A 1,153,433-nucleotide genomic window follows, 5' to 3' on the forward strand; every position below is an offset into this window, starting at 1 on the left:
TTCCCGAGGGACTTAGAAGAATTTTGTGATATTTTTTATTAAAATGGTGTATAAGGGTATATATATAAATATATTTTATGCACTGTATATGAGCTGGCGATTTCTAAGTCTGTGGTTCCGAGAGGGGGTAACCAGGCTCACTAATAAAGGTCAAGCCACTTGGCTGCCAGAATGCCCTGCTTCAGCACAGACCAGAAAGGCATTGTGATAAGCGTATCCCCGGTATAGTCAGGGGTTAATGGGAGTCGTCCCCGTCCCCCCAGTATACGGCCAGAACCATGGACCCGGTACTTGTGGTTCGGACTGTCTCCAACCAGCCATAATGTTGTGAGAGTGAAATTATGTCTAAGTCCAGCTTTGGTACATTAGAAGCAACTCTGAAACTTAACCTAAGCGTTTTTCGAAGCTACTTTTTGGCTAACTACTTATAGGAAGGTCTAGGAGCTCTGAAAATGAACGTGCGCGTCTTTCACTCTTCCCGAGGGACTTAGAAGAATTTTGTGATATTTTTTATTAAAATGGTGTATAAGGGTATATATATATAAATATTTTATGCACTGTATATGAGCTGGCGATTTCTAAGTCTGTGGTTCCGAGAGGGGGTAACCAGGCTCACTAATAAAGGTCAAGCCACTTGGCTGCCAGAATGCCCTGCTTCAGCACAGACCAGAAAGGCATTGTGATAAGCGTATCCCCGGTATAGTCAGGGGTTAATGGGAGTCGTCCCCGTCCCCCCAGTATACGGCCAGAACCATGGACCCGGTACTTGTGGATCGGACTGTCTCCAACCAGCCATAATGTTGTGAGAGTGAAATTATGTCTAAGTCCAGCTTTGGTACATTAGAAGCAACTCTGAAACTTAACCTAAGCGTTTTTCGAAGCTACTTTTTGGCTAACTTCTTATAGGAAGGTCTAGGAGCTCTGAAAATGAACGTGCGCGTCTTTCACTCTTCCCGAGGGACTTAGAAGAATTTTGTGATATTTTTTATTAAAATGGTGTATAAGGGTATATATATAAATATATTTTATGCACTGTATATGAGCTGGCGATTTCTAAGTCTGTGGTTCCGAGAGGGGGTAACCAGGCTCACTAATAAAGGTCAAGCCACTTGGCTGCCAGAATGCCCTGCTTCAGCACAGACCAGAAAGGCATTGTGATAAGCGTATCCCCGGTATAGTCAGGGGTTAATGGGAGTCGTCCCCGTCCCCCCAGTATACGCCCAGAACCATGGACCCGGTACTTGTGGTTCGGACTGTCTCCAACCAGCCATAATGTTGTGAGAGTGAAATTATGTCTAAGTCCAGCTTTGGTACATTAGAAGCAACTCTGAAACTTAACCTAAGCGTTTTTCGAAGCTACTTTTTGGCTAACTTCTTATAGGAAGGTCTAGGAGCTCTGAAAATGAACGTGCGCGTCTTTCACTCTTCCCGAGGGACTTAGAAGAATTTTGTGATATTTTTTATTAAAATGGTGTATAAGGGTATATATATAAATATATTTTATGCACTGTATATGAGCTGGCGATTTCTAAGTCTGTGGTTCCGAGAGGGGTAACCAGGCTCACTAATAAAGGTCAAGCCACTTGGCTGCCAGAATGCCCTGCTTCAGCACAGACCAGAAAGACATTGTGATAAGCGTATCCCCGGTATAGTCAGGGGTTAATGGGAGTCGTCCCCGTCCCCCCAGTATACGGCCAGAACCATGGACCCGGTACTTGTGGTTCGGACTGTCTCCAACCAGCCATAATGTTGTGAGAGTGAAATTATGTCTAAGTCCAGCTTTGGTACATTAGAAGCAACTCTGAAACTTAACCTAAGCGTTTTTCGAAGCTACTTTTTGGCTAACTACTTATAGGAAGGTCTAGGAGCTCTGAAAATGAACGTGCGCGTCTTTCACTCTTCCCGAGGGACTTAGAAGAATTTTGTGATATTTTTTATTAAAATGGTGTATAAGGGTATATATATAAATATATTTTATGCACTGTATATGAGCTGGCGATTTCTAAGTCTGTGGTTCCGAGAGGGGGTAACCAGGCTCACTAATAAAGGTCAAGCCACTTGGCTGCCAGAATGCCCTGCTTCAGCACAGACCAGAAAGGCATTGTGATAAGCGTATCCCTGGTATAGTCAGGTGTTAATTGGAGTCGTCCCCGTCCCCCCAGTATACGGCCAGAACCATGGACCCGGTACTTGTGGTTCGGACTGTCTCCAACCAGCCATAATGTTGTGAGAGTGAAATTATGTCAAAGTCCATCTTTGGTACATTAGAAGCAACTCTGAAACTTAACCTAAGCGTTTTTCGAAGCTACTTTTTGGCTAACTTCTTATAGGAAGGTCTAGGAGCTCTGAAAATGAACGTGCGCGTTTTTCACTCTTCCCGAGGGACTTAGAAGAATTTTGTGATATTTTTTATTAAAATGGTGTATAAGGGTATATATATAAATATATTTTATGCACTGTATATGAGCTGGCGATTTCTAAGTCTGTGGTTCCGAGAGGGGGTAACCAGGCTCACTAATAAAGGTCAAGCCCGTTGGCTGCCAGAATGCCCTGCTTCAGCACAGACCAGAAAGGCATTGTGATAAGCGTATCCCCGGTATAGTCAGGGGTTAATGGGAGTCGTCCCCGTCCCCCCAGTATACGGCCAGAACCATGGACCCGGTACTTGTGGTTCGGACTGTCTCCAACCAGCCATAATGTTGTGAGAGTGAAATTATGTCTAAGTCCAGCTTTGGTACATTAGAAGCAACTCTGAAACTTAACCTAAGCGTTTTTCGAAGCTACTTTTTGGCTAACTTCTTATAGGAAGGTCTAGGAGCTCTGAAAATGAACGTGCGCGTCTTTCACTCTTCCCGAGGGACTTAGAAGAATTTTGTGATATTTTTTATTAAAATGGTGTATAAGGGTATATATATAAATATATTTTATGCACTGTATATGAGCTGGCGATTTCTAAGTCTGTGGTTCCGAGAGGGGGTAACCAGGCTCACTAATAAAGGTCAAGCCACTTGGCTGCCAGAATGCCCTGCTTCAGCACAGACCAGAAAGGCATTGTGATAAGCGTATCCCCGGTATAGTCAGGGGTTAATGGGAGTCGTCCCCGTCCCCCCAGTATACGGCCAGAACCATGGACCCGGTACTTGTGGTTCGGACTGTCTCCAACCAGCCATAATGTTGTGAGAGTGAAATTATGTCTAAGTCCAGCTTTGGTACTGTACATTAGAAGCAACTCTGAAACTTAACCTAAGCGTTTTTCGAAGCTACTTTTTGGCTAACTTCTTATAGGAAGGTCTAGGAGCTCTGAAAATGAACGTGCGCGTCTTTCACTCTTCCCGAGGGACTTAGAAGAATTTTGTGATATTTTTTATTAAAATGGTGTATAAGGGTATATATATAAATATATTTTATGCACTGTATATGAGCTGGCGATTTCTAAGTCTGTGGTTCCGAGAGGGGGTAACCAGGCTCACTAATAAAGGTCAAGCCACTTGGCTGCCAGAATGCCCTGCTTCAGCACAGACCAGAAAGGCATTGTGATAAGCGTATCCCCGGTATAGTCAGGGGTTAATGGGAGTCGTCCCCGTCCCCCCAGTATACGCCCAGAACCATGGACCCGGTACTTGTGGTTCGGACTGTCTCCAACCAGCCATAATGTTGTGAGAGTGAAATTATGTCTAAGTCCAGCTTTGGTACATTAGAAGCAACTCTGAAACTTAACCTAAGCGTTTTTCGAAGCTACTTTTTGGCTAACTTCTTATAGGAAGGTCTAGGAGCTCTGAAAATGAACGTGCGCGTCTTTCACTCTTCCCGAGGGACTTAGAAGAATTTTGTGATATTTTTTATTAAAATGGTGTATAAGGGTATATATATAAATATATTTTATGCACTGTATATGAGCTGGCGATTTCTAAGTCTGTGGTTCCGAGAGGGGGTAACCAGGCTCACTAATAAAGGTCAAGCCACTTGGCTGCCAGAATGCCCTGCTTCAGCACAGACCAGAAAGGCATTGTGATAAGCGTATCCCCGGTATAGTCAGGGGTTAATGGGAGTCGTCCCCGTCCCCCCAGTATACGGCCAGAACCATGGACCCGGTACTTGTGGTTCGGACTGTCTCCAACCAGCCATAATGTTGTGAGAGTGAAATTATGTCTAAGTCCAGCTTTGGTACATTAGAAGCAACTCTGAAACTTAACCTAAGCGTTTTTCGAAGCTACTTTTTGGCTAACTTCTTATAGGAAGGTCTAGGAGCTCTGAAAATGAACGTGCGCGTCTTTCACTCTTCCCGAGGGACTTAGAAGAATTTTGTGATATTTTTTATTAAAATGGTGTATAAGGGTATATATATAAATATATTTTATGCACTGTATATGAGCTGGCGATTTCTAAGTCTGTGGTTCCGAGAGGGGGTAACCAGGCTCACTAATAAAGGTCAAGCCACTTGGCTGCCAGAATGCCCTGCTTCAGCACAGACCAGAAAGGCATTGTGATAAGCGTATCCCCGGTATAGTCAGGGGTTAATGGGAGTCGTCCCCGTCCCCCCAGTATACGGCCAGAACCATGGACCCGGTACTTGTGGTTCGGACTGTCTCCAACCAGCCATAATGTTGTGAGAGTGAAATTATGTCTAAGTCCAGCTTTGGTACTGTACATTAGAAGCAACTCTGAAACTTAACCTAAGCGTTTTTCGAAGCTACTTTTTGGCTAACTTCTTATAGGAAGGTCTAGGAGCTCTGAAAATGAACGTGCGCGTCTTTCACTCTTCCCGAGGGACTTAGAAGAATTTTGTGATATTTTTTATTAAAATGGTGTATAAGGGTATATATATAAATATATTTTATGCACTGTATATGAGCTGGCGATTTCTAAGTCTGTGGTTCCGAGAGGGGGTAACCAGGCTCACTAATAAAGGTCAAGCCACTTGGCTGCCAGAATGCCCTGCTTCAGCACAGACCAGAAAGGCATTGTGATAAGCGTATCCCCGGTATAGTCAGGGGTTAATGGGAGTCGTCCCCGTCCCCCCAGTATACGCCCAGAACCATGGACCCGGTACTTGTGGTTCGGACTGTCTCCAACCAGCCATAATGTTGTGAGAGTGAAATTATGTCTAAGTCCAGCTTTGGTACATTAGAAGCAACTCTGAAACTTAACCTAAGCGTTTTTCGAAGCTACTTTTTGGCTAACTTCTTATAGGAAGGTCTAGGAGCTCTGAAAATGAACGTGCGCGTCTTTCACTCTTCCCGAGGGACTTAGAAGAATTTTGTGATATTTTTTATTAAAATGGTGTATAAGGGTATATATATAAATATATTTTATGCACTGTATATGAGCTGGCGATTTCTAAGTCTGTGGTTCCGAGAGGGGTAACCAGGCTCACTAATAAAGGTCAAGCCACTTGGCTGCCAGAATGCCCTGCTTCAGCACAGACCAGAAAGACATTGTGATAAGCGTATCCCCGGTATAGTCAGGGGTTAATGGGAGTCGTCCCCGTCCCCCCAGTATACGGCCAGAACCATGGACCCGGTACTTGTGGTTCGGACTGTCTCCAACCAGCCATAATGTTGTGAGAGTGAAATTATGTCTAAGTCCAGCTTTGGTACATTAGAAGCAACTCTGAAACTTAACCTAAGCGTTTTTCGAAGCTACTTTTTGGCTAACTACTTATAGGAAGGTCTAGGAGCTCTGAAAATGAACGTGCGCGTCTTTCACTCTTCCCGAGGGACTTAGAAGAATTTTGTGATATTTTTTATTAAAATGGTGTATAAGGGTATATATATAAATATATTTTATGCACTGTATATGAGCTGGCGATTTCTAAGTCTGTGGTTCCGAGAGGGGGTAACCAGGCTCACTAATAAAGGTCAAGCCACTTGGCTGCCAGAATGCCCTGCTTCAGCACAGACCAGAAAGGCATTGTGATAAGCGTATCCCCGGTATAGTCAGGGGTTAATGGGAGTCGTCCCCGTCCCCCCAGTATACGGCCAGAACCATGGACCCGGTACTTGTGGATCGGACTGTCTCCAACCAGCCATAATGTTGTGAGAGTGAAATTATGTCTAAGTCCAGCTTTGGTACATTAGAAGCAACTCTGAAACTTAACCTAAGCGTTTTTCGAAGCTACTTTTTGGCTAACTTCTTATAGGAAGGTCTAGGAGCTCTGAAAATGAACGTGCGCGTCTTTCACTCTTCCCGAGGGACTTAGAAGAATTTTGTGATATTTTTTATTAAAATGGTGTATAAGGGTATATATATAAATATATTTTATGCACTGTATATGAGCTGGCGATTTCTAAGTCTGTGGTTCCGAGAGGGGGTAACCAGGCTCACTAATAAAGGTCAAGCCACTTGGCTGCCAGAATGCCCTGCTTCAGCACAGACCAGAAAGGCATTGTGATAAGCGTATCCCTGGTATAGTCAGGGGTTAATTGGAGTCGTCCCCGTCCCCCCAGTATACGGCCAGAACCATGGACCCGGTACTTGTGGTTCGGACTGTCTCCAACCAGCCATAATGTTGTGAGAGTGAAATTATGTCAAAGTCCATCTTTGGTACATTAGAAGCAACTCTGAAACTTAACCTAAGCGTTTTTCGAAGCTACTTTTTGGCTAACTTCTTATAGGAAGGTCTAGGAGCTCTGAAAATGAACGTGCGCGTTTTTCACTCTTCCCGAGGGACTTAGAAGAATTTTGTGATATTTTTTATTAAAATGGTGTATAAGGGTATATATATAAATATATTTTATGCACTGTATATGAGCTGGCGATTTCTAAGTCTGTGGTTCCGAGAGGGGGTAACCAGGCTCACTAATAAAGGTCAAGCCACTTGGCTGCCAGAATGCCCTGCTTCAGCACAGACCAGAAAGGCATTGTGATAAGCGTATCCCCGGTATAGTCAGGGGTTAATGGGAGTCGTCCCCGTCCCCCCAGTATACGGCCAGAACCATGGACCCGGTACTTGTGGTTCGGACTGTCTCCAACCAGCCATAATGTTGTGAGAGTGAAATTATGTCTAAGTCCAGCTTTGGTACATTAGAAGCAACTCTGAAACTTAACCTAAGCGTTTTTCGAAGCTACTTTTTGGCTAACTTCTTATAGGAAGGTCTAGGAGCTCTGAAAATGAACGTGCGCGTCTTTCACTCTTCCCGAGGGACTTAGAAGAATTTTGTGATATTTTTTATTAAAATGGTGTATAAGGGTATATATATAAATATATTTTATGCACTGTATATGAGCTGGCGATTTCTAAGTCTGTGGTTCCGAGAGGGGGTAACCAGGCTCACTAATAAAGGTCAAGCCACTTGGCTGCCAGAATGCCCTGCTTCAGCACAGACCAGAAAGGCATTGTGATAAGCGTATCCCCGGTATAGTCAGGGGTTAATGGGAGTCGTCCCCGTCCCCCCAGTATACGGCCAGAACCATGGACCCGGTACTTGTGGTTCGGACTGTCTCCAACCAGCCATAATGTTGTGAGAGTGAAATTATGTCTAAGTCCAGCTTTGGTACTGTACATTAGAAGCAACTCTGAAACTTAACCTAAGCGTTTTTCGAAGCTACTTTTTGGCTAACTTCTTATAGGAAGGTCTAGGAGCTCTGAAAATGAACGTGCGCGTCTTTCACTCTTCCCGAGGGACTTAGAAGAATTTTGTGATATTTTTTATTAAAATGGTGTATAAGGGTATATATATAAATATATTTTATGCACTGTATATGAGCTGGCGATTTCTAAGTCTGTGGTTCCGAGAGGGGGTAACCAGGCTCACTAATAAAGGTCAAGCCACTTGGCTGCCAGAATGCCCTGCTTCAGCACAGACCAGAAAGGCATTGTGATAAGCGTATCCCCGGTATAGTCAGGGGTTAATGGGAGTCGTCCCCGTCCCCCCAGTATACGCCCAGAACCATGGACCCGGTACTTGTGGTTCGGACTGTCTCCAACCAGCCATAATGTTGTGAGAGTGAAATTATGTCTAAGTCCAGCTTTGGTACATTAGAAGCAACTCTGAAACTTAACCTAAGCGTTTTTCGAAGCTACTTTTTGGCTAACTTCTTATAGGAAGGTCTAGGAGCTCTGAAAATGAACGTGCGCGTCTTTCACTCTTCCCGAGGGACTTAGAAGAATTTTGTGATATTTTTTATTAAAATGGTGTATAAGGGTATATATATAAATATATTTTATGCACTGTATATGAGCTGGCGATTTCTAAGTCTGTGGTTCCGAGAGGGGGTAACCAGGCTCACTAATAAAGGTCAAGCCACTTGGCTGCCAGAATGCCCTGCTTCAGCACAGACCAGAAAGGCATTGTGATAAGCGTATCCCCGGTATAGTCAGGGGTTAATGGGAGTCGTCCCCGTCCCCCCAGTATACGCCCAGAACCATGGACCCGGTACTTGTGGTTCGGACTGTCTCCAACCAGCCATAATGTTGTGAGAGTGAAATTATGTCTAAGTCCAGCTTTGGTACATTAGAAGCAACTCTGAAACTTAACCTAAGCGTTTTTCGAAGCTACTTTTTGGCTAACTTCTTATAGGAAGGTCTAGGAGCTCTGAAAATGAACGTGCGCGTCTTTCACTCTTCCCGAGGGACTTAGAAGAATTTTGTGATATTTTTTATTAAAATGGTGTATAAGGGTATATATATAAATATATTTTATGCACTGTATATGAGCTGGCGATTTCTAAGTCTGTGGTTCCGAGAGGGGGTAACCAGGCTCACTAATAAAGGTCAAGCCACTTGGCTGCCAGAATGCCCTGCTTCAGCACAGACCAGAAAGGCATTGTGATAAGCGTATCCCCGGTATAGTCAGGGGTTAATGGGAGTCGTCCCCGTCCCCCCAGTATACGGCCAGAACCATGGACCCGGTACTTGTGGTTCGGACTGTCTCCAACCAGCCATAATGTTGTGAGAGTGAAATTATGTCTAAGTCCAGCTTTGGTACATTAGAAGCAACTCTGAAACTTAACCTAAGCGTTTTTCGAAGCTACTTTTTGGCTAACTTCTTATAGGAAGGTCTAGGAGCTCTGAAAATGAACGTGCGCGTCTTTCACTCTTCCCGAGGGACTTAGAAGAATTTTGTGATATTTTTTATTAAAATGGTGTATAAGGGTATATATATAAATATATTTTATGCACTGTATATGAGCTGGCGATTTCTAAGTCTGTGGTTCCGAGAGGGGGTAACCAGGCTCACTAATAAAGGTCAAGCCACTTGGCTGCCAGAATGCCCTGCTTCAGCACAGACCAGAAAGGCATTGTGATAAGCGTATCCCCGGTATAGTCAGGGGTTAATGGGAGTCGTCCCCGTCCCCCCAGTATACGGCCAGAACCATGGACCCGGTACTTGTGGTTCGGACTGTCTCCAACCAGCCATAATGTTGTGAGAGTGAAATTATGTCTAAGTCCAGCTTTGGTACTGTACATTAGAAGCAACTCTGAAACTTAACCTAAGCGTTTTTCGAAGCTACTTTTTGGCTAACTTCTTATAGGAAGGTCTAGGAGCTCTGAAAATGAACGTGCGCGTCTTTCACTCTTCCCGAGGGACTTAGAAGAATTTTGTGATATTTTTTATTAAAATGGTGTATAAGGGTATATATATAAATATATTTTATGCACTGTATATGAGCTGGCGATTTCTAAGTCTGTGGTTCCGAGAGGGGGTAACCAGGCTCACTAATAAAGGTCAAGCCACTTGGCTGCCAGAATGCCCTGCTTCAGCACAGACCAGAAAGGCATTGTGATAAGCGTATCCCCGGTATAGTCAGGGGTTAATGGGAGTCGTCCCCGTCCCCCCAGTATACGCCCAGAACCATGGACCCGGTACTTGTGGTTCGGACTGTCTCCAACCAGCCATAATGTTGTGAGAGTGAAATTATGTCTAAGTCCAGCTTTGGTACATTAGAAGCAACTCTGAAACTTAACCTAAGCGTTTTTCGAAGCTACTTTTTGGCTAACTTCTTATAGGAAGGTCTAGGAGCTCTGAAAATGAACGTGCGCGTCTTTCACTCTTCCCGAGGGACTTAGAAGAATTTTGTGATATTTTTTATTAAAATGGTGTATAAGGGTATATATATAAATATATTTTATGCACTGTATATGAGCTGGCGATTTCTAAGTCTGTGGTTCCGAGAGGGGGTAACCAGGCTCACTAATAAAGGTCAAGCCACTTGGCTGCCAGAATGCCCTGCTTCAGCACAGACCAGAAAGGCATTGTGATAAGCGTATCCCCGGTATAGTCAGGGGTTAATGGGAGTCGTCCCCGTCCCCCCAGTATACGCCCAGAACCATGGACCCGGTACTTGTGGTTCGGACTGTCTCCAACCAGCCATAATGTTGTGAGAGTGAAATTATGTCTAAGTCCAGCTTTGGTACATTAGAAGCAACTCTGAAACTTAACCTAAGCGTTTTTCGAAGCTACTTTTTGGCTAACTTCTTATAGGAAGGTCTAGGAGCTCTGAAAATGAACGTGCGCGTCTTTCACTCTTCCCGAGGGACTTAGAAGAATTTTGTGATATTTTTTATTAAAATGGTGTATAAGGGTATATATATAAATATATTTTATGCACTGTATATGAGCTGGCGATTTCTAAGTCTGTGGTTCCGAGAGGGGTAACCAGGCTCACTAATAAAGGTCAAGCCACTTGGCTGCCAGAATGCCCTGCTTCAGCACAGACCAGAAAGACATTGTGATAAGCGTATCCCCGGTATAGTCAGGGGTTAATGGGAGTCGTCCCCGTCCCCCCAGTATACGGCCAGAACCATGGACCCGGTACTTGTGGTTCGGACTGTCTCCAACCAGCCATAATGTTGTGAGAGTGAAATTATGTCTAAGTCCAGCTTTGGTACATTAGAAGCAACTCTGAAACTTAACCTAAGCGTTTTTCGAAGCTACTTTTTGGCTAACTTCTTATAGGAAGGTCTAGGAGCTCTGAAAATGAACGTGCGCGTCTTTCACTCTTCCCGAGGGACTTAGAAGAATTTTGTGATATTTTTTATTAAAATGGTGTATAAGGGTATATATATAAATATATTTTATGCACTGTATATGAGCTGGCGATTTCTAAGTCTGTGGTTCCGAGAGGGGGTAACCAGGCTCACTAATAAAGGTCAAGCCACTTGGCTGCCAGAATGCCCTGCTTCAGCACAGACCAGAAAGGCATTGTGATAAGCGTATCCCCGGTATAGTCAGGGGTTAATGGGAGTCGTCCCCGTCCCCCCAGTATACGGCCAGAACCATGGACCCGGTACTTGTGGTTCGGACTGTCTCCAACCAGCCATAATGTTGTGAGAGTGAAATTATGTCTAAGTCCAGCTTTGGTACTGTACATTAGAAGCAACTCTGAAACTTAACCTAAGCGTTTTTCGAAGCTACTTTTTGGCTAACTTCTTATAGGAAGGTCTAGGAGCTCTGAAAATGAACGTGCGCGTCTTTCACTCTTCCCGAGGGACTTAGAAGAATTTTGTGATATTTTTTATTAAAATGGTGTATAAGGGTATATATATAAATATATTTTATGCACTGTATATGAGCTGGCGATTTCTAAGTCTGTGGTTCCGAGAGGGGGTAACCAGGCTCACTAATAAAGGTCAAGCCACTTGGCTGCCAGAATGCCCTGCTTCAGCACAGACCAGAAAGGCATTGTGATAAGCGTATCCCCGGTATAGTCAGGGGTTAATGGGAGTCGTCCCCGTCCCCCCAGTATACGCCCAGAACCATGGACCCGGTACTTGTGGTTCGGACTGTCTCCAACCAGCCATAATGTTGTGAGAGTGAAATTATGTCTAAGTCCAGCTTTGGTACATTAGAAGCAACTCTGAAACTTAACCTAAGCGTTTTTCGAAGCTACTTTTTGGCTAACTTCTTATAGGAAGGTCTAGGAGCTCTGAAAATGAACGTGCGCGTCTTTCACTCTTCCCGAGGGACTTAGAAGAATTTTGTGATATTTTTTATTAAAATGGTGTATAAGGGTATATATATAAATATATTTTATGCACTGTATATGAGCTGGCGATTTCTAAGTCTGTGGTTCCGAGAGGGGGTAACCAGGCTCACTAATAAAGGTCAAGCCACTTGGCTGCCAGAATGCCCTGCTTCAGCACAGACCAGAAAGGCATTGTGATAAGCGTATCCCCGGTATAGTCAGGGGTTAATGGGAGTCGTCCCCGTCCCCCCAGTATACGGCCAGAACCATGGACCCGGTACTTGTGGTTCGGACTGTCTCCAACCAGCCATAATGTTGTGAGAGTGAAATTATGTCTAAGTCCAGCTTTGGTACTGTACATTAGAAGCAACTCTGAAACTTAACCTAAGCGTTTTTCGAAGCTACTTTTTGGCTAACTTCTTATAGGAAGGTCTAGGAGCTCTGAAAATGAACGTGCGCGTCTTTCACTCTTCCCGAGGGACTTAGAAGAATTTTGTGATATTTTTTATTAAAATGGTGTATAAGGGTATATATATAAATATATTTTATGCACTGTATATGAGCTGGCGATTTCTAAGTCTGTGGTTCCGAGAGGGGGTAACCAGGCTCACTAATAAAGGTCAAGCCACTTGGCTGCCAGAATGCCCTGCTTCAGCACAGACCAGAAAGGCATTGTGATAAGCGTATCCCCGGTATAGTCAGGGGTTAATGGGAGTCGTCCCCGTCCCCCCAGTATACGCCCAGAACCATGGACCCGGTACTTGTGGTTCGGACTGTCTCCAACCAGCCATAATGTTGTGAGAGTGAAATTATGTCTAAGTCCAGCTTTGGTACATTAGAAGCAACTCTGAAACTTAACCTAAGCGTTTTTCGAAGCTACTTTTTGGCTAACTTCTTATAGGAAGGTCTAGGAGCTCTGAAAATGAACGTGCGCGTCTTTCACTCTTCCCGAGGGACTTAGAAGAATTTTGTGATATTTTTTATTAAAATGGTGTATAAGGGTATATATATAAATATATTTTATGCACTGTATATGAGCTGGCGATTTCTAAGTCTGTGGTTCCGAGAGGGGTAACCAGGCTCACTAATAAAGGTCAAGCCACTTGGCTGCCAGAATGCCCTGCTTCAGCACAGACCAGAAAGACATTGTGATAAGCGTATCCCCGGTATAGTCAGGGGTTAATGGGAGTCGTCCCCGTCCCCCCAGTATACGGCCAGAACCATGGACCCGGTACTTGTGGTTCGGACTGTCTCCAACCAGCCATAATGTTGTGAGAGTGAAATTATGTCTAAGTCCAGCTTTGGTACATTAGAAGCAACTCTGAAACTTAACCTAAGCGTTTTTCGAAGCTACTTTTTGGCTAACTACTTATAGGAAGGTCTAGGAGCTCTGAAAATGAACGTGCGCGTCTTTCACTCTTCCCGAGGGACTTAGAAGAATTTTGTGATATTTTTTATTAAAATGGTGTATAAGGGTATATATATAAATATATTTTATGCACTGTATATGAGCTGGCGATTTCTAAGTCTGTGGTTCCGAGAGGGGGTAACCAGGCTCACTAATAAAGGTCAAGCCACTTGGCTGCCAGAATGCCCTGCTTCAGCACAGACCAGAAAGGCATTGTGATAAGCGTATCCCCGGTATAGTCAGGGGTTAATGGGAGTCGTCCCCGTCCCCCCAGTATACGGCCAGAACCATGGACCCGGTACTTGTGGTTCGGACTGTCTCCAACCAGCCATAATGTTGTGAGAGTGAAATTATGTCTAAGTCCAGCTTTGGTACATTAGAAGCAACTCTGAAACTTAACCTAAGCGTTTTTCGAAGCTACTTTTTGGCTAACTTCTTATAGGAAGGTCTAGGAGCTCTGAAAATGAACGTGCGCGTCTTTCACTCTTCCCGAGGGACTTAGAAGAATTTTGTGATATTTTTTATTAAAATGGTGTATAAGGGTATATATATAAATATATTTTATGCACTGTATATGAGCTGGCGATTTCTAAGTCTGTGGTTCCGAGAGGGGGTAACCAGGCTCACTAATAAAGGTCAAGCCACTTGGCTGCCAGAATGCCCTGCTTCAGCACAGACCAGAAAGGCATTGTGATAAGCGTATCCCTGGTATAGTCAGGGGTTAATTGGAGTCGTCCCCGTCCCCCCAGTATACGGCCAGAACCATGGACCCGGTACTTGTGGTTCGGACTGTCTCCAACCAGCCATAATGTTGTGAGAGTGAAATTATGTCAAAGTCCATCTTTGGTACATTAGAAGCAACTCTGAAACTTAACCTAAGCGTTTTTCGAAGCTACTTTTTGGCTAACTTCTTATAGGAAGGTCTAGGAGCTCTGAAAATGAACGTGCGCGTTTTTCACTCTTCCCGAGGGACTTAGAAGAATTTTGTGATATTTTTTATTAAAATGGTGTATAAGGGTATATATATAAATATATTTTATGCACTGTATATGAGCTGGCGATTTCTAAGTCTGTGGTTCCGAGAGGGGGTAACCAGGCTCACTAATAAAGGTCAAGCCACTTGGCTGCCAGAATGCCCTGCTTCAGCACAGACCAGAAAGGCATTGTGATAAGCGTATCCCCGGTATAGTCAGGGGTTAATGGGAGTCGTCCCCGTCCCCCCAGTATACGGCCAGAACCATGGACCCGGTACTTGTGGTTCGGACTGTCTCCAACCAGCCATAATGTTGTGAGAGTGAAATTATGTCTAAGTCCAGCTTTGGTACATTAGAAGCAACTCTGAAACTTAACCTAAGCGTTTTTCGAAGCTACTTTTTGGCTAACTACTTATAGGAAGGTCTAGGAGCTCTGAAAATGAACGTGCGCGTCTTTCACTCTTCCCGAGGGACTTAGAAGAATTTTGTGATATTTTTTATTAAAATGGTGTATAAGGGTATATATATAAATATATTTTATGCACTGTATATGAGCTGGCGATTTCTAAGTCTGTGGTTCCGAGAGGGGGTAACCAGGCTCACTAATAAAGGTCAAGCCACTTGGCTGCCAGAATGCCCTGCTTCAGCACAGACCAGAAAGGCATTGTGATAAGCGTATCCCCGGTATAGTCAGGGGTTAATGGGAGTCGTCCCCGTCCCCCCAGTATACGGCCAGAACCATGGACCCGGTACTTGTGGTTCGGACTGTCTCCAACCAGCCATAATGTTGTGAGAGTGAAATTATGTCTAAGTCCATCTTTGGTACATTAGAAGTAACTCTGAAACTTAACCTAAGCGTTTTTCGAAGCTACTTTTTGGCTAACTTCTTATAGGAAGGCCTAGGAGCTCTAAAAATGAACGTGCGCGTCTTTCACTCCTCCCGAGGGACTTAGAAGAATTTTGTGATATTTTTTATTAAAATGGTGTATAAGGGTATATATATAAATATATTTTATGCACTGTATATGAGCTGGCGATTTCTAAGTCTGTGGTTCCGAGAGGGGGTAACCAGGCTCACTAATAAAGGTCAAGCCACTTGGCTGCCAGAATGCCCTGCTTCAGCACAGACCAGAAAGGCATTGTGATAAGCGTATCCCTGGTATAGTCAGGGGTTAATTGGAGTCGTCCCCGTCCCCCCAGTATACGGCCAGAACCATGGACCCGGTACTTGTGGTTCGGACTGTCTCCAACCAGCCATAATGTTGTGAGAGTGAAATTATGTCAAAGTCCATCTTTGGTACATTAGAAGCAACTCTGAAACTTAACCTAAGCGTTTTTCGAAGCTACTTTTTGGCTAACTTCTTATAGGAAGGTCTAGGAGCTCTGAAAATGAACGTGCGCGTTTTTCACTCTTCCCGAGGGACTTAGAAGAATTTTGTGATATTTTTTATTAAAATGGTGTATAAGGGTATATATATAAATATATTTTATGCACTGTATATGAGCTGGCGATTTCTAAGTCTGTGGTTCCGAGAGGGGGTAACCAGGCTCACTAATAAAGGTCAAGCCACTTGGCTGCCAGAATGCCCTGCTTCAGCACAGACCAGAAAGGCATTGTGATAAGCGTATCCCCGGTATAGTCAGGGGTTAATGGGAGTCGTCCCCGTCCCCCCAGTATACGGCCAGAACCATGGACCCGGTACTTGTGGTTCGGACTGTCTCCAACCAGCCATAATGTTGTGAGAGTGAAATTATGTCTAAGTCCAGCTTTGGTACATTAGAAGCAACTCTGAAACTTAACCTAAGCGTTTTTCGAAGCTACTTTTTGGCTAACTACTTATAGGAAGGTCTAGGAGCTCTGAAAATGAACGTGCGCGTCTTTCACTCTTCCCGAGGGACTTAGAAGAATTTTGTGATATTTTTTATTAAAATGGTGTATAAGGGTATATATATAAATATATTTTATGCACTGTATATGAGCTGGCGATTTCTAAGTCTGTGGTTCCGAGAGGGGGTAACCAGGCTCACTAATAAAGGTCAAGCCACTTGGCTGCCAGAATGCCCTGCTTCAGCACAGACCAGAAAGGCATTGTGATAAGCGTATCCCCGGTATAGTCAGGGGTTAATGGGAGTCGTCCCCGTCCCCCCAGTATACGGCCAGAACCATGGACCCGGTACTTGTGGTTCGGACTGTCTCCAACCAGCCATAATGTTGTGAGAGTGAAATTATGTCTAAGTCCATCTTTGGTACATTAGAAGTAACTCTGAAACTTAACCTAAGCGTTTTTCGAAGCTACTTTTTGGCTAACTTCTTATAGGAAGGCCTAGGAGCTCTAAAAATGAACGTGCGCGTCTTTCACTCCTCCCGAGGGACTTAGAAGAATTTTGTGATATTTTTTATTAAAATGGTGTATAAGGGTATATATATAAATATATTTTATGCACTGTATATGAGCTGGCGATTTCTAAGTCTGTGGTTCCGAGAGGGGGTAACCAGGCTCACTAATAAAGGTCAAGCCACTTGGCTGCCAGAATGCCCTGCTTCAGCACAGACCAGAAAGGCATTGTGATAAGCGTATCCCCGGTATAGTCAGGGGTTAATGGGAGTCGTCCCCGTCCCCCCAGTATACGGCCAGAACCATGGACCCGGTACTTGTGGTTCGGACTGTCTCCAACCAGCCATAATGTTGTGAGAGTGAAATTATGTCTAAGTCCAGCTTTGGTACATTAGAAGCAACTCTGAAACTTAACCTAAGCGTTTTTCGAAGCTACTTTTTGGCTAACTACTTATAGGAAGGTCTAGGAGCTCTGAAAATGAACGTGCGCGTCTTTCACTCTTCCCGAGGGACTTAGAAGAATTTTGTGATATTTTTTATTAAAATGGTGTATAAGGGTATATATATAAATATATTTTATGCACTGTATATGAGCTGGCGATTTCTAAGTCTGTGGTTCCGAGAGGGGGTAACCAGGCTCACTAATAAAGGTCAAGCCACTTGGCTGCCAGAATGCCCTGCTTCAGCACAGACCAGAAAGGCATTGTGATAAGCGTATCCCCGGTATAGTCAGGGGTTAATGGGAGTCGTCCCCGTCCCCCCAGTATACGGCCAGAACCATGGACCCGGTACTTGTGGTTCGGACTGTCTCCAACCAGCCATAATGTTGTGAGAGTGAAATTATGTCTAAGTCCATCTTTGGTACATTAGAAGTAACTCTGAAACTTAACCTAAGCGTTTTTCGAAGCTACTTTTTGGCTAACTTCTTATAGGAAGGCCTAGGAGCTCTAAAAATGAACGTGCGCGTCTTTCACTCCTCCCGAGGGACTTAGAAGAATTTTGTGATATTTTTTATTAAAATGGTGTATAAGGGTATATATATAAATATATTTTATGCACTGTATATGAGCTGGCGATTTCTAAGTCTGTGGTTCCGAGAGGGGGTAACCAGGCTCACTAATAAAGGTCAAGCCACTTGGCTGCCAGAATGCCCTGCTTCAGCACAGACCAGAAAGGCATTGTGATAAGCGTATCCCCGGTATAGTCAGGGGTTAATGGGAGTCGTCCCCGTCCCCCCAGTATACGGCCAGAACCATGGACCCGGTACTTGTGGTTCGGACTGTCTCCAACCAGCCATAATGTTGTGAGAGTGAAATTATGTCAAAGTCCATCTTTGGTACATTAGAAGCAACTCTGAAACTTAACCTAAGCGTTTTTCGAAGCTACTTTTTGGCTAACTTCTTATAGGAAGGTCTAGGAGCTCTGAAAATGAACGTGCGCGTCTTTCACTCTTCCCGAGGGACTTAGAAGAATTTTGTGATATTTTTTATTAAAATGGTGTATAAGGGTATATATATAAATATATTTTATGCACTGTATATGAGCTGGCGATTTCTAAGTCTGTGGTTCCGAGAGGGGGTAACCAGGCTCACTAATAAAGGTCAAGCCACTTGGCTGCCAGAATGCCCTGCTTCAGCACAGACCAGAAAGGCATTGTGATAAGCGTATCCCCGGTATAGTCAGGGGTTAATGGGAGTCGTCCCCGTCCCCCCAGTATACGGCCAGAACCATGGACCCGGTACTTGTGGTTCGGACTGTCTCCAACCAGCCATAATGTTGTGAGAGTGAAATTATGTCTAAGTCCAGCTTTGGTACATTAGAAGCAACTCTGAAACTTAACCTAAGCGTTTTTCGAAGCTACTTTTTGGCTAACTACTTATAGGAAGGTCTAGGAGCTCTGAAAATGAACGTGCGCGTCTTTCACTCTTCCCGAGGGACTTAGAAGAATTTTGTGATATTTTTTATTAAAATGGTGTATAAGGGTATATATATAAATATATTTTATGCACTGTATATGAGCTGGCGATTTCTAAGTCTGTGGTTCCGAGAGGGGGTAACCAGGCTCACTAATAAAGGTCAAGCCACTTGGCTGCCAGAATGCCCTGCTTCAGCACAGACCAGAAAGGCATTGTGATAAGCGTATCCCCGGTATAGTCAGGGGTTAATGGGAGTCGTCCCCGTCCCCCCAGTATACGGCCAGAACCATGGACCCGGTACTTGTGCTTCGGACTGTCTCCAACCAGCCATAATGTTGTGAGAGTGAAATTATGTCTAAGTCCAGCTTTGGTACTGTACATTAGAAGCAACTCTGAAACTTAACCTAAGCGTTTTTCGAAGCTTCTTTTTGGCTAACTTCTTATAGGAAGGTCTAGGAGCTCTGAAAATGAACGTGCGCGTCTTTCACTCTTCCCGAGGGACTTAGAAGAATTTTGTGATATTTTTTATTAAAATGGTGTATAAGGGTATATATATAAATATATTTTATGCACTGTATATGAGCTGGCGATTTCTAAGTCTGTGGTTCCGAGAGGGGGTAACCAGGCTCACTAATAAAGGTCAAGCCACTTTGCTGCCAGAATGCCCTGCTTCAGCACAGACCAGAAAGGCATTGTGATAAGCGTATCCCCGGTATAGTCAGGGGTTAATGGGAGTCCCCCCCGTCCCCCCAGTATACGGCCAGAACCATGGACCCGGTACTTGTGGTTCGGACTGTCTCCAACCAGCCATATTGTTGTGAGAGTGAAATTATGTCTAAGTCCAGCTTTGGTACTGTACATTAGAAGCAACTCTGAAACTTAACCTAAGCGTTTTTCGAAGCTACTTTTTGGCTAACTTCTTATAGGAAGGTCTAGGAGCTCTGAAAATGAACGTGCGCGTCTTTCACTCTTCCCGAGGGACTTAGAAGAATTTTGTGATATTTTTTATTAAAATGGTGTATAAGGGTATATATATAAATATATTTTATGCACTGTATATGAGCTGGCGATTTCTAAGTCTGTGGTTCCGAGAGGGGGTAACCAGGCTCACTAATAAAGGTCAAGCCACTTGGCTGCCAGAATGCCCTGCTTCAGCACAGACCAGAAAGGCATTGTGATAAGCGTATCCCCGGTATAGTCAGGGGTTAATGGGAGTCGTCCCCGTCCCCCCAGTATACGGCCAGAACCATGGACCCGGTACTTGTGGTTCGGACTGTCTCCAACCAGTCATAATGTTGTGAGAGTGAAATTATGTCTAAGTCCAGCTTTGGTACATTAGAAGCAACTCTGAAACTTAACCTAAGCGTTTTTCGAAACTACTTTTTGGCTAACTTCTTATACTGTAGGAAGGTCTAGGAGCTCTGAAAATGAACGTGCGCGTCTTTCACTCTTCCCGAGGGACTTAGAAGAATTTTGTGATATTTTTTATTAAAATGGTGTATAAGGGTATATATATAAATATATTTTATGCACTGTATATGAGCTGGCGATTTCTAAGTCTGTGATTCCGAGAGGGGGTAACCAGGCTCACTAATAAAGGTCAAGCCACTTGGCTGCCAGAATGCCCTGCTTCAGCACAGACCAGAAAGGCATTGTGATAAGCGTATCCCCGGTATAGTCAGGGGTTAATGGGAGTCGTCCCCGTCCCCCCAGTATACGGCCAGAACCATGGACCCGGTACTTGTGGTTCGGACTGTCTCCAACCAGCCATAATGTTGTGAGAGTGAAATTATGTCAAAGTCCATCTTTGGTACATTAGAAGCAACTCTGAAACTTAACCTAAGCGTTTTTCGAAGCTACTTTTTGGCTAACTTCTTATAGGAAGGTCTAGGAGCTCTGAAAATGAACGTGCGCGTCTTTCACTCTTCCCGAGGGACTTAGAAGAATTTTGTGATATTTTTTATTAAAATGGTGTATAAGGGTATATATATAAATATATTTTATGCACTGTATATGAGCTGGCGATTTCTAAGTCTGTGGTTCCGAGAGGGGGTAACCAGGCTCACTAATAAAGGTCAAGCCACTTGGCTGCCAGAATGCCCTGCTTCAGCACAGACCAGAAAGGCATTGTGATAAGCGTATCCCCGGTATAGTCAGGGGTTAATGGGAGTCGTCCCCGTCCCCCCAGTATACGGCCAGAACCATGGACCCGGTACTTGTGGTTCGGACTGTCTCCAACCAGCCATAATGTTGTGAGAGTGAAATTATGTCTAAGTCCAGCTTTGGTACATTAGAAGCAACTCTGAAACTTAACCAAAGCGTTTTTCGAAGCTACTTTTTGGCTAACTTCTTATAGGAAGGTCTAGGATCTCTGAAAATGAACGTGCGCGTCTTTCACTCTTCCCGAGGGACTTAGAAGAATTTTGTGATATTTTTTATTAAAATGGTGTATAAGGGTATATATATAAATATATTTTATGCACTGTATATGAGCTGGCGATTTCTAAGTCTGTGGTTCCGAGAGGGGGTAACCAGGCTCACTAATAAAGGTCAAGCCACTTGGCTGCCAGAATGCCCTGCTTCAGCACAGACCAGAAAGGCATTGTGATAAGCGTATCCCCGGTATAGTCAGGGGTTAATGGGAGTCGTCCCCGTCCCCCCAGTATACGGCCAGAACCATGGACCCGGTACTTGTGGTTCGGACTGTCTCCAACCAGCCATAATGTTGTGAGAGTGAAATTATGTCTAAGTCCAGCTTTGGTACATTAGAAGCAACTCTGAAACTTAACCTAAGCGTTTTTCGAAACTACTTTTTGGCTAACTTCTTATACTGTAGGAAGGTCTAGGAGCTCTGAAAATGAACGTGCGCGTCTTTCACTCTTCCCGAGGGACTTAGAAGAATTTTGTGATATTTTTTATTAAAATGGTGTATAAGGGTATATATATAAATATATTTTATGCACTGTATATGAGCTGGCGATTTCTAAGTCTGTGGTTCCGAGAGGGGGTAACCAGGCTCACTAATAAAGGTCAAGCCACTTGGCTGCCAGAATGCCCTGCTTCAGCACAGACCAGAAAGGCATTGTGATAAGCGTATCCCCGGTATAGTCAGGGGTTAATGGGAGTCGTCCCCGTCCCCCCAGTATACGGCCAGAACCATGGACCCGGTACTTGTGGTTCGGACTGTCTCCAACCAGCCATAATGTTGTGAGAGTGAAATTATGTCAAAGTCCATCTTTGGTACATTAGAAGCAACTCTGAAACTTAACCTAAGCGTTTTTCGAAGCTACTTTTTGGCTAACTTCTTATAGGAAGGTCTTGGAGCTCTGAAAATGAACGTGCGCGTCTTTCACTCTTCCCGAGGGACTTAGAAGAATTTTGTGATATTTTTTATTAAAATGGTGTATAAGGGTATATATATAAATATATTTTATGCACTGTATATGAGCTGGCGATTTCTAAGTCTGTGGTTCCGAGAGGGGGTAACCAGGCTCACTAATAAAGGTCAAGCCACTTGGCTGCCAGAATGCCCTGCTTCAGCACAGACCAGAAAGGCATTGTGATAAGCGTATCCCCGGTATAGTCAGGGGTTAATGGGAGTCGTCCCCGTCCCCCCAGTATACGGCCAGAACCATGGACCCGGTACTTGTGGTTCGGACTGTCTCCAACCAGCCATAATGTTGTGAGAGTGAAATTATGTCTAAGTCCAGCTTTGGTACATTAGAAGCAACTCTGAAACTTAACCAAAGCGTTTTTCGAAGCTACTTTTTGGCTAACTTCTTATAGGAAGGTCTAAGATCTCTGAAAATGAACGTGCGCGTCTTTCACTCTTCCCGAGGGACTTAGAAGAATTTTGTGATATTTTTTATTAAAATGGTGTATAAGGGTATATATATAAATATATTTTATGCACTGTACATGAGCTGGCGATTTCTAAGTCTGTGGTTCCGAGAGGGGGTAACCAGGCTCACTAATAAAGGTCAAGCCACTTGGCTGCCAGAATGCCCTGCTTCAGCACAGACCAGAAAGGCATTGTGATAAGCGTATCCCCGGTATAGTCAGGGGTTAATGGGAGTCGTCCCCGTCCCCCCAGTATACGGCCAGAACCATGGACCCGGTACTTGTGGTTCGGACTGTCTCCAACCAGCCATAATGTTGTGAGAGTGAAATTATGTCTAAGTCCAGCTTTGGTACATTAGAAGCAACTCTGAAACTTAACCTAAGCGTTTTTCGAAACTACTTTTTGGCTAACTTCTTATACTGTAGGAAGGTCTAGGAGCTCTGAAAATGAACGTGCGCGTCTTTCACTCTTCCCGAGGGACTTAGAAGAATTTTGTGATATTTTTTATTAAAATGGTGTATAAGGGTATATATATAAATATATTTTATGCACTGTATATGAGCTGGCGATTTCTAAGTCTGTGGTTCCGAGAGGGGGTAACCAGGCTCACTAATAAAGGTCAAGCCACTTTGCTGCCAGAATGCCCTGCTTCAGCACAGACCAGAAAGGCATTGTGATAAGCGTATCCCCGGTATAGTCAGGGGTTAATGGGAGTCGTCCCCGTCCCCCCAGTATACGGCCAGAACAATGGACCCGGTACTTGTGGTTCGGACTGTCTCCAACCAGCCATAATGTTGTGAGAGTAAAATTATGTCTAAGTCCATCTTTGGTACATTAGAAGTAACTCTGAAACTTAACCTAAGCGTTTTTCGAAGCTACTTTTTGGCTAACTTCTTATAGGAAGGCCTAGGAGCTCTAAAAATGAACGTGCGCGTCTTTCACTCTTCCCGAGGGACTTAGAAGAATTTTGTGATATTTTTTATTAAAATGGTGTATAAGGGTATATATATAAATATATTTTATGCACTGTATATGAGCTGGCGATTTCTAAGTCTGTGGTTCCGAGAGGGGGTAACCAGGCTCACTAATAAAGGTCAAGCCACTTGGCTGCCAGAATGCCCTGCTTCAGCACAGACCAGAAAGGCATTGTGATAAGCGTATCCCCGGTATAGTCAGGGGTTAATGGGAGTCGTCCCCGTCCCCCCAGTATACGGCCAGAACCATGGACCCGGTACTTGTGGTTCGGACTGTCTCCAACCAGCCATAATGTTGTGAGAGTGAAATTATGTCAAAGTCCATCTTTGGTACATTAGAAGCAACTCTGAAACTTAACCTAAGCGTTTTTCGAAGCTACTTTTTGGCTAACTTCTTATAGGAAGGTCTAGGAGCTCTGAAAATGAACGTGCGCGTCTTTCACTCTTCCCGAGGGACTTAGAAGAATTTTGTGATATTTTTTATTAAAATGGTGTATAAGGGTATATATATAAATATATTTTATGCACTGTATATGAGCTGGCGATTTCTAAGTCTGTGGTTCCGAGAGGGGGTAACCAGGCTCACTAATAAAGGTCAAGCCACTTGGCTGCCAGAATGCCCTGCTTCAGCACAGACCAGAAAGGCATTGTGATAAGCGTATCCCCGGTATAGTCAGGGGTTAATGGGAGTCGTCCCCGTCCCCCCAGTATACGGCCAGAACCATGGACCCGGTACTTGTGGTTCGGACTGTCTCCAACCAGCCATAATGTTGTGAGAGTGAAATTATGTCTAAGTCCAGCTTTGGTACATTAGAAGCAACTCTGAAACTTAACCTAAGCGTTTTTCGAAGCTACTTTTTGGCTAACTACTTATAGGAAGGTCTAGGAGCTCTGAAAATGAACGTGCGCGTCTTTCACTCTTCCCGAGGGACTTAGAAGAATTTTGTGATATTTTTTATTAAAATGGTGTATAAGGGTATATATATAAATATATTTTATGCACTGTATATGAGCTGGCGATTTCTAAGTCTGTGGTTCCGAGAGGGGGTAACCAGGCTCACTAATAAAGGTCAAGCCACTTGGCTGCCAGAATGCCCTGCTTCAGCACAGACCAGAAAGGCATTGTGATAAGCGTATCCCCGGTATAGTCAGGGGTTAATGGGAGTCGTCCCCGTCCCCCCAGTATACGGCCAGAACCATGGACCCGGTACTTGTGCTTCGGACTGTCTCCAACCAGCCATAATGTTGTGAGAGTGAAATTATGTCTAAGTCCAGCTTTGGTACTGTACATTAGAAGCAACTCTGAAACTTAACCTAAGCGTTTTTCGAAGCTTCTTTTTGGCTAACTTCTTATAGGAAGGTCTAGGAGCTCTGAAAATGAACGTGCGCGTCTTTCACTCTTCCCGAGGGACTTAGAAGAATTTTGTGATATTTTTTATTAAAATGGTGTATAAGGGTATATATATAAATATATTTTATGCACTGTATATGAGCTGGCGATTTCTAAGTCTGTGGTTCCGAGAGGGGGTAACCAGGCTCACTAATAAAGGTCAAGCCACTTTGCTGCCAGAATGCCCTGCTTCAGCACAGACCAGAAAGGCATTGTGATAAGCGTATCCCCGGTATAGTCAGGGGTTAATGGGAGTCCCCCCCGTCCCCCCAGTATACGGCCAGAACCATGGACCCGGTACTTGTGGTTCGGACTGTCTCCAACCAGCCATATTGTTGTGAGAGTGAAATTATGTCTAAGTCCAGCTTTGGTACTGTACATTAGAAGCAACTCTGAAACTTAACCTAAGCGTTTTTCGAAGCTACTTTTTGGCTAACTTCTTATAGGAAGGTCTAGGAGCTCTGAAAATGAACGTGCGCGTCTTTCACTCTTCCCGAGGGACTTAGAAGAATTTTGTGATATTTTTTATTAAAATGGTGTATAAGGGTATATATATAAATATATTTTATGCACTGTATATGAGCTGGCGATTTCTAAGTCTGTGGTTCCGAGAGGGGGTAACCAGGCTCACTAATAAAGGTCAAGCCACTTGGCTGCCAGAATGCCCTGCTTCAGCACAGACCAGAAAGGCATTGTGATAAGCGTATCCCCGGTATAGTCAGGGGTTAATGGGAGTCGTCCCCGTCCCCCCAGTATACGGCCAGAACCATGGACCCGGTACTTGTGGTTCGGACTGTCTCCAACCAGTCATAATGTTGTGAGAGTGAAATTATGTCTAAGTCCAGCTTTGGTACATTAGAAGCAACTCTGAAACTTAACCTAAGCGTTTTTCGAAACTACTTTTTGGCTAACTTCTTATACTGTAGGAAGGTCTAGGAGCTCTGAAAATGAACGTGCGCGTCTTTCACTCTTCCCGAGGGACTTAGAAGAATTTTGTGATATTTTTTATTAAAATGGTGTATAAGGGTATATATATAAATATATTTTATGCACTGTATATGAGCTGGCGATTTCTAAGTCTGTGATTCCGAGAGGGGGTAACCAGGCTCACTAATAAAGGTCAAGCCACTTGGCTGCCAGAATGCCCTGCTTCAGCACAGACCAGAAAGGCATTGTGATAAGCGTATCCCCGGTATAGTCAGGGGTTAATGGGAGTCGTCCCCGTCCCCCCAGTATACGGCCAGAACCATGGACCCGGTACTTGTGGTTCGGACTGTCTCCAACCAGCCATAATGTTGTGAGAGTGAAATTATGTCAAAGTCCATCTTTGGTACATTAGAAGCAACTCTGAAACTTAACCTAAGCGTTTTTCGAAGCTACTTTTTGGCTAACTTCTTATAGGAAGGTCTAGGAGCTCTGAAAATGAACGTGCGCGTCTTTCACTCTTCCCGAGGGACTTAGAAGAATTTTGTGATATTTTTTATTAAAATGGTGTATAAGGGTATATATATAAATATATTTTATGCACTGTATATGAGCTGGCGATTTCTAAGTCTGTGGTTCCGAGAGGGGGTAACCAGGCTCACTAATAAAGGTCAAGCCACTTGGCTGCCAGAATGCCCTGCTTCAGCACAGACCAGAAAGGCATTGTGATAAGCGTATCCCCGGTATAGTCAGGGGTTAATGGGAGTCGTCCCCGTCCCCCCAGTATACGGCCAGAACCATGGACCCGGTACTTGTGGTTCGGACTGTCTCCAACCAGCCATAATGTTGTGAGAGTGAAATTATGTCTAAGTCCAGCTTTGGTACATTAGAAGCAACTCTGAAACTTAACCAAAGCGTTTTTCGAAGCTACTTTTTGGCTAACTTCTTATAGGAAGGTCTAGGATCTCTGAAAATGAACGTGCGCGTCTTTCACTCTTCCCGAGGGACTTAGAAGAATTTTGTGATATTTTTTATTAAAATGGTGTATAAGGGTATATATATAAATATATTTTATGCACTGTATATGAGCTGGCGATTTCTAAGTCTGTGGTTCCGAGAGGGGGTAACCAGGCTCACTAATAAAGGTCAAGCCACTTGGCTGCCAGAATGCCCTGCTTCAGCACAGACCAGAAAGGCATTGTGATAAGCGTATCCCCGGTATAGTCAGGGGTTAATGGGAGTCGTCCCCGTCCCCCCAGTATACGGCCAGAACCATGGACCCGGTACTTGTGGTTCGGACTGTCTCCAACCAGCCATAATGTTGTGAGAGTGAAATTATGTCTAAGTCCAGCTTTGGTACATTAGAAGCAACTCTGAAACTTAACCTAAGCGTTTTTCGAAACTACTTTTTGGCTAACTTCTTATACTGTAGGAAGGTCTAGGAGCTCTGAAAATGAACGTGCGCGTCTTTCACTCTTCCCGAGGGACTTAGAAGAATTTTGTGATATTTTTTATTAAAATGGTGTATAAGGGTATATATATAAATATATTTTATGCACTGTATATGAGCTGGCGATTTCTAAGTCTGTGGTTCCGAGAGGGGGTAACCAGGCTCACTAATAAAGGTCAAGCCACTTGGCTGCCAGAATGCCCTGCTTCAGCACAGACCAGAAAGGCATTGTGATAAGCGTATCCCCGGTATAGTCAGGGGTTAATGGGAGTCGTCCCCGTCCCCCCAGTATACGGCCAGAACCATGGACCCGGTACTTGTGGTTCGGACTGTCTCCAACCAGCCATAATGTTGTGAGAGTGAAATTATGTCAAAGTCCATCTTTGGTACATTAGAAGCAACTCTGAAACTTAACCTAAGCGTTTTTCGAAGCTACTTTTTGGCTAACTTCTTATAGGAAGGTCTTGGAGCTCTGAAAATGAACGTGCGCGTCTTTCACTCTTCCCGAGGGACTTAGAAGAATTTTGTGATATTTTTTATTAAAATGGTGTATAAGGGTATATATATAAATATATTTTATGCACTGTATATGAGCTGGCGATTTCTAAGTCTGTGGTTCCGAGAGGGGGTAACCAGGCTCACTAATAAAGGTCAAGCCACTTGGCTGCCAGAATGCCCTGCTTCAGCACAGACCAGAAAGGCATTGTGATAAGCGTATCCCCGGTATAGTCAGGGGTTAATGGGAGTCGTCCCCGTCCCCCCAGTATACGGCCAGAACCATGGACCCGGTACTTGTGGTTCGGACTGTCTCCAACCAGCCATAATGTTGTGAGAGTGAAATTATGTCTAAGTCCAGCTTTGGTACATTAGAAGCAACTCTGAAACTTAACCAAAGCGTTTTTCGAAGCTACTTTTTGGCTAACTTCTTATAGGAAGGTCTAAGATCTCTGAAAATGAACGTGCGCGTCTTTCACTCTTCCCGAGGGACTTAGAAGAATTTTGTGATATTTTTTATTAAAATGGTGTATAAGGGTATATATATAAATATATTTTATGCACTGTACATGAGCTGGCGATTTCTAAGTCTGTGGTTCCGAGAGGGGGTAACCAGGCTCACTAATAAAGGTCAAGCCACTTGGCTGCCAGAATGCCCTGCTTCAGCACAGACCAGAAAGGCATTGTGATAAGCGTATCCCCGGTATAGTCAGGGGTTAATGGGAGTCGTCCCCGTCCCCCCAGTATACGGCCAGAACCATGGACCCGGTACTTGTGGTTCGGACTGTCTCCAACCAGCCATAATGTTGTGAGAGTGAAATTATGTCTAAGTCCAGCTTTGGTACATTAGAAGCAACTCTGAAACTTAACCTAAGCGTTTTTCGAAACTACTTTTTGGCTAACTTCTTATACTGTAGGAAGGTCTAGGAGCTCTGAAAATGAACGTGCGCGTCTTTCACTCTTCCCGAGGGACTTAGAAGAATTTTGTGATATTTTTTATTAAAATGGTGTATAAGGGTATATATATAAATATATTTTATGCACTGTATATGAGCTGGCGATTTCTAAGTCTGTGGTTCCGAGAGGGGGTAACCAGGCTCACTAATAAAGGTCAAGCCACTTTGCTGCCAGAATGCCCTGCTTCAGCACAGACCAGAAAGGCATTGTGATAAGCGTATCCCCGGTATAGTCAGGGGTTAATGGGAGTCGTCCCCGTCCCCCCAGTATACGGCCAGAACAATGGACCCGGTACTTGTGGTTCGGACTGTCTCCAACCAGCCATAATGTTGTGAGAGTAAAATTATGTCTAAGTCCATCTTTGGTACATTAGAAGTAACTCTGAAACTTAACCTAAGCGTTTTTCGAAGCTACTTTTTGGCTAACTTCTTATAGGAAGGCCTAGGAGCTCTAAAAATGAACGTGCGCGTCTTTCACTCTTCCCGAGGGACTTAGAAGAATTTTGTGATATTTTTTATTAAAATGGTGTATAAGGGTATATATATAAATATATTTTATGCACTGTATATGAGCTGGCGATTTCTAAGTCTGTGGTTCCGAGAGGGGGTAACCAGGCTCACTAATAAAGGTCAAGCCACTTGGCTGCCAGAATGCCCTGCTTCAGCACAGACCAGAAAGGCATTGTGATAAGCGTATCCCCGGTATAGTCAGGGGTTAATGGGAGTCGTCCCCGTCCCCCCAGTATACGGCCAGAACCATGGACCCGGTACTTGTGGTTCGGACTGTCTCCAACCAGCCATAATGTTGTGAGAGTGAAATTATGTCTAAGTCCAGCTTTGGTACATTAGAAGCAACTCTGAAACTTAACCAAAGCGTTTTTCGAAGCTACTTTTTGGCTAACTTCTTAAAGGAAGGTCTAGGATCTCTGAAAATGAACGTGCGCGTCTTTCACTCTTCCCGAGGGACTTAGAAGAATTTTGTGATATTTTTTATTAAAATGGTGTATAAGGGTATATATATAAATATATTTTATGCACTGTATATGAGCTGGCGATTTCTAAGTCTGTGGTTCCGAGAGGGGGTAACCAGGCTCACTAATAAAGGTCAAGCCACTTGGCTGCCAGAATGCCCTGCTTCAGCACAGACCAGAAAGGCATTGTGATAAGCGTATCCCCGGTATAGTCAGGGGTTAATGGGAGTCGTCCCCGTCCCCCCAGTATACGGCCAGAACCATGGACCAGGTACTTGTGGTTCGGACTGTCTCCAACCAGCCATAATGTTGTGAGAGTGAAATTATGTCTAAGTCCAGCTTTGGTACATTAGAAGCAACTCTGAAACTTAACCTAAGCGTTTTTCGAAACTACTTTTTGGCTAACTTCTTATACTGTAGGAAGGTCTAGGACCTCTGAAAATGAACGTGCGCGTCTTTCACTCTTCCCGAGGGACTTAGAAGAATTTTGTGATATTTTTTATTAAAATGGTGTATAAGGGTATATATATAAATATATTTTATGCACTGTATATGAGCTGGCGATTTCTAAGTCTGTGGTTCCGAGAGGGGGTAACCAGGCTCACTAATAAATGTCAAGCCACTTGGCTGCCAGAATGCCCTGCTTCAGCACAGACCAGAAAGGCATTGTGATAAGCGTATCCCCGGTATAGTCAGGGGTTAATGGGAGTCGTCCCCGTCCCCCCAGTATACGGCCAGAACCATGGACCCGGTACTTGTGGTTCGGACTGTCTCCAACCAGCCATAATGTTGTGAGAGTGAAATTATGTCTAAGTCCAGCTTTGGTACATTAGAAGCAACTCTGAAACTTAACCTAAGCGTTTTTCGAAGCTACTTTTTGGCTAACTACTTATAGGAAGGTCTAGGAGCTCTGAAAATGAACGTGCGCGTCTTTCACTCTTCCCGAGGGACTTAGAAGAATTTTGTGATATTTTTTATTAAAATGGTGTATAAGGGTATATATATAAATATATTTTATGCACTGTATATGAGCTGGCGATTTCTAAGTCTGTGGTTCCGAGAGGGGGTAACCAGGCTCACTAATAAAGGTCAAGCCACTTTGCTGCCAGAATGCCCTGCTTCAGCACAGACCAGAAAGGCATTGTGATAAGCGTATCCCCGGTATAGTCAGGGGTTAATGGGAGTCGTCCCCGTCCCCCCAGTATACGGCCAGAACCATGGACCCGGTACTTGTGGTTCGGACTGTCTCCAACCAGCCATAATGTTGTGAGAGTGAAATTATGTCTAAGTCCAGCTTTGGTACATTAGAAGTAACTCTGAAACTTAACCTAAGCGTTTTTCGAAGCTACTTTTTGGCTAACTTCTTATAGGAAGGCCTAGGAGCTCTGAAAATGAACGTGCGCGTCTTTCACTCTTCCCGAGGGACTTAGAAGAATTTTGTGATATTTTTTATTAAAATGGTGTATAAGGGTATATATATAAATATATTTTATGCACTGTATATGAGCTGGCGATTTCTAAGTCTGTGGTTCCGAGAGGGGGTAACCAGGCTCACTAATAAAGGTCAAGCCACTTGGCTGCCAGAATGCCCTGCTTCAGCACAGACCAGAAAGGCATTGTGATAAGCGTATCCCCGGTATAGTCAGGGGTTAATGGGAGTCGTCCCCGTCCCCCCAGTATACGGCCAGAACCATGGACCCGGTACTTGTGGTTCGGACTGTCTCCAACCAGCCATAATGTTGTGAGAGTGAAATTATGTCTAAGTCCATCTTTGGTACATTAGAAGTAACTCTGAAACTTAACCTAAGCGTTTTTCGAAGCTACTTTTTGGCTAACTTCTTATAGGAAGGCCTAGGAGCTCTAAAAATGAACGTGCGCGTCTTTCACTCTTCCCGAGGGACTTAGAAGAATTTTGTGATATTTTTTATTAAAATGGTGTATAAGGGTATATATATAAATATATTTTATGCACTGTATATGAGCTGGCGATTTCGAAGTCTGTGGTTCCGAGAGGGGGTAACCAGGCTCACTAATAAAGGTCAAGCCACTTGGCTGCCAGAATGCCCTGCTTCAGCACAGACCAGAAAGGCATTGTGATAAGCGTATCCCCGGTATAGTCAGGGGTTAATGGGAGTCGTCCCCGTCCCCCCAGTATACGGCCAGAACCATGGACCCGGTACTTGTGGTTCGGACTGTCTCCAACCAGCCATAATGTTGTGAGAGTGAAATTATGTCTAAGTCCAGCTTTGGTACATTAGAAGCAACTCTGAAACTTAACCTAAGCGTTTTTCGAAGCTACTTTTTGGCTAACTACTTATAGGAAGGTCTAGGAGCTCTGAAAATGAACGTGCGCGTCTTTCACTCTTCCCGAGGGACTTAGAAGAATTTTGTGATATTTTTTATTAAAATGGTGTATAAGGGTATATATATAAATATATTTTATGCACTGTATATGAGCTGGCGATTTCTAAGTCTGTGGTTCCGAGAGGGGGTAACCAGGCTCACTAATAAAGGTCAAGCCACTTGGCTGCCAGAATGGCCTGCTTCAGCACAGACCAGAAAGGCATTGTGATAAGCGTATCCCCGGTATAGTCAGGGGTTAATGGGAGTCGTCCCCGTCCCCCCAGTATACGGCCAGAACCATGGACCCGGTACTTGTGGTTCGGACTGTCTCCAACCAGCCATAATGTTGTGAGAGTGAAATTATGTCTAAGTCCAGCTTTGGTACATTAGAAGCAACTCTGAAACTTAACCTAAGCGTTTTTCGAAGCTACTTTTTGGCTAACTACTTATAGGAAGGTCTAGGAGCTCTGAAAATGAACGTGCGCGTCTTTCACTCTTCCCGAGGGACTTAGAAGAATTTTGTGATATTTTTTATTAAAATGGTGTATAAGGGTATATATATAAATATATTTTATGCACTGTATATGAGCTGGCGATTTCTAAGTCTGTGGTTCCGAGAGGGGGTAACCAGGCTCACTAATAAAGGTCAAGCCACTTGGCTGCCAGAATGGCCTGCTTCAGCACAGACCAGAAAGGCATTGTGATAAGCGTATCCCCGGTATAGTCAGGGGTTAATGGGAGTCGTCCCCGTCCCCCCAGTATACGGCCAGAACCATGGACCCGGTACTTGTGGTTCGGACTGTCTCCAACCAGCCATAATGTTGTGAGAGTGAAATTATGTCTAAGTCCAGCTTTGGTACATTAGAAGCAACTCTGAAACTTAACCTAAGCGTTTTTCGAAGCTACTTTTTGGCTAACTTCTTATAGGAAGGTCTAGGAGCTCTGAAAATGAACGTGCGCGTCTTTCACTCTTCCCGAGGGACTTAGAAGAATTTTGTGATATTTTTTATTAAAATGGTGTATAAGGGTATATATATAAATATATTTTATGCACTGTATATGAGCTGGCGATTTCTAAGTCTGTGGTTCCGAGAGGGGGTAACCAGGCTCACTAATAAAGGTCAAGCCACTTTGCTGCCAGAATGCCCTGCTTCAGCACAGACCAGAAAGGCATTGTGATAAGCGTATCCCCGGTATAGTCAGGGGTTAATGGGAGTCGTCCCCGTCCCCCCAGTATACGGCCAGAACCATGGACCCGGTACTTGTGGTTCGGACTGTCTCCAACCAGCCATAATGTTGTGAGAGTGAAATTATGTCTAAGTCCAGCTTTGGTACATTAGAAGTAACTCTGAAACTTAACCTAAGCGTTTTTCGAAGCTACTTTTTGGCTAACTTCTTATAGGAAGGCCTAGGAGCTCTGAAAATGAACGTGCGCGTCTTTCACTCTTCCCGAGGGACTTTGAAGAATTTTGTGATATTTTTTATTAAAATGGTGTATAAGGGTATATATATAAATATATTTTATGCACTGTATATGAGCTGGCGATTTCTAAGTCTGTGGTTCCGAGAGGGGGTAACCAGGCTCACTAATAAAGGTCAAGCCACTTGGCTGCCAGAATGCCCTGCTTCAGCACAGACCAGAAAGGCATTGTGATAAGCGTATCCCCGGTATAGTCAGGGGTTAATGGGAGTCGTCCCCGTCCCCCCAGTATACGGCCAGAACCATGGACCCGGTACTTGTGGTTCGGACTGTCTCCAACCAGCCATAATGTTGTGAGAGTGAAATTATGTCTAAGTCCATCTTTGGTACATTAGAAGTAACTCTGAAACTTAACCAAAGCGTTTTTCGAAGCTACTTTTTGGCTAACTTCTTAAAGGAAGGTCTAGGATCTCTGAAAATGAACGTGCGCGTCTTTCACTCTTCCCGAGGGACTTAGAAGAATTTTGTGATATTTTTTATTAAAATGGTGTATAAGGGTATATATATAAATATATTTTATGCACTGTATATGAGCTGGCGATTTCTAAGTCTGTGGTTCCGAGAGGGGGTAACCAGGCTCACTAATAAAGGTCAAGCCACTTGGCTGCCAGAATGCCCTGCTTCAGCACAGACCAGAAAGGCATTGTGATAAGCGTATCCCCGGTATAGTCAGGGGTTAATGGGAGTCGTCCCCGTCCCCCCAGTATACAGCCAGAACCATGGACCCGGTACTTGTGGTTCGGACTGTCTCCAACCAGCCATAATGTTGTGAGAGTGAAATTATGTCTAAGTCCAGCTTTGGTACATTAGAAGCAACTCTGAAACTTAACCTAAGCGTTTTTCGAAACTACTTTTTGGCTAACTTCTTATACTGTAGGAAGGTCTAGGAGCTCTGAAAATGAACGTGCGCGTCTTTCACTCTTCCCGAGGGACTTAGAAGAATTTTGTGATATTTTTTATTAAAATGGTGTATAAGGGTATATATATAAATATATTTTATGCACTGTATATGAGCTGGCGATTTCTAAGTCTGTGGTTCCGAGAGGGGGTAACCAGGCTCACTAATAAAGGTCAAGCCACTTGGCTGCCAGAATGCCCTGCTTCAGCACAGACCAGAAAGGCATTGTGATAAGCGTATCCCCGGTATAGTCAGGGGTTAATGGGAGTCGTCCCCGTCCCCCCAGTATACGGCCAGAACCATGGACCCGGTACTTGTGGTTCGGACTGTCTCCAACCAGCCATAATGTTGTGAGAGTGAAATTATGTCTAAGTCCAGCTTTGGTACATTAGAAGCAACTCTGAAACTTAACCTAAGCGTTTTTCGAAGCTACTTTTTGGCTAACTTCTTATAGGAAGGTCTAGGAGCTCTGAAAATGAACGTGCGCGTCTTTCACTCTTCCCGAGGGACTTAGAAGAATTTTGTGATATTTTTTATTAAAATGGTGTATAAGGGTATATATATAAATATATTTTATGCACTGTATATGAGCTGGCGATTTCTAAGTCTGTGGTTCCGAGAGGGGGTAACCAGGCTCACTAATAAAGGTCAAGCCACTTGGCTGCCAGAATGCCCTGCTTCAGCACAGACCAGAAAGGCATTGTGATAAGCGTATCCCCGGTATAGTCAGGGGTTAATGGGAGTCGTCCCCGTCCCCCCAGTATACGGCCAGAACCATGGACCCGGTACTTGTGGTTCGGACTGTCTCCAACCAGCCATAATGTTGTGAGAGTGAAATTATGTCTAAGTCCAGCTTTGGTACATTAGAAGCAACTCTGAAACTTAACCTAAGCGTTTTTCGAAGCTACTTTTTGGCTAACTACTTATAGGAAGGTCTAGGAGCTCTGAAAATGAACGTGCGCGTCTTTCACTCTTCCCGAGGGACTTAGAAGAATTTTGTGATATTGTTTATTAAAATGGTGTATAAGGGTATATATATAAATATATTTTATGCACTGTATATGAGCTGGCGATTTCTAAGTCTGTGGTTCCGAGAGGGGGTAACCAGGCTCACTAATAAAGGTCAAGCCACTTGGCTGCCAGAATGGCCTGCTTCAGCACAGACCAGAAAGGCATTGTGATAAGCGTATCCCCGGTATAGTCAGGGGTTAATGGGAGTCGTCCCCGTCCCCCCAGTATACGGCCAGAACCATGGACCCGGTACTTGTGGTTCGGACTGTCTCCAACCAGCCATAATGTTGTGAGAGTGAAATTATGTCTAAGTCCAGCTTTGGTACATTAGAAGCAACTCTGAAACTTAACCTAAGCGTTTTTCGAAGCTACTTTTTGGCTAACTTCTTATAGGAAGGTCTAGGAGCTCTGAAAATGAACGTGCGCGTCTTTCACTCTTCCCGAGGGACTTAGAAGAATTTTGTGATATTTTTTATTAAAATGGTGTATAAGGGTATATATATAAATATATTTTATGCACTGTATATGAGCTGGCGATTTCTAAGTCTGTGGTTCCGAGAGGGGGTAACCAGGCTCACTAATAAAGGTCAAGCCACTTGGCTGCCAGAATGCCCTGCTTCAGCACAGACCAGAAAGGCATTGTGATAAGCGTATCCCCGGTATAGTCAGGGGTTAATGGGAGTCGTCCCCGTCCCCCCAGTATACGGCCAGAACCATGGACCCGGTACTTGTGGTTCGGACTGTCTCCAACCAGCCATAATGTTGTGAGAGTGAAATTATGTCTAAGTCCAGCTTTGGTACATTAGAAGCAACTCTGAAACTTAACCTAAGCGTTTTTCGAAGCTACTTTTTGGCTAACTACTTATAGGAAGGTCTAGGAGCTCTGAAAATGAACGTGCGCGTCTTTCACTCTTCCCGAGGGACTTAGAAGAATTTTGTGATATTTTTTATTAAAATGGTGTATAAGGGTATATATATAAATATATTTTATGCACTGTATATGAGCTGGCGATTTCTAAGTCTGTGGTTCCGAGAGGGGGTAACCAGGCTCACTAATAAAGGTCAAGCCACTTGGCTGCCAGAATGGCCTGCTTCAGCACAGACCAGAAAGGCATTGTGATAAGCGTATCCCCGGTATAGTCAGGGGTTAATGGGAGTCGTCCCCGTCCCCCCAGTATACGGCCAGAACCATGGACCCGGTACTTGTGGTTCGGACTGTCTCCAACCAGCCATAATGTTGTGAGAGTGAAATTATGTCTAAGTCCAGCTTTGGTACATTAGAAGCAACTCTGAAACTTAACCTAAGCGTTTTTCGAAGCTACTTTTTGGCTAACTTCTTATAGGAAGGTCTAGGAGCTCTGAAAATGAACGTGCGCGTCTTTCACTCTTCCCGAGGGACTTAGAAGAATTTTGTGATATTTTTTATTAAAATGGTGTATAAGGGTATATATATAAATATATTTTATGCACTGTATATGAGCTGGCGATTTCTAAGTCTGTGGTTCCGAGAGGGGGTAACCAGGCTCACTAATAAAGGTCAAGCCACTTTGCTGCCAGAATGCCCTGCTTCAGCACAGACCAGAAAGGCATTGTGATAAGCGTATCCCCGGTATAGTCAGGGGTTAATGGGAGTTGTCCCCGTCCCCCCAGTATACGGCCAGAACCATGGACCCGGTACTTGTGGTTCGGACTGTCTCCAACCAGCCATAATGTTGTGAGAGTGAAATTATGTCTAAGTCCAGCTTTGGTACATTAGAAGCAACTCTGAAACTTAACCTAAGCGTTTTTCGAAGCTTCTTTTTGGCTAACTTCTTATAGGAAGGTCTAGGAGCTCTGAAAATGAACGTGCGCGTCTTTCACTCTTCCCGAGGGACTTAGAAGAATTTTGTGATATTTTTTATTAAAATGGTGTATAAGGGTATATATATAAATATATTTTATGCACTGTATATGAGCTGGCGATTTCTAAGTCTGTGGTTCCGAGAGGGGGTAACCAGGCTCACTAATAAAGGTCAAGCCACTTTGCTGCCAGAATGCCCTGCTTCAGCACAGACCAGAAAGGCATTGTGATAAGCGTATCCCCGGTATAGTCAGGGGTTAATGGGAGTCGTCCCCGTCCCCCCAGTATACGGCCAGAACCATGGACCCGGTACTTGTGGTTCGGACTGTCTCCAACCAGCCATAATGTTGTGAGAGTGAAATTATGTCTAAGTCCAGCTTTGGTACATTAGAAGTAACTCTGAAACTTAACCTAAGCGTTTTTCGAAGCTACTTTTTGGCTAACTTCTTATAGGAAGGCCTAGGAGCTCTGAAAATGAACGTGCGCGTCTTTCACTCTTCCCGAGGGACTTAGAAGAATTTTGTGATATTTTTTATTAAAATGGTGTATAAGGGTATATATATAAATATATTTTATGCACTGTATATGAGCTGGCGATTTCTAAGTCTGTGGTTCCGAGAGGGGGTAACCAGGCTCACTAATAAAGGTCAAGCCACTTTGCTGCCAGAATGCCCTGCTTCAGCACAGACCAGAAAGGCATTGTGATAAGCGTATCCCCGGTATAGTCAGGGGTTAATGGGAGTCGTCCCCGTCCCCCCAGTATACGGCCAGAACCATGGACCCGGTACTTGTGGTTCGGACTGTCTCCAACCAGCCATAATGTTGTGAGAGTGAAATTATGTCTAAGTCCAGCTTTGGTACATTAGAAGTAACTCTGAAACTTAACCTAAGCGTTTTTCGAAGCTACTTTTTGCCTAACTTCTTATAGGAAGGCCTAGGAGCTCTGAAAATGAACGTGCGCGTCTTTCACTCTTCCCGAGGGACTTAGAAGAATTTTGTGATATTTTTTATTAAAATGGTGTATAAGGGTATATATATAAATATATTTTATGCACTGTATATGAGCTGGCGATTTCTAAGTCTGTGGTTACCGAGAGGGGGTAACCAGGCTCACTAATAAAGGTCAAGCCACTTGGCTGCCAGAATGCCCTGCTTCAGCACAGACCAGAAAGGCATTGTGATAAGCGTATCCCCGGTATAGTCAGGGGTTAATGGGAGTCGTCCCCGTCCCCCCAGTATACGGCCAGAACCATGGACCGGGTACTTGTGGTTCGGACTGTCTCCAACCAGCCATAATGTTGTGAGAGTGAAATTATGTCTAAGTCCAGCTTTGGTACATTAGAAGCAACTCTGAAACTTAACCTAAGCGTTTTTCGAAGCTACTTTTTGGCTAACTTCTTATAGGAAGGTCTAGGAGCTCTGAAAATGAACGTGCGCGTCTTTCACTCTTCCCGAGGGACTTAGAAGAATTTTGTGATATTTTTTATTAAAATGGTGTATAAGGGTATATATATAAATATATTTTATGCACTGTATATGAGCTGGCGATTTCTAAGTCTGTGGTTCCGAGAGGGGGTAACCAGGCTCACTAATAAAGGTCAAGCCACTTTGCTGCCAGAATGCCCTGCTTCAGCACAGACCAGAAAGGCATTGTGATAAGCGTATCCCCGGTATAGTCAGGGGTTAATGGGAGTCGTCCCCGTCCCCCCAGTATACGGCCAGAACCATGGACCCGGTACTTGTGGTTCGGACTGTCTCCAACCAGCCATAATGTTGTGAGAGTGAAATTATGTCTAAGTCCAGCTTTGGTACATTAGAAGCAACTCTGAAACTTAACCTAAGCGTTTTTCGAAGCTTCTTTTTGGCTAACTTCTTATAGGAAGGTCTAGGAGCTCTGAAAATGAACGTGCGCGTCTTTCACTCTTCCCGAGGGACTTAGAAGAATTTTGTGATATTTTTTATTAAAATGGTGTATAAGGGTATATATATAAATATATTTTATGCACTGTATATGAGCTGGCGATTTCTAAGTCTGTGGTTCCGAGAGGGGGTAACCAGGCTCACTAATAAAGGTCAAGCCACTTTGCTGCCAGAATGCCCTGCTTCAGCACAGACCAGAAAGGCATTGTGATAAGCGTATCCCCGGTATAGTCAGGGGTTAATGGGAGTCGTCCCCGTCCCCCCAGTATACGGCCAGAACCATGGACCCGGTACTTGTGGTTCGGACTGTCTCCAACCAGCCATAATGTTGTGAGAGTGAAATTATGTCTAAGTCCAGCTTTGGTACATTAGAAGTAACTCTGAAACTTAACCTAAGCGTTTTTCGAAGCTACTTTTTGGCTAACTTCTTATAGGAAGGCCTAGGAGCTCTGAAAATGAACGTGCGCGTCTTTCACTCTTCCCGAGGGACTTAGAAGAATTTTGTGATATTTTTTATTAAAATGGTGTATAAGGGTATATATATAAATATATTTTATGCACTGTATATGAGCTGGCGATTTCTAAGTCTGTGGTTCCGAGAGGGGGTAACCAGGCTCACTAATAAAGGTCAAGCCACTTTGCTGCCAGAATGCCCTGCTTCAGCACAGACCAGAAAGGCATTGTGATAAGCGTATCCCCGGTATAGTCAGGGGTTAATGGGAGTCGTCCCCGTCCCCCCAGTATACGGCCAGAACCATGGACCCGGTACTTGTGGTTCGGACTGTCTCCAACCAGCCATAATGTTGTGAGAGTGAAATTATGTCTAAGTCCAGCTTTGGTACATTAGAAGTAACTCTGAAACTTAACCTAAGCGTTTTTCGAAGCTACTTTTTGCCTAACTTCTTATAGGAAGGCCTAGGAGCTCTGAAAATGAACGTGCGCGTCTTTCACTCTTCCCGAGGGACTTAGAAGAATTTTGTGATATTTTTTATTAAAATGGTGTATAAGGGTATATATATAAATATATTTTATGCACTGTATATGAGCTGGCGATTTCTAAGTCTGTGGTTACCGAGAGGGGGTAACCAGGCTCACTAATAAAGGTCAAGCCACTTGGCTGCCAGAATGCCCTGCTTCAGCACAGACCAGAAAGGCATTGTGATAAGCGTATCCCCGGTATAGTCAGGGGTTAATGGGAGTCGTCCCCGTCCCCCCAGTATACGGCCAGAACCATGGACCCGGTACTTGTGGTTCGGACTGTCTCCAACCAGCCATAATGTTGTGAGAGTGAAATTATGTCTAAGTCCATCTTTGGTACATTAGAAGTAACTCTGAAACTTAACCTAAGCGTTTTTCGAAGCTACTTTTTGGCTAACTTCTTATAGGAAGGCCTAGGAGCTCTAAAAATGAACGTGCGCGTCTTTCACTCTTCCCGAGGGACTTACAGTAGAAGAATTTTGTGATATTTTTTATTAAAATGGTGTATAAGGGTATATATATAAATATATTTTATGCACTGTATATGAGCTGGCGATTTCTAAGTCTGTGGTTCCGAGAGGGGGTAACCAGGCTCACTAATAAAGGTCAAGCCACTTGGCTGCCAGAATGCCCTGCTTCAGCACAGACCAGAAAGGCATTGTGATAAGCGTATCCCCGGTATAGTCAGGGGTTAATGGGAGTCGTCCCCGTCCCCCCAGTATACGGCCAGAACCATGGACCCGGTACTTGTGGTTCGGACTGTCTCCAACCAGCCATAATGTTGTGAGAGTGAAATTATGTCTAAGTCCATCTTTGGTACATTAGAAGCAACTCTGAAACTTAACCAAAGCGTTTTTCGAAGCTACTTTTTGGCTAACTTCTTAAAGGAAGGTCTAGGATCTCTGAAAATGAACGTGCGCGTCTTTCACTCTTCCCGAGGGACTTAGAAGAATTTTGTGATATTTTTTATTAAAATGGTGTATAAGGGTATATATATAAATATATTTTATGCACTGTATATGAGCTGGCGATTTCTAAGTCTGTGGTTCCGAGAGGGGGTAACCAGGCTCACTAATAAAGGTCAAGCCACTTGGCTGCCAGAATGGCCTGCTTCAGCACAGACCAGAAAGGCATTGTGATAAGCGTATCCCCGGTATAGTCAGGGGTTAATGGGAGTCGTCCCCGTCCCCCCAGTATACGGCCAGAACCATGGACCCGGTACTTGTGGTTCGGACTGTCTCCAACCAGCCATAATGTTGTGAGAGTGAAATTATGTCTAAGTCCAGCTTTGGTACATTAGAAGCAACTCTGAAACTTAACCTAAGCGTTTTTCGAAGCTACTTTTTGGCTAACTTCTTATAGGAAGGCCTAGGAGCTCTGAAAATGAACGTGCGCGTCTTTCACTCTTCCCGAGGGACTTAGAAGAATTTTGTGATATTTTTTATTAAAATGGTGTATAAGGGTATATATATAAATATATTTTATGCACTGTATATGAGCTGGCGATTTCTAAGTCTGTGGTTCCGAGAGGGGGTAACCAGGCTCACTAATAAAGGTCAAGCCACTTTGCTACCAGAATGCCCTGCTTCAGCACAGACCAGAAAGGCATTGTGATAAGCGTATCCCCGGTATAGTCAGGGGTTAATGGGAGTCGTCCCCGTCCCCCCAGTATACGGCCAGAACCATGGACCCGGTACTTGTGGTTCGGACTGTCTCCAACCAGCCATAATGTTGTGAGAGTGAAATTATGTCTAAGTCCAGCTTTGGTACATTAGAAGTAACTCTGAAACTTAACCTAAGCGTTTTTCGAAGCTACTTTTTGCCTAACTTCTTATAGGAAGGCCTAGGAGCTCTGAAAATGAACGTGCGCGTCTTTCACTCTTCCCGAGGGACTTAGAAGAATTTTGTGATATTTTTTATTAAAATGGTGTATAAGGGTATATATATAAATATATTTTATGCACTGTATATGAGCTGGCGATTTCTAAGTCTGTGGTTACCGAGAGGGGGTAACCAGGCTCACTAATAAAGGTCAAGCCACTTGGCTGCCAGAATGCCCTGCTTCAGCACAGACCAGAAAGGCATTGTGATAAGCGTATCCCCGGTATAGTCAGGGGTTAATGGGAGTCGTCCCCGTCCCCCCAGTATACGGCCAGAACCATGGACCCGGTACTTGTGGTTCGGACTGTCTCCAACCAGCCATAATGTTGTGAGAGTGAAATTATGTCTAAGTCCATCTTTGGTACATTAGAAGTAACTCTGAAACTTAACCTAAGCGTTTTTCGAAGCTACTTTTTGGCTAACTTCTTATAGGAAGGCCTAGGAGCTCTAAAAATGAACGTGCGCGTCTTTCACTCTTCCCGAGGGACTTACAGTAGAAGAATTTTGTGATATTTTTTATTAAAATGGTGTATAAGGGTATATATATAAATATATTTTATGCACTGTATATGAGCTGGCGATTTCTAAGTCTGTGGTTCCGAGAGGGGGTAACCAGGCTCACTAATAAAGGTCAAGCCACTTGGCTGCCAGAATGCCCTGCTTCAGCACAGACCAGAAAGGCATTGTGATAAGCGTATCCCCGGTATAGTCAGGGGTTAATGGGAGTCGTCCCCGTCCCCCCAGTATACGGCCAGAACCATGGACCCGGTACTTGTGGTTCGGACTGTCTCCAACCAGCCATAATGTTGTGAGAGTGAAATTATGTCTAAGTCCATCTTTGGTACATTAGAAGCAACTCTGAAACTTAACCAAAGCGTTTTTCGAAGCTACTTTTTGGCTAACTTCTTAAAGGAAGGTCTAGGATCTCTGAAAATGAACGTGCGCGTCTTTCACTCTTCCCGAGGGACTTAGAAGAATTTTGTGATATTTTTTATTAAAATGGTGTATAAGGGTATATATATAAATATATTTTATGCACTGTATATGAGCTGGCGATTTCTAAGTCTGTGGTTCCGAGAGGGGGTAACCAGGCTCACTAATAAAGGTCAAGCCACTTGGCTGCCAGAATGGCCTGCTTCAGCACAGACCAGAAAGGCATTGTGATAAGCGTATCCCCGGTATAGTCAGGGGTTAATGGGAGTCGTCCCCGTCCCCCCAGTATACGGCCAGAACCATGGACCCGGTACTTGTGGTTCGGACTGTCTCCAACCAGCCATAATGTTGTGAGAGTGAAATTATGTCTAAGTCCAGCTTTGGTACATTAGAAGCAACTCTGAAACTTAACCTAAGCGTTTTTCGAAGCTACTTTTTGGCTAACTTCTTATAGGAAGGTCTAGGAGCTCTGAAAATGAACGTGCGCGTCTTTCACTCTTCCCGAGGGACTTAGAAGAATTTTGTGATATTTTTTATTAAAATGGTGTATAAGGGTATATATATAAATATATTTTATGCACTGTATATGAGCTGGCGATTTCTAAGTCTGTGGTTCCGAGAGGGGGTAACCAGGCTCACTAATAAAGGTCAAGCCACTTTGCTGCCAGAATGCCCTGCTTCAGCACAGACCAGAAAGGCATTGTGATAAGCGTATCCCCGGTATAGTCAGGGGTTAATGGGAGTCGTCCCCGTCCCCCCAGTATACGGCCAGAACCATGGACCCGGTACTTGTGGTTCGGACTGTCTCCAACCAGCCATAATGTTGTGAGAGTGAAATTATGTCTAAGTCCAGCTTTGGTACATTAGAAGTAACTCTGAAACTTAACCTAAGCGTTTTTCGAAGCTACTTTTTGGCTAACTTCTTATAGGAAGGCCTAGGAGCTCTGAAAATGAACGTGCGCGTCTTTCACTCTTCCCGAGGGACTTAGAAGAATTTTGTGATATTTTTTATTAAAATGGTGTATAAGGGTATATATATAAATATATTTTATGCACTGTATATGAGCTGGCGATTTCTAAGTCTGTGGTTACCGAGAGGGGGTAACCAGGCTCACTAATAAAGGTCAAGCCACTTGGCTGCCAGAATGCCCTGCTTCAGCACAGACCAGAAAGGCATTGTGATAAGCGTATCCCCGGTATAGTCAGGGGTTAATGGGAGTCGTCCCCGTCCCCCAGTATACGGCCAGAACCATGGACCCGGTACTTGTGGTTCGGACTGTCTCCAACCAGCCATAATGTTGTGAGAGTGAAATTATGTCTAAGTCCATCTTTGGTACATTAGAAGTAACTCTGAAACTTAACCTACAGTAAGCGTTTTTCGAAGCTACTTTTTGGCTAACTTCTTATAGGAAGGCCTAGGAGCTCTAAAAATGAACGTGCGCGTCTTTCACTCTTCCCGAGGGACTTACAGTAGAAGAATTTTGTGATATTTTTTATTAAAATGGTGTATAAGGGTATATATATAAATATATTTTATGCACTGTATATGAGCTGGCGATTTCTAAGTCTGTGGTTCCGAGAGGGGGTAACCAGGCTCACTAATAAAGGTCAAGCCACTTGGCTGCCAGAATGGCCTGCTTCAGCACAGACCAGAAAGGCATTGTGATAAGCGTATCCCCGGTATAGTCAGGGGTTAATGGGAGTCGTCCCCGTCCCCCCAGTATACGGCCAGAACCATGGACCCGGTACTTGTGGTTCGGACTGTCTCCAACCAGCCATAATGTTGTGAGAGTGAAATTATGTCTAAGTCCAGCTTTGGTACATTAGAAGCAACTCTGAAACTTAACCTAAGCGTTTTTCGAAGCTACTTTTTGGCTAACTTCTTATAGGAAGGCCTAGGAGCTCTGAAAATGAACGTGCGCGTCTTTCACTCTTCCCGAGGGACTTAGAAGAATTTTGTGATATTTTTTATTAAAATGGTGTATAAGGGTATATATATAAATATATTTTATGCACTGTATATGAGCTGGCGATTTCTAAGTCTGTGGTTCCGAGAGGGGGTAACCAGGCTCACTAATAAAGGTCAAGCCACTTTGCTGCCAGAATGCCCTGCTTCAGCACAGACCAGAAAGGCATTGTGATAAGCGTATCCCCGGTATAGTCAGGGGTTAATGGGAGTCGTCCCCGTCCCCCCAGTATACGGCCAGAACCATGGACCCGGTACTTGTGGTTCGGACTGTCTCCAACCAGCCATAATGTTGTGAGAGTGAAATTATGTCTAAGTCCAGCTTTGGTACATTAGAAGTAACTCTGAAACTTAACCTAAGCGTTTTTCGAAGCTACTTTTTGCCTAACTTCTTATAGGAAGGCCTAGGAGCTCTGAAAATGAACGTGCGCGTCTTTCACTCTTCCCGAGGGACTTAGAAGAATTTTGTGATATTTTTTATTAAAATGGTGTATAAGGGTATATATATAAATATATTTTATGCACTGTATATGAGCTGGCGATTTCTAAGTCTGTGGTTACCGAGAGGGGGTAACCAGGCTCACTAATAAAGGTCAAGCCACTTGGCTGCCAGAATGCCCTGCTTCAGCACAGACCAGAAAGGCATTGTGATAAGCGTATCCCCGGTATAGTCAGGGGTTAATGGGAGTCGTCCCCGTCCCCCCAGTATACGGCCAGAACCATGGACCCGGTACTTGTGGTTCGGACTGTCTCCAACCAGCCATAATGTTGTGAGAGTGAAATTATGTCTAAGTCCATCTTTGGTACATTAGAAGTAACTCTGAAACTTAACCTAAGCGTTTTTCGAAGCTACTTTTTGGCTAACTTCTTATAGGAAGGCCTAGGAGCTCTAAAAATGAACGTGCGCGTCTTTCACTCTTCCCGAGGGACTTACAGTAGAAGAATTTTGTGATATTTTTTATTAAAATGGTGTATAAGGGTATATATATAAATATATTTTATGCACTGTATATGAGCTGGCGATTTCTAAGTCTGTGGTTCCGAGAGGGGGTAACCAGGCTCACTAATAAAGGTCAAGCCACTTGGCTGCCAGAATGCCCTGCTTCAGCACAGACCAGAAAGGCATTGTGATAAGCGTATCCCCGGTATAGTCAGGGGTTAATGGGAGTCGTCCCCGTCCCCCCAGTATACGGCCAGAACCATGGACCCGGTACTTGTGGTTCGGACTGTCTCCAACCAGCCATAATGTTGTGAGAGTGAAATTATGTCTAAGTCCATCTTTGGTACATTAGAAGCAACTCTGAAACTTAACCAAAGCGTTTTTCGAAGCTACTTTTTGGCTAACTTCTTAAAGGAAGGTCTAGGATCTCTGAAAATGAACGTGCGCGTCTTTCACTCTTCCCGAGGGACTTAGAAGAATTTTGTGATATTTTTTATTAAAATGGTGTATAAGGGTATATATATAAATATATTTTATGCACTGTATATGAGCTGGCGATTTCTAAGTCTGTGGTTCCGAGAGGGGGTAACCAGGCTCACTAATAAAGGTCAAGCCACTTGGCTGCCAGAATGGCCTGCTTCAGCACAGACCAGAAAGGCATTGTGATAAGCGTATCCCCGGTATAGTCAGGGGTTAATGGGAGTCGTCCCCGTCCCCCCAGTATACGGCCAGAACCATGGACCCGGTACTTGTGGTTCGGACTGTCTCCAACCAGCCATAATGTTGTGAGAGTGAAATTATGTCTAAGTCCAGCTTTGGTACATTAGAAGCAACTCTGAAACTTAACCTAAGCGTTTTTCGAAGCTACTTTTTGGCTAACTTCTTATAGGAAGGTCTAGGAGCTCTGAAAATGAACGTGCGCGTCTTTCACTCTTCCCGAGGGACTTAGAAGAATTTTGTGATATTTTTTATTAAAATGGTGTATAAGGGTATATATATAAATATATTTTATGCACTGTATATGAGCTGGCGATTTCTAAGTCTGTGGTTCCGAGAGGGGGTAACCAGGCTCACTAATAAAGGTCAAGCCACTTTGCTGCCAGAATGCCCTGCTTCAGCACAGACCAGAAAGGCATTGTGATAAGCGTATCCCCGGTATAGTCAGGGGTTAATGGGAGTCGTCCCCGTCCCCCCAGTATACGGCCAGAACCATGGACCCGGTACTTGTGGTTCGGACTGTCTCCAACCAGCCATAATGTTGTGAGAGTGAAATTATGTCTAAGTCCAGCTTTGGTACATTAGAAGTAACTCTGAAACTTAACCTAAGCGTTTTTCGAAGCTACTTTTTGGCTAACTTCTTATAGGAAGGCCTAGGAGCTCTAAAAATGAACGTGCGCGTCTTTCACTCTTCCCGAGGGACTTAGAAGAATTTTGTGATATTTTTTATTAAAATGGTGTATAAGGGTATATATATAAATATATTTTATGCACTGTATATGAGCTGGCGATTTCTAAGTCTGTGGTTCCGAGAGGGGGTAACCAGGCTCACTAATAAAGGTCAAGCCACTTGGCTGCCAGAATGCCCTGCTTCAGCACAGACCAGAAAGGCATTGTGATAAGCGTATCCCCGGTATAGTCAGGGGTTAATGGGAGTCGTCCCCGTCCCCCCAGTATACGGCCAGAACCATGGACCCGGTACTTGTGGTTCGGACTGTCTCCAACCAGCCATAATGTTGTGAGAGTGAAATTATGTCTAAGTCCATCTTTGGTACATTAGAAGTAACTCTGAAACTTAACCTAAGCGTTTTTCGAAGCTACTTTTTGGCTAACTTCTTATAGGAAGGCCTAGGAGCTCTAAAAATGAACGTGCGCGTCTTTCACTCTTCCCGAGGGACTTACAGTAGAAGAATTTTGTGATATTTTTTATTAAAATGGTGTATAAGGGTATATATATAAATATATTTTATGCACTGTATATGAGCTGGCGATTTCTAAGTCTGTGGTTCCGAGAGGGGGTAACCAGGCTCACTAATAAAGGTCAAGCCACTTGGCTGCCAGAATGCCCTGCTTCAGCACAGACCAGAAAGGCATTGTGATAAGCGTATCCCCGGTATAGTCAGGGGTTAATGGGAGTCGTCCCCGTCCCCCCAGTATACGGCCAGAACCATGGACCCGGTACTTGTGGTTCGGACTGTCTCCAACCAGCCATAATGTTGTGAGAGTGAAATTATGTCTAAGTCCATCTTTGGTACATTAGAAGCAACTCTGAAACTTAACCAAAGCGTTTTTCGAAGCTACTTTTTGGCTAACTTCTTAAAGGAAGGTCTAGGATCTCTGAAAATGAACGTGCGCGTCTTTCACTCTTCCCGAGGGACTTAGAAGAATTTTGTGATATTTTTTATTAAAATGGTGTATAAGGGTATATATATAAATATATTTTATGCACTGTATATGAGCTGGCGATTTCTAAGTCTGTGGTTCCGAGAGGGGGTAACCAGGCTCACTAATAAAGGTCAAGCCACTTGGCTGCCAGAATGGCCTGCTTCAGCACAGACCAGAAAGGCATTGTGATAAGCGTATCCCCGGTATAGTCAGGGGTTAATGGGAGTCGTCCCCGTCCCCCCAGTATACGGCCAGAACCATGGACCCGGTACTTGTGGTTCGGACTGTCTCCAACCAGCCATAATGTTGTGAGAGTGAAATTATGTCTAAGTCCAGCTTTGGTACATTAGAAGCAACTCTGAAACTTAACCTAAGCGTTTTTCGAAGCTACTTTTTGGCTAACTTCTTATAGGAAGGTCTAGGAGCTCTGAAAATGAACGTGCGCGTCTTTCACTCTTCCCGAGGGACTTAGAAGAATTTTGTGATATTTTTTATTAAAATGGTGTATAAGGGTATATATATAAATATATTTTATGCACTGTATATGAGCTGGCGATTTCTAAGTCTGTGGTTCCGAGAGGGGGTAACCAGGCTCACTAATAAAGGTCAAGCCACTTTGCTGCCAGAATGCCCTGCTTCAGCACAGACCAGAAAGGCATTGTGATAAGCGTATCCCCGGTATAGTCAGGGGTTAATGGGAGTCGTCCCCGTCCCCCCAGTATACGGCCAGAACCATGGACCCGGTACTTGTGGTTCGGACTGTCTCCAACCAGCCATAATGTTGTGAGAGTGAAATTATGTCTAAGTCCAGCTTTGGTACATTAGAAGTAACTCTGAAACTTAACCTAAGCGTTTTTCGAAGCTACTTTTTGGCTAACTTCTTATAGGAAGGCCTAGGAGCTCTGAAAATGAACGTGCGCGTCTTTCACTCTTCCCGAGGGACTTAGAAGAATTTTGTGATATTTTTTATTAAAATGGTGTATAAGGGTATATATATAAATATATTTTATGCACTGTATATGAGCTGGCGATTTCTAAGTCTGTGGTTCCGAGAGGGGGTAACCAGGCTCACTAATAAAGGTCAAGCCACTTTGCTGCCAGAATGCCCTGCTTCAGCACAGACCAGAAAGGCATTGTGATAAGCGTATCCCCGGTATAGTCAGGGGTTAATGGGAGTCGTCCCCGTCCCCCCAGTATACGGCCAGAACCATGGACCCGGTACTTGTGGTTCGGACTGTCTCCAACCAGCCATAATGTTGTGAGAGTGAAATTATGTCTAAGTCCAGCTTTGGTACATTAGAAGTAACTCTGAAACTTAACCTAAGCGTTTTTCGAAGCTACTTTTTGGCTAACTTCTTATAGGAAGGCCTAGGAGCTCTGAAAATGAACGTGCGCGTCTTTCACTCTTCCCGAGGGACTTAGAAGAATTTTGTGATATTTTTTATTAAAATGGTGTATAAGGGTATATATATAAATATATTTTATGCACTGTATATGAGCTGGCGATTTCTAAGTCTGTGGTTACCGAGAGGGGGTAACCAGGCTCACTAATAAAGGTCAAGCCACTTGGCTGCCAGAATGGCCTGCTTCAGCACAGACCAGAAAGGCATTGTGATAAGCGTATCCCCGGTATAGTCAGGGGTTAATGGGAGTCGTCCCCGTCCCCCCAGTATACGGCCAGAACCATGGACCCGGTACTTGTGGTTCGGACTGTCTCCAACCAGCCATAATGTTGTGAGAGTGAAATTATGTCTAAGTCCATCTTTGGTACATTAGAAGTAACTCTGAAACTTAACCTAAGCGTTTTTCGAAGCTACTTTTTGGCTAACTTCTTATAGGAAGGCCTAGGAGCTCTAAAAATGAACGTGCGCGTCTTTCACTCTTCCCGAGGGACTTACAGTAGAAGAATTTTGTGATATTTTTTATTAAAATGGTGTATAAGGGTATATATATAAATATATTTTATGCACTGTATATGAGCTGGCGATTTCTAAGTCTGTGGTTCCGAGAGGGGGTAACCAGGCTCACTAATAAAGGTCAAGCCACTTGGCTGCCAGAATGCCCTGCTTCAGCACAGACCAGAAAGGCATTGTGATAAGCGTATCCCCGGTATAGTCAGGGGTTAATGGGAGTCGTCCCCGTCCCCCCAGTATACGGCCAGAACCATGGACCCGGTACTTGTGGTTCGGACTGTCTCCAACCAGCCATAATGTTGTGAGAGTGAAATTATGTCTAAGTCCATCTTTGGTACATTAGAAGCAACTCTGAAACTTAACCAAAGCGTTTTTCGAAGCTACTTTTTGGCTAACTTCTTAAAGGAAGGTCTAGGATCTCTGAAAATGAACGTGCGCGTCTTTCACTCTTCCCGAGGGACTTAGAAGAATTTTGTGATATTTTTTATTAAAATGGTGTATAAGGGTATATATATAAATATATTTTATGCACTGTATATGAGCTGGCGATTTCTAAGTCTGTGGTTCCGAGAGGGGGTAACCAGGCTCACTAATAAAGGTCAAGCCACTTGGCTGCCAGAATGCCCTGCTTCAGCACAGACCAGAAAGGCATTGTGATAAGCGTATCCCCGGTATAGTCAGGGGTTAATGGGAGTCGTCCCCGTCCCCCCAGTATACGGCCAGAACCATGGACCCGGTACTTGTGGTTCGGACTGTCTCCAACCAGCCATAATGTTGTGAGAGTGAAATTATGTCTAAGTCCAGCTTTGGTACATTAGAAGCAACTCTGAAACTTAACCTAAGCGTTTTTCGAAGCTACTTTTTGGCTAACTTCTTATAGGAAGGTCTAGGAGCTCTGAAAATGAACGTGCGCGTCTTTCACTCTTCCCGAGGGACTTAGAAGAATTTTGTGATATTTTTTATTAAAATGGTGTATAAGGGTATATATATAAATATATTTTATGCACTGTATATGAGCTGGCGATTTCTAAGTCTGTGGTTCCGAGAGGGGGTAACCAGGCTCACTAATAAAGGTCAAGCCACTTTGCTGCCAGAATGCCCTGCTTCAGCACAGACCAGAAAGGCATTGTGATAAGCGTATCCCCGGTATAGTCAGGGGTTAATGGGAGTCGTCCCCGTCCCCCCAGTATACGGCCAGAACCATGGACCCGGTACTTGTGGTTCGGACTGTCTCCAACCAGCCATAATGTTGTGAGAGTGAAATTATGTCTAAGTCCAGCTTTGGTACATTAGAAGTAACTCTGAAACTTAACCTAAGCGTTTTTCGAAGCTACTTTTTGGCTAACTTCTTATAGGAAGGCCTAGGAGCTCTGAAAATGAACGTGCGCGTCTTTCACTCTTCCCGAGGGACTTAGAAGAATTTTGTGATATTTTTTATTAAAATGGTGTATAAGGGTATATATATAAATATATTTTATGCACTGTATATGAGCTGGCGATTTCTAAGTCTGTGGTTCCGAGAGGGGGTAACCAGGCTCACTAATAAAGGTCAAGCCACTTTGCTGCCAGAATGCCCTGCTTCAGCACAGACCAGAAAGGCATTGTGATAAGCGTTTCCCCGGTATAGTCAGGGGTTAATGGGAGTCGTCCCCGTCCCCCCAGTATACGGCCAGAACCATGGACCCGGTACTTGTGGTTCGGACTGTCTCCAACCAGCCATAATGTTGTGAGAGTGAAATTATGTCTAAGTCCAGCTTTGGTACATTAGAAGTAACTCTGAAACTTAACCTAAGCGTTTTTCGAAGCTACTTTTTGGCTAACTTCTTATAGGAAGGCCTAGGAGCTCTGAAAATGAACGTGCGCGTCTTTCACTCTTCCCGAGGGACTTAGAAGAATTTTGTGATATTTTTTATTAAAATGGTGTATAAGGGTATATATATAAATATATTTTATGCACTGTATATGAGCTGGCGATTTCTAAGTCTGTGGTTACCGAGAGGGGGTAACCAGGCTCACTAATAAAGGTCAAGCCACTTGGCTGCCAGAATGCCCTGCTTCAGCACAGACCAGAAAGGCATTGTGATAAGCGTATCCCCGGTATAGTCAGGGGTTAATGGGAGTCGTCCCCGTCCCCCCAGTATACGGCCAGAACCATGGACCCGGTACTTGTGGTTCGGACTGTCTCCAACCAGCCATAATGTTGTGAGAGTGAAATTATGTCTAAGTCCATCTTTGGTACATTAGAAGTAACTCTGAAACTTAACCTACAGTAAGCGTTTTTCGAAGCTACTTTTTGGCTAACTTCTTATAGGAAGGCCTAGGAGCTCTAAAAATGAACGTGCGCGTCTTTCACTCTTCCCGAGGGACTTACAGTAGAAGAATTTTGTGATATTTTTTATTAAAATGGTGTATAAGGGTATATATATAAATATATTTTATGCACTGTATATGAGCTGGCGATTTCTAAGTCTGTGGTTCCGAGAGGGGGTAACCAGGCTCACTAATAAAGGTCAAGCCACTTGGCTGCCAGAATGGCCTGCTTCAGCACAGACCAGAAAGGCATTGTGATAAGCGTATCCCCGGTATAGTCAGGGGTTAATGGGAGTCGTCCCCGTCCCCCCAGTATACGGCCAGAACCATGGACCCGTTACTTGTGGTTCGGACTGTCTCCAACCAGCCATAATGTTGTGAGAGTGAAATTATGTCTAAGTCCAGCTTTGGTACATTAGAAGCAACTCTGAAACTTAACCTAAGCGTTTTTCGAAGCTACTTTTTGGCTAACTTCTTATAGGAAGGCCTAGGAGCTCTGAAAATGAACGTGCGCGTCTTTCACTCTTCCCGAGGGACTTAGAAGAATTTTGTGATATTTTTTATTAAAATGGTGTATAAGGGTATATATATAAATATATTTTATGCACTGTATATGAGCTGGCGATTTCTAAGTCTGTGGTTCCGAGAGGGGGTAACCAGGCTCACTAATAAAGGTCAAGCCACTTTGCTGCCAGAATGCCCTGCTTCAGCACAGACCAGAAAGGCATTGTGATAAGCGTATCCCCGGTATAGTCAGGGGTTAATGGGAGTCGTCCCCGTCCCCCCAGTATACGGCCAGAACCATGGACCCGGTACTTGTGGTTCGGACTGTCTCCAACCAGCCATAATGTTGTGAGAGTGAAATTATGTCTAAGTCCAGCTTTGGTACATTAGAAGTAACTCTGAAACTTAACCTAAGCGTTTTTCGAAGCTACTTTTTGCCTAACTTCTTATAGGAAGGCCTAGGAGCTCTGAAAATGAACGTGCGCGTCTTTCACTCTTCCCGAGGGACTTAGAAGAATTTTGTGATATTTTTTATTAAAATGGTGTATAAGGGTATATATATAAATATATTTTATGCACTGTATATGAGCTGGCGATTTCTAAGTCTGTGGTTACCGAGAGGGGGTAACCAGGCTCACTAATAAAGGTCAAGCCACTTGGCTGCCAGAATGCCCTGCTTCAGCACAGACCAGAAAGGCATTGTGATAAGCGTATCCCCGGTATAGTCAGGGGTTAATGGGAGTCGTCCCCGTCCCCCCAGTATACGGCCAGAACCATGGACCCGGTACTTGTGGTTCGGACTGTCTCCAACCAGCCATAATGTTGTGAGAGTGAAATTATGTCTAAGTCCATCTTTGGTACATTAGAAGTAACTCTGAAACTTAACCTAAGCGTTTTTCGAAGCTACTGTACTTTTTGGCTAACTTCTTATAGGAAGGCCTAGGAGCTCTAAAAATGAACGTGCGCGTCTTTCACTCTTCCCGAGGGACTTACAGTAGAAGAATTTTGTGATATTTTTTATTAAAATGGTGTATAAGGGTATATATATAAATATATTTTATGCACTGTATATGAGCTGGCGATTTCTAAGTCTGTGGTTCCGAGAGGGGGTAACCAGGCTCACTAATAAAGGTCAAGCCACTTGGCTGCCAGAATGCCCTGCTTCAGCACAGACCAGAAAGGCATTGTGATAAGCGTATCCCCGGTATAGTCAGGGGTTAATGGGAGTCGTCCCCGTCCCCCCAGTATACGGCCAGAACCATGGACCCGGTACTTGTGGTTCGGACTGTCTCCAACCAGCCATAATGTTGTGAGAGTGAAATTATGTCTAAGTCCATCTTTGGTACATTAGAAGCAACTCTGAAACTTAACCAAAGCGTTTTTCGAAGCTACTTTTTGGCTAACTTCTTAAAGGAAGGTCTAGGATCTCTGAAAATGAACGTGCGCGTCTTTCACTCTTCCCGAGGGACTTAGAAGAATTTTGTGATATTTTTTATTAAAATGGTGTATAAGGGTATATATATAAATATATTTTATGCACTGTATATGAGCTGGCGATTTCTAAGTCTGTGGTTCCGAGAGGGGGTAACCAGGCTCACTAATAAAGGTCAAGCCACTTGGCTGCCAGAATGGCCTGCTTCAGCACAGACCAGAAAGGCATTGTGATAAGCGTATCCCCGGTATAGTCAGGGGTTAATGGGAGTCGTCCCCGTCCCCCCAGTATACGGCCAGAACCATGGACCCGGTACTTGTGGTTCGGACTGTCTCCAACCAGCCATAATGTTGTGAGAGTGAAATTATGTCTAAGTCCAGCTTTGGTACATTAGAAGCAACTCTGAAACTTAACCTAAGCGTTTTTCGAAGCTACTTTTTGGCTAACTTCTTATAGGAAGGTCTAGGAGCTCTGAAAATGAACGTGCGCGTCTTTCACTCTTCCCGAGGGACTTAGAAGAATTTTGTGATATTTTTTATTAAAATGGTGTATAAGGGTATATATATAAATATATTTTATGCACTGTATATGAGCTGGCGATTTCTAAGTCTGTGGTTCCGAGAGGGGGTAACCAGGCTCACTAATAAAGGTCAAGCCACTTTGCTGCCAGAATGCCCTGCTTCAGCACAGACCAGAAAGGCATTGTGATAAGCGTATCCCCGGTATAGTCAGGGGTTAATGGGAGTCGTCCCCGTCCCCCCAGTATACGGCCAGAACCATGGACCCGGTACTTGTGGTTCGGACTGTCTCCAACCAGCCATAATGTTGTGAGAGTGAAATTATGTCTAAGTCCAGCTTTGGTACATTAGAAGTAACTCTGAAACTTAACCTAAGCGTTTTTCGAAGCTACTTTTTGGCTAACTTCTTATAGGAAGGCCTAGGAGCTCTGAAAATGAACGTGCGCGTCTTTCACTCTTCCCGAGGGACTTAGAAGAATTTTGTGATATTTTTTATTAAAATGGTGTATAAGGGTATATATATAAATATATTTTATGCACTGTATATGAGCTGGCGATTTCTAAGTCTGTGGTTCCGAGAGGGGGTAACCAGGCTCACTAATAAAGGTCAAGCCACTTTGCTGCCAGAATGCCCTGCTTCAGCACAGACCAGAAAGGCATTGTGATAAGCGTATCCCCGGTATAGTCAGGGGTTAATGGGAGTCGTCCCCGTCCCCCCAGTATACGGCCAGAACCATGGACCCGGTACTTGTGGTTCGGACTGTCTCCAACCAGCCATAATGTTGTGAGAGTGAAATTATGTCTAAGTCCAGCTTTGGTACATTAGAAGTAACTCTGAAACTTAACCTAAGCGTTTTTCGAAGCTACTTTTTGGCTAACTTCTTATAGGAAGGCCTAGGAGCTCTGAAAATGAACGTGCGCGTCTTTCACTCTTCCCGAGGGACTTACTGTAGAAGAATTATGTGATATTTTTTATTAAAATGGTGTATAAGGGTATATATATAAATATATTTTATGCACTGTATATGAGCTGGCGATTTCTAAGTCTGTGGTTACCGAGAGGGGGTAACCAGGCTCACTAATAAAGGTCAAGCCACTTGGCTGCCAGAATGCCCTGCTTCAGCACAGACCAGAAAGGCATTGTGATAAGCGTATCCCCGGTATAGTCAGGGGTTAATGGGAGTCGTCCCCGTCCCCCCAGTATACGGCCAGAACCATGGACCCGGTACTTGTGGTTCGGACTGTCTCCAACCAGCCATAATGTTGTGAGAGTGAAATTATGTCTAAGTCCATCTTTGGTACATTAGAAGTAACTCTGAAACTTAACCTACAGTAAGCGTTTTTCGAAGCTACTTTTTGGCTAACTTCTTATAGGAAGGCCTAGGAGCTCTAAAAATGAACGTGCGCGTCTTTCACTCTTCCCGAGGGACTTACAGTAGAAGAATTTTGTGATATTTTTTATTAAAATGGTGAATAAGGGTATATATATAAATATATTTTATGCACTGTATATGAGCTGGCGATTTCTAAGTCTGTGGTTCCGAGAGGGGGTAACCAGGCTCACTAATAAAGGTCAAGCCACTTGGCTGCCAGAATGCCCTGCTTCAGCACAGACCAGAAAGGCATTGTGATAAGCGTATCCCCGGTATAGTCAGGGGTTAATGGGAGTCGTCCCCGTCCCCCCAGTATACGGCCAGAACCATGGACCCGGTACTTGTGGTTCGGACTGTCTCCAACCAGCCATAATGTTGTGAGAGTGAAATTATGTCTAAGTCCATCTTTGGTACATTAGAAGCAACTCTGAAACTTAACCAAAGCGTTTTTCGAAGCTACTTTTTGGCTAACTTCTTAAAGGAAGGTCTAGGATCTCTGAAAATGAACGTGCGCGTCTTTCACTCTTCCCGAGGGACTTAGAAGAATTTTGTGATATTTTTTATTAAAATGGTGTATAAGGGTATATATATAAATATATTTTATGCACTGTATATGAGCTGGCGATTTCTAAGTCTGTGGTTCCGAGAGGGGGTAACCAGGCTCACTAATAAAGGTCAAGCCACTTGGCTGCCAGAATGCCCTGCTTCAGCACAGACCAGAAAGGCATTGTGATAAGCGTATCCCCGGTATAGTCAGGGGTTAATGGGAGTCGTCCCCGTCCCCCCAGTATACGGCCAGAACCATGGACCCGGTACTTGTGGTTCGGACTGTCTCCAACCAGCCATAATGTTGTGAGAGTGAAATTATGTCTAAGTCCAGCTTTGGTACATTAGAAGCAACTCTGAAACTTAACCTAAGCGTTTTTCGAAGCTACTTTTTGGCTAACTTCTTATACTGTAGGAAGGTCTAGGAGCTCTGAAAATGAACGTGCGCGTCTTTCACTCTTCCCGAGGGACTTAGAAGAATTTTGTGATATTTTTTATTAAAATGGTGTATAAGGGTATATATATAAATATATTTTATGCACTGTATATGAGCTGGCGATTTCTAAGTCTGTGGTTCCGAGAGGGGGTAACCAGGCTCACTAATAAAGGTCAAGCCACTTGGCTGCCAGAATGCCCTGCTTCAGCACAGACCAGAAAGGCATTGTGATAAGCGTATCCACGGTATAGTCAGGGGTTAATGGGAGTCGTCCCCGTCCCCCCAGTATACGGCCAGAACCATGGACCCGGTACTTGTGGTTCGGACTGTCTCCAACCAGCCATAATGTTGTGAGAGTGAAATTATGTCTAAGTCCAGCTTTGGTACATTAGAAGCAACTCTGAAACTTAACCTAAGCGTTTTTCGAAGCTACTTTTTGGCTAACTTCTTATAGGAAGGTCTAGGAGCTCTGAAAATGAACGTGCGCGTCTTTCACTCTTCCCGAGGGACTTAGAAGAATTTTGTGATATTTTTTATTAAAATGGTGTATAAGGGTATATATATAAATATATTTTATGCACTGTATATGAGCTGGCGATTTCTAAGTCTGTGGTTCCGAGAGGGGGTAACCAGGCTCACTAATAAAGGTCAAGCCACTTGGCTGCCAGAATGCCCTGCTTCAGCACAGACCAGAAAGGCATTGTGATAAGCGTATCCCCGGTATAGTCAGGGGTTAATGGGAGTCGTCCCCGTCCCCCCAGTATACGGCCAGAACCATGGACCCGGTACTTGTGGTTCGGACTGTCTCCAACCAGCCATAATGTTGTGAGAGTGAAATTATGTCTAAGTCCAGCTTTGGTACATTAGAAGCAACTCTGAAACTTAACCTAAGCGTTTTTCGAAGCTACTTTTTGGCTAACTACTTATAGGAAGGTCTAGGAGCTCTGAAAATGAACGTGCGCGTCTTTCACTCTTCCCGAGGGACTTAGAAGAATTTTGTGATATTTTTTATTAAAATGGTGTATAAGGGTATATATATAAATATATTTTATGCACTGTATATGAGCTGGCGATTTCTAAGTCTGTGGTTCCGAGAGGGGGTAACCAGGCTCACTAATAAAGGTCAAGCCACTTGGCTGCCAGAATGCCCTGCTTCAGCACAGACCAGAAAGGCATTGTGATAAGCGTATCCCCGGTATAGTCAGGGGTTAATGGGAGTCGTCCCCGTCCCCCCAGTATACGGCCAGAACCATGGACCCGGTACTTGTGGTTCGGACTGTCTCCAACCAGCCATAATGTTGTGAGAGTGAAATTATGTCTAAGTCCAGCTTTGGTACATTAGAAGCAACTCTGAAACTTAACCTAAGCGTTTTTCGAAGCTACTTTTTGGCTAACTACTTATAGGAAGGTCTAGGAGCTCTGAAAATGAACGTGCGCGTCTTTCACTCTTCCCGAGGGACTTAGAAGAATTTTGTGATATTTTTTATTAAAATGGTGTATAAGGGTATATATATAAATATATTTTATGCACTGTATATGAGCTGGCGATTTCTAAGTCTGTGGTTCCGAGAGGGGGTAACCAGGCTCACTAATAAAGGTCAAGCCACTTGGCTGCCAGAATGGCCTGCTTCAGCACAGACCAGAAAGGCATTGTGATAAGCGTATCCCCGGTATAGTCAGGGGTTAATGGGAGTCGTCCCCGTCCCCCCAGTATACGGCCAGAACCATGGACCCGGTACTTGTGGTTCGGACTGTCTCCAACCAGCCATAATGTTGTGAGAGTGAAATTATGTCTAAGTCCAGCTTTGGTACATTAGAAGCAACTCTGAAACTTAACCTAAGCGTTTTTCGAAGCTACTTTTTGGCTAACTTCTTATAGGAAGGTCTAGGAGCTCTGAAAATGAACGTGCGCGTCTTTCACTCTTCCCGAGGGACTTAGAAGAATTTTGTGATATTTTTTATTAAAATGGTGTATAAGGGTATATATATAAATATATTTTATGCACTGTATATGAGCTGGCGATTTCTAAGTCTGTGATTCCGAGAGGGGGTAACCAGGCTCACTAATAAAGGTCAAGCCACTTTGCTGCCAGAATGCCCTGCTTCAGCACAGACCAGAAAGGCATTGTGATAAGCGTATCCCCGGTATAGTCAGGGGTTAATGGGAGTCGTCCCCGTCCCCCCAGTATACGGCCAGAACCATGGACCCGGTACTTGTGGTTCGGACTGTCTCCAACCAGCCATAATGTTGTGAGAGTGAAATTATGTCTAAGTCCAGCTTTGGTACATTAGAAGCAACTCTGAAACTTAACCTAAGCGTTTTTCGAAGCTACTTTTTGGCTAACTTCTTATAGGAAGGCCTAGGAGCTCTGAAAATGAACGTGCGCGTCTTTCACTCTTCCCGAGGGACTTAGAAGAATTTTGTGATATTTTTTATTAAAATGGTGTATAAGGGTATATATATAAATATATTTTATGCACTGTATATGAGCTGGCGATTTCTAAGTCTGTGGTTCCGAGAGGGGGTAACCAGGCTCACTAATAAAGGTCAAGCCACTTGGCTGCCAGAATGCCCTGCTTCAGCACAGACCAGAAAGGCATTGTGATAAGCGTATCCCCGGTATAGTCAGGGGTTAATGGGAGTCGTCCCCGTCCCCCCAGTATACGGCCAGAACCATGGACCCGGTACTTGTGGTTCGGACTGTCTCCAACCAGCCATAATGTTGTGAGAGTGAAATTATGTCTAAGTCCATCTTTGGTACATTAGAAGTAACTCTGAAACTTAACCTAAGCGTTTTTCGAAGCTACTTTTTGGCTAACTTCTTATAGGAAGGCCTAGGAGCTCTGAAAATGAACGTGCGCGTCTTTCACTCTTCCCGAGGGACTTAGAAGAATTTTGTGATATTTTTTATTAAAATGGTGTATAAGGGTATATATATAAATATATTTTATGCACTGTATATGAGCTGGCGATTTCTAAGTCTGTGGTTCCGAGAGGGGGTAACCAGGCTCACTAATAAAGGTCAAGCCACTTTGCTGCCAGAATGCCCTGCTTCAGCACAGACCAGAAAGGCATTGTGATAAGCGTATCCCCGGTATAGTCAGGGGTTAATGGGAGTCGTCCCCGTCCCCCCAGTATACGGCCAGAACCATGGACCCGGTACTTGTGGTTCGGACTGTCTCCAACCAGCCATAATGTTGTGAGAGTGAAATTATGTCTAAGTCCAGCTTTGGTACATTAGAAGTAACTCTGAAACTTAACCTAAGCGTTTTTCGAAGCTACTTTTTGGCTAACTTCTTATAGGAAGGCCTAGGAGCTCTGAAAATGAACGTGCGCGTCTTTCACTCTTCCCGAGGGACTTAGAAGAATTTTGTGATATTTTTTATTAAAATGGTGTATAAGGGTATATATATAAATATATTTTATGCACTGTATATGAGCTGGCGATTTCTAAGTCTGTGGTTCCGAGAGGGGGTAACCAGGCTCACAAATAAAGGTCAAGCCACTTGGCTGCCAGAATGCCCTGCTTCAGCACAGACCAGAAAGGCATTGTGATAAGCGTATCCCCGGTATAGTCAGGGGTTAATGGGAGTCGTCCCCGTCCCCCCAGTATACGGCCAGAACAATGGACCCGGTACTTGTGGTTCGGACTGTCTCCAACCAGCCATAATGTTGTGAGAGTGAAATTATGTCTAAGTCCATCTTTGGTACATTAGAAGTAACTCTGAAACTTAACCTAAGCGTTTTTCGAAGCTACTTTTTGGCTAACTTCTTATAGGAAGGCCTAGGAGCTCTAAAAATGAACGTGCGCGTCTTTCACTCTTCCCGAGGGACTTAGAAGAATTTTGTGATATTTTTTATTAAAATGGTGTATAAGGGTATATATATAAATATATTTTATGCACTGTATATGAGCTGGCGATTTCTAAGTCTGTGGTTCCGAGAGGGGGTAACCAGGCTCACTAATAAAGGTCAAGCCACTTGGCTGCCAGAATGCCCTGCTTCAGCACAGACCAGAAAGGCATTGTGATAAGCGTATCCCCGGTATAGTCAGGGGTTAATGGGAGTCGTCCCCGTCCCCCCAGTATACGCCCAGAACCATGGACCCGGTACTTGTGGTTCGGACTGTCTCCAACCAGCCATAATGTTGTGAGAGTGAAATTATGTCTAAGTCCATCTTTGGTACATTAGAAGCAACTCTGAAACTTAACCAAAGCGTTTTTCGAAGCTACTTTTTGGCTAACTTCTTATAGGAAGGTCTAGGATCTCTGAAAATGAACGTGCGCGTCTTTCACTCTTCCCGAGGGACTTAGAAGAATTTTGTGATATTTTTTATTAAAATGGTGTATAAGGGTATATATATAAATATATTTTATGCACTGTATATGAGCTGGCGATTTCTAAGTCTGTGGTTCCGAGAGGGGGTAACCAGGCTCACTAATAAAGGTCAAGCCACTTTGCTGCCAGAATGCCCTGCTTCAGCACAGACCAGAAAGGCATTGTGATAAGCGTATCCCCGGTATAGTCAGGGGTTAATGGGAGTCGTCCCCGTCCCCCCAGTATACGGCCAGAACCATGGACCCGGTACTTGTGGTTCGGACTGTCTCCAACCAGCCATAATGTTGTGAGAGTGAAATTATGTCTAAGTCCAGCTTTGGTACATTAGAAGTAACTCTGAAACTTAACCTAAGCGTTTTTCGAAGCTACTTTTTGGCTAACTTCTTATAGGAAGGCCTAGGAGCTCTGAAAATGAACGTGCGCGTCTTTCACTCTTCCCGAGGGACTTAGAAGAATTTTGTGATATTTTTTATTAAAATGGTGTATAAGGGTATATATATAAATATATTTTATATACTGTATATGAGCTGGCGATTTCTAAGTCTGTGGTTCCGAGAGGGGGTAACCAGGCTCACAAATAAAGGTCAAGCCACTTGGCTGCCAGAATGCCCTGCTTCAGCACAGACCAGAAAGGCATTGTGATAAGCGTATCCCCGGTATAGTCAGGGGTTAATGGGAGTCGTCCCCGTCCCCCCAGTATACGGCCAGAACAATGGACCCGGTACTTGTGGTTCGGACTGTCTCCAACCAGCCATAATGTTGTGAGAGTGAAATTATGTCTAAGTCCATCTTTGGTACATTAGAAGTAACTCTGAAACTTAACCTAAGCGTTTTTCGAAGCTACTTTTTGGCTAACTTCTTATAGGAAGGCCTAGGAGCTCTAAAAATGAACGTGCGCGTCTTTCACTCTTCCCGAGGGACTTAGAAGAATTTTGTGATATTTTTTATTAAAATGGTGTATAAGGGTATATATATAAATATATTTTATGCACTGTATATGAGCTGGCGATTTCTAAGTCTGTGGTTCCGAGAGGGGGTAACCAGGCTCACTAATAAAGGTCAAGCCACTTGGCTGCCAGAATGCCCTGCTTCAGCACAGACCAGAAAGGCATTGTGATAAGCGTATCCCCGGTATAGTCAGGGGTTAATGGGAGTCGTCCCCGTCCCCCCAGTATACGGCCAGAACCATGGACCCGGTACTTGTGGTTCGGACTGTCTCCAACCAGCCATAATGTTGTGAGAGTGAAATTATGTCTAAGTCCAGCTTTGGTACATTAGAAGCAACTCTGAAACTTAACCTAAGCGTTTTTCGAAGCTACTTTTTGGCTAACTTCTTATAGGAAGGTCTAGGAGCTCTGAAAATGAACGTGCGCGTCTTTCACTCTTCCCGAGGGACTTAGAAGAATTTTGTGATATTTTTTATTAAAATGGTGTATAAGGGTATATATATAAATATATTTTATGCACTGTATATGAGCTGGCGATTTCTAAGTCTGTGGTTCCGAGAGGGGGTAACCAGGCTCACTAATAAAGGTCAAGCCACTTGGCTGCCAGAATGCCCTGCTTCAGCACAGACCAGAAAGGCATTGTGATAAGCGTATCCCCGGTATAGTCAGGGGTTAATGGGAGTCGTCCCCGTCCCCCCAGTATACGGCCAGAACCATGGACCCGGTACTTGTGGTTCGGACTGTCTCCAACCAGCCATAATGTTGTGAGAGTGAAATTATGTCTAAGTCCAGCTTTGGTACATTAGAAGCAACTCTGAAACGTAACCTAAGCGTTTTTCGAAGCTTTTTTTTGGCTAACTACTTATAGGAAGGTCTAGGAGCTCTGAAAATGAACGTGCGCGTCTTTCACTCTTCCCGAGGGACTTAGAAGAATTTTGTGATATTTTTTATTAAAATGGTGTATAAGGGTATATACAGTATATAAATATATTTTATGCACTGTATATGAGCTGGCGATTTCTAAGTCTGTGGTTCCGAGAGGGGGTAACCAGGCTCACTAATAAAGGTCAAGCCACTTGGCTGCCAGAATGCCCTGCTTCAGCACAGACCAGAAAGGCATTGTGATAAGCGTATCCCCGGTATAGTCAGGGGTTAATGGGAGTCGTCCCCGTCCCCCCAGTATACGGCCAGAACCATGGACCCGGTACTTGTGGTTCGGACTGTCTCCAACCAGCCATAATGTTGTGAGAGTGAAATTATGTCTAAGTCCAGCTTTGGTACATTAGAAGTAACTCTGAAACTTAACCTAAGCGTTTTTCGAAGCTACTTTTTGGCTAACTTCTTATAGGAAGGCCTAGGAGCTCTGAAAATGAACGTGCGCGTCTTTCACTCTTCCCGAGGGACTTAGAAGAATTTTGTGATATTTTTTATTAAAATGGTGTATAAGGGTATATATATAAATATATTTTATGCACTGTATATGAGCTGGCGATTTCTAAGTCTGTGGTTCCGAGAGGGGGTAACCAGGCTCACTAATAAAGGTCAAGCCACTTGGCTGCCAGAATGCCCTGCTTCAGCACAGACCAGAAAGGCATTGTGATAAGCGTATCCCCGGTATAGTCAGGGGTTAATTTGAGTCGTCCCCGTCCCCCCAGTATACGGCCAGAACCATGGACCCGGTACTTGTGGTTCGGACTGTCTCCAACCAGCCATAATGTTGTGAGAGTGAAATTATGTCTAAGTCCAGCTTTGGTACATTAGAAGCAACTCTGAAACTTAACCTAAGCGTTTTTCGAAACTACTTTTTGGCTAACTTCTTATACTGTAGGAAGGTCTAGGAGCTCTGAAAATGAACGTGCGCGTCTTTCACTCTTCCCGAGGGACTTAGAAGAATTTTGTGATATTTTTTATTAAAATGTTGTATAAGGGTATATATATATAAATATATTTTATGCACTGTATATGAGCTTGCGATTTCTAAGTCTGTGGTTCCGAGAGGGGGTAACCAGGCTCACTAATAAAGGTCAAGCCACTTGGCTGCCAGAATGCCCTGCTTCAACACAGACCAGAAAGGCATTGTGATAAGCGTATCCCCGGTATAGTCAGGGGTTAATGGGAGTCGTCCCCGTCCCCCCAGTATACGGCCAGAACCATGGACCCGGTACTTGTGGTTCGGACTGTCTCCAACCAGCCATAATGTTGTGAGAGTGAAATTATGTCAAAGTCCATCTTTGGTACATTAGAAGCAACTCTGAAACTTAACCTAAGCGTTTTTCGAAGCTACTTTTTGGCTAACTTCTTATAGGAAGGTCTAGGAGCTCTGAAAATGAACGTGCGCGTCTTTCACTCTTCCCGAGGGACTTAGAAGAATTTTGTGATATTTTTTATTAAAATGGTGTATAAGGGTATATATATAAATATATTTTATGCACTGTATATGAGCTGGCGATTTCTAAGTCTGTGGTTCCGAGAGGGGGTAACCAGGCTCACTAATAAAGGTCAAGCCACTTTGCTGCCAGAATGCCCTGCTTCAGCACAGACCAGAAAGGCATTGTGATAAGCGTATCCCCGGTATAGTCAGGGGTTAATGGGAGTCGTCCCCGTCCCCCCAGTATACGGCCAGAACCATGGACCCGGTACTTGTGGTTCGGACTGTCTCCAACCAGCCATAATGTTGTGAGAGTGAAATTATGTCTAAGTCCAGCTTTGGTACATTAGAAGCAACTCTGAAACTTAACCTAAGCGTTTTTCGAAGCTACTTTTTGGCTAACTTCTCATAGGAAGGTCTAGAAGCTCTGAAAATGAACGTGCGCGTCTTTCACTCTTCCCGAGGGACTTAGAAGAATTTTGTGATATTTTTTATTAAAATGGTGTATAAGGGTATATATATAAATATATTTTATGCACTGTATATGAGCTGGCGATTTCTAAGTCTGTGGTTCCGAGAGGGGGTAACCAGGCTCACTAATAAAGGTCAAGCCACTTGGCTGCCAGAATGCCCTGCTTCAGCACAGACCAGAAAGGCATTGTGATAAGCGTATCCCCGGTATAGTCAGGGGTTAATGGGAGTCGTCCCTGTCCCCCCAGTATACGGCCAGAACCATGGACCCGGTACTTGTGGTTCGGACTGTCTCCAACCAGCCATAATGTTGTGAGAGTGAAATTATGTCTAAGTCCATCTTTGGTACATTAGAAGTAACTCTGAAACTTAACCTAAGCGTTTTTCGAAGCTACTTTTTGGCTAACTTCTTATAGGAAGGCCTAGGAGCTCTAAAAATGAACGTGCGCGTCTTTCACTCTTCCCGAGGGACTTAGAAGAATTTTGTGATATTTTTTATTAAAATGGTGTATAAGGGTATATATATAAATATATTTTATGCACTGTATATGAGCTGGCGATTTCTAAGTCTGTGGTTCCGAGAGGGGGTAACCAGGCTCACAAATAAAGGTCAAGCCACTTGGCTGCCAGAATGCCCTGCTTCAGCACAGACCAGAAAGGCATTGTGATAAGCGTATCCCCGGTATAGTCAGGGGTTAATGGGAGTCGTCCCCGTCCCCCCAGTATACGGCCAGAACAATGGACCCGGTACTTGTGGTTCGGACTGTCTCCAACCAGCCATAATGTTGTGAGAGTGAAATTATGTCTAAGTCCATCTTTGGTACATTAGAAGTAACTCTGAAACTTAACCTAAGCGTTTTTCGAAGCTACTTTTTGGCTAACTTCTTATAGGAAGGCCTAGGAGCTCTAAAAATGAACGTGCGCGTCTTTCACTCTTCCCGAGGGACTTAGAAGAATTTTGTGATATTTTTTATTAAAATGGTGTATAAGGGTATATATATAAATATATTTTATGCACTGTATATGAGCTGGCGATTTCTAAGTCTGTGGTTCCGAGAGGGGGTAACCAGGCTCACTAATAAAGGTCAAGCCACTTGGCTGCCAGAATGCCCTGCTTCAGCACAGACCAGAAAGGCATTGTGATAAGCGTATCCCCGGTATAGTCAGGGGTTAATGGGAGTCGTCCCCGTCCCCCCAGTATACGGCCAGAACCATGGACCCGGTACTTGTGGTTCGGACTGTCTCCAACCAGCCATAATGTTGTGAGAGTGAAATTATGTCTAAGTCCAGCTTTGGTACATTAGAAGCAACTCTGAAACTTAACCTAAGCGTTTTTCGAAGCTACTTTTTGGCTAACTTCTTATAGGAAGGTCTAGGAGCTCTGAAAATGAACGTGCGCGTCTTTCACTCTTCCCGAGGGACTTAGAAGAATTTTGTGATATTTTTTATTAAAATGGTGTATAAGGGTATATATATAAATATATTTTATGCACTGTATATGAGCTGGCGATTTCTAAGTCTGTGGTTCCGAGAGGGGGTAACCAGGCTCACTAATAAAGGTCAAGCCACTTGGCTGCCAGAATGCCCTGCTTCAGCACAGACCAGAAAGGCATTGTGATAAGCGTATCCCCGGTATAGTCAGGGGTTAATGGGAGTCGTCCCCGTCCCCCCAGTATACGGCCAGAACCATGGACCCGGTACTTGTGGTTCGGACTGTCTCCAACCAGCCATAATGTTGTGAGAGTGAAATTATGTCTAAGTCCAGCTTTGGTACATTAGAAGCAACTCTGAAACGTAACCTAAGCGTTTTTCGAAGCTTTTTTTTGGCTAACTACTTATAGGAAGGTCTAGGAGCTCTGAAAATGAACGTGCGCGTCTTTCACTCTTCCCGAGGGACTTAGAAGAATTTTGTGATATTTTTTATTAAAATGGTGTATAAGGGTATATATATAAATATATTTTATGCACTGTATATGAGCTGGCGATTTCTAAGTCTGTGGTTCCGAGAGGGGGTAACCAGGCTCACTAATAAAGGTCAAGCCACTTGGCTGCCAGAATGCCCTGCTTCAGCACAGACCAGAAAGGCATTGTGATAAGCGTACCCCGGTATAGTCAGGGGTTAATGGGAGTCGTCCCCGTCCCCCCAGTATACGGCCAGAACCATGGACCCGGTACTTGTGGTTCGGACTGTCTCCAACCAGCCATAATGTTGTGAGAGTGAAATTATGTCTAAGTCCAGCTTTGGTACATTAGAAGTAACTCTGAAACTTAACCTAAGCGTTTTTCGAAGCTACTTTTTGGCTAACTTCTTATAGGAAGGCCTAGGAGCTCTGAAAATGAACGTGCGCGTCTTTCACTCTTCCCGAGGGACTTAGAAGAATTTTGTGATATTTTTTATTAAAATGGTGTATAAGGGTATATATATAAATATATTTTATGCACTGTATATGAGCTGGCGATTTCTAAGTCTGTGGTTCCGAGAGGGGGTAACCAGGCTCACTAATAAAGGTCAAGCCACTTGGCTGCCAGAATGCCCTGCTTCAGCACAGACCAGAAAGGCATTGTGATAAGCGTATCCCCGGTATAGTCAGGGGTTAATGGGAGTCGTCCCCGTCCCCCCAGTATACGGCCAGAACCATGGACCCGGTACTTGTGGTTCGGACTGTCTCCAACCAGCCATAATGTTGTGAGAGTGAAATTATGTCTAAGTCCAGCTTTGGTACATTAGAAGCAACTCTGAAACTTAACCTAAGCGTTTTTCGAAACTACTTTTTGGCTAACTTCTTATACTGTAGGAAGGTCTAGGAGCTCTGAAAATGAACGTGCGCGTCTTTCACTCTTCCCGAGGGACTTAGAAGAATTTTGTGATATTTTTTATTAAAATGTTGTATAAGGGTATATATATAAATATATTTTATGCACTGTATATGAGCTGGCGATTTCTAAGTCTGTGGTTCCGAGAGGGGGTAACCAGGCTCACTAATAAAGGTCAAGCCACTTGGCTGCCAGAATGCCCTGCTTCAACACAGACCAGAAAGGCATTGTGATAAGCGTATCCCCGGTATAGTCAGGGGTTAATGGGAGTCGTCCCCGTCCCCCCAGTATACGGCCAGAACCATGGACCCGGTACTTGTGGTTCGGACTGTCTCCAACCAGCCATAATGTTGTGAGAGTGAAATTATGTCAAAGTCCATCTTTGGTACATTAGAAGCAACTCTGAAACTTAACCTAAGCGTTTTTCGAAGCTACTTTTTGGCTAACTTCTTATAGGAAGGTCTAGGAGCTCTGAAAATGAACGTGCGCGTCTTTCACTCTTCCCGAGGGACTTAGAAGAATTTTGTGATATTTTTTATTAAAATGGTGTATAAGGGTATATATATATATAAATATATTTTATGCACTGTATATGAGCTGGCGATTTCTAAGTCTGTGGTTCCGAGAGGGGGTAACCAGGCTCACTAATAAAGGTCAAGCCACTTTGCTGCCAGAATGCCCTGCTTCAGCACAGACCAGAAAGGCATTGTGATAAGCGTATCCCCGGTATAGTCAGGGGTTAATGGGAGTCGTCCCCGTCCCCCCAGTATACGGCCAGAACCATGGACCCGGTACTTGTGGTTCGGACTGTCTCCAACCAGCCATAATGTTGTGAGAGTGAAATTATGTCTAAGTCCAGCTTTGGTACATTAGAAGCAACTCTGAAACTTAACCTAAGCGTTTTTCGAAGCTACTTTTTGGCTAACTTCTCATAGGAAGGTCTAGAAGCTCTGAAAATGAACGTGCGCGTCTTTCACTCTTCCCGAGGGACTTAGAAGAATTTTGTGATATTTTTTATTAAAATGGTGTATAAGGGTATATATATAAATATATTTTATGCACTGTATATGAGCTGGCGATTTCTAAGTCTGTGGTTCCGAGAGGGGGTAACCAGGCTCACTAATAAAGGTCAAGCCACTTGGCTGCCAGAATGCCCTGCTTCAGCACAGACCAGAAAGGCATTGTGATAAGCGTATCCCCGGTATAGTCAGGGGTTAATGGGAGTCGTCCCCGTCCCCCCAGTATACGGCCAGAACCATGGACCCGGTACTTGTGGTTCGGACTGTCTCCAACCAGCCATAATGTTGTGAGAGTGAAATTATGTCTAAGTCCATCTTTGGTACATTAGAAGTAACTCTGAAACTTAACCTAAGCGTTTTTCGAAGCTACTTTTTGGCTAACTTCTTATAGGAAGGTCTAGGAGCTCTGAAAATGAACGTGCGCGTCTTTCACTCTTCCCGAGGGACTTAGAAGAATTTTGTGATATTTTTTATTAAAATGGTGTATAAGGGTATATATATAAATATATTTTATGCACTGTATATGAGCTGGCGATTTCTAAGTCTGTGGTTCCGAGAGGGGGTAACCAGGCTCACTAATAAAGGTCAAGCCACTTTGCTGCCAGCATGCCCTGCTTCAGCACAGACCAGAAAGGCATTGTGATAAGCGTATCCCCGGTATAGTCAGGGGTTAATGGGAGTCGTCCCCGTCCCCCCAGTATACGGCCAGAACCATGGACCCGGTACTTGTGGTTCGGACTGTCTCCAACCAGCCATAATGTTGTGAGAGTGAAATTATGTCTAAGTCCAGCTTTGGTACATTAGAAGCAACTCTGAAACTTAACCTAAGCGTTTTTCGAAACTACTTTTTGGCTAACTTCTTATACTGTAGGAAGGTCTAGGAGCTCTGAAAATGAACGTGCGCGTCTTTCACTCTTCCCGAGGGACTTAGAAGAATTTTGTGATATTTTTTATTAAAATGTTGTATAAGGGTATATATATAAATATATTTTATGCACTGTATATGAGCTGGCGATTTCTAAGTCTGTGGTTCCGAGAGGGGGTAACCAGGCTCACTAATAAAGGTCAAGCCACTTGGCTGCCAGAATGCCCTGCTTCAACACAGACCAGAAAGGCATTGTGATAAGCGTATCCCCGGTATAGTCAGGGGTTAATGGGAGTCGTCCCCGTCCCCCCAGTATACGGCCAGAACCATGGACCCGGTACTTGTGGTTCGGACTGTCTCCAACCAGCCATAATGTTGTGAGAGTGAAATTATGTCAAAGTCCATCTTTGGTACATTAGAAGCAACTCTGAAACTTAACCTAAGCGTTTTTCGAAGCTACTTTTTGGCTAACTTCTTATAGGAAGGTCTAGGAGCTCTGAAAATGAACGTGCGCGTCTTTCACTCTTCCCGAGGGACTTAGAAGAATTTTGTGATATTTTTTATTAAAATGGTGTATAAGGGTATATATATATATAAATATATTTTATGCACTGTATATGAGCTGGCGATTTCTAAGTCTGTGGTTCCGAGAGGGGGTAACCAGGCTCACTAATAAAGGTCAAGCCACTTTGCTGCCAGAATGCCCTGCTTCAGCACAGACCAGAAAGGCATTGTGATAAGCGTATCCCCGGTATAGTCAGGGGTTAATGGGAGTCGTCCCCGTCCCCCCAGTATACGGCCAGAACCATGGACCCGGTACTTGTGGTTCGGACTGTCTCCAACCAGCCATAATGTTGTGAGAGTGAAATTATGTCTAAGTCCAGCTTTGGTACATTAGAAGCAACTCTGAAACTTAACCTAAGCGTTTTTCGAAGCTACTTTTTGCTAACTTCTCATAGGAAGGTCTAGAAGCTCTGAAAATGAACGTGCGCGTCTTTCACTCTTCCCGAGGGACTTAGAAGAATTTTGTGATATTTTTTATTAAAATGGTGTATAAGGGTATATATATAAATATATTTTATGCACTGTATATGAGCTGGCGATTTCTAAGTCTGTGGTTCCGAGAGGGGGTAACCAGGCTCACTAATAAAGGTCAAGCCACTTGGCTGCCAGAATGCCCTGCTTCAGCACAGACCAGAAAGGCATTGTGATAAGCGTATCCCCGGTATAGTCAGGGGTTAATGGGAGTCGTCCCCGTCCCCCCAGTATACGGCCAGAACCATGGACCCGGTACTTGTGGTTCGGACTGTCTCCAACCAGCCATAATGTTGTGAGAGTGAAATTATGTCTAAGTCCATCTTTGGTACATTAGAAGTAACTCTGAAACTTAACCTAAGCGTTTTTCGAAGCTACTTTTTGGCTAACTTCTTATAGGAAGGTCTAGGAGCTCTGAAAATGAACGTGCGCGTCTTTCACTCTTCCCGAGGGACTTAGAAGAATTTTGTGTTATTTTTTATTAAAATGGTGTATAAGGGTATATATATAAATATATTTTATGCACTGTATATGAGCTGGCGATTTCTAAGTCTGTGGTTCCGAGAGGGGGTAACCAGGCTCACTAATAAAGGTCAAGCCACTTTGCTGCCAGAATGCCCTGCTTCAGCACAGACCAGAAAGGCATTGTGATAAGCGTATCCCCGGTATAGTCAGGGGTTAATGGGAGTCGTCCCCGTCCCCCCAGTATACGGCCAGAACCATGGACCCGGTACTTGTGGTTCGGACTGTCTCCAACCAGCCATAATGTTGTGAGAGTGAAATTATGTCTAAGTCCAGCTTTGGTACATTAGAAGCAACTCTGAAACTTAACCTAAGCGTTTTTCGAAGCTACTTTTTGGCTAACTTCTTATAGGAAGGTCTAGGAGCTCTGAAAATGAACGTGCGCGTCTTTCACTCTTCCCGAGGGACTTAGAAGAATTTTGTGATATTTTTTATTAAAATGGTGTATAAGGGTATATATATAAATATATTTTATGCACTGTATATGAGCTGGCGATTTCTAAGTCTGTGGTTCCGAGAGGGGGTAACCAGGCTCACTAATAAAGGTCAAGCCACTTGGCTGCCAGAATGCCCTGCTTCAGCACAGACCAGAAAGGCATTGTGATAAGCGTATCCCCGGTATAGTCAGGGGTTAATGGGAGTCGTCCCCGTCCCCCCAGTATACGGCCAGAACCATGGACCCGGTACTTGTGGTTCGGACTGTCTCCAACCAGCCATAATGTTGTGAGAGTGAAATTATGTCTAAGTCCAGCTTTGGTACATTAGAAGCAACTCTGAAACGTAACCTAAGCGTTTTTCGAAGCTTTTTTTTGGCTAACTACTTATAGGAAGGTCTAGGAGCTCTGAAAATGAACGTGCGCGTCTTTCACTCTTCCCGAGGGACTTAGAAGAATTTTGTGATATTTTTTATTAAAATGGTGTATAAGGGTATATATATAAATATATTTTATGCACTGTATATGAGCTGGCGATTTCTAAGTCTGTGGTTCCGAGAGGGGGTAACCAGGCTCACTAATAAAGGTCAAGCCACTTGGCTGCCAGAATGCCCTGCTTCAGCACAGACCAGAAAGGCATTGTGATAAGCGTACCCCGGTATAGTCAGGGGTTAATGGGAGTCGTCCCCGTCCCCCCAGTATACGGCCAGAACCATGGACCCGGTACTTGTGGTTCGTACTGTCTCCAACCAGCCATAATGTTGTGAGAGTGAAATTATGTCTAAGTCCAGCTTTGGTAAATTAGAAGTAACTCTGAAACTTAACCTAAGCGTTTTTCGAAGCTACTTTTTGGCTAACTTCTTATAGGAAGGCCTAGGAGCTCTGAAAATGAACGTGCGCGTCTTTCACTCTTCCCGAGGGACTTAGAAGAATTTTGTGATATTTTTTATTAAAATGGTGTATAAGGGTATATATATAAATATATTTTATGCACTGTATATGAGCTGGCGATTTCTAAGTCTGTGGTTCCGAGAGGGGGTAACCAGGCTCACTAATAAAGGTCAAGCCACTTGGCTGCCAGAATGCCCTGCTTCAGCACAGACCAGAAAGGCATTGTGATAAGCGTACCCCGGTATAGTCAGGGGTTAATGGGAGTCGTCCCCGTCCCCCCAGTATACGGCCAGAACCATGGACCCGGTACTTGTGGTTCGGACTGTCTCCAACCAGCCATAATGTTGTGAGAGTGAAATTATGTCTAAGTCCAGCTTTGGTACATTAGAAGTAACTCTGAAACTTAACCTAAGCGTTTTTCGAAGCTACTTTTTGGCTAACTTCTTATAGGAAGGCCTAGGAGCTCTGAAAATGAACGTGCGCGTCTTTCACTCTTCCCGAGGGACTTAGAAGAATTTTGTGATATTTTTTATTAAAATGGTGTATAAGGGTATATATATAAATATATTTAATGCACTGTATATGAGCTGGCGATTTCTAAGTCTGTGGTTCCGAGAGGGGGTAACCAGGCTCACTAATAAAGGTCAAGCCACTTGGCTGCCAGAATGCCCTGCTTCAGCACAGACCAGAAAGGCATTGTGATAAGCGTATCCCCGGTATAGTCAGGGGTTAATGGGAGTCGTCCCCGTCCCCCCAGTATACGGCCAGAACCATGGACCCGGTACTTGTGGTTCGGACTGTCTCCAACCAGCCATAATGTTGTGAGAGTGAAATTATGTCTAAGTCCAGCTTTGGTACATTAGAAGCAACTCTGAAACTTAACCTAAGCGTTTTTCGAAACTACTTTTTGGCTAACTTCTTATACTGTAGGAAGGTCTAGGAGCTCTGAAAATGAACGTGCGCGTCTTTCACTCTTCCCGAGGGACTTAGAAGAATTTTGTGATATTTTTTATTAAAATGTTGTATAAGGGTATATATATAAATATATTTTATGCACTGTATATGAGCTGGCGATTTCTAAGTCTGTGGTTCCGAGAGGGGGTAACCAAGCTCACTAATAAAGGTCAAGCCACTTGGCTGCCAGAATGCCCTGCTTCAACACAGACCAGAAAGGCATTGTGATAAGCGTATCCCCGGTATAGTCAGGGGTTAATGGGAGTCGTCCCCGTCCCCCCAGTATACGGCCAGAACCATGGACCCGGTACTTGTGGTTCGGACTGTCTCCAACCAGCCATAATGTTGTGAGAGTGAAATTATGTCAAAGTCCATCTTTGGTACATTAGAAGCAACTCTGAAACTTAACCTAAGCGTTTTTCGAAGCTACTTTTTGGCTAACTTCTTATAGGAAGGTCTAGGAGCTCTGAAAATGAACGTGCGCGTCTTTCACTCTTCCCGAGGGACTTAGAAGAATTTTGTGATATTTTTTATTAAAATGGTGTATAAGGGTATATATATAAATATATTTTATGCACTGTATATGAGCTGGCGATTTCTAAGTCTGTGGTTCCGAGAGGGGGTAACCAGGCTCACTAATAAAGGTCAAGCCACTTTGCTGCCAGAATGCCCTGCTTCAGCACAGACCAGAAAGGCATTGTGATAAGCGTATCCCCGGTATAGTCAGGGGTTAATGGGAGTCGTCCCCGTCCCCCCAGTATACGGCCAGAACCATGGACCCGGTACTTGTGGTTCGGACTGTCTCCAACCAGCCATAATGTTGTGAGAGTGAAATTATGTCTAAGTCCATCTTTGGTACATTAGAAGTAACTCTGAAACTTAACCTAAGCGTTTTTCGAAGCTACTTTTTGGCTAACTTCTTATAGGAAGGCCTAGGAGCTCTGAAAATGAACGTGCGCGTCTTTCACTCTTCCCGAGGGACTTAGAAGAATTTTGTGATATTTTTTATTAAAATGGTGTATAAGGGTATATATATAAATATATTTTATGCACTGTATATGAGCTGGCGATTTCTAAGTCTGTGGTTACCGAGAGGGGGTAACCAGGCTCACTAATAAAGGTCAAGCCACTTGGCTGCCAGAATGCCCTGCTTCAGCACAGACCAGAAAGGCATTGTGATAAGCGTATCCCCGGTATAGTCAGGGGTTAATGGGAGTCGTCCCCGTCCCCCCAGTATACGGCCAGAACCATGGACCCGGTACTTGTGGTTCGGACTGTCTCCAACCAGCCATAATGTTGTGAGAGTGAAATTATGTCTAAGTCCATCTTTGGTACATTAGAAGTAACTCTGAAACTTAACCTAAGCGTTTTTCGAAGCTACTTTTTGGCTAACTTCTTATAGGAAGGCCTAGGAGCTCTAAAAATGAACGTGCGCGTCTTTCACTCTTCCCGAGGGACTTACAGTAGAAGAATTTTGTGATATTTTTTATTAAAATGGTGTATAAGGGTATATATATAAATATATTTTATGCACTGTATATGAGCTGGCGATTTCTAAGTCTGTGGTTCCGAGAGGGGGTAACCAGGCTCACTAATAAAGGTCAAGCCACTTGGCTGCCAGAATGCCCTGCTTCAGCACAGACCAGAAAGGCATTGTGATAAGCGTATCCCCGGTATAGTCAGGGGTTAATGGGAGTCGTCCCCGTCCCCCCAGTATACGGCCAGAACCATGGACCCGGTACTTGTGGTTCGGACTGTCTCCAACCAGCCATAATGTTGTGAGAGTGAAATTATGTCTAAGTCCATCTTTGGTACATTAGAAGCAACTCTGAAACTTAACCAAAGCGTTTTTCGAAGCTACTTTTTGGCTAACTTCTTAAAGGAAGGTCTAGGATCTCTGAAAATGAACGTGCGCGTCTTTCACTCTTCCCGAGGGACTTAGAAGAATTTTGTGATATTTTTTATTAAAATGGTGTATAAGGGTATATATATAAATATATTTTATGCACTGTATATGAGCTGGCGATTTCTAAGTCTGTGGTTCCGAGAGGGGGTAACCAGGCTCACTAATAAAGGTCAAGCCACTTGGCTGCCAGAATGCCCTGCTTCAGCACAGACCAGAAAGGCATTGTGATAAGCGTATCCCCGGTATAGTCAGGGGTTAATGGGAGTCGTCCCCGTCCCCCCAGTATACGGCCAGAACCATGGACCCGGTACTTGTGGTTCGGACTGTCTCCAACCAGCCATAATGTTGTGAGAGTGAAATTATGTCTAAGTCCATCTTTGGTACATTAGAAGTAACTCTGAAACTTAACCTAAGCGTTTTTCGAAGCTACTTTTTGGCTAACTTCTTATAGGAAGGCCTAGGAGCTCTAAAAATGAACGTGCGCGTCTTTCACTCTTCCCGAGGGACTTACAGTAGAAGAATTTTGTGATATTTTTTATTAAAATGGTGTATAAGGGTATATATATAAATATATTTTATGCACTGTATATGAGCTGGCGATTTCTAAGTCTGTGGTTCCGAGAGGGGGTAACCAGGCTCACTAATAAAGGTCAAGCCACTTGGCTGCCAGAATGCCCTGCTTCAGCACAGACCAGAAAGGCATTGTGATAAGCGTATCCCCGGTATAGTCAGGGGTTAATGGGAGTCGTCCCCGTCCCCCCAGTATACGGCCAGAACCATGGACCCGGTACTTGTGGTTCGGACTGTCTCCAACCAGCCATAATGTTGTGAGAGTGAAATTATGTCTAAGTCCATCTTTGGTACATTAGAAGCAACTCTGAAACTTAACCAAAGCGTTTTTCGAAGCTACTTTTTGGCTAACTTCTTAAAGGAAGGTCTAGGATCTCTGAAAATGAACGTGCGCGTCTTTCACTCTTCCCGAGGGACTTAGAAGAATTTTGTGATATTTTTTATTAAAATGGTGTATAAGGGTATATATATAAATATATTTTATGCACTGTATATGAGCTGGCGATTTCTAAGTCTGTGGTTCCGAGAGGGGGTAACCAGGCTCACTAATAAAGGTCAAGCCACTTGGCTGCCAGAATGCCCTGCTTCAGCACAGACCAGAAAGGCATTGTGATAAGCGTATCCCCGGTATAGTCAGGGGTTAATGGGAGTCGTCCCCGTCCCCCCAGTATACGGCCAGAACCATGGACCCGGTACTTGTGGTTCGGACTGTCTCCAACCAGCCATAATGTTGTGAGAGTGAAATTATGTCTAAGTCCAGCTTTGGTACATTAGAAGCAACTCTGAAACTTAACCTAAGCGTTTTTCGAAGCTACTTTTTGGCTAACTTCTCATAGGAAGGTCTAGAAGCTCTGAAAATGAACGTGCGCGTCTTTCACTCTTCCCGAGGGACTTAGAAGAATTTTGTGATATTTTTTATTAAAATGGTGTATAAGGGTATATATATAAATATATTTTATGCACTGTATATGAGCTGGCGATTTCTAAGTCTGTGGTTCCGAGAGGGGGTAACCAGGCTCACTAATAAAGGTCAAGCCACTTGGCTGCCAGAATGCCCTGCTTCAGCACAGACCAGAAAGGCATTGTGATAAGCGTATACCCGGTATAGTCAGGGGTTAATGGGAGTCGTCCCCGTCCCCCCAGTATACGGCCAGAACCATGGACCCGGTACTTGTGGTTCGGACTGTCTCCAACCAGCCATAATGTTGTGAGAGTGAAATTATGTCTAAGTCCATCTTTGGTACATTAGAAGTAACTCTGAAACTTAACCTAAGCGTTTTTCGAAGCTACTTTTTGACTAACTTCTTATAGGAAGGCCTAGGAGCTCTAAAAATGAACGTGCGCGTCTTTCACTCTTCCCGAGGGACTTAGAAGAATTTTGTGATATTTTTTATTAAAATGGTGTATAAGGGTATATATACTGTATAAATATATTTTATGCACTGTATATGAGCTGGCGATTTCTAAGTCTGTGGTTCCGAGAGGGGGTAACCAGGCTCACTAATAAAGGTCAAGCCACTTGGCTGCCAGAATGCCCTGCTTCAGCACAGACCAGAAAGGCATTGTGATAAGCGTATCCCCGGTATAGTCAGGGGTTAATGGGAGTCGTCCCCATCCCCCCAGTATACGGCCAGAACCATGGACCCGGTACTTGTGGTTCGGACTGTCTCCAACCAGCCATAATGTTGTGAGAGTGAAATTATGTCTAAGTCCATCTTTGGTACAGTACATTAGAAGTAACTCTGAAACTTAACCTAAGCGTTTTTCGAAGCTACTTTTTGGCTAACTTCTTATAGGAAGGCCTAGGAGCTCTAAAAATGAACGTGCGCGTCTTTCACTCTTCCCGAGGGACTTAGAAGAATTTTGTGATATTTTTTATTAAAATGGTGTATAAGGGTATATATATAAATATATTTTATGCACTGTATATGAGCTGGCGATTTCTAAGTCTGTGGTTCCGAGAGGGGGTAACCAGGCTCACTAATAAAGGTCAAGCCACTTGGCTGCCAGAATGCCCTGCTTCAGCACAGACCAGAAAGGCATTGTGATAAGCGTATCCCCGGTATAGTCAGGGGTTAATGGGAGTCGTCCCCGTCCCCCCAGTATACGGCCAGAACCATGGACCCGGTACTTGTGGTTCGGACTGTCTCCAACCAGCCATAATGTTGTGAGAGTGAAATTTTGTCTAAGTCCATCTTTGGTACATTAGAAGCAACTCTGAAACTTAACCAAAGCGTTTTTCGAAGCTACTTTTTGGCTAACTTCTTATAGGAAGGTCTAGGATCTCTGAAAATGAACGTGCGCGTCTTTCACTCTTCCCGAGGGACTTAGAAGAATTTTGTGATATTTTTTATTAAAATGGTGTATAAGGGTATATATATAAATATATTTTATGCACTGTATATGAGCTGGCGATTTCTAAGTCTGTGGTTCCGAGAGGGGGTAACCAGGCTCACTAATAAAGGTCAAGCCACTTTTCTGCCAGAATGCCCTGCTTCAGCACAGACCAGAAAGGCATTGTGATAAGCGTATCCCCGGTATAGTCAGGGGTTAATGGGAGTCGTCCCCGTCCCCCCAGTATACGGCCAGAACCATGGACCCGGTACTTGTGGTTCGGACTGTCTCCAACCAGCCATAATGTTGTGAGAGTGAAATTATGTCTAAGTCCAGCTTTGGTACATTAGAAGCAACTCTGAAACTTAACCTAAGCGTTTTTCATAGCTACTTTTTGGCTAACTACTTATAGGAAGGTCTAGGAGCTCTGAAAATGAACGTGCGCGTCTTTCACTCTTCCCGAGGGACTTAGAAGAATTTTGTGATATTTTTTATTAAAATGGTGTATAAGGGTATATATATAAATATATTTTATGCACTGTATATGAGCTGGCGATTTCTAAGTCTGTGGTTCCGAGAGGGGGTAACCAGGCTCACTAATAAAGGTCAAGCCACTTGGCTGCCAGAATGCCCTGCTTCAGCACAGACCAGAAAGGCATTGTGATAAGCGTATCCCCGGTATAGTCAGGGGTTAATGGGAGTCGTCCCCGTCCCCCCAGTATACGGCCAGAACCATGGACCCGGTACTTGTGGTTCGGACTGTCTCCAACCAGCCATAATGTTGTGAGAGTGAAATTATGTCTAAGTCAATCTTTGGTACATTAGAAGCAACTCTGAAACTTAACCAAAGCGTTTTTCGAAGCTACTTTTTGCTAACTTCTTATAGGAAGGTCTAGGATCTCTGAAAATGAACGTGCGCGTCTTTCACTCTTCCCGAGGGACTTAGAAGAATTTTGTGATATTTTTTATTAAAATGGTGTATAAGGGTATATATATAAATATATTTTATGCACTGTATATGAGCTGGCGATTTCTAAGTCTGTGGTTCCGAGAGGGGGTAACCAGGCTCACTAATAAAGGTCAAGCCACTTGGCTGCCAGAATGCCCTGCTTCAGCACAGACCAGAAAGGCATTGTGATAAGCGTATCCCCGGTATAGTCAGGGGTTAATGGGAGTCGTCCCCATCCCCCCAGTATACGGCCAGAACCATGGACCCGGTACTTGTGGTTCGGACTGTCTCCAACCAGCCATAATGTTGTGAGAGTGAAATTATGTCTAAGTCCATCTTTGGTACATTAGAAGTAACTCTGAAACTTAACCTAAGCGTTTTTCGAAGCTACTTTTTGGCTAACTTCTTATAGGAAGGCCTAGGAGCTCTAAAAATGAACGTGCGCGTCTTTCACTCTTCCCGAGGGACTTAGAAGAATTTTGTGATATTTTTTATTAAAATGGTGTATAAGGGTATATATATAAATATATTTTATGCACTGTATATGAGCTGGCGATTTCTAAGTCTGTGGTTCCGAGAGGGGGTAACCAGGCTCACTAATAAAGGTCAAGCCACTTGGCTGCCAGAATGCCCTGCTTCAGCACAGACCAGAAAGGCATTGTGATAAGCGTATCCCCGGTATAGTCAGGGGTTAATGGGAGTCGTCCCCGTCCCCCCAGTATACGGCCAGAACCATGGACCCGGTACTTGTGGTTCGGACTGTCTCCAACCAGCCATAATGTTGTGAGAGTGAAATTTTGTCTAAGTCCATCTTTGGTACATTAGAAGCAACTCTGAAACTTAACCAAAGCGTTTTTCGAAGCTACTTTTTGGCTAACTTCTTATAGGAAGGTCTAGGATCTCTGAAAATGAACGTGCGCGTCTTTCACTCTTCCCGAGGGACTTAGAAGAATTTTGTGATATTTTTTATTAAAATGGTGTATAAGGGTATATATATAAATATATTTTATGCACTGTATATGAGCTGGCGATTTCTAAGTCTGTGGTTCCGAGAGGGGGTAACCAGGCTCACTAATAAAGGTCAAGCCACTTTTCTGCCAGAATGCCCTGCTTCAGCACAGACCAGAAAGGCATTGTGATAAGCGTATCCCCGGTATAGTCAGGGGTTAATGGGAGTCGTCCCCGTCCCCCCAGTATACGGCCAGAACCATGGACCCGGTACTTGTGGTTCGGACTGTCTCCAACCAGCCATAATGTTGTGAGAGTGAAATTATGTCTAAGTCCAGCTTTGGTACATTAGAAGCAACTCTGAAACTTAACCTAAGCGTTTTTCATAGCTACTTTTTGGCTAACTACTTATCGGAAGGTCTAGGAGCTCTGAAAATGAACGTGCGCGTCTTTCACTCTTCCCGAGGGACTTAGAAGAATTTTGTGATATTTTTTATTAAAATGGTGTATAAGGGTATATATATAAATATATTTTATGCACTGTATATGAGCTGGCGATTTCTAAGTCTGTGGTTCCGAGAGGGGGTAACCAGGCTCACTAATAAAGGTCAAGCCACTTGGCTGCCAGAATGCCCTGCTTCAGCACAGACCAGAAAGGCATTGTGATAAGCGTATCCCCGGTATAGTCAGGGGTTAATGGGAGTCGTCCCCGTCCCCCCAGTATACGGCCAGAACCATGGACCCGGTACTTGTGGTTCGGACTGTCTCCAACCAGCCATAATGTTGTGAGAGTGAAATTATGTCTAAGTCCATCTTTGGTACATTAGAAGTAACTCTGAAACTTAACCTAAGCGTTTTTCGAAGCTACTTTTTGGCTAACTTCTTATAGGAAGGCCTAGGAGCTCTAAAAATGAACGTGCGCGTCTTTCACTCCTCCCGAGGGACTTAGAAGAATTTTGTGATATTTTTTATTAAAATGGTGTATAAGGGTATATATATAAATATATTTTATGCACTGTATATGAGCTGGCGATTTCTAAGTCTGTGGTTCCGAGAGGGGGTAACCAGGCTCACTAATAAAGGTCAAGCCACTTGGCTGCCAGAATGCCCTGCTTCAGCACAGACCAGAAAGGCATTGTGATAAGCGTATACCCGGTATAGTCAGGGGTTAATGGGAGTCGTCCCCGTCCCCCCAGTATACGGCCAGAACCATGGACCCGGTACTTGTGGTTCGGACTGTCTCCAACCAGCCATAATGTTGTGAGAGTGAAATTATGTCTAAGTCCATCTTTGGTACATTAGAAGTAACTCTGAAACTTAACCTAAGCGTTTTTCGAAGCTACTTTTTGACTAACTTCTTATAGGAAGGCCTAGGAGCTCTAAAAATGAACGTGCGCGTCTTTCACTCTTCCCGAGGGACTTAGAAGAATTTTGTGATATTTTTTATTAAAATGGTGTATAAGGGTATATATATAAATATATTTTATGCACTGTATATGAGCTGGCGATTTCTAAGTCTGTGGTTCCGAGAGGGGGTAACCAGGCTCACTAATAAAGGTCAAGCCACTTGGCTGCCAGAATGCCCTGCTTCAGCACAGACCAGAAAGGCATTGTGATAAGCGTATCCCCGGTATAGTCAGGGGTTAATGGGAGTCGTCCCCATCCCCCCAGTATACGGCCAGAACCATGGACCCGGTACTTGTGGTTCGGACTGTCTCCAACCAGCCATAATGTTGTGAGAGTGAAATTATGTCTAAGTCCATCTTTGGTACATTAGAAGTAACTCTGAAACTTAACCTAAGCGTTTTTCGAAGCTACTTTTTGGCTAACTTCTTATAGGAAGGCCTAGGAGCTCTAAAAATGAACGTGCGCGTCTTTCACTCTTCCCGAGGGACTTAGAAGAATTTTGTGATATTTTTTATTAAAATGGTGTATAAGGGTATATATATAAATATATTTTATGCACTGTATATGAGCTGGCGATTTCTAAGTCTGTGGTTCCGAGAGGGGGTAACCAGGCTCACTAATAAAGGTCAAGCCACTTGGCTGCCAGAATGCCCTGCTTCAGCACAGACCAGAAAGGCATTGTGATAAGCGTATCCCTGGTATAGTCAGGGGTTAATGGGAGTCGTCCCCGTCCCCCCAGTATACGGCCAGAACCATGGACCCGGTACTTGTGGTTCGGACTGTCTCCAACCAGCCATAATGTTGTGAGAGTGAAATTATGTCTAAGCCCATCTTTGGTACATTAGAAGCAACTCTGAAACTTAACCAAAGCGTTTTTCGAAGCTACTTTTTGGCTAACTACTTATAGGAAGGTCTAGGATCTCTGAAAATGAACGTGCGCGTCTTTCACTCTTCCCGAGGGACTTAGAAGAATTTTGTGATATTTTTTATTAAAATGGTGTATAAGGGTATATATATAAATATATTTTATGCACTGTATATGAGCTGGCGATTTCTAAGTCTGTGGTTCCGAGAGGGGGTAACCAGGCTCACTAATAAAGGTCAAGCCACTTGGCTGCCAGAATGCCCTGCTTCAGCACAGACCAGAAAGGTATTGTGATAAGCGTATCCCCGGTATAGTCAGGGGTTAATGGGAGTCGTCCCCGTCCCCCCAGTATACGGCCAGAACCATGGACCCGGTACTTGTGGTTCGGACTGTCTCCAACCAGCCATAATGTTGTGAGAGTGAAATTATGTCTAAGTCCAGCTTTGGTACATTAGAAGCAACTCTGAAACTTAACCTAAGCGTTTTTCATACTGTAGCTACTTTTTGGCTAACTACTTATAGGAAGGTCTAGGAGCTCTGAAAATGAACGTGCGCGTCTTTCACTCTTCCCGAGGGACTTAGAAGAATTTTGTGATGTTTTTTATTAAAATGGTGTATAAGGGTATATATATAAATATATTTTATGCACTGTATATGAGCTGGCGATTTCTAAGTCTGTGGTTCCGAGAGGGGGTAACCAGGCTCACTAATAAAGGTCAAGCCACTTGGCTGCCAGAATGCCCTGCTTCAGCACAGACCAGAAAGGCATTGTGATAAGCGTATCCCCGGTATAGTCAGGGGTTAATGGGAGTCGTCCCCGTCCCCCCAGTATACGGCCAGAACCATGGACCCGGTACTTGTGGTTCGGACTGTCTCCAACCAGCCATAATGTTGTGAGAGTGAAATTATGTCTAAGTCCAGCTTTGGTACATTAGAAGCAACTCTGAAACTTAACCTAAGCGTTTTTCGAAGCTACTTTTTGGCTAACTACTTATAGGAAGGTCTAGGAGCTCTGAAAATGAACGTGCGCGTCTTTCACTCTTCCCGAGGGACTTAGAAGAATTTTGTGATATTTTTTATTAAAATGGTGTATAAGGGTATATATATAAATATATTTTATGCACTGTATATGAGCTGGCGATTTCTAAGTCTGTGATTCCGAGAGGGGGTAACCAGGCTCACTAATAAAGGTCAAGCCACTTGGCTGCCAGAATGCCCTGCTTCAGCACAGACCAGAAAGGCATTGTGATAAGCGTATCCCCGGTATAGTCAGGGGTTAATGGGAGTCGTCCCCGTCCCCCCAGTATACGGCCAGAACCATGGACCCGGTACTTGTGGTTCGGACTGTCTCCAACCAGCCATAATGTTGTGAGAGTGAAATTATGTCTAAGTCCAGCTTTGGTACATTAGAAGTAACTCTGAAACTTAACCTAAGCGTTTTTCGAAGCTACTTTTTGAGTAACTTCTTATAGGAAGGCCTAGGAGCTCTAAAAATGAACGTGCGCGTCTTTCACTCTTCCCGAGGGACATAGAAGAATTTTGTGATATTTTTTATTAAAATGGTGTATAAGGGTATATATATAAATATATTTTATGCACTGTATTTGAGCTGGCGATTTCTAAGTCTGTGGTTCCGAGAGGGGGTAACCAGGCTCACTAATAAAGGTCAAGCCACTTGGCTGCCAGAATGCCCTGCTTCAGCACAGACCAGAAAGGCATTGTGATAAGCGTATCCCCGGTATAGTCAGGGGTTAATGGGAGTCGTCCCCGTCCCCCCAGTATACGGCCAGAACCATGGACCCGGTACTTGTGGTTCGGACTGTCTCCAACCAGCCATAATGTTGTGAGAGTGAAATTATGTCTAAGTCCATCTTTGATACATTAGAAGTAACTCTGAAACTTAACCTAAGCGTTTTTCGAAGCTACTTTTTGGCTAACTTCTTATAGGAAGGCCTAGGAGCTCTAAAAATGAACGTGCGCGTCTTTCACTCTTCCCGAGGGACTTAGAAGAATTTTGTGATATTTTTTATTAAAATGGTGTATAAGGGTATACTGTATATATAAATATATTTTATGCACTGTATATGAGCTGGCGATTTCTAAGTCTGTGGTTCCGAGAGGGGGTAACCAGGCTCACTAATAAAGGTCAAGCCACTTGGCTGCCAGAATGCCCTGCTTCAGCACAGACCAGAAAGGCATTGTGATAAGCTTATCCCCGGTATAGTCAGGGGTTAATGGGAGTCGTCCCCGTCCCCCCAGTATACGGCCAGAACCATGGACCCGGTACTTGTGGTTCGGACTGTCTCCAACCAGCCATAATGTTGTGAGAGTGAAATTATGTCTAAGTCCATCTTTGGTACATTAGAAGCAACTCTGAAACTTAACCAAAGCGTTTTTCGAAGCTACTTTTTGGCTAACTTCTTATAGGAAGGTCTAGGATCTCTGAAAATGAACGTGCGCGTCTTTCACTCTTCCCGAGGGACTTAGAAGAATTTTGTGATATTTTTTATTAAAATGGTGTATAAGGGTATATATATAAATATATTTTATGCACTGTATATGAGCTGGCGATTTCTAAGTCTGTGGTTCCGAGAGGGGGTAACCAGGCTCACTAATAAAGGTCAAGCCACTTGGCTGCCAGAATGCCCTGCTTCAGCACAGACCAGAAAGGCATTGTGATAAGCGTATCCCCGGTATAGTCAGGGGTTAATGGGAGTCGTCCCCGTCCCCCCAGTATACGGCCAGAACCATGGACCCGGTACTTGTGGTTCGGACTGTCTCCAACCAGCCATAATGTTGTGAGAGTGAAATTATGTCTAAGTCCAGCTTTGGTACATTAGAAGCAACTCTGAAACTTAACCTAAGCGTTTTTCATAGCTACTTTTTGGCTAACTACTTATAGGAAGGTCTAGGAGCTCTGAAAATGAACGTGCGCGTCTTTCACTCTTCCCGAGGGACTTAGAAGAATTTTGTGATATTTTTTATTAAAATGGTGTATAAGGGTATATATATAAATATATTTTATGCACTGTATATGAGCTGGCGATTTCTAAGTCTGTGGTTCCGAGAGGGGGTAACCAGGCTCACTAATAAAGGTCAAGCCACTTGGCTGCCAGAATGCCCTGCTTCAGCACAGACCAGAAAGGCATTGTGATAAGCGTATCCCCGGTATAGTCAGGGGTTAATGGGAGTCGTCCCTGTCCCCCCAGTATACGGCCAGAACCATGGACCCGGTATTTGTGGTTCGGACTGTCTCCAACCAGCCATAATGTTGTGAGAGTGAAATTATGTCTAAGTCCATCTTTGGTACATTAGAAGCAACTCTGAAACTTAACCAAAGCGTTTTTCGAAGCTACTTTTTGGCTAACTTCTTATAGGAAGGTCTAGGATCTCTGAAAATGAACGTGCGCGTCTTTCACTCTTCCCGAGGGACTTAGAAGAATTTTGTGATATTTTTTATTAAAATGGTGTATAAGGGTATATATATAAATATATTTTATGCACTGTATATGAGCTGGCGATTTCTAAGTCTGTGGTTCCGAGAGGGGGTAACCAGGCTCACTAATAAAGGTCAAGCCACTTGGCTGCCAGAATGCCCTGCTTCAGCACAGACCAGAAAGGCATTGTGATAAGCGTATCCCCGGTATAGTCAGGGGTTAATGGGAGTCGTCCCCATCCCCCCAGTATACGGCCAGAACCATGGACCCGGTACTTGTGGTTCGGACTGTCTCCAACCAGCCATAATGTTGTGAGAGTGAAATTATGTCTAAGTCCATCTTTGGTACATTAGAAGTAACTCTGAAACTTAACCTAAGCGTTTTTCGAAGCTACTTTTTGGCTAACTTCTTATAGGAAGGCCTAGGAGCTCTAAAAATGAACGTGCGCGTCTTTCACTCTTCCCGAGGGACTTAGAAGAATTTTGTGATATTTTTTATTAAAATGGTGTATAAGGGTATATATATAAATATATTTTATGCACTGTATATGAGCTGGCGATTTCTAAGTCTGTGGTTCCGAGAGGGGGTAACCAGGCTCACTAATAAAGGTCAAGCCACTTGGCTGCCAGAATGCCCTGCTTCAGCACAGACCAGAAAGGCATTGTGATAAGCGTATCCCTGGTATAGTCAGGGGTTAATGGGAGTCGTCCCCGTCCCCCCAGTATACGGCCAGAACCATGGACCCGGTACTTGTGGTTCGGACTGTCTCCAACCAGCCATAATGTTGTGAGAGTGAAATTATGTCTAAGCCCATCTTTGGTACATTAGAAGCAACTCTGAAACTTAACCAAAGCGTTTTTCGAAGCTACTTTTTGGCTAACTTCTTATAGGAAGGTCTAGGATCTCTGAAAATGAACGTGCGCGTCTTTCACTCTTCCCGAGGGACTTAGAAGAATTTTGTGATATTTTTTATTAAAATGGTGTATAAGGGTATATATATAAATATATTTTATGCACTGTATATGAGCTGGCGATTTCTAAGTCTGTGGTTCCGAGAGGGGGTAACCAGGCTCACTAATAAAGGTCAAGCCACTTGGCTGCCAGAATGCCCTGCTTCAGCACAGACCAGAAAGGTATTGTGATAAGCGTATCCCCGGTATAGTCAGGGGTTAATGGGAGTCGTCCCCGTCCCCCCAGTATACGGCCAGAACCATGGACCCGGTACTTGTGGTTCGGACTGTCTCCAACCAGCCATAATGTTGTGAGAGTGAAATTATGTCTAAGTCCAGCTTTGGTACATTAGAAGCAACTCTGAAACTTAACCTAAGCGTTTTTCATACTGTAGCTACTTTTTGGCTAACTACTTATAGGAAGGTCTAGGAGCTCTGAAAATGAACGTGCGCGTCTTTCACTCTTCCCGAGGGACTTAGAAGAATTTTGTGATGTTTTTTATTAAAATGGTGTATAAGGGTATATATATAAATATATTTTATGCACTGTATATGAGCTGGCGATTTCTAAGTCTGTGGTTCCGAGAGGGGGTAACCAGGCTCACTAATAAAGGTCAAGCCACTTGGCTGCCAGAATGCCCTGCTTCAGCACAGACCAGAAAGGCATTGTGATAAGCGTATCCCCGGTATAGTCAGGGGTTAATGGGAGTCGTCCCCGTCCCCCCAGTATACGGCCAGAACCATGGACCCGGTACTTGTGGTTCGGACTGTCTCCAACCAGCCATAATGTTGTGAGAGTGAAATTATGTCTAAGTCCAGCTTTGGTACATTAGAAGCAACTCTGAAACTTAACCTAAGCGTTTTTCGAAGCTACTTTTTGGCTAACTACTTATAGGAAGGTCTAGGAGCTCTGAAAATGAACGTGCGCGTCTTTCACTCTTCCCGAGGGACTTAGAAGAATTTTGTGATATTTTTTATTAAAATGGTGTATAAGGGTATATATATAAATATATTTTATGCACTGTATATGAGCTGGCGATTTCTAAGTCTGTGATTCCGAGAGGGGGTAACCAGGCTCACTAATAAAGGTCAAGCCACTTGGCTGCCAGAATGCCCTGCTTCAGCACAGACCAGAAAGGCATTGTGATAAGCGTATCCCCGGTATAGTCAGGGGTTAATGGGAGTCGTCCCCGTCCCCCCAGTATACGGCCAGAACCATGGACCCGGTACTTGTGGTTCGGACTGTCTCCAACCAGCCATAATGTTGTGAGAGTGAAATTATGTCTAAGTCCAGCTTTGGTACATTAGAAGTAACTCTGAAACTTAACCTAAGCGTTTTTCGAAGCTACTTTTTGAGTAACTTCTTATAGGAAGGCCTAGGAGCTCTAAAAATGAACGTGCGCGTCTTTCACTCTTCCCGAGGGACATAGAAGAATTTTGTGATATTTTTTATTAAAATGGTGTATAAGGGTATATATATAAATATATTTTATGCACTGTATTTGAGCTGGCGATTTCTAAGTCTGTGGTTCCGAGAGGGGGTAACCAGGCTCACTAATAAAGGTCAAGCCACTTGGCTGCCAGAATGCCCTGCTTCAGCACAGACCAGAAAGGCATTGTGATAAGCGTATCCCCGGTATAGTCAGGGGTTAATGGGAGTCGTCCCCGTCCCCCCAGTATACGGCCAGAACCATGGACCCGGTACTTGTGGTTCGGACTGTCTCCAACCAGCCATAATGTTGTGAGAGTGAAATTATGTCTAAGTCCATCTTTGATACATTAGAAGTAACTCTGAAACTTAACCTAAGCGTTTTTCGAAGCTACTTTTTGGCTAACTTCTTATAGGAAGGCCTAGGAGCTCTAAAAATGAACGTGCGCGTCTTTCACTCTTCCCGAGGGACTTAGAAGAATTTTGTGATATTTTTTATTAAAATGGTGTATAAGGGTATACTGTATATATAAATATATTTTATGCACTGTATATGAGCTGGCGATTTCTAAGTCTGTGGTTCCGAGAGGGGGTAACCAGGCTCACTAATAAAGGTCAAGCCACTTGGCTGCCAGAATGCCCTGCTTCAGCACAGACCAGAAAGGCATTGTGATAAGCTTATCCCCGGTATAGTCAGGGGTTAATGGGAGTCGTCCCCGTCCCCCCAGTATACGGCCAGAACCATGGACCCGGTACTTGTGGTTCGGACTGTCTCCAACCAGCCATAATGTTGTGAGAGTGAAATTATGTCTAAGTCCATCTTTGGTACATTAGAAGCAACTCTGAAACTTAACCAAAGCGTTTTTCGAAGCTACTTTTTGGCTAACTTCTTATAGGAAGGTCTAGGATCTCTGAAAATGAACGTGCGCGTCTTTCACTCTTCCCGAGGGACTTAGAAGAATTTTGTGATATTTTTTATTAAAATGGTGTATAAGGGTATATATATAAATATATTTTATGCACTGTATATGAGCTGGCGATTTCTAAGTCTGTGGTTCCGAGAGGGGGTAACCAGGCTCACTAATAAAGGTCAAGCCACTTGGCTGCCAGAATGCCCTGCTTCAGCACAGACCAGAAAGGCATTGTGATAAGCGTATCCCCGGTATAGTCAGGGGTTAATGGGAGTCGTCCCCGTCCCCCCAGTATACGGCCAGAACCATGGACCCGGTACTTGTGGTTCGGACTGTCTCCAACCAGCCATAATGTTGTGAGAGTGAAATTATGTCTAAGTCCAGCTTTGGTACATTAGAAGCAACTCTGAAACTTAACCTAAGCGTTTTTCATAGCTACTTTTTGGCTAACTACTTATAGGAAGGTCTAGGAGCTCTGAAAATGAACGTGCGCGTCTTTCACTCTTCCCGAGGGACTTAGAAGAATTTTGTGATATTTTTTATTAAAATGGTGTATAAGGGTATATATATAAATATATTTTATGCACTGTATATGAGCTGGCGATTTCTAAGTCTGTGGTTCCGAGAGGGGGTAACCAGGCTCACTAATAAAGGTCAAGCCACTTGGCTGCCAGAATGCCCTGCTTCAGCACAGACCAGAAAGGCATTGTGATAAGCGTATCCCCGGTATAGTCAGGGGTTAATGGGAGTCGTCCCTGTCCCCCCAGTATACGGCCAGAACCATGGACCCGGTATTTGTGGTTCGGACTGTCTCCAACCAGCCATAATGTTGTGAGAGTGAAATTATGTCTAAGTCCAGCTTTGGTACATTAGAAGCAACTCTGAAACTTAACCTAAGCGTTTTTCGAAGCTACTTTTTGGCTAACTTCTTATAGGAAGGTCTAGGAGCTCTGAAAATGAAGGTGCGCGTCTTTCACTCTTCCCGAGGGACTTAGAAGAATGTTGTGATATTTTTTATTAAAATGGTGTATAAGGGTATATATATAAATATATTTTATGCACTGTATATGAGCTGGCGATTTCTAAGTCTGTGGTTCCGAGAGGGGGTAACCAGGCTCACTAATAAAGGTCAAGCCACTTGGCTGCCAGAATGCCCTGCTTCAGCACAGACCAGAAAGGCATTGTGATAAGCGTATCCCCGGTATAGTCAGGGGTTAATGGGAGTCGTCCCCGTCCCCCCAGTATACGGCCAGAACCATGGACCCGGTACTTGTGGTTCGGACTGTCTCCAACCAGCCATAATGTTGTGAGAGTGAAATTATGTCTAAGTCCAGCTTTGGTACATTAGAAGCAACTCTGAAACTTAACCTAAGCGTTTTTCGAAGCTACTTTTTGGCTAACTTCTTATAGGAAGGTCTAGGAGCTCTGAAAATGAACGTGCGCGTCTTTCACTCTTCCCGAGGGACTTAGAAGAATTTTGTGATATTTTTTATTAAAATGGTGTATAAGGGTATATATATAAATATATTTTATGCACTGTATATGAGCTGGCGATTTCTAAGTCTGTGGTTCCGAGAGGGGGTAACCAGGCTCACTAATAAAGGTCAAGCCACTTGGCTGACAGAATGCCCTGCTTCAGCACAGACCAGAAAGGCATTGTGATAAGCGTATCCCCGGTATAGTCAGGGGTTAATGGGAGTCGTCCCCGTCCCCCCAGTATACGGCCAGAACCATGGACCCGGTACTTGTGGTTCGGACTGTCTCCAACCAGCCATAATGTTGTGAGAGTGAAATTATGTCTAAGTCCAGCTTTGGTACATTAGAAGTAACTCTGAAACTTAACCTAAGCGTTTTTCGAAGCTACTTTTTGAGTAACTTCTTATAGGAAGGCCTAGGAGCTCTGAAAATGAACGTGCGCGTCTTTCACTCTTCCCGAGGGACTTAGAAGAATTTTGTGATATTTTTTATTAAAATGGTGTATAAGGGTATATATATAAATATATTTTATGCACTGTATTTGAGCTGGCGATTTCTAAGTCTGTGGTTCCGAGAGGGGGTAACCAGGCTCACTAATAAAGGTCAAGCCACTTGGCTGCCAGAATGCCCTGCTTCAGCACAGACCAGAAAGGCATTGTGATAAGCGTATCCCCGGTATAGTCAGGGGTTAATGGGAGTCGTCCCCGGCCCCCCAGTATACGGCCAGAACCATGGACCCGGTACTTGTGGTTCGGACTGTCTCCAACCAGCCATAATGTTGTGAGAGTAAAATTATGTCTAAGTCCATCTTTGATACATTAGAAGTAACTCTGAAACTTAACCTAAGCGTTTTTCGAAGCTACTTTTTGGCTAACTTCTTATAGGAAGGCCTAGGAGCTCTAAAAATGAACGTGCGCGTCTTTCACTCTTCCCGAGGGACTTAGAAGAATTTTGTGATATTTTTTATTAAAATGGTGTATAAGGGTATATATATAAATATATTTTATGCACTGTATATGAGCTGGCGATTTCTAAGTCTGTGGTTCCGAGAGGGGGTAACCAGGCTCACTAATAAAGGTCAAGCCACTTGGCTGACAGAATGCCCTGCTTCAGCACAGACCAGAAAGGCATTGTGATAAGCGTATCCCCGGTATAGTCAGGGGTTAATGGGAGTCGTCCCCGTCCCCCCAGTATACGGCCAGAACCATGGACCCGGTACTTGTGGTTCGGACTGTCTCCAACCAGCCATAATGTTGTGAGAGTGAAATTATGTCTAAGTCCAGCTTTGGTACATTAGAAGCAACTCTGAAACTTAACCTAAGCGTTTTTCATAGCTACTTTTTGGCTAACTACTTATAGGAAGGTCTAGGAGCTCTGAAAATGAACGTGCGCGTCTTTCACTCTTCCCGAGGGACTTAGAAGAATTTTGTGATATTTTTTATTAAAATGGTGTATAAGGGTATATATATAAATATATTTTATGCACTGTATATGAGCTGGCGATTTCTAAGTCTGTGGTTCCGAGAGGGGGTAACCAGGCTCACTAATAAAGGTCAAGCCACTTGGCTGCCAGAATGCCCTGCTTCAGCACAGACCAGAAAGGCATTGTGATAAGCGTATCCCCGGTATAGTCAGGGGTTAATGGGAGTCGTCCCTGTCCCCCCAGTATACGGCCAGAACCATGGACCCGGTATTTGTGGTTCGGACTGTCTCCAACCAGCCATAATGTTGTGAGAGTGAAATTATGTCTAAGTCCAGCTTTGGTACATTAGAAGCAACTCTGAAACTTAACCTAAGCGTTTTTCGAAGCTACTTTTTGGCTAACTTCTTATAGGAAGGTCTAGGAGCTCTGAAAATGAAGGTGCGCGTCTTTCACTCTTCCCGAGGGACTTAGAAGAATGTTGTGATATTTTTTATTAAAATGGTGTATAAGGGTATATATATAAATATATTTTATGCACTGTATATGAGCTGGCGATTTCTAAGTCTGTGGTTCCGAGAGGGGGTAACCAGGCTCACTAATAAAGGTCAAGCCACTTGGCTGCCAGAATGCCCTGCTTCAGCACAGACCAGAAAGGCATTGTGATAAGCGTATCCCCGGTATAGTCAGGGGTTAATGGGAGTCGTCCCCGTCCCCCCAGTATACGGCCAGAACCATGGACCCGGTACTTGTGGTTCGGACTGTCTCCAACCAGCCATAATGTTGTGAGAGTGAAATTATGTCTAAGTCCAGCTTTGGTACATTAGAAGCAACTCTGAAACTTAACCTAAGCGTTTTTCGAAGCTACTTTTTGGCTAACTTCTTATAGGAAGGTCTAGGAGCTCTGAAAATGAACGTGCGCGTCTTTCACTCTTCCCGAGGGACTTAGAAGAATTTTGTGATATTTTTTATTAAAATGGTGTATAAGGGTATATATATAAATATATTTTATGCACTGTATATGAGCTGGCGATTTCTAAGTCTGTGGTTCCGAGAGGGGGTAACCAGGCTCACTAATAAAGGTCAAGCCACTTGGCTGACAGAATGCCCTGCTTCAGCACAGACCAGAAAGGCATTGTGATAAGCGTATCCCCGGTATAGTCAGGGGTTAATGGGAGTCGTCCCCGTCCCCCCAGTATACGGCCAGAACCATGGACCCGGTACTTGTGGTTCGGACTGTCTCCAACCAGCCATAATGTTGTGAGAGTGAAATTATGTCTAAGTCCAGCTTTGGTACATTAGAAGTAACTCTGAAACTTAACCTAAGCGTTTTTCGAAGCTACTTTTTGAGTAACTTCTTATAGGAAGGCCTAGGAGCTCTGAAAATGAACGTGCGCGTCTTTCACTCTTCCCGAGGGACTTAGAAGAATTTTGTGATATTTTTTATTAAAATGGTGTATAAGGGTATATATATAAATATATTTTATGCACTGTATTTGAGCTGGCGATTTCTAAGTCTGTGGTTCCGAGAGGGGGTAACCAGGCTCACTAATAAAGGTCAAGCCACTTGGCTGCCAGAATGCCCTGCTTCAGCACAGACCAGAAAGGCATTGTGATAAGCGTATCCCCGGTATAGTCAGGGGTTAATGGGAGTCGTCCCCGGCCCCCCAGTATACGGCCAGAACCATGGACCCGGTACTTGTGGTTCGGACTGTCTCCAACCAGCCATAATGTTGTGAGAGTAAAATTATGTCTAAGTCCATCTTTGATACATTAGAAGTAACTCTGAAACTTAACCTAAGCGTTTTTCGAAGCTACTTTTTGGCTAACTTCTTATAGGAAGGCCTAGGAGCTCTAAAAATGAACGTGCGCGTCTTTCACTCTTCCCGAGGGACTTAGAAGAATTTTGTGATATTTTTTATTAAAATGGTGTATAAGGGTATATATATAAATATATTTTATGCACTGTATATGAGCTGGCGATTTCTAAGTCTGTGGTTCCGAGAGGGGGTAACCAGGCTCACTAATAAAGGTCAAGCCACTTGGCTGACAGAATGCCCTGCTTCAGCACAGACCAGAAAGGCATTGTGATAAGCGTATCCCCGGTATAGTCAGGGGTTAATGGGAGTCGTCCCCGTCCCCCCAGTATACGGCCAGAACCATGGACCCGGTACTTGTGGTTCGGACTGTCTCCAACCAGCCATAATGTTGTGAGAGTGAAATTATGTCTAAGTCCAGCTTTGGTACATTAGAAGCAACTCTGAAACTTAACCTAAGCGTTTTTCATAGCTACTTTTTGGCTAACTACTTATAGGAAGGTCTAGGAGCTCTGAAAATGAACGTGCGCGTCTTTCACTCTTCCCGAGGGACTTAGAAGAATTTTGTGATATTTTTTATTAAAATGGTGTATAAGGGTATATATATAAATATATTTTATGCACTGTATATGAGCTGGCGATTTCTAAGTCTGTGGTTCCGAGAGGGGGTAACCAGGCTCACTAATAAAGGTCAAGCCACTTGGCTGCCAGAATGCCCTGCTTCAGCACAGACCAGAAAGGCATTGTGATAAGCGTATCCCCGGTATAGTCAGGGGTTAATGGGAGTCGTCCCTGTCCCCCCAGTATACGGCCAGAACCATGGACCCGGTATTTGTGGTTCGGACTGTCTCCAACCAGCCATAATGTTGTGAGAGTGAAATTATGTCTAAGTCCAGCTTTGGTACATTAGAAGCAACTCTGAAACTTAACCTAAGCGTTTTTCGAAGCTACTTTTTGGCTAACTTCTTATAGGAAGGTCTAGGAGCTCTGAAAATGAAGGTGCGCGTCTTTCACTCTTCCCGAGGGACTTAGAAGAATGTTGTGATATTTTTTATTAAAATGGTGTATAAGGGTATATATATAAATATATTTTATGCACTGTATATGAGCTGGCGATTTCTAAGTCTGTGGTTCCGAGAGGGGGTAACCAGGCTCACTAATAAAGGTCAAGCCACTTGGCTGCCAGAATGCCCTGCTTCAGCACAGACCAGAAAGGCATTGTGATAAGCGTATCCCCGGTATAGTCAGGGGTTAATGGGAGTCGTCCCCGTCCCCCCAGTATACGGCCAGAACCATGGACCCGGTACTTGTGGTTCGGACTGTCTCCAACCAGCCATAATGTTGTGAGAGTGAAATTATGTCTAAGTCCAGCTTTGGTACATTAGAAGCAACTCTGAAACTTAACCTAAGCGTTTTTCGAAGCTACTTTTTGGCTAAATACTTATAGGAAGGTCTAGGAGCTCAGAAAATGAACGTGCGCGTCTTTCACTCTTCCCGAGGGACTTAGAAGAATTTTGTGATATTTTTTATTAAAATGGTGTATAAGGGTATATATATAAATATATTTTATGCACTGTATATGAGCTGGCGATTTCTAAGTCTGTGGTTCCGAGAGGGGGTAACCAGGCTCACTAATAAAGGTCAAGCCACTTGGCTGCCAGAATGCCCTGCTTCAGCACAGACCAGAAAGGCATTGTGATAAGCGTATCCCCGGTATAGTCAGGGGTTAATGGGAGTCGTCCCCGTCCCCCCAGTATACGGCCAGAACCATGGACCCGGTACTTGTGGTTCGGACTGTCTCCAACCAGCCATAATGTTGTGAGAGTAAAATTATGTCTAAGTCCATCTTTGATACATTAGAAGTAACTCTGAAACTTAACCTAAGCGTTTTTCGAAGCTACTTTTTGGTTAACTTCTTATAGGAAGGCCTAGGAGCTCTAAAAATGAACGTGCGCGTCTTTCACTCTTCCCGAGGGACTTAGAAGAATTTTGTGATATTTTTTATTAAAATGGTGTATAAGGGTATATATATAAATATATTTTATGCACTGTATATGAGCTGGCGATTTCTAAGTCTGTGGTTCCGAGAGGGGGTAACCAGGCTCACTAATAAAGGTCAAGCCACTTGGCTGCCAGAATGCCCTGCTTCAGCACAGACCAGAAAGGCATTGTGATAAGCGTATCCCCGGTATAGTCAGGGGTTAATGGGAGTCGTCCCCGTCCCCCCAGTATACGGCCAGAACCATGGACCCGGTACTTGTGGTTCGGACTGTCTCCAACCAGCCATAATGTTGTGAGAGTGAAATTATGTCTAAGTCCATCTTTGGTACATTAGAAGCAACTCTGAAACTTAACCAAAGCGTTTTTCGAAGCTACTTTTTGGCTAACTTCTTATAGGAAGGTCTAGGATCTCTGAAAATGAACGTGCGCGTCTTTCACTCTTCCCGAGGGACTTAGAAGAATTTTGTGATATTTTTTATTAAAATGGTGTATAAGGGTATATATATAAATATATTTTATGCACTGTATATGAGCTGGCGATTTCTAAGTCTGTGGTTCCGAGAGGGGGTAACCAGGCTCACTAATAAAGGTCAAGCCACTTGGCTGACAGAATGCCCTGCTTCAGCACAGACCAGAAAGGCATTGTGATAAGCGTATCCCCGGTATAGTCAGGGGTTAATGGGAGTCGTCCCCGTCCCCCCAGTATACGGCCAGAACCATGGACCCGGTACTTGTGGTTCGGACTGTCTCCAACCAGCCATAATGTTGTGAGAGTGAAATTATGTCTAAGTCCAGCTTTGGTACATTAGAAGCAACTCTGAAACTTAACCTAAGCGTTTTTCATAGCTACTTTTTGGCTAACTACTTATAGGAAGGTCTAGGAGCTCTGAAAATGAACGTGCGCGTCTTTCACTCTTCCCGAGGGACTTAGAAGAATTTTGTGATATTTTTTATTAAAATGGTGTATAAGGGTATATATATAAATATATTTTATGCACTGTATATGAGCTGGCGATTTCTAAGTCTGTGGTTCCGAGAGGGGGTAACCAGGCTCACTAATAAAGGTCAAGCCACTTGGCTGCCAGAATGCCCTGCTTCAGCACAGACCAGAAAGGCATTGTGATAAGCGTATCCCCGGTATAGTCAGGGGTTAATGGGAGTCGTCCCTGTCCCCCCAGTATACGGCCAGAACCATGGACCCGGTATTTGTGGTTCGGACTGTCTCCAACCAGCCATAATGTTGTGAGAGTGAAATTATGTCTAAGTCCAGCTTTGGTACATTAGAAGCAACTCTGAAACTTAACCTAAGCGTTTTTCGAAGCTACTTTTTGGCTAACTTCTTATAGGAAGGTCTAGGAGCTCTGAAAATGAACGTGCGCGTCTTTCACTCTTCCCGAGGGACTTAGAAGAATTTTGTGATATTTTTTATTAAAATGGTGTATAAGGGTATATATATAAATATATTTTATGCACTGTATATGAGCTGGCGATTTCTAAGTCTGTGGTTCCGAGAGGGGGTAACCAGGCTCACTAATAAAGGTCAAGCCACTTGGCTGACAGAATGCCCTGCTTCAGCACAGACCAGAAAGGCATTGTGATAAGCGTATCCCCGGTATAGTCAGGGGTTAATGGGAGTCGTCCCCGTCCCCCCAGTATACGGCCAGAACCATGGACCCGGTACTTGTGGTTCGGACTGTCTCCAACCAGCCATAATGTTGTGAGAGTGAAATTATGTCTAAGTCCAGCTTTGGTACATTAGAAGTAACTCTGAAACTTAACCTAAGCGTTTTTCGAAGCTACTTTTTGAGTAACTTCTTATAGGAAGGCCTAGGAGCTCTGAAAATGAACGTGCGCGTCTTTCACTCTTCCCGAGGGACTTAGAAGAATTTTGTGATATTTTTTATTAAAATGGTGTATAAGGGTATACAGTATATATAAATATATTTTATGCACTGTATTTGAGCTGGCGATTTCTAAGTCTGTGGTTCCGAGAGGGGGTAACCAGGCTCACTAATAAAGGTCAAGCCACTTGGCTGCCAGAATGCCCTGCTTCAGCACAGACCAGAAAGGCATTGTGATAAGCGTATCCCCGGTATAGTCAGGGGTTAATGGGAGTCGTCCCCGTCCCCCCAGTATACGGCCAGAACCATGGACCCGGTACTTGTGGTTCGGACTGTCTCCAACCAGCCATAATGTTGTGAGAGTAAAATTATGTCTAAGTCCATCTTTGATACATTAGAAGTAACTCTGAAACTTAACCTAAGCGTTTTTCGAAGCTACTTTTTGGCTAACTTCTTATAGGAAGGCCTAGGAGCTCTAAAAATGAACGTGCGCGTCTTTCACTCTTCCCGAGGGACTTAGAAGAATTTTGTGATATTTTTTATTAAAATGGTGTATAAGGGTATATATATAAATATATTTTATGCACTGTATATGAGCTGGCGATTTCTAAGTCTGTGGTTCCGAGAGGGGGTAACCAGGCTCACTAATAAAGGTCAAGCCACTTGGCTGCCAGAATGCCCTGCTTCAGCACAGACCAGAAAGGCATTGTGATAAGCGTATCCCCGGTATAGTCAGGGGTTAATGGGAGTCGTCCCCGTCCCCCCAGTATACGGCCAGAACCATGGACCCGGTACTTGTGGTTCGGACTGTCTCCAACCAGCCATAATGTTGTGAGAGTGAAATTATGTCTAAGTCCATCTTTGGTACATTAGAAACAACTCTGAAACTTAACCAAAGCGTTTTTCGAAGCTACTTTTTGGCTAACTTCTTATAGGAAGGTCTAGGATCTCTGAAAATGAACGTGCGCGTCTTTCACTCTTCCCGAGGGACTTAGAAGAATTTTGTGATATTTTTTATTAAAATGGTGTATAAGGGTATACAGTATATATAAATATATTTTATGCACTGTATTTGAGCTGGCGATTTCTAAGTCTGTGGTTCCGAGAGGGGGTAACCAGGCTCACTAATAAAGGTCAAGCCACTTGGCTGCCAGAATGCCCTGCTTCAGCACAGACCAGAAAGGCATTGTGATAAGCGTATCCCCGGTATAGTCAGGGGTTAATGGGAGTCGTCCCTGTCCCCCCAGTATACGGCCAGAACCATGGACCCGGTATTTGTGGTTCGGACTGTCTCCAACCAGCCATAATGTTGTGAGAGTGAAATTATGTCTAAGTCCAGCTTTGGTACATTAGAAGCAACTCTGAAACTTAACCTAAGCGTTTTTCGAAGCTACTTTTTGGCTAACTTCTTATAGGAAGGTCTAGGAGCTCTGAAAATGAACGTGCGCGTCTTTCACTCTTCCCGAGGGACTTAGAAGAATTTTGTGATATTTTTTATTAAAATGGTGTATAAGGGTATATATATAAATATATTTTATGCACTGTATATGAGCTGGCGATTTCTAAGTCTGTGGTTCCGAGAGGGGGTAACCAGGCTCACTAATAAAGGTCAAGCCACTTGGCTGACAGAATGCCCTGCTTCAGCACAGACCAGAAAGGCATTGTGATAAGCGTATCCCCGGTATAGTCAGGGGTTAATGGGAGTCGTCCCCGTCCCCCCAGTATACGGCCAGAACCATGGACCCGGTACTTGTGGTTCGGACTGTCTCCAACCAGCCATAATGTTGTGAGAGTGAAATTATGTCTAAGTCCAGCTTTGGTACATTAGAAGTAACTCTGAAACTTAACCTAAGCGTTTTTCGAAGCTACTTTTTGAGTAACTTCTTATAGGAAGGCCTAGGAGCTCTGAAAATGAACGTGCGCGTCTTTCACTCTTCCCGAGGGACTTAGAAGAATTTTGTGATATTTTTTATTAAAATGGTGTATAAGGGTATACAGTATATATAAATATATTTTATGCACTGTATTTGAGCTGGCGATTTCTAAGTCTGTGGTTCCGAGAGGGGGTAACCAGGCTCACTAATAAAGGTCAAGCCACTTGGCTGCCAGAATGCCCTGCTTCAGCACAGACCAGAAAGGCATTGTGATAAGCGTATCCCCGGTATAGTCAGGGGTTAATGGGAGTCGTCCCCGTCCCCCCAGTATACGGCCAGAACCATGGACCCGGTACTTGTGGTTCGGACTGTCTCCAACCAGCCATAATGTTGTGAGAGTAAAATTATGTCTAAGTCCATCTTTGATACATTAGAAGTAACTCTGAAACTTAACCTAAGCGTTTTTCGAAGCTACTTTTTGGCTAACTTCTTATAGGAAGGCCTAGGAGCTCTAAAAATGAACGTGCGCGTCTTTCACTCTTCCCGAGGGACTTAGAAGAATTTTGTGATATTTTTTATTAAAATGGTGTATAAGGGTATATATATAAATATATTTTATGCACTGTATATGAGCTGGCGATTTCTAAGTCTGTGGTTCCGAGAGGGGGTAACCAGGCTCACTAATAAAGGTCAAGCCACTTGGCTGCCAGAATGCCCTGCTTCAGCACAGACCAGAAAGGCATTGTGATAAGCGTATCCCCGGTATAGTCAGGGGTTAATGGGAGTCGTCCCCGTCCCCCCAGTATACGGCCAGAACCATGGACCCGGTACTTGTGGTTCGGACTGTCTCCAACCAGCCATAATGTTGTGAGAGTGAAATTATGTCTAAGTCCATCTTTGGTACATTAGAAGCAACTCTGAAACTTAACCAAAGCGTTTTTCGAAGCTACTTTTTGGCTAACTTCTTATAGGAAGGTCTAGGATCTCTGAAAATGAACGTGCGCGTCTTTCACTCTTCCCGAGGGACTTAGAAGAATTTTGTGATATTTTTTATTAAAATGGTGTATAAGGGTATATATATAAATATATTTTATGCACTGTATATGAGCTGGCGATTTCTAAGTCTGTGGTTCCGAGAGGGGGTAACCAGGCTCACTAATAAAGGTCAAGCCACTTGGCTGACAGAATGCCCTGCTTCAGCACAGACCAGAAAGGCATTGTGATAAGCGTATCCCCGGTATAGTCAGGGGTTAATGGGAGTCGTCCCCGTCCCCCCAGTATACGGCCAGAACCATGGACCCGGTACTTGTGGTTCGGACTGTCTCCAACCAGCCATAATGTTGTGAGAGTGAAATTATGTCTAAGTCCAGCTTTGGTACATTAGAAGCAACTCTGAAACTTAACCTAAGCGTTTTTCATAGCTACTTTTTGGCTAACTACTTATAGGAAGATCTAGGAGCTCTGAAAATGAACGTGCGCGTCTTTCACTCTTCCCGAGGGACTTAGAAGAATTTTGTGATATTTTTTATTAAAATGGTGTATAAGGGTATATATATAAATATATTTTATGCACTGTATATGAGCTGGCGATTTCTAAGTCTGTGGTTCCGAGAGGGGGTAACCAGGCTCACTAATAAAGGTCAAGCCACTTGGCTGCCAGAATGCCCTGCTTCAGCACAGACCAGAAAGGCATTGTGATAAGCGTATCCCCGGTATAGTCAGGGGTTAATGGGAGTCGTCCCCGTCCCCCCAGTATACGGCCAGAACCATGGACCCGGTACTTGTGGTTCGGACTGTCTCCAACCAGCCATAATGTTGTGAGAGTGAAATTATGTCTAAGTCCAGCTTTGGTACATTAGAAGCAACTCTGAAACTTAACCTAAGCGTTTTTCGAAGCTACTTTTTGGCTAAATACTTATAGGAAGGTCTAGGAGCTCTGAAAATGAACGTGCGCGTCTTTCACTCTTCCCGAGGGACTTAGAAGAATTTTGTGATATTTTTTATTAAAATGGTGTATAAGGGTATATATATAAATATATTTTATGCACTGTATATGAGCTGGCGATTTCTAAGTCTGTGGTTCCGAGAGGGGGTAACCAGGCTCACTAATAAAGGTCAAGCCACTTGGCTGCCAGAATGCCCTGCTTCAGCACAGACCAGAAAGGCATTGTGATAAGCGTATCCCCGGTATAGTCAGGGGTTAATGGGAGTCGTCCCCGTCCCCCCAGTATACGGCCAGAACCATGGACCCGGTACTTGTGGTTCGGACTGTCTCCAACCAGCCATAATGTTGTGAGAGTGAAATTATGTCTAAGTCCAGCTTTGGTACATTAGAAGCAACTCTGAAACTTAACCTAAGCGTTTTTCGAAGCTACTTTTTGGCTAACTTCTTATACAGTAGGAAGGTCTAGGAGCTCTGAAAATGAACGTGCGCGTCTTTCACTCTTCCCGAGGGACTTAGAAGAATTTTGTGATATTTTTTATTAAAATGGTGTATAAGGGTATATATATAAATATATTTTATGCACTGTATATGAGCTGGCGATTTCTAAGTCTGTGGTTCCGAGAGGGGGTAACCAGGCTCACTAATAAAGGTCAAGCCACTTGGCTGACAGAATGCCCTGCTTCAGCACAGACCAGAAAGGCATTGTGATAAGCGTATCCCCGGTATAGTCAGGGGTTAATGGGAGTCGTCCCCGTCCCCCCAGTATACGGCCAGAACCATGGACCCGGTACTTGTGGTTCGGACTGTCTCCAACCAGCCATAATGTTGTGAGAGTGAAATTATGTCTAAGTCCAGCTTTGGTACATTAGAAGTAACTCTGAAACTTAACCTAAGCGTTTTTCGAAGCTACTTTTTGAGTAACTTCTTATAGGAAGGCCTAGGAGCTCTGAAAATGAACGTGCGCGTCTTTCACTCTTCCCGAGGGACTTAGAAGAATTTTGTGATATTTTTTATTAAAATGGTGTATAAGGGTATATATATAAATATATTTTATGCACTGTATTTGAGCTGGCGATTTCTAAGTCTGTGGTTCCGAGAGGGGGTAACCAGGCTCACTAATAAAGGTCAAGCCACTTGGCTGCCAGAATGCCCTGCTTCAGCACAGACCAGAAAGGCATTGTGATAAGCGTATCCCCGGTATAGTCAGGGGTTAATGGGAGTCGTCCCCGTCCCCCCAGTATACGGCCAGAACCATGGACCCGGTACTTGTGGTTCGGACTGTCTCCAACCAGCCATAATGTTGTGAGAGTAAAATTATGTCTAAGTCCATCTTTGATACATTAGAAGTAACTCTGAAACTTAACCTAAGCGTTTTTCGAAGCTACTTTTTGGCTAACTTCTTATAGGAAGGCCTAGGAGCTCTGAAAATGAACGTGCGCGTCTTTCACTCTTCCCGAGGGACTTAGAAGAATTTTGTGATATTTTTTATTAAAATGGTGTATAAGGGTATATATATAAATATATTTTATGCACTGTATATGAGCTGGCGATTTCTAAGTCTGTGGTTCCGAGAGGGGGTAACCAGGCTCACTAATAAAGGTCAAGCCACTTGGCTGCCAGAATGCCCTGCTTCAGCACAGACCAGAAAGGCATTGTGATAAGCGTATCCCCGGTATAGTCAGGGGTTAATGGGAGTCGTCCCCGTCCCCCCAGTATACGGCCAGAACCATGGACCCGGTACTTGTGGTTCGGACTGTCTCCAACCAGCCATAATGTTGTGAGAGTGAAATTATGTCTAAGTCCATCTTTGGTACATTAGAAGCAACTCTGAAACTTAACCAAAGCGTTTTTCGAAGCTACTTTTTGGCTAACTTCTTATAGGAAGGTCTAGGATCTCTGAAAATGAACGTGCGCGTCTTTCACTCTTCCCGAGGGACTTAGAAGAATTTTGTGATATTTTTTATTAAAATGGTGTATAAGGGTATATATATAAATATATTTTATGCACTGTATATGAGCTGGCGATTTCTAAGTCTGTGGTTCCGAGAGGGGGTAACCAGGCTCACTAATAAAGGTCAAGCCACTTGGCTGACAGAATGCCCTGCTTCAGCACAGACCAGAAAGGCATTGTGATAAGCGTATCCCCGGTATAGTCAGGGGTTAATGGGAGTCGTCCCCGTCCCCCCAGTATACGGCCAGAACCATGGACCCGGTACTTGTGGTTCGGACTGTCTCCAACCAGCCATAATGTTGTGAGAGTGAAATTATGTCTAAGTCCAGCTTTGGTACATTAGAAGCAACTCTGAAACTTAACCTAAGCGTTTTTCGAAGCTACTTTTTGGCTAAATACTTATAGGAAGGTCTAGGAGCTCTGAAAATGAACGTGCGCGTCTTTCACTCTTCCCGAGGGACTTAGAAGAATTTTGTGATATTTTTTATTAAAATGGTGTATAAGGGTATATATATAAATATATTTTATGCACTGTATATGAGCTGGCGATTTCTAAGTCTGTGGTTCCGAGAGGGGGTAACCAGGCTCACTAATAAAGGTCAAGCCACTTGGCTGCCAGAATGCCCTGCTTCAGCACAGACCAGAAAGGCATTGTGATAAGCGTATCCCCGGTATAGTCAGGGGTTAATGGGAGTCGTCCCCGTCCCCCCAGTATACGGCCAGAACCATGGACCCGGTACTTGTGGTTCGGACTGTCTCCAACCAGCCATAATGTTGTGAGAGTGAAATTATGTCTAAGTCCAGCTTTGGTACATTAGAAGCAAGTCTGAAACTTAACCTAAGCGTTTTTCGAAGCTACTTTTTGGCTAACTTCTTATAGGAAGGTCTAGGAGCTCTGAAAATGAACGTGCGCGTCTTTCACTCTTCCCGAGGGACTTAGAAGAATTTTGTGATATTTTTTATTAAAATGGTGTATAAGGGTATATATATAAATATATTTTATGCACTGTATATGAGCTGGCGATTTCTAAGTCTGTGGTTCCGAGAGGGGGTAACCAGGCTCACTAATAAAGGTCAAGCCACTTGGCTGACAGAATGCCCTGCTTCAGCACAGACCAGAAAGGCATTGTGATAAGCGTATCCCCGGTATAGTCAGGGGTTAATGGGAGTCGTCCCCGTCCCCCCAGTATACGGCCAGAACCATGGACCCGGTACTTGTGGTTCGGACTGTCTCCAACCAGCCATAATGTTGTGAGAGTGAAATTATGTCTAAGTCCAGCTTTGGTACATTAGAAGTAACTCTGAAACTTAACCTAAGCGTTTTTCGAAACTACTTTTTGAGTAACTTCTTATAGGAAGGCCTAGGAGCTCTGAAAATGAACGTGCGCGTCTTTCACTCTTCCCGAGGGACTTAGAAGAATTTTGTGATATTTTTTATTAAAATGGTGTATAAGGGTATATATATAAATATATTTTATGCACTGTATTTGAGCTGGCGATTTCTAAGTCTGTGGTTCCGAGAGGGGGTAACCAGGCTCACTAATAAAGGTCAAGCCACTTGGCTGCCAGAATGCCCTGCTTCAGCACAGACCAGAAAGGCATTGTGATAAGCGTATCCCCGGTATAGTCAGGGGTTAATGGGAGTCGTCCCCGTCCCCCCAGTATACGGCCAGAACCATGGACCCGGTACTTGTGGTTCGGACTGTCTCCAACCAGCCATAATGTTGTGAGAGTAAAATTATGTCTAAGTCCATCTTTGATACATTAGAAGTAACTCTGAAACTTAACCTAAGCGTTTTTCGAAGCTACTTTTTGGCTAACTTCTTATAGGAAGGCCTAGGAGCTCTAAAAATGAACGTGCGCGTCTTTCACTCTTCCCGAGGGACTTAGAAGAATTTTGTGATATTTTTTATTAAAATGGTGTATAAGGGTATATATATAAATATATTTTATGCACTGTATATGAGCTGGCGATTTCTAAGTCTGTGGTTCCGAGAGGGGGTAACCAGGCTCACTAATAAAGGTCAAGCCACTTGGCTGCCAGAATGCCCTGCTTCAGCACAGACCAGAAAGGCATTGTGATAAGCGTATCCCCGGTATAGTCAGGGGTTAATGGGAGTCGTCCCCGTCCCCCCAGTATACGGCCAGAACCATGGACCCGGTACTTGTGGTTCGGACTGTCTCCAACCAGCCATAATGTTGTGAGAGTGAAATTATGTCTAAGTCCATCTTTGGTACATTAGAAGCAACTCTGAAACTTAACCAAAGCGTTTTTCGAAGCTACTTTTTGGCTAACTTCTTATAGGAAGGTCTAGGATCTCTGAAAATGAACGTGCGCGTCTTTCACTCTTCCCGAGGGACTTAGAAGAATTTTGTGATATTTTTTATTAAAATGGTGTATAAGGGTATATATATAAATATATTTTATGCACTGTATATGAGCTGGCGATTTCTAAGTCTGTGGTTCCGAGAGGGGGTAACCAGGCTCACTAATAAAGGTCAAGCCACTTGGCTGACAGAATGCCCTGCTTCAGCACAGACCAGAAAGGCATTGTGATAAGCGTATCCCCGGTATAGTCAGGGGTTAATGGGAGTCGTCCCCGTCCCCCCAGTATACGGCCAGAACCATGGACCCGGTACTTGTGGTTCGGACTGTCTCCAACCAGCCATAATGTTGTGAGAGTGAAATTATGTCTAAGTCCAGCTTTGGTACATTAGAAGTAACTCTGAAACTTAACCTAAGCGTTTTTCGAAGCTACTTTTTGAGTAACTTCTTATAGGAAGGCCTAGGAGCTCTGAAAATGAACGTGCGCGTCTTTCACTCTTCCCGAGGGACTTAGAAGAATTTTGTGATATTTTTTATTAAAATGGTGTATAAGGGTATATATATAAATATATTTTATGCACTGTATTTGAGCTGGCGATTTCTAAGTCTGTGGTTCCGAGAGGGGGTAACCAGGCTCACTAATAAAGGTCAAGCCACTTGGCTGCCAGAATGCCCTGCTTCAGCACAGACCAGAAAGGCATTGTGATAAGCGTATCCCCGGTATAGTCAGGGGTTAATGGGAGTCGTCCCCGTCCCCCCAGTATACGGCCAGAACCATGGACCCGGTACTTGTGGTTCGGACTGTCTCCAACCAGCCATAATGTTGTGAGAGTGAAATTATGTCTAAGTCCAGCTTTGGTACATTAGAAGCAACTCTGAAACTTAACCTAAGCGTTTTTCATAGCTACTTTTTGGCTAACTACTTATAGGAAGGTCTAGGAGATCTGAAAATGAACGTGCGCGTCTTTCACTCTTCCCGAGGGACTTAGAAGAATTTTGTGATATTTTTTATTAAAATGGTGTATAAGGGTATATATATAAATATATTTTATGCACTGTATATGAGCTGGCGATTTCTAAGTCTGTGGTTCCGAGAGGGGGTAACCAGGCTCACTAATAAAGGTCAAGCCACTTGGCTGCCAGAATGCCCTGCTTCAGCACAGACCAGAAAGGCATTGTGATAAGCGTATCCCCGGTATAGTCAGGGGTTAATGGGAGTCGTCCCTGTCCCCCCAGTATACGGCCAGAACCATGGACCCGGTACTTGTGGTTCGGACTGTCTCCAACCAGCCATAATGTTGTGAGAGTGAAATTATGTCTAAGTCCAGCTTTGGTACATTAGAAGCAACTCTGAAACTTAACCTAAGCGTTTTTCGAAGCTACTTTTTGGCTAACTTCTTATAGGAAGGTCTAGGAGCTCTGAAAATGAAGGTGCGCGTCTTTCACTCTTCCCGAGGGACTTAGAAGAATGTTGTGATATTTTTTATTAAAATGGTGTATAAGGGTATATATATAAATATATTTTATGCACTGTATATGAGCTGGCGATTTCTAAGTCTGTGGTTCCGAGAGGGGGTAACCAGGCTCACTAATAAAGGTCAAGCCACTTGGCTGCCAGAATGCCCTGCTTCAGCACAGACCAGAAAGGCATTGTGATAAGCGTATCCCCGGTATAGTCAGGGGTTAATGGGAGTCGTCCCCGTCCCCCCAGTATACGGCCAGAACCATGGACCCGGTACTTGTGGTTCGGACTGTCTCCAACCAGCCATAATGTTGTGAGAGTAAAATTATGTCTAAGTCCATCTTTGATACATTAGAAGTAACTCTGAAACTTAACCTAAGCGTTTTTCGAAGCTACTTTTTGGCTAACTTCTTATAGGAAGGCCTAGGAGCTCTAAAAATGAACGTGCGCGTCTTTCACTCTTCCCGAGGGACTTAGAAGAATTTTGTGATATTTTTTATTAAAATGGTGTATAAGGGTATATATATAAATATATTTTATGCACTGTATATGAGCTGGCGATTTCTAAGTCTGTGGTTCCGAGAGGGGGTAACCAGGCTCACTAATAAAGGTCAAGCCACTTGGCTGCCAGAATGCCCTGCTTCAGCACAGACCAGAAAGGCATTGTGATAAGCGTATCCCCGGTATAGTCAGGGGTTAATGGGAGTCGTCCCCGTCCCCCCAGTATACGGCCAGAACCATGGACCCGGTACTTGTGGTTCGGACTGTCTCCAACCAGCCATAATGTTGTGAGAGTGAAATTATGTCTAAGTCCATCTTTGGTACATTAGAAGCAACTCTGAAACTTAACCAAAGCGTTTTTCGAAGCTACTTTTTGGCTAACTTCTTATAGGAAGGTCTAGGATCTCTGAAAATGAACGTGCGCGTCTTTCACTCTTCCCGAGGGACTTAGAAGAATTTTGTGATATTTTTTATTAAAATGGTGTATAAGGGTATATATATAAATATATTTTATGCACTGTATATGAGCTGGCGATTTCTAAGTCTGTGGTTCCGAGAGGGGGTAACCAGGCTCACTAATAAAGGTCAAGCCACTTGGCTGACAGAATGCCCTGCTTCAGCACAGACCAGAAAGGCATTGTGATAAGCGTATCCCCGGTATAGTCAGGGGTTAATGGGAGTCGTCCCCGTCCCCCCAGTATACGGCCAGAACCATGGACCCGGTACTTGTGGTTCGGACTGTCTCCAACCAGCCATAATGTTGTGAGAGTGAAATTATGTCTAAGTCCAGCTTTGGTACATTAGAAGTAACTCTGAAACTTAACCTAAGCGTTTTTCGAAGCTACTTTTTGAGTAACTTCTTATAGGAAGGCCTAGGAGCTCTGAAAATGAACGTGCGCGTCTTTCACTCTTCCCGAGGGACTTAGAAGAATTTTGTGATATTTTTTATTAAAATGGTGTATAAGGGTATATATATAAATATATTTTATGCACTGTATTTGAGCTGGCGATTTCTAAGTCTGTGGTTCCGAGAGGGGGTAACCAGGCTCACTAATAAAGGTCAAGCCACTTGGCTGCCAGAATGCCCTGCTTCAGCACAGACCAGAAAGGCATTGTGATAAGCGTATCCCCGGTATAGTCAGGGGTTAATGGGAGTCGTCCCCGTCCCCCCAGTATACGGCCAGAACCATGGACCCGGTACTTGTGGTTCGGACTGTCTCCAACCAGCCATAATGTTGTGAGAGTGAAATTATGTCTAAGTCCAGCTTTGGTACATTAGAAGCAACTCTGAAACTTAACCTAAGCGTTTTTCATAGCTACTTTTTGGCTAACTACTTATAGGAAGGTCTAGGAGATCTGAAAATGAACGTGCGCGTCTTTCACTCTTCCCGAGGGACTTAGAAGAATTTTGTGATATTTTTTATTAAAATGGTGTATAAGGGTATATATATAAATATATTTTATGCACTGTATATGAGCTGGCGATTTCTAAGTCTGTGGTTCCGAGAGGGGGTAACCAGGCTCACTAATAAAGGTCAAGCCACTTGGCTGCCAGAATGCCCTGCTTCAGCACAGACCAGAAAGGCATTGTGATAAGCGTATCCCCGGTATAGTCAGGGGTTAATGGGAGTCGTCCCTGTCCCCCCAGTATACGGCCAGAACCATGGACCCGGTACTTGTGGTTCGGACTGTCTCCAACCAGCCATAATGTTGTGAGAGTGAAATTATGTCTAAGTCCAGCTTTGGTACATTAGAAGCAACTCTGAAACTTAACCTAAGCGTTTTTCGAAGCTACTTTTTGGCTAACTTCTTATAGGAAGGTCTAGGAGCTCTGAAAATGAAGGTGCGCGTCTTTCACTCTTCCCGAGGGACTTAGAAGAATGTTGTGATATTTTTTATTAAAATGGTGTATAAGGGTATATATATAAATATATTTTATGCACTGTATATGAGCTGGCGATTTCTAAGTCTGTGGTTCCGAGAGGGGGTAACCAGGCTCACTAATAAAGGTCAAGCCACTTGGCTGCCAGAATGCCCTGCTTCAGCACAGACCAGAAAGGCATTGTGATAAGCGTATCCCCGGTATAGTCAGGGGTTAATGGGAGTCGTCCCCGTCCCCCCAGTATACGGCCAGAACCATGGACCCGGTACTTGTGGTTCGGACTGTCTCCAACCAGCCATAATGTTGTGAGAGTGAAATTATGTCTAAGTCCAGCTTTGGTACATTAGAAGCAACTCTGAAACTTAACCTAAGCGTTTTTCGAAGCTACTTTTTGGCTAACTACTTATAGGAAGGTCTAGGAGCTCTGAAAATGAACGTGCGCGTCTTTCACTCTTCCCGAGGGACTTAGAAGAATTTTGTGATATTTTTTATTAAAATGGTGTATAAGGGTATATATATAAATATATTTTATGCACTGTATATGAGCTGGCGATTTCTAAGTCTGTGGTTCCGAGAGGGGGTAACCAGGCTCACTAATAAAGGTCAAGCCACTTGGCTGCCAGAATGCCCTGCTTCAGCACAGACCAGAAAGGCATTGTGATAAGCGTATCCCCGGTATAGTCAGGGGTTAATGGGAGTCGTCCCCGTCCCCCCAGTATACGGCCAGAACCATGGACCCGGTACTTGTGGTTCGGACTGTCTCCAACCAGCCATAATGTTGTGAGAGTGAAATTATGTCTAAGTCCAGCTTTGGTACATTAGAAGCAACTCTGAAACTTAACCTAAGCGTTTTTCGAAGCTACTTTTTGGCTAACTTCTTATAGGAAGGTCTAGGAGCTCTGAAAATGAACGTGCGCGTCTTTCACTCTTCCCGAGGGACTTAGAAGAATTTTGTGATATTTTTTATTAAAATGGTGTATAAGGGTATATATATAAATATATTTTATGCACTGTATATGAGCTGGCGATTTCTAAGTCTGTGGTTCCGAGAGGGGGTAACCAGGCTCACTAATAAAGGTCAAGCCACTTGGCTGACAGAATGCCCTGCTTCAGCACAGACCAGAATGTCATTGTGATAAGCGTATCCCCGGTATAGTCAGGGGTTAATGGGAGTCGTCCCCGTCCCCCCAGTATACGGCCAGAACCATGGACCCGGTACTTGTGGTTCGGACTGTCTCCAACCAGCCATAATGTTGTGAGAGTGAAATTATGTCTAAGTCCAGCTTTGGTACATTAGAAGCAACTCTGAAACTTAACCTAAGCGTTTTTCGAAGCTACTTTTTGGCTAACTTCTTATAGGAAGGTCTAGGAGCTCTGAAAATGAACGTGCGCGTCTTTCACTCTTCCCGAGGGACTTAGAAGAATTTTGTGATATTTTTTATTAAAATGGTGTATAAGGGTATATATATAAATATATTTTATGCACTGTATATGAGCTGGCGATTTCTAAGTCTGTGGTTCCGAGAGGGGGTAACCAGGCTCACTAATAAAGGTCAAGCCACTTGGCTGACAGAATGCCCTGCTTCAGCACAGACCAGAAAGGCATTGTGATAAGCGTATCCCCGGTATAGTCAGGGGTTAATGGGAGTCGTCCCCGTCCCCCCAGTATACGCCCAGAACCATGGACCCGGAACTTGTGGTTCGGACTGTCTCCAACCAGCCATAATGTTGTGAGAGTGAAATTATGTCTAAGTCCAGCTTTGGTACATTAGAAGCAACTCTGAAACTTAACCTAAGCGTTTTTCGAAGCTACTTTTTGGCTAACTTCTTATAGGAAGGTCTAGGAGCTCTGAAAATGAAGGTGCGCGTCTTTCACTCTTCCCGAGGGACTTAGAAGAATGTTGTGATATTTTTTATTAAAATGGTGTATAAGGGTATATATATAAATATATTTTATGCACTGTATATGAGCTGGCGATTTCTAAGTCTGTGGTTCCGAGAGGGGGTAACCAGGCTCACTAATAAAGGTCAAGCCACTTGGCTGCCAGAATGCCCTGCTTCAGCACAGACCAGAAAGGCATTGTGATAAGCGTATCCCCGGTATAGTCAGGGGTTAATGGGAGTCGTCCCCGTCCCCCCAGTATACGGCCAGAACCATGGACCCGGTACTTGTGGTTCGGACTGTCTCCAACCAGCCATAATGTTGTGAGAGTGAAATTATGTCTAAGTCCAGCTTTGGTACATTAGAAGCAACTCTGAAACTTAACCTAAGCGTTTTTCGAAGCTACTTTTTGGCTAACTACTTATAGGAAGGTCTAGGAGCTCTGAAAATGAACGTGCGCGTCTTTCACTCTTCCCGAGGGACTTAGAAGAATTTTGTGATATTTTTTATTAAAATGGTGTATAAGGGTATATATATAAATATATTTTATGCACTGTATATGAGCTGGCGATTTCTAAGTCTGTGGTTCCGAGAGGGGGTAACCAGGCTCACTAATAAAGGTCAAGCCACTTGGCTGCCAGAATGCCCTGCTTCAGCACAGACCAGAAAGGCATTGTGATAAGCGTATCCCCGGTATAGTCAGGGGTTAATGGGAGTCGTCCCCGTCCCCCCAGTATACGGCCAGAACCATGGACCCGGTACTTGTGGTTCGGACTGTCTCCAACCAGCCATAATGTTGTGAGAGTGAAATTATGTCTAAGTCCAGCTTTGGTACATTAGAAGCAACTCTGAAACTTAACCTAAGCGTTTTTCGAAGCTACTTTTTGGCTAACTTCTTATAGGAAGGTCTAGGAGCTCTGAAAATGAACGTGCGCGTCTTTCACTCTTCCCGAGGGACTTAGAAGAATTTTGTGATATTTTTTATTAAAATGGTGTATAAGGGTATATATATAAATATATTTTATGCACTGTATATGAGCTGGCGATTTCTAAGTCTGTGGTTCCGAGAGGGGGTAACCAGGCTCACTAATAAAGGTCAAGCCACTTGGCTGACAGAATGCCCTGCTTCAGCACAGACCAGAAAGTCATTGTGATAAGCGTATCCCCGGTATAGTCAGGGGTTAATGGGAGTCGTCCCCGTCCCCCCAGTATACGGCCAGAACCATGGACCCGGTACTTGTGGTTCGGACTGTCTCCAACCAGCCATAATGTTGTGAGAGTGAAATTATGTCTAAGTCCAGCTTTGGTACATTAGAAGCAACTCTGAAACTTAACCTAAGCGTTTTTCGAAGCTACTTTTTGGCTAACTTCTTATAGGAAGGTCTAGGAGCTCTGAAAATGAACGTGCGCGTCTTTCACTCTTCCCGAGGGACTTAGAAGAATTTTGTGATATTTTTTATTAAAATGGTGTATAAGGGTATATATATAAATATATTTTATGCACTGTATATGAGCTGGCGATTTCTAAGTCTGTGGTTCCGAGAGGGGGTAACCAGGCTCACTAATAAAGGTCAAGCCACTTGGCTGACAGAATGCCCTGCTTCAGCACAGACCAGAAAGGCATTGTGATAAGCGTATCCCCGGTATAGTCAGGGGTTAATGGGAGTCGTCCCCGTCCCCCCAGTATACGCCCAGAACCATGGACCCGGAACTTGTGGTTCGGACTGTCTCCAACCAGCCATAATGTTGTGAGAGTGAAATTATGTCTAAGTCCAGCTTTGGTACATTAGAAGCAACTCTGAAACTTAACCTAAGCGTTTTTCGAAGCTACTTTTTGGCTAACTTCTTATAGGAAGGTCTAGGAGCTCTGAAAATGAAGGTGCGCGTCTTTCACTCTTCCCGAGGGACTTAGAAGAATGTTGTGATATTTTTTATTAAAATGGTGTATAAGGGTATATATATAAATATATTTTATGCACTGTATATGAGCTGGCGATTTCTAAGTCTGTGGTTCCGAGAGGGGGTAACCAGGCTCACTAATAAAGGTCAAGCCACTTGGCTGCCAGAATGCCCTGCTTCAGCACAGACCAGAAAGGCATTGTGATAAGCGTATCCCCGGTATAGTCAGGGGTTAATGGGAGTCGTCCCCGTCCCCCCAGTATACGGCCAGAACCATGGACCCGGTACTTGTGGTTCGGACTGTCTCCAACCAGCCATAATGTTGTGAGAGTGAAATTATGTCTAAGTCCAGCTTTGGTACATTAGAAGCAACTCTGAAACTTAACCTAAGCGTTTTTCGAAGCTACTTTTTGGCTAACTACTTATAGGAAGGTCTAGGAGCTCTGAAAATGAACGTGCGCGTCTTTCACTCTTCCCGAGGGACTTAGAAGAATTTTGTGATATTTTTTATTAAAATGGTGTATAAGGGTATATATATAAATATATTTTATGCACTGTATATGAGCTGGCGATTTCTAAGTCTGTGGTTCCGAGAGGGGGTAACCAGGCTCACTAATAAAGGTCAAGCCACTTGGCTGCCAGAATGCCCTGCTTCAGCACAGACCAGAAAGGCATTGTGATAAGCGTATCCCCGGTATAGTCAGGGGTTAATGGGAGTCGTCCCCGTCCCCCCAGTATACGGCCAGAACCATGGACCCGGTACTTGTGGTTCGGACTGTCTCCAACCAGCCATAATGTTGTGAGAGTGAAATTATGTCTAAGTCCAGCTTTGGTACATTAGAAGCAACTCTGAAACTTAACCTAAGCGTTTTTCGAAGCTACTTTTTGGCTAACTACTTATAGGAAGGTCTAGGAGCTCTGAAAATGAACGTGCGCGTATTTCACTCTTCCCGAGGGACTTAGAAGAATTTTGTGATATTTTTTATTAAAATGGTGTATAAGGGTATATATATAAATATATTTTATGCACTGTATATGAGCTGGCGATTTCTAAGTCTGTGGTTCCGAGAGGGGGTAACCAGGCTCACTAATAAAGGTCAAGCCACTTGGCTGCCAGAATGCCCTGCTTCAGCACAGACCAGAAAGGCATTGTGATAAGCGTATCCCCGGTATAGTCAGGGGTTAATGGGAGTCATCCCCGTCCCCCCAGTATACGGCCAGAACCATGGACCCGGTACTTGTGGTTCGGACTGTCTCCAACCAGCCATAATGTTGTGAGAGTGAAATTATGTCTAAGTCCAGCTTTGGTACATTAGAAGCAACTCTGAAACTTAACCTAAGCGTTTTTCGAAGCTACTTTTTGGCTAACTTCTTATAGGAAGGTCTAGGAGCTCTGAAAATGAACGTGCGCGTCTTTCACTCTTCCAGAGGGACTTAGAAGAATTTTGTGATATTTTTTATTAAAATGGTGTATAAGGGTATATATATAAATATATTTTATGCACTGTATATGAGCTGGCGATTTCTAAGTCTGTGGTTCCGAGAGGGGGTAACCAGGCTCACTAATAAAGGTCAAGCCACTTGGCTGCCAGAATGCCCTGCTTCAGCACAGACCAGAAAGGCATTGTGATAAGCGTATCCCCGGTATAGTCAGGGGTTAATGGGAGTCGTCCCCGTCCCCCCAGTATACGGCCAGAACCATGGACCCGGTACTTGTGGTTCGGACTGTCTCCAACCAGCCATAATGTTGTGAGAGTGAAATTATGTCTAAGTCCAGCTTTGGTACATTAGAAGCAACTCTGAAACTTAACCTAAGCGTTTTTCGAAGCTACTTTTTGGCTAACTACTTATAGGAAGGTCTAGGAGCTCTGAAAATGAACGTGCGCGTATTTCACTCTTCCCGAGGGACTTAGAAGAATTTTGTGATATTTTTTATTAAAATGGTGTATAAGGGTATATATATAAATATATTTTATGCACTGTATATGAGCTGGCGATTTCTAAGTCTGTGGTTCCGAGAGGGGGTAACCAGGCTCACTAATAAAGGTCAAGCCACTTGGCTGCCAGAATGCCCTGCTTCAGCACAGACCAGAAAGGCATTGTGATAAGCGTATCCCCGGTATAGTCAGGGGTTAATGGGAGTCATCCCCGTCCCCCCAGTATACGGCCAGAACCATGGACCCGGTACTTGTGGTTCGGACTGTCTCCAACCAGCCATAATGTTGTGAGAGTGAAATTATGTCTAAGTCCAGCTTTGGTACATTAGAAGCAACTCTGAAACTTAACCTAAGCGTTTTTCGAAGCTACTTTTTGGCTAACTTCTTATAGGAAGGTCTAGGAGCTCTGAAAATGAACGTGCGCGTCTTTCACTCTTCCAGAGGGACTTAGAAGAATTTTGTGATATTTTTTATTAAAATGGTGTATAAGGGTATATATATAAATATATTTTATGCACTGTATATGAGCTGGCGATTTCTAAGTCTGTGGTTCCGAGAGGGGGTAACCAGGCTCACTAATAAAGGTCAAGCCACTTGGCTGCCAGAATGCCCTGCTTCAGCACAGACCAGAAAGGCATTGTGATAAGCGTATCCCCGGTATAGTCAGGGGTTAATGGGAGTCGTCCCCGTCCCCCCAGTATACGGCCAGAACCATGGACCCGGTACTTGTGGTTCGGACTGTCTCCAACCAGCCATAATGTTGTGAGAGTGAAATTATGTCTAAGTCCAGCTTTGGTACATTAGAAGCAACTCTGAAACTTAACCTAAGCGTTTTTCGAAGCTACTTTTTGGCTAACTTCTTATAGGAAGGTCTAGGAGCTCTGAAAATGAACGTGCGCGTCTTTCACTCTTCCAGAGGGACTTAGAAGAATTTTGTGATATTTTTTATTAAAATGGTGTATACGGGTATATATATAAATATATTTTATGCACTGTATATGAGCTGGCGATTTCTAAGTCTGTGGTTCCGAGAGGGGGTAACCAGGCTCACTAATAAAGGTCAAGCCACTTGGCTGCCAGAATGCCCTGCTTCAGCACAGACCAGAAAGGCATTGTGATAAGCGTATCCCCGGTATAGTCAGGGGTTAATGGGAGTCGTCCCCGTCCCCCCAGTATACGGCCAGAACCATGGACCCGGTACTTGTGGTTCGGACTGTCTCCAACCAGCCATAATGTTGTGAGAGTGAAATTATGTCTAAGTCCAGCTTTGGTACATTAGAAGCAACTCTGAAACTTAACCTAAGCGTTTTTCGAAGCTACTTTTTGGCTAACTTCTTATAGGAAGGTCTAGGAGCTCTGAAAATGAACGTGCGCGTCTTTCACTCTTCCCGAGGGACTTAGAAGAATTTTGTGATATTTTTTATTAAAATGGTGTATAAGGGTATATATATAAATATATTTTATGCACTGTATATGAGCTGGCGATTTCTAAGTCTGTGGTTCCGAGAGGGGGTAACCAGGCTCACTAATAAAGGTCAAGCCACTTGGCTGCCAGAATGCCCTGCTTCAGCACAGACCAGAAAGGCATTGTGATAAGCGTATCCCCGGTATAGTCAGGGGTTAATGGGAGTCGTCCCCGTCCCCCCAGTATACGGCCAGAACTATGGACCCGGTACTTGTGGTTCGGACTGTCTCCAACCAGCCATAATGTTGTGAGAGTGAAATTATGTCTAAGTCCAGCTTTGGTACTGTACATTAGAAGCAACTCTGAAACTTAACCTAAGCGTTTTTCGAAGCTACTTTTTGGCTAACTTCTTATAGGAAGGTCTAGGAGCTCTGAAAATGAACGTGCGCGTCTTTCACTCTTCCCGAGGGACTTAGAAGAATTTTGTGATATTTTTTATTAAAATGGTGTATAAGGGTATATATATAAATATATTTTATGCACTGTATATGAGCTGGCGATTTCTAAGTCTGTGGTTCCGAGAGGGGGTAACCAGGCTCACTAATAAAGGTCAAGCCACTTGGCTGCCAGAATGCCCTGCTTCAGCACAGACCAGAAAGGCATTGTGATAAGCGTATCCCCGGTATAGTCAGGGGTTAATGGGAGTCATCCCCGTCCCCCCAGTATACGGCCAGAACCATGGACCCGGTACTTGTGGTTCGGACTGTCTCCAACCAGCCATAATGTTGTGAGAGTGAAATTATGTCTAAGTCCAGCTTTGGTACATTAGAAGCAACTCTGAAACTTAACCTAAGCGTTTTTCGAAGCTACTTTTTGGCTAACTTCTTATAGGAAGGTCTAGGAGCTCTGAAAATGAACGTGCGCGTCTTTCACTCTTCCAGAGGGACTTAGAAGAATTTTGTGATATTTTTTATTAAAATGGTGTATAAGGGTATATATATAAATATATTTTATGCACTGTATATGAGCTGGCGATTTCTAAGTCTGTGGTTCCGAGAGGGGGTAACCAGGCTCACTAATAAAGGTCAAGCCACTTGGCTGCCAGAATGCCCTGCTTCAGCACAGACCAGAAAGGCATTGTGATAAGCGTATCCCCGGTATAGTCAGGGGTTAATGGGAGTCATCCCCGTCCCCCCAGTATACGGCCAGAACCATGGACCCGGTACTTGTGGTTCGGACTGTCTCCAACCAGCCATAATGTTGTGAGAGTGAAATTATGTCTAAGTCCAGCTTTGGTACATTAGAAGCAACTCTGAAACTTAACCTAAGCGTTTTTCGAAGCTACTTTTTGGCTAACTTCTTATAGGAAGGTCTAGGAGCTCTGAAAATGAACGTGCGCGTCTTTCACTCTTCCAGAGGGACTTAGAAGAATTTTGAGATATTTTTTATTAAAATGGTGTATAAGGGTATATATATAAATATATTTTATGCACTGTATATGAGCTGGCGATTTCTAAGTCTGTGGTTCCGAGAGGGGGTAACCAGGCTCGCTAATAAAGGTCAAGCCACTTGGCTGCCAGAATGCCCTGCTTCAGCACAGACCAGAAAGGCATTGTGATAAGCGTATCCCCGGTATAGTCAGGGGTTAATGGGAGTCATCCCCGTCCCCCCAGTATACGGCCAGAACCATGGACCCGGTACTTGTGGTTCGGACTGTCTCCAACCAGCCATAATGTTGTGAGAGTGAAATTATGTCTAAGTCCAGCTTTGGTACATTAGAAGCAACTCTGAAACTTAACCTAAGCGTTTTTCGAAGCTACTTTTTGGCTAACTTCTTATAGGAAGGTCTAGGAGCTCTGAAAATGAACGTGCGCGTCTTTCACTCTTCCAGAGGGACTTAGAAGAATTTTGAGATATTTTTTATTAAAATGGTGTATAAGGGTATATATATAAATATATTTTATGCACTGTATATGAGCTGGCGATTTCTAAGTCTGTGGTTCCGAGAGGGGGTAACCAGGCTCGCTAATAAAGGTCAAGCCACTTGGCTGCCAGAATGCCCTGCTTCAGCACAGACCAGAAAGGCATTGTGATAAGCGTATCCCCGGTATAGTCAGGGGTTAATGGGAGTCGTCCCCGTCCCCCCAGTATACGGCCAGAACCATGGACCCGGTACTTGTGGTTCGGACTGTCTCCAACCAGCCATAATGTTGTGAGAGTGAAATTATGTCTAAGTCCAGCTTTGGTACATTAGAAGCAACTCTGAAACTTAACCTAAGCGTTTTTCGAAGCTACTTTTTGGCTAACTTCTTATAGGAAGGTCTAGGAGCTCTGAAAATGAACGTGCGCGTCTTTCACTCTTCCAGAGGGACTTAGAAGAATTTTGTGATATTTTTTATTAAAATGGTGTATACGGGTATATATATAAATATATTTTATGCACTGTATATGAGCTGGCGATTTCTAAGTCTGTGGTTCCGAGAGGGGGTAACCAGGCTCACTAATAAAAGTCAAGCCACTTGGCTGCCAGAATGCCCTGCTTCAGCACAGACCAGAAAGGCATTGTGATAAGCGTATCCCCGGTATAGTCAGGGGTTAATGGGAGTCATCCCCGTCCCCCCAGTATACGGCCAGAACCATGGACCCGGTACTTGTGGTTCGGACTGTCTCCAACCAGCCATAATGTTGTGAGAGTGAAATTATGTCTAAGTCCAGCTTTGGTACATTAGAAGCAACTCTGAAACTTAACCTAAGCGTTTTTCGAAGCTACTTTTTGGCTAACTTCTTATAGGAAGGTCTAGGAGCTCTGAAAATGAACGTGCGCGTCTTTCACTCTTCCAGAGGGACTTAGAAGAATTTTGTGATATTTTTTATTAAAATGGTGTATAAGGGTATATATATAAATATATTTTATGCACTGTATATGAGCTGGCGATTTCTAAGTCTGTGGTTCCGAGAGGGGGTAACCAGGCTCGCTAATAAAGGTCAAGCCACTTGGCTGCCAGAATGCCCTGCTTCAGCACAGACCAGAAAGGCATTGTGATAAGCGTATCCCCGGTATAGTCAGGGGTTAATGGGAGTCGTCCCCGTCCCCCCAGTATACGGCCAGAACCATGGACCCGGTACTTGTGGTTCGGACTGTCTCCAACCAGCCATAATGTTGTGAGAGTGAAATTATGTCTAAGTCCAGCTTTGGTACATTAGAAGCAACTCTGAAACTTAACCTAAGCGTTTTTCGAAGCTACTTTTTGGCTAACTTCTTATAGGAAGGTCTAGGAGCTCTGAAAATGAACGTGCGCGTCTTTCACTCTTCCAGAGGGACTTAGAAGAATTTTGTGATATTTTTTATTAAAATGGTGTATACGGGTATATATATAAATATATTTTATGCACTGTATATGAGCTGGCGATTTCTAAGTCTGTGGTTCCGAGAGGGGGTAACCAGGCTCACTAATAAAGGTCAAGCCACTTGGCTGCCAGAATGCCCTGCTTCAGCACAGACCAGAAAGGCATTGTGATAAGCGTATCCCCGGTATAGTCAGGGGTTAATGGGAGTCATCCCCGTCCCCCCAGTATACGGCCAGAACCATGGACCCGGTACTTGTGGTTCGGACTGTCTCCAACCAGCCATAATGTTGTGAGAGTGAAATTATGTCTAAGTCCAGCTTTGGTACATTAGAAGCAACTCTGAAACTTAACCTAAGCGTTTTTCGAAGCTACTTTTTGGCTAACTTCTTATAGGAAGGTCTAGGAGCTCTGAAAATTAACGTGCGCGTCTTTCACTCTTCCCGAGGGACTTAGAAGAATGTTGTGATATTTTTTATTAAAATGGTGTATAAGGGTATATATATAAATATATTTTATGCACTGTATATGAGCTGGCGATTTCTAAGTCTGTGGTTCCGAGAGGGGGTAACCAGGCTCACTAATAAAGGTCAAGCCACTTGGCTGCCAGAATGCCCTGCTTCAGCACAGACCAGAAAGGCATTGTGATAAGCGTATCCCCGGTATAGTCAGGGGTTAATGGGAGTCGTCCCCGTCCCCCCAGTATACGCCCAGAACCATGGACCCGGTACTTGTGGTTCGGACTGTCTCCAACCAGCCATAATGTTGTGAGAGTGAAATTATGTCTAAGTCCAGCTTTGGTACATTAGAAGCAACTCTGAAACTTAACCTAAGCGTTTTTCGAAGCTACTTTTTGGCTAACTACTGTACTTATAGGAAGGTCTAGGAGCTCTGAAAATGAACGTGCGCGTATTTCACTCTTCCCGAGGGACTTAGAAGAATTTTGTGATATTTTTTATTAAAATGGTGTATAAGGGTATATATATAAATATATTTTATGCACTGTATATGAGCTGGCGATTTGTAAGTCTGTGGTTCCGAGAGGGGGTAACCAGGCTCACTAATAAAGGTCAAGCCACTTGGCTGCCAGAATGCCCTGCTTCAGCACAGACCAGAAAGGCATTGTGATAAGCGTATCCCCGGTATAGTCAGGGGTTAATGGGAGTCATCCCCGTCCCCCCAGTATACGGCCAGAACCATGGACCCGGTACTTGTGGTTCGGACTGTCTCCAACCAGCCATAATGTTGTGAGAGTGAAATTATGTCTAAGTCCAGCTTTGGTACATTAGAAGCAACTCTGAAACTTAACCTAAGCGCTTTTCGAAGCTACTTTTTGGCTAACTTCTTATAGGAAGGTCTAGGAGCTCTGAAAATGAACGTGCGCGTCTTTCACTCTTCCCGAGGGACTTAGAAGAATTTTGTGATATTTTTTATTAAAATGGTGTATAAGGGTATATATATAAATATATTTTATGCACTGTATATGAGCTGGCGATTTCTAAGTCTGTGGTTCCGAGAGGGGGTAACCAGGCTCGCTAATAAAGGTCAAGCCACTTGGCTGCCAGAATGCCCTGCTTCAGCACAGACCAGAAAGGCATTGTGATAAGCGTATCCCCGGTATAGTCAGGGGTTAATGGGAGTCGTTCCCGTCCCCCCAGTATACGGCCAGAACCATGGACCCGGTACTTGTGGTTCGGACTGTCTCCAACCAGCCATAATGTTGTGAGAGTGAAATTATGTCTAAGTCCAGCTTTGGTACATTAGAAGCAACTCTGAAACTTAACCTAAGCGTTTTTCGAAGCAACTTTTTGGCTAACTTCTTATAGGAAGGTCTAGGAGCTCTGAAAATGAACGTGCGCGTCTTTCACTCTTCCCGAGGGACTTAGAAGAATTTTGTGATATTTTTTATTAAAATGGTGTATAAGGGTATATATATAAATATATTTTATGCACTGTATATGAGCTGGCGATTTCTAAGTCTGTGGTTCCGAGAGGGGGTAACCAGGCTCACTAATAAAGGTCAAGCCACTTGGCTGCCAGAATGCCCTGCTTCAGCACAGACCAGAAAGGCATTGTGATAAGCGTATCCCCGGTATAGTCAGGGGTTAATGGGAGTCGTCCCCGTCCCCCCAGTATACGGCCAGAACCATGGACCCGGTACTTGTGGTTCGGACTGTCTCCAACCAGCCATAATGTTGTGAGAGTGAAATTATGTCTAAGTCCAGCTTTGGTACATTAGAAGCAACTCTGAAACTTAACCTAAGCGTTTTTCGAAGCTACTTTTTGGCTAACTACTTATAGGAAGGTCTAGGAGCTCTGAAAATGAACGTGCGCGTATTTCACTCTTCCCGAGGGACTTAGAAGAATTTTGTGATATTTTTTATTAAAATGGTGTATAAGGGTATATATATAAATATATTTTATGCACTGTATATGAGCTGGCGATTTCTAAGTCTGTGGTTCCGAGAGGGGGTAACCAGGCTCACTAATAAAGGTCAAGCCACTTGGCTGCCAGAATGCCCTGCTTCAGCACAGACCAGAAAGGCATTGTGATAAGCGTATCCCCGGTATAGTCAGGGGTTAATGGGAGTCGTCCCCGTCCCCCCAGTATACGGCCAGAACCATGGACCCGGTACTTGTGGTTCGGACTGTCTCCAACCAGCCATAATGTTGTGAGAGTGAAATTATGTCTAAGTCCAGCTTTGGTACATTAGAAGCAACTCTGAAACTTAACCTAAGCGTTTTTCGAAGCTACTTTTTGGCTAACTACTTATAGGAAGGTCTAGGAGCTCTGAAAATGAACGTGCGCGTCTTTCACTCTTCCCGAGGGACTTAGAAGAATGTTGTGATATTTTTTATTAAAATGGTGTATAAGGGTATATATATAAATATATTTTATGCACTGTATATGAGCTGGCGATTTCTAAGTCTGTGGTTCCGAGACGGGGTAACCAGGCTCACTAATAAAGGTCAAGCCACTTGGCTGCCAGAATGCCCTGCTTCAGCACAGACCAGAAAGGCATTGTGATAAGCGTATCCCCGGTATAGTCAGGGGTTAATGGGAGTCGTCCCCGTCCCCCCAGTATACGGCCAGAACCATGGACCCTGGACTTGTGGTTCGGACTGTCTCCAACCAGCCATAATGTTGTGAGAGTGAAATTATGTCTAAGTCCAGCTTTGGTACATTAGAAGCAACTCTGAAACTTAACCTAAGCGTTTTTCGAAGCTACTTTTTGGCTAACTACTTATAGGAAGGTCTAGGAGCTCTGAAAATGAACGTGCGCGTCTTTCACTCTTCCCGAGGGACTTAGAAGAATTTTGTGATATTTTTTATTAAAATGGTGTATAAGGGTATATATATAAATATATTTTATGCACTGTATATGAGCTGGCGATTTCTAAGTCTGTGGTTCCGAGAGGGGGTAACCAGGCTCACTAATAAAGGTCAAGCCACTTGGCTGCCAGAATGCCCTGCTTCAGCACAGACCAGAAAGGCATTGTGATAAGCGTATCCCCGGTATAGTCAGGGGTTAATGGGAGTCGTTCCCGTCCCCCAAGTATACGGCCAGAATCATGGACCCGGTACTTGTGGTTCGGACTGTCTCCAACCAGCCATAATGTTGTGAGAGTGAAATTATGTCTAAGTCCAGCTTTGGTACATTAGAAGCAACTCTGAAACTTAACCTAAGCGTTTTTCGAAGCTACTTTTTGGCTAACTACTTATAGGAAGGTCTAGGAGCTCTGAAAATGAACGTGCGCGTCTTTCACTCTTCCCGAGGGACTTAGAAGAATTTTGTGATATTTTTTATTAAAATGGTGTATAAGGGTATATATATAAATATATTTTATGCACTGTATATGAGCTGGCGATTTCTAAGTCTGTGGTTCCGAGAGGGGGTAACCAGGCTCACTAATAAAGGTCAAGCCACTTGGCTGCCAGAATGCCCTGCTTCAGCACAGACCAGAAAGGCATTGTGATAAGCGTATCCCCGGTATAGTCAGGGGTTAATGGGAGTCGTCCCCGTCCCCCCAGTATACGGCCAGAACCATGGACCCTGGACTTGTGGTTCGGACTGTCTCCAACCAGCCATAATGTTGTGAGAGTGAAATTATGTCTAAGTCCAGCTTTGGTACATTAGAAGCAACTCTGAAACTTAACCTAAGCGTTTTTCGAAGCTACTTTTTGGCTAACTTCTTATAGGAAGGTCTAGGAGCTCTGAAAATGAACGTGCGCGTCTTTCACTCTTCCCGAGGGACTTAGAAGAATGTTGTGATATTTTTTATTAAAATGGTGTATAAGGGTATATATATAAATATATTTTATGCACTGTATATGAGCTGGCGATTTCTAAGTCTGTGGTTCCGAGAGGGGGTAACCAGGCTCACTAATAAAGGTCAAGCCACTTGGCTGCCAGAATGCCATGCTTTAGCACAGACCATAAAGGCATTGTGATAAGCGTATCCCCGGTATAGTCAGGGGTTAATGGGAGTCATCCCCGTCCCCCCAGTATACGGCCAGAACCATGGACCCGGTACTTGTGGTTCGGACTGTCTCCAACCAGCCATAATGTTGTGAGAGTGAAATTATGTCTAAGTCCAGCTTTGGTACATTAGAAGCAACTCTGAAACTTAACCTAAGCGTTTTTCGAAGCTACTTTTTGGCTAACTACTTATAGGAAGGTCTAGGAGCTCTGAAAATGAAGGTGCGCGTCTTTCACTCTTCCCGAGGGACTTAGAAGAATGTTGTGATATTTTTTATTAAAATGGTGTATAAGGGTATATATATAAATATATTTTATGCACTGTATATGAGCTGGCGATTTCTAAGTCTGTGGTTCCGAGAGGGGGTAACCAGGCTCACTAATAAAGGTCAAGCCACTTGGCTGCCAGAATGCCCTGCTTCAGCACAGACCAGAAAGGCATTGTGATAAGCGTATCCCCGGTATAGTCAGGGGTTAATGGGAGTCGTCCCCGTCCCCCCAGTATACGGCCAGAACCATGGACCCGGTACTTGTGGTTCGGACTGTCTCCAACCAGCCATAATGTTGTGAGAGTGAAATTATGTCTAAGTCCAGCTTTGGTACATTAGAAGCAACTCTGAAACTTAACCTAAGCGTTTTTCGAAGCTACTTTTTGGCTAACTACTTATAGGAAGGTCTAGGAGCTCTGAAAATGAACGTGCGCGTCTTTCACTCTTCCCGAGGGACTTAGAAGAATTTTGTGATATTTTTTATTAAAATGGTGTATAAGGGTATATATATAAATATATTTTATGCACTGTATATGAGCTGGCGATTTCTAAGTCTGTGGTTCCGAGAGGGGGTAACCAGGCTCACTAATAAAGGTCAAGCCACTTGGCTGCCAGAATGCCCTGCTTCAGCACAGACCAGAAAGGCATTGTGATAAGCGTATCCCCGGTATAGTCAGGGGTTAATGGGAGTCGTCCCCGTCCCCCCAGTATACGGCCAGAACCATGGACCCTGGACTTGTGGTTCGGACTGTCTCCAACCAGCCATAATGTTGTGAGAGTGAAATTATGTCTAAGTCCAGCTTTGGTACATTAGAAGCAACTCTGAAACTTAACCTAAGCGTTTTTCGAAGCTACTTTTTGGCTAACTTCTTATAGGAAGGTCTAGGAGCTCTGAAAATGAACGTGCGCGTCTTTCACTCTTCCCGAGGGACTTAGAAGAATGTTGTGATATTTTTTATTAAAATGGTGTATAAGGGTATATATATAAATATATTTTATGCACTGTATATGAGCTGGCGATTTCTAAGTCTGTGGTTCCGAGAGGGGGTAACCAGGCTCACTAATAAAGGTCAAGCCACTTGGCTGCCAGAATGCCCTGCTTCAGCACAGACCAGAAAGGCATTGTGATAAGCGTATCCCCGGTATAGTCAGGGGTTAATGGGAGTCGTCCCCGTCCCCCCAGTATACGGCCAGAACCATGGACCCGGTACTTGTGGTTCGGACTGTCTCCAACCAGCCATAATGTTGTGAGAGTGAAATTATGTCTAAGTCCAGCTTTGGTACATTAGAAGCAACTCTGAAACTTAACCTAAGCGTTTTTCGAAGCTACTTTTTGGCTAACTACTTATAGGAAGGTCTAGGAGCTCTGAAAATGAACGTGCGCGTATTTCACTCTTCCCGAGGGACTTAGAAGAATTTTGTGATATTTTTTATTAAAATGGTGTATAAGGGTATATATATAAATATATTTTATGCACTGTATATGAGCTGGCGATTTCTAAGTCTGTGGTTCCGAGAGGGGGTAACCAGGCTCGCTAATAAAGGTCAAGCCACTTGGCTGCCAGAATGCCCTGCTTCAGCACAGACCAGAAAGGCATTGTGATAAGCGTATCCCCGGTATAGTCAGGGGTTAATGGGAGTCGTCCCCGTCCCCCCAGTATACGGCCAGAACCATGGACCCGGTACTTGTGGTTCGGACTGTCTCCAACCAGCCATAATGTTGTGACAGTGAAATTATGTCTAAGTCCAGCTTTGGTACATTAGAAGCAACTCTGAAACTTAACCTAAGCGTTTTTCGAAGCTACTTTTTGGCTAACTTCTTATAGGAAGGTCTAGGAGCTCTGAAAATGAACGTGCGCGTCTTTCACTCTTCCAGAGGGACTTAGAAGAATTTTGTGATATTTTTTATTAAAATGGTGTATACGGGTATATATATAAATATATTTTATGCACTGTATATGAGCTGGCGATTTCTAAGTCTGTGGTTCCGAGAGGGGGTAACCAGGCTCACTAATAAAGGTCAAGCCACTTGGCTGCCAGAATGCCCTGCTTCAGCACAGACCAGAAAGGCATTGTGATAAGCGTATCCCCGGTATAGTCAGGGGTTAATGGGAGTCGTCCCCGTCCCCCCAGTATACGGCCAGAACCATGGACCCGGTACTTGTGGTTCGGACTGTCTCCAACCAGCCATAATGTTGTGAGAGTGAAATTATGTCTAAGTCCAGCTTTGGTACATTAGAAGCAACTCTGAAACTTAACCTAAGCGTTTTTCGAAGCTACTTTTTGGCTAACTACTTATAGGAAGGTCTAGGAGCTCTGAAAATGAACGTGCGCGTATTTCACTCTTCCCGAGGGACTTAGAAGAATTTTGTGATATTTTTTATTAAAATGGTGTATAAGGGTATATATATAAATATATTTTATGCACTGTATATGAGCTGGCGATTTCTAAGTCTGTGGTTCCGAGAGGGGGTAACCAGGCTCACTAATAAAGGTCAAGCCACTTGGCTGCCAGAATGCCCTGCTTCAGCACAGACCAGAAAGGCATTGTGATAAGCGTATCCCCGGTATAGTCAGGGGTTAATGGGAGTCATCCCCGTCCCCCCAGTATACGGCCAGAACCATGGACCCGGTACTTGTGGTTCGGACTGTCTCCAACCAGCCATAATGTTGTGAGAGTGAAATTATGTCTAAGTCCAGCTTTGGTACATTAGAAGCAACTCTGAAACTTAACCTAAGCGTTTTTCGAAGCTACTTTTTGGCTAACTTCTTATAGGAAGGTCTAGGAGCTCTGAAAATGAACGTGCGCGTCTTTCACTCTTCCAGAGGGACTTAGAAGAATTTTGAGATATTTTTTATTAAAATGGTGTATAAGGGTATATATATAAATATATTTTATGCACTGTATATGAGCTGGCGATTTCTAAGTCTGTGGTTCCGAGAGGGGGTAACCAGGCTCGCTAATAAAGGTCAAGCCACTTGGCTGCCAGAATGCCCTGCTTCAGCACAGACCAGAAAGGCATTGTGATAAGCGTATCCCCGGTATAGTCAGGGGTTAATGGGAGTCGTCCCCGTCCCCCCAGTATACGGCCAGAACCATGGACCCGGTACTTGTGGTTCGGACTGTCTCCAACCAGCCATAATGTTGTGAGAGTGAAATTATGTCTAAGTCCAGCTTTGGTACATTAGAAGCAACTCTGAAACTTAACCTAAGCGTTTTTCGAAGCTACTTTTTGGCTAACTTCTTATAGGAAGGTCTAGGAGCTCTGAAAATGAACGTGCGCGTCTTTCACTCTTCCAGAGGGACTTAGAAGAATTTTGTGATATTTTTTATTAAAATGGTGTATACGGGTATATATATAAATATATTTTATGCACTGTATATGAGCTGGCGATTTCTAAGTCTGTGGTTCCGAGAGGGGGTAACCAGGCTCACTAATAAAGGTCAAGCCACTTGGCTGCCAGAATGCCCTGCTTCAGCACAGACCAGAAAGGCATTGTGATAAGCGTATCCCCGGTATAGTCAGGGGTTAATGGGAGTCGTCCCCGTCCCCCCAGTATACGGCCAGAACCATGGACCCGGTACTTGTGGTTCGGACTGTCTCCAACCAGCCATAATGTTGTGAGAGTGAAATTATGTCTAAGTCCAGCTTTGGTACATTAGAAGCAACTCTGAAACTTAACCTAAGCGTTTTTCGAAGCTACTTTTTGGCTAACTTCTTATAGGAAGGCCTAGGAGCTCTGAAAATGAACGTGCGCGTCTTTCACTCTTCCCGAGGACTTAGAAGAATTTTGTGATATTTTTTATTAAAATGGTGTATACGGGTATATATATAAATATATTTTATGCACTGTATATGAGCTGGCGATTTCTAAGTCTGTGGTTCCGAGAGGGGGTAACCAGGCTCACTAATAAAGGTCAAGCCACTTGGCTGCCAGAATGCCCTGCTTCAGCACAGACCAGAAAGGCATTGTGATAAGCGTATCCCCGGTATAGTCAGGGGTTAATGGGAGTCGTCCCCGTCCCCCCAGTATATGCCCAGAACCATGGACCCGGTACTTGTGGTTCGGACTGTCTCCAACCAGCCATAATGTTGTGAGAGTGAAATTATGTCTAAGTCCAGCTTTGGTACATTAGAAGCAACTCTGAAACTTAACCTAAGCGTTTTTCGAAGCTACTTTTTGGCTAACTTCTTATAGGAAGGTCTAGGAGCTCTGAAAATGAACGTGCGCGTCTTTCACTCTTCCCGAGGGACTTAGAAGAATTTTGTGATATTTTTTATTAAAATGGTGTATAAGGGTATATATATAAATATATTTTATGCACTGTATATGAGCTGGCGATTTCTAAGTCTGTGGTTCCGAGAGGGGGTAACCAGGCTCACTAATAAAGGTCAAGCCACTTTGCTGCCAGAATGCCCTGCTTCAGCACAGACCAGAAAGGCATTGTGATAAGCGTATCCCCGGTATAGTCAGGGGTTAATGGGAGTCGTCCCCGTCCCCCCAGTATACGCCCAGAACCATGGACCCGGTACTTGTGGTTCGGACTGTCTCCAACCAGCCATAATGTTGTGAGAGTGAAATTATGTCAAAGTCCATCTTTGGTACATTAGAAGCAACTCTGAAACTTAACCTAAGCGTTTTTCGAAGCTACTTTTTGGCTAACTTCTTATAGGAAGGCCTAGGAGCTCTGAAAATGAACGTGCGCGTCTTTCACTCTTCCCGAGGGACTTAGAAGAATTTTGTGATATTTTTTATTAAAATGGTGTATAAGGGTATATATATAAATATATTTTATGCACTGTATATGAGCTGGCGATTTCTAAGTCTGTGGTTCCGAGAGGGGGTAACCAGGCTCACTAATAAAGGTCAAGCCACTTGGCTGCCAGAATGCCCTGCTTCAGCACAGACCAGAAAGGCATTGTGATAAGCGTATCCCCGGTATAGTCAGGGGTTAATGGGAGTCGTCCCCGTCCCCCCAGTATACGGCCAGAACCATGGACCCGGTACTTGTGGTTCGGACTGTCTCCAACCAGCCATAATGTTGTGAGAGTGAAATTATGTCTAAGTCCAGCTTTGGTACATTAGAAGCAACACTGAAACTTAACCTAAGCGTTTTTCGAAGCTACTTTTTGGCTAACTTCTTATAGGAAGGTCTAGGAGCTCTGAAAAAGAACGTGCGCGTCTTTCACTCTTCCCGAGGGACTTAGAAGAATTTTGTGATATTTTTTATTAAAATGGTGTATAAGGGTATATATATAAATATATTTTATGCACTGTATATGAGCTGGCGATTTCTAAGTCTGTGGTTCCGAGAGGGGGTAACCAGGCTCACTAATAAAGGTCAAGCCACTTGGCTGCCAGAATGCCCTGCTTCAGCACAGACCAGAAAGGCATTGTGATAAGCGTATCCCCGGTATAGTCAGGGGTTAATGGGAGTCGTCCCCGTCCCCCCAGTATACGGCCAGAACCATGGACCCGGTACTTGTGGTTCGGACTGTCTCCAACCAGCCATAATGTTGTGAGAGTGAAATTATGTCTAAGTCCAGCTTTGGTACATTAGAAGCAACTCTGAAACTTAACCTACTGTAAGCGTTTTTCGAAGCTACTTTTTGGCTAACTTCTTATAGGAAGGTCTAGGAGCTCTGAAAATGAACGTGCGCGTCTTTCACTCTTCCCGAGGGACTTAGAAGAATTTTGTGATATTTTTTATTAAAATGGTGTATAAGGGTATATATATAAATATATTTTATGCACTGTACATGAGCTGGCGATTTCTAAGTCTGTGGTTCCGAGAGGGGGTAACCAGGCTCACTAATAAAGGTCAAGCCACTTGGCTGCCAGAATGCCCTGCTTCAGCACAGACCAGAAAGGCATTGTGATAAGCGTATCCCCGGTATAGTCAGGGGTTAATGGGAGTCGTCCCCGTCCCCCCAGTATACGGCCAGAACCATGGACCAGGTACTTGTGGTTCGGACTGTCTCCAACCAGCCATAATGTTGTGAGAGTGAAATTATGTCTAAGTCCAGCTTTGGTACATTAGAAGCAACTCTGAAACTTAACCTAAGCGTTTTTCGAAACTACTTTTTGGCTAACTTCTTATACTGTAGGAAGGTCTAGGACCTCTGAAAATGAACGTGCGCGTCTTTCACTCTTCCCGAGGGACTTAGAAGAATTTTGTGATATTTTTTATTAAAATGGTGTATAAGGGTATATATATAAATATATTTTATGCACTGTATATGAGCTGGCGATTTCTAAGTCTGTGGTTCCGAGAGGGGGTAACCAGGCTCACTAATAAATGTCAAGCCACTTGGCTGCCAGAATGCCCTGCTTCAGCACAGACCAGAAAGGCATTGTGATAAGCGTATCCCCGGTATAGTCAGGGGTTAATGGGAGTCGTCCCCGTCCCCCCAGTATACGGCCAGAACCATGGACCCGGTACTTGTGGTTCGGACTGTCTCCAACCAGCCATAATGTTGTGAGAGTGAAATTATGTCTAAGTCCAGCTTTGGTACATTAGAAGCAACTCTGAAACTTAACCTAAGCGTTTTTCGAAGCTACTTTTTGGCTAACTACTTATAGGAAGGTCTAGGAGCTCTGAAAATGAACGTGCGCGTCTTTCACTCTTCCCGAGGGACTTAGAAGAATTTTGTGATATTTTTTATTAAAATGGTGTATAAGGGTATATATATAAATATATTTTATGCACTGTATATGAGCTGGCGATTTCTAAGTCTGTGGTTCCGAGAGGGGGTAACCAGGCTCACTAATAAAGGTCAAGCCACTTTGCTGCCAGAATGCCCTGCTTCAGCACAGACCAGAAAGGCATTGTGATAAGCGTATCCCCGGTATAGTCAGGGGTTAATGGGAGTCGTCCCCGTCCCCCCAGTATACGGCCAGAACCATGGACCCGGTACTTGTGGTTCGGACTGTCTCCAACCAGCCATAATGTTGTGAGAGTGAAATTATGTCTAAGTCCAGCTTTGGTACATTAGAAGTAACTCTGAAACTTAACCTAAGCGTTTTTCGAAGCTACTTTTTGGCTAACTTCTTATAGGAAGGCCTAGGAGCTCTGAAAATGAACGTGCGCGTCTTTCACTCTTCCCGAGGGACTTAGAAGAATTTTGTGATATTTTTTATTAAAATGGTGTATAAGGGTATATATATAAATATATTTTATGCACTGTATATGAGCTGGCGATTTCTAAGTCTGTGGTTCCGAGAGGGGGTAACCAGGCTCACTAATAAAGGTCAAGCCACTTGGCTGCCAGAATGCCCTGCTTCAGCACAGACCAGAAAGGCATTGTGATAAGCGTATCCCCGGTATAGTCAGGGGTTAATGGGAGTCGTCCCCGTCCCCCCAGTATACGGCCAGAACCATGGACCCGGTACTTGTGGTTCGGACTGTCTCCAACCAGCCATAATGTTGTGAGAGTGAAATTATGTCTAAGTCCATCTTTGGTACATTAGAAGTAACTCTGAAACTTAACCTAAGCGTTTTTCGAAGCTACTTTTTGGCTAACTTCTTATAGGAAGGCCTAGGAGCTCTAAAAATGAACGTGCGCGTCTTTCACTCTTCCCGAGGGACTTAGAAGAATTTTGTGATATTTTTTATTAAAATGGTGTATAAGGGTATATATATAAATATATTTTATGCACTGTATATGAGCTGGCGATTTCGAAGTCTGTGGTTCCGAGAGGGGGTAACCAGGCTCACTAATAAAGGTCAAGCCACTTGGCTGCCAGAATGCCCTGCTTCAGCACAGACCAGAAAGGCATTGTGATAAGCGTATCCCCGGTATAGTCAGGGGTTAATGGGAGTCGTCCCCGTCCCCCCAGTATACGGCCAGAACCATGGACCCGGTACTTGTGGTTCGGACTGTCTCCAACCAGCCATAATGTTGTGAGAGTGAAATTATGTCTAAGTCCAGCTTTGGTACATTAGAAGCAACTCTGAAACTTAACCTAAGCGTTTTTCGAAGCTACTTTTTGGCTAACTACTTATAGGAAGGTCTAGGAGCTCTGAAAATGAACGTGCGCGTCTTTCACTCTTCCCGAGGGACTTAGAAGAATTTTGTGATATTTTTTATTAAAATGGTGTATAAGGGTATATATATATAAATATATTTTATGCACTGTATATGAGCTGGCGATTTCTAAGTCTGTGGTTCCGAGAGGGGGTAACCAGGCTCACTAATAAAGGTCAAGCCACTTGGCTGCCAGAATGGCCTGCTTCAGCACAGACCAGAAAGGCATTGTGATAAGCGTATCCCCGGTATAGTCAGGGGTTAATGGGAGTCGTCCCCGTCCCCCCAGTATACGGCCAGAACCATGGACCCGGTACTTGTGGTTCGGACTGTCTCCAACCAGCCATAATGTTGTGAGAGTGAAATTATGTCTAAGTCCAGCTTTGGTACATTAGAAGCAACTCTGAAACTTAACCTAAGCGTTTTTCGAAGCTACTTTTTGGCTAACTACTTATAGGAAGGTCTAGGAGCTCTGAAAATGAACGTGCGCGTCTTTCACTCTTCCCGAGGGACTTAGAAGAATTTTGTGATATTTTTTATTAAAATGGTGTATAAGGGTATATATATAAATATATTTTATGCACTGTATATGAGCTGGCGATTTCTAAGTCTGTGGTTCCGAGAGGGGGTAACCAGGCTCACTAATAAAGGTCAAGCCACTTGGCTGCCAGAATGGCCTGCTTCAGCACAGACCAGAAAGGCATTGTGATAAGCGTATCCCCGGTATAGTCAGGGGTTAATGGGAGTCGTCCCCGTCCCCCCAGTATACGGCCAGAACCATGGACCCGGTACTTGTGGTTCGGACTGTCTCCAACCAGCCATAATGTTGTGAGAGTGAAATTATGTCTAAGTCCAGCTTTGGTACATTAGAAGCAACTCTGAAACTTAACCTAAGCGTTTTTCGAAGCTACTTTTTGGCTAACTTCTTATAGGAAGGTCTAGGAGCTCTGAAAATGAACGTGCGCGTCTTTCACTCTTCCCGAGGGACTTAGAAGAATTTTGTGATATTTTTTATTAAAATGGTGTATAAGGGTATATATATAAATATATTTTATGCACTGTATATGAGCTGGCGATTTCTAAGTCTGTGGTTCCGAGAGGGGGTAACCAGGCTCACTAATAAAGGTCAAGCCACTTTGCTGCCAGAATGCCCTGCTTCAGCACAGACCAGAAAGGCATTGTGATAAGCGTATCCCCGGTATAGTCAGGGGTTAATGGGAGTCGTCCCCGTCCCCCCAGTATACGGCCAGAACCATGGACCCGGTACTTGTGGTTCGGACTGTCTCCAACCAGCCATAATGTTGTGAGAGTGAAATTATGTCTAAGTCCAGCTTTGGTACATTAGAAGTAACTCTGAAACTTAACCTAAGCGTTTTTCGAAGCTACTTTTTGGCTAACTTCTTATAGGAAGGCCTAGGAGCTCTGAAAATGAACGTGCGCGTCTTTCACTCTTCCCGAGGGACTTTGAAGAATTTTGTGATATTTTTTATTAAAATGGTGTATAAGGGTATATATATAAATATATTTTATGCACTGTATATGAGCTGGCGATTTCTAAGTCTGTGGTTCCGAGAGGGGGTAACCAGGCTCACTAATAAAGGTCAAGCCACTTGGCTGACAGAATGCCCTGCTTCAGCACAGACCAGAAAGGCATTGTGATAAGCGTATCCCCGGTATAGTCAGGGGTTAATGGGAGTCGTCCCCGTCCCCCCAGTATACGGCCAGAACCATGGACCCGGTACTTGTGGTTCGGACTGTCTCCAACCAGCCATAATGTTGTGAGAGTGAAATTATGTCTAAGTCCATCTTTGGTACATTAGAAGTAACTCTGAAACTTAACCAAAGCGTTTTTCGAAGCTACTTTTTGGCTAACTTCTTAAAGGAAGGTCTAGGATCTCTGAAAATGAACGTGCGCGTCTTTCACTCTTCCCGAGGGACTTAGAAGAATTTTGTGATATTTTTTATTAAAATGGTGTATAAGGGTATATATATAAATATATTTTATGCACTGTATATGAGCTGGCGATTTCTAAGTCTGTGGTTCCGAGAGGGGGTAACCAGGCTCACTAATAAAGGTCAAGCCACTTGGCTGCCAGAATGCCCTGCTTCAGCACAGACCAGAAAGGCATTGTGATAAGCGTATCCCCGGTATAGTCAGGGGTTAATGGGAGTCGTCCCCGTCCCCCCAGTATACAGCCAGAACCATGGACCCGGTACTTGTGGTTCGGACTGTCTCCAACCAGCCATAATGTTGTGAGAGTGAAATTATGTCTAAGTCCAGCTTTGGTACATTAGAAGCAACTCTGAAACTTAACCTAAGCGTTTTTCGAAACTACTTTTTGGCTAACTTCTTATACTGTAGGAAGGTCTAGGAGCTCTGAAAATGAACGTGCGCGTCTTTCACTCTTCCCGAGGGACTTAGAAGAATTTTGTGATATTTTTTATTAAAATGGTGTATAAGGGTATATATATAAATATATTTTATGCACTGTATATGAGCTGGCGATTTCTAAGTCTGTGGTTCCGAGAGGGGGTAACCAGGCTCACTAATAAAGGTCAAGCCACTTGGCTGCCAGAATGCCCTGCTTCAGCACAGACCAGAAAGGCATTGTGATAAGCGTATCCCCGGTATAGTCAGGGGTTAATGGGAGTCGTCCCCGTCCCCCCAGTATACGGCCAGAACCATGGACCCGGTACTTGTGGTTCGGACTGTCTCCAACCAGCCATAATGTTGTGAGAGTGAAATTATGTCTAAGTCCAGCTTTGGTACATTAGAAGCAACTCTGAAACTTAACCTAAGCGTTTTTCGAAGCTACTTTTTGGCTAACTTCTTATAGGAAGGTCTAGGAGCTCTGAAAATGAACGTGCGCGTCTTTCACTCTTCCCGAGGGACTTAGAAGAATTTTGTGATATTTTTTATTAAAATGGTGTATAAGGGTATATATATAAATATATTTTATGCACTGTATATGAGCTGGCGATTTCTAAGTCTGTGGTTCCGAGAGGGGGTAACCAGGCTCACTAATAAAGGTCAAGCCACTTGGCTGCCAGAATGCCCTGCTTCAGCACAGACCAGAAAGGCATTGTGATAAGCGTATCCCCGGTATAGTCAGGGGTTAATGGGAGTCGTCCCCGTCCCCCCAGTATACGGCCAGAACCATGGACCCGGTACTTGTGGTTCGGACTGTCTCCAACCAGCCATAATGTTGTGAGAGTGAAATTATGTCTAAGTCCAGCTTTGGTACATTAGAAGCAACTCTGAAACTTAACCTAAGCGTTTTTCGAAGCTACTTTTTGGCTAACTACTTATAGGAAGGTCTAGGAGCTCTGAAAATGAACGTGCGCGTCTTTCACTCTTCCCGAGGGACTTAGAAGAATTTTGTGATATTGTTTATTAAAATGGTGTATAAGGGTATATATATAAATATATTTTATGCACTGTATATGAGCTGGCGATTTCTAAGTCTGTGGTTCCGAGAGGGGGTAACCAGGCTCACTAATAAAGGTCAAGCCACTTGGCTGCCAGAATGGCCTGCTTCAGCACAGACCAGAAAGGCATTGTGATAAGCGTATCCCCGGTATAGTCAGGGGTTAATGGGAGTCGTCCCCGTCCCCCCAGTATACGGCCAGAACCATGGACCCGGTACTTGTGGTTCGGACTGTCTCCAACCAGCCATAATGTTGTGAGAGTGAAATTATGTCTAAGTCCAGCTTTGGTACATTAGAAGCAACTCTGAAACTTAACCTAAGCGTTTTTCGAAGCTACTTTTTGGCTAACTTCTTATAGGAAGGTCTAGGAGCTCTGAAAATGAACGTGCGCGTCTTTCACTCTTCCCGAGGGACTTAGAAGAATTTTGTGATATTTTTTATTAAAATGGTGTATAAGGGTATATATATAAATATATTTTATGCACTGTATATGAGCTGGCGATTTCTAAGTCTGTGGTTCCGAGAGGGGGTAACCAGGCTCACTAATAAAGGTCAAGCCACTTGGCTGCCAGAATGCCCTGCTTCAGCACAGACCAGAAAGGCATTGTGATAAGCGTATCCCCGGTATAGTCAGGGGTTAATGGGAGTCGTCCCCGTCCCCCCAGTATACGGCCAGAACCATGGACCCGGTACTTGTGGTTCGGACTGTCTCCAACCAGCCATAATGTTGTGAGAGTGAAATTATGTCTAAGTCCAGCTTTGGTACATTAGAAGCAACTCTGAAACTTAACCTAAGCGTTTTTCGAAACTACTTTTTGGCTAACTTCTTATACTGTAGGAAGGTCTAGGAGCTCTGAAAATGAACGTGCGCGTCTTTCACTCTTCCCGAGGGACTTAGAAGAATTTTGTGATATTTTTTATTAAAATGGTGTATAAGGGTATATATATAAATATATTTTATGCACTGTATATGAGCTGGCGATTTCTAAGTCTGTGGTTCCGAGAGGGGGTAACCAGGCTCACTAATAAAGGTCAAGCCACTTGGCTGCCAGAATGCCCTGCTTCAGCACAGACCAGAAAGGCATTGTGATAAGCGTATCCCCGGTATAGTCAGGGGTTAATGGGAGTCGTCCCCGTCCCCCCAGTATACGGCCAGAACCATGGACCCGGTACTTGTGGTTCGGACTGTCTCCAACCAGCCATAATGTTGTGAGAGTGAAATTATGTCTAAGTCCAGCTTTGGTACATTAGAAGCAACTCTGAAACTTAACCTAAGCGTTTTTCGAAGCTACTTTTTGGCTAACTTCTTATAGGAAGGTCTAGGAGCTCTGAAAATGAACGTGCGCGTCTTTCACTCTTCCCGAGGGACTTAGAAGAATTTTGTGATATTTTTTATTAAAATGGTGTATAAGGGTATATATATAAATATATTTTATGCACTGTATATGAGCTGGCGATTTCTAAGTCTGTGGTTCCGAGAGGGGGTAACCAGGCTCACTAATAAAGGTCAAGCCACTTGGCTGCCAGAATGCCCTGCTTCAGCACAGACCAGAAAGGCATTGTGATAAGCGTATCCCCGGTATAGTCAGGGGTTAATGGGAGTCGTCCCCGTCCCCCCAGTATACGGCCAGAACCATGGACCCGGTACTTGTGGTTCGGACTGTCTCCAACCAGCCATAATGTTGTGAGAGTGAAATTATGTCTAAGTCCAGCTTTGGTACATTAGAAGCAACTCTGAAACTTAACCTAAGCGTTTTTCGAAGCTACTTTTTGGCTAACTACTTATAGGAAGGTCTAGGAGCTCTGAAAATGAACGTGCGCGTCTTTCACTCTTCCCGAGGGACTTAGAAGAATTTTGTGATATTGTTTATTAAAATGGTGTATAAGGGTATATATATAAATATATTTTATGCACTGTATATGAGCTGGCGATTTCTAAGTCTGTGGTTCCGAGAGGGGGTAACCAGGCTCACTAATAAAGGTCAAGCCACTTGGCTGCCAGAATGGCCTGCTTCAGCACAGACCAGAAAGGCATTGTGATAAGCGTATCCCCGGTATAGTCAGGGGTTAATGGGAGTCGTCCCCGTCCCCCCAGTATACGGCCAGAACCATGGACCCGGTACTTGTGGTTCGGACTGTCTCCAACCAGCCATAATGTTGTGAGAGTGAAATTATGTCTAAGTCCAGCTTTGGTACATTAGAAGCAACTCTGAAACTTAACCTAAGCGTTTTTCGAAGCTACTTTTTGGCTAACTTCTTATAGGAAGGTCTAGGAGCTCTGAAAATGAACGTGCGCGTCTTTCACTCTTCCCGAGGGACTTAGAAGAATTTTGTGATATTTTTTATTAAAATGGTGTATAAGGGTATATATATAAATATATTTTATGCACTGTATATGAGCTGGCGATTTCTAAGTCTGTGGTTCCGAGAGGGGGTAACCAGGCTCACTAATAAAGGTCAAGCCACTTGGCTGCCAGAATGCCCTGCTTCAGCACAGACCAGAAAGGCATTGTGATAAGCGTATCCCCGGTATAGTCAGGGGTTAATGGGAGTCGTCCCCGTCCCCCCAGTATACGGCCAGAACCATGGACCCGGTACTTGTGGTTCGGACTGTCTCCAACCAGCCATAATGTTGTGAGAGTGAAATTATGTCTAAGTCCAGCTTTGGTACATTAGAAGCAACTCTGAAACTTAACCTAAGCGTTTTTCGAAGCTACTTTTTGGCTAACTACTTATAGGAAGGTCTAGGAGCTCTGAAAATGAACGTGCGCGTCTTTCACTCTTCCCGAGGGACTTAGAAGAATTTTGTGATATTTTTTATTAAAATGGTGTATAAGGGTATATATATAAATATATTTTATGCACTGTATATGAGCTGGCGATTTCTAAGTCTGTGGTTCCGAGAGGGGGTAACCAGGCTCACTAATAAAGGTCAAGCCACTTGGCTGCCAGAATGGCCTGCTTCAGCACAGACCAGAAAGGCATTGTGATAAGCGTATCCCCGGTATAGTCAGGGGTTAATGGGAGTCGTCCCCGTCCCCCCAGTATACGGCCAGAACCATGGACCCGGTACTTGTGGTTCGGACTGTCTCCAACCAGCCATAATGTTGTGAGAGTGAAATTATGTCTAAGTCCAGCTTTGGTACATTAGAAGCAACTCTGAAACTTAACCTAAGCGTTTTTCGAAGCTACTTTTTGGCTAACTTCTTATAGGAAGGTCTAGGAGCTCTGAAAATGAACGTGCGCGTCTTTCACTCTTCCCGAGGGACTTAGAAGAATTTTGTGATATTTTTTATTAAAATGGTGTATAAGGGTATATATATAAATATATTTTATGCACTGTATATGAGCTGGCGATTTCTAAGTCTGTGGTTCCGAGAGGGGGTAACCAGGCTCACTAATAAAGGTCAAGCCACTTTGCTGCCAGAATGCCCTGCTTCAGCACAGACCAGAAAGGCATTGTGATAAGCGTATCCCCGGTATAGTCAGGGGTTAATGGGAGTCGTCCCCGTCCCCCCAGTATACGGCCAGAACCATGGACCCGGTACTTGTGGTTCGGACTGTCTCCAACCAGCCATAATGTTGTGAGAGTGAAATTATGTCTAAGTCCAGCTTTGGTACATTAGAAGCAACTCTGAAACTTAACCTAAGCGTTTTTCGAAGCTTCTTTTTGGCTAACTTCTTATAGGAAGGTCTAGGAGCTCTGAAAATGAACGTGCGCGTCTTTCACTCTTCCCGAAGGACTTAGAAGAATTTTGTGATATTTTTTATTAAAATGGTGTATAAGGGTATATATATAAATATATTTTATGCACTGTATATGAGCTGGCGATTTCTAAGTCTGTGGTTCCGAGAGGGGGTAACCAGGCTCACTAATAAAGGTCAAGCCACTTTGCTGCCAGAATGCCCTGCTTCAGCACAGACCAGAAAGGCATTGTGATAAGCGTATCCCCGGTATAGTCAGGGGTTAATGGGAGTCGTCCCCGTCCCCCCAGTATACGGCCAGAACCATGGACCCGGTACTTGTGGTTCGGACTGTCTCCAACCAGCCATAATGTTGTGAGAGTGAAATTATGTCTAAGTCCAGCTTTGGTACATTAGAAGTAACTCTGAAACTTAACCTAAGCGTTTTTCGAAGCTACTTTTTGGCTAACTTCTTATAGGAAGGCCTAGGAGCTCTGAAAATGAACGTGCGCGTCTTTCACTCTTCCCGAGGGACTTAGAAGAATTTTGTGATATTTTTTATTAAAATGGTGTATAAGGGTATATATATAAATATATTTTATGCACTGTATATGAGCTGGCGATTTCTAAGTCTGTGGTTCCGAGAGGGGGTAACCAGGCTCACTAATAAAGGTCAAGCCACTTTGCTGCCAGAATGCCCTGCTTCAGCACAGACCAGAAAGGCATTGTGATAAGCGTATCCCCGGTATAGTCAGGGGTTAATGGGAGTCGTCCCCGTCCCCCCAGTATACGGCCAGAACCATGGACCCGGTACTTGTGGTTCGGACTGTCTCCAACCAGCCATAATGTTGTGAGAGTGAAATTATGTCTAAGTCCAGCTTTGGTACATTAGAAGTAACTCTGAAACTTAACCTAAGCGTTTTTCGAAGCTACTTTTTGCCTAACTTCTTATAGGAAGGCCTAGGAGCTCTGAAAATGAACGTGCGCGTCTTTCACTCTTCCCGAGGGACTTAGAAGAATTTTGTGATATTTTTTATTAAAATGGTGTATAAGGGTATATATATAAATATATTTTATGCACTGTATATGAGCTGGCGATTTCTAAGTCTGTGGTTACCGAGAGGGGGTAACCAGGCTCACTAATAAAGGTCAAGCCACTTGGCTGCCAGAATGCCCTGCTTCAGCACAGACCAGAAAGGCATTGTGATAAGCGTATCCCCGGTATAGTCAGGGGTTAATGGGAGTCGTCCCCGTCCCCCCAGTATACGGCCAGAACCATGGACCCGGTACTTGTGGTTCGGACTGTCTCCAACCAGCCATAATGTTGTGAGAGTGAAATTATGTCTAAGTCCATCTTTGGTACATTAGAAGTAACTCTGAAACTTAACCTAAGCGTTTTTCGAAGCTACTTTTTGGCTAACTTCTTATAGGAAGGCCTAGGAGCTCTAAAAATGAACGTGCGCGTCTTTCACTCTTCCCGAGGGACTTACAGTAGAAGAATTTTGTGATATTTTTTATTAAAATGGTGTATAAGGGTATATATATAAATATATTTTATGCACTGTATATGAGCTGGCGATTTCTAAGTCTGTGGTTCCGAGAGGGGGTAACCAGGCTCACTAATAAAGGTCAAGCCACTTGGCTGCCAGAATGCCCTGCTTCAGCACAGACCAGAAAGGCATTGTGATAAGCGTATCCCCGGTATAGTCAGGGGTTAATGGGAGTCGTCCCCGTCCCCCCAGTATACGGCCAGAACCATGGACCCGGTACTTGTGGTTCGGACTGTCTCCAACCAGCCATAATGTTGTGAGAGTGAAATTATGTCTAAGTCCATCTTTGGTACATTAGAAGCAACTCTGAAACTTAACCAAAGCGTTTTTCGAAGCTACTTTTTGGCTAACTTCTTAAAGGAAGGTCTAGGATCTCTGAAAATGAACGTGCGCGTCTTTCACTCTTCCCGAGGGACTTAGAAGAATTTTGTGATATTTTTTATTAAAATGGTGTATAAGGGTATATATATAAATATATTTTATGCACTGTATATGAGCTGGCGATTTCTAAGTCTGTGGTTCCGAGAGGGGGTAACCAGGCTCACTAATAAAGGTCAAGCCACTTGGCTGCCAGAATGGCCTGCTTCAGCACAGACCAGAAAGGCATTGTGATAAGCGTATCCCCGGTATAGTCAGGGGTTAATGGGAGTCGTCCCCGTCCCCCCAGTATACGGCCAGAACCATGGACCCGGTACTTGTGGTTCGGACTGTCTCCAACCAGCCATAATGTTGTGAGAGTGAAATTATGTCTAAGTCCAGCTTTGGTACATTAGAAGCAACTCTGAAACTTAACCTAAGCGTTTTTCGAAGCTACTTTTTGGCTAACTTCTTATAGGAAGGCCTAGGAGCTCTGAAAATGAACGTGCGCGTCTTTCACTCTTCCCGAGGGACTTAGAAGAATTTTGTGATATTTTTTATTAAAATGGTGTATAAGGGTATATATATAAATATATTTTATGCACTGTATATGAGCTGGCGATTTCTAAGTCTGTGGTTCCGAGAGGGGGTAACCAGGCTCACTAATAAAGGTCAAGCCACTTTGCTACCAGAATGCCCTGCTTCAGCACAGACCAGAAAGGCATTGTGATAAGCGTATCCCCGGTATAGTCAGGGGTTAATGGGAGTCGTCCCCGTCCCCCCAGTATACGGCCAGAACCATGGACCCGGTACTTGTGGTTCGGACTGTCTCCAACCAGCCATAATGTTGTGAGAGTGAAATTATGTCTAAGTCCAGCTTTGGTACATTAGAAGTAACTCTGAAACTTAACCTAAGCGTTTTTCGAAGCTACTTTTTGCCTAACTTCTTATAGGAAGGCCTAGGAGCTCTGAAAATGAACGTGCGCGTCTTTCACTCTTCCCGAGGGACTTAGAAGAATTTTGTGATATTTTTTATTAAAATGGTGTATAAGGGTATATATATAAATATATTTTATGCACTGTATATGAGCTGGCGATTTCTAAGTCTGTGGTTACCGAGAGGGGGTAACCAGGCTCACTAATAAAGGTCAAGCCACTTGGCTGCCAGAATGCCCTGCTTCAGCACAGACCAGAAAGGCATTGTGATAAGCGTATCCCCGGTATAGTCAGGGGTTAATGGGAGTCGTCCCCGTCCCCCCAGTATACGGCCAGAACCATGGACCCGGTACTTGTGGTTCGGACTGTCTCCAACCAGCCATAATGTTGTGAGAGTGAAATTATGTCTAAGTCCATCTTTGGTACATTAGAAGTAACTCTGAAACTTAACCTAAGCGTTTTTCGAAGCTACTTTTTGGCTAACTTCTTATAGGAAGGCCTAGGAGCTCTAAAAATGAACGTGCGCGTCTTTCACTCTTCCCGAGGGACTTACAGTAGAAGAATTTTGTGATATTTTTTATTAAAATGGTGTATAAGGGTATATATATAAATATATTTTATGCACTGTATATGAGCTGGCGATTTCTAAGTCTGTGGTTCCGAGAGGGGGTAACCAGGCTCACTAATAAAGGTCAAGCCACTTGGCTGCCAGAATGCCCTGCTTCAGCACAGACCAGAAAGGCATTGTGATAAGCGTATCCCCGGTATAGTCAGGGGTTAATGGGAGTCGTCCCCGTCCCCCCAGTATACGGCCAGAACCATGGACCCGGTACTTGTGGTTCGGACTGTCTCCAACCAGCCATAATGTTGTGAGAGTGAAATTATGTCTAAGTCCATCTTTGGTACATTAGAAGCAACTCTGAAACTTAACCAAAGCGTTTTTCGAAGCTACTTTTTGGCTAACTTCTTAAAGGAAGGTCTAGGATCTCTGAAAATGAACGTGCGCGTCTTTCACTCTTCCCGAGGGACTTAGAAGAATTTTGTGATATTTTTTATTAAAATGGTGTATAAGGGTATATATATAAATATATTTTATGCACTGTATATGAGCTGGCGATTTCTAAGTCTGTGGTTCCGAGAGGGGGTAACCAGGCTCACTAATAAAGGTCAAGCCACTTGGCTGCCAGAATGGCCTGCTTCAGCACAGACCAGAAAGGCATTGTGATAAGCGTATCCCCGGTATAGTCAGGGGTTAATGGGAGTCGTCCCCGTCCCCCCAGTATACGGCCAGAACCATGGACCCGGTACTTGTGGTTCGGACTGTCTCCAACCAGCCATAATGTTGTGAGAGTGAAATTATGTCTAAGTCCAGCTTTGGTACATTAGAAGCAACTCTGAAACTTAACCTAAGCGTTTTTCGAAGCTACTTTTTGGCTAACTTCTTATAGGAAGGTCTAGGAGCTCTGAAAATGAACGTGCGCGTCTTTCACTCTTCCCGAGGGACTTAGAAGAATTTTGTGATATTTTTTATTAAAATGGTGTATAAGGGTATATATATAAATATATTTTATGCACTGTATATGAGCTGGCGATTTCTAAGTCTGTGGTTCCGAGAGGGGGTAACCAGGCTCACTAATAAAGGTCAAGCCACTTTGCTGCCAGAATGCCCTGCTTCAGCACAGACCAGAAAGGCATTGTGATAAGCGTATCCCCGGTATAGTCAGGGGTTAATGGGAGTCGTCCCCGTCCCCCCAGTATACGGCCAGAACCATGGACCCGGTACTTGTGGTTCGGACTGTCTCCAACCAGCCATAATGTTGTGAGAGTGAAATTATGTCTAAGTCCAGCTTTGGTACATTAGAAGTAACTCTGAAACTTAACCTAAGCGTTTTTCGAAGCTACTTTTTGGCTAACTTCTTATAGGAAGGCCTAGGAGCTCTGAAAATGAACGTGCGCGTCTTTCACTCTTCCCGAGGGACTTAGAAGAATTTTGTGATATTTTTTATTAAAATGGTGTATAAGGGTATATATATAAATATATTTTATGCACTGTATATGAGCTGGCGATTTCTAAGTCTGTGGTTCCGAGAGGGGGTAACCAGGCTCACTAATAAAGGTCAAGCCACTTGGCTGCCAGAATGCCCTGCTTCAGCACAGACCAGAAAGGCATTGTGATAAGCGTATCCCCGGTATAGTCAGGGGTTAATGGGAGTCGTCCCCGTCCCCCCAGTATACGGCCAGAACCATGGACCCGGTACTTGTGGTTCGGACTGTCTCCAACCAGCCATAATGTTGTGAGAGTGAAATTATGTCTAAGTCCAGCTTTGGTACATTAGAAGTAACTCTGAAACTTAACCTAAGCGTTTTTCGAAGCTACTTTTTGGCTAACTTCTTATAGGAAGGCCTAGGAGCTCTGAAAATGAACGTGCGCGTCTTTCACTCTTCCCGAGGGACTTAGAAGAATTTTGTGATATTTTTTATTAAAATGGTGTATAAGGGTATATATATAAATATATTTTATGCACTGTATATGAGCTGGCGATTTCTAAGTCTGTGGTTACCGAGAGGGGGTAACCAGGCTCACTAATAAAGGTCAAGCCACTTGGCTGCCAGAATGCCCTGCTTCAGCACAGACCAGAAAGGCATTGTGATAAGCGTATCCCCGGTATAGTCAGGGGTTAATGGGAGTCGTCCCCGTCCCCCCAGTATACGGCCAGAACCATGGACCCGGTACTTGTGGTTCGGACTGTCTCCAACCAGCCATAATGTTGTGAGAGTGAAATTATGTCTAAGTCCATCTTTGGTACATTAGAAGTAACTCTGAAACTTAACCTACAGTAAGCGTTTTTCGAAGCTACTTTTTGGCTAACTTCTTATAGGAAGGCCTAGGAGCTCTAAAAATGAACGTGCGCGTCTTTCACTCTTCCCGAGGGACTTACAGTAGAAGAATTTTGTGATATTTTTTATTAAAATGGTGTATAAGGGTATATATATAAATATATTTTATGCACTGTATATGAGCTGGCGATTTCTAAGTCTGTGGTTCCGAGAGGGGGTAACCAGGCTCACTAATAAAGGTCAAGCCACTTGGCTGCCAGAATGGCCTGCTTCAGCACAGACCAGAAAGGCATTGTGATAAGCGTATCCCCGGTATAGTCAGGGGTTAATGGGAGTCGTCCCCGTCCCCCCAGTATACGGCCAGAACCATGGACCCGGTACTTGTGGTTCGGACTGTCTCCAACCAGCCATAATGTTGTGAGAGTGAAATTATGTCTAAGTCCAGCTTTGGTACATTAGAAGCAACTCTGAAACTTAACCTAAGCGTTTTTCGAAGCTACTTTTTGGCTAACTTCTTATAGGAAGGCCTAGGAGCTCTGAAAATGAACGTGCGCGTCTTTCACTCTTCCCGAGGGACTTAGAAGAATTTTGTGATATTTTTTATTAAAATGGTGTATAAGGGTATATATATAAATATATTTTATGCACTGTATATGAGCTGGCGATTTCTAAGTCTGTGGTTCCGAGAGGGGGTAACCAGGCTCACTAATAAAGGTCAAGCCACTTTGCTGCCAGAATGCCCTGCTTCAGCACAGACCAGAAAGGCATTGTGATAAGCGTATCCCCGGTATAGTCAGGGGTTAATGGGAGTCGTCCCCGTCCCCCCAGTATACGGCCAGAACCATGGACCCGGTACTTGTGGTTCGGACTGTCTCCAACCAGCCATAATGTTGTGAGAGTGAAATTATGTCTAAGTCCAGCTTTGGTACATTAGAAGTAACTCTGAAACTTAACCTAAGCGTTTTTCGAAGCTACTTTTTGCCTAACTTCTTATAGGAAGGCCTAGGAGCTCTGAAAATGAACGTGCGCGTCTTTCACTCTTCCCGAGGGACTTAGAAGAATTTTGTGATATTTTTTATTAAAATGGTGTATAAGGGTATATATATAAATATATTTTATGCACTGTATATGAGCTGGCGATTTCTAAGTCTGTGGTTACCGAGAGGGGGTAACCAGGCTCACTAATAAAGGTCAAGCCACTTGGCTGCCAGAATGCCCTGCTTCAGCACAGACCAGAAAGGCATTGTGATAAGCGTATCCCCGGTATAGTCAGGGGTTAATGGGAGTCGTCCCCGTCCCCCCAGTATACGGCCAGAACCATGGACCCGGTACTTGTGGTTCGGACTGTCTCCAACCAGCCATAATGTTGTGAGAGTGAAATTATGTCTAAGTCCATCTTTGGTACATTAGAAGTAACTCTGAAACTTAACCTAAGCGTTTTTCGAAGCTACTTTTTGGCTAACTTCTTATAGGAAGGCCTAGGAGCTCTAAAAATGAACGGGCGCGTCTTTCACTCTTCCCGAGGGACTTACAGTAGAAGAATTTTGTGATATTTTTTATTAAAATGGTGTATAAGGGTATATATATAAATATATTTTATGCACTGTATATGAGCTGGCGATTTCTAAGTCTGTGGTTCCGAGAGGGGGTAACCAGGCTCACTAATAAAGGTCAAGCCACTTGGCTGCCAGAATGCCCTGCTTCAGCACAGACCAGAAAGGCATTGTGATAAGCGTATCCCCGGTATAGTCAGGGGTTAATGGGAGTCGTCCCCGTCCCCCCAGTATACGGCCAGAACCATGGACCCGGTACTTGTGGTTCGGACTGTCTCCAACCAGCCATAATGTTGTGAGAGTGAAATTATGTCTAAGTCCATCTTTGGTACATTAGAAGCAACTCTGAAACTTAACCAAAGCGTTTTTCGAAGCTACTTTTTGGCTAACTTCTTAAAGGAAGGTCTAGGATCTCTGAAAATGAACGTGCGCGTCTTTCACTCTTCCCGAGGGACTTAGAAGAATTTTGTGATATTTTTTATTAAAATGGTGTATAAGGGTATATATATAAATATATTTTATGCACTGTATATGAGCTGGCGATTTCTAAGTCTGTGGTTCCGAGAGGGGGTAACCAGGCTCACTAATAAAGGTCAAGCCACTTGGCTGCCAGAATGGCCTGCTTCAGCACAGACCAGAAAGGCATTGTGATAAGCGTATCCCCGGTATAGTCAGGGGTTAATGGGAGTCGTCCCCGTCCCCCCAGTATACGGCCAGAACCATGGACCCGGTACTTGTGGTTCGGACTGTCTCCAACCAGCCATAATGTTGTGAGAGTGAAATTATGTCTAAGTCCAGCTTTGGTACATTAGAAGCAACTCTGAAACTTAACCTAAGCGTTTTTCGAAGCTACTTTTTGGCTAACTTCTTATAGGAAGGTCTAGGAGCTCTGAAAATGAACGTGCGCGTCTTTCACTCTTCCCGAGGGACTTAGAAGAATTTTGTGATATTTTTTATTAAAATGGTGTATAAGGGTATATATATAAATATATTTTATGCACTGTATATGAGCTGGCGATTTCTAAGTCTGTGGTTCCGAGAGGGGGTAACCAGGCTCACTAATAAAGGTCAAGCCACTTTGCTGCCAGAATGCCCTGCTTCAGCACAGACCAGAAAGGCATTGTGATAAGCGTATCCCCGGTATAGTCAGGGGTTAATGGGAGTCGTCCCCGTCCCCCCAGTATACGGCCAGAACCATGGACCCGGTACTTGTGGTTCGGACTGTCTCCAACCAGCCATAATGTTGTGAGAGTGAAATTATGTCTAAGTCCAGCTTTGGTACATTAGAAGTAACTCTGAAACTTAACCTAAGCGTTTTTCGAAGCTACTTTTTGGCTAACTTCTTATAGGAAGGCCTAGGAGCTCTAAAAATGAACGTGCGCGTCTTTCACTCTTCCCGAGGGACTTAGAAGAATTTTGTGATATTTTTTATTAAAATGGTGTATAAGGGTATATATATAAATATATTTTATGCACTGTATATGAGCTGGCGATTTCTAAGTCTGTGGTTCCGAGAGGGGGTAACCAGGCTCACTAATAAAGGTCAAGCCACTTGGCTGCCAGAATGCCCTGCTTCAGCACAGACCAGAAAGGCATTGTGATAAGCGTATCCCCGGTATAGTCAGGGGTTAATGGGAGTCGTCCCCGTCCCCCCAGTATACGGCCAGAACCATGGACCCGGTACTTGTGGTTCGGACTGTCTCCAACCAGCCATAATGTTGTGAGAGTGAAATTATGTCTAAGTCCATCTTTGGTACATTAGAAGTAACTCTGAAACTTAACCTAAGCGTTTTTCGAAGCTACTTTTTGGCTAACTTCTTATAGGAAGGCCTAGGAGCTCTAAAAATGAACGTGCGCGTCTTTCACTCTTCCCGAGGGACTTACAGTAGAAGAATTTTGTGATATTTTTTATTAAAATGGTGTATAAGGGTATATATATAAATATATTTTATGCACTGTATATGAGCTGGCGATTTCTAAGTCTGTGGTTCCGAGAGGGGGTAACCAGGCTCACTAATAAAGGTCAAGCCACTTGGCTGCCAGAATGCCCTGCTTCAGCACAGACCAGAAAGGCATTGTGATAAGCGTATCCCCGGTATAGTCAGGGGTTAATGGGAGTCGTCCCCGTCCCCCCAGTATACGGCCAGAACCATGGACCCGGTACTTGTGGTTCGGACTGTCTCCAACCAGCCATAATGTTGTGAGAGTGAAATTATGTCTAAGTCCATCTTTGGTACATTAGAAGCAACTCTGAAACTTAACCAAAGCGTTTTTCGAAGCTACTTTTTGGCTAACTTCTTAAAGGAAGGTCTAGGATCTCTGAAAATGAACGTGCGCGTCTTTCACTCTTCCCGAGGGACTTAGAAGAATTTTGTGATATTTTTTATTAAAATGGTGTATAAGGGTATATATATAAATATATTTTATGCACTGTATATGAGCTGGCGATTTCTAAGTCTGTGGTTCCGAGAGGGGGTAACCAGGCTCACTAATAAAGGTCAAGCCACTTGGCTGCCAGAATGGCCTGCTTCAGCACAGACCAGAAAGGCATTGTGATAAGCGTATCCCCGGTATAGTCAGGGGTTAATGGGAGTCGTCCCCGTCCCCCCAGTATACGGCCAGAACCATGGACCCGGTACTTGTGGTTCGGACTGTCTCCAACCAGCCATAATGTTGTGAGAGTGAAATTATGTCTAAGTCCAGCTTTGGTACATTAGAAGCAACTCTGAAACTTAACCTAAGCGTTTTTCGAAGCTACTTTTTGGCTAACTTCTTATAGGAAGGTCTAGGAGCTCTGAAAATGAACGTGCGCGTCTTTCACTCTTCCCGAGGGACTTAGAAGAATTTTGTGATATTTTTTATTAAAATGGTGTATAAGGGTATATATATAAATATATTTTATGCACTGTATATGAGCTGGCGATTTCTAAGTCTGTGGTTCCGAGAGGGGGTAACCAGGCTCACTAATAAAGGTCAAGCCACTTTGCTGCCAGAATGCCCTGCTTCAGCACAGACCAGAAAGGCATTGTGATAAGCGTATCCCCGGTATAGTCAGGGGTTAATGGGAGTCGTCCCCGTCCCCCCAGTATACGGCCAGAACCATGGACCCGGTACTGGTGGTTCGGACTGTCTCCAACCAGCCATAATGTTGTGAGAGTGAAATTATGTCTAAGTCCAGCTTTGGTACATTAGAAGTAACTCTGAAACTTAACCTAAGCGTTTTTCGAAGCTACTTTTTGGCTAACTTCTTATAGGAAGGCCTAGGAGCTCTGAAAATGAACGTGCGCGTCTTTCACTCTTCCCGAGGGACTTAGAAGAATTTTGTGATATTTTTTATTAAAATGGTGTATAAGGGTATATATATAAATATATTTTATGCACTGTATATGAGCTGGCGATTTCTAAGTCTGTGGTTCCGAGAGGGGGTAACCAGGCTCACTAATAAAGGTCAAGCCACTTTGCTGCCAGAATGCCCTGCTTCAGCACAGACCAGAAAGGCATTGTGATAAGCGTATCCCCGGTATAGTCAGGGGTTAATGGGAGTCGTCCCCGTCCCCCCAGTATACGGCCAGAACCATGGACCCGGTACTTGTGGTTCGGACTGTCTCCAACCAGCCATAATGTTGTGAGAGTGAAATTATGTCTAAGTCCAGCTTTGGTACATTAGAAGTAACTCTGAAACTTAACCTAAGCGTTTTTCGAAGCTACTTTTTGGCTAACTTCTTATAGGAAGGCCTAGGAGCTCTGAAAATGAACGTGCGCGTCTTTCACTCTTCCCGAGGGACTTAGAAGAATTTTGTGATATTTTTTATTAAAATGGTGTATAAGGGTATATATATAAATATATTTTATGCACTGTATATGAGCTGGCGATTTCTAAGTCTGTGGTTACCGAGAGGGGGTAACCAGGCTCACTAATAAAGGTCAAGCCACTTGGCTGCCAGAATGCCCTGCTTCAGCACAGACCAGAAAGGCATTGTGATAAGCGTATCCCCGGTATAGTCAGGGGTTAATGGGAGTCGTCCCCGTCCCCCCAGTATACGGCCAGAACCATGGACCCGGTACTTGTGGTTCGGACTGTCTCCAACCAGCCATAATGTTGTGAGAGTGAAATTATGTCTAAGTCCATCTTTGGTACATTAGAAGTAACTCTGAAACTTAACCTAAGCGTTTTTCGAAGCTACTTTTTGGCTAACTTCTTATAGGAAGGCCTAGGAGCTCTAAAAATGAACGTGCGCGTCTTTCACTCTTCCCGAGGGACTTACAGTAGAAGAATTTTGTGATATTTTTTATTAAAATGGTGTATAAGGGTATATATATAAATATATTTTATGCACTGTATATGAGCTGGCGATTTCTAAGTCTGTGGTTCCGAGAGGGGGTAACCAGGCTCACTAATAAAGGTCAAGCCACTTGGCTGCCAGAATGCCCTGCTTCAGCACAGACCAGAAAGGCATTGTGATAAGCGTATCCCCGGTATAGTCAGGGGTTAATGGGAGTCGTCCCCGTCCCCCCAGTATACGGCCAGAACCATGGACCCGGTACTTGTGGTTCGGACTGTCTCCAACCAGCCATAATGTTGTGAGAGTGAAATTATGTCTAAGTCCATCTTTGGTACATTAGAAGCAACTCTGAAACTTAACCAAAGCGTTTTTCGAAGCTACTTTTTGGCTAACTTCTTAAAGGAAGGTCTAGGATCTCTGAAAATGAACGTGCGCGTCTTTCACTCTTCCCGAGGGACTTAGAAGAATTTTGTGATATTTTTTATTAAAATGGTGTATAAGGGTATATATATAAATATATTTTATGCACTGTATATGAGCTGGCGATTTCTAAGTCTGTGGTTCCGAGAGGGGGTAACCAGGCTCACTAATAAAGGTCAAGCCACTTGGCTGCCAGAATGCCCTGCTTCAGCACAGACCAGAAAGGCATTGTGATAAGCGTATCCCCGGTATAGTCAGGGGTTAATGGGAGTCGTCCCCGTCCCCCCAGTATACGGCCAGAACCATGGACCCGGTACTTGTGGTTCGGACTGTCTCCAACCAGCCATAATGTTGTGAGAGTGAAATTATGTCTAAGTCCAGCTTTGGTACATTAGAAGCAACTCTGAAACTTAACCTAAGCGTTTTTCGAAGCTACTTTTTGGCTAACTTCTTATAGGAAGGTCTAGGAGCTCTGAAAATGAACGTGCGCGTCTTTCACTCTTCCCGAGGGACTTAGAAGAATTTTGTGATATTTTTTATTAAAATGGTGTATAAGGGTATATATATAAATATATTTTATGCACTGTATATGAGCTGGCGATTTCTAAGTCTGTGGTTCCGAGAGGGGGTAACCAGGCTCACTAATAAAGGTCAAGCCACTTTGCTGCCAGAATGCCCTGCTTCAGCACAGACCAGAAAGGCATTGTGATAAGCGTATCCCCGGTATAGTCAGGGGTTAATGGGAGTCGTCCCCGTCCCCCCAGTATACGGCCAGAACCATGGACCCGGTACTTGTGGTTCGGACTGTCTCCAACCAGCCATAATGTTGTGAGAGTGAAATTATGTCTAAGTCCAGCTTTGGTACATTAGAAGTAACTCTGAAACTTAACCTAAGCGTTTTTCGAAGCTACTTTTTGGCTAACTTCTTATAGGAAGGCCTAGGAGCTCTGAAAATGAACGTGCGCGTCTTTCACTCTTCCCGAGGGACTTAGAAGAATTTTGTGATATTTTTTATTAAAATGGTGTATAAGGGTATATATATAAATATATTTTATGCACTGTATATGAGCTGGCGATTTCTAAGTCTGTGGTTCCGAGAGGGGGTAACCAGGCTCACTAATAAAGGTCAAGCCACTTTGCTGCCAGAATGCCCTGCTTCAGCACAGACCAGAAAGGCATTGTGATAAGCGTTTCCCCGGTATAGTCAGGGGTTAATGGGAGTCGTCCCCGTCCCCCCAGTATACGGCCAGAACCATGGACCCGGTACTTGTGGTTCGGACTGTCTCCAACCAGCCATAATGTTGTGAGAGTGAAATTATGTCTAAGTCCAGCTTTGGTACATTAGAAGTAACTCTGAAACTTAACCTAAGCGTTTTTCGAAGCTACTTTTTGGCTAACTTCTTATAGGAAGGCCTAGGAGCTCTGAAAATGAACGTGCGCGTCTTTCACTCTTCCCGAGGGACTTAGAAGAATTTTGTGATATTTTTTATTAAAATGGTGTATAAGGGTATATATATAAATATATTTTATGCACTGTATATGAGCTGGCGATTTCTAAGTCTGTGGTTACCGAGAGGGGGTAACCAGGCTCACTAATAAAGGTCAAGCCACTTGGCTGCCAGAATGCCCTGCTTCAGCACAGACCAGAAAGGCATTGTGATAAGCGTATCCCCGGTATAGTCAGGGGTTAATGGGAGTCGTCCCCGTCCCCCCAGTATACGGCCAGAACCATGGACCCGGTACTTGTGGTTCGGACTGTCTCCAACCAGCCATAATGTTGTGAGAGTGAAATTATGTCTAAGTCCATCTTTGGTACATTAGAAGTAACTCTGAAACTTAACCTACAGTAAGCGTTTTTCGAAGCTACTTTTTGGCTAACTTCTTATAGGAAGGCCTAGGAGCTCTAAAAATGAACGTGCGCGTCTTTCACTCTTCCCGAGGGACTTACAGTAGAAGAATTTTGTGATATTTTTTATTAAAATGGTGTATAAGGGTATATATATAAATATATTTTATGCACTGTATATGAGCTGGCGATTTCTAAGTCTGTGGTTCCGAGAGGGGGTAACCAGGCTCACTAATAAAGGTCAAGCCACTTGGCTGCCAGAATGGCCTGCTTCAGCACAGACCAGAAAGGCATTGTGATAAGCGTATCCCCGGTATAGTCAGGGGTTAATGGGAGTCGTCCCCGTCCCCCCAGTATACGGCCAGAACCATGGACCCGTTACTTGTGGTTCGGACTGTCTCCAACCAGCCATAATGTTGTGAGAGTGAAATTATGTCTAAGTCCAGCTTTGGTACATTAGAAGCAACTCTGAAACTTAACCTAAGCGTTTTTCGAAGCTACTTTTTGGCTAACTTCTTATAGGAAGGCCTAGGAGCTCTGAAAATGAACGTGCGCGTCTTTCACTCTTCCCGAGGGACTTAGAAGAATTTTGTGATATTTTTTATTAAAATGGTGTATAAGGGTATATATATAAATATATTTTATGCACTGTATATGAGCTGGCGATTTCTAAGTCTGTGGTTCCGAGAGGGGGTAACCAGGCTCACTAATAAAGGTCAAGCCACTTTGCTGCCAGAATGCCCTGCTTCAGCACAGACCAGAAAGGCATTGTGATAAGCGTATCCCCGGTATAGTCAGGGGTTAATGGGAGTCGTCCCCGTCCCCCCAGTATACGGCCAGAACCATGGACCCGGTACTTGTGGTTCGGACTGTCTCCAACCAGCCATAATGTTGTGAGAGTGAAATTATGTCTAAGTCCAGCTTTGGTACATTAGAAGTAACTCTGAAACTTAACCTAAGCGTTTTTCGAAGCTACTTTTTGCCTAACTTCTTATAGGAAGGCCTAGGAGCTCTGAAAATGAACGTGCGCGTCTTTCACTCTTCCCGAGGGACTTAGAAGAATTTTGTGATATTTTTTATTAAAATGGTGTATAAGGGTATATATATAAATATATTTTATGCACTGTATATGAGCTGGCGATTTCTAAGTCTGTGGTTACCGAGAGGGGGTAACCAGGCTCACTAATAAAGGTCAAGCCACTTGGCTGCCAGAATGCCCTGCTTCAGCACAGACCAGAAAGGCATTGTGATAAGCGTATCCCCGGTATAGTCAGGGGTTAATGGGAGTCGTCCCCGTCCCCCCAGTATACGGCCAGAACCATGGACCCGGTACTTGTGGTTCGGACTGTCTCCAACCAGCCATAATGTTGTGAGAGTGAAATTATGTCTAAGTCCATCTTTGGTACATTAGAAGTAACTCTGAAACTTAACCTAAGCGTTTTTCGAAGCTACTGTACTTTTTGGCTAACTTCTTATAGGAAGGCCTAGGAGCTCTAAAAATGAACGTGCGCGTCTTTCACTCTTCCCGAGGGACTTACAGTAGAAGAATTTTGTGATATTTTTTATTAAAATGGTGTATAAGGGTATATATATAAATATATTTTATGCACTGTATATGAGCTGGCGATTTCTAAGTCTGTGGTTCCGAGAGGGGGTAACCAGGCTCACTAATAAAGGTCAAGCCACTTGGCTGCCAGAATGCCCTGCTTCAGCACAGACCAGAAAGGCATTGTGATAAGCGTATCCCCGGTATAGTCAGGGGTTAATGGGAGTCGTCCCCGTCCCCCCAGTATACGGCCAGAACCATGGACCCGGTACTTGTGGTTCGGACTGTCTCCAACCAGCCATAATGTTGTGAGAGTGAAATTATGTCTAAGTCCATCTTTGGTACATTAGAAGCAACTCTGAAACTTAACCAAAGCGTTTTTCGAAGCTACTTTTTGGCTAACTTCTTAAAGGAAGGTCTAGGATCTCTGAAAATGAACGTGCGCGTCTTTCACTCTTCCCGAGGGACTTAGAAGAATTTTGTGATATTTTTTATTAAAATGGTGTATAAGGGTATATATATAAATATATTTTATGCACTGTATATGAGCTGGCGATTTCTAAGTCTGTGGTTCCGAGAGGGGGTAACCAGGCTCACTAATAAAGGTCAAGCCACTTTGCTGCCAGAATGCCCTGCTTCAGCACAGACCAGAAAGGCATTGTGATAAGCGTATCCCCGGTATAGTCAGGGGTTAATGGGAGTCGTCCCCGTCCCCCCAGTATACGGCCAGAACCATGGACCCGGTACTTGTGGTTCGGACTGTCTCCAACCAGCCATAATGTTGTGAGAGTGAAATTATGTCTAAGTCCAGCTTTGGTACATTAGAAGTAACTCTGAAACTTAACCTAAGCGTTTTTCGAAGCTACTTTTTGGCTAACTTCTTATAGGAAGGCCTAGGAGCTCTGAAAATGAACGTGCGCGTCTTTCACTCTTCCCGAGGGACTTAGAAGAATTTTGTGATATTTTTTATTAAAATGGTGTATAAGGGTATATATATAAATATATTTTATGCACTGTATATGAGCTGGCGATTTCTAAGTCTGTGGTTCCGAGAGGGGGTAACCAGGCTCACTAATAAAGGTCAAGCCACTTTGCTGCCAGAATGCCCTGCTTCAGCACAGACCAGAAAGGCATTGTGATAAGCGTTTCCCCGGTATAGTCAGGGGTTAATGGGAGTCGTCCCCGTCCCCCCAGTATACGGCCAGAACCATGGACCCGGTACTTGTGGTTCGGACTGTCTCCAACCAGCCATAATGTTGTGAGAGTGAAATTATGTCTAAGTCCAGCTTTGGTACATTAGAAGTAACTCTGAAACTTAACCTAAGCGTTTTTCGAAGCTACTTTTTGGCTAACTTCTTATAGGAAGGCCTAGGAGCTCTGAAAATGAACGTGCGCGTCTTTCACTCTTCCCGAGGGACTTAGAAGAATTTTGTGATATTTTTTATTAAAATGGTGTATAAGGGTATATATATAAATATATTTTATGCACTGTATATGAGCTGGCGATTTCTAAGTCTGTGGTTACCGAGAGGGGGTAACCAGGCTCACTAATAAAGGTCAAGCCACTTGGCTGCCAGAATGCCCTGCTTCAGCACAGACCAGAAAGGCATTGTGATAAGCGTATCCCCGGTATAGTCAGGGGTTAATGGGAGTCGTCCCCGTCCCCCCAGTATACGGCCAGAACCATGGACCCGGTACTTGTGGTTCGGACTGTCTCCAACCAGCCATAATGTTGTGAGAGTGAAATTATGTCTAAGTCCATCTTTGGTACATTAGAAGTAACTCTGAAACTTAACCTACAGTAAGCGTTTTTCGAAGCTACTTTTTGGCTAACTTCTTATAGGAAGGCCTAGGAGCTCTAAAAATGAACGTGCGCGTCTTTCACTCTTCCCGAGGGACTTACAGTAGAAGAATTTTGTGATATTTTTTATTAAAATGGTGTATAAGGGTATATATATAAATATATTTTATGCACTGTATATGAGCTGGCGATTTCTAAGTCTGTGGTTCCGAGAGGGGGTAACCAGGCTCACTAATAAAGGTCAAGCCACTTGGCTGCCAGAATGGCCTGCTTCAGCACAGACCAGAAAGGCATTGTGATAAGCGTATCCCCGGTATAGTCAGGGGTTAATGGGAGTCGTCCCCGTCCCCCCAGTATACGGCCAGAACCATGGACCCGTTACTTGTGGTTCGGACTGTCTCCAACCAGCCATAATGTTGTGAGAGTGAAATTATGTCTAAGTCCAGCTTTGGTACATTAGAAGCAACTCTGAAACTTAACCTAAGCGTTTTTCGAAGCTACTTTTTGGCTAACTTCTTATAGGAAGGCCTAGGAGCTCTGAAAATGAACGTGCGCGTCTTTCACTCTTCCCGAGGGACTTAGAAGAATTTTGTGATATTTTTTATTAAAATGGTGTATAAGGGTATATATATAAATATATTTTATGCACTGTATATGAGCTGGCGATTTCTAAGTCTGTGGTTCCGAGAGGGGGTAACCAGGCTCACTAATAAAGGTCAAGCCACTTTGCTGCCAGAATGCCCTGCTTCAGCACAGACCAGAAAGGCATTGTGATAAGCGTATCCCCGGTATAGTCAGGGGTTAATGGGAGTCGTCCCCGTCCCCCCAGTATACGGCCAGAACCATGGACCCGGTACTTGTGGTTCGGACTGTCTCCAACCAGCCATAATGTTGTGAGAGTGAAATTATGTCTAAGTCCAGCTTTGGTACATTAGAAGTAACTCTGAAACTTAACCTAAGCGTTTTTCGAAGCTACTTTTTGCCTAACTTCTTATAGGAAGGCCTAGGAGCTCTGAAAATGAACGTGCGCGTCTTTCACTCTTCCCGAGGGACTTAGAAGAATTTTGTGATATTTTTTATTAAAATGGTGTATAAGGGTATATATATAAATATATTTTATGCACTGTATATGAGCTGGCGATTTCTAAGTCTGTGGTTACCGAGAGGGGGTAACCAGGCTCACTAATAAAGGTCAAGCCACTTGGCTGCCAGAATGCCCTGCTTCAGCACAGACCAGAAAGGCATTGTGATAAGCGTATCCCCGGTATAGTCAGGGGTTAATGGGAGTCGTCCCCGTCCCCCCAGTATACGGCCAGAACCATGGACCCGGTACTTGTGGTTCGGACTGTCTCCAACCAGCCATAATGTTGTGAGAGTGAAATTATGTCTAAGTCCATCTTTGGTACATTAGAAGTAACTCTGAAACTTAACCTAAGCGTTTTTCGAAGCTACTGTACTTTTTGGCTAACTTCTTATAGGAAGGCCTAGGAGCTCTAAAAATGAACGTGCGCGTCTTTCACTCTTCCCGAGGGACTTACAGTAGAAGAATTTTGTGATATTTTTTATTAAAATGGTGTATAAGGGTATATATATAAATATATTTTATGCACTGTATATGAGCTGGCGATTTCTAAGTCTGTGGTTCCGAGAGGGGGTAACCAGGCTCACTAATAAAGGTCAAGCCACTTGGCTGCCAGAATGCCCTGCTTCAGCACAGACCAGAAAGGCATTGTGATAAGCGTATCCCCGGTATAGTCAGGGGTTAATGGGAGTCGTCCCCGTCCCCCCAGTATACGGCCAGAACCATGGACCCGGTACTTGTGGTTCGGACTGTCTCCAACCAGCCATAATGTTGTGAGAGTGAAATTATGTCTAAGTCCAGCTTTGGTACATTAGAAGCAACTCTGAAACTTAACCAAAGCGTTTTTCGAAGCTACTTTTTGGCTAACTTCTTAAAGGAAGGTCTAGGATCTCTGAAAATGAACGTGCGCGTCTTTCACTCTTCCCGAGGGACTTAGAAGAATTTTGTGATATTTTTTATTAAAATGGTGTATAAGGGTATATATATAAATATATTTTATGCACTGTATATGAGCTGGCGATTTCTAAGTCTGTGGTTCCGAGAGGGGGTAACCAGGCTCACTAATAAAGGTCAAGCCACTTGGCTGCCAGAATGGCCTGCTTCAGCACAGACCAGAAAGGCATTGTGATAAGCGTATCCCCGGTATAGTCAGGGGTTAATGGGAGTCGTCCCCGTCCCCCCAGTATACGGCCAGAACCATGGACCCGGTACTTGTGGTTCGGACTGTCTCCAACCAGCCATAATGTTGTGAGAGTGAAATTATGTCTAAGTCCAGCTTTGGTACATTAGAAGCAACTCTGAAACTTAACCTAAGCGTTTTTCGAAGCTACTTTTTGGCTAACTTCTTATAGGAAGGTCTAGGAGCTCTGAAAATGAACGTGCGCGTCTTTCACTCTTCCCGAGGGACTTAGAAGAATTTTGTGATATTTTTTATTAAAATGGTGTATAAGGGTATATATATAAATATATTTTATGCACTGTATATGAGCTGGCGATTTCTAAGTCTGTGGTTCCGAGAGGGGGTAACCAGGCTCACTAATAAAGGTCAAGCCACTTTGCTGCCAGAATGCCCTGCTTCAGCACAGACCAGAAAGGCATTGTGATAAGCGTATCCCCGGTATAGTCAGGGGTTAATGGGAGTCGTCCCCGTCCCCCCAGTATACGGCCAGAACCATGGACCCGGTACTTGTGGTTCGGACTGTCTCCAACCAGCCATAATGTTGTGAGAGTGAAATTATGTCTAAGTCCAGCTTTGGTACATTAGAAGTAACTCTGAAACTTAACCTAAGCGTTTTTCGAAGCTACTTTTTGGCTAACTTCTTATAGGAAGGCCTAGGAGCTCTGAAAATGAACGTGCGCGTCTTTCACTCTTCCCGAGGGACTTACTGTAGAAGAATTTTGTGATATTTTTTATTAAAATGGTGTATAAGGGTATATATATAAATATATTTTATGCACTGTATATGAGCTGGCGATTTCTAAGTCTGTGGTTACCGAGAGGGGGTAACCAGGCTCACTAATAAAGGTCAAGCCACTTGGCTGCCAGAATGCCCTGCTTCAGCACAGACCAGAAAGGCATTGTGATAAGCGTATCCCCGGTATAGTCAGGGGTTAATGGGAGTCGTCCCCGTCCCCCCAGTATACGGCCAGAACCATGGACCCGGTACTTGTGGTTCGGACTGTCTCCAACCAGCCATAATGTTGTGAGAGTGAAATTATGTCTAAGTCCATCTTTGGTACATTAGAAGTAACTCTGAAACTTAACCTACAGTAAGCGTTTTTCGAAGCTACTTTTTGGCTAACTTCTTATAGGAAGGCCTAGGAGCTCTAAAAATGAACGTGCGCGTCTTTCACTCTTCCCGAGGGACTTACAGTAGAAGAATTTTGTGATATTTTTTATTAAAATGGTGTATAAGGGTATATATATAAATATATTTTATGCACTGTATATGAGCTGGCGATTTCTAAGTCTGTGGTTCCGAGAGGGGGTAACCAGGCTCACTAATAAAGGTCAAGCCACTTGGCTGCCAGAATGCCCTGCTTCAGCACAGACCAGAAAGGCATTGTGATAAGCGTATCCCCGGTATAGTCAGGGGTTAATGGGAGTCGTCCCCGTCCCCCCAGTATACGGCCAGAACCATGGACCCGGTACTTGTGGTTCGGACTGTCTCCAACCAGCCATAATGTTGTGAGAGTGAAATTATGTCTAAGTCCATCTTTGGTACATTAGAAGCAACTCTGAAACTTAACCAAAGCGTTTTTCGAAGCTACTTTTTGGCTAACTTCTTAAAGGAAGGTCTAGGATCTCTGAAAATGAACGTGCGCGTCTTTCACTCTTCCCGAGGGACTTAGAAGAATTTTGTGATATTTTTTATTAAAATGGTGTATAAGGGTATATATATAAATATATTTTATGCACTGTATATGAGCTGGCGATTTCTAAGTCTGTGGTTCCGAGAGGGGGTAACCAGGCTCACTAATAAAGGTCAAGCCACTTGGCTGCCAGAATGCCCTGCTTCAGCACAGACCAGAAAGGCATTGTGATAAGCGTATCCCCGGTATAGTCAGGGGTTAATGGGAGTCGTCCCCGTCCCCCCAGTATACGGCCAGAACCATGGACCCGGTACTTGTGGTTCGGACTGTCTCCAACCAGCCATAATGTTGTGAGAGTGAAATTATGTCTAAGTCCAGCTTTGGTACATTAGAAGCAACTCTGAAACTTAACCTAAGCGTTTTTCGAAGCTACTTTTTGGCTAACTTCTTATACTGTAGGAAGGTCTAGGAGCTCTGAAAATGAACGTGCGCGTCTTTCACTCTTCCCGAGGGACTTAGAAGAATTTTGTGATATTTTTTATTAAAATGGTGTATAAGGGTATATATATAAATATATTTTATGCACTGTATATGAGCTGGCGATTTCTAAGTCTGTGGTTCCGAGAGGGGGTAACCAGGCTCACTAATAAAGGTCAAGCCACTTGGCTGCCAGAATGCCCTGCTTCAGCACAGACCAGAAAGGCATTGTGATAAGCGTATCCACGGTATAGTCAGGGGTTAATGGGAGTCGTCCCCGTCCCCCCAGTATACGGCCAGAACCATGGACCCGGTACTTGTGGTTCGGACTGTCTCCAACCAGCCATAATGTTGTGAGAGTGAAATTATGTCTAAGTCCAGCTTTGGTACATTAGAAGCAACTCTGAAACTTAACCTAAGCGTTTTTCGAAGCTACTTTTTGGCTAACTTCTTATAGGAAGGTCTAGGAGCTCTGAAAATGAACGTGCGCGTCTTTCACTCTTCCCGAGGGACTTAGAAGAATTTTGTGATATTTTTTATTAAAATGGTGTATAAGGGTATATATATAAATATATTTTATGCACTGTATATGAGCTGGCGATTTCTAAGTCTGTGGTTCCGAGAGGGGGTAACCAGGCTCACTAATAAAGGTCAAGCCACTTGGCTGCCAGAATGCCCTGCTTCAGCACAGACCAGAAAGGCATTGTGATAAGCGTATCCCCGGTATAGTCAGGGGTTAATGGGAGTCGTCCCCGTCCCCCCAGTATACGGCCAGAACCATGGACCCGGTACTTGTGGTTCGGACTGTCTCCAACCAGCCATAATGTTGTGAGAGTGAAATTATGTCTAAGTCCAGCTTTGGTACATTAGAAGCAACTCTGAAACTTAACCTAAGCGTTTTTCGAAGCTACTTTTTGGCTAACTACTTATAGGAAGGTCTAGGAGCTCTGAAAATGAACGTGCGCGTCTTTCACTCTTCCCGAGGGACTTAGAAGAATTTTGTGATATTTTTTATTAAAATGGTGTATAAGGGTATATATATAAATATATTTTATGCACTGTATATGAGCTGGCGATTTCTAAGTCTGTGGTTCCGAGAGGGGGTAACCAGGCTCACTAATAAAGGTCAAGCCACTTGGCTGCCAGAATGCCCTGCTTCAGCACAGACCAGAAAGGCATTGTGATAAGCGTATCCCCGGTATAGTCAGGGGTTAATGGGAGTCGTCCCCGTCCCCCCAGTATACGGCCAGAACCATGGACCCGGTACTTGTGGTTCGGACTGTCTCCAACCAGCCATAATGTTGTGAGAGTGAAATTATGTCTAAGTCCAGCTTTGGTACATTAGAAGCAACTCTGAAACTTAACCTAAGCGTTTTTCGAAGCTACTTTTTGGCTAACTACTTATAGGAAGGTCTAGGAGCTCTGAAAATGAACGTGCGCGTCTTTCACTCTTCCCGAGGGACTTAGAAGAATTTTGTGATATTTTTTATTAAAATGGTGTATAAGGGTATATATATAAATATATTTTATGCACTGTATATGAGCTGGCGATTTCTAAGTCTGTGGTTCCGAGAGGGGGTAACCAGGCTCACTAATAAAGGTCAAGCCACTTGGCTGCCAGAATGGCCTGCTTCAGCACAGACCAGAAAGGCATTGTGATAAGCGTATCCCCGGTATAGTCAGGGGTTAATGGGAGTCGTCCCCGTCCCCCCAGTATACGGCCAGAACCATGGACCCGGTACTTGTGGTTCGGACTGTCTCCAACCAGCCATAATGTTGTGAGAGTGAAATTATGTCTAAGTCCAGCTTTGGTACATTAGAAGCAACTCTGAAACTTAACCTAAGCGTTTTTCGAAGCTACTTTTTGGCTAACTTCTTATAGGAAGGTCTAGGAGCTCTGAAAATGAACGTGCGCGTCTTTCACTCTTCCCGAGGGACTTAGAAGAATTTTGTGATATTTTTTATTAAAATGGTGTATAAGGGTATATATATAAATATATTTTATGCACTGTATATGAGCTGGCGATTTCTAAGTCTGTGGTTCCGAGAGGGGGTAACCAGGCTCACTAATAAAGGTCAAGCCACTTGGCTGCCAGAATGCCCTGCTTCAGCACAGACCAGAAAGGCATTGTGATAAGCGTATCCCCGGTATAGTCAGGGGTTAATGGGAGTCGTCCCCGTCCCCCCAGTATACGGCCAGAACCATGGACCCGGTACTTGTGGTTCGGACTGTCTCCAACCAGCCATAATGTTGTGAGAGTGAAATTATGTCTAAGTCCAGCTTTGGTACATTAGAAGTAACTCTGAAACTTAACCTAAGCGTTTTTCGAAGCTACTTTTTGGCTAACTTCTTATAGGAAGGCCTAGGAGCTCTGAAAATGAACGTGCGCGTCTTTCACTCTTCCCGAGGGACTTAGAAGAATTTTGTGATATTTTTTATTAAAATGGTGTATAAGGGTATATATATAAATATATTTTATGCACTGTATATGAGCTGGCGATTTCTAAGTCTGTGGTTCCGAGAGGGGGTAACCAGGCTCACTAATAAAGGTCAAGCCACTTGGCTGCCAGAATGCCCTGCTTCAGCACAGACCAGAAAGGCATTGTGATAAGCGTATCCCCGGTATAGTCAGGGGTTAATGGGAGTCGTCCCCGTCCCCCCAGTATACGGCCAGAACCATGGACCCGGTACTTGTGGTTCGGACTGTCTCCAACCAGCCATAATGTTGTGAGAGTGAAATTATGTCTAAGTCCATCTTTGGTACATTAGAAGTAACTCTGAAACTTAACCTAAGCGTTTTTCGAAGCTACTTTTTGGCTAACTTCTTATAGGAAGGCCTAGGAGCTCTGAAAATGAACGTGCGCGTCTTTCACTCTTCCCGAGGGACTTAGAAGAATTTTGTGATATTTTTTATTAAAATGGTGTATAAGGGTATATATATAAATATATTTTATGCACTGTATATGAGCTGGCGATTTCTAAGTCTGTGGTTCCGAGAGGGGGTAACCAGGCTCACTAATAAAGGTCAAGCCACTTTGCTGCCAGAATGCCCTGCTTCAGCACAGACCAGAAAGGCATTGTGATAAGCGTATCCCCGGTATAGTCAGGGGTTAATGGGAGTCGTCCCCGTCCCCCCAGTATACGGCCAGAACCATGGACCCGGTACTTGTGGTTCGGACTGTCTCCAACCAGCCATAATGTTGTGAGAGTGAAATTATGTCTAAGTCCAGCTTTGGTACATTAGAAGTAACTCTGAAACTTAACCTAAGCGTTTTTCGAAGCTACTTTTTGGCTAACTTCTTATAGGAAGGCCTAGGAGCTCTGAAAATGAACGTGCGCGTCTTTCACTCTTCCCGAGGGACTTAGAAGAATTTTGTGATATTTTTTATTAAAATGGTGTATAAGGGTATATATATAAATATATTTTATGCACTGTATATGAGCTGGCGATTTCTAAGTCTGTGGTTCCGAGAGGGGGTAACCAGGCTCACAAATAAAGGTCAAGCCACTTGGCTGCCAGAATGCCCTGCTTCAGCACAGACCAGAAAGGCATTGTGATAAGCGTATCCCCGGTATAGTCAGGGGTTAATGGGAGTCGTCCCCGTCCCCCCAGTATACGGCCAGAACAATGGACCCGGTACTTGTGGTTCGGACTGTCTCCAACCAGCCATAATGTTGTGAGAGTGAAATTATGTCTAAGTCCATCTTTGGTACATTAGAAGTAACTCTGAAACTTAACCTAAGCGTTTTTCGAAGCTACTTTTTGGCTAACTTCTTATAGGAAGGCCTAGGAGCTCTAAAAATGAACGTGCGCGTCTTTCACTCTTCCCGAGGGACTTAGAAGAATTTTGTGATATTTTTTATTAAAATGGTGTATAAGGGTATATATATAAATATATTTTATGCACTGTATATGAGCTGGCGATTTCTAAGTCTGTGGTTCCGAGAGGGGGTAACCAGGCTCACTAATAAAGGTCAAGCCACTTGGCTGCCAGAATGCCCTGCTTCAGCACAGACCAGAAAGGCATTGTGATAAGCGTATCCCCGGTATAGTCAGGGGTTAATGGGAGTCGTCCCCGTCCCCCCAGTATACGGCCAGAACCATGGACCCGGTACTTGTGGTTCGGACTGTCTCCAACCAGCCATAATGTTGTGAGAGTGAAATTATGTCTAAGTCCATCTTTGGTACATTAGAAGCAACTCTGAAACTTAACCAAAGCGTTTTTCGAAGCTACTTTTTGGCTAACTTCTTATAGGAAGGTCTAGGATCTCTGAAAATGAACGTGCGCGTCTTTCACTCTTCCCGAGGGACTTAGAAGAATTTTGTGATATTTTTTATTAAAATGGTGTATAAGGGTATATATATAAATATATTTTATGCACTGTATATGAGCTGGCGATTTCTAAGTCTGTGGTTCCGAGAGGGGGTAACCAGGCTCACTAATAAAGGTCAAGCCACTTTGCTGCCAGAATGCCCTGCTTCAGCACAGACCAGAAAGGCATTGTGATAAGCGTATCCCCGGTATAGTCAGGGGTTAATGGGAGTCGTCCCCGTCCCCCCAGTATACGGCCAGAACCATGGACCCGGTACTTGTGGTTCGGACTGTCTCCAACCAGCCATAATGTTGTGAGAGTGAAATTATGTCTAAGTCCAGCTTTGGTACATTAGAAGTAACTCTGAAACTTAACCTAAGCGTTTTTCGAAGCTACTTTTTGGCTAACTTCTTATAGGAAGGCCTAGGAGCTCTGAAAATGAACGTGCGCGTCTTTCACTCTTCCCGAGGGACTTAGAAGAATTTTGTGATATTTTTTATTAAAATGGTGTATAAGGGTATATATATAAATATATTTTATGCACTGTATATGAGCTGGCGATTTCTAAGTCTGTGGTTCCGAGAGGGGGTAACCAGGCTCACAAATAAAGGTCAAGCCACTTGGCTGCCAGAATGCCCTGCTTCAGCACAGACCAGAAAGGCATTGTGATAAGCGTATCCCCGGTATAGTCAGGGGTTAATGGGAGTCGTCCCCGTCCCCCCAGTATACGGCCAGAACAATGGACCCGGTACTTGTGGTTCGGACTGTCTCCAACCAGCCATAATGTTGTGAGAGTGAAATTATGTCTAAGTCCATCTTTGGTACATTAGAAGTAACTCTGAAACTTAACCTAAGCGTTTTTCGAAGCTACTTTTTGGCTAACTTCTTATAGGAAGGCCTAGGAGCTCTAAAAATGAACGTGCGCGTCTTTCACTCTTCCCGAGGGACTTAGAAGAATTTTGTGATATTTTTTATTAAAATGGTGTATAAGGGTATATATATAAATATATTTTATGCACTGTATATGAGCTGGCGATTTCTAAGTCTGTGGTTCCGAGAGGGGGTAACCAGGCTCACTAATAAAGGTCAAGCCACTTGGCTGCCAGAATGCCCTGCTTCAGCACAGACCAGAAAGGCATTGTGATAAGCGTATCCCCGGTATAGTCAGGGGTTAATGGGAGTCGTCCCCGTCCCCCCAGTATACGGCCAGAACCATGGACCCGGTACTTGTGGTTCGGACTGTCTCCAACCAGCCATAATGTTGTGAGAGTGAAATTATGTCTAAGTCCAGCTTTGGTACATTAGAAGCAACTCTGAAACGTAACCTAAGCGTTTTTCGAAGCTTTTTTTTGGCTAACTACTTATAGGAAGGTCTAGGAGCTCTGAAAATGAACGTGCGCGTCTTTCACTCTTCCCGAGGGACTTAGAAGAATTTTGTGATATTTTTTATTAAAATGGTGTATAAGGGTATATACAGTATATAAATATATTTTATGCACTGTATATGAGCTGGCGATTTCTAAGTCTGTGGTTCCGAGAGGGGGTAACCAGGCTCACTAATAAAGGTCAAGCCACTTGGCTGCCAGAATGCCCTGCTTCAGCACAGACCAGAAAGGCATTGTGATAAGCGTATCCCCGGTATAGTCAGGGGTTAATGGGAGTCGTCCCCGTCCCCCCAGTATACGGCCAGAACCATGGACCCGGTACTTGTGGTTCGGACTGTCTCCAACCAGCCATAATGTTGTGAGAGTGAAATTATGTCTAAGTCCAGCTTTGGTACATTAGAAGTAACTCTGAAACTTAACCTAAGCGTTTTTCGAAGCTACTTTTTGGCTAACTTCTTATAGGAAGGCCTAGGAGATCTGAAAATGAACGTGCGCGTCTTTCACTCTTCCCGAGGGACTTAGAAGAATTTTGTGATATTTTTTATTAAAATGGTGTATAAGGGTATATATATAAATATATTTTATGCACTGTATATGAGCTGGCGATTTCTAAGTCTGTGGTTCCGAGAGGGGGTAACCAGGCTCACTAATAAAGGTCAAGCCACTTGGCTGCCAGAATGCCCTGCTTCAGCACAGACCAGAAAGGCATTGTGATAAGCGTATCCCCGGTATAGTCAGGGGTTAATTTGAGTCGTCCCCGTCCCCCCAGTATACGGCCAGAACCATGGACCCGGTACTTGTGGTTCGGACTGTCTCCAACCAGCCATAATGTTGTGAGAGTGAAATTATGTCTAAGTCCAGCTTTGGTACATTAGAAGCAACTCTGAAACTTAACCTAAGCGTTTTTCGAAACTACTTTTTGGCTAACTTCTTATACTGTAGGAAGGTCTAGGAGCTCTGAAAATGAACGTGCGCGTCTTTCACTCTTCCCGAGGGACTTAGAAGAATTTTGTGATATTTTTTATTAAAATGTTGTATAAGGGTATATATATATAAATATATTTTATGCACTGTATATGAGCTTGCGATTTCTAAGTCTGTGGTTCCGAGAGGGGGTAACCAGGCTCACTAATAAAGGTCAAGCCACTTGGCTGCCAGAATGCCCTGCTTCAACACAGACCAGAAAGGCATTGTGATAAGCGTATCCCCGGTATAGTCAGGGGTTAATGGGAGTCGTCCCCGTCCCCCCAGTATACGGCCAGAACCATGGACCCGGTACTTGTGGTTCGGACTGTCTCCAACCAGCCATAATGTTGTGAGAGTGAAATTATGTCAAAGTCCATCTTTGGTACATTAGAAGCAACTCTGAAACTTAACCTAAGCGTTTTTCGAAGCTACTTTTTGGCTAACTTCTTATAGGAAGGTCTAGGAGCTCTGAAAATGAACGTGCGCGTCTTTCACTCTTCCCGAGGGACTTAGAAGAATTTTGTGATATTTTTTATTAAAATGGTGTATAAGGGTATATATATAAATATATTTTATGCACTGTATATGAGCTGGCGATTTCTAAGTCTGTGGTTCCGAGAGGGGGTAACCAGGCTCACTAATAAAGGTCAAGCCACTTTGCTGCCAGAATGCCCTGCTTCAGCACAGACCAGAAAGGCATTGTGATAAGCGTATCCCCGGTATAGTCAGGGGTTAATGGGAGTCGTCCCCGTCCCCCCAGTATACGGCCAGAACCATGGACCCGGTACTTGTGGTTCGGACTGTCTCCAACCAGCCATAATGTTGTGAGAGTGAAATTATGTCTAAGTCCAGCTTTGGTACATTAGAAGCAACTCTGAAACTTAACCTAAGCGTTTTTCGAAGCTACTTTTTGGCTAACTTCTCATAGGAAGGTCTAGAAGCTCTGAAAATGAACGTGCGCGTCTTTCACTCTTCCCGAGGGACTTAGAAGAATTTTGTGATATTTTTTATTAAAATGGTGTATAAGGGTATATATATAAATATATTTTATGCACTGTATATGAGCTGGCGATTTCTAAGTCTGTGGTTCCGAGAGGGGGTAACCAGGCTCACTAATAAAGGTCAAGCCACTTGGCTGCCAGAATGCCCTGCTTCAGCACAGACCAGAAAGGCATTGTGATAAGCGTATCCCCGGTATAGTCAGGGGTTAATGGGAGTCGTCCCTGTCCCCCCAGTATACGGCCAGAACCATGGACCCGGTACTTGTGGTTCGGACTGTCTCCAACCAGCCATAATGTTGTGAGAGTGAAATTATGTCTAAGTCCATCTTTGGTACATTAGAAGTAACTCTGAAACTTAACCTAAGCGTTTTTCGAAGCTACTTTTTGGCTAACTTCTTATAGGAAGGCCTAGGAGCTCTAAAAATGAACGTGCGCGTCTTTCACTCTTCCCGAGGGACTTAGAAGAATTTTGTGATATTTTTTATTAAAATGGTGTATAAGGGTATATATATAAATATATTTTATGCACTGTATATGAGCTGGCGATTTCTAAGTCTGTGGTTCCGAGAGGGGGTAACCAGGCTCACAAATAAAGGTCAAGCCACTTGGCTGCCAGAATGCCCTGCTTCAGCACAGACCAGAAAGGCATTGTGATAAGCGTATCCCCGGTATAGTCAGGGGTTAATGGGAGTCGTCCCCGTCCCCCCAGTATACGGCCAGAACAATGGACCCGGTACTTGTGGTTCGGACTGTCTCCAACCAGCCATAATGTTGTGAGAGTGAAATTATGTCAAAGTCCATCTTTGGTACATTAGAAGCAACTCTGAAACTTAACCTAAGCGTTTTTCGAAGCTACTTTTTGGCTAACTTCTTATAGGAAGGTCTAGGAGCTCTGAAAATGAACGTGCGCGTTTTTCACTCTTCCCGAGGGACTTAGAAGAATTTTGTGATATTTTTTATTAAAATGGTGTATAAGGGTATATATATAAATATATTTTATGCACTGTATATGAGCTGGCGATTTCTAAGTCTGTGGTTCCGAGAGGGGGTAACCAGGCTCACTAATAAAGGTCAAGCCACTTTGCTGCCAGAATGCCCTGCTTCAGCACAGACCAGAAAGGCATTGTGATAAGCGTATCCCCGGTATAGTCAGGGGTTAATGGGAGTCGTCCCCGTCCCCCCAGTATACGGCCAGAACCATGGACCCGGTACTTGTGGTTCGGACTGTCTCCAACCAGCCATAATGTTGTGAGAGTGAAATTATGTCTAAGTCCAGCTTTGGTACATTAGAAGCAACTCTGAAACTTAACCTAAGCGTTTTTCGAAGCTACTTTTTGGCTAACTTCTCATAGGAAGGTCTAGAAGCTCTGAAAATGAACGTGCGCGTCTTTCACTCTTCCCGAGGGACTTAGAAGAATTTTGTGATATTTTTTATTAAAATGGTGTATAAGGGTATATATATAAATATATTTTATGCACTGTATATGAGCTGGCGATTTCTAAGTCTGTGGTTCCGAGAGGGGGTAACCAGGCTCACTAATAAAGGTCAAGCCACTTGGCTGCCAGAATGCCCTGCTTCAGCACAGACCAGAAAGGCATTGTGATAAGCGTATCCCCGGTATAGTCAGGGGTTAATGGGAGTCGTCCCTGTCCCCCCAGTATACGGCCAGAACCATGGACCCGGTACTTGTGGTTCGGACTGTCTCCAACCAGCCATAATGTTGTGAGAGTGAAATTATGTCTAAGTCCATCTTTGGTACATTAGAAGTAACTCTGAAACTTAACCTAAGCGTTTTTCGAAGCTACTTTTTGGCTAACTTCTTATAGGAAGGCCTAGGAGCTCTAAAAATGAACGTGCGCGTCTTTCACTCTTCCCGAGGGACTTAGAAGAATTTTGTGATATTTTTTATTAAAATGGTGTATAAGGGTATATATATAAATATATTTTATGCACTGTATATGAGCTGGCGATTTCTAAGTCTGTGGTTCCGAGAGGGGGTAACCAGGCTCACAAATAAAGGTCAAGCCACTTGGCTGCCAGAATGCCCTGCTTCAGCACAGACCAGAAAGGCATTGTGATAAGCGTATCCCCGGTATAGTCAGGGGTTAATGGGAGTCGTCCCCGTCCCCCCAGTATACGGCCAGAACAATGGACCCGGTACTTGTGGTTCGGACTGTCTCCAACCAGCCATAATGTTGTGAGAGTGAAATTATGTCTAAGTCCATCTTTGGTACATTAGAAGTAACTCTGAAACTTAACCTAAGCGTTTTTCGAAGCTACTTTTTGGCTAACTTCTTATAGGAAGGCCTAGGAGCTCTAAAAATGAACGTGCGCGTCTTTCACTCTTCCCGAGGGACTTAGAAGAATTTTGTGATATTTTTTATTAAAATGGTGTATAAGGGTATATATATAAATATATTTTATGCACTGTATATGAGCTGGCGATTTCTAAGTCTGTGGTTCCGAGAGGGGGTAACCAGGCTCACTAATAAAGGTCAAGCCACTTGGCTGCCAGAATGCCCTGCTTCAGCACAGACCAGAAAGGCATTGTGATAAGCGTATCCCCGGTATAGTCAGGGGTTAATGGGAGTCGTCCCCGTCCCCCCAGTATACGGCCAGAACCATGGACCCGGTACTTGTGGTTCGGACTGTCTCCAACCAGCCATAATGTTGTGAGAGTGAAATTATGTCTAAGTCCAGCTTTGGTACATTAGAAGCAACTCTGAAACTTAACCTAAGCGTTTTTCGAAGCTACTTTTTGGCTAACTTCTTATAGGAAGGTCTAGGAGCTCTGAAAATGAACGTGCGCGTCTTTCACTCTTCCCGAGGGACTTAGAAGAATTTTGTGATATTTTTTATTAAAATGGTGTATAAGGGTATATATATAAATATATTTTATGCACTGTATATGAGCTGGCGATTTCTAAGTCTGTGGTTCCGAGAGGGGGTAACCAGGCTCACTAATAAAGGTCAAGCCACTTGGCTGCCAGAATGCCCTGCTTCAGCACAGACCAGAAAGGCATTGTGATAAGCGTATCCCCGGTATAGTCAGGGGTTAATGGGAGTCGTCCCCGTCCCCCCAGTATACGGCCAGAACCATGGACCCGGTACTTGTGGTTCGGACTGTCTCCAACCAGCCATAATGTTGTGAGAGTGAAATTATGTCTAAGTCCAGCTTTGGTACATTAGAAGCAACTCTGAAACGTAACCTAAGCGTTTTTCGAAGCTTTTTTTTGGCTAACTACTTATAGGAAGGTCTAGGAGCTCTGAAAATGAACGTGCGCGTCTTTCACTCTTCCCGAGGGACTTAGAAGAATTTTGTGATATTTTTTATTAAAATGGTGTATAAGGGTATATATATAAATATATTTTATGCACTGTATATGAGCTGGCGATTTCTAAGTCTGTGGTTCCGAGAGGGGGTAACCAGGCTCACTAATAAAGGTCAAGCCACTTGGCTGCCAGAATGCCCTGCTTCAGCACAGACCAGAAAGGCATTGTGATAAGCGTACCCCGGTATAGTCAGGGGTTAATGGGAGTCGTCCCCGTCCCCCCAGTATACGGCCAGAACCATGGACCCGGTACTTGTGGTTCGGACTGTCTCCAACCAGCCATAATGTTGTGAGAGTGAAATTATGTCTAAGTCCAGCTTTGGTACATTAGAAGTAACTCTGAAACTTAACCTAAGCGTTTTTCGAAGCTACTTTTTGGCTAACTTCTTATAGGAAGGCCTAGGAGCTCTGAAAATGAACGTGCGCGTCTTTCACTCTTCCCGAGGGACTTAGAAGAATTTTGTGATATTTTTTATTAAAATGGTGTATAAGGGTATATATATAAATATATTTTATGCACTGTATATGAGCTGGCGATTTCTAAGTCTGTGGTTCCGAGAGGGGGTAACCAGGCTCACTAATAAAGGTCAAGCCACTTGGCTGCCAGAATGCCCTGCTTCAGCACAGACCAGAAAGGCATTGTGATAAGCGTATCCCCGGTATAGTCAGGGGTTAATGGGAGTCGTCCCCGTCCCCCCAGTATACGGCCAGAACCATGGACCCGGTACTTGTGGTTCGGACTGTCTCCAACCAGCCATAATGTTGTGAGAGTGAAATTATGTCTAAGTCCAGCTTTGGTACATTAGAAGCAACTCTGAAACTTAACCTAAGCGTTTTTCGAAACTACTTTTTGGCTAACTTCTTATACTGTAGGAAGGTCTAGGAGCTCTGAAAATGAACGTGCGCGTCTTTCACTCTTCCCGAGGGACTTAGAAGAATTTTGTGATATTTTTTATTAAAATGTTGTATAAGGGTATATATATAAATATATTTTATGCACTGTATATGAGCTGGCGATTTCTAAGTCTGTGGTTCCGAGAGGGGGTAACCAGGCTCACTAATAAAGGTCAAGCCACTTGGCTGCCAGAATGCCCTGCTTCAACACAGACCAGAAAGGCATTGTGATAAGCGTATCCCCGGTATAGTCAGGGGTTAATGGGAGTCGTCCCCGTCCCCCCAGTATACGGCCAGAACCATGGACCCGGTACTTGTGGTTCGGACTGTCTCCAACCAGCCATAATGTTGTGAGAGTGAAATTATGTCAAAGTCCATCTTTGGTACATTAGAAGCAACTCTGAAACTTAACCTAAGCGTTTTTCGAAGCTACTTTTTGGCTAACTTCTTATAGGAAGGTCTAGGAGCTCTGAAAATGAACGTGCGCGTCTTTCACTCTTCCCGAGGGACTTAGAAGAATTTTGTGATATTTTTTATTAAAATGGTGTATAAGGGTATATATATATATAAATATATTTTATGCACTGTATATGAGCTGGCGATTTCTAAGTCTGTGGTTCCGAGAGGGGGTAACCAGGCTCACTAATAAAGGTCAAGCCACTTTGCTGCCAGAATGCCCTGCTTCAGCACAGACCAGAAAGGCATTGTGATAAGCGTATCCCCGGTATAGTCAGGGGTTAATGGGAGTCGTCCCCGTCCCCCCAGTATACGGCCAGAACCATGGACCCGGTACTTGTGGTTCGGACTGTCTCCAACCAGCCATAATGTTGTGAGAGTGAAATTATGTCTAAGTCCAGCTTTGGTACATTAGAAGCAACTCTGAAACGTAACCTAAGCGTTTTTCGAAGCTTTTTTTTGGCTAACTACTTATAGGAAGGTCTAGGAGCTCTGAAAATGAACGTGCGCGTCTTTCACTCTTCCCGAGGGACTTAGAAGAATTTTGTGATATTTTTTATTAAAATGGTGTATAAGGGTATATATATAAATATATTTTATGCACTGTATATGAGCTGGCGATTTCTAAGTCTGTGGTTCCGAGAGGGGGTAACCAGGCTCACTAATAAAGGTCAAGCCACTTGGCTGCCAGAATGCCCTGCTTCAGCACAGACCAGAAAGGCATTGTGATAAGCGTACCCCGGTATAGTCAGGGGTTAATGGGAGTCGTCCCCGTCCCCCCAGTATACGGCCAGAACCATGGACCCGGTACTTGTGGTTCGGACTGTCTCCAACCAGCCATAATGTTGTGAGAGTGAAATTATGTCTAAGTCCAGCTTTGGTACATTAGAAGTAACTCTGAAACTTAACCTAAGCGTTTTTCGAAGCTACTTTTTGGCTAACTTCTTATAGGAAGGCCTAGGAGCTCTGAAAATGAACGTGCGCGTCTTTCACTCTTCCCGAGGGACTTAGAAGAATTTTGTGATATTTTTTATTAAAATGGTGTATAAGGGTATATATATAAATATATTTTATGCACTGTATATGAGCTGGCGATTTCTAAGTCTGTGGTTCCGAGAGGGGGTAACCAGGCTCACTAATAAAGGTCAAGCCACTTGGCTGCCAGAATGCCCTGCTTCAGCACAGACCAGAAAGGCATTGTGATAAGCGTATCCCCGGTATAGTCAGGGGTTAATGGGAGTCGTCCCCGTCCCCCCAGTATACGGCCAGAACCATGGACCCGGTACTTGTGGTTCGGACTGTCTCCAACCAGCCATAATGTTGTGAGAGTGAAATTATGTCTAAGTCCAGCTTTGGTACATTAGAAGCAACTCTGAAACTTAACCTAAGCGTTTTTCGAAACTACTTTTTGGCTAACTTCTTATACTGTAGGAAGGTCTAGGAGCTCTGAAAATGAACGTGCGCGTCTTTCACTCTTCCCGAGGGACTTAGAAGAATTTTGTGATATTTTTTATTAAAATGTTGTATAAGGGTATATATATAAATATATTTTATGCACTGTATATGAGCTGGCGATTTCTAAGTCTGTGGTTCCGAGAGGGGGTAACCAGGCTCACTAATAAAGGTCAAGCCACTTGGCTGCCAGAATGCCCTGCTTCAACACAGACCAGAAAGGCATTGTGATAAGCGTATCCCCGGTATAGTCAGGGGTTAATGGGAGTCGTCCCCGTCCCCCCAGTATACGGCCAGAACCATGGACCCGGTACTTGTGGTTCGGACTGTCTCCAACCAGCCATAATGTTGTGAGAGTGAAATTATGTCAAAGTCCATCTTTGGTACATTAGAAGCAACTCTGAAACTTAACCTAAGCGTTTTTCGAAGCTACTTTTTGGCTAACTTCTTATAGGAAGGTTTAGGAGCTCTGAAAATGAACGTGCGCGTCTTTCACTCTTCCCGAGGGACTTAGAAGAATTTTGTGATATTTTTTATTAAAATGGTGTATAAGGGTATATATATATATAAATATATTTTATGCACTGTATATGAGCTGGCGATTTCTAAGTCTGTGGTTCCGAGAGGGGGTAACCAGGCTCACTAATAAAGGTCAAGCCACTTTGCTGCCAGAATGCCCTGCTTCAGCACAGACCAGAAAGGCATTGTGATAAGCGTATCCCCGGTATAGTCAGGGGTTAATGGGAGTCGTCCCCGTCCCCCCAGTATACGGCCAGAACCATGGACCCGGTACTTGTGGTTCGGACTGTCTCCAACCAGCCATAATGTTGTGAGAGTGAAATTATGTCTAAGTCCAGCTTTGGTACATTAGAAGCAACTCTGAAACTTAACCTAAGCGTTTTTCGAAGCTACTTTTTGGCTAACTTCTCATAGGAAGGTCTAGAAGCTCTGAAAATGAACGTGCGCGTCTTTCACTCTTCCCGAGGGACTTAGAAGAATTTTGTGATATTTTTTATTAAAATGGTGTATAAGGGTATATATATAAATATATTTTATGCACTGTATATGAGCTGGCGATTTCTAAGTCTGTGGTTCCGAGAGGGGGTAACCAGGCTCACTAATAAAGGTCAAGCCACTTGGCTGCCAGAATGCCCTGCTTCAGCACAGACCAGAAAGGCATTGTGATAAGCGTATCCCCGGTATAGTCAGGGGTTAATGGGAGTCGTCCCCGTCCCCCCAGTATACGGCCAGAACCATGGACCCGGTACTTGTGGTTCGGACTGTCTCCAACCAGCCATAATGTTGTGAGAGTGAAATTATGTCTAAGTCCATCTTTGGTACATTAGAAGTAACTCTGAAACTTAACCTAAGCGTTTTTCGAAGCTACTTTTTGGCTAACTTCTTATAGGAAGGTCTAGGAGCTCTGAAAATGAACGTGCGCGTCTTTCACTCTTCCCGAGGGACTTAGAAGAATTTTGTGTTATTTTTTATTAAAATGGTGTATAAGGGTATATATATAAATATATTTTATGCACTGTATATGAGCTGGCGATTTCTAAGTCTGTGGTTCCGAGAGGGGGTAACCAGGCTCACTAATAAAGGTCAAGCCACTTTGCTGCCAGAATGCCCTGCTTCAGCACAGACCAGAAAGGCATTGTGATAAGCGTATCCCCGGTATAGTCAGGGGTTAATGGGAGTCGTCCCCGTCCCCCCAGTATACGGCCAGAACCATGGACCCGGTACTTGTGGTTCGGACTGTCTCCAACCAGCCATAATGTTGTGAGAGTGAAATTATGTCTAAGTCCAGCTTTGGTACATTAGAAGCAACTCTGAAACTTAACCTAAGCGTTTTTCGAAGCTACTTTTTGGCTAACTTCTTATAGGAAGGTCTAGGAGCTCTGAAAATGAACGTGCGCGTCTTTCACTCTTCCCGAGGGACTTAGAAGAATTTTGTGATATTTTTTATTAAAATGGTGTATAAGGGTATATATATAAATATATTTTATGCACTGTATATGAGCTGGCGATTTCTAAGTCTGTGGTTCCGAGAGGGGGTAACCAGGCTCACTAATAAAGGTCAAGCCACTTGGCTGCCAGAATGCCCTGCTTCAGCACAGACCAGAAAGGCATTGTGATAAGCGTATCCCCGGTATAGTCAGGGGTTAATGGGAGTCGTCCCCGTCCCCCCAGTATACGGCCAGAACCATGGACCCGGTACTTGTGGTTCGGACTGTCTCCAACCAGCCATAATGTTGTGAGAGTGAAATTATGTCTAAGTCCATCTTTGGTACATTAGAAGTAACTCTGAAACTTAACCTAAGCGTTTTTCGAAGCTACTTTTTGGCTAACTTCTTATAGGAAGGTCTAGGAGCTCTGAAAATGAACGTGCGCGTCTTTCACTCTTCCCGAGGGACTTAGAAGAATTTTGTGTTATTTTTTATTAAAATGGTGTATAAGGGTATATATATAAATATATTTTATGCACTGTATATGAGCTGGCGATTTCTAAGTCTGTGGTTCCGAGAGGGGGTAACCAGGCTCACTAATAAAGGTCAAGCCACTTTGCTGCCAGAATGCCCTGCTTCAGCACAGACCAGAAAGGCATTGTGATAAGCGTATCCCCGGTATAGTCAGGGGTTAATGGGAGTCGTCCCCGTCCCCCCAGTATACGGCCAGAACCATGGACCCGGTACTTGTGGTTCGGACTGTCTCCAACCAGCCATAATGTTGTGAGAGTGAAATTATGTCTAAGTCCAGCTTTGGTACATTAGAAGCAACTCTGAAACTTAACCTAAGCGTTTTTCGAAGCTACTTTTTGGCTAACTTCTTATAGGAAGGTCTAGGAGCTCTGAAAATGAACGTGCGCGTCTTTCACTCTTCCCGAGGGACTTAGAAGAATTTTGTGATATTTTTTATTAAAATGGTGTATAAGGGTATATATATAAATATATTTTATGCACTGTATATGAGCTGGCGATTTCTAAGTCTGTGGTTCCGAGAGGGGGTAACCAGGCTCACTAATAAAGGTCAAGCCACTTGGCTGCCAGAATGCCCTGCTTCAGCACAGACCAGAAAGGCATTGTGATAAGCGTATCCCCGGTATAGTCAGGGGTTAATGGGAGTCGTCCCCGTCCCCCCAGTATACGGCCAGAACCATGGACCCGGTACTTGTGGTTCGGACTGTCTCCAACCAGCCATAATGTTGTGAGAGTGAAATTATGTCTAAGTCCAGCTTTGGTACATTAGAAGCAACTCTGAAACGTAACCTAAGCGTTTTTCGAAGCTTTTTTTTGGCTAACTACTTATAGGAAGGTCTAGGAGCTCTGAAAATGAACGTGCGCGTCTTTCACTCTTCCCGAGGGACTTAGAAGAATTTTGTGATATTTTTTATTAAAATGGTGTATAAGGGTATATATATAAATATATTTTATGCACTGTATATGAGCTGGCGATTTCTAAGTCTGTGGTTCCGAGAGGGGGTAACCAGGCTCACTAATAAAGGTCAAGCCACTTGGCTGCCAGAATGCCCTGCTTCAGCACAGACCAGAAAGGCATTGTGATAAGCGTACCCCGGTATAGTCAGGGGTTAATGGGAGTCGTCCCCGTCCCCCCAGTATACGGCCAGAACCATGGACCCGGTACTTGTGGTTCGTACTGTCTCCAACCAGCCATAATGTTGTGAGAGTGAAATTATGTCTAAGTCCAGCTTTGGTACATTAGAAGTAACTCTGAAACTTAACCTAAGCGTTTTTCGAAGCTACTTTTTGGCTAACTTCTTATAGGAAGGCCTAGGAGCTCTGAAAATGAACGTGCGCGTCTTTCACTCTTCCCGAGGGACTTAGAAGAATTTTGTGATATTTTTTATTAAAATGGTGTATAAGGGTATATATATAAATATATTTTATGCACTGTATATGAGCTGGCGATTTCTAAGTCTGTGGTTCCGAGAGGGGGTAACCAGGCTCACTAATAAAGGTCAAGCCACTTGGCTGCCAGAATGCCCTGCTTCAGCACAGACCAGAAAGGCATTGTGATAAGCGTACCCCGGTATAGTCAGGGGTTAATGGGAGTCGTCCCCGTCCCCCCAGTATACGGCCAGAACCATGGACCCGGTACTTGTGGTTCGGACTGTCTCCAACCAGCCATAATGTTGTGAGAGTGAAATTATGTCTAAGTCCAGCTTTGGTACATTAGAAGTAACTCTGAAACTTAACCTAAGCGTTTTTCGAAGCTACTTTTTGGCTAACTTCTTATAGGAAGGCCTAGGAGCTCTGAAAATGAACGTGCGCGTCTTTCACTCTTCCCGAGGGACTTAGAAGAATTTTGTGATATTTTTTATTAAAATGGTGTATAAGGGTATATATATAAATATATTTTATGCACTGTATATGAGCTGGCGATTTCTAAGTCTGTGGTTCCGAGAGGGGGTAACCAGGCTCACTAATAAAGGTCAAGCCACTTGGCTGCCAGAATGCCCTGCTTCAGCACAGACCAGAATGGCATTGTGATAAGCGTATCCCCGGTATAGTCAGGGGTTAATGGGAGTCGTCCCCGTCCCCCCAGTATACGGCCAGAACCATGGACCCGGTACTTGTGGTTCGGACTGTCTCCAACCAGCCATAATGTTGTGAGAGTGAAATTATGTCTAAGTCCAGCTTTGGTACATTAGAAGCAACTCTGAAACTTAACCTAAGCGTTTTTCGAAACTACTTTTTGGCTAACTTCTTATACTGTAGGAAGGTCTAGGAGCTCTGAAAATGAACGTGCGCGTCTTTCACTCTTCCCGAGGGACTTAGAAGAATTTTGTGATATTTTTTATTAAAATGTTGTATAAGGGTATATATATAAATATATTTTATGCACTGTATATGAGCTGGCGATTTCTAAGTCTGTGGTTCCGAGAGGGGGTAACCAAGCTCACTAATAAAGGTCAAGCCACTTGGCTGCCAGAATGCCCTGCTTCAACACAGACCAGAAAGGCATTGTGATAAGCGTATCCCCGGTATAGTCAGGGGTTAATGGGAGTCGTCCCCGTCCCCCCAGTATACGGCCAGAACCATGGACCCGGTACTTGTGGTTCGGACTGTCTCCAACCAGCCATAATGTTGTGAGAGTGAAATTATGTCAAAGTCCATCTTTGGTACATTAGAAGCAACTCTGAAACTTAACCTAAGCGTTTTTCGAAGCTACTTTTTGGCTAACTTCTTATAGGAAGGTCTAGGAGCTCTGAAAATGAACGTGCGCGTCTTTCACTCTTCCCGAGGGACTTAGAAGAATTTTGTGATATTTTTTATTAAAATGGTGTATAAGGGTATATATATAAATATATTTTATGCACTGTATATGAGCTGGCGATTTCTAAGTCTGTGGTTCCGAGAGGGGGTAACCAGGCTCACTAATAAAGGTCAAGCCACTTTGCTGCCAGAATGCCCTGCTTCAGCACAGACCAGAAAGGCATTGTGATAAGCGTATCCCCGGTATAGTCAGGGGTTAATGGGAGTCGTCCCCGTCCCCCCAGTATACGGCCAGAACCATGGACCCGGTACTTGTGGTTCGGACTGTCTCCAACCAGCCATAATGTTGTGAGAGTGAAATTATGTCTAAGTCCATCTTTGGTACATTAGAAGTAACTCTGAAACTTAACCTAAGCGTTTTTCGAAGCTACTTTTTGGCTAACTTCTTATAGGAAGGCCTAGGAGCTCTGAAAATGAACGTGCGCGTCTTTCACTCTTCCCGAGGGACTTAGAAGAATTTTGTGATATTTTTTATTAAAATGGTGTATAAGGGTATATATATAAATATATTTTATGCACTGTATATGAGCTGGCGATTTCTAAGTCTGTGGTTACCGAGAGGGGGTAACCAGGCTCACTAATAAAGGTCAAGCAACTTGGCTGCCAGAATGCCCTGCTTCAGCACAGACCAGAAAGGCATTGTGATAAGCGTATCCCCGGTATAGTCAGGGGTTAATGGGAGTCGTCCCCGTCCCCCCAGTATACGGCCAGAACCATGGACCCGGTACTTGTGGTTCGGACTGTCTCCAACCAGCCATAATGTTGTGAGAGTGAAATTATGTCTAAGTCCATCTTTGGTACATTAGAAGTAACTCTGAAACTTAACCTAAGCGTTTTTCGAAGCTACTTTTTGGCTAACTTCTTATAGGAAGGCCTAGGAGCTCTAAAAATGAACGTGCGCGTCTTTCACTCTTCCCGAGGGACTTACAGTAGAAGAATTTTGTGATATTTTTTATTAAAATGGTGTATAAGGGTATATATATAAATATATTTTATGCACTGTATATGAGCTGGCGATTTCTAAGTCTGTGGTTCCGAGAGGGGGTAACCAGGCTCACTAATAAAGGTCAAGCCACTTGGCTGCCAGAATGCCCTGCTTCAGCACAGACCAGAAAGGCATTGTGATAAGCGTATCCCCGGTATAGTCAGGGGTTAATGGGAGTCGTCCCCGTCCCCCCAGTATACGGCCAGAACCATGGACCCGGTACTTGTGGTTCGGACTGTCTCCAACCAGCCATAATGTTGTGAGAGTGAAATTATGTCTAAGTCCATCTTTGGTACATTAGAAGCAACTCTGAAACTTAACCAAAGCGTTTTTCGAAGCTACTTTTTGGCTAACTTCTTAAAGGAAGGTCTAGGATCTCTGAAAATGAACGTGCGCGTCTTTCACTCTTCCCGAGGGACTTAGAAGAATTTTGTGATATTTTTTATTAAAATGGTGTATAAGGGTATATATATAAATATATTTTATGCACTGTATATGAGCTGGCGATTTCTAAGTCTGTGGTTCCGAGAGGGGGTAACCAGGCTCACTAATAAAGGTCAAGCCACTTGGCTGCCAGAATGCCCTGCTTCAGCACAGACCAGAAAGGCATTGTGATAAGCGTATCCCCGGTATAGTCAGGGGTTAATGGGAGTCGTCCCCGTCCCCCCAGTATACGGCCAGAACCATGGACCCGGTACTTGTGGTTCGGACTGTCTCCAACCAGCCATAATGTTGTGAGAGTGAAATTATGTCTAAGTCCAGCTTTGGTACATTAGAAGCAACTCTGAAACTTAACCTAAGCGTTTTTCGAAGCTACTTTTTGGCTAACTTCTCATAGGAAGGTCTAGAAGCTCTGAAAATGAACGTGCGCGTCTTTCACTCTTCCCGAGGGACTTAGAAGAATTTTGTGATATTTTTTATTAAAATGGTGTATAAGGGTATATATATAAATATATTTTATGCACTGTATATGAGCTGGCGATTTCTAAGTCTGTGGTTCCGAGAGGGGGTAACCAGGCTCACTAATAAAGGTCAAGCCACTTGGCTGCCAGAATGCCCTGCTTCAGCACAGACCAGAAAGGCATTGTGATAAGCGTATACCCGGTATAGTCAGGGGTTAATGGGAGTCGTCCCCGTCCCCCCAGTATACGGCCAGAACCATGGACCCGGTACTTGTGGTTCGGACTGTCTCCAACCAGCCATAATGTTGTGAGAGTGAAATTATGTCTAAGTCCATCTTTGGTACATTAGAAGTAACTCTGAAACTTAACCTAAGCGTTTTTCGAAGCTACTTTTTGACTAACTTCTTATAGGAAGGCCTAGGAGCTCTAAAAATGAACGTGCGCGTCTTTCACTCTTCCCGAGGGACTTAGAAGAATTTTGTGATATTTTTTATTAAAATGGTGTATAAGGGTATATATACTGTATAAATATATTTTATGCACTGTATATGAGCTGGCGATTTCTAAGTCTGTGGTTCCGAGAGGGGGTAACCAGGCTCACTAATAAAGGTCAAGCCACTTGGCTGCCAGAATGCCCTGCTTCAGCACAGACCAGAAAGGCATTGTGATAAGCGTATCCCCGGTATAGTCAGGGGTTAATGGGAGTCGTCCCCATCCCCCCAGTATACGGCCAGAACCATGGACCCGGTACTTGTGGTTCGGACTGTCTCCAACCAGCCATAATGTTGTGAGAGTGAAATTATGTCTAAGTCCATCTTTGGTACAGTACATTAGAAGTAACTCTGAAACTTAACCTAAGCGTTTTTCGAAGCTACTTTTTGGCTAACTTCTTATAGGAAGGCCTAGGAGCTCTAAAAATGAACGTGCGCGTCTTTCACTCTTCCCGAGGGACTTAGAAGAATTTTGTGATATTTTTTATTAAAATGGTGTATAAGGGTATATATATAAATATATTTTATGCACTGTATATGAGCTGGCGATTTCTAAGTCTGTGGTTCCGAGAGGGGGTAACCAGGCTCACTAATAAAGGTCAAGCCACTTGGCTGCCAGAATGCCCTGCTTCAGCACAGACCAGAAAGGCATTGTGATAAGCGTATCCCCGGTATAGTCAGGGGTTAATGGGAGTCGTCCCCGTCCCCCCAGTATACGGCCAGAACCATGGACCCGGTACTTGTGGTTCGGACTGTCTCCAACCAGCCATAATGTTGTGAGAGTGAAATTTTGTCTAAGTCCATCTTTGGTACATTAGAAGCAACTCTGAAACTTAACCAAAGCGTTTTTCGAAGCTACTTTTTGGCTAACTTCTTATAGGAAGGTCTAGGATCTCTGAAAATGAACGTGCGCGTCTTTCACTCTTCCCGAGGGACTTAGAAGAATTTTGTGATATTTTTTATTAAAATGGTGTATAAGGGTATATATATAAATATATTTTATGCACTGTATATGAGCTGGCGATTTCTAAGTCTGTGGTTCCGAGAGGGGGTAACCAGGCTCACTAATAAAGGTCAAGCCACTTTTCTGCCAGAATGCCCTGCTTCAGCACAGACCAGAAAGGCATTGTGATAAGCGTATCCCCGGTATAGTCAGGGGTTAATGGGAGTCGTCCCCGTCCCCCCAGTATACGGCCAGAACCATGGACCCGGTACTTGTGGTTCGGACTGTCTCCAACCAGCCATAATGTTGTGAGAGTGAAATTATGTCTAAGTCCAGCTTTGGTACATTAGAAGCAACTCTGAAACTTAACCTAAGCGTTTTTCATAGCTACTTTTTGGCTAACTACTTATAGGAAGGTCTAGGAGCTCTGAAAATGAACGTGCGCGTCTTTCACTCTTCCCGAGGGACTTAGAAGAATTTTGTGATATTTTTTATTAAAATGGTGTATAAGGGTATATATATAAATATATTTTATGCACTGTATATGAGCTGGCGATTTCTAAGTCTGTGGTTCCGAGAGGGGGTAACCAGGCTCACTAATAAAGGTCAAGCCACTTGGCTGCCAGAATGCCCTGCTTCAGCACAGACCAGAAAGGCATTGTGATAAGCGTATCCCCGGTATAGTCAGGGGTTAATGGGAGTCGTCCCCATCCCCCCAGTATACGGCCAGAACCATGGACCCGGTACTTGTGGTTCGGACTGTCTCCAACCAGCCATAATGTTGTGAGAGTGAAATTATGTCTAAGTCCATCTTTGGTACATTAGAAGTAACTCTGAAACTTAACCTAAGCGTTTTTCGAAGCTACTTTTTGGCTAACTTCTTATAGGAAGGCCTAGGAGCTCTAAAAATGAACGTGCGCGTCTTTCACTCTTCCCGAGGGACTTAGAAGAATTTTGTGATATTTTTTATTAAAATGGTGTATAAGGGTATATATATATAAATATATTTTATGCACTGTATATGAGCTGGCGATTTCTAAGTCTGTGGTTCCGAGAGGGGGTAACCAGGCTCACTAATAAAGGTCAAGCCACTTGGCTGCCAGAATGCCCTGCTTCAGCACAGACCAGAAAGGCATTGTGATAAGCGTATCCCCGGTATAGTCAGGGGTTAATGGGAGTCGTCCCCGTCCCCCCAGTATACGGCCAGAACCATGGACCCGGTACTTGTGGTTCGGACTGTCTCCAACCAGCCATAATGTTGTGAGAGTGAAATTTTGTCTAAGTCCATCTTTGGTACATTAGAAGCAACTCTGAAACTTAACCAAAGCGTTTTTCGAAGCTACTTTTTGGCTAACTTCTTATAGGAAGGTCTAGGATCTCTGAAAATGAACGTGCGCGTCTTTCACTCTTCCCGAGGGACTTAGAAGAATTTTGTGATATTTTTTATTAAAATGGTGTATAAGGGTATATATATAAATATATTTTATGCACTGTATATGAGCTGGCGATTTCTAAGTCTGTGGTTCCGAGAGGGGGTAACCAGGCTCACTAATAAAGGTCAAGCCACTTTTCTGCCAGAATGCCCTGCTTCAGCACAGACCAGAAAGGCATTGTGATAAGCGTATCCCCGGTATAGTCAGGGGTTAATGGGAGTCGTCCCCGTCCCCCCAGTATACGGCCAGAACCATGGACCCGGTACTTGTGGTTCGGACTGTCTCCAACCAGCCATAATGTTGTGAGAGTGAAATTATGTCTAAGTCCAGCTTTGGTACATTAGAAGCAACTCTGAAACTTAACCTAAGCGTTTTTCATAGCTACTTTTTGGCTAACTACTTATCGGAAGGTCTAGGAGCTCTGAAAATGAACGTGCGCGTCTTTCACTCTTCCCGAGGGACTTAGAAGAATTTTGTGATATTTTTTATTAAAATGGTGTATAAGGGTATATATATAAATATATTTTATGCACTGTATATGAGCTGGCGATTTCTAAGTCTGTGGTTCCGAGAGGGGGTAACCAGGCTCACTAATAAAGGTCAAGCCACTTGGCTGCCAGAATGCCCTGCTTCAGCACAGACCAGAAAGGCATTGTGATAAGCGTATCCCCGGTATAGTCAGGGGTTAATGGGAGTCGTCCCCGTCCCCCCAGTATACGGCCAGAACCATGGACCCGGTACTTGTGGTTCGGACTGTCTCCAACCAGCCATAATGTTGTGAGAGTGAAATTATGTCTAAGTCCATCTTTGGTACATTAGAAGTAACTCTGAAACTTAACCTAAGCGTTTTTCGAAGCTACTTTTTGGCTAACTTCTTATAGGAAGGCCTAGGAGCTCTAAAAATGAACGTGCGCGTCTTTCACTCCTCCCGAGGGACTTAGAAGAATTTTGTGATATTTTTTATTAAAATGGTGTATAAGGGTATATATATAAATATATTTTATGCACTGTATATGAGCTGGCGATTTCTAAGTCTGTGGTTCCGAGAGGGGGTAACCAGGCTCACTAATAAAGGTCAAGCCACTTGGCTGCCAGAATGCCCTGCTTCAGCACAGACCAGAAAGGCATTGTGATAAGCGTATACCCGGTATAGTCAGGGGTTAATGGGAGTCGTCCCCGTCCCCCCAGTATACGGCCAGAACCATGGACCCGGTACTTGTGGTTCGGACTGTCTCCAACCAGCCATAATGTTGTGAGAGTGAAATTATGTCTAAGTCCATCTTTGGTACATTAGAAGTAACTCTGAAACTTAACCTAAGCGTTTTTCGAAGCTACTTTTTGACTAACTTCTTATAGGAAGGCCTAGGAGCTCTAAAAATGAACGTGCGCGTCTTTCACTCTTCCCGAGGGACTTAGAAGAATTTTGTGATATTTTTTATTAAAATGGTGTATAAGGGTATATATATAAATATATTTTATGCACTGTATATGAGCTGGCGATTTCTAAGTCTGTGGTTCCGAAAGGGGGTAACCAGGCTCACTAATAAAGGTCAAGCCACTTGGCTGCCAGAATGCCCTGCTACAGCACAGACCAGAAAGGCATTGTGATAAGCGTATACCCGGTATAGTCAGGGGTTAATGGGAGTCGTCCCCGTCCCCCCAGTATACGGCCAGAACCATGGACCCGGTACTTGTGGTTCGGACTGTCTCCAACCAGCCATAATGTTGTGAGAGTGAAATTATGTCTAAGTCCATCTTTGGTACATTAGAAGCAACTCTGAAACTTAACCAAAGCGTTTTTCGAAGCTACTTTTTGGCTAACTTCTTATAGGAAGGTCTAGGATCTCTGAAAATGAACGTGCGCGTCTTTCACTCTTCCCGAGGGACTTAGAAGAATTTTGTGATATTTTTTATTAAAATGGTGTATAAGGGTATATATATAAATATATTTTATGCACTGTATATGAGCTGGCGATTTCTAAGTCTGTGGTTCCGAGAGGGGGTAACCAGGCTCACTAATAAAGGTCAAGCCACTTGGCTGCCAGAATGCCCTGCTTCAGCACAGACCAGAAAGGCATTGTGATAAGCGTATCCCCGGTATAGTCAGGGGTTAATGGGAGTCGTCCCCATCCCCCCAGTATACGGCCAGAACCATGGACCCGGTACTTGTGGTTCGGACTGTCTCCAACCAGCCATAATGTTGTGAGAGTGAAATTATGTCTAAGTCCATCTTTGGTACATTAGAAGTAACTCTGAAACTTAACCTAAGCGTTTTTCGAAGCTACTTTTTGGCTAACTTCTTATAGGAAGGCCTAGGAGCTCTAAAAATGAACGTGCGCGTCTTTCACTCTTCCCGAGGGACTTAGAAGAATTTTGTGATATTTTTTATTAAAATGGTGTATAAGGGTATATATATAAATATATTTTATGCACTGTATATGAGCTGGCGATTTCTAAGTCTGTGGTTCCGAGAGGGGGTAACCAGGCTCACTAATAAAGGTCAAGCCACTTGGCTGCCAGAATGCCCTGCTTCAGCACAGACCAGAAAGGCATTGTGATAAGCGTATCCCTGGTATAGTCAGGGGTTAATGGGAGTCGTCCCCGTCCCCCCAGTATACGGCCAGAACCATGGACCCGGTACTTGTGGTTCGGACTGTCTCCAACCAGCCATAATGTTGTGAGAGTGAAATTATGTCTAAGCCCATCTTTGGTACATTAGAAGCAACTCTGAAACTTAACCAAAGCGTTTTTCGAAGCTACTTTTTGGCTAACTTCTTATAGGAAGGTCTAGGATCTCTGAAAATGAACGTGCGCGTCTTTCACTCTTCCCGAGGGACTTAGAAGAATTTTGTGATATTTTTTATTAAAATGGTGTATAAGGGTATATATATAAATATATTTTATGCACTGTATATGAGCTGGCGATTTCTAAGTCTGTGGTTCCGAGAGGGGGTAACCAGGCTCACTAATAAAGGTCAAGCCACTTGGCTGCCAGAATGCCCTGCTTCAGCACAGACCAGAAAGGTATTGTGATAAGCGTATCCCCGGTATAGTCAGGGGTTAATGGGAGTCGTCCCCGTCCCCCCAGTATACGGCCAGAACCATGGACCCGGTACTTGTGGTTCGGACTGTCTCCAACCAGCCATAATGTTGTGAGAGTGAAATTATGTCTAAGTCCAGCTTTGGTACATTAGAAGCAACTCTGAAACTTAACCTAAGCGTTTTTCATACTGTAGCTACTTTTTGGCTAACTACTTATAGGAAGGTCTAGGAGCTCTGAAAATGAACGTGCGCGTCTTTCACTCTTCCCGAGGGACTTAGAAGAATTTTGTGATGTTTTTTATTAAAATGGTGTATAAGGGTATATATATAAATATATTTTATGCACTGTATATGAGCTGGCGATTTCTAAGTCTGTGGTTCCGAGAGGGGGTAACCAGGCTCACTAATAAAGGTCAAGCCACTTGGCTGCCAGAATGCCCTGCTTCAGCACAGACCAGAAAGGCATTGTGATAAGCGTATCCCCGGTATAGTCAGGGGTTAATGGGAGTCGTCCCCGTCCCCCCAGTATACGGCCAGAACCATGGACCCGGTACTTGTGGTTCGGACTGTCTCCAACCAGCCATAATGTTGTGAGAGTGAAATTATGTCTAAGTCCAGCTTTGGTACATTAGAAGCAACTCTGAAACTTAACCTAAGCGTTTTTCGAAGCTACTTTTTGGCTAACTACTTATAGGAAGGTCTAGGAGCTCTGAAAATGAACGTGCGCGTCTTTCACTCTTCCCGAGGGACTTAGAAGAATTTTGTGATATTTTTTATTAAAATGGTGTATAAGGGTATATATATAAATATATTTTATGCACTGTATATGAGCTGGCGATTTCTAAGTCTGTGATTCCGAGAGGGGGTAACCAGGCTCACTAATAAAGGTCAAGCCACTTGGCTGCCAGAATGCCCTGCTTCAGCACAGACCAGAAAGGCATTGTGATAAGCGTATCCCCGGTATAGTCAGGGGTTAATGGGAGTCGTCCCCGTCCCCCCAGTATACGGCCAGAACCATGGACCCGGTACTTGTGGTTCGGACTGTCTCCAACCAGCCATAATGTTGTGAGAGTGAAATTATGTCTAAGTCCAGCTTTGGTACATTAGAAGTAACTCTGAAACTTAACCTAAGCGTTTTTCGAAGCTACTTTTTGAGTAACTTCTTATAGGAAGGCCTAGGAGCTCTAAAAATGAACGTGCGCGTCTTTCACTCTTCCCGAGGGACTTAGAAGAATTTTGTGATATTTTTTATTAAAATGGTGTATAAGGGTATATATATAAATATATTTTATGCACTGTATTTGAGCTGGCGATTTCTAAGTCTCTGGTTCCGAGAGGGGGTAACCAGGCTCACTAATAAAGGTCAAGCCACTTGGCTGCCAGAATGCCCTGCTTCAGCACAGACCAGAAAGGCATTGTGATAAGCGTATCCCCGGTATAGTCAGGGGTTAATGGGAGTCGTCCCCGTCCCCCCAGTATACGGCCAGAACCATGGACCCGGTACTTGTGGTTCGGACTGTCTCCAACCAGCCATAATGTTGTGAGAGTGAAATTATGTCTAAGTCCATCTTTGATACATTAGAAGTAACTCTGAAACTTAACCTAAGCGTTTTTCGAAGCTACTTTTTGGCTAACTTCTTATAGGAAGGCCTAGGAGCTCTAAAAATGAACGTGCGCGTCTTTCACTCTTCCCGAGGGACTTAGAAGAATTTTGTGATATTTTTTATTAAAATGGTGTATAAGGGTATACTGTATATATAAATATATTTTATGCACTGTATATGAGCTGGCGATTTCTAAGTCTGTGGTTCCGAGAGGGGGTAACCAGGCTCACTAATAAAGGTCAAGCCACTTGGCTGCCAGAATGCCCTGCTTCAGCACAGACCAGAAAGGCATTGTGATAAGCTTATCCCCGGTATAGTCAGGGGTTAATGGGAGTCGTCCCCGTCCCCCCAGTATACGGCCAGAACCATGGACCCGGTACTTGTGGTTCGGACTGTCTCCAACCAGCCATAATGTTGTGAGAGTGAAATTATGTCTAAGTCCATCTTTGGTACATTAGAAGCAACTCTGAAACTTAACCAAAGCGTTTTTCGAAGCTACTTTTTGGCTAACTTCTTATAGGAAGGTCTAGGATCTCTGAAAATGAACGTGCGCGTCTTTCACTCTTCCCGAGGGACTTAGAAGAATTTTGTGATATTTTTTATTAAAATGGTGTATAAGGGTATATATATAAATATATTTTATGCACTGTATATGAGCTGGCGATTTCTAAGTCTGTGGTTCCGAGAGGGGGTAACCAGGCTCACTAATAAAGGTCAAGCCACTTGGCTGCCAGAATGCCCTGCTTCAGCACAGACCAGAAAGGCATTGTGATAAGCGTATCCCCGGTATAGTCAGGGGTTAATGGGAGTCGTCCCCGTCCCCCCAGTATACGGCCAGAACCATGGACCCGGTACTTGTGGTTCGGACTGTCTCCAACCAGCCATAATGTTGTGAGAGTGAAATTATGTCTAAGTCCAGCTTTGGTACATTAGAAGCAACTCTGAAACTTAACCTAAGCGTTTTTCGAAGCTACTTTTTGGCTAACTTCTTATAGGAAGGTCAAGGAGCTCTGAAAATGAAGGTGCGCGTCTTTCACTCTTCCCGAGGGACTTAGAAGAATGTTGTGATATTTTTTATTAAAATGGTGTATAAGGGTATATATATAAATATATTTTATGCACTGTATATGAGCTGGCGATTTCTAAGTCTGTGGTTCCGAGAGGGGGTAACCAGGCTCACTAATAAAGGTCAAGCCACTTGGCTGCCAGAATGCCCTGCTTCAGCACAGACCAGAAAGGCATTGTGATAAGCGTATCCCCGGTATAGTCAGGGGTTAATGGGAGTCGTCCCCGTCCCCCCAGTATACGGCCAGAACCATGGACCCGGTACTTGTGGTTCGGACTGTCTCCAACCAGCCATAATGTTGTGAGAGTGAAATTATGTCTAAGTCCAGCTTTGGTACATTAGAAGCAACTCTGAAACTTAACCTAAGCGTTTTTCGAAGCTACTTTTTGGCTAAATACTTATAGGAAGGTCTAGGAGCTCTGAAAATGAACGTGCGCGTCTTTCACTCTTCCTGAGGGACTTAGAAGAATTTTGTGATATTTTTTATTAAAATGGTGTATAAGGGTATATATATAAATATATTTTATGCACTGTATATGAGCTGGCGATTTCTAAGTCTGTGGTTCCGAGAGGGGGTAACCAGGCTCACTAATAAAGGTCAAGCCACTTGGCTGACAGAATGCCCTGCTTCAGCACAGACCAGAAAGGCATTGTGATAAGCGTATCCCCGGTATAGTCAGGGGTTAATGGGAGTCGTCCCCGTCCCCCCAGTATACGGCCAGAACCATGGACCCGGTACTTGTGGTTCGGACTGTCTCCAACCAGCCATAATGTTGTGAGAGTGAAATTATGTCTAAGTCCAGCTTTGGTACATTAGAAGTAACTCTGAAACTTAACCTAAGCGTTTTTCGAAGCTACTTTTTGAGTAACTTCTTATAGGAAGGCCTAGGAGCTCTGAAAATGAACGTGCGCGTCTTTCACTCTTCCCGAGGGACTTAGAAGAATTTTGTGATATTTTTTATTAAAATGGTGTATAAGGGTATATATATAAATATATTTTATGCACTGTATTTGAGCTGGCGATTTCTAAGTCTGTGGTTCCGAGAGGGGGTAACCAGGCTCACTAATAAAGGTCAAGCCACTTGGCTGCCAGAATGCCCTGCTTCAGCACAGACCAGAAAGGCATTGTGATAAGCGTATCCCCGGTATAGTCAGGGGTTAATGGGAGTCGTCCCCGGCCCCCCAGTATACGGCCAGAACCATGGACCCGGTACTTGTGGTTCGGACTGTCTCCAACCAGCCATAATGTTGTGAGAGTAAAATTATGTCTAAGTCCATCTTTGATACATTAGAAGTAACTCTGAAACTTAACCTAAGCGTTTTTCGAAGCTACTTTTTGGCTAACTTCTTATAGGAAGGCCTAGGAGCTCTAAAAATGAACGTGCGCGTCTTTCACTCTTCCCGAGGGACTTAGAAGAATTTTGTGATATTTTTTATTAAAATGGTGTATAAGGGTATATATATAAATATATTTTATGCACTGTATATGAGCTGGCGATTTCTAAGTCTGTGGTTCCGAGAGGGGGTAACCAGGCTCACTAATAAAGGTCAAGCCACTTGGCTGCCAGAATGCCCTGCTTCAGCACAGACCAGAAAGGCATTGTGATAAGCGTATCCCCGGTATAGTCAGGGGTTAATGGGAGTCGTCCCCGTCCCCCCAGTATACGGCCAGAACCATGGACCCGGTACTTGTGGTTCGGACTGTCTCCAACCAGCCATAATGTTGTGAGAGTGAAATTATGTCTAAGTCCATCTTTGGTACATTAGAAGCAACTCTGAAACTTAACCAAAGCGTTTTTCGAAGCTACTTTTTGGCTAACTTCTTATAGGAAGGTCTAGGATCTCTGAAAATGAACGTGCGCGTCTTTCACTCTTCCCGAGGGACTTAGAAGAATTTTGTGATATTTTTTATTAAAATGGTGTATAAGGGTATATATATAAATATATTTTATGCACTGTATATGAGCTGGCGATTTCTAAGTCTGTGGTTCCGAGAGGGGGTAACCAGGCTCACTAATAAAGGTCAAGCCACTTGGCTGACAGAATGCCCTGCTTCAGCACAGACCAGAAAGGCATTGTGATAAGCGTATCCCCGGTATAGTCAGGGGTTAATGGGAGTCGTCCCTGTCCCCCCAGTATACGGCCAGAACCATGGACCCGGTATTTGTGGTTCGGACTGTCTCCAACCAGCCATAATGTTGTGAGAGTGAAATTATGTCTAAGTCCAGCTTTGGTACATTAGAAGCAACTCTGAAACTTAACCTAAGCGTTTTTCGAAGCTACTTTTTGGCTAACTTCTTATAGGAAGGTCTAGGAGCTCTGAAAATGAATGTGCGCGTCTTTCACTCTTCCCGAGGGACTTAGAAGAATGTTGTGATATTTTTTATTAAAATGGTGTATAAGGGTATATATATAAATATATTTTATGCACTGTATATGAGCTGGCGATTTCTAAGTCTGTGGTTCCGAGAGGGGGTAACCAGGCTCACTAATAAAGGTCAAGCCACTTGGCTGCCAGAATGCCCTGCTTCAGCACAGACCAGAAAGGCATTGTGATAAGCGTATCCCCGGTATAGTCAGGGGTTAATGGGAGTCGTCCCCGTCCCCCCAGTATACGGCCAGAACCATGGACCCGGTACTTGTGGTTCGGACTGTCTCCAACCAGCCATAATGTTGTGAGAGTGAAATTATGTCTAAGTCCAGCTTTGGTACATTAGAAGCAACTCTGAAACTTAACCTAAGCGTTTTTCGAAGCTACTTTTTGGCTAAATACTTATAGGAAGGTCTAGGAGCTCAGAAAATGAACGTGCGCGTCTTTCACTCTTCCCGAGGGACTTAGAAGAATTTTGTGATATTTTTTATTAAAATGGTGTATAAGGGTATATATATAAATATATTTTATGCACTGTATATGAGCTGGCGATTTCTAAGTCTGTGGTTCCGAGAGGGGGTAACCAGGCTCACTAATAAAGGTCAAGCCACTTGGCTGCCAGAATGCCCTGCTTCAGCACAGACCAGAAAGGCATTGTGATAAGCGTATCCCCGGTATAGTCAGGGGTTAATGGGAGTCGTCCCCGTCCCCCCAGTATACGGCCAGAACCATGGACCCGGTACTTGTGGTTCGGACTGTCTCCAACCAGCCATAATGTTGTGAGAGTAAAATTATGTCTAAGTCCATCTTTGATACATTAGAAGTAACTCTGAAACTTAACCTAAGCGTTTTTCGAAGCTACTTTTTGGTTAACTTCTTATAGGAAGGCCTAGGAGCTCTAAAAATGAACGTGCGCGTCTTTCACTCTTCCCGAGGGACTTAGAAGAATTTTGTGATATTTTTTATTAAAATGGTGTATAAGGGTATATATATAAATATATTTTATGCACTGTATATGAGCTGGCGATTTCTAAGTCTGTGGTTCCGAGAGGGGGTAACCAGGCTCACTAATAAAGGTCAAGCCACTTGGCTGCCAGAATGCCCTGCTTCAGCACAGACCAGAAAGGCATTGTGATAAGCGTATCCCCGGTATAGTCAGGGGTTAATGGGAGTCGTCCCCGTCCCCCCAGTATACGGCCAGAACCATGGACCCGGTACTTGTGGTTCGGACTGTCTCCAACCAGCCATAATGTTGTGAGAGTGAAATTATGTCTAAGTCCATCTTTGGTACATTAGAAGCAACTCTGAAACTTAACCAAAGCGTTTTTCGAAGCTACTTTTTGGCTAACTTCTTATAGGAAGGTCTAGGATCTCTGAAAATGAACGTGCGCGTCTTTCACTCTTCCCGAGGGACTTAGAAGAATTTTGTGATATTTTTTATTAAAATGGTGTATAAGGGTATATATATAAATATATTTTATGCACTGTATATGAGCTGGCGATTTCTAAGTCTGTGGTTCCGAGAGGGGGTAACCAGGCTCACTAATAAAGGTCAAGCCACTTGGCTGACAGAATGCCCTGCTTCAGCACAGACCAGAAAGGCATTGTGATAAGCGTATCCCCGGTATAGTCAGGGGTTAATGGGAGTCGTCCCCGTCCCCCCAGTATACGGCCAGAACCATGGACCCGGTACTTGTGGTTCGGACTGTCTCCAACCAGCCATAATGTTGTGAGAGTGAAATTATGTCTAAGTCCAGCTTTGGTACATTAGAAGCAACTCTGAAACTTAACCTAAGCGTTTTTCATAGCTACTTTTTGGCTAACTACTTATAGGAAGGTCTAGGAGCTCTGAAAATGAACGTGCGCGTCTTTCACTCTTCCCGAGGGACTTAGAAGAATTTTGTGATATTTTTTATTAAAATGGTGTATAAGGGTATATATATAAATATATTTTATGCACTGTATATGAGCTGGCGATTTCTAAGTCTGTGGTTCCGAGAGGGGGTAACCAGGCTCACTAATAAAGGTCAAGCCACTTGGCTGCCAGAATGCCCTGCTTCAGCACAGACCAGAAAGGCATTGTGATAAGCGTATCCCCGGTATAGTCAGGGGTTAATGGGAGTCGTCCCTGTCCCCCCAGTATACGGCCAGAACCATGGACCCGGTATTTGTGGTTCGGACTGTCTCCAACCAGCCATAATGTTGTGAGAGTGAAATTATGTCTAAGTCCAGCTTTGGTACATTAGAAGCAACTCTGAAACTTAACCTAAGCGTTTTTCGAAGCTACTTTTTGGCTAACTTCTTATAGGAAGGTCTAGGAGCTCTGAAAATGAACGTGCGCGTCTTTCACTCTTCCCGAGGGACTTAGAAGAATTTTGTGATATTTTTTATTAAAATGGTGTATAAGGGTATATATATAAATATATTTTATGCACTGTATATGAGCTGGCGATTTCTAAGTCTGTGGTTCCGAGAGGGGGTAACCAGGCTCACTAATAAAGGTCAAGCCACTTGGCTGACAGAATGCCCTGCTTCAGCACAGACCAGAAAGGCATTGTGATAAGCGTATCCCCGGTATAGTCAGGGGTTAATGGGAGTCGTCCCCGTCCCCCCAGTATACGGCCAGAACCATGGACCCGGTACTTGTGGTTCGGACTGTCTCCAACCAGCCATAATGTTGTGAGAGTGAAATTATGTCTAAGTCCAGCTTTGGTACATTAGAAGTAACTCTGAAACTTAACCTAAGCGTTTTTCGAAGCTACTTTTTGAGTAACTTCTTATAGGAAGGCCTAGGAGCTCTGAAAATGAACGTGCGCGTCTTTCACTCTTCCCGAGGGACTTAGAAGAATTTTGTGATATTTTTTATTAAAATGGTGTATAAGGGTATACAGTATATATAAATATATTTTATGCACTGTATTTGAGCTGGCGATTTCTAAGTCTGTGGTTCCGAGAGGGGGTAACCAGGCTCACTAATAAAGGTCAAGCCACTTGGCTGCCAGAATGCCCTGCTTCAGCACAGACCAGAAAGGCATTGTGATAAGCGTATCCCCGGTATAGTCAGGGGTTAATGGGAGTCGTCCCCGTCCCCCCAGTATACGGCCAGAACCATGGACCCGGTACTTGTGGTTCGGACTGTCTCCAACCAGCCATAATGTTGTGAGAGTAAAATTATGTCTAAGTCCATCTTTGATACATTAGAAGTAACTCTGAAACTTAACCTAAGCGTTTTTCGAAGCTACTTTTTGGCTAACTTCTTATAGGAAGGCCTAGGAGCTCTAAAAATGAACGTGCGCGTCTTTCACTCTTCCCGAGGGACTTAGAAGAATTTTGTGATATTTTTTATTAAAATGGTGTATAAGGGTATATATATAAATATATTTTATGCACTGTATATGAGCTGGCGATTTCTAAGTCTGTGGTTCCGAGAGGGGGTAACCAGGCTCACTAATAAAGGTCAAGCCACTTGGCTGCCAGAATGCCCTGCTTCAGCACAGACCAGAAAGGCATTGTGATAAGCGTATCCCCGGTATAGTCAGGGGTTAATGGGAGTCGTCCCCGTCCCCCCAGTATACGGCCAGAACCATGGACCCGGTACTTGTGGTTCGGACTGTCTCCAACCAGCCATAATGTTGTGAGAGTGAAATTATGTCTAAGTCCATCTTTGGTACATTAGAAGCAACTCTGAAACTTAACCAAAGCGTTTTTCGAAGCTACTTTTTGGCTAACTTCTTATAGGAAGGTCTAGGATCTCTGAAAATGAACGTGCGCGTCTTTCACTCTTCCCGAGGGACTTAGAAGAATTTTGTGATATTTTTTATTAAAATGGTGTATAAGGGTATATATATAAATATATTTTATGCACTGTATATGAGCTGGCGATTTCTAAGTCTGTGGTTCCGAGAGGGGGTAACCAGGCTCACTAATAAAGGTCAAGCCACTTGGCTGACAGAATGCCCTGCTTCAGCACAGACCAGAAAGGCATTGTGATAAGCGTATCCCCGGTATAGTCAGGGGTTAATGGGAGTCGTCCCCGTCCCCCCAGTATACGGCCAGAACCATGGACCCGGTACTTGTGGTTCGGACTGTCTCCAACCAGCCATAATGTTGTGAGAGTGAAATTATGTCTAAGTCCAGCTTTGGTACATTAGAAGTAACTCTGAAACTTAACCTAAGCGTTTTTCGAAGCTACTTTTTGAGTAACTTCTTATAGGAAGGCCTAGGAGCTCTGAAAATGAACGTGCGCGTCTTTCACTCTTCCCGAGGGACTTAGAAGAATTTTGTGATATTTTTTATTAAAATGGTGTATAAGGGTATACAGTATATATAAATATATTTTATGCACTGTATTTGAGCTGGCGATTTCTAAGTCTGTGGTTCCGAGAGGGGGTAACCAGGCTCACTAATAAAGGTCAAGCCACTTGGCTGCCAGAATGCCCTGCTTCAGCACAGACCAGAAAGGCATTGTGATAAGCGTATCCCCGGTATAGTCAGGGGTTAATGGGAGTCGTCCCCGTCCCCCCAGTATACGGCCAGAACCATGGACCCGGTACTTGTGGTTCGGACTGTCTCCAACCAGCCATAATGTTGTGAGAGTAAAATTATGTCTAAGTCCATCTTTGATACATTAGAAGTAACTCTGAAACTTAACCTAAGCGTTTTTCGAAGCTACTTTTTGGTTAACTTCTTATAGGAAGGCCTAGGAGCTCTAAAAATGAACGTGCGCGTCTTTCACTCTTCCCGAGGGACTTAGAAGAATTTTGTGATATTTTTTATTAAAATGGTGTATAAGGGTATATATATAAATATATTTTATGCACTGTATATGAGCTGGCGATTTCTAAGTCTGTGGTTCCGAGAGGGGGTAACCAGGCTCACTAATAAAGGTCAAGCCACTTGGCTGCCAGAATGCCCTGCTTCAGCACAGACCAGAAAGGCATTGTGATAAGCGTATCCCCGGTATAGTCAGGGGTTAATGGGAGTCGTCCCCGTCCCCCCAGTATACGGCCAGAACCATGGACCCGGTACTTGTGGTTCGGACTGTCTCCAACCAGCCATAATGTTGTGAGAGTGAAATTATGTCTAAGTCCATCTTTGGTACATTAGAAGCAACTCTGAAACTTAACCAAAGCGTTTTTCGAAGCTACTTTTTGGCTAACTTCTTATAGGAAGGTCTAGGATCTCTGAAAATGAACGTGCGCGTCTTTCACTCTTCCCGAGGGACTTAGAAGAATTTTGTGATATTTTTTATTAAAATGGTGTATAAGGGTATATATATAAATATATTTTATGCACTGTATATGAGCTGGCGATTTCTAAGTCTGTGGTTCCGAGAGGGGGTAACCAGGCTCACTAATAAAGGTCAAGCCACTTGGCTGACAGAATGCCCTGCTTCAGCACAGACCAGAAAGGCATTGTGATAAGCGTATCCCCGGTATAGTCAGGGGTTAATGGGAGTCGTCCCCGTCCCCCCAGTATACGGCCAGAACCATGGACCCGGTACTTGTGGTTCGGACTGTCTCCAACCAGCCATAATGTTGTGAGAGTGAAATTATGTCTAAGTCCAGCTTTGGTACATTAGAAGCAACTCTGAAACTTAACCTAAGCGTTTTTCATAGCTACTTTTTGGCTAACTACTTATAGGAAGGTCTAGGAGCTCTGAAAATGAGCGTGCGCGTCTTTCACTCTTCCCGAGGGACTTAGAAGAATTTTGTGATATTTTTTATTAAAATGGTGTATAAGGGTATATATATAAATATATTTTATGCACTGTATATGAGCTGGCGATTTCTAAGTCTGTGGTTCCGAGAGGGGGTAACCAGGCTCACTAATAAAGGTCAAGCCACTTGGCTGCCAGAATGCCCTGCTTCAGCACAGACCAGAAAGGCATTGTGATAAGCGTATCCCCGGTATAGTCAGGGGTTAATGGGAGTCGTCCCTGTCCCCCCAGTATACGGCCAGAACCATGGACCCGGTATTTGTGGTTCGGACTGTCTCCAACCAGCCATAATGTTGTGAGAGTGAAATTATGTCTAAGTCCAGCTTTGGTACATTAGAAGCAACTCTGAAACTTAACCTAAGCGTTTTTCGAAGCTACTTTTTGGCTAACTTCTTATAGGAAGGTCTAGGAGCTCTGAAAATGAACGTGCGCGTCTTTCACTCTTCCCGAGGGACTTAGAAGAATTTTGTGATATTTTTTATTAAAATGGTGTATAAGGGTATATATATAAATATATTTTATGCACTGTATATGAGCTGGCGATTTCTAAGTCTGTGGTTCCGAGAGGGGGTAACCAGGCTCACTAATAAAGGTCAAGCCACTTGGCTGACAGAATGCCCTGCTTCAGCACAGACCAGAAAGGCATTGTGATAAGCGTATCCCCGGTATAGTCAGGGGTTAATGGGAGTCGTCCCCGTCCCCCCAGTATACGGCCAGAACCATGGACCCGGTACTTGTGGTTCGGACTGTCTCCAACCAGCCATAATGTTGTGAGAGTGAAATTATGTCTAAGTCCAGCTTTGGTACATTAGAAGTAACTCTGAAACTTAACCTAAGCGTTTTTCGAAGCTACTTTTTGAGTAACTTCTTATAGGAAGGCCTAGGAGCTCTGAAAATGAACGTGCGCGTCTTTCACTCTTCCCGAGGGACTTAGAAGAATTTTGTGATATTTTTTATTAAAATGGTGTATAAGGGTATACAGTATATATAAATATATTTTATGCACTGTATTTGAGCTGGCGATTTCTAAGTCTGTGGTTCCGAGAGGGGGTAACCAGGCTCACTAATAAAGGTCAAGCCACTTGGCTGCCAGAATGCCCTGCTTCAGCACAGACCAGAAAGGCATTGTGATAAGCGTATCCCCGGTATAGTCAGGGGTTAATGGGAGTCGTCCCCGTCCCCCCAGTATACGGCCAGAACCATGGACCCGGTACTTGTGGTTCGGACTGTCTCCAACCAGCCATAATGTTGTGAGAGTAAAATTATGTCTAAGTCCATCTTTGATACATTAGAAGTAACTCTGAAACTTAACCTAAGCGTTTTTCGAAGCTACTTTTTGGCTAACTTCTTATAGGAAGGCCTAGGAGCTCTAAAAATGAACGTGCGCGTCTTTCACTCTTCCCGAGGGACTTAGAAGAATTTTGTGATATTTTTTATTAAAATGGTGTATAAGGGTATATATATAAATATATTTTATGCACTGTATATGAGCTGGCGATTTCTAAGTCTGTGGTTCCGAGAGGGGGTAACCAGGCTCACTAATAAAGGTCAAGCCACTTGGCTGCCAGAATGCCCTGCTTCAGCACAGACCAGAAAGGCATTGTGATAAGCGTATCCCCGGTATAGTCAGGGGTTAATGGGAGTCGTCCCCGTCCCCCCAGTATACGGCCAGAACCATGGACCCGGTACTTGTGGTTCGGACTGTCTCCAACCAGCCATAATGTTGTGAGAGTGAAATTATGTCTAAGTCCATCTTTGGTACATTAGAAGCAACTCTGAAACTTAACCAAAGCGTTTTTCGAAGCTACTTTTTGGCTAACTTCTTATAGGAAGGTCTAGGATCTCTGAAAATGAACGTGCGCGTCTTTCACTCTTCCCGAGGGACTTAGAAGAATTTTGTGATATTTTTTATTAAAATGGTGTATAAGGGTATATATATATAAATATATTTTATGCACTGTATATGAGCTGGCGATTTCTAAGTCTGTGGTTCCGAGAGGGGGTAACCAGGCTCACTAATAAAGGTCAAGCCACTTGGCTGACAGAATGCCCTGCTTCAGCACAGACCAGAAAGGCATTGTGATAAGCGTATCCCCGGTATAGTCAGGGGTTAATGGGAGTCGTCCCCGTCCCCCCAGTATACGGCCAGAACCATGGACCCGGTACTTGTGGTTCGGACTGTCTCCAACCAGCCATAATGTTGTGAGAGTGAAATTATGTCTAAGTCCAGCTTTGGTACATTAGAAGCAACTCTGAAACTTAACCTAAGCGTTTTTCATAGCTACTTTTTGGCTAACTACTTATAGGAAGATCTAGGAGCTCTGAAAATGAACGTGCGCGTCTTTCACTCTTCCCGAGGGACTTAGAAGAATTTTGTGATATTTTTTATTAAAATGGTGTATAAGGGTATATATATAAATATATTTTATGCACTGTATATGAGCTGGCGATTTCTAAGTCTGTGGTTCCGAGAGGGGGTAACCAGGCTCACTAATAAAGGTCAAGCCACTTGGCTGCCAGAATGCCCTGCTTCAGCACAGACCAGAAAGGCATTGTGATAAGCGTATCCCCGGTATAGTCAGGGGTTAATGGGAGTCGTCCCTGTCCCCCCAGTATACGGCCAGAACCATGGACCCGGTATTTGTGGTTCGGACTGTCTCCAACCAGCCATAATGTTGTGAGAGTGAAATTATGTCTAAGTCCAGCTTTGGTACATTAGAAGCAACTCTGAAACTTAACCTAAGCGTTTTTCGAAGCTACTTTTTGGCTAACTTCTTATAGGAAGGTCTAGGAGCTCTGAAAATGAAGGTGCGCGTCTTTCACTCTTCCCGAGGGACTTAGAAGAATGTTGTGATATTTTTTATTAAAATGGTGTATAAGGGTATATATATAAATATATTTTATGCACTGTATATGAGCTGGCGATTTCTAAGTCTGTGGTTCCGAGAGGGGGTAACCAGGCTCACTAATAAAGGTCAAGCCACTTGGCTGCCAGAATGCCCTGCTTCAGCACAGACCAGAAAGGCATTGTGATAAGCGTATCCCCGGTATAGTCAGGGGTTAATGGGAGTCGTCCCCGTCCCCCCAGTATACGGCCAGAACCATGGACCCGGTACTTGTGGTTCGGACTGTCTCCAACCAGCCATAATGTTGTGAGAGTGAAATTATGTCTAAGTCCAGCTTTGGTACATTAGAAGCAACTCTGAAACTTAACCTAAGCGTTTTTCGAAGCTACTTTTTGGCTAAATACTTATAGGAAGGTCTAGGAGCTCTGAAAATGAACGTGCGCGTCTTTCACTCTTCCCGAGGGACTTAGAAGAATTTTGTGATATTTTTTATTAAAATGGTGTATAAGGGTATATATATAAATATATTTTATGCACTGTATATGAGCTGGCGATTTCTAAGTCTGTGGTTCCGAGAGGGGGTAACCAGGCTCACTAATAAAGGTCAAGCCACTTGGCTGCCAGAATGCCCTGCTTCAGCACAGACCAGAAAGGCATTGTGATAAGCGTATCCCCGGTATAGTCAGGGGTTAATGGGAGTCGTCCCCGTCCCCCCAGTATACGGCCAGAACCATGGACCCGGTACTTGTGGTTCGGACTGTCTCCAACCAGCCATAATGTTGTGAGAGTGAAATTATGTCTAAGTCCAGCTTTGGTACATTAGAAGCAACTCTGAAACTTAACCTAAGCGTTTTTCGAAGCTACTTTTTGGCTAACTTCTTATACAGTAGGAAGGTCTAGGAGCTCTGAAAATGAACGTGCGCGTCTTTCACTCTTCCCGAGGGACTTAGAAGAATTTTGTGATATTTTTTATTAAAATGGTGTATAAGGGTATATATATAAATATATTTTATGCACTGTATATGAGCTGGCGATTTCTAAGTCTGTGGTTCCGAGAGGGGGTAACCAGGCTCACTAATAAAGGTCAAGCCACTTGGCTGACAGAATGCCCTGCTTCAGCACAGACCAGAAAGGCATTGTGATAAGCGTATCCCCGGTATAGTCAGGGGTTAATGGGAGTCGTCCCCGTCCCCCCAGTATACGGCCAGAACCATGGACCCGGTACTTGTGGTTCGGACTGTCTCCAACCAGCCATAATGTTGTGAGAGTGAAATTATGTCTAAGTCCAGCTTTGGTACATTAGAAGTAACTCTGAAACTTAACCTAAGCGTTTTTCGAAGCTACTTTTTGAGTAACTTCTTATAGGAAGGCCTAGGAGCTCTGAAAATGAACGTGCGCGTCTTTCACTCTTCCCGAGGGACTTAGAAGAATTTTGTGATATTTTTTATTAAAATGGTGTATAAGGGTATACAGTATATATAAATATATTTTATGCACTGTATTTGAGCTGGCGATTTCTAAGTCTGTGGTTCCGAGAGGGGGTAACCAGGCTCACTAATAAAGGTCAAGCCACTTGGCTGCCAGAATGCCCTGCTTCAGCACAGACCAGAAAGGCATTGTGATAAGCGTATCCCCGGTATAGTCAGGGGTTAATGGGAGTCGTCCCCGTCCCCCCAGTATACGGCCAGAACCATGGACCCGGTACTTGTGGTTCGGACTGTCTCCAACCAGCCATAATGTTGTGAGAGTAAAATTATGTCTAAGTCCATCTTTGATACATTAGAAGTAACTCTGAAACTTAACCTAAGCGTTTTTCGAAGCTACTTTTTGGCTAACTTCTTATAGGAAGGCCTAGGAGCTCTAAAAATGAACGTGCGCGTCTTTCACTCTTCCCGAGGGACTTAGAAGAATTTTGTGATATTTTTTATTAAAATGGTGTATAAGGGTATATATATAAATATATTTTATGCACTGTATATGAGCTGGCGATTTCTAAGTCTGTGGTTCCGAGAGGGGGTAACCAGGCTCACTAATAAAGGTCAAGCCACTTGGCTGCCAGAATGCCCTGCTTCAGCACAGACCAGAAAGGCATTGTGATAAGCGTATCCCCGGTATAGTCAGGGGTTAATGGGAGTCGTCCCCGTCCCCCCAGTATACGGCCAGAACCATGGACCCGGTACTTGTGGTTCGGACTGTCTCCAACCAGCCATAATGTTGTGAGAGTGAAATTATGTCTAAGTCCATCTTTGGTACATTAGAAGCAACTCTGAAACTTAACCAAAGCGTTTTTCGAAGCTACTTTTTGGCTAACTTCTTATAGGAAGGTCTAGGATCTCTGAAAATGAACGTGCGCGTCTTTCACTCTTCCCGAGGGACTTAGAAGAATTTTGTGATATTTTTTATTAAAATGGTGTATAAGGGTATATATATATAAATATATTTTATGCACTGTATATGAGCTGGCGATTTCTAAGTCTGTGGTTCCGAGAGGGGGTAACCAGGCTCACTAATAAAGGTCAAGCCACTTGGCTGACAGAATGCCCTGCTTCAGCACAGACCAGAAAGGCATTGTGATAAGCGTATCCCCGGTATAGTCAGGGGTTAATGGGAGTCGTCCCCGTCCCCCCAGTATACGGCCAGAACCATGGACCCGGTACTTGTGGTTCGGACTGTCTCCAACCAGCCATAATGTTGTGAGAGTGAAATTATGTCTAAGTCCAGCTTTGGTACATTAGAAGCAACTCTGAAACTTAACCTAAGCGTTTTTCATAGCTACTTTTTGGCTAACTACTTATAGGAAGATCTAGGAGCTCTGAAAATGAACGTGCGCGTCTTTCACTCTTCCCGAGGGACTTAGAAGAATTTTGTGATATTTTTTATTAAAATGGTGTATAAGGGTATATATATAAATATATTTTATGCACTGTATATGAGCTGGCGATTTCTAAGTCTGTGGTTCCGAGAGGGGGTAACCAGGCTCACTAATAAAGGTCAAGCCACTTGGCTGCCAGAATGCCCTGCTTCAGCACAGACCAGAAAGGCATTGTGATAAGCGTATCCCCGGTATAGTCAGGGGTTAATGGGAGTCGTCCCTGTCCCCCCAGTATACGGCCAGAACCATGGACCCGGTATTTGTGGTTCGGACTGTCTCCAACCAGCCATAATGTTGTGAGAGTGAAATTATGTCTAAGTCCAGCTTTGGTACATTAGAAGCAACTCTGAAACTTAACCTAAGCGTTTTTCGAAGCTACTTTTTGGCTAACTTCTTATAGGAAGGTCTAGGAGCTCTGAAAATGAAGGTGCGCGTCTTTCACTCTTCCCGAGGGACTTAGAAGAATGTTGTGATATTTTTTATTAAAATGGTGTATAAGGGTATATATATAAATATATTTTATGCACTGTATATGAGCTGGCGATTTCTAAGTCTGTGGTTCCGAGAGGGGGTAACCAGGCTCACTAATAAAGGTCAAGCCACTTGGCTGCCAGAATGCCCTGCTTCAGCACAGACCAGAAAGGCATTGTGATAAGCGTATCCCCGGTATAGTCAGGGGTTAATGGGAGTCGTCCCCGTCCCCCCAGTATACGGCCAGAACCATGGACCCGGTACTTGTGGTTCGGACTGTCTCCAACCAGCCATAATGTTGTGAGAGTGAAATTATGTCTAAGTCCAGCTTTGGTACATTAGAAGCAACTCTGAAACTTAACCTAAGCGTTTTTCGAAGCTACTTTTTGGCTAAATACTTATAGGAAGGTCTAGGAGCTCTGAAAATGAACGTGCGCGTCTTTCACTCTTCCCGAGGGACTTAGAAGAATTTTGTGATATTTTTTATTAAAATGGTGTATAAGGGTATATATATAAATATATTTTATGCACTGTATATGAGCTGGCGATTTCTAAGTCTGTGGTTCCGAGAGGGGGTAACCAGGCTCACTAATAAAGGTCAAGCCACTTGGCTGCCAGAATGCCCTGCTTCAGCACAGACCAGAAAGGCATTGTGATAAGCGTATCCCCGGTATAGTCAGGGGTTAATGGGAGTCGTCCCCGTCCCCCCAGTATACGGCCAGAACCATGGACCCGGTACTTGTGGTTCGGACTGTCTCCAACCAGCCATAATGTTGTGAGAGTGAAATTATGTCTAAGTCCAGCTTTGGTACATTAGAAGCAACTCTGAAACTTAACCTAAGCGTTTTTCGAAGCTACTTTTTGGCTAACTTCTTATACAGTAGGAAGGTCTAGGAGCTCTGAAAATGAACGTGCGCGTCTTTCACTCTTCCCGAGGGACTTAGAAGAATTTTGTGATATTTTTTATTAAAATGGTGTATAAGGGTATATATATAAATATATTTTATGCACTGTATATGAGCTGGCGATTTCTAAGTCTGTGGTTCCGAGAGGGGGTAACCAGGCTCACTAATAAAGGTCAAGCCACTTGGCTGACAGAATGCCCTGCTTCAGCACAGACCAGAAAGGCATTGTGATAAGCGTATCCCCGGTATAGTCAGGGGTTAATGGGAGTCGTCCCCGTCCCCCCAGTATACGGCCAGAACCATGGACCCGGTACTTGTGGTTCGGACTGTCTCCAACCAGCCATAATGTTGTGAGAGTGAAATTATGTCTAAGTCCAGCTTTGGTACATTAGAAGTAACTCTGAAACTTAACCTAAGCGTTTTTCGAAGCTACTTTTTGAGTAACTTCTTATAGGAAGGCCTAGGAGCTCTGAAAATGAACGTGCGCGTCTTTCACTCTTCCCGAGGGACTTAGAAGAATTTTGTGATATTTTTTATTAAAATGGTGTATAAGGGTATATATATAAATATATTTTATGCACTGTATTTGAGCTGGCGATTTCTAAGTCTGTGGTTCCGAGAGGGGGTAACCAGGCTCACTAATAAAGGTCAAGCCACTTGGCTGCCAGAATGCCCTGCTTCAGCACAGACCAGAAAGGCATTGTGATAAGCGTATCCCCGGTATAGTCAGGGGTTAATGGGAGTCGTCCCCGTCCCCCCAGTATACGGCCAGAACCATGGACCCGGTACTTGTGGTTCGGACTGTCTCCAACCAGCCATAATGTTGTGAGAGTAAAATTATGTCTAAGTCCATCTTTGATACATTAGAAGTAACTCTGAAACTTAACCTAAGCGTTTTTCGAAGCTACTTTTTGGCTAACTTCTTATAGGAAGGCCTAGGAGCTCTGAAAATGAACGTGCGCGTCTTTCACTCTTCCCGAGGGACTTAGAAGAATTTTGTGATATTTTTTATTAAAATGGTGTATAAGGGTATATATATAAATATATTTTATGCACTGTATATGAGCTGGCGATTTCTAAGTCTGTGGTTCCGAGAGGGGGTAACCAGGCTCACTAATAAAGGTCAAGCCACTTGGCTGCCAGAATGCCCTGCTTCAGCACAGACCAGAAAGGCATTGTGATAAGCGTATCCCCGGTATAGTCAGGGGTTAATGGGAGTCGTCCCCGTCCCCCCAGTATACGGCCAGAACCATGGACCCGGTACTTGTGGTTCGGACTGTCTCCAACCAGCCATAATGTTGTGAGAGTGAAATTATGTCTAAGTCCATCTTTGGTACATTAGAAGCAACTCTGAAACTTAACCAAAGCGTTTTTCGAAGCTACTTTTTGGCTAACTTCTTATAGGAAGGTCTAGGATCTCTGAAAATGAACGTGCGCGTCTTTCACTCTTCCCGAGGGACTTAGAAGAATTTTGTGATATTTTTTATTAAAATGGTGTATAAGGGTATATATATAAATATATTTTATGCACTGTATATGAGCTGGCGATTTCTAAGTCTGTGGTTCCGAGAGGGGGTAACCAGGCTCACTAATAAAGGTCAAGCCACTTGGATGACAGAATGCCCTGCTTCAGCACAGACCAGAAAGGCATTGTGATAAGCGTATCCCCGGTATAGTCAGGGGTTAATGGGAGTCGTCCCCGTCCCCCCAGTATACGGCCAGAACCATGGACCCGGTACTTGTGGTTCGGACTGTCTCCAACCAGCCATAATGTTGTGAGAGTGAAATTATGTCTAAGTCCAGCTTTGGTACATTAGAAGCAACTCTGAAACTTAACCTAAGCGTTTTTCATAGCTACTTTTTGGCTAACTACTTATAGGAAGGTCTAGGAGCTCTGAAAATGAACGTGCGCGTCTTTCACTCTTCCCGAGGGACTTAGAAGAATTTTGTGATATTTTTTATTAAAATGGTGTATAAGGGTATATATATAAATATATTTTATGCACTGTATATGAGCTGGCGATTTCTAAGTCTGTGGTTCCGAGAGGGGGTAACCAGGCTCACTAATAAAGGTCAAGCCACTTGGCTGCCAGAATGCCCTGCTTCAGCACAGACCAGAAAGGCATTGTGATAAGCGTATCCCCGGTATAGTCAGGGGTTAATGGGAGTCGTCCCTGTCCCCCCAGTATACGGCCAGAACCATGGACCCGGTATTTGTGGTTCGGACTGTCTCCAACCAGCCATAATGTTGTGAGAGTGAAATTATGTCTAAGTCCAGCTTTGGTACATTAGAAGCAACTCTGAAACTTAACCTAAGCGTTTTTCGAAGCTACTTTTTGGCTAACTTCTTATAGGAAGGTCTAGGAGCTCTGAAAATGAAGGTGCGCGTCTTTCACTCTTCCCGAGGGACTTAGAAGAATGTTGTGATATTTTTTATTAAAATGGTGTATAAGGGTATATATATAAATATATTTTATGCACTGTATATGAGCTGGCGATTTCTAAGTCTGTGGTTCCGAGAGGGGGTAACCAGGCTCACTAATAAAGGTCAAGCCACTTGGCTGCCAGAATGCCCTGCTTCAGCACAGACCAGAAAGGCATTGTGATAAGCGTATCCCCGGTATAGTCAGGGGTTAATGGGAGTCGTCCCCGTCCCCCCAGTATACGGCCAGAACCATGGACCCGGTACTTGTGGTTCGGACTGTCTCCAACCAGCCATAATGTTGTGAGAGTGAAATTATGTCTAAGTCCAGCTTTGGTACATTAGAAGCAACTCTGAAACTTAACCTAAGCGTTTTTCGAAGCTACTTTTTGGCTAAATACTTATAGGAAGGTCTAGGAGCTCTGAAAATGAACGTGCGCGTCTTTCACTCTTCCCGAGGGACTTAGAAGAATTTTGTGATATTTTTTATTAAAATGGTGTATAAGGGTATATATATAAATATATTTTATGCACTGTATATGAGCTGGCGATTTCTAAGTCTGTGGTTCCGAGAGGGGGTAACCAGGCTCACTAATAAAGGTCAAGCCACTTGGCTGCCAGAATGCCCTGCTTCAGCACAGACCAGAAAGGCATTGTGATAAGCGTATCCCCGGTATAGTCAGGGGTTAATGGGAGTCGTCCCCGTCCCCCCAGTATACGGCCAGAACCATGGACCCGGTACTTGTGGTTCGGACTGTCTCCAACCAGCCATAATGTTGTGAGAGTGAAATTATGTCTAAGTCCAGCTTTGGTACATTAGAAGCAAGTCTGAAACTTAACCTAAGCGTTTTTCGAAGCTACTTTTTGGCTAACTTCTTATAGGAAGGTCTAGGAGCTCTGAAAATGAACGTGCGCGTCTTTCACTCTTCCCGAGGGACTTAGAAGAATTTTGTGATATTTTTTATTAAAATGGTGTATAAGGGTATATATATAAATATATTTTATGCACTGTATATGAGCTGGCGATTTCTAAGTCTGTGGTTCCGAGAGGGGGTAACCAGGCTCACTAATAAAGGTCAAGCCACTTGGCTGACAGAATGCCCTGCTTCAGCACAGACCAGAAAGGCATTGTGATAAGCGTATCCCCGGTATAGTCAGGGGTTAATGGGAGTCGTCCCCGTCCCCCCAGTATACGGCCAGAACCATGGACCCGGTACTTGTGGTTCGGACTGTCTCCAACCAGCCATAATGTTGTGAGAGTGAAATTATGTCTAAGTCCAGCTTTGGTACATTAGAAGTAACTCTGAAACTTAACCTAAGCGTTTTTCGAAACTACTTTTTGAGTAACTTCTTATAGGAAGGCCTAGGAGCTCTGAAAATGAACGTGCGCGTCTTTCACTCTTCCCGAGGGACTTAGAAGAATTTTGTGATATTTTTTATTAAAATGGTGTATAAGGGTATATATATAAATATATTTTATGCACTGTATTTGAGCTGGCGATTTCTAAGTCTGTGGTTCCGAGAGGGGGTAACCAGGCTCACTAATAAAGGTCAAGCCACTTGGCTGCCAGAATGCCCTGCTTCAGCACAGACCAGAAAGGCATTGTGATAAGCGTATCCCCGGTATAGTCAGGGGTTAATGGGAGTCGTCCCCGTCCCCCCAGTATACGGCCAGAACCATGGACCCGGTACTTGTGGTTCGGACTGTCTCCAACCAGCCATAATGTTGTGAGAGTAAAATTATGTCTAAGTCCATCTTTGATACATTAGAAGTAACTCTGAAACTTAACCTAAGCGTTTTTCGAAGCTACTTTTTGGCTAACTTCTTATAGGAAGGCCTAGGAGCTCTAAAAATGAACGTGCGCGTCTTTCACTCTTCCCGAGGGACTTAGAAGAATTTTGTGATATTTTTTATTAAAATGGTGTATAAGGGTATATATATAAATATATTTTATGCACTGTATATGAGCTGGCGATTTCTAAGTCTGTGGTTCCGAGAGGGGGTAACCAGGCTCACTAATAAAGGTCAAGCCACTTGGCTGCCAGAATGCCCTGCTTCAGCACAGACCAGAAAGGCATTGTGATAAGCGTATCCCCGGTATAGTCAGGGGTTAATGGGAGTCGTCCCCGTCCCCCCAGTATACGGCCAGAACCATGGACCCGGTACTTGTGGTTCGGACTGTCTCCAACCAGCCATAATGTTGTGAGAGTGAAATTATGTCTAAGTCCATCTTTGGTACATTAGAAGCAACTCTGAAACTTAACCAAAGCGTTTTTCGAAGCTACTTTTTGGCTAACTTCTTATAGGAAGGTCTAGGATCTCTGAAAATGAACGTGCGCGTCTTTCACTCTTCCCGAGGGACTTAGAAGAATTTTGTGATATTTTTTATTAAAATGGTGTATAAGGGTATATATATAAATATATTTTATGCACTGTATATGAGCTGGCGATTTCTAAGTCTGTGGTTCCGAGAGGGGGTAACCAGGCTCACTAATAAAGGTCAAGCCACTTGGCTGACAGAATGCCCTGCTTCAGCACAGACCAGAAAGGCATTGTGATAAGCGTATCCCCGGTATAGTCAGGGGTTAATGGGAGTCGTCCCCGTCCCCCCAGTATACGGCCAGAACCATGGACCCGGTACTTGTGGTTCGGACTGTCTCCAACCAGCCATAATGTTGTGAGAGTGAAATTATGTCTAAGTCCAGCTTTGGTACATTAGAAGTAACTCTGAAACTTAACCTAAGCGTTTTTCGAAGCTACTTTTTGAGTAACTTCTTATAGGAAGGCCTAGGAGCTCTGAAAATGAACGTGCGCGTCTTTCACTCTTCCCGAGGGACTTAGAAGAATTTTGTGATATTTTTTATTAAAATGGTGTATAAGGGTATATATATAAATATATTTTATGCACTGTATTTGAGCTGGCGATTTCTAAGTCTGTGGTTCCGAGAGGGGGTAACCAGGCTCACTAATAAAGGTCAAGCCACTTGGCTGCCAGAATGCCCTGCTTCAGCACAGACCAGAAAGGCATTGTGATAAGCGTATCCCCGGTATAGTCAGGGGTTAATGGGAGTCGTCCCCGTCCCCCCAGTATACGGCCAGAACCATGGACCCGGTACTTGTGGTTCGGACTGTCTCCAACCAGCCATAATGTTGTGAGAGTGAAATTATGTCTAAGTCCAGCTTTGGTACATTAGAAGCAACTCTGAAACTTAACCTAAGCGTTTTTCATAGCTACTTTTTGGCTAACTACTTATAGGAAGGTCTAGGAGATCTGAAAATGAACGTGCGCGTCTTTCACTCTTCCCGAGGGACTTAGAAGAATTTTGTGATATTTTTTATTAAAATGGTGTATAAGGGTATATATATATAAATATATTTTATGCACTGTATATGAGCTGGCGATTTCTAAGTCTGTGGTTCCGAGAGGGGGTAACCAGGCTCACTAATAAAGGTCAAGCCACTTGGCTGCCAGAATGCCCTGCTTCAGCACAGACCAGAAAGGCATTGTGATAAGCGTATCCCCGGTATAGTCAGGGGTTAATGGGAGTCGTCCCTGTCCCCCCAGTATACGGCCAGAACCATGGACCCGGTACTTGTGGTTCGGACTGTCTCCAACCAGCCATAATGTTGTGAGAGTGAAATTATGTCTAAGTCCAGCTTTGGTACATTAGAAGCAACTCTGAAACTTAACCTAAGCGTTTTTCGAAGCTACTTTTTGGCTAACTTCTTATAGGAAGGTCTAGGAGCTCTGAAAATGAAGGTGCGCGTCTTTCACTCTTCCCGAGGGACTTAGAAGAATGTTGTGATATTTTTTATTAAAATGGTGTATAAGGGTATATATATAAATATATTTTATGCACTGTATATGAGCTGGCGATTTCTAAGTCTGTGGTTCCGAGAGGGGGTAACCAGGCTCACTAATAAAGGTCAAGCCACTTGGCTGCCAGAATGCCCTGCTTCAGCACAGACCAGAAAGGCATTGTGATAAGCGTATCCCCGGTATAGTCAGGGGTTAATGGGAGTCGTCCCCGTCCCCCCAGTATACGGCCAGAACCATGGACCCGGTACTTGTGGTTCGGACTGTCTCCAACCAGCCATAATGTTGTGAGAGTAAAATTATGTCTAAGTCCATCTTTGATACATTAGAAGTAACTCTGAAACTTAACCTAAGCGTTTTTCGAAGCTACTTTTTGGCTAACTTCTTATAGGAAGGCCTAGGAGCTCTAAAAATGAACGTGCGCGTCTTTCACTCTTCCCGAGGGACTTAGAAGAATTTTGTGATATTTTTTATTAAAATGGTGTATAAGGGTATATATATAAATATATTTTATGCACTGTATATGAGCTGGCGATTTCTAAGTCTGTGGTTCCGAGAGGGGGTAACCAGGCTCACTAATAAAGGTCAAGCCACTTGGCTGCCAGAATGCCCTGCTTCAGCACAGACCAGAAAGGCATTGTGATAAGCGTATCCCCGGTATAGTCAGGGGTTAATGGGAGTCGTCCCCGTCCCCCCAGTATACGGCCAGAACCATGGACCCGGTACTTGTGGTTCGGACTGTCTCCAACCAGCCATAATGTTGTGAGAGTGAAATTATGTCTAAGTCCATCTTTGGTACATTAGAAGCAACTCTGAAACTTAACCAAAGCGTTTTTCGAAGCTACTTTTTGGCTAACTTCTTATAGGAAGGCCTAGGAGCTCTAAAAATGAACGTGCGCGTCTTTCACTCTTCCCGAGGGACTTAGAAGAATTTTGTGATATTTTTTATTAAAATGGTGTATAAGGGTATATATATAAATATATTTTATGCACTGTATATGAGCTGGCGATTTCTAAGTCTGTGGTTCCGAGAGGGGGTAACCAGGCTCACTAATAAAGGTCAAGCCACTTGGCTGCCAGAATGCCCTGCTTCAGCACAGACCAGAAAGGCATTGTGATAAGCGTATCCCCGGTATAGTCAGGGGTTAATGGGAGTCGTCCCCGTCCCCCCAGTATACGGCCAGAACCATGGACCCGGTACTTGTGGTTCGGACTGTCTCCAACCAGCCATAATGTTGTGAGAGTGAAATTATGTCTAAGTCCATCTTTGGTACATTAGAAGCAACTCTGAAACTTAACCAAAGCGTTTTTCGAAGCTACTTTTTGGCTAACTTCTTATAGGAAGGTCTAGGATCTCTGAAAATGAACGTGCGCGTCTTTCACTCTTCCCGAGGGACTTAGAAGAATTTTGTGATATTTTTTATTAAAATGGTGTATAAGGGTATATATATAAATATATTTTATGCACTGTATATGAGCTGGCGATTTCTAAGTCTGTGGTTCCGAGAGGGGGTAACCAGGCTCACTAATAAAGGTCAAGCCACTTGGCTGACAGAATGCCCTGCTTCAGCACAGACCAGAAAGGCATTGTGATAAGCGTATCCCCGGTATAGTCAGGGGTTAATGGGAGTCGTCCCCGTCCCCCCAGTATACGGCCAGAACCATGGACCCGGTACTTGTGGTTCGGACTGTCTCCAACCAGCCATAATGTTGTGAGAGTGAAATTATGTCTAAGTCCAGCTTTGGTACATTAGAAGTAACTCTGAAACTTAACCTAAGCGTTTTTCGAAGCTACTTTTTGAGTAACTTCTTATAGGAAGGCCTAGGAGCTCTGAAAATGAACGTGCGCGTCTTTCACTCTTCCCGAGGGACTTAGAAGAATTTTGTGATATTTTTTATTAAAATGGTGTATAAGGGTATATATATAAATATATTTTATGCACTGTATTTGAGCTGGCGATTTCTAAGTCTGTGGTTCCGAGAGGGGGTAACCAGGCTCACTAATAAAGGTCAAGCCACTTGGCTGCCAGAATGCCCTGCTTCAGCACAGACCAGAAAGGCATTGTGATAAGCGTATCCCCGGTATAGTCAGGGGTTAATGGGAGTCGTCCCCGTCCCCCCAGTATACGGCCAGAACCATGGACCCGGTACTTGTGGTTCGGACTGTCTCCAACCAGCCATAATGTTGTGAGAGTGAAATTATGTCTAAGTCCAGCTTTGGTACATTAGAAGCAACTCTGAAACTTAACCTAAGCGTTTTTCATAGCTACTTTTTGGCTAACTACTTATAGGAAGGTCTAGGAGATCTGAAAATGAACGTGCGCGTCTTTCACTCTTCCCGAGGGACTTAGAAGAATTTTGTGATATTTTTTATTAAAATGGTGTATAAGGGTATATATATAAATATATTTTATGCACTGTATATGAGCTGGCGATTTCTAAGTCTGTGGTTCCGAGAGGGGGTAACCAGGCTCACTAATAAAGGTCAAGCCACTTGGCTGCCAGAATGCCCTGCTTCAGCACAGACCAGAAAGGCATTGTGATAAGCGTATCCCCGGTATAGTCAGGGGTTAATGGGAGTCGTCCCTGTCCCCCCAGTATACGGCCAGAACCATGGACCCGGTACTTGTGGTTCGGACTGTCTCCAACCAGCCATAATGTTGTGAGAGTGAAATTATGTCTAAGTCCAGCTTTGGTACATTAGAAGCAACTCTGAAACTTAACCTAAGCGTTTTTCGAAGCTACTTTTTGGCTAACTTCTTATAGGAAGGTCTAGGAGCTCTGAAAATGAAGGTGCGCGTCTTTCACTCTTCCCGAGGGACTTAGAAGAATGTTGTGATATTTTTTATTAAAATGGTGTATAAGGGTATATATATAAATATATTTTATGCACTGTATATGAGCTGGCGATTTCTAAGTCTGTGGTTCCGAGAGGGGGTAACCAGGCTCACTAATAAAGGTCAAGCCACTTGGCTGCCAGAATGCCCTGCTTCAGCACAGACCAGAAAGGCATTGTGATAAGCGTATCCCCGGTATAGTCAGGGGTTAATGGGAGTCGTCCCCGTCCCCCCAGTATACGGCCAGAACCATGGACCCGGTACTTGTGGTTCGGACTGTCTCCAACCAGCCATAATGTTGTGAGAGTAAAATTATGTCTAAGTCCATCTTTGATACATTAGAAGTAACTCTGAAACTTAACCTAAGCGTTTTTCGAAGCTACTTTTTGGCTAACTTCTTATAGGAAGGCCTAGGAGCTCTAAAAATGAACGTGCGCGTCTTTCACTCTTCCCGAGGGACTTAGAAGAATTTTGTGATATTTTTTATTAAAATGGTGTATAAGGGTATATATATAAATATATTTTATGCACTGTATATGAGCTGGCGATTTCTAAGTCTGTGGTTCCGAGAGGGGGTAACCAGGCTCACTAATAAAGGTCAAGCCACTTGGCTGCCAGAATGCCCTGCTTCAGCACAGACCAGAAAGGCATTGTGATAAGCGTATCCCCGGTATAGTCAGGGGTTAATGGGAGTCGTCCCCGTCCCCCCAGTATACGGCCAGAACCATGGACCCGGTACTTGTGGTTCGGACTGTCTCCAACCAGCCATAATGTTGTGAGAGTGAAATTATGTCTAAGTCCATCTTTGGTACATTAGAAGCAACTCTGAAACTTAACCAAAGCGTTTTTCGAAGCTACTTTTTGGCTAACTTCTTATAGGAAGGTCTAGGATCTCTGAAAATGAACGTGCGCGTCTTTCACTCTTCCCGAGGGACTTAGAAGAATTTTGTGATATTTTTTATTAAAATGGTGTATAAGGGTATATATATAAATATATTTTATGCACTGTATATGAGCTGGCGATTTCTAAGTCTGTGGTTCCGAGAGGGGGTAACCAGGCTCACTAATAAAGGTCAAGCCACTTGGCTGACAGAATGCCCTGCTTCAGCACAGACCAGAAAGGCATTGTGATAAGCGTATCCCCGGTATAGTCAGGGGTTAATGGGAGTCGTCCCCGTCCCCCCAGTATACGGCCAGAACCATGGACCCGGTACTTGTGGTTCGGACTGTCTCCAACCAGCCATAATGTTGTGAGAGTGAAATTATGTCTAAGTCCAGCTTTGGTACATTAGAAGTAACTCTGAAACTTAACCTAAGCGTTTTTCGAAGCTACTTTTTGAGTAACTTCTTATAGGAAGGCCTAGGAGCTCTGAAAATGAACGTGCGCGTCTTTCACTCTTCCCGAGGGACTTAGAAGAATTTTGTGATATTTTTTATTAAAATGGTGTATAAGGGTATATATATAAATATATTTTATGCACTGTATTTGAGCTGGCGATTTCTAAGTCTGTGGTTCCGAGAGGGGGTAACCAGGCTCACTAATAAAGGTCAAGCCACTTGGCTGCCAGAATGCCCTGCTTCAGCACAGACCAGAAAGGCATTGTGATAAGCGTATCCCCGGTATAGTCAGGGGTTAATGGGAGTCGTCCCCGTCCCCCCAGTATACGGCCAGAACCATGGACCCGGTACTTGTGGTTCGGACTGTCTCCAACCAGCCATAATGTTGTGAGAGTGAAATTATGTCTAAGTCCAGCTTTGGTACATTAGAAGCAACTCTGAAACTTAACCTAAGCGTTTTTCATAGCTACTTTTTGGCTAACTACTTATAGGAAGGTCTAGGAGATCTGAAAATGAACGTGCGCGTCTTTCACTCTTCCCGAGGGACTTAGAAGAATTTTGTGATATTTTTTATTAAAATGGTGTATAAGGGTATATATATAAATATATTTTATGCACTGTATATGAGCTGGCGATTTCTAAGTCTGTGGTTCCGAGAGGGGGTAACCAGGCTCACTAATAAAGGTCAAGCCACTTGGCTGCCAGAATGCCCTGCTTCAGCACAGACCAGAAAGGCATTGTGATAAGCGTATCCCCGGTATAGTCAGGGGTTAATGGGAGTCGTCCCTGTCCCCCCAGTATACGGCCAGAACCATGGACCCGGTACTTGTGGTTCGGACTGTCTCCAACCAGCCATAATGTTGTGAGAGTGAAATTATGTCTAAGTCCAGCTTTGGTACATTAGAAGCAACTCTGAAACTTAACCTAAGCGTTTTTCGAAGCTACTTTTTGGCTAACTTCTTATAGGAAGGTCTAGGAGCTCTGAAAATGAAGGTGCGCGTCTTTCACTCTTCCCGAGGGACTTAGAAGAATGTTGTGATATTTTTTATTAAAATGGTGTATAAGGGTATATATATAAATATATTTTATGCACTGTATATGAGCTGGCGATTTCTAAGTCTGTGGTTCCGAGAGGGGGTAACCAGGCTCACTAATAAAGGTCAAGCCACTTGGCTGCCAGAATGCCCTGCTTCAGCACAGACCAGAAAGGCATTGTGATAAGCGTATCCCCGGTATAGTCAGGGGTTAATGGGAGTCGTCCCCGTCCCCCCAGTATACGGCCAGAACCATGGACCCGGTACTTGTGGTTCGGACTGTCTCCAACCAGCCATAATGTTGTGAGAGTGAAATTATGTCTAAGTCCAGCTTTGGTACATTAGAAGCAACTCTGAAACTTAACCTAAGCGTTTTTCGAAGCTACTTTTTGGCTAACTACTTATAGGAAGGTCTAGGAGCTCTGAAAATGAACGTGCGCGTCTTTCACTCTTCCCGAGGGACTTAGAAGAATTTTGTGATATTTTTTATTAAAATGGTGTATAAGGGTATATATATAAATATATTTTATGCACTGTATATGAGCTGGCGATTTCTAAGTCTGTGGTTCCGAGAGGGGGTAACCAGGCTCACTAATAAAGGTCAAGCCACTTGGCTGCCAGAATGCCCTGCTTCAGCACAGACCAGAAAGGCATTGTGATAAGCGTATCCCCGGTATAGTCAGGGGTTAATGGGAGTCGTCCCCGTCCCCCCAGTATACGGCCAGAACCATGGACCCGGTACTTGTGGTTCGGACTGTCTCCAACCAGCCATAATGTTGTGAGAGTGAAATTATGTCTAAGTCCAGCTTTGGTACATTAGAAGCAACTCTGAAACTTAACCTAAGCGTTTTTCGAAGCTACTTTTTGGCTAACTTCTTATAGGAAGGTCTAGGAGCTCTGAAAATGAACGTGCGCGTCTTTCACTCTTCCCGAGGGACTTAGAAGAATTTTGTGATATTTTTTATTAAAATGGTGTATAAGGGTATATATATAAATATATTTTATGCACTGTATATGAGCTGGCGATTTCTAAGTCTGTGGTTCCGAGAGGGGGTAACCAGGCTCACTAATAAAGGTCAAGCCACTTGGCTGACAGAATGCCCTGCTTCAGCACAGACCAGAAAGTCATTGTGATAAGCGTATCCCCGGTATAGTCAGGGGTTAATGGGAGTCGTCCCCGTCCCCCCAGTATACGGCCAGAACCATGGACCCGGTACTTGTGGTTCGGACTGTCTCCAACCAGCCATAATGTTGTGAGAGTGAAATTATGTCTAAGTCCAGCTTTGGTACATTAGAAGCAACTCTGAAACTTAACCTAAGCGTTTTTCGAAGCTACTTTTTGGCTAACTTCTTATAGGAAGGTCTAGGAGCTCTGAAAATGAACGTGCGCGTCTTTCACTCTTCCCGAGGGACTTAGAAGAATTTTGTGATATTTTTTATTAAAATGGTGTATAAGGGTATATATATAAATATATTTTATGCACTGTATATGAGCTGGCGATTTCTAAGTCTGTGGTTCCGAGAGGGGGTAACCAGGCTCACTAATAAAGGTCAAGCCACTTGGCTGACAGAATGCCCTGCTTCAGCACAGACCAGAAAGGCATTGTGATAAGCGTATCCCCGGTATAGTCAGGGGTTAATGGGAGTCGTCCCCGTCCCCCCAGTATACGCCCAGAACCATGGACCCGGAACTTGTGGTTCGGACTGTCTCCAACCAGCCATAATGTTGTGAGAGTGAAATTATGTCTAAGTCCAGCTTTGGTACATTAGAAGCAACTCTGAAACTTAACCTAAGCGTTTTTCGAAGCTACTTTTTGGCTAACTTCTTATAGGAAGGTCTAGGAGCTCTGAAAATGAAGGTGCGCGTCTTTCACTCTTCCCGAGGGACTTAGAAGAATGTTGTGATATTTTTTATTAAAATGGTGTATAAGGGTATATATATAAATATATTTTATGCACTGTATATGAGCTGGCGATTTCTAAGTCTGTGGTTCCGAGAGGGGGTAACCAGGCTCACTAATAAAGGTCAAGCCACTTGGCTGCCAGAATGCCCTGCTTCAGCACAGACCAGAAAGGCATTGTGATAAGCGTATCCCCGGTATAGTCAGGGGTTAATGGGAGTCGTCCCCGTCCCCCCAGTATACGGCCAGAACCATGGACCCGGTACTTGTGGTTCGGACTGTCTCCAACCAGCCATAATGTTGTGAGAGTGAAATTATGTCTAAGTCCAGCTTTGGTACATTAGAAGCAACTCTGAAACTTAACCTAAGCGTTTTTCGAAGCTACTTTTTGGCTAACTACTTATAGGAAGGTCTAGGAGCTCTGAAAATGAACGTGCGCGTCTTTCACTCTTCCCGAGGGACTTAGAAGAATTTTGTGATATTTTTTATTAAAATGGTGTATAAGGGTATATATAAAATATATTTTATGCACTGTATATGAGCTGGCGATTTCTAAGTCTGTGGTTCCGAGAGGGGGTAACCAGGCTCACTAATAAAGGTCAAGCCACTTGGCTGCCAGAATGCCCTGCTTCAGCACAGACCAGAAAGGCATTGTGATAAGCGTATCCCCGGTATAGTCAGGGGTTAATGGGAGTCGTCCCCGTCCCCCCAGTATACGGCCAGAACCATGGACCCTGGACTTGTGGTTCGGACTGTCTCCAACCAGCCATAATGTTGTGAGAGTGAAATTATGTCTAAGTCCAGCTTTGGTACATTAGAAGCAACTCTGAAACTTAACCTAAGCGTTTTTCGAAGCTACTTTTTGGCTAACTTCTTATAGGAAGGTCTAGGAGCTCTGAAAATGAACGTGCGCGTCTTTCACTCTTCCCGAGGGACTTAGAAGAATGTTGTGATATTTTTTATTAAAATGGTGTATAAGGGTATATATATAAATATATTTTATGCACTGTATATGAGCTGGCGATTTCTAAGTCTGTGGTTCCGAGAGGGGGTAACCAGGCTCACTAATAAAGGTCAAGCCACTTGGCTGCCAGAATGCCCTGCTTCAGCACAGACCAGAAAGGCATTGTGATAAGCGTATCCCCGGTATAGTCAGGGGTTAATGGGAGTCGTCCCCGTCCCCCCAGTATACGGCCAGAACCATGGACCCGGTACTTGTGGTTCGGACTGTCTCCAACCAGCCATAATGTTGTGAGAATGAAATTATGTCTAAGTCCAGCTTTGGTACATTAGAAGCAACTCTGAAACTTAACCTAAGCGTTTTTCGAAGCTACTTTTTGGCTAACTACTTATAGGAAGGTCTAGGAGCTCTGAAAATGAACGTGCGCGTATTTCACTCTTCCCGAGGGACTTAGAAGAATGTTGTGATATTTTTTATTAAAATGGTGTATAAGGGTATATATATAAATATATTTTATGCACTGTATATGAGCTGGCGATTTCTAAGTCTGTGGTTCCGAGAGGGGGTAACCAGGCTCACTAATAAAGGTCAAGCCACTTGGCTGCCAGAATGCCCTGCTTCAGCACAGACCAGAAAGGCATTGTGATAAGCGTATCCCCGGTATAGTCAGGGGTTAATGGGAGTCGTCCCCGTCCCCCCAGTATACGGCCAGAACCATGGACCCGGTACTTGTGGTTCGGACTGTCTCCAACCAGCCATAATGTTGTGAGAGTGAAATTATGTCTAAGTCCAGCTTTGGTACATTAGAAGCAACTCTGAAACTTAACCTAAGCGTTTTTCGAAGCTACTTTTTGGCTAACTACTTATAGGAAGGTCTAGGAGCTCTGAAAATGAACGTGCGCGCCTTTCACTCTTCCCGAGGGACTTAGAAGAATTTTGTGATATTTTTTATTAAAATGGTGTATAAGGGTATATATATAAATATATTTTATGCACTGTATATGAGCTGGCGATTTCTAAGTCTGTGGTTCCGAGAGGGGGTAACCAGGCTCACTAATAAAGGTCAAGCCACTTGGCTGCCAGAATGCCCTGCTTCAGCACAGACCAGAAAGGCATTGTGATAAGCGTATCCCCGGTATAGTCAGGGGTTAATGGGAGTCGTCCCCGTCCCCCCAGTATACGGCCAGTACCATGGACCCTGGACTTGTGGTTCGGACTGTCTCCAACCAGCCATAATGTTGTGAGAGTGAAATTATGTCTAAGTCCAGCTTTGGTACATTAGAAGCAACTCTGAAACTTAACCTAAGCGTTTTTCGAAGCTACTTTTTGGCTAACTTCTTATAGGAAGGTCTAGGAGCTCTGAAAATGAACGTGCGCGTCTTTCACTCTTCCAGAGGGACTTAGAAGAATTTTGTGATATTTTTTATTAAAATGGTGTATAAGGGTATATATATAAATATATTTTATGCACTGTATATGAGCTGGCGATTTCTAAGTCTGTGGTTCCGAGAGGGGGTAACTAGGCTCACTAATAAAGGTCAAGCCACTTGGCTGCCAGAATGCCCTGCTTCAGCACAGACCAGAAAGGCATTGTGATAAGCGTATCCCCGGTATAGTCAGGGGTTAATGGGAGTCGTCCCCATCCCCCCAGTATACGGCCAGAACCATGGACCCGGTACTTGTGGTTCGGACTGTCTCCAACCAGCCATAATGTTGTGAGAGTGAAATTATGTCTAAGTCCAGCTTTGGTACATTAGAAGCAACTCTGAAACTTAACCTAAGCGTTTTTCGAAGCTACTTTTTGGCTAACTACTTATAGGAAGGTCTAGGAGCTCTGAAAATGAACGTGCGCGTATTTCACTCTTCCCGAGGGACTTAGAAGAATTTTGTGATATTTTTTATTAAAATGGTGTATAAGGGTATATATATAAATATATTTTATGCACTGTATATGAGCTGGCGATTTCTAAGTCTGTGGTTCCGAGAGGGGGTAACCAGGCTCACTAATAAAGGTCAAGCCACTTGGCTGCCAGAATGCCATGCTTTAGCACAGACCATAAAGGCATTGTGATAAGCGTATCCCCGGTATAGTCAGGGGTTAATGGGAGTCATCCCCGTCCCCCCAGTATACGGCCAGAACCATGGACCCGGTACTTGTGGTTCGGACTGTCTCCAACCAGCCATAATGTTGTGAGAGTGAAATTATGTCTAAGTCCAGCTTTGGTACATTAGAAGCAACTCTGAAACTTAACCTAAGCGTTTTTCGAAGCTACTTTTTGGCTAACTACTTATAGGAAGGTCTAGGAGCTCTGAAAATGAAGGTGCGCGTCTTTCACTCTTCCCGAGGGACTTAGAAGAATGTTGTGATATTTTTTATTAAAATGGTGTATAAGGGTATATATATAAATATATTTTATGCACTGTATATGAGCTGGCGATTTCTAAGTCTGTGGTTCCGAGAGGGGGTAACCAGGCTCACTAATAAAGGTCAAGCCACTTGGCTGCCAGAATGCCCTGCTTCAGCACAGACCAGAAAGGCATTGTGATAAGCGTATCCCCGGTATAGTCAGGGGTTAATGGGAGTCGTCCCCGTCCCCCCAGTATACGCCCAGAACCATGGACCCGGTACTTGTGGTTCGGACTGTCTCCAACCAGCCATAATGTTGTGAGAGTGAAATTATGTCTAAGTCCAGCTTTGGTACATTAGAAGCAACTCTGAAACTTAACCTAAGCGTTTTTCGAAGCTACTTTTTGGCTAACTACTTATAGGAAGGTCTAGGAGCTCTGAAAATGAACGTGCGCGTCTTTCACTCTTCCCGAGGGACTTAGAAGAATTTTGTGATATTTTTTATTAAAATGGTGTATAAGGGTATATATATAAATATATTTTATGCACTGTATATGAGCTGGCGATTTCTAAGTCTGTGGTTCCGAGAGGGGGTAACCAGGCTCACTAATAAAGGTCAAGCCACTTGGCTGCCAGAATGCCCTGCTTCAGCACAGACCAGAAAGGCATTGTGATAAGCGTATCCCCGGTATAGTCAGGGGTTAATGGGAGTCGTCCCCGTCCCCCCAGTATACGGCCAGAACCATGGACCCTGGACTTGTGGTTCGGACTGTCTCCAACCAGCCATAATGTTGTGAGAGTGAAATTATGTCTAAGTCCAGCTTTGGTACATTAGAAGCAACTCTGAAACTTAACCTAAGCGTTTTTCGAAGCTACTTTTTGGCTAACTTCTTATAGGAAGGTCTAGGAGCTCTGAAAATTAACGTGCGCGTCTTTCACTCTTCCCGAGGGACTTAGAAGAATGTTGTGATATTTTTTATTAAAATGGTGTATAAGGGTATATATATAAATATATTTTATGCACTGTATATGAGCTGGCGATTTCTAAGTCTGTGGTTCCGAGAGGGGGTAACCAGGCTCACTAATAAAGGTCAAGCCACTTGGCTGCCAGAATGCCCTGCTTCAGCACAGACCAGAAAGGCATTGTGATAAGCGTATCCCCGGTATAGTCAGGGGTTAATGGGAGTCGTCCCCGTCCCCCCAGTATACGGCCAGAACCATGGACCCGGTACTTGTGGTTCGGACTGTCTCCAACCAGCCATAATGTTGTGAGAGTGAAATTATGTCTAAGTCCAGCTTTGGTACATTAGAAGCAACTCTGAAACTTAACCTAAGCGTTTTTCGAAGCTACTTTTTGGCTAACTACTTATAGGAAGGTCTAGGAGCTCTGAAAATGAACGTGCGCGTATTTCACTCTTCCCGAGGGACTTAGAAGAATTTTGTGATATTTTTTATTAAAATGGTGTATAAGGGTATATATATAAATATATTTTATGCACTGTATATGAGCTGGCGATTTGTAAGTCTGTGGTTCCGAGAGGGGGTAACCAGGCTCACTAATAAAGGTCAAGCCACTTGGCTGCCAGAATGCCCTGCTTCAGCACAGACCAGAAAGGCATTGTGATAAGCGTATCCCCGGTATAGTCAGGGGTTAATGGGAGTCGTCCCCGTCCCCCCAGTATACGGCCAGAACCATGGACCCGGTACTTGTGGTTCGGACTGTCTCCAACCAGCCATAATGTTGTGAGAGTGAAATTATGTCTAAGTCCAGCTTTGGTACATTAGAAGCAACTCTGAAACTTAACCTAAGCGTTTTTCGAAGCTACTTTTTGGCTAACTACTTATAGGAAGGTCTAGGAGCTCTGAAAATGAACGTGCGCGTCTTTCACTCTTCCCGAGGGACTTAGAAGAATTTTGTGATATTTTTTATTAAAATGGTGTATAAGGGTATATATATAAATATATTTTATGCACTGTATATGAGCTGGCGATTTCTAAGTCTGTGGTTCCGAGAGGGGGTAACCAGGCTCACTAATAAAGGTCAAGCCACTTGGCTGCCAGAATGCCCTGCTTCAGCACAGACCAGAAAGGCATTGTGATAAGCGTATCCCCGGTATAGTCAGGGGTTAATGGGAGTCGTCCCCGTCCCCCCAGTATACGGCCAGAACCATGGACCCTGGACTTGTGGTTCGGACTGTCTCCAACCAGCCATAATGTTGTGAGAGTGAAATTATGTCTAAGTCCAGCTTTGGTACATTAGAAGCAACTCTGAAACTTAACCTAAGCGTTTTTCGAAGCTACTTTTTGGCTAACTTCTTATAGGAAGGTCTAGGAGCTCTGAAAATTAACGTGCGCGTCTTTCACTCTTCCCGAGGGACTTAGAAGAATGTTGTGATATTTTTTATTAAAATGGTGTATAAGGGTATATATATAAATATATTTTATGCACTGTATATGAGCTGGCGATTTCTAAGTCTGTGGTTCCGAGAGGGGGTAACCAGGCTCACTAATAAAGGTCAAGCCACTTGGCTGCCAGAATGCCCTGCTTCAGCACAGACCAGAAAGGCATTGTGATAAGCGTATCCCCGGTATAGTCAGGGGTTAATGGGAGTCGTCCCCGTCCCCCCAGTATACGCCCAGAACCATGGACCCGGTACTTGTGGTTCGGACTGTCTCCAACCAGCCATAATGTTGTGAGAGTGAAATTATGTCTAAGTCCAGCTTTGGTACATTAGAAGCAACTCTGAAACTTAACCTAAGCGTTTTTCGAAGCTACTTTTTGGCTAACTTCTTATAGGAAGGTCTAGGAGCTCTGAAAATTAACGTGCGCGTCTTTCACTCTTCCCGAGGGACTTAGAAGAATGTTGTGATATTTTTTATTAAAATGGTGTATAAGGGTATATATATAAATATATTTTATGCACTGTATATGAGCTGGCGATTTCTAAGTCTGTGGTTCCGAGAGGGGGTAACCAGGCTCACTAATAAAGGTCAAGCCACTTGGCTGCCAGAATGCCCTGCTTCAGCACAGACCAGAAAGGCATTGTGATAAGCGTATCCCCGGTATAGTCAGGGGTTAATGGGAGTCGTCCCCGTCCCCCCAGTATACGCCCAGAACCATGGACCCGGTACTTGTGGTTCGGACTGTCTCCAACCAGCCATAATGTTGTGAGAGTGAAATTATGTCTAAGTCCAGCTTTGGTACATTAGAAGCAACTCTGAAACTTAACCTAAGCGTTTTTCGAAGCTACTTTTTGGCTAACTACTTATAGGAAGGTCTAGGAGCTCTGAAAATGAACGTGCGCGTATTTCACTCTTCCCGAGGGACTTAGAAGAATTTTGTGATATTTTTTATTAAAATGGTGTATAAGGGTATATATATAAATATATTTTATGCACTGTATATGAGCTGGCGATTTGTAAGTCTGTGGTTCCGAGAGGGGGTAACCAGGCTCACTAATAAAGGTCAAGCCACTTGGCTGCCAGAATGCCCTGCTTCAGCACAGACCAGAAAGGCATTGTGATAAGCGTATCCCCGGTATAGTCAGGGGTTAATGGGAGTCATCCCCGTCCCCCCAGTATACGGCCAGAACCATGGACCCGGTACTTGTGGTTCGGACTGTCTCCAACCAGCCATAATGTTGTGAGAGTGAAATTATGTCTAAGTCCAGCTTTGGTACATTAGAAGCAACTCTGAAACTTAACCTAAGCGTTTTTCGAAGCTACTTTTTGGCTAACTTCTTATAGGAAGGTCTAGGAGCTCTGAAAATGAACGTGCGCGTCTTTCACTCTTCCCGAGGGACTTAGAAGAATTTTGTGATATTTTTTATTAAAATGGTGTATAAGGGTATATATATAAATATATTTTATGCACTGTATATGAGCTGGCGATTTCTAAGTCTGTGGTTCCGAGAGGGGGTAACCAGGCTCGCTAATAAAGGTCAAGCCACTTGGCTGCCAGAATGCCCTGCTTCAGCACAGACCAGAAAGGCATTGTGATAAGCGTATCCCCGGTATAGTCAGGGGTTAATGGGAGTCGTTCCCGTCCCCCCAGTATACGGCCAGAACCATGGACCCGGTACTTGTGGTTCGGACTGTCTCCAACCAGCCATAATGTTGTGAGAGTGAAATTATGTCTAAGTCCAGCTTTGGTACATTAGAAGCAACTCTGAAACTTAACCTAAGCGTTTTTCGAAGCAACTTTTTGGCTAACTTCTTATAGGAAGGTCTAGGAGCTCTGAAAATGAACGTGCGCGTCTTTCACTCTTCCCGAGGGACTTAGAAGAATTTTGTGATATTTTTTATTAAAATGGTGTATAAGGGTATATATATAAATATATTTTATGCACTGTATATGAGCTGGCGATTTCTAAGTCTGTGGTTCCGAGAGGGGGTAACCAGGCTCACTAATAAAGGTCAAGCCACTTGGCTGCCAGAATGCCCTGCTTCAGCACAGACCAGAAAGGCATTGTGATAAGCGTATCCCCGGTATAGTCAGGGGTTAATGGGAGTCGTCCCCGTCCCCCCAGTATACGGCCAGAACCATGGACCCGGTACTTGTGGTTCGGACTGTCTCCAACCAGCCATAATGTTGTGAGAGTGAAATTATGTCTAAGTCCAGCTTTGGTACATTAGAAGCAACTCTGAAACTTAACCTAAGCGTTTTTCGAAGCTACTTTTTGGCTAACTACTTATAGGAAGGTCTAGGAGCTCTGAAAATGAACGTGCGCGTATTTCACTCTTCCCGAGGGACTTAGAAGAATTTTGTGATATTTTTTATTAAAATGGTGTATAAGGGTATATATATAAATATATTTTATGCACTGTATATGAGCTGGCGATTTCTAAGTCTGTGGTTCCGAGAGGGGGTAACCAGGCTCACTAATAAAGGTCAAGCCACTTGGCTGCCAGAATGCCCTGCTTCAGCACAGACCAGAAAGGCATTGTGATAAGCGTATCCCCGGTATAGTCAGGGGTTAATGGGAGTCGTCCCCGTCCCCCCAGTATACGGCCAGAACCATGGACCCGGTACTTGTGGTTCGGACTGTCTCCAACCAGCCATAATGTTGTGAGAGTGAAATTATGTCTAAGTCCAGCTTTGGTACATTAGAAGCAACTCTGAAACTTAACCTAAGCGTTTTTCGAAGCTACTTTTTGGCTAACTACTTATAGGAAGGTCTAGGAGCTCTGAAAATGAACGTGCGCGTCTTTCACTCTTCCCGAGGGACTTAAAAGAATGTTGTGATATTTTTTATTAAAATGGTGTATAAGGGTATATATATAAATATATTTTATGCACTGTATATGAGCTGGCGATTTCTAAGTCTGTGGTTCCGAGACGGGGTAACCAGGCTCACTAATAAAGGTCAAGCCACTTGGCTGCCAGAATGCCCTGCTTCAGCACAGACCAGAAAGGCATTGTGATAAGCGTATCCCCGGTATAGTCAGGGGTTAATGGGAGTCGTCCCCGTCCCCCCAGTATACGGCCAGAACCATGGACCCTGGACTTGTGGTTCGGACTGTCTCCAACCAGCCATAATGTTGTGAGAGTGAAATTATGTCTAAGTCCAGCTTTGGTACATTAGAAGCAACTCTGAAACTTAACCTAAGCGTTTTTCGAAGCTACTTTTTGGCTAACTACTTATAGGAAGGTCTAGGAGCTCTGAAAATGAACGTGCGCGTCTTTCACTCTTCCCGAGGGACTTAGAAGAATTTTGTGATATTTTTTATTAAAATGGTGTATAAGGGTATATATATAAATATATTTTATGCACTGTATATGAGCTGGCGATTTCTAAGTCTGTGGTTCCGAGAGGGGGTAACCAGGCTCACTAATAAAGGTCAAGCCACTTGGCTGCCAGAATGCCCTGCTTCAGCACAGACCAGAAAGGCATTGTGATAAGCGTATCCCCGGTATAGTCAGGGGTTAATGGGAGTCGTTCCCGTCCCCCAAGTATACGGCCAGAATCATGGACCCGGTACTTGTGGTTCGGACTGTCTCCAACCAGCCATAATGTTGTGAGAGTGAAATTATGTCTAAGTCCAGCTTTGGTACATTAGAAGCAACTCTGAAACTTAACCTAAGCGTTTTTCGAAGCTACTTTTTGGCTAACTACTTATAGGAAGGTCTAGGAGCTCTGAAAATGAACGTGCGCGTCTTTCACTCTTCCCGAGGGACTTAGAAGAATTTTGTGATATTTTTTATTAAAATGGTGTATAAGGGTATATATATAAATATATTTTATGCACTGTATATGAGCTGGCGATTTCTAAGTCTGTGGTTCCGAGAGGGGGTAACCAGGCTCACTAATAAAGGTCAAGCCACTTGGCTGCCAGAATGCCCTGCTTCAGCACAGACCAGAAAGGCATTGTGATAAGCGTATCCCCGGTATAGTCAGGGGTTAATGGGAGTCGTCCCCGTCCCCCCAGTATACGGCCAGAACCATGGACCCTGGACTTGTGGTTCGGACTGTCTCCAACCAGCCATAATGTTGTGAGAGTGAAATTATGTCTAAGTCCAGCTTTGGTACATTAGAAGCAACTCTGAAACTTAACCTAAGCGTTTTTCGAAGCTACTTTTTGGCTAACTTCTTATAGGAAGGTCTAGGAGCTCTGAAAATGAACGTGCGCGTCTTTCACTCTTCCCGAGGGACTTAGAAGAATGTTGTGATATTTTTTATTAAAATGGTGTATAAGGGTATATATATAAATATATTTTATGCACTGTATATGAGCTGGCGATTTCTAAGTCTGTGGTTCCGAGAGGGGGTAACCAGGCTCACTAATAAAGGTCAAGCCACTTGGCTGCCAGAATGCCATGCTTTAGCACAGACCATAAAGGCATTGTGATAAGCGTATCCCCGGTATAGTCAGGGGTTAATGGGAGTCATCCCCGTCCCCCCAGTATACGGCCAGAACCATGGACCCGGTACTTGTGGTTCGGACTGTCTCCAACCAGCCATAATGTTGTGAGAGTGAAATTATGTCTAAGTCCAGCTTTGGTACATTAGAAGCAACTCTGAAACTTAACCTAAGCGTTTTTCGAAGCTACTTTTTGGCTAACTACTTATAGGAAGGTCTAGGAGCTCTGAAAATGAACGTGCGCGTCTTTCACTCTTCCCGAGGGACTTAGAAGAATGTTGTGATATTTTTTATTAAAATGGTGTATAAGGGTATATATATAAATATATTTTATGCACTGTATATGAGCTGGCGATTTCTAAGTCTGTGGTTCCGAGAGGGGGTAACCAGGCTCACTAATAAAGGTCAAGCCACTTGGCTGCCAGAATGCCATGCTTTAGCACAGACCATAAAGGCATTGTGATAAGCGTATCCCCGGTATAGTCAGGGGTTAATGGGAGTCATCCCCGTCCCCCCAGTATACGGCCAGAACCATGGACCCGGTACTTGTGGTTCGGACTGTCTCCAACCAGCCATAATGTTGTGAGAGTGAAATTATGTCTAAGTCCAGCTTTGGTACATTAGAAGCAACTCTGAAACTTAACCTAAGCGTTTTTCGAAGCTACTTTTTGGCTAACTACTTATAGGAAGGTCTAGGAGCTCTGAAAATGAAGGTGCGCGTCTTTCACTCTTCCCGAGGGACTTAGAAGAATGTTGTGATATTTTTTATTAAAATGGTGTATAAGGGTATATATATAAATATATTTTATGCACTGTATATGAGCTGGCGATTTCTAAGTCTGTGGTTCCGAGAGGGGGTAACCAGGCTCACTAATAAAGGTCAAGCCACTTGGCTGCCAGAATGCCCTGCTTCAGCACAGACCAGAAAGGCATTGTGATAAGCGTATCCCCGGTATAGTCAGGGGTTAATGGGAGTCGTCCCCGTCCCCCCAGTATACGGCCAGAACCATGGACCCGGTACTTGTGGTTCGGACTGTCTCCAACCAGCCATAATGTTGTGAGAGTGAAATTATGTCTAAGTCCAGCTTTGGTACATTAGAAGCAACTCTGAAACTTAACCTAAGCGTTTTTCGAAGCTACTTTTTGGCTAACTACTTATAGGAAGGTCTAGGAGCTCTGAAAATGAACGTGCGCGTCTTTCACTCTTCCCGAGGGACTTAGAAGAATTTTGTGATATTTTTTATTAAAATGGTGTATAAGGGTATATATATAAATATATTTTATGCACTGTATATGAGCTGGCGATTTCTAAGTCTGTGGTTCCGAGAGGGGGTAACCAGGCTCACTAATAAAGGTCAAGCCACTTGGCTGCCAGAATGCCCTGCTTCAGCACAGACCAGAAAGGCATTGTGATAAGCGTATCCCCGGTATAGTCAGGGGTTAATGGGAGTCGTCCCCGTCCCCCCAGTATACGGCCAGAACCATGGACCCTGGACTTGTGGTTCGGACTGTCTCCAACCAGCCATAATGTTGTGAGAGTGAAATTATGTCTAAGTCCAGCTTTGGTACATTAGAAGCAACTCTGAAACTTAACCTAAGCGTTTTTCGAAGCTACTTTTTGGCTAACTTCTTATAGGAAGGTCTAGGAGCTCTGAAAATGAACGTGCGCGTCTTTCACTCTTCCCGAGGGACTTAGAAGAATGTTGTGATATTTTTTATTAAAATGGTGTATAAGGGTATATATATAAATATATTTTATGCACTGTATATGAGCTGGCGATTTCTAAGTCTGTGGTTCCGAGAGGGGGTAACCAGGCTCACTAATAAAGGTCAAGCCACTTGGCTGCCAGAATGCCCTGCTTCAGCACAGACCAGAAAGGCATTGTGATAAGCGTATCCCCGGTATAGTCAGGGGTTAATGGGAGTCGTCCCCGTCCCCCCAGTATACGGCCAGAACCATGGACCCGGTACTTGTGGTTCGGACTGTCTCCAACCAGCCATAATGTTGTGAGAGTGAAATTATGTCTAAGTCCAGCTTTGGTACATTAGAAGCAACTCTGAAACTTAACCTAAGCGTTTTTCGAAGCTACTTTTTGGCTAACTACTTATAGGAAGGTCTAGGAGCTCTGAAAATGAACGTGCGCGTATTTCACTCTTCCCGAGGGACTTAGAAGAATTTTGTGATATTTTTTATTAAAATGGTGTATAAGGGTATATATATAAATATATTTTATGCACTGTATATGAGCTGGCGATTTCTAAGTCTGTGGTTCCGAGAGGGGGTAACCAGGCTCGCTAATAAAGGTCAAGCCACTTGGCTGCCAGAATGCCCTGCTTCAGCACAGACCAGAAAGGCATTGTGATAAGCGTATCCCCGGTATAGTCAGGGGTTAATGGGAGTCGTCCCCGTCCCCCCAGTATACGGCCAGAACCATGGACCCGGTACTTGTGGTTCGGACTGTCTCCAACCAGCCATAATGTTGTGACAGTGAAATTATGTCTAAGTCCAGCTTTGGTACATTAGAAGCAACTCTGAAACTTAACCTAAGCGTTTTTCGAAGCTACTTTTTGGCTAACTTCTTATAGGAAGGTCTAGGAGCTCTGAAAATGAACGTGCGCGTCTTTCACTCTTCCAGAGGGACTTAGAAGAATTTTGTGATATTTTTTATTAAAATGGTGTATACGGGTATATATATAAATATATTTTATGCACTGTATATGAGCTGGCGATTTCTAAGTCTGTGGTTCCGAGAGGGGGTAACCAGGCTCACTAATAAAGGTCAAGCCACTTGGCTGCCAGAATGCCCTGCTTCAGCACAGACCAGAAAGGCATTGTGATAAGCGTATCCCCGGTATAGTCAGGGGTTAATGGGAGTCGTCCCCGTCCCCCCAGTATACGGCCAGAACCATGGACCCGGTACTTGTGGTTCGGACTGTCTCCAACCAGCCATAATGTTGTGAGAGTGAAATTATGTCTAAGTCCAGCTTTGGTACATTAGAAGCAACTCTGAAACTTAACCTAAGCGTTTTTCGAAGCTACTTTTTGGCTAACTACTTATAGGAAGGTCTAGGAGCTCTGAAAATGAACGTGCGCGTATTTCACTCTTCCCGAGGGACTTAGAAGAATTTTGTGATATTTTTTATTAAAATGGTGTATAAGGGTATATATATAAATATATTTTATGCACTGTATATGAGCTGGCGATTTCTAAGTCTGTGGTTCCGAGAGGGGGTAACCAGGCTCACTAATAAAGGTCAAGCCACTTGGCTGCCAGAATGCCCTGCTTCAGCACAGACCAGAAAGGCATTGTGATAAGCGTATCCCCGGTATAGTCAGGGGTTAATGGGAGTCATCCCCGTCCCCCCAGTATACGGCCAGAACCATGGACCCGGTACTTGTGGTTCGGACTGTCTCCAACCAGCCATAATGTTGTGAGAGTGAAATTATGTCTAAGTCCAGCTTTGGTACATTAGAAGCAACTCTGAAACTTAACCTAAGCGTTTTTCGAAGCTACTTTTTGGCTAACTTCTTATAGGAAGGTCTAGGAGCTCTGAAAATGAACGTGCGCGTCTTTCACTCTTCCAGAGGGACTTAGAAGAATTTTGTGATATTTTTTATTAAAATGGTGTATAAGGGTATATATATAAATATATTTTATGCACTGTATATGAGCTGGCGATTTCTAAGTCTGTGGTTCCGAGAGGGGGTAACCAGGCTCACTAATAAAGGTCAAGCCACTTGGCTGCCAGAATGCCCTGCTTCAGCACAGACCAGAAAGGCATTGTGATAAGCGTATCCCCGGTATAGTCAGGGGTTAATGGGAGTCGTCCCCGTCCCCCCAGTATACGGCCAGAACCATGGACCCTGGACTTGTGGTTCGGACTGTCTCCAACCAGCCATAATGTTGTGAGAGTGAAATTATGTCTAAGTCCAGCTTTGGTACATTAGAAGCAACTCTGAAACTTAACCTAAGCGTTTTTCGAAGCTACTTTTTGGCTAACTTCTTATAGGAAGGTCTAGGAGCTCTGAAAATGAACGTGCGCGTCTTTCACTCTTCCCGAGGGACTTAGAAGAATGTTGTGATATTTTTTATTAAAATGGTGTATAAGGGTATATATATAAATATATTTTATGCACTGTATATGAGCTGGCGATTTCTAAGTCTGTGGTTCCGAGAGGGGGTAACCAGGCTCACTAATAAAGGTCAAGCCACTTGGCTGCCAGAATGCCCTGCTTCAGCACAGACCAGAAAGGCATTGTGATAAGCGTATCCCCGGTATAGTCAGGGGTTAATGGGAGTCGTCCCCGTCCCCCCAGTATACGGCCAGAACCATGGACCCGGTACTTGTGGTTCGGACTGTCTCCAACCAGCCATAATGTTGTGAGAGTGAAATTATGTCTAAGTCCAGCTTTGGTACATTAGAAGCAACTCTGAAACTTAACCTAAGCGTTTTTCGAAGCTACTTTTTGGCTAACTACTTATAGGAAGGTCTAGGAGCTCTGAAAATGAACGTGCGCGTATTTCACTCTTCCCGAGGGACTTAGAAGAATTTTGTGATATTTTTTATTAAAATGGTGTATAAGGGTATATATATAAATATATTTTATGCACTGTATATGAGCTGGCGATTTCTAAGTCTGTGGTTCCGAGAGGGGGTAACCAGGCTCGCTAATAAAGGTCAAGCCACTTGGCTGCCAGAATGCCCTGCTTCAGCACAGACCAGAAAGGCATTGTGATAAGCGTATCCCCGGTATAGTCAGGGGTTAATGGGAGTCGTCCCCGTCCCCCCAGTATACGGCCAGAACCATGGACCCGGTACTTGTGGTTCGGACTGTCTCCAACCAGCCATAATGTTGTGACAGTGAAATTATGTCTAAGTCCAGCTTTGGTACATTAGAAGCAACTCTGAAACTTAACCTAAGCGTTTTTCGAAGCTACTTTTTGGCTAACTTCTTATAGGAAGGTCTAGGAGCTCTGAAAATGAACGTGCGCGTCTTTCACTCTTCCAGAGGGACTTAGAAGAATTTTGTGATATTTTTTATTAAAATGGTGTATACGGGTATATATATAAATATATTTTATGCACTGTATATGAGCTGGCGATTTCTAAGTCTGTGGTTCCGAGAGGGGGTAACCAGGCTCACTAATAAAGGTCAAGCCACTTGGCTGCCAGAATGCCCTGCTTCAGCACAGACCAGAAAGGCATTGTGATAAGCGTATCCCCGGTATAGTCAGGGGTTAATGGGAGTCGTCCCCGTCCCCCCAGTATACGGCCAGAACCATGGACCCGGTACTTGTGGTTCGGACTGTCTCCAACCAGCCATAATGTTGTGAGAGTGAAATTATGTCTAAGTCCAGCTTTGGTACATTAGAAGCAACTCTGAAACTTAACCTAAGCGTTTTTCGAAGCTACTTTTTGGCTAACTTCTTATAGGAAGGTCTAGGAGCTCTGAAAATGAACGTGCGCGTCTTTCACTCTTCCAGAGGGACTTAGAAGAATTTTGTGATATTTTTTATTAAAATGGTGTATAAGGGTATATATATAAATATATTTTATGCACTGTATATGAGCTGGCGATTTCTAAGTCTGTGGTTCCGAGAGGGGGTAACCAGGCTCACTAATAAAGGTCAAGCCACTTGGCTGCCAGAATGCCCTGCTTCAGCACAGACCAGAAAGGCATTGTGATAAGCGTATCCCCGGTATAGTCAGGGGTTAATGGGAGTCGTCCCCGTCCCCCCAGTATACGGCCAGAACCATGGACCCGGTACTTGTGGTTCGGACTGTCTCCAACCAGCCATAATGTTGTGAGAGTGAAATTATGTCTAAGTCCAGCTTTGGTACATTAGAAGCAACTCTGAAACTTAACCTAAGCGTTTTTCGAAGCTACTTTTTGGCTAACTACTTATAGGAAGGTCTAGGAGCTCTGAAAATGAACGTGCGCGTATTTCACTCTTCCCGAGGGACTTAGAAGAATTTTGTGATATTTTTTATTAAAATGGTGTATAAGGGTATATATATAAATATATTTTATGCACTGTATATGAGCTGGCGATTTCTAAGTCTGTGGTTCCGAGAGGGGGTAACCAGGCTCACTAATAAAGGTCAAGCCACTTGGCTGCCAGAATGCCCTGCTTCAGCACAGACCAGAAAGGCATTGTGATAAGCGTATCCCCGGTATAGTCAGGGGTTAATGGGAGTCATCCCCGTCCCCCCAGTATACGGCCAGAACCATGGACCCGGTACTTGTGGTTCGGACTGTCTCCAACCAGCCATAATGTTGTGAGAGTGAAATTATGTCTAAGTCCAGCTTTGGTACATTAGAAGCAACTCTGAAACTTAACCTAAGCGTTTTTCGAAGCTACTTTTTGGCTAACTTCTTATAGGAAGGTCTAGGAGCTCTGAAAATGAACGTGCGCGTCTTTCACTCTTCCAGAGGGACTTAGAAGAATTTTGTGATATTTTTTATTAAAATGGTGTATAAGGGTATATATATAAATATATTTTATGCACTGTATATGAGCTGGCGATTTCTAAGTCTGTGGTTCCGAGAGGGGGTAACCAGGCTCACTAATAAAGGTCAAGCCACTTGGCTGCCAGAATGCCCTGCTTCAGCACAGACCAGAAAGGCATTGTGATAAGCGTATCCCCGGTATAGTCAGGGGTTAATGGGAGTCGTCCCCGTCCCCCCAGTATACGGCCAGAACCATGGACCCGGTACTTGTGGTTCGGACTGTCTCCAACCAGCCATAATGTTGTGAGAGTGAAATTATGTCTAAGTCCAGCTTTGGTACATTAGAAGCAACTCTGAAACTTAACCTAAGCGTTTTTCGAAGCTACTTTTTGGCTAACTACTTATAGGAAGGTCTAGGAGCTCTGAAAATGAACGTGCGCGTATTTCACTCTTCCCGAGGGACTTAGAAGAATTTTGTGATATTTTTTATTAAAATGGTGTATAAGGGTATTTATATAAATATATTTTATGCACTGTATATGAGCTGGCGATTTCTAAGTCTGTGGTTCCGAGAGGGGGTAACCAGGCTCACTAATAAAGGTCAAGCCACTTGGCTGCCAGAATGCCCTGCTTCAGCACAGACCAGAAAGGCATTGTGATAAGCGTATCCCCGGTATAGTCAGGGGTTAATGGGAGTCATCCCCGTCCCCCCAGTATACGGCCAGAACCATGGACCCGGTACTTGTGGTTCGGACTGTCTCCAACCAGCCATAATGTTGTGAGAGTGAAATTATGTCTAAGTCCAGCTTTGGTACATTAGAAGCAACTCTGAAACTTAACCTAAGCGTTTTTCGAAGCTACTTTTTGGCTAACTTCTTATAGGAAGGTCTAGGAGCTCTGAAAATGAACGTGCGCGTCTTTCACTCTTCCAGAGGGACTTAGAAGAATTTTGAGATATTTTTTATTAAAATGGTGTATAAGGGTATATATATAAATATATTTTATGCACTGTATATGAGCTGGCGATTTCTAAGTCTGTGGTTCCGAGAGGGGGTAACCAGGCTCGCTAATAAAGGTCAAGCCACTTGGCTGCCAGAATGCCCTGCTTCAGCACAGACCAGAAAGGCATTGTGATAAGCGTATCCCCGGTATAGTCAGGGGTTAATGGGAGTCGTCCCCGTCCCCCCAGTATACGGCCAGAACCATGGACCCGGTACTTGTGGTTCGGACTGTCTCCAACCAGCCATAATGTTGTGAGAGTGAAATTATGTCTAAGTCCAGCTTTGGTACATTAGAAGCAACTCTGAAACTTAACCTAAGCGTTTTTCGAAGCTACTTTTTGGCTAACTTCTTATAGGAAGGTCTAGGAGCTCTGAAAATGAACGTGCGCGTCTTTCACTCTTCCAGAGGGACTTAGAAGAATTTTGTGATATTTTTTATTAAAATGGTGTATACGGGTATATATATAAATATATTTTATGCACTGTATATGAGCTGGCGATTTCTAAGTCTGTGGTTCCGAGAGGGGGTAACCAGGCTCACTAATAAAAGTCAAGCCACTTGGCTGCCAGAATGCCCTGCTTCAGCACAGACCAGAAAGGCATTGTGATAAGCGTATCCCCGGTATAGTCAGGGGTTAATGGGAGTCATCCCCGTCCCCCCAGTATACGGCCAGAACCATGGACCCGGTACTTGTGGTTCGGACTGTCTCCAACCAGCCATAATGTTGTGAGAGTGAAATTATGTCTAAGTCCAGCTTTGGTACATTAGAAGCAACTCTGAAACTTAACCTAAGCGTTTTTCGAAGCTACTTTTTGGCTAACTTCTTATAGGAAGGTCTAGGAGCTCTGAAAATGAACGTGCGCGTCTTTCACTCTTCCAGAGGGACTTAGAAGAATTTTGTGATATTTTTTATTAAAATGGTGTATAAGGGTATATATATAAATATATTTTATGCACTGTATATGAGCTGGCGATTTCTAAGTCTGTGGTTCCGAGAGGGGGTAACCAGGCTCGCTAATAAAGGTCAAGCCACTTGGCTGCCAGAATGCCCTGCTTCAGCACAGACCAGAAAGGCATTGTGATAAGCGTATCCCCGGTATAGTCAGGGGTTAATGGGAGTCGTCCCCGTCCCCCCAGTATACGGCCAGAACCATGGACCCGGTACTTGTGGTTCGGACTGTCTCCAACCAGCCATAATGTTGTGAGAGTGAAATTATGTCTAAGTCCAGCTTTGGTACATTAGAAGCAACTCTGAAACTTAACCTAAGCGTTTTTCGAAGCTACTTTTTGGCTAACTTCTTATAGGAAGGTCTAGGAGCTCTGAAAATGAACGTGCGCGTCTTTCACTCTTCCAGAGGGACTTAGAAGAATTTTGTGATATTTTTTATTAAAATGGTGTATACGGGTATATATATAAATATATTTTATGCACTGTATATGAGCTGGCGATTTCTAAGTCTGTGGTTCCGAGAGGGGGTAACCAGGCTCACTAATAAAGGTCAAGCCACTTGGCTGCCAGAATGCCCTGCTTCAGCACAGACCAGAAAGGCATTGTGATAAGCGTATCCCCGGTATAGTCAGGGGTTAATGGGAGTCATCCCCGTCCCCCCAGTATACGGCCAGAACCATGGACCCGGTACTTGTGGTTCGGACTGTCTCCAACCAGCCATAATGTTGTGAGAGTGAAATTATGTCTAAGTCCAGCTTTGGTACATTAGAAGCAACTCTGAAACTTAACCTAAGCGTTTTTCGAAGCTACTTTTTGGCTAACTTCTTATAGGAAGGTCTAGGAGCTCTGAAAATGAACGTGCGCGTCTTTCACACTTCCAGAGGGACTTAGAAGAATTTTGTGATATTTTTTATTAAAATGGTGTATAAGGGTATATATATAAATATATTTTATGCACTGTATATGAGCTGGCGATTTCTAAGTCTGTGGTTCCGAGAGGGGGTAACCAGGCTCGCTAATAAAGGTCAAGCCACTTGGCTGCCAGAATGCCCTGCTTCAGCACAGACCAGAAAGGCATTGTGATAAGCGTATCCCCGGTATAGTCAGGGGTTAATTGCAGTCGTCCCCGTCCCCCCAGTATACGGCCAGAACCATGGACCCGGTACTTGTGGTTCGGACTGTCTCCAACCAGCCATAATGTTGTGAGAGTGAAATTATGTCTAAGTCCAGCTTTGGTACATTAGAAGCAACTCTGAAACTTAACCTAAGCGTTTTTCGAAGCTACTTTTTGGCTAACTTCTTATAGGAAGGTCTAGGAGCTCTGAAAATGTAGGTGCGCGTCTTTCACTCTTCCCGAGGGACTTAGAAGAATGTTGTGATATTTTTTATTAAAATGGTGTATAAGGGTATATATATAAATATATTTTATGCACTGTATATGAGCTGGCGATTTCTAAGTCTGTGGTTCCGAGAGGGGGTAACCAGGCTCACTAATAAAGGTCAAGCCACTTGGCTGCCAGAATGCCCTGCTTCAGCACAGACCAGAAAGGCATTGTGATAAGCGTATCCCCGGTATAGTCAGGGGTTAATGGGAGTCGTCCCCGTCCCCCCAGTATACGGCCAGAACCATGGACCCGGTACTTGTGGTTCGGACTGTCTCCAACCAGCCATAATGTTGTGAGAGTGAAATTATGTCTAAGTCCAGCTTTGGTACATTAGAAGCAACTCTGAAACTTAACCTAAGCGTTTTTCGAAGCTACTTTTTGGCTAACTACTTATAGGAAGGTCTAGGAGCTCTGAAAATGAACGTGCGCGTCTTTCACTCTTCCCGAGGGACTTAGAAGAATGTTGTGATATTTTTTATTAAAATGGTGTATAAGGGTATATATATAAATATATTTTATGCACTGTATATGAGCTGGCGATTTCTAAGTCTGTGGTTCCGAGAGGGGGTAACCAGGCTCACTAATAAAGGTCAAGCCACTTGGCTGCCAGAATGCCCTGCTTCAGCACAGACCAGAAAGGCATTGTGATAAGCGTATCCCCGGTATAGTCAGGGGTTAATGGGAGTCGTCCCCGTCCCCCCAGTATACGGCCAGAACCATGGACCCTGGAATTGTGGTTCGGACTGTCTCCAACCAGCCATAATGTTGTGAGAGTGAAATTATGTCTAAGTCCAGCTTTGGTACATTAGAAGCAACTCTGAAACTTAACCTAAGCGTTTTTCGAAGCTACTTTTTGGCTAACTACTTATAGGAAGGTCTAGGAGCTCTGAAAATGAACGTGCGCGTCTTTCACTCTTCCCGAGGGACTTAGAAGAATTTTGTGATATTTTTTATTAAAATGGTGTATAAGGGTATATATATAAATATATTTTATGCACTGTATATGAGCTGGCGATTTCTAAGTCTGTGGTTCCGAGAGGGGGTAACCAGGCTCACTAATAAAGGTCAAGCCACTTGGCTGCCAGAATGCCCTGCTTCAGCACAGACCAGAAAGGCATTGTGATAAGCGTATCCCCGGTATAGTCAGGGGTTAATGGGAGTCGTTCCCGTCCCCCCAGTATACGGCCAGAATCATGGACCCGGTACTTGTGGTTCGGACTGTCTCCAACCAGCCATAATGTTGTGAGAGTGAAATTATGTCTAAGTCCAGCTTTGGTACATTAGAAGCAACTCTGAAACTTAACCTAAGCGTTTTTCGAAGCTACTTTTTGGCTAACTACTTATAGGAAGGTCTAGGAGCTCTGAAAATGAACGTGCGCGTCTTTCACTCTTCCCGAGGGACTTAGAAGAATTTTGTGATATTTTTTATTAAAATGGTGTATAAGGGTATATATATAAATATATTTTATGCACTGTATATGAGCTGGCGATTTCTAAGTCTGTGGTTCCGAGAGGGGGTAACCAGGCTCACTAATAAAGGTCAAGCCACTTGGCTGCCAGAATGCCCTGCTTCAGCACAGACCAGAAAGGCATTGTGATAAGCGTATCCCCGGTATAGTCAGGGGTTAATGGGAGTCGTCCCCGTCCCCCCAGTATACGGCCAGAACCATGGACCCTGGACTTGTGGTTCGGACTGTCTCCAACCAGCCATAATGTTGTGAGAGTGAAATTATGTCTAAGTCCAGCTTTGGTACATTAGAAGCAACTCTGAAACTTAACCTAAGCGTTTTTCGAAGCTACTTTTTGGCTAACTTCTTATAGGAAGGTCTAGGAGCTCTGAAAATGAACGTGCGCGTCTTTCACTCTTCCCGAGGGACTTAGAAGAATGTTGTGATATTTTTTATTAAAATGGTGTATAAGGGTATATATATAAATATATTTTATGCACTGTATATGAGCTGGCGATTTCTAAGTCTGTGGTTCCGAGAGGGGGTAACCAGGCTCACTAATAAAGGTCAAGCCACTTGGCTGCCAGAATGCCCTGCTTCAGCACAGACCAGAAAGGCATTGTGATAAGCGTATCCCCGGTATAGTCAGGGGTTAATGGGAGTCGTCCCCGTCCCCCCAGTATACGGCCAGAACCATGGACCCGGTACTTGTGGTTCGGACTGTCTCCAACCAGCCATAATGTTGTGAGAGTGAAATTATGTCTAAGTCCAGCTTTGGTACATTAGAAGCAACTCTGAAACTTAACCTAAGCGTTTTTCGAAGCTACTTTTTGGCTAACTACTTATAGGAAGGTCTAGGAGCTCTGAAAATGAACGTGCGCGTATTTCACTCTTCCCGAGGGACTTAGAAGAATTTTGTGATATTTTTTATGAAAATGGTGTATAAGGGTATATATATAAATATATTTTATGCACTGTATATGAGCTGGCGATTTCTAAGTCTGTGGTTCCGAGAGGGGGTAACCAGGCTCACTAATAAAGGTCAAGCCACTTGGCTGCCAGAATGCCATGCTTTAGCACAGACCATAAAGGCATTGTGATAAGCGTATCCCCGGTATTGTCAGGGGTTAATGGGAGTCATCCCCGTCCCCCCAGTATACGGCCAGAACCATGGACCCGGTACTTGTGGTTCGGACTGTCTCCAACCAGCCATAATGTTGTGAGAGTGAAATTATGTCTAAGTCCAGCTTTGGTACATTAGAAGCAACTCTGAAACTTAACCTAAGCGTTTTTCGAAGCTACTTTTTGGCTAACTACTTATAGGAAGGTCTAGGAGCTCTGAAAATGAAGGTGCGCGTCTTTCACTCTTCCCGAGGGACTTAGAAGAATGTTGTGATATTTTTTATTAAAATGGTGTATAAGGGTATATATATAAATATATTTTATGCACTGTATATGAGCTGGCGATTTCTAAGTCTGTGGTTCCGAGAGGGGGTAACCAGGCTCACTAATAAAGGTCAAGCCACTTGGCTGCCAGAATGCCCTGCTTCAGCACAGACCAGAAAGGCATTGTGATAAGCGTATCCCCGGTATAGTCAGGGGTTAATGGGAGTCGTCCCCGTCCCCCCAGTATACGGCCAGAACCATGGACCCGGTACTTGTGGTTCGGACTGTCTCCAACCAGCCATAATGTTGTGAGAGTGAAATTATGTCTAAGTCCAGCTTTGGTACATTAGAAGCAACTCTGAAACTTAACCTAAGCGTTTTTCGAAGCTACTTTTTGGCTAACTACTTATAGGAAGGTCTAGGAGCTCTGAAAATGAACGTGCGCGTCTTTCACTCTTCCCGAGGGACTTAGAAGAATTTTGTGATATTTTTTATTAAAATGGTGTATAAGGGTATATATATAAATATATTTTATGCACTGTATATGAGCTGGCGATTTCTAAGTCTGTGGTTCCGAGAGGGGGTAACCAGGCTCACTAATAAAGGTCAAGCCACTTGGCTGCCAGAATGCCCTGCTTCAGCACAGACCAGAAAGGCATTGTGATAAGCGTATCCCCGGTATAGTCAGGGGTTAATGGGAGTCGTCCCCGTCCCCCCAGTATACGGCCAGAACCATGGACCCTGGACTTGTGGTTCGGACTGTCTCCAACCAGCCATAATGTTGTGAGAGTGAAATTATGTCTAAGTCCAGCTTTGGTACATTAGAAGCAACTCTGAAACTTAACCTAAGCGTTTTTCGAAGCTACTTTTTGGCTAACTACTGTACTTATAGGAAGGTCTAGGAGCTCTGAAAATGAAGGTGCGCGTCTTTCACTCTTCCCGAGGGACTTAGAAGAATGTTGTGATATTTTTTATTAAAATGGTGTATAAGGGTATATATATAAATATATTTTATGCACTGTATATGAGCTGGCGATTTCTAAGTCTGTGGTTCCGAGAGGGGGTAACCAGGCTCACTAATAAAGGTCAAGCCACTTGGCTGCCAGAATGCCCTGCTTCAGCACAGACCAGAAAGGCATTGTGATAAGCGTATCCCCGGTATAGTCAGGGGTTAATGGGAGTCGTCCCCGTCCCCCCAGTATACGGCCAGAACCATGGACCCGGTACTTGTGGTTCGGACTGTCTCCAACCAGCCATAATGTTGTGAGAGTGAAATTATGTCTAAGTCCAGCTTTGGTACATTAGAAGCAACTCTGAAACTTAACCTAAGCGTTTTTCGAAGCTACTTTTTGGCTAACTACTTATAGGAAGGTCTAGGAGCTCTGAAAATGAACGTGCGCGTCTTTCACTCTTCCCGAGGGACTTAGAAGAATTTTGTGATATTTTTTATTAAAATGGTGTATAAGGGTATATATATAAATATATTTTATGCACTGTATATGAGCTGGCGATTTCTAAGTCTGTGGTTCCGAGAGGGGGTAACCAGGCTCACTAATAAAGGTCAAGCCACTTGGCTGCCAGAATGCCCTGCTTCAGCACAGACCAGAAAGGCATTGTGATAAGCGTATCCCCGGTATAGTCAGGGGTTAATGGGAGTCGTCCCCGTCCCCCCAGTATACGGCCAGAACCATGGACCCTGGACTTGTGGTTCGGACTGTCTCCAACCAGCCATAATGTTGTGAGAGTGAAATTATGTCTAAGTCCAGCTTTGGTACTTTAGAAGCAACTCTGAAACTTAACCTAAGCGTTTTTCGAAGCTACTTTTTGGCTAACTTCTTATAGGAAGGTCTAGGAGCTCTGAAAATGAACGTGCGCGTCTTTCACTCTTCCCGAGGGACTTAGAAGAATGTTGTGATATTTTTTATTAAAATGGTGTATAAGGGTATATATATAAATATATTTTATGCACTGTATATGAGCTGGCGATTTCTAAGTCTGTGGTTCCGAGAGGGGGTAACCAGGCTCACTAATAAAGGTCAAGCCACTTGGCTGCCAGAATGCCCTGCTTCAGCACAGACCAGAAAGGCATTGTGATAAGCGTATCCCCGGTATAGTCAGGGGTTAATGGGAGTCGTCCCCGTCCCCCCAGTATACGGCCAGAACCATGGACCCGGTACTTGTGGTTCGGACTGTCTCCAACCAGCCATAATGTTGTGAGAGTGAAATTATGTCTAAGTCCAGCTTTGGTACATTAGAAGCAACTCTGAAACTTAACCTAAGCGTTTTTCGAAGCTACTTTTTGGCTAACTACTTATAGGAAGGTCTAGGAGCTCTGAAAATGAACGTGCGCGTCTTTCACTCTTCCCGAGGGACTTAGAAGAATTTTGTGATATTTTTTATTAAAATGGTGTATAAGGGTATATATATAAATATATTTTATGCACTGTATATGAGCTGGCGATTTCTAAGTCTGTGGTTCCGAGAGGGGGTAACCAGGCTCACTAATAAAGGTCAAGCCACTTGGCTGCCAGAATGCCCTGCTTCAGCACAGACCAGAAAGGCATTGTGATAAGCGTATCCCCGGTATAGTCAGGGGTTAATGGGAGTCATCCCCGTCCCCCCAGTATACGGCCAGAACCATGGACCCGGTACTTGTGGTTCGGACTGTCTCCAACCAGCCATAATGTTGTGAGAGTGAAATTATGTCTAAGTCCAGCTTTGGTACATTAGAAGCAACTCTGAAACTTAACCTAAGCGTTTTTCGAAGCTACTTTTTGGCTAACTTCTTATAGGAAGGTCTAGGAGCTCTGAAAATGAACGTGCGCGTCTTTCACTCTTCCCGAGGGACTTAGAAGAATTTTGTGATATTTTTTATTAAAATGGTGTATAAGGGTATATATATAAATATATTTTATGCACTGTATATGAGCTGGCGATTTCTAAGTCTGTGGTTCCGAGAGGGGGTAACCAGGCTCGCTAATAAAGGTCAAGCCACTTGGCTGCCAGAATGCCCTGCTTCAGCACAGACCAGAAAGGCATTGTGATAAGCGTATCCCCGGTATAGTCAGGGGTTAATGGGAGTCGTTCCCGTCCCCCCAGTATACGGCCAGAACCATGGACCCGGTACTTGTGGTTCGGACTGTCTCCAACCAGCCATAATGTTGTGAGAGTGAAATTATGTCTAAGTCCAGCTTTGGTACATTAGAAGCAACTCTGAAACTTAACCTAAGCGTTTTTCGAAGCTACTTTTTGGCTAACTTCTTATAGGAAGGTCTAGGAGCTCTGAAAATGAACGTGCGCGTCTTTCACTCTTCCAGAGGGACTTAGAAGAATTTTGTGATATTTTTTATTAAAATGGTGTATAAGGGTATATATATAAATATATTTTATGCACTGTATATGAGCTGGCGATTTCTAAGTCTGTGGTTCCGAGAGGGGGTAACCAGGCTCGCTAATAAAGGTCAAGCCACTTGGCTGCCAGAATGCCCTGCTTCAGCACAGACCAGAAAGGCATTGTGATAAGCGTATCCCCGGTATAGTCAGGGGTTAATGGGAGTCGTCCCCGTCCCCCCAGTATACGGCCAGAACCATGGACCCGGTACTTGTGGTTCGGACTGTCTCCAACCAGCCATAATGTTGTGAGAGTGAAATTATGTCTAAGTCCAGCTTTGGTACATTAGAAGCAACTCTGAAACTTAACCTAAGCGTTTTTCGAAGCTACTTTTTGGCTAACTACTTATAGGAAGGTCTAGGAGCTCTGAAAATGAACGTGCGCGTCTTTCACTCTTCCCGAGGGACTTAGAAGAATTTTGTGATATTTTTTATTAAAATGGTGTATAAGGGTATATATATAAATATATTTTATGCACTGTATATGAGCTGGCGATTTCTAAGTCTGTGGTTCCGAGAGGGGGTAACCAGGCTCACTAATAAAGGTCAAGCCACTTGGCTGCCAGAATGCCCTGCTTCAGCACAGACCAGAAAGGCATTGTGATAAGCGTATCCCCGGTATAGTCAGGGGTTAATGGGAGTCATCCCCGTCCCCCCAGTATACGGCCAGAACCATGGACCCGGTACTTGTGGTTCGGACTGTCTCCAACCAGCCATAATGTTGTGAGAGTGAAATTATGTCTAAGTCCAGCTTTGGTACATTAGAAGCAACTCTGAAACTTAACCTAAGCGTTTTTCGAAGCTACTTTTTGGCTAACTTCTTATAGGAAGGTCTAGGAGCTCTGAAAATGAACGTGCGCGTCTTTCACTCTTCCAGAGGGACTTAGAAGAATTTTGTGATATTTTTTATTAAAATGGTGTATAAGGGTATATATATAAATATATTTTATGCACTGTATATGAGCTGGCGATTTCTAAGTCTGTGGTTCCGAGAGGGGGTAACCAGGCTCGCTAATAAAGGTCAAGCCACTTGGCTGCCAGAATGCCCTGCTTCAGCACAGACCAGAAAGGCATTGTGATAAGCGTATCCCCGGTATAGTCAGGGGTTAATGGGAGTCGTCCCCGTCCCCCCAGTATACGGCCAGAACCATGGACCCGGTACTTGTGGTTCGGACTGTCTCCAACCAGCCATAATGTTGTGAGAGTGAAATTATGTCTAAGTCCAGCTTTGGTACATTAGAAGCTACTCTGAAACTTAACCTAAGCGTTTTTCGAAGCTACTTTTTGGCTAACTACTTATAGGAAGGTCTAGGAGCTCTGAAAATGAACGTGCGCGTCTTTCACTCTTCCCGAGGGACTTAGAAGAATTTTGTGATATTTTTTATTAAAATGGTGTATAAGGGTATATATATAAATATATTTTATGCACTGTATATGAGCTGGCGATTTCTAAGTCTGTGGTTCCGAGAGGGGGTAACCAGGCTCACTAATAAAGGTCAAGCCACTTGGCTGCCAGAATGCCCTGCTTCAGCACAGACCAGAAAGGCATTGTGATAAGCGTATCCCCGGTATAGTCAGGGGTTAATGGGAGTCGTCCCCGTCCCCCCAGTATACGGCCAGAACCATGGACCCGGTACTTGTGGTTCGGACTGTCTCCAACCAGCCATAATGTTGTGAGAGTGAAATTATGTCTAAGTCCAGCTTTGGTACATTAGAAGCAACTCTGAAACTTAACCTAAGCGTTTTTCGAAGCTACTTTTTGGCTAACTACTTATAGGAAGGTCTAGGAGCTCTGAAAATGAACGTGCGCGTCTTTCACTCTTCCCGAGGGACTTAGAAGAATTTTGTGATATTTTTTATTAAAATGGTGTATAAGGGTATATACAGTATATAAATATATTTTATGCACTGTATATGAGCTGGCGATTTCTAAGTCTGTGGTTCCGAGAGGGGGTAACCAGGCTCACTAATAAAGGTCAAGCCACTTGGCTGCCAGAATGCCCTGCTTCAGCACAGACCAGAAAGGCATTGTGATAAGCGTATCCCCGGTATAGTCAGGGGTTAATGGGAGTCGTCCCCATCCCCACAGTATACGGCCAGAACCATGGACCCGTTACTTGTGGTTCGGACTGTCTCCAACCAGCCATAATGTTGTGAGAGTGAAATTATGTCTAAGTCCAGCTTTGGTACATTAGAAGCAACTCTGAAACTTAACCTAAGCGTTTTTCGAAGCTACTTTTTGGCTAACTTCTTATACAGTAGGAAGGTCTAGGAGCTCTGAAAATGAACGTGCGCGTCTTTCACTCTTCCCGAGGGACTTAGAAGAATTTTGTGATATTTTTTATTAAAATGGTGTATAAGGGTATATATATATAAATATATTTTATGCACTGTATATGAGCTGGCTATTTCTAAGTCTGTGGTTCCGAGAGGGGGTAACCAGGCTCACTAATAAAGGTCAAGCCACTTGGCTGCCAGAATGCCCTGCTTCAGCACAGACCAGAAAGGCATTGTGATAAGCGTATCCCCGGTATAGTCAGGGGTTAATGGGAGTCGTCCCCGTCCCCCCAGTATACGGCCAGAACCATGGACCCGGTACTTGTGGTTCGGACTGTCTCCAACCAGCCATAATGTTGTGAGAGTGAAATTATGTCTAAGTCCAGCTTTGGTACATTAGAAGCAACTCTGAAACTTAACCTAAGCGTTTTTCGAAGCTACTTTTTGGCTAACTTCTTATAGGAAGGTCTAGAAGCTCTGAAAATGAACGTGCGCGTCTTTCACTCTTCCCGAGGGACTTAGAAGAATTTTGTGATATTTTTTATTAAAATGGTGTATAAGGGTATATATATAAATATATTTTATGCACTGTATATGAGCTGGCGATTTCTAAGTCTGTGGTTCCGAGAGGGGGTAACCAGGCTCACTAATAAAGGTCAAGCCACTTGGCTGCCAGAATGCCCTGCTTCAGCACAGACCAGAAAGGCATTGTGATAAGCGTATCCCCGGTATAGTCAGGGGTTAATGGGAGTCGTCCCCGTCCCCCCAGTATACGGCCAGAACCATGGACCCGGTACTTGTGGTTCGGACTGTCTCCAACCAGCCATAATGTTGTGAGAGTGAAATTATGTCTAAGTCCAGCTTTGGTACATTAGAAGCAACTCTGAAACTTAACCTAAGCGTTTTTCGAAGCTACTTTTTGGCTAACTACTTATAGGAAGGTCTAGGAGCTCTGAAAATGAACGTGCGCGTCTTTCACTCTTCCCGAGGGACTTAGAAGAATTTTGTGATATTTTTTATTAAAATGGTGTATAAGGGTATATACAGTATATAAATATATTTTATGCACTGTATATGAGCTGGCGATTTCTAAGTCTGTGGTTCCGAGAGGGGGTAACCAGGCTCACTAATAAAGGTCAAGCCACTTGGCTGCCAGAATGCCCTGCTTCAGCACAGACCAGAAAGGCATTGTGATAAGCGTATCCCCGGTATAGTCAGGGGTTAATGGGAGTCGTCCCCATCCCCACAGTATACGGCCAGAACCATGGACCCGTTACTTGTGGTTCGGACTGTCTCCAACCAGCCATAATGTTGTGAGAGTGAAATTATGTCTAAGTCCAGCTTTGGTACATTAGAAGCAACTCTGAAACTTAACCTAAGCGTTTTTCGAAGCTACTTTTTGGCTAACTTCTTATACAGTAGGAAGGTCTAGGAGCTCTGAAAATGAACGTGCGCGTCTTTCACTCTTCCCGAGGGACTTAGAAGAATTTTGTGATATTTTTTATTAAAATGGTGTATAAGGGTATATATATATAAATATATTTTATGCACTGTATATGAGCTGGCTATTTCTAAGTCTGTGGTTCCGAGAGGGGGTAACCAGGCTCACTAATAAAGGTCAAGCCACTTGGCTGCCAGAATGCCCTGCTTCAGCACAGACCAGAAAGGCATTGTGATAAGCGTATCCCCGGTATAGTCAGGGGTTAATGGGAGTCGTCCCCGTCCCCCCAGTATACGGCCAGAACCATGGACCCGGTACTTGTGGTTCGGACTGTCTCCAACCAGCCATAATGTTGTGAGAGTGAAATTATGTCTAAGTCCAGCTTTGGTACATTAGAAGCAACTCTGAAACTTAACCTAAGCGTTTTTCGAAGCTACTTTTTGGCTAACTTCTTATAGGAAGGTCTAGAAGCTCTGAAAATGAACGTGCGCGTCTTTCACTCTTCCCGAGGGACTTAGAAGAATTTTGTGATATTTTTTATTAAAATGGTGTATAAGGGTATATATATAAATATATTTTATGCACTGTATATGAGCTGGCGATTTCTAAGTCTGTGGTTCCGAGAGGGGGTAACCAGGCTCACTAATAAAGGTCAAGCCACTTGGCTGCCAGAATGCCCTGCTTCAGCACAGACCAGAAAGGCATTGTGATAAGCGTATCCCCGGTATAGTCAGGGGTTAATGGGAGTCGTCCCCGTCCCCCCAGTATACGGCCAGAACCATGGACCCGGTACTTGTGGTTCGGACTGTCTCCAACCAGCCATAATGTTGTGAGAGTGAAATTATGTCTAAGTCCAGCTTTGGTACATTAGAAGCAACTCTGAAACTTAACCTAAGCGTTTTTCGAAGCTACTTTTTGGCTAACTACTTATAGGAAGGTCTAGGAGCTCTGAAAATGAACGTGCGCGTCTTTCACTCTTCCCGAGGGACTTAGAAGAATTTTGTGATATTTTTTATTAAAATGGTGTATAAGGGTATATACAGTATATAAATATATTTTATGCACTGTATATGAGCTGGCGATTTCTAAGTCTGTGGTTCCGAGAGGGGGTAACCAGGCTCACTAATAAAGGTCAAGCCACTTGGCTGCCAGAATGCCCTGCTTCAGCACAGACCAGAAAGGCATTGTGATAAGCGTATCCCCGGTATAGTCAGGGGTTAATGGGAGTCGTCCCCATCCCCACAGTATACGGCCAGAACCATGGACCCGGTACTTGTGGTTCGGACTGTCTCCAACCAGCCATAATGTTGTGAGAGTGAAATTATGTCTAAGTCCAGCTTTGGTACATTAGATGCAACTCTGAAACTTAACCTAAGCGTTTTTCGAAGCTACTTTTTGGCTAACTTCTTATACAGTAGGAAGGTCTAGGAGCTCTGAAAATGAACGTGCGCGTCTTTCACTCTTCCCGAGGGACTTAGAAGAATTTTGTGATATTTTTTATTAAAATGGTGTATAAGGGTATATATATAAATATATTTTATGCACTGTATATGAGCTGGCGATTTCTAAGTCTGTGGTTCCGAGAGGGGGTAACCAGGCTCACTAATAAAGGTCAAGCCACTTGGCTGCCAGAATGCCCTGCTTCAGCACAGACCAGAAAGGCATTGTGATAAGCGTATCCCCGGTATAGTCAGGGGTTAATGGGAGTCGTCCCCGTCCCCCCAGTATACGGCCAGAACCATGGACCCGGTACTTGTGGTTCGGACTGTCTCCAACCAGCCATAATGTTGTGAGAGTGAAATTATGTCTAAGTCCAGCTTTGGTACATTAGAAGCAACTCTGAAACTTAACCTAAGCGTTTTTCGAAGCTACTTTTTGGCTAACTACTTATAGGAAGGTCTAGGAGCTCTGAAAATGAACGTGCGCGTCTTTCACTCTTCCCGAGGGACTTAGAAGAATTTTGTGATATTTTTTATTAAAATGGTGTATAAGGGTATATACAGTATATAAATATATTTTATGCACTGTATATGAGCTGGCGATTTCTAAGTCTGTGGTTCCGAGAGGGGGTAACCAGGCTCACTAATAAAGGTCAAGCCACTTGGCTGCCAGAATGCCCTGCTTCAGCACAGACCAGAAAGGCATTGTGATAAGCGTATCCCCGGTATAGTCAGGGGTTAATGGGAGTCGTCCCCATCCCCACAGTATACGGCCAGAACCATGGACCCGTTACTTGTGGTTCGGACTGTCTCCAACCAGCCATAATGTTGTGAGAGTGAAATTATGTCTAAGTCCAGCTTTGGTACATTAGAAGCAACTCTGAAACTTAACCTAAGCGTTTTTCGAAGCTACTTTTTGGCTAACTTCTTATACAGTAGGAAGGTCTAGGAGCTCTGAAAATGAACGTGCGCGTCTTTCACTCTTCCCGAGGGACTTAGAAGAATTTTGTGATATTTTTTATTAAAATGGTGTATAAGGGTATATATATATAAATATATTTTATGCACTGTATATGAGCTGGCTATTTCTAAGTCTGTGGTTCCGAGAGGGGGTAACCAGGCTCACTAATAAAGGTCAAGCCACTTGGCTGCCAGAATGCCCTGCTTCAGCACAGACCAGAAAGGCATTGTGATAAGCGTATCCCCGGTATAGTCAGGGGTTAATGGGAGTCGTCCCCGTCCCCCCAGTATACGGCCAGAACCATGGACCCGGTACTTGTGGTTCGGACTGTCTCCAACCAGCCATAATGTTGTGAGAGTGAAATTATGTCTAAGTCCAGCTTTGGTACATTAGAAGCAACTCTGAAACTTAACCTAAGCGTTTTTCGAAGCTACTTTTTGGCTAACTTCTTATAGGAAGGTCTAGAAGCTCTGAAAATGAACGTGCGCGTCTTTCACTCTTCCCGAGGGACTTAGAAGAATTTTGTGATATTTTTTATTAAAATGGTGTATAAGGGTATATATATAAATATATTTTATGCACTGTATATGAGCTGGCGATTTCTAAGTCTGTGGTTCCGAGAGGGGGTAACCAGGCTCACTAATAAAGGTCAAGCCACTTGGCTGCCAGAATGCCCTGCTTCAGCACAGACCAGAAAGGCATTGTGATAAGCGTATCCCCGGTATAGTCAGGGGTTAATGGGAGTCGTCCCCGTCCCCCCAGTATACGGCCAGAACCATGGACCCGGTACTTGTGGTTCGGACTGTCTCCAACCAGCCATAATGTTGTGAGAGTGAAATTATGTCTAAGTCCAGCTTTGGTACATTAGAAGCAACTCTGAAACTTAACCTAAGCGTTTTTCGAAGCTACTTTTTGGCTAACTACTTATAGGAAGGTCTAGGAGCTCTGAAAATGAACGTGCGCGTCTTTCACTCTTCCCGAGGGACTTAGAAGAATTTTGTGATATTTTTTATTAAAATGGTGTATAAGGGTATATACAGTATATAAATATATTTTATGCACTGTATATGAGCTGGCGATTTCTAAGTCTGTGGTTCCGAGAGGGGGTAACCAGGCTCACTAATAAAGGTCAAGCCACTTGGCTGCCAGAATGCCCTGCTTCAGCACAGACCAGAAAGGCATTGTGATAAGCGTATCCCCGGTATAGTCAGGGGTTAATGGGAGTCGTCCCCATCCCCACAGTATACGGCCAGAACCATGGACCCGGTACTTGTGGTTCGGACTGTCTCCAACCAGCCATAATGTTGTGAGAGTGAAATTATGTCTAAGTCCAGCTTTGGTACATTAGATGCAACTCTGAAACTTAACCTAAGCGTTTTTCGAAGCTACTTTTTGGCTAACTTCTTATACAGTAGGAAGGTCTAGGAGCTCTGAAAATGAACGTGCGCGTCTTTCACTCTTCCCGAGGGACTTAGAAGAATTTTGTGATATTTTTTATTAAAATGGTGTATAAGGGTATATATATATAAATATATTTTATGCACTGTATATGAGCTGGCTATTTCTAAGTCTGTGGTTCCGAGAGGGGGTAACCAGGCTCACTAATAAAGGTCAAGCCACTTGGCTGCCAGAATGCCCTGCTTCAGCACAGACCAGAAAGGCATTGTGATAAGCGTATCCCCGGTATAGTCAGGGGTTAATGGGAGTCGTCCCCGTCCCCCCAGTATACGGCCAGAACCATGGACCCGGTACTTGTGGTTCGGACTGTCTCCAACCAGCCATAATGTTGTGAGAGTGAAATTATGTCTAAGTCCAGCTTTGGTACATTAGAAGCAACTCTGAAACTTAACCTAAGCGTTTTTCGAAGCTACTTTTTGGCTAACTTCTTATACAGTAGGAAGGTCTAGGAGCTCTGAAAATGAACGTGCGCGTCTTTCACTCTTCCCGAGGGACTTAGAAGAATTTTGTGATATTTTTTATTAAAATGGTGTATAAGGGTATATATATAAATATATTTTATGCACTGTATATGAGCTGGCGATTTCTAAGTCTGTGGTTCCGAGAGGGGGTAACCAGGCTCACTAATAAAGGTCAAGCCACTTGGCTGCCAGAATGCCCTGCTTCAGCACAGACCAGAAAGGCATTGTGATAAGCGTATCCCCGGTATAGTCAGGGGTTAATGGGAGTCGTCCCCGTCCCCCCAGTATACGCCCAGAACCATGGACCCGGTACTTGTGGTTCGGACTGTCTCCAACCAGCCATAATGTTGTGAGAGTGAAATTATGTCTAAGTCCAGCTTTGGTACATTAGAAGCAACTCTGAAACTTAACCTAAGCGTTTTTCGAAGCTACTTTTTGGCTAACTACTTATAGGAAGGTCTAGGAGCTCTGAAAATGAACGTGCGCGTCTTTCACTCTTCCCGAGGGACTTAGAAGAATTTTGTGATATTTTTTATTAAAATGGTGTATAAGGGTATATATATAAATATATTTTATGCACTGTATATGAGCTGGCGATTTCTAAGTCTGTGGTTCCGAGAGGGGGTAACCAGGCTCACTAATAAAGGTCAAGCCACTTGGCTGCCAGAATGCCCTGCTTCAGCACAGACCAGAAAGGCATTGTGATAAGCGTATCCCCGGTATAGTCAGGGGTTAATGGGAGTCGTCCCCGTCCCCCCAGTATACGGCCAGAACCATGGACACGGTACTTGTGGTTCGGACTGTCTCCAACCAGCCATAATGTTGTGAGAGTGAAATTATGTCTAAGTCCAGCTTTGGTACATTAGAAGCAACTCTGAAACTTAACCTAAGCGTTTTTCGAAGCTACTTTTTAGCTAACTACTTATAGGAAGGTCTAGGAGCTCTGAAAATGAACGTGCGCGTCTTTCACTCTTCCCGAAGGACTTAGAAGAATTTTGTGATATTTTTTATTAAAATGGTGTATAAGGGTATATATATAAATATATTTTATGCACTGTATATGAGCTGGCGATTTCTAAGTCTGTGGTTCCGAGAGGGGGTAACCAGGCTCGCTAATAAAGTTCAAGCCACTTGGCTGCCAGAATGCCCTGCTTCAGCACAGACCAGAAAGGCATTGTGATAAGCGTATCCCCGGTATAGTCAGGGGTTAATTGCAGTCGTCCCCGTCCCCCCAGTATACGGCCAGAACCATGGACCCGGTACTTGTGGTTCGGACTGTCTCCAACCAGCCATAATGTTGTGAGAGTGAAATTATGTCTAAGTCCAGCTTTGGTACATTAGAAGCAACTCTGAAACTTAACCTAAGCGTTTTTCGAAGCTACTTTTTGGCTAACTTCTTATAGGAAGGTCTAGAAGCTCTGAAAATGAACGTGCGCGTCTTTCACTCTTCCCGAGGGACTTAGAAGAATTTTGTGATATTTTTTATTAAAATGGTGTATAAGGGTATATATATAAATATATTTTATGCACTGTATATGAGCTGGCGATTTCTAAGTCTGTGGTTCCGAGAGGGGGTAACCAGGCTCACTAATAAAGGTCAAGCCACTTGGCTGCCAGAATGCCCTGCTTCAGCACAGACCAGAAAGGCATTGTGATAAGCGTATCCCCGGTATAGTCAGGGGTTAATGGGAGTCGTCCCCGTCCCCCCAGTATACGCCCAGAACCATGGACCCGGTACTTGTGGTTCGGACTGTCTCCAACCAGCCATAATGTTGTGAGAGTGAAATTATGTCTAAGTCCAGCTTTGGTACATTAGAAGCAACTCTGAAACTTAACCTAAGCGTTTTTCGAAGCTACTTTTTGGCTAACTACTTATAGGAAGGTCTAGGAGCTCTGAAAATGAAGGTGCGCGTCTTTCACTCTTCCCGAGGGACTTAGAAGAATGTTGTGATATTTTTTATTAAAATGGTGTATAAGGGTATATATATAAATATATTTTATGCACTGTATATGAGCTGGCGATTTCTAAGTCTGTGGTTCCGAGAGGGGGTAACCAGGATCGCTAATAAAGGTCAAGCCACTTGGCTGCCAGAATGCCCTGCTTCAGCACAGACCAGAAAGGCATTGTGATAAGCGTATCCCCGGTATAGTCAGGGGTTAATTGCAGTCGTCCCCGTCCCCCCAGTATACGGCCAGAACCATGGACCCGGTACTTGTGGTTCGGACTGTCTCCAACCAGCCATAATGTTGTGAGAGTGAAAATATGTCTAAGTCCAGCTTTGGTACATTAGAAGCAACTCTGAAACTTAACCTAAGCGTTTTTCGAAGCTACTTTTTGGCTAACTTCTTATACAGTAGGAAGGTCTAGGAGCTCTGAAAATGAACGTGCGCGTCTTTCACTCTTCCCGAGGGACTTAGAAGAATTTTGTGATATTTTTTATTAAAATGGTGTATAAGGGTATATATATATAAATATATTTTATGCACTGTATATGAGCTGGCTATTTCTAAGTCTGTGGTTCCGAGAGGGGGTAACCAGGCTCAATAATAAAGGTCAAGCCACTTGGCTGCCAGAATGCCCTGCTTCAGCACAGACCAGAAAGGCATTGTGATAAGCGTATCCCCGGTATAGTCAGGGGTTAATGGGAGTCGTCCCCGTCCCCCCAGTATACGGCCAGAACCATGGACCCGGTACTTGTGGTTCGGACTGTCTCCAACCAGCCATAATGTTGTGAGAGTGAAATTATGTCTAAGTCCAGCTTTGGTACATTAGAAGCAATTCTGAAACTTAACCTAAGCGTTTTTCGAAGCTACTTTTTAGCTAACTACTTATAGGAAGGTCTAGGAGCTCTGAAAATGAACGTGCGCGTCTTTCACTCTTCCCGAGGGACTTAGAAGAATTTTGTGATATTTTTTATTAAAATGGTGTATAAGGGTATATATATAAATATATTTTATGCACTGTATATGAGCTGGCGATTTCTAAGTCTGTGGTTCCGAGAGGGGGTAACCAGGCTCACTAATAAAGGTAAAGCCACTTGGCTGCCAGAATGCCCTGCTTCAGCACAGACCAGAAAGGCATTGTGATAAGCGTATCCCCGGTATAGTCAGGGGTTAATGGGAGTCGTCCCCGTCCCCCCAGTATACGGCCAGAACCATGGACCCGGTACTTGTGGTTCGGACTGTCTCCAACCAGCCATAATGTTGTGAGAGTGAAATTATGTCTAAGTCCAGCTTTGGTACATTAGAAGCAACTCTGAAACTTAACCTAAGCATTTTTCGAAGCTACTTTTTGGCTAACTTCTTATAGGAAGGTCTAGAAGCTCTGAAAATGAACGTGCGCGTCTTTCACTCTTCCCGAGGGACTTAGAAGAATTTTGTGATATTTTTTATTAAAATGGTGTATAAGGGTATATATATAAATATATTTTATGCACTGTATATGAGCTGGCGATTTCTAAGTCTGTGGTTCCGAGAGGGGGTAACCAGGCTCACTAATAAAGGTCAAGCCACTTGGCTGCCAGAATGCCCTGCTTCAGCACAGACCAGAAAGGCATTGTGATAAGCGTATCCCCGGTATAGTCAGGGGTTAATGGGAGTCGTCCCCGTCCCCCCAGTATACGGCCAGAACCATGGACCCGGTACTTGTGGTTCGGACTGTCTCCAACCAGCCATAATGTTGTGAGAGTGAAATTATGTCTAAGTCCAGCTTTGGTACATTAGAAGCAACTCTGAAACTTAACCTAAGCGTTTTTCGAAGCTACTTTTTGGCTAACTACTTATAGGAAGGTCTAGGAGCTCTGAAAATGAACGTGCGCGTCTTTCACTCTTCCCGAGGGACTTAGAAGAATTTTGTGATATTTTTTATTAAAATGGTGTATAAGGGTATATATATAAATATATTTTATGCACTGTATATGAGCTGGCGATTTCTAAGTCTGTGGTTCCGAGAGGGGGTAACCAGGCTCACTAATAAAGGTCAAGCCACTTGGCTGCCAGAATGCCCTGCTTCAGCACAGACCAGAAAGGCATTGTGATAAGCGTATCCCCGGTATAGTCAGGGGTTAATGGGAGTCGTCCACGTCCCCCCAGTATACGCCCAGAACCATGGACCCGGTACTTGTGGTTCGGACTGTCTCCAACCAGCCATAATGTTGTGAGAGTGAAATTATGTCTAAGTCCAGCTTTGGTACATTAGAAGCAACTCTGAAACTTAACCTAAGCGTTTTTCGAAGCTACTTTTTGGCTAACTACTTATAGGAAGGTCTAGGAGCTCTGAAAATGAACGTGCGCGTCTTTCACTCTTCCCGAGGGACTTAGAAGAATTTTGTGATATTTTTTATTAAAATGGTGTATAAGGGTATATATATAAATATATTTTATGCACTGTATATGAGCTGGCGATTTCTAAGTCTGTGGTTCCGAGAGGGGGTAACCAGGCTCACTAATAAAGGTCAAGCCACTTGGCTGCCAGAATGCCCTGCTTCAGCACAGACCAGAAAGGCATTGTGATAAGCGTATCCCCGGTATAGTCAGGGGTTAATGGGAGTCGTCCCCATCCCCCCAGTATACGGCCAGAACCATGGACCCGGTACTTGTGGTTCGGACTGTCTCCAACCAGCCATAATGTTGTGAGAGTGAAATTATGTCTAAGTCCAGCTTTGGTACATTAGAAGCAACTCTGAAACTTAACCTAAGCGTTTTTCGAAGCTACGTTTTGGCTAACTACTTATAGGAAGGTCTAGAAGCTCTGAAAATGAACGTGCGCGTCTTTCACTCTTCCCGAGGGACTTAGAAGAATTTTGTGATATTTTTTATTAAAATGGTGTATAAGGGTATATATATAAATATATTTTATGCACTGTATATGAGCTGGCGATTTCTAAGTCTGTGGTTCCGAGAGGGGGTAACCAGGCTCACTAATAAAGGTCAAGCCACTTGGCTGCCAGAATGCCCTGCTTCAGCACAGACCAGAAAGGCATTGTGATAAGCGTATCCCCGGTATAGTCAGGGGTTAATGGGAGTCGTCCCCGTCCCCCCAGTATACGGCCAGAACCATGGACCCGGTACTTGTGGTTCGGACTGTCTCCAACCAGCCATAATGTTGTGAGAGTGAAATTATGTCTAAGTCCAGCTTTGGTACATTAGAAGCAACTCTGAAACTTAACCTAAGCGTTTTTCGAAGCTACTTTTTGGCTAACTACTTATAGGAAGGTCTAGGAGCTCTGAAAATGAACGTGCGCGTCTTTCACTCTTCCCGAGGGACTTAGAAGAATTTTGTGATATTTTTTATTAAAATGGTGTATAAGGGTATATATATAAATATATTTTATGCACTGTATATGAGCTGGCGATTTCTAAGTCTGTGGTTCCGAGAGGGGGTAACCAGGCTCACTAATAAAGGTCAAGCCACTTGGCTGCCAGAATGCCCTGCTTCAGCACAGACCAGAAAGGCATTGTGATAAGCGTATCCCCGGTATAGTCAGGGGTTAATGGGAGTCGTCCCCGTCCCCCCAGTATACGGCCAGAACCATGGACCCGGTACTTGTGGTTCGGACTGTCTCCAACCAGCCATAATGTTGTGAGAGTGAAATTATGTCTAAGTCCAGCTTTGGTACATTAGAAGCAACTCTGAAACTTAACCTAAGCGTTTTTCGAAGCTACTTTTTGGCTAACTTCTTATAGGAAGGTCTAGAAGCTCTGAAAATGAACGTGCGCGTCTTTCACTCTTCCCGAGGGACTTAGAAGAATTTTGTGATATTTTTTATTAAAATGTTGTATAAGGGTATATATATAAATATATTTTATGCACTGTATATGAGCTGGCGATTTCTAAGTCTGTGGTTCCGAGAGGGGGTAACCAGGCTCACTAATAAAGGTCAAGCCACTTGGCTGCCAGAATGCCCTGCTTCAGCACAGACCAGAAAGGCATTGTGATAAGCGTATCCCCGGTATAGTCAGGGGTTAATGGGAGTCGTCCCCGTCCCCCCAGTATACGGCCAGAACCATGGACCCGGTACTTGTGGTTCGGACTGTCTCCAACCAGCCATAATGTTGTGAGAGTGAAATTATGTCTAAGTCCAGCTTTGGTACATTAGAAGCAACTCTGAAACTTAACCTAAGCGTTTTTCGAAGCTACTTTTTGGCTAACTTCTTATAGGAAGGTCTAGAAGCTCTGAAAATGAACGTGCGCGTCTTTCACTCTTCCCGAGGGACTTAGAAGAATTTTGTGATATTTTTTATTAAAATGTTGTATAAGGGTATATATATAAATATATTTTATGCACTGTATATGAGCTGGCGATTTCTAAGTCTGTGGTTCCGAGAGGGGGTAACCAGGCTCACTAATAAAGGTCAAGCCACTTGGCTGCCAGAATGCCCTGCTTCAGCACAGACCAGAAAGGCATTGTGATAAGCGTATCCCCGGTATAGTCAGGGGTTAATGGGAGTCGTCCCCGTCCCCCCAGTATACGGCCAGAACCATGGACCCGGTACTTGTGGTTCGGACTGTCTCCAACCAGCCATAATGTTGTGAGAGTGAAATTATGTCTAAGTCCAGCTTTGGTACATTAGAAGCAACTCTGAAACTTAACCTAAGCGTTTTTCGAAGCTACTTTTTGGCTAACTACTTATAGGAAGGTCTAGGAGCTCTGAAAATGAACGTGCGCGTCTTTCACTCTTCCCGAGGGACTTAGAAGAATTTTGTGATATTTTTTATTAAAATGGTGTATAAGGGTATATATATAAATATATTTATGCACTGTATATGAGCTGGCGATTTCTAAGTCTGTGGTTCCGAGAGGGGGTAACCAGGCTCACTAATAAAGGTCAAGCCACTTGGCTGCCAGAATGCCCTGCTTCAGCACAGACCAGAAAGGCATTGTGATAAGCGTATCCCCGGTATAGTCAGGGGTTAATGGGAGTCGTCCACGTCCCCCCAGTATACGCCCAGAACCATGGACCCGGTACTTGTGGTTCGGACTGTCTCCAACCAGCCATAATGTTGTGAGAGTGAAATTATGTCTAAGTCCAGCTTTGGTACATTAGAAGCTACTCTGAAACTTAACCTAAGCGTTTTTCGAAGCTACTTTTTGGCTAACTACTTATAGGAAGGTCTAGAAGCTCTGAAAATGAACGTGCGCGTTTTTCACTCTTCCCGAGGGACTTAGAAGAATTTTGTGATATTTTTTATTAAAATGGTGTATAAGGGTATATATATAAATATATTTTATGCACTGTATATGAGCTGGCGATTTCTAAGTCTGTGGTTCCGAGAGGGGGTAACCAGGCTCACTAATAAAGGTCAAGCCACTTGGCTGCCAGAATGCCCTGCTTCAGCACAGACCAGAAAGGCATTGTGATAAGCGTATCCCCGGTATAGTCAGGGGTTAATGGGAGTCGTCCCCGTCCCCCCAGTATACGGCCAGAACCATGGACCCGGTACTTGTGGTTCGGACTGTCTCCAACCAGCCATAATGTTGTGAGAGTGAAATTATGTCTAAGTCCAGCTTTGGTACATTAGAAGCAACTCTGAAACTTAACCTAAGCGTTTTTCGAAGCTACTTTTTGGCTAACTACTTATAGGAAGGTCTAGGAGCTCTGAAAATGAACGTGCGCGTCTTTCACTCTTCCCGAGGGACTTAGAAGAATTTTGTGATATTTTTTATTAAAATGGTGTATAAGGGTATATATATAAATATATTTTATGCACTGTATATGAGCTGGCGATTTCTAAGTCTGTGGTTCCGAGAGGGGGTAACCAGGCTCACTAATAAAGGTCAAGCCACTTGGCTGCCAGAATGCCCTGCTTCAGCACAGACCAGAAAGGCATTGTGATAAGCGTATCCCCGGTATAGTCAGGGGTTAATGGGAGTCGTCCCCGTCCCCCCAGTATACGGCCAGAACCATGGACCCGGTACTTGTGGTTCGGACTGTCTCCAACCAGCCATAATGTTGTGAGAGTGAAATTATGTCTAAGTCCAGCTTTTGTACATTAGAAGCAACTCTGAAACTTAACCTAAGCGTTTTTCGAAGCTACTTTTTGGCTAACTTCTTATAGGAAGGTCTAGGAGCTCTGAAAATGAACGTGCGCGTCTTTCACTCTTCCAGAGGGACTTAGAAGAATTTTGTGATATTTTTTATTAAAATGGAGTATACGGGTATATATATAAATATATTTTATGCACTGTATATGAGCTGGCGATTTCTAAGTCTGTGGTTCCGAGAGGGGGTAACCAGGCTCACTAATAAAGGTCAAGCCACTTGGCTGCCAGAATGCCCTGCTTCAGCACAGACCAGAAAGGCATTGTGATAAGCGTATCCCCGGTATAGTCAGGGGTTAATGGGAGTCGTCCCCGTCCCCCCAGTATACGCCCAGAACCATGGACCCGGTACTTGTGGTTCGGACTGTCTCCAACCAGCCATAATGTTGTGAGAGTGAAATTATGTCTAAGTCCAGCTTTGGTACATTAGAAGCTACTCTGAAACTTAACCTAAGCGTTTTTCGAAGCTACTTTTTGGCTAACTACTTATAGGAAGGTCTAGGAGCTCTGAAAATGAACGTGCGCGTCTTTCACTCTTCCCGAGGGACTTAGAAGAATTTTGTGATATTTTTTATTAAAATGGTGTATAAGGGTATATATATAAATATATTTTATGCACTGTATATGAGCTGGCGATTTCTAAGTCTGTGGTTCCGAGAGGGGGTAACCAGGCTCGCTAATAAAGGTCAAGCCACTTGGCTGCCAGAATGCCCTGCTTCAGCACAGACCAGAAAGGCATTGTGATAAGCGTATCCCCGGTATAGTCAGGGGTTAATGGGAGTCGTCCCCGTCCCCCCAGTATACGGCCAGAACCATGGACCCGGTACTTGTGGTTCGGACTGTCTCCAACCAGCCATAATGTTGTGAGAGTGAAATTATGTCTAAGTCCAGCTTTGGTACATTAGAAGCAACTCTGAAACTTAACCTAAGCGTTTTTCGAAGCTACTTTTTGGCTAACTTCTTATAGGAAGGTCTAGGAGCTCTGAAAATGAACGTGCGCGTCTTTCACTCTTCCAGAGGGACTTAGAAGAATTTTGTGATATTTTTTATTAAAATGGTGTATAAGGGTATATATATAAATATATTTTATGCACTGTATATGAGCTGGCGATTTCTAAGTCTGTGGTTCCGAGAGGGGGTAACCAGGCTTGCTAATAAAGGTCAAGCCACTTGGCTGCCAGAATGCCCTGCTTCAGCACAGACCAGAAAGGCATTGTGATAAGCGTATCCCCAGGATAGTCAGGGGTTAATGGGAGTCGTCCCCGTCCCCCCAGTATACGGCCAGAACCATGGACCCGGTACTTGTGGTTCGGACTGTCTCCAACCAGCCATAATGTTGTGAGAGTGAAATTATGTCTAAGTCCAGCTTTTGTACATTAGAAGCAACTCTGAAACTTAACCTAAGCGTTTTTCGAAGCTACTTTTTGGCTAACTTCTTATAGGAAGGTCTAGGAGCTCTGAAAATGAACGTGCGCGTCTTTCACTCTTCCAGAGGGACTTAGAAGAATTTTGTGATATTTTTTATTAAAATGGAGTATACGGGTATATATATAAATATATTTTATGCACTGTATATGAGCTGGCGATTTCTAAGTCTGTGGTTCCGAGAGGGGGTAACCAGGCTCACTAATAAAGGTCAAGCCACTTGGCTGCCAGAATGCCCTGCTTCAGCACAGACCAGAAAGGCATTGTGATAAGCGTATCCCCGGTATAGTCAGGGGTTAATGGGAGTCGTCCCCGTCCCCCCAGTATACGCCCAGAACCATGGACCCGGTACTTGTGGTTCGGACTGTCTCCAACCAGCCATAATGTTGTGAGAGTGAAATTATGTCTAAGTCCAGCTTTGGTACATTAGAAGCTACTCTGAAACTTAACCTAAGCGTTTTTCGAAGCTACTTTTTGGCTAACTACTTATAGGAAGGTCTAGGAGCTCTGAAAATGAACGTGCGCGTCTTTCACTCTTCCCGAGGGACTTAGAAGAATTTTGTGATATTTTTTATTAAAATGGTGTATAAGGGTATATATATAAATATATTTTATGCACTGTATATGAGCTGGCGATTTCTAAGTCTGTGGTTCCGAGAGGGGGTAACCAGGCTCACTAATAAAGGTCAAGCCACTTGGCTGCCAGAATGCCCTGCTTCAGCACAGACCAGAAAGGCATTGTGATAAGCGTATCCCCGGTATAGTCAGGGGTTAATGGGAGTCGTCCCCGTCCCCCCAGTATACGGCCAGAACCATGGACCCGGTACTTGTGGTTCGGACTGTCTCCAACCAGCCATAATGTTGTGAGAGTGAAATTTTGTCTAAGTCCAGCTTTGGTACATTAGAAGCAACTCTGAAACTTAACCTAAGCGTTTTTCGAAGCTACTTTTTGGCTAACTTCTTATAGGAAGGTCTAGAAGCTCTGAAAATGAACGTGCGCGTCTTTCACTCTTCCCGAGGGACTTAGAAGAATTTTGTGATATTTTTTATTAAAATGGTGTATAAGGGTATATATATAAATATATTTTATGCACTGTATATGAGCTGGCGATTTCTAAGTCTGTGGTTCCGAGAGGGGGTAACCAGGCTCACTAATAAAGGTCAAGCCACTTGGCTGCCAGAATGCCCTGCTTCAGCACAGACCAGAAAGGCATTGTGATAAGCGTATCCCCGGTATAGTCAGGGGTTAATCGGAGTCGTCCCCGTCCCCCCAGTGTACGGCCAGAACCATGGACCCGGTACTTGTGGTTCGGACTGTCTCCAACCAGCCATAATGTTGTGAGAGTGAAATTATGTCTAAGTCCAGCTTTGGTACATTAGAAGCAACTCTGAAACTTAACCTAAGCGTTTTTCGAAGCTACTTTTTGGCTAACTACTTATAGGAAGGTCTAGGAGCTCTGAAAATGAACGTGCGCGTCTTTCACTCTTCCCGAGGGACTTAGAAGAATTTTGTGATATTTTTTATTAAAATGGTGTATAAGGGTATATATATAAATATATTTTATGCACTGTATATGAGCTGGCGATTTCTAAGTCTGTGGTTCCGAGAGGGGGTAACCAGGCTCACTAATAAAGGTCAAGCCACTTGGCTGCCAGAATGCCCTGCTTCAGCACAGACCAGAAAGGCATTGTGATAAGCGTATCCCCGGTATAGTCAGGGGTTAATGGGAGTCGTCCCCGTCCCCCCAGTATACGGCCAGAACCATGGACCCGGTACTTGTGGTTCGGACTGTCTCCAACCAGCCATAATGTTGTGAGAGTGAAATTATGTCTAAGTCCAGCTTTGGTACATTAGAAGCAACTCTGAAACTTAACCTAAGCGTTTTTCGAAGCTACTTTTTAGCTAACTACTTATAGGAAGGTCTAGGAGCTCTGAAAATGAACGTGCGCGTCTTTCACTCTTCCCGAGGGACTTAGAAGAATTTTGTGATATTTTTTATTAAAATGGTGTATAAGGGTATATATATAAATATATTTTATGCACTGTATATGAGCTGGCGATTTCTAAGTCTGTGGTTCCGAGAGGGGGTAACCAGGCTCACTAATAAAGGTCAAGCCACTTGGCTGCCAGAATGCCCTGCTTCAGCACAGACCAGAAAGGCATTGTGATAAGCGTATCCCCGGTATAGTCAGGGGTTAATGGTAGTCGTCCCCGTCCCCCCAGTATACGGCCAGAACCATGGACCTGGTACTTGTGGTTCGGACTGTCTCCAACCAGCCATAATGTTGTGAGAGTGAAATTATGTCTAAGTCCAGCTTTGGTACATTAGAAGCAACTCTGAAACTTAACCTAAGCGTTTTTCGAAGCTACTTTTTAGCTAACTACTTATAGGAAGGTCTAGGAGCTCTGAAAATGAACGTGCGCGTCTTTCACTCTTCCAGAGGGACTTAGAAGAATTTTGTGATATTTTTTATTAAAATGGAGTATACGGGTATATATATAAATATATTTTATGCACTGTATATGAGCTGGCGATTTCTAAGTCTGTGGTTCCGAGAGGGGGTAACCAGGCTCACTAATAAAGGTCAAGCCACTTGGCTGCCAGAATGCCCTGCTTCAGCACAGACCAGAAAGGCATTGTGATAAGCGTATCCCCGGTATAGTCAGGGGTTAATGGGAGTCGTCCCCGTCCCCCCAGTATACGCCCAGAACCATGGACCCGGTACTTGTGGTTCGGACTGTCTCCAACCAGCCATAATGTTGTGAGAGTGAAATTATGTCTAAGTCCAGCTTTGGTACATTAGAAGCTACTCTGAAACTTAACCTAAGCGTTTTTCGAAGCTACTTTTTGGCTAACTACTTATAGGAAGGTCTAGGAGCTCTGAAAATGAACGTGCGCGTCTTTCACTCTTCCCGAGGGACTTAGAAGAATTTTGTGATATTTTTTATTAAAATGGTGTATAAGGGTATATATATAAATATATTTTATGCACTGTATATGAGCTGGCGATTTCTAAGTCTGTGGTTCCGAGAGGTGGTAACCATGCTCACTAATAAAGGTCAAGCCACTTGGCTGCCAGAATGCCCTGCTTCAGCACAGACCAGAAAGGCATTGTGATAAGCGTATCCCCGGTATAGTCAGGGGTTAATGGGAGTCGTCCCCGTCCCCCCAGTATACGGCCAGAACCATGGACCCGGTACTTGTGGTTCGGACTGTCTCCAACCAGCCATAATGTTGTGAGAGTGAAATTATGTCTAAGTCCAGCTTTGGTACATTAGAAGCAACTCTGAAACTTAACCTAAGCGTTTTTCGAAGCTACTTTTTGGCTAACTTCTTATAGGAAGGTCTAGGAGCTCTGAAAATGAACGTGCGCGTCTTTCACTCTTCCCGAGGGACTTAGAAGAATTTTGTGATATTTTTTATTAAAATGGTGTATAAGGGTATATATATATATAAATATATTTTATGCACTGTATATGAGCTGGCGATTTCTAAGTCTGTGGTTCCGAGAGGGGGTAACCAGGCTCACTAATAAAGGTCAAGCCACTTGGCTGCCAGAATGCCCTGCTTCAGCACAGACCAGAAAGGCATTGTGATAAGCGTATCCCCGGTATAGTCAGGGGTTAATGGGAGTCGTCCCCGTCCCCCCAGTATACGCCCAGAACCATGGACCCGGTACTTGTGGTTCGGACTGTCTCCAACCAGCCATAATGTTGTGAGAGTGAAATTATGTCTAAGTCCAGCTTTGGTACATTAGAAGCAACTCTGAAACTTAACCTAAGCGTTTTTCGAAGCTACTTTTTGGCTAACTTCTTATAGGAAGGTCTAGGAGCTCTGAAAATGAACGTGCGCGTCTTTCACTCTTCCCGAGGGACTTAGAAGAATTTTGTGATATTTTTTATTAAAATGGTGTAAAAGGGTATATATATAAATATATTTTATGCACTGTATATGAGCTGGCGATTTCTAAGTCTGTGGTTCCGAGAGGGGGTAACCAGGCTCACTAATAAAGGTCAAGCCACTTGGCTGCCAGAATGCCCTGCTTCAGCACAGACCAGAAAGGCATTGTGATAAGCGTATCCCCGGTATAGTCAGGGGTTAAAAGGGAGTCGTCCCCGTCCCCCCAGTATACGGCCAGAACCATGGACCCGGTACTCGTGGTTCGGACTGTCTCCAACCAGCCATAATGTTGTGAGAGTGAAATTATGTCTAAGTCCAGCTTTGGTACATTAGAAGCAACTCTGAAACTTAACCTAAGCGTTTTTCGAAGCTACTTTTTGGCTAACTTCTTATAGGAAGGTCTAGAAGCTCTGAAAATGAAAGTGCGCGTCTTTCACTCTTCCCGAGGGACTTAGAAGAATTTTGTGATATTTTTTATTAAAATGGTGTATAAGGGTATATATATAAATATATTTTATGCACTGTATATGAGCTGGCGATTTCTAAGTCTGTGGTTCCGAGAGGGGGTAACCATGCTCACTAATAAAGGTCAAGCCACTTGGCTGCCAGAATGCCCTGCTTCAGCACAGACCAGAAAGGCATTGTGATAAGCGTATCCCCGGTATAGTCAGGGGTTAATGGGAGTCGTCCCCGTCCCCCCAGTATACGGCCAGAACCATGGACCCGGTACTTGTGGTTCGGACTGTCTCCAACCAGCCATAATGTTGTGAGAGTGAAATTATGTCTAAGTCCAGCTTTGGTACATTAGAAGCAACTCTGAAACTTAACCTAAGCGTTTTTCGAAGCTACTGTACTTTTTGGCTAACTTCTTATAGGAAGGTCTAGAAGCTCTGAAAATGAACGTGCGCGTCTTTCACTCTTCCAGAGGGACTTAGAAGAATTTTGTGATATTTTTTATTAAAATGGAGTATACGGGTATATATATAAATATATTTTATGCACTGTATATGAGCTGGCGATTTCTAAGTCTGTGGTTCCGAGAGGGGGTAACCAGGCTCACTAATAAAGGTCAAGCCACTTGGCTGCCAGAATGCCCTGCTTCAGCACAGACCAGAAAGGCATTGTGATAAGCGTATCCCCGGTATAGTCAGGGGTTAATGGGAGTCGTCCCCGTCCCCCCAGTATACGCCCAGAACCATGGACCCGGTACTTGTGGTTCGGACTGTCTCCAACCAGCCATAATGTTGTGAGAGTAAAATTATGTCTAAGTCCAGCTTTGGTACATTAGAAGCAACTCTGAAACTTAACCTAAGCGTTTTTCGAAGCTACTTTTTGGCTAACTTCTTATAGGAAGGTCTAGAAGCTCTGAAAATGAACGTGCGCGTCTTTCACTCTTCCCGAGGGACTTAGAAGAATTTTGTGATATTTTTTATTAAAATGGTGTATAAGGGTATATATATAAATATATTTTATGCACTGTATATGAGCTTGCGATTTCTAAGTCTGTGGTTCCGAGAGGGGGTAACCAGGCTCACTAATAAAGGTCAAGCCACTTGGCTGCCAGAATGCCCTGCTTCAGCACAGACCAGAAAGGCATTGTGATAAGCGTATCCCCGGTATAGTCAGGGGTTAATGGGAGTCGTCCCCGTCCCCCCAGTATACGGCCAGAACCATGGACCCGGTACTTGTGGTTCGGACTGTCTCCAACCAGCCATAATGTTGTGAGAGTGAAATTATGTCTAAGTCCAGCTTTGGTACATTAGAAGCAACTCTGAAACTTAACCTAAGCGTTTTTCGAAGCTACTTTTTGGCTAACTTCTTATAGGAAGGTCTAGGAGCTCTGAAAATGAACGTGCGCGTCTTTCACTCTTCCCGAGGGACTTAGAAGAATTTTGTGATATTTTTTATTAAAATGGAGTATACGGGTATATATATAAATATATTTTATGCACTGTATATGAGCTGGCGATTTCTAAGTCTGTGGTTCCGAGAGGGGGTAACCAGGCTCACTAATAAAGGTCAAGCCACTTGGCTGCCAGAATGCCCTGCTTCAGCACAGACCAGAAAGGCATTGTGATAAGCGTATCCCCGGTATAGTCAGGGGTTAATGGGAGTCGTCCCCGTCCCCCCAGTATACGCCCAGAACCATGGACCCGGTACTTGTGGTTCGGACTGTCTCCAACCAGCCATAATGTTGTGAGAGTGAAATTATGTCTAAGTCCAGCTTTGGTACATTAGAAGCAACTCTGAAACTTAACCTAAGCGTTTTTCGAAGCTACTTTTTGGCTAACTTCTTATAGGAAGGTCTAGAAGCTCTGAAAATGAACGTGCGCGTCTTTCACTCTTCCCGAGGGACTTAGAAGAATTTTGTGATATTTTTTATTAAAATGGTGTATAAGGGTACATATATAAATATATTTTATGCACTGTATATGAGCTGGCGATTTCTAAGTCTGTGGTTCCGAGAGGGGGTAACCAGGCTCACTAATAAAGGTCAAGCCACTTGGCTGCCAGAATGCCCTGCTTCAGCACAGACCAGAAAGGCATTGTGATAAGCGTATCCCCGGTATAGTCAGGGGTTAATGGGAGTCGTCCCCGTCCCCCCAGTATACGGCCAGAACCATGGACCCGGTACTTGTGGTTCGGACTGTCTCCAACCAGCCATAATGTTGTGAGAGTGAAATTATGTCTAAGTCCAGCTTTGGTACATTAGAAGCAACTCTGAAACTTAACCTAAGCGTTTTTCGAAGCTACTTTTTGGCTAACTACTTATAGGAAGGTCTAGGAGCTCTGAAAATGAACGTGCGCGTCTTTCACTCTTCCCGAGGGACTTAGAAGAATTTTGTGATATTTTTTATTAAAATGGTGTATAAGGGTATATATATAAATATATTTTATGCACTGTATATGAGCTGGCGATTTCTAAGTCTGTGGTTCCGAGAGGGGGTAACCAGGCTCACTAATAAAGGTCAAGCCACTTGGCTGCCAGAATGCCCTGCTTCAGCACAGACCAGAAAGGCATTGTGATAAGCGTATCCCCGGTATAGTCAGGGGTTAATGGTAGTCGTCCCCGTCCCCCCAGTATACGGCCAGAACCATGGACCTGGTACTTGTGGTTCGGACTGTCTCCAACCAGCCATAATGTTGTGAGAGTGAAATTATGTCTAAGTCCAGCTTTGGTACATTAGAAGCAACTCTGAAACTTAACCTAAGCGTTTTTCGAAGCTACTTTTTAGCTAACTACTTATAGGAAGGTCTAGGAGCTCTGAAAATGAACGTGCGCGTCTTTCACTCTTCCAGAGGGACTTAGAAGAATTTTGTGATATTTTTTATTAAAATGGTGTATAAGGGTATATATATAAATATATTTTATGCACTGTATATGAGCTGGCGATTTCTAAGTCTGTGGTTCCGAGAGGGGGTAACCAGGCTCGCTAATAAAGGTCAAGCCACTTGGCTGCCAGAATGCCCTGCTTCAGCACAGACCAGAAAGGCATTGTGATAAGCGTATCCCCGGTATAGTCAGGGGTTAATGGGAGTCGTCCCCGTCCCCCCAGTATACGGCCAGAACCATGGACCCGGTACTTGTGGTTCGGACTGTCTCCAACCAGCCATAATGTTGTGAGAGTGAAATTATGTCTAAGTCCAGCTTTTGTACATTAGAAGCAACTCTGAAACTTAACCTAAGCGTTTTTCGAAGCTACTTTTTGGCTAACTTCTTATAGGAAGGTCTAGGAGCTCTGAAAATGAACGTGCGCGTCTTTCACTCTTCCAGAGGGACTTAGAAGAATTTTGTGATATTTTTTATTAAAATGGAGTATACGGGTATATATATAAATATATTTTATGCACTGTATATGAGCTGGCGATTTCTAAGTCTGTGGTTCCGAGAGGGGGTAACCAGGCTCACTAATAAAGGTCAAGCCACTTGGCTGCCAGAATGCCCTGCTTCAGCACAGACCAGAAAGGCATTGTGATAAGCGTATCCCCGGTATAGTCAGGGGTTAATGGGAGTCGTCCCCGTCCCCCCAGTATACGCCCAGAACCATGGACCCGGTACTTGTGGTTCGGACTGTCTCCAACCAGCCATAATGTTGTGAGAGTGAAATTATGTCTAAGTCCAGCTTTGGTACATTAGAAGCTACTCTGAAACTTAACCTAAGCGTTTTTCGAAGCTACTTTTTGGCTAACTACTTATAGGAAGGTCTAGGAGCTCTGAAAATGAACGTGCGCGTCTTTCACTCTTCCCGAGGGACTTAGAAGAATTTTGTGATATTTTTTATTAAAATGGTGTATAAGGGTATATATATAAATATATTTTATGCACTGTATATGAGCTGGCGATTTCTAAGTCTGTGGTTCCGAGAGGTGGTAACCATGCTCACTAATAAAGGTCAAGCCACTTGGCTGCCAGAATGCCCTGCTTCAGCACAGACCAGAAAGGCATTGTGATAAGCGTATCCCCGGTATAGTCAGGGGTTAATGGGAGTCGTCCCCGTCCCCCCAGTATACGGCCAGAACCATGGACCCGGTACTTGTGGTTCGGACTGTCTCCAACCAGCCATAATGTTGTGAGAGTGAAATTATGTCTAAGTCCAGCTTTGGTACATTAGAAGCAACTCTGAAACTTAACCTAAGCGTTTTTCGAAGCTACTTTTTGGCTAACTTCTTATAGGAAGGTCTAGGAGCTCTGAAAATGAACGTGCGCGTCTTTCACTCTTCCCGAGGGACTTAGAAGAATTTTGTGATATTTTTTATTAAAATGGTGTATAAGGGTATATATATATATAAATATATTTTATGCACTGTATATGAGCTGGCGATTTCTAAGTCTGTGGTTCCGAGAGGGGGTAACCAGGCTCACTAATAAAGGTCAAGCCACTTGGCTGCCAGAATGCCCTGCTTCAGCACAGACCAGAAAGGCATTGTGATAAGCGTATCCCCGGTATAGTCAGGGGTTAATGGGAGTCGTCCCCGTCCCCCCAGTATACGCCCAGAACCATGGACCCGGTACTTGTGGTTCGGACTGTCTCCAACCAGCCATAATGTTGTGAGAGTGAAATTATGTCTAAGTCCAGCTTTGGTACATTAGAAGCAACTCTGAAACTTAACCTAAGCGTTTTTCGAAGCTACTTTTTAGCTAACTACTTATAGGAAGGTCTAGGAGCTCTGAAAATGAACGTGCGCGTCTTTCACTCTTCCAGAGGGACTTAGAAGAATTTTGTGATATTTTTTATTAAAATGGTGTATAAGGGTATATATATAAATATATTTTATGCACTGTATATGAGCTGGCGATTTCTAAGTCTGTGGTTCCGAGAGGGGGTAACCAGGCTCGCTAATAAAGGTCAAGCCACTTGGCTGCCAGAATGCCCTGCTTCAGCACAGACCAGAAAGGCATTGTGATAAGCGTATCCCCGGTATAGTCAGGGGTTAATGGGAGTCGTCCCCGTCCCCCCAGTATACGGCCAGAACCATGGACCCGGTACTTGTGGTTCGGACTGTCTCCAACCAGCCATAATGTTGTGAGAGTGAAATTATGTCTAAGTCCAGCTTTTGTACATTAGAAGCAACTCTGAAACTTAACCTAAGCGTTTTTCGAAGCTACTTTTTGGCTAACTTCTTATAGGAAGGTCTAGGAGCTCTGAAAATGAACGTGCGCGTCTTTCACTCTTCCAGAGGGACTTAGAAGAATTTTGTGATATTTTTTATTAAAATGGAGTATACGGGTATATATATAAATATATTTTATGCACTGTATATGAGCTGGCGATTTCTAAGTCTGTGGTTCCGAGAGGGGGTAACCAGGCTCACTAATAAAGGTCAAGCCACTTGGCTGCCAGAATGCCCTGCTTCAGCACAGACCAGAAAGGCATTGTGATAAGCGTATCCCCGGTATAGTCAGGGGTTAATGGGAGTCGTCCCCGTCCCCCCAGTATACGCCCAGAACCATGGACCCGGTACTTGTGGTTCGGACTGTCTCCAACCAGCCATAATGTTGTGAGAGTGAAATTATGTCTAAGTCCAGCTTTGGTACATTAGAAGCTACTCTGAAACTTAACCTAAGCGTTTTTCGAAGCTACTTTTTGGCTAACTACTTATAGGAAGGTCTAGGAGCTCTGAAAATGAACGTGCGCGTCTTTCACTCTTCCCGAGGGACTTAGAAGAATTTTGTGATATTTTTTATTAAAATGGTGTATAAGGGTATATATATAAATATATTTTATGCACTGTATATGAGCTGGCGATTTCTAAGTCTGTGGTTCCGAGAGGTGGTAACCATGCTCACTAATAAAGGTCAAGCCACTTGGCTGCCAGAATGCCCTGCTTCAGCACAGACCAGAAAGGCATTGTGATAAGCGTATCCCCGGTATAGTCAGGGGTTAATGGGAGTCGTCCCCGTCCCCCCAGTATACGGCCAGAACCATGGACCCGGTACTTGTGGTTCGGACTGTCTCCAACCAGCCATAATGTTGTGAGAGTGAAATTATGTCTAAGTCCAGCTTTGGTACATTAGAAGCAACTCTGAAACTTAACCTAAGCGTTTTTCGAAGCTACTTTTTGGCTAACTTCTTATAGGAAGGTCTAGGAGCTCTGAAAATGAACGTGCGCGTCTTTCACTCTTCCCGAGGGACTTAGAAGAATTTTGTGATATTTTTTATTAAAATGGTGTATAAGGGTATATATATATATAAATATATTTTATGCACTGTATATGAGCTGGCGATTTCTAAGTCTGTGGTTCCGAGAGGGGGTAACCAGGCTCACTAATAAAGGTCAAGCCACTTGGCTGCCAGAATGCCCTGCTTCAGCACAGACCAGAAAGGCATTGTGATAAGCGTATCCCCGGTATAGTCAGGGGTTAATGGGAGTCGTCCCCGTCCCCCCAGTATACGCCCAGAACCATGGACCCGGTACTTGTGGTTCGGACTGTCTCCAACCAGCCATAATGTTGTGAGAGTGAAATTATGTCTAAGTCCAGCTTTGGTACATTAGAAGCAACTCTGAAACTTAACCTAAGCGTTTTTCGAAGCTACTTTTTGGCTAACTTCTTATAGGAAGGTCTAGGAGCTCTGAAAATGAACGTGCGCGTCTTTCACTCTTCCCGAGGGACTTAGAAGAATTTTGTGATATTTTTTATTAAAATGGAGTATACGGGTATATATATAAATATATTTTATGCACTGTATATGAGCTGGCGATTTCTAAGTCTGTGGTTCCGAGAGGGGGTAACCAGGCTCACTAATAAAGGTCAAGCCACTTGGCTGCCAGAATGCCCTGCTTCAGCACAGACCAGAAAGGCATTGTGATAAGCGTATCCCCGGTATAGTCAGGGGTTAATGGGAGTCGTCCCCGTCCCCCCAGTATACGCCCAGAACCATGGACCCGGTACTTGTGGTTCGGACTGTCTCCAACCAGCCATAATGTTGTGAGAGTGAAATTATGTCTAAGTCCAGCTTTGGTACATTAGAAGCAACTCTGAAACTTAACCTAAGCGTTTTTCGAAGCTACTTTTTGGCTAACTTCTTATAGGAAGGTCTAGAAGCTCTGAAAATGAACGTGCGCGTCTTTCACTCTTCCCGAGGGACTTAGAAGAATTTTGTGATATTTTTTATTAAAATGGTGTATAAGGGTACATATATAAATATATTTTATGCACTGTATATGAGCTGGCGATTTCTAAGTCTGTGGTTCCGAGAGGGGGTAACCAGGCTCACTAATAAAGGTCAAGCCACTTGGCTGCCAGAATGCCCTGCTTCAGCACAGACCAGAAAGGCATTGTGATAAGCGTATCCCCGGTATAGTCAGGGGTTAATGGGAGTCGTCCCCGTCCCCCCAGTATACGGCCAGAACCATGGACCCGGTACTTGTGGTTCGGACTGTCTCCAACCAGCCATAATGTTGTGAGAGTGAAATTATGTCTAAGTCCAGCTTTGGTACATTAGAAGCAACTCTGAAACTTAACCTAAGCGTTTTTCGAAGCTACTTTTTGGCTAACTACTTATAGGAAGGTCTAGGAGCTCTGAAAATGAACGTGCGCGTCTTTCACTCTTCCCGAGGGACTTAGAAGAATTTTGTGATATTTTTTATTAAAATGGTGTATAAGGGTATATATATAAATATATTTTATGCACTGTATATGAGCTGGCGATTTCTAAGTCTGTGGTTCCGAGAGGGGGTAACCAGGCTCACTAATAAAGGTCAAGCCACTTGGCTGCCAGAATGCCCTGCTTCAGCACAGACCAGAAAGGCATTGTGATAAGCGTATCCCCGGTATAGTCAGGGGTTAATGGTAGTCGTCCCCGTCCCCCCAGTATACGGCCAGAACCATGGACCTGGTACTTGTGGTTCGGACTGTCTCCAACCAGCCATAATGTTGTGAGAGTGAAATTATGTCGAAGTCCAGCTTTGGTACATTAGAAGCAACTCTGAAACTTAACCTAAGCGTTTTTCGAAGCTACTTTTTAGCTAACTACTTATAGGAAGGTCTAGGAGCTCTGAAAATGAACGTGCGCGTCTTTCACTCTTCCAGAGGGACTTAGAAGAATTTTGTGATATTTTTTATTAAAATGGTGTATAAGGGTATATATATAAATATATTTTATGCACTGTATATGAGCTGGCGATTTCTAAGTCTGTGGTTCCGAGAGGGGGTAACCAGGCTCGCTAATAAAGGTCAAGCCACTTGGCTGCCAGAATGCCCTGCTTCAGCACAGACCAGAAAGGCATTGTGATAAGCGTATCCCCGGTATAGTCAGGGGTTAATGGGAGTCGTCCCCGTCCCCCCAGTATACGGCCAGAACCATGGACCCGGTACTTGTGGTTCGGACTGTCTCCAACCAGCCATAATGTTGTGAGAGTGAAATTATGTCTAAGTCCAGCTTTTGTACATTAGAAGCAACTCTGAAACTTAACCTAAGCGTTTTTCGAAGCTACTTTTTGGCTAACTTCTTATAGGAAGGTCTAGGAGCTCTGAAAATGAACGTGCGCGTCTTTCACTCTTCCAGAGGGACTTAGAAGAATTTTGTGATATTTTTTATTAAAATGGAGTATACGGGTATATATATAAATATATTTTATGCACTGTATATGAGCTGGCGATTTCTAAGTCTGTGGTTCCGAGAGGGGGTAACCAGGCTCACTAATAAAGGTCAAGCCACTTGGCTGCCAGAATGCCCTGCTTCAGCACAGACCAGAAAGGCATTGTGATAAGCGTATCCCCGGTATAGTCAGGGGTTAATGGGAGTCGTCCCCGTCCCCCCAGTATACGCCCAGAACCATGGACCCGGTACTTGTGGTTCGGACTGTCTCCAACCAGCCATAATGTTGTGAGAGTGAAATTATGTCTAAGTCCAGCTTTGGTACATTAGAAGCTACTCTGAAACTTAACCTAAGCGTTTTTCGAAGCTACTTTTTGGCTAACTACTTATAGGAAGGTCTAGGAGCTCTGAAAATGAACGTGCGCGTCTTTCACTCTTCCCGAGGGACTTAGAAGAATTTTGTGATATTTTTTATTAAAATGGTGTATAAGGGTATATATATAAATATATTTTATGCACTGTATATGAGCTGGCGATTTCTAAGTCTGTGGTTCCGAGAGGTGGTAACCATGCTCACTAATAAAGGTCAAGCCACTTGGCTGCCAGAATGCCCTGCTTCAGCACAGACCAGAAAGGCATTGTGATAAGCGTATCCCCGGTATAGTCAGGGGTTAATGGGAGTCGTCCCCGTCCCCCCAGTATACGCCCAGAACCATGGACCCGGTACTTGTGGTTCGGACTGTCTCCAACCAGCCATAATGTTGTGAGAGTGAAATTATGTCTAAGTCCAGCTTTGGTACATTAGAAGCAACTCTGAAACTTAACCTAAGCGTTTTTCGAAGCTACTTTTTGGCTAACTTCTTATAGGAAGGTCTAGGAGCTCTGAAAATGAACGTGCGCGTCTTTCACTCTTCCCGAGGGACTTAGAAGAATTTTGTGATATTTTTTATTAAAATGGTGTATAAGGGTATATATATAAATATATTTTATGCACTGTATATGAGCTGGCGATTTCTAAGTCTGTGGTTCCGAGAGGGGGTAACCAGGCTCACTAATAAAGGTCAAGCCACTTGGCTGCCAGAATGCCCTGCTTCAGCACAGACCAGAAAGGCATTGTGATAAGCGTATCCCCGGTATAGTCAGGGGTTAATGGGAGTCGTCCCCGTCCCCCCAGTATACGGCCAGAACCATGGACCCGGTACTTGTGGTTCGGACTGTCTCCAACCAGCCATAATGTTGTGAGAGTGAAATTATGTCTAAGTCCAGCTTTGGTACATTAGAAGCAACTCTGAAACTTAACCTAAGCGTTTTTCGAAGCTACTTTTTGGCTAACTACTTATAGGAAGGTCTAGGAGCTCTGAAAATGAACGTGCGCGTCTTTCACTCTTCCCGAGGGACTTAGAAGAATTTTGTGATATTTTTTATTAAAATGGTGTATAAGGGTATATATATAAATATATTTTATGCACTGTATATGAGCTGGCGATTTCTAAGTCTGTGGTTCCGAGAGGGGGTAACCATGCTCACTAATAAAGGTCAAGCCACTTGGCTGCCAGAATGCCCTGCTTCAGCACAGACCAGAAAGGCATTGTGATAAGCGTATCCCCGGTATAGTCAGGGGTTAATGGGAGTCGTCCCCGTCCCCCCAGTATACGGCCAGAACCATGGACCCGGTACTTGTGGTTCGGACTGTCTCCAACCAGCCATAATGTTGTGAGAGTGAAATTATGTCTAAGTCCAGCTTTGGTACATTAGAAGCAACTCTGAAACTTAACCTAAGCGTTTTTCGAAGCTACTTTTTAGCTAACTACTTATAGGAAGGTCTAGGAGCTCTGAAAATGAACGTGCGCGTCTTTCACTCTTCCCGAGGGACTTAGAAGAATTTTGTGATATTTTTTATTAAAATGGTGTATAAGGGTATATATATAAATATATTTTATGCACTGTATATGAGCTGGCGATTTCTAAGTCTGTGGTTCCGAGAGGGGGTAACCAGGCTCGCTAATAAAGGTCAAGCCACTTGGCTGCCAGAATGCCCTGCTTCAGCACAGACCAGAAAGGCATTGTGATAAGCGTATCCCCGGTATAGTCAGGGGTTAATGGGAGTCGTCCCCGTCCCCCCAGTATACGGCCAGAACCATGGACCCGGTACTTGTGGTTCGGACTGTCTCCAACCAGCCATAATGTTGTGAGAGTGAAATTATGTCTAAGTCCAGCTTTGGTACATTAGAAGCAACTCTGAAACTTAACCTAAGCGTTTTTCGAAGCTACTTTTTGGCTAACTTCTTATAGGAAGGTCTAGGAGCTCTGAAAATGAACGTGCGCGTCTTTCACTCTTCCCGAGGGACTTAGAAGAATTTTGTGATATTTTTTATTAAAATGGAGTATACGGGTATATATATAAATATATTTTATGCACTGTATATGAGCTGGCGATTTCTAAGTCTGTGGTTCCGAGAGGGGGTAACCAGGCTCACTAATAAAGGTCAAGCCACTTGGCTGCCAGAATGCCCTGCTTCAGCACAGACCAGAAAGGCATTGTGATAAGCGTATCCCCGGTATAGTCAGGGGTTAATGGGAGTCGTCCCCGTCCCCCCAGTATACGCCCAGAACCATGGACCCGGTACTTGTGGTTCGGACTGTCTCCAACCAGCCATAATGTTGTGAGAGTGAAATTATGTCTAAGTCCAGCTTTGGTACATTAGAAGCAACTCTGAAACTTAACCTAAGCGTTTTTCGAAGCTACTTTTTGGCTAACTTCTTATAGGAAGGTCTAGAAGCTCTGAAAATGAACGTGCGCGTCTTTCACTCTTCCCGAGGGACTTAGAAGAATGTTGTGATATTTTTTATTAAAATGGTGTATAAGGGTATATATATAAATATATTTTATGCACTGTATATGAGCTGGCGATTTCTAAGTCTGTGGTTCCGAGAGGGGGTAACCATGCTCACTAATAAAGGTCAAGCCACTTGGCTGCCAGAATGCCCTGCTTCAGCACAGACCAGAAAGGCATTGTGATAAGCGTATCCCCGGTATAGTCAGGGGTTAATGGGAGTCGTCCCCGTCCCCCCAGTATACGGCCAGAACCATGGACCCGGTACTTGTGGTTCGGGCTGTCTCCAACCAGCCATAATGTTGTGAGAGTGAAATTATGTCTAAGTCCAGCTTTGGTACATTAGAAGCAACTCTGAAACTTAACCTAAGCGTTTTTCGAAGCTACTTTTTAGCTAACTACTTATAGGAAGGTCTAGGAGCTCTGAAAATGAACGTGCGCGTCTTTCACTCTTCCCGAGGGACTTAGAAGAATTTTGTGATATTTTTTATTAAAATGGTGTACAGTATAAGGGTATATATATAAATATATTTTATGCACTGTATATGAGCTGGCGATTTCTAAGTCTGTGGTTCCGAGAGGGGGTAACCAGGCTCGCTAATAAAGGTCAAGCCACTTGGCTGCCAGAATGCCCTGCTTCAGCACAGACCAGAAAGGCATTGTGATAAGCGTATCCCCGGTATAGTCAGGGGTTAATGGGAGTCGTCCCCGTCCCCCCAGTATACGGCCAGAACCATGGACCCGGTACTTGTGGTTCGGACTGTCTCCAACCAGCCATAATGTTGTGAGAGTGAAATTATGTCTAAGTCCAGCTTTTGTACATTAGAAGCAACTCTGAAACTTAACCTAAGCGTTTTTCGAAGCTACTTTTTGGCTAACTTCTTATAGGAAGGTCTAGGAGCTCTGAAAATGAACGTGCGCGTCTTTCACTCTTCCAGAGGGACTTAGAAGAATTTTGTGATATTTTTTATTAAAATGGAGTATACGGGTATATATATAAATATATTTTATGCACTGTATATGAGCTGGCGATTTCTAAGTCTGTGGTTCCGAGAGGGGGTAACCAGGCTCACTAATAAAGGTCAAGCCACTTGGCTGCCAGAATGCCCTGCTTCAGCACAGACCAGAAAGGCATTGTGATAAGCGTATCCCCGGTATAGTCAGGGGTTAATGGGAGTCGTCCCCGTCCCCCCAGTATACGGCCAGAACCATGGACCCGGTACTTGTGGTTCGGACTGTCTCCAACCAGCCATAATGTTGTGAGAGTGAAATTATGTCTAAGTCCAGCTTTGGTACATTAGAAGCAACTCTGAAACTTAACCTAAGCGTTTTTCGAAGCTACTTTTTGGCTAACTTCTTATAGGAAGGTCTAGGAGCTCTGAAAATGAACGTGCGCGTCTTTCACTCTTCCCGAGGGACTTAGAAGAATTTTGTGATATTTTTTATTAAAATGGAGTATACGGGTATATATATAAATATATTTTATGCACTGTATATGAGCTGGCGATTTCTAAGTCTGTGGTTCCGAGAGGGGGTAACCAGGCTCACTAATAAAGGTCAAGCCACTTGGCTGCCAGAATGCCCTGCTTCAGCACAGACCAGAAAGGCATTGTGATAAGCGTATCCCCGGTATAGTCAGGGGTTAATGGGAGTCGTCCCCGTCCCCCCAGTATACGCCCAGAACCATGGACCCGGTACTTGTGGTTCGGACTGTCTCCAACCAGCCATAATGTTGTGAGAGTGAAATTATGTCTAAGTCCAGCTTTGGTACATTAGAAGCAACTCTGAAACTTAACCTAAGCGTTTTTCGAAGCTACTTTTTGGCTAACTTCTTATAGGAAGGTCTAGAAGCTCTGAAAATGAACGTGCGCGTCTTTCACTCTTCCCGAGGGACTTAGAAGAATGTTGTGATATTTTTTATTAAAATGGTGTATAAGGGTATATATATAAATATATTTTATGCACTGTATATGAGCTGGCGATTTCTAAGTCTGTGGTTCCGAGAGGGGGTAACCAGGCTCGCTAATAAAGGTCAAGCCACTTGGCTGCCAGAATGCCCTGCTTCAGCACAGACCAGAAAGGCATTGTGATAAGCGTATCCCCGGTATAGTCAGGGGTTAATGGGAGTCGTCCCCGTCCCCCCAGTATACGGCCAGAACCATGGACCCGGTACTTGTGGTTCGGACTGTCTCCAACCAGCCATAATGTTGTGAGAGTGAAATTATGTCTAAGTCCAGCTTTTGTACATTAGAAGCAACTCTGAAACTTAACCTAAGCGTTTTTCGAAGCTACTTTTTGGCTAACTTCTTATAGGAAGGTCTAGGAGCTCTGAAAATGAACGTGCGCGTCTTTCACTCTTCCAGAGGGACTTAGAAGAATTTTGTGATATTTTTTATTAAAATGGAGTATACGGGTATATATATAAATATATTTTATGCACTGTATATGAGCTGGCGATTTCTAAGTCTGTGGTTCCGAGAGGGGGTAACCAGGCTCACTAATAAAGGTCAAGCCACTTGGCTGCCAGAATGCCCTGCTTCAGCACAGACCAGAAAGGCATTGTGATAAGCGTATCCCCGGTATAGTCAGGGGTTAATGGGAGTCGTCCCCGTCCCCCCAGTATACGGCCAGAACCATGGACCCGGTACTTTTGGTTCGGACTGTCTCCAACCAGCCATAATGTTGTGAGAGTGAAATTATGTCTAAGTCCAGCTTTGGTACATTAGAAGCAACTCTGAAACTTAACCTAAGCGTTTTTCGAAGCTACTTTTTAGCTAACTACTTATAGGAAGGTCTAGGAGCTCTGAAAATGAACGTGCGCGTCTTTCACTCTTCCCGAGGGACTTAGAAGAATTTTGTGATATTTTTTATTAAAATGGAGTATACGGGTATATATATAAATATATTTTATGCACTGTATATGAGCTGGCGATTTCTAAGTCTGTGGTTCCGAGAGGGGGTAACCAGGCTCACTAATAAAGGTCAAGCCACTTGGCTGCCAGAATGCCCTGCTTCAGCACAGACCAGAAAGGCATTGTGATAAGCGTATCCCCGGTATAGTCAGGGGTTAATGGGAGTCGTCCCCGTCCCCCCAGTATACGGCCAGAACCATGGACCCGGTACTTGTGGTTCGGACTGTCTCCAACCAGCCATAATGTTGTGAGAGTGAAATTATGTCTAAGTCCAGCTTTGGTACATTAGAAGCAACTCTGAAACTTAACCTAAGCGTTTTTCGAAGCTACTTTTTGGCTAACTTCTTATAGGAAGGTCTAGGAGCTCTGAAAATGAACGTGCGCGTCTTTCACTCTTCCCGAGGGACTTAGAAGAATTTTGTGATATTTTTTATTAAAATGGAGTATACGGGTATATATATAAATATATTTTATGCACTGTATATGAGCTGGCGATTTCTAAGTCTGTGGTTCCGAGAGGGGGTAACCAGGCTCACTAATAAAGGTCAAGCCACTTGGCTGCCAGAATGCCCTGCTTCAGCACAGACCAGAAAGGCATTGTGATAAGCGTATCCCCGGTATAGTCAGGGGTTAATGGGAGTCGTCCCCGTCCCCCCAGTATACGCCCAGAACCATGGACCCGGTACTTGTGGTTCGGACTGTCTCCAACCAGCCATAATGTTGTGAGAGTGAAATTATGTCTAAGTCCAGCTTTGGTACATTAGAAGCAACTCTGAAACTTAACCTAAGCGTTTTTCGAAGCTACTTTTTGGCTAACTTCTTATAGGAAGGTCTAGAAGCTCTGAAAATGAACGTGCGCGTCTTTCACTCTTCCCGAGGGACTTAGAAGAATGTTGTGATATTTTTTATTAAAATGGTGTATAAGGGTATATATATAAATATATTTTATGCACTGTATATGAGCTGGCGATTTCTAAGTCTGTGGTTCCGAGAGGGGGTAACCAGGCTCGCTAATAAAGGTCAAGCCACTTGGCTGCCAGAATGCCCTGCTTCAGCACAGACCAGAAAGGCATTGTGATAAGCGTATCCCCGGTATAGTCAGGGGTTAATGGGAGTCGTCCCCGTCCCCCCAGTATACGGCCAGAACCATGGACCCGGTACTTGTGGTTCGGACTGTCTCCAACCAGCCATAATGTTGTGAGAGTGAAATTATGTCTAAGTCCAGCTTTTGTACATTAGAAGCAACTCTGAAACTTAACCTAAGCGTTTTTCGAAGCTACTTTTTGGCTAACTTCTTATAGGAAGGTCTAGGAGCTCTGAAAATGAACGTGCGCGTCTTTCACTCTTCCAGAGGGACTTAGAAGAATTTTGTGATATTTTTTATTAAAATGGAGTATACGGGTATATATATAAATATATTTTATGCACTGTATATGAGCTGGCGATTTCTAAGTCTGTGGTTCCGAGAGGGGGTAACCAGGCTCACTAATAAAGGTCAAGCCACTTGGCTGCCAGAATGCCCTGCTTCAGCACAGACCAGAAAGGCATTGTGATAAGCGTATCCCCGGTATAGTCAGGGGTTAATGGGAGTCGTCCCCGTCCCCCCAGTATACGGCCAGAACCATGGACCCGGTACTTTTGGTTCGGACTGTCTCCAACCAGCCATAATGTTGTGAGAGTGAAATTATGTCTAAGTCCAGCTTTGGTACATTAGAAGCAACTCTGAAACTTAACCTAAGCGTTTTTCGAAGCTACTTTTTAGCTAACTACTTATAGGAAGGTCTAGGAGCTCTGAAAATGAACGTGCGCGTCTTTCACTCTTCCCGAGGGACTTAGAAGAATTTTGTGATATTTTTTATTAAAATGGTGTATAAGGGTATATATATAAATATATTTTATGCACTGTATATGAGCTGGCGATTTCTAAGTCTGTGGTTCCGAGAGGGGGTAACCAGGCTCGCTAATAAAGGTCAAGCCACTTGGCTGCCAGAATGCCCTGCTTCAGCACAGACCAGAAAGGCATTGTGATAAGCGTATCCCCGGTATAGTCAGGGGTTAATGGGAGTCGTCCCCGTCCCCCCAGTATACGGCCAGAACCATGGACCCGGTACTTGTGGTTCGGACTGTCTCCAACCAGCCATAATGTTGTGAGAGTGAAATTATGTCTAAGTCCAGCTTTGGTACATTAGAAGCAACTCTGAAACTTAACCTAAGCGTTTTTCGAAGCTACTTTTTGGCTAACTTCTTATAGGAAGGTCTAGGAGCTCTGAAAATGAACGTGCGCGTCTTTCACTCTTCCCGAGGGACTTAGAAGAATTTTGTGATATTTTTTATTAAAATGGAGTATACGGGTATATATATAAATATATTTTATGCACTGTATATGAGCTGGCGATTTCTAAGTCTGTGGTTCCGAGAGGGGGTAACCAGGCTCACTAATAAAGGTCAAGCCACTTGGCTGCCAGAATGCCCTGCTTCAGCACAGACCAGAAAGGCATTGTGATAAGCGTATCCCCGGTATAGTCAGGGGTTAATGGGAGTCGTCCCCGTCCCCCCAGTATACGCCCAGAACCATGGACCCGGTACTTGTGGTTCGGACTGTCTCCAACCAGCCATAATGTTGTGAGAGTGAAATTATGTCTAAGTCCAGCTTTGGTACATTAGAAGCAACTCTGAAACTTAACCTAAGCGTTTTTCGAAGCTACTTTTTGGCTAACTTCTTATAGGAAGGTCTAGAAGCTCTGAAAATGAACGTGCGCGTCTTTCACTCTTCCCGAGGGACTTAGAAGAATGTTGTGATATTTTTTATTAAAATGGTGTATAAGGGTATATATATAAATATATTTTATGCACTGTATATGAGCTGGCGATTTCTAAGTCTGTGGTTCCGAGAGGGGGTAACCAGGCTCACTAATAAAGGTCAAGCCACTTGGCTGCCAGAATGCCCTGCTTCAGCACAGACCAGAAAGGCATTGTGATAAGCGTATCCCCGGTATAGTCAGGGGTTAATGGGAGTCGTCCCCGTCCCCCCAGTATACGGCCAGAACCATGGACCCGATACTTGTGGTTCGGACTGTCTCCAACCAGCCATAATGTTGTGAGAGTGAAATTATGTCTAAGTCCAGATTTGGTACATTAGAAGCAACTCTGAAACTTAACCTAAGCGTTTTTCGAAGCTACTTTTTAGCTAACTACTTATAGGAAGGTCTAGGAGCTCTGAAAATGAACGTGCGCTTCTTTCACTCTTCCAGAGGGACTTAGAAGAATTTTGTGATATTTTTTATTAAAATGGTGTATAAGGGTATATATATAAATATATTTTATGCACTGTATATGAGCTGGCGATTTCTAAGTCTGTGGTTCCGAGAGGGGGTAACCAGGCTCGCTAATAAAGGTCAAGCCACTTGGCTGCCAGAATGCCCTGCTTCAGCACAGACCAGAAAGGCATTGTGATAAGCGTATCCCCGGTATAGTCAGGGGTTAATGGGAGTCGTCCCCGTCCCCCCAGTATACGGCCAGAACCATGGACCCGGTACTTGTGGTTCGGACTGTCTCCAACCAGCCATAATGTTGTGAGAGTGAAATTATGTCTAAGTCCAGCTTTTGTACATTAGAAGCAACTCTGAAACTTAACCTAAGCGTTTTTCGAAGCTACTTTTTGGCTAACTTCTTATAGGAAGGTCTAGGAGCTCTGAAAATGAACGTGCGCGTCTTTCACTCTTCCAGAGGGACTTAGAAGAATTTTGTGATATTTTTTATTAAAATGGAGTATACGGGTATATATATAAATATATTTTATGCACTGTATATGAGCTGGCGATTTCTAAGTCTGTGGTTCCGAGAGGGGGTAACCAGGCTCACTAATAAAGGTCAAGCCACTTGGCTGCCAGAATGCCCTGCTTCAGCACAGACCAGAAAGGCATTGTGATAAGCGTATCCCCGGTATAGTCAGGGGTTAATGGGAGTCGTCCCCGTCCCCCCAGTATACGCCCAGAACCATGGACCCGGTACTTGTGGTTCGGACTGTCTCCAACCAGCCATAATGTTGTGAGAGTGAAATTATGTCTAAGTCCAGCTTTGGTACATTAGAAGCTACTCTGAAACTTAACCTAAGCGTTTTTCGAAGCTACTTTTTGGCTAACTACTTATAGGAAGGTCTAGGAGCTCTGAAAATGAACGTGCGCGTCTTTCACTCTTCCCGAGGGACTTAGAAGAATTTTGTGATATTTTTTATTAAAATGGTGTACAGGTATAAGGGTATATATATATATAAATATATTTTATGCACTGTATATGAGCTGGCGATTTCTAAGTCTGTGGTTCCGAGAGGGGGTAACCAGGCTCACTAATAAAGGTCAAGCCACTTGGCTGCCAGAATGCCCTGCTTCAGCACAGACCAGAAAGGCATTGTGATAAGCGTATCCCCGGTATAGTCAGGGGTTAATGGGAGTCGTCCCCGTCCCCCCAGTATACGCCCAGAACCATGGACCCGGTACTTGTGGTTCGGACTGTCTCCAACCAGCCATAATGTTGTGAGAGTGAAATTATGTCTAAGTCCAGCTTTGGTACATTAGAAGCAATTCTGAAACTTAACCTAAGCGTTTTTCGAAGCTACTTTTTGGCTAACTTCTTATAGGAAGGTCTAGAAGCTCTGAAAATGAACGTGCGCGTCTTTCACTCTTCCCGAGGGACTTAGAAGAATTTTGTGATATTTTTTATTAAAATGGTGTATAAGGGTATATATATAAATATATTTTATGCACTGTATATGAGCTGGCGATTTCTAAGTCTGTGGTTCCGAGAGGGGGTAACCAGGCTCGCTAATAAAGGTCAAGCCACTTGGCTGCCAGAATGCCCTGCTTCAGCACAGACCAGAAAGGCATTGAGATAAGCGTTTCCCCGGTATAGTCAGGGGTTAATGGGAGTCGTCCCCGTCCCCCCAGTATACGGCCAGAACCATGGACCCGGTACTTGTGGTTCGGAATGTCTCCAACCAGCCATAATGTTGTGAGAGTGAAATTATGTCTAAGTCCAGCTTTGGTACATTAGAAGCAACTCTGAAACTTAACCTAAGCGTTTTTCGAAGCTACTTTTTGGCTAACTTCTTATAGGAAGGTCTAGAAGCTCTGAAAATGAACGTGCGCGTCTTTCACTCTTCCCGAGGGACTTAGAAGAATTTTGTGATATTTTTTATTAAAATGGTGTATAAGGGTATATATATAAATATATTTTATGCACTGTATATGATCTGGCGATTTCTAAGTCTGTGGTTCCGAGAGGGGATAACCAGGCTCGCTAATAAAGGTCAAGCCACTTGGCTGCCAGAATGCCCTGCTTCAGCACAGACCAGAAAGGCATTGTGATAAGCGTTTCCCCGGTATAGTCAGGGGTTAATGGGAGTCGTCCCCGTCCCCCCAGTATACGGCCAGAACCATGGACCCGGTACTTGTGGTTCGGACTGTCTCCAACCAGCCATAATGTGGTGAGAGTGAAATTATGTCTAAGTCCAGCTTTGGTACATTAGAAGCAACTCTGAAACTTAACCTAAGCGTTTTTCGAAGCTACTTTTTGGCTAACTTCTTATAGGAAGGTCTAGGAGCTCTGAAAATGAACGTGCGCGTCTTTCACTCTTCCCGAGGGACTTAGAAGAATTTTGTGATATTTTTTATTAAAATGGTGTATAAGGGTATATATATAAATATATTTTATGCACTGTATATGAGCTGGCGATTTCTAAGTCTGTGGTTCCGAGAGGGGGTAACCAGGCTCACTAATAAAGGTCAAGCCACTTGGCTGACAGAATGCCCTGCTTCAGCACAGACCAGAAAGGCATTGTGATAAGCGTATCCCCGGTATAGTCAGGGGTTAATGGGAGTCGTCCCCGTCCCCCCAGTATACGCCCAGAACCATGGACCCGGTACTTGTGGTTCGGACTGTCTCCAACCAGCCATAATGTTGTGAGAGTGAAATTATGTCTAAGTCCAGCTTTGATACATTAGAAGCAACTCTGAAACTTAACCTAAGCGTTTTTCGAAGCTACTTTTTGGCTAACTTCTTATAGGAAGGTCTAGAAGCTCTGAAAATGAACGTGCGCGTCTTTCACTCTTCCCGAGGGACTTAGAAGAATTTTGTGATATTTTTTATTAAAATGGTGTATAAGGGTATATATATAAATATATTTTATGCACTGTATATGAGCTGGCGATTTCTAAGTCTGTGGTTCCGAGAGGGGGTAACCAGGCTCGCTAATAAAGGTCAAGCCACTTGGTTGCCAGAATGCCCTGCTTCAGCACAGACCAGAAAGGCATTGTGATAAGCGTATCCCCGGTATAGTCAGGGGTTAATGGGAGTCGTCCCCGTCCCCCCAGTATACGCCCAGAACCATGGACCCGGTACTTGTGGTTCGGACTGTCTCCAACCAGCCATAATGTTGTGAGAGTGAAATTATGTCTAAGTCCAGCTTTGATACATTAGAAGCAACTCTGAAACTTAACCTAAGCGTTTTTCGAAGCTACTTTTTGGCTAACTTCTTATAGGAAGGTCTAGGAGCTCTGAAAATGAACGTGCGCGTCTTTCACTCTTCCCGAGGGACTTAGAAGAATTTTGTGATATTTTTTATTAAAATGGTGTATAAGGGTATATATATAAATATATTTTATGCACTGTATATGAGCTGGCGATTTCTAAGTCTGTGGTTCCGAGAGGGGGTAACCAGGCTCACTAATAAAGGTCAAGCCACTTGGCTGCCAGAATGCCCTGCTTCAGCACAGACCAGAAAGGCATTGTGATAAGCGTATCCCCGGTATAGTCAGGGGTTAATGGGAGTCGTCCCCGTCCCCCCAGTATACGGCCAGAACCATGGACCCGGTACTTGTGGTTCGGAATGTCTCCAACCAGCCATAATGTTGTGAGAGTGAAATTATGTCTAAGTCCAGCTTTGGTACATTAGAAGCAACTCTGAAACTTAACCTAAGCGTTTTTCGAAGCTACTTTTTGGCTAACTTCTTATAGGAAGGTCTAGGAGCTCTGAAAATGAACGTGCGCGTCTTTCACTCTTTCCGAGGGACTTAGAAGAATTTTGTGATATTTTTTATTAAAATGGTGTATAAGGGTATATATATAAATATATTTTATGCACTGTATATGAGCTGGCGATTTCTAAGTCTGTGGTTCCGAGAGGGGGTAACCAGGCTCACTAATAAAGGTCAAGCCACTTGGCTGCCAGAATGCCCTGCTTCAGCACAGACCAGAAAGGCATTGTGATAAGCGTATCCCCGGTATAGTCAGGGGTTAATGGGAGTCGTCCCCGTCCCCCCAGTATACGCCCAGAACCATGGACCCGGTACTTGTGGTTCGGACTGTCTCCAACCAGCCATAATGTTGTGAGAGTGAAATTATGTCTAAGTCCAGCTTTGGTACATTAGAAGCAACTCTGAAACTTAACCTAAGCGTTTTTCGAAGCTACTTTTTGGCTAACTTCTTATAGGAAGGTCTAGAAGCTCTGAAAATGAACGTGCGCGTCATTCACTCTTCCCGAGGGACTTAGAAGAATTTTGTGATATTTTTTATTAAAATGGTGTATAAGGGTATATATATAAATATATTTTATGCACTGTATATGAGCTGGCGATTTCTAAGTCTGTGGTTCCGAGAGGGGGTAACCAGGCTCGCTAATAAAGGTCAAGCCACTTGGCTGCCAGAATGCCCTGCTTCAGCACAGACCAGAAAGGCATTGTGATAAGCGTATCCCCGGTATAGTCAGGGGTTAATGGGAGTCGTCCCCGTCCCCCCAGTATACGCCCAGAACCATGGACCCGGTACTTGTGGTTCGGACTGTCTCCAACCAGCCATAATGTTGTGAGAGTGAAATTATGTCTAAGTCCAGCTTTGGTACATTAGAAGCAAATCTGAAACTTAACCTAAGCGTTTTTCGAAGCTACTTATTGGCTAACTTCTTATAGGAAGGTCTAGAAGTTCTGAAAATGAACGTGCGCGTCTCTCACTCTTCCCGAGGGACTTAGAAGAATTTTGTGATATTTTTTATTAAAATGGTGTATAAGGGTATATATACTGTATAAATATATTTTATGCACTGTATATGAGCTGGCGATTTCTAAGTCTGTGGTTCCGAGAGGGGGTAACCAGGCTCACTAATAAAGGTCAAGCCACTTGGCTGCCAGAATGCCCTGCTTCAGCACAGACCAGAAAGGCATTGTGATAAGCGTATCCCCGGTATAGTCAGGGGTTAATGGGAGTCGTCCCCGTCCCCCCAGTATACGCCCAGAACCATGGACCCGGTACTTGTGGTTCGGACTGTCTCCAACCAGCCATAATGTGGTGAGAGTGAAATTATGTCTAAGTCCAGCTTTGGTACATTAGAAGCAACTCTGAAACTTAACCTAAGCGTTTTTCGAAGCTACTTTTTGGCTAACTTCTTATAGGAAGGTCTAGAAGCTCTGAAAATGAACGTGCGCGTCTTTCACTCTTCCCGAGGGACTTAGAAGAATTTTGTGATATTTTTTATTAAAATGGTGTATAAGGGTATATATATAAATATATTTTATGCACTGTATATGAGCTGGCGATTTCTAAGTCTGTGGTTCCGAGAGGGGGTAACCAGGCTCGCTAATAAAGGTCAAGCCACTTGGCTGCCAGAATGCCCTGCTTCAGCACAGACCAGAAAGGCATTGTGATAAGCGTATCCCCGGTATAGTCAGGGGTTAATGGGAGTCGTCCCCGTCCCCCCAGTATACGCCCAGAACCATGGACCCGGTACTTGTGGTTCGGACTGTCCCCAACCAGCCATAATGTTGTGAGAGTGAAATTATGTCTAAGTCCAGCTTTGGTACATTAGAAGCAACTCTGAAACTTAACCTAAGCGTTTTTCGAAGCTACTTTTTGGCTAACTTCTTATAGGAAGGTCTAGAAGTTCTGAAAATGAACGTGCGCGTCTGTCACTCTTCCCGAGGGACTTAGAAGAATTTTGTGATATTTTTTATTAAAATGGTGTATAAGGGTATATATATAAATATATTTTATGCACTGTATATGAGCTGGCGATTTCTAAGTCTGTGGTTCCGAGAGGGGGTAACCAGGCTCGCTAATAAAGGTCAAGCCACTTGGCTGCCAGAATGCCCTGCTTCAGCACAGACCAGAAAGGCATTGTGATAAGCGTTTCCCCGGTATAGTCAGGGGTTAATGGGAGTCGTCCCCGTCCCCCCAGTATACGGCCAGAACCATGAACCCGGTACGTGTGGTTCGGACTGTCTCCAACCAGCCATAATGTTGTGAGAGTGAAATTATGTCTAAGTCCAGCTTTGGTACATTAGAAGCAACTCTGAAACTTAACCTAAGCGTTTTTCGAAGCTACTTTTTGGCTAACTTCTTATAGGAAGGTCTAGGAACTCTGAAAATGAACGTACGCGTCTTTCACTCTTCCCAATGGGACTTAGAAGAATTTTGTGATATTTTTTATTAAAATGGTGTATAAGGGTATATATATATAAATATATTTTATGCACTGTATATGAGCTGGCGATTTCTAAGTCTGTGGTTCCGAGAGGGGGTAACCAGGCTCACTAATAAAGGTCAAGCCACTTGGCTGCCAGAATGCCCTGCTTCAGCACAGACCAGAAAGGCATTGTGATAAGCGTATCCCCGGTATAGTCAGGGGTTAATGGGAGTCGTCCCCGTCCCCCCAGTATACGCCCAGAACCATGGACCCGGTACTTGTGGTTCGGACTGTCTCCAACCAGCCATAATGTTGTGAGAGTGAAATTATGTCTAAGTCCAGCTTTGGTACATTAGAAGCAACTCTGAAACTTAACCTAAGCGTTTTTCGAAGATACTTTTTGGCTAACTTCTTATAGGAAGGTCTAGGAGCTCTGAAAATGAACGTGCGCGTCTTTCACTCTTCCCGAGGGACTTAGAAGAATGTTGTGATATTTTTTATTAAAATGGTGTATAAGGGTATATATATAAATATATTTTATGCACTGTATATGAGCTGGCGATTTCTAAGTCTGTGGTTCCGAGAGGGGGTAACCAGGCTCGCTAATAAAGGTCAAGCCACTTGGCTGCCAGAATGCCCTGCTTCAGCAGAGACCAGAAAGGCATTGTGATAAGCGTATCCCCGGTATAGTCAGGGGTTAATGGGAGTCGTCCCCGTCCCCCCAGTATACGCCCAGAACCATGGACCCGGTACTTGTGGTTCGGACTGTCCCCAACCAGCCATAATGTTGTGAGAGTGAAATTATGTCTAAGTCCAGCTTTGGTACATTAGAAGCAACTCTGAAACTTAACCTAAGCGTTTTTCGAAGCTACTTTTTGGCTAACTTCTTATAGGAAGGTCTAGAAGTTCTGAAAATGAACGTGCGCGTCTTTCACTCTTCCCGAGGGACTTAGAAGAATTTTGTGATATTTTTTATTAAAATGGTGTATAAGGGTATATATATATAAATATATTTTATGCACTGTATATGAGCTGGCGATTTCTAAGTCTGTGGTTCCGAGAGGGGGTAACCAGGCTCGCTAATAAAGGTCAAGCCACTTGGCTGCCAGAATGCCCTGCTTCAGCACAGACCAGAAAGGCATTGTGATAAGCGTTTCCCCGGTATAGTCAGGGGTTAATGGGAGTCGTCCCCGTCCCCCCAGTATACGGCCAGAACCATGGACCCGGTACGTGTGGTTCGGACTGTCTCCAACCAGCCATAATGTTGTGAGAGTGAAATTATGTCTAAGTCCAGCTTTGGTACATTAGAAGCAACTCTGAAACTTAACCTAAGCGTTTTTCGAAGCTACTTTTTGGCTAACTTCTTATAGGAAGGTCTAGGAACTCTGAAAATGAACGTACGCGTCTTTCACTCTTCCCAATGGGACTTAGAAGAATTTTGTGATATTTTTTATTAAAATGGTGTATAAGGGTATATATATATAAATATATTTTATGCACTGTATATGAGCTGGCGATTTCTAAGTCTGTGGTACCGAGAGGGGGTAACCAGGCTCACTAATAAAGGTCAAGCCACTTGGCTGCCAGAATGCCCTGCTTCAGCACAGACCAGAAAGGCATTGTGATAAGCGTATCCCCGGTATAGTCAGGGGTTAATGGGAGTCGTCCCTGTCCCCCCAGTATACGCCCAGAACCATGGACCCGGTACTTGTGGTTCGGACTGTCTCCAACCAGCCATAATGTTGTGAGAGTGAAATTATGTCTAAGTCCAGCTTTGGTACATTAGAAGCAACTCTGAAACTTAACCTAAGCGTTTTTCGAAGCTACTTTTTGGCTAACTTCTTATAGGAAGGTCTAGGAGCTCTGAAAATGAACGTGCGCGTCTTTCACTCTTCCCGAGGGACTTAGAAGAATTTTGTGATATTTTTTATTAAAATGGTGTATAAGGGTATATATATAAATATATTTTATGCACTGTATATGAGCTGGCGATTTCTAAGTCTGTGGTTCCGAGAGGGGGTAACCAGGCTCGCTAATAAAGGTCAAGCCACTTGGCTGCCAGAATGCCCTGCTTCAGCACAGACCAGAAAGGCATTGTGATAAGCGTTTCCCCGGTATAGTCAGGGGTTAATGGGAGTCGTCCCCGTCCCCCCAGTATACGGCCAGAACCATGGACCCGGTACGTGTGGTTCGGACTGTCTCCAACCAGCCATAATGTTGTGAGAGTGAAATTATGTCTAAGTCCAGCTTTGGTACATTAGAAGCAACTCTGAAACTTAACCTAAGCGTTTTTCGAAGCTACTTTTTGGCTAACTTCTTATAGGAAGGTCTAGGAACTCTGAAAATGAACGTACGCGTCTTTCACTCTTCCCAATGGGACTTAGAAGAATTTTGTGATATTTTTTATTAAAATGGTGTATAAGGGTATATATATATAAATATATTTTATGCACTGTATATGAGCTGGCGATTTCTAAGTCTGTGGTTCCGAGAGGGGGTAACCAGGCTCACTAATAAAGGTCAAGCCACTTGGCTGCCAGAATGCCCTGCTTCAGCACAGACCAGAAAGGCATTGTGATAAGCGTATCCCCGGTATAGTCAGGGGTTAATGGGAGTCGTCCCCGTCCCCCCAGTATACGCCCAGAACCATGGACCCGGTACTTGTGGTTCGGACTGTCTCCAACCAGCCATAATGTTGTGAGAGTGAAATTATGTCTAAGTCCAGCTTTGGTACATTAGAAGCAACTCTGAAACTTAACCTAAGCGTTTTTCGAAGCTACTTTTTGGCTAACTTCTTATAGGAAGGTCTAGGAGCTCTGAAAATGAACGTGCGCGTCTTTCACTCTTCCCGAGGGACTTAGAAGAATGTTGTGATATTTTTTATTAAAATGGTGTATAAGGGTATATATATAAATATATTTTATGCACTGTATATGAGCTGGCGATTTCTAAGTCTGTGGTTCCGAGAGGGGGTAACCAGGCTCGCTAATAAAGGTCAAGCCACTTGGCTGCCAGAATGCCCTGCTTCAGCAGAGACCAGAAAGGCATTGTGATAAGCGTATCCCCGGTATAGTCAGGGGTTAATGGGAGTCGTCCCCGTCCCCCCAGTATACGCCCAGAACCATGGACCCGGTACTTGTGGTTCGGACTGTCCCCAACCAGCCATAATGTTGTGAGAGTGAAATTATGTCTAAGTCCAGCTTTGGTACATTAGAAGCAACTCTGAAACTTAACCTAAGCGTTTTTCGAAGCTACTTTTTGGCTAACTTCTTATAGGAAGGTCTAGAAGATCTGAAAATGAACGTGCGCGTCTTTCACTCTTCCCGAGGGACTTAGAAGAATTTTGTGATATTTTTTATTAAAATGGTGTATAAGGGTATATATATAAATATATTTTATGCACTGTATATGAGCTGGCGATTTCTAAGTCTGTGGTTCCGAGAGGGGGTAACCAGGCTCGCTAATAAAGGTCAAGCCACTTGGCTGCCAGAATGCCCTGCTTCAGCACAGACCAGAAAGGCATTGTGATAAGCGTTTCCCCGGTATAGTCAGGGGTTAATGGGAGTCGTCCCCGTCCCCCCAGTATACGGCCAGAACCATGGACCCGGTACGTGTGGTTCGGACTGTCTCCAACCAGCCATAATGTTGTGAGAGTGAAATTATGTCTAAGTCCAGCTTTGGTACATTAGAAGCAACTCTGAAACTTAACCTAAGCGTTTTTCGAAGCTACTTTTTGGCTAACTTCTTATAGGAAGGTCTAGGAACTCTGAAAATGAACGTACGCGTCTTTCACTCTTCCCAATGGGACTTAGAAGAATTTTGTGATATTTTTTATTAAAATGGTGTATAAGGGTATATATATATAAATATATTTTATGCACTGTATATGAGCTGGCGATTTCTAAGTCTGTGGTTCCGAGAGGGGGTAACCAGGCTCACTAATAAAGGTCAAGCCACTTGGCTGCCAGAATGCCCTGCTTCAGCACAGACCAGAAAGGCATTGTGATAAGCGTATCCCCGGTATAGTCAGGGGTTAATGGGAGTCGTCCCCGTCCCCCCAGTATACGCCCAGAACCATGGACCCGGTACTTGTGGTTCGGACTGTCTCCAACCAGCCATAATGTTGTGAGAGTGAAATTATGTCTAAGTCCAGCTTTGGTACATTAGAAGCAACTCTGAAACTTAACCTAAGCGTTTTTCGAAGCTACTTTTTGGCTAACTTCTTATAGGAAGGTCTAGGAGCTCTGAAAATGAACGTGCGCGTCTTTCACTCTTCCCGAGGGACTTAGAAGAATTTTGTGATATTTTTTATTAAAATGGTGTATAAGGGTATATATATAAATATATTTTATGCACTGTATATGAGCTGGCGATTTCTAAGTCTGTGGTTCCGAGAGGGGGTAACCAGGCTCGCTAATAAAGGTCAAGCCACTTGGCTGCCAGAATGCCCTGCTTCAGCACAGACCAGAAAGGCATTGTGATAAGCGTATCCCCGGTATAGTCAGGGGTTAATGGGAGTCGTCCCCGTCCCCCCAGTATACGCCCAGAACCATGGACCCGGTACTTGTGGTTCGGACTGTCTCCAACCAGCCATAATGTTGTGAGAGTGAAATTATGTCTAAGTCCAGCTTTGGTACATTAGAAGCAACTCTGAAACTTAACCTAAGCGTTTTTCGAAGCTACTTTTTGGCTAACTTCTTATAGGAAGGTCTAGGAGCTCTGAAAATGAACGTGCGCGTCTTTCACTCTTCCCGAGGGACTTAGAAGAATGTTGTGATATTTTTTATTAAAATGGTGTATAAGGGTATATATATAAATATATTTTATGCACTGTATATGAGCTGGCGATTTCTAAGTCTGTGGTTCCGAGAGGGGGTAACCAGGCTCGCTAATAAAGGTCAAGCCACTTGGCTGCCAGAATGCCCTGCTTCAGCAGAGACCAGAAAGGCATTGTGATAAGCGTATCCCCGGTATAGTCAGGGGTTAATGGGAGTCGTCCCCGTCCCCCCAGTATACGCCCAGAACCATGGACCCGGTACTTGTGGTTCGGACTGTCCCCAACCAGCCATAATGTTGTGAGAGTGAAATTATGTCTAAGTCCAGCTTTGGTACATTAGAAGCAACTCTGAAACTTAACCTAAGCGTTTTTCGAAGCTACTTTTTGGCTAACTTCTTATAGGAAGGTCTAGAAGTTCTGAAAATGAACGTGCGCGTCTTTCACTCTTCCCGAGGGACTTAGAAGAATTTTGTGATATTTTTTATTAAAATGGTGTATAAGGGTATATATATAAATATATTTTATGCACTGTATATGAGCTGGCGATTTCTAAGTCTGTGGTTCCGAGAGGGGGTAACCAGGCTCGCTAATAAAGGTCAAGCCACTTGGCTGCCAGAATGCCCTGCTTCAGCACAGACCAGAAAGGCATTGTGATAAGCGTTTCCCCGGTATAGTCAGGGGTTAATGGGAGTCGTCCCCGTCCCCCCAGTATACGGCCAGAACCATGGACCCGGTACGTGTGGTTCGGACTGTCTCCAACCAGCCATAATGTTGTGAGAGTGAAATTATGTCTAAGTCCAGCTTTGGTACATTAGAAGCAACTCTGAAACTTAACCTAAGCGTTTTTCGAAGCTACTTTTTGGCTAACTTCTTATAGGAAGGTCTAGGAACTCTGAAAATGAACGTACGCGTCTTTCACTCTTCCCAATGGGACTTAGAAGAATTTTGTGATATTTTTTATTAAAATGGTGTATAAGGGTATATATATATAAATATATTTTATGCACTGTATATGAGCTGGCGATTTCTAAGTCTGTGGTTCCGAGAGGGGGTAACCAGGCTCACTAATAAAGGTCAAGCCACTTGGCTGCCAGAATGCCCTGCTTCAGCACAGACCAGAAAGGCATTGTGATAAGCGTATCCCCGGTATAGTCAGGGGTTAATGGGAGTCGTCCCCGTCCCCCCAGTATACGCCCAGAACCATGGACCCGGTACTTGTGGTTCAGACTGTCTCCAACCAGCCATAATGTTGTGAGAGTGAAATTATGTCTAAGTCCAGCTTTGGTACATTAGAAGCAACTCTGAAACTTAACCTAAGCGTTTTTCGAAGCTACTTTTTGGCTAACTTCTTATAGGAAGGTCTAGGAGCTCTGAAAATGAACGTGCGCGTCTTTCACTCTTCCCGAGGGACTTAGAAGAATTTTGTGATATTTTTTATTAAAATGGTGTATAAGGGTATATATATAAATATATTTTATGCACTGTATATGAGCTGGCGATTTCTAAGTCTGTGGTTCCGAGAGGGGGTAACCAGGCTCGCTAATAAAGGTCAAGCCACTTGGCTGCCAGAATGCCCTGCTTCAGCACAGACCAGAAAGGCATTGTGATAAGCGTTTCCCCGGTATAGTCAGGGGTTAATGGGAGTCGTCCCCGTCCCCCCAGTATACGGCCAGAACCATGGACCCGGTACGTGTGGTTCGGACTGTCTCCAACCAGCCATAATGTTGTGAGAGTGAAATTATGTCTAAGTCCAGCTTTGGTACATTAGAAGCAACTCTGAAACTTAACCTAAGCGTTTTTCGAAGCTATTTTTTGGCTAACTTCTTATAGGAAGGTCTAGGAACTCTGAAAATGAACGTACGCGTCTTTCACTCTTCCCAATGGGACTTAGAAGAATTTTGTGATATTTTTTATTAAAATGGTGTATAAGGGTATATATATATAAATATATTTTATGCACTGTATATGAGCTGGCGATTTCTAAGTCTGTGGTTCCGAGAGGGGGTAACCAGGCTCACTAATAAAGGTCAAGCCACTTGGCTGCCAGAATGCCCTGCTTCAGCACAGACCAGAAAGGCATTGTGATAAGCGTATCCCCGGTATAGTCAGGGGATAATGGGAGTCGTCCCCGTCCCCCCAGTATACGCCCAGAACCATGGACCCGGTACTTGTGGTTCGGACTGTCTCCAACCAGCCATAATGTTGTGAGAGTGAAATTATGTCTAAGTCCAGCTTTGGTACATTAGAAGCAACTCTGAAACTTAACCTAAGCGTTTTTCGAAGCTACTTTTTGGCTAACTTCTTATAGGAAGGTCTAGAAGCTCTGAAAATGAACGTGCGCGTCTTTCACTCTTCCCGAGGGACTTAGAAGAATTTTGTGATATTTTTTATTAAAATGGTGTATAAGGGTATATATATAAATATATTTTATGCTCTGTATATGAGCTGGCGATTTCTAAGTCTGTGGTTCCGAGAGGGGGTAACCAGGCTCACTAATAAAGGTCAAGCCACTTGGCTGCCAGAATGCCCTGCTTCAGCACAGACCAGAAAGGCATTGTGATAAGCGTATCCCCGGTATAGTCAGGGGTTAATGGGAGTCGTCCCCGTCCCCCCAGTATACGGCCAGAACCATGGACCCGGTACTTGTGGTTCGGACTGTCTCCAACCAGCCATAATGTTGTGAGAGTGAAATTATGTCTAAGTCCAGCTTTGGTACATTAGAAGCAACTCTGAAACTTAACCTAAGCGTTTTTCGAAGCTACTTTTTGGCTAACTTCTTATAGGAAGGTCTAGGAGCTCTGAAAATGAACGTGCGCGTCTTTCACTCTTCCCGAGGGACTTAGAAGAATTTTGTGATATTTTTTATTAAAATGGTGTATAAGGGTATATATATAAATATATTTTATGCACTGTATATGAGCTGGCGATTTCTAAGTCTGTGGTTCCGAGAGGGGGTAACCAGGCTCACTAATAAAGGTCAAGCCACTTGGCTGCCAGAATGCCCTGCTTCAGCACAGACCAGAAAGGCATTGTGATAAGCGTATCCCCGGTATAGTCAGGGGTTAATGGGAGTCGTCCCCGTCCCCCCAGTATACGCCCAGAACCATGGACCCGGTACTTGTGGTTCGGACTGTCTCCAACCAGCCATAATGTTGTGAGAGTGAAATTATGTCTAAGTCCAGCTTTGATACATTAGAAGCAACTCTGAAACTTAACCTAAGCGTTTTTCGAAGCTACTTTTTGGCTAACTTCTTATAGAAAGGTCTAGAAGCTCTGAAAATGAACGTGCGCGTCTTTCACTCTTCCCGAGGGACTTAGAAGAATTTTGTGATATTTTTTATTAAAATGGTGTATAAGGGTATATATATAAATATATTTTATGCACTGTATATGAGCTGGCGATTTCTAAGTCTGTGGTTCCGAGAGGGGGTAACCAGGCTCGCTAATAAAGGTCAAGCCACTTGGTTGCCAGAATGCCCTGCTTCAGCACAGACCAGAAAGGCATTGTGATAAGCGTTTCCCCGGTATAGTCAGGGGTTAATGGGAGTCGTCCCCGTCCCCCCAGTATACGGCCAGAACCATGGACCCGGTACTTGTGGTTCGGAATGTCTCCAACCAGCCATAATGTTGTGAGAGTGAAATTATGTCTAAGTCCAGCTTTGGTACATTAGAAGCAACTCTGAAACTTAACCTAAGCGTTTTTCGAAGCTACTTTTTGGCTAACTTCTTATAGGAAGGTCTAGGAGCTCTGAAAATGAACGTGCGCGTCTTTCACTCTTACCGAGGGACTTAGAAGAATTTTGTGATATTTTTTATTAAAATGGTGTATAAGGGTATATATATAAATATATTTTATGCACTGTATATGAGCTGGCGATTTCTAAGTCTGTGGTTCCGAGAGGGGGTAACCAGGCTCACTAATAAAGGTCAAGCCACTTGGCTGCCAGAATGCCCTGCTTCAGCACAGACCAGAAAGGCATTGTGATAAGCGTATCCCCGGTATAGTCAGGGGTTAATGGGAGTCGTCCCCGTCCCCCCAGTATACGCCCAGAACCATGGACCCGGTACTTGTGGTTCGGACTGTCTCCAACCAGCCATAATGTTGTGAGAGTGAAATTATGTCTAAGTCCAGCTTTGGTACATTAGAAGCAACTCTGAAACTTAACCTAAGCGTTTTTCGAAGCTACTTTTTGGCTAACTTCTTATAGGAAGGTCTAGAAGCTCTGAAAATGAACGTGCGCGTCATTCACTCTTCCCGAGGGACTTAGAAGAATTTTGTGATATTTTTTATTAAAATGGTGTATAAGGGTATATATATAAATATATTTTATGCACTGTATATGAGCTGGCGATTTCTAAGTCTGTGGTTCCGAGAGGGGGTAACCAGGCTCGCTAATAAAGGTCAAGCCACTTGGCTGCCAGAATGCCCTGCTTCAGCACAGACCAGAAAGGCATTGTGATAAGCGTATCCCCGGTATAGTCAGGGGTTAATGGGAGTCGTCCCCGTCCCCCCAGTATACGCCCAGAACCATGGACCCGGTACTTGTGGTTCGGACTGTCTCCAACCAGCCATAATGTTGTGAGAGTGAAATTATGTCTAAGTCCAGCTTTGTTACATTAGAAGCAAATCTGAAACTTAACCTAAGCGTTTTTCGAAGCTACTTTTTGGCTAACTTCTTATAGGAAGGTCTAGAAGTTCTGAAAATGAACGTGCGCGTCTCTCACTCTTCCCGAGGGACTTAGAAGAATTTTGTGATATTTTTTATTAAAATGGTGTATAAGGGTATATATACTGTATAAATATATTTTATGCACTGTATATGAGCTGGCGATTTCTAAGTCTGTGGTTCCGAGAGGGGGTAACCAGGCTCACTAATAAAGGTCAAGCCACTTGGCTGCCAGAATGCCCTGCTTCAGCACAGACCAGAAAGGCATTGTGATAAGCGTATCCCCGGTATAGTCAGGGGTTAATGGGAGTCGTCTCCGTCCCCCCAGTATACGCCCAGAACCATGGACCCGGTACTTGTGGTTCGGACTGTCTCCAACCAGCCATAATGTGGTGAGAGTGAAATTATGTCTAAGTCCAGCTTTGGTACATTAGAAGCAACTCTGAAACTTAACCTAAGCGTTTTTCGAAGCTACTTTTTGGCTAACTTCTTATAGGAAGGTCTAGAAGCTCTGAAAATGAACGTGCGCGTCTTTCACTCTTCCCGAGGGACTTAGAAGAATTTTGTGATATTTTTTATTAAAATGGTGTATAAGGGTATATATATAAATATATTTTATGCACTGTATATGAGCTGGCGATTTCTAAGTCTGTGGTTCCGAGAGGGGGTAACCAGGCTCGCTAATAAAGGTCAAGCCACTTGGCTGCCAGAATGCCCTGCTTCAGCACAGACCAGAAAGGCATTGTGATAAGCGTATCCCCGGTATAGTCAGGGGTTAATGGGAGTCGTCCCCGTCCCCCCAGTATACGCCCAGAACCATGGACCCGGTACTTGTGGTTCGGACTGTCCCCAACCAGCCATAATGTTGTGAGAGTGAAATTATGTCTAAGTCCAGCTTTGGTACATTAGAAGCAACTCTGAAACTTAACCTAAGCGTTTTTCGAAGCTACTTTTTGGCTAACTTCTTATAGGAAGGTCTAGAAGTTCTGAAAATGAACGTGCGCGTCTTTCACTCTTCCCGAGGGACTTAGAAGAATTTTGTGATATTTTTTATTAAAATGGTGTATAAGGGTATATATATAAATATATTTTATGCACTGTATATGAGCTGGCGATTTCTAAGTCTGTGGTTCCGAGAGGGGGTAACCAGGCTCGCTAATAAAGGTCAAGCCACTTGGCTGCCAGAATGCCCTGCTTCAGCACAGACCAGAAAGGCATTGTGATAAGCGTTTCCCCGGTATAGTCAGGGGTTAATGGGAGTCGTCCCCGTCCCCCCAGTATACGGCCAGAACCATGGACCCGGTACGTGTGGTTCGGACTGTCTCCAACCAGCCATAATGTTGTGAGAGTGAAATTATGTCTAAGTCCAGCTTTGGTACATTAGAAGCAACTCTGAAACTTAACCTAAGCGTTTTTCGAAGCTACTTTTTGGCTAACTTCTTATAGGAAGGTCTAGGAACTCTGAAAATGAACGTACGCGTCTTTCACTCTTCCCAATGGGACTTAGAAGAATTTTGTGATATTTTTTATTAAAATGGTGTATAAGGGTATATATATATAAATATATTTTATGCACTGTATATGAGCTGGCGATTTCTAAGTCTGTGGTTCCGAGAGGGGGTAACCAGGCTCACTAATAAAGGTCAAGCCACTTGGCTGCCAGAATGCCCTGCTTCAGCACAGACCAGAAAGGCATTGTGATAAGCGTATCCCCGGTATAGTCAGGGGTTAATGGGAGTCGTCCCCGTCCCCCCAGTATACGCCCAGAACCATGGACCCGGTACTTGTGGTTCGGACTGTCTCCAACCAGCCATAATGTTGTGAGAGTGAAATTATGTCTAAGTCCAGCTTTGGTACATTAGAAGCAACTCTGAAACTTAACCTAAGCGTTTTTCGAAGCTACTTTTTGGCTAACTTCTTATAGGAAGGTCTAGGAGCTCTGAAAATGAACGTACGCGTCTTTCACTCTTCCCAATGGGACTTAGAAGAATTTTGTGATATTTTTTATTAAAATGGTGTATAAGGGTATATATATATAAATATATTTTATGCACTGTATATGAGCTGGCGATTTCTAAGTCTGTGGTTCCGAGAGGGGGTAACCAGGCTCACTAATAAAGGTCAAGCCACTTGGCTGCCAGAATGCCCTGCTTCAGCACAGACCAGAAAGGCATTGTGATAAGCGTATCCCCGGTATAGTCAGGGGTTAATGGGAGTCGTCCCCGTCCCCCCAGTATACGCCCAGAACCATGGACCCGGTACTTGTGGTTCGGACTGTCTCCAACCAGCCATAATGTTGTGAGAGTGAAATTATGTCTAAGTCCAGCTTTGGTACATTAGAAGCAACTCTGAAACTTAACCTAAGCGTTTTTCGAAGCTACTTTTTGGCTAACTTCTTATAGGAAGGTCTAGGAACTCTGAAAATGAACGTACGCGTCTTTCACTCTTCCCAATGGGACTTAGAAGAATTTTGTGATATTTTTTATTAAAATGGTGTATAAGGGTATATATATATAAATATATTTTATGCACTGTATATGAGCTGGCGATTTCTAAGTCTGTGGTTCCGAGAGGGGGTAACCAGGCTCACTAATAAAGGTCAAGCCACTTGGCTGCCAGAATGCCCTGCTTCAGCACAGACCAGAAAGGCATTGTGATAAGCGTTTCCCCGGTATAGTCAGGGGTTAATGGGAGTCGTCCCCGTCCCCCCAGTATACGCCCAGAACCATGGACCCGGTACTTGTGGTTCGGACTGTCCCCAACCAGCCATAATGTTGTGAGAGTGAAATTATGTCTAAGTCCAGCTTTGGTACATTAGAAGCAACTCTGAAACTTAACCTAAGCGTTTTTCGAAGCTACTTTTTGGCTAACTTCTTATAGGAAGGTCTAGAAGTTCTGAAAATGAACGTGCGCGTCTTTCACTCTTCCCGAGGGACTTAGAAGAATTTTGTGATATTTTTTATTAAAATGGTGTATAAGGGTATATATATAAATATATTTTATGCACTGTATATGAGCTGGCGATTTCTAAGTCTGTGGTTCCGAGAGGGGGTAACCAGGCTCGCTAATAAAGGTCAAGCCACTTGGCTGCCAGAATGCCCTGCTTCAGCACAGACCAGAAAGGCATTGTGATAAGCGTTTCCCCGGTATAGTCAGGGGTTAATGGGAGTCGTCCCCGTCCCCCCAGTATACGGCCAGAACCATGGACCCGGTACGTGTGGTTCGGACTGTCTCCAACCAGCCATAATGTTGTGAGAGTGAAATTATGTCTAAGTCCAGCTTTGGTACATTAGAAGCAACTCTGAAACTTAACCTAAGCGTTTTTCGAAGCTACTTTTTGGCTAACTTCTTATAGGAAGGTCTAGGAACTCTGAAAATGAACGTACGCGTCTTTCACTCTTCCCAATGGGACTTAGAAGAATTTTGTGATATTTTTTATTAAAATGGTGTATAAGGGTATATATATATAAATATATTTTATGCACTGTATATGAGCTGGCGATTTCTAAGTCTGTGGTTCCGAGAGGGGGTAACCAGGCTCACTAATAAAGGTCAAGCCACTTGGCTGCCAGAATGCCCTGCTTCAGCACAGACCAGAAAGGCATTGTGATAAGCGTATCCCCGGTATAGTCAGGGGTTAATGGGAGTCGTCCCCGTCCCCCCAGTATACGCCCAGAACCATGGACCCGGTACTTGTGGTTCGGACTGTCTCCAACCAGCCATAATGTTGTGAGAGTGAAATTATGTCTAAGTCCAGCTTTGGTACATTAGAAGCAACTCTGAAACTTAACCTAAGCGTTTTTCGAAGCTACTTTTTGGCTAACTTCTTATAGGAAGGTCTAGGAGCTCTGAAAATGAACGTGCGCGTCTTTCACTCTTCCCGAGGGACTTAGAAGAATGTTGTGATATTTTTTATTAAAATGGTGTATAAGGGTATATATATAAATATATTTTATGCACTGTATATGAGCTGGCGATTTCTAAGTCTGTGGTTCCGAGAGGGGGTAACCAGGCTCGCTAATAAAGGTCAAGCCACTTGGCTGCCAGAATGCCCTGCTTCAGCACAGACCAGAAAGGCATTGTGATAAGCGTTTCCCCGGTATAGTCAGGGGTTAATGGGAGTCGTCCCCGTCCCCCCAGTATACGGCCAGAACCATGGACCCGGTACGTGTGGTTCGGACTGTCTCCAACCAGCCATAATGTTGTGAGAGTGAAATTATGTCTAAGTCCAGCTTTGGTACATTAGAAGCAACTCTGAAACTTAACCTAAGCGTTTTTCGAAGCTACTTTTTGGCTAACTTCTTATAGGAAGGTCTAGAAGCTCTGAAAATGAACGTGCGCGTCTTTCACTCTTCCCGAGGGACTTAGAAGAATTTTGTGATATTTTTTATTAAAATGGTGTATAAGGGTATATATATAAATATATTTTATGCTCTGTATATGAGCTGGCGATTTCTAAGTCTGTGGTTCCGAGAGGGGGTAACCAGGCTCGCTAATAAAGGTCAAGCCACTTGGCTGCCAGAATGCCCTGCTTCAGCACAGACCAGAAAGGCATTGAGATAAGCGTTTCCCCGGTATAGTCAGGGGTTAATGGGAGTCGTCCCCGTCCCCCCAGTATACGGCCAGAACCATGGACCCGGTACTTGTGGTTCGGAATGTCTCCAACCAGCCATAATGTTGTGAGAGTGAAATTATGTCTAAGTCCAGCTTTGGTACATTAGAAGCAACTCTGAAACTTAACCTAAGCGTTTTTCGAAGCTACTTTTTGGCTAACTTCTTATAGGAAGGTCTAGAAGCTCTGAAAATGAACGTGCGCGTCTTTCACTCTTCCCGAGGGACTTAGAAGAATTTTGTGATATTTTTTATTAAAATGGTGTATAAGGGTATATATATAAATATATTTTATGCTCTGTATATGAGCTGGCGATTTCTAAGTCTGTGGTTCCGAGAGGGGGTAACCAGGCTCACTAATAAAGGTCAAGCCACTTGGCTGCCAGAATGCCCTGCTTCAGCACAGACCAGAAAGGCATTGTGATAAGCGTATCCCCGGTATAGTCAGGGGTTAATGGGAGTCGTCCCCGTCCCCCCAGTATACGGCCAGAACCATGGACCCGGTACTTGTGGTTCGGACTGTCTCCAACCAGCCATAATGTTGTGAGAGTGAAATTATGTCTAAGTCCAGCTTTGGTACATTAGAAGCAACTCTGAAACTTAACCTAAGCGTTTTTCGAAGCTACTTTTTGGCTAACTTCTTATAGGAAGGTCTAGGAGCTCTGAAAATGAACGTGCGCGTCTTTCACTCTTCCCGAGGGACTTAGAAGAATTTTGTGATATTTTTTATTAAAATGGTGTATAAGGGTATACTGTATATATATAAATATATTTTATGCACTGTATATGAGCTGGCGATTTCAAAGTCTGTGGTTCCGAGAGGGGGTAACCAGGCTCACTAATAAAGGTCAAGCCACTTGGCTGCCAGAATGCCCTGCTTCAGCACAGACCAGAAAGGCATTGTGATAAGCGTATCCCCGGTATAGTCAGGGGTTAATGGGAGTCGTCCCCGTCCCCCCAGTATACGCCCAGAACCATGGACCCGGTACTTGTGGTTCGGACTGTCTCCAACCAGCCATAATGTTGTGAGAGTGAAATTATGTCTAAGTCCAGCTTTGGTACATTAGAAGCAACTCTGAAACTTAACCTAAGCGTTTTTCGAAGCTACTTTTTGGCTAACTTCTTATAGGAAGGTCTAGAAGCTCTGAAAATGAACGTGCGCGTCTTTCACTCTTCCCGAGGGACTTAGAAGAATTTTGTGATATTTTTTATTAAAATGGTGTATAAGGGTATATATATAAATATATTTTATGCACTGTATATGAGCTGGCGATTTCTAAGTCTGTGGTTCCGAGAGGGGGTAACCAGGCTCGCTAATAAAGGTCAAGCCACTTGGCTGCCAGAATGCCCTGCTTCAGCACAGACCAGAAAGGCATTGTGATAAGCGTATCCCCGGTATAGTCAGGGGTTAATGGGAGTCGTCCCCGTCCCCCCAGTATACGCCCAGAACCATGGACCCGGTACTTGTGGTTCGGACTGTCTCCAACCAGCCATAATGTTGTGAGAGTGAAATTATGTCTAAGTCCAGCTTTGGTACATTAGAAGCAACTCTGAAACTTAACCTAAGCGTTTTTCGAAGCTACTTTTTGGCTAACTTCTTATAGGAAGGTCTAGAAGTTCTGAAAATGAACGTGCGCGTCTTTCACTCTTCCCGAGGGACTTAGAAGAATTTTGTGATATTTTTTATTAAAATGGTGTATAAGGGTATATATATAAATATATTTTATGCACTGTATATGAGCTGGCGATTTCTAAGTCTGTGGTTCCGAGAGGGGGTAACCAGGCTCACTTATAAAGGTCAAGCCACTTGGCTGCCAGAATGCCCTGCTTCAGCACAGACCAGAAAGGCATTGTGATAAGCGTATCCCCGGTATAGTCAGGGGTTAATGGGAGTCGTCCCCGTCCCCCCAGTATACGGCCAGAACCATGGACCCGGTACTTGTGGTTCGGACTGTCTCCAACCAGCCATAATGTGGTGAGAGTGAAATTATGTCTAAGTCCAGCTTTGGTACATTAGAAGCAACTCTGAAACTTAACCTAAGCGTTTTTCGAAGCTACTTTTTGGCTAACTTCTTATAGGAAGGTCTAGGAGCTCTGAAAATGAACGTGCGCGTCTTTCACTCTTCCCGAGGGACTTAGAAGAATTTTGTAATATTTTTTATTAAAATGGTGTATAAGGGTATACTGTATATATATAAATATATTTTATGCACTGTATATGAGCTGGCGATTTCTAAGTCTGTGGTTCCGAGAGGGGGTAACCAGGCTCACTAATAAAGGTCAAGCCACTTGGCTGCCAGAATGCCCTGCTTCAGCACAGACCAGAAAGGCATTGTGATAAGCGTATCCCCGGTATAGTCAGGGGTTAATGGGAGTCGTCCCCGTCCCCCCAGTATACGCCCAGAACCATGGACCCGGTACTTGTGGTTTGGACTGTCTCCAACCAGCCATAATGTTGTGAGAGTGAAATTATGTCTAAGTCCAGCTTTGGTACATTAGAAGCAACTCTGAAACTTAACCTAAGCGTTTTTCGAAGCTACTTTTTGGCTAACTTCTTATAGGAAGGTCTAGGAGCTCTGAAAATGAACGTGCGCGTCTTTCACTCTTCCCGAGGGACTTAGAAGAATTTTGTGATATTTTTTATTAAAATGGTGTATAAGGGTATATATATAAATATATTTTATGCACTGTATATGAGCTGGCGATTTCTAAGTCTGTGGTTCCGAGAGGGGGTAACCAGGCTCGCTAATAAAGGTCAAGCCACTTGGCTGCCAGAATGCCCTGCTTCAGCACAGACCAGAAAGGCATTGTGATAAGCGTATCCCCGGTATAGTCAGGGGTTAATGGGAGTCGTCCCCGTCCCCCCAGTATACGCCCAGAACCATGGACCCGGTACTTGTGGTTCGGACTGTCTCCAACCAGCCATAATGTTGTGAGAGTGAAATTATGTCTAAGTCCAGCTTTGGTACATTAGAAGCAACTCTGAAACTTAACCTAAGCGTTTTTCGAAGCTACTTTTTGGCTAACTTCTTATAGGAAGGTCTAGAAGTTCTGAAAATGAACGTGCGCGTCTTTCACTCTTCCCGAGGGACTTAGAAGAATTTTGTGATATTTTTTATTAAAATGGTGTATAAGGGTATATATATAAATATATTTTATGCACTGTATATGAGCTGGCGATTTCTAAGTCTGTGGTTCCGAGAGGGGGTAACCAGGCTCGCTAATAAAGGTCAAGCCACTTGGCTGCCAGAATGCCCTGCTTCAGCACAGACCAGAAAGGCATTGTGATAAGCGTTTCCCCGGTATAGTCAGGGGTTAATGGGAGTCGTCCCCGTCCCCCCAGTATACGGCCAGAACCATGGACCCGGTACTTGTGGTTCGGACTGTCTCCAACCAGCCATAATGTGGTGAGAGTGAAATTATGTCTAAGTCCAGCTTTGGTACATTAGAAGCAACTCTGAAACTTAACCTAAGCGTTTTTCGAAGCTACTTTTTGGCTAACTTCTTATAGGAAGGTCTAGGAGCTCTGAAAATGAACGTGCGCGTCTTTCACTCTTCCCGAGGGACTTAGTAGAATTTTGTGATATTTTTTATTAAAATGGTGTATAAGGGTATATATATAAATATATTTTATGCACTGTATATGAGCTGGCGATTTCTAAGTCTGTGGTTCCGAGAGGGGATAAGCAGGCTCGCTAATAAAGGTCAAGCCACTTGGCTGCCAGAATGCCCTGCTTCAGCACAGACCAGAAAGGCATTGTGATAAGCGTTTCCCCGGTATAGTCAGGGGTTAATGGGAGTCGTCCCCGTCCCCCCAGTATACGGCCAGAACCATGGACCCGGTACTTGTGGTTCGGACTGTCTCCAACCAGCCATAATGTGGTGAGAGTGAAATTATGTCTAAGTCCAGCTTTGGTACATTAGAAGCAACTCTGAAACTTAACCTAAGCGTTTTTCGAAGCTACTTTTTGGCTAACTTCTTATAGGAAGGTCTAGGAGCTCTGAAAATGAACGTGCGCGTCTTTCACTCTTCCCGAGGGACTTAGAAGAATTTTGTGATATTTTTTATTAAAATGGTGTATAAGGGTATACTGTATATATATAAATATATTTTATGCACTGTATATGAGCTGGCGATTTCTAAGTCTGTGGTTCCGAGAGGGGGTAACCAGGCTCACTAATAAAGGTCAAGCCACTTGGCTGCCAGAATGCCCTGCTTCAGCACAGACCAGAAAGGCATTGTGATAAGCGTATCCCCGGTATAGTCAGGGGTTAATGGGAGTCGTCCCCGTCCCCCCAGTATACGCCCAGAACCATGGACCCGGTACTTGTGGTTCGGACTGTCTCCAACCAGCCATAATGTTGTGAGAGTGAAATTATGTCTAAGTCCAGCTTTGGTACATTAGAAGCAACTCTGAAACTTAACCTAAGCGTTTTTCGAAGCTACTTTTTGGCTAACTTCTTATAGGAAGGTCTAGGAGCTCTGAAAATGAACGTGCGCGTCTTTCACTCTTCCCGAGGGACTTAGAAGAATTTTGTGATATTTTTTATTAAAATGGTGTATAAGGGTATATATATAAATATATTTTATGCACTGTATATGAGCTGGCGATTTCTAAGTCTGTGGTTCCGAGAGGGGGTAACCAGGCTCGCTAATAAAGGTCAAGCCACTTGGCTGCCAGAATGCCCTGCTTCAGCACAGACCAGAAAGGCATTGTGATAAGCGTTTCCCCGGTATAGTCAGGGGTTAATGGGAGTCGTCCCCGTCCCCCCAGTATACGGCCAGAACCATGGACCCGGTACTTGTGGTTCGGACTGTCTCCAACCAGCCATAATGTGGTGAGAGTGAAATTATGTCTAAGTCCAGCTTTGGTACATTAGAAGCAACTCTGAAACTTAACCTAAGCGTTTTTCGAAGCTACTTTTTGGCTAACTTCTTATAGGAAGGTCTAGGAGCTCTGAAAATGAACGTGCGCGTCTTTCACTCTTCCCGAGGGACTTAGAAGAATTTTGTGATATTTTTTATTAAAATGGTGTATAAGGGTATATATATAAATATATTTTATGCACTGTATATGAGCTGGCGATTTCTAAGTCTGTGGTTCCGAGAGGGGATAACCAGGCTCGCTAATAAAGGTCAAGCCACTTGGCTGCCAGAATGCCCTGCTTCAGCACAGACCAGAAAGGCATTGTGATAAGCGTTTCCCCGGTATAGTCAGGGGTTAATGGGAGTCGTCCCCGTCCCCCCAGTATACGGCCAGAACCATGGACCCGGTACTTGTGGTTCGGACTGTCTCCAACCAGCCATAATGTGGTGAGAGTGAAATTATGTCTAAGTCCAGCTTTGGTACATTAGAAGCAACTCTGAAACTTAACCTAAGCGTTTTTCGAAGCTACTTTTTGGCTAACTTCTTATAGGAAGGTCTAGGAGCTCTGAAAATGAACGTGCGCGTCTTTCACTCTTCCCGAGGGACTTAGAAGAATTTTGTGATATTTTTTATTAAAATGGTGTATAAGGGTATACTGTATATATATAAATATATTTTATGCACTGTATATGAGCTGGCGATTTCTAAGTCTGTGGTTCCGAGAGGGGGTAACCAGGCTCACTAATAAAGGTCAAGCCACTTGGCTGCCAGAATGCCCTGCTTCAGCACAGACCAGAAAGGCATTGTGATAAGCGTATCCCCGGTATAGTCAGGGGTTAATGGGAGTCGTCCCCGTCCCCCCAGTATACGCCCAGAACCATGGACCCGGTACTTGTGGTTTGGACTGTCTCCAACCAGCCATAATGTTGTGAGAGTGAAATTATGTCTAAGTCCAGCTTTGGTACATTAGAAGCAACTCTGAAACTTAACCTAAGCGTTTTTCGAAGCTACTTTTTGGCTAACTTCTTATAGGAAGGTCTAGGAGCTCTGAAAATGAACGTGCGCGTATTTCACTCTTCCCGAGGGACTTAGAAGAATTTTGTGATATTTTTTATTAAAATGGTGTATAAGGGTATATATATAAATATATTTTATGCACTGTATATGAGCTGGCGATTTCTAAGTCTGTGGTTCCGAGAGGGGGTAACCAGGCTCACTAATAAAGGTCAAGCCACTTGGCTGCCAGAATGCCCTGCTTCAGCACAGACCAGAAAGGCATTGTGATAAGCGTATCCCCGGTATAGTCAGGGGTTAATGGGAGTCGTCCCCGTCCCCCCAGTATACGCCCAGAACCATGGACCCGGTACTTGTGGTTCGGACTGTCTCCAACCAGCCATAATGTTGTGAGAGTGAAATTATGTCTAAGTCCAGCTTTGGTACATTAGAAGCAACTCTGAAACTTAACCTAAGCGTTTTTCGAAGCTACTTTTATGGCTAACTTCTTATAGGAAGGTCTAGAAGCTCTGAAAATGAACGTGCGCGTCTTTCACTCTTCCCGAGGGACTTAGAAGAATTTTGTGATATTTTTTATTAAAATGGTGTATAAGGGTATATATATAAATATATTTTATGCACTGTATATGAGCTGGCGATTTCTAAGTCTGTGGTTCCGAGAGGGGGTAACCAGGCTCGCTAATAAAGGTCAAGCCACTTGGCTGCCAGAATGCCCTGCTTCAGCACAGACCAGAAAGGCATTGTGATAAGCGTTTCCCCGGTATAGTCAGGGGTTAATGGGAGTCGTCCCCGTCCCCCCAGTATACGGCCAGAACCATGGACCCGGTACTTGTGGTTCGGACTGTCTCCAACCAGCCATAATGTGGTGAGAGTGAAATTATGTCTAAGTCCAGCTTTGGTACATTAGAAGCAACTCTGAAACTTAACCTAAGCGTTTTTCGAAGCTACTTTTTGGCTAACTTCTTATAGGAAGGCCTAGGAGCTCTGAAAATGAACGTGCGCGTCTTTCACTCTTCCCGAGGGACTTAGAAGAATTTTGTGATATTTTTTATTAAAATGGTGTATAAGGGTATACTGTATATATATAAATATATTTTATGCACTGTATATGAGCTGGCGATTTCTAAGTCTGTGGTTCCGAGAGGGGGTAACCAGGCTCACTAATAAAGGTCAAGCCACTTGGCTGCCAGAATGCCCTGCTTCAGCACAGACCAGAAAGGCATTGTGATAAGCGTATCCCCGGTATAGTCAGGGGTTAATGGGAGTCGTCCCCGTCCCCCCAGTATACGCCCAGAACCATGGACCCGGTACTTGTGGTTTGGACTGTCTCCAACCAGCCATAATGTTGTGAGAGTGAAATTATGTCTAAGTCCAGCTTTGGTACATTAGAAGCAACTCTGAAACTTAACCTAAGCGTTTTTCGAAGCTACTTTTTGGCTAACTTCTTATAGGAAGGTCTAGGAGCTCTGAAAATGAACGTGCGCGTCTTTCACTCTTCCCGAGGGACTTAGAAGAATTTTGTGATATTTTTTATTAAAATGGTGTATAAGGGTATATATATAAATATATTTTATGCACTGTATATGAGCTGGCGATTTCTAAGTCTGTGGTTCCGAGAGGGGGTAACCAGGCTCACTAATAAAGGTCAAGCCACTTGGCTGCCAGAATGCCCTGCTTCAGCACAGACCAGAAAGGCATTGTGATAAGCGTATCCCCGGTATAGTCAGGGGTTAATGGGAGTCGTCCCCGTCCCCCCAGTATACGCCCAGAACCATGGACCCGGTACTTGTGGTTCGGACTGTCTCCAACCAGCCATAATGTTGTGAGAGTGAAATTATGTCTAAGTCCAGCTTTGATACATTAGAAGCAACTCTGAAACTTAACCTAAGCGTTTTTCGAAGCTACTTTTTGGCTAACTTCTTATAGGAAGGTCTAGAAGCTCTGAAAATGAACGTGCGCGTCTTTCACTCTTCCCGAGGGACTTAGAAGAATTTTGTGATATTTTTTATTAAAATGGTGTATAAGGGTATATATATAAATATATTTTATGCACTGTATATGAGCTGGCGATTTCTAAGTCTGTGGTTCCGAGAGGGGGTAACCAGGCTCACTAATAAAGGTCAAGCCACTTGGCTGCCAGAATGCCCTGCTTCAGCACAGACCAGAAAGGCATTGTGATAAGCGTATCCCCGGTATAGTCAGGGGTTAATGGGAGTCGTCCCCGTCCCCCCAGTATACGCCCAGAACCATGGACCCGGTACTTGTGGTTCGGACTGTCTCCAACCAGCCATAATTTGTGAGAGTGAAATTATGTCTAAGTCCAGCTTTGGTACATTAGAAGCAACTCTGAAACTTAACCTAAGCGTTTTTCGAAGCTACTTTTTGGCTAACTTCTTATAGGAAGGTCTAGAAGCTCTGAAAATGAACGTGCGCGTCTTTCACTCTTCCCGAGGGACTTAGAAGAATTTTGTGATATTTTTTATTAAAATGGTGTACTGTATAAGGGTATATATATAAATATATTTTATGCACTGTATATGAGCTGGCGATTTCTAAGTCTGTGGTTCCGAGAGGGGGTAACCAGGCTCGCTAATAAAGGTCAAGCCACTTGGCTGCCAGAATGCCCTGCTTCAGCACAGACCAGAAAGGCATTGTGATAAGCGTATCCCCGGTATAGTCAGGGGTTAATGGGAGTCGTCCCCGTCCCCCCAGTATACGCCCAGAACCATGGACCCGGTACTTGTGGTTCGGACTGTCTCCAACCAGCCATAATGTTGTGAGAGTGAAATTATGTCTAAGTCCAGCTTTGGTACATTAGAAGCAAATCTGAAACTTAACCTAAGCGTTTTTCGAAGCTACTTTTTGGCTAACTTCTTATAGGAAGGTCTAGAAGTTCTGAAAATGAACGTGCGCGTCTTTCACTCTTCCTGAGGGACTTAGAAGAATTTTGTGATATTTTTTATTAAAATGGTGTATAAGGGTATATATATAAATATATTTTATGCACTGTATATGAGCTGGCGATTTCTAAGTCTGTGGTTCCGAGAGGGGGTAACCAGGCTCGCTAATAAAGGTCAAGCCACTTGGCTGCCAGAATGCCCTGCTTCAGCACAGACCAGAAAGGCATTGTGATAAGCGTATCCCCGGTATAGTCAGGGGTTAATGGGAGTCGTCCCCGTCCCCCCAGTATACGCCCAGAACCATGGACCCGGTACTTGTGGTTCGGACTGTCTCCAACCAGCCATAATGTTGTGAGAGTGAAATTATGTCTAAGTCCAGCTTTGGTACATTAGAAGCAACTCTGAAACTTAACCTAAGCGTTTTTCGAAGCTACTTTTTGGCTAACTTCTTATAGGAAGGTCTAGAAGTTCTGAAAATGAACGTGCGCGTCTTTCACTCTTCCCGAGGGACTTAGAAGAATTTTGTGATATTTTTTATTAAAATGGTGTATAAGGGTATATATATAAATATATTTTATGCACTGTATATGAGCTGGCGATTTCTAAGTCTGTGGTTCCGAGAGGGGGTAACCAGGCTCGCTAATAAAGGTCAAGCCACTTGGCTGCCAGAATGCCCTGCTTCAGCACAGACCAGAAAGGCATTGTGATAAGCGTTTCCCCGGTATAGTCAGGGGTTAATGGGAGTCGTCCCCGTCCCCCCAGTATACGGCCAGAACCATGGACCCGGTACTTGTGGTTCGGACTGTCTCCAACCAGCCATAATGTTGTGAGAGTGAAATTATGTCTAAGTCCAGCTTTGGTACATTAGAAGCAACTCTGAAACTTAACCTAAGCGTTTTTCGAAGCTACTTTTTGGCTAACTTCTTATAGGAAGGTCTAGAAGTTCTGAAAATGAACGTGCGCGTCTTTCACTCTTCCCGAGGGACTTAGAAGAATTTTGTGATATTTTTTATTAAAATGGTGTATAAGGGTATATATATAAATATATTTTATGCACTGTATATGAGCTGGCGATTTCTAAGTCTGTGGTTCCGAGAGGGGGTAACCAGGCTCGCTAATAAAGGTCAAGCCACTTGGCTGCCAGAATGCCCTGCTTCAGCACAGACCAGAAAGGCATTGTGATAAGCGTTTCCCCGGTATAGTCAGGGGTTAATGGGAGTCGTCCCCGTCCCCCCAGTATACGGCCAGAACCATGGACCCGGTACTTGTGGTTCGGACTGTCTCCAACCAGCCATAATGTTGTGAGAGTGAAATTATGTCTAAGTCCAGCTTTGGTACATTAGAAGCAACTCTGAAACTTAACCTAAGCGTTTTTCGAAGCTACTTTTTGGCTAACTTCTTATAGGAAGGTCTAGGAACTCTGAAAATGATCGTACGCGTCTTTCACTCTTCCCAATGGGACTTAGAAGAATTTTGTGATATTTTTTATTAAAATGGTGTATAAGGGTATATATATATATAAATATATTTTATGCACTGTATATGAGCTGGCGATTTCTAAGTCTGTGGTTCCGAGAGGGGGTAACCAGGCTCACTAATAAAGGTCAAGCCACTTGGCTGCCAGAATGCCCTGCTTCAGCACAGACCAGAAAGGCATTGTGATAAGCGTTTCCCCGGTATAGTCAGGGGTTAATGGGAGTCGTCCCCGTCCCCCCAGTATACGCCCAGAACCATGGACCCGGTACTTGTGGTTCGGACTGTCTCCAACCAGCCATAATGTTGTGAGAGTGAAATTATGTCTAAGTCCAGCTTTGGTACATTAGAAGCAACTCTGAAACTTAACCTAAGCGTTTTTCGAAGCTACTTTTTGGCTAACTTCTTATAGGAAGGTCTAGAAGTTCTGAAAATGAACGTGCGCGTCTTTCACTCTTCCCGAGGGACTTAGAAGAATTTTGTGATATTTTTTATTAAAATGGTGTATAAGGGTATATATATATAAATATATTTTATGCACTGTATATGAGCTGGCGATTTCTAAGTCTGTGGTTCCGAGAGGGGGTAACCAGGCTCACTAATAAAGGTCAGGCCACTTGGCTGCCAGAATGCCCTGCTTCAGCACAGACCAGAAAGGCATTGTGATAAGCGTTTCCCCGGTATAGTCAGGGGTTAATGGGAGTCGTCCCCGTCCCCCCAGTATACGCCCAGAACCATGGACCCGGTACTTGTGGTTCGGACTGTCTCCAACCAGCCATAATGTTGTGAGAGTGAAATTATGTCTAAGTCCAGCTTTGGTACATTAGAAGCAACTCTGAAACTTAAACTAAGCGTTTTTCGAAGCTACTTTTTGGCTAACTTCTTATAGGAAGGTCTAGGAGCTCTGAAAATGAACGTGCGCGTCTTTCACTCTTCCCGAGGGACTTAGAAGAATTTTGTGATATTTTTTATTAAAATGGTGTATAAGGGTATATATTTAAATATATTTTATGCACTGTATATGAGCTGGCGATTTCTAAGTCTGTGGTTCCGAGAGGGGGTAACCAGGCTCACTAATAAAGGTCAGGCCACTTGGCTGCCAGAATGCCCTGCTTCAGCACAGACCAGAAAGGCATTGTGATAAGCGTATCCCCGGTATAGTCAGGGGTTAATGGGAGTCGTCCCCGTCCCCCCAGTATACGCCCAGAACCATGGACCCGGTACTTGTGGTTCGGACTGTCTCCAACCAGCCATAATGTTGTGAGAGTGAAATTATGTCTAAGTCCAGCTTTGGTACATTAGAAGCAACTCTGAAACTTAACCTAAGCGTTTTTCGAAGCTACTTTTTGGCTAACTTCTTATAGGAAGGTCTAGAAGCTCTGAAAATGAACGTGCGCGTCTTTCACTCTTCCCGAGGGACTTAGAAGAATTTTGTGATATTTTTTATTAAAATGGTGTATAAGGGTATATATATAAATATTTTTTATGCACTGTATATGAGCTGGCGATTTCTAAGTCTGTGGTTCCGAGAGGGGGTAACCAGGCTCGCTAATAAAGGTCAAGCCACTTGGCTGCCAGAATGCCCTGCTTCAGCACAGACCAGAAAGGCATTGTGATAAGCGTTTCCCCGGTATAGTCAGGGGTTAATGGGAGTCGTCCCCGTCCCCCTAGTATACGGCCAGAATCATGGACCCGGTACTTGTGGTTCGGACTGTCTCCAACCAGCCATAATGTTGTGAGAGTGAAATTATGTCTAAGTCCAGCTTTGGTACATTAGAAGCAACTCTGAAACTTAACCTAAGCGTTTTTCGAAGCTACTTTTTGGCTAACTTCTTATAGGAAGGTCTAGGAACTCTGAAAATGAACGTACGCGTCTTTCACTCTTCCCAATGGGACTTAGAAGAATTTTGTGATATTTTTTATTAAAATGGTGTATAAGGGTATATATATAAATATATTTTATGCACTGTATATGAGCTGGCGATTTCTAAGTCTGTGGTTCCGAGAGGGGGTAACCAGGCTCACTAATAAAGGTCAAGCCATTTGGCTGCCAGAATGCCCTGCTTCAGCACAGACCAGAAAGGCATTGTGATAAGCGTATCCCCGGTATAGTCAGGGGTTAATGGGAGTCGTCCCCGTCCCCCCAGTATACGCCCAGAACCATGGACCCGGTACTTGTGGTTCGGACTGTCTCCAACCAGCCATAATGTTGTGAGAGTGAAATTATGTCTAAGTCCAGCTTTGGTACATTAGAAGCAACTCTGAAACTTAACCTAAGCGTTTTTCGAAGCTACTTTTTGGCTAACTTCTTATAGGAAGGTCTAGAAGCTCTGAAAATGAACGTGCGCGTCTTTCACTCTTCCCGAGGGACTTAGAAGAATTTTGTGATATTTTTTATTAAAATGGTGTATAAGGGTATATATATAAATATATTTTATGCACTGTATATGAGCTGGCGATTTCTAAGTCTGTGGTTCCGAGAGGGGGTAACCAGGCTCGCTAATAAAGGTCAAGCCACTTGGCTGCCAGAATGCCCTGCTTCAGCACAGACCAGAAAGGCATTGTGATAAGCGTTTCCCCGGTATAGTCAGGGGTTAATGGGAGTCGTCCCCGTCCCCCCAGTATACGGCCAGAACCATGGACCCGGTACTTGTGGTTCGGAATGTCTCCAACCAGCCATAATGTTGTGAGAGTGAAATTATGTCTAAGTCCAGCTTTGGTACATTAGAAGCAACTCTGAAACTTAACCTAAGCGTTTTTCGAAGCTACTTTTTGGCTAACTTCTTATAGGAAGGTCTAGGAGCTCTGAAAATGAACGTGCGCGTCTTTCACTCTTCCCGAGGGACTTAGAAGAATTTTGTGATATTTTTTATTAAAATGGTGTATAAGGGTATATATATAAATATATTTTATGCACTGTATATGAGCTGGCGATTTCTAAGTCTGTGGTTCCGAGAGGGGGTAACCAGGCTCGCTAATAAAGGTCAAGCCACTTGGCTGCCAGAATGCCCTGCTTCAGCACAGACCAGAAAGGCATTGTGATAAGCGTTTCCCCGGTATAGTCAGGGGTTAATTGGAGTCGTCCCCGTCCCCCCAGTATACGGCCAGAACCATGGACCCGGTTCTTGTGGTTCGGAATGTCTCCAACCAGCCATAATGTTGTGAGAGTGAAATTATGTCTAAGTCCAGCTTTGGTACATTAGAAGCAACTCTGAAACTTAACCTAAGCGTTTTTCGAAGCTACTTTTTGGCTAACTTCTTATAGGAAGGTCTAGGAGCTCTGAAAATGAACGTGCGCGTCTTTCACTCTTCCCAATGGGACTTAGAAGAATTTTGTGATATTTTTTATTAAAATGGTGTATAAGGGTATATATATAAATATATTTTATGCACTGTATATGAGCTGGCGATTTCTAAGTCTGTGGTTCCGAGAGGGGGTAACCAGGCTCACTAATAAAGGTCAAGCCACTTGGCTGCCAGAATGCCCTGCTTCAGCACAGACCAGAAAGGCATTGTGATAAGCGTATCCCCGGTATAGTCAGGGGTTAATGGGAGTCGTCCCCGTCCCCCCAGTATACGCCCAGAACCATGGACCCGGTACTTGTGGTTCGGACTGTCTCCAACCAGCCATAATGTTGTGAGAGTGAAATTATGTCTAAGTCCAGCTTTGGTACATTAGAAGCAACTCTGAAACTTAACCTAAGCGTTTTTCGAAGCTACTTTTTGGCTAACTTCTTATAGGAAGGTCTAGAAGCTCTGAAAATGAACGTGCGCGTCTTTCACTCTTCCCGAGGGACTTAGAAGAATTTTGTGATATTTTTTATTAAAATGGTGTATAAGGGTATATATATAAATATATTTTATGCACTGTATATGAGCTGGCGATTTCTAAGTCTGTGGTTCCGAGAGGGGGTAACCAGGCTCGCTAATAAAGGTCAAGCCACTTGGCTGCCAGAATGCCCTGCTTCAGCACAGACCAGAAAGGCATTGTGACAAGCGTTTCCCCGGTATAGTCAGGGGTTAATGGGAGTCGTCCCCGTCCCCCCAGTATACGGCCAGAACCATGGACCCGGTACTTGTGGTTCGGAATGTCTCCAACCAGCCATAATGTTGTGAGAGTGAAATTATGTCTAAGTCCAGCTTTGGTACATTAGAAGCAACTCTGAAACTTAACCTAAGCGTTTTTCGAAGCTACTTTTTGGCTAACTTCTTATAGGAAGGTCTAGGAGCTCTGAAAATGAACGTGCGCGTCTTTCACTCTTCCCGAGGGACTTAGAAGAATTTTGTGATATTTTTTATTAAAATGGTGTATAAGGGTATATATATAAATATATTTTATGCACTGTATATGAGCTGGCGATTTCTAAGTCTGTGGTTCCGAGAGGGGGTAACCAGGCTCGCTAATAAAGGTCAAGCCACTTGTCTGCCAGAATGCCCTGCTTCAGCACAGACCAGAAAGGCATTGTGATAAGCGTTTCCCCGGTATAGTCAGGGGTTAATTGGAGTCGTCCCCGTCCCCCCAGTATACGGCCAGAACCATGGACCCGGTTCTTGTGGTTCGGAATGTCTCCAACCAGCCATAATGTTGTGAGAGTGAAATTATGTCTAAGTCCAGCTTTGGTACATTAGAAGCAACTCTGAAACTTAACCTAAGCGTTTTTCGAAGCTACTTTTTGGCTAACTTCTTATAGGAAGGTCTAGGAGCTCTGAAAATGAACGTGCGCGTCTTTCACTCTTCCCGAGGGACTTAGAAGAATTTTGTGATATTTTTTATTAAAATGGTGTATAAGGGTATATATATAAATATATTTTATGCACTGTATATGAGCTGGCGATTTCTAAGTCTGTGGTTCCGAGAGGGGGTAACCAGGCTCGCTAATAAAGGTCAAGCCACTTGGCTGCCAGAATGCCCTGCTTCAGCACAGACCAGAAAGGCATTGTGATAAGCGTTTCCCCGGTATAGTCAGGGGTTAATGGGAGTCGTCCCCGTCCCCCCAGTATACGGCCAGAACCATGGACCCGGTACTTGTGGTTCGGACTGTCTCCAACCAGCCATAATGTGGTGAGAGTGAAATTATGTCTAAGTCCAGCTTTGGTACATTAGAAGCAACTCTGAAACTTAACCTAAGCGTTTTTCGAAGCTACTTTTTGGCTAACTTCTTATAGGAAGGTCTAGGAGCTCTGAAAATGAACGTGCGCGTCTTTCACTCTTCCCGAGGGACTTAGAAGAATTTTGTGATATTTTTTATTAAAATGGTGTATAAGGGTATATATATAAATATATTTTATGCACTGTATATGAGCTGGCGATTTCTAAGTCTGTGGTTCCGAGAGGGGGTAACCAGGCTCACTAATAAAGGTCAAGCCACTTGGCTGCCAGAATGCCCTGCTTCAGCACAGACCAGAAAGGCATTGTGATAAGCGTATCCCCGGTATAGTCAGGGGTTAATGGGAGTCGTCCCCGTCCCCCCAGTATACGGCCAGAACCATGGACCCGGTTCTTGTGGTTCGGAATGTCTCCAACCAGCCATAATGTTGTGAGAGTGAAATTATGTCTAAGTCCAGCTTTGGTACATTAGAAGCAACTCTGAAACTTAACCTAAGCGTTTTTCGAAGCTACTTTTTGGCTAACTTCTTATAGGAAGGTCTAGGAGCTCTGAAAATGAACGTGCGCGTCTTTCACTCTTCCCAATGGGACTTAGAAGAATTTTGTGATATTTTTTATTAAAATGGTGTATAAGGGTATATATATAAATATATTTTATGCACTGTATATGAGCTGGCGATTTCTAAGTCTGTGGTTCCGAGAGGGGGTAACCAGGCTCACTAATAAAGGTCAAGCCACTTGGCTGCCAGAATGCCCTGCTTCAGCACAGACCAGAAAGGCATTGTGATAAGCGTATCCCCGGTATAGTCAGGGGTTAATGGGAGTCGTCCCCGTCCCCCCAGTATACGCCCAGAACCATGGACCCGGTACTTGTGGTTCGGACTGTCTCCAACCAGCCATAATGTTGTGAGAGTGAAATTATGTCTAAGTCCAGCTTTGGTACATTAGAAGCAACTCTGAAACTTAACCTAAGCGTTTTTCGAAGCTACTTTTTGGCTAACTTCTTATAGGAAGGTCTAGAAGCTCTGAAAATGAACGTGCGCGTCTTTCACTCTTCCCGAGGGACTTAGAAGAATTTTGTGATATTTTTTATTAAAATGGTGTATAAGGGTATATATATAAATATATTTTATGCACTGTATATGAGCTGGCGATTTCTAAGTCTGTGGTTCCGAGAGGGGGTAACCAGGCTCGCTAATAAAGGTCAAGCCACTTGGCTGCCAGAATGCCCTGCTTCAGCACAGACCAGAAAGGCATTGTGACAAGCGTTTCCCCGGTATAGTCAGGGGTTAATGGGAGTCGTCCCCGTCCCCCCAGTATACGGCCAGAACCATGGACCCGGTACTTGTGGTTCGGAATGTCTCCAACCAGCCATAATGTTGTGAGAGTGAAATTATGTCTAAGTCCAGCTTTGGTACATTAGAAGCAACTCTGAAACTTAACCTAAGCGTTTTTCGAAGCTACTTTTTGGCTAACTTCTTATAGGAAGGTCTAGGAGCTCTGAAAATGAACGTGCGCGTCTTTCACTCTTCCCGAGGGACTTAGAAGAATTTTGTGATATTTTTTATTAAAATGGTGTATAAGGGTATATATATAAATATATTTTATGCACTGTATATGAGCTGGCGATTTCTAAGTCTGTGGTTCCGAGAGGGGGTAACCAGGCTCGCTAATAAAGGTCAAGCCACTTGGCTGCCAGAATGCCCTGCTTCAGCACAGACCAGAAAGGCATTGTGATAAGCGTTTCCCCGGTATAGTCAGGGGTTAATTGGAGTCGTCCCCGTCCCCCCAGTATACGGCCAGAACCATGGACCCGGTTCTTGTGGTTCGGAATGTCTCCAACCAGCCATAATGTTGTGAGAGTGAAATTATGTCTAAGTCCAGCTTTGGTACATTAGAAGCAACTCTGAAACTTAACCTAAGCGTTTTTCGAAGCTACTTTTTGGCTAACTTCTTATAGGAAGGTCTAGGAGCTCTGAAAATGAACGTGCGCGTCTTTCACTCTTCCCGAGGGACTTAGAAGAATTTTGTGATATTTTTTATTAAAATGGTGTATAAGGGTATATATATAAATATATTTTATGCACTGTATATGAGCTGGCGATTTCTAAGTCTGTGGTTCCGAGAGGGGGTAACCAGGCTCGCTAATAAAGGTCAAGCCACTTGGCTGCCAGAATGCCCTGCTTCAGCACAGACCAGAAAGGCATTGTGATAAGCGTTTCCCCGGTATAGTCAGGGGTTAATGGGAGTCGTCCCCGTCCCCCCAGTATACGGCCAGAACCATGGACCCGGTACTTGTGGTTCGGACTGTCTCCAACCAGCCATAATGTGGTGAGAGTGAAATTATGTCTAAGTCCAGCTTTGGTACATTAGAAGCAACTCTGAAACTTAACCTAAGCGTTTTTCGAAGCTACTTTTTGGCTAACTTCTTATAGGAAGGTCTAGGAGCTCTGAAAATGAACGTGCGCGTCTTTCACTCTTCCCGAGGGACTTAGAAGAATTTTGTGATATTTTTTATTAAAATGGTGTATAAGGGTATATATATAAATATATTTTATGCACTGTATATGAGCTGGCGATTTCTAAGTCTGTGGTTCCGAGAGGGGGTAACCAGGCTCACTAATAAAGGTCAATCCACTTGGCTGCCAGAATGCCCTGCTTCAGCACAGACCAGAAAGGCATTGTGATAAGCGAATCCCCGGTATAGTCAGGGGTTAATGGGAGTCGTCCCCGTCCCCCCAGTATACGCCCAGAACCATGGACCCGGAACTTGTGGTTCGGACTGTCTCCAACCAGCCATAATGTTGTGAGAGTGAAATTATGTCTAAGTCCATCTTTGGTACATTAGAAGCAACTCTGAAACTTAACCTAAGCGTTTTTGGAAGCTACTTTTTGGCTAACTTCTTATAGGAAGGTCTAGGAGCTCTGAAAATGAACGTGCGCGTCTTTCACTCTTCCCGAGGGACTTAGAAGAATTTTGTGATATTTTTTATTAAAATGGTGTATAAGGGTATATATATAAATATATTTTATGCACTGTATATGAGCTGGCGATTTCTAAGTCTGTGGTTCCGAGAGGGGGTAACCAGGCTCGCTAATAAAGGTCAAGCCACTTGGCTGCCAGAATGCCCTGCTTCAGCACAGACCAGAAAGGCATTGTGATAAGCGTTTCCCCGGTATAGTCAGGGGTTAATGGGAGTCGTCCCCGTCCCCCCAGTATACGGCCAGAACCATGGACCCGGTACTTGTGGTTCGGAATGTCTCCAACCAGCCATAATGTTGTGAGAGTGAAATTATGTCTAAGTCCAGCTTTGGTACATTAGAAGCAACTCTGAAACTTAACCTAAGCGTTTTTCGAAGCTACTTTTTGGCTAACTTCTTATAGGAAGGTCTAGGAGCTCTGAAAATGAACGTGCGCGTCTTTCACTCTTCCCGAGGGACTTAGAAGAATTTTGTGATATTTTTTATTAAAATGGTGTATAAGGGTATATATATAAATATATTTTATGCACTGTATATGAGCTGGCGATTTCTAAGTCTGTGGTTCCGAGAGGGGGTAACCAGGCTCGCTAATAAAGGTCAAGCCACTTGGCTGCCAGAATGCCCTGCTTCAGCACAGACCAGAAAGGCATTGTGATAAGCGTTTCCCCGGTATAGTCAGGGGTTAATTGGAGTCGTCCCCGTCCCCCCAGTATACGGCCAGAACCATGGACCCGGTTCTTGTGGTTCGGAATGTCTCCAACCAGCCATAATGTTGTGAGAGTGAAATTATGTCTAAGTCCAGCTTTGGTACATTAGAAGCAACTCTGAGACTTAACCTAAGCGTTTTTCGAAGCTACTTTTTGGCTAACTTCTTATAGGAAGGTCTAGGAGCTCTGAAAATGAACGTGCGCGTCTTTCACTCTTCCCGAGGGACTTAGAAGAATTTTGTGATATTTTTTATTAAAATGGTGTATAAGGGTATATATATAAATATATTTTATGCACTGTATATGAGCTGGCGATTTCTAAGTCTGTGGTTCCGAGAGGGGGTAACCAGGCTCGCTAATAAAGGTCAAGCCACTTGGCTGCCAGAATGCCCTGCTTCAGCACAGACCAGAAAGGCATTGTGATAAGCGTTTCCCCGGTATAGTCAGGGGTTAATTGGAGTCGTCCCCGTCCCCCCAGTATACGGCCAGAACCATGGACCCGGTTCTTGTGGTTCGGAATGTCTCCAACCAGCCATAATGTTGTGAGAGTGAAATTATGTCTAAGTCCAGCTTTGGTACATTAGAAGCAACTCTGAAACTTAACCTAAGCGTTTTTCGAAGCTACTTTTTGGCTAACTTCTTATAGGAAGGTCTAGGAGCTCTGAAAATGAACGTGCGCGTCTTTCACTCTTCCCGAGGGACTTAGAAGAATTTTGTGATATTTTTTATTAAAATGGTGTATAAGGGTATATATATAAATATATTTTATGCACTGTATATGAGCTGGCGATTTCTAAGTCTGTGGTTCCGAGAGGGGGTAACCAGGCTCGCTAATAAAGGTCAAGCCACTTGGCTGCCAGAATGCCCTGCTTCAGCACAGACCAGAAAGGCATTGTGATAAGCGTTTCCCCGGTATAGTCAGGGGTTAATGGGAGTCGTCCCCGTCCCCCCAGTATACGGCCAGAACCATGGACCCGGTACTTGTGGTTCGGACTGTCTCCAACCAGCCATAATGTGGTGAGAGTGAAATTATGTCTAAGTCCAGCTTTGGTACATTAGAAGCAACTCTGAAACTTAACCTAAGCGTTTTTCGAAGCTACTTTTTGGCTAACTTCTTATAGGAAGGTCTAGGAGCTCTGAAAATGAACGTGCGCGTCTTTCACTCTTCCCGAGGGACTTAGAAGAATTTTGTGATATTTTTTATTAAAATGGTGTATAAGGGTATATATATAAATATATTTTATGCACTGTATATGAGCTGGCGATTTCTAAGTCTGTGGTTCCGAGAGGGGGTAACCAGGCTCACTAATAAAGGTCAAGCCACTTGGCTGCCAGAATGCCCTGCTTCAGCACAGACCAGAAAGGCATTGTGATAAGCGTATCCCCGGTATAGTCAGGGGTTAATGGGAGTCGTCCCCGTCCCCCCAGTATACGGCCAGAACCATGGACCCGGTACTTGTGGTTCGGACTGTCTCCAACCAGCCATAATGTTGTGAGAGTGAAATTATGTCTAAGTCCATCTTTGGTACATTAGAAGCAACTCTGAAACTTAACCTAAGCGTTTTTGGAAGCTACTTTTTGGCTAACTTCTTATAGGAAGGTCTAGGAGCTCTGAAAATGAACGTGCGCGTCTTTCACTCTTCCCGAGGGACTTAGAAGAATTTTGTGATATTTTTTATTAAAATGGTGTATAAGGGTATATATATAAATATATTTTATGCACTGTATATGAGCTGGCGATTTCTAAGTCTGTGGTTCCGAGAGGGGGTAACCAGGCTCGCTAATAAAGGTCAAGCCACTTGGCTGCCAGAATGCCCTGCTTCAGCACAGACCAGAAAGGCATTGTGATAAGCGTTTCCCCGGTATAGTCAGGGGTTAATGGGAGTCGTCCCCGTCCCCCCAGTATACGGCCAGAACCATGGACCCGGTACTTGTGGTTCGGAATGTCTCCAACCAGCCATAATGTTGTGAGAGTGAAATTATGTCTAAGTCCAGCTTTGGTACATTAGAAGCAACTCTGAAACTTAACCTAAGCGTTTTTCGAAGCTACTTTTTGGCTAACTTCTTATAGGAAGGTCTAGGAGCTCTGAAAATGAACGTGCGCGTCTTTCACTCTTCCCGAGGGACTTAGAAGAATTTTGTGATATTTTTTATTAAAATGGTGTATAAGGGTATATATATAAATATATTTTATGCACTGTATATGAGCTGGCGATTTCTAAGTCTGTGGTTCCGAGAGGGGGTAACCAGGCTCGCTAATAAAGGTCAAGCCACTTGGCTGCCAGAATGCCCTGCTTCAGCACAGACCAGAAAGGCATTGTGATAAGCGTTTCCCCGGTATAGTCAGGGGTTAATTGGAGTCGTCCCCGTCCCCCCAGTATACGGCCAGAACCATGGACCCGGTTCTTGTGGTTCGGAATGTCTCCAACCAGCCATAATGTTGTGAGAGTGAAATTATGTCTAAGTCCAGCTTTGGTACATTAGAAGCAACTCTGAAACTTAACCTAAGCGTTTTTCGAAGCTACTTTTTGGCTAACTTCTTATAGGAAGGTCTAGGAGCTCTGAAAATGAACGTGCGCGTCTTTCACTCTTCCCGAGGGACTTAGAAGAATTTTGTGATATTTTTTATTAAAATGGTGTATAAGGGTATATATATAAATATATTTTATGCACTGTATATGAGCTGGCGATTTCTAAGTCTGTGGTTCCGAGAGGGGGTAACCAGGCTCGCTAATAAAGGTCAAGCCACTTGGCTGCCAGAATGCCCTGCTTCAGCACAGACCAGAAAGGCATTGTGATAAGCGTTTCCCCGGTATAGTCAGGGGTTAATGGGAGTCGTCCCCGTCCCCCCAGTATACGGCCAGAACCATGGACCCGGTACTTGTGGTTCGGACTGTCTCCAACCAGCCATAATGTGGTGAGAGTGAAATTATGTCTAAGTCCAGCTTTGGTACATTAGAAGCAACTCTGAAACTTAACCTAAGCGTTTTTCGAAGCTACTTTTTGGCTAACTTCTTATAGGAAGGTCTAGGAGCTCTGAAAATGAACGTGCGCGTCTTTCACTCTTCCCGAGGGACTTAGAAGAATTTTGTGATATTTTTTATTAAAATGGTGTATAAGGGTATATATATAAATATATTTTATGCACTGTATATGAGCTGGCGATTTCTAAGTCTGTGGTTCCGAGAGGGGGTAACCAGGCTCACTAATAAAGGTCAAGCCACTTGGCTGCCAGAATGCCCTGCTTCAGCACAGACCAGAAAGGCATTGTGATAAGCGTATCCCCGGTATAGTCAGGGGTTAATGGGAGTCGTCCCCGTCCCCCCAGTATACGGCCAGAACCATGGACCCGGTACTTGTGGTTCGGACTGTCTCCAACCAGCCATAATGTTGTGAGAGTGAAATTATGTCTAAGTCCATCTTTGGTACATTAGAAGCAACTCTGAAACTTAACCTAAGCGTTTTTGGAAGCTACTTTTTGGCTAACTTCTTATAGGAAGGTCTAGGAGCTCTGAAAATGAACGTGCGCGTCTTTCACTCTTCCCGAGGGACTTAGAAGAATTTTGTGATATTTTTTATTAAAATGGTGTATAAGGGTATATATATAAATATATTTTATGCACTGTATATGAGCTGGCGATTTCTAAGTCTGTGGTTCCGAGAGGGGGTAACCAGGCTCACTAATAAAGGTCAAGCCACTTGGCTGCAGAATGCCCTGCTTCAGCACAGACCAGAAAGGCATTGTGATAAGCGTATCCCCGGTATAGTCAGGGGTTAATGGGAGTCGTCCCCGTCCCCCCAGTATACGCCCAGAACCATGGACCCGGTACTTGTGGTTCGGACTGTCTCCAACCAGCCATAATGTTGTGAGAGTGAAATTATGTCTAAGTCCAGCTTTGGTACATTTGAAGCAACTCTGAAACTTAACCTAAGCGTTTTTCGAAGCTACTTTTTGGCTAACTTCTTATAGGAAGGTCTAGAAGCTCTGAAAATGAACGTGCGCGTCTTTCACTCTTCCCGAGGGACTTAGAAGAATTTTGTGATATTTTTTATTAAAATGGTGTATAAGGGTATATATATATAAATATATTTTATGCACTGTATATGAGCTGGCTATTTCTAAGTCTGTGGTTCCGAGAGGGGGTAACCAGGCTCAATAATAAAGGTCAAGCCACTTGGCTGCCAGAATGCCCTGCTTCAGCACAGACCAGAAAGGCATTGTGATAAGCGTATCCCCGGTATAGTCAGGGGTTAATGGGAGTCGTCCCCGTCCCCCCAGTATACGCCCAGAACCATGGACCCGGTACTTGTGGTTCGGACTGTCTCCAACCAGCCATAATGTTGTGAGAGTGAAATTATGTCTAAGTCCAGCTTTGGTACATTTGAAGCAACTCTGAAACTTAACCTAAGCGTTTTTCGAAGCTACTTTTTGGCTAACTTCTTATAGGAAGGTCTAGAAGCTCTGAAAATGAACGTGCGCGTCTTTCACTCTTCCCGAGGGACTTAGAAGAATTTTGTGATATTTTTTATTAAAATGGTGTATAAGGGTATATATATAAATATATTTTATGCACTGTATATGAGCTGGCGATTTCTAAGTCTGTGGTTCCGAGAGGGGGTAACCAGGCTCGCTAATAAAGGTCAAGCCACTTGGCTGCCAGAATGCCCTGCTTCAGCACAGACCAGAAAGGCATTGTGATAAGCGTTTCCCCGGTATAGTCAGGGGTTAATGGGAGTCGTCCCCGTCCCCCCAGTATACGGCCAGAACCATGGACCCGGTACTTGTGGTTCGGAATGTCTCCAACCAGCCATAATGTTGTGAGAGTGAAATTATGTCTAAGTCCAGCTTTGGTACATTAGAAGCAACTCTGAAACTTAACCTAAGCGTTTTTCGAAGCTACTTTTTGGCTAACTTCTTATAGGAAGGTCTAGGAGCTCTGAAAATGAACGTGCGCGTCTTTCACTCTTCCCGAGGGACTTAGAAGAATTTTGTGATATTTTTTATTAAAATGGTGTATAAGGGTATATATATAAATATATTTTATGCACTGTATATGAGCTGGCGATTTCTAAGTCTGTGGATCCGAGAGGGGGTAACCAGGCTCGCTAATAAAGGTCAAGCCACTTGGCTGCCAGAATGCCCTGCTTCAGCACAGACCAGAAAGGCATTGTGATAAGCGTTTCCCCGGTATAGTCAGGGGTTAATGGGAGTCGTCCCCGTCCCCCCAGTATACGGCCAGAACCATGGACCCGGTACTTGTGGTTCGGACTGTCTCCAACCAGCCATAATGTGGTGAGAGTGAAATTATGTCTAAGTCCAGCTTTGGTACATTAGAAGCAACTCTGAAACTTAACCTAAGCGTTTTTCGAAGCTACTTTTTGGCTAACTTCTTATAGGAAGGTCTAGGAGCTCTGAAAATGAACGTGCGCGTCTTTCACTCTTCCCGAGGGACTTAGAAGAATTTTGTGATATTTTTTATTAAAATGGTGTATAAGGGTATATATATAAATATATTTTATGCACTGTATATGAGCTGGCGATTTCTAAGTCTGTGGTTCCGAGAGGGGGTAACCAGGCTCACTAATAAAGGTCAAGCCACTTGGCTGCCAGAATGCCCTGCTTCAGCACAGACCAGAAAGGCATTGTGATAAGCGTATCCCCGGTATAGTCAGGGGTTAATGGGAGTCGTCCCCGTCCCCCCAGTATACGGCCAGAACCATGGACCCGGTACTTGTGGTTCGGACTGTCTCCAACCAGCCATAATGTTGTGAGAGTGAAATTATGTCTAAGTCCATCTTTGGTACATTAGAAGCAACTCTGAAACTTAACCTAAGCGTTTTTGGAAGCTACTTTTTGGCTAACTTCTTATAGGAAGGTCTAGGAGCTCTGAAAATGAACGTGCGCGTCTTTCACTCTTCCCGAGGGACTTAGAAGAATTTTGTGATATTTTTTATTAAAATGGTGTATAAGGGTATATATATAAATATATTTTATGCACTGTATATGAGCTGGCGATTTCTAAGTCTGTGGTTCCGAGAGGGGGTAACCAGGCTCACTAATAAAGGTCAAGCCACTTGGCTGCCAGAATGCCCTGCTTCAGCACAGACCAGAAAGGCATTGTGATAAGCGTATCCCCGGTATAGTCAGGGGTTAATGGGAGTCGTCCCCGTCCCCCCAGTATACGCCCAGAACCATGGACCCGGTACTTGTGGTTCGGACTGTCTCCAACCAGCCATAATGTTGTGAGAGTGAAATTATGTCTAAGTCCAGCTTTGGTACATTTGAAGCAACTCTGAAACTTAACCTAAGCGTTTTTCGAAGCTACTTTTTGGCTAACTTCTTATAGGAAGGTCTAGGAGCTCTGAAAATGAACGTGCGCGTCTTTCACTCTTCCCGAGGGACTTAGAAGAATTTTGTGATATTTTTTATTAAAATGGTGTATAAGGGTATATATATAAATATATTTTATGCACTGTATATGAGCTGGCGATTTCTAAGTCTGTGGTTCCGAGAGGGGGTAACCAGGCTCACTAATAAAGGTCAAGCCACTTGGCTGCCAGAATGCCCTGCTTCAGCACAGACCAGAAAGGCATTGTGATAAACGTATCCCCGGTATAGTCAGGGGTTAATGGGAGTCGTCCCCGTCCCCCCAGTATACGCCCAGAACCATGGACCCGGTACTTGTGGTTCGGACTGTCTCCAACCAGCCATAATGTTGTGAGAGTGAAATTATGTCTAAGTCCAGCTTTGGTACATTAGAAGCTACTCTGAAACTTAACCTAAGCGTTTTTCGAAGCTACTTTTTGGCTAACTACTTATAGGAAGGTCTAGGAGCTCTGAAAATGAACGTGCGCGTCTTTCACTCTTCCCGAGGGACTTAGAAGAATTTTGTGATATTTTTTATTAAAATGGTGTATAAGGGTATATATATAAATATATTTTATGCACTGTATATGAGCTGGCGATTTCTAAGTCTGTGGTTCCGAGAGGGGGTAACCAGGCTCACTAATAAAGGTCAAGCCACTTGGCTGCCAGAATGCCCTGCTTCAGCACAGACCAGAAAGGCATTGTGATAAACGTATCCCCGGTATAGTCAGGGGTTAATGGGAGTCGTCCCCGTCCCCCCAGTATACGCCCAGAACCATGGACCCGGTACTTGTGGTTCGGACTGTCTCCAACCAGCCATAATGTTGTGAGAGTGAAATTATGTCTAAGTCCAGCTTTGGTACATTAGAAGCTACTCTGAAACTTAACCTAAGCGTTTTTCGAAGCTACTTTTTGGCTAACTACTTATAGGAAGGTCTAGGAGCTCTGAAAATGAACGTGCGCGTCTTTCACTCTTCCCGAGGGACTTAGAAGAATTTTGTGATATTTTTTATTAAAATGGTGTATAAGGGTATATATATAAATATATTTTATGCACTGTATATGAGCTGGCGATTTCTAAGTCTGTGGTTCCGAGAGGGGGTAACCAGGCTCACTAATAAAGGTCAAGCCACTTGGCTGCCAGAATGCCCTGCTTCAGCACAGACCAGAAAGGCATTGTGATAAGCGTATCCCCGGTATAGTCAGGGGTTAATGGGAGTCGTCCCCGTCCCCCCAGTATACGCCCAGAACCATGGACCCGGTACTTGTGGTTCGGACTGTCTCCAACCAGCCATAATGTTGTGAGAGTGAAATTATGTCTAAGTCCAGCTTTGGTACATTAGAAGCAACTCTGAAACTTAACCTAAGCGTTTTTGGAAGCTACTTTTTGGCTAACTTCTTATAGGAAGGTCTAGGAGCTCTGAAAATGAACGTGCGCGTCTTTCACTCTTCCCGAGGGACTTAGAAGAATTTTGTGATATTTTTTATTAAAATGGTGTATAAGGGTATATATATAAATATATTTTATGCACTGTATATGAGCTGGCGATTTCTAAGTCTGTGGTTCCGAGAGGGGGTAACCAGGCTCGCTAATAAAGGTCAAGCCACTTGGCTGCCAGAATGCCCTGCTTCAGCACAGACCAGAAAGGCATTGTGATAAGCGTTTCCCCGGTATAGTCAGGGGTTAATGGGAGTCGTCCCCGTCCCCCCAGTATACGGCCAGAACCATGGACCCGGTACTTGTGGTTCGGAATGTCTCCAACCAGCCATAATGTTGTGAGAGTGAAATTATGTCTAAGTCCAGCTTTGGTACATTAGAAGCAACTCTGAAACTTAACCTAAGCGTTTTTCGAAGCTACTTTTTGGCTAACTTCTTATAGGAAGGTCTAGGAGCTCTGAAAATGAACGTGCGCGTCTTTCACTCTTCCCGAGGGACTTAGAAGAATTTTGTGATATTTTTTATTAAAATGGTGTATAAGGGTATATATATAAATATATTTTATGCACTGTATATGAGCTGGCGATTTCTAAGTCTGTGGTTCCGAGAGGGGGTAACCAGGCTCGCTAATAAAGGTCAAGCCACTTGGCTGCCAGAATGCCCTGCTTCAGCACAGACCAGAAAGGCATTGTGATAAGCGTTTCCCCGGTATAGTCAGGGGTTAATTGGAGTCGTCCCCGTCCCCCCAGTATACGGCCAGAACCATGGACCCGGTTCTTGTGGTTCGGAATGTCTCCAACCAGCCATAATGTTGTGAGAGTGAAATTATGTCTAAGTCCAGCTTTGGTACATTAGAAGCAACTCTGAAACTTAACCTAAGCGTTTTTCGAAGCTACTTTTTGGCTAACTTCTTATAGGAAGGTCTAGGAGCTCTGAAAATGAACGTGCGCGTCTTTCACTCTTCCCGAGGGACTTAGAAGAATTTTGTGATATTTTTTATTAAAATGGTGTATAAGGGTATATATATAAATATATTTTATGCACTGTATATGAGCTGGCGATTTCTAAGTCTGTGGTTCCGAGAGGGGGTAACCAGGCTCGCTAATAAAGGTCAAGCCACTTGGCTGCCAGAATGCCCTGCTTCAGCACAGACCAGAAAGGCATTGTGATAAGCGTTTCCCCGGTATAGTCAGGGGTTAATGGGAGTCGTCCCCGTCCCCCCAGTATACGGCCAGAACCATGGACCCGGTACTTGTGGTTCGGACTGTCTCCAACCAGCCATAATGTGGTGAGAGTGAAATTATGTCTAAGTCCAGCTTTGGTACATTAGAAGCAACTCTGAAACTTAACCTAAGCGTTTTTCGAAGCTACTTTTTGGCTAACTTCTTATAGGAAGGTCTAGGAGCTCTGAAAATGAACTTGCGCGTCTTTCACTCTTCCCGAGGGACTTAGAAGAATTTTGTGATATTTTTTATTAAAATGGTGTATAAGGGTATATATATAAATATATTTTATGCACTGTATATGAGCTGGCGATTTCTAAGTCTGTGGTTCCGAGAGGGGGTAACCAGGCTCACTAATAAAGGTCAAGCCACTTGGCTGCCAGAATGCCCTGCTTCAGCACAGACCAGAAAGGCATTGTGATAAGCGTATCCCCGGTATAGTCAGGGGTTAATGGGAGTCGTCCCCGTCCCCCCAGTATACGGCCAGAACCATGGACCCGGTACTTGTGGTTCGGACTGTCTCCAACCAGCCATACTGTTGTGAGAGTGAAATTATGTCTAAGTCCATCTTTGGTACATTAGAAGCAACTCTGAAACTTAACCTAAGCGTTTTTGGAAGCTACTTTTTGGCTAACTTCTTATAGGAAGGTCTAGGAGCTCTGAAAATGAACGTGCGCGTCTTTCACTCTTCCCGAGGGACTTAGAAGAATTTTGTGATATTTTTTATTAAAATGGTGTATAAGGGTATATATATAAATATATTTTATGCACTGTATATGAGCTGGCGATTTCTAAGTCTGTGGTTCCGAGAGGGGGTAACCAGGCTCACTAATAAAGGTCAAGCCACTTGGCTGCAGAATGCCCTGCTTCAGCACAGACCAGAAAGGCATTGTGATAAGCGTATCCCCGGTATAGTCAGGGGTTAATGGGAGTCGTCCCCGTCCCCCCAGTATACGCCCAGAACCATGGACCCGGTACTTGTGGTTCGGACTGTCTCCAACCAGCCATAATGTTGTGAGAGTGAAATTATGTCTAAGTCCAGCTTTGGTACATTTGAAGCAACTCTGAAACTTAACCTAAGCGTTTTTCGAAGCTACTTTTTGGCTAACTTCTTATAGGAAGGTCTAGAAGCTCTGAAAATGAACGTGCGCGTCTTTCACTCTTCCCGAGGGACTTAGAAGAATTTTGTGATATTTTTTATTAAAATGGTGTATAAGGGTATATATATATAAATATATTTTATGCACTGTATATGAGCTGGCTATTTCTAAGTCTGTGGTTCCGAGAGGGGGTAACCAGGCTCAATAATAAAGGTCAAGCCACTTGGCTGCCAGAATGCCCTGCTTCAGCACAGACCAGAAAGGCATTGTGATAAGCGTATCCCCGGTATAGTCAGGGGTTAATGGGAGTCGTCCCCGTCCCCCCAGTATACGCCCAGAACCATGGACCCGGTACTTGTGGTTCGGACTGTCTCCAACCAGCCATAATGTTGTGAGAGTGAAATTATGTCTAAGTCCAGCTTTGGTACATTTGAAGCAACTCTGAAACTTAACCTAAGCGTTTTTCGAAGCTACTTTTTGGCTAACTTCTTATAGGAAGGTCTAGAAGCTCTGAAAATGAACGTGCGCGTCTTTCACTCTTCCCGAGGGACTTAGAAGAATTTTGTGATATTTTTTATTAAAATGGTGTATAAGGGTATATATATAAATATATTTTATGCACTGTATATGAGCTGGCGATTTCTAAGTCTGTGGTTCCGAGAGGGGGTAACCAGGCTCGCTAATAAAGGTCAAGCCACTTGGCTGCCAGAATGCCCTGCTTCAGCACAGACCAGAAAGGCATTGTGATAAGCGTTTCCCCGGTATAGTCAGGGGTTAATGGGAGTCGTCCCCGTCCCCCCAGTATACGGCCAGAACCATGGACCCGGTACTTGTGGTTCGGAATGTCTCCAACCAGCCATAATGTTGTGAGAGTGAAATTATGTCTAAGTCCAGCTTTGGTACATTAGAAGCAACTCTGAAACTTAACCTAAGCGTTTTTCGAAGCTACTTTTTGGCTAACTTCTTATAGGAAGGTCTAGGAGCTCTGAAAATGAACGTGCGCGTCTTTCACTCTTCCCGAGGGACTTAGAAGAATTTTGTGATATTTTTTATTAAAATGGTGTATAAGGGTATATATATAAATATATTTTATGCACTGTATATGAGCTGGCGATTTCTAAGTCTGTGGATCCGAGAGGGGGTAACCAGGCTCGCTAATAAAGGTCAAGCCACTTGGCTGCCAGAATGCCCTGCTTCAGCACAGACCAGAAAGGCATTGTGATAAGCGTTTCCCCGGTATAGTCAGGGGTTAATGGGAGTCGTCCCCGTCCCCCCAGTATACGGCCAGAACCATGGACCCGGTACTTGTGGTTCGGACTGTCTCCAACCAGCCATAATGTGGTGAGAGTGAAATTATGTCTAAGTCCAGCTTTGGTACATTAGAAGCAACTCTGAAACTTAACCTAAGCGTTTTTCGAAGCTACTTTTTGGCTAACTTCTTATAGGAAGGTCTAGGAGCTCTGAAAATGAACGTGCGCGTCTTTCACTCTTCCCGAGGGACTTAGAAGAATTTTGTGATATTTTTTATTAAAATGGTGTATAAGGGTATATATATAAATATATTTTATGCACTGTATATGAGCTGGCGATTTCTAAGTCTGTGGTTCCGAGAGGGGGTAACCAGGCTCACTAATAAAGGTCAAGCCACTTGGCTGCCAGAATGCCCTGCTTCAGCACAGACCAGAAAGGCATTGTGATAAGCGTATCCCCGGTATAGTCAGGGGTTAATGGGAGTCGTCCCCGTCCCCCCAGTATACGGCCAGAACCATGGACCCGGTACTTGTGGTTCGGACTGTCTCCAACCAGCCATAATGTTGTGAGAGTGAAATTATGTCTAAGTCCATCTTTGGTACATTAGAAGCAACTCTGAAACTTAACCTAAGCGTTTTTGGAAGCTACTTTTTGGCTAACTTCTTATAGGAAGGTCTAGGAGCTCTGAAAATGAACGTGCGCGTCTTTCACTCTTCCCGAGGGACTTAGAAGAATTTTGTGATATTTTTTATTAAAATGGTGTATAAGGGTATATATATAAATATATTTTATGCACTGTATATGAGCTGGCGATTTCTAAGTCTGTGGTTCCGAGAGGGGGTAACCAGGCTCACTAATAAAGGTCAAGCCACTTGGCTGCCAGAATGCCCTGCTTCAGCACAGACCAGAAAGGCATTGTGATAAGCGTATCCCCGGTATAGTCAGGGGTTAATGGGAGTCGTCCCCGTCCCCCCAGTATACGCCCAGAACCATGGACCCGGTACTTGTGGTTCGGACTGTCTCCAACCAGCCATAATGTTGTGAGAGTGAAATTATGTCTAAGTCCAGCTTTGGTACATTTGAAGCAACTCTGAAACTTAACCTAAGCGTTTTTCGAAGCTACTTTTTGGCTAACTTCTTATAGGAAGGTCTAGGAGCTCTGAAAATGAACGTGCGCGTCTTTCACTCTTCCCGAGGGACTTAGAAGAATTTTGTGATATTTTTTATTAAAATGGTGTATAAGGGTATATATATAAATATATTTTATGCACTGTATATGAGCTGGCGATTTCTAAGTCTGTGGTTCCGAGAGGGGGTAACCAGGCTCACTAATAAAGGTCAAGCCACTTGGCTGCCAGAATGCCCTGCTTCAGCACAGACCAGAAAGGCATTGTGATAAACGTATCCCCGGTATAGTCAGGGGTTAATGGGAGTCGTCCCCGTCCCCCCAGTATACGCCCAGAACCATGGACCCGGTACTTGTGGTTCGGACTGTCTCCAACCAGCCATAATGTTGTGAGAGTGAAATTATGTCTAAGTCCAGCTTTGGTACATTAGAAGCTACTCTGAAACTTAACCTAAGCGTTTTTCGAAGCTACTTTTTGGCTAACTACTTATAGGAAGGTCTAGGAGCTCTGAAAATGAACGTGCGCGTCTTTCACTCTTCCCGAGGGACTTAGAAGAATTTTGTGATATTTTTTATTAAAATGGTGTATAAGGGTATATATATAAATATATTTTATGCACTGTATATGAGCTGGCGATTTCTAAGTCTGTGGTTCCGAGAGGGGGTAACCAGGCTCACTAATAAAGGTCAAGCCACTTGGCTGCCAGAATGCCCTGCTTCAGCACAGACCAGAAAGGCATTGTGATAAACGTATCCCCGGTATAGTCAGGGGTTAATGGGAGTCGTCCCCGTCCCCCCAGTATACGCCCAGAACCATGGACCCGGTACTTGTGGTTCGGACTGTCTCCAACCAGCCATAATGTTGTGAGAGTGAAATTATGTCTAAGTCCAGCTTTGGTACATTAGAAGCAACTCTGAAACTTAACCTAAGCGTTTTTCGAAGCTACTTTTTGGCTAACTTCTTATAGGAAGGTCTAGAAGCTCTGAAAATGAACGTGCGCGTCTTTCACTCTTCCCGAGGGACTTAGAAGAATTTTGTGATATTTTTTATTAAAATGGTGTATAAGGGTATATATATAAATATATTTTATGCACTGTATATGAGCTGGCGATTTCTAAGTCTGTGGTTCCGAGAGGGGGTAACCAGGCTCGCTAATAAAGGTCAAGCCACTTGGCTGCCAGAATGCCCTGCTTCAGCACAGACCAGAAAGGCATTGTGATAAGCGTTTCCCCGGTATAGTCAGGGGTTAATGGGAGTCGTCCCCGTCCCCCCAGTATACGGCCAGAATCATGGACCCGGTACTTGTGGTTCGGACTGTCTCCAACCAGCCATAATGTTGTGAGAGTGAAATTATGTCTAAGTCCAGCTTTGGTACATTAGAAGCAACTCTGAAACTTAACCTAAGCGTTTTTCGAAGCTACTTTTTGGCTAACTTCTTATAGGAAGGTCTAGGAACTCTGAAAATGAACGTACGCGTCTTTCACTCTTCCCAATGGGACTTAGAAGAATTTTGTGATATTTTTTATTAAAATGGTGTATAAGGGTATATATATAAATATATTTTATGCACTGTATATGAGCTGGCGATTTCTAAGTCTGTGGTTCCGAGAGGGGGTAACCAGGCTCACTAATAAAGGTCAAGCCACTTGGCTGCCAGAATGCCCTGCTTCAGCACAGACCAGAAAGGCATTGTGATAAGCGTATCCCCGGTATAGTCAGGGGTTAATGGGAGTCGTCCCCGTCCCCCCAGTATACGCCCAGAACCATGGACCCGGTACTTGTGGTTCGGACTGTCTCCAACCAGCCATAATGTTGTGAGAGTGAAATTATGTCTAAGTCCAGCTTTGGTACATTAGAAGCAACTCTGAAACTTAACCTAAGCGTTTTTCGAAGCTACTTTTTGGCTAACTTCTTATAGGAAGGTCTAGAAGCTCTGAAAATGAACGTGCGCGTCTTTCACTCTTCCCGAGGGACTTAGAAGAATTTTGTGATATTTTTTATTAAAATGGTGTATAAGGGTATATATATAAATATATTTTATGCACTGTATATGAGCTGGCGATTTCTAAGTCTGTGGTTCCGAGAGGGGGTAACCAGGCTCGCTAATAAAGGTCAAGCCACTTGGCTGCCAGAATGCCCTGCTTCAGCACAGACCAGAAAGGCATTGTGATAAGCGTTTCCCCGGTATAGTCAGGGGTTAATGGGAGTCGTCCCCGTCCCCCCAGTATACGGCCAGAATCATGGACCCGGTACTTGTGGTTCGGACTGTCTCCAACCAGCCATAATGTTGTGAGAGTGAAATTATGTCTAAGTCCAGCTTTGGTACATTAGAAGCAACTCTGAAACTTAACCTAAGCGTTTTTCGAAGCTACTTTTTGGCTAACTTCTTATAGGAAGGTCTAGGAACTCTGAAAATGAACGTACGCGTCTTTCACTCTTCCCAATGGGACTTAGAAGAATTTTGTGATATTTTTTATTAAAATGGTGTATAAGGGTATATATATAAATATATTTTATGCACTGTATATGAGCTGGCGATTTCTAAGTCTGTGGTTCCGAGAGGGGGTAACCAGGCTCGCTAATAAAGGTCAAGCCACTTGGCTGCCAGAATGCCCTGCTTCAGCACAGACCAGAAAGGCATTGTGATAAGCGTTTCCCCGGTATAGTCAGGGGTTAATGGGAGTCGTCCCCGTCCCCCCAGTATACGGCCAGAACCATGGACCCGGTACTTGTGGTTCGGACTGTCTCCAACCAGCCATAATGTTGTGAGAGTGAAATTATGTCTAAGTCCAGCTTTGGTACATTAGAAGCAACTCTGAAACTTAACCTAAGCGTTTTTCGAAGCTACTTTTTGGCTAACTTCTTATAGGAAGGTCTAGAAGCTCTGAAAATGAACGTGCGCGTCTTTCACTCTTCCCGAGGGACTTAGAAGAATTTTGTGATATTTTTTATTAAAATGGTGTATAAGGGTATATATATAAATATATTTTATGCACTGTATATGAGCTGGCGATTTCTAAGTCTGTGGTTCCGAGAGGGGGTAACCAGGCTCACTAATAAAGGTCAAGCCACTTGGCTGCCAGAATGCCCTGCTTCAGCACAGACCAGAAAGGCATTGTGATAAGCGTATCCCCGGTATAGTCAGGGGTTAATGGGAGTCGTCCCCGTCCCCCCAGTATACGCCCAGAACCATGGACCCGGTACTTGTGGTTCGGACTGTCTCCAACCAGCCATAATGTTGTGAGAGTGAAATTATGTCTAAGTCCAGCTTTGGTACATTAGAAGCAACTCTGAAACTTAACCTAAGCGTTTTTCGAAGCTACTTTTTGGCTAACTTCTTATAGGAAGGTCTAGAAGCTCTGAAAATGAACGTGCGCGTCTTTCACTCTTCCCGAGGGACTTAGAAGAATTTTGTGATATTTTTTATTAAAATGGTGTATAAGGGTATATATATAAATATATTTTATGCACTGTATATGAGCTGGCGATTTCTAAGTCTGTGGTTCCGAGAGGGATAACCAGGCTCGCTAATAAAGGTCAAGCCACTTGGCTGCCAGAATGCCCTGCTTCAGCACAGACCAGAAAGGCATTGTGATAAGCGTTTCCCCGGTATAGTCAGGGGTTAATGGGAGTCGTCCCCGTCCCCCCAGTATACGGCCAGAGCCATGGACCCGGTACTTGTGGTTCGGAATGTCTCCAACCAGCCATAATGTTGTGAGAGTGAAATTATGTCTAAGTCCAGCTTTGGTACATTAGAAGCAACTCTGAAACTTAACCTAAGCGTTTTTCGAAGCTACTTTTTGGCTAACTTCTTATAGGAAGGTCTAGGAGCTCTGAAAATGAACGTGCGCGTCTTTCACTCTTCCCGAGGGACTTAGAAGAATTTTGTGATATTTTTTATTAAAATGGTGTATAAGGGTATATATATATAAATATATTTTATGCACTGTATATGAGCTGGCGATTTCTAAGTCTGTGGTTCCGAGAGGGGGTAACCAGGCTCACTAATAAAGGTCAAGCCACTTGGCTGCCAGAATGCCCTGCTTCAGCACAGACCAGAAAGGCATTGTGATAAGCGTATCCCCGGTATAGTCAGGGGTTAATGGGAGTCGTCCCCGTCCCCCCAGTATACGCCCAGAACCATGGACCCGGTACTTGTGGTTCGGACTGTCTCCAACCAGCCATAATGTTGTGAGAGTGAAATTATGTCTAAGTCCAGCTTTGGTACATTAGAAGCAACTCTGAAACTTAACCTAAGCGTTTTTCGAAGCTACTTTTTGGCTAACTTCTTATAGGAAGGTCTAGAAGCTCTGAAAATGAACGTGCGCGTCTTTCACTCTTCCCGAGGGACTTAGAAGAATTTTGTGATATTTTTTATTAAAATGGTGTATAAGGGTATATATATAAATATATTTTATGCACTGTATATGAGCTGGCGATTTCTAAGTCTGTGGTTCCGAGAGGGGGTAACCAGGCTCGCTAATAAAGGTCAAGCCACTTGGCTGCCAGAATGCCCTGCTTCAGCACAGACCAGAAAGGCATTGTGATAAGCGTTTCCCCGGTATAGTCAGGGGTTAATGGGAGTCGTCCCCGTCCCCCCAGTATACGGCCAGAGCCATGGACCCGGTACTTGTGGTTCGGAATGTCTCCAACCAGCCATAATGTTGTGAGAGTGAAATTATGTCTAAGTCCAGCTTTGGTACATTAGAAGCAACTCTGAAACTTAACCTAAGCGTTTTTCGAAGCTACTTTTTGGCTAACTTCTTATAGGAAGGTCTAGGAGCTCTGAAAATGAACGTGCGCGTCTTTCACTCTTCCCGAGGGACTTAGAAGAATTTTGTGATATTTTTTATTAAAATGGTGTATAAGGGTATATATATAAATATATTTTATGCACTGTATATGAGCTGGCGATTTCTAAGTCTGTGGTTCCGAGAGGGGGTAACCAGGCTCGCTAATAAAGGTCAAGCCACTTGGCTGCCAGAATGCCCTGCTTCAGCACAGACCAGAAAGGCATTGTGATAAGCGTTTCCCCGGTATAGTCAGGGGTTAATGGGAGTCGTCCCCGTCCCCCCAGTATACGGCCAGAACCATGGACCCGGTACTTGTGGTTCGGACTGTCTCCAACCAGCCATAATGTGGTGAGAGTGAAATTATGTCTAAGTCCAGCTTTGGTACATTAGAAGCAACTCTGAAACTTAACCTAAGCGTTTTTCGAAGCTACTTTTTGGCTAACTTCTTATAGGAAGGTCTAGGAGCTCTGAAAATGAACGTGCGCGTCTTTCACTCTTCCCGAGGGACTTAGAAGAATTTTGTGATATTTTTTATTAAAATGGTGTATAAGGGTATATATATAAATATATTTTATGCACTGTATATGAGCTGGCGATTTCTAAGTCTGTGGTTCCGAGAGGGGGTAACCAGGCTCACTAATAAAGGTCAAGCCACTTGGCTGCCAGAATGCCCTGCTTCAGCACAGACCAGAAAGGCATTGTGATAAGCGTATCCCCGGTATAGTCAGGGGTTAATGGGAGTCGTCCCCGTCCCCCCAGTATACGCCCAGAACCATGGACCCGGTACTTGTGGTTCGGACTGTCTCCAACCAGCCATAATGTTGTGAGAGTGAAATTATGTCTAAGTCCAGCTTTGGTACATTAGAAGCAACTCTGAAACTTAACCTAAGCGTTTTTCGAAGCTACTTTTTGGCTAACTTCTTATAGGAAGGTCTAGGAGCTCTGAAAATGAACGTGCGCGTCTTTCACTCTTCCCGAGGGACTTAGAAGAATTTTGTGATATTTTTTATTAAAATGGTGTATAAGGGTATATATATAAATATATTTTATGCACTGTATATGAGCTGGCGATTTCTAAGTCTGTGGTTCCGAGAGGGGGTAACCAGGCTCACTAATAAAAGTCAAGCCACTTGGCTGCCAGAATGCCCTGCTTCAGCACAGACCAGAAAGGCATTGTGATAAGCGTATCCCCGGTATAGTCAGGGGTTAATGGGAGTCGTCCCCGTCCCCCCAGTATACGCCCAGAACCATGGACCCGGTACTTGTGGTTCGGACTGTCTCCAACCAGCCATAATGTTGTGAGAGTGAAATTATGTCTAAGTCCAGCTTTGGTACATTAGAAGCAACTCTGAAACTTAACCTAAGCGTTTTTCGAAGCTACTTTTTGGCTAACTTCTTATAGGAAGGTCTAGGAGCTCTGAAAATGAACGTGCGCGTCTTTCACTCTTCCCGAGGGACTTAGAAGAATTTTGTGATATTTTTTATTAAAATGGTGTATAAGGGTATATATATATAAATATATTTTATGCACTGTATATGAGCTGGCGATTTCTAAGTCTGTGGTTCCGAGAGGGGGTAACCAGGCTCACTAATAAAGGTCAAGCCACTTGGCTGCCAGAATGCCCTGCTTCAGCACAGACCAGAAAGGCATTGTGATAAGCGTATCCCCGGTATAGTCAGGGGTTAATGGGAGTCGTCCCCGTCCCCCCAGTATACGCCCAGAACCATGGACCCGGTACTTGTGGTTCGGACTGTCTCCAACCAGCCATAATGTTGTGAGAGTGAAATTATGTCTAAGTCCAGCTTTGGTACATTAGAAGCAACTCTGAAACTTAACCTAAGCGTTTTTCGAAGCTACTTTTTGGCTAACTTCTTATAGGAAGGTCTAGAAGCTCTGAAAATGAACGTGCGCGTCTTTCACTCTTCCCGAGGGACTTAGAAGAATTTTGTGATATTTTTTATTAAAATGGTGTATAAGGGTATATATATAAATATATTTTATGCACTGTATATGAGCTGGCGATTTCTAAGTCTGTGGTTCCGAGAGGGGGTAACCAGGCTCGCTAATAAAGGTCAAGCCACTTGGCTGCCAGAATGCCCTGCTTCAGCACAGACCAGAAAGGCATTGTGATAAGCGTTTCCCCGGTATAGTCAGGGGTTAATGGGAGTCGTCCCCGTCCCCCCAGTATACGGCCAGAGCCATGGACCCGGTACTTGTGGTTCGGAATGTCTCCAACCAGCCATAATGTTGTGAGAGTGAAATTATGTCTAAGTCCAGCTTTGGTACATTAGAAGCAACTCTGAAACTTAACCTAAGCGTTTTTCGAAGCTACTTTTTGGCTAACTTCTTATAGGAAGGTCTAGAAGCTCTGAAAATGAACGTGCGCGTCTTTCACTCTTCCCGAGGGACTTAGAAGAATTTTGTGATATTTTTTATTAAAATGGTGTATAAGGGTATATATATAAATATATTTTATGCACTGTATATGAGCTGGCGATTTCTAAGTCTGTGGTTCCGAGAGGGGGTAACCAGGCTCGCTAATAAAGGTCAAGCCACTTGGCTGCCAGAATGCCCTGCTTCAGCACAGACCAGAAAGGCATTGTGATAAGCGTTTCCCCGGTATAGTCAGGGGTTAATGGGAGTCGTTCCCGTCCCCCCAGTATACGGCCAGAGCCATGGACCCGGTACTTGTGGTTCGGAATGTCTCCAACCAGCCATAATGTTGTGAGAGTGAAATTATGTCTAAGTCCAGCTTTGGTACATTAGAAGCAACTCTGAAACTTAACCTAAGCGTTTTTCGAAGCTACTTTTTGGCTAACTTCTTATAGGAAGGTCTAGGAGCTCTGAAAATGAACGTGCGCGTCTTTCACTCTTCCCGAGGGACTTAGAAGAATTTTGTGATATTTTTTATTAAAATGGTGTATAAGGGTATATATATAAATATATTTTATGCACTGTATATGAGCTGGCGATTTCTAAGTCTGTGGTTCCGAGAGGGGGTAACCAGGCTCGCTAACAAAGGTCAAGCCACTTGGCTGCCAGAATGCCCTGCTTCAGCACAGACCAGAAAGGCATTGTGATAAGCGTTTCCCCGGTATAGTCAGGGGTTAATGGGAGTCGTCCCCGTCCCCCCAGTATACGGCCAGAACCATGGACCCGGTACTTGTGGTTCGGACTGTCTCCAACCAGCCATAATGTGGTGAGAGTGAAATTATGTCTAAGTCCAGCTTTGGTACATTAGAAGCAACTCTGAAACTTAACCTAAGCGTTTTTCGAAGCTACTTTTTGGCTAACTTCTTATAGGAAGGTCAAGGAGCTCTGAAAATGAACGTGCGCGTCTTTCACTCTTCCCGAGGGACTTAGAAGAATTTTGTGATATTTTTTATTAAAATGGTGTATAAGGGTATATATATAAATATATTTTATGCACTGTATATGAGCTGGCGATTTCTAAGTCTGTGGTTCCGAGAGGGGGTAACCAGGCTCACTAATAAAGGTCAAGCCACTTGGCTGCCAGAATGCCCTGCTTCAGCACAGACCAGAAAGGCATTGTGATAAGCGTATCCCCGGTATAGTCAGGGGTTAATGGGTGTCGTCCCCGTCCCCCCAGTATACGCCCAGAACCATGGACCCGGTACTTGTGGTTCGGACTGTCTCCAACCAGCCATAATGTTGTGAGAGTGAAATTATGTCTAAGTCCAGCTTTGGTACATTAGAAGCAACTCTGAAACTTAACCTAAGCGTTTTTCGAAGCTACTTTTTGGCTAACTTCTTATAGGAAGGTCTAGGAGCTCTGAAAATGAACGTGCGCGTCTTTCACTCTTCCCGAGGGACTTAGAAGAATTTTGTGATATTTTTTATTAAAATGGTGTATAAGGGTATATATATATAAATATATTTTATGCACTGTATATGAGCTGGCGATTTCTAAGTCTGTGGTTCCGAGAGGGGGTAACCAGGCTCACTAATAAAGGTCAAGCCACTTGGCTGCCAGAATGCCCTGCTTCAGCACAGACCAGAAAGGCATTGTGATAAGCGTATCCCCGGTATAGTCAGGGGTTAATGGGAGTCGTCCCCGTCCCCCCAGTATACGCCCAGAACCATGGACCCGGTACTTGTGGTTCGGACTGTCTCCAACCAGCCATAATGTTGTGAGAGTGAAATTATGTCTAAGTCCAGCTTTGGTACATTAGAAGCAACTCTGAAACTTAACCTAAGCGTTTTTCGAAGCTACTTTTTGGCTAACTTCTTATAGGAAGGTCTAGAAGCTCTGAAAATGAACGTGCGCGTCTTTCACTCTTCCCGAGGGACTTAGAAGAATTTTGTGATATTTTTTATTAAAATGGTGTATAAGGGTATATATATAAATATATTTTATGCACTGTATATGAGCTGGCGATTTCTAAGTCTGTGGTTCCGAGAGGGGGTAACCAGGCTCGCTAATAAAGGTCAAGCCACTTGGCTGCCAGAATGCCCTGCTTCAGCACAGACCAGAAAGGCATTGTGATAAGCGTTTCCCCGGTATAGTCAGGGGTTAATGGGAGTCCCCCCCGTCCCCCCAGTATACGGCCAGAACCATGGACCCGGTACTTGTGGTTCGGACTGTCTCCAACCAGCCATAATGTGGTGAGAGTGAAATTATGTCTAAGTCCAGCTTTGGTACATTAGAAGCAACTCTGAAACTTAACCTAAGCGTTTTTCGAAGCTACTTTTTGGCTAACTTCTTATAGGAAGGTCTAGGAGCTCTGAAAATGAACGTGCGCGTCTTTCACTCTTCCCGAGGGACTTAGAAGAATTTTGTGATATTTTTTATTAAAATGGTGTATAAGGGTATATATATAAATATATTTTATGCACTGTATATGAGCTGGCGATTTCTAAGTCTGTGGTTCCGGGAGGGGGTAACCAGGCTCACTAATAAAAGTCAAGCCACTTGGCTGCCAGAATGCCCTGCTTCAGCACAGACCAGAAAGGCATTGTGATAAGCGTATCCCCGGTATAGTCAGGGGTTAATGGGAGTCGTCCCCGTCCCCCCAGTATACGCCCAGAACCATGGACCCGGTACTTGTGGTTCGGACTGTCTCCAACCAGCCATAATGTTGTGAGAGTGAAATTATGTCTAAGTCCAGCTTTGGTACATTAGAAGCAACTCTGAAACTTAACCTAAGCGTTTTTCGAAGCTACTTTTTGGCTAACTTCTTATAGGAAGGTCTAGGAGCTCTGAAAATGAACGTGCGCGTCTTTCACTCTTCCCGATGGACTTAGAAGAATTTTGTGATATTTTTTATTAAAATGGTGTATAAGGGTATATATATAAATATATTTTATGCACTGTATATGAGCTGGCGATTTCTAAGTCTGTGGTTCCGAGAGGGGGTAACCAGGCTCGCTAATAAAGGTCAAGCCACTTGGCTGCCAGAATGCCCTGCTTCAGCACAGACCAGAAAGGCATTGTGATAAGCGTTTCCCCGGTATAGTCAGGGGTTAATGGGAGTCGTCCCCGTCCCCCCAGTATACGGCCAGAGCCATGGACCCGGTACTTGTGGTTCGGAATGTCTCCAACCAGCCATAATGTTGTGAGAGTGAAATTATGTCTAAGTCCAGCTTTGGTACATTAGAAGCAACTCTGAAACTTAACCTAAGCGTTTTTCGAAGCTACTTTTTGGCTAACTTCTTATAGGAAGGTCTAGGAGCTCTGAAAATGAACGTGCGCGTCTTTCACTCTTCCCGAGGGACTTAGAAGAATTTTGTGATATTTTTTATTAAAATGGTGTATAAGGGTATATATATAAATATATTTTATGCACTGTATATGAGCTGGCGATTTCTAAGTCTGTGGTTCCGAGAGGGGGTAACCAGGCTCGCTAATAAAGGTCAAGCCACTTGGCTGCCAGAATGCCCTGCTTCAGCACAGACCAGAAAGGCATTGTGATAAGCGTTTCCCCGGTATAGTCAGGGGTTAATGGGAGTCGTCCCCGTCCCCCCAGTATACGGCCAGAACCATGGACCCGGTACTTGTGGTTCGGACTGTCTCCAACCAGCCATAATGTGGTGAGAGTGAAATTATGTCTAAGTCCAGCTTTGGTACATTAGAAGCAACTCTGAAACTTAACCTAAGCGTTTTTCGAAGCTACTTTTTGGCTAACTTCTTATAGGAAGGTCTAGGAGCTCTGAAAATGAACGTGCGCGTCTTTCACTCTTCCCGAGGGACTTAGAAGAATTTTGTGATATTTTTTATTAAAATGGTGTATAAGGGTATATATATAAATATATTTTATGCACTGTATATGAGCTGGCGATTTCTAAGTCTGTGGTTCCGAGAGGGGGTAACCAGGCTCACTAATAAAGGTCAAGCCACTTGGCTGCCAGAATGCCCTGCTTCAGCACAGACCAGAAAGGCATTGTGATAAGCGTATCCCCGGTATAGTCAGGGGTTAATGGGAGTCGTCCCCGTCCCCCCAGTATACGCCCAGAACCATGGACCCGGTACTTGTGGTTCGGACTGTCTCCAACCAGCCATAATGTTGTGAGAGTGAAATTATGTCTAAGTCCAGCTTTGGTACATTAGAAGCAACTCTGAAACTTAACCTAAGCGTTTTTCGAAGCTACTTTTTGGCTAACTTCTTATAGGAAGGTCTAGGAGCTCTGAAAATGAACGTGCGCGTCTTTCACTCTTCCCGAGGGACTTAGAAGAATTTTGTGATATTTTTTATTAAAATGGTGTATAAGGGTATATATATATAAATATATTTTATGCACTGTATATGAGCTGGCGATTTCTAAGTCTGTGGTTCCGAGAGGGGGTAACCAGGCTCACTAATAAAGGTCAAGCCACTTGGCTGCCAGAATGCCCTGCTTCAGCACAGACCAGAAAGGCATTGTGATAAGCGTTTCCCCGGTATAGTCAGGGGTTAATGGGAGTCGTCCCCGTCCCCCCAGTATACGGCCAGAGCCATGGACCCGGTACTTGTGGTTCGGAATGTCTCCAACCAGCCATAATGTTGTGAGAGTGAAATTATGTCTAAGTCCAGCTTTGGTACATTAGAAGCAACTCTGAAACTTAACCTAAGCGTTTTTCGAAGCTACTTTTTGGCTAACTTCTTATAGGAAGGTCTAGGAGCTCTGAAAATGAACGTGCGCGTCTTTCACTCTTCCCGAGGGACTTAGAAGAATTTTGTGATATTTTTTATTAAAATGGTGTATAAGGGTATATATATAAATATATTTTATGCACTGTATATGAGCTGGCGATTTCTAAGTCTGTGGTTCCGAGAGGGGGTAACCAGGCTCGCTAATAAAGGTCAAGCCACTTGGCTGCCAGAATGCCCTGCTTCAGCACAGACCAGAAAGGCATTGTGATAAGCGTTTCCCCGGTATAGTCAGGGGTTAATGGGAGTCCCCCCCGTCCCCCCAGTATACGGCCAGAACCATGGACCCGGTACTTGTGGTTCGGACTGTCTCCAACCAGCCATAATGTGGTGAGAGTGAAATTATGTCTAAGTCCAGCTTTGGTACATTAGAAGCAACTCTGAAACTTAACCTAAGCGTTTTTCGAAGCTACTTTTTGGCTAACTTCTTATAGGAAGGTCTAGGAGCTCTGAAAATGAACGTGCGCGTCTTTCACTCTTCCCGAGGGACTTAGAAGAATTTTGTGATATTTTTTATTAAAATGGTGTATAAGGGTATATATATAAATATATTTTATGCACTGTATATGAGCTGGCGATTTCTAAGTCTGTGGTTCCGAGAGGGGGTAACCAGGCTCACTAATAAAGGTCAAGCCACTTGGCTGCCAGAATGCCCTGCTTCAGCACAGACCAGAAAGGCATTGTGATAAGCGTATCCCCGGTATAGTCAGGGGTTAATGGGAGTCGTCCCCGTCCCCCCAGTATACGCCCAGAACCATGGACCCGGTACTTGTGGTTCGGACTGTCTCCAACCAGCCATAATGTTGTGAGAGTGAAATTATGTCTAAGTCCAGCTTTGGTACATTAGAAGCAACTCTGAAACTTAACCTAAGCGTTTTTCGAAGCTACTTTTTGGCTAACTTCTTATAGGAAGGTCTAGGAGCTCTGAAAATGAACGTGCGCGTCTTTCACTCTTCCCGAGGGACTTAGAAGAATTTTGTGATATTTTTTATTAAAATGGTGTATAAGGGTATATATATATATAAATATATTTTATGCACTGTATATGAGCTGGCGATTTCTAAGTCTGTGGTTCCGAGAGGGGGTAACCAGGCTCACTAATAAAGGTCAAGCCACTTGGCTGCCAGAATGCCCTGCTTCAGCACAGACCAGAAAGGCATTGTGATAAGCGTATCCCCGGTATAGTCAGGGGTTAATGGGAGTCGTCCCCGTCCCCCCAGTATACGCCCAGAACCATGGACCCGGTACTTGTGGTTCGGACTGTCTCCAACCAGCCATAATGTTGTGAGAGTGAAATTATGTCTAAGTCCAGCTTTGGTACATTAGAAGCAACTCTGAAACTTAACCTAAGCGTTTTTCGAAGCTACTTTTTGGCTAACTTCTTATAGGAAGTTCTAGAAGCTCTGAAAATGAACGTGCGCGTCTTTCACTCTTCCCGAGGGACTTAGAAGAATTTTGTGATATTTTTTATTAAAATGGTGTATACTGTAAGGGTATATATATAAATATATTTTATGCACTGTATATGAGCTGGCGATTTCTAAGTCTGTGGTTCCGAGAGGGGGTAACCAGGCTCGTTAATAAAGGTCAAGCCACTTGGCTGCCAGAATGCCCTGCTTCAGCACAGACCAGAAAGGCATTGTGATAAGCGTTTCCCCGGTATAGTCAGGGGTTAATGGGAGTCGTCCCCGTCCCCCCAGTATACGGCCAGAGCCATGGACCCGGTACTTGTGGTTCGGAATGTCTCCAACCAGCCATAATGTTGTGAGAGTGAAATTATGTCTAAGTCCAGCTTTGGTACATTAGAAGCAACTCTGAAACTTAACCTAAGCGTTTTTCGAAGCTACTTTTTGGCTAACTTCTTATAGGAAGGTCTAGGAGCTCTGAAAATGAACGTGCGCGTCTTTCACTCTTCCCGAGGGACTTAGAAGAATTTTGTGATATTTTTTATTAAAATGGTGTATAAGGGTATATATATAAATATATTTTATGCACTGTATATGAGCTGGCGATTTCTAAGTCTGTGGTTCCGAGAGGGGGTAACCAGGCTCGCTAATAAAGGTCAAGCCACTTGGCTGCCAGAATGCCCTGCTTCAGCACAGACCAGAAAGGCATTGTGATAAGCGTTTCCCCGGTATAGTCAGGGGTTAATGGGAGTCGTCCCCGTCCCCCCAGTATACGGCCAGAACCATGGACCCGGTACTTGTGGTTCGGACTGTCTCCAACCAGCCATAATGTGGTGAGAGTGAAATTATGTCTAAGTCCAGCTTTGGTACATTAGAAGCAACTCTGAAACTTAACCTAAGCGTTTTTCGAAGCTACTTTTTGGCTAACTTCTTATAGGAAGGTCTAGGAGCTCTGAAAATGAACGTGCGCGTCTTTCACTCTTCCCGAGGGACTTAGAAGAATTTTGTGATATTTTTTATTAAAATGGTGTATAAGGGTATATATATATAAATATATTTTATGCACTGTATATGAGCTGGCGATTTCTAAGTCTGTGGTTCCGAGAGGGGGTAACCAGGCTCACTAATAAAGGTCAAGCCACTTGGCTGCCAGAATGCCCTGCTTCAGCACAGACCAGAAAGGCATTGTGATAAGCGTATCCCCGGTATAGTCAGGGGTTAATGGGAGTCGTCCCCGTCCCCCCAGTATACGCCCAGAACCATGGACCCGGTACTTGTGGTTCGGACTGTCTCCAACCAGCCATAATGTTGTGAGAGTGAAATTATGTCTAAGTCCAGCTTTGGTACATTAGAAGCAACTCTGAAACTTTACCTAAGCGTTTTTCGAAGCTACTTTTTGGCTAACTTCTTATAGGAAGGTCTAGAAGCTCTGAAAATGAACGTGCGCGTCTTTCACTCTTCCCGAGGGACTTAGAAGAATTTTGTGATATTTTTTATTAAAATGGTGTATAAGGGTATATATATAAATATATTTTATGCACTGTATATGAGCTGGCGATTTCTAAGTCTGTGGTTCCGAGAGGGGGTAACCAGGCTCGCTAATAAAGGTCAAGCCACTTGGCTGCCAGAATGCCCTGCTTCAGCACAGACCAGAAAGGCATTGTGATAAGCGTTTCCCCGGTATAGTCAGGGGTTAATGGGAGTCGTCCCCGTCCCCCCAGTATACGGCCAGAGCCATGGACCCGGTACTTGTGGTTCGGAATGTCTCCAACCAGCCATAATGTTGTGAGAGTGAAATTATGTCTAAGTCCAGCTTTGGTACATTAGAAGCAACTCTGAAACTTAACCTAAGCGTTTTTCGAAGCTACTTTTTGGCTAACTTCTTATAGGAAGGTCTAGGAGCTCTGAAAATGAACGTGCGCGTCTTTCACTCTTCCCGAGGGACTTAGAAGAATTTTGTGATATTTTTTATTAAAATGGTGTATAAGGGTATATATATAAATATATTTTATGCACTGTATATGAGCTGGCGATTTCTAAGTCTGTGGTTCCGAGAGGGGGTAACCAGGCTCGCTAATAAAGGTCAAGCCACTTGGCTGCCAGAATGCCCTGCTTCAGCACAGACCAGAAAGGCATTGTGATAAGCGTTTCCCCGGTATAGTCAGGGGTTAATGGGAGTCGTCCCCGTCCCCCCAGTATACGGCCAGAGCCATGGACCCGGTACTTGTGGTTCGGAATGTCTCCAACCAGCCATAATGTTGTGAGAGTGAAATTATGTCTAAGTCCAGCTTTGGTACATTAGAAGCAACTCTGAAACTTAACCTAAGCGTTTTTCGAAGCTACTTTTTGGCTAACTTCTTATAGGAAGGTCTAGGAGCTCTGAAAATGAACGTGCGCGTCTTTCACTCTTCCCGAGGGACTTAGAAGAATTTTGTGATATTTTTTATTAAAATGGTGTATAAGGGTATATATATAAATATATTTTATGCACTGTATATGAGCTGGCGATTTCTAAGTCTGTGGTTCCGAGAGGGGGTAACCAGGCTCGCTAATAAAGGTCAAGCCACTTGGCTGCCAGAATGCCCTGCTTCAGCACAGACCAGAAAGGCATTGTGATAAGCGTTTCCCCGGTATAGTCAGGGGTTAATGGGAGTCGTCCCCGTCCCCCCAGTATACGGCCAGAACCATGGACCCGGTACTTGTGGTTCGGACTGTCTCCAACCAGCCATAATGTTGTGAGAGTGAAATTATGTCTAAGTCCAGCTTTGGTACATTAGAAGCAACTCTGAAACTTAACCTAAGCGTTTTTCGAAGCTACTTTTTGGCTAACTTCTTATAGGAAGGTCTAGGAGCTCTGAAAATGAACGTGCGCGTCTTTCACTCTTCCCGAGGGACTTAGAAGAATTTTGTGATATTTTTTATTAAAATGGTGTATAAGGGTATATATATATATAAATATATTTTATGCACTGTATATGAGCTGGCGATTTCTAAGTCTGTGGTTCCGAGAGGGGGTAACCAGGCTCACTAATAAAGGTCAAGCCACTTGGCTGCCAGAATGCCCTGCTTCAGCACAGACCAGAAAGGCATTGTGATAAGCGTATCCCCGGTATAGTCAGGGGTTAATGGGAGTCGTCCCCGTCCCCCCAGTATACGCCCAGAACCATGGACCCGGTACTTGTGGTTCGGACTGTCTCCAACCAGCCATAATGTTGTGAGAGTGAAATTATGTCTAAGTCCAGCTTTGGTACATTAGAAGCAACTCTGAAACTTAACCTAAGCGTTTTTCGAAGCTACTTTTTGGCTAACTTCTTATAGGAAGTTCTAGAAGCTCTGAAAATGAACGTGCGCGTCTTTCACTCTTCCCGAGGGACTTAGAAGAATTTTGTGATATTTTTTATTAAAATGGTGTATACTGTAAGGGTATATATATAAATATATTTTATGCACTGTATATGAGCTGGCGATTTCTAAGTCTGTGGTTCCGAGAGGGGGTAACCAGGCTCGTTAATAAAGGTCAAGCCACTTGGCTGCCAGAATGCCCTGCTTCAGCACAGACCAGAAAGGCATTGTGATAAGCGTTTCCCCGGTATAGTCAGGGGTTAATGGGAGTCGTCCCCGTCCCCCCAGTATACGGCCAGAGCCATGGACCCGGTACTTGTGGTTCGGACTGTCTCCAACCAGCCATAATGTTGTGAGAGTGAAATTATGTCTAAGTCCAGCTTTGGTACATTAGAAGCAACTCTGAAACTTAACCTAAGCGTTTTTCGAAGCTACTTTTTGGCTAACTTCTTATAGGAAGGTCTAGGAGCTCTGAAAATGAACGTGCGCGTCTTTCACTCTTCCCGAGGGACTTAGAAGAATTTTGTGATATTTTTTATTAAAATGGTGTATAAGGGTATATATATAAATATATTTTATGCACTGTATATGAGCTGGCGATTTCTAAGTCTGTGGTTCCGAGAGGGGGTAACCAGGCTCGCTAATAAAGGTCAAGCCACTTGGCTGCCAGAATGCCCTGCTTCAGCACAGACCAGAAAGGCATTGTGATAAGCGTTTCCCCGGTATAGTCAGGGGTTAATGGGAGTCGTCCCCGTCCCCCCAGTATACGGCCAGAACCATGGACCCGGTACTTGTGGTTCGGACTGTCTCCAACCAGCCATAATGTGGTGAGAGTGAAATTATGTCTAAGTCCAGCTTTGGTACATTAGAAGCAACTCTGAAACTTAACCTAAGCGTTTTTCGAAGCTACTTTTTGGCTAACTTCTTATAGGAAGGTCTAGGAGCTCTGAAAATGAACGTGCGCGTCTTTCACTCTTCCCGAGGGACTTAGAAGAATTTTGTGATATTTTTTATTAAAATGGTGTATAAGGGTATATATATATAAATATATTTTATGCACTGTATATGAGCTGGCGATTTCTAAGTCTGTGGTTCCGAGAGGGGGTAACCAGGCTCACTAATAAAGGTCAAGCCACTTGGCTGCCAGAATGCCCTGCTTCAGCACAGACCAGAAAGGCATTGTGATAAGCGTATCCCCGGTATAGTCAGGGGTTAATGGGAGTCGTCCCCGTCCCCCCAGTATACGCCCAGAACCATGGACCCGGTACTTGTGGTTCGGACTGTCTCCAACCAGCCATAATGTTGTGAGAGTGAAATTATGTCTAAGTCCAGCTTTGGTACATTAGAAGCAACTCTGAAACTTAACCTAAGCGTTTTTCGAAGCTACTTTTTGGCTAACTTCTTATAGGAAGGTCTAGAAGCTCTGAAAATGAACGTGCGCGTCTTTCACTCTTCCCGAGGGACTTAGAAGAATTTTGTGATATTTTTTATTAAAATGGTGTATAAGGGTATATATATAAATATATTTTATGCACTGTATATGAGCTGGCGATTTCTAAGTCTGTGGTTCCGAGAGGGGGTAACCAGGCTCGCTAATAAAGGTCAAGCCACTTGGCTGCCAGAATGCCCTGCTTCAGCACAGACCAGAAAGGCATTGTGATAAGCGTATCCCCGGTATAGTCAGGGGTTAATGGGAGTCGTCCCCGTCCCCCCAGTATACGCCCAGAACCATGGACCCGGTACTTGTGGTTCGGACTGTCTCCAACCAGCCATAATGTTGTGAGAGTGAAATTATGTCTAAGTCCAGCTTTGGTACATTAGAAGCAACTCTGAAACTTAACCTAAGCGTTTTTCGAAGCTACTTTTTGGCTAACTTCTTATAGGAAGTTCTAGAAGCTCTGAAAATGAACGTGCGCGTCTTTCACTCTTCCCGAGGGACTTAGAAGAATTTTGTGATATTTTTTATTAAAATGGTGTATACTGTAAGGGTATATATATAAATATATTTTATGCACTGTATATGAGCTGGCGATTTCTAAGTCTGTGGTTCCGAGAGGGGGTAACCAGGCTCGTTAATAAAGGTCAAGCCACTTGGCTGCCAGAATGCCCTGCTTCAGCACAGACCAGAAAGGCATTGTGATAAGCGTTTCCCCGGTATAGTCAGGGGTTAATGGGAGTCGTCCCCGTCCCCCCAGTATACGGCCAGAGCCATGGACCCGGTACTTGTGGTTCGGACTGTCTCCAACCAGCCATAATGTTGTGAGAGTGAAATTATGTCTAAGTCCAGCTTTGGTACATTAGAAGCAACTCTGAAACTTAACCTAAGCGTTTTTCGAAGCTACTTTTTGGCTAACTTCTTATAGGAAGGTCTAGGAGCTCTGAAAATGAACGTGCGCGTCTTTCACTCTTCCCGAGGGACTTAGAAGAATTTTGTGATATTTTTTATTAAAATGGTGTATAAGGGTATATATATAAATATATTTTATGCACTGTATATGAGCTGGCGATTTCTAAGTCTGTGGTTCCGAGAGGGGGTAACCAGGCTCGCTAATAAAGGTCAAGCCACTTGGCTGCCAGAATGCCCTGCTTCAGCACAGACCAGAAAGGCATTGTGATAAGCGTTTCCCCGGTATAGTCAGGGGTTAATGGGAGTCGTCCCCGTCCCCCCAGTATACGGCCAGAACCATGGACCCGGTACTTGTGGTTCGGACTGTCTCCAACCAGCCATAATGTGGTGAGAGTGAAATTATGTCTAAGTCCAGCTTTGGTACATTAGAAGCAACTCTGAAACTTAACCTAAGCGTTTTTCGAAGCTACTTTTTGGCTAACTTCTTATAGGAAGGTCTAGGAGCTCTGAAAATGAACGTGCGCGTCTTTCACTCTTCCCGAGGGACTTAGAAGAATTTTGTGATATTTTTTATTAAAATGGTGTATAAGGGTATATATATATAAATATATTTTATGCACTGTATATGAGCTGGCGATTTCTAAGTCTGTGGTTCCGAGAGGGGGTAACCAGGCTCACTAATAAAGGTCAAGCCACTTGGCTGCCAGAATGCCCTGCTTCAGCACAGACCAGAAAGGCATTGTGATAAGCGTATCCCCGGTATAGTCAGGGGTTAATGGGAGTCGTCCCCGTCCCCCCAGTATACGCCCAGAACCATGGACCCGGTACTTGTGGTTCGGACTGTCTCCAACCAGCCATAATGTTGTGAGAGTGAAATTATGTCTAAGTCCAGCTTTGGTACATTAGAAGCAACTCTGAAACTTAACCTAAGCGTTTTTCGAAGCTACTTTTTGGCTAACTTCTTATAGGAAGTTCTAGAAGCTCTGAAAATGAACGTGCGCGTCTTTCACTCTTCCCGAGGGACTTAGAAGAATTTTGTGATATTTTTTATTAAAATGGTGTATACTGTAAGGGTATATATATAAATATATTTTATGCACTGTATATGAGCTGGCGATTTCTAAGTCTGTGGTTCCGAGAGGGGGTAACCAGGCTCGTTAATAAAGGTCAAGCCACTTGGCTGCCAGAATGCCCTGCTTCAGCACAGACCAGAAAGGCATTGTGATAAGCGTTTCCCCGGTATAGTCAGGGGTTAATGGGAGTCGTCCCCGTCCCCCCAGTATACGGCCAGAGCCATGGACCCGGTACTTGTGGTTCGGACTGTCTCCAACCAGCCATAATGTTGTGAGAGTGAAATTATGTCTAAGTCCAGCTTTGGTACATTAGAAGCAACTCTGAAACTTAACCTAAGCGTTTTTCGAAGCTACTTTTTGGCTAACTTCTTATAGGAAGGTCTAGGAGCTCTGAAAATGAACGTGCGCGTCTTTCACTCTTCCCGAGGGACTTAGAAGAATTTTGTGATATTTTTTATTAAAATGGTGTATAAGGGTATATATATAAATATATTTTATGCACTGTATATGAGCTGGCGATTTCTAAGTCTGTGGTTCCGAGAGGGGGTAACCAGGCTCGCTAATAAAGGTCAAGCCACTTGGCTGCCAGAATGCCCTGCTTCAGCACAGACCAGAAAGGCATTGTGATAAGCGTTTCCCCGGTATAGTCAGGGGTTAATGGGAGTCGTCCCCGTCCCCCCAGTATACGGCCAGAACCATGGACCCGGTACTTGTGGTTCGGACTGTCTCCAACCAGCCATAATGTGGTGAGAGTGAAATTATGTCTAAGTCCAGCTTTGGTACATTAGAAGCAACTCTGAAACTTAACCTAAGCGTTTTTCGAAGCTACTTTTTGGCTAACTTCTTATAGGAAGGTCTAGGAGCTCTGAAAATGAACGTGCGCGTCTTTCACTCTTCCCGAGGGACTTAGAAGAATTTTGTGATATTTTTTATTAAAATGGTGTATAAGGGTATATATATATAAATATATTTTATGCACTGTATATGAGCTGGCGATTTCTAAGTCTGTGGTTCCGAGAGGGGGTAACCAGGCTCACTAATAAAGGTCAAGCCACTTGGCTGCCAGAATGCCCTGCTTCAGCACAGACCAGAAAGGCATTGTGATAAGCGTATCCCCGGTATAGTCAGGGGTTAATGGGAGTCGTCCCCGTCCCCCCAGTATACGCCCAGAACCATGGACCCGGTACTTGTGGTTCGGACTGTCTCCAACCAGCCATAATGTTGTGAGAGTGAAATTATGTCTAAGTCCAGCTTTGGTACATTAGAAGCAACTCTGAAACTTAACCTAAGCGTTTTTCGAAGCTACTTTTTGGCTAACTTCTTATAGGAAGGTCTAGAAGCTCTGAAAATGAACGTGCGCGTCTTTCACTCTTCCCGAGGGACTTAGAAGAATTTTGTGATATTTTTTATTAAAATGGTGTATAAGGGTATATATATAAATATATTTTATGCACTGTATATGAGCTGGCGATTTCTAAGTCTGTGGTTCCGAGAGGGGGTAACCAGGCTCGCTAATAAAGGTCAAGCCACTTGGCTGCCAGAATGCCCTGCTTCAGCACAGACCAGAAAGGCATTGTGATAAGCGTTTCCCCGGTATAGTCAGGGGTTAATGGGAGTCGTCCCCGTCCCCCCAGTATACGGCCAGAGCCATGGACCCGGTACTTGTGGTTCGGAATGTCTCCAACCAGCCATAATGTTGTGAGAGTGAAATTATGTCTAAGTCCAGCTTTGGTACATTAGAAGCAACTCTGAAACTTAACCTAAGCGTTTTTCGAAGCTACTTTTTGGCTAACTTCTTATAGGAAGGTCTAGGAGCTCTGAAAATGAACGTGCGCGTCTTTCACTCTTCCCGAGGGACTTAGAAGAATTTTGTGATATTTTTTATTAAAATGGTGTATAAGGGTATATATATAAATATATTTTATGCACTGTATATGAGCTGGCGATTTCTAAGTCTGTGGTTCCGAGAGGGGGTAACCAGGCTCGCTAATAAAGGTCAAGCCACTTGGCTGCCAGAATGCCCTGCTTCAGCACAGACCAGAAAGGCATTGTGATAAGCGTTTCCCCGGTATAGTCAGGGGTTAATGGGAGTCGTCCCCGTCCCCCCAGTATACGGCCAGAGCCATGGACCCGGTACTTGTGGTTCGGAATGTCTCCAACCAGCCATAATGTTGTGAGAGTGAAATTATGTCTAAGTCCAGCTTTGGTACATTAGAAGCAACTCTGAAACTTAACCTAAGCGTTTTTCGAAGCTACTTTTTGGCTAACTTCTTATAGGAAGGTCTAGGAGCTCTGAAAATGAACGTGCGCGTCTTTCACTCTTCCCGAGGGACTTAGAAGAATTTTGTGATATTTTTTATTAAAATGGTGTATAAGGGTATATATATAAATATATTTTATGCACTGTATATGAGCTGGCGATTTCTAAGTCTGTGGTTCCGAGAGGGGGTAACCAGGCTCGCTAATAAAGGTCAAGCCACTTGGCTGCCAGAATGCCCTGCTTCAGCACAGACCAGAAAGGCATTGTGATAAGCGTTTCCCCGGTATAGTCAGGGGTTAATGGGAGTCGTCCCCGTCCCCCCAGTATACGGCCAGAACCATGGACCCGGTACTTGTGGTTCGGACTGTCTCCAACCAGCCATAATGTGGTGAGAGTGAAATTATGTCTAAGTCCAGCTTTGGTACATTAGAAGCAACTCTGAAACTTAACCTAAGCGTTTTTCGAAGCTACTTTTTGGCTAACTTCTTATAGGAAGGTCTAGGAGCTCTGAAAATGAACGTGCGCGTCTTTCACTCTTCCCGAGGGACTTAGAAGAATTTTGTGATATTTTTTATTAAAATGGTGTATAAGGGTATATATATATAAATATATTTTATGCACTGTATATGAGCTGGCGATTTCTAAGTCTGTGGTTCCGAGAGGGGGTAACCAGGCTCACTAATAAAGGTCAAGCCACTTGGCTGCCAGAATGCCCTGCTTCAGCACAGACCAGAAAGGCATTGTGATAAGCGTATCCCCGGTATAGTCAGGGGTTAATGGGAGTCGTCCCCGTCCCCCCAGTATACGCCCAGAACCATGGACCCGGTACTTGTGGTTCGGACTGTCTCCAACCAGCCATAATGTTGTGAGAGTGAAATTATGTCTAAGTCCAGCTTTGGTACATTAGAAGCAACTCTGAAACTTAACCTAAGCGTTTTTCGAAGCTACTTTTTGGCTAACTTCTTATAGGAAGGTCTAGAAGCTCTGAAAATGAACGTGCGCGTCTTTCACTCTTCCCGAGGGACTTAGAAAAATTTTGTGATATTTTTTATTAAAATGGTGTATAAGGGTATATATATAAATATATTTTATGCACTGTATATGAGCTGGCGATTTCTAAGTCTGTGGTTCCGAGAGGGGGTAACCAGGCTCGCTAATAAAGGTCAAGCCACTTGGCTGCCAGAATGCCCTGCTTCAGCACAGACCAGAAAGGCATTGTGATAAGCGTTTCCCCGGTATAGTCAGGGGTTAATGGGAGTCGTCCCCGTCCCCCCAGTATACGGCCAGAGCCATGGACCCGGTACTTGTGGTTCGGAATGTCTCCAACCAGCCATAATGTTGTGAGAGTGAAATTATGTCTAAGTCCAGCTTTGGTACATTAGAAGCAACTCTGAAACTTAACCTAAGCGTTTTTCGAAGCTACTTTTTGGCTAACTTCTTATAGGAAGTTCTAGAAGCTCTGAAAATGAACGTGCGCGTCTTTCACTCTTCCCGAGGGACTTAGAAGAATTTTGTGATATTTTTTATTAAAATGGTGTATACTGTAAGGGTATATATATAAATATATTTTATGCACTGTATATGAGCTGGCGATTTCTAAGTCTGTGGTTCCGAGAGGGGGTAACCAGGCTCGCTAATAAAGGTCAAGCCACTTGGCTGCCAGAATGCCCTGCTTCAGCACAGACCAGAAAGGCATTGTGATAAGCGTTTCCCCGGTATAGTCAGGGGTTAATGGGAGTCGTCCCCGTCCCCCCAGTATACGGCCAGAGCCATGGACCCGGTACTTGTGGTTCGGAATGTCTCCAACCAGCCATAATGTTGTGAGAGTGAAATTATGTCTAAGTCCAGCTTTGGTACATTAGAAGCAACTCTGAAACTTAACCTAAGCGTTTTTCGAAGCTACTTTTTGGCTAACTTCTTATAGGAAGGTCTAGGAGCTCTGAAAATGAACGTGCGCGTCTTTCACTCTTCCCGAGGGACTTAGAAGAATTTTGTGATATTTTTTATTAAAATGGTGTATACTGTAAGGGTATATATATAAATATATTTTATGCACTGTATATGAGCTGGCGATTTCTAAGTCTGTGGTTCCGAGAGGGGGTAACCAGGCTCGCTAATAAAGGTCAAGCCACTTGGCTGCCAGAATGCCCTGCTTCAGCACAGACCAGAAAGGCATTGTGATAAGCGTTTCCCCGGTATAGTCAGGGGTTAATGGGAGTCGTCCCCGTCCCCCCAGTATACGGCCAGAGCCATGGACCCGGTACTTGTGGTTCGGAATGTCTCCAACCAGCCATAATGTTGTGAGAGTGAAATTATGTCTAAGTCCAGCTTTGGTACATTAGAAGCAACTCTGAAACTTAACCTAAGCGTTTTTCGAAGCTACTTTTTGGCTAACTTCTTATAGGAAGTTCTAGAAGCTCTGAAAATGAACGTGCGCGTCTTTCACTCTTCCCGAGGGACTTAGAAGAATTTTGTGATATTTTTTATTAAAATGGTGTATACTGTAAGGGTATATATATAAATATATTTTATGCACTGTATATGAGCTGGCGATTTCTAAGTCTGTGGTTCCGAGAGGGGGTAACCAGGCTCGCTAATAAAGGTCAAGCCACTTGGCTGCCAGAATGCCCTGCTTCAGCACAGACCAGAAAGGCATTGTGATAAGCGTTTCCCCGGTATAGTCAGGGGTTAATGGGAGTCGTCCCCGTCCCCCCAGTATACGGCCAGAGCCATGGACCCGGTACTTGTGGTTCGGAATGTCTCCAACCAGCCATAATGTTGTGAGAGTGAAATTATGTCTAAGTCCAGCTTTGGTACATTAGAAGCAACTCTGAAACTTAACCTAAGCGTTTTTCGAAGCTACTTTTTGGCTAACTTCTTATAGGAAGGTCTAGGAGCTCTGAAAATGAACGTGCGCGTCTTTCACTCTTCCCGAGGGACTTAGAAGAATTTTGTGATATTTTTTATTAAAATGGTGTATAAGGGTATATATATAAATATATTTTATGCACTGTATATGAGCTGGCGATTTCTAAGTCTGTGGTTCCGAGAGGGGGTAACCAGGCTCGCTAATAAAGGTCAAGCCACTTGGCTGCCAGAATGCCCTGCTTCAGCACAGACCAGAAAGGCATTGTGATAAGCGTTTCCCCGGTATAGTCAGGGGTTAATGGGAGTCGTCCCCGTCCCCCCAGTATACGGCCAGAACCATGGACCCGGTACTTGTGGTTCGGACTGTCTCCAACCAGCCATAATGTGGTGAGAGTGAAATTATGTCTAAGTCCAGCTTTGGTACATTAGAAGCAACTCTGAAACTTAACCTAAGCGTTTTTCGAAGATACTTTTTGGCTAACTTCTTATAGGAAGGTCTAGGAGCTCTGAAAATGAACGTGCGCGTCTTTCACTCTTCCCGAGGGACTTAGAAGAATTTTGTGATATTTTTTATTAAAATGGTGTATAAGGGTATATATATATAAATATATTTTATGCACTGTATATGAGCTGGCGATTTCTAAGTCTGTGGTTCCGAGAGGGGGTAACCAGGCTCACTAATAAAGGTCAAGCCACTTGGCTGCCAGAATGCCCTGCTTCAGCACAGACCAGAAAGGCATTGTGATAAGCGTATCCCCGGTATAGTCAGGGGTTAATGGGAGTCGTCCCCGTCCCCCCAGTATACGCCCAGAACCATGGACCCGGTACTTGTGGTTCGGACTGTCTCCAACCAGCCATAATGTTGTGAGAGTGAAATTATGTCTAAGTCCAGCTTTGGTACATTAGAAGCAACTCTGAAACTTAACCTAAGCGTTTTTCGAAGCTACTTTTTGGCTAACTTCTTATAGGAAGGTCTAGAAGCTCTGAAAATGAACGTGCGCGTCTTTCACTCTTCCCGAGGGACTTAGAAGAATTTTGTGATATTTTTTATTAAAATGGTGTATAAGGGTATATATATAAATATATTTTATGCACTGTATATGAGCTGGCGATTTCTAAGTCTGTGGTTCCGAGAGGGGGTAACCAGGCTCGCTAATAAAGGTCAAGCCACTTGGCTGCCAGAATGCCCTGCTTCAGCACAGACCAGAAAGGCATTGTGATAAGCGTTTCCCCGGTATAGTCAGGGGTTAATGGGAGTCGTCCCCGTCCCCCCAGTATACGGCCAGAGCCATGGACCCGGTACTTGTGGTTCGGAATGTCTCCAACCAGCCATAATGTTGTGAGAGTGAAATTATGTCTAAGTCCAGCTTTGGTACATTAGAAGCAACTCTGAAACTTAACCTAAGCGTTTTTCGAAGCTACTTTTTGGCTAACTTCTTATAGGAAGGTCTAGGAGCTCTGAAAATGAACGTGCGCGTCTTTCACTCTTCCCGAGGGACTTAGAAGAATTTTGTGATATTTTTTATTAAAATGGTGTATAAGGGTATATATATAAATATATTTTATGCACTGTATATGAGCTGGCGATTTCTAAGTCTGTGGTTCCGAGAGGGGGTAACCAGGCTCGCTAATAAAGGTCAAGCCACTTGGCTGCCAGAATGCCCTGCTTCAGCACAGACCAGAAAGGCATTGTGATAAGCGTTTCCCCGGTATAGTCAGGGGTTAATGGGAGTCGTCCCCGTCCCCCCAGTATACGGCCAGAGCCATGGACCCGGTACTTGTGGTTCGGAATGTCTCCAACCAGCCATAATGTTGTGAGAGTGAAATTATGTCTAAGTCCAGCTTTGGTACATTAGAAGCAACTCTGAAACTTAACCTAAGCGTTTTTCGAAGCTACTTTTTGGCTAACTTCTTATAGGAAGGTCTAGGAGCTCTGAAAATGAACGTGCGCGTCTTTCACTCTTCCCGAGGGACTTAGAAGAATTTTGTGATATTTTTTATTAAAATGGTGTATAAGGGTATATATATAAATATATTTTATGCACTGTATATGAGCTGGCGATTTCTAAGTCTGTGGTTCCGAGAGGGGGTAACCAGGCTCGCTAATAAAGGTCAAGCCACTTGGCTGCCAGAATGCCCTGCTTCAGCACAGACCAGAAAGGCATTGTGATAAGCGTTTCCCCGGTATAGTCAGGGGTTAATGGGAGTCGTCCCCGTCCCCCCAGTATACGGCCAGAACCATGGACCCGGTACTTGTGGTTCGGACTGTCTCCAACCAGCCATAATGTTGTGAGAGTGAAATTATGTCTAAGTCCAGCTTTGGTACATTAGAAGCAACTCTGAAACTTAACCTAAGCGTTTTTCGAAGCTACTTTTTGGCTAACTTCTTATAGGAAGGTCTAGGAGCTCTGAAAATGAACGTGCGCGTCTTTCACTCTTCCCGAGGGACTTAGAAGAATTTTGTGATATTTTTTATTAAAATGGTGTATAAGGGTATATATATATAAATATATTTTATGCACTGTATATGAGCTGGCGATTTCTAAGTCTGTGGTTCCGAGAGGGGGTAACCAGGCTCACTAATAAAGGTCAAGCCACTTGGCTGCCAGAATGCCCTGCTTCAGCACAGACCAGAAAGGCATTGTGATAAGCGTATCCCCGGTATAGTCAGGGGTTAATGGGAGTCGTCCCCGTCCCCCCAGTATACGCCCAGAACCATGGACCCGGTACTTGTGGTTCGGACTGTCTCCAACCAGCCATAATGTTGTGAGAGTGAAATTATGTCTAAGTCCAGCTTTGGTACATTAGAAGCAACTCTGAAACTTAACCTAAGCGTTTTTCGAAGCTACTTTTTGGCTAACTTCTTATAGGAAGGTCTAGAAGCTCTGAAAATGAACGTGCGCGTCTTTCACTCTTCCCGAGGGACTTAGAAAAATTTTGTGATATTTTTTATTAAAATGGTGTATAAGGGTATATATATAAATATATTTTATGCACTGTATATGAGCTGGCGATTTCTAAGTCTGTGGTTCCGAGAGGGGGTAACCAGGCTCGCTAATAAAGGTCAAGCCACTTGGCTGCCAGAATGCCCTGCTTCAGCACAGACCAGAAAGGCATTGTGATAAGCGTTTCCCCGGTATAGTCAGGGGTTAATGGGAGTCGTCCCCGTCCCCCCAGTATACGGCCAGAGCCATGGACCCGGTACTTGTGGTTCGGAATGTCTCCAACCAGCCATAATGTTGTGAGAGTGAAATTATGTCTAAGTCCAGCTTTGGTACATTAGAAGCAACTCTGAAACTTAACCTAAGCGTTTTTCGAAGCTACTTTTTGGCTAACTTCTTATAGGAAGGTCTAGGAGCTCTGAAAATGAACGTGCGCGTCTTTCACTCTTCCCGAGGGACTTAGAAGAATTTTGTGATATTTTTTATTAAAATGGTGTATAAGGGTATATATATAAATATATTTTATGCACTGTATATGAGCTGGCGATTTCTAAGTCTGTGGTTCCGAGAGGGGGTAACCAGGCTCGCTAATAAAGGTCAAGCCACTTGGCTGCCAGAATGCCCTGCTTCAGCACAGACCAGAAAGGCATTGTGATAAGCGTTTCCCCGGTATAGTCAGGGGTTAATGGGAGTCGTCCCCGTCCCCCCAGTATACGGCCAGAACCATGGACCCGGTACTTGTGGTTCGGACTGTCTCCAACCAGCCATAATGTGGTGAGAGTGAAATTATGTCTAAGTCCAGCTTTGGTACATTAGAAGCAACTCTGAAACTTAACCTAAGCGTTTTTCGAAGCTACTTTTTGGCTAACTTCTTATAGGAAGGTCTAGGAGCTCTGAAAATGAACGTGCGCGTCTTTCACTCTTCCCGAGGGACTTAGAAGAATTTTGTGATATTTTTTATTAAAATGGTGTATAAGGGTATATATATATAAATATATTTTATGCACTGTATATGAGCTGGCGATTTCTAAGTCTGTGGTTCCGAGAGGGGGTAACCAGGCTCACTAATAAAGGTCAAGCCACTTGGCTGCCAGAATGCCCTGCTTCAGCACAGACCAGAAAGGCATTGTGATAAGCGTATCCCCGGTATAGTCAGGGGTTAATGGGAGTCGTCCCCGTCCCCCCAGTATACGCCCAGAACCATGGACCCGGTACTTGTGGTTCGGACTGTCTCCAACCAGCCATAATGTTGTGAGAGTGAAATTATGTCTAAGTCCAGCTTTGGTACATTAGAAGCAACTCTGAAACTTAACCTAAGCGTTTTTCGAAGCTACTTTTTGGCTAACTTCTTATAGGAAGGTCTAGAAGCTCTGAAAATGAACGTGCGCGTCTTTCACTCTTCCCGAGGGACTTAGAAGAATTTTGTGATATTTTTTATTAAAATGGTGTATAAGGGTATATATATAAATATATTTTATGCACTGTATATGAGCTGGCGATTTCTAAGTCTGTGGTTCCGAGAGGGGGTAACCAGGCTCGCTAATAAAGGTCAAGCCACTTGGCTGCCAGAATGCCCTGCTTCAGCACAGACCAGAAAGGCATTGTGATAAGCGTTTCCCCGGTATAGTCAGGGGTTAATGGGAGTCGTCCCCGTCCCCCCAGTATACGGCCAGAACCATGGACCCGGTACTTGTGGTTCGGAATGTCTCCAACCAGCCATAATGTTGTGAGAGTGAAATTATGTCTAAGTCCAGCTTTGGTACATTAGAAGCAACTCTGAAACTTAACCTAAGCGTTTTTCGAAGCTACTTTTTGGCTAACTTCTTATAGGAAGGTCTAGGAGCTCTGAAAATGAACGTGCGCGTCTTTCACTCTTCCCGAGGGACTTAGAAGAATTTTGTGATATTTTTTATTAAAATGGTGTATAAGGGTATATATATAAATATATTTTATGCGCTGTATATGAGCTGGCGATTTCTAAGTCTGTGGTTCCGAGAGGGGGTAACCAGGCTCGCTAATAAAGGTCAAGCCACTTGGCTGCCAGAATGCCCTGCTTCAGCACAGACCAGAAAGGCATTGTGATAAGCGTTTCCCCGGTATAGTCAGGGGTTAATGGGAGTCGTCCCCGTCCCCCCAGTATACGGCCAGAACCATGGACCCGGTACTTGTGGTTCGGACTGTCTCCAACCAGCCATAATGTGGTGAGAGTGAAATTATGTCTAAGTCCAGCTTTGGTACATTAGAAGCAACTCTGAAACTTAACCTAAGCGTTTTTCGAAGCTACTTTTTGGCTAACTTCTTATAGGAAGGTCTAGGAGCTCTGAAAATGAACGTGCGCGTCTTTCACTCTTCCCGAGGGACTTAGAAGAATTTTGTGATATTTTTTATTAAAATGGTGTATAAGGGTATATATATAAATATATTTTATGCACTGTATATGAGCTGGCGATTTCTAAGTCTGTGGTTCCGAGAGGGGGTAACCAGGCTCACTAATAAAGGTCAAGCCACTTGGCTGCCAGAATGCCCTGCTTCAGCACAGACCAGAAAGGCATTGTGATAAGCGTATCCCCGGTATAGTCAGGGGTTAATGGGAGTCGTCCCCGTCCCCCCAGTATACGCCCAGAACCATGGACCCGGTACTTGTGGTTCGGACTGTCTCCAACCAGCCATAATGTTGTGAGAGTGAAATTATGTCTAAGTCCAGCTTTGGTACATTAGAAGCAACTCTGAAACTTAACCTAAGCGTTTTTGGAAGCTACTTTTTGGCTAACTTCTTATAGGAAGGTCTAGGAGCTCTGAAAATGAACGTGCGCGTCTTTCACTCTTCCCGAGGGACTTAGAAGAATTTTGTGATATTTTTTATTAAAATGGTGTATAAGGGTATATATATAAATATATTTTATGCACTGTATATGAGCTGGCGATTTCTAAGTCTGTGGTTCCGAGAGGGGGTAACCAGGCTCGCTAATAAAGGTCAAGCCACTTGGCTGCCAGAATGCCCTGCTTCAGCACAGACCAGAAAGGCATTGTGATAAGCGTTTCCCCGGTATAGTCAGGGGTTAATGGGAGTCCCCCCCGTCCCCCCAGTATACGGCCAGAACCATGGACCCGGTACTTGTGGTTCGGACTGTCTCCAACCAGCCATAATGTTGTGAGAGTGAAATTATGTCTAAGTCCAGCTTTGGTACATTAGAAGCAACTCTGAAACTTAACCTAAGCGTTTTTCGAAGCTACTTTTTGGCTAACTTCTTATAGGAAGGTCTAGGAGCTATGAAAATGAACGTGCGCGTCTTTCACTCTTCCCGAGGGACTTAGAAGAATTTTGTGATATTTTTTATTAAAATGGTGTATAAGGGTATATATATATAAATATATTTTATGCACTGTATATGAGCTGGCGATTTCTAAGTCTGTGGTTCCGAGAGGGGGTAACCAGGCTCACTAATAAAGGTCAAGCCACTTGGCTGCCAGAATGCCCTGCTTCAGCACAGACCAGAAAGGCATTGTGATAAGCGTATCCCCGGTATAGTCAGGGGTTAATGGGAGTCGTCCCCGTCCCCCCAGTATACGCCCAGAACCATGGACCCGGTACTTGTGGTTCGGACTGTCTCCAACCAGCCATAATGTTGTGAGAGTGAAATTATGTCTAAGTCCAGCTTTGGTACATTAGAAGCAACTCTGAAACTTAACCTAAGCGTTTTTCGAAGCTACTTTTTGGCTAACTTCTTATAGGAAGTTCTAGAAGCTCTGAAAATGAACGTGCGCGTCTTTCACTCTTCCCGAGGGACTTAGAAGAATTTTGTGATATTTTTTATTAAAATGGTGTATAAGGGTATATATATAAATATATTTTATGCACTGTATATGAGCTGGCGATTTCTAAGTCTGTGGTTCCGAGAGGGGGTAACCAGGCTCGCTAATAAAGGTCAAGCCACTTGGCTGCCAGAATGCCCTGCTTCAGCACAGACCAGAAAGGCATTGTGATAAGCGTTTCCCCGGTATAGTCAGGGGTTAATGGGAGTCGTCCCCGTCCCCCCAGTATACGGCCAGAGCCATGGACCCGGTACTTGTGGTTCGGAATGTCTCCAACCAGCCATAATGTTGTGAGAGTGAAATTATGTCTAAGTCCAGCTTTGGTACATTAGAAGCAACTCTGAAACTTAACCTAAGCGTTTTTCGAAGCTACTTTTTGGCTAACTTCTTATAGGAAGGTCTAGGAGCTCTGAAAATGAACGTGCGCGTCTTTCACTCTTCCCGAGGGACTTAGAAGAATTTTGTGATATTTTTTATTAAAATGGTGTATAAGGGTATATATATAAATATATTTTATGCACTGTATATGAGCTGGCGATTTCTAAGTCTGTGGTTCCGAGAGGGGGTAACCAGGCTCGCTAATAAAGGTCAAGCCACTTGGCTGCCAGAATGCCCTGCTTCAGCACAGACCAGAAAGGCATTGTGATAAGCGTTTCCCCGGTATAGTCAGGGGTTAATGGGAGTCGTCCCCGTCCCCCCAGTATACGGCCAGAACCATGGACCCGGTACTTGTGGTTCGGACTGTCTCCAACCAGCCATAATGTGGTGAGAGTGAAATTATGTCTAAGTCCAGCTTTGGTACATTAGAAGCAACTCTGAAACTTAACCTAAGCGTTTTTCGAAGCTACTTTTTGGCTAACTTCTTATAGGAAGGTCTAGGAGCTCTGAAAATGAACGTGCGCGTCTTTCACTCTTCCCGAGGGACTTAGAAGAATTTTGTGATATTTTTTATTAAAATGGTGTATAAGGGTATATATATATAAATATATTTTATGCACTGTATATGAGCTGGCGATTTCTAAGTCTGTGGTTCCGAGAGGGGGTAACCAGGCTCACTAATAAAGGTCAAGCCACTTGGCTGCCAGAATGCCCTGCTTCAGCACAGACCAGAAAGGCATTGTGATAAGCGTATCCCCGGTATAGTCAGGGGTTAATGGGAGTCGTCCCCGTCCCCCCAGTATACGCCCAGAACCATGGACCCGGTACTTGTGGTTCGGACTGTCTCCAACCAGCCATAATGTTGTGAGAGTGAAATTATGTCTAAGTCCAGCTTTGGTACATTAGAAGCAACTCTGAAACTTAACCTAAGCGTTTTTCGAAGCTACTTTTTGGCTAACTTCTTATAGGAAGGTCTAGAAGCTCTGAAAATGAACGTGCGCGTCTTTCACTCTTCCCGAGGGACTTAGAAGAATTTTGTGATATTTTTTATTAAAATGGTGTATAAGGGTATATATATAAATATATTTTATGCACTGTATATGAGCTGGCGATTTCTAAGTCTGTGGTTCCGAGAGGGGGTAACCAGGCTCGCTAATAAAGGTCAAGCCACTTGGCTGCCAGAATGCCCTGCTTCAGCACAGACCAGAAAGGCATTGTGATAAGCGTTTCCCCGGTATAGTCAGGGGTTAATGGGAGTCGTCCCCGTCCCCCCAGTATACGGCCAGAACCATGGACCCGGTACTTGTGGTTCGGAATGTCTCCAACCAGCCATAATGTTGTGAGAGTGAAATTATGTCTAAGTCCAGCTTTGGTACATTAGAAGCAACTCTGAAACTTAACCTAAGCGTTTTTCGAAGCTACTTTTTGGCTAACTTCTTATAGGAAGGTCTAGGAGCTCTGAAAATGAACGTGCGCGTCTTTCACTCTTCCCGAGGGACTTAGAAGAATTTTGTGATATTTTTTATTAAAATGGTGTATAAGGGTATATATATAAATATATTTTATGCACTGTATATGAGCTGGCGATTTCTAAGTCTGTGGTTCCGAGAGGGGGTAACCAGGCTCGCTAATAAAGGTCAAGCCACTTGGCTGCCAGAATGCCCTGCTTCAGCACAGACCAGAAAGGCATTGTGATAAGCGTTTCCCCGGTATAGTCAGGGGTTAATGGGAGTCGTCCCCGTCCCCCCAGTATACGGCCAGAACCATGGACCCGGTACTTGTGGTTCGGAATGTCTCCAACCAGCCATAATGTTGTGAGAGTGAAATTATGTCTAAGTCCAGCTTTGGTACATTAGAAGCAACTCTGAAACTTAACCTAAGCGTTTTTCGAAGCTACTTTTTGGCTAACTTCTTATAGGAAGGTCTAGGAGCTCTGAAAATGAACGTGCGCGTCTTTCACTCTTCCCGAGGGACTTAGAAGAATTTTGTGATATTTTTTATTAAAATGGTGTATAAGGGTATATATATAAATATATTTTATGCACTGTATATGAGCTGGCGATTTCTAAGTCTGTGGTTCCGAGAGGGGGTAACCAGGCTCGCTAATAAAGGTCAAGCCACTTGGCTGTCAGAATGCCCTGCTTCAGCACAGACCAGAAAGGCATTGTGATAAGCGTTTCCCCGGTATAGTCAGGGGTTAATGGGAGTCCCCCCCGTCCCCCCAGTATACGGCCAGAACCATGGACCCGGTACTTGTGGTTCGGACTGTCTCCAACCAGCCATAATGTGGTGAGAGTGAAATTATGTCTAAGTCCAGCTTTGGTACATTAGAAGCAACTCTGAAACTTAACCTAAGCGTTTTTCGAAGCTACTTTTTGGCTAACTTCTTATAGGAAGGTCTAGGAGCTCTGAAAATGAACGTGCGCGTCTTCCACTCTTCCCGAGGGACTTAGAAGAATTTTGTGATATTTTTTATTAAAATGGTGTATAAGGGTATATATATAAATATATTTTATGCACTGTATATGAGCTGGCGATTTCTAAGTCTGTGGTTCCGAGAGGGGGTAACCAGGCTCGCTAATAAAGGTCAAGCCACTTGGCTGCCAGAATGCCCTGCTTCAGCACAGACCAGAAAGGCATTGTGATAAGCGTTTCCCCGGTATAGTCAGGGGTTAATGGGAGTCGTCCCCGTCCCCCCAGTATACGGCCAGAACCATGGACCCGGTACTTGTGGTTCGGAATGTCTCCAACCAGCCATAATGTTGTGAGAGTGAAATTATGTCTAAGTCCAGCTTTGGTACATTAGAAGCAACTCTGAAACTTAACCTAAGCGTTTTTCGAAGCTACTTTTTGGCTAACTTCTTATAGGAAGGTCTAGGAGCTCTGAAAATGAACGTGCGCGTCTTTCACTCTTCCCGAGGGACTTAGAAGAATTTTGTGATATTTTTTATTAAAATGGTGTATAAGGGTATATATATAAATATATTTTATGCACTGTATATGAGCTGGCGATTTCTAAGTCTGTGGTTCCGAGAGGGGGTAACCAGGCTCGCTAATAAAGGTCAAGCCACTTGGCTGCCAGAATGCCCTGCTTCAGCACAGACCAGAAAGGCATTGTGATAAGCGTTTCCCCGGTATAGTCAGGGGTTAATGGGAGTCCCCCCCGTCCCCCCAGTATACGCCCAGAACCATGGACCCGGTACTTGTGGTTCGGACTGTCTCCAACCAGCCATAATGTGGTGAGAGTGAAATTATGTCTAAGTCCAGCTTTGGTACATTAGAAGCAACTCTGAAACTTAACCTAAGCGTTTTTCGAAGCTACTTTTTAGCTAACTACTTATAGGAAGGTCTAGGAGCTCTGAAAATGAACGTGCGCGTCTTTCACTCTTCCCGAGGGACTTAGAAGAATTTTGTGATATTTTTTATTAAAATGGTGTATAAGGGTATATATATAAATATATTTTATGCACTGTATATGAGCTGGCGATTTCTAAGTCTGTGGTTCCGAGAGGGGGTAACCAGGCTCGCTAATAAAGGTCAAGCCACTTGGCTGCCAGAATGCCCTGCTTCAGCACAGACCAGAAAGGCATTGTGATAAGCGTTTCCCCGGTATAGTCAGGGGTTAATGGGAGTCGTCCCCGTCCCCCCAGTATACGGCCAGAACCATGGACCCGGTACTTGTGGTTCGGACTGTCTCCAACCAGCCATAATGTGGTGAGAGTGAAATTATGTCTAAGTCCAGCTTTGGTACATTAGAAGCAACTCTGAAACTTAACCTAAGCGTTTTTCGAAGCTACTTTTTGGCTAACTTCTTATAGGAAGGTCTAGGAGCTCTGAAAATGAACGTGCGCGTCTTTCACTCTTCCCGAGGGACTTAGAAGAATTTTGTGATATTTTTTATTAAAATGGTGTATAAGGGTATATATATAAATATATTTTATGCACTGTATATGAGCTGGCGATTTCTAAGTCTGTGGTTCCGAGAGGGGGTAACCAGGCTCGCTAATAAAGGTCAAGCCACTTGGCTGCCAGAATGCCCTGCTTCAGCACAGACCAGAAAGGCATTGTGATAAGCGTTTCCCCGGTATAGTCAGGGGTTAATGGGAGTCGTCCCCGTCCCCCCAGTATACGGCCAGAACCATGGACCCGGTACTTGTGGTTCGGACTGTCTCCAACCAGCCATAATGTGGTGAGAGTGAAATTATGTCTAAGTCCAGCTTTGGTACATTAGAAGCAACTCTGAAACTTAACCTAAGCGTTTTTCGAAGCTACTTTTTGGCTAACTTCTTATAGGAAGGTCTAGGAGCTCTGAAAATGAACGTGCGCGTCTTTCACTCTTCCCGAGGGACTTAGAAGAATTTTGTGATATTTTTTATTAAAATGGTGTATAAGGGTATATATATATAAATATATTTTATGCACTGTATATGAGCTGGCGATTTCTAAGTCTGTGGTTCCGAGAGGGGGTAACCAGGCTCACTAATAAAGGTCAAGCCACTTGGCTGCCAGAATGCCCTGCTTCAGCACAGACCAGAAAGGCATTGTGATAAGCGTATCCCCGGTATAGTCAGGGGTTAATGGGAGTCGTCCCCGTCCCCCCAGTATACGCCCAGAACCATGGACCCGGTACTTGTGGTTCGGACTGTCTCCAACCAGCCATAATGTTGTGAGAGTGAAATTATGTCTAAGTCCAGCTTTGGTACATTAGAAGCAACTCTGAAACTTAACCTAAGCGTTTTTCGAAGCTACTTTTTGGCTAACTTCTTATAGGAAGGTCTAGAAGCTCTGAAAATGAACGTGCGCGTCTTTCACTCTTCCCGAGGGACTTAGAAGAATTTTGTGATATTTTTTATTAAAATGGTGTATAAGGGTATATATATAAATATATTTTATGCACTGTATATGAGCTGGCGATTTCTAAGTCTGTGGTTCCGAGAGGGGGTAACCAGGCTCGCTAATAAAGGTCAAGCCACTTGGCTGCCAGAATGCCCTGCTTCAGCACAGACCAGAAAGGCATTGTGATAAGCGTTTCCCCGGTATAGTCAGGGGTTAATGGGAGTCGTCCCCGTCCCCCCAGTATACGGCCAGAACCATGGACCCGGTACTTGTGGTTCGGAATGTCTCCAACCAGCCATAATGTTGTGAGAGTGAAATTATGTCTAAGTCCAGCTTTGGTACATTAGAAGCAACTCTGAAACTTAACCTAAGCGTTTTTCGAAGCTACTTTTTGGCTAACTTCTTATAGGAAGGTCTAGGAGCTCTGAAAATGAACGTGCGCGTCTTTCACTCTTCCCGAGGGACTTAGAAGAATTTTGTGATATTTTTTATTAAAATGGTGTATAAGGGTATATATATAAATATATTTTATGCACTGTATATGAGCTGGCGATTTCTAAGTCTGTGGTTCCGAGAGGGGGTAACCAGGCTCGCTAATAAAGGTCAAGCCACTTGGCTGCCAGAATGCCCTGCTTCAGCACAGACCAGAAAGGCATTGCGATAAGCGTTTCCCCGGTATAGTCAGGGGTTAATGGGAGTCGTCCCCGTCCCCCCAGTATACGGCCAGAACCATGGACCCGGTACTTGTGGTTCGGACTGTCTCCAACCAGCCATAATGTTGTGAGAGTGAAATTATGTCTAAGTCCAGCTTTGGTACATTAGAAGCAACTCTGAAACTTAACCTAAGCGTTTTTCGAAGCTACTTTTTGGCTAACTTCTTATAGGAAGGTCTAGGAGCTCTGAAAATGAACGTGCGCGTCTTTCACTCTTCCCGAGGGACTTAGAAGAATTTTGTGATATTTTTTATTAAAATGGTGTATAAGGGTATATATATAAATATATTTTATGCACTGTATATGAGCTGGCGATTTCTAAGTCTGTGGTTCCGAGAGGGGGTAACCAGGCTCACTAATAAAGGTCAAGCCACTTGGCTGCCAGAATGCCCTGCTTCAGCACAGACCAGAAAGGCATTGTGATAAGCGTATCCCCGGTATAGTCAGGGGTTAATGGGAGTCGTCCCCGTCCCCCCAGTATACGCCCAGAACCATGGACCCGGTACTTGTGGTTCGGACTGTCTCCAACCAGCCATAATGTTGTGAGAGTGAAATTATGTCTAAGTCCAGCTTTGGTACATTAGAAGCAACTCTGAAACTTAACCTAAGCGTTTTTGGAAGCTACTTTTTGGCTAACTTCTTATAGGAAGGTCTAGGAGCTCTGAAAATGAACGTGCGCGTCTTTCACTCTTCCCGAGGGACTTAGAAGAATTTTGTGATATTTTTTATTAAAATGGTGTATAAGGGTATATATATAAATATATTTTATGCACTGTATATGAGCTGGCGATTTCTAAGTCTGTGGTTCCGAGAGGGGGTAACCAGGCTCGCTAATAAAGGTCAAGCCACTTGGCTGCCAGAATGCCCTGCTTCAGCACAGACCAGAAAGGCATTGTGATAAGCGTTTCCCCGGTATAGTCAGGGGTTAATGGGAGTCCCCCCCGTCCCCCCAGTATACGGCCAGAACCATGGACCCGGTACTTGTGGTTCGGACTGTCTCCAACCAGCCATAATGTTGTGAGAGTGAAATTATGTCTAAGTCCAGCTTTGGTACATTAGAAGCAACTCTGAAACTTAACCTAAGCGTTTTTCGAAGCTACTTTTTGGCTAACTTCTTATAGGAAGGTCTAGGAGCTCTGAAAATGAACGTGCGCGTCTTTCACTCTTCCCGAGGGACTTAGAAGAATTTTGTGATATTTTTTATTAAAATGGTGTATAAGGGTATATATATATAAATATATTTTATGCACTGTATATGAGCTGGCGATTTCTAAGTCTGTGGTTCCGAGAGGGGGTAACCAGGCTCGCTAATAAAGGTCAAGCCACTTGGCTGCCAGAATGCCCTGCTTCAGCACAGACCAGAAAGGCATTGTGATAAGCGTTTCCCCGGTATAGTCAGGGGTTAATGGGAGTCGTCCCCGTCCCCCCAGTATACGGCCAGAGCCATGGACCCGGTACTTGTGGTTCGGAATGTCTCCAACCAGCCATAATGTTGTGAGAGTGAAATTATGTCTAAGTCCAGCTTTGGTACATTAGAAGCAACTCTGAAACTTAACCTAAGCGTTTTTCGAAGCTACTTTTTGGCTAACTTCTTATAGGAAGGTCTAGGAGCTCTGAAAATGAACGTGCGCGTCTTTCACTCTTCCCGAGGGACTTAGAAGAATTTTGTGATATTTTTTATTAAAATGGTGTATAAGGGTATATATATAAATATATTTTATGCACTGTATATGAGCTGGCGATTTCTAAGTCTGTGGTTCCGAGAGGGGGTAACCAGGCTCGCTAATAAAGGTCAAGCCACTTGGCTGCCAGAATGCCCTGCTTCAGCACAGACCAGAAAGGCATTGTGATAAGCGTTTCCCCGGTATAGTCAGGGGTTAATGGGAGTCGTCCCCGTCCCCCCAGTATACGGCCAGAACCATGGACCCGGTACTTGTGGTTCGGACTGTCTCCAACCAGCCATAATGTGGTGAGAGTGAAATTATGTCTAAGTCCAGCTTTGGTACATTAGAAGCAACTCTGAAACTTAACCTAAGCGTTTTTCGAAGCTACTTTTTGGCTAACTTCTTATAGGAAGGTCTAGGAGCTCTGAAAATGAACGTGCGCGTCTTTCACTCTTCCCGAGGGACTTAGAAGAATTTTGTGATATTTTTTATTAAAATGGTGTATAAGGGTATATATATATAAATATATTTTATGCACTGTATATGAGCTGGCGATTTCTAAGTCTGTGGTTCCGAGAGGGGGTAACCAGGCTCACTAATAAAGGTCAAGCCACTTGGCTGCCAGAATGCCCTGCTTCAGCACAGACCAGAAAGGCATTGTGATAAGCGTATCCCCGGTATAGTCAGGGGTTAATGGGAGTCGTCCCCGTCCCCCCAGTATACGCCCAGAACCATGGACCCGGTACTTGTGGTTCGGACTGTCTCCAACCAGCCATAATGTTGTGAGAGTGAAATTATGTCTAAGTCCAGCTTTGGTACATTAGAAGCAACTCTGAAACTTAACCTAAGCGTTTTTCGAAGCTACTTTTTGGCTAACTTCTTATAGGAAGGTCTAGAAGCTCTGAAAATGAACGTGCGCGTCTTTCACTCTTCCCGAGGGACTTAGAAGAATTTTGTGATATTTTTTATTAAAATGGTGTATAAGGGTATATATATAAATATATTTTATGCACTGTATATGAGCTGGCGATTTCTAAGTCTGTGGTTCCGAGAGGGGGTAACCAGGCTCGCTAATAAAGGTCAAGCCACTTGGCTGCCAGAATGCCCTGCTTCAGCACAGACCAGAAAGGCATTGTGATAAGCGTTTCCCCGGTATAGTCAGGGGTTAATGGGAGTCGTCCCCGTCCCCCCAGTATACGGCCAGAACCATGGACCCGGTACTTGTGGTTCGGAATGTCTCCAACCAGCCATAATGTTGTGAGAGTGAAATTATGTCTAAGTCCAGCTTTGGTACATTAGAAGCAACTCTGAAACTTAACCTAAGCGTTTTTCGAAGCTACTTTTTGGCTAACTTCTTATAGGAAGGTCTAGGAGCTCTGAAAATGAACGTGCGCGTCTTTCACTCTTCCCGAGGGACTTAGAAGAATTTTGTGATATTTTTTATTAAAATGGTGTATAAGGGTATATATATAAATATATTTTATGCACTGTATATGAGCTGGCGATTTCTAAGTCTGTGGTTCCGAGAGGGGGTAACCAGGCTCGCTAATAAAGGTCAAGCCACTTGGCTGTCAGAATGCCCTGCTTCAGCACAGACCAGAAAGGCATTGTGATAAGCGTTTCCCCGGTATAGTCAGGGGTTAATGGGAGTCCCCCCCGTCCCCCCAGTATACGGCCAGAACCATGGACCCGGTACTTGTGGTTCGGACTGTCTCCAACCAGCCATAATGTGGTGAGAGTGAAATTATGTCTAAGTCCAGCTTTGGTACATTAGAAGCAACTCTGAAACTTAACCTAAGCGTTTTTCGAAGCTACTTTTTGGCTAACTTCTTATAGGAAGGTCTAGGAGCTCTGAAAATGAACGTGCGCGTCTTCCACTCTTCCCGAGGGACTTAGAAGAATTTTGTGATATTTTTTATTAAAATGGTGTATAAGGGTATATATATAAATATATTTTATGCACTGTATATGAGCTGGCGATTTCTAAGTCTGTGGTTCCGAGAGGGGGTAACCAGGCTCGCTAATAAAGGTCAAGCCACTTGGCTGCCAGAATGCCCTGCTTCAGCACAGACCAGAAAGGCATTGTGATAAGCGTTTCCCCGGTATAGTCAGGGGTTAATGGGAGTCGTCCCCGTCCCCCCAGTATACGGCCAGAACCATGGACCCGGTACTTGTGGTTCGGAATGTCTCCAACCAGCCATAATGTTGTGAGAGTGAAATTATGTCTAAGTCCAGCTTTGGTACATTAGAAGCAACTCTGAAACTTAACCTAAGCGTTTTTCGAAGCTACTTTTTGGCTAACTTCTTATAGGAAGGTCTAGGAGCTCTGAAAATGAACGTGCGCGTTTTTCACTCTTCCCGAGGGACTTAGAAGAATTTTGTGATATTTTTTATTAAAATGGTGTATAAGGGTATATATATAAATATATTTTATGCACTGTATATGAGCTGGCGATTTCTAAGTCTGTGGTTCCGAGAGGGGGTAACCAGGCTCGCTAATAAAGGTCAAGCCACTTGGCTGCCAGAATGCCCTGCTTCAGCACAGACCAGAAAGGCATTGTGATAAGCGTTTCCCCGGTATAGTCAGGGGTTAATGGGAGTCCCCCCCGTCCCCCCAGTATACGCCCAGAACCATGGACCCGGTACTTGTGGTTCGGACTGTCTCCAACCAGCCATAATGTGGTGAGAGTGAAATTATGTCTAAGTCCAGCTTTGGTACATTAGAAGCAACTCTGAAACTTAACCTAAGCGTTTTTCGAAGCTACTTTTTGGCTAACTTCTTATAGGAAGGTCTAGGAGCTCTGAAAATGAACGTGCGCGTCTTTCACTCTTTCCGAGGGACTTAGAAGAATTTTGTGATATTTTTTATTAAAATGGTGTATAAGGGTATATATATAAATATATTTTATGCACTGTATATGAGCTGGCGATTTCTAAGTCTGTGGTTCCGAGAGGGGGTAACCAGGCTCGCTAATAAAGGTCAAGCCACTTGGCTGCCAGAATGCCCTGCTTCAGCACAGACCAGAAAGGCATTGTGATAAGCGTTTCCCCGGTATAGTCAGGGGTTAATGGGAGTCGTCCCCGTCCCCCCAGTATACGGCCAGAACCATGGACCCGGTACTTGTGGTTCGGACTGTCTCCAACCAGCCATAATGTTGTGAGAGTGAAATTATGTCTAAGTCCAGCTTTGGTACATTAGAAGCAACTCTGAAACTTAACCTAAGCGTTTTTCGAAGCTACTTTTTGGCTAACTTCTTATAGGAAGGTCTAGAAGCTCTGAAAATGAACGTGCGCGTCTTTCACTCTTCCCGAGGGACTTAGAAGAATTTTGTGATATTTTTTATTAAAATGGTGTATAAGGGTATATATATAAATATATTTTATGCACTGTATATGAGCTGGCGATTTCTAAGTCTGTGGTTCCGAGAGGGGGTAACCAGGCTCGCTAATAAAGGTCAAGCCACTTGGCTGCCAGAATGCCCTGCTTCAGCACAGACCAGAAAGGCATTGTGATAAGCGTTTCCCCGGTATAGTCAGGGGTTAATGGGAGTCGTCCCCGTCCCCCCAGTATACGGCCAGAACCATGGACCCGGTACTTGTGGTTCGGAATGTCTCCAACCAGCCATAATGTTGTGAGAGTGAAATTATGTCTAAGTCCAGCTTTGGTACATTAGAAGCAACTCTGAAACTTAACCTAAGCGTTTTTCGAAGCTACTTTTTGGCTAACTTCTTATAGGAAGGTCTAGGAGCTCTGAAAATGAACGTGCGCGTCTTTCACTCTTCCCGAGGGACTTAGAAGAATTTTGTGATATTTTTTATTAAAATGGTGTATAAGGGTATATATATAAATATATTTTATGCACTGTATATGAGCTGGCGATTTCTAAGTCTGTGGTTCCGAGAGGGGGTAACCAGGCTCGCTAATAAAGGTCAAGCCACTTGGCTGCCAGAATGCCCTGCTTCAGCACAGACCAGAAAGGCATTGTGATAAGCGTTTCCCCGGTATAGTCAGGGGTTAATGGGAGTCCCCCCCGTCCCCCCAGTATACGGCCAGAACCATGGACCCGGTACTTGTGGTTCGGACTGTCTCCAACCAGCCATAATGTGGTGAGAGTGAAATTATGTCTAAGTCCAGCTTTGGTACATTAGAAGCAACTCTGAAACTTAACCTAAGCGTTTTTCGAAGCTACTTTTTGGCTAACTTCTTATAGGAAGGTCTAGGAGCTCTGAAAATGAACGTGCGCGTCTTTCACTCTTCCCGAGGGACTTAGAAGAATTTTGTGATATTTTTTATTAAAATGGTGTATAAGGGTATATATATAAATATATTTTATGCACTGTATATGAGCTGGCGATTTCTAAGTCTGTGGTTCCGAGAGGGGGTAACCAGGCTCGCTAATAAAGGTCAAGCCACTTGGCTGCCAGAATGCCCTGCTTCAGCACAGACCAGAAAGGCATTGTGATAAGCGTTTCCCCGGTATAGTCAGGGGTTAATGGGAGTCGTCCCCGTCCCCCCAGTATACGGCCAGAACCATGGACCCGGTACTTGTGGTTCGGAATGTCTCCAACCAGCCATAATGTTGTGAGAGTGAAATTATGTCTAAGTCCAGCTTTGGTACATTAGAAGCAACTCTGAAACTTAACCTAAGCGTTTTTCGAAGCTACTTTTTGGCTAACTTCTTATAGGAAGGTCTAGGAGCTCTGAAAATGAACGTGCGCGTCTTTCACTCTTCCCGAGGGACTTAGAAGAATTTTGTGATATTTTTTATTAAAATGGTGTATAAGGGTATATATATAAATATATTTTATGCACTGTATATGAGCTGGCGATTTCTAAGTCTGTGGTTCCGAGAGGGGGTAACCAGGCTCGCTAATAAAGGTCAAGCCACTTGGCTGCCAGAATGCCCTGCTTCAGCACAGACCAGAAAGGCATTGTGATAAGCGTTTCCCCGGTATAGTCAGGGGTTAATGGGAGTCCCCCCCGTCCCCCCAGTATACGGCCAGAACCATGGACCCGGTACTTGTGGTTCGGACTGTCTCCAACCAGCCATAATGTGGTGAGAGTGAAATTATGTCTAAGTCCAGCTTTGGTACATTAGAAGCAACTCTGAAACTTAACCTAAGCGTTTTTCGAAGCTACTTTTTGGCTAACTTCTTATAGGAAGGTCTAGGAGCTCTGAAAATGAACGTGCGCGTCTTTCACTCTTCCCGAGGGACTTAGAAGAATTTGGTGATATTTTTTATTAAAATGGTGTATAAGGGTATATATATAAATATATTTTATGCACTGTATATGAGCTGGCGATTTCTAAGTCTGTGGTTCCGAGAGGGGGTAACCAGGCTCGCTAATAAAGGTCAAGCCACTTGGCTGCCAGAATGCCCTGCTTCAGCACAGACCAGAAAGGCATTGTGATAAGCGTTTCCCCGGTATAGTCAGGGGTTAATGGGAGTCGTCCCCGTCCCCCCAGTATACGGCCAGAACCATGGACCCGGTACTTGTGGTTCGGACTGTCTCCAACCAGCCATAATGTGGTGAGAGTGAAATTATGTCTAAGTCCAGCTTTGGTACATTAGAAGCAACTCTGAAACTTAACCTAAGCGTTTTTCGAAGCTACTTTTTGGCTAACTTCTTATAGGAAGGTCTAGGAGCTCTGAAAATGAACGTGCGCGTCTTTCACTCTTCCCGAGGGACTTAGAAGAATTTTGTGATATTTTTTATTAAAATGGTGTATAAGGGTATATATATATAAATATATTTTATGCACTGTATATGAGCTGGCGATTTCTAAGTCTGTGGTTCCGAGAGGGGGTAACCAGGCTCACTAATAAAGGTCAAGCCACTTGGCTGCCAGAATGCCCTGCTTCAGCACAGACCAGAAAGGCATTGTGATAAGCGTATCCCCGGTATAGTCAGGGGTTAATGGGAGTCGTCCCCGTCCCCCCAGTATACGCCCAGAACCATGGACCCGGTACTTGTGGTTCGGACTGTCTCCAACCAGCCATAATGTTGTGAGAGTGAAATTATGTCTAAGTCCAGCTTTGGTACATTAGAAGCAACTCTGAAACTTAACCTAAGCGTTTTTCGAAGCTACTTTTTGGCTAACTTCTTATAGGAAGGTCTAGAAGCTCTGAAATGAACGTGCGCGTCTTTCACTCTTCCCGAGGGACTTAGAAGAATTTTGTGATATTTTTTATTAAAATGGTGTATAAGGGTATATATATAAATATATTTTATGCACTGTATATGAGCTGGCGATTTCTAAGTCTGTGGTTCCGAGAGGGGGTAACCAGGCTCGCTAATAAAGGTCAAGCCACTTGGCTGCCAGAATGCCCTGCTTCAGCACAGACCAGAAAGGCATTGTGATAAGCGTTTCCCCGGTATAGTCAGGGGTTAATGGGAGTCGTCCCCGTCCCCCCAGTATACGGCCAGAACCATGGACCCGGTACTTGTGGTTCGGAATGTCTCCAACCAGCCATAATGTTGTGAGAGTGAAATTATGTCTAAGTCCAGCTTTGGTACATTAGAAGCAACTCTGAAACTTAACCTAAGCGTTTTTCGAAGCTACTTTTTGGCTAACTTCTTATAGGAAGGTCTAGGAGCTCTGAAAATGAACGTGCGCGTCTTTCACTCTTCCCGAGGGACTTAGAAGAATTTTGTGATATTTTTTATTAAAATGGTGTATAAGGGTATATATATAAATATATTTTATGCACTGTATATGAGCTGGCGATTTCTAAGTCTGTGGTTCCGAGAGGGGGTAACCAGGCTCGCTAATAAAGGTCAAGCCACTTGGCTGCCAGAATGCCCTGCTTCAGCACAGACCAGAAAGGCATTGTGATAAGCGTTTCCCCGGTATAGTCAGGGGTTAATGGGAGTCCCCCCCGTCCCCCCAGTATACGGCCAGAACCATGGACCCGGTACTTGTGGTTCGGACTGTCTCCAACCAGCCATAATGTGGTGAGAGTGAAATTATGTCTAAGTCCAGCTTTGGTACATTAGAAGCAACTCTGAAACTTAACCTAAGCGTTTTTCGAAGCTACTTTTTGGCTAACTTCTTATAGGAAGGTCTAGGAGCTCTGAAAATGAACGTGCGCGTCTTTCACTCTTCCCGAGGGACTTAGAAGAATTTTGTGATATTTTTTATTAAAATGGTGTATAAGGGTATATATATATAAATATATTTTATGCACTGTATATGAGCTGGCGATTTCTAAGTCTGTGGTTCCGAGAGGGGGTAACCAGGCTCACTAATAAAGGTCAAGCCACTTGGCTGCCAGAATGCCCTGCTTCAGCACAGACCAGAAAGGCATTGTGATAAGCGTATCCCCGGTATAGTCAGGGGTTAATGGGAGTCGTCCCCGTCCCCCCAGTATACGCCCAGAACCATGGACCCGGTACTTGTGGTTCGGACTGTCTCCAACCAGCCATAATGTTGTGAGAGTGAAATTATGTCTAAGTCCAGCTTTGGTACATTAGAAGCAACTCTGAAACTTAACCTAAGCGTTTTTGGAAGCTACTTTTTGGCTAACTTCTTATAGGAAGGTCTAGGAGCTCTGAAAATGAACGTGCGCGTCTTTCACTCTTCCCGAGGGACTTAGAAGAATTTTGTGATATTTTTTATTAAAATGGTGTATAAGGGTATATATATAAATATATTTTATGCACTGTATATGAGCTGGCGATTTCTAAGTCTGTGGTTCCGAGAGGGGGTAACCAGGCTCGCTAATAAAGGTCAAGCCACTTGGCTGCCAGAATGCCCTGCTTCAGCACAGACCAGAAAGGCATTGTGATAAGCGTTTCCCCGGTATAGTCAGGGGTTAATGGGAGTCCCCCCCGTCCCCCCAGTATACGGCCAGAACCATGGACCCGGTACTTGTGGTTCGGACTGTCTCCAACCAGCCATAATGTTGTGAGAGTGAAATTATGTCTAAGTCCAGCTTTGGTACATTAGAAGCAACTCTGAAACTTAACCTAAGCGTTTTTCGAAGCTACTTTTTGGCTAACTTCTTATAGGAAGGTCTAGGAGCTCTGAAAATGAACGTGCGCGTCTTTCACTCTTCCCGAGGGACTTAGAAGAATTTTGTGATATTTTTTATTAAAATGGTGTATAAGGGTATATATATAAATATATTTTATGCACTGTATATGAGCTGGCGATTTCTAAGTCTGTGGTTCCGAGAGGGGGTAACCAGGCTCACTAATAAAGGTCAAGCCACTTGGCTGCCAGAATGCCCTGCTTCAGCACAGACCAGAAAGGCATTGTGATAAGCGTATCCCCGGTATAGTCAGGGGTTAATGGGAGTCGTCCCCGTCCCCCCAGTATACGCCCAGAACCATGGACCCGGTACTTGTGGTTCGGACTGTCTCCAACCAGCCATAATGTTGTGAGAGTGAAATTATGTCTAAGTCCAGCTTTGGTACATTAGAAGCAACTCTGAAACTTAACCTAAGCGTTTTTCGAAGCTACTTTTTGGCTAACTTCTTATAGGAAGGTCTAGGAGCTCTGAAAATGAACGTGCGCGTCTTTCACTCTTCCCGAGGGACTTAGAAGAATTTTGTGATATTTTTTATTAAAATGGTGTATAAGGGTATATATATATAAATATATTTTATGCACTGTATATGAGCTGGCGATTTCTAAGTCTGTGGTTCCGAGAGGGGGTAACCAGGCTCACTAATAAAGGTCAAGCCACTTGGCTGCCAGAATGCCCTGCTTCAGCACAGACCAGAAAGGCATTGTGATAAGCGTATCCCCGGTATAGTCAGGGGTTAATGGGAGTCGTCCCCGTCCCCCCAGTATACGCCCAGAACCATGGACCCGGTACTTGTGGTTCGGACTGTCTCCAACCAGCCATAATGTTGTGAGAGTGAAATTATGTCTAAGTCCAGCTTTGGTACATTAGAAGCAACTCTGAAACTTAACCTAAGCGTTTTTCGAAGCTACTTTTTGGCTAACTTCTTATAGGAAGTTCTAGAAGCTCTGAAAATGAACGTGCGCGTCTTTCACTCTTCCCGAGGGACTTAGAAGAATTTTGTGATATTTTTTATTAAAATGGTGTATAAGGGTATATATATAAATATATTTTATGCACTGTATATGAGCTGGCGATTTCTAAGTCTGTGGTTCCGAGAGGGGGTAACCAGGCTCGCTAATAAAGGTCAAGCCACTTGGCTGCCAGAATGCCCTGCTTCAGCACAGACCAGAAAGGCATTGTGATAAGCGTTTCCCCGGTATAGTCAGGGGTTAATGGGAGTCGTCCCCGTCCCCCCAGTATACGGCCAGAGCCATGGACCCGGTACTTGTGGTTCGGAATGTCTCCAACCAGCCATAATGTTGTGAGAGTGAAATTATGTCTAAGTCCAGCTTTGGTACATTAGAAGCAACTCTGAAACTTAACCTAAGCGTTTTTCGAAGCTACTTTTTGGCTAACTTCTTATAGGAAGGTCTAGGAGCTCTGAAAATGAACGTGCGCGTCTTTCACTCTTCCCGAGGGACTTAGAAGAATTTTGTGATATTTTTTATTAAAATGGTGTATAAGGGTATATATATAAATATATTTTATGCACTGTATATGAGCTGGCGATTTCTAAGTCTGTAGTTCCGAGAGGGGGTAACCAGGCTCGCTAATAAAGGTCAAGCCACTTGGCTGCCAGAATGCCCTGCTTCAGCACAGACCAGAAAGGCATTGTGATAAGCGTTTCCCCGGTATAGTCAGGGGTTAATGGGAGTCGTCCCCGTCCCCCCAGTATACGGCCAGAACCATGGACCCGGTACTTGTGGTTCGGACTGTCTCCAACCAGCCATAATGTGGTGAGAGTGAAATTATGTCTAAGTCCAGCTTTGGTACATTAGAAGCAACTCTGAAACTTAACCTAAGCGTTTTTCGAAGCTACTTTTTGGCTAACTTCTTATAGGAAGGTCTAGGAGCTCTGAAAATGAACGTGCGCGTCTTTCACTCTTCCCGAGGGACTTAGAAGAATTTTGTGATATTTTTTATTAAAATGGTGTATAAGGGTATATATATATAAATATATTTTATGCACTGTATATGAGCTGGCGATTTCTAAGTCTGTGGTTCCGAGAGGGGGTAACCAGGCTCACTAATAAAGGTCAAGCCACTTGGCTGCCAGAATGCCCTGCTTCAGCACAGACCAGAAAGGCATTGTGATAAGCGTATCCCCGGTATAGTCAGGGGTTAATGGGAGTCGTCCCCGTCCCCCCAGTATACGCCCAGAACCATGGACCCGGTACTTGTGGTTCGGACTGTCTCCAACCAGCCATAATGTTGTGAGAGTGAAATTATGTCTAAGTCCAGCTTTGGTACATTAGAAGCAACTCTGAAACTTAACCTAAGCGTTTTTGGAAGCTACTTTTTGGCTAACTTCTTATAGGAAGGTCTAGGAGCTCTGAAAATGAACGTGCGCGTCTTTCACTCTTCCCGAGGGACTTAGAAGAATTTTGTGATATTTTTTATTAAAATGGTGTATAAGGGTATATATATAAATATATTTTATGCACTGTATATGAGCTGGCGATTTCTAAGTCTGTGGTTCCGAGAGGGGGTAACCAGGCTCGCTAATAAAGGTCAAGCCACTTGGCTGCCAGAATGCCCTGCTTCAGCACAGACCAGAAAGGCATTGTGATAAGCGTTTCCCCGGTATAGTCAGGGGTTAATGGGAGTCGTCCCCGTCCCCCCAGTATACGGCCAGAGCCATGGACCCGGTACTTGTGGTTCGGAATGTCTCCAACCAGCCATAATGTTGTGAGAGTGAAATTATGTCTAAGTCCAGCTTTGGTACATTAGAAGCAACTCTGAAACTTAACCTAAGCGTTTTTCGAAGCTACTTTTTGGCTAACTTCTTATAGGAAGGTCTAGGAGCTCTGAAAATGAACGTGCGCGTCTTTCACTCTTCCCGAGGGACTTAGAAGAATTTTGTGATATTTTTTATTAAAATGGTGTATAAGGGTATATATATAAATATATTTTATGCACTGTATATGAGCTGGCGATTTCTAAGTCTGTAGTTCCGAGAGGGGGTAACCAGGCTCGCTAATAAAGGTCAAGCCACTTGGCTGCCAGAATGCCCTGCTTCAGCACAGACCAGAAAGGCATTGTGATAAGCGTTTCCCCGGTATAGTCAGGGGTTAATGGGAGTCGTCCCCGTCCCCCCAGTATACGGCCAGAACCATGGACCCGGTACTTGTGGTTCGGACTGTCTCCAACCAGCCATAATGTGGTGAGAGTGAAATTATGTCTAAGTCCAGCTTTGGTACATTAGAAGCAACTCTGAAACTTAACCTAAGCGTTTTTCGAAGCTACTTTTTGGCTAACTTCTTATAGGAAGGTCTAGGAGCTCTGAAAATGAACGTGCGCGTCTTTCACTCTTCCCGAGGGACTTAGAAGAATTTTGTGATATTTTTTATTAAAATGGTGTATAAGGGTATATATATATAAATATATTTTATGCACTGTATATGAGCTGGCGATTTCTAAGTCTGTGGTTCCGAGAGGGGGTAACCAGGCTCACTAATAAAGGTCAAGCCACTTGGCTGCCAGAATGCCCTGCTTCAGCACAGACCAGAAAGGCATTGTGATAAGCGTATCCCCGGTATAGTCAGGGGTTAATGGGAGTCGTCCCCGTCCCCCCAGTATACGCCCAGAACCATGGACCCGGTACTTGTGGTTCGGACTGTCTCCAACCAGCCATAATGTTGTGAGAGTGAAATTATGTCTAAGTCCAGCTTTGGTACATTAGAAGCAACTCTGAAACTTAACCTAAGCGTTTTTGGAAGCTACTTTTTGGCTAACTTCTTATAGGAAGGTCTAGGAGCTCTGAAAATGAACGTGCGCGTCTTTCACTCTTCCCGAGGGACTTAGAAGAATTTTGTGATATTTTTTATTAAAATGGTGTATAAGGGTATATATATAAATATATTTTATGCACTGTATATGAGCTGGCGATTTCTAAGTCTGTGGTTCCGAGAGGGGGTAACCAGGCTCGCTAATAAAGGTCAAGCCACTTGGCTGCCAGAATGCCCTGCTTCAGCACAGACCAGAAAGGCATTGTGATAAGCGTTTCCCCGGTATAGTCAGGGGTTAATGGGAGTCGTCCCCGTCCCCCCAGTATACGGCCAGAACCATGGACCCGGTACTTGTGGTTCGGAATGTCTCCAACCAGCCATAATGTTGTGAGAGTGAAATTATGTCTAAGTCCAGCTTTGGTACATTAGAAGCAACTCTGAAACTTAACCTAAGCGTTTTTCGAAGCTACTTTTTGGCTAACTTCTTATAGGAAGGTCTAGGAGCTCTGAAAATGAACGTGCGCGTCTTTCACTCTTCCCGAGGGACTTAGAAGAATTTTGTGATATTTTTTATTAAAATGGTGTATAAGGGTATATATATAAATATATTTTATGCACTGTATATGAGCTGGCGATTTCTAAGTCTGTGGTTCCGAGAGGGGGTAACCAGGCTCGCTAATAAAGGTCAAGCCACTTGGCTGCCAGAATGCCCTGCTTCAGCACAGACCAGAAAGGCATTGTGATAAGCGTTTCCCCGGTATAGTCAGGGGTTAATGGGAGTCCCCCCCGTCCCCCCAGTATACGGCCAGAACCATGGACCCGGTACTTGTGGTTCGGACTGTCTCCAACCAGCCATAATGTGGTGAGAGTGAAATTATGTCTAAGTCCAGCTTTGGTACATTAGAAGCAACTCTGAAACTTAACCTAAGCGTTTTTCGAAGCTACTTTTTGGCTAACTTCTTATAGGAAGGTCTAGGAGCTCTGAAAATGAACGTGCGCGTCTTTCACTCTTCCCGAGGGACTTAGAAGAATTTTGTGATATTTTTTATTAAAATGGTGTATAAGGGTATATATATATAAATATATTTTATGCACTGTATATGAGCTGGCGATTTCTAAGTCTGTGGTTCCGAGAGGGGGTAACCAGGCTCACTAATAAAGGTCAAGCCACTTGGCTGCCAGAATGCCCTGCTTCAGCACAGACCAGAAAGGCATTGTGATAAGCGTATCCCCGGTATAGTCAGGGGTTAATGGGAGTCGTCCCCGTCCCCCCAGTATACGCCCAGAACCATGGACCCGGTACTTGTGGTTCGGACTGTCTCCAACCAGCCATAATGTTGTGAGAGTGAAATTATGTCTAAGTCCAGCTTTGGTACATTAGAAGCAACTCTGAAACTTAACCTAAGCGTTTTTCGAAGCTACTTTTTGGCTAACTTCTTATAGGAAGGTCTAGGAGCTCTGAAAATGAACGTGCGCGTCTTTCACTCTTCCCGAGGGACTTAGAAGAATTTTGTGATATTTTTTATTAAAATGGTGTATAAGGGTATATATATAAATATATTTTATGCACTGTATATGAGCTGGCGATTTCTAAGTCTGTGGTTCCGAGAGGGGGTAACCAGGCTCACTAATAAAGGTCAAGCCACTTGGCTGCCAGAATGCCCTGCTTCAGCACAGACCAGAAAGGCATTGTGATAAGCGTATCCCCGGTATAGTCAGGGGTTAATGGGAGTCGTCCCCGTCCCCCCAGTATACGCCCAGAACCATGGACCCGGTACTTGTGGTTCGGACTGTCTCCAACCAGCCATAATGTTGTGAGAGTGAAATTATGTCTAAGTCCAGCTTTGGTACATTAGAAGCAACTCTGAAACTTAACCTAAGCGTTTTTCGAAGCTACTTTTTGGCTAACTTCTTATAGGAAGGTCTAGGAGCTCTGAAAATGAACGTGCGCGTCTTTCACTCTTCCCGAGGGACTTAGAAGAATTTTGTGATATTTTTTATTAAAATGGTGTATAAGGGTATATATATAAATATATTTTATGCACTGTATATGAGCTGGCGATTTCTAAGTCTGTGGTTCCGAGAGGGGGTAACCAGGCTCGCTAATAAAGGTCAAGCCACTTGGCTGCCAGAATGCCCTGCTTCAGCACAGACCAGAAAGGCATTGTGATAAGCGTTTCCCCGGTATAGTCAGGGGTTAATGGGAGTCGTCCCCGTCCCCCCAGTATACGGCCAGAGCCATGGACCCGGTACTTGTGGTTCGGAATGTCTCCAACCAGCCATAATGTTGTGAGAGTGAAATTATGTCTAAGTCCAGCTTTGGTACATTAGAAGCAACTCTGAAACTTAACCTAAGCGTTTTTCGAAGCTACTTTTTGGCTAACTTCTTATAGGAAGGTCTAGGAGCTCTGAAAATGAACGTGCGCGTCTTTCACTCTTCCCGAGGGACTTAGAAGAATTTTGTGATATTTTTTATTAAAATGGTGTATAAGGGTATATATATAAATATATTTTATGCACTGTATATGAGCTGGCGATTTCTAAGTCTGTAGTTCCGAGAGGGGGTAACCAGGCTCGCTAATAAAGGTCAAGCCACTTGGCTGCCAGAATGCCCTGCTTCAGCACAGACCAGAAAGGCATTGTGATAAGCGTTTCCCCGGTATAGTCAGGGGTTAATGGGAGTCGTCCCCGTCCCCCCAGTATACGGCCAGAACCATGGACCCGGTACTTGTGGTTCGGACTGTCTCCAACCAGCCATAATGTGGTGAGAGTGAAATTATGTCTAAGTCCAGCTTTGGTACATTAGAAGCAACTCTGAAACTTAACCTAAGCGTTTTTCGAAGCTACTTTTTGGCTAACTTCTTATAGGAAGGTCTAGGAGCTCTGAAAATGAACGTGCGCGTCTTTCACTCTTCCCGAGGGACTTAGAAGAATTTTGTGATATTTTTTATTAAAATGGTGTATAAGGGTATATATATATAAATATATTTTATGCACTGTATATGAGCTGGCGATTTCTAAGTCTGTGGTTCCGAGAGGGGGTAACCAGGCTCACTAATAAAGGTCAAGCCACTTGGCTGCCAGAATGCCCTGCTTCAGCACAGACCAGAAAGGCATTGTGATAAGCGTATCCCCGGTATAGTCAGGGGTTAATGGGAGTCGTCCCCGTCCCCCCAGTATACGCCCAGAACCATGGACCCGGTACTTGTGGTTCGGACTGTCTCCAACCAGCCATAATGTTGTGAGAGTGAAATTATGTCTAAGTCCAGCTTTGGTACATTAGAAGCAACTCTGAAACTTAACCTAAGCGTTTTTGGAAGCTACTTTTTGGCTAACTTCTTATAGGAAGGTCTAGGAGCTCTGAAAATGAACGTGCGCGTCTTTCACTCTTCCCGAGGGACTTAGAAGAATTTTGTGATATTTTTTATTAAAATGGTGTATAAGGGTATATATATAAATATATTTTATGCACTGTATATGAGCTGGCGATTTCTAAGTCTGTGGTTCCGAGAGGGGGTAACCAGGCTCGCTAATAAAGGTCAAGCCACTTGGCTGCCAGAATGCCCTGCTTCAGCACAGACCAGAAAGGCATTGTGATAAGCGTTTCCCCGGTATAGTCAGGGGTTAATGGGAGTCGTCCCCGTCCCCCCAGTATACGGCCAGAACCATGGACCCGGTACTTGTGGTTCGGAATGTCTCCAACCAGCCATAATGTTGTGAGAGTGAAATTATGTCTAAGTCCAGCTTTGGTACATTAGAAGCAACTCTGAAACTTAACCTAAGCGTTTTTCGAAGCTACTTTTTGGCTAACTTCTTATAGGAAGGTCTAGGAGCTCTGAAAATGAACGTGCGCGTCTTTCACTCTTCCCGAGGGACTTAGAAGAATTTTGTGATATTTTTTATTAAAATGGTGTATAAGGGTATATATATAAATATATTTTATGCACTGTATATGAGCTGGCGATTTCTAAGTCTGTGGTTCCGAGAGGGGGTAACCAGGCTCGCTAATAAAGGTCAAGCCACTTGGCTGCCAGAATGCCCTGCTTCAGCACAGACCAGAAAGGCATTGTGATAAGCGTTTCCCCGGTATAGTCAGGGGTTAATGGGAGTCCCCCCCGTCCCCCCAGTATACGGCCAGAACCATGGACCCGGTACTTGTGGTTCGGACTGTCTCCAACCAGCCATAATGTGGTGAGAGTGAAATTATGTCTAAGTCCAGCTTTGGTACATTAGAAGCAACTCTGAAACTTAACCTAAGCGTTTTTCGAAGCTACTTTTTGGCTAACTTCTTATAGGAAGGTCTAGGAGCTCTGAAAATGAACGTGCGCGTCTTTCACTCTTCCCGAGGGACTTAGAAGAATTTTGTGATATTTTTTATTAAAATGGTGTATAAGGGTATATATATATAAATATATTTTATGCACTGTATATGAGCTGGCGATTTCTAAGTCTGTGGTTCCGAGAGGGGGTAACCAGGCTCACTAATAAAGGTCAAGCCACTTGGCTGCCAGAATGCCCTGCTTCAGCACAGACCAGAAAGGCATTGTGATAAGCGTATCCCCGGTATAGTCAGGGGTTAATGGGAGTCGTCCCCGTCCCCCCAGTATACGCCCAGAACCATGGACCCGGTACTTGTGGTTCGGACTGTCTCCAACCAGCCATAATGTTGTGAGAGTGAAATTATGTCTAAGTCCAGCTTTGGTACATTAGAAGCAACTCTGAAACTTAACCTAAGCGTTTTTCGAAGCTACTTTTTGGCTAACTTCTTATAGGAAGGTCTAGGAGCTCTGAAAATGAACGTGCGCGTCTTTCACTCTTCCCGAGGGACTTAGAAGAATTTTGTGATATTTTTTATTAAAATGGTGTATAAGGGTATATATATAAATATATTTTATGCACTGTATATGAGCTGGCGATTTCTAAGTCTGTGGTTCCGAGAGGGGGTAACCAGGCTCACTAATAAAGGTCAAGCCACTTGGCTGCCAGAATGCCCTGCTTCAGCACAGACCAGAAAGGCATTGTGATAAGCGTATCCCCGGTATAGTCAGGGGTTAATGGAAGTCGTCCCCGTCCCCCCAGTATACGCCCAGAACCATGGACCCGGTACTTGTGGTTCGGACTGTCTCCAACCAGCCATAATGTTGTGAGAGTGAAATTATGTCTAAGTCCAGCTTTGGTACATTAGAAGCAACTCTGAAACTTAACCTAAGCGTTTTTCGAAGCTACTTTTTGGCTAACTTCTTATAGGAAGGTCTAGGAGCTCTGAAAATGAACGTGCGCGTCTTTCACTCTTCCCGAGGGACTTAGAAGAATTTTGTGATATTTTTTATTAAAATGGTGTATAAGGGTATATATATATAAATATATTTTATGCACTGTATATGAGCTGGCGATTTCTAAGTCTGTGGTTCCGAGAGGGGGTAACCAGGCTCACTAATAAAGGTCAAGCCACTTGGCTGCCAGAATGCCCTGCTTCAGCACAGACCAGAAAGGCATTGTGATAAGCGTATCCCCGGTATAGTCAGGGGTTAATGGGAGTCGTCCCCGTCCCCCCAGTATACGCCCAGAACCATGGACCCGGTACTTGTGGTTCGGACTGTCTCCAACCAGCCATAATGTTGTGAGAGTGAAATTATGTCTAAGTCCAGCTTTGGTACATTAGAAGCAACTCTGAAACTTAACCTAAGCGTTTTTCGAAGCTACTTTTTGGCTAACTTCTTATAGGAAGTTCTAGAAGCTCTGAAAATGAACGTGCGCGTCTTTCACTCTTCCCGAGGGACTTAGAAGAATTTTGTGATATTTTTTATTAAAATGGTGTATAAGGGTATATATATAAATATATTTTATGCACTGTATATGAGCTGGCGATTTCTAAGTCTGTGGTTCCGAGAGGGGGTAACCAGGCTCGCTAATAAAGGTCAAGCCACTTGGCTGCCAGAATGCCCTGCTTCAGCACAGACCAGAAAGGCATTGTGATAAGCGTATCCCCGGTATAGTCAGGGGTTAATGGGAGTCGTCCCCGTCCCCCCAGTATACGCCCAGAACCATGGACCCGGTACTTGTGGTTCGGACTGTCTCCAACCAGCCATAATGTTGTGAGAGTGAAATTATGTCTAAGTCCAGCTTTGGTACATTAGAAGCAACTCTGAAACTTAACCTAAGCGTTTTTCGAAGCTACTTTTTGGCTAACTTCTTATAGGAAGGTCTAGGAGCTCTGAAAATGAACGTGCGCGTCTTTCACTCTTCCCGAGGGACTTAGAAGAATTTTGTGATATTTTTTATTAAAATGGTGTATAAGGGTATATATATATAAATATATTTTATGCACTGTATATGAGCTGGCGATTTCTAAGTCTGTGGTTCCGAGAGGGGGTAACCAGGCTCACTAATAAAGGTCAAGCCACTTGGCTGCCAGAATGCCCTGCTTCAGCACAGACCAGAAAGGCATTGTGATAAGCGTATCCCCGGTATAGTCAGGGGTTAATGGGAGTCGTCCCCGTCCCCCCAGTATACGCCCAGAACCATGGACCCGGTACTTGTGGTTCGGACTGTCTCCAACCAGCCATAATGTTGTGAGAGTGAAATTATGTCTAAGTCCAGCTTTGGTACATTAGAAGCAACTCTGAAACTTAACCTAAGCGTTTTTCGAAGCTACTTTTTGGCTAACTTCTTATAGGAAGTTCTAGAAGCTCTGAAAATGAACGTGCGCGTCTTTCACTCTTCCCGAAGGACTTAGAAGAATTTTGTGATATTTTTTATTAAAATGGTGTATAAGGGTATATATATAAATATATTTTATGCACTGTATATGAGCTGGCGATTTCTAAGTCTGTGGTTCCGAGAGGGGGTAACCAGGCTCGCTAATAAAGGTCAAGCCACTTGGCTGCCAGAATGCCCTGCTTCAGCACAGACCAGAAAGGCATTGTGATAAGCGTTTCCCCGGTATAGTCAGGGGTTAATGGGAGTCGTCCCCGTCCCCCCAGTATACGGCCAGAGCCATGGACCCGGTACTTGTGGTTCGGAATGTCTCCAACCAGCCATAATGTTGTGAGAGTGAAATTATGTCTAAGTCCAGCTTTGGTACATTAGAAGCAACTCTGAAACTTAACCTAAGCGTTTTTCGAAGCTACTTTTTGGCTAACTTCTTATAGGAAGGTCTAGGAGCTCTGAAAATGAACGTGCGCGTCTTTCACTCTTCCCGAGGGACTTAGAAGAATTTTGTGATATTTTTTATTAAAATGGTGTATAAGGGTATATATATAAATATATTTTATGCACTGTATATGAGCTGGCGATTTCTAAGTCTGTAGTTCCGAGAGGGGGTAACCAGGCTCGCTAATAAAGGTCAAGCCACTTGGCTGCCAGAATGCCCTGCTTCAGCACAGACCAGAAAGGCATTGTGATAAGCGTTTCCCCGGTATAGTCAGGGGTTAATGGGAGTCGTCCCCGTCCCCCCAGTATACGGCCAGAACCATGGACCCGGTACTTGTGGTTCGGACTGTCTCCAACCAGCCATAATGTGGTGAGAGTGAAATTATGTCTAAGTCCAGCTTTGGTACATTAGAAGCAACTCTGAAACTTAACCTAAGCGTTTTTCGAAGCTACTTTTTGGCTAACTTCTTATAGGAAGGTCTAGGAGCTCTGAAAATGAACGTGCGCGTCTTTCACTCTTCCCGAGGGACTTAGAAGAATTTTGTGATATTTTTTATTAAAATGGTGTATAAGGGTATATATATATAAATATATTTTATGCACTGTATATGAGCTGGCGATTTCTAAGTCTGTGGTTCCGAGAGGGGGTAACCAGGCTCACTAATAAAGGTCAAGTCACTTGGCTGCCAGAATGCCCTGCTTCAGCACAGACCAGAAAGGCATTGTGATAAGCGTATCCCCGGTATAGTCAGGGGTTAATGGGAGTCGTCCCCGTCCCCCCAGTATACGCCCAGAACCATGGACCCGGTACTTGTGGTTCGGACTGTCTCCAACCAGCCATAATGTTGTGAGAGTGAAATTATGTCTAAGTCCAGCTTTGGTACATTAGAAGCAACTCTGAAACTTAACCTAAGCGTTTTTGGAAGCTACTTTTTGGCTAACTTCTTATAGGAAGGTCTAGGAGCTCTGAAAATGAACGTGCGCGTCTTTCACTCTTCCCGAGGGACTTAGAAGAATTTTGTGATATTTTTTATTAAAATGGTGTATAAGGGTATATATATATAAATATATTTTATGCACTGTATATGAGCTGGCGATTTCTAAGTCTGTGGTTCCGAGAGGGGGTAACCAGGCTCACTAATAAAGGTCAAGCCACTTGGCTGCCAGAATGCCCTGCTTCAGCACAGACCAGAAAGGCATTGTGATAAGCGTATCCCCGGTATAGTCAGGGGTTAATGGGAGTCGTCCCCGTCCCCCCAGTATACGCCCAGAACCATGGACCCGGTACTTGTGGTTCGGACTGTCTCCAACCAGCCATAATGTTGTGAGAGTGAAATTATGTCTAAGTCCAGCTTTGGTACATTAGAAGCAACTCTGAAACTTAACCTAAGCGTTTTTGGAAGCTACTTTTTGGCTAACTTCTTATAGGAAGGTCTAGGAGCTCTGAAAATGAACGTGCGCGTCTTTCACTCTTCCCGAGGGACTTAGAAGAATTTTGTGATATTTTTTATTAAAATGGTGTATAAGGGTATATATATAAATATATTTTATGCACTGTATATGAGCTGGCGATTTCTAAGTCTGTGGTTCCGAGAGGGGGTAACCAGGCTCACTAATAAAGGTCAAGCCACTTGGCTGCCAGAATGCCCTGCTTCAGCACAGACCAGAAAGGCATTGTGATAAGCGTATCCCCGGTATAGTCAGGGGTTAATGGGAGTCGTCCCCGTCCCCCCAGTATACGCCCAGAACCATGGACCCGGTACTTGTGGTTCGGACTGTCTCCAACCAGCCATAATGTTGTGAGAGTGAAATTATGTCTAAGTCCAGCTTTGGTACATTTGAAGCAACTCTGAAACTTAACCTAAGCGTTTTTCGAAGCTACTTTTTGGCTAACTTCTTATAGGAAGGTCTAGGAGCTCTGAAAATGAACGTGCGCGTCTTTCACTCTTCCCGAGGGACTTAGAAGAATTTTGTGATATTTTTTATTAAAATGGTGTATAAGGGTATATATATAAATATATTTTATGCACTGTATATGAGCTGGCGATTTCTAAGTCTGTGGTTCCGAGAGGGGGTAACCAGGCTCACTAATAAAGGTCAAGCCACTTGGCTGCCAGAATGCCCTGCTTCAGCACAGACCAGAAAGGCATTGTGATAAGCGTATCCCCGGTATAGTCAGGGGTTAATGGGAGTCGTCCCCGTCCCCCCAGTGTACGCCCAGAACCATGGACCCGGTACTTGTGGTTCGGACTGTCTCCAACCAGCCATAATGTTGTGAGAGTGAAATTATGTCTAAGTCCAGCTTTGGTACATTAGAAGCTACTCTGAAACTTAACCTAAGCGTTTTTCGAAGCTACTTTTTGGCTAACTACTTATAGGAAGGTCTAGGAGCTCTGAAAATGAACGTGCGCGTCTTTCACTCTTCCCGAGGGACTTAAAAGAATTTTGTGATATTTTTTATTAAAATGGTGTATAAGGGTATATATATAAATATATTTTATGCACTGTATATGAGCTGGCGATTTCTAAGTCTGTGGTTCCGAGAGGGGGTAACCAGGCTCACTAATAAAGGTCAAGCCACTTGGCTGCCAGAATGCCCTGCTTCAGCACAGACCAGAAAGGCATTGTGATAAGCGTATCCCCGGTATAGTCAGGGGTTAATGGGAGTCGTCCCCGTCCCCCCAGTATACGCCCAGAACCATGGACCCGGTACTTGTGGTTCGGACTGTCTCCAACCAGCCATAATGTTGTGAGAGTGAAATTATGTCTAAGTCCAGCTTTGGTACATTAGAAGCAACTCTGAAACTTAACCTAAGCGTTTTTCGAAGCTACTTTTTGGCTAACTTCTTATAGGAAGGTCTAGAAGCTCTGAAAATGAACGTGCGCGTCTTTCACTCTTCCCGAGGGACTTAGAAGAATTTTGTGATATTTTTTATTAAAATGGTGTATAAGGGTATATATATAAATATATTTTATGCACTGTATATGAGCTGGCGATTTCTAAGTCTGTGGTTCCGAGAGGGGATAACCAGGCTCGCTAATAAAGGTCAAGCCACTTGGCTGCCAGAATGCCCTGCTTCAGCACAGACCAGAAAGGCATTGTGATAAGCGTTTCCCCGGTATAGTCAGGGGTTAATGGGAGTCGTCCCCGTCCCCCCAGTATACGGCCAGAACCATGGACCCGGTACTTGTGGTTCGGACTGTCTCCAACCAGCCATAATGTGGTGAGAGTGAAATTATGTCTAAGTCCAGCTTTGGTACATTAGAAGCAACTCTGAAACTTAACCTAAGCGTTTTTCGAAGCTACTTTTTGGCTAACTTCTTATAGGAAGGTCTAGGAGCTCTGAAAATGAACGTGCGCGTCTTTCACTCTTTCCGAGGGACTTAGAAGAATTTTGTGATATTTTTTATTAAAATGGTGTATAAGGGTATATATATATAAATATATTTTATGCACTGTATATGAGCTGGCGATTTCTAAGTCTGTGGTTCCGAGAGGGGGTAACCAGGCTCACTAATAAAGGTCAAGCCACTTGGCTGCCAGAATGCCCTGCTTCAGCACAGACCAGAAAGGCATTGTGATAAGCGTATCCCCGGTATAGTCAGGGGTTAATGGGAGTCGTCCCCGTCCCCCCAGTATACGGCCAGAACCATGGACCCGGTACTTGTGGTTCGGACTGTCTCCAACCAGCCATAATGTTGTGAGAGTGAAATTATGTCTAAGTCCAGCTTTGGTACATTAGAAGCAACTCTGAAACTTAACCTAAGCGTTTTTCGAAGCTACTTTTTGGCTAACTTCTTATAGGAAGGTCTAGGAGCTCTGAAAATGAACGTGCGCGTCTTTCACTCTTCCCGAGGGACTTAGAAGAATTTTGTGATATTTTTTATTAAAATGGTGTATAAGGGTATATATATAAATATATTTTAAACTCTGTATATGAGCTGGCGATTTCTACAGTAAGTCTGTGGTTCCGAGAGGGGGTAACCAGGCTCGCTAATAAAGGTCAAGCCACTTGGCTGCCAGAATGCCCTGCTTCAGCACAGACCAGAAAGGCATTGAGATAAGCGTTTCCCCGGTATAGTCAGGGGTTAATGGGAGTCGTCCCCGTCCCCCCAGTATACGGCCAGAACCATGGACCCGGTACTTGTGGTTCGGAATGTCTCCAACCAGCCATAATGTTGTGAGAGTGAAATTATGTCTAAGTCCAGCTTTGGTACATTAGAAGCAACTCTGAAACTTAACCTAAGCGTTTTTCGAAGCTACTTTTTGGCTAACTTCTTATAGGAAGGTCTAGGAGCTCTGAAAATGAACGTGCGCGTCTTTCACTCTTCCCGAGGGACTTAGAAGAATTTTGTGATATTTTTTATTAAAATGGTGTATAAGGGTATATATATAAATATATTTTATGCACTGTATATGAGCTGGCGATTTCTAAGTCTGTGGTTCCGAGAGGGGATAACCAGGCTCGCTAATAAAGGTCAAGCCACTTGGCTGCCAGAATGCCCTGCTTCAGCACAGACCAGAAAGGCATTGTGATAAGCGTTTCCCCGGTATAGTCAGGGGTTAATGGGAGTCGTCCCCGTCCCCCCAGTATACGGCCAGAACCATGGACCCGGTACTTGTGGTTCGGACTGTCTCCAACCAGCCATAATGTGGTGAGAGTGAAATTATGTCTAAGTCCAGCTTTGGTACATTAGAAGCAACTCTGAAACTTAACCTAAGCGTTTTTCGAAGCTACTTTTTGGCTAACTTCTTATAGGAAGGTCTAGGAGCTCTGTAAATGAACGTGCGCGTCTTTCACTCTTCTCGAGGGACTTAGAAGAATTTTGTGATATTTTTTATTAAAATGGTTTATAAGGGTATATATATATAAATATATTTTATGCACTGTATATGAGCTGGCGATTTCTAAGTCTGTGGTTCCGAGAGGGGGTAACCAGGCTCGCTAATAAAGGTCAAGCCACTTGGCTGCCAGAATGCCCTGCTTCAGCACAGACCAGAAAGGCATTGTGATAAGCGTATCCCCGGTATAGTCAGGGGTTAATGGGAGTCGTCCCCGTCCCCCCAGTATACGCCCAGAACCATGGACCCGGTACTTGTGGTTCGGACTGTCTCCAACCAGCCATAATGTTGTGAGAGTGAAATTATGTCTAAGTCCAGCTTTGGTACATGAGAAGCTACTCTGAAACTTAACCTAAGCGTTTTTCGAAGCTACTTTTTGGCTAACTACTTATAGGAAGGTCTAGGAGCTCTGAAAATGAACGTGCGCGTCTTTCACTCTTCCCGAGGGACTTAGAAGAATTTTGTGATATTTTTTATTAAAATGGTGTATCAGGGTATATATATAAATATATTTTATGCACTGTATATGAGCTGGCGATTTCTAAGTCTGTGGTTCCGAGAGGGGGTAACCAGGCTCACTAATAAAGGTCAAGCCACTTGGCTGCCAGAATGCCCTGCTTCAGCACAGACCAGAAAGGCATTGTGATAAGCGTATCCCCGGTATAGTCAGGGGTTAATGGGAGTCGTCCCCGTCCCCCCAGTATACGGCCAGAACCATGGACCCGGTACTTGTGGTTCGGACTGTCTCCAACCAGCCATAATGTGGTGAGAGTGAAATTATGTCTAAGTCCAGCTTTGGTACATTAGAAGCAACTCTGAAACTTAACCTAAGCGTTTTTCGAAGCTACTTTTTGGCTAACTTCTTATAGGAAGGTCTAGGAGCTCTGTAAATGAACGTGCGCGTCTTTCACTCTTCTCGAGGGACTTAGAAGAATTTTGTGATATTTTTTATTAAAATGGTTTATAAGGGTATATATATATAAATATATTTTATGCACTGTATATGAGCTGGCGATTTCTAAGTCTGTGGTTCCGAGAGGGGGTAACCAGGCTCGCTAATAAAGGTCAAGCCACTTGGCTGCCAGAATGCCCTGCTTCAGCACAGACCAGAAAGGCATTGTGATAAGCGTATCCCCGGTATAGTCAGGGGTTAATGGGAGTCGTCCCCGTCCCCCCAGTATACGCCCAGAACCATGGACCCGGTACTTGTGGTTCGGACTGTCTCCAACCAGCCATAATGTTGTGAGAGTGAAATTATGTCTAAGTCCAGCTTTGGTACATGAGAAGCTACTCTGAAACTTAACCTAAGCGTTTTTCGAAGCTACTTTTTGGCTAACTACTTATAGGAAGGTCTAGGAGCTCTGAAAATGAACGTGCGCGTCTTTCACTCTTCCCGAGGGACTTAGAAGAATTTTGTGATATTTTTTATTAAAATGGTGTATCAGGGTATATATATAAATATATTTTATGCACTGTATATGAGCTGGCGATTTCTAAGTCTGTGGTTCCGAGAGGGGGTAACCAGGCTCACTAATAAAGGTCAAGCCACTTGGCTGCCAGAATGCCCTGCTTCAGCTCAGACCAGAAAGGCATTGTGATAAGCGTATCCCCGGTATAGTCAGGGGTTAATGGGAGTCGTCCCCGTCCCCCCAGTATACGGCCAGAACCATGGACCCGGTACTTGTGGTTCGGACTGTCTCCAACCAGCCATAATGTTGTGAGAGTGAAATTATGTCTAAGTCCAGCTTTGGTACATTAGAAGCAACTCTGAAACTTAACCTAAGCGTTTTTCGAAGCTACTTTTTGGCTAACTTCTTATAGGAAGGTCTAGGAGCTCTGAAAATGAATGTGCGCGTCTTTCACTCTTCCCGAGGGACTTAGAAGAATTTTGTGATATTTTTTATTAAAATGGTGTATAAGGGTATATATATAAATATATTTTAAACTCTGTATATGAGCTGGCGATTTCTAAGTCTGTGGTTCCGAGAGGGGGTAACCCGGCTCGCTAATAAAGGTCAAGCCACTTGGCTGCCAGAATGCCCTGCTTCAGCACAGACCAGAAAGGCATTTAGATAAGCGTTTCCCCGGTATAGTCAGGGGTTAATGGGAGTCGTCCCCGTCCCCCCAGTATACGGCCAGAACCATGGACCCGGTACTTGTGGTTCGGAATGTCTCCAACCAGCCATAATGTTGTGAGAGTGAAATTATGTCTAAGTCCAGCTTTGGTACATTAGAAGCAACTCTGAAACTTAACCTAAGCATTTTTCGAAGCTACTTTTTGGCTAACTTCTTATAGGAAGGTCTAGGAGCTCTGAAAATGAACGTGCGCGTCTTTCACTCTTCCCGAGGGACTTAGAAGAATTTTGTGATATTTTTTATTAAAATGGTGTATAAGGGTATATATATATAAATATATTTTATGCACTGTATATGAGCTGGCGATTTCTAAGTCTGTGGTTCCGAGAGGGGGTAACCAGGCTCACTAATAAAGGTCAAGCCACTTGGCTGCCAGAATGCCCTGCTTCAGCACAGACCAGAAAGGCATTGTGATAAGCGTATCCCCGGTATAGTCAGGGGTTAATGGGAGTCGTCCCCGTCCCCCCAGTATACGCCCAGAACCATGGACCCGGTACTTGTGGTTCGGACTGTCTCCAACCAGCCATAATGTTGTGAGAGTGAAATTATGTCTAAGTCCAGCTTTGGTACATTAGAAGCAACTCTGAAACTTAACCTAAGCGTTTTTCGAAGCTACTTTTTGGCAAACTTCTTATAGGAAGGTCTAGAAGCTCTGAAAATGAACGTGCGCGTCTTTCACTCTTCCCAAGGGACTTAGAAGAATTTTGTGATATTTTTTATTAAAATGGTGTATAAGGGTATATATATAAATATATTTTATGCACTGTATATGAGCTGGCGATTTCTAAGTCTGTGGTTCCGAGAGGGGGTAACCAGGCTCGCTAATAAAGGTCAAGCCACTTGGCTGCCAGAATGCCCTGCTTCAGCACAGACCAGAAAGGCATTGTGATAAGCGTATCCCCGGTATAGTCAGGGGTTAATGGGAGTCGTCCCCGTCCCCCCAGTATACGCCCAAAACCATGGACCCGGTACTTGTGGTTCGGACTGTCTCCAACCAGCCATAATGTTGTGAGAGTGAAATTATGTCTAAGTCCAGCTTTGGTACATTAGAAGCAACTCTGAAACTTAACCTAAGCGTTTTTCGAAGCTACTTTTTGGCTAACTTCTTATAGGAAGGTCTAGAAGCTCTGAAAATGAACGTGCGCGTCTTTCACTCTTCCCGAGGGACTTAGAAGAATTTTGTGATATTTTTTATTAAAATGGTGTATAAGGGTATATATATAAATATATTTTATGCACTGTATATGAGCTGGCGATTTCTAAGTCTGTGGTTCCGAGAGGGGGTAACCAGGCTCGCTAATAAAGGTCAAGCCACTTGGCTGCCAGAATGCCCTGCTTCAGCACAGACCAGAAAGGCATTGTGATAAGCGTATCCCCGGTATAGTCAGGGGTTAATGGGAGTCGTCCCCGTCCCCCCAGTATACGCCCAGAACCATGGACCCGGTACTTGTGGTTCGGACTGTCTCCAACCAGCCATAATGTTGTGAGAGTGAAATTATGTCTAAGTCCAGCTTTGGTACATTAGAAGCAACTCTGAAACTTAACCTAAGCGTTTTTCGAAGCTACTTTTTGGCTAACTTCTTATAGGAAGGTCTAGGAGCTCTGAAAATGAACGTGCGCGTCTTTCACTCTTCCCGAGGGACTTAGAAGAATTTTGTGATATTTTTTATTAAAATGGTGTATAAGGGTATATATATAAATATATTTTATGCACTGTATATGAGCTGGCGATTTCTAAGTCTGTGGTTCCGAGAGGGGGTAACCAGGCTCGCTAATAAAGGTCAAGCCACTTGGCTGCCAGAATGCCCTGCTTCAGCACAGACCAGAAAGGCATTGTGATAAGCGTTTCCCCGGTATAGTCAGGGGTTAATGGGAGTCGTCCCCGTCCCCCCAGTATACGGCCAGAACCATGGACCCGGTACATGTGGTTCGGAATGTCTCCAACCAGCCATAATGTTGTGAGAGTGAAATTATGTCTAAGTCCAGCTTTGGTACATTAGAAGCAACTCTGAAACTTAACCTAAGCGTTTTTCGAAGCTACTTTTTGGCTAACTTCTTATAGGAAGGTCTAGAAGCTCTGAAAATGAACGTGCGCGTCTTTCACTCTTCCCAAGGGACTTAGAAGAATTTTGTGATATTTTTTATTAAAATGGTGTATAAGGGTATATATATAAATATATTTTATGCACTGTATATGAGCTGGCGATTTCTAAGTCTGTGGTTCCGAGAGGGGATAACCAGGCTCGCTAATAAAGGTCAAGCCACTTGGCTGCCAGAATGCCCTGCTTCAGCACAGACCAGAAAGGCATTGTGATAAGCGTTTCCCCGGTATAGTCAGGGGTTAATGGGAGTCGTCCCCGTCCCCCCAGTATACGGCCAGAACCATGGACCCGGTACTTGTGGTTCGGACTGTCTCCAACCAGCCATAATGTGGTGAGAGTGAAATTATGTCTAAGTCCAGCTTTGGTACATTAGAAGCAACTCTGAAACTTAACCTAAGCGTTTTTCGAAGCTACTTTTTGGCTAACTTCTTATAGGAAGGTCTAGGAGATCTGTAAATGAACGTGCGCGTCTTTCACTCTTCCCGAGGGACTTAGAAGAATTTTGTGATATTTTTTATTAAAATGGTGTATAAGGGTATATATATATAAATATATTTTATGCACTGTATATGAGCTGGCGATTTCTAAGTCTGTGGTTCCGAGAGGGGGTAACCAGGCTCGCTAATAAAGGTCAAGCCACTTGGCTGCCAGAATGCCCTGCTTCAGCACAGACCAGAAAGGCATTGTGATAAGCGTATCCCCGGTATAGTCAGGGGTTAATGGGAGTCGTCCCCGTCCCCCCAGTATACGCCCAAAACCATGGACCCGGTACTTGTGGTTCGGACTGTCTCCAACCAGCCATAATGTTGTGAGAGTGAAATTATGTCTAAGTCCAGCTTTGGTACATTAGAAGCAACTCTGAAACTTAACCTAAGCGTTTTTCGAAGCTACTTTTTGGCTAACTTCTTATAGGAAGGTCTAGAAGCTCTGAAAATGAACGTGCGCGTCTTTCACTCTTCCCGAGGGACTTAGAAGAATTTTGTGATATTTTTTATTAAAATGGTGTATAAGGGTATATATATAAATATATTTTATGCACTGTATATGAGCTGGCGATTTCTAAGTCTGTGGTTCCGAGAGGGGGTAACCAGGCTCGCTAATAAAGGTCAAGCCACTTGGCTGCCAGAATGCCCTGCTTCAGCACAGACCAGAAAGGCATTGTGATAAGCGTTTCCCCGGTATAGTCAGGGGTTAATGGGAGTCGTCCCCGTCCCCCCAGTATACGGCCAGAACCATGGACCCGGTACTTGTGGTTCGGACTGTCTCCAACCAGCCATAATGTTGTGAGAGTGAAATTATGTCTAAGTCCAGCTTTGGTACATTAGAAGCAACTCTGAAACTTAACCTAAGCGTTTTTCGAAGCTACTTTTTGGCTAACTTCTTATAGGAAGGTCTAGGAGCTCTGAAAATGAACGTGCGCGTCTTTCACTCTTCCCGAGGGACTTAGAAGAATTTTGTGATATTTTTTATTAAAATGGTGTATAAGGGTATATATATAAATATATTTTAAACTCTGTATATGAGCTGGCGATTTCTAAGTCTGTGGTTCCGAGAGGGGGTAACCAGGCTCGCTAATAAAGGTCAAGCCACTTGGCTGCCAGAATGCCCTGCTTCAGCACAGACCAGAAAGGCATTGAGATAAGCGTTTCCCCGGTATAGTCAGGGGTTAATGGGAGTCGTCCCCGTCCCCCCAGTATACGGCCAGAACCATGGACCCGGTACTTGTGGTTCGGACTGTCTCCAACCAGCCATAATGTGGTGAGAGTGAAATTATGTCTAAGTCCAGCTTTGGTACATTAGAAGCAACTCTGAAACTTAACCTAAGCGTTTTTCGAAGCTACTTTTTGGCTAACTTCTTATAGGAAGGTCTAGGAGCTCTGTAAATGAACGAGCGCGTCTTTCACTCTTCTCGAGGGACTTAGAAGAATTTTGTGATATTTTTTATTAAAATGGTTTATAAGGGTATATATATATAAATATATTTTATGCACTGTATATGAGCTGGCGATTTCTAAGTCTGTGGTTCCGAGAGGGCGTAACCAGGCTCGCTAATAAAGGTCAAGCCACTTGGCTGCCAGAATGCCCTGCTTCAGCACAGACCAGAAAGGCATTGTGATAAGCGTATCCCCGGTATAGTCAGGGGTTAATGGGAGTCGTCCCCGTCCCCCCAGTATACGCAGAAAACCATGGACCCGGTAATTGTGGTTCGGACTGTCTCCAACCAGCCATAATGTTGTGAGAGTGAAATTATGTCTAAGTCCAGCTTTGGTACATTAGAAGCAACTCTGAAACTTAACCTAAGCGTTTTTCGAAGCTACTTTTTGGCTAACTTCTTATAGGAAGGTCTAGGAGCTCTGAAAATGAACGTGCGCGTCTTTCACTCTTCCCGAGGGACTTAGAAGAATTTTGTGATATTTTTTATTAAAATGGTGTATAAGGGTATATATATAAATATATTTTATGCACTGTATATGAGCTGGCGATTTCTAAGTCTGTGGTTCCGAGAGGGGATAACCAGGCTCGCTAATAAAGGTCAAGCCACTTGGCTGCCAGAATGCCCTGCTTCAGCACAGACCAGAAAGGCATTGTGATAAGCGTATCCCCGGTATAGTCAGGGGTTAATGGGAGTCGTCCCCGTCCCCCCAGTATACGCCCAGAACCATGGACCCGGTACTTGTGGTTCGGACTGTCTCCAACCAGCCATAATGTGAGAGTGAAATTATGTCTAAGTCCAGCTTTGGTACATGAGAAGCTACTCTGAAACTTAACCTAAGCGTTTTTCGAAGCTACTTTTTGGCTAACTACTTATAGGAAGGTCTAGGAGCTCTGAAAATGAACGTGCGCGTCTTTCACTCTTCCCGAGGGACTTAGAAGAATTTTGTGATATTTTTTATTAAAATGGTGTATCAGGGTATATATATAAATATATTTTATGCACTGTATATGAGCTGGCGATTTCTAAGTCTGTGGTTCCGAGAGGGGGTAACCAGGCTCACTAATAAAGGTCAAGCCACTTGGCTGCCAGAATGCCCTGCTTCAGCACAGACCAGAAAGGCATTGTGATAAGCGTTTCCCCGGTATAGTCAGGGGTTAATGGGAGTCGTCCCCGTCCCCCCAGTATACGGCCAGAACCATGGACCCGGTACTTGTGGTTCGGACTGTCTCCAACCAGCCATAATGTTGTGAGAGTGAAATTATGTCTAAGTCCAGCTTTGGTACATTAGAAGCAACTCTGAAACTTAACCTAAGCGTTTTTCGAAGCTACTTTTTGGCTAACTTCTTATAGGAAGGTCTAGGAGCTCTGAAAATGAACGTGCGCGTCTTTCACTCTTCCCGAGGGACTTAGAAGAATTTTGTGATATTTTTTATTAAAATGGTGTATAAGGGTATATATATAAATATATTTTAAACTCTGTATATGAGCTGGCGATTTCTAAGTCTGTGGTTCCGAGAGGGGGTAACCAGGCTCGCTAATAAAGGTCAAGCCACTTGGCTGCCAGAATGCCCTGCTTCAGCACAGACCAGAAAGGCATTTAGATAAGCGTTTCCCCGGTATAGTCAGGGGTTAATGGGAGTCGTCCCCGTCCCCCCAGTATACGGCCAGAACCATGGACCCGGTACTTGTGGTTCGGAATGTCTCCAACCAGCCATAATGTTGTGAGAGTGAAATTATGTCTAAGTCCAGCTTTGGTACATTAGAAGCAACTCTGAAACTTAACCTAAGCATTTTTCGAAGCTACTTTTTGGCTAACTTCTTATAGGAAGGTCTAGGAGCTCTGAAAATGAACGTGCGCGTCTTTCACTCTTCCCGAGGGACTTAGAAGAATTTTGTGATATTTTTTATTAAAATGGTGTATAAGGGTATATATATATAAATATATTTTATGCACTGTATATGAGCTGGCGATTTCTAAGTCTGTGGTTCCGAGAGGGGGTAACCAGGCTCACTAATAAAGGTCAAGCCACTTGGCTGCCAGAATGCCCTGCTTCAGCACAGACCAGAAAGGCATTGTGATAAGCGTATCCCCGGTATAGTCAGGGGTTAATGGGAGTCGTCCCCGTCCCCCCAGTATACGCCCAGAACCATGGACCCGGTACTTGTGGTTCGGACTGTCTCCAACCAGCCATAATGTTGTGAGAGTGAAATTATGTCTAAGTCCAGCTTTGGTACATTAGAAGCAACTCTGAAACTTAACCTAAGCGTTTTTCGAAGCTACTTTTTGGCTAACTTCTTATAGGAAGGTCTAGAAGCTCTGAAAATGAACGTGCGCGTCTTTCACTCTTCCCAAGGGACTTAGAAGAATTTTGTGATATTTTTTATTAAAATGGTGTATAAGGGTATATATATAAATATATTTTATGCACTGTATATGAGCTGGCGATTTCTAAGTCTGTGGTTCCGAGAGGGGGTAACCAGGCTCGCTAATAAAGGTCAAGCCACTTGGCTGCCAGAATGCCCTGCTTCAGCACAGACCAGAAAGGCATTGTGATAAGCGTATCCCCGGTATAGTCAGGGGTTAATGGGAGTCGTCCCCGTCCCCCCAGTATACGCCCAAAACCATGGACCCGGTACTTGTGGTTCGGACTGTCTCCAACCAGCCATAATGTTGTGAGAGTGAAATTATGTCTAAGTCCAGCTTTGGTACATTAGAAGCAACTCTGAAACTTAACCTAAGCGTTTTTCGAAGCTACTTTTTGGCTAACTTCTTATAGGAAGGTCTAGGAGCTCTGTAAATGAACGTGCGCGTCTTTCACTCTTCCCGAGGGACTTAGAAGAATTTTGTGATATTTTTTATTAAAATGGTGTATAAGGGTATATATATATAAATATATTTTATGCACTGTATATGAGCTGGCGATTTCTAAGTCTGTGGTTCCGAGAGGGGGTAACCAGGCTCGCTAATAAAGGTCAAGCCACTTGGCTGCCAGAATGCCCTGCTTCAGCACAGACCAGAAAGGCATTGTGATAAGCGTATCCCCGGTATAGTCAGGGGTTAATGGGAGTCGTCCCCGTCCCCCCAGTATACGCCCAAAACCATGGACCCGGTACTTGTGGTTCGGACTGTCTCCAACCAGCCATAATGTTGTGAGAGTGAAATTATGTCTAAGTCCAGCTTTGGTACATTAGAAGCAACTCTGAAACTTAACCTAAGCGTTTTTCGAAGCTACTTTTTGGCTAACTTCTTATAGGAAGGTCTAGGAGCTCTGAAAATGAACGTGCGCGTCTTTCACTCTTCCCGAGGGACTTAGAAGAATTTTGTGATATTTTTTATTAAAATGGTGTATAAGGGTATATATATATAAATATATTTTATGCACTGTATATGAGCTGGCGATTTCTAAGTCTGTGGTTCCGAGAGGGGGTAACCAGGCTCGCTAATAAAGGTCAAGCCACTTGGCTGCCAGAATGCCCTGCTTCAGCACAGACCAGAAAGGCATTGTGATAAGCGTATCCCCGGTATAGTCAGGGGTTAATGGGAGTCGTCCCCGTCCCCCCAGTATACGCCCAGAACCATGGACCCGGTACTTGTGGTTCGGACTGTCTCCAACCAGCCATAATGTTGTGAGAGTGAAATTATGTCTAAGTCCAGCTTTGGTACATTAGAAGCAACTCTGAAACTTAACCTAAGCGTTTTTCTAAGCTACTTTTTGGCTAACTTCTTATAGGAAGGTCTAGAAGCTCTGAAAATGAACGTGCGCGTCTTTCACTCTTCCCGAGGGACTTAGAAGAATTTTGTGATATTTTTTATTAAAATGGTGTATAAGGGTATATATATAAATATATTTTATGCACTGTATATGAGCTGGCGATTTCTAAGTCTGTGGTTCCGAGAGGGGGTAACCAGGCTCGCTAATAAAGGTCAAGCCACTTGGCTGCCAGAATGCCCTGCTTCAGCACAGACCAGAAAGGCATTGTGATAAGCGTTTCCCCGGTATAGTCAGGGGTTAATGGGAGTCGTCCCCGTCCCCCCAGTATACGGCCAGAACCATGGACCCGGTACATGTGGTTCGGAATGTCTCCAACCAGCCATAATGTTGTGAGAGTGAAATTATGTCTAAGTCCAGCTTTGGTACATTAGAAGCAACTCTGAAACTTAACCTAAGCGTTTTTCGAAGCTACTTTTTGGCTAACTTCTTATAGGAAGGTCTAGAAGCTCTGAAAATGAACGTGCGCGTCTTGCACTCTTCCCAAGGGACTTAGAAGAATTTTGTGATATTTTTTATTAAAATGGTGTATAAGGGTATATATATAAATATATTTTATGCACTGTATATGAGCTGGCGATTTCTAAGTCTGTGGTTCCGAGAGGGGATAACCAGGCTCGCTAATAAAGGTCAAGCCACTTGGCTGCCAGAATGCCCTGCTTCAGCACAGACCAGAAAGGCATTGTGATAAGCGTTTCCCCGGTATAGTCAGGGGTTAATGGGAGTCGTCCCCGTCCCCCCAGTATACGGCCAGAACCATGGACCCGGTACTTGTGGTTCGGACTGTCTCCAACCAGCCATAATGTGGTGAGAGTGAAATTATGTCTAAGTCCAGCTTTGGTACATTAGAAGCAACTCTGAAACTTAACCTAAGCGTTTTTCGAAGCTACTTTTTGGCTAACTTCTTATAGGAAGGTCTAGGAGCTCTGTAAATGAACGTGCGCGTCTTTCACTCTTCCCGAGGGACTTAGAAGAATTTTGTGATATTTTTTATTAAAATGGTGTATAAGGGTATATATATATAAATATATTTTATGCACTGTATATGAGCTGGCGATTTCTAAGTCTGTGGTTCCGAGAGGGGGTAACCAGGCTCGCTAATAAAGGTCAAGCCACTTGGCTGCCAGAATGCCCTGCTTCAGCACAGACCAGAAAGGCATTGTGATAAGCGTATCCCCGGTATAGTCAGGGGTTAATGGGAGTCGTCCCCGTCCCCCCAGTATACGCCCAAAACCATGGACCCGGTACTTGTGGTTCGGACTGTCTCCAACCAGCCATAATGTTGTGAGAGTGAAATTATGTCTAAGTCCAGCTTTGGTACATTAGAAGCAACTCTGAAACTTAACCTAAGCGTTTTTCGAAGCTACTTTTTGGCTAACTTCTTATAGGAAGGTCTAGAAGCTCTGAAAATGAACGTGCGCGTCTTTCACTCTTCCCGAGGGACTTAGAAGAATTTTGTGATATTTTTTATTAAAATGGTGTATAAGGGTATATATATAAATATATTTTATGCACTGTATATGAGCTGGCGATTTCTAAGTCTGTGGTTCCGAGAGGGGGTAACCAGGCTCGCTAATAAAGGTCAAGCCACTTGGCTGCCAGAATGCCCTGCTTCAGCACAGACCAGAAAGGCATTGTGATAAGCGTATCCCCGGTATAGTCAGGGGTTAATGGGAGTCGTCCCCGTCCCCCCAGTATACGCCCAGAACCATGGACCCGGTACTTGTGGTTCGGACTGTCTCCAACCAGCCATAATGTTGTGAGAGTGAAATTATGTCTAAGTCCAGCTTTGGTACATTAGAAGCAACTCTGAAACTTAACCTAAGCGTTTTTCGAAGCTACTTTTTGGCTAACTTCTTATAGGAAGGTCTAGGAGCTCTGAAAATGAACGTGCGCGTCTTACACTCTTCCTGAGGGACTTAGAAGAATTTTGTGATATTTTTTATTAAAATGGTGTATAAGGGTATATATATATATAAATATATTTTATGCACTGTATATGAGCTGGCGATTTCTAAGTCTGTGGTTCCGAGAGGGGGTAACCAGGCTCACAAATAAAGGTCAAGCCACTTGGCTGCCAGAATGCCCTGCTTCAGCACAGACCAGAAAGGCATTGTGATAAGCGTATCCCCGGTATAGTCAGGGGTTAATGGGAGTCGTCCCCGTCCCCCCAGTATACGCCCAGAACCATGGACCCGGTACTTGTGGTTCGGACTGTCTCCAACCAGCCATAATGTTGTGAGAGTGAAATTATGTCTAAGTCCAGCTTTGGTACATTAGAAGCAACTCTGAAACTTAACCTAAGCGTTTTTCGAAGCTACTTTTTGGCTAACTTCTTATAGGAAGGTCTAGAAGCTCTGAAAATGAACGTGCGCGTCTTTCACTCTTCCCGAGGGACTTAGAAGAATTTTGTGATATTTTTTATTAAAATGGTGTATAAGGGTATATATATAAATATATTTTATGCACTGTATATGAGCTGGCGATTTCTAAGTCTGTGGTTCCGAGAGGGGGTAACCAGGCTCGCTAATAAAGGTCAAGCCACTTGGCTGCCAGAATGCCCTGCTTCAGCACAGACCAGAAAGGCATTGTGATAAGCATTTCCCCGGTATAGTCAGGGGTTAATGGGAGTCGTCCCCGTCCCCCCAGTATACGGCCAGAACCATGGACCCGGTACTTGTGGTTCGGAATGTCTCCAACCAGCCATAATGTTGTGAGAGTGAAATTATGTCTAAGTCCAGCTTTGGTACATTAGAAGCAACTCTGAAACTTAACCTAAGCGTTTTTCGAAGCTACTTTTTGGCTAACTTCTTATAGGAAGGTCTAAAAGCTCTGAAAATGAACGTGCGCGTCTTTCACTCTTCCCGAGGGACTTAGAAGAATTTTGTGATATTTTTTATTAAAATGGTGTATAAGGGTATATATATAAATATATTTTATGCACTGTATATGAGCTGGCGATTTCTAAGTCTGTGGTTCCGAGAGGGGGTAACCAGGCTCGCTAATAAAGGTCAAGCCACTTGGCTGCCAGAATGCCCTGCTTCAGCACAGACCAGAAAGGCATTGTGATAAGCATTTCCCCGGTATAGTCAGGGGTTAATGGGAGTCGTCCCCGTCCCCCCAGTATACGGCCAGAACCATGGACCCGGTACTTGTGGTTCGGAATGTCTCCAACCAGCCATAATGTTGTGAGAGTGAAATTATGTCTAAGTCCAGCTTTGGTACATTAGAAGCAACTCTGAAACTTAACCTAAGCGTTTTTCGAAGCTACTTTTTGGCTAACTTCTTATAGGAAGGTCTAGGAGCTCTGAAAATGAACGTGCGCGTCTTTCACTCTTCCCGAGGGACTTAGAAGAATTTTGTGATATTTTTTATTAAAATGGTGTATCAGGGTATATATATAAATATATTTTATGCACTGTATATGAGCTGGCGATTTCTAAGTCTGTGGTTCCGAGAGGGGGTAACCAGGCTCACTAATAAAGGTCAAGCCACTTGGCTGCCAGAATGCCCTGCTTCAGCACAGACCAGAAAGGCATTGTGATAAGCGTATCCCCGGTATAGTCAGGGGTTAATGGGAGTCGTCCCCGTCCCCCCAGTATACGGCCAGAACCATGGACCCGGTACTTGTGGTTCGGACTGTCTCCAACCAGCCATAATGTGGTGAGAGTGAAATTATGTCTAAGTCCAGCTTTGGTACATTAGAAGCAACTCTGAAACTTAACCTAAGCGTTTTTCGAAGCTACTTTTTGGCTAACTTCTTATAGGAAGGTCTAGAAGCTCTGAAAATGAACGTGCGCGTCTTTCACTCTTCCCAAGGGACTTAGAAGAATTTTGTGATATTTTTTATTAAAATGGTGTATAAGGGTATATATATAAATATATTTTATGCACTGTATATGAGCTGGCGATTTCTAAGTCTGTGGTTCCGAGAGGGGATAACCAGGCTCGCTAATAAAGGTCAAGCCACTTGGCTGCCAGAATGCCCTGCTTCAGCACAGACCAGAAAGGCATTGTGATAAGCGTTTCCCCGGTATAGTCAGGGGTTAATGGGAGTCGTCCCCGTCCCCCCAGTATACGGCCAGAACCATGGACCCGGTACTTGTGGTTCGGACTGTCTCCAACCAGCCATAATGTGGTGAGAGTGAAATTATGTCTAAGTCCAGCTTTGGTACATTAGAAGCAACTCTGAAACTTAACCTAAGCGTTTTTCGAAGCTACTTTTTGGCTAACTTCTTATAGGAAGGTCTAGGAGCTCTGTAAATGAACGTGCGCGTCTTTCACTCTTCCCGAGGGACTTAGAAGAATTTTGTGATATTTTTTATTAAAATGGTGTATAAGGGTATATATATATAAATATATTTTATGCACTGTATATGAGCTGGCGATTTCTAAGTCTGTGGTTCCGAGAGGGGGTAACCAGGCTCGCTAATAAAGGTCAAGCCACTTGGCTGCCAGAATGCCCTGCTTCAGCACAGACCAGAAAGGCATTGTGATAAGCGTATCCCCGGTATAGTCAGGGGTTAATGGGAGTCGTCCCCGTCCCCCCAGTATACGCCCAAAACCATGGACCCGGTACTTGTGGTTCGGACTGTCTCCAACCAGCCATAATGTTGTGAGAGTGAAATTATGTCTAAGTCCAGCTTTGGTACATTAGAAGCAACTCTGAAACTTAACCTAAGCGTTTTTCGAAGCTACTTTTTGGCTAACTTCTTATAGGAAGGTCTAGAAGCTCTGAAAATGAACGTGCGCGTCTTTCACTCTTCCCGAGGGACTTAGAAGAATTTTGTGATATTTTTTATTAAAATGGTGTATAAGGGTATATATATAAATATATTTTATGCACTGTATATGAGCTGGCGATTTCTAAGTCTGTGGTTCCGAGAGGGGGTAACCAGGCTCGCTAATAAAGGTCAAGCAACTTGGCTGCCAGAATGCCCTGCTTCAGCACAGACCAGAAAGGCATTGTGATAAGCGTTTCCCCGGTATAGTCAGGGGTTAATGGGAGTCGTCCCCGTCCCCCCAGTATACGGCCAGAACCATGGACCCGGTACTTGTGGTTCGGAATGTCTCCAACCAGCCATAATGTTGTGAGAGTGAAATTATGTCTAAGTCCAGCTTTGGTACATTAGAAGCAACTCTGAAACTTAACCTAAGCGTTTTTCGAAGCTACTTTTTGGCTAACTTCTTATAGGAAGGTCTAGGAGCTCTGAAAATGAACGTGCGCGTCTTTCACTCTTCCCGAGGGACTTAGAAGAATTTTGTGATATTTTTTATTAAAATGGTGTATAAGGGTATATATATAAATATATTTTATGCACTGTATATGAGCTGGCGATTTCTAAGTCTGTGGTTCCGAGAGGGGGTAACCAGGCTCACTAATAAAGGTCAAGCCACTTGGCTGCCAGAATGCCCTGCTTCAGCACAGACCAGAAAGGCATTGTGATAAGCGTATCCCCGGTATAGTCAGGGGTTAATGGGAGTCGTCCCCGTCCCCCCAGTATACGCCCAGAACCATGGACCCGGTACTTGTGGTTCGGACTGTCTCCAACCAGCCATAATGTGGTGAGAGTGAAATTATGTCTAAGTCCAGCTTTGGTACATTAGAAGCAACTCTGAAACTTAACCTAAGCGTTTTTCGAAGCTACTTTTTGGCTAACTTCTTATAGGAAGGTCTAGAAGCTCTGAAAATGAACGTGCGCGTCTTTCACTCTTCCCGAGGGACTTAGAAGAATTTTGTGATATTTTTTATTAAAATGGTGTATAAGGGTATATATATAAATATATTTTATGCACTGTATATGAGCTGGCGATTTCTAAGTCTGTGGTTCCGAGAGGGGGTAACCAGGCTCGCTAATAAAGGTCAAGCCACTTGGCTGCCAGAATGCCCTGCTTCAGCACAGACCAGAAAGGCATTGTGATAAGCGTTTCCCCGGTATAGTCAGGGGTTAATGGGAGTCGTCCCCGTCCCCCCAGTATACGGCCAGAACCATGGACCCGGTACTTGTGGTTCGGAATGTCTCCAACCAGCCATAATGTTGTGAGAGTGAAATTATGTCTAAGTCCAGCTTTGGTACATTAGAAGCAACTCTGAAACTTAACCTAAGCGTTTTTCGAAGCTACTTTTTGGCTAACTTCTTATAGGAAGGTCTAGGAGCTCTGTAAATGAACGTGCGCGTCTTTCACTCTTCCCGAGGGACTTAGAAGAATTTTGTGATATTTTTTATTAAAATGGTGTATAAGGGTATATATATATAAATATATTTTATGCACTGTATATGAGCTGGCGATTTCTAAGTCTGTGGTTCCGAGAGGGGGTAACCAGGCTCGCTAATAAAGGTCAAGCCACTTGGCTGCCAGAATGCCCTGCTTCAGCACAGACCAGAAAGGCATTGTGATAAGCGTATCCCCGGTATAGTCAGGGGTTAATGGGAGTCGTCCCCGTCCCCCCAGTATACGCCCAAAACCATGGACCCGGTACTTGTGGTTCGGACTGTCTCCAACCAGCCATAATGTTGTGAGAGTGAAATTATGTCTAAGTCCAGCTTTGGTACATTAGAAGCAACTCTGAAACTTAACCTAAGCGTTTTTCGAAGCTACTTTTTGGCTAACTTCTTATAGGAAGGTCTAGAAGCTCTGAAAATGAACGTGCGCGTCTTTCACTCTTCCCGAGGGACTTAGAAGAATTTTGTGATATTTTTTATTAAAATGGTGTATAAGGGTATATATATAAATATATTTTATGCACTGTATATGAGCTGGCGATTTCTAAGTCTGTGGTTCCGAGAGGGGGTAACCAGGCTCGCTAATAAAGGTCAAGCAACTTGGCTGCCAGAATGCCCTGCTTCAGCACAGACCAGAAAGGCATTGTGATAAGCGTTTCCCCGGTATAGTCAGGGGTTAATGGGAGTCGTCCCCGTCCCCCCAGTATACGGCCAGAACCATGGACCCGGTACTTGTGGTTCGGAATGTCTCCAACCAGCCATAATGTTGTGAGAGTGAAATTATGTCTAAGTCCAGCTTTGGTACATTAGAAGCAACTCTGAAACTTAACCTAAGCGTTTTTCGAAGCTACTTTTTGGCTAACTTCTTATAGGAAGGTCTAGGAGCTCTGAAAATGAACGTGCGCGTCTTTCACTCTTCCCGAGGGACTTAGAAGAATTTTGTGATATTTTTTATTAAAATGGTGTATAAGGGTATATATATAAATATATTTTATGCACTGTATATGAGCTGGCGATTTCTAAGTCTGTGGTTCCGAGAGGGGGTAACCAGGCTCACTAATAAAGGTCAAGCCACTTGGCTGCCAGAATGCCCTGCTTCAGCACAGACCAGAAAGGCATTGTGATAAGCGTATCCCCGGTATAGTCAGGGGTTAATGGGAGTCGTCCCCGTCCCCCCAGTATACGCCCAGAACCATGGACCCGGTACTTGTGGTTCGGACTGTCTCCAACCAGCCATAATGTGGTGAGAGTGAAATTATGTCTAAGTCCAGCTTTGGTACATTAGAAGCAACTCTGAAACTTAACCTAAGCGTTTTTCGAAGCTACTTTTTGGCTAACTTCTTATAGGAAGGTCTAGAAGCTCTGAAAATGAACGTGCGCGTCTTTCACTCTTCCCGAGGGACTTAGAAGAATTTTGTGATATTTTTTATTAAAATGGTGTATAAGGGTATATATATAAATATATTTTATGCACTGTATATGAGCTGGCGATTTCTAAGTCTGTGGTTCCGAGAGGGGGTAACCAGGCTCGCTAATAAAGGTCAAGCCACTTGGCTGCCAGAATGCCCTGCTTCAGCACAGACCAGAAAGGCATTGTGATAAGCGTTTCCCCGGTATAGTCAGGGGTTAATGGGAGTCGTCCCCGTCCCCCCAGTATACGGCCAGAACCATGGACCCGGTACTTGTGGTTCGGAATGTCTCCAACCAGCCATAATGTTGTGAGAGTGAAATTATGTCTAAGTCCAGCTTTGGTACATTAGAAGCAACTCTGAAACTTAACCTAAGCGTTTTTCGAAGCTACTTTTTGGCTAACTTCTTATAGGAAGGTCTAGGAGCTCTGAAAATGAACGTGCGCGTCTTTCACTCTTCCCGAGGGACTTAGAAGAATTTTGTGATATTTTTTATTAAAATGGTGTATAAGGGTATATATATAAATATATTTTATGCACTGTATATGAGCTGGCGATTTCTAAGTCTGTGGTTCCGAGAGGGGGTAACCAGGCTCACTAATAAAGGTCAAGCCACTTGGCTGCCAGAATGCCCTGCTTCAGCACAGACCAGAAAGGCATTGTGATAAGCGTATCCCCGGTATAGTCAGGGGTTAATGGGAGTCGTCCCCGTCCCCCCAGTATACGCCCAGAACCATGGACCCGGTACTTGTGGTTCGGACTGTCTCCAACCAGCCATAATGTGGTGAGAGTGAAATTATGTCTAAGTCCAGCTTTGGTACATTAGAAGCAACTCTGAAACTTAACCTAAGCGTTTTTCGAAGCTACTTTTTGGCTAACTTCTTATAGGAAGGTCTAGGAGCTCTGAAAATGAACGTGCGCGTCTTTCACTCTTCCCGAGGGACTTAGAATAATTTTGTGATATTTTTTATTAAAATGGTGTATAAGGGTATATATATATAAATATATTTTATGCACTGTATATGAGCTGGCGATTTCTAAGTCTGTGGTTCCGAGAGGGGGTAACCAGGCTCACAAATGAAGGTCAAGCCACTTGGCTGCCAGAATGCCCTGCTTCAGCACAGACCAGAAAGGCATTGTGATAAGCGTATCCCCGGTATAGTCAGGGGTTAATGGGAGTCGTCCCCGTCCCCCCAGTATACGCCCAGAACCATGGACCCGGTACTTGTGGTTCGGACTGTCTCCAACCAGCCATAATGTTGTGAGAGTGAAATTATGTCTAAGTCCAGCTTTGGTACATTAGAAGCAACTCTGAAACTTAACCTAAGCGTTTTTCGAAGCTACTTTTTGGCTAACTTCTTATAGGAAGGTCTAGAAGTTCTGAAAATGAACGTGCGCGTCTTTCACTCTTCCCGAGGGACTTAGAAGAATTTTGTGATATTTTTTATTAAAATGGTGTATAAGGGTATATATATAAATATATTTTATGCACTGTATATGAGCTGGCGATTTCTAAGTCTGTGGTTCCGAGAGGGGGTAACCAGGCTCGCTAATAAAGGTCAAGCCACTTGGCTGCCAGAATGCCCTGCTTCAGCACAGACCAGAAAGGCATTGTGATAAGCATTTCCCCGGTATAGTCAGGGGTTAATGGGAGTCGTCCCCGTCCCCCCAGTATACGGCCAGAACCATGGACCCGGTACTTGTGGTTCGGAATGTCTCCAACCAGCCATAATGTTGTGAGAGTGAAATTATGTCTAAGTCCAGCTTTGGTACATTAGAAGCAACTCTGAAACTTAACCTAAGCGTTTTTCGAAGCTACTTTTTGGCTAACTTCTTATAGGAAGGTCTAGGAGCTCTGAAAATGAACGTGCGCGTCTTTCACTCTTCCCGAGGGACTTAGAAGAATTTTGTGATATTTTTTATTAAAATGGTGTATCAGGGTATATATATAAATATATTTTATGCACTGTATATGAGCTGGCGATTTCTAAGTCTGTGGTTCCGAGAGGGGGTAACCAGGCTCACAAATGAAGGTCAAGCCACTTGGCTGCCAGAATGCCCTGCTTCAGCACAGACCAGAAAGGCATTGTGATAAGCGTATCCCCGGTATAGTCAGGGGTTAATGGGAGTCGTCCCCGTCCCCCCAGTATACGCCCAGAACCATGGACCCGGTACTTGTGGTTCGGACTGTCTCCAACCAGCCATAATGTTGTGAGAGTGAAATTATGTCTAAGTCCAGCTTTGGTACATTAGAAGAAACTCTGAAACTTAACCTAAGCGTTTTTCGAAGCTACTTTTTGGCTAACTTCTTATAGGAAGGTCTAGAAGTTCTGAAAATGAACGTGCGCGTCTTTCACTCTTCCCGAGGGACTTAGAAGAATTTTGTGATATTTTTTATTAAAATGGTGTATAAGGGTATATATATAAATATATTTTATGCACTGTATATGAGCTGGCGATTTCTAAGTCTGTGGTTCCGAGAGGGGGTAACCAGGCTCGCTAATAAAGGTCAAGCCACTTGGCTGCCAGAATGCTCTGCTTCAGCACAGACCAGAAAGGCATTGTGATAAGCATTTCCCCGGTATAGTCAGGGGTTAATGGGAGTCGTCCCCGTCCCCCCAGTATACGGCCAGAACCATGGACCCGGTACTTGTGGTTCGGAATGTCTCCAACCAGCCATAATATTGTGAGAGTGAAATTATGTCTAAGTCCAGCTTTGGTACATTAGAAGCAACTCTGAAACTTAACCTAAGCGTTTTTCGAAGCTACTTTTTGGCTAACTTCTTATAGGAAGGTCTAGGAGCTCTGAAAATGAACGTGCGCGTCTTTCACTCTTCCCGAGGGACTTAGAAGAATTTTGTGATATTTTTTATTAAAATGGTGTATCAGGGTATATATATAAATATATTTTATGCACTGTATATGAGCTGGCGATTTCTAAGTCTGTGGTTCCGAGAGGGGGTAACCAGGCTCACTAATAAAGGTCAAGCCACTTGGCTGCCAGAATGCCCTGCTTCAGCACAGACCAGAAAGGCATTGTGATAAGCGTATCCCCGGTATAGTCAGGGGTTAATGGGAGTCGTCCCCGTCCCCCCAGTATACGGCCAGAACCATGGACCCGGTACATGTGGTTCGGACTGTCTCCAACCAGCCATAATGTTGTGAGAGTGAAATTATGTCTAAGTCCAGCTTTGGTACATTAGAAGCAACTCTGAAACTTAACCTAAGCGTTTTTCGAAGCTACTTTTTGGCTAACTTCTTATAGGAAGGTCTAGGAGCTCTGAAAATGAACGTGCGCGTCTTTCACTCTTCCCGAGGGACTTAGAAGAATTTTGTGATATTTTTTATTAAAATGGTGTATAAGGGTATATATATAAATATATTTTAAACTCTGTATATGAGCTGGCGATTTCTAAGTCTGTGGTTCCGAGAGGGGGTAACCAGGCTCGCTAATAAAGGTCAAGCCACTTGGCTGCCAGAATGCCCTGCTTCAGCACAGACCAGAAAGGCATTGAGATAAGCGTTTCCCCGGTATAGTCAGGGGTTAATGGGAGTCGTCCCCGTCCCCCCAGTATACGGCCAGAACCATGGACCCGGTACTTGTGGTTCGGAATGTCTCCAACCAGCCATAATGTTGTGAGAGTGAAATTATGTCTAAGTCCAGCTTTGGTACATTAGAAGCAACTCTGAAACTTAACCTAAGCGTTTTTCGAAGCTACTTTTTGGCTAACTTCTTATAGGAAGGTCTAGGAGCTCTGAAAATGAACGTGCGCGTCTTTCACTCTTCCCGAGGGACTTAGAAGAATTTTGTGATATTTTTTATTAAAATGGTGTATAAGGGTATATATATATAAATATATTTTATGCACTGTATATGAGCTGGCGATTTCTAAGTCTGTGGTTCCGAGAGGGGGTAACCAGGCTCACTAATAAAGGTCAAGTCACTTGGCTGCCAGAATGCCCTGCTTCAGCACAGACCAGAAAGGCATTGTGATAAGCGTATCCCCGGTATAGTCAGGGGTTAATGGGAGTCGTCCCCGTCCCCCCAGTATACGCCCAGAACCATGGACCCGGTACTTGTGGTTCGGACTGTCTCCAACCAGCCATAATGTTGTGAGAGTGAAATTATGTCTAAGTCCAGCTTTGGTACATTAGAAGCAACTCTGAAACTTAACCTAAGCGTTTTTCGAAGCTACTTTTTGGCTAACTTCTTATAGGAAGGTCTTGAAGCTCTGAAAATGAACGTGCGCGTCTTTCACTCTTCCCAAGGGACTTAGAAGAATTTTGTGATATTTTTTATTAAAATGGTGTATAAGGGTATATATATAAATATATTTTATGCACTGTATATGAGCTGGCGATTTCTAAGTCTGTGGTTCCGAGAGGGGGTAACCAGGCTCGCTAATAAAGGTCAAGCCACTTGGCTGCCAGAATGCCCTGCTTCAGCACAGACCAGAAAGGCATTGTGATAAGCGTATCCCCGGTATAGTCAGGGGTTAATGGGAGTCGTCCCCGTCCCCCCAGTATACGCCCAAAACCATGGACCCGGTACTTGTGGTTCGGACTGTCTCCAACCAGCCATAATGTTGTGAGAGTGAAATTATGTCTAAGTCCAGCTTTAGTACATTAGAAGCAACTCTGAAACTTAACCTAAGCGTTTTTCGAAGCTACTTTTTGGCTAACTTCTTATAGGAAGGTCTAGAAGCTCTGAAAATGAACGTGCGCGTCTTTCACTCTTCCCGAGGGACTTAGAAGAATTTTGTGATATTTTTTATTAAAATGGTGTATAAGGGTATATATATAAATATATTTTATGCACTGTATATGAGCTGGCGATTTCTAAGTCTGTGGTTCCGAGAGGGGGTAACCAGGCTCGCTAATAAAGGTCAAGCCACTTGGCTGCCAGAATGCCCTGCTTCAGCACAGACCAGAAAGGCATTGTGATAAGCGTTTCCCCGGTATAGTCAGGGGTTAATGGGAGTCGTCCCCGTCCCCCCAGTATACGCCCAAAACCATGGACCCGGTACTTGTGGTTCGGACTGTCTCCAACCAGCCATAATGTTGTGAGAGTGAAATTATGTCTAAGTCCAGCTTTGGTACATTAGAAGCAACTCTGAAACTTAACCTAAGCGTTTTTCGAAGCTACTTTTTGGCTAACTTCTTATAGGAAGGTCTAGAAGCTCTGAAAATGAACGTGCGCGTCTTTCACTCTTCCCGAGGGACTTAGAAGAATTTTGTGATATTTTTTATTAAAATGGTGTATAAGGGTATATATATAAATATATTTTATGCACTGTATATGAGCTGGCGATTTCTAAGTCTGTGGTTCCGAGAGGGGGTAACCAGGCTCGCTAATAAAGGTCAAGCCACTTGGCTGCCAGAATGCCCTGCTTCAGCACAGACCAGAAAGGCATTGTGATAAGCGTTTCCCCGGTATAGTCAGGGGTTAATGGGAGTCGTCCCCGTCCCCCCAGTATACGGCCAGAACCATGGACCCGGTACTTGTGGTTCGGAATGTCTCCAACCAGCCATAATGTTGTGAGAGTGAAATTATGTCTAAGTCCAGCGTTGGTACATTAGAAGCAACTCTGAAACTTAACCTAAGCGTTTTTCGAAGCTACTTTTTGGCTAACTTCTTATAGGAAGGTCTAGGAGCTCTGAAAATGAACGTGCGCGTCTTTCACTCTTCCCGAGGGACTTAGAAGAATTTTGTGATATTTTTTATTAAAATGGTGTATAAGGGTATATATATAAATATATTTTATGCACTGTATATGAGCTGGCGATTTCTAAGTCTGTGGTTCCGAGAGGGGGTAACCAGGCTCACTAATAAAGGTCAAGCCACTTGGCTGCCAGAATGCCCTGCTTCAGCACAGACCAGAAAGGCATTGTGATAAGCGTATCCCCGGTATAGTCAGGGGTTAATGGGAGTCGTCCCCGTCCCCCCAGTATACGCCCAGAACCATGGACCCGGTACTTGTGGTTCGGACTGTCTCCAACCAGCCATAATGTTGTGAGAGTGAAATTATGTCTAAGTCCAGCTTTGGTACATTAGAAGCAACTCTGAAACTTAACCTAAGCGTTTTTCGAAGCTACTTTTTGGCTAACTTCTTATAGGAAGGTCTAGGAGCTCTGAAAATGAACGTGCGCGTCTTTCACTCTTCCCGAGGGACTTAGAAGAATTTTGTGATATTTTTTATTAAAATGGTGTATAAGGGTATATATATATAAATATATTTTATGCACTGTATATGAGCTGGCGATTTCTAAGTCTGTGGTTCCGAGAGGGGGTAACCAGGCTCACTAATAAAGGTCAAGCCACTTGGCTGCCAGAATGCCCTGCTTCAGCACAGACCAGAAAGGCATTGTGATAAGCGTATCCCCGGTATAGTCTTGGGTTAATGGGAGTCGTCCCCGTCCCCCCAGTATACGCCCAGAACCATGGACCCGGTACTTGTGGTTCGGACTGTCTCCAACCAGCCATAATGTTGTGAGAGTGAAATTATGTCTAAGTCCAGCTTTGGTACATTAGAAGCAACTCTGAAACTTAACCTAAGCGTTTTTCTAAGCTACTTTTTGGCTAACTTCTTATAGGAAGGTCTAGAAGCTCTGAAAATGAACGTGCGCGTCTTTCACTCTTCCCGAGGGACTTAGAAGAATTTTGTGATATTTTTTATTAAAATGGTGTATAAGGGTATATATATAAATATATTTTATGCACTGTATATGAGCTGGCGATTTCTAAGTCTGTGGTTCCGAGAGGGGGTAACCAGGCTCGCTAATAAAGGTCAAGCCACTTGGCTGCCAGAATGCCCTGCTTCAGCACAGACCAGAAAGGCATTGTGATAAGCGTTTCCCCGGTATAGTCAGGGGTTAATGGGAGTCGTCCCCGTCCCACCAGTATACGGCCAGAACCATGGACCCGGTACATGTGGTTCGGAATGTCTCCAACCAGCCATAATGTTGTGAGAGTGAAATTATGTCTAAGTCCAGCTTTGGTACATTAGAAGCAACTCTGAAACTTAACCTAAGCGTTTTTCGAAGCTACTTTTTGGCTAACTTCTTATAGGAAGGTCTAGAAGCTCTGAAAATGAACGTGCGCTTCTTTCACTCTTCCCAAGGGACTTAGAAGAATTTTGTGATATTTTTTATTAAAATGGTGTAAAAGGGTATATATATAAATATATTTTATGCACTGTATATGAGCTGGCGATTTCTAAGTCTGTGGTTCCGAGAGGGGATAACCAGGCTCGCTAATAAAGGTCAAGCCACTTGGCTGCCAGAATGCCCTGCTTCAGCACAGACCAGAAAGGCATTGTGATAAGCGTTTCCCCGGTATAGTCAGGGGTTAATGGGAGTCGTCCCCGTCCCCCCAGTATACGGCCAGAACCATGGACCCGGTACTTGTGGTTCGGACTGTCTCCAACCAGCCATAATGTGGTGAGAGTGAAATTATGTCTAAGTCCAGCTTTGGTACATTAGAAGCAACTCTGAAACTTAACCTAAGCGTTTTTCGAAGCTACTTTTTGGCTAACTTCTTATAGGAAGGTCTAGGAGCTCTGTAAATGAACGTGCGCGTCTTTCACTCTTCCCGAGGGACTTAGAAGAATTTTGTGATATTTTTTATTAAAATGGTGTATAAGGGTATATATATATATAAATATATTTTATGCACTGTATATGAGCTGGCGATTTCTAAGTCTGTGGTTCCGAGAGGGGGTAACCAGGCTCGCTAATAAAGGTCAAGCCACTTGGCTGCCAGAATGCCCTGCTTCAGCACAGACCAGAAAGGCATTGTGATAAGCGTATCCCCGGTATAGTCAGGGGTTAATGGGAGTCGTCCCCGTCCCCCCAGTATACGCCCAAAACCATGGACCCGGTACTTGTGGTTCGGACTGTCTCCAACCAGCCATAATGTTGTGAGAGTGAAATTATGTCTAAGTCCAGCTTTGGTACATTAGAAGCAACTCTGAAACTTAACCTAAGCGTTTTTCGAAGCTACTTTTTGGCTAACTTCTTATAGGAAGGTCTAGAAGCTCTGAAAATGAACGTGCGCGTCTTTCACTCTTCCCGAGGGACTTAGAAGAATTTTGTGATATTTTTTATTAAAATGGTGTATAAGGGTATATATATAAATATATTTTATGCACTGTATATGAGCTGGCGATTTCTAAGTCTGTGGTTCCGAGAGGGGGTAACCAGGCTCGCTAATAAAGGTCAAGCCACTTGGCTGCCAGAATGCCCTGCTTCAGCACAGACCAGAAAGGCATTGTGATAAGCGTTTCCCCGGTATAGTCAGGGGTTAATGGGAGTCGTCCCCGTCCCCCCAGTATACGGCCAGAACCATGGACCCGGTACTTGTGGTTCGGAATGTCTCCAACCAGCCATAATGTTGTGAGAGTGAAATTATGTCTAAGTCCAGCTTTGGTACATTAGAAGCAACTCTGAAACTTAACCTAAGCGTTTTTCGAAGCTACTTTTTGGCTAACTTCTTATAGGAAGGTCTAGGAGCTCTGAAAATGAACCTGCGCGTCTTTCACTCTTCCCGAGGGACTTAGAAGAATTTTGTGATATTTTTTATTAAAATGGTGTATAAGGGTATATATATAAATATATTTTATGCACTGTATATGAGCTGGCGATTTCTAAGTCTGTGGTTCCGAGAGGGGGTAACCAGGCTCACTAATAAAGGTCAAGCCACTTGGCTGCCAGAATGCCCTGCTTCAGCACAGACCAGAAAGGCATTGTGATAAGCGTATCCCCGGTATAGTCAGGGGTTAATGGGAGTCGTCCCCGTCCCCCCAGTATACGGCCAGAACCATGGACCCGGTACTTGTGGTTCGGACTGTCTCCAACCAGCCATAATGTGGTGAGAGTGAAATTATGTCTAAGTCCAGCTTTGGTACATTAGAAGCAACTCTGAAACTTAACCTAAGCGTTTTTCGAAGCTACTTTTTGGCTAACTTCTTATAGGAAGGTCTAGGAGCTCTGAAAATGAACGTGCGCGTCTTTCACTCTTCCCGAGGGACTTAGAATAATTTTGTGATATTTTTTATTAAAATGGTGTATAAGGGTATATATATATAAATATATTTTATGCACTGTATATGAGCTGGCGATTTCTAAGTCTGTGGTTCCGAGAGGGGGTAACCAGGCTCACAAATAAAGGTCAAGCCACTTGGCTGCCAGAATGCCCTGCTTCAGCACAGACCAGAAAGGCATTGTGATAAGCGTATCCCCGGTATAGTCAGGGGTTAATGGGAGTCGTCCCCGTCCCCCCAGTATACGCCCAGAACCATGGACCCGGTACTTGTGGTTCGGACTGTCTCCAACCAGCCATAATGTTGTGAGAGTGAAATTATGTCTAAGTCCAGCTTTGGTACATTAGAAGCAACTCTGAAACTTAACCTAAGCGTTTTTCGAAGCTACTTTTTGGCTAACTTCTTATAGGAAGGTCTAGAAGTTCTGAAAATGAACGTGCGCGTCTTTCACTCTTCCCGAGGGACTTAGAAGAATTTTGTGATATTTTTTATTAAAATGGTGTATAAGGGTATATATATAAATATATTTTATGCACTGTATATGAGCTGGCGATTTCTAAGTCTGTGGTTCCGAGAGGGGGTAACCAGGCTCGCTAATAAAGGTCAAGCCACTTGGCTGCCAGAATGCCCTGCTTCAGCACAGACCAGAAAGGCATTGTGATAAGCATTTCCCCGGTATAGTCAGGGGTTAATGGGAGTCGTCCCCGTCCCCCCAGTATACGGCCAGAACCATGGACCCGGTACTTGTGGTTCGGAATGTCTCCAACCAGCCATAATGTTGTGAGAGTGAAATTATGTCTAAGTCCAGCTTTGGTACATTAGAAGCAACTCTGAAACTTAACCTAAGCGTTTTTCGAAGCTACTTTTTGGCTAACTTCTTATAGGAAGGTCTAGAAGCTCTGAAAATGAACGTGCGCGTCTTTCACTCTTCCCGAGGGACTTAGAAGAATTTTGTGATATTTTTTATTAAAATGGTGTATAAGGGTATATATATAAATATATTTTATGCACTGTATATGAGCTGGCGATTTCTAAGTCTGTGGTTCCGAGAGGGGGTAACCAGGCTCGCTAATAAAGGTCAAGCCACTTGGCTGCCAGAATGCCCTGCTTCAGCACAGACCAGAAAGGCATTGTGATAAGCATTTCCCCGGTATAGTCAGGGGTTAATGGGAGTCGTCCCCGTCCCCCCAGTATACGGCCAGAACCATGGACCCGGTACTTGTGGTTCGGAATGTCTCCAACCAGCCATAATGTTGTGAGAGTGAAATTATGTCTAAGTCCAGCTTTGGTACATTAGAAGCAACTCTGAAACTTAACCTAAGCGTTTTTCGAAGCTACTTTTTGGCTAACTTCTTATAGGAAGGTCTAGGAGCTCTGAAAATGAACGTGCGCGTCTTTCACTCTTCCCGAGGGACTTAGAAGAATTTTGTGATATTTTTTATTAAAATGGTGTATAAGGGTATATATATAAATATATTTTAAACTCTGTATATGAGCTGGCGATTTCTAAGTCTGTGGTTCCGAGAGGGGGTAACCAGGCTCGCTAATAAAGGTCAAGCCACTTGGCTGCCAGAATGCCCTGCTTCAGCACAGACCAGAAAGGCATTGAGATAAGCGTTTCCCCGGTATAGTCAGGGGTTAATGGGAGTCGTCCCCGTCCCCCCAGTATACGCCCAGAACCATGGACCCGGTACTTGTGGTTCGGACTGTCTCCAACCAGCCATAATGTTGTGAGAGTGAAATTATGTCTAAGTCCAGCTTTGGTACATTAGAAGCAACTCTGAAACTTAACCTAAGCGTTTTTCGAAGCTACTTTTTGGCTAACTTCTTATAGGAAGGTCTTGAAGCTCTGAAAATGAACGTGCGCGTCTTTCACTCTTCCCAAGGGACTTAGAAGAATTTTGTGATATTTTTTATTAAAATGGTGTATAAGGGTATATATATAAATATATTTTATGCACTGTATATGAGCTGGCGATTTCTAAGTCTGTGGTTCCGAGAGGGGGTAACCAGGCTCGCTAATAAAGGTCAAGCCACTTGGCTGCCAGAATGCCCTGCTTCAGCACAGACCAGAAAGGCATTGTGATAAGCGTATCCCCGGTATAGTCAGGGGTTAATGGGAGTCGTCCCCGTCCCCCCAGTATACGCCCAAAACCATGGACCCGGTACTTGTGGTTCGGACTGTCTCCAACCAGCCATAATGTTGTGAGAGTGAAATTATGTCTAAGTCCAGCTTTGGTACATTAGAAGCAACTCTGAAACTTAACCTAAGCGTTTTTCGAAGCTACTTTTTGGCTAACTTCTTATAGGAAGGTCTAGAAGCTCTGAAAATGAACGTGCGCGTCTTTCACTCTTCCCGAGGGACTTAGAAGAATTTTGTGATATTTTTTATTAAAATGGTGTATAAGGGTATATATATAAATATATTTTATGCACTGTATATGAGCTGGCGATTTCTAAGTCTGTGGTTCCGAGAGGGGGTAACCAGGCTCGCTAATAAAGGTCAAGCCACTTGGCTGCCAGAATGCCCTGCTTCAGCACAGACCAGAAAGGCATTGTGATAAGCGTTTCCCCGGTATAGTCAGGGGTTAATGGGAGTCGTCCCCGTCCCCCCAGTATACGGCCAGAACCATGGACCCGGTACTTGTGGTTCGGAATGTCTCCAACCAGCCATAATGTTGTGAGAGTGAAATTATGTCTAAGTCCAGCGTTGGTACATTAGAAGCAACTCTGAAACTTAACCTAAGCGTTTTTCGAAGCTACTTTTTGGCTAACTTCTTATAGGAAGGTCTAGGAGCTCTGAAAATGAACGTGCGCGTCTTTCACTCTTCCCGAGGGACTTAGAAGAATTTTGTGATATTTTTTATTAAAATGGTGTATAAGGGTATATATATAAATATATTTTATGCACTGTATATGAGCTGGCGATTTCTAAGTCTGTGGTTCCGAGAGGGGGTAACCAGGCTCACTAATAAAGGTCAAGCCACTTGGCTGCCAGAATGCCCTGCTTCAGCACAGACCAGAAAGGCATTGTGATAAGCGTATCCCCGGTATAGTCAGGGGTTAATGGGAGTCGTCCCCGTCCCCCCAGTATACGCCCAGAACCATGGACCCGGTACTTGTGGTTCGGACTGTCTCCAACCAGCCATAATGTTGTGAGAGTGAAATTATGTCTAAGTCCAGCTTTGGTACATTAGAAGCAACTCTGAAACTTAACCTAAGCGTTTTTCGAAGCTACTTTTTGGCTAACTTCTTATAGGAAGGTCTAGAAGCTCTGAAAATGAACGTGCGCGTCTTTCACTCTTCCCAAGGGACTTAGAAGAATTTTGTGATATTTTTTATTAAAATGGTGTATAAGGGTATATATATAAATATATTTTATGCACTGTATATGAGCTGGCGATTTCTAAGTCTGTGGTTCCGAGAGGGGGTAACCAGGCTCGCTAATAAAGGTCAAGCCACTTGGCTGCCAGAATGCCCTGCTTCAGCACAGACCAGAAAGGCATTGTGATAAGCATTTCCCCGGTATAGTCAGGGGTTAATGGGAGTCGTCCCCGTCCCCCCAGTATACGGCCAGAACCATGGACCCGGTACTTGTGGTTCGGAATGTCTCCAACCAGCCATAATGTTGTGAGAGTGAAATTATGTCTAAGTCCAGCTTTGGTACATTAGAAGCAACTCTGAAACTTAACCTAAGCGTTTTTCGAAGCTACTTTTTGGCTAACTTCTTATAGGAAGGTCTAGGAGCTCTGAAAATGAACGTGCGCGTCTTTCACTCTTCCCGAGGGACTTAGAAGAATTTTGTGATATTTTTTATTAAAATGGTGTATAAGGGTATATATATATAAATATATTTTATGCACTGTATATGAGCTGGCGATTTCTAAGTCTGTGGTTCCGAGAGGGGGTAACCAGGCTCACAAATAAAGGTCAAGCCACTTGGCTGCCAGAATGCCCTGCTTCAGCACAGACCAGAAAGGCATTGTGATAAGCGTATCCCCGGTATAGTCAGGGGTTAATGGGAGTCGTCCCCGTCCCCCCAGTATACGCCCAGAACCATGGACCCGGTACTTGTGGTTCGGACTGTCTCCAACCAGCCATAATGTTGTGAGAGTGAAATTATGTCTAAGTCCAGCTTTGGTACATTAGAAGCAACTCTGAAACTTAACCTAAGCGTTTTTCGAAGCTACTTTTTGGCTAACTTCTTATAGGAAGGTCTAGAAGCTCTGAAAATGAACGTGCGCGTCTTTCACTCTTCCCGAGGGACTTAGAAGAATTTTGTGATATTTTTTATTAAAATGGTGTATAAGGGTATATATATAAATATATTTTATGCACTGTATATGAGCTGGCGATTTCTAAGTCTGTGGTTCCGAGAGGGGGTAACCAGGCTCGCTAATAAAGGTCAAGCCACTTGGCTGCCAGAATGCCCTGCTTCAGCACAGACCAGAAAGGCATTGTGATAAGCATTTCCCCGGTATAGTCAGGGGTTAATGGGAGTCGTCCCCGTCCCCCCAGTATACGGCCAGAACCATGGACCCGGTACTTGTGGTTCGGAATGTCTCCAACCAGCCATAATGTTGTGAGAGTGAAATTATGTCTAAGTCCAGCTTTGGTACATTAGAAGCAACTCTGAAACTTAACCTAAGCGTTTTTCGAAGCTACTTTTTGGCTAACTTCTTATAGGAAGGTCTAGAAGCTCTGAAAATGAACGTGCGCGTCTTTCACTCTTCCCGAGGGACTTAGAAGAATTTTGTGATATTTTTTATTAAAATGGTGTATAAGGGTATATATATAAATATATTTTATGCACTGTATATGAGCTGGCGATTTCTAAGTCTGTGGTTCCGAGAGGGGGTAACCAGGCTCGCTAATAAAGGTCAAGCCACTTGGCTGCCAGAATGCCCTGCTTCAGCACAGACCAGAAAGGCATTGTGATAAGCATTTCCCCGGTATAGTCAGGGGTTAATGGGAGTCGTCCCCGTCCCCCCAGTATACGGCCAGAACCATGGACCCGGTACTTGTGGTTCGGAATGTCTCCAACCAGCCATAATGTTGTGAGAGTGAAATTATGTCTAAGTCCAGCTTTGGTACATTAGAAGCAACTCTGAAACTTAACCTAAGCGTTTTTCGAAGCTACTTTTTGGCTAACTTCTTATAGGAAGGTCTAGGAGCTCTGAAAATGAACGTGCGCGTCTTTCACTCTTCCCGAGGGACTTAGAAGAATTTTGTGATATTTCTTATTAAAATGGTGTATCAGGGTATATATATAAATATATTTTATGCACTGTATATGAGCTGGCGATTTCTAAGTCTGTGGTTCCGAGAGGGGGTAACCAGGCTCACTAATAAAGGTCAAGCCACTTGGCTGCCAGAATGCCCTGCTTCAGCACAGACCAGAAAGGCATTGTGATAAGCGTATCCCCGGTATAGTCAGGGGTTAATGGGAGTCGTCCCCGTCCCCCCAGTATACGGCCAGAACCATGGACCCGGTACTTGTGGTTCGGACTGTCTCCAACCAGCCATAATGTTGTGAGAGTGAAATTATGTCTAAGTCCAGCTTTGGTACATTAGAAGCAACTCTGAAACTTAACCTAAGCGTTTTTCGAAGCTACTTTTTGGCTAACTTCTTATAGGAAGGTCTAGGAGCTCTGAAAATGAACGTGCGCGTCTTTCACTCTTCCCGGGGGACTTAGAAGAATTTTGTGATATTTTTTATTAAAATGGTGTATAAGGGTATATATATAAATATATTTTAAACTCTGTATATGAGCTGGCGATTTCTAAGTCTGTGGTTCCGAGAGGGGGTAACCAGGCTCGCTAATAAAGGTCAAGCCACTTGGCTGCCAGAATGCCCTGCTTCAGCACAGACCAGAAAGGCATTGAGATAAGCGTTTCCCCGGTATAGTCAGGGGTTAATGGGAGTCCCCCCCGTCCCCCCAGTATACGGCCAGAACCATGGACCCGGTACTTGTGGTTCGGAATGTCTCCAACCAGCCATAATGTTGTGAGAGTGAAATTATGTCTAAGTCCAGCTTTGGTACATTAGAAGCAACTCTGAAACTTAACCTAAGCGTTTTTCGAAGCTACTTTTTGGCCAACTTCTTATAGGAAGGTCTAGGAGCTCTGAAAATGAACGTGCGCGTCTTTCACTCTTCCCGAGGGACTTAGAAGAATTTTGTGATATTTTTTATTAAAATGGTGTATAAGGGTATATATATATAAATATATTTTATGCACTGTATATGAGCTGGCGATTTCTAAGTCTGTGGTTCCGAGAGGGGGTAACCAGGCTCACTAATAAAGGTCAAGTCACTTGGCTGCCAGAATGCCCTGCTTCAGCACAGACCAGAAAGGCATTGTGATAAGCGTATCCCCGGTATAGTCAGGGGTTAATGGGAGTCGTCCCCGTCCCCCCAGTATACGCCCAGAACCATGGACCCGGTACTTGTGGTTCGGACTGTCTCCAACCAGCCATAATGTTGTGAGAGTGAAATTATGTCTAAGTCCAGCTTTGGTACATTAGAAGCAACTCTGAAACTTAACCTAAGCGTTTTTCGAAGCTACTTTTTGGCTAACTTCTTATAGGAAGGTCTTGAAGCTCTGAAAATGAACGTGCGCGTCTTTCACTCTTCCCAAGGGACTTAGAAGAATGTTGTGATATTTTTTATTAAAATGGTGTATAAGGGTATATATATAAATATATTTTATGCACTGTATATGAGCTGGCGATTTCTAAGTCTGTGGTTCCGAGAGGGGGTAACCAGGCTCGCTAATAAAGGTCAAGCCACTTGGCTGCCAGAATGCCCTGCTTCAGCACAGACCAGAAAGGCATTGTGATAAGCATTTCCCCGGTATAGTCAGGGGTTAATGGGAGTCGTCCCCGTCCCCCCAGTATACGGCCAGAACCATGGACCCGGTACTTGTGGTTCGGAATGTCTCCAACCAGCCATAATGTTGTGAGAGTGAAATTATGTCTAAGTCCAGCTTTGGTACATTAGAAGCAACTCTGAAACTTAACCTAAGCGTTTTTCGAAGCTACTTTTTGGCTAACTTCTTATAGGAAGGTCTAGGAGCTCTGAAAATGAACGTGCGCGTCTTTCACTCTTCCCGAGGGACTTAGAAGAATTTTGTGATATTTTTTATTAAAATGGTGTATAAGGGTATATATATATAAATATATTTTATGCACTGTATATGAGCTGGCGATTTCTAAGTCTGTGGTTCCGAGAGGGGGTAACCAGGCTCACAAATAAAGGTCAAGCCACTTGGCTGCCAGAATGCCCTGCTTCAGCACAGACCAGAAAGGCATTGTGATAAGCGTATCCCCGGTATAGTCAGGGGTTAATGGGAGTCGTCCCCGTCCCCCCAGTATACGCCCAGAACCATGGACCCGGTACTTGTGGTTCGGACTGTCTCCAACCAGCCATAATGTTGTGAGAGTGAAATTATGTCTAAGTCCAGCTTTGGTACATTAGAAGCAACTCTGAAACTTAACCTAAGCGTTTTTCGAAGCTACTTTTTGGCTAACTTCTTATAGGAAGGTCTAGAAGCTCTGAAAATGAACGTGCGCGTCTTTCACTCTTCCCGAGGGACTTAGAAGAATTTTGTGATATTTTTTATTAAAATGGTGTATAAGGGTATATATATAAATATATTTTATGCACTGTATATGAGCTGGCGATTTCTAAGTCTGTGGTTCCGAGAGGGGGTAACCAGGCTCGCTAATAAAGGTCAAGTCACTTGGCTGCCAGAATGCCCTGCTTCAGCACAGACCAGAAAGGCATTGTGATAAGCATTTCCCCGGTATAGTCAGGGGTTAATGGGAGTCGTCCCCGTCCCCCCAGTATACGGCCAGAACCATGGACCCGGTACTTGTGGTTCGGAATGTCTCCAACCAGCCATAATGTTGTGAGAGTGAAATTATGTCTAAGTCCAGCTTTGGTACATTAGAAGCAACTCTGAAACTTAACCTAAGCGTTTTTCGAAGCTACTTTTTGGCTAACTTCTTATAGGAAGGTCTAGAAGCTCTGAAAATGAACGTGCGCGTCTTTCACTCTTCCCGAGGGACTTAGAAGAATTTTGTGATATTTTTTATTAAAATGGTGTATAAGGGTATATATATAAATATATTTTATGCACTGTATATGAGCTGGCGATTTCTAAGTCTGTGGTTCCGAGAGGGGGTAACCAGGCTCGCTAATAAAGGTCAAGCCACTTGGCTGCCAGAATGCCCTGCTTCAGCACAGACCAGAAAGGCATTGTGATAAGCATTTCCCCGGTATAGTCAGGGGTTAATGGGAGTCGTCCCCGTCCCCCCAGTATACGGCCAGAACCATGGACCCGGTACTTGTGGTTCGGAATGTCTCCAACCAGCCATAATGTTGTGAGAGTGAAATTATGTCTAAGTCCAGCTTTGGTACATTAGAAGCAACTCTGAAACTTAACCTAAGCGTTTTTCGAAGCTACTTTTTGGCTAACTTCTTATAGGAAGGTCTAGGAGCTCTGAAAATGAACGTGCGCGTCTTTCACTCTTCCCGAGGGACTTAGAAGAATTTTGTGATATTTTTTATTAAAATGGTGTATAAGGGTATATATATAAATATATTTTAAACTCTGTATATGAGCTGGCGATTTCTAAGTCTGTGGTTCCGAGAGGGGGTAACCAGGCTCGCTAATAAAGGTCAAGCCACTTGGCTGCCAGAATGCCCTGCTTCAGCACAGACCAGAAAGGCATTGAGATAAGCGTTTCCCCGGTATAGTCAGGGGTTAATGGGAGTCGTCCCCGTCCCCCCAGTATACGGCCAGAACCATGGACCCGGTACTTGTGGTTCGGAATGTCTCCAACCAGCCATAATGTTGTGAGAGTGAAATTATGTCTAAGTCCAGCTTTGGTACATTAGAAGCAACTCTGAAACTTAACCTAAGCGTTTTTCGAAGCTACTTTTTGGCTAACTTCTTATAGGAAGGTCTAGGAGCTCTGAAAATGAACGTGCGCGTCTTTCACTCTTCCCGAGGGACTTAGAAGAATTTTGTGATATTTTTTATTAAAATGGTGTATAAGGGTATATATATATAAATATATTTTATGCACTGTATATGAGCTGGCGATTTCTAAGTCTGTGGTTCCGAGAGGGGGTAACCAGGCTCACTAATAAAGGTCAAGTCACTTGGCTGCCAGAATGCCCTGCTTCAGCACAGACCAGAAAGGCATTGTGATAAGCGTATCCCCGGTATAGTCAGGGGTTAATGGGAGTCGTCCCCGTCCCCCCAGTATACGCCCAGAACCATGGACCCGGTACTTGTGGTTCGGACTGTCTCCAACCAGCCATAATGTTGTGAGAGTGAAATTATGTCTAAGTCCAGCTTTGGTACATTAGAAGCAACTCTGAAACTTAACCTAAGCGTTTTTCGAAGCTACTTTTTGGCTAACTTCTTATAGGAAGGTCTTGAAGCTCTGAAAATGAACGTGCGCGTCTTTCACTCTTCCCAAGGGACTTAGAAGAATTTTGTGATATTTTTTATTAAAATGGTGTATAAGGGTATATATATAAATATATTTTATGCACTGTATATGAGCTGGCGATTTCTAAGTCTGTGGTTCCGAGAGGGGGTAACCAGGCTCGCTAATAAAGGTCAAGCCACTTGGCTGCCAGAATGCCCTGCTTCAGCACAGACCAGAAAGGCATTGTGATAAGCGTATCCCCGGTATAGTCAGGGGTTAATGGGAGTCGTCCCCGTCCCCCCAGTATACGCCCAAAACCATGGACCCGGTACTTGTGGTTCGGACTGTCTCCAACCAGCCATAATGTTGTGAGAGTGAAATTATGTCTAAGTCCAGCTTTGGTACATTAGAAGCAACTCTGAAACTTAACCTAAGCGTTTTTCGAAGCTACTTTTTGGCTAACTTCTTATAGGAAGGTCTAGAAGCTCTGAAAATGAACGTGCGCGTCTTTCACTCTTCCCGAGGGACTTAGAAGAATTTTGTGATATTTTTTATTAAAATGGTGTATAAGGGTATATATATAAATATATTTTATGCACTGTATATGAGCTGGCGATTTCTAAGTCTGTGGTTCCGAGAGGGGGTAACCAGGCTCGCTAATAAAGGTCAAGCCACTTGGCTGCCAGAATGCCCTGCTTCAGCACAGACCAGAAAGGCATTGTGATAAGCGTTTCCCCGGTATAGTCAGGGGTTAATGGGAGTCGTCCCCGTCCCCCCAGTATACGGCCAGAACCATGGACCCGGTACTTGTGGTTCGGAATGTCTCCAACCAGCCATAATGTTGTGAGAGTGAAATTATGTCTAAGTCCAGCGTTGGTACATTAGAAGCAACTCTGAAACTTAACCTAAGCGTTTTTCGAAGCTACTTTTTGGCTAACTTCTTATAGGAAGGTCTAGGAGCTCTGAAAATGAACGTGCGCGTCTTTCACTCTTCCCGAGGGACTTAGAAGAATTTTGTGATATTTTTTATTAAAATGGTGTATAAGGGTATATATATAAATATATTTTATGCACTGTATATGAGCTGGCGATTTCTAAGTCTGTGGTTCCGAGAGGGGGTAACCAGGCTCGCTAATAAAGGTCAAGCCACTTGGCTGCCAGAATGCCCTGCTTCAGCACAGACCAGAAAGGCATTGTGATAAGCGTATCCCCGGTATAGTCAGGGGTTAATGGGAGTCGTCCCCGTCCTCCCAGTATACGCCCAAAACCATGGACCCGGTACTTGTGGTTCGGACTGTCTCCAACCAGCCATAATGTTGTGAGAGTGAAATTATGTCTAAGTCCAGCTTTGGTACATTAGAAGCAACTCTGAAACTTAACCTAAGCGTTTTTCGAAGATACTTTTTGGCTAACTTCTTATAGGAAGGTCTAGAAGCTCTGAAAATGAACGTGCGCGTCTTTCACTCTTCCCGAGGGACTTAGAAGAATTTTGTGATATTTTTTATTAAAATGGTGTATAAGGGTATATATATAAATATATTTTATGCACTGTATATGAGCTGGCGATTTCTAAGTCTGTGGTTCCGAGAGGGGGTAACCAGGCTCGCTAATAAAGGTCAAGCCACTTGGCTGCCAGAATGCCCTGCTTCAGCACAGACCAGAAAGGCATTGTGATAAGCGTTTCCCCGGTATAGTCAGGGGTTAATGGGAGTCGTCCCCGTCCCCCCAGTATACGGCCAGAACCATGGACCCGGTACTTGTGGTTCGGAATGTCTCCAACCAGCCATAATGTTGTGAGAGTGAAATTATGTCTAAGTCCAGCGTTGGTACATTAGAAGCAACTCTGAAACTTAACCTAAGCGTTTTTCGAAGCTACTTTTTGGCTAACTTCTTATAGGAAGGTCTAGGAGCTCTGAAAATGAACGTGCGCGTCTTTCACTCTTCCCGAGGGACTTAGAAGAATTTTGTGATATTTTTTATTAAAATGGTGTATAAGGGTATATATATAAATATATTTTATGCACTGTATATGAGCTGGCGATTTCTAAGTCTGTGGTTCCGAGAGGGGGTAACCAGGCTCACTAATAAAGGTCAAGCCACTTGGCTGCCAGAATGCCCTGCTTCAGCACAGACCAGAAAGGCATTGTGATAAGCATTTCCCCGGTATAGTCAGGGGTTAATGGGAGTCGTCCCCGTCCCCCCAGTATACGGCCAGAACCATGGACCCGGTACTTGTGGTTCGGAATGTCTCCAACCAGCCATAATGTTGTGAGAGTGAAATTATGTCTAAGTCCAGCTTTGGTACATTAGAAGCAACTCTGAAACTTAACCTAAGCGTTTTTCGAAGCTACTTTTTGGCTAACTTCTTATAGGAAGGTCTAGGAGCTCTGAAAATGAACGTGCGCGTCTTTCACTCTTCCCGAGGGACTTAGAAGAATTTTGTGATATTTTTTATTAAAATGGTGTATAAGGGTATATATATATAAATATATTTTATGCACTGTATATGAGCTGGCGATTTCTAAGTCTGTGGTTCCGAGAGGGGGTAACCAGGCTCACAAATAAAGGTCAAGCCACTTGGCTGCCAGAATGCCCTGCTTCAGCACAGACCAGAAAGGCATTGTGATAAGCGTATCCCCGGTATAGTCAGGGGTTAATGGGAGTCGTCCCCGTCCCCCCAGTATACGCCCAGAACCATGGACCCGGTACTTGTGGTTCGGACTGTCTCCAACCAGCCATAATGTTGTGAGAGTGAAATTATGTCTAAGTCCAGCTTTGGTACATTAGAAGCAACTCTGAAACTTAACCTAAGCGTTTTTCGAAGCTACTTTTTGGCTAACTTCTTATAGGAAGGTCTAGAAGCTCTGAAAATGAACGTGCGCGTCTTTCACTCTTCCCGAGGGACTTAGAAGAATTTTGTGATATTTTTTATTAAAATGGTGTATAAGGGTATATATATAAATATATTTTATGCACTGTATATGAGCTGGCGATTTCTAAGTCTGTGGTTCCGAGAGGGGGTAACCAGGCTCGCTAATAAAGGTCAAGCCACTTGGCTGCCAGAATGCCCTGCTTCAGCACAGACCAGAAAGGCATTGTGATAAGCGTATCCCCGGTATAGTCAGGGGTTAATGGGAGTCGTCCCCGTCCTCCCAGTATACGCCCAAAACCATGGACCCGGTACTTGTGGTTCGGACTGTCTCCAACCAGCCATAATGTTGTGAGAGTGAAATTATGTCTAAGTCCAGCTTTGGTACATTAGAAGCAACTCTGAAACTTAACCTAAGCGTTTTTCGAAGATACTTTTTGGCTAACTTCTTATAGGAAGGTCTAGAAGCTCTGAAAATGAACGTGCGCGTCTTTCACTCTTCCCGAGGGACTTAGAAGAATTTTGTGATATTTTTTATTAAAATGGTGTATAAGGGTATATATATAAATATATTTTATGCACTGTATATGAGCTGGCGATTTCTAAGTCTGTGGTTCCGAGAGGGGGTAACCAGGCTCGCTAATAAAGGTCAAGCCACTTGGCTGCCAGAATGCCCTGCTTCAGCACAGACCAGAAAGGCATTGTGATAAGCGTTTCCCCGGTATAGTCAGGGGTTAATGGGAGTCGTCCCCGTCCCCCCAGTATACGGCCAGAACCATGGACCCGGTACTTGTGGTTCGGAATGTCTCCAACCAGCCATAATGTTGTGAGAGTGAAATTATGTCTAAGTCCAGCGTTGGTACATTAGAAGCAACTCTGAAACTTAACCTAAGCGTTTTTCGAAGCTACTTTTTGGCTAACTTCTTATAGGAAGGTCTAGGAGCTCTGAAAATGAACGTGCGCGTCTTTCACTCTTCTCGAGGGACTTAGAAGAATTTTGTGATATTTTTTATTAAAATGGTGTATAAGGGTATATATATAAATATATTTTATGCACTGTATATGAGCTGGCGATTTCTAAGTCTGTGGTTCCGAGAGGGGGTAACCAGGCTCACTAATAAAGGTCAAGCCACTTGGCTGCCAGAATGCCCTGCTTCAGCACAGACCAGAAAGGCATTGTGATAAGCGTATCCCCGGTATAGTCAGGGGTTAATGGGAGTCGTCCCCGTCCCCCCAGTATACGCCCAGAACCATGGACCCGGTACTTGTGGTTCGGACTGTCTCCAACCAGCCATAATGTTGTGAGAGTGAAATTATGTCTAAGTCCAGCTTTGGTACATTAGAAGCAACTCTGAAACTTAACCTAAGCGTTTTTCGAAGCTACTTTTTGGCTAACTTCTTATAGGAAGGTCTAGAAGCTCTGAAAATGAACGTGCGCGTCTTTCACTCTTCCCAAGGGACTTAGAAGAATTTTGTGATATTTTTTATTAAAATGGTGTATAAGGGTATATATATAAATATATTTTATGCACTGTATATGAGCTGGCGATTTCTAAGTCTGTGGTTCCGAGAGGGGGTAACCAGGCTCGCTAATAAAGGTCAAGCCACTTGGCTGCCAGAATGCCCTGCTTCAGCACAGACCAGAAAGGCATTGTGATAAGCATTTCCCCGGTATAGTCAGGGGTTAATGGGAGTCGTCCCCGTCCCCCCAGTATACGGCCAGAACCATGGACCCGGTACTTGTGGTTCGGAATGTCTCCAACCAGCCATAATGTTGTGAGAGTGAAATTATGTCTAAGTCCAGCTTTGGTACATTAGAAGCAACTCTGAAACTTAACCTAAGCGTTTTTCGAAGCTACTTTTTGGCTAACTTCTTATAGGAAGGTCTAGGAGCTCTGAAAATGAACGTGCGCGTCTTTCACTCTTCCCGAGGGACTTAGAAGAATTTTGTGATATTTTTTATTAAAATGGTGTATAAGGGTATATATATATAAATATATTTTATGCACTGTATATGAGCTGGCGATTTCTAAGTCTGTGGTTCCGAGAGGGGGTAACCAGGCTCACAAATAAAGGTCAAGCCACTTGGCTGCCAGAATGCCCTGCTTCAGCACAGACCAGAAAGGCATTGTGATAAGCGTATCCCCGGTATAGTCAGGGGTTAATGGGAGTCGTCCCCGTCCCCCCAGTATACGCCCAGAACCATGGACCCGGTACTTGTGGTTCGGACTGTCTCCAACCAGCCATAATGTTGTGAGAGTGAAATTATGTCTAAGTCCAGCTTTGGTACATTAGAAGCAACTCTGAAACTTAACCTAAGCGTTTTTCGAAGCTACTTTTTGGCTAACTTCTTATAGGAAGGTCTAGAAGCTCTGAAAATGAACGTGCGCGTCTTTCACTCTTCCCGAGGGACTTAGAAGAATTTTGTGATATTTTTTATTAAAATGGTGTATAAGGGTATATATATAAATATATTTTATGCACTGTATATGAGCTGGCGATTTCTAAGTCTGTGGTTCCGAGAGGGGGTAACCAGGCTCGCTAATAAAGGTCAAGCCACTTGGCTGCCAGAATGCCCTGCTTCAGCACAGACCAGAAAGGCATTGTGATAAGCATTTCCCCGGTATAGTCAGGGGTTAATGGGAGTCGTCCCCGTCCCCCCAGTATACGGCCAGAACCATGGACCCGGTACTTGTGGTTCGGAATGTCTCCAACCAGCCATAATGTTGTGAGAGTGAAATTATGTCTAAGTCCAGCTTTGGTACATTAGAAGCAACTCTGAAACTTAACCTAAGCGTTTTTCGAAGCTACTTTTTGGCTAACTTCTTATAGGAAGGTCTAGGAGCTCTGAAAATGAACGTGCGCGTCTTTCACTCTTCCCGAGGGACTTAGAAGAATTTTGTGATATTTTTTATTAAAATGGTGTATCAGGGTATATATATAAATATATTTTATGCACTGTATATGAGCTGGCGATTTCTAAGTCTGTGGTTCCGAGAGGGGGTAACCAGGCTCACTAATAAAGGTCAAGCCACTTGGCTGCCAGAATGCCCTGCTTCAGCACAGACCAGAAAGGCATTGTGATAAGCGTATCCCCGGTATAGTCAGGGGTTAATGGGAGTCGTCCCCGTCCCCCCAGTATACGGCCAGAACCATGGACCGGTACTTGTGGTTCGGACTGTCTCCAACCAGCCATAATGTTGTGAGAGTGAAATTATGTCTAAGTCCAGCTTTGGTACATTAGAAGCAACTCTGAAACTTAACCTAAGCGTTTTTCGAAGCTACTTTTTGGCTAACTTCTTATAGGAAGGTCTAGGAGCTCTGAAAATGAACGTGCGCGTCTTTCACTCTTCCCGAGGGACTTAGAAGAATTTTGTGATATTTTTTATTAAAATGGTGTATAAGGGTATATATATAAATATATTTTAAACTCTGTATATGAGCTGGCGATTTCTAAGTCTGTGGTTCCGAGAGGGGGTAACCAGGCTCGCTAATAAAGGTCAAGCCACTTGGCTGCCAGAATGCCCTGCTTCAGCACAGACCAGAAAGGCATTGAGATAAGCGTTTCCCCGGTATAGTCAGGGGTTAATGGGAGTCCCCCCCGTCCCCCCAGTATACGGCCAGAACCATGGACCCGGTACTTGTGGTTCGGAATGTCTCCAACCAGCCATAATGTTGTGAGAGTGAAATTATGTCTAAGTCCAGCTTTGGTACATTAGAAGCAACTCTGAAACTTAACCTAAGCGTTTTTCGAAGCTACTTTTTGGCTAACTTCTTATAGGAAGGTCTAGGAGCTCTGAAAATGAACGTGCGCGTCTTTCACTCTTCCCGAGGGACTTAGAAGAATTTTGTGATATTTTTTATTAAAATGGTGTATAAGGGTATATATATATAAATATATTTTATGCACTGTATATGAGCTGGCGATTTCTAAGTCTGTGGTTCCGAGAGGGGGTAACCAGGCTCACTAATAAAGGTCAAGTCACTTGGCTGCCAGAATGCCCTGCTTCAGCACAGACCAGAAAGGCATTGTGATAAGCGTATCCCCGGTATAGTCAGGGGTTAATGGGAGTCGTCCCCGTCCCCCCAGTATACGCCCAGAACCATGGACCCGGTACTTGTGGTTCGGACTGTCTCCAACCAGCCATAATGTTGTGAGAGTGAAATTATGTCTAAGTCCAGCTTTGGTACATTAGAAGCAACTCTGAAACTTAACCTAAGCGTTTTTCGAAGCTACTTTTTGGCTAACTTCTTATAGGAAGGTCTTGAAGCTCTGAAAATGAACGTGCGCGTCTGTCACTCTTCCCAAGGGACTTAGAAGAATTTTGTGATATTTTTTATTAAAATGGTGTATAAGGGTATATATATAAATATATTTTATGCACTGTATATGAGCTGGCGATTTCTAAGTCTGTGGTTCCGAGAGGGGGTAACCAGGCTCGCTAATAAAGGTCAAGCCACTTGGCTGCCAGAATGCCCTGCTTCAGCACAGACCAGAAAGGCATTGTGATAAGCGTATCCCCGGTATAGTCAGGGGTTAATGGGAGTCGTCCCCGTCCCCCCAGTATACGCCCAAAACCATGGACCCGGTACTTGTGGTTCGGACTGTCTCCAACCAGCCATAATGTTGTGAGAGTGAAATTATGTCTAAGTCCAGCTTTGGTACATTAGAAGCAACTCTGAAACTTAACCTAAGCGTTTTTCGAAGCTACTTTTTGGCTAACTTCTTATAGGAAGGTCTAGAAGCTCTGAAAATGAACGTGCGCGTCTTTCACTCTTCCCGAGGGACTTAGAAGAATTTTGTGATATTTTTTATTAAAATGGTGTATAAGGGTATATATATAAATATATTTTATGCACTGTATATGAGCTGGCGATTTCTAAGTCTGTGGTTCCGAGAGGGGGTAACCAGGCTCGCTAATAAAGGTCAAGCCACTTGGCTGCCAGAATGCCCTGCTTCAGCACAGACCAGAAAGGCATTGTGATAAGCGTTTCCCCGGTATAGTCAGGGGTTAATGGGAGTCGTCCCCGTCCCCCCAGTATACGGCCAGAACCATGGACCCGGTACTTGTGGTTCGGAATGTCTCCAACCAGCCATAATGTTGTGAGAGTGAAATTATGTCTAAGTCCAGCGTTGGTACATTAGAAGCAACTCTGAAACTTAACCTAAGCGTTTTTCGAAGCTACTTTTTGGCTAACTTCTTATAGGAAGGTCTAGGAGCTCTGAAAATGAACGTGCGCGTCTTTCACTCTTCCCGAGGGACTTAGAAGAATTTTGTGATATTTTTTATTAAAATGGTGTATAAGGGTATATATATAAATATATTTTATGCACTGTATATGAGCTGGCGATTTCTAAGTCTGTGGTTCCGAGAGGGGGTAACCAGGCTCACTAATAAAGGTCAAGCCACTTGGCTGCCAGAATGCCCTGCTTCAGCACAGACCAGAAAGGCATTGTGATAAGCGTATCCCCGGTATAGTCAGGGGTTAATGGGAGTCGTCCCCGTCCCCCCAGTATACGCCCAGAACCATGGACCCGGTACTTGTGGTTCGGACTGTCTCCAACCAGCCATAATGTTGTGAGAGTGAAATTATGTCTAAGTCCAGCTTTGGTACATTAGAAGCAACTCTGAAACTTAACCTAAGCGTTTTTCGAAGCTACTTTTTGGCTAACTTCTTATAGGAAGGTCTAGAAGCTCTGAAAATGAACGTGCGCGTCTTTCACTCTTCCCAAGGGACTTAGAAGAATTTTGTGATATTTTTTATTAAAATGGTGTATAAGGGTATATATATAAATATATTTTATGCACTGTATATGAGCTGGCGATTTCTAAGTCTGTGGTTCCGAGAGGGGGTAACCAGGCTCGCTAATAAAGGTCAAGCCACTTGGCTGCCAGAATGCCCTGCTTCAGCACAGACCAGAAAGGCATTGTGATAAGCATTTCCCCGGTATAGTCAGGGGTTAATGGGAGTCGTCCCCGTCCCCCCAGTATACGGCCAGAACCATGGACCCGGTACTTGTGGTTCGGAATGTCTCCAACCAGCCATAATGTTGTGAGAGTGAAATTATGTCTAAGTCCAGCTTTGGTACATTAGAAGCAACTCTGAAACTTAACCTAAGCGTTTTTCGAAGCTACTTTTTGGCTAACTTCTTATAGGAAGGTCTAGGAGCTCTGAAAATGAACGTGCGCGTCTTTCACTCTTCCCGAGGGACTTAGAAGAATTTTGTGATATTTTTTATTAAAATGGTGTATAAGGGTATATATATATAAATATATTTTATGCACTGTATATGAGCTGGCGATTTCTAAGTCTGTGGTTCCGAGAGGGGGTAACCAGGCTCACAAATAAAGGTCAAGCCACTTGGCTGCCAGAATGCCCTGCTTCAGCACAGACCAGAAAGGCATTGTGATAAGCGTATCCCCGGTATAGTCAGGGGTTAATGGGAGTCGTCCCCGTCCCCCCAGTATACGCCCAGAACCATGGACCCGGTACTTGTGGTTCGGACTGTCTCCAACCAGCCATAATGTTGTGAGAGTGAAATTATGTCTAAGTCCAGCTTTGGTACATTAGAAGCAACTCTGAAACTTAACCTAAGCGTTTTTCGAAGCTACTTTTTGGCTAACTTCTTATAGGAAGGTCTAGAAGCTCTGAAAATGAACGTGCGCGTCTTTCACTCTTCCCGAGGGACTTAGAAGAATTTTGTGATATTTTTTATTAAAATGGTGTATAAGGGTATATATATAAATATATTTTATGCACTGTATATGAGCTGGCGATTTCTAAGTCTGTGGTTCCGAGAGGGGGTAACCAGGCTCGCTAATAAAGGTCAAGCCACTTGGCTGCCAGAATGCCCTGCTTCAGCACAGACCAGAAAGGCATTGTGATAAGCATTTCCCCGGTATAGTCAGGGGTTAATGGGAGTCGTCCCCGTCCCCCCAGTATACGGCCAGAACCATGGACCCGGTACTTGTGGTTCGGAATGTCTCCAACCAGCCATAATGTTGTGAGAGTGAAATTATGTCTAAGTCCAGCTTTGGTACATTAGAAGCAACTCTGAAACTTAACCTAAGCGTTTTTCGAAGCTACTTTTTGGCTAACTTCTTATAGGAAGGTCTAGAAGCTCTGAAAATGAACGTGCGCGTCTTTCACTCTTCCCGAGGGACTTAGAAGAATTTTGTGATATTTTTTATTAAAATGGTGTATACAGTAAGGGTATATATATAAATATATTTTATGCACTGTATATGAGCTGGCGATTTCTAAGTCTGTGGTTCCGAGAGGGGGTAACCAGGCTCGCTAATAAAGGTCAAGCCACTTGGCTGCCAGAATGCCCTGCTTCAGCACAGACCAGAAAGGCATTGTGATAAGCATTTCCCCGGTATAGTCAGGGGTTAATGGGAGTCGTCCCCGTCCCCCCAGTATACGGCCAGAACCATGGACCCGGTACTTGTGGTTCGGAATGTCTCCAACCAGCCATAATGTTGTGAGAGTGAAATTATGTCTAAGTCCAGCTTTGGTACATTAGAAGCAACTCTGAAACTTAACCTAAGCGTTTTTCGAAGCTACTTTTTGGCTAACTTCTTATAGGAAGGTCTAGGAGCTCTGAAAATGAACGTGCGCGTCTTTCACTCTTCCCGAGGGACTTAGAAGAATTTTGTGATATTTTTTATTAAAATGGTGTATCAAGGTATATATATAAATATATTTTATGCACTGTATATGAGCTGGCGATTTCTAAGTCTGTGGTTCCGAGAGGGGGTAACCAGGCTCACTAATAAAGGTCAAGCCACTTGGCTGCCAGAATGCCCTGCTTCAGCACAGACCAGAAAGGCATTGTGATAAGCGTATCCCCGGTATAGTCAGGGGTTAATGGGAGTCGTCCCCGTCCCTCCAGTATACGGCCAGAACCATGGACCCGGTACATGTGGTTCGGACTGTCTCCAACCAGCCATAATGTTGTGAGAGTGAAATTATGTCTAAGTCCAGCTTTGGTACATTAGAAGCAACTCTGAAACTTAACCTAAGCGTTTTTCGAAGCTACTTTTTGGCTAACTTCTTATAGGAAGGTCTAGGAGCTCTGAAAATGAACGTGCGCGTCTTTCACTCTTCCCGAGGGACTTAGAAGAATTTTGTGATATTTTTTATTAAAATGGTGTATAAGGGTATATATATAAATATATTTTAAACTCTGTATATGAGCTGGCGATTTCTAAGTCTGTGGTTCCGAGAGGGGGTAACCAGGCTCGCTAATAAAGGTCAAGCCACTTGGCTGCCAGAATGCCCTGCTTCAGCACAGACCAGAAAGGCATTGAGATAAGCGTTTCCCCGGTATAGTCAGGGGTTAATGGGAGTCCCCCCCGTCCCCCCAGTATACGGCCAGAACCATGGACCCGGTACTTGTGGTTCGGACTGTCTCCAACCAGCCATAATGTTGTGAGAGTGAAATTATGTCTAAGTCCAGCTTTGGTACATTAGAAGCAACTCTGAAACTTAACCTAAGCGTTTTTCGAAGCTACTTTTTGGCTAACTTCTTATAGGAAGGTCTAGGAGCTCTGAAAATGAACGTGCGCGTCTTTCACTCTTCCCGAGGGACTTAGAAGAATTTTGTGATATTTTTTATTAAAATGGTGTATAAGGGTATATATATATAAATATATTTTATGCACTGTATATGAGCTGGCGATTTCTAAGTCTGTGGTTCCGAGAGGGGGTAACCAGGCTCACTAATAAAGGTCAAGTCACTTGGCTGCCAGAATGCCCTGCTTCAGCACAGACCAGAAAGGCATTGTGATAAGCGTATCCCCGGTATAGTCAGGGGTTAATGGGAGTCGTCCCCGTCCCCCCAGTATACGCCCAGAACCATGGACCCGGTACTTGTGGTTCGGACTGTCTCCAACCAGCCATAATGTTGTGAGAGTGAAATTATGTCTAAGTCCAGCTTTGGTACATTAGAAGCAACTCTGAAACTTAACCTAAGCGTTTTTCGAAGCTACTTTTTGGCTAACTTCTTATAGGAAGGTCTTGAAGCTCTGAAAATGAACGTGCGCGTCTTTCACTCTTCCCAAGGGACTTAGAAGAATTTTGTGATATTTTTTATTAAAATGGTGTATAAGGGTATATATATAAATATATTTTATGCACTGTATATGAGCTGGCGATTTCTAAGTCTGTGGTTCCGAGAGGGGGTAACCAGGCTCGCTAATAAAGGTCAAGCCACTTGGCTGCCAGAATGCCCTGCTTCAGCACAGACCAGAAAGGCATTGTGATAAGCGTATCCCCGGTATAGTCAGGGGTTAATGGGAGTCGTCCCCGTCCCCCCAGTATACGCCCAAAACCATGGACCCGGTACTTGTGGTTCGGACTGTCTCCAACCAGCCATAATGTTGTGAGAGTGAAATTATGTCTAAGTCCAGCTTTGGAACATTAGAAGCAACTCTGAAACTTAACCTAAGCGTTTTTCGAAGCTACTTTTTGGCTAACTTCTTATAGGAAGGTCTAGAAGCTCTGAAAATGAACGTGCGCGTCTTTCACTCTTCCCGAGGGACTTAGAAGAATTTTGTGATATTTTTTATTAAAATGGTGTATAAGGGTATATATATAAATATATTTTATGCACTGTATATGAGCTGGCGATTTCTAAGTCTGTGGTTCCGAGAGGGGGTAACCAGGCTCGCTAATAAAGGTCAAGCCACTTGGCTGCCAGAATGCCCTGCTTCAGCACAGACCAGAAAGGCATTGTGATAAGCGTTTCCCCGGTATAGTCAGGGGTTAATGGGAGTCGTCCCCGTCCCCCCAGTATACGGCCAGAACCATGGACCCGGTACTTGTGGTTCGGAATGTCTCCAACCAGCCATAATGTTGTGAGAGTGAAATTATGTCTAAGTCCAGCGTTGGTACATTAGAAGCAACTCTGAAACTTAACCTAAGCGTTTTTCGAAGCTACTTTTTGGCTAACTTCTTATAGGAAGGTCTAGGAGCTCTGAAAATGAACGTGCGCGTCTTTCACTCTTCCCGAGGGACTTAGAAGAATTTTGTGATATTTTTTATTAAAATGGTGTATAAGGGTATATATATAAATATATTTTATGCACTGTATATGAGCTGGCGATTTCTAAGTCTGTGGTTCCGAGAGGGGGTAACCAGGCTCACTAATAAAGGTCAAGCCACTTGGCTGCCAGAATGCCCTGCTTCAGCACAGACCAGAAAGGCATTGTGATAAGCGTATCCCCGGTATAGTCAGGGGTTAATGGGAGTCGTCCCCGTCCCCCCAGTATACGCCCAGAACCATGGACCCGGTACTTGTGGTTCGGACTGTCTCCAACCAGCCATAATGTTGTGAGAGTGAAATTATGTCTAAGTCCAGCTTTGGTACATTAGAAGCAACTCTGAAACTTAACCTAAGCGTTTTTCGAAGCTACTTTTTGGCTAACTTCTTATAGGAAGGTCTAAAAGCTCTGAAAATGAACGTGCGCGTCTTTCACTCTTCCCAAGGGACTTAGAAGAATTTTGTGATATTTTTTATTAAAATGGTGTATAAGGGTATATATATAAATATATTTTATGCACTGTATATGAGCTGGCGATTTCTAAGTCTGTGGTTCCGAGAGGGGGTAACCAGGCTCGCTAATAAAGGTCAAGCCACTTGGCTGCCAGAATGCCCTGCTTCAGCACAGACCAGAAAGGCATTGTGATAAGCATTTCCCCGGTATAGTCAGGGGTTAATGGGAGTCGTCCCCGTCCCCCCAGTATACGGCCAGAACCATGGACCCGGTACTTGTGGTTCGGAATGTCTCCAACCAGCCATAATGTTGTGAGAGTGAAATTATGTCTAAGTCCAGCTTTGGTACATTAGAAGCAACTCTGAAACTTAACCTAAGCGTTTTTCGAAGCTACTTTTTGGCTAACTTCTTATAGGAAGGTCTAGGAGCTCTGAAAATGAACGTGCGCGTCTTTCACTCTTCCCGAGGGACTTAGAAGAATTTTGTGATATTTTTTATTAAAATGGTGTATAAGGGTATATATATATAAATATATTTTATGCACTGTATATGAGCTGGCGATTTCTAAGTCTGTGGTTCCGAGAGGGGGTAACCAGGCTCACAAATAAAGGTCAAGCCACTTGGCTGCCAGAATGCCCTGCTTCAGCACAGACCAGAAAGGCATTGTGATAAGCGTATCCCCGGTATAGTCAGGGGTTAATGGGAGTCGTCCCCGTCCCCCCAGTATACGCCCAGAACCATGGACCCGGTACTTGTAGTTCGGACTGTCTCCAACCAGCCATAATGTTGTGAGAGTGAAATTATGTCTAAGTCCAGCTTTGGTACATTAGAAGCAACTCTGAAACTTAACCTAAGCGTTTTTCGAAGCTACTTTTTGGCTAACTTCTTATAGGAAGGTCTAGAAGCTCTGAAAATGAACGTGCGCGTCTTTCACTCTTCCCGAGGGACTTAGAAGAATTTTGTGATATTTTTTATTAAAATGGTGTATAAGGGTATATATATAAATATATTTTATGCACTGTATATGAGCTGGCGATTTCTAAGTCTGTGGTTCCGAGAGGGGGTAACCAGGCTCGCTAATAAAGGTCAAGCCACTTGGCTGCCAGAATGCCCTGCTTCAGCACAGACCAGAAAGGCATTGTGATAAGCGTATCCCCGGTATAGTCAGGGGTTAATGGGAGTCGTCCCCGTCCCCCCAGTATACGCCCAGAACCATGGACCCGGTACTTGTGGTTCGGACTGTCTCCAACCAGCCATAATGTTGTGAGAGTGAAATTATGTCTAAGTCCAGCTTTGGTACATTAGAAGCAACTCTGAAACTTAACCTAAGCGTTTTTCGAAGCTACTTTTTGGCTAACTTCTTATAGGAAGGTCTAGAAGCTCTGAAAATGAACGTGCGCGTCTTTCACTCTTCCCGAGGGACTTAGAAGAATTTTGTGATATTTTTTATTAAAATGGTGTATAAGGGTATATATATAAATATATTTTATGCACTGTATATGAGCTGGCGATTTCTAAGTCTGTGGTTCCGAGAGGGGGTAACCAGGCTCGCTAATAAAGGTCAAGCCACTTGGCTGCCAGAATGCCCTGCTTCAGCACAGACCAGAAAGGCATTGTGATAAGCATTTCCCCGGTATAGTCAGGGGTTAATGGGAGTCGTCCCCGTCCCCCCAGTATACGGCCAGAACCATGGACCCGGTACTTGTGGTTCGGAATGTCTCCAACCAGCCATAATGTTGTGAGAGTGAAATTATGTCTAAGTCCAGCTTTGGTACATTAGAAGCAACTCTGAAACTTAACCTAAGCGTTTTTCGAAGCTACTTTTTGGCTAACTTCTTATAGGAAGGTCTAGAAGCTCTGAAAATGAACGTGCGCGTCTTTCACTCTTCCCGAGGGACTTAGAAGAATTTTGTGATATTTTTTATTAAAATGGTGTATACAGTAAGGGTATATATATAAATATATTTTATGCACTGTATATGAGCTGGCGATTTCTAAGTCTGTGGTTCCGAGAGGGGGTAACCAGGCTCGCTAATAAAGGTCAAGCCACTTGGCTGCCAGAATGCCCTGCTTCAGCACAGACCAGAAAGGCATTGTGATAAGCATTTCCCCGGTATAGTCAGGGGTTAATGGGAGTCGTCCCCGTCCCCCCAGTATACGGCCAGAACCATGGACCCGGTACTTGTGGTTCGGAATGTCTCCAACCAGCCATAATGTTGTGAGAGTGAAATTATGTCTAAGTCCAGCTTTGGTACATTAGAAGCAACTCTGAAACTTAACCTAAGCGTTTTTCGAAGCTACTTTTTGGCTAACTTCTTATAGGAAGGTCTAGGAGCTCTGAAAATGAACGTGCGCGTCTTTCACTCTTCCCGAGGGACTTAGAAGAATTTTGTGATATTTTTTATTAAAATGGTGTATCAAGGTATATATATAAATATATTTTATGCACTGTATATGAGCTGGCGATTTCTAAGTCTGTGGTTCCGAGAGGGGGTAACCAGGCTCACTAATAAAGGTCAAGCCACTTGGCTGCCAGAATGCCCTGCTTCAGCACAGACCAGAAAGGCATTGTGATAAGCGTATCCCCGGTATAGTCAGGGGTTAATGGGAGTCGTCCCCGTCCCTCCAGTATACGGCCAGAACCATGGACCCGGTACATGTGGTTCGGACTGTCTCCAACCAGCCATAATGTTGTGAGAGTGAAATTATGTCTAAGTCCAGCTTTGGTACATTAGAAGCAACTCTGAAACTTAACCTAAGCGTTTTTCGAAGCTACTTTTTGGCTAACTTCTTATAGGAAGGTCTAGGAGCTCTGAAAATGAACGTGCGCGTCTTTCACTCTTCCCGAGGGACTTAGAAGAATTTTGTGATATTTTTTATTAAAATGGTGTATAAGGGTATATATATAAATATATTTTAAACTCTGTATATGAGCTGGCGATTTCTAAGTCTGTGGTTCCGAGAGGGGGTAACCAGGCTCGCTAATAAAGGTCAAGCCACTTGGCTGCCAGAATGCCCTGCTTCAGCACAGACCAGAAAGGCATTGAGATAAGCGTTTCCCCGGTATAGTCAGGGGTTAATGGGAGTCCCCCCCGTCCCCCCAGTATACGGCCAGAACCATGGACCCGGTACTTGTGGTTCGGACTGTCTCCAACCAGCCATAATGTTGTGAGAGTGAAATTATGTCTAAGTCCAGCTTTGGTACATTAGAAGCAACTCTGAAACTTAACCTAAGCGTTTTTCGAAGCTACTTTTTGGCTAACTTCTTATAGGAAGGTCTAGGAGCTCTGAAAATGAACGTGCGCGTCTTTCACTCTTCCCGAGGGACTTAGAAGAATTTTGTGATATTTTTTATTAAAATGGTGTATAAGGGTATATATATATAAATATATTTTATGCACTGTATATGAGCTGGCGATTTCTAAGTCTGTGGTTCCGAGAGGGGGTAACCAGGCTCACTAATAAAGGTCAAGTCACTTGGCTGCCAGAATGCCCTGCTTCAGCACAGACCAGAAAGGCATTGTGATAAGCGTATCCCCGGTATAGTCAGGGGTTAATGGGAGTCGTCCCCGTCCCCCCAGTATACGCCCAGAACCATGGACCCGGAACTTGTGGTTCGGACTGTCTCCAACCAGCCATAATGTTGTGAGAGTGAAATTATGTCTAAGTCCAGCTTTGGTACATTAGAAGCAACTCTGAAACTTAACCTAAGCGTTTTTCGAAGCTACTTTTTGGCTAACTTCTTATAGGAAGGTCTTGAAGCTCTGAAAATGAACGTGCGCGTCTTTCACTCTTCCCAAGGGACTTAGAAGAATTTTGTGATATTTTTTATTAAAATGGTGTATAAGGGTATATATATAAATATATTTTATGCACTGTATATGAGCTGGCGATTTCTAAGTCTGTGGTTCCGAGAGGGGGTAACCAGGCTCGCTAATAAAGGTCAAGCCACTTGGCTGCCAGAATGCCCTGCTTCAGCACAGACCAGAAAGGCATTGTGATAAGCGTATCCCCGGTATAGTCAGGGGTTAATGGGAGTCGTCCCCGTCCCCCCAGTATACGCCCAAAACCATGGACCCGGTACTTGTGGTTCGGACTGTCTCCAACCAGCCATAATGTTGTGAGAGTGAAATTATGTCTAAGTCCAGCTTTGGAACATTAGAAGCAACTCTGAAACTTAACCTAAGCGTTTTTCGAAGCTACTTTTTGGCTAACTTCTTATAGGAAGGTCTAGAAGCTCTGAAAATGAACGTGCGCGTCTTTCACTCTTCCCGAGGGACTTAGAAGAATTTTGTGATATTTTTTATTAAAATGGTGTATAAGGGTATATATATAAATATATTTTATGCACTGTATATGAGCTGGCGATTTCTAAGTCTGTGGTTCCGAGAGGGGGTAACCAGGCTCGCTAATAAAGGTCAAGCCACTTGGCTGCCAGAATGCCCTGCTTCAGCACAGACCAGAAAGGCATTGTGATAAGCGTTTCCCCGGTATAGTCAGGGGTTAATGGGAGTCGTCCCCGTCCCCCCAGTATACGGCCAGAACCATGGACCCGGTACTTGTGGTTCGGAATGTCTCCAACCAGCCATAATGTTGTGAGAGTGAAATTATGTCTAAGTCCAGCGTTGGTACATTAGAAGCAACTCTGAAACTTAACCTAAGCGTTTTTCGAAGCTACTTTTTGGCTAACTTCTTATAGGAAGGTCTAGGAGCTCTGAAAATGAACGTGCGCGTCTTTCACTCTTCCCGAGGGACTTAGAAGAATTTTGTGATATTTTTTATTAAAATGGTGTATAAGGGTATATATATAAATATATTTTATGCACTGTATATGAGCTGGCGATTTCTAAGTCTGTGGTTCCGAGAGGGGGTAACCAGGCTCACTAATAAAGGTCAAGCCACTTGGCTGCCAGAATGCCCTGCTTCAGCACAGACCAGAAAGGCATTGTGATAAGCGTATCCCCGGTATAGTCAGGGGTTAATGGGAGTCGTCCCCGTCCCCCCAGTATACGCCCAGAACCATGGACCCGGTACTTGTGGTTCGGACTGTCTCCAACCAGCCATAATGTTGTGAGAGTGAAATTATGTCTAAGTCCAGCTTTGGTACATTAGAAGCAACTCTGAAACTTAACCTAAGCGTTTTTCGAAGCTACTTTTTGGCTAACTTCTTATAGGAAGGTCTAAAAGCTCTGAAAATGAACGTGCGCGTCTTTCACTCTTCCCAAGGGACTTAGAAGAATTTTGTGATATTTTTTATTAAAATGGTGTATAAGGGTATATATATAAATATATTTTATGCACTGTATATGAGCTGGCGATTTCTAAGTCTGTGGTTCCGAGAGGGGGTAACCAGGCTCGCTAATAAAGGTCAAGCCACTTGGCTGCCAGAATGCCCTGCTTCAGCACAGACCAGAAAGGCATTGTGATAAGCATTTCCCCGGTATAGTCAGGGGTTAATGGGAGTCGTCCCCGTCCCCCCAGTATACGGCCAGAACCATGGACCCGGTACTTGTGGTTCGGAATGTCTCCAACCAGCCATAATGTTGTGAGAGTGAAATTATGTCTAAGTCCAGCTTTGGTACATTAGAAGCAACTCTGAAACTTAACCTAAGCGTTTTTCGAAGCTACTTTTTGGCTAACTTCTTATAGGAAGGTCTAGGAGCTCTGAAAATGAACGTGCGCGTCTTTCACTCTTCCCGAGGGACTTAGAAGAATTTTGTGATATTTTTTATTAAAATGGTGTATAAGGGTATATATATATAAATATATTTTATGCACTGTATATGAGCTGGCGATTTCTAAGTCTGTGGTTCCGAGAGGGGGTAACCAGGCTCACAAATAAAGGTCAAGCCACTTGGCTGCCAGAATGCCCTGCTTCAGCACAGACCAGAAAGGCATTGTGATAAGCGTATCCCCGGTATAGTCAGGGGTTAATGGGAGTCGTCCCCGTCCCCCCAGTATACGCCCAGAACCATGGACCCGGTACTTGTAGTTCGGACTGTCTCCAACCAGCCATAATGTTGTGAGAGTGAAATTATGTCTAAGTCCAGCTTTGGTACATTAGAAGCAACTCTGAAACTTAACCTAAGCGTTTTTCGAAGCTACTTTTTGGCTAACTTCTTATAGGAAGGTCTAGAAGCTCTGAAAATGAACGTGCGCGTCTTTCACTCTTCCCGAGGGACTTAGAAGAATTTTGTGATATTTTTTATTAAAATGGTGTATAAGGGTATATATATAAATATATTTTATGCACTGTATATGAGCTGGCGATTTCTAAGTCTGTGGTTCCGAGAGGGGGTAACCAGGCTCGCTAATAAAGGTCAAGCCACTTGGCTGCCAGAATGCCCTGCTTCAGCACAGACCAGAAAGGCATTGTGATAAGCATTTCCCCGGTATAGTCAGGGGTTAATGGGAGTCGTCCCCGTCCCCCCAGTATACGGCCAGAACCATGGACCCGGTACTTGTGGTTCGGAATGTCTCCAACCAGCCATAATGTTGTGAGAGTGAAATTATGTCTAAGTCCAGCTTTGGTACATTAGAAGCAACTCTGAAACTTAACCTAAGCGTTTTTCGAAGCTACTTTTTGGCTAACTTCTTATAGGAAGGTCTAGAAGCTCTGAAAATGAACGTGCGCGTCTTTCACTCTTCCCGAGGGACTTAGAAGAATTTTGTGATATTTTTTATTAAAATGGTGTATAAGGGTATATATATAAATATATTTTATGCACTGTATATGAGCTGGCGATTTCTAAGTCTGTGGTTCCGAGAAGGGGTAACCAGGCTCGCTAATAAAGGTCAAGCCACTTGGCTGCCAGAATGCCCTGCTTCAGCACAGACCAGAAAGGCATTGTGATAAGCATTTCCCCGGTATAGTCAGGGGTTAATGGGAGTCGTCCCCGTCCCCCCAGTATACGGCCAGAACCATGGACCCGGTACTTGTGGTTCGGAATGTCTCCAACCAGCCATAATGTTGTGAGAGTGAAATTATGTCTAAGTCCAGCTTTGGTACATTAGAAGCAACTCTGAAACTTAACCTAAGCGTTTTTCGAAGCTACTTTTTGGCTAACTTCTTATAGGAAGGTCTAGGAGCTCTGAAAATGAACGTGCGCGTCTTTCACTCTTCCCGAGGGACTTAGAAGAATTTTGTGATATTTTTTATTAAAATGGTGTATCAGGGTATATATATAAATATATTTTATGCACTGTATATGAGCTGGCGATTTCTAAGTCTGTGGTTCCGAGAGGGGGTAACCAGGCTCACTAATAAAGGTCAAGCCACTTGGCTGCCAGAATGCCCTGCTTCAGCACAGACCAGAAAGGCATTGTGATAAGCGTATCCCCGGTATAGTCAGGGGTTAATGGGAGTCGTCCCCGTCCCCCCAGTATACGGCCAGAACCATGGACCCGGTACTTGTGGTTCGGACTGTCTCCAACCAGCCATAATGTTGTGAGAGTGAAATTATGTCTAAGTCCAGCTTTGGTACATTAGAAGCAACTCTGAAACTTAACCTAAGCGTTTTTCGAAGCTACTTTTTGGCTAACTTCTTATAGGAAGGTCTAGGAGCTCTGAAAATGAACGTGCGCGTCTTTCACTCTTCCCGAGGGACTTAGAAGAATTTTGTGATATTTTTTATTAAAATGGTGTATAAGGGTATATATATAAATATATTGTATGCACTGTATATGAGCTGGCGATTTCTAAGTCTGTGGTTCCGAGAGGGGGTAACCAGGCTCACTAATAAAGGTCAAGCCACTTGGCTGCCAGAATGCCCTGCTTCAGCACAGACCAGAAAGGCATTGAGATAAGCGTTTCCCCGGTATAGTCAGGGGTTAATGGGAGTCGTCCCCGTCCCCCCAGTATACGGCCAGAACCATGGACCCGGTGCTTGTGGTACGGAATGTCTCCAACCAGCCATAATGTTGTGAGAGTGAAATTATGTCTAAGTCCAGCTTTGGTACATTAGAAGCAACTCTGAAACTTAACCTAAGCGTTTTTCGAAGCTACTTTTTGGCTAACTTCTTATAGGAAGGTCTAGGAGCTCTGAAAATGAACGTGCGCGTCTTTCACTCTTCCCGAGGGACTTAGAAGAATTTTGTGATATTTTTTATTAAAATGGTGTATAAGGGTATATATATATAAATATATTTTATGCACTGTATATGAGCTGGCGATTTCTAAGTCTGTGGTTCCGAGAGGGGGTAACCAGGCTCGCTAATAAAGGTCAAGCCACTTGGCTGCCAGAATGCCCTGCTTCAGCACAGACCAGAAAGGCATTGTGATAAGCGTATCCCCGGTATAGTCAGGGGTTAATGGGAGTCGTCCCCGTCCCCCCAGTATACGCCCAAAACCATGGACCCGGTACTTGTGGTTCGGACTGTCTCCAACCAGCCATAATGTTGTGAGAGTGAAATTATGTCTAAGTCCAGCTTTGGTACATTAGAAGCAACTCTGAAACTTAACCTAAGCGTTTTTCGAAGCTACTTTTTGGCTAACTTCTTATAGGAAGGTCTAGAAGCTCTGAAAATGAACGTGCGCGTCTTTCACTCTTCCCGAGGGACTTAGAAGAATTTTGTGATATTTTTTATTAAAATGGTGTATAAGGGTATATATATAAATATATTTTATGCACTGTATATGAGCTGGCGATTTCTAAGTCTGTGGTTCCGAGAGGGGGTAACCAGGCTCGCTAATAAAGGTCAAGCCACTTGGCTGCCAGAATGCCCTGCTTCAGCACAGACCAGAAAGGCATTGTGATAAGCGTTTCCCCGGTATAGTCAGGGGTTAATGGGAGTCGTCCCCGTCCCCCCAGTATACGGCCAGAACCATGGACCCGGTACTTGTGGTTCGGAATGTCTCCAACCAGCCATAATGTTGTGAGAGTGAAATTATGTCTAAGTCCAGCGTTGGTACATTAGAAGCAACTCTGAAACTTAACCTAAGCGTTTTTCGAAGCTACTTTTTGGCTAACTTCTTATAGGAAGGTCTAGGAGCTCTGAAAATGAACGTGCGCGTCTTTCACTCTTCCCGAGGGACTTAGAAGAATTTTGTGATATTTTTTATTAAAATGGTGTATAAGGGTATATATATAAATATATTTTATGCACTGTATATGAGCTGGCGATTTCTAAGTCTGTGGTTCCGAGAGGGGGTAACCAGGCTCACTAATAAAGGTCAAGCCACTTGGCTGCCAGAATGCCCTGCTTCAGCACAGACCAGAAAGGCATTGTGATAAGCGTATCCCCGGTATAGTCAGGGGTTAATGGGAGTCGTCCCCGTCCCCCCAGTATACGCCCAGAACCATGGACCCGGTACTTGTGGTTCGGACTGTCTCCAACCAGCCATAATGTTGTGAGAGTGAAATTATGTCTAAGTCCAGCTTTGGTACATTAGAAGCAACTCTGAAACTTAACCTAAGCGTTTTTCGAAGCTACTTTTTGGCTAACTTCTTATAGGAAGGTCTAGAAGCTCTGAAAATGAACGTGCGCGTCTTTCACTCTTCCCAAGGGACTTAGAAGAATTTTGTGATATTTTTTATTAAAATGGTGTATAAGGGTATATATATAAATATATTTTATGCACTGTATATGAGCTGGCGATTTCTAAGTCTGTGGTTCCGAGAGGGGGTAACCAGGCTCGCTAATAAAGGTCAAGCCACTTGGCTGCCAGAATGCCCTGCTTCAGCACAGACCAGAAAGGCATTGTGATAAGCATTTCCCCGGTATAGTCAGGGGTTAATGGGAGTCGTCCCCGTCCCCCCAGTATACGGCCAGAACCATGGACCCGGTACTTGTGGTTCGGAATGTCTCCAACCAGCCATAATGTTGTGAGAGTGAAATTATGTCTAAGTCCAGCTTTGGTACATTAGAAGCAACTCTGAAACTTAACCTAAGCGTTTTTCGAAGCTACTTTTTGGCTAACTTCTTATAGGAAGGTCTAGGAGCTCTGAAAATGAACGTGCGCGTCTTTCACTCTTCCCGAGGGACTTAGAAGAATTTTGTGATATTTTTTATTAAAATGGTGTATCAGGGTATATATATAAATATATTTTATGCACTGTATATGAGCTGGCGATTTCTAAGTCTGTGGTTCCGAGAGGGGGTAACCAGGCTCACTAATAAAGGTCAAGCCACTTGGCTGCCAGAATGCCCTGCTTCAGCACAGACCAGAAAGGCATTGTGATAAGCGTATCCCCGGTATAGTCAGGGGTTAATGGGAGTCGTCCCCGTCCCCCCAGTATACGGCCAGTACCATGGACCCGGTACTTGTGGTTCGGACTGTCTCCAACCAGCCATAATGTTGTGAGAGTGAAATTATGTCTTAGTCCAGCTTTGGTACATTAGAAGCAACTCTGAAACTTAACCTAAGCGTTTTTCGAAGCTACTTTTTGGCTAACTTCTTATAGGAAGGTCTAGAAGCTCTGAAAATGAACGTGCGCGTCTTTCACTCTTCCCAAGGGACTTAGAAGAATTTTGTGATATTTTTTATTAAAATGGTGTATAAGGGTATATATATAAATATATTTTATGCACTGTATATGAGCTGGCGATTTCTAAGTCTGTGGTTCCGAGAGGGGGTAACCAGGCTCGCTAATAAAGGTCAAGCCACTTGGCTGCCAGAATGCCCTGCTTCAGCACAGACCAGAAAGGCATTGTGATAAGCATTTCCCCGGTATAGTCAGGGGTTAATGGGAGTCGTCCCCGTCCCCCCAGTATACGGCCAGAACCATGGACCCGGTACTTGTGGTTCGGAATGTCTCCAACCAGCCATAATGTTGTGAGAGTGAAATTATGTCTAAGTCCAGCTTTGGTACATTAGAAGCAACTCTGAAACTTAACCTAAGCGTTTTTCGAAGCTACTTTTTGGCTAACTTCTTATAGGAAGGTCTAGGAGCTCTGAAAATGAACGTGCGCGTCTTTCACTCTTCCCGAGGGACTTAGAAGAATTTTGTGATATTTTTTATTAAAATGGTGTATAAGGGTATATATATATAAATATATTTTATGCACTGTATATGAGCTGGCGATTTCTAAGTCTGTGGTTCCGAGAGGGGGTAACCAGGCTCACAAATAAAGGTCAAGCCACTTGGCTGCCAGAATGCCCTGCTTCAGCACAGACCAGAAAGGCATTGTGATAAGCGTATCCCCGGTATAGTCAGGGGTTAATGGGAGTCGTCCCCGTCCCCCCAGTATACGCCCAGAACCATGGACCCGGTACTTGTAGTTCGGACTGTCTCCAACCAGCCATAATGTTGTGAGAGTGAAATTATGTCTAAGTCCAGCTTTGGTACATTAGAAGCAACTCTGAAACTTAACCTAAGCGTTTTTCGAAGCTACTTTTTGGCTAACTTCTTATAGGAAGGTCTAGAAGCTCTGAAAATGAACGTGCGCGTCTTTCACTCTTCCCGAGGGACTTAGAAGAATTTTGTGATATTTTTTATTAAAATGGTGTATAAGGGTATATATATAAATATATTTTATGCACTGTATATGAGCTGGCGATTTCTAAGTCTGTGGTTCCGAGAGGGGGTAACCAGGCTCGCTAATAAAGGTCAAGCCACTTGGCTGCCAGAATGCCCTGCTTCAGCACAGACCAGAAAGGCATTGTGATAAGCATTTCCCCGGTATAGTCAGGGGTTAATGGGAGTCGTCCCCGTCCCCCCAGTATACGGCCAGAACCATGGACCCGGTACTTGTGGTTCGGAATGTCTCCAACCAGCCATAATGTTGTGAGAGTGAAATTATGTCTAAGTCCAGCTTTGGTACATTAGAAGCAACTCTGAAACTTAACCTAAGCGTTTTTCGAAGCTACTTTTTGGCTAACTTCTTATAGGAAGGTCTAGAAGCTCTGAAAATGAACGTGCGCGTCTTTCACTCTTCCCGAGGGACTTAGAAGAATTTTGTGATATTTTTTATTAAAATGGTGTATAAGGGTATATATATAAATATATTTTATGCACTGTATATGAGCTGGCGATTTCTAAGTCTGTGGTTCCGAGAAGGGGTAACCAGGCTCGCTAATAAAGGTCAAGCCACTTGGCTGCCAGAATGCCCTGCTTCAGCACAGACCAGAAAGGCATTGTGATAAGCATTTCCCCGGTATAGTCAGGGGTTAATGGGAGTCGTCCCCGTCCCCCCAGTATACGGCCAGAACCATGGACCCGGTACTTGTGGTTCGGACTGTCTCCAACCAGCCATAATGTTGTGAGAGTGAAATTATGTCTAAGTCCAGCTTTGGTACATTAGAAGCAACTCTGAAACTTAACCTAAGCGTTTTTCGAAGCTACTTTTTGGCTAACTTCTTATAGGAAGGTCTAGGAGCTCTGAAAATGAACGTGCGCGTCTTTCACTCTTCCCGAGGGACTTAGAAGAATTTTGTGATATTTTTTATTAAAATGGTGTATAAGGGTATATATATATAAATATATTTTATGCACTGTATATGAGCTGGCGATTTCTAAGTCTGTGGTTCCGAGAGGGGGTAACCAGGCTCACTAATAAAGGTCAAGCCACTTGGCTGCCAGAATGCCCTGCTTCAGCACAGACCAGAAAGGCATTGTGATAAGCGTATCCCCGGTATAGTCAGGGGTTAATAGGAGTCGTCCCCGTCCCCCCAGTATACGCCCAGAACCATGGACCCGGTACTTGTGGTTCGGACTGTCTCCAACCAGCCATAATGTTGTGAGAGTGAAATTATGTCTAAGTCCAGCTTTGGTACATTAGAAGCAACTCTGAAACTTAACCTAAGCGTTTTTCGAAGCTACTTTTTGGCTAACTTCTTATAGGAAGGTCTTGAAGCTCTGAAAATGAACGTGCGCGTCTTTCACTCTTCCCAAGGGACTTAGAAGAATTTTTTTGATATTTTTTATTAAAATGGTGTATAAGGGTATATATATAAATATATTTATGCACTGTATATGAGCTGGCGATTTCTAAGTCTGTGGTTCCGAGAGGGGGTAACCAGGCTCGCTAATAAAGGTCAAGCCACTTGGCTGCCAGAATGCCCTGCTTCAGCACAGACCAGAAAGGCATTGTGATAAGCGTATCCCCGGTATAGTCAGGGGTTAATGGGAGTCGTCCCCGTCCCCCCAGTATACGCCCAAAACCATGGACCCGGTACTTGTGGTTCGGACTGTCTCCAACCAGCCATAATGTTGTGAGAGTGAAATTATGTCTAAGTCCAGCTTTGGTACATTAGAAGCAACTCTGAAACTTAACCTAAGCGTTTTTCGAAGCTACTTTTTGGCTAACTTCTTATAGGAAGGTCTAGAAGCTCTGAAAATGAACGTGCGCGTCTTTCACTCTTCCCGAGGGACTTAGAAGAATTTTGTGATATTTTTTATTAAAATGGTGTATAAGGGTATATATATAAATATATTTTATGCACTGTATATGAGCTGGCGATTTCTAAGTCTGTGGTTCCGAGAGGGGGTAACCAGGCTCGCTAATAAAGGTCAAGCCACTTGGCTGCCAGAATGCCCTGCTTCAGCACAGACCAGAAAGGCATTGTGATAAGCGTTTCCCCGGTATAGTCAGGGGTTAATGGGAGTCGTCCCCGTCCCCCCAGTATACGGCCAGAACCATGGACCCGGTACTTGTGGTTCGGAATGTCTCCAACCAGCCATAATGTTGTGAGAGTGAAATTATGTCTAAGTCCAGCGTTGGTACATTAGAAGCAACTCTGAAACTTAACCTAAGCGTTTTTCGAAGCTACTTTTTGGCTAACTTCTTATAGGAAGGTCTAGGAGCTCTGAAAATGAACGTGCGCGTCTTTCACTCTTCCCGAGGGACTTAGAAGAATTTTGTGATATTTTTTATTAAAATGGTGTATAAGGGTATATATATAAATATATTTTATGCACTGTATATGAGCTGGCGATTTCTAAGTCTGTGGTTCCGAGAGGGGGTAACCAGGCTCACTAATAAAGGTCAAGCCACTTGGCTGCCAGAATGCCCTGCTTCAGCACAGACCAGAAAGGCATTGTGATAAGCGTATCCCCGGTATAGTCAGGGGTTAATGGGAGTCGTCCCCGTCCCCCCAGTATACGCCCAGAACCATGGACCCGGTACTTGTGGTTCGGACTGTCTCCAACCAGCCATAATGTTGTGAGAGTGAAATTATGTCTAAGTCCAGCTTTGGTACATTAGAAGCAACTCTGAAACTTAACCTAAGCGTTTTTCGAAGCTACTTTTTGGCTAACTTCTTATAGGAAGGTCTAGAAGCTCTGAAAATGAACGTGCGCGTCTTTCACTCTTCCCAAGGGACTTAGAATAATTTTGTGATATTTTTTATTAAAATGGTGTATAAGGGTATATATATAAATATATTTTATGCACTGTATATGAGCTGGCGATTTCTAAGTCTGTGGTTCCGAGAGGGGGTAACCAGGCTCGCTAATAAAGGTCAAGCCACTTGGCTGCCAGAATGCCCTGCTTCAGCACAGACCAGAAAGGCATTGTGATAAGCATTTCCCCGGTATAGTCAGGGGTTAATGGGAGTCGTCCCCGTCCCCCCAGTATACGGCCAGAACCATGGACCCGGTACTTGTGGTTCGGAATGTCTCCAACCAGCCATAATGTTGTGAGAGTGAAATTATGTCTAAGTCCAGCTTTGGTACATTAGAAGCAACTCTGAAACTTAACCTAAGCGTTTTTCGAAGCTACTTTTTGGCTAACTTCTTATAGGAAGGTCTAGGAGCTCTGAAAATGAACGTGCGCGTCTTTCACTCTTCCCGAGGGACTTAGAAGAATTTTGTGATATTTTTTATTAAAATGGTGTATCAGGGTATATATATAAATATATTTTATGCACTGTATATGAGCTGGCGATTTCTAAGTCTGTGGTTCCGAGAGGGGGTAACCAGGCTCACTAATAAAGGTCAAGCCACTTGGCTGCCAGAATGCCCTGCTTCAGCACAGACCAGAAAGGCATTGTGATAAGCGTATCCCCGGTATAGTCAGGGGTTAATGGGAGTCGTCCCCGTCCCCCCAGTATACGGCCAGTACCATGGACCCGGTACTTGTGGTTCGGACTGTCTCCAACCAGCCATAATGTTGTGAGAGTGAAATTATGTCTAAGTCCAGCTTTGGTACATTAGAAGCAACTCTGAAACTTAACCTAAGCGTTTTTCGAAGCTACTTTTTGGCTAACTTCTTATAGGAAGGTCTAGAAGCTCTGAAAATGAACGTGCGCGTCTTTCACTCTTCCCGAGGGACTTAGAAGAATTTTGTGATATTTTTTATTAAAATGGTGTATAAGGGTATATATATAAATATATTTTAAACTCTGTATATGAGCTGGCGATTTCTAAGTCTGTGGTTCCGAGAGGGGGTAACCAGGCTCGCTAATAAAGGTCAAGCCACTTGGCTGCCAGAATGCCCTGCTTCAGCACAGACCAGAAAGGCATTGAGATAAGCGTTTCCCCGGTATAGTCAGGGGTTAATGGGAGTCGTCCCCGTCCCCCCAGTATACGGCCAGAACCATGGACCCGGTACTTGTGGTTCGGAATGTCTCCAACCAGCCATAATGTTGTGAGAGTGAAATTATGTCTAAGTCCAGCTTTGGTACATTAGAAGCAACACTGAAACTTAACCTAAGCGTTTTTCGAAGCTACTTTTTGGCTAACTTCTTATAGGAAGGTCTAGGAGCTCTGAAAATGAACGTGCGCGTCTTTCACTCTTCCCGAGGGACTTAGAAGAATTTTGTGATATTTTTTATTAAAATGGTGTATAAGGGTATATATATATATAAATATATTTTATGCACTGTATATGAGCTGGCGATTTCTAAGTCTGTGGTTCCGAGAGGGGGTAACCAGGCTCACTAATAAAGGTCAAGCCACTTGGCTGCCAGAATGCCCTGCTTCAGCACAGACCAGAAAGGCATTGTGATAAGCGTATCCCCGGTATAGTCAGGGGTTAATGGGAGTCGTCCCCGTCCCCCCAGTATACGCCCAGAACCATGGACCCGGTACTTGTGGTACGGACTGTCTCCAACCAGCCATAATGTTGTGAGAGTGAAATTATGTCTAAGTCCAGCTTTGGTACATTAGAAGCAACTCTGAAACTTAACCTAAGCGTTTTTCGAAGCTACTTTTTGGCTAACTTCTTATAGGAAGGTCTAGAAGCTCTGAAAATGAACGTGCGCGTCTTTCACTCTTCCCAAGGGACTTAGAAGAATTTTGTGATATTTTTTATTAAAATGGTGTATAAGGGTATATATATAAATATATTTTATGCACTGTATATGAGCTGGCGATTTCTAAGTCTGTGGTTCCGAGAGGGGGTAACCAGGCTCGCTAATAAAGGTCAAGCCACTTGGCTGCCAGAATGCCCTGCTTCAGCACAGACCAGAAAGGCATTGTGATAAGCGTATCCCCGGTATAGTCAGGGGTTAATGGGAGTCGTCCCCGTCCCCCCAGTATACGCCCAAAACCATGGACCCGGTACTTGTGGTTCGGACTGTCTCCAACCAGCCATAATGTTGTGAGAGTGAAATTATGTCTAAGTCCATCTTTGGTACATTAGAAGTAACTCTGAAACTTAACCTAAGCGTTTTTCGAAGCTACTTTTTGACTAACTTCTTATAGGAAGGCCTAGGAGCTCTAAAAATGAACGTGCGCGTCTTTCACTCTTCCCGAGGGACTTAGAAGAATTTTGTGATATTTTTTATTAAAATGGTGTATAAGGGTATATATATAAATATATTTTATGCACTGTATATGAGCTGGCGATTTCTAAGTCTGTGGTTCCGAGAGGGGGTAACCAGGCTCACTAATAAAGGTCAAGCCACTTGGCTGCCAGAATGCCCTGCTTCAGCACAGACCAGAAAGGCATTGTGATAAGCGTATCCCCGGTATAGTCAGGGGTTAATGGGAGTCGTCCCCGTCCCCCCAGTATACGGCCAGAACCATGGACCCGGTACTTGTGGTTCGGACTGTCTCCAACCAGCCATAATGTTGTGAGAGTGAAATTATGTCTAAGTCCAGCTTTGGTACATTAGAAGCAACTCTGAAACTTAACCTAAGCGTTTTTCGAAGCTACTTTTTGGCTAACTTCTTATAGGAAGGTCTAGAAGCTCTGAAAATGAACGTGCGCGTCTTTCACTCTTCCCGAGGGACTTAGAAGAATTTTGTGATATTTTTTATTAAAATGGTGTATAAGGGTATATATATAAATATATTTTATGCACTGTATATGAGCTGGCGATTTCTAAGTCTGTGGTTCCGAGAGGGGGTAACCAGGCTCGCTAATAAAGGTCAAGCCACTTGGCTGCCAGAATGCCCTGCTTCAGCACAGACCAGAAAGGCATTGTGATAAGCGTTTCCCCGGTATAGTCAGGGGTTAATGGGAGTCGTCCCCGTCCCCCCAGTATACGGCCAGAACCATGGACCCGGTACTTGTGGTTCGGAATGTCTCCAACCAGCCATAATGTTGTGAGAGTGAAATTATGTCTAAGTCCAGCTTTGGTACATTAGAAGCAACTCTGAAACTTAACCTAAGCGTTTTTCGAAGCTACTTTTTGGCTAACTTCTTATAGGAAGGTCTAGGAGCTCTGAAAATGAACGTGCGCGTCTTTCACTCTTCCCGAGGGACTTAGAAGAATTTTGTGATATTTTTTATTAAAATGGTGTATAAGGGTATATATATAAATATATTTTATGCACTGTATATGAGCTGGCGATTTCTAAGTCTGTGGTTCCGAGAGGGGGTAACCAGGCTCACTAATAAAGGTCAAGCCACTTGGCTGCCAGAATGCCCTGCTTCAGCACAGACCAGAAAGGCATTGTGATAAGCGTATCCCCGGTATAGTCAGGGGTTAATGGGAGTCGTCCCCGTCCCCCCAGTATACGCCCAGAACCATGGACCCGGTACTTGTGGTTCGGACTGTCTCCAACCAGCCATAATGTTGTGAGAGTGAAATTATGTCTAAGTCCAGCTTTGGTACATTAGAAGCAACTCTGAAACTTAACCTAAGCGTTTTTCGAAGCTACTTTTTGGCTAACTTCTTATAGGAAGGTCTAGAAGCTCTGAAAATGAACGTGCGCGTCTTTCACTCTTCCCAAGGGACTTAGAAGAATTTTGTGATATTTTTTATTAAAATGGTGTATAAGGGTATATATATAAATATATTTTATGCACTGTATATGAGCTGGCGATTTCTAAGTCTGTGGTTCCGAGAGGGGGTAACCAGGCTCGCTAATAAAGGTCAAGCCACTTGGCTGCCAGAATGCCCTGCTTCAGCACAGACCAGAAAGGCATTGTGATAAGCGTATCCCCGGTATAGTCAGGGGTTAATGGGAGTCGTCCCCGTCCCCCCAGTATACGGCCAGTACCATGGACCCGGTACTTGTGGTTCGGACTGTCTCCAACCAGCCATAATGTTGTGAGAGTGAAATTATGTCTAAGTCCAGCTTTGGTACATTAGAAGCAACTCTGAAACTTAACCTAAGCGTTTTTCGAAGCTACTTTTTGGCTAACTTCTTATAGGAAGGTCTAGGAGCTCTGAAAATGAACGTGCGCGTCTTTCACTCTTCCCGAGGGACTTAGAAGAATTTTGTGATATTTTTTATTAAAATGGTGTATAAGGGTATATATATAAATATATTTTAAACTCTGTATATGAGCTGGCGATTTCTAAGTCTGTGGTTCCGAGAGGGGGTAACCAGGCTCGCTAATAAAGGTCAAGCCACTTGGCTGCCAGAATGCCCTGCTTCAGCACAGACCAGAAAGGCATTGAGATAAGCGTTTCCCCGGTATAGTCAGGGGTTAATGGGAGTCGTCCCCGTCCCCCCAGTATACGGCCAGAACCATGGACCCGGTACTTGTGGTTCGGAATGTCTCCAACCAGCCATAATGTTGTGAGAGTGAAATTATGTCTAAGTCCAGCTTTGGTACATTAGAAGCAACTCTGAAACTTAACCTAAGCGTTTTTCGAAGCTACTTTTTGGCTAACTTCTTATAGGAAGGTCTAGGAGCTCTGAAAATGAACGTGCGCGTCTTTCACTCTTCCCGAGGGACTTAGAAGAATTTTGTGATATTTTTTATTAAAATGGTGTATAAGGGTATATATATATATAAATATATTTTATGCACTGTATATGAGCTGGCGATTTCTAAGTCTGTGGTTCCGAGAGGGGGTAACCAGGCTCACTAATAAAGGTCAAGCCACTTGGCTGCCAGAATGCCCTGCTTCAGCACAGACCAGAAAGGCATTGTGATAAGCGTATCCCCGGTATAGTCAGGGGTTAATGGGAGTCATCCCCGTCCCCCCAGTATACGCCCAGAACCATGGACCCGGTACTTGTGGTTCGGACTGTCTCCAACCAGCCATAATGTTGTGAGAGTGAAATTATGTCTAAGTCCAGCTTTGGTACATTAGAAGCAACTCTGAAACTTAACCTAAGCGTTTTTCGAAGCTACTTTTTGGCTAACTTCTTATAGGAAGGTCTAGAAGCTCTGAAAATGAACGTGCGCGTCTTTCACTCTTCCCAAGGGACTTAGAAGAATTTTGTGATATTTTTTATTAAAATGGTGTATAAGGGTATATATATAAATATATTTTATGCACTGTATATGAGCTGGCGATTTCTAAGTCTGTGGTTCCGAGAGGGGGTAACCAGGCTCGCTAATAAAGGTCAAGCCACTTGGCTGCCAGAATGCCCTGCTTCAGCACAGACCAGAAAGGCATTGTGATAAGCGTATCCCCGGTATAGTCAGGGGTTAATGGGAGTCGTCCCCGTCCCCCCAGTATACGCCCAAAACCATGGACCCGGTACTTGTGGTTCGGACTGTCTCCAACCAGCCATAATGTTGTGAGAGTGAAATTATGTCTAAGTCCATCTTTGGTACATTAGAAGTAACTCTGAAACTTAACCTAAGCGTTTTTCGAAGCTACTTTTTGACTAACTTCTTATAGGAAGGCCTAGGAGCTCTAAAAATGAACGTGCGCGTCTTTCACTCTTCCCGAGGGACTTAGAAGAATTTTGTGATATTTTTTATTAAAATGGTGTATAAGGGTATATATATAAATATATTTTATGCACTGTATATGAGCTGGCGATTTCTAAGTCTGTGGTTCCGAGAGGGGGTAATCAGGCTCACTAATAAAGGTCAAGCCACTTGGCTGCCAGAATGCCCTGCTTCAGCACAGACCAGAAAGGCATTGTGATAAGCGTATCCCCGGTATAGTCAGGGGTTAATGGGAGTCGTCCCCGTCCCCCCAGTATACGGCCAGAACCATGGACCCGGTACTTGTGGTTCGGACTGTCTCCAACCAGCCATAATGTTGTGAGAGTGAAATTATGTCTAAGTCCAGCTTTGGTACATTAGAAGCAACTCTGAAACTTAACCTAAGCGTTTTTCGAAGCTACTTTTTGGCTAACTTCTTATAGGAAGGTCTAGGAGATCTGAAAATGAACGTGCGCGTCTTTCACTCTTCCCGAGGGACTTAGAAGAATTTTGTGATATTTTTTATTAAAATGGTGTATAAGGGTATATATATAAATATATTTTAAACTCTGTATATGAGCTGGCGATTTCTAAGTCTGTGGTTCCGAGAGGGGGTAACCAGGCTCGCTAATAAAGGTCAAGCCACTTGGCTGCCAGAATGCCCTGCTTCAGCACAGACCAGAAAGGCATTGAGATAAGCGTTTCCCCGGTATAGTCAGGGGTTAATGGGAGTCGTCCCCGTCCCCCCAGTATACGGCCAGAACCATGGACCCGGTACTTGTGGTTCGGAATGTCTCCAACCAGCCATAATGTTGTGAGAGTGAAATTATGTCTAAGTCCAGCTTTGGTACATTAGATGCAACTCTGAAACTTAACCTAAGCGTTTTTCGAAGCTACTTTTTGGCTAACTTCTTATAGGAAGGTCTAGGAGCTCTGAAAATGAACGTGCGCGTCTTTCACTCTTCCCGAGGGACTTAGAAGAATTTTGTGATATTTTTTATTAAAATGGTGTATAAGGGTATATATATATATAAATATATTTTATGCACTGTATATGAGCTGGCGATTTCTAAGTCTGTGGTTACGAGAGGGGGTAACCAGGCTCACTAATAAAGGTCAAGCTACTTGGCTGCCAGAATGCCCTGCTTCAGCACAGACCAGAAAGGCATTGTGATAAGCGTATCCCCGGTATAGTCAGGGGTTAATGGGAGTCGTCCCCGTCCCCCCAGTATACGGCCAGAACCATGGACCCGGTACTTGTGGTTCGGACTGTCTCCAACCAGCCATAATGTTGTGAGAGTGAAATTATGTCTAAGTCCAGCTTTGGTACATTAGAAGCAACTCTGAAACTTAACCTAAGCGTTTTTCGAAGCTACTTTTTGGCTAACTTCTTATAGGAAGGTCTAGGAGATCTGAAAATGAACGTGCGCGTCTTTCACTCTTCCCGAGGGACTTAGAAGAATTTTGTGATATTTTTTATTAAAATGGTGTATAAGGGTATATATATAAATATATTTTAAACTCTGTATATGAGCTGGCGATTTCTAAGTCTGTGGTTCCGAGAGGGGGTAACCAGGCTCGCTAATAAAGGTCAAGCCACTTGGCTGCCAGAATGCCCTGCTTCAGCACAGACCAGAAAGGCATTGAGATAAGCGTTTCCCCGGTATAGTCAGGGGTTAATGGGAGTCGTCCCCGTCCCCCCAGTATACGGCCAGAACCATGGACCCGGTACTTGTGGTTCGGAATGTCTCCAACCAGCCATAATGTTGTGAGAGTGAAATTATGTCTAAGTCCAGCTTTGGTACATTAGAAGCAACTCTGAAACTTAACCTAAGCGTTTTTCGAAGCTACTTTTTGGCTAACTTCTTATAGGAAGGTCTAGGAGCTCTGAAAATGAACGTGCGCGTCTTTCACTCTTCCCGAGGGACTTAGAAGAATTTTGTGATATTTTTTATTAAAATGGTGTATAAGGGTATATATATATATAAATATATTTTATGCACTGTATATGAGCTGGCGATTTCTAAGTCTGTGGTTACGAGAGGGGGTAACCAGGCTCACTAATAAAGGTCAAGCCACTTGGCTGCCAGAATGCCCTGCTTCAGCACAGACCAGAAAGGCATTGTGATAAGCGTATCCCCGGTATAGTCAGGGGTTAATGGGAGTCGTCCCCGTCCCCCCAGTATACGCCCAGAACCATGGACCCGGTACTTGTGGTTCGGACTGTCTCCAACCAGCCATAATGTTGTGAGAGTGAAATTATGTCTAAGTCCAGCTTTGGTACATTAGAAGCAACTCTGAAACTTAACCTAAGCGTTTTTCGAAGCTACTTTTTGGCTAACTTCTTATAGGAAGGTCTAGAAGCTCTGAAAATGAACGTGCGCGTCTTTCACTCTTCCCAAGGGACTTAGAAGAATTTTGTGATATTTTTTATTAAAATGGTGTATAAGGGTATATATATAAATATATTTTATGCACTGTATATGAGCTGGCGATTTCTAAGTCTGTGGTTCCGAGAGGGGGTAACCAGGCTCGCTAATAAAGGTCAAGCCACTTGGCTGCCAGAATGCCCTGCTTCAGCACAGACCAGAAAGGCATTGTGATAAGCGTATCCCCGGTATAGTCAGGGGTTAATGGGAGTCGTCCCCGTCCCCCCAGTATACGCCCAAAACCATGGACCCGGTACTTGTGGTTCGGACTGTCTCCAACCAGCCATAATGTTGTGAGAGTGAAATTATGTCTAAGTCCAGCTTTGGTACATTAGAAGCAACTCTGAAACTTAACCTAAGCGTTTTTCGAAGCTACTTTTTGGCTAACTTCTTATAGGAAGGTCTAGAAGCTCTGAAAATGAACGTGCGCGTCTTTCACTCTTCCCGAGGGACTTAGAAGAATTTTGTGATATTTTTTATTAAAATGGTGTATAAGGGTATATATATAAATATATTTTATGCACTGTATATGAGCTGGCGATTTCTAAGTCTGTGGTTCCGAGAGGGGGTAACCAGGCTCACTAATAAAGGTCAAGCCACTTGGCTGCCAGAATGCCCTGCTTCAGCACAGACCAGAAAGGCATTGTGATAAGCGTATCCCCGGTATAGTCAGGGGTTAATGGGAGTCGTCCCCGTCCCCCCAGTATACGCCCAGAACCATGGACCCGGTACTTGTGGTTCGGAATGTCTCCAACCAGCCATAATGTTGTGAGAGTGAAATTATGTCTAAGTCCAGCGTTGGTACATTAGAAGCAACTCTGAAACTTAACCTAAGCGTTTTTCGAAGCTACTTTTTGGCTAACTTCTTATAGGAAGGTCTAGGAGCTCTGAAAATGAACGTGCGCGTCTTTCACTCTTCCCGAGGGACTTAGAAGAATTTTGTGATATTTTTTATTAAAATGGTGTATAAGGGTATATATATAAATATATTTTAAACTCTGTATATGAGCTGGCGATTTCTAAGTCTGTGGTTCCGAGAGGGGGTAACCAGGCTCGCTAATAAAGGTCAAGCCACTTGGCTGCCAGAATGCCCTGCTTCAGCACAGACCAGAAAGGCATTGAGATAAGCGTTTCCCCGGTATAGTCAGGGGTTAATGGGAGTCGTCCCCGTCCCCCCAGTATACGGCCAGAACCATGGACCCGGTACTTGTGGTTCGGAATGTCTCCAACCAGCCATAATGTTGTGAGAGTGAAATTATGTCTAAGTCCAGCTTTGGTACATTAGATGCAACTCTGAAACTTAACCTAAGCGTTTTTCGAAGCTACTTTTTGGCTAACTTCTTATAGGAAGGTCTAGGAGCTCTGAAAATGAACGTGCGCGTCTTTCACTCTTCCCGAGGGACTTAGAAGAATTTTGTGATATTTTTTATTAAAATGGTGTATAAGGGTATATATATATATATAAATATATTTTATGCACTGTATATGAGCTGGCGATTTCTAAGTCTGTGGTTACGAGAGGGGGTAACCAGGCTCACTAATAAAGGTCAAGCCACTTGGCTGCCAGAATGCCCTGCTTCAGCACAGACCAGAAAGGCATTGTGATAAGCGTATCCCCGGTATAGTCAGGGGTTAATGGGAGTCGTCCCCGTCCCCCCAGTATACGGCCAGAACCATGGACCCGGTACTTGTGGTTCGGACTGTCTCCAACCAGCCATAATGTTGTGAGAGTGAAATTATGTCTAAGTCCAGCTTTGGTACATTAGAAGCAACTCTGAAACTTAACCTAAGCGTTTTTCGAAGCTACTTTTTGGCTAACTTCTTATAGGAAGGTCTAGGAGATCTGAAAATGAACGTGCGCGTCTTTCACTCTTCCCGAGGGACTTAGAAGAATTTTGTGATATTTTTTATTAAAATGGTGTATAAGGGTATATATATAAATATATTTTAAACTCTGTATATGAGCTGGCGATTTCTAAGTCTGTGGTTCCGAGAGGGGGTAACCAGGCTCGCTAATAAAGGTCAAGCCACTTGGCTGCCAGAATGCCCTGCTTCAGCACAGACCAGAAAGGCATTGAGATAAGCGTTTCCCCGGTATAGTCAGGGGTTAATGGGAGTCGTCCCCGTCCCCCCAGTATACGGCCAGAACCATGGACCCGGTACTTGTGGTTCGGAATGTCTCCAACCAGCCATAATGTTGTGAGAGTGAAATTATGTCTAAGTCCAGCTTTGGTACATTAGAAGCAACTCTGAAACTTAACCTAAGCGTTTTTCGAAGCTACTTTTTGGCTAACTTCTTATAGGAAGGTCTAGGAGCTCTGAAAATGAACGTGCGCGTCTTTCACTCTTCCCGAGGGACTTAGAAGAATTTTGTGATATTTTTTATTAAAATGGTGTATAAGGGTATATATATATATAAATATATTTTATGCACTGTATATGAGCTGGCGATTTCTAAGTCTGTGGTTACGAGAGGGGGTAACCAGGCTCACTAATAAAGGTCAAGCCACTTGGCTGCCAGAATGCCCTGCTTCAGCACAGACCAGAAAGGCATTGTGATAAGCGTATCCCCGGTATAGTCAGGGGTTAATGGGAGTCGTCCCCGTCCCCCCAGTATACGCCCAGAACCATGGACCCGGTACTTGTGGTTCGGACTGTCTCCAACCAGCCATAATGTTGTGAGAGTGAAATTATGTCTAAGTCCAGCTTTGGTACATTAGAAGCAACTCTGAAACTTAACCTAAGCGTTTTTCGAAGCTACTTTTTGGCTAACTTCTTATAGGAAGGTCTAGAAGCTCTGAAAATGAACGTGCGCGTCTTTCACTCTTCCCAAGGGACTTAGAAGAATTTTGTGATATTTTTTATTAAAATGGTGTATAAGGGTATATATATAAATATATTTTATGCACTGTATATGAGCTGGCGATTTCTAAGTCTGTGGTTCCGAGAGGGGGTAACCAGGCTCGCTAATAAAGGTCAAGCCACTTGGCTGCCAGAATGCCCTGCTTCAGCACAGACCAGAAAGGCATTGTGATAAGCGTATCCCCGGTATAGTCAGGGGTTAATGGGAGTCGTCCCCGTCCCCCCAGTATACGCCCAAAACCATGGACCCGGTACTTGTGGTTCGGACTGTCTCCAACCAGCCATAATGTTGTGAGAGTGAAATTATGTCTAAGTCCAGCTTTGGTACATTAGAAGCAACTCTGAAACTTAACCTAAGCGTTTTTCGAAGCTACTTTTTGGCTAACTTCTTATAGGAAGGTCTAGAAGCTCTGAAAATGAACGTGCGCGTCTTTCACTCTTCCCGAGGGACTTAGAAGAATTTTGTGATATTTTTTATTAAAATGGTGTATAAGGGTATATATATAAATATATTTTATGCACTGTATATGAGCTGGCGATTTCTAAGTCTGTGGTTCCGAGAGGGGGTAACCAGGCTCGCTAATAAAGGTCAAGCCACTTGGCTGCCAGAATGCCCTGCTTCAGCACAGACCAGAAAGGCATTGTGATAAGCGTTTCCCCGGTATAGTCAGGGGTTAATGGGAGTCGTCCCCGTCCCCCCAGTATACGGCCAGAACCATGGACCCGGTACTTGTGGTTCGGAATGTCTCCAACCAGCCATAATGTTGTGAGAGTGAAATTATGTCTAAGTCCAGCGTTGGTACATTAGAAGCAACTCTGAAACTTAACCTAAGCGTTTTTCGATGCTACTTTTTGGCTAACTTCTTATAGGAAGGTCTAGGAGCTCTGAAAATGAACGTGCGCGTCTTTCACTCTTCCCGAGGGACTTAGAAGAATTTTGTGATATTTTTTATTAAAATGGTGTATAAGGGTATATATATAAATATATTTTATGCACTGTATATGAGCTGGCGATTTCTAAGTCTGTGGTTCCGAGAGGGGGTAACCAGGCTCACTAATAAAGGTCAAGCCACTTGGCTGCCAGAATGCCCTGCTTCAGCACAGACCAGAAAGGCATTGTGATAAGCGTATCCCCGGTATAGTCAGGGGTTAATGGGAGTCGTCCCCGTCCCCCCAGTATACGCCCAGAACCATGGACCCGGTACTTGTGGTTCGGACTGTCTCCAACCAGCCATAATGTTGTGAGAGTGAAATTATGTCTAAGTCCAGCTTTGGTACATTAGAAGCAACTCTGAAACTTAACCTAAGCGTTTTTCGAAGCTACTTTTTGGCTAACTTCTTATAGGAAGGTCTAGGAGCTCTGAAAATGAACGTGCGCGTCTTTCACTCTTCCCGAGGGACTTAGAAGAATTTTGTGATATTTTTTATTAAAATGGTGTATAAGGGTATATATATATAAATATATTTTATGCACTGTATATGAGCTGGCGATTTCTAAGTCTGTGGTTCCGAGAGGGGGTAACCAGGCTCACTAATAAAGGTCAAGCCACTTGGCTGCCAGAATGCCCTGCTTCAGCACAGACCAGAAAGGCATTGTGATAAGCGTATCCCCGGTATAGTCTTGGGTTAATGGGAGTCGTCCCCGTCCCCCCAGTATACGCCCAGAACCATGGACCCGGTACTTGTGGTTCGGACTGTCTCCAACCAGCCATAATGTTGTGAGAGTGAAATTATGTCTAAGTCCAGCTTTGGTACATTAGAAGCAACTCTGAAACTTAACCTAAGCGTTTTTCGAAGCTACTTTTTGGCTAACTTCTTATAGGAAGGTCTAGGAGCTCTGAAAATGAACGTGCGCGTCTTTCACTCTTCCCGAGGGACTTAGAAGAATTTTGTGATATTTTTTATTAAAATGGTGTATAAGGGTATATATATATAAATATATTTTATGCACTGTATATGAGCTGGCGATTTCTAAGTCTGTGGTTCCGAGAGGGGGTAACCAGGCTCACTAATAAAGGTCAAGCCACTTGGCTGCCAGAATGCCCTGCTTCAGCACAGACCAGAAAGGCATTGTGATAAGCGTATCCCCGGTATAGTCTTGGGTTAATGGGAGTCGTCCCCGTCCCCCCAGTATACGCCCAGAACCATGGACCCGGTACTTGTGGTTCGGACTGTCTCCAACCAGCCATAATGTTGTGAGAGTGAAATTATGTCTAAGTCCAGCTTTGGTACATTAGAAGCAACTCTGAAACTTAACCTAAGCGTTTTTCTAAGCTACTTTTTGGCTAACTTCTAATAGGAAGGTCTAGAAGCTCTGAAAATGAACGTGCGCGTCTTTCACTCTTCCCGAGGGACTTAGAAGAATTTTGTGATATTTTTTATTAAAATGGTGTATAAGGGTATATATATAAATATATTTTATGCACTGTATATGAGCTGGCGATTTCTAAGTCTGTGGTTCCGAGAGGGGGTAACCAGGCTCGCTAATAAAGGTCAAGCCACTTGGCTGCCAGAATGCCCTGCTTCAGCACAGACCAGAAAGGCATTGTGATAAGCGTTTCCCCGGTATAGTCAGGGGTTAATGGGAGTCGTCCCCGTCCCCCCAGTATACGGCCAGAACCATGGACCCGGTACATGTGGTTCGGAATGTCTCCAACCAGCCATAATGTTGTGAGAGTGAAATTATGTCTAAGTCCAGCTTTGGTACATTAGAAGCAACTCTGAAACTTAACCTAAGCGTTTTTCGAAGCTACTTTTTGGCTAACTTCTTATAGGAAGGTCTAGAAGCTCTGAAAATGAACGTGCGCGTCTTTCACTCTTCCCGAGGGACTTAGAAGAATTTTGTGATATTTTTTATTAAAATGGTGTATAAGGGTATATATATATAAATATATTTTATGCACTGTATATGAGCTGGCGATTTCTAAGTCTGTGGTTCCGAGAGGGGGTAACCAGGCTCACTAATAAAGGTCAAGCCACTTGGCTGCCAGAATGCCCTGCTTCAGCACAGACCAGAAAGGCATTGTGATAAGCGTATCCCCGGTATAGTCAGGGGTTAATGGGAGTCGTCCCCGTCCCCCCAGTATACGGCCAGAACCATGGACCCGGTACTTGTGGTTCGGACTGTCTCCAACCAGCCATAATGTTGTGAGAGTGAAATTATGTCTAAGTCCAGCTTTGGTACATTTGAAGCAACTCTGAAACTTAACCTAAGCGTTTTTCGAAGCTACTTTTTGGCTAACTTCTTATAGGAAGGTCTAGGAGCTCTGAAAATGAACGTGCGCGTCTTTCACTCTTCCCGAGGGACTTAGAAGAATTTTGTGATATTTTTTATTAAAATGGTGTATAAGGGTATATATATAAATATATTTTATGCACTGTATATGAGCTGGCCATTTCTAAGTCTGTGGTTCCGAGAGGGGGTAACCAGGCTCACTAATAAAGGTCAAGCCACTTGGCTGCCAGAATGCCCTGCTTCAGCACAGACCAGAAAGGCATTGTGATAAGCGTATCCCCGGTATAGTCAGGGGTTAATGGGAGTCGTCCCCGTCCCCCCAGTATACGGCCAGAACCATGGACCCGGTACTTGTGATTCGGACTGTCTCCAACCAGCCATAATGTTGTGAGAGTGAAATTATGTCTAAGTCCAGCTTTGGTACATTAGAAGCAACTCTGAAACTTAACCTAAGCGTTTTTCATAGCTACTTTTTGGCTAACTACTTATAGGAAGGTCTAGGAGCTCTGAAAATGAACGTGCGCGTCTTTCACTCTTCCCGAGGGACTTAGAAGAATTTTGTGATATTTTTTATTAAAATGGTGTATAAGGGTATATATATAAATATATTTTATGCACTGTATATGAGCTGGCGATTTCTAAGTCTGTGGTTCCGAGAGGGGGTAACCAGGCTCACTAATAAAGGTCAAGCCACTTGGCTGCCAGAATGCCCTGCTTCAGCACAGACCAGAAAGGCATTGTGGTAAGCGTATCCCCGGTATAGTCAGGGGTTAATGGGAGTCGTCCCCGTCCCCCCAGTATACGGCCAGAACCATGGACCCGGTACTTGTGGTTCGGACTGTCTCCAACCAGCCATAATGTGGTGAGAGTGAAATTATGTCTAAGTCCAGCTTTGGTACATTAGAAGCAACTCTGAAACTTAACCTAAGCGTTTTTCGAAGCTACTTTTTGGCTAACTTCTTATAGGAAGGTCTAGGAGCTCTGAAAATGAACGTGCGCGTCTTTCACTCTTCCCGAGGGACTTAGAAGAATTTTGTGATATTTTTTATTAAAATGGTGTATAAGGGTATATATATAAATATATTTTATGCACTGTATATGAGCTGGCGATTTCTAAGTCTGTGGTTCCGAGAGGGGGTAACCAGGCTCACTAATAAAGGTCAAGCCACTTGGCTGCCAGAATGCCCTGCTTCAGCACAGACCAGAAAGGCATTGTGATAAGCGTATCCCCGGTATAGTCAGGGGTTAATGGGAGTCGTCCCCGTCCCCCCAGTATACGGCCAGAACCATGGACCCGGTACTTGTGGTTCGGACTGTCTCCAACCAGCCATAATGTGGTGAGAGTGAAATTATGTCTAAGTCCATCTTTGGTACATTAGAAGCAACTCTGAAACTTAACCTAAGCGTTTTTCGAAGCTACTTTTTGGCTAACTTCTTATAGGAAGGTCTAGAAGCTCTGAAAATGAACGTGCGCGTCTTTCACTCTTCCCGAGGGACTTAGAAGAATTTTGTGATATTTTTTATTAAAATGGTGTATAAGGGTATATATATAAATATATTTTATGCACTGTATATGAGCTGGCGATTTCTAAGTCTGTGGTTCCGAGAGGGGGTAACCAGGCTCACTAATAAAGGTCAAGCCACTTGGCTGCCAGAATGCCCTGCTTCAGCACAGACCAGAAAGCCATTGTGATAAGCGTATCCCCGGTATAGTCAGGGGTTAATGGGAGTCGTCCCCGTCCCCCCAGTATACGCCCAGAACCATGGACCCGGTACTTGTGGTTCGGACTGTCTCCAACCAGCCATAATGTTGTGAGAGTGAAATTATGTCTAAGTCCAGCTTTGGTACATTTGAAGCAACTCTGAAACTTAACCTAAGCGTTTTTCGAAGCTACTTTTTGGCTAACTTCTTATAGGAAGGTCTAGGAGATCTGAAAATGAACGTGCGCGTCTTTCACTCTTCCCGAGGGACTTAGAAGAATTTTGTGATATTTTTTATTAAAATGGTGTATAAGGGTATATATATAAATATATTTTATGCACTGTATATGAGCTGGCGATTTCTAAGTCTGTGGTTCCGAGAGGGGGTAACCAGGCTCACTAATAAAGGTCAAGCCACTTGGCTGCCAGAATGCCCTGCTTCAGCACAGACCAGAAAGGCATTGTGATAAGCGTATCCCCGGTATAGTCAGGGGTTAATGGGAGTCGTCCCCGTCCCCCCAGTATACGGCCAGAACCATGGACCCGGTACTTGTGGTTCGGACTGTCTCCAACCAGCCATAATGTTGTGAGAGTGAAATTATGTCTAAGTCCATCTTTGGTACATTAGAAGCAACTCTGAAACTTAACCTAAGCGTTTTTCGAAGCTACTTTTTGGCTAACTTCTTATAGGAAGGTCTAGGAGCTCTGAAAATGAACGTGCGCGTCTTTCACTCTTCCCGAGGGACTTAGAAGAATTTTGTGATATTTTTTATTAAAATGGTGTATAAGGGTATATATATAAATATATTTTATGCACTGTATATGAGCTGGCGATTTCTAAGTCTGTGGTTCCGAGAGGGGGTAACCAGGCTCACTAATAAAGGTCAAGCCACTTGGCTGCCAGAATGCCCTGCTTCAGCACAGACCAGAAAGGCATTGTGATAAGCGTATCCCCGGTATAGTCAGGGGTTAATGGGAGTCGTCCCCGTCCCCCCAGTATACGCCCAGAACCATGGACCCGGTACTTGTGGTTCGGACTGTCTCCAACCAGCCATAATGTTGTGAGAGTGAAATTATGTCTAAGTCCAGCTTTGGTACATTAGAAGCAACTCTGAAACTTAACCTAAGCGTTTTTCGAAGCTACTTTTTGGCTAACTTCTTATAGGAAGGTCTAGGAGCTCTGAAAATGAACGTGCGCGTCTTTCACTCTTCCCGAGGGACTTAGAAGAATTTTGTGATATTTTTTATTAAAATGGTGTATAAGGGTATATATATATAAATATATTTTATGCACTGTATATGAGCTGGCGATTTCTAAGTTTGTGGTTCCGAGAGGGGGTAACCAGGCTCACTAATAAAGGTCAAGCCACTTGGCTGCCAGAATGCCCTGCTTCAGCACAGACCAGAAAGGCATTGTGATAAGCGTATCCCCGGTATAGTCTTGGGTTAATGGGAGTCGTCCCCGTCCCCCCAGTATACGCCCAGAACCATGGACCCGGTACTTGTGGTTCGGACTGTCTCCAACCAGCCATAATGTTGTGAGAGTGAAATTATGTCTAAGTCCAGCTTTGGTACATTAGAAGCAACTCTGAAACTTAACCTAAGCGTTTTTCTAAGCTACTTTTTGGCTAACTTCTTATAGGAAGGTCTAGAAGCTCTGAAAATGAACGTGCGCGTCTTTCACTCTTCCCGAGGGACTTAGAAGAATTTTGTGATATTTTTTATTAAAATGGTGTATAAGGGTATATATATAAATATATTTTATGCACTGTATATGAGCTGGCGATTTCTAAGTCTGTGGTTCCGAGAGGGGGTAACCAGGCTCGCTAATAAAGGTCAAGCCACTTGGCTGCCAGAATGCCCTGCTTCAGCACAGACCAGAAAGGCATTGTGATAAGCGTTTCCCCGGTATAGTCAGGGGTTAATGGGAGTCGTCCCCGTCCCCCCAGTATACGGCCAGAACCATGGACCCGGTACATGTGGTTCGGAATGTCTCCAACCAGCCATAATGTTGTGAGAGTGAAATTATGTCTAAGTCCAGCTTTGGTACATTAGAAGCAACTCTGAAACTTAACCTAAGCGTTTTTCGAAGCTACTTTTTGGCTAACTTCTTATAGGAAGGTCTAGAAGCTCTGAAAATGAACGTGCGCGTCTTTCACTCTTCCCGAGGGACTTAGAAGAATTTTGTGATATTTTTTATTAAAATGGTGTATAAGGGTATATATATATAAATATATTTTATGCACTGTATATGAGCTGGCGATTTCTAAGTCTGTGGTTCCGAGAGGGGGTAACCAGGCTCACTAATAAAGGTCAAGCCACTTGGCTGCCAGAATGCCCTGCTTCAGCACAGACCAGAAAGGCATTGTGATAAGCGTATCCCCGGTATAGTCAGGGGTTAATGGGAGTCGTCCCCGTCCCCCCAGTATACGGCCAGAACCATGGACCCGGTACTTGTGGTTCGGACTGTCTCCAACCAGCCATAATGTTGTGAGAGTGAAATTATGTCTAAGTCCAGCTTTGGTACATTTGAAGCAACTCTGAAACTTAACCTAAGCGTTTTTCGAAGCTACTTTTTGGCTAACTTCTTATAGGAAGGTCTAGGAGCTCTGAAAATGAACGTGCGCGTCTTTCACTCTTCCCGAGGGACTTAGAAGAATTTTGTGATCTTTTTTATTAAAATGGTGTATAAGGGTATATATATAAATATATTTTATGCACTGTATATGAGCTGGCCATTTCTAAGTCTGTGGTTCCGAGAGGGGGTAACCAGGCTCACTAATAAAGGTCAAGCCACTTGGCTGCCAGAATGCCCTGCTTCAGCACAGACCAGAAAGGCATTGTGATAAGCGTATCCCCGGTATAGTCAGGGGTTAATGGGAGTCGTCCCCGTCCCCCCAGTATACGGCCAGAACCATGGACCCGGTACTTGTGATTCGGACTGTCTCCAACCAGCCATAATGTTGTGAGAGTGAAATTATGTCTAAGTCCAGCTTTGGTACATTAGAAGCAACTCTGAAACTTAACCTAAGCGTTTTTCATAGCTACTTTTTGGCTAACTACTTATAGGAAGGTCTAGGAGCTCTGAAAATGAACGTGCGCGTCTTTCACTCTTCCCGAGGGACTTAGAAGAATTTTGTGATATTTTTTATTAAAATGGTGTATAAGGGTATATATATAAATATATTTTATGCACTGTATATGAGCTGGCGATTTCTAAGTCTGTGGTTCCGAGAGGGGGTAACCAGGCTCACTAATAAAGGTCAAGCCACTTGGCTGCCAGAATGCCCTGCTTCAGCACAGACCAGAAAGGCATTGTGGTAAGCGTATCCCCGGTATAGTCAGGGGTTAATGGGAGTCGTCCCCGTCCCCCCAGTATACGGCCAGAACCATGGACCCGGTACTTGTGGTTCGGACTGTCTCCAACCAGCCATAATGTGGTGAGAGTGAAATTATGTCTAAGTCCAGCTTTGGTACATTAGAAGCAACTCTGAAACTTAACCTAAGCGTTTTTCGAAGCTACTTTTTGGCTAACTTCTTATAGGAAGGTCTAGGAGCTCTGAAAATGAACGTGCGCGTCTTTCACTCTTCCCGAGGGACTTAGAAGAATTTTGTGATATTTTTTATTAAAATGGTGTATAAGGGTATATACTGTATATAAATATATTTTATGCACTGTATATGAGCTGGCGATTTCTAAGTCTGTGGTTCCGAGAGGGGGTAACCAGGCTCACTAATAAAGGTCAAGCCACTTGGCTGCCAGAATGCCCTGCTTCAGCACAGACCAGAAAGGCATTGTGATAAGCGTATCCCCGGTATAGTCAGGGGTTAATGGGAGTCGTCCCCGTCCCCCCAGTATACGGCCAGAACCATGGACCCGGTACTTGTGGTTCGGACTGTCTCCAACCAGCCATAATGTGGTGAGAGTGAAATTATGTCTAAGTCCATCTTTGGTACATTAGAAGCAACTCTGAAACTTAACCTAAGCGTTTTTCGAAGCTACTTTTTGGCTAAATTCTTATAGGAAGGTCTAGAAGCTCTGAAAATGAACGTGCGCGTCTTTCACTCTTCCCGAGGGACTTAGAAGAATTTTGTGATATTTTTTATTAAAATGGTGTATAAGGGTATATATATAAATATATTTTATGCACTGTATATGAGCTGGCGATTTCTAAGTCTGTGGTTCCGAGAGGGGGTAACCAGGCTCACTAATAAAGGTCAAGCCACTTGGCTGCCAGAATGCCCTGCTTCAGCACAGACCAGAAAGCCATTGTGATAAGCGTATCCCCGGTATAGTCAGGGGTTAATGGGAGTCGTCCCCGTCCCCCCAGTATACGCCCAGAACCATGGACCCGGTACTTGTGGTTCGGACTGTCTCCAACCAGCCATAATGTTGTGAGAGTGAAATTATGTCTAAGTCCAGCTTTGGTACATTTGAAGCAACTCTGAAACTTAACCTAAGCGTTTTTCGAAGCTACTTTTTGGCTAACTTCTTATAGGAAGGTCTAGGAGATCTGAAAATGAACGTGCGCGTCTTTCACTCTTCCCGAGGGACTTAGAAGAATTTTGTGATATTTTTTATTAAAATGGTGTATAAGGGTATATACTGTATATAAATATATTTTATGCACTGTATATGAGCTGGCGATTTCTAAGTCTGTGGTTCCGAGAGGGGGTAACCAGGCTCACTAATAAAGGTCAAGCCACTTGGCTGCCAGAATGCCCTGCTTCAGCACAGACCAGAAAGGCATTGTGATAAGCGTATCCCCGGTATAGTCAGGGGTTAATGGGAGTCGTCCCCGTCCCCCCAGTATACGGCCAGAACCATGGACCCGGTACTTGTGGTTCGGACTGTCTCCAACCAGCCATAATGTGGTGAGAGTGAAATTATGTCTAAGTCCATCTTTGGTACATTAGAAGCAACTCTGAAACTTAACCTAAGCGTTTTTCGAAGCTACTTTTTGGCTAACTTCTTATAGGAAGGTCTAGAAGCTCTGAAAATGAACGTGCGCGTCTTTCACTCTTCCCGAGGGACTTAGAAGAATTTTGTGATATTTTTTATTAAAATGGTGTATAAGGGTATATATATAAATATATTTTATGCACTGTATATGAGCTGGCGATTTCTAAGTCTGTGGTTCCGAGAGGGGGTAACCAGGCTCACTAATAAAGGTCAAGCCACTTGGCTGCCAGAATGCCCTGCTTCAGCACAGACCAGAAAGCCATTGTGATAAGCGTATCCCCGGTATAGTCAGGGGTTAATGGGAGTCGTCCCCGTCCCCCCAGTATACGCCCAGAACCATGGACCCGGTACTTGTGGTTCGGACTGTCTCCAACCAGCCATAATGTTGTGAGAGTGAAATTATGTCTAAGTCCAGCTTTGGTACATTTGAAGCAACTCTGAAACTTAACCTAAGCGTTTTTCGAAGCTACTTTTTGGCTAACTTCTTATAGGAAGGTCTAGGAGATCTGAAAATGAACGTGCGCGTCTTTCACTCTTCCCGAGGGACTTAGAAGAATTTTGTGATATTTTTTATTAAAATGGTGTATAAGGGTATATATATAAATATATTTTATGCACTGTATATGAGCTGGCGATTTCTAAGTCTGTGGTTCCGAGAGGGGGTAACCAGGCTCACTAATAAAGGTCAAGCCACTTGGCTGCCAGAATGCCCTGCTTCAGCACAGACCAGAAAGGCATTGTGATAAGCGTATCCCCGGTATAGTCAGGGGTTAATGGGAGTCGTCCCCGTCCCCCCAGTATACGGCCAGAACCATGGACCCGGTACTTGTGGTTCGGACTGTCTCCAACCAGCCATAATGTTGTGAGAGTGAAATTATGTCTAAGTCCATCTTTGGTACATTAGAAGCAACTCTGAAACTTAACCTAAGCGTTTTTCGAAGCTACTTTTTGGCTAACTTCTTATAGGAAGGTCTAGGAGCTCTGAAAATGAACGTGCGCGTCTTTCACTCTTCCCGAGGGACTTAGAAGAATTTTGTGATATTTTTTATTAAAATGGTGTATAAGGGTATATATATAAATATATTTTATGCACTGTATATGAGCTGGCGATTTCTAAGTCTGTGGTTCCGAGAGGGGGTAACCAGGCTCACTAATAAAGGTCAAGCCACTTGGCTGCCAGAATGCCCTGCTTCAGCACAGACCAGAAAGGCATTGTGATAAGCGTATCCCCGGTATAGTCAGGGGTTAATGGGAGTCGTCCCCGTCCCCCCAGTATACGCCCAGAACCATGGACCCGGTACTTGTGGTTCGGACTGTCTCCAACCAGCCATAATGTTGTGAGAGTGAAATTATGTCTAAGTCCAGCTTTGGTACATTTGAAGCAACTCTGAAACTTAACCTAAGCGTTTTTCGAAGCTACTTTTTGGCTAACTTCTTATAGGAAGGTCTAGGAGCTCTGAAAATGAACGTGCGCGTCTTTCACTCTTCCCGAGGGACTTAGAAGAATTTTGTGATATTTTTTATTAAAATGGTGTATAAGGGTATATATATAAATATATTTTATGCACTGTATATGAGCTGGCGATTTCTAAGTCTGTGGTTCCGAGAGGGGGTAACCAGGCTCACTAATAAAGGTCAAGCCACTTGGCTGCCAGAATGCCCTGCTTCAGCACAGACCAGAAAGGCATTGTGATAAGCGTATCCCCGGTATAGTCAGGGGTTAATGGGAGTCGTCCCCGTCCCCCCAGTATACGGCCAGAACCATGGACCCGGTACTTGTGATTCGGACTGTCTCCAACCAGCCATAATGTTGTGAGAGTGAAATTATGTCTAAGTCCAGCTTTGGTACATTAGAAGCAACTCTGAAACTTAACCTAAGCGTTTTTCATAGCTACTTTTTGGCTAACTACTTATAGGAAGGTCTAGGAGCTCTGAAAATGAACGTGCGCGTCTTTCACTCTTCCCGAGGGACTTAGAAGAATTTTGTGATATTTTTTATTAAAATGGTGTATAAGGGTATATATATAAATATATTTTATGCACTGTATATGAGCTGGCGATTTCTAAGTCTGTGGTTCCGAGAGGGGGTAACCAGGCTCACTAATAAAGGTCAAGCCACTTGGCTGCCAGAATGCCCTGCTTCAGCACAGACCAGAAAGGCATTGTGATAAGCGTATCCCCGGTATAGTCAGGGGTTAATGGGAGTCGTCCCCGTCCCCCCAGTATACGGCCAGAACCATGGACCCGGTACTTGTGGTTCGGACTGTCTCCAACCAGCCATAATGTTGTGAGAGTGAAATTATGTCTAAGTCCAGCTTTGGTACATTAGAAGCAACTCTGAAACTTAACCTAAGCGTTTTTCGAAGCTACTTTTTGGCTAACTTCTTATAGGAAGGTCTAGGAGCTCTGAAAATGAACGTGCGCGTCTTTCACTCTTCCCGAGGGACTTAGAAGAATTTTGTGATATTTTTTATTAAAATGGTGTATAAGGGTATATATATAAATATATTTTATGCACTGTATATGAGCTGGCGATTTCTAAGTCTGTGGTTCCGAGAGGGGGTAACCAGGCTCGCTAATAAAGGTCAAGCCACTTGGCTGCCAGAATGCCCTGCTTCAGCACAGACCAGAAAGGCATTGTGATAAGCATATCCCCGATATAGTCAGGGGTTAATGGGAGTCGTCCCCGTCCCCCCAGTATACGGCCAGAACCATGTACCCGGTACTTGTGGTTCGGACTGTCTCCAACCAGCCATAATGTTGTGAGAGTGAAATTATGTCTAAGTCCAGCTTTGGTACATTAGAAGCAACTCTGAAACTTAACCTAAGCGTTTTTCGAAGCTACTTTTTGGCTAACTTCTTATAGGAAGGTCTAGGAGCTCTGAAAATGAACGTGCGCGTCTTTCACTCTTGCCGAGGGACTTAGAAGAATTTTGTGATATTTTTTATTAAAATGGTGTATAAGGGTATATATATAAATATATTTTATGCACTGTATATGAGCTGGCGATTTCTAAGTCTGTGGTTCCGAGAGGGGGTAACCAGGCTCACTAATAAAGGTCAAGCCACTTGGCTGCCAGAATGCCCTGCTTCAGCACAGACCAGAAAGGCATTGTGATAAGCGTATCCCCGGTATAGTCAGGGGTTAATGGGAGTCGTCCCCGTCCCCCCAGTATACGGCCAGAACCATGGACCCGGTACTTGTGGTTCGGACTGTCTCCAACCAGCCATAATGTTGTGAGAGTGAAATTATGTCTAAGTCCAGCTTTGGTACATTAGAAGCAACTCTGAAACTTAACCTACTGTAAGCGTTTTTCGAAGCTACTTTTTGGCTAGCTACTTATAGGAAGGTCTAGGAGCTCTGAAAATGAACGTGCGCGTCTTTCACTCTTCCCGAGGGACTTAGAAGAATTTTGTGATATTTTTTATTAAAATGGTGTATAAGGGTATATATATAAATATATTTTATGCACTGTATATGAGCTGGCGATTTCTAAGTCTGTGGTTCCGAGAGGGGGTAACCAGGCTCGCTAATAAACGTCAAGCCACTTGGCTGCCAGAATGCCCTGCTTCAGCACAGACTAGAAAGGCATTGTGATAAGCGTTTCCCCGGTATAGTCAGGGGTTAATGGGAGTCGTCCCCGTCCCCCCAGTATACGGCCAGAACCATGGACCCGGTACTTGTGGTTCGGACTGTCTCCAACCAGCCATAATGTGGTGAGAGTGAAATTATGTCTAAGTCCAGCTTTGGTACATTAGAAGCAACTCTGAAACTTAACCTAAGCGTTTTTCGAAGCTACTTTTTGGCTAACTTCTTATAGGAAGGTCTAGGAGCTCTGAAAATGAACGTGCGCGTCTTTCACTCTTCCCGAGGGACTTAGAAGAATTTTGTGATATTTTTTATTAAAATGGTGTATAAGGGTATATATATAAATATATTTTATGCACTGTATATGAGCTGGCGATTTCTAAGTCTGTGGTTCCGAGAGGGGGTAACCAGGCTCACTAATAAAGGTCAAGCCACTTGGCTGCCAGAATGCCCTGCTTCAGCACAGACCAGAAAGGCATTGTGATAAGCGTATCCCCGGTATAGTCAGGGGTTAATGGGAGTCGTCCCCGTCCCCCCAGTATACGCCCAGAACCATGGACCCGGTACTTGTGGTTCGGACTGTCTCCAACCAGCCATAATGTTGTGAGAGTGAAATTATGTCTAAGTCCAGCTTTGGTACATTAGAAGCAACTCTGAAACTTAACCTAAGCGTTTTTCTAAGCTACTTTTTGGCTAACTTCTTATAGGAAGGTCTAGAAGCTCCGAAAATGAACGTGCGCGTCTTTCACTCTTCCCGAGGGACTTAGAAGAATTTTGTGATATTTTTTATTAAAATGGTGTATAAGGGTATATATATAAATATATTTTATGCACTGTATATGAGCTGGCGATTTCTAAGTCTGTGGTTCCGAGAGGGGGTAACCAGGCTCGCTAATAAAGGTCAAGCCACTTGGCTGCCAGAATGCACTGCTTCAGCACAGACCAGAAAGGCATTGTGATAAGCGTTTCCCCGTTATAGTCAGGGGTTAATGGGAGTCGTCCCTGTCCCCCCAGTATACGGCCAGAACCATGGACCCGGTACTTGTGGTTCGGAATGTCTCCAACCAGCCATAATGTTGTGAGAGTGAAATTATGTCTAAGTCCAGCTTTGGTACATTAGAAGCAACTCTGAAACTTAACCTAAGCGTTTTTCGAAGCTACTTTTTGGCTAACTACTTATAGGAAGGTCTAGGAGCTCTGAAAATGAACGTGCGCGTCTTTCACTCTTCCCGAGGGACTTAGAAGAATTTTGTGATATTTTTTATTAAAATGGTGTATAAGGGTATATATATAAATATATTTTATGCACTGTATATGAGCTGGCGATTTCTAAGTCTGTGGTTCCGAGAGGGGGTAACCAGGCTCACTAATAAAGGTCAAGCCACTTGGCTGCCAGAATGCCCTGCATCAGCACAGACCAGAAAGGCATTGTGATAAGCGTATCCCCGGTATAGTCAGGGGTTAATGGGAGTCGTCCCCGTCCCCCCAGTATACGGCCAGAACCATGGACCCGGTACTTGTGGTTCGGACTGTCTCCAACCAGCCATAATGTTGTGAGAGTGAAATTATGTCTAAGTCCATCTTTGGTACATTAGAAGCAACTCTGAAACTTAACCTAAGCGTTTTTCGAAGCTACTTTTTGGCTAACTTCTTATAGGAAGGTCTAGGAGCTCTGAAAATGAACGTGCGCGTCTTTCACTCTTCCCGAGGGACTTAGAAGAATTTTGTGATATTTTTTATTAAAATGGTGTATAAGGGTATATATATAAATATATTTTATGCACTGTATATGAGCTGGCGATTTCTAAGTCTGTGGTTCCGAGAGGGGGTAACCAGGCTCGCTAATAAAGGTCAAGCCACTTGGCTGCCAGAATGCCCTGCTTCAGCACAGACCAGAAAGGCATTGTGATAAGCGTATCCACGGTATAGTCAGGGGTTAATGGGAGTCGTCCCCGTCCCCCCAGTATACGGCCAGAACCATGGACCCGGTACTTGTGGTTCGGACTGTCTCCAACCAGCCATAATGTTGTGAGAGTGAAATTATGTCTAAGTCCAGCTTTGGTACATTAGAAGCAACTCTGAAACTTAACCTAAGCGTTTTTCGAAGCTACTTTTTGGCTAACTTCTTATAGGAAGGTCTAGGAGCTCTGAAAATGAACGTGCGCGTCTTTCACTCTTCCCGAGGGACTTAGAAGAATTTTGTGATATTTTTTATTAAAATGGTGTATAAGGGTATATATATAAATATATTTTATGCACTGTATATGAGCTGGCGATTTCTAAGTCTGTGGTTCCGAGAGGGGGTAACCAGGCTCACTAATAAAGGTCAAGCCACTTGGCTGCCAGAATGCCCTGCTTCAGCACAGACCAGATAGGCATTGTGATAAGCGTATCCCCGGTATAGTCAGGGGTTAATGGGAGTCGTCCCCGTCCCCCCAGTATACGCCCAGAACCATGGACCCGGTACTTGTGGTTCGGAATGTCTCCAACCAGCCATAATGTTGTGAGAGTGAAATTATGTCTAAGTCCAGCTTTGGTACATTAGAAGCAACTCTGAAACTTAACCTAAGCGTTTTTCGAAGCTACTTTTTGGCTAACTTCTTATAGGAAGGTCTAGGAGCTCTGAAAATGAACGTGCGCGTCTTTCACTCTTCCCGAGGGACTTAGAAGAATTTTGTGATATTTTTTATTAAAATGGTGTATAAGGGTATATATATAAATATATTTTATGCACTGTATATGAGCTGGCGATTTCTAAGTCTGTGGTTCCGAGAGGGGGTAACCAGGCTCACTAATAAAGGTCAAGCCACTTGGCTGCCAGAATGCCCTGCTTCAGCACAGACCAGAAAGGCATTGTGATAAGCGTATCCCCGGTATAGTCAGGGGTTAATGGGAGTCGTCCCCGTCCCCCCAGTATACGGCCAGAACCATGGACCCGGTACTTGTGGTTCGGACTGTCTCCAACCAGCCATAATGTTGTGAGAGTGAAATTATGTCTAAGTCCATCTTTGGTACATTAGAAGCAACTCTGAAACTTAACCTAAGCGTTTTTCGAAGCTACTTTTTGGCTAACTTCTTATAGGAAGGTCTAGGAGCTCTGAAAATGAACGTGCGCGTCTTTCACTCTTCCCGAGGGACTTAGAAGAATTTTGTGATATTTTTTATTAAAATGGTGTATAAGGGTATATATATAAATATATTTTATGCACTGTATATGAGCTGGCGATTTCTAAGTCTGTGGTTCCGAGAGGGGGTAACCAGGCTCACTAATAAAGGTCAAGCCACTTGGCTGCCAGAATGTCCTGCTTCAGCACAGACCAGAAAGGCATTGTGATAAGCGTATCCCCGGTATAGTCAGGGGTTAATGGGAGTCGTCCCTGTCCCCCCAGTATACGCCCAGAACCATGGACCCGGTACTTGTGGTTCGGACTGTCTCCAACCAGCCATAATGTTGTGAGAGTGAAATTATGTCTAAGTCCATCTTTGGTACATTAGAAGCAACTCTGAAACTTAACCTAAGCGTTTTTCGAAGCTACTTTTTGGCTAACTTCTTATATGAAGGTCTAGGAGCTCTGAAAATGAACGTGCGCGTCTTTCACTCTTCCCGAGGGACTTAGAAGAATTTTGTGATATTTTTTATTAAAATGGTGTATAAGGGTATATATATAAATATATTTTATGCACTGTATATGAGCTGGCGATTTCTAAGTCTGTGGTTCCGAGAGGGGGTAACCAGGCTCACTAATAAAGGTCAAGCCACTTGGCTGCCAGAATGCCCTGCTTCAGCACAGACCAGAAAGGCATTGTGATAAGCGTATCCCCGGTATAGTCAGGGGTTAATGGGAGTCGTCCCCGTCCCCCCAGTATACGCCCAGAACCATGGACCCGGTACTTGTGGTTCGGACTGTCTCCAACCAGCCATAATGTTGTGAGAGTGAAATTATGTCTAAGTCCAGCTTTGGTACATTAGAAGCAACTCTGAAACTTAACCTAAGCGTTTTTCGAAGCTACTTTTTGGCTAACTTCTTATAGGAAGGTCTAGGAGCTCTGAAAATGAACGTGCGCGTCTTTCACTCTTCCCGAGGGACTTAGAAGAATTTTGTGATATTTTTTATTAAAATGGTGTATAAGGGTATATATATAAATATATTTTATGCACTGTATATGAGCTGGCGATTTCTAAGTCTGTGGTTCCGAGAGGGGGTAACCAGGCTCACTAATAAAGGTCAAGCCACTTGGCTGCCAGAATGCCCTGCTTCAGCACAGACCAGATAGGCATTGTGATAAGCGTATCCCCGGTATAGTCAGGGGTTAATGGGAGTCGTCCCCGTCCCCCCAGTATACGGCCAGAACCATGGACCCGGTACTTGTGGTTCGGACTGTCTCCAACCAGCCATAATGTTGTGAGAGTGAAATTATGTCTAAGTCCATCTTTGGTACATTAGAAGCAACTCTGAATCTTAACCTAAGCGTTTTTCGAAGCTACTTTTTGGCTAACTTCTTATAGGAAGGTCTAGGAGATCTGAAAATGAACGTGCGCGTCTTTCACTCTTCCCGAGGGACTTAGAAGAATTTTGTGATATTTTTTATTAAAATGGTGTATAAGGGTTTATATATAAATATATTTTATGCACTGTATATGAGCTGGCGATTTCTAAGTCTGTGGTTCCGAGAGGGGGTAACCAGGCTCACTAATAAAGGTCAAGCCACTTGGCTGCCAGAATGTCCTGCTTCAGCACAGACCAGAAAGGCATTGTGATAAGCGTATCCCCGGTATAGTCAGGGGTTAATGGGAGTCGTCCCCGTCCCCCCAGTATACGCCCAGAACCATGGACCCGGTACTTGTGGTTCGGAATGTCTCCAACCAGCCATAATGTTGTGAGAGTGAAATTATGTCTAAGTCCAGCTTTGGTACATTAGAAGCAACTCTGAAACTTAACCTAAGCGTTTTTCGAAGCTACTTTTTGGCTAACTTCTTATAGGAAGGTCTAGGAGCTCTGAAAATGAACGTGCGCGTCTTTCACTCTTCCCGAGGGACTTAGAAGAATTTTGTGATATTTTTTATTAAAATGGTGTATAAGGGTATATATATAAATATATTTTATGCACTGTATATGAGCTGGCGATTTCTAAGTCTGTGGTTCCGAGAGGGGGTAACCAGGCTCGCTAATAAAGGTCAAGCCACTTGGCTGCCAGAATGCCCTGCTTCAGCACAGACCAGAAAGGCATTGTGATAAGCATATCCCCGGTATAGTCAGGGGTTAATGGGAGTCGTCCCCGTCCCCCCAGTATACGGCCAGAACCATGTACCCGGTACTTGTGGTTCGGACTGTCTCCAACCAGCCATAATGTTGTGAGAGTGAAATTATGTCTAAGTCCAGCTTTGGTACATTAGAAGCAACTCTGAAACTTAACCTAAGCGTTTTTCGAAGCTACTTTTTGGCTAACTTCTTATAGGAAGGTCTAGGAGCTCTGAAAATGAACGTGCGCGTCTTTCACTCTTGCCGAGGGACTTAGAAGAATTTTGTGATATTTTTTATTAAAATGGTGTATAAGGGTATATATATAAATATATTTTATGCACTGTATATGAGCTGGCGATTTCTAAGTCTGTGGTTCCGAGAGGGGGTAACCAGGCTCACTAATAAAGGTCAAGCCACTTGGCTGCCAGAATGCCCTGCTTCAGCACAGACCAGAAAGGCATTGTGATAAGCGTATCCCCGGTATAGTCAGGGGTTAATGGGAGTCGTCCCCGTCCCCCCAGTATACGGCCAGAACCATGGACCCGGTACTTGTGGTTCGGACTGTCTCCAACCAGCCATAATGTTGTGAGAGTGAAATTATGTCTAAGTCCAGCTTTGGTACATTAGAAGCAACTCTGAAACTTAACCTAAGCGTTTTTCGAAGCTACTTTTTGGCTAGCTACTTATAGGAAGGTCTAGGAGCTCTGAAAATGAACGTGCGCGTCTTTCACTCTTCCCGAGGGACTTAGAAGAATTTTGTGATATTTTTTATTAAAATGGTGTATAAGGGTATATATATAAATATATTTTATGCACTGTATATGAGCTGGCGATTTCTAAGTCTGTGGTTCCGAGAGGGGGTAACCAGGCTCACTAATAAAGGTCAAGCCAATTGGCTGCCAGAATGCCCTGCTTCAGCACAGACCAGAAAGGCATTGTGATAAGCGTATCCCCGGTATAGTCAGGGGTTAATGGGAGTCGTCCCCGTCCCCCCAGTATACCGCCAGAACCATGGACCCGGTACTTGTGGTTCGGACTGTCTCCAACCAGCCATAATGTTGTGAGAGTGAAATTATGTCTAAGTCCAGCTTTGGTACATTAGAAGCAACTCTGAAACTTAACCTAAGCGTTTTTCGAAGCTACTTTTTGGCTAACTTCTTATAGGAAGGTCTAGGAGCTCTGAAAATGAATGTGCGCGTCTTTCACTCTTCCCGAGGGACTTAGAAGAATTTTGTGATATTTTTTATTAAAATGGTGTATAAGGGTATATATATAAATATATTTTATGCACTGTATATGAGCTGGCGATTTCTAAGTCTGTGGTTCCGAGAGGGGGTAACCAGGCTCACTAATAAAGGTCAAGCCACTTGGCTGCCAGAATGCCCTGCTTCAGCACAGACCAGAAAGGCATTGTGATAAGCGTATCCCCGGTATAGTCAGGGGTTAATGGGAGTCGTCCCCGTCCCCCCAGTATACGGCCAGAACCATGGACACGGTACTTGTGGTTCGGACTGTCTCCAACCAGCCATAATGTTGTGAGAGTGAAATTATGTCTAAGTCCAGCTTTAGTACATTAGAAGCATCTCTGAAACTTAACCTAAGCGTTTTTCGAAGCTACTTTTTGGCTAACTTCTTATAGGAAGGTCTAGGAGCTCTGAAAATGAACGTGCGCGTCTTTCACTCTTCCCGAGGGACTTAGAAGAATTTTGTGATATTTTTTATTAAAATGGTGTATAAGGGTATATATATAAATATATTTTATGCACTGTATATGAGCTGGCGATTTCTAAGTCTGTGGTTCCGAGAGGGGGTAACCAGGCTCACTAATAAAGGTCAAGCCACTTGGCTGCCAGAATGCCCTGCTTCAGCACAGACCAGAAAGGCATTGTGATAAGCGTATCCCCGGTATAGTCAGGGGTTAATGGGAGTCGTCCCCGTCCCCCCAGTATACGCCCAGAACCATGGACCCGGTACTTGTGGTTCGGACTGTCTCCAACCAGCCATAATGTTGTGAGAGTGAAATTATGTCTAAGTCCAGCTTTGGTACATTAGAAGCAACTCTGAAACTTAACCTAAGCGTTTTTCGAAGCTACTTTTTGGCTAACTTCTTATAGGAAGGTCTAGGAGCTCTGAAAATGAACGTGCGCGTCTTTCACTCTTCCCGAGGGACTTAGAAGAATTTTGTGATATTTTTTATTAAAATGGTGTATAAGGGTATATACTGTATATAAATATATTTTATGCACTGTATATGAGCTGGCGATTTCTAAGTCTGTGGTTCCGAGAGGGGGTAACCAGGCTCACTAATAAAGGTCAAGCCACTTGGCTGCCAGAATGCCCTGCTTCAGCACAGACCAGATAGGCATTGTGATAAGCGTATCCCCGGTATAGTCAGGGGTTAATGGGAGTCGTCCCCGTCCCCCCAGTATACGGCCAGAACCATGGACCCGGTACGTGTGGTTCGGACTGTCTCCAACCAGCCATAATGTTGTGAGAGTGAAATTATGTCTAAGTCCATCTTTGGTACATTAGAAGCAACTCTGAATCTTAACCTAAGCGTTTTTCGAAGCTACTTTTTGGCTAACTTCTTATAGGAAGGTCTAGGAGATCTGAAAATGAACGTGCGCGTCTTTCACTCTTCCCGAGGGACTTAGAAGAATTTTGTGATATTTTTTATTAAAATGGTGTATAAGGGTTTATATATAAATATATTTTATGCACTGTATATGAGCTGGCGATTTCTAAGTCTGTGGTTCCGAGAGGGGGTAACCAGGCTCACTAATAAAGGTCAAGCCACTTGGCTGCCAGAATGTCCTGCTTCAGCACAGACCAGAAAGGCATTGTGATAAGCGTATCCCCGGTATAGTCAGGGGTTAATGGGAGTCGTCCCCGTCCCCCCAGTATACGGCCAGAACCATGGACCCGGTACGTGTGGTTCGGACTGTCTCCAACCAGCCATAATGTTGTGAGAGTGAAATTATGTCTAAGTCCATCTTTGGTACATTAGAAGCAACTCTGAATCTTAACCTAAGCGTTTTTCGAAGCTACTTTTTGGCTAACTTCTTATAGGAAGGTCTAGGAGCTCTGAAAATGAACGTGCGCGTCTTTCACTCTTCCCGAGGGACTTAGAAGAATTTTGTGATATTTTTTATTAAAATGGTGTATAAGGGTATATACTGTATATAAATATATTTTATGCACTGTATATGAGCTGGCGATTTCTAAGTCTGTGGTTCCGAGAGGGGGTAACCAGGCTCACTAATAAAGGTCAAGCCACTTGGCTGCCAGAATGCCCTGCTTCAGCACAGACCAGATAGGCATTGTGATAAGCGTATCCCCGGTATAGTCAGGGGTTAATGGGAGTCGTCCCCGTCCCCCCAGTATACGGCCAGAACCATGGACCCGGTACGTGTGGTTCGGACTGTCTCCAACCAGCCATAATGTTGTGAGAGTGAAATTATGTCTAAGTCCATCTTTGGTACATTAGAAGCAACTCTGAATCTTAACCTAAGCGTTTTTCGAAGCTACTTTTTGGCTAACTTCTTATAGGAAGGTCTAGGAGATCTGAAAATGAACGTGCGCGTCTTTCACTCTTCCCGAGGGACTTAGAAGAATTTTGTGATATTTTTTATTAAAATGGTGTATAAGGGTTTATATATAAATATATTTTATGCACTGTATATGAGCTGGCGATTTCTAAGTCTGTGGTTCCGAGAGGGGGTAACCAGGCTCACTAATAAAGGTCAAGCCACTTGGCTGCCAGAATGTCCTGCTTCAGCACAGACCAGAAAGGCATTGTGATAAGCGTATCCCCGGTATAGTCAGGGGTTAATGGGAATCGTCCCCGTCCCCCCAGTATACGCCCAGAACCATGGACCCGGTACTTGTGGTTCGGACTGTCTCCAACCAGCCATAATGTTGTGAGAGTGAAATTATGTCTAAGTCCATCTTTGGTACATTAGAAGCAACTCTGAAACTTAACCTAAGCGTTTTTCGAAGCTACTTTTTGGCTAACTTCTTATAGGAAGGTCTAGGAGCTCTGAAAATGAACGTGCGCGTCTTTCACTCTTCCCGAGGGACTTAGAAGAATTTTGTGATATTTTTTATTAAAATGGTGTATAAGGGTATATATATAAATATATTTTATGCACTGTATATGAGCTGGCGATTTCTAAGTCTGTGGTTCCGAGAGGGGGTAACCAGGCTCACTAATAAAGGTCAAGCCACTTGGCTGCCAGAATGCCCTGCTTCAGCACAGACCAGATAGGCATTGTGATAAGCGTATCCCCGGTATAGTCAGGGGTTAATGGGAGTCGTCCCCGTCCCCCCAGTATACGGCCAGAACCATGGACCCGGTACTTGTGGTTCGGACTGTCTCCAACCAGCCATAATGTTGTGAGAGTGAAATTATGTCTAAGTCCATCTTTGGTACATTAGAAGCAACTCTGAATCTTAACCTAAGCGTTTTTCGAAGCTACTTTTTGGCTAACTTCTTATAGGAAGGTCTAGGAGATCTGAAAATGAACGTGCGCGTCTTTCACTCTTCCCGAGGGACTTAGAAGAATTTTGTGATATTTTTTATTAAAATGGTGTATAAGGGTTTATATATAAATATATTTTATGCACTGTATATGAGCTGGCGATTTCTAAGTCTGTGGTTCCGAGAGGGGGTAACCAGGCTCACTAATAAAGGTCAAGCCACTTGGCTGCCAGAATGTCCTGCTTCAGCACAGACCAGAAAGGCATTGTGATAAGCGTATCCCCGGTATAGTCAGGGGTTAATGGGAGTCGTCCCCGTCCCCCCAGTATACGCCCAGAACCATGGACCCGGTACTTGTGGTTCGGAATGTCTCCAACCAGCCATAATGTTGTGAGAGTGAAATTATGTCTAAGTCCAGCTTTGGTACATTAGAAGCAACTCTGAAACTTAACCTAAGCGTTTTTCGAAGCTACTTTTTGGCTAACTTCTTATAGAAAGGTCTAGGAGCTCTGAAAATGAACGTGCGCGTCTTTCACTCTTCCCGAGGGACTTAGAAGAATTTTGTGATATTTTTTATTAAAATGGTGTATAAGGGTATATATATAAATATATTTTATGCACTGTATATGAGCTGGCGATTTCTAAGTCTGTGGTTCCGAGAGGGGGTAACCAGGCTCGCTAATAAAGGTCAAGCCACTTGGCTGCCAGAATGCCCTGCTTCAGCACAGACCAGAAAGGCATTGTGATAAGCATATCCCCGGTATAGTCAGGGGTTAATGGGAGTCGTCCCCGTCCCCCCAGTATACGGCCAGAACCATGTACCCGGTACTTGTGGTTCGGACTGTCTCCAACCAGCCATAATGTTGTGAGAGTGAAATTATGTCTAAGTCCAGCTTTGGTACATTAGAAGCAACTCTGAAACTTAACCTAAGCGTTTTTCGAAGCTACTTTTTGGCTAACTTCTTATAGGAAGGTCTAGGAGCACTGAAAATGAACGTGCGCGTCTTTCACTCTTGCCGAGGGACTTAGAAGAATTTTGTGATATTTTTTATTAAAATGGTGTATAAGGGTATATATATAAATATATTTTATGCACTGTATATGAGCTGGCGATTTCTAAGTCTGTGGTTCCGAGAGGGGGTAACCAGGCTCACTAATAAAGGTCAAGCCACTTGGCTGCCAGAATGCCCTGCTTCAGCACAGACCAGAAAGGCATTGTGATAAGCGTATCCCCGGTATAGTCAGGGGTTAATGGGAGTCGTCCCCGTCCCCCCAGTATACGGCCAGAACCATGGACCCGGTACTTGTGGTTCGGACTGTCTCCAACCAGCCATAATGTTGTGAGAGTGAAATTATGTCTAAGTCCAGCTTTGGTACATTAGAAGCAACTCTGAAACTTAACCTAAGCGTTTTTCGAAGCTACTTTTTGGCTAGCTACTTATAGGAAGGTCTAGGAGCTCTGAAAATGAACGTGCGCGTCTTTCACTCTTCCCGAGGGACTTAGAAGAATTTTGTGATATTTTTTATTAAAATGGTGTATAAGGGTATATATATAAATATATTTTATGCACTGTATATGAGCTGGCGATTTCTAAGTCTGTGGTTCCGAGAGGGGGTAACCAGGCTCACTAATAAAGGTCAAGCCAATTGGCTGCCAGAATGCCCTGCTTCAGCACAGACCAGAAAGGCATTGTGATAAGCGTATCCCCGGTATAGTCAGGGGTTAATGGGAGTCGTCCCCGTCCCCCCAGTATACCGCCAGAACCATGGACCCGGTACTTGTGGTTCGGACTGTCTCCAACCAGCCATAATGTTGTGAGAGTGAAATTATGTCTAAGTCCAGCTTTGGTACATTAGAAGCAACTCTGAAACTTAACCTAAGCGTTTTTCGAAGCTACTTTTTGGCTAACTTCTTATAGGAAGGTCTAGGAGCTCTGAAAATGAATGTGCGCGTCTTTCACTCTTCCCGAGGGACTTAGAAGAATTTTGTGATATTTTTTATTAAAATGGTGTATAAGGGTATATATATAAATATATTTTATGCACTGTATATGAGCTGGCGATTTCTAAGTCTGTGGTTCCGAGAGGGGGTAACCAGGCTCACTAATAAAGGTCAAGCCACTTGGCTGCCAGAATGCCCTGCTTCAGCACAGACCAGAAAGGCATTGTGATAAGCGTATCCCCGGTATAGTCAGGGGTTAATGGGAGTCGTCCCCGTCCCCCCAGTATACGGCCAGAACCATGGACCCGGTACTTGTGGTTCGGACTGTCTCCAACCAGCCATAATGTTGTGAGAGTGAAATTATGTCTAAGTCCAGCTTTGGTACATTAGAAGCAACTCTGAAACTTAACCTAAGCGTTTTTCATAGCTACTTTTTGGCTAACTACTTATAGGAAGGTCTAGGAGCTCTGAAAATGAACGTGCGCGTCTTTCACTCTTCCCGAGGGACTTAGAAGAATTTTGTGATATTTTTTATTAAAATGGTGTATAAGGGTATATATATAAATATATTTTATGCACTGTATATGAGCTGGCGATTTCTAAGTCTGTGGTTCCGAGAGGGGGTAACCAGGCTCACTAATAAAGGTCAAGCCACTTGGCTGCCAGAATGCCCTGCTTCAGCACAGACCAGAAAGGCATTGTGATAGGATATCCCCGGTATAGTCAGGGGTTAATGGGAGTCGTCCCCGTCCCCCCAGTATACGGCCAGAACCATGGACCCGGTACTTGTGGTTCGGACTGTCTCCAACCAGCCATAATGTTGTGAGAGTGAAATTATGTCTAAGTCCAGCTTTGGTACATTAGAAGCATCTCTGAAACTTAACCTAAGCGTTTTTCGAAGCTACTTTTTGGCTAACTTCTTATAGGAAGGTCTAGGAGCTCTGAAAATGAACGTGCGCGTCTTTCACTCTTCCCGAGGGACTTAGAAGAATTTTGTGATATTTTTTGATTAAAATGGTGTATAAGGGTTTATATATAAATATATTTTATGCACTGTATATGAGCTGGCGATTTCTAAGTCTGTGGTTCCGAGAGGGGGTAACCAGGCTCACTAATAAAGGTCAAGCCACTTGGCTGCCAGAATGTCCTGCTTCAGCACAGACCAGAAAGGCATTGTGATAAGCGTATCCCCGGTATAGTCAGGGGTTAATGGGAGTCGTCCCCGTCCCCCCAGTATACGCCCAGAACCATGGACCCGGTACTTGTGGTTCGGAATGTCTCCAACCAGCCATAATGTTGTGAGAGTGAAATTATGTCTAAGTCCAGCTTTGGTACATTAGAAGCAACTCTGAAACTTAACCTAAGCGTTTTTCGAAGCTACTTTTTGGCTAACTTCTTATAGGAAGGTCTAGGAGCTCTGAAAATGAACGTGCGCGTCTTTCACTCTTCCCGAGGGACTTAGAAGAATTTTGTGATATTTTTTATTAAAATGGTGTATAAGGGTATATATATAAATATATTTTATGCACTGTATATGAGCTGGCGATTTCTAAGTCTGTGGTTCCGAGAGGGGGTAACCAGGCTCGCTAATAAAGGTCAAGCCACTTGGCTGCCAGAATGCCCTGCTTCAGCACAGACCAGAAAGGCATTGTGATAAGCATATCCCCGGTATAGTCAGGGGTTAATGGGAGTCGTCCCCGTCCCCCCAGTATACGGCCAGAACCATGTACCCGGTACTTGTGGTTCGGACTGTCTCCAACCAGCCATAATGTTGTGAGAGTGAAATTATGTCTAAGTCCAGCTTTGGTACATTAGAAGCAACTCTGAAACTTAACCTAAGCGTTTTTCGAAGCTACTTTTTGGCTAACTTCTTATAGGAAGGTCTAGGAGCACTGAAAATGAACGTGCGCGTCTTTCACTCTTGCCGAGGGACTTAGAAGAATTTTGTGATATTTTTTATTAAAATGGTGTATAAGGGTATATATATAAATATATTTTATGCACTGTATATGAGCTGGCGATTTCTAAGTCTGTGGTTCCGAGAGGGGGTAACCAGGCTCACTAATAAAGGTCAAGCCACTTGGCTGCCAGAATGCCCTGCTTCAGCACAGACCAGAAAGGCATTGTGATAAGCGTATCCCCGGTATAGTCAGGGGTTAATGGGAGTCGTCCCCGTCCCCCCAGTATACGGCCAGAACCATGGACCCGGTACTTGTGGTTCGGACTGTCTCCAACCAGCCATAATGTTGTGAGAGTGAAATTATGTCTAAGTCCAGCTTTGGTACATTAGAAGCAACTCTGAAACTTAACCTAAGCGTTTTTCGAAGCTACTTTTTGGCTAGCTACTTATAGGAAGGTCTAGGAGCTCTGAAAATGAACGTGCGCGTCTTTCACTCTTCCCGAGGGACTTAGAAGAATTTTGTGATATTTTTTATTAAAATGGTGTATAAGGGTATATATATAAATATATTTTATGCACTGTATATGAGCTGGCGATTTCTAAGTCTGTGGTTCCGAGAGGGGGTAACCAGGCTCACTAATAAAGGTCAAGCCAATTGGCTGCCAGAATGCCCTGCTTCAGCACAGACCAGAAAGGCATTGTGATAAGCGTATCCCCGGTATAGTCAGGGGTTAATGGGAGTCGTCCCCGTCCCCCCAGTATACCGCCAGAACCATGGACCCGGTACTTGTGGTTCGGACTGTCTCCAACCAGCCATAATGTTGTGAGAGTGAAATTATGTCTAAGTCCAGCTTTGGTACATTAGAAGCAACTCTGAAACTTAACCTAAGCGTTTTTCGAAGCTACTTTTTGGCTAACTTCTTATAGGAAGGTCTAGGAGCTCTGAAAATGAATGTGCGCGTCTTTCACTCTTCCCGAGGGACTTAGAAGAATTTTGTGATATTTTTTATTAAAATGGTGTATAAGGGTATATATATAAATATATTTTATGCACTGTATATGAGCTGGCGATTTCTAAGTCTGTGGTTCCGAGAGGGGGTAACCAGGCTCACTAATAAAGGTCAAGCCACTTGGCTGCCAGAATGCCCTGCTTCAGCACAGACCAGAAAGGCATTGTGATAAGCGTATCCCCGGTATAGTCAGGGGTTAATGGGAGTCGTCCCCGTCCCCCCAGTATACGGCCAGAACCATGGACCCGGTACTTGTGGTTCGGACTGTCTCCAACCAGCCATAATGTTGTGAGAGTGAAATTATGTCTAAGTCCAGCTTTGGTACATTAGAAGCAACTCTGAAACTTAACCTAAGCGTTTTTCATAGCTACTTTTTGGCTAACTACTTATAGGAAGGTCTAGGAGCTCTGAAAATGAACGTGCGCGTCTTTCACTCTTCCCGAGGGACTTAGAAGAATTTTGTGATATTTTTTATTAAAATGGTGTATAAGGGTATATATATAAATATATTTTATGCACTGTATATGAGCTGGCGATTTCTAAGTCTGTGGTTCCGAGAGGGGGTAACCAGGCTCACTAATAAAGGTCAAGCCACTTGGCTGCCAGAATGCCCTGCTTCAGCACAGACCAGAAAGGCATTGTGATAGGATATCCCCGGTATAGTCAGGGGTTAATGGGAGTCGTCCCCGTCCCCCCAGTATACGGCCAGAACCATGGACCCGGTACTTGTGGTTCGGACTGTCTCCAACCAGCCATAATGTTGTGAGAGTGAAATTATGTCTAAGTCCAGCTTTGGTACATTAGAAGCATCTCTGAAACTTAACCTAAGCGTTTTTCGAAGCTACTTTTTGGCTAACTTCTTATAGGAAGGTCTAGGAGCTCTGAAAATGAACGTGCGCGTCTTTCACTCTTCCCGAGGGACTTAGAAGAATTTTGTGATATTTTTTATTAAAATGGTGTATAAGGGTATATACTGTATATAAATATATTTTATGCACTGTATATGAGCTGGCGATTTCTAAGTCTGTGGTTCCGAGAGGGGGTAACCAGGCTCACTAATAAAGGTCAAGCCACTTGGCTGCCAGAATGCCCTGCTTCAGCACAGACCAGATAGGCATTGTGATAAGCGTATCCCCGGTATAGTCAGGGGTTAATGGGAGTCGTCCCCGTCCCCCCAGTATACGGCCAGAACCATGGACCCGGTACGTGTGGTTCGGACTGTCTCCAACCAGCCATAATGTTGTGAGAGTGAAATTATGTCTAAGTCCATCTTTGGTACATTAGAAGCAACTCTGAATCTTAACCTAAGCGTTTTTCGAAGCTACTTTTTGGCTAACTTCTTATAGGAAGGTCTAGGAGATCTGAAAATGAACGTGCGCGTCTTTCACTCTTCCCGAGGGACTTAGAAGAATTTTGTGATATTTTTTATTAAAATGGTGTATAAGGGTTTATATATAAATATATTTTATGCACTGTATATGAGCTGGCGATTTCTAAGTCTGTGGTTCCGAGAGGGGGTAACCAGGCTCACTAATAAAGGTCAAGCCACTTGGCTGCCAGAATGTCCTGCTTCAGCACAGACCAGAAAGGCATTGTGATAAGCGTATCCCCGGTATAGTCAGGGGTTAATGGGAGTCGTCCCCGTCCCCCCAGTATACGGCCAGAACCATGGACCCGGTACGTGTGGTTCGGACTGTCTCCAACCAGCCATAATGTTGTGAGAGTGAAATTATGTCTAAGTCCATCTTTGGTACATTAGAAGCAACTCTGAATCTTAACCTAAGCGTTTTTCGAAGCTACTTTTTGGCTAACTTCTTATAGGAAGGTCTAGGAGCTCTGAAAATGAACGTGCGCGTCTTTCACTCTTCCCGAGGGACTTAGAAGAATTTTGTGATATTTTTTATTAAAATGGTGTATAAGGGTATATACTGTATATAAATATATTTTATGCACTGTATATGAGCTGGCGATTTCTAAGTCTGTGGTTCCGAGAGGGGGTAACCAGGCTCACTAATAAAGGTCAAGCCACTTGGCTGCCAGAATGCCCTGCTTCAGCACAGACCAGATAGGCATTGTGATAAGCGTATCCCCGGTATAGTCAGGGGTTAATGGGAGTCGTCCCCGTCCCCCCAGTATACGGCCAGAACCATGGACCCGGTACTTGTGGTTCGGACTGTCTCCAACCAGCCATAATGTTGTGAGAGTGAAATTATGTCTAAGTCCAGCTTTGGTACATTAGAAGCAACTCTGAAACTTAACATAAGCGTTTTTCATAGCTACTTTTTGGCTAACTACTTATAGGAAGGTCTAGGAGCTCTGAAAATGAACGTGCGCGTCTTTCACTCTTCCCGAGGGACTTAGAAGAATTTTGTGATATTTTTTATTAAAATGGTGTATAAGGGTATATATATAAATATATTTTATGCACTGTATATGAGCTGGCGATTTCTAAGTCTGTGGTTCCGAGAGGGGGTAACCAGGCTCACTAATAAAGGTCAAGCCAATTGGCTGCCAGAATGCCCTGCTTCAGCACAGACCAGAAAGGCATTGTGATAAGCGTATCCCCGGTATAGTCAGGGGTTAATGGGAGTCGTCCCCGTCCCCCCAGTATACCGCCAGAACCATGGACCCGGTACTTGTGGTTCGGACTGTCTCCAACCAGCCATAATGTTGTGAGAGTGAAATTATGTCTAAGTCCAGCTTTGGTACATTAGAAGCAACTCTGAAACTTAACCTAAGCGTTTTTCGAAGCTACTTTTTGGCTAACTTCTTATAGGAAGGTCTAGGAGCTCTGAAAATGAATGTGCGCGTCTTTCACTCTTCCCGAGGGACTTAGAAGAATTTTGTGATATTTTTTATTAAAATGGTGTATAAGGGTATATATATAAATATATTTTATGCACTGTATATGAGCTGGCGATTTCTAAGTCTGTGGTTCCGAGAGGGGGTAACCAGGCTCACTAATAAAGGTCAAGCCACTTGGCTGCCAGAATGCCCTGCTTCAGCACAGACCAGAAAGGCATTGTGATAAGCGTATCCCCGGTATAGTCAGGGGTTAATGGGAGTCGTCCCCGTCCCCCCAGTATACGGCCAGAACCATGGACCCGGTACTTGTGGTTCGGACTGTCTCCAACCAGCCATAATGTTGTGAGAGTGAAATTATGTCTAAGTCCAGCTTTGGTACATTAGAAGCAACTCTGAAACTTAACCTAAGCGTTTTTCATAGCTACTTTTTGGCTAACTACTTATAGGAAGGTCTAGGAGCTCTGAAAATGAACGTGCGCGTCTTTCACTCTTCCCGAGGGACTTAGAAGAATTTTGTGATATTTTTTATTAAAATGGTGTATAAGGGTATATATATAAATATATTTTATGCACTGTATATGAGCTGGCGATTTCTAAGTCTGTGGTTCCGAGAGGGGGTAACCAGGCTCACTAATAAAGGTCAAGCCACTTGGCTGCCAGAATGCCCTGCTTCAGCACAGACCAGAAAGGCATTGTGATAGGATATCCCCGGTATAGTCAGGGGTTAATGGGAGTCGTCCCCGTCCCCCCAGTATACGGCCAGAACCATGGACCCGGTACTTGTGGTTCGGACTGTCTCCAACCAGCCATAATGTTGTGAGAGTGAAATTATGTCTAAGTCCAGCTTTGGTACATTAGAAGCATCTCTGAAACTTAACCTAAGCGTTTTTCGAAGCTACTTTTTGGCTAACTTCTTATAGGAAGGTCTAGGAGCTCTGAAAATGAACGTGCGCGTCTTTCACTCTTCCCGAGGGACTTAGAAGAATTTTGTGATATTTTTTATTAAAATGGTGTATAAGGGTATATACTGTATATAAATATATTTTATGCACTGTATATGAGCTGGCGATTTCTAAGTCTGTGGTTCCGAGAGGGGGTAACCAGGCTCACTAATAAAGGTCAAGCCACTTGGCTGCCAGAATGCCCTGCTTCAGCACAGACCAGATAGGCATTGTGATAAGCGTATCCCCGGTATAGTCAGGGGTTAATGGGAGTCGTCCCCGTCCCCCCAGTATACGGCCAGAACCATGGACCCGGTACGTGTGGTTCGGACTGTCTCCAACCAGCCATAATGTTGTGAGAGTGAAATTATGTCTAAGTCCATCTTTGGTACATTAGAAGCAACTCTGAATCTTAACCTAAGCGTTTTTCGAAGCTACTTTTTGGCTAACTTCTTATAGGAAGGTCTAGGAGATCTGAAAATGAACGTGCGCGTCTTTCACTCTTCCCGAGGGACTTAGAAGAATTTTGTGATATTTTTTATTAAAATGGTGTATAAGGGTTTATATATAAATATATTTTATGCACTGTATATGAGCTGGCGATTTCTAAGTCTGTGGTTCCGAGAGGGGGTAACCAGGCTCACTAATAAAGGTCAAGCCACTTGGCTGCCAGAATGTCCTGCTTCAGCACAGACCAGAAAGGCATTGTGATAAGCGTATCCCCGGTATAGTCAGGGGTTAATGGGAGTCGTCCCCGTCCCCCCAGTATACGGCCAGAACCATGGACCCGGTACGTGTGGTTCGGACTGTCTCCAACCAGCCATAATGTTGTGAGAGTGAAATTATGTCTAAGTCCATCTTTGGTACATTAGAAGCAACTCTGAATCTTAACCTAAGCGTTTTTCGAAGCTACTTTTTGGCTAACTTCTTATAGGAAGGTCTAGGAGCTCTGAAAATGAACGTGCGCGTCTTTCACTCTTCCCGAGGGACTTAGAAGAATTTTGTGATATTTTTTATTAAAATGGTGTATAAGGGTATATACTGTATATAAATATATTTTATGCACTGTATATGAGCTGGCGATTTCTAAGTCTGTGGTTCCGAGAGGGGGTAACCAGGCTCACTAATAAAGGTCAAGCCACTTGGCTGCCAGAATGCCCTGCTTCAGCACAGACCAGATAGGCATTGTGATAAGCGTATCCCCGGTATAGTCAGGGGTTAATGGGAGTCGTCCCCGTCCCCCCAGTATACGGCCAGAACCATGGACCCGGTACGTGTGGTTCGGACTGTCTCCAACCAGCCATAATGTTGTGAGAGTGAAATTATGTCTAAGTCCATCTTTGGTACATTAGAAGCAACTCTGAATCTTAACCTAAGCGTTTTTCGAAGCTACTTTTTGGCTAACTTCTTATAGGAAGGTCTAGGAGATCTGAAAATGAATGTGCGCGTCTTTCACTCTTCCCGAGGGACTTAGAAGAATTTTGTGATATTTTTTATTAAAATGGTGTATAAGGGTTTATATATAAATATATTTTATGCACTGTATATGAGCTGGCGATTTCTAAGTCTGTGGTTCCGAGAGGGGGTAACCAGGCTCACTAATAAAGGTCAAGCCACTTGGCTGCCAGAATGTCCTGCTTCAGCACAGACCAGAAAGGCATTGTGATAAGCGTATCCCCGGTATAGTCAGGGGTTAATGGGAATCGTCCCCGTCCCCCCAGTATACGCCCAGAACCATGGACCCGGTACTTGTGGTTCGGACTGTCTCCAACCAGCCATAATGTTGTGAGAGTGAAATTATGTCTAAGTCCATCTTTGGTACATTAGAAGCAACTCTGAAACTTAACCTAAGCGTTTTTCGAAGCTACTTTTTGGCTAACTTCTTATAGGAAGGTCTAGGAGCTCTGAAAATGAACGTGCGCGTCTTTCACTCTTCCCGAGGGACTTAGAAGAATTTTGTGATATTTTTTATTAAAATGGTGTATAAGGGTATATATATAAATATATTTTATGCACTGTATATGAGCTGGCGATTTCTAAGTCTGTGGTTCCGAGAGGGGGTAACCAGGCTCACTAATAAAGGTCAAGCCACTTGGCTGCCAGAATGCCCTGCTTCAGCACAGACCAGATAGGCATTGTGATAAGCGTATCCCCGGTATAGTCAGGGGTTAATGGGAGTCGTCCCCGTCCCCCCAGTATACGGCCAGAACCATGGACCCGGTACTTGTGGTTCGGACTGTCTCCAACCAGCCATAATGTTGTGAGAGTGAAATTATGTCTAAGTCCATCTTTGGTACATTAGAAGCAACTCTGAATCTTAACCTAAGCGTTTTTCGAAGCTACTTTTTGGCTAACTTCTTATAGGAAGGTCTAGGAGATCTGAAAATGAACGTGCGCGTCTTTCACTCTTCCCGAGGGACTTAGAAGAATTTTGTGATATTTTTTATTAAAATGGTGTATAAGGGTTTATATATAAATATATTTTATGCACTGTATATGAGCTGGCGATTTCTAAGTCTGTGGTTCCGAGAGGGGGTAACCAGGCTCACTAATAAAGGTCAAGCCACTTGGCTGCCAGAATGTCCTGCTTCAGCACAGACCAGAAAGGCATTGTGATAAGCGTATCCCCGGTATAGTCAGGGGTTAATGGGAGTCGTCCCCGTCCCCCCAGTATACGCCCAGAACCATGGACCCGGTACTTGTGGTTCGGAATGTCTCCAACCAGCCATAATGTTGTGAGAGTGAAATTATGTCTAAGTCCAGCTTTGGTACATTAGAAGCAACTCTGAAACTTAACCTAAGCGTTTTTCGAAGCTACTTTTTGGCTAACTTCTTATAGGAAGGTCTAGGAGCTCTGAAAATGAACGTGCGCGTCTTTCACTCTTCCCGAGGGACTTAGAAGAATTTTGTGATATTTTTTATTAAAATGGTGTATAAGGGTATATATATAAATATATTTTATGCACTGTATATGAGCTGGCGATTTCTAAGTCTGTGGTTCCGAGAGGGGGTAACCAGGCTCGCTAATAAAGGTCAAGCCACTTGGCTGCCAGAATGCCCTGCTTCAGCACAGACCAGAAAGGCATTGTGATAAGCATATCCCCGGTATAGTCAGGGGTTAATGGGAGTCGTCCCCGTCCCCCCAGTATACGGCCAGAACCATGTACCCGGTACTTGTGGTTCGGACTGTCTCCAACCAGCCATAATGTTGTGAGAGTGAAATTATGTCTAAGTCCAGCTTTGGTACATTAGAAGCAACTCTGAAACTTAACCTAAGCGTTTTTCGAAGCTACTTTTTGGCTAACTTCTTATAGGAAGGTCTAGGAGCTCTGAAAATGAACGTGCGCGTCTTTCACTCTTGCCGAGGGACTTAGAAGAATTTTGTGATATTTTTTATTAAAATGGTGTATAAGGGTATATATATAAATATATTTTATGCACTGTATATGAGCTGGCGATTTCTAAGTCTGTGGTTCCGAGAGGGGGTAACCAGGCTCACTAATAAAGGTCAAGCCACTTGGCTGCCAGAATGCCCTGCTTCAGCACAGACCAGAAAGGCATTGTGATAAGCGTATCCCCGGTATAGTCAGGGGTTAATGGGAGTCGTCCCCGTCCCCCCAGTATACGGCCAGAACCATGGACCCGGTACTTGTGGTTCGGACTGTCTCCAACCAGCCATAATGTTGTGAGAGTGAAATTATGTCTAAGTCCAGCTTTGGTACATTAGAAGCAACTCTGAAACTTAACCTAAGCGTTTTTCGAAGCTACTTTTTGGCTAGCTACTTATAGGAAGGTCTAGGAGCTCTGAAAATGAACGTGCGCGTCTTTCACTCTTCCCGAGGGACTTAGAAGAATTTTGTGATATTTTTTATTAAAATGGTGTATAAGGGTATATATATAAATATATTTTATGCACTGTATATGAGCTGGCGATTTCTAAGTCTGTGGTTCCGAGAGGGGGTAACCAGGCTCACTAATAAAGGTCAAGCCAATTGGCTGCCAGAATGCCCTGCTTCAGCACAGACCAGAAAGGCATTGTGATAAGCGTATCCCCGGTATAGTCAGGGGTTAATGGGAGTCGTCCCCGTCCCCCCAGTATACCGCCAGAACCATGGACCCGGTACTTGTGGTTCGGACTGTCTCCAACCTGCCATAATGTTGTGAGAGTGAAATTATGTCTAAGTCCAGCTTTGGTACATTAGAAGCAACTCTGAAACTTAACCTAAGCGTTTTTCGAAGCTACTTTTTGGCTAACTTCTTATAGGAAGGTCTAGGAGCTCTGAAAATGAATGTGCGCGTCTTTCACTCTTCCCGAGGGACTTAGAAGAATTTTGTGATATTTTTTATTAAAATGGTGTATAAGGGTATATATATAAATATATTTTATGCACTGTATATGAGCTGGCGATTTCTAAGTCTGTGGTTCCGAGAGGGGGTAACCAGGCTCACTAATAAAGGTCAAGCCACTTGGCTGCCAGAATGCCCTGCTTCAGCACAGACCAGAAAGGCATTGTGATAAGCGTATCCCCGGTATAGTCAGGGGTTAATGGGAGTCGTCCCCGTCCCCCCAGTATACGGCCAGAACCATGGACCCGGTACTTGTGGTTCGGACTGTCTCCAACCAGCCATAATGTTGTGAGAGTGAAATTATGTCTAAGTCCAGCTTTGGTACATTAGAAGCAACTCTGAAACTTAACCTAAGCGTTTTTCATAGCTACTTTTTGGCTAACTACTTATAGGAAGGTCTAGGAGCTCTGAAAATGAACGTGCGCGTCTTTCACTCTTCCCGAGGGACTTAGAAGAATTTTGTGATATTTTTTATTAAAATGGTGTATAAGGGTATATATATAAATATATTTTATGCACTGTATATGAGCTGGCGATTTCTAAGTCTGTGGTTCCGAGAGGGGGTAACCAGGCTCACTAATAAAGGTCAAGCCACTTGGCTGCCAGAATGCCCTGCTTCAGCACAGACCAGAAAGGCATTGTGATAGGATATCCCCGGTATAGTCAGGGGTTAATGGGAGTCGTCCCCGTCCCCCCAGTATACGGCCAGAACCATGGACCCGGTACTTGTGGTTCGGACTGTCTCCAACCAGCCATAATGTTGTGAGAGTGAAATTATGTCTAAGTCCAGCTTTGGTACATTAGAAGCAACTCTGAAACTTAACATAAGCGTTTTTCATAGCTACTTTTTGGCTAACTACTTATAGGAAGGTCTAGGAGCTCTGAAAATGAACGTGCGCGTCTTTCACTCTTCCCGAGGGACTTAGAAGAATTTTGTGATATTTTTTATTAAAATGGTGTATAAGGGTATATATATAAATATATTTTATGCACTGTATATGAGCTGGCGATTTCTAAGTCTGTGGTTCCGAGAGGGGGTAACCAGGCTCACTAATAAAGGTCAAGCCAATTGGCTGCCAGAATGCCCTGCTTCAGCACAGACCAGAAAGGCATTGTGATAAGCGTATCCCCGGTATAGTCAGGGGTTAATGGGAGTCGTCCCCGTCCCCCCAGTATACCGCCAGAACCATGGACCCGGTACTTGTGGTTCGGACTGTCTCCAACCAGCCATAATGTTGTGAGAGTGAAATTATGTCTAAGTCCAGCTTTGGTACATTAGAAGCAACTCTGAAACTTAACCTAAGCGTTTTTCGAAGCTACTTTTTGGCTAACTTCTTATAGGAAGGTCTAGGAGCTCTGAAAATGAATGTGCGCGTCTTTCACTCTTCCCGAGGGACTTAGAAGAATTTTGTGATATTTTTTATTAAAATGGTGTATAAGGGTATATATATAAATATATTTTATGCACTGTATATGAGCTGGCGATTTCTAAGTCTGTGGTTCCGAGAGGGGGTAACCAGGCTCACTAATAAAGGTCAAGCCACTTGGCTGCCAGAATGCCCTGCTTCAGCACAGACCAGAAAGGCATTGTGATAAGCGTATCCCCGGTATAGTCAGGGGTTAATGGGAGTCGTCCCCGTCCCCCCAGTATACGGCCAGAACCATGGACCCGGTACTTGTGGTTCGGACTGTCTCCAACCAGCCATAATGTTGTGAGAGTGAAATTATGTCTAAGTCCAGCTTTGGTACATTAGAAGCAACTCTGAAACTTAACCTAAGCGTTTTTCATAGCTACTTTTTGGCTAACTACTTATAGGAAGGTCTAGGAGCTCTGAAAATGAACGTGCGCGTCTTTCACTCTTCCCGAGGGACTTAGAAGAATTTTGTGATATTTTTTATTAAAATGGTGTATAAGGGTATATATATAAATATATTTTATGCACTGTATATGAGCTGGCGATTTCTAAGTCTGTGGTTCCGAGAGGGGGTAACCAGGCTCACTAATAAAGGTCAAGCCACTTGGCTGCCAGAATGCCCTGCTTCAGCACAGACCAGAAAGGCATTGTGATAAGCGTATCCCCGGTATAGTCAGGGGTTAATGGGAGTCGTCCCCGTCCCCCCAGTATACGGCCAGAACCATGGACCCGGTACTTGTGGTTCGGACTGTCTCCAACCAGCCATAATGTTGTGAGAGTGAAATTATGTCTAAGTCCAGCTTTGGTACATTAGAAGCATCTCTGAAACTTAACCTAAGCGTTTTTCGAAGCTACTTTTTGGCTAACTTCTTATAGGAAGGTCTAGGAGCTCTGAAAATGAACGTGCGCGTCTTTCACTCTTCCCGAGGGACTTAGAAGAATTTTGTGATATTTTTTATTAAAATGGTGTATAAGGGTATATATATAAATATATTTTATGCACTGTATATGAGCTGGCGATTTCTAAGTCTGTGGTTCCGAGAGGGGGTAACCAGGCTCACTAATAAAGGTCAAGCCACTTGGCTGCCAGAATGCCCTGCTTCAGCACAGACCAGAAAGGCATTGTGATAAGCGTATCCCCGGTATAGTCAGGGGTTAATGGGAGTCGTCCCCGTCCCCCCAGTATACGGCCAGAACCATGGACCCGGTACTTGTGGTTCGGACTGTCTCCAACCAGCCATAATGTTGTGAGAGTGAAATTATGTCTAAGTCCAGCTTTGGTACATTAGAAGCAACTCTGAAACTTAACATAAGCGTTTTTCATAGCTACTTTTTGGCTAACTACTTATAGGAAGGTCTAGGAGCTCTGAAAATGAACGTGCGCGTCTTTCACTCTTCCCGAGGGACTTAGAAGAATTTTGTGATATTTTTTATTAAAATGGTGTATAAGGGTATATATATAAATATATTTTATGCACTGTATATGAGCTGGCGATTTCTAAGTCTGTGGTTCCGAGAGGGGGTAACCAGGCTCACTAATAAAGGTCAAGCCACTTGGCTGCCAGAATGCCCTGCTTCAGCACAGACCAGAAAGGCATTGTGATAAGCGTATCCCCGGTATAGTCAGGGGTTAATGGGAGTCGTCCCCGTCCCCCCAGTATACGGCCAGAACCATGGACCCGGTACTTGTGGTTCGGACTGTCTCCAACCAGCCATAATGTTGTGAGAGTGAAATTATGTCTAAGTCCAGCTTTGGTACATTAGAAGCAACTCTGAAACTTAACCTAAGCGTTTTTCGAAACTACTTTTTGGCTAACTTCTTATAGGAAGGTCTAGGAGCTCTGAAAATGAACGTGCGCGTCTTTCACTCTTCCCGAGGGACTTAGAAGAATTTTGTGATATTTTTTATTAAAATGGTGTATAAGGGTATATATATAAATATATTTTATGCACTGTATATGAGCTGGCGATTTCTAAGTCTGTGGTTCCGAGAGGGGGTAACCAGGCTCACTAATAAAGGTCAAGCCACTTGGCTGCCAGAATGCCCTGCTTCAGCACAGACCAGAAAGGCATTGTGATAAGCGTATCCCCGGTATAGTCAGGGGTTAATGGGAGTCGTCCCCGTCCCCCCAGTATACGGCCAGAACCATGGACCCGGTACTTGTGGTTCGGACTGTCTCCAACCAGCCATAATGTTGTGAGAGTGAAATTATGTCTAAGTCCAGCTTTGGTACATTAGAAGCATCTCTGAAACTTAACCTAAGCGTTTTTCGAAGCTACTTTTTGGCTAACTTCTTATAGGAAGGTCTAGGAGCTCTGAAAATGAACGTGCGCGTCTTTCACTCTTCCCGAGGGACTTAGAAGAATTTTGTGATATTTTTTATTAAAATGGTGTATAAGGGTATATATATAAATATATTTTATGCACTGTATATGAGCTGGCGATTTCTAAGTCTGTGGTTCCGAGAGGGGGTAACCAGGCTCACTAATAAAGGTCAAGCCAATTGGCTGCCAGAATGCCCTGCTTCAGCACAGACCAGAAAGGCATTGTGATAAGCGTATCCCCGGTATAGTCAGGGGTTAATGGGAGTCGTCCCCGTCCCCCCAGTATACGGCCAGAACCATGGACCCGGTACTTGTGGTTCGGACTGTCTCCAACCAGCCATAATGTTGTGAGAGTGAAATTATTTCTAAGTCCAGCTTTGGTACATTAGAAACAACTCTGAAACTTAACCTAAGCGTTTTTCGAAGCTACTTTTTGGCTAACTTCTTATAGGAAGGTCTAGGAGCTCTGAAAATGAATGTGCGCGTCTTTCACTCTTCCCGAGGGACTTAGAAGAATTTTGTGATATTTTTTATTAAAATGGTGTATAAGGGTATATATATAAATATATTTTATGCACTGTATATGAGCTGGCGATTTCTAAGTCTGTGGTTCCGAGAGGGGGTAACCAGGCTCACTAATAAAGGTCAAGCCACTTGGCTGCCAGAATGCCCTGCTTCAGCACAGACCAGAAAGGCATTGTGATAAGCGTATCCCGGTATAGTCAGGGGTTAATGGGAGTCGTCCCCGTCCCCCCAGTATACGGCCAGAACCATGGACCCGGTACTTGTGGTTCGGACTGTCTCCAACCAGCCATAATGTTGTGAGAGTGAAATTATGTCTAAGTCCAGCTTTGGTACATTAGAAGCAACTCTGAAACTTAACCTAAGCATTTTTCATAGCTACTTTTTGGCTAACTACTTATAGGAAGGTCTAGGAGCTCTGAAAATGAACGTGCGCGTCTTTCACTCTTCCCGAGGGACTTAGAAGAATTTTGTGATATTTTTTATTAAAATGGTGTATAAGGGTATATATATAAATATATTTTATGCACTGTATATGAGCTGGCGATTTCTAAGTCTGTGGTTCCGAGAGGGGGTAACCAGGCTCACTAATAAAGGTCAAGCCACTTGGCTGCCAGAATGCCCTGCTTCAGCACAGACCAGAAAGGCATTGTGATAAGCGTATCCCCGGTATAGTCAGGGGTTAATGGGAGTCGTCCCCGTCCCCCCAGTATACGGCCAGAACCATGGACCCGGTACTTGTGGTTCGGACTGTCTCCAACCAGCCATAATGTTGTGAGAGTGAAATTATGTCTAAGTCCAGCTTTGGTACATTAGAAGCATCCCTGAAACTTAACCTAAGCGTTTTTCGAAGCTACTTTTTAGCTAACTTCTTATAGGAAGGTCTAGGAGCTCTGAAAATGAACGTGCGCGTCTTTCACTCTTCCCGAGGGACTTAGAAGAATTTTGTGATATTTTTTATTAAAATGGTGTATAAGGGTATATATATAAATATATTTTATGCACTGTATATGAGCTGGCGATTTCTAAGTCTGTGGTTCCGAGAGGGGGTAACCAGGCTCACTAATAAAGGTCAAGCCACTTGGCTGCCAGAATGCCCTGCTTCAGCACAGACCAGAAAGGCATTGTGATAAGCGTATCCCCGGTATAGTCAGGGGTTAATGGGAGTCGTCCCCGTCCCCCCAGTATACGGCCAGAACCATGTACCCGGTACTTGTGGTTCGGACTGTCTCCAACCAGCCATAATGTTGTGAGAGTGAAATTATGTCTAAGTCCAGCTTTGGTACATTAGAAGCAACTCTGAAACTTAACCTAAGCGTTTTTCGAAGCTACTTTTTGGCTAACTTCTTATAGGAAGGTCTAGGAGCTCTGAAAATGAACGTGCGCGTCTTTCACTCTTGCCGAGGGACTTAGAAGAATTTTGTGATATTTTTTATTAAAATGGTGTATAAGGGTATATATATAAATATATTTTATGCACTGTATATGAGCTGGCGATTTCTAATCTGTGGTTCCGAGAGGGGGTAACCAGGCTCACTAATAAAGGTCAAGCCAATTGGCTGCCAGAATGCCCTGCTTCAGCACAGACCAGAAAGGCATTGTGATAAGCGTATCCCCGGTATAGTCAGGGGTTAATGGGAGTCGTCCCCGTCCCCCAGTATACGCCCAGAACCATGGACCCGGTACTTGTGGTTCGGACTGTCTCCAACCAGCCATAATGTTGTGAGAGTGAAATTATGTCTAAGTCCAGCTTTGGTACATTAGAAGCAACTCTGAAACTTAACCTAAGCGTTTTTCGAAGCTACTTTTTGGCTAACTTCTTATAGGAAGGTCTAGGAGCGCTGAAAATGAATGTGCGCGTCTTTCACTCTTCCCGAGGGACTTAGAAGAATTTTGTGATATTTTTTATTAAAATGGTGTATAAGGGTATATATATAAATATATTTTATGCACTGTATATGAGCTGGCGATTTCTAAGTCTGTGGTTCCGAGAGGGGGTAACCAGGCTCACTAATAAAGGTCAAGCCACTTGGCTGCCAGAATGCCCTGCTTCAGCACAGACCAGAAAGGCATTGTGATAAGCGTATCCCCGGTATAGTCAGGGGTTAATGGGAGTCGTCCCCGTCCCCCCAGTATACGGCCAGAACCATGGACCCGGTACTTGTGGTTCGGACTGTCTCCAACCAGCCATAATGTTGTGAGAGTGAAATTATGTCTAAGTCCAGCTTTGGTACATTAGAAGCATCCCTGAAACTTAACCTAAGCGTTTTTCGAAGCTACTTTTTGGCTAACTTCTTATAGGAAGGTCTAGGAGCTCTGAAAATGAACGTGCGCGTCTTTCACTCTTCCCGAGGGACTTAGAAGAATTTTGTGATATTTTTTATTAAAATGGTGTATAAGGGTATATATATAAATATATTTTATGCACTGTATATGAGCTGGCGATTTCTAAGTCTGTGGTTCCGAGAGGGGGTAACCAGGCTCACTAATAAAGGTCAAGCCACTTGGCTGCCAGAATGCCCTGCTTCAGCACAGACCAGAAAGGCATTGTGATAAGCGTATCCCCGGTATAGTCAGGGGTTAATGGGAGTCGTCCCCGTCCCCCCAGTATACGGCCAGAACCATGTACCCGGTACTTGTGGTTCGGACTGTCTCCAACCAGCCATAATGTTGTGAGAGTGAAATTATGTCTAAGTCCAGCTTTGGTACATTAGAAGCAACTCTGAAACTTAACCTAAGCGTTTTTCGAAGCTACTTTTTGGCTAACTTCTTATAGGAAGGTCTAGGAGCTCTGAAAATGAACGTGCGCGTCTTTCACTCTTGCCGAGGGACTTAGAAGAATTTTGTGATATTTTTTATTAAAATGGTGTATAAGGGTATATATATAAATATATTTTATGCACTGTATATGAGCTGGCGATTTCTAATCTGTGGTTCCGAGAGGGGGTAACCAGGCTCACTAATAAAGGTCAAGCCAATTGGCTGCCAGAATGCCCTGCTTCAGCACAGACCAGAAAGGCATTGTGATAAGCGTATCCCCGGTATAGTCAGGGGTTAATGGGAGTCGTCCCCGTCCCCCAGTATACGCCCAGAACCATGGACCCGGTACTTGTGGTTCGGACTGTCTCCAACCAGCCATAATGTTGTGAGAGTGAAATTATGTCTAAGTCCAGCTTTGGTACATTAGAAGCAACTCTGAAACTTAACCTAAGCGTTTTTCGAAGCTACTTTTTGGCTAACTTCTTATAGGAAGGTCTAGGAGCGCTGAAAATGAATGTGCGCGTCTTTCACTCTTCCCGAGGGACTTAGAAGAATTTTGTGATATTTTTTATTAAAATGGTGTATAAGGGTATATATATAAATATATTTTATGCACTGTATATGAGCTGGCGATTTCTAAGTCTGTGGTTCCGAGAGGGGGTAACCAGGCTCACTAATAAAGGTCAAGCCACTTGGCTGCCAGAATGCCCTGCTTCAGCACAGACCAGAAAGGCATTGTGATAAGCGTATCCCCGGTATAGTCAGGGGTTAATGGGAGTCGTCCCCGTCCCCCCAGTATACGGCCAGAACCATGGACCCGGTACTTGTGGTTCGGACTGTCTCCAACCAGCCATAATGTTGTGAGAGTGAAATTATGTCTAAGTCCAGCTTTGGTACATTAGAAGCATCCCTGAAACTTAACCTAAGCGTTTTTCGAAGCTACTTTTTGGCTAACTTCTTATAGGAAGGTCTAGGAGCTCTGAAAATGAACGTGCGCGTCTTTCACTCTTCCCGAGGGACTTAGAAGAATTTTGTGATATTTTTTATTAAAATGGTGTATAAGGGTATATATATAAATATATTTTATGCACTGTATATGAGCTGGCGATTTCTAAGTCTGTGGTTCCGAGAGGGGGTAACCAGGCTCACTAATAAAGGTCAAGCCACTTGGCTGCCAGAATGCCCTGCTTCAGCACAGACCAGAAAGGCATTGTGATAAGCGTATCCCCGGTATAGTCAGGGGTTAATGGGAGTCGTCCCCGTCCCCCCAGTATACGGCCAGAACCATGTACCCGGTACTTGTGGTTCGGACTGTCTCCAACCAGCCATAATGTTGTGAGAGTGAAATTATGTCTAAGTCCAGCTTTGGTACATTAGAAGCAACTCTGAAACTTAACCTAAGCGTTTTTCGAAGCTACTTTTTGGCTAACTTCTTATAGGAAGGTCTAGGAGCTCTGAAAATGAACGTGCGCGTCTTTCACTCTTGCCGAGGGACTTAGAAGAATTTTGTGATATTTTTTATTAAAATGGTGTATAAGGGTATATATATAAATATATTTTATGCACTGTATATGAGCTGGCGATTTCTAAGTCTGTGGTTCCGAGAGGGGGTAACCAGGCTCACTAATAAAGGTCAAGCCAATTGGCTGCCAGAATGCCCTGCTTCAGCACAGACCAGAAAGGCATTGTGATAAGCGTATCCCCGGTATAGTCAGGGGTTAATGGGAGTCGTCCCCGTCCCCCAGTATACGCCCAGAACCATGGACCCGGTACTTGTGGTTCGGACTGTCTCCAACCAGCCATAATGTTGTGAGAGTGAAATTATGTCTAAGTCCAGCTTTGGTACATTAGAAGCAACTCTGAAACTTAACCTAAGCGTTTTTCGAAGCTACTTTTTGGCTAACTTCTTATAGGAAGGTCTAGGAGCGCTGAAAATGAATGTGCGCGTCTTTCACTCTTCCCGAGGGACTTAGAAGAATTTTGTGATATTTTTTATTAAAATGGTGTATAAGGGTATATATATAAATATATTTTATGCACTGTATATGAGCTGGCGATTTCTAAGTCTGTGGTTCCGAGAGGGGGTAACCAGGCTCACTAATAAAGGTCAAGCCACTTGGCTGCCAGAATGCCCTGCTTCAGCACAGACCAGAAAGGCATTGTGATAAGCGTATCCCCGGTATAGTCAGGGGTTAATGGGAGTCGTCCCCGTCCCCCCAGTATACGGCCAGAACCATGGACCCGGTACTTGTGGTTCGGACTGTCTCCAACCAGCCATAATGTTGTGAGAGTGAAATTATGTCTAAGTCCAGCTTTGGTACATTAGAAGCAACTCTGAAACTTAACCTAAGCGTTTTTCGAAGCTACTTTTTGGCTAACTTCTTATAGGAAGGTCTAGGAGCTCTGAAAATGAACGTGCGCGTCTTTCACTCTTCCCGAGGGACTTAGAAGAATTTTGTGATATTTTTTATTAAAATGGTGTATAAGGGTATATATATAAATATATTTTATGCACTGTATATGAGCTGGCGATTTCTAAGTCTGTGGTTCCGAGAGGGGGTAACCAGGCTCACTAATAAAGGTCAAGCCACTTGGCTGCCAGAATGCCCTGCTTCAGCACAGACCAGAAAGGCATTGTGATAAGCGTATCCCCGGTATAGTCAGGGGTTAATGGGAGTCGTCCCCGTCCCCCCAGTATACGGCCAGAACCATGGACCCGGTACTTGTGGTTCGGACTGTCTCCAACCAGCCATAATATTGTGAGAGTGAAATGATGTCTAAGTCCAGCTTTGGTACATTAGAAGCAACTCTGAAACTTAACCTAAGCGTTTTTCGAAGCTACTTTTTGGCTAACTTCTTATAGGAAGGTCTAGGAGCTCTGAAAATGAACGTGCGCGTCTTTCACTCTTCCCGAGGGACTTAGAAGAATTTTGTGATATTTTTTATTAAAATGGTGTATAAGGGTATATATATAAATATATTTTATGCACTGTATATGAGCTGGCGATTTCTAAGTCTGTGGTTCCGAGAGGGGGTAACCAGGCTCACTAATAAAGGTCAAGCCACTTGGCTGCCAGAATGCCCTGCTTCAGCACAGACCAGAAAGGCATTGTGATAAGCGTATCCCCGGTATAGTCAGGGGTTAATGGGAGTCGTCCCCGTCCCCCCAGTATACGGCCAGAACCATGGACCCGGTACTTGTGGTTCGGACTGTCTCCAACCAGCCATAATGTTGTGAGAGTGAAATTATGTCTAAGTCCAGCTTTGGTACATTAGAAGCAACTCTGAAACTTAACCTAAGCGTTTTTCGAAGCTACTTTTTGGCTAACTTCTTATAGGAAGGTCTAGGAGCTCTGAAAATGAATGTGCGCGTCTTTCACTCTTCCCGAGGGACTTAGAAGAATTTTGTGATATTTTTTATTAAAATGGTGTATAAGGGTATATATATAAATATATTTTATGCACTGTATATGAGCTGGCGATTTCTAAGTCTGTGGTTCCGAGAGGGGGTAACCAGGCTCACTAATAAAGGTCAAGCCACTTGGCTGCCAGAATGCCCTGCTTCAGCACAGACCAGAAAGGCATTGTGATAAGCGTATCCCCGGTATAGTCAGGGGTTAATGGGAGTCGTCCCCGTCCCCCCAGTATACGGCCAGAACCATGGACCCGGTACTTGTGGTTCGGACTGTCTCCAACCAGCCATAATGTTGTGAGAGTGAAATTATGTCTAAGTCCAGCTTTGGTACATTAGAAGCAACTCTGAAACTTAACATAAGCGTTTTTCATAGCTACTTTTTGGCTAACTACTTATAGGAAGGTCTAGGAGCTCTGAAAATGAACGTGCGCGTCTTTCACTCTTCCCGAGGGACTTAGAAGAATTTTGTGATATTTTTTATTAAAATGGTGTATAAGGGTATATATATAAATATATTTTATGCACTGTATATGAGCTGGCGATTTCTAAGTCTGTGGTTCCGAGAGGGGGTAACCAGGCTCACTAATAAAGGTCAAGCCACTTGGCTGCCAGAATGCCCTGCTTCAGCACAGACCAGAAAGGCATTGTGATAAGCGTATCCCCGGTATAGTCAGGGGTTAATGGGAGTCGTCCCCGTCCCCCCAGTATACGGCCAGAACCATGGACCCGGTACTTGTGGTTCGGACTGTCTCCAACCAGCCATAATGTTGTGAGAGTGAAATTATGTCTAAGTCCAGCTTTGGTACATTAGAAGCAACTCTGAAACTTAACCTAAGCGTTTTTCGAAGCTACTTTTTGGCTAACTTCTTATAGGAAGGTCTAGGAGCTCTGAAAATGAACGTGCGCGTCTTTCACTCTTCCCGAGGGACTTAGAAGAATTTTGTGATATTTTTTATTAAAATGGTGTATAAGGGTATATATATAAATATATTTTATGCACTGTATATGAGCTGGCGATTTCTAAGTCTGTGGTTCCGAGAGGGGGTAACCAGGCTCACTAATAAAGGTCAAGCCACTTGGCTGCCAGAATGCCCTGCTTCAGCACAGACCAGAAAGGCATTGTGATAAGCGTATCCCCGGTATAGTCAGGGGTTAATGGGAGTCGTCCCCGTCCCCCCAGTATACGGCCAGAACCATGGACCCGGTACTTGTGGTTCGGACTGTCTCCAACCAGCCATAATGTTGTGAGAGTGAAATTATGTCTAAGTCCAGCTTTGGTACATTAGAAGCAACTCTGAAACTTAACCTAAGCGTTTTTCGAAACTACTTTTTGGCTAACTTCTTATAGGAAGGTCTAGGAGCTCTGAAAATGAACGTGCGCGTCTTTCACTCTTCCCGAGGGACTTAGAAGAATTTTGTGATATTTTTTATTAAAATGGTGTATAAGGGTATATATATAAATATATTTTATGCACTGTATATGAGCTGGCGATTTCTAAGTCTGTGGTTCCGAGAGGGGGTAACCAGGCTCACTAATAAAGGTCAAGCCACTTGGCTGCCAGAATGCCCTGCTTCAGCACAGACCAGAAAGGCATTGTGATAAGCGTATCCCCGGTATAGTCAGGGGTTAATGGGAGTCGTCCCCGTCCCCCCAGTATACGGCCAGAACCATGGACCCGGTACTTGTGGTTCGGACTGTCTCCAACCAGCCATAATGTTGTGAGAGTGAAATTATGTCTAAGTCCAGCTTTGGTACATTAGAAGCATCTCTGAAACTTAACCTAAGCGTTTTTCGAAGCTACTTTTTGGCTAACTTCTTATAGGAAGGTCTAGGAGCTCTGAAAATGAACGTGCGCGTCTTTCACTCTTCCCGAGGGACTTAGAAGAATTTTGTGATATTTTTTATTAAAATGGTGTATAAGGGTATATATATAAATATATTTTATGCACTGTATATGAGCTGGCGATTTCTAAGTCTGTGGTTCCGAGAGGGGGTAACCAGGCTCACTAATAAAGGTCAAGCCAATTGGCTGCCAGAATGCCCTGCTTCAGCACAGACCAGAAAGGCATTGTGATAAGCGTATCCCCGGTATAGTCAGGGGTTAATGGGAGTCGTCCCCGTCCCCCCAGTATACGGCCAGAACCATGGACCCGGTACTTGTGGTTCGGACTGTCTCCAACCAGCCATAATGTTGTGAGAGTGAAATTATTTCTAAGTCCAGCTTTGGTACATTAGAAACAACTCTGAAACTTAACCTAAGCGTTTTTCGAAGCTACTTTTTGGCTAACTTCTTATAGGAAGGTCTAGGAGCTCTGAAAATGAATGTGCGCGTCTTTCACTCTTCCCGAGGGACTTAGAAGAATTTTGTGATATTTTTTATTAAAATGGTGTATAAGGGTATATATATAAATATATTTTATGCACTGTATATGAGCTGGCGATTTCTAAGTCTGTGGTTCCGAGAGGGGGTAACCAGGCTCACTAATAAAGGTCAAGCCACTTGGCTGCCAGAATGCCCTGCTTCAGCACAGACCAGAAAGGCATTGTGATAAGCGTATCCCCGGTATAGTCAGGGGTTAATGGGAGTCGTCCCCGTCCCCCCAGTATACGGCCAGAACCATGGACCCGGTACTTGTGGTTCGGACTGTCTCCAACCAGCCATAATGTTGTGAGAGTGAAATTATGTCTAAGTCCAGCTTTGGTACATTAGAAGCAACTCTGAAACTTAACCTAAGCATTTTTCATAGCTACTTTTTGGCTAACTACTTATAGGAAGGTCTAGGAGCTCTGAAAATGAACGTGCGCGTCTTTCACTCTTCCCGAGGGACTTAGAAGAATTTTGTGATATTTTTTATTAAAATGGTGTATAAGGGTATATATATAAATATATTTTATGCACTGTATATGAGCTGGCGATTTCTAAGTCTGTGGTTCCGAGAGGGGGTAACCAGGCTCACTAATAAAGGTCAAGCCACTTGGCTGCCAGAATGCCCTGCTTCAGCACAGACCAGAAAGGCATTGTGATAAGCGTATCCCCGGTATAGTCAGGGGTTAATGGGAGTCGTCCCCGTCCCCCCAGTATACGGCCAGAACCATGGACCCGGTACTTGTGGTTCGGACTGTCTCCAACCAGCCATAATGTTGTGAGAGTGAAATTATGTCTAAGTCCAGCTTTGGTACATTAGAAGCATCCCTGAAACTTAACCTAAGCGTTTTTCGAAGCTACTTTTTGGCTAACTTCTTATAGGAAGGTCTAGGAGCTCTGAAAATGAACGTGCGCGTCTTTCACTCTTCCCGAGGGACTTAGAAGAATTTTGTGATATTTTTTATTAAAATGGTGTATAAGGGTATATATATAAATATATTTTATGCACTGTATATGAGCTGGCGATTTCTAAGTCTGTGGTTCCGAGAGGGGGTAACCAGGCTCACTAATAAAGGTCAAGCCACTTGGCTGCCAGAATGCCCTGCTTCAGCACAGACCAGAAAGGCATTGTGATAAGCGTATCCCCGGTATAGTCAGGGGTTAATGGGAGTCGTCCCCGTCCCCCCAGTATACGGCCAGAACCATGTACCCGGTACTTGTGGTTCGGACTGTCTCCAACCAGCCATAATGTTGTGAGAGTGAAATTATGTCTAAGTCCAGCTTTGGTACATTAGAAGCAACTCTGAAACTTAACCTAAGCGTTTTTCGAAGCTACTTTTTGGCTAACTTCTTATAGGAAGGTCTAGGAGCTCTGAAAATGAACGTGCGCGTCTTTCACTCTTGCCGAGGGACTTAGAAGAATTTTGTGATATTTTTTATTAAAATGGTGTATAAGGGTATATATATAAATATATTTTATGCACTGTATATGAGCTGGCGATTTCTAAGTCTGTGGTTCCGAGAGGGGGTAACCAGGCTCACTAATAAAGGTCAAGCCAATTGGCTGCCAGAATGCCCTGCTTCAGCACAGACCAGAAAGGCATTGTGATAAGCGTATCCCCGGTATAGTCAGGGGTTAATGGGAGTCGTCCCCGTCCCCCAGTATACGCCCAGAACCATGGACCCGGTACTTGTGGTTCGGACTGTCTCCAACCAGCCATAATGTTGTGAGAGTGAAATTATGTCTAAGTCCAGCTTTGGTACATTAGAAGCAACTCTGAAACTTAACCTAAGCGTTTTTCGAAGCTACTTTTTGGCTAACTTCTTATAGGAAGGTCTAGGAGCGCTGAAAATGAATGTGCGCGTCTTTCACTCTTCCCGAGGGACTTAGAAGAATTTTGTGATATTTTTTATTAAAATGGTGTATAAGGGTATATATATAAATATATTTTATGCACTGTATATGAGCTGGCGATTTCTAAGTCTGTGGTTCCGAGAGGGGGTAACCAGGCTCACTAATAAAGGTCAAGCCACTTGGCTGCCAGAATGCCCTGCTTCAGCACAGACCAGAAAGGCATTGTGATAAGCGTATCCCCGGTATAGTCAGGGGTTAATGGGAGTCGTCCCCGTCCCCCCAGTATACGGCCAGAACCATGGACCCGGTACTTGTGGTTCGGACTGTCTCCAACCAGCCATAATGTTGTGAGAGTGAAATTATGTCTAAGTCCAGCTTTGGTACATTAGAAGCAACTCTGAAACTTAACCTAAGCGTTTTTCGAAGCTACTTTTTGGCTAACTTCTTATAGGAAGGTCTAGGAGCTCTGAAAATGAACGTGCGCGTCTTTCACTCTTCCCGAGGGACTTAGAAGAATTTTGTGATATTTTTTATTAAAATGGTGTATAAGGGTATATATATAAATATATTTTATGCACTGTATATGAGCTGGCGATTTCTAAGTCTGTGGTTCCGAGAGGGGGTAACCAGGCTCACTAATAAAGGTCAAGCCACTTGGCTGCCAGAATGCCCTGCTTCAGCACAGACCAGAAAGGCATTGTGATAAGCGTATCCCCGGTATAGTCAGGGGTTAATGGGAGTCGTCCCCGTCCCCCCAGTATACGGCCAGAACCATGGACCCGGTACTTGTGGTTCGGACTGTCTCCAACCAGCCATAATATTGTGAGAGTGAAATGATGTCTAAGTCCAGCTTTGGTACATTAGAAGCAACTCTGAAACTTAACCTAAGCGTTTTTCGAAGCTACTTTTTGGCTAACTTCTTATAGGAAGGTCTAGGAGCTCTGAAAATGAACGTGCGCGTCTTTCACTCTTCCCGAGGGACTTAGAAGAATTTTGTGATATTTTTTATTAAAATGGTGTATAAGGGTATATATATAAATATATTTTATGCACTGTATATGAGCTGGCGATTTCTAAGTCTGTGGTTCCGAGAGGGGGTAACCAGGCTCACTAATAAAGGTCAAGCCACTTGGCTGCCAGAATGCCCTGCTTCAGCACAGACCAGAAAGGCATTGTGATAAGCGTATCCCCGGTATAGTCAGGGGTTAATGGGAGTCGTCCCCGTCCCCCCAGTATACGGCCAGAACCATGGACCCGGTACTTGTGGTTCGGACTGTCTCCAACCAGCCATAATGTTGTGAGAGTGAAATTATGTCTAAGTCCAGCTTTGGTACATTAGAAGCAACTCTGAAACTTAACCTAAGCGTTTTTCGAAGCTACTTTTTGGCTAACTTCTTATAGGAAGGTCTAGGAGCTCTGAAAATGAATGTGCGCGTCTTTCACTCTTCCCGAGGGACTTAGAAGAATTTTGTGATATTTTTTATTAAAATGGTGTATAAGGGTATATATATAAATATATTTTATGCACTGTATATGAGCTGGCGATTTCTAAGTCTGTGGTTCCGAGAGGGGGTAACCAGGCTCACTAATAAAGGTCAAGCCACTTGGCTGCCAGAATGCCCTGCTTCAGCACAGACCAGAAAGGCATTGTGATAAGCGTATCCCCGGTATAGTCAGGGGTTAATGGGAGTCGTCCCCGTCCCCCCAGTATACGGCCAGAACCATGGACCCGGTACTTGTGGTTCGGACTGTCTCCAACCAGCCATAATGTTGTGAGAGTGAAATTATGTCTAAGTCCAGCTTTGGTACATTAGAAGCAACTCTGAAACTTAACCTAAGCGTTTTTCATAGCTACTTTTTGGCTAACTACTTATAGGAAGGTCTAGGAGCTCTGAAAATGAACGTGCGCGTCTTTCACTCTTCCCGAGGGACTTAGAAGAATTTTGTGATATTTTTTATTAAAATGGTGTATAAGGGTATATATATAAATATATTTTATGCACTGTATATGAGCTGGCGATTTCTAAGTCTGTGGTTCCGAGAGGGGGTAACCAGGCTCACTAATAAAGGTCAAGCCACTTGGCTGCCAGAATGCCCTGCTTCAGCACAGACCAGAAAGGCATTGTGATAAGCGTATCCCCGGTATAGTCAGGGGTTAATGGGAGTCGTCCCCGTCCCCCCAGTATACGGCCAGAACCATGGACCCGGTACTTGTGGTTCGGACTGTCTCCAACCAGCCATAATGTTGTGAGAGTGAAATTATGTCTAAGTCCAGCTTTGGTACATTAGAAGCATCTCTGAAACTTAACCTAAGCGTTTTTCGAAGCTACTTTTTGGCTAACTTCTTATAGGAAGGTCTAGGAGCTCTGAAAATGAACGTGCGCGTCTTTCACTCTTCCCGAGGGACTTAGAAGAATTTTGTGATATTTTTTATTAAAATGGTGTATAAGGGTATATATATAAATATATTTTATGCACTGTATATGAGCTGGCGATTTCTAAGTCTGTGGTTCCGAGAGGGGGTAACCAGGCTCACTAATAAAGGTCAAGCCACTTGGCTGCCAGAATGCCCTGCTTCAGCACAGACCAGAAAGGCATTGTGATAAGCGTATCCCCGGTATAGTCAGGGGTTAATGGGAGTCGTCCCCGTCCCCCCAGTATACGGCCAGAACCATGGACCCGGTACTTGTGGTTCGGACTGTCTCCAACCAGCCATAATGTTGTGAGAGTGAAATTATGTCTAAGTCCAGCTTTGGTACATTAGAAGCAACTCTGAAACTTAACATAAGCGTTTTTCATAGCTACTTTTTGGCTAACTACTTATAGGAAGGTCTAGGAGCTCTGAAAATGAACGTGCGCGTCTTTCACTCTTCCCGAGGGACTTAGAAGAATTTTGTGATATTTTTTATTAAAATGGTGTATAAGGGTATATATATAAATATATTTTATGCACTGTATATGAGCTGGCGATTTCTAAGTCTGTGGTTCCGAGAGGGGGTAACCAGGCTCACTAATAAAGGTCAAGCCACTTGGCTGCCAGAATGCCCTGCTTCAGCACAGACCAGAAAGGCATTGTGATAAGCGTATCCCCGGTATAGTCAGGGGTTAATGGGAGTCGTCCCCGTCCCCCCAGTATACGGCCAGAACCATGGACCCGGTACTTGTGGTTCGGACTGTCTCCAACCAGCCATAATGTTGTGAGAGTGAAATTATGTCTAAGTCCAGCTTTGGTACATTAGAAGCAACTCTGAAACTTAACCTAAGCGTTTTTCGAAACTACTTTTTGGCTAACTTCTTATAGGAAGGTCTAGGAGCTCTGAAAATGAACGTGCGCGTCTTTCACTCTTCCCGAGGGACTTAGAAGAATTTTGTGATATTTTTTATTAAAATGGTGTATAAGGGTATATATATAAATATATTTTATGCACTGTATATGAGCTGGCGATTTCTAAGTCTGTGGTTCCGAGAGGGGGTAACCAGGCTCACTAATAAAGGTCAAGCCACTTGGCTGCCAGAATGCCCTGCTTCAGCACAGACCAGAAAGGCATTGTGATAAGCGTATCCCCGGTATAGTCAGGGGTTAATGGGAGTCGTCCCCGTCCCCCCAGTATACGGCCAGAACCATGGACCCGGTACTTGTGGTTCGGACTGTCTCCAACCAGCCATAATGTTGTGAGAGTGAAATTATGTCTAAGTCCAGCTTTGGTACATTAGAAGCATCTCTGAAACTTAACCTAAGCGTTTTTCGAAGCTACTTTTTGGCTAACTTCTTATAGGAAGGTCTAGGAGCTCTGAAAATGAACGTGCGCGTCTTTCACTCTTCCCGAGGGACTTAGAAGAATTTTGTGATATTTTTTATTAAAATGGTGTATAAGGGTATATATATAAATATATTTTATGCACTGTATATGAGCTGGCGATTTCTAAGTCTGTGGTTCCGAGAGGGGGTAACCAGGCTCACTAATAAAGGTCAAGCCAATTGGCTGCCAGAATGCCCTGCTTCAGCACAGACCAGAAAGGCATTGTGATAAGCGTATCCCCGGTATAGTCAGGGGTTAATGGGAGTCGTCCCCGTCCCCCCAGTATACGGCCAGAACCATGGACCCGGTACTTGTGGTTCGGACTGTCTCCAACCAGCCATAATGTTGTGAGAGTGAAATTATGTCTAAGTCCAGCTTTGGTACATTAGAAGCAACTCTGAAACTTAACCTAAGCGTTTTTCGAAACTACTTTTTGGCTAACTTCTTATAGGAAGGTCTAGGAGCTCTGAAAATGAACGTGCGCGTCTTTCACTCTTCCCGAGGGACTTAGAAGAATTTTGTGATATTTTTTATTAAAATGGTGTATAAGGGTATATATATAAATATATTTTATGCACTGTATATGAGCTGGCGATTTCTAAGTCTGTGGTTCCGAGAGGGGGTAACCAGGCTCACTAATAAAGGTCAAGCCACTTGGCTGCCAGAATGCCCTGCTTCAGCACAGACCAGAAAGGCATTGTGATAAGCGTATCCCCGGTATAGTCAGGGGTTAATGGGAGTCGTCCCCGTCCCCCCAGTATACGGCCAGAACCATGGACCCGGTACTTGTGGTTCGGACTGTCTCCAACCAGCCATAATGTTGTGAGAGTGAAATTATGTCTAAGTCCAGCTTTGGTACATTAGAAGCATCTCTGAAACTTAACCTAAGCGTTTTTCGAAGCTACTTTTTGGCTAACTTCTTATAGGAAGGTCTAGGAGCTCTGAAAATGAACGTGCGCGTCTTTCACTCTTCCCGAGGGACTTAGAAGAATTTTGTGATATTTTTTATTAAAATGGTGTAAAAGGGTATATATATAAATATATTTTATGCACTGTATATGAGCTGGCGATTTCTAAGTCTGTGGTTCCGAGAGGGGGTAACCAGGCTCACTAATAAAGGTCAAGCCAATTGGCTGCCAGAATGCCCTGCTTCAGCACAGACCAGAAAGGCATTGTGATAAGCGTATCCCCGGTATAGTCAGGGGTTAATGGGAGTCGTCCCCGTCCCCCCAGTATACGGCCAGAACCATGGACCCGGTACTTGTGGTTCGGACTGTCTCCAACCAGCCATAATGTTGTGAGAGTGAAATTATGTCTAAGTCCAGCTTTGGTACATTAGAAGCAACTCTGAAACTTAACATAAGCGTTTTTCATAGCTACTTTTTGGCTAACTACTTATAGGAAGGTCTAGGAGCTCTGAAAATGAACGTGCGCGTCTTTCACTCTTCCCGAGGGACTTAGAAGAATTTTGTGATATTTTTTATTAAAATGGTGTATAAGGGTATATATATAAATATATTTTATGCACTGTATATGAGCTGGCGATTTCTAAGTCTGTGGTTCCGAGAGGGGGTAACCAGGCTCACTAATAAAGGTCAAGCCACTTGGCTGCCAGAATGCCCTGCTTCAGCACAGACCAGAAAGGCATTGTGATAAGCGTATCCCCGGTATAGTCAGGGGTTAATGGGAGTCGTCCCCGTCCCCCCAGTATACGGCCAGAACCATGGACCCGGTACTTGTGGTTCGGACTGTCTCCAACCAGCCATAATGTTGTGAGAGTGAAATTATGTCTAAGTCCAGCTTTGGTACATTAGAAGCAACTCTGAAACTTAACCTAAGCGTTTTTCGAAACTACTTTTTGGCTAACTTCTTATAGGAAGGTCTAGGAGCTCTGAAAATGAACGTGCGCGTCTTTCACTCTTCCCGAGGGACTTAGAAGAATTTTGTGATATTTTTTATTAAAATGGTGTATAAGGGTATATATATAAATATATTTTATGCACTGTATATGAGCTGGCGATTTCTAAGTCTGTGGTTCCGAGAGGGGGTAACCAGGCTCACTAATAAAGGTCAAGCCACTTGGCTGCCAGAATGCCCTGCTTCAGCACAGACCAGAAAGGCATTGTGATAAGCGTATCCCCGGTATAGTCAGGGGTTAATGGGAGTCGTCCCCGTCCCCCCAGTATACGGCCAGAACCATGGACCCGGTACTTGTGGTTCGGACTGTCTCCAACCAGCCATAATGTTGTGAGAGTGAAATTATGTCTAAGTCCAGCTTTGGTACATTAGAAGCATCTCTGAAACTTAACCTAAGCGTTTTTCGAAGCTACTTTTTGGCTAACTTCTTATAGGAAGGTCTAGGAGCTCTGAAAATGAACGTGCGCGTCTTTCACTCTTCCCGAGGGACTTAGAAGAATTTTGTGATATTTTTTATTAAAATGGTGTATAAGGGTATATATATAAATATATTTTATGCACTGTATATGAGCTGGCGATTTCTAAGTCTGTGGTTCCGAGAGGGGGTAACCAGGCTCACTAATAAAGGTCAAGCCAATTGGCTGCCAGAATGCCCTGCTTCAGCACAGACCAGAAAGGCATTGTGATAAGCGTATCCCCGGTATAGTCAGGGGTTAATGGGAGTCGTCCCCGTCCCCCCAGTATACGGCCAGAACCATGGACCCGGTACTTGTGGTTCGGACTGTCTCCAACCAGCCATAATGTTGTGAGAGTGAAATTATGTCTAAGTCCAGCTTTGGTACATTAGAAGCAACTCTGAAACTTAACCTAAGCGTTTTTCGAAACTACTTTTTGGCTAACTTCTTATAGGAAGGTCTAGGAGCTCTGAAAATGAACGTGCGCGTCTTTCACTCTTCCCGAGGGACTTAGAAGAATTTTGTGATATTTTTTATTAAAATGGTGTATAAGGGTATATATATAAATATATTTTATGCACTGTATATGAGCTGGCGATTTCTAAGTCTGTGGTTCCGAGAGGGGGTAACCAGGCTCACTAATAAAGGTCAAGCCACTTGGCTGCCAGAATGCCCTGCTTCAGCACAGACCAGAAAGGCATTGTGATAAGCGTATCCCCGGTATAGTCAGGGGTTAATGGGAGTCGTCCCCGTCCCCCCAGTATACGGCCAGAACCATGGACCCGGTACTTGTGGTTCGGACTGTCTCCAACCAGCCATAATGTTGTGAGAGTGAAATTATGTCTAAGTCCAGCTTTGGTACATTAGAAGCATCTCTGAAACTTAACCTAAGCGTTTTTCGAAGCTACTTTTTGGCTAACTTCTTATAGGAAGGTCTAGGAGCTCTGAAAATGAACGTGCGCGTCTTTCACTCTTCCCGAGGGACTTAGAAGAATTTTGTGATATTTTTTATTAAAATGGTGTAAAAGGGTATATATATAAATATATTTTATGCACTGTATATGAGCTGGCGATTTCTAAGTCTGTGGTTCCGAGAGGGGGTAACCAGGCTCACTAATAAAGGTCAAGCCAATTGGCTGCCAGAATGCCCTGCTTCAGCACAGACCAGAAAGGCATTGTGATAAGCGTATCCCCGGTATAGTCAGGGGTTAATGGGAGTCGTCCCCGTCCCCCCAGTATACGGCCAGAACCATGGACCCGGTACTTGTGGTTCGGACTGTCTCCAACCAGCCATAATGTTGTGAGAGTGAAATTATGTCTAAGTCCAGCTTTGGTACATTAGAAGCATCTCTGAAACTTAACCTAAGCGTTTTTCGAAGCTACTTTTTGGCTAACTTCTTATAGGAAGGTCTAGGAGCTCTGAAAATGAACGTGCGCGTCTTTCTCTCTTCCCGAGGGACTTAGAAGAATTTTGTGATATTTTTTATTAAAATGGTGTATAAGGGTATATATATAAATATATTTTATGCACTGTATATGAGCTGGCGATTTCTAAGTCTGTGGTTCCGAGAGGGGGTAACCAGGCTCACTAATAAAGGTCAAGCCAATTGGCTGCCAGAATGCCCTGCTTCAGCACAGACCAGAAAGGCATTGTGATAAGCGTATCCCCGGTATAGTCAGGGGTTAATGGGAGTCGTCCCCGTCCCCCCAGTATACGGCCAGAACCATGGACCCGGTACTTGTGGTTCGGACTGTCTCCAACCAGCCATAATGTTGTGAGAGTGAAATTATGTCTAAGTCCAGCTTTGGTACATTAGAAGCAACTCTGAAACTTAACATAAGCGTTTTTCATAGCTACTTTTTGGCTAACTACTTATAGGAAGGTCTAGGAGCTCTGAAAATGAACGTGCGCGTCTTTCACTCTTCCCGAGGGACTTAGAAGAATTTTGTGATATTTTTTATTAAAATGGTGTATAAGGGTATATATATAAATATATTTTATGCACTGTATATGAGCTGGCGATTTCTAAGTCTGTGGTTCCGAGAGGGGGTAACCAGGCTCACTAATAAAGGTCAAGCCACTTGGCTGCCAGAATGCCCTGCTTCAGCACAGACCAGAAAGGCATTGTGATAAGCGTATCCCCGGTATAGTCAGGGGTTAATGGGAGTCGTCCCCGTCCCCCCAGTATACGGCCAGAACCATGGACCCGGTACTTGTGGTTCGGACTGTCTCCAACCAGCCATAATGTTGTGAGAGTGAAATTATGTCTAAGTCCAGCTTTGGTACATTAGAAGCATCTCTGAAACTTAACCTAAGCGTTTTTCGAAGCTACTTTTTGGCTAACTTCTTATAGGAAGGTCTAGGAGCTCTGAAAATGAACGTGCGCGTCTTTCACTCTTCCCGAGGGACTTAGAAGAATTTTGTGATATTTTTTATTAAAATGGTGTATAAGGGTATATATATAAATATATTTTATGCACTGTATATGAGCTGGCGATTTCTAAGTCTGTGGTTCCGAGAGGGGGTAACCAGGCTCACTAATAAAGGTCAAGCCAATTGGCTGCCAGAATGCCCTGCTTCAGCACAGACCAGAAAGGCATTGTGATAAGCGTATCCCCGGTATAGTCAGGGGTTAATGGGAGTCGTCCCCGTCCCCCCAGTATACGGCCAGAACCATGGACCCGGTACTTGTGGTTCGGACTGTCTCCAACCAGCCATAATGTTGTGAGAGTGAAATTATGTCTAAGTCCAGCTTTGGTACATTAGAAGCAACTCTGAAACTTAACCTAAGCGTTTTTCGAAACTACTTTTTGGCTAACTTCTTATAGGAAGGTCTAGGAGCTCTGAAAATGAACGTGCGCGTCTTTCACTCTTCCCGAGGGACTTAGAAGAATTTTGTGATATTTTTTATTAAAATGGTGTATAAGGGTATATATATAAATATATTTTATGCACTGTATATGAGCTGGCGATTTCTAAGTCTGTGGTTCCGAGAGGGGGTAACCAGGCTCACTAATAAAGGTCAAGCCACTTGGCTGCCAGAATGCCCTGCTTCAGCACAGACCAGAAAGGCATTGTGATAAGCGTATCCCCGGTATAGTCAGGGGTTAATGGGAGTCGTCCCCGTCCCCCCAGTATACGGCCAGAACCATGGACCCGGTACTTGTGGTTCGGACTGTCTCCAACCAGCCATAATGTTGTGAGAGTGAAATTATGTCTAAGTCCAGCTTTGGTACATTAGAAGCATCTCTGAAACTTAACCTAAGCGTTTTTCGAAGCTACTTTTTGGCTAACTTCTTATAGGAAGGTCTAGGAGCTCTGAAAATGAACGTGCGCGTCTTTCACTCTTCCCGAGGGACTTAGAAGAATTTTGTGATATTTTTTATTAAAATGGTGTAAAAGGGTATATATATAAATATATTTTATGCACTGTATATGAGCTGGCGATTTCTAAGTCTGTGGTTCCGAGAGGGGGTAACCAGGCTCACTAATAAAGGTCAAGCCAATTGGCTGCCAGAATGCCCTGCTTCAGCACAGACCAGAAAGGCATTGTGATAAGCGTATCCCCGGTATAGTCAGGGGTTAATGGGAGTCGTCCCCGTCCCCCCAGTATACGGCCAGAACCATGGACCCGGTACTTGTGGTTCGGACTGTCTCCAACCAGCCATAATGTTGTGAGAGTGAAATTATGTCTAAGTCCAGCTTTGGTACATTAGAAGCATCTCTGAAACTTAACCTAAGCGTTTTTCGAAGCTACTTTTTGGCTAACTTCTTATAGGAAGGTCTAGGAGCTCTGAAAATGAACGTGCGCGTCTTTCTCTCTTCCCGAGGGACTTAGAAGAATTTTGTGATATTTTTTATTAAAATGGTGTATAAGGGTATATATATAAATATATTTTATGCACTGTATATGAGCTGGCGATTTCTAAGTCTGTGGTTCCGAGAGGGGGTAACCAGGCTCACTAATAAAGGTCAAGCCAATTGGCTGCCAGAATGCCCTGCTTCAGCACAGACCAGAAAGGCATTGTGATAAGCGTATCCCCGGTATAGTCAGGGGTTAATGGGAGTCGTCCCCGTCCCCCCAGTATACGGCCAGAACCATGGACCCGGTACTTGTGGTTCGGACTGTCTCCAACCAGCCATAATGTTGTGAGAGTGAAATTATTTCTAAGTCCAGCTTTGGTACATTAGAAACAACTCTGAAACTTAACCTAAGCGTTTTTCGAAGCTACTTTTTGGCTAACTTCTTATAGGAAGGTCTAGGAGCTCTGAAAATGAATGTGCGCGTCTTTCACTCTTCCCGAGGGACTTAGAAGAATTTTGTGATATTTTTTATTAAAATGGTGTATAAGGGTATATATATATAAATATATTTTATGCACTGTATATGAGCTGGCGATTTCTAAGTCTGTGGTTCCGAGAGGGGGTAACCAGGCTCACTAATAAAGGTCAAGCCACTTGGCTGCCAGAATGCCCTGCTTCAGCACAGACCAGAAAGGCATTGTGATAAGCGTATCCCCGGTATAGTCAGGGGTTAATGGGAGTCGTCCCCGTCCCCCCAGTATACGGCCAGAACCATGGACCCGGTACTTGTGGTTCGGACTGTCTCCAACCAGCCATAATGTTGTGAGAGTGAAATTATGTCTAAGTCCAGCTTTGGTACATTAGAAGCAACTCTGAAACTTAACCTAAGCATTTTTCATAGCTACTTTTTGGCTAACTACTTATAGGAAGGTCTAGGAGCTCTGAAAATGAACGTGCGCGTCTTTCACTCTTCCCGAGGGACTTAGAAGAATTTTGTGATATTTTTTATTAAAATGGTGTATAAGGGTATATATATAAATATATTTTATGCACTGTATATGAGCTGGCGATTTCTAAGTCTGTGGTTCCGAGAGGGGGTAACCAGGCTCACTAATAAAGGTCAAGCCACTTGGCTGCCAGAATGCCCTGCTTCAGCACAGACCAGAAAGGCATTGTGATAAGCGTATCCCCGGTATAGTCAGGGGTTAATGGGAGTCGTCCCCGTCCCCCCAGTATACGGCCAGAACCATGGACCCGGTATTGGGGTTCGGACTGTCTCCAACCAGCCATAATGTTGTGAGAGTGAAATTATGTCTAAGTCCAGCTTTGGTACATTAGAAGCATCCCTGAAACTTAACCTAAGCGTTTTTCGAAGCTACTTTTTGGCTAACTTCTTATAGGAAGGTCTAGGAGCTCTGAAAATGAACGTGCGCGTCTTTCACTCTTCCCGAGGGACTTAGAAGAATTTTGTGATATTTTTTATTAAAATGGTGTATAAGGGTATATATATAAATATATTTTATGCACTGTATATGAGCTGGCGATTTCTAAGTCTGTGGTTCCGAGAGGGGGTAACCAGGCTCACTAATAAAGGTCAAGCCACTTGGCTGCCAGAATGCCCTGCTTCAGCACAGACCAGAAAGGCATTGTGATAAGCGTATCCCCGGTATAGTCAGGGGTTAATGGGAGTTGTCCCCGTCCCCCCAGTATACGGCCAGAACCATGTACCCGGTATTGGGGTTCGGACTGTCTCCAACCAGCCATAATGTTGTGAGAGTGAAATTATGTCTAAGTCCAGCTTTGGTACATTAGAAGCATCCCTGAAACTTAACCTAAGCGTTTTTCGAAGCTACTTTTTGGCTAACTTCTTATAGGAAGGTCTAGGAGCTCTGAAAATGAACGTGCGCGTCTTTCACTCTTCCCGAGGGACTTAGAAGAATTTTGTGATATTTTTTATTAAAATGGTGTATAAGGGTATATATATAAATATATTTTATGCACTGTATATGAGCTGGCGATTTCTAAGTCTGTGGTTCCGAGAGGGGGTAACCAGGCTCACTAATAAAGGTCAAGCCACTTGGCTGCCAGAATGCCCTGCTTCAGCACAGACCAGAAAGGCATTGTGATAAGCGTATCCCCGGTATAGTCAGGGGTTAATGGGAGTCGTCCCCGTCCCCCCAGTATACGGCCAGAACCATGTACCCGGTACTTGTGGTTCGGACTGTCTCCAACCAGCCATAATGTTGTGAGAGTGAAATTATGTCTAAGTCCAGCTTTGGTACATTAGAAGCAACTCTGAAACTTAACCTAAGCGTTTTTCGAAGCTACTTTTTGGCTAACTTCTTATAGGAAGGTCTAGGAGCTCTGAAAATGAACGTGCGCGTCTTTCACTCTTGCCGAGGGACTTAGAAGAATTTTGTGATATTTTTTATTAAAATGGTGTATAAGGGTATATATATAAATATATTTTATGCACTGTATATGAGCTGGCGATTTCTAAGTCTGTGGTTCCGAGAGGGGGTAACCAGGCTCACTAATAAAGGTCAAGCCAATTGGCTGCCAGAATGCCCTGCTTCAGCACAGACCAGAAAGGCATTGTGATAAGCGTATCCCCGGTATAGTCAGGGGTTAATGGGAGTCGTCCCCGTCCCCCAGTATACGCCCAGAACCATGGACCCGGTACTTGTGGTTCGGACTGTCTCCAACCAGCCATAATGTTGTGAGAGTGAAATTATGTCTAAGTCCAGCTTTGGTACATTAGAAGCAACTCTGAAACTTAACCTAAGCGTTTTTCGAAGCTACTTTTTGGCTAACTTCTTATAGGAAGGTCTAGGAGCGCTGAAAATGAATGTGCGCGTCTTTCACTCTTCCCGAGGGACTTAGAAGAATTTTGTGATTTTTTTTATTAAAATGGTGTATAAGGGTATATATATAAATATATTTTATGCACTGTATATGAGCTGGCGATTTCTAAGTCTGTGGTTCCGAGAGGGGGTAACCAGGCTCACTAATAAAGTTCAAGCCACTTGGCTGCCAGAATGCCCTGCTTCAGCACAGACCAGAAAGGCATTGTGATAAGCGTATCCCCGGTATAGTCAGGGGTTAATGGGAGTCGTCCCCGTCCCCCCAGTATACGGCCAGAACCATGGACCCGGTACTTGTGGTTCGGACTGTCTCCAACCAGCCATAATGTTGTGAGAGTGAAATTATGTCTAAGTCCAGCTTTGGTACATTAGAAGCAACTCTGAAACTTAACCTAAGCGTTTTTCATAGCTACTTTTTGGCTAACTACTTATAGGAAGGTCTAGGAGCTCTGAAAATGAACGTGCGCGTCTTTCACTCTTCCCGAGGGACTTAGAAGAATTTTGTGATATTTTTTATTAAAATGGTGTATAAGGGTATATATATAAATATATTTTATGCACTGTATATGAGCTGGCGATTTCTAAGTCTGTGGTTCCGAGAGGGGGTAACCAGGCTCACTAATAAAGGTCAAGCCACTTGGCTGCCAGAATGCCCTGCTTCAGCACAGACCAGAAAGGCATTGTGATAAGCGTATCCCCGGTATAGTCAGGGGTTAATGGGGGTCGTCCCCGTCCCCCCAGTATACGGCCAGAACCATGGACCCGGTACTTGTGGTTCGGACTGTCTCCAACCAGCCATAATGTTGTGAGAGTGAAATTATGTCTAAGTCCAGCTTTGGTACATTAGAAGCATCTCTGAAACTTAACCTAAGCGTTTTTCGAAGCTACTTTTTGGCTAACTTCTTATAGGAAGGTCTAGGAGCTCTGAAAATGAACGTGCGCGTCTTTCACTCTTCCCGAGGGACTTAGAAGAATTTTGTGATATTTTTTATTAAAATGGTGTATAAGGGTATATATATAAATATATTTTATGCACTGTATATGAGCTGGCGATTTCTAAGTCTGTGGTTCCGAGAGGGGGTAACCAGGCTCACTAATAAAGGTCAAGCCACTTGGCTGCCAGAATGCCCTGCTTCAGCACAGACCAGAAAGGCATTGTGATAAGCGTATCCCCGGTATAGTCAGGGGTTAATGGGAGTCGTCCCCGTCCCCCCAGTATACGGCCAGAACCATGGACCCGGTACTTGTGGTTCGGACTGTCTCCAACCAGCCATAATGTTGTGAGAGTGAAATGATGTCTAAGTCCAGCTTTGGTACATTAGAAGCAACTCTGAAACTTAACCTAAGCGTTTTTCGAAGCTACTTTTTGGCTAACTTCTTATAGGAAGGTCTAGGAGCTCTGAAAATGAACGTGCGCGTCTTTCACTCTTCCCGAGGGACTTAGAAGAATTTTGTGATATTTTTTATTAAAATGGTGTATAAGGGTATATATATAAATATATTTTATGCACTGTATATGAGCTGGCGATTTCTAAGTCTGTGGTTCCGAGAGGGGGTAACCAGGCTCACTAATAAAGGTCAAGCCACTTGGCTGCCAGAATGCCCTGCTTCAGCACAGACCAGAAAGGCATTGTGATAAGCGTATCCCCGGTATAGTCAGGGGTTAATGGGAGTCGTCCCCGTCCCCCCAGTATACGGCCAGAACCATGGACCCGGTACTTGTGGTTCGGACTGTCTCCAACCAGCCATAATGTTGTGAGAGTGAAATTATGTCTAAGTCCAGCTTTGGTACATTAGAAGCAACTCTGAAACTTAACCTAAGCGTTTTTCGAAGCTACTTTTTGGCTAACTTCTTATAGGAAGGTCTAGGAGCTCTGAAAATGAACGTGCGCGTCTTTCACTCTTCCCGAGGGACTTAGAAGAATTTTGTGATATTTTTTATTAAAATGGTGTATAAGGGTATATATATAAATATATTTTATGCACTGTATATGAGCTGGCGATTTCTAAGTCTGTGGTTCCGAGAGGGGGTAACCAGGCTCGCTAATAAAGGTCAAGCCACTTGGCTGCCAGAATGCCCTGCTTCAGCACAGACCAGAAAGGCATTGTGATAAGCATATCCCCGGTATAGTCAGGGGTTAATGGGAGTCGTCCCCGTCCCCCCAGTATACGGCCAGAACCATGTACCCGGTACTTGTGGTTCGGACTGTCTCCAACCAGCCATAATGTTGTGAGAGTGAAATTATGTCTAAGTCCAGCTTTGGTACATTAGAAGCAACTCTGAAACTTAACCTAAGCGTTTTTCGAAGCTACTTTTTGGCTAACTTCTTATAGGAAGGTCTAGGAGCTCTGAAAATGAACGTGCGCGTCTTTCACTCTTGCCGAGGGACTTAGAAGAATTTTGTGATATTTTTTATTAAAATGGTGTATAAGGGTATATATATAAATATATTTTATGCACTGTATATGAGCTGGCGATTTCTAAGTCTGTGGTTCCGAGAGGGGGTAACCAGGCTCACTAATAAAGGTCAAGCCACTTGGCTGCCAGAATGCCCTGCTTCAGCACAGACCAGAAAGGCATTGTGATAAGCGTATCCCCGGTATAGTCAGGGGTTAATGGGAGTCGTCCCCGTCCCCCCAGTATACGGCCAGAACCATGGACCCGGTACTTGTGGTTCGGACTGTCTCCAACCAGCCATAATGTTGTGAGAGTGAAATTATGTCTAAGTCCAGCTTTGGTACATTAGAAGCATCTCTGAAACTTAACCTAAGCGTTTTTCGAAGCTACTTTTTGGCTAACTTCTTATAGGAAGGTCTAGGAGCTCTGAAAATGAACGTGCGCGTCTTTCACTCTTCCCGAGGGACTTAGAAGAATTTTGTGATATTTTTTATTAAAATGGTGTATAAGGGTATATATATAAATATATTTTATGCACTGTATATGAGCTGGCGATTTCTAAGTCTGTGGTTCCGAGAGGGGGTAACCAGGCTCACTAATAAAGGTCAAGCCAATTGGCTGCCAGAATGCCCTGCTTCAGCACAGACCAGAAAGGCATTGTGATAAGCGTATCCCCGGTATAGTCAGGGGTTAATGGGAGTCGTCCCCGTCCCCCCAGTATACGGCCAGAACCATGGACCCGGTACTTGTGGTTCGGACTGTCTCCAACCAGCCATAATGTTGTGAGAGTGAAATTATGTCTAAGTCCAGCTTTGGTACATTAGAAGCAACTCTGAAACTTAACCTAAGCGTTTTTCGAAGCTACTTTTTGGCTAACTTCTTATAGGAAGGTCTAGGAGCTCTGAAAATGAATGTGCGCGTCTTTCACTCTTCCCGAGGGACTTAGAAGAATTTTGTGATATTTTTTATTAAAATGGTGTATAAGGGTATATATATAAATATATTTTATGCACTGTATATGAGCTGGCGATTTCTAAGTCTGTGGTTCCGAGAGGGGGTAACCAGGCTCACTAATAAAGGTCAAGCCACTTGGCTGCCAGAATGCCCTGCTTCAGCACAGACCAGAAAGGCATTGTGATAAGCGTATCCCCGGTATAGTCAGGGGTTAATGGGGGTCGTCCCCGTCCCCCCAGTATACGGCCAGAACCATGGACCCGGTACTTGTGGTTCGGACTGTCTCCAACCAGCCATAATGTTGTGAGAGTGAAATTATGTCTAAGTCCAGCTTTGGTACATTAGAAGCATCTCTGAAACTTAACCTAAGCGTTTTTCGAAGCTACTTTTTGGCTAACTTCTTATAGGAAGGTCTAGGAGCTCTGAAAATGAACGTGCGCGTCTTTCACTCTTCCCGAGGGACTTAGAAGAATTTTGTGATATTTTTTATTAAAATGGTGTATAAGGGTATATATATAAATATATTTTATGCACTGTATATGAGCTGGCGATTTCTAAGTCTGTGGTTCCGAGAGGGGGTAACCAGGCTCACTAATAAAGGTCAAGCCACTTGGCTGCCAGAATGCCCTGCTTCAGCACAGACCAGAAAGGCATTGTGATAAGCGTATCCCCGGTATAGTCAGGGGTTAATGGGAGTCGTCCCCGTCCCCCCAGTATACGGCCAGAACCATGGACCCGGTACTTGTGGTTCGGACTGTCTCCAACCAGCCATAATGTTGTGAGAGTGAAATTATGTCTAAGTCCAGCTTTGGTACATTAGAAGCAACTCTGAAACTTAACCTAAGCGTTTTTCGAAGCTACTTTTTGGCTAACTTCTTATAGGAAGGTCTAGGAGCTCTGAAAATGAACGTGCGCGTCTTTCACTCTTGCCGAGGGACTTAGAAGAATTTTGTGATATTTTTTATTAAAATGGTGTATAAGGGTATATATATAAATATATTTTATGCACTGTATATGAGCTGGCGATTTCTAAGTCTGTGGTTCCGAGAGGGGGTAACCAGGCTCACTAATAAAGGTCAAGCCACTTGGCTGCCAGAATGCCCTGCTTCAGCACAGACCAGAAAGGCATTGTGATAAGCGTATCCCCGGTATAGTCAGGGGTTAATGGGAGTCGTCCCCGTCCCCCCAGTATACGGCCAGAACCATGGACCCGGTACTTGTGGTTCGGACTGTCTCCAACCAGCCATAATGTTGTGAGAGTGAAATTATGTCTAAGTCCAGCTTTGGTACATTAGAAGCAACTCTGAAACTTAACCTAAGCGTTTTTCGAAGCTACTTTTTGGCTAACTTCTTATAGGAAGGTCTAGGAGCTCTGAAAATGAATGTGCGCGTCTTTCACTCTTCCCGAGGGACTTAGAAGAATTTTGTGATATTTTTTATTAAAATGGTGTATAAGGGTATATATATAAATATATTTTATGCACTGTATATGAGCTGGCGATTTCTAAGTCTGTGGTTCCGAGAGGGGGTAACCAGGCTCACTAATAAAGGTCAAGCCACTTGGCTGCCAGAATGCCCTGCTTCAGCACAGACCAGAAAGGCATTGTGATAAGCGTATCCCCGGTATAGTCAGGGGTTAATGGGAGTCGTCCCCGTCCCCCCAGTATACGGCCAGAACCATGGACCCGGTACTTGTGGTTCGGACTGTCTCCAACCAGCCATAATGTTGTGAGAGTGAAATTATGTCTAAGTCCAGCTTTGGTACATTAGAAGCAACTCTGAAACTTAACCTAAGCGTTTTTCGAAGCTACTTTTTGGCTAACTTCTTATAGGAAGGTCTAGGAGCTCTAAAAAATGAACGTGCGTGTCTTTCACTCTTCCCGAGGGACTTAGAAGAATTTTGTGATATTTTTTATTAAAATGGTGTATAAGGGTATATATACAGTATAAATATATTTTATGCACTGTATATGAGCTGGCGATTTCTAAGTCTGTGGTTCCGAGAGGGGGTATCCAGGCTCACTAATAAAGGTCAAGTCACTTGGCTGCCAGAATGCCCTGCTTCAGCACAGACCAGAAAGGCATTGTGATAAGCGTATCCCCGGTATAGTCAGGGGTTAATGGGAGTCGTCCCCGTCCCCCCAGTATACGGCCAGAACCATGTACCCGGTACTTGTGGTTCGGACTGTCTCCAACCAGCCATAATGTTGTGAGAGTGAAATTATGTCTAAGTCCAGCTTTGGTACATTAGAAGCAACTCTGAAACTTAACCTAAGCGTTTTTCGAAGCTACTTTTTGGCTAACTTCTTATAGGAAGGTCTAGGAGCTCTGAAAATGAACGTGCGCGTCTTTCACTCTTCCCGAGGGACTTAGAAGAATTTTGTGATATTTTTTATTAAAATGGTGTATAAGGGTATATATACAGTATAAATATATTTTATGCACTGTATATGAGCTGGCGATTTCTAAGTCTGTGGTTCCGAGAGGGGGTAACCAGGCTCACTAATAAAGGTCAAGCCACTTGGCTGCCAGAATGCCCTGCTTCAGCACAGACCAGAAAGGCATTGTGATAAGCGTATCCCCGGTATAGTCAGGGGTTAATGGGAGTCGTCCCCGTCCCCCCAGTATACGGCCAGAACCATGGACCCGGTACTTGTGGTTCGGACTGTCTCCAACCATCCATAATGTTGTGAGAGTGAAATTATGTCTAAGTCCAGCTTTGGTACATTAGAAGCAACTCTGAAACTTAACCTATGCGTTTTTCGAAGCTACTTTTTGGCTAACTACTTATAGGAAGGTCTAGGAGCTCTGAAAATGAACGTGCGCGTCTTTCACTCTTCCCGAGGGACTTAGAAGAATTTTGTGATATTTTTTATTAAAATGGTGTATAAGGGTATATATATAAATATATTTTATGCACTGTATATGAGCTGGCGATTTCTAAGTCTGTGGTTCCGAGAGGGGGTAACCAGGCTCACTAATAAAGGTCAAGCCACTTGGCTGCCAGAATGCCCTGCTTCAGCACAGACCAGAAAGGCATTGTGATAAGCGTATCCCCGGTATAGTCAGGGGTTAATGGGAGTCGTCCCCGTCCCCCCAGTATACGGCCAGAACCATGGACCCGGTACTTGTGGTTCGGACTGTCTCCAACCAGCCATAATGTTGTGAGAGTGAAATTATGTCTAAGTCCAGCTTTGGTACATTAGAAGCAACTCTGAAACTTAACCTAAGCGTTTTTCGAAGCTACTTTTTGGCTAACTTCTTATAGGAAGGTCTAGGAGCTCTGAAAATGAATGTGCGCGTCTTTCACTCTTCCCGAGGGACTTAGAAGAATTTTGTGATATTTTTTATTAAAATGGTGTATAAGGGTATATATATAAATATATTTTATGCACTGTATATGAGCTGGCGATTTCTAAGTCTGTGGTTCCGAGAGGGGGTAACCAGGCTCACTAATAAAGGTCAAGCCACTTGGCTGCCAGAATGCCCTGCTTCAGCACAGACCAGAAAGGCATTGTGATAAGCGTATCCCCGGTATAGTCAGGGGTTAATGGGAGTCGTCCCCGTCCCCCCAGTATACGGCCAGAACCATGGACCCGGTACTTGTGGTTCGGACTGTCTCCAACCAGCCATAATGTTGTGAGAGTGAAATTATGTCTAAGTCCAGCTTTGGTACATTAGAAGCAACTCTGAAACTTAACCTAAGCGTTTTTCGAAGCTACTTTTTGGCTAACTTCTTATAGGAAGGTCTAGGAGCTCTAAAAAATGAACGTGCGTGTCTTTCACTCTTCCCGAGGGACTTAGAAGAATTTTGTGATATTTTTTATTAAAATGGTGTATAAGGGTATATATACAGTATAAATATATTTTATGCACTGTATATGAGCTGGCGATTTCTAAGTCTGTGGTTCCGAGAGGGGGTATCCAGGCTCACTAATAAAGGTCAAGTCACTTGGCTGCCAGAATGCCCTGCTTCAGCACAGACCAGAAAGGCATTGTGATAAGCGTATCCCCGGTATAGTCAGGGGTTAATGGGAGTCGTCCCCGTCCCCCCAGTATACGGCCAGAACCATGTACCCGGTACTTGTGGTTCGGACTGTCTCCAACCAGCCATAATGTTGTGAGAGTGAAATTATGTCTAAGTCCAGCTTTGGTACATTAGAAGCAACTCTGAAACTTAACCTAAGCGTTTTTCGAAGCTACTTTTTGGCTAACTTCTTATAGGAAGGTCTAGGAGCTCTGAAAATGAACGTGCGCGTCTTTCACTCTTCCCGAGGGACTTAGAAGAATTTTGTGATATTTTTTATTAAAATGGTGTATAAGGGTATATATACAGTATAAATATATTTTATGCACTGTATATGAGCTGGCGATTTCTAAGTCTGTGGTTCCGAGAGGGGGTAACCAGGCTCACTAATAAAGGTCAAGCCACTTGGCTGCCAGAATGCCCTGCTTCAGCACAGACCAGAAAGGCATTGTGATAAGCGTATCCCCGGTATAGTCAGGGGTTAATGGGAGTCGTCCCCGTCCCCCCAGTATACGGCCAAAACCATGGACCCGGTACTTGTGGTTCGGACTGTCTCCAACCATCCATAATGTTGTGAGAGTGAAATTATGTCTAAGTCCAGCTTTGGTACATTAGAAGCAACTCTGAAACTTAACCTATGCGTTTTTCGAAGCTACTTTTTGGCTAACTACTTATAGGAAGGTCTAGGAGCTCTGAAAATGAACGTGCGCGTCTTTCACTCTTCCCGAGGGACTTAGAAGAATTTTGTGATATTTTTTATTAAAATGGTGTATAAGGGTATATATATAAATATATTTTATGCACTGTATATGAGCTGGCGATTTCTAAGTCTGTGGTTCCGAGAGGGGGTAACCAGGCTCACTAATAAAGGTCAAGCCACTTGGCTGCCAGAATGCCCTGCTTCAGCACAGACCAGAAAGGCATTGTGATAAGCGTATCCCCGGTATAGTCAGGGGTTAATGGGAGTCGTCCCCGTCCCCCCAGTATACGGCCAGAACCATGGACCCGGTACTTGTGGTTCGGACTGTCTCCAACCAGCCATAATATTGTGAGAGTGAAATGATGTCTAAGTCCAGCTTTGGTACATTAGAAGCAACTCTGAAACTTAACCTAAGCGTTTTTCGAAACTACTTTTTGGCTAACTTCTTATAGGAAGGTCTAGGAGCTCTGAAAATGAACGTGCGCGTCTTTCACTCTTCCCGAGGGACTTAGAAGAATGTTGTGATATTTTTTATTAAAATGGTGTATAAGGGTATATATACAGTATAAATATATTTTATGCACTGTATATGAGCTGGCGATTTCTAAGTCTGTGGTTCCGAGAGGGGGTATCCAGGCTCACTAATAAAGGTCAAGTCACTTGGCTGCCAGAATGCCCTGCTTCAGCACAGACCAGAAAGGCATTGTGATAAGCGTATCCCCGGTATAGTCAGGGGTTAATGGGAGTCGTCCCCGTCCCCCCAGTATACGGCCAGAACCATGTACCCGGTACTTGTGGTTCGGACTGTCTCCAACCAGCCATAATGTTGTGAGAGTGAAATTATGTCTAAGTCCAGCTTTGGTACATTAGAAGCAACTCTGAAACTTAACCTAAGCGTTTTTCGAAGCTACTTTTTGGCTAACTTCTTATAGGAAGGTCTAGGAGCTCTGAAAATGAACGTGCGCGTCTTTCACTCTTCCCGAGGGACTTAGAAGAATTTTGTGATATTTTTTATTAAAATGGTGTATAAGGGTATATATACAGTATAAATATATTTTATGCACTGTATATGAGCTGGCGATTTCTAAGTCTGTGGTTCCGAGAGGGGGTAACCAGGCTCACTAATAAAGGTCAAGCCACTTGGCTGCCAGAATGCCCTGCTTCAGCACAGACCAGAAAGGCATTGTGATAAGCGTATCCCCGGTATAGTCAGGGGTTAATGGGAGTCGTCCCCGTCCCCCCAGTATACGGCCAGAACCATGGACCCGGTACTTGTGGTTCGGACTGTCTCCAACCAGCCATAATGTTGTGAGAGTGAAATTATGTCTAAGTCCAGCTTTGGTACATTAGAAGCAACTCTGAAACTTAACCTAAGCGTTTTTCGAAGCTACTTTTTGGCTAACTACTTATAGGAAGGTCTAGGAGCTCTGAAAATGAACGTGCGCGTCTTTCACTCTTCCCGAGGGACTTAGAAGAATTTTGTGATATTTTTTATTAAAATGGTGTATAAGAGTATATATATATAAATATATTTTATGCACTGTATATGAGCTGGCGATTTCTAAGTCTGTGGTTCCGAGAGGGGGTAACCAGGCTCACTAATAAAGGTCAAGCCACTTGGCTGCCAGAATGCCCTGCTTCAGCACAGACCAGAAAGGCATTGTGATAAGCGTATCCCCGGTATAGTCAGGGGTTAATGGGAGTCGTCCCCGTCCCCCCAGTATACGGCCAGAACCATGGACCCGGTACTTGTGGTTCGGACTGTCTCCAACCAGCCATAATGTTGTGAGAGTGAAATTATGTCTAAGTCCAGCTTTGGTACATTAGAAGCAACTCTGAAACTTAACCTAAGCGTTTTTCGAAGCTACTTTTTGGCTAACTTCTTATAGGAAGGTCTAGGAGCTCTAAAAAATGAACGTGCGCGTCTTTCACTCTTCCCGAGGGACTTAGAAGAATTTTGTGATATTTTTTATTAAAATGGTGTATAAGGGTATATATATAAATATATTTTATGCACTGTATATGAGCTGGCGATTTCTAAGTCTGTGGTTCCGAGAGGGGGTAACCAGGCTCACTAATAAAGGTCAAGCCACTTGGCTGCCAGAATGCCCTGCTTCAGCACAGACCAGAAAGGCATTGTGATAAGCGTGTCCCCGGTATAGTCAGGGGTTAATGGGAGTCGTCCCCGTCCCCCCAGTATACGGCCAGAACCATGGACCCGGTACTTGTGGTTCGGACTGTCTCCAACCAGCCATAATGTTGTGAGAGTGAAATTATGTCTAAGTCCAGCTTTGGTACATTAGAAGCAACTCTGAAACTTAACCTAAGCGTTTTTCGAAGCTACTTTTTGGCTAACTTCTTATAGGAAGGTCTAGGAGCTCTAAAAAATGAACGTGCGCGTCTTTCACTCTTAGCGAGGGACTTAGAAGAATTTTGTGATATTTTTTATTAAAATGGTGTATAAGGGTATATATATAAATATATTTTATGCACTGTATATGAGCTGGCGATTTCTAAGTCTGTGGTTCCGAGAGGGGGTAACAAGGCTCACTAATAAAGGTCAAGCCACTTGGCTGCCAGAATGCCCTGCTTCAGCACAGACCAGAAAGGCATTGTGATAAGCGTATCCCCGGTATAGTCAGGGGTTAATGGGAGTCGTCCCCGTCCCCCCAGTATACGGCCAGAACCATGGACCCGGTACTTGTGGTTCGGACTGTCTCCAACCAGCCATAATATTGTGAGAGTGAAATGATGTCTAAGTCCAGCTTTGGTACATTAGAAGCAACTCTGAAACTTAACCTAAGCGTTTTTCGAAACTACTTTTTGGCTAACTTCTTATAGGAAGGTCTAGGAGCTCTGAAAATGAACGTGCGCGTCTTTCACTCTTCCCGAGGGACTTAGAAGAATGTTGTGATATTTTTTATTAAAATGGTGTATAAGGGTATATATACAGTATAAATATATTTTATGCACTGTATATGAGCTGGCGATTTCTAAGTCTGTGGTTCCGAGAGGGGGTATCCAGGCTCACTAATAAAGGTCAAGTCACTTGGCTGCCAGAATGCCCTGCTTCAGCACAGACCAGAAAGGCATTGTGATAAGCGTATCCCCGGTATAGTCAGGGGTTAATGGGAGTCGTCCCCGTCCCCCCAGTATACGGCCAGAACCATGTACCCGGTACTTGTGGTTCGGACTGTCTCCAACCAGCCATAATGTTGTGAGAGTGAAATTATGTCTAAGTCCAGCTTTGGTACATTAGAAGCAACTCTGAAACTTAACCTAAGCGTTTTTCGAAGCTACTTTTTGGCTAACTTCTTATAGGAAGGTCTAGGAGCTCTGAAAATGAACGTGCGCGTCTTTCACTCTTCCCGAGGGACTTAGAAGAATTTTGTGATATTTTTTATTAAAATGGTGTATAAGGGTATATATACAGTATAAATATATTTTATGCACTGTATATGAGCTGGCGATTTCTAAGTCTGTGGTTCCGAGAGGGGGTAACCAGGCTCACTAATAAAGGTCAAGCCACTTGGCTGCCAGAATGCCCTGCTTCAGCACAGACCAGAAAGGCATTGTGATAAGCGTATCCCCGGTATAGTCAGGGGTTAATGGGAGTCGTCCCCGTCCCCCCAGTATACGGCCAGAACCATGGACCCGGTACTTGTGGTTCGGACTGTCTCCAACCATCCATAATGTTGTGAGAGTGAAATTATGTCTAAGTCCAGCTTTGGTACATTAGAAGCAACTCTGAAACTTAACCTATGCGTTTTTCGAAGCTACTTTTTGGCTAACTACTTATAGGAATGTCTAGGAGCTCTGAAAATGAACGTGCGCGTCTTTCACTCTTCCCGAGGGACTTAGAAGAATTTTGTGATATTTTTTATTAAAATGGTGTATAAGGGTATATATATAAATATATTTTATGCACTGTATATGAGCTGGCGATTTCTAAGTCTGTGGTTCCGAGAGGGGGTAACCAGGCTCACTAATAAAGGTCAAGCCACTTGGCTGCCAGAATGCCCTGCTTCAGCACAGACCAGAAAGGCATTGTGATAAGCGTATCCCCGGTATAGTCAGGGGTTAATGGGAGTCGTCCCCGTCCCCCCAGTATACGGCCAGAACCATGGACCCGGTACTTGTGGTTCGGACTGTCTCCAACCAGCCATAATATTGTGAGAGTGAAATGATGTCTAAGTCCAGCTTTGGTACATTAGAAGCAACTCTGAAACTTAACCTAAGCGTTTTTCGAAACTACTTTTTGGCTAACTTCTTATAGGAAGGTCTAGGAGCTCTGAAAATGAACGTGCGCGTCTTTCACTCTTCCCGAGGGACTTAGAAGAATGTTGTGATATTTTTTATTAAAATGGTGTATAAGGGTATATATACAGTATAAATATATTTTATGCACTGTATATGAGCTGGCGATTTCTAAGTCTGTGGTTCCGAGAGGGGGTATCCAGGCTCACTAATAAAGGTCAAGTCACTTGGCTGCCAGAATGCCCTGCTTCAGCACAGACCAGAAAGGCATTGTGATAAGCGTATCCCCGGTATAGTCAGGGGTTAATGGGAGTCGTCCCCGTCCCCCCAGTATACGGCCAGAACCATGTACCCGGTACTTGTGGTTCGGACTGTCTCCAACCAGCCATAATGTTGTGAGAGTGAAATTATGTCTAAGTCCAGCTTTGGTACATTAGAAGCAACTCTGAAACTTAACCTAAGCGTTTTTCGAAGCTACTTTTTGGCTAACTTCTTATAGGAAGGTCTAGGAGCTCTGAAAATGAACGTGCGCGTCTTTCACTCTTCCCGAGGGACTTAGAAGAATTTTGTGATATTTTTTATTAAAATGGTGTATAAGGGTATATATACAGTATAAATATATTTTATGCACTGTATATGAGCTGGCGATTTCTAAGTCTGTGGTTCCGAGAGGGGGTAACCAGGCTCACTAATAAAGGTCAAGCCACTTGGCTGCCAGAATGCCCTGCTTCAGCACAGACCAGAAAGGCATTGTGATAAGCGTATCCCCGGTATAGTCAGGGGTTAATGGGAGTCGTCCCCGTCCCCCCAGTATACGGCCAGAACCATGGACACGGTACTTGTGGTTCGGACTGTCTCCAACCATCCATAATGTTGTGAGAGTGAAATTATGTCTAAGTCCAGCTTTGGTACATTAGAAGCAACTCTGAAACTTAACCTATGCGTTTTTCGAAGCTACTTTTTGGCTAACTACTTATAGGAAGGTCTAGGAGCTCTGAAAATGAACGTGCGCGTCTTTCACTCTTCCCGAGGGACTTAGAAGAATTTTGTGATATTTTTTATTAAAATGGTGTATAAGGGTATATATATAAATATATTTTATGCACTGTATATGAGCTGGCGATTTCTAAGTCTGTGGTTCCGAGAGGGGGTAACCAGGCTCACTAATAAAGGTCAAGCCACTTGGCTGCCAGAATGCCCTGCTTCAGCACAGACCAGAAAGGCATTGTGATAAGCGTATCCCCGGTATAGTCAGGGGTTAATGGGAGTCGTCCCCGTCCCCCCAGTATACGGCCAGAACCATGGACCCGGTACTTGTGGTTCGGACTGTCTCCAACCAGCCATAATGTTGTGAGAGTGAAATTATGTCTAAGTCCAGCTTTGGTACATTAGAAGCAACTCTGAAACTTAACCTAAGCGTTTTTCGAAGCTACTTTTTGGCTAACTACTTATAGGAAGGTCTAGGAGCTCTGAAAATGAACGTGCGCGTCTTTCACTCTTCCCGAGGGACTTAGAAGAATTTTGTGATATTTTTTATTAAAATGGTGTATAAGAGTATATATATATAAATATATTTTATGCACTGTATATGAGCTGGCGATTTCTAAGTCTGTGGTTCCGAGAGGGGGTAACCAGGCTCACTAATAAAGGTCAAGCCACTTGGCTGCCAGAATGCCCTGCTTCAGCACAGACCAGAAAGGCATTGTGATAAGCGTATCCCCGGTATAGTCAGGGGTTAATGGGAGTCGTCCCCGTCCCCCCAGTATACGGCCAGAACCATGGACCCGGTACTTGTGGTTCGGACTGTCTCCAACCAGCCATAATGTTGTGAGAGTGAAATTATGTCTAAGTCCAGCTTTGGTACATTAGAAGCAACTCTGAAACTTAACCTAAGCGTTTTTCGAAGCTACTTTTTGGCTAACTTCTTATAGGAAGGTCTAGGAGCTCTAAAAAATGAACGTGCGCGTCTTTCACTCTTCCCGAGGGACTTAGAAGAATTTTGTGATATTTTTTATTAAAATGGTGTATAAGGGTATATATATAAATATATTTTATGCACTGTATATGAGCTGGCGATTTCTAAGTCTGTGGTTCCGAGAGGGGGTAACCAGGCTCACTAATAAAGGTCAAGCCACTTGGCTGCCAGAATGCCCTGCTTCAGCACAGACCAGAAAGGCATTGTGATAAGCGTGTCCCCGGTATAGTCAGGGGTTAATGGGAGTCGTCCCCGTCCCCCCAGTATACGGCCAGAACCATGGACCCGGTACTTGTGGTTCGGACTGTCTCCAACCAGCCATAATGTTGTGAGAGTGAAATTATGTCTAAGTCCAGCTTTGGTACATTAGAAGCAACTCTGAAACTTAACCTAAGCGTTTTTCGAAGCTACTTTTTGGCTAACTTCTTATAGGAAGGTCTAGGAGCTCTAAAAAATGAACGTGCGCGTCTTTCACTCTTAGCGAGGGACTTAGAAGAATTTTGTGATATTTTTTATTAAAATGGTGTATAAGGGTATATATATAAATATATTTTATGCACTGTATATGAGCTGGCGATTTCTAAGTCTGTGGTTCCGAGAGGGGGTAACAAGGCTCACTAATAAAGGTCAAGCCACTTGGCTGCCAGAATGCCCTGCTTCAGCACAGACCAGAAAGGCATTGTGATAAGCGTATCCCCGGTATAGTCAGGGGTTAATGGGAGTCGTCCCCGTCCCCCCAGTATACGGCCAGAACCATGGACCCGGTACTTGTGGTTCGGACTCTCTCCAACCAGCCATAATGTTGTGAGAGTGAAATTATGTCTAAGTCCAGCTTTGGTACATTAGAAGCAACTCTGAAACTTAACCTAAGCGATTTTCGAAGCTACTTTTTGGCTAACTACTTATAGGAAGGTCTAGGAGCTCTGAAAATGAACGTGCGCGTCTTTCACTCTTCCCGAGGGACTTAGAAGAATTTTGTGATAATTTTATTAAAATGGTGTATAAGGGTATATATATAAATATATTTTATGCACTGTATATGAGCTGGCGATTTCTAAGTCTGTGGTTCCGAGAGGGGGTAACCAGGCTCACTAATAAAGGTCAAGCCACTTGGCTGACAGAATGCCCTGCTTCAGCACAGACCAGAAAGGCATTGTGATAAGCGTATCCCCGGTATAATCAGGGGTTAATGGGAGTCGTCCCCGTCCCCCCAGTATACGGCCAGAACCATGGACCCGGTACTTGTGGTTCGGACTGTCTCCAACCAGCCATAATGTTGTGAGAGTGAAATTATGTCTAAGTCCAGCTTTGGTACATTAGAAGCAACTCTGAAACTTAACCTAAGCGTTTTTCGAAGCTACTTTTTGGCTAACTTCTTATAGGAAGGTCTAGGAGCTCTGAAAATGAACGTGCGCGTCTTTCACTCTTCCCGAGGGACTTAGAAGAATGTTGTGATATTTTTTATTAAAATGGTGTATAAGGGTATATATATAAATATATTTTATGCACTGTATATGAGCTGGCGATTTCTAAGTCTGTGGTTCCGAGAGGGGGTAACCAGGCTCACTAATAAAGGTCAAGCCACTTGGCTGCCAGAATGCCCTGCTTCAGCACAGACCAGAAAGGCATTGTGATAAGCGTATCCCCGGTATAGTCAGGGGTTAATGGGAGTCGTCCCCGTCCCCCCAGTATACGGCCTGAACCATGGACCCGGTACTTGTGGTTCGGACTGTCTCCAACCAGCCATAATGTTGTAAGAGTGAAATTATGTCTAAGTCCAGCTTTGGTACATTAGAAGCAACTCTGAAACTTAACCTAAGCGTTTTTCGAAGCTACTTTTTGGCTAACTTCTTATAGGAAGGTCTAGGAGCTCTAAAAAATGAACGTGCGCGTCTTTCACTCTTCCCGAGGGACTTAGAAGAATTTTGTGATATTTTTTATTAAAATGGTGTATAAGGGTATATACAGTATATAAATATATTTTATGCACTGTATATGAGCTGGCGATTTCTAAGTCTGTGGTTCCGAGAGGGGGTAACCAGGCTCACTAATAAAGGTCAAGCCACTTGGCTGCCAGAATGCCCTGCTTCAGCACAGACCAGAAAGGCATTGTGATAAGCGTATCCCCGGTATAGTCAGGGGTTAATGGGAGTCGTCCCCGTCCCCCCAGTATACGGCCAGAACCATGGACCCGGTACTTGTGGTTCGGACTGTCTCCAACCAGCCATAATGTTGTGAGAGTGAAATTATGTCTAAGTCCAGCTTTGGTACATTAGAAGCAACTCTGAAACTTAACCTAAGCGTTTTTCGAAGCTACTTTTTGGCTAACTTCTTATAGGAAGGTCTATGAGCTCTGAAAATGAACGTGCGCGTCTTTCACTCTTCCCGAGGGACTTAGAAGAATTTTGTGATATTTTTTATTAAAATGGTGTATAAGGGTATATATATAAATATATTTTATGCACTGTATATGAGCTGGCGATTTCTAAGTCTGTGGTTCCGAGAGGGGGTAACCAGGCTCACTAATAAAGGTCAAGCCACTTGGCTGCCAGAATGCCCTGCTTCAGCACAGACCAGAAAGGCATTGTGATAAGCGTATCCCCGGTATAGTCAGGGGTTAATGGGAGTCGTCCCCGTCCCCCCAGTATACGGCCAGAACCATGGACCCGGTACTTGTGGTTCGGACTGTCTCCAACCAGCCATAATGTTGTGAGAGTGAAATTATGTCTAAGTCCAGCTTTGGTACATTAGAAGCAACTCTGAAACTTAACCTAAGCGTTTTTCGAAGCTACTTTTTGGCTAACTTCTTATAGGAAGGTCTAGGAGCTCTGAAAATGAACGTGCGCGTCTTTCACTCTTCCCGAGGGACTTAGAAGAATGTTGTGATATTTTTTATTAAAATGGTGTATAAGGGTATATATATAAATATATTTTATGCACTGTATATGAGCTGGCGATTTCTAAGTCTGTGGTTCCGAGAGGGGGTAACCAGGCTCACTAATAAAGGTCAAGCCACTTGGCTGCCAGAATGCCCTGCTTCAGCACAGACCAGAAAGGCATTGTGATAAGCGTATCCCCGGTATAGTCAGGGGTTAATGGGAGTCGTCCCCGTCCCCCCAGTATACGGCCAGAACCATGGACCCGGTACTTGTGGTTCGGACTGTCTCCAACCAGCCATAATGTTGTGAGAGTGAAATTATGTCTAAGTCCAGCTTTGGTACATTAGAAGCAACTCTGAAACTTAACCTAAGCGTTTTTCGAAGCTACTTTTTGGCTAACTACTTATAGGAAGGTCTAGGAGCTCTGAAAATGAACGTGCGCGTCTTTCACTCTTCCCGAGGGACTTAGAAGAATTTTGTGATATTTTTTATTAAAATGGTGTATAAGGGTATATATATAAATATATTTTATGCACTGTATATGAGCTGGCGATTTCTAAGTCTGTGGTTCCGAGAGGGGGTAACCAGGCTCACTAATAAAGGTCAAGCCACTTGGCTGCCAGAATGACCTGCTTCAGCACAGACCAGAAAGGCATTGTGATAAGCGTATCCCCGGTATAGTCAGGGGTTAATGGGAGTCGTCCCCGTCCCCCCAGTATACGGCCAGAACCATGGACCCGGTACTTGTGGTTCGGACTGTCTCCAACCAGCCATAATGTTGTGAGAGTGAAATTATGTCTAAGTCCAGCTTTGGTACATTAGAAGCAACTCTGAAACTTAACCTAAGCGTTTTTCGAAGCTACTTTTTGGCTAACTTCTTATAGGAAGGTCTAGGAGCTCTGAAAATGAACGTGCGCGTCTTTCACTCTTCCCGAGGGACTTAGAAGAATTTTGTGATATTTTTTATTAAAATGGTGTATAAGGGTATATATATAAATATATTTTATGCACTGTATATGAGCTGGCGATTTCTAAGTCTGTGGTTCCGAGAGGGGGTAACCAGGCTCACTAATAAAGGTCAAGCCACTTGGCTGCCAGAATGCCCTGCTTCAGCACAGACCAGAAAGGCATTGTGATAAGCGTATCCCCGGTATAGTCAGGGGTTAATGGGAGTCGTCCCCGTCCCCCCAGTATACGGCCAGAACCATGGACCCGGTACTTGTGGTTCGGACTGTCTCCAACCAGCCATAATGTTGTGAGAGTGAAATTATGTCTAAGTCCAGCTTTGGTACATTAGAAGCAACTCTGAAACTTAACCTAAGCGTTTTTCGAAGCTACTTTTTGGCTAACTACTTATAGGAAGGTCTAGGAGCTCTGAAAATGAACGTGCGCGTCTTTCACTCTTCCCGAGGGACTTAGAAGAATTTTGTGATATTTTTTATTAAAATGGTGTATAAGGGTATATATATAAATATATTTTATGCACTGTATATGAGCTGGCGATTTCTAAGTCTGTGGTTCCGAGAGGGGGTAACCAGGCTCACTAATAAAGGTCAAGCCACTTGGCTGCCAGAATGCCCTGCTTCAGCACAGACCAGAAAGGCATTGTGATAAGCGTATCCCCGGTATAGTCAGGGGTTAATGGGAGTCGTCCCCGTCCCCCCAGTATACGGCCAGAACCATGGACCCGGTACTTGTGGTTCGGACTGTCTCCAACCAGCCATAATGTTGTGAGAGTGAAATTATGTCTAAGTCCAGCTTTGGTACATTAGAAGCAACTCTGAAACTTAACCTAAGCGTTTTTCGAAGCTACTTTTTGGCTAACTTCTTATAGGAAGGTCTAAGAGCTCTGAAAATGAACGTGCGCGTCTTTCACTCTTCCCGAGGGACTTAGAAGAATTTTGTGATATTTTTTATTAAAATGGTGTATAAGGGTATATATATAAATATATTTTATGCACTGTATATGAGCTGGCGATTTCTAAGTCTGTGGTTCCGAGAGGGGGTAACCAGGCTCACTAATAAAGGTCAAGCCACTTGGCTGCCAGAATGCCCTGCTTCAGCACAGACCAGAAAGGCATTGTGATAAGCATATCCCCGGTATAGTCAGGGGTTAATGGGAGTCGTCCCCGTCCCCCCAGTATACGGCCAGAACCATGGACCCGGTACTTGTGGTTCGGACTGTCTCCAACCAGCCATAATGTTGTGAGAGTGAAATTATGTCTAAGTCCAGCTTTGGTACATTAGAAGCAACTCTGAAACTTAACCTAAGCGTTTTTCGAAGCTACTTTTTGGCTAACTACTTATAGGAAGGTCTAGGAGCTCTGAAAATGAACGTGCGCGTCTTTCACTCTTCCCGAGGGACTTAGAAGAATTTTGTGATATTTTTATTAAAATGGTGTATAAGGGTATATATATAAATATATTTTATGCACTGTATATGAGCTGGCGATTTCTAAGTCTGTGGTTCCGAGAGGGGGTAACCAGGCTCACTAATAAAGGTCAAGCCACTTGGCTGCCAGAATGCCCTGCTTCAGCACAGACCAGAAAGGCATTGTGATAAGCGTATCCCCGGTATAGTCAGGGGTTAATGGGAGTCGTCCCCGTCCCCCCAGTATACGGCCAGAACCATGGACCCGGTACTTGTGGTTCGGACTGTCTCCAATCAGCCATAATGTTGTGAGAGTGAAATTATGTCTAAGTCCAGCTTTGGTACATTAGAAGCAACTCTGAAACTTAACCTAAGCGTTTTTCGAAGCTACTTTTTGGCTAACTACTTATAGGAAGGTCTAGGAGCTCTGAAAATGAACGTGCGCGTCTTTCACTCTTCCCGAGGGACTTAGAAGAATTTTGTGATATTTTTATTAAAATGGTGTATAAGGGTATATATATAAATATATTTTATGCACTGTATATGAGCTGGCGATTTCTAAGTCTGTGGTTCCGAGAGGGGGTAACCAGGCTCACTAATAAAGGTCAAGCCACTTGGCTGCCAGAATGCCCTGCTTCAGCACAGACCAGAAAGGCATTGTGATAAGCGTATCCCCGGTATAGTCAGGGGTTAATGGGAGTCGTCCCCATCCCCCCAGTATACGGCCTGAACCATGGACCCGGTACTTGTGGTTCGGACTGTCTCCAACCAGCCATAATGTTGTGAGAGTGAAATTATGTCTAAGTCCAGCTTTGGTACATTAGAAGCAACTCTGAAACTTAACCTAAGCGTTTTTCGAAGCTACTTTTTGGCTAACTTCTTATAGGAAGGTCTAGGAGCTCTAAAAAATGAACGTGCGCGTCTTTCACTCTTCCCGAGGGACTTAGAAGAATGTTGTGATATTTTTTATTAAAATGGTGTATAAGGGTATATATATAAATATATTTTATGCACTGTATATGAGCTGGCGATTTCTAAGTCTGTGGTTCCGAGAGGGGGTAACCAGGCTCACTAATAAAGGTCAAGCCACTTGGCTGCCAGAATGCCCTGCTTCAGCACAGACCAGAAAGGCATTGTGATAAGCGTATCCCCGGTATAGTCAGGGGTTAATGGGAGTCGTCCCGGTCCCCCCAGTATACGGCCAGAACCATGGACCCGGTACTTGTGGTTCGGACTGTCTCCAACCAGCCATAATGTTGTGAGAGTGAAATTATGTCTAAGTCCAGCTTTGGTACATTAGAAGCAACTCTGAAACTTAACTTAAGCGTTTTTCGAAGCTACTTTTTGGCTAACTTCTTATAGGAAGGTCTATGAGCTCTGAAAATGAACGTGCGCGTCTTTCACTCTTCCCGAGGGACTTAGAAGAATTTTGTGATATTTTTTATTAAAATGGTGTATAAGGGTATATATATAAATATATTTTATGCACTGTATAGGAGCTGGCGATTTCTAAGTCTGTGGTTCCGAGAGGGGGTAACCAGGCTCACTAATAAAGGTCAAGCCACTTGGCTGCCAGAATGCCCTGCTTCAGCACAGACCAGAAAGGCATTGTGATAAGCGTATCCCCGGTATAGTCAGGGGTTAATGGGAGTCGTCCCCGTCCCCCCAGTATACGGCCAGAACCATGGACCCGGTACTTGTGGTTCGGACTGTCTCCAACCAGCCATAATGTTGTGAGAGTGAAATTATGTCTAAGTCCAGCTTTGGTACATTAGAAGCAACTCTGAAACTTAACCTAAGCGTTTTTCGAAGCTACTTTTTGGCTAACTTCTTATAGGAAGGTCTAGGAGCTCTGAAAATGAACGTGCGCGTCTTTCACTCTTCCCGAGGGACTTAGAAGAATGTTGTGATATTTTTTATTAAAATGGTGTATAAGGGTATATATATAAATATATTTTATGCACTGTATATGAGCTGGCGATTTCTAAGTCTGTGGTTCCGAGAGGGGGTAACCAGGCTCACTAATAAAGGTGAAGCCACTTGGCTGCCAGAATGCCCTGCTTCAGCACAGACCAGAAAGGCATTGTGATAAGCGTATCCCCGGTATAGTCAGGGGTTAATGGGAGTCGTCCCCGTCCCCCCAGTATACGGCCAGAACCATGGACCCGGTACTTGTGGTTCGGACTGTCTCCAACCAGCCATAATGTTGTGAGAGTGAAATTATGTCTAAGTCCAGCTTTGGTACATTAGAAGCAACTCTGAAACTTAACCTAAGCGTTTTTCGAAGCTACTTTTTGGCTAACTACTTATAGGAAGGTCTAGGAGCTCTGAAAATGAACGTGCGCGTCTTTCACTCTTCCCGAGGGACTTAGAAGAATTTTGTGATATTTTTTATTAAAATGGTGTATAAGGGTATATATATAAATATATTTTATGCACTGTATATGAGCTGGCGATTTCTAAGTCTGTGGTTCCGAGAGGGGGTAACCAGGCTCACTAATAAAGGTCAAGCCACTTGGCTGCCAGAATGACCTGCTTCAGCACAGACCAGAAAGGCATTGTGATAAGCGTATCCCCGGTATAGTCAGGGGTTAATGGGAGTCGTCCCCGTCCCCCCAGTATACGGCCAGAACCATGGACCCGGTACTTGTGGTTCGGACTGTCTCCAACCAGCCATAATGTTGTGAGAGTGAAATTATGTCTAAGTCCAGCTTTGGTACATTAGAAGCAACTCTGAAACTTAACCTAAGCGTTTTTCGAAGCTACTTTTTGGCTAACTACTTATAGGAAGGTCTAGGAGCTCTGAAAATTAACGTGCGCGTCTTTCACTCTTCTCGAGGGACTTAGAAGAATTTTGTGATATTTTTTATTAAAATGGTGTATAAGGGTATATATATAAATATATTTTATGCACTGTATATGAGCTGGCGATTTCTAAGTCTGTGGTTCCGAGAGGGGGTAACCAGGCTCACTAATAAAGGTCAAGCCACTTGGCTGCCAGAATGACCTGCATCAGCACAGACCAGAAAGGCATTGTGATAAGCGTATCCCCGGTATAGTCAGGGGTTAATGGGAGTCGTCCCCGTCCCCCCAGTATACGGCCAGAACCATGGACCCGGTACTTGTGGTTCGGACTGTCTCCAACCAGCCATAATGTTGTGAGAGTGAAATTATGTCTAAGTCCAGCTTTGGTACATTAGAAGCAACTCTGAAACTTAACCTAAGCGTTTTTCGAAGCTAATTTTTGGCTAACTACTTATACTGTAGGAAGGTCTAGGAGCTCTGAAAATGAACGTGCGCGTCTTTCACTCTTCCCGAGGGACTTAGAAGAATTTTGTGATATATTTTATTAAAATGGTGTATAAGGGTATATATATAAATATATTTTATGCACTGTATATGAGCTGGCGATTCCTAAGTCTGTGGTTCCGAGAGGGGGTAACCAGGCTCACTAATAAAGGTCAAGCCACTTTGCTGCCAGAATGCCCTGCTTCAGCACAGACCAGAAAGGCATTGTGATAAGCGTATCCCCGGTATAGTCAGGGGTTAATGGGAGTCGTCCCCGTCCCCCCAGTATACGGCCAGAACCATGGACCCGGTACTTGTGGTTCGGACTGTCTCCAACCAGCCATAATGTTGTGAGAGTGAAATTATGTCTAAGTCCAGCTTTGGTACATTAGAAGCAACTCTGAAACTTAACCTAAGCGTTTTTCGAAGCTACTTTTTGGCTAACTTCTTATAGGAAGGTCTAGGAGCTCTGAAAATGAACGTGCGCGTCTTTCACTCTTCCCGAGGGACTTAGAAGAATTTTGTGATATTTTTTATTAAAATGGTGTATAAGGGTATATATATAAATATATTTTATGCACTGTATATGAGCTGGCGATTTCTAAGTCTGTGGTTCCGAGAGGCGGTAACCAGGCTCACTAATAAAGGTCAAGCCACTTGGCTGCCAGAATGCCCTGCTACAGCACAGACCAGAAAGGCATTGTGATAAGCGTATCCCCGGTATAGTCAGGGGTTAATGGGAGTCGTCCCCGTCCCCCCAGTATACGGCCAGTACCATGGACCCGGTACTTGTGGTTCGGACTGTCTCCAACCAGCCATAATGTTGTGAGAGTGAAATTATGTCTAAGTCCAGCTTTGGTACATTAGAAGCAACTCTGAAACTTAACCTAAGCGTTTTTCGAAGCTACTTTTTGGCTAACTTCTTATAGGAAGGTCTAGGAGCTCTGAAAATGAACGTGCGCGTCTTTCACTCTTCCCGAGGGACTTAGAAGAATTTTGTGATATTTTTTATTAAAATGGTGTATAAGGGTATATATATAAATATATTTTATGCACTGTATATGAGCTGGCGATTTCTAAGTCTGTGGTTCCGAGAGGCGGTAACCAGGCTCACTAATAAAGGTCAAGCCACTTGGCTGCCAGAATGCCCTGCTACAGCACAGACCAGAAAGGCATTGTGATAAGCGTATCCCCGGTATAGTCAGGGGTTAATGGGAGTCGTCCCCGTCCCCCCAGTATACGGCCAGTACCATGGACCCGGTACTTGTGATTCGGACTGTCTCCAACCAGCCATAATGTTGTGAGAGTGAAATTATGTCTAAGTCCAGCTTTGGTACATTAGAAGCAACTCTGAAACTTAACCTAAGCGTTTTTCGAAGCTACTTTTTGGCTAACTACTTATAGGAAGGTCTAGGAGCTCTGAAAATGAACGTGCGCGTCTTTCACTCTTCCCGAGGGACTTACAAGAATTTTGTGATATTTTTTATTAAAATGGTGTATAAGGGTATATATATAAATATATTTTATGCACTGTATATGAGCTGGCGATTTCTAAGTCTGTGGTTCCGAGAGGGGGTAACCAGGCTCACTAATAAAGGTCAAGCCACTTGGCTGCCAGAATGCCCTGCTTCAGCACAGACCAGAAAGGCATTGTGATAAGCGTATCCCCGGTATAGTCAGGGGTTAATGGGAGTCGTCCCCGTCCCCCCAGTATACGGCCAGAACCATGGACCCGGTACTTGTGGTTCGGACTGTCTCCAACCAGCCATAATGTTGTGAGAGTGAAATTATGTCTAAGTCCAGCTTTGGTACATTAGAAGCAACTCTGAAACTTAACCTAAGCGTTTTTCGAAGCTACTTTTTGGCTAACTACTTATAGGAAGGTCTAGGAGCACTGAAAATGAACGTGCGCGTCTTTCACTCTTCCCGAGGGACTTAGAAGAATTTTGTGATATTTTTTATTAAAATGGTGTATAAGGGTATATATATAAATATATTTTATGCACTGTATATGAGCTGGCGATTTCTAAGTCTGTGGTTCCGAGAGGGGGTAACCAGGCTCACAAATAAAGGTCAAGCCACTTGGCTGCTAGAATGCCCTGCTACAGCACAGACCAGAAAGGCATTGTGATAAGCGTATCCCCGGTATAGTCAGGGGTTAATGGGAGTCGTCCCCGTCCCCCCAGTATACGGCCAGAACCATGGACCCGGTACTTGTGGTTCGGACTGTCTCCAACCAGCCATAATGTTGTGAGAGTGAAATTATGTCTAAGTCCAGCTTTGGTACATTAGAAGCAACTCTGAAACTTAACCTAAGCGTTTTTCGAAGCTACTTTTTGGCTAACTACTTATAGGAAGGTCTAGGAGCTCTGAAAATGAACGTGCGCGTCTTTCACTCTTCCCGAGGGACTTAGAAGAATTTTGTGATATTTTTTATTAAAATGGTGTATAAGGGTATATATATAAATATATTTTATGCACTGTATATGAGCTGGCGATTTCTAAGTCTGTGGTTCCGAGAGGGGGTAACCAGGCTCACTAATAAAGGTCAAGCCACTTGGCTGCCAGAATGCCCTGCTTCAGCACAGACCAGAAAGGCATTGTGATAAGCGTATCCCCGGTATAGTCAGGGGTTAATGGGAGTCGTCCCCGTCCCCCCAGTATACGGCCAGAACCATGGACCCGGTACTTGTGGTTCGGACTGTCTCCAACCAGCCATAATGTTGTGAGAGTGAAATTATGTCTAAGTCCAGCTTTGGTACATTAGAAGCAACTCTGAAACTTAACCTAAGCGTTTTTCGAAGCTACTTTTTGGCTAACTTCTTATAGGAAGGTCTAGGAGCTCTGAAAATGAACGTGCGCGTCTTTCACTCTTCCCGAGGGACTTAGAAGAATGTTGTGATATTTTTTATTAAAATGGTGTATAAGGGTATATATATAAATATATTTTATGCACTGTATATGAGCTGGCGATTTCTAAGTCTGTGGTTCCGAGAGGGGGTAACCAGGCTCACTAATAAAGGTCAAGCCAATTGGCTGCCAGAATGCCCTGCTTCAGCACAGACCAGAAAGGCATTGTGATAAGCGTATCCCCGGTATAGTCAGGGGTTAATGGGAGTCGTCCCCGTCCCCCCAGTATACGGCCAGAACCATGGACCCGGTACTTGTGGTTCGGACTGTCTCCAACCAGCCATAATGTTGTGAGAGTGAAATTATGTCTAAGTCCAGCTTTGGTACATTAGAAGCAACTCTGAAACTTAACCTAAGCGTTTTTCGAAGCTACTTTTTGGCTAACTTCTTATAGGAAGGTCTAGGAGCTCTGAAAATGAATGTGCGCGTCTTTCACTCTTCCCGAGGGACTTAGAAGAATTTTGTGATATTTTTTATTAAAATGGTGTATAAGGGTATATATATAAATATATTTTATGCACTGTATATGAGCTGGCGATTTCTAAGTCTGTGGTTCCGAGAGGGGGTAACCAGGCTCACTAATAAAGGTCAAGCCACTTGGCTGCCAGAATGCCCTGCTTCAGCACAGACCAGAAAGGCATTGTGATAAGCGTATCCCCGGTATAGTCAGGGGTTAATGGGGGTCGTCCCCGTCCCCCCAGTATACGGCCAGAACCATGGACCCGGTACTTGTGGTTCGGACTGTCTCCAACCAGCCATAATGTTGTGAGAGTGAAATTATGTCTAAGTCCAGCTTTGGTACATTAGAAGCATCTCTGAAACTTAACCTAAGCGTTTTTCGAAGCTACTTTTTGGCTAACTTCTTATAGGAAGGTCTAGGAGCTCTGAAAATGAACGTGCGCGTCTTTCACTCTTCCCGAGGGACTTAGAAGAATTTTGTGATATTTTTTATTAAAATGGTGTATAAGGGTATATATATAAATATATTTTATGCACTGTATATGAGCTGGCGATTTCTAAGTCTGTGGTTCCGAGAGGGGGTAACCAGGCTCACTAATAAAGGTCAAGCCACTTGGCTGCCAGAATGCCCTGCTTCAGCACAGACCAGAAAGGCATTGTGATAAGCGTATCCCCGGTATAGTCAGGGGTTAATGGGAGTCGTCCCCGTCCCCCCAGTATACGGCCAGAACCATGGACCCGGTACTTGTGGTTCGGACTGTCTCCAACCAGCCATAATGTTGTGAGAGTGAAATTATGTCTAAGTCCAGCTTTGGTACATTAGAAGCAACTCTGAAACTTAACCTAAGCGTTTTTCGAAGCTACTTTTTGGCTAACTTCTTATAGGAAGGTCTAGGAGCTCTGAAAATGAACGTGCGCGTCTTTCACTCTTGCCGAGGGACTTAGAAGAATTTTGTGATATTTTTTATTAAAATGGTGTATAAGGGTATATATATAAATATATTTTATGCACTGTATATGAGCTGGCGATTTCTAAGTCTGTGGTTCCGAGAGGGGGTAACCAGGCTCACTAATAAAGGTCAAGCCACTTGGCTGCCAGAATGCCCTGCTTCAGCACAGACCAGAAAGGCATTGTGATAAGCGTATCCCCGGTATAGTCAGGGGTTAATGGGAGTCGTCCCCGTCCCCCCAGTATACGGCCAGAACCATGGACCCGGTACTTGTGGTTCGGACTGTCTCCAACCAGCCATAATATTGTGAGAGTGAAATGATGTCTAAGTCCAGCTTTGGTACATTAGAAGCAACTCTGAAACTTAACCTAAGCGTTTTTCGAAACTACTTTTTGGCTAACTTCTTATAGGAAGGTCTAGGAGCTCTGAAAATGAACGTGCGCGTCTTTCACTCTTCCCGAGGGACTTAGAAGAATGTTGTGATATTTTTTATTAAAATGGTGTATAAGGGTATATATATAAATATATTTTATGCACTGTATATGAGCTGGCGATTTCTAAGTCTGTGGTTCCGAGAGGGGGTATCCAGGCTCACTAATAAAGGTCAAGTCACTTGGCTGCCAGAATGCCCTGCTTCAGCACAGACCAGAAAGGCATTGTGATAAGCGTATCCCCGGTATAGTCAGGGGTTAATGGGAGTCGTCCCCGTCCCCCCAGTATACGGCCAGAACCATGTACCCGGTACTTGTGGTTCGGACTGTCTCCAACCAGCCATAATGTTGTGAGAGTGAAATTATGTCTAAGTCCAGCTTTGGTACATTAGAAGCAACTCTGAAACTTAACCTAAGCGTTTTTCGAAGCTACTTTTTGGCTAACTTCTTATAGGAAGGTCTAGGAGCTCTGAAAATGAACGTGCGCGTCTTTCACTCTTCCCGAGGGAATTAGAAGAATTTTGTGATATTTTTTATTAAAATGGTGTATAAGGGTATATATACAGTATAAATATATTTTATGCACTGTATATGAGCTGGCGATTTCTAAGTCTGTGGTTCCGAGAGGGGGTAACCAGGCTCACTAATAAAGGTCAAGCCACTTGGCTGCCAGAATGCCCTGCTTCAGCACAGACCAGAAAGGCATTGTGATAAGCGTATCCCCGGTATAGTCAGGGGTTAATGGGAGTCGTCCCCGTCCCCCCAGTATACGGCCAGAACCATGGACCCGGTACTTGTGGTTCGGACTGTCTCCAACCAGCCATAATGTTGTGAGAGTGAAATTATGTCTAAGTCCAGCTTTGGTACATTAGAAGCAACTCTGAAACTTAACCTATGCGTTTTTCGAAGCTACTTTTTGGCTAACTACTTATAGGAAGGTCTAGGAGCTCTGAAAATGAACGTGCGCGTCTTTCACTCTTCCCGAGGGACTTAGAAGAATTTTGTGATATTTTTTATTAAAATGGTGTATAAGGGTATATATATAAATATATTTTATGCACTGTATATGAGCTGGCGATTTCTAAGTCTGTGGTTCCGAGAGGGGGTAACCAGGCTCACTAATAAAGGTCAAGCCACTTGGCTGCCAGAATGCCCTGCTTCAGCACAGACCAGAAAGGCATTGTGATAAGCGTATCCCCGGTATAGTCAGGGGTTAATGGGAGTCGTCCCCGTCCCCCCAGTATACGGCCAGAACCATGGACCCGGTACTTGTGGTTCGGACTGTCTCCAACCAGCCATAATGTTGTGAGAGTGAAATTATGTCTAAGTCCAGCTTTGGTACATTAGAAGCAACTCTGAAACTTAACCTAAGCGTTTTTCGAAGCTACTTTTTGGCTAACTACTTATAGGAAGGTCTAGGAGCTCTGAAAATGAACGTGCGCGTCTTTCACTCTTCCCGAGGGACTTAGAAGAATTTTGTGATATTTTTTATTAAAATGGTGTATAAGGGTATATATATATAAATATATTTTATGCACTGTATATGAGCTGGCGATTTCTAAGTCTGTGGTTCCGAGAGGGGGTAACCAGGCTCACTAATAAAGGTCAAGCCACTTGGCTGCCAGAATGCCCTGCTTCAGCACAGACCAGAAAGGCATTGTGATAAGCGTATCCCCGGTATAGTCAGGGGTTAATGGGAGTCGTCCCCGTCCCCCCAGTATACGGCCAGAACCATGGACCCGGTACTTGTGGTTCGGACTGTCTCCAACCAGCCATAATGTTGTGAGAGTGAAATTATGTCTAAGTCCAGCTTTGGTACATTAGAAGCAACTCTGAAACTTAACCTAAGCGTTTTTCGAAGCTACTTTTTGGCTAACTTCTTATAGGAAGGTCTAGGAGCTCTAAAAAATGAACGTGCGTGTCTTTCACTCTTCCCGAGGGACTTAGAAGAATTTTGTGATATTTTTTATTAAAATGGTGTATAAGGGTATATATATAAATATATTTTATGCACTGTATATGAGCTGGCGATTTCTAAGTCTGTGGTTCCGAGAGGGGGTAACCAGGCTCACTAATAAAGGTCAAGCCACTTGGCTGCCAGAATGCCCTGCTTCAGCACAGACCAGAAAGGCATTGTGATAAGCGTGTCCCCGGTATAGTCAGGGGTTAATGGGAGTCGTCCCCGTCCCCCCAGTATACGGCCAGAACCATGGACCCGGTACTTGTGGTTCGGACTGTCTCCAACCAGCCATAATGTTGTGAGAGTGAAATTATGTCTAAGTCCAGCTTTGGTACATTAGAAGCAACTCTGAAACTTAACCTAAGCGTTTTTCGAAGCTACTTTTTGGCTAACTTCTTATAGGAAGGTCTAGGAGCTCTAAAAAATGAACGTGCGCGTCTTTCACTCTTCCCGAGGGACTTAGAAGAATTTTGTGATATTTTTTATTAAAATGGTGTATAAGGGTATATATATAAATATATTTTATGCACTGTATATGAGCTGGCGATTTCTAAGTCTGTGGTTCCGAGAGGGGGTAACAAGGCTCACTAATAAAGGTCAAGCCACTTGGCTGCCAGAATGCCCTGCTTCAGCACAGACCAGAAAGGCATTGTGATAAGCGTATCCCCGGTATAGTCAGGGGTTAATGGGAGTCGTCCCCGTCCCCCCAGTATACGGCCAGAACCATGGACCCGGTACTTGTGGTTCGGACTCTCTCCAACCAGCCATAATGTTGTGAGAGTGAAATTATGTCTAAGTCCAGCTTTGGTACATTAGAAGCAACTCTGAAACTTAACCTAAGCGATTTTCGAAGCTACTTTTTGGCTAACTACTTATAGGAAGGTCTAGGAGCTCTGAAAATGAACGTGCGCGTCTTTCACTCTTCCCGAGGGACTTAGAAGAATTTTGTGATATTTTTTATTAAAATGGTGTATAAGGGTATATATATAAATATATTTTATGCACTGTATATGAGCTGGCGATTTCTAAGTCTGTGGTTCCGAGAGGGGGTAACCAGGCTCACTAATAAATGTCAAGCCACTTGGCTGCCAGAATGCCCTGCTTCAGCACAGACCAGAAAGGCATTGTGATAAGCGTATCCCCGGTATAGTCAGGGGTTAATGGGAGTCGTCCCCGTCCCCCCAGTATACGGCCTGAACCATGGACCCGGTACTTGTGGTTCGGACTGTCTCCAACCAGCCATAATGTTGTGAGAGTGAAATTATGTCTAAGTCCAGCTTTGGTACATTAGAAGCAACTCTGAAACTTAACCTAAGCGTTTTTCGAAGCTACTTTTTGGCTAACTTCTTATAGGAAGGTCTAGGAGCTCTAAAAAATGAACGTGCGCGTCTTTCACTCTTCCCGAGGGACTTAGAAGAATTTTGTGATATTTTTTATTAAAATGGTGTATAAGGGTATATATATAAATATATTTTATGCACTGTATATGAGCTGGCGATTTCTAAGTCTGTGGTTCCGAGAGGGGGTAACAAGGCTCACTAATAAAGGTCAAGCCACTTTGCTGCCAGAATGCCCTGCTTCAGCACAGACCAGAAAGGCATTGTGATAAGCGTATCCCCGGTATAGTCAGGGGTTAATGGGAGTCGTCCCCGTCCCCCCAGTATACGGCCAGAACCATGGACCCGGTACTTGTGGTTCGGACTGTCTCCAACCAGCCATAATGTTGTGAGAGTGAAATTATGTCTAAGTCCAGCTTTGGTACATTAGAAGCAACTCTGAAACTTAACCTAAGCGTTTTTCGAAGCTACTTTTTGGCTAACTACTTATAGGAAGGTCTAGGAGCTCTGAAAATGAACGTGCGCGTCTTTCACTCTTCCCGAGGGACTTAGAAGAATTTTGTGATAATTTTATTAAAATGGTGTATAAGGGTATATATATAAATATATTTTATGCACTGTATATGAGCTGGCGATTTCTAAGTCTGTGGTTCCGAGAGGGGGTAACCAGGCTCACTAATAAAGGTCAAGCCACTTGGCTGACAGAATGCCCTGCTTCAGCACAGACCAGAAAGGCATTGTGATAAGCGTATGCCCGGTATAATCAGGGGTTAATGGGAGTCGTCCCCGTCCCCCCAGTATACGGCCAGAACCATGGACCCGGTACTTGTGGTTCGGACTGTCTCCAACCAGCCATAATGTTGTGAGAGTGAAATTATGTCTAAGTCCAGCTTTGGTACATTAGAAGCAACTCTGAAACTTAACCTAAGCGTTTTTCGAAGCTACTTTTTGGCTAACTTCTTATAGGAAGGTCTAGGAGCTCTGAAAATGAACGTGCGCGTCTTTCACTCTTCCCGAGGGAATTAGAAGAATTTTGTGATATTTTTTATTAAAATGGTGTATAAGGGTATATATACAGTATAAATATATTTTATGCACTGTATATGAGCTGGCGATTTCTAAGTCTGTGGTTCCGAGAGGGGGTAACCAGGCTCACTAATAAAGGTCAAGCCACTTGGCTGCCAGAATGCCCTGCTTCAGCACAGACCAGAAAGGCATTGTGATAAGCGTATCCCCGGTATAGTCAGGGGTTAATGGGAGTCGTCCCCGTCCCCCCAGTATACGGCCAGAACCATGGACCCGGTACTTGTGGTTCGGACTGTCTCCAACCAGCCATAATGTTGTGAGAGTGAAATTATGTCTAAGTCCAGCTTTGGTACATTAGAAGCAACTCTGAAACTTAACCTATGCGTTTTTCGAAGCTACTTTTTGGCTAACTACTTATAGGAAGGTCTAGGAGCTCTGAAAATGAACGTGCGCGTCTTTCACTCTTCCCGAGGGACTTAGAAGAATTTTGTGATATTTTTTATTAAAATGGTGTATAAGGGTATATATATAAATATATTTTATGCACTGTATATGAGCTGGCGATTTCTAAGTCTGTGGTTCCGAGAGGGGGTAACCAGGCTCACTAATAAAGGTCAAGCCACTTGGCTGCCAGAATGCCCTGCTTCAGCACAGACCAGAAAGGCATTGTGATAAGCGTATCCCCGGTATAGTCAGGGGTTAATGGGAGTCGTCCCCGTCCCCCCAGTATACGGCCAGAACCATGGACCCGGTACTTGTGGTTCGGACTGTCTCCAACCAGCCATAATGTTGTGAGAGTGAAATTATGTCTAAGTCCAGCTTTGGTACATTAGAAGCAACTCTGAAACTTAACCTAAGCGTTTTTCGAAGCTACTTTTTGGCTAACTACTTATAGGAAGGTCTAGGAGCTCTGAAAATGAACGTGCGCGTCTTTCACTCTTCCCGAGGGACTTAGAAGAATTTTGTGATATTTTTTATTAAAATGGTGTATAAGAGTATATATATATAAATATATTTTATGCACTGTATATGAGCTGGCGATTTCTAAGTCTGTGGTTCCGAGAGGGGGTAACCAGGCTCACTAATAAAGGTCAAGCCACTTGGCTGCCAGAATGCCCTGCTTCAGCACAGACCAGAAAGGCATTGTGATAAGCGTATCCCCGGTATAGTCAGGGGTTAATGGGAGTCGTCCCCGTCCCCCCAGTATACGCCCAGAACCATGGACCCGGTACTTGTGGTTCGGACTGTCTCCAACCAGCCATAATGTTGTGAGAGTGAAATTATGTCTAAGTCCAGCTTTGGTACATTAGAAGCAACTCTGAAACTTAACCTAAGCGTTTTTCGAAGCTACTTTTTGGCTAACTTCTTATAGGAAGGTCTAGGAGCTCTAAAAAATGAACGTGCGCGTCTTTCACTCTTCCCGAGGGACTTAGAAGAATTTTGTGATATTTTTTATTAAAATGGTGTATAAGGGTATATATATAAATATATTTTATGCACTGTATATGAGCTGGCGATTTCTAAGTCTGTGGTTCCGAGAGGGGGTAACCAGGCTCACTAATAAAGGTCAAGCCACTTGGCTGCCAGAATGCCCTGCTTCAGCACAGACCAGAAAGGCATTGTGATAAGCCTGTCCCCGGTATAGTCAGGGGTTAATGGGAGTCCCCCCCGTCCCCCCAGTATACGGCCAGAACCATGGACCCGGTACTTGTGGTTCGGACTGTCTCCAACCAGCCATAATGTTGAGAGAGTGAAATTATGTCTAAGTCCAGCTTTGGTACATTAGAAGCAACTCTGAAACTTAACCTAAGCGTTTTTCGAAGCTACTTTTTGGCTAACTTCTTATAGGAAGGTCTAGGAGCTCTAAAAAATGAACGTGCGCGTCTTTCACTCTTAGCGAGGGACTTAGAAGAATTTTGTGATATTTTTTATTAAAATGGTGTATAAGGGTATATATATATAAATATATTTTATGCACTGTATATGAGCTGGCGATTTCTAAGTCTGTGGTTCCGAGAGGGGGTAACCAGGCTCACTAATAAAGGTCAAGCCACTTGGCTGCCAGAATGCCCTGCTTCAGCACAGACCAGAAAGGCATTGTGATAAGCGTATCCCCGGTATAGTCAGGGGTTAATGGGAGTCGTCCCCGTCCCCCCAGTATACGGCCAGAACCATGGACCCGGTACTTGTGGTTCGGACTGTCTCCAACCAGCCATAATGTTGTGAGAGTGAAATTATGTCTAAGTCCAGCTTTGGTACATTAGAAGCAACTCTGAAACTTAACCTAAGCGTTTTTCGAAGCTACTTTTTGGCTAACTTCTTATAGGAAGGTCTAGGAGCTCTAAAAAATGAACGTGCGTGTCTTTCACTCTTCCCGAGGGACTTAGAAGAATTTTGTGATATTTTTTATTAAAATGGTGTATAAGGGTATATATATAAATATATTTTATGCACTGTATATGAGCTGGCGATTTCTAAGTCTGTGGTTCCGAGAGGGGGTAACCAGGCTCACTAATAAAGGTCAAGCCACTTGGCTGCCAGAATGCCCTGCTTCAGCACAGACCAGAAAGGCATTGTGATAAGCGTGTCCCCGGTATAGTCAGGGGTTAATGGGAGTCGTCCCCGTCCCCCCAGTATACGGCCAGAACCATGGACCCGGTACTTGTGGTTCGGACTGTCTCCAACCAGCCATAATGTTGTGAGAGTGAAATTATGTCTAAGTCCAGCTTTGGTACATTAGAAGCAACTCTGAAACTTAACCTAAGCGTTTTTCGAAGCTACTTTTTGGCTAACTTCTTATAGGAAGGTCTAGGAGCTCTAAAAAATGAACGTGCGCGTCTTTCACTCTTCCCGAGGGACTTAGAAGAATTTTGTGATATTTTTTATTAAAATGGTGTATAAGGGTATATATATAAATATATTTTATGCACTGTATATGAGCTGGCGATTTCTAAGTCTGTGGTTCCGAGAGGGGGTAACAAGGCTCACTAATAAAGGTCAAGCCACTTGGCTGCCAGAATGCCCTGCTTCAGCACAGACCAGAAAGGCATTGTGATAAGCGTATCCCCGGTATAGTCAGGGGTTAATGGGAGTCGTCCCCGTCCCCCCAGTATACGGCCAGAACCATGGACCCGGTACTTGTGGTTCGGACTCTCTCCAACCAGCCATAATGTTGTGAGAGTGAAATTATGTCTAAGTCCAGCTTTGGTACATTAGAAGCAACTCTGAAACTTAACCTAAGCGATTTTCGAAGCTACTTTTTGGCTAACTACTTATAGGAAGGTCTAGGAGCTCTGAAAATGAACGTGCGCGTCTTTCACTCTTCCCGAGGGACTTAGAAGAATTTTGTGATATTTTTTATTAAAATGGTGTATAAGGGTATATATATAAATATATTTTATGCACTGTATATGAGCTGGCGATTTCTAAGTCTGTGGTTCCGAGAGGGGGTAACCAGGCTCACTAATAAATGTCAAGCCACTTGGCTGCCAGAATGCCCTGCTTCAGCACAGACCAGAAAGGCATTGTGATAAGCGTATCCCCGGTATAGTCAGGGGTTAATGGGAGTCGTCCCCGTCCCCCCAGTATACGGCCTGAACCATGGACCCGGTACTTGTGGTTCGGACTGTCTCCAACCAGCCATAATGTTGTGAGAGTGAAATTATGTCTAAGTCCAGCTTTGGTACATTAGAAGCAACTCTGAAACTTAACCTAAGCGTTTTTCGAAGCTACTTTTTGGCTAACTTCTTATAGGAAGGTCTAGGAGCTCTAAAAAATGAACGTGCGCGTCTTTCACTCTTCCCGAGGGACTTAGAAGAATTTTGTGATATTTTTTATTAAAATGGTGTATAAGGGTATATATATAAATATATTTTATGCACTGTATATGAGCTGGCGATTTCTAAGTCTGTGGTTCCGAGAGGGGGTAACAAGGCTCACTAATAAAGGTCAAGCCACTTTGCTGCCAGAATGCCCTGCTTCAGCACAGACCAGAAAGGCATTGTGATAAGCGTATCCCCGGTATAGTCAGGGGTTAATGGGAGTCGTCCCCGTCCCCCCAGTATACGGCCAGAACCATGGACCCGGTACTTGTGGTTCGGACTGTCTCCAACCAGCCATAATGTTGTGAGAGTGAAATTATGTCTAAGTCCAGCTTTGGTACATTAGAAGCAACTCTGAAACTTAACCTAAGCGTTTTTCGAAGCTACTTTTTGGCTAACTACTTATAGGAAGGTCTAGGAGCTCTGAAAATGAACGTGCGCGTCTTTCACTCTTCCCGAGGGACTTAGAAGAATTTTGTGATAATTTTATTAAAATGGTGTATAAGGGTATATATATAAATATATTTTATGCACTGTATATGAGCTGGCGATTTCTAAGTCTGTGGTTCCGAGAGGGGGTAACCAGGCTCACTAATAAAGGTCAAGCCACTTGGCTGACAGAATGCCCTGCTTCAGCACAGACCAGAAAGGCATTGTGATAAGCGTATGCCCGGTATAATCAGGGGTTAATGGGAGTCGTCCCCGTCCCCCCAGTATACGGCCAGAACCATGGACCCGGTACTTGTGGTTCGGACTGTCTCCAACCAGCCATAATGTTGTGAGAGTGAAATTATGTCTAAGTCCAGCTTTGGTACATTAGAAGCAACTCTGAAACTTAACCTAAGCGTTTTTCGAAGCTACTTTTTGGCTAACTTCTTATAGGAAGGTCTAGGAGCTCTAAAAAATGAACGTGCGCGTCTTTCACTCTTCCCGAGGGACTTAGAAGAATTTTGTGATATTTTTTATTAAAATGGTGTATAAGGGTATATATATAAATATATTTTATGCACTGTATATGAGCTGGCGATTTCTAAGTCTGTGGTTCCGAGAGGGGGTAACAAGGCTCACTAATAAAGGTCAAGCCACTTGGCTGCCAGAATGCCCTGCTTCAGCACAGACCAGAAAGGCATTGTGATAAGCGTATCCCCGGTATAGTCAGGGGTTAATGGGAGTCGTCCCCGTCCCCCCAGTATACGGCCAGAACCATGGACCCGGTACTTGTGGTTCGGACTGTCTCCAACCAGCCATAATGTTGTGAGAGTGAAATTATGTCTAAGTCCAGCTTTGGTACATTAGAAGCAACTCTGAAACTTAACCTAAGCGTTTTTCGAAGCTACTTTTTGGCTAACTTCTTATAGGAAGGTCTAGGAGCTCTAAAAAATGAACGTGCGCGTCTTTCACTCTTCCCGAGGGACTTAGAAGAATTTTGTGATATTTTTTATTAAAATGGTGTATAAGGGTATATATATAAATATATTTTATGCACTGTATATGAGCTGGCGATTTCTAAGTCTGTGGTTCCGAGAGGGGGTAACAAGGCTCACTAATAAAGGTCAAGCCACTTTGCTGCCAGAATGCCCTGCTTCAGCACAGACCAGAAAGGCATTGTGATAAGCGTATCCCCGGTATAGTCAGGGGTTAATGGGAGTCGTCCCCGTCCCCCCAGTATACGGCCAGAACCATGGACCCGGTACTTGTGGTTCGGACTGTCTCCAACCAGCCATAATGTTGTGAGAGTGAAATTATGTCTAAGTCCAGCTTTGGTACATTAGAAGCAACTCTGAAACTTAACCTAAGCGTTTTTCGAAGCTACTTTTTGGCTAACTACTTATAGGAAGGTCTAGGAGCTCTGAAAATGAACGTGCGCGTCTTTCACTCTTCCCGAGGGACTTAGAAGAATTTTGTGATAATTTTATTAAAATGGTGTATAAGGGTATATATATAAATATATTTTATGCACTGTATATGAGCTGGCGATTTCTAAGTCTGTGGTTCCGAGAGGGGGTAACCAGGCTCACTAATAAAGGTCAAGCCACTTGGCTGACAGAATGCCCTGCTTCAGCACAGACCAGAAAGGCATTGTGATAAGCGTATGCCCGGTATAATCAGGGGTTAATGGGAGTCGTCCCCGTCCCCCCAGTATACGGCCAGAACCATGGACCCGGTACTTGTGGTTCGGACTGTCTCCAACCAGCCATAATGTTGTGAGAGTGAAATTATGTCTAAGTCCAGCTTTGGTACATTAGAAGCAACTCTGAAACTTAACCTAAGCGTTTTTCGAAGCTACTTTTTGGCTAACTTCTTATAGGAAGGTCTAGGAGCTCTAAAAAATGAACGTGCGCGTCTTTCACTCTTCCCGAGGGACTTAGAAGAATTTTGTGATATTTTTTATTAAAATGGTGTATAAGGGTATATATATAAATATATTTTATGCACTGTATATGAGCTGGCGATTTCTAAGTCTGTGGTTCCGAGAGGGGGTAACAAGGCTCACTAATAAAGGTCAAGCCACTTGGCTGCCAGAATGCCCTGCTTCAGCACAGACCAGAAAGGCATTGTGATAAGCGTATCCCCGGTATAGTCAGGGGTTAATGGGAGTCGTCCCCGTCCCCCCAGTATACGGCCAGAACCATGGACCCGGTACTTGTGGTTCGGACTGTCTCCAACCAGCCATAATGTTGTGAGAGTGAAATTATGTCTAAGTCCAGCTTTGGTACATTAGAAGCAACTCTGAAACTTAACCTAAGCGTTTTTCGAAGCTACTTTTTGGCTAACTACTTATAGGAAGGTCTAGGAGCTCTGAAAATGAACGTGCGCGTCTTTCACTCTTCCCGAGGGACTTAGAAGAATTTTGTGATAATTTTATTAAAATGGTGTATAAGGGTATATATATAAATATATTTTATGCACTGTATATGAGCTGGCGATTTCTAAGTCTGTGGTTCCGAGAGGGGGTAACCAGGCTCACTAATAAAGGTCAAGCCACTTGGCTGACAGAATGCCCTGCTTCAGCACAGACCAGAAAGGCATTGTGATAAGCGTATGCCCGGTATAATCAGGGGTTAATGGGAGTCGTCCCCGTCCCCCCAGTATACGGCCAGAACCATGGACCCGGTACTTGTGGTTCGGACTGTCTCCAACCAGCCATAATGTTGTGAGAGTGAAATTATGTCTAAGTCCAGCTTTGGTACATTAGAAGCAACTCTGAAACTTAACCTAAGCGTTTTTCGAAGCTACTTTTTGGCTAACTACTTATAGGAAGGTCTAGGAGCTCTGAAAATGAACGTGCGCGTCTTTCACTCTTCCCGAGGGACTTAGAAGAATTTTGTGATAATTTTATTAAAATGGTGTATAAGGGTATATATATAAATATATTTTATGCACTGTATATGAGCTGGCGATTTCTAAGTCTGTGGTTCCGAGAGGGGGTAACCAGGCTCACTAATAAAGGTCAAGCCACTTGGCTGACAGAATGCCCTGCTTCAGCACAGACCAGAAAGGCATTGTGATAAGCGTATGCCCGGTATAATCAGGGGTTAATGGGAGTCGTCCCCGTCCCCCCAGTATACGGCCAGAACCATGGACCCGGTACTTGTGGTTCGGACTGTCTCCAACCAGCCATAATGTTGTGAGAGTGAAATTATGTCTAAGTCCAGCTTTGGTACATTAGAAGCAACTCTGAAACTTAACCTAAGCGTTTTTCGAAGCTACTTTTTGGCTAACTTCTTATAGGAAGGTCTAGGAGCTCTGAAAATGAACGTGCGCGTCTTTCACTCTTCCCGAGGGACTTAGAAGAATGTTGTGATATTTTTTATTAAAATGGTGTATAAGGGTATATATATAAATATATTTTATGCACTGTATATGAGCTGGCGATTTCTAAGTCTGTGGTTCCGAGAGGGGGTAACCAGGCTCACTAATAAAGGTCAAGCCACTTGGCTGCCAGAATGCCCTGCTTCAGCACAGACCAGAAAGGCATTGTGATAAGCGTATCCCCGGTATAGTCAGGGGTTAATGGGAGTCGTCCCCGTCCCCCCAGTATACGGCCTGAACCATGGACCCGGTACTTGTGGTTCGGACTGTCTCCAACCAGCCATAATGTTGTGAGAGTGAAATTATGTCTAAGTCCAGCTTTGGTACATTAGAAGCAACTCTGAAACTTAACCTAAGCGTTTTTCGAAGCTACTTTTTGGCTAACTTCTTATAGGAAGGTCTAGGAGCTCTAAAAAATGAACGTGCGCGTCTTTCACTCTTCCCGAGGGACTTAGAAGAATTTTGTGATATTTTTTATTAAAATGGTGTATAAGGGTATATATATAAATATATTTTATGCACTGTATATGAGCTGGCGATTTCTAAGTCTGTGGTTCCGAGAGGGGGTAACAAGGCTCACTAATAAAGGTCAAGCCACTTTGCTGCCAGAATGCCCTGCTTCAGCACAGACCAGAAAGGCATTGTGATAAGCGTATCCCCGGTATAGTCAGGGGTTAATGGGAGTCGTCCCCGTCCCCCCAGTATACGGCCAGAACCATGGACCCGGTACTTGTGGTTCGGACTGTCTCCAACCAGCCATAATGTTGTGAGAGTGAAATTATGTCTAAGTCCAGCTTTGGTACATTAGAAGCAACTCTGAAACTTAACCTAAGCGTTTTTCGAAGCTACTTTTTGGCTAACTTCTTATAGGAAGGTCTAGGAGCTCTGAAAATGAACGTGCGCGTCTTTCACTCTTCCCGAGGGACTTAGAAGAATTTTGTGATATTTTTTATTAAAATGGTGTATAAGGGTATATATATAAATATATTTTATGCACTGTATATGAGCTGGCGATTTCTAAGTCTGTGGTTCCGAGAGGGGGTAACCAGGCTCACTAATAAAGGTCAAGCCACTTGGCTGCCAGAATGCCCTGCTTCAGCACAGACCAGAAAGGCATTGTGATAAGCGTATCCCCGGTATAGTCAGGGGTTAATGGGAGTCGTCCCCGTCCCCCCAGTATACGGCCTGAACCATGGACCCGGTACTTGTGGTTCGGACTGTCTCCAACCAGCCATAATGTTGTGAGAGTGAAATTATGTCTAAGTCCAGCTTTGGTACATTAGAAGCAACTCTGAAACTTAACCTAAGCGTTTTTCGAAGCTACTTTTTGGCTAACTTCTTATAGGAAGGTCTAGGAGCTCTAAAAAATGAACGTGCGCGTCTTTCACTCTTCCCGAGGGACTTAGAAGAATTTTGTGATATTTTTTATTAAAATGGTATATAAGGGTATATACAGTATATAAATATATTTTATGCACTGTATATGAGCTGGCGATTTCTAAGTCTGTGGTTCCGAGAGGGGGTAACCAGGCTCACTAATAAAGGTCAAGCCACTTGGCTGCCAGAATGCCCTGCTTCAGCACAGACCAGAAAGGCATTGTGATAAGCGTATCCCCGGTATAGTCAGGGGTTAATGGGAGTCGTCCCCGTCCCCCCAGTATACGGCCAGAACCATGGACCCGGTACTTGTGGTTCGGACTGTCTCCAACCAGCCATAATGTTGTGAGAGTGAAATTATGTCTAAGTCCAGCTTTGGTACATTAGAAGCAACTCTGAAACTTAACCTAAGCGTTTTTCGAAGCTACTTTTTGGCTAACTTCTTATAGGAAGGTCTATGAGCTCTGAAAATGAACGTGCGCGTCTTTCACTCTTCCCGAGGGACTTAGAAGAATTTTGTGATATTTTTTATTAAAATGGTGTATAAGGGTATATATATAAATATATTTTATGCACTGTATATGAGCTGGCGATTTCTAAGTCTGTGGTTCCGAGAGGGGGTAACCAGGCTCACTAATAAAGGTCAAGCCACTTGGCTGCCAGAATGCCCTGCTTCAGCACAGACCAGAAAGGCATTGTGATAAGCGTATCCCCGGTATAGTCAGGGGTTAATGGGAGTCGTCCCCGTCCCCCCAGTATACGGCCAGAACCATGGACCCGGTACTTGTGGTTCGGACTGTCTCCAACCAGCCATAATGTTGTGAGAGTGAAATTATGTCTAAGTCCAGCTTTGGTACATTAGAAGCAACTCTGAAACTTAACCTAAGCGTTTTTCGAAGCTACTTTTTGGCTAACTTCTTATAGGAAGGTCTAGGAGCTCTGAAAATGAACGTGCGCGTCTTTCACTCTTCCCGAGGGACTTAGAAGAATGTTGTGATATTTTTTATTAAAATGGTGTATAAGGGTATATATATAAATATATTTTATGCACTGTATATGAGCTGGCGATTTCTAAGTCTGTGGTTCCGAGAGGGGGTAACCAGGCTCACTAATAAAGGTCAAGCCACTTGGCTGCCAGAATGCCCTGCTTCAGCACAGACCAGAAAGGCATTGTGATAAGCGTATCCCCGGTATAGTCAGGGGTTAATGGGAGTCGTCCCCGTCCCCCCAGTATACGGCCAGAACCATGGACCCGGTACTTGTGGTTCGGACTGTCTCCAACCAGCCATAATGTTGTGAGAGTGAAATTATGTCTAAGTCCAGCTTTGGTACATTAGAAGCAACTCTGAAACTTAACCTAAGCGTTTTTCGAAGCTACTTTTTGGCTAACTACTTATAGGAAGGTCTAGGAGCTCTGAAAATGAACGTGCGCGTCTTTCACTCTTCCCGAGGGACTTAGAAGAATTTTGTGATATTTTTTATTAAAATGGTGTATAAGGGTATATATATAAATATATTTTATGCACTGTATATGAGCTGGCGATTTCTAAGTCTGTGGTTCCGAGAGGGGGTAACCAGGCTCACTAATAAAGGTCAAGCCACTTGGCTGCCAGAATGCCCTGCTTCAGCACAGACCAGAAAGGCATTGTGATAAGCGTATCCCCGGTATAGTCAGGGGTTAATGGGAGTCGTCCCCGTCCCCCCAGTATACGGCCAGAACCATGGACCCGGTACTTGTGGTTCGGACTGTCTCCAACCAGCCATAATGTTGTGAGAGTGAAATTATGTCTAAGTCCAGCTTTGGTACATTAGAAGCAACTCTGAAACTTAACCTAAGCGTTTTTCGAAGCTACTTTTTGGCTAACTACTTATAGGAAGGTCTAGGAGCTCTGAAAATGAACGTGCGCGTCTTTCACTCTTCCCGAGGGACTTAGAAGAATTTTGTGATATTTTTTATTAAAATGGTGTATAAGGGTATATATATAAATATATTTTATGCACTGTATATGAGCTGGCGATTTCTAAGTCTGTGGTTCCGAGAGGGGGTAACCAGGCTCACTAATAAAGGTCAAGCCACTTGGCTGCCAGAATGCCCTGCTTCAGCACAGACCAGAAAGGCATTGTGATAAGCGTATCCCCGGTATAGTCAGGGGTTAATGGGAGTCGTCCCCGTCCCCCCAGTATACGGCCAGAACCATGGACCCGGTACTTGTGGTTCGGACTGTCTCCAACCAGCCATAATGTTGTGAGAGTGAAATTATGTCTAAGTCCAGCTTTGGTACATTAGAAGCAACTCTGAAACTTAACCTAAGCGTTTTTCGAAGCTACTTTTTGGCTAACTTCTTATAGGAAGGTCTAAGAGCTCTGAAAATGAACGTGCGCGTCTTTCACTCTTCCCGAGGGACTTAGAAGAATTTTGTGATATTTTTTATTAAAATGGTGTATAAGGGTATATATATAAATATATTTTATGCACTGTATATGAGCTGGCGATTTCTAAGTCTGTGGTTCCGAGAGGGGGTAACCAGGCTCACTAATAAAGGTCAAGCCACTTGGCTGCCAGAATGCCCTGCTTCAGCACAGACCAGAAAGGCATTGTGATAAGCATATCCCCGGTATAGTCAGGGGTTAATGGGAGTCGTCCCCGTCCCCCCAGTATACGGCCAGAACCATGGACCCGGTACTTGTGGTTCGGACTGTCTCCAACCAGCCATAATGTTGTGAGAGTGAAATTATGTCTAAGTCCAGCTTTGGTACATTAGAAGCAACTCTGAAACTTAACCTAAGCGTTTTTCGAAGCTACTTTTTGGCTAACTACTTATAGGAAGGTCTAGGAGCTCTGAAAATGAACGTGCGCGTCTTTCACTCTTCCCGAGGGACTTAGAAGAATTTTGTGATATTTTTATTAAAATGGTGTATAAGGGTATATATATAAATATATTTTATGCACTGTATATGAGCTGGCGATTTCTAAGTCTGTGGTTCCGAGAGGGGGTAACCAGGCTCACTAATAAAGGTCAAGCCACTTGGCTGCCAGAATGCCCTGCTTCAGCACAGACCAGAAAGGCATTGTGATAAGCGTATCCCCGGTATAGTCAGGGGTTAATGGGAGTCGTCCCCGTCCCCCCAGTATACGGCCAGAACCATGGACCCGGTACTTGTGGTTCGGACTGTCTCCAATCAGCCATAATGTTGTGAGAGTGAAATTATGTCTAAGTCCAGCTTTGGTACATTAGAAGCAACTCTGAAACTTAACCTAAGCGTTTTTCGAAGCTACTTTTTGGCTAACTACTTATAGGAAGGTCTAGGAGCTCTGAAAATGAACGTGCGCGTCTTTCACTCTTCCCGAGGGACTTAGAAGAATTTTGTGATATTTTTATTAAAATGGTGTATAAGGGTATATATATAAATATATTTTATGCACTGTATATGAGCTGGCGATTTCTAAGTCTGTGGTTCCGAGAGGGGGTAACCAGGCTCACTAATAAAGGTCAAGCCACTTGGCTGCCAGAATGCCCTGCTTCAGCACAGACCAGAAAGGCATTGTGATAAGCGTATCCCCGGTATAGTCAGGGGTTAATGGGAGTCGTCCCCGTCCCCCCAGTATACGGCCTGAACCATGGACCCGGTACTTGTGGTTCGGACTGTCTCCAACCAGCCATAATGTTGTGAGAGTGAAATTATGTCTAAGTCCAGCTTTGGTACATTAGAAGCAACTCTGAAACTTAACTTAAGCGTTTTTCGAAGCTACTTTTTGGCTAACTTCTTATAGGAAGGTCTATGAGCTCTGAAAATGAACGTGCGCGTCTTTCACTCTTCCCGAGGGACTTAGAAGAATTTTGTGATATTTTTTATTAAAATGGTGTATAAGGGTATATATATAAATATATTTTATGCACTGTATATGAGCTGGCGATTTCTAAGTCTGTGGTTCCGAGAGGGGGTAACCAGGCTCACTAATAAAGGTCAAGCCACTTGGCTGCCAGAATGCCCTGCTTCAGCACAGACCAGAAAGGCATTGTGATAAGCGTATCCCCGGTATAGTCAGGGGTTAATGGGAGTCGTCCCCGTCCCCCCAGTATACGGCCAGAACCATGGACCCGGTACTTGTGGTTCGGACTGTCTCCAACCAGCCATAATGTTGTGAGAGTGAAATTATGTCTAAGTCCAGCTTTGGTACATTAGAAGCAACTCTGAAACTTAACCTAAGCGTTTTTCGAAGCTACTTTTTGGCTAACTTCTTATAGGAAGGTCTAGGAGCTCTGAAAATGAACGTGCGCGTCTTTCACTCTTCCCGAGGGACTTAGAAGAATGTTGTGATATTTTTTATTAAAATGGTGTATAAGGGTATATATATAAATATATTTTATGCACTGTATATGAGCTGGCGATTTCTAAGTCTGTGGTTCCGAGAGGGGGTAACCAGGCTCACTAATAAAGGTCAAGCCACTTGGCTGCCAGAATGCCCTGCTTCAGCACAGACCAGAAAGGCATTGTGATAAGCGTATCCCCGGTATAGTCAGGGGTTAATGGGAGTCGTCCCCGTCCCCCCAGTATACGGCCAGAACCATGGACCCGGTACTTGTGGTTCGGACTGTCTCCAACCAGCCATAATGTTGTGAGAGTGAAATTATGTCTAAGTCCAGCTTTGGTACATTAGAAGCAACTCTGAAACTTAACCTAAGCGTTTTTCGAAGCTACTTTTTGGCTAACTACTTATAGGAAGGTCTAGGAGCTCTGAAAATGAACGTGCGCGTCTTTCACTCTTCCCGAGGGACTTAGAAGAATTTTGTGATATTTTTTATTAAAATGGTGTATAAGGGTATATATATAAATATATTTTATGCACTGTATATGAGCTGGCGATTTCTAAGTCTGTGGTTCCGAGAGGGGGTAACCAGGCTCACTAATAAAGGTCAAGCCACTTGGCTGCCAGAATGACCTGCTTCAGCACAGACCAGAAAGGCATTGTGATAAGCGTATCCCCGGTATAGTCAGGGGTTAATGGGAGTCGTCCCCGTCCCCCCAGTATACGGCCAGAACCATGGACCCGGTACTTGTGGTTCGGACTGTCTCCAACCAGCCATAATGTTGTGAGAGTGAAATTATGTCTAAGTCCAGCTTTGGTACATTAGAAGCAACTCTGAAACTTAACCTAAGCGTTTTTCGAAGCTACTTTTTGGCTAACTTCTTATAGGAAGGTCTAGGAGCTCTGAAAATGAACGTGCGCGTCTTTCACTCTTCCCGAGGGACTTAGAAGAATTTTGTGATATTTTTTATTAAAATGGTGTATAAGGGTATATATATAAATATATTTTATGCACTGTATATGAGCTGGCGATTTCTAAGTCTGTGGTTCCGAGAGGGGGTAACCAGGCTCACTAATAAAGGTCAAGCCACTTGGCTGCCAGAATGCCCTGCTTCAGCACAGACCAGAAAGGCATTGTGATAAGCGTATCCCCGGTATAGTCAGGGGTTAATGGGAGTCGTCCCCGTCCCCCCAGTATACGGCCAGAACCATGGACCCGGTACTTGTGGTTCGGACTGTCTCCAACCAGCCATAATGTTGTGAGAGTGAAATTATGTCTAAGTCCAGCTTTGGTACATTAGAAGCAACTCTGAAACTTAACCTAAGCGTTTTTCGAAGCTACTTTTTGGCTAACTACTTATAGGAAGGTCTAGGAGCTCTGAAAATTAACGTGCGCGTCTTTCACTCTTCTCGAGGGACTTAGAAGAATTTTGTGATATTTTTTATTAAAATGGTGTATAAGGGTATATATATATATATATTTTATGCACTGTATATGAGCTGGCGATTTCTAAGTCTGTGGTTCCGAGAGGGGGTAACCAGGCTCACTAATAAAGGTCAAGCCACTTGGCTGCCAGAATGACCTGCATCAGCACAGACCAGAAAGGCATTGTGATAAGCGTATCCCCGGTATAGTCAGGGGTTAATGGGAGTCGTCCCCGTCCCCCCAGTATACGGCCAGAACCATGGACCCGGTACTTGTGGTTCGGACTGTCTCCAACCAGCCATAATGTTGTGAGAGTGAAATTATGTCTAAGTCCAGCTTTGGTACATTAGAAGCAACTCTGAAACTTAACCTAAGCGTTTTTCGAAGCTAATTTTTGGCTAACTACTTATAGGAAGGTCTAGGAGCTCTGAAAATGAACGTGCGCGTCTTTCACTCTTCCCGAGGGACTTAGAAGAATTTTGTGATATATTTTATTAAAATGGTGTATAAGGGTATATATATAAATATATTTTATGCACTGTATATGAGCTGGCGATTCCTAAGTCTGTGGTTCCGAGAGGGGGTAACCAGGCTCACTAATAAAGGTCAAGCCACTTTGCTGCCAGAATGCCCTGCTTCAGCACAGACCAGAAAGGCATTGTGATAAGCGTATCCCCGGTATAGTCAGGGGTTAATGGGAGTCGTCCCCGTCCCCCCAGTATACGGCCAGAACCATGGACCCGGTACTTGTGGTTCGGACTGTCTCCAACCAGCCATAATGTTGTGAGAGTGAAATTATGTCTAAGTCCAGCTTTGGTACATTAGAAGCAACTCTGAAACTTAACCTAAGCGTTTTTCGAAGCTACTTTTTGGCTAACTTCTTATAGGAAGGTCTAGGAGCTCTGAAAATGAACGTGCGCGTCTTTCACTCTTCCCGAGGGACTTAGAAGAATTTTGTGATATTTTTTATTAAAATGGTGTATAAGGGTATATATATAAATATATTTTATGCACTGTATATGAGCTGGCGATTTCTAAGTCTGTGGTTCCGAGAGGCGGTAACCAGGCTCACTAATAAAGGTCAAGCCACTTGGCTGCCAGAATGCCCTGCTACAGCACAGACCAGAAAGGCATTGTGATAAGCGTATCCCCGGTATAGTCAGGGGTTAATGGGAGTCGTCCCCGTCCCCCCAGTATACGGCCAGTACCATGGACCCGGTACTTGTGGTTCGGACTGTCTCCAACCAGCCATAATGTTGTGAGAGTGAAATTATGTCTAAGTCCAGCTTTGGTACATTAGAAGCAACTCTGAAACTTAACCTAAGCGTTTTTCGAAGCTACTTTTTGGCTAACTACTTATAGGAAGGTCTAGGAGCTCTGAAAATGAACGTGCGCGTCTTTCACTCTTCCCGAGGGACTTACAAGAATTTTGTGATATTTTTTATTAAAATGGTGTATAAGGGTATATATATAAATATATTTTATGCACTGTATATGAGCTGGCGATTTCTAAGTCTGTGGTTCCGAGAGGGGGTAACCAGGCTCACTAATAAAGGTCAAGCCACTTGGCTGCCAGAATGACCTGCTTCAGCACAGACCAGAAAGGCATTGTGATAAGCGTATCCCCGGTATAGTCAGGGGTAAATGGGAGTCGTCCCCGTCCCCCCAGTATACGGCCAGAACCATGGACCCGGTACTTGTGGTTCGGACTGTCTCCAACCAGCCATAATGTGGTGAGAGTGAAATTATGTCTAAGTCCAGCTTTGGTACATTAGAAGCAACTCTGAAACTTAACCTAAGCGTTTTTCGAAGCTACTTTTGGGCTAACTTCTTATAGGAAGGTCTAGGAGCTCTGAAAATGAACGTGCGCGTCTTTCACTCTTCCCGAGGGACTTAGAAGAATTTTGTGATATTTTTTATTAAAATGGTGTATAAGGGTATATATATAAATATATTTTATGCACTGTATATGAGCTGGCGATTTCTAAGTCTGTGGTTCCGAGAGGGGGTAACCAGGCTCACTAATAAAGGTCAAGCCACTTGGCTGCCAGAATGCCCTGCTTCAGCACAGACCAGAAAGGCATTGTGATAAGCGTATCCCCGGTATAGTCAGGGGTTAATGGGAGTCGTCCCCGTCCCCCCAGTATACGGCCAGAACCATGGACCCGGTACTTGTGGTTCGGACTGTCTCCAACCAGCCATAATGTTGTGAGAGTGAAATTATGTCTAAGTCCAGCTTTGGTACATTAGAAGCAACTCTGAAACTTAACCTAAGCGTTTTTCGAAGCTACTTTTTGGCTAACTACTTATAGGAAGGTCTAGGAGCACTGAAAATGAACGTGCGCGTCTTTCACTCTTCCCGAGGGACTTAGAAGAATTTTGTGATATTTTTTATTAAAATGGTGTATAAGGGTATATATATAAATATATTTTATGCACTGTATATGAGCTGGCGATTTCTAAGTCTGTGGTTCCGAGAGGGGGTAACCAGGCTCACAAATAAAGGTCAAGCCACTTGGCTGCTAGAATGCCCTGCTACAGCACAGACCAGAAAGGCATTGTGATAAGCGTATCCCCGGTATAGTCAGGGGTTAATGGGAGTCGTCCCCGTCCCCCCAGTATACGGCCAGAACCATGGACCCGGTACTTGTGGTTCGGACTGTCTCCAACCAGCCATAATGTTGTGAGAGTGAAATTATGTCTAAGTCCAGCTTTGGTACATTAGAAGCAACTCTGAAACTTAACCTAAGCGTTTTTCGAAGCTACTTTTTGGCTAACTACTTATAGGAAGGTCTAGGAGCTCTGAAAATGAACGTGCGCGTCTTTCACTCTTCCCGAGGGACTTAGAAGAATTTTGTGATATTTTTTATTAAAATGGTGTATAAGGGTATATATATAAATATATTTTATGCACTGTATATGAGCTGGCGATTTCTAAGTCTGTGGTTCCGAGAGGGGGTAACCAGGCTCACTAATAAAGGTCAAGCCACTTGGCTGCCAGAATGCCCTGCTTCAGCACAGACCAGAAAGGCATTGTGATAAGCGTATCCCCGGTATAGTCAGGGGTTAATGGGAGTCGTCCCCGTCCCCCCAGTATACGGCCAGAACCATGGACCCGGTACTTGTGGTTCGGACTGTCTCCAACCAGCCATAATGTTGTGAGAGTGAAATGATGTCTAAGTCCAGCTTTGGTACATTAGAAGCAACTCTGAAACTTAACCTAAGCGTTTTTCGAAGCTACTTTTTGGCTAACTACTTATAGGAAGGTCTAGGAGCACTGAAAATGAACGTGCGCGTCTTTCACTCTTCCCGAGGGACTTAGAAGAATTTTGTGATATTTTTTATTAAAATGGTGTATAAGGGTATATATATAAATATATTTTATGCACTGTATATGAGCTGGCGATTTCTAAGTCTGTGGTTCCGAGAGGGGGTAACCAGGCTCACTAATAAAGGTCAAGCCACTTGGCTGCCAGAATGCCCTGCTTCAGCACAGACCAGAAAGGCATTGTGATAAGCGTATCCCCGGTATAGTCAGGGGTTAATGGGAGTCGTCCCCGTCCCCCCAGTATACGGCCAGAACCATGGACCCGGTACTTGTGGTTCGGACTGTCTCCAACCAGCCATAATGTTGTGAGAGTGAAATTATGTCTAAGTCCAGCTTTGGTACATTAGAAGCAACTCTGAAACTTAACCTAAGCGTTTTTCGAAGCTACTTTTTGGCTAACTTCTTATAGGAAGGTCTAGGAGCTCTGAAAATGAACGTGCGCGTCTTTCACTCTTCCCGAGGGACTTAGAAGAATTTTGTGATATTTTTTATTAAAATGGTGTATAAGGGTATATATATAAAAATATTTTATGCACTGTATATGAGCTGGCGATTTCTAAGTCTGTGGTTCCGAGAGGGGGTAACCAGGCTCACTAATAAAGGTCAAGCCACTTGGCTGCCAGAATGCCCTGCTTCAGCACAGACCAGAAAGGCATTGTGATAAGCGTATCCCCGGTATAGTCAGGGGTTAATGGGAGTCGTCCCCGTCCCCCCAGTATACGGCCAGAACCATGGACCCGGTACTTGTGGTTCGGACTGTCTCCAACCAGCCATAATGTTGTGAGAGTGAAATTATGTCTAAGTCCAGCTTTGGTACATTAGAAGCAACTCTGAAACTTAACCTAAGCGTTTTTCGAAGCTACTTTTTGGCTAACTACTTATAGGAAGGTCTAGGAGCTCTGAAAATGAACGTGCGCGTCTTTCACTCTTCCCGAGGGACTTAGAAGAATTTTGTGATATTTTTTATTAAAATGGTGTATAAGGGTATATATATAAATATATTTTATGCACTGTATATGAGCTGGCGATTTCTAAGTCTGTGGTTCCGAGAGGGGGTAACCAGGCTCACTAATAAAGGTCAAGCCACTTGGCTGCCAGAATGCCCTGCTTCAGCACAGACCAGAAAGGCATTGTGATAAGCGTATCCCCGGTATAGTCAGGGGTTAATGGGAGTCGTCCCCGTCCCCCCAGTATACGGCCAGAACCATGGACCCGGTACTTGTGGTTCGGACTGTCTCCAACCAGCCATAATGTTGTGAGAGTGAAATTATGTCTAAGTCCAGCTTTGGTACATTAGAAGCAACTCTGAAACTTAACCTAAGCGTTTTTCGAAGCTACTTTTTGGCTAACTACTTATAGGAAGGTCTAGGAGCTCTGAAAATGAACGTGCGCGTCTTTCACTCTTCCCGAGGGACTTAGAAGAATTTTGTGATATTTTTTATTAAAATGGTGTATAAGGGTATATATATAAATATATTTTATGCACTGTATATGAGCTGGCGATTTCTAAGTCTGTGGTTCCGAGAGGGGGTAACCAGGCTCGCTAATAAAGGTCAAGCCACTTGGCTGCCAGAATGCCCTGCTTCAGCACAGACCAGAAAGGCATTGTGATAAGCGTATCCCCGGTATAGTCAAGGGTTAATGGGAGTCGTCCCCGTCCCCCCAGTATACGGCCAGAACCATGGACCCGGTACTTGTGGTTCGGACTGTCTCCAACCAGCCATAATGTTGTGAGAGTGAAATTATGTCTAAGTCCAGCTTTGGTACATTAGAAGCAACTCTGAAACTTAACCTAAGCGTTTTTCGAAGCTACTTTTTGGCTAACTTCTTATAGGAAGGTCTAGGAGCTCTGAAAATGAACGTGCGCGTCTTTCACTCTTCCCGAGGGACTTAGAAGAATTTTGTGATATTTTTTATTAAAATGGTGTATAAGGGTATATATATAAATATATTTTATGCACTGTATATGAGCTGGCGATTTCTAAATCTGTGGTTCCGAGAGGGGGTAACCAGGCTCACTAATAAAGGTCAAGCCACTTGCTGCCAGAATGCCCTGCTTCAGCACAGACCAGAAAGGCATTGTGATAAGCGTATCCCCGGTATAGTCAGTGGTTAATGGGAGTCGTCCCCGTCCCCACATTATACGGCCAGAACCATGGACCCGGTACTTGTGGTTCGGACTGTCTCCAACCAGCCATAATGTTGTGAGAGTGAAATTATGTCTAAGTCCAGCTTTGGTACATTAGAAGCAACTCTGAAACTTAACCTAAGCGTTTTTCGAAGCTACTTTTTGGCTAACTACTTATAGGAAGGTCTAGGAGCTCTGAAAATGAACGTGCGCGTCTTTCACTCTTCCCGAGGGACTTAGAAGAATTTTGTGATATTTTTTATTAAAATGGTGTATAAGGGTATATATATAAATATATTTTATGCACTGTATATGAGCTGGCGATTTCTAAGTCTGTGGTTCCGAGAGGGGGTAACCAGGCTCACTAATAAAGGTCAAGCCACTTGGCTGCCAGAATGCCCTGCTTCAGCACAGACCAGAAATGCATTGTGATAAGCGTATCCCCGGTATAGTCAGGGGTTAATGGGAGTCGTCCCCGTCCCCACAGTATACGGCCAGAACCATGGACCCGGTACTTGTGGTTCGGACTGTCTCCAACCAGCCATAATGTTGTGAGAGTGAAATTATGTCTAAGTCCAGCTTTGGTACATTAGAAGCAACTCTGAAACTTAACCTAAGCGTTTTTCGAAGCTACTTTTTGGCTAACTTCTTATAGGAAGGTCTAGGAGCTCTGAAAATGAACGTGCGCGTCTTTCACTCTTCCCGAGGGACTTAGAAGAATTTTGTGATATTTTTTATTAAAATGGTGTATAAGGGTATATATATAAATATATTTTATGCACTGTATATGAGCTGGCGATTTCTAAGTCTGTGGTTCCGAGAGGGGGTAACCAGGCTCACTAATAAAGGTCAAGCCACTTGGCTGCCAGAATGCCCTGCTTCAGCACAGACCAGAAAGGCATTGTGATAAGCGTATCCCCGGTATAGTCAGGGGTTAATGGGAGTCGTCCCCGTCCCCCCAGTATACGGCCAGAACCATGGACCCGGTACTTGTGGTTCGGACTGTCTCCAACCAGCCATAATGTTGTGAGAGTGAAATTATGTCTAAGTCCAGCTTTGGTACATTAGAAGCAACTCTGAAACTTAACCTAAGCGTTTTTCGAAGCTACTTTTTGGCTAACTTCTTATAGGAAGGTCTAGGAGCTCTAAAAAATGAACGTGCGCGTCTTTCACTCTTCCCGAGGGACTTAGAAGAATTTTGTGATATTTTTTATTAAAATGGTGTATAAGGGTATATACACTATATAAATATATTTTATGCACTGTATATGAGCTGGCGATTTCTAAGTCTGTGGTTCCGAGAGGGGGTAACCAGGCTCACTAATAAAGGTCAAGCCACTTGGCTGCCAGAATGCCCTGCTTCAGCACAGACCAGAAAGGCATTGTGATAAGCGTATCCCCGGTATAGTCAGGGGTTAATGGGAGTCGTCCCTGTCCCCCCAGTATACGGCCAGAACCATGGACCCGGTACTTGTGGTTCGGACTGTCTCCAACCAGCCATAATGTTGTGAGAGTGAAATTATGTCTAAGTCCAGCTTTGGTACATTAGAAGCAACTCTGAAACTTAACCTAAGCGTTTTTCGAAGCTACTTTTTGGCTAACTACTTATAGGAAGGTCTAGGAGCTCTGAAAATGAACGTGCGCGTCTTTCACTTATCCCGAGGGACTTAGAAGAATTTTGTGATATTTTTTATTAAAATGGTGTATAAGGGTATATATATAAATATATTTTATGCACTGTATATGAGCTGGCGATTTCTAAGTCTGTGGTTCCGAGAGGGGGTAACCAGGCTCACTAATAAAGGTCAAGCCACTTGGCTGCCAGAATGCCCTGCTTCAGCACAGACCAGAAATGCATTGTGATAAGCGTATCCCCGGTATAGTCAGGGGTTAATGGGAGTCGTCCCCGTCCCCACAGTATACGGCCAGAACCATGGACCCGGTACTTGTGGTTCGGACTGTCTCCAACCAGCCATAATGTTGTGAGAGTGAAATTATGTCTAAGTCCAGCTTTGGTACATTAGAAGCAACTCTGAAACTTAACCTAAGCGTTTTTCGAAGCTACTTTTTGGCTAACTTCTTATAGGAAGGTCTAGGAGCTCTGAAAATGAACGTGCGCGTCTTTCACTCTTCCCGAGGGACTTAGAAGAATTTTGTGATATTTTTTATTAAAATGGTGTATAAGGGTATATATATAAATATATTTTATGCACTGTATATGAGCTGGCGATTTCTAAGTCTGTGGTTCCGAGAGGGGGTAACCAGGCTCACTAATAAAGGTCAAGCCACTTGGCTGCCAGAATGCCCTGCTTCAGCACAGACCAGAAAGGCATTGTGATAAGCGTATCCCCGGTATAGTCAGGGGTTAATGGGAGTCGTCCCCGTCCCCCCAGTATACGGCCAGAACCATGGACCCGGTACTTGTGGTTCGGACTGTCTCCAACCAGCCATAATGTTGTGAGAGTGAAATGATGTCTAAGTCCAGCTTTGGTACATTAGAAGCAACTCTGAAACTTAACCTAAGCGTTTTTCGAAGCTACTTTTTGGCTAACTTCTTATAGGAAGGTCTAGGAGCTCTAAAAAATGAACGTGCGCGTCTTTCACTCTTCCCGAGGGACTTAGAAGAATTTTGTGATATTTTTCATTAAAATGGTGTATAAGGGTATATACACTATATAAATATATTTTATGCACTGTATATGAGCTGGCGATTTCTAAGTCTGTGGTTCCGAGAGGGGGTAACCAGGCTCGCTAATAAAGGTCAAGCCACTTGGCTGCCAGAATGCCCTGCTTCAGCACAGACCAGAAAGGCATTGTGATAAGCGTATCCCCGGTATAGTCAAGGGTTAATGGGAGTCGTCCCCGTCCCCCCAGTATACGGCCAGAACCATGGACCCGGTACTTGTGGTTCGGACTGTCTCCAACCAGCCATAATGTTGTGAGAGTGAAATTATGTCTAAGTCCAGCTTTGGTACATTAGAAGCAACTCTGAAACTTAACCTAAGCGTTTTTCGAAGCTACTTTTTGGCTAACTTCTTATAGGAAGGTCTAGGAGCTCTGAAAATGAACGTGCGCGTCTTTCACTCTTCCCGAGGGACTTAGAAGAATTTTGTGATATTTTTTATTAAAATGGTGTATAAGGGTATATATATAAATATATTTTATGCACTGTATATGAGCTGGCGATTTCTAAATCTGTGGTTCCGAGAGGGGGTAACCAGGCTCACTAATAAAGGTCAAGCCACTTGCTGCCAGAATGCCCTGCTTCAGCACAGACCAGAAAGGCATTGTGATAAGCGTATCCCCGGTATAGTCAGTGGTTAATGGGAGTCGTCCCCGTCCCCACATTATACGGCCAGAACCATGGACCCGGTACTTGTGGTTCGGACTGTCTCCAACCAGCCATAATGTTGTGAGAGTGAAATTATGTCTAAGTCCAGCTTTGGTACATTAGAAGCAACTCTGAAACTTAACCTAAGCGTTTTTCGAAGCTACTTTTTGGCTAACTACTTATAGGAAGGTCTAGGAGCTCTGAAAATGAACGTGCGCGTCTTTCACTCTTCCCGAGGGACTTAGAAGAATTTTGTGATATTTTTTATTAAAATGGTGTATAAGGGTATATATATAAATATATTTTATGCACTGTATATGAGCTGGCGATTTCTAAGTCTGTGGTTCCGAGAGGGGGTAACCAGGCTCACTAATAAAGGTCAAGCCACTTGGCTGCCAGAATGCCCTGCTTCAGCACAGACCAGAAATGCATTGTGATAAGCGTATCCCCGGTATAGTCAGGGGTTAATGGGAGTCGTCCCCGTCCCCACAGTATACGGCCAGAACCATGGACCCGGTACTTGTGGTTCGGACTGTCTCCAACCAGCCATAATGTTGTGAGAGTGAAATTATGTCTAAGTCCAGCTTTGGTACATTAGAAGCAACTCTGAAACTTAACCTAAGCGTTTTTCGAAGCTACTTTTTGGCTAACTTCTTATAGGAAGGTCTAGGAGCTCTGAAAATGAACGTGCGCGTCTTTCACTCTTCCCGAGGGACTTAGAAGAATTTTGTGATATTTTTTATTAAAATGGTGTATAAGGGTATATATATAAATATATTTTATGCACTGTATATGAGCTGGCGATTTCTAAGTCTGTGGTTCCGAGAGGGGGTAACCAGGCTCACTAATAAAGGTCAAGCCACTTGGCTGCCAGAATGCCCTGCTTCAGCACAGACCAGAAAGGCATTGTGATAAGCGTATCCCCGGTATAGTCAGGGGTTAATGGGAGTCGTCCCCGTCCCCCCAGTATACGGCCAGAACCATGGACCCGGTACTTGTGGTTCGGACTGTCTCCAACCAGCCATAATGTTGTGAGAGTGAAATTATGTCTAAGTCCAGCTTTGGTACATTAGAAGCAACTCTGAAACTTAACCTAAGCGTTTTTCGAAGCTACTTTTTGGCTAACTTCTTATAGGAAGGTCTAGGAGCTCTAAAAAATGAACGTGCGCGTCTTTCACTCTTCCCGAGGGACTTAGAAGAATTTTGTGATATTTTTTATTAAAATGGTGTATAAGGGTATATACACTATATAAATATATTTTATGCACTGTATATGAGCTGGCGATTTCTAAGTCTGTGGTTCCGAGAGGGGGTAACCAGGCTCACTAATAAAGGTCAAGCCACTTGGCTGCCAGAATGCCCTGCTTCAGCACAGACCAGAAAGGCATTGTGATAAGCGTATCCCCGGTATAGTCAGGGGTTAATGGGAGTCGTCCCTGTCCCCCCAGTATACGGCCAGAACCATGGACCCGGTACTTGTGGTTCGGACTGTCTCCAACCAGCCATAATGTTGTGAGAGTGAAATTATGTCTAAGTCCAGCTTTGGTACATTAGAAGCAACTCTGAAACTTAACCTAAGCGTTTTTCGAAGCTACTTTTTGGCTAACTACTTATAGGAAGGTCTAGGAGCTCTGAAAATGAACGTGCGCGTCTTTCACTTATCCCGAGGGACTTAGAAGAATTTTGTGATATTTTTTATTAAAATGGTGTATAAGGGTATATATATAAATATATTTTATGCACTGTATATGAGCTGGCGATTTCTAAGTCTGTGGTTCCGAGAGGGGGTAACCAGGCTCACTAATAAAGGTCAAGCCACTTGGCTGCCAGAATGCCCTGCTTCAGCACAGACCAGAAATGCATTGTGATAAGCGTATCCCCGGTATAGTCAGGGGTTAATGGGAGTCGTCCCCGTCCCCACAGTATACGGCCAGAACCATGGACCCGGTACTTGTGGTTCGGACTGTCTCCAACCAGCCATAATGTTGTGAGAGTGAAATTATGTCTAAGTCCAGCTTTGGTACATTAGAAGCAACTCTGAAACTTAACCTAAGCGTTTTTCGAAGCTACTTTTTGGCTAACTTCTTATAGGAAGGTCTAGGAGCTCTGAAAATGAACGTGCGCGTCTTTCACTCTTCCCGAGGGACTTAGAAGAATTTTGTGATATTTTTTATTAAAATGGTGTATAAGGGTATATATATAAATATATTTTATGCACTGTATATGAGCTGGCGATTTCTAAGTCTGTGGTTCCGAGAGGGGGTAACCAGGCTCACTAATAAAGGTCAAGCCACTTGGCTGCCAGAATGCCCTGCTTCAGCACAGACCAGAAAGGCATTGTGATAAGCGTATCCCCGGTATAGTCAGGGGTTAATGGGAGTCGTCCCCGTCCCCCCAGTATACGGCCAGAACCATGGACCCGGTACTTGTGGTTCGGACTGTCTCCAACCAGCCATAATGTTGTGAGAGTGAAATGATGTCTAAGTCCAGCTTTGGTACATTAGAAGCAACTCTGAAACTTAACCTAAGCGTTTTTCGAAGCTACTTTTTGGCTAACTTCTTATAGGAAGGTCTAGGAGCTCTAAAAAATGAACGTGCGCGTCTTTCACTCTTCCCGAGGGACTTAGAAGAATTTTGTGATATTTTTCATTAAAATGGTGTATAAGGGTATATACACTATATAAATATATTTTATGCACTGTATATGAGCTGGCGATTTCTAAGTCTGTGGTTCCGAGAGGGGGTAACCAGGCTCACTAATAAAGGTCAAGCCACTTGGCTGCCAAAATGCCCTGCTTCAGCACAGACCAGAAAGGCATTGTGATAAGCGTATCCCCGGTATAGTCAGGGGTTAATGGGAGTCGTCCCCGTCCCCCCAGTATACGGCCAGAACCATGGACCCGGTACTTGTGGTTCGGACTGTCTCCAACCAGCCATAATGTTGTGAGAGTGAAATTATGTCTAAGTCCAGCTTTGGTACATTAGAAGCAACTCTGAAACTTAACCTAAGCGTTTTTCGAAGCTACTTTTTGGCTAACTACTTATAGGAAGGTCTAGGAGCTCTGAAAATGAACGTGCGCGTCTTTCACTCTTCCCGAGGGACTTAGAAGAATTTTGTGATATTTTTTATTAAAATGGTGTATAAGGGTATATACAGTATATATTTATATTTTATGCACTGTATATGAGCTGGCGATTTCTAAGTCTGTGGTTCCGAGAGGGGTTAACCAGGCTCACTAATAAAGGTCAAGCCACTTGCTGCCAGAATGCCCTGCTTCAGCACAGACCAGAAAGGCATTGTGATAAGCGTATCCCCGGTATAGTCAGTGGTTAATGGGAGTCGTCCCCGTCCCCACATTATACGGCCAGAACCATGGACCCGGTACTTGTGGTTCGGACTGTCTCCAACCAGCCATAATGTTGTGAGAGTGAAATTATGTCTAAGTCCAGCTTTGGTACATTAGAAGCAACTCTGAAACTTAACCTAAGCGTTTTTCGAAGCTACTTTTTGGCTAACTACTTATAGGAAGGTCTAGGAGCTCTGAAAATGAACGTGCGCGTCTTTCACTCTTCCCGAGGGACTTAGAAGAATTTTGTGATATTTTTTTATTAAAATGGTGTATAAGGGTATATATATAAATATATTTTATGCACTGTATATGAGCTGGCGATTTCTAAGTCTGTGGTTCCGAGAGGGGGTAACCAGGCTCACTAATAAAGGTCAAGCCACTTGGCTGCCAGAATGCCCTGCTTCAGCACAGACCAGAAATGCATTGTGATAAGCGTATCCCCGGTATAGTCAGGGGTTAATGGGAGTCGTCCCCGTCCCCACAGTGTACGGCCAGAACCATGGACCCGGTACTTGTGGTTCGGACTGTCTCCAACCAGCCATAATGTTGTGAGAGTGAAATTATGTCTAAGTCCAGCTTTGGTACATTAGAAGCAACTCTGAAACTTAACCTAAGCGTTTTTCGAAGCTACTTTTTGGCTAACTTCTTATAGGAAGGTCTAGGAGCTCTGAAAATGAACGTGCGCGTCTTTCACTCTTCCCGAGGGACTTAGAAGAATTTTGTGATATTTTTATTAAAATGGTGTATAAGGGTATATATATAAATATATTTTATGCACTGTATATGAGCTGGCGATTTCTAAGTCTGTGGTTCCGAGAGGGGGTAACCAGGCTCGCTAATAAAGGTCAAGCCACTTGGCTGCCAGAATGCCCTGCTTCAGCACAGACCAGAAAGGCATTGTGATAAGCGTATCCCCGGTATAGTCAGGGGTTAATGGGAGTCGTCCCCGTCCCCCCAGTATACGGCCAGAACCATGGACCCGGTACTTGTGGTTCGGAATGTCTCCAACCAGCCATAATGTTGTGAGAGTGAAATTATGTCTAAGTCCAGCTTTGGTACATTAGAAGCAACTCTGAAACTTAACCTAAGCGTTTTTCGAAGCTACTTTTTGGCTAACTTCTTATAGGTAGGTCTAGGAGCTCTGAAAATGAACGTGCGCGTCTTTCCCTCTTCCCGAGGGACTTAGAAGAATTTTGTGATATTTTTTATTAAAATGGTGTATAAGGGTATATATATAAATATATTTTATGCACTGTATATGAGCTGGCGATTTCTAAGTCTGTGGTTCCGAGAGGGGGTAACCAGGCTCACTAATAAAGGTCAAGCCACTTGGCTGCCAGAATGCCCTGCTTCAGCACAGACCAGAAAGGCATTGTGATAAGCGTATCCCCGGTATAGTCAGGGGTTAATGGGAGTCGTCCCCGTCCCCCCAGTATACGGCCAGAACCATGGACCCGGTACTTGTGGTTCGGACTGTCTCCAACCAGCCATAATGTTGTGAGAGTGAAATTATGTCTAAGTCCAGCTTTGGTACATTAGAAGCAACTCTGAAACTTAACCTAAGCGTTTTTCGAAGCTACTTTTTGGCTAACTTCTTATAGGAAGGTCTAGGAGCTCTGAAAATGAATGTGCGCGTCTTTCACTCTTCCCGAGGGACTTAGAAGAATTTTGTGATATTTTTTATTAAAATGGTGTATAAGGGTATATATACTGTATAAATATATTTTATGCACTGTATATGAGCTGGCGATTTCTAAGTCTGTGGTTCCGAGAGGGGGTAACCAGGCTCGCTAATAAAGGTCAAGCCACTTGGCTGCCAGAATGCCCTGCTTCAGCACAGACCAGAAAGGCATTGTGATAAGCGTATCCCCGGTATAGTCAGGGGTTAATGGGAGTCGTCCCCGTCCCCCCAGTATACGGCCAGAACCATGGACCCGGTACTTGTGGTTCGGACTGTCTCCAACCAGCCATAATGTTGTGAGAGTGAAATTATGTCTAAGTCCAGCTTTGGTACATTAGAAGCAACTCTGAAACTTAACCTAAGCGTTTTTCGAAGCTACTTTTTGGCTAACTACTTATAGGAAGGTCTAGGAGCTCTGAAAATGAACGTGCGCGTCTTTCACTCTTCCCGAGGGACTTAGAAGAATTTTGTGATAGTTTTTATTAAAATGGTGTATAAGGGTATATATATAAATATATTTTATGCACTGTATATGAGCTGGCGATTTCTAAGTCTGTGGTTCCGAGAGGGGGTAACCAGGCTCGCTAATAAAGGTCAAGCCACTTGGCTGCCAGAATGCCCTGCTTCAGCACAGACCAGAAAGGCATTGTGATAAGCGTATCCCCGGTATAGTCAGGGGTTAATGGGAGTCGTCCCCGTCCCCCCAGTATACGGCCAGAACCATGGACCCGGTACTTGTGGTTCGGAATGTCTCCAACCAGCCATAATGTTGTGAGAGTGAAATTATGTCTAAGTCCAGCTTTGGTACATTAGAAGCAACTCTGAAACTTAACCTAAGCGTTTTTCGAAGCTACTTTTTGGCTAACTTCTTATAGGTAGGTCTAGGAGCTCTGAAAATGAACGTGCGCGTCTTTCCCTCTTCCCGAGGGACTTAGAAGAATTTTGTGATATTTTTTATTAAAATGGTGTATAAGGGTATATATATAAATATATTTTATGCACTGTATATGAGCTGGCGATTTCTAAGTCTGTGGTTCCGAGAGGGGGTAACCAGGCTCACTAATAAAGGTCAAGCCACTTGGCTGCCAGAATGCCCTGCTTCAGCACAGACCAGAAAGGCATTGTGATAAGCGTATCCCCGGTATAGTCAGGGGTTAATGGGAGTCGTCCCCGTCCCCCCAGTATACGGCCAGAACCATGGACCCGGTACTTGTGGTTCGGACTGTCTCCAACCAGCCATAATGTTGTGAGAGTGAAATTATGTCTAAGTCCAGCTTTGGTACATTAGAAGCAACTCTGAAACTTAACCTAAGCGTTTTTCGAAGCTACTTTTTGGCTAACTACTTATAGGAAGGTCTAGGAGCTCTGAAAATGAACGTGCGCGTCTTTCACTCTTCCCGAGGGATTTAGAAGAATTTTGTGATATTTTTTATTAAAATGGTGTATAAGGGTATATATATAAATATATTTTATGCACTGTATATGAGCTGGCGATTTCTAAGTCTGTGGTTCCGAGAGGGGGTAACCAGGCTCGCTAATAAAGGTCAAGCCACTTGGCTGCCAGAATGCCCTGCTTCAGCACAGACCAGAAAGGCATTGTGATAAGCGTATCCCCGGTATAGTCAGGGGTTAATGGGAGTCGTCCCCGTCCCCCCAGTATACGGCCAGAACCATGGACCCGGTACTTGTGGTTCGGAATGTCTCCAACCAGCCATAATGTTGTGAGAGTGAAATTATGTCTAAGTCCAGCTTTGGTACATTAGAAGCAACTCTGAAACTTAACCTAAGCGTTTTTCGAAGCTACTTTTTGGCTAACTTCTTATAGGTAGGTCTAGGAGCTCTGAAAATGAACGTGCGCGTCTTTCCCTCTTCCCGAGGGACTTAGAAGAATTTTGTGATATTTTTTATTAAAATGGTGTATAAGGGTATATATATAAATATATTTTATGCACTGTATATGAGCTGGCGATTTCTAAGTCTGTGGTTCCGAGAGGGGGTAACCAGGCTCACTAATAAAGGTCAAGCCACTTGGCTGCCAGAATGCCCTGCTTCAGCACAGACCAGAAAGGCATTGTGATAAGCGTATCCCCGGTATAGTCAGGGGTTAATGGGAGTCGTCCCCGTCCCCCCAGTATACGGCCAGAACCATGGACCCGGTACTTGTGGTTCGGACTGTCTCCAACCAGCCATAATGTTGTGAGAGTGAAATTATGTCTAAGTCCAGCTTTGGTACATTAGAAGCAACTCTGAAACTTAACCTAAGCGTTTTTCGAAGCTACTTTTTGGCTAACTTCTTATAGGAAGGTCTAGGAGCTCTGAAAATGAATGTGCGCGTCTTTCACTCTTCCCGAGGGACTTAGAAGAATTTTGTGATATTTTTTATTAAAATGGTGTATAAGGGTATATATATAAATATATTTTATGCACTGTATATGAGCTGGCGATTTCTAAGTCTGTGGTTCCGAGAGGGGGTAACCAGGCTCGCTAATAAAGGTCAAGCCACTTGGCTGCCAGAATGCCCTGCTACAGCACAGACCAGAAAGGCATTGTGATAAGCGTATCCCCGGTATAGTCAGGGGTTAATGGGAGTCGTCCCCGTCCCCCCAGTATACGGCCAGAACCATGGACCCGGTACTTGTGGTTCGGACTGTCTCCAACCAGCCATAATGTTGTGAGAGTGAAATTATGTCTAAGTCCAGCTTTGGTACATTAGAAGCAACTCTGAAACTTAACCTAAGCGTTTTTCGAAGCTACTTTTTGGCTAACTTCTTATAGGAAGGTCTAGGAGCTCTGAAAATGAACGTGCGCGTCTTTCCCTCTTCCCGAGGGACTTAGAAGAATTTTGTGATATTTTTTATTAAAATGGTGTATAAGGGTATATATATAAATATATTTTATGCACTGTATATGAGCTGGCGATTTCTAAGTCTGTGGTTCCGAGAGGGGGTAACCAGGCTCACTAATAAAGGTCAAGCCACTTGGCTGCCAGAATGCCCTGCTTCAGCACAGACCAGAAAGGCATTGTGATAAGCGTATCCCCGGTATAGTCAGGGGTTAATGGGAGTCGTCCCCGTCCCCCCAGTATACGGCCAGAACCATGGACCCGGTACTTGTGGTTCGGACTGTCTCCAACCAGCCATAATGTTGTGAGAGTGAAATTATGTCTAAGTCCAGCTTTGGTACATTAGAAGCAACTCTGAAACTTAACCTAAGCGTTTTTCGAAGCTACTTTTTGGCTAACTTCTTATAGGAAGGTCTAGGAGCTCTGAAAATGAATGTGCGCGTCTTTCACTCTTCCCGAGGGACTTAGAAGAATTTTGTGATATTTTTTAATAAAATGGTGTATAAGGGTATATATATAAATATATTTTATGCACTGTATATGAGCTGGCGATTTCTAAGTCTGTGGTTCCGAGAGGGGGTAACCAGGCTCACTAATAAAGGTCAAGCCACTTGGCTGCCAGAATGCCCTGCTACAGCACAGACCAGAAAGGCATTGTGATAAGCGTATCCCCGGTATAGTCAGGGGTTAATGGGAGTCGTCCCCGTCCCCCCAGTATACGGCCAGAACCATGGACCCGGTACTTGTGGTTCGGACTGTCTCCAACCAGCCATAATGTTGTGAGAGTGAAATTATGTCTAAGTCCAGCTTTGGTACATTAGAAGCAACTCTGAAACTTAACCTAAGCGTTTTTCGAAGCTACTTTTTGGCTAACTTCTTATAGGAAGGTCTAGGAGCTCTGAAAATGAACGTGCGCGTCTTTCACTCTTCCCGAGGGACTTAGAAGAATTTTGTGATATTTTTTATTAAAATGGTGTATAAGGGTATATATATAAATATATTTTATGCACTGTATATGAGCTGGCGATTTCTAAGTCTGTGGTTCCGAGAGGGGGTAACCAGGCTCACTAATAAAGGTCAAGCCACTTGGCTGCCAGAATGCCCTGCTTCAGCACAGACCAGAAAGGCATTGTGATAAGCGTATCCCCGGTATAGTCAGGGGTTAATGGGAGTCGTCCCCGTCCCCCCAGTATACGGCCAGAACCATGGACCCGGTACTTGTGGTTCGGACTGTCTCCAACCAGCCATAATGTTGTGAGAGTGAAATTATGTCTAAGTCCAGCTTTGGTACATTAGAAGCAACTCTGAAACTTAACCTAAGCGTTTTTCGAAGCTACTTTTTGGCTAACTTCTTATAGGAAGGTCTAGGAGCTCTGAAAATGAATGTGCGCGTCTTTCACTCTTCCCGAGGGACTTAGAAGAATTTTGTGATATTTTTTAATAAAATGGTGTATAAGGGTATATATATAAATATATTTTATGCACTGTATATGAGCTGGCGATTTCTAAGTCTGTGGTTCCGAGAGGGGGTAACCAGGCTCACTAATAAAGGTCAAGCCACTTGGCTGCCAGAATGCCCTGCTACAGCACAGACCAGAAAGGCATTGTGATAAGCGTATCCCCGGTATAGTCAGGGGTTAATGGGAGTCGTCCCCGTCCCCCCAGTATACGGCCAGAACCATGGACCCGGTACTTGTGGTTCGGACTGTCTCCAACCAGCCATAATGTTGTGAGAGTGAAATTATGTCTAAGTCCAGCTTTGGTACATTAGAAGCAACTCTGAAACTTAACCTAAGCGTTTTTCGAAGCTACTTTTTGGCTAACTTCTTATAGGAAGGTCTAGGAGCTCTGAAAATGAACGTGCGCGTCTTTCACTCTTCCCGAGGGACTTAGAAGAATTTTGTGATATTTTTTATTAAAATGGTGTATAAGGGTATATATATAAATATATTTTATGCACTGTATATGAGCTGGCGATTTCTAAGTCTGTGGTTCCGAGAGGGGGTAACCAGGCTCACTAATAAAGGTCAAGCCACTTGGCTGCCAGAATGCCCTGCTTCAGCACAGACCAGAAAGGCATTGTGATAAGCGTATCCCCGGTATAGTCAGGGGTTAATGGGAGTCGTCCCCGTCCCCCCAGTATACGGCCAGAACCATGGACCCGGTACTTGTGGTTCGGACTGTCTCCAACCAGCCATAATGTTGTGAGAGTGAAATTATGTCTAAGTCCAGCTTTGGTACATTAGAAGCAACTCTGAAACTTAACCTAAGCGTTTTTCGAAGCTACTTTTTGGCTAACTTCTTATAGGAAGGTCTAGGAGCTCTGAAAATGAATGTGCGCGTCTTTCACTCTTCCCGAGGGACTTAGAAGAATTTTGTGATATTTTTTAATAAAATGGTGTATAAGGGTATATATATAAATATATTTTATGCACTGTATATGAGCTGGCGATTTCTAAGTCTGTGGTTCCGAGAGGGGGTAACCAGGCTCACTAATAAAGGTCAAGCCACTTGGCTGCCAGAATGCCCTGCTACAGCACAGACCAGAAAGGCATTGTGATAAGCGTATCCCCGGTATAGTCAGGGGTTAATGGGAGTCGTCCCCGTCCCCCCAGTATACGGCCAGAACCATGGACCCGGTACTTGTGGTTCGGACTGTCTCCAACCAGCCATAATGTTGTGAGAGTGAAATTATGTCTAAGTCCAGCTTTGGTACATTAGAAGCAACTCTGAAACTTAACCTAAGCGTTTTTCGAAGCTACTTTTTGGCTAACTTCTTATAGGAAGGTCTAGGAGCTCTGAAAATGAACGTGCGCGTCTTTCACTCTTCCCGAGGGACTTAGAAGAATTTTGTGATATTTTTTATTAAAATGGTGTATAAGGGTATATATATAAATATATTTTATGCACTGTATATGAGCTGGCGATTTCTAAGTCTGTGGTTCCGAGAGGGGGTAACCAGGCTCACTAATAAAGGTCAAGCCACTTGGCTGCCAGAATGCCCTGCTTCAGCACAGACCAGAAAGGCATTGTGATAAGCGTATCCCCGGTATAGTCAGGGGTTAATGGGAGTCGTCCCCGTCCCCCCAGTATACGGCCAGAACCATGGACCCGGTACTTGTGGTTCGGACTGTCTCCAACCAGCCATAATGTTGTGAGAGTGAAATTATGTCTAAGTCCAGCTTTGGTACATTAGAAGCAACTCTGAAACTTAACCTAAGCGTTTTTCGAAGCTACTTTTTGGCTAACTTCTTATAGGAAGGTCTAGGAGCTCTGAAAATGAATGTGCGCGTCTTTCACTCTTCCCGAGGGACTTAGAAGAATTTTGTGATATTTTTTATTAAAATGGTGTATAAGGGTATATATATAAATATATTTTATGCACTGTATATGAGCTGGCGATTTCTAAGTCTGTGGTTCCGAGAGGGGGTAACCAGGCTCACTAATAAAGGTCAAGCCACTTGGCTGCCAGAATGCCCTGCTACAGCACAGACCAGAAAGGCATTGTGATAAGCGTATCCCCGGTATAGTCAGGGGTTAATGGGAGTCGTCCCCGTCCCCCCAGTATACGGCCAGAACCATGGACCCGGTACTTGTGGTTCGGACTGTCTCCAACCAGCCATAATGTTGTGAGAGTGAAATTATGTCTAAGTCCAGCTTTGGTACATTAGAAGCAACTCTGAAACTTAACCTAAGCGTTTTTCGAAGCTACTTTTTGGCTAACTTCTTATAGGAAGGTCTAGGAGCTCTGAAAATGAACGTGCGCGTCTTTCACTCTTCCCGAGGGACTTAGAAGAATTTTGTGATATTTTTTATTAAAATGGTGTATAAGGGTATATATATAAATATATTTTATGCACTGTATATGAGCTGGCGATTTCTAAGTCTGTGGTTCCGAGAGGGGGTAACCAGGCTCACTAATAAAGGTCAAGCCACTTGGCTGCCAGAATGCCCTGCTTCAGCACAGACCAGAAAGGCATTGTGATAAGCGTATCCCCGGTATAGTCAGGGGTTAATGGGAGTCATCCCCGTCCCCCCAGTATACGGCCAGAACCATGGACCCGGTACTTGTGGTTCGGACTGTCTCCAACCAGCCATAATGTTGTGAGAGTGAAATTATGTCTAAGTCCAGCTTTGGTACATTAGAAGCAACTCTGAAACTTAACCTAAGCGTTTTTCGAAGCTACTTTTTGGCTAACTTCTTATAGGAAGGTCTAGGAGCTCTAAAAAATGAACGTGCGCGTCTTTCACTCTTCCCGAGGGACTTAGAAGAATTTTGTGATATTTTTTATTAAAATGGTGTATAAGGGTATATACACTATATAAATATATTTTATGCACTGTATATGAGCTGGCGATTTCTAAGTCTGTGGTTCCGAGAGGGGGTAACCAGGCTCACTAATAAAGGTCAAGCCACTTGGCTGCCAGAATGCCCTGCTTCAGAACAGACCAGAAATGCATTGTGATAAGCGTATCCCCGGTATAGTCAGGGGTTAATGGGAGTCGTCCCCGTCCCCCCAGTATACGGCCAGAACCATGGACCCGGTACTTGTGGTTCGGACTGTCTCCAACCAGCCATAATGTTGTGAGAGTGAAATTATGTCTAAGTCCAGCTTTGGTACATTAGAAGCAACTCTGAAACTTAACCTAAGCGTTTTTCGAAGCTACTTTTTGGCTAACTACTTATAGGAAGGTCTAGGAGCTCTGAAAATGAACGTGCGCGTCTTTCACTCTTCCCGAGGGACTTAGAAGAATTTTGTGATATTTTTTATTAAAATGGTGTATAAGGGTATATATATAAATATATTTTATGCACTGTATATGAGCTGGCGATTTCTAAGTCTGTGGTTCCGAGAGGGGGTAACCAGGCTCGCTAATAAAGGTCAAGCCACTTGGCTGCCAGAATGCCCTGCTTCAGCACAGACCAGAAAGGCATTGTGATAAGCGTATCCCCGGTATAGTCAGGGGTTAATGGGAGTCGTCCCCGTCCCCCCAGTATACGGCCAGAACCATGGACCCGGTACTTGTGGTTCGGACTGTCTCCAACCAGCCATAATGTTGTGAGAGTGAAATTATGTCTAAGTCCAGCTTTGGTACATTAGAAGCAACTCTGAAACTTAACCTAAGCGTTTTTCGAAGCTACTTTTTGGCTAACTACTTATAGGAAGGTCTAGGAGCTCTGAAAATGAACGTGCGCGTCTTTCACTCTTCCTGAGGGACTTAGAAGAATTTTGTGATATTTTTTATTAAAATGGTGTATAAGGGTATATATATAAATATATTTTATGCACTGTATATGAGCTGGCGATTTCTAAGTCTGTGGTTCCGAGAGGGGGTAACCAGGCTCACTAATAAAGGTCAAGCCACTTGCTGCCAGAATGCCCTGCTTCAGCACAGACCAGAAAGGCATTGTGATAAGCGTATCCCCGGTATAGTCAGTGGTTAATGGGAGTCGTCCCCGTCCCCACATTATACGGCCAGAACCATGGACCCGGTACTTGTGGTTCGGACTGTCTCCAACCAGCCATAATGTTGTGAGAGTGAAATTATGTCTAAGTCCAGCTTTGGTACATTAGAAGCAACTCTGAAACTTAACCTAAGCGTTTTTCGAAGCTACTTTTTGGCTAACTTCTTATAGGAAGGTCTAGGAGCTCTGAAAATGAATGTGCGCGTCTTTCACTCTTCCCGAGGGACTTAGAAGAATTTTGTGATATTTTTTATTAAAATGGTGTATAAGGGTATATATATAAATATATTTTATGCACTGTATATGAGCTGGCGATTTCTAAGTCTGTGGTTCCGAGAGGGGGTAACCAGGCTCACTAATAAAGGTCAAGCCACTTGGCTGCCAGAATGCCCTGCTACAGCACAGACCAGAAAGGCATTGTGATAAGCGTATCCCCGGTATAGTCAGGGGTTAATGGGAGTCGTCCCCGTCCCCCCAGTATACGGCCAGAACCATGGACCCGGTACTTGTGGTTCGGACTGTCTCCAACCAGCCATAATGTTGTGAGAGTGAAATTATGTCTAAGTCCAGCTTTGGTACATTAGAAGCAACTCTGAAACTTAACCTAAGCGTTTTTCGAAGCTACTTTTTGGCTAACTTCTTATAGGAAGGTCTAGGAGCTCTGAAAATGAACGTGCGCGTCTTTCACTCTTCCCGAGGGACTTAGAAGAATTTTGTGATATTTTTTATTAAAATGGTGTATAAGGGTATATATATAAATATATTTTATGCACTGTATATGAGCTGGCGATTTCTAAGTCTGTGGTTCCGAGAGGGGGTAACCAGGCTCACTAATAAAGGTCAAGCCACTTGGCTGCCAGAATGCCCTGCTTCAGCACAGACCAGAAAGGCATTGTGATAAGCGTATCCCCGGTATAGTCAGGGGTTAATGGGAGTCATCCCCGTCCCCCCAGTATACGGCCAGAACCATGGACCCGGTACTTGTGGTTCGGACTGTCTCCAACCAGCCATAATGTTGTGAGAGTGAAATTATGTCTAAGTCCAGCTTTGGTACATTAGAAGCAACTCTGAAACTTAACCTAAGCGTTTTTCGAAGCTACTTTTTGGCTAACTTCTTATAGGAAGGTCTAGGAGCTCTAAAAAATGAACGTGCGCGTCTTTCACTCTTCCCGAGGGACTTAGAAGAATTTTGTGATATTTTTTATTAAAATGGTGTATAAGGGTATATACACTATATAAATATATTTTATGCACTGTATATGAGCTGGCGATTTCTAAGTCTGTGGTTCCGAGAGGGGGTAACCAGGCTCACTAATAAAGGTCAAGCCACTTGGCTGCCAGAATGCCCTGCTTCAGAACAGACCAGAAATGCATTGTGATAAGCGTATCCCCGGTATAGTCAGGGGTTAATGGGAGTCGTCCCCGTCCCCCCAGTATACGGCCAGAACCATGGACCCGGTACTTGTGGTTCGGACTGTCTCCAACCAGCCATAATGTTGTGAGAGTGAAATTATGTCTAAGTCCAGCTTTGGTACATTAGAAGCAACTCTGAAACTTAACCTAAGCGTTTTTCGAAGCTACTTTTTGGCTAACTACTTATAGGAAGGTCTAGGAGCTCTGAAAATGAACGTGCGCGTCTTTCACTCTTCCCGAGGGACTTAGAAGAATTTTGTGATATTTTTTATTAAAATGGTGTATAAGGGTATATATATAAATATATTTTATGCACTGTATATGAGCTGGCGATTTCTAAGTCTGTGGTTCCGAGAGGGGGTAACCAGGCTCGCTAATAAAGGTCAAGCCACTTGGCTGCCAGAATGCCCTGCTTCAGCACAGACCAGAAAGGCATTGTGATAAGCGTATCCCCGGTATAGTCAGGGGTTAATGGGAGTCGTCCCCGTCCCCCCAGTTTACGGCCAGAACCATGGACCCGGTACTTGTGGTTCGGACTGTCTCCAACCAGCCATAATGTTGTGAGAGTGAAATTATGTCTAAGTCCAGCTTTGGTACATTAGAAGCAACTCTGAAACTTAACCTAAGCGTTTTTCGAAGCTACTTTTTGGCTAACTACTTATAGGAAGGTCTAGGAGCTCTGAAAATGAACGTGCGCGTCTTTCACTCTTCCTGAGGGACTTAGAAGAATTTTGTGATATTTTTTATTAAAATGGTGTATAAGGGTATATATATAAATATATTTTATGCACTGTATATGAGCTGGCGATTTCTAAGTCTGTGGTTCCGAGAGGGGGTAACCAGGCTCACTAATAAAGGTCAAGCCACTTGCTGCCAGAATGCCCTGCTTCAGCACAGACCAGAAAGGCATTGTGATAAGCGTATCCCCGGTATAGTCAGTGGTTAATGGGAGTCGTCCCCGTCCCCACATTATACGGCCAGAACCATGGACCCGGTACTTGTGGTTCGGACTGTCTCCAACCAGCCATAATGTTGTGAGAGTGAAATTATGTCTAAGTCCAGCTTTGGTACATTAGAAGCAACTCTGAAACTTAACCTAAGCGTTTTTCGAAGATACTTTTTGGCTAACTACTGTACTTATAGGAAGGTCTAGGAGCTCTGAAAATGAACGTGCGCGTCTTTCACTCTTCCCGAGGGACTTAGAAGAATTTTGTGATATTTTTTATTAAAATGGTGTATAAGGGTATATATATAAATATATTTTATGCACTGTATATGAGCTGGCGATTTCTAAGTCTGTGGTTCCGAGAGGGGGTAACCAGGCTCACTAATAAAGGTCAAGCCACTTGGCTGCCAGAATGCCCTGCTTCAGCACAGACCAGAAATGCATTGTGATAAGCGTATCCCCGGTATAGTCAGGGGTTAATGGGAGTCGTCCCCGTCCCCACAGTATACGGCCAGAACCATGGACCCGGTACTTGTGGTTCGGACTGTCTCCAACCAGCCATAATGTTGTGAGAGTGAAATTATGTCTAAGTCCAGCTTTGGTACATTAGAAGCAACTCTGAAACTTAACCTAAGCGTTTTTCGAAGCTACTTTTTGGCTAACTTCTTATAGGAAGGTCTAGGAGCTCTGAAAATGAACGTGCGCGTCTTTCACTCTTCCCGAGGGACTTAGAAGAATTTTGTGATATTTTTATTAAAATGGTGTATAAGGGTATATATATAAATATATTTTATGCACTGTATATGAGCTGGCGATTTCTAAGTCTGTGGTTCCGAGAGGGGGTAACCAGGCTCGCTAATAAAGGTCAAGCCACTTGGCTGCCAGAATGCCCTGCTTCAGCACAGACCAGAAAGGCATTGTGATAAGCGTATCCCCGGTATAGTCAGGGGTTAATGGGAGTCGTCCCCGTCCCCCCAGTATACGGCCAGAACCATGGACCCGGTACTTGTGGTTCGGAATGTCTCCATCCAGCCATAATGTTGTGAGAGTGAAATTATGTCTAAGTCCAGCTTTGGTACATTAGAAGCAACTCTGAAACTTAACCTAAGCGTTTTTCGAAGCTACTTTTTGGCTAACTTCTTATAGGTAGGTCTAGGAGCTCTGAAAATGAACGTGCGCGTCTTTCCCTCTTCCCGAGGGACTTAGAAGAATTTTGTGATATTTTTTATTAAAATGGTGTATAAGGGTATATATATAAATATATTTTATGCACTGTATATGAGCTGGCGATTTCTAAGTCTGTGGTTCCGAGAGGGGGTAACCAGGCTCACTAATAAAGGTCAAGCCACTTGGCTGCCAGAATGCCCTGCTTCAGCACAGACCAGAAAGGCATTGTGATAAGCGTATCCCCGGTATAGTCAGGGGTTAATGGGAGTCGTCCCCGTCCCCCCAGTATACGGCCAGAACCATGGACCCGGTACTTGTGGTTCGGACTGTCTCCAACCAGCCATAATGTTGTGAGAGTGAAATTATGTCTAAGTCCAGCTTTGGTACATTAGAAGCAACTCTGAAACTTAACCTAAGCGTTTTTCGAAGCTACTTTTTGGCTAACTTCTTATAGGAAGGTCTAGGAGCTCTGAAAATGAATGTGCGCGTCTTTCACTCTTCCCGAGGGACTTAGAAGAATTTTGTGATATTTTTTATTAAAATGGTGTATAAGGGTATATACAGTATATAAATATATTTTATGCACTGTATATGAGCTGGCGATTTCTAAGTCTGTGGTTCCGAGAGGGGGTAACCAGGCTCACTAATAAAGGTCAAGCCACTTGGCTGCCAGAATGCCCTGCTACAGCACAGACCAGAAAGGCATTGTGATAAGCGTATCCACGGTATAGTCAGGGGTTAATGGGAGTCGTCCCCGTCCCCCCAGTATACGGCCAGAACCATGGACCCGGTACTTGTGGTTCGGACTGTCTCCAACCAGCCATAATGTTGTGAGAGTGAAATTATGTCTAAGTCCAGCTTTGGTACATTAGAAGCAACTCTGAAACTTAACCTAAGCGTTTTTCGAAGCTACTTTTTGGCTAACTACTTATAGGAAGGTCTAGGAGCTCTGAAAATGAACGTGCGCGTCTTTCACTCTTCCCGAGGGACTTAGAAGAATTTTGTGATATTTTTTATTAAAATGGTGTATAAGGGTATATATATAAATATATTTTATGCACTGTATATGAGCTGGCGATTTCTAAGTCTGTGGTTCCGAGAGGGGGTAACCAGGCTCACTAATAAAGGTCAAGCCACTTGGCTGCCAGAATGCCCTGCTTCAGCACAGACCAGAAAGGCATTGTGATAAGCGTATCCCCGGTATAGTCAGGGGTTAATGGGAGTCGTCCCCGTCCCCCCAGTATACGGCCAGAACCATGGACCCGGTACTTGTGGTTCGGACTGTCTCCAACCAGCCATAATGTTGTGAGAGTGAAATTATGTCTAAGTCCAGCTTTGGTACATTAGAAGCAACTCTGAAACTTAACCTAAGCGTTTTTCGAAGCTACTTTTTGGCTAACTTCTTATAGGAAGGTCTAGGAGCTCTGAAAATGAATGTGCGCGTCTTTCACTCTTCCCGAGGGACTTAGAAGAATTTTGTGATATTTTTTATTAAAATGGTGTATAAGGGTATATATATAAATATATTTTATGCACTGTATATGAGCTGGCGATTTCTAAGTCTGTGGTTCCGAGAGGGGGTAACCAGGCTCGCTAATAAAGGTCAAGCCACTTGGCTGCCAGAATGCCCTGCTTCAGCACAGACCAGAAAGGCATTGTGATAAGCGTATCCCCGGTATAGTCAGGGGTTAATGGGAGTCGTCCCCGTCCCCCCAGTATACGGCCAGAACCATGGACCCGGTACTTGTGGTTCGGACTGTCTCCAACCAGCCATAATGTTGTGAGAGTGAAATTATGTCTAAGTCCAGCTTTGGTACATTAGAAGCAAATCTGAAACTTAACCTAAGCGTTTTTCGAAGCTACTTTTTGGCTAACTACTTATAGGAAGGTCTAGGAGCTCTGAAAATGAACGTGCGCGTCTTTCACTCTTCCCGAGGGACTTAGAAGAATTTTGTGATATTTTTTATTAAAATGGTGTATAAGGGTATATATAAATATATTTTATGCACTGTATATGAGCTGGCGATTTCTAAGTCTGTGGTTCCGAGAGGGGGTAACCAGGCTCACTAATAAAGGTCAAGCCACTTGGCTGCCAGAATGCCCTGCTTCAGCACAGACCAGAAAGGCATTGTGATAAGCGTATCCCCGGTATAGTCAGGGGTTAATGGGAGTCGTCCCCGTCCCCCCAGTAAACGGCCAGAACCATGGACCCGGTACTTGTGGTTCGGACTGTCTCCAACCAGCCATAATGTTGTGAGAGTGAAATTATGTCTAAGTCCAGCTTTGGTACATTAGAAGCAACTCTGAAACTTAACCTAAGCGTTTTTCGAAGCTACTTTTTGGCTAACTTCTTATAGGAAGGTCTAGGAGCTCTGAAAATGAATGTGCGCGTCTTTCACTCTTCCCGAGGGACTTAGAAGAATTTTGTGATATTTTTTATTAAAATGGTGTATAAGGGTATATATATAAATATATTTTATGCACTGTATATGAGCTGGCGATTTCTAAGTCTGTGGTTCCGAGAGGGGGTAACCAGGCTCACTAATAAAGGTCAAGCCACTTGGCTGCCAGAATGCCCTGCTACAGCACAGACCAGAAAGGCATTGTGATAAGCGTATCCCCGGTATAGTCAGGGGTTAATGGGAGTCGTCCCCGTCCCCCCAGTATACGGCCAGAACCATGGACCCGGTACTTGTGGTTCGGACTGTCTCCAACCAGCCATAATGTTGTGAGAGTGAAATTATGTCTAAGTCCAGCTTTGGTACATTAGAAGCAACTCTGAAACTTAACCTAAGCGTTTTTCGAAGCTACTTTTTGGCTAACTACTTATAGGAAGGTCTAGGAGCTCTGAAAATGAACGTGCGCGTCTTTCACTCTTCCCGAGGGACATAGAAGAATTTTGTGATATTTTTATTAAGATGGTGTATAAGGGTATATATATAAATATATTTTATGCACTGTATATGAGCTGGCGATTTCTAAGTCTGTGGTTCCGAGAGGGGGTAACCAGGCTCACTAATAAAGGTCAAGCCACTTGGCTGCCAGAATGCCCTGCTTCAGCACAGACCAGAAAGGCATTGTGATAAGCGTATCCCCGGTATAGTCAGGGGTTAATGGGAGTCGTCCCCGTCCCCCCAGTATACGCCCAGAACCATGGACCCGGTACTTGTGATTCGGACTGTCTCCAACCAGCCATAATGTTGTGAGAGTGAAATTATGTCTAAGTCCAGCTTTGGTACATTAGAAGCAACTCTGAAACTTAACCTAAGCGTTTTTCGAAGCTACTTTTTGGCTAACTACTTATAGGAAGGTCTAGGAGCTCTGAAAATGAACGTGCGCGTCTTTCACTCTTCCCGAGGGATTTAGAAGAATTTTGTGATATTTTTTTATTAAAATGGTGTATAAGGGTATATATATAAATATATTTTATGCACTGTATATGAGCTGGCGATTTCTAAGTCTGTGGTTCCGAGAGGGGGTAACCAGGCTCACTAATAAAGGTCAAGCCACTTGGCTGCCAGAATGCCCTGCTTCAGCACAGACCAGAAATGCATTGTGATAAGCGTATCCCCGGTATAGTCAGGGGTTAATGGGAGTCGTCCCCGTCCCCACAGTATACGGCCAGAACCATGGACCCGGTACTTGTGGTTCGGACTGTCTCCAACCAGCCATAATGTTGTGAGAGTGAAATTATGTCTAAGTCCAGCTTTGGTACATTAGAAGCAACTCTGAAACTTAACCTAAGCGTTTTTCGAAGCTACTTTTTGGCTAACTTCTTATAGGAAGGTCTAGGAGCTCTGAAAATGAATGTGCGCGTCTTTCACTCTTCCCGAGGGACTTAGAAGAATTTTGTGATATTTTTTATTAAAATGGTGTATAAGGGTATATATATAAATATATTTTATGCACTGTATATGAGCTGGCGATTTCTAAGTCTGTGGTTCCGAGAGGGGGTAACCAGGCTCGCTAATAAAGGTCAAGCCACTTGGCTGCCAGAATGCCCTGCTTCAGCACAGACCAGAAAGGCATTGTGATAAGCGTATCCCCGGTATAGTCAGGGGTTAATGGGAGTCGTCCCCGTCCCCCCAGTATACGGCCAGAACCATGGACCCGGTACTTGTGGTTCGGACTGTCTCCAACCAGCCATAATGTTGTGAGAGTGAAATTATGTCTAAGTCCAGCTTTGGTACATTAGAAGCAACTCTGAAACTTAACCTAAGCGTTTTTCGAAGCTACTTTTTGGCTAACTACTTATAGGAAGGTCTAGGAGCTCTGAAAATGAACGTGCGCGTCTTTCACTCTTCCCGAGGGACTTAGAAGAATTTTGTGATATTTTTTATTAAAATGGTGTATAAGGGTATATATATAAATATATTTTATGCACTGTATATGAGCTGGCGATTTCTAAGTCTGTGGTTCCGAGAGGGGGTAACCAGGCTCGCTAATAAAGGTCAAGCCACTTGGCTGCCAGAATGCCCTGCTTCAGCACAGACCAGAAAGGCATTGTGATAAGCGTATCCCAGGTATAGTCAGGGGTTAATGGGAGTCGTCCCCGTCCCCCCAGTATACGGCCAGAACCATGGACCCGGTACTTGTGGTTCGGACTGTCTCCAACCAGCCATGATGTTGTGAGAGTGAAATTATGTCTAAGTCCAGCTTTGGTACATTAGAAGCAACTCTGAAACTTAACCTAAGCGTTTTTCGAAGCTACTTTTTGGCTAACTACTTATAGGAAGGTCTAGGAGCTCTGAAAATGAACGTGCGCGTCTTTCACTCTTCCCGAGGGACTTAGAAGAATTTTGTGATATTTTTTATTAAAATGGTGTATAAGGGTATATATATAAATATATTTTATGCACTGTATATGAGCTGGCGATTTCTAAGTCTGTGGTTCCGAGAGGGGGTAACCAGGCTCACTAATAAAGGTCAAGCCACTTGGCTGCCAGAATGCCCTGCTTCAGCACAGACCAGAAAGGCATTGTGATAAGCTTATCCCCGGTATAGTCAGGGGTTAATGGGAGTCGTCCCCGTCCCCACAGTATACGGCCAGAACCATGGACCCGGTACTTGTGGTTCGGACTGTCTCCAACCAGCCATAATGTTGTGAGAGTGAAATGATGTCTAAGTCCAGCTTTGGTACATTAGAAGCAACTCTGAAACTTAACCTAAGCGTTTTTCGAAGCTACTTTTTGGCTAACTTCTTATAGGAAGGTCTAGGAGCTCTGAAAATGAACGTGCGCGTCTTTCTCTCTTCCCGAGGGACTTAGAAGAATTTTGTGATATTTTTTATTAAAATAGTGTATAAGGGTATATATATAAATATATTTTATGCACTGTATATGAGCTGGCGATTTCTAAGTCTGTGGTTCCGAGAGGGGGTAACCAGGCTCACTAATAAAGGTCAAGCCACTTGGCTGCCAGAATGCCCTGCTTCAGCACAGACCAGAAAGGCATTGTGATAAGCGTATCCCCGGTATAGTCAGGGGTTAATGGGAGTCGTCCCCGTCCCCCCAGTATACGGCCAGAACCATGGACCCGGTACTTGTGGTTCGGACTGTCTCCAACCAGCCATAATGTTGTGAGAGTGAAATTATGTCTAAGTCCAGCTTTGGTACATTAGAAGCAACTCTGAAACTTAACCTAAGCGTTTTTCGAAGCTACTTTTTGGCTAACTACTTATAGGAAGGTCTAGGAGCTCTGAAAATGAACGTGCGCGTCTTTCACTCTTCCCGAGGGACTTAGAAGAATTTTGTGATATTTTTTATTAAAATGGTGTATAAGGGTATATATATAAATATATTTTATGCACTGTATATGAGCTGGCGATTTCTAAGTCTGTGGTTCCGAGAGGGGGTAACCAGGCTCGCTAATAAAGGTCAAGCCACTTGGCTGCCAGAATGCCCTGCTTCAGCACAGACCAGAAAGGCATTGTGATAAGCGTATCCCCGGTATAGTCAGGGGTTAATGGGAGTCGTCCCCGTCCCCCCAGTATACGGCCAGAACCATGGACCCGGTACTTGTGGTTCGGACTGTCTCCAACCAGCCATAATGTTGTGAGAGTGAAATTATGTCTAAGTCCAGCTTTGGTACATTAGAAGCAACTCTGAAACTTAACCTAAGCGTTTTTCGAAGCTACTTTTTGGCTAACTACTTATAGGAAGGTCTAGGAGCTCTGAAAATGAACGTGCGCGTCTTTCACTCTTCCTGAGGGACTTAGAAGAATTTTGTGATATTTTTTATTAAAATGGTGTATAAGGGTATATATATAAATATATTTTATGCACTGTATATGAGCTGGCGATTTCTAAGTCTGTGGTTCCGAGAGGGGGTAACCAGGCTCACTAATAAAGGTCAAGCCACTTGCTGCCAGAATGCCCTGCTTCAGCACAGACCAGAAAGGCATTGTGATAAGCGTATCCCCGGTATAGTCAGTGGTTAATGGGAGTCGTCCCCGTCCCCACATTATACGGCCAGAACCATGGACCCGGTACTTGTGGTTCGGACTGTCTCCAACCAGCCATAATGTTGTGAGAGTGAAATTATGTCTAAGTCCAGCTTTGGTACATTAGAAGCAACTCTGAAACTTAACCTAAGCGTTTTTCGAAGATACTTTTTGGCTAACTACTTATAGGAAGGTCTAGGAGCACTGAAAATGAACGTGCGCGTCTTTCACTCTTCCCGAGGGACTTAGAAGAATTTTGTGATATTTTTTATTAAAATGGTGTATAAGGGTATATATATAAATATATTTTATGCACTGTATATGAGCTGGCGATTTCTAAGTCTGTGGTTCCGAGAGGGGGTAACCAGGCTCACTAATAAAGGTCAAGCCACTTGGCTGCCAGAATGCCCTGCTTCAGCACAGACCAGAAATGCATTGTGATAAGCGTATCCCCGGTATAGTCAGGGGTTAATGGGAGTCGTCCCCGTCCCCACAGTATACGGCCAGAACCATGGACCCGGTACTTGTGGTTCGGACTGTCTCCAACCAGCCATAATGTTGTGAGAGTGAAATTATGTCTAAGTCCAGCTTTGGTACATTAGAAGCAACTCTGAAACTTAACCTAAGCGTTTTTCGAAGCTACTTTTTGGCTAACTTCTTATAGGAAGGTCTAGGAGCTCTGAAAATGAACGTGCGCGTCTTTCACTCTTCCCGAGGGACTTAGAAGAATTTTGTGATATTTTTATTAAAATGGTGTATAAGGGTATATATATAAATATATTTTATGCACTGTATATGAGCTGGCGATTTCTAAGTCTGTGGTTCCGAGAGGGGGTAACCAGGCTCGCTAATAAAGGTCAAGCCACTTGGCTGCCAGAATGCCCTGCTTCAGCACAGACCAGAAAGGCATTGTGATAAGCGTATCCCCGGTATAGTCAGGGGTTAATGGGAGTCGTCCCCGTCCCCCCAGTATACGGCCAGAACCATGGACCCGGTACTTGTGGTTCGGAATGTCTCCAACCAGCCATAATGTTGTGAGAGTGAAATTATGTCTAAGTCCAGCTTTGGTACATTAGAAGCAACTCTGAAACTTAACCTAAGCGTTTTTCGAAGCTACTTTTTGGCTAACTTCTTATAGGTAGGTCTAGGAGCTCTGAAAATGAACGTGCGCGTCTTTCCCTCTTCCCGAGGGACTTAGAAGAATTTTGTGATATTTTTTATTAAAATGGTGTATAAGGGTATATATATAAATATATTTTATGCACTGTATATGAGCTGGCGATTTCTAAGTCTGTGGTTCCGAGAGGGGGTAACCAGGCTCACTAATAAAGGTCAAGCCACTTGGCTGCCAGAATGCCCTGCTTCAGCACAGACCAGAAAGGCATTGTGATAAGCGTATCCCCGGTATAGTCAGGGGTTAATGGGAGTCGTCCCCGTCCCCCCAGTATACGGCCAGAACCATGGACCCGGTACTTGTGGTTCGGACTGTCTCCAACCAGCCATAATGTTGTGAGAGTGAAATTATGTCTAAGTCCAGCTTTGGTACATTAGAAGCAACTCTGAAACTTAACCTAAGCGTTTTTCGAAGCTACTTTTTGGCTAACTTCTTATAGGAAGGTCTAGGAGCTCTGAAAATGAATGTGCGCGTCTTTCACTCTTCCCGAGGGACTTAGAAGAATTTTGTGATATTTTTTATTAAAATGGTGTATAAGGGTATATATATAAATATATTTTATGCACTGTATATGAGCTGGCGATTTCTAAGTCTGTGGTTCCGAGAGGGGGTAACCAGGCTCACTAATAAAGGTCAAGCCACTTGGCTGCCAGAATGCCCTGCTACAGCACAGACCAGAAAGGCATTGTGATAAGCGTATCCCCGGTATAGTCAGGGGTTAATGGGAGTCGTCCCCGTCCCCCCAGTATACGGCCAGAACCATGGACCCGGTACTTGTGGTTCGGACTGTCTCCAACCAGCCATAATGTTGTGAGAGTGAAATTATGTCTAAGTCCAGCTTTGGTACATTAGAAGCAACTCTGAAACTTAACCTAAGCGTTTTTCGAAGCTACTTTTTGGCTAACTACTTATAGGAAGGTCTAGGAGCTCTGAAAATGAACGTGCGCGTCTTTCACTCTTCCCGAGGGACTTAGAAGAATTTTGTGATATTTTTTATTAAAATGGTGTATAAGGGTATATATATAAATATATTTTATGCACTGTATATGAGCTGGCGATTTCTAAGTCTGTGGTTCCGAGAGGGGGTAACCAGGCTCGCTAATAAAGGTCAAGCCACTTGGCTGCCAGAATGCCCTGCTTCAGCACAGACCAGAAAGGCATTGTGATAAGCGTATCCCCGGTATAGTCAGGGGTTAATGGGAGTCGTCCCCGTCCCCCCAGTATACGGCCAGAACCATGGACCCGGTACTTGTGGTTCGGACTGTCTCCAACCAGCCATAATGTTGTGAGAGTGAAATTATGTCTAAGTCCAGCTTTGGTACATTAGAAGCAACTCTGAAACTTAACCTAAGCGTTTTTCGAAGCTACTTTTTGGCTAACTACTTATAGGAAGGTCTAGGAGCTCTGAAAATGAACGTGCGCGTCTTTCACTCTTCCCGAGGGACTTAGAAGAATTTTGTGATATTTTTTATTAAAATGGTGTATAAGGGTATATATATAAATATATTTTATGCACTGTATATGAGCTGGCGATTTCTAAGTCTGTGGTTCCGAGAGGGGGTAACCAGGCTCGCTAATAAAGGTCAAGCCACTTGGCTGCCAGAATGCCCTGCTTCAGCACAGACCAGAAAGGCATTGTGATAAGCGTATCCCCGGTATAGTCAGGGGTTAATGGGAGTCGTCCCCGTCCCCCCAGTATACGGCCAGAACCATGGACCCGGTACTTGTGGTTCGGAATGTCTCCAACCAGCCATAATGTTGTGAGAGTGAAATTATGTCTAAGTCCAGCTTTGGTACATTAGAAGCAACTCTGAAACTTAACCTAAGCGTTTTTCGAAGCTACTTTTTGGCTAACTTCTTATAGGTAGGTCTAGGAGCTCTGAAAATGAACGTGCGCGTCTTTCCCTCTTCCCGAGGGACTTAGAAGAATTTTGTGATATTTTTTATTAAAATGGTGTATAAGGGTATATATATATAAATATATTTTATGCACTGTATATGAGCTGGCGATTTCTAAGTCTGTGGTTCCGAGAGGGGGTAACCAGGCTCACTAATAAAGGTCAAGCCACTTGGCTGCCAGAATGCCCTGCTTCAGCACAGACCAGAAAGGCATTGTGATAAGCGTATCCCCGGTATAGTCAGGGGTTAATGGGAGTCGTCCCCGTCCCCCCAGTATACGGCCAGAACCATGGACCCGGTACTTGTGGTTCGGACTGTCTCCAACCAGCCATAATGTTGTGAGAGTGAAATTATGTCTAAGTCCAGCTTTGGTACATTAGAAGCAACTCTGAAACTTAACCTAAGCGTTTTTCGAAGCTACTTTTTGGCTAACTTCTTATAGGAAGGTCTAGGAGCTCTGAAAATGAATGTGCGCGTCTTTCACTCTTCCCGAGGGACTTAGAAGAATTTTGTGATATTTTTTATTAAAATGGTGTATAAGGGTATATATATAAATATATTTTATGCACTGTATATGAGCTGGCGATTTCTAAGTCTGTGGTTCCGAGAGGGGGTAACCAGGCTCACTAATAAAGGTCAAGCCACTTGGCTGCCAGAATGCCCTGCTACAGCACAGACCAGAAAGGCATTGTGATAAGCGTATCCCCGGTATAGTCAGGGGTTAATGGGAGTCGTCCCCGTCCCTCCAGTATACGGCCAGAACCATGGACCCGGTACTTGTGGTTCGGACTGTCTCCAACCAGCCATAATGTTGTGAGAGTGAAATTATGTCTAAGTCCAGCTTTGGTACATTAGAAGCAACTCTGAAACTTAACCTAAGCGTTTTTCGAAGCTACTTTTTGGCTAACTTCTTATAGGAAGGTCTAGGAGCTCTGAAAATGAACGTGCGCGTCTTTCACTCTTCCCGAGGGACTTAGAAGAATTTTGTGATATTTTTATTAAAATGGTGTATAAGGGTATATATATAAATATATTTTATGCACTGTATATGAGCTGGCGATTTCTAAGTCTGTGGTTCCGAGAGGGGGTAACCAGGCTCGCTAATAAAGGTCAAGCCACTTGGCTGCCAGAATGCCCTGCTTCAGCACAGACCAGAAAGGCATTGTGATAAGCGTATCCCCGGTATAGTCAGGGGTTAATGGGAGTCGTCCCCGTCCCCCCAGTATACGGCCAGAACCATGGACCCGGTACTTGTGGTTCGGAATGTCTCCAACCAGCCATAATGTTGTGAGAGTGAAATTATGTCTAAGTCCAGCTTTGGTACATTAGAAGCAACTCTGAAACTTAACCTAAGCGTTTTTCGAAGCTACTTTTTGGCTAACTTCTTATAGGTAGGTCTAGGAGCTCTGAAAATGAACGTGCGCGTCTTTCCCTCTTCCCGAGGGACTTAGAAGAATTTTGTGATATTTTTTATTAAAATGGTGTATAAGGGTATATATATAAATATATTTTATGCACTGTATATGAGCTGGCGATTTCTAAGTCTGTGGTTCCGAGAGGGGGTAACCAGGCTCACTAATAAAGGTCAAGCCACTTGGCTGCCAGAATGCCCTGCTTCAGCACAGACCAGAAAGGCATTGTGATAAGCGTATCCCCGGTATAGTCAGGGGTTAATGGGAGTCGTCCCCGTCCCCCCAGTATACGGCCAGAACCATGGACCCGGTACTTGTGGTTCGGACTGTCTCCAACCAGCCATAATGTTGTGAGAGTGAAATTATGTCTAAGTCCAGCTTTGGTACATTAGAAGCAACTCTGAAACTTAACCTAAGCGTTTTTCGAAGCTACTTTTTGGCTAACTTCTTATAGGAAGGTCTAGGAGCTCTGAAAATGAATGTGCGCGTCTTTCACTCTTCCCGAGGGACTTAGAAGAATTTTGTGATATTTTTTATTAAAATGGTGTATAAGGGTATATATATAAATATATTTTATGCACTGTATATGAGCTGGCGATTTCTAAGTCTGTGGTTCCGAGAGGGGGTAACCAGGCTCACTAATAAAGGTCAAGCCACTTGGCTGCCAGAATGCCCTGCTACAGCACAGACCAGAAAGGCATTGTGATAAGCGTATCCCCGGTATAGTCAGGGGTTAATGGGAGTCGTCCCCGTCCCCCCAGTATACGGCCAGAACCATGGACCCGGTACTTGTGGTTCGGACTGTCTCCAACCAGCCATAATGTTGTGAGAGTGAAATTATGTCTAAGTCCAGCTTTGGTACATTAGAAGCAACTCTGAAACTTAACCTAAGCGTTTTTCGAAGCTACTTTTTGGCTAACTACTTATAGGAAGGTCTAGGAGCTCTGAAAATGAACGTGCGCGTCTTTCACTCTTCCCGAGGGACTTAGAAGAATTTTGTGATATTTTTTATTAAAATGGTGTATAAGGGTATATATATAAATATATTTTATGCACTGTATATGAGCTGGCGATTTCTAAGTCTGTGGTTCCGAGAGGGGGTAACCAGGCTCGCTAATAAAGGTCAAGCCACTTGGCTGCCAGAATGCCCTGCTTCAGCACAGACCAGAAAGGCATTGTGATAAGCGTATCCCCGGTATAGTCAGGGGTTAATGGGAGTCGTCCCCGTCCCCCCAGTATACGGCCAGAACCATGGACCCGGTACTTGTGGTTCGGACTGTCTCCAACCAGCCATAATGTTGTGAGAGTGAAATGATGTCTAAGTCCAGCTTTGGTACATTAGAAGCAACTCTGAAACTTAACCTAAGCGTTTTTCGAAGCTACTTTTTGGCTAACTACTTATAGGAAGGTCTAGGAGCTCTGAAAATGAACGTGCGCGTCTTTCACTCTTCCCGAGGGACTTAGAAGAATTTTGTGATATTTTTTATTAAAATGGTGTATAAGGGTATATATATAAATATATTTTATGCACTGTATATGAGCTGGCGATTTCTAAGTCTGTGGTTCCGAGAGGGGGTAACCAGGCTCGCTAATAAAGGTCAAGCCACTTGGCTGCCAGAATGCCCTGCTTCAGCACAGACCAGAAAGGCATTGTGATAAGCGTATCCCCGGTATAGTCAGGGGTTAATGGGAGTCGTCCCCGTCCCCCCAGTATACGGCCAGAACCATGGACCCGGTACTTGTGGTTCGGAATGTCTCCAACCAGCCATAATGTTGTGAGAGTGAAATTATGTCTAAGTCCAGCTTTGGTACATTAGAAGCAACTCTGAAACTTAACCTAAGCGTTTTTCGAAGCTACTTTTTGGCTAACTTCTTATAGGTAGGTCTAGGAGCTCTGAAAATGAACGTGCGCGTCTTTCCCTCTTCCCGAGGGACTTAGAAGAATTTTGTGATATTTTTTATTAAAATGGTGTATAAGGGTATATATATAAATATATTTTATGCACTGTATATGAGCTGGCGATTTCTAAGTCTGTGGTTCCGAGAGGGGGTAACCAGGCTCACTAATAAAGGTCAAGCCACTTGGCTGCCAGAATGCCCTGCTTCAGCACAGACCAGAAAGGCATTGTGATAAGCGTATCCCCGGTATAGTCAGGGGTTAATGGGAGTCGTCCCCGTCCCCCCAGTATACGGCCAGAACCATGGACCCGGTACTTGTGGTTCGGACTGTCTCCAACCAGCCATAATGTTGTGAGAGTGAAATTATGTCTAAGTCCAGCTTTGGTACATTAGAAGCAACTCTGAAACTTAACCTAAGCGTTTTTCGAAGCTACTTTTTGGCTAACTTCTTATAGGAAGGTCTAGGAGCTCTGAAAATGAATGTGCGCGTCTTTCACTCTTCCCGAGGGACTTAGAAGAATTTTGTGATATTTTTTATTAAAATGGTGTATAAGGGTATATATATAAATATATTTTATGCACTGTATATGAGCTGGCGATTTCTAAGTCTGTGGTTCCGAGAGGGGGTAACCAGGCTCACTAATAAAGGTCAAGCCACTTGGCTGCCAGAATGCCCTGCTACAGCACAGACCAGAAAGGCATTGTGATAAGCGTATCCCCGGTATAGTCAGGGGTTAATGGGAGTCGTCCCCGTCCCCCCAGTATACGGCCAGAACCATGGACCCGGTACTTGTGGTTCGGACTGTCTCCAACCAGCCATAATGTTGTGAGAGTGAAATTATGTCTAAGTCCAGCTTTGGTACATTAGAAGCAACTCTGAAACTTAACCTAAGCGTTTTTCGAAGCTACTTTTTGGCTAACTACTTATAGGAAGGTCTAGGAGCTCTGAAAATGAATGTGCGCGTCTTTCACTCTTCCCGAGGGACTTAGAAGAATTTTGTGATATTTTTTATTAAAATGGTGTATAAGGGTATATATATAAATATATTTTATGCACTGTATATGAGCTGGCGATTTCTAAGTCTGTGGTTCCGAGAGGGGGTAACCAGGCTCGCTAATAAAGGTCAAGCCACTTGGCTGCCAGAATGCCCTGCTTCAGCACAGACCAGAAAGGCATTGTGATAAGCGTATCCCCGGTATAGTCAGGGGTTAATGGGAGTCGTCCCCGTCCCCCCAGTATACGGCCAGAACCATGGACCCGGTACTTGTGGTTCGGACTGTCTCCAACCAGCCATAATGTTGTGAGAGTGAAATTATGTCTAAGTCCAGCTTTGGTACATTAGAAGCAACTCTGAAACTTAACCTAAGCGTTTTTCGAAGCTACTTTTTGGCTAACTACTTATAGGAAGGTCTAGGAGCTCTGAAAATGAACGTGCGCGTCTTTCACTCTTCCCGAGGGACTTAGAAGAATTTTGTGATATTTTTTATTAAAATGGTGTATAAGGGTATATATATAAATATATTTTATGCACTGTATATGAGCTGGCGATTTCTAAGTCTGTGGTTCCGAGAGGGGGTAACCAGGCTCGCTAATAAAGGTCAAGCCACTTGGCTGCCAGAATGCCCTGCTTCAGCACAGACCAGAAAGGCATTGTGATAAGCGTATCCCCGGTATAGTCAGGGGTTAATGGGAGTCGTCCCCGTCCCCCCAGTATACGGCCAGAACCATGGACCCGGTACTTGTGGTTCGGACTGTCTCCAACCAGCCATGATGTTGTGAGAGTGAAATTATGTCTAAGTCCAGCTTTGGTACATTAGAAGCAACTCTGAAACTTAACCTAAGCGTTTTTCGAAGCTACTTTTTGGCTAACTACTTATAGGAAGGTCTAGGAGCTCTGAAAATGAACGTGCGCGTCTTTCACTCTTCCCGAGGGACTTAGAAGAATTTTGTGATATTTTTTATTAAAATGGTGTATAAGGGTATATATGTAAATATATTTTATGCACTGTATATGAGCTGGCGATTTCTAAGTCTGTGGTTCCGAGAGGGGGTAACCAGGCTCACTAATAAAGGTCAAGCCACTTGGCTGCCAGAATGCCCTGCTTCAGCACAGACCAGAAAGGCATTGTGATAAGCTTATCCCCGGTATAGTCAGGGGTTAATGGGAGTCGTCCCCGTCCCCACAGTATACGGCCAGAACCATGGACCCGGTACTTGTGGTTCGGACTGTCTCCAACCAGCCATAATGTTGTGAGAGTGAAATGATGTCTAAGTCCAGCTTTGGTACATTAGAAGCAACTCTGAAACTTAACCTAAGCGTTTTTCGAAGCTACTTTTTGGCTAACTTCTTATAGGAAGGTCTAGGAGCTCTGAAAATGAACGTGCGCGTCTTTCACTCTTCCAGAGGGACTTAGAAGAATTTTGTGATATTTTTTATTAAAATGGTGTATAAGGGTATATATATAAATATATTTTATGCACTGTATATGAGCTGGCGATTTCTAAGTCTGTGGTTCCGAGAGGGGGTAACCAGGCTCGCTAATAAAGGTCAAGCCACTTGGCTGCCAGAATGCCCTGCTTCAGCACAGAACAGAAAGGCATTGTGATAAGCGTATCCCCGGTATAGTCAGGGGTTAATGGGAGTCGTCCCCGTCCCCCCAGTATACGGCCAGAACCATGGACCCGGTACTTGTGGTTCGGACTGTCTCCAACCAGCCATAATGTTGTGAGAGTGAAATTATGTCTAAGTCCAGCTTTGGTACATTAGAAGCAACTCTGAAACTTAACCTAAGCGTTTTTCGAAGCTACTTTTTGGCTAACTACTTATAGGAAGGTCTAGGAGCTCTGAAAATGAACGTGCGCGTCTTTCACTCTTCCCGAGGGACTTAGAAGAATTTTGTGATATTTTTTATTAAAATGGTGTATAAGGGTATATATATAAATATATTTTATGCACTGTATATGAGCTGGCGATTTCTAAGTCTGTGGTTCCGAGAGGGGGTAACCAGGCTCACTAATAAAGGTCAAGCCACTTGGCTGCCAGAATGCCCTGCTTCAGCACAGACCAGAAAGGCATTGTGATAAGCGTATCCCCGGTATAGTCAGGGGTTAATGGGAGTCGTCCCCGTCCCCACAGTATACGGCCAGAACCATGGACCCGGTACTTGTGGTTCGGACTGTCTCCAACCAGCCATAATGTTGTGAGAGTGAAATTATGTCTAAGTCCAGCTTTGGTACATTAGAAGCAACTCTGAAACTTAACTTAAGCGTTTTTTGAAGCTACTTTTTGGCTAACTTCTTATAGGAAGGTCTATGAGCTCTGAAAATGAACGTGCGCGTCTTTCCCTCTTCCCGAGGGACTTAGAAGAATTTTGTGATATTTTTTATTAAAATGGTGTATAAGGGTATATACAGTATATAAATATATTTTATGCACTGTATATGAGCTGGCGATTTCTAAGTCTGTGGTTCCGAGAGGGGGTAACCAGGCTCACTAATAAAGGTCAAGCCACTTGGCTGCCAGAATGCCCTGCTTCAGCACAGACCAGAAAGGCATTGTGATAAGCGTATCCCCGGTATAGTCAGGGGTTAATGGGAGTCGTCCCCGTCCCCACAGTATACGGCCAGAACCATGGACCCGGTACTTGTGGTTCGGACTGTCTCCAACCAGCCATAATGTTGTGAGAGTGAAATTATGTCTAAGTCCAGCTTTGGTACATTAGAAGCAACTCTGAAACTTAACCTAAGCGTTTTTCGAAGCTACTTTTTGGCTAACTTCTTATAGGAAGGTCTAGGAGCTCTGAAAATGAACGTGCGCGTCTTTCACTCTTCCCGAGGGACTTAGAAGAATTTTGTGATATTTTTTATTAAAATGGTGTATAAGGGTATATATATAAATATATTTTATGCACTGTATATGAGCTGGCGATTTCTAAGTCTGTGGTTCCGAGAGGGGGTAACCAGGCTCACTAATAAAGGTCAAGCCACTTGGCTGCCAGAATGCCCTGCTTCAGCACAGACCAGAAAGGCATTGTGATAAGCGTATCCCCGGTATAGTCAGGGGTTAATGGGAGTCTTCCCCGTCCCCCCAGTATACGGCCAGAACCATGGACCCGGTACTTGTGGTTCGGACTGTCTCCAACCAGCCATAATGTTGTGAGAGTGAAATTATGTCTAAGTCCAGCTTTGGTACATTAGAAGCAACTCTGAAACTTAACCTAAGCGTTTTTCGAAGCTACTTTTTGGCTAACTTCTTATAGGAAGGTCTAGGAGCTCTGAAAATGAACGTGCGCGTCTTTCACTCTTCCCGAGGGACTTAGAAGAATTTTGTGATATTTTTTATTAAAATGGTGTATAAGGGTATATATATAAATATATTTTATGCACTGTATATGAGCTGGCGATTTCTAAGTCTGTGGTTCCGAGAGGGGGTAACCAGGCTCACTAATAAATGTCAAGCCACTTTGCTGTCAGAATGCCCTGCTTCAGCACAGACCAGAAAGGCATTGTGATAAGCGTATCCCCGGTATAGTCAGGGGTTAATGGGAGTCGTCCCCGTCCCCCCAGTATACGGCCAGAACCATTGACCCGGTACTTGTGGTTCGGACTGTCTCCAACCAGCCATAATGTTGTGAGAGTGAAATTATGTCTAAGTCCAGCTTTGGTACATTAGAAGCAACTCTGAAACTTAACCTAAGCGTTTTTCGAAGCTACTTTTTGACTAACTTCTTATAGGAAGGTCTAGGAACTCTGAAAATGAACGTGCGCGTCTTTCACTCTTCCCGAGGGACTTAGAAGAATTTTGTGATATTTTTTATTAAAATGGTGTATAAGGGTATATATATAAATATATTTTATGCACTGTATATGAGCTGGCGATTTATAAGTCTGTGGTTCCGAGAGGGGGTAACCAGGCTCACTAATAAAGGTCAAGCCACTTGGCTGCCAGAATGCCCTGCTTCAGCACAGACCAGAAAGGCATTGTGATAAGCGTATCCCCGGTATAGTCAGGGGTTAATGGGAGTCTTCCCCGTCCCCCCAGTATACGGCCAGAACCATGGACCCGGTACTTGTGGTTCGGACTGTCTCCAACCAGCCATAATGTTGTGAGAGTGAAATTATGTCTAAGTCCAGCTTTGGTACATTAGAAGCAACTCTGAAACTTAACCTAAGCGTTTTTCGAAGCTACTTTTTGGCTAACTTCTTATAGGAAGGTCTAGGAGCTCTGAAAATGAACGTGCGCGTCTTTCACTCTTCCCGAGGGACTTAGAAGAATTTTGTGATATTTTTTTATTAAAATGGTGTATAAGGGTATATATATAAATATATTTTATGCACTGTATATGAGCTGGCGATTTCTAAGTCTGTGGTTCCGAGAGGGGGTAACCAGGCTCGCTAATAAAGGTCAAGCCACTTGGCTGCCAGAATGCCCTGCTTCAGCACAGAACAGAAAGGCATTGTGATAAGCGTATCCCCGGTATAGTCAGGGGTTAATGGGAGTCGTCCCCGTCCCCCCAGTATACGGCCAGAACCATGGACCCGGTACTTGTGGTTCGGACTGTCTCCAACCAGCCATAATGTTGTGAGAGTGAAATTATGTCTAAGTCCAGCTTTGGTACATTAGAAGCAACTCTGAAACTTAACCTAAGCGTTTTTCGAAGCTACTTTTTGGCTAACTTCTTATAGGAAGGTCTAGGAGCTCTGAAAATGAACGTGCGCGTCTTTCACTCTTCCCGAGGGACTTAGAAGAATTTTGTGATATTTTTTATTAAAATGGTGTATAAGGGTATATATATAAATATATTTTATGCACTGTATATGAGCTGGCGATTTCTAAGTCTGTGGTTCCGAGAGGGGTTAACCAGGCTCACTAATAAAGGTCAAGCCACTTGGCTGCCAGAATGCCCTGCTTCAGCACAGACCAGAAAGGCATTGTGATAAGCGTATCCCCGGTATAGTCAGGGGTTAATGGGAGTCGTCCCCGTCCCCCCAGTATACGCCCAGAACCATGGACCCGGTACTTGTGGTTCGGACTGTCTCCAACCAGCCATAATGTTGTGAGAGTGAAATTATGTCTAAGTCCAGCTTTGGTACATTAGAAGCAACTCTGAAACTTAACCTAAGCGTTTTTCGAAGCTACTTTTTGGCTAACTTCTTATAGGAAGGTCTAGGAGCTCTGAAAATGAACGTGCGCGTCTTTCACTCTTCCAGAGGGACTTAGAAGAATTTTGTGATATTTTTTATTAAAATGGTGTATAAGGGTATATATATAAATATATTTTATGCACTGTATATGAGCTGGCGATTTCTAAGTCTGTGGTTCCGAGAGGGGGTAACCAGGCTCACTAATAAATGTCAAGCCACTTTGCTGTCAGAATGCCCTGCTTCAGCACAGACCAGAAAGGCATTGTGATAAGCGTATCCCCGGTATAGTCAGGGGTTAATGGGAGTCGTCCCCGTCCCCCCAGTATACGGCCCGTCCCCCCAGTATACGGCCAGAACCATTGACCCGGTACTTGTGGTTCGGACTGTCTCCAACCAGCCATAATGTTGTGAGAGTGAAATTATGTCTAAGTCCAGCTTTGGTACATTAGAAGCAACTCTGAAACTTAACCTAAGCGTTTTTCGAAGCTACTTTTTGACTAACTTCTTATAGGAAGGTCTAGGAACTCTGAAAATGAACGTGCGCGTCTTTTCCTCTTCCCGAGGGACTTAGAAGAATTTTGTGATATTTTTTATTAAAATGGTGTATAAGGGTATATACAGTATATAAATATATTTTATGCACTGTATATGAGCTGGCGATTTCTAAGTCTGTGGTTCCGAGAGGGGGTAACCAGGCTCACTAATAAAGGTCAAGCCACTTGGCTGCCAGAATGCCCTGCTTCAGCACAGACCAGAAAGGCATTGTCATAAGCGTATCCCCGGTATAGTCAGGGGTTAATGGGAGTCGTCCCCGTACCCCCAGTATACGGCCAGAACCATGGACCCGGTACTTGTGGTTCGGACTGTCTCCAACCAGCCATAATGTTGTGAGAGTGAAATTATGTCTAAGTCCAGCTTTGGTACATTAGAAGCAACTCTGTAACTTAACCTAAGCGTTTTTCGAAGCTACTTTTTGGCTAACTTCTTATAGGAAGGTCTAGGAGCTCTGAAAATGAACGTGCGCGTCTTTCACTCTTCCCGAGGGACTTAGAAGAATTTTGTGATATTTTTTATTAAAATGGTGTATAAGGGTATATATATAAATATATTTTATGCACTGTATATGAGCTGGCGATTTCTAAGTCTGTGGTTCCGAGAGGGGTTAACCAGGCTCACTAATAAAGGTCAAGCCACTTGGCTGCCAGAATGCCCTGCTTCAGCACAGACCAGAAAGGCATTGTCATAAGCGTAACCCCGGTATAGTCAGGGGTTAATGGGAGTCGTCCCCGTACCCCCAGTATACGGCCAGAACCATGGAACCGGTACTTGTGGTTCGGACTGTCTCCAACCAGCCATAATGTTGTGAGAGTGAAATTATGTCTAAGTCCAGCTTTGGTACATTAGAAGCAACTCTGTAACTTAACCTAAGCGTTTTTCGAAGCTACTTTTTGGCTAACTTCTTATAGGAAGGTCTATGAGCTCTGAAAATGAACGTGCGCGTCTTTCACTCTTCCCGAGGGACTTAGAAGAATTTTGTGATATTTTTTATTAAAATGGTGTATAAGGGTATATATATATATAAATATATTTTATGCACTGTATATGAGCTGGCGATTTCTAAGTCTGTGGTTCCGAGAGGGGGTAACCAGGCTCACTAATAAAGGTCAAACCACTTAGCTGCCAGAATGCCCTGCTTCAGCACAGACCAGAAAGGCATTGTGATAAGCGTATCCCCGGTATAGTGAGGGGTTAATGGGAGTCGTCCCCGTCCCCCCAGTATACGGCCAGAACCATGGACCCGGTACTTGTGGTTCGGACTGTCTCCAACCAGCCATAATGTTGTGAGAGTGAAATTATGTCTAAGTCCAGCTTTGGTACATTAGAAGCAACTCTGAAACTTAACCTAAGCGTTTTTCGAAGCTACTTTTTGGCTAACTTCTTATAGGAAGGTCTAGGAGCTCTGAAAATGAACGTGCGCGTCTTTCACTCTTCCCGAGGGACTTAGAAGAATTTTGTGATATTTTTTATTAAAATGGTGTATAAGGGTATATATATAAATATATTTTATGCACTGTATATGAGCTGGCGATTTCTAAGTCTGTGGTTCCGAGAGGGGTTAACCAGGCTCACTAATAAAGGTCAAGCCACTTGGCTGCCAGAATGCCCTGCTTCAGCACAGACCAGAAAGGCATTGTCATAAGCGTATCCCCGGTATAGTCAGGGGTTAATGGGAGTCGTCCCCGTACCCCCAGTATACGGCCAGAAACATGGACCCGGTACTTGTGGTTCGGACTGTCTCCAACCAGCCATAATGTTGTGAGAGTGAAATTATGTCTAAGTCCAGCTTTGGTACATTAGAAGCAACTCTGTAACTTAACCTAAGCGTTTTTCGAAGCTACTTTTTGGCCAACTTCTTATAGGAAGGTCTAGGAGCTCTGAAAATGAACGTGCGCGTCTTTCACTCTTCCCGAGGGACTTAGAAGAATTTTGTGATATTTTTTATTAAAATGGTGTATAAGGGTATATATATATATAAATATATTTTATGCACTGTATATGAGCTGGCGATTTCTAAGTCTGTGGTTCCGAGAGGGGGTAACCAGGCTCACTAATAAAGGTCAAACCACTTGGCTGCCAGAATGCCCTGCTTCAGCACAGACCAGAAAGGCATTGTGATAAGCGTATCCCCGGTATAGTCAGGGGTTAATGGGAGTCGTCCACGTCCCCCCAGTATACGGCCAGAACCATGGACCCGGTACTTGTGGTTCGGACTGTCTCCAACCAGCCATAATGTTGTGAGAGTGAAATTATGTCTAAGTCCAGCTTTGGTACATTAGAAGCAACTCTGAAACTTAACCTAAGCGTTTTTCGAAGCTACTTTTTGGCTAACTTCTTATAGGAAGGTCTAGGAGCTCTGAAAATGAACGTGCGCGTCTTTCACTCTACCCGAGGGACTTAGAAGAATTTTGTGATATTTTTTATTAAAATGGTGTATAAGGGTATATATATAAATATATTTTATGCACTGTATATGAGCTGGCGATTTCTAAGTCTGTGGTTCCGAGAGGGGGTAACCAGGCTCACTGATAAAGGTCAAACCACTTGGCTGCCAGAATGCCCTGCTTCAGCACAGACCAGAAAGGCATTGTGATAAGCGTATCCCCGGTATAGTCAGGGGTTAATGGGAGTCGTCCCCGTCCCCCCAGTATACGGCCAGAACCATGGACCCGGTACTTGTGGTTCGGACTGTCTCCAACCAGCCATAATGTTGTGAGAGTGAAATTATGTCTAAGTCCAGCTTTGGTACATTAGAAGCAACTCTGAAACTTAACCTAAGCGTTTTTCGAAGCTACTTTTTGGCTAACTTCTTATAGGAAGGTCTAGGAGCTCTGAAAATGAACGTGCGCGTCTTTCACTCTTCCCGAGGGACTTAGAAGAATTTTGTGATATTTTTTATTAAAATGGTGTATAAGGGTATATATATAAATATATTTTATGCACTGTATATGAGCTGGCGATTTCTAAGTCTGTGGTTCCGAGAGGGGGTAACCAGGCTCGCTAATAAAGGTCAAGCCACTTGGCTGCCAGAATGCCCTGCTTCAGCACAGACCAGAAAGGCATTGTGATAAGCGTATCCCCGGTATAGTCAGGGGTTAATGGGAGTCGTCCCCGTCCCCCCAGTATACGGCCAGAACCATGGACCCGGTACTTGTGGTTCGGACTGTCTCCAACCAGCCATAATGTTGTGAGAGTGAAATTATGTCTAAGTCCAGCTTTGGTACATTAGAAGCAACTCTGAAACTTAACCTAAGCGTTTTTCGAAGCTACTTTTTGGCTAACTTCTTATAGGAAGGTCTAGGAGCTCTGAAAATGAACGTGCGCGTCTTTCACTCTTCCCGAGGGACTTAGAAGAATTTTGTGATATTTTTTATTAAAATGGTGTATAAGGGTATATATATAAATATATTTTATGCACTGTATATGAGCTGGCGATTTCTAAGTCTGTGGTTCCGAGAGGGGGTAACCAGGCTCACTAATAAAGGTCAAGCCACTTGGCTGCCAGAATGCCCTGCTTCAGCACAGACCAGAAAGGCATTGTGATAAGCGTATCCCCGGTATAGTCAGGGGTTAATGGGAGTCGTCCCCATCCCCACAGTATACGGCCAGAACCATGGACCCGGTACTTGTGGTTCGGACTGTCTCCAACCAGCCATAATGTTGTGAGAGTGAAATTATGTCTAAGTCCAGCTTTGGTACATTAGAAGCAACTCTGAAACTTAACCTAAGCGTTTTTCGAAGCTACTTTTTGGCTAACTTCTTATAGGAAGGTCTAGGAGCTCTGAAAATGAACGTGCGCGTCTTTCACTCTTCCCGAGGGACTTAGAAGAATTTTGTGATATTTTTTATTAAAATGGTGTATAAGGGTATATATATAAATATATTTTATGCACTGTATATGAGCTGGCGATTTCTAAGTCTGTGGTTCCGAGAGGGGGTAACCAGGCTCACTAATAAAGGTCAAGCCACTTGGCTGCCAGAATGCCCTGCTTCAGCACAGACCAGAAAGGCATTGTGATAAGCGTATCCCCGGTATAGTCAGGGGTTAATGGTAGTCTTCCCCGTCCCCCCAGTATACGGCCAGAACCATGGACCCGGTACTTGTGGTTCGGACTGTCTCCAACCAGCCATAATGTTGTGAGAGTGAAATTATGTCTAAGTCCAGCTTTGGTACATTAGAAGCAACTCTGAAACTTAACCTAAGCGTTTTTCGAAGCTACTTTTTGGCTAACTTCTTATAGGAAGGTCTAGGAGCTCTGAAAATGAACGTGCGCGTCTTTCACTCTTCCCGAGGGACTTAGAAGAATTTTGTGATATTTTTTATTAAAATGGTGTATAAGGGTATATATATAAATATATTTTATGCACTGTATATGAGCTGGCGATTTCTAAGTCTGTGGTTCCGAGAGGGGTTAACCAGGCTCACTAATAAAGGTCAAGCCACTTGGCTGCCAGAATGCCCTGCTTCAGCACAGACCAGAAAGGCATTGTGATAAGCGTATCCCCGGTATAGTCAGGGGTTAATGGGAGTCGTCCCCGTCCCCCCAGTATACGCCCAGAACCATGGACCCGGTACTTGTGGTTCGGACTGTCTCCAACCAGCCATAATGTTGTGAGAGTGAAATTATGTCTAAGTCCAGCTTTGGTACATTAGAAGCAACTCTGAAACTTAACCTAAGCGTTTTTCGAAGCTACTTTTTGGCTAACTTCTTATAGGAAGGTCTAGGAGCTCTGAAAATGAACGTGCGCGTCTTTCACTCTACCCGAGGGACTTAGAAGAATTTTGTGATATTTTTTATTAAAATGGTGTATAAGGGTATATATATAAATATATTTTATGCACTGTATATGAGCTGGCGATTTCTAAGTCTGTGGTTGCGAGAGGGGGTAACCAGGCTCACTAATAAAGGTCAAGCCACTTGGCTGCCAGAATGCCCTGCTTCAGCACAGACCTGAAAGGCATTGTGATAAGCGTATCCCCGGTATAGTCAGGGGTTAATGGGAGTCGTCCCCGTCCCCCCAGTATACGGCCAGAACCATGGACCCGGTACTTGTGGTTCGGACTGTCTCCAACCAGCCATAATGTTGTGAGAGTGAAATTATGTCTAAGTCCAGCTTTGGTACATTAGAAGCAACTCTGAAACTTAACCTAAGCGTTTTTCGAAGCTACTTTTTGGCTAACTTCTTATAGGAAGGTCTAGGAGCTCTGAAAATGAACGTGCGCGTCTTTCACTCTTCCCGAGGGACTTAGAAGAATTTTGTGATATTTTTTATTAAAATGGTGTATAAGGGTATATATATAAATATATTTTATGCACTGTATATGAGCTGGCGATTTCTAAGTCTGTGGTTCCGAGAGGGGGTAACCAGGCTCGCTAATAAAGGTCAAGCCACTTGGCTGCCAGAATGCCCTGCTTCAGCACAGACCAGAAAGGCATTGTGATAAGCGTATCCCCGGTATAGTCAGGGGTTAATGGGAGTCGTCCCCGTCCCCCCAGTATACGGCCAGAACCATGGACCCGGTACTTGTGGTTCGGAGTGTCTCCAACCAGCCATAATGTTGTGAGAGTGAAATTATGTCTAAGTCCAGCTTTGGTACATTAGAAGCAACTCTGAAACTTAACCTAAGCGTTTTTCGAAGCTACTTTTTGGCTAACTTCTTATAGGAAGGTCTAGGAGCTCTGAAAATGAACGTGCGCGTCTTTCACTCTTCCCGAGGGACTTAGAAGAATTTTGTGATATTTTTTATTAAAATGGTGTATAAGGGTATATATATAAATATATTTTATGCACTGTATATGAGCTGGCGATTTCTAAGTCTGTGGTTCCGAGAGGGGGTAACCAGGCTCACTAATAAAGGTCAAGCCACTTGGCTGCCAGAATGCCCTGCTTCAGCACAGACCAGAAAGGCATTGTGATAAGCGTATCCCCGGTATAGTCAGGGGTTAATGGTAGTCTTCCCCGTCCCCCCAGTATACGGCCAGAACCATGGACCCGGTACTTGTGGTTCGGACTGTCTCCAACCAGCCATAATGTTGTGAGAGTGAAATTATGTCTAAGTCCAGCTTTGGTACATTAGAAGCAACTCTGAAACTTAACCTAAGCGTTTTTCGAAGCTACTTTTTGGCTAACTTCTTATAGGAAGGTCTAGGAGCTCTGAAAATGAACGTGCGCGTCTTTCACTCTTCCCGAGGGACTTAGAAGAATTTTGTGATATTTTTTATTAAAATGGTGTATAAGGGTATATATATAAATATATTTTATGCACTGTATATGAGCTGGCGATTTCTAAGTCTGTGGTTCCGAGAGGGGTTAACCAGGCTCACTAATAAAGGTCAAGCCACTTGGCTGCCAGAATGCCCTGCTTCAGCACAGACCAGAAAGGCATTGTGATAAGCGTATCCCCGGTATAGTCAGGGGTTAATGGGAGTCGTCCCCGTCCCCCCAGTATACGCCCAGAACCATGGACCCGGTACTTGTGGTTCGGACTGTCTCCAACCAGCCATAATGTTGTGAGAGTGAAATTATGTCTAAGTCCAGCTTTGGTACATTAGAAGCAACTCTGAAACTTAACCTAAGCGTTTTTCGAAGCTACTTTTTGGCTAACTTCTTATAGGAAGGTCTAGGAGCTCTGAAAATGAACGTGCGCGTCTTTCACTCTACCCGAGGGACTTAGAAGAATTTTGTGATATTTTTTATTAAAATGGTGTATAAGGGTATATATATAAATATATTTTATGCACTGTATATGAGCTGGCGATTTCTAAGTCTGTGGTTGCGAGAGGGGGTAACCAGGCTCACTAATAAAGGTCAAGCCACTTGGCTGCCAGAATGCCCTGCTTCAGCACAGACCTGAAAGGCATTGTGATAAGCGTATCCCCGGTATAGTCAGGGGTTAATGGGAGTCGTCCCCGTCCCCCCAGTATACGGCCAGAACCATGGACCCGGTACTTGTGGTTCGGACTGTCTCCAACCAGCCATAATGTTGTGAGAGTGAAATTATGTCTAAGTCCAGCTTTGGTACATTAGAAGCAACTCTGAAACTTAACCTAAGCGTTTTTCGTAGCTACTTTTTGGCTAACTTCTTATAGGAAGGTCTAGGAGCTCTGAAAATGAACGTGCGCGTCTTTCACTCTTCCCGAGGGACTTAGAAGAATTTTGTGATATTTTTTATTAAAATGGTGTATAAGGGTATATATATATAAATATATTTTATGCACTGTATATGAGCTGGCGATTTCTAAGTCTGTGGTTCCGAGAGGGGGTAACCAGGCTCACTGATAAAGGTCAAACCACTTGGCTGCCAGAATGCCCTGCTTCAGCACAGACCAGAAAGGCATTGTGATAAGCGTATCCCCGGTATAGTCAGGGGTTAATGGGAGTCGTCCCCGTCCCCCCAGTATACGGCCAGAACCATGGACCCGGTACTTGTGGTTCGGACTGTCTCCAACCAGCCATAATGTTGTGAGAGTGAAATTATGTCTAAGTCCAGCTTTGGTACATTAGAAGCAACTCTGAAACTTAACCTAAGCGTTTTTCGAAGCTACTTTTTGGCTAACTTCTTATAGGAAGGTCTAGGAGCTCTGAAAATGAACGTGCGCGTCTTTCACTCTTCCCGAGGGACTTAGAAGAATTTTGTGATATTTTTTATTAAAATGGTGTATAAGGGTATATATATAAATATATTTTATGCACTGTATATGAGCTGGCGATTTCTAAGTCTGTGGTTCCGAGAGGGGGTAACCAGGCTCACTAATAAAGGTCAAGCCACTTGGCTGCCAGAATGCCCTGCTTCAGCACAGACCAGAAAGGCATTGTGATAAGCGTATCCCCGGTATAGTCAGGGGTTAATGGGAGTCGTCCCCGTCCCCACAGTATACGGCCAGAACCATGGACCCGGTACTTGTGGTTCGGACTGTCTCCAACCAGCCATAATGTTGTGAGAGTGAAATTATGTCTAAGTCCAGCTTTGGTACATTAGAAGCAACTCTGAAACTTAACCTAAGCGTTTTTCGAAGCTACTTTTTGGCTAACTTCTTATAGGAAGGTCTAGGAGCTCTGAAAATGAACGTGCGCGTCTTTCACTCTTCCCGAGGGACTTAGAAGAATTTTGTGATATTTTTTATTAAAATGGTGTATAAGGGTATATATATAAATATATTTTATGCACTGTATATGAGCTGGCGATTTCTAAGTCTGTGGTTCCGAGAGGGGGTAACCAGGCTCGCTAATAAAGGTCAAGCCACTTGGCTGCCAGAATGCCCTGCTTCAGCACAGACCAGAAAGGCATTGTGATAAGCGTATCCCCGGTATAGTCAGGGGTTAATGGGAGTCGTCCCCGTCCCCCCAGTATACGGCCAGAACCATGGACCCGGTACTTGTGGTTTGGACTGTCTCCAACCAGCCATAATGTTGTGAGAGTGAAATTATGTCTAAGTCCAGCTTTGGTACATTAGAAGCAACTCTGAAACTTAACCTAAGCGTTTTTCGAAGCTACTTTTTGGCTAACTTCTTATAGGAAGGTCTAGGAGCTCTGAAAATGAACGTGCGCGTCTTTCACTCTTCTCGAGGGACTTAGAAGAATTTTGTGATATTTTTTATTAAAATGGTGTATAAGGGTATATATATAAATATATTTTATGCACTGTATATGAGCTGGCGATTTCTAAGTCTGTGGTTCCGAGAGGGGGTAACCAGGCTCACTAATAAAGGTCAAGCCACTTGGCTGCCAGAATGCCCTGCTTCAGCACAGACCAGAAAGGCATTGTGATAAGCGTATCCCCGGTATAGTCAGGGGTTAATGGGAGTCGTCCCCGTCCCCACAGTATACGGCCAGAACCATGGACCCGGTACTTGTGGTTCGGACTGTCTCCAACCAGCCATAATGTTGTGAGAGTGAAATTATGTCTAAGTCCAGCTTTGGTACATTAGAAGCAACTCTGAAACTTAACCTAAGCGTTTTTCGAAGCTACTTTTTGGCTAACTTCTTATAGGAAGGTCTAGGAGCTCTGAAAATGAATGTGCGCGTCTTTCACTCTTCCCGAGGGACATAGAAGAATTTTGTGATATTTTTTATTAAAATGGTGTATAAGGGTATATATATAAATATATTTTATGCACTGTATATGAGCTGGCGATTTCTAAGTCTGTGGTTCCGAGAGGGGGTAACCAGGCTCACTAATAAAGGTCAAGCCACTTGGCTGCCAGAATGCCCTGCTTCAGCACAGACCAGAAAGGCATTGTGATAAGCGTATCCCCGGTATAGTCAGGGGTTAATGGTAGTCTTCCCCGTCCCCCCAGTATACGGCCAGAACCATGGACCCGGTACTTGTGGTTCGGACTGTCTCCAACCAGCCATAATGTTGTGAGAGTGAAATTATGTCTAAGTCCAGCTTTGGTACATTAGAAGCAACTCTGAAACTTAACCTAAGCGTTTTTCGAAGCTACTTTTTGGCTAACTTCTTATAGGAAGGTCTAGGAGCTCTGAAAATGAACGTGCGCGTCTTTCACTCTTCCCGAGGGACTTAGAAGAATTTTGTGATATTTTTTATTAAAATGGTGTATAAGGGTATATATATAAATATATTTTATGCACTGTATATGAGCTGGCGATTTCTAAGTCTGTGGTTCCGAGAGGGGTTAACCAGGCTCACTAATAAAGGTCAAGCCACTTGGCTGCCAGAATGCCCTGCTTCAGCACAGACCAGAAAGGCATTGTGATAAGCGTATCCCCGGTATAGTCAGGGGTTAATGGGAGTCGTCCCCGTCCCCCCAGTATACGCCCAGAACCATGGACCCGGTACTTGTGGTTCGGACTGTCTCCAACCAGCCATAATGTTGTGAGAGTGAAATTATGTCTAAGTCCAGCTTTGGTACATTAGAAGCAACTCTGAAACTTAACCTAAGCGTTTTTCGAAGCTACTTTTTGGCTAACTTCTTATAGGAAGGTCTAGGAGCTCTGAAAATGAACGTGCGCGTCTTTCACTCTTCCCGAGGGACTTAGAAGAATTTTGTGATATTTTTTATTAAAATGGTGTATAAGGGTATATATATAAATATATTTTATGCACTGTATATGAGCTGGCGATTTCTAAGTCTGTGGTTCCGAGAGGGGTTAACCAGGCTCACTAATAAAGGTCAAGCCACTTGGCTGCCAGAATGCCCTGCTTCAGCACAGACCAGAAAGGCATTGTGATAAGCGTATCCCCGGTATAGTCAGGGGTTAATGGGAGTCGTCCCCGTCCCCCCAGTATACGCCCAGAACCATGGACCCGGTACTTGTGGTTCGGACTGTCTCCAACCAGCCATAATGTTGTGAGAGTGAAATTATGTCTAAGTCCAGCTTTGGTACATTAGAAGCAACTCTGAAACTTAACCTAAGCGTTTTTCGAAGCTACTTTTTGGCTAACTTCTTATAGGAAGGTCTAGGAGCTCTGAAAATGAACGTGCGCGTCTTTCACTCTTCCAGAGGGACTTAGAAGAATTTTGTGATATTTTTTATTAAAATGGTGTATAAGGGTATATATATAAATATATTTTATGCACTGTATATGAGCTGGCGATTTCTAAGTCTGTGGTTCCGAGAGGGGGTAACCAGGCTCACTAATAAATGTCAAGCCACTTTGCTGTCAGAATGCCCTGCTTCAGCACAGACCAGAAAGGCATTGTGATAAGCGTATCCCCGGTATAGTCAGGGGTTAATGGGAGTCGTCCCCGTCCCCCCAGTATACGGCCAGAACCATTGACCCGGTACTTGTGGTTCGGACTGTCTCCAACCAGCCATAATGTTGTGAGAGTGAAATTATGTCTAAGTCCAGCTTTGGTACATTAGAAGCAACTCTGAAACTTAACCTAAGCGTTTTTCGAAGCTACTTTTTGACTAACTTCTTATAGGAAGGTCTAGGAACTCTGAAAATGAACGTGCGCGTCTTTCACTCTTCCCGAGGGACTTAGAAGAATTTTGTGATATTTTTTATTAAAATGGTGTATAAGGGTATATATATAAATATATTTTATGCACTGTATATGAGCTGGCGATTTCTAAGTCTGTGGTTCCGAGAGGGGGTAACCAGGCTCACTAATAAAGGTCAAGCCACTTGGCTGCCAGAATGCCCTGCTTCAGCACAGACCAGAAAGGCATTGTCATAAGCGTATCCCCGGTATAGTCAGGGGTTAATGGGAGTCGTCCCCGTCCCCCCAGTATACGCCCAGAACCATGGACCCGGTACTTGTGGTTCGGACTGTCTCCAACCAGCCATAATGTTGTGAGAGTGAAATTATGTCTAAGTCCAGCTTTGGTACATTAGAAGCAACTCTGAAACTTAACCTAAGCGTTTTTCGAAGCTACTTTTTGGCTAACTTCTTATAGGAAGGTCTAGGAGCTCTGAAAATGAACGTGCGCGTCTTTCACTCTTCCCGAGGGACTTAGAAGAATTTTGTGATATTTTTTATTAAAATGGTGTATAAGGGTATATATATAAATATATTTTATGCACTGTATATGAGCTGGCGATTTCTAAGTCTGTGGTTCCGAGAGGGGTTAACCAGGCTCACTAATAAAGGTCAAGCCACTTGGCTGCCAGAATGCCCTGCTTCAGCACAGACCAGAAAGGCATTGTGATAAGCGTATCCCCGGTATAGTCAGGGGTTAATGGGAGTCGTCCCCGTCCCCCCAGTATACGCCCAGAACCATGGACCCGGTACTTGTGGTTCGGACTGTCTCCAACCAGCCATAATGTTGTGAGAGTGAAATTATGTCTAAGTCCAGCTTTGGTACATTAGAAGCAACTCTGAAACTTAACCTAAGCGTTTTTCGAAGCTACTTTTTGGCTAACTTCTTATAGGAAGGTCTAGGAGCTCTGAAAATGAACGTGCGCGTCTTTCACTCTTCCAGAGGGACTTAGAAGAATTTTGTGATATTTTTTATTAAAATGGTGTATAAGGGTATATATATAAATATATTTTATGCACTGTATATGAGCTGGCGATTTCTAAGTCTGTGGTTCCGAGAGGGGGTAACCAGGCTCACTAATAAATGTCAAGCCACTTTGCTGTCAGAATGCCCTGCTTCAGCACAGACCAGAAAGGCATTGTGATAAGCGTATCCCCGGTATAGTCAGGGGTTAATGGGAGTCGTCCCCGTCCCCCCAGTATACGGCCAGAACCATTGACCCGGTACTTGTGGTTCGGACTGTCTCCAACCAGCCATAATGTTGTGAGAGTGAAATTATGTCTAAGTCCAGCTTTGGTACATTAGAAGCAACTCTGAAACTTAACCTAAGCGTTTTTCGAAGCTACTTTTTGACTAACTTCTTATAGGAAGGTCTAGGAACTCTGAAAATGAACGTGCGCGTCTTTCACTCTTCCCGAGGGACTTAGAAGAATTTTGTGATATTTTTTATTAAAATGGTGTATAAGGGTATATATATAAATATATTTTATGCACTGTATATGAGCTGGCGATTTCTAAGTCTGTGGTTCCGAGAGGGGGTAACCAGGCTCACTAATAAAGGTCAAGCCACTTGGCTGCCAGAATGCCCTGCTTCAGCACAGACCAGAAAGGCATTGTCATAAGCGTATCCCCGGTATAGTCAGGGGTTAATGGGAGTCGTCCCCGTCCCCCCAGTATACGCCCAGAACCATGGACCCGGTACTTGTGGTTCGGACTGTCTCCAACCAGCCATAATGTTGTGAGAGTGAAATTATGTCTAAGTCCAGCTTTGGTACATTAGAAGCAACTCTGAAACTTAACCTAAGCGTTTTTCGAAGCTACTTTTTGGCTAACTTCTTATAGGAAGGTCTAGGAGCTCTGAAAATGAACGTGCGCGTCTTTCACTCTTCCCGAGGGACTTAGAAGAATTTTGTGATATTTTTTATTAAAATGGTGTATAAGGGTATATATATAAATATATTTTATGCACTGTATATGAGCTGGCGATTTCTAAGTCTGTGGTTCCGAGAGGGGTTAACCAGGCTCACTAATAAAGGTCAAGCCACTTGGCTGCCAGAATGCCCTGCTTCAGCACAGACCAGAAAGGCATTGTGATAAGCGTATCCCCGGTATAGTCAGGGGTTAATGGGAGTCGTCCCCGTCCCCCCAGTATACGCCCAGAACCATGGACCCGGTACTTGTGGTTCGGACTGTCTCCAACCAGCCATAATGTTGTGAGAGTGAAATTATGTCTAAGTCCAGCTTTGGTACATTAGAAGCAACTCTGAAACTTAACCTAAGCGTTTTTCGAAGCTACTTTTTGGCTAACTTCTTATAGGAAGGTCTAGGAGCTCTGAAAATGAACGTGCGCGTCTTTCACTCTTCCAGAGGGACTTAGAAGAATTTTGTGATATTTTTTATTAAAATGGTGTATAAGGGTATATATATAAATATATTTTATGCACTGTATATGAGCTGGCGATTTCTAAGTCTGTGGTTCCGAGAGGGGGTAACCAGGCTCACTAATAAATGTCAAGCCACTTTGCTGTCAGAATGCCCTGCTTCAGCACAGACCAGAAAGGCATTGTGATAAGCGTATCCCCGGTATAGTCAGGGGTTAATGGGAGTCGTCCCCGTCCCCCCAGTATACGGCCAGAACCATTGACCCGGTACTTGTGGTTCGGACTGTCTCCAACCAGCCATAATGTTGTGAGAGTGAAATTATGTCTAAGTCCAGCTTTGGTACATTAGAAGCAACTCTGAAACTTAACCTAAGCGTTTTTCGAAGCTACTTTTTGACTAACTTCTTATAGGAAGGTCTAGGAACTCTGAAAATGAACGTGCGCGTCTTTCACTCTTCCCGAGGGACTTAGAAGAATTTTGTGATATTTTTTATTAAAATGGTGTATAAGGGTATATATATAAATATATTTTATGCACTGTATATGAGCTGGCGATTTCTAAGTCTGTGGTTCCGAGAGGGGGTAACCAGGCTCACTAATAAAGGTCAAGCCACTTGGCTGCCAGAATGCCCTGCTTCAGCACAGACCAGAAAGGCATTGTCATAAGCGTATCCCCGGTATAGTCAGGGGTTAATGGGAGTCGTCCCCGTCCCCCCAGTATACGCCCAGAACCATGGACCCGGTACTTGTGGTTCGGACTGTCTCCAACCATCCATAATGTTGTGAGAGTGAAATTATGTCTAAGTCCAGCTTTGGTACATTAGAAGCAACTCTGAAACTTAACCTAAGCGTTTTTCGAAGCTACTTTTTGGCTAACTTCTTATAGGAAGGTCTATGAGCTCTGAAAATGAACGTGCGCGTCTTTCCCTCTTCCCGAGGGACTTAGAAGAATTTTGTGATATTTTTTATTAAAATGGTGTATAAGGGTATATACAGTATAAAAATATATTTTATGCACTGTATATGAGCTGGCGATTTCTAAGTCTGTGGTTCCGAGAGGGGGTAACCAGGCTCACTAATAAAGGTCAAGCCACTTGGCTGCCAGAATGCCCTGCTTCAGCACAGACCAGAAAGGCATTGTGATAAGCGTATCCCCGGTATAGTCAGGGGTTAATGGGAGTCGTCCCCGTCCCCACAGTATACGGCCAGAACCATGGACCCGGTACTTGTGGTTCGGACTGTCTCCAACCAGCCATAATGTTGTGAGAGTGAAATTATGTCTAAGTCCAGCTTTGGTACATTAGAAGCAACTCTGAAACTTAACCTAAGCGTTTTTCGAAGCTACTTTTTGGCTAACTTCTTATAGGAAGGTCTAGGAGCTCTGAAAATGAACGTGCGCGTCTTTCACTCTTCCCGAGGGACTTAGAAGAATTTTGTGATATTTTTTATTAAAATGGTGTATAAGGGTATATATATAAATATATTTTATGCACTGTATATGAGCTGGCGATTTCTAAGTCTGTGGTTCCGAGAGGGGGTAACCAGGCTCACTAATAAAGGTCAAGCCACTTGGCTGCCAGAATGCCCTGCTTCAGCACAGACCAGAAAGGCATTGTGATAAGCGTATCCCCGGTATAGTCAGGGGTTAATGGGAGTCTTCCCCGTCCCCCCAGTATACGGCCAGAACCATGGACCCGGTACTTGTGGTTCGGACTGTCTCCAACCAGCCATAATGTTGTGAGAGTGAAATTATGTCTAAGTCCAGCTTTGGTACATTAGAAGCAACTCTGAAACTTAACCTAAGCGTTTTTCGAAGCTACTTTTTGGCTAACTTCTTATAGGAAGGTCTAGGAGCTCTGAAAATGAACGTGCGCGTCTTTCACTCTTCCAGAGGGACTTAGAAGAATTTTGTGATATTTTTTATTAAAATGGTGTATAAGGGTATATATATAAATATATTTTATGCACTGTATATGAGCTGGCGATTTCTAAGTCTGTGGTTCCGAGAGGGGGTAACCAGGCTCACTAATAAATGTCAAGCCACTTTGCTGTCAGAATGCCCTGCTTCAGCACAGACCAGAAAGGCATTGTGATAAGCGTATCCCCGGTATAGTCAGGGGTTAATGGGAGTCGTCCCCGTCCCCCCAGTATACGGCCAGAACCATTGACCCGGTACTTGTGGTTCGGACTGTCTCCAACCAGCCATAATGTTGTGAGAGTGAAATTATGTCTAAGTCCAGCTTTGGTACATTAGAAGCAACTCTGAAACTTAACCTAAGCGTTTTTCGAAGCTACTTTTTGACTAACTTCTTATAGGAAGGTCTAGGAACTCTGAAAATGAACGTGCGCGTCTTTCACTCTTCCCGAGGGACTTAGAAGAATTTTGTGATATTTTTTATTAAAATGGTGTATAAGGGTATATATATAAATATATTTTATGCACTGTATATGAGCTGGCGATTTCTAAGTCTGTGGTTCCGAGAGGGGGTAACCAGGCTCACTAATAAAGGTCAAGCCACTTGGCTGCCAGAATGCCCTGCTTCAGCACAGACCAGAAAGGCATTGTCATAAGCGTATCCCCGGTATAGTCAGGGGTTAATGGGAGTCGTCCCCGTCCCCCCAGTATACGCCCAGAACCATGGACCCGGTACTTGTGGTTCGGACTGTCTCCAACCAGCCATAATGTTGTGAGAGTGAAATTATGTCTAAGTCCAGCTTTGGTACATTAGAAGCAACTCTGAAACTTAACCTAAGCGTTTTTCGAAGCTACTTTTTGGCTAACTTCTTATAGGAAGGTCTAGGAGCTCTGAAAATGAACGTGCGCGTCTTTCACTCTTCCCGAGGGACTTAGAAGAATTTTGTGATATTTTTTATTAAAATGGTGTATAAGGGTATATATATAAATATATTTTATGCACTGTATATGAGCTGGCGATTTCTAAGTCTGTGGTTCCGAGAGGGGTTAACCAGGCTCACTAATAAAGGTCAAGCCACTTGGCTGCCAGAATGCCCTGCTTCAGCACAGACCAGAAAGGCATTGTGATAAGCGTATCCCCGGTATAGTCAGGGGTTAATGGGAGTCGTCCCCGTCCCCCCAGTATACGCCCAGAACCATGGACCCGGTACTTGTGGTTCGGACTGTCTCCAACCAGCCATAATGTTGTGAGAGTGAATTTATGTCTAAGTCCAGCTTTGGTACATTAGAAGCAACTCTGAAACTTAACCTAAGCGTTTTTCGAAGCTACTTTTTGGCTAACTTCTTATAGGAAGGTCTAGGAGCTCTGAAAATGAACGTGCGCGTCTTTCACTCTTCCAGAGGGACTTAGAAGAATTTTGTGATATTTTTTATTAAAATGGTGTATAAGGGTATATATATAAATATATTTTATGCACTGTATATGAGCTGGCGATTTCTAAGTCTGTGGTTCCGAGAGGGGGTAACCAGGCTCACTAATAAATGTCAAGCCACTTTGCTGTCAGAATGCCCTGCTTCAGCACAGACCAGAAAGGCATTGTGATAAGCGTATCCCCGGTATAGTCAGGGGTTAATGGGAGTCGTCCCCGTCCCCCCAGTATACGGCCAGAACCATTGACCCGGTACTTGTGGTTCGGACTGTCTCCAACCAGCCATAATGTTGTGAGAGTGAAATTATGTCTAAGTCCAGCTTTGGTACATTAGAAGCAACTCTGAAACTTAACCTAAGCGTTTTTCGAAGCTACTTTTTGACTAACTTCTTATAGGAAGGTCTAGGAACTCTGAAAATGAACGTGCGCGTCTTTCACTCTTCCCGAGGGACTTAGAAGAATTTTGTGATATTTTTTATTAAAATGGTGTATAAGGGTATATATATAAATATATTTTATGCACTGTATATGAGCTGGCGATTTCTAAGTCTGTGGTTCCGAGAGGGGGTAACCAGGCTCACTAATAAAGGTCAAGCCACTTGGCTGCCAGAATGCCCTGCTTCAGCACAGACCAGAAAGGCATTGTCATAAGCGTATCCCCGGTATAGTCAGGGGTTAATGGGAGTCGTCCCCGTCCCCCCAGTATACGCCCAGAACCATGGACCCGGTACTTGTGGTTCGGACTGTCTCCAACCAGCCATAATGTTGTGAGAGTGAAATTATGTCTAAGTCCAGCTTTGGTACATTAGAAGCAACTCTGAAACTTAACTTAAGCGTTTTTCGAAGCTACTTTTTGGCTAACTTCTTATAGGAAGGTCTATGAGCTCTGAAAATGAACGTGCGCGTCTTTCCCTCTTCCCGAGGGACTTAGAAGAATTTTGTGATATTTTTTATTAAAATGGTGTATAAGGGTATATACAGTATATAAATATATTTTATGCACTGTATATGAGCTGGCGATTTCTAAGTCTGTGGTTCCGAGAGGGGGTAACCAGGCTCACTAATAAAGGTCAAGCCACTTGGCTGCCAGAATGCCCTGCTTCAGCACAGACCAGAAAGGCATTGTGATAAGCGTATCCCCGGTATAGTCAGGGGTTAATGGGAGTCGTCCCCGTCCCCACAATATACGGCCAGAACCATGGACCCGGTACTTGTGGTTCGGACTGTCTCCAACCAGCCATAATGTTGTGAGAGTGAAATTATGTCTAAGTCCAGCTTTGGTACATTAGAAGCAACTCTGAAACTTAACCTAAGCGTTTTTCGAAGCTACTTTTTGGCTAACTTCTTATAGGAAGGTCTAGGAGCTCTGAAAATGAACGTGCGCGTCTTTCACTCTTCCAGAGGGACTTAGAAGAATTTTGTGATATTTTTTATTAAAATGGTGTATAAGGGTATATATATAAATATATTTTATGCACTGTATATGAGCTGGCGATTTCTAAGTCTGTGGTTCCGAGAGGGGGTAACCAGGCTCACTAATAAAGGTCAAGCCACTTGGCTGCCAGAATGCCCTGCTTCAGCACAGACCAGAAAGGCATTGTGATAAGCGTATCCCCGGTATAGTCAGGGGTTAATGGGAGTCTTCCCCGTCCCCCCAGTATACGGCCAGAACCATGGACCCGGTACTTGTGGTTCGGACTGTCTCCAACCAGCCATAATGTTGTGAGAGTGAAATTATGTCTAAGTCCAGCTTTGGTACATTAGAAGCAACTCTGAAACTTAACCTAAGCGTTTTTCGAAGCTACTTTTTGGCTAACTTCTTATAGGAAGGTCTAGGAGCTCTGAAAATGAACGTGCGCGTCTTTCACTCTTCCCGAGGGACTTAGAAGAATTTTGTGATATTTTTTATTAAAATGGTGTATAAGGGTATATATATAAATATATTTTATGCACTGTATATGAGCTGGCGATTTCTAAGTCTGTGGTTCCGAGAGGGGTTAACCAGGCTCACTAATAAAGGTCAAGCCACTTGGCTGCCAGAATGCCCTGCTTCAGCACAGACCAGAAAGGCATTGTGATAAGCGTATCCCCGGTATAGTCAGGGGTTAATGGGAGTCGTCCCCGTCCCCCCAGTATACGCCCAGAACCATGGACCCGGTACTTGTGGTTCGGACTGTCTCCAACCAGCCATAATGTTGTGAGAGTGAAATTATGTCTAAGTCCAGCTTTGGTACATTAGAAGCAACTCTGAAACTTAACCTAAGCGTTTTTCGAAGCTACTTTTTGGCTAACTTCTTATAGGAAGGTCTAGGAGCTCTGAAAATGAACGTGCGCGTCTTTCACTCTTCCAGAGGGACTTAGAAGAATTTTGTGATATTTTTTATTAAAATGGTGTATAAGGGTATATATATAAATATATTTTATGCACTGTATATGAGCTGGCGATTTCTAAGTCTGTGGTTCCGAGAGGGGGTAACCAGGCTCACTAATAAATGTCAAGCCACTTTGCTGTCAGAATGCCCTGCTTCAGCACAGACCAGAAAGGCATTGTGATAAGCGTATCCCCGGTATAGTCAGGGGTTAATGGGAGTCGTCCCCGTCCCCCCAGTATACGGCCAGAACCATTGACCCGGTACTTGTGGTTCGGACTGTCTCCAACCAGCCATAATGTTGTGAGAGTGAAATTATGTCTAAGTCCAGCTTTGGTACATTAGAAGCAACTCTGAAACTTAACCTAAGCGTTTTTCGAAGCTACTTTTTGACTAACTTCTTATAGGAAGGTCTAGGAACTCTGAAAATGAACGTGCGCGTCTTTCACTCTTCCCGAGGGACTTAGAAGAATTTTGTGATATTTTTTATTAAAATGGTGTATAAGGGTATATATATAAATATATTTTATGCACTGTATATGAGCTGGCGATTTCTAAGTCTGTGGTTCCGAGAGGGGTTAACCAGGCTCACTAATAAAGGTCAAGCCACTTGGCTGCCAGAATGCCCTGCTTCAGCACAGACCAGAAAGGCATTGTCATAAGCGTAACCCCGGTATAGTCAGGGGTTAATGGGAGTCGTCCCCGTACCCCCAGTATACGGCCAGAACCATGGAACCGGTACTTGTGGTTCGGACTGTCTCCAACCAGCCATAATGTTGTGAGAGTGAAATTATGTCTAAGTCCAGCTTTGGTACATTAGAAGCAACTCTGTAACTTAACCTAAGCGTTTTTCGAAGCTACTTTTTGGCTAACTTCTTATAGGAAGGTCTAGGAGCTCTGAAAATGAACGTGCGCGTCTTTCACTCTTCCCGAGGGACTTAGAAGAATTTTGTGATATTTTTTATTAAAATGGTGTATAAGGGTATATATATAAATATATTTTATGCACTGTATATGAGCTGGCGATTTCTAAGTCTGTGGTTCCGAGAGGGGTTAACCAGGCTCACTAATAAAGGTCAAGCCACTTGGCTGCCAGAATGCCCTGCTTCAGCACAGACCAGAAAGGCATTGTGATAAGCGTATCCCCGGTATAGTCAGGGGTTAATGGGAGTCGTCCCCGTCCCCCCAGTATACGGCCAGAACCATGGACCCGGTACTTGTGGTTCGGACTGTCTCCAACCAGCCATAATGTTGTGAGAGTGAAATTATGTCTAAGTCCAGTTTTGGTACATTAGAAGCAACTCTGAAACTTAACCTAAGCGTTTTTCGAAGCTACTTTTTGGCTAACTTCTTATAGGAAGGTCTAGGAGCTCTGAAAATGAACGTGCGCGTCTTTCACTCTACCCGAGGGACTTAGAAGAATTTTGTGATATTTTTTATTAAAATGGTGTATAAGGGTATATATATAAATATATTTTATGCACTGTATATGAGCTGGCGATTTCTAAGTCTGTGGTTGCGAGAGGGGGTAACCAGGCTCACTAACAAAGGTCAAGCCACTTGGCTGCCAGAATGCCCTGCTTCAGCACAGACCAGAAAGGCATTGTGATAAGCGTATCCCCGGTATAGTCAGGGGTTAATGGGAGTCGTCCCCGTCCCCCCAGTATACGGCCAGAACCATGGACCCGGTACTTGTGGTTCGGACTGTCTCCAACCAGCCATAATGTTGTGAGAGTGAAATTATGTCTAAGTCCAGCTTTGGTACATTAGAAGCAACTCTGAAACTTAACCTAAGCGTTTTTCGAAGCTACTTTTTGGCTAACTTCTTATAGGAAGGTCTAGGAGCTCTGAAAATGAACGTGCGCGTCTTTCACTCTACCCGAGGGACTTAGAAGAATTTTGTGATATTTTTTATTAAAATGGTGTATAAGGGTATATATATAAATATATTTTATGCACTGTATATGAGCTGGCGATTTCTAAGTCTGTGGTTGCGAGAGGGGGTAACCAGGCTCACTAATAAAGGTCAAGCCACTTGGCTGCCAGAATGCCCTGCTTCAGCACAGACCTGAAAGGCATTGTGATAAGCGTATCCCCGGTATAGTCAGGGGTTAATGGGAGTCGTCCCCGTCCCCCCAGTATACGGCCAGAACCATGGACCCGGTACTTGTGGTTCGGACTGTCTCCAACCAGCCATAATGTTGTGAGAGTGAAATTATGTCTAAGTCCAGCTTTGGTACATTAGAAGCAACTCTGAAACTTAACCTAAGCGTTTTTCGTAGCTACTTTTTGGCTAACTTCTTATAGGAAGGTCTAGGAGCTCTGAAAATGAACGTGCGCGTCTTTCACTCTTCCCGAGGGACTTAGAAGAATTTTGTGATATTTTTTATTAAAATGGTGTATAAGGGTATATATATATAAATATATTTTATGCACTGTATATGAGCTGGCGATTTCTAAGTCTGTGGTTCCGAGAGGGGTTAACCAGGCTCACTAATAAAGGTCAAGCCACTTGGCTGCCAGAATGCCCTGCTTCAGCACAGACCAGAAAGGCATTGTCATAAGCGTATCCCCGGTATAGTCAGGGGTTAATGGGAGTCGTCCCCGTACCCCCAGTATACGGCCAGAACCATGGACCCGGTACTTGTGGTTCGGACTGTCTCCAACCAGCCATAATGTTGTGAGAGTGAAATTATGTCTAAGTCCAGCTTTGGTACATTAGAGGCAACTCTGTAACTTAACCTAAGCGTTTTTCGAAGCTACTTTTTGGCTAACTTCTTATAGGAAGGTCTAGGAGCTCTGAAAATGAACGTGCGCGTCTTTCACTCTTCCCGAGGGACTTAGAAGAATTTTGTGATATTTTTTATTAAAATGGTGTATAAGGGTATATATATATATAAATATATTTTATGCACTGTATATGAGCTGGCGATTTCTAAGTCTGTGGTTCCGAGAGGGGGTAACCAGGCTCACTGATAAAGGTCAAACCACTTGGCTGCCAGAATGCCCTGCTTCAGCACAGACCAGAAAGGCATTGTGATAAGCGTATCCCCGGTATAGTCAGGGGTTAATGGGAGTCGTCCCCGTCCCCCCAGTATACGGCCAGAACCATGGACCCGGTACTTGTGGTTCGGACTGTCTCCAACCAGCCATAATGTTGTGAGAGTGAAATTATGTCTAAGTCCAGCTTTGGTACATTAGAAGCAACTCTGAAACTTAACCTAAGCGTTTTTCGAAGCTACTTTTTGGCTAACTTCTTATAGGAAGGTCTAGGAGCTCTGAAAATGAACGTGCGCGTCTTTCACTCTTCCCGAGGGACTTAGAAGAATTTTGTGATATTTTTTATTAAAATGGTGTATAAGGGTATATATATAAATATATTTTATGCACTGTATATGAGCTGGCGATTTCTAAGTCTGTGGTTCCGAGAGGGGTTAACCAGGCTCACTAATAAAGGTCAAGCCACTTGGCTGCCAGAATGCCCTGCTTCAGCACAGACCAGAAAGGCATTGTCATAAGCGTATCCCCGGTATAGTCAGGGGTTAATGGGAGTCGTCCCCGTACCCCCAGTATACGGCCAGAACCATGGACCCGGTACTTGTGGTTCGGACTGTCTCCAACCAGCCATAATGTTGTGAGAGTGAAATTATGTCTAAGTCCAGTTTTGGTACATTAGAAGCAACTCTGTAACTTAACCTAAGCGTTTTTCGAAGCTACTTTTTGGCTAACTTCTTATAGGAAGGTCTAGGAGCTCTGAAAATGAACGTGCGCGTCTTTCACTCTTCCCGAGGGACTTAGAAGAATTTTGTGATATTTTTTTATTAAAATGGTGTATAAGGGTATATATATATAAATATATTTTATGCACTGTATATGAGCTGGCGATTTCTAAGTCTGTGGTTCCGAGAGGGGTTAACCAGGCTCACTAATAAAGGTCAAGCCACTTGGCTGCCAGAATGCCCTGCTTCAGCACAGACCAGAAAGGCATTGTCATAAGCGTATCCCCGGTATAGTCAGGGGTTAATGGGAGTCGTCCCCGTACCCCCAGTATACGGCCAGAACCATGGACCCGGTACTTGTGGTTCGGACTGTCTCCAACCAGCCATAATGTTGTGAGAGTGAAATTATGTCTAAGTCCAGCTTTGGTACATTAGAGGCAACTCTGTAACTTAACCTAAGCGTTTTTCGAAGCTACTTTTTGGCTAACTTCTTATAGGAAGGTCTAGGAACTCTGAAAATGAACGTGCGCGTCTTTCACTCTTCCCGAGGGACTTAGAAGAATTTTGTGATATTTTTTATTAAAATGGTGTATAAGGGTATATATATAAATATATTTTATGCACTGTATATGAGCTGGCGATTTCTAAGTCTGTGGTTCCGAGAGGGGTTAACCAGGCTCACTAATAAAGGTCAAGCCACTTGGCTGCCAGAATGCCCTGCTTCAGCACAGACCAGAAAGGCATTGTCATAAGCGTAACCCCGGTATAGTCAGGGGTTAATGGGAGTCGTCCCCGTACCCCCAGTATACGGCCAGAACCATGGAACCGGTACTTGTGGTTCGGACTGTCTCCAACCAGCCATAATGTTGTGAGAGTGAAATTATGTCTAAGTCCAGCTTTGGTACATTAGAAGCAACTCTGTAACTTAACCTAAGCGTTTTTCGAAGCTACTTTTTGGCTAACTTCTTATAGGAAGGTCTAGGAGCTCTGAAAATGAACGTGCGCGTCTTTCACTCTTCCCGAGGGACTTAGAAGAATTTTGTGATATTTTTTATTAAAATGGTGTATAAGGGTATATATATAAATATATTTTATGCACTGTATATGAGCTGGCGATTTCTAAGTCTGTGGTTCCGAGAGGGGTTAACCAGGCTCACTAATAAAGGTCAAGCCACTTGGCTGCCAGAATGCCCTGCTTCAGCACAGACCAGAAAGGCATTGTGATAAGCGTATCCCCGGTATAGTCAGGGGTTAATGGGAGTCGTCCCCGTCCCCCCAGTATACGGCCAGAACCATGGACCCGGTACTTGTGGTTCGGACTGTCTCCAACCAGCCATAATGTTGTGAGAGTGAAATTATGTCTAAGTCCAGTTTTGGTACATTAGAAGCAACTCTGAAACTTAACCTAAGCGTTTTTCGAAGCTACTTTTTGGCTAACTTCTTATAGGAAGGTCTAGGAGCTCTGAAAATGAACGTGCGCGTCTTTCACTCTACCCGAGGGACTTAGAAGAATTTTGTGATATTTTTTATTAAAATGGTGTATAAGGGTATATATATAAATATATTTTATGCACTGTATATGAGCTGGCGATTTCTAAGTCTGTGGTTGCGAGAGGGGGTAACCAGGCTCACTAACAAAGGTCAAGCCACTTGGCTGCCAGAATGCCCTGCTTCAGCACAGACCAGAAAGGCATTGTGATAAGCGTATCCCCGGTATAGTCAGGGGTTAATGGGAGTCGTCCCCGTCCCCCCAGTATACGGCCAGAACCATGGACCCGGTACTTGTGGTTCGGACTGTCTCCAACCAGCCATAATGTTGTGAGAGTGAAATTATGTCTAAGTCCAGCTTTGGTACATTAGAAGCAACTCTGAAACTTAACCTAAGCGTTTTTCGAAGCTACTTTTTGGCTAACTTCTTATAGGAAGGTCTAGGAGCTCTGAAAATGAACGTGCGCGTCTTTCACTCTACCCGAGGGACTTAGAAGAATTTTGTGATATTTTTTATTAAAATGGTGTATAAGGGTATATATATAAATATATTTTATGCACTGTATATGAGCTGGCGATTTCTAAGTCTGTGGTTGCGAGAGGGGGTAACCAGGCTCACTAATAAAGGTCAAGCCACTTGGCTGCCAGAATGCCCTGCTTCAGCACAGACCTGAAAGGCATTGTGATAAGCGTATCCCCGGTATAGTCAGGGGTTAATGGGAGTCGTCCCCGTCCCCCCAGTATACGGCCAGAACCATGGACCCGGTACTTGTGGTTCGGACTGTCTCCAACCAGCCATAATGTTGTGAGAGTGAAATTATGTCTAAGTCCAGCTTTGGTACATTAGAAGCAACTCTGAAACTTAACCTAAGCGTTTTTCGTAGCTACTTTTTGGCTAACTTCTTATAGGAAGGTCTAGGAGCTCTGAAAATGAACGTGCGCGTCTTTCACTCTTCCCGAGGGACTTAGAAGAATTTTGTGATATTTTTTATTAAAATGGTGTATAAGGGTATATATATATAAATATATTTTATGCACTGTATATGAGCTGGCGATTTCTAAGTCTGTGGTTCCGAGAGGGGTTAACCAGGCTCACTAATAAAGGTCAAGCCACTTGGCTGCCAGAATGCCCTGCTTCAGCACAGACCAGAAAGGCATTGTCATAAGCGTATCCCCGGTATAGTCAGGGGTTAATGGGAGTCGTCCCCGTACCCCCAGTATACGGCCAGAACCATGGACCCGGTACTTGTGGTTCGGACTGTCTCCAACCAGCCATAATGTTGTGAGAGTGAAATTATGTCTAAGTCCAGCTTTGGTACATTAGAGGCAACTCTGTAACTTAACCTAAGCGTTTTTCGAAGCTACTTTTTGGCTAACTTCTTATAGGAAGGTCTAGGAGCTCTGAAAATGAACGTGCGCGTCTTTCACTCTTCCCGAGGGACTTAGAAGAATTTTGTGATATTTTTTATTAAAATGGTGTATAAGGGTATATATATATATAAATATATTTTATGCACTGTATATGAGCTGGCGATTTCTAAGTCTGTGGTTCCGAGAGGGGGTAACCAGGCTCACTGATAAAGGTCAAACCACTTGGCTGCCAGAATGCCCTGCTTCAGCACAGACCAGAAAGGCATTGTGATAAGCGTATCCCCGGTATAGTCAGGGGTTAATGGGAGTCGTCCCCGTCCCCCCAGTATACGGCCAGAACCATGGACCCGGTACTTGTGGTTCGGACTGTCTCCAACCAGCCATAATGTTGTGAGAGTGAAATTATGTCTAAGTCCAGCTTTGGTACATTAGAAGCAACTCTGAAACTTAACCTAAGCGTTTTTCGAAGCTACTTTTTGGCTAACTTCTTATAGGAAGGTCTAGGAGCTCTGAAAATGAACGTGCGCGTCTTTCACTCTTCCCGAGGGACTTAGAAGAATTTTGTGATATTTTTTATTAAAATGGTGTATAAGGGTATATATATAAATATATTTTATGCACTGTATATGAGCTGGCGATTTCTAAGTCTGTGGTTCCGAGAGGGGTTAACCAGGCTCACTAATAAAGGTCAAGCCACTTGGCTGCCAGAATGCCCTGCTTCAGCACAGACCAGAAAGGCATTGTCATAAGCGTATCCCCGGTATAGTCAGGGGTTAATGGGAGTCGTCCCCGTACCCCCAGTATACGGCCAGAACCATGGACCCGGTACTTGTGGTTCGGACTGTCTCCAACCAGCCATAATGTTGTGAGAGTGAAATTATGTCTAAGTCCAGTTTTGGTACATTAGAAGCAACTCTGTAACTTAACCTAAGCGTTTTTCGAAGCTACTTTTTGGCTAACTTCTTATAGGAAGGTCTAGGAGCTCTGAAAATGAACGTGCGCGTCTTTCACTCTTCCCGAGGGACTTAGAAGAATTTTGTGATATTTTTTTATTAAAATGGTGTATAAGGGTATATATATATAAATATATTTTATGCACTGTATATGAGCTGGCGATTTCTAAGTCTGTGGTTCCGAGAGGGGTTAACCAGGCTCACTAATAAAGGTCAAGCCACTTGGCTGCCAGAATGCCCTGCTTCAGCACAGACCAGAAAGGCATTGTCATAAGCGTATCCCCGGTATAGTCAGGGGTTAATGGGAGTCGTCCCCGTACCCCCAGTATACGGCCAGAACCATGGACCCGGTACTTGTGGTTCGGACTGTCTCCAACCAGCCATAATGTTGTGAGAGTGAAATTATGTCTAAGTCCAGCTTTGGTACATTAGAGGCAACTCTGTAACTTAACCTAAGCGTTTTTCGAAGCTACTTTTTGGCTAACTTCTTATAGGAAGGTCTAGGAGCTCTGAAAATGAACGTGCGCGTCTTTCACTCTTCCCGAGGGACTTAGAAGAATTTTGTGATATTTTTTATTAAAATGGTGTATAAGGGTATATATATATATAAATATATTTTATGCACTGTATATGAGCTGGCGATTTCTAAGTCTGTGGTTCCGAGAGGGGGTAACCAGGCTCACTGATAAAGGTCAAACCACTTGGCTGCCAGAATGCCCTGCTTCAGCACAGACCAGAAAGGCATTGTGATAAGCGTATCCCCGGTATAGTCAGGGGTTAATGGGAGTCGTCCCCGTCCCCCCAGTATACGGCCAGAACCATGGACCCGGTACTTGTGGTTCGGACTGTCTCCAACCAGCCATAATGTTGTGAGAGTGAAATTATGTCTAAGTCCAGTTTTGGTACATTAGAAGCAACTCTGTAACTTAACCTAAGCGTTTTTCGAAGCTACTTTTTGGCTAACTTCTTATAGGAAGGTCTAGGAGCTCTGAAAATGAACGTGCGCGTCTTTCACTCTTCCCGAGGGACTTAGAAGAATTTTGTGATATTTTTTTATTAAAATGGTGTATAAGGGTATATATATATAAATATATTTTATGCACTGTATATGAGCTGGCGATTTCTAAGTCTGTGGTTCCGAGAGGGGTTAACCAGGCTCACTAATAAAGGTCAAGCCACTTGGCTGCCAGAATGCCCTGCTTCAGCACAGACCAGAAAGGCATTGTCATAAGCGTATCCCCGGTATAGTCAGGGGTTAATGGGAGTCGTCCCCGTACCCCCAGTATACGGCCAGAACCATGGACCCGGTACTTGTGGTTCGGACTGTCTCCAACCAGCCATAATGTTGTGAGAGTGAAATTATGTCTAAGTCCAGCTTTGGTACATTAGAGGCAACTCTGTAACTTAACCTAAGCGTTTTTCGAAGCTACTTTTTGGCTAACTTCTTATAGGAAGGTCTAGGAGCTCTGAAAATGAACGTGCGCGTCTTTCACTCTTCCCGAGGGACTTAGAAGAATTTTGTGATATTTTTTATTAAAATGGTGTATAAGGGTATATATATATATAAATATATTTTATGCACTGTATATGAGCTGGCGATTTCTAAGTCTGTGGTTCCGAGAGGGGGTAACCAGGCTCACTGATAAAGGTCAAACCACTTGGCTGCCAGAATGCCCTGCTTCAGCACAGACCAGAAAGGCATTGTGATAAGCGTATCCCCGGTATAGTCAGGGGTTAATGGGAGTCGTCCCCGTCCCCCCAGTATACGGCCAGAACCATGGACCCGGTACTTGTGGTTCGGACTGTCTCCAACCAGCCATAATGTTGTGAGAGTGAAATTATGTCTAAGTCCAGCTTTGGTACATTAGAAGCAACTCTGAAACTTAACCTAAGCGTTTTTCGAAGCTACTTTTTGGCTAACTTCTTATAGGAAGGTCTAGGAGCTCTGAAAATGAACGTGCGCGTCTTTCACTCTTCCCGAGGGACTTAGAAGAATTTTGTGATATTTTTTATTAAAATGGTGTATAAGGGTATATATATAAATATATTTTATGCACTGTATATGAGCTGGCGATTTCTAAGTCTGTGGTTCCGAGAGGGGTTAACCAGGCTCACTAATAAAGGTCAAGCCACTTGGCTGCCAGAATGCCCTGCTTCAGCACAGACCAGAAAGGCATTGTCATAAGCGTATCCCCGGTATAGTCAGGGGTTAATGGGAGTCGTCCCCGTACCCCCAGTATACGGCCAGAACCATGGACCCGGTACTTGTGGTTCGGACTGTCTCCAACCAGCCATAATGTTGTGAGAGTGAAATTATGTCTAAGTCCAGTTTTGGTACATTAGAAGCAACTCTGAAACTTAACCTAAGCGTTTTTCGAAGCTACTTTTTGGCTAACTTCTTATAGGAAGGTCTAGGAGCTCTGAAAATGAACGTGCGCGTCTTTCACTCTTCCCGAGGGACTTAGAAGAATTTTGTGATATTTTTTTATTAAAATGGTGTATAAGGGTATATATATAAATATATTTTATGCACTGTATATGAGCTGGCGATTTCTAAGTCTGTGGTTCCGAGAGGGGGTAACCAGGCTCACTAATAAAGGTCAAGCCACTTGGCTGCCAGAATGCCCTGCTTCAGCACAGACCAGAAAGGCATTGTGATAAGCGTATCCCCGGTTTAGTCAGGGGTTAATGGGAGTCGTCCCCGTCCCCCCAGTATACGCCCAGAACCATGGACCCGGTACTTGTGGTTCGGACTCTCTCCAACCAGCCATAATGTTGTGAGAGTGAAATTATGTCTAAGTCCAGTTTTGGTACATTAGAAGCAACTCTGTAACTTAACCTAAGCGTTTTTCGAAGCTACTTTTTGGCTAACTTCTTATAGGAAGGTCTAGGAGCTCTGAAAATGAACGTGCGCGTCTTTCACTCTTCCCGAGGGACTTAGAAGAATTTTGTGATATTTTTTTATTAAAATGGTGTATAAGGGTATATATATATAAATATATTTTATGCACTGTATATGAGCTGGCGATTTCTAAGTCTGTGGTTCCGAGAGGGGTTAACCAGGCTCACTAATAAAGGTCAAGCCACTTGGCTGCCAGAATGCCCTGCTTCAGCACAGACCAGAAAGGCATTGTGATAAGCGTATCCCCGGTATAGTCAGGGGTTAATGGGAGTCGTCCCCGTACCCCCAGTATACGGCCAGAACCATGGACCCGGTACTTGTGGTTCGGACTGTCTCCAACCAGCCATAATGTTGTGAGAGTGAAATTATGTCTAAGTCCAGCTTTGGTACATTAGAGGCAACTCTGTAACTTAACCTAAGCGTTTTTCGAAGCTACTTTTTGGCTAACTTCTTATAGGAAGGTCTAGGAGCTCTGAAAATGAACGTGCGCGTCTTTCACTCTTCCCGAGGGACTTAGAAGAATTTTGTGATATTTTTTATTAAAATGGTGTATAAGGGTATATATATATATAAATATATTTTATGCACTGTATATGAGCTGGCGATTTCTAAGTCTGTGGTTCCGAGAGGGGGTAACCAGGCTCACTGATAAAGGTCAAACCACTTGGCTGCCAGAATGCCCTGCTTCAGCACAGACCAGAAAGGCATTGTGATAAGCGTATCCCCGGTATAGTCAGGGGTTAATGGGAGTCGTCCCCGTCCCCCCAGTATACGGCCAGAACCATGGACCCGGTACTTGTGGTTCGGACTGTCTCCAACCAGCCATAATGTTGTGAGAGTGAAATTATGTCTAAGTCCAGCTTTGGTACATTAGAAGCAACTCTGAAACTTAACCTAAGCGTTTTTCGAAGCTACTTTTTGGCTAACTTCTTATAGGAAGGTCTAGGAGCTCTGAAAATGAACGTGCGCGTCTTTCACTCTTCCCGAGGGACTTAGAAGAATTTTGTGATATTTTTTATTAAAATGGTGTATAAGGGTATATATATAAATATATTTTATGCACTGTATATGAGCTGGCGATTTCTAAGTCTGTGGTTCCGAGAGGGGTTAACCAGGCTCACTAATAAAGGTCAAGCCACTTGGCTGCCAGAATGCCCTGCTTCAGCACAGACCAGAAAGGCATTGTCATAAGCGTATCCCCGGTATAGTCAGGGGTTAATGGGAGTCGTCCCCGTACCCCCAGTATACGGCCAGAACCATGGACCCGGTACTTGTGGTTCGGACTGTCTCCAACCAGCCATAATGTTGTGAGAGTGAAATTATGTCTAAGTCCAGTTTTGGTACATTAGAAGCAACTCTGTAACTTAACCTAAGCGTTTTTCGAAGCTACTTTTTGGCTAACTTCTTATAGGAAGGTCTAGGAGCTCTGAAAATGAACGTGCGCGTCTTTCACTCTTCCCGAGGGACTTAGAAGAATTTTGTGATATTTTTTTATTAAAATGGTGTATAAGGGTATATATATATAAATATATTTTATGCACTGTATATGAGCTGGCGATTTCTAAGTCTGTGGTTCCGAGAGGGGTTAACCAGGCTCACTGATAAAGGTCAAACCACTTGGCTGCCAGAATGCCCTGCTTCAGCACAGACCAGAAAGGCATTGTGATAAGCGTATCCCCGGTATAGTCAGGGGTTAATGGGAGTCGTCCCCGTCCCCCCAGTATACGGCCAGAACCATGGACCCGGTACTTGTGGTTCGGACTGTCTCCAACCAGCCATAATGTTGTGAGAGTGAAATTATGTCTAAGTCCAGCTTTGGTACATTAGAAGCAACTCTGAAACTTAACCTAAGCGTTTTTCGAAGCTACTTTTTGGCTAACTTCTTATAGGAAGGTCTAGGAGCTCTGAAAATGAACGTGCGCGTCTTTCACTCTTCCCGAGGGACTTAGAAGAATTTTGTGATATTTTTTATTAAAATGGTGTATAAGGGTATATATATAAATATATTTTATGCACTGTATATGAGCTGGCGATTTCTAAGTCTGTGGTTCCGAGAGGGGTTAACCAGGCTCACTAATAAAGGTCAAGCCACTTGGCTGCCAGAATGCCCTGCTTCAGCACAGACCAGAAAGGCATTGTCATAAGCGTATCCCCGGTATAGTCAGGGGTTAATGGGAGTCGTCCCCGTACCCCCAGTATACGGCCAGAACCATGGACCCGGTACTTGTGGTTCGGACTGTCTCCAACCAGCCATAATGTTGTGAGAGTGAAATTATGTCTAAGTCCAGTTTTGGTACATTAGAAGCAACTCTGAAACTTAACCTAAGCGTTTTTCGAAGCTACTTTTTGGCTAACTTCTTATAGGAAGGTCTAGGAGCTCTGAAAATGAACGTGCGCGTCTTTCACTCTTCCCGAGGGACTTAGAAGAATTTTGTGATATTTTTTTATTAAAATGGTGTATAAGGGTATATATATAAATATATTTTATGCACTGTATATGAGCTGGCGATTTCTAAGTCTGTGGTTCCGAGAGGGGGTAACCAGGCTCACTAATAAAGGTCAAGCCACTTGGCTGCCAGAATGCCCTGCTTCAGCACAGACCAGAAAGGCATTGTGATAAGCGTATCCCCGGTTTAGTCAGGGGTTAATGGGAGTCGTCCCCGTCCCCCCAGTATACGCCCAGAACCATGGACCCGGTACTTGTGGTTCGGACTCTCTCCAACCAGCCATAATGTTGTGAGAGTGAAATTATGTCTAAGTCCAGTTTTGGTACATTAGAAGCAACTCTGTAACTTAACCTAAGCGTTTTTCGAAGCTACTTTTTGGCTAACTTCTTATAGGAAGGTCTAGGAGCTCTGAAAATGAACGTGCGCGTCTTTCACTCTTCCCGAGGGACTTAGAAGAATTTTGTGATATTTTTTTATTAAAATGGTGTATAAGGGTATATATATATAAATATATTTTATGCACTGTATATGAGCTGGCGATTTCTAAGTCTGTGGTTCCGAGAGGGGTTAACCAGGCTCACTAATAAAGGTCAAGCCACTTGGCTGCCAGAATGCCCTGCTTCAGCACAGACCAGAAAGGCATTGTGATAAGCGTATCCCCGGTATAGTCAGGGGTTAATGGGAGTCGTCCCCGTACCCCCAGTATACGGCCAGAACCATGGACCCGGTACTTGTGGTTCGGACTGTCTCCAACCAGCCATAATGTTGTGAGAGTGAAATTATGTCTAAGTCCAGCTTTGGTACATTAGAGGCAACTCTGTAACTTAACCTAAGCGTTTTTCGAAGCTACTTTTTGGCTAACTTCTTATAGGAAGGTCTAGGAGCTCTGAAAATGAACGTGCGCGTCTTTCACTCTTCCCGAGGGACTTAGAAGAATTTTGTGATATTTTTTATTAAAATGGTGTATAAGGGTATATATATATATAAATATATTTTATGCACTGTATATGAGCTGGCGATTTCTAAGTCTGTGGTTCCGAGAGGGGGTAACCAGGCTCACTGATAAAGGTCAAACCACTTGGCTGCCAGAATGCCCTGCTTCAGCACAGACCAGAAAGGCATTGTGATAAGCGTATCCCCGGTATAGTCAGGGGTTAATGGGAGTCGTCCCCGTCCCCCCAGTATACGGCCAGAACCATGGACCCGGTACTTGTGGTTCGGACTGTCTCCAACCAGCCATAATGTTGTGAGAGTGAAATTATGTCTAAGTCCAGCTTTGGTACATTAGAAGCAACTCTGAAACTTAACCTAAGCGTTTTTCGAAGCTACTTTTTGGCTAACTTCTTATAGGAAGGTCTAGGAGCTCTGAAAATGAACGTGCGCGTCTTTCACTCTTCCCGAGGGACTTAGAAGAATTTTGTGATATTTTTTATTAAAATGGTGTATAAGGGTATATATATAAATATATTTTATGCACTGTATATGAGCTGGCGATTTCTAAGTCTGTGGTTCCGAGAGGGGTTAACCAGGCTCACTAATAAAGGTCAAGCCACTTGGCTGCCAGAATGCCCTGCTTCAGCACAGACCAGAAAGGCATTGTCATAAGCGTATCCCCGGTATAGTCAGGGGTTAATGGGAGTCGTCCCCGTACCCCCAGTATACGGCCAGAACCATGGACCCGGTACTTGTGGTTCGGACTGTCTCCAACCAGCCATAATGTTGTGAGAGTGAAATTATGTCTAAGTCCAGTTTTGGTACATTAGAAGCAACTCTGAAACTTAACCTAAGCGTTTTTCGAAGCTACTTTTTGGCTAACTTCTTATAGGAAGGTCTAGGAGCTCTGAAAATGAACGTGCGCGTCTTTCACTCTTCCCGAGGGACTTAGAAGAATTTTGTGATATTTTTTTATTAAAATGGTGTATAAGGGTATATATATAAATATATTTTATGCACTGTATATGAGCTGGCGATTTCTAAGTCTGTGGTTCCGAGAGGGGGTAACCAGGCTCACTAATAAAGGTCAAGCCACTTGGCTGCCAGAATGCCCTGCTTCAGCACAGACCAGAAAGGCATTGTGATAAGCGTATCCCCGGTTTAGTCAGGGGTTAATGGGAGTCGTCCCCGTCCCCCCAGTATACGCCCAGAACCATGGACCCGGTACTTGTGGTTCGGACTCTCTCCAACCAGCCATAATGTTGTGAGAGTGAAATTATGTCTAAGTCCAGCTTTGGTACATTAGAAGCAACTCTGAAACTTAACCTAAGCGTTTTTCGAAGCTACTTTTTGGCTAACTTCTTATAGGAAGGTCTAGGAGCTCTGAAAATGAACGTGCGCGTCTTTCACTCTTCCCGAGGGACTTAGAAGAATTTTGTGATATTTTTTATTAAAATGGTGTATAAGGGTATATATATAAATATATTTTATGCACTGTATATGAGCTGGCGATTTCTAAGTCTGTGGTTCCGAGAGGGGTTAACCTGGCTCACTAATAAAGGTCAAGCCACTTGGCTGCCAGAATGCCCTGCTTCAGCACAGACCAGAAAGGCATTGTCATAAGCGTATCCCCGGTATAGTCAGGGGTTAATGGGAGTCGTCCCCGTACCCCCAGTATACGGCCAGAACCATGGACCCGGTACTTGTGGTTCGGACTGTCTCCAACCAGCCATAATGTTGTGAGAGTGAAATTATGTCTAAGTCCAGCTTTGGTACATTAGAAGCAACTCTGTAACTTAACCTAAGCGTTTTTCGAAGCTACTTTTTGGCTAACTTCTTATAGGAAGGTCTAGGAGCTCTGAAAATGAACGTGCGCGTCTTTCTCTCTTCCCGAGGTACTTAGAAGAATTTTGTGATATTTTTTATTAAAATGGTGTATAAGGGTATATACAGTATATAAATATATTTTATGCACTGTATATGAGCTGGCGATTTCTAAGTCTGTGGATCCGAGAGGGGGTAACCAGGCTCACTAATAAAGGTCAAGCCACTTGGCTGCCAGAATGCCCTGCTTCAGCACAGACCAGAAAGGCATTGTCATAAGCGTATCCCCGGTATAGTCAGGGGTTAATGGGAGTCGTCCCCGTCCCCCCAGTATACGCCCAGAACCATGGACCCGGTACTTGTGGTTCGGACTCTCTCCAACCAGCCATAATGTTGTGAGAGTGAAATTATGTCTAAGTCCAGCTTTGGTACATTAGAAGCAACTCTGAAACTTAACCTAAGCGTTTTTCGAAGCTACTTTTTGGCTAACTACTTATAGGAAGGTCTAGGAGCTCTGAAAATGAACGTGCGCGTCTTTCACTCTTCCCGAGGGACTTAGAAGAATTTTGTGATATTTTTTATTAAAATGGTGTATAAGGGTATATATATAAATATATTTTATGCACTGTATATGAGCTGGCGATTTCTAAGTCTGTGGTTCCGAGAGGGGGTAACCAGGCTCACTAATAAAGGTCAAGCCACTTGGCTGCCAGAATGCCCTGCTACAGCACAGACCAGAAAGGAATTGTGATAAGCGTATCCCCGGTATAGTCAGGGGTTAATGGGAGTCGTCCCCGTCCCCCCAGTATACGGCCAGAACCATGGACCCGGTACTTGTGGTTCGGACTGTCTCCAACCAGCCATAATGTTGTGAGAGTGAAATTATGTCTAAGTCCAGCTTTGGTACATTAGAAGCAACTCTGAAACTTAACCTAAGCGTTTTTCGAAGCTACTTTTTGGCTAACTTCTTATAGGAAGGTCTAGGAGCTCTGAAAATGAACGTGCGCGTCTTTCACTCTACCCGAGGGACTTAGAAGAATTTAGTGATATTTTTTATTAAAATGGTGTATAAGGGTATATATATACTGTAAATATATTTTATGCACTGTATATGAGCTGGCGATTTCTAAGTCTGTGGTTCCGAGAGGGGGTAACCAGGCTCACTAATAAAGGTCAAGCCACTTGGCTGCCAGAATGCCCTGCTTCAGCACAGACCAGAAAGGCATTGTGATAAGCGTATCCCCGGTATAGTCAGGGGTTAATGGGAGTCGTCCCCGTCCCCCCAGTATACGGCCAGAACCATGGACCCGGTACTTGTGGTTCGGACTGTCTCCAACCAGCCATAATGTTGTGAGAGTGAAATTATGTCTAAGTCCAGCTTTGGTACATTAGAAGCAACTCTGAAACTTAACCTAAGCGTTTTTCGAAGCTACTTTTTGGCTAACTACTTATAGGAAGGTCTAGGAGCTCTGAAAATGAACGTGCGCGTCTTTCACTCTTCCCGAGGGACTTAGAAGAATTTTGTGATATTTTTTATTAAAATGGTGTATAAGGGTATATATATAAATATATTTTATGCACTGTATATGAGCTGGCGATTTCTAAGTCTGTGGTTCCGAGAGGGGGTAACCAGGCTCACTAATAAAGGTCAAGCCACTTGGCTGCCAGAATGCCCTGCTTCAGCACAGACCAGAAAGGCATTGTGATAAGCGTATCCCCGGTATAGTCAGGGGTTAATGGGAGTCGTCCCCGTCCCCACATTATACGGCCAGAACCATGGACCCGGTACTTGTGGTTCGGACTGTCTCCAACCAGCCATAATGTTGTGAGAGTGAAATTATGTCTAAGTCCAGCTTTGGTACATTAGAAGCAACTCTGAAACTTAACCTAAGCGTTTTTCGAAGCTACTTTTTGGCTAACTACTTATAGGAAGGTCTAGGAGCTCTGAAAATGAACGTGCGCGTCTTTCACTCTTCCCGAGGGACTTAGAAGAATTTTGTGATATTTTTTATTAAAATGGTGTATAAGGGTATATATATAAATATATTTTATGCACTGTATATGAGCTGGCGATTTCTAAGTCTGTGGTTCCGAGAGGGGGTAACCAGGCTCGCTAATAAAGGTCAAGCCACTTGGCTGCCAGAATGCCCTGCTTCAGCACAGACCAGAAAGGCATTGTGATAAGCGTATCCCCGGTATAGTCAGGGGTTAATGGGAGTCGTCCCCGTCCCCCCAGTATACGGCCAGAACCATGGACCCGGTACTTGTTGTTCGGACTGTCTCCAACCAGCCATAATGTTGTGAGAGTGAAATTATGTCTAAGTCCAGCTTTGGTACATTAGAAGCAACTCTGAAACTTAACCTAAGCGTTTTTCGAAGCTACTTTTTGGCTAACTACTTATAGGAAGGTCTAGGAGCTCTGAAAATGAACGTGCGCGTCTTTCACTCTTCCAGAGGTACTTAGAAGAATTTTGTGATATTTTTTATTAAAATGGTGTATAAGGGTATATATATAAATATATTTTATGCACTGTATATGAGCTGGCGATTTCTACTGTAAGTCTGTGGTTCCGAGAGGGGGTAACCAGGCTCGCTAATAAAGGTCAAGCCACTTGGCTGCCAGAATGCCCTGCTTCAGCACAGACCAGAAAGGCATTGTGATAAGCGTATCCCCGGTATAGTCAGGGGTTAATGGGAGTCGTCCCCGTCCCCCCAGTATACGGCCAGAACCATGGACCCGGTACTTGTGGTTCGGACTGTCTCCAACCAGCCATAATGTTGTGAGAGTGAAATTATGTCTAAGTCCAGCTTTGGTACATTAGAAGCAACTCTGAAACTTAACCTAAGCGTTTTTCGAAGCTACTTTTTGGCTAACTACTTATAGGAAGGTCTAGGAGCTCTGAAAATGAACGTGCGCGTCTTTCACTCTTCCCGAGGGACTTAGAAGAATTTTGTGATATTTTTTATTAAAATGGTGTATAAGGGTATATATATAAATATATTTTATGCACTGTATATGAGCTGGCGATTTCTAAGTCTGTGGTTCCGAGAGGGGGTAACCAGGCTCACTAATAAAGGTCAAGCCACTTGGCTGCCAGAATGCACTGCTTCAGCACAGACCAGAAAGGCATTGTGATAAGCGTTTCCCCGGTATAGTCAGGGGTTAATGGGAGTCGTCCCTGTCCCCCCAGTATACGGCCAGAACCATGGACCCGGTACTTGTGGTTCGGAATGTCTCCAACCAGCCATAATGTTGTGAGAGTGAAATTATATCTAAGTCCAGCTTTGGTACATTAGAAGCAACTCTGAAACTTAACCTAAGCGTTTTTCGAAGCTACTTTTTGGCTAACTTCTTATAGGAAGGTCTAGGAGCTCTGAAAATGAATGTGCGCGTCTTTCACTCTTCCCGAGGGACTTAGAAGAATTTTGTGATATTTTTTATTAAAATGGTGTATAAGGGTATATATATAAATATATTTTATGCACTGTATATGAGCTGGCGATTTCTAAGTCTGTGGTTCCGAGAGGGGGTAACCAGGCTCACTAATAAAGGTCAAGCCACTTGGCTGCCAGAATGCCCTGCTACAGCACAGACCAGAAAGGCATTGTGATAAGCGTATCCCCGGTATAGTCAGGGGTTAATGGGAGTCGTCCCCGTCCCCCCAGTATACGGCCAGAACCATGGACCCGGTACTTGTGGTTCGGACTGTCTCCAACCAGCCATAATGTTGTGAGAGTGAAATTATGTCTAAGTCCAGCTTTGGTACATTAGAAGCAACTCTGAAACTTAACCTAAGCGTTTTTCGAAGCTACTTTTTGGCTAACTACTTATAGGAAGGTCTAGGAGCTCTGAAAATGAACGTGCGCGTCTTTCACTCTTCCCGAGGGACTTAGAAGAATTTTGTGATATTTTTTATTAAAATGGTGTATAAGGGTATATATATAAATATATTTTATGCACTGTATATGAGCTGGCGATTTCTAAGTCTGTGGTTCCGAGAGGGGGTAACCAGGCTCACTAATAAAGGTCAAGCCACTTGGCTGCCAGAATGCCCTGCTTCAGCACAGACCAGAAAGGCATTGTGATAAGCGTATCCCCGGTATAGTCAGGGGTTAATGGGAGTCGTCCCCGTCCCCCCAGTATACGGCCAGAACCATGGACCCGGTACTTGTGGTTCGGACTGTCTCCAACCAGCCATAATGTTGTGAGAGTGAAATTATGCCTAAGTCCAGCTTTGGTACATTAGAAGCAACTCTGAAACTTAACCTAAGCGTTTTTCGAAGCTACTTTTTGGCTAACTTCTTATAGGAAGGTCTAGGAGCTCTGAAAATGAATGTGCGCGTCTTTCACTCTTCCCGAGGGACTTAGAAGAATTTTGTGATATTTTTTATTACTGTAAAATGGTGTATAAGGGTATATATATAAATATATTTTATGCACTGTATATGAGCTGGCGATTTCTAAGTCTGTGGTTCCGAGAGGGGGTAACCAGGCTCGCTAATAAAGGTCAAGCCACTTGGCTGCCAGAATGCCCTGCTTCAGCACAGACCAGAAAGGCATTGTGATAAGCGTATCCCCGGTATAGTCAGGGGTTAATGGGAGTCGTCCCCGTCCCCCCAGTATACGGCCAGAACCATGGACCCGGTACTTGTGGTTCGGACTGTCTCCAACCAGCCATGATGTTGTGAGAGTGAAATTATGTCTAAGTCCAGCTTTGGTACATTAGAAGCAACTCTGAAACTTAACCTAAGCGTTTTTCGAAGCTACTTTTTGGCTAACTACTTATAGGAAGGTCTAGGAGCTCTGAAAATGAACGTGCGCGTCTTTCACTCTTCCCGAGGGACTTAGAAGAATTTTGTGATATTTTTTATTAAAATGGTGTATAAGGGTATATATATAAATATATTTTATGCACTGTATATGAGCTGGCGATTTCTAAGTCTGTGGTTCCGAGAGGGGGTAACCAGGCTCACTAATAAAGGTCAAGCCACTTGGCTGCCAGAATGCCCTGCTTCAGCACAGACCAGAAAGGCATTGTGATAAGCTTATCCCCGGTATAGTCAGGGGTTAATGGGAGTCGTCCCCGTCCCCACAGTATACGGCCAGAACCATGGACCCGGTACTTGTGGTTCGGACTGTCTCCAACCAGCCATAATGTTGTGAGAGTGAAATTATGTCTAAGTCCAGCTTTGGTACATTAGAAGCAACTCTGAAACTTAACCTAAGCGTTTTTCGAAGCTACTTTTTGGCTAACTACTTATAGGAAGGTCTAGGAGCTCTGAAAATGAACGTGCGCGTCTTTCACTCTTCCCGAGGGACTTAGAAGAATTTTGTGATATTTTTTATTAAAATGGTGTATAAGGGTATATATATAAATATATTTTATGCACTGTATATGAGCTGGCGATTTCTAAGTCTGTGGTTCCGAGAGGGGGTAACCAGGCTCACTAATAAAGGTCAAGCCACTTGGCTGCCAGAATGCCCTGCTTCAGCACAGACCAGAAAGGCATTGTGATAAGCGTATCCCCGGTATAGTCAGGGGTTAATGGGAGTCGTCCCCGTCCCCCCAGTATACGGCCAGAACCATGGACCCGGTACTTGTGGTTCGGACTGTCTCCAACCAGCCATAATGTTGTGAGAGTGAAATTATGTCTAAGTCCAGCTTTGGTACATTAGAAGCAACTCTGAAACTTAACCTAAGCGTTTTTCGAAGCTACTTTTTGGCTAACTACTTATAGGAAGGTCTAGGAGCTCTGAAAATGAACGTGCGCGTCTTTCACTCTTCCAGAGGGACTTAGAAGAATTTTGTGATATTTTTTATTAAAATGGTGTATAAGGGTATATATATAAATATATTTTATGCACTGTATATGAGCTGGCGATTTATACTGTAAGTCTGTGGTTCCGAGAGGGGGTAACCAGGCTCGCTAATAAAGGTCAAGCCACTTGGCTGCCAGAATGCCCTGCTTCAGCACAGACCAGAAAGGCATTGTGATAAGCGTATCCCCGGTATAGTCAGGGGTTAATGGGAGTCGTCCCCGTCCCCCCAGTATACGGCCAGAACCATGGACCCGGTACTTGTGGTTCGGACTGTCTCCAACCAGCCATAATGTTGTGAGAGTGAAATTATGTCTAAGTCCAGCTTTTGTACATTAGAAGCAACTCTGAAACTTAACCTAAGCGTTTTTCGAAGCTACTTTTTGGCTAACTACTTATAGGAAGGTCTAGGAGCTCTGAAAATGAACGTGCGCGTCTTTCACTCTTCCCGAGGGACTTAGAAGAATTTTGTGATATTTTTTATTAAAATGGTGTATAAGGGTATATATATAAATATATTTTATGCACTGTATATGAGCTGGCGATTTCTAAGTCTGTGGTTCCGAGAGGGGGTAACCAGGCTCGCTAATAAAGGTCAAGCCACTTGGCTGCCAGAATGCCCTGCTTCAGCACAGAACAGAAAGGCATTGTGATAAGCGTATCCCCGGTATAGTCAGGGGTTAATGGGAGTCGTCCCCGTCCCCCCAGTATACGGCCAGAACCATGGACCCGGTACTTGTGGTTCGGACTGTCTCCAACCAGCCATAATGTTGTGAGAGTGAGATTATGTCTAAGTCCAGCTTTGGTACATTAGAAGCAACTCTGAAACTTAACCTAAGCGTTTTTCGAAGCTACTTTTTGGCTAACTACTTATAGGAAGGTCTAGGAGCTCTGAAAATGAACGTGCGCGTCTTTCACTCTTCCCGAGGGACTTAGAAGAATTTTGTGATATTTTTTATTAAAATGGTGTATAAGTGTATATATATAAATATATTTTATGCACTGTATATGAGCTGGCGATTTCTAAGTCTGTGGTTCCGAGAGGGGGTAACCAGGCTCACTAATAAAGGTCAAGCCACTTGGCTGCCAGAATGCCCTGCTTCAGCACAGACCAGAAAGGCATTGTGATAAGCGTATCCCCGGTATAGTCAGGGGTTAATGGGAGTCGTCCCCGTCCCCCCAGTATACGGCCAGAATCATGGACCCGGTACTTGTGGTTCGGACTGTCTCCAACCAGCCATAATGTTGTGAGAGTGAAATTATGTCTAAGTCCAGCTTTGGTACATTAGAAGCAACTCTGAAACTTAACCTAAGCGTTTTTCGAAGCTACTTTTTGGCTAACTTCTTATAGGAAGGTCTAGGAGCTCTGAAAATGAACGTGCGCGTCTTTCACTCTTCCCGAGGGACTTAGAAGAATTTTGTGATATTTTTTATTAAAATGGTGTATAAGGGTATATATATAAATATATTTTATGCACTGTATATGAGCTGGCGATTTCTAAGTCTGTGGTTCCGAGAGGGGGTAACCAGGCTCACTAATAAAGGTCAAGCCACTTGGCTGCCAGAATGCCCTGCTTCAGCACAGACCAGAAAGGCATTGTGATAAGCGTATCCCCGGTATAGTCAGGGGTTAATGGGAGTCGTCCCCGTCCCCCCAGTATACGGCCAGAACCATGGACCCGGTACTTGTGGTTCGGACTGTCTCCAACCAGCCATAATGTTGTGAGAGTGAAATTATGTCTAAGTCCAGCTTTGGTACATTAGAAGCAACTCTGAAACTTAACCTAAGCGTTTTTCGAAGCTACTTTTTGGCTAACTTCTTATAGGAAGGTCTAGGAGCTCTGAAAATGAACGTGCGCGTCTTTCACTCTTCCCGAGGGACTTAGAAGAATTTTGTGATATTTTTTATTAAAATGGTGTATAAGGGTATATATATAAATATATTTTATGCACTGTATATGAGCTGGCGATTTCTAAGTCTGTGGTTCCGAGAGGGGGTAACCAGGCTCGCTAATAAAGGTCAAGCCACTTGGCTGCCAGAATGCCCTGCTTCAGCACAGACCAGAAAGGCATTGTGATAAGCGTATCCCCGGTATAGTCAGGGGTTAATGGGAGTCGTCCCCGTCCCCCCAGTATACGGCCAGAACCATGGACCCGGTACTTGTGGTTCGGACTGTCTCCAACCAGCCATAATGTTGTGAGAGTGAAATTATGTCTAAGTCCAGCTTTGGTACATTAGAAGCAACTCTGAAACTTAACCTAAGCGTTTTTCGAAGCTACTTTTTGGCTAACTACTTATAGGAAGGTCTAGGAGCTCTGAAAATGAACGTGCGCGTCTTTCACTCTTCCCGAGGGACTTAGAAGAATTTTGTGATATTTTTTATTAAAATGGTGTATAAGGGTATATATATAAATATATTTTATGCACTGTATATGAGCTGGCGATTTCTAAGTCTGTGGTTCCGAGAGGGGGTAACCAGGCTCGCTAATAAAGGTCAAGCCACTTGGCTGCCAGAATGCCCTGCTTCAGCACAGACCAGAAAGGCATTGTGATAAGCGTATCCCCGGTATAGTCAGGGGTTAATGGGAGTCGTCCCCGTCCCCCCAGTATACGGCCAGAACCATGGACCCGGTACTTGTGGTTCGGACTGTCTCCAACCAGCCATAATGTTGTGAGAGTGAAATTATGTCTAAGTCCAGCTTTGGTACATTAGAAGCAACTCTGAAACTTAACCTAAGCGTTTTTCGAAGCTACTTTTTGGCTAACTACTTATAGGAAGGTCTAGGAGCTCTGAAAATGAACGTGCGCGTCTTTCACTCTTCCCGAGGGACTTAGAAGAATTTTGTGATATTTTTTATTAAAATGGTGTATAAGGGTATATATATAAATATATTTTATGCACTGTATATGAGCTGGCGATTTCTAAGTCTGTGGTTCCGAGAGGGGGTAACCAGGCTCACTAATAAAGGTCAAGCCACTTGGCTGCCAGAATGCCCTGCTTCAGCACAGACCAGAAAGGCATTGTGATAAGCTTATCCCCGGTATAGTCAGGGGTTAATGGGAGTCGTCCCCGTCCCCACAGTATACGGCCAGAACCATGGACCCGGTACTTGTGGTTCGGACTGTCTCCAACCAGCCATAATGTTGTGAGAGTGAAATTATGTCTAAGTCCAGCTTTGGTACATTAGAAGCAACTCTGAAACTTAACCTAAGCGTTTTTCGAAGCTACTTTTTGGCTAACTACTTATAGGAAGGTCTAGGAGCTCTGAAAATGAACGTGCGCGTCTTTCACTCTTCCCGAGGGACTTAGAAGAATTTTGTGATATTTTTTATTAAAATGGTGTATAAGGGTATATATATAAATATATTTTATGCACTGTATATGAGCTGGCGATTTCTAAGTCTGTGGTTCCGAGAGGGGGTAACCAGGCTCACTAATAAAGGTCAAGCCACTTGGCTGCCAGAATGCCCTGCTTCAGCACAGACCAGAAAGGCATTGTGATAAGCGTATCCCCGGTATAGTCAGGGGTTAATGGGAGTCGTCCCCGTCCCCCCAGTATACGGCCAGAACCATGGACCCGGTACTTGTGGTTCGGACTGTCTCCAACCAGCCATAATGTTGTGAGAGTGAAATTATGTCTAAGTCCAGCTTTGGTACATTAGAAGCAACTCTGAAACTTAACCTAAGCGTTTTTCGAAGCTACTTTTTGGCTAACTACTTATAGGAAGGTCTAGGAGCTCTGAAAATGAACGTGCGCGTCTTTCACTCTTCCAGAGGGACTTAGAAGAATTTTGTGATATTTTTTATTAAAATGGTGTATAAGGGTATATATATAAATATATTTTATGCACTGTATATGAGCTGGCGATTTCTACTGTAAGTCTGTGGTTCCGAGAGGGGGTAACCAGGCTCGCTAATAAAGGTCAAGCCACTTGGCTGCCAGAATGCCCTGCTTCAGCACAGACCAGAAAGGCATTGTGATAAGCGTATCCCCGGTATAGTCAGGGGTTAATGGGAGTCGTCCCCGTCCCCCCAGTATACGGCCAGAACCATGGACCCGGTACTTGTGGTTCGGACTGTCTCCAACCAGCCATAATGTTGTGAGAGTGAAATTATGTCTAAGTCCAGCTTTTGTACATTAGAAGCAACTCTGAAACTTAACCTAAGCGTTTTTCGAAGCTACTTTTTGGCTAACTACTTATAGGAAGGTCTAGGAGCTCTGAAAATGAACGTGCGCGTCTTTCACTCTTCCCGAGGGACTTAGAAGAATTTTGTGATATTTTTTATTAAAATGGTGTATAAGGGTATATATATAAATATATTTTATGCACTGTATATGAGCTGGCGATTTCTAAGTCTGTGGTTCCGAGAGGGGGTAACCAGGCTCGCTAATAAAGGTCAAGCCACTTGGCTGCCAGAATGCCCTGCTTCAGCACAGAACAGAAAGGCATTGTGATAAGCGTATCCCCGGTATAGTCAGGGGTTAATGGGAGTCGTCCCCGTCCCCCCAGTATACGGCCAGAACCATGGACCCGGTACTTGTGGTTCGGACTGTCTCCAACCAGCCATAATGTTGTGAGAGTGAGATTATGTCTAAGTCCAGCTTTGGTACATTAGAAGCAACTCTGAAACTTAACCTAAGCGTTTTTCGAAGCTACTTTTTGGCTAACTACTTATAGGAAGGTCTAGGAGCTCTGAAAATGAACGTGCGCGTCTTTCACTCTTCCCGAGGGACTTAGAAGAATTTTGTGATATTTTTTATTAAAATGGTGTATAAGTGTATATATATAAATATATTTTATGCACTGTATATGAGCTGGCGATTTCTAAGTCTGTGGTTCCGAGAGGGGGTAACCAGGCTCACTAATAAAGGTCAAGCCACTTGGCTGCCAGAATGCCCTGCTTCAGCACAGACCAGAAAGGCATTGTGATAAGCGTATCCCCGGTATAGTCAGGGGTTAATGGGAGTCGTCCCCGTCCCCCCAGTATACGGCCAGAATCATGGACCCGGTACTTGTGGTTCGGACTGTCTCCAACCAGCCATAATGTTGTGAGAGTGAAATTATGTCTAAGTCCAGCTTTGGTACATTAGAAGCAACTCTGAAACTTAACCTAAGCGTTTTTCGAAGCTACTTTTTGGCTAACTTCTTATAGGAAGGTCTAGGAGCTCTGAAAATGAACGTGCGCGTCTTTCACTCTTCCCGAGGGACTTAGAAGAATTTTGTGATATTTTTTATTAAAATGGTGTATAAGGGTATATATATAAATATATTTTATGCACTGTATATGAGCTGGCGATTTCTAAGTCTGTGGTTCCGAGAGGGGGTAACCAGGCTCACTAATAAAGGTCAAGCCACTTGGCTGCCAGAATGCCCTGCTTCAGCACAGACAGAAAGGCATTGTGATAAGCGTATCCCCGGTATAGTCAGGGGTTAATGGGAGTCGTCCCCGTCCCCCCAGTATACGGCCAGAACCATGGACCCGGTACTTGTGGTTCGGACTGTCTCCAACCAGCCATAATGTTGTGAGAGTGAAATTATGTCTAAGTCCAGCTTTGGTACATTAGAAGCAACTCTGAAACTTAACCTAAGCGTTTTTCGAAGCTACTTTTTGGCTAACTTCTTATAGGAAGGTCTAGGAGCTCTGAAAATGAACGTGCGCGTCTTTCACTCTTCCCGAGGGACTTAGAAGAATTTTGTGATATTTTTTATTAAAATGGTGTATAAGGGTATATATATAAATATATTTTATGCACTGTATATGAGCTGGCGATTTCTAAGTCTGTGGTTCCGAGAGGGGGTAACCAGGCTCGCTAATAAAGGTCAAGCCACTTGGCTGCCAGAATGCCCTGCTTCAGCACAGACCAGAAAGGCATTGTGATAAGCGTATCCCCGGTATAGTCAGGGGTTAATGGGAGTCGTCCCCGTCCCCCCAGTATACGGCCAGAACCATGGACCCGGTACTTGTGGTTCGGACTGTCTCCAACCAGCCATAATGTTGTGAGAGTGAAATTATGTCTAAGTCCAGCTTTGGTACATTAGAAGCAACTCTGAAACTTAACCTAAGCGTTTTTCGAAGCTACTTTTTGGCTAACTACTTATAGGAAGGTCTAGGAGCTCTGAAAATGAACGTGCGCGTCTTTCACTCTTCCCGAGGGACTTAGAAGAATTTTGTGATATTTTTTATTAAAATGGTGTATAAGGGTATATATATAAATATATTTTATGCACTGTATATGAGCTGGCGATTTCTAAGTCTGTGGTTCCGAGAGGGGGTAACCAGGCTCACTAATAAAGGTCAAGCCACTTGGCTGCCAGAATGCCCTGCTTCAGCACAGACCAGAAAGGCATTGTGATAAGCGTATCCCCGGTATAGTCAGGGGTTAATGGGAGTCGTCCCCGTCCCCACAGTATACGGCCAGAACCATGGACCCGGTACTTGTGGTTCGGACTGTCTCCAACCAGCCATAATGTTGTGAGAGTGAAATTATGTCTAAGTCCAGCTTTGGTACATTAGAAGCAACTCTGAAACTTAACCTAAGCGTTTTTCGAAGCTACTTTTTGGCTAACTACTTATAGGAAGGTCTAGGAGCTCTGAAAATGAACGTGCGCGTCTTTCATTCTTCCCGAGGGACTTAGAAGAATTTTGTGATATTTTTTATTAAAATGGTGTATAAGGGTATATATATAAATATATTTTATGCACTGTATATGAGCTGGCGATTTCTAAGTCTGTGGTTCCGAGAGGGGGTAACCAGGCTCACTAATAAAGGTCAAGCCACTTGGCTGCCAGAATGCCCAGCTTCAGCACAGACCAGAAAGGCATTGTGATAAGCGTATCCCCGGTATAGTCAGGGGTTAATGGGAGTCGTCCCCGTCCCCACAGTATACGGCCAGAACCATGGACCCGGTACTTGTGGTTCGGACTGTCTCCAACCAGCCATAATGTTGTGAGAGTGAAATTATGTCTAAGTCCAGCTTTGGTACATTAGAAGCAACTCTGAAACTTAACCTAAGCGTTTTTCGAAGCTACTTTTTGGCTAACTTCTTATAGGAAGGTCTAGGAGCTCTGAAAATGAACGTGCGCGTCTTTCACTCTTCCCGAGGGACTTAGAAGAATTTTGTGATATTTTTTATTAAAATGGTGTATACGGGTATATATATAAATATATTTTATGCACTGTATATGAGCTGGCGATTTCTAAGTCTGTGGTTCCGAGAGGGGGTAACCAGGCTCGCTAATAAAGGTCAAGCCACTTGGCTGCCAGAATGCCCTGCTTCAGCACAGAACAGAAAGGCATTGTGATAAGCGTATCCCCGGTATAGTCAGGGGTTAATGGGAGTCGTCCCCGTCCCCCCAGTATACGGCCAGAACCATGGACCCGGTACTTGTGGTTCGGACTGTCTCCAACCAGCCATAATGTTGTGAGAGTGAAATTATGTCTAAGTCCAGCTTTGGTACATTAGAAGCAACTCTGAAACTTAACCTAAGCGTTTTTCGAAGCTACTTTTTGGCTAACTACTTATAGGAAGGTCTAGGAGCTCTGAAAATGAACGTGCGCGTCTTTCACTCTTCCCGAGGGACTTAGAAGAATTTTGTGATATTTTTTATTAAAATGGTGTATAAGGGTATATATATAAATATATTTTATGCACTGTATATGAGCTGGCGATTTCTAAGTCTGTGGTTCCGAGAGGGGGTAACCAGGCTCACTAATAAAGGTCAAGCCACTTGGCTGCCAGAATGCCCTGCTACAGCACAGACCAGAAAGGCATTGTGATAAGCGTATCCCCGGTATAGTCAGGGGTTAATGGGAGTCGTCCCCGTCCCCCCAGTATACGGCCAGAACCATGGACCCGGTACTTGTGGTTCGGACTGTCTCCAACCAGCCATAATGTTGTGAGAGTGAAATTATGTCTAAGTCCAGCTTTGGTACATTAGAAGCAACTCTGAAACTTAACCTAAGCGTTTTTCGAAGCTACTTTTTGGCTAACTTCTTATAGGAAGGTCTAGGAGCTCTGAAAATGAACGTGCGCGTCTTTCACTCTTCCCGAGGGACTTAGAAGAATTTTGTGATATTTTTTATTAAAATGGTGTATAAGGGTATATATATAAATATATTTTATGCACTGTATATGAGCTGGCGATTTCTAAGTCTGTGATTCCGAGAGGGGTTAACCAGGCTCACTAATAAAGGTCAAGCCACTTGGCTGCCAGAATGCCCTGCTTCAGCACAGAACAGAAAGGCATTGTCATAAGCGTATCCCCGGTATAGTCAGGGGTTAATGGGAGTTGTCCCCGTCCCCCCAGTATACGGCCAGAACCATGGACCCGGTACTTGTGGTTCGGAATTTCTCCAACCAGCCATAATGTTGTGAGAGTGAAATTATGTCTAAGTCCAGCTTTGGTACATTAGAAGCAACTCTGAAACTTAACCTAAGCGTTTTTCGAAGCTACTTTTTGGCTAACTTCTTATAGGAAGGTCTAGGAGCTCTGAAAATGAACGTGCGCGTCTTTCACTCTTCCCGAGGGACTTAGAAGAATTTTGTGATATTTTTTATTAAAATGGTGTATAAGGGTATATACAGTATATAAATATATTTTATGCACTGTATATGAGCTGGCGATTTCTAAGTCTGTGGTTCCGAGAGGGGGTAACCAGGCTCACTAATAAAGGTCAAGCCACTTGGCTGCCAGAATGCCCTGCTTCAGCACAGACCAGAAAGGCATTGTGATAAGCGTATCCCCGGTATAGTCAGGGGTTAATGGGAGTCGTCCCCGTCCCCCCAGTATACGGCCAGAACCATGGACCCGGTACTTGTGGTTCGGACTGTCTCCAACCAGCCATAATGTTGTGAGAGTGAAATTATGTCTAAGTCCAGCTTTGGTACATTAGAAGCAACTCTGAAACTTAACCTAAGCGTTTTTCGAAGCTACTTTTTGGCTAACTTCTTATAGGAAGGTCTAGGAGCTCTGAAAATGAACGTGCGCGTCTTTCACTCTTCCCGAGGGACTTAGAAGAATTTTGTGATATTTTTTATTAAAATGGTGTATAAGGGTATATATATAAATATATTTTATGCACTGTATATGAGCTGGCGATTTCTAAGTCTGTGGTTCCGAGAGGGGGTAACCAGGCTCGCTAATAAAGGTCAAGCCACTTGGCTGCCAGAATGCCCTGCTTCAGCACAGACCAGAAAGGCATTGTGATAAGCGTATCCCCGGTATAGTCAGGGGTTAATGGGAGTCGTCCCCGTCCCCCCAGTATACGGCCAGAACCATGGACCCGGTACTTGTGGTTCGGACTGTCTCCAACCAGCCATAATGTTGTGAGAGTGAAATTATGTCTAAGTCCAGCTTTGGTACATTAGAAGCAACTCTGAAACTTAACCTAAGCGTTTTTCGAAGCTACTTTTTGGCTAACTACTTATAGGAAGGTCTAGGAGCTCTGAAAATGAACGTGCGCGTCTTTCACTCTTCCCGAGGGACTTAGAAGAATTTTGTGATATTTTTTATTAAAATGGTGTATAAGGGTATATATATAAATATATTTTATGCACTGTATATGAGCTGGCGATTTCTAAGTCTGTGGTTCCGAGAGGGGGTAACCAGGCTCGCTAATAAAGGTCAAGCCACTTGGCTGCCAGAATGCCCTGCTTCAGCACAGACCAGAAAGGCATTGTGATAAGCGTATCCCCGGTATAGTCAGGGGTTAATGGGAGTCGTCCCCGTCCCCCCAGTATACGGCCAGAACCATGGACCCGGTACTTGTGGTTCGGACTGTCTCCAACCAGCCATAATGTTGTGAGAGTGAAATTATGTCTAAGTCCAGCTTTGGTACATTAGAAGCAACTCTGAAACTTAACCTAAGCGTTTTTCGAAGCTACTTTTTGGCTAACTACTTATAGGAAGGTCTAGGAGCTCTGAAAATGAACGTGCGCGTCTTTCACTCTTCCCGAGGGACTTAGAAGAATTTTGTGATATTTTTTATTAAAATGGTGTATAAGGGTATATATATAAATATATTTTATGCACTGTATATGAGCTGGCGATTTCTAAGTCTGTGGTTCCGAGAGGGGGTAACCAGGCTCACTAATAAAGGTCAAGCCACTTGGCTGCCAGAATGCCCTGCTTCAGCACAGACCAGAAAGGCATTGTGATAAGCGTATCCCCGGTATAGTCAGGGGTTAATGGGAGTCGTCCCCGTCCCCACAGTATACGGCCAGAACCATGGACCCGGTACTTGTGGTTCGGACTGTCTCCAACCAGCCATAATGTTGTGAGAGTGAAATTATGTCTAAGTCCAGCTTTGGTACATTAGAAGCAACTCTGAAACTTAACCTAAGCGTTTTTCGAAGCTACTTTTTGGCTAACTACTTATAGGAAGGTCTAGGAGCTCTGAAAATGAACGTGCGCGTCTTTCATTCTTCCCGAGGGACTTAGAAGAATTTTGTGATATTTTTTATTAAAATGGTGTATAAGGGTATATATATAAATATATTTTATGCACTGTATATGAGCTGGCGATTTCTAAGTCTGTGGTTCCGAGAGGGGGTAACCAGGCTCACTAATAAAGGTCAAGCCACTTGGCTGCCAGAATGCCCAGCTTCAGCACAGACCAGAAAGGCATTGTGATAAGCGTATCCCCGGTATAGTCAGGGGTTAATGGGAGTCGTCCCCGTCCCCACAGTATACGGCCAGAACCATGGACCCGGTACTTGTGGTTCGGACTGTCTCCAACCAGCCATAATGTTGTGAGAGTGAAATTATGTCTAAGTCCAGCTTTGGTACATTAGAAGCAACTCTGAAACTTAACCTAAGCGTTTTTCGAAGCTACTTTTTGGCTAACTTCTTATAGGAAGGTCTAGGAGCTCTGAAAATGAACGTGCGCGTCTTTCACTCTTCCCGAGGGACTTAGAAGAATTTTGTGATATTTTTTATTAAAATGGTGTATAAGGGTATATATATAAATATATTTTATGCACTGTATATGAGCTGGCGATTTCTAAGTCTGTGGTTCCGAGAGGGGGTAACCAGGCTCGCTAATAAAGGTCAAGCCACTTGGCTGCCAGAATGCCCTGCTTCAGCACAGAACAGAAAGGCATTGTGATAAGCGTATCCCCGGTATAGTCAGGGGTTAATGGGAGTCGTCCCCGTCCCCCCAGTATACGGCCAGAACCATGGACCCGGTACTTGTGGTTCGGACTGTCTCCAACCAGCCATAATGTTGTGAGAGTGAAATTATGTCTAAGTCCAGCTTTGGTACATTAGAAGCAACTCTGAAACTTAACCTAAGCGTTTTTCGAAGCTACTTTTTGGCTAACTACTTATAGGAAGGTCTAGGAGCTCTGAAAATGAACGTGCGCGTCTTTCACTCTTCCCGAGGGACTTAGAAGAATTTTGTGATATTTTTTATTAAAATGGTGTATAAGGGTATATATATAAATATATTTTATGCACTGTATATGAGCTGGCGATTTCTAAGTCTGTGGTTCCGAGAGGGGGTAACCAGGCTCACTAATAAAGGTCAAGCCACTTGGCTGCCAGAATGCCCTGCTACAGCACAGACCAGAAAGGCATTGTGATAAGCGTATCCCCGGTATAGTCAGGGGTTAATGGGAGTCGTCCCCGTCCCCCCAGTATACGGCCAGAACCATGGACCCGGTACTTGTGGTACGGACTGTCTCCAACCAGCCATAATGTTGTGAGAGTGAAATTATGTCTAAGTCCAGCTTTGGTACATTAGAAGCAACTCTGAAACTTAACCTAAGCGTTTTTCGAAGCTACTTTTTGGCTAACTTCTTATAGGAAGGTCTAGGAGCTCTGAAAATGAACGTGCGCGTCTTTCACTCTTCCCGAGGGACTTAGAATAATTTTGTGATATTTTTTATTAAAATGGTGTATAAGGGTATATATATAAATATATTTTATGCACTGTATATGAGCTGGCGATTTCTAAGTCTGTGATTCCGAGAGGGGTTAACCAGGCTCACTAATAAAGGTCAAGCCACTTGGCTGCCAGAATGCCCTGCTTCAGCACAGAACAGAAAGGCATTGTCATAAGCGTATCCCCGGTATAGTCAGGGGTTAATGGGAGTTGTCCCCGTCCCCCAAGTATACGGCCAGAACCATGGACCCGGTACTTGTGGTTCGGAATTTCTCCAACCAGCCATAATGTTGTGAGAGTGAAATTATGTCTAAGTCCAGCTTTGGTACATTAGAAGCAACTCTGAAACTTAACCTAAGCGTTTTTCGAAGCTACTTTTTGGCTAACTTCTTATAGGAAGGTCTAGGAGCTCTGAAAATGAACGTGCGCGTCTTTCACTCTTCCCGAGGGACTTAGAAGAATTTTGTGATATTTTTTATTAAAATGGTGTATAAGGGTATATACAGTATATAAATATATTTTATGCACTGTATATGAGCTGGCGATTTCTAAGTCTGTGGTTCCGAGAGGGGGTAACCAGGCTCACTAATAAAGGTCAAGCCACTTGGCTGCCAGAATGCCCTGCTTCAGCACAGACCAGAAAGGCATTGTGATAAGCGTATCCCCGGTATAGTCAGGGGTTAATGGGAGTCGTCCCCGTCCCCCCAGTATACGGCCAGAACCATGGACCCGGTACTTGTGGTTCGGACTGTCTCCAACAAGCCATAATGTTGTGAGAGTGAAATTATGTCTAAGTCCAGCTTTGGTACATTAGAAGCAACTCTGAAACTTAACCTAAGCGTTTTTCGAAGCTACTTTTTGGCTAACTTCTTATAGGAAGGTCTAGGAGCTCTGAAAATGAACGTGCGCGTCTTTCACTCTTCCCGAGGGACTTAGAAGAATTTTGTGATATTTTTTATTAAAATGGTGTATAAGGGTATATATATAAATATATTTTATGCACTGTATATGAGCTGGCGATTTCTAAGTCTGTGGTTCCGAGAGGGGGTAACCAGGCTCACTAATAAAGTCAAGCCACTTGGCTGCCAGAATGCCCTGCTTCAGCACAGACCAGAAAGGCATTGTGATAAGCGTATCCCCGGTATAGTCAGGGGTTAATGGGAGTCGTCCCCGTCCCCCCAGTATACGCCCAGAACCATGGACCCGGTACTTGTGGTTCGGACTCTCTCCAACCAGCCATAATGTTGTGAGAGTGAAATTATGTCTAAGTCCAGCTTTGGTACATTAGAAGCAACTCTGAAACTTAACCTAAGCGTTTTTCGAAGCTACTTTTTGGCTAACTTCTTATAGGAAGGTCTAGGAGCTCTGAAAATGAACGTGCGCGTCTTTCACTCTTCCCGAGGGATTTAGAAGAATTTTGTGATATTTTTTATTAAAATGGTGTATAAGGGTATATATATAAATATATTTTATGCACTGTATATGAGCTGGCGATTTCTAAGTCTGTGGTTCCGAGAGGGGGTAACCAGGCTCACTAATAAAGGTCAAGCCACTTGGCTGCCAGAATGCCCTGCTTCAGCACAGACCAGAAAGGCATTGTGATAAGCGTATCGCCGGTATAGTCAGGGGTTAATGGGAGTCGTCCCCGTCCCCCCAGTATACGCCCAGAACCATGGACCCGGTACTTGTGGTTCGGACTGTCTCCAACCAGCCATAATGTTTTGAGAGTGAAATTATGTCTAAGTCCAGCTTTGGTACATTAGAAGCAACTCTGAAACTTAACCTAAGCGTTTTTCGAAGCTACTTTTTGGCTAACTTCTTATAGGAAGGTCTATGAGCTCTGAAAATGAACGTGCGCGTCTTTAACTCTTCCCGAGGGACTTAGAAGAATTTTGTGATATTTTTTATTAAAATGGTGTATAAGGGTATATATATAAATATATTTTATGCACTGTATATGAGCTGGCGATTTCTAAGTCTGTGGTTCCGAGAGGGGGTAACCAGGCTCACTAATAAAGGTCAAGCCACTTGGCTGCCAGAATGCCCTGCTTCAGCACAGACCAGAAAGGCATTGTGATAAGCGTATCCCCGGTATAGTCAGGGGTTAATGGGAGTCGTCCCCGTCCCCACAGTATACGGCCAGAACCATGGACCCGGTACTTGTGGTTCGGACTGTCTCCAACCAGCCATAATGTTGTGAGAGTGAAATTATGTCTAAGTCCAGCTTTGGTACATTAGAAGCAACTCTGAAACTTAACCTAAGCGTTTTTCGAAGCTACTTTTTGGCTAACTTCTTATAGGAAGGTCTAGGAGCTCTGAAAATGAACGTGCGCGTCTTTCACTCTTCCCGAGGGACTTAGAAGAATTTTGTGATATTTTTTTATTAAAATGGTGTATAAGGGTATATACAGTATATAAATATATTTTATGCACTGTATATGAGCTGGCGATTTCTAAGTCTGTGGTTCCGAGAGGGGGTAACCAGGCTCACTAATAAAGGTCAAGCCACTTGGCTGCCAGAATGCCCTGCTTCAGCACAGACCAGAAAGGCATTGTGATAAGCGTATCCCCGGTATAGTCAGGGGTTAATGGGAGTCGTCCCCGTCCCCACAGTATACGGCCAGAACCATGGACCCGGTACTTGTGGTTCGGACTGTCTCCAACCAGCCATAATGTTGTGAGAGTGAAATTATGTCTAAGTCCAGCTTTGGTACATTAGAAGCAACTCTGAAACTTAACCTAAGCGTTTTTCGAAGCTACTTTTTGGCTAACTTCTTATAGGAAGGTCTAGGAGCTCTGAAAATGAACGTGCGCGTCTTTGACTCTTCCCGAGGGACTTAGAAGAATTTTGTGATATTTTTTATTAAAATGGTGTATAAGGGTATATATATAAATATATTTTATGCACTGTATATGAGCTGGCGATTTCTAAGTCTGTGGTTCCGAGAGGGGGTAACCAGGCTCACTAATAAAGTCAAGCCACTTGGCTGCCAGAATGCCCTGCTTCAGCACAGACCAGAAAGGCATTGTGATAAGCGTATCCCCGGTATAGTCAGGGGTTAATGGGAGTCGTCCCCGTCCCCCCAGTATACGCCCAGAACCATGGACCAGGTACTTGTGGTTCGGACTCTCTCCAACCAGCCATAATGTTGTGAGAGTGAAATTATGTCTAAGTCCAGCTTTGGTACATTAGAAGCAACTCTGAAACTTAACCTAAGCGTTTTTCGAAGCTACTTTTTGGCTAACTTCTTATAGGAAGGTCTAGGAGCTCTGAAAATGAACGTGCGCGTCTTTCACTCTTCCCGAGGGACTTAGAAGAATTTTGTGATATTTTTTATTAAAATGGTGTATAAGGGTATATATATAAATATATTTTATGCACTGTATATGAGCTGGCGATTTCTAAGTCTGTGGTTCCGAGAGGGGGTAACCAGGCTCACTAATAAAGGTCAAGCCACTTGGCTGCCAGAATGCCCTGCTTCAGCACAGACCAGAAAGGCATTGTGATAAGCGTATCGCCGGTATAGTCAGGGGTTAATGGGAGTCGTCCCCGTCCCCCCAGTATACGCCCAGAACCATGGACCCGGTACTTGTGGTTCGGACTGTCTCCAACTAGCCATAATGTTTTGAGAGTGAAATTACAGGTATGTCTAAGTCCAGCTTTGGTACATTAGAAGCAACTCTGAAACTTAACCTACTGTAAGCGTTTTTCGAAGCTACTTTTTGGCTAACTTCTTATAGGAAGGTCTATGAGCTCTGAAAATGAACGTGCGCGTCTTTCCCTCTTCCCGAGGGACTTAGAAGAATTTTGTGATATTTTTTATTAAAATGGTGTATAAGGGTATATATATAAATATATTTTATGCACTGTATATGAGCTGGCGATTTCTAAGTCTGTGGTTCCGAGAGGGGGTAACCAGGCTCGCTAATAAAGGTCAAGCCACTTGGCTGCCAGAATGCCCTGCTTCAGCACAGAACAGAAAGGCATTGTGATAAGCGTATCCCCGGTATAGTCAGGGGTTAATGGGAGTCGTCCCCGTCCCCCCAGTATACGGCCAGAACCATGGACCCGGTACTTGTGGTTCGGACTGTCTACAACCAGCCATAATGTTGTGAGAGTGAAATTATGTCTAAGTCCAGCTTTGGTACATTAGAAGCAACTCTGAAACTTAACCTAAGCGTTTTTCGAAGCTACTTTTTGGCTAACTACTTATAGGAAGGTCTAGGAGCTCTGAAAATGAACGTGCGCGTCTTTCACTCTTCCCGAGGGACTTAGAAGAATTTTGTGATATTTTTTATTAAAATGGTGTATAAGGGTATATATATAAATATATTTTATGCACTGTATATGAGCTGGCGATTTCTAAGTCTGTGGTTCCGAGAGGGGGTAACCAGGCTCACTAATAAAGGTCAAGCCACTTGGCTGCCAGAATGCCCTGCTTCAGCACAGACCAGAAAGGCATTGTGATAAGCGTATCCCCGGTATAGTCAGGGGTTAATGGGATTCGTCCCCGTCCCCACAGTATACGGCCAGAACCATGGACCCGGTACTTGTGGTTCGGACTGTCTCCAACCAGCCATAATGTTGTGAGAGTGAAATTATGTCTAAGTCCAGCTTTGGTACATTAGAAGCAACTCTGAAACTTAACCTAAGCGTTTTTCGAAGCTACTTTTTGGCTAACTTCTTATAGGAAGGTCTAGGAGCTCTGAAAATGAACGTGCGCGTCTTTCACTCTTCCCGAGGGACTTAGAAGAATTTTGTGATATTTTTTATTAAAATGGTGTATAAGGGTATATATATAAATATATTTTATGCACTGTATATGAGCTGGCGATTTCTAAGTCTGTGGTTCCGAGAGGGGGTAACCAGGCTCACTAATAAAGGTCAAGCCACTTGGCTGCCAGAATGCCCTGCTTCAGCACAGACCAGAAAGGCATTGTGATAAGCGTATCCCCGGTATAGTCAGGGGTTAATGGGAGTCGTCCCCGTCCCCCCAGTATACGGCCAGAACCATGGACCCGGTACTTGTGGTTCGGACTGTCTCCAACCAGCCATAATGTTGTGAGAGTGAAATTATGTCTAAGTCCAGCTTTGGTACATTAGAAGCAACTCTGAAACTTAACCTAAGCGTTTTTCGAAGCTACTTTTTGGCTAACTTCTTATAGGAAGGTCTAGGAGCTCTGAAAATGAATGTGCGCGTCTTTCACTCTTTCCGAGGGACTTAGAAGAATTTTGTGATATTTTTTATTAAAATGGTGTATAAGGGTATATATATAAATATATTTTATGCACTGTATATGAGCTGGCGATTTCTAAGTCTGTAGTTACGAGAGGGGGTAACCAGGCTCACTAATAAAGGTCAAGCCACTTGGCTGCCAGAATGCCCTGCTACAGCACAGACCAGAAAGGCATTGTGATAAGCGTATCCCCGGTATAGTCAGGGGTTAATGGGAGTCGTCCCCGTCCCCACAGTATACGGCCAGAACCATGGACCCGGTACTTGTGGTTCGGACTGTCTCCAACCAGCCATAATGTTGTGAGAGTGAAATTATGTCTAAGTCCATCTTTGGTACATTAGAAGTAACTCTGAAACTTAACCTAAGCGTTTTTCGAAGCTACTTTTTGGCTAACTTCTTATAGGAAGGTCTATGAGCTCTGAAAATGAACGTGCGCGTCTTTCCCTCTTCCCGAGGGACTTAGAAGAATTTTGTGATATTTTTTATTAAAATGGTGTATAAGGGTATATATATAAATATATTTTATGCACTGTATATGAGCTGGCGATTTCTAAGTCTGTGGTTCCGAGAGGGGGTAACCAGGCTCGCTAATAAAGGTCAAGCCACTTGGCTGCCAGAATGCCCTGCTTCAGCACAGACCAGAAAGGCATTGTGATAAGCGTATCCCCGGTATAGTCAGGGGTTAATGGGAGTCGTCCCCGTCCCCCCAGTATACGGCCAGAACCATGGACCCGGTACTTGTGGTTCGGACTGTCTCCAACCAGCCATAATGTTGTGAGAGTGAAATTATGTCTAAGTCCAGCTTTGGTACATTAGAAGCAACTCTGAAACTTAACCTAAGCGTTTTTCGAAGCTACTTTTTGGCTAACTACTTATAGGAAGGTCTAGGAGCTCTGAAAATGAACGTGCGCGTCTTTCACTCTTCCCGAGGGACTTAGAAGAATTTTGTGATATTTTTTATTAAAATGGTGTATAAGGGTATATATATAAATATATTTTATGCACTGTATATGAGCTGGCGATTTCTAAGTCTGTGGTTCCGAGAGGGGGTAACCAGGCTCGCTAATAAAGGTCAAGCCACTTGGCTGCCAGAATGCCCTGCTTCAGCACAGACCAGAAAGGCATTGTGATAAGCGTATCCCCGGTATAGTCAGGGGTTAATGGGAGTCGTCCCCGTCCCCCCAGTATACGGCCAGAACCATGGACCCGGTACTTGTGGTTCGGACTGTCTCCAACCAGCCATAATGTTGTGAGAGTGAAATTATGTCTAAGTCCAGCTTTGGTACATTAGAAGCAACTCTGAAACTTAACCTAAGCGTTTTTCGAAGCTACTTTTTGGCTAACTACTTATAGGAAGGTCTAGGAGCTCTGAAAATGAACGTGCGCGTCTTTCACTCTTCCCGAGGGACTTAGAAGAATTTTGTGATATTTTTTATTAAAATGGTGTATAAGGGTATATATATAAATATATTTTATGCACTGTATATGAGCTGGCGATTTCTAAGTCTGTGGTTCCGAGAGGGGGTAACCAGGCTCACTAATAAAGGTCAAGCCACTTGGCTGCCAGAATGCCCTGCTTCAGCACAGACCAGAAAGGCATTGTGATAAGCGTATCCCCGGTATAGTCAGGGGTTAATGGGAGTCGTCCCCGTCCCCACAGTATACGGCCAGAACCATGGACCCGGTACTTGTGGTTCGGACTGTCTCCAACCAGCCATAATGTTGTGAGAGTGAAATTATGTCTAAGTCCAGCTTTGGTACATTAGAAGCAACTCTGAAACTTAACCTAAGCGTTTTTCGAAGCTACTTTTTGGCTAACTTCTTATAGGAAGGTCTAGGAGCTCTGAAAATGAACGTGCGCGTCTTTCACTCTTCCCGAGGGACTTAGAAGAATTTTGTGATATTTTTTATTAAAATGGTGTATAAGGGTATATATATAAATATATTTTATGCACTGTATATGAGCTGGCGATTTCTAAGTCTGTGGTTCCGAGAGGGGGTAACCAGGCTCACGAATAAAGGTCAAGCCACTTGGCTGCCAGAATACCCTGCTTCAGCACAGACCAGAAAGGCATTGTGATAAGCGTATCCCCGGTATAGTCAGGGGTTAATGGGAGTAGTCCCAGTCCCCCCAGTATACGGCCAGAACCATGGACCCGGTACTTGTGGTTAGGACTCTTTCCAACCAGCCATAATGTTGTGAGAGTGAAATTATGTCTAAGTCCAGCTTTGGTACATTAGAAGCAACTCTGAAACTTAACCTAAGCGTTTTTCGAAGCTACTTTTTGGCTAACTTCTTATAGGAAGGTCTAGGAGCTCTGAAAATGAACGTGCGCGTCTTTCACTCTTCCCGAGGGACTTAGAAGAATGTTGTGATATTTTTTATTAAAATGGTGTATAAGGGTATATATATAAATATATTTTATGCACTGTATATGAGCTGGCGATTTCTAAGTCTGTGGTTCCGAGAGGGGGTAACCAGGCTCACTAATAAAGGTCAAGCCACTTGGCTGCCAGAATGCCCTGCTTCAGCACAGACCAGAAAGGCATTGTGATAAGCGTATCCCCGGTATAGTCAGGGGTTAATGGGAGTCGTCCCCGTCCCCCCAGTATACGCCCAGAACCATGGACCCGGTACTTGTGGTTCGGACTGTCTCCAACCAGCCATAATGTTGTGAGAGTGAAATTATGTCTAAGTCCAGCTTTGGTACATTAGAAGCAACTCTGAAACTTAACCTAAGCGTTTTTCGAAGCTACTTTTTGGCTAACTACTTATAGGAAGGTCTAGGAGCTCTGAAAATGAACGTGCGCGTCTTTCACTCTTCCCGAGGGACTTAGAAGAATGTTGTGATATTTTTTATTAAAATGGTGTATAAGGGTATATATATAAATATATTTTATGCACTGTATATGAGCTGGCGATTTCTAAGTCTGTGGTTCCGAGAGGGGGTAACCAGGCTCACTAATAAAGGTCAAGCCACTTGGCTGCCAGAATGCCCTGCTACAGCACAGACCAGAAAGGCATTGTGATAAGCGTATCCCCGGTATAGTCAGGGGTTAATGGGAGTCGTCCCCGTCCCCCCAGTATACGGCCAGAACCATGGACCCGGTACTTGTGGTTCGGACTGTCTCCAACCAGCCATAATGTTGTGAGAGTGAAATTATGTCTAAGTCCAGCTTTGGTACATTAGAAGCAACTCTGAAACTTAACCTAAGCGTTTTTCGAAGCTACTTTTTGGCTAACTTCTTATAGGAAGGTCTAGGAGCTCTGAAAATGAATGTGCGCGTCTTTCACTCTTCCCGAGGGACTTAGAAGAATTTTGTGATATTTTTTATTAAAATGGTGTATAAGGGTATATATATAAATATATTATATGCACTGTATATGAGCTGGCGATTTCTAAGTCTGTGGTTCCGAGAGGGGGTAACCAGGCTCACTAATAAAGGTCAAGCCACTTGGCTGCCAGAATGCCCTGCTTCAGCACAGACCAGAAAGGCATTGTGATAAGCGTATCCCCGGTATAGTCAGGGGTTAATGGGAGTCGTCCCCGTCCCCCCAGTATACGGCCAGAACCATGGACCCGGTACTTGTGGTTCGGACTGTCTCCAACCAGCCATAATGTTGTGAGAGTGAAATTATGTCTAAGTCCAGCTTTGGTACATTAGAAGCAACTCTGAAACTTAACCTAAGCGTTTTTCGAAGCTACTTTTTGGCTAACTACTTATAGGAAGGTCTAGGAGCTCTGAAAATGAACGTGCGCGTCTTTCACTCTTCCCGAGGGACTTAGAAGAATTTTGTGATATTTTTTATTAAAATGGTGTATAAGGGTATATATATAAATATATTTTATGCACTGTATATGAGCTGGCGATTTCTAAGTCTGTGGTTCCGAGAGGGGGTAACCAGGCTCACTAATAAAGGTCAAGCCACTTGGCTGCCAGAATGCCCTTCTACAGCACAGACCAGAAAGGCATTGTGATAAGCGTATCCCCGGTATAGTCAGGGGTTAATGGGAGTCGTCCCCGTCCCCCCAGTATACGGCCAGAACCATGGACCCGGTACTTGTGGTTCGGACTGTCTCCAACCAGCCATAATGTTGTGAGAGTGAAATTATGTCTAAGTCCAGCTTTGGTACATTAGAAGCAACTCTGAAACTTAACCTAAGCGTTTTTCGAAGCTACTTTTTGGCTAACTTCTTATAGGAAGGTCTAGGAGCTCTGAAAATGAATGTGCGCGTCTTTCACTCTTCCCGAGGGACTTAGAAGATTTTTGTGATATTTTTTATTAAAATGGTGTATAAGGGTATATATATAAATATATTTTATGCACTGTATATGAGCTGGCGATTTCTAAGTCTGTAGTTACGAGAGGGGGTAACCAGGCTCACTAATAAAGGTCAAGCCACTTGGCTGCCAGAATGCCCTTCTACAGCACAGACCAGAAAGGCATTGTGATAAGCGTATCCCCGGTATAGTCAGGGGTTAATGGGAGTCGTCCCCGTCCCCCCAGTATACGGCCAGAACCATGGACCCGGTACTTGTGGTTCGGACTGTCTCCAACCAGCCATAATGTTGTGAGAGTGAAATTATGTCTAAGTCCAGCTTTGGTACATTAGAAGCAACTGAAACTTAACCTAAGCGTTTTTCGAAGCTACTTTTTGGCTAACTTCTTATAGGAAGGTCTAGGAGCTCTGAAAATGAACGTGCGCGTCTTTCACTCTTCCCGAGGGACTTAGAAGAATTTTGTGATATTTTTTATTAAAATGGTGTATAAGGGTATATATATAAATATATTTTATGCACTGTATATGAGCTGGCGATTTCTAAGTCTGTGGTTCCGAGAGGGGGTAACCAGGCTCGCTAAAAAAGGTCAAGCCACTTGGCTGCCAGAATGCCCTGCTTCAGCACAGACCAGAAAGGCAATGTGATAAGCGTATCCCCGGTATAGTCAGGGGTTAATGGGAGTCGTCCCCGTCCCCCCAGTATACGGCCAGAACCATGGACCCGGTACTTGTGGTTCGGACTGTCTCCAACCAGCCATAATGTTGTGAGAGTGAAATTATGTCTAAGTCCAGCTTTGGTACATTAGAAGCAACTCTGAAACTTAACCTAAGCGTTTTTCGAAGCTACTTTTTGGCTAACTACTTATAGGAAGGTCTAGGAGCTCTGAAAATGAACGTGCGCGTCTTTCACTCTTCCCGAGGGACTTAGAAGAATTTTGTGATATTTTTTATTAAAATGGTGTATAAGGGTATATATATAAATATATTTTATGCACTGTATATGAATTGGCGATTTCTAAGTCTGTGGTTCCGAGAGGGGGTAACCAGGCTCACTAATAAAGGTCAAGCCACTTGGCTGCCAGAATGCCCTGCTTCAGCACAGACCAGAAAGGCATTGTGATAAGCGTATCCCCGGTATAGTCAGGGGTTAATGGGAGTCGTCCCCGTCCCCACAGTATACGGCCAGAACCATGGACCCGGTACTTGTGGTTCGGACTGTCTCCAACCAGCCATAATGTTGTGAGAGTGAAATTATGTCTAAGTCCAGCTTTGGTACATTAGAAGCAACTCTGAAACTTAACCTAAGCGTTTTTCGAAGCTACTTTTTGGCTAACTACTTATAGGAAGGTCTAGGAGCTCTGAAAATGAACGTGCGCGTCTTTCACTCTTCCCGAGGGACTTAGAAGAATTTTGTGATATTTTTTATTAAAATGGTGTATAAGGGTATATATATAAATATATTTTATGCACTGTATATGAGCTGGCGATTTCTAAGTCTGTGGTTCCGAGAGGGGGTAACCAGGCTCACTAATAAAGGTCAAGCCACTTGGCTGCCAGAATGCCCTGCTTCAGCACAGACCAGAAAGGCATTGTGATAAGCGTATCCCCGGTATAGTCAGGGGTTAATGGGAGTCGTCCCCGTCCCCCCAGTATACGGCCAGAACCATGGACCCGGTACTTGTGGTTCGGACTCTCTCCAACCAGCCATAATGTTGTGAGAGTGAAATTATGTCTAAGTCCAGCTTTGGTACATTAGAAGCAACTCTGAAACTTAACCTAAGCGTTTTTCGAAGCTACTTTTTGGCTAACTTCTTATAGGAAGGTCTATGAGCTCTGAAAATGAACGTGCGCGTCTTTCACTCTTCCCGAGGGACTTAGAAGAATTTTGTGATATTTTTTATTAAAATGGTGTATAAGGGTATATATATAAATATATTTTATGCACTGTATATGAGCTGGCGATTTCTAAGTCTGTGGTTCCGAGAGGGGGTAACCAGGCTCACGAATAAAGGTCAAGCCACTTGGCTGCCAGAATACCCTGCTTCAGCACAGACCAGAAAGGCATTGTGATAAGCGTATCCCCGGTATAGTCAGGGGTTAATGGGAGTCGTCCCCGTCCCCACAGTATACGGCCAGAACCATGGACCCGGTACTTGTGGTTAGGACTCTTTCCAACCAGCCATAATGTTGTGAGAGTGAAATTATGTCTAAGTCCAGCTTTGGTACATTAGAAGCAACTCTGAAACTTAACCTAAGCGTTTTTCGAAGCTACTTTTTGGCTAACTTCTTATAGGAAGGTCTAGGAGCTCTGAAAATGAACGTGCGCGTCTTTCACTCTTCCCGAGGGACTTAGAAGAATGTTGTGATATTTTTTATTAAAATGGTGTATAAGGGTATATATATAAATATATTTTATGCACTGTATATGAGCTGGCGATTTCTAAGTCTGTGGTTCCGAGAGGGGGTAACCAGGCTCACTAATAAAGGTCAAGCCACTTGGCTGCCAGAATGCCCTGCTTCAGCACAGACCAGAAAGGCATTGTGATAAGCGTATCCCCGGTATAGTCAGGGGTTAATGGGAGTCGTCCCCGTCCCCCCAGTATACGCCCAGAACCATGGACCCGGTACTTGTGGTTCGGACTGTCTCCAACCAGCCATAATATTGTGAGAGTGAAATTATGTCTAAGTCCAGCTTTGGTACATTAGAAGCAACTCTGAAACTTAACCTAAGCGTTTTTCGAAGCTACTTTTTGGCTAACTACTTATAGGAAGGTCTAGGAGCTCTGAAAATGAACGTGCGCGTCTTTCACTCTTCCCGAGGGACTTAGAAGAATTTTGTGATATTTTTTATTAAAATGGTGTATAAGGGTATATATATAAATATATTTTATGCACTGTATATGAGCTGGCGATTTCTAAGTTTGTGGTTCCGAGAGGGGGTAACCAGGCTCACTAATAAAGGTCAAGCCACTTGGCTGCCAGAATGCCCTGCTTCAGCACAGACCAGAAAGGCATTGTGATAAGCGTATCCCCGGTATAGTCAGGGGTTAATGGGAGTCGTCCCCGTCCCCCCAGTATACGGCCAGAACCATGGACCCGGTACTTGTGGTTCGGACTGTCTCCAACCAGCCATAATGTTGTGAGAGTGAAATTATGTCTAAGTCCAGCTTTGGTACATTAGAAGCAACTCTGAAACTTAACCTAAGCGTTTTTCGAAGCTACTTTTTGGCTAACTACTTATAGGAAGGTCTAGGAGCTCTGAAAATGAACGTGCGCGTCTTTCACTCTTCCCGAGGGACTTAGAAGAATGTTGTGATATTTTTTATTAAAATGGTGTATAAGGGTATATATATAAATATATTTTATGCACTGTATATGAGCTGGCGATTTCTAAGTCTGTGGTTCCGAGAGGGGGTAACCAGGCTCACTAATAAAGGTCAAGCCACTTGGCTGCCAGAATGCCCTGCTACAGCACAGACCAGAAAGGCATTGTGATAAGCGTATCCCCGGTATAGTCAGGGGTTAATGGGAGTCGTCCCCGTCCCCCCAGTATACGGCCAGAACCATGGACCCGGTACTTGTGGTTCGGACTGTCTCCAACCAGCCATAATGTTGTGAGAGTGAAATTATGTCTAAGTCCAGCTTTGGTACATTAGAAGCAACTCTGAAACTTAACCTAAGCGTTTTTCGAAGCTACTTTTTGGCTAACTTCTTATAGGAAGGTCTAGGAGCTCTGAAAATGAATGTGCGCGTCTTTCACTCTTCCCGAGGGACTTAGAAGATTTTTGTGATATTTTTTATTAAAATGGTGTATAAGGGTATATATATAAATATATTTTATGCACTGTATATGAGCTGGCGATTTCTAAGTCTGTAGTTACGAGAGGGGGTAACCAGGCTCACTAATAAAGGTCAAGCCACTTGGCTGCCAGAATGCCCTTCTACAGCACAGACCAGAAAGGCATTGTGATAAGCGTATCCCCGGTATAGTCAGGGGTTAATGGGAGTCGTCCCCGTCCCCCCAGTATACGGCCAGAACCATGGACCCGGTACTTGTGGTTCGGACTGTCTCCAACCAGCCATAATGTTGTGAGAGTGAAATTATGTCTAAGTCCAGCTTTGGTACATTAGAAGCAACTGAAACTTAACCTAAGCGTTTTTCGAAGCTACTTTTTGGCTAACTTCTTATAGGAAGGTCTAGGAGCTCTGAAAATGAACGTGCGCGTCTTTCACTCTTCCCGAGGGACTTAGAAGAATTTTGTGATATTTTTTATTAAAATGGTGTATAAGGGTATATATATAAATATATTTTATGCACTGTATATGAGCTGGCGATTTCTAAGTCTGTGGTTCCGAGAGGGGGTAACCAGGCTCGCTAAAAAAGGTCAAGCCACTTGGCTGCCAGAATGCCCTGCTTCAGCACAGACCAGAAAGGCAATGTGATAAGCGTATCCCCGGTATAGTCAGGGGTTAATGGGAGTCGTCCCCGTCCCCCCAGTATACGGCCAGAACCATGGACCCGGTACTTGTGGTTCGGACTGTCTCCAACCAGCCATAATGTTGTGAGAGTGAAATTATGTCTAAGTCCAGCTTTGGTACATTAGAAGCAACTCTGAAACTTAACCTAAGCGTTTTTCGAAGCTACTTTTTGGCTAACTACTTATAGGAAGGTCTAGGAGCTCTGAAAATGAACGTGCGCGTCTTTCACTCTTCCCGAGGGACTTAGAAGAATTTTGTGATATTTTTTATTAAAATGGTGTATAAGGGTATATATATAAATATATTTTATGCACTGTATATGAATTGGCGATTTCTAAGTCTGTGGTTCCGAGAGGGGGTAACCAGGCTCACTAATAAAGGTCAAGCCACTTGGCTGCCAGAATGCCCTGCTTCAGCACAGACCAGAAAGGCATTGTGATAAGCGTATCCCCGGTATAGTCAGGGGTTAATGGGAGTCGTCCCCGTCCCCACAGTATACGGCCAGAACCATGGACCCGGTACTTGTGGTTCGGACTGTCTCCAACCAGCCATAATGTTGTGAGAGTGAAATTATGTCTAAGTCCAGCTTTGGTACATTAGAAGCAACTCTGAAACTTAACCTAAGCGTTTTTCGAAGCTACTTTTTGGCTAACTACTTATAGGAAGGTCTAGGAGCTCTGAAAATGAACGTGCGCGTCTTTCACTCTTCCCGAGGGACTTAGAAGAATTTTGTGATATTTTTTATTAAAATGGTGTATAAGGGTATATATATAAATATATTTTATGCACTGTATATGAGCTGGCGATTTCTAAGTCTGTGGTTCCGAGAGGGGGTAACCAGGCTCACTAATAAAGGTCAAGCCACTTGGCTGCCAGAATGCCCTGCTTCAGCACAGACCAGAAAGGCATTGTGATAAGCGTATCCCCGGTATAGTCAGGGGTTAATGGGAGTCGTCCCCGTCCCCCCAGTATACGGCCAGAACCATGGACCCGGTACTTGTGGTTCGGACTCTCTCCAACCAGCCATAATGTTGTGAGAGTGAAATTATGTCTAAGTCCAGCTTTGGTACATTAGAAGCAACTCTGAAACTTAACCTAAGCGTTTTTCGAAGCTACTTTTTGGCTAACTTCTTATAGGAAGGTCTAGGAGCTCTGAAAATGAACGTGCGCGTCTTTCACTCTTCCCGAGGGACTTAGAAGAATTTTGTGATATTTTTTATTAAAATGGTGTATAAGGGTATATATATAAATATATTTTATGCACTGTATATGAGCTGGCGATTTCTAAGTCTGTGGTTCCGAGAGGGGGTAACCAGGCTCACGAATAAAGGTCAAGCCACTTGGCTGCCAGAATACCCTGCTTCAGCACAGACCAGAAAGGCATTGTGATAAGCGTATCCCCGGTATAGTCAGGGGTTAATGGGAGTCGTCCCCGTCCCCACAGTATACGGCCAGAACCATGGACCCGGTACTTGTGGTTAGGACTCTTTCCAACCAGCCATAATGTTGTGAGAGTGAAATTATGTCTAAGTCCAGCTTTGGTACATTAGAAGCAACTCTGAAACTTAACCTAAGCGTTTTTCGAAGCTACTTTTTGGCTAACTTCTTATAGGAAGGTCTAGGAGCTCTGAAAATGAACGTGCGCGTCTTTCACTCTTCCCGAGGGACTTAGAAGAATGTTGTGATATTTTTTATTAAAATGGTGTATAAGGGTATATATATAAATATATTTTATGCACTGTATATGAGCTGGCGATTTCTAAGTCTGTGGTTCCGAGAGGGGGTAACCAGGCTCACTAATAAAGGTCAAGCCACTTGGCTGCCAGAATGCCCTGCTTCAGCACAGACCAGAAAGGCATTGTGATAAGCGTATCCCCGGTATAGTCAGGGGTTAATGGGAGTCGTCCCCGTCCCCCCAGTATACGCCCAGAACCATGGACCCGGTACTTGTGGTTCGGACTGTCTCCAACCAGCCATAATGTTGTGAGAGTGAAATTATGTCTAAGTCCAGCTTTGGTACATTAGAAGCAACTCTGAAACTTAACCTAAGCGTTTTTCGAAGCTACTTTTTGGCTAACTACTTATAGGAAGGTCTAGGAGCTCTGAAAATGAACGTGCGCGTCTTTCACTCTTCCCGAGGGACTTAGAAGAATGTTGTGATATTTTTTATTAAAATGGTGTATAAGGGTATATATATAAATATATTTTATGCACTGTATATGAGCTGGCGATTTCTAAGTCTGTGGTTCCGAGAGGGGGTAACCAGGCTCACTAATAAAGGTCAAGCCACTTGGCTGCCAGAATGCCCTGCTACAGCACAGACCAGAAAGGCATTGTGATAAGCGTATCCCCGGTATAGTCAGGGGTTAATGGGAGTCGTCCCCGTCCCCCCAGTATACGGCCAGAACCATGGACCCGGTACTTGTGGTTCGGACTGTCTCCAAACAGCCATAATGTTGTGAGAGTAAAATTATGTCTAAGTCCAGCTTTGGTACATTAGAAGCAACTCTGAAACTTAACCTAAGCGTTTTTCGAAGCTACTTTTTGGCTAACTTCTTATAGGAAGGTCTAGGAGCTCTGAAAATGAATGTGCGCGTCTTTCACTCTTCCCGAGGGACTTAGAAGAATTTTGTGATATTTTTTATTAAAATGGTGTATAAGGGTATATATATAAATATATTATATGCACTGTATATGAGCTGGCGATTTCTAAGTCTGTGGTTCCGAGAGGGGGTAACCAGGCTCACTAATAAAGGTCAAGCCACTTGGCTGCCAGAATGCCCTGCTTCAGCACAGACCAGAAAGGCATTGTGATAAGCGTATCCCCGGTATAGTCAGGGGTTAATGGGAGTCGTCCCCGTCCCCCCAGTATACGGCCAGAACCATGGACCCGGTACTTGTGGTTCGGACTGTCTCCAACCAGCCATAATGTTGTGAGAGTGAAATTATGTCTAAGTCCAGCTTTGGTACATTAGAAGCAACTCTGAAACTTAACCTAAGCGTTTTTCGAAGCTACTTTTTGGCTAACTACTTATAGGAAGGTCTAGGAGCTCTGAAAATGAACGTGCGCGTCTTTCACTCTTCCCGAGGGACTTAGAAGAATTTTGTGATATTTTTTATTAAAATGGTGTATAAGGGTATATATATAAATATATTTTATGCACTGTATATGAGCTGGCGATTTCTAAGTCTGTGGTTCCGAAAGGGGGTAACCAGGCTCACTAATAAAGGTCAAGCCACTTGGCTGCCAGAATGCCCTTCTACAGCACAGACCAGAAAGGCATTGTGATAAGCGTATCCCCGGTATAGTCAGGGGTTAATGGGAGTCGTCCCCGTCCCCCCAGTATACGGCCAGAACCATGGACCCGGTACTTGTGGTTCGGACTGTCTCCAACCAGCCATAATGTTGTGAGAGTGAAATTATGTCTAAGTCCAGCTTTGGTACATTAGAAGCAACTCTGAAACTTAACCTAAGCGTTTTTCGAAGCTACTTTTTGGCTAACTACTTATAGGAAGGTCTAGGAGCTCTGAAAATGAACGTGCGCGTCTTTCACTCTTCCCGAGGGACTTAGAAGAATGTTGTGATATTTTTTATTAAAATGGTGTATAAGGGTATATATATAAATATATTTTATGCACTGTATATGAGCTGGCGATTTCTAAGTCTGTGGTTCCGAGAGGGGGTAACCAGGCTCACTAATAAAGGTCAAGCCACTTGGCTGCCAGAATGCCCTGCTACAGCACAGACCAGAAAGGCATTGTGATAAGCGTATCCCCGGTATAGTCAGGGGTTAATGGGAGTCGTCCCCGTCCCCCCAGTATACGGCCAGAACCATGGACCCGGTACTTGTGGTTCGGACTGTCTCCAACCAGCCATAATGTTGTGAGAGTGAAATTATGTCTAAGTCCAGCTTTGGTACATTAGAAGCAACTCTGAAACTTAACCTAAGCGTTTTTCGAAGCTACTTTTTGGCTAACTTCTTATAGGAAGGTCTAGGAGCTCTGAAAATGAATGTGCGCGTCTTTCACTCTTCCCGAGGGACTTAGAAGAATTTTGTGATATTTTTTATTAAAATGGTGTATAAGGGTATATATATAAATATATTTTATGCACTGTATATGAGCTGGCGATTTCTAAGTCTGTAGTTACGAGAGGGGGTAACCAGGCTCACTAATAAAGGTCAAGCCACTTGGCTGCCAGAATGCCCTTCTACAGCACAGACCAGAAAGGCATTGTGATAAGCGTATCCCCGGTATAGTCAGGGGTTAATGGGAGTCGTCCCCGTCCCCCCAGTATACGGCCAGAACCATGGACCCGGTACTTGTGGTTCGGACTGTCTCCAACCAGCCATAATGTTGTGAGAGTGAAATTATGTCTAAGTCCAGCTTTGGTACATTAGAAGCAACTGAAACTTAACCTAAGCGTTTTTCGAAGCTACTTTTTGGCTAACTTCTTATAGGAAGGTCTAGGAGCTCTGAAAATGAACGTGCGCGTCTTTCACTCTTCCCGAGGGACTTAGAAGAATTTTGTGATATTTTTTATTAAAATGGTGTATAAGGGTATATATATAAATATATTTTATGCACTGTATATGAGCTGGCGATTTCTAAGTCTGTGGTTCCGAGAGGGGGTAACCAGGCTCGCTAATAAAGGTCAAGCCACTTGGCTGCCAGAATGCCCTGCTTCAGCACAGACCAGAAAGGCAATGTGATAAGCGTATCCCCGGTATAGTCAGGGGTTAATGGGAGTCGTCCCCGTCCCCCCAGTATACGGCCAGAACCATGGACCCGGTACTTGTGGTTCGGACTGTCTCCAACCAGCCATAATGTTGTGAGAGTGAAATTATGTCTAAGTCCAGCTTTGGTACATTAGAAGCAACTCTGAAACTTAACCTAAGCGTTTTTCGAAGCTACTTTTTGGCTAACTACTTATAGGAAGGTCTAGGAGCTCTGAAAATGAACGTGCGCGTCTTTCACTCTTCCCGAGGGACTTAGAAGAATTTTGTGATATTTTTTATTAAAATGGTGTATAAGGGTATATATATAAATATATTTTATGCACTGTATATGAATTGGCGATTTCTAAGTCTGTGGTTCCGAGAGGGGGTAACCAGGCTCACTAATAAAGGTCAAGCCACTTGGCTGCCAGAATGCCCTGCTTCAGCACAGACCAGAAAGGCATTGTGATAAGCGTATCCCCGGTATAGTCAGGGGTTAATGGGAGTCGTCCCCGTCCCCACAGTATACGGCCAGAACCATGGACCCGGTACTTGTGGTTCGGACTGTCTCCAACCAGCCATAATGTTGTGAGAGTGAAATTATGTCTAAGTCCAGCTTTGGTACATTAGAAGCAACTCTGAAACTTAACCTAAGCGTTTTTCGAAGCTACTTTTTGGCTAACTACTTATAGGAAGGTCTAGGAGCTCTGAAAATGAACGTGCGCGTCTTTCACTCTTCCCGAGGGACTTAGAAGAATTTTGTGATATTTTTTATTAAAATGGTGTATAAGGGTATATATATAAATATATTTTATGCACTGTATATGAGCTGGCGATTTCTAAGTCTGTGGTTCCGAGAGGGGGTAACCAGGCTCACTAATAAAGGTCAAGCCACTTGGCTGCCAGAATGCCCTGCTTCAGCACAGACCAGAAAGGCATTGTGATAAGCGTATCCCCGGTATAGTCAGGGGTTAATGGGAGTCGTCCCCGTCCCCACAGTATACGGCCAGAACCATGGACCCGGTACTTGTGGTTCGGACTGTCTCCAACCAGCCATAATGTTGTGAGAGTGAAATTATGTCTAAGTCCAGCTTTGGTACATTAGAAGCAACTCTGAAACTTAACCTAAGCGTTTTTCGAAGCTACTTTTTGGCTAACTTCTTATAGGAAGGTCTAGGAGCTCTGAAAATGAACGTGCGCGTCTTTCACTCTTCCCGAGGGACTTAGAAGAATTTTGTGATATTTTTTATTAAAATGGTGTATAAGGGTATATATATAAATATATTTTATGCACTGTATATGAGCTGGCGATTTCTAAGTCTGTGGTTCCGAGAGGGGGTAACCAGGCTCACTAATAAAGGTCAAGCCACTTGGCTGCCAGAATACCCTGCTTCAGCACAGACCAGAAAGGCATTGTGATAAGCGTATCCCCGGTATAGTCAGGGGTTAATGGGAGTAGTCCCAGTCCCCCCAGTATACGGCCGGAACCATGGACCCGGTACTTGTGGTTAGGACTCTTTCCAACCAGCCATAATGTTGTGAGAGTGAAATTATGTCTAAGTCCAGCTTTGGTACATTAGAAGCAACTCTGAAACTTAACCTAAGCGTTTTTCGAAGCTACTTTTTGGCTAACTTCTTATAGGAAGGTCTAGGAGCTCTGAAAATGAACGTGCGCGTCTTTCACTCTTCCCGAGGGACTTAGAAGAATTTTGTGATATTTTTTATTAAAATGGTGTATAAGGGTATATATATAAATATATTTTATGCACTGTATATGAGCTGGCGATTTCTAAGTCTGTGGTTCCGAGAGGGGGTAACCAGGCTCACTAATAAAGGTCAAGCCACTTGGCTGCCAGAATGCCCTGCTTCAGCACAGACCAGAAAGGCATTGTGATAAGCGTATCCCCGGTATAGTCAGGGGTTAATGGGAGTCCCCCCCGTCCCCCCAGTATACGCCCAGAACCATGGACCCGGTACTTGTGGTTCGGACTGTCTCCAACCAGCCATAATGTTGTGAGAGTGAAATTATGTCTAAGTCCAGCTTTGGTACATTAGAAGCAACTCTGAAACTTAACCTAAGCGTTTTTCGAAGCTACTTTTTGGCTAACTACTTAGAAGGAAGGTCTAGGAGCTCTGAAAATGAACGTGCGCGTCTTTCACTCTTCCCGAGGGACTTAGAAGAATGTTGTGATATTTTTTATTAAAATGGTGTATAAGGGTATATATATAAATATATTTTATGCACTGTATATGAGCTGGCGATTTCTAAGTCTGTGGTTCCGAGAGGGGGTAACCAGGCTCACTAATAAAGGTCAAGCCACTTGGCTGCCAGAATGCCCTGCTACAGCACAGACCAGAAAGGCATTGTGATAAGCGTATCCCCGGTATAGTCAGGGGTTAATGGGAGTCGTCCCCGTCCCCCCAGTATACGGCCAGAACCATGGACCCGGTACTTGTGGTTCGGACTGTCTCCAACCAGCCATAATGTTGTGAGAGTGAAATTATGTCTAAGTCCAGCTTTGGTACATTAATGAAACTTAACCTAAGCGTTTTTCGAAGCTACTTTTTGGCTAACTTCTTATAGGAAGGTCTAGGAGCTCTGAAAATGAATGTGCGCGTCTTTCACTCTTCCCGAGGGACTTAGAAGAATTTTGTGATATTTTTTATTAAAATGGTGTATAAGGGTATATATATAAATATATTATATGCACTGTATATGAGCTGGCGATTTCTAAGTCTGTGGTTCCGAGAGGGGGTAACCAGGCTCACTAATAAAGGTCAAGCCACTTGGCTGCCAGAATGCCCTGCTTCAGCACAGACCAGAAAGGCATTGTGATAAGCGTATCCCCGGTATAGTCAGGGGTTAATGGGAGTCGTCCCCGTCCCCCCAGTATACGGCCAGAACCATGGACCCGGTACTTGTGGTTCGGACTGTCTCCAACCAGCCATAATGTTGTGAGAGTGAAATTATGTCTAAGTCCAGCTTTGGTACATTAGAAGCAACTCTGAAACTTAACCTAAGCGTTTTTCGAAGCTACTTTTTGGCTAACTACTTATAGGAAGGTCTAGGAGCTCTGAAAATGAACGTGCGCGTCTTTCACTCTTCCCGAGGGACTTAGAAGAATTTTGTGATATTTTTTATTAAAATGGTGTATAAGGGTATATATATAAATATATTTTATGCACTGTATATGAGCTGGCGATTTCTAAGTCTGTGGTTCCGAGAGGGGGTAACCAGGCTCGCTAATAAAGGTCAAGCCACTTGGCTGCCAGAATGCCCTGCTTCAGCACAGACCAGAAAGGCATTGTGATAAGCGTATCCCCGGTATAGTCAGGGGTTAATGGGAGTCGTCCCCGTCCCCACAGTATACGGCCAGAACCATGGCCCCGGTACTTGTGGTTCGGACTGTCTCCAACCAGCCATAATGTTGTGAGAGTGAAATTATGTCTAAGTCCAGCTTTGGTACATTAGAAGCAACTCTGAAACTTAACCTAAGCGTTTTTCGAAGCTACTTTTTGGCTAACTACTTATAGGAAGGTCTAGGAGCTCTGAAAATGAACGTGCGCGTCTTTCACTCTTCCCGAGGGACTTAGAAGAATTTTGTGATATTTTTTATTAAAATGGTGTATAAGGGTATATATATAAATATATTTTATGCACTGTATATGAGCTGGCGATTTCTAAGTCTGTGGTTCCGAGAGGGGGTAACCAGTCTCACTAATAAAGGTCAAGCCACTTGGCTGCCAGAATGCCCTGCTTCAGCACAGACCAGAAAGGCATTGTGATAAGCGTATCCCCGGTATAGTCAGGGGTTAATGGGAGTCGTCCCCGTCCCCACAGTATACGGCCAGAACCATGGACCCGGTACTTGTGGTTCGGACTGTCTCCAACCAGCCATAATGTTGTGAGAGTGAAATTATGTCTAAGTCCAGCTTTGGTACATTAGAAGCAACTCTGAAACTTAACCTAAGCGTTTTTCGAAGCTACTTTTTGGCTAACTTCTTATAGGAAGGTCTAGGAGCTCTGAAAATGAACGTGCGCGTCTTTCACTCTTCCCGAGGGACTTAGAAGAATTTTGTGATATTTTTTATTAAAATGGTGTATAAGGGTATATATATAAATATATTTTATGCACTGTATATGAGCTGGCGATTTCTAAGTCTGTGGTTCCGAGAGGGGGTAACCAGGCTCACTAATAAAGGTCAAGCCACTTGGCTGCCAGAATACCCTGCTTCAGCACAGACCAGAAAGGCATTGTGATAAGCGTATCCCCGGTATAGTCAGGGGTTAATGGGAGTAGTCCCAGTCCCCCCAGTATACGGCCAGAACCATGGACCCGGTACTTGTGGTTAGGACTCTTTCCAACCAGCCATAATGTTGTGAGAGTGAAATTATGTCTAAGTCCAGCTTTGGTACATTAGAAGCAACTCTGAAACTTAACCTAAGCGTTTTTCGAAGCTACTTTTTGGCTGACTTCTTATAGGAAGGTCTAGGAGCTCTGAAAATGAACGTGCGCGTCTTTCACTCTTCCCGAGGGACTTAGAAGAATTTTGTGATATTTTTTATTAAAATGGTGTATAAGGGTATATATATAAATATATTTTATGCACTGTATATGAGCTGGCGATTTCTAAGTCTGTGGTTCCGAGAGGGGGTAACCAGGCTCACTAATAAAGGTCAAGCCACTTGGCTGCCAGAATGCCCTGCTTCAGCACAGACCAGAAAGGCATTGTGATAAGCGTATCCCCGGTATAGTCAGGGGTTAATGGGAGTCGTCCCCGTCCCCCCAGTATACGGCCAGAACCATGGACCCGGTACTTGTGGTTCGGACTGTCTCCAACCAGCCATAATGTTGTGAGAGTGAAATTATGTCTAAGTCCAGCTTTGGTACATTAGAAGCAACTCTGAAACTTAACCTAAGCGTTTTTCGAAGCTACTTTTTGGCTAACTTCTTATAGGAAGGTCTAGGAGCTCTGAAAATGAACGTGCGCGTCTTTCACTCTTCCCGAGGGACTTAGAAGAATTTTGTGATATTTTTTATTAAAATGGTGTATAAGGGTATATATATAAATATATTATATGCACTGTATATGAGCTGGCGATTTCTAAGTCTGTGGTTCCGAGAGGGGGTAACCAGGCTCACTAATAAAGGTCAAGCCACTTGGCTGCCAGAATGCCCTGCTTCAGCACAGACCAGAAAGGCATTGTGATAAGCGTATCCCCGGTATAGTCAGGGGTTAATGGGAGTCGTCCCCGTCCCCCCAATATACGGCCAGAACCATGGACCCGGTACTTGTGGTTCGGACTGTCTCCAACCAGCCATAATGTTGTGAGAGTGAAATTATGTCTAAGTCCAGCTTTGGTACATTAGAAGCAACTCTGAAACTTAACCTAAGCGTTTTTCGAAGCTACTTTTTGGCTAACTACTTATAGGAAGGTCTAGGAGCTCTGAAAATGAACGTGCGCGTCTTTCACTCTTCCCGAGGGACTTAGAAGAATTTTGTGATATTTTTTATTAAAATGGTGTATAAGGGTATATATATAAATATATTTTATGCACTGTATATGAGCTGGCGATTTCTAAGTCTGTGGTTCCGAGATGGGGTAACCAGGCTCACTAATAAAGGTCAAGCCACTTGGCTGCCAGAATGCCCTTCTACAGCACAGACCAGAAAGGCATTGTGATAAGCGTATCCCCGGTATAGTCAGGGGTTAATGGGAGTCGTCCCCGTCCCCCCAGTATACGGCCAGAACCATGGACCCGGTACTTGTGGTTCGGACTGTCTCCAACCAGCCATAATGTTGTGAGAGTGAAATTATGTCTAAGTCCAGCTTTGGTACATTAGAAGCAACTCTGAAACTTAACCTAAGCGTTTTTCGAAGCTACTTTTTGGCTAACTTCTTATAGGAAGGTCTAGGAGCTCTGAAAATGAACGTGCGCGTCTTTCACTCTTCCCGAGGGACTTAGAAGAATTTTGTGATATTTTTTATTAAAATGGTGTATAAGGGTATATATATAAATATATTTTATGCACTGTATATGAGCTGGCGATTTCTAAGTCTGTGGTTCCGAGAGGGGGTAACCAGGCTCGCTAATAAAGGTCAAGCCACTTGGCTGCCAGAATGCCCTGCTTCAGCACAGACCAGAAAGGCATTGTGATAAGCGTATCCCCGGTATAGTCAGGGGTTAATGGGAGTCGTCCCCGTCCCCCCAGTATACGCCCAGAACCATGGACCCGGTACTTGTGGTTCGGACTGTCTCCAACCAGCCATAATGTTGTGAGAGTGAAATTATGTCTAAGTCCAGCTTTGGTACATTAGAAGCAACTCTGAAACTTAACCTAAGCGTTTTTCGAAGCTACTTTTTGGCTAACTTCTTATAGGAAGGTCTAGGAGCTCTGAAAATGAACGTGCGCGTCTTTCACTCTTCCCGAGGGACTTAGAAGAATTTTGTGATATTTTTTATTAAAATGGTGTATAAGGGTATATATATAAATATATTATATGCACTGTATATGAGCTGGCGATTTCTAAGTCTGTGGTTCCGAGAGGGGGTAACCAGGCTCACTAATAAAGGTCAAGCCACTTGGCTGCCAGAATGCCCTGCTTCAGCACAGACCAGAAAGGCATTGTGATAAGCGTATCCCCGGTATAGTCAGGGGTTAATGGGAGTCGTCCCGGTCCCCCCAATATACGGCCAGAACCATGGACCCGGTACTTGTGGTTCGGACTGTCTCCAACCAGCCATAATGTTGTGAGAGTGAAATTATGTCTAAGTCCAGCTTTGGTACATTAGAAGCAACTCTGAAACTTAACCTAAGCGTTTTTCGAAGCTACTTTTTGGCTAACTACTTATAGGAAGGTCTAGGAGCTCTGAAAATGAACGTGCGCGTCTTTCACTCTTCCCGAGGGACTTAGAAGAATTTTGTGATATTTTTTATTAAAATGGTGTATAAGGGTATATATATAAATATATTTTATGCACTGTATATGAGCTGGCGATTTCTAAGTCTGTGGTTCCGAGATGGGGTAACCAGGCTCACTAATAAAGGTCAAGCCACTTGGCTGCCAGAATGCCCTTCTACAGCACAGACCAGAAAGGCATTGTGATAAGCGTATCCCCGGTATAGTCAGGGGTTAATGGGAGTCGTCCAAGTCCCCCCAGTATACGGCCAGAACCATGGACCCGGTACTTGTGGTTCGGACTGTCTCCAACCAGCCATAATGTTGTGAGAGTGAAATTATGTCTAAGTCCAGCTTTGGTACATTAGAAGCAACTCTGAAACTTAACCTAAGCGTTTTTCGAAGCTACTTTTTGGCTAACTTCTTATAGGAAGGTCTAGGAGCTCTGAAAATGAACGTGCGCGTCTTTCACTCTTCCCGAGGGACTTAGAAGAATTTTGTGATATTTTTTATTAAAATGGTGTATAAGGGTATATATATAAATATATTTTATGCACTGTATATGAGCTGGCGATTTCTAAGTCTGTGGTTCCGAGAGGGGGTAACCAGGCTCACTAATAAAGGTCAAGCCACTTGGCTGCCAGAATGCCCTTCTACAGCACAGATCAGAAAGGCATTGTGATAAGCGTATCCCCGGTATAGTCAGGGGTTAATGGGAGTCGTCCCCGTCCCCCCAGTATACGGCCAGAACCATGGACCCGGTACTTGTGGTTCGGACTGTCTCCAACCAGCCATAATGTTGTGAGAGTGAAATTATGTCTAAGTCCAGCTTTGGTACATTAGAAGCAACTCTGAAACTTAACCTAAGCGTTTTTCGAAGATACTTTTTGGCTAACTTCTTATAGGAAGGTCTAGGAGCTCTGAAAATGAACGTGCGCGTCTTTCACTCTTCCCGAGGGACTTAGAAGAATTTTGTGATATTTTTTATTAAAATGGTGTATAAGGGTATATATATAAATATATTTTATGCACTGTATATGAGCTGGCGATTTCTAAGTCTGTGGTTCCGAGAGGGGGTAACCAGGCTCGCTAATAAAGGTCAAGCCACTTGGCTGCCAGAATGCCCTGCTTCAGCACAGACCAGAAAGGCATTGTGATAAGCGTATCCCCGGTATAGTCAGGGGTTAATGGGAGTCGTCCCCGTCCCCCCAGTATACGGCCAGAACCATGGACCCGGTACTTGTGGTTCGGACTGTCTCCAACCAGCCATAATGTTGTGAGAGTGAAATTATGTCTAAGTCCAGCTTTGGTACATTAGAAGCAACTCTGAAACTTAACCTAAGCGTTTTTCGAAGCTACTTTTTGGCTAACTACTTATAGGAAGGTCTAGGAGCTCTGAAAATGAACGTGCGCGTCTTTGACTCTTCCCGAGGGACTTAGAAGAATTTTGTGATATTTTTTATTAAAATGGTGTATAAGGGTATATATATAAATATATTTTATGCACTGTATATGAGCTGGCGATTTCTAAGTCTGTGGTTCCGAGAGGGGGTAACCAGGCTCGCTAATAAAGGTCAAGCCACTTGGCTGCCAGAATGCCCTGCTTCAGCACAGACCAGAAAGGCATTGTGATAAGCGTATCCCCGGTATAGTCAGGGGTTAATGGGAGTCGTCCCCGTCCCCCCAGTATACGGCCAGAACCATGGACCCGGTACTTGTGGTTCGGACTGTCTCCAACCAGCCATAATGTTGTGAGAGTGAAATTATGTCTAAGTCCAGCTTTGGTACATTAGAAGCAACTCTGAAACTTAACCTAAGCGTTTTTCGAAGCTACTTTTTGGCTAACTACTTATAGGAAGGTCTAGGAGCTCTGAAAATGAACGTGCGCGTCTTTCACTCTTCCCGATTGACTTAGAAGAATGTTGTGATATTTTTTATTAAAATGGTGTATAAGGGTATATATATAAATATATTTTATGCACTGTATATGAGCTGGCGATTTCTAAGTCTGTGGTTCCGAGAGGGGGTAACCAGGCTCACTAATAAAGTTCAAGCCACTTGGCTGCCAGAATGCCCTGCTACAGCACAGACCAGAAAGGCATTGTGATAAGCGTATCCCCGGTATAGTCAGGGGTTAATGGGAGTCGTCCCCGTCCCCCCAGTATACGGCCAGAACCATGGACCCGGTACTTGTGGTTCGGACTGTCTCCAACCAGCCATAATGTTGTGAGAGTGAAATTATGTCTAAGTCCAGCTTTGGTACATTAGAAGCAACTCTGAAACTTAACCTAAGCGTTTTTCGAAGCTACTTTTTGGCTAACTACTTATAGGAAGGTCTAGGAGCTCTGAAAATGAACGTGCGCGTCTTTCACTCTTCCCGAGGGACTTAGAAGAATGTTGTGATATTTTTTATTAAAATGGTGTATAAGGGTATATATATAAATATATTTTATGCACTGTATATGAGCTGGCGATTTCTAAGTCTGTGGTTCCGAGACGGGGTAACCAGGCTCACTAATAAAGGTCAAGCCACTTGGCTGCCAGAATGCCCTGCTTCAGCACAGACCAGAAAGGCATTGTGATAAGCGTATCCCCGGTATAGTCAGGGGTTAATGGGAGTCGTCCCCGTCCCCCCAGTATACGGCCAGAACCATGGACCCGGTACTTGTGGTTCGGACTGTCTCCAACCAGCCATAATGTTGTGAGAGTGAAATTATGTCTAAGTCCAGCTTTGGTACATTAGAAGCAACTCTGAAACTTAACCTAAGCGTTTTTCGAAGCTACTTTTTGGCTAACTTCTTATAGGAAGGTCTAGGAGCTCTGAAAATGAACGTGCGCGTCTTTCACTCTTCCCGAGGGACTTAGAAGAATTTTGTGATATTTTTTATTAAAATGGTGTATAAGGGTATATATATAAATATATTATATGCACTGTATATGAGCTGGCGATTTCTAAGTCTGTGGTTCCGAGAGGGGGTAACCAGGCTCACTAATAAAGGTCAAGCCACTTGGCTGCCAGAATGCCCTGCTACAGCACAGACCAGAAAGGCATTGTGATAAGCGTATCCCCGGTATAGTCAGGGGTTAATGGGAGTCGTCCCCGTCCCCCCAGTATACGGCCAGAACCATGGACCCGGTACTTGTGGTTCGGACTGTCTCCAACCAGCCATAATGTTGTGAGAGTGAAATTATGTCTATGTCCAGCTTTGGTACATTAGAAGCAACTCTGAAACTTAACCTAAGCGTTTTTTGAAGCTACTTTTTGGCTAACTACTTATAGGAAGGTCTAGGAGCTCTGAAAATGAACGTGCGCGTCTTTCACTCTTCCCGAGGGACTTAGAAGAATGTTGTGATATTTTTTATTAAAATGGTGTATAAGGGTATATATATAAATATATTTTATGCACTGTATATGAGCTGGCGATTTCTAAGTCTGTGGTTCCGAGAGGGGGTAACCAGGCTCACTAATAAAGGTCAAGCCACTTGGCTGCCAGAATGCCCTGCTACAGCACAGACCAGAAAGGCATTGTGATAAGCGTATCCCCGGTATAGTCAGGGGTTAATGGGAGTCGTCCCCGTCCCCCCAGTATACGGCCAGAACCATGGACCCGGTACTTGTGGTTCGGACTGTCTCCAACCAGCCATAATGTTGTGAGAGTGAAATTATGTCTAAGTCCAGCTTTGGTACATTAGAAGCAACTCTGAAACTTAACCTAAGCGTTTTTCGAAGCTACTTTTTGGCTAACTTCTTATAGGAAGGTCTAGGAGCTCTGAAAATGAACGTGCGCGTCTTTCACTCTTCCCGAGGGACTTAGAAGAATTTTGTGATATTTTTTATTAAAATGGTGTACTGTATAAGGGTATATATATAAATATATTATATGCACTGTATATGAGCTGGCGATTTCTAAGTCTGTGGTTCCGAGAGGGGGTAACCAGGCTCACTAATAAAGGTCAAGCCACTTGGCTGCCAGAATGCCCTGCTTCAGCACAGACCAGAAAGGCATTGTGATAAGCGTATCCCCGGTATAGTCAGGGGTTAATGGGAGTCGTCCCCGTCCCCCCAGTATACGCCCAGAACCATGGACCCGGTACTTGTGGTTCGGACTGTCTCCAACCAGCCATAATGTTGTGAGAGTGAAATTATGTCTAAGTCCAGCTTTGGTACATTAGAAGCAACTCTGAAACTTAACCTAAGCGTTTTTCGAAGCTACTTTTTGGCTAACTTCTTATAGGAAGGTCTAGGAGCTCTGAAAATGAACGTGCGCGTCTTTCACTCTTCCCGAGGGACTTAGAAGAATTTTGTGATATTTTTTATTAAAATGGTGTATAAGGGTATATATATAAATATATTATATGCACTGTATATGAGCTGGCGATTTCTAAGTCTGTGGTTCCGAGAGGGGGTAACCAGGCTCACTAATAAAGGTCAAGCCACTTGGCTGCCAGAATGCCCTGCTTCAGCACAGACCAGAAAGGCATTGTGATAAGCGTATCCCCGGTATAGTCAGGGGTTAATGGGAGTCGTCCCCGTCCCCCCAATATACGGCCAGAACCATGGACCCGGTACTTGTGGTTCGGACTGTCTCCAACCAGCCATAATGTTGTGAGAGTGAAATTATGTCTAAGTCCAGCTTTGGTACATTAGAAGCAACTCTGAAACTTAACCTAAGCGTTTTTCGAAGCTACTTTTTGGCTAACTACTTATAGGAAGGTCTAGGAGCTCTGAAAATGAACGTGCGCGTCTTTCACTCTTCCCGAGGGACTTAGAAGAATTTTGTGATATTTTTTATTAAAATGGTGTATAAGGGTATATATATAAATATATTTTATGCACTGTATATGAGCTGGCGATTTCTAAGTCTGTGGTTCCGAGATGGGGTAACCAGGCTCACTAATAAAGGTCAAGCCACTTGGCTGCCAGAATGCCCTTCTACAGCACAGACCAGAAAGGCATTGTGATAAGCGTATCCCCGGTATAGTCAGGGGTTAATGGGAGTCGTCCCCGTCCCCCCAGTATACGGCCAGAACCATGGACCCGGTACTTGTGGTTCGGACTGTCTCCAACCAGCCATAATGTTGTGAGAGTGAAATTATGTCTAAGTCCAGCTTTGGTACATTAGAAGCAACTCTGAAACTTAACCTAAGCGTTTTTCGAAGCTACTTTTTGGCTAACTTCTTATAGGAAGGTCTAGGAGCTCTGAAAATGAACGTGCGCGTCTTTCACTCTTCCCGAGGGACTTAGAAGAATTTTGTGATATTTTTTATTAAAATGGTGTATAAGGGTATATATATAAATATATTTTATGCACTGTATATGAGCTGGCGATTTCTAAGTCTGTGGTTCCGAGAGGGGGTAACCAGGCTCGCTAATAAAGGTCAAGCCACTTGGCTGCCAGAATGCCCTGCTTCAGCACAGACCAGAAAGGCATTGTGATAAGCGTATCCCCGGTATAGTCAGGGGTTAATGGGAGTCGTCCCCGTCCCCCCAGTATACGCCCAGAACCATGGACCCGGTACTTGTGGTTCGGACTGTCTCCAACCAGCCATAATGTTGTGAGAGTGAAATTATGTCTAAGTCCAGCTTTGGTACATTAGAAGCAACTCTGAAACTTAACCTAAGCGTTTTTCGAAGCTACTTTTTGGCTAACTTCTTATAGGAAGGTCTAGGAGCTCTGAAAATGAACGTGCGCGTCTTTCACTCTTCCCGAGGGACTTAGAAGAATTTTGTGATATTTTTTATTAAAATGGTGTATAAGGGTATATATATAAATATATTATATGCACTGTATATGAGCTGGCGATTTCTAAGTCTGTGGTTCCGAGAGGGGGTAACCAGGCTCACTAATAAAGGTCAAGCCACTTGGCTGCCAGAATGCCCTGCTTCAGCACAGACCAGAAAGGCATTGTGATAAGCGTATCCCCGGTATAGTCAGGGGTTAATGGGAGTCGTCCCCGTCCCCCCAATATACGGCCAGAACCATGGACCCGGTACTTGTGGTTCGGACTGTCTCCAACCAGCCATAATGTTGTGAGAGTGAAATTATGTCTAAGTCCAGCTTTGGTACATTAGAAGCAACTCTGAAACTTAACCTAAGCGTTTTTCGAAGCTACTTTTTGGCTAACTACTTATAGGAAGGTCTAGGAGCTCTGAAAATGAACGTGCGCGTCTTTCACTCTTCCCGAGGGACTTAGAAGAATTTTGTGATATTTTTTATTAAAATGGTGTATAAGGGTATATATATAAATATATTTTATGCACTGTATATGAGCTGGCGATTTCTAAGTCTGTGGTTCCGAGATGGGGTAACCAGGCTCACTAATAAAGGTCAAGCCACTTGGCTGCCAGAATGCCCTTCTACAGCACAGACCAGAAAGGCATTGTGATAAGCGTATCCCCGGTATAGTCAGGGGTTAATGGGAGTCGTCCAAGTCCCCCCAGTATACGGCCAGAACCATGGACCCGGTACTTGTGGTTCGGACTGTCTCCAACCAGCCATAATGTTGTGAGAGTGAAATTATGTCTAAGTCCAGCTTTGGTACATTAGAAGCAACTCTGAAACTTAACCTAAGCGTTTTTCGAAGCTACTTTTTGGCTAACTTCTTATAGGAAGGTCTAGGAGCTCTGAAAATGAACGTGCGCGTCTTTCACTCTTCCCGAGGGACTTAGAAGAATTTTGTGATATTTTTTATTAAAATGGTGTATAAGGGTATATATATAAATATATTTTATGCACTGTATATGAGCTGGCGATTTCTAAGTCTGTGGTTCCGAGAGGGGGTAACCAGGCTCACTAATAAAGGTCAAGCCACTTGGCTGCCAGAATGCCCTTCTACAGCACAGATCAGAAAGGCATTGTGATAAGCGTATCCCCGGTATAGTCAGGGGTTAATGGGAGTCGTCCCCGTCCCCCCAGTATACGGCCAGAACCATGGACCCGGTACTTGTGGTTCGGACTGTCTCCAACCAGCCATAATGTTGTGAGAGTGAAATTATGTCTAAGTCCAGCTTTGGTACATTAGAAGCAACTCTGAAACTTAACCTAAGCGTTTTTCGAAGATACTTTTTGGCTAACTTCTTATAGGAAGGTCTAGGAGCTCTGAAAATGAACGTGCGCGTCTTTCACTCTTCCCGAGGGACTTAGAAGAATTTTGTGATATTTTTTATTAAAATGGTGTATAAGGGTATATATATAAATATATTTTATGCACTGTATATGAGCTGGCGATTTCTAAGTCTGTGGTTCCGAGAGGGGGTAACCAGGCTCGCTAATAAAGGTCAAGCCACTTGGCTGCCAGAATGCCCTGCTTCAGCACAGACCAGAAAGGCATTGTGATAAGCGTATCCCCGGTATAGTCAGGGGTTAATGGGAGTCGTCCCCGTCCCCCCAGTATACGGCCAGAACCATGGACCCGGTACTTGTGGTTCGGACTGTCTCCAACCAGCCATAATGTTGTGAGAGTGAAATTATGTCTAAGTCCAGCTTTGGTACATTAGAAGCAACTCTGAAACTTAACCTAAGCGTTTTTCGAAGCTACTTTTTGGCTAACTACTTATAGGAAGGTCTAGGAGCTCTGAAAATGAACGTGCGCGTCTTTGACTCTTCCCGAGGGACTTAGAAGAATTTTGTGATATTTTTTATTAAAATGGTGTATAAGGGTATATATATAAATATATTTTATGCACTGTATATGAGCTGGCGATTTCTAAGTCTGTGGTTCCGAGAGGGGGTAACCAGGCTCGCTAATAAAGGTCAAGCCACTTGGCTGCCAGAATGCCCTGCTTCAGCACAGACCAGAAAGGCATTGTGATAAGCGTATCCCCGGTATAGTCAGGGGTTAATGGGAGTCGTCCCCGTCCCCCCAGTATACGGCCAGAACCATGGACCCGGTACTTGTGGTTCGGACTGTCTCCAACCAGCCATAATGTTGTGAGAGTGAAATTATGTCTAAGTCCAGCTTTGGTACATTAGAAGCAACTCTGAAACTTAACCTAAGCGTTTTTCGAAGCTACTTTTTGGCTAACTACTTATAGGAAGGTCTAGGAGCTCTGAAAATGAACGTGCGCGTCTTTCACTCTTCCCGATTGACTTAGAAGAATGTTGTGATATTTTTTATTAAAATGGTGTATAAGGGTATATATATAAATATATTTTATGCACTGTATATGAGCTGGCGATTTCTAAGTCTGTGGTTCCGAGAGGGGGTAACCAGGCTCACTAATAAAGTTCAAGCCACTTGGCTGCCAGAATGCCCTGCTACAGCACAGACCAGAAAGGCATTGTGATAAGCGTATCCCCGGTATAGTCAGGGGTTAATGGGAGTCGTCCCCGTCCCCCCAGTATACGGCCAGAACCATGGACCCGGTACTTGTGGTTCGGACTGTCTCCAACCAGCCATAATGTTGTGAGAGTGAAATTATGTCTAAGTCCAGCTTTGGTACATTAGAAGCAACTCTGAAACTTAACCTAAGCGTTTTTCGAAGCTAATTTTTGGCTAACTACTTATAGGAAGGTCTAGGAGCTCTGAAAATGAACGTGCGCGTCTTTCACTCTTCCCGAGGGACTTAGAAGAATGTTGTGATATTTTTTATTAAAATGGTGTATAAGGGTATATATATAAATATATTTTATGCACTGTATATGAGCTGGCGATTTCTAAGTCTGTGGTTCCGAGACGGGGTAACCAGGCTCACTAATAAAGGTCAAGCCACTTGGCTGCCAGAATGCCCTGCTTCAGCACAGACCAGAAAGGCATTGTGATGAGCGTATCCCCGGTATAGTCAGGGGTTAATGGGAGTCGTCCCCGTCCCCCCAGTATACGGCCAGAACCATGGACCCGGTACTTGTGGTTCGGACTGTCTCCAACCAGCCATAATGTTGTGAGAGTGAAATTATGTCTAAGTCCAGCTTTGGTACATTAGAAGCAACTCTGAAACTTAACCTAAGCGTTTTTCGAAGCTACTTTTTGGCTAACTTCTTATAGGAAGGTCTAGGAGCTCTGAAAATGAACGTGCGCGTCTTTCACTCTTCCCGAGGGACTTAGAAGAATTTTGTGATATTTTTTATTAAAATGGTGTATAAGGGTATATATATAAATATATTATATGCACTGTATATGAGCTGGCGATTTCTAAGTCTGTGGTTCCGAGAGGGGGTAACCAGGCTCACTAATAAAGGTCAAGCCACTTGGCTGCCAGAATGCCCTGCTACAGCACAGACCAGAAAGGCATTGTGATAAGCGTATCCCCGGTATAGTCAGGGGTTAATGGGAGTCGTCCCCGTCCCCCCAGTATACGGCCAGAACCATGGACCCGGTACTTGTGGTTCGGACTGTCTCCAACCAGCCATAATGTTGTGAGAGTGAAATTATGTCTATGTCCAGCTTTGGTACATTAGAAGCAACTCTGAAACTTAACCTAAGCGTTTTTTGAAGCTACTTTTTGGCTAACTACTTATAGGAAGGTCTAGGAGCTCTGAAAATGAACGTGCGCGTCTTTCACTCTTCCCGAGGGACTTAGAAGAATGTTGTGATATTTTTTATTAAAATGGTGTATAAGGGTATATATATAAATATATTTTATGCACTGTATATGAGCTGGCGATTTCTAAGTCTGTGGTTCCGAGAGGGGGTAACCAGGCTCACTAATAAAGGTCAAGCCACTTGGCTGCCAGAATGCCCTGCTACAGCACAGACCAGAAAGGCATTGTGATAAGCGTATCCCCGGTATAGTCAGGGGTTAATGGGAGTCGTCCCCGTCCCCCCAGTATACGGCCAGAACCATGGACCCGGTACTTGTGGTTCGGACTGTCTCCAACCAGCCATAATGTTGTGAGAGTGAAATTATGTCTAAGTCCAGCTTTGGTACATTAGAAGCAACTCTGAAACTTAACCTAAGCGTTTTTCGAAGCTACTTTTTGGCTAACTTCTTATAGGAAGGTCTAGGAGCTCTGAAAATGAACGTGCGCGTCTTTCACTCTTCCCGAGGGACTTAGAAGAATTTTGTGATATTTTTTATTAAAATGGTGTACTGTATAAGGGTATATATATAAATATATTATATGCACTGTATATGAGCTGGCGATTTCTAAGTCTGTGGTTCCGAGAGGGGGTAACCAGGCTCACTAATAAAGGTCAAGCCACTTGGCTGCCAGAATGCCCTGCTTCAGCACAGACCAGAAAGGCATTGTGATAAGCGTATCCCCGGTATAGTCAGGGGTTAATGGGAGTCGTCCCCGTCCCCCCAGTATACGGCCAGAACCATGGACCCGGTACTTGTGGTTCGGACTGTCTCCAACCAGCCATAATGTTGTGAGAGTGAAATTATGTCTAAGTCCAGCTTTGGTACATTAGAAGCAACTCTGAAACTTAACCTAAGCGTTTTTCGAAGCTACTTTTTGGCTAACTACTTATAGGAAGGTCTAGGAGCTCTGAAAATGAACGTGCGCGTCTTTCACTCTTCCCGATGGACTTAGAAGAATGTTGTGATATTTTTTATTAAAATGGTGTATAAGGGTATATATATAAATATATTTTATGCACTGTATATGAGCTGGCGATTTCTAAGTCTGTGGTTCCGAGAGGGGGTAACCAGGCTCACTAATAAAGGTCAAGCCACTTGGCTGCCAGAATGCCCTGCTACAGCACAGACCAGAAAGGCATTGTGATAAGCGTATCCCCGGTATAGTCAGGGGTTAATGGGAGTCGTCCCCGTCCCCCCAGTATACGGCCAGAACCATGGACCCGGTACTTGTGGTTCGGACTGTCTCCAACCAGCCATAATGTTGTGAGAGTGAAATTATGTCTAAGTCCAGCTTTGGTACATTAGAAGCAACTCTGAAACTTAACCTAAGCGTTTTTCGAAGCTACTTTTTGGCTAACTACTTATAGGAAGGTCTAGGAGCTCTGAAAATGAACGTGCGCGCCTTTCACTCTTCCCGAGGGACTTAGAAGAATGTTGTGATATTTTTTATTAAAATGGTGTATAAGGGTATATATATAAATATATTTTATGCACTGTATATGAGCTGGCGATTTCTAAGTCTGTGGTTCAGAGAGGGGGTAACCAGGCTCACTAATAAAGGTCAAGCCACTTGGCTGCCAGAATGCCCTGCTTCAGCACAGAACAGAAAGGCATTGTGATAAGCGTATCCCCGGTATAGTCAGGGGTTAATGGGAGTCGTCCCCGTCCCCCCAGTATACGCCCAGAACCATGGACCCGGTACTTGTGGTTCGGACTGTCTCCAACCAGCCATAATGTTGTGAGAGTAAAATTATGTCTAAGTCCAGCGTTGGTACATTAGAAGCAACTCTGAAACTTAACCTAAGCATTTTTCGAAGCTACTTTTTGGCTAACTTCTTATAGGAAGGTCTAGAAGCTCTGAAAATGAAGGTGCGCGTCTTTCACTCTTCCCGAGGGACTTAGAAGAATTTTGTGATATTTTTTATTAAAATGGTGTATAAGGGTATATATATAAATATATTTTATGCACTGTATATGAGCTGGCGATTTCTAAGTCTGTGGTTCCGAGAGGGGGTAACCAGGCTCACTAATAAAGGTCAAGCCACTTGGCTGCCAGAATGCCCTGCTTCAGCACAGACCAGAAAGGCATTGTGATAAGCGTATCCCCGGTATAGTCAGGGGTTAATGGGAGTCGTCCCCGTCCCCCCAGTATACGCCCAGAACCATGGACCCGGTACTTGTGGTTCGGACTGTCTCCAACCAGCCATAATGTTGTGAGAGTGAAATTATGTCTAAGTCCAGCTTTGGTACATTAGAAGCAACTCTGAAACTTAACCTAAGCGTTTTTCGAAGCTACTTTTTGGCTAACTTCTTATAGGAAGGTCTATGAGCTCTGAAAATGAACGTGCGCGTCTTTCCCTCTTCCCGAGGGACTTAGAAGAATTTTGTGATATTTTTTATTAAAATGGTGTATAAGGGTATATATATAAATATATTTGATGCACTGTATATGAGCTGGCGATTTCTAAGTCTGTGGTTCCGAGAGGGGGTAACCAGGCTCACTAATAAAGGTCAAGCCACATGGCTGCCAGAATGCCCTGCTTCAGCACAGACCAGAAAGGCATTGTGATAAGCGTATCCCCGGTATAGTCAGGGGTTAATGGGAGTCGTCCCCGTCCCCCCAGTATACGGCCAGAACCATGGACCCGGTACTTGTGGTTCGGACTGTCTCCAACCAGCCATAATATTGTGAGAGTGAAATGATGTCTAAGTCCAGCTTTGGTACATTAGAAGCAACTCTGAAACTTAACCTAAGCGTTTTTCGAAGCTACTTTTTGGCTAACTTCTTATAGGAAGGTCTAGGAGCTCTGAAAATGAACGTGCGCGTCTTTCACTCTTCCCGAGGGACTTAGAAGAATTTTGTGATATTTTTTATTAAAATGGTGTATAAGGGTATATATATAAATATATTTTATGCACTGTATATGAGCTGGCGATTTCTAAGTCTGTGGTTCCGAGAGGGGGTAACCAGGCTCACTAATAAAGGTCAAGCCACTTGGCTGCCAGAATGCCCTGCTTCAGCACAGACCAGAAAGGCATTGTGATAAGCGTATCCCCGGTATAGTCAGGGGTTAATGGGAGTCGTCCCCGTCCCCCCAGTATACGGCCAGAACCATGGACCCGGTACTTGTGGTTCGGACTGTCTCCAACCAGCCATAATGTTGTGTGAGTGAAATTATGTCTAAGTCCAGCTTTGGTACATTAGAAGCAACTCTGAAACTTAACCTAAGCGTTTTTCGAAGCTACTTTTTGGCTAACTACTTATAGGAAGGTCTAGGAGCTCTGAAAATGAACGTGCGCGTCTTTCACTCTTCCCGAGGGACTTAGAAGAATTTTGTGATATTTTTATTAAAATGGTGTATAAGGGTATATATATATAAATATATTTTATGCACTGTATATGAGCTGGCGATTTCTAAGTCTGTGGTTCCGAGAGGGGGTAACCAGGCTCACTAATAAAGGTCAAGCCACTTGGCTGCCAGAATGCCCTGCTTCAGCACAGACCAGAAAGGCATTGTGATAAGCGTATCCCCGGTATAGTCAGGTGTTAATGGGAGTCGTCCCCGTCTCCCCAGTATACGCCCAGAACCATGGACCCGGTACTTGTGGTTCGGACTGTCTCCAACCAGCCATAGTATTGTGAGAGTGAAATTATGTCTAAGTCCAGCTTTGGTACATTAGAAGCAACTCTGAAACTTAACCTAAGCGTTTTTCGAAGCTACTTTTTGGCTAACTTCTTATAGGAAGGTCTAGGAGCTCTGAAAATGAAGGTGCGCGTCTTTCACTCTTCCCGAGGGACTTAGAAGAATTTTGTGATATTTTTTATTAAAATGGTGTATAAGGGTATATATATAAATATATTTTATGCACTGTATATGAGCTGGCGATTTCTAAGTCTGTGGTTCCGAGAGGGGGTAACCAGGCTCACTAATAAAGGTCAAGCCACTTGGCTGCCAGAATGCCCTGCTTCAGCACAGACCAGAAAGGCATTGTGATAAGCGTATCCCCGGTATAGTCAGGGGTTAATGGGAGTCGTCCCCGTCCCCCCAGTATACGGCCAGAACCATGGACCCGGTACTTGTGGTTCGGACTGTCTCCAACCAGCCATAATGTTGTGAGAGTGAAATTATGTCTAAGTCCAGCTTTGGTACATTAGAAGCAACTCTGAAACTTAACCTAAGCGTTTTTCGAAGCTACTTTTTGGCTAACTACTTATAGGAAGGTCTAGGAGCTCTGAAAATGAACGTGCGCGTCTTTCACTCTTCCCGAGGGACTTAGAAGAATTTTGTGATATTTTTATTAAAATGGTGTATAAGGGTATATATATATAAATATATTTTATGCACTGTATATGAGCTGGCGATTTCTAAGTCTGTGGTTCCGAGAGGGGGTAACCAGGCTCACTAATAAAGGTCAAGCCACTTGGCTGCCAGAATGCCCTGCTTCAGCACAGACCAGAAAGGCATTGTGATAAGCGTATCCCCGGTATAGTCAGGTGTTAATGGGAGTCGTCCCCGTCTCTCCAGTATACGCCCAGAACCATGGACCCGGTACTTGTGGTTCGGACTGTCTCCAACCAGCCATAGTATTGTGAGAGTGAAATTATGTCTAAGTCCAGCTTTGGTACATTAGAAGCAACTCTGAAACTTAACCTAAGCGTTTTTCGAAGCTACTTTTTGGCTAACTTCTTATAGGAAGGTCTAGGAGCTCTGAAAATGAAGGTGCGCGTCTTTCACTCTTCCCGAGGGACTTAGAAGAATTTTGTGATATTTTTTATTAAAATGGTGTATAAGGGTATATATATAAATATATTTTATGCACTGTATATGAGCTGGCGATTTCTAAGTCTGTGGTTCCGAGAGGGGGTAACCAGGCTCACTAATAAAGGTCAAGCCACTTGGCTGCCAGAATGCCCTGCTTCAGCACAGACCAGAAAGGCATTGTGATAAGCGTATCCCCGGTATAGTCAGGGGTTAATGGGAGTCTTCCCCGTCCCCCCAGTATACGCCCAGAACCATGGACCCGGTACTTGTGGTTCGGACTGTCTCCAACCAGCCATAATGTTGTGAGAGTGAAATTATGTCTAAGTCCAGCGTTGGTACATTAGAAGCAACTCTGAAACTTAACCTAAGCGTTTTTCGAAGCTACTTTTTGGCTAACTTCTTATAGGAAGGTCTAGAAGCTCTGAAAATGAAGGTGCGCGTCTTTCACTCTTCCCGAGGGACTTAGAAGAATTTTGTGATATTTTTTATTAAAATGGTGTATAAGGGTATATATAAATATATTTTATGCACTGTATATGAGCTGGCGATTTCTAAGTCTGTGGTTCCGAGAGGGGGTAACCAGGCTCACTAATAAAGGTCAAGCAACTTGGCTGCCAGAATGCCCTGCTTCAGCACATACCAGAAAGGCATTGTGATAAGCGTATCCCCGGTATAGTCAGGGGTTAATGGGAGTCGTCCCCGTCCCCCCAGTATACGGCCAGAACCATGGACCCGGTACTTGTGGTTCGGACTGTCTCCAACCAGCCATAATGTTGTGAGAGTGAAATTATGTCTAAGTCCAGCTTTGGTACATTAGAAGCAACTCTGAAACTTAACCTAAGCGTTTTTCGAAGCTACTTTTTGGCTAACTTCTTATAGGAAGGTCTATGAGCTCTGAAAATGAACGTGCGCGTCTTTCCCTCTTCCCGAGGGACTTAGAAGAATTTTGTGATATTTTTTATTAAAATGGTGTATAAGGGTATATATATAAATATATTTGATGCACTGTATATGAGCTGGCGATTTCTAAGTCTGTGGTTCCGAGAGGGGGTAACCAGGCTCACTAATAAAGGTCAAGCCACTTGGCTGCCAGAATGCCCTGCTTCAGCACAGACCAGAAAGGCATTGTGATAAGCGTATCCCCGGTATAGTCAGGGGTTAATGGGAGTCGTCCCCGTCCCCCCAGTATACGGCCAGAACCATGGACCCGGTACTTGTGGTTCGGACTGTCTCCAACCAGCCATAATGTTGTGAGAGTGAAATTATGTCTAAGTCCAGCTTTGGTACATTAGAAGCAACTCTGAAACTTAACCTAAGCGTTTTTCGAAGCTACTTTTTGGCTAACTTCTTATAGGAAGGTCTAGGAGCTCTAAAAAATGAACGTGCGCGTCTTTCACTCTTCCCGAGGGACTTAGAAGAATTTTGTGATATTTTTATTAAAATGGTGTATAAGGGTATATATATATAAATATATTTTATGCACTGTATATGAGCTGGCGATTTCTAAGTCTGTGGTTCCGAGAGGGGGTAACCAGGCTCACTAATAAAGGTCAAGCCACTTGGCTGCCAGAATGCCCTGCTTCAGCACAGACCAGAAAGGCATTGTGATAAGCGTATCCCCGGTATAGTCAGGTGTTAATGGGAGTCGTCCCCGTCTCCCCAGTATACGCCCAGAACCATGGACCCGGTACTTGTGGTTCGGACTGTCTCCAACCAGCCATAGTATTGTGAGAGTGAAATTATGTCTAAGTCCAGCTTTGGTACATTAGAAGCAACTCTGAAACTTAACCTAAGCGTTTTTCGAAGCTACTTTTTGGCTAACTTCTTATAGGAAGGTCTAGGAGCTCTGAAAATGAAGGTGCGCGTCTTTCACTCTTCCCGAGGGACTTAGAAGAATTTTGTGATATTTTTTATTAAAATGGTGTATAAGGGTATATATATAAATATATTTTATGCACTGTATATGAGCTGGCGATTTCTAAGTCTGTGGTTCCGAGAGGGGGTAACCAGGCTCACTAATAAAGGTCAAGCCACTTGGCTGCCAGAATGCCCTGCTTCAGCACAGACCAGAAAGGCATTGTGATAAGCGTATCCCCGGTATAGTCAGGGGTTAATGGGAGTCGTCCCCGTCCCCCCAGTATACGCCCAGAACCATGGACCCGGTACTTGTGGTTCGGACTGTCTCCAACCAGCCATAATGTTGTGAGAGTGAAATTATGTCTAAGTCCAGCGTTGGTACATTAGAAGCAACTCTGAAACTTAACCTAAGCGTTTTTCGAAGCTACTTTTTGGCTAACTTCTTATAGGAAGGTCTAGAAGCTCTGAAAATGAAGGTGCGCGTCTTTCACTCTTCCCGAGGGACTTAGAAGAATTTTGTGATATTTTTTATTAAAATGGTGTATAAGGGTATATATAAATATATTTTATGCACTGTATATGAGCTGGCGATTTCTAAGTCTGTGGTTCCGAGAGGGGGTAACCAGGCTCACTAATAAAGGTCAAGCAACTTGGCTGCCAGAATGCCCTGCTTCAGCACATACCAAAAAGGCATTGTGATAACCGTATCCCCGGTATAGTCAGGGGTTAATGGGAGTCGTCCCCATCCCCCCAGTATACGGCCAGAACCATGGACCCGGTACTTGTGGTTCGGACTGTCTCCAACCAGCCATAATGTTGTGAGAGTGAAATTATGTCTAAGTCCAGCTTTGGTACATTAGAAGCAACTCTGAAACTTAACCTAAGCGTTTTTCGAAGCTACTTTTTGGCTAACTTCTTATAGGAAGGTCTATGAGCTCTGAAAATGAACGTGCGCGTCTTTCCCTCTTCCCGAGGGACTTAGAAGAATTTTGTGATATTTTTTATTAAAATGGTGTATAAGGGTATATATATAAATATATTTGATGCACTGTATATGAGCTGGCGATTTCTAAGTCTGTGGTTCCGAGAGGGGGTAACCAGGCTCACTAATAAAGGTCAAGCCACTTGGCTGCCAGAATGCCCTGCTTCAGCACAGACCAGAAAGGCATTGTGATAAGCGTATCCCCGGTATAGTCAGGGGTTAATGGGAGTCGTCCCCGTCCCCCCAGTATACGGCCAGAACCATGGACCCGGTACTTGTGGTTCGGACTGTCTCCAACCAGCCATAATGTTGTGAGAGTGAAATTATGTCTAAGTCCAGCTTTGGTACATTAGAAGCAACTCTGAAACTTAACCTAAGCGTTTTTCGAAGCTACTTTTTGGCTAACTTCTTATAGGAAGGTCTAGGAGCTCTAAAAAATGAACGTGCGCGTCTTTCACTCTTCCCGAGGGACTTAGAAGAATTTTGTGATATTTTTTATTAAAATGGTGTATAAGGGTATATATATAAATATATTTTATGCACTGTATATGAGCTGGCGATTTCTAAGTCTGTGGTTCCGAGAGGGGGTAACCAGGCTCACTAATAAAGGTCAAGCCACTTGGCTGCCAGAATGCCCTGCTTCAGCACAGACCAGAAAGGCATTGTGATAAGCGTATCCCCGGTATAGTCAGGGGTTAATGGGAGTCGTCCCCGTCCCCCCAGTATACGGCCAGAACCATGGACCCGGTACTTGTGGTTCGGACTGTCTCCAACCAGCCATAATGTTGTGAGAGTGAAATTATGTCTAAGTCCAGCGTTGGTACATTAGAAGCAACTCTGAAACTTAACCTAAGCGTTTTTCGAAGCTACTTTTTGGCTAACTTCTTATAGGAAGGTCTAGAAGCTCTGAAAATGAAGGTGCGCGTCTTTCACTCTTGCCGAGGGACTTAGAAGAATTTTGTGATATTTTTTATTAAAATGGTGTATAAGGGTATATATATAAATATATTTTATGCACTGTATATGAGCTGGCGATTTCTAAGTCTGTGGTTCCGAGAGGGGGTAACCAGGCTCACTAATAAAGGTCAAGCAACTTGGCTGCCAGAATGCCCTGCTTCAGCACATACCAGAAAGGCATTGTGATAAGCGTATCCCCGGTATAGTCAGGGGTTAATGGGAGTCGTCCCCGTCCCCCCAGTATACGGCCAGAACCATGGACCCGGTACTTGTGGTTCGGACTGTCTCCAACCAGCCATAATGTTGTGAGAGTGAAATTATGTCTAAGTCCAGCTTTGGTACATTAGAAGCAACTCTGAAACTTAACCTAAGCGTTTTTCGAAGCTACTTTTTGGCTAACTTCTTATAGGAAGGTCTATGAGCTCTGAAAATGAACGTGCGCGTCTTTCCCTCTTCCCGAGGGACTTAGAAGAATTTTGTGATATTTTTTATTAAAATGGTGTATAAGGGTATATATATAAATATATTTTATGCACTGTATATGAGCTGGCGATTTCTAAGTCTGTGGTTCCGAGAGGGGGTAACCAGGCTCACTAATAAAGGTCAAGCCACTTGGCTGCCAGAATGCCCTGCTTCAGCACAGACCAGAAAGGCATTGTGATAAGCGTATCCCCGGTATAGTCAGGGGTTAATGGGAGTCGTCCCCGTCCCCCCAGTATACGGCCAGAACCATGGACCCGGTACTTGTGGTTCGGACTGTCTCCAACCAGCCATAATGTTGTGAGAGTGAAATTATGTCTAAGTCCAGCGTTGGTACATTAGAAGCAACTCTGAAACTTAACCTAAGCGTTTTTCGAAGCTACTTTTTGGCTAACTTCTTATAGGAAGGTCTAGAAGCTCTGAAAATGAAGGTGCGCGTCTTTCACTCTTGCCGAGGGACTTAGAAGAATTTTGTGATATTTTTTATTAAAATGGTGTATAAGGGTATATATATAAATATATTTTATGCACTGTATATGAGCTGGCGATTTCTAAGTCTGTGGTTCCGAGAGGGGGTAACCAGGCTCACTAATAAAGGTCAAGCAACTTGGCTGCCAGAATGCCCTGCTTCAGCACATACCAGAAAGGCATTGTGATAAGCGTATCCCCGGTATAGTCAGGGGTTAATGGGAGTCGTCCCCGTCCCCCCAGTATACGGCCAGAACCATGGACCCGGTACTTGTGGTTCGGACTGTCTCCAACCAGCCATAATGTTGTGAGAGTGAAATTATGTCTAAGTCCAGCTTTGGTACATTAGAAGCAACTCTGAAACTTAACCTAAGCGTTTTTCGAAGCTACTTTTTGGCTAACTTCTTATAGGAAGGTCTATGAGCTCTGAAAATGAACGTGCGCGTCTTTCCCTCTTCCCGAGGGACTTAGAAGAATTTTGTGATATTTTTTATTAAAATGGTGTATAAGGGTATATATATAAATATATTTGATGCACTGTATATGAGCTGGCGATTTCTAAGTCTGTGGTTCCGAGAGGGGGTAACCAGGCTCACTAATAAAGGTCAAGCCACTTGGCTGCCAGAATGCCCTGCTTCAGCACAGACCAGAAAGGCATTGTGATAAGCGTATCTCCGGTATAGTCAGGGGTTAATGGGAGTCGTCCCCGTCCCCCCAGTATACGGCCAGAACCATGGACCCGGTACTTGTGGTTCGGACTGTCTCCAACCAGCCATAATGTTGTGAGAGTGAAATTATGTCTAAGTCCAGCTTTGGTACATTAGAAGCAACTCTGAAACTTAACCTAAGCGTTTTTCGAAGCTACTTTTTGGCTAACTACTTATAGGAAGGTCTAGGAGATCTGAAAATGAACGTGCGCGTCTTTCACTCTTCCCGAGGGACTTAGAAGAATTTTGTGATATTTTTTATTAAAATGGTGTATAAGGGTATATATATAAATATATTTTATGCACTGTATATGAGCTGGCGATTTCTAAGTCTGTGGTTCCGAGAGGGGGTAACCAGGCTCACTAATAAAGGTCAAGCCACTTGGCTGCCAGAATGCCCTGCTTCAGCACAGACCAGAAAGGCATTGTGATAAGCGTATCCCCGGTATAGTCAGGGGTTAATGGGAGTCGTCCCCGTCCCCCCAGTATACGGCCAGAACCATGGACCCGGTACTTGTGGTTCGGACTGTCTCCAACCAGCCATAATGTTGTGAGAGTGAAATTATGTCTAAGTCCAGCTTTGGTACATTAGAAGCAACTCTGAAACTTAACCTAAGCGTTTTTCGAAGCTACTTTTTGGCTAACTTCTTATAGGAAGGTCTAGGAGCTCTAAAAAATGAACGTGCGCGTCTTTCACTCTTCCCGAGGGACTTAGAAGAATTTTGTGATATTTTTTATTAAAATTGTGTATAAGGGTATATATATAAATATATTTTATGCACTGTATATGAGCTGGCGATTTCTAAGTCTGTGGTTCCGAGAGGGGGTAACCAGGCTCACTAATAAAGGTCAAGCCACTTGGCTGCCAGAATGCCCTGCTTCAGCACAGACCAGAAAGGCATTGTGATAAGCGTATCCCCGGTATAGTCAGGGGTTAATGGGAGTCGTCCCCGTCCCCCCAGTATACGGCCAGAACCATGGACCCGGTACTTGTGGTTCGGACTGTCTCCAACCAGCCATAATGTTGTGAGAGTGAAATTATGTCTAAGTCCAGCTTTGGTACATTAGAAGCAACTCTGAAACTTAACCTAAGCGTTTTTCGAAGCTACTTTTTGGCTAACTACTTATAGGAAGGTCTAGGAGCTCTGAAAATGAACGTGCGCGTCTTTCACTCTTCCCGAGGGACTTAGAAGAATTTTGTGATATTTTTATTAAAATGGTGTATAAGGGTATATATATAAATATATTTTATGCACTGTATATGAGCTGGCGATTTCTAAGTCTGTGGTTCCGAGAGGGGGTAACCAGGCTCACTAATAAAGGTCAAGCCACTTGGCTGCCAGAATGCCCTGCTTCAGCACAGACCAGAAAGGCATTGTGATAAGCGTATCCCCGGTATAGTCAGGGGTTAATGGGAGTCGTCCCCGTCCCCCCAGTATACGGCCAGAACCATGGACCCGGTACTTGTGGTTCGGACTGTCTCCAACCAGCCATAATGTTGTGAGAGTGAAATTATGTCTAAGTCCAGCTTTGGTACATTAGAAGCAACTCTGAAACTTAACCTAAGCGTTTTTCGAAGCTACTTTTTGGCTAACTTCTTATAGGAAGGTCTAGGAGCTCTAAAAAATGAACGTGCGCGTCTTTCACTCTTCCCGAGGGACTTAGAAGAATTTTGTGATATTTTTTATTAAAATGGTGTATAAGGGTATATATATAAATATATTTTATGCACTGTATATGAGCTGGCGATTTCTAAGTCTGTGGTTCCGAGAGGGGGTAACCAGGCTCACTAATAAAGGTCAAGCCACTTGGCTGCCAGAATGCCCTGCTTCAGCACAGACCAGAAAGGCATTGTGATAAGCGTATCCCCGGTATAGTCAGGGGTTAATGGGAGTCGTCCCCGTCCCCCCAGTATACGGCCAGAACCATGGACCCGGTACTTGTGGTTCGGACTGTCTCCAACCAGCCATAATGTTGTGAGAGTGAAATTATGTCTAAGTCCAGCTTTGGTACATTAGAAGCAACTCTGAAACTTAACCTAAGCGTTTTTCGAAGCTACTTTTTGGCTAACTACTTATAGGAAGGTCTAGGAGCTCTGAAAATGAACGTGCGCGTCTTTCACTCTTCCCGAGGGACTTAGAAGAATTTTGTGATATTTTTATTAAAATGGTGTATAAGGGTATATATATAAATATATTTTATGCACTGTATATGAGCTGGCGATTTCTAAGTCTGTGGTTCCGAGAGGGGGTAACCAGGCTCACTAATAAAGGTCAAGCCACTTGGCTGCCAGAATGCCCTGCTTCAGCACAGACCAGAAAGGCATTGTGATAAGCGTATCCCCGGTATAGTCAGGGGTTAATGGGAGTCGTCCCCGTCCCCCCAGTATACGGCCAGAACCATGGACCCGGTACTTGTGGTTCGGACTGTCTCCAACCAGCCATAATGTTGTGAGAGTGAAATTATGTCTAAGTCCAGCTTTGGTACATTAGAAGCAACTCTGAAACTTAACCTAAGCGTTTTTCGAAGCTACTTTTTGGCTAACTTCTTATAGGAAGGTCTAGGAGCTCTAAAAAATGAACGTGCGCGTCTTTCACTCTTCCCGAGGGACTTAGAAGAATTTTGTGATATTTTTTATTAAAATGGTGTATAAGGGTATATATATAAATATATTTTATGCACTGTATATGAGCTGGCGATTTCTAAGTCTGTGGTTCCGAGAGGGGGTAACCAGGCTCACTAATAAAGGTCAAGCCACTTGGCTGCCAGAATGCCCTGCTTCAGCACAGACCAGAAAGGCATTGTGATAAGCGTATCCCCGGTATAGTCAGGGGTTAATGGGAGTCGTCCCCGTCCCCCCAGTATACGGCCAGAACCATGGACACGGTACTTGTGGTTCGGACTGTCTCCAACCAGCCATAATGTTGTGAGAGTGAAATTATGTCTAAGTCCAGCTTTGGTACATTAGAAGCAACTCTGAAACTTAACCTAAGCGTTTTTCGAAGCTACTTTTTGGCTAACTACTTATAGGAAGGTCTAGGAGCTCTGAAAATGAACGTGCGCGTCTTTCACTCTTCCCGAGGGACTTAGAAGAATTTTGTGATATTTTTATTAAAATGGTGTATAAGGGTATATATATAAATATATTTTATGCACTGTATATGAGCTGGCGATTTCTAAGTCTGTGGTTCCGAGAGGGGGTAACCAGGCTCACTAATAAAGGTCAAGCCACTTGGCTGCCAGAATGCCCTGCTTCAGCACAGACCAGAAAGGCATTGTGATAAGCGTATCTCCGGTATAGTCAGGGGTTAATGGGAGTCGTCCCCGTCCCCCCAGTAAACGGCCAGAACCATGGACCCGGTACTTGTGGTTCGGACTGTCTCCAACCAGCCATAATGTTGTGAGAGTGAAATTATGTCTAAGTCCAGCTTTGGTACATTAGAAGCAACTCTGAAACTTAACCTAAGCGTTTTTCGAAGCTACTTTTTGGCTAACTACTTATAGGAAGGTCTAGGAGCTCTGAAAATGAACGTGCGCGTCTTTCACTCTTCCCGAGGGACTTAGAAGAATTTTGTGATATTTTTTATTAAAATGGTGTATAAGGGTATATATATAAATATATTTTATGCACTGTATATGAGCTGGCGATTTCTAAGTCTGTGGTTCCGAGAGGGGGTAACCAGGCTCACTAATAAAGGTCAAGCCACTTGGCTGCCAGAATGCTCTGCTTCAGCACAGACCAGAAAGGCATTGTGATAAGCGTATCTCCGGTATAGTCAGGGGTTAATGGGAGTCGTCCCCGTCCCCCCAGTATACGGCCAGAACCATGGACCCGGTACTTGTGGTTCGGACTGTCTCCAACCAGCCATAATGTTGTGAGAGTGAAATTATGTCTAAGTCCAGCTTTGGTACATTAGAAGCAACTCTGAAACTTAACCTAAGCGTTTTTCGAAGCTACTTTTTGGCTAACTACTTATAGGAAGGTCTAGGAGCTCTGAAAATGAACGTGCGCGTCTTTCACTCTTCCCGAGGGACTTAGAAGAATTTTGTGATATTTTTTATTAAAATGGTGTATAAGGGTATATATATAAATATATTTTATGCACTGTATATGAGCTGGCGATTTCTAAGTCTGTGGTTCCGAGAGGGGGTAACCAGGCTCACTAATAAAGGTCAAGCCACTTGGCTGCCAGAATGCCCTGCTTCAGCACAGACCAGAAAGGCATTGTGATAAGCGTATCCCCGGTATAGTCAGGGGTTAATGGGAGTCGTCCCCGTCCCCCCAGTATACGGCCAGAACCATGGACCCGGTACTTGTGGTTCGGACTGTCTCCAACCAGCCATAATGTTGTGAGAGTGAAATTATGTCTAAGTCCAGCTTTGGTACATTAGAAGCAACTCTGAAACTTAACCTAAGCGTTTTTCGAAGCTACTTTTTGGCTAACTTCTTATAGGAAGGTCTAGGAGCTCTAAAAAATGAACGTGCGCGTCTTTCACTCTTCCCGAGGGACTTAGAAGAATTTTGTGATATTTTTTATTAAAATGGTGTATAAGGGTATATATATAAATATATTTTATGCACTGTATATGAGCTGGCGATTTCTAAGTCTGTGGTTCCGAGAGGGGGTAACCAGGCTCACTAATAAAGGTCAAGCCACTTGGCTGCCAGAATGCCCTGCTTCAGCACAGACCAGAAAGGCATTGTGATAAGCGTATCCCCGGTATAGTCAGGGGTTAATGGGAGTCGTCCCCGTCCCCCCAGTATACGGCCAGAACCATGGACCCGGTACTTGTGGTTCGGACTGTCTCCAACCAGCCATAATGTTGTGAGAGTGAAATTATGTCTAAGTCCAGCGTTGGTACATTAGAAGCAACTCTGAAACTTAACCTAAGCGTTTTTCGAAGCTACTTTTTGGCTAACTACTTATAGGAAGGTCTAGGAGCTCTGAAAATGAACGTGCGCGTCTTTCACTCTTCCCGAGGGACTTAGAAGAATTTTGTGATATTTTTATTAAAATGGTGTATAAGGGTATATATATAAATATATTTTATGCACTGTATATGAGCTGGCGATTTCTAAGTCTGTGGTTCCGAGAGGGGGTAACCAGGCTCACTAATAAAGGTCAAGCCACTTGGCTGCCAGAATGCCCTGCTTCAGCACAGACCAGAAAGGCATTGTGATAAGCGTATCCCCGGTATAGTCAGGGGTTAATGGGAGTCGTCCCCGTCCCCCCAGTATACGGCCAGAACCATGGACCCGGTACTTGTGGTTCGGACTGTCTCCAACCAGCCATAATGTTGTGAGAGTGAAATTATGTCTAAGTCCAGCTTTGGTACATTAGAAGCAACTCTGAAACTTAACCTAAGCGTTTTTCGAAGCTACTTTTTGGCTAACTACTTATAGGAAGGTCTAGGAGCTCTGAAAATGAACGTGCGCGTCTTTCACTCTTCCCGAGGGACTTAGAAGAATTTTGTGATATTTTTATTAAAATGGTGTATAAGGGTATATATATAAATATATTTTATGCACTGTATATGAGCTGGCGATTTCTAAGTCTGTGGTTCCGAGAGGGGGTAACCAGGCTCACTAATAAAGGTCAAGCCACTTGGCTGCCAGAATGCCCTGCTTCAGCACAGACCAGAAAGGCATTGTGATAAGCGTATCCCCGGTATAGTCAGGGGTTAATGGGAGTCGTCCCCGTCCCCCCAGTATACGGCCAGAACCATGGACCCGGTACTTGTGGTTCGGACTGTCTCCAACCAGCCATAATGTTGTGAGAGTGAAATTATGTCTAAGTCCAGCTTTGGTACATTAGAAGCAACTCTGAAACTTAACCTAAGCGTTTTTCGAAGCTACTTTTTGGCTAACTTCTTATAGGAAGGTCTAGGAGCTCTAAAAAATGAACGTGCGCGTCTTTCACTCTTCCCGAGGGACTTAGAAGAATTTTGTGATATTTTTTATTAAAATGGTGTATAAGGGTATATATATAAATATATTTTATGCACTGTATATGAGCTGGCGATTTCTAAGTCTGTGGTTCCGAGAGGGGGTAACCAGGCTCACTAATAAAGGTCAAGCCACTTGGCTGCCAGAATGCCCTGCTTCAGCACAGACCAGAAAGGCATTGTGATAAGCGTATCCCCGGTATAGTCAGGGGTTAATGGGAGTCGTCCCCGTCCCCCCAGTATACGGCCAGAACCATGGACCCGGTACTTGTGGTTCGGACTGTCTCCAACCAGCCATAATGTTGTGAGAGTGAAATTATGTCTAAGTCCAGCGTTGGTACATTAGAAGCAACTCTGAAACTTAACCTAAGCGTTTTTCGAAGCTACTTTTTGGCTAACTACTTATAGGAAGGTCTAGGAGCTCTGAAAATGAACGTGCGCGTCTTTCACTCTTCCCGAGGGACTTAGAAGAATTTTGTGATATTTTTATTAAAATGGTGTATAAGGGTATATATATAAATATATTTTATGCACTGTATATGAGCTGGCGATTTCTAAGTCTGTGGTTCCGAGAGGGGGTAACCAGGCTCACTAATAAAGGTCAAGCCACTTGGCTGCCAGAATGCCCTGCTTCAGCACAGACCAGAAAGGCATTGTGATAAGCGTATCTCCGGTATAGTCAGGGGTTAATGGGAGTCGTCCCCGTCCCCCCAGTAAACGGCCAGAACCATGGACCCGGTACTTGTGGTTCGGACTGTCTCCAACCAGCCATAATGTTGTGAGAGTGAAATTATGTCTAAGTCCAGCTTTGGTACATTAGAAGCAACTCTGAAACTTAACCTAAGCGTTTTTCGAAGCTACTTTTTGGCTAACTACTTATAGGAAGGTCTAGGAGCTCTGAAAATGAACGTGCGCGTCTTTCACTCTTCCCGAGGGACTTAGAAGAATTTTGTGATATTTTTTATTAAAATGGTGTATAAGGGTATATATATAAATATATTTTATGCACTGTATATGAGCTGGCGATTTCTAAGTCTGTGGTTCCGAGAGGGGGTAACCAGGCTCACTAATAAAGGTCAAGCCACTTGGCTGCCAGAATGCCCTGCTTCAGCACAGACCAGAAAGGCATTGTGATAAGCGTATCCCCGGTATAGTCAGGGGTTAATGGGAGTCGTCCCCGTCCCCCCAGTATACGGCCAGAACCATGGACCCGGTACTTGTGGTTCGGACTGTCTCCAACCAGCCATAATGTTGTGAGAGTGAAATTATGTCTAAGTCCAGCTTTGGTACATTAGAAGCAACTCTGAAACTTAACCTAAGCGTTTTTCGAAGCTACTTTTTGGCTAACTACTTATAGGAAGGTCTAGGAGCTCTGAAAATGAACGTGCGCGTCTTTCACTCTTCCCGAGGGACTTAGAAGAATTTTGTGATATTTTTATTAAAATGGTGTATAAGGGTATATATATAAATATATTTTATGCACTGTATATGAGCTGGCGATTTCTAAGTCTGTGGTTCCGAGAGGGGGTAACCAGGCTCACTAATAAAGGTCAAGCCACTTGGCTGCCAGAATGCCCTGCTTCAGCACAGACCAGAAAGGCATTGTGATAAGCGTATCTCCGGTATAGTCAGGGGTTAATGGGAGTCGTCCCCGTCCCCCCAGTATACGGCCAGAACCATGGACCCGGTACTTGTGGTTCGGACTGTCTCCAACCAGCCATAATGTTGTGAGAGTGAAATTATGTCTAAGTCCAGCTTTGGTACATTAGAAGCAACTCTGAAACTTAACCTAAGCGTTTTTCGAAGCTACTTTTTGGCTAACTACTTATAGGAAGGTCTAGGAGCTCTGAAAATGAACGTGCGCGTCTTTCACTCTTCCCGAGGGACTTAGAAGAATTTTGTGATATTTTTTATTAAAATGGTGTATAAGGGTATATATATAAATATATTTTATGCACTGTATATGAGCTGGCGATTTCTAAGTCTGTGGTTCCGAGAGGGGGTAACCAGGCTCACTAATAAAGGTCAAGCCACTTGGCTGCCAGAATGCCCTGCTTCAGCACAGACCAGAAAGGCATTGTGATAAGCGTATCCCCGGTATAGTCAGGGGTTAATGGGAGTCGTCCCCGTCCCCCCAGTATACGGCCAGAACCATGGACCCGGTACTTGTGGTTCGGACTGTCTCCAACCAGCCATAATGTTGTGAGAGTGAAATTATGTCTAAGTCCAGCTTTGGTACATTAGAAGCAACTCTGAAACTTAACCTAAGCGTTTTTCGAAGCTACTTTTTGGCTAACTTCTTATAGGAAGGTCTAGGAGCTCTAAAAAATGAACGTGCGCGTCTTTCACTCTTCCCGAGGGACTTAGAAGAATTTTGTGATATTTTTTATTAAAATGGTGTATAAGGGTATATATATAAATATATTTTATGCACTGTATATGAGCTGGCGATTTCTAAGTCTGTGGTTCCGAGAGGGGGTAACCAGGCTCACTAATAAAGGTCAAGCCACTTGGCTGCCAGAATGCCCTGCTTCAGCACAGACCAGAAAGGCATTGTGATAAGCGTATCCCCGGTATAGTCAGGGGTTAATGGGAGTCGTCCCCGTCCCCCCAGTATACGGCCAGAACCATGGACCCGGTACTTGTGGTTCGGACTGTCTCCAACCAGCCATAATGTTGTGAGAGTGAAATTATGTCTAAGTCCAGCGTTGGTACATTAGAAGCAACTCTGAAACTTAACCTAAGCGTTTTTCGAAGCTACTTTTTGGCTAACTTCTTATAGGAAGGTCTAGAAGCTCTGAAAATGAAGGTGCGCGTCTTTCACTCTTCCCGAGGGACTTAGAAGAATTTTGTGATATTTTTTATTAAAATGGTGTATAAGGGTATATATACAGTATAAATATATTTTATGCACTGTATATGAGCTGGCGATTTCTAAGTCTGTGGTTCCGAGAGGGGGTAACCAGGCTCACTAATAAAGGTCAAGCAACTTGGCTGCCAGAATGCCCTGCTTCAGCACAGACCAGAAAGGCATTGTGATAAGCGTATCCCCGGTATAGTCAGGGGTTAATGGGAGTCGTCCCCGTCCCCCCAGTATACGGCCAGAACCATGGACCCGGTACTTGTGGTTCGGACTGTCTCCAACCAGCCATAATGTTGTGAGAGTGAAATTATGTCTAAGTCCAGCGTTGGTACATTAGAAGCAACTCTGAAACTTAACCTAAGCGTTTTTCGAAGCTACTTTTTGGCTAACTTCTTATAGGAAGGTCTAGAAGCTCTGAAAATGAAGGTGCGCGTCTTTCACTCTTCCCGAGGGACTTAGAAGAATTTTGTGATATTTTTTATTAAAATGGTGTATAAGGGTATATATATAAATATATTTGATGCACTGTATATGAGCTGGCGATTTCTAAGTCTGTGGTTCCGAGAGGGGGTAACCAGGCTCACTAATAAAGGTCAAGCCACTTGGCTGCCAGAATGCCCTGCTTCAGCACAGACCAGAAAGGCATTGTGATAAGCGTATCTCCGGTATAGTCAGGGGTTAATGGGAGTCGTCCCCGTCCCCCCAGTATACGGCCAGAACCATGGACCCGGTACTTGTGGTTCGGACTGTCTCCAACCAGCCATAATGTTGTGAGAGTGAAATTATGTCTAAGTCCAGCTTTGGTACATTAGAAGCAACTCTGAAACTTAACCTAAGCGTTTTTCGAAGCTACTTTTTGGCTAACTACTTATAGGAAGGTCTAGGAGCTCTGAAAATGAACGTGCGCGTCTTTCACTCTTCCCGAGGGACTTAGAAGAATTTTGTGATATTTTTTATTAAAATGGTGTATAAGGGTATATATACAGTATAAATATATTTTATGCACTGTATATGAGCTGGCGATTTCTAAGTCTGTGGTTCCGAGAGGGGGTAACCAGGCTCACTAATAAAGGTCAAGCAACTTGGCTGCCAGAATGCCCTGCTTCAGCACAGACCAGAAAGGCATTGTGATAAGCGTATCCCCGGTATAGTCAGGGGTTAATGGGAGTCGTCCCCGTCCCCCCAGTATACGGCCAGAACCATGGACCCGGTACTTGTGGTTCGGACTGTCTCCAACCAGCCATAATGTTGTGAGAGTGAAATTATGTCTAAGTCCAGCGTTGGTACATTAGAAGCAACTCTGAAACTTAACCTAAGCGTTTTTCGAAGCTACTTTTTGGCTAACTTCTTATAGGAAGGTCTAGAAGCTCTGAAAATGAAGGTGCGCGTCTTTCACTCTTCCCGAGGGACTTAGAAGAATTTTGTGATATTTTTTATTAAAATGGTGTATAAGGGTATATATATAAATATATTTGATGCACTGTATATGAGCTGGCGATTTCTAAGTCTGTGGTTCCGAGAGGGGGTAACCAGGCTCACTAATAAAGGTCAAGCCACTTGGCTGCCAGAATGCCCTGCTTCAGCACAGACCAGAAAGGCATTGTGATAAGCGTATCTCCGGTATAGTCAGGGGTTAATGGGAGTCGTCCCCGTCCCCCCAGTATACGGCCAGAACCATGGACCCGGTACTTGTGGTTCGGACTGTCTCCAACCAGCCATAATGTTGTGAGAGTGAAATTATGTCTAAGTCCAGCTTTGGTACATTAGAAGCAACTCTGAAACTTAACCTAAGCGTTTTTCGAAGCTACTTTTTGGCTAACTACTTATAGGAAGGTCTAGGAGCTCTGAAAATGAACGTGCGCGTCTTTCACTCTTCCCGAGGGACTTAGAAGAATTTTGTGATATTTTTTATTAAAATGGTGTATAAGGGTATATATATAAATATATTTTATGCACTGTATATGAGCTGGCGATTTCTAAGTCTGTGGTTCCGAGAGGGGGTAACCAGGCTCACTAATAAAGGTCAAGCCACTTGGCTGCCAGAATGCCCTGCTTCAGCACAGACCAGAAAGGCATTGTGATAAGCGTATCCCCGGTATAGTCAGGGGTTAATGGGAGTCGTCCCCGTCCCCCCAGTATACGGCCAGAACCATGGACCCGGTACTTGTGGTTCGGACTGTCTCCAACCAGCCATAATGTTGTGAGAGTGAAATTATGTCTAAGTCCAGCTTTGGTACATTAGAAGCAACTCTGAAACTTAACCTAAGCGTTTTTCGAAGCTACTTTTTGGCTAACTTCTTATAGGAAGGTCTAGGAGCTCTAAAAAATGAACGTGCGCGTCTTTCACTCTTCCCGAGGGACTTAGAAGAATTTTGTGATATTTTTTATTAAAATGGTGTATAAGGGTATATATATAAATATATTTTATGCACTGTATATGAGCTGGCGATTTCTAAGTCTGTGGTTCCGAGAGGGGGTAACCAGGCTCACTAATAAAGGTCAAGCCACTTGGCTGCCAGAATGCCCTGCTTCAGCACAGACCAGAAAGGCATTGTGATAAGCGTATCCCCGGTATTGTCAGGGGTTAATGGGAGTCGTCCCCGTCCCCCCAGTATACGGCCAGAACCATGGACCCGGTACTTGTGGTTCGGACTGTCTCCAACCAGCCATAATGTTGTGAGAGTGAAATTATGTCTAAGTCCAGCTTTGGTACATTAGAAGCAACTCTGAAACTTAACCTAAGCGTTTTTCGAAGCTACTTTTTGGCTAACTACTTATAGGAAGGTCTAGGAGCTCTGAAAATGAACGTGCGCGTCTTTCACTCTTCCCGAGGGACTTAGAAGAATTTTGTGATATTTTAATTAAAATGGTGTATAAGGGTATATATATAAATATATTTTATGCACTGTATATGAGCTGGCGATTTCTAAGTCTGTGGTTCCGAGAGGGGGTAACCAGGCTCACTAATAAAGGTCAAGCCACTTGGCTGCCAGAATGCCCTGCTTCAGCACAGACCAGAAAGGCATTGTGATAAGCGTATCCCCGGTATTGTCAGGGGTTAATGGGAGTCGTCCCCGTCCCCCCAGTATACGGCCAGAACCATGGACCCGGTACTTGTGGTTCGGACTGTCTCCAACCAGCCATAATGTTGTGAGAGTGAAATTATGTCTAAGTCCAGCTTTGGTACATTAGAAGCAACTCTGAAACTTAACCTAAGCGTTTTTCGAAGCTACTTTTTGGCTAACTACTTATAGGAAGGTCTAGGAGCTCTGAAAATGAACGTGCGCGTCTTTCACTCTTCCCGAGGGACTTAGAAGAATTTTGTGATATTTTTTATTAAAATGGTGTATAAGGGTATATATATAAATATATTTTATGCACTGTATATGAGCTGGCGATTTCTAAGTCTGTGGTTCCGAGAGGGGGTAACCAGGCTCACTAATAAAGGTCAAGCCACTTGGCTGCCAGAATGCCCTGCTTCAGCACAGACCAGAAAGGCATTGTGATAAGCGTATCCCCGGTATAGTCAGGGGTTAATGGGAGTCGTCCCCGTCCCCCCAGTATACGGCCAGAACCATGGACCCGGTACTTGTGGTTCGGACTGTCTCCAACCAGCCATAATGTTGTGAGAGTGAAATTATGTCTAAGTCCAGCTTTGGTACATTAGAAGCAACTCTGAAACTTAACCTAAGCGTTTTTCGAAGCTACTTTTTGGCTAACTTCTTATAGGAAGGTCTAGGAGCTCTAAAAAATGAACGTGCGCGTCTTTCACTCTTCCCGAGGGACTTAGAAGAATTTTGTGATATTTTTTATTAAAATGGTGTATAAGGGTATATATATAAATATATTTTATGCACTGTATATGAGCTGGCGATTTCTAAGTCTGTGGTTCCGAGAGGGGGTAACCAGGCTCACTAATGAAGGTCAAGCCACTTGGCTGCCAGAATGCCCTGCTTCAGCACAGACCAGAAAGGCATTGTGATAAGCGTATCCCCGGTATAGTCAGGGGTTAATGGGAGTCGTCCCCGTCCCCCCAGTATACGGCCAGAACCATGGACCCGGTACTTGTGGTTCGGACTGTCTCCAACCAGCCATAATGTTGTGAGAGTGAAATTATGTCTAAGTCCAGCGTTGGTACATTAGAAGCAACTCTGAAACTTAACCTAAGCGTTTTTCGAAGCTACTTTTTGGCTAACTTCTTATAGGAAGGTCTAGAAGCTCTGAAAATGAAGGTGCGCGTCTTTCACTCTTCCCGAGGGACTTAGAAGAATTTTGTGATATTTTTTATTAAAATGGTGTATAAGGGTATATATACAGTATAAATATATTTTATGCACTGTATATGAGCTGGCGATTTCTAAGTCTGTGGTTCCGAGAGGGGGTAACCAGGCTCACTAATAAAGGTCAAGCAACTTGGCTGCCAGAATGCCCTGCTTCAGCACAGACCAGAAAGGCATTGTGATAAGCGTATCCCCGGTATAGTCAGGGGTTAATGGGAGTCGTCCCCGTCCCCCCAGTATACGGCCAGAACCATGGACCCGGTACTTGTGGTTCGGACTGTCTCCAACCAGCCATAATGTTGTGAGAGTGAAATTATGTCTAAGTCCAGCGTTGGTACATTAGAAGCAACTCTGAAACTTAACCTAAGCGTTTTTCGAAGCTACTTTTTGGCTAACTTCTTATAGGAAGGTCTAGAAGCTCTGAAAATGAAGGTGCGCGTCTTTCACTCTTCCCGAGGGACTTAGAAGAATTTTGTGATATTTTTTATTAAAATGGTGTATAAGGGTATATATATAAATATATTTGATGCACTGTATATGAGCTGGCGATTTCTAAGTCTGTGGTTCCGAGAGGGGGTAACCAGGCTCACTAATAAAGGTCAAGCCACTTGGCTGCCAGAATGCCCTGCTTCAGCACAGACCAGAAAGGCATTGTGATAAGCGTATCTCCGGTATAGTCAGGGGTTAATGGGAGTCGTCCCCGTCCCCCCAGTATACGGCCAGAACCATGGACCCGGTACTTGTGGTTCGGACTGTCTCCAACCAGCCATAATGTTGTGAGAGTGAAATTATGTCTAAGTCCAGCTTTGGTACATTAGAAGCAACTCTGAAACTTAACCTAAGCGTTTTTCGAAGCTACTTTTTGGCTAACTACTTATAGGAAGGTCTAGGAGCTCTGAAAATGAACGTGCGCGTCTTTCACTCTTCCCGAGGGACTTAGAAGAATTTTGTGATATTTTTTATTAAAATGGTGTATAAGGGTATATATACAGTATAAATATATTTTATGCACTGTATATGAGCTGGCGATTTCTAAGTCTGTGGTTCCGAGAGGGGGTAACCAGGCTCACTAATAAAGGTCAAGCAACTTGGCTGCCAGAATGCCCTGCTTCAGCACAGACCAGAAAGGCATTGTGATAAGCGTATCCCCGGTATAGTCAGGGGTTAATGGGAGTCGTCCCCGTCCCCCCAGTATACGGCCAGAACCATGGACCCGGTACTTGTGGTTCGGACTGTCTCCAACCAGCCATAATGTTGTGAGAGTGAAATTATGTCTAAGTCCAGCGTTGGTACATTAGAAGCAACTCTGAAACTTAACCTAAGCGTTTTTCGAAGCTACTTTTTGGCTAACTTCTTATAGGAAGGTCTAGAAGCTCTGAAAATGAAGGTGCGCGTCTTTCACTCTTCCCGAGGGACTTAGAAGAATTTTGTGATATTTTTTATTAAAATGGTGTATAAGGGTATATATATAAATATATTTGATGCACTGTATATGAGCTGGCGATTTCTAAGTCTGTGGTTCCGAGAGGGGGTAACCAGGCTCACTAATAAAGGTCAAGCCACTTGGCTGCCAGAATGCCCTGCTTCAGCACAGACCAGAAAGGCATTGTGATAAGCGTATCTCCGGTATAGTCAGGGGTTAATGGGAGTCGTCCCCGTCCCCCCAGTATACGGCCAGAACCATGGACCCGGTACTTGTGGTTCGGACTGTCTCCAACCAGCCATAATGTTGTGAGAGTGAAATTATGTCTAAGTCCAGCTTTGGTACATTAGAAGCAACTCTGAAACTTAACCTAAGCGTTTTTCGAAGCTACTTTTTGGCTAACTACTTATAGGAAGGTCTAGGAGCTCTGAAAATGAACGTGCGCGTCTTTCACTCTTCCCGAGGGACTTAGAAGAATTTTGTGATATTTTTTATTAAAATGGTGTATAAGGGTATATATATAAATATATTTTATGCACTGTATATGAGCTGGCGATTTCTAAGTCTGTGGTTCCGAGAGGGGGTAACCAGGCTCACTAATAAAGGTCAAGCCACTTGGCTGCCAGAATGCCCTGCTTCAGCACAGACCAGAAAGGCATTGTGATAAGCGTATCCCCGGTATAGTCAGGGGTTAATGGGAGTCGTCCCCGTCCCCCCAGTATACGGCCAGAACCATGGACCCGGTACTTGTGGTTCGGACTGTCTCCAACCAGCCATAATGTTGTGAGAGTGAAATTATGTCTAAGTCCAGCTTTGGTACATTAGAAGCAACTCTGAAACTTAACCTAAGCGTTTTTCGAAGCTACTTTTTGGCTAACTTCTTATAGGAAGGTCTAGGAGCTCTAAAAAATGAACGTGCGCGTCTTTCACTCTTCCCGAGGGACTTAGAAGAATTTTGTGATATTTTTTATTAAAATGGTGTATAAGGGTATATATATAAATATATTTTATGCACTGTATATGAGCTGGCGATTTCTAAGTCTGTGGTTCCGAGAGGGGGTAACCAGGCTCACTAATAAAGGTCAAGCCACTTGGCTGCCAGAATGCCCTGCTTCAGCACAGACCAGAAAGGCATTGTGATAAGCGTATCCCCGGTATTGTCAGGGGTTAATGGGAGTCGTCCCCGTCCCCCCAGTATACGGCCAGAACCATGGACCCGGTACTTGTGGTTCGGACTGTCTCCAACCAGCCATAATGTTGTGAGAGTGAAATTATGTCTAAGTCCAGCTTTGGTACATTAGAAGCAACTCTGAAACTTAACCTAAGCGTTTTTCGAAGCTACTTTTTGGCTAACTACTTATAGGAAGGTCTAGGAGCTCTGAAAATGAACGTGCGCGTCTTTCACTCTTCCCGAGGGACTTAGAAGAATTTTGTGATATTTTAATTAAAATGGTGTATAAGGGTATATATATAAATATATTTTATGCACTGTATATGAGCTGGCGATTTCTAAGTCTGTGGTTCCGAGAGGGGGTAACCAGGCTCACTAATAAAGGTCAAGCCACTTGGCTGCCAGAATGCCCTGCTTCAGCACAGACCAGAAAGGCATTGTGATAAGCGTATCTCCGGTATAGTCAGGGGTTAATGGGAGTCGTCCCCGTCCCCCCAGTATACGGCCAGAACCATGGACCCGGTACTTGTGGTTCGGACTGTCTCCAACCAGCCATAATGTTGTGAGAGTGAAATTATGTCTAAGTCCAGCTTTGGTACATTAGAAGCAACTCTGAAACTTAACCTAAGCGTTTTTCGAAGCTACTTTTTGGCTAACTTCTTATAGGAAGGTCTAGGAGCTCTGAAAATGAACGTGCGCGTCTTTCACTCTTCCCGAGGGACTTAGAAGAATTTTGTGATATTTTTTATTAAAATGGTGTATAAGGGTATATATATAAATATATTTTATGCACTGTATATGAGCTGGCGATTTCTAAGTCTGTGGTTCCGAGAGGGGGTAACCAGGCTCACTAATAAAGGTCAAGCCACTTGGCTGCCAGAATGCCCTGCTTCAGTACAGACCAGAAAGGCATTGTGATAAGCGTATCCCCGGTATAGTCAGGGGTTAATGGGAGTCGTCCCCGTCCCCCCAGTATACGGCCAGAACCATGGACCCGGTACTTGTGGTTCGGACTGTCTCCAACCAGCCATAATGTTGTGTGTGTGAAATTATGTCTAAGTCCAGCTTTGGTACATTAGAAGCAACTCTGAAACTTAACCTAAGCGTTTTTCGAAGCTACTTTTTGGCTAACTACTTATAAGAAGGTCTAGGAGCTCTGAAAATGAACGTGCGCGTCTTTCACTCTTCCCGAGGGACTTAGAAGAATTTTGTGATATTTTTTATTAAAATGGTGTATAAGGGTATATATATAAATATATTTTATGCACTGTATATGAGCTGGCGATTTCTAAGTCTGTGGTTCCGAGAGGGGGTAACCAGGCTCACTAATAAAGGTCAAGCCACTTGGCTGCCAGAATGCCCTGCTTCAGCACAGACCAGAAAGGCATTGTGATAAGCGTATCCCCGGTATAGTCAGGGGTTAATGGGAGTCGTCCCCGTCCCCCCAGTATACGGCCAGAACCATGGACCCGGTACTTGTGGTTCGGACTGTCTCCAACCAGCCATAATGTTGTGAGAGTGAAATTATGTCTAAGTCCAGCTTTGGTACATTAGAAGCAACTCTGAAACTTAACCTAAGCGTTTTTCGAAGCTACTTTTTGGCTAACTTCTTATAGGAAGGTCTAGGAGCTCTAAAAAATGAACGTGCGCGTCTTTCACTCTTCCCGAGGGACTTAGAAGAATTTTGTGATATTTTTTATTAAAATGGTGTATAAGGGTATATATATAAATATATTTTATGCACTGTATATGAGCTGGCGATTTCTAAGTCTGTGGTTCCGAGAGGGGGTAACCAGGCTCACTAATAAAGGTCAAGCCACTTGGCTGCCAGAATGCCCTGCTTCAGCACAGACCAGAAAGGCATTGTGATAAGCGTATCCCCGGTATTGTCAGGGGTTAATGGGAGTCGTCCCCGTCCCCCCAGTATACGGCCAGAACCATGGACCCGGTACTTGTGGTTCGGACTGTCTCCAACCAGCCATAATGTTGTGAGAGTGAAATTATGTCTAAGTCCAGCTTTGGTACATTAGAAGCAACTCTGAAACTTAACCTAAGCGTTTTTCGAAGCTACTTTTTGGCTAACTACTTATAGGAAGGTCTAGGAGCTCTGAAAATGAACGTGCGCGTCTTTCACTCTTCCCGAGGGACTTAGAAGAATTTTGTGATATTTTAATTAAAATGGTGTATAAGGGTATATATATAAATATATTTTATGCACTGTATATGAGCTGGCGATTTCTAAGTCTGTGGTTCCGAGAGGGGGTAACCAGGCTCACTAATAAAGGTCAAGCCACTTGGCTGCCAGAATGCCCTGCTTCAGCACAGACCAGAAAGGCATTGTGATAAGCGTATCTCCGGTATAGTCAGGGGTTAATTGGAGTCGTCCCCGTCCCCCCAGTATACGGCCAGAACCATGGACCCGGTACTTGTGGTTCGGACTGTCTCCAACCAGCCATAATGTTGTGAGAGTGAAATTATGTCTAAGTCCAGCTTTGGTACATTAGAAGCAACTCTGAAACTTAACCTAAGCGTTTTTCGAAGCTACTTTTTGGCTAACTTCTTATAGGAAGGTCTAGGAGCTCTGAAAATGAACGTGCGCGTCTTTCACTCTTCCCGAGGGACTTAGAAGAATTTTGTGATATTTTTTATTAAAATGGTGTATAAGGGTATATATATAAATATATTTTATGCACTGTATATGAGCTGGCGATTTCTAAGTCTGTGGTTCCGAGAGGGGGTAACCAGGCTCACTAATAAAGGTCAAGCCACTTGGCTGCCAGAATGCCCTGCTTCAGTACAGACCAGAAAGGCATTGTGATAAGCGTATCCCCGGTATAGTCAGGGGTTAATGGGAGTCGTCCCCGTCCCCCCAGTATACGGCCAGAACCATGGACCCGGTACTTGTGGTTCGGACTGTCTCCAACCAGCCATAATGTTGTGAGAGTGAAATTATGTCTAAGTCCAGCTTTGGTACATTAGAAGCAACTCTGAAACTTAACCTAAGCGTTTTTCGAAGCTACTTTTTGGCTAACTTCTTATAGGAAGGTCTAGGAGCTCTGAAAATGAACGTGCGCGTCTTTCACTCTTCCCGAGGGACTTAGAAGAATTTTGTGATATTTTTTATTAAAATGGTGTATAAGGGTATATATATAAATATATTTTATGCACTGTATATGAGCTGGCGATTTCTAAGTCTGTGGTTCCGAGAGGGGGTAACCAGGCTCACTAATAAAGGTCAAGCCACTTGGCTGCCAGAATGCCCTGCTTCAGTACAGACCAGAAAGGCATTGTGATAAGCGTATCCCCGGTATAGTCAGGGGTTAATGGGAGTCGTCCCCGTCCCCCCAGTATACGGCCAGAACCATGGACTCGGTACTTGTGGTTCGGACTGTCTCCAACCAGCCATAATGTTGTGTGTGTGAAATTATGTCTAAGTCCAGCTTTGGTACATTAGAAGCAACTCTGAAACTTAACCTAAGCGTTTTTCGAAGCTACTTTTTGGCTAACTACTTATAAGAAGGTCTAGGAGCTCTGAAAATGAACGTGCGCGTCTTTCACTCTTCCCGAGGGACTTAGAAGAATTTTGTGATATTTTTTATTAAAATGGTGTATAAGGGTATATATATAAATATATTTTATGCACTGTATATGAGCTGGCGATTTCTAAGTCTGTGGTTCCGAGAGGGGGTAACCAGGCTCACTAATAAAGGTCAAGCCACTTGGCTGCCAGAATGCCCTGCTTCAGCACAGACCAGAAAGGCATTGTGATAAGCGTATCCCCGGTATAGTCAGGGGTTAATGGGAGTCGTCCCCGTCCCCCCAGTATACGGCCAGAACCATGGACCCGGTACTTGTGGTTCGGACTGTCTCCAACCAGCCATAATGTTGTGAGAGTGAAATTATGTCGAAGTCCAGCTTTGGTACATTAGAAGCAACTCTGAAACTTAACCTAAGCGTTTTTCGAAGCTACTTTTTGGCTAACTACTTATAGGAAGGTCTAGGAGCTCTGAAAATGAACGTGCGCGTCTTTCACTCTTCCCGAGGGACTTAGAAGAATTTTGTGATATTTTTTTATTAAAATGGTGTATAAGGGTATATATATAAATATATTTTATGCACTGTATATGAGCTGGCGATTTCTAAGTCTGTGGTTCCGAGAGGGGGTAACCAGGCTCACTAATAAAGGTCAAGCCACTTGGCTGCCAGAATGCCCTGCTACAGCACAGACCAGAAAGGCATTGTGATAAGCGTATCCCCGGTATAGTCAGGGGTTAATAGGGAGTCGTCCCCGTCCCCCCAGTATACGGCCAGAACCATGGACCCGGTACTTGTGGTTCGGACTGTCTCCAACCAGCCATAATGTTGTGAGAGTGAAATTATGTCTAAGTCCAGCTTTGGTACATTAGAAGCAACTCTGAAACTTAACCTAAGCATTTTTCGAAGCTACTTTTTGGCTAACTACTTATAGGAAGGTCTAGGAGCTCTGAAAATGAACGTGCGCGTCTTTCACTCTTCCCGAGGGACTTAGAAGAATTTTGTGATATTTTTATTAAAATGGTGTATAAGGGTATATATATAAATATATTTTATGCACTGTATATGAGCTGGCGATTTCTAAGTCTGTGGTTCCGAGAGGGGGTAACCAGGCTCACTAATAAATGTCAAGCCACTTGGCTGCCAGAATGCCCTGCTTCAGCACAGACCAGAAAGGCATTGTGATAAGCGTATCCCCGGTATAGTCAGGTGTTAATGGGAGTCGTCCCCGTCCCCCCAGTATACGGCCAGAACCATGGACCCGGTACTTGTGGTTCGGACTGTCTCCAACCAGCCATAATGTTGTGAGAGTGAAATTATGTCTAAGTCCAGCTTTGGTACATTAGAAGCAACTCTGAAACTTAACCTAAGCGTTTTTCGAAGCTACTTTTTGGCTAACTTCTTATAGGAAGGTCTAGGAGCTCTGAAAATGAACGTGCGCGTCTTTCACTCTTCCAGAGGGACTTAGAAGAATTTTGTGATATTTTTTATTAAAATGGTGTATAAGGGTATATATATAAATATATTTTATGCACTGTATATGAGCTGGCGAATTCTAAGTCTGTGGTTCCGAGAGGGGGTAACCAGGCTCGCTAATAAAGGTCAAGCCACTTGGCTGCCAGAATGCCCTGCTTCAGCACAGACCAGAAAGGCATTGTGATAAGCGTATCCCCGGTATAGTCAGGGGTTAATAGGGAGTCGTCCCCGTCCCTCCAGTATACGGCCAGAACCATGGACCTGGTACTTGTGGTTCGGACTGTCTCCAACCAGCCATAATGTTGTGAGAGTGAAATTATGTCTAAGTCCAGCTTTGGTACATTATAAGCAACTCTGAAACTTAACCTAAGCGTTTTTCGAAGCTACTTTTTGGCTAACTTCTTATAGGAAGGTCTAGGAGCTCTGAAAATGAACGTGCGCGTCTTGCACTCTTCCAGAGGGACTTAGAAGAATTTTGTGATATTTTTTATTAAAATGGTGTATAAGGGTATATATATAAATATATTTTATGCACTGTATATGAGCTGGCGATTTCTAAGTCTGTGGTTCCGAGAGGGGGTAACCAGGCTGGCTAATAAAGGTCAAGCCACTTGGCTGCCAGAATGCCCTGCTTCAGCACAGACCAGAAAGGCATTGTGATAAGCGTATCCCCGGTATAGTCAGGGGTTAATGGGAGTCGTCCCCGTCCCCCCAGTATACGGCCAGAACCATGGACCCGGTACTTGTGGTTCGGACTGTCTCCAACCAGCCATAATGTTGTGAGAGTGAAATTATGTCTAAGTCCAGCTTTGGTACATTAGAAGCAACTCTGAAACTTAACCTAAGCGTTTTTCGAAGCTACTTTTTGGCTAACTACTTATAGGAAGGTCTAGGAGCTCTGAAAATGAACGTGCGCGTCTTTCACTCTTCCCGAGGGACTTAGAAGAATTTTGTGATATTTTTTATTAAAATGGTGTAAAAGGGTATATATATAAATATATTTTATGCACTGTATATGAGCTGGCGATTTCTAAGTCTGTGGTTCCGAGAGGGGGTAACCAGGCTCACTAATAAAGGTCAAGCCACTTGGCTGCCAGAATGCCCTGCTTCAGCACAGACCAGAAAGGCATTGTGATAAGCGTATCCCCGGTATAGTCAGGGGTTAATAGGGAGTCGTCCCCGTCCCCCCAGTATACGGCCAGAACCATGGACCCGGTACTTGTGGTTCGGACTGTCTCCAACCAGCCATAATGTTGTGAGAGTGAAATTATGTCTAAGTCCAGCTTTGGTACATTAGAAGCAACTCTGAAACTTAACCTAAGCGTTTTTCGAAGCTACTTTTTGGCTAACTACTTATAGGAAGGTCTAGGAGCTCTGAAAATGAACGTGCGCGTCTTTCACTCTTCCCGAGGGACATAGAAGAATTTTGTGATATTTTTATTAAAATGGTGTATAAGGGTATATATATAAATATATTTTATGCACTGTATATGAGCTGGCGATTTCTAAGTCTGTGGTTCCGAGAGGGGGTAACCAGGCTCACTAATAAAGGTCAAGCCACTTGGCTGCCAGAATGCCCTGCTTCAGCACAGACCAGAAAGGCATTGTGATAAGCGTATCCCCGGTATAGTCAGGGGTTAATGGGAGTCGTCCCCGTCCCCCCAGTATACGGCCAGAACCATGGACCCGGTACTTGTGGTTCGGACTGTCTCCAACCAGCCATAATGTTGTGAGAGTGAAATTATGTCGAAGTCCAGCTTTGGTACATTATAAGCAACTCTGAAACTTAACCTAAGCGTTTTTCGAAGCTACTTTTTGGCTAACTTCTTATAGGAAGGTCTAGGAGCTCTGAAAATGAACGTGCGCGTCTTGCACTCTTCCAGAGGGACTTAGAAGAATTTTGTGATATTTTTTATTAAAATGGTGTATAAGGGTATATATATAAATATATTTTATGCACTGTATATGAGCTGGCGATTTCTAAGTCTGTGGTTCCGAGAGGGGGTAACCAGGCTGGCTAATAAAGGTCAAGCCACTTGGCTGCCAGAATGCCCTGCTTCAGCACAGACCAGAAAGGCATTGTGATAAGCGTATCCCCGGTATAGTCAGGGGTTAATGGGAGTCGTCCCCGTCCCCCCAGTATACGGCCAGAACCATGGACCCGGTACTTGTGGTTCGGACTGTCTCCAACCAGCCATAATGTTGTGAGAGTGAAATTATGTCTAAGTCCAGCTTTGGTACATTAGAAGCAACTCTGAAACTTAACCTAAGCGTTTTTCGAAGCTACTTTTTGGCTAACTACTTATAGGAAGGTCTAGGAGCTCTGAAAATGAACGTGCGCGTCTTTCACTCTTCCCGAGGGACTTAGAAGAATTTTGTGATATTTTTTATTAAAATGGTGTAAAAGGGTATATATATAAATATATTTTATGCACTGTATATGAGCTGGCGATTTCTAAGTCTGTGGTTCCGAGAGGGGGTAACCAGGCTCACTAATAAAGGTCAAGCCACTTGGCTGCCAGAATGCCCTGCTTCAGCACAGACCAGAAAGGCATTGTGATAAGCGTATCCCCGGTATAGTCAGGGGTTAATAGGGAGTCGTCCCCGTCCCCCCAGTATACGGCCAGAACCATGGACCCGGTACTTGTGGTTCGGACTGTCTCCAACCAGCCATAATGTTGTGAGAGTGAAATTATGTCTAAGTCCAGCTTTGGTACATTAGAAGCAACTCTGAAACTTAACCTAAGCGTTTTTCGAAGCTACTTTTTGGCTAACTACTTATAGGAAGGTCTAGGAGCTCTGAAAATGAACGTGCGCGTCTTTCACTCTTCCCGAGGGACATAGAAGAATTTTGTGATATTTTTATTAAAATGGTGTATAAGGGTATATATATAAATATATTTTATGCACTGTATATGAGCTGGCGATTTCTAAGTCTGTGGTTCCGAGAGGGGGTAACCAGGCTCACTAATAAAGGTCAAGCCACTTGGCTGCCAGAATGCCCTGCTTCAGCACAGACCAGAAAGGCATTGTGATAAGCGTATCCCCGGTATAGTCAGGGGTTAATGGGAGTCGTCCCCGTCCCCCCAGTATACGGCCAGAACCATGGACCCGGTACTTGTGGTTCGGACTGTCTCCAACCAGCCATAATGTTGTGAGAGTGAAATTATGTCGAAGTCCAGCTTTGGTACATTAGAAGCAACTCTGAAACTTAACCTAAGCGTTTTTCGAAGCTACTTTTTGGCTAACTACTTATAGGAAGGTCTAGGAGCTCTGAAAATGAACGTGCGCGTCTTTCACTCTTCCCGAGGGACTTAGAAGAATTTTGTGATATTTTTTTATTAAAATGGTGTATAAGGGTATATATATAAATATATTTTATGCACTGTATATGAGCTGGCGATTTCTAAGTCTGTGGTTCCGAGAGGGGGTAACCAGGCTCACTAATAAAGGTCAAGCCACTTGGCTGCCAGAATGCCCTGCTACAGCACAGACCAGAAAGGCATTGTGATAAGCGTATCCCCGGTATAGTCAGGGGTTAATAGGGAGTCGTCCCCGTCCCCCCAGTATACGGCCAGAACCATGGACCCGGTACTTGTGGTTCGGACTGTCTCCAACCAGCCATAATGTTGTGAGAGTGAAATTATGTCTAAGTCCAGCTTTGGTACATTAGAAGCAACTCTGAAACTTAACCTAAGCGTTTTTCGAAGCTACTTTTTGGCTAACTACTTATAGGAAGGTCTAGGAGCTCTGAAAATGAACGTGCGCGTCTTTCACTCTTCCCGAGGGACTTAGAAGAATTTTGTGATATTTTTATTAAAATGGTGTATAAGGGTATATATATAAATATATTTTATGCACTGTATATGAGCTGGCGATTTCTAAGTCTGTGGTTCCGAGAGGGGGTAACCAGGCTCACTAATAAATGTCAAGCCACTTGGCTGCCAGAATGCCCTGCTTCAGCACAGACCAGAAAGGCATTGTGATAAGCGTATCCCCGGTATAGTCAGGTGTTAATGGGAGTCGTCCCCGTCCCCCCAGTATACGGCCAGAACCATGGACCCGGTACTTGTGGTTCGGACTGTCTCCAACCAGCCATAATGTTGTGAGAGTGAAATTATGTCTAAGTCCAGCTTTGGTACATTAGAAGCAACTCTGAAACTTAACCTAAGCGTTTTTCGAAGCTACTTTTTGGCTAACTTCTTATAGGAAGGTCTAGGAGCTCTGAAAATGAACGTGCGCGTCTTTCACTCTTCCAGAGGGACTTAGAAGAATTTTGTGATATTTTTTATTAAAATGGTGTATAAGGGTATATATATAAATATATTTTATGCACTGTATATGAGCTGGCGAATTCTAAGTCTGTGGTTCCGAGAGGGGGTAACCAGGCTCGCTAATAAAGGTCAAGCCACTTGGCTGCCAGAATGCCCTGCTTCAGCACAGACCAGAAAGGCATTGTGATAAGCGTATCCCCGGTATAGTCAGGGGTTAATAGGGAGTCGTCCCCGTCCCTCCAGTATACGGCCAGAACCATGGACCTGGTACTTGTGGTTCGGACTGTCTCCAACCAGCCATAATGTTGTGAGAGTGAAATTATGTCTAAGTCCAGCTTTGGTACATTATAAGCAACTCTGAAACTTAACCTAAGCGTTTTTCGAAGCTACTTTTTGGCTAACTTCTTATAGGAAGGTCTAGGAGCTCTGAAAATGAACGTGCGCGTCTTGCACTCTTCCAGAGGGACTTAGAAGAATTTTGTGATATTTTTTATTAAAATGGTGTATAAGGGTATATATATAAATATATTTTATGCACTGTATATGAGCTGGCGATTTCTAAGTCTGTGGTTCCGAGAGGGGGTAACCAGGCTGGCTAATAAAGGTCAAGCCACTTGGCTGCCAGAATGCCCTGCTTCAGCACAGACCAGAAAGGCATTGTGATAAGCGTATCCCCGGTATAGTCAGGGGTTAATGGGAGTCGTCCCCGTCCCCCCAGTATACGGCCAGAACCATGGACCCGGTACTTGTGGTTCGGACTGTCTCCAACCAGCCATAATGTTGTGAGAGTGAAATTATGTCTAAGTCCAGCTTTGGTACATTAGAAGCAACTCTGAAACTTAACCTAAGCGTTTTTCGAAGCTACTTTTTGGCTAACTACTTATAGGAAGGTCTAGGAGCTCTGAAAATGAACGTGCGCGTCTTTCACTCTTCCCGAGGGACTTAGAAGAATTTTGTGATATTTTTTATTAAAATGGTGTAAAAGGGTATATATATAAATATATTTTATGCACTGTATATGAGCTGGCGATTTCTAAGTCTGTGGTTCCGAGAGGGGGTAACCAGGCTCACTAATAAAGGTCAAGCCACTTGGCTGCCAGAATGCCCTGCTTCAGCACAGACCAGAAAGGCATTGTGATAAGCGTATCCCCGGTATAGTCAGGGGTTAATAGGGAGTCGTCCCCGTCCCCCCAGTATACGGCCAGAACCATGGACCCGGTACTTGTGGTTCGGACTGTCTCCAACCAGCCATAATGTTGTGAGAGTGAAATTATGTCTAAGTCCAGCTTTGGTACATTAGAAGCAACTCTGAAACTTAACCTAAGCGTTTTTCGAAGCTACTTTTTGGCTAACTACTTATAGGAAGGTCTAGGAGCTCTGAAAATGAACGTGCGCGTCTTTCACTCTTCCCGAGGGACATAGAAGAATTTTGTGATATTTTTATTAAAATGGTGTATAAGGGTATATATATAAATATATTTTATGCACTGTATATGAGCTGGCGATTTCTAAGTCTGTGGTTCCGAGAGGGGGTAACCAGGCTCACTAATAAAGGTCAAGCCACTTGGCTGCCAGAATGCCCTGCTTCAGCACAGACCAGAAAGGCATTGTGATAAGCGTATCCCCGGTATAGTCAGGGGTTAATGGGAGTCGTCCCCGTCCCCCCAGTATACGGCCAGAACCATGGACCCGGTACTTGTGGTTCGGACTGTCTCCAACCAGCCATAATGTTGTGAGAGTGAAATTATGTCTAAGTCCAGCTTTGGTACATTAGAAGCAACTCTGAAACTTAACCTAAGCGTTTTTCGAAGCTACTTTTTGGCTAACTTCTTATAGGAAGGTCTAGGAGCTCTGAAAATGAACGTGCGCGTCTTTCACTCTTCCAGAGGGACTTAGAAGAATTTTGTGATATTTTTTATTAAAATGGTGTATAAGGGTATATATATAAATATATTTTATGCACTGTATATGAGCTGGCGATTTCTAAGTCTGTGGTTCCGAGAGGGGGTAACCAGGCTCGCTAATAAAGGTCAAGCCACTTGGCTGCCAGAATGCCCTGCTTCAGCACAGACCAGAAAGGCATTGTGATAAGCGTATCCCCGGTATAGTCAGGGGTTAATGGGAGTCGTCCCCGTCCCCCCAGTATACGGCCAGAACCATGGACCCGGTACTTGTGGTTCGGACTGTCTCCAACCAGCCATAATGTTGTGAGAGTGAAATTATGTCTAAGTCCAGCTTTGGTACATTAGAAGCAACTCTGAAACTTAACCTAAGCGTTTTTCGAAGCTACTTTTTGGCTAACTACTTATAGGAAGGTCTAGGAGCTCTGAAAATGAACGTGCGCGTCTTTCACTCTTCCCGAGGGACATAGAAGAATTTTGTGATATTTTTATTAAAATGGTGTATAAGGGTATATATATAAATATATTTTATGCACTGTATATGAGCTGGCGATTTCTAAGTCTGTGGTTCCGAGAGGGGGTAACCAGGCTCGCTAATAAAGGTCAAGCCACTTGGCTGCCAGAATGCCCTGCTTCAGCACAGACCAGAAAGGCATTGTGATAAGCGTATCCCCGGTATAGTCAGGGGTTAATGGGAGTCGTCCCCGTCCCCCCAGTATACGGCCAGAACCATGGACCCGGTACTTGTGGTTCGGACTGTCTCCAACCAGCCATAATGTTGTGAGAGTGAAATTATGTCTAAGTCCAGCTTTGGTACATTAGAAGCAACTCTGAAACTTAACCTAAGCGTTTTTCGAAGCTACTTTTTGGCTAACTTCTTATAGGAAGGTCTAGGAGCTCTGAAAATGAACGTGCGCGTCTTTCACTCTTCCCGAGGGACTTAGAAGAATTTTGTGATATTTTTTATTAAAATGGTGTATAAGGGTATATATATAAATATATTTTATGCACTGTATATGAGCTGGCGATTTCTAAGTCTGTGGTTCCGAGAGGGGGTAACCAGGCTCACTAATAAAGGTCAAGCCACTTGGCTGCCAGAATGCCCTGCTTCAGCACAGACCAGAAAGGCATTGTGATAAGCGTATCCCCGGTATAGTCAGGGGTTAATGGGAGTCGTCCCCGTCCCCAGTATACGGCCAGAACCATGGACCCGGTACTTGTGGTTCGGACTGTCTCCAACCAGCCATAATGTTGTGAGAGTGAAATTATGTCTAAGTCCAGCTTTGGTACATTAGAAGCAACTCTGAAACTTAACCTAAGCGTTTTTCGAAGCTACTTTTTGGCTAACTTCTTATAGGAAGGTCTAGGAGCTCTGAAAATGAACGTGCGCGTCTTTCACTCTTCCCGAGGGACTTAGAAGAATTTTGTGATATTTTTTATTAAAATGGTGTATAAGGGTATATATATAAATATATTTTATGCACTGTATATGAGCTGGCGATTTCTAAGTCTGTGGTTCCGAGAGGGGGTAACCAGGCTCACTAATAAAGGTCAAGCCACTTGGCTGCCAGAATGCCCTGCTTCAGCACAGACCAGAAAGGCATTGTGATAAGCGTATCCCCGGTATAGTCAGGGGTTAATGGGAGTCGTCCCCGTCCCCCCAGTATACGGCCAGAACCATGGACCCGGTACTTGTGGTTCGGACTGTCTCCAACCAGCCATAATGTTGTGAGAGTGAAATTATGTCTAAGTCCAGCTTTGGTACATTAGAAGCAACTCTGAAACTTAACCTAAGCGTTTTTCGAAGCTACTTTTTGGCTAACTTCTTATAGGAAGGTCTAGGAGCTCTGAAAATGAACGTGCGCGTCTTTCACTCTTCCCGAGGGACTTAGAAGAATTTTGTGATATTTTTTATTAAAATGGTGTATAAGGGTATATATATAAATATATTTTATGCACTGTATATGAGCTGGCGATTTCTAAGTCTGTGGTTCCGAGAGGGGGTAACCAGGCTCGCTAATAAAGGTCAAGCCACTTGGCTGCCAGAATGCCCTGCTTCAGCACAGACCAGAAAGGCATTGTGATAATAGCGTATCACCGGTATAGTCAGGGGTTAATGGGAGTCGTCCCCGTCCTCCCAGTATACGGCCAGAACCATGGACCCGGTACTTGTGGTTCGGACTGTCTCCAACCAGCCATAATGTTGTGAGAGTGAAATTATGTCTAAGTCCAGCTTTGGTACATTAGAAGCAACTCTGAAACTTAACCTAAGCGTTTTTCGAAGCTACTTTTTGGCTAACTTCTTATAGGAAGGTCTAGGAGCTCTGAAAATGAACGTGCGCGTCTTTCACTCTTCCCGAGGGACTTAGAAGAATTTTGTGATATTTTTTATTAAAATGGTTTATAAGGGTATATATATAAATATATTTTATGCACTGTATATGAACTGGCGATTTCTAAGTCTGTGGTTCCGAGATGGGGTAACCAGGCTCACTAATAAAGGTCAAGCCACTTGGCTGCCAGAATGCCCTGCTTCAGCACAGACCAGAAAGGCATTGTGATAAGCGTATCCCCGGTATAGTCAGGGGTTAATGGGAGTCGTCCCCGTCCCCCCAGTATACGGCCAGAACCATGGACCCGGTACTTGTGGTTCGGACTGTCTCCAACCAGCCATAATGTTGTGAGAGTGAAATTATGTCTAAGTCCAGCTTTGGTACATTAGAAGCAACTCTGAAACTTAACCTAAGCGTTTTTCGAAGCTACTTTTTGGCTAACTTCTTATAGGAAGGTCTAGGAGCTCTGAAAATGAACGTGCGCGTCTTTCACTCTTCCAGAGGGACTTAGAAGAATTTTGTGATATTTTTTATTAAAATGGTGTATAAGGGTATATATATAAATATATTTTATGCACTGTATATGAGCTGGCGATTTCTAAGTCTGTGGTTCCGAGAGGGGGTAACCAGGCTCGCTAATAAAGGTCAAGCCACTTGGCTGCCAGAATGCCCTGCTTCAGCACAGACCAGAAAGGCATTGTGATAAGCGTATCCCCGGTATAGTCAGGGGTTAATAGGGAGTCGTCCCCGTCCCCCCAGTATACGGCCAGAACCATGGACCCGGTACTTGTGGTTCGGACTGTCTCCAACCAGCCATAATGTTGTGAGAGTGAAATTATGTCTAAGTCCAGCTTTGGTACATTAGAAGCAACTCTGAAACTTAACCTAAGCGTTTTTCGAAGCTACTTTTTGGCTAACTTCTTATAGGAAGGTCTAGGAGCTCTGAAAATGAACGTGCGCGTCTTGCACTCTTCCAGAGGGACTTAGAAGAATTTTGTGATATTTTTTATTAAAATGGTGTATAAGGGTATATATATAAATATATTTTATGCACTGTATATGAGCTGGCGATTTCTAAGTCTGTGGTTCCGAGAGGGGGTAACCAGGCTGGCTAATAAAGGTCAAGCCACTTGGCTGCCAGAATGCCCTGCTTCAGCACAGACCAGAAAGGCATTGTGATAAGCGTATCCCCGGTATAGTCAGGGGTTAATGGGAGTCGTCCCCGTCCCCCCAGTATACGGCCAGAACCATGGACCCGGTACTTGTGGTTCGGACTGTCTCCAACCAGCCATAATGTTGTGAGAGTGAAATTATGTCTAAGTCCAGCTTTGGTACATTAGAAGCAACTCTGAAATTTAACCTAAGCGTTTTTCGAAGCTACTTTTTGGCTAACTACTTATAGGAAGGTCTAGGAGCTCTGAAAATGAACGTGCGCGTCTTTCACTCTTCCCGAGGGACATAGAAGAATTTTGTGATATTTTTATTAAAATGGTGTATAAGGGTATATATATAAATATATTTTATGCACTGTATATGAGCTGGCGATTTCTAAGTCTGTGGTTCCGAGAGGGGGTAACCAGGCTCACTAATAAAGGTCAAGCCACTTGGCTGCCAGAATGCCCTGCTTCAGCACAGACCAGAAAGGCATTGTGATAAGCGTATCCCCGGTATAGTCAGGGGTTAATGGGAGTCGTCCCCGTCCCCCCAGTATACGCCCAGAACCATGGACCCGGTACTTGTGGTTCGGACTGTCTCCAACCAGCCATAATGTTGTGAGAGTGAAATTATGTCTAAGTCCAGCTTTGGTACATTAGAAGCAACTCTGAAACTTAACCTAAGCGTTTTTCGAAGCTACTTTTTGGCTAACTTCTTATAGGAAGGTCTAGGAGCTCTGAAAATGAACGTGCGCGTCTTTCACTCTTACCGAGGGACTTAGAAGAATTTTGTGATATTTTTTATTAAAATGGTGTATAAGGGTATATATATAAATATATTTTATGCACTGTATATGAGCTGGCGATTTCTAAGTCTGTGGTTCCGAGAGGGGGTAACCAGGCTCACTAATAAAGGTCAAGCCACTTGGCTGCCAGAATGCCCTGCTTCAGCACAGACCAGAAAGGCATTGTGATAAGCGTATCCCCGGTATAGTCAGGGATTAATGGGAGTCGTCCCCGTCCCCCCAGTATACGGCCAGAACCATGGACCCGGTACTTGTGGTTCGGACTGTCTCCAACCAGACATAATGTTGTGAGAGTGAAATTATGTCTAAGTCCAGCTTTGGTACATTAGAAGCAACTCTGAAACTTAACCTAAGCGTTTTTCGAAGCTACTTTTTGGCTAACTACTTATAGGAAGGTCTAGGAGCTCTGAAAATGAACGTGCGCGTCTTTCACTCTTCCCGAGGGACTTAGAAGAATTTTGTGATATTTTTTATTAAAATGGTGTATAAAGGTATATATAAAAATATATTTTATGCACTGTATATGAGCTGGCGATTTCTAAGTCTGTGGTTCCGAGAGGGGGTAACCAGGCTCACTAATAAAGGTCAAGCCACTTGGCTGCCAGAATGCCCTGCTTCAGCACAGACCAGAAAGGCATTGTGATAAGCGTATCCCCGGTATAGTCAGGGATTAATGGGAGTCGTCCCCGTCCCCCCAGTATACGGCCAGAACCATGGACCCGGTACTTGTGGTTCGGACTGTCTCCAACCAGCCATAATGTTGTGAGAGTGAAATTATGTCTAAGTCCAGCTTTGGTACATTAGAAGCAACTCTGAAACTTAACCTAAGCGTTTTTCGAAGCTACTTTTTGGCTAACTACTTATAGGAAGGTCTAGGAGCTCTGAAAATGAACGTGCGCGTCTTTCACTCTTCCCGAGGGACTTAGAAGAATTTTGTGATATTTTTTATTAAAATGGTGTATAAGGGTATATATATAAATATATTTTATGCACTGTATATGAGCTGGCGATTTCTAAGTCTGTGGTTCCGAGAGGGGGTAACCAGGCTCACTAATAAAGGTCAAGCCACTTGGCTGCCAGAATGCCCTGCTTCAGCACAGACCAGAAAGGCATTGTGATAAGCGTATCCCCGGTATAGTCAGGGGTTAATGGGAGTCGTCCCCGTCCCCCCAGTATACGGCCAGAACCATGGACCCGGTACTTGTGGTTCGGACTGTCTCCAACCAGCCATAATGTTGTGAGAGTGAAATTATGTCTAAGTCCAGCTTTGGTACATTAGAAGCAACTCTGAAACTTAACCTAAGCGTTTTTCGAAGCTACTTTTTGGCTAACTACTTATAGGAAGGTCTAGGAGCTCTGAAAATGAACGTGCGCGTCTTTCACTCTTCCCGAGGGACTTAGAAGAATTTTGTGATATTTTTTATTAAAATGGTGTATAAGGGTATATATATAAATATATTTTATGCACTGTATATGAGCTGGCGATTTCTAAGTCTGTGGTTCCGAGAGGGGGTAACCAGGCTCACTAATAAAGGTCAAGCCACTTGGCTGCCAGAATGCCCTGCTTCAGCACAGACCAGAAAGGCATTGTGATAAGCGTATCCCCGGTATAGTCAGGGGTTAATGGGAGTCGTCCCCGTCCCCCCAGTATACGGCCAGAACCATGGACCCGGTACTTGTGGTTCGGACTGTCTCCAACCAGCCATAATGTTGTGAGAGTGAAATTATGTCTAAGTCCAGCTTTGGTACATTAGAAGCAACTCTGAAACTTAACCTAAGCGTTTTTCGAAGCTACTTTTTGGCTAACTTCTTATAGGAAGGTCTAGGAGCTCTGAAAATGAACGTGCGCGTCTTTCACTCTTCCCGAGGGACTTAGAAGAATTTTGTGATATTTTTTATTAAAATGGTTTATAAGGGTATATATATAAATATATTTTATGCACTGTATATGAACTGGCGATTTCTAAGTCTGTGGTTCCGAGAGGGGGTAACCAGGCTCACTAATAAAGGTCAAGCCACTTGGCTGCCAGAATGCCCTGCTTCAGCACAGACCAGAAAGGCATTGTGATAAGCGTATCCCCGGTATAGTCAGGGGTTAATGGGAGTCGTCCCCGTCCCCAGTATACGGCCAGAACCATGGACCCGGTACTTGTGGTTCGGACTGTCTCCAACCAGCCATAATGTTGTGAGAGTGAAATTATGTCTAAGTCCAGCTTTGGTACATTAGAAGCAACTCTGAAACTTAACCTAAGCGTTTTTCGAAGCTACTTTTTGGCTAACTTCTTATAGGAAGGTCTAGGAGCTCTGAAAATGAACGTGCGCGTCTTTCACTCTTCCCGAGGGACTTAGAAGAATTTTGTGATATTTTTTATTAAAATGGTGTATAAGGGTATATATATAAATATATTTTATGCACTGTATATGAGCTGGCGATTTCTAAGTTTGTGGTTCCGAGAGGGGGTAACCAGGCTCACTAATAAAGGTCAAGCCACTTGGCTGCCAGAATGCCCTGCTTCAGCACAGACCAGAAAGGCATTGTGATAAGCGTATCCCCGGTATAGTCAGGGGTTAATGGGAGTCGTCCCCGTCCCCCCAGTATACGGCCAGAACCATGGACCCGGTACTTGTGGTTCGGACTGTCTCCAACCAGCCATAATGTTGTGAGAGTGAAATTATGTCTAAGTCCAGCTTTGGTACATTAGAAGCAACTCTGAAACTTAACCTAAGCGTTTTTCGAAGCTACTTTTTGGCTAACTTCTTATAGGAAGGTCTAGGAGCTCTGAAAATGAACGTGCGCGTCTTTCACTCTTCCCGAGGGACTTAGAAGAATTTTGTGATATTTTTTATTAAAATGGTGTATAAGGGTATATATATAAATATATTTTATGCACTGTATATGAGCTGGCGATTTCTAAGTTTGTGGTTCCGAGAGGGGGTAACCAGGCTCACTAATAAAGGTCAAGCCACTTGGCTGCCAGAATGCCCTGCTTCAGCACAGACCAGAAAGGCATTGTGATAAGCGTATCCCCGGTATAGTCAGGGGTTAATGGGAGTCGTCCCCGTCCCCCCAGTATACGGCCAGAACCATGGACCCGGTACTTGTGGTTCGGACTGTCTCCAACCAGCCATAATGTTGTGAGAGTGAAATTATGTCTAAGTCCAGCTTTGGTACATTAGAAGCAACTCTGAAACTTAACCTAAGCGTTTTTCGAAGCTACTTTTTGGCTAACTTCTTATAGGAAGGTCTAGGAGCTCTGAAAATGAACGTGCGCGTCTTTCACTCTTCCCGAGGGACTTAGAAGAATTTTGTGATATTTTTTATTAAAATGGTTTATAAGGGTATATATATAAATATATTTTATGCACTGTATATGAACTGGCGATTTCTAAGTCTGTGGTTCCGAGATGGGGTAACCAGGCTCACTAATAAAGGTCAAGCCACTTGGCTGCCAGAATGCCCTGCTTCAGCACAGACCAGAAAGGCATTGTGATAAGCGTATCCCCGGTATAGTCAGGGGTTAATGGGAGTCGTCCCCGTCCCCCCAGTATACGGCCAGAACCATGGACCCGGTACTTGTGGTTCGGACTGTCTCCAACCAGCCATAATGTTGTGAGAGTGAAATTATGTCTAAGTCCAGCTTTGGTACATTAGAAGCAACTCTGAAACTTAACCTAAGCGTTTTTCGAAGCTACTTTTTGGCTAACTTCTTATAGGAAGGTCTAGGAGCTCTGAAAATGAACGTGCGCGTCTTTCACTCTTCCCGAGGGACTTAGAAGAATTTTGTGATATTTTTTATTAAAATGGTGTATAAGGGTATATATATAAATATATTTTATGCACTGTATATGAGCTGGCGATTTCTAAGTTTGTGGTTCCGAGAGGGGGTAACCAGGCTCACTAATAAAGGTCAAGCCACTTGGCTGCCAGAATGCCCTGCTTCAGCACAGACCAGAAAGGCATTGTGATAAGCGTATCTCCGGTATAGTCAGGGGTTAATGGGAGTCGTCCCCGTCCCCCCAGTATACGGCCAGAACCATGGACCCGGTACTTGTGGTTCGGACTGTCTCCAACCAGCCATAATGTTGTGAGAGTGAAATTATGTCTAAGTCCAGCTTTGGTACATTAGAAGCAACTCTGAAACTTAACCTAAGCGTTTTTCGAAGCTACTTTTTGGCTAACTTCTTATAGGAAGGTCTAGGAGCTCTGAAAATGAACGTGCGCGTCTTTCACTCTTACCGAGGGACTTAGAAGAATTTTGTGATATTTTTTATTAAAATGGTGTATAAGGGTATATATATAAATATATTTTATGCACTGTATATGAGCTGGCGATTTCTAAGTCTGTGGTTCCGAGAGGGGGTAACCAGGCTCACTAATAAAGGTCAAGCCACTTGGCTGCCAGAATGCCCTGCTTCAGTACAGACCAGAAAGGCATTGTGATAAGCGTATCCCCGGTATAGTCAGGGGTTAATGGGAGTCGTCCCCGTCCCCCCAGTATACGGCCAGAACCATGGACCCGGTACTTGTGGTTCGGACTGTCTCCAACCAGCCATAATGTTGTGTGTGTGAAATTATGTCTAAGTCCAGCTTTGGTACATTAGAAGCAACTCTGAAACTTAACCTAAGCGTTTTTCGAAGCTACTTTTTGGCTAACTACTTATAAGAAGGTCTAGGAGCTCTGAAAATGAACGTGCGCGTCTTTCACTCTTCCCGAGGGACTTAGAAGAATTTTGTGATATTTTTTATTAAAATGGTGTATAAGGGTATATATATAAATATATTTTATGCACTGTATATGAGCTGGCGATTTCTAAGTCTGTGGTTCCGAGAGGGGGTAACCAGGCTCACTAATAAAGGTCAAGCCACTTGGCTGCCAGAATGCCCTGCTTCAGCACAGACCAGAAAGGCATTGTGATAAGCGTATCCCCGGTATAGTCAGGGGTTAATGGGAGTCGTCCCCGTCCCCCCAGTATACGGCCAGAACCATGGACCCGGTACTTGTGGTTCGGACTGTCTCCAACCAGCCATAATGTTGTGAGAGTGAAATTATGTCGAAGTCCATCTTTGGTACATTAGAAGCAACTCTGAAACTTAACCTAAGCGTTTTTCGAAGCTACTTTTTGGCTAACTACTTATAGGAAGGTCTAGGACCTCTGAAAATGAACGTGCGCGTCTTTCACTCTTCCCGAGGGACTTAGAAGAATTTTGTGATATTTTTTTATTAAAATGGTGTATAAGGGTATATATATAAATATATTTTATGCACTGTATATGAGCTGGCGATTTCTAAGTCTGTGGTTCCGAGAGGGGGTAACCAGGCTCACTAATAAAGGTCAAGCCACTTGGCTGCCAGAATGCCCTGCTACAGCACAGACCAGAAAGGCATTGTGATAAGCGTATCCCCGGTATAGTCAGGGGTTAATAGGGAGTCGTCCCCGTCCCCCCAGTATACGGCCAGAACCATGGACCCGGTACTTGTGGTTCGGACTGTCTCCAACCAGCCATAATGTTGTGATTGTGAAATTATGTCTAAGTCCAGCTTTGGTACATTAGAAGCAACTCTGAAACTTAACCTAAGCGTTTTTCGAAGCTACTTTTTGGCTAACTTCTTATAGGAAGGTCTAGGAGCTCTGAAAATGAACGTGCGCGTCTTTCACTCTTCCAGAGGGACTTAGAAGAATTTTGTGATATTTTTTATTAAAATGGTGTATAAGGGTATATATATAAATATATTTTATGCACTGTATATGAGCTGGCGATTTCTAAGTCTGTGGTTCCGAGAGGGGGTAACCAGGCTCGCTAATAAAGGTCAAGCCACTTGGCTGCCAGAATGCCCTGCTTCAGCACAGACCAGAAAGGCATTGTGATAAGCGTATCCCCGGTATAGTCAGGGGTTAATAGGGAGTCGTCCCCGTCCCCCCAGTATACGGCCAGAACCATGGACCTGGTACTTGTGGTTCGGACTGTCTCCAACCAGCCATAATGTTGTGAGAGTGAAATTATGTCTAAGTCCAGCTTTGGTACATTATAAGCAACTCTGAAACTTAACCTAAGCGTTTTTCGAAGCTACTTTTTGGCTAACTTCTTATAGGAAGGTCTAGGAGCTCTGAAAATGAACGTGCGCGTCTTGCACTCTTCCAGAGGGACTTAGAAGAATTTTGTGATATTTTTTATTAAAATGGTGTATAAGGGTATATATATAAATATATTTTATGCACTGTATATGAGCTGGCGATTTCTAAGTCTGTGGTTCCGAGAGGGGGTAACCAGGCTGGCTAATAAAGGTCAAGCCACTTGGCTGCCAGAATGCCCTGCTTCAGCACAGACCAGAAAGGCATTGTGATAAGCGTATCCCCGGTATAGTCAGGGGTTAATGGGAGTCGTCCCCGTCCCCCCAGTATACGGCCAGAACCATGGACCCGGTACTTGTGGTTCGGACTGTCTCCAACCAGCCATAATGTTGTGAGAGTGAAATTATGTCTAAGTCCAGCTTTGGTACATTAGAAGCAACTCTGAAACTTAACCTAAGCGTTTTTCGAAGCTACTTTTTGGCTAACTACTTATAGGAAGGTCTAGGAGCTCTGAAAATGAACGTGCGCGTCTTTCACTCTTCCCGAGGGACTTAGAAGAATTTTGTGATATTTTTTTTTAAAATGGTGTAAAAGGGTATATATATAAATATATTTTATGCACTGTATATGAGCTGGCGATTTCTAAGTCTGTGGTTCCGAGAGGGGGTAACCAGGCTCACTAATAAAGGTCAAGCCACTTGGCTGCCAGAATGCCCTGCTTCAGCACAGACCAGAAAGGCATTGTGATAAGCGTATCCCCGGTATAGTCAGGGGTTAATAGGGAGTCGTCCCCGTCCCCCCAGTATACGGCCAGAACCATGGACCCGGTACTTGTGGTTCGGACTGTCTCCAACCAGCCATAATGTTGTGAGAGTGAAATTATGTCTAAGTCCAGCTTTGGTACATTAGAAGCAACTCTGAAACTTAACCTAAGCGTTTTTCGAAGCTACTTTTTGGCTAACTACTTATAGGAAGGTCTAGGAGCTCTGAAAATGAACGTGCGCGTCTTTCACTCTTCCCGAGGGACATAGAAGAATTTTGTGATATTTTTATTAAAATGGTGTATAAGGGTATATATATAAATATATTTTATGCACTGTATATGAGCTGGCGATTTCTAAGTCTGTGGTTCCGAGAGGGGGTAACCAGGCTCACTAATAAAGGTCAAGCCACTTGGCTGCCAGAATGCCCTGCTTCAGCACAGACCAGAAAGGCATTGTGATAAGCGTATCCCCGGTATAGTCAGGGGTTAATGGGAGTCGTCCCCGTCCCCCCAGTATACGGCCAGAACCATGGACCCGGTACTTGTGGTTCGGACTGTCTCCAACCAGCCATAATGTTGTGAGAGTGAAATTATGTCTAAGTCCAGCTTTGGTACATTAGAAGCAACTCTGAAACTTAACCTAAGCGTTTTTCGAAGCTACTTTTTGGCTAACTTCTTATAGGAAGGTCTAGGAGCTCTGAAAATGAACGTGCGCGTCTTTCACTCTTCCAGAGGGACTTAGAAGAATTTTGTGATATTTTTTATTAAAATGGTGTATAAGGGTATATATATAAATATATTTTATGCACTGTATATGAGCTGGCGATTTCTAAGTCTGTGGTTCCGAGAGGGGGTAACCAGGCTCGCTAATAAAGGTCAAGCCACTTGGCTGCCAGAATGCCCTGCTTCAGCACAGACCAGAAAGGCATTGTGATAAGCGTATCCCCGGTATAGTCAGGGGTTAATGGGAGTCGTCCCCGTCCCCCCAGTATACGGCCAGAACCATGGACCCGGTACTTGTGGTTCGGACTGTCTCCAACCAGCCATAATGTTGTGAGAGTGAAATTATGTCTAAGTCCAGCTTTGGTACATTAGAAGCAACTCTGAAACTTAACCTAAGCGTTTTTCGAAGCTACTTTTTGGCTAACTTCTTATAGGAAGGTCTAGGAGCTCTGAAAATGAACGTGCGCGTCTTTCACTCTTCCCGAGGGACTTAGAAGAATTTTGTGATATTTTTTATTAAAATGGTTTATAAGGGTATATATATAAATATATTTTATGCACTGTATATGAACTGGCGATTTCTAAGTCTGTGGTTCCGAGAGGGGGTAACCAGGCTCACTAATAAAGGTCAAGCCACTTGGCTGCCAGAATGCCCTGCTTCAGCACAGACCAGAAAGGCATTGTGATAAGCGTATCCCCGGTATAGTCAGGGGTTAATGGGAGTCGTCCCCGTCCCCAGTATACGGCCAGAACCATGGACCCGGTACTTGTGGTTCGGACTGTCTCCAACCAGCCATAATGTTGTGAGAGTGAAATTATGTCTAAGTCCAGCTTTGGTACATTAGAAGCAACTCTGAAACTTAACCTAAGCGTTTTTCGAAGCTACTTTTTGGCTAACTTCTTATAGGAAGGTCTAGGAGCTCTGAAAATGAACGTGCGCGTCTTTCACTCTTCCCGAGGGACTTAGAAGAATTTTGTGATATTTTTTATTAAAATGGTGTATAAGGGTATATATATAAATATATTTTATGCACTGTATATGAGCTGGCGATTTCTAAGTCTGTGGTTCCGAGAGGGGGTAACCAGGCTCGCTAATAAAGGTCAAGCCACTTGGCTGCCAGAATGCCCTGCTTCAGCACAGACCAGAAAGGCATTGTGATAAGCGTATCACCGGTATAGTCAGGGGTTAATGGGAGTCGTCCCCGTCCTCCCAGTATACGGCCAGAACCATGGACCCGGTACTTGTGGTTCGGACTGTCTCCAACCAGCCATAATGTTGTGAGAGTGAAATTATGTCTAAGTCCAGCTTTGGTACATTAGAAGCAACTCTGAAACTTAACCTAAGCGTTTTTCGAAGCTACTTTTTGGCTAACTTCTTATAGGAAGGTCTAGGAGCTCTGAAAATGAACGTGCGCGTCTTTCACTCTTTCCGAGGGACTTAGAAGAATTTTGTGATATTTTTTATTAAAATGGTTTATAAGGGTATATATATAAATATATTTTATGCACTGTATATGAACTGGCGATTTCTAAGTCTGTGGTTCCGAGATGGGGTAACCAGGCTCACTAATAAAGGTCAAGCCACTTGGCTGCCAGAATGCCCTGCTTCAGCACAGACCAGAAAGGCATTGTGATAAGCGTATCCCCGGTATAGTCAGGGGTTAATGGGAGTCGTCCCCGTCCCCCCAGTATACGGCCAGAACCATGGACCCGGTACTTGTGGTTCGGACTGTCTCCAACCAGCCATAATGTTGTGAGAGTGAAATTATGTCTAAGTCCAGCTTTGGTACATTAGAAGCAACTCTGAAACTTAACCTAAGCGTTTTTCGAAGCTACTTTTTGGCTAACTTCTTATAGGAAGGTCTAGGAGCTCTGAAAATGAACGTGCGCGTCTTTCACTCTTCCCGAGGGACTTAGAAGAATTTTGTGATATTTTTTATTAAAATGGTGTATAAGGGTATATATATAAATATATTTTATGCACTGTATATGAGCTGGCGATTTCTAAGTCTGTGGTTCCGAGAGAGGGTAACCAGGCTCACTAATAAAGGTCAAGCCACTTGGCTGCCAGAATGCCCTGCTTCAGCACAGACCAGAAAGGCATTGTGATAAGCGTATCCCCGGTATAGTCAGGGGTTAATGGGAGTCGTCCCCGTCCCCCCAGTATACGGCCAGAACCATGGACCCGGTACTTGTGGTTCGGACTGTCTCCAACCAGCCATAATGTTGTGAGAGTGAAATTATGTCTAAGTCCAGCTTTGGTACATTAGAAGCAACTCTGAAACTTAACCTAAGCGTTTTTCGAAGCTACTTTTTGGCTAACTTCTTATAGGAAGGTCTAGGAGCTCTGAAAATGAACGTGCGCGTCTTTCACTCTTCCAGAGGGACTTAGAAGAATTTTGTGATATTTTTTATTAAAATGGTGTATAAGGGTATATATATAAATATATTTTATGCACTGTATATGAGCTGGCGATTTCTAAGTCTGTGGTTCCGAGAGGGGGTAACCAGGCTCGCTAATAAAGGTCAAGCCACTTGGCTGCCAGAATGCCCTGCTTCAGCACAGACCAGAAAGGCATTGTGATAAGCGTATCCCCGGTATAGTCAGGGGTTAATAGGGAGTCGTCCCCGTCCCCCCAGTATACGGCCAGAACCATGGACCCGGTACTTGTGGTTCGGACTGTCTCCAACCAGCCATAATGTTGTGAGAGTGAAATTATGTCTAAGTCCAGCTTTGGTACATTAGAAGCAACTCTGAAACTTAACCTAAGCGTTTTTCGAAGCTACTTTTTGGCTAACTTCTTATAGGAAGGTCTAGGAGCTCTGAAAATGAACGTGCGCGTCTTGCACTCTTCCAGAGGGACTTAGAAGAATTTTGTGATATTTTTTATTAAAATGGTGTATAAGGGTATATATATAAATATATTTTATGCACTGTATATGAGCTGGCGATTTCTAAGTCTGTGGTTCCGAGAGGGGGTAACCAGGCTGGCTAATAAAGGTCAAGCCACTTGGCTGCCAGAATGCCCTGCTTCAGCACAGACCAGAAAGGCATTGTGATAAGCGTATCCCCGGTATAGTCAGGGGTTAATGGGAGTCGTCCCCGTCCCCCCAGTATACGGCCAGAACCATGGACCCGGTACTTGTGGTTCGGACTGTCTCCAACCAGCCATAATGTTGTGAGAGTGAAATTATGTCTAAGTCCAGCTTTGGTACATTAGAAGCAACTCTGAAATTTAACCTAAGCGTTTTTCGAAGCTACTTTTTGGCTAACTACTTATAGGAAGGTCTAGGAGCTCTGAAAATGAACGTGCGCGTCTTTCACTCTTCCCGAGGGACATAGAAGAATTTTGTGATATTTTTATTAAAATGGTGTATAAGGGTATATATATAAATATATTTTATGCACTGTATATGAGCTGGCGATTTCTAAGTCTGTGGTTCCGAGAGGGGGTAACCAGGCTCACTAATAAAGGTCAAGCCACTTGGCTGCCAGAATGCCCTGCTTCAGCACAGACCAGAAAGGCATTGTGATAAGCGTATCCCCGGTATAGTCAGGGGTTAATGGGAGTCGTCCCCGTCCCCCCAGTATACGGCCAGAACCATGGACCCGGTACTTGTGGTTCGGACTGTCTCCAACCAGCCATAATGTTGTGAGAGTGAAATTATGTCTAAGTCCAGCTTTGGTACATTAGAAGCAACTCTGAAACTTAACCTAAGCGTTTTTCGAAGCTACTTTTTGGCTAACTTCTTATAGGAAGGTCTAGGAGCTCTGAAAATGAACGTGCGCGTCTTTCACTCTTACCGAGGGACTTAGAAGAATTTTGTGATATTTTTTATTAAAATGGTGTATAAGGGTATATATATAAATATATTTTATGCACTGTATATGAGCTGGCGATTTCTAAGTCTGTGGTTCCGAGAGGGGGTAACCAGGCTCACTAATAAAGGTCAAGCCACTTGGCTGCCAGAATGCCCTGCTTCAGCACAGACCAGAAAGGCATTGTGATAAGCGTATCCCCGGTATAGTCAGGGATTAATGGGAGTCGTCCCCGTCCCCCCAGTATACGGCCAGAACCATGGACCCGGTACTTGTGGTTCGGACTGTCTCCAACCAGCCATAATGTTGTGAGAGTGAAATTATGTCTAAGTCCAGCTTTGGTACATTAGAAGCAACTCTGAAACTTAACCTAAGCGTTTTTCGAAGCTACTTTTTGGCTAACTACTTATAGGAAGGTCTAGGAGCTCTGAAAATGAACGTGCGCGTCTTTCACTCTTCCCGAGGGACTTAGAAGAATTTTGTGATATTTTTTATTAAAATGGTGTATAAGGGTATATATATAAATATATTTTATGCACTGTATATGAGCTGGCGATTTCTAAGTCTGTGGTTCCGAGAGGGGGTAACCAGGCTCACTAATAAAGGTCAAGCCACTTGGCTGCCAGAATGCCCTGCTTCAGCACAGACCAGAAAGGCATTGTGATAAGCGTATCCCCGGTATAGTCAGGGGTTAATGGGAGTCGTCCCCGTCCCCCCAGTATACGGCCAGAACCATGGACCCGGTACTTGTGGTTCGGACTGTCTCCAACCAGCCATAATGTTGTGAGAGTGAAATTATGTCTAAGTCCAGCTTTGGTACATTAGAAGCAACTCTGAAACTTAACCTAAGCGTTTTTCGAAGCTACTTTTTGGCTAACTTCTTATAGGAAGGTCTAGGAGCTCTGAAAATGAACGTGCGCGTCTTTCACTCTTCCCGAGGGACTTAGAAGAATTTTGTGATATTTTTTATTAAAATGGTTTATAAGGGTATATATATAAATATATTTTATGCACTGTATATGAACTGGCGATTTCTAAGTCTGTGGTTCCGAGAGGGGGTAACCAGGCTCACTAATAAAGGTCAAGCCACTTGGCTGCCAGAATGCCCTGCTTCAGCACAGACCAGAAAGGCATTGTGATAAGCGTATCCCCGGTATAGTCAGGGGTTAATGGGAGTCGTCCCCGTCCCCAGTATACGGCCAGAACCATGGACCCGGTACTTGTGGTTCGGACTGTCTCCAACCAGCCATAATGTTGTGAGAGTGAAATTATGTCTAAGTCCAGCTTTGGTACATTAGAAGCAACTCTGAAACTTAACCTAAGCGTTTTTCGAAGCTACTTTTTGGCTAACTTCTTATAGGAAGGTCTAGGAGCTCTGAAAATGAACGTGCGCGTCTTTCACTCTTCCCGAGGGACTTAGAAGAATTTTGTGATATTTTTTATTAAAATGGTGTATAAGGGTATATATATAAATATATTTTATGCACTGTATATGAGCTGGCGATTTCTAAGTTTGTGGTTCCGAGAGGGGGTAACCAGGCTCACTAATAAAGGTCAAGCCACTTGGCTGCCAGAATGCCCTGCTTCAGCACAGACCAGAAAGGCATTGTGATAAGCGTATCCCCGGTATAGTCAGGGGTTAATGGGAGTCGTCCCCGTCCCCCCAGTATACGCCCAGAACCATGGACCCGGTACTTGTGGTTCGGACTGTCTCCAACCAGCCATAATGTTGTGAGAGTGAAATTATGTCTAAGTCCAGCTTTGGTACATTAGAAGCAACTCTGAAACTTAACCTAAGCGTTTTTCGAAGCTACTTTTTGGCTAACTTCTTATAGGAAGGTCTAGGAGCTCTGAAAATGAACGTGCGCGTCTTTCACTCTTCCCGAGGGACTTAGAAGAATTTTGTGATATTTTTTATTAAAATGGTGTATAAGGGTATATATATAAATATATTTTATGCACTGTATATGAGCTGGCGATTTCTAAGTTTGTGGTTCCGAGAGGGGGTAACCAGGCTCACTAATAAAGGTCAAGCCACTTGGCTGCCAGAATGCCCTGCTTCAGCACAGACCAGAAAGGCATTGTGATAAGCGTATCCCCGGTATAGTCAGGGGTTAATGGGAGTCGTCCCCGTCCCCCCAGTATACGGCCAGAACCATGGACCCGGTACTTGTGGTTCGGACTGTCTCCAACCAGCCATAATGTTGTGAGAGTGAAATTATGTCTAAGTCCAGCTTTGGTACATTAGAAGCAACTCTGAAACTTAACCTAAGCGTTTTTCGAAGCTACTTTTTGGCTAACTTCTTATAGGAAGGTCTAGGAGCTCTGAAAATGAACGTGCGCGTCTTTCACTCTTCCCGAGGGACTTAGAAGAATTTTGTGATATTTTTTATTAAAATGGTTTATAAGGGTATATATATAAATATATTTTATGCACTGTATATGAACTGGCGATTTCTAAGTCTGTGGTTCCGAGATGGGGTAACCAGGCTCACTAATAAAGGTCAAGCCACTTGGCTGCCAGAATGCCCTGCTTCAGCCCAGACCAGAAAGGCATTGTGATAAGCGTATCCCCGGTATAGTCAGGGGTTAATGGGAGTCGTCCCCGTCCCCCCAGTATACGGCCAGAACCATGGACCCGGTACTTGTGGTTCGGACTGTCTCCAACCAGCCATAATGTTGTGAGAGTGAAATGATGTCTAAGTCCAGCTTTGGTACATTAGAAGCAACTCTGAAACTTAACCTAAGCGTTTTTCGAAGCTACTTTTTGGCTAACTTCTTATAGGAAGGTCTAGGAGCTCTGAAAATGAACGTGCGCGTCTTTCACTCTTCCCGAGGGACTTAGAAGAATTTTGTGATATTTTTTATTAAAATGGTGTATAAGGGTATATATATAAATATATTTTATGCACTGTATATGAGCTGGCGATTTCTAAGTTTGTGGTTCCGAGAGGGGGTAACCAGGCTCACTAATAAAGGTCAAGCCACTTGGCTGCCAGAATGCCCTGCTTCAGCACAGACCAGAAAGGCATTGTGATAAGCGTATCCCCGGTATAGTCAGGGGTTAATGGGAGTCGTCCCCGTCCCCCCAGTATACGGCCAGAACCATGGACCCGGTACTTGTGGTTCGGACTGTCTCCAACCAGCCATAATGTTGTGAGAGTGAAATTATGTCTAAGTCCAGCTTTGGTACATTAGAAGCAACTCTGAAACTTAACCTAAGCGTTTTTCGAAGCTACTTTTTGGCTAACTTCTTATAGGAAGGTCTAGGAGCTCTGAAAATGAACGTGCGCGTCTTTCACTCTTCCCGAGGGACTTAGAAGAATTTTGTGATATTTTTTATTAAAATGGTTTATAAGGGTATATATATAAATATATTTTATGCACTGTATATGAACTGGCGATTTCTAAGTCTGTGGTTCCGAGATGGGGTAACCAGGCTCACTAATAAAGGTCAAGCCACTTGGCTGCCAGAATGCCCTGCTTCAGCACAGACCAGAAAGGCATTGTGATAAGCGTATCCCCGGTATAGTCAGGGGTTAATGGGAGTCGTCCCCGTCCCCCCAGTATACGGCCAGAACCATGGACCCGGTACTTGTGGTTCGGACTGTCTCCAACCAGCCATAATGTTGTGAGAGTGAAATTATGTCTAAGTCCAGCTTTGGTACATTAGAAGCAACTCTGAAACTTAACCTAAGCGTTTTTCGAAGCTACTTTTTGGCTAACTACTTATAGGAAGGTCTAGGAGCTCTGAAAATGAACGTGCGCGTCTTTCACTCTTCCCGAGGGACTTAGAAGAATTTTGTGATATTTTTTATTAAAATGGTGTAAAAGGGTATATATATAAATATATTTTATGCACTGTATATGAGCTGGCGATTTCTAAGTCTGTGGTTCCGAGAGGGGGTAACCAGGCTCACTAATAAAGGTCAAGCCACTTGGCTGCCAGAATGCCCTGCTTCAGCACAGACCAGAAAGGCATTGTGATAAGCGTATCCCCGGTATAGTCAGGGGTTAATAGGGAGTCGTCCCCGTCCCCCCAGTATACGGCCAGAACCATGGACCCGGTACTTGTGGTTCGGACTGTCTCCAACCAGCCATAATGTTGTGAGAGTGAAATTATGTCTAAGTCCAGCTTTGGTACATTAGAAGCAACTCTGAAACTTAACCTAAGCGTTTTTCGAAGCTACTTTTTGGCTAACTACTTATAGGAAGGTCTAGGAGCTCTGAAAATGAACGTGCGCGTCTTTCACTCTTCCCGAGGGACATAGAAGAATTTTGTGATATTTTTATTAAAATGGTGTATAAGGGTATATATATAAATATATTTTATGCACTGTATATGAGCTGGCGATTTCTAAGTCTGTGGTTCCGAGAGGGGGTAACCAGGCTCGCTAATAAAGGTCAAGCCACTTGGCTGCCAGAATGCCCTGCTTCAGCACAGACCAGAAAGGCATTGTGATAAGCGTATCCCCGGTATAGTCAGGGGTTAATAGGGAGTCGTCCCCGTCCCCCCAGTATACGGCCAGAACCATGGACCCGGTACTTGTGGTTCGGACTGTCTCCAACCAGCCATAATGTTGTGAGAGTGAAATTATGTCTAAGTCCAGCTTTGGTACATTAGAAGCAACTCTGAAACTTAACCTAAGCGTTTTTCGAAGCTACTTTTTGGCTAACTTCTTATAGGAAGGTCTAGGAGCTCTGAAAATGAACGTGCGCGTCTTTCACTCTTCCCGAGGGACTTAGAAGAATTTTGTGATATTTTTTATTAAAATGGTGTATAAGGGTATATATAAATATATTTTATGCACTGTATATGAGCTGGCGATTTCTAAGTTTGTGGTTCCGAGAGGGGGTAACCAGGCTCACTAATAAAGGTCAAGCCACTTGGCTGCCAGAATGCCCTGCTTCAGCACAGACCAGAAAGGCATTGTGATAAGCGTATCCCCGGTATAGTCAGGGGTTAATGGGAGTCGTCCCCGTCCCCCCAGTATACGGCCAGAACCATGGACCCGGTACTTGTGGTTCGGACTGTCTCCAACCAGCCATAATGTTGTGAGAGTGAAATTATGTCTAAGTCCAGCTTTGGTACATTAGAAGCAACTCTGAAACTTAACCTAAGCGTTTTTCGAAGCTACTTTTTGGCTAACTTCTTATAGGAAGGTCTAGGAGCTCTGAAAATGAACGTGCGCGTCTTTCACTCTTCCCGAGGGACTTAGAAGAATTTTGTGATATTTTTTATTAAAATGGTTTATAAGGGTATATATATAAATATATTTTATGCACTGTATATGAACTGGCGATTTCTAAGTCTGTGGTTCCGAGATGGGGTAACCAGGCTCACTAATAAAGGTCAAGCCACTTGGCTGCCAGAATGCCCTGCTTCAGCACAGACCAGAAAGGCATTGTGATAAGCGTATCCCCGGTATAGTCAGGGGTTAATGGGAGTCGTCCCCGTCCCCCCAGTATACGGCCAGAACCATGGACCCGGTACTTGTGGTTCGGACTGTCTCCAACCAGCCATAATGTTGTGAGAGTGAAATTATGTCTAAGTCCAGCTTTGGTACATTAGAAGCAACTCTGAAACTTAACCTAAGCGTTTTTCGAAGCTACTTTTTGGCTAACTACTTATAGGAAGGTCTAGGAGCTCTGAAAATGAACGTGCGCGTCTTTCACTCTTCCCGAGGGACTTAGAAGAATTTTGTGATATTTTTTATTAAAATGGTGTAAAAGGGTATATATATAAATATATTTTATGCACTGTATATGAGCTGGCGATTTCTAAGTCTGTGGTTCCGAGAGGGGGTAACCAGGCTCACTAATAAAGGTCAAGCCACTTGGCTGCCAGAATGCCCTGCTTCAGCACAGACCAGAAAGGCATTGTGATAAGCGTATCCCCGGTATAGTCAGGGGTTAATAGGGAGTCGTCCCCGTCCCCCCAGTATACGGCCAGAACCATGGACCCGGTACTTGTGGTTCGGACTGTCTCCAACCAGCCATAATGTTGTGAGAGTGAAATTATGTCTAAGTCCAGCTTTGGTACATTAGAAGCAACTCTGAAACTTAACCTAAGCGTTTTTCGAAGCTACTTTTTGGCTAACTACTTATAGGAAGGTCTAGGAGCTCTGAAAATGAACGTGCGCGTCTTTCACTCTTCCCGAGGGACATAGAAGAATTTTGTGATATTTTTATTAAGATGGTGTATAAGGGTATATATATAAATATATTTTATGCACTGTATATGAGCTGGCGATTTCTAAGTCTGTGGTTCCGAGAGGGGGTAACCAGGCTCACTAATAAAGGTCAAGCCACTTGGCTGCCAGAATGCCCTGCTTCAGCACAGACCAGAAAGGCATTGTGATAAGCGTATCCCCGGTATAGTCAGGGGTTAATGGGAGTCGTCCCCGTCCCCCCAGTATACGGCCAGAACCATGGACCCGGTACTTGTGGTTCGGACTGTATCCAACCAGCCATAATGTTGTGAGAGTGAAATTATGTCTAAGTCCAGCTTTGGTACATTAGAAGCAACTCTGAAACTTAACCTAAGCGTTTTTCGAAGCTACTTTTTGGCTAACTTCTTATAGGAAGGTCTAGGAGCTCTGAAAATGAACGTGCGCGTCTTTCACTCTTCCCGAGGGACTTAGAAGAATTTTGTGATATTTTTTATTAAAATGGTGTATAAGGGTATATATATAAATATATTTTATGCACTGTATATGAGCTGGCGATTTCTAAGTCTGTGGTTCCGAGAGGGGGTAACCAGGCTCACTAATAAAGGTCAAGCCACTTGGCTGCCAGAATGCCCTGCTTCAGCACAGACCAGAAAGGCATTGTGATAAGCGTATCCCCGGTATAGTCAGGGATTAATGGGAGTCGTCCCCGTCCCCCCAGTATACGGCCAGAACCATGGACCCGGTACTTGTGGTTCGGACTGTCTCCAACCAGCCATAATGTTGTGAGAGTGAAATTATGTCTAAGTCCAGCTTTGGTACATTAGAAGCAACTCTGAAACTTAACCTAAGCGTTTTTCGAAGCTACTTTTTGGCTAACTACTTATAGGAAGGTCTAGGAGCTCTGAAAATGAACGTGCGCGTCTTTCACTCTTCCCGAGGGACTTAGAAGAATTTTGTGATATTTTTTATTAAAATGGTGTAAAAGGGTATATATATAAATATATTTTATGCACTGTATATGAGCTGGCGATTTCTAAGTCTGTGGTTCCGAGAGGGGGTAACCAGGCTCACTAATAAAGGTCAAGCCACTTGGCTGCCAGAATGCCCTGCTTCAGCACAGACCAGAAAGGCATTGTGATAAGCGTATCCCCGGTATAGTCAGGGGTTAATAGGGAGTCGTCCCCGTCCCCCCAGTATACGGCCAGAACCATGGACCCGGTACTTGTGGTTCGGACTGTCTCCAACCAGCCATAATGTTGTGAGAGTGAAATTATGTCTAAGTCCAGCTTTGGTACATTAGAAGCAACTCTGAAACTTAACCTAAGCGTTTTTCGAAGCTACTTTTTGGCTAACTACTTATAGGAAGGTCTAGGAGCTCTGAAAATGAACGTGCGCGTCTTTCACTCTTCCCGAGGGACATAGAAGAATTTTGTGATATTTTTATTAAAATGGTGTATAAGGGTATATATATAAATATATTTTATGCACTGTATATGAACTGGCGATTTCTAAGTCTGTGGTTCCGAGAGGGGGTAACCAGGCTCGCTAATAAAGGTCAAGCCACTTGGCTGCCAGAATGCCCTGCTTCAGCACAGACCAGAAAGGCATTGTGATAAGCGTATCCCCGGTATAGTCAGGGGTTAATAGGGAGTCGTCCCCGTCCCCCCAGTATACGGCCAGAACCATGGACCCGGTACTTGTGGTTCGGACTGTCTCCAACCAGCCATAATGTTGTGAGAGTGAAATTATGTCTAAGTCCAGCTTTGGTACATTAGAAGCAACTCTGAAACTTAACCTAAGCGTTTTTCGAAGCTACTTTTTGGCTAACTTCTTATAGGAAGGTCTAGGAGCTCTGAAAATGAACGTGCGCGTCTTTCACTCTTCCCGAGGGACTTAGAAGAATTTTGTGATATTTTTTATTAAAATGGTGTATAAGGGTATATATAAATATATTTTATGCACTGTATATGAGCTGGCGATTTCTAAGTTTGTGGTTCCGAGAGGGGGTAACCAGGCTCACTAATAAAGGTCAAGCCACTTGGCTGCCAGAATGCCCTGCTTCAGCACAGACCAGAAAGGCATTGTGATAAGCGTATCCCCGGTATAGTCAGGGGTTAATGGGAGTCGTCCCCGTCCCCCCAGTATACGGCCAGAACCATGGACCCGGTACTTGTGGTTCGGACTGTCTCCAACCAGCCATAATGTTGTGAGAGTGAAATTATGTCTAAGTCCAGCTTTGGTACATTAGAAGCAACTCTGAAACTTAACCTAAGCGTTTTTCGAAGCTACTTTTTGGCTAACTTCTTATAGGAAGGTCTAGGAGCTCTGAAAATGAACGTGCGCGTCTTTCACTCTTCCCGAGGGACTTAGAAGAATTTTGTGATATTTTTTATTAAAATGGTTTATAAGGGTATATATATAAATATATTTTATGCACTGTATATGAACTGGCGATTTCTAAGTCTGTGGTTCCGAGATGGGGTAACCAGGCTCACTAATAAAGGTCAAGCCACTTGGCTGCCAGAATGCCCTGCTTCAGCACAGACCAGAAAGGCATTGTGATAAGCGTATCCCCGGTATAGTCAGGGGTTAATGGGAGTCGTCCCCGTCCCCCCAGTATACGGCCAGAACCATGGACCCGGTACTTGTGGTTCGGACTGTCTCCAACCAGCCATAATGTTGTGAGAGTGAAATTATGTCTAAGTCCAGCTTTGGTACATTAGAAGCAACTCTGAAACTTAACCTAAGCGTTTTTCGAAGCTACTTTTTGGCTAACTACTTATAGGAAGGTCTAGGAGCTCTGAAAATGAACGTGCGCGTCTTTCACTCTTCCCGAGGGACTTAGAAGAATTTTGTGATATTTTTTATTAAAATGGTGTAAAAGGGTATATATATAAATATATTTTATGCACTGTATATGAGCTGGCGATTTCTAAGTCTGTGGTTCCGAGAGGGGGTAACCAGGCTCACTAATAAAGGTCAAGCCACTTGGCTGCCAGAATGCCCTGCTTCAGCACAGACCAGAAAGGCATTGTGATAAGCGTATCCCCGGTATAGTCAGGGGTTAATAGGGAGTCGTCCCCGTCCCCCCAGTATACGGCCAGAACCATGGACCCGGTACTTGTGGTTCGGACTGTCTCCAACCAGCCATAATGTTGTGAGAGTGAAATTATGTCTAAGTCCAGCTTTGGTACATTAGAAGCAACTCTGAAACTTAACCTAAGCGTTTTTCGAAGCTACTTTTTGGCTAACTACTTATAGGAAGGTCTAGGAGCTCTGAAAATGAACGTGCGCGTCTTTCACTCTTCCCGAGGGACATAGAAGAATTTTGTGATATTTTTATTAAGATGGTGTATAAGGGTATATATATAAATATATTTTATGCACTGTATATGAGCTGGCGATTTCTAAGTCTGTGGTTCCGAGAGGGGGTAACCAGGCTCACTAATAAAGGTCAAGCCACTTGGCTGCCAGAATGCCCTGCTTCAGCACAGACCAGAAAGGCATTGTGATAAGCGTATCCCCGGTATAGTCAGGGGTTAATGGGAGTCGTCCCCGTCCCCCCAGTATACGGCCAGAACCATGGACCCGGTACTTGTGGTTCGGACTGTATCCAACCAGCCATAATGTTGTGAGAGTGAAATTATGTCTAAGTCCAGCTTTGGTACATTAGAAGCAACTCTGAAACTTAACCTAAGCGTTTTTCGAAGCTACTTTTTGGCTAACTTCTTATAGGAAGGTCTAGGAGCTCTGAAAATGAACGTGCGTGTCTTTCACTCTTCCCGAGGGACTTAGAAGAATTTTGTGATATTTTTTATTAAAATGGTGTATAAGGGTATATATATAAATATATTTTATGCACTGTATATGAGCTGGCGATTTCTAAGTCTGTGGTTCCGAGAGGGGGTAACCAGGCTCACTAATAAAGGTCAAGCCACTTGGCTGCCAGAATGCCCTGCTTCAGCACAGACCAGAAAGGCATTGTGATAAGCGTATCCCCGGTATAGTCAGGGATTAATGGGAGTCGTCCCCGTCCCCCCAGTATACGGCCAGAACCATGGACCCGGTACTTGTGGTTCGGACTGTCTCCAACCAGCCATAATGTTGTGAGAGTGAAATTATGTCTAAGTCCAGCTTTGGTACATTAGAAGCAACTCTGAAACTTAACCTAAGCGTTTTTCGAAGCTACTTTTTGGCTAACTACTTATAGGAAGGTCTAGGAGCTCTGAAAATGAACGTGCGCGTCTTTCACTCTTCCCGAGGGACTTAGAAGAATTTTGTGATATTTTTTATTAAAATGGTGTATAAGGGTATATATATAAATATATTTTATGCACTGTATATGAGCTGGCGATTTCTAAGTCTGTGGTTCCGAGAGGGGGTAACCAGGCTCACTAATAAAGGTCAAGCCACTTGGCTGCCAGAATGCCCTGCTTCAGCACAGACCAGAAAGGCATTGTGATAAGCGTATCCCCGGTATAGTCAGGGGTTAATGGGAGTCGTCCCCGTCCCCCCAGTATACGGCCAGAACCATGGACCCGGTACTTGTGGTTCGGACTGTCTCCAACCAGCCATAATGTTGTGAGAGTGAAATTATGTCTAAGTCCAGCTTTGGTACATTAGAAGCAACTCTGAAACTTAACCTAAGCGTTTTTCGAAGCTACTTTTTGGCTAACTTCTTATAGGAAGGTCTAGGAGCTCTGAAAATGAACGTGCGCGTCTTTCACTCTTCCCGAGGGACTTAGAAGAATTTTGTGATATTTTTTATTAAAATGGTTTATAAGGGTATATATATAAATATATTTTATGCACTGTATATGAACTGGCGATTTCTAAGTCTGTGGTTCCGAGAGGGGGTAACCAGGCTCACTAATAAAGGTCAAGCCACTTGGCTGCCAGAATGCCCTGCTTCAGCACAGACCAGAAAGGCATTGTGATAAGCGTATCCCCGGTATAGTCAGGGGTTAATGGGAGTCGTCCCCGTCCCCAGTATACGGCCAGAACCATGGACCCGGTACTTGTGGTTCGGACTGTCTCCAACCAGCCATAATGTTGTGAGAGTGAAATTATGTCTAAGTCCAGCTTTGGTACATTAGAAGCAACTCTGAAACTTAACCTAAGCGTTTTTCGAAGCTACTTTTTGGCTAACTTCTTATAGGAAGGTCTAGGAGCTCTGAAAATGAACGTGCGCGTCTTTCACTCTTCCCGAGGGACTTAGAAGAATTTTGTGATATTTTTTATTAAAATGGTGTATAAGGGTATATATATAAATATATTTTATGCACTGTATATGAGCTGGCGATTTCTAAGTCTGTGGTTCCGAGAGGGGGTAACCAGGCTCACTAATAAAGGTCAAGCCACTTGGCTGCCAGAATGCCCTGCTTCAGCACAGACCAGAAAGGCATTGTGATAAGCGTATCCCCGGTATAGTCAGGGGTTAATGGGAGTCGTCCCCGTCCCCCCAGTATACGGCCAGAACCATGGACCCGGTACTTGTGGTTCGGACTGTCTCCAACCAGCCATAATGTTGTGAGAGTGAAATTATGTCTAAGTCCAGCTTTGGTACATTAGAAGCAACTCTGAAACTTAACCTAAGCGTTTTTCGAAGCTACTTTTTGGCTAACTACTTATAGGAAGGTCTAGGAGCTCTGAAAATGAACGTGCGCGTCTTTCACTCTTCCCGAGGGACTTAGAAGAATTGTGTGATATTTTTTATTAAAATGGTGTATAAGGGTATATATATAAATATATTTTATGCACTGTATATGAGCTGGCGATTTCTAAGTCTGTGGTTCCGAGAGGGGGTAACCAGGCTCACTAATAAAGGTCAAGCCACTTGGCTGCCAGAATGCCCTGCTTCAGCACAGACCAGAAAGGCATTGTGATAAGCGTATCCCCTGTATAGTCAGGGGTTAATAGGGAGTCGTCCCCGTCCCCCCAGTATACGGCCAGAACCATGGACCCGGTACTTGTGGTTCGGACTGTCTCCAACCAGCCATAATGTTGTGAGAGTGAAATTATGTCTAAGTCCAGCTTTGGTACATTAGAAGCAACTCTGAAACTTAACCTAAGCGTTTTTCGAAGCTACTTTTTGGCTAACTACTTATAGGAAGGTCTAGGAGCTCTGAAAATGAACGTGCGCGTCTTTCACTCTTCCCGAGGGACTTAGAAGAATTTTGTGATATTTTTATTAAAATGGTGTATAAGGGTATATATATAAATATATTTTATGCACTGTATATGAGCTGGCGATTTCTAAGTCTGTGGTTCCGAGAGGGGGTAACCAGGCTCACTAATAAAGGTCAAGCCACTTGGCTGCCAGAATGCCCTGCTTCAGCACAGACCAGAAAGGCATTGTGATAAGCGTATCCCCTGTATAGTCAGGGGTTAATGGGAGTCGTCCCCGTCCCCCCAGTATACGGCCAGAACCATGGACCCGGTACTTGTGGTTCGGACTGTCTCCAACCAGCCATAATGTTGTGAGAGTGAAATTATGTCTAAGTCCAGCTTTTGTACTGTACATTAGAAGCAACTCTGAAACTTAACCTAAGCGTTTTTCGAAGCTACTTTTTGGCTAACTTCTTATAGGAAGGTCTAGGAGCTCTGAAAATGAACGTGCGCGTCTTTCACTCTTCCCGAGGGACTTAGAAGAATTTTGTGATATTTTTTATTAAAATGGTGTATAAGGGTATATATATAAATATATTTTATGCACTGTATATGAGCTGGCGATTTCTAAGTCTGTGGTTCCGAGAGGGGGTAACCAGGCTCACTAATAAAGGTCAAGCCACTTGGCTGCCAGAATGCCCTGCTTCAGCACAGACCAGAAAGGCATTGTGATAAGTGTATCCCCGGTATAGTCAGGGGTTAATGGGAGTCGTCCCCGTCCCCCCAGTATACGGCCAGAACCATGGACCCGGTACTTGTGGTTCGGACTGTCTCCAACCAGCCATAATGTTGTGAGAGTGAAATTATGTCTAAGTCCAGCTTTGGTACATTAGAAGCAACTCTGAAACTTAACCTAAGCGTTTTTCGAAGCTACTTTTTGGCTAACTACTTATAGGAAGGTCTAGGAGCTCTGAAAATGAACGTGCGCGTCTTTCACTCTTCCAGAGGGACTTAGAAGAATTTTGTGATATTTTTTATTAAAATGGTGTATAAGGGTATATATATAAATATATTTTATGCACTGTATATGAGCTGGCAATTTCTAATCTGTGGTTCCGAGAGGGGGTAACCAGGCTCACTAATAAAGGTCAAGCCACTTGGCTGCCAGAATGCCCTGCTTCAGCACAGACCAGAAAGGCATTGTGATAAGCGTATCCCCGGTATAGTCAGGGGTTAATAGGGAGTCGTCCCCGTCCCCCCAGTATACGGCCAGAACCATGGACCCGGTACTTGTGGTTCGGACTGTCTCCAACCAGCCATAATGTTGTGAGAGTGAAATTATGTCTAAGTCCAGCTTTGGTACATTAGAAGCAACTCTGAAACTTAACCTAAGCGTTTTTCGAAGCTACTTTTTGGCTAACTACTTATAGGAAGGTCTAGGAGCTCTGAAAATGAACGTGCGCGTCTTTCACTCTTCCCGAGGGACTTAGAAGAATTTTGTGATATTTTTATTAAAATGGTGTATAAGGGTATATATATAAATATATTTTATGCACTGTATATGAGCTGGCGATTTCTAAGTCTGTGGTTCCGAGAGGGGGTAACCAGGCTCACTAATAAAGGTCAAGCCACTTGGCTGCCAGAATGCCCTGCTTCAGCACAGACCAGAAAGGCATTGTGATAAGCGTATCCCCGGTATAGTCAGGGGTTAATGGGAGTCGTCCCCGTCCCCCCAGTATACGGCCAGAACCATGGACCCGGTACTTGTGGTTCGGACTGTCTCCAACCAGCCATAATGTTGTGAGAGTGAAATTATGTCTAAGTCCAGCTTTGGTACATTAGAAGGAACTCTGAAACTTAACCTAAGCGTTTTTCGAAGCTACTTTTTGGCTAACTTCTTATAGGAAGGTCTAGGAGCTCTGAAAATGAACGTGCGCGTCTTTCACTCTTCCAGAGGGACTTAGAAGAATTTTGTGATATTTTTTATTAAAATGGTGTATAAGGGTATATATATAAATATATTTTATGCACTGTATATGAGCTGGCGATTTCTAAGTCTGTGGTTCCGAGAGGGGGTAACCAGGCTCACTAATAAAGGTCAAGCCACTTGGCTGCCAGAATGCCCTGCTTCAGCACAGACCAGAAAGGCATTGTGATAAGCGTATCCCCGGTATAGTCAGGGGTTAATGGGAGTCGTCCCCGTCCCCCCAGTATACGGCCAGAACCATGGACCCGGTACTTGTGGTTCGGACTGTCTCCAACCAGCCATAATGTTGTGAGAGTGAAATTATGTCTAAGTCCAGCTTTGGTACATTAGAAGCAACTCTGAAACTTAACCTAAGCGTTTTTCGAAGCTACTTTTTGGCTAACTACTTATAGGAAGGTCTAGGAGCTCTGAAAATGAACGTGCGCGTCTTTCACTCTTCCCGAGGGACTTAGAAGAATTGTGTGATATTTTTTATTAAAATGGTGTATAAGGGTATATATATAAATATATTTTATGCACTGTATATGAGCTGGCGATTTCTAAGTCTGTGGTTCCGAGAGGGGGTAACCAGGCTCACTAATAAAGGTCAAGCCACTTGGCTGCCAGAATGCCCTGCTTCAGCACAGACCAGAAAGGCATTGTGATAAGCGTATCCCCTGTATAGTCAGGGGTTAATAGGGAGTCGTCCCCGTCCCCCCAGTATACGGCCAGAACCATGGACCCGGTACTTGTGGTTCGGACTGTCTCCAACCAGCCATAATGTTGTGAGAGTGAAATTATGTCTAAGTCCAGCTTTGGTACATTAGAAGCAACTCTGAAACTTAACCTAAGCGTTTTTCGAAGCTACTTTTTGGCTAACTACTTATAGGAAGGTCTAGGAGCTCTGAAAATGAACGTGCGCGTCTTTCACTCTTCCCGAGGGACTTAGAAGAATTTTGTGATATTTTTATTAAAATGGTGTATAAGGGTATATATATAAATATATTTTATGCACTGTATATGAGCTGGCGATTTCTAAGTCTGTGGTTCCGAGAGGGGGTAACCAGGCTCACTAATAAAGGTCAAGCCACTTGGCTGCCAGAATGCCCTGCTTCAGCACAGACCAGAAAGGCATTGTGATAAGCGTATCCCCGGTATAGTCAGGGGTTAATGGGAGTCGTCCCCGTCCCCCCAGTATACGGCCAGAACCATGGACCCGGTACTTGTGGTTCGGACTGTCTCCAACCAGCCATAATGTTGTGAGAGTGAAATTATGTCTAAGTCCAGCTTTTGTACTGTACATTAGAAGCAACTCTGAAACTTAACCTAAGCGTTTTTCGAAGCTACTTTTTGGCTAACTTCTTATAGGAAGGTCTAGGAGCTCTGAAAATGAACGTGCGCGTCTTTCACTCTTCCCGAGGGACTTAGAAGAATTTTGTGATATTTTTTATTAAAATGGTGTATAAGGGTATATATATAAATATATTTTATGCACTGTATATGAGCTGGCGATTTCTAAGTCTGTGGTTCCGAGAGGGGGTAACCAGGCTCACTAATAAAGGTCAAGCCACTTGGCTGCCAGAATGCCCTGCTTCAGCACAGACCAGAAAGGCATTGTGATAAGTGTATCCCCGGTATAGTCAGGGGTTAATGGGAGTCGTCCCCGTCCCCCCAGTATACGGCCAGAACCATGGACCCGGTACTTGTGGTTCGGACTGTCTCCAACCAGCCATAATGTTGTGAGAGTGAAATTATGTCTAAGTCCAGCTTTGGTACATTAGAAGCAACTCTGAAACTTAACCTAAGCGTTTTTCGAAGCTACTTTTTGGCTAACTACTTATAGGAAGGTCTAGGAGCTCTGAAAATGAACGTGCGCGTCTTTCACTCTTCCAGAGGGACTTAGAAGAATTTTGTGATATTTTTTATTAAAATGGTGTATAAGGGTATATATATAAATATATTTTATGCACTGTATATGAGCTGGCAATTTCTAATCTGTGGTTCCGAGAGGGGGTAACCAGGCTCACTAATAAAGGTCAAGCCACTTGGCTGCCAGAATGCCCTGCTTCAGCACAGACCAGAAAGGCATTGTGATAAGCGTATCCCCGGTATAGTCAGGGGTTAATAGGGAGTCGTCCCCGTCCCCCCAGTATACGGCCAGAACCATGGACCCGGTACTTGTGGTTCGGACTGTCTCCAACCAGCCATAATGTTGTGAGAGTGAAATTATGTCTAAGTCCAGCTTTGGTACATTAGAAGCAACTCTGAAACTTAACCTAAGCGTTTTTCGAAGCTACTTTTTGGCTAACTACTTATAGGAAGGTCTAGGAGCTCTGAAAATGAACGTGCGCGTCTTTCACTCTTCCCGAGGGACTTAGAAGAATTTTGTGATATTTTTATTAAAATGGTGTATAAGGGTATATATATAAATATATTTTATGCACTGTATATGAGCTGGCGATTTCTAAGTCTGTGGTTCCGAGAGGGGGTAACCAGGCTCACTAATAAAGGTCAAGCCACTTGGCTGCCAGAATGCCCTGCTTCAGCACAGACCAGAAAGGCATTGTGATAAGCGTATCCCCGGTATAGTCAGGGGTTAATGGGAGTCGTCCCCGTCCCCCCAGTATACGGCCAGAACCATGGACCCGGTACTTGTGGTTCGGACTGTCTCCAACCAGCCATAATGTTGTGAGAGTGAAATTATGTCTAAGTCCAGCTTTGGTACATTAGAAGCAACTCTGAAACTTAACCTAAGCGTTTTTCGAAGCTACTTTTTGGCTAACTTCTTATAGGAAGGTTTAGGAGCTCTGAAAATGAACGTGCGCGTCTTTCACTCTTCCCGAGGGACTTAGAAGAATTTTGTGATATTTTTTATTAAAATGGTGTATAAGGGTATATATATAAATATATTTTATGCACTGTATATGAGCTGGCGATTTCTAAGTCTGTGGTTCCGAGAGGGGGTAACCAGGCTCACTAATAAAGGTCAAGCCACTTGGCTGCCAGAATGCCCTGCTTCAGCACAGACCAGAAAGGCATTGTGATAAGCGTATACCCGGTATAGTCAGGGGTTAATGGGAGTCGTCCCCGTCCCCCCAGTATACGGCCAGAACCATGGACCCGGTACTTGTGGTTCGGACTGTCTCCAACCAGCCATAATGTTGTGAGAGTGAAATTATGTCTAAGTCCAGCTTTGGTACATTAGAAGCAACTCTGAAACTTAACCTAAGCGTTTTTCGAAGCTACTTTTTGGCTAACTACTTATAGGAAGGTCTAGGAGCTCTGAAAATGAACGTGCGCGTCTTTCACTCTTCCCGAGGGACATAGAAGAATTTTGTGATATTTTTATTAAAATGGTGTATAAGGGTATATATATAAATATATTTTATGCACTGTATATGAGCTGGCGATTTCTAAGTCTGTGGTTCCGAGAGGGGGTAACCAGGCTCACTAATAAAGGTCAAGCCACTTGGCTGCCAGAATGCCCTGCTTCAGCACAGACCAGAAAGGCATTGTGATAAGCGTATCCCCGGTATAGTCAGGGGTTAATGGGAGTCGTCCCCGTCCCCCCAGTATACGGCCAGAACCATGGACCCGGTACTTGTGGTTCGGACTGTCTCCAACCAGCCATAATGTTGTGAAAGTGAAATTATGTCTAAGTCCAGCTTTGGTACATTAGAAGCAACTCTGAAACTTAACCTAAGCGTTTTTCGAAGCTACTTTTTGGCTAACTACTTATAGGAAGGTCTAGGAGCTCTGAAAATGAACGTGCGCGTCTTTCACTCTTCCCGAGGGACTTAGAAGAATTTTGTGATAGTTTTTATTAAAATGGTGTATAAGGGTATATATATAAATATATTTTATGCACTGTATATGAGCTGGCGATTTCTAAGTCTGTGGTTCCGAGAGGGGGTAACCAGGCTCGCTAATAAAGGTCAAGCCACTTGGCTGCCAGAATGCCCTGCTTCAGCACAGACCAGAAAGGCATTGTGATAAGCGTATCCCCGGTATAGTCAGGGGTTAATAGGGAGTCGTCCCCGTCCCCCCAGTATACGGCCAGAACCATGGACCCGGTACTTGTGGTTCGGACTGTCTCCAACCAGCCATAATGTTGTGAGAGTGAAATTATGTCTAAGTCCAGCTTTGGTACATTAGAAGCAACTCTGAAACTTAACCTAAGCGTTTTTCGAAGCTACTTTTTGGCTAACTTCTTATAGGAAGGTCTAGGAGCTCTGAAAATGAACGTGCGCGTCTTGCACTCTTCCAGAGGGACTTAGAAGAATTTTGTGATATTTTTTATTAAAATGGTGTATAAGGGTATATATATAAATATATTTTATGCACTGTATATGAGCTGGCGATTTCTAAGTCTGTGGTTCCGAGAGGGGGTAACCAGGCTGGCTAATAAAGGTCAAGCCACTTGGCTGCCAGAATGCCCTGCTTCAGCACAGACCAGAAAGGCATTGTGATAAGCGTATCCCCGGTATAGTCAGGGGTTAATGGGAGTCGTCCCCGTCCCCCCAGTATACGGCCAGAACCATGGACCCGGTACTTGTGGTTCGGACTGTCTCCAACCAGCCATAATGTTGTGAGAGTGAAATTATGGCTAAGTCCAGCTTTGGTACATTAGAAGCAACTCTGAAACTTAACCTAAGCGTTTTTCGAAGCTACTTTTTGGCTAACTACTTATAGGAAGGTCTAGGAGCTCTGAAAATGAACGTGCGCGTCTTTCACTCTTCCCGAGGGACTTAGGAGAATTTTGTGATATTTTTTATTAAAATGGTGTAAAAGGGTATATATATAAATATATTTTATGCACTGTATATGAGCTGGCGATTTCTAAGTCTGCGGTTCCGAGAGGGGGTAACCAGGCTCACTAATAAAGGTCAAGCCACTTGGCTGCCAGAATGCCCTGCTTCAGCACAGACCAGAAAGGCATTGTGATAAGCGTATCCCCGGTATAGTCAGGGGTTCATAGGGAGTCGTCCCCGTCCCCCCAGTATACGGCCAGAACCATGGACCCGGTACTTGTGGTTCGGACTGTCTCCAACCAGCCATAATGTTGTGAGAGTGAAATTATGTCTAAGTCCAGCTTTGGTACATTAGAAGCAACTCTGAAACTTAACCTAAGCGTTTTTCGAAGCTACTTTTTGGCTAACTACTTATAGGAAGGTCTAGGAGCTCTGAAAATGAACGTGCGCGTCTTTCACTCTTCCCGAGGGACATAGAAGAATTTTGTGATATTTTTATTAAAATGGTGTATAAGGGTATATATATAAATATATTTTATGCACTGTATATGAGCTGGCGATTTCTAAGTCTGTGGTTCCGAGAGGGGGTAACCAGGCTCACTAATAAAGGTCAAGCCACTTGGCTGCCAGAATGCCCTGCTTCAGCACAGACCAGAAAGGCATTGTGATAAGCGTATCCCCGGTATAGTCAGGGGTTAATGGGAGTCGTCCCCGTCCCCCCAGTATACGGCCAGAACCATGGACCCGGTACTTGTGGTTCGGACTGTCTCCAACCAGCCATAATGTTGTGAGAGTGAAATTATGTCTAAGTCCAGCTTTGGTACATTAGAAGCAACTCTGAAACTTTACCTAAGCGTTTTTCGAAGCTACTTTTTGGCTAACTTCTTATAGGAAGGTCTAGGAGCTCTGAAAATGAACGTGCGCGTCTTTCACTCTTCCAGAGGGACTTAGAAGAATTTTGTGATATTTTTTATTAAAATGGTGTATAAGGGTATATATATATAAATATATTTTATGCACTGTATATGAGCTGGCGATTTCTAAGTCTGTGGTTCCGAGAGGGGGTAACCAGGCTCGCTAATAAAGGTCAAGCCACTTGGCTGCCAGAATGCCCTGCTTCAGCACAGACCAGAAAGGCATTGTGATAAGCGTATCCCCGGTATAGTCAGGGGTTAATGGGAGTCGTCCCCATCCCCCCAGTATACGGCCAGAACCATGGACCCGGTACTTGTGGTTCGGACTGTCTCCAACCAGCCATAATGTTGTGAGAGTGAAATTATGTCTAAGTCCAGCTTTGGTACATTAGAAGCAACTCTGAAACTTAACCTAAGCGTTTTTCGAAGCTACTTTTTGGCTAACTACTTATAGGAAGGTCTAGGAGCTCTGAAAATGAACGTGCGCGTCTTTCACTCTTCCCGAGGGACATAGAAGAATTTTGTGATATTTTTATTAAAATGGTGTATAAGGGTATATATATAAATATATTTTATGCACTGTATATGAGCTGGCGATTTCTAAGTCTGTGGTTCCGAGAGGGGGTAACCAGGCTCACTAATAAAGGTCAAGCCACTTGGCTGCCAGAATGCCCTGCTTCAGCACAGACCAGAAAGGCATTGTGATAAGCGTATCCCCGGTATAGTCAGGGGTTAATGGGAGTCGTCCCCGTCCCCCCAGTATACGGCCAGAACCATGGACCCGGTACTTGTGGTTCGGACTGTCTCCAACCAGCCATAATGTTGTGAGAGTGAAATTATGTCTAAGTCCAGCTTTGGTACATTAGAAGCAACTCTGAAACTTTACCTAAGCGTTTTTCGAAGCTACTTTTTGGCTAACTTCTTATAGGAAGGTCTAGGAGCTCTGAAAATGAACGTGCGCGTCTTTCACTCTTCCAGAGGGACTTAGAAGAATTTTGTGATATTTTTTATTAAAATGGTGTATAAGGGTATATATATATAAATATATTTTATGCACTGTATATGAGCTGGCGATTTCTAAGTCTGTGGTTCCGAGAGGGGGTAACCAGGCTCGCTAATAAAGGTCAAGCCACTTGGCTGCCAGAATGCCCTGCTTCAGCACAGACCAGAAAGGCATTGTGATAAGCGTATCCCCGGTATAGTCAGGGGTTAATGGGAGTCGTCCCCATCCCCCCAGTATACGGCCAGAACCATGGACCCGGTACTTGTGGTTCGGACTGTCTCCAACCAGCCATAATGTTGTGAGAGTGAAATTATGTCTAAGTCCAGCTTTGGTACATTAGAAGCAACTCTGAAACTTTACCTAAGCGTTTTTCGAAGCTACTTTTTGGCTAACTACTTATAGGAAGGTATAGGAGCTCTGAAAATGAACGTGCGCGTCTTTCACTCTTCCCGAGGGACTTAGAAGAATTTTGTGATATTTTTTATTAAAATGGTGTATAAGGGTATATATATAAATATATTTTATGCACTGTATATGAGCTGGCGATTTCTAAGTCTGTGGTTCCGAGAGGGGGTAACCAGGCTCACTAATAAAGGTCAAGCCACTTGGCTGCCAGAATGCCCTGCTTCAGCACAGACCAGAAAGGCATTGTGATAAGCGTATCCCCGGTATAGTCAGGGGTTAATGGGAGTCGTCCCCGTCCCCCCAGTATACGGCCAGAACCATGGACCCGGTACTTGTGGTTCGGACTGTCTCCAACCAGCCATAATGTTGTGAGAGTGAAATTATGTCTAAGTCCAGCTTTGGTACATTAGAAGCAACTCTGAAACTTAACCTAAGCGTTTTTCGAAGCTACTTTTTGGCTAACTTCTTATAGGAAGGTCTAGGAGCTCTGAAAATGAACGTGCGCGTCTTTCACTCTTCCCGAGGGACTTAGAAGAATTTTGTGATATTTTTTATTAAAATGGTGTATAAGGGTATATATATAAATATATTTTATGCACTGTATATGAGCTGGCGATTTCTAAGTCTGTGGTTCCGAGAGGGGGTAACCAGGCTCGCTAATAAAGGTCAAGCCACTTGGCTGCCAGAATGCCCTGCTTCAGCACAGACCAGAAAGGCATTGTGATAAGCGTATCACCGGTATAGTCAGGGGTTAATGGGAGTCGTCCCCGTCCCCCCAGTATACGGCCAGAACCATGGACCCGGTACTTGTGGTTCGGACTGTCTCCAACCAGCCATAATGTTGTGAGAGTGAAATTATGTCTAAGTCCAGCTTTGGTACATTAGAAGCAACTCTGAAACTTAACCTAAGCGTTTTTCGAAGCTACTTTTTGGCTAACTTCTTATAGGAAGGTCTAGGAGCTCTGAAAATGAACGTGCGCGTCTTTCACTCTTCCAGAGGGACTTAGAAGAATTTTGTGATATTTTTTATTAAAATGGTGTATAAGGGTATATATATAAATATATTTTATGCACTGTATATGAGCTGGCGATTTCTAAGTCTGTGGTTCCGAGAGGGGGTAACCAGGCTCGCTAATAAAGGTCAAGCCACTTGGCTGCCAGAATGCCCTGCTTCAGCACAGACCAGAAAGGCATTGTGATAAGCGTATCCCCGGTATAGTCAGGGGTTAATGGGAGTCGTCCCCGTCCCCCCAGTATACGGCCAGAACCATGGACCCGGTACTTGTGGTTCGGACTGTCTCCAACCAGCCATAATGTTGTGAGAGTGAAATTATGTCTAAGTCCAGCTTTGGTACATTAGAAGCAACTCTGAAACTTAACCTAAGCGTTTTTCGAAGCTACTTTTTGGCTAACTTCTTATAGGAAGGTCTAGGAGTTCTGAAAATGAACGTGCGCGTCTTTCACTCTTCCCGAGGGACTTAGAAGAATTTTGTGATATTTTTTATTAAAATGGTGTATAAGGGTATATATATAAATATATTTTATGCACTGTATATGAGCTGGCGATTTCTAAGTCTGTGGTTCCGAGAGGGGGTAACCAGGCTCACTAATAAAGGTCAAGCCACTTGGCTGCCAGAATGCCCTGCTTCAGCACAGACCAGAAAGGCATTGTGATAAGCGTATCCCCGGTATAGTCAGGGGTTAATGGGAGTCGTCCCCGTCCCCCCAGTATACGGCCAGAACCATGGACCCGGTACTTGTGGTTCGGACTGTCTCCAACCAGCCATAATGTTGTGAGAGTGAAATTATGTCTAAGTCCAGCTTTGGTACATTAGAAGCAACTCTGAAACTTAACCTAAGCGTTTTTCGAAGCTACTTTTTGGCTAACTTCTTATAGGAAGGTCTAGGAGCTCTGAAAATGAACGTGCGCTTCTTGCACTCTTCCAGAGGGACTTAGAAGAATTTTGTGATATTTTTTATTAAAATGGTGTATAAGGGTATATATATAAATATATTTTATGCACTGTATATGAGCTGGCGATTTCTAAGTCTGCGGTTCCGAGAGGGGGTAACCAGGCTCACTAATAAAGGTCAAGCCACTTGGCTGCCAGAATGCCCTGCTTCAGCACAGACCAGAAAGGCATTGTGATAAGCGTATCCCCGGTATAGTCAGGGGTTAATAGGGAGTCGTCCCCGTCCCCCCAGTATACGGCCAGAACCATGGACCCGGTACTTGTGGTTCGGACTGTCTCCAACCAGCCATAATGTTGTGGGAGTGAAATTATGTCTAAGTCCAGCTTTGGTACATTAGAAGCAACTCTGAAACTTAACCTAAGCGTTTTTCGAAGCTACTTTTTGGCTAACTACTTATAGGAAGGTCTAGGAGCTCTGAAAATGAACGTGCGCGTCTTTCACTCTTCCCGAGGGACATAGAAGAATTTTGTGATATTTTTATTAAAATGGTGTATAAGGGTATATATATAAATATATTTTATGCACTGTATATGAGCTGGCGATTTCTAAGTCTGTGGTTCCGAGAGGGGGTAACCAGGCTCACTAATAAAGGTCAAGCCACTTGGCTGCCAGAATGCCCTGCTTCAGCACAGACCAGAAAGGCATTGTGATAAGCGTATCCCCGGTATAGTCAGGGGTTAATGGGAGTCGTCCCCGTCCCCCCAGTATACGGCCAGAACCATGGACCCGGTACTTGTGGTTCGGACTGTCTCCAACCAGCCATAATGTTGTGAGAGTGAAATTATGTCTAAGTCCAGCTTTGGTACATTAGAAGCAACTCTGAAACTTAACCTAAGCGTTTTTCGAAGCTACTTTTTGGCTAACTTCTTATAGGAAGGTCTAGGAGCTCTGAAAATGAACGTGCGCGTCTTTCACTCTTCCAGAGGGACTTAGAAGAATTTTGTGATATTTTTTATTAAAATGGTGTATAAGGGTATATATATAAATATATTTTATGCACTGTATATGAGCTGGCGATTTCTAAGTCTGTAGTTCCGAGAGGGGGTAACCAGGCTCGCTAATAAAGGTCAAGCCACTTGGCTGCCAGAATGCCCTGCTTCAGCACAGACCAGAAAGGCATTGTGATAAGCGTATCCCCGGTATAGTCAGGGGTTAATGGGAGTCGTCCCCGTCCCCCCAGTATACGGCCAGAACCATGGACCCGGTACTTGTGGTTCGGACTGTCTCCAACCAGCCATAATGTTGTGAGAGTGAAATTATGTCTAAGTCCAGCTTTGGTACATTAGAAGCAACTCTGAAACTTAACCTAAGCGTTTTTCGAAGCTACTTTTTGGCTAACTTCTTATAGGAAGGTCTAGGAGTTCTGAAAATGAACGTGCGCGTCTTTCACTCTTCCCGAGGGACTTAGAAGAATTTTGTGATATTTTTTATTAAAATGGTGTATAAGGGTATATATATAAATATATTTTATGCACTGTATATGAGCTGGCGATTTCTAAGTCTGTGGTTCCGAGAGGGGGTAACCAGGCTCACTAATAAAGGTCAAGCCACTTGGCTGCCAGAATGCCCTGCTTCAGCACAGACCAGAAAGGCATTGTGATAAGCGTATCCCCGGTATAGTCAGGGGTTAATGGGAGTCGTCCCCGTCCCCCCAGTATACGGCCAGAACCATGGACCCGGTACTTGTGGTTCGGACTGTCTCCAACCAGCCATAATGTTGTGAGAGTGAAATTATGTCTAAGTCCAGCTTTGGTACATTAGAAGCAACTCTGAAACTTAACCTAAGCGTTTTTCGAAGCTACTTTTTGGCTAACTTCTTATAGGAAGGTCTAGGAGCTCTGAAAATGAACGTGCGCGTCTTGCACTCTTCCAGAGGGACTTAGAAGAATTTTGTGATATTTTTTATTAAAATGGTGTATAAGGGTATATATATAAATATATTTTATGCACTGTATATGAGCTGGCGATTTCTAAGTCTGTGGTTCCGAGAGGGGGTAACCAGGCTGGCTAATAAAGGTCAAGCCACTTGGCTGCCAGAATGCCCTGCTTCAGCACAGACCAGAAAGGCATTGTGATAAGCGTATCCCCGGTATAGTCAGGGGTTAATGGGAGTCGTCCCCGTCCCCCCAGTATACGGCCAGAACCATGGACCCGGTACTTGTGGTTCGGACTGTCTCCAACCAGCCATAATGTTGTGAGAGTGAAATTATGGCTAAGTCCAGCTTTGGTACATTAGAAGCAACTCTGAAACTTAACCTAAGCGTTTTTCGAAGCTACTTTTTGGCTAACTACTTATAGGAAGGTCTAGGAGCTCTGAAAATGAACGTGCGCGTCTTTCACTCTTCCCGAGGGACATAGAAGAATTTTGTGATATTTTTTATTAAAATGGTGTAAAAGGGTATATATATAAATATATTTTATGCACTGTATATGAGCTGGCGATTTCTAAGTCTGCGGTTCCGAGAGGGGGTAACCAGGCTCACTAATAAAGGTCAAGCCACTTGGCTGCCAGAATGCCCTGCTTCAGCACAGACCAGAAAGGCATTGTGATAAGCGTATCCCCGGTATAGTCAGGGGTTAATAGGGAGTCGTCCCCGTCCCCCCAGTATACGGCCAGAACCATGGACCCGGTACTTGTGGTTCGGACTGTCTCCAACCAGCCATAATGTTGTGGGAGTGAAATTATGTCTAAGTCCAGCTTTGGTACATTAGAAGCAACTCTGAAACTTAACCTAAGCGTTTTTCGAAGCTACTTTTTGGCTAACTACTTATAGGAAGGTCTAGGAGCTCTGAAAATGAACGTGCGCGTCTTTCACTCTTCCCGAGGGACATAGAAGAATTTTGTGATATTTTTATTAAAATGGTGTATAAGGGTATATATATAAATATATTTTATGCACTGTATATGAGCTGGCGATTTCTAAGTCTGTGGTTCCGAGAGGGGGTAACCAGGCTCACTAATAAAGGTCAAGCCACTTGGCTGCCAGAATGCCCTGCTTCAGCACAGACCAGAAAGGCATTGTGATAAGCGTATCCCCGGTATAGTCAGGGGTTAATGGGAGTCGTCCCCGTCCCCCCAGTATACGGCCAGAACCATGGACCCGGTACTTGTGGTTCGGACTGTCTCCAACCAGCCATAATGTTGTGAGAGTGAAATTATGTCTAAGTCCAGCTTTGGTACATTAGAAGCAACTCTGAAACTTAACCTAAGCGTTTTTCGAAGCTACTTTTTGGCTAACTTCTTATAGGAAGGTCTAGGAGCTCTGAAAATGAACGTGCGCGTCTTTCACTCTTCCAGAGGGACTTAGAAGAATTTTGTGATATTTTTTATTAAAATGGTGTATAAGGGTATATATATAAATATATTTTATGCACTGTATATGAGCTGGCGATTTCTAAGTCTGTGGTTCCGAGAGGGGGTAACCAGGCTCGCTAATAAAGGTCAAGCCACTTGGCTGCCAGAATGCCCTGCTTCAGCACAGACCAGAAAGGCATTGTGATAAGCGTATCCCCGGTATAGTCAGGGGTTAATGGGAGTCGTCCCCGTCCCCCCAGTATACGGCCAGAACCATGGACCCGGTACTTGTGGTTCGGACTGTCTCCAACCAGCCATAATGTTGTGAGAGTGAAATTATGTCTAAGTCCAGCTTTGGTACATTAGAAGCAACTCTGAAACTTAACCTAAGCGTTTTTCGAAGCTACTTTTTGGCTAACTTCTTATAGGAAGGTCTAGGAGTTCTGAAAATGAACGTGCGCGTCTTTCACTCTTCCCGAGGGACTTAGAAGAATTTTGTGATATTTTTTATTAAAATGGTGTATAAGGGTATATATATAAATATATTTTATGCACTGTATATGAGCTGGCGATTTCTAAGTCTGTGGTTCCGAGAGGGGGTAACCAGGCTCACTAATAAAGGTCAAGCCACTTGGCTGCCAGAATGCCCTGCTTCAGCACAGACCAGAAAGGCATTGTGATAAGCGTATCCCCGGTATAGTCAGGGGTTAATGGGAGTCGTCCCCGTCCCCCCAGTATACGGCCAGAACCATGGACCCGGTACTTGTGGTTCGGACTGTCTCCAACCAGCCATAATGTTGTGAGAGTGAAATTATGTCTAAGTCCAGCTTTGGTACATTAGAAGCAACTCTGAAACTTAACCTAAGCGTTTTTCGAAGCTACTGTTTGGCTAACTTCTTATAGGAAGGTCTAGGAGCTCTGAAAATGAACGTGCGCGTCTTGCACTCTTCCAGAGGGACTTAGAAGAATTTTGTGATATTTTTTATTAAAATGGTGTATAAGGGTATATATATAAATATATTTTATGCACTGTATATGAGCTGGCGATTTCTAAGTCTGTGGTTCCGAGAGGGGGTAACCAGGCTGGCTAATAAAGGTCAAGCCACTTGGCTGCCAGAATGCCCTGCTTCAGCACAGACCAGAAAGGCATTGTGATAAGCGTATCCCCGGTATAGTCAGGGGTTAATGGGAGTCGTCCCCGTCCCCCCAGTATACGGCCAGAACCATGGACCCGGTACTTGTGGTTCGGACTGTCTCCAACCAGCCATAATGTTGTGAGAGTGAAATTATGGCTAAGTCCAGCTTTGGTACATTAGAAGCAACTCTGAAACTTAACCTAAGCGTTTTTCGAAGCTACTTTTTGGCTAACTACACTGGCGACACACTTTATTCGAGCTCGGCTAGTCCCACGAATTCGGGTATACCCGGGTGTATTGAGGTTTGTGACTGTTTTCTGCCCGAGTGCATTGAGGTATTTTCCAAGCAGGGATTGAAGCATTTTATTCCCGCTGGCTGCAATACTGCACAGTATATATATATATATACTGCATTACAATTCATGAATTTATGCCATCTGGTAGACACGCGAAGCATTGCAGCCTATTAAATCCTAATCATTATCATTTAACAGATCAGCCGCCCGTCAGCCAGGCATGAACACAGGCTGGGAAGGCAAACGCAACGGGGCTTGTCAGAGGTGAGGAGCGGCGCATTCCAGGTATCTGCCAGGTACATACCGGGTATTTGCTCGAATAAAGTGTGTCGGTGCAGTACTTATAGGAAGGTCTAGGAGCTCTGAAAATGAACGTGCGCGTCTTTCACTCTTCCCGAGGGACTTAGAAGAATTTTGTGATATTTTTTATTAAAATGGTGTAAAAGGGTATATATATAAATATATTTTATGCACTGTATATGAGCTGGCGATTTCTAAGTCTGCGGTTCCGAGAGGGGGTAACCAGGCTCACTAATAAAGGTCAAGCCACTTGGCTGCCAGAATGCCCTGCTTCAGCACAGACCAGAAAGGCATTGTGATAAGCGTATCCCCGGTATAGTCAGGGGTTAATTGGGAGTCGTCCCCGTCCCCCCAGTATACGGCCAGAACCATGGACCCGGTACTTGTGGTTCGGACTGTCTCCAACCAGCCATAATGTTGTGGGAGTGAAATTATGTCTAAGTCCAGCTTTGGTACATTAGAAGCAACTCTGAAACTTAACCTAAGCGTTTTTCGAAGCTACTTTTTGGCTAACTACTTATAGGAAGGTCTAGGAGCTCTGAAAATGAACGTGCGCGTCTTTCACTCTTCCCGAGGGACATAGAAGAATTTTGTGATATTTTTATTAAAATGGTGTATAAGGGTATATATATAAATATATTTTATGCACTGTATATGAGCTGGCGATTTCTAAGTCTGTGGTTCCGAGAGGGGGTAACCAGGCTCACTAATAAAGGTCAAGCCACTTGGCTGCCAGAATGCCCTGCTTCAGCACAGACCAGAAAGGCATTGTGATAAGCGTATCCCCGGTATAGTCAGGGGTTAATGGGAGTCGTCCCCGTCCCCCCAGTATACGGCCAGAACCATGGACCCGGTACTTGTGGTTCGGACTGTCTCCAACCAGCCATAATGTTGTGAGAGTGAAATTATGTCTAAGTCCAGCTTTGGTACATTAGAAGCAACTCTGAAACTTAACCTAAGCGTTTTTCGAAGCTACTTTTTGGCTAACTTCTTATAGGAAGGTCTAGGAGCTCTGAAAATGAACGTGCGCGTCTTTCACTCTTCCCGAGGGACTTAGAAGAATTTTGTGATATTTTTTATTAAAATGGTGTATAAGGGTATATATATAAATATATTTTATGCACTGTATATGAGCTGGCGATTTCTAAGTCTGTGGTTCCGAGAGGGGGTAACCAGGCTCGCTAATAAAGGTCAAGCCACTTGGCTGCCAGAATGCCCTGCTTCAGCACAGACCAGAAAGGCATTGTGATAAGCGTATCCCCGGTATAGTCAGGGGTTAATGGGAGTCGTCCCCATCCCCCCAGTATACGGCCAGAACCATGGACCCGGTACTTGTGGTTCGGACTGTCTCCAACCAGCCATAATGTTGTGAGAGTGAAATTATGTCTAAGTCCAGCTTTGGTACATTAGAAGCAACTCTGAAACTTAACCTAAGCGTTTTTCGAAGCTACTTTTTGGCTAACTTCTTATAGGAAGGTCTAGGAGCTCTGAAAATGAACGTGCGCGTCTTTCACTCTTCCCGAGGGACTTAGAAGAATTTTGTGATATTTTTTATTAAAATGGTGTATAAGGGTATATATATACTGTAAATATATTTTATGCACTGTATATGAGCTGGCGATTTCTAAGTCTGTGGTTCCGAGAGGGGGTAACCAGGCTCACTAATAAAGGTCAAGCCACTTGGCTGCCAGAATGCCCTGCTTCAGCACAGACCAGAAAGGCATTGTGATAAGCGTATCCCCGGTATAGTCAGGGATTAATGGGAGTCGTCCCCGTCCCCCCAGTATACGGCCAGAACCATGGACCCGGTACTTGTGGTTCGGACTGTCTCCAACCAGCCATAATGTTGTGAGAGTGAAATTATGTCTAAGTCCAGCTTTGGTACATTAGAAGCAACTCTGAAACTTAACCTAAGCGTTTTTCGAAGCTACTTTTTGGCTAACTACTTATAGGAAGGTCTAGGAGCTCTGAAAATGAACGTGCGCGTCTTTCACTCTTCCCGAGGGACTTAGAAGAATTTTGTGATATTTTTTATTAAAATGGTGTATAAGGGTATATATATAAATATATTTTATGCACTGTATATGAGCTGGCGATTTCTAAGTCTGTGGTTCCGAGAGGGGGTAACCAGGCTCACTAATAAAGGTCAAGCCACTTGGCTGCCAGAATGCCCTGCTTCAGCACAGACCAGAAAGGCATTGTGATAAGCGTATCCCCGGTATAGTCAGGGGTTAATGGGAGTCGTCCCCGTCCCCAGTATACGGCCAGAACCATGGACCCGGTACTTGTGGTTCGGACTGTCTCCAACCAGCCATAATGTTGTGAGAGTGAAATTATGTCTAAGTCCAGCTTTGGTACATTAGAAGCAACTCTGAAACTTAACCTAAGCGTTTTTCGAAGCTACTTTTTGGCTAACTTCTTATACAGTAGGAAGGTCTAGGAGCTCTGAAAATGAACGTGCGCGTCTTTCACTCTTCCCGAGGGACTTAGAAGAATTTTGTGATATTTTTTATTAAAATGGTGTATAAGGGTATATATATAAATATATTTTATGCACTGTATATGAGCTGGCGATTTCTAAGTCTGTGGTTCCGAGAGGGGGTAACCAGGCTCACTAATAAAGGTCAAGCCACTTGGCTGCCAGAATGCCCTGCTTCAGCACAGACCAGAAAGGCATTGTGATAAGCGTATCCCCGGTATAGTCAGGGGTTAATGGGAGTCGTCCCCGTCCCCCAAAGTATACGGCCAGAACCATGGACCCGGTACTTGTGGTTCGGACTGTCTCCAACCAGCCATAATGTTGTGAGAGTGAAATTATGTCTAAGTCCAGCTTTGGTACATTAGAAGCAACTCTGAAACTTAACCTAAGCGTTTTTCGAAGCTACTTTTTGGCTAACTTCTTATAGGAAGGTCTAGGAGCTCTGAAAATGAACGTGCGCGTCTTTCACTCTTCCCGAGGGACTTAGAAGAATTTTGTGATATTTTTTATTAAAATGGTGTATAAGGGTATATATATAAATATATTTTATGCACTGTATATGAGCTGGCGATTTCTAAGTCTGTGGTTCCGAGAGGGGGTAACCAGGCTCGCTAATAAAGGTCAAGCCACTTGGCTGCCAGAATGCCCTGCTTCAGCACAGACCAGAAAGGCATTGTGATAAGCGTATCACCGGTATAGTCAGGGGTTAATGGGAGTCGTCCCCGTCCCCCCAGTATACGGCCAGAACCATGGACCCGGTACTTGTGGTTCGGACTGTCTCCAACCAGCCATAATGTTGTGAGAGTGAAATTATGTCTAAGTCCAGCTTTGGTACATTAGAAGCAACTCTGAAACTTAACCTAAGCGTTTTTCGAAGCTACTTTTTGGCTAACTTCTTATAGGAAGGTCTAGGAGCTCTGAAAATGAACGTGCGCGTCTTTCACTCTTCCAGAGGGACTTAGAAGAATTTTGTGATATTTTTTATTAAAATGGTGTATAAGGGTATATATATAAATATATTTTATGCACTGTATATGAGCTGGCGATTTCTAAGTCTGTGGTTCCGAGAGGGGGTAACCAGGCTCGCTAATAAAGGTCAAGCCACTTGGCTGCCAGAATGCCCTGCTTCAGCACAGACCAGAAAGGCATTGTGATAAGCGTATCCCCGGTATAGTCAGGGGTTAATGGGAGTCGTCCCCGTCCCCCCAGTATACGGCCAGAACCATGGACCCGGTACTTGTGGTTCGGACTGTCTCCAACCAGCCATAATGTTGTGAGAGTGAAATTATGTCTAAGTCCAGCTTTGGTACATTAGAAGCAACTCTGAAACTTAACCTAAGCGTTTTTCGAAGCTACTTTTTGGCTAACTTCTTATAGGAAGGTCTAGGAGTTCTGAAAATGAACGTGCGCGTCTTTCACTCTTCCCGAGGGACTTAGAAGAATTTTGTGATATTTTTTATTAAAATGGTGTATAAGGGTATATATATAAATATATTTTATGCACTGTATATGAGCTGGCGATTTCTAAGTCTGTGGTTCCGAGAGGGGGTAACCAGGCTCACTAATAAAGGTCAAGCCACTTGGCTGCCAGAATGCCCTGCTTCAGCACAGACCAGAAAGGCATTGTGATAAGCGTATCCCCGGTATAGTCAGGGGTTAATGGGAGTCGTCCCCGTCCCCCCAGTATACGGCCAGAACCATGGACCCGGTACTTGTGGTTCGGACTGTCTCCAACCAGCCATAATGTTGTGAGAGTGAAATTATGTCTAAGTCCAGCTTTGGTACATTAGAAGCAACTCTGAAACTTAACCTAAGCGTTTTTCGAAGCTACTTTTTGGCTAACTACTTATAGGAAGGTCTAGGAGCTCTGAAAATGAACGTGCGCGTCTTTCACTCTTCCCGAGGGACTTAGAAGAATTTTGTGATATTTTTTATTAAAATGGTGTATAAGGGTATATATATAAATATATTTTATGCACTGTATATGAGCTGGCGATTTCTAAGTCTGTGGTTCCGAGAGGGGGTAACCAGGCTCACTAATAAAGGTCAAGCCACTTGGCTGCCAGAATGCCCTGCTTCAGCACAGACCAGAAAGGCATTGTGATAAGCGTATCCCCGGTATAGTCAGGGGTTAATAGGGAGTCGTCCCCGTCCCCCCAGTATACGGCCAGAACCATGGACCCGGTACTTGTGGTTCGGACTGTCTCCAACCAGCCATAATGTTGTGAGAGTGAAATTATGTCTAAGTCCAGCTTTGGTACATTAGAAGCAACTCTGAAACTTAACCTAAGCGTTTTTCGAAGCTACTTTTTGGCTAACTACTTATAGGAAGGTCTAGGAGCTCTGAAAATGAACGTGCGCGTCTTTCACTCTTCCCGAGGGACTTAGAAGAATTTTGTGATATTTTTATTAAAATGGTGTATAAGGGTATATATATAAATATATTTTATGCACTGTATATGAGCTGGCGATTTCTAAGTCTGTGGTTCCGAGAGGGGGTAACCAGGCTCACTAATAAAGGTCAAGCCACTTGGCTGCCAGAATGCCCTGCTTCAGCACAGACCAGAAAGGCATTGTGATAAGCGTATCCCCGGTATAGTCAGGGGTTAATGGGAGTCGTCCCCGTCCCCCCAGTATACGGCCAGAACCATGGACCCGGTACTTGTGGTTCGGACTGTCTCCAACCAGCCATAATGTTGTGAGAGTGAAATTATGTCTAAGTCCAGCTTTGGTACATTAGAAGCAACTCTGAAACTTAACCTAAGCGTTTTTCGAAGCTACTTTTTGGCTAACTTCTTATAGGAAGGTCTAGGAGCTCTGAAAATGAACGTGCGCGTCTTTCACTCTTCCAGAGGGACTTAGAAGAATTTTGTGATATTTTTTATTAAAATGGTGTATAAGGGTATATATATAAATATATTTTATGCACTGTATATGAGCTGGCGATTTCTAAGTCTGTGGTTCCGAGAGGGGGTAACCAGGCTCGCTAATAAAGGTCAAGCCACTTGGCTGCCAGAATGCCCTGCTTCAGCACAGACCAGAAAGGCATTGTGATAAGCGTATCCCCGGTATAGTCAGGGGTTAATGGGAGTCGTCCCCGTCCCCCCAGTATACGGCCAGAACCATGGACCCGGTACTTGTGGTTCGGACTGTCTCCAACCAGCCATAATGTTGTGAGAGTGAAATTATGTCTAAGTCCAGCTTTGGTACATTAGAAGCAACTCTGAAACTTAACCTAAGCGTTTTTCGAAGCTACTTTTTGGCTAACTTCTTATAGGAAGGTTTAGGAGCTCTGAAAATGAACGTGCGCGTCTTTCACTCTTCCCGAGGGACTTAGAAGAATTTTGTGATATTTTTTATTAAAATGGTGTATAAGGGTATATATATAAATATATTTTATGCACTGTATATGAGCTGGCGATTTCTAAGTCTGTGGTTCCGAGAGGGGGTAACCAGGCTCACTAATAAAGGTCAAGCCACTTGGCTGCCAGAATGCCCTGCTTCAGCACAGACCAGAAAGGCATTGTGATAAGCGTATACCCTGTATAGTCAGGGGTTAATGGGAGTCGTCCCCGTCCCCCCAGTATACGGCCAGAACCATGGACCCGGTACTTGTGGTTCGGACTGTCTCCAACCAGCCATAATGTTGTGAGAGTGAAATTATGTCTAAGTCCAGCTTTGGTACATTAGAAGCAACTCTGAAACTTAACCTAAGCGTTTTTCGAAGCTACTTTTTGGCTAACTTCTTATAGGAAGGTCTAGGAGTTCTGAAAATGAACGTGCGCGTCTTTCACTCTTCCCGAGGGACTTAGAAGAATTTTGTGATATTTTTTATTAAAATGGTGTATAAGGGTATATATATAAATATATTTTATGCACTGTATATGAGCTGGCGATTTCTAAGTCTGTGGTTCCGAGAGGGGGTAACCAGGCTCGCTAATAAAGGTCAAGCCACTTGGCTGCCAGAATGCCCTGCTTCAGCACAGACCAGAAAGGCATTGTGATAAGCGTATCCCCGGTATAGTCAGGGGTTAATGGGAGTCGTCCCCATCCCCCCAGTATACGGCCAGAACCATGGACCCGGTACTTGTGGTTCGGACTGTCTCCAACCAGCCATAATGTTGTGAGAGTGAAATTATGTCTAAGTCCAGCTTTGGTACATTAGAAGCAACTCTGAAACTTAACCTAAGCGTTTTTCGAAGCTACATTTTGGCTAACTTCTTATAGGAAGGTCTAGGAGCTCTGAAAATGAACGTGCGCGTTTTTCACTCTTCCCGAGGGACTTAGAAGAATTTTGTGATATTTTTTATTAAAATGGTATATAAGGGTATATATATAAATATATTTTATGCACTGTATATGAGCTGGCGATTTCTAAGTCTGTGGTTCCGAGAGGGGGTAACCAGGCTCACTAATAAAGGTCAAGCCACTTGGCTGCCAGAATGCCCTGCTTCAGCACAGACCAGAAAGGCATTGTGATAAGCGTATCCCCGGTATAGTCAGGGATTAATGGGAGTCGTCCCCGTCCCCCCAGTATACGGCCAGAACCATGGACCCGGTACTTGTGGTTCGGACTGTCTCCAACCAGCCATAATGTTGTGAGAGTGAAATTATGTCTAAGTCCAGCTTTGGTACATTAGAAGCAACTCTGAAACTTAACCTAAGCGTTTTTCGAAGCTACTTTTTGGCTAACTACTTATAGGAAGGTCTAGGAGCTCTGAAAATGAACGTGCGCGTCTTTCACTCTTCCCGAGGGACTTAGAAGAATTTTGTGATATTTTTTATTAAAATGGTGTATAAGGGTATATATATAAATATATTTTATGCACTGTATATGAGCTGGCGATTTCTAAGTCTGTGGTTCCGAGAGGGGGTAACCAGGCTCACTAATAAAGGTCAAGCCACTTGGCTGCCAGAATGCCCTGCTTCAGCACAGACCAGAAAGGCATTGTGATAAGCGTATCCCCGGTATAGTCAGGGGTTAATGGGAGTCGTCCCCGTCCCCAGTATACGGCCAGAACCATGGACCCGGTACTTGTGGTTCGGACTGTCTCCAACCAGCCATAATGTTGTGAGAGTGAAATTATGTCTAAGTCCAGCTTTGGTACATTAGAAGCAACTCTGAAACTTAACCTAAGCGTTTTTCGAAGCTACTTTTTGGCTAACTTCTTATAGGAAGGTCTAGGAGCTCTGAAAATGAACGTGCGCGTCTTTCACTCTTCCCGAGGGACTTAGAAGAATTTTGTGATATTTTTTATTAAAATGGTGTATAAGGGTATATATATAAATATATTTTATGCACTGTATATGAGCTGGCGATTTCTAAGTCTGTGGTTCCGAGAGGGGGTAACCAGGCTCACTAATAAAGGTCAAGCCACTTGGCTGCCAGAATGCCCTGCTTCAGCACAGACCAGAAAGGCATTGTGATAAGCGTATCCCCGGTATAGTCAGGGGTTAATGGGAGTCGTCCCCGTCCCCCCAGTATACGGCCAGAACCATGGACCCGGTACTTGTGGTTCGGACTGTCTCCAACCAGCCATAATGTTGTGAGAGTGAAATTATGTCTAAGTCCAGCTTTGGTACATTAGAAGCAACTCTGAAACTTAACCTAAGCGTTTTTCGAAGCTACTTTTTGGCTAACTTCTTATAGGAAGGTTTAGGAGCTCTGAAAATGAACGTGCGCGTCTTTCACTCTTCCCGAGGGACTTAGAAGAATTTTGTGATATTTTTTATTAAAATGGTGTATAAGGGTATATATATAAATATATTTTATGCACTGTATATGAGCTGGCGATTTCTAAGTCTGTGGTTCCGAGAGGGGGTAACCAGGCTCGCTAATAAAGGTCAAGCCACTTGGCTGCCAGAATGCCCTGCTTCAGCACAGACCAGAAAGGCATTGTGATAAGCGTATCCCCGGTATAGTCAGGGGTTAATGGGAGTCGTCCCCATCCCCCCAGTATACGGCCAGAACCATGGACCCGGTACTTGTGGTTCGGACTGTCTCCAACCAGCCATAATGTTGTGAGAGTGAAATTATGTCTAAGTCCAGCTTTGGTACATTAGAAGCAACTCTGAAACTTAACCTAAGCGTTTTTCGAAGCTACTTTTTGGCTAACTACTTATAGGAAGGTCTAGGAGCTCTGAAAATGAACGTGCGCGTCTTTCACTCTTCCCGAGGGACTTAGAAGAATTTTGTGATATTTTTTATTAAAATGGTGTATAAGGGTATATATATAAATATATTTTATGCACTGTATATGAGCTGGCGATTTCTAAGTCTGTGGTTCCGAGAGGGGGTAACCAGGCTCACTAATAAAGGTCAAGCCACTTGGCTGCCAGAATGCCCTGCTTCAGCACAGACCAGAAAGGCATTGTGATAAGCGTATCCCCGGTATAGTCAGGGGTTAATGGGAGTCGTCCCCGTCCCCAGTATACGGCCAGAACCATGGACCCGGTACTTGTGGTTCGGACTGTCTCCAACCAGCCATAATGTTGTGAGAGTGAAATTATGTCTAAGTCCAGCTTTGGTACATTAGAAGCAACTCTGAAACTTAACCTAAGCGTTTTTCGAAGCTACTTTTTGGCTAACTTCTTATAGGAAGGTTTAGGAGCTCTGAAAATGAACGTGCGCGTCTTTCACTCTTCCCGAGGGACTTAGAAGAATTTTGTGATATTTTTTATTAAAATGGTGTATAAGGGTATATATATAAATATATTTTATGCACTGTATATGAGCTGGCGATTTCTAAGTCTGTGGTTCCGAGAGGGGGTAACCAGGCTCACTAATAAAGGTCAAGCCACTTGGCTGCCAGAATGCCCTGCTTCAGCACAGACCAGAAAGGCATTGTGATAAGCGTATACCCTGTATAGTCAGGGGTTAATGGGAGTCGTCCCCGTCCCCCCAGTATACGGCCAGAACCATGGACCCGGTACTTGTGGTTCGGACTGTCTCCAACCAGCCATAATGTTGTGAGAGTGAAATTATGTCTAAGTCCAGCTTTTGTATATTAGAAGCAACTCTGAAACTTAACCTAAGCGTTTTTCGAAGCTACTTTTTGGCTAACTTCTTATAGGAAGGTCTAGGAGTTCTGAAAATGAACGTGCGCGTCTTTCACTCTTCCCGAGGGACTTAGAAGAATTTTGTGATATTTTTTATTAAAATGGTGTATAAGGGTATATATATAAATATATTTTATGCACTGTATATGAGCTGGCGATTTCTAAGTCTGTGGTTCCGAGAGGGGGTAACCAGGCTCGCTAATAAAGGTCAAGCCACTTGGCTGCCAGAATGCCCTGCTTCAGCACAGACCAGAAAGGCATTGTGATAAGCGTATCCCCGGTATAGTCAGGGGTTAATGGGAGTCGTCCCCATCCCCCCAGTATACGGCCAGAACCATGGACCCGGTACTTGTGGTTCGGACTGTCTCCAACCAGCCATAATGTTGTGAGAGTGAAATTATGTCTAAGTCCAGCTTTGGTACATTAGAAGCAACTCTGAAACTTAACCTAAGCGTTTTTCGAAGCTACTTTTTGGCTAACTTCTTATAGGAAGGTCTAGGAGCTCTGAAAATGAACGTGCGCGTCTTTCACTCTTCCCGAGGGACTTAGAAGAATTTTGTGATATTTTTTATTAAAATGGTATATAAGGGTATATATATAAATATATTTTATGCACTGTATATGAGCTGGCGATTTCTAAGTCTGTGGTTCCGAGAGGGGGTAACCAGGCTCACTAATAAAGGTCAAGCCACTTGGCTGCCAGAATGCCCTGCTTCAGCACAGACCAGAAAGGCATTGTGATAAGCGTATCCCCGGTATAGTCAGGGATTAATGGGAGTCGTCCCCGTCCCCCCAGTATACGGCCAGAACCATGGACCCGGTACTTGTGGTTCGGACTGTCTCCAACCAGCCATAATGTTGTGAGAGTGAAATTATGTCTAAGTCCAGCTTTGGTACATTAGAAGCAACTCTGAAACTTAACCTAAGCGTTTTTCGAAGCTACTTTTTGGCTAACTACTTATAGGAAGGTCTAGGAGCTCTGAAAATGAACGTGCGCGTCTTTCACTCTTCCCGAGGGACTTAGAAGAATTTTGTGATATTTTTTATTAAAATGGTGTATAAGGGTATATATATAAATATATTTTATGCACTGTATATGAGCTGGCGATTTCTAAGTCTGTGGTTCCGAGAGGGGGTAACCAGGCTCACTAATAAAGGTCAAGCCACTTGGCTGCCAGAATGCCCTGCTTCAGCACAGACCAGAAAGGCATTGTGATAAGCGTATCCCCGGTATAGTCAGGGGTTAATGGGAGTCGTCCCCGTCCCCAGTATACGGCCAGAACCATGGACCCGGTACTTGTGGTTCGGACTGTCTCCAACCAGCCATAATGTTGTGAGAGTGAAATTATGTCTAAGTCCAGCTTTGGTACATTAGAAGCAACTCTGAAACTTAACCTAAGCGTTTTTCGAAGCTACTTTTTGGCTAACTTCTTATAGGAAGGTCTAGGAGCTCTGAAAATGAACGTGCGCGTCTTTCACTCTTCCCGAGGGACTTAGAAGAATTTTGTGATATTTTTTATTAAAATGGTGTATAAGGGTATATATATAAATATATTTTATGCACTGTATATGAGCTGGCGATTTCTAAGTCTGTGGTTCCGAGAGGGGGTAACCAGGCTCACTAATAAAGGTCAAGCCACTTGGCTGCCAGAATGCCCTGCTTCAGCACAGACCAGAAAGGCATTGTGATAAGCGTATCCCCGGTATAGTCAGGGGTTAATGGGAGTCGTCCCCGTCCCCCCAGTATACGGCCAGAACCATGGACCCGGTACTTGTGGTTCGGACTGTCTCCAACCAGCCATAATGTTGTGAGAGTGAAATTATGTCTAAGTCCAGCTTTGGTACATTAGAAGCAACTCTGAAACTTAACCTAAGCGTTTTTCGAAGCTACTTTTTGGCTAACTTCTTATAGGAAGGTTTAGGAGCTCTGAAAATGAACGTGCGCGTCTTTCACTCTTCCCGAGGGACTTAGAAGAATTTTGTGATATTTTTTATTAAAATGGTGTATAAGGGTATATATATAAATATATTTTATGCACTGTATATGAGCTGGCGATTTCTAAGTCTGTGGTTCCGAGAGGGGGTAACCAGGCTCGCTAATAAAGGTCAAGCCACTTGGCTGCCAGAATGCCCTGCTTCAGCACAGACCAGAAAGGCATTGTGATAAGCGTATCCCCGGTATAGTCAGGGGTTAATGGGAGTCGTCCCCATCCCCCCAGTATACGGCCAGAACCATGGACCCGGTACTTGTGGTTCGGACTGTCTCCAACCAGCCATAATGTTGTGAGAGTGAAATTATGTCTAAGTCCAGCTTTGGTACATTAGAAGCAACTCTGAAACTTAACCTAAGGTTTTTTCGAAGCTACTTTTTGGCTAACTACTTATAGGAAGGTCTAGGAGCTCTGAAAATGAACGTGCGCGTCTTTCACTCTTCCCGAGGGACTTAGAAGAATTTTGTGATATTTTTTATTAAAATGGTGTATAAGGGTATATATATAAATATATTTTATGCACTGTATATGAGCTGGCGATTTCTAAGTCTGTGGTTCCGAGAGGGGGTAACCAGGCTCACTAATAAAGGTCAAGCCACTTGGCTGCCAGAATGCCCTGCTTCAGCACAGACCAGAAAGGCATTGTGATAAGCGTATCCCCGGTATAGTCAGGGGTTAATGGGAGTCGTCCCCGTCCCCCCAGTATACGGCCAGAACCATGGACCCGGTACTTGTGGTTCGGACTGTCTCCAACCAGCCATAATGTTGTGAGAGTGAAATTATGTCTAAGTCCAGCTTTGGTACATTAGAAGCAACTCTGAAACTTAACCTAAGCGTTTTTCGAAGCTACTTTTTGGCTAACTTCTTATAGGAAGGTTTAGGAGCTCTGAAAATGAACGTGCGCGTCTTTCACTCTTCCCGAGGGACTTAGAAGAATTTTGTGATATTTTTTATTAAAATGGTGTATAAGGGTATATATATAAATATATTTTATGCACTGTATATGAGCTGGCGATTTCTAAGTCTGTGGTTCCGAGAGGGGGTAACCAGGCTCGCTAATAAAGGTCAAGCCACTTGGCTGCCAGAATGCCCTGCTTCAGCACAGACCAGAAAGGCATTGTGATAAGCGTATCCCCGGTATAGTCAGGGGTTAATGGGAGTCGTCCCCATCCCCCCAGTATACGGCCAGAACCATGGACCCGGTACTTGTGGTTCGGACTGTCTCCAACCAGCCATAATGTTGTGAGAGTGAAATTATGTCTAAGTCCAGCTTTGGTACATTAGAAGCAACTCTGAAACTTAACCTAAGCGTTTTTCGAAGCTACTTTTTGGCTAACTTCTTATAGGAAGGTCTAGGAGCTCTGAAAATGAACGTGCGCGTCTTTCACTCTTCCCGAGGGACTTAGAAGAATTTTGTGATATTTTTTATTAAAATGGTGTATAAGGGTATATATATAAATATATTTTATGCACTGTATATGAGCTGGCGATTTCTAAGTCTGTGGTTCCGAGAGGGGGTAACCAGGCTAACTAATAAAGGTCAAGCCACTTGGCTGCCAGAATGCCCTGCTTCAGCACAGACCAGAAAGGCATTGTGATAAGCGTATCCCCGGTATAGTCAGGGATTAATGGGAGTCGTCCCCGTCCCCCCAGTATACGGCCAGAACCATGGACCCGGTACTTGTGGTTCGGACTGTCTCCAACCAGCCATAATGTTGTGAGAGTGAAATTATGTCTAAGTCCAGCTTTGGTACATTAGAAGCAACTCTGAAACTTAACCTAAGCGTTTTTCGAAGCTACTTTTTGGCTAACTACTTATAGGAAGGTCTAGGAGCTCTGAAAATGAACGTGCGCGTCTTTCACTCTTCCCGAGGGACTTAGAAGAATTTTGTGATATTTTTTATTAAAATGGTGTATAAGGGTATATATATAAATATATTTTATGCACTGTATATGAGCTGGCGATTTCTAAGTCTGTGGTTCCGAGAGGGGGTAACCAGGCTCACTAATAAAGGTCAAGCCACTTGGCTGCCAGAATGCCCTGCTTCAGCACAGACCAGAAAGGCATTGTGATAAGCGTATCCCCGGTATAGTCAGGGGTTAATGGGAGTCGTCCCCGTCCCCAGTATACGGCCAGAACCATGGACCCGGTACTTGTGGTTCGGACTGTCTCCAACCAGCCATAATGTTGTGAGAGTGAAATTATGTCTAAGTCCAGCTTTGGTACATTAGAAGCAACTCTGAAACTTAACCTAAGCGTTTTTCGAAGCTACTTTTTGGCTAACTTCTTATAGGAAGGTCTAGGAGCTCTGAAAATGAACGTGCGCGTCTTTCACTCTTCCCGAGGGACTTAGAAGAATTTTGTGATATTTTTTATTAAAATGGTGTATAAGGGTATATATATAAATATATTTTATGCACTGTATATGAGCTGGCGATTTCTAAGTCTGTGGTTCCGAGAGGGGGTAACCAGGCTCACTAATAAAGGTCAAGCCACTTGGCTGCCAGAATGCCCTGCTTCAGCACAGACCAGAAAGGCATTGTGATAAGCGTATCCCCGGTATAGTCAGGGGTTAATGGGAGTCGTCCCCGTCCCCCCAGTATACGGCCAGAACCATGGACCCGGTACTTGTGGTTCGGACTGTCTCCAACCAGCCATAATGTTGTGAGAGTGAAATTATGTCTAAGTCCAGCTTTGGTACATTAGAAGCAACTCTGAAACTTAACCTAAGCGTTTTTCGAAGCTACTTTTTGGCTAACTTCTTATAGGAAGGTCTAGGAGCTCTGAAAATGAACGTGCGCGTCTTTCACTCTTCCCGAGGGACTTAGAAGAATTTTGTGATATTTTTTATTAAAATGGTATATAAGGGTATATATATATAAATATATTTTATGCACTGTATATGAGCTGGCGATTTCTAAGTCTGTGGTTCCGAGAGGGGGTAACCAGGCTCGCTAATAAAGGTCAAGCCACTTGGCTGCCAGAATGCCCTGCTTCAGCACAGACCAGAAAGGCATTGTGATAAGCGTATCACCGGTATAGTCAGGGGTTAATGGGAGTCGTCCCCGTCCCCCCAGTATACGGCCAGAACCATGGACCCGGTACTTGTGGTTCGGACTGTCTCCAACCAGCCATAATGTTGTGAGAGTGAAATTATGTCTAAGTCCAGCTTTGGTACATTAGAAGCAACTCTGAAACTTAACCTAAGCGTTTTTCGAAGCTACTTTTTGGCTAACTTCTTATAGGAAGGTCTAGGAGCTCTGAAAATGAACGTGCGCGTCTTTCACTCTTCCCGAGGGACTTAGAAGAATTTTGTGATATTTTTTATTAAAATGGTGTATAAGGGTATATATATAAATATATTTTATGCACTGTATATGAGCTGGCGATTTCTAAGTCTGTGGTTCCGAGAGGGGGTAACCAGGCTCGCTAATAAAGGTCAAGCCACTTGGCTGCCAGAATGCCCTGCTTCAGCACAGACCAGAAAGGCATTGTGATAAGCGTATCCCCGGTATAGTCAGGGGTTAATGGGAGTCGTCCCCGTCCCCCCAGTATACGGCCAGAACCATGGACCCGGTACTTGTGGTTCGGACTGTCTCCAACCAGCCATAATGTTGTGAGAGTGAAATTATGTCTAAGTCCAGCTTTGGTACATTAGAAGCAACTCTGAAACTTAACCTAAGCGTTTTTCGAAGCTACTTTTTGGCTAACTTCTTATAGGAAGGTCTAGGAGTTCTGAAAATGAACGTGCGCGTCTTTCACTCTTCCCGAGGGACTTAGAAGAATTTTGTGATATTTTTTATTAAAATGGTGTATAAGGGTATATATATAAATATATTTTATGCACTGTATATGAGCTGGCGATTTCTAAGTCTGTGGTTCCGAGAGGGGGTAACCAGGCTCACTAATAAAGGTCAAGCCACTTGGCTGCCAGAATGCCCTGCTTCAGCACAGACCAGAAAGGCATTGTGATAAGCGTATCCCCGGTATAGTCAGGGGTTAATGGGAGTCGTCCCCGTCCCAACCAGTATACGGCCAGAACCATGGACCCGGTACTTGTGGTTCGGACTGTCTCCAACCAGCCATAATGTTGTGAGAGTGAAATTATGTCTAAGTCCAGCTTTGGTACATTAGAAGCAACTCTGAAACTTAACCTAAGCGTTTTTCGAAGCTACTTTTTGGCTAACTACTTATAGGAAGGTCTAGGAGCTCTGAAAATGAACGTGCGCGTCTTTCACTCTTCCCGAGGGACTTAGAAGAATTTTGTGATATTTTTTATTAAAATGGTGTATAAGGGTATATATATAAATATATTTTATGCACTGTATATGAGCTGGCGATTTCTAAGTCTGTGGTTCCGAGAGGGGGTAACCAGGCTCACTAATAAAGGTCAAGCCACTTGGCTGCCAGAATGCCCTGCTTCAGCACAGACCAGAAAGGCATTGTGATAAGCGTATCCCCGGTATAGTCAGGGGTTAATAGGGAGTCGTCCCCGTCCCCCCAGTATACGGCCAGAACCATGGACCCGGTACTTGTGGTTCGGACTGTCTCCAACCAGCCATAATGTTGTGAGAGTGAAATTATGTCTAAGTCCAGCTTTGGTACATTAGAAGCAACTCTGAAACTTAACCTAAGCGTTTTTCGAAGCTACTTTTTGGCTAACTACTTATAGGAAGGTCTAGGAGCTCTGAAAATGAACGTGCGCGTCTTTCACTCTTCCCGAGGGACTTAGAAGAATTTTGTGATATTTTTATTAAAATGGTGTATAAGGGTATATATATAAATATATTTTATGCACTGTATATGAGCTGGCGATTTCTAAGTATGTGGTTCCGAGAGGGGGTAACCAGGCTCACTAATAAAGGTCAAGCCACTTGGCTGCCAGTATGCCCTGCTTCAGCACAGACCAGAAAGGCATTGTGATAAGCGTATCCCCGGTATAGTCAGGGGTTAATGGGAGTCGTCCCCGTCCCCCCAGTATACGGCCAGAACCATGGACCCGGTACTTGTGGTTCGGACTGTCTCCAACCAGCCATAATGTTGTGAGAGTGAAATTATGTCTAAGTCCAGCTTTGGTACATTAGAAGCAACTCTGAAACTTAACCTAAGCGTTTTTCGAAGCTACTTTTTGGCTAACTTCTTATAGGAAGGTCTAGGAGCTCTGAAAATGAACGTGCGCGTCTTTCACTCTTCCAGAGGGACTTAGAAGAATTTTGTGATATTTTTTATTAAAATGGTGTATAAGGGTATATATATAAATATATTTTATGCACTGTATATGAGCTGGCGATTTCTAAGTCTGTGGTTCCGAGAGGGGGTAACCAGGCTCGCTAATAAAGGTCAAGCCACTTGGCTGCCAGAATGCCCTGCTTCAGCACAGACCAGAAAGGCATTGTGATAAGCGTATCCCCGGTATAGTCAGGGGTTAATGGGAGTCGTCCCCGTCCCCCCAGTATACGCCCAGAACCATGGACCCGGTACTTGTGGTTCGGACTGTCTCCAACCAGCCATAATGTTGTGAGAGTGAAATTATGTCTAAGTCCAGCTTTGGTACATTAGAAGCAACTCTGAAACTTAACCTAAGCGTTTTTCGAAGGTACTTTTTGGCTAACTTCTTATAGGAAGGTTTAGGAGCTCTGAAAATGAACGTGCGCGTCTTTCACTCTTCCCGAGGGACATAGAAGAATTTTGTGATATTTTTTATTAAAATGGTGTATAAGGGTATATATATAAATATATTTTATGCACTGTATATGAGCTGGCGATTTCTAAGTCTGTGGTTCCGAGAGGGGGTAACCAGGCTCACTAATAAAGGTCAAGCCACTTGGCTGCCAGAATGCCCTGCTTCAGCACAGACCAGAAAGGCATTGTGATAAGCGTATCCCCGGTATAGTCAGGGGTTAATGGGAGTCGTCCCCGTCCCCAGAATACGGCCAGAACCATGGACCCGGTACTTGTGGTTCGGACTGTCTCCAACCAGCCATAATGTTGTGAGAGTGAAATTATGTCTAAGTCCAGCTTTGGTACATTAGAAGCAACTCTGAAACTTAACCTAAGCGTTTTTCGAAGCTACTTTTTGGCTAACTTCTTATAGGAAGGTCTAGGAGCTCTGAAAATGAACGTGCGCGTCTTTCACTCTTCCCGAGGGTCTTAGAAGAATTTTGTGATATTTTTATTAAAATGGTGTATAAGGGTATATATATAAATATATTTTATGCACTGTATATGAGCTGGCGATTTCTAAGTCTGTGGTTCCGAGAGGGGGTAACCAGGCTCGCTAATAAAGGTCAAGCCACTTGGCTGCCAGAATGCCCTGCTTCAGCACAGACCAGAAAGGCATTGTGATAAGCGTATCCCCGGTATAGTCAGGGGTTAATGGGAGTCGTCCCCGTCCCCCCAGTATACGGCCAGAACCATGGACCCGGTACTTGTGGTTCGGACTGTCTCCAACCAGCCATAATGTTGTGAGAGTGAAATTATGTCTAAGTCCAGCTTTGGTACATTAGAAGCAACTCTGAAACTTAACCTAAGCGTTTTTCGAAGCTACTTTTTGGCTAACTTCTTATAGGAAGGTCTAGGAGTTCTGAAAATGAACGTGCGCGTCTTTCACTCTTCCCGAGGGACTTAGAAGAATTTTGTGATATTTTTTATTAAAATGGTGTATAAGGGTATATATATAAATATATTTTATGCACTGTATATGAGCTGGCGATTTCTAAGTCTGTGGTTCCGAGAGGGGGTAACCAGGCTCACTAATAAAGGTCAAGCCACTTGGCTGCCAGAATGCCCTGCTTCAGCACAGACCAGAAAGGCATTGTGATAAGCGTATCCCCGGTATAGTCAGGGGTTAATGGGAGTCGTCCCCGTCCCAACCAGTATACGGCCAGAACCATGGACCCGGTACTTGTGGTTCGGACTGTCTCCAACCAGCCATAATGTTGTGAGAGTGAAATTATGTCTAAGTCCAGCTTTGGTACATTAGAAGCAACTCTGAAACTTAACCTAAGCGTTTTTCGAAGCTACTTTTTGGCTAACTACTTATAGGAAGGTCTAGGAGCTCTGAAAATGAACGTGCGCGTCTTTCACTCTTCCCGAGGGACTTAGAAGAATTTTGTGATATTTTTTATTAAAATGGTGTATAAGGGTATATATATAAATATATTTTATGCACTGTATATGAGCTGGCGATTTCTAAGTCTGTGGTTCCGAGAGGGGGTAACCAGGCTCACTAATAAAGGTCAAGCCACTTGGCTGCCAGAATGCCCTGCTTCAGCACAGACCAGAAAGGCATTGTGATAAGCGTATCCCCGGTATAGTCAGGGGTTAATAGGGAGTCGTCCCCGTCCCCCCAGTATACGGCCAGAACCATGGACCCGGTACTTGTGGTTCGGACTGTCTCCAACCAGCCATAATGTTGTGAGAGTGAAATTATGTCTAAGTCCAGCTTTGGTACATTAGAAGCAACTCTGAAACTTAACCTAAGCGTTTTTCGAAGCTACTTTTTGGCTAACTACTTATAGGAAGGTCTAGGAGCTCTGAAAATGAACGTGCGCGTCTTTCACTCTTCCCGAGGGACTTAGAAGAATTTTGTGATATTTTTTATTAAAATGGTGTATAAGGGTATATATATAAATATATTTTATGCACTGTATATGAGCTGGCGATTTCTAAGTATGTGGTTCCGAGAGGGGGTAACCAGGCTCACTAATAAAGGTCAAGCCACTTGGCTGCCAGTATGCCCTGCTTCAGCACAGACCAGAAAGGCATTGTGATAAGCGTATCCCCGGTATAGTCAGGGGTTAATGGGAGTCGTCCCCGTCCCCCCAGTATACGGCCAGAACCATGGACCCGGTACTTGTGGTTCGGACTGTCTCCAACCAGCCATAATGTTGTGAGAGTGAAATTATGTCTAAGTCCAGCTTTGGTACATTAGAAGCAACTCTGAAACTTAACCTAAGCGTTTTTCGAAGCTACTTTTTGGCTAACTTCTTATAGGAAGGTCTAGGAGCTCTGAAAATGAACGTGCGCGTCTTTCACTCTTCCAGAGGGACTTAGAAGAATTTTGTGATATTTTTTATTAAAATGGTGTATAAGGGTATATATATAAATATATTTTATGCACTGTATATGAGCTGGCGATTTCTAAGTCTGTGGTTCCGAGAGGGGGTAACCAGGCTCGCTAATAAAGGTCAAGCCACTTGGCTGCCAGAATGCCCTGCTTCAGCACAGACCAGAAAGGCATTGTGATAAGCGTATCCCCGGTATAGTCAGGGGTTAATGGGAGTCGTCCCCGTCCCCCCAGTATACGCCCAGAACCATGGACCCGGTACTTGTGGTTCGGACTGTCTCCAACCAGCCATAATGTTGTGAGAGTGAAATTATGTCTAAGTCCAGCTTTGGTACATTAGAAGCAACTCTGAAACTTAACCTAAGCGTTTTTCGAAGGTACTTTTTGGCTAACTTCTTATAGGAAGGTTTAGGAGCTCTGAAAATGAACGTGCGCGTCTTTCACTCTTCCCGAGGGACATAGAAGAATTTTGTGATATTTTTTATTAAAATGGTGTATAAGGGTATATATATAAATATATTTTATGCACTGTATATGAGCTGGCGATTTCTAAGTCTGTGGTTCCGAGAGGGGGTAACCAGGCTCACTAATAAAGGTCAAGCCACTTGGCTGCCAGAATGCCCTGCTTCAGCACAGACCAGAAAGGCATTGTGATAAGCGTATCCCCGGTATAGTCAGGGGTTAATGGGAGTCGTCCCCGTCCCCAGAATACGGCCAGAACCATGGACCCGGTACTTGTGGTTCGGACTGTCTCCAACCAGCCATAATGTTGTGAGAGTGAAATTATGTCTAAGTCCAGCTTTGGTACATTAGAAGCAACTCTGAAACTTAACCTAAGCGTTTTTCGAAGCTACTTTTTGGCTAACTTCTTATAGGAAGGTCTAGGAGCTCTGAAAATGAACGTGCGCGTCTTTCACTCTTCCCGAGGGTCTTAGAAGAATTTTGTGATATTTTTATTAAAATGGTGTATAAGGGTATATATATAAATATATTTTATGCACTGTATATGAGCTGGCGATTTCTAAGTCTGTGGTTCCGAGAGGGGGTAACCAGGCTCACTAATAAAGGTCAAGCCACTTGGCTGCCAGAATGCCCTGCTTCAGCACAGACCAGAAAGGCATTGTGATAAGCGTATCCCCGGTATAGTCAGGGGTTAATGGGAGTCGTCCCCGTCCCCCCAGTATACGGCCAGAACCATGGACCCGGTACTTGTGGTTCGGACTGTCTCCAACCAGCCATAATGTTGTGAGAGTGAAATTATGTCTAAGTCCAGCTTTGGTACATTAGAAGCAACTCTGAAACTTAACCTAAGCGTTTTTCGAAGCTACTTTTTGGCTAACTTCTTATAGGAAGGTCTAGGAGCTCTGAAAATGAACGTGCGCGTCTTTCACTCTTCCAGAGGGACTTAGAAGAATTTTGTGATATTTTTTATTAAAATGGTGTATAAGGGTATATATATAAATATATTTTATGCACTGTATATGAGCTGGCGATTTCTAAGTCTGTGGTTCCGAGAGGGGGTAACCAGGCTCGCTAATAAAGGTCAAGCCACTTGGCTGCCAGAATGCCATGCTTCAGCACAGACCAGAAAGGCATTGTGATAAGCGTATCCCCGGTATAGTCAGGGGTTAATGGGAGTCGTCCCCGTCCCCCCAGTATACGCCCAGAACCATGGACCCGGTACTTGTGGTTCGGACTGTCTCCAACCAGCCATAATGTTGTGAGAGTGAAATTATGTCTAAGTCCAGCTTTGGTACATTAGAAGCAACTCTGAAACTTAACCTAAGCGTTTTTCGAAGGTACTTTTTGGCTAACTTCTTATAGGAAGGTTTAGGAGCTCTGAAAATGAACGTGCGCGTCTTTCACTCTTCCCGAGGGACTTAGAAGAATTTTGTGATATTTTTTATTAAAATGGTGTATAAGGGTATATATATAAATATATTTTATGCACTGTATATGAGCTGGCGATTTCTAAGTCTGTGGTTCCGAGAGGGGGTAACCAGGCTCACTAATAAAGGTCAAGCCACTTGGCTGCCAGAATGCCCTGCTTCAGCACAGACCAGAAAGGCATTGTGATAAGCGTATACCCTGTATAGTCAGGGGTTAATGGGAGTCGTCCCCGTCCCCCCAGTATACGGCCAGAACCATGGACCCGGTACTTGTGGTTCGGACTGTCTCCAACCAGCCATAATGTTGTGAGAGTGAAATTATGTCTAAGTCCAGCTTTGGTACATTAGAAGCAACTCTGAAACTTAACCTAAGCGTTTTTCGAAGCTACTTTTTGGCTAACTTCTTATAGGAAGGTCTAGGATTTCTGAAAATGAACGTGCGCGTCTTTCACTCTTCCCGAGGGACTTAGAAGAATTTTGTGATATTTTTTATTAAAATGGTGTATAAGGGTATATATATAAATATATTTTATGCACTGTATATGAGCTGGCGATTTCTAAGTCTGTGGTTCCGAGAGGGGGTAACCAGGCTCACTAATAAAGGTCAAGCCACTTGGCTGCCAGAATGCCCTGCTTCAGCACAGACCAGAAAGGCATTGTGATAAGCGTATCCCCGGTATAGTCAGGGGTTAATGGGAGTCGTCCCCGTCCCCCCAGTATACGGCCAGAACCATGGACCCGGTACTTGTGGTTCGGACTGTCTCCAACCAGCCATAATGTTGTGAGAGTGAAATTATGTCTAAGTCCAGCTTTGGTACATTAGAAGCAACTCTGAAACTTAACCTAAGCGTTTTTCGAAGCTACTTTTTGGCTAACTACTTATAGGAAGGTCTAGGAGCTCTGAAAATGAACGTGCGCGTCTTTCACTCTTCCCGAGGGACTTAGAAGAATTTTGTGATATTTTTTATTAAAATGGTGTATAAGGGTATATATATAAATATATTTTATGCACTGTATATGAGCTGGCGATTTCTAAGTCTGTGGTTCCGAGAGGGGGTAACCAGGCTCACTAATAAAGGTCAAGCCACTTGGCTGCCAGAATGCCCTGCTTCAGCACAGACCAGAAAGGCATTGTGATAAGCGTATCCCCGGTATAGTCAGGGGTTAATAGGGAGTCGTCCCCGTCCCCCCAGTATACGGCCAGAACCATGGACCCGGTACTTGTGGTTCGGACTGTCTCCAACCAGCCATAATGTTGTGAGAGTGAAATTATGTCTAAGTCCAGCTTTGGTACATTAGAAGCAACTCTGAAACTTAACCTAAGCGTTTTTCGAAGCTACTTTTTGGCTAACTACTTATACTGTAGGAAGGTCTAGGAGCTCTGAAAATGAACGTGCGCGTCTTTCACTCTTCCCGAGGGACTTAGAAGAATTTTGTGATATTTTTATTAAAATGGTGTATAAGGGTATATATATAAATATATTTTATGCACTGTATATGAGCTGGCGATTTCTAAGTCTGTGGTTCCGAGAGGGGGTAACCAGGCTCACTAATAAAGGTCAAGCCACTTGGCTGCCAGAATGCCCTGCTTCAGCACAGACCAGAAAGGCATTGTGATAAGCGTATCCCCGGTATAGTCAGGGGTTAATGGGAGTCGTCCCCGTCCCCCCAGTATACGGCCAGAACCATGGACCCGGTACTTGTGGTTCGGACTGTCTCCAACCAGCCATAATGTTGTGAGAGTGAAATTATGTCTAAGTCCAGCTTTGGTACATTAGAAGCAACTCTGAAACTTAACCTAAGCGTTTTTCGAAGCTACTTTTTGGCTAACTTCTTATAGGAAGGTCTAGGAGCTCTGAAAATGAACGTGCGCGTCTTTCACTCTTCCAGAGGGACTTAGAAGAATTTTGTGATATTTTTTATTAAAATGGTGTATAAGGGTATATATATAAATATATTTTATGCACTGTATATGAGCTGGCGATTTCTAAGTCTGTGGTTCCGAGAGGGGGTAACCAGGCTCGCTAATAAAGGTCAAGCCACTTGGCTGCCAGAATGCCCTGCTTCAGCACAGACCAGAAAGGCATTGTGATAAGCGTATCCCCGGTATAGTCAGGGGTTAATGGGAGTCGTCCCCGTCCCCCCAGTATACGGCCAGAACCATGGACCCGGTACTTGTGGTTCGGACTGTCTCCAACCAGCCATAATGTTGTGAGAGTGAAATTATGTCTAAGTCCAGCTTTGGTACATTAGAAGCAACTCTGAAACTTAACCTAAGCGTTTTTCGAAGCTACTTTTTGGCTAACTTCTTATAGGAAGGTTTAGGAGCTCTGAAAATGAACGTGCGCGTCTTTCACTCTTCCCGAGGGACTTAGAAGAATGTTGTGATATTTTTTATTAAAATGGTGTATAAGGGTATATATATAAATATATTTTATGCACTGTATATGAGCTGGCGATTTCTAAGTCTGTGGTTCCGAGAGGGGGTAACCAGGCTCACTAATAAAGGTCAAGCCACTTGGCTGCCAGAATGCCCTGCTTCAGCACAGACCAGAAAGGCATTGTGATAAGCGTATACCCGGTATAGTCAGGGGTTAATGGGAGTCGTCCCCGTCCCCCCAGTATACGGCCAGAACCATGGACCCGGTACTTGTGGTTCGGACTGTCTCCAACCAGCCATAATGTTGTGAGAGTGAAATTATGTCTAAGTCCAGCTTTGGTACATTAGAAGCAACTCTGAAACTTAACCTAAGCGTTTTTCGAAGCTACTTTTTGGCTAACTACTTATAGGAAGGTCTAGGAGCTCTGAAAATGAACGTGCGCGTCTTTCACTCTTCCCGAGGGACTTAGAAGAATTTTGTGATATTTTTTATTAAAATGGTGTATAAGGGTATATATATAAATATATTTTATGCACTGTATATGAGCTGGCGATTTCTAAGTCTGTGGTTCCGAGAGGGGGTAACCAGGCTCACTAATAAAGGTCAAGCCACTTGGCTGCCAGAATGCCCTGCTTCAGCACAGACCAGAAAGGCATTGTGATAAGCGTATCCCCGGTATAGTCAGGGGTTAATGGGAGTCGTCCCCGTCCCCCCAGTATACGGCCAGTACCATGGACCCGGTACTTGTGGTTCGGACTGTCTCCAACCAGCCATAATGTTGTGAGAGTGAAATTATGTCTAAGTCCAGCTTTGGTACATTAGAAGCAACTCTGAAACTTAACCTAAGCGTTTTTCGAAGCTACTTTTTGGCTAACATCTTATAGGAAGGTCTAGGAGCTCTGAAAATGAACGTGCGCGTCTTTCACTCTTCCAGAGGGACTTAGAAGAATTTTGTGATATTTTTTATTAAAATGGTGTATAAGGGTATATATATAAATATATTTTATGCACTGTATATGAGCTGGCGATTTCTAAGTCTGTGGTTCCGAGAGGGGGTAACCAGGCTCGCTAATAAAGGTCAAGCCACTTGGCTGCCAGAATGCCCTGCTTCAGCACAGACCAGAAAGGCATTGTGATAAGCGTATCCCCGGTATAGTCAGGGGTTAATAGGGAGTCGTCCCCGTCCCCCCAGTATACGGCCAGAACCATGGACCCGGTACTTGTGGTTCGGACTGTCTCCAACCAGCCATAATGTTGTGAGAGTGAAATTATGTCTAAGTCCAGCTTTGGTACATTAGAAGCAACTCTGAAACTTAACCTAAGCGTTTTTCGAAGCTACTTTTTGGCTAACTTCTTATACAGTAGGAAGGTCTAGGAGCTCTGAAAATGAACGTGCGCGTCTTGCACTCTTCCAGAGGGACTTAGAAGAATTTTGTGATATTTTTTATTAAAATGGTGTATAAGGGTATATATATATAAATATATTTTATGCACTGTATATGAGCTGGCGATTTCTAAGTCTGTGGTTCCGAGAGGGGGTAACCAGGCTGGCTAATAAAGGTCAAGCCACTTGGCTGCCAGAATGCCCTGCTTCAGCATAGACCAGAAAGGCATTGTGATAAGCGTATCCCCGGTATAGTCAGGGGTTAATGGGAGTCGTCCCCGTCCCCCCAGTATACGGCCAGAACCATGGACCCGGTACTTGTGGTTCGGACTGTCTCCAACCAGCCATAATGTTGTGAGAGTGAAATTATGTCTAAGTCCAGCTTTGGTACATTAGAAGCAACTCTGAAACTTAACCTAAGCGTTTTTCGAAGCTACTTTTTGGCTAACTACTTATAGGAAGGTCTAGGAGCTCTGAAAATGAACGTGCGCGTCTTTCACTCTTCCCGAGGGACTTAGAAGAATTTTGTGATATTTTTTATTAAAATGGTGTAAAAGGGTATATATATAAATATATTTTATGCACTGTATATGAGCTGGCGATTTCTAAGTCTGTGGTTCCGAGAGGGGGTAACCAGGCTCACTAATAAAGGTCAAGCCACTTGGCTGCCAGAATGCCCTGCTTCAGCACAGACCAGAAAGGCATTGTGATAAGCGTATCCCCGGTATAGTCAGGGGTTAAAAGGGAGTCGTCCCCGTCCCCCCAGTATACGGCCAGAACCATGGACCCGGTACTCGTGGTTCGGACTGTCTCCAATCAGCCATAATGTTGTGAGAGTGAAATTATGTCTAAGTCCAGCTTTGGTACATTAGAAGCAACTCTGAAACTTAACCTAAGCGTTTTTCGAAGCTACTTTTTGGCTAACATCTTATAGGAAGGTCTAGGAGCTCTGAAAATGAACGTGCGCGTCTTTCACTCTTCCAGAGGGACTTAGAAGAATTTTGTGATATTTTTTATTAAAATGGTGTATAAGGGTATATATATATAAATATATTTTATGCACTGTATATGAGCTGGCGATTTCTAAGTCTGTGGTTCCGAGAGGGGGTAACCAGGCTCGCTAATAAAGGTCAAGCCACTTGGCTGCCAGAATGCCCTGCTTCAGCACAGACCAGAAAGGCATTGTGATAAGCGTATCCCCGGTATAGTCAGGGGTTAATAGGGAGTCGTCCCCGTCCCCCCAGTATACGGCCAGAACCATGGACCCGGTACTTGTGGTTCGGACTGTCTCCAACCAGCCATAATGTTGTGAGAGTGAAATTATGTCTAAGTCCAGCTTTGGTACATTAGAAGCAACTCTGAAACTTAACCTAAGCGTTTTTCGAAGCTACTTTTTGGCTAACTTCTTATACAGTAGGAAGGTCTAGGAGCTCTGAAAATGAACGTGCGCGTCTTGCACTCTTCCAGAGGGACTTAGAAGAATTTTGTGAAATTTTTTATTAAAATGGTGTATAAGGGTATATATATATAAATATATTTTATGCACTGTATATGAGCTGGCGATTTCTAAGTCTGTGGTTCCGAGAGGGGGTAACCAGGCTGGCTAATAAAGGTCAAGCCACTTGGCTGCCAGAATGCCCTGCTTCAGCATAGACCAGAAAGGCATTGTGATAAGCGTATCCCCGGTATAGTCAGGGGTTAATGGGAGTCGTCCCCGTCCCCCCAGTATACGGCCAGAACCATGGACCCGGTACTTGTGGTTCGGACTGTCTCCAACCAGCCATAATGTTGTGAGAGTGAAATTATGTCTAAGTCCAGCTTTGGTACATTAGAAGCAACTCTGAAACTTAACCTAAGCGTTTTTCGAAGCTACTTTTTGGCTAACTACTTATAGGAAGGTCTAGGAGCTCTGAAAATGAACGTGCGCGTCTTTCACTCTTCCCGAGGGACTTAGAAGAATTTTGTGATATTTTTTATTAAAATGGTGTAAAAGGGTATATATATAAATATATTTTATGCACTGTATATGAGCTGGCGATTTCTAAGTCTGTGGTTCCGAGAGGGGGTAACCAGGCTCACTAATAAAGGTCAAGCCACTTGGCTGCCAGAATGCCCTGCTTCAGCACAGACCAGAAAGGCATTGTGATAAGCGTATCCCCGGTATAGTCAGGGGTTAAAAGGGAGTCGTCCCCGTCCCCCCAGTATACGGCCAGAACCATGGACCCGGTACTCGTGGTTCGGACTGTCTCCAACCAGCCATAATGTTGTGAGAGTGAAATTATGTCTAAGTCCAGCTTTGGTACATTAGAAGCAACTCTGAAACTTAACCTAAGCGTTTTTCGAAGCTACTTTTTGGCTAACTACTTATAGGAAGGTCTAGGATCTCTGAAAATGAACGTGCGCGTCTTTCACTCTTCCCGAGGGACATAGAAGAATTTTGTGATATTTTTATTAAAATGGTGTATAAGGGTATATATATAAATATATTTTATGCACTGTACATGAGCTGGCGATTTCTAAGTCTGTGGTTCCGAGAGGGGGTAACCAGGCTCACTAATAAAGGTCAAGCCACTTGGCTGCCAGAATGCCCTGCTTCAGCATAGACCAGAAAGGCATTGTGATAAGCGTATCCCCGTTATAGTCAGGGTTAATGGGAGTCGTCCCCGTCCCCCCAGTATACGGCCAGAACCATGGACCCGGTACTTGTGGTTCGGACTGTCTCCAACCAGCCATAATGTTGTGAGAGTGAAATTATGTCTAAGTCCAGCTTTGGTACATTAGAAGCAACTCTGAAACTTAACCTAAGCGTTTTTCGAAGCTACTTTGTGGCTAACTACTTATAGGAAGGTCTAGGAGCTCTGAAAATGAACGTGCGCGTCTTTCACTCTTCCCGAGGGACTTAGAAGAATTTTGTGATATTTTTATTAAAATGGTGTATAAGGGTATATATATAAATATATTTTATGCACTGTATATGAGCTGGCGATTTCTAAGTCTGTGGTTCCGAGAGGGGGTAACCAGGCTCACTAATAAAGGTCAAGCCACTTGGCTGCCAGAATGCCCTGCTTCAGCACAGACCAGAAAGGCATTGTGATAAGCGTATCCCCGGTATAGTCAGGGGTTAATGGGAGTCGTCCCCGTCCCCCCAGTATACGGCCAGAACCATGGACCCGGTACTTGTGGTTCGGACTGTCTCCAACCAGCCATAATGTTGTGAGAGTGAAATTATGTCTAAGTCCAGCTTTGGTACATTAGAAGCAACTCTGAAACTTAACCTAAGCGTTTTTCGAAGCTACTTTTTGGCTAACTTCTTATAGGAAGGTCTAGGAGCTCTGAAAATGAACGTGCGCGTCTTTCACTCTTCCAGAGGGACTTAGAAGAATTTTGTGATATTTTTTATTAAAATGGTGTATAAGGGTATATATATAAATATATTTTATGCACTGTATATGAGCTGGCGATTTCTAAGTCTGTGGTTCCGAGAGGGGGTAACCAGGCTCGCTAATAAAGGTCAAGCCACTTGGCTGCCAGAATGCCCTGCTTCAGCACAGACCAGAAAGGCATTGTGATAAGCGTATCCCCGGTATAGTCAGGGGTTAATGGGAGTCGTCCCCGTCCCCCCAGTATACGGCCAGAACCATGGACCCGGTACTTGTGGTTCGGACTGTCTCCAACCAGCCATAATGTTGTGAGAGTGAAATTATGTCTAAGTCCAGCTTTGGTACATTAGAAGCAACTCTGAAACTTAACCTAAGCGTTTTTCGAAGCTACTTTGTGGCTAACTACTTATAGGAAGGTCTAGGAGCTCTGAAAATGAACGTGCGCGTCTTTCACTCTTCCCGAGGGACTTAGAAGAATTTTGTGATATTTTTATTAAAATGGTGTATAAGGGTATATATATAAATATATTTTATGCACTGTATATGAGCTGGCGATTTCTAAGTCTGTGGTTCCGAGAGGGGGTAACCAGGCTCACTAATAAAGGTCAAGCCACTTGGCTGCCAGAATGCCCTGCTTCAGCACAGACCAGAAAGGCATTGTGATAAGCGTATCCCCGGTATAGTCAGGGGTTAATGGGAGTCGTCCCCGTCCCCCCAGTATACGGCCAGAACCATGGACCCGGTACTTGTGGTTCGGACTGTCTCCAACCAGCCGTAATGTTGTGAGAGTGAAATTATGTCTAAGTCCAGCTTTGGTACATTAGAAGCAACTCTGAAACTTAACCTAAGCGTTTTTCGAAGCTACTTTTTGGCTAACTTCTTATAGGAAGGTCTAGGAGCTCTGAAAATGAACGTGCGCGTCTTTCACTCTTCCAGAGGGACTTAGAAGAATTTTGTGATATTTTTTATTAAAATGGTGTATAAGGGTATACAGTATATATAAATATATTTTATGCACTGTATATGAGCTGGCGATTTCTAAGTCTGTGGTTCCGAGAGGGGGTAACCAGGCTCGCTAATAAAGGTCAAGCCACTTGGCTGCCAGAATGCCCTGCTTCAGCACAGACCAGAAAGGCATTGTGATAAGCGTATCCCCGGTATAGTCAGGGGTTAATGGGAGTCGTCCCCGTCCCCCCAGTATACGGCCAGAACCATGGACCCGGTACTTGTGGTTCGGACTGTCTCCAACCAGCCATAATGTTGTGAGAGTGAAATTATGTCTAAGTCCAGCTTTGGTACATTAGAAGCAACTCTGAAACTTAACCTAAGCGTTTTTCGAAGCTACTTTGTGGCTAACTACTTATAGGAAGGTCTAGGAGCTCTGAAAATGAACGTGCGCGTCTTTCACTCTTCCCGAGGGACTTAGAAGAATTTTGTGATATTTTTTATTAAAATGGTGTATAAGGGTATATATATAAATATATTTTATGCACTGTATATGAGCTGGCGATTTCTAAGTCTGTGGTTCCTAGAGGGGGTAACCAGGCTCACTAATAAAGGTCAAGCCACTTGGCTGCCAGAATGCCCTGCTTCAGCACAGACCAGAAAGGCATTGTGATAAGCGTATCCCCGGTATAGTCAGGGGTTAATGGGAGTCGTCCCCGTCCCCCCAGTATACGGCCAGAACCATGGACCCGGTACTTGTGGTTCGGACTGTCTCCAACCAGCCGTAATGTTGTGAGAGTGAAATTATGTCTAAGTCCAGCTTTGGTACATTAGAAGCAACTCTGAAACTTAACCTAAGCGTTTTTCGAAGCTACTTTTTGGCTAACTTCTTATAGGAAGGTCTAGGAGCTCTGAAAATGAACGTGCGCGTCTTTCACTCTTCCAGAGGGACTTAGAAGAATTTTGTGATATTTTTTATTAAAATGGTGTATAAGGGTATATATATAAATATATTTTATGCACTGTATATGAGCTGGCGATTTCTAAGTCTGTGGTTCCGAGAGGGGGTAACCAGGCTCGCTAATAAAGGTCAAGCCACTTGGCTGCCAGAATGCCCTGCTTCAGCACAGACCAGAAAGGCATTGTGATAAGCGTATCCCCGGTATAGTCAGGGGTTAATGGGAGTCGTCCCCGTCCCCCCAGTATACGGCCAGAACCATGGACCCGGTACTTGTGGTTCGGACTGTCTCCAACCAGCCATAATGTTGTGAGAGTGAAATTATGTCTAAGTCCAGCTTTGGTACATTAGAAGCAACTCTGAAACTTAACCTAAGCGTTTTTCGAAGCTACTTTTTGGCTAACTTCTTATAGGAAGGTCTAGAAGCTCTGAAAATGAACGTGCGCGTCTTTCACTCTTCCCGAGGGACTTAGAAGAATTTTGTGATATTTTTTATTAAAATGGTGTATAAGGGTATATATATAAATATATTTTATGCACTGTATATGAGCTGGCGATTTCTAAGTCTGTGGTTCCGAGAGGGGGTAACCAGGCTCACTAATAAAGGTCAAGCCACTTGGCTGCCAGAATGCCCTGCTTCAGCACAGACCAGAAAGGCATTGTGATAAGCGTATACCCGGTATAGTCAGGGGTTAATGGGAGTCGTCCCCGTCCCCCCAGTATACGGCCAGAACCATGGACCCGGTACTTGTGGTTCGGACTGTCTCCAACCAGCCATAATGTTGTGAGAGTGAAATTATGTCTAAGTCCAGCTTTGGTACATTAGAAGCAACTCTGAAACTTAACCTAAGCGTTTTTCGAAGCTACTTTTTGGCTAACTTCTTATAGGAAGGTCTAGGAGCTCTGAAAATGAACGTGCGCGTCTTTCACTCTTCCAGAGGGACTTAGAAGAATTTTGTGATATTTTTTATTAAAATGGTGTATAAGGGTATATATATAAATATATTTTATGCACTGTATATGAGCTGGCGATTTCTAAGTCTGTGGTTCCGAGAGGGGGTAACCAGGCTCGCTAATAAAGGTCAAGCCACTTGGCTGCCAGAATGCCCTGCTTCAGCACAGACCAGAAAGGCATTGTGATAAGCGTATCCCCGGTATAGTCAGGGGTTAATAGGGAGTCGTCCCCGTCCCCCCAGTATACGGCCAGAACCATGGACCCGGTACTTGTGGTTCGGACTGTCTCCAACCAGCCATAATGTTGTGAGAGTGAAATTATGTCTAAGTCCAGCTTTGGTACATTAGAAGCAACTCTGAAACTTAACCTAAGCGTTTTTCGAAGCTACTTTTTGGCTAACTTCTTATAGGAAGGTCTAGGAGCTCTGAAAATGAACGTGCGCGTCTTTCACTCTTCCCGAGGGACATAGAAGAATTTTGTGATATTTTTATTAAAATGGTGTATAAGGGTATATATATAAATATATTTTATGCACTGTATATGAGCTGGCGATTTCTAAGTCTGTGGTTCCGAGAGGGGGTAACCAGGCTCACTAATAAAGGTCAAGCCACTTGGCTGCCAGAATGCCCTGCTTCAGCACAGACCAGAAAGGCATTGTGATAAGCGTATCCCCGGTATAGTCAGGGGTTAATGGGAGTCGTCCCCGTCCCCCCAGTATACGGCCAGAACCATGGACCCGGTACTTGTGGTTCGGACTGTCTCCAACCAGCCATAATGTTGTGAGAGTGAAATTATGTCTAAGTCCAGCTTTGGTACATTAGAAGCAACTCTGAAACTTAACCTAAGCGTTTTTCGAAGCTACTTTTTGGCTAACTTCTTATAGGAAGGTCTAGGAGCTCTGAAAATGAACGTGCGCGTCTTTCACTCTTCCCGAGGGACTTAGAAGAATTTTGTGATATTTTTTATTAAAATGGTGTATAAGGGTATATATATAAATATATTTTATGCACTGTATATGAGCTGGCGATTTCTAAGTCTGTGGTTCCGAGAGGGGGTAACCAGGCTCACTAATAAAGGTCAAGCCACTTGGCTGCCAGAATGCCCTGCTTCAGCACAGACCAGAAAGGCATTGTGATAAGCGTATCCCCGGTATAGTCAGGGGTTAATGGGAGTCGTCCCCGTCCCCACAGTATACGGCCAGAACCATGGACCCGGTACTTGTGGTTCGGACTGTCTCCAACCAGCCATAATGTTGTGAGAGTGAAATTATGTCTAAGTCCAGCTTTGGTACATTAGAAGCAACTCTGAAACTTAACCTAAGAGTTTTTCGAAGCTACTTTTTGGCTAACTTCTTATAGGAAGGTCTAGGAGCTCTGAAAATGAACGTGCGCGTCTTTCATTCTTCCCGAGGGACTTAGAAGAATTTTGTGATATTTTTTTTTAAAATGGTTTATAAGGGTATATATATATAAATATATTTTATGCACTGTATATGAACTGGCGATTTCTAAGTCTGTGGTTCCGAGAGGGGGTAACCAGGCTCACTAATAAAGGTCAAGCCACTTGGCTGCCAGAATGCCCTGCTTCAGCACAGACCAGAAAGGCATTGTGATAAGCGTATCCCCGGTATAGTCAGGGGTTAATGGGAGTCGTCCCCGTCCCCAGTATACGGCCAGAACCATGGACCCGGTACTTGTGGATCGGACTGTCTCCAACCAGCCATAATGTTGTGAGAGTGAAATTATGTCTAAGTCCAGCTTTGGTACATTAGAAGCAACTCTGAAACTTAACCTAAGCGTTTTTCGAAGCTACTTTTTGGCTAACTTCTTATAGGAAGGTCTAGGAGCTCTGAAAATGAACGTGCGCGTCTTTCACTCTTCCAGAGGGACTTAGAAGAATTTTGTGATATTTTTTATTAAAATGGTGTATAAGGGTATATATATAAATATATTTTATGCACTGTATATGAGCTGGCGATTTCTAAGTCTGTGGTTCCGAGAGGGGGTAACCAGGCTCACTAATAAAGGTCAAGCCACTTGGCTGCCAGAATGCCCTGCTTCAGCACAGACCAGAAAGGCATTGTGATAAGCGTATCCCCGGTATAGTCAGGGGTTAATGGGAGTCGTCCCCGTCCCAACAGTATACGGCCAGAACCATGGACCCGGTACTTGTGGTTCGGACTGTCTCCAACCAGCCATAATGTTGTGAGAGTGAAATTATGTCTAAGTCCAGCTTTGGTACATTAGAAGCAACTCTGAAACTTAACCTAAGCGTTTTTCGAAGCTACTTTTTGGCTAACTTCTTATAGGAAGGTCTAGGAGCTCTGAAAATGAACGTGCGTGTCTTTCACTCTTCCCGAGGGACTTAGAAGAATTTTGTGATATTTTTTATTAAAATGGTTTATAAGGGTATATATATAAATATATTTTATGCACTGTATATGAACTGGCGATTTCTAAGTCTGTGGTTCCGAGAGGGGGTAACCAGGCTCACTAATAAAGGTCAAGCCACTTGGCTGCCAGAATGCCCTGCTTCAGCACAGACCAGAAAGGCATTGTGATAAGCGTATCCCCGGTATAGTCAGGGGTTAATGGGAGTCGTCCCCGTCCCCAGTATACGGCCAGAACCATGGACCCGGTACTTGTGGTTCGGACTGTCTCCAACCAGCCATAATGTTGTGAGAGTGAAATTATGTCTAAGTCCAGCTTTGGTACATTAGAAGCAACTCTGAAACTTAACCTAAGCGTTTTTCGAAGCTACTTTTTGGCTAACTTCTTATAGGAAGGTCTAGGAGCTCTGAAAATGAACGTGCGCGTCTTTCACTCTTCCCGAGGGACTTAGAAGAATTTTGTGATATTTTTTATTAAAATGGTGTATAAGGGTATACTGTATATATAAATATATTTTATGCACTGTATATGAGCTGGCGATTTCTAAGTCTTTGGTTCCGAGAGGGGGTAACCAGGCTCGCTAATAAAGGTCAAGCCACTTGGCTGCCAGAATGCCCTGCTTCAGCACAGACCAGAAAGGCATTGTGATAAGCGTATCCCCGGTATAGTCAGGGGTTAATGGGAGTCGTCCCCGTCCCCCCAGTATACGGCCAGAACCATGGACCCGGTACTTGTGGTTCGGACTGTCTCCAACCAGCCATAATGTTGTGAGAGTGAAATTATGTCTAAGTCCAGCTTTGGTACATTAGAAGCAACTCTGAAACTTAACCTAAGCGTTTTTCGAAGCTACTTTTTGGCTAACTTCTTATAGGAAGGTCTAGGAGCTCTGAAAATGAACGTGCGCGTCTTTCACTCTTCCCGAGGGACTTAGAAGAATTTTGTGATATTTTTTTTTAAAATGGTTTATAAGGGTATATATATATAAATATATTTTATGCACTGTATATGAACTGGCGATTTCTAAGTCTGTGGTTCCGAGAGGGGGTAACCAGGCTCACTAATAAAGGTCAAGCCACTTGGCTGCCAGAATGCCCTGCTTCAGCACAGACCAGAAAGGCATTGTGATAAGCGTATCCCCGGTATAGTCAGGGGTTAATGGGAGTCGTCCCCGTCCCCAGTATACGGCCAGAACCATGGACCCGGTACTTGTGGATCGGACTGTCTCCAACCAGCCATAATGTTGTGAGAGTGAAATTATGTCTAAGTCCAGCTTTGGTACATTAGAAGCAACTCTGAAACTTAACCTAAGCGTTTTTCGAAGCTACTTTTTGGCTAACTTCTTATAGGAAGGTCTAGGAGCTCTGAAAATGAACGTGCGCGTCTTTCACTCTTCCAGAGGGACTTAGAAGAATTTTGTGATATTTTTTATTAAAATGGTGTATAAGGGTATATATATAAATATATTTTATGCACTGTATATGAGCTGGCGATTTCTAAGTCTGTGGTTCCGAGAGGGGGTAACCAGGCTCACTAATAAAGGTCAAGCCACTTGGCTGCCAGAATGCCCTGCTTCAGCACAGACCAGAAAGGCATTGTGATAAGCGTATCCCCGGTATAGTCAGGGGTTAATGGGAGTCGTCCCCGTCCCAACAGTATACGGCCAGAACCATGGACCCGGTACTTGTGGTTCGGACTGTCTCCAACCAGCCATAATGTTGTGAGAGTGAAATTATGTCTAAGTCCAGCTTTGGTACATTAGAAGCAACTCTGAAACTTAACCTAAGCGTTTTTCGAAGCTACTTTTTGGCTAACTTCTTATAGGAAGGTCTAGGAGCTCTGAAAATGAACGTGCGTGTCTTTCACTCTTCCCGAGGGACTTAGAAGAATTTTGTGATATTTTTTATTAAAATGGTTTATAAGGGTATATATATAAATATATTTTATGCACTGTATATGAACTGGCGATTTCTAAGTCTGTGGTTCCGAGAGGGGGTAACCAGGCTCACTAATAAAGGTCAAGCCACTTGGCTGCCAGAATGCCCTGCTTCAGCACAGACCAGAAAGGCATTGTGATAAGCGTATCCCCGGTATAGTCAGGGGTTAATGGGAGTCGTCCCCGTCCCCAGTATACGGCCAGAACCATGGACCCGGTACTTGTGGTTCGGACTGTCTCCAACCAGCCATAATGTTGTGAGAGTGAAATTATGTCTAAGTCCAGCTTTGGTACATTAGAAGCAACTCTGAAACTTAACCTAAGCGTTTTTCGAAGCTACTTTTTGGCTAACTTCTTATAGGAAGGTCTAGGAGCTCTGAAAATGAACGTGCGCGTCTTTCACTCTTCCCGAGGGACTTAGAAGAATTTTGTGATATTTTTTATTAAAATGGTGTATAAGGGTATACTGTATATATAAATATATTTTATGCACTGTATATGAGCTGGCGATTTCTAAGTCTTTGGTTCCGAGAGGGGGTAACCAGGCTCGCTAATAAAGGTCAAGCCACTTGGCTGCCAGAATGCCCTGCTTCAGCACAGACCAGAAAGGCATTGTGATAAGCGTATCCCCGGTATAGTCAGGGGTTAATGGGAGTCGTCCCCGTCCCCCCAGTATACGGCCAGAACCATGGACCCGGTACTTGTGGTTCGGACTGTCTCCAACCAGCCATAATGTTGTGAGAGTGAAATTATGTCTAAGTCCAGCTTTGGTACATTAGAAGCAACTCTGAAACTTAACCTAAGCGTTTTTCGAAGCTACTTTTTGGCTAACTTCTTATAGGAAGGTCTAGGAGCTCTGAAAATGAACGTGCGCGTCTTTCACTCTTCCCGAGGGACTTAGAAGAATTTTGTGATATTTTTTATTAAAATGGTTTATAAGGGTATATATATAAATATATTTTATGCACTGTATATGAACTGGCGATTTCTAAGTCTGTGGTTCCGAGATGGGGTAACCAGGCTCACTAATAAAGGTCAAGCCACTTGGCTGCCAGAATGCCCTGCTTCAGCACAGACCAGAAAGGCATTGTGATAAGCGTATCCCCGGTATAGTCAGGGGTTAATGGGAGTCGTCCCCGTCCCCCCAGTATACGGCCAGAACCATGGACCCGGTACTTGTGGTTCGGACTGTCTCCAACCAGCCATAATGTTGTGAGAGTGAAATTATGTCTAAGTCCAGCTTTGGTACATTAGAAGCAACTCTGAAACTTAACCTAAGCGTTTTTCGAAGCTACTTTTTGGCTAACTTCTTATAGGAAGGTCTAGGAGCTCTGAAAATGAACGTGCGCGTCTTTCACTCTTCCCGAGGGACTTAGAAGAATTTTGTGATATTTTTTATTAAAATGGTTTATAAGGGTATATATATAAATATATTTTATGCACTGTATATGAACTGGCGATTTCTAAGTCTGTGGTTCCGAGAGGGGGTAACCAGGCTCACTAATAAAGGTCAAGCCACTTGGCTGCCAGAATGCCCTGCTTCAGCACAGACCAGAAAGGCATTGTGATAAGCGTATCCCCGGTATAGTCAGGGGTTAATGGGAGTCGTCCCCGTCCCCAGTATATGGCCAGAACCATGGACCCGGTACTTGTGGTTCGGACTCTCTCCAACCAGCCATAATGTTGTGAGAGTGAAATTATGTCTAAGTCCAGCTTTGGTACATTAGAAGCAACTCTGAAACTTAACCTAAGCGTTTTTCGAAGCTACTTTTTGGCTAACTTCTTATAGGAAGGTCTAGGAGCTCTGAAAATGAACGTGCGCGTCTTTCACTCTTCCCGAGGGACTTAGAAGAATTTTGTGATATTTTTTATTAAAATGGTTTATAAGGGTATATATATAAATATATTTTATGCACTGTATATGAACTGGCGATTTCTAAGTCTGTGGTTCCGAGAGGGGGTAACCAGGCTCACTAATAAAGGTCAAGCCACTTGGCTGCCAGAATGCCCTGCTTCAGCACAGACCAGAAAGGCATTGTGATAAGCGTATCCCCGGTATAGTCAGGGGTTAATGGGAGTCGTCCCCGTCCCCAGTATACGGCCAGAACCATGGACCCGGTACTTGTGGTTCGGACTGTCTCCAACCAGCCATAATGTTGTGAGAGTGAAATTATGTCTAAGTCCAGCTTTGGTACATTAGAAGCAACTCTGAAACTTAACCTAAGCGTTTTTCGAAGCTACTTTTTGGCTAACTTCTTATAGGAAGGTCTAGGAGCTCTGAAAATGAACGTGCGCGTCTTTCACTCTTCCCGAGGGACTTAGAAGAATTTTGTGATATTTTTTATTAAAATGGTGTATAAGGGTATATATATAAATATATTTTATGCACTGTATATGAGCTGGCGATTTCTAAGTCTGTGGTTCCGAGAGGGGGTAACCAGGCTCACTAATAAAGGTCAAGCCACTTGGCTGCCAGAATGCCCTGCTTCAGCACAGACCAGAAAGGCATTGTGATAAGCGTATCCCCGGTATAGTCAGGGGTTAATGGGAGTCGTCCCCGTCCCCCCAGTATACGGCCAGAACCATGGACCCGGTACTTGTGGTTCGGACTGTCTCCAACCAGCCATAATGTTGTGAGAGTGAAATTATGTCTAAGTCCAGCTTTGGTACATTAGAAGCAACTCTGAAACTTAACCTAAGCGTTTTTCGAAGCTACTTTTTGGCTAACTTCTTATAGGAAGGTCTAGGAGCTCTGAAAATGAACGTGCGCGTCTTTCACTCTTCCCGAGGGACTTAGAAGAATTTTGTGATATTTTTTATTAAAATGGTTTATAAGGGTATATATATAAATATATTTTATGCACTGTATATGAACTGGCGATTTCTAAGTCTGTGGTTCCGAGATGGGTAACCAGGCTCACTAATAAAGGTCAAGCCACTTGGCTGCCAGAATGCCCTGCTTCAGCACAGACCAGAAAGGCATTGTGATAAGCGTATCCCCGGTATAGTCAGGGGTTAATGGGAGTCGTCCCCGTCCCCCCAGTATACGGCCAGAACCATGGACCCGGTACTTGTGGTTCGGACTGTCTCCAACCAGCCATAATGTTGTGAGAGTGAAATTATGTCTAAGTCCAGCTTTGGTACATTAGAAGCAACTCTGAAACTTAACCTAAGCGTTTTTCGAAGCTACTTTTTGGCTAACTTCTTATAGGAAGGTCTAGGAGCTCTGAAAATGAACGTGCGCGTCTTTCACTCTTCCCGAGGGACTTAGAAGAATTTTGTGATATTTTTTATTAAAATGGTTTATAAGGGTATATATATAAATATATTTTATGCACTGTATATGAACTGGCGATTTCTAAGTCTGTGGTTCCGAGAGGGGGTAACCAGGCTCACTAATAAAGGTCAAGCCACTTGGCTGCCAGAATGCCCTGCTTCAGCACAGACCAGAAAGGCATTGTGATAAGCGTATCCCCGGTATAGTCAGGGGTTAATGGGAGTCGTCCCCGTCCCCAGTATATGGCCAGAACCATGGACCCGGTACTTGTGGTTCGGACTCTCTCCAACCAGCCATAATGTTGTGAGAGTGAAATTATGTCTAAGTCCAGCTTTGGTACATTAGAAGCAACTCTGAAACTTAACCTAAGCGTTTTTCGAAGCTACTTTTTGGCTAACTTCTTATAGGAAGGTCTAGGAGCTCTGAAAATGAACGTGCGCGTCTTTCACTCTTCCCGAGGGACTTAGAAGAATTTTGTGATATTTTTTATTAAAATGGTTTATAAGGGTATATATATAAATATATTTTATGCACTGTATATGAACTGGCGATTTCTAAGTCTGTGGTTCCGAGAGGGGGTAACCAGGCTCACTAATAAAGGTCAAGCCACTTGGCTGCCAGAAAGCCCTGCTTCAGCACAGACCAGAAAGGCATTGTGATAAGCGTATCCCCGGTATAGTCAGGGGTTAATGGGAGTCGTCCCCGTCCCCCCAGTATACGGCCAGAACCATGGACCCGGTACTTGTGGTTCGGACTCTCTCCAACCAGCCATAATGTTGTGAGAGTGAAATTATGTCTAAGTCCAGCTTTGGTACATTAGAAGCAACTCTGAAACTTAACCTAAGCGTTTTTCGAAACTACTTATTGGCTAACTTCTTATAGGAAGGTCTAGGAGCTCTGAAAATGACCGTGCGCGTCTTTCACTCTTCCCGAGGGACTTAGAAGAATTTTGTGATATTTTTTATTAAAATGGTGTATAAGGGTATATATATAAATATATTTTATGCACTGTATATGAGCTGGCGATTTCTAAGTCTGTGGTTCCGAGAGGGGGTAACCAGGCTCACTAATAAAGGTCAAGCCACTTGGCTGCCAGAATGCCCTGCTTCAGCACAGACCAGAAAGGCATTGTGATAAGCGTATCCCCGGTATAGTCAGGGGTTAATGGGAGTCGTCCCCGTCCCCCCAGTATACGCCCAGAACCATGGACCCGGTACTTGTGGTTCGGACTCTCTCCAACCAGCCATAATGTTGTGAGAGTGAAATTATGTCTAAGTCCAGCTTTGGTACATTAGAAGCAACTCTGAAACTTAACCTAAGCGTTTTTAGAAACTTCTTTTTGGCTAACTTCTTATAGGAAGGTCTAGGAGCTCTGAAAATGAACGTGCGCGTCTTTCACTCTTCTCGAGGGACTTAGAAGAATTTTGTGATATTTTTTATTAAAATGGTGTATAAGGATATATATATAAATATATTTTATGCACTTTATATGAGCTGGCGATTTCTAAGTCTGTGGTTCCGAGAGGGGGTAACCAGGCTCACTAATAAAGGTCAAGCCACTTGGCTGCCAGAATGCCCTGCTTCAGCACAGACCAGAAAGGCATTGTGATAAGCGTATCCCCGGTATAGTCAGGGGTTAATGGGAGTCGTCCCATTAGTCCCCCCAGTATACGGCCAGAACCATGGACCCGGTACTTGTGGTTCGGACTCTCTCCAACCAGCCATAATGTTGTGAGAGTGAAATTATGTCTAAGTCCAGCTTTGGTACATTAGAAGCAACTCTGAAACTTAACCTAAGCGTTTTTCGAAACTACTTATTGGCTAACTTCTTATAGGAAGGTCTAGGAGCTCTGAAAATGAACGTGCGCGTCTTTCACTCTTCCCGAGGGACTTAGAAGAATTTTGTGATATTTTTTATTAAAATGGTGTATAAGGGTATATATATAAATATATTTTATGCACTGTATATGAGCTAGCGATTTCTAAGTCTGTGGTTCCGAGAGGGGGTAACCAGGCTCACTAATAAAGTCAAGCCACTTGGCTGCCAGAATGCCCTGCTTCAGCACAGACCAGAAAGGCATTGTGATAAGCGTATCCCCGGTATAGTCAGGGGTTAATGGGAGTCGTCCCCGTCCCCCCAGTATACGCCCAGAACCATGGACCCGGTACTTGTGGTTCGGACTCTCTCCAACCAGCCATAATGTTGTGAGAGTGAAATTATGTCTAAGTCCAGCTTTGGTACATTAGAAGCAACTCTGAAACTTAACCTAAGCGTTTTTCGAAGCTACTTTTTGGCTAACTTCTTATAGGAAGGTCTAGGAGCTCTGAAAATGAACGTGCGCGTCTTTCACTCTTCCCGAGGGACTTAGAAGAATTTTGTGATATTTTTTATTAAAATGGTGTATAAGGGTATATATATAAATATATTTTATGCATTGTATATGAGCTGGCGATTTCTAAGTCTGTGGTTCCGAGAGGGGGTAACCAGGCTCACTAATAAAGGTCAAGCCACTTGGCTGCCAGAATGCCCTGCTTCAGCACAGACCAGAAAGGCATTGTGATAAGCGTATCCCCGGTATAGTCAGGGGTTAATGGGAGTCGTCCCCGTCCCCCCAGTATACGCCCAGAACCATGGACCCGGTACTTGTGGTTCGGACTGTCTCCAACCAGCCATAATGTTGTGAGAGTGAAATTATGTCTAAGTCCAGCTTTGGTACATTAGAAGCAACTCTGAAACTTAACCTAAGCGTTTTTCGAAGCTACTTTTTGGCTAACTTCTTATAGGAAGGTCTATGAGCTCTGAAAATGAACGTGCGCGTCTTTCCCTCTTCCCGAGGGACTTAGAAGAATTTTGTGATATTTTTTATTAAAATGGTGTATAAGGGTATATATATAAATATATTTTATGCACTGTATATGAGCTGGCGATTTCTAAGTCTGTGGTTCCGAGAGGGGGTAACCAGGCTCACTAATAAAGGTCAAGCCACTTGGCTGCCAGAATGCCCTGCTTCAGCACAGACCAGAAAGGCATTGTGATAAGCGTATCCCCGGTATAGTCAGGGGTTAATGGGAGTCGTCCCCGTCCCCCCAGTATACGGCCAGAACCATGGACCCGGTACTTGTGGTTCGGACTGTCTCCAACCAGCCATAATGTTGTGAGAGTGAAATTATGTCTAAGTCCAGCTTTGGTACATTAGAAGCAACTCTGAAACTTAACCTAAGCGTTTTTCGAAGCTACTTTTTGGCTAACTTCTTATAGGAAGGTCTAGGAGCTCTGAAAATGAACGTGCGCGTCTTTCACTCTTCCCGAGGGACTTAGAAGAATTTTGTGATATTTTTTATTAAAATGGTGTATAAGGGTATATATATAAATATATTTTATGCACTGTATATGAGCTGGCGATTTCTAAGTCTGTGGTTCCGAGAGGGGGTAACCAGGCTCACTAATAAAGGTCAAGCCACTTGGCTGCCAGAATGCCCTGCTTCAGCACAGACCAGAAAGGCATTGTGATAAGCGTATCCCCGGTATAGTCAGGGGTTAATGCGAGTCGTCCCCGTCCCCCCAGTATACGGCCAGAACCATGGACCCGGTACTTGTGGTTCGGACTCTCTCCAACCAGCCATAATGTTGTGAGAGTGAAATTATGTCTAAGTCCAGCTTTGGTACATTAGAAGCAACTCTGAAACTTAACCTAAGCGTTTTTCGAAACTACTTATTGGCTAACTTCTTATAGGAAGGTCTAGGAGCTCTGAAAATGAACGTGCGCGTCTTTCACTCTCCCCGAGGGACTTAGAAGAATTTTGTGATATTTTTTATTAAAATGGTGTATAAGGGTATATATATAAATATATTTTATGCACTGTATATGAGCTAGCGATTTCTAAGTCTGTGGTTCCGAGAGGGGGTAACCAGGCTCACTAATAAAGTCAAGCCACTTGGCTGCCAGAATGCCCTGCTTCAGCACAGACCAGAAAGGCATTGTGATAAGCGTATCCCCGGTATAGTCAGGGGTTAATGGGAGTCGTCCCCGTCCCCCCAGTATACGCCCAGAACCATGGACCCGGTACTTGTGGTTCGGACTCTCTCCAACCAGCCATAATGTTGTGAGAGTGAAATTATGTCTAAGTCCAGCTTTGGTACATTAGAAGCAACTCTGAAACTTAACCTAAGCGTTTTTCGAAGCTACTTTTTGGCTAACTTCTTATAGGAAGGTCTAGGAGCTCTGAAAATGAACGTGCGCGTCTTTCACTCTTCCCGAGGGACTTAGAAGAATTTTGTGATATTTTTTATTAAAATGGTGTATAAGGGTATATATATAAATATATTTTATGCATTGTATATGAGCTGGCGATTTCTAAGTCTGTGGTTCCGAGAGGGGGTAACCAGGCTCACTAATAAAGGTCAAGCCACTTGGCTGCCAGAATGCCCTGCTTCAGCACAGACCAGAAAGGCATTGTGATAAGCGTATCCCCGGTATAGTCAGGGGTTAATGGGAGTCGTCCCCGTCCCCCCAGTATACGCCCAGAACCATGGACTCGGTACTTGTGGTTCGGACTGTCTCCAACCAGCCATAATGTTGTGAGAGTGAAATTATGTCTAAGTCCAGCTTTGGTACATTAGAAGCAACTCTGAAACTTAACCTAAGCGTTTTTCGAAGCTACTTTTTGGCTAACTTCTTATAGGAAGGTCTATGAGCTCTGAAAATGAACGTGCGCGTCTTTCCCTCTTCCCGAGGGACTTAGAAGAATTTTGTGATATTTTTTATTAAAATGGTGTATAAGGGTATATATATAAATATATTTTATGCACTGTATATGAGCTGGCGATTTCTAAGTCTGTGGTTCCGAGAGGGGGTAACCAGGCTCACTAATAAAGGTCAAGCCACTTGGCTGCCAGAATGCCCTGCTTCAGCACAGACCAGAAAGGCATTGTGATAAGCGTATCCCCGGTATAGTCAGGGGTTAATGGGAGTCGTCCCCGTCCCCCCAGTATACGGCCAGAACCATGGACCCGGTACTTGTGGTTCGGACTGTCTCCAACCAGCCATAATGTTGTGAGAGTGAAATTATGTCTAAGTCCAGCTTTGGTACATTAGAAGCAACTCTGAAACTTAACCTAAGCGTTTTTCGAAGCTACTTTTTGGCTAACTTCTTATAGGAAGGTCTAGGAGCTCTGAAAATGAACGTGCGCGTCTTTCACTCTTCCCGAGGGACTTAGAAGAATTTTGTGATATTTTTTATTAAAATGGTGTATAAGGGTATATATATAAATATATTTTATGCACTGTATATGAGCTGGCGATTTCTAAGTCTGTGGTTCCGAGAGGGGGTAACCAGGCTCACTAATAAAGGTCAAGCCACTTGGCTGCCAGAATGCCCTGCTTCAGCACAGACCAGAAAGGCATTGTGATAAGCGTATCCCCGGTATAGTCAGGGGTTAATGCGAGTCGTCCCCGTCCCCCCAGTATACGGCCAGAACCATGGACCCGGTACTTGTGGTTCGGACTGTCTCCAACAAGCCATAATGTTGTGAGAGTGAAATTATGTCTAAGTCCAGCTTTGGTACATTAGAAGCAACTCTGAAACTTAACCTAAGCGTTTTTCGAAGCTACTTTTTGGCTAACTTCTTATAGGAAGGTCTAGGAGCTCTGAAAATGAACGTGCGCGTCTTTGACTCTTCCCGAGGGACTTAGAAGAATTTTGTGATATTTTTTATTAAAATGGTGTATAAGGGTATATATATAAATATATTTTATGCACTGTATATGAGCTGGCGATTTCTAAGTCTGTGGTTCCGAGAGGGGGTAACCAGGCTCACTAATAAAGTCAAGCCACTTGGCTGCCAGAATGCCCTGCTTCAGCACAGACCAGAAAGGCATTGTGATAAGCGTATCCCCGGTATAGTCAGGGGTTAATGGGAGTCGTCCCCGTCCCCCCAGTATACGCCCAGAACCATGGACCCGGTACTTGTGGTTCGGACTCTCTCCAACCAGCCATAATGTTGTGAGAGTGAAATTATGTCTAAGTCCAGCTTTGGTACATTAGAAGCAACTCTGAAACTTAACCTAAGCGTTTTTCGAAGCTACTTTTTGGCTAACTTCTTATAGGAAGGTCTAGGAGCTCTGAAAATGAACGTACGCGTCTTTCACTCTTCCCGAGGGACTTAGAAGAATTTTGTGATATTTTTTATTAAAATTATGTATAAGGGTATATACAGTATATAAATATATTTTATGCACTGTATATGAGCTGGCGATTTCTAAGTCTGTGGTTCCGAGAGGGGGTAACCAGGCTCACTAATAAAGGTCAAGCCACTTGGCTGCCAGAATGCCCTGCTTCAGCACAGACCAGAAAGGCATTGTGATAAGCGTATCCCCGGTATAGTCAGGGGTTAATGGGAGTCGTCCCCGTCCCCCCAGTATACGCCCAGAACCATGGACCCGGTACTTGTGGTTCGGACTCTCTCCAACCAGCCATAATGTTGTGAGAGTGAAATTATGTCTAAGTCCAGCTTTGGTACATTAGAAGCAACTCTGAAACTTAACCTAAGCGTTTTTCGAAGCTACTTTTTGGCTAACTTCTTATAGGAAGGTCTATGAGCTCTGAAAATGAACGTGCGCGTCTTGCCCTCTTCCCGAGGGACTTAGAAGAATTTTGTGATATTTTTTATTAAAATGGTGTATAAGGGTATATATATAAATATATTTTATGCACTGTATATGAGCTGGCGATTTCTAAGTCTGTGGTTCCGAGAGGGGGTAACCAGGCTCACTAATAAAGGTCAAGCCACTTGGCTGCCAGAATGCCCTGCTTCAGCACAGACCAGAAAGGCATTGTGATAAGCGTATCCCCGGTATAGTCAGGGGTTAATGGGAGTCGTCCCCGTCCCCCCAGTATACGGCCAGAACCATGGACCCGGTACTTGTGGTTCGGACTGTCTCCAACCAGCCATAATGTTGTGAGAGTGAAATTATGTCTAAGTCCAGCTTTGGTACATTAGAAGCAACTCTGAAACTTAACCTAAGCGTTTTTCGAAGCTACTTTTTGGCTAACTTCTTATAGGAAGGTCTATGAGCTCTGAAAATGAACGTGCGCGTCTTTCACTCTTCCCGAGGGACTTAGAAGAATTTTGTGATATTTTTTATTAAAATGGTGTATAAGGGTATATATATAAATATATTTTATGCACTGTATATGAGCTGGCGATTTCTAAGTCTGTGGTTCCGAGAGGGGGTAACCAGGCTCACTAATAAAGGTCAAGCCACTTGGCTGCCAGAATGCCCTGCTTCAGCACAGACCAGAAAGGCATTGTGATAAGCGTATCCCCGGTATAGTCAGGGGTTAATGCGAGTCGTCCCCGTCCCCCCAGTATACGGCCAGAACCATGGACCCGGTACTTGTGGTTCGGACTGTCTCCAACAAGCCATAATGTTGTGAGAGTGAAATTATGTCTAAGTCCAGCTTTGGTACATTAGAAGCAACTCTGAAACTTAACCTAAGCGTTTTTCGAAGCTACTTTTTGGCTAACTTCTTATAGGAAGGTCTAGGAGCTCTGAAAATGAACGTGCGCGTCTTTGACTCTTCCCGAGGGACTTAGAAGAATTTTGTGATATTTTTTATTAAAATGGTGTATAAGGGTATATATATAAATATATTTTATGCACTGTATATGAGCTGGCGATTTCTAAGTCTGTGGTTCCGAGAGGGGGTAACCAGGCTCACTAATAAAGTCAAGCCACTTGGCTGCCAGAATGCCCTGCTTCAGCACAGACCAGAAAGGCATTGTGATAAGCGTATCCCCGGTATAGTCAGGGGTTAATGGGAGTCGTCCCCGTCCCCCCAGTATACGGCCAGAACCATGGACCCGGTACTTGTGGTTCGGACTGTCTCCAACCAGCCATAATGTTGTGAGAGTGAAATTATGTCTTTGTCCAGCTTTGGTACATTAGAAGCAACTCTGAAACTTAACCTAAGCGTTTTTCGAAGCTACTTTTTGGCTAACTTCTTATAGGAAGGTCTAGGAGCTCTGAAAATGAACGTGCGCGTCTTTCACTCTTCCCGAGGGACTTAGAAGAATTTTGTGATATTTTTTATTAAAATGGTGTATAAGGGTATATATATAAATATATTTTATGCACTGTATATGAGCTGGCGATTTCTAAGTCTGTGGTTCCGAGAGGGGGTAACCAGGCTCACTAATAAAGGTCAAGCCACTTGGCTGCCAGAATGCCCTGCTTCAGCACAGACCAGAAAGGCATTGTGATAAGCGTATCCCCGGTATAGTCAGGGGTTAATGCGAGTCGTCCCCGTCCCCCCAGTATACGGCCAGAACCATGGACCCGGTACTTGTGGTTCGGACTGTCTCCAACAAGCCATAATGTTGTGAGAGTGAAATTATGTCTAAGTCCAGCTTTGGTACATTAGAAGCAACTCTGAAACTTAACCTAAGCGTTTTTCGAAGCTACTTTTTGGCTAACTTCTTATAGGAAGGTCTAGGAGCTCTGAAAATGAACGTGCGCGTCTTTGACTCTTCCCGAGGGACTTAGAAGAATTTTGTGATATTTTTTATTAAAATGATGTATAAGGGTATATATATAAATATATTTTATGCACTGTATATGAGCTGGCGATTTCTAAGTCTGTGGTTCCGAGAGGGGGTAACCAGGCTCACTAATAAAGTCAAGCCACTTGGCTGCCAGAATGCCCTGCTTCAGCACAGACCAGAAAGGCATTGTGATAAGCGTATCCCCGGTATAGTCAGGGGTTAATGGGAGTCGTCCCCGTCCCCCCAGTATACGCCCAGAACCATGGACCCGGTACTTGTGGTTCGGACTCTCTCCAACCAGCCATAATGTTGTCAGAGTGAAATTATGTCTAAGTCCAGCTTTGGTACATTAGAAGCAACTCTGAAACTTAACCTAAGCGTTTTTCGAAGCTACTTTTTGGCTAACTTCTTATAGGAAGGTCTAGGAGCTCTGAAAATGAACGTACGCGTCTTTCACTCTTCCCGAGGGACTTAGAAGAATTTTGTGATATTTTTTATTAAAATGGTGTATAAGGGTATATACAGTATATAAATATATTTTATGCACTGTATATGAGCTGGCGATTTCTAAGTCTGTGGTTCCGAGAGGGGGTAACCAGGCTCACTAATAAAGGTCAAGCCACTTGGCTGCCAGAATGCCCTGCTTCAGCACAGACCAGAAAGGCATTGTGATAAGCGTATCCCCGGTATAGTCAGGGGTTAATGGGAGTCGTCCCCGTCCCCCCAGTATACGGCCAGAACCATGGACCCGGTACTTGTGGTTCGGACTGTCTCCAACCAGCCATAATGTTGTGAGAGTGAAATTATGTCTAAGTCCAGCTTTGGTACATTAGAAGCAACTCTGAAACTTAACCTAAGCGTTTTTCGAAGCTACTTTTTGGCTAACTTCTTATAGGAAGGTCTAGGAGCTCTGAAAATGAACGTGCGCGTCTTTCACTCTTCCCGAGGGACTTAGAAGAATTTTGTGATATTTTTTATTAAAATGGTGTATAAGGGTATATATATAAATATATTTTATGCACTGTATATGAGCTGGCGATTTCTAAGTCTGTGATTCCGAGAGGGGTTAACCAGGCTCACTAATAAAGGTCAAGCCACTTGGCTGCCAGAATGCCCTGCTTCAGCACAGACCAGAAAGGCATTGTCATAAGCGTATCCCCGGTATAGTCAGGGGTTAATGGGAGTCGTCCCCGTCCCCCCAGTATACGCCCAGAACCATGGACCCGGTACTTGTGGTTCGGACTCTCTCCAACCAGCCATAATGTTGTGAGAGTGAAATTATGTCTAAGTCCAGCTTTGGTACATTAGAAGCAACTCTGAAACTTAACCTAAGCGTTTTTAGAAACTTCTTTTTGGCTAACTTCTTATAGGAAGGTCTAGGAGCTCTGAAAATGAACGTGCGCGTCTTTCACTCTTCTCGAGGGACTTAGAAGAATTTTGTGATATTTTTTATTAAAATGGTGTATAAGGATATATATATAAATATATTTTATGCACTTTATATGAGCTGGCGATTTCTAAGTCTGTGGTTCCGAGAGGGGGTAACCAGGCTCACTAATAAAGGTCAAGCCACTTGGCTGCCAGAATGCCCTGCTTCAGCACAGACCAGAAAGGCATTGTGATAAGCGTATCCCCGGTATAGTCAGGGGTTAATGGGAGTCGTCCCCGTCCCCCCAGTATACGCCCAGAACCATGGACCCGGTACTTGTGGTTCGGACTGTCTCCAACCAGCCATAATGTTTTGAGAGTGAAATTATGTCTAAGTCCAGCTTTGGTACATTAGAAGCAACTCTGAAACTTAACCTAAGCGTTTTTCGAAGCTACTTTTTGGCTAACTTCTTATAGGAAGGTCTATGAGCTCTGAAAATGAACGTGCGCGTCTTTCCCTCTTCCCGAGGGACTTAGAAGAATTTTGTGATATTTTTTATTAAAATGGTGTATAAGGGTATATATATAAATATATTTTATGCACTGTATATGAGCTGGCGATTTCTAAGTCTGTGGTTCCGAGAGGGGGTAACCAGGCTCACTAATAAAGGTCAAGCCACTTGGCTGCCAGAATGCCCTGCTTCAGCACAGACCAGAAAGGCATTGTGATAAGCGTATCCCCGGTATAGTCAGGGGTTAATGGGAGTCGTCCCCGTCCCCCCAGTATACGCCCAGAACCATGGACCCGGTACTTGTGGTTCGGACTGTCTCCAACCAGCCATAATGTTGTGAGAGTGAAATTATGTCTAAGTCCAGCTTTGGTACATTAGAAGCAACTCTGAAACTTAACCTAAGCGTTTTTCGAAGCTACTTTTTGGCTAACTTCTTATAGGAAGGTCTATGAACTCTGAAAATGAACGTACGCGTCTTTCACTCTTCCCGAGGGACTTAGAAGAATTTTGTGATATTTTTTATTAAAATGGTGTATAAGGGTATATACAGTATATAAATATATTTTATGCACTGTATATGAGCTGGCGATTTCTAAGTCTGTGGTTCCGAGAGGGGGTAACCAGGCTCACTAATAAAGGTCAAGCCACTTGGCTGCCAGAATGCCCTGCTTCAGCACAGACCAGAAAGGCATTGTGATAAGCGTATCCCCGGTATAGTCAGGGGTTAATGGGAGTCGTCCCCGTCCCCCCAGTATACGGCCAGAACCATGGACCCGGTACTTGTGGTTCGGACTGTCTCCAACCAGCCATAATGTTGTGAGAGTGAAATTATGTCTAAGTCCAGCTTTGGTACATTAGAAGCAACTCTGAAACTTAACCTAAGCGTTTTTCGAAGCTACTTTTTGGCTAACTTCTTATAGGAAGGTCTAGGAGCTCTGAAAATGAACGTGCGCGTCTTTCACTCTTCCCGAGGGACTTAGAAGAATTTTGTGATATTTTTTATTAAAATGGTGTATAAGGGTATATATATAAATATATTTTATGCACTGTATATGAGCTGGCGATTTCTAAGTCTGTGGTTCCGAGAGGGGGTAACCAGGCTCACTAATAAAGGTCAAGCCACTTGGCTGCCAGAATGCCCTGCTTCAGCACAGACCAGAAAGGCATTGTGATAAGCGTATCCCCGGTATAGTCAGGGGTTAATGGGAGTCGTCCCCGTCCCCCCAGTATACGCCCAGAACCATGGACCCGGTACTTGTGGTTCGGACTGTCTCCAACCAGCCATAATGTTTTGAGAGTGAAATTATGTCTAAGTCCAGCTTTGGTACATTAGAAGCAACTCTGAAACTTAACCTAAGCGTTTTTCGAAGCTACTTTTTGGCTAACTTCTTATAGGAAGGTCTATGAGCTCTGAAAATGAACGTGCGCGTCTTTCCCTCTTCCCGAGGGACTTAGAAGAATTTTGTGATATTTTTTATTAAAATGGTGTATAAGGGTATATATATAAATATATTTTATGCACTGTATATGAGCTGGCGATTTCTAAGTCTGTGGTTCCGAGAGGGGGTAACCAGGCTCACTAATAAAGGTCAAGCCACTTGGCTGCCAGAATGCCCTGCTTCAGCACAGACCAGAAAGGCATTGTGATAAGCGTATCCCCGGTATAGTCAGGGGTTAATGGGAGTCGTCCCCGTCCCCCCAGTATACGGCCAGAACCATGGACCCGGTACTTGTGGTTCGGACTGTCTCCAACCAGCCATAATGTTGTGAGAGTGAAATTATGTCTAAGTCCAGCTTTGGTACATTAGAAGCAACTCTGAAACTTAACCTAAGCGTTTTTCGAAGCTACTTTTTGGCTAACTTCTTATAGGAAGGTCTATGAACTCTGAAAATGAACGTACGCGTCTTTCACTCTTCCCGAGGGACTTAGAAGAATTTTGTGATATTTTTTATTAAAATGGTGTATTAGGGTATATACAGTATATAAATATATTTTATGCACTGTATATGAGCTGGCGATTTCTAAGTCTGTGGTTCCGAGAGGGGGTAACCAGGCACACTAATAAAGGTCAAGCCACTTGGCTGCCAGAATGCCCTGCTTCAGCACAGACCAGAAAGGCATTGTGATAAGCGTATCCCCGGTATAGTCAGGGGTTAATGGGAGTCGTCCCCGTCCCCCCAGTATACGGCCAGAACCATGGACCCGGTACTTGTGGTTCGGACTGTCTCCAACCAGCCATAATGTTGTGAGAGTGAAATTATGTCTAAGTCCAGCTTTGGTACATTAGAAGCAACTCTGAAACTTAACCTAAGCGTTTTTCGAAGCTACTTTTTGGCTAACTTCTTATAGGAAGGTCTAGGAGCTCTGAAAATGAACGTGCGCGTCTTTCACTCTTCCCGAGGGACTTAGAAGAATTTTGTGATATTTTTTATTAAAATGGTGTATAAGGGTATATATATAAATATATTTTATGCACTGTATATGAGCTGGCGATTTCTAAGTCTGTGATTCCGAGAGGGGTTAACCAGGCTCACTAATAAAGGTCAAGCCACTTGGCTGCCAGAATGCCCTGCTTCAGCACAGACCAGAAAGGCATTGTCATAAGCGTATCCCCGGTATAGTCAGGGGTTAATGGGAGTTGTCCCCGTCCCCCCAGTATACGGCCAGAACCATGGACCCGGTGCTTGTGGTTCGGACTGTCTCCAACCAGCCATAATGTTGTGAGAGTGAAATTATGTCTAAGTCCAGCTTTGGTACATTAGAAGCAACTCTGTAACTTAACCTAAGCGTTTTTCGAAGCTACTTTTTGGCTAACTTCTTATAGGAAGGTCTAGGAGCTCTGAAAATGAACGTGCGCGTCTTTCACTCTTCCCGAGGGACTTAGAAGAATTTTGTGATATTTTTTATTAAAATGGTGTATAAGGGTATATACAGTATATAAATATATTTTATGCACTGTATATGAGCTGGCGATTTCTAAGTCTGTGGTTCCGAGAGGGGGTAACCAGGCTCACTAATAAAGGTCAAGCCACTTGGCTGCCAGAATGCCCTGCTTCAGCACAGACCAGAAAGGCATTGTGATAAGCGTATCCCCGGTATAGTCAGGGGTTAATGCGAGTCGTCCCCGTCCCCCCAGTATACGGCCAGAACCATGGACCCGGTACTTGTGGTTCGGACTGTCTCCAACAAGCCATAATGTTGTGAGAGTGAAATTATGTCTAAGTCCAGCTTTGGTACATTAGAAGCAACTCTGAAACTTAACCTAAGCGTTTTTCGAAGCTACTTTTTGGCTAACTTCTTATAGGAAGGTCTAGGAGCTCTGAAAATGAACGTGCGCGTCTTTGACTCTTCCCGAGGGACTTAGAAGAATTTTGTGATATTTTTTATTAAAATGGTGTATAAGGGTATATATATAAATATATTTTATGCACTGTATATGAGCTGGCGATTTCTAAGTCTGTGGTTCCGAGAGGGGGTAACCAGGCTCACTAATAAAGTCAAGCCACTTGGCTGCCAGAATGCCCTGCTTCAGCACAGACCAGAAAGGCATTGTCATAAGCGTATCCCCGGTATAGTCAGGGGTTAATGGGAGTTGTCCCCGTCCCCCCAGTATACGGCCAGAACCATGGACCCGGTACTTGTGGTTCGGACTGTCTCCAACCAGCCATAATGTTGTGAGAGTGAAATTATGTCTAAGTCCAGCTTTGGTACATTAGAAGCAACTCTGTAACTTAACCTAAGCGTTTTTCGAAGCTACTTTTTGGCTAACTTCTTATAGGAAGGTCTAGGAGCTCTGAAAATGAACGTGCGCGTCTTTGACTCTTCCCGAGGGACTTAGAAGAATTTTGTGATATTTTTTATTAAAATGGTGTATAAGGGTATATACAGTATATAAATATATTTTATGCACTGTATATGAGCTGGCGATTTCTAAGTCTGTGGTTCCGAGAGGGGGTAACCAGGCTCACTAATAAAGGTCAAGCCACTTGGCTGCCAGAATGCCCTGCTTCAGCACAGACCAGAAAGGCATTGTGATAAGCGTATCCCCGGTATAGTCAGGGGTTAATGGGAGTCGTCCCCGTCCCCCCAGTATACGCCCAGAACCATGGACCCGGTACTTGTGGTTCGGACTCTCTCCAACCAGCCATAATGTTGTGAGAGTGAAATTATGTCTAAGTCCAGCTTTGGTACATTAGAAGCAACTCTGAAACTTAACCTAAGCGTTTTTCGAAGCTACTTTTTGGCTAACTTCTTATAGGAAGGTCTATGAACTCTGAAAATGAACGTACGCGTCTTTCACTCTTCCCGAGGGACTTAGAAGAATTTTGTGATATTTTTTATTAAAATGGTGTATAAGGGTATATACAGTATATAAATATATTTTATGCACTGTATATGAGCTGGCGATTTCTAAGTCTGTGGTTCCGAGAGGGGGTAACCAGGCTCACTAATAAAGGTCAAGCCACTTGGCTGCCAGAATGCCCTGCTTCAGCACAGACCAGAAAGGCATTGTGATAAGCGTATCCCCGGTATAGTCAGGGGTTAATGGGAGTCGTCCCCGTCCCCCCAGTATACGGCCAGAACCATGGACCCGGTACTTGTGGTTCGGACTGTCTCCAACCAGCCATAATGTTGTGAGAGTGAAATTATGTCTAAGTCCAGCTTTGGTACATTAGAAGCAACTCTGAAACTTAACCTAAGCGTTTTTCGAAGCTACTTTTTGGCTAACTTCTTATACACTGGCGACACACTTTATTCGAGCTTGGCTAGTCCCACGAATTCGGGTATACCCGGGTGTATTGAGGTTTGTGACTGTTTTCTGCCCGAGTGCATTGAGTTATTTTCCAAGCAGGGATTGAAGCATTTTATTCCCGCTGGCTGCAATACTGCACAGTATATATATATATACTGCATTACAATTCATGAATTTATGCCATCTGGTAGACACGCGAAGCATTGCAGCCTATTAAATCCTAATCATTATCATTTAACAGATCAGCCGCCCATCAGCCAGGCATGAACCCAGGCTGGGAAGGCAAATGCAACGGGGCTTGTCAGAGGTGAGGAGTGGCGCATTCCAGGTATCTGCCAGGTACATACCGGGTATTTGCTCGAATAAAGTGTGTCGGTGCAGTAGGAAGGTCTAGGAGCTCTGAAAATGAACGTGCGCGTCTTTCACTCTTCCCGAGGGACTTAGAAGAATTTTGTGATATTTTTTATTAAAATGGTGTATAAGGGTATATATATAAATATATTTTATGCACTGTATATGAGCTGGCGATTTCTAAGTCTGTGGTTCCGAGAGGGGGTAACCAGGCTCACTAATAAAGGTCAAGCCACTTGGCTGCCAGAATGCCCTGCTTCAGCACAGACCAGAAAGGCATTGTGATAAGCGTATCCCCGGTATAGTCAGGGGTTAATGGGAGTCGTCCCCGTCCCCCCAGTATACGCCCAGAACCATGGACCCGGTACTTGTGGTTCGGACTGTCTCCAACCAGCCATAATGTTTTGAGAGTGAAATTATGTCTAAGTCCAGCTTTGGTACATTAGAAGCAACTCTGAAACTTAACCTAAGCGTTTTTCGAAGCTACTTTTTGGCTAACTTCTTATAGGAAGGTCTATGAGCTCTGAAAATGAACGTGCGCGTCTTTCCCTCTTCCCGAGGGACTTAGAAGAATTTTGTGATATTTTTTATTAAAATGGTGTATAAGGGTATATATATAAATATATTTTATGCACTGTATATGAGCTGGCGATTTCTAAGTCTGTGGTTCCGAGAGGGGGTAACCAGGCTCACTAATAAAGGTCAAGCCACTTGGCTGCCAGAATGCCCTGCTTCAGCACAGACCAGAAAGGCATTGTGATAAGCGTATCCCCGGTATAGTCAGGGGTTAATGGGAGTCGTCCCCGTCCCCCCAGTATACGGCCAGAACCATGGACCCGGTACTTGTGGTTCGGACTGTCTCCAACCAGCCATAATGTTGTGAGAGTGAAATTATGTCTAAGTCCAGCTTTGGTACATTAGAAGCAACTCTGAAACTTAACCTAAGCGTTTTTCGAAGCTACTTTTTGGCTAACTTCTTATAGGAAGGTCTATGAACTCTGAAAATGAACGTACGCGTCTTTCACTCTTCCCGAGGGACTTAGAAGAATTTTGTGATATTTTTTATTAAAATGGTGTATTAGGGTATATACAGTATATAAATATATTTTATGCACTGTATATGAGCTGGCGATTTCTAAGTCTGTGGTTCCGAGAGGGGGTAACCAGGCACACTAATAAAGGTCAAGCCACTTGGCTGCCAGAATGCCCTGCTTCAGCACAGACCAGAAAGGCATTGTGATAAGCGTATCCCCGGTATAGTCAGGGGTTAATGGGAGTCGTCCCCGTCCCCCCAGTATACGGCCAGAACCATGGACCCGGTACTTGTGGTTCGGACTGTCTCCAACCAGCCATAATGTTGTGAGAGTGAAATTATGTCTAAGTCCAGCTTTGGTACATTAGAAGCAACTCTGAAACTTAACCTAAGCGTTTTTCGAAGCTACTTTTTGGCTAACTTCTTATAGGAAGGTCTAGGAGCTCTAAAAATGAACGTGCGCGTCTTTCACTCTTCCCGAGGGACTTAGAAGAATTTTGTGATATTTTTTATTAAAATGGTGTATAAGGGTATATATATAAATATATTTTATGCACTGTATATGAGCTGGCGATTTCTAAGTCTGTGATTCCGAGAGGGGTTAACCAGGCTCACTAATAAAGGTCAAGCCACTTGGCTGCCAGAATGCCCTGCTTCAGCACAGACCAGAAAGGCATTGTCATAAGCGTATCCCCGGTATAGTCAGGGGTTAATGGGAGTTGTCCCCGTCCCCCCAGTATACGGCCAGAACCATGGACCCGGTGCTTGTGGTTCGGACTGTCTCCAACCAGCCATAATGTTGTGAGAGTGAAATTATGTCTAAGTCCAGCTTTGGTACATTAGAAGCAACTCTGTAACTTAACCTAAGCGTTTTTCGAAGCTACTTTTTGGCTAACTTCTTATAGGAAGGTCTAGGAGCTCTGAAAATGAACGTGCGCGTCTTTCACTCTTCCCGAGGGACTTAGAAGAATTTTGTGATATTTTTTATTAAAATGGTGTATAAGGGTATATACAGTATATAAATATATTTTATGCACTGTATATGAGCTGGCGATTTCTAAGTCTGTGGTTCCGAGAGGGGGTAACCAGGCTCACTAATAAAGGTCAAGCCACTTGGCTGCCAGAATGCCCTGCTTCAGCACAGACCAGAAAGGCATTGTGATAAGCGTATCCCCGGTATAGTCAGGGGTTAATGCGAGTCGTCCCCGTCCCCCCAGTATACGGCCAGAACCATGGACCCGGTACTTGTGGTTCGGACTGTCTCCAACAAGCCATAATGTTGTGAGAGTGAAATTATGTCTAAGTCCAGCTTTGGTACATTAGAAGCAACTCTGAAACTTAACCTAAGCGTTTTTCGAAGCTACTTTTTGGCTAACTTCTTATAGGAAGGTCTAGGAGCTCTGAAAATGAACGTGCGCGTCTTTGACTCTTCCCGAGGGACTTAGAAGAATTTTGTGATATTTTTTATTAAAATGGTGTATAAGGGTATATATATAAATATATTTTATGCACTGTATATGAGCTGGCGATTTCTAAGTCTGTGGTTCCGAGAGGGGGTAACCAGGCTCACTAATAAAGTCAAGCCACTTGGCTGCCAGAATGCCCTGCTTCAGCACAGACCAGAAAGGCATTGTCATAAGCGTATCCCCGGTATAGTCAGGGGTTAATGGGAGTTGTCCCCGTCCCCCCAGTATACGGCCAGAACCATGGACCCGGTACTTGTGGTTCGGACTGTCTCCAACCAGCCATAATGTTGTGAGAGTGAAATTATGTCTAAGTCCAGCTTTGGTACATTAGAAGCAACTCTGTAACTTAACCTAAGCGTTTTTCGAAGCTACTTTTTGGCTAACTTCTTATAGGAAGGTCTAGGAGCTCTGAAAATGAACGTGCGCGTCTTTCACTCTTCCCGAGGGACTTAGAAGAATTTTGTGATATTTTTTATTAAAATGGTGTATAAGGGTATATACAGTATATAAATATATTTTATGCACTGTATATGAGCTGGCGATTTCTAAGTCTGTGGTTCCGAGAGGGGGTAACCAGGCTCACTAATAAAGGTCAAGCCACTTGGCTGCCAGAATGCCCTGCTTCAGCACAGACCAGAAAGGCATTGTGATAAGCGTATCCCCGGTATAGTCAGGGGTTAATGGGAGTCGTCCCCGTCCCCCCAGTATACGCCCAGAACCATGGACCCGGTACTTGTGGTTCGGACTCTCTCCAACCAGCCATAATGTTGTGAGAGTGAAATTATGTCTAAGTCCAGCTTTGGTACATTAGAAGCAACTCTGAAACTTAACCTAAGCGTTTTTCGAAGCTACTTTTTGGCTAACTTCTTATAGGAAGGTCTAGGAGCTCTGAAAATGAACGTGCGCGTCTTTCACTCTTCCCGAGGGACTTAGAAGAATTTTGTGATATTTTTTATTAAAATGGTGTATAAGGGTATATATATAAATATATTTTATGCATTGTATATGAGCTGGCGATTTCTAAGTCTGTGGTTCCGAGAGGGGGTAACCAGGCTCACTAATAAAGGTCAAGCCACTTGGCTGCCAGAATGCCCTGCTTCAGCACAGACCAGAAAGGCATTGTGATAAGCGTATCCCCGGTATAGTCAGGGGTTAATGGGAGTCGTCCCCGTCCCCCCAGTATACGCCCAGAACCATGGACCCGGTACTTGTGGTTCGGACTGTCTCCAACCAGCCATAATGTTGTGAGAGTGAAATTATGTCTAAGTCCAGCTTTGGTACATTAGAAGCAACTCTGAAACTTAACCTAAGCGTTTTTCGAAGCTACTTTTTGGCTAACTTCTTATAGGAAGGTCTATGAGCTATGAAAATGAACGTGCGCGTCTTTCCCTCTTCCCGAGGGACTTAGAAGAATTTTGTGATATTTTTTATTAAAATGGTGTATAAGGGTATATATATGAATATATTTTATGCACTGTATATGAGCTGGCGATTTCTAAGTCTGTGGTTCCGAGAGGGGGTAACCAGGCTCACTAATAAAGGTCAAGCCACTTGGCTGCCAGAATGCCCTGCTTCAGCACAGACCAGAAAGGCATTGTGATAAGCGTATCCCCGGTATAGTCAGGGGTTAATGGGAGTCGTCCCCGTCCCCCCAGTATACGGCCAGAACCATGGACCCGGTACTTGTGGTTCGGACTGTCTCCAACCAGCCATAATGTTGTGAGAGTGAAATTATGTCTAAGTCCAGCTTTGGTACATTAGAAGCAACTCTGAAACTTAACCTAAGCGTTTTTCGAAGCTACTTTTTGGCTAACTTCTTATAGGAAGGTCTAGGAGCTCTGAAAATGAACGTGCGCGTCTTTCACTCTTCCCGAGGGACTTAGAAGAATTTTGTGATATTTTTTATTAAAATGGTGTATAAGGGTATATATATAAATATATTTTATGCACTGTATATGAGCTGGCGATTTCTAAGTCTGTGGTTCCGAGAGGGGGTAACCAGGCTCACTAATAAAGGTCAAGCCACTTGGCTGCCAGAATGCCCTGCTTCAGCACAGACCAGAAAGGCATTGTGATAAGCGTATCATCGGTATAGTCAGGGGTTAATGCGAGTCGTCCCCGTCCCCCCAGTATACGGCCAGAACCATGGACCCGGTACTTGTGGTTCGGACTGTCTCCAACAAGCCATAATGTTGTGAGAGTGAAATTATGTCTAAGTCCAGCTTTGGTACATTAGAAGCAACTCTGAAACTTAACCTAAGCGTTTTTCGAAGCTACTTTTTGGCTAACTTCTTATAGGAAGGTCTAGGAGCTCTGAAAATGAACGTGCGCGTCTTTGACTCTTCCCGAGGGACTTAGAAGAATTTTGTGATATTTTTTATTAAAATGGTGTATAAGGGTATATATATAAATATATTTTATGCACTGTATATGAGCTGGCGATTTCTAAGTCTGTGGTTCCGAGAGGGGGTAACCAGGCTCACTAATAAAGTCAAGCCACTTGGCTGCCAGAATGCCCTGCTTCAGCACAGACCAGAAAGGCATTGTGATAAGCGTATCCCCGGTATAGTCAGGGGTTAATGGGAGTCGTCCCCGTCCCCCCAGTATACGCCCAGAACCATGGACCCGGTACTTGTGGTTCGGACTCTCTCCAACCAGCCATAATGTTGTGAGAGTGAAATTATGTCTAAGTCCAGCTTTGGTACATTAGAAGCAACTCTGAAACTTAACCTAAGCGTTTTTCGAAGCTACTTTTTGGCTAACTTCTTATAGGAAGGTCTAGGAGCTCTTAAAATGAACGTACGCGTCTTTCACTCTTCCCGAGGGACTTAGAAGAATTTTGTGATATTTTTTATTAAAATGGTGTATAAGGGTATATACAGTATATAAATATATTTTATGCACTGTATATGAGCTGGCGATTTCTAAGTCTGTGGTTCCGAGAGGGGGTAACCAGGCTCACTAATAAAGGTCAAGCCACTTGGCTGCCAGAATGCCCTGCTTCAGCACAGACCAGAAAGGCATTGTGATAAGCGTATCCCCGGTATAGTCAGGGGTTAATGGGAGTCGTCCCCGTCCCCCCAGTATACGCCCAGAACCATGGACCCGGTACTTGTGGTTCGGACTCTCTCCAACCAGCCATAATGTTGTGAGAGTGAAATTATGTCTAAGTCCAGCTTTGGTACATTAGAAGCAACTCTGAAACTTAACCTAAGCGTTTTTCGAAGCTACTTTTTGGCTAACTTCTTATAGGAAGGTCTATGAGCTCTGAAAATGAACGTGCGCGTCTTTCCCTCTTCCCGAGGGACTTAGAAGAATTTTGTGATATTTTTTATTAAAATGGTGTATAAGGGTATATATATAAATATATTTTATGCACTGTATATGAGCTGGCGATTTCTAAGTCTGTGGTTCCGAGAGGGGGTAACCAGGCTCACTAATAAAGGTCAAGCCACTTGGCTGCCAGAATGCCCTGCTTCAGCACAGACCAGAAAGGCATTGTGATAAGCGTATCCCCGGTATAGTCAGGGGTTAATGGGAGTCGTCCCCGTCCCCCCAGTATACGGCCAGAACCATGGACCCGGTACTTGTGGTTCGGACTGTCTCCAACCAGCCATAATGTTGTGAGAGTGAAATTATGTCTAAGTCCAGCTTTGGTACATTAGAAGCAACTCTGAAACTTAACCTAAGCGTTTTTCGAAGCTACTTTTTGGCTAACTTCTTATAGGAAGGTCTAGGAGCTCTGAAAATGAACGTGCGCGTCTTTCACTCTTCCCGAGGGACTTAGAAGAATTTTGTGATATTTTTTATTAAAATGGTGTATAAGGGTATATATATAAATATATTTTATGCACTGTATATGAGCTGGCGATTTCTAAGTCTGTGGTTCCGAGAGGGGGTAACCAGGCTCACTAATAAAGGTCAAGCCACTTGGCTGCCAGAATGCCCTGCTTCAGCACAGACCAGAAAGGCATTGTGATAAGCGTATCCCCGGTATAGTCAGGGGTTAATGCGAGTCGTCCCCGTCCCCCCAGTATACGGCCAGAACCATGGACCCGGTACTTGTGGTTCGGACTGTCTCCAACAAGCCATAATGTTGTGAGAGTGAAATTATGTCTAAGTCCAGCTTTGGTACATTAGAAGCAACTCTGAAACTTAACCTAAGCGTTTTTCGAAGCTACTTTTTGGCTAACTTCTTATAGGAAGGTCTAGGAGCTCTGAAAATGAACGTGCGCGTCTTTGACTCTTCCCGAGGGACTTAGAAGAATTTTGTGATATTTTTTATTAAAATGGTGTATAAGGGTATATATATAAATATATTTTATGCACTGTATATGAGCTGGCGATTTCTAAGTCTGTGGTTCCGAGAGGGGGTAACCAGGCTCACTAATAAAGTCAAGCCACTTGGCTGCCAGAATGCCCTGCTTCAGCACAGACCAGAAAGGCATTGTGATAAGCGTATCCCCGGTATAGTCAGGGGTTAATGGGAGTCGTCCCCGTCCCCCCAGTATACGCCCAGAACCATGGACCCGGTACTTGTGGTTCGGACTCTCTCCAACCAGCCATAATGTTGTGAGAGTGAAATTATGTCTAAGTCCAGCTTTGGTACATTAGAAGCAACTCTGAAACTTAACCTAAGCGTTTTTCGAAGCTACTTTTTGGCTAACTTCTTATAGGAAGGTCTAGGAGCTCTGAAAATGAACGTACGCGTCTTTCACTCTTCCCGAGGGACTTAGAAGAATTTTGTGATATTTTTTATTAAAATGGTGTATAAGGGTATATACAGTATATAAATATATTTTATGCACTGTATATGAGCTGGCGATTTCTAAGTCTGTGGTTCCGAGAGGGGGTAACCAGGCTCACTAATAAAGGTCAAGCCACTTGGCTGCCAGAATGCCCTGCTTCAGCACAGACCAGAAAGGCATTGTGATAAGCGTATCCCCGGTATAGTCAGGGGTTAATGGGAGTCGTCCCCGTCCCCCCAGTATACGGCCAGAACCATGGACCCGGTACTTGTGGTTCGGACTGTCTCCAACCAGCCATAATGTTGTGAGAGTGAAATTATGTCTAAGTCCAGCTTTGGTACATTAGAAGCAACTCTGAAACTTAACCTAAGCGTTTTTCGAAGCTACTTTTTGGCTAACTTCTTATAGGAAGGTCTAGGAGCTCTGAAAATGAACGTGCGCGTCTTTGACTCTTCCCGAGGGACTTAGAAGAATTTTGTGATATTTTTTATTAAAATGGTGTATAAGGGTATATATATAAATATATTTTATGCACTGTATATGAGCTGGCGATTTCTAAGTCTGTGATTCCGAGAGGGGTTAACCAGGCTCACTAATAAAGGTCAAGCCACTTGGCTGCCAGAATGCCCTGCTTCAGCACAGACCAGAAAGGCATTGTCATAAGCGTATCCCCGGTATAGTCAGGGGTTAATGGGAGTCGTCCCCGTCCCCCCAGTATACGCCCAGAACCATGGACCCGGTACTTGTGGTTCGGACTCTCTCCAACCAGCCATAATGTTGTGAGAGTGAAATTATGTCTAAGTCCTGCTTTGGTACATTAGAAGCAACTCTGAAACTTAACCTAAGCGTTTTTAGAAACTTCTTTTTGGCTAACTTCTTATAGGAAGGTCTAGGAGCTCTGAAAATGAACGTGCGCGTCTTTCACTCTTCTCGAGGGACTTAGAAGAATTTTGTGATATTTTTTATTAAAATGGTGTATAAGGATATATATATAAATATATTTTATGCACTGTATATGAGCTGGCGATTTCTAAGTCTGTGGTTCCGAGAGGGGGTAACCAGGCTCACTAATAAAGGTCAAGCCACTTGGCTGCCAGAATGCCCTGCTTCAGCACAGACCAGAAAGGCATTGTGATAAGCGTATCCCCGGTATAGTCAGGGGTTAATGGGAGTCGTCCCATTAGTCCCCCCAGTATACGGCCAGAACCATGGACCCGGTACTTGTGGTTCGGACTCTCTCCAACCAGCCATAATGTTGTGAGAGTGAAATTATGTCTAAGTCCAGCTTTGGTACATTAGAAGCAACTCTGAAACTTAACCTAAGCGTTTTTCGAAACTACTTATTGGCTAACTTCTTATAGGAAGGTCTAGGAGCTCTGAAAATGAACGTGCGCGTCTTTCACTCTTCCCGAGGGACTTAGAAGAATTTTGTGATATTTTTTATTAAAATGGTGAATAAGGGTATATATATAAATATATTTTATGCACTGTATATGAGCTAGCGATTTCTAAGTCTGTGGTTCCGAGAGGGGGTAACCAGGCTCACTAATAAAGTCAAGCCACTTGGCTGCCAGAATGCCCTGCTTCAGCACAGACCAGAAAGGCATTGTGATAAGCGTATCCCCGGTATAGTCAGGGGTTAATGGGAGTCGTCCCCGTCCCCCCAGTATACGCCCAGAACCATGGACCCGGTACTTGTGGTTCGGACTCTCTCCAACCAGCCATAATGTTGTGAGAGTGAAATTATGTCTAAGTCCAGCTTTGGTACATTAGAAGCAACTCTGAAACTTAACCTAAGCGTTTTTCGAAGCTACTTTTTGGCTAACTTCTTATAGGAAGGTCTAGGAGCTCTGAAAATGAACGTGCGCGTCTTTCACTCTTCCCGAGGGACTTAGAAGAATTTTGTGATATTTTTTATTAAAATGGTATATAAGGGTATATATATAAATATATTTTATGCATTGTATATGAGCTGGCGATTTCTAAGTCTGTGGTTCCGAGAGGGGGTAACCAGGCTCACTAATAAAGGTCAAGCCACTTGGCTGCCAGAATGCCCTGCTTCAGCACAGACCAGAAAGGCATTGTGATAAGCGTATCCCCGGTATAGTCAGGGGTTAATGGGAGTCGTCCCCGTCCCCCCAGTATACGGCCAGAACCATGGACCCGGTACTTGTGGTTCGGACTGTCTCCAACCAGCCATAATGTTTTGAGAGTGAAATTATGTCTAAGTCCAGCTTTGGTACATTAGAAGCAACTCTGAAACTTAACCTAAGCGTTTTTCGAAGCTACTTTTTGGCTAACTTCTTATAGGAAGGTCTATGAGCTCTGAAAATGAACGTGCGCGTCTTTCCCTCTTCCCGAGGGACTTAGAAGAATTTTGTGATATTTTTTATTAAAATGGTGTATAAGGGTATATATATAAATATATTTTATGCACTGTATATGAGCTGGCGATTTCTAAGTCTGTGGTTCCGAGAGGGGGTAACCAGGCTCACTAATAAAGGTCAAGCCACTTGGCTGCCAGAATGCCCTGCTTCAGCACAGACCAGAAAGGCATTGTGATAAGCGTATCCCCGGTATAGTCAGGGGTTAATGGGAGTCGTCCCCGTCCCCCCAGTATACGGCCAGAACCATGGACCCGGTACTTGTGGTTCGGACTGTCTCCAACCAGCCATAATGTTGTGAGAGTGAAATTATGTCTAAGTCCAGCTTTGGTACATTAGAAGCAACTCTGAAACTTAACCTAAGCGTTTTTCGAAGCTACTTTTTGGCTAACTTCTTATAGGAAGGTCTAGGAGCTCTGAAAATGAACGTGCGCGTCTTTCACTCTTCCCGAGGGACTTAGAAGAATTTTGTGATATTTTTTATTAAAATGGTGTATAAGGGTATATATATAAATATATTTTATGCACTGTATATGAGCTGGCGATTTCTAAGTCTGTGATTCCGAGAGGGGTTAACCAGGCTCACTAATAAAGGTCAAGCCACTTGGCTGCCAGAATGCCCTGCTTCAGCACAGACCAGAAAGGCATTGTCATAAGCGTATCCCCGGTATAGTCAGGGGTTAATGGGAGTTGTCCCCGTCCCCCCAGTATACGGCCAGAACCATGGACCCGGTGCTTGTGGTTCGGACTGTCTCCAACCAGCCATAATGTTGTGAGAGTGAAATTATGTCTAAGTCCAGCTTTGGTACATTAGAAGCAACTCTGTAACTTAACCTAAGCGTTTTTCGAAGCTACTTTTTGGCTAACTTCTTATAGGAAGGTCTAGGAGCTCTGAAAATGAACGTGCGCGTCTTTCACTCTTCCCGAGGGACTTAGAAGAATTTTGTGATATTTTTTATTAAAATGGTGTATAAGGGTATATATATAAATATATTTTATGCATTGTATATGAGCTGGCGATTTCTAAGTCTGTGGTTCCGAGAGGGGGTAACCAGGCTCACTAATAAAGGTCAAGCCACTTGGCTGCCAGAATGCCCTGCTTCAGCACAGACCAGAAAGGCATTGTGATAAGCGTATCCCCGGTATAGTCAGGGGTTAATGGGAGTCGTCCCCGTCCCCCCAGTATACGCCCAGAACCATGGACCCGGTACTTGTGGTTCGGACTGTCTCCAACCAGCCATAATGTTTTGAGAGTGAAATTATGTCTAAGTCCAGCTTTGGTACATTAGAAGCAACTCTGAAACTTAACCTAAGCGTTTTTCGTAGCTACTTTTTGGCTAACTTCTTATAGGAAGGTCTATGAGCTCTGAAAATGAACGTGCGCGTCTTTCCCTCTTCCCGAGGGACTTAGAAGAATTTTGTGATATTTTTTATTAAAATGGTGTATAAGGGTATATATATAAATATATTTTATGCACTGTATATGAGCTGGCGATTTCTAAGTCTGTGGTTCCGAGAGGGGGTAACCAGGCTCACTAATAAAGGTCAAGCCACTTGGCTGCCAGAATGCCCTGCTTCAGCACAGACCAGAAAGGCATTGTGATAAGCGTATCCCCGGTATAGTCAGGGGTTAATGGGAGTCGTCCCCGTCCCCCCAGTATACGCCCAGAACCATGGACCCGGTACTTGTGGTTCGGACTGTCTCCAACCAGCCATAATGTTTTGAGAGTGAAATTATGTCTAAGTCCAGCTTTGGTACATTAGAAGCAACTCTGAAACTTAACCTAAGCGTTTTTCGAAGCTACTTTTTGGCTAACTTCTTATAGGAAGGTCTATGAGCTCTGAAAATGAACGTGCGCGTCTTTCCCTCTTCCCGAGGGACTTAGAAGAATTTTGTGATATTTTTTATTAAAATGGTGTATAAGGGTATATATATATAAATATATTTTATGCACTGTATATGAGCTGGCGATTTCTAAGTCTGTGGTTCCGAGAGGGGGTAACCAGGCTCACTAATAAAGGTCAAGCCACTTGGCTGCCAGAATGCCCTGCTTCAGCACAGACCAGAAAGGCATTGTGATAAGCGTATCCCCGGTATAGTCAGGGGTTAATGGGAGTCGTCCCCGTCCCCCCAGTATACGGCCAGAACCATGGACCCGGTACTTGTGGTTCGGACTGTCTCCAACCAGCCATAATGTTGTGAGAGTGAAATTATGTCTAAGTCCAGCTTTGGTACATTAGAAGCAACTCTGAAACTTAACCTAAGCGTTTTTCGAAGCTACTTTTTGGCTAACTTCTTATAGGAAGGTCTATGAACTCTGAAAATGAACGTACGCGTCTTTCACTCTTCCCGAGGGACTTAGAAGAATTTTGTGATATTTTTTATTAAAATGGTGTATAAGGGTATATACAGTATATAAATATATTTTATGCACTGTATATGAGCTGGCGATTTCTAAGTCTGTGGTTCCGAGAGGGGGTAACCAGGCACACTAATAAAGGTCAAGCCACTTGGCTGCCAGAATGCCCTGCTTCAGCACAGACCAGAAAGGCATTGTGATAAGCGTATCCCCGGTATAGTCAGGGGTTAATGGGAGTCGTCCCCGTCCCCCCAGTATACGGCCAGAACCATGGACCCGGTACTTGTGGTTCGGACTGTCTCCAACCAGCCATAATGTTGTGAGAGTGAAATTATGTCTAAGTCCAGCTTTGGTACATTAGAAGCAACTCTGAAACTTAACCTAAGCGTTTTTCGAAGCTACTTTTTGGCTAACTTCTTATAGGAAGGTCTAGGAGCTCTGAAAATGAACGTGCGCGTCTTTCACTCTTCCCGAGGGACTTAGAAGAATTTTGTGATATTTTTTATTAAAATGGTGTATAAGGGTATATATATAAATATATTTTATGCACTGTATATGAGCTGGCGATTTCTAAGTCTGTGATTCCGAGAGGGGTTAACCAGGCTCACTAATAAAGGTCAAGCCACTTGGCTGCCAGAATGCCCTGCTTCAGCACAGACCAGAAAGGCATTGTCATAAGCGTATCCCCGGTATAGTCAGGGGTTAATGGGAGTTGTCCCCGTCCCCCCAGTATACGGCCAGAACCATGGACCCGGTGCTTGTGGTTCGGACTGTCTCCAACCAGCCATAATGTTGTGAGAGTGAAATTATGTCTAAGTCCAGCTTTGGTACATTAGAAGCAACTCTGTAACTTAACCTAAGCGTTTTTCGAAGCTACTTTTTGGCTAACTTCTTATAGGAAGGTCTAGGAGCTCTGAAAATGAACGTGCGCGTCTTTCACTCTTCCCGAGGGACTTAGAAGAATTTTGTGATATTTTTTATTAAAATGGTGTATAAGGGTATATACAGTATATAAATATATTTTATGCACTGTATATGAGCTGGCGATTTCTAAGTCTGTGGTTCCGAGAGGGGGTAACCAGGCTCACTAATAAAGGTCAAGCCACTTGGCTGCCAGAATGCCCTGCTTCAGCACAGACCAGAAAGGCATTGTGATAAGCGTATCCCCGGTATAGTCAGGGGTTAATGCGAGTCGTCCCCGTCCCCCCAGTATACGGCCAGAACCATGGACCCGGTACTTGTGGTTCGGACTGTCTCCAACAAGCCATAATGTTGTGAGAGTGAAATTATGTCTAAGTCCAGCTTTGGTACATTAGAAGCAACTCTGAAACTTAACCTAAGCGTTTTTCGAAGCTACTTTTTGGCTAACTTCTTATAGGAAGGTCTAGGAGCTCTGAAAATGAACGTGCGCGTCTTTGACTCTTCCCGAGGGACTTAGAAGAATTTTGTGATATTTTTTATTAAAATGGTGTATAAGGGTATATACAGTATATAAATATATTTTATGCACTGTATATGAGCTGGCGATTTCTAAGTCTGTGGTTCCGAGAGGGGGTAACCAGGCTCACTAATAAAGGTCAAGCCACTTGGCTGCCAGAATGCCCTGCTTCAGCACAGACCAGAAAGGCATTGTGATAAGCGTATCCCCGGTATAGTCAGGGGTTAATGGGAGTCGTCCCCGTCCCCCCAGTATACGGCCAGAACCATGGACCCGGTGCTTGTGGTTCGGACTGTCTCCAACCAGCCATAATGTTGTGAGAGTGAAATTATGTCTAAGTCCAGCTTTGGTACATTAGAAGCAACTCTGTAACTTAACCTAAGCGTTTTTCGAAGCTACTTTTTGGCTAACTTCTTATAGGAAGGTCTAGGAGCTCTGAAAATGAACGTGCGCGTCTTTCACTCTTCCCGAGGGACTTAGAAGAATTTTGTGATATTTTTTATTAAAATGGTGTATAAGGGTATATACAGTATATAAATATATTTTATGCACTGTATATGAGCTGGCGATTTCTAAGTCTGTGGTTCCGAGAGGGGGTAACCAGGCTCACTAATAAAGGTCAAGCCACTTGGCTGCCAGAATGCCCTGCTTCAGCACAGACCAGAAAGGCATTGTGATAAGCGTATCCCCGGTATAGTCAGGGGTTAATGCGAGTCGTCCCCGTCCCCCCAGTATACGGCCAGGACCATGGACCCGGTACTTGTGGTTCGGACTGTCTCCAACAAGCCATAATGTTGTGAGAGTGAAATTATGTCTAAGTCCAGCTTTGGTACATTAGAAGCAACTCTGAAACTTAACCTAAGCGTTTTTCGAAGCTACTTTTTGGCTAACTTCTTATAGGAAGGTCTAGGAGCTCTGAAAATGAACGTGCGCGTCTTTGACTCTTCCCGAGGGACTTAGAAGAATTTTGTGATATTTTTTATTAAAATGGTGTATAAGGGTATATATATAAATATATTTTATGCACTGTATATGAGCTGGCGATTTCTAAGTCTGTGGTTCCGAGAGGGGGTAACCAGGCTCACTAATAAAGTCAAGCCACTTGGCTGCCAGAATGCCCTGCTTCAGCACAGACCAGAAAGGCATAGTGATAAGCGTATCCCCGGTATAGTCAGGGGTTAATGGGAGTCGTCCCCGTCCCCCCAGTATACGCCCAGAACCATGGACCCGGTACTTGTGGTTCGGACTCTCTCCAACCAGCCATAATGTTGTGAGAGTGAAATTATGTCTAAGTCCAGCTTTGGTACATTAGAAGCAACTCTGAAACTTAACCTAAGCGTTTTTCGAAGCTACTTTTTGGCTAACTTCTTATAGGAAGGTCTAGGAGCTCTGAAAATGAACGTACGCGTCTTTCACTCTTCCCGAGGGACTTAGAAGAATTTTGTGATATTTTTTATTAAAATGGTGTATAAGGGTATATACAGTATATAAATATATTTTATGCACTGTATATGAGCTGGCGATTTCTAAGTCTGTGGTTCCGAGAGGGGGTAACCAGGCTCACTAATAAAGGTCAAGCCACTTGGCTGCCAGAATGCCCTGCTTCAGCACAGACCAGAAAGGCATTGTGATAAGCGTATCCCCGGTATAGTCAGGGGTTAATGGGAGTCGTCCCCGTCCCCCCAGTATACGGCCAGAACCATGGACCCGGTACTTGTGGTTCGGACTGTCTCCAACCAGCCATAATGTTGTGAGAGTGAAATTATGTCTAAGTCCAGCTTTGGTACATTAGAAGCAACTCTGAAACTTAACCTAAGCGTTTTTCGAAGCTACTTTTTGGCTAACTTCTTATAGGAAGGTCTAGGAGCTCTGAAAATGAACGTGCGCGTCTTTCACTCTTCCCGAGGGACTTAGAAGAATTTTGTGATATTTTTTATTAAAATGGTGTATAAGGGTATATATATAAATATATTTTATGCACTGTATATGAGCTGGCGATTTCTAAGTCTGTGATTCCGAGAGGGGTTAACCAGGCTCACTAATAAAGGTCAAGCCACTTGGCTGCCAGAATGCCCTGCTTCAGCACAGACCAGAAAGGCATTGTCATAAGCGTATCCCCGGTATAGTCAGGGGTTAATGGGAGTTGTCCCCGTCCCCCCAGTATACGGCCAGAACCATGGACCCGGTGCTTGTGGTTCGGACTGTCTCCAACCAGCCATAATGTTGTGAGAGTGAAATTATGTCTAAGTCCAGCTTTGGTACATTAGAAGCAACTCTGTAACTTAACCTAAGCGTTTTTCGAAGCTACTTTTTGGCTAACTTCTTATAGGAAGGTCTAGGAGCTCTGAAAATGAACGTGCGCGTCTTTCACTCTTCCCGAGGGACTTAGAAGAATTTTGTGATATTTTTTATTAAAATGGTGTATAAGGGTATATACAGTATATAAATATATTTTATGCACTGTATATGAGCTGGCGATTTCTAAGTCTGTGGTTCCGAGAGGGGGTAACCAGGCTCACTAATAAAGGTCAAGCCACTTGGCTGCCAGAATGCCCTGCTTCAGCACAGACCAGAAAGGCATTGTGATAAGCGTATCCCCGGTATAGTCAGGGGTTAATGCGAGTCGTCCCCGTCCCCCCAGTATACGGCCAGAACCATGGACCCGGTACTTGTGGTTCGGACTGTCTCCAACAAGCCATAATGTTGTGAGAGTGAAATTATGTCTAAGTCCAGCTTTGGTACATTAGAAGCAACTCTGAAACTTAACCTAAGCGTTTTTCGAAGCTACTTTTTGGCTAACTTCTTATAGGAAGGTCTAGGAGCTCTGAAAATGAACGTGCGCGTCTTTGACTCTTCCCGAGGGACTTAGAAGAATTTTGTGATATTTTTTATTAAAATGGTGTATAAGGGTATATATATAAATATATTTTATGCACTGTATATGAGCTGGCGATTTCTAAGTCTGTGGTTCCGAGAGGGGGTAACCAGGCTCACTAATAAAGTCAAGCCACTTGGCTGCCAGAATGCCCTGCTTCAGCACAGACCAGAAAGGCATTGTGATAAGCGTATCCCCGGTATAGTCAGGGGTTAATGGGAGTCGTCCCCGTCCCCCCAGTATACGCCCAGAACCATGGACCCGGTACTTGTGGTTCGGACTCTCTCCAACCAGCCATAATGTTGTGAGAGTGAAATTATGTCTAAGTCCAGCTTTGGTACATTAGAAGCAACTCTGAAACTTAACCTAAGCGTTTTTCGAAGCTACTTTTTGGCTAACTTCTTATAGGAAGGTCTAGGAGCTCTGAAAATGAACGTGCGCGTCTTTCACTCTTCCCGAGGGACTTAGAAGAATTTTGTGATATTTTTTATTAAAATGGTGTATAAGGGTATATATATAAATATATTTTATGCACTGTATATGAGCTGGCGATTTCTAAGTCTGTGGTTCCGAGAGGGGGTAACCAGGCTCACTAATAAAGGTCAAGCCACTTGGCTGCCAGAATGCCCTGCTTCAGCACAGACCAGAAAGGCATTGTGATAAGCGTATCGCCGGTATAGTCAGGGGTTAATGGGAGTCATCCCCGTCCCCCCAGTATACGCCCAGAACCATGGACCCGGTACTTGTGGTTCGGACTGTCTCCAACCAGCCATAATGTTGTGAGAGTGAAATTATGTCTAAGTCCAGCTTTGGTACATTAGAAGCAACTCTGAAACTTAACCTAAGCGTTTTTCGAAGCTACTTTTTGGCTAACTTCTTATAGGAAGGTCTAGGAGCTCTGAAAATGAATGTGCGCGTCTTTCACTCTTCCCGAGGGACTTAGAAGAATTTTGTGATATTTTTTATTAAAATGGTGTATAAGGGTATATATATAAATATATTTTATGCACTGTATATGAGCTGGCGATTTCTAAGTCTGTGGTTCCGAGAGGGGGTAACCAGGCTCACTAATAAAGGTCAAGCCACTTGGCTGCCAGAATGCCCTGCTTCAGCACAGACCAGAAAGGCATTGTGATAAGCGTATCCCCGGTATAGTCAGGGGTTAATGGGAGTCGTCCCCGTCCCCCCAGTATACGGCCAGAACCATTGACCCGGTACTTGTGGTTCGGACTGTCTCCAACCAGCCATAATGTTGTGAGAGTGAAATTATGTCTAAGTCCAGCTTTGGTACATTAGAAGCAACTCTGAAACTTAACCTAAGCGTTTTTCGAAGCTACTTTTTGACTAACTTCTTATAGGAAGGTCTAGGAACTCTGAAAATGAATGTGCGCGTCTTTCACTCTTCCCGAGGGACTTAGAAGAATTTTGTGATATTTTTTATTAAAATGGTGTATAAGGGTATATATATAAATATATTTTATGCACTGTATATGAGCTGGCGATTTCTAAGTCTGTGGTTCCGAGAGGGGGTAACCAGGCTCACTAATAAAGGTCAAGCCACTTGGCTGCCAGAATGCCCTGCTTCAGCACAGACCAGAAAGGCATTGTGATAAGCGTATCCCCGGTATAGTCAGGGGTTAATGGGAGTCGTCCCCGTCCCCCCAGTATACGGCCAGAACCATGGACCCGGTACTAGTGGTTCGGACTGTCTCCAACCAGCCATAATGTTGTGAGAGTGAAATTATGTCTAAGTCCAGCTTTGGTACATTAGAAGCAACTCTGAAACTTAACCTAAGCGTTTTTCGAAGCTACTTTTTGGCTAACTTCTTATAGGAAGGTCTAGGAACTCTGAAAATGAACGTACGCGTCTTTCACTCTTCCCGAGGGACTTAGAAGAATTTTGTGATATTTTTTATTAAAATGGTGTATAAGGGTATATACAGTATATAAATATATTTTATGCACTGTATATGAGCTGGCGATTTCTAAGTCTGTGGTTCCGAGAGGGGGTAACCAGGCTCACTAATAAAGGTCAAGCCACTTGGCTGCCAGAATGCCCTGCTTCAGCACAGACCAGAAAGGCATTGTGATAAGCGTATCCCCGGTATAGTCAGGGGTTAATGGGAGTCGTCCCCGTCCCCCCAGTATACGGCCAGAACCATGGACCCGGTACTTGTGGTTCGGACTGTCTCCAACCAGCCATAATGTTGTGAGAGTGAAATTATGTCTAAGTCCAGCTTTGGTACATTAGAAGCAACTCTGAAACTTAACCTAAGCGTTTTTCGAAGCTACTTTTTGGCTAACTTCTTATAGGAAGGTCTAGGAGCTCTGAAAATGAACGTGCGCGTCTTTCACTCTTCCCGAGGGACTTAGAAGAATTTTGTGATATTTTTTATTAAAATGGTGTATAAGGGTATATATATAAATATATTTTATGCACTGTATATGAGCTGGCGATTTCTAAGTCTGTGATTCCGAGAGGGGTTAACCAGGCTCACTAATAAAGGTCAAGCCACTTGGCTGTCAGAATGCCCTGCTTCAGCACAGACCAGAAAGGCATTGTGATAAGCGTATCCCCGGTATAGTCAGGGGTTAATGGGAGTCGTCCCCGTCCCCCCAGTATACGGCCAGAACCATGGACCCGGTACTTGTGGTTCGGACTGTCTCCAACCAGCCATAATGTTGTGAGAGTGAAATTATGTCTAAGTCCAGCTTTGGTACATTAGAAGCAACTCTGAAACTTAACCTAAGCGTTTTTCGAAGCTACTTTTTGGCTAACTTCTTATAGGAAGGTCTATGAGCTCTGAAAATGAACGTGCGCGTTTTTCCCTCTTCCCGAGGGACTTAGAAGAATTTTGTGATATTTTTTATTAAAATGGTGTATAAGGGTATATATATAAATATATTTTATGCACTGTATATGAGCTGGCGATTTCTAAGTCTGTGGTTCCGAGAGGGGGTAACCAGGCTCACTAATAAAGGTCAAGCCAATTGGCTGCCAGAATGCCCTGCTTCAGCACAGACCAGAAAGGCATTGTGATAAGCGTATCCAATGTATAGTCAGGGGTTAATGGGAGTCGTCCCCGTCCCCCCAGTATACGCCCAGAACCATGGACCCGGTACTTGTGGTTCGGACTCTCTCCAACCAGCCATAATGTTGTGAGAGTGAAATTATGTCTAAGTCCAGCTTTGGTACATTAGAAGCAACTCTGAAACTTAACCTAAGCGTTTTTCGAAGCTACTTTTTGGCTAACTTCTTATAGGAAGGTCTATGAGCTCTGAAAATGAACGTGCGCGTCTATCCCTCTTCCCGAGGGACTTAGAAGAATTTTGTGATATTTTTTATTAAAATGGTGTATAAGGGTATATATATAAATATATTTTATGCACTGTATATGAGCTGGCGATTTCTAAGTCTGTGGTTCCGAGAGGGGGTAACCAGGCTCACTAATAAAGGTCAAGCCACTTGGCTGCCAGAATGCCCTGCTTCAGCACAGACCAGAAAGGCATTGTGATAAGCGTATCCCCGGTATAGTCAGGGGTTAATGGGAGTCGTCCCCGTCCCCCCAGTATACGGCCAGAACCATGGACCCGGTACTTGTGGTTCGGACTGTCTCCAACAAGCCATAATGTTGTGAGAGTGAAATTATGTCTAAGTCCAGCTTTGGTACATTAGAAGCAACTCTGAAACTTAACCTAAGCGTTTTTCGAAGCTACTTTTTGGCTAACTTCTTATAGGAAGGTCTATGAGCTCTGAAAATGAACGTGCGCGTCTTTCACTCTTCCCGAGGGACTTAGAAGAATTTTGTGATATTTTTTATTAAAATGGTGTATAAGGGTATATATATAAATATATTTTATGCACTGTATATGAGCTGGCGATTTCTAAGTCTGTGGTTCCGAGAGGGGGTAACCAGGCTCACTAATAAAGTCAAGACACTTGGCTGCCAGAATGCCCTGTTTCAGCACAGACCAGAAAGGCATTGTGATAAGCGTATCCCCGGTATAGTCAGGGGTTAATGGGAGTCGTCCCCGTCCCCCCAGTATACGCCCAGAACCATGGACCCGGTACTTGTGGTTCGGACTGTCTCCAACCAGCCATAATGTTGTGAGAGTGAAATTATGTCTAAGTCCAGCTTTGGTACATTAGAAGCAACTCTGAAACTTAACCTAAGCGTTTTTCGAAGCTACTTTTTTGCTAACTTCTTATAGGAAGGTCTATGAGCTCTGAAAATGAACGTGCGCGTTTTTCCCTCTTCCCGAGGGACTTAGAAGAATTTTGTGATATTTTTTATTAAAATGGTGTATAAGGGTATATATATAAATATATTTTATGCACTGTATATGAGCTGGCGATTTCTAAGTCTGTGGTTCCGAGAGGGGGTAACCAGGCTCACTAATAAAGGTCAAGCCAATTGGCTGCCAGAATGCCCTGCTTCAGCACAGACCAGAAAGGCATTGTGATAAGCGTATCCAATGTATAGTCAGGGGTTAATGGGAGTCGTCCCCGTCCCCCCAGTATACGCCCAGAACCATGGACCCGGTACTTGTGGTTCGGACTGTCTCCAACAAGCCATAATGTTGTGAGAGTGAAATTATGTCTAAGTCCAGCTTTGGTACATTAGAAGCAACTCTGAAACTTAACCTAAGCGTTTTTCGAAGCTACTTTTTGGCTAACTTCTTATAGGAAGGTCTAGGAGCTCTGAAAATGAACGTGCGCGTCTTTGACTCTTCCCGAGGGACTTAGAAGAATTTTGTGATATTTTTTATTAAAATGGTGTATAAGGGTATATATATAAATATATTTTATGCACTGTATATGAGCTGGCGATTTCTAAGTCTGTGGTTCCGAGAGGGGGTAACCAGGCTCACTAATAAAGTCAAGCCACTTGGCTGCCAGAATGCCCTGCTTCAGCACAGACCAGAAAGGCATTGTGATAAGCGTATCCCCGGTATAGTCAGGGGTTAATGGGAGTCGTCCCCGTCCCCCCAGTATACGCCCAGAACCATGGACCCGGTACTTGTGGTTCGGACTGTCTCCAACCAGCCATAATGTTGTGAGAGTGAAATTATGTCTAAGTCCAGCTTTGGTACATTAGAAGCAACTCTGAAACTTAACCTAAGCGTTTTTCGAAGCTACTTTTTGGCTAACTTCTTATAGGAAGGTCTAGGAGCTCTGAAAATGAACGTGCGCGTCTTTCACTCTTCCCGAGGGACTTAGAAGAATTTTGTGATATTTTTTATTAAAATGGTGTATAAGGGTATATACTGTATATAAATATATTTTATGCACTGTATATGAGCTGGCGATTTCTAAGTCTGTGGTTCCGAGAGGGGGTAACCAGGCTCACTAATAAAGGTCAAGCCACTTGGCTGCCAGAATGCCCTGCTTCAGCACAGACCAGAAAGGCATTGTGATAAGCGTATCCCCGGTATAGTCAGGGGTTAATGGGAGTCGTCCCCGTCCCCCCAGTATACGGCCAGAACCATTGACCCGGTACTTGTGGTTCGGACTGTCTCCAACCAGCCATAATGTTGTGAGAGTGAAATTATGTCTAAGTCCAGCTTTGGTACATTAGAAGCAACTCTGAAACTTAACCTAAGCGTTTTTCGAAGCTACTTTTTGACTAACTTCTTATAGGAAGGTCTAGGAACTCTGAAAATGAATGTGCGCGTCTTTCACTCTTCCCGAGGGACTTAGAAGAATTTTGTGATATTTTTTATTAAAATGGTGTATAAGGGTATATATATAAATATATTTTATGCACTGTATATGAGCTGGCGATTTCTAAGTCTGTGGTTCCGAGAGGGGGTAACCAGGCTCACTAATAAAGGTCAAGCCACTTGGCTGCCAGAATGCCCTGCTTCAGCACAGACCAGAAAGGCATTGTGATAAGCGTATCCCCGGTATAGTCAGGGGTTAATGGGAGTCGTCCCCGTCCCCCCAGTATACGGCCAGAACCATGGACCCGGTACTAGTGGTTCGGACTGTCTCCAACCAGCCATAATGTTGTGAGAGTGAAATTATGTCTAAGTCCAGCTTTGGTACATTAGAAGCAACTCTGAAACTTAACCTAAGCGTTTTTCGAAGCTACTTTTTGGCTAACTTCTTATAGGAAGGTCTAGGAACTCTGAAAATGAACGTACGCGTCTTTCACTCTTCCCGAGGGACTTAGAAGAATTTTGTGATATTTTTTATTAAAATGGTGTATAAGGGTATATACAGTATATAAATATATTTTATGCACTGTATATGAGCTGGCGATTTCTAAGTCTGTGGTTCCGAGAGGGGGTAACCAGGCTCACTAATAAAGGTCAAGCCACTTGGCTGCCAGAATGCCCTGCTTCAGCACAGACCAGAAAGGCATTGTGATAAGCGTATCCCCGGTATAGTCAGGGGTTAATGGGAGTCGTCCCCGTCCCCCCCGTATACGGCCAGAACCATGGACCCGGTACTTGTGGTTCGGACTGTCTCCAACCAGCCATAATGTTGTGAGAGTGAAATTATGTCTAAGTCCAGCTTTGGTACATTAGAAGCAACTCTGAAACTTAACCTAAGCGTTTTTCGAAGCTACTTTTTGGCTAACTTCTTATAGGAAGGTCTAGGAGCTCTGAAAATGAACGTGCGCGTCTTTCACTCTTCCCGAGGGACTTAGAAGAATTTTGTGATATTTTTTATTAAAATGGTGTATAAGGGTATATATATAAATATATTTTATGCACTGTATATGAGCTGGCGATTTCTAAGTCTGTGATTCCGAGAGGGGTTAACCAGGCTCACTAATAAAGGTCAAGCCACTTGGCTGCCAGAATGCCCTGCTTCAGCACAGACCAGAAAGGCATTGTGATAAGCGTATCCCCGGTATAGTCAGGGGTTAATGGGAGTCGTCCCCGTCCCCCCAGTATACGGCCAGAACCATGGACCCGGTACTTGTGGTTCGGACTGTCTCCAACCAGCCATAATGTTGTGAGAGTGAAATTATGTCTAAGTCCAGCTTTGGTACATTAGAAGCAACTCTGAAACTTAACCTAAGCGTTTTTCGAAGCTACTTTTTGGCTAACTTCTTATAGGAAGGTCTATGAGCTCTGAAAATGAACGTGCGCGTTTTTCCCTCTTCCCGAGGGACTTAGAAGAATTTTGTGATATTTTTTATTAAAATGGTGTATAAGGGTATATATATAAATATATTTTATGCACTGTATATGAGCTGGCGATTTCTAAGTCTGTGGTTCCGAGAGGGGGTAACCAGGCTCACTAATAAAGGTCAAGCCAATTGGCTGCCAGAATGCCCTGCTTCAGCACAGACCAGAAAGGCATTGTGATAAGCGTATCCAATGTATAGTCAGGGGTTAATGGGAGTCGTCCCCGTCCCCCCAGTATACGCCCAGAACCATGGACCCGGTACTTGTGGTTCGGACTCTCTCCAACCAGCCATAATGTTGTGAGAGTGAAATTATGTCTAAGTCCAGCTTTGGTACATTAGAAGCAACTCTGAAACTTAACCTAAGCGTTTTTCGAAGCTACTTTTTGGCTAACTTCTTATAGGAAGGTCTATGAGCTCTGAAAATGAACGTGCGCGTCTATCCCTCTTCCCGAGGGACTTAGAAGAATTTTGTGATATTTTTTATTAAAATGGTGTATAAGGGTATATATATAAATATATTTTATGCACTGTATATGAGCTGGCGATTTCTAAGTCTGTGGTTCCGAGAGGGGGTAACCAGGCTCACTAATAAAGGTCAAGCCACTTGGCTGCCAGAATGCCCTGCTTCAGCACAGACCAGAAAGGCATTGTGATAAGCGTATCCCCGGTATAGTCAGGGGTTAATGGGAGTCGTCCCCGTCCCCCCAGTATACGGCCAGAACCATGGACCCGGTACTTGTGGTTCGGACTGTCTCCAACAAGCCATAATGTTGTGAGAGTGAAATTATGTCTAAGTCCAGCTTTGGTACATTAGAAGCAACTCTGAAACTTAACCTAAGCGTTTTTCGAAGCTACTTTTTGGCTAACTTCTTATAGGAAGGTCTATGAGCTCTGAAAATGAACGTGCGCGTTTTTCCCTCTTCCCGAGGGACTTAGAAGAATTTTGTGATATTTTTTATTAAAATGGTGTATAAGGGTATATATATAAATATATTTTATGCACTGTATATGAGCTGGCGATTTCTAAGTCTGTGGTTCCGAGAGGGGGTAACCAGGCTCACTAATAAAGGTCAAGCCAATTGGCTGACAGAATGCCCTGCTTCAGCACAGACCAGAAAGGCATTGTGATAAGCGTATCCAATGTATAGTCAGGGGTTAATGGGAGTCGTCCCCGTCCCCCCAGTATACGCCCAGAACCATGGACCCGGTACTTGTGGTTCGGACTCTCTCCAACCAGCCATAATGTTGTGAGAGTGAAATTATGTCTAAGTCCAGCTTTGGTACATTAGAAGCAACTCTGAAACTTAACCTAAGCGTTTTTCGAAGCTACTTTTTGGCTAACTTCTTATAGGAAGGTCTATGAGCTCTGAAAATGAACGTGCGCGTCTATCCCTCTTCCCGAGGGACTTAGAAGAATTTTGTGATATTTTTTATTAAAATGGTGTATAAGGGTATATATATAAATATATTTTATGCACTGTATATGAGCTGGCGATTTCTAAGTCTGTGGTTCCGAGAGGGGGTAACCAGGCTCACTAATAAAGGTCAAGCCACTTGGCTGCCAGAATGCCCTGCTTCAGCACAGACCAGAAAGGCATTGTGATAAGCGTATCCCCGGTATAGTCAGGGGTTAATGGGAGTCGTCCCCGTCCCCCCAGTATACGGCCAGAACCATGGACCCGGTACTTGTGGTTCGGACTGTCTCCAACAAGCCATAATGTTGTGAGAGTGAAATTATGTCTAAGTCCAGCTTTGGTACATTAGAAGCAACTCTGAAACTTAACCTAAGCGTTTTTCGAAGCTACTTTTTGGCTAACTTCTTATAGGAAGGTCTATGAGCTCTGAAAATGAACGTGCGCGTCTTTCACTCTTCCCGAGGGACTTAGAAGAATTTTGTGATATTTTTTATTAAAATGGTGTATAAGGGTATATATATAAATATATTTTATGCACTGTATATGAGCTGGCGATTTCTAAGTCTGTGGTTCCGAGAGGGGGTAACCAGGCTCACTAATAAAGGTCAAGCCAATTGGCTGCCAGAATGCCCTGCTTCAGCACAGACCAGAAAGGCATTGTGATAAGCGTATCCAATGTATAGTCAGGGGTTAATGGGAGTCGTCCCCGTCCCCCCAGTATACGCCCAGAACCATGGACCCGGTACTTGTGGTTCGGACTCTCTCCAACCAGCCATAATGTTGTGAGAGTGAAATTATGTCTAAGTCCAGCTTTGGTACATTAGAAACAACTCTGAAACTTAACCTAAGCGTTTTTCGAAGCTACTTTTTGGCTAACTTCTTATAGGAAGGTCTATGAGCTCTGAAAATGAACGTGCGCGTCTATCCCTCTTCCCGAGGGACTTAGAAGAATTTTGTGATATTTTTTATTAAAATGGTGTATAAGGGTATATATATAAATATATTTTATGCACTGTATATGAGCTGGCGATTTCTAAGTCTGTGGTTCCGAGAGGGGGTAACCAGGCTCACTAATAAAGGTCAAGCCACTTGGCTGCCAGAATGCCCTGCTTCAGCACAGACCAGAAAGGCATTGTGATAAGCGTATCCCCGGTATAGTCAGGGGTTAATGGGAGTCGTCCCCGTCCCCCCAGTATACGGCCAGAACCATGGACCCGGTACTTGTGGTTCGGACTGTCTCCAACAAGCCATAATGTTGTGAGAGTGAAATTATGTCTAAGTCCAGCTTTGGTACATTAGAAGCAACTCTGAAACTTAACCTAAGCGTTTTTCGAAGCTACTTTTTGGCTAACTTCTTATAGGAAGGTCTATGAGCTCTGAAAATGAACGTGCGCGTCTTTCACTCTTCCCGAGGGACTTAGAAGAATTTTGTGATATTTTTTATTAAAATGGTGTATAAGGGTATATATATAAATATATTTTATACACTGTATATGAGCTGGCGATTTCTAAGTCTGTGGTTCCGAGAGGGGGTAACCAGGCTCACTAATAAAGTCAAGACACTTGGCTGCCAGAATGCCCTGCTTCAGCACAGACCAGAAAGGCATTGTGATAAGCGTATCCCCGGTATAGTCAGGGGTTAATGGGAGTCGTCCCCGTCCCCCCAGTATACGCCCAGAACCATGGACCCGGTACTTGTGGTTCGGACTGTCTCCAACCAGCCATAATGTTGTGAGAGTGAAATTATGTCTAAGTCCAGCTTTGGTACATTAGAAGCAACTCTGAAACTTAACCTAAGCGTTTTTCGAAGCTACTTTTTGGCTAACTTCTTATAGGAAGGTCTATGAGCTCTGAAAATGAACGTGCGCGTTTTTCCCTCTTCCCGAGGGACTTAGAAGAATTTTGTGATATTTTTTATTAAAATGGTGTATAAGGGTATATATATAAATATATTTTATGCACTGTATATGAGCTGGCGATTTCTAAGTCTGTGGTTCCGAGAGGGGGTAACCAGGCTCACTAATAAAGGTCAAGCCAATTGGCTGCCAGAATGCCCTGCTTCAGCACAGACCAGAAAGGCATTGTGATAAGCGTATCCAATGTATAGTCAGGGGTTAATGGGAGTCGTCCCCGTCCCCCCAGTATACGCCCAGAACCATGGACCCGGTACTTGTGGTTCGGACTCTCTCCAACCAGCCATAATGTTGTGAGAGTGAAATTATGTCTAAGTCCAGCTTTGGTACATTAGAAGCAACTCTGAAACTTAACCTAAGCGTTTTTCGAAGCTACTTTTTGGCTAACTTCTTATAGGAAGGTCTATGAGCTCTGAAAATGAACGTGCGCGTCTATCCCTCTTCCCGAGGGACTTAGAAGAATTTTGTGATATTTTTTATTAAAATGGTGTATAAGGGTATATATATAAATATATTTTATGCACTGTATATGAGCTGGCGATTTCTAAGTCTGTGGTTCCGAGAGGGGGTAACCAGGCTCACTAATAAAGGTCAAGCCACTTGGCTGCCAGAATGCCCTGCTTCAGCACAGACCAGAAAGGCATTGTGATAAGCGTATCCCCGGTATAGTCAGGGGTTAATGGGAGTCGTCCCCGTCCCCCCAGTATACGGCCAGAACCATGGACCCGGTACTTGTGGTTCGGACTGTCTCCAACAAGCCATAATGTTGTGAGAGTGAAATTATGTCTAAGTCCAGCTTTGGTACATTAGAAGCAACTCTGAAACTTAACCTAAGCGTTTTTCGAAGCTACTTTTTGGCTAACTTCTTATAGGAAGGTCTATGAGCTCTGAAAATGAACGTGCGCGTCTTTCACTCTTCCCGAGGGACTTAGAAGAATTTTGTGATATTTTTTATTAAAATGGTGTATAAGGGTATATATATAAATATATTTTATGCACTGTATATGAGCTGGCGATTTCTAAGTCTGTGGTTCCGAGAGGGGGTAACCAGGCTCACTAATAAAGTCAAGACACTTGGCTGCCAGAATGCCCTGCTTCAGCACAGACCAGAAAGGCATTGTGATAAGCGTATCCCCGGTATAGTCAGGGGTTAATGGGAGTCGTCCCCGTCCCCCCAGTATACGCCCAGAACCATGGACCCGGTACTTGTGGTTCTGACTCTCTCCAACCAGCCATAATGTTGTGAGAGTGAAATTATGTCTAAGTCCAGCTTTGGTACATTAGAAGCAACTCTGAAACTTAACCTAAGCGTTTTTCGAAGCTACTTTTTGGCTAACTTCTTATAGGAAGGTCTATGAGCTCTGAAAATGAACGTGCGCGTCTATCCCTCTTCCCGAGGGACTTAGAAGAATTTTGTGATATTTTTTATTAAAATGGTGTATAAGGGTATATATATAAATATATTTTATGCACTGTATATGAGCTGGCGATTTCTAAGTCTGTGGTTCCGAGAGGGGGTAACCAGGCTCACTAATAAAGGTCAAGCCACTTGGCTGCCAGAATGCCCTGCTTCAGCACAGACCAGAAAGGCATTGTGATAAGCGTATCCCCGGTATAGTCAGGGGTTAATGGGAGTCGTCCCCGTCCCCCCAGTATACGGCCAGAACCATGGACCCGGTACTTGTGGTTCGGACTGTCTCCAACAAGCCATAATGTTGTGAGAGTGAAATTATGTCTAAGTCCAGCTTTGGTACATTAGAAGCAACTCTGAAACTTAACCTAAGCGTTTTTCGAAGCTACTTTTTGGCTAACTTCTTATAGGAAGGTCTATGAGCTCTGAAAATGAACGTGCGCGTCTTTCACTCTTCCCGAGGGACTTAGAAGAATTTTGTGATATTTTTTATTAAAATGGTGTATAAGGGTATATATATAAATATATTTTATGCACTGTATATGAGCTGGCGATTTCTAAGTCTGTGGTTCCGAGAGGGGGTAACCAGGCTCACTAATAAAGTCAAGACACTTGGCTGCCAGAATGCCCTGCTTCAGCACAGACCAGAAAGGCATTGTGATAAGCGTATCCCCGGTATAGTCAGGGGTTAATGGGAGTCGTCCCCGTCCCCCCAGTATACGCCCAGAACCATGGACCCGGTACTTGTGGTTCGGACTGTCTCCAACCAGCCATAATGTTGTGAGAGTGAAATTATGTCTAAGTCCAGCTTTGGTACATTAGAAGCAACTCTGAAACTTAACCTAAGCGTTTTTCGAAGCTACTTTTTGGCTAACTTCTTATAGGAAGGTCTATGAGCTCTGAAAATGAACGTGCGCGTTTTTCCCTCTTCCCGAGGGACTTAGAAGAATTTTGTGATATTTTTTATTAAAATGGTGTATAAGGGTATATATATAAATATATTTTATGCACTGTATATGAGCTGGCGATTTCTAAGTCTGTGGTTCCGAGAGGGGGTAACCAGGCTCACTAATAAAGGTCAAGCCAATTGGCTGCCAGAATGCCCTTCTTCAGCACAGACCAGAAAGGCATTGTGATAAGCGTATCCAATGTATAGTCAGGGGTTAATGGGAGTCGTCCCCGTCCCCCCAGTATACGCCCAGAACCATGGACCCGGTACTTGTGGTTCGGACTCTCTCCAACCAGCCATAATGTTGTGAGAGTGAAATTATGTCTAAGTCCAGCTTTGGTACATTAGAAGCAACTCTGAAACTTAACCTAAGCGTTTTTCGAAGCTACTTTTTGGCTAACTTCTTATAGGAAGGTCTATGAGCTCTGAAAATGAACGTGCGCGTCTATCCCTCTTCCCGAGGGACTTAGAAGAATTTTGTGATATTTTTTATTAAAATGGTGTATAAGGGTTTATATATAAATATATTTTATGCACTGTATATGAGCTGGCGATTTCTAAGTCTGTGGTTCCGAGAGGGGGTAACCAGGCTCACTAATAAAGGTCAAGCCACTTGGCTGCCAGAATGCCCTGCTTCAGCACAGACCAGAAAGGCATTGTGATAAGCGTATCCCCGGTATAGTCAGGGGTTAATGGGAGTCGTCCCCGTCCCCCCAGTATACGGCCAGAACCATGGACCCGGTACTTGTGGTTCGGACTGTCTCCAACAAGCCATAATGTTGTGAGAGTGAAATTATGTCTAAGTCCAGCTTTGGTACATTAGAAGCAACTCTGAAACTTAACCTAAGCGTTTTTCGAAGCTACTTTTTGGCTAACTTCTTATAGGAAGGTCTATGAGCTCTGAAAATGAACGTGCGCGTCTTTCACTCTTCCCGAGGGACTTAGAAGAATTTTGTGATATTTTTTATTAAAATGGTGTATAAGGGTATATATATAAATATATTTTATGCACTGTATATGAGCTGGCGATTTCTAAGTCTGTGGTTCCGAGAGGGGGTAACCAGGCTCACTAATAAAGTCAAGACACTTGGCTGCCAGAATGCCCTGCTTCAGCACAGACCAGAAAGGCATTGTGATAAGCGTATCCCCGGTATAGTCAGGGGTTAATGGGAGTCGTCCCCGTCCCCCCAGTATACGCCCAGAACCATGGACCCGGTACTTGTGGTTCGGACTCTCTCCAACCAGCCATAATGTTGTGAGAGTGAAATTATGTCTAAGTCCAGCTTTGGTACATTAGAAGCAACTCTGCAACTTAACCTAAGCGTTTTTCGAAGCTACTTTTTGGCTAACTTCTTATAGGAAGGTCTATGAGCTCTGAAAATGAACGTGCGCGTCTTTCCCTCTTCCCGAGGGACTTAGAAGAATTTTGTGATATTTTTTATTAAAATGGTGTATAAGGGTATATATATAAATATATTTTATGCACTGTATATGAGCTGGCGATTTCTAAGTCTGTGGTTCCGAGAGGGGGTAACCAGGCTCACTAATAAAGGTCAAGCCACTTGGCTGCCAGAATGCCCTGCTTCAGCACAGACCAGAAAGGCATTGTGATAAGCGTATCCCCGGTATAGTCAGGGGTTAATGGGAGTCGTCCCCGTCCCCCCAGTATACGGCCAGAACCATGGACCCGGTACTTGTGGTTCGGACTGTCTCCAACAAGCCATAATGTTGTGAGAGTGAAATTATGTCTAAGTCCAGCTTTGGTACATTAGAAGCAACTCTGAAACTTAACCTAAGCGTTTTTCGAAGCTACTTTTTGGCTAACTTCTTATAGGAAGGTCTATGAGCTCTGAAAATGAACGTGCGCGTCTTTCACTCTTCCCGAGGGACTTAGAAGAATTTTGTGATATTTTTTATTAAAATGGTGTATAAGGGTATATATATAAATATATTTTATGCACTGTATATGAGCTGGCGATTTCTAAGTCTGTGGTTCCGAGAGGGGGTAACCAGGCTCACTAATAAAGTCAAGACACTTGGCTGCCAGAATGCCCTGCTTCAGCACAGACCAGAAAGGCATTGTGATAAGCGTATCCCCGGTATAGTCAGGGGTTAATGGGAGTCGTCCCCGTCCCCCCAGTATACGCCCAGAACCATGGACCCGGTACTTGTGGTTCGGATTCTCTCCAACCAGCCATAATGTTGTGAGAGTGAAATTATGTCTAAGTCCAGCTTTGGTACATTAGAAGCAACTCTGAAACTTAACCTAAGCGTTTTTCGAAGCTACTTTTTGGCTAACTTCTTATAGGAAGGTCTAGGAGCTCTGAAAATGAACGTGCGCGTCTTTCACTCTACCCGAGGGACTTAGAAGAATTTTGTGATATTTTTTATTAAAATGGTGTATAAGGGTATATATATAAATATATTTTATGCACTGTATATGAGCTGGCGATTTCTAAGTCTGTGGTTCCGAGAGGGGGTAACCAGGCTCACTAATAAAGGTCAAGCCACTTGGCTGCCAGAATGCCCTGCTTCAGCACAGCCCAGAAAGGCATTGTGATAAGCGTATCCCCGGTATAGTCAGGGGTTAATGGGAGTCGTCCCCGTCCCCCCAGTATACGGCCAGAACCATGGACCCGGTACTTGTGGTTCGGACTGTCTCCAACCAGCCATAATGTTGTGAGAGTGAAATGATGTCTAAGTCCAGCTTTGGTACATTAGAAGCAACTCTGAAACTTAACCTAAGCGTTTTTCGAAGCTACTTTTTGGCTAACTTCTTATAGGAAGGTCTAGGAGCTCTGAAAATGAACGTGCGCGTCTTTCACTCTTCCCGAGGGACTTAGAAGAATTTTGTGATATTTTTTATTAAAATGGTGTATAAGGGTATATATATAAATATATTTTATGCACTGTAAATGAGCTGGCGATTTCTAAGTCTGTGGTTCCGAGAGGGGGTAACCAGGCTCACTAATAAAGGTCAAGCCACTTGGCTGCCAGAATGCCCTGCTTCAGCACAGACCAGAAAGGCATTGTGATAAGCGTATCCCCGGTATAGTCAGGGGTTAATGGGAGTCGTCCCCGTCCCCCCAGTATACGGCCAGAACCATGGACCCGGTACTTGTGGTTCGGACTGTCTCCAACCAGCCATAATGTTGTGAGAGTGAAATTATGTCTAAGTCCAGCTTTGGTACATTAGAAGCAACTCTGAAACTTAACCTAAGCGTTTTTCGAAGCTACTTTTTGGCTAACTTCTTATAGGAAGGTCTATGAGCTCTGAAAATGAACGTGCGCGTCTTTCACTCTTCCCGAGGGACTTAGAAGAATTTTGTGATATTTTTTATTAAAATGGTGTATAAGGGTATATATATAAATATATTTTATGCACTGTATATGAGCTGGCGATTTCTAAGTCTGTGGTTCCGAGAGGGGGTAACCAGGCTCACTAATAAAGGTCAAGCCACTTGGCTGCCAGAATGCCCTGCTTCAGCACAGACCAGAAAGGCATTGTGATAAGCGTATCCCCGGTATAGTCAGGGGTTAATGGGAGTCGTCCCCGTCCCCCCAGTATACGCCCAGAACCATGGACCCGGTACTTGTGGTTCGGACTGTCTCCAACAAGCCATAATGTTGTGAGAGTGAAATTATGTCTAAGTCCAGCTTTGGTACATTAGAAGCAACTCTGAAACTTAACCTAAGCGTTTTTCGAAGCTACTTTTTGGCTAACTTCTTATAGGAAGGTCTATGAGCTCTGAAAATGAACGTGCGCGTCTTTCACTCTTCCCGAGGGACTTAGAAGAATTTTGTGATATTTTTTATTAAAATGGTGTATAAGGGTATATATATAAATATATTTTATGCACTGTATATGAGCTGGCGATTTCTAAGTCTGTGGTTCCGAGAGGGGGTAACCAGGCTCACTAATAAAGGTCAAGCCACTTGGCTGCCAGAATGCCCTGCTTCAGCACAGCCCAGAAAGGCATTGTGATAAGCGTATCCCCGGTATAGTCAGGGGTTAATGGGAGTCGTCCCCGTCCCCCCAGTATACGGCCAGAACCATGGACCCGGTACTTGTGGTTCGGACTGTCTCCAACCAGCCATAATGTTGTGAGAGTGAAATGATGTCTAAGTCCAGCTTTGGTACATTAGAAGCAACTCTGAAACTTAACCTAAGCGTTTTTCGAAGCTACTTTTTGGCTAACTTCTTATAGGAAGGTCTAGGAGCTCTGAAAATGAACGTGCGCGTCTTTCACTCTTCCCGAGGGACTTAGAAGAATTTTGTGATATTTTTTATTAAAATGGTGTATAAGGGTATATATATAAATATATTTTATGCACTGTAAATGAGCTGGCGATTTCTAAGTCTGTGGTTCCGAGAGGGGGTAACCAGGCTCACTAATAAAGGTCAAGCCACTTGGCTGCCAGAATGCCCTGCTTCAGCACAGACCAGAAAGGCATTGTGATAAGCGTATCCCCGGTATAGTCAGGGGTTAATGGGAGTCGTCCCCGTCCCCCCAGTATACGGCCAGAACCATGGACCCGGTACTTGTGGTTCGGACTGTCTCCAACAAGCCATAATGTTGTGAGAGTGAAATTATGTCTAAGTCCAGCTTTGGTACATTAGAAGCAACTCTGAAACTTAACCTAAGCGTTTTTCGAAGCTACTTTTTTGGCTAACTTCTTATAGGAAGGTCTATGAGCTCTGAAAATGAACGTGCGCGTCTTTCACTCTTCCCGAGGGACTTAGAAGAATTTTGTGATATTTTTTATTAAAATGGTGTATAAGGGTATATATATAAATATATTTTATGCACTGTATATGAGCTGGCGATTTCTAAGTCTGTGGTTCCGAGAGGGGGTAACCAGGCTCACTAATAAAGTCAAGACACTTGGCTGCCAGAATGCCCTGCTTCAGCACAGACCAGAAAGGCATTGTGATTAGCGTATCCCCGGTATAGTCAGGGGTTAATGGGAGTCGTCCCCGTCCCCCCAGTATACGCCCAGAACCATGGACCCGGTACTTGTGGTTCGGACTCTCTCCAACCAGCCATAATGTTGTGAGAGTGAAATTATGTCTAAGTCCAGCTTTGGTACATTAGAAGCAACTCTGAAACTTAACCTAAGCGTTTTTCGAAGCTACTTTTTGGCTAACTTCTTATAGGAAGGTCTATGAGCTCTGAAAATGAACGTGCGCGTCTTTCCCTCTTCCCGAGGGACTTAGAAGAATTTTGTGATATTTTTTATTAAAATGGTGTATAAGGGTATATATATAAATATATTTTATGCACTGTATATGAGCTGGCGATTTCTAAGTCTGTGGTTCCGAGAGGGGGTAACCAGGCTCACTAATAAAGGTCAAGCCACTTGGCTGCCAGAATGCCCTGCTTCAGCACAGACCAGAAAGGCATTGTGATAAGCGTATCCCCGGTATAGTCAGGGGTTAATGGGAGTCGTCCCCGTCCCCCCAGTATACGGCCAGAACCATGGACCCGGTACTTGTGGTTCGGACTGTCTCCAACAAGCCATAATGTTGTGAGAGTGAAATTATGTCTAAGTCCAGCTTTGGTACATTAGAAGCAACTCTGAAACTTAACCTAAGCGTTTTTCGAAGCTACTTTTTGGCTAACTTCTTATAGGAAGGTCTATGAGCTCTGAAAATGAACGTGCGCGTCTTTCACTCTTCCCGAGGGACTTAGAAGAATTTTGTGATATTTTTTATTAAAATGGTGTATAAGGGTATATATATAAATATATTTTATGCACTGTATATGAGCTGGCGATTTCTAAGTCTGTGGTTCCGAGAGGGGGTAACCAGGCTCACTAATAAAGTCAAGACACTTGGCTGCCAGAATGCCCTGCTTCAGCACAGACCAGAAAGGCATTGTGATAAGCGTATCCCCGGTATAGTCAGGGGTTAATGGGAGTCGTCCCCGTCCCCCCAGTATACGCCCAGAACCATGGACCCGGTACTTGTGGTTCGGATTCTCTCCAACCAGCCATAATGTTGTGAGAGTGAAATTATGTCTAAGTCCAGCTTTGGTACATTAGAAGCAACTCTGAAACTTAACCTAAGCGTTTTTCGAAGCTACTTTTTGGCTAACTTCTTATAGGAAGGTCTAGGAGCTCTGAAAATGAACGTGCGCGTCTTTCACTCTACCCGAGGGACTTAGAAGAATTTTGTGATATTTTTTATTAAAATGGTGTATAAGGGTATATATATAAATATATTTTATGCACTGTATATGAGCTGGCGATTTCTAAGTCTGTGGTTCCGAGAGGGGGTAACCAGGCTCACTAATAAAGGTCAAGCCACTTGGCTGCCAGAATGCCCTGCTTCAGCACAGCCCAGAAAGGCATTGTGATAAGCGTATCCCCGGTATAGTCAGGGGTTAATGGGAGTCGTCCCCGTCCCCCCAGTATACGGCCAGAACCATGGACCCGGTACTTGTGGTTCGGACTGTCTCCAACCAGCCATAATGTTGTGAGAGTGAAATGATGTCTAAGTCCAGCTTTGGTACATTAGAAGCAACTCTGAAACTTAACCTAAGCGTTTTTCGAAGCTACTTTTTGGCTAACTTCTTATAGGAAGGTCTAGGAGCTCTGAAAATGAACGTGCGCGTCTTTCACTCTTCCCGAGGGACTTAGAAGAATTTTGTGATATTTTTTATTAAAATGGTGTATAAGGGTATATATATAAATATATTTTATGCACTGTAAATGAGCTGGCGATTTCTAAGTCTGTGGTTCCGAGAGGGGGTAACCAGGCTCACTAATAAAGGTCAAGCCACTTGGCTGCCAGAATGCCCTGCTTCAGCACAGACCAGAAAGGCATTGTGATAAGCGTATCTCCGGTATAGTCAGGGGTTAATGGGAGTCGTCCCCGTCCCCCCAATATACGCCCAGAACCATGGACCCGGTACTTGTGGTTCGGACTGTCTCCAACCAGCCATAATGTTGTGAGAGTGAAATTATGTCTAAGTCCAGCTTTGGTACATTAGAAGCAACTCTGAAACTTAACCTAAGCGTTTTTCGAAGCTACTTTTTGGCTAACTTCTTATAGGAAGGTCTAGGAGCTCTGAAAATGAACGTGCGCGTCTTTCACTCTACCCGAGGGACTTAGAAGAATTTTGTGATATTTTTTATTAAAATGGTGTATAAGGGTATATATATAAATATATTTTATGCACTGTATATGAGCTGGCGATTTCTAAGTCTGTGGTTCCGAGAGGGGGTAACCAGGCTCACTAATAAAGGTCAAGCCACTTGGCTGCCAGAATGCCCTGCTTCAGCACAGCCCAGAAAGGCATTGTGATAAGCGTATCCCCGGTATAGTCAGGGGTTAATGGGAGTCGTCCCCGTCCCCCCAGTATACGGCCAGAACCATGGACCCGGTACTTGTGGTTCGGACTGTCTCCAACCAGCCATAATGTTGTGAGAGTGAAATGATGTCTAAGTCCAGCTTTGGTACATTAGAAGCAACTCTGAAACTTAACCTAAGCGTTTTTCGAAGCTACTTTTTGGCTAACTTCTTATAGGAAGGTCTAGGAGCTCTGAAAATGAACGTGCGCGTCTTTCACTCTTCCCGAGGGACTTAGAAGAATTTTGTGATATTTTTTATTAAAATGGTGTATAAGGGTATATATATAAATATATTTTATGCACTGTAAATGAGCTGGCGATTTCTAAGTCTGTGGTTCCGAGAGGGGGTAACCAGGCTCACTAATAAAGGTCAAGCCACTTGGCTGCCAGAATGCCCTGCTTCAGCACAGACCAGAAAGGCATTGTGATAAGCGTATCTCCGGTATAGTCAGGGGTTAATGGGAGTCGTCCCCGTCCCCCCAATATACGCCCAGAACCATGGACCCGGTACTTGTGGTTCGGACTGTCTCCAACCAGCCATAATGTTGTGAGAGTGAAATTATGTCTAAGTCCAGCTTTGGTACATTAGAAGCAACTCTGAAACTTAACCTAAGCGTTTTTCGAAGCTACTTTTTGGCTAACTTCTTATAGGAAGGTCTATGAGCTCTGAAAATGAACGTGCGCGTCTTTCCCTCTTCCCGAGGGACTTAGAAGAATTTTGTGATATTTTTTATTAAAATGGTGTATAAGGGTATATATATAAATATATTTTATGCACTGTATATGAGCTGGCGATTTCTAAGTCTGTGGTTCCGAGAGGGGGTAACCAGGCTCACTAATAAAGGTCAAGCCACTTGGCTGCCAGAATGCCCTGCTTCAGCACAGACCAGAAAGGCATTGTGATAAGCGTATCCAATGTATAGTCAGGGGTTAATGGGAGTCATCCCATTAGTCCCCCCAGTATACGGCCAGAACCATGGACCCGGTACTTGTGGTTCGGACTCTCTCCAACCAGCCATAATGTTGTGAGAGTGAAATTATGTCTAAGTCCAGCTTTGGTACATTAGAAGCAACTCTGAAACTTAACCTACAGTAAGCGTTTTTCGAAACTACTTTTTGGCTAACTTCTTATAGGAAGGTCTAGGAGCTCTGAAAATGAACGTGCGCGTCTTTCACTCTTCCCGAGGGACTTAGAAGAATTTTGTGATATTTTTTATTAAAATGGTGTATAAGGGTATATATATAAATATATTTTATGCACTGTATATGAGCTGGCGATTTCTAAGTCTGTGGTTCCGAGAGGGGGTAACCAGGCTCACTAATAAAGGTCAAGCCACTTGGCTGCCAGAATGCCCTGCTTCAGCACAGACCAGAAAGGCATTGTGATAAGCGTATCCCCGGTATAGTCAGGGGTTAATGAGAGTCGTCCCCGTCTCCCCAGTATACGCCCAGAACCATGGACCCGGTACTTGTGGTTCGGACTGTCTCCAACCAGCCATAATATTGTGAGAGTGAAATTATGTCTAAGTCCAGCTTTGGTACATTAGAAGCAACTCTGAAACTTAACCTAAGCGTTTTTCGAAGCTACTTTTTGGCTAACTTCTTATAGGAAGGTCTATGAGCTCTGAAAATGAACGTGCGCGTCTTTCACTCTTCCCGAGGGACTTAGAAGAATTTTGTGATATTTTTTATTAAAATGGTGTATAAGGGTATATATATAAATATATTTTATGCACTGTAAATGAGCTGGCGATTTCTAAGTCTGTGGTTCCGAGAGGGGGTAACCAGGCTCACTAATAAAGGTCAAGCCACTTGGCTGCCAGAATGCCCTGCTTCAGCACAGACCAGAAAGGCATTGTGATAAGCGTATCTCCGGTATAGTCAGGGGTTAATGGGAGTCGTCCCCGTCCCCCCAATATACGCCAAGAACCATGGACCCGGTACTTGTGGTTCGGACTGTCTCCAACCAGCCATAATGTTGTGAGAGTGAAATTATGTCTAAGTCCAGCTTTGGTACATTAGAAGCAACTCTGAAACTTAACCTACAGTAAGCGTTTTTCGAAACTACTTTTTGGCTAACTTCTTATAGGAAGGTCTAGGAGCTCTGAAAATGAACGTGCGCGTCTTTCACTCTTCCCGAGGGACTTAGAAGAATTTTGTGATATTTTTTATTAAAATGGTGTATAAGGGTATATATATAAATATATTTTATGCACTGTATATGAGCTGGCGATTTCTAAGTCTGTGGTTCCGAGAGGGGGTAACCAGGCTCACTAATAAATGTCAAGCCACTTGGCTGCCAGAATGTCCTGCTTCAGCACAGACCAGAAAGGCATTGTGATAAGCGTATCCAATGTATAGTCAGGGGTTAATGGGAGTCGTCCCATTAGTCCCCCCAGTATACGGCCAGAACCATGGACCCGGTACTTGTGGTTCGGACTCTCTCCAACCAGCCATAATGTTGTGAGAGTGAAATTATGTCTAAGTCCAGCTTTGGTACATTAGAAGCAACTCTGAAACTTAACCTAAGCGTTTTTCGAAGCTACTTTTTGGCTAACTTCTTATAGGAAGGTCTATGAGCTCTGAAAATGAACGTGCGCGTCTTTCACTCTTCCCGAGGGACTTAGAAGAATTTTGTGATATTTTTTATTAAAATGGTGTATAAGGGTATATATATAAATATATTTTATGCACTGTAAATGAGCTGGCGATTTCTAAGTCTGTGGTTCCGAGAGGGGGTAACCAGGCTCACTAATAAAGGTCAAGCCACTTGGCTGCCAGAATGCCCTGCTTCAGCACAGACCAGAAAGGCATTGTGATAAGCGTATCTCCGGTATAGTCAGGGGTTAATGGGAGTCGTCCCCGTCCCCCCAATATACGCCCAGAACCATGGACCCGGTACTTGTGGTTCGGACTGTCTCCAACCAGCCATAATGTTGTGAGAGTGAAATTATGTCTAAGTCCAGCTTTGGTACATTAGAAGCAACTCTGAAACTTAACCTAAGCGTTTTTCGAAGCTACTTTTTGGCTAACTTCTTATAGGAAGGTCTATGAGCTCTGAAAATGAACGTGCGCGTCTTTCCCTCTTCCCGAGGGACTTAGAAGAATTTTGTGATATTTTTTATTAAAATGGTGTATAAGGGTATATATATAAATATATTTTATGCACTGTATATGAGCTGGCGATTTCTAAGTCTGTGGTTCCGAGAGGGGGTAACCAGGCTCACTAATAAATGTCAAGCCACTTGGCTGCCAGAATGCCCTGCTTCAGCACAGACCAGAAAGGCATTGTGATAAGCGTATCCAATGTATAGTCAGGGGTTAATGGGAGTCGTCCCATTAGTCCCCCCAGTATACGGCCAGATCCATGGACCCGGTACTTGTGGTTCGGACTCTCTCCAACCAGCCATAATGTTGTGAGAGTGAAATTATGTCTAAGTCCAGCTTTGGTAAATTAGAAGCAACTCTGAAACTTAACCTAAGCGTTTTTCGAAGCTACTTTTTGGCTAACTTCTTATAGGAAGGTCTATGAGCTCTGAAAATGAACGTGCGCGTCTTTCACTCTTCCCGAGGGACTTAGAAGAATTTTGTGATATTTTTTATTAAAATGGTGTATAAGGGTATATATATAAATATATTTTATGCACTGTATATGAGCTGGCGATTTCTAAGTCTGTGGTTCCGAGAGGGGGTAACCAGGCTCACTAATAAAGTCAAGCCACTTGGCTGCCAGAATGCCCTGCTTCAGCACAGACCAGAAAGGCATTGTGATAAGCGTATCCCCGGTATAGTCAGGGGTTAATGGGAGTCGTCCCCGTCCCCCCAGTATACGCCCAGAACCATGGACCCGGTACTTGTGGTTCGGACTGTCTCCAACCAGCCATAATATTGTGAGAGTGAAATTATGTCTAAGTCCAGCTTTGGTACATTAGAAGCAACTCTGAAACTTAACCTAAGCGTTTTTCGAAGCTACTTTTTGGCTAACTTCTTATAGGAAGGTCTATGAGCTCTGAAAATGAACGTGCGCGTCTTTCCCTCTTCCCGAGGGACTTAGAAGAATTTTGTGATATTTTTTATTAAAATGGTGTATAAGGGTATATATATAAATATATTTTATGCACTGTATATGAGCTGGCGATTTCTAAGTCTGTGGTTCCGAGAGGGGGTAACCAGGCTCACTAATAAATGTCAAGCCACTTGGCTGCCAGAATGCCCTGCTTCAGCACAGACCAGAAAGGCATTGTGATAAGCGTATCCAATGTATAGTCAGGGGTTAATGGGAGTCGTCCCATTAGTCCCCCCAGTATACGGCCAGAACCATGGACCCGGTACTTGTGGTTCGGACTCTCTCCAACCAGCCATAATGTTGTGAGAGTGAAATTATGTCTAAGTCCAGCTTTGGTACATTAGAAGCAACTCTGAAACTTAACCTAAGCGTTTTTCGAAGCTACTTTTTGGCTAACTTCTTATAGGAAGGTCTATGAGCTCTGAAAATGAACGTGCGCGTCTTTCACTCTTCCCGAGGGACTTAGAAGAATTTTGTGATATTTTTTATTAAAATGGTGTATAAGGGTATATATATAAATATATTTTATGCACTGTAAATGAGCTGGCGATTTCTAAGTCTGTGGTTCCGAGAGGGGGTAACCAGGCTCACTAATAAAGGTCAAGCCACTTGGCTGCCAGAATGCCCTGCTTCAGCACAGACCAGAAAGGCATTGTGATAAGCGTATCTCCGGTATAGTCAGGGGTTAATGGGAGTCGTCCCCGTCCCCCCAATATACGCCCAGAACCATGGACCCGGTACTTGTGGTTCGGACTGTCTCCAACCAGCCATAATGTTGTGAGAGTGAAATTATGTCTAAGTCCAGCTTTGGTACATTAGAAGCAACTCTGAAACTTAACCTAAGCGTTTTTCGAAGCTACTTTTTGGCTAACTTCTTATAGGAAGGTCTATGAGCTCTGAAAATGAACGTGCGCGTCTTTCCCTCTTCCCGAGGGACTTAGAAGAATTTTGTGATATTTTTTATTAAAATGGTGTATAAGGGTATATATATAAATATATTTTATGCACTGTATATGAGCTGGCGATTTCTAAGTCTGTGGTTCCGAGAGGGGGTAACCAGGCTCACTAATAAAGGTCAAGCCACTTGGCTGCCAGAATGCCCTGCTTCAGCACAGACCAGAAAGGCATTGTGATAAGCGTATCCCCGGTATAGTCAGGGGTTAATGGGAGTCGTCCCCGTCCCCCCAGTATACGCCCAGAACCATGGACCCGGTTCTTGTGGTTCGGACTGTCTCCAACCAGCCATAATATTGTGAGAGTGAAATTATGTCTAAGTCCAGCTTTGGTACATTAGAAGCAACTCTGAAACTTAACCTAAGCGTTTTTCGAAGCTACTTTTTGGCTAACTTCTTATAGGAAGGTCTATGAGCTCTGAAAATGAACGTGCGCGTCTTTCCCTCTTCCCGAGGGACTTAGAAGAATTTTGTGATATTTTTTATTAAAATGGTGTATAAGGGTATATATATAAATATATTTTATGCACTGTATATGAGCTGGCGATTTCTAAGTCTGTGGTTCCGAGAGGGGGTAACCAGGCTCACTAATAAATGTCAAGCCACTTGGCTGCCAGAATGCCCTGCTTCAGCACAGACCAGAAAGGCATTGTGATAAGCGTATCCAATGTATAGTCAGGGGTTAATGGGAGTCGTCCCATTAGTCCCCCCAGTATACGGCCAGAACCATGGACCCGGTACTTGTGGTTCGGACTCTCTCCAACCAGCCATAATGTTGTGAGAGTGAAATTATGTCTAAGTCCAGCTTTGGTACATTAGAAGCAACTCTGAAACTTAACCTAAGCGTTTTTCGAAGCTACTTTTTGGCTAACTTCTTATAGGAAGGTCTATGAGCTCTGAAAATGAACGTGCGCGTCTTTCACTCTTCCCGAGGGACTTAGAAGAATTTTGTGATATTTTTTATTAAAATGGTGTATAAGGGTATATATATAAATATATTTTATGCACTGTAAATGAGCTGGCGATTTCTAAGTCTGTGGTTCCGAGAGGGGGTAACCAGGCTCACTAATAAAGGTCAAGCCACTTGGCTGCCAGAATGCCCTGCTTCAGCACAGACCAGAAAGGCATTGTGATAAGCGTATCTCCGGTATAGTCAGGGGTTAATGGGAGTCGTCCCCGTCCCCCCAATATACGCCCAGAACCATGGACCCGGTACTTGTGGTTCGGACTGTCTCCAACCAGCCATAATGTTGTGAGAGTGAAATTATGTCTAAGTCCAGCTTTGGTACATTAGAAGCAACTCTGAAACTTAACCTAAGCGTTTTTCGAAGCTACTTTTTGGCTAACTTCTTATAGGAAGGTCTATGAGCTCTGAAAATGAACGTGCGCGTCTTTCCCTCTTCCCGAGGGACTTACTGTAGAAGAATTTTGTGATATTTTTTATTAAAATGGTGTATAAGGGTATATATATAAATATATTTTATGCACTGTATATGAGCTGGCGATTTCTAAGTCTGTGGTTCCGAGAGGGGGTAACCAGGCTCACTAATAAAGGTCAAGCCACTTGGCTGCCAGAATGCCCTGCTTCAGCACAGACCAGAAAGGCATTGTGATAAGCGTATCCCCGGTATAGTCAGGGGTTAATGGGAGTCGTCCCCGTCCCCCCAGTATACGGCCAGAACCATGGACCCGGTACTTGTGGTTCGGACTGTCTCCAACCAGCCATAATATTGTGAGAGTGAAATTATGTCTAAGTCCAGCTTTGGTACATTAGAAGCAACTCTGAAACTTAACCTAAGCGTTTTTCGAAGCTACTTTTTGGCTAACTTCTTATAGGAAGGTCTATGAGCTCTGAAAATGAACGTGCGCGTCTTTCCCTCTTCCCGAGGGACTTAGAAGAATTTTGTGATATTTTTTATTAAAATGGTGTATAAGGGTATATATATAAATATATTTTATGCACTGTATATGAGCTGGCGATTTCTAAGTCTGTGGTTCCGAGAGGGGGTAACCAGGCTCACTAATAAATGTCAAGCCACTTGGCTGCCAGAATGCCCTGCTTCAGCACAGACCAGAAAGGCATTGTGATAAGCGTATCCAATGTATAGTCAGGGGTTAATGGGAGTCGTCCCATTAGTCCCCCCAGTATACGGCCAGAACCATGGACCCGGTACTTGTGGTTCGGACTCTCTCCAACCAGCCATAATGTTGTGAGAGTGAAATTATGTCTAAGTCCAGCTTTGGTACATTAGAAGCAACTCTGAAACTTAACCTAAGCGTTTTTCGAAGCTACTTTTTGGCTAACTTCTTATAGGAAGGTCTATGAGCTCTGAAAATGAACGTGCGCGTCTTTCACTCTTCCCGAGGGACTTAGAAGAATTTTGTGATATTTTTTATTAAAATGGTGTATAAGGGTATATATATAAATATATTTTATGCACTGTAAATGAGCTGGCGATTTCTAAGTCTGTGGTTCCGAGAGGGGGTAACCAGGCTCACTAATAAAGGTCAAGCCACTTGGCTGCCAGAATGCCCTGCTTCAGCACAGACCAGAAAGGCATTGTGATAAGCGTATCTCCGGTATAGTCAGGGGTTAATGGGAGTCGTCCCCGTCCCCCCAATATACGCCCAGAACCATGGACCCGGTACTTGTGGTTCGGACTGTCTCCAACCAGCCATAATGTTGTGAGAGTGAAATTATGTCTAAGTCCAGCTTTGGTACATTAGAAGCAACTCTGAAACTTAACCTAAGCGTTTTTCGAAGCTACTTTTTGGCTAACTTCTTATAGGAAGGTCTATGAGCTCTGAAAATGAACGTGCGCGTCTTTCCCTCTTCCCGAGGGACTTAGAAGAATTTTGTGATATTTTTTATTAAAATGGTGTATAAGGGTATATATATAAATATATTTTATGCACTGTATATGAGCTGGCGATTTCTAAGTCTGTGGTTCCGAGAGGGGGTAACCAGGCTCACTAATAAAGGTCAAGCCACTTGGCTGCCAGAATGCCCTGCTTCAGCACAGACCAGAAAGGCATTGTGATAAGCGTATCCAATGTATAGTCAGGGGTTAATGGGAGTCGTCCCATTAGTCCCCCCAGTATACGGCCAGAACCATGGACCCGGTACTTGTGGTTCGGACTCTCTCCAACCAGCCATAATGTTGTGAGAGTGAAATTATGTCTAAGTCCAGCTTTGGTACATTAGAAGCAACTCTGAAACTTAACCTACAGTAAGCGTTTTTCGAAACTACTTTTTGGCTAACTTCTTATAGGAAGGTCTAGGAGCTCTGAAAATGAATGTGCGCGTCTTTCACTCTTCCCGAGGGACTTAGAAGAATTTTGTGATATTTTTTATTAAAATGGTGTATAAGGGTATATATATAAATATATTTTATGCACTGTATATGAGCTGGCGATTTCTAAGTCTGTGGTTCCGAGAGGGGGTAACCAGGCTCACTAATAAAGGTCAAGCCACTTGGCTGCCAGAATGCCCTGCTTCAGCACAGACCAGAAAGGCATTGTGATAAGCGTATCCCCGGTATAGTCAGGGGTTAATGAGAGTCGTCCCCGTCTCCCCAGTATACGCCCAGAACCATGGACCCGGTACTTGTGGTTCGGACTGTCTCCAACCAGCCATAATATTGTGAGAGTGAAATTATGTCTAAGTCCAGCTTTGGTACATTAGAAGCAACTCTGAAACTTAACCTAAGCGTTTTTCGAAGCTACTTTTTGGCTAACTTCTTATAGGAAGGTCTATGAGCTCTGAAAATTAACGTGCGCGTCTTTCCCTCTTCCCGAGGGACTTAGAAGAATTTTGTGATATTTTTTATTAAAATGGTGTATAAGGGTATATATATAAATATATTTTATGCACTGTATATGAGCTGGCGATTTCTAAGTCTGTGGTTCCGAGAGGGGGTTACCAGGCTCACTAATAAATGTCAAGCCACTTGGCTGCCAGAATGCCCTGCTTCAGCACAGACCAGAAAGGCATTGTGATAAGCGTATCCAATGTATAGTCAGGGGTTAATGGGAGTCGTCCCATTAGTCCCCCCAGTATACGGCCAGATCCATGGACCCGGTACTTGTGGTTCGGACTCTCTCCAACCAGCCATAATGTTGTGAGAGTGAAATTATGTCTAAGTCCAGCTTTGGTAAATTAGAAGCAACTCTGAAACTTAACCTAAGCGTTTTTCGAAGCTACTTTTTGGCTAACTTCTTATAGGAAGGTCTATGAGCTCTGAAAATGAACGTGCGCGTCTTTCACTCTTCCCGAGGGACTTAGAAGAATTTTGTGATATTTTTTATTAAAATGGTGTATAAGGGTATATATATAAATATATTTTATGCACTGTATATGAGCTGGCGATTTCTAAGTCTGTGGTTCCGAGAGGGGGTAACCAGGCTCACTAATAAAGTCAAGCCACTTGGCTGCCAGAATGCCCTGCTTCAGCACAGACCAGAAAGGCATTGTGATAAGCGTATCCCCGGTATAGTCAGGGGTTAATGGGAGTCGTCCCCGTCCCCCCAGTATACGCCCAGAACCATGGACCCGGTACTTGTGGTTCGGACTGTCTCCAACCAGCCATAATATTGTGAGAGTGAAATTATGTCTAAGTCCAGCTTTGGTACATTAGAAGCAACTCTGAAACTTAACCTAAGCGTTTTTCGAAGCTACTTTTTGGCTAACTTCTTATAGGAAGGTCTATGAGCTCTGAAAATGAACGTGCGCGTCTTTCCCTCTTCCCGAGGGACTTAGAAGAATTTTGTGATATTTTTTATTAAAATGGTGTATAAGGGTATATATATAAATATATTTTATGCACTGTATATGAGCTGGCGATTTCTAAGTCTGTGGTTCCGAGAGGGGGTAACCAGGCTCACTAATAAATGTCAAGCCACTTGGCTGCCAGAATGCCCTGCTTCAGCACAGACCAGAAAGGCATTGTGATAAGCGTATCCAATGTATAGTCAGGGGTTAATGGGAGTCGTCCCATTAGTCCCCCCAGTATACGGCCAGAACCATGGACCCGGTACTTGTGGTTCGGACTCTCTCCAACCAGCCATAATGTTGTGAGAGTGAAATTATGTCTAAGTCCAGCTTTGGTACATTAGAAGCAACTCTGAAACTTAACCTAAGCGTTTTTCGAAGCTACTTTTTGGCTAACTTCTTATAGGAAGGTCTATGAGCTCTGAAAATGAACGTGCGCGTCTTTCACTCTTCCCGAGGGACTTAGAAGAATTTTGTGATATTTTTTATTAAAATGGTGTATAAGGGTATATATATAAATATATTTTATGCACTGTAAATGAGCTGGCGATTTCTAAGTCTGTGGTTCCGAGAGGGGGTAACCAGGCTCACTAATAAAGGTCAAGCCACTTGGCTGCCAGAATGCCCTGCTTCAGCACAGACCAGAAAGGCATTGTGTTAAGCGTATCTCCGGTATAGTCAGGGGTTAATGGGAGTCGTCCCCGTCCCCCCAATATACGCCCAGAACCATGGACCCGGTACTTGTGGTTCGGACTGTCTCCAACCAGCCATAATGTTGTGAGAGTGAAATTATGTCTAAGTCCAGCTTTGGTACATTAGAAGCAACTCTGAAACGTAACCTAAGCGTTTTTCGAAGCTACTTTTTGGCTAACTTCTTATAGGAAGGTCTATGAGCTCTGAAAATGAACGTGCGCGTCTTTCCCTCTTCCCGAGGGACTTAGAAGAATTTTGTGATATTTTTTATTAAAATGGTGTATAAGGGTATATATATAAATATATTTTATGCACTGTATATGAGCTGGCGATTTCTAAGTCTGTGGTTCCGACAGGGGGTAACCAGGCTCACTAATAAAGGTCAAGCCACTTGGCTGCCAGAATGCCCTGCTTCAGCACAGACCAGAAAGGCATTGTGATAAGCGTATCCAATGTATAGTCAGGGGTTAATGGGAGTCGTCCCATTAGTCCCCCCAGTATACGGCCAGAACCATGGACCCGGTACTTGTGGTTCGGACTCTCTCCAACCAGCCATAATGTTGTGAGAGTGAAATTATGTCTAAGTCCAGCTTTGGTACATTAGAAGCAACTCTGAAACTTAACCTACAGTAAGCGTTTTTCGAAACTACTTTTTGGCTAACTTCTTATAGGAAGGTCTAGGAGCTCTGAAAATGAACGTGCGCGTCTTTCACTCTTCCCGAGGGACTTAGAAGAATTTTGTGATATTTTTTATTAAAATGGTGTATAAGGGTATATATATAAATATATTTTATGCACTGTATATGAGCTGGCGATTTCTAAGTCTGTGGTTCCGAGAGGGGGTAACCAGGCTCACTAATAAAGGTCAAGCCACTTGGCTGCCAGAATGCCCTGCTTCAGCACAGACCAGAAAGGCATTGTGATAAGCGTATCCCCGGTATAGTCAGGGGTTAATGGGAGTCGTCCCCGTCCCCCCAGTATACGGCCAGAACCATGGACCCGGTACTTGTGGTTCGGACTGTCTCCAACAAGCCATAATGTTGTGAGAGTGAAATTATGTCTAAGTCCAGCTTTGGTACATTAGAAGCAACTCTGAAACTTAACCTAAGCGTTTTTCGAAGCTACTTTTTGGCTAACTTCTTATAGGAAGGTCTATGAGCTCTGAAAATGAACGTGCGCGTCTTTCACTCTTCCCGAGGGACTTAGAAGAATTTTGTGATATTTTTTATTAAAATGGTGTATAAGGGTATATATATAAATATATTTTATGCACTGTATATGAGCTGGCGATTTCTAAGTCTGTGGTTCCGAGAGGGGGTAACCAGGCTCACTAATAAAGTCAAGACACTTGGCTGCCAGAATGCCCTGCTTCAGCACAGACCAGAAAGGCATTGTGATAAGCGTATCCCCGGTATAGTCAGGGGTTAATGGGAGTCGTCCCCGTCCCCCCAGTATACGCCCAGAACCATGGACCCGGTACTTGTGGTTCGGATTCTCTCCAACCAGCCATAATGTTGTGAGAGTGAAATTATGTCTAAGTCCAGCTTTGGTACATTAGAAGCAACTCTGAAACTTAACCTAAGCGTTTTTCGAAGCTACTTTTTGGCTAACTTCTTATAGGAAGGTATAGGAGCTCTGAAAATGAACGTGCGCGTCTTTCACTCTACCCGAGGGACTTAGAAGAATTTTGTGATATTTTTTATTAAAATGGTGTATAAGGGTATATATATAAATATATTTTATGCACTGTAAATGAGCTGGCGATTTCTAAGTCTGTGGTTCCGAGAGGGGGTAACCAGGCTCACTAATAAAGGTCAAGCCACTTGGCTGCCAGAATGCCCTGCTTCAGCACAGACCAGAAAGGCATTGTGATAAGCGTATCTCCGGTATAGTCAGGGGTTAATGGGAGTCGTCCCCGTCCCCCCAATATACGCCCAGAACCATGGACCCGGTACTTGTGGTTCGGACTGTCTCCAACCAGCCATAATGTTGTGAGAGTGAAATTATGTCTAAGTCCAGCTTTGGTACATTAGAAGCAACTCTGAAACTTAACCTAAGCGTTTTTCGAAGCTACTTTTTGGCTAACTTCTTATAGGAAGGTCTATGAGCTCTGAAAATGAACGTGCGCGTCTTTCCCTCTTCCCGAGGGACTTAGAAGAATTTTGTGATATTTTTTATTAAAATGGTGTATAAGGGTATATATATAAATATATTTTATGCACTGTATATGAGCTGGCGATTTCTAAGTCTGTGGTTCCGAGAGGGGGTAACCAGGCTCACTAATAAAGGTCAAGCCACTTGGCTGCCAGAATGCCCTGCTTCAGCACAGACCAGAAAGGCATTGTGATAAGCGTATCCAATGTATAGTCAGGGGTTAATGGGAGTCGTCCCATTAGTCCCCCCAGTATACGGCCAGAACCATGGACCCGGTACTTGTGGTTCGGACTCTCTCCAACCAGCCATAATGTTGTGAGAGTGAAATTATGTCTAAGTCCAGCTTTGGTACATTAGAAGCAACTCTGAAACTTAACCTAAGCGTTTTTCGAAGCTACTTTTTGGCTAACTTCTTATAGGAAGGTCTATGAGCTCTGAAAATTAACGTGCGCGTCTTTCCCTCTTCCCGAGGGACTTAGAAGAATTTTGTGATATTTTTTATTAAAATGGTGTATAAGGGTATATATATAAATATATTTTATGCACTGTATATGAGCTGGCGATTTCTAAGTCTGTGGTTCCGAGAGGGGGTAACCAGGCTCACTAATAAATGTCAAGCCACTTGGCTGCCAGAATGCCCTGCTTCAGCACAGACCAGAAAGGCATTGTGATAAGCGTATCCAATGTATAGTCAGGGGTTAATGGGAGTCGTCCCATTAGTCCCCCCAGTATACGGCCAGATCCATGGACCCGGTACTTGTGGTTCGGACTCTCTCCAACCAGCCATAATGTTGTGAGAGTGAAATTATGTCTAAGTCCAGCTTTGGTAAATTAGAAGCAACTCTGAAACTTAACCTAAGCGTTTTTCGAAGCTACTTTTTGGCTAACTTCTTATAGGAAGGTCTATGAGCTCTGAAAATGAACGTGCGCGTCTTTCACTCTTCCCGAGGGACTTAGAAGAATTTTGTGATATTTTTTATTAAAATGGTGTATAAGGGTATATATATAAATATATTTTATGCACTGTATATGAGCTGGCGATTTCTAAGTCTGTGGTTCCGAGAGGGGGTAACCAGGCTCACTAATAAAGTCAAGCCACTTGGCTGCCAGAATGCCCTGCTTCAGCACAGACCAGAAAGGCATTGTGATAAGCGTATCCCCGGTATAGTCAGGGGTTAATGGGAGTCGTCCCCGTCCCCCCAGTATACGCCCAGAACCATGGACCCGGTACTTGTGGTTCGGATTCTCTCCAACCAGCCATAATGTTGTGAGAGTGAAATTATGTCTAAGTCCAGCTTTGGTACATTAGAAGCAACTCTGAAACTTAACCTAAGCGTTTTTCGAAGCTACTTTTTGGCTAACTTCTTATAGGAAGGTCTAGGAGCTCTGAAAATGAACGTGCGCGTCTTTCACTCTACCCGAGGGACTTAGAAGAATTTTGTGATATTTTTTATTAAAATGGTGTATAAGGGTATATATATAAATATATTTTATGCACTGTATATGAGCTGGCGATTTCTAAGTCTGTGGTTCCGAGAGGGGGTAACCAGGCTCACTAATAAAGGTCAAGCCACTTGGCTGCCAGAAAGCCCTGCTTCAGCACAGCCCAGAAAGGCATTGTGATAAGCGTATCCCCGGTATAGTCAGGGGTTAATGGGAGTCGTCCCCGTCCCCCCAGTATACGGCCAGAACCATGGACCCGGTACTTGTGGTTCGGACTGTCTCCAACCAGCCATAATGTTGTGAGAGTGAAATGATGTCTAAGTCCAGCTTTGGTACATTAGAAGCAACTCTGAAACTTAACCTAAGCGTTTTTCGAAGCTACTTTTTGGCTAACTTCTTATAGGAAGGTCTAGGAGCTCTGAAAATGAACGTGCGCGTCTTTCACTCTTCCCGAGGGACTTAGAAGAATTTTGTGATATTTTTTATTAAAATGGTGTATAAGGGTATACTGTATATATAAATATATTTTATGCACTGTAAATGAGCTGGCGATTTCTAAGTCTGTGGTTCCGAGAGGGGGTAACCAGGCTCACTAATAAAGGTCAAGCCACTTGGCTGCCAGAATGCCCTGCTTCAGCACAGACCAGAAAGGCATTGTGATAAGCGTATCCAATGTATAGTCAGGGGTTAATGGGAGTCGTCCCATTAGTCCCCCCAGTATACGGCCAGAACCATGGACCCGGTACTTATGGTTCGGACTCTCTCCAACCAGCCATAATGTTGTGAGAGTGAAATTATGTCTAAGTCCAGCTTTGGTACATTAGAAGCAACTCTGAAACTTAACCTACAGTAAGCGTTTTTCGAAACTACTTTTTGGCTAACTTCTTATAGGAAGGTCTAGGAGCTCTGAAAATGAACGTGCGCGTCTTTCACTCTTCCCGAGGGACTTAGAAGAATTTTGTGATATTTTTTATTAAAATGGTGTATAAGGGTATATATATAAATATATTTTATGCACTGTATATGAGCTGGCGATTTCTAAGTCTGTGGTTCCGAGAGGGGGTAACCAGGCTCACTAATAAAGGTCAAGCCACTTGGCTGCCAGAATGCCCTGCTTCAGCACAGACCAGAAAGGCATTGTGATAAGCGTATCCCCGGTATAGTCAGGGGTTAATGGGAGTCGTCCCCGTCCCCCCAGTATACGGCCAGAACCATGGACCCGGTACTTGTGGTTCGGACTGTCTCCAACAAGCCATAATGTTGTGAGAGTGAAATTATGTCTAAGTCCAGCTTTGGTACATTAGAAGCAACTCTGAAACTTAACCTAAGCGTTTTTCGAAGCTACTTTTTGGCTAACTTCTTATAGGAAGGTCTATGAGCTCTGAAAATGAACGTGCGCGTCTTTCTCTCTTCCCGAGGGACTTAGAAGAATTTTGTGATATTTTTTATTAAAATGGTGTATAAGGGTATATATATAAATATATTTTATGCACTGTATATGAGCTGGCGATTTCTAAGTCTGTGGTTCCGAGAGGGGGTAACCAGGCTCACTAATAAAGTCAAGACACTTGGCTGCCAGAATGCCCTGCTTCAGCACAGACCAGAAAGGCATTGTGATAAGCGTATCCCCGGTATAGTCAGGGGTTAATGGGAGTCGTCCCCGTCCCCCCAGTATACGCCCAGAACCATGGACCCGGTACTTGTGGTTCGGATTCTCTCCAACCAGCCATAATGTTGTGAGAGTGAAATTATGTCTAAGTCCAGCTTTGGTACATTAGAAGCAACTCTGAAACTTAACCTAAGCGTTTTTCGAAGCTACTTTTTGGCTAACTTCTTATAGGAAGGTCTAGGAGCTCTGAAAATGAACGTGCGCGTCTTTCCCTCTACCCGAGGGACTTAGAAGAATTTTGTGATATTTTTTATTAAAATGGTGTATAAGGGTATATATATAAATATATTTTATGCACTGTATATGAGCTGGCGATTTCTAAGTCTGTGGTTCCGAGAGGGGGTAACCAGGCTCACTAATAAATGTCAAGCCACTTGGCTGCCAGAATGCCCTGCTTCAGCACAGACCAGAAAGGCATTGTGATAAGCGTATCCAATGTATAGTCAGGGGTTAATGGGAGTCGTCCCATTAGTCCCCCCAGTATACGGCCAGAACCATGGACCCGGTACTTGTGGTTCGGACTCTCTCCAACCAGCCATAATGTTGTGAGAGTGAAATTATGTCTAAGTCCAGCTTTGGTACATTAGAAGCAACTCTGAAACTTAACCTAAGCGTTTTTCGAAGCTACTTTTTGGCTAACTTCTTATAGGAAGGTCTATGAGCTCTGAAAATGAACGTGCGCGTCTTTCACTCTTCCCGAGGGACTTAGAAGAATTTTGTGATATTTTTTATTAAAATGGTGTATAAGGGTATATATATAAATATATTTTATGCACTGTATATGAGCTGGCGATTTCTAAGTCTGTGGTTCCGAGAGGGGGTAACCAGGCTCACTAATAAAGTCAAGCCACTTGGCTGCCAGAATGCCCTGCTTCAGCACAGACCAGAAAGGCATTGTGATAAGCGTATCCCCGGTATAGTCAGGGGTTAATGGGAGTCGTCCCCGTCCCCCCAGTATACGCCCAGAACCATGGACCCGGTACTTGTGGTTCGGACTCTCTCCAACCAGCCATAATGTTGTGAGAGTGAAATTATGTCTAAGTCCAGCTTTGGTACATTAGAAGCAACTCTGAAACTTAACCTAAGCGTTTTTCGAAGCTACTTTTTGGCTAACTTCTTATAGGAAGGTCTAGGAGCTCTGAAAATGAACGTGCGCGTCTTTCACTCTTCCCGAGGGACTTAGAAGAATTTTGTGATATTTTTTATTAAAATGGTGTATAAGGGTATATATATAAATATATTTTATGCACTGTATATGAGCTGGCGATTTCTAAGTCTGTGGTTCCGAGAGGGGGTAACCAGGCTCACTAATAAAGTCAAGCCACTTGGCTGCCAGAATGCCCTGCTTCAGCACAGACCAGAAAGGCATTGTGATAAGCATATCCCCGGTATAGTCAGGGGTTAATGGGAGTCGTCCCCGTCCCCCCAGTATACGCCCAGAACCATGGACCCGGTACTTGTGGTTCGGACTCTCTCCAACCAGCCATAATGTTGTGAGAGTGAAATTATGTCTAAGTCCAGCTTTGGTACATTAGAAGCAACTCTGAAACTTAACCTAAGCGTTTTTCGAAGCTACTTTTTGGCTAACTTCTTATAGGAAGGTCTAGGAGCTCTGAAAATGAACGTGCGCGTCTTTCACTCTACCCGAGGGACTTAGAAGAATTTTGTGATATTTTTTATTAAAATGGTGTATAAGGGTATATATATAAATATATTTTATGCACTGTATATGAGCTGGCGATTTCTAAGTCTGTGGTTCCGAGAGGGGGTAACCAGGCTCACTAATAAAGGTCAAGCCACTTGGCTGCCAGAATGCCCTGCTTCAGCACAGACCAGAAAGGCATTGTGATAAGCGTATCCCCGGTATAGTCAGGGGTTAATGAGAGTCGTCCCCGTCTCCCCAGTATACGCCCAGAACCATGGACCCGGTACTTGTGGTTCGGACTGTCTCCAACCAGCCATAATATTGTGAGAGTGAAATTATGTCTAAGTCCAGCTTTGGTACATTAGAAGCAACTCTGAAACTTAACCTAAGCGTTTTTCGAAGCTACTTTTTGGCTAACTTCTTATAGGAAGGTCTAGAAGCTCTGAAAATGAACGTGCGCGTCTTTCACTCTTCCCGAGGGACTTAGAAGAATTTTGTGATATTTTTTATTAAAATGGTGTATAAGGGTATATATATAAATATATTTTATGCACTGTATATGAGCTGGCGATTTCTAAGTCTGTGGTTCCGAGAGGGGGTAACCAGGCTCACTAATAAAGGTCAAGCCACTTGGCTGCCAGAATGCCCTGCTTCAGCACAGACCAGAAAGGCATTGTGATAAGCGTATCCCCGGTATAGTCAGGGGTTAATGGGAGTCGTCCCCGTCCCCCCAGTATACGCCCAGAACCATGGACCCGGTACTTGTGGTTCGGACTGTCTCCAACCAGCCATAATGTTGTGAGAGTGAAATTATGTCTAAGTCCAGCTTTGGTACATTAGAAGCAACTCTGAAACTTAACCTAAGCGTTTTTCGAAGCTACTTTTTGGCTAACTTCTTATAGGAAGGTCTATGAGCTCTGAAAATGAACGTGCGCGTCTTTCCCTCTTCCCGAGGGACTTAGAAGAATTTTGTGATATTTTTTATTAAAATGGTGTATAAGGGTATATATATAAATATATTTTATGCACTGTATATGAGCTGGCGATTTCTAAGTCTGTGGTTCCGAGAGGGGGTAACCAGGCTCACTAATAAAGGTCAAGCCACTTGGCTGCCAGAATGCCCTGCATCAGCACAGACCAGAAAGGCATTGTGATAAGCGTATCTCCGGTATAGTCAGGGGTTAATGGGAGTCGTCCCCGTCCCCCCAGTATACGGCCAGAACCATGGACCCGGTACTTGTGGTTCGGACTATCTCCAACCAGCCATAATGTTGTGAGAGTGAAATTATGTCTAAGTCCAGCTTTGGTACATTAGAAGCAACTCTGAAACTTAACCTAAGCGTTTTTCGAAGCTACTTTTTGGCTAACTTCTTATAGGAAGGTCTAGGAGCTCTGAAAATGAACATGCGCGTCTTTCACTCTTCCCGAGGGACTTAGAAGAATTTTGTGATATTTTTTATTAAAATGGTGTATAAGGGTATATATATAAATATATTTTATGCACTGTATATGAGCTGGCGATTTCTAAGTCTGTGGTTCCGAGAGGGGGTAACCAGGCTCACTAATAAAGGTCAAGCCACTAGGCTGCCAGAATGCCCTGCTTCAGCACAGACCAGAAAGGCATTGTGATAAGCGTATCCCCGGTATAGTCAGGGGTTAATGGGAGTCGTCCCCGTCTCCCCAGTATACGCCCAGAACCATGGACCCGGTACTTGTGGTTCGGACTGTCTCCAACCAGCCATAATATTGTGAGAGTGAAATTATATCTAAGTCCAGCTTTGGTACATTAGAAGCAACTCTGAAACTTAACCTAAGCGTTTTTCGAAGCTACTTTTTGGCTAACTTCTTATAGGAAGGTCTAGGAGCTCTGAAAATGAACGTGCGCGTCTTTTACTCTTCCCGAGGGACTTAGAAGAATTTTGTGATATTTTTTATTAAAATGGTGTATAAGGGTATATATATAAATATATTTTATGCACTGTATATGAGCTGGCGATTTCTAAGTCTGTGGTTCCGAGAGGGGGTAACCAGGCTCACTAATAAAGGTCAAGCCACTTGGCTGCCAGAATGCCCTGCTTCAGCACAGACCAGAAAGGCATTGTGATAAGCGTATCCCCGGTATAGTCAGGGGTTAATGGGAGTCGTCCCCGTCCCCCCAGTATACGCCCAGAACCATGGACCCGGTACTTGTGGTTCGGACTGTCTCCAACCAGCCATAATGTTGTGAGAGTGAAATTATGTCTAAGTCCAGCTTTGGTACATTAGAAGCAACTCTGAAACTTAACCTAAGCGTTTTTCGAAGCTACTTTTTGGCTAACTTCTTATAGGAAGGTCTATGAGCTCTGAAAATGAACGTGCGCGTCTTTCCCTCTTCCCGAGGGACTTAGAAGAATTTTGTGATATTTTTTATTAAAATGGTGTATAAGGGTATATATATAAATATATTTTATGCACTGTATATGAGCTGGCGATTTCTAAGTCTGTGGTTCCGAGAGGGGGTAACCAGGCTCACTAATAAAGGTCAAGCCACTTGGCTGCCAGAATGCCCTGCATCAGCACAGACCAGAAAGGCATTGTGATAAGCGTATCTCCGGTATAGTCAGGGGTTAATGGGAGTCGTCCCCGTCCCCCCAGTATACGGCCAGAACCATGGACCCGGTACTTGTGGTTCGGACTATCTCCAACCAGCCATAATGTTGTGAGAGTGAAATTATGTCTAAGTCCAGCTTTGGTACATTAGAAGCAACTCTGAAACTTAACCTAAGCGTTTTTCGAAGCTACTTTTTGGCTAACTTCTTATAGGAAGGTCTAGGAGCTCTGAAAATGAACATGCGCGTCTTTCACTCTTCCCGAGGGACTTAGAAGAATTTTGTGATATTTTTTATTAAAATGGTGTATAAGGGTATATATATAAATATATTTTATGCACTGTATATGAGCTGGCGATTTCTAAGTCTGTGGTTCCGAGAGGGGGTAACCAGGCTCACTAATAAAGGTCAAGCCACTTGGCTGCCAGAATGCCCTGCTTCAGCACAGACCAGAAAGGCATTGTGATAAGCGTATCCCCGGTATAGTCAGGGGTTAATGGGAGTCGTCCCCGTCTCCCCAGTATACGCCCAGAACCATGGACCCGGTACTTGTGGTTCGGACTGTCTCCAACCAGCCATAATATTGTGAGAGTGAAATTATATCTAAGTCCAGCTTTGGTACATTAGAAGCAACTCTGAAACTTAACCTACGCGTTTTTCGAAGCTACTTTTTGGCTAACTTCTTATAGGAAGGTCTAGGAGCTCTGAAAATGAACGTGCGCGTCTTTCACTCTTCCCGAGGGACTTAGAAGAATTTTGTGATATTTTTTATTAAAATGGTGTATAAGGGTATATATATAAATATATTTTATGCACTGTATATGAGCTGGCGATTTCTAAGTCTGTGGTTCCGAGAGGGGGTAACCAGGCTCACTAATAAAGGTCAAGCCACTTGGCTGCCAGAATGCCCTGCTTCAGCACAGACCAGAAAGGCATTGTGATAACCGTATCCCCGGTATAGTCAGGGGTTAATGGGAGTCGTCCCCGTCCCCCCAGTATACGCCCAGAACCATGGACCCGGTACTTGTGGTTCGGACTGTCTCCAACCAGCCATAATGTTGTGAGAGTGAAATTATGTCTAAGTCCAGCGTTGGTACATTAGAAGCAACTCTTAAACTTAACCTAAGCGTTTTTCGAAGCTACTTTTTGGCTAACTTCTTATAGGAAGGTCTAGAAGCTCTGAAAATGAACGTGCGCGTCTTTCACTCTTCCCGAGGGACTTAGAAGAATTTTGTGATATTTTTATTAAAATGGTGTATAAGGGTATATATATAAATATATTTTATGCACTGTATATGAGCTGGCGATTTCTAAGTCTGTGGTTCCGAGAGGGGTTAACCAGGCTCACTAATAAAGGTCAAGCCACTTGGCTGCCAGAATGCCCTGCTTCAGCACAGACCAGAAAGGCATTGTGATAAGCGTATCCCCGGTATAGTCAGGGGTTAATGGGAGTCGTCCCCGTCCCCCCAGTATACGCCCAGAACCATGGACCCGGTACTTGTGGTTCGGACTCTCTCCAACCAGCCATAATGTTGTGAGAGTGAAATTATGTCTAAGTCCAGCTTTGGAACATTAGAAGCAACTCTGAAACTTAACCTAAGCGTTTTTCGAAGCTACTTTTTGGCTAACTTCTTATAGGAAGGTCTAGGAGCTCTGAAAATGAAGGTGCGCGTCTTTCACTCTTCCCGAGGGACTTAGAAGAATTTTGTGATATTTTTTATTAAAATGGTGTATAAGGGTATATATAAAAATATATTTTATGCACTGTATATGAGCTGGCGATTTCTAAGTCTGTGGTTCCGAGAGGGGGTAACCAGGCTCACTAATAAAGGTCAAGCCACTTGGCTGCCAGAATGCCCTGCTTCAGCACAGACCAGAAAGGCATTGTGATAAGCGTATCCCCGGTATAGTCAGGGGTTAATGGGAGTCGTCCCCGTCCCCCCAGTATACGCCCAGAACCATGGACCCGGTACTTGTGGTTCGGACTGTCTCCAACCAGCCATAATGTTGTGAGAGTGAAATTATGTCTAAGTCCAGCTTTGGTACATTAGAAGCAACTCTGAAACTTAACCTAAGCGTTTTTCGAAGCTACTTTTTGGCTAACTTCTTATAGGAAGGTCTAGGAGCTCTGAAAATGAAGGTGCGCGTCTTTCACTCTTCCCGAGGGACTTAGAAGAATTTTGTGATATTTTTTATTAAAATGGTGTATAAGGGTATATATATAAATATATTTTATGCACTGTATATGAGCTGGCGATTTCTAAGTCTGTGGTTCCGAGAGGGGTTAACCAGGCTCACTAATAAAGGTCAAGCCACTTGGCTGCCAGAATGCCCTGCTTCAGCACAGACCAGAAAGGCATTGTGATAAGCGTATCCCCGGTATAGTCAGGGGTTAATGGGAGTCGTCCCCGTCCCCCCAGTATACGCCCAGAACCATGGACCCGGTACTTGTGGTTCGGACTCTCTCCAACCAGCCATAATGTTGTGAGAGTGAAATTATGTCTAAGTCCAGCTTTGGTACATTAGAAGCAACTCTGAAACTTAACCTAAGCGTTTTTCGAAGCTACTTTTTGGCTAACTTCTTATAGGAAGGTCTAGGAGCTCTGAAAATGAACGTGCGCGTCTTTCACTCTACCCGAGGGACTTAGAAGAATTTTGTGATATTTTTTATTAAAATGGTGTATAAGGGTATATATATAAATATATTTTATGCACTGTATATGAGCTGGCGATTTCTAAGTCTGTGGTTCCGAGAGGGGGTAACCAGGCTCACTAATAAAGGTCAAGCCACTTGGCTGCCAGAATGCCCTGCTTCAGCACAGACCAGAAAGGCATTGTGATAAGCGTATCCCCGGTATAGTCAGGGGTTAATGGGAGTCGTCCCCGTCCCCCCAGTATACGCCCAGAACCATGGACCCGGTACTTGTGGTTCGGACTGTCTCCAACCAGCCATAATGTTGTGAGATTGAAATTATGTCTAAGTCCAGCTTTGGTACATTAGAAGCAACTCTGAAACTTAACCTAAGCGTTTTTCGAAGCTACTTTTTGGCTAACTTCTTATAGGAAGGTCTATGAGCTCTGAAAATGAACGTGCGCGTCTTTCCCTCTTCCCGAGGGACTTAGAAGAATTTTGTGATATTTTTTATTAAAATGGTGTATAAGGGTATATATAAAAATATATTTTATGCACTGTATATGAGCTGGCGATTTCTAAGTCTGTGGTTCCGAGAGGGGGTAACCAGGCTCACTAATAAAGGTCAAGCCACTTGGCTGCCAGAATGCCCTGCTTCAGCACAGACCAGAAAGGCATTGTGATAAGCGTATCCCCGGTATAGTCAGGGGTTAATGGGAGTCGTCCCCGTCCCCCCAGTATACGCCCAGAACCATGGACCCGGTACTTGTGGTTCGGACTGTCTCCAACCAGCCATAATGTTGTGAGAGTGAAATTATGTCTAAGTCCAGCTTTGGTACATTAGAAGCAATTCTGAAACTTAACCTATGCGTTTTTCGAAGCTACTTTTTGGCTAACTTCTTATAGGAAGGTCTAGGAGCTCTGAAAATGAACATGCGCGTCTTTCACTCTTCCCGAGGGACTTAGAAGAATTTTGTGATATTTTTTATTAAAATGGTGTATAAGGGTATATATATAAATATATTTTATGCACTGTATATGAGCTGGCGATTTCTAAGTCTGTGGTTCCGAGAGGGGGTAACCAGGCTAACTAATAAAGGTCAAGCCACTTGGCTGCCAGAATGCCCTGCTTCAGCACAGACCAGAAAGGCATTGTGATAAGCGTATCCCCGGTATAGTCAGGGGTTAATGGGAGTCGTCCCCGTCCCCCCAGTATACGGCCAGAACCATGGACCCGGTACTTGTGGTTCGGACTCTCTCCAACCAGCCATTATGTTGTGAGAGTGAAATTATGTCTAAGTCCAGCTTTGGTACATTAGAAGCAACTCTGAAACTTAACCTAAGCGTTTCTCGAAGCTACTTTTTGGCTAACTTCTTATAGGAAGGTATATGAGCTCTGAAAATGAACGTGCGCGTCTTTCACTCTACCCGAGGGACTTAGAAGAATTTTGTGATATTTTTTATTAAAATGGTGTATAAGGGTATATATATAAATATATTTTATGCACTGTATATGAGCTGGCGATTTCTAAGTCTGTGGTTCCGAGAGGGGTTAACCAGGCTCACTAATAAAGGTCAAGCCACTTGGCTGCCAGAATGCCCTGCTTCAGCACAGACCAGAAAGGCATTGTGATAAGCGTATCCCCAGTATAGTCAGGGGTTAATGGGAGTCGTCCCCGTCCCCCCAGTATACGCCCAGAACCATGGACCCGGTACTTGTGGTTCGGACTCTCTCCAACCAGCCATAATGTTGTGAGAGTGAAATTATGTCTAAGTCCAGCTTTGGTACATTAGAAGCAACTCTGAAACTTAACCTAAGCGTTTTTCGAAGCTACTTTTTGGCTAACTTCTTATAGGAAGGTCTAGGAGCTCTGAAAATGAACGTGCGCGTCTTTCACTCTTCCCGAGGGACTTAGAAGAATTTTGTGATATTTTTTATTAAAATGGTGTATAAGGGTATATATATAAATATATTTTATGCACTGTATATGAGCTGGCGATTTCTAAGTCTGTGGTTCCGAGAGGGGGTAACCAGGCTCACTAATAAAGGTCAAGCCACTTGGCTGCCAGAATGCCCTGCTTCAGCACAGACCAGAAAGGCATTGTGATTAGCGTATCCCCGGTATAGTCAGGGGTTAATGGGAGTCATCCCCGTCCCCCCAGTATACGCCCAGAACCATGGACCCGGTACTTGTGGTTCGGACTGTCTCCAACCATCCATAATGTTGTGAGAGTGAAATTATGTCTAAGTCCAGCTTTGGTACATTAGAAGCAACTCTGAAACTTAACCTAAGCGTTTTTCGAAGCTACTTTTTGGCTAACTTCTTATAGGAAGGTCTAGGAGCTCTGAAAATGAAGGTGCGCGTCTTTCACTCTTCCCGAGGGACTTAGAAGAATTTTGTGATATTTTTTATTAAAATGGTGTATAAGGGTATATATATAAATATATTTTATGCACTGTATATGAGCTGGCGATTTCTAAGTCTGTGGTTCCGAGAGGGGTTAACCAGGCTCACTAATAAAGGTCAAGCCACTTGGCTGCCAGAATGCCCTGCTTCAGCACAGACCAGAAAGGCATTGTGATAAGCGTATCCCCGGTATAGTCAGGGGTTAATGGGAGTCGTCCCCGTCCCCCCAGTATACGCCCAGAACCATGGACCCGGTACTTGTGGTTCGGACTCTCTCCAACCAGCCATAATGTTGTGAGAGTGAAATTATGTCTAAGTCCAGCTTTGGTACATTAGAAGCAACTCTGAAACTTAACCTAAGCGTTTTTCGAAGCTACTTTTTGGCTAACTTCTTATAGGAAGGTCTAGGAGCTCTGAAAATGAACGTGCGCGTCTTTCACTCTACCCGAGGGACTTAGAAGAATTTTGTGATATTTTTTATTAAAATGGTGTATAAGGGTTTATATATAAATATATTTTATGCACTGTATATGAGCTGGCGATTTCTAAGTCTGTGGTTCCGAGAGGGGGTAACCAGGCTCACTAATAAAGGTCAAGCCACTTGGCTGCCAGAATGCCCTGCTTCAGCACAGACCAGAAAGGCATTGTGATAAGCGTATCCCCGGTATAGTCAGGGGTTAATGGGAGTCGTCCCCGTCCCCCCAGTATACGGCCAGAACCATGGACCCGGTACTTGTGGTTCGGACTGTCTCCAACCAGCCATAATGTTGTGAGAGTGAAATTATGTCTAAGTCCAGCTTTGGTACATTAGAAGCAACTCTGAAACTTAACCTAAGCGTTTTTCGAAGCTACTTTTTGGCTAACTTCTTATAGGAAGGTCTAGGAGCTCTGAAAATGAACATGCGCGTCTTTCACTCTTCCCGAGGGACTTAGAAGAATTTTGTGATATTTTTTATTAAAATGGTGTATAAGGGTATATATATAAATATATTTTATGCACTGTATATGAGCTGGCGATTTCTAAGTCTGTGGTTCCGAGAGGGGGTAACCAGGCTAACTAATAAAGGTCAAGCCACTTGGCTGCCAGAATGCCCTGCTTCAGCACAGACCAGAAAGGCATTGTGATAAGCGTATCCCCGGTATAGTCAGGGGTTAATGGGAGTCGTCCCCGTCCCCCCAGTATACGCCCAGAACCATGGACCCGGTACTTGTGGTTTGGACTCTCTCCAACCAGCCATAATGTTGTGAGAGTGAAATTATGTCTAAGTCCAGCTTTGGTACATTAGAAGCAACTCTGAAACTTAACCTAAGCGTTTTTCGAAGCTACTTTTTGGCTAACTTCTTATAGGAAGGTCTAGGAGCTCTGAAAATGAACGTGCGCGTCTTTCATTCTTCCCGAGGGACTTAGAAGAATTTTGTGATATTTTTTATTAAAATGGTGTATAAGGGTATATATATAAATATATTTTATGCACTGTATATGAGCTGGCGATTTCTAAGTCTGTGGTTCCGAGAGGGGGTAACCAGGCTCACTAATAAAGGTCAAGCCACTTGGTTGCCAGAATGCCCTGCTTCAGCACAGACCAGAAAGGCATTGTGATAAGCGTATCCCCGGTATAGTCAGGGGTTAATGGGAGTCGTCCCCGTCCCCCCAGTATACGCCCAGAACCATGGACCCGGTACTTGTGGTTTGGACTCTCTCCAACCAGCCATAATGTTGTGAGAGTGAAATTATGTCTAAGTCCAGCTTTGGTACATTAGAAGCAACTCTGAAACTTAACCTAAGCGTTTTTCGAAGCTACTTTTTGGCTAACTTCTTATAGGAAGGTCTAGAAGCTCTGAAAATGAAGGTGCGCGTCTTTCACTCTTCCCGAGGGACTTAGAAGAATTTTGTGATATTTTTTATTAAAATGGTGTATAAGGGTATATATATAAATATATTTTATGCACTGTATATGAGCTGGCGATTTCTAAGTCTGTGGTTCCGAGAGGGGGTAACCAGGCTCACTAATAAAGGTCAAGCCACTTGGCTGCCAGAATGCCCTGCTTCAGCACAGACCAGAAAGGCATTGTGATAAGCGTATCCCCGGTATAGTCAGGGGTTAATGGGAGTCGTCCCCGTCCCCCCAGTATACGCCCAGAACCATGGACCCGGTACTTGTGGTTTGGACTCTCTCCAACCAGCCATAATGTTGTGAGAGTGAAATTATGTCTAAGTCCAGCTTTGGTACATTAGAAGCAACTCTGAAACTTAACCTAAGCGTTTTTCGAAGCTACTTTTTGGCTAACTTCTTATAGGAAGGTCTAGGAGCTCTGAAAATGAACGTGCGCGTCTTTCACTCTTCCCGAGGGACTTAGAAGAATTTTGTGATATTTTTTATTAAAATGGTGTATAAGGGTATATATATATAAATATATTTTATGCACTGTATATGAGCTGGCGATTTCTAAGTCTGTGGTTCCGAGAGGGGGTAACCAGGCTCACTAATAAAGGTCAAACCACTTGGCTGCCAGAATGCCCTGCTTCAGCACAGACCAGAAAGGCATTGTGATAAGCGTATCCCCGGTATAGTCAGGGGTTAATGGGAGTCGTCCCCGTCCCCCCAGTATACGGCCAGAACCATGGACCCGGTACTTGTGGTTCGGACTGTCTCCAACCAGCCATAATGTTTTGAGAGTGAAATTATGTCTAAGTCCAGCTTTGGTACATTAGAAGCAACTCTGAAACTTAACCTAAGCGTTTTTCGAAGCTACTTTTTGGCTAACTTCTTATAGGAAGGTCTATGAGCTCTGAAAATGAACGTGCGCGTCTTTCCCTCTTCCCGAGGGACTTAGAAGAATTTTGTGATATTTTTTATTAAAATGGTGTATAAGGGTATATATATAAATATATTTTATGCACTGTATATGAGCTGGCGATTTCTAAGTCTGTGGTTCCGAGAGGGGGTAACCAGGCTCACTAATAAAGGTCAAGCCACTTGGCTGCCAGAATGCCCTGCTTCAGCACAGACCAGAAAGGCATTGTGATAAGCGTATCCAATGTATAGTCAGGGGTTAATGGGAGTCGTCCCATTAGTCCCCCCAGTATACGCCCAGAACCATGGACCCGGTACTTGTGGTTCGGACTGTCTCCAACCAGCCATAATATTGTGAGAGTGAAATTATGTCTAAGTCCAGCTTTGGTACATTAGAAGCAACTCTGAAACTTAACCTAAGCGTTTTTCGAAGCTACTTTTTGGCTAACTTCTTATAGGAAGGTCTAGGAGCTCTGAAAATGAAGGTGCGCGTCTTTTACTCTTCCCGAGGGACTTAGAAGAATTTTGTGATATTTTTTATTAAAATGGTGTATAAGGGTATATATATAAATATATTTTATGCACTGTATATGAGCTGGCGATTTCTAAGTCTGTGGTTCCGAGAGGGGGTAACCAGGCTCACTAATAAAGGTCAAGCCACTTGGCTGCCAGAATGCCCTGCTTCAGCACAGACCAGAAAGGCATTGTGATAAGCGTATCCCCGGTATAGTCAGGGGTTAATGGGAGTCGTCCCCGTCCCCCCAGTATACGCCCAGTACCATGGACCCGGTACTTGTGGTTCGGACTGTCTCCAACCAGCCATAATGTTGTGAGAGTGAAATTATGTCTAAGTCCAGCGTTGGTACATTAGAAGCAACTCTGAAACTTAACCTAAGCGTTTTTCGAAGCTACTTTTTGGCTAACTTCTTATAGGAAGGTCTAGAAGCTCTGAAAATGAACGTGCGCGTCTTTCACTCTTCCCGAGGGACTTAGAAGAATTTTGTGATATTTTTTATTAAAATGGTGTATAAGGGTATATATATAAATATATTTTATGCACTGTATATGAGCTGGCGATTTCTAAGTCTGTGGTTCCGAGAGGGGTTAACCAGGCTCACTAATAAAGGTCAAGCCACTTGGCTGCCAGAATGCCCTGCTTCAGCACAGACCAGAAAGGCATTGTGATAAGCGTATCCCCGGTATAGTCAGGGGTTAATGGGATTCGTCCCCGTCCCCCCAGTATACGCCCAGAACCATGGACCCGGTACTTGTGGTTCGGACTCTCTCCAACCAGCCATAATGTTGTGAGAGTGAAATTATGTCTAAGTCCAGCTTTGGTACATTAGAAGCAACTCTGAAACTTAACCTAAGCGTTTTTCGAAGCTACTTTTTGGCTAACTTCTTATAGGAAGGTCTAGGAGCTCTGAAAATGAACGTGCGCGTCTTTCACTCTAGCCGAGGGACTTAGAAGAATTTTGTGATATTTTTTATTAAAATGGTGTATAAGGGTATATACAGTATATAAATATATTTTATGCACTGTATATGAGCTGGCGATTTCTAAGTCTGTGGTTCCGAGAGGGGGTAACCAGGCTCACTAATAAAGTCAAGCCACTTGGCTGCCAGAATGCCCTGCTTCAGCACAGACCAGAAAGGCATTGTGATAAGCGTATCCCCGGTATAGTCAGGGGTTAATGGGAGTCGTCCCATTAGTCCCCCCAGTATACGGCCAGAACCATGGACCCGGTACTTGTGGTTCGGACTCTCTCCAACCAGCCATAATGTTGTGAGAGTGAAATTATGTCTAAGTCCAGCTTTGGTACATTAGAAGCAACTCTGAAACTTAACCTAAGCGTTTTTCGAAGCTACTTTTTGGCTAACTTCTTATAGGAAGGTCTAGGAGCTCTAAAAATGAACATGCGCGTCTTTTACTCTTCCCGAGGGACTCAGAAGAATTTTGTGATATTTTTTATTAAAATGGTGTATAAGGGTATATGCAGTATATAAATATATTTTATGCACTGTATATGAGCTGGCGATTTCTAAGTCTGTGGTTCCGAGAGGGGGTAACCAGGCTCACTAATAAAGTCAAGCCACTTGGCTGCCAGAATGCCCTGCTTCAGCACAGACCAGAAAGGCATTGTGATAAGCGTATCCCCGGTATAGTCAGGGGTTAATGGGAGTCGTCCCAATCCCCCCAGTATACGCCCAGAACCATGGACCCGGTACTTGTGGTTCGGACTGTCTCCAACCAGCCATAATGTTGTGAGAGTGAAATTATGTCTAAGTCCAGCTTTGGTACATTAGAAGCAACTCTGAAACTTAACCTAAGCGTTTTTCGAAGCTACTTTTTGGCTAACTTCTTATAGGAAGGTCTAGGAGCTCTGAAAATGAAGGTGCGCGTCTTTTACTCTTCCCGAGGGACTTAGAAGAATTTTGTGATATTTTTTATTAAAATGGTGTATAAGGGTATATATATAAATATATTTTATGCACTGTATATGAGCTGGCGATTTCTAAGTCTGTGGTTCCGAGAGGGGGTAACCAGGCTCACTAATAAAGGTCAAGCCACTTGGCTGCCAGAATGCCCTGCTTCAGCACAGACCAGAAAGGCATTGTGATAAGCGTATCCCCGGTATAGTCAGGGGTTAATGGGAGTCGTCCCCGTCCCCCCAGTATACGCCCAGTACCATGGACCCGGTACTTGTGGTTCGGACTGTCTCCAACCAGCCATAATGTTGTGAGAGTGAAATTATGTCTAAGTCCAGCGTTGGTACATTAGAAGCAACTCTGAAACTTAACCTAAGCGTTTTTCGAAGCTACTTTTTGGCTAACTTCTTATAGGAAGGTCTAGAAGCTCTGAAAATGAACGTGCGCGTCTTTCACTCTTCCCGAGGGACTTAGAAGAATTTTGTGATATTTTTTATTAAAATGGTGTATAAGGGTATATATATAAATATATTTTATGCACTGTATATGAGCTGGCGATTTCTAAGTCTGTGGTTCCGAGAGGGGTTAACCAGGCTCACTAATAAAGGTCAAGCCACTTGGCTGCCAGAATGCCCTGCTTCAGCACAGACCAGAAAGGCATTGTGATAAGCGTATCCCCGGTATAGTCAGGGGTTAATGGGATTCGTCCCCGTCCCCCCAGTATACGCCCAGAACCATGGACCCGGTACTTGTGGTTCGGACTCTCTCCAACCAGCCATAATGTTGTGAGAGTGAAATTATGTCTAAGTCCAGCTTTGGTACATTAGAAGCAACTCTGAAACTTAACCTAAGCGTTTTTCGAAGCTACTTTTTGGCTAACTTCTTATAGGAAGGTCTAGGAGCTCTGAAAATGAACGTGCGCGTCTTTCACTCTAGCCGAGGGACTTAGAAGAATTTTGTGATATTTTTTATTAAAATGGTGTATAAGGGTATATACAGTATATAAATATATTTTATGCACTGTATATGAGCTGGCGATTTCTAAGTCTGTGGTTCCGAGAGGGGGTAACCAGGCTCACTAATAAAGTCAAGCCACTTGGCTGCCAGAATGCCCTGCTTCAGCACAGACCAGAAAGGCATTGTGATAAGCGTATCCCCGGTATAGTCAGGGGTTAATGGGAGTCGTCCCATTAGTCCCCCCAGTATACGGCCAGAACCATGGACCCGGTACTTGTGGTTCGGACTCTCTCCAACCAGCCATAATGTTGTGAGAGTGAAATTATGTCTAAGTCCAGCTTTGGTACATTAGAAGCAACTCTGAAACTTAACCTAAGCGTTTTTCGAAGCTACTTTTTGGCTAACTTCTTATAGGAAGGTCTAGGAGCTCTAAAAATGAACATGCGCGTCTTTTACTCTTCCCGAGGGACTCAGAAGAATTTTGTGATATTTTTTATTAAAATGGTGTATAAGGGTATATGCAGTATATAAATATATTTTATGCACTGTATATGAGCTGGCGATTTCTAAGTCTGTGGTTCCGAGAGGGGGTAACCAGGCTCACTAATAAAGTCAAGCCACTTGGCTGCCAGAATGCCCTGCTTCAGCACAGACCAGAAAGGCATTGTGATAAGCGTATCCCCGGTATAGTCAGGGGTTAATGGGAGTCGTCCCAATCCCCCCAGTATACGCCCAGAACCATGGACCCGGTACTTGTGGTTCGGACTCTCTCCAACCAGCCATAATGTTGTGAGAGTGAAATTATGTCTAAGTCCAGCTTTGGTACATTAGAAGCAACTCTGAAACTTAACCTAAGCGTTTTTCGAAGCTACTTTTTGGCTAACTTCTTATAGGAAGGTCTATGAGCTCTGAAAATGAACGTGCGCGTCTTTCACTCTACCCGAGGGACTTAGAAGAATTTTGTGATATTTTTTATTAAAATGGTGTATAAGGGTATATATATAAATATATTTTATGCACTGTATATGAGCTGGCGATTTCTAAGTCTGTGGTTCCGAGAGGGGTTAACCAGGCTCACTAATAAAGGTCAAGCCACTTGGCTGCCAGAATGCCCTGCTTCAGCACAGACCAGAAAGGCATTGTGATAAGCGTATCCCCGGTATAGTCAGGGGTTAATGGGAGTCGTCCCCGTCCCCCCAGTATACGCCCAGAACCATGGACCCGGTACTTGTGGTTTGGACTCTCTCCAACCAGCCATAATGTTGTGAGAGTGAAATTATGTCTAAGTCCAGCTTTGGTACATTAGAAGCAACTCTGAAACTTAACCTAAGCGTTTTTCGAAGCTACTTTTTGGCTAACTTCTTATAGGAAGGTCTAGGAGCTCTGAAAATGAACGTGCGCGTCTTTCACTCTTCCCGAGGGACTTAGAAGAATTTTGTGATATTTTTTATTAAAATGGTGTATAAGGGTATATATATAAATATATTTTATGCACTGTATATGAGCTGGCGATTTCTAAGTCTGTGGTTCCGAGAGGGGGTAACCAGGCTCACTAATAAAGGTCAAGCCACTTGGCTGCTAGAATGCCCTGCTTCAGCACAGACCAGAAAGGCATTGTGATAAGCGTATCCCCGGTATAGTCAGGGGTTAATGGGAGTCATCCCCGTCCCCCCAGTATACGCCCAGAACCATGGACCCGGTACTTGTGGTTCGGACTGTCTCCAACCAGCCATAATGTTGTGAGAGTGAAATTATGTCTAAGTCCAGCTTTGGTACATTAGAAGCAACTCTGAAACTTAACCTAAGCGTTTTTCGAAGCTACTTTTTGGCTAACTTCTTATAGGAAGGTCTAGGAGCTCTGAAAATGAACGTGCGCGTCTTTCACTCTTCCCGAGGGACTTAGAAGAATTTTGTGATATTTTTTATTAAAATGGTGTATAAGGGTATATATATAAATATATTTTATGCACTGTATATGAGCTGGCGATTTCTAAGTCTGTGGTTCCGAGAGGGGTTAACCAGGCTCACTAATAAAGGTCAAGCCACTTGGCTGCCAGAATGCCCTGCTTCAGCACAGACCAGAAAGGCATTGTGATAAGCGTATCCCCGGTATAGTCAGGGGTTAATGGGAGTCGTCCCCGTCCCCCCAGTATACGGCCAGAACCATGGACCCGGTACTTGTAGTTCGGACTGTCTCCAACCAGCCATAATGTTGTGAGAGTGAAATTATGTCTAAGTCCAGCTTTGGTACATTAGAAGCAACTCTGAAACTTAACCTAAGCTTTTTTCGAAGCTACTTTTTGGCTAACTTCTTATAGGAAGGTCTAGGAGCTCTGAAAATGAACGTGCGCGTCTTTCACTCTTCCCGAGGGACTTAGAAGAATTTTGTGATATTTTTTATTAAAATGGTGTATAAGGGTATATATATATAAATATATTTTATGCACTGTATATGAGCTGGCGATTTCTAAGTCTGTGGTTCCGAGAGGGGGTAACCAGGCTCACTAATAAAGGTCAAACCACTTGGCTGCCAGAATGCCCTGCTTCAGCACAGACCAGAAAGGCATTGTGATAAGCGTATCCCCGGTATAGTCAGGGGTTAATGGGAGTCGTCCCCGTCCCCCCAGTATACGCCCAGAACCATGGACCCGGTACTTGTGGTTCGGACTGTCTCCAACCAGCCATAATGTTGTGAGAGTGAAATTATGTCTAAGTCCAGCGTTGGTACATTAGTAGCAACTCTGAAACTTAACCTAAGCGTTTTTCGAAGCTACTTTTTGGCTAACTTCTTATAGGAAGGTCTAGGAGCTCTGAAAATGAATGTGCGCGTCTTTCACTCTTCCCGAGGGACTTAGAAGAATTTTGTGATATTTTTTATTAAAATGGTGTATAAGGGTATATATATAAATATATTTTATGCACTGTATATGAGGTGGCGATTTCTAAGTCTGTGGTTCCGAGAGGGGGTAACCAGGCTCACTAATAAAGGTCAAGCCACTTGGCTGCCAGAATGCCCTGCTTCAGCACAGACCAGAAAGGCATTGTGATAAGCGTATCCCCGGTATAGTCAGGGGTTAATGGGAGTCGTCCCCGTCCCCCCAGTATACGCCCAGAACCATGGACCCGGTACTTGTGGTTCGGACTGTCTCCAACCAGCCATAATGTTTTGAGAGTGAAATTATGTCTAAGTCCAGCTTTGGTACATTAGAAGCAACTCTGAAACTTAACCTAAGCGTTTTTCGAAGCTACTTTTTGGCTAACTTCTTATAGGAAGGTCTATGAGCTCTGAAAATGAACGTGCGCGTCTTTCCCTCTTCCCGAGGGACTTAGAAGAATTTTGTGATATTTTTTATTAAAATGGTGTATAAGGGTATATATATAAATATATTTTATGCACTGTATATGAGCTGGCGATTTCTAAGTCTGTGGTTCCGAGAGGGGGTAACCAGGCTCACTAATAAAGGTCAAGCCACTTGGCTGCCAGAATGCCCTGCTTCAGCACAGACCAGAAAGGCATTGTGATAAGCGTATCCAATGTATAGTCAGGGGTTAATGGGAGTCGTCCCATTAGTCCCCCCAGTATACGGCCAGAACCATGGACCCGGTACTTGTGGTTCGGACTCTCTCCAACCAGCCATAATGTTGTGAGAGTGAAATTATGTCTAAGTCCAGCTTTGGTTCATTAGAAGCAACTCTGAAACTTAACCTAAGCGTTTTTCGAAACTACTTTTTGGCTAACTTCTTATAGGAAGGTCTAGGAGCTCTGAAAATGAACGTGCGCGTCTTTCACTCTTCCCGAGGGACTTAGAAGAATTTTGTGATATTTTTTATTAAAATGGTGTATAAGGGTATATATATAAATATATTTTATGCACTGTATATGAGCTGGCGATTTCTAAGTCTGTGGTTCCGAGAGGGGGTAACCAGGCTCACTAATAAAGGTCAAGCCACTTGGCTGCCAGAATGCCCTGCTTCAGCACAGACCAGAAAGGCATTGTGATAAGCGTATCCCCGGTATAGTCAGGGGTTAATGGGAGTCGTTCCCGTCTCCCCAGTATACGCCCAGAACCATGGACCCGGTACTTGTGGTTCGGACTGTCTCCAACCAGCCATAATATTGTGAGAGTGAAATTATGTCTAAGTCCAGCTTTGGTACATTAGAAGCAACTCTGAAACTTAACCTAAGCGTTTTTCGAAGCTACTTTTTGGCTAACTTCTTATAGGAAGGTCTAGGAGCTCTGAAAATGAAGGTGCGCGTCTTTTACTCTTCCCGAGGGACTTAGAAGAATTTTGTGATATTTTTTATTAAAATGGTGTATAAGGGTATATATATAAATATATTTTATGCACTGTATATGAGCTGGCGATTTCTAAGTCTGTGGTTCCGAGAGGGGGTAACCAGGCTCACTAATAAAGGTCAAGCCACTTGGCTGCCAGAATGCCCTGCTTCAGCACAGACCAGAAAGGCATTGTGATAAGCGTATCCCCGGTATAGTCAGGGGTTAATGGGAGTCGTCCCCGTCCCCCCAGTATACGCCCAGTACCATGGACCCGGTACTTGTGGTTCGGACTGTCTCCAACCAGCCATAATGTTGTGAGAGTGAAATTATGTCTAAGTCCAGCGTTGGTACATTAGAAGCAACTCTGAAACTTAACCTAAGCGTTTTTCGAAGCTACTTTTTGGCTAACTTCTTATAGGAAGGTCTAGAAGCTCTGAAAATGAACGTGCGCATCTTTCACTCTTCCCGAGGGACTTAGAAGAATTTTGTGATATTTTTTATTAAAATGGTGTATAAGGGTATATATATAAATATATTTTATGCACTGTATATGAGCTGGCGATTTCTAAGTCTGTGGTTCCGAGAGGGGTTAACCAGGCTCACTAATAAAGGTCAAGCCACTTGGCTGCCAGAATGCCCTGCTTCAGCACAGACCAGAAAGGCATTGTGATAAGCGTATCCCCGGTATAGTCAGGGGTTAATGGGATTCGTCCCCGTCCCCCCAGTATACGCCCAGAACCATGGACCCGGTACTTGTGGTTCGGACTCTCTCCAACCAGCCATAATGTTGTGAGAGTGAAATTATGTCTAAGTCCAGCTTTGGTACATTAGAAGCAACTCTGAAACTTAACCTAAGCGTTTTTCGAAGCTACTTTTTGGCTAACTTCTTATAGGAAGGTCTAGGAGCTCTGAAAATGAACGTGCGCGTCTTTCACTCTACCCGAGGGACGTAGAAGAATTTTGTGATATTTTTTATTAAAATGGTGTATAAGGGTATATACAGTATATAAATATATTTTATGCACTGTATATGAGCTGGCGATTTCTAAGTCTGTGGTTCCGAGAGGGGGTAACAAGGCTCACTAATAAAGTCAAGCCACTTGGCTGCCAGAATGCCCTGCTTCAGCACAGACCAGAAAGGCATTGTGATAAGCGTATCCCCGGTATAGTCAGGGGTTAATGGGAGTCGTCCCATTAGTCCCCCCAGTATACGGCCAGAACCATGGACCCGGTACTTGTGGTTCGGACTCTCTCCAACCAGCCATAATGTTGTGAGAGTGAAATTATGTCTAAGTCCAGCTTTGGTACATTAGAAGCAACTCTGAAACTTAACCTAAGCGTTTTTCGAAGCTACTTTTTGGCTAACTTCTTATAGGAAGGTCTAGGAGCTCTGAAAATGAACATGCGCGTCTTTTACTCTTCCCGAGGGACTCAGAAGAATTTTGTGATATTTTTTATTAAAATGGTGTATAAGGGTATATGCAGTATATAAATATATTTTATGCACTGTATATGAGCTGGCGATTTCTAAGTCTGTGGTTCCGAGAGGGGGTAACCAGGCTCACTAATAAAGTCAAGCCACTTGGCTGCCAGAATGCCCTGCTTCAGCACAGACCAGAAAGGCATTGTGATAAGCGTATCCCCGGTATAGTCAGGGGTTAATGGGAGTCGTCCCAATCCCCCCAGTATACGCCCAGAACCATGGACCCGGTAATTGTGGTTCGGACTCTCTCCAACCAGCCATAATGTTGTGAGAGTGAAATTATGTCTAAGTCCAGCTTTGGTACATTAGAAGCAACTCTGAAACTTAACCTAAGCGTTTTTCGAAGCTACTTTTTGGCTAACTTCTTATAGGAAGGTCTATGAGCTCTGAAAATGAACGTGCGCGTCTTTCACTCTACCCGAGGGACTTAGAAGAATTTTGTGATATTTTTTATTAAAATGGTGTATAAGGGTATATATATAAATATATTTTATGCACTGTATATGAGCTGGCGATTTCTAAGTCTGTGGTTCCGAGAGGGGTTAACCAGGCTCACTAATAAAGGTCAAGCCACTTGGCTGCCAGAATGCCCTGCTTCAGCACAGACCAGAAAGGCATTGTGATAAGCGTATCCCCGGTATAGTCAGGGGTTAATGGGAGTCATTCCCGTCTCCCCAGTATACGCCCAGAACCATGGACCCGGTACTTGTGGTTCGGACTGTCTCCAACCAGCCATAATATTGTGAGAGTGAAATTATGTCTAAGTCCAGCTTTGGTACATTAGAAGCAACTCTGAAACTTAACCTAAGCGTTTTTCGAAGCTACTTTTTGGCTAACTTCTTATAGGAAGGTCTAGGAGCTCTGAAAATTAAGGTGCGCGTCTTTTACTCTTCCCGAGGGACTTAGAAGAATTTTGTGATATTTTTTATTAAAATGGTGTATAAGGGTATATATATAAATATATTTTATGCACTGTATATGAGCTGGCGATTTCTAAGTCTGTGGTTCCGAGAGGGGGTAACCAGGCTCACTAATAAAGGTCAAGCCACTTGGCTGCCAGAATGCCCTGCTTCAGCACAGACCAGAAAGGCATTGTGATAAGCGTATCCCCGGTATAGTCAGGGGTTAATGGGAGTCGTCCCCGTCCCCCCAGTATACGCCCAGTACCATGGACCCGGTACTTGTGGTTCGGACTGTCTCCAACCAGCCATAATGTTGTGAGAGTGAAATTATGTCTAAGTCCAGCTTTGGTACATTAGAAGCAACTCTGAAACTTAACCTAAGCGTTTTTCGAAGCTACTTTTTGGCTAACTTCTTATAGGAAGGTCTAGGAGCTCTGAAAATGAACGTGCGCGTCTTTCACTCTACCCGAGGGACTTAGAAGAATTTTGTGATATTTTTTATTAAAATGGTGTATAAGGGTATATACAGTATATAAATATATTTTATGCACTGTATATGAGCTGGCGATTTCTAAGTCTGTGGTTCCGAGAGGGGGTAACAAGGCTCACTAATAAAGTCAAGCCACTTGGCTGCCAGAATGCCCTGCTTCAGCACAGACCAGAAAGGCATTGTGATAAGCGTATCCCCGGTATAGTCAGGGGTTAATGGGAGTCGTCCCATTAGTCCCCCCAGTATACGGCCAGAACCATGGACCCGGTACTTGTGGTTCGGACTCTCTCCAACCAGCCATAATGTTGTGAGAGTGAAATTATGTCTAAGTCCAGCTTTGGTACATTAGAAGCAACTCTGAAACTTAACCTAAGCGTTTTTCGAAGCTACTTTTTGGCTAACTTCTTATAGGAAGGTCTAGGAGCTCTGAAAATGAACATGCGCGTCTTTTACTCTTCCCGAGGGACTCAGAAGAATTTTGTGATATTTTTTATTAAAATGGTGTATAAGGGTATATGCAGTATATAAATATATTTTATGCACTGTATATGAGCTGGCGATTTCTAAGTCTGTGGTTCCGAGAGGGGGTAACCAGGCTCACTAATAAAGTCAAGCCACTTGGCTGCCAGAATGCCCTGCTTCAGCACAGACCAGAAAGGCATTGTGATAAGCGTATCCCCGGTATAGTCAGGGGTTAATGGGAGTCGTCCCAATCCCCCCAGTATACGCCCAGAACCATGGACCCGGTAATTGTGGTTCGGACTCTCTCCAACCAGCCATAATGTTGTGAGAGTGAAATTATGTCTAAGTCCAGCTTTGGTACATTAGAAGCAACTCTGAAACTTAACCTAAGCGTTTTTCGAAGCTACTTTTTGGCTAACTTCTTATAGGAAGGTCTATGAGCTCTGAGAATGAACGTGCGCGTCTTTCACTCTACCCGAGGGACTTAGAAGAATTTTGTGATATTTTTTATTAAAATGGTGTATAAGGGTATATATATAAATATATTTTATGCACTGTATATGAGCTGGCGATTTCTAAGTCTGTGGTTCCGAGAGGGGTTAACCAGGCTCACTAATAAAGGTCAAGCCACTTGGCTGCCAGAATGCCCTGCTTCAGCACAGACCAGAAAGGCATTGTGATAAGCGTATCCCCGGTATAGTCAGGGGTTAATGGGAGTCATTCCCGTCTCCCCAGTATACGCCCAGAACCATGGACCCGGTACTTGTGGTTCGGACTGTCTCCAACCAGCCATAATATTGTGAGAGTGAAATTATGTCTAAGTCCAGCTTTGGTACATTAGAAGCAACTCTGAAACTTAACCTAAGCGTTTTTCGAAGCTACTTTTTGGCTAACTTCTTATAGGAAGGTCTAGGAGCTCTGAAAATTAAGGTGCGCGTCTTTTACTCTTCCCGAGGGACTTAGAAGAATTTTGTGATATTTTTTATTAAAATGGTGTATAAGGGTATATATATAAATATATTTTATGCACTGTATATGAGCTGGCGATTTCTAAGTCTGTGGTTCCGAGAGGGGGTAACCAGGCTCACTAATAAAGGTCAAGCCACTTGGCTGCCAGAATGCCCTGCTTCAGCACAGACCAGAAAGGCATTGTGATAAGCGTATCCCCGGTATAGTCAGGGGTTAATGGGAGTCGTCCCCGTCCCCCCAGTATACGCCCAGTACCATGGACCCGGTACTTGTGGTTCGGACTGTCTCCAACCAGCCATAATGTTGTGAGAGTGAAATTATGTCTAAGTCCAGCGTTGGTACATTAGAAGCAACTCTGAAACTTAACCTAAGCGTTTTTCGAAGCTACTTTTTGGCTAACTTCTTATAGGAAGGTCTAGAAGCTCTGAAAATGAACGTGCGCGTCTTTCACTCTTCCCGAGGGACTTAGAAGAATTTTGTGATATTTTTTATTAAAATGGTGAATAAGGGTATATACAGTATATAAATATATTTTATGCACTGTATATGAGCTGGCGATTTCTAAGTCTGTGGTTCCGAGAGGGGGTAACCAGGCTCACTAATAAAGTCAAGCCACTTGGCTGCCAGAATGCCCTGCTTCAGCACAGACCAGAAAGGCATTGTGATAAGCGTATCCCCGGTATAGTCAGGGGTTAATGGGAGTCGTCCCATTAGTCCCCCCAGTATACGGCCAGAACCATGGACCCGGTACTTGTGGTTCGGACTCTCTCCAACCAGCCATAATGTTGTGAGAGTGAAATTATGTCTAAGTCCAGCTTTGGTACATTAGAAGCAACTCTGAAACTTAACCTAAGCGTTTTTCGAAGCTACTTTTTGGCTAACTTCTTATAGGAAGGTCTAGGAGCTCTGAAAATGAACGTGCGCGTCTTTCACTCTTCCCGAGGGACTTAGAAGAATTTTGTGATATTTTTTATTAAAATGGTGTATAAGGGTATATATATAAATATATTTTATGCACTGTATATGAGCTGGCGATTTCTAAGTCTGTGGTTCCGAGAGGGGGTAACCAGGCTCACTAATAAAGGTCAAGCCACTTGGCTGCCAGAATGCCCTGCTTCAGCACAGACCAGAAAGGCATTGTGATAAGCGTATCCCCGGTATAGTCAGGGGTTAATGGGAGTCGTCCCCGTCCCCCCAGTATACGCCCAGAACCATGGACCCGGTACTTGTGGTTCGGACTGTCTCCAACCAGCCATAATGTTGTGAGAGTGAAATTATGTCTAAGTCCAGCTTTGGTACATTAGAAGCAACTCTGAAACTTAACCTAAGCGTTTTTCGAAGCTACTTTTTGGCTAACTTCTTATAGGAAGGTCTATGAGCTCTGAAAATGAACGTGCGCGTCTTTCCCTCTTCCCGAGGGACTTAGAAGAATTTTGTGATATTTTTTATTAAAATGGTGTATAAGGGTATATATATAAATATATTTTATGCACTGTATATGAGCTGGCGATTTCTAAGTCTGTGGTTCCGAGAGGGGGTAACCAGGCTCACTAATAAAGGTCAAGCCACTTGGCTGCCAGAATGCCCTGCTTCAGCACAGACCAGAAAGGCATTGTGATAAGCGTATCTCCGGTATAGTCAGGGGTTAATGGGAGTCCCCCCCGGCCCCCCAGTATACGGCCAGAACCATGGACCCGGTACTTGTGGTTCGGACTGTCTCCAACCAGCCATAATGTTGTGAGAGTGAAATTATGTCTAAGTCCAGCTTTGGTACATTAGAAGCAACTCTGAAACTTAACCTAAGCGTTTTTCGAAGCTACTTTTTGGCTAACTTCTTATAGGAAGGTCTAGGAGCTCTGAAAATGAACATGCGCGTCTTTTACTCTTCCCGAGGGACTCAGAAGAATTTTGTGATATTTTTTATTAAAATGGTGTATAAGGGTATATGCAGTATATAAATATATTTTATGCACTGTATATGAGCTGGCGATTTCTAAGTCTGTGGTTCCGAGAGGGGGTAACCAGGCTCACTAATAAAGTCAAGCCACTTGGCTGCCAGAATGCCCTGCTTCAGCACAGACCAGAAAGGCATTGTGATAAGCGTATCCCCGGTATAGTCAGGGGTTAATGGGAGTCGTCCCAATCCCCCCAGTATACGCCCAGAACCATGGACCCGGTACTTGTGGTTCGGACTCTCTCCAACCAGCCATAATGTTGTGAGAGTGAAATTATGTCTAAGTCCAGCTTTGGTACATTAGAAGCAACTCTGAAACTTAACCTAAGCGTTTTTCGAAGCTACTTTTTGGCTAACTTCTTATAGGAAGGTCTATGAGCTCTGAAAATGAACGTGCGCGTCTTTCACTCTACCCGAGGGACTTAGAAGAATTTTGTGATATTTTTTATTAAAATGGTGTATAAGGGTATATATATAAATATATTTTATGCACTGTATATGAGCTGGCGATTTCTAAGTCTGTGGTTCCGAGAGGGGTTAACCAGGCTCACTAATAAAGGTCAAGCCACTTGGCTGCCAGAATGCCCTGCTTCAGCACAGACCAGAAAGGCATTGTGATAAGCGTATCCCCGGTATAGTCAGGGGTTAATGGGAGTCGTCCCCGTCCCCCCAGTATACGCCCAGAACCATGGACCCGGTACTTGTGGTTCGGACTGTCTCCAACCAGCCATAATGTTGTGAGAGTGAAATTATGTCTAAGTCCATCTTTGGTACATTAGAAGCAACTCTGAAACTTAACCTAAGCGTTTTTCGAAGCTACTTTTTGGCTAACTTCTTATAGGAAGGTCTAGGAGCTCTGAAAATGAACGTGCGCGTCTTTCACTCTTCCCGAGGGACTTAGAAGAATTTTGTGATATTTTTTATTAAAATGGTGTATAAGGGTATATATATAAATATATTTTATGCACTGTATATGAGCTGGCGATTTCTAAGTCTGTGGTTCCGAGAGGGGTTAACCAGGCTCACTAATAAAGGTCAAGCCACTTGGCTGCCAGAATGCCCTGCTTCAGCACAGACCAGAAAGGCATTGTGATAAGCGTATCCCCGGTATAGTCAGGGGTTAATGGGATTCGTCCCCGTCCCCCCAGTATACGCCCAGAACCATGGACCCGGTACTTGTGGTTCGGACTCTCTCCAACCAGCCATAATGTTGTGAGAGTGAAATTATGTCTAAGTCCAGCTTTGGTACATTAGAAGCAACTCTGAAACTTAACCTAAGCGTTTTTCGAAGCTACTTTTTGGCTAACTTCTTATAGGAAGGTCTAGGAGCTCTGAAAATGAACGTGCGCGTCTTTCACTCTTCCCGAGGGACTTAGAAGAATTTTGTGATATTTTTTATTAAAATGGTGTATAAGGGTATATATATAAATATATTTTATGCACTGTATATGAGCTGGCGATTTCTAAGTCTGTGGTTCCGAGAGGGGGTAACCAGGCTCACTAATAAAGGTCAAGCCACTTGGCTGCCAGAATGCCCTGCTTCAGCACAGACCAGAAAGGCATTGTGATAAGCGTATCCCCGGTATAGTCAGGGGTTAATGGGAGTCGTCCCCGTCCCCCCAGTATACGCCCAGAACCATGGACCCGGTACTTGTGGTTCGGACTGTCTCCAACCAGCCATAATGTTGTGAGAGTGAAATTATGTCTAAGTCCAGCTTTGGTACATTAGAAGCAACTCTGAAACTTAACCTAAGCGTTTTTCGAAGCTACTTTTTGGCTAACTTCTTATAGGAAGGTCTATGAGCTCTGAAAATGAACGTGCGCGTCTTTCCCTCTTCCCGAGGGACTTAGAAGAATTTTGTGATATTTTTTATTAAAATGGTGTATAAGGGTATATATATAAATATATTTTATGCACTGTATATGAGCTGGCGATTTCTAAGTCTGTGGTTCCGAGAGGGGGTAACCAGGCTCACTAATAAAGGTCAAGCCACTTGGCTGCCAGAATGCCCTGCTTCAGCACAGACCAGAAAGGCATTGTGATAAGCGTATCCCCGGTATAGTCAGGGGTTAATGGGAGTCGTCCCCGTCCCCCCAGTATAAGCACCAATACCATGGACCCGGTACTTGTGGTTCGGACTGTCTCCAACCAGCCATAATGTTGTGAGAGTGAAATTATGTCTAAGTCCAGCGTTGGTACATTAGAAGCAACTCTGAAACTTAACCTAAGCGTTTTTCGAAGCTACTTTTTGGCTAACTTCTTATAGGAAGGTCTAGAAGCTCTGAAAATGAACGTGCGCGTCTTTCACTCTTCCCGAGGGACTTAGAAGAATTTTGTGATATTTTTTATTAAAATGGTGTATAAGGGTATATATATAAATATATTTTATGCACTGTATATGAGCTGGCGATTTCTAAGTCTGTGGTTCCGAGAGGGGGTAACCAGGCTCACTAATAAAGGTCAAGCCACTTGGCTGCCAGAATGCCCTGCTTCAGCACAGACCAGAAAGGCATTGTGATAAGCGTATCCCCGGTATAGTCAGGGGTTAATGGGAGTCGTCCCCGTCCCCCCAGTATACGCCCAGAACCATGGACCCGGTACTTGTGGTTCGGACTGTCTCCAACCAGCCATAATGTTGTGAGAGTGAAATTATGTCTAAGTCCAGCTTTGGTACATTAGAAGCAACTCTGAAACTTAACCTAAGCGTTTTTCGAAGCTACTTTTTGGCTAACTTCTTATAGGAAGGTCTATGAGCTCTGAAAATGAACGTGCGCGTCTTTCCCTCTTCCCGAGGGACTTAGAAGAATTTTGTGATATTTTTTATTAAAATGGTGTATAAGGGTATATATATAAATATATTTTATGCACTGTATATGAGCTGGCGATTTCTAAGTCTGTGGTTCCGAGAGGGGGTAACCAGGCTCACTAATAAAGGTCAAGCCACTTGGCTGCCAGAATGCCCTGCTTCAGCACAGACCAGAAAGGCATTGTGATAAGCGTATCTCCGGTATAGTCAGGGGTTAATGGGAGTCCCCCCCGTCCCCCCAGTATACGGCCAGAACCATGGACCCGGTACTTGTGGTTCGGACTGTCTCCAACCAGCCATAATGTTGTGAGAGTGAAATTATGTCTAAGTCCAGCTTTGGTACATTAGAAGCAACTCTGAAACTTAACCTAAGCGTTTTTCGAAGCTACTTTTTGGCTAACTTCTTATAGGAAGGTCTATGAGCTCTGAAAATGAACGTGCGCGTCTTTCACTCTACCCGAGGGACTTAGAAGAATTTTGTGATATTTTTTATTAAAATGGTGTATAAGGGTATATATATAAATATATTTTATGCACTGTATATGAGCTGGCGATTTCTAAGTCTGTGGTTCCGAGAGGGGTTAACCAGGCTCACTAATAAAGGTCAAGCCACTTGGCTGCCAGAATGCCCTGCTTCAGCACAGACCAGAAAGGCATTGTGATAAGCGTATCCCCGGTATAGTCAGGGGTTAATGGGAGTCGTCCCCGTCCCCCCAGTATACGCCCAGAACCATGGACCCGGTACTTGTGGTTCGGACTGTCTCCAACCAGCCATAATGTTGTGAGAGTGAAATTATGTCTAAGTCCATCTTTGGTACATTAGAAGCAACTCTGAAACTTAACCTAAGCGTTTTTCGAAGCTACTTTTTGGCTAACTTCTTATAGGAAGGTCTAGGAGCTCTGAAAATGAACGTGCGCGTCTTTCACTCTTCCCGAGGGACTTAGAAGAATTTTGTGATATTTTTTATTAAAATGGTGTATAAGGGTATATATATAAATATATTTTATGCACTGTATATGAGCTGGCGATTTCTAAGTCTGTGGTTCCGAGAGGGGGTAACCAGGCTCACTAATAAAGGTCAAGCCACTTGGCTGCCAGAATGCCCTGCTTCAGCACAGACCAGAAAGGCATTGTGATAAGCGTATCCCCGGTATAGTCAGGGGTTAATGGGAGTCGTCCCCGTCCCCCCAGTATACGCCCAGAACCATGGACCCGGTACTTGTGGTTCGGACTGTCTCCAACCAGCCATAATGTTGTGAGAGTGAAATTATGTCTAAGTCCAGCTTTGGTACATTAGAAGCAACTCTGAAACTTAACCTAAGCGTTTTTCGAAGCTACTTTTTGGCTAACTTCTTATAGGAAGGTCTATGAGCTCTGAAAATGAACGTGCGCGTCTTTCCCTCTTCCCGAGGGACTTAGAAGAATTTTGTGATATTTTTTATTAAAATGGTGTATAAGGGTATATATATAAATATATTTTATGCACTGTATATGAGCTGGCGATTTCTAAGTCTGTGGTTCCGAGAGGGGGTAACCAGGCTCACTAATAAAGGTCAAGCCACTTGGCTGCCAGAATGCCCTGCTTCAGCACAGACCAGAAAGGCATTGTGATAAGCGTATCTCCGGTATAGTCAGGGGTTAATGGGAGTCCCCCCCGTCCCCCCAGTATACGGCCAGAACCATGGACCCGGTACTTGTGGTTCGGACTGTCTCCAACCAGCCATAATGTTGTGAGAGTGAAATTATGTCTAAGTCCAGCTTTGGTACATTAGAAGCAACTCTGAAACTTAACCTAAGCGTTTTTCGAAGCTACTTTTTGGCTAACTTCTTATAGGAAGGTCTATGAGCTCTGAAAATGAACGTGCGCGTCTTTCACTCTACCCGAGGGACTTAGAAGAATTTTGTGATATTTTTTATTAAAATGGTGTATAAGGGTATATATATAAATATATTTTATGCACTGTATATGAGCTGGCGATTTCTAAGTCTGTGGTTCCGAGAGGGGTTAACCAGGCTCACTAATAAAGGTCAAGCCACTTGGCTGCCAGAATGCCCTGCTTCAGCACAGACCAGAAAGGCATTGTGATAAGCGTATCCCCGGTATAGTCAGGGGTTAATGGGAGTCGTCCCCGTCCCCCCAGTATACGCCCAGAACCATGGACCCGGTACTTGTGGTTCGGACTGTCTCCAACCAGCCATAATGTTGTGAGAGTGAAATTATGTCTAAGTCCATCTTTGGTACATTAGAAGCAACTCTGAAACTTAACCTAAGCGTTTTTCGAAGCTACTTTTTGGCTAACTTCTTATAGGAAGGTCTAGGAGCTCTGAAAATGAACGTGCGCGTCTTTCACTCTTCCCGAGGGACTTAGAAGAATTTTGTGATATTTTTTATTAAAATGGTGTATAAGGGTATATATATAAATATATTTTATGCACTGTATATGAGCTGGCGATTTCTAAGTCTGTGGTTCCGAGAGGGGGTAACCAGGCTCACTAATAAAGGTCAAGCCACTTGGCTGCCAGAATGCCCTGCTTCAGCACAGACCAGAAAGGCATTGTGATAAGCGTATCCCCGGTATAGTCAGGGGTTAATGGGAGTCGTCCCCGTCCCCCCAGTATAAGCACCAATACCATGGACCCGGTACTTGTGGTTCGGACTGTCTCCAACCAGCCATAATGTTGTGAGAGTGAAATTATGTCTAAGTCCAGCGTTGGTACATTAGAAGCAACTCTGAAACTTAACCTAAGCGTTTTTCGAAGCTACTTTTTGGCTAACTTCTTATAGGAAGGTCTAGAAGCTCTGAAAATGAACGTGCGCGTCTTTCACTCTTCCCGAGGGACTTAGAAGAATTTTGTGATATTTTTTATTAAAATGGTGTATAAGGGTATATATATAAATATATTTTATGCACTGTATATGAGCTGGCGATTTCTAAGTCTGTGGTTCCGAGAGGGGTTAACCAGGCTCACTAATAAAGGTCAAGCCACTTGGCTGCCAGAATGCCCTGCTTCAGCACAGACCAGAAAGGCATTGTGATAAGCGTATCCCCGGTATAGTCAGGGGTTAATGGGATTCGTCCCCGTCCCCCCAGTATACGCCCAGAACCATGGACCCGGTACTTGTGGTTCGGACTCTCTCCAACCAGCCATAATGTTGTGAGAGTGAAATTATGTCTAAGTCCAGCTTTGGTACATTAGAAGCAACTCTGAAACTTAACCTAAGCGTTTTTCGAAGCTACTTTTTGGCTAACTTCTTATAGGAAGGTCTAGGAGCTCTGAAAATGAACGTGCGCGTCTTTCACTCTACCCGAGGGACTTAGAAGAATTTTGTGATATTTTTTATTAAAATGGTGTATAAGGGTATATACAGTATATAAATATATTTTATGCACTGTATATGAGCTGGCGATTTCTAAGTCTGTGGTTCCGAGAGGGGGTAACCAGGCTCACTAATAAAGTCAAGCCACTTGGCTGCCAGAATGCCCTGCTTCAGCACAGACCAGAAAGGCATTGTGATAAGCGTATCCCCGGTATAGTCAGGGGTTAATGGGAGTCGTCCCATTAGTCCCCCCAGTATACGGCCAGAACCATGGACCCGGTACTTGTGGTTCGGACTGTCTCCAACCAGCCATAATGTTGTGAGAGTGAAATTATGTCTAAGTCCAGCTTTGGTACATTAGAAGCAACTCTGAAACTTAACCTAAGCGTTTTTCGAAGCTACTTTTTGGCTAACTTCTTATAGGAAGGTCTATGAGCTCTGAAAATGAACGTGCGCGTCTTTCCCTCTTCCCGAGGGACTTAGAAGAATTTTGTGATATTTTTTATTAAAATGGTGTATAAGGGTATATATATAAATATATTTTATGCACTGTATATGAGCTGGCGATTTCTAAGTCTGTGGTTCCGAGAGGGGGTAACCAGGCTCACTAATAAAGGTCAAGCCACTTGGCTGCCAGAATGCCCTGCTTCAGCACAGACCAGAAAGGCATTGTGATAAGCGTATCTCTGGTATAGTCAGGGGTTAATGGGAGTCCCCCCCGTCCCCCCAGTATACGGCCAGAACCATGGACCCGGTACTTGTGGTTCGGACTGTCTCCAACCAGCCATAATGTTGTGAGAGTGAAATTATGTCTAAGTCCAGCTTTGGTACATTAGAAGCAACTCTGAAACTTAACCTAAGAGTTTTTCGAAGCTACTTTTTGGCTAACTTCTTATAGGAAGGTGTAGGAGCTCTGAAAATGAACATGCGCGTCTTTTACTCTTCCCGAGGGACTCAGAAGAATTTTGTGATATTTTTTATTAAAATGGTGTATAAGGGTATATGCAGTATATAAATATATTTTATGCACTGTATATGAGCTGGCGATTTCTAAGTCTGTGGTTCCGAGAGGGGGTAACCAGGCTCACTAATAAAGGTCAAGCCACTTGGCTGCCAGAATGCCCTGCTTCAGCACAGACCAGAAAGGCATTGTGATAAGCGTATCCCCGGTATAGTCAGGGGTTAATGGGAGTCGTTCCCGTCTCCCCAATATACGCCCAGAACCATGGACCCGGTACTTGTGGTTCGGACTGTCTCCAACCAGCCATAATATTGTGAGAGTGAAATTATGTCTAAGTCCAGCTTTGGTACATTAGAAGCAACTCTGAAACTTAACCTAAGCGTTTTTCGAAGCTACTTTTTGGCTAACTTCTTATAGGAAGGTCTAGGAGCTCTGAAAATGAAGGTGCGCGTCTTTCACTCTTCCCGAGGGACTTAGAAGAATTTTGTGATATTTTTTATTAAAATGGTGTATAAGGGTATATATATAAATATATTTTATGCACTGTATATGAGCTGGCGATTTCTAAGTCTGTGGTTCCGAGAGGGGGTAACCAGGCTAACTAATAAAGGTCAAGCCACTTGGCTGCCAGAATGCCCTGCTTCAGCACAGACCAGAAAGGCATTGTGATAAGCGTATCCCCGGTATAGTCAGGGGTTAATGGGAGTCGTTCCCGTCTCCCCAGTATACGCCCAGAACCATGGACGCGGTACTTGTGGTTCGGACTGTCTCCAACCAGCCATAATATTGTGAGAGTGAAATTATGTCTAAGTCCAGCTTTGGTACATTAGAAGCAACTCTGAAACTTAACCTAAGCGTTTTTCGAAGCTACTTTTTGGCTAACTTCTTATAGGAAGGTCTAGGAGCTCTGAAAATGAAGGTGCGCGTCTTTCACTCTTCCCGAGGGACTTAGAAGAATTTTGTGATATTTTTTATTAAAATGGTGTATAAGGGTATATATATAAATATATTTTATGCACTGTATATGAGCTGGCGATTTCTAAGTCTGTGGTTCCGAGAGGGGGTAACCAGGCTCACTAATAAAGGTCAAGCCACTTGGCTGCCAGAATGCCCTGCTTCAGCACAGACAAGAAAGGCATTGTGATAAGCGTATCCCCGGTATAGTTAGGGGTTAATGGGAGTCGTCCCCGTCCCCCCAGTATACGCCCAGTACCATGGACCCGGTACTTGTGGTTCGGACTGTCTCCAACCAGCCATAATGTTGTGAGAGTGAAATTATGTCTAAGTCCAGCGTTGGTACATTAGAAGCAACTCTGAAACTTAACCTAAGCGTTTTTCGAAGCTACTTTTTGGCTAACTTCTTATAGGAAGGTCTAGAAGCTCTGAAAATGAACGTGCGCGTCTTTCACTCTTCCCGAGGGACTTAGAAGAATTTTGTGATATTTTTTATTAAAATGGTGTATAAGGGTATATATATAAATATATTTTATGCACTGTATATGAGCTGGCGATTTCTAAGTCTGTGGTTCCGAGAGGGGTTAACCAGGCTCACTAATAAATGTCAAGCCACTTGGCTGCCAGAATGCCCTGCTTCAGCACAGACCAGAAAGGCATTGTGATAAGAGTATCCCCGGTATAGTCAGGGGTTAATGGGATTCGTCCCCGTCCCCCCAGTATACGCCCAGAACCATGGACCCGGTACTTGTGGTTCGGACTCTCTCCAACCAGCCATAATGTTGTGAGAGTGAAATTATGTCTAAGTCCAGCTTTGGTACATTAGAAGCAACTCTGAAACTTAACCTAAGCGTTTTTCGAAGCTACTTTTTGGCTAACTTCTTATAGGAAGGTCTAGGAGCTCTGAAAATGAACGTGCGCGTCTTTCACTCTATCCGAGGGACTTAGAAGAATTTTGTGATATTTTTTATTAAAATGGTGTATAAGGGTATATACAGTATATAAATATATTTTATTCACTGTATTAGAGCTGGCGATTTCTAAGTCTGTGGTTCCGAGAGGGGGTAACCAGGCTCACTAATAAAGTCAAGACACTTGGCTGCCAGAATGCCCTGCTTCAGCACAGACCAGAAAGGCATTGTGATAAGCGTATCCCCGGTATAGTCAGGGGTTAATGGGAGTCGTCCCATTAGTCCCCCCAGTATACGCCCAGAACCATGGACCCGGTACTTGTGGTTCGGACTCTCTCCAACCAGCCATAATGTTGTGAGAGTGAAATTATGTCTAAGTCCAGCTTTGGTACATTAGAAGCAACTCTGAAACTTAACCTAAGCGTTTTTCGAAGCTACTTTTTGGCTAACTTCTTATAGGAAGGTCTAGGAGCTCTGAAAATGAACGTGCGCGTCTTTCACTCTTCCCGAGGGACTTAGAAGAATTTTGTGATATTTTTTATTAAAATGGTGTATAAGGGTATATATATAAATATATTTTATGCACTGTATATGAGCTGGCGATTTCTAAGTCTGTGGTTCCGAGAGGGGTTAACCAGGCTCACTAATAAAGGTCAAGCCACTTGGCTGCCAGAATGCCCTGCTTCAGCACAGACCAGAAAGGCATTGTGATAAGCGTATCCCCGGTATAGTCAGGGGTTAATGGGAGTCGTCCCCGTCCCCCCAGTATACGCCCAGAACCATGGACCCGGTACTTGTGGTTCGGACTGTCTCCAACCAGCCATAATGTTGTGAGAGTGAAATTATGTCTAAGTCCAGCTTTGGTACATTAGAAGCAACTCTGAAACTTAACCTAAGCGTTTTTCGAAGCTACTTTTTGGCTAACTTCTTATAGGAAGGTCTATGAGCTCTGAAAATGAACGTGCGCGTCTTTCCCTCTTCCCGAGGGACTTAGAAGAATTTTGTGATATTTTTTATTAAAATGGTGTATAAGGGTATATATATAAATATATTTTATGCACTGTATATGAGCTGGCGATTTCTAAGTCTGTGGTTCCGAGAGGGGGTAACCAGGCTCACTAATAAAGGTCAAGCCACTTGGCTGCCAGAATGCCCTGCTTCAGCACAGACCAGAAAGGCATTGTGATAAGCGTATCTCCGGTATAGTCAGGGGTTAATGGGAGTCGTCCCCGTCCCCCCAGTATACGGCCAGAACCATGGACCCGGTACTTGTGGTTCGGACTGTCTCCAACCAGCCATAATGTTGTGAGAGTGAAATTATGTCTAAGTCCAGCTTTGGTACATTAGAAGCAACTCTGAAACTTAACCTAAGCGTTTTTCGAAGCTACTTTTTGGCTAACTTCTTATAGGAAGGTCTAGAAGCTCTGAAAATGAACGTGCGCGTCTTTCACTCTTCCCGAGGGACTTAGAAGAATTTTGTGATATTTTTTATTAAAATGGTGTATAAGGGTATATATATAAATATATTTTATGCACTGTATATGAGCTGGCGATTTCTAAGTCTGTGGTTCCGAGAGGGGTTAACCAGGCTCACTAATAAAGGTCAAGCCACTTGGCTGCCAGAATGCCCTGCTTCAGCACAGACCAGAAAGGCATTGTGATAAGAGTATCCCCGGTATAGTCAGGGGTTAATGGGATTCGTCCCCGTCCCCCCAGTATACGCCCAGAACCATGGACCCGGTACTTGTGGTTCGGACTCTCTCCAACCAGCCATAATGTTGTGAGAGTGAAATTATGTCTAAGTCCAGCTTTGGTACATTAGAAGCAACTCTGAAACTTAACCTAAGCGTTTTTCGAAGCTACTTTTTGGCTAATTTCTTATAGGAAGGTCTAGGAGCTCTGAAAATGAATGTGCGCGTCTTTCACTCTACCCGAGGGACTTAGAAGAATTTTGTGATATTTTTTATTAAAATGGTGTATAAGGGTATATACAGTATATAAATATATTTTATGCACTGTATATGAGCTGGCGATTTCTAAGTCTGTGGTTCCGAGAGGGGGTAACCAGGCTCACTAATAAAGTCAAGCCACTTGGCTGCCAGAATGCCCTGCTTCAGCACAGACCAGAAAGGCATTGTGATAAGCGTATCCCCGGTATAGTCAGGGGTTAATGGGAGTCGTCCCATTAGTCCCCCCAGTATACGGCCAGAACCATGGACCCGGTACTTGTGGTTCGGACTCTCTCCAACCAGCCATAATGTTGTGAGAGTGAAATTATGTCTAAGTCCAGCTTTGGTACATTAGAAGCAACTCTGAAACTTAACCTAAGCGTTTTTCGAAGCTACTTTTTGGCTAACTTCTTATAGGAAGGTCTAGGAGCTCTGAAAATGAACGTGCGCGTCTTTCACTCTTCCCGAGGGACTTAGAAGAATTTTGTGATATTTTTTATTAAAATGGTGTATAAGGGTATATATATAAATATATTTTATGCACTGTATATGAGCTGGCGATTTCTATGTCTGTGGTTCCGAGAGGGGGTAACCAGGCTCACTAATAAAGGTCAAGCCACTTGGCTGCCAGAATGCCCTGCTTCAGCACAGACCAGAAAGGCATTGTGATAAGCGTATCCCCGGTATAGTCAGGGGTTAATGGGAGTCGTCCCCGTCCCCCCAGTATACGCCCAGAACCATGGACCCGGTACTTGTGGTTCGGACTGTCTCCAACCAGCCATAATGTTGTGAGAGTGAAATTATGTCTAAGTCCAGCTTTGGTACATTAGAAGCAACTCTGAAACTTAACCTAAGCGTTTTTCGAAGCTACTTTTTGGCTAACTTCTTATAGGAAGGTCTATGAGCTCTGAAAATGAACGTGCGCGTCTTTCCCTCTTCCCGAGGGACTTAGAAGAATTTTGTGATATTTTTTATTAAAATGGTGTATAAGGGTATATATATAAATATATTTTATGCACTGTATATGAGCTGGCGATTTCTAAGTCTGTGGTTCCGAGAGGGGGTAACCAGGCTCACTAATAAAGGTCAAGCCACTTGGCTGCCAGAATGCCCTGCTTCAGCACAGACCAGAAAGGCATTGTGATAAGCGTATCTCCGGTATAGTCAGGGGTTAATGGGAGTCCCCCCCGTCCCCCCAGTATACGGCCAGAACCATGGACCCGGTACTTGTGGTTCGGACTGTCTCCAACCAGCCATAATGTTGTGAGAGTGAAATAATGTCTAAGTCCAGCTTTGGTACATTAGAAGCAACTCTGAAACTTAACCTAAGAGTTTTTCGAAGCTACTTTTTGGCTAACTTCTTATAGGAAGGTCTAGGAGCTCTGAAAATGAACATGCGCGTCTTTTACTCTTCCCGAGGGACTCAGAAGAATTTTGTGATATTTTTTATTAAAATGGTGTATAAGGGTATATGCAGTATATAAATATATTTTATGCACTGTATATGAGCTGGCGATTTCTAAGTCTGTGGTTCCGAGAGGGGGTAACCAGGCTCACTAATAAAGGTCAAGCCACTTGGCTGCCAGAATGCCCTGCTTCAGCACAGACCAGAAAGGCATTGTGATAAGCGTATCCCCGGTATAGTCAGGGGTTAATGGGAGTCGTTCCCGTCTCCCCAGTATACGCCCAGAACCATGGACCCGGTACTTGTGGTTCGGACTGTCTCCAACCAGCCATAATATTGTGAGAGTGAAATTATGTCTAAGTCCAGCTTTGGTACATTAGAAGCAACTCTGAAACTTAACCTAAGCGTTTTTCGAAGCTACTTTTTGGCTAACTTCTTATAGGAAGGTCTAGGAGCTCTGAAAATGAAGGTGCGCGTCTTTCACTCTTCCCGAGGGACTTAGAAGAATTTTGTGATATTTTTTATTAAAATGGTGTATAAGGGTATATATATAAATATATTTTATGCACTGTATATGAGCTGGCGATTTCTAAGTCTGTGGTTCCGAGAGGGGGTAACCAGGCTCACTAATAAAGGTCAAGCCACTTGGCTGCCAGAATGCCCTGCTTCAGCACAGACCAGAAAGGCATTGTGATAAGCGTATCCCCGGTATAGTCAGGGGTTAATGGGAGTCGTTCCCGTCTCCCCAGTATACGCCCAGAACCATGGACCCGGTACTTGTGGTTCGGACTGTCTCCAACCAGCCATAATATTGTGAGAGTGAAATTATGTCTAAGTCCAGCTTTGGTACATTAGAAGCAACTCTGAAACTTAACCTAAGCGTTTTTCGAAGCTACTTTTTGGCTAACTTCTTATAGGAAGGTCTAGGAGCTCTGAAAATGAACGTGCGCGTCTTTCACTCTACCCGAGGGACTTAGAAGAATTTTGTGATATTTTTTATTAAAATGGTGTATAAGGGTATATACAGTATATAAATATGTTTTATTCACTGTATATGAGCTGGCGATTTCTAAGTCTGTGGTTCCGAGAGGGGGTAACCAGGCTCACTAATAAAGTCAAGACACTTGGCTGCCAGAATGCCCTGCTTCAGCACAGACCAGAAAGGCATTGTGATAAGCGTATCCCCGGTATAGTCAGGGGTTAATGGGAGTCGTCCCATTAGTCCCCCCAGTATACGGCCAGAACCATGGACCCGGTACTTGTGGTTCGGACTCTCTCCAACCAGCCATAATGTTGTGAGAGTGAAATTATGTCTAAGTCCAGCTTTGGTACATTAGAAGCAACTCTGAAACTTAACCTAAGCGTTTTTCGAAGCTACTTTTTGGCTAACTTCTTATAGGAAGGTCTATGAGCTCTGAAAATGAACGTGCGCGTCTTTCCCTCTTCCCGAGGGACTTAGAAGAATTTTGTGATATTTTTTATTAAAATGGTGTATAAGGGTATATGCAGTATATAAATATATTTTATGAACTGTATATGAGCTTGCGATTTCTAAGTCTGTGGTTCCGAGAGGGGGTAACCAGGCTCACTAATAAAGTCAAGCCACTTGGCTGCCAGAATGCACTGCTTCAGCACAGACCAGAAAGGCATTGTGATAAGCGTATCCCCGGTATAGTCAGGGGTTAATGGGAGTCGTCCCCGTCCCCCCAGTATACGCCCAGAACCATGGACCCGGTACTTGTGGTTCGGACTGTCTCCAACCAGCCATAATGTTGTGAGAGTGAAATTATGTCTAAGTCCAGCTTTGGTACATTAGAAGCAACTCTGAAACTTAACCTAAGCGTTTTTCGAAGCTACTTTTTGGCTAACTTCTTATAGGAAGCTCTAGGAGCTCTGAAAATGAACGTGCGCGTCTTTCACTCTTCCCGAGGGACTTAGAAGAATTTTGTGATATTTTTTATTAAAATGGTGTATAAGGGTATATATATAAATATATTTTATGCACTGTATATGAGCTGGCGATTTCTAAGTCTGTGGTTCCGAGAGGGGGTAACCAGGCTCACTAATAAAGGTCAAGCCACTTGGCTGCCAGAATGCCCTGCTTCAGCACAGACCAGAAAGGCATTGTGATAAGCGTATCCCCGGTATAGTCAGGGGTTAATGGGAGTCGTCCCCGTCCCCCCAGTATACGCCCAGAACCATGGACCCGGTACTTGTGGTTCGGACTCTCTCCAACCAGCCATAATGTTGTGAGAGTGAAATTATGTCTAAGTCCAGCTTTGGTACATTAGAAGCAACTCTGAAACTTAATCTAAGCGTTTTTCGAAGCTACTTTTTGGCTAACTTCTTATAGGAAGGTCTAGGAGCTCTGAAAATGAACGTGCGCGTCTTTCACTCTTCCCGAGGGACTTAGAAGAATTTTGTGATATTTTTTATTAAAATGGTGTATAAGGGTATATATATAAATATATTTTATGCACTGTATATGAGCTGGCGATTTCTAAGTCTGTGGTTCCGAGAGGGGGTAACCAGGCTCACTAATAAAGGTCAAGCCACTTGGCTGCCAGAATGCCCTGCTTCAGCACAGACCAGAAAGGCATTGTGATAAGCGTATCCCCGGTATAGTCAGGGGTTAATGGGAGTCCCCCCCGTCCCCCCAGTATACGGCCAGAACCATGGACCCGGTACTTGTGGTTCGGACTGTCTCCAACCAGCCATAATGTTGTGAGAGTGAAATTATGTCTAAGTCCAGCTTTGGTACATTAGAAGCAACTCTGAAACTTAACCTAAGTGTTTTTCGAAGCTACTTTTTGGCTAACTTCTTATAGGAAGGTCTAGGAGCTCTGAAAATGAAGGTGCGCGTCTTTCACTCTTCCAGAGGGACTTAGAAGAATTTTGTGATATTTTTTATTAAAATGGTGTATAAGGGTATATATATAAATATATTTTATGCACTGTATATGAGCTGGCGATTTCTAAGTCTGTGGTTCCGAGAGGGGTTAACCAGGCTCACTAATAAAGGTCAAGCCACTTGGCTGCCAGAATGCCCTGCTTCAGCACAGACCAGAAAGGCATTGTGATAAGCGTATCCCCGGTATAGTCAGGGGTTAATGGGAGTCGTCCCCGTCCCCCCAGTATACGCCCAGTACCATGGACCCGGTACTTGTGGTTCGGACTGTCTCCAACCAGCCATTATGTTGTGAGAGTGAAATTATGTCTAAGTCCAGCGTTGGTACATTAGAAGCAACTCTGAAACTTAACCTAAGCGTTTTTCGAAGCTACTTTTTGGCTAACTTCTTATAGGAAGGTCTAGAAGCTCTGAAAATGAACGTGCGCGTCTTTCACTCTTCCCGAGGGACTTAGAAGAATTTTGTGATATTTTTTATTAAAATGGTGTATAAGGGTATATATATAAATATATTTTATGCACTGTATATGAGCTGGCGATTTCTAAGTCTGTGGTTCCGAGAGGGGTTAACCAGGCTCACTAATAAAGGTCAAGCCACTTGGCTGCCAGAATGCCCTGCTTCAGCACAGACCAGAAAGGCATTGTGATAAGCGTATCCCCGGTATAGTCAGGGGTTAATGGGAGTCGTCCCCGTCCCCCCAGTATACGGCCAGAACCATGGACCCGGTACTTGTGTTTCGGACTCTCTCCAACCAGCCATAATGTTGTGAGAGTGAAATTATGTATAAGTCCAGCTTTGGTACATTAGAAGCAACTCTGAAACTTAACCTAAGCGTTTTTCGAAGCTACTTTTTGGCTAACTTCTTATAGGAAGGTCTAGGAGCTCTGAAAATGAACGTGCGCGTCTTTCACTCTTCCCGAGGGACTTAGAAGAATTTTGTGATATTTTTTATTAAAATGGTGTATAAGGGTATATATATAAATATATTTTATGCACTGTATATGAGCTGGCGATTTCTAAGTCTGTGGTTCCGAGAGGGGGTAACCAGGCTCACTAATAAAGGTCAAGCCACTTGGCTGCCAGAATGCCCTGCTTCAGCACAGACCAGAAAGGCATTGTGATAAGCGTATCCCCGGTATAGTCAGGGGTTAATGGGAGTCGTCCCCGTCCCCCCAGTATACGCCCAGAACCATGGACCCGGTACTTGTGGTTCGGACTGTCTCCAACCAGCCATAATGTTGTGAGAGTGAAATTATGTCTAAGTCCAGCTTTGGTACATTAGAAGCAACTCTGAAACTTAACCTAAGCGTTTTTCGAAGCTACTTTTTGGCTAACTTCTTATAGGAAGGTCTATGAGCTCTGAAAATGAACGTGCGCGTCTTTCACTCTTCCCGAGGGACTTAGAAGAATTTTGTGATATTTTTTATTAAAATGGTGTATAAGGGTATATATATAAATATATTTTATGCACTGTATATGAACTGGCGATTTCTAAGTCTGTGGTTCCGAGAGGGGGTAACCAGGCTCACTAATAAAGGTCAAGCCACTTGGCTGCCAGAATGCCCTGCTTCAGCACAGACCAGTAAGGCATTGTGATAAGCATATCTCCGGTATAGTCAGGGGTTAATGGGAGTCCCCCCCGTCCCCCCAGTATACGGCCAGAACCATGGACCCGGTACTTGTGGTTCGGACTGTCTCCAACCAGCCATAATGTTGTGAGAGTGAAATTATGTCTAAGTCCAGCTTTGGTACATTAGAAGCAACTCTGAAACTTAACCTAAGCGTTTTTCGAAGCTACTTTTTGGCTAACTTCTTATAGGAAGGTCTAGGAGCTCTGAAAATGAACGTGCGCGTCTTTCACTCTTCCCGAGGGACTTAGAAGAATTTTGTGATATTTTTTATTAAAATGGTGTATAAGGGTATATATATAAATATATTTTATGCACTGTATATGAGCTGGCGATTTCTAAGTCTGTGGTTCCGAGAGGGGGTAACCAGGCTCACTAATAAAGGTCAAGCCACTTGGCTGCCAGAATGCCCTGCTTCAGCACAGACCAGAAAGGCATTGTGATAAGCGTATCCCCGGTATAGTCAGGGGTTAATGGGAGTCGTCCCCGTCCCCCCAGTATACGCCCAGAACCATGGACCCGGTACTTGTGGTTCGGACTCTCTCCAACCAGCCATAATGTTGTGAGAGTGAAATTATGTCTAAGTCCAGCTTTGGTACATTAGAAGCAACTCTGAAACTTAATCTAAGCGTTTTTCGAAGCTACTTTTTGGCTAACTTCTTATAGGAAGGTCTAGGAGCTCTGAAAATGAACGTGCGCGTCTTTCACTCTTCCCGAGGGACTTAGAAGAATTTTGTGATATTTTTTATTAAAATGGTGTATAAGGGTATATATATAAATATATTTTATGCACTGTATATGAGCTGGCGATTTCTAAGTCTGTGGTTCCGAGAGGGGGTAACCAGGCTCACTAATAAAGGTCAAGCCACTTGGCTGCCAGAATGCCCTGCTTCAGCACAGACCAGAAAGGCATTGTGATAAGCGTATCCCCGGTATAGTCAGGGGTTAATGGGAGTCCCCCCCGTCCCCCCAGTATACGGCCAGAACCATGGACCCGGTACTTGTGGTTCGGACTGTCTCCAACCAGCCATAATGTTGTGAGAGTGAAATTATGTCTAAGTCCAGCTTTGGTACATTAGAAGCAACTCTGAAACTTAACCTAAGCGTTTTTCGAAGCTACTTTTTGGCTAACTTCTTATAGGAAGGTCTAGGAGCTCTGAAAATGAAGGTGCGCGTCTTTCACTCTTCCCGAGGGACTTAGAAGAATTTTGTGATATTTTTTATTAAAATGGTGTATAAGGGTATATATATAAATATATTTTATGCACTGTATATGAGCTGGCGATTTCTAAGTCTGTGGTTCCGAGAGGGGTTAACCAGGCTCACTAATAAAGGTCAAGCCACTTGGCTGCCAGAATGCCCTGCTTCAGCACAGACCAGAAAGGCATTGTGATAAGCGTATCCCCGGTATAGTCAGGGGTTAATGGGAGTCGTCCCCGTCCCCCCAGTATACGCCCAGTACCATGGACCCGGTACTTGTGGTTCGGACTGTCTCCAACCAGCCATTATGTTGTGAGAGTGAAATTATGTCTAAGTCCAGCGTTGGTACATTAGAAGCAACTCTGAAACTTAACCTAAGCGTTTTTCGAAGCTACTTTTTGGCTAACTTCTTATAGGAAGGTCTAGAAGCTCTGAAAATGAACGTGCGCGTCTTTCACTCTTCCCGAGGGACTTAGAAGAATTTTGTGATATTTTTTATTAAAATGGTGTATAAGGGTATATATATAAATATATTTTATGCACTGTATATGAGCTGGCGATTTCTAAGTCTGTGGTTCCGAGAGGGGTTAACCAGGCTCACTAATAAAGGTCAAGCCACTTGGCTGCCAGAATGCCCTGCTTCAGCACAGACCAGAAAGGCATTGTGATAAGCGTATCCCCGGTATAGTCAGGGGTTAATGGGAGTCGTCCCCGTCCCCCCAGTATACGGCCAGAACCATGGACCCGGTACTTGTGTTTCGGACTCTCTCCAACCAGCCATAATGTTGTGAGAGTGAAATTATGTATAAGTCCAGCTTTGGTACATTAGAAGCAACTCTGAAACTTAACCTAAGCGTTTTTCGAAGCTACTTTTTGGCTAACTTCTTATAGGAAGGTCTAGGAGCTCTGAAAATGAACGTGCGCGTCTTTCACTCTTCCCGAGGGACTTAGAAGAATTTTGTGATATTTTTTATTAAAATGGTGTATAAGGGTATATATATAAATATATTTTATGCACTGTATATGAGCTGGCGATTTCTAAGTCTGTGGTTCCGAGAGGGGGTAACCAGGCTCACTAATAAAGGTCAAGCCACTTGGCTGCCAGAATGCCCTGCTTCAGCACAGACCAGAAAGGCATTGTGATAAGCGTATCCCCGGTATAGTCAGGGGTTAATGGGAGTCGTCCCCGTCCCCCCAGTATACGCCCAGAACCATGGACCCGGTACTTGTGGTTCGGACTGTCTCCAACCAGCCATAATGTTGTGAGAGTGAAATTATGTCTAAGTCCAGCTTTGGTACATTAGAAGCAACTCTGAAACTTAACCTAAGCGTTTTTCGAAGCTACTTTTTGGCTAACTTCTTATAGGAAGGTCTATGAGCTCTGAAAATGAACGTGCGCGTCTTTCACTCTTCCCGAGGGACTTAGAAGAATTTTGTGATATTTTTTATTAAAATGGTGTATAAGGGTATATATATAAATATATTTTATGCACTGTATATGAACTGGCGATTTCTAAGTCTGTGGTTCCGAGAGGGGGTAACCAGGCTCACTAATAAAGGTCAAGCCACTTGGCTGCCAGAATGCCCTGCTTCAGCACAGACCAGAAAGGCATTGTGATAAGCATATCTCCGGTATAGTCAGGGGTTAATGGGAGTCCCCCCCGTCCCCCCAGTATACGGCCAGAACCATGGACCCGGTACTTGTGGTTCGGACTGTCTCCAACCAGCCATAATGTTGTGAGAGTGAAATTATGTCTAAGTCCAGCTTTGGTACATTAGAAGCAACTCTGAAACTTAACCTAAGCGTTTTTCGAAGCTACTTTTTGGCTAACTTCTTATAGGAAGGTCTAGGAGCTCTGAAAATGAACGTGCGCGTCTTTCACTCTTCCCGAGGGACTTAGAAGAATTTTGTGATATTTTTTATTAAAATGGTGTATAAGGGTATATATATAAATATATTTTATGCACTGTATATGAGCTGGCGATTTCTAAGTCTGTGGTTCCGAGAGGGGGTAACCAGGCTCACTAATAAAGGTCAAGCCACTTGGCTGCCAGAATGCCCTGCTTCAGCACAGACCAGAAAGGCATTGTGATAAGCGTATCCCCGGTATAGTCAGGGGTTAATGGGAGTCGTCCCCGTCCCCCCAGTATACGCCCAGAACCATGGACCCGGTACTTGTGGTTCGGACTGTCTCCAACCAGCCATAATGTTGTGAGAGTGAAATTATGTCTAAGTCCAGCTTTGGTACATTAGAAGCAACTCTGAAACTTAACCTAAGCGTTTTTCGAAGCTACTTTTTGGCTAACTTCTTATAGGAAGGTCTATGAGCTCTGAAAATGAACGTGCGCGTCTTTCACTCTTCCCGAGGGACTTAGAAGAATTTTGTGATATTTTTTATTAAAATGGTGTATAAGGGTATATATATAAATATATTTTATGCACTGTATATGAGCTGGCGATTTCTAAGTCTGTGGTTCCGAGAGGGGGTAACCAGGCTCACTAATAAAGTCAAGACACTTGGCTGCCAGAATGCCCTGCTTCAGCACAGACCAGAAAGGCATTGTGATAAGCGTATCCCCGGTATAGTCAGGGGTTAATGGGAGTCGTCCCATTAGTCCCCCCAGTATACGGCCAGAACCATGGACCCGGTACTTGTGGTTCGGACTCTCTCCAACCAGCCATAATGTTGTGAGAGTGAAATTATGTCTAAGTCCAGCTTTGGTACATTAGAAGCAACTCTGAAACTTAACCTAGGCGTTTTTCGAAGCTACTTTTTGACTAACTTCTTATAGGAAGGTCTAGGAGCTCTGAAAATGAACGTGCGCGTCTTTCACTCTTCCCGAGGGACTTAGAAGAATTTTGTGATATTTTTTATTAAAATGGTGTATAAGGGTATATATATAAATATATTTTATGCACTGTATATGAGCTGGCGATTTCTAAGTCTGTGGTTCCGAGAGGGGTTAACCAGGCTCACTAATAAAGGTCAAGCCACTTGGCTGCCAGAATGCCCTGCTTCAGCACAGACCAGAAAGGCATTGTGATAAGCGTATCCCCGGTATAGTCAGGGGTTAATGGGAGTCGTCCCCGTCCCCCCAGTATACGCCCAGAACCATGGACCCGGTACTTGTGGTTCGGACTGTCTCCAACCAGCCATAATGTTGTGAGAGTGAAATTATGTCTAAGTCCAGCTTTGGTACATTAGAAGCAACTCTGAAACTTAACCTAAGCGTTTTTCGAAGCTACTTTTTGGCTAACTTCTTATAGGAAGGTCTATGAGCTCTGAAAATGAACGTGCGCGTCTTTCCCTCTTCCCGAGGGACTTAGAAGAATTTTGTGATATTTTTTATTAAAATGGTGTATAAGGGTATATATATAAATATATTTTATGAACTGTATATGAGCTTGCGATTTCTAAGTCTGTGGTTCCGAGAGGGGGTAACCAGGCTCACTAATAAAGTCAAGCCACTTGGCTGCCAGAATGCACTGCTTCAGCACAGACCAGAAAGGCATTGTGATAAGCGTATCCCCGGTATAGTCAGGGGTTAATGGGAGTCGTCCCCGTCCCCCCAGTATACGCCCAGAACCATGGACCCGGTACTTGTGGTTCGGACTCTCTCCAACCAGCCATAATGTTATGAGAGTGAAATTATGTCTAAGTCCAGCTTTGGTACATTAGAAGCAACTCTGAAACTTAACCTAAGCGTTTTTCGAAGCTACTTTTTGGCTAACTTCTTATAGGAAGGTCTAGGAGCTCTGAAAATGAACGTGCGCGTCTTTCACTCTTCCCGAGGGACTTAGAAGAATTTTGTGATATTTTTTATTAAAATGGTGTATAAGGGTATATATATAAATATATTTTATGCACTGTATATGAGCTGGCGATTTCTAAGTCTGTGGTTCCGAGAGGGGGTAACCAGGCTCACTAATAAAGGTCAAGCCACTTGGCTGCCAGAATGCCCTGCTTCAGCACAGACCAGAAAGGCATTGTGATAAGCGTATCCCCGGTATAGTCAGGGGTTAATGGGAGTCCCCCCCGTCCCCCCAGTATACGGCCAGAACCATGGACCCGGTACTTGTGGTTCGGACTGTCTCCAACCAGCCATAATGTTGTGAGAGTGAAATTATGTCTAAGTCCAGCTTTGGTACATTAGAAGCAACTCTGAAACTTAACCTAAGCGTTTTTCGAAGCTACTTTTTGGCTAACTTCTTATAGGAAGGTCTAGGAGCTCTGAAAATGAAGGTGCGCGTCTTTCACTCTTCCCGAGGGACTTAGAAGAATTTTGTGATATTTTTTATTAAAATGGTGTATAAGGGTATATATATAAATATATTTTATGCACTGTATATGAGCTGGCGATTTCTAAGTCTGTGGTTCCGAGAGGGGTTAACCAGGCTCACTAATAAAGGTCAAGCCACTTGGCTGCCAGAATGCCCTGCTTCAGCACAGACCAGAAAGGCATTGTGATAAGCGTATCCCCGGTATAGTCAGGGGTTAATGGGAGTCGTCCCCGTCCCCCCAGTATACGGCCAGAACCATGGACCCGGTACTTGTGTTTCGGACTCTCTCCAACCAGCCATAATGTTGTGAGAGTGAAATTATGTATAAGTCCAGCTTTGGTACATTAGAAGCAACTCTGAAACTTAACCTAAGCGTTTTTCGAAGCTACTTTTTGGCTAACTTCTTATAGGAAGGTCTAGGAGCTCTGAAAATGAACGTGCGCGTCTTTCACTCTTCCCGAGGGACTTAGAAGAATTTTGTGATATTTTTTATTAAAATGGTGTATAAGGGTATATATATAAATATATTTTATGCACTGTATATGAGCTGGCGATTTCTAAGTCTGTGGTTCCGAGAGGGGGTAACCAGGCTCACTAATAAAGGTCAAGCCACTTGGCTGCCAGAATGCCCTGCTTCAGCACAGACCAGAAAGGCATTGTGATAAGCGTATCCCCGGTATAGTCAGGGGTTAATGGGAGTCGTCCCCGTCCCCCCAGTATACGCCCAGAACCATGGACCCGGTACTTGTGGTTCGGACTGTCTCCAACCAGCCATAATGTTGTGAGAGTGAAATTATGTCTAAGTCCAGCTTTGGTACATTAGAAGCAACTCTGAAACTTAACCTAAGCGTTTTTCGAAGCTACTTTTTTGGCTAACTTCTTATAGGAAGGTCTATGAGCTCTGAAAATGAACGTGCGCGTCTTTCACTCTTCCCGAGGGACTTAGAAGAATTTTGTGATATTTTTTATTAAAATGGTGTATAAGGGTATATATATAAATATATTTTATGCACTGTATATGAACTGGCGATTTCTAAGTCTGTGGTTCCGAGAGGGGGTAACCAGGCTCACTAATAAAGGTCAAGCCACTTGGCTGCCAGAATGCCCTGCTTCAGCACAGACCAGAAAGGCATTGTGATAAGCGTATCTCCGGTATAGTCAGGGGTTAATGGGAGTCCCCCCCGTCCCCCCAGTATACGGCCAGAACCATGGACCCGGTACTTGTGGTTCGGACTGTCTCCAACCAGCCATAATGTTGTGAGAGTGAAATTATGTCTAAGTCCAGCTTTGGTACATTAGAAGCAACTCTGAAACTTAACCTAAGCGTTTTTCGAAGCTACTTTTTGGCTAACTTCTTATAGGAAGGTCTAGGAGCTCTGAAAATGAACGTGCGCGTCTTTCACTCTTCCCGAGGGACTTAGAAGAATTTTGTGATATTTTTTATTAAAATGGTGTATAAGGGTATATATATAAATATATTTTATGCACTGTATATGAGCTGGCGATTTCTAAGTCTGTGGTTCCGAGAGGGGGTAACCAGGCTCACTAATAAAGGTCAAGCCACTTGGCTGCCAGAATGCCCTGCTTCAGCACAGACCAGAAAGGCATTGTGATAAGCGTATCCCCGGTATAGTCAGGGGTTAATGGGAGTCGTCCCCGTCCCCCCAGTATACGCCCAGAACCATGGACCCGGTACTTGTGGTTCGGACTGTCTCCAACCAGCCATAATGTTGTGAGAGTGAAATTATGTCTAAGTCCAGCTTTGGTACATTAGAAGCAACTCTGAAACTTAACCTAAGCGTTTTTCGAAGCTACTTTTTGGCTAACTTCTTATAGGAAGGTCTATGAGCTCTGAAAATGAACGTGCGCGTCTTTCACTCTTCCCGAGGGACTTAGAAGAATTTTGTGATATTTTTTATTAAAATGGTGTATAAGGGTATATATATAAATATAATTTATGCACTGTATATGAGCTGGCGATTTCTAAGTCTGTGGTTCCGAGAGGGGTTAACCAGGCTCACTAATAAAGGTCAAGCCACTTGGCTGCCAGAATGCCCTGCTTCAGCACAGACCAGAAAGGCATTGTGATAAGCGTATCCCCGGTATAGTCAGGGGTTAATGGGAGTCGTCCCCGTCCCCCCAGTATACGCCCAGTACCATGGACCCGGTACTTGTGGTTCGGACTGTCTCCAACCAGCCATTATGTTGTGAGAGTGAAATTATGTCTAAGTCCAGCGTTGGTACATTAGAAGCAACTCTGAAACTTAACCTAAGCGTTTTTCGAAGCTACTTTTTGGCTAACTTCTTATAGGAAGGTCTATGAGCTCTGAAAATGAACGTGCGCGTCTTTCACTCTTCCCGAGAGACTTAGAAGAATTTTGTGATATTTTTTATTAAAATGGTGTATAAGGGTATATATATAAATATATTTTATGCACTGTATATGAGCTTGCGATTTCTAAGTCTGTGGTTCCGAGAGGGGGTAACCAGGCTCACTAATAAAGTCAAGCCACTTGGCTGCCAGAATGCCCTGCTTCAGCACAGACCAGAAAGGCATTGTGATAAGCGTATCCCCGGTATAGTCAGGGGTTAATGGGAGTCGTCCCCGTCCCCCCAGTATACGGCCAGAACCATGGACCCGGTACTTGTGGTTCGGACTCTCTCCAACCAGCCATAATGTTGTGAGAGTGAAATTATGTCTAAGTCCAGCTTTGGTACATTAGAAGCAACTCTGAAACTTAACCTAAGCGTTTTTCGAAGCTACTTTTTGGCTAACTTCTTATAGGAAGGTCTATGAGCTCTGAAAATGAACGTGCGCGTCTTTCACTCTACCCGAGGGACTTAGAAGAATTTTGTGATATTTTTTATTAAAATTGTGTATAAGGGTATATATATAAATATATTTTATGCACTGTATATGAGCTGGCGATTTCTAAGTCTGTGGTTCCGAGAGGGGTTAACCAGGCTCACTAATAAAGGTCAAGCCACTTGGCTGCCAGAATGCCCTGCTTCAGCACAGACCAGAAAGGCATTGTGATAAGCGTATCCCCGGTATAGTCAGGGGTTAATGGGAGTCGTCCCCGTCCCCCCAGTATACGCCCAGAACCATGGACCCGGTACTTGTGGTTCGGACTCTCTCCAACCAGCCATAATGTTGTGAGAGTGAAATTATGTCTAAGTCCAGCTTTGGTACATTAGAAGCAACTCTGAAACTTAACCTAAGCGTTTTTCGAAGCTACTTTTTGGCTAACTTCTTATAGGAAGGTCTAGGAGCTCTGAAAATGAACGTGCGCGTCTTTCACTCTTCCCGAGGGACTTAGAAGAATTTTGTGATATTTTTTATTAAAATGGTGTATAAGGGTATATATATAAATATATTTTATGCACTGTATATGAGCTGGCGATTTCTAAGTCTGTGGTTCCGAGAGGGGTTAACCAGGCTCACTAATAAAGGTCAAGCCACTTGGCTGCCAGAATGCCCTGCTTCAGCACAGACCAGAAAGGCATTGTGATAAGCGTATCCCCGGTATAGTCAGGGGTTAATGGGAGTCGTCCCCGTCCCCCCAGTATACGCCCAGAACCATGGACCCGGTACTTGTGGTTCGGACTCTCTCCAACCAGCCATAATGTTGTGAGAGTGAAATTATGTCTAAGTCCAGCTTTGGTACATTAGAAGCAACTCTGAAACTTAACCTAAGCGTTTTTCGAAGCTACTTTTTGGCTAACTTCTTATAGGAAGGTCTAGGAGCTCTGAAAATGAACGTGCGCGTCTTTCACTCTTCCCGAGGGACTTAGAAGAATTTTGTGATATTTTTTATTAAAATGGTGTATAAGGGTATATATATAAATATATTTTATGCACTGTATATGAGCTGGCGATTTCTAAGTCTGTGGTTCCGAGAGGGGTTAACCAGGCTCACTAATAAAGGTCAAGCCACTTGGCTGCCAGAATGCCCTGCTTCAGCACAGACCAGAAAGGCATTGTGATAAGAGTATCCCCGGTATAGTCAGGGGTTAATGGGATTCGTCCCCGTCCCCCCAGTATACGCCCAGAACCATGGACCCGGTACTTGTGGTTCGGACTCTCTCCAACCAGCCATAATGTTGTGAGAGTGAAATTATGTCTAAGTCCAGCTTTGGTACATTAGAAGCAACTCTGAAACTTAACCTAAGCGTTTTTCGAAGCTACTTTTTGGCTAACTTCTTATAGGAAGGTCTAGGAGCTCTGAAAATGAACATGCGCGTCTTTCACTCTTCCCGAGGGACTTAGAAGAATTTTGTGATATTTTTTATTAAAATGGTGTATAAGGGTATATGCAGTATATAAATATATTTTATGCACTGTATATGAGCTTGCGATTTCTAAGTCTGTGGTTCCGAGAGGGGGTAACCAGGCTCACTAATAAAGTCAAGCCACTTGGCTGCCAGAATGCCCTGCTTCAGCACAGACCAGAAAGGCATTGTGATAAGCGTATCCCCGGTATAGTCAGGGGTTAATGGGAGTCGTCCCCGTCCCCCCAGTCTACGCCCAGAACCATGGACCCGGTACTTGTGGTTCGGACTCTCTCCAACCAGCCATAATGTTGTGAGAGTGAAATTATGTCTAAGTCCAGCTTTGGTACATTAGAAGCAACTCTGAAACTTAACCTAAGCGTTTTTCGAAGCTACTTTTTGGCTAACTTCTTATAGGAAGGTCTAGAAGCTCTGAAAATGAACGTGCGCGTCTTTCACTCTTCCCGAGGGACTTAGAAGAATTTTGTGATATTTTTTATTAAAATGGTGTATAAGGGTATATATATAAATATATTTTATGCACTGTATATGATCTGGCGATTTCTAAGTCTGTGGTTCCGAGAGGGGGTAACCAGGGTCACTAATAAAGGTCAAGCCACTTGGCTGCCAGAATGCCCTGCTTCAGCACAGACCAGAAAGGCATTGTGATAAGCGTATCCCCGGTATAGTCAGGGGTTAATGGGAGTCGTCCCCGTCCCCCCAGTATACGCCCAGAACCATGGACCCGGTACTTGTGGTTCGGACTGTCTCCAAACAGCCATAATGTTGTGAGAGTGAAATTATGTCTAAGTCCAGCTTTGGTACATTAGAAGCAACTCTGAAACTTAACCTAAGCGTTTTTCGAAGCTACTTTTTGGCTAACTTCTTATAGGAAGGTCTATGAGCTCTGAAAATGAACGTGCGCGTCTTTCACTCTTCCCGAGGGACTTAGAAGAATTTTGTGATATTTTTTATTAAAATGGTGTATAAGGGTATATATATAAATATATTTTATGCACTGTATATGAACTGGCGATTTCTAAGTCTGTGGTTCCGAGAGGGGGTAACCAGGCTCACTAATAAAGGTCAAGCCACTTGGCTGCCAGAATGCCATGCTTCAGCACAGACCAGAAAGGCATTGTGATAAGCGTATCTCCGGTATAGTCAGGGGTTAATGGGAGTCGTCCCCGTCCCCCCAGTATACGCCCAGAACCATGGACCCGGTACTTGTGGTTCGGACTGTCTCCAACCAGCCATAATGTTGTGAGAGTGAAATTATGTCTAAGTCCAGCTTTGGTACATTAGAAGCAACTCTGAAACTTAACCTAAGCGTTTTTCGAAGCTACTTTTTGGCTAACTTCTTATAGGAAGGTCTAGGAGCTCTGAAAATGAACATGCGCGTCTTTTACTCTTCCCGAGGGACTCAGAAGAATTTTGTGATATTTTTTATTAAAATGGTGTATAAGGGTATATGCAGTATATAAATATATTTTATGCACTGTATATGAGCTTGCGATTTCTAAGTCTGTGGTTCCGAGAGGGGGTAACCAGGCTCACTAATAAAGTCAAGCCACTTGGCTGCCAGAATGCCCTGCTTCAGCACAGACCAGAAAGGCATTGTGATAAGCGTATCCCCGGTATAGTCAGGGGTTAATGGGAGTCGTCCCCGTCCCCCCAGTATACGCCCAGAACCATGGACCCGGTACTTGTGGTTCGGACTCTCTCCAACCAGCCATAATGTTGTGAGAGTGAAATTATGTCTAAGTCCAGCTTTGGTACATTAGAAGCAACTCTGAAACTTAACCTAAGCGTTTTTCGAAGCTACTTTTTGGCTAACTTCTTATAGGAAGGTCTAGGAGCTCTGAAAATGAACGTGCGCGTCTTTCACTCTTCCCGAGGGACTTAGAAGAATTTTGTGATATTTTTTATTAAAATGGTGTATAAGGGTATATATATAAATATATTTTATGCACTGTATATGAGCTGGCGATTTCTAAGTCTGTGGTTCCGAGAGGGGTTAACCAGGCTCACTAATAAAGGTCAAGCCACTTGGCTGCCAGAATGCCCTGCTTCAGCACAGACCAGAAAGGCATTGTGATAAGCGTATCCCCGGTATAGTCAGGGGTTAATGGGAGTCGTCCCCGTCCCCCCAGTATACGCCCAGAACCATGGACCCGGTACTTGTGGTTCGGACTCTCTCCAACCAGCCATAATGTTGTGAGAGTGAAATTATGTCTAAGTCCAGCTTTGGTACATTAGAAGCAACTCTGAAACTTAACCTAAGCGTTTTTCGAAGCTACTTTTTGGCTAACTTCTTATAGGAAGGTCTAGGAGCTCTGAAAATGAACGTGCGCGTCTTTCACTCTTCCCGAGGGACTTAGAAGAATTTTGTGATATTTTTTATTAAAATGGTGTATAAGGGTATATATATAAATATATTTTATGCACTGTATATGAGCTGGCGATTTCTAAGTCTGTGGTTCCGAGAGGGGTTAACCAGGCTCACTAATAAAGGTCAAGCCACTTGGCTGCCAGAATGCCCTGCTTCAGCACAGACCAGAAAGGCATTGTGATAAGCGTATCCCCGGTATAGTCAGGGGTTAATGGGAGTCGTCCCCGTCCCCCCAGTATACGCCCAGAACCATGGACCCGGTACTTGTGGTTCGGACTCTCTCCAACCAGCCATAATGTTGTGAGAGTGAAATTATGTCTAAGTCCAGCTTTGGTACATTAGAAGCAACTCTGAAACTTAACCTAAGCGTTTTTCGAAGCTACTTTTTGGCTAACTTCTTATAGGAAGGTCTAGGAGCTCTGAAAATGAACGTGCGCGTCTTTCACTCTTCCCGAGGGACTTAGAAGAATTTTGTGATATTTTTTATTAAAATGGTGTATAAGGGTATATATATAAATATATTTTATGCACTGTATATGAGCTGGCGATTTCTAAGTCTGTGGTTCCGAGAGGGGTTAACCAGGCTCACTAATAAAGGTCAAGCCACTTGGCTGCCAGAATGCCCTGCTTCAGCACAGACCAGAAAGGCATTGTGATAAGAGTATCCCCGGTATAGTCAGGGGTTAATGGGATTCGTCCCCGTCCCCCCAGTATACGCCCAGAACCATGGACCCGGTACTTGTGGTTCGGACTCTCTCCAACCAGCCATAATGTTGTGAGAGTGAAATTATGTCTAAGTCCAGCTTTGGTACATTAGAAGCAACTCTGAAACTTAACCTAAGCGTTTTTCGAAGCTACTTTTTGGCTAACTTCTTATAGGAAGGTCTAGGAGCTCTGAAAATGAACATGCGCGTCTTTCACTCTTCCCGAGGGACTTAGAAGAATTTTGTGATATTTTTTATTAAAATGGTGTATAAGGGTATATGCAGTATATAAATATATTTTATGCACTGTATATGAGCTTGCGATTTCTAAGTCTGTGGTTCCGAGAGGGGGTAACCAGGCTCACTAAAAAAGTCAAGCCACTTGGCTGCCAGAATGCCCTGCTTCAGCACAGACCAGAAAGGCATTGTGATAAGCGTATCCCCGGTATAGTCAGGGGTTAATGGGAGTCGTCCCCGTCCCCCCAGTCTACGCCCAGAACCATGGACCCGGTACTTGTGGTTCGGACTCTCTCCAACCAGCCATAATGTTGTGAGAGTGAAATTATGTCTAAGTCCAGCTTTGGTACATTAGAAGCAACTCTGAAACTTAACCTAAGCGTTTTTCGAAGCTACTTTTTGGCTAACTTCTTATAGGAAGGTCTAGAAGCTCTGAAAATGAACGTGCGCGTCTTTCACTCTTCCCGAGGGACTTAGAAGAATTTTGTGATATTTTTTATTAAAATGGTGTATAAGGGTATATATATAAATATATTTTATGCACTGTATATGATCTGGCGATTTCTAAGTCTGTGGTTCCGAGAGGGGGTAACCAGGCTCACTAATAAAGGTCAAGCCACTTGGCTGCCAGAATGCCCTGCTTCAGCACAGACCAGAAAGGCATTGTGATAAGCGTATCCCCGGTATAGTCAGGGGTTAATGGGAGTCGTCCCCGTCCCCCCAGTATACGCCCAGAACCATGGACCCGGTACTTGTGGTTCGGACTGTCTCCAAACAGCCATAATGTTGTGAGAGTGAAATTATGTCTAAGTCCAGCTTTGGTACATTAGAAGCAACTCTGAAACTTAACCTAAGCGTTTTTCGAAGCTACTTTTTGGCTAACTTCTTATAGGAAGGTCTATGAGCTCTGAAAATGAACGTGCGCGTCTTTCACTCTTCCCGAGGGACTTAGAAGAATTTTGTGATATTTTTTATTAAAATGGTGTATAAGGGTATATATATAAATATATTTTATGCACTGTATATGAACTGGCGATTTCTAAGTCTGTGGTTCCGAGAGGGGGTAACCAGGCTCACTAATAAAGGTCAAGCCACTTGGCTGCCAGAATGCCATGCTTCAGCACAGACCAGAAAGGCATTGTGATAAGCGTATCTCCGGTATAGTCAGGGGTTAATGGGAGTCGTCCCCGTCCCCCCAGTATACGCCCAGAACCATGGACCCGGTACTTGTGGTTCGGACTGTCTCCAACCAGCCATAATGTTGTGAGAGTGAAATTATGTCTAAGTCCAGCTTTGGTACATTAGAAGCAACTCTGAAACTTAACCTAAGCGTTTTTCGAAGCTACTTTTTGGCTAACTTCTTATAGGAAGGTCTAGGAGCTCTGAAAATGAACATGCGCGTCTTTTACTCTTCCCGAGGGACTCAGAAGAATTTTGTGATATTTTTTATTAAAATGGTGTATAAGGGTATATGCAGTATATAAATATATTTTATGCACTGTATATGAGCTTGCGATTTCTAAGTCTGTGGTTCCGAGAGGGGGTAACCAGGCTCACTAATAAAGTCAAGCCACTTGGCTGCCAGAATGCCCTGCTTCAGCACAGACCAGAAAGGCATTGTGATAAGCGTATCCCCGGTATAGTCAGGGGTTAATGGGAGTCGTCCCCGTCCCCCCAGTATACGCCCAGAACCATGGACCCGGTACTTGTGGTTCGGACTCTCTCCAACCAGCCATAATGTTGTGAGAGTGAAATTATGTCTAAGTCCAGCTTTGGTACATTAGAAGCAACTCTGAAACTTAACCTAAGCGTTTTTCGAAGCTACTTTTTGGCTAACTTCTTATAGGAAGGTCTAGGAGCTCTGAAAATGAACGTGCGCGTCTTTCACTCTTCCCGAGGGACTTAGAAGAATTTTGTGATATTTTTTATTAAAATGGTGTATAAGGGTATATATATAAATATATTTTATGCACTGTATATGAGCTGGCGATTTCTAAGTCTGTGGTTCCGAGAGGGGTTAACCAGGCTCACTAATAAAGGTCAAGCCACTTGGCTGCCAGAATGCCCTGCTTCAGCACAGACCAGAAAGGCATTGTGATAAGCGTATCCCCGGTATAGTCAGGGGTTAATGGGAGTCGTCCCCGTCCCCCCAGTATACGCCCAGAACCATGGACCCGGTACTTGTGGTTCGGACTCTCTCCAACCAGCCATAATGTTGTGAGAGTGAAATTATGTCTAAGTCCAGCTTTGGTACATTAGAAGCAACTCTGAAACTTAACCTAAGCGTTTTTCGAAGCTACTTTTTGGCTAACTTCTTATAGGAAGGTCTAGGAGCTCTGAAAATGAACGTGCGCGTCTTTCACTCTTCCCGAGGGACTTAGAAGAATTTTGTGATATTTTTTATTAAAATGGTGTATAAGGGTATATATATAAATATATTTTATGCACTGTATATGAGCTGGCGATTTCTAAGTCTGTGGTTCCGAGAGGGGTTAACCAGGCTCACTAATAAAGGTCAAGCCACTTGGCTGCCAGAATGCCCTGCTTCAGCACAGACCAGAAAGGCATTGTGATAAGCGTATCCCCGGTATAGTCAGGGGTTAATGGGAGTCGTCCCCGTCCCCCCAGTATACGCCCAGAACCATGGACCCGGTACTTGTGGTTCGGACTCTCTCCAACCAGCCATAATGTTGTGAGAGTGAAATTATGTCTAAGTCCAGCTTTGGTACATTAGAAGCAACTCTGAAACTTAACCTAAGCGTTTTTCGAAGCTACTTTTTGGCTAACTTCTTATAGGAAGGTCTAGGAGCTCTGAAAATGAACGTGCGCGTCTTTCACTCTTCCCGAGGGACTTAGAAGAATTTTGTGATATTTTTTATTAAAATGGTGTATAAGGGTATATATATAAATATATTTTATGCACTGTATATGAGCTGGCGATTTCTAAGTCTGTGGTTCCGAGAGGGGTTAACCAGGCTCACTAATAAAGGTCAAGCCACTTGGCTGCCAGAATGCCCTGCTTCAGCACAGACCAGAAAGGCATTGTGATAAGAGTATCCCCAGTATAGTCAGGGGTTAATGGGATTCGTCCCCGTCCCCCCAGTATACGCCCAGAACCATGGACCCGGTACTTGTGGTTCGGACTCTCTCCAACCAGCCATAATGTTGTGAGAGTGAAATTATGTCTAAGTCCAGCTTTGGTACATTAGAAGCAACTCTGAAACTTAACCTAAGCGTTTTTCGAAGCTACTTTTTGGCTAACTTCTTATAGGAAGGTCTAGGAGCTCTGAAAATGAACGTGCGCGTCTTTCACTCTACCCGAGGGACTTAGAAGAATTTTGTGATATTTTTTATTAAAATGGTGTATAAGGGTATATACAGTATATAAATATATTTTATGCACTGTATATGAGCTGGCGATTTCTAAGTCTGTGGTTCCGAGAGGGGGTAACCAGGCTCACTAATAAAGTCAAGCCACTTGGCTGCCAGAATGCCCTGCTTCAGCACAGACCAGAAAGGCATTGTGATAAGCGTATCCCCGGTATAGTCAGGGGTTAATGGGAGTCGTCCCCGTCCCCCCAGTATACGCCCAGAACCATGGACCCGGTACTTGTGGTTCGGACTCTCTCCAACCAGCCATAATGTTGTGAGAGTGAAATTATGTCTAAGTCCAGCTTTGGTACATTAGAAGCAACTCTGAAACTTAACCTAAGCGTTTTTCGAAGCTACTTTTTGGCTAACTTCTTATAGGAAGGTCTAGGAGCTCTGAAAATGAACCTGCGCGTCTTTCACTCTTCCCGAGGGACTTAGAAGAATTTTGTGATATTTTTTATTAAAATGGTGTATAAGGGTATATATATAAATATATTTTATGCACTGTATATGAGCTGGCGATTTCTAAGTCTGTGGTTCCGAGAGGGGTTAACCAGGCTCACTAATAAAGGTCAAGCCACTTGGCTGCCAGAATGCCCTGCTTCAGCACAGACCAGAAAGGCATTGTGATAAGCGTATCCCCGGTATAGTCAGGGGTTAATGGGAGTCGTCCCCGTCCCCCCAGTATACGCCCAGAACCATGGACCCGGTACTTGTGGTTCGGACTTTCTCCAACCAGCCATAATGTTGTGAGAGTGAAATTATGTCTAATTCCAGCTTTGGTACATTAGAAGCAACTCTGAAACTTAACCTAAGCGTTTTTCGAAGCTACTTTTTGGCTAACTTCTTATAGGAAGGTCTAGGAGCTCTGAAAATGAACGTGCGCGTCTTTCACTCTTCCCGAGGGACTTAGAAGAATTTTGTGATATTTTTTATTAAAATGGTGTATAAGGGTATATATATAAATATATTTTATGCACTGTATATGAGCTGGCGATTTCTAAGTCTGTGGTTCCGAGAGGGGTTAACCAGGCTCACTAATAAAGGTCAAGCCACTTGGCTGCCAGAATGCCCTGCTTCAGCACAGACCAGAAAGGCATTGTGATAAGAGTATCCCCGGTATAGTCAGGGGTTAATGGGATTCGTCCCCGTCCCCCCAGTATACGCCCAGAACCATGGACCCGGTACTTGTGGTTCGGACTCTCTCCAACCAGCCATAATGTTGTGAGAGTGAAATTATGTCTAAGTCCAGCTTTGGTACATTAGAAGCAACTCTGAAACTTAACCTAAGCGTTTTTCGAAGCTACTTTTTGGCTAACTTCTTATAGGAAGGTCTAGGAGCTCTGAAAATGAACATGCGCGTCTTTCACTCTTCCCGAGGGACTTAAAAGAATTTTGTGATATTTTTTATTAAAATGGTGTATAAGGGTATATGCAGTATATAAATATATTTTATGCACTGTATATGAGCTTGCGATTTCTAAGTCTGTGGTTCCGAGAGGGGGTAACCAGGCTCACTAATAAAGTCAAGCCACTTGGCTGCCAGAATGCCCTGCTTCAGCACAGACCAGAAAGGCATTGTGATAAGCGTATCCCCGGTATAGTCAGGGGTTAATGGGAGTCGTCCCCGTCCCCCCAGTCTACGCCCAGAACCATGGACCCGGTACTTGTGGTTCGGACTCTCTCCAACCAGCCATAATGTTGTGAGAGTGAAATTATGTCTAAGTCCAGCTTTGGTACATTAGAAGCAACTCTGAAACTTAACCTAAGCGTTTTTCGAAGCTACTTTTTGGCTAACTTCTTATAGGAAGGTCTAGAAGCTCTGAAAATGAACGTGCGCGTCTTTCACTCTTCCCGAGGGACTTAGAAGAATTTTGTGATATTTTTTTATTAAAATGGTGTATAAGGGTATATATATAAATATATTTTATGCACTGTATATGATCTGGCGATTTCTAAGTCTGTGGTTCCGAGAGGGGGTAACCAGGCTCACTAATAAAGGTCAAGCCACTTGGCTGCCAGAATGCCCTGCTTCAGCACAGACCAGAAAGGCATTGTGATAAGCGTATCCCCGGTATAGTCAGGGGTTAATGGGAGTCGTCCCCGTCCCCCCAGTATACGCCCAGAACCATGGACCCGGTACTTGTGGTTCGGACTGTCTCCAAACAGCCATAATGTTGTGAGAGTGAAATTATGTCTAAGTCCAGCTTTGGTACATTAGAAGCAACTCTGAAACTTAACCTAAGCGTTTTTCGAAGCTACTTTTTGGCTAACTTCTTATAGGAAGGTCTATGAGCTCTGAAAATGAACGTGCGCGTCTTTCACTCTTCCCGAGGGACTTAGAAGAATTTTGTGATATTTTTTATTAAAATGGTGTATAAGGGTATATATATAAATATATTTTATGCACTGTATATGAACTGGCGATTTCTAAGTCTGTGGTTCCGAGAGGGGGTAACCAGGCTCACTAATAAAGGTCAAGCCACTTGGCTGCCAGAATGCCATGCTTCAGCACAGACCAGAAAGGCATTGTGATAAGCGTATCTCCGGTATAGTCAGGGGTTAATGGGAGTCGTCCCCGTCCCCCCAGTATACGCCCAGAACCATGGACCCGGTACTTGTGGTTCGGACTGTCTCCAACCAGCCATAATGTTGTGAGAGTGAAATTATGTCTAAGTCCAGCTTTGGTACATTAGAAGCAACTCTGAAACTTAACCTAAGCGTTTTTCGAAGCTACTTTTTGGCTAACTTCTTATAGGAAGGTCTAGGAGCTCTGAAAATGAACATGCGCGTCTTTTACTCTTCCCGAGGGACTCAGAAGAATTTTGTGATATTTTTTATTAAAATGGTGTATAAGGGTATATGCAGTATATAAATATATTTTATGCACTGTATATGAGCTTGCGATTTCTAAGTCTGTGGTTCCGAGAGGGGGTAACCAGGCTCACTAATAAAGTCAAGCCACTTGGCTGCCAGAATGCCCTGCTTCAGCACAGACCAGAAAGGCATTGTGATAAGCGTATCCCCGGTATAGTCAGGGGTTAATGGGAGTCGTCCCCGTCCCCCCAGTATACGCCCAGAACCATGGACCCGGTACTTGTGGTTCGGACTCTCTCCAACCAGCCATAATGTTGTGAGAGTGAAATTATGTCTAAGTCCAGCTTTGGTACATTAGAAGCAACTCTGAAACTTAACCTAAGCGTTTTTCGAAGCTACTTTTTGGCTAACTTCTTATAGGAAGGTCTAGGAGCTCTGAAAATGAACGTGCGCGTCTTTCACTCTTCCCGAGGGACTTAGAAGAATTTTGTGATATTTTTTATTAAAATGGTGTATAAGGGTATATATATAAATATATTTTATGCACTGTATATGAGCTGGCGATTTCTAAGTCTGTGGTTCCGAGAGGGGTTAACCAGGCTCACTAATAAAGGTCAAGCCACTTGGCTGCCAGAATGCCCTGCTTCAGCACAGACCAGAAAGGCATTGTGATAAGCGTATCCCCGGTATAGTCAGGGGTTAATGGGAGTCGTCCCCGTCCCCCCAGTATACGCCCAGAACCATGGACCCGGTACTTGTGGTTCGGACTCTCTCCAACCAGCCATAATGTTGTGAGAGTGAAATTATGTGTATGTCCAGCTTTGGTACATTAGAAGCAACTCTGAAACTTAACCTAAGCGTTTTTCGAAGCTACTTTTTGGCTAACTTCTTATAGGAAGGTCTAGGAGCTCTGAAAATGAACGTGCGCGTCTTTCACTCTTCCCGAGGGACTTAGAAGAATTTTGTGATATTTTTTATTAAAATGGTGTATAAGGGTATATATATAAATATATTTTATGCACTGTATATGAGCTGGCGATTTCTAAGTCTGTGGTTCCGAGAGGGGTTAACCAGGCTCACTAATAAAGGTCAAGCCACTTGGCTGCCAGAATGCCCTGCTTCAGCACAGACCAGAAAGGCATTGTGATAAGAGTATCCCCGGTATAGTCAGGGGTTAATGGGATTCGTCCCCGTCCCCCCAGTATACGCCCAGAACCATGGACCCGGTACTTGTGGTTCGGACTCTCTCCAACCAGCCATAATGTTGTGAGAGTGAAATTATGTCTAAGTCCAGCTTTGGTACATTAGAAGCAACTCTGAAACTTAACCTAAGCGTTTTTCGAAGCTACTTTTTGGCTAACTTCTTATAGGAAGGTCTAGGAGCTCTGAAAATGAACGTGCGCGTCTTTCACTCTACCCGAGGGACTTAGAAGAATTTTGTGATATTTTTTATTAAAATGGTGTATAAGGGTATATACAGTATATAAATATATTTTATGCACTGTATATGAGCTGGCGATTTCTAAGTCTGTGGTTCCGAGAGGGGGTAACCAGGCTAACTAATAAAGGTCAAGCCACTTGGCTGCCAGAATGCCCTGCTTCAGCACAGACCAGAAAGGCATTGTGATAAGCGTATCCCCGGTATAGTCAGGGGTTAATGGGAGTCGTCCCCGTCCCCCCAGTATACGCCCAGAACCATGGACCCGGTACTTGTGGTTCGGACTCTCTCCAACCAGCCATTATGTTGTGAGAGTGAAATTATGTCTAAGTCCAGCTTTGGTACATTAGAAGCAACTCTGAAACTTAACCTAAGCGTTTTTCGAAGCTACTTTTTGGCTAACTTCTTATAGGAAGGTCTATGAGCTCTGAAAATGAACGTGCGCGTCTTTCACTCTACCCGAGGGACTTAGAAGAATTTTGTGATATTTTTTATTAAAATGGTGTATAAGGGTATATATATAAATATATTTTATGCACTGTATATGAGCTGGCGATTTCTAAGTCTGTGGTTCCGAGAGGGGTTAACCAGGCTCACTAATAAAGGTCAAGCCACTTGGCTGCCAGAATGCCCTGCTTCAGCACAGACCAGAAAGGCATTGTGATAAGCGTATCCCCGGTATAGTCAGGGGTTAATGGGAGTCGTCCCCGTCCCCCCAGTATACGGCCAGAACCATGGACCCGGTACTTGTGGTTCGGACTGTCTCCAACCAGCCATAATGTTGTGAGAGTGAAATTATGTCTAAGTCCAGCTTTGGTACATTAGAAGCAACTCTGAAACTTAACCTAAGCGTTTTTCGAAGCTACTTTTTGGCTAACTTCTTATAGGAAGGTCTAGGAGCTCTGAAAATGAACATGCGCGTCTTTTACTCTTCCCGAGGGACTCAGAAGAATTTTGTGATATTTTTTATTAAAATGGTGTATAAGGGTATATGCAGTATATAAATATATTTTATGCACTGTATATGAGCTTGCGATTTCTAAGTCTGTGGTTCCGAGAGGGGGTAACCAGGCTCACTAATAAAGTCAAGCCACTTGGCTGCCAGAATGCCCTGCTTCAGCACAGACCAGAAAGGCATTGTGATAAGCGTATCCCCGGTATAGTCAGGGGTTAATGGGAGTCGTCCCCGTCCCCCCAGTATACGCCCAGAACCATGGACCCGGTACTTGTGGTTCGGACTCTCTCCAACCAGCCATAATGTTGTGAGAGTGAAATTATGTCTAAGTCCAGCTTTGGTACATTAGAAGCAACTCTGAAACTTAACCTAAGCGTTTTTCGAAGCTACTTTTTGGCTAACTTCTTATAGGAAGGTCTAGGAGCTCTGAAAATGAACGTGCGCGTCTTTCACTCTTCCCGAGGGACTTAGAAGAATTTTGTGATATTTTTTATTAAAATGGTGTATAAGGGTATATATATAAATATATTTTATGCACTGTATATGAGCTGGCGATTTCTAAGTCTGTGGTTCCGAGAGGGGTTAACCAGGCTCACTAATAAAGGTCAAGCCACTTGGCTGCCAGAATGCCCTGCTTCAGCACAGACCAGAAAGGCATTGTGATAAGCGTATCCCCGGTATAGTCAGGGGTTAATGGGAGTCGTCCCCGTCCCCCCAGTATACGCCCAGAACCATGGACCCGGTACTTGTGGTTCGGACTCTCTCCAACCAGCCATAATGTTGTGAGAGTGAAATTATGTGTATGTCCAGCTTTGGTACATTAGAAGCAACTCTGAAACTTAACCTAAGCGTTTTTCGAAGCTACTTTTTGGCTAACTTCTTATAGGAAGGTCTAGGAGCTCTGAAAATGAACGTGCGCGTCTTTCACTCTTCCCGAGGGACTTAGAAGAATTTTGTGATATTTTTTATTAAAATGGTGTATAAGGGTATATATATAAATATATTTTATGCACTGTATATGAGCTGGCGATTTCTAAGTCTGTGGTTCCGAGAGGGGTTAACCAGGCTCACTAATAAAGGTCAAGCCACTTGGCTGCCAGAATGCCCTGCTTCAGCACAGACCAGAAAGGCATTGTGATAAGAGTATCCCCGGTATAGTCAGGGGTTAATGGGATTCGTCCCCGTCCCCCCAGTATACGCCCAGAACCATGGACCCGGTACTTGTGGTTCGGACTCTCTCCAACCAGCCATAATGTTGTGAGAGTGAAATTATGTCTAAGTCCAGCTTTGGTACATTAGAAGCAACTCTGAAACTTAACCTAAGCGTTTTTCGAAGCTACTTTTTGGCTAACTTCTTATAGGAAGGTCTAGGAGCTCTGAAAATGAACGTGCGCGTCTTTCACTCTACCCGAGGGACTTAGAAGAATTTTGTGATATTTTTTATTAAAATGGTGTATAAGGGTATATACAGTATATAAATATATTTTATGCACTGTATATGAGCTGGCGATTTCTAAGTCTGTGGTTCCGAGAGGGGGTAACCAGGCTCACTAATAAAGTCAAGCCACTTGGCTGCCAGAATGCCCTGCTTCAGCACAGACCAGAAAGGCATTGTGATAAGCGTATCCCCGGTATAGTCAGGGGTTAATGGGAGTCGTCCCATTAGTCCCCCCAGTATACGGCCAGAACCATGGACCCGGTACTTGTGGTTCGGACTCTCTCCAACCAGCCATAATGTTGTGAGAGTGAAATTATGTCTAAGTCCAGCTTTGGTACATTAGAAGCAACTCTGAAACTTAACCTAAGCGTTTTTCGAAGCTACTTTTTGGCTAACTTCTTATAGGAAGGTCTAGGAGCTCTGAAAATGAACATGCGCGTCTTTTACTCTTCCCGAGGGACTCAGAAGAATTTTGTGATATTTTTTATTAAAATTGTGTATAAGGGTATATGCAGTATATAAATATATTTTATGCACTGTATATGAGCTTGCGATTTCTAAGTCTGTGGTTCCGAGAGGGGGTAACCAGGCTCACTAATAAAGTCAAGCCACTTGGCTGCCAGAATGCCCTGCTTCAGCACAGACCAGAAAGGCATTGTGATAAGCGTATCCCCGGTATAGTCAGGGGTTAATGGGAGTCGTCCCCGTCCCCCCAGTATACGCCCAGAACCATGGACCCGGTACTTGTGGTTCGGACTCTCTCCAACCAGCCATAATGTTGTGAGAGTGAAATTATGTCTAAGTCCAGCTTTGGTACATTAGAAGCAACTCTGAAACTTAACCTAAGCGTTTTTCGAAGCTACTTTTTGGATAACTTCTTATAGGAAGGTCTAGGAGCTCTGAAAATGAACGTGCGCGTCTTTCACTCTTCCCGAGGGACTTAGAAGAATTTTGTGATATTTTTTATTAAAATGGTGTATAAGGGTATATATATAAATATATTTTATGCACTGTATATGAGCTGGCGATTTCTAAGTCTGTGGTTCCGAGAGGGGGTAACCAGGCTAACTAATAAAGGTCAAGCCACTTGGCTGCCAGAATGCCCTGCTTCAGCACAGACCAGAAAGGCATTGTGATAAGCGTATCCCCGGTATAGTCAGGGGTTAATGGGAGTCGTCCCCGTCCCCCCAGTATACGCCCAGAACAATGGACCCGGTACTTGTGGTTCGGACTCTCTCCAACCAGCCATTATGTTGTGAGAGTGAAATTACAGTATGTCTAAGTCCAGCTTTGGTACATTAGAAGCAACTCTGAAACTTAACCTAAGCGTTTTTCGAAGCTACTTTTTGGCTAACTTCTTATAGGAAGGTCTATGAGCTCTGAAAATGAACGTGCGCGTCTTTCACTCTACCCGAGGGACTTAGAAGAATTTTGTGATATTTTTTATTAAAATTGTGTATAAGGGTACAGTATATATATAAATATATTTTATGCACTGTATATGAGCTGGCGATTTCTAAGTCTGTGGTTCCGAGAGGGGTTAACCAGGCTCACTAATAAAGGTCAAGCCACTTGGCTGCCAGAATGCCCTGCTTCAGCACAGACCAGAAAGGCATTGTGATAAGCGTATCCCCGGTATAGTCAGGGGTTAATGGGAGTCGTCCCCGTCCCCCCAGTATACGCCCAGAACCATGGACCCGGTACTTGTGGTTCGGACTCTCTCCAACCAGCCATAATGTTGTGAGAGTGAAATTATGTCTAAGTCCAGCTTTGGTACATTAGAAGCAACTCTGAAACTTAACCTAAGCGTTTTTCGAAGCTACTTTTTGGCTAACTTCTTATAGGAAGGTCTAGGAGCTCTGAAAATGAACCTGCGCGTCTTTCACTCTTCCCGAGGGACTTAGAAGAATTTTGTGATATTTTTTATTAAAATTGTGTATAAGGGTATATATATAAATATATTTTATGCACTGTATATGAGCTGGCGATTTCTAAGTCTGTGGTTCCGAGAGGGGTTAACCAGGCTCACTAATAAAGGTCAAGCCACTTGTCTGCCAGAATGCCCTGCTTCAGCACAGACCAGAAAGGCATTGTGATAAGCGTATCCCCGGTATAGTCAGGGGTTAATGGGAGTCGTCCCCGTCCCCCCAGTATGCGCCCAGAACCATGGACCCGGTACTTGTGGTTCGGACTCTCTCCAACCAGCCATAATGTTGTGAGAGTGAAATTATGTCTAAGTCCAGCTTTGGTACATTAGAAGCAACTCTGAAACTTAACCTAAGCGTTTTTCGAAGCTACTTTTTGGCTAACTTCTTATAGGAAGGTCTAGGAGCTCTGAAAATGAACCTGCGCGTCTTTCACTCTTCCCGAGGGACTTAGAATAATTTTGTGATATTTTTTATTAAAATGGTGTATAAGGGTATATATATAAATATATTTTATGCACTGTATATGAGCTGGCGATTTCTAAGTCTGTGGTTCCGAGAGGGGTTAACCAGGCTCACTAATAAAGGTCAAGCCACTTGGCTGCCAGAATGCCCTGCTTCAGCACAGACCAGAAAGGCATTGTGATAAGAGTATCCCCGGTATAGTCAGGGGTTAATGGGATTCGTCCCCGTCCCCCCAGTATACGCCCAGAACCATGGACCCGGTACTTGTGGTTCGGACTCTCTCCAACCAGCCATAATGTTGTGAGACTGAAATTATGTCTAAGTCCAGCTTTGGTACATTAGAAGCAACTCTGAAACTTAACCTAAGCGTTTTTCGAAGCTACTTTTTGGATAACTTCTTATAGGAAGGTCTAGGAGCTCTGAAAATGAACGTGCGCGTCTTTCACTCTTCCCGAGGGACTTAGAAGAATTTTGTGATATTTTTTATTAAAATGGTGTATAAGGGTATATATATAAATATATTTTATGCACTGTATATGAGCTGGCGATTTCTAAGTCTGTGGTTCCGAGAGGGGGTAACCAGGCTAACTAATAAAGGTCAAGCCACTTGGCTGCCAGAATGCCCTGCTTCAGCACAGACCAGAAAGGCATTGTGATAAGCGTATCCCCGGTATAGTCAGGGGTTAATGGGAGTCGTCCCCGTCCCCCCAGTATACGCCCAGAACCATGGACCCGGTACTTGTGGTTCGGACTCTCTCCAACCAGCCATTATGTTGTGAGAGTGAAATTACAGTATGTCTAAGTCCAGCTTTGGTACATTAGAAGCAACTCTGAAACTTAACCTAAGCGTTTTTCGAAGCTACTTTTTGGCTAACTTCTTATAGGAAGGTCTATGAGCTCTGAAAATGAACGTGCGCGTCTTTCACTCTACCCGAGGGACTTAGAAGAATTTTGTGATATTTTTTATTAAAATTGTGTATAAGGGTATATATATAAATATATTTTATGCACTGTATATGAGCTGGCGATTTCTAAGTCTGTGGTTCCGAGAGGGGTTAACCAGGCTCACTAATAAAGGTCAAGCCACTTGGCTGCCAGAATGCCCTGCTTCAGCACAGACCAGAAAGGCATTGTGATAAGCGTATCCCCGGTATAGTCAGGGGTTAATGGGAGTCGTCCCCGTCCCCCCAGTATACGCCCAGAACCATGGACCCGGTACTTGTGGTTCGGACTCTCTCCAACCAGCCATAATGTTGTGAGAGTGAAATTATGTCTAAGTCCAGCTTTGGTACATTAGAAGCAACTCTGAAACTTAACCTAAGCGTTTTTCGAAGCTACTTTTTGGCTAACTTCTTATAGGAAGGTCTAGGAGCTCTGAAAATGAACCTGCGCGTCTTTCACTCTTCCCGAGGGACTTAGAAGAATTTTGTGATATTTTTTATTAAAATGGTGTATAAGGGTATTGTGACAAACGGCTTACTCCGGGGCTCCGCCGTCTGTCCGGGACTGTTAGAACACGGTCTTTTAGGGTAGGTTAAATGATGAGACGTCACGTACTGTTCCTTTAAACAGGCTATGCCTGGTTTATTCAGTCCCAGGCACTGAGACTGCCACAGTTTAAACAGAAAACAAAGCCAAACAAAAAGCTGCTCGTCTGAGCGATAACTTAAACTTAGATGTCCCTGACTCAGAGTTGGAAGTGGCTTGTCCACTTCCACCAACAAAATAAGTACCTTTGCAGTCTTTAGACAAACTAACAGAATGAATGAAGCGATTTGGGAAAGAGGCTTTCTCACCCCTCTGCAGTTCAGCAGCCTTCCAGGCTCTTGGGCGGGGCTCAGAGGAAACAGGAAACAGGTCTTATATACCTGAACTCTAATCAGCATGACAGGTGACAGAAAACAGGCAGCAGACAAACTGTGGAATGGAGTGCCTGTACCACGAGGCTGCCCTGTTCAGCTTAGAGAGGACAGAAACTGTTCAGTATCCTGGGAGCCCTGTATATGGAGTTTATTACCAACCCCTGGTTTCTGTCACATATCCTCCCCCCCAGCTCAGACCTCGAGGGGTGAGCGACCATGGATATTAGGGAGTGCATCCTTGACAACCCGTCGGCATTGCCATGTTTGTGCCCCGACCTGTGTTCCACAGAAAATTTAAAGGGCTGTAGGCTTAGGAACCACCTGGTCACCCTAGCGTTCTTCTCCCTATTTTGACACATCCAGGTAAGGGGTGCATGATCTGTGACCAATCGGAACTTTCTCCCCAACAGATAATACTTGAGTGTCTCTACAGCCCACTTTATTGCGAGACACTCTTTCTCGACTATGGAGTAATTTTTCTCCTGGGGATTTAGTTTCCTACTTAAATAAAGGATGGGGTGCTCCTCCCCTTGAGACTCCTGGGAGAGTACCGCCCCCAGCCCTACCTCAGATGCGTCGGTTTGGACTACGAACTCTTTGGAGAAGTCAGGTGTGACCAACACTGGTTGGGCACAGAGAGCTTCTTTCAGGCTTCTAAAGGCCTGTTCGGCTTCGGGGGACCACTTTACCATTAGCGGTCCTCTTGCTTTTGTGAGGTCGGTTAGTGGGGTTGCCTTAGTTGCAAAATTGGGAATAAACCTCCTATAGTAGCCAATTAACCCCAAAAAGGTCCTTACTTGTTTTTTTGTGACTGGCCTTGGCCAATTTTGTATCGCCTCTACTTTGAGTGTTTGTGGTTTGAGTAACCCTCTACCAATAGAATACCCCAGATACTTGGCCTCCTCCAGACCAATAGTGCATTTAGCGGGGTTAGCAGTTAGTCCAGCAGACCGAACTGCGTCGAGCACAGCTTGGACCTTTGGAAGGTGGGACTGCCAATCTTCACTATGGATTACCACATCATCCAGGTAGGCGGCAGCGTACCGAACATGTGGTTTTAAAATTTTATCCATCATTCTTTGGAATGTGGCGGGAGCTCCATGTAAGCCAAAAGGCAGCACCTTATATTGAAAGAGGCCGTCTGGGGTTGAGAAGGCTGTTTTTTCTTTTGCCCTTTCTGTGAGGGGAACCTGCCAGTACCCTTTTGTTAGGTCTAGGGTTGTGAGATATCGGGCTTTGCCCAGTCTCTCTACAAGTTCATCCACCCTGGGCATAGGATAAGTATCAAATTTTGACACCGCGTTTAGTTTCCGGTAGTCATTACAAAACCTTGTTGTACCGTCTGGCTTTGGGACTAAAACTATAGGGCTGTTCCACCCACTTTGGGATTCCTCAATTACGCCTAGTTTTAGCATTTTTTTAACCTCTAAACTTATAGCCTCTCTCTTGGCCTCTGGGATTCGGTACGGTTTAAGGTTAACTCGGACCCCCGGTTCAGAGACTATGTCATGTTTAATTACGTTAGTTTTACCTGGCTGTGTAGAGAAGATTTCTTTGTTCCTTCTCAATAAACTCTGGACCTCTCGTTTCTGATGCACGGACAGTGTTTCAGCTATGCTAACCTCTGGGTCAGTTTCTTGATTCTCTGACGGACCTGGGGGTACTAGGGTTAACAAGACCTCTCTATCTTTCCAGGGCTTGAGTAGGTTTATATGGTAAATTTGCTCAGGTTTCCTCCTACCTGGCTGCCTTACCCTATAATTTACTTCTCCCACTCTTTCCAAGACCTCATATGGCCCATGCCATTTAGCAAGGAATTTACTCTCCACGGTGGGAACCAGAACTAGTACCCTATCACCTGGAAAAAAAATTCTGACCCTAGCACCCTTATTATACGTATTCCTTTGTGCTTCTTGAGCTTTCTCCATGTGTTCCCTCACTATGGGTAGGACTGCAGCAATGCGGTCCTGCATTTGGGCAACATGCTCTATTACACTTCTGTAAGGGGTAACCTCGTGTTCCCAAGTTTCTTTGGCTATATCCAGTAAGCCCCTTGGATGTCGGCCATACAATAGTTCAAACGGGGAGAAGCCTGTGGATGACTGGGGAACTTCCCTAATGGCAAATAACAGGTATGGTAACAAACAGTCCCAGTTTTTCCCATCCTTATCGACCGCCCGGCGTAACATGCTCTTTAAGGTTTTATTGAACCTTTCCACTAAACCATCTGTTTGTGGATGATAGACTGAGGTTCTGAGATGCTTGATTTTTAGGAGTTTACATAGCTCTTTTGTTACTTGGGACATAAATGGTGTTCCCTGGTCAGATAAGATCTCTTTAGGAATTCCGACCCGGGAAAACAGAAGTACTAACTCTTTTGCTATGTTTTTAGCAGAGGTGCTACGTAGGGGAACTGCCTCCGGATATCGGGTAGCATAATCTAATATTACCAATATATGCTGATGTCCCCTAGCAGACTTTATTAGGGGTCCTACTAGATCCATAGCAATCCGGTCAAATGGTACCTCTATTATGGGAAGGGGTACCAATGGGCTGCGGTATGCTTTGAACGGGGCGGTGATCTGACATTCTGGGCATGAGGAACAATAGTTTGTAATTTCTGCCAGAACCCCAGGCCAATAAAAGCTTCGGAGAACCTTTTCTTTTGTCTTTTCCACCCCTAGGTGTCCCCCCAATGGATGACTATGTGCGAGGTGTAATACTACGTTACGGAATGTCCGTGGTACCAACAATTGTTTAGTTGTAACTGATTTTCTTTTATCAACCCGATATACTAGGTCGTTCTCTACCTCGAAGTAGGGGTAAGCAAGTGACCTATCTGGTTGGCCAGGAGTACTATTCTGGTCCCGTATATTTCCCCTTGCTACCGCTAATGTGGGGTCCTCCCACTGGGCCTTCTTAAAACTCCCAGGACTGACCTCTAGGTCAGCGAGGGTCTTATCCTGTACTGGGGTGGTAAGTGCCTGATCAACATCTTGATTTGGGGTATTCCCTACCAAAGTAGTGATGGGGAAGGGAATTTCACAGCACTCCTCCTTTTCCCCCTTCTTATTTGGGCCCTCGTCAACCTCCATTTCTGAAAAAGGGAAAGGATTTGTTTCTTCTAACACTTCGTTATGGTCTGCTATTGAACTCTGGGCGCTATTCTGAGCTGGGGACCACATTTTTAGAAAATGGGGAAAGTCGGTCCCTATTAACACATCATGTGCCAGTTTGGGTACAACACCCACCTTGAAATCTAAAGAACCAAATTCTGTTTAAAAAAAAACATCAACAGTGGAATATTCATGATTATCCCCATGTATACAACAAATTGCCACTCTTTGTGAACTGTTTACCTGTTTCTTCTTAATGGGCAATAGGTATTCGGACACTAGTGTGACCATACTCCCAGAGTCAAGAAGTGCCCGAACCCTCTTACCATTAACCTTTACAAATGCCCACAGATGGTTATTCAAGCGGTCCTCTGGGCTAGGGCCCATACATTGGGACAACAGCGAATAAGGTTCCACGCTGTTGCATTGCATGGGCTCATCATTTAGTGGGCAGATTTTTGCTGTGTGGCCCCTCTCATGACAATTTACACATTTAGGTACATAGTCTGTGTCCCACTTAGAGCCTTTTCCCGGCTCCCCATGTTGGCTATTGCCCTTAGTGTGCGAACCACTGTTGCTGGAGCGGCGTGAAGGTGGTCGCCGCTCTTCAGCGCCCCTTAACCCCGGTACCCTTTTACCGTCTCTGGAAGAGTCCTGGAACCTCGGATAGTGGGGTTGCTCCACGACTGTGGGTTGCGGGTGCTCTTCTGCTGCACTGTACCTTTCTACAAGGGCCACAAGCTCATCCGCATTGTGGGGGTCACTCCGACTGACCCAACGGCGTAAGGCAGAGGGAAGTTTCCTCAAGAACTGGTCCATGACCAACCGTTCCACGATGTGGCTTGCTGAGTTGATCTCGGGTTGTAGCCACTTCCGGGCGAGGTGGATGAGGTCATACATCTGGCTTCGGGTGGCTTTATCCATCGTGAAGGACCATGCGTGAAACCTTTGGGCACGAACAGCCGTGGTTACGCCGAGGCGGGCGAGGATCTCGAACTTCAATTTTGCATAGACGTTAGCTTCGGCTGGCTCTAGATCAAAGTAAGCCTTCTGGGGTTCGCCGCTTAGGAAGGGTGCGATTAGACCAGCCCACTCAGCTTCTGGCCATCCCTCTCTCTGTGCCGTGCGTTCAAACGTGAGAAGATAGGCTTCCACATCATCCGAGGGTCCCATCTTCTGAAGGTAGTGGCTTGCCCTGGTCATTTTCGGAACTGGGGCTGCCTCTGCCAGTGGAAGGTTACTGATAGTCCCCCTCAGGATCTCGAGTTCCTGCTGTAAGCCCTGAGCGAACCGCTTTTGCTCCTCTCTCAGCAGGCGGTTTGTCTCTTGCTGGTTTGCATTAGTCTCTTGCTGGGCTATTAACAGCTGTCGCTGGGTTTCACTCGCCTGTTGCTGGGCTTCATTCGCGTCTTTCTGGACAGCGACATTGCGTACCAGCGCACTCACCACGTCTTCCATCTTGTTTGGAGAGAGAGAAAAAAAACCTTCTTTTTTTTTTTTTTTTTTTTAAAGTTCTTTAACCCCCAGACCTTTCAGTGTTCTGCCCGCATTCTCCACCATATGTGACAAACGGCTTACTCCGGGGCTCCGCCGTCTGTCCGGGACTGTTAGAACACGGTCTTTTAGGGTAGGTTAAATGATGAGACGTCACGTACTGTTCCTTTAAACAGGCTATGCCTGGTTTATTCAGTCCCAGGCACTGAGACTGCCACAGTTTAAACAGAAAACAAAGCCAAACAAAAAGCTGCTCGTCTGAGCGATAACTTAAACTTAGATGTCCCTGACTCAGAGTTGGAAGTGGCTTGTCCACTTCCACCAACAAAATAAGTACCTTTGCAGTCTTTAGACAAACTAACAGAATGAATGAAGCGATTTGGGAAAGAGGCTTTCTCACCCCTCTGCAGTTCAGCAGCCTTCCAGGCTCTTGGGCGGGGCTCAGAGGAAACAGGAAACAGGTCTTATATACCTGAACTCTAATCAGCATGACAGGTGACAGAAAACAGGCAGCAGACAAACTGTGGAATGGAGTGCCTGTACCACGAGGCTGCCCTGTTCAGCTTAGAGAGGACAGAAACTGTTCAGTATCCTGGGAGCCCTGTATATGGAGTTTATTACCAACCCCTGGTTTCTGTCACAGTATATATATAAATATATTTTATGCACTGTATATGAGCTGGCGATTTCTAAGTCTGTGGTTCCGAGAGGGGTTAACCAGGCTCACTAATAAAGGTCAAGCCACTTGGCTGCCAGAATGCCCTGCTTCAGCACAGACCAGAAAGGCATTGTGATAAGCGTATCCCCGGTATAGTCAGGGGTTAATGGGAGTCGTCCCCGTCCCCCCAGTATACGCCCAGAACCATGGACCCGGTACTTGTGGTTCGGACTCTCTCCAACCAGCCATAATGTTGTGAGAGTGAAATTATGTCTAATTCCAGCTTTGGTACATTAGAAGCAACTCTGAAACTTAACCTAAGCGTTTTTCGAAGCTACTTTTTGGCTAACTTCTTATAGGAAGGTCTAGGAGCTCTGAAAATGAACGTGCGCGTCTTTCACTCTTCCCGAGGGACTTAGAAGAATTTTGTGATATTTTTTATTAAAATGGTGTATAAGGGTATATATAAAAATATATTTTATGCACTGTATATGAGCTGGCGATTTCTAAGTCTGTGGTTCCGAGAGGGGTTAACCAGGCTCACTAATAAAGGTCAAGCCACTTGGCTGCCAGAATGCCCTGCTTCAGCACAGACCAGAAAGGCATTGTGATAAGAGTATCCCCGGTATAGTCAGGGGTTAATGGGATTCGTCCCCGTCCCCCCAGTATACGCCCAGAACCATGGACCCGGTACTTGTGGTTCGGACTCTCTCCAACCAGCCATAATGTTGTGAGAGTGAAATTATGTCTAAGTCCAGCTTTGGTACATTAGAAGCAACTCTGAAACTTAACCTAAGCGTTTTTCGAAGCTACTTTTTGGCTAACTTCTTATAGGAAGGTCTAGGAGCTCTAAAACTGAACGTGCGCGTCTTTCACTCTACCCGAGGGACTTAGAAGAATTTTGTGATATTTTTTATTAAAATGGTGTATAAGGGTATATACAGTATATAAATATATTTTATGCACTGTATATGAGCTGGCGATTTCTAAGTCTGTGGTTCCGAGAGGGGGTAACCAGGCTCACTAATAAAGTCAAGCCACTTGGCTGCCAGAATGCCCTGCTTCAGCACAGACCAGAAAGGCATTGTGATAAGCGTATCCCCGGTATAGTCAGGGGTTAATGGGAGTCGTCCCCGTCCCCCCAGTATACGCCCAGAACCATGGACCCGGTACATGTGGTTCGGACTCTCTCCAACCAGCCATAATGTTGTGAGAGTGAAATTATGTCTAATTCCAGCTTTGGTACATTAGAAGCAACTCTGAAACTTAACCTAAGCGTTTTTCGAAGCTACTTTTTGGCTAACTTCTTATAGGAAGGTCTAGGAGCTCTGAAAATGAACGTGCGCGTCTTTCACTCTTCCCGAGGGACTTAGAAGAATTTTGTGATATTTTTTATTAAAATGGTGTATAAGGGTATATATATAAATATATTTTATGCACTGTATATGAGCTGGCGATTTCTAAGTCTGTGGTTCCGAGAGGGGTTAACCAGGCTCACTAATAAAGGTCAAGCCACTTGGCTGCCAGAATGCCCTGCTTCAGCACAGACCAGAAAGGCATTGTGATAAGAGTATCCCCGGTATAGTCAGGGGTTAATGGGATTCGTCCCCGTCCCCCCAGTATACGCCCAGAACCATGGACCCGGTACTTGTGGTTCGGACTCTCTCCAACCAGCCATAATGTTGTGAGAGTGAAATTATGTCTAAGTCCAGCTTTGGTACATTAGAAGCAACTCTGAAACTTAACCTAAGCGTTTTTCGAAGCTACTTTTTGGCTAACTTCTTATAGGAAGGTCTAGGAGCTCTAAAAATGAACGTGCGCGTCTTTCACTCTACCCGAGGGACTTAGAAGAATTTTGTGATATTTTTTATTAAAATGGTGTATAAGGGTATATATATAAATATATTTTATGCACTGTATATGAGCTGGCGATTTCTAAGTCTGTGGTTCCGAGAGGGGTTAACCAGGCTCACTAATAAAGGTCAAGCCACTTGGCTGCCAGAATGCCCTGCTTCAGCACAGACCAGAAAGGCATTGTGATAAGCGTATCCCCGGTATAGTCAGGGGTTAATGGGAGTCGTCCCATTAGTCCCCCCAGTATACGGCCAGAACCATGGACCCGGTACTTGTGGTTCGGACTCTCTCCAACCAGCCATAATGTTGTGAGAGTGAAATTATGTCTAAGTCCAGCTTTGGTACATTAGAAGCAACTCTGAAACTTAACCTAAGCGTTTTTCGAAGCTACTTTTTGGCTAACTTCTTATAGGAAGGTCTATGAGCTCTGAAAATGAACGTGCGCGTCTTTCACTCTTCCCGAGGGACTTAGAAGAATTTTGTGATATTTTTTATTAAAATGGTGTATAAGGGTATATATATAAATATATTTTATGCACTGTATATGAGCTGGCGATTTCTAAGTCTGTGGTTCCGAGAGGGGGTAACCAGGCTCACTAATAAAGGTCAAGCCACTTGGCTGCCAGAATGCCCTGCTTCAGCACAGACCAGAAAGGCATTGTGATAAGCGTATCTCCGGTATAGTCAGGGGTTAATGGGAGTCGTCCCCGTCCCCCCAGTATACGGCCAGAACCATGGACCCGGTACTTGTGGTTCGGACTGTCTCCAACCAGCCATAATGTTGTGAGAGTGAAATTATGTCTAAGTCCAGCTTTGGTACATTAGAAGCAACTCTGAAACTTAACCTAAGCGTTTTTCGAAGCTACTTTTTGGCTAACTTCTTATAGGAAGGTCTAGGAGCTCTAAAACTGAACGTGCGCGTCTTTCACTCTACCCGAGGGACTTAGAAGAATTTTGTGATATTTTTTATTAAAATGGTGTATAAGGGTATATACAGTATATAAATATATTTTATGCACTGTATATGAGCTGGCGATTTCTAAGTCTGTGGTTCCGAGAGGGGGTAACCAGGCTCACTAATAAAGTCAAGCCACTTGGCTGCCAGAATGCCCTGCTTCAGCACAGACCAGAAAGGCATTGTGATAAGCGTATCCCCGGTATAGTCAGGGGTTAATGGGAGTCGTCCCATTAGTCCCCCCAGTATACGGCCAGAACCATGGACCCGGTACTTGTGGTTCGGACTCTCTCCAACCAGCCATAATGTTGTGAGAGTGAAATTATGTCTAAGTCCAGCTTTGGTACATTAGAAGCAACTCTGAAACTTAACCTAAGCGTTTTTCGAAGCTACTTTTTGGCTAACTTCTTATAGGAAGGTCTAGGAGCTCTGAAAATGAACGTGCGCGTCTTTCACTCTTCCCGAGGGACTTAGAAGAATTTTGTGATATTTTTTATTAAAATGGTGTATAAGGGTATATATATAAATATATTTTATGCACTGTATATGAGCTGGCGATTTCTAAGTCTGTGGTTCCGAGAGGGGGTAACCAGGCTCACTAATAAAGGTCAAGCCACTTGGCTGCCAGAATGCCCTGCTTCAGCACAGACCAGAAAGGCATTGTGATAAGCGTATCCCCGGTATAGTCAGGGGTTAATGGGAGTCGTCCCCGTCCCCCCAGTATACGCCCAGAACCATGGACCCGGTACTTGTGGTTCGGACTGTCTCCAACCAGCCATAATGTTGTGAGAGTGAAATTATGTCTAAGTCCAGCTTTGGTACATTAGAAGCAACTCTGAAACTTAACCTAAGCGTTTTTCGAAGCTACTTTTTGGCTAACTTCTTATAGGAAGGTCTAGGAGCTCTGAAAATGAACGTGCGCGTCTTTTACTCTTCCCGAGGGACTCAGAAGAATTTTGTGATATTTTTTATTAAAATGGTGTATAAGGGTATATGCAGTATATAAATATATTTTATGCACTGTATATGAGCTTGCGATTTCTAAGTCTGTGGTTCCGAGAGGGGGTAACCAGGCTCACTAATAAAGTCAAGCCACTTGGCTGCCAGAATGCCCTGCTTCAGCACAGACCAGAAAGGCATTGTGATAAGCGTATCCCCGGTATAGTCAGGGGTTAATGGGATTCGTCCCCGTCCCCCCAGTATACGCCCAGAACCATGGACCCGGTACTTGTGGTTCGGACTCTCTCCAACCAGCCATAATGTTGTGAGAGTGAAATTATGTCTAAGTCCAGCTTTGGTACATTAGAAGCAACTCTGAAACTTAACCTAAGCGTTTTTCGAAGCTACTTTTTGGCTAACTTCTTATAGGAAGGTCTAGGAGCTCTGAAAATGAACGTGCGCGTCTTTCACTCTTCCCGAGGGACTTAGAAGAATTTTGTGATATTTTTTATTAAAATGGTGTATAAGGGTATATACAGTATATAAATATATTTTATGCACTGTATATGAGCTGGCGATTTCTAAGTCTGTGGTTCCGAGAGGGGGTAACCAGGCTCACTAATAAAGTCAAGCCACTTGGCTGCCAGAATGCCCTGCTTCAGCACAGACCAGAAAGGCATTGTGATAAGCGTATCCCCGGTATAGTCAGGGGTTAATGGGAGTCGTCCCATTAGTCCCCCCAGTATACGGCCAGAACCATGGACCCGGTACTTGTGGTTCGGACTCTCTCCAACCAGCCATAATGTTGTGAGAGTGAAATTATGTCTAAGTCCAGCGTTGGTACATTAGAAGCAACTCTGAAACTTAACCTAAGCGTTTTTCGAAGCTACTTTTTGGCTAACTTCTTATAGGAAGGTCTAGAAGCTCTGAAAATGAACGTGCGCGTCTTTCACTCTTCCCGAGGGACTTAGAAGAATTTTGTGATATTTTTTATTAAAATGGTGTATAAGGGTATATATATAAATATATTTTATGCACTGTATATGAGCTGGCGATTTCTAAGTCTGTGGTTCCGAGAGGGGGTAACCAGGCTCACTAATAAAGGTCAAGCCACTTGGCTGCCAGAATGCCCTGCTTCAGCACAGACCAGAAAGGCATTGTGATAAGCGTATCCCCGGTATAGTCAGGGGTTAATGGGAGTCGTCCCCGTCCCACCAGTATACGGCCAGAACCATGGACCCGGTACTTGTGGTTCGGACTCTCTCCAACCAGCCATTATGTTGTGAGAGTGAAATTATGTCTAAGTCCAGCTTTGGTACATTAGAAGCAACTCTGAAACTTAACCTAAGCGTTTTTCGAAGCTACTTTTTGGCTAACTTCTTATAGGAAGGTCTATGAGCTCTGAAAATGAACGTGCGCGTCTTTCACTCTACCCGAGGGACTTAGAAGAATTTTGTGATATTTTTTATTAAAATTGTGTATAAGGGTATATATATAAATATATTTTATGCACTGTATATGAGCTGGCGATTTCTAAGTCTGTGGTTCCGAGAGGGGTTAACCAGGCTCACTAATAAAGGTCAAGCCACTTGGCTGCCAGAATGCCCTGCTTCAGCACAGACCAGAAAGGCATTGTGATAAGCGTATCCCCGGTATAGTCAGGGGTTAATGGGAGTCGTCCCCGTCCCCCCAGTATACGCCCAGAACCATGGACCCGGTACTTGTGGTTCGGACTCTCTCCAACCAGCCATTATGTTGTGAGAGTGAAATTATGTCTAAGTCCAGCTTTGGTACATTAGAAGCAACTCTGAAACTTAACCTAAGCGTTTTTCGAAGCTACATTTTGGCTAACTTCTTATAGGAAGGTCTAGGAGCTCTGAAAATGAACGTGCGCGTCTTTCACTCTTTCCGAGGGACTTAGAAGAATTTTGTGATATTTTTTATTAAAATGGTGTATAAGGGTTTATATATAAATATATTTTATGCACTGTATATGAGCTGGCGATTTCTAAGTCTGTGGTTCCGAGAGGGGGTAACCAGGCTAACTAATAAAGGTCAAGCCACTTGGCTGCCAGAATGCCCTGCTTCAGCACAGACCAGAAAGGCATTGTGATAAGCGTATCCCCGGTATAGTCAGGGGTTAATGGGAGTTGTCCCCGTCCCCCCAGTATACGCCCAGAACCATGGACCCGGTACTTGTGGTTCGGACTCTCTCCAACCAGCCATTATGTTGTGAGAGTGAAATTATGTCTATGTCCAGCTTTGGTACATTAGAAGCAACTCTGAAACTTAACCTAAGCGTTTTTCGAAGCTACTTTTTGGCTAACTTCTTATAGGAAGGTCTATGAGCTCTGAAAATGAACGTGCGCGTCTTTCACTCTACCCGAGGGACTTAGAAGAATTTTGTGATATTTTTTATTAAAATTGTGTATAAGGGTATATATATAAATATATTTTATGCACTGTATATGAGCTGGCGATTTCTAAGTCTGTGGTTCCGAGAGGGGTTAACCAGGCTCACTAATAAAGGTCAAGCCACTTGGCTGCCAGAATGCCCTGCTTCAGCACAGACCAGAAAGGCATTGTGATAAGCGTATCCCCGGTATAGTCAGGGGTTAATGGGAGTCGTCCCCGTCCCCCCAGTATACGCCCAGAACCATGGACCCGGTACTTGTGGTTCGGACTCTCTCCAACCAGCCATAATGTTGTGAGAGTGAAATTATGTCTAAGTCCAGCTTTGGTACATTAGAAGCAACTCTGAAACTTAACCTAAGCGTTTTTCGAAGCTACTTTTTGGCTAACTTCTTATAGGAAGGTCTAGGAGCTCTGAAAATGAACGTGCGCGTCTTTCACTCTTCCCGAGGGACTTAGAAGAATTTTGTGATATTTTTTATTAAAATGGTGTATAAGGGTATATATATAAATATATTTTATGCACTGTATATGAGCTGGCGATTTCTAAGTCTGTGGTTCCGAGAGGGGTTAACCAGGCTCACTAATAAAGGTCAAGCCACTTGGCTGCCAGAATGCCCTGCTTCAGCACAGACCAGAAAGGCATTGTGATAAGCGTATCCCCGGTATAGTCAGGGGTTAATGGGAGTCGTCCCCGTCCCCCCAGTATACGCCCAGTACCATGGACCCGGTACTTGTGGTTCGGACTGTCTCCAACCAGCCATAATGTTGTGAGAGTGAAATTATGTCTAAGTCCAGCGTTGGTACATTAGAAGCAACTCTGAAACTTAACCTAAGCGTTTTTCGAAGCTACTTTTTGGCTAACTTCTTATAGGAAGGTCTAGGAGCTCTGAAAATGAACGTGCGCGTCTTTCACTCTACCCGAGGGACTTAGAAGAATTTTGTGATATTTTTTATTAAAATGGTGTATAAGGGTATATGCAGTATATAAATATATTTTATGCACTGTATATGAGCTTGCGATTTCTAAGTCTGTGGTTCCGAGAGGGGGTAACCAGGCTCACTAATAAAGTCAAGCCACTTGGCTGCCAGAATGCCCTGCTTCAGCACAGACCAGAAAGGCATTGTGATAAGCGTATCCCCGGTATAGTCAGGGGTTAATGGGAGTCGTCCCCGTCCCCCCAGTATACGCCCAGAACCATGGACCCGGTACTTGTGGTTCGGACTCTCTCCAACCAGCCATAATGTTGTGAGAGTGAAATTATGTCTAAGTCCAGCTTTGGTACATTAGAAGCAACTCTGAAACTTAACCTAAGCGTTTTTCGAAGCTACATTTTGGCTAACTTCTTATAGGAAGGTCTAGGAGCTCTGAAAATGAACGTGCGCGTCTTTCACTCTTCCCGAGGGACTTAGAAGAATTTTGTGATATTTTTTATTAAAATGGTGTATAAGGGTATATATATAAATATATTTTATGCACTGTATATGAGCTGGCGATTTCTAAGTCTGTGGTTCCGAGAGGGGGTAACCAGGCTAACTAATAAAGGTCAAGCCACTTGGCTGCCAGAATGCCCTGCTTCAGCACAGACCAGAAAGGCATTGTGATAAGCGTATCCCCGGTATAGTCAGGGGTTAATGGGAGTCGTCCCCGTCCCCCCAGTATACGCCCAGAACCATGGACCCGGTACTTGTGGTTCGGACTCTCTCCAACCAGCCATTATGTTGTGAGAGTGAAATTATGTCTAAGTCCAGCTTTGGTACATTAGAAGCAACTCTGAAACTTAACCTAAGCGTTTTTCGAAGCTACTTTTTGGCTAACTTCTTATAGGAAGGTCTATGAGCTCTGAAAATGAACGTGCGCGTCTTTCACTCTACCCGAGGGACTTAGAAGAATTTTGTGATATTTTTTATTAAAATTGTGTATAAGGGTATATATATAAATATATTTTATGCACTGTATATGAGCTGGCGATTTCTAAGTCTGTGGTTCCGAGAGGGGTTAACCAGGCTCACTAATAAAGGTCAAGCCACTTGGCTGCCAGAATGCCCTGCTTCAGCACAGACCAGAAAGGCATTGTGATAAGAGTATCCCCGGTATAGTCAGGGGTTAATGGGAGTCGTCCCCGTCCCCCCAGTATACGGCCAGAACCATGGACCCGGTACTTGTGGTTCGGACTGTCTCCAACCAGCCATAATGTTGTGAGAGTGAAATTATGTCTAAGTCCAGCTTTGGTACATTAGAAGCAACTCTGAAACTTAACCTAAGCGTTTTTCGAAGCTACTTTTTGGCTAACTTCTTATAGGAAGGTCTAGGAGCTCTGAAAATGAACGTGCGCGTCTTTCACTCTACCCGAGGGACTTAGAAGAATTTTGTGATATTTTTTATTAAAATGGTGTATAAGGGTATATACAGTATATAAATATATTTTATGCACTGTATATGAGCTGGCGATTTCTAAGTCTGTGGTTCCGAGAGGGGGTAACCAGGCTCACTAATAAAGTCAAGATACTTGGCTGCCAGAATGCCCTGCTTCAGCACAGACCAGAAAGGCATTGTGATAAGCGTATCCCCGGTATAGTCAGGGGTTAATGGGAGTCGTCCCATTAGTCCCCCCAGTATACGGCCAGAACCATGGACCCGGTACTTGTGGTTCGGACTCTCTCCAACCAGCCATAATGTTGTGAGAGTGAAATTATGTCTAAGTCCAGCTTTGGTACATTAGAAGCAACTCTGAAACTTAACCTAAGCGTTTTTCGAAGCTACTTTTTGGCTAACTTCTTATAGGAAGGTCTAGGAGCTCTGAAAATGAACGTGCGCGTCTTTCACTCTTCCCGAGGGACTTAGAAGAATTTTGTGATATTTTTTATTAAAATGGTGTATAAGGGTATATATATAAATATATTTTATGCACTGTATATGAGCTGGCGATTTCTAAGTCTGTGATTCCGAGAGGGGGTAACCAGGCTCACTAATAAAGGTCAAGCCACTTGGCTGCCAGAATGCCCTGCTTCAGCACAGACCAGAAAGGCATTGTGATAAGCGTATCCCCGGTATAGTCAGGGGTTAATGGGAGTCGTCCCATTAGTCCCCCCAGTATACGGCCAGAACCATGGACCCGGTACTTGTGGTTCGGACTCTCTCCAACCAGCCATAATGTTGTGAGAGTGAAATTATGTCTAAGTCCAGCTTTGGTACATTAGAAGCAACTCTGAAACTTAACCTAAGCGTTTTTCGAAGCTACTTTTTGGCTAACTTCTTATAGGAAGGTCTAGGAGCTCTGAAAATGAACGTGCGCGTCTTTCACTCTTCCCGAGGGACTTAGAAGAATTTTGTGATATTTTTTATTAAAATGGTGTATAAGGGTATATATATAAATATATTTTATGCACTGTATATGAGCTGGCGATTTCTAAGTCTGTGGTTCCGAGAGGGGGTAACCAGGCTCACTAATAAAGGTCAAGCCACTTGGCTGCCAGAATGCCCTGCTTCAGCACAGACCAGAAAGGCATTGTGATAAGCGTATCCCCGGTATAGTCAGGGGTTAATGGGAGTCGTCCCCGTCCCCCCAGTATACGGCCAGAACCATGGACCCGGTACTTGTGGTTCGGACTGTCTCCAACCAGCCATAATGTTGTGAGAGTGAAATTATGTCTAAGTCCAGCTTTGGTACATTAGAAGCAACTCTGAAACTTAACCTAAGCGTTTTTCGAAGCTACTTTTTGGCTAACTTCTTATAGGAAGGTCTAGGAGCTCTGAAAATGAACATGCGCGTCTTTTACTCTTCCCGAGGGACTCAGAAGAATTTTGTGATATTTTTTATTAAAATGGTGTTTAAGGGTATATGCAGTATATAAATATATTTTATGCACTGTATATGAGCTTGCGATTTCTAAGTCTGTGGTTCCGAGAGGGGGTAACCAGGCTCACTAATAAAGTCAAGCCACTTGGCTGCCAGAATGCCCTGCTTCAGCACAGACCAGAAAGGCATTGTGATAAGCGTATCCCCGGTATAGTCAGGGGTTAATGGGAGTCGTCCCCGTCCCCCCAGTATACGCCCAGAACCATGGACCCGGTACTTGTGGTTCGGACTCTCTCCAACCAGCCATAATGTTGTGAGAGTGAAATTATGTCTAAGTCCAGCTTTGGTACATTAGAAGCAACTCTGAAACTTAACCTAAGCGTTTTTCGAAGCTACATTTTGGCTAACTTCTTATAGGAAGGTCTAGGAGCTCTGAAAATGAACGTGCGCGTCTTTCACTCTTCCCGAGGGACTTAGAAGAATTTTGTGATATTTTTTAATTAAAATGGTGTATAAGGGTATATATATAAATATATTTTATGCACTGTATATGAGCTGGCGATTTCTAAGTCTGTGGTTCCGAGAGGGGGTAACCAGGCTAACTAATAAAGGTCAAGCCACTTGGCTGCCAGAATGCCCTGCTTCAGCACAGACCAGAAAGGCATTGTGATAAGAGTATCCCCGGTATAGTCAGGGGTTAATGGGATTCGTCCCCGTCCCCCCAGTATACGCCCAGAACCATGGACCCGGTACTTGTGGTTCGGACTCTCTCCAACCAGCCATAATGTTGTGAGAGTGAAATTATGTCTAAGTCCAGCTTTGGTACATTAGAAGCAACTCTGAAACTTAACCTAAGCGTTTTTCGAAGCTACATTTTGGCTAACTTCTTATAGGAAGGTCTAGGAGCTCTGAAAATGAACGTGCGCGTCTTTCACTCTACCCGAGGGACTTAGAAGAATTTTGTGATATTTTTTATTAAAATGGTGTATAAGGGTATATACAGTATATAAATATATTTTATGCACTGTATATGAGCTTGCGATTTCTAAGTCTGTGGTTCCGAGAGGGGGTAACCAGGCTCACTAATAAAGTCAAGCCACTTGGCTGCCAGAATGCCCTGCTTCAGCACAGACCAGAAAGGCATTGTGATAAGCGTATCCCCGGTATAGTCAGGGGTTAATGGGAGTCGTCCCCGTCCCCCCAGTATACGCCCAGAACCATGGACCCGGTACTTGTGGTTCGGACTCTCTCCAACCAGCCATAATGTTGTGAGAGTGAAATTATGTCTAAGTCCAGCTTTGGTACATTAGAAGCAACTCTGAAACTTAACCTAAGCGTTTTTCGAAGCTACTTTTTGGCTAACTTCTTATAGGAAGGTCTAGGAGCTCTGAAAATGAACGTGCGCGTCTTTCACTCTTCCCGAGGGACTTAGAAGAATTTTGTGATATTTTTTATTAAAATGGTGTATAAGGGTATATATATAAATATATTTTATGCACTGTATATGAGCTGGCGATTTCTAAGTCTGTGGTTCCGAGAGGGGGTAACCAGGCTCACTAATAAAGGTCAAGCCACTTGGCTGCCAGAATGCCCTGCTTCAGCACAGACCAGAAAGGCATTGTGATAAGCGTATCTCCGGTATAGTCAGGGGTTAATGGGAGTCGTCCCCGTCCCCCCAGTATACGGCCAGAACCATGGACCCGGTACTTGTGGTTCGGACTGTCTCCAACCAGCCATAATGTTGTGAGAGTGAAATTATGTCTAAGTCCAGCTTTGGTACATTAGAAGCAACTCTGAAACTTAACCTAAGCGTTTTTCGAAGCTACTTTTTGGCTAACTTCTTATAGGAAGGTCTAGGAGCTCTGAAAATGAACATGCGCGTCTTTTACTCTTCCCGAGGGACTCAGAAGAATTTTGTGATATTTTTTATTAAAATGGTGTATAAGGGTATATGCAGTATATAAATATATTTTATGCACTGTATATGAGCTTGCGATTTCTAAGTCTGTGGTTCCGAGAGGGGGTAACCAGGCTCACTAATAAAGTCAAGCCACTTGGCTGCCAGAATGCCCTGCTTCAGCACAGACCAGAAAGGCATTGTGATAAGCGTATCCCCGGTATAGTCAGGGGTTAATGGGAGTCGTCCCCGTCCCACCAGTATACGGCCAGAACCATGGACCCGGTACTTGTGGTTCGGACTCTCTCCAACCAGCCATTATGTTGTGAGAGTGAAATTATGTCTAAGTCCAGCTTTGGTACATTAGAAGCAACTCTGAAACTTAACCTAAGCGTTTTTCGAAGCTACTTTTTGGCTAACTTCTTATAGGAAGGTCTATGAGCTCTGAAAATGAACGTGCGCGTCTTTCACTCTACCCGAGGGACTTAGAAGAATTTTGTGATATTTTTTATTAAAATTGTGTATAAGGGTATATATATAAATATATTTTATGCACTGTATATGAGCTGGCGATTTCTAAGTCTGTGGTTCCGAGAGGGGTTAACCAGGCTCACTAATAAAGGTCAAGCCACTTGGCTGCCAGAATGCCCTGCTTCAGCACAGACCAGAAAGGCATTGTGATAAGCGTATCCCCGGTATAGTCAGGGGTTAATGGGAGTCGTCCCCGTCCCCCCAGTATACGCCCAGAACCATGGACCCGGTACTTGTGGTTCGGACTCTCTCCAACCAGCCATTATGTTGTGAGAGTGAAATTATGTCTAAGTCCAGCTTTGGTACATTAGAAGCAACTCTGAAACTTAACCTAAGCGTTTTTCGAAGCTACATTTTGGCTAACTTCTTATAGGAAGGTCTAGGAGCTCTGAAAATGAACGTGCGCGTCTTTCACTCTTTCCGAGGGACTTAGAAGAATTTTGTGATATTTTTTATTAAAATGGTGTATAAGGGTTTATATATAAATATATTTTATGCACTGTATATGAGCTGGCGATTTCTAAGTCTGTGGTTCCGAGAGGGGGTAACCAGGCTAACTAATAAAGGTCAAGCCACTTGGCTGCCAGAATGCCCTGCTTCAGCACAGACCAGAAAGGCATTGTGATAAGCGTATCCCCGGTATAGTCAGGGGTTAATGGGAGTTGTCCCCGTCCCCCCAGTATACGCCCAGAACCATGGACCCGGTACTTGTGGTTCGGACTCTCTCCAACCAGCCATTATGTTGTGAGAGTGAAATTATGTCTATGTCCAGCTTTGGTACATTAGAAGCAACTCTGAAACTTAACCTAAGCGTTTTTCGAAGCTACTTTTTGGCTAACTTCTTATAGGAAGGTCTATGAGCTCTGAAAATGAACGTGCGCGTCTTTCACTCTACCCGAGGGACTTAGAAGAATTTTGTGATATTTTTTATTAAAATTGTGTATAAGGGTATATATATAAATATATTTTATGCACTGTATATGAGCTGGCGATTTCTAAGTCTGTGGTTCCGAGAGGGGTTAACCAGGCTCACTAATAAAGGTCAAGCCACTTGGCTGCCAGAATGCCCTGCTTCAGCACAGACCAGAAAGGCATTGTGATAAGCGTATCCCCGGTATAGTCAGGGGTTAATGGGAGTCGTCCCCGTCCCCCCAGTATACGCCCAGAACCATGGACCCGGTACTTGTGGTTCGGACTCTCTCCAACCAGCCATAATGTTGTGAGAGTGAAATTATGTCTAAGTCCAGCTTTGGTACATTAGAAGCAACTCTGAAACTTAACCTAAGCGTTTTTCGAAGCTACTTTTTGGCTAACTTCTTATAGGAAGGTCTAGGAGCTCTGAAAATGAACGTGCGCGTCTTTCACTCTTCCCGAGGGACTTAGAAGAATTTTGTGATATTTTTTATTAAAATGGTGTATAAGGGTATATATATAAATATATTTTATGCACTGTATATGAGCTGGCGATTTCTAAGTCTGTGGTTCCGAGAGGGGTTAACCAGGCTCACTAATAAAGGTCAAGCCACTTGGCTGCCAGAATGCCCTGCTTCAGCACAGACCAGAAAGGCATTGTGATAAGCGTATCCCCGGTATAGTCAGGGGTTAATGGGAGTCGTCCCCGTCCCCCCAGTATACGCCCAGTACCATGGACCCGGTACTTGTGGTTCGGACTGTCTCCAACCAGCCATAATGTTGTGAGAGTGAAATTATGTCTAAGTCCAGCGTTGGTACATTAGAAGCAACTCTGAAACTTAACCTAAGCGTTTTTCGAAGCTACTTTTTGGCTAACTTCTTATAGGAAGGTCTAGGAGCTCTGAAAATGAACGTGCGCGTCTTTCACTCTACCCGAGGGACTTAGAAGAATTTTGTGATATTTTTTATTAAAATGGTGTATAAGGGTATATGCAGTATATAAATATATTTTATGCACTGTATATGAGCTTGCGATTTCTAAGTCTGTGGTTCCGAGAGGGGGTAACCAGGCTCACTAATAAAGTCAAGCCACTTGGCTGCCAGAATGCCCTGCTTCAGCACAGACCAGAAAGGCATTGTGATAAGCGTATCCCCGGTATAGTCAGGGGTTAATGGGAGTCGTCCCCGTCCCCCCAGTATACGCCCAGAACCATGGACCCGGTACTTGTGGTTCGGACTCTCTCCAACCAGCCATAATGTTGTGAGAGTGAAATTATGTCTAAGTCCAGCTTTGGTACATTAGAAGCAACTCTGAAACTTAACCTAAGCGTTTTTCGAAGCTACATTTTGGCTAACTTCTTATAGGAAGGTCTAGGAGCTCTGAAAATGAACGTGCGCGTCTTTCACTCTTCCCGAGGGACTTAGAAGAATTTTGTGATATTTTTTATTAAAATGGTGTATAAGGGTATATATATAAATATATTTTATGCACTGTATATGAGCTGGCGATTTCTAAGTCTGTGGTTCCGAGAGGGGGTAACCAGGCTAACTAATAAAGGTCAAGCCACTTGGCTGCCAGAATGCCCTGCTTCAGCACAGACCAGAAAGGCATTGTGATAAGCGTATCCCCGGTATAGTCAGGGGTTAATGGGAGTCGTCCCCGTCCCCCCAGTATACGCCCAGAACCATGGACCCGGTACTTGTGGTTCGGACTCTCTCCAACCAGCCATTATGTTGTGAGAGTGAAATTATGTCTAAGTCCAGCTTTGGTACATTAGAAGCAACTCTGAAACTTAACCTAAGCGTTTTTCGAAGCTACTTTTTGGCTAACTTCTTATAGGAAGGTCTATGAGCTCTGAAAATGAACGTGCGCGTCTTTCACTCTACCCGAGGGACTTAGAAGAATTTTGTGATATTTTTTATTAAAATTGTGTATAAGGGTATATATATAAATATATTTTATGCACTGTATATGAGCTGGCGATTTCTAAGTCTGTGGTTCCGAGAGGGGTTAACCAGGCTCACTAATAAAGGTCAAGCCACTTGGCTGCCAGAATGCCCTGCTTCAGCACAGACCAGAAAGGCATTGTGATAAGAGTATCCCCGGTATAGTCAGGGGTTAATGGGAGTCGTCCCCGTCCCCCCAGTATACGGCCAGAACCATGGACCCGGTACTTGTGGTTCGGACTGTCTCCAACCAGCCATAATGTTGTGAGAGTGAAATTATGTCTAAGTCCAGCTTTGGTACATTAGAAGCAACTCTGAAACTTAACCTAAGCGTTTTTCGAAGCTACTTTTTGGCTAACTTCTTATAGGAAGGTCTAGGAGCTCTGAAAATGAACGTGCGCGTCTTTCACTCTACCCGAGGGACTTAGAAGAATTTTGTGATATTTTTTATTAAAATGGTGTATAAGGGTATATACAGTATATAAATATATTTTATGCACTGTATATGAGCTGGCGATTTCTAAGTCTGTGGTTCCGAGAGGGGGTAACCAGGCTCACTAATAAAGTCAAGATACTTGGCTGCCAGAATGCCCTGCTTCAGCACAGACCAGAAAGGCATTGTGATAAGCGTATCCCCGGTATAGTCAGGGGTTAATGGGAGTCGTCCCATTAGTCCCCCCAGTATACGGCCAGAACCATGGACCCGGTACTTGTGGTTCGGACTCTCTCCAACCAGCCATAATGTTGTGAGAGTGAAATTATGTCTAAGTCCAGCTTTGGTACATTAGAAGCAACTCTGAAACTTAACCTAAGCGTTTTTCGAAGCTACTTTTTGGCTAACTTCTTATAGGAAGGTCTAGGAGCTCTGAAAATGAACGTGCGCGTCTTTCACTCTTCCCGAGGGACTTAGAAGAATTTTGTGATATTTTTTATTAAAATGGTGTATAAGGGTATATATATAAATATATTTTATGCACTGTATATGAGCTGGCGATTTCTAAGTCTGTGATTCCGAGAGGGGGTAACCAGGCTCACTAATAAAGGTCAAGCCACTTGGCTGCCAGAATGCCCTGCTTCAGCACAGACCAGAAAGGCATTGTGATAAGCGTATCCCCGGTATAGTCAGGGGTTAATGGGAGTCGTCCCATTAGTCCCCCCAGTATACGGCCAGAACCATGGACCCGGTACTTGTGGTTCGGACTCTCTCCAACCAGCCATAATGTTGTGAGAGTGAAATTATGTCTAAGTCCAGCTTTGGTACATTAGAAGCAACTCTGAAACTTAACCTAAGCGTTTTTCGAAGCTACTTTTTGGCTAACTTCTTATAGGAAGGTCTAGGAGCTCTGAAAATGAACGTGCGCGTCTTTCACTCTTCCCGAGGGACTTAGAAGAATTTTGTGATATTTTTTATTAAAATGGTGTATAAGGGTATATATATAAATATATTTTATGCACTGTATATGAGCTGGCGATTTCTAAGTCTGTGGTTCCGAGAGGGGGTAACCAGGCTCACTAATAAAGGTCAAGCCACTTGGCTGCCAGAATGCCCTGCTTCAGCACAGACCAGAAAGGCATTGTGATAAGCGTATCCCCGGTATAGTCAGGGGTTAATGGGAGTCGTCCCCGTCCCCCCAGTATACGGCCAGAACCATGGACCCGGTACTTGTGGTTCGGACTGTCTCCAACCAGCCATAATGTTGTGAGAGTGAAATTATGTCTAAGTCCAGCTTTGGTACATTAGAAGCAACTCTGAAACTTAACCTAAGCGTTTTTCGAAGCTACTTTTTGGCTAACTTCTTATAGGAAGGTCTAGGAGCTCTGAAAATGAACATGCGCGTCTTTTACTCTTCCCGAGGGACTCAGAAGAATTTTGTGATATTTTTTATTAAAATGGTGTTTAAGGGTATATGCAGTATATAAATATATTTTATGCACTGTATATGAGCTTGCGATTTCTAAGTCTGTGGTTCCGAGAGGGGGTAACCAGGCTCACTAATAAAGTCAAGCCACTTGGCTGCCAGAATGCCCTGCTTCAGCACAGACCAGAAAGGCATTGTGATAAGCGTATCCCCGGTATAGTCAGGGGTTAATGGGAGTCGTCCCCGTCCCCCCAGTATACGCCCAGAACCATGGACCCGGTACTTGTGGTTCGGACTCTCTCCAACCAGCCATAATGTTGTGAGAGTGAAATTATGTCTAAGTCCAGCTTTGGTACATTAGAAGCAACTCTGAAACTTAACCTAAGCGTTTTTCGAAGCTACATTTTGGCTAACTTCTTATAGGAAGGTCTAGGAGCTCTGAAAATGAACGTGCGCGTCTTTCACTCTTCCCGAGGGACTTAGAAGAATTTTGTGATATTTTTTAATTAAAATGGTGTATAAGGGTATATATATAAATATATTTTATGCACTGTATATGAGCTGGCGATTTCTAAGTCTGTGGTTCCGAGAGGGGGTAACCAGGCTAACTAATAAAGGTCAAGCCACTTGGCTGCCAGAATGCCCTGCTTCAGCACAGACCAGAAAGGCATTGTGATAAGAGTATCCCCGGTATAGTCAGGGGTTAATGGGATTCGTCCCCGTCCCCCCAGTATACGCCCAGAACCATGGACCCGGTACTTGTGGTTCGGACTCTCTCCAACCAGCCATAATGTTGTGAGAGTGAAATTATGTCTAAGTCCAGCTTTGGTACATTAGAAGCAACTCTGAAACTTAACCTAAGCGTTTTTCGAAGCTACATTTTGGCTAACTTCTTATAGGAAGGTCTAGGAGCTCTGAAAATGAACGTGCGCGTCTTTCACTCTACCCGAGGGACTTAGAAGAATTTTGTGATATTTTTTATTAAAATGGTGTATAAGGGTATATACAGTATATAAATATATTTTATGCACTGTATATGAGCTTGCGATTTCTAAGTCTGTGGTTCCGAGAGGGGGTAACCAGGCTCACTAATAAAGTCAAGCCACTTGGCTGCCAGAATGCCCTGCTTCAGCACAGACCAGAAAGGCATTGTGATAAGCGTATCCCCGGTATAGTCAGGGGTTAATGGGAGTCGTCCCCGTCCCCCCAGTATACGCCCAGAACCATGGACCCGGTACTTGTGGTTCGGACTCTCTCCAACCAGCCATAATGTTGTGAGAGTGAAATTATGTCTAAGTCCAGCTTTGGTACATTAGAAGCAACTCTGAAACTTAACCTAAGCGTTTTTCGAAGCTACTTTTTGGCTAACTTCTTATAGGAAGGTCTAGGAGCTCTGAAAATGAACGTGCGCGTCTTTCACTCTTCCCGAGGGACTTAGAAGAATTTTGTGATATTTTTTATTAAAATGGTGTATAAGGGTATATATATAAATATATTTTATGCACTGTATATGAGCTGGCGATTTCTAAGTCTGTGGTTCCGAGAGGGGGTAACCAGGCTCACTAATAAAGGTCAAGCCACTTGGCTGCCAGAATGCCCTGCTTCAGCACAGACCAGAAAGGCATTGTGATAAGCGTATCTCCGGTATAGTCAGGGGTTAATGGGAGTCGTCCCCGTACCCCCAGTATACGGCCAGAACCATGGACCCGGTACTTGTGGTTCGGACTGTCTCCAACCAGCCATAATGTTGTGAGAGTGAAATTATGTCTAAGTCCAGCTTTGGTACATTAGAAGCAACTCTGAAACTTAACCTAAGCGTTTTTCGAAGCTACTTTTTGGCTAACTTCTTATAGGAAGGTCTAGGAGCTCTGAAAATGAACATGCGCGTCTTTTACTCTTCCCGAGGGACTCAGAAGAATTTTGTGATATTTTTTATTAAAATGGTGTATAAGGGTATATGCAGTATATAAATATATTTTATGCACTGTATATGAGCTTGCGATTTCTAAGTCTGTGGTTCCGAGAGGGGGTAACCAGGCTCACTAATAAAGTCAAGCCACTTGGCTGCCAGAATGCCCTGCTTCAGCACAGACCAGAAAGGCATTGTGATAAGCGTATCCCCGGTATAGTCAGGGGTTAATGGGAGTCGTCCCCGTCCCCCCAGTATACGCCCAGAACCATGGACCCGGTACTTGTGGTTCGGACTCTCTCCAACCAGCCATAATGTTGTGAGAGTGAAATTATGTCTAAGTCCAGCTTTGGTACATTAGAAGCAACTCTGAAACTTAACCTAAGCGTTTTTCGAAGCTACTTTTTGGCTAACTTCTTATAGGAAGGTCTAGGAGCTCTGAAAATGAACGTGCGCGTCTTTCACTCTTCCCGAGGGACTTAGAAGAATTTTGTGATATTTTTTATTAAAATGGTGTATAAGGGTATATATATAAATATATTTTATGCACTGTATATGAGCTGGCGATTTCTAAGTCTGTGGTTCTGAGAGGGGGTAACCAGGCTAACTAATAAAGGTCAAGCCACTTGGCTGCCAGAATGCCCTGCTTCAGCACAGACCAGAAAGGCATTGTGATAAGCGTATCCCCGGTATAGTCAGGGGTTAATGGGAGTCGTCCCCGTCCCCCCAGTATACGCCCAGAACCATGGACCCGGTACTTGTGGTTCGGACTCTCTCCAACCAGCCATTATGTTGTGAGAGTGAAATTATGTCTAAGTCAAGCTTTGGTACATTAGAAGCAACTCTGAAACTTAACCTAAGCGTTTTTCGAAGCTACTTTTTGGCTAACTTCTTATAGGAAGGTCTATGAGCTCTGAAAATGAACGTGCGCGTCTTTCACTCTACCCGAGGGACTTAGAAGAATTTTGTGATATTTTTTATTAAAATTGTGTATAAGGGTATATATATAAATATATTTTATGCACTGTATATGAGCTGGCGATTTCTAAGTCTGTGGTTCCGAGAGGGGTTAACCAGGCTCACTAATAAAGGTCAAGCCACTTGGCTGCCAGAATGCCCTGCTTCAGCACAGACCAGAAAGGCATTGTGATAAGCGTATCCCCGGTATAGTCAGGGGTTAATGGTAGTCGTCCCCGTCCCCCCAGTATACGCCCAGAACCATGGACCCGGTACTTGTGGTTCGGACTCTCTCCAACCAGCCATAATGTTGTGAGAGTGAAATTATGTCTAAGTCCAGCTTTGGTACATTAGAAGCAACTCTGAAACTTAACCTAAGCGTTTTTCGAAGCTACTTTTTGGCTAACTTCTTATAGGAAGGTCTAGGAGCTCTGAAAATGAACGTGCGCGTCTTTCACTCTTCCCGAGGGACTTAGAAGAATTTTGTGATATTTTTTATTAAAATGGTGTATAAGGGTATATATATAAATATATTTTATGCACTGTATATGAGCTGGCGATTTCTAAGTCTGTGGTTCCGAGAGGGGGTAACCAGGCTCACTAATAAAGGTCAAGCCACTTGGCTGCCAGAATGCCCTGCTTCAGCACAGACCAGAAAGGCATTGTGATAAGCGTATCCCCGGTATAGTCAGGAGTTAATGGGAGTCGTCCCCGTCCCCCCAGTATACGGCCAGAACCATGGACCCGGTACTTGTGGTTCGGACTGTCTCCAACCAGCCATAATGTTGTGAGAGTGAAATTATGTCTAAGTCCAGCTTTGGTACATTAGAAGCAACTCTGAAACTTAACCTAAGCGTTTTTCGAAGCTACTTTTTGGCTAACTTCTTATAGGAAGGTCTAGGAGCTCTGAAAATGAAGGTTCGCGTCTTTCACTCTTCCCGAGGGACTTAGAAGAATTTTGTGATATTTTTTATTAAAATGGTGTATAAGGGTATATATATAAATATATTTTATGCACTGTATATGAGCTGGCGATTTCTAAGTCTGTGGTTCCGAGAGGGGTTAACCAGGCTCACTAATAAAGGTCAAGCCACTTGGCTGCCAGAATGCCCTGCTTCAGCACAGACCAGAAAGGCATTGTGATAAGAGTATCCCCGGTATAGTCAGGGGTTAATGGGAGTCGTCCCATTAGTCCTCCCAGTATACGGCCAGAACCATGGACCCGGTACTTGTGGTTCGGACTCTCTCCAACCAGCCATAATGTTGTGAGAGTGAAATTATGTCTAAGTCCAGCTTTGGTACATTAGAAGCAACTCTGAAACTTAACCTAAGCGTTTTTCGAAGCTACTTTTTGGCTAACTTCTTATAGGAAGGTCTATGAGCTCTGAAAATGAACGTGCGCGTCTTTCCCTCTTCCCGAGGGACTTAGAAGAATTTTGTGATATTTTTTATTAAAATGGTGTACAGTATAAGGGTATATATATAAATATATTTTATGCACTGTATATGAGCTGGCGATTTCTAAGTCTGTGATTCCGAGAGGGGGTAACCAGGCTCACTAATAAAGGTCAAGCCACTTGGCTGCCAGAATGCCCTGCTTCAGCACAGACCAGAAAGGCATTGTGATAAGCGTATCCCCGGTATAGTCAGGGGTTAATGGGAGTCGTCCCCGTCCCCCCAGTATACGCCCAGAACCATGGACCCGGTACTTGTGGTTCGGACTGTCTCCAACCAGCAATAATGTTGTGAGAGTGAAATTATGTCTAAGTCCAGCTTTGGTACATTAGAAGCAACTCTGAAACTTAACCTAAGCGTTTTTCGAAGCTACTTTTTGGCTAACTTCTTATAGGAAGGTCTATGAGCTCTGAAAATGAACGTGCGCGTCTTTCCCTCTTCCCGAGGGACTTAGAAGAATTTTGTGATATTTTTTATTAAAATGGTGTATAAGGGTATATATATAAATATATTTTATGCACTGTATATGAGCTGGCGATTTCAAAGTCTGTGGTTCCGAGAGGGGGTAACCAGGCTCACTAATAAAGGTCAAGCCACTTGGCTGCCAGAATGCCCTGCTTCAGCACAGACCAGAAAGGCATTGTGATAAGCGTATCCCCGGTAAAGTCAGGGGTTAATGGGAGTCGTCCCCGTCCCCCCAGTTTACGCCCAGAACCATGGACCCGGTACTTGTGGTTCGGACTCTCTCCAACCAGCCATAATGTTGTGAGAGTGAAATTATGTCTAAGTCCAGCTTTGGTACATTAGAAGCAACTCTGAAACTTAACCTAAGCGTTTTTCGAAGCTACTTTTTGGCTAACTTCTTATAGGAAGGTCTAGGAGCTCTGAAAATGAACGTGCGCGTCTTTCACTCTTCCCGAGGGACTTAGAAGAATTTTGTGATATTTTTTATTAAAATGGTGTATAAGGGTATATATATAAATATATTTTATGCACTGTATATGAGCTGGCGATTTCTAAGTCTGTGGTTCCGAGAGGGGGTAACCAGGCTCACTAATAAAGGTCAAGCCACTTGGCTGCCAGAATGCCCTGCTTCAGCACAGACCAGAAAGGCATTGTGATAAGCGTATCCCCGGTATAGTCAGGGGTTAATGGGAGTCGTCCCCGTCCCCCCAGTATACGCCCAGAACCATGGACCCGGTACTTGTGGTTCGGACTGTCTCCAACCAGCAATAATGTTGTGAGAGTGAAATTATGTCTAAGTCCAGCTTTGGTACATTAGAAGCAACTCTGAAACTTAACCTAAGCGTTTTTCGAAGCTACTTTTTGGCTAACTTCTTATAGGAAGGTCTATGAGCTCTGAAAATGAACGTGCGCGTCTTTCCCTCTTCCCGAGGGACTTAGAAGAATTTTGTGATATTTTATATTAAAATGGTGTATAAGGGTATATATATAAATATATTTTATGCACTGTATATGAGCTGGCGATTTCTAAGTCTGTGGTTCCGAGAGGGGGTAACCAGGCTCACTAATAAAGGTCAAGCCACTTGGCTGCCAGAATGCCCTGCTTCAGCACAGACCAGAAAGGCATTGTGATAAGCGTATCCCCGGTAAAGTCAGGGGTTAATGGGAGTCGTCCCCGTCCCCCCAGTATACGCCCAGAACCATGGACCCGGTACTTGTGGTTCGGACTCTCTCCAACCAGCCATAATGTTGTGAGAGTGAAATTATGTCTAAGTCCAGCTTTGGTACATTAGAAGCAACTCTGAAACTTAACCTAAGCGTTTTTCGAAGCTACTTTTTGGCTAACTTCTTATAGGAAGGTCTAGGAGCTCTGAAAATGAAGGTGCGCGTCTTTCACTCTTCCCGAGGGACTTAGAAGAATTTTGTGATATTTTTTATTAAAATGGTGTATAAGGGTATATATATAAATATATTTTATGCACTGTATATGAGCTGGCGATTTCTAAGTCTGTGGTTCCGAGAGGGGTTAACCAGGCTCACTAATAAAGGTCAAGCCACTTGGCTGCCAGAATGCCCTTCTTCAGCACAGACCAGAAAGGCATTGTGATAAGCGTATCCAATGTATAGTCAGGGGTTAATGGGAGTCGTCCCATTAGTCCCCCCAGTATACGGCCAGAACCATGGACCCGGTACTTGTGGTTCGGACTCTCTCCAACCATCCATAATGTTGTGATCGTGAAATTATGTCTAAGTCCAGCTTTGGTACATTAGAAGCAACTCTGAAACTTAACCTAAGCGTTTTTCGAAACTACTTTTTGGCTAACTTCTTATAGGAAGGTCTAGGAGCTCTGAAAATGAACGTGCGCGTCTTTCACTCTTCCCGAGGGACTTAGAAGAATTTTGTGATATTTTTTATTAAAATGGTGTATAAGGGTATATATATAAATATATTTTATGCACTGTATATGAGCTGGCGATTTCTAAGTCTGTGGTTCCGAGAGGGGGTAACCAGGCTCACTAATAAAGGTCAAGCCACTTGGCTGCCAGAATGCCCTGCTTCAGCACAGACCAGAAAGGCATTGTGATAAGCGTATCCCCGGTATAGTCAGGGGTTAATGGGAGTCGTCCCCGTCTCCCCAGTATACGCCCAGAACCATGGACCCGGTACTTGTGGTTCGGACTGTCTCCAACCAGCCATAATATTGTGAGAGTGAAATTATGTCTAAGTCCAGCTTTGGTACATTAGAAGCAACTCTGAAACTTAACCTAAGCGTTTTTCGAAGCTACTTTTTGGCTAACTTCTTATAGGAAGGTCTAGGAGCTCTGAAAATGAAGGTGCGCGTCTTTCACTCTTCCCGAGGGACTTAGAAGAATTTTGTGATATTTTTTATTAAAATGGTGTATAAGGGTATATATATAAATATATTTTATGCACTGTATATGAGCTGGCGATTTCTAAGTCTGTGGTTCCGAGAGGGGGTAACCAGGCTCACTAATAAAGGTCAAGCCACTTGGCTGCCAGAATGCCCTGCTTCAGCACAGACCAGAAAGGCATTGTGATAAGCGTATCCCCGGTATAGTCAGGGGTTAATGGGAGTCGTCCCATTAGTCCTCCCAGTATACGGCCAGAACCATGGACCCGGTACTTGTGGTTCGGACTCTCTCCAACCAGCCATAATGTTGTGAGAGTGAAATTATGTCTAAGTCCAGCTTTGGTACATTAGAAGCAACTCTGAAACTTAACCTAAGCGTTTTTCGAAGCTACTTTTTGGCTAACTTCTTATAGGAAGGTCTATGAGCTCTGAAAATGAACGTGCGCGTCTTTCCCTCTTCCCGAGGGACTTAGAAGAATTTTGTGATATTTTTTATTAAAATGGTGTACAGTATAAGGGTATATATATAAATATATTTTATGCACTGTATATGAGCTGGCGATTTCTAAGTCTGTGATTCCGAGAGGGGGTAACCAGGCTCACTAATAAAGGTCAAGCCACTTGGCTGCCAGAATGCCCTGCTTCAGCACAGACCAGAAAGGCATTGTGATAAGCGTATCCCCGGTATAGTCAGGGGTTAATGGGAGTCGTCCCCGTCCCCCCAGTATACGCCCAGAACCATGGACCCGGTACTTGTGGTTCGGACTGTCTCCAACCAGCAATAATGTTGTGAGAGTGAAATTATGTCTAAGTCCAGCTTTGGTACATTAGAAGCAACTCTGAAACTTAACCTAAGCGTTTTTCGAAGCTACTTTTTGGCTAACTTCTTATAGGAAGGTCTATGAGCTCTGAAAATGAACGTGCGCGTCTTTCCCTCTTCCCGAGGGACTTAGAAGAATTTTGTGATATTTTTTATTAAAATGGTGTATAAGGGTATATATATAAATATATTTTATGCACTGTATATGAGCTGGCGATTTCAAAGTCTGTGGTTCCGAGAGGGGGTAACCAGGCTCACTAATAAAGGTCAAGCCACTTGGCTGCCAGAATGCCCTGCTTCAGCACAGACCAGAAAGGCATTGTGATAAGCGTATCCCCGGTAAAGTCAGGGGTTAATGGGAGTCGTCCCCGTCCCCCCAGTTTACGCCCAGAACCATGGACCCGGTACTTGTGGTTCGGACTCTCTCCAACCAGCCATAATGTTGTGAGAGTGAAATTATGTCTAAGTCCAGCTTTGGTACATTAGAAGCAACTCTGAAACTTAACCTAAGCGTTTTTCGAAGCTACTTTTTGGCTAACTTCTTATAGGAAGGTCTAGGAGCTCTGAAAATGAACGTGCGCGTCTTTCACTCTTCCCGAGGGACTTAGAAGAATTTTGTGATATTTTTTATTAAAATGGTGTATAAGGGTATATATATAAATATATTTTATGCACTGTATATGAGCTGGCGATTTCTAAGTCTGTGGTTCCGAGAGGGGGTAACCAGGCTCACTAATAAAGGTCAAGCCACTTGGCTGCCAGAATGCCCTGCTTCAGCACAGACCAGAAAGGCATTGTGATAAGCGTATCCCCGGTATAGTCAGGGGTTAATGGGAGTCGTCCCCGTCCCCCCAGTATACGCCCAGAACCATGGACCCGGTACTTGTGGTTCGGACTGTCTCCAACCAGCAATAATGTTGTGAGAGTGAAATTATGTCTAAGTCCAGCTTTGGTACATTAGAAGCAACTCTGAAACTTAACCTAAGCGTTTTTCGAAGCTACTTTTTGGCTAACTTCTTATAGGAAGGTCTATGAGCTCTGAAAATGAACGTGCGCGTCTTTCCCTCTTCCCGAGGGACTTAGAAGAATTTTGTGATATTTTATATTAAAATGGTGTATAAGGGTATATATATAAATATATTTTATGCACTGTATATGAGCTGGCGATTTCTAAGTCTGTGGTTCCGAGAGGGGGTAACCAGGCTCACTAATAAAGGTCAAGCCACTTGGCTGCCAGAATGCCCTGCTTCAGCACAGACCAGAAAGGCATTGTGATAAGCGTATCCCCGGTAAAGTCAGGGGTTAATGGGAGTCGTCCCCGTCCCCCCAGTATACGCCCAGAACCATGGACCCGGTACTTGTGGTTCGGACTCTCTCCAACCAGCCATAATGTTGTGAGAGTGAAATTATGTCTAAGTCCAGCTTTGGTACATTAGAAGCAACTCTGAAACTTAACCTAAGCGTTTTTCGAAGCTACTTTTTGGCTAACTTCTTATAGGAAGGTCTAGGAGCTCTGAAAATGAAGGTGCGCGTCTTTCACTCTTCCCGAGGGACTTAGAAGAATTTTGTGATATTTTTTATTAAAATGGTGTATAAGGGTATATATATAAATATATTTTATGCACTGTATATGAGCTGGCGATTTCTAAGTCTGTGGTTCCGAGAGGGGGTAACCAGGCTAACTAATAAAGGTCAAGCCACTTGGCTGCCAGAATGCCCTTCTTCAGCACAGACCAGAAAGGCATTGTGATAAGCGTATCCAATGTATAGTCAGGGGTTAATGGGAGTCGTCCCATTAGTCCCCCCAGTATACGGCCAGAACCATGGACCCGGTACTTGTGGTTCGGACTCTCTCCAACCATCCATAATGTTGTGATCGTGAAATTATGTCTAAGTCCAGCTTTGGTACATTAGAAGCAACTCTGAAACTTAACCTAAGCGTTTTTCGAAACTACTTTTTGGCTAACTTCTTATAGGAAGGTCTAGGAGCTCTGAAAATGAACGTGCGCGTCTTTCACTCTTCCCGAGGGACTTAGAAGAATTTTGTGATATTTTTTATTAAAATGGTGTATAAGGGTATATATATAAATATATTTTATGCACTGTATATGAGCTGGCGATTTCTAAGTCTGTGGTTCCGAGAGGGGGTAACCAGGCTCACTAATAAAGGTCAAGCCACTTGGCTGCCAGAATGCCCTGCTTCAGCACAGACCAGAAAGGCATTGTGATAAGCGTATCCCCGGTATAGTCAGGGGTTAATGGGAGTCGTCCCCGTCTCCCCAGTATACGCCCAGAACCATGGACCCGGTACTTGTGGTTCGGACTGTCTCCAACCAGCCATAATATTGTGAGAGTGAAATTATGTCTAAGTCCAGCTTTGGTACATTAGAAGCAACTCTGAAACTTAACCTAAGCGTTTTTCGAAGCTACTTTTTGGCTAACTTCTTATAGGAAGGTCTAGGAGCTCTGAAAATGAAGGTGCGCGTCTTTCACTCTTCCCGAGGGACTTAGAAGAATTTTGTGATATTTTTTATTAAAATGGTGTATAAGGGTATATATATAAATATATTTTATGCACTGTATATGAGCTGGCGATTTCTAAGTCTGTGGTTCCGAGAGGGGGTAACCAGGCTCACTAATAAAGGTCAAGCCACTTGGCTGCCAGAATGCCCTGCTTCAGCACAGACCAGAAAGGCATTGTGATAAGCGTATCCCCGGTATAGTCAGGGGTTAATGGGAGTCGTCCCCGTCCCCCCAGTATACGCCCAGAACCATGGACCCGGTACTTGTGGTTCGGACTGTCTCCAACCAGCCATAATGTTGTGAGAGTGAAATTATGTCTAAGTCCAGCTTTGGTACATTAGAAGCAACTCTGAAACTTAACCTAAGCGTTTTTCGAAGCTACTTTTTGGCTAACTTCTTATAGGAAGGTCTATGAGCTCTGAAAATGAACGTGCGCGTCTTTCCCTCTTCCCGAGGGACTTAGAAGAATTTTGTGATATTTTTTATTAAAATGGTGTATAAGGGTATATATATAAATATATTTTATGCACTGTATATGAGCTTGCGATTTCTAAGTCTGTGGTTCCGAGAGGGGGTAACCAGGCTCACTAATAAAGGTCAAGCCACTTGGCTGCCAGAATGCCCTGCTTCAGCACAGACCAGAAAGGCATTGTGATAAGAGTATCCCCGGTATAGTCAGGGGTTAATGGGATTCGTCCCCGTCCCCCCAGTATACGCCCAGAACCATGGACCCGGTATTTGTGGTTCGGACTCTCTCCAACCAGCCATAATGTTGTGAGAGTGAAATTATGTCTAAGTCCAGCTTTGGTACATTAAAAGCAACTCTGAAACTTAACCTAAGCGTTTTTCGAAGCTACTTTTTGGCTAACTTCTTATAGGAAGGTCTAGGAGCTCTGAAAATGAACGTGCGCGTCTTTCACTCTACCCGAGGGACTTAGAAGAATTTTGTGATATTTTTTATTAAAATGGTTTATAAGGGTATATACAGTATATAAATATATTTTATGCACTGTATATGAGCTGGCGATTTCTAAGTCTGTGGTTCCGAGAGGGGGTAACCAGGCTCACTAATAAAGTCAAGCCACTTGGCTGCCAGAATGCCCTGCTTCAGCACAGACCAGAAAGGCATTGTGATAAGCGTATCCCCGGTATAGTCAGGGGTTAATGGGAGTCGTCCCATTAGTCCCCCCAGTATACGGCCAGAACCATGGACCCGGTACTTGTGGTTCGGACTCTCTCCAACCAGCCATAATGTTGTGAGAGTGAAATTATGTCTAAGTCCAGCTTTGGTACATTAGAAGCAACTCTGAAACTTAACCTAAGCGTTTTTCGAAGCTACTTTTTGGCTAACTTCTTATAGGAAGGTCTAGGAGCTCTGAAAATGAACGTGCGCGTCTTTCCCTCTTCCCGAGGGACTTAGAAGAATTTTGTGATATTTTTTATTAAAATGGTGTACAGTATAAGGGTGTATATATATAAATATATTTTATGCACTGTATATGAGCTGGCGATTTCTAAGTCTGTGGTTCCGAGAGGGGGTAACCAGGCTCACTAATAAAGGTCAAGCCACTTGGCTGCCAGAATGCCCTGCTTCAGCACAGACCAGAAAGGCATTGTGATAAGCGTATCCAATGTATAGTCAGGGGTTAATGGGAGTCGTCCCATTAGTCCCCCCAGTATACGGCCAGAACCATGGACCCGGTACTTGTGGTTCGGACTCTCTCCAACCAGCCATAATGTTGTGAGAGTGAAATTATGTCTAAGTCCAGCTTTGGTACATTAGAAGCAACTCTGAAACTTAACCTAAGCGTTTTTCGAAACTACTTTTTGGCTAACTTCTTATAGGAAGGTCTAGGAGCTCTGAAAATGAACGTGCGCGTCTTTCACTCTTCCCGAGGGACTTAGAAGAATTTTGTGATATTTTTTATTAAAATGGTGTATAAGGGTATATATATAAATATATTTTATGCACTGTATATGAGCTGGCGATTTCTAAGTCTGTGGTTCCGAGAGGGGGTAACCAGGCTCACTAATAAAGGTCAAGCCACTTGGCTGCCAGAATGCCCTGCTTCAGCACAGACCAGAAAGGCATTGTGATAAGCGTATCCCCGGTATAGTCAGGTGTTAATGGGAGTCGTCCCCGTCTCCCCAGTATACGCCCAGAACCATGGACCCGGTACTTGTGGTTCGGACTGTCTCCAACCAGCCATAATATTGTGAGAGTGAAATTATGTCTAAGTCCAGCTTTGGTACATTAGAAGCAACTCTGAAACTTAACCTAAGCGTTTTTCGAAGCTACTTTTTGGCTAACTTCTTATAGGAAGGTCTAGGAGCTCTGAAAATGAAGGTGCGCGTCTTTCACTCTTCCCGAGGGACTTAGAAGAATTTTGTGATATTTTTTATTAAAATGGTGTATAAGGGTATATATATAAATATATTTTATGCACTGTATATGAGCTGGCGATTTCTAAGTCTGTGGTTCCGAGAGGGGGTAACCAGGCTCACTAATAAAGGTCAAGCCACTTGGCTGCCAGAATGCCCTGCTTCAGCACAGACCAGAAAGGCATTGTGATAAGCGTATCCCCGGTATAGTCAGGGGTTAATGGGAGTCGTCCCCGTCCCCCCAGTATACGCCCAGAACCATGGACCCGGTACTTGTGGTTCGGACTCTCTCCAACCAGCCATAATGTTGTGAGAGTGAAATTATGTCTAAGTCCAGCTTTGGTACATTAGAAGCAACTCTGAAACTTAACCTAAGCGTTTTTCGAAGCTACTTTTTGGCTAACTTCTTATAGGAAGGTCTAGGAGCTCTGAAAATGAACGTGCGCGTCTTTCACTCTTCCCGAGGGACTTAGAAGAATTTTGTGATATTTTTTATTAAAATGGTGTATAAGGGTATATATATAAATATATTTTATGCACTGTATATGAGCTGGCGATTTCTAAGTCTGTGGTTCCGAGAGGGGGTAACCAGGCTAACTAATAAAGGTCAAGCCACTTGGCTGCCAGAATGCCCTGCTTCAGCACAGACCAGAAAGGCATTGTGATAAGCGTATCCCCGGTATAGTCAGGGGTTAATGGGAGTCGTCCCCGTCCCCCCAGTATACGCCCAGAACCATGGACCCGGTACTTGTGGTTCGGACTGTCTCCAACCAGCCATAATGTTGTGAGAGTGAAATTATGTCTAAGTCCAGCTTTGGTACATTAGAAGCAACTCTGAAACTTAACCTAAGCGTTTTTCGAAGCTACTTTTTGGCTAACTTCTTATAGGAAGGTCTATGAGCTCTGAAAATGAACGTGCGCGTCTTTCCCTCTTCCCGAGGGACTTAGAAGAATTTTGTGATATTTTTTATTAAAATGGTGTACAGTATAAGGGTATATATATACTGTATAAATATATTTTATGCACTGTATATGAGCTGGCGATTTCTAAGTCTGTGGTTCCGAGAGGGGGTAACCAGGCTCACTAATAAAGGTCAAGCCACTTGGCTGCCAGAATGCCCTGCTTCAGCACAGACCAGAAAGGCATTGTGATAAGCGTATCCAATGTATAGTCAGGGGTTAATGGGAGTCGTCCCATTAGTCCCCCCAGTATACGGCCAGAACCATGGACCCGGTACTTGTGGTTCGGACTCTCTCCAACCAGCCATAATGTTGTGAGAGTGAAATTATGTCTAAGTCCAGCTTTGGTACATTAGAAGCAACTCTGAAACTTAACCTAAGCGTTTTTCGAAGCTACTTTTTGGCTAACTTCTTATAGGAAGGTCTATGAGCTCTGAAAATGAACGTGCGCGTCTTTCTCTCTATCCGAGGGACTTAGAAGAATTTTGTGATATTTTTTATTAAAATGGTGTATAAGGGTATATATATAAATATATTTTATGCACTGTATATGAGCTGGCGATTTCTAAGTCTGTGGTTCCGAGAGGGGTTAACCAGGCTCACTAATAAAGGTCAAGCCACTTGGCTGCCAGAATGCCCTGCTTCAGCACAGACCAGAAAGGCATTGTGATAAGCGTATCCCCGGTATAGTCAGGGGTTAATGGGAGTCGTCCCCGTCCCCCCAGTATACGCCCAGAACCATGGACCCGGTACTTGTGGTTCGGACTGTCTGCAACCAGCCATAATGTTGTGAGAGTGAAATTATGTCTAAGTCCAGCTTTGGTACATTAGAAGCAACTCTGAAACTTAACCTAAGCGTTTTTCGAAGCTACTTTTTGGCTAACTTCTTATAGGAAGGTCTAGGAGCTCTGAAAATGAACGTGCGCGTCTTTCACTCTTCCCGAGGGACTTAGAAGAATTTTGTGATATTTTTTATTAAAATGGTGTATAAGGGTATATATATAAATATATTTTATGCACTGTATATGAGCTGGCGATTTCTAAGTCTGTGGTTCCGAGAGGGGGTAACCAGGCTAACTAATAAAGGTCAAGCCACTTGGCTGCCAGAATGCCCTGCTTCAGCACAGACCAGAAAGGCATTGTGATAAGCGTATCCCCGGTATAGTCAGGGGTTAATGGGAGTCGTCCCCGTCCCCCCAGTATACGCCCAGAACCATGGACCCGGTACTTGTGGTTCGGACTGTCTCCAACCAGCCATAATGTTGTGAGAGTGAAATTATGTCTAAGTCCAGCTTTGGTACATTAGAAGCAACTCTGAAACTTAACCTAAGCGTTTTTCGAAGCTACTTTTTGGCTAACTTCTTATAGGAAGGTCTATGAGCTCTGAAAATGAACGTGCGCGTCTTTCCCTCTTCCCGAGGGACTTAGAAGAATTTTGTGATATTTTTTATTAAAATGGTGTACAGTATAAGGGTATATATATACTGTATAAATATATTTTATGCACTGTATATGAGCTGGCGATTTCTAAGTCTGTGGTTCCGAGAGGGGGTAACCAGGCTCACTAATAAAGGTCAAGCCACTTGGCTGCCAGAATGCCCTGCTTCAGCACAGACCAGAAAGGCATTGTGATAAGCGTATCCAATGTATAGTCAGGGGTTAATGGGAGTCGTCCCATTAGTCCCCCCAGTATACGGCCAGAACCATGGACCCGGTACTTGTGGTTCGGACTCTCTCCAACCAGCCATAATGTTGTGAGAGTGAAATTATGTCTAAGTCCAGCTTTGGTACATTAGAAGCAACTCTGAAACTTAACCTAAGCGTTTTTCGAAGCTACTTTTTGGCTAACTTCTTATAGGAAGGTCTATGAGCTCTGAAAATGAACGTGCGCGTCTTTCTCTCTATCCGAGGGACTTAGAAGAATTTTGTGATATTTTTTATTAAAATGGTGTATAAGGGTATATATATAAATATATTTTATGCACTGTATATGAGCTGGCGATTTCTAAGTCTGTGGTTCCGAGAGGGGTTAACCAGGCTCACTAATAAAGGTCAAGCCACTTGGCTGCCAGAATGCCCTGCTTCAGCACAGACCAGAAAGGCATTGTGATAAGCGTATCCCCGGTATAGTCAGGGGTTAATGGGAGTCGTCCCCGTCCCCCCAGTATACGGCCAGAACCATGGACCCGGTACTTGTGTTTCGGACTGTCTCCAACCAGCCATAATGTTGTGAGAGTGAAATTATGTCTAAGTCCAGCTTTGGTACATTAGAAGCAACTCTGAAACTTAACCTAAGCGTTTTTCGAAGCTACTTTTTGGCTAACTTCTTATAGGAAGGTCTAGGAGCTCTGCAAATGAACGTGCGCGTCTTTCACTCTTCCCGAGGGACTTAGAAGAATTTTGTGATATTTTTTATTAAAATGGTGTATAAGGGTATATACAGTATATAAATATATTTTATGCACTGTATATGAGCTGGCGATTTCTAAGTCTGTGGTTCCGAGAGGGGGTAACCAGGCTCACTAATAAAGGTCAAGCCACTTGGCTGCCAGAATGCCCTGCTTCAGCACAGACCAGAAAGGCATTGTGATAAGCGTATCCCCGGTATAGTCAGGGGTTAATGGGAGTCGTCCCCGTCCCCCCAGTATACGGCCAGAACCATGGACCCGGTACTTGTGGTTCGGACTGTCTCCAACCAGCCATAATGTTGTGAGAGTGAAATTATGTCTAAGTCCAGCTTTGGTACATTAGAAGCAACTCTGAAACTTAACCTAAGCGTTTTTCGAAGCTACTTTTTGGCTAACTTCTTATAGGAAGGTCTAGGAGCTCTGCAAATGAACGTGCGCGTCTTTCACTCTTCCCGAGGGACTTAGAAGAATTTTGTGATATTTTTTATTAAAATGGTGTATAAGGGTATATATATAAATATATTTTATGCACTGTATATGAGCTGGCGATTTCTAAGTCTGTGGTTCCGAGAGGGGGTAACCAGGCTCACTAATAAAGGTCAAGCCACTTGGCTGCCAGAATGCCCTGCTTCAGCACAGACCAGAAATGCATTGTGATAAGCGTATCCCCGGTATAGTCAGGGGTTAATGGGAGTCGTCCCCGTCCCCCCAGTATACGCCCAGAACCATGGACCCGGTACTTGTGGTTCGGACTGTCTCCAACCAGCCATAATGTTGTGAGAGTGAAATTATGTCTAAGTCCAGCTTTGGTACATTAGAAGCAACTCTGAAACTTAACCTAAGCGTTTTTCGAATCTACTTTTTGGCTAACTTCTTATAGGAAGGTCTAGGAGCTCTGAAAATGAAGGTGCGCGTCTTTCACTCTTCCCGAGGGACTTAGAAGAATTTTGTGATATTTTTTATTAAAATGGTGTATAAGGGTATATATATAAATATATTTTATGCACTGTATATGAGCTGGCAATTTCTAAGTCTGTGGTTCCGAGAGGGGTTAACCAGGCTCACTAATAAAGGTCAAGCCACTTGGCTGCCAGAATGCCCTGCTTCAGCACAGACCAGAAAGGCATTGTGATAAGAGTATCCCCGGTATAGTCAGGGGTTAATGGGAGTCGACCCCGTCCCCCCAGTATACGCCCAGAACCATGGACCCGGTACTTGTGGTTCGGACTCTCTCCAACCAGCCATAATGTTGTGAGAGTGAAATTATGTCTAAGTCCAGCTTTGGTACATTAGAAGCAACTCTGAAACTTAACCTAAGCGTTTTTCGAAGCTACTTTTTGGCTAACTTCTTATAGGAAGGTCTAGGAGCTCTGAAAATGAACGTGCGCGTCTTTCACTCTACCCGAGGGACTTAGAAGAATTTTGTGATATTTTTTATTAAAATGATGTATAAGGGTATATACAGTAAATAAATATATTTTATGCACTGTATATGAGCTTTCGATTTCTAAGTCTGTGGTTCCGAGAGGGGGTAACCAGGCTCACTAATAAAGGTCAAGCCACTTGGCTGCCAGAATGCCCTGCTTCAGCACAGACCAGAAAGGCATTGTGATAAGCGTATCCCCGGTATAGTCAGGGGTTAATGGGAGTCGTCCCCGTCCCCCCAGTATACGCCCAGAACCATGGACCCGGTACTTGTGGTTCGGACTGTCTCCAACCAGCCATAATGTTGTGAGAGTGAAATTATGTCTAAGTCCAGCTTTGGTACATTAGAAGCAACTCTGAAACTTAACCTAAGCGTTTTTCGAAGCTACTTTTTGGCTAACTTCTTATAGGAAGGTCTACGAGCTCTGAAAATGAACGTGCGCGTCTTTCACTCTTCCCGAGGGACTTAGAAGAATTTTGTGATATTTTTTATTAAAATGGTGTATAAGGGTATATATATAAATATATTTTATGCACTGTATATGAGCTGGCGATTTCTAAGTCTGTGGTTCCGAGAGGGGGTAACCAGGCTCACTAATAAAGGTCAAGCAACTTGGCTGCCAGAATGCCCTCCTTCAGCACAGACCAGAAAGGCATTGTGATAAGCGTATCCCCGGTATAGTCAGGGGTTAATGGGAGTCGTCCCCGTCCCCCAGTATACGGCCAGAACCATGGACCCGGTACTTGTGGTTCGGACTGTCTCCAACCAGCCATAATGTTGTGAGAGTGAAATTATGTCTAAGTCCAGCTTTGGTACATTAGAAGCAACTCTGAAACTTAACCTAAGCGTTTTTCGAAGCTACTTTTTGGCTAACTACTTATAGGAAGGTCTAGGAGCTCTGAAAATGAACGTGCGCGTCTTTCACTCTTCCCGAGGGACTTAGAAGAATTTTGTGATATTTTTTATTAAAATGGTGTATAAGGGTATATATATAAATATATTTTATGCACTGTATATGAGCTGGCGATTTCTAAGTCTGTGGTTCCGAGAGGGGGTAACCAGGCTAACTAATAAAGGTCAAGCCACTTGGCTGCCAGAATGCCCTGCTTCAGCACAGACCAGAAAGGCATTGTGATAAGCGTATCCCCGGTATAGTCAGGGGTTAATGGGAGTCGTCCCCGTCCCCCCAGTATACGCCCAGAACCATGGACCCGGTACTTGTGGTTCGGACTCTCTCCAACCAGCCATTATGTTGTGAGAGTGAAATTATGTCTAAGTCCAGCTTTGGTACATTAGAAGCAACTCTGAAACTTAACCTAAGCGTTTTTCGAAGCTACTTTTTGGCTAACTTCTTATAGGAAGGTCTATGAGCTCTGAAAATGAACGTGCGCGTCTTTCACTCTATCCGAGGGACTTAGAAGAATTTTGTGATATTTTTTATTAAAATGGTGTATAAGGGTATATATATAAATATATTTTATGCACTGTATATGAGCTGGCGATTTCTAAGTCTGTGGTTCCGAGAGGGGTTAACCAGGCTCACTAATAAAGGTCAAGCCACTTGGCTGCCAGAATGCCCTGCTTCAGCACAGACCAGAAAGGCACTGTGATAAGCGTATCCCCGGTATAGTCAGGGGTTAATGGGAGTCGTCCCCGTCCCCCCAGTATACGGCCAGAACCATGGACCCGGTACTTGTGTTTCGGACTGTCTCCAACCAGCCATAATGTTGTGAGAGTGAAATTATGTCTATGTCCAGCTTTGGTACATTAGAAGCAACTCTGAAACTTAACCTAAGCGTTTTTCGAAGCTACTTTTTGGCTAACTTCTTATAGGAAGGTCTATGAGCTCTGAAAATGAACGTGCGCGTCTTTCCCTCTTCCCGAGGGACTTAGAAGAATTTTGTGATATTTTTTATTAAAATGGTGTACAGTATAAGGGTATATATATATAAATATATTTTATGCACTGTATATGAGCTGGCGATTTCTAAGTCTGTGGTTCCGAGAGGGGGTAACCAGGCTCACTAATAAAGGTCAAGCCACTTGGCTGCCAGAATGCCCTGCTTCAGCACAGACCAGAAAGGCATTGTGATAAGCGTATCCAATGTATAGTCAGGGGTTAATGGGAGTCGTCCCATTAGTCCCCCCAGTATACGGCCAGAACCATGGACCCGGTACTTGTGGTTCGGACTCTCTCCAACCAGCCATAATGTTGTGAGAGTGAAATTATGTCTAAGTCCAGCTTTGGTACATTAGAAGCAACTCTGAAACTTAACCTAAGCGTTTTTCGAAACTACTTTTTGGCTAACTTCTTATAGGAAGGTCTAGGAGCTCTGAAAATGAACGTGCGCGTCTTTCACTCTTCCCGAGGGACTTAGAAGAATTTTGTGATATTTTTTATTAAAATGGTGTATAAGGGTATATATATAAATATATTTTATGCACTGTATATGAGCTGGCGATTTCTAAGTCTGTGGTTCCGAGAGGGGGTAACCAGGCTCACTAATAAAGGTCAAGCCACTTGGCTGCCAGAATGCCCTGCTTCAGCACAGACCAGAAAGGCATTGTGATAAGCGTATCCCCGGTATAGTCAGGGGTTAATGGGAGTCGTCCCCGTCTCCCCAGTATACGCCCAGAACCATGGACCCGGTACTTGTGGTTCGGACTGTCTCCAACCAGCCATAATATTGTGAGAGTGAAATTATGTCTAAGTCCAGCTTTGGTACATTAGAAGCAACTCTGAAACTTAACCTAAGCGTTTTTCGAAGCTACTTTTTGGCTAACTTCTTATAGGAAGGTCTAGGAGCTCTGAAAATGAAGGTGCGCGTCTTTCACTCTTCCCGAGGGACTTAGAAGAATTTTGTGATATTTTTTATTAAAATGGTGTATAAGGGTATATATATAAATATATTTTATACACTGTATATGAGCTGGCGATTTCTAAGTCTGTGGTTCCGAGAGGGGGTAACCAGGCTCACTAATAAAGGTCAAGCCACTTGGCTGCCAGAATGCCCTGCTTCAGCACAGACCAGAAAGGCATTGTGATAAGCGTATCCCCGGTATAGTCAGGGGTTAATGGGAGTCGTCCCCGTCCCCCCAGTATACGCCCAGAACCATGGACCCGGTACTTGTGGTTCGGACTCTCTCCAACCAGCCATTATGTTGTGAGAGTGAAATTATGTCTAAGTCCAGCTTTGGTACATTAGAAGCTACTCTGAAACTTAACCTAAGCGTTTTTCGAAGCTACTTTTTGGCTAACTTCTTATAGGAAGGTCTATGAGCTCTGAAAATGAACGTGCGCGTCTTTCACTCTTCCCGAGGGACTTAGAAGAATTTTGTGATATTTTTTATTAAAATGGTGTATAAGGGTATATACAGTATATAAATATATTTTATGCACTGTATATGAGCTGGCGATTTCTAAGTCTGTGGTTCCGAGAGGGGGTAACCAGGCTCACTAATAAAGGTCAAGCCACTTGGCTGCCAGAATGCCCTGCTTCAGCACAGACCAGAAAGGCATTGTGATAAGCGTATCCCCGGTATAGTCAGGGGTTAATGGGAGTCGTCCCCGTCCCCCCAGTATACGGCCAGAACCATGGACCCGGTACTTGTGGTTCGGACTGTCTCCAACCAGCCATAATGTTGTGAGAGTGAAATTATGTCTAAGTCCAGCTTTGGTACATTAGAAGCAACTCTGAAACTTAACCTAAGCGTTTTTCGAAGCTACTTTTTGGCTAACTTCTTATAGGAAGGTCTAGGAGCTCTGCAAATGAACGTGCGCGTCTTTCACTCTTCCCGAGGGACTTAGAAGAATTTTGTGATATTTTTTATTAAAATGGTGTATAAGGGTATATATATAAATATATTTTATGCACTGTATATGAGCTGGCGATTTCTAAGTCTGTGGTTCCGAGAGGGGGTAACCAGGCTCACTAATAAAGGTCAAGCCACTTGGCTGCCAGAATGCCCTGCTTCAGCACAGACCAGAAATGCATTGTGATAAGCGTATCCCCGGTATAGTCAGGGGTTAATGGGAGTCGTCCCCGTCCCCCCAGTATACGCCCAGAACCATGGACCCGGTACTTGTGGTTCGGACTGTCTCCAACCAGCCATAATGTTGTGAGAGTGAAATTATGTCTAAGTCCAGCTTTGGTACATTAGAAGTAACTCTGAAACTTAACCTAAGCGTTTTTCGAATCTACTTTTTGGCTAACTTCTTATAGGAAGGTCTAGGAGCTCTGAAAATGAAGGTGCGCGTCTTTCACTCTTCCCGAGGGACTTAGAAGAATTTTGTGATATTTTTTATTAAAATGGTGTATAAGGGTATATATATAAATATATTTTATGCACTGTATATGAGCTGGCAATTTCTAAGTCTGTGGTTCCGAGAGGGGTTAACCAGGCTCACTAATAAAGGTCAAGCCACTTGGCTGCCAGAATGCCCTGCTTCAGCACAGACCAGAAAGGCATTGTGATAAGAGTATCCCCGGTATAGTCAGGGGTTAATGGGAGTCGACCCCGTCCCCCCAGTATACGCCCAGAACCATGGACCCGGTACTTGTGGTTCGGACTCTCTCCAACCAGCCATAATGTTGTGAGAGTGAAATTATGTCTAAGTCCAGCTTTGGTACATTAGAAGCAACTCTGAAACTTAACCTAAGCGTTTTTCGAAGCTACTTTTTGGCTAACTTCTTATAGGAAGGTCTAGGAGCTCTGAAAATGAACGTGCGCGTTTTTCACTCTACCCGAGGGACTTAGAAGAATTTTGTGATATTTTTTATTAAAATGATGTATAAGGGTATATACAGTAAATAAATATATTTTATGCACTGTATATGAGCTTTCGATTTCTAAGTCTGTGGTTCCGAGAGGGGGTAACCAGGCTCACTAATAAAGGTCAAGCCACTTGGCTGCCAGAATGCCCTGCTTCAGCACAGACCAGAAAGGCATTGTGATAAGCGTATCCCCGGTATAGTCAGGGGTTAATGGGAGTCGTCCCCGTCCCCCCAGTATACGCCCAGAACCATGGACCCGATACTTGTGGTTCGGACTGTCTCCAACCAGCCATAATGTTGTGAGAGTGAAATTATGTCTAAGTCCAGCTTTGGTTCATTAGAAGCAACTCTGAAACTTAACCTAAGCGTTTTTCGAAGCTACTTTTTGGCTAACTTCTTATAGGAAGGTCTACGAGCTCTGAAAATGAACGTGCGCGTCTTTCACTCTTCCCGAGGGACTTAGAAGATTTTGTGATATTTTTTATTAAAATGGTGTATAAGGGTATATATATAAATATATTTTATGCACTGTATATGAGCTGGCGATTTCTAAGTCTGTGGTTCCGAGAGGGGGTAACCAGGCTCACTAATAAAGGTCAAGCAACTTGGCTGCCAGAATGCCCTCCTTCAGCACAGACCAGAAAGGCATTGTGATAAGCGTATCCCCGGTATAGTCAGGGGTTAATGGGAGTCGTCCCCGTCCCCCAGTATACGGCCAGAACCATGGACCCGGTACTTGTGGTTCGGACTGTCTCCAACCAGCCATAATGTTGTGAGAGTGAAATTATGTCTAAGTCCAGCTTTGGTACATTAGAAGCAACTCTGAAACTTAACCTAAGCGTTTTTCGAAGCTACTTTTTGGCTAACTTCTTATAGGAAGGTCTAGGAGCTCTGAAAATGAACGTGCGCGTCTTTCACTCTTCCCGAGGGACTTAGAAGAATTTTGTGATATTTTTTATTAAAATGGTGTATAAGGGTATATATATAAATATATTTTATGCACTGTATATGAGCTGGCGATTTCTAAGTCTGTGGTTCCGAGAGGGGGTAACCAGGCTCACTAATAAAGGTCAAGCCACTTGGCTGCCAGAATGCCCTGCTTCAGCACAGACCAGAAAGGCATTGTGATAAGCGTATCCCCGGTATAGTCAGGGGTTAATGGGAGTCGTCCCCGTCCCCCCAGTATACGCCCAGAACCATGGACCCGGTACTTGTGGTTCGGACTGTCTCCAACCAGCCATAATGTTGTGAGAGTGAAATTATGTCTAAGTCCAGCTTTGGTACATTAGAAGCAACTCTGAAACTTAACCTAAGCGTTTTTCGAAGCTACTTTTTGGCTAACGTCTTATAGGAAGGTCTAGGAGCTCTGAAAATGAACGTACGCGTCTTTCACTCTTCCCGAAGGACTTAGAAGAATTTTGTGATATTTTTTATTAAAATGGTGTATAAGGGTATATATATAAATATATTCTATGCACTGTATATGAGCAGGCAATTTCTAAGTCTGTGTTCCGAGAGGGGGTAACCAGGCTCACTAATAAAGGTCAAGCAACTTGGCTGCCAGAATGCCCTCCTTCAGCACAGACCAGAAAGGCATTGTGATAAGCGTATCCCCGGTATAGTCAGGGGTTAATGGGAGTCGTCCCCGTCCCCCCAGTATACGCCCAGAACCATGGACCCGGTACTTGTGGTTCGGACTGTCTCCAACCAGCCATAATGTTGTGAGAGTGAAATTATGTCTAAGTCCAGCTTTGGTACATTAGAAGCAACTCTGAAACTTAACCTAAGCGTTTTTCGAATCTACTTTTTGGCTAACTTCTTATAGGAAGGTCTAGGAGCTCTGCAAATGAACGTGCGCGTCTTTCACTCTTCCCGAGGGACTTAGAAGAATTTTGTGATATTTTTTATTAAAATGGTGTATAAGGGTATATATATAAATATATTTTATGCACTGTATATGAGCTGGCGATTTCTAAGTCTGTGGTTCCGAGAGGGGGTAACCAGGCTCACTAATAAAGGTCAAGCCACTTGGCTGCCAGAATGCCCTGCTTCAGCACAGACCAGAAATGCATTGTGATAAGCGTATCCCCGGTATAGTCAGGGGTTAATGGGAGTCGTCCCCGTCCCCCCAGTATACGCCCAGAACCATGGACCCGGTACTTGTGGTTCGGACTGTCTCCAACCAGCCATAATGTTGTGAGAGTGAAATTATGTCTAAGTCCAGCTTTGGTACATTAGAAGCAACTCTGAAACTTAACCTAAGCGTTTTTCGAATCTACTTTTTGGCTAACTTCTTATAGGAAGGTCTAGGAGCTCTGAAAATGAAGGTGCGCGTCTTTCACTCTTCCCGAGGGACTTAGAAGAATTTTGTGATATTTTTTATTAAAATGGTGTATAAGGGTATATATATAAATATATTTTATGCACTGTATATGAGCTGGCAATTTCTAAGTCTGTGGTTCCGAGAGGGGTTAACCAGGCTCACTAATAAAGGTCAAGCCACTTGGCTGCCAGAATGCCCTGCTTCAGCACAGACCAGAAAGGCATTGTGATAAGAGTATCCCCGGTATAGTCAGGGGTTAATGGGAGTCGACCCCGTCCCCCCAGTATACGCCCAGAACCATGGACCCGGTACTTGTGGTTCGGACTCTCTCCAACCAGCCATAATGTTGTGAGAGTGAAATTATGTCTAAGTCCAGCTTTGGTACATTAGAAGCAACTCTGAAACTTAACCTAAGCGTTTTTCGAAGCTACTTTTTGGCTAACTTCTTATAGGAAGGTCTAGGAGCTCTGAAAATGAACGTGCGCGTCTTTCACTCTACCCGAGGGACTTAGAAGAATTTTGTGATATTTTTTATTAAAATGATGTATAAGGGTATATACAGTATATAAATATATTTTATGCACTGTATATGAGCTGGCGATTTCTAAGTCTGTGGTTCCGAGAGGGGGTAACCAGGCTCACTAATAAAGGTCAAGCCACTTGGCTGCCAGAATGCCCTGCTTCAGCACAGACCAGAAAGGCATTGTGATAAGCGTATCCCCGGTATAGTCAGGGGTTAATGGGAGTCGTCCCCGTCCCCCCAGTATACGCCCAGAACCATGGACCCGGTACTTGTGGTTCGGACTGTCTCCAACCAGCCATAATGTTGTGAGAGTGAAATTATGTCTAAGTCCAGCTTTGGTTCATTAGAAGCAACTCTGAAACTTAACCTAAGCGTTTTTCGAAGCTACTTTTTGGCTAACTTCTTATAGGAAGGTCTACGAGCTCTGAAAATGAACGTGCGCGTCTTTCACTCTTCCCGAGGGACTTAGAAGAATTTTGTGATATTTTTTATTAAAATGGTGTATAAGGGTATATATATAAATATATTTTATGCACTGTATATGAGCTGGCGATTTCTAAGTCTGTGGTTCCGAGAGGGGGTAACCAGGCTCACTAATAAAGGTCAAGCAACTTGGCTGCCAGAATGCCCTCCTTCAGCACAGACCAGAAAGGCATTGTGATAAGCGTATCCCCGGTATAGTCAGGGGTTAATGGGAGTCGTCCCCGTCCCCCAGTATACATCAAGAACCATGAACCCGGTACTTGTGGTTCGGACTGTCTCCAACCAGCCATAATGTTGTGAGAGTGAAATTATGTCTAAGTCCAGCTTTGGTACATTAGAAGCAACTCTGAAACTTAACCTAAGCGTTTTTCGAAGCTACTTTTTGGCTAACTTCTTATAGGAAGGTCTAGGAGCTCTGAAAATGAACGTGCGCGTCTTTCACTCTTCCCGAGGGACTTAGAAGAATTTTGTGATATTTTTTATTAAAATGGTGTATAAGGGTATATATATAAATATATTTTATGCACTGTATATGAGCTGGCGATTTCTAAGTCTGTGGTTCCGAGAGGGGGTAACCAGGCTCACTAATAAAGGTCAAGCCACTTGGCTGCCAGAATGCCCTGCTTCAGCACAGACCAGAAAGGCATTGTGATAAGCGTATCCCCGGTATAGTCAGGGGTTAATGGGAGTCGTCCCCGTCCCCCCAGTATACGCCCAGAACCATGGACCCGGTACTTGTGGTTCGGACTGTCTCCAACCAGCCATAATGTTGTGAGAGTGAAATTATGTCTAAGTCCAGCTTTGGTACATTAGAAGCAACTCTGAAACTTAACCTAAGCGTTTTTCGAAGCTACTTTTTGGCTAACGTCTTATAGGAAGGTCTAGGAGCTCTGAAAATGAACGTACGCGTCTTTCACTCTTCCCGAGGGACTTAGAAGAATTTTGTGATATTTTTTATTAAAATGGTGTATAAGGGTATATATATAAATATATTCTATGCACTGTATATGAGCAGGCAATTTCTAAGTCTGTGTTCCGAGAGGGGGTAACCAGGCTCACTAATAAAGGTCAAGCAACTTGGCTGCCAGAATGCCCTCCTTCAGCACAGACCAGAAAGGCATTGTGATAAGCGTATCCCCGGTATAGTCAGGGGTTAATGGGAGTCGTCCCCGTCCCCCCAGTATACGCCCAGAACCATGGACCCGGTACTTGTGGTACGGACTGTCTCCAACCAGCCATAATGTTGTGAGAGTGAAATTATGTCTAAGTCCAGCTATGGTACATTAGAAGCAACTCTGAAACTTAACCTAAGCGTTTTTCGAATCTACTTTTTGGCTAACTTCTTATAGGAAGGTCTAGGAGCTCTGAAAATGAACGTGCGCGTCTTTCACTCTTCCCGAGGGACTTAGAAGGATTTTGTGATATTTTTTATTAAAATGGTGTATAAGGGTATATATATAAATATATTTTATGCACTGTATATTAGCTGGCGATTTCTAAGTCTGTGGTTCCGAGAGGGGGTAACCAGGCTCACTAATAAAGGTCAAGCCACTTGGCTGCCAGAATGCCCTGCTTCAGCACAGACCAGAAAGGCATTGTGATAAGCGTATCCCCGGTATAGTCAGGGGTTAATGGGAGTCGTCCCCGTCCCCCCAGTATACGCCCAGAACCATGGACCCGGTACTTGTGGTTCGGACTGTCTCCAACCAGCCATAATGTTGTGAGAGTGAAATTATGTCTAAGTCCAGCTTTGGTACATTAGAAGCAACTCTGAAACTTAACCTAAGCGTTTTTCGAAGCTACTTTTTGGCTAACTTCTTATAGGAAGGTCTAGGAGCTCTGAAAATGAACGTGCGCGTCTTTCACTCTTTCCGAAGGACTTAGAAGAATTTTGTGATATTTTTTATTAAAATGGTGTATAAGGGTATATATATAAATATATTTTATGCACTGTATATGAGCTTGCAATTTCTAAGTCTGTGGTTCCGAGAGGGGGTAACGAGAGGGGGTAACCAGGCTCACTAATAAAGGTCAAGCAACTTGGCTGCCAGAATGCCATCATTCAGCACAGACCAGAAAGGCATTGTGATAAGCGTATCCCCGGTATAGTCAGGGGTTAATGGGAGTCGTCCCCGTCCCCCCAGTATACGCCCAGAACCATGGACCCGGTACTTGTGGTTCGGACTGTCTCCAACCAGCCATAATGTTGTGAGAGTGAAATTATGTCTAAGTCCAGCTTTGGTACATTAGAAGCAACTCTGAAACTTAACCTAAGCGTTTTTCGAAGCTACTTTTTGGCTAACTTCTTATAGGAAGGTCTAGGAGCTCTGAAAATGAACGTGCGCGTCTTTCACTCTTCCACATGGACTTAGAAGAATTTTGTGATATTTTTTATTAAAATGGTGTATAAGGGTATATATATAAATATATTTTATGCACTGTATATGAGCTGGCGATTTCTAAGTCTGTGGTTCCGAGAGGGGGTAACCAGGCTCACTAATAAAGGTCAAGCCACTTGGCTGCCAGAATGCCCTGCTTCAGCACAGACCAGAAAGGCATTGTGATAAGCGTATCCCCGGTATAGTCAGGGGTTAATGGGAGTCGTCCCCGTCCCCCCAGTATACGCCCAGAACCATGGACCCGGTACTTGTGGTTCGGACTGTCTCCAACCAGCCATAATGTTGTGAGAGTGAAATTATGTCTAAGTCCAGCTTTGGTACATTAGAAGCAACTCTGAAACTTAACCTAAGCGTTTTTCGAAGCTACTTTTTGGCTAACTTCTTATAGGAAGGTCTAGGAGCTCTGAAAATGAACGTGCGCGTCTTTCACTCTTCCCGAGGGACTTAGAAGAATTTTGTGATATTTTTTATTAAAATGGTGTATAAGGGTATATATATAAATATATTTTATGCACTGTATATGAGCTGGCGATTTCTAAGTCTGTGGTTCCGAGAGGGGGTAACCAGGCTCACTAATAAAGGTCAAGCCACTTGGCTGCCAGAATGCCCTGCTTCAGCACAGACCAGAAAGGCATTGTGATAAGCGTATCCCCGGTATAGTCAGGGGTTAATGGGAGTCGTCCCCGTCCCCCCAGTATACGCCCAGAACCATGGACCCGGTACTTGTGGTTCGGACTGTCTCCAACCAGCCATAATGTTGTGAGAGTGAAATTATGTCTAAGTCCAGCTTTGGTACATTAGAAGCAACTCTGAAACTTAACCTAAGCGTTTTTCGAAGCTACTTTTTGGCTAACGTCTTATAGGAAGGTCTAGGAGCTCTGAAAATGAACGTACGCGTCTTTCACTCTTCCCGAGGGACTTAGAAGAATTTTGTGATATTTTTTATTAAAATGGTGTATAAGGGTATATATATAAATATATTCTATGCACTGTATATGAGCAGGCAATTTCTAAGTCTGTGTTCCGAGAGGGGGTAACCAGGCTCACTAATAAAGGTCAAGCAACTTGGCTGCCAGAATGCCCTCCTTCAGCACAGACCAGAAAGGCATTGTGATAAGCGTATCCCCGGTATAGTCAGGGGTTAATGGGAGTCGTCCCCGTCCCCCCAGTATACGCCCAGAACCATGGACCCGGTACTTGTGGTTCGGACTGTCTCCAACCAGCCATAATGTTGTGAGAGTGAAATTATGTCTAAGTCCAGCTATGGTACATTAGAAGCAACTCTGAAACTTAACCTAAGCGTTTTTCGAATCTACTTTTTGGCTAACTTCTTATAGGAAGGTCTAGGAGCTCTGAAAATGAACGTGCGCGTCTTTCACTCTTCCCGAGGGACTTAGAAGGATTTTGTGATATTTTTTATTAAAATGGTGTATAAGGGTATATATATAAATATATTTTATGCACTGTATATTAGCTGGCGATTTCTAAGTCTGTGGTTCCGAGAGGGGGTAACCAGGCTCACTAATAAAGGTCAAGCCACTTGGCTGCCAGAATGCCCTGCTTCAGCACAGACCAGAAAGGCATTGTGATAAGCGTATCCCCGGTATAGTCAGGGGTTAATGGGAGTCGTCCCCGTCCCCCCAGTATACGCCCAGAACCATGGACCCGGTACTTGTGGTTCGGACTGTCTCCAACCAGCCATAATGTTGTGAGAGTGAAATTATGTCTAAGTCCAGCTTTGGTACATTAGAAGCAACTCTGAAACTTAACCTAAGCGTTTTTCGAAGCTACTTTTTGGCTAACTTCTTATAGGAAGGTCTAGGAGCTCTGAAAATGAACGTGCGCGTCTTTCACTCTTTCCGAAGGACTTAGAAGAATTTTGTGATATTTTTTATTAAAATGGTGTATAAGGGTATATATATAAATATATTTTATGCACTGTATATGAGCTTGCAATTTCTAAGTCTGTGGTTCCGAGAGGGGGTAACGAGAGGGGGTAACCAGGCTCACTAATAAAGGTCAAGCCACTTGGCTGCCAGAATGCCCTGCTTCAGCACAGACCAGAAAGGCATTGTGATAAGCGTATCCCCGGTATAGTCAGGGGTTAATGGGTGTCGTCCCCGTCCCCCCAGTATACGCCCAGCACCATGGACCCGGTACATGTGGTTCGGACTGTCTCCAACCAGCCATAATGTTGTGAGAGTGAAATTATGTCTAAGTCCAGCTATGGTACATTAGAAGCAACTCTGAAACTTAACCTAAGCGTTTTTCGAAGCTACTTTTTGGCTAACTTCTTATAGGAAGGTTTAGGAGCTCTGAAAATGAACGTGCGCGTCTTTCACTCTTCCCGAGGGACTTACTGTAGATGAATTTTGTGATATTTTTTATTAAAATGGTGTATAAGGGTATATATATAAATATATTTTATGCACTGTATACGAGCTGGCGATTTCTAAGTCTGTGGTTCCAAGAGGGGGTAACCAGGCTCACTAATAAGGGTCAAGCCACTTGGCTGCCAGAATGCCCTGCTTCAGCACAGACCAGAAAGGCATTGTGATAAGCGTATCCCCGGTATAGTCAGGGGTTAATGGGAGTCGTCCCCGTCCCCCCAGTATACGCCCAGCACCATGGACCCGGTACTTGTGGTTCGGACTGTCTCCAACCAGCCATAATGTTGTGAGAGTGAAATTATGTCTAAGTCCAGCTATGGTACATTAGAAGCAACTCTGAAACTTAACCTAAGCGTTTTTCGAAGCTACTTTTTGGCTAACTTCTTATAGGAAGGTCTAGGAGCTCTGAAAATGAACGTGCGCGTCTTTCACTCTTCCCGAGAGACTTAGAAGAATTTTGTGATATTTTTTATTAAAATGGTGTATAAGGGTATATATATAAATATATTTTATGCACTGTATATGAGCTGGCGATTTCTAAGTCTGTGGTTCCGAGAGGGGGTAACCAGGCTCACTAATAAAGGTCAAGCCACTTTGCTGCCAGAATGCCCTGCTTCAGCACAGACCAGAAAGGCATTGTGATAAGCGTATCCCCGGTATAGTCAGGGGTTAATGGGAGTCGTCCCCGTCCCCCCAGTATACGCCCAGAACCATGGACCCGGTACTTGTGGTTCGGACTGTCTCCAACCAGCCATAATGTTGTGAGAGTGAAATTATGTCTAAGTCCAGCTTTGGTACATTAGAAGCAACTCTGAAACTTAACCTAAGCGTTTTTCGAAGCTACTTTTTGGCTAACTTCTTATAGGAAGGTCTAGGAGCTCTGAAAATGAACGTGCGCGTCTTTCACTCTTCCAGAGGGACTTAGAAGAATTTTGTGATATTTTTTATTAAAATGGTGTATAAGGGTATATATATAAATATATTTTATGCACTGTATATGAGCTGGCGATTTCTAAGTCTGTGGTTCCGAGAGGGGGTAACCAGGCTCACTAATAAAGGTCATGCCACTTGGCTGCCAGAATGCCCTGCTTCAGCACAGACCAGAAAGGCATTGTGATAAGCGTATCCCCGGTATAGTCAGGGGTTAATGGGAGTCGTCCCCGTCCCCCCAGTATACGGCCAGAACCTTGGACCCGGTACTTGTGGTTCTGACTGTCTCCAACCAGCCATAATGTTGTGAGAGTGAAATTATGTCTAAGTCCAGCTTTGGTACATTAGAAGCAACTCTGAAACTTAACCTAAGCGTTTTTCGAAGCTACTTTTTGGCTAACTTCTTATAGGAAGGTCTAGGAGCTCTGAAAATGAACGTGCGCGTCTTTCACTCTTCCCGAGGGACTTAGAAGAATTTTGTGATATTTTTTATTAAAATGGTGTATAAGGGTATATATATAAATATATTGTATGCACTGTATATGAGCTGGCGATTTCTAAGTTTGTGGTTCCGAGAGGGGGTAACCAGGCTCACTAATAAAGGTCAAGCCACTTGGCTGCCAGAATGCCCTGCTTCAGCACAGACCAGAAAGGCATTGTGATAAGCGTATCCCCGGTATAGTCAGGGGTTAATGGGAGTCGTCCCCGTCCCCCCAGTATACGCCCAGAACCATGGACCCGGTACTTGTGGTTCGGACTGTCTCCAACCAGCCATAATGTTGTGAGAGTGAAATTATGTCTAAGTCCAGCTTTGGTTCATTAGAAGCAACTCTGAAACTTAACCTAAGCGTTTTTCGAAGCTACTTTATGGCTAACTTCTTATACGAAGGTATAGGAGCTCTGAAAATGAACGTGCGCGTCTTTCACTCTTCCCGAGGGACTTAGAAGAATTTTGTGATATTTTTTATTAAAATGGTGTATAAGGGTATATATATAAATATATTTTATGCACTGTATATGAGCTGGCGATTTCTAAGTCTGTGGTTCCGAGAGGGGGTAACCAGGCTCACTAATAAAGGTCAAGCCACTTGGCTGCCAGAATGCCCTGCTTCAGCACAGACCAGAAAGGCATTGTGATAAGCGTATCCCCGGTATAGTCAGGGGTTAATGGGAGTCGTCCCCGTCCCCCCAGTATACGCCCAGAACCATGGACCCGGTACTTGTGGTTCGGACTGTCTCCAACCAGCCATAATGTTGTGAGAGTGAAATTATGTCTAAGTCCAGCTTTGGTACATTAGAAGCAACTCTGAAACTTAACCTAAGCGTTTTTCGAAGCTACTTTTTGGCTAACTTCTTATAGGAAGGTATAGGAGCTCTGAAAATGAACGTGCGCGTCTTTCACTCTTCCCGAGGGACTTAGAAGAATTTTGTGATATTTTTTATTAAAATGGTGTATAAGGGTATATATATAAATATATTTTATGCACTGTATATGAGCTGGCGATTTCTAAGTCTGTGGTTCCGAGAGGGGGTAACCAGGCTCACTAATAAAGGTCAAGCCACTTGGCTGCCAGAATGCCCTGCTTCAGCACAGACCAGAAAGGCATTGTGATAAGCGTATCCCCGGTATAGTCAGGTTTTAATGGGAGTCGTCCCCGTCCCCCCAGTATACGCCCAGAACCATGGACCCGGTACTTGTGGTTCGGACTGTCTCCAACCAGCCATAATGTTGTGAGAGTGAAATTATGTCTAAGTCCAGCTTTGGTACATTAGAAGCAACTCTGAAACTTAACCTAAGCGTTTTTCGAAGCTACTTTTTGGCTAACTTCTTATAGGAAGGTCTAGGAGCACTGAAAATGAACGTGCGCGTCTTTCACTCTTCCCGAGGGACTTAGAAGAATTTTGTGATATTTTTTATTAAAATGGTGTATAAGGGTATACTGTATATATAAATATATTTTATGCACTGTATATGAGCTGGCGATTTCTAAGTCTGTGGTTCCGAGAGGGGGTAACCAGGCTCACTAATAAAGGTCAAGCCACTTGGCTGCCAGAATGCCCTGCTTCAGCACAGACCAGAAAGGCATTGTGATAAGCGTATCCCCGGTATAGTCAGGGGTTAATGGGAGTCGTTCCCGTCCCCCCAGTATACGCCCAGAACCATGGACCCGGTACTTGTGGTTCGGACTGTCTCCAACCAGCCATAATGTTGTGAGAGTGAAATTATGTCTAAGTCCAGCTTTGGTACATTAGAAGCAACTCTGAAACTTAACCTAAGCGTTTATCGAAGCTACTTTTTGGCTAACTTCTTATAGGAAGGTCTAGGAGCTCTGAAAATGAACGTGCGCGTCTTTCACTCTTCCCGAGGGACTTAGAAGAATTTTGTGATATTTTTTATTAAAATGGTGTATAAGGGTATATATATAAATATATTTTATGCACTGTATATGAGCTGGCGATTTCTAAGTCTGTGGTTCCGAGAGGGGGTAACCAGGCTCACTAATAAAGGTCAAGCCACTTGGCTGCCAGAATGCCCTGCTTCAGCACAGACCAGAAAGGCATTGTGATAAGCGTATCCCCGGTATAGTCAGGTTTTAATGGGAGTCGTCCCCGTCCCCCCAGTATACGCCCAGAACCATGGACCCGGTACTTGTGGTTCGGACTGTCTCCAACCAGCCATAATGTTGTGAGAGTGAAATTATGTCTAAGTCCAGCTTTGGTACATTAGAAGCAACTCTGAAACTTAACCTAAGCGTTTATCGAAGCTACTTTTTGGCTAACTTCTTATAGGAAGGTCTAGGAGCTCTGAAAATGAACGTGCGCGTCTTTCACTCTTCCCGAGGGACTTAGAAGAATTTTGTGATATTTTTTATTAAAATGGTGTATAAGGGTATATATATAAATATATTTTATGCACTGTATATGAGCTGGCGATTTCTAAGTCTGTGGTTCCGAGAGGGGGTAACCAGGCTCACTAATAAAGGTCAAGCCACTTGGCTGCCAGAATGCCCTGCGTCAGCACAGACCAGAAAGTCATTGTGATAAGCGTATCCCCGGTATAGTCAGGGGTTAATGGGAGTCGTCCCCGTCCCCCCAGTTTACGGCCAGATCCATGGACCCGGTACTTGTGGTTCGGACTGTCTCCAACCAGCCATAATGTTGTGAGATTGAAATTATGTCTAAGTCCAGCTTTGGTACATTAGAAGCAACTCTGAAACTTAACCTAAGCGTTTTTCGAAGCTACTTTTTGGCTAACTTCTTATAGGAAGGTATAGGAGCTCTGAAAATGAACGTGCGCGTCTTTCACTCTTCTCGAGGGACTTAGAAGAATTTTGTGATATTTTTTATTAAAATGGTGTATAAGGGTATATATATATAAATATATTTTATGCACTGTATATGAGCTGGCGATTTCTAAGTCTGTGGTTCCGAGAGGGGGTAACCAGGCTCACTAATAAAGTCAAGCCACTTGGCTGCCAGAATGCCCTGCTTCAGCACAGACCAGAAAGGCATTGTGATAAGCGTATCCCCGGTATAGTCAGGGGTTAATGGGAGTCGTCCCCGTCCCCCCAGTTTACGGCCAGATCCATGGACCCGGTACTTGTGGTTCGGACTGTCTCCAACCAGCCATAATGTTGTGAGATTGAAATTATGTCTAAGTCCAGCTTTGGTACATTAGAAGCAACTCTGAAACTTAACCTAAGCTTTTTTCGAAGCTACTTTTTGGCTAACTTCTTATAGGAAGGTCTAGGAGCTCTGAAAATGAACGTGCGCGTCTTTCACTCTTCCCGAGGGACTTAGAAGAATTTTGTGATTTTTTTTATTAAAATGGTGTATAAGGGTATATATATAAATATATTTTATGCACTGTATATGAGCTGGCGATTTCTAAGTCTGTGGTTCCGAGAGGGGGTAACCAGGCTCACTAATAAAGGTCAAGCCACTTGGCTGCCAGAATGCCCTGCTTCAGCACAGACCAGAAAGGCATTGTGATAAGCGTATCCCCGGTATAGTCAGGGGTTAATGGGAGTCGTTCCCGTCCCCCCAGTATACGCCCAGAACCATGGACCCGGTACTTGTGGTTCGGACTGTCTCCAACCAGCCATAATGTTGTGAGAGTGAAATTATGTCTAAGTCCAGCTTTGGTACATTAGAAGCAACTCTGAAACTTAACCTAAGCGTTTTTCGAAGCTACTTTTTGGCTAACTTCTTATAGGAAGGTCTAGGAGCTCTGAAAATGAACGTGCGCGTCTTTCACTCTTCCCGAGGGACTTAGAAGAATTTTGTGATATTTTTTATTAAAATGGTGTATAAGGGTATATATATAAATAAATTTTTTGCACTGCATATGAGCTGGCGATTTCTAAGTCTGTGGTTCCGAGAGGGGGTAACCAGGCTCACTAATAAAGGTCAAGCCACTTGGCTGCCAGAATGCCCTGCTTCAGCACAGACCAGAAAGGCATTGTGATAAGCGTATCCCCGGTATAGTCAGGGGTTAATGGGAGTCGTCCCCGTCCCCCCAGTATACGCCCAGAACCATGGACCCGATACTTGTGGTTCGGACTGTCTCCAACCAGCCATAATGTTGTGAGAGTGAAATTATGTCTAAGTCCAGCTTTGGCACATTAGAAGCAACTCTGAAACTTAACCTAAGCGTTTTTCGAAGCTACTTTTTGGCTAACTTCTTATAGGAAGGTCTAGGAGCTCTGAAAATGAACGTGCGCGTCTTTCACTCTTCCCGAGGGACTTAGAAGAATTTTGTGATATTTTTTATTAAAATGGTGTATAAGGGTATATATATAAATATATTTTATGCACTGTATATGAGCTGGCGATTTCTAAGTCTGTGGTTCCGAGAGGGGGTAACCAGGCTCACTAATAAAGGTCAAGCCACTTGGCTGCCAGAATGCCCTGCTTCAGCACAGACCAGAAAGGCATTGTGATAAGCGTATCCCCGGTATAGTCAGGGGTTAATGGGAGTCGTCCCCGTCCCCCCAGTTTACGGCCAGATCCATGGACCCGGTACTTGTGGTTCGGACTGTCTCCAACCAGCCATAATGTTGTGAGATTGAAATTATGTCTAAGTCCAGCTTTGGTACATTAGAAGCAACTCTGAAACTTAACCTAAGCGTTTTTCGAAGCTACTTTTTGGCTAACTTCTTATAGGAAGGTATAGGAGCTCTGAAAATGAACGTGCGCGTCTTTCACTCTTCTCGAGGGACTTAGAAGAATTTTGTGATATTTTTTATTAAAATGGTGTATAAGGGTATATATATATAAATATATTTTATGCACTGTATATGAGCTGGCGATTTCTAAGTCTGTGGTTCCGAGAGGGGGTAACCAGGCTCACTAATAAAGTCAAGCCACTTGGCTGCCAGAATGCCCTGCTTCAGCACAGACCAGAAAGGCATTGTGATAAGCGTATCCCCGGTATAGTCAGGGGTTAATGGGAGTCGTCCCCGTCCCCCCAGTTTACGGCCAGATCCATGGACCCGGTACTTGTGGTTCGGACTGTCTCCAACCAGCCATAATGTTGTGAGATTGAAATTATGTCTAAGTCCAGCTTTGGTACATTAGAAGCAACTCTGAAACTTAACCTAAGCGTTTTTCGAAGCTACTTTTTGGCTAACTTCTTATAGGAAGGTCTAGGAGCTCTGAAAATGAACGTGCGCGTCTTTCACTCTTCCCGAGGGACTTAGAAGAATTTTGTGATTTTTTTTATTAAAATGGTGTATAAGGGTATATATATAAATATATTTTATGCACTGTATATGAGCTGGCGATTTCTAAGTCTGTGGTTCCGAGAGGGGGTAACCAGGCTCACTAATAAAGGTCAAGCCACTTGGCTGCCAGAATGCCCTGCTTCAGCACAGACCAGAAAGGCATTGTGATAAGCGTATCCCCGGTATAGTCAGGGGTTAATGGGAGTCGTTCCCGTCCCCCCAGTATACGCCCAGAACCATGGACCCGGTACTTGTGGTTCGGACTGTCTCCAACCAGCCATAATGTTGTGAGAGTGAAATTATGTCTAAGTCCAGCTTTGGTACATTAGAAGCAACTCTGAAACTTAACCTAAGCGTTTTTCGAAGCTACTTTTTGGCTAACTTCTTATAGGAAGGTCTAGGAGCTCTGAAAATGAACGTGCGCGTCTTTCACTCTTCCCGAGGGACTTAGAAGAATTTTGTGATATTTTTTATTAAAATGGTGTATAAGGGTATATATATAAATAAATTTTTTGCACTGCATATGAGCTGGCGATTTCTAAGTCTGTGGTTCCGAGAGGGGGTAACCAGGCTCACTAATAAAGGTCAAGCCACTTGGCTGCCAGAATGCCCTGCTTCAGCACAGACCAGAAAGGCATTGTGATAAGCGTATCCCCGGTATAGTCAGGGGTTAATGGGAGTCGTCCCCGTCCCCCCAGTATACGCCCAGAACCATGGACCCGGTACTTGTGGTTCGGACTGTCTCCAACCAGCCATAATGTTGTGAGAGTGAAATTATGTCTAAGTCCAGCTTTGGCACATTAGAAGCAACTCTGAAACTTAACCTAAGCGTTTTTCGAAGCTACTTTTTGGCTAACTTCTTATAGGAAGGTCTAGGAGCTCTGAAAATGAACGTGCGCGTCTTTCACTCTTCCCGAGGGACTTAGAAGAATTTTGTGATATTTTTTATTAAAATGGTGTATAAGGGTATATATATAAATATATTTTATGCACTGTATATGAGCTGGCAATTTCTAAGTCTGTGATTCCGAGAGGGGGTAACGAGAGGGGGTAACCAGGCTCACTAATAAAGGTCAAGCAACTTGGCTGCCAGAATGCCATCCTTCAGCACAGACCAGAAAGGCATTGTGATAAGCGTATCCCCGGTATAGTCATGGGTTAATGGGAGTCGTCCCCGTCCCCCCAGTATACGCCCAGAACCATGGACCCGGTACTTGTGGTTCGGACTGTCTCCAACCAGGCATAATGTTGTGAGAGTGAAATTATGTCTAAGTCCAGCTTTGGTACATTAGAAGCAACTCTGAAACTTAACCTAAGCGTTTTTCGAAGCTACTTTTTGGCTAACTTCTTATAGGAAGGTCTAGGAGCTCTGAAAATGAACGTGCGCGTCTTTCACTCTTCCCGAAGGACTTAGAAGAATTTTGTGATATTTTTTATTAAAATGGTGTATAAGGGTATATATATAAATATATTTTATGCACTGTATATGAGCTGGCAATTTCTAAGTCTTTGGTTCCGAGAGGGGGTAACGAGAGGGGGTAACCAGGCTCACTAATAAAGGTCAAGCAACTTGGCTGCCAGAATGCCATCCTTCAGCACAGACCAGAAAGGCATTGTGATAAGCGTATCCCCGGTATAGTCAGGGGTTAATGGGAGTCGTCCCCGTCCCCCCAGTATACGCCCAGAACCATGGACCCGGTACTTGTGGTTCGGACTGTCTCCAACCAGGCATAATGTTGTGAGAGTGAAATTATGTCTAAGTCCAGCTTTGGTACATTAGAAGCAACTCTGAAACTTAACCTAAGCGTTTTTCGAAGCTACTTTTTGGCTAACTTCTTATAGGAAGGTCTAGGAGCTCTGAAAATGAACGTGCGCGTCTTTCTCTCTTCCCGAGGGACTTAGAAGAATTTTGTGATATTTTTTATTAAAATGGTGTATAAGGGTATATATATAAATATATTTTATGCACTGTATATGAGCTGGCGATTTCTAAGTCTGTGGTTCCGAGAGGGGGTAACCAGGCTCACTAATAAAGGTCAAGCCACTTGGCTGCCAGAATGCCCTTCTTCAGCACAGACCAGAAAGGCATTGTGATAAGCGTATCCCCGGTATAGTCAGGGGTTAATGGGAGTCGTCCCCGTCCCCCCAGTATACGCCCAGAACCATGGACCCGGTACTTGTGGTTCGGACTGTCTCCAACCAGCCATAATGTTGTGAGAGTGAAATTATGTCTAAGTCCTGCTTTGGTACATTAGAAGCAACTCTCAAACTTAACCTAAGCGTTTTTCGAAGCTACTTTTTGGCTAACTTCTTATAGGAAGGTCTAGGAGCTCTGAAAATGAACGTGCGCGTCTTTAACTATTCCCGAGGGACTTAGAAGAATTTTGTGATATTTTTTATTAAAATGGTGTATAAGGGTATACTGTATATATAAATATATTTTATGCACTGTATATGAGCTGGCAATTTCTAAGTCTGTGGTTCCGAGAGGGGGTAACCAGGCTCACTAATAAAGGTCAAGCAACTTGGCTGCCAGAATGCCCTCCTTCAGCACAGACCAGAAAGGCATTGTGATAAGCGTATCCCCGGTATAGTCAGGGGTTAATGGGAGTCGTCCCCGTCCCCCCAGTATACGCCCAGAACCATGGACCCGGTACTTGTGGTTCGGACTGTCTCCAACCAGCCATAATGTTGTGAGAGTGAAATTATGTCTAAGTCCAGCTTTGGTACATTAGAAGCAACTCTGAAACTTAACCTAAGCGTTTTTCGAAGCTACTTTTTGGCTAACTTCTTATAGGAAGGTCTAGGAGCTCTGAAAATGAATGTGCGCGTCTTTCACTCTTCCCGAAGGACTTAGAAGAATTTTGTGATATTTTTTATTAAAATGGTGTATAAGGGTATATATATAAATTTATTTTATGCACTGTATATGAGCTGGCAATTTCTAAGTCTGTGGTTCCGAGAGGGGGTAACTAGGCTCACTAATAAAGGTCAAGCCACTTGGCTGCCAGAATGCCCTGCTTCAGCACAGACCAGAAAGGCATTGTGATAAGCGTATCCCCGGTATAGTCAGGGGTTAATGGGAGTCGTCCCCGTCCCCCCAGTATACGCCCAGAACCATGGACCCGGTACTTGTGGTTCGGACTGTCTCCAACCAGCCATAATGTTGTGAGAGTGAAATTATGTCTAAGTCCTGCTTTGGTACATTAGAAGCAACTCTCAAACTTAACCTAAGCGTTTTTCGAAGCTACTTTTTGGCTAACTTCTTATAGGAAGGTCTAGGAGCTCTGAAAATGAACGTGCGCGTCTTTCACTATTCCCGAGGGACTTAGAAGAATTTTGTGATATTTTTTATTAAAATGGTGTATAAGGGTATACTGTATATATAAATATATTTTATGCACTGTATATGAGCTGGCAATTTCTAAGTCTGTGGTTCCGAGAGGGGGTAACCAGGCTCACTAATAAAGGTCAAGCAACTTGGCTGCCAGAATGCCCTCCTTCAGCACAGACCAGAAAGGCATTGTGATAAGCGTATCCCCGGTATAGTCAGGGGTTAATGGGAGTCGTCCCCGTCCCCCCAGTATACGCCCAGAACCATGGACCCGGTACTTGTGGTTCGGACTGTCTCCAACCAGCCATAATGTTGTGAGAGTGAAATTATGTCTAAGTCCAGCTTTGGTACATTAGAAGCAACTCTGAAACTTAACCTAAGCGTTTTTCGAAGCTACTTTTTGGCTAACTTCTTATAGGAAGGTCTAGGAGCTCTGAAAATGAATGTGCGCGTCTTTCACTCTTCCCGAAGGACTTAGAAGAATTTTGTGATATTTTTTATTAAAATGGTGTATAAGGGTATATATATAAATATATTTTATGCACTGTATATGAGCTGGCAATTTCTAAGTCTGTGGTTCCGAGAGGGGGTAACTAGGCTCACTAATAAAGGTCAAGCCACTTGGCTGCCAGAATGCCCTGCTTCAGCACAGACCAGAAAGGCATTGTGATAAGCGTATCCCCGGTATAGTCAGGGGTTAATGGGAGTCGTCCCCGTCCCCCCAGTATACGCCCAGAACCATGGACCCGGTACTTGTGGTTCGGACTGTCTCCAACCAGCCATAATGTTGTGAGAGTGAAATTATGTCTAAGTCCTGCTTTGGTACATTAGAAGCAACTCTCAAACTTAACCTAAGCGTTTTTCGAAGCTACTTTTTGGCTAACTTCTTATAGGAAGGTCTAGGAGCTCTGAAAATGAACGTGCGCGTCTTTCACTATTCCCGAGGGACTTAGAAGAATTTTGTGATATTTTTTATTAAAATGGTGTATAAGGGTATACTGTATATATAAATATATTTTATGCACTGTATATGAGCTGGCAATTTCTAAGTCTGTGGTTCCGAGAGGGGGTAACCAGGCTCACTAATAAAGGTCAAGCAACTTGGCTGCCAGAATGCCCTCCTTCAGCACAGACCAGAAAGGCATTGTGATAAGCGTATCCCCGGTATAGTCAGGGGTTAATGGGAGTCGTCCCCGTCCCCCCAGTATACGCCCAGAACCATGGACCCGGTACTTGTGGTTCGGACTGTCTCCAACCAGCCATAATGTTGTGAGAGTGAAATTATGTCTAAGTCCAGCTTTGGTACATTAGAAGCAACTCTGAAACTTAACCTAAGCGTTTTTCGAAGCTACTTTTTGGCTAACTTCTTATAGGAAGGTCTAGGAGCTCTGAAAATGAACGTGCGCGTCTTTCACTCTTCCCGAGGGACTTAGAAGAATTTTGTGATATTTTTTATTAAAATGGTGTATAAGGGTATATATATAAATATATTTTATGCACTGTATATGAGCTGGCAATTTCTAAGTCTGTGGTTCCGAGAGGGGGTAACGAGAGGGGGTAACCAGGCTCACTAATAAAGGTCAAGCAACTTGGCTGCCAGAATGCCATCCTTCAGCACAGACCAGAAAGGCATTGTGATAAGCGTATCCCCGGTATAGTCAGGGGTTAATGGGAGTCGTCCCCGTCCCCCCAGTATACGCCCAGAACCATGGACCCGGTACTTGTGGTTCGGACTGTCTCCAACCAGGCATAATGTTGTGAGAGTGAAATTATGTCTAAGTCCAGCTTTGGTTCATTAGAAGCAACTCTGAAACTTAACCTAAGCGTTTTTCGAAGCTACTTTTTGGCTAACTTCTTATAGGAAGGTCTAGGAGCTCTGAAAATGAACGTGCGCGTCTTTCACTCTTCCCGAGGGACTTAGAAGAATTTTGTGATATTTTTTATTAAAATGGTGTATAAGGGTATATATATAAATATATTTTATGCACTGTATATGAGCTGGCAATTTCTAAGTCTGTGGTTCCGAGAGGGGGTAACCAGGCTCACTAATAAAGGTCAAGCCACTTGGCTGCCAGAATGCCCTGCTTCAGCACAGACCAGAAAGGCATTGTGATAAGCGTATCCCCGGTATAGTCAGGGGTTAATGGGAGTCGTCCCCGTCCCCCCAGTATACGCCCAGAACCATGGACCCGGTACTTGTGGTTCGGACTGTCTCCAACCAGCCATAATGTTGTGAGAGTGAAATTATGTCTAAGTCCTGCTTTGGTACATTAGAAGCAACTCTCAAACTTAACCTAAGCGTTTTTCGAAGCTACTTTTTGGGTAACTTCTTATAGGAAGGTCTAGGAGCTCTGAAAATGAACGTGCGCATCTTTAACTATTCCCGAGGGACTTAGAAGAATTTTGTGATATTTTTTATTAAAATGGTGTATAAGGGTATACTGTATATATAAATATATTTTATGCACTGTATATGAGCTGGCAATTTCTAAGTCTGTGGTTCCGAGAGGGGGTAACCAGGCTCACTAATAAAGGTCAAGCAACTTGGCTGCCAGAATGCCCTCCTTCAGCACAGACCAGAAAGGCATTGTGATAAGCGTATCCCCGGTATAGTCAGGGGTTAATGGGAGTCGTCCCCGTCCCCCCAGTATACGCCCAGAACCACGGACCCGGTACTTGTGGTTCGGACTGTCTGCAACCAGCCATAATGTTGTGAGAGTGAAATTATGTCTAAGTCCAGCTTTGGTACATTAGAAGCAACTCTGAAACTTAACCTAAGCGTTTTTCGAAGCTACTTTTTGGCTAACTTCTTATAGGAAGGTCTAGGAGCTCTGAAAATGAATGTGCGCGTCTTTCACTCTTCCCGAAGGACTTAGAAGAATTTTGTGATATTTTTTATTAAAATGGTGTATAAGGGTATATATATAAATATATTTTATGCACTGTATATGAGCTGGCAATTTCTAAGTCTGTGATTCCGAGAGGGGGTAACTAGGCTCACTAATAAAGGTCAAGCCACTTGGCTGCCAGAATGCCCTGCTTCAGCACAGACCAGAAAGGCATTGTGATAAGCGTATCCCCGGTATAGTCAGGGGTTAATGGGAGTCGTCCCCGTCCCCCCAGTATACGCCCAGAACCATGGACCCGGTACTTGTGGTTCGGACTGTCTCCAACCAGCCATAATGTTGTGAGAGTGAAATTATGTCTAAGTCCTGCTTTGGTACATTAGAAGCAACTCTCAAACTTAACCTAAGCGTTTTTCGAAGCTACTTTTTGGCTAACTTCTTATAGGAAGGTCTAGGAGCTCTGAAAATGAACGTGCGCGTCTTTCACTATTCCCGAGGGACTTAGAAGAATTTTGTGATATTTTTTATTAAAATGGTGTATAAGGGTATACTGTATATATAAATATATTTTATGCACTGTATATGAGCTGGCAATTTCTAAGTCTGTGGTTCCGAGAGGGGGTAACTAGGCTCACTAATAAAGGTCAAGCAACTTGGCTGCCAGAATGCCCTCCTTCAGCACAGACCAGAAAGGCATTGTGATAAGCGTATCCCCGGTATAGTCAGGGGTTAATGGGAGTCGTCCCCGTCCCCCCAGTATACGCCCAGAACCATGGACCCGGTACTTGTGGTTCGGACTGTCTCCAACCAGCCATAATGTTGTGAGAGTGAAATTATGTCTAAGTCCAGCTTTGGTACATTAGAAGCAACTCTGAAACTTAACCTAAGCGTTTTTCGAAGCTACTTTTTGGCTAACTTCTTATAGGAAGGTCTAGGAGCTCTGAAAATGAACGTGCGCGTCTTTCACTCTTCCCGAGGGACTTAGAAGAATTTTGTGATATTTTTTATTAAAATGGTGTATAAGGGTATATATATAAATATATTTTATGCACTGTATATGAGCTGGCAATTTCTAAGTCTGTGGTTCCGAGAGGGGGTAACTAGAGGGGGTAACCAGGCTCACTAATAAAGGTCAAGCAACTTGGCTGCCAGAATGCCATCCTTCAGCACAGACCAGAAAGGCATTGTGATAAGCGTATCCCCGGTATAGTCAGGGGTTAATGGGAGTCGTCCCCGTCCCCCCAGTATACGCCCAGAACCATGGACCCGGTACTTGTGGTTCGGACTGTCTCCAACCAGCCATAATGTTGTGAGAGTGAAATTATGTCTAAGTCCAGCTTTGGTACATTAGAAGCAACTCTGAAACTTAACCTAAGCGTTTTTCGAAGCTACTTTTTGGCTAACTTCTTATAGGAAGGTCTAGGAGCTCTGAAAATGAACGTGCGCGTCTTTCACTCTTCCCGAGGGACTTAGAAGAATTTTGTGATATTTTTTATTAAAATGGTGTATAAGGGTATATATATAAATATATTTTATGCACTGTATATGAGCTGGCAATTTCTAAGTCTGTGGTTCCGAGAGGGGGTAACCAGGCTCACTAATAAAGGTCAAGCCACTTGGCTGCCAGAATGCCCTGCTTCAGCACAGACCAGAAAGGCATTGTGATAAGCGTATCCCCGGTATAGTCAGGGGTTAATGGGAGTCGTCCCCGTCCCCCCAGTATACGCCCAGAACCATGGACCCGGTACTTGTGGTTCGGACTGTCTCCAACCAGCCATAATGTTGTGAGAGTGAAATTATGTCTAAGTCCTGCTTTGGTACATTAGAAGCAACTCTCAAACTTAACCTAAGCGTTTTTCGAAGCTACTTTTTGGCTAACTTCTTATAGGAAGGTCTAGGAGCTCTGAAAATGAACGTGCGCATCTTTAACTATTCCCGAGGGACTTAGAAGAATTTTGTGATATTTTTTATTAAAATGGTGTATAAGGGTATACTGTATATATAAATATATTTTATGCACTGTATATGAGCTGGCAATTTCTAAGTCTGTGGTTCCGAGAGGGGGTAACCAGGCTCACTAATAAAGGTCAAGCAACTTGGCTGCCAGAATGCCCTCCTTCAGCACAGACCAGAAAGGCATTGTGATAAGCGTATCCCCGGTATAGTCAGGGGTTAATGGGAGTCGTCCCCGTCCCCCCAGTATACGCCCAGAACCACGGACCCGGTACTTGTGGTTCGGACTGTCTGCAACCAGCCATAATGTTGTGAGAGTGAAATTATGTCTAAGTCCAGCTTTGGTACATTAGAAGCAACTCTGAAACTTAACCTAAGCGTTTTTCGAAGCTACTTTTTGGCTAACTTCTTATAGGAAGGTCTAGGAGCTCTGAAAATGAATGTGCGCGTCTTTCACTCTTCCCGAAGGACTTAGAAGAATTTTGTGATATTTTTTATTAAAATGGTGTATAAGGGTATATATATAAATATATTTTATGCACTGTATATGAGCTGGCAATTTCTAAGTCTGTGATTCCGAGAGGGGGTAACTAGGCTCACTAATAAAGGTCAAGCCACTTGGCTGCCAGAATGCCCTGCTTCAGCACAGACCAGAAAGGCATTGTGATAAGCGTATCCCCGGTATAGTCAGGGGTTAATGGGAGTCGTCCCCGTCCCCCCAGTATACGCCCAGAACCATGGACCCGGTACTTGTGGTTCGGACTGTCTCCAACCAGCCATAATGTTGTGAGAGTGAAATTATGTCTAAGTCCTGCTTTGGTACATTAGAAGCAACTCTCAAACTTAACCTAAGCGTTTTTCGAAGCTACTTTTTGGCTAACTTCTTATAGGAAGGTCTAGGAGCTCTGAAAATGAACGTGCGCGTCTTTAACTATTCCCGAGGGACTTAGAAGAATTTTGTGATATTTTTTATTAAAATGGTGTATAAGGGTATACTGTATATATAAATATATTTTATGCACTGTATATGAGCTGGCAATTTCTAAGTCTGTGGTTCCGAGAGGGGGTAACCAGGCTCACTAATAAAGGTCAAGCAACTTGGCTGCCAGAATGCCCTCCTTCAGCACAGACCAGAAAGGCATTGTGATAAGCGTATCCCCGGTATAGTCAGGGGTTAATGGGAGTCGTCCCCGTCCCCCCAGTATACGCCCAGAACCATGGACCCGGTACTTGTGGTTCGGACTGTCTCCAACCAGCCATAATGTTGTGAGAGTGAAATTATGTCTAAGTCCAGCTTTGGTACATTAGAAGCAACTCTGAAACTTAACCTAAGCGTTTTTCGAAGCTACTTTTTGGCTAACTTCTTATAGGAAGGTCTAGGAGCTCTGAAAATGAATGTGCGCGTCTTTCACTCTTCCCGAAGGACTTAGAAGAATTTTGTGATATTTTTTATTAAAATGGTGTATAAGGGTATATATATAAATATATTTTATGCACTGTATATGAGCTGGCAATTTCTAAGTCTGTGGTTCCGAGAGGGGGTAACTAGGCTCACTAATAAAGGTCAAGCCACTTGGCTGCCAGAATGCCCTGCTTCAGCACAGACCAGAAAGGCATTGTGATAAGCGTATCCCCGGTATAGTCAGGGGTTAATGGGAGTCGTCCCCGTCCCCCCAGTATACGCCCAGAACCATGGACCCGGTACTTGTGGTTCGGACTGTCTCCAACCAGCCATAATGTTGTGAGAGTGAAATTATGTCTAAGTCCTGCTTTGGTACATTAGAAGCAACTCTCAAACTTAACCTAAGCGTTTTTCGAAGCTACTTTTTGGCTAACTTCTTATAGGAAGGTCTAGGAGCTCTGAAAATGAACGTGCGCGTCTTTCACTATTCCCGAGGGACTTAGAAGAATTTTGTGATATTTTTTATTAAAATGGTGTATAAGGGTATACTGTATATATAAATATATTTTATGCACTGTATATGAGCTGGCAATTTCTAAGTCTGTGGTTCCGAGAGGGGGTAACCAGGCTCACTAATAAAGGTCAAGCAACTTGGCTGCCAGAATGCCCTCCTTCAGCACAGACCAGAAAGGCATTGTGATAAGCGTATCCCCGGTATAGTCAGGGGTTAATGGGAGTCGTCCCCGTCCCCCCAGTATACGCCCAGAACCATGGACCCGGTACTTGTGGTTCGGACTGTCTCCAACCAGCCATAATGTTGTGAGAGTGAAATTATGTCTAAGTCCAGCTTTGGTACATTAGAAGCAACTCTGAAACTTAACCTAAGCGTTTTTCGAAGCTACTTTTTGGCTAACTTCTTATAGGAAGGTCTAGGAGCTCTGAAAATGAACGTGCGCGTCTTTCACTCTTCCCGAGGGACTTAGAAGAATTTTGTGATATTTTTTATTAAAATGGTGTATAAGGGTATATATATAAATATATTTTATGCACTGTATATGAGCTGGCAATTTCTAAGTCTGTGGTTCCGAGAGGGGGTAACGAGAGGGGGTAACCAGGCTCACTAATAAAGGTCAAGCAACTTGGCTGCCAGAATGCCATCCTTCAGCACAGACCAGAAAGGCATTGTGATAAGCGTATCCCCGGTATAGTCAGGGGTTAATGGGAGTCGTCCCCGTCCCCCCAGTATACGCCCAGAACCATGGACCCGGTACTTGTGGTTCGGACTGTCTCCAACCAGGCATAATGTTGTGAGAGTGAAATTATGTCTAAGTCCAGCTTTGGTTCATTAGAAGCAACTCTGAAACTTAACCTAAGCGTTTTTCGAAGCTACTTTTTGGCTAACTTCTTATAGGAAGGTCTAGGAGCTCTGAAAATGAACGTGCGCGTCTTTCACTCTTCCCGAGGGACTTAGAAGAATTTTGTGATATTTTTTATTAAAATGGTGTATAAGGGTATATATATAAATATATTTTATGCACTGTATATGAGCTGGCAATTTCTAAGTCTGTGGTTCCGAGAGGGGGTAACGAGAGGGGGTAACCAGGCTCACTAATAAAGGTCAAGCAACTTGGCTGCCAGAATGCCATCCTTCAGCACAGACCAGAAAGGCATTGTGATAAGCGTATCCCCGGTATAGTCAGGGGTTAATGGGAGTCGTCCCCGTCCCCCCAGTATACGCCCAGAACCATGGACCCGGTACTTGTGGTTCGGACTGTCTCCAACCAGGCATAATGTTGTGAGAGTGAAATTATGTCTAAGTCCAGCTTTGGTACATTAGAAGCAACTCTGAAACTTAACCTAAGCGTTTTTCGAAGCTACTTTTTGGCTAACTTCTTATAGGAAGGTCTAGGAGCTCTGAAAATGAACGTGCGCGTCTTTCACTCTTCCCGAGGGACTTAGAAGAATTTTGTGATATTTTTTATTAAAATGGTGTATAAGGGTATATATATAAATATATTTTATGCACTGTATATGAGCTGGCAATTTCTAAGTCTGTGGTTCCGAGAGGGGGTAACCAGGCTCACTAATAAAGGTCAAGCCACTTGGCTGCCAGAATGCCCTGCTTCAGCACAGACCAGAAAGGCATTGTGATAAGCGTATCCCCGGTATAGTCAGGGGTTAATGGGAGTCGTCCCCGTCCCCCCAGTATACGCCCAGAACCATGGACCCGGTACTTGTGGTTCGGACTGTCTCCAACCAGCCATAATGTTGTGAGAGTGAAATTATGTCTAAGTCCTGCTTTGGTACATTAGAAGCAACTCTCAAACTTAACCTAAGCGTTTTTCGAAGCTACTTTTTGGCTAACTTCTTATAGGAAGGTCTAGGAGCTCTGAAAATGAACGTGCGCATCTTTAACTATTCCCGAGGGACTTAGAAGAATTTTGTGATATTTTTTATTAAAATGGTGTATAAGGGTATACTGTATATATAAATATATTTTATGCACTGTATATGAGCTGGCAATTTCTAAGTCTGTGGTTCCGAGAGGGGGTAACCAGGCTCACTAATAAAGGTCAAGCAACTTGGCTGCCAGAATGCCCTCCTTCAGCACAGACCAGAAAGGCATTGTGATAAGCGTATCCCCGGTATAGTCAGGGGTTAATGGGAGTCGTCCCCGTCCCCCCAGTATACGCCCAGAACCACGGACCCGGTACTTGTGGTTCGGACTGTCTGCAACCAGCCATAATGTTGTGAGAGTGAAATTATGTCTAAGTCCAGCTTTGGTACATTAGAAGCAACTCTGAAACTTAACCTAAGCGTTTTTCGAAGCTACTTTTTGGCTAACTTCTTATAGGAAGGTCTAGGAGCTCTGAAAATGAATGTGCGCGTCTTTCACTCTTCCCGAAGGACTTAGAAGAATTTTGTGATATTTTTTATTAAAATGGTGTATAAGGGTATATATATAAATATATTTTATGCACTGTATATGAGCTGGCAATTTCTAAGTCTGTGATTCCGAGAGGGGGTAACTAGGCTCACTAATAAAGGTCAAGCCACTTGGCTGCCAGAATGCCCTGCTTCAGCACAGACCAGAAAGGCATTGTGATAAGCGTATCCCCGGTATAGTCAGGGGTTAATGGGAGTCGTCCCCGTCCCCCCAGTATACGCCCAGAACCATGGACCCGGTACTTGTGGTTCGGACTGTCTCCAACCAGCCATAATGTTGTGAGAGTGAAATTATGTCTAAGTCCTGCTTTGGTACATTAGAAGCAACTCTCAAACTTAACCTAAGCGTTTTTCGAAGCTACTTTTTGGCTAACTTCTTATAGGAAGGTCTAGGAGCTCTGAAAATGAACGTGCGCGTCTTTCACTATTCCCGAGGGACTTAGAAGAATTTTGTGATATTTTTTATTAAAATGGTGTATAAGGGTATACTGTATATATAAATATATTTTATGCACTGTATATGAGCTGGCAATTTCTAAGTCTGTGGTTCCGAGAGGAGGTAACTAGGCTCACTAATAAAGGTCAAGCAACTTGGCTGCCAGAATGCCCTCCTTCAGCACAGACCAGAAAGGCATTGTGATAAGCGTATCCCCGGTATAGTCAGGGGTTAATGGGAGTCGTCCCCGTCCCCCCAGTATACGCCCAGAACCATGGACCCGGTACTTGTGGTTCGGACTGTCTCCAACCAGCCATAATGTTGTGAGAGTGAAATTATGTCTAAGTCCAGCTTTGGTACATTAGAAGCAACTCTGAAACTTAACCTAAGCGTTTTTCGAAGCTACTTTTTGGCTAACTTCTTATAGGAAGGTCTAGGAGCTCTGAAAATGAACGTGCGCGTCTTTCACTCTTCCCGAGGGACTTAGAAGAATTTTGTGATATTTTTTATTAAAATGGTGTATAAGGGTATATATATAAATATATTTTATGCACTGTATATGAGCTGGCAATTTCTAAGTCTGTGGTTCCGAGAGGGGGTAACTAGAGGGGGTAACCAGGCTCACTAATAAAGGTCAAGCAACTTGGCTGCCAGAATGCCATCCTTCAGCACAGACCAGAAAGGCATTGTGATAAGCGTATCCCCGGTATAGTCAGGGGTTAATGGGAGTCGTCCCCGTCCCCCCAGTATACGCCCAGAACCATGGACCCGGTACTTGTGGTTCGGACTGTCTCCAACCAGCCATAATGTTGTGAGAGTGAAATTATGTCTAAGTCCAGCTTTGGTACATTAGAAGCAACTCTGAAACTTAACCTAAGCGTTTTTCGAAGCTACTTTTTGGCTAACTTCTTATAGGAAGGTCTAGGAGCTCTGAAAATGAACGTGCGCGTCTTTCACTCTTCCCGAGGGACTTAGAAGAATTTTGTGATATTTTTTATTAAAATGGTGTATAAGGGTATATATATAAATATATTTTATGCACTGTATATGAGCTGGCAATTTCTAAGTCTGTGGTTCCGAGAGGGGGTAACGAGAGGGGGTAACCAGGCTCACTAATAAAGGTCAAGCAACTTGGCTGCCAGAATGCCATCCTTCAGCACAGACCAGAAAGGCATTGTGATAAGCGTATCCCCGGTATAGTCAGGGGTTAATGGGAGTCGTCCCCGTCCCCCCAGTATACGCCCAGAACCATGGACCCGGTACTTGTGGTTCGGACTGTCTCCAACCAGGCATAATGTTGTGAGAGTGAAATTATGTCTAAGTCCAGCTTTGGTACATTAGAAGCAACTCTGAAACTTAACCTAAGCGTTTTTCGAAGCTACTTTTTGGCTAACTTCTTATAGGAAGGTCTAGGAGCTCTGAAAATGAACGTGCGCGTCTTTCACTCTTCCCGAGGGACTTAGAAGAATTTTGTGATATTTTTTATTAAAATGGTGTATAAGGGTATATATATAAATATATTTTATGCACTGTATATGAGCTGGCAATTTCTAAGTCTGTGGTTCCGAGAGGGGGTAACCAGGCTCACTAATAAAGGTCAAGCCACTTGGCTGCCAGAATGCCCTGCTTCAGCACAGACCAGAAAGGCATTGTGATAAGCGTATCCCCGGTATAGTCAGGGGTTAATGGGAGTCGTCCCCGTCCCCCCAGTATACGCCCAGAACCATGGACCCGGTACTTGTGGTTCGGACTGTCTCCAACCAGCCATAATGTTGTGAGAGTGAAATTATGTCTAAGTCCTGCTTTGGTACATTAGAAGCAACTCTCAAACTTAACCTAAGCGTTTTTCGAAGCTACTTTTTGGCTAACTTCTTATAGGAAGGTCTAGGAGCTCTGAAAATGAACGTGCGCATCTTTAACTATTCCCGAGGGACTTAGAAGAATTTTGTGATATTTTTTATTAAAATGGTGTATAAGGGTATACTGTATATATAAATATATTTTATGCACTGTATATGAGCTGGCAATTTCTAAGTCTGTGGTTCCGAGAGGGGGTAACCAGGCTCACTAATAAAGGTCAAGCAACTTGGCTGCCAGAATGCCCTCCTTCAGCACAGACCAGAAAGGCATTGTGATAAGCGTATCCCCGGTATAGTCAGGGGTTAATGGGAGTCGTCCCCGTCCCCCCAGTATACGCCCAGAACCACGGACCCGGTACTTGTGGTTCGGACTGTCTGCAACCAGCCATAATGTTGTGAGAGTGAAATTATGTCTAAGTCCAGCTTTGGTACATTAGAAGCAACTCTGAAACTTAACCTAAGCGTTTTTCGAAGCTACTTTTTGGCTAACTTCTTATAGGAAGGTCTAGGAGCTCTGAAAATGAATGTGCGCGTCTTTCACTCTTCCCGAAGGACTTAGAAGAATTTTGTGATATTTTTTATTAAAATGGTGTATAAGGGTATATATATAAATATATTTTATGCACTGTATATGAGCTGGCAATTTCTAAGTCTGTGATTCCGAGAGGGGGTAACTAGGCTCACTAATAAAGGTCAAGCCACTTGGCTGCCAGAATGCCCTGCTTCAGCACAGACCAGAAAGGCATTGTGATAAGCGTATCCCCGGTATAGTCAGGGGTTAATGGGAGTCGTCCCCGTCCCCCCAGTATACGCCCAGAACCATGGACCCGGTACTTGTGGTTCGGACTGTCTCCAACCAGCCATAATGTTGTGAGAGTGAAATTATGTCTAAGTCCTGCTTTGGTACATTAGAAGCAACTCTCAAACTTAACCTAAGCGTTTTTCGAAGCTACTTTTTGGCTAACTTCTTATAGGAAGGTCTAGGAGCTCTGAAAATGAACGTGCGCGTCTTTCACTATTCCCGAGGGACTTAGAAGAATTTTGTGATATTTTTTATTAAAATGGTGTATAAGGGTATACTGTATATATAAATATATTTTATGCACTGTATATGAGCTGGCAATTTCTAAGTCTGTGGTTCCGAGAGGAGGTAACTAGGCTCACTAATAAAGGTCAAGCAACTTGGCTGCCAGAATGCCCTCCTTCAGCACAGACCAGAAAGGCATTGTGATAAGCGTATCCCCGGTATAGTCAGGGGTTAATGGGAGTCGTCCCCGTCCCCCCAGTATACGCCCAGAACCATGGACCCGGTACTTGTGGTTCGGACTGTCTCCAACCAGCCATAATGTTGTGAGAGTGAAATTATGTCTAAGTCCAGCTTTGGTACATTAGAAGCAACTCTGAAACTTAACCTAAGCGTTTTTCGAAGCTACTTTTTGGCTAACTTCTTATAGGAAGGTCTAGGAGCTCTGAAAATGAACGTGCGCGTCTTTCACTCTTCCCGAGGGACTTAGAAGAATTTTGTGATATTTTTTATTAAAATGGTGTATAAGGGTATATATATAAATATATTTTATGCACTGTATATGAGCTGGCAATTTCTAAGTCTGTGGTTCCGAGAGGGGGTAACTAGAGGGGGTAACCAGGCTCACTAATAAAGGTCAAGCAACTTGGCTGCCAGAATGCCATCCTTCAGCACAGACCAGAAAGGCATTGTGATAAGCGTATCCCCGGTATAGTCAGGGGTTAATGGGAGTCGTCCCCGTCCCCCCAGTATACGCCCAGAACCATGGACCCGGTACTTGTGGTTCGGACTGTCTCCAACCAGCCATAATGTTGTGAGAGTGAAATTATGTCTAAGTCCAGCTTTGGTACATTAGAAGCAACTCTGAAACTTAACCTAAGCGTTTTTCGAAGCTACTTTTTGGCTAACTTCTTATAGGAAGGTCTAGGAGCTCTGAAAATGAACGTGCGCGTCTTTCACTCTTCCCGAGGGACTTAGAAGAATTTTGTGATATTTTTTATTAAAATGGTGTATAAGGGTATATATATAAATATATTTTATGCACTGTATATGAGCTGGCAATTTCTAAGTCTGTGGTTCCGAGAGGGGGTAACGAGAGGGGGTAACCAGGCTCACTAATAAAGGTCAAGCAACTTGGCTGCCAGAATGCCATCCTTCAGCACAGACCAGAAAGGCATTGTGATAAGCGTATCCCCGGTATAGTCAGGGGTTAATGGGAGTCGTCCCCGTCCCCCCAGTATACGCCCAGAACCATGGACCCGGTACTTGTGGTTCGGACTGTCTCCAACCAGGCATAATGTTGTGAGAGTGAAATTATGTCTAAGTCCAGCTTTGGTACATTAGAAGCAACTCTGAAACTTAACCTAAGCGTTTTTCGAAGCTACTTTTTGGCTAACTTCTTATAGGAAGGTCTAGGAGCTCTGAAAATGAACGTGCGCGTCTTTCACTCTTCCCGAGGGACTTAGAAGAATTTTGTGATATTTTTTATTAAAATGGTGTATAAGGGTATATATATAAATATATTTTATGCACTGTATATGAGCTGGCAATTTCTAAGTCTGTGGTTCCGAGAGGGGGTAACCAGGCTCACTAATAAAGGTCAAGCCACTTGGCTGCCAGAATGCCCTGCTTCAGCACAGACCAGAAAGGCATTGTGATAAGCGTATCCCCGGTATAGTCAGGGGTTAATGGGAGTCGTCCCCGTCCCCCCAGTATACGCCCAGAACCATGGACCCGGTACTTGTGGTTCGGACTGTCTCCAACCAGCCATAATGTTGTGAGAGTGAAATTATGTCTAAGTCCTGCTTTGGTACATTAGAAGCAACTCTCAAACTTAACCTAAGCGTTTTTCGAAGCTACTTTTTGGCTAACTTCTTATAGGAAGGTCTAGGAGCTCTGAAAATGAACGTGCGCATCTTTAACTATTCCCGAGGGACTTAGAAGAATTTTGTGATATTTTTTATTAAAATGGTGTATAAGGGTATACTGTATATATAAATATATTTTATGCACTGTATATGAGCTGGCAATTTCTAAGTCTGTGGTTCCGAGAGGGGGTAACCAGGCTCACTAATAAAGGTCAAGCAACTTGGCTGCCAGAATGCCCTCCTTCAGCACAGACCAGAAAGGCATTGTGATAAGCGTATCCCCGGTATAGTCAGGGGTTAATGGGAGTCGTCCCCGTCCCCCCAGTATACGCCCAGAACCACGGACCCGGTACTTGTGGTTCGGACTGTCTGCAACCAGCCATAATGTTGTGAGAGTGAAATTATGTCTAAGTCCAGCTTTGGTACATTAGAAGCAACTCTGAAACTTAACCTAAGCGTTTTTCGAAGCTACTTTTTGGCTAACTTCTTATAGGAAGGTCTAGGAGCTCTGAAAATGAATGTGCGCGTCTTTCACTCTTCCCGAAGGACTTAGAAGAATTTTGTGATATTTTTTATTAAAATGGTGTATAAGGGTATATATATAAATATATTTTATGCACTGTATATGAGCTGGCAATTTCTAAGTCTGTGATTCCGAGAGGGGGTAACTAGGCTCACTAATAAAGGTCAAGCCACTTGGCTGCCAGAATGCCCTGCTTCAGCACAGACCAGAAAGGCATTGTGATAAGCGTATCCCCGGTATAGTCAGGGGTTAATGGGAGTCGTCCCCGTCCCCCCAGTATACGCCCAGAACCATGGACCCGGTACTTGTGGTTCGGACTGTCTCCAACCAGCCATAATGTTGTGAGAGTGAAATTATGTCTAAGTCCTGCTTTGGTACATTAGAAGCAACTCTCAAACTTAACCTAAGCGTTTTTCGAAGCTACTTTTTGGCTAACTTCTTATAGGAAGGTCTAGGAGCTCTGAAAATGAACGTGCGCGTCTTTCACTATTCCCGAGGGACTTAGAAGAATTTTGTGATATTTTTTATTAAAATGGTGTATAAGGGTATACTGTATATATAAATATATTTTATGCACTGTATATGAGCTGGCAATTTCTAAGTCTGTGGTTCCGAGAGGAGGTAACTAGGCTCACTAATAAAGGTCAAGCAACTTGGCTGCCAGAATGCCCTCCTTCAGCACAGACCAGAAAGGCATTGTGATAAGCGTATCCCCGGTATAGTCAGGGGTTAATGGGAGTCGTCCTCGTCCCCCCAGTATACGCCCAGAACCATGGACCCGGTACTTGTGGTTCGGACTGTCTCCAACCAGCCATAATGTTGTGAGAGTGAAATTATGTCTAAGTCCAGCTTTGGTACATTAGAAGCAACTCTGAAACTTAACCTAAGCGTTTTTCGAAGCTACTTTTTGGCTAACTTCTTATAGGAAGGTCTAGGAGCTCTGAAAATGAACGTGCGCGTCTTTCACTCTTCCCGAGGGACTTAGAAGAATTTTGTGATATTTTTTATTAAAATGGTGTATAAGGGTATATATATAAATATATTTTATGCACTGTATATGAGCTGGCAATTTCTAAGTCTGTGGTTCCGAGAGGGGGTAACTAGAGGGGGTAACCAGGCTCACTAATAAAGGTCAAGCAACTTGGCTGCCAGAATGCCATCCTTCAGCACAGACCAGAAAGGCATTGTGATAAGCGTATCCCCGGTATAGTCAGGGGTTAATGGGAGTCGTCCCCGTCCCCCCAGTATACGCCCAGAACCATGGACCCGGTACTTGTGGTTCGGACTGTCTCCAACCAGCCATAATGTTGTGAGAGTGAAATTATGTCTAAGTCCAGCTTTGGTACATTAGAAGCAACTCTGAAACTTAACCTAAGCGTTTTTCGAAGCTACTTTTTGGCTAACTTCTTATAGGAAGGTCTAGGAGCTCTGAAAATGAACGTGCGCGTCTTTCACTCTTCCCGAGGGACTTAGAAGAATTTTGTGATATTTTTTATTAAAATGGTGTATAAGGGTATATATATAAATATATTTTATGCACTGTATATGAGCTGGCAATTTCTAAGTCTGTGGTTCCGAGAGGGGGTAACGAGAGGGGGTAACCAGGCTCACTAATAAAGGTCAAGCAACTTGGCTGCCAGAATGCCATCCTTCAGCACAGACCAGAAAGGCATTGTGATAAGCGTATCCCCGGTATAGTCAGGGGTTAATGGGAGTCGTCCCCGTCCCCCCAGTATACGCCCAGAACCATGGACCCGGTACTTGTGGTTCGGACTGTCTCCAACCAGGCATAATGTTGTGAGAGTGAAATTATGTCTAAGTCCAGCTTTGGTACATTAGAAGCAACTCTGAAACTTAACCTAAGCGTTTTTCGAAGCTACTTTTTGGCTAACTTCTTATAGGAAGGTCTAGGAGCTCTGAAAATGAACGTGCGCGTCTTTCACTCTTCCCGAGGGACTTAGAAGAATTTTGTGATATTTTTTATTAAAATGGTGTATAAGGGTATATATATAAATATATTTTATGCACTGTATATGAGCTGGCAATTTCTAAGTCTGTGGTTCCGAGAGGGGGTAACGAGAGGGGGTAACCAGGCTCACTAATAAAGGTCAAGCAACTTGGCTGCCAGAATGCCATCCTTCAGCACAGACCAGAAAGGCATTGTGATAAGCGTATCCCCGGTATAGTCAGGGGTTAATGGGAGTCGTCCCCGTCCCCCCAGTATACGCCCAGAACCATGGACCCGGTACTTGTGGTTCGGACTGTCTCCAACCAGGCATAATGTTGTGAGAGTGAAATTATGTCTAAGTCCAGCTTTGGTACATTAGAAGCAACTCTGAAACTTAACCTAAGCGTTTTTCGAAGCTACTTTTTGGCTAACTTCTTATAGGAAGGTCTAGGAGCTCTGAAAATGAACGTGCGCGTCTTTCACTCTTCCCGAGGGACTTAGAAGAATTTTGTGATATTTTTTATTAAAATGGTGTATAAGGGTATATATATAAATATATTTTATGCACTGTATATGAGCTGGCAATTTCTAAGTCTGTGGTTCCGAGAGGGGGTAACCAGGCTCACTAATAAAGGTCAAGCCACTTGGCTGCCAGAATGCGCTGCTTCAGCACAGACCAGAAAGGCATTGTGATAAGCGTATCCCCGGTATAGTCAGGGGTTAATGGGAGTCGTCCCCGTCCCCCCAGTATACGCCCAGAACCATGGACCCGGTACTTGTGGTTCGGACTCTCTCCAACCAGCCATAATGTTGTGAGAGTGAAATTATGTCTAAGTCCTGCTTTGGTACTGTACATTAGAAGCAACTCTGAAACTTAACCTAAGCGTTTTTCGAAGCTACTTTTTGGCTAACTTCTTATAGGAAGGTCTAGGAGCTCTGAAAATGAACGTGCGCGTCTTTCACTATTCCCGAGGGACTTAGAAGAATTTTGTGATATTTTTTATTAAAATGGTGTATAAGGGTATACTGTATATATAAATATATTTTATGCACTGTATATGAGCTGGCAATTTCTAAGTCTGTGGTTCCGAGAGGGGGTAACCAGGCTCACTAATAAAGGTCAAGCAACTTGGCTGCCAGAATGCCCTCCTTCAGCACAGACCAGAAAGGCATTGTGATAAGCGTATCCCCGGTATAGTCAGGGGTTAATGGGAGTCGTCCCCGTCCCCCCAGTATACGCCCAGAACCATGGACCCGGTACTTGTGGTTCGGACTGTCTCCAACCAGCCATAATGTTGTGAGAGTGAAATTATGTCTAAGTCCAGCTTTGGTACATTAGAAGCAACTCTGAAACTTAACCTAAGCGTTTTTCGAAGCTACTTTTTGGCTAACTTCTTATAGGAAGGTCTAGGAGCTCTGAAAATGAACGTGCGCGTCTTTCACTCTTCCCGAGGGACTTAGAAGAATTTTGTGATATTTTTTATTAAAATGGTGTATAAGGGTATATATATAAATATATTTTATGCACTGTATATGAGCTGGCAATTTCTAAGTCTGTGGTTCCGAGAGGGGGTAACGAGAGGGGGTAACCAGGCTCACTAATAAAGGTCAAGCAACTTGGCTGCCAGAATGCCATCCTTCAGCACAGACCAGAAAGGCATTGTGATAAGCGTATCCCCGGTATAGTCAGGGGTTAATGGGAGTCGTCCCCGTCCCCCCAGTATATGCCCAGAACCATGGACCCGTTACTTGTGGTTCGGACTGTCTCCAACCAGGCATAATGTTGTGAGAGTGAAATTATGTCTAAGTCCAGCTTTGGTACATTAGAAGCAACTCTGAAACTTAACCTAAGCGTTTTTCGAAGCTACTTTTTGGCTAACTTCTTATAGGAAGGTCTAGGAGCTCTGAAAATGAACGTGCGCGTCTTTCACTCTTCCCGAGGGACTTAGAAGAATTTTGTGATATTTTTTATTAAAATGGTGTATAAGGGTATATATATAAATATATTTTATGCACTGTATATGAGCTGGCAATTTCTAAGTCTGTGGTTCCGAGAGGGGGTAACCAGGCTCACTAATAAAGGTCAAGCCACTTGGCTGCCAGAATGCGCTGCTTCAGCACAGACCAGAAAGGCATTGTGATAAGCGTATCCCCGGTATAGTCAGGGGTTAATGGGAGTCGTCCCCGTCCCCCCAGTATACGCCCAGAACCATGGACCCGGTACTTGTGGTTCGGACTCTCTCCAACCAGCCATAATGTTGTGAGAGTGAAATTATGTCTAAGTCCTGCTTTGGTACATTAGAAGCAACTCTGAAACTTAACCTAAGCGTTTTTCGAAGCTACTTTTTGGCTAACTTCTTATAGGAAGGTCTAGGAGCTCTGAAAATGAACGTGCGCGTCTTTCACTCTTCCCGAAGGACGTAGAAGAATTTTGTGATATTTTTTATTAAAATGGTGTATAAGGGTATATATATAAATATATTTTATGCACTGTATATGAGCTGGCAATTTCTAAGTCTGTGGTTCCGAGAGGGGGTAACGAGAGGGGGTAACCAGGCTCACTAATAAAGGTCAAGCACCTTGGCTGCCAGAATGCCATCCTTCAGCACAGACCAGAAAGGCATTGTGATAAGCGTATCCCCGGTATAGTCAGGGGTTAATGGGAGTCGTCCCCGTCCCCCCAGTATACGCCCAGAACCATGGACCCGGTACTTGTGGTTCGGACTGTCTCCAACCAGGCATAATGTTGTGAGAGTGAAATTATGTCTAAGTCCAGCTTTGGTACATTAGAAGCAACTCTGAAACTTAACCTAAGCGTTTTTCGAAGCTACTTTTTGGCTAACTTCTTATAGGAAGGTCTAGGAGCTCTGAAAATGAACGTGCGCGTCTTTCACTCTTCCCGAGGGACTTAGAAGAATTTTGTGATATTTTTTATTAAAATGGTGTATAAGGGTATATATATAAATATATTTTATGCACTGTATATGAGCTGGCAATTTATAAGTCTGTTGTTCCGAGAGGGGGTAACTAGGCTCACTAATAAAGGTCAAGCCACTTGGCTGCCAGAATGCCCTGCTTCAGCACAGACCAGAAAGGCATTGTGATAAGCGTATCCCCGGTATACAGTAGTCAGGGGTTAATGGGAGTCGTCCCCGTCCCCCCAGTATACGCCCAGAACCATGGACCCGGTACTTGTGGTTCGGACTGTCTCCAACCAGCCATAATGTTGTGAGAGTGAAATTATGTCTAAGTCCTGCTTTGGTACATTAGAAGCAACTCTCAAACTTAACCTAAGCGTTTTTCGAAGCTACTTTTTGGCTAACTTCTTATAGGAAGGTCTAGGAGCTCTGAAAATGAACGTGCGCGTCTTTCACTCTTCCCGAGGGACTTAGAAGAATTTTGTGATATTTTTTATTAAAATGGTGTACTGTATAAGGGTATATATATAAATATATTTTATGTACTGTATATGAGCTGGCAATTTCTAAGTCTGTGGTTCCGAGAGGGGGTAACGAGAGGGGGTAACCAGGCTCACTAATAAAGGTCAAGCCACTTGGCTGCCAGAATGCCCTGCTTCAGCACAGACCAGAAAGGCATTTTGATAAGCGTATCCCCGGTATAGTCAGGGGTTAATGGGAGTCGTCCCCGTCCCCCCAGTATACGCCCAGAACCATGGACCCGGTACTTGTGGTTCGGACTGTCTCCAACCAGGCATAATGTTGTGAGAGTGAAATTATGTCTAAGTCCAGCTTTGGTACATTAGAAGCAACTCTGAAACTTAACCTAAGCGTTTTTCGAAGCTACTTTTTGGCTAACTTCTTATAGGAAGGTCTAGGAGCTCTGAAAATGAACGTGCGCGTCTTTCACTCTTCCCGAGGGACTTAGAAGAATTTTGTGATATTTTTTATTAAAATGGTGTATAAGGGTATATATATAAATATATTTTATGCACTGTATATGAGCTGGCAATTTCTAAGTCTGTGGTTCCGAGAGGGGGTAACAAGGCTCACTAATAAAGGTCAAGCCACTTGGCTGCCAGAATGCCCTGCTTCAGCACAGACCAGAAAGGCATTTTGATAAGCGTATCCCCGGTATAGTCAGGGGTTAATGGGAGTCGTCCCCGTCCCCCCAGTATACGCCCAGAACCATGGACCCGGTACTTGTGGTTCGGACTCTCTCCAACCAGCCATAATGTTGTGAGAGTGAAATTATGTCTAAGTCCAGCTTTGGTACATTAGAAGCAACTCTGAAACTTAACCTAAGCGTTTTTCGAAGCAACTTTTTGGCTAACTTCTTATAGGAAGGTGTAGGAGCTCTGAAAATGAACGTGCGCGTCTTTCACTCTTCCCGAGGGACTTAGAAGAATTTTGTGATATTTTTTATTAAAATGGTGTATAAGGGTATATATATAAATATATTTTATGCACTGTATATGAGCTGGCGATTTCTAAGTCTGTGGTTCCGAGAGGGGGTAACCAGGCTCACTAATAAAGGTCAAGACACTTGGCTGCCAGAATGCCCTGCTTCAGCACAGACCAGAAAGGCATTGTGTTAAGCGTATCCCCGGTATAGTCAGGGGTTAATGGGAGTCGTCCCCGTCCCCCCAGTATACGCCCAGAACCATGGACCCGGTACTTGTGGTTCGGACTGTCTCCAACCAGCCATAATGTTGTGAGAGTGAAATTATGTCTAAGTCCAGCTTTGGTACATTAGAAGCAACTCTGAAACTTAACCTAAGCGTTTTTCGAAGCTACTTTTTGGCTAACTTCTTATAGGAAGGTCTAGGAGCTCTGAAAATGAACGTGCGCGTCTTTCACTCTTCCCGAGGGACTTAGAAGAATTTTGTGATATTTTTTATTAAAATGGTGTACTGTATAAGGGTATATATATAAATATATTTTATGTACTGTATATGAGCTGGCAATTTCTAAGTCTGTGGTTCCGAGAGGGGGTAACGAGAGGGGGTAACCAGGCTCACTAATAAAGGTCAAGCCACTTGGCTGCCAGAATGCCCTGCTTCAGCACAGACCAGAAAGGCATTTTGATAAGCGTATCCCCGGTATAGTCAGGGGTTAATGGGAGTCGTCCCCGTCCCCCCAGTATACGCCCAGAACCATGGACCCGGTACTTGTGGTTCGGACTCTCTCCAACCAGCCATAATGTTGTGAGAGTGAAATTATGTCTAAGTCCAGCTTTGGTACATTAGAAGCAACTCTGAAACTTAACCTAAGCGTTTTTCGAAGCAACTTTTTGGCTAACTTCTTATAGGAAGGTGTAGGAGCTCTGAAAATGAACGTGCGCGTCTTTCACTCTTCCCGAGGGACTTAGAAGAATTTTGTGATATTTTTTATTAAAATGGTGTATAAGGGTATATATATAAATATATTTTATGCACTGTATATGAGCTGGCGATTTCTAAGTCTGTGGTTCCGAGAGGGGGTAACCAGGCTCACTAATAAAGGTCAAGACACTTGGCTGCCAGAATGCCCTGCTTCAGCACAGACCAGAAAGGCATTGTGTTAAGCGTATCCCCGGTATAGTCAGGGGTTAATGGGAGTCGTCCCCGTCCCCCCAGTATACGCCCAGAACCATGGACCCGGTACTTGTGGTTCGGACTGTCTCCAACCAGCCATAATGTTGTGAGAGTGAAATTATGTCTAAGTCCAGCTTTGGTACATTAGAAGCAACTCTGAAACTTAACCTAAGCGTTTTTCGAAGCTACTTTTTGGCTAACTTCTTATAGGAAGGTCTAGGAGCTCTGAAAATGAACGTGCGCGTCTTTCACTCTTCCCGAGGGACTTAGAATAATTTTGTGATATTTTTTATTAAAATGGTGTATAAGGGTATATATATAAATATATTTTATGCACTGTATATGAGCTGGCGATTTCTAAGTCTGTGGTTCCGAGAGGGGGTAACCAGGCTCACTAATAAAGGTCAAGCAACTTGGCTGCCAGAATGCCCTGCTTCAGCACAGACCAGAAAGGCATTGTGATAAGCGTATCCCCGGTATAGTCAGGGGTTAATGGGAGTTGTCCCCGTCCCCCCAGTATACGCCCAGAACCATGGACCCGGTACTTGTGGTTCGGACTGTCTCCAACCAGCCATAATGTTGTGAGAGTGAAATTATGTCTAAGTCCAGCTTTGGTACATTAGAAGCAACTCTGAAACTTAACCTAAGCGTTTTTCGAAGCTACTTTTTGGCTAACTTCTTATAGGAAGGTCTAGGAGATCTGAAAATGAACGTGCGCGTCTTTCACTCTTCCCGAGGGACTTAGAAGAATTTTGTGATATTTTTTATTAAAATGGTGTATAAGGGTATATATATAAATATATTTTATGCACTGTATATGAGCTGGCGATTTCTAAGTCTGTGGTTCCGAGAGGGGGTAACCAGGCTCACTAATAAAGTCAAGCCACTTGGCTGCCAGAATGCCCTGCTTCAGTACAGACCAGAAAGGCATTGTGATAAGCGTATCCCCGGTATAGTCAGGGGTTTATGGGAGTCGTCTCCGTCCCCCCAGTATACGGCCAGAACCATGGACCCGGTACTTGTGGTTCGGACTGTCTCCAACCAGCCATAATGTTGTGAGAGTGAAATTATGTCTAAGTCCAGCTTTGGTACATTAGAAGCAACTCTGAAACTTAACCTAAGCGTTTTTCGAAGCTACTTTTTGGCTAACTTCTTATAGGAAGGTCTAGGAGCTCTGAAAATGAACGTGCGCGTCTTTCTCTCTTCCCGAGGGACTTAGAAGAATTTTGTGATATTTTTTATTAAAATGGTGTATAAGGGTATATATATAAATATATTTTATGTACTGTATATGAGCTGGCAATTTCTAAGTCTGTGGTTCCGAGAGGGGGTAACGAGAGGGGGTAACCAGGCTCACTAATAAAGGTCAAGCAACTTGGCTGCCAGAATGCCATCCTTCAGCACAGACCAGAAATGCATTGTGATAAGTGTATCCCCGGTATAGTCATGGGTTAATGGGAGTCGTCCCCGTCCCCCCAGTATACGCCCAGAACCATGGATCCGGTACTTGTGGTTCGGACTGTCTCCAACCAGGCATAATGTTGTGAGAGTGAAATTATGTCTAAGTCCAGCTTTGGTACATTAGAAGCAACTCTGAAACTTAACCTAAGCGTTTTTCGAAGCTACTTTTTGGCTAACTTCTTATAGGAAGGTCTAGGAGCTCTGAAAATGAACGTGCGCGTCTTTCACTCTTCCCGAGGGACTTAGAAGAATTTTGTGATATTTTTTATTAAAATGGTGTATAAGGGTATATATATATAAATATATTTTATGCACTGTATATGAGCTGGCAATTTATAAGTCTGTGGTTCCGAGAGGGTGTAACGAGAGGGGGTAACCAGGCTCACTAATAAAGGTCAAGCCACTTGGCTGCCAGAATGCCCTGCTTCAGCACAGACCAGAAAGGCATTGTGATAAGCGTATCCCCGGTATAGTCAGGGGTTAATGGGAGTCGTCACCGTCCCCCCAGTATACGCCCAGAACCATGGACCCGGTACTTGTGGTTCGGACTGTCTCCAACCAGCCATAATGTTGTGAGAGTGAAATTATGTCTAAGTCCAGCTTTGGTACATTAGAAGCAACTCTGAAACTTAACCTAAGCGTTTTTCGAAGCTACTTTTTGGCTAACTTCTTATAGGAAGGTGTAGGAGCTCTGAAAATGAACGTGCGCATCTTTCTCTCTTCCCGAGGGACTTAGAAGAATTTTGTGATATTTTTTATTAAAATGGTGTATAAGGGTATATATATAAATATATTTTATGCACTGTATATGAGCTGGCAATTTCTAAGTCTGTGGTTCCGAGAGGGGGTAACCAGGCTCACTAATAAAGGTCAAGCCACTTGGCTGCCAGAATGCCCTGCTTCAGCACAGACCAGAAAGGCATTGTGATAAGCGTATCCCCGGTATAGTCAGGGGTTAATGGGAGTCGTCACCGTCCCCCCAGTATACGCCCAGAACCATGGACCCGGTACTTGTGGTTCGGACTGTCTCCAACCAGCCATAATGTTGTGAGAGTGAAATTATGTCTAAGTCCAGCTTTGGTACATTAGAAGCAACTCTGAAACTTAACCTAAGCGTTTTTCGAAGCTACTTTTTGGCTAACTTCTTATAGGAAGGTGTAGGAGCTCTGAAAATGAACGTGCGCATCTTTCTCTCTTCCCGAGGGACTTAGAAGAATTTTGTGATATTTTTTATTAAAATGGTGTATAAGGGTATATATATAAATATATTTTATGCACTGTATATGAGCTGGCAATTTCTAAGTCTGTGGTTCCGAGAGGGGGTAACCAGGCTCACTAATAAAGGTCAAGCAACTTGGCTGCCAGAATGCCCTCCTTCAGCACAGACCAGAAAGGCATTGTGATAAGCGTATCCCCGGTATAGTCAGGGGTTAATGGGAGTCGTCCCCGTCCCCCCAGTATACGGCCAGAACCATGGACCCGGTACTTGTGGTTCGGACTGTCTCCAACCAGCCATAATGTTGTGAGAGTGAAATTATGTCTATGTCCAGCTTTGGTACATTAGAAGCAACTCTGAAACTTAACCTAAGCGTTTTTCGAAGCTACTTTTTGGCTAACTTCTTATAGGAAGGTCTAGGAGCTCTGAAAATGAACGTGCGCGTCTTTCACTCTTCCCGAGGGACTTAGAAGAATTTTGTGATATTTTTTATTAAAATGGTGTATAAGGGTATATATATAAATATATTTTATGCACTGTATATGAGCTGGCGATTTCTAAGTCTGTGGTTCCGAGAGGGGGTAACCAGGCTCACTAATAAAGGTCAAGCAACTTGGCTGCCAGAATGCCCTGCTTCAGCACAGACCAGAAAGGCATTGTGATAAGCGTATCCCCGGTATAGTCAGGGGTTAATGGGAGTTGTCCCCGTCCCCCCAGTATACGCCCAGAACCATGGACCCGGTACTTGTGGTTCGGACTGTCTCCAACCAGCCATAATGTTGTGAGAGTGAAATTATGTCTAAGTCCAGCTTTGGTACATTAGAAGCAACTCTGAAACTTAACCTAAGCGTTTTTCGAAGCTACTTTTTGGCTAACTTCTTATAGGAAGGTCTAGGAGATCTGAAAATGAACGTGCGCGTCTTTCACTCTTCCCGAGGGACTTAGAAGAATTTTGTGATATTTTTTATTAAAATGGTGTATAAGGGTATATATATAAATATATTTTATGCACTGTATATGAGCTGGCGATTTCTAAGTCTGTGGTTCCGAGAGGGGGTAACCAGGCTCACTAATAAAGTCAAGCCACTTGGCTGCCAGAATGCCCTGCTTCAGTACAGACCAGAAAGGCATTGTGATAAGCGTATCCCCGGTATAGTCAGGGGTTTATGGGAGTCGTCTCCGTCCCCCCAGTATACGGCCAGAACCATGGACCCGGTACTTGTGGTTCGGACTGTCTCCAACCAGCCATAATGTTGTGAGAGTGAAATTATGTCTAAGTCCAGCTTTGGTACATTAGAAGCAACTCTGAAACTTAACCTAAGCGTTTTTCGAAGCTACTTTTTGGCTAACTTCTTATAGGAAGGTCTAGGAGCTCTGAAAATGAACGTGCGCGTCTTTCTCTCTTCCCGAGGGACTTAGAAGAATTTTGTGATATTTTTTATTAAAATGGTGTATAAGGGTATATATATAAATATATTTTATGTACTGTATATGAGCTGGCAATTTCTAAGTCTGTGGTTCCGAGAGGGGGTAACGAGAGGGGGTAACCAGGCTCACTAATAAAGGTCAAGCAACTTGGCTGCCAGAATGCCATCCTTCAGCACAGACCAGAAATGCATTGTGATAAGTGTATCCCCGGTATAGTCATGGGTTAATGGGAGTCGTCCCCGTCCCCCCAGTATACGCCCAGAACCATGGATCCGGTACTTGTGGTTCGGACTGTCTCCAACCAGGCATAATGTTGTGAGAGTGAAATTATGTCTAAGTCCAGCTTTGGTACATTAGAAGCAACTCTGAAACTTAACCTAAGCGTTTTTCGAAGCTACTTTTTGGCTAACTTCTTATAGGAAGGTCTAGGAGCTCTGAAAATGAACGTGCGCGTCTTTCACTCTTCCCGAGGGACTTAGAAGAATTTTGTGATATTTTTTATTAAAATGGTGTATAAGGGTATATATATATAAATATATTTTATGCACTGTATATGAGCTGGCAATTTATAAGTCTGTGGTTCCGAGAGGGTGTAACGAGAGGGGGTAACCAGGCTCACTAATAAAGGTCAAGCAACTTGGCTGCCAGAATGCCATCCTTCAGCGCAGACCAGAAAGGCATTGTGATAAGCGTATCCCCGGTATAGTCAGGGGTTAATGGGAGTCGTCCCCGTCCCCCCAGTATACGCCCAGAACCATGGACCCGGTACTTGTGGTTCGGACTGTCTCCAACCAGGCATAATGTTGTGAGAGTGAAATTATGTCTAAGTCCAGCTTTGGTTCATTAGAAGCAACTCTGAAACTTAACCTAAGCGTTTTTCGAAGCTACTTTTTGGCTAACTTCTTATAGGAAGGTCTAGGAGCTCTGAAAATGAACGTGCGCGTCTTTCACTCTTCCCGAGGGACTTAGAAGAATTTTGTGATATTTTTTATTAAAATGGTGTATAAGGGTATATATATAAATATATTTTATGCACTGTATATGAGCTGGCAATTTCTAAGTCTGTGGTTCCGAGAGGGGGTAACGAGAGGGGGTAACCAGGCTCACTAATAAAGGTCAAGCAACTTGGCTGCCAGAATGCCATCCTTCAGCACAGACCAGAAAGGCATTGTGATAAGCGTATCCCCGGTATAGTCAGGGGTTAATGGGAGTCGTCCCCGTCCCCCCAGTATACGCCCAGAACCATGGACCCGGTACTTGTGGTTCGGACTCTCTCCAACCAGCCATAATGTTGTGAGAGTGAAATTATGTCTAAGTCCAGCTTTGGTACATTAGAAGCAACTCTGAAACTTAACCTAAGCGTTTTTCGAAGCTACTTTTTGGCTAACTTCTTATAGGAAGGTCTAGGAGCTCTGAAAATGAACGTGCGCGTCTTTCACTCTTCCCGAGGGACTTAGAAGAATTTTGTGATATTTTTTATTAAAATGGTGTATAAGGGTATATATATAAATATATTTTATGCACTGTATATGAGCTGGCGATTTCTAAGTCTGTGGTTCCGAGAGGGGGTAACCAGGCTCACTAATAAAGGTCAAGCCACTTGGCTGCCAGAATGCCCTGCTTCAGCACAGACCAGAAAGGCATTGTGTTAAGCGTATCCCCGGTATAGTCAGGGGTTAATGGGAGTCGTCCCCGTCCCCCCAGTATACGCCCAGAACCATGGACCCGGTACTTGTGGTTCGGACTGTCTCAGACCAGCCATAATGTTGTGAGAGTGAAATTATGTCTAAGTCCAGCTTTGGTACATTAGAAGCAACTCTGAAACTTAACCTAAGCGTTTTTCGAAGCTACTTTTTGGCTAACTTCTTATAGGAAGGTCTAGGAGCTCTGAAAATGAACGTGCGCGTCTTTCACTCTTCCCGAGGGACTTAGAAGAATTTTGTGATATTTTTTATTAAAATGGTGTATAAGGGTATATATATAAATATATTTTATGCACTGTATATGAGCTGGCGATTTCTAAGTCTGTGGTTCCGAGAGTGGGTAACTAGGCTCACTAATAAAGGTCAAGCCACTTGGCTGCCAGAATGCCCTGCTTCAGCACAGACCAGAAAGGCATTGTGTTAAGCGTATCCCCGGTATAGTCAGGGGTTAATGGGAGTCGTCCCCGTCCCCCCAGTATACGCCCAGAACCATGGACCCGGTACTTGTGGTTCGGACTGTCTCAGACCAGCCATAATGTTGTGAGAGTGAAATTATGTCTAAGTCCAGCTTTGGTACATTAGAAGCAACTCTGAAACTTAACCTAAGCGTTTTTCGAAGCTACTTTTTGGCTAACTTCTTATAGGAAGGTCTAGGAGCTCTGAAAATGAACGTGCGCGTCTTTCACTCTTCCCGAGGGACTTAGAAGAATTTTGTGATATTTTTTATTAAAATGGTGTATAAGGGTATATATATATAAATATATTTTATGCACTGTATATGAGCTGGCAATTTATAAGTCTGTGGTTCCGAGAGGGGGTAACGAGAGGGGGTAACCAGGCTCACTAATAAAGGTCAAGCAACTTGGCTGCCAGAATGCCATCCTTCAGCACAGACCAGAAAGGCATTGTGATAAGCGTATCCCCGGTATAGTCAGGGGTTAATGGGAGTCGTCCCCGTCCCCCCAGTATACGCCCAGAACCATGGACCCGGTACTTGTGGTTCGGACTGTCTCCAACCAGGCATAATGTTGTGAGAGTGAAATTATGTCTAAGTCCAGCTTTGGTTCATTAGAAGCAACTCTGAAACTTAACCTAAGCGTTTTTCGAAGCTACTTTTTGGCTAACTTCTTATAGGAAGGTCTAGGAGCTCTGAAAATGAACGTGCGCGTCTTTCACTCTTCCCGAGGGACTTAGAAGAATTTTGTGATATTTTTTATTAAAATGGTGTATAAGGGTATATATATAAATATATTTTATGCACTGTATATGAGCTGGCAATTTCTAAGTCTGTGGTTCCGAGAGGGGGTAACGAGAGGGGGTAACCAGGCTCACTAATAAAGGTCAAGCAACTTGGCTGCCAGAATGCCATCCTTCAGCACAGACCAGAAAGGCATTGTGATAAGCGTATCCCCGGTATAGTCAGGGGTTAATGGGAGTCGTCCCCGTCCCCCCAGTATACGCCCAGAACCATGGACCCGGTACTTGTGGTTCGGACTGTCTCCAACCAGGCATAATGTTGTGAGAGTGAAATTATGTCTAAGTCCAGCTTTGGTACATTAGAAGCAACTCTGAAACTTAACCTAAGCGTTTTTCGAAGCTACTTTTTGGCTAACTTCTTATAGGAAGGTCTAGGAGCTCTGAAAATGAACGTGCGCGTCTTTCACTCTTCCCGAGGGACTTAGAAGAATTTTGTGATATTTTTTATTAAAATGGTGTATAAGGGTATATATATAAATATATTTTATGCACTGTATATGAGCTGGCAATTTCTAAGTCTGTGGTTCCGAGAGGGGGTAACCAGGCTCACTAATAAAGGTCAAGCCACTTGGCTGCCAGAATGCCCTGCTTCAGCACAGACCAGAAAGGCATTTTGATAAGCGTATCCCCGGTATAGTCAGGGGTTAATGGGAGTCGTCCCCGTCCCCCCAGTATACGCCCAGAACCATGGACCCGGTACTTGTGGTTCGGACTCTCTCCAACCAGCCATAATGTTGTGAGAGTGAAATTATGTCTAAGTCCAGCTTTGGTACATTAGAAGCAACTCTGAAACTTAACCTAAGCGTTTTTCGAAGCTACTTTTTGGCTAACTTCTTATAGGAAGGTCTAGGAGCTCTGAAAATGAACGTGCGCGTCTTTCACTCTTCCCGAGGGACTTAGAAGAATTTTGTGATATTTTTTATTAAAATGGTGTATAAGGGTATATATATAAATATATTTTATGCACTGTATATGAGCTGGCGATTTCTAAGTCTGTGGTTCCGAGAGGGGGTAACCAGGCTCACTAATAAAGGTCAAGCCACTTGGCTGCCAGAATGCCCTGCTTCAGCACAGACCAGAAAGGCATTGTGTTAAGCGTATCCCCGGTATAGTCAGGGGTTAATGGGAGTCGTCCCCGTCCCCCCAGTATACGCCCAGAACCATGGACCCGGTACTTGTGGTTCGGACTGTCTCCAACCAGCCATAATGTTGTGAGAGTGAAATTATGTCTAAGTCCAGCTTTGGTACATTAGAAGCAACTCTGAAACTTAACCTAAGCGTTTTTCGAAGCTACTTTTTGGCTAACTTCTTATAGGAAGGTCTAGGAGCTCTGAAAATGAACGTGCGCGTCTTTCACTCTTCCCGAGGGACTTAGAAGAATTTTGTGATATTTTTTATTAAAATGGTGTATAAGGGTATATATATAAATATATTGTATGCACTGTATATGAGCTGGCGATTTCTAAGTCTGTGGTTCCGAGAGGGGGTAACCAGGCTCACTAATAAAGGTCAAGCCACTTGGCTGCCAGAATGCCCTGCTTCAGCACAGACCAGAAAGGCATTGTGATAAGCGTATCCCCGGTATAGTCAGGGGTTAATGGGAGTCGTCCCCGTCCCCCCAGTATACGCCCAGAACCATGGACCCGGTACTTGTGGTTCGGACTGTCTCCAACCAGCCATAATGTTGTGAGAGTGAAATTATGTCTAAGTCCAGCTTTGGTACATTAGAAGCAACTCTGAAACTTAACCTAAGCGTTTTTCGAAGCTACTTTTTGGCTAACTTCTTATAGGAAGGTCTAGGAGCTCTGAAAATGAACGTGCGCGTCTTTCACTCTTCCCGAGGGACTTAGAAGAATTTTGTGATATTTTTTATTAAAATGGTGTACTTTATAAGGGTATATATATAAATATATTTTATGTACTGTATATGAGCTGGCAATTTCTAAGTCTGTGGTTCCGAGAGGGGGTAACGAGAGGGGGTAACCAGGCTCACTAATAAAGGTCAAGCAACTTGGCTGCCAGAATGCCATCCTTCAGCACAGACCAGAAAGGCATTGTGATAAGTGTATCCCCGGTATAGTCATGGGTTAATGGGAGTCGTCCCCGTCCCCCCAGTATACGCCCAGAACCATGGACCCGGTACTTGTGGTTCGGACTGTCTCCAACCAGCCATAATGTTGTGAGAGTGAAATTATGTCTAAGTCCAGCTTTGGTACATTAGAAGCAACTCTGAAACTTAACCTAAGCGTTTTTCGAAGCTACTTTTTGGCTAACTTCTTATAGGAAGGTCTAGGAGCTCTGAAAATGAACGTGCGCGTCTTTCACTCTTCCCGAGGGACTTAGAAGAATTTTGTGATATTTTTTATTAAAATGGTGTATAAGGGTATATATATAAATATATTGTATGCACTGTATATGAGCTGGCGATTTCTAAGTCTGTGGTTCCGAGAGGGGGTAACCAGGCTCACTAATAAAGGTCAAGCCACTTGGCTGCCAGAATGCCCTGCTTCAGCACAGACCAGAAAGGCATTGTGATAAGCGTATCCCCGGTATAGTCAGGGGTTAATGGGAGTCGTCCCCGTCCCCCCAGTATACGCCCAGAACCATGGACCCGGTACTTGTGGTTCGGACTGTCTCCAACCAGCCATAATGTTGTGAGAGTGAAATTATGTCTAAGTCCAGCTTTGGTACATTAGAAGCAACTCTGAAACTTAACCTAAGCGTTTTTCGAAGCTACTTTTTGGCTAACTTCTTATAGGAAGGTCTAGGAGCTCTGAAAATGAACGTGCGCGTCTTTCACTCTTCCCGAGGGACTTAGAAGAATTTTGTGATATTTTTTATTAAAATGGTGTACTGTATAAGGGTATATATATAAATATATTTTATGTACTGTATATGAGCTGGCAATTTCTAAGTCTGTGGTTCCGAGAGGGGGTAACGAGAGGGGGTAACCAGGCTCACTAATAAAGGTCAAGCAACTTGGCTGCCAGAATGCCATCCTTCAGCACAGACCAGAAAGGCATTGTGATAAGTGTATCCCCGGTATAGTCATGGGTTAATGGGAGTCGTCCCCGTCCCCCCAGTATACGCCCAGAACCATGGACCCGGTACTTGTGGTTCGGACTGTCTCCAACCAGCCATAATGTTGTGAGAGTGAAATTATGTCTAAGTCCAGCTTTGGTACATTAGAAGCAACTCTGAAACTTAACCTAAGCGTTTTTCGAAGCTACTTTTTGGCTAACTTCTTATAGGAAGGTCTAGGAGCTCTGAAAATGAACGTGCGCGTCTTTCACTCTTCCCGAGGGACTTACAGTAGAAGAATTTTGTGATATTTTTTATTAAAATGGTGTATAAGGGTATATATATAAATATATTGTATGCACTGTATATGAGCTGGCGATTTCTAAGTCTGTGGTTCCGAGAGGGGGTAACCAGGCTCACTAATAAAGGTCAAGCCACTTGGCTGCCAGAATGCCCTGCTTCAGCACAGACCAGAAAGGCATTGTGATAAGCGTATCCCCGGTATAGTCAGGGGTTAATGGGAGTCGTCCCCGTCCCCCCAGTATACGCCCAGAACCATGGACCCGGTACTTGTGGTTCGGACTGTCTCCAACCAGCCATAATGTTGTGAGAGTGAAATTATGTCTAAGTCCAGCTTTGGTACATTAGAAGCAACTCTGAAACTTAACCTAAGCGTTTTTCGAAGCTACTTTTTGGCTAACTTCTTATAGGAAGGTCTAGGAGCTCTGAAAATGAACGTGCGCGTCTTTCACTCTTCCCGAGGGACTTAGAAGAATTTTGTGATATTTTTTATTAAAATGGTGTATAAGGGTATATATATAAATATATTGTATGCACTGTATATGAGCTGGCGATTTCTAAGTCTGTGGTTCCGAGAGGGGGTAACCAGGCTCACTTATAAAGGTCAAGCCACTTGGCTGCCAGAATGCCCTGCTTCAGCACAGACCAGAAAGGCATTGTGATAAGCGTATCCCCGGTATAATCAGGGGTTAATGGGAGTCGTCCCCGTCCCCCCAGTATACGCCCAGAACCATGGACCCGGTACTTGTGGTTCGGACTGTCTCCAACCAGCCATAATGTTGTGAGAGTGAAATTATGTCTAAGTCCAGCTTTGGTACATTAGAAGCAACTCTGAAACTTAACCTAAGCGTTTTTCGAAGCTACTTTTTGGCTAACTTCTTATAGGAAGGTCTAGGAGCTCTGAAAATGAACGTGCGCGTCTTTCACTCTTCCCGAGGGACTTAGAAGAATTTTGTGATATTTTTTATTAAAATGGTGTACTGTATAAGGGTATATATATAAATATATTTTATGTACTGTATATGAGCTGGCAATTTCTAAGTCTGTGGTTCCGAGAGGGGGTAACGAGAGGGGGTAACCAGGCTCACTAATAAAGGTCAAGCAACTTGGCTGCCAGAATGCCATCCTTCAGCACAGACCAGAAAGGCATTGTGATAAGTGTATCCCCGGTATAGTCATGGGTTAATGGGAGTCGTCCCCGTCCCCCAGTATACGCCCAGAACCATGGACCCGGTACTTGTGGTTCGGACTGTCTCCAACCAGCCATAATGTTGTGAGAGTGAAATTATGTCTAAGTCCAGCTTTGGTACATTAGAAGCAACTCTGAAACTTAACCTAAGCGTTTTTCGAAGCTACTTTTTGGCTAACTTCTTATAGGAAGGTCTAGGAGCTCTGAAAATGAACGTGCGCGTCTTTCACTCTTCCCGAGGGACTTAGAAGAATTTTGTGATATTTTTTATTAAAATGGTGTATAAGGGTATATATATAAATATATTGTATGCACTGTATATGAGCTGGCGATTTCTAAGTCTGTGGTTCCGAGAGGGGGTAACCAGGCTCACTTATAAAGGTCAAGCCACTTGGCTGCCAGAATGCCCTGCTTCAGCACAGACCAGAAAGGCATTGTGATAAGCGTATCCCCGGTATAGTCAGGGGTTAATGGGAGTCGTCCCCGTCCCCCCAGTATACGCCCAGAACCATGGACCCGGTACTTGTGGTTCGGACTGTCTCCAACCAGCCATAATGTTGTGAGAGTGAAATTATGTCTAAGTCCAGCTTTGGTACATTAGAAGCAACTCTGAAACTTAACCTAAGCGTTTTTCGAAGCTACTTTTTGGCTAACTTCTTATAGGAAGGTCTAGGAGCTCTGAAAATGAACGTGCGCGTCTTTCACTCTTCCCGAGGGACTTAGAAGAATTTTGTGATATTTTTTATTAAAATGGTGTATAAGGGTATATATATAAATATATTGTATGCACTGTATATGAGCTGGCGATTTCTAAGTCTGTGGTTCCGAGAGGGGGTAACCAGGCTCACTAATAAAGGTCAAGCCACTTGGCTGCCAGAATGCCCTGCTTCAGCACAGACCAGAAAGGCATTGTGATAAGCGTATCCCCGGTATAGTCAGGGGTTAATGGGAGTCGTCCCCGTCCCCCCAGTATACGCCCAGAACCATGGACCCGGTACTTGTGGTTCGGACTGTCTCCAACCAGCCATAATGTTGTGAGAGTGAAATTATGTCTAAGTCCAGCTTTGGTACATTAGAAGCAACTCTGAAACTTAACCTAAGCGTTTTTCGAAGCTACTTTTTGGCTAACTTCTTATAGGAAGGTCTAGGAGCTCTGAAAATGAACGTGCGCGTCTTTCACTCTTCCCGAGGGACTTAGAAGAATTTTGTGATATTTTTTATTAAAATGGTGTATAAGGGTATATATATAAATATATTTTATGTACTGTATATGAGCTGGCAATTTCTAAGTCTGTGGTTCCGAGAGGGGGTAACGAGAGGGGGTAACCAGGCTCACTAATAAAGGTCAAGCAACTTGGCTGCCAGAATGCCATCCTTCAGCACAGACCAGAAAGGCATTGTGATAAGTGTATCCCCGGTATAGTCATGGGTTAATGGGAGTCGTCCCCGTCCCCCCAGTATACGCCCAGAACCATGGACCCGGTACTTGTGGTTCGGACTGTCTCCAACCAGCCATAATGTTGTGAGAGTGAAATTATGTCTAAGTCCAGCTTTGGTACATTAGAAGCAACTCTGAAACTTAACCTAAGCGTTTTTCGAAGCTACTTTTTGGCTAACTTCTTATAGGAAGGTCTAGGAGCTCTGAAAATGAACGTGCGCGTCTTTCACTCTTCCCGAGGGACTTAGAAGAATTTTGTGATATTTTTTATTAAAATGGTGTATAAGGGTATATATATAAATATATTGTATGCACTGTATATGAGCTGGCGATTTCTAAGTCTGTGGTTCCGAGAGGGGGTAACCAGGCTCACTTATAAAGGTCAAGCCACTTGGCTGCCAGAATGCCCTGCTTCAGCACAGACCAGAAAGGCATTGTGATAAGCGTATCCCCGGTATAGTCAGGGGTTAATGGGAGTCGTCCCCGTCCCCCCAGTATACGCCCAGAACCATGGACCCGGTACTTGTGGTTCGGACTGTCTCCAACCAGCCATAATGTTGTGAGAGTGAAATTATGTCTAAGTCCAGCTTTGGTACATTAGAAGCAACTCTGAAACTTAACCTAAGCGTTTTTCGAAGCTACTTTTTGGCTAACTTCTTATAGGAAGGTCTAGGAGCTCTGAAAATGAACGTGCGCGTCTTTCACTCTTCCCGAGGGACTTAGAAGAATTTTGTGATATTTTTTATTAAAATGGTGTATAAGGGTATATATATAAATATATTGTATGCACTGTATATGAGCTGGCGATTTCTAAGTCTGTGGTTCCGAGAGGGGGTAACCAGGCTCACTAATAAAGGTCAAGCCACTTGGCTGCCAGAATGCCCTGCTTCAGCACAGACCAGAAAGGCATTGTGATAAGCGTATCCCCGGTATAGTCAGGGGTTAATGGGAGTCGTCCCCGTCCCCCCAGTATACGCCCAGAACCATGGACCCGGTACTTGTGGTTCGGACTGTCTCCAACCAGCCATAATGTTGTGAGAGTGAAATTATGTCTAAGTCCAGCTTTGGTACATTAGAAGCAACTCTGAAACTTAACCTAAGCGTTTTTCGAAGCTACTTTTTGGCTAACTTCTTATAGGAAGGTCTAGGAGCTCTGAAAATGAACGTGCGCGTCTTTCACTCTTCCCGAGGGACTTAGAAGAATTTTGTGATATTTTTTATTAAAATGGTGTACTGTATAAGGGTATATATATAAATATATTTTATGTACTGTATATGAGCTGGCAATTTCTAAGTCTGTGGTTCCGAGAGGGGGTAACGAGAGGGGGTAACCAGGCTCACTAATAAAGGTCAAGCAACTTGGCTGCCAGAATGCCATCCTTCAGCACAGACCAGAAAGGCATTGTGATAAGTGTATCCCCGGTATAGTCATGGGTTAATGGGAGTCGTCCCCGTCCCCCAGTATACGCCCAGAACCATGGACCCGGTACTTGTGGTTCGGACTGTCTCCAACCAGCCATAATGTTGTGAGAGTGAAATTATGTCTAAGTCCAGCTTTGGTACATTAGAAGCAACTCTGAAACTTAACCTAAGCGTTTTTCGAAGCTACTTTTTGGCTAACTTCTTATAGGAAGGTCTAGGAGCTCTGAAAATGAACGTGCGCGTCTTTCACTCTTCCCGAGGGACTTAGAAGAATTTTGTGATATTTTTTATTAAAATGGTGTATAAGGGTATATATATAAATATATTGTATGCACTGTATATGAGCTGGCGATTTCTAAGTCTGTGGTTCCGAGAGGGGGTAACCAGGCTCACTTATAAAGGTCAAGCCACTTGGCTGCCAGAATGCCCTGCTTCAGCACAGACCAGAAAGGCATTGTGATAAGCGTATCCCCGGTATAGTCAGGGGTTAATGGGAGTCGTCCCCGTCCCCCCAGTATACGCCCAGAACCATGGACCCGGTACTTGTGGTTCGGACTGTCTCCAACCAGCCATAATGTTGTGAGAGTGAAATTATGTCTAAGTCCAGCTTTGGTACATTAGAAGCAACTCTGAAACTTAACCTAAGCGTTTTTCGAAGCTACTTTTTGGCTAACTTCTTATAGGAAGGTCTAGGAGCTCTGAAAATGAACGTGCGCGTCTTTCACTCTTCCCGAGGGACTTAGAAGAATTTTGTGATATTTTTTATTAAAATGGTGTATAAGGGTATATATATAAATATATTGTATGCACTGTATATGAGCTGGCGATTTCTAAGTCTGTGGTTCCGAGAGGGGGTAACCAGGCTCACTAATAAAGGTCAAGCCACTTGGCTGCCAGAATGCCCTGCTTCAGCACAGACCAGAAAGGCATTGTGATAAGCGTATCCCCGGTATAGTCAGGGGTTAATGGGAGTCGTCCCCGTCCCCCCAGTATACGCCCAGAACCATGGACCCGGTACTTGTGGTTCGGACTGTCTCCAACCAGCCATAATGTTGTGAGAGTGAAATTATGTCTAAGTCCAGCTTTGGTACATTAGAAGCAACTCTGAAACTTAACCTAAGCGTTTTTCGAAGCTACTTTTTGGCTAACTTCTTATAGGAAGGTCTAGGAGCTCTGAAAATGAACGTGCGCGTCTTTCACTCTTCCCGAGGGACTTAGAAGAATTTTGTGATATTTTTTATTAAAATGGTGTATAAGGGTATATATATAAATATATTTTATGTACTGTATATGAGCTGGCAATTTCTAAGTCTGTGGTTCCGAGAGGGGGTAACGAGAGGGGGTAACCAGGCTCACTAATAAAGGTCAAGCAACTTGGCTGCCAGAATGCCATCCTTCAGCACAGACCAGAAAGGCATTGTGATAAGTGTATCCCCGGTATAGTCATGGGTTAATGGGAGTCGTCCCCGTCCCCCCAGTATACGCCCAGAACCATGGACCCGGTACTTGTGGTTCGGACTGTCTCCAACCAGGCATAATGTTGTGAGAGTGAAATTATGTCTAAGTCCAGCTTTGGTACATTAGAAGCAACTCTGAAACTTAACCTAAGCGTTTTTCGAAGCTACTTTTTGGCTAACTTCTTATAGGAAGGTCTAGGAGCTCTGAAAATGAACGTGCACGTCTTTCACTCTTCCCGAGGGACTTAGAAGAATTTTGTGATATTTTTTATTAAAATGGTGTACTGTATAAGGGTATATATATAAATATATTTTATGTACTGTATATGAGCTGGCAATTTCTAAGTCTGTGGTTCCGAGAGGGGGTAACGAGAGGGGGTAACCAGGCTCACTAATAAAGGTCAAGCAACTTGGCTGCCAGAATGCCATCCTTCAGCACAGACCAGAAAGGCATTGTGATAAGTGTATCCCCGGTATAGTCATGGGTTAATGGGAGTCGTCCCCGTCCCCCCAGTATACGCCCAGAACCATGGACCCGGTACTTGTGGTTCGGACTGTCTCCAACCAGCCATAATGTTGTGAGAGTGAAATTATGTCTAAGTCCAGCTTTGGTACATTAGAAGCAACTCTGAAACTTAACCTAAGCGTTTTTCGAAGCTACTTTTTGGCTAACTTCTTATAGGAAGGTCTAGGAGCTCTGAAAATGAACGTGCACGTCTTTCACTCTTCCCGAGGGACTTAGAAGAATTTTGTGATATTTTTTATTAAAATGGTGTATAAGGGTATATATATAAATATATTTTATGTACTGTATATGAGCTGGCAATTTCTAAGTCTGTGGTTCCGAGAGGGGGTAACGAGAGGGGGTAACCAGGCTCACTAATAAAGGTCAAGCAACTTGGCTGCCAGAATGCCATCCTTCAGCACAGACCAGAAAGGCATTGTGATAAGTGTATCCCCGGTATAGTCATGGGTTAATGGGAGTCGTCCCCGTCCCCCCAGTATACGCCCAGAACCATGGACCCGGTACTTGTGGTTCGGACTGTCTCCAACCAGGCATAATGTTGTGAGAGTGAAATTATGTCTAAGTCCAGCTTTGGTACATTAGAAGCAACTCTGAAACTTAACCTAAGCGTTTTTCGAAGCTACTTTTTGGCTAACTTCTTATAGGAAGGTCTAGGAGCTCTGAAAATGAACGTGCACGTCTTTCACTCTTCCCGAGGGACTTAGAAGAATTTTGTGATATTTTTTATTAAAATGGTGTACTGTATAAGGGTATATATATAAATATATTTTATGTACTGTATATGAGCTGGCAATTTCTAAGTCTGTGGTTCCGAGAGGGGGTAACGAGAGGGGGTAACCAGGCTCACTAATAAAGGTCAAGCAACTTGGCTGCCAGAATGCCATCCTTCAGCACAGACCAGAAAGGCATTGTGATAAGTGTATCCCCGGTATAGTCATGGGTTAATGGGAGTCGTCCCCGTCCCCCCAGTATACGCCCAGAACCATGGACCCGGTACTTGTGGTTCGGACTGTCTCCAACCAGCCATAATGTTGTGAGAGTGAAATTATGTCTAAGTCCAGCTTTGGTACATTAGAAGCAACTCTGAAACTTAACCTAAGCGTTTTTCGAAGCTACTTTTTGGCTAACTTCTTATAGGAAGGTCTAGGAGCTCTGAAAATGAACGTGCGCGTCTTTCACTTTTCCCGAGGGACTTAGAAGAATTTTGTGATATTTTTTATTAAAATGGTGTATAAGGGTATATATATAAATATATTGTATGCACTGTATATGAGCTGGCGATTTCTAAGTCTGTGGTTCCGAGAGGGGGTAACCAGGCTCACTAATAAAGGTCAAGCCACTTGGCTGCCAGAATGCCCTGCTTCAGCACAGACCAGAAAGGCATTGTGATAAGCGTATCCCCGGTATAGTCAGGGGTTAATGGGAGTCGTCCCCGTCCCCCCAGTATACGCCCAGAACCATGGACCCGGTACTTGTGGTTCGGACTGTCTCCAACCAGCCATAATGTTGTGAGAGTGAAATTACAGTATGTCTAAGTCCAGCTTTGGTACATTAGAAGCAACTCTGAAACTTAACCTAAGCGTTTTTCGAAGCTACTTTTTGGCTAACTTCTTATAGGAAGGTCTAGGAGCTCTGAAAATGAACGTGCGCGTCTTTCACTCTTCCCGAGGGACTTAGAAGAATTTTGTGATATTTTTTATTAAAATGGTGTATAAGGGTATATATATAAATATATTGTATGCACTGTATATGAGCTGGCGATTTCTAAGTCTGTGGTTCCGAGAGGGGGTAACCAGGCTCACTAATAAAGGTCAAGCCACTTGGCTGCCAGAATGCCCTGCTTCAGCACAGACCAGAAAGGCATTGTGATAAGCGTATCCCCGGTATAGTCAGGGGTTAATGGGAGTCGTCCCCGTCCCCCCAGTATACGCCCAGAACCATGGACCCGGTACTTGTGGTTCGGACTGTCTCCAACCAGCCATAATGTTGTGAGAGTGAAATTATGTCTAAGTCCAGCTTTGGTACATTAGAAGCAACTCTGAAACTTAACCTAAGCGTTTTTCGAAGCTACTTTTTGGCTAACTTCTTATAGGAAGGTCTAGGAGCTCTGAAAATAAACGTGCGCGTCTTTCACTCTTCCCGAGGGACTTAGAAGAATTTTGTGATATTTTTTATTAAAATGGTGTATAAGGGTATATATATAAATATATTTTATGTACTGTATATGAGCTGGCAATTTCTAAGTCTGTGGTTCCGAGAGGGGGTAACGAGAGGGGGTAACCAGGCTCACTAATAAAGGTCAAGCAACTTGGCTGCCAGAATGCCATCCTTCAGCACAGACCAGAAAGGCATTGTGATAAGTGTATCCCCGGTATAGTCATGGGTTAATGGGAGTCGTCCCCGTCCCCCCAGTATACGCCCAGAACCATGGACCCGGTACTTGTGGTTCGGACTGTCTCCAACCAGGCATAATGTTGTGAGAGTGAAATTATGTCTAAGTCCAGCTTTGGTACATTAGAAGCAACTCTGAAACTTAACCTAAGCGTTTTTCGAAGCTACTTTTTGGCTAACTTCTTATAGGAAGGTCTAGGAGCTCTGAAAATGAACGTGCGCGTCTTTCACTCTTCCCGAGGGACTTAGAAGAATTTTGTGATATTTTTTATTAAAATGGTGTATAAGGGTATATATATAAATATATTTTATGCACTGTATATGAGCTGGCAATTTCTAAGTCTGTGGTTCCGAGAGGGGGTAACGAGAGGGGGTAACCAGGCTCACTAATAAAGGTCAAGCAACTTGGCTGCCAGAATGCCATCCTTCAGCACAGACCAGAAAGGCATTGTGATAAGCGTATCCCCGGTATAGTCAGGGGTTAATGGGAGTCGTCCCCGTCCCCCCAGTATACGCCCAGAACCATGGACCCGGTACTTGTGGTTCGGACTGTCTCCAACCAGGCATAATGTTGTGAGAGTGAAATTATGTCTAAGTCCAGCTTTGGTACATTAGAAGCAACTCTGAAACTTAACCTAAGCGTTTTTCGAAGCTACTTTTTGGCTAACTTCTTATAGGAAGGTCTAGAAGCTCTGAAAATGAACGTGCGCGTCTTTCACTCTTCCCGAGGGACTTAGAAGAATTTTGTGATATTTTTTATTAAAATGGTGTATAAGGGTATATATATAAATATATTTTATGCACTGTATATGAGCTGGCGATTTCTAAGTCTGTGGTTCCGAGAGGGGGTAACCAGGCTCACTAATAAAGGTCAAGCCACTTGGCTGCCAGAATGCCCTGCTTCAGCACAGACCAGAAAGGCATTGTGATAAGCGTATCCCCGGTATAGTCAGGGGTTAATGGGAGTCGTCCCCGTCCCCCCAGTATACGCCCAGAACCATGGACCCGGTACTTGTGGTTCGGACTGTCTCCAACCAGCCATAATGTTGTGAGAGTGAAATTATGTCTAAGTCCAGCTTTGGTACATTAGAAGCAACTCTGAAACTTAACCTAAGCGTTTTTCGAAGCTACTTTTTGGCTAACTTCTTATAGGAAGGTCTAGGAGCTCTGAAAATGAACGTGCGCGTCTTTCACTCTTCCCGAGGGACTTAGAAGAATTTTGTGATATTTTTTATTAAAATGGTGTATAAGGGTATATATATAAATATATTTTATGCACTGTATATGAGCTGGCAATTTCTAAGTCTGTGGTTCCGAGAGGGGGTAACCAGGCTCACTAATAAAGGTCAAGCAACTTGGCAGCCAGAATGCCCTGCTTCAGCACAGACCAGAAAGGCATTGTGATAAGCGTATCCCCGGTATAGTCAGGGGTTAATGGGAGTCGTCCCCGTCCCCCCAGTATACGCCCAGAACCATGGACCCGGTACTTGTGGTTCGGACTGTCTCCAACCAGCCATAATGTTGTGAGAGTGAAATTATGTCTAAGTCCAGCTTTGGTACATTAGAAGCAACTCTGAAACTTAACCTAAGCGTTTTTCGAAGATACTTTTTGGCTAACTTCTTATAGGAAGGTCTAGGAGCTCTGAAAATGAACGTGCGCGTCTTTCACTCTTCCCGAGGGACTTAGAAGAATTTTGTGATATTTTTTATTAAAATGGTGTATAAGGGTATATATAAATATATTTTATGCACTGTATATGAGCTGGCGATTTCTAAGTCTGTGGTTCCGAGAGGGGTTAACCAGGCTCACTAATAAAGGTCAAGCCACTTGGCTGCCAGAATGCCCTGCTTCAGCACAGACCAGAAAGGCATTGTGATAAGCGTATCCCCGGTATAGTCAGGGGTTAATGGGAGTCGTCCCCGTCCCCCCAGTATACGCCCAGAACCATGGACCCGGTACTTGTGGTTCGGACTGTCTCCAACCAGCCATAATGTTGTGAGAGTGAAATTATGTCTAAGTCCAGCTTTGGTACATTAGAAGCAACTCTGAAACTTAACCTAAGCGTTTTTCGAAGCTACTTTTTGGCTAACTTCTTATAGGAAGGTCTAGGAGCTCTGAAAATGAACGTGCGCATCTTTCTCTCTTCCCTATGGACTTAGAAGAATTTTGTGATATTTTTTATTAAAATGGTGTATAAGGGTATATATATATAAATATATTTTATGCACTGTATATGAGCTGGCGATATCTAAGTCTGTGGTTCCGAGAGGGGGTAACCAGGCTCACTAATAAAGTCAAGCCACTTGGCTGCCAGAATGCCCTGCTTCAGCACAGACCAGAAAGGCATTGTGATAAGCGTATCCCCGGTATAGTCAGGGGTTAATGGGAGTCGTCTCCGTCCCCCCAGTATACGGCCAGAACCATGGACCCGGTACTTGTGGTTCGGACTGTCTCCAACCAGCCATAATGTTGTGAGAGTGAAATTATGTCTAAGTCCAGCTTTGGTACATTAGAAGCAACTCTGAAACTTAACCAAAGCGTTTTTCGAAGCTACTTTTTGGCTAACTTCTTATAGGAAGGTCTAGGAGCTCTGAAAATGAACGTGCGCGAATTCACTCTTCCCGAGGGACTTAGAAGAATTTTGTGATATTTTTTATTAAAATGGTGTATAAGGGTATATATATAAATATATTTTATGCACTGTATATGAGCTGGCGATTTCTAAGTCTGTGGTTCCGAGAGGGGGTAACCAGGCTCACTAATAAAGGTCAAGCCACTTGGCTGCCAGAATGCCCTGCTTCAGCACAGACCAGAAAGGCATTGTGATAAGCGTATCCCCGGTATAGTCAGGGGTTAATGGGAGTCGTCCCCGTCCCCCCAGTATACGCCCAGAACCATGGACCCGGTACTTGTGGTTCGGACTGTCTCCAACCAGCCATAATGTTGTGAGAGTGAAATTATGTCTAAGTCCAGCTTTGGTACATTAGAAGCAACTCTGAAACTTAACCTAAGCGTTTTTCGAAGCTACTTTTTGGCTAACTTCTTATAGGAAGGTCTAGGAGCTCTGAAAATGAACGTGCGCGTCTTTCACTATTCCCGAGGGACTTAGAAGAATTTTGTGATATTTTTTATTAAAATGGTGTATAAGGGTATATATATAAATATATTTTATGCACTGTATATGAGCTGGCGATTTCTAAGTCTGTGGTTCCGAGAGGGGGTAACCAGGCTCACTAATAAAGGTCAAGCCACTTGGCTGCCAGAATGCCCTGCTTCAGCACAGACCAGAAAGGCATTGTGATAAGCGTATCCCCGGTATAGTCAGGGGTTAATGGGAGTCGTCCCCGTCCCCCCAGTATACGGCCAGAACCATGGACCCGGTACTTGTGGTTCGGACTGTCTCCAACCAGCCATAATGTTGTGAGAGTGAAATTATGTCTAAGTCCAGCTTTGGTACATTAGAAGCAACTCTGAAACTTAACCTAAGCGTTTTTCGAAGCTACTTTTTGGCTAACTTCTTATAGGAAGGTCTAGGAGCTCTGAAAATGAACGTGCGCATCTTTCTCTCTTCCCGAGGGACTTAGAAGAATTTTGTGATATTTTTTATTAAAATGGTGTATAAGGGTATATATATAAATATATTTTATGCACTGTATATGAGCTGGCAATTTCTAAGTCTGTGGTTCCGAGAGGGGGTAACCAGGCTCACTAATAAATGTCAAGCAACTTGGCTGCCAGAATGCCCTCCTTCAGCACAGACCAGAAAGGCATTGTGATAAGCGTATCCCCGGTATAGTCAGGGGTTAATGGGAGTCGTCCCCGTCCCCCCAGTAAACGGCCAGAACCATGGACCCGGTACTTGTGGTTCGGACTGTCTCCAACCAGCCATAATGTTGTGAGAGTGAAATTATGTCTAAGTCCAGCTTTGGTACATTAGAAGCAACTTTGAAACTTAACCTAAGCGTTTTTCGAAGCTACTTTTTGGCTAACTTCTTATAGGAAGGTCTAGGAGCTCTGAAAATGAACATGCGCGTCTTTCACTCTTCCCGAGGGACTTAGAAGAATTTTGTGATATTTTTTATTAAAATGGTGTATAAGGGTATATATATAAATTTATTTTATGCACTGTATATGAGCTGGCGATTTCTAAGTCTGTGGTTCCGAGAGGAGGTAACCAGGCTCACTAATAAAGGTCAAGCCACTTGGCTGCCAGAATGCCCTGCTTCAGCACAGACCAGAAAGGCATTGTGATAAGCGTATCCCCGGTATAGTCAGGGGTTAATGGGAGTCGTCACCGTCCCCCCAGTATACGCCCAGAACCATGGACCCGGTACTTGTGGTTCGGACTGTCTCCAACCAGCCATAATGTTGTGAGAGTGAAATTATGTCTAAGTCCAGCTTTGGTACATTAGAAGCAACTCTGAAACTTAACCTAAGCGTTTTTCGAAGCTACTTTTTGGCTAACTTCTTATTGGAAGGTCTAGGAGCTCTGAAAATGAACGTGCGCGAATTCACTCTTCCCGAGGGACTTAGAAGAATTTTGTGATATTTTTTATTAAAATGGTGTATAAGGGTATATATATAAATATATTTTATGCACTGTATATGAGCTGGCGATTTCTAAGTCTGTGGTTCCGAGAGGGGGTAACCAGGCTCACTAATAAAGGTCAAGCCACTTGGCTGCCAGAATGCCCTGCTTCAGCACAGACCAGAAAGGCATTGTGATAAGCGTATCCCCGGTATAGTCAGGGGTTAATGGGAGTCGTCCCCGTCCCCCCAGTATACGCCCAGAACCATGGACCCGGTACTTGTGGTTCGGACTGTCTCCAACCAGCCATAATGTTGTGAGAGTGAAATTATGTCTAAGTCCAGCTTTGGTACATTAGAAGCAACTCTGAAACTTAACCTAAGCGTTTTTCGAAGCTACTTTTTGGCTAACTTCTTATAGGAAGGTCTAGGAGCTCTGAAAATGAACGTGCGCGTCTTTCACTATTCCCGAGGGACTTAGAAGAATTTTGTGATATTTTTTATTAAAATGGTGTATAAGGGTACAGTATATATAAATATATTTTATGCACTGTATATGAGCTGGCAATTTCTAAGTCTGTGGTTCCGAGAGGGGGTAACCAGGCTCACTAATAAAGGTCAAGCAACTTGGCTGCCAGAATGCCCTCCTTCAGCACAGACCAGAAAGGCATTGTGATAAGCGTATCCCCGGTATAGTCAGGGGTTAATGGGAGTCGTCCCCGTCCCCCCAGTATACGCCAAGAACCATGGACCCGGTACTTGTGGTTCGGACTCTCTCCAACCAGCCATAATGTTGTGAGAGTGAAATTATGTCTAAGTCCAGCTTTGGTACATTAGAAGCAACTCTGAAACTTAACCTAAGCGTTTTTCGAAGCTACTTTTTGGCTAACTTCTTATAGGAAGGTCTAGGAGCTCTGAAAATGAACGTGCGCGTCTTTCACTCTTCCCGAGGGACTTAGAAGAATTTTGTGATATTTTTTATTAAAATGGTGTATAAGGGTATATATATAAATATATTTTATGCACTGTATATGAGCTGGCGATTTCTAAGTCTGTGGTTCCGAGAGGGGGTAACCAGGCTCACTAATAAAGGTCAAGCCACTTGGCTGCCAGAATGCCCTGCTTCAGCACAGACCAGAAAGGCATTGTGATAAGCGTATCCCCGGTATAGTCAGGGGTTAATGGGAGTCGTCACCGTCCCCCCAGTATACGCCCAGAACCATGGACCCGGTACTTGTGGTTCGGACTGTCTCCAACCAGCCATAATGTTGTGAGAGTGAAATTATGTCTAAGTCCAGCTTTGGTACATTAGAAGCAACTCTGAAACTTAACCTAAGCGTTTTTCGAAGCTACTTTTTGGCTAACTTCTTATAGGAAGGTCTAGGAGCTCTGAAAATGAACGTGCGCGTCTTTCTCTCTTCCCGAGGGACTTACGTAGAAGAATTTTGTGATATTTTTTATTAAAATGGTGTATAAGGGTATATATATAAATATATTTTATGCACTGTATATGAGCTGGCAATTTTTAAGTCTGTGGTTCCGAGAGGGGGTAACCAGGCTCACTAATAAAGGTCAAGCAACTTGGCTGCCAGAATGCCCTGCTTCAGCACAGACCAGAAAGGCATTGTGATAAGCGTATCCCCGGTATAGTCAGGGGTTAATGGGAGTCGTCCCCGTCCCCCCAGTATACGGCCAGAACCATGGACCCGGTACTTGTGGTTCGGACTGTCTCCAACCAGCCATAATGTTGTGAGAGTGAAATTATGTCTAAGTCCAGCTTTGGTACATTAGAAGCAACTCTGAAACTTAACCTAAGCGTTTTTCGAAGCTACTTTTTGGCTAACTTCTTATAGGAAGGTCTAGGAGCTCTGAAAATGAACGTGCGCATCTTTCTCTCTTCCCGAGGGACTTAGAAGAATTTTGTGATATTTTTTATTAAAATGGTGTATAAGGGTATATATATAAATATATTTTATGCACTGTATATGAGCTGGCAATTTCTAAGTCTGTGGTTCCGAGAGGGGGTAACCAGGCTCACTAATAAATGTCAAGCAACTTGGCTGCCAGAATGCCCTCCTTCAGCACAGACCAGAAAGGCATTGTGATAAGCGTATCCCCGGTATAGTCAGGGGTTAATGGGAGTCGTCCCCGTCCCCCCAGTAAACGGCCAGAACCATGGACCCGGTACTTGTGGTTCGGACTGTCTCCAACCAGCCATAATGTTGTGAGAGTGAAATTATGTCTAAGTCCTGCTTTGGTACATTAGAAGCAACTCTGAAACTTAACCTAAGCGTTTTTCGAAGCTACTTTTTGGCTAACTTCTTATAGGAAGGTCTAGGAGCTCTGAAAATGAACGTGCGCGAATTCACTCTTCCCGAGGGACTTAGAAGAATTTTGTGATATTTTTTATTAAAATGGTGTATAAGGGTATATATATAAATATATTTTATGCACTGTATATGAGCTGGCGATTTCTAAGTCTGTGGTTCCGAGAGGGGGTAACCAGGCTCACTAATAAAGGTCAAGCCACTTGGCTGCCAGAATGCCCTGCTTCAGCACAGACCAGAAAGGCATTGTGATAAGCGTATCCCCGGTATAGTCAGGGGTTAATGGGAGTTGTCCCCGTCCCCCCAGTATACGCCCAGAACCATGGACCCGGTACTTGTGGTTCGGACTGTCTCCAACCAGCCATAATGTTGTGAGAGTGAAATTATGTCTAAGTCCAGCTTTGGTACATTAGAAGCAACTTTGAAACTTAACCTAAGCGTTTTTCGAAGCTACTTTTTGGCTAACTTCTTATAGGAAGGTCTAGGAGCTCTGAAAATGAACATGCGCGTCTTTCACTCTTCCCGAGGGACTTAGAAGAATTTTGTGATATTTTTTATTAAAATGGTGTATAAGGGTATATATATAAATTTATTTTATGCACTGTATATGAGCTGGCGATTTCTAAGTCTGTGGTTCCGAGAGGAGGTAACCAGGCTCACTAATAAAGGTCAAGCCACTTGGCTGCCAGAATGCCCTGCTTCAGCACAGACCAGAAAGGCATTGTGATAAGCGTATCCCCGGTATAGTCAGGGGTTAATGGGAGTCGTCACCGTCCCCCCAGTATACGCCCAGAACCATGGACCCGGTACTTGTGGTTCGGACTGTCTCCAACCAGCCATAATGTTGTGAGAGTGAAATTATGTCTAAGTCCAGCTTTGGTACATTAGAAGCAACTCTGAAACTTAACCTAAGCGTTTTTCGAAGCTACTTTTTGGCTAACTTCTTATTGGAAGGTCTAGGAGCTCTGAAAATGAACGTGCGCGAATTCACTCTTCCCGAGGGACTTAGAAGAATTTTGTGATATTTTTTATTAAAATGGTGTATAAGGGTATATATATAAATATATTTTATGCACTGTATATGAGCTGGCGATTTCTAAGTCTGTGGTTCCGAGAGGGGGTAACCAGGCTCACTAATAAAGGTCAAGCCACTTGGCTGCCAGAATGCCCTGCTTCAGCACAGACCAGAAAGGCATTGTGATAAGCGTATCCCCGGTATAGTCAGGGGTTAATGGGAGTCGTCCCCGTCCCCCCAGTATACGCCCAGAACCATGGACCCGGTACTTGTGGTTCGGACTGTCTCCAACCAGCCATAATGTTGTGAGAGTGAAATTATGTCTAAGTCCAGCTTTGGTACATTAGAAGCAACTCTGAAACTTAACCTAAGCGTTTTTCGAAGCTACTTTTTGGCTAACTTCTTATAGGAAGGTCTAGGAGCTCTGAAAATGAACGTGCGCGTCTTTCACTATTCCCGAGGGACTTAGAAGAATTTTGTGATATTTTTTATTAAAATGGTGTATAAGGGTACAGTATATATAAATATATTTTATGCACTGTATATGAGCTGGCAATTTCTAAGTCTGTGGTTCCGAGAGGGGGTAACCAGGCTCACTAATAAAGGTCAAGCAACTTGGCTGCCAGAATGCCCTCCTTCAGCACAGACCAGAAAGGCATTGTGATAAGCGTATCCCCGGTATAGTCAGGGGTTAATGGGAGTCGTCCCCGTCCCCCCAGTATACGCCAAGAACCATGGACCCGGTACTTGTGGTTCGGACTCTCTCCAACCAGCCATAATGTTGTGAGAGTGAAATTATGTCTAAGTCCAGCTTTGGTACATTAGAAGCAACTCTGAAACTTAACCTAAGCGTTTTTCGAAGCTACTTTTTGGCTAACTTCTTATAGGAAGGTCTAGGAGCTCTGAAAATGAACGTGCGCGTCTTTCACTCTTCCCGAGGGACTTAGAAGAATTTTGTGATATTTTTTATTAAAATGGTGTATAAGGGTATATATATAAATATATTTTATGCACTGTATATGAGCTGGCGATTTCTAAGTCTGTGGTTCCGAGAGGGGGTAACCAGGCTCACTAATAAAGGTCAAGCCACTTGGCTGCCAGAATGCCCTGCTTCAGCACAGACCAGAAAGGCATTGTGATAAGCGTATCCCCGGTATAGTCAGGGGTTAATGGGAGTCGTCACCGTCCCCCCAGTATACGCCCAGAACCATGGACCCGGTACTTGTGGTTCGGACTGTCTCCAACCAGCCATAATGTTGTGAGAGTGAAATTATGTCTAAGTCCAGCTTTGGTACATTAGAAGCAACTCTGAAACTTAACCTAAGCGTTTTTCGAAGCTACTTTTTGGCTAACTTCTTATAGGAAGGTCTAGGAGCTCTGAAAATGAACGTGCGCGTCTTTCTCTCTTCCCGAGGGACTTACGTAGAAGAATTTTGTGATATTTTTTATTAAAATGGTGTATAAGGGTATATATATAAATATATTTTATGCACTGTATATGAGCTGGCAATTTTTAAGTCTGTGGTTCCGAGAGGGGGTAACCAGGCTCACTAATAAAGGTCAAGCAACTTGGCTGCCAGAATGCCCTCCTTCAGCACAGACCAGAAAGGCATTGTGATAAGCGTATCCCCGGTATAGTCAGGGGTTAATGGGAGTCGTCCCCGTCCCCCCAGTATACGGCCAGAACCATGGACCCGGTACTTGTGGTTCGGACTGTCTCCAACCAGCCATAATGTTGTGAGAGTGAAATTATGTCTAAGTCCAGCTTTGGTACATTAGAAGCAACTCTGAAACTTAACCTAAGCGTTTTTCGAAGCTACTTTTTGGCTAACTTCTTATAGGAAGGTCTAGGAGCTCTGAAAATGAACGTGCGCATCTTTCTCTCTTCCCGAGGGACTTAGAAGAATTTTGTGATATTTTTTATTAAAATGGTGTATAAGGGTATATATATAAATATATTTTATGCACTGTATATGAGCTGGCAATTTCTAAGTCTGTGGTTCCGAGAGGGGGTAACCAGGCTCACTAATAAAGGTCAAGCAACTTGGCTGCCAGAATGTCCTCCTTCAGCACAGACCAGAAAGGCATTGTGATAAGCGTATCCCCGGTATAGTCAGGGGTTAATGGGAGTCGTCCCCGTCCCCCCAGTATACGGCCAGAACCATGGACCCGGTACTTGTGGTTCGGACTGTCTCCAACTAGCCATAATGTTGTGAGAGTGAAATTATGTCTAAGTCCAGCTTTGGTACATTAGAAGCAACTCTGAAACTTAACCTAAGCGTTTTTCGAAGCTACTTTTTGTCTAACTTCTTATAGGAAGGTCTAGGAGCTCTGAAAATGAACGTGCGCGTCTTTCACTATTCCCGAGGGACTTAGAAGAATTTTGTGATATTTTTTTTTAAAATGGTGTATAAGGGTACAGTATATATATAAATATATTTTATGCACTGTATATGAGCTGGCAATTTCTAAGTCTGTGGTTCCGAGAGGGGGTAACCAGGCTCACTAATAAAGGTCAAGCAACTTGGCTGCCAGAATGCCCTCCTTCAGCACAGACCAGAAAGGCATTGTGATAAGCGTATCCCCGGTATAGTCAGGGGTTAATGGGAGTCGTCCCCGTCCCCCCAGTATACGCCCAGAACCATGGACCCGGTACTTGTGGTTCGGACTGTCTCCAACCAGCCATAATGTTGTGAGAGTGAAATTATGTCTAAGTCCAGCTTTGGTACATTAGAAGCAACTCTGAAACTTAACCTAAGCGTTTTTCGAAGCTACTTTTTGGCTAACTTCTTATAGGAAGGTCTAGGAGCTCTGAAAATGAACGTGCGCATCTTTCTCTCTTCCCGAGGGACTTAGAAGAATTTTGTGATATTTTTTATTAAAATGGTGTATAAGGGTATATATATAAATATATTTTATGCACTGTATATGAGCTGGCAATTTCTAAGTCTGTGGTTCCGAGAGGGGGTAACCAGGCTCACTAATAAAGGTCAAGCAACTTGGCTGCCAGAATGCCCTCCTTCAGCACAGACCAGAAAGGCATTGTGATAAGCGTATCCCCGGTATAGTCAGGGGTTAATGGGAGTCGTCCCCGTCCCCCCAGTATACGGCCAGAACCATGGACCCGGTACTTGTGGTTCGGACTGTCTCCAACCAGCCATAATGTTGTGAGAGTGAAATTATGTCTAAGTCCAGCTTTGGTACATTAGAAGCAACTCTGAAACTTAACCTAAGCGTTTTTCGAAGCTACTTTTTGTCTAACTTCTTATAGGAAGGTCTAGGAGCTCTGAAAATGAACGTGCGCGTCTTTCACTATTCCCGAGGGACTTAGAAGAATTTTGTGATATTTTTTTTTAAAATGGTGTATAAGGGTACAGTATATATATAAATATATTTTATGCACTGTATATGAGCTGGCAATTTCTAAGTCTGTGGTTCCGAGAGGGGGTAACCAGGCTCACTAATAAAGGTCAAGCAACTTGGCTGCCAGAATGCCCTCCTTCAGCACAGACCAGAAAGGCATTGTGATAAGCGTATCCCCGGTATAGTCAGGGGTTAATGGGAGTCGTCCCCGTCCCCCCAGTATACGCCCAGAACCATGGACCCGGTACTTGTGGTTCGGACTGTCTCCAACCAGCCATAATGTTGTGAGAGTGAAATTATGTCTAAGTCCAGCTTTGGTACATTAGAAGCAACTCTGAAACTTAACCTAAGCGTTTTTCGAAGCTACTTTTTGGCTAACTTCTTATAGGAAGGTCTAGGAGCTCTGAAAATGAACGTGCGCATCTTTCTCTCTTCCCGAGGGACTTAGAAGAATTTTGTGATATTTTTTATTAAAATGGTGTATAAGGGTATATATATAAATATATTTTATGCACTGTATATGAGCTGGCAATTTCTAAGTCTGTGGTTCCGAGAGGGGGTAACCAGGCTCACTAATAAAGGTCAAGCAACTTGGCTGCCAGAATGCCCTCCTTCAGCACAGACCAGAAAGGCATTGTGATAAGCGTATCCCCGGTATAGTCAGGGGTTAATGGGAGTCGTCCCGTCCCCCCAGTATACGGCCAGAACCATGGACCCGGTACTTGTGGTTCGGACTGTCTCCAACCAGCCATAATGTTGTGAGAGTGAAATTATGTCTAAGTCCAGCTTTGGTACATTAGAAGCAACTCTGAAACTTAACCTAAGCGTTTTTCGAAGCTACTTTTTGTCTAACTTCTTATAGGAAGGTCTAGGAGCTCTGAAAATGAACGTGCGCGTCTTTCACTATTCCCGAGGGACTTAGAAGAATTTTGTGATATTTTTTTTTAAAATGGTGTATAAGGGTACAGTATATATATAAATATATTTTATGCACTGTATATGAGCTGGCAATTTCTAAGTCTGTGGTTCCGAGAGGGGGTAACCAGGCTCACTAATAAAGGTCAAGCAACTTGGCTGCCAGAATGCCCTCCTTCAGCACAGACCAGAAAGGCATTGTGATAAGCGTATCCCCGGTATAGTCAGGGGTTAATGGGAGTCGTCCCCGTCCCCCCAGTATACGCCCAGAACCATGGACCCGGTACTTGTGGTTCGGACTGTCTCCAACCAGCCATAATGTTGTGAGAGTGAAATTATGTCTAAGTCCAGCTTTGGTACATTAGAAGCAACTCTGAAACTTAACCTAAGCGTTTTTCGAAGCTACTTTTTGGCTAACTTCTTATAGGAAGGTCTAGGAGCTCTGAAAATGAACGTGCGCATCTTTCTCTCTTCCCGAGGGACTTAGAAGAATTTTGTGATATTTTTTATTAAAATGGTGTATAAGAGTATATATATAAATATATTTTATGCACTGTATATGAGCTGGCAATTTCTAAGTCTGTGGTTCCGAGAGGGGGTAACCAGGCTCACTAATAAAGGTCAAGCAACTTGGCTGCCAGAATGCCCTCCTTCAGCACAGACCAGAAAGGCATTGTGATAAGCGTATCCCCGGTATAGTCAGGGGTTAATGGGAGTCGTCACCGTCCCCCCAGTATACGCCCAGAACCATGGACCCGGTACTTGTGGTTCGGACTGTCTCCAATCAGCCATAATGTTGTGAGAGTGAAATTATGTCTAAGTCCAGCTTTGGTACATTAGAAGCAACTCTGAAACTTAACCTAAGCGTTTTTCGAAGCTACTTTTTGGCTAACTTCTTATAGGAAGGTCTAGGAGCTCTGAAAATGAACGTGCGCGTCTTTCTCTCTTCCCGAGGGACTTAGAAGAATTTTGTGATATTTTTTATTAAAATGGTGTATAAGGGTATATATATAAATATATTTTATGCACTGTATATGAGCTGGCAATTTCTAAGTCTGTGGTTCCGAGAGGGGGTAACCAGGCTCACTAATAAAGGTCAAGCAACTTGGCTGCCAGAATGCCCTCCTTCAGCACAGACCAGAAAGGCATTGTGATAAGCGTATCCCCGGTATAGTCAGGGGTTAATGGGAGTCGTCCCCGTCCCCCCAGTATACGGCCAGAACCATGGACCCGGTACTTGTGGTTCGGACTGTCTCCAACCAGCCATAATGTTGTGAGAGTGAAATTATGTCTAAGTCCAGCTTTGGTACATTAGAAGCAACTCTGAAACTTAACCTAAGCGTTTTTCGAAGCTACTTTTTGTCTAACTTCTTATAGGAAGGTCTAGGAGCTCTGAAAATGAACGTGCGCGTCTTTCACTATTCCCGAGGGACTTAGAAGAATTTTGTGATATTTTTTATTAAAATGGTGTATAAGGGTACAGTATATATATAAATATATTTTATGTACTGTATATGAGCTGGCAATTTCTAAGTCTGTGGTTCCGAGAGGGGGTAACCAGGCTCACTAATAAAGGTCAAGCAACTTGGCTGCCAGAATGCCCTCCTTCAGCACAGACCAGAAAGGCATTGTGATAAGCGTATCCCCGGTATAGTCAGGGGTTAATGGGAGTCGTCCCCGTCCCCCCAGTATACGCCCAGAACCATGGACCCGGTACTTGTGGTTCGGACTGTCTCCAACCAGCCATAATGTTGTGAGAGTGAAATTATGTCTAAGTCCAGCTTTGGTACATTAGAAGCAACTCTGAAACTTAACCTAAGCGTTTTTCGAAGCTACTTTTTGGCTAACTTCTTATAGGAAGGTCTAGGAGCTCTGAAAATGAACGTGCGCATCTTTCTCTCTTCCCGAGGGACTTAGAAGAATTTTGTGATATTTTTTATTAAAATGGTGTATAAGGGTATATATATAAATATATTTTATGCACTGTATATGAGCTGGCAATTTCTAAGTCTGTGGTTCCGAGAGGGGGTAACCAGGCTCACTAATAAAGGTCAAGCAACTTGGCTGCCAGAATGCCCTCCTTCAGCACAGACCAGAAAGGCATTGTGATAAGCGTATCCCCGGTATAGTCAGGGGTTAATGGGAGTCGTCCCCGTCCCCCCAGTATACGGCCAGAACCATGGACCCGGTACTTGTGGTTCGGACTGTCTCCAACCAGCCATAATGTTGTGAGAGTGAAATTATGTCTAAGTCCAGCTTTGGTACATTAGAAGCAACTCTGAAACTTAACCTAAGCGTTTTTCGAAGCTACTTTTTGGCTAACTTCTTATAGGAAGGTCTAGGAGCTCTGAAAATGAACGTGCGCGTCTTTCACTCTTCCCGAGGGACTTAGAAGAATTTTGTGATATTTTTTATTAAAATGGTGTATAAGGGTATATATATAAATATATTTTATGCACTGTATATGAGCTGGCGATTTCTAAGTCTGTGGTTCCGAGAGGGGGTAACCAGGCTCACTAATAAAGGTCAAGCCACTTGGCTGCCAGAATGCCCTGCTTCAGCACAGACCAGAAAGGCATTGTGATAAGCGTATCCCCGGTATAGTCAGGGGTTAATGGGAGTCGTCACCGTCCCCCCAGTATACGCCCAGTACCATGGACCCGGTACTTGTGGTTCGGACTGTCTCCAATCAGCCATAATGTTGTGAGAGTGAAATTATGTCTAAGTCCAGCTTTGGTACATTAGAAGCAACTCTGAAACTTAACCTAAGCGTTTTTCGAAGCTACTTTTTGGCTAACTTCTTATAGGAAGGTCTAGGAGCTCTGAAAATGAACGTGCGCGTCTTTCTCTCTTCCCGAGGGACTTACGTAGAAGAATTTTGTGATATTTTTTATTAAAATGGTGTATAAGGGTATATATATAAATATATTTTATGCACTGTATATGAGCTGGCAATTTCTAAGTCTGTGGTTCCGAGAGGGGGTAACCAGGCTCACTAATAAAGGTCAAGCAACTTGGCTGCCAGAATGCCATCCTTCAGCACAGACCAGAAAGGCATTGTGATAAGCGTATCCCCGGTATAGTCAGGGGTTAATGGGAGTCGTCCCCGTCCCCCCAGTATACGGCCAGAACCATGGACCCGGTACTTGTGGTTCGGACTCTCTCCAACCAGCCATAATGTTGTGAGAGTGAAATTATGTCTAAGTCCAGCTTTGGTACATTAGAAGCAACTCTGAAACTTAACCTAAGCGTTTTTCGAAGCTACTTTTTGGCTAACTTCTTATAGGAAGGTCTAGGAGCTCTGAAAATGAACGTGCGCATCTTTCTCTCTTCCCGAGGGACTTAGAAGAATTTTGTGATATTTTTTATTAAAATGGTGTATAAGGGTATATATATAAATATATTTTATGCACTGTATATGAGCTGGCAATTTCTAAGTCTGTGGTTCCGAGAGGGGGTAACCAGGCTCACTAATAAAGGTCAAGCAACTTGGCTGCCAGAATGCCCTCCTTCAGCACAGACCAGAAAGGCATTGTGATAAGCGTATCCCCGGTATAGTCAGGGGTTAATGGGAGTCGTCCCCGTCCCCCCAGTATACGGCCAGAACCATGGACCCGGTACTTGTGGTTCGGACTGTCTCCAACCAGCCATAATGTTGTGAGAGTGAAATTATGTCTAAGTCCAGCTTTGGTACATTAGAAGCAACTCTGAAACTTAACCTAAGCGTTTTTCGAAGCTACTTTTTGGCTAACTTCTTATAGGAAGGTCTAGGAGATCTGAAAATGAACGTGCGCGTCTTTCACTCTTCCCGAGGGACTTAGAAGAATTTTGTGATATTTTTTATTAAAATGGTGTATAAGGGTATATATATAAATATATTTTATGCACTGTATATGAGCTGGCGATTTCTAAGTCTGTGGTTCCGAGAGGGGGTAACCAGGCTCACTAATAAAGGTCAAGCCACTTGGCTGCCAGAATGCCCTGCTTCAGCACAGACCAGAAAGGCATTGTGATAAGCGTATCCCCGGTATAGTCAGGGGTTAATGGGAGTCGTCCCCGTCCCCCCAGTATACGGCCAGAACCATGGACCCGGTACTTGTGGTTCGGACTGTCTCCAACCAGCCATAATGTTGTGAGAGTGAAATTATGTCTAAGTCCAGCTTTGGTACATTAGAAGCAACTCTGAAACTTAACCTAAGCGTTTTTCGAAGCTACTTTTTGGCTAACTTCTTATAGGAAGGTCTAGGAGCTCTAAAAAAATGAACGTGCGCGTCTTTCTCTCTTCCCGAGGGACTTAGAAGAATTTTGTGATATTTTTTATTAAAATGGTGTATAAGGGTATATATATAAATATATTTTATGCACTGTATATGAGCTGGCGATTTCTAAGTCTGTGGTTCCGAGAGGGGGTAACCAGGCTCACTAATAAAGGTCAAGCAACTTGGCTGCCAGAATGCCCTCCTTCAGCACAGACCAGAAAGGCATTGTGATAAGCGTATCCCCGGTATAGTCAGGGGTTAATGGGAGTCGTCCCCGTCCCCCCAGTATACGGCCAGAACCATGGACCCGGTACTTGTGGTTCGGACTGTCTCCAACCAGCCATAATGTTGTGAGAGTGAAATTATGTCTAAGTCCAGCTTTGGTACATTAGAAGCAACTCTGAAACTTAACCTAAGCGTTTTTCGAAGCTACTTTTTGTCTAACTTCTTATAGGAAGGTCTAGGAGCTCTGAAAATGAACGTGCGCGTCTTTCACTATTCCCGAGGGACTTAGAAGAATTTTGTGATATTTTTTATTAAAATGGTGTATAAGGGTACAGTATATATATAAATATATTTTATGTACTGTATATGAGCTGGCAATTTCTAAGTCTGTGGTTCCGAGAGGGGGTAACCAGGCTCACTAATAAAGGTCAAGCAACTTGGCTGCCAGAATGCCCTCCTTCAGCACAGACCAGAAAGGCATTGTGATAAGCGTATCCCCGGTATAGTCAGGGGTTAATGGGAGTCGTCCCCGTCCCCCCAGTATACGCCCAGAACCATGGACCCGGTACTTGTGGTTCGGACTGTCTCCAACCAGCCATAATGTTGTGAGAGTGAAATTATGTCTAAGTCCAGCTTTGGTACATTAGAAGCAACTCTGAAACTTAACCTAAGCGTTTTTCGAAGCTACTTTTTGGCTAACTTCTTATAGGAAGGTCTAGGAGCTCTAAAAAAATGAACGTGCGCGTCTTTCTCTCTTCCCGAGGGACTTAGAAGAATTTTGTGATATTTTTTATTAAAATGGTGTATAAGGGTATATATATAAATATATTTTATGCACTGTATATGAGCTGGCGATTTCTAAGTCTGTGGTTCCGAGAGGGGGTAACCAGGCTCACTAATAAAGGTCAAGCAACTTGGCTGCCAGAATGCCCTCCTTCAGCACAGACCAGAAAGGCATTGTGATAAGCGTATCCCCGGTATAGTCAGGGGTTAATGGGAGTCGTCCCCGTCCCCCCAGTATACGGCCAGAACCATGGACCCGGTACTTGTGGTTCGGACTGTCTCCAACCAGCCATAATGTTGTGAGAGTGAAATTATGTCTAAGTCCAGCTTTGGTACATTAGAAGCAACTCTGAAACTTAACCTAAGCGTTTTTCGAAGCTACTTTTTGGCTAACTTCTTATAGGAAGGTCTAGGAGCTCTGAAAATGAACGTGCGCGTCTTTCACTCTTCCCGAGGGACTTAGAAGAATTTTGTGATATTTTTTATTAAAATGGTGTATAAGGGTATATATATAAATATATTTTATGCACTGTATATGAGCTGGCGATTTCTAAGTCTGTGGTTCCGAGAGGGGGTAACCAGGCTCACTAATAAAGGTCAAGCCACTTGGCTGCCAGAATGCCCTGCTTCAGCACAGACCAGAAAGGCATTGTGATAAGCGTATCCCCGGTATAGTCAGGGGTTAATGGGAGTCGTCCCCGTCCCCCCAGTATACGCCCAGAACCATGGACCCGGTACTTGTGGTTCGGACTGTCTCCAACCAGCCATAATGTTGTGAGAGTGAAATTATGTCTAAGTCCAGCTTTGGTACATTAGAAGCAACTCTGAAACTTAACCTAAGCGTTTTTCGAAGCTACTTTTTGGCTAACTTCTTATAGGAAGGTCTAGGAGCTCTGAAAATGAACGTGCGCGTCTTTCTCTCTTCCCGAGGGACTTAGAAGAATTTTGTGATATTTTTTATTAAAATGGTGTATAAGGGTATATATATAAATATATTTTATGCACTGTATATGAGCTGGCAATTTCTAAGTCTGTGGTTCCGAGAGGGGGTAACCAGGCTCACTAATAAAGGTCAAGCAACTTGGCTGCCAGAATGCCCTCCTTCAGCACAGACCAGAAAGGCATTGTGATAAGCGTATCCCCGGTATAGTCAGGGGTTAATGGGAGTCGTCCCCGTCCCCCCAGTATACGGCCAGAACCATGGACCCGGTACTTGTGGTTCGGACTGTCTCCAACCAGCCATAATGTTGTGAGAGTGAAATTATGTCTAAGTCCAGCTTTGGTACATTAGAAGCAACTCTGAAACTTAACCTAAGCGTTTTTCGAAGCTACTTTTTGTCTAACTTCTTATAGGAAGGTCTAGGAGCTCTGAAAATGAACGTGCGCGTCTTTCACTATTCCCGAGGGACTTAGAAGAATTTTGTGATATTTTTTATTAAAATGGTGTATAAGGGTACAGTATATATATAAATATATTTTATGTACTGTATATGAGCTGGCAATTTCTAAGTCTGTGGTTCCGAGAGGGGGTAACCAGGCTCACTAATAAAGGTCAAGCAACTTGGCTGCCAGAATGCCCTCCTTCAGCACAGACCAGAAAGGCATTGTGATAAGCGTATCCCCGGTATAGTCAGGGGTTAATGGGAGTCGTCCCCGTCCCCCCAGTATACGCCCAGAACCATGGACCCGGTACTTGTGGTTCGGACTGTCTCCAACCAGCCATAATGTTGTGAGAGTGAAATTATGTCTAAGTCCAGCTTTGGTACATTAGAAGCAACTCTGAAACTTAACCTAAGCGTTTTTCGAAGCTACTTTTTGGCTAACTTCTTATAGGAAGGTCTAGGAGCTCTGAAAATGAACGTGCGCATCTTTCTCTCTTCCCGAGGGACTTAGAAGAATTTTGTGATATTTTTTATTAAAATGGTGTATAAGGGTATATATATAAATATATTTTATGCACTGTATATGAGCTGGCAATTTCTAAGTCTGTGGTTCCGAGAGGGGGTAACCAGGCTCACTAATAAAGGTCAAGCAACTTGGCTGCCAGAATGCCCTCCTTCAGCACAGACCAGAAAGGCATTGTGATAAGCGTATCCCCGGTATAGTCAGGGGTTAATGGGAGTCGTCCCCGTCCCCCCAGTATACGGCCAGAACCATGGACCCGGTACTTGTGGTTCGGACTGTCTCCAACCAGCCATAATGTTGTGAGAGTGAAATTATGTCTAAGTCCAGCTTTGGTACATTAGAAGCAACTCTGAAACTTAACCTAAGCGTTTTTCGAAGCTACTTTTTGGCTAACTTCTTATAGGAAGGTCTAGGAGCTCTGAAAATGAACGTGCGCGTCTTTCACTCTTCCCGAGGGACTTAGAAGAATTTTGTGATATTTTTTATTAAAATGGTGTATAAGGGTATATATATAAATATATTTTATGCACTGTATATGAGCTGGCGATTTCTAAGTCTGTGGTTCCGAGAGGGGGTAACCAGGCTCACTAATAAAGGTCAAGCAACTTGGCTGCCAGAATGCCCTCCTTCAGCACAGACCAGAAAGGCATTGTGATAAGCGTATCCCCGGTATAGTCAGGGGTTAATGGGAGTCGTCCCCGTCCCCCCAGTATACGGCCAGAACCATGGACCCGGTACTTGTGGTTCGGACTGTCTCCAACCAGCCATAATGTTGTGAGAGTGAAATTATGTCTAAGTCCAGCTTTGGTACATTAGAAGCAACTCTGAAACTTAACCTAAGCGTTTTTCGAAGCTACTTTTTGGCTAACTTCTTATAGGAAGGTCTAGGAGCTCTGAAAATGAACGTGCGCGTCTTTCACTCTTCCCGAGGGACTTAGAAGAATTTTGTGATATTTTTTATTAAAATGGTGTATAAGGGTATATATATAAATATATTTTATGCACTGTATATGAGCTGGCGATTTCTAAGTCTGTGGTTCCGAGAGGGGGTAACCAGGCTCACTAATAAAGGTCAAGCCACTTGGCTGCCAGAATGCCCTGCTTCAGCACAGACCAGAAAGGCATTGTGATAAGCGTATCCCCGGTATAGTCAGGGGTTAATGGGAGTCGTCCCCGTCCCCCCAGTATACGCCCAGAACCATGGACCCGGTACTTGTGGTTCGGACTGTCTCCAACCAGCCATAATGTTGTGAGAGTGAAATTATGTCTAAGTCCAGCTTTGGTACATTAGAAGCAACTCTGAAACTTAACCTAAGCGTTTTTCGAAGCTACTTTTTGGCTAACTTCTTATAGGAAGGTCTAGGAGCTCTGAAAATGAACGTGCGCGTCTTTCTCTCTTCCCGAGGGACTTAGAAGAATTTTGTGATATTTTTTATTAAAATGGTGTATAAGGGTATATATATAAATATATTTTATGCACTGTATATGAGCTGGCAATTTCTAAGTCTGTGGTTCCGAGAGGGGGTAACCAGGCTCACTAATAAAGGTCAAGCAACTTGGCTGCCAGAATGCCCTCCTTCAGCACAGACCAGAAAGGCATTGTGATAAGCGTATCCCCGGTATAGTCAGGGGTTAATGGGAGTCGTCCCCGTCCCCCCAGTATACGGCCAGAACCATGGACCCGGTACTTGTGGTTCGGACTGTCTCCAACCAGCCATAATGTTGTGAGAGTGAAATTATGTCTAAGTCCAGCTTTGGTACATTAGAAGCAACTCTGAAACTTAACCTAAGCGTTTTTCGAAGCTACTTTTTGTCTAACTTCTTATAGGAAGGTCTAGGAGCTCTGAAAATGAACGTGCGCGTCTTTCACTATTCCCGAGGGACTTAGAAGAATTTTGTGATATTTTTTATTAAAATGGTGTATAAGGGTACAGTATATATATAAATATATTTTATGTACTGTATATGAGCTGGCAATTTCTAAGTCTGTGGTTCCGAGAGGGGGTAACCAGGCTCACTAATAAAGGTCAAGCAACTTGGCTGCCAGAATGCCCTCCTTCAGCACAGACCAGAAAGGCATTGTGATAAGCGTATCCCCGGTATAGTCAGGGGTTAATGGGAGTCGTCCCCGTCCCCCCAGTATACGCCCAGAACCATGGACCCGGTACTTGTGGTTCGGACTGTCTCCAACCAGCCATAATGTTGTGAGAGTGAAATTATGTCTAAGTCCAGCTTTGGTACATTAGAAGCAACTCTGAAACTTAACCTAAGCGTTTTTCGAAGCTACTTTTTGGCTAACTTCTTATAGGAAGGTCTAGGAGCTCTGAAAATGAACGTGCGCATCTTTCTCTCTTCCCGAGGGACTTAGAAGAATTTTGTGATATTTTTTATTAAAATGGTGTATAAGGGTATATATATAAATATATTTTATGCACTGTATATGAGCTGGCAATTTCTAAGTCTGTGGTTCCGAGAGGGGGTAACCAGGCTCACTAATAAAGGTCAAGCAACTTGGCTGCCAGAATGCCCTCCTTCAGCACAGACCAGAAAGGCATTGTGATAAGCGTATCCCCGGTATAGTCAGGGGTTAATGGGAGTCGTCCCCGTCCCCCCAGTATACGGCCAGAACCATGGACCCGGTACTTGTGGTTCGGACTGTCTCCAACCAGCCATAATGTTGTGAGAGTGAAATTATGTCTAAGTCCAGCTTTGGTACATTAGAAGCAACTCTGAAACTTAACCTAAGCGTTTTTCGAAGCTACTTTTTGGCTAACTTCTTATAGGAAGGTCTAGGAGCTCTGAAAATGAACGTGCGCGTCTTTCACTCTTCCCGAGGGACTTAGAAGAATTTTGTGATATTTTTTATTAAAATGGTGTATAAGGGTATATATATAAATATATTTTATGCACTGTATATGAGCTGGCGATTTCTAAGTCTGTGGTTCCGAGAGGGGGTAACCAGGCTCACTAATAAAGGTCAAGCCACTTGGCTGCCAGAATGCCCTGCTTCAGCACAGACCAGAAAGGCATTGTGATAAGCGTATCCCCGGTATAGTCAGGGGTTAATGGGAGTCGTCACCGTCCCCCCAGTATACGCCCAGTACCATGGACCCGGTACTTGTGGTTCGGACTGTCTCCAATCAGCCATAATGTTGTGAGAGTGAAATTATGTCTAAGTCCAGCTTTGGTACATTAGAAGCAACTCTGAAACTTAACCTAAGCGTTTTTCGAAGCTACTTTTTGGCTAACTTCTTATAGGAAGGTCTAGGAGCTCTGAAAATGAACGTGCGCGTCTTTCTCTCTTCCCGAGGGACTTACGTAGAAGAATTTTGTGATATTTTTTATTAAAATGGTGTATAAGGGTATATATATAAATATATTTTATGCACTGTATATGAGCTGGCAATTTCTAAGTCTGTGGTTCCGAGAGGGGGTAACCAGGCTCACTAATAAAGGTCAAGCAACTTGGCTGCCAGAATGCCCTCCTTCAGCACAGACCAGAAAGGCATTGTGATAAGCGTATCCCCGGTATAGTCAGGGGTTAATGGGAGTCGTCCCCGTCCCCCCAGTATACGGCCAGAACCATGGACCCGGTACTTGTGGTTCGGACTGTCTCCAACCAGCCATAATGTTGTGAGAGTGAAATTATGTCTAAGTCCAGCTTTGGTACATTAGAAGCAACTCTGAAACTTAACCTAAGCGTTTTTCGAAGCTACTTTTTGGCTAACTTCTTATAGGAAGGTCTAGGAGCTCTGAAAATGAACGTGCGCATCTTTCTCTCTTCCCGAGGGACTTAGAAGAATTTTGTGATATTTTTTATTAAAATGGTGTATAAGGGTATATATATAAATATATTTTATGCACTGTATATGAGCTGGCAATTTCTAAGTCTGTGGTTCCGAGAGGGGGTAACCAGGCTCACTAATAAAGGTCAAGCAACTTGGCTGCCAGAATGCCCTCCTTCAGCACAGACCAGAAAGGCATTGTGATAAGCGTATCCCCGGTATAGTCAGGGGTTAATGGGAGTCGTCCCCGTCCCCCCAGTATACGGCCAGAACCATGGACCCGGTACTTGTGGTTCGGACTGTCTCCAACCAGCCATAATGTTGTGAGAGTGAAATTATGTCTAAGTCCAGCTTTGGTACATTAGAAGCAACTCTGAAACTTAACCTAAGCGTTTTTCGAAGCTACTTTTTGGCTAACTTCTTATAGGAAGGTCTAGGAGCTCTGAAAATGAACGTGCGCGTCTTTCACTCTTCCCGAGGGACTTAGAAGAATTTTGTGATATTTTTTATTAAAATGGTGTATAAGGGTATATATATAAATATATTTTATGCACTGTATATGAGCTGGCGATTTCTAAGTCTGTGGTTCCGAGAGGGGGTAACCAGGCTCACTAATAAAGGTCAAGCCACTTGGCTGCCAGAATGCCCTGCTTCAGCACAGACCAGAAAGGCATTGTGATAAGCGTATCCCCGGTATAGTCAGGGGTTAATGGGAGTCGTCACCGTCCCCCCAGTATACGGCCAGAACCATGGACCCGGTACTTGTGGTTCGGACTGTCTCCAACCAGCCATAATGTTGTGAGAGTGAAATTATGTCTAAGTCCAGCTTTGGTACATTAGAAGCAACTCTGAAACTTAACCTAAGCGTTTTTCGAAGCTACTTTTTGGCTAACTTCTTATAGGAAGGTCTAGGAGCTCTAAAAAAATGAACGTGCGCGTCTTTCTCTCTTCCCGAGGGACTTAGAAGAATTTTGTGATATTTTTTATTAAAATGGTGTATAAGGGTATATATATAAATATATTTTATGCACTGTATATGAGCTGGCGATTTCTAAGTCTGTGGTTCCGAGAGGGGGTAACCAGGCTCACTAATAAAGGTCAAGCAACTTGGCTGCCAGAATGCCCTCCTTCAGCACAGACCAGAAAGGCATTGTGATAAGCGTATCCCCGGTATAGTCAGGGGTTAATGGGAGTCGTCCCCGTCCCCCCAGTATACGGCCAGAACCATGGACCCGGTACTTGTGGTTCGGACTGTCTCCAACCAGCCATAATGTTGTGAGAGTGAAATTATGTCTAAGTCCAGCTTTGGTACATTAGAAGCAACTCTGAAACTTAACCTAAGCGTTTTTCGAAGCTACTTTTTGGCTAACTTCTTATAGGAAGGTCTAGGAGCTCTGAAAATGAACGTGCGCGTCTTTCACTCTTCCCGAGGGACTTAGAAGAATTTTGTGATATTTTTTATTAAAATGGTGTATAAGGGTATATATATAAATATATTTTATGCACTGTATATGAGCTGGCGATTTCTAAGTCTGTGGTTCCGAGAGGGGGTAACCAGGCTCACTAATAAAGGTCAAGCAACTTGGCTGCCAGAATGCCCTGCTTCAGCACAGACCAGAAAGGCATTGTGATAAGCGTATCCCCGGTATAGTCAGGGGTTAATGTGAGTTGTCCCCGTCCCCCCAGTATACGCCCAGAACCATGGACCCGGTACTTGTGGTTCGGACTGTCTCCAACCAGCCATAATGTTGTGAGAGTGAAATTATGTCTAAGTCCAGCTTTGGTACATTAGAAGCAACTCTGAAACTTAACCTAAGCGTTTTTCGAAGCTACTTTTTGGCTAACTTCTTATAGGAAGGTCTAGGAGCTCTGAAAATGAACGTGCGCGTCTTTCACTCTTCCCGAGGGACTTAGAAGAATTTTGTGATATTTTTTATTAAAATGGTGTATAAGGGTATATATATAAATATATTTTATGCACTGTATATGAGCTGGCGATTTCTAAGTCTGTGGTTCCGAGAGGGGGTAACCAGGCTCACTAATAAAGTCAAGCCACTTGGCTGCCAGAATGCCCTGCTTCAGCACAGACCAGAAAGGCATTGTGATAAGCGTATCCCCGGTATAATCAGGGGTTAATGGGAGTCGTCCCCGTCCCCCCAGTATACGCCCAGAACCATGGACCCGGTACTTGTGCTTCGGACTGTCTCCAACCAGCCATAATGTTGTGAGAGTGAAATTATGTCTAAGTCCAGCTTTGGTACATTAGAAGCAACTCTGAAACTTAACCTAAGCGTTTTTCGAAGCTACTTTTTGGCTAACTTCTTATAGGAAGGTCTAGGAGCTCTGAAAATGAACGTGCGCGTCTTTCACTATTCCCGAGGGACTTAGAAGAATTTTGTGATATTTTTTATTAAAATGGTGTATAAGGGTATATATATAAATATATTTTATGCACTGTATATGAGCTGGCAATTTCTAAGTCTGTGGTTCCGAGAGGGGGTAACCAGGCTCACTAATAAAGGTCAAGCAACTTGGCTGCCAGAATGCCCTCCTTCAGCACAGACCAGAAAGGCATTGTGATAAGCGTATCCCCGGTATAGTCAGTGGTTAATGGGAGTCGTCCCCGTCCCCCCAGTATACGGCCAGAACCATGGACCCGGTACTTGTGGTTCGGACTGTCTCCAACCAGCCATAATGTTATGAGAGTGAAATTATGTCTAAGTCCAGCTTTGGTACATTAGAAGCAACTCTGAAACTTAACCTAAGCGTTTTTCGAAGCTACTTTTTGGCTAACATCTTATAGGAAGGTCTAGGAGCTCTGAAAATGAACGTGCGCGTCTTTCACTCTTCCCGAGGGACTTAGAAGAATTTTGTGATATTTTTTATTAAAATGGTGTATAAGGGTATATATATAAATATATTTTATGCACTGTATATGAGCTGGCGATTTCTAAGTCTGTGGTTCCGAGAGGGGGTAACCAGGCTCACTAATAAAGGTCAAGCCACTTGGCTGACAGAATGCCCTGCTTCAGCACAGACCAGAAAGGCATTGTGATAAGCGTATCCCCGGTATAGTCAGGGGTTAATGGGAGTCGTCCCTGTCCCCCCAGTATACGGCCAGAACCATGGACCCGGTACTTGTGGTTCGGACTGTCTCCAACCAGCCATAATGTTGTGAGAGTGAAATTATGTCTAAGTCCAGCTTTGGTACATTAGAAGCAACTCTGAAACATAACCTAAGCGTTTTTCGAAGCTACTTTTTGGCTAACTTCTTATAGGAAGGTCTAGGAGCTCTGAAAATGAACGTGCGCGTCTTTCACTCTTCCCGAGGGACTTAGAAGAATTTTGTGATATTTTTTATTAAAATGGTGTATAAGGGTATATATATAAATATATTTTATGCACTGTATATGAGCTGGCGATTTCTAAGTCTGTGGTTCCGAGAGGGGGTAACCAGGCTCACTAATAAAGGTCAAGCAACTTGGCTGCCAGAATGCCCTGCTTCAGCACAGACCAGAAAGGCATTGTGATAAGCGTATCCCCGGTATAGTCAGTGGTTAATGGGAGTCGTCCCCGTCCCCCCAGTATACGGCCAGAACCATGGACCCGGTACTTGTGGTTCGGACTGTCTCCAACCAGCCATAATGTTATGAGAGTGAAATTATGTCTAAGTCCAGCTTTGGTACATTAGAAGCAACTCTGAAACTTAACCTAAGCGTTTTTCGAAGCTACTTTTTGGCTAACATCTTATAGGAAGGTCTAGGAGCTCTGAAAATGAACGTGCGCGTCTTTCACTCTTCCCGAGGGACTTAGAAGAATTTTGTGATATTTTTTATTAAAATGGTGTATAAGGGTATATATATAAATATATTTTATGCACTGTATATGAGCTGGCGATTTCTAAGTCTGTGGTTCCGAGAGGGGGTAACCAGGCTCACTAATAAAGGTCAAGCCACTTGGCTGACAGAATGCCCTGCTTCAGCACAGACCAGAAAGGCATTGTGATAAGCGTATCCCCGGTATAGTCAGGGGTTAATGGGAGTCGTCCCCGTCCCCCCAGTATACGGCCAGAACCATGGACCCGGTACTTGTGGTTCGGACTGTCTCCAACCAGCCATAATGTTGTGAGAGTGAAATTATGTCTAAGTCCAGCTTTGGTACATTAGAAGCAACTCTGAAACATAACCTAAGCGTTTTTCGAAGCTACTTTTTGGCTAACTTCTTATAGGAAGGTCTAGGAGCTCTGAAAATGAACGTGCGCGTCTTTCACTCTTCCCGAGGGACTTAGAAGAATTTTGTGATATTTTTTATTAAAATGGTGTATAAGGGTATATATATAAATATATTTTATGCACTGTATATGAGCTGGCGATTTCTAAGTCTGTGGTTCCGAGAGGGGGTAACCAGGCTCACTAATAAAGGTCAAGCAACTTGGCTGCCAGAATGCCCTGCTTCAGCACAGACCAGAAAGGCATTGTGATAAGCGTATCCCCGGTATAGTCAGGGGTTAATGGGAGTCGTCCCCGTCCCCCCAGTATACGGCCAGAACCATGGACCCGGTACTTGTGGTTCGGACTGTCTCCAACCAGCCATAATGTTGTGAGAGTGAAATTATGTCTAAGTCCAGCTTTGGTACATTAGAAGCAACTCTGAAACTTAACCTAAGCGTTTTTCGAAGCTACTTTTTGGCTAACTTCTTATAGGAAGGTGTAGGAGCTCTGAAAATGAACGTGCGCATCTTTCTCTCTTCCCGAGGGACTTAGAAGAATTTTGTGATATTTTTTATTAAAATGGTGTATAAGGGTATATATATAAATATATTTTATGCACTGTATATGAGCTGGCAATTTCTAAGTCTGTGGTTCCGAGAGGGGGTAACCAGGCTCACTAATAAAGGTCAAGCAACTTGGCTGCCAGAATGCCCTCCTTCAGCACAGACCAGAAAGGCATTGTGATAAGCGTATCCCCGGTATAGTCAGTGGTTAATGGGAGTCGTCCCCGTCCCCCCAGTATACGGCCAGAACCATGGACCCGGTACTTGTGGTTCGGACTGTCTCCAACCAGCCATAATGTTGTGAGAGTGAAATTATGTCTAAGTCCAGCTTTGGTACATTAGAAGCAACTCTGAAACTTAACCTAAGCGTTTTTCGAAGCTACTTTTTGGCTAACTTCTTATAGGAAGGTCTAGGAGCTCTGAAAATGAACGTGCGCGAATTCACTCTTCCCGAGGGACTTAGAAGAATTTTGTGATATTTTTTATTAAAATGGTGTATAAGGGTATATATATAAATATATTTTATGCACTGTATATGAGCTGGCGATTTCTAAGTCTGTGGTTCCGAGAGGGGGTAACCAGGCTCACTAATAAAGGTCAAGCCACTTGGCTGCCAGAATGCCCTGCTTCAGCACAGACCAGAAAGGCATTGTGATAAGCGTATCCCCGGTATAGTCAGGGGTTAATGGGAGTCCCCCCCGTCCCCCCAGTATACGCCCAGAACCATGGACCCGGTACTTGTGGTTCGGACTGTCTCCAACCAGCCATAATGTTGTGAGAGTGAAATTATGTCTAAGTCCAGCTTTGGTACATTAGAAGCAACTCTGAAACTTAACCTAAGCGTTTTTCGAAGCTACTTTTTGGCTAACTTCTTATACTGTAGGAAGGTCTAGAAGCTCTGAAAATGAACGTGCGCGTCTTTCACTATTCCCGAGGGACTTAGAAGAATTTTGTGATATTTTTTATTAAAATGGTGTATAAGGGTATATATATAAATATATTTTATGCACTGTATATGAGCTGGCAATTTCTAAGTCTGTGGTTCCGAGAGGGGGTAACCAGGCTCACTAATAAAGGTCAAGCAACTTGGCTGCCAGAATGCCCTCCTTCAGCACAGACCAGAAAGGCATTGTGATAAGCGTATCCCCGGTATAGTCAGGGGTTAATGGGAGTCGTCCCCGTCCCCCCAGTATACGCCCAGAACCATGGACCCGGTACTTGTGGTTCGGACTGTCTCCAACCAGCCATAATGTTATGAGAGTGAAATTATGTCTAAGTCCAGCTTTGGTACATTAGAAGCAACTCTGAAACTTAACCTAAGCGTTTTTCGAAGCTACTTTTTGGCTAACATCTTATAGGAAGGTCTAGGAGCTCTGAAAATGAACGTGCGCGTCTTTCACTCTTCCCGAGGGACTTAGAAGAATTTTGTGATATTTTTTATTAAAATGGTGTATAAGGGTATATATATAAATATATTTTATGCACTGTATATGAGCTGGCGATTTCTAAGTCTGTGGTTCCGAGAGGGGGTAACCAGGCTCACTAATAAAGGTCAAGCCACTTGGCTGACAGAATGCCCTGCTTCAGCACAGACCAGAAAGGCATTGTGATAAGCGTATCCCCGGTATAGTCAGGGGTTAATGGGAGTCGTCCCCGTCCCCCCAGTATACGGCCAGAACCATGGACCCGGTACTTGTGGTTCGGACTGTCTCCAACCAGCCATAATGTTGTGAGAGTGAAATTATGTCTAAGTCCAGCTTTGGTACATTAGAAGCAACTCTGAAACATAACCTAAGCGTTTTTCGAAGCTACTTTTTGGCTAACTTCTTATAGGAAGGTCTAGGAGCTCTGAAAATGAACGTGCGCGTCTTTCACTCTTCCCGAGGGACTTAGAAGAATTTTGTGATATTTTTTATTAAAATGGTGTATAAGGGTATATATATAAATATATTTTATGCACTGTATATGAGCTGGCGATTTCTAAGTCTGTGGTTCCGAGAGGGGGTAACCAGGCTCACTAATAAAGGTCAAGCCACTTGGCTGCCAGAATGCCCTGCTTCAGCACAGACCAGAAAGGCATTGTGATAAGCGTATCCCCGGTATAGTCAGGGGTTAATGGGAGTCGTCCCCGTCCCCCCAGTATACGGCCAGAACCATGGACCCGGTACTTGTGGTTCGGACTGTCTCCAACCAGCCATAATGTTGTGAGAGTGAAATTATGTCTAAGTCCAGCTTTGGTACATTAGAAGCAACTCTGAAACTTAACCTAAGCGTTTCTCGAAGCTACTTTTTGGCTAACTTCTTATAGGAAGGTGTAGGAGCTCTGAAAATGAACGTGCGCATCTTTCTCTCTTCCCGAGGGACTTAGAAGAATTTTGTGATATTTTTTATTAAAATGGTGTATAAGGGTATATATATAAATATATTTTATGCACTGTATATGAGCTGGCAATTTCTAAGTCTGTGGTTCCGAGAGGGGGTAACCAGGCTCACTAATAAAGGTCAAGCAACTTGGCTGCCAGAATGCCCTCCTTCAGCACAGACCAGAAAGGCATTGTGATAAGCGTATCCCCGGTATAGTCAGGGGTTAATGGGAGTCGTCCCCGTCCCCCCAGTATACGGCCAGAACCATGGACCCGGTACTTGTGGTTCGGACTGTCTCCAACCAGCCATAATGTTGTGAGAGTGAAATTATGTCTATGTCCAGCTTTGGTACATTAGAAGCAACTCTGAAACTTAACCTAAGCGTTTTTCGAAGCTACTTTTTGGCTAACTTCTTATAGGAAGGTCTAGGAGCTCTGAAAATGAACGTGCGCGTCTTTCACTCTTCCCGAGGGACTTAGAAGAATTTTGTGATATTTTTTATTAAAATGGTGTATAAGGGTATATATATAAATATATTTTATGCACTGTATATGAGCTGGCGATTTCTAAGTCTGTGGTTCCGAGAGGGGGTAACCAGGCTCACTAATAAAGGTCAAGCAACTTGGCTGCCAGAATGCCCTGCTTCAGCACAGACCAGAAAGGCATTGTGATAAGCGTATCCCCGGTATAGTCAGGGGTTAATGGGAGTTGTCCCCGTCCCCCCAGTATACGCCCAGAACCATGGACCCGGTACTTGTGGTTCGGACTGTCTCCAACCAGCCATAATGTTGTGAGAGTGAAATTATGTCTAAGTCCAGCTTTGGTACATTAGAAGCAACTCTGAAACTTAACCTAAGCGTTTTTCGAAGCTACTTTTTGGCTAACTTCTTATAGGAAGGTCTAGGAGCTCTGAAAATGAACGTGCGCGTCTTTCACTCTTCCCGAGGGACTTAGAAGAATTTTGTGATATTTTTTATTAAAATGGTGTATAAGGGTATATATATAAATATATTTTATGCACTGTATATGAGCTGGCGATTTCTAAGTCTGTGGTTCCGAGAGGGGGTAACCAGGCTCACTAATAAAGTCAAGCCACTTGGCTGCCAGAATGCCCTGCTTCAGCACAGACCAGAAAGGCATTGTGATAAGCGTATCCCCGGTATAATCAGGGGTTAATGGGAGTCGTCCCCGTCCCCCCAGTATACGCCCAGAACCATGGACCCGGTACTTGTGCTTCGGACTGTCTCCAACCAGCCATAATGTTGTGAGAGTGAAATTATGTCTAAGTCCAGCTTTGGTACATTAGAAGCAACTCTGAAACTTAACCTAAGCGTTTTTCGAAGCTACTTTTTGGCTAACTTCTTATAGGAAGGTCTAGGAGCTCTGAAAATGAACGTGCGCGTCTTTCACTATTCCCGAGGGACTTAGAAGAATTTTGTGATATTTTTTATTAAAATGGTGTATAAGGGTATATATATAAATATATTTTATGCACTGTATATGAGCTGGCAATTTCTAAGTCTGTGGTTCCGAGAGGGGGTAACCAGGCTCACTAATAAAGGTCAAGCAACTTGGCTGCCAGAATGCCCTCCTTCAGCACAGACCAGAAAGGCATTGTGATAAGCGTATCCCCGGTATAGTCAGTGGTTAATGGGAGTCGTCCCCGTCCCCCCAGTATACGGCCAGAACCATGGACCCGGTACTTGTGGTTCGGACTGTCTCCAACCAGCCATAATGTTATGAGAGTGAAATTATGTCTAAGTCCAGCTTTGGTACATTAGAAGCAACTCTGAAACTTAACCTAAGCGTTTTTCGAAGCTACTTTTTGGCTAACATCTTATAGGAAGGTCTAGGAGCTCTGAAAATGAACGTGCGCGTCTTTCACTCTTCCCGAGGGACTTAGAAGAATTTTGTGATATTTTTTATTAAAATGGTGTATAAGGGTATATATATAAATATATTTTATGCACTGTATATGAGCTGGCGATTTCTAAGTCTGTGGTTCCGAGAGGGGGTAACCAGGCTCACTAATAAAGGTCAAGCCACTTGGCTGACAGAATGCCCTGCTTCAGCACAGACCAGAAAGGCATTGTGATAAGCGTATCCCCGGTATAATCAGGGGTTAATGGGAGTCGTCCCCGTCCCCCCAGTATACGCCCAGAACCATGGACCCGGTACTTGTGCTTCGGACTGTCTCCAACCAGCCATAATGTTGTGAGAGTGAAATTATGTCTAAGTCCAGCTTTGGTACATTAGAAGCAACTCTGAAACTTAACCTAAGCGTTTTTCGAAGCTACTTTTTGGCTAACTTCTTATAGGAAGGTCTAGGAGCTCTGAAAATGAACGTGCGCGTCTTTCACTATTCCCGAGGGACTTAGAAGAATTTTGTGATATTTTTTATTAAAATGGTGTATAAGGGTATATATATAAATATATTTTATGCACTGTATATGAGCTGGCAATTTCTAAGTCTGTGGTTCCGAGAGGGGGTAACCAGGCTCACTAATAAAGGTCAAGCAACTTGGCTGCCAGAATGCCCTCCTTCAGCACAGACCAGAAAGGCATTGTGATAAGCGTATCCCCGGTATAGTCAGTGGTTAATGGGAGTCGTCCCCGTCCCCCCAGTATACGGCCAGAACCATGGACCCGGTACTTGTGGTTCGGACTGTCTCCAACCAGCCATAATGTTATGAGAGTGAAATTATGTCTAAGTCCAGCTTTGGTACATTAGAAGCAACTCTGAAACTTAACCTAAGCGTTTTTCGAAGCTACTTTTTGGCTAACATCTTATAGGAAGGTCTAGGAGCTCTGAAAATGAACGTGCGCGTCTTTCACTCTTCCCGAGGGACTTAGAAGAATTTTGTGATATTTTTTATTAAAATGGTGTATAAGGGTATATATATAAATATATTTTATGCACTGTATATGAGCTGGCGATTTCTAAGTCTGTGGTTCCGAGAGGGGGTAACCAGGCTCACTAATAAAGGTCAAGCCACTTGGCTGACAGAATGCCCTGCTTCAGCACAGACCAGAAAGGCATTGTGATAAGCGTATCCCCGGTATAGTCAGGGGTTAATGGGAGTCGTCCCCGTCCCCCCAGTATACGGCCAGAACCATGGACCCGGTACTTGTGGTTCGGACTGTCTCCAACCAGCCATAATGTTGTGAGAGTGAAATTATGTCTAAGTCCAGCTTTGGTACATTAGAAGCAACTCTGAAACATAACCTAAGCGTTTTTCGAAGCTACTTTTTGGCTAACTTCTTATAGGAAGGTCTAGGAGCTCTGAAAATGAACGTGCGCGTCTTTCACTCTTCCCGAGGGACTTAGAAGAATTTTGTGATATTTTTTATTAAAATGGTGTATAAGGGTATATATATAAATATATTTTATGCACTGTATATGAGCTGGCGATTTCTAAGTCTGTGGTTCCGAGAGGGGGTAACCAGGCTCACTAATAAAGGTCAAGCCACTTGGCTGCCAGAATGCCCTGCTTCAGCACAGACCAGAAAGGCATTGTGATAAGCGTATCCCCGGTATAGTCAGGGGTTAATGGGAGTCGTCCCCGTCCCCCCAGTATACGGCCAGAACCATGGACCCGGTACTTGTGGTTCGGACTGTCTCCAACCAGCCATAATGTTGTGAGAGTGAAATTATGTCTAAGTCCAGCTTTGGTACATTAGAAGCAACTCTGAAACTTAACCTAAGCGTTTTTCGAAGCTACTTTTTGGCTAACTTCTTATAGGAAGGTGTAGGAGCTCTGAAAATGAACGTGCGCATCTTTCTCTCTTCCCGAGGGACTTAGAAGAATTTTGTGATATTTTTTATTAAAATGGTGTATAAGGGTATATATATAAATATATTTTATGCACTGTATATGAGCTGGCAATTTCTAAGTCTGTGGTTCCGAGAGGGGGTAACCAGGCTCACTAATAAAGGTCAAGCAACTTGGCTGCCAGAATGCCCTCCTTCAGCACAGACCAGAAAGGCATTGTGATAAGCGTATCCCCGGTATAGTCAGTGGTTAATGGGAGTCGTCCCCGTCCCCCCAGTATACGGCCAGAACCATGGACCCGGTACTTGTGGTTCGGACTGTCTCCAACCAGCCATAATGTTGTGAGAGTGAAATTATGTCTAAGTCCAGCTTTGGTACATTAGAAGCAACTCTGAAACTTAACCTAAGCGTTTTTCGAAGCTACTTTTTGGCTAACTTCTTATAGGAAGGTCTAGGAGCTCTGAAAATGAACGTGCGCGAATTCACTCTTCCCGAGGGACTTAGAAGAATTTTGTGATATTTTTTATTAAAATGGTGTATAAGGGTATATATATAAATATATTTTATGCACTGTATATGAGCTGGCGATTTCTAAGTCTGTGGTTCCGAGAGGGGGTAACCAGGCTCACTAATAAAGGTCAAGCCACTTGGCTGCCAGAATGCCCTGCTTCAGCACAGACCAGAAAGGCATTGTGATAAGCGTATCCCCGGTATAGTCAGGGGTTAATGGGAGTCCCCCCCGTCCCCCCAGTATACGCCCAGAACCATGGACCCGGTACTTGTGGTTCGGACTGTCTCCAACCAGCCATAATGTTGTGAGAGTGAAATTATGTCTAAGTCCAGCTTTGGTACATTAGAAGCAACTCTGAAACTTAACCTAAGCGTTTTTCGAAGCTACTTTTTGGCTAACTTCTTATAGGAAGGTCTAGAAGCTCTGAAAATGAACGTGCGCGTCTTTCACTATTCCCGAGGGACTTAGAAGAATTTTGTGATATTTTTTATTAAAATGGTGTATAAGGGTATATATATAAATATATTTTATGCACTGTATATGAGCTGGCAATTTCTAAGTCTGTGGTTCCGAGAGGGGGTAACCAGGCTCACTAATAAAGGTCAAGCAACTTGGCTGCCAGAATGCCCTCCTTCAGCACAGACCAGAAAGGCATTGTGATAAGCGTATCCCCGGTATAGTCAGGGGTTAATGGGAGTCGTCCCCGTCCCCCCAGTATACGCCCAGAACCATGGACCCGGTACTTGTGGTTCGGACTGTCTCCAACCAGCCATAATGTTATGAGAGTGAAATTATGTCTAAGTCCAGCTTTGGTACATTAGAAGCAACTCTGAAACTTAACCTAAGCGTTTTTCGAAGCTACTTTTTGGCTAACATCTTATAGGAAGGTCTAGGAGCTCTGAAAATGAACGTGCGCGTCTTTCACTCTTCCCGAGGGACTTAGAAGAATTTTGTGATATTTTTTATTAAAATGGTGTATAAGGGTATATATATAAATATATTTTATGCACTGTATATGAGCTGGCGATTTCTAAGTCTGTGGTTCCGAGAGGGGGTAACCAGGCTCACTAATAAAGGTCAAGCCACTTGGCTGACAGAATGCCCTGCTTCAGCACAGACCAGAAAGGCATTGTGATAAGCGTATCCCCGGTATAGTCAGGGGTTAATGGGAGTCGTCCCCGTCCCCCCAGTATACGGCCAGAACCATGGACCCGGTACTTGTGGTTCGGACTGTCTCCAACCAGCCATAATGTTGTGAGAGTGAAATTATGTCTAAGTCCAGCTTTGGTACATTAGAAGCAACTCTGAAACATAACCTAAGCGTTTTTCGAAGCTACTTTTTGGCTAACTTCTTATAGGAAGGTCTAGGAGCTCTGAAAATGAACGTGCGCGTCTTTCACTCTTCCCGAGGGACTTAGAAGAATTTTGTGATATTTTTTATTAAAATGGTGTATAAGGGTATATATATAAATATATTTTATGCACTGTATATGAGCTGGCGATTTCTAAGTCTGTGGTTCCGAGAGGGGGTAACCAGGCTCACTAATAAAGGTCAAGCCACTTGGCTGCCAGAATGCCCTGCTTCAGCACAGACCAGAAAGGCATTGTGATAAGCGTATCCCCGGTATAGTCAGGGGTTAATGGGAGTCGTCCCCGTCCCCCCAGTATACGGCCAGAACCATGGACCCGGTACTTGTGGTTCGGACTGTCTCCAACCAGCCATAATGTTGTGAGAGTGAAATTATGTCTAAGTCCAGCTTTGGTACATTAGAAGCAACTCTGAAACTTAACCTAAGCGTTTCTCGAAGCTACTTTTTGGCTAACTTCTTATAGGAAGGTGTAGGAGCTCTGAAAATGAACGTGCGCATCTTTCTCTCTTCCCGAGGGACTTAGAAGAATTTTGTGATATTTTTTATTAAAATGGTGTATAAGGGTATATATATAAATATATTTTATGCACTGTATATGAGCTGGCAATTTCTAAGTCTGTGGTTCCGAGAGGGGGTAACCAGGCTCACTAATAAAGGTCAAGCAACTTGGCTGCCAGAATGCCCTCCTTCAGCACAGACCAGAAAGGCATTGTGATAAGCGTATCCCCGGTATAGTCAGGGGTTAATGGGAGTCGTCCCCGTCCCCCCAGTATACGGCCAGAACCATGGACCCGGTACTTGTGGTTCGGACTGTCTCCAACCAGCCATAATGTTGTGAGAGTGAAATTATGTCTATGTCCAGCTTTGGTACATTAGAAGCAACTCTGAAACTTAACCTAAGCGTTTTTCGAAGCTACTTTTTGGCTAACTTCTTATAGGAAGGTCTAGGAGCTCTGAAAATGAACGTGCGCGTCTTTCACTCTTCCCGAGGGACTTAGAAGAATTTTGTGATATTTTTTATTAAAATGGTGTATAAGGGTATATATATAAATATATTTTATGCACTGTATATGAGCTGGCGATTTCTAAGTCTGTGGTTCCGAGAGGGGGTAACCAGGCTCACTAATAAAGGTCAAGCAACTTGGCTGCCAGAATGCCCTGCTTCAGCACAGACCAGAAAGGCATTGTGATAAGCGTATCCCCGGTATAGTCAGGGGTTAATGGGAGTTGTCCCCGTCCCCCCAGTATACGCCCAGAACCATGGACCCGGTACTTGTGGTTCGGACTGTCTCCAACCAGCCATAATGTTGTGAGAGTGAAATTATGTCTAAGTCCAGCTTTGGTACATTAGAAGCAACTCTGAAACTTAACCTAAGCGTTTTTCGAAGCTACTTTTTGGCTAACTTCTTATAGGAAGGTCTAGGAGATCTGAAAATGAATGTGCGCGTCTTTCACTCTTCCCGAGGGACTTAGAAGAATTTTGTGATATTTTTTATTAAAATGGTGTATAAGGGTATATATATAAATATATTTTATGCACTGTATATGAGCTGGCGATTTCTAAGTCTGTGGTTCCGAGAGGGGGTAACCAGGCTCACTAATAAAGTCAAGCCACTTGGCTGCCAGAATGCCCTGCTTCAGTACAGACCAGAAAGGCATTGTGATAAGCGTATCCCCGGTATAGTCAGTGGTTTATGGGAGTCGTCTCCGTCCCCCCAGTATACGGCCAGAACCATGGACCCGGTACTTGTGGTTCGGACTGTCTCCAACCAGCCATAATGTTGTGAGAGTGAAATTATGTCTAAGTCCAGCTTTGGTACATTAGAAGCAACTCTGAAACTTAACCTAAGCGTTTTTCGAAGCTACTTTTTGGCTAACTTCTTATAGGAAGGTCTAGGAGCTCTGAAAATGAACGTGCGCGTCTTTCTCTCTTCCCGAGGGACTTAGAAGAATTTTGTGATATTTTTTATTAAAATGGTGTATAAGGGTATATATATAAATATATTTTATGCACTGTATATGAGCTGGCGATTTCTAAGTCTGTGGTTCCGAGAGGGGGTAACCAGGCTCACTAATAAAGGTCAAGCAACTTGGCTGCCAGAATGCCCTCCTTCAGCACAGACCAGAAAGGCATTGTGATAAGCGTATCCCCGGTATAGTCAGGGGTTAATGGGAGTCGTCCCCGTCCCCCCAGTATACGCCCAGAACCATGGACCCGGTACTTGTGGTTCGGACTGTCTCCAACCAGCCATAATGTTGTGAGAGTGAAATTATGTCTAAGTCCAGCTTTGGTACATTAGAAGCAACTCTGAAACATAACCTAAGCGTTTTTCGAAGCTACTTTTTGGCTAACTTCTTATAGGAAGGTCTAGGAGCTCTGAAAATGAACGTGCGCGTCTTTCACTCTTCCCGAGGGACTTAGAAGAATTTTGTGATATTTTTTATTAAAATGGTGTATAAGGGTATATATATAAATATATTTTATGCACTGTATATGAGCTGGCGATTTCTAAGTCTGTGGTTCCGAGAGGGGGTAACCAGGCTCACTAATAAAGGTCAAGCCACTTGGCTGCCAGAATGCCCTGCTTCAGCACAGACCAGAAAGGCATTGTGATAAGCGTATCCCCGGTATAGTCAGGGGTTAATGGGAGTCGTCCCCGTCCCCCCAGTATACGGCCAGAACCATGGACCCGGTACTTGTGGTTCGGACTGTCTCCAACCAGCCATAATGTTGTGAGAGTGAAATTATGTCTAAGTCCAGCTTTGGTACATTAGAAGCAACTCTGAAACTTAACCTAAGCGTTTTTCGAAGCTACTTTTTGGCTAACTTCTTATAGGAAGGTCTAGGAGCTCTGAAAATGAACGTGCGCATCTTTCTCTCTTCCCGAGGGACTTAGAAGAATTTTGTGATATTTTTTATTAAAATGGTGTATAAGGGTATATATATAAATATATTTTATGCACTGTATATGAGCTGGCAATTTCTAAGTCTGTGGTTCCGAGAGGGGGTAACCAGGCTCACTAATAAAGGTCAAGCAACTTGGCTGCCAGAATGCCCTCCTTCAGCACAGACCAGAAAGGCATTGTGATAAGCGTATCCCCGGTATAGTCAGGGGTTAATGGGAGTCGTCCCCGTCCCCCCAGTATACGCCCAGAACCATGGACCCGGTACTTGTGGTTCGGACTGTCTCCAACCAGCCATAATGTTATGAGAGTGAAATTATGTCTAAGTCCAGCTTTGGTACATTAGAAGCAACTCTGAAACTTAACCTAAGCGTTTTTCGAAGCTACTTTTTGGCTAACATCTTATAGGAAGGTCTAGGAGCTCTGAAAATGAACGTGCGCGTCTTTCACTCTTCCCGAGGGACTTAGAAGAATTTTGTGATATTTTTTATTAAAATGGTGTATAAGGGTATATATATAAATATATTTTATGCACTGTATATGAGCTGGCGATTTCTAAGTCTGTGGTTCCGAGAGGGGGTAACCAGGCTCACTAATAAAGGTCAAGCCACTTGGCTGACAGAATGCCCTGCTTCAGCACAGACCAGAAAGGCATTGTGATAAGCGTATCCCCGGTATAGTCAGGGGTTAATGGGAGTCGTCCCCGTCCCCCCAGTATACGGCCAGAACCATGGACCCGGTACTTGTGGTTCGGACTGTCTCCAACCAGCCATAATGTTGTGAGAGTGAAATTATGTCTAAGTCCAGCTTTGGTACATTAGAAGCAACTCTGAAACATAACCTAAGCGTTTTTCGAAGCTACTTTTTGGCTAACTTCTTATAGGAAGGTCTAGGAGCTCTGAAAATGAACATGCGCGTCTTTCACTCTTCCCGAGGGACTTAGAAGAATGTTGTGATATTTTTTATTAAAATGGTGTATAAGGGTATATATATAAATATATTTTATGCACTGTATATGAGCTGGCAATTTCTAAGTCTGTGGTTCCGAGAGGGGGTAACCAGGCTCACTAATAAAGGTCAAGCAACTTGGCTGCCAGAATGCCCTCCTTCAGCACAGACCAGAAAGGCATTGTGATAAGCGTATCCCCGGTATAGTCAGGGGTTAATGGGAGTCGTCCCCGTCCCCCCAGTATACGCCCAGAACCATGGACCCGGTACTTGTGGTTCGGACTGTCTCCAACCAGCCATAATGTTATGAGAGTGAAATTATGTCTAAGTCCAGCTTTGGTACATTAGAAGCAACTCTGAAACTTAACCTAAGCGTTTTTCGAAGCTACTTTTTGGCTAACATCTTATAGGAAGGTCTAGGAGCTCTGAAAATGAACGTGCGCGTCTTTCACTCTTCCCGAGGGACTTAGAAGAATTTTGTGATATTTTTTATTAAAATGGTGTATAAGGGTATATATATAAATATATTTTATGCACTGTATATGAGCTGGCGATTTCTAAGTCTGTGGTTCCGAGAGGGGGTAACCAGGCTCACTAATAAAGGTCAAGCCACTTGGCTGACAGAATGCCCTGCTTCAGCACAGACCAGAAAGGCATTGTGATAAGCGTATCCCCGGTATAGTCAGGGGTTAATGGGAGTCGTCCCCGTCCCCCCAGTATACGGCCAAAACCATGGACCCGGTACTTGTGGTTCGGACTGTCTCCAACCAGCCATAATGTTGTGAGAGTGAAATTATGTCTAAGTCCAGCTTTGGTACATTAGAAGCAACTCTGAAACATAACCTAAGCGTTTTTCGAAGCTACTTTTTGGCTAACTTCTTATAGGAAGGTCTAGGAGCTCTGAAAATGAACGTGCGCGTCTTTCACTCTTCCCGAGGGACTTAGAAGAATTTTGTGATATTTTTTATTAAAATGGTGTATAAGGGTATATATATAAATATATTTTATGCACTGTATATGAGCTGGCGATTTCTAAGTCTGTGGTTCCGAGAGGGGGTAACCAGGCTCACTAATAAAGGTCAAGCCACTTGGCTGCCAGAATGCCCTGCTTCAGCACAGACCAGAAAGGCATTGTGATAAGCGTATCCCCGGTATAGTCAGGGGTTAATGGGAGTCGTCCCCGTCCCCCCAGTATACGGCCAGAACCATGGACCCGGTACTTGTGGTTCGGACTGTCTCCAACCAGCCATAATGTTGTGAGAGTGAAATTATGTCTAAGTCCAGCTTTGGTACATTAGAAGCAACTCTGAAACTTAACCTAAGCGTTTTTCGAAGCTACTTTTTGGCTAACTTCTTATAGGAAGGTGTAGGAGCTCTGAAAATGAACGTGCGCATCTTTCTCTCTTCCCGAGGGACTTAGAAGAATTTTGTGATATTTTTTATTAAAATGGTGTATAAGGGTATATATATAAATATATTTTATGCACTGTATATGAGCTGGCAATTTCTAAGTCTGTGGTTCCGAGAGGGGGTAACCAGGCTCACTAATAAAGGTCAAGCAACTTGGCTGCCAGAATGCCCTCCTTCAGCACAGACCAGAAAGGCATTGTGATAAGCGTATCCCCGGTATAGTCAGGGGTTAATGGGAGTCGTCCCCGTCCCCCCAGTATACGGCCAGAACCATGGACCCGGTACTTGTGGTTCGGACTGTCTCCAACCAGCCATAATGTTGTGAGAGTGAAATTATGTCTATGTCCAGCTTTGGTACATTAGAAGCAACTCTGAAACTTAACCTAAGCGTTTTTCGAAGCTACTTTTTGGCTAACTTCTTATAGGAAGGTCTAGGAGCTCTGAAAATGAACGTGCGCGTCTTTCACTCTTCCCGAGGGACTTAGAAGAATTTTGTGATATTTTTTATTAAAATGGTGTATAAGGGTATATATATAAATATATTTTATGCACTGTATATGAGCTGGCGATTTCTAAGTCTGTGGTTCCGAGAGGGGGTAACCAGGCTCACTAATAAAGGTCAAGCAACTTGGCTGCCAGAATGCCCTGCTTCAGCACAGACCAGAAAGGCATTGTGATAAGCGTATCCCCGGTATAGTCAGGGGTTAATGGGAGTTGTCCCCGTCCCCCCAGTATACGCCCAGAACCATGGACCCGGTACTTGTGGTTCGGACTGTCTCCAACCAGCCATAATGTTGTGAGAGTGAAATTATGTCTAAGTCCAGCTTTGGTACATTAGAAGCAACTCTGAAACTTAACCTAAGCGTTTTTCGAAGCTACTTTTTGGCTAACTTCTTATAGGAAGGTCTAGGAGATCTGAAAATGAATGTGCGCGTCTTTCACTCTTCCCGAGGGACTTAGAAGAATTTTGTGATATTTTTTATTAAAATGGTGTATAAGGGTATATATATAAATATATTTTATGCACTGTATATGAGCTGGCGATTTCTAAGTCTGTGGTTCCGAGAGGGGGTAACCAGGCTCACTAATAAAGTCAAGCCACTTGGCTGCCAGAATGCCCTGCTTCAGTACAGACCAGAAAGGCATTGTGATAAGCGTATCCCCGGTATAGTCAGTGGTTTATGGGAGTCGTCTCCGTCCCCCCAGTATACGGCCAGAACCATGGACCCGGTACTTGTGGTTCGGACTGTCTCCAACCAGCCATAATGTTGTGAGAGTGAAATTATGTCTAAGTCCAGCTTTGGTACATTAGAAGCAACTCTGAAACTTAACCTAAGCGTTTTTCGAAGCTACTTTTTGGCTAACTTCTTATAGGAAGGTCTAGGAGCTCTGAAAATGAACGTGCGCGTCTTTCTCTCTTCCCGAGGGACTTAGAAGAATTTTGTGATATTTTTTATTAAAATGGTGTATAAGGGTATATATATAAATATATTTTATGCACTGTATATGAGCTGGCGATTTCTAAGTCTGTGGTTCCGAGAGGGGGTAACCAGGCTCACTAATAAAGGTCAAGCAACTTGGCTGCCAGAATGCCCTCCTTCAGCACAGACCAGAAAGGCATTGTGATAAGCGTATCCCCGGTATAGTCAGGGGTTAATGGGAGTCGTCCCCGTCCCCCCAGTATACGCCCAGAACCATGGACCCGGTACTTGTGGTTCGGACTGTCTCCAACCAGCCATAATGTTGTGAGAGTGAAATTATGTCTAAGTCCAGCTTTGGTACATTAGAAGCAACTCTGAAACATAACCTAAGCGTTTTTCGAAGCTACTTTTTGGCTAACTTCTTATAGGAAGGTCTAGGAGCTCTGAAAATGAACGTGCGCGTCTTTCACTCTTCCCGAGGGACTTAGAAGAATTTTGTGATATTTTTTATTAAAATGGTGTATAAGGGTATATATATAAAAATATTTTATGCACTGTATATGAGCTGGCGATTTCTAAGTCTGTGGTTCCGAGAGGGGGTAACCAGGCTCACTAATAAAGGTCAAGCCACTTGGCTGCCAGAATGCCCTGCTTCAGCACAGACCAGAAAGGCATTGTGATAAGCGTATCCCCGGTATAGTCAGGGGTTAATGGGAGTCGTCCCCGTCCCCCCAGTATACGGCCAGAACCATGGACCCGGTACTTGTGGTTCGGACTGTCTCCAACCAGCCATAATGTTGTGAGAGTGAAATTATGTCTAAGTCCAGCTTTGGTACATTAGAAGCAACTCTGAAACTTAACCTAAGCGTTTTTCGAAGCTACTTTTTGGCTAACTTCTTATAGGAAGGTCTAGGAGCTCTGAAAATGAACGTGCGCATCTTTCTCTCTTCCCGAGGGACTTAGAAGAATTTTGTGATATTTTTTATTAAAATGGTGTATAAGGGTATATATATAAATATATTTTATGCACTGTATATGAGCTGGCAATTTCTAAGTCTGTGGTTCCGAGAGTGGGTAACCAGGCTCACTAATAAAGGTCAAGCAACTTGGCTGCCAGAACGCCCTCCTTCAGCACAGACCAGAAAGGCATTGTGATAAGCGTATCCCCGGTATAGTCAGGGGTTAATGGGAGTCGTCCCCGTCCCCCCAGTATACGGCCAGAACCATGGACCCGGTACTTGTGGTTCGGACTGTCTCCAACCAGCCATAATGTTGTGAGAGTGAAATTATGTCTATGTCCAGCTTTGGTACATTAGAAGCAACTCTGAAACTTAACCTAAGCGTTTTTCGAAGCTACTTTTTGGCTAACTTCTTATAGGAAGGTCTAGGAGCTCTGAAAATGAACGTGCGCGTCTTTCACTCTTCCCGAGGGACTTAGAAGAATTTTGTGATATTTTTTATTAAAATGGTGTATAAGGGTATATATATAAATATATTTTATGCACTGTATATGAGCTGGCGATTTCTAAGTCTTTGGTTCCGAGAGGGGGTAACCAGGCTCACTAATAAAGGTCAAGCAACTTGGCTGCCAGAATGCCCTGCTTCAGCACAGACCAGAAAGGCATTGTGATAAGCGTATCCCCGGTATAGTCAGGGGTTAATGGGAGTTGTCCCCGTCCCCCCAGTATACGCCCAGAACCATGGACCCGGTACTTGTGGTTCGGACTGTCTCCAACCAGCCATAATGTTGTGAGAGTGAAATTATGTCTAAGTCCAGCTTTGGTACATTAGAAGCAACTCTGAAACTTAACCTAAGCGTTTTTCGAAGCTACTTTTTGGCTAACTTCTTATAGGAAGGTCTAGGAGATCTGAAAATGAACGTGCGCGTCTTTCACTCTTCCCGAGGGACTTAGAAGAATTTTGTGATATTTTTTATTAAAATGGTGTATAAGGGTATATATATATAAATATATTTTATGCACTGTATATGAGCTGGCGATTTCTAAGTCTGTGGTTCCGAGAGGGGGTAACCAGGCTCACTAATAAAGTCAAGCCACTTGGCTGCCAGAATGCCCTGCTTCAGTACAGACCAGAAAGACATTGTGATAAGCGTATCCCCGGTATAGTCAGGGGTTTATGGGAGTCGTCTCCGTCCCCCCAGTATACGGCCAGAACCATGGACCCGGTACTTGTGGTTCGGACTGTCTCCAACCAGCCATAATGTTGTGAGAGTGAAATTATGTCTAAGTCCAGCTTTGGTACATTAGAAGCAACTCTGAAACTTAACCTAAGCGTTTTTCGAAGCTACTTTTTGGCTAACTTCTTATAGGAAGGTCTAGGAGCTCTGAAAATGAACGTGCGCGAATTCACTCTTCCCGAGGGACTTAGAAGAATTTTGTGATATTTTTTATTAAAATGGTGTATAAGGGTATATATATAAATATATTTTATGCACTGTATATGAGCTGGCGATTTCTAAGTCTGTGGTTCCGAGAGGGGGTAACCAGGCTCACTAATAAAGGTCAAGCCACTTGGCTGCCAGAATGCCCTGCTTCAGCACAGACCAGAAAGGCATTGTGATAAGCGTATCCCCGGTATAGTCAGGGGTTAATGGGAGTCGTCCCCGTCCCCCCAGTATACGCCCAGAACCATGGACCCGGTACTTGTGCTTCGGACTGTCTCCAACCAGCCATAATGTTGTGAGAGTGAAATTATGTCTAAGTCCAGCTTTGGTACATTAGAAGCAACTCTGAAACTTAACCTAAGCGTTTTTCGAAGCTACTTTTTGGCTAACTTCTTATAGGAAGGTCTAGGAGCTCTGAAAATGAACGTGCGCGAATTCACTCTTCCCGAGGGACTTAGAAGAATTTTGTGATATTTTTTATTAAAATGGTGTATAAGGGTATATATATAAATATATTTAATGCACTGTATATGAGCTGGCGATTTCTAAGTCTGTGGTTCCGAGAGGGGGTAACCAGGCTCACTAATAAAGGTCAAGCCACTTGGCTGCCAGAATGCCCTGCTTCAGCACAGACCAGAAAGGCATTGTGATAAGCGTATCCCCGGTATAGTCAGGGGTTAATGGGAGTCCCCCCCGTCCCCCCAGTATACGCCCAGAACCATGGACCCGGTACTTGTGGTTCGGACTGTCTCCAACCAGCCATAATGTTGTGAGAGTGAAATTATGTCTAAGTCCAGCTTTGGTACATTAGAAGCAACTCTGAAACTTAACCTAAGCGTTTTTCGAAGCTACTTTTTGGCTAACTTCTTATAGGAAGGTCTAGGAGCTCTGAAAATGAACGTGCGCGTCTTTCACTATTCCCGAGGGACTTAGAAGAATTTTGTGATATTTTTTATTAAAATGGTGTATAAGGGTATATATATAAATATATTTTATGCACTGTATATGAGCTGGCAATTTCTAAGTCTGTGGTTCCGAGAGGGGGTAACCAGGCTCACTAATAAAGGTCAAGCCACTTGGCTGCCAGAATGCCCTGCTTCAGCACAGACCAGAAAGGCATTGTGATAAGCGTATCCCCGGTATAGTCAGGGGTTAATGGGAGTCGTCACCGTCCCCCCAGTATACGCCCAGAACCATGGACCCGGTACTTGTGGTTCGGACTGTCTCCAACCAGCCATAATGTTGTGAGAGTGAAATTATGTCTAAGTCCAGCTTTGGTACATTAGAAGCAACTCTGAAACTTAACCTAAGCGTTTTTCGAAGCTACTTTTTGGCTAACTTCTTATAGGAAGGTGTAGGAGCTCTGAAAATGAACGTGCGCATCTTTCTCTCTTCCCGAGGGACTTAGAAGAATTTTGTGATATTTTTTATTAAAATGGTGTATAAGGGTATATATATAAATATATTTTATGCACTGTATATGAGCTGGCAATTTCTAAGTCTGTGGTTCCGAGAGGGGGTAACCAGGCTCACTAATAAAGGTCAAGCAACTTGGCTGCCAGAATGCCCTCCTTCAGCACAGACCAGAAAGGCATTGTGATAAGCGTATCCCCGGTATAGTCAGGGGTTAATGGGAGTCGTCCCCGTCCCCCCAGTATACGGCCAGAACCATGGACCCGGTACTTGTGGTTCGGACTGTCTCCAACCAGCCATAATGTTGTGAGAGTGAAATTATGTCTATGTCCAGCTTTGGTACATTAGAAGCAACTCTGAAACTTAACCTAAGCGTTTTTCGAAGCTACTTTTTGGCTAACTTCTTATAGGAAGGTCTAGGAGCTCTGAAAATGAACGTGCGCGTCTTTCACTCTTCCCGAGGGACTTAGAAGAATTTTGTGATATTTTTTATTAAAATGGTGTATAAGGGTATATATATAAATATATTTTATGCACTGTATATGAGCTGGCGATTTCTAAGTCTGTGGTTCCGAGAGGGGGTAACCAGGCTCACTAATAAAGGTCAAGCAACTTGGCTGCCAGAATGCCCTGCTTCAGCACAGACCAGAAAGGCATTGTGATAAGCGTATCCCCGGTATAGTCAGGGGTTAATGGGAGTTGTCCCCGTCCCCCCAGTATACGCCCAGAACCATGGACCCGGTACTTGTGGTTCGGACTGTCTCCAACCAGCCATAATGTTGTGAGAGTGAAATTATGTCTAAGTCCAGCTTTGGTACATTAGAAGCAACTCTGAAACTTAACCTAAGCGTTTTTCGAAGCTACTTTTTGGCTAACTTCTTATAGGAAGGTCTAGGAGATCTGAAAATGAACGTGCGCGTCTTTCACTCTTCCCGAGGGACTTAGAAGAATTTTGTGATATTTTTTATTAAAATGGTGTATAAGGGTATATATATAAATATATTTTATGCACTGTATATGAGCTGGCGATTTCTAAGTCTGTGGTTCCGAGAGGGGGTAACCAGGCTCACTAATAAAGTCAAGCCACTTGGCTGCCAGAATGCCCTGCTTCAGTACAGACCAGAAAGGCATTGTGATAAGCGTATCCCCGGTATAGTCAGGGGTTTATGGGAGTCGTCTCCGTCCCCCCAGTATACGGCCAGAACCATGGACCCGGTACTTGTGGTTCGGACTGTCTCCAACCAGCCATAATGTTGTGAGAGTGAAATTATGTCTAAGTCCAGCTTTGGTACATTAGAAGCAACTCTGAAACTTAACCTAAGCGTTTTTCGAAGCTACTTTTTGGCTAACTTCTTATAGGAAGGTCTAGGAGCTCTGAAAATGAACGTGCGCGTCTTTCTCTCTTCCCGAGGGACTTAGAAGAATTTTGTGATATTTTTTATTAAAATGGTGTATAAGGGTATATATATAAATATATTTTATGCACTGTATATGAGCTGGCGATTTCTAAGTCTGTGGTTCCGAGAGGGGGTAACCAGGCTCACTAATAAAGGTCAAGCCACTTGGCTGCCAGAATGCCCTGCTTCAGCACAGACCAGAAAGGCATTGTGATAAGCGTATCCCCGGTATAGTCAGGGGTTAATGGGAGTCGTCCCCGTCCCCCCAGTATACGGCCAGAACCATGGACCCGGTACTTGTGGTTCGGACTGTCTCCAACCAGCCATAATGTTGTGAGAGTGAAATTATGTCTAAGTCCAGCTTTGGTACATTAGAAGCAACTCTGAAACTTAACCTAAGCGTTTTTCGAAGCTACTTTTTGGCTAACTTCTTATAGGAAGGTCTAGGAGCTCTGAAAATGAACGTGCGCGTCTTTCACTATTCCCGAGGGACTTAGAAGAATTTTGTGATATTTTTTATTAAAATGGTGTATAAGGGTATATATATAAATATATTTTATGCACTGTATATGAGCTGGCAATTTCTAAGTCTGTGGTTCCGAGAGGGGGTAACCAGGCTCACTAATAAAGGTCAAGCAACTTGGCTGCCAGAATGCCCTCCTTCAGCACAGACCAGAAAGGCATTGTGATAAGCGTATCCCCGGTATAGTCAGGGGTTAATGGGAGTCGTCCCCGTCCCCCCAGTATACGGCCAGAACCATGGACCCGGTACTTGTGGTTCGGACTGTCTCCAACCAGCCATAATGTTGTGAGAGTGAAATTATGTCTAAGTCCAGCTTTGGTACATTAGAAGCAACTCTGAAACTTAACCTAAGCGTTTTTCGAAGCTACTTTTTGGCTAACTTCTTATAGGAAGGTCTAGGAGCTCTGAAAATGAACGTGCGCGAATTCACTCTTCCCGAGGGACTTAGAAGAATTTTGTGATATTTTTTATTAAAATGGTGTATAAGGGTATATATATAAATATATTTAATGCACTGTATATGAGCTGGCGATTTCTAAGTCTGTGGTTCCGAGAGGGGGTAACCAGGCTCACTAATAAAGGTCAAGCCACTTGGCTGCCAGAATGCCCTGCTTCAGCACAGACCAGAAAGGCATTGTGATAAGCGTATCCCCGGTATAGTCAGGGGTTAATGGGAGTCCCCCCCGTCCCCCCAGTATACGCCCAGAACCATGGACCCGGTACTTGTGGTTCGGACTGTCTCCAACCAGCCATAATGTTGTGAGAGTGAAATTATGTCTAAGTCCAGCTTTGGTACATTAGAAGCAACTCTGAAACTTAACCTAAGCGTTTTTCGAAGCTACTTTTTGGCTAACTTCTTATAGGAAGGTCTAGGAGCTCTGAAAATGAACGTGCGCGTCTTTCACTATTCCCGAGGGACTTAGAAGAATTTTGTGATATTTTTTATTAAAATGGTGTATAAGGGTATATATATAAATATATTTTATGCACTGTATATGAGCTGGCAATTTCTAAGTCTGTGGTTCCGAGAGGGGGTAACCAGGCTCACTAATAAAGGTCAAGCAACTTGGCTGCCAGAATGCCCTCCTTCAGCACAGACCAGAAAGGCATTGTGATAAGCGTATCCCCGGTATAGTCAGGGGTTAATGGGAGTCGTCCCCGTCCCCCCAGTATACGGCCAGAACCATGGACCCGGTACTTGTGGTTCGGACTGTCTCCAACCAGCCATAATGTTGTGAGAGTGAAATTATGTCTAAGTCCAGCTTTGGTACATTAGAAGCAACTCTGAAACTTAACCTAAGCGTTTTTCGAAGCTACTTTTTGGCTAACTTCTTATAGGAAGGTCTAGGAGCTCTGAAAATGAACGTGCGCGAATTCACTCTTCCAGAGGGACTTAGAAGAATTTTGTGATATTTTTTATTAAAATGGTGTATAAGGGTATATATATAAATATATTTAATGCACTGTATATGAGCTGGCGATTTCTAAGTCTGTGGTTCCGAGAGGGGGTAACCAGGCTCACTAATAAAGGTCAAGCCACTTGGCTGCCAGAATGCCCTGCTTCAGCACAGACCAGAAAGGCATTGTGATAAGCGTATCCCCGGTATAGTCAGGGGTTAATGGGAGTCCCCCCCGTCCCCCCAGTATACGCCCAGAACCATGGACCCGGTACTTGTGGTTCGGACTGTCTCCAACCAGCCATAATGTTGTGAGAGTGAAATTATGTCTAAGTCCAGCTTTGGTACATTAGAAGCAACTCTGAAACTTAACCTAAGCGTTTTTCGAAGCTACTTTTTGGCTAACTTCTTATAGGAAGGTCTAGGAGCTCTGAAAATGAACGTGCGCGTCTTTCACTATTCCCGAGGGACTTAGAAGAATTTTGTGATATTTTTTATTAAAATGGTGTATAAGGGTATATATATAAATATATTTTATGCACTGTATATGAGCTGGCAATTTCTAAGTCTGTGGTTCCGAGAGGGGGTAACCAGGCTCACTAATAAAGGTCAAGCCACTTGGCTGCCAGAATGCCCTGCTTCAGCACAGACCAGAAAGGCATTGTGATAAGCGTATCCCCGGTATAGTCAGGGGTTAATGGGAGTCGTCACCGTCCCCCCAGTATACGCCCAGAACCATGGACCCGGTACTTGTGGTTCGGACTGTCTCCAACCAGCCATAATGTTGTGAGAGTGAAATTATGTCTAAGTCCAGCTATGGTACATTAGAAGCAACTCTGAAACTTAACCTAAGCGTTTTTCGAATCTACTTTTTGGCTAACTTCTTATAGGAAGGTCTAGGAGCTCTGAAAATGAACGTGCGCGTCTTTCTCTCTTCCCGAGGGACTTAGAAGAATTTTGTGATATTTTTTATTAAAATGGTGTATAAGGGTATATATATATAAATATATTTTTTGCACTGTATATGAGCTGGCGATTTCTAAGTCTGTGGTTCCGAGAGGGGGTAACCAGGCTCACTAATAAAGGTCAAGCCACTTGGCTGCCAGAATGCCCTGCTTCAGCACAGACCAGAAAGGCATTGTGATAAGCGTATCCCCGGTATAGTCAGGGGTTAATGGGAGTCGTCACCGTCCCCCCAGTATACGCCCAGAACCATGGACCCGGTACTTGTGGTTCGGACTGTCTCCAACCAGCCATAATGTTGTGAGAGTGAAATTATGTCTAAGTCCAGCTTTGGTACATTAGAAGCAACTCTGAAACTTAACCTAAGCGTTTTTCGAAGCTACTTTTTGGCTAACTTCTTATAGGAAGGTCTAGGAGATCTGAAAATGAACGTGCGCGTCTTTCACTCTTCCCGAGGGACTTAGAAGAATTTTGTGATATTTTTTATTAAAATGGTGTATAAGGGTATATATATAAATATATTTTATGCACTGTATATGAGCTGGCGATTTCTAAGTCTGTGGTTCCGAGAGGGGGTAACCAGGCTCACTAATAAAGTCAAGCCACTTGGCTGCCAGAATGCCCTGCTTCAGTACAGACCAGAAAGGCATTGTGATAAGCGTATCCCCGGTATAGTCAGGGGTTTATGGGAGTCGTCTCCGTCCCCCCAGTATACGGCCAGAACCATGGACCCGGTACTTGTGGTTCGGACTGTCTCCAACCAGCCATAATGTTGTGAGAGTGAAATTATGTCTAAGTCCAGCTTTGGTACATTAGAAGCAACTCTGAAACTTAACCTAAGCGTTTTTCGAAGCTACTTTTTGGCTAACTTCTTATAGGAAGGTCTAGGAGCTCTGAAAATGAACGTGCGCGTCTTTCTCTCTTCCCGAGGGACTTAGAAGAATTTTGTGATATTTTTTATTAAAATGGTGTATAAGGGTATATATATAAATATATTTTATGCACTGTATATGAGCTGGCAATTTCTAAGTCTGTGGTTCCGAGAGGGGGTAACCAGGCTCACTAATAAAGGTCAAGCAACTTGGCTGCCAGAATGCCCTCCTTCAGCACAGACCAGAAAGGCATTGTGATAAGCGTATCCCCGGTATAGTCAGGGGTTAATGGGAGTCGTCCCCGTCCCCCCAGTATACGGCCAGAACCATGGACCCGGTACTTGTGGTTCGGACTGTCTCCAACCAGCCATAATGTTGTGAGAGTGAAATTATGTCTAAGTCCAGCTTTGGTACATTAGAAGCAACTCTGAAACTTAACCTAAGCGTTTTTCGAAGCTACTTTTTGGCTAACTTCTTATAGGAAGGTCTAGGAGCTCTGAAAATGAACGTGCGCGTCTTTCACTATTCCCGAGGGACTTAGAAGAATTTTGTGATATTTTTTATTAAAATGGTGTATAAGGGTATATATATAAATATATTTTATGCACTGTATATGAGCTGGCAATTTCTAAGTCTGTGGTTCCGAGAGGGGGTAACCAGGCTCACTAATAAAGGTCAAGCAACTTGGCTGCCAGAATGCCCTCCTTCAGCACAGACCAGAAAGGCATTGTGATAAGCGTATCCCCGGTATAGTCAGGGGTTAATGGGAGTCGTCCCCGTCCCCCCAGTATACGGCCAGAACCATGGACCCGGTACTTGTGGTTCGGACTGTCTCCAACCAGCCATAATGTTGTGAGAGTGAAATTATGTCTAAGTCCAGCTTTGGTACATTAGAAGCAACTCTGAAACTTAACCTAAGCGTTTTTCGAAGCTACTTTTTGGCTAACTTCTTATAGGAAGGTCTAGGAGCTCTGAAAATGAACGTGCGCGAATTCACTCTTCCCGAGGGACTTAGAAGAATTTTGTGATATTTTTTATTAAAATGGTGTATAAGGGTATATATATAAATATATTTAATGCACTGTATATGAGCTGGCGATTTCTAAGTCTGTGGTTCCGAGAGGGGGTAACCAGGCTCACTAATAAAGGTCAAGCCACTTGGCTGCCAGAATGCCCTGCTTCAGCACAGACCAGAAAGGCATTGTGATAAGCGTATCCCCGGTATAGTCAGGGGTTAATGGGAGTCCCCCCCGTCCCCCCAGTATACGCCCAGAACCATGGACCCGGTACTTGTGGTTCGGACTGTCTCCAACCAGCCATAATGTTGTGAGAGTGAAATTATGTCTAAGTCCAGCTTTGGTACATTAGAAGCAACTCTGAAACTTAACCTAAGCGTTTTTCGAAGCTACTTTTTGGCTAACTTCTTATAGGAAGGTCTAGGAGCTCTGAAAATGAACGTGTGCGTCTTTCACTATTCCCGAGGGACTTAGAAGAATTTTGTGATATTTTTTATTAAAATGGTGTATAAGGGTATATATATAAATATATTTTATGCACTGTATATGAGCTGGCAATTTCTAAGTCTGTGGTTCCGAGAGGGGGTAACCAGGCTCACTAATAAAGGTCAAGCCACTTGGCTGCCAGAATGCCCTGCTTCAGCACAGACCAGAAAGGCATTGTGATAAGCGTATCCCCGGTATAGTCAGGGGTTAATGGGAGTCGTCACCGTCCCCCCAGTATACGCCCAGAACCATGGACCCGGTACTTGTGGTTCGGACTGTCTCCAACCAGCCATAATGTTGTGAGAGTGAAATTATGTCTAAGTCCAGCTATGGTACATTAGAAGCAACTCTGAAACTTAACCTAAGCGTTTTTCGAATCTACTTTTTGGCTAACTTCTTATAGGAAGGTCTAGGAGCTCTGAAAATGAACGTGCGCGTCTTTCTCTCTTCCCGAGGGACTTAGAAGAATTTTGTGATATTTTTTATTAAAATGGTGTATAAGGGTATATATATATAAATATATTTTTTGCACTGTATATGAGCTGGCGATTTCTAAGTCTGTGGTTCCGAGAGGGGGTAACCAGGCTCACTAATAAAGGTCAAGCCACTTGGCTGCCAGAATGCCCTGCTTCAGCACAGACCAGAAAGGCATTGTGATAAGCGTATCCCCGGTATAGTCAGGGGTTAATGGGAGTCGTCACCGTCCCCCCAGTATACGCCCAGAACCATGGACCCGGTACTTGTGGTTCGGACTGTCTCCAACCAGCCATAATGTTGTGAGAGTGAAATTATGTCTAAGTCCAGCTTTGGTACATTAGAAGCAACTCTGAAACTTAACCTAAGCGTTTTTCGAAGCTACTTTTTGGCTAACTTCTTATAGGAAGGTCTAGGAGATCTGAAAATGAACGTGCGCGTCTTTCACTCTTCCCGAGGGACTTAGAAGAATTTTGTGATATTTTTTATTAAAATGGTGTATAAGGGTATATATATAAATATATTTTATGCACTGTATATGAGCTGGCGATTTCTAAGTCTGTGGTTCCGAGAGGGGGTAACCAGGCTCACTAATAAAGTCAAGCCACTTGGCTGCCAGAATGCCCTGCTTCAGTACAGACCAGAAAGGCATTGTGATAAGCGTATCCCCGGTATAGTCAGGGGTTTATGGGAGTCGTCTCCGTCCCCCCAGTATACGGCCAGAACCATGGACCCGGTACTTGTGGTTCGGACTGTCTCCAACCAGCCATAATGTTGTGAGAGTGAAATTATGTCTAAGTCCAGCTTTGGTACATTAGAAGCAACTCTGAAACTTAACCTAAGCGTTTTTCGAAGCTACTTTTTGGCTAACTTCTTATAGGAAGGTCTAGGAGCTCTGAAAATGAACATGCGCGTCTTTCACTCTTCCCGAGGGACTTAGAAGAATGTTGTGATATTTTTTATTAAAATGGTGTATAAGGGTATATATATAAATATATTTTATGCACTGTATATGAGCTGGCGATTTCTAAATCTGTGGTTCCGAGAGGGGGTAACCAGGCTCACTAATAAAGGTCAAGCCACTTGGCTGCCAGAATGCCCTGCTTCAGCACAGACCAGAAAGGCATTGTGATAAGCGTATCCCCGGTATAGTCAGGGGTTAATGGGAGTCGTCCCCGTCCCCCCAGTATACGGCCAGAACCATGGACCCGGTACTTGTGGTTCGGACTGTCTCCAACCAGCCATAATGTTGTGAGAGTGAAATTATGTCTAAGTCCAGCTTTGGTACATTAGAAGCAACTCTGAAACTTAACCTAAGCGTTTTTCGAAGCTACTTTTTGGCTAACTTCTTATAGGAAGGTCTAGGAGCTCTGAAAATGAACGTGCGCGAATTCACTCTTCCCGAGGGACTTAGAAGAATTTTGTGATATTTTTTATTAAAATGGTGTATAAGGGTATATATATAAATATATTTTATGCACTGTATATGAGCTGGCGATTTCTAAGTCTGTGGTTCCGAGAGGGGGTAACCAGGCTCACTAATAAAGGTCAAGCCACTTGGCTGCCAGAATGCCCTGCTTCAGCACAGACCAGAAAGGCATTGTGATAAGCGTATCCCCGGTATAGTCAGGGGTTAATGGGAGTCGTCCCCGTCCCCCCAGTATACGCCCAGAACCATGGACCCGGTACTTGTGCTTCGGACTGTCTCCAACCAGCCATAATGTTGTGAGAGTGAAATTATGTCTAAGTCCAGCTTTGGTACATTAGAAGCAACTCTGAAACTTAACCTAAGCGTTTTTCGAAGCTACTTTTTGGCTAACTTCTTATAGGAAGGTCTAGGAGCTCTGAAAATGAACGTGCGCGAATTCACTCTTCCCGAGGGACTTAGAAGAATTTTGTGATATTTTTTATTAAAATGGTGTATAAGGGTATATATATAAATATATTTAATGCACTGTATATGAGCTGGCGATTTCTAAGTCTGTGGTTCCGAGAGGGGGTAACCAGGCTCACTAATAAAGGTCAAGCCACTTGGCTGCCAGAATGCCCTGCTTCAGCACAGACCAGAAAGGCATTGTGATAAGCGTATCCCCGGTATAGTCAGGGGTTAATGGGAGTCCCCCCCGTCCCCCCAGTATACGCCCAGAACCATGGACCCGGTACTTGTGGTTCGGACTGTCTCCAACCAGCCATAATGTTGTGAGAGTGAAATTATGTCTAAGTCCAGCTTTGGTACATTAGAAGCAACTCTGAAACTTAACCTAAGCGTTTTTCGAAGCTACTTTTTGGCTAACTTCTTATAGGAAGGTCTAGGAGCTCTGAAAATGAACGTGCGCGTCTTTCACTATTCCCGAGGGACTTAGAAGAATTTTGTGATATTTTTTATTAAAATGGTGTATAAGGGTATATATATAAATATATTTTATGCACTGTATATGAGCTGGCAATTTCTAAGTCTGTGGTTCCGAGAGGGGGTAACCAGGCTCACTAATAAAGGTCAAGCCACTTGGCTGCCAGAATGCCCTGCTTCAGCACAGACCAGAAAGGCATTGTGATAAGCGTATCCCCGGTATAGTCAGGGGTTAATGGGAGTCGTCACCGTCCCCCCAGTATACGCCCAGAACCATGGACCCGGTACTTGTGGTTCGGACTGTCTCCAACCAGCCATAATGTTGTGAGAGTGAAATTATGTCTAAGTCCAGCTATGGTACATTAGAAGCAACTCTGAAACTTAACCTAAGCGTTTTTCGAAGCTACTTTTTGGCTAACTTCTTATAGGAAGGTCTAGGAGCTCTGAAAATGAACGTGCGCGTCTTTCTCTCTTCCCGAGGGACTTAGAAGAATTTTGTGATATTTTTTATTAAAATGGTGTATAAGGGTATATATATATAAATATATTTTTTGCACTGTATATGAGCTGGCGATTTCTAAGTCTGTGGTTCCGAGAGGGGGTAACCAGGCTCACTAATAAAGGTCAAGCCACTTGGCTGCCAGAATGCCCTGCTTCAGCACAGACCAGAAAGGCATTGTGATAAGCGTATCCCCGGTATAGTCAGGGGTTAATGGGAGTCGTCACCGTCCCCCCAGTATACGCCCAGAACCATGGACCCGGTACTTGTGGTTCGGACTGTCTCCAACCAGCCATAATGTTGTGAGAGTGAAATTATGTCTAAGTCCAGCTTTGGTACATTAGAAGCAACTCTGAAACTTAACCTAAGCGTTTTTCGAAGCTACTTTTTGGCTAACTTCTTATAGGAAGGTCTAGGAGCCCTGAAAATGAACGTGCGCGTCTTTCTCTCTTCCCGAGGGACTTAGAAGAATTTTGTGATATTTTTTATTAAAATGGTGTATAAGGGTATATATATAAATATATTTTATGCACTGTATATGAGCTGGCAATTTCTAAGTCTGTGGTTCCGAGAGGGGGTAACCAGGCTCACTAATAAAGGTCAAGCAACTTGGCTGCCAGAATGCCCTCCTTCAGCACAGACCAGAAAGGCATTGTGATAAGCGTATCCCCGGTATAGTCAGGGGTTAATGGGAGTCGTCCCCGTCCCCCCAGTATACGGCCAGAACCATGGACCCGGTACTTGTGGTTCGGACTGTCTCCAACCAGCCATAATGTTGTGAGAGTGAAATTATGTCTAAGTCCAGCTTTGGTACATTAGAAGCAACTCTGAAACTTAACCTAAGCGTTTTTCGAAGCTACTTTTTGGCTAACTTCTTATAGGAAGGTCTAGGAGCTCTGAAAATGAACGTACGCGTCTTTTACTCTTCCCGAGGGACTTAGAAGAATTTTGTGATATTTTTTATTAAAATGGTGTATAAGGGTATATATATAAATATATTTTATGCACTGTATATGAGCTGGCGATTTCTAAGTCTGTGGTTCCGAGAGGGGGTAACCAGGCTCACTAATAAAGGTCAAGCAACTTGGCTGCCAGAATGCCCTGCTTCAGCACAGACCAGAAAGGCATTGTGATAAGCGTATCCCCGGTATAGTCAGGGGTTAATGGGAGTCGTCCCCGTCCCCCCAGTATACGGCCAGAACCATGGACCCGGTACTTGTGGTTCGGACTGTCTCCAACCAGCCATAATGTTGTGAGAGTGAAATTATGTCTAAGTCCAGCTTTGGTACATTAGAAGCAACTCTGAAACTTAACCTAAGCGTTTTTCGAAGCTACTTTTTGGCTAACTTCTTATAGGAAGGTCTAGGAGCTCTGAAAATGAACGTGCGCGTCTTTCACTCTTCCCGAGGGACTTAGAAGAATTTTGTGATATTTTTTATTAAAATGGTGTATAAGGGTATATACAGTATATAAATATATTTTATGCACTGTATATGAGCTGGCGATTTCTAAGTCTGTGGTTCCGAGAGGGGGTAACCAGGCTCACTAATAAAGGTCAAGCCACTTGGCTGCCAGAATGCCCTGCTTCAGCACAGACCAGAAAGCCATTGTGATAAGCGTATCCCCGGTATAGTCAGGGGTTAATGGGAGTCGACACCGTCCCCCCAGTATACGCCCAGAACCATGGACCCGGTACTTGTGGTTCGGACTGTCTCCAACCAGCCATAATGTTGTGAGAGTGAAATTATGTCTAAGTCCAGCTTTGGTACATTAGAAGCAACTCTGAAACTTAACCTAAGCGTTTTTCGAAGCTACTTTTTGGCTAACTTCTTATAGGAAGGTCTAGGAGCTCTGAAAATGAACGTGCGCGTCTTTCTCTCTTCCCGAGGGACTTAGAAGAATTTTGTGATATTTTTTATTAAAATGGTGTATAAGGGTATATATATAAATATATTTTATGCACTGTATATGAGCTGGCAATTTCTAAGTCTGTGGTTCCGAGAGGGGGTAACCAGGCTCACTAATAAAGGTCAAGCAACTTGGCTGCCAGAATGCCCTCCTTCAGCACAGACCAGAAAGGCATTGTGATAAGCGTATCCCCGGTATAGTCAGGGGTTAATGGGAGTCGTCCCCGTCCCCCCAGTATACGCCCAGAACCATGGACCCGGTACTTGTGGTTCGGACTGTCTCCAACCAGCCATAATGTTGTGAGAGTGAAATTATGTCTAAGTCCAGCTTTGGTACATTAGAAGCAACTCTGAAACTTAACCTAAGCGTTTTTCGAAGCTACTTTTTGGCTAACTTCTTATAGGAAGGTCTAGGAGCTCTGAAAATGAACGTGCGCGTCTTTCACTCTTCCCGAGGGACTTAGAAGAATTTTGTGATATTTTTTATTAAAATGGTGTATAAGGGTATATATATAAATATATTTTATGCACTGTATATGAGCTGGCGATTTCTAAGTCTGTGGTTCCGAGAGGGGGTAACCAGGCTCACTAATAAAGGTCAAGCAACTTGGCTGACAGAATGCCCTCCTTCAGCACAGACCAGAAAGGCATTGTGATAAGCGTATCCCCGGTATAGTCAGGGGTTAATGGGAGTCGTCCCCGTCCCCCCAGTATACGCCCAGAACCATGGACCCGGTACTTGTGGTTCGGACTGTCTCCAACCAGCCATAATGTTGTGAGAGTGAAATTATGTCTAAGTCCAGCTTTGGTACATTAGAAGCAACTCTTAAACTTAACCTAAGCGTTTTTCGAAGCTACAGTACTTTTTGGCTAACTTCTTATAGGAAGGTCTAGGAGCTCTAAAAATGAACGTGCGCGTCTTTCACTCTTCCCGAGGGACTTAGAAGAATTTTGTGATATTTTTTATTAAAATGGTGTATAAGGGTATATATATAAATATATTTTATGCACTGTATATGAGCTGGCGATTTCTAAGTCTGTGGTTCCGAGAGGGGGTAACCAGGCTCACTAATAAAGGTCAAGCCACTTGGCTGCCAGAATGCCCTGCTTCAGCACAGACCAGAAAGGCATTGTGATAAGCGTATCCCCGGTATAGTCAGGGGTTAATGGGAGTCGTCACCGTCCCCCCAGTATACGCCCAGAACCATGGACCCGGTACTTGTGGTTCGGACTGTCTCCAACCAGCCATAATGTTGTGAGAGTGAAATTATGTCTAAGTCCAGCTTTGGTACATTAGAAGCAACTCTGAAACTTAACCTAAGCGTTTTTCGAAGCTACTTTTTGGCTAACTTCTTATAGGAAGGTCTAGGAGCTCTGAAAATGAACGTGCGCGTCTTTCTCTCTTCCCGAGGGACTTAGAAGAATTTTGTGATATTTTTTATTAAAATGGTGTATAAGGGTATATATATAAATATATTTTATGCACTGTATATGAGCTGGCAATTTCTAAGTCTGTGGTTCCGAGAGGGGGTAACCAGGCTCACTAATAAAGGTCAAGCAACTTGGCTGCCAGAATGCCCTGCTTCAGCACAGACCAGAAAGGCATTGTGATAAGCGTATCCCCGGTATAGTCAGGGGTTAATGGGAGTCGTCCCCGTCCCCCCAGTATACGCCCAGAACCATGGACCCGGTACTTGTGGTTCGGACTGTCTCCAACCAGCCATAATGTTGTGAGAGTGAAATTATGTCTAAGTCCAGCTTTGGTACATTAGAAGCAACTCTGAAACTTAACCTAAGCGTTTTTCGAAGCTACTTTTTGGCTAACTTCTTATAGGAAGGTCTAGGAGCTCTGAAAATGTACGTGCGCGTCTTTCACTATTCCCGAGGGACTTAGAAGAATTTTGTGATATTTTTTATTAAAATGGTGTATAAGGGTATATATATAAATATATTTTATGCACTGTATATGAGCTGGCAATTTCTAAGTCTGTGGTTCCGAGAGGGGGTAACCAGGCTCACTAATAAAGGTCAAGCCACTTGGCTGCCAGAATGCCCTGCTTCAGCACAGACCAGAAAGGCATTGTGATAAGCGTATCCCCGGTATAGTCAGGGGTTAATGGGAGTCGTCACCGTCCCCCCAGTATACGCCCAGAACCATGGACCCGGTACTTGTGGTTCGGACTGTCTCCAACCAGCCATAATGTTGTGAGAGTGAAATTATGTCTAAGTCCAGCTATGGTACATTAGAAGCAACTCTGAAACTTAACCTAAGCGTTTTTCGAAGCTACTTTTTGGCTAACTTCTTATAGGAAGGTCTAGGAGCTCTGAAAATGAACGTGCGCGTCTTTCTCTCTTCCCGAGGGACTTAGAAGAATTTTGTGATATTTTTTATTAAAATGGTGTATAAGGGTATATATATATAAATATATTTTTTGCACTGTATATGAGCTGGCGATTTCTAAGTCTGTGGTTCCGAGAGGGGGTAACCAGGCTCACTAATAAAGGTCAAGCCACTTGGCTGCCAGAATGCCCTGCTTCAGCACAGACCAGAAAGGCATTGTGATAAGCGTATCCCCGGTATAGTCAGGGGTTAATGGGAGTCGTCACCGTCCCCCCAGTATACGCCCAGAACCATGGACCCGGTACTTGTGGTTCGGACTGTCTCCAACCAGCCATAATGTTGTGAGAGTGAAATTATGTCTAAGTCCAGCTTTGGTACATTAGAAGCAACTCTGAAACTTAACCTAAGCGTTTTTCGAAGCTACTTTTTGGCTAACTTCTTATAGGAAGGTCTAGGAGCCCTGAAAATGAACGTGCGCGTCTTTCTCTCTTCCCGAGGGACTTAGAAGAATTTTGTGATATTTTTTATTAAAATGGTGTATAAGGGTATATATATAAATATATTTTATGCACTGTATATGAGCTGGCGATTTCTAAGTCTGTGGTTCCGAGAGGGGGTAACCAGGCTCACTAATAAAGGTCAAGCAACTTGGCTGACAGAATGCCCTCCTTCAGCACAGACCAGAAAGGCATTGTGATAAGCGTATCCCCGGTATAGTCAGGGGTTAATGGGAGTCGTCCCCGTCCCCCCAGTATACGCCCAGAACCATGGACCCGGTACTTGTGGTTCGGACTGTCTCCAACCAGCCATAATGTTGTGAGAGTGAAATTATGTCTAAGTCCAGCTTTGGTACATTAGAAGCAACTCTGAAACTTAACCTAAGCGTTTTTCGAAGCTACAGTACTTTTTGGCTAACTTCTTATAGGAAGGTCTAGGAGCTCTAAAAATGAACGTGCGCGTCTTTCACTCTTCCCGAGGGACTTAGAAGAATTTTGTGATATTTTTTATTAAAATGGTGTATAAGGGTATATATATAAATATATTTTATGCACTGTATATGAGCTGGCGATTTCTAAGTCTGTGGTTCCGAGAGGGGGTAACCAGGCTCACTAATAAAGGTCAAGCCACTTGGCTGCCAGAATGCCCTGCTTCAGCACAGACCAGAAAGGCATTGTGATAAGCGTATCCCCGGTATAGTCAGGGGTTAATGGGAGTCGTCACCGTCCCCCCAGTATACGCCCAGAACCATGGACCCGGTACTTGTGGTTCGGACTGTCTCCAACCAGCCATAATGTTGTGAGAGTGAAATTATGTCTAAGTCCAGCTTTGGTACATTAGAAGCAACTCTGAAACTTAACCTAAGCGTTTTTCGAAGCTACTTTTTGGCTAACTTCTTATAGGAAGGTCTAGGAGCTCTGAAAATGAACGTGCGCGTCTTTCTCTCTTCCCGAGGGACTTAGAAGAATTTTGTGATATTTTTTATTAAAATGGTGTATAAGGGTATATATATAAATATATTTTATGCACTGTATATGAGCTGGCAATTTCTAAGTCTGTGGTTCCGAGAGGGGGTAACCAGGCTCACTAATAAAGGTCAAGCAACTTGGCTGCCAGAATGCCCTCCTTCAGCACAGACCAGAAAGGCATTGTGATAAGCGTATCCCCGGTATAGTCAGGGGTTAATGGGAGTCGTCCCCGTCCCCCCAGTATACGGCCAGAACCATGGACCCGGTACTTGTGGATCGGACTGTCTCCAACCAGCCATAATGTTGTGAGAGTGAAATTATGTCTAAGTCCAGCTTTGGTACATTAGAAGCAACTCTGAAACTTAACCTAAGCGTTTTTCGAAGCTACTTTTTGGCTAACTTCTTATAGGAAGGTCTAGGAGCTCTGAAAATGAACGTGCGCGTCTTTTACTCTTCCCGAGGGACTTAGAAGAATTTTGTGATATTTTTTATTAAAATGGTGTATAAGGGTATATATAAAAATATATTTTATGCACTGTATATGAGCTGGCGATTTCTAAGTCTGTGGTTCCGAGAGGGGGTAACCAGGCTCACTAATAAAGGTCAAGCAACTTGGCTGCCAGAATGCCCTGCTTCAGCACAGACCAGAAAGGCATTGTGATAAGCGTATCCCCGGTATAGTCAGGGGTTAATGGGAGTCGTCCCCGTCCCCCCAGTATACGCCCAGAACCATGGACCCGGTACTTGTGGTTCGGACTGTCTCCAACCAGCCATAATGTTGTGAGAGTGAAATTATGTCTAAGTCCAGCTTTGGTACATTAGAAGCAACTCTGAAACTTAACCTAAGCGTTTTTCGAAGCTACTTTTTGGCTAACTTCTTATAGGAAGGTCTAGGAGCTCTGAAAATGAACGTGCGCGTCTTTCACTCTTCCCGAGGGACTTAGAAGAATTTTGTGATATTTTTTATTAAAATGGTGTATAAGGGTATATATATAAATATATTTTATGCACTGTATATGAGCTGGCAATTTCTAAGTCTGTGGTTCCGAGAGGGGGTAACCAGGCTCACTAATAAAGGTCAAGCAACTTGGCTACCAGAATACCCTCCTTCAGCACAGACCAGAAAGGCATTGTGATAAGCGTATCCCCGGTATAGTCAGGGGTTAATGGGAGTCGTCCCCGTCCCCCCAGTATACGGCCAGAACCATGGACCCGGTACTTGTGGATCGGACTGTCTCCAACCAGCCATAATGTTGTGAGAGTGAAATTATGTCTAAGTCCAGCTTTGGTACATTAGAAGCAACTCTGAAACTTAACCTAAGCGTTTTTCGAAGCTACTTTTTGGCTAACTTCTTATAGGAAGGTCTAGGAGCTCTGAAAATGAACGTGCGCGTCTTTTACTCTTCCCGAGGGACTTAGAAGAATTTTGTGATATTTTTTATTAAAATGGTGTATAAGGGTATATATAAAAATATATTTTATGCACTGTATATGAGCTGGCGATTTCTAAGTCTGTGGTTCCGAGAGGGGGTAACCAGGCTCACTAATAAAGGTCAAGCAACTTGGCTGCCAGAATGCCCTGCTTCAGCACAGACCAGAAAGGCATTGTGATAAGCGTATCCCCGGTATAGTCAGGGGTTAATGGGAGTCGTCCCCGTCCCCCCAGTATACGCCCAGAACCATGGACCCGGTACTTGTGGTTCGGACTCTCTCCAACCAGCCATAATGTTGTGAGAGTGAAATTATGTCTAAGTCCAGCTTTGGTACATTAGAAGCAACTCTGAAACTTAACCTAAGCGTTTTTCGAAGCTACTTTTTGGCTAACTTCTTATAGGAAGGTCTAGGAGCTCTGAAAATGAACGTGCGCGTCTTTCACTCTTCCCGAGGGACTTAGAAGAATTTTGTGATATTTTTTATTAAAATGGTGTATAAGGGTATATATATAAATATATTTTATGCACTGTATATGAGCTGGCGATTTCTAAGTCTGTGGTTCCGAGAGGGGGTAACCAGGCTCACTAATAAAGGTCAAGCAACTTGGCTGACAGAATGCCCTCCTTCAGCACAGACCAGAAAGGCATTGTGATAAGCGTATCCCCGGTATAGTCAGGGGTTAATGGGAGTCGTCCCCGTCCCCCCAGTATACGCCCAGAACCATGGACCCGGTACTTGTGGTTCGGACTGTCTCCAACCAGCCATAATGTTGTGAGAGTGAAATTATGTCTAAGTCCAGCTTTGGTACATTAGAAGCAACTCTGAAACTTAACCTAAGCGTTTTTCGAAGCTACAGTACTTTTTGGCTAACTTCTTATAGGAAGGTCTAGGAGCTCTAAAAATGAACGTGCGCGTCTTTCACTCTTCCCGAGGGACTTAGAAGAATTTTGTGATATTTTTTATTAAAATGGTGTATAAGGGTATATATATAAATATATTTTATGCACTGTATATGAGCTGGCAATTTCTAAGTCTGTGGTTCCGAGAGGGGGTAACCAGGCTCACTAATAAAGGTCAAGCAACTTGGCTGCCAGAATGCCCTCCTTCAGCACAGACCAGAAAGGCATTGTGATAAGCGTATCCCCGGTATAGTCAGGGGTTAATGGGAGTCGTCCCCGTCCCCCCAGTATACGGCCAGAACCATGGACCCGGTACTTGTGGATCGGACTGTCTCCAACCAGCCATAATGTTGTGAGAGTGAAATTATGTCTAAGTCCAGCTTTGGTACATTAGAAGCAACTCTGAAACTTAACCTAAGCGTTTTTCGAAGCTACTTTTTGGCTAACTTCTTATAGGAAGGTCTAGGAGCTCTGAAAATGAACGTGCGCGTCTTTCACTCTTCCCGAGGGACTTAGAAGAATTTTGTGATATTTTTTATTAAAATGGTGTATAAGGGTATATATATAAATATATTTTATGCACTGTATATGAGCTGGCGATTTCTAAGTCTGTGGTTCCGAGAGGGGGTAACCAGGCTCACTAATAAAGGTCAAGCAACTTGGCTGCCAGAATGCCCTGCTTCAGCACAGACCAGAAAGGCATTGTGATAAGCGTATCCCCGGTATAGTCAGGGGTTAATGGGAGTCGTCCCCGTCCCCCCAGTATACGCCCAGAACCATGGACCCGGTACTTGTGGATCGGACTGTCTCCAACCAGCCATAATGTTGTGAGAGTGAAATTATGTCTAAGTCCAGCTTTGGTACATTAGAAGCAACTCTGAAACTTAACCTAAGCGTTTTTCGAAGCTACTTTTTGGCTAACTTCTTATAGGAAGGTCTAGGAGCTCTGAAAATGAACGTGCGCGTCTTTTACTCTTCCCGAGGGACTTAGAAGAATTTTGTGATATTTTTTATTAAAATGGTGTATAAGGGTATATATAAAAATATATTTTATGCACTGTATATGAGCTGGCGATTTCTAAGTCTGTGGTTCCGAGAGGGGGTAACCAGGCTCACTAATAAAGGTCAAGCAACTTGGCTGCCAGAATGCCCTGCTTCAGCACAGACCAGAAAGGCATTGTGATAAGCGTATCCCCGGTATAGTCAGGGGTTAATGGGAGTCGTCCCCGTCCCCCCAGTATACGCCCAGAACCATGGACCCGGTACTTGTGGTTCGGACTGTCTCCAACCAGCCATAATGTTGTGAGAGTGAAATTATGTCTAAGTCCAGCTTTGGTACATTAGAAGCAACTCTGAAACTTAACCTAAGCGTTTTTCGAAGCTACTTTTTGGCTAACTTCTTATAGGAAGGTCTAGGAGCTCTGAAAATGAACGTGCGCGTCTTTCACTCTTCCCGAGGGACTTAGAAGAATTTTGTGATATTTTTTATTAAAATGGTGTATAAGGGTATATATATAAATATATTTTATGCACTGTATATGAGCTGGCGATTTCTAAGTCTGTGGTTCCGAGAGGGGGTAACCAGGCTCACTAATAAAGGTCAAGCAACTTGGCTGCCAGAATGCCCTCCTTCAGCACAGACCTGAAAGGCATTGTGATAAGCGTATCCCCGGTATAGTCAGGGGTTAATGGGAGTCGTCCCCGTCCCCCCAGTATACGCCCAGAACCATGGACCCGGTACTTGTGGTTCGGACTGTCTCCAACCAGCCATAATGTTGTGAGAGTGAAATTATGTCTAAGTCCAGCTTTGGTACATTAGAAGCAACTCTGAAACTTAACCTAAGCGTTTTTCGAAGCTACTTTTTGGCTAACTTCTTATAGGAAGGTCTAGGAGCTCTGAAAATGAACGTGCGCGTCTTTCACTCTTCCCGAGGGACTTAGAAGAATTTTGTGATATTTTTTATTAAAATGGTGTATAAGGGTATATATATAAATATATTTTATGCACTGTATACAGTATGAGCTGGCGATTTCTAAGTCTGTGGTTCCGAGAGGGGGTAACCAGGCTCACTAATAAAGGTCAAGCCACTTGGCTGCCAGAATGCCCTGCTTCAGCACAGACCAGAAAGGCATTGTGATAAGCGTATCCCCGGTATAGTCAGGGGTTAATGGGAGTCGTCACCGTCCCCCCAGTATACGCCCAGAACCATGGACCCGGTACTTGTGGTTCGGACTGTCTCCAACCAGCCATAATGTTGTGAGAGTGAAATTATGTCTAAGTCCAGCTTTGGTACATTAGAAGCAACTCTGAAACTTAACCTAAGCGTTTTTCGAAGCTACTTTTTGGCTAACTTCTTATAGGAAGGCCTAGGAGCTCTGAAAATGAACGTGCGCGTCTTTCTCTCTTCCCGAGGGACTTAGAAGAATTTTGTGATATTTTTTATTAAAATGGTGTATAAGGGTATATATATAAATATATTTTATGCACTGTATATGAGCTGGCAATTTCTAAGTCTGTGGTTCCGAGAGGGGGTAACCAGGCTCACTAATAAAGGTCAAGCAACTTGGCTGCCAGAATGCCCTCCTTCAGCACAGACCAGAAAGGCATTGTGATAAGCGTATCCCCGGTATAGTCAGGGGTTAATGGGAGTCGTCCCCGTCCCCCCAGTATACGGCCAGAACCATGGACCCGGTACTTGTGGATCGGACTGTCTCCAACCAGCCATAATGTTGTGAGAGTGAAATTATGTCTAAGTCCAGCTTTGGTACATTAGAAGCAACTCTGAAACTTAACCTAAGCGTTTTTCGAAGCTACTTTTTGGCTAACTTCTTATAGGAAGGTCTAGGAGCTCTGAAAATGAACGTGCGCGTCTTTTACTCTTCCCGAGGGACTTAGAAGAATTTTGTGATATTTTTTATTAAAATGGTGTATAAGGGTATATATAAAAATATATTTTATGCACTGTATATGAGCTGGCGATTTCTAAGTCTGTGGTTCCGAGAGGGGGTAACCAGGCTCACTAATAAAGGTCAAGCAACTTGGCTGCCAGAATGCCCTGCTTCAGCACAGACCAGAAAGGCATTGTGATAAGCGTATCCCCGGTATAGTCAGGGGTTAATGGGAGTCGTCCCCGTCCCCCCAGTATACGGCCAGAACCATGGACCCGGTACTTGTGGTTCGGACTGTCTCCAACCAGCCATAATGTTGTGAGAGTGAAATTATGTCTAAGTCCAGCTTTGGTACATTAGAAGCAACTCTGAAACTTAACCTAAGCGTTTTTCGAAGCTACTTTTTGGCTAACTTCTTATAGGAAGGTCTAGGAGCTCTGAAAATGAACGTGCGCGTCTTTCACTCTTCCCGAGGGACTTAGAAGAATTTTGTGATATTTTTTATTAAAATGGTGTATAAGGGTATATATATAAATATATTTTATGCACTGTATATGAGCTGGCGATTTCTAAGTCTGTGGTTCCGAGAGGGGGTAACCAGGCTCACTAATAAAGGTCAAGCAACTTGGCTGACAGAATGCCCTCCTTCAGCACAGACCAGAAAGGCATTGTGATAAGCGTATCCCCGGTATAGTCAGGGGTTAATGGGAGTCGTCCCCGTCCCCCCAGTATACGCCCAGAACCATGGACCCGGTACTTGTGGTTCGGACTGTCTCCAACCAGCCATAATGTTGTGAGAGTGAAATTATGTCTAAGTCCAGCTTTGGTACATTAGAAGCAACTCTGAAACTTAACCTAAGCGTTTTTCGAAGCTACAGTACTTTTTGGCTAACTTCTTATAGGAAGGTCTAGGAGCTCTAAAAATGAACGTGCGCGTCTTTCACTCTTCCCGAGGGACTTAGAAGAATTTTGTGATATTTTTTATTAAAATGGTGTATAAGGGTATATATATAAATATATTTTATGCACTGTATATGAGCTGGCGATTTCTAAGTCTGTGGTTCCGAGAGGGGGTAACCAGGCTCACTAATAAAGGTCAAGCCACTTGGCTGCCAGAATGCCCTGCTTCAGCACAGACCAGAAAGGCATTGTGATAAGCGTATCCCCGGTATAGTCAGGGGTTAATGGGAGTCGTCACCGTCCCCCCAGTATACGCCCAGAACCATGGACCCGGTACTTGTGGTTCGGACTGTCTCCAACCAGCCATAATGTTGTGAGAGTGAAATTATGTCTAAGTCCAGCTTTGGTACATTAGAAGCAACTCTGAAACTTAACCTAAGCGTTTTTCGAAGCTACTTTTTGGCTAACTTCTTATAGGAAGGTCTAGGAGCTCTGAAAATGAACGTGCGCGTCTTTCTCTCTTCCCGAGGGACTTAGAAGAATTTTGTGATATTTTTTATTAAAATGGTGTATAAGGGTATATATATAAATATATTTTATGCACTGTATATGAGCTGGCAATTTCTAAGTCTGTGGTTCCGAGAGGGGGTAACCAGGCTCACTAATAAAGGTCAAGCAACTTGGCTGCCAGAATGCCCTCCTTCAGCACAGACCAGAAAGGCATTGTGATAAGCGTATCCCCGGTATAGTCAGGGGTTAATGGGAGTCGTCCCCGTCCCCCCAGTATACGGCCAGAACCATGGACCCGGTACTTGTGGATCGGACTGTCTCCAACCAGCCATAATGTTGTGAGAGTGAAATTATGTCTAAGTCCAGCTTTGGTACATTAGAAGCAACTCTGAAACTTAACCTAAGCGTTTTTCGAAGCTACTTTTTGGCTAACTTCTTATAGGAAGGTCTAGGAGCTCTGAAAATGAACGTGCGCGTCTTTTACTCTTCCCGAGGGACTTAGAAGAATTTTGTGATATTTTTTATTAAAATGGTGTATAAGGGTATATATAAAAATATATTTTATGCACTGTATATGAGCTGGCGATTTCTAAGTCTGTGGTTCCGAGAGGGGGTAACCAGGCTCACTAATAAAGGTCAAGCAACTTGGCTGCCAGAATGCCCTGCTTCAGCACAGACCAGAAAGGCATTGTGATAAGCGTATCCCCGGTATAGTCAGGGGTTAATGGGAGTCGTCCCCGTCCCCCCAGTATACGGCCAGAACCATGGACCCGGTACTTGTGGTTCGGACTGTCTCCAACCAGCCATAATGTTGTGAGAGTGAAATTATGTCTAAGTCCAGCTTTGGTACATTAGAAGCAACTCTGAAACTTAACCTAAGCGTTTTTCGAAGCTACTTTTTGGCTAACTTCTTATAGGAAGGTCTAGGAGCTCTGAAAATGAACGTGCGCGTCTTTCACTCTTCCCGAGGGACTTAGAAGAATTTTGTGATATTTTTTATTAAAATGGTGTATAAGGGTATATATATAAATATATTTTATGCACTGTATATGAGCTGGCGATTTATAAGTCTGTGGTTCCGAGAGGGTGTAACCAGGCTCACTAATAAAGGTCAAGCCACTTGGCTGCCAGAATGCCCTGCTTCAGCACAGACCAGAAAGGCATTGTGATAAGCGTATCCCCGGTATAGTCAGGGGTTAATGGGAGTTGTCCCCATCCCCCCAGTATACGCCCAGAACCATGGACCCGGTACTTGTGGTTCGGACTGTCTCCAACCAGCCATAATGTTGTGAGAGTGAAATTATGTCTAAGTCCAGCTTTGGTACATTCGAAGCAACTCTGAAACTTAACCTAAGCGTTTTTCGAAGCTACTTTTTGGCTAACTTCTTATAGGAAGGTCTAGGAGCTCTGAAAATGAACGTGCGCGTCTTTTACTCTTCCCGAGGGACTTAGAAGAATTTTGTGATATTTTTTATTAAAATGGTGTATAAGGGTATATATATAAATATATTTTATGCACTGTATATGAGCTGGCGATTTATAAGTCTGTGGTTCCGAGAGGGTGTAACCAGGCTCACTAATAAAGGTCAAGCAACTTGGCTGCCAGAATGCCCTGCTTCAGCACAGACCAGAAAGGCATTGTGATAAGCGTATCCCCGGTATAGTCAGGGGTTAATGGGAGTCGTCCCCGTCCCCCCAGTATACGCCCAGAACCATGGACCCGGTACTTGTGGTTCGGACTGTCTCCAACCAGCCATAATGTTGTGAGAGTGAAATTATGTCTAAGTCCAGCTTTGGTACATTAGAAGCAACTCTGAAACTTAACCTAAGCGTTTTTCGAAGCTACTTTTTGGCTAACTTCTTATAGGAAGGTCTAGGATCTCTGAAAATGAACGTGCGCGTCTTTTACTCTTCCCGAGGGACTTAGAAGAATTTTGTGATATTTTTTATTAAAATGGTGTATAAGGGTATATATATAAATATATTTTATGCACTGTATATGAGCTGGCGATTTCTAAGTCTGTGGTTCCGAGAGGGGGTAACCAGGCTCACTAATAAAGGTCAAGCCACTTGGCTGCCAGAATGCCCTGCTTCAGCACAGACCAGAAAGGCATTGTGATAAGCGTATCCCCGGTATAGTCAGGGGTTAATGGGAGTTGTCCCCATCCCCCCAGTATACGCCCAGAACCATGGACCCGGTACTTGTGGTTCGGACTGTCTCCAACCAGCCATAATGTTGTGAGAGTGAAATTATGTCTAAGACCAGCTTTGGTACATTCGAAGCAACTCTGAAACTTAACCTAAGCGTTTTTCGAAGCTACTTTTTGGCTAACTTCTTATAGGAAGGTCTAGGAGCTCTGAAAATGAACGTGCGCGTCTTTCACTCTTCCCGAGGGACTTAGAAGAATTTTGTGATATTTTTTATTAAAATGGTGTATAAGGGTATATATATAAATATATTTTATGCACTGTATATGAGCTGGCGATATCTAAGTCTGTGGTTCCGAGAGGGGGTAACCAGGCTCACTAATAAAGTCAAGCCACTTGGCTGCCAGAATGCCCTGCTTCAGCACAGACCAGAAAGGCATTGTGATAAGCGTATCCCCGGTATAGTCAGGGGTTAATGGGAGTCGTCACCGTCCCCCCAGTATACGCCCAGAACCATGGACCCGGTACTTGTGGTTCGGACTGTCTCCAACCAGCCATAATGTTGTGAGAGTGAAATTATGTCTAAGTCCAGCTTTGGTACATTAGAAGCAACTCTGAAACTTAACCTAAGCGTTTTTCGAAGCTACTTTTTGGCTAACTTCTTATAGGAAGGTCTAGGAGCTCTGAAAATGAACGTGCGCGTCTTTCTCTCTTCCCGAGGGACTTAGAAGAATTTTGTGATATTTTTTATTAAAATGGTGTATAAGGGTATATATATAAATATATTTTATGCACTGTATATGAGCTGGCGATTTATAAGTCTGTGGTTCCGAGAGGGTGTAACCAGGCTCACTAATAAAGGTCAAGCAACTTGGCTGCCAGAATGCCCTGCTTCAGCACAGACCAGAAAGGCATTGTGATAAGCGTATCCCCGGTATAGTCAGGGGTTAATGGGAGTCGTCCCCGTCCCCCCAGTATACGCCCAGAACCATGGACCCGGTACTTGTGGTTCGGACTGTCTCCAACCAGCCATAATGTTGTGAGAGTGAAATTATGTCTAAGTCCAGCTTTGGTACATTAGAAGCAACTCTGAAACTTAACCTAAGCGTTTTTCGAAGCTACTTTTTGGCTAACTTCTTATAGGAAGGTCTAGGATCTCTGAAAATGAACGTGCGCGTCTTTTACTCTTCCCGAGGGACTTAGAAGAATTTTGTGATATTTTTTATTAAAATGGTGTATAAGGGTATATATATAAATATATTTTATGCACTGTATATGAGCTGGCGATTTCTAAGTCTGTGGTTCCGAGAGGGGGTAACCAGGCTCACTAATAAAGGTCAAGCCACTTGGCTGCCAGAATGCCCTGCTTCAGCACAGACCAGAAAGGCATTGTGATAAGCGTATCCCCGGTATAGTCAGGGGTTAATGGGAGTTGTCCCCATCCCCCCAGTATACGCCCAGAACCATGGACCCGGTACTTGTGGTTCGGACTGTCTCCAACCAGCCATAATGTTGTGAGAGTGAAATTATGTCTAAGTCCAGCTTTGGTACATTCGAAGCAACTCTGAAACTTAACCTAAGCGTTTTTCGAAGCTACTTTTTGGCTAACTTCTTATAGGAAGGTCTAGGAGCTCTGAAAATGAACGTGCGCGTCTTTCACTCTTCCCGAGGGACTTAGAAGAATTTTGTGATATTTTTTATTAAAATGGTGTATAAGGGTATATATATAAATATATTTTATGCACTGTATATGAGCTGGCGATATCTAAGTCTGTGGTTCCGAGAGGGGGTAACCAGGCTCACTAATAAAGTCAAGCCACTTGGCTGCCAGAATGCCCTGCTTCAGCACA

This window comes from Ascaphus truei, chromosome 5 (assembly GCF_040206685.1).
Source record: "Ascaphus truei isolate aAscTru1 chromosome 5, aAscTru1.hap1, whole genome shotgun sequence".
NCBI lineage: Eukaryota > Metazoa > Chordata > Amphibia > Anura > Ascaphidae > Ascaphus > Ascaphus truei.